We start from the raw sequence: 1153433 nt of genomic DNA, 5'->3' as shown, positions 1-1153433 counted from the left end.
TAATCATAATTTTGCGCGACGGCCATCTTGGATTTCAAAATAGATCCCAAAATCGTTATCTGCACCCTAGAACCTCGCACACGATATCCATATTGCTGAAATCATAATTATGAGCGGCGGCCAACTTGGATTTCAAAAATGATCCCAGAATCGTTCTCTGCACCCTCGAGAACCTCGGACACGATTCCCATATTGCTGAAATCATAATTATGAGCGGCGGCCATCTTGGATTTCAAAAATGATCACAGATTCGTTCTCTGCACCCTCCAGAACCTCGGATACGATACCCATAATGTTGTTATCATAATTTTGAGCGTCGGCCATCTTTGATTTCAAAAATTATCACAAAATCGTTCTCTGCACCCTCCAGAACCTCGGATACAATCCCCATAATGTTGTAATCATAATTTTGCGCGGGGGCGATCTTGGAATTAAAAACGAAACCTGCACGATTCACGGCTAGTAGGGAAGATGTTCTACTTTCTAGCGGCCGCGCGCTAAACCTGCACGATACTAGGCTAGTAGGGAAGCTCGAAAGTAAGAAATACTCTTCCTCAATCGGTGTCAATCGCTCTCTCCCTTGAACAAAAACGTCTCAAGTTTCTGAGACGTTCTTTTCCGTTTCATTTGTAAAAAAAATTACCCTCATGCGCCTAAAGAAGTTTCACTTTAAAATGCATAAAAATATCACAACATTTCGTACTCTTGCGCAACCATTTTTATAAAATATTACATGGTCCTTCCGGGGTGGGGTCGTTGACCCGCTTCGCTCGGCTAGTGTCTCAGCCATGCCCGTGTCGAACGTATATATCTAGAGCTATAGATAAATACGTTCGAGTGTTTTGTGCCTAAAGTGTTGGGAAAACCTCGCCTTAAGGAAGCATCGTACAATTACAAGTTTATACGATGTTTATACAAAAAATATTGAGGCGCTAAGATATGGGAGTCAAAAGATATAAATTATAATAATTTATTAATAAATAAGTCATCTTGCACTAACGGAACGTTTTGCGCAATTGATTATTAACATCTACATTTTTTGACATGACAGTCATTTTTATACAATGATATTTAAAAGTATAGATAGGTTACGTAGACAACATTCGGTGTTTGAAAATGATAAACTAACGCACGCATGAATAATTTAACATTGCAATAGCACACTACATTACGATTAAACGTCAAAGAAAGATAGTAAATCCAATTATCGCAAGCGAAAAAGAGATAAATCTAATTTGCTAATTGCTTCGTATTTGAATAGAAAAAATACAGTTAATTCATCAGATATGATTTTTTACCGTACACCGTGGTTAATGCCTAAATTACGATTCATTCATGAGTTCATGTAGTAAAACCTATAAAGTAGTAAAACTATGTAGCTGTACCTACAACCAATAATATCAATTAATACAAATGTCTCATGTCTAACTTGTTACGTAATACCTTCGTAGCATTATAGATCGTAGAAATATAAATCGTGCATATTAACTGTAATAAGCATATGCCGAAAGATTCGTTCTTAAAAGAACATATGATTTTATATACCGTAATATTAGCTCTTATAAGAACCATTTCATAATGCTGTACATCAAGTCATAGAATCATGCAGATCACCAGTAGTCATCTCATCGAAGTACAAGCATCGTCACGCTCTCTCGAAGACCGCAGATATACTCACGTGATCAGTCATATGCTCCGCGTTACACAACCTCACAGCAAGGCCGAGTGTACTCTACTAAAGCGCTCACACATGATGTCTTCGGTTGTTTTCGGGACTAATTTGCCCCCTGAATCAAGTTTCTTGCGCTGGGCATAAATATGCCCAGGTAATCGGGTGGGGGTGCGGGTGCACCCCTTTGTGGCCATCTTCTTCTTGAGATGGTGGGGGGAGCGGATGCTCCCCTTTGAGGTCGTCTTCTTTTCTGAGTTGGATGGGGAGCGGGTGCTCCCCATACGGTCGTCTTTAGGTTTTTGCTCCCAATGTAAGAACAATTGGGCGCGGCGTCAAGTCCGGTGGTGTGGCGATCGTCGTCCTGGGTGGCCCAGCGATCAAGCCCCTACGAGGCGATCAGCTGAGCGGTGGGACGAGCACGTCGTCACTCCGCCTCTTCTTCGACCCGCGACAGAAGGTCTCGCGGCGGCGGCCGTCGAGTGGCCTCGCGTGCCAGGGCGACAGGTCCCGCAAATGTGCGAAGTCTGACGCGTCGGCTCGCTAGACCATTGCGACGGCGAGGCGCCTTATGAAGGCGTCCAGGCTCCAAGTCCCTCTGGATCGTGGTGTTCCTCACGTACCATGGGGCGCCCGCGACACGGCGGAGAATCTTATTCTGTGTTATTTGTAGTTTCTTTTTTGAGCCGCCTGCCACGAGCGCGTACCATGCTGGTGCTTCGTACGTGAGGCGGGATCGGATGTAGGTCTTGTAGACTCCCACCTTGTTCTTCAGAGGGAGGCTGGAGGAATGCACCGTACGGAGGAGCGCTGCGGCGACGGTGGCCTTCGTCACAGTCTCTTCGACGTGCTGCGTCATCGTGACTCCGAGGTATTTAACCATTAAAGACCACGGGATCTCCTCTCCGCAGAACTTCAGCTTCTGTAGGCTAATGGACTGCCTGTATGATAGCATGAGTTTTCCTGGCATTTGCCGAGAGTAGTTACAGCTTTTCAGCCAGGCTGGTAGTTCGTACAGCTGGCGCTGCATCTTCAACGTGGCGTGTTTCGATGTGAGGGAAGTGGTGATGTACGCCGCGTCGTCTGCAAACAGCGCCAGAGTGGTGGAAGCTCCGAGTGGGATGTCGTTTGTATACAGGGCGTACAACAGGGGATAAAGGCAACTGCCCTGTGGTACGCCCGCGCAGATCTTGTGCGGTTGTGATATATGATAGTCGATCCGCACTCGGAACTGGCGACTTCAAGAAAGCTGGCGACTATCTTCACCAGTCGCCTTGGAGCTGAAGTCTGGGAGAGCTTGTAGGTCAATCCTTGGTGCCAAACACGGTCGAACGCTTTTTCCATATCCAGAAATACTGCAACAGCACTCTCCCTTTTATTTCGGGCTGCTGTGAGGAAATGCAGTACTCTGGATAGCTGAAGCGTTGTGCTGTGTTCAGCACGGAACCCGTATTGCTCTTCACGCAGTTGGAGGTGGGGCGTGATCAGAGACAGCAGGAGCTTTTCGAACACCTTGGAGGCGGTGGGGAGCAGCGTAATGGGCTGGTAGCTTCCGGCCTGCAGCGTGTCCTTCCCGGGCTTTGGAACCACTATCACGAGGCCCTCTTTCCAGATGAACTGAAAGTGCCCGAAGCGTAGGATGCCATTATAGAGCCGCGTTATTACCGCGGCAGATGCCGCAATGCTGAATTCGTAATGCCATCCACGCCCGGGGTCTTTTTAGGCCTCGTGCGCCTGATGGCTTTGGCGACTTGGTTCGGCGAGAAGAACATCGCATCTTCTTCGGTAGCCATCGCTGTTCTGATGTAGTCCAGAGGTCACTCCAGGTGTTGCTCGACTGCTGCCAGGTGAGCGGTGTCGTCCGTCGGGTTCGACTGGAACTGGCGTTCGAGGAGTTTGGCGAAGATGTCGGCGCGGTCCTCCGCAGCGTACTGCATCGAGCCATCTTCGTGCCGCAGAGGTGATGTGTCTTGTGGTGGCGATGTGTTCGTGAATTGACGGCACAGCCTGTGCAATGATGCCCAGTCATCCATTGGGCCGTCAATCCGCTCCTCCGAGCTCTCTGCGGCTGCCTCATCCAACTCCCTCTTTATCTGAGCTGCCAGCCTGTTGAGTTCGGTCTTGAGCGGAGGATACCTTTTCGACGACTTTTCTTTAGTCGCGGTGGCTAGCGCCCGCTGGGTACTCTCCGTGAGATCCACGGCGAGGGTCTCCACGAAGGTACTGGACTCCGCCCTCCTCGTTGGGGTGGTCGACACCATAATGTCGGCGAAGCACCGCCAGTCTATCACCTTACGTGTTGATGGTGGTGGAGTGCGTGTAGATTCGTTTTGGAGTGTGATCAAGACTGGCAGGTGGTCCGATTGGAGCTCATCAATGAGCACCTCCTGAGACATCTGGCAGTCGAGGCCCTTAAGCACGGCGAAGTCTATGACGTCCGGCTGGTGGTCATAGTAGTCGGGGTAGTGTGTTGGAGTCTCCGGGCTGTGGACCTCATACACTTGAAGTTCGGCATCTCTCATTAGCCTGATTAATTCCACGCTGATCGTAGAAATAGTAATCGTGCATAATAACTGTAATAAGCGTATGCCGAAAGATTCGTTCTGAAAAGAACATTTTATTTTATATAACGTAATATTAGCTCTGATAAGAACATTTTATTTTATATAATGTAATATTAGCTGTGATAAGAACCATTTCATAGTGCTGTACATCAACTCATAGAATCATACAGATCACCAGTAATAATCTCATCAATGTACGAGCATCGTCACGTTCTCTCGACGATCGCAGATATACTCACGTGATCAGTCATATGCTCCGCGTTACACAACCGCACATTAAGGCCGAGCGGACTCGACTGACGAGTTAAGCATCGGGACTCGGGGGTCGATCGCTATTCATTCAATTTTAATCAATGAGCAACAGCGTAGGTGCTGAATGCTCATTGACATCGTATGATCGAGGTTCGACGCGAGTTTACACAAACTGCGATAGCATTAGTTATAGAGCGAGATAGAACACATAATATTATTCTCAATTCTTATTGAATGAAACGTTTTACTATTGGTTGAAATGTAAGCTTTAGTATTGGTGTGTATTTTCTGAACTTGTAAATATTTTTTAAGTAACAATTGTGATTGGGTAAATAGTTTTAAGGATTTTGTATATATATCATGTAACTTTTTAATAAATCATATCTTCCACATATTCCTCACAGTCAAGCAGTTGTTTTATTTTATCGTCAAACGCTCAGTCTCTAAAGTGGTGATCCCGAACAAGAACACCGACGGAAGGAACCCGAACAAGAACACCGACGGAAGGAACCCGAACAAGAACCCCGACGGAAGGAAACCGAACAAGAACACCGACGGAAGGAACCCGAACAAGAACGCCGACGGAAGGAAGCCAGGAAGCCCGAACAAGAACACCGACGGAAGGAAGCCAGAACAGAAGAACATCGAACCTGTGCCCGGCTACACATCGAAGAACAGCTTCACCAGCTCGCCGAAACGACGAATTCCTGTTCGACGAATCTCTGCTCGAAGAATATCAACCCGACGAAGAAATGGAAGACACAAACCAGGCTCAGCCACTCCCAGCGCCAACCGCGAAAGAAATCTCCAGCATTTCACTGTCGATGCGCATACCACCATTCTGGCGGGAAAATCCGCGATTGTGGTATCACAGCTTTGAAGCCGCCACCGATGATCTTAAGAGGAGTCAAGCCCAGCTGACATAGATGGTGCTCGTCCAATTAGAAAAGGCTGACATCGAACAAATCTCCGACATCCTATTTAACATACCGAGAGACAAACAATATTCAGCAATCAAGGAACGTCTCATATCGGTGTATGAAGAATCCGACAGCTGCAAGTTCCAGAAGCTACTCGCCGAGGTGGAGCTCGGAGACCAGAAGCCTTCACTGCTACTGCGACGCATGCATAACCTTGCAAGGGACAAGGTTGTCGACTCCACCCTCCGCATGATGTGGAGTAAGCTGCTGCCAGCCCACGTCCGCTCCGTGCTCGCCGTCAGCGAGTCATTCAGCGCGAAGTCCACGCTGGAGGAAATAGCGTTGCTTGCTGACACGATGATGGAGCAAATCCAGGAGGTAGCAGCCGTCTTGAGCCAGCCACCAGCCGTCTCCAGCCAGCCACCAGCATCAGGTCCAGAATCATCGACGTCAAATCAGGTAGATCACACACAATTCCTTATTAACGAGATACGAAAACTATCACTAGAAGTCGCCGAACTCAAGTCAAGGCCATCTCAACACTATCATCGCCACCGATTTCGCTCGTCATCTCGAAATAGAACTTCGTCACAACACCGTTCCCGCACACTCAATAGCTCACCATCACTTTACTGTTATTACCATCGCCGATTTGGTAGCGAAGCACGACGTTGTGCTACGCACTGCAGCTTCAAGAAAGAGCCATCGGGAAACTAGAACGGACGTTAGCTGCTGTGGAACCCGGTGTCCTTCACACTTAATACCGCCTTTTTGTCACAGACAAGAAAACAAAGATGTCATTCTTAGTAGATACCGGTGCTAGTATATCCGTCCTACCAAGAAAACTAGGCCTGAAAGCAACGCCTCTACCATTTAAATTGTACGCTGCAAACAACACAACAATTTCAACTTATGGTGAGAAAACATTAGAACTCGATCTCAACCTCCGTCGACCTTACAAGTGGAAGTTTATTGTAGCTGACGTCACGAAACCAATATTAGGTGCCGATTTTCTCAACCACCATCAACTTATCGTAGACTTAAAAAATCGAAGATTAATTGATGCCGTCACAAGTCTTAAAATCAACGCGCCAATAATGTCAACGACCTCACCCACAATACGAAGTATCGATATACACGCGATACTCGCCGAATTCCCCGGTACCACGAGATTAACATCGATGCAATTATCGCCAAAAATTAACGTGGAACATTATATTGAAACACAAGGACCTCCATTACATTGCCGTGCTAGTCCCATTCCACCTCATCGTTATGAAATAGTGAAGAAAGAATTCGAAAACATGATGCAACAAGGACTCTGCAGACCGAGTAAAAGTCCATGGTCTTCACCACTCCATATAGTACCTAAGAAGAATGGCGATATACGGGTATGCGGTGATTATAGACGATTGAACAGCATAACCAAACCCGATCGTTATCCAGTGCCAAGAGTCAAGGACTTCACCCATCATCTGTCTGGTAAAACAATATTCTCCACAATCGACTTCAACCGCGCTTACCAACAATTGAAGACCAGGGAACAGGACATAGAGAAGACAGTTATCATCACACCAATGGGTTTATTCGAATTTCCTCGCATGTGTCCTGGTCTGAAGAATGCGGGACAAACATTTCAGCGATTTATTCACGAAGTGCTCCGTGGATTAGACTACGTTTTCCCATTCATCGACGATTAGCCTCAGCAAACGAGACTGAGCATCGCGATCACCTAAGAACAGTTCTTAGAAGATTGGAAGAAAACGGTATCACTATCAACCCCGCGAAGTGTAACTTAGGCCAAACGGAAGTAAAATTTCTTGGATACATCGTATCAAAAAACGGTATACAGCCACCAGAAGAGAAGATTAAAGCCATTACCGAATATTCAAAACCGAAAACTATACTTCTATAGTTTTCGGTTTTGAATAAGACGATTTCTAGGCATGTTAAATTTCTATCGTGACCACATACCGAATGCTGCATCAATACAAGCTCCGCTAAACGCTTACCTACACCATGTCAAGAAACGTGATAAAACAATAATTGAATGGACCGACGAAGCATCACAATCATTCGAAGAGTGCAAGAATAGTATATCCAAAGCTACCTTACTCGCTCACCCATCACATGATGCCCCTATCGCAATATTCTGCGATGCGTCTGACAATGCAGTAGGTGCCGTCCTACAACAATACATCGAAAATAATTGGCAACCACTCGGTTACTTCTCAAAGAAATTCTCAGAGGCGGAGAAGAAATACTCAGCGTATGACAGAGAACTCTCAGCCGTCTATAAGTCAGTTAAACATTTCCGTAAGATGTTTGAAGGACGTGAATTAATTATATTCACAGACCACAAACCCCTCACATTCGCTATGAATAAAACACGTACTGCAAACGAAACGCCACGCCAAACGCGCCAATTATTATTCATCAGTGAATTCACAACCGATATTCGAAACATCAGTGGATAAAACAATATTATTGCCGACGCAGCATTAAGTCGAATAGAAACAATAACAGTGTCATCTACGATCGATAACAGCGAGATTGCAAACGCACAAGAGCGAGACAGCAGCATAACACAACTCATTCAACAACCAAACTTAACTTTCAAGAAAATAAATGTACCTAACACGAACCTAGAATTATATTGCGAAACATTAACAAGTCATGTACGTCCTTAGATACCTACAGAATTCCGCAAACAAATTTTTAATAGTGTACTTAATATTACTCACCCAGGAATACGAACATCACGTAAATTAATATCTCAAAAATTATTTTGGCCATCAATGAATATCGACATCGGGAAGTGGAGTAAAACTTGTATAAATTGTCAGAAAAGTAAAATACAACGCCACACAGTCAGCAAAATTCAATGTTTTGACGGAAGCGATCGTTTTCAGCATATACACATAGATATTGTTGGACCTCTACCTACCTCTGCTCAAGCACATCGTTATCTGATAACAATGATCGACAGACATACTGGTTGGCCTGAGGCAATCCCTAGCGACAATATTACAGCCGAGACAATTGCAGATATCATATACAATCACTGGATCTCAAGATTTGGATGCCCAGCGACACTAACAAGCGATCAAGGTCGACAATTCGAAAGCTCTCTGTTTACCAACCTCATGAAAACTATGGGAGTTAAACGGATACGTACTAGCTATAACCCAAAGAGTAACGGAAGGGTAGAACGCTTTCATCGTTGCTTGAAGACACCCCTTCGTTCAAGGTTAACAAACACCTGTGCATGGGTCAATGAACTACCAACCGTATTATTAGGCCTGCGCGCAGTTCTACGATCGGACACAGGCGTTAGCGCCGCCGAACTAAGATACGGCTATAACCTTCGTCTACCAAGTGATTTCTTCGACATAAACACACAAACATCATCTACCTCATACCTACGTTGATATGTTATGTACCCATATCGCAGCTAATAAACCACACTCACCTACTTCACATCGTAATAACAAACACATATTTGTTCATCAAGACTTACATACATGTGTTTATTAGAATAGATTCAGTAAAACCACCATTACAAACACCATATGAAGGACCGTACCGTGTTATCAAACGAAGCGGTAAAGTTTATACCATTCAGTTACCAGGTCGACAAACAAACATATCGATCGACCGTTTAAAACCTGCATATTTATTAAATGAAACTGAAGAAAATAATACATTATATTCATAACCTTTACCTGTACAAGTTACCAAAAACCTTACCGATACCATACCTAACAAACATACCACCAATACCCAAAATACCACGTTACAGGACCCTACGAACAACTTGACGTCCCAGCCTATCAAAATGTCACTTGAAGGGGACTCCTGTAGCTGTACCTACAACCAATAATAGCAATTAGCACAGATGTCTAATATCTAACTTGTAACGTCGCATTATAGATCGTAGAAATAGTAATCGTGCATAATAACTGTAATTAGCGTATGCCGAAAGATTCGTTCTGAAAAGAACATTTTATTTTAAATAACGTAATATTATCTCTGATAAGAACATTTTATTTTGTATAACGTAATATTAGCTCTGATAAGAACCATTTCATAATGCTATACATCAACTCATAGAATCATACAGATCACCAGTAATAATCTCATCAATGTACGAGCATCGTCACGTTCTCTCGACGATCGCAGATATACTCACGTGATCAGTCATATGCTCCGCGTTACACAACCGCACAGCAAGACCGAGCGGACTTGACTGACGAGTGGATCGTCGGGACTCGGGGGTCGATCGCTATTCATGTAATTTTAATCAATGAGCAACAGCGTAGGTGCTGAATGCTCATTGGCATCGTATGATCGAGGTTCGACGTGAGTTTACACAAACTGCGATAGCATTAGTTTTAGAGCGAGATAGAACACATAATATTATTCTCAATTCTTATTGAATGAAACGTTTTACTATTGGTTGAAATGTAAGCTTTAGTATTGGTGTGTATTTTCTGAACTTGTAAATATTTTTTAAGTAACAATTGTGATTGGGTAAATAGTTTTATGGATTTTGTATATATATCATGTAACTTTTTAATAATTCATATCTTCCACATATTCCTCACAGTCAAGCAGTTGTTTTATTTAATCGTCAAACGCTCAGTGTCTAAACAGTCACCCGCCGCGAGAGTTACTTTTGGAGTAAAGCAACTCTCGTATTTCTTCTATGGTTAGTCGATGTATCGGCGGGTGATATATTGCGTAGATTCTGGTGTTCTTATTGTTTATTCTTGTTTCAAAACCCAGCGCGTAAAAGCTGGAGAGATCCAAGTGTGGTAGTAGTAGATGAAGCAATCCCCTCACGAGCACGGCGAGGCCCCGATATAGGCCGTACTCGCCTACTTTGTCCTTCCTATGGCGACTAAGCCGGGGACCCGAAAGGCATCCGCGCTCGCCAGCAGTGTTTCGCTGATGAGCGCGATGTCTATCTTCTGGTCGCGTTTTTTTTTAAGTAACAATTGATTATGTGTGTCTTTTTTTCTGTAACTGACTAGTGGAATGTGGAGCGTCAGTAGTAGGGATTCGCCGGTTCTGGCTCACAGTAGTAGGGATTCGCCGGTTCTGGCTCCTCGATTCTGGCTCACTTGTTCGTGATGCCTACTAAAAAAAAAAAGAAGTTTGGTGTCAAACTGGAGGTTTTGATGTATTTCCGAGCGTTTGCGCTGATCCGTTTTTCGATATCTCTTATAGTTTCAAAGTTAGCCTTTTAAATTAAACAGATCCATAATCATTAATAATCACTGGTCATTTAGCTAATGATTGGTGAGCGACTCAATGTCTAAATTTCCATGAACGTGATACAGGTAATTTACTAATTACCTCTATTACATTCGTTACTACGATTAAAAAGACAGTTTCTGTATTTATTATTTATTTTTAAAACATGATTTAAATAAAGTATATAATAAAACATCATTGCAGATTGTATCATTTTCAAAATATTTAATGAAATCATTCAAACTCTTCTTATTAAACTTAAAGTATAGATACATTATGCAGTACTCGCCACACACTGCGGTATATTCATTCTGTACTCTTGCAGTATTGTAGTTATACATTCTGCAATTCCTTTGTAAAAACATCAGCTAGAATCCCTGAGGTGGACGACCATATGAATCGAAGTATTGTCCAATACCCAGCAGGGTATTGGACAATACTTGCAATACACATTGATGAGCACATCAATGTGTATTGCAACCCAGTGAGTGCCTGGCTTATTATCACTATCTAAATTGCTGACAATATAACAGGGCGTTACAACATATATCGGCAATCGGTTTGCCGCGTAAACATTATTTTTAATACTGGAATCGATTTTGTTCAAATAATTCTGTATCTCGATTGTATTCATATTAGTTGAGAACAAGGTCTTATCAGTTGCGAGGATTGAATAGTTATGTGGATCATAATAACATAAGCCCTCAATAAATAAGGCTTTAATGTATCTTATTCATGTATTTAAAACTTATATGGTTACAATAAAACAAAATATCATTACAAGCGATTCAAATATAAATCTATGAACATTTGATGAAATTATATCAATATAATCATCAATTTTATTATAATATAAAAGCTGATTGAAAACGAACTTTGTACCTACATACTTACGTAGTCATTAGTACAATCTGGAAATGTTGACTCCATTAAACTATCAATAATTGAACTTATCATTTAAGTGCAATTATGTTTCACCATAATAAAACAAAATATCATTTTATATACATATTTTTATTATATAAATTTATAAGGTAATCTAGTATTTAATCAACATAAAAAATACACAAGGATACAAACGATTCAAACATTAATTATTATATTCTAACTGCTGTAATCTACAGAAATATTACGATTTTGATCAATTTCAATAACATTATCGAATTCCGCATAAACAATACAGTTAATTGTTTGTGTAAGAGCTGATTCAAAACGAACTTCTAATCTCACACTACCATGTTTTATAAGATTCCAATGACTTGAAGAATTTGCTGATAAATCGGGTGTTAAATCGAAGGCTAGCAAGCAAAACCCTTTGGCATATTGCTCTCTTGATACTCCATTGCCTTCATTTAGGAAATGTATACCTGTTCCTGAGAATAACGTATGATAGATCGTAGTAAAAATATTATCGTCAAACGATGGCTGTAAGGCTTTTGAAGGTATCTGTTGTCCATCTATGTATAAACAAAATGTATCAATATCATAATTTTCGAAATTGAATTAGTTTTTTGTGAGACTACCATTAAAGGATGCATTATTCACAAAACCGACTATACACCTTTTGGGTATTTGACCAAGGAATATGTTATCAAGGGTTTTCCCCTGAATGCCTGATGGTATAGTTAAAACTTTGACTTTTGCTCGCGTGATTGGATATTTTGCTGTGGTAGATGATAAAATTTTTTGATGTGCAAGTAGCACAGTTGGGTTGATTCGTGCTCTTCGAATAATAAGAGTTGCATCTGTAATAGACACTTTAAATTTATGGTCAGTCGATGAAGCCATGAGATTGAAATTTTCTCTAGAACGAACTAACTTTACGCACATGTCAACGCCATTAATCAAAAATTTTTCTTGGTTGAATAAATCTCCATGTAAATGTCCTATCATTTCTATTTCTTTGCTTTCACTAGCCAATTCTTGTCTTTTAATAAATCCTTTATTTTGTTCATCAGTTGCATCCATTTTTCCAGCTGTATCTTCATACCACAGACCACAAGTGAGATGAGATTCTTTTGCAGCAGGTGCATAATTCAATAGAGTTTCAATATAAGCTCGATATGCATATGTATTATTCGATGCCGATACAAGTTTTTGATTTAAATATACATCAAGTTGACTGAAAAGTGTATGTAACCAATTATTAACTGGGGCCACAACTGTCGGTACTGTCAGTTTTGTATAATCTTGATTCAAAACTTTAGCTTTTATATGGAGTAAAGTATGGGATAAATCCACATAGTCATCACCTGCCCCAGGTACTTGAAATTCTATTGGTCCATCATCAGCAAGTGATAAAATGGGCTTATAATGAATCCATAGTCCACTTTCAATGCTAGTTTGAGTTGATGGTAATCCAAATAAATCCAATTCGGACTTAATGCATTCACAAGACTGCCTATGTAAAAATGACATATTTAATCAGAAAATATATCTTTGATTTGTTTTTGATTCAATTTTATTTTCTTAATAGCTTTCGCTTTCGCAGTCAATGATGGAATGATCGCAGAACGACGTTTTCGTTTTGTTATATACCCAGATCCAAACATGTTGATATTATCTATTTTAGCATCAGCTTTTCGTTTCAAATTTGAGCTGACTTCTTTTAGACGAGTTTTTATTGAATCTTCCATGGGGCGTACATTAACCATATCTGATAATAAACCTACACCGGTACTTAATGCTTCTTTACCAATAGTTCGAACACCACTAGACAGTAGTGGTAAAATAGATCTAAACAGCCCCCCAAGAAAACTCCCGATTCCATGTCCTCTTTGATACGGTGCTCCTTTATAAATAACTCCGATACCCGATCCGGCCTGGTGAGTATAATAGTGTTCATATGGACATGAAATATTATCACGTTTGCCGTACATTATAATTTTTGAAAGTGGAGTTTAATGCACACTGTTCCAAATTGGAATGGTATCTTTTGACCGGTGCTTGTTCTTATATCTATTTCAATTCTATCAAATTCTCTACGCATCACAGGTAGGTAAAGGGGAGGAGAGAAGACGTGCATTTTGTACGCTCCATATATGTATTTTTTGGGATCCAATGGTATTATTCGTAAAAGGGGTGTCATAACATCTCCAACGATTTGAGGCTCCACTATGTCACAATAAACAAATAATTGAGACGGTAAACCCAAATGCAAATTAGCTGGACACTTTCCAAAATTTTTTTCACCGAGGTTCCTGTTTGGTTCGAACCCTAGTTGAAGACATAATTTAGGTGATAAAGTTACAGATTTTATGGATTCATCCGTTATCGTAGCAACTACAATCCTTGAAACCTCATCGCACTTAAATTTAATTTTTTGTCGAGTGTTATTCAGTGCCATCAAAATATGATTTATGTTATCGTAATTTGTGGCTGGAATATGTGTCTTGTAATAAACATATGACGGTTTACTTTCATTGGGTACTTGCATCAACTTTGTTATATAAATAATGTTTTCATGTTCTTGAACGGTGAACATAGTGCATGGGTACTGAAATTCTACTACTCCAACCCTCCATTCACCTTCTAGTATTATTGGTTTTGGTAGTTTCGTAGAAAATAATGTTGTTATAATATTAATTTACGTTTAGTTATAATAATAATACTATCAGGAAAATAATCCATAGAACTACTGCTTAGTAAAGTTAAATAAAAACTATCTTTATTCATATTTTTTTCAAAGTAGAAGCTAATATCCAGCTATTAAATTTATTTGGATAACCTCTCCACTTCACCAACAATTCTTTTCTGTTACGGGTATATCGAGAGCGTATTATTTTATCTATTTTGTATTTAGTAGTGGGGTCGAATATGATTTTTTGTAACTCTTTTTCATAAAAAGTACCAACTATCTCTTCGCCTTCTAAATCCTTTAAAGTAAATACTACAAACGGAGATCGGTGTATTATGGTAGATACGATGAATATTTCGTCACTCCAATTTGATTCATATCCTTTTTGGAAAATATGTTTATGTTTTGTTATTCTAACATAATCTCCAACGTGAATTCTTGGATTCACCATACTAATTGATGTTTTTATCTTACTTTCTCTATCATATAAATTTTGCCATACACTCATTATATTTGTATTATTAACATCACATGGACACATTTTTATACTAGAATGAAAACTATGATTATATGAATGCACTAGATCTTGTAAAACATCAATGTATTTATGAGTATTTTTGTGTGTAAAATAGCGCCACATTTTCATTTTAAGAGTTCTCTGAAATCTTTCGACAATACTTGCTTTAATATCTGGATTATTGGTTGTATAATAATTTAAGTTTTTTAATTTAAAATATTTTTGTACATATTTGGAAACAAATTCAGTTCCTTTGTCAGACTGTATATGTGTAGGTGTAGTATTAGCTTCAGCAAAAATACTTTCAAAGCATTCCTTAATTGTTTCAGAGTTTTTCTTTTTCATTGCTCGAACATACGCATATTTACTAAAGCCATCAATAACACAAAGTATGTATTTGAAACCATCATTATATTCAGAATAAGATCTCATATCACTTAAATCGGCCTGCCATAACTCATTAATATTAGACAAAATATATCTGTTACGAGGAAATTTTCTTTGAACAGGTTTATGTAATGTATGTTTCTTGTGATTGTAACCACTTTAAGACACTATTTCTGTCCATTTTACCCTTCATTGCTTTTGACAATTTATCAATAGTGCTGTAGCCAGCAGGATGTGATGCATCATAATAAATTTTATTTATTTCTAATATTGGGTCCATTTTTCCCAGTCCGATCTTTTTTTTAGTTTCCCTGTGTACTTATTACTTGATGGTGTAGAAAATTCTTCGTCAGGTACTGATTTAGCTTCAACCTCTTTTAATTGCAAATGGTTTATAAAATCCACTCGCTTTGGGTTCCCGATATAAGTGAGTGGTACTTTTATTTCCTTTAAAGTTGTTGCGAATTTTTCCCAACCTATAGGTTCACTTTTCTGAAGAGCTCTCAAGGAATCACTCACCAAGTCCACAATATTACTCCCAGGTATATTTTCATTATCTATAATCACGTTACCAGATTCATCCCAGCTTATTTTATTTTTACTCAAGGAAATTAAATTTAGTAAAAGTTCACCTTTTTTAGCATATGTTTTCGGTATTAGTTTCAGTATTTCAGAGCTCGTATATATTTCTCCAATATTTTTGTTAACCTCCACTGATGTTTGAGAAGGAACTACATTTATTTTATTCACATCATGATTTATATAATCAGTATCGATTTCATTATGACTTTGATTAAAGCCAATATATGAATCATTATCATTTATAAGTGGTATGTGGTATGGTTGTCGATCCTCTTTGACGAAGTTTAGATATCTTTGAAGGGTTTGCAAATATAAAATACATTTCTTTCGATCTTCTATGTCACTGCTTAAGATATTTTGTATATCAGTATCTAATCGAGATCTTGGCGTATCATTTTCTGTGGGTTGTTTTAACTTCTCCAATAATGATGATTCAATAAGTAACATTTTTTTAGCATTATCCATTTTCTTAAATAAATGAATTAATCAACCCACTTAGAATAGAAACCAATATTATCGGTAGAAATGAACCTCCTTTTTGTACAATTATATTTTTTCTAATTTTATTCGTACCTTTTCTTACCAATTTTCGAAGAATATTTTTATATTTCTTTAATTTAGATTTTTCTTTCTCGGCCAATTCAACGTTACCCCGCAGTACGTTATGAATACATTCACAAATGTAATTTATTTCTGTTTTGTTACATGATTTTAATAAAGCTTTTTGATATTTTGGCTTCAGTTTATGTAGAGCAATTAACAAATCTTTATGCGTCTTTAAACGTCTATGCATCATTTATAAATGATCGAAATTTCTTGATTCTTACCATATTTAAACCCTTTTGTGGGTACATAAACAGTGCAATATCCATCGGATGGAAATATCTTTGTCTTAACGCGACACAATTCATTTGTTTCTTGTTTCAAATCAATCATTAAATAACCATGAGCTTCATTGGTAGCATCTCTGTAAGAATCTTCCAAATATTTCGGATTTTCAGGGAATACTTGACGAGATAAGTATCGAATTTGGGTTTTATCTCGAGGATTTTTGAAACATATTATATAACTTGAGTTGAGTGATATATCTCTTTGTCCTTTACCTTGATGAAACAAATTTTGAGATAAATAAAACACACTTAAGTTTCTATGATGACTTCCTTTCGTGAATATATCAACAATACGAACATCTGATTCCCTCATCAGGTCATCAATTATTACAAGTTGAGGATTTTTTCCGTCAAACATAGATAAATCAGGTAAACCTTGAAGATAATTAATGTGGTTGAGATTATATAAAGGCTGCATTTCATCAAAGCACCAGGTGATTTGGGTAAAATTTGTATCACAGATATCATTCAAAAATTTTATAAAATTATTTACGAAAACTGATTTTCCACATCCACTTGGAGCAGCAACTATTGCAGTGAATGGATGATTGAAATGATGCATCATCTACAACGTCTATGTGTGTTAAGGTTTAGTATAGTAATGAAACAATTTGTTATTAAACAACCATTTATTTAAACAGAAAAATCTATAATTGAAACAATATACAGTACATCATGTTTTACTCCGAAACTTATACATATAAATACAATAATCTCTCATTTGGTTTTTTAAAACTATAATAATTTATTCTTACAATTTAATATAATATTTATTCTATTTTATGATGACCCCAAGCTAAGGTATCAATATTATTTGCTAAAATGTACCGTTTGGTATCATTAAATGACAGACTAGATTTATTTATTCTTTGAGTAAAAATATTATGCTTTATTGACTTAAATCTAAGCATTGAACAATATTCGTTCTTATTTTCAAATAAGCAAGTCTTATAATTTTCCATTTTCATATTCTTAGTAACACTTTTATTAATCCCCTTAGCTTTAGCTGTCAATTTTCCCTCAACATCTAATGCATACATTTTAGATCAAAGTCCTACGAATTCATTAAATATGTTACCATTGTTTTCATCTTTAAAATAGCCTAACTTCTTTTTATTGAGTTTTGGATAACCAAATATATTTTTTTCTGTATAGTCAGAGGTATCGAAACGCAAATGTAAATCAGGTTTTATATCTCTGTAAAAATCATCTGCAAAAATTTGATATATTAAACTATCAGTATCTGTGTACAATAATTTTAATTTGTTTTGAAACTTTTTAAACATATAGTTATAGTGAAAGTCGTACATTAGAGTTTTAGAAATATCCAATATACAAAATCCCAAATAAATAGGTTTATTATGGAACAATTTCGTCTTTCGCAATTGAACTGCAACCAAATTTTCATGCCAACTATGGAATTCTGGCTTAGCAATTAAATCTTGAGCACCTAGAATTTTACCCTGATTTTCCCAATGACTCAATAATTTTACATTTACTGTTTTTTCAATATTTTCCATTGTTTTTACAAACACTGAGTTATTCATTAATTTATAAAAATCTTTTTCGAAATGAGATGTGGCTAGTTTACGCATGTTTGTATTTAAATCTATATAATATTGTAACCATGCGCTTTGTTTGAATTTTAAAATTCTATGAATTTTTTGTAATATTAAACCCATTGTCAGACATTGCTTTAAATTTCTGTAGTGAATCACATATTTAATTTTATTACGAAGGTTTGGAACTAATTTTATGTCTTTTGTGTTACCAATACATATATTCTCGGGGCATAAGGGTAGGTCAGAATGTAAATCATGCAGTTCAATAGGATATTCTAGATCTACTTCCAAAAGAAAACCATATTCAAAATCATCAGGGACATCAAAATTAGTTGTGACATCTACCCACTCAAAACCTCCTGTAGGAAGGAATTGAGACATAGCCCATCCGTAAAGGTTATTAGCATCAAAATAAGTTAAAAATGAGTTTGGTGTGTCTTTATCATATACTCGCATATATTTGTTATTAGCTTTGGCATAACGATTGCTACATTGAGATACACCTCCTCGAATGCCCGATCTAATAAAAGCTATTTGTTCAGTCTTGAAGTAATTCTAATTTAATTTTTGTGCATTTTAACATAGCATCCCAACTTAACCCAGGTGCTGTATAATAATGAGCTGGATCTAGACCATATGTTTGCAAACATAAAGCTCGGAAATTTTCAAACACATCTGTTAAAATTAAAACATCGGTTTTAAGATATAAATCAGAATAATCTGACATATTTTGACAATGAAAGTGTTGCCAAACATCCCTGGCATGTTCATAATCTTCATCGGAAATATGTGTGTCGGTTAATGTATTGTAAAATTTATCACGGCTAGGGAGTGCCGAAAGTTTTAAGGAATCATGTGATGTCATAAATTCATATGGATAAATTCCTTTTTTTCTAAGACGTAAAAAATCATTATTATTTGGAAAATTATATTTTAATGTTTGAAATTGTTCTTCCTTCAAATTTTTGACAAGTTTGTCTAAACTACAAGGTAAAAATTTAAACGAATCAACGAATCTCAATTGAATTTTATGATTATTTAATTTTATCGTTTTTGTGAAAGAAATGTACTTTTCTTTCGTTTGTGGAATAATATCAATTTCCCCTTCAATAGAATTTAATGCATGAACAATAAAATGAGAGTCATATTGACTAAGATTGTGTAAAAAAACTGGAATGTGATAGGGGATTCTAAACTTTGTCTTACATACTTCGTGTGCAACGCCTTTAAAATTTCCTGTATGCGAGTCAAAGTATAATGCACATTCACCATTTAAATTAGATTGACATATAAAGCAGTCTTTACATTGCGAAATAATTTCATTATCATTGGAAGTCAAAGGTTTTGGACTTATGACAAAATAATTTTTTGTGCAAATCACTTCTAAATCTTTATACAACTGATTCATAAAGACATGAGTACAATGAGGACCACTATATGTTTCATATTTTGATAAACTATCATCATATGAACATTTAATATAGTACCCAAAACTATAAACTTCGTGTTTGTGAACATTACTTGTATAAGGTTTTGATGGATCGTTAAAGCATGTCTGAATTGGATTAAGGAAAGCTTCAAAATCCGCGTATATAACAAAGGGTATTTGTAACATCTTATTAAATTTATCAAATTTTAAGACATTGTTTGAAATTGGTTGTCCAAACCAATCTTTTAAAGTTTTTTCTGTATTAGGCAATTCCACTTTAATATGACAACAATCATTCAATTGATGAGCTGATAACTTATCATTTGTTGAGAAGTGTAAAAGACAACCGTCACAGATGTAGATTGCATGTTCATGGTTTGAAATTTGACCACTTACTAAACGCGATAGGTTTTTAATGTAGCAAAAATGATTAATTGTTCCGTGCGAAATAAATAATAAATTGATATGAACAATTTTCCGTGATTTTGTTAAATACAATGGACCAACTAATTCATGTACTTTCTTTTCACAATTGTATTCAAGACCAAAAACATTTATACTTAAATTATTTAGTCTTTCTACTTTTTGTATATCTGTCATTTTAACAGGAAACGTAACTCCGTTAAAATTTAATTTATTTGAATATTTACTGTAAGATGAAACTCTCTGAGAGTTTTTAGTAACTGGATACAATGCAGAAAGCAAAGCCCATTTAAAGCATAAATCATTCGAGTTTTGTACATTTATAACACTTTTTTAACAATTTGATTTCTTTAGGTAATTCAATGTATGATTTTCCACGTAATGGATTGAATTTGTTTATATTCATGTCTAATGCATTTATTTTCTTAAGACTCCAACCACTATCTTTTTTCTCAAATGTGCTAATTTTAGTCATCAACATATCACATAAGGACGAAAAGAAAAAATTTAAATCCTCACCCTGCATTATAGTATAACTACATGTTTGAAATTCAAATTCATTAGAAATATTTTTTGTTTCTTGAACAAAATTAGCGTGCAGAATAAAATTAACCTTAAAAATTGTAAGCAATCGAACAGATTCCTCAAATAGTGAAATAATTTAATTTTTAATAGAATTCAAAAACATTTCTGGTGTTTCGAATGTTTGTAATTGGTTGGATTTACTCTTTATTTTATATGAGATTATTCTATTACCAAAAGCCGATTCATGTACTGTGACATTTTTTTAAGTACTATGTAATTGCATTACGTTATTCTTATGGAGGTTACTTCTAAGATGATTTGCATAATATCTTTTCCGTATTAAAATTTGACATAAAGTTCACCATTTCATCGTTCACACTGGTGAGCCCCGATGATGTGGATGGTTCCCCTTGTCTTCCTCTCTTTGTAATTGTATCATTGTCTTCACTGTCTTGTAATACTGCACTTCTTCTCTTAAAACCTCCTCCACTTTGTAGAACAGGTTGACTACAACATAAGTGAATCATATTAGCCACATTTCATCAATAATATAATACTAAATAATTTACAAAGAAAATAACTCACTTGATCATTTTTTCAACCTCATTACATACAAAGCAGAGTTCCATATCGTTATGTTTAATTTTCCAAATGATGAGAATATAATAATATTATTTGTATAAGAGAATAAATAAACTAATAACTAAACTGAACTAATATTTATGTATTTCTTCATAGCTACCTACTTATTGTTAAAATTATATTTCTTATAATTTTCTGTTTCTAAAATTTTCTTCGTAACATTGTATAAAATCTTTTTTATGTCCTTAAAACTTTCATTATTGTCGATTGTATAATATTTTAATCTATAATCAGCGTATTTCTATTGTTCTTGTGCAGGCGTGTTTTTTATTTTATTAAGATCATAGATTTCTATTTTAACCAAATGTGATGCATTTCTTCCGTCATCTGCATTAGTTGTAATGTAAATACTTCCATTCTCATGTGCTCTGGATATTGATGATGATAAGTTCTTTTGTTTTGTTTTTTTCACTTCGAATAATGCATCTATATTTTCATTTGAGCTGGCCCTCTTCAAGGATTTAAGTTGAGGAACTTTTAATGAATCCTGACTATCTTCAGACAATGGATAGTAAAATGTTTTATATGTATTTTCTTCCATTGTTGGGTTGAATGCATTCTACAACAACAATAAGATTGCTTTAGAATAGTATTATACATACATATCTTAATATAACAAATGATATTACTTTTAAATTTCAAAGTGAATAATAGATAAAACTTACCTCCATTACAGCAAATCACTCAACAATTACACAACACACAAAATATATAATAATTTGACTGAATACGCCACTTCAATGATTATTTTTCTGAACAGTTCTAGCATTTTTTACTAAAATATCGTAAAAGTAAATTTGTTTATGATTAGTACTGGTTTTTAAATATTGTGGTGAAACATAATGGCACTTAAATGATCAATTATTGATAGTTTAATGGAGTCAACATTTCCAGATTGTACTAATGACTACGTAAGTATGTAGGTACAAAGTTCGTTTTCAATCAGCTTTTATATTATAATAAAATTGATGATTATATTGATATAATTTCATCAAATGTTCATAGATTTATATTTGAATCGCTTGTAATGATATTTTGTTTTATTGTAACCATATAAGTTTTAAATACATGAATAAGATACATTAAAGCCTTATTTATTGAGTGCTTATGTTATTATGATCCACATAACTATTCAATCCTCGCAACTGATAAGACCTTGTTCTCAACTAATATGAATACAATCGAGATACAGAATTATTTGAACAAAATCGATCCCAGTATTAAAAATAATGTTTACGCGGCAAACCGATTGCCGATATATGTTGTAACGCCCTGTTATATTGTCAGCAATTTAGATAGTGATAATAAGCCAGGCACTCACTGGGTTGCAATACACATTGATGAGCAGGGTATTGGACAATACTTCGATTCATATGGTCGTCCACCTCAGGGATTCCAGCTGATGTTTTTACAAAGGAATTGCAGAATGTATAACTACAATACTGCAAGAGTACAGAATGAATATACCGCAGTGTGTGGCGAGTACTGCATAATGTATCTATACTTTAAGTTTAATAAGAAGAGTTTGAATGATTTCATTAAATATTTTGAAAATGATACAATCTGCAATGATGTTTTATTATATACTTTATTTAAATCATGTTTTAAAAATAAATAATAAATACAGAAACTGTCTTTTTAATCGTAGTAACGAATGTAATAGAGGTAATTAGTAAATTACCTGTATCACGTTCATGGAAATTTAGACATTGAGTCGCTCACCAATCATTAGCTAAATGACCAGTGATTATTAATGATTATGGATCTGTTTAATTTAAAAAGCTAACTTTGAAACTATAAGAGATATCGAAAAACGGATCAGCGCAATCGCTCGGAAATACCCCCAGTTTGACACCAAACTTCTTTTTTTTCATGAACAAGTGAGCCAGAATCGAGGAGCCAGAACCGGCGAATCCCTACTATTGTGAGCCAGAACCGGCGAATCCCTACTACTAGCGTCTGCTTTCGATTGTTTGACATTTTTGTAGAAGAACTCTTTAATTGGTTCGAATTTTTATTGAATCCAACAGTATTCGTGCATGTGTGGTTGAAAAATTGTAATATAGTCCAAAGTTGAAACGGACCATATACAAATGTAAGTATGATGACTGAATGATGATTCAATTCAATTCAACTCATTAACAAATAGCATTTCGGAGAGTAAAATCTTCGATTTGAATTATTATCAATAGCTCTAACATAAGAAGGACTTAAATAATATAGAAATACAACAAAGCTTTACCTATTGGGCCACGTTGTTTACCATAAATACCGAATAGCAATTCATGAAATAATTATAAATACTTATAATTTTATAAAGTTTGGCACCAACATCATAGTATTTCCCAGAATATTTATTTTTCTGGTGAACACTATCTCAATTTTGGTTTCGTTGCGGTGAAGCGTGGACACCGCTTTACTACTTACGAAAGATCCTGGGCTCCACCCTGTCTGAACATGGGGAATGGAGAGTCCGCAAGAATGCCTAGATACATGACGTCACTCGTTGGCTGAACCCAACATTATTGGAGAAGTTAAGGCTCATCGTCTCCACTGGCTCAGCCACGTAGAACGCATGGGAGAGGATCGGGAAGTGAGAAAGGCATGCTCGGGACTAGTAGAGTTCTAACACCCTCAGTACAGATGGACGAGTAAACGGTGAACCTTACTTACCGTAAGTGAACACATGGCGCGCTGATTTCTCCATTTTTAGGTTGTTGAATGAGCCGTGAGCCGGAACGCTCGGCTTTATAAAACTTGTTCTTCTTTTTGATTTGGTAATATTCGATATATCTATGATACTGCAAATGTACGCTCCGTGCGATTTTCGTTTAATCGCTTTCGTGATAGAGACATTGATTTGAAGAATGAACCACGTCGAAGACCACACAGGTGAATAACAATGAATTGAAAGAGATGGTGGAAGCCGATCCGACCCAAACTACTCAGGAATTAGCAGCATAGTTTAACATTACTTTACCAACAATATTTAGGTTCTCATTTGCATCAATAAAATAAAAAAAATAAGAAAAATTGGTTGCTCATGATTTGACTGATCTGCAGAAAGAAACGCATGTTGAAACCTTGTTGAATCGATAAAGAAATAAAGGAATATTGTATCGAATTGCGACATCCGATGAAAAGTGGAGTATTTACGATAACCGTAAGCGAAAAATGCATTGGCTGACCCCAGGTCAAACGCTTCAACAGTGTCCCAAAACAAAGCTTACCAATAAAAAGGTAATGGTAACTGTTTGGTGGTCTCAGCATGGTGTTATTCACTATAGCTTTCTCCGATCTGGGTCAAGCAGTAACGGCAGATGTCCGATGAGCCAAACTCCGAACAATGATAGCAAAACTAGCAGTGGAACAGCCCTGACTCATGAATCGATCTTCACCATCATTGCTCCATGGTAACGAGAGACCTCATACAGCACGAGAAACCGTTTTAACTCTACAGGAACTGTAATTAGAAACCAATCGTCGCCCTCCGTATTCGCCAGACCTTGCACCAATGGACTACCATTTTTTTCGTGATTTGGACGGTGTTTTGTTAAACGGAGAGGTGATAAAACCGGTGGAATCTGCTAAATTTCTTGGCAATACTCTGGATTGCTAATTACAATGGGGCCCCATATTGAAGGATTGGCGAACAGACTTAGTTCTGCAGCATACGCGGTTAAAAAGATTAGACAATTAACTGACATAGATACGGCGTGACTAGTATACGTTAGTTATTTCCATAGTATTATGTCCTATGGTATATTGGGGCAGCGTTGCCGATATTAATACAATATTTGTGCTGCAGAAGAGGGCTATTCGCGCTATTTATAACCTAGGCCCTAAGGCCATCATTGAGAGCAAAATTCAAAGAAATTAACATCTTCTCTGCTGCTTCTCAATATATTCTTGATAATGTAATGTATGTTCATAGGCACATAAGTGAATTTGCTAGAAACTGTCATAACCATCATGTTAACACCAGGAACAGACAAAAGCTTATAATGCCTACTACTCGGGTAAGTCGAGTTAGCAAGTCTTTTGTGGGGCGATGTATATGCTTTTACAACAGGATCCCAGAAAATATTCAAAACAAAAGTATAACGTTATTCAAAAGAATTGTTAAAAAACGTTTGTGTGGTAAAGGTTACTATAACATAAATGACTTTCTTAATGATACCACAGATTGGGAATGGAGCCACCGCCCTCAGGCTATTAACTCATAAGTTTAATTGTACAATGTTACTTTCTAAATGTTACTTTAATTGTACAGAAAATTTTTTGATGAAAAAAAGCCCGTTGAGTTTGTTGCGCCCGGTCTTCACAGGCCTGAGGCATTCATTTTGGAATGGGCGGTAGTTTTTTGACTTTAAATAAGTGATGTCACATCCTATTTTGAATAAATATATTTGAATTTGAATTTCTACGTGATAAATATTTTCTTCTCAGGAGGCAGTTCAAAAATATTAAGGGTAGATGGCCAATGTCATGGAAAAATCAGAAGCTACTAAATTCGAAGAATAACTTCGTTTTTCGTTCCTAATAATCAACGTATTTATCTTTCCTACTAAGTAGAATAATTAGTGTTGATATTGCTGAGTTTAAAATATTGTTTTATTTTGTGTTGCATTATAATTTTATATCAGTTTGATATTTACCTATTATACCAATAATTGTGCTTTTGATAACCAATATAAACAATAGTATGTTGATTGAATTTTATTAATTTTTCTTAATCTAACTTAAGTTTAAGCATTACCAGCTACTTAAAGTATACATGATTATTAAGTGCTAATGCACGAAAACGGTCTTTTGTGTTTTATATTACGATGTTGTTTCCGTTACACGAAGTCAAAAAGCCCAGAAAGAGGATATATCTGCTAATAAAAATAGCAAGCCCTCGCACATAGCTCAATATATCGGTCACCTCTAATATCGACGAATTGGGGTGAACACTACGTTATTAGCGTAAAGTGTTGAAAAACAAAGGAGCTTTAGCTAAAAGTTATACAATATTGTTTTATGAAGTGTTCAACTGTTGTTCAAAAGTCAAATATTATAATTTATTCATAAGTGTACAGCGTTTTCTAAATGACTGTTAAAAATATTTCGTAACGTTCGTCTAAATATTTTCGTAAATCAGAATTGTGTTTGTTATTGTTATTTTACACTTTTTGTAATTTAAGTACATGATTTGTTTGGATAATGTCTGGAGCTATCAGGTTTGTCTATTGCACGACTGCCGCAGCGACTGGCGGAAGCACAGCGGCACTCTTCTGCAGGTCCACACAGCAGCAGTTGGTGATGAGGTGGTACTCCTTGCACGAGTTTGCGTAGAGGAACTTGCAGTCTGCCTTTCTGCATGAGTACGGTAAGTCTGTAATGTAACATCAGATAGTAAGACACTTTATTGCGTACCAAACTGGCTTTAAAATAAGACAGAATTTAAACTTAAAATTATAGGGCATAGTAATTATACAAATTATCCCAATTGTTTTATGTTTCGAGTGGGGGCACTAATCACATTCAAATATATTTTCAAAATAGGATTTAAAATCAGTTATTGTACGTCAAAAACTACTGACCATTCGAAATAATGTACCTCAAACTTGAGTAAGCGGGCGCAAGAAACTCGGCGGGTTTTTTTTCGTAGAAATATAATTACAATGTAATATCCTATAATGAACATTTATAATTAAATAGCCTGAGGGCCGTTGCTGGATTCCGAATCTGTGGTATGACTAAGAAAGTCATTTAAATAATAATAACCTTTAATGTAACACATTTGTTTTGTACATTGTCTGGGATCATATTGTGAAAGCCCAACATACCCATGTTTAACATAGTAACAAAAACATTTAAAATAATCTTTTCTGTACGTTCGTATATGTAGCAGTGAAATTGGTCGAAAAAAGTTTTTGTACCGAAATATTTATTTTATAAAGCTGCGGTCTCTCACTTAATATGGGCGTTCAATTCACAGACGTTTCATTATGATTTTAAAAATGTAAGATACGACTGGACATCGATTACATATGTTATTGATTGATTGATAATTGTTTCATCACCTTAGAATATTGCGGAAAATGAGATTATGAGGCTTGGACTGTTGGATATTACAAACTTTTTCTAACCGTCGTAGGTCACATATTTTTTGACAATATGGGCATCAAATAGGGTTAGCCTCGTAAAATACAGTCCACCGTGAAAAATTCCAATACTAAGATGGCCGTTGATACAAAATGGAGGATTTCAATTGTGCACTTCACTGGTGGCACTAAAGGAACTATAAACAGGATGTGAAATTTTAAAACTAAAAACATGAAAATAAAACCAGTAAAAATTTATTTGAATATGTGAATTTAATATATGAATTTATAGTAATAATGTAGACTTACACAGAAGCGATAATTTCATTAAGACGAGATTAAAAATACGAAATACTTTCTTTTGTTCTGTATAGCTCGTGTCAAATTTACCGGAGCACGCGTGATGGCCCAGTCTCATTCAAAACTCAAGAATATAAAAGCCTTTTTTTTTATGGCATAGGAGGACAAACGAGCGGACGGGTCACCTGGTGTTAAGTGATCACCGCCGCCCACATTCTCTTGCAACACCAGAGGAATCACAAGAGCGTTGCCGGCCTTTAAGGAAGGTGTACGCGCTTTTTTTGAAGGTACCCATGTCGTATCGTCCCGGAAACACCGCACAAGGAAGCTCATTCCACAGCGTTGTAGTACGCGGAAGAAAGCTCCTTGAAAACCGCACTGTGGAGGACCGTCACACATCCAGATGGTGGGGATGATATCTTAACTTGTGGTGAGTCGTGCGAAGGTGGAATTCGGCGGCAGGAATCAGGTTAAACAGCTCTTCGGAACACTCCTTGTGATAAATGCGGTAGAAGACACACAACGAAGCGACGTCTATACGCAACGCCAAGTGATCCAGCCGTTCGCAGAGCACTAGGTCCCCGACAATTCGAGCTGCTCTGCGTTGCACGCGGTCAAATGGATCGAGCTGATACTGGGGTGCGCCAGACCAGAGATGACAGCAATACTCCATGTGTGGCCGGACCTGCGCTTTGTAGAGCGCTAGAATGTGGGCCGGCTTGAAGTATTGCCGTGCTCTATTGATGACGCCCAGCTTCTTCGAAGCCAATTTGGCTTTGCCCTCCAGATGGCCTCCCTCCAGCCTCAACTCACCTTAAGATGATTTCACATCAAAATTTTCTTTACGTGTTTCGTTTTGGTAATGTTAGTTTTTGTGACACAATTTAAATAATTACATCATTGGAAATAACGGGCTTAACTTGCATTCATTTAATGAAAACTGAATCTTATGTCAATCATAAGAATTATTAACGTATTAACTTATCAACTTACATGCGTGATTTTCACAGCAACAAGAGTCGTGGCTTTGCTTGTATGAACAGAAGCCGTAGACGGAAGAATCACACAGTGGACATCCAGGGTGTGCGCCAGGAGGGCCTTCCACTCCAGTGCTCCCAGGGTACTGTCCACCAGGGTATTGGTTGCCCGGATAATGTCCACCAGGGTATTGGTTGCCCGGATAATGTCCACCAGGGTATTGGTTGCCTGGGTACTGTCCACCAGGGTATTGGTTGCCTGGGTATTGTCCACCTGGATACTGTCCACCAGGGTACTGGTTGCCTGGGTATGGTCCAGGGTAATCAGGATACTGCCCATATCCCGCTCCTGTTAAATAGTCCCATATGTCTCTTATTCCGAAACCTGGATGAGTTGGGTGATGATGAATGTTAATGATGATGATAAATGGTCAGGTGAAGGTGTGAAAGAGATGATTTAAATGATGAAATGTTTTTATTGGCTTAATGTATTTGTCATATAAATGTTTAAGTATCTTAAGCGAATTTGTATATGATTAAGAAAGCTGAAATTTTCATTTTCACACATGTACGAAACTAATTTATAGTAACACAACATTAGTTCGTATATGCAGTATCAACGGACGACAGTCTGGTTTTCTAGTAATACTAGAAATACACTATTGTGTAATGTAAAAATTTACAAAACAAGCCCAGAACATGGAGTCCGCCACAGGTAGTAGTAGTTTCGTTGATGTAAAACAATTTTACAAAATTAAATTACAAACATCTATACATCTGACGACCCATAAAGCCGAATGGTTAGTGACCCTGGACTACTAAGCATGAGGTCCCGGGTTCGAATCCCGGTAGGTGCATTCATTTATATGATGAATATGGATGTTTGTTTCCGAGTCATGGATGTTTATATGTATTTATGTATATTTAAGTAAGTATATTGTAATAAATATATCGTTGTCTTGCACCCATAGTACAGGCTATGCCTAGTTTGGGGCAAGATAATTTGTGTAAAAGTGTGTCAATATTATAAAAAAAAAAAACACTCTTATTACCCGAGAATGAAAGAACCCCTTCTCATATTTCTGAAACAGCCGAACCCCTTGATCACATCAGCGTTGAAGAGCTTCTAATAGCCTTGATGAAATAGATAATCACAAAGCAGTAAGACTGGATAATATCCATGCTACAGATTTACTACTACTAGAATCTTATTGAAAAAGCATCGATTAAATAAAGAAGATCTTTATCAAGTATTTACAGACCTTGAAACAGCTTTGGATACGTTACTACGATAGCTAGGATGTCTATCGATGACTTCACAATAAAATCTAATCTAATTAATTATAATTTAATTTAGTAAGTATGAAGGATTCAAGACGCAAGTCATAATGTGACGGGACTCAGCTAATCGTCGAGGTGAAAGTAAGAGTATCTACATCAAAGATCACACTCAGCTCATTATTGTTCAACCTGTTTATGGACTATATCTCAAAGAACATCTAGTTCCCCTCTCATGGTATTTGTGTGGAAGACTTTGTGCTTATCGATGATGAAAAACCAACGAACAAAAGATGAGCACAAACGAGATGAAAATACTACGGTAGACAACGGGACCGATGACCAGGTCCGATAAAATACGGAACGAGTACATCAGAGGCTTAACCCCATTACTTCGGCTGAGATCTATAGAGCGTACTTAGATTTTGCTCAGACTTTACTTACGTAAAACTTCGCTCAGTGTAAGCTTAGCATAATCATTGATTTTGTTTTTATAGTCCTTTGACAAATGAAAATTTCCAGAGCTAAAGCTATGACAGCTCAATGCAAAAGTTAAGTTTGCGTTTTATCATACTCAGTTAAGTTTTACTTAAGTAAAGTCTGATCAAAGTCTAAGTATGCACTATAGATCTCAGTCTTAGTGAAGAAAATATGGTCGAGAGCCGAATATAATGATTCGGGTATTGATGAGGCGACAGACATAACTACGCCTCTTTCCCGTATTCGCGCTTTCCCAAAAGTACTCAAGTGTGAGTTTACACACACACCCCCTTATTCATAATGGTCCGGTAACTTTAAACAGCCGCTAAGGAGTGTTTTTTCTCATTCTGACTTAGGTTAATAGAAGAAGACAGAGTGAGAATTAGCAATGCTTTAAGTTAGCAGACTATTATGAATAAGGAGGACAGTGTGTAGTGTGAGACAGCATACAATAACTCTAAAATACATGAGAAAGATAAAAACTACGGAAACGATACAAAATATAACATCATGCTGTTAGGTATGTTTGTAATTTTAACTGAATAAAATATTTTGTTGATAACATATTTACGTCTTACTTAATATTTTTAATGATTTATTTAAATTACAATGATACGATTTTATAGTAATTGCGACTTAATAAAAAATATTGTAAATAAAGAAAATAGATATAAATACCGCATATTTATTCCCCATGCTTGATTATTGGATTAAGATTCCTTATGTACTGAGGTATAATTTTAATTCGCTTGGGCTTAATCTTATTGCAATGAAAGTATGTTCAGTCTGAATTTAATAACATAAGAAGTTAAAACTGACACGTTTTTCTTTAAAAAAAATAGTTTTGCGATATTATGCTATTTCTACATCATGGTTAGGTAGATATTTAACTAAAAAAATATCTACCTGTTGTTACTCAGTGATAATTTGATAATATTAATAATATTTACAATTTTAAAGAATTTTTACAATAAACTAGTTTTAGGGTATAATCATAAAAAATACATACATACAAACAAACAATTATACTTAGTCTGTAGTTTTGTACACTGTACAAGAAGAGGTAAACCGCCGTGGTATTAAATGGGACTTATATTATGATTTAATTATGGCTCATTCCAACAAATAATTATCAAGACGGAATCTGATAATATCACAGTCGCACTGTGTTTTCAAGTGTTTTCAACATATAATAAATACGGTAATGAAAAAAGCTATGCTCTTAAATCTTTAGATGGTTCTTTCCGCACAGACTATAGTATAGATGATCTCTGATTATTATAGTATAAGTGGGAGGCTTCTCTTCACAGGAAGCCGGTTAAAGGCGCCTTTTTCTGTTGCACAGCAGTAGTAATGTGCACGACTATTTTTATTTAGATTAGCGAAATTATTGGGCTAATGATACTGAGCATCTTATGTCCTAAAGTGACGAGGGCAATTATGATGCTGCTCCGAATTTTTGGTCTTTCAAGAATCCTAAGCGGCACTGCACAGTATTGGGAAAGACCTCTCACTGACATTAGGTGTACGTCTAGCACAGTACGTCACTATTTTTTATAAAAAAAGCCATCCTAAGCTGTTTTACGCACTTTTTTTTAAGTAACCTAGCTCAAAAAAAACTAAAATATCAAAAAAGAAAAACGGAAAGAGAGATACTTGTAACATTGAATTTATTTTAACAATTAGGTATATTGATTTAGGCTTAAATACCCAGGAGAAGACAGCCACGACCTTTATGAAAAATGATTGTAAATATTGCCTCTTAAAAAGCCAACGTGTAATAATTCATTAATACTTAGTGAATTTAATCCCTCTCACTACGTACTATTATTAGTCTGTGGCAAATTATAACTATAGTGAAACTAAAACACAATTATTATATACTAACACCCTAACACCGAAGTCTTAATATAAATAAATGAACTATAGTTTATTAACTTGGTTAAGAATAATGCGGTAGGTGGTAATAGAGCAGTGGTGTGTGAAACCAAGGTTGCATTTAATAAACTTATTGTTCACACTAATTACCAAAAACACAACAAACTTATGTACTTCTATGACATTGAACTTGTCTCTGACGCAGATTGATGATGAAGAGTTTCTGACATTCTTCATTTAACATTTCATAATAACATATACTATTAGATAATAATCACCTTGATCGAATTCATAATGGCTAGGCTTATTAAATTATAAATAAAATGTTTGAATTATTATTATAGGTACTAACACATTGATAACAATAAAAATTAATTCTGAAAAATTATGATTCACTGTACCTACGATAGGGTTAGATACCATATGAAAAATGTTATATTATGTATACGAGTATTATATTATTATGACAGAGTTAGTAATATGTTGTTAAATACATACACATATAAACATCATGTTATACATAACATATATTATTACCATTTTTGGTTCCTATTTTACTTCTGCTTATTTCATAGTTGCACTGTGAACCTGATAAAATAATATCGGTCATTCACATTTGACATTAAGAGTTATGTTAGTGTTTTTTTTTTTTTTTATGAAAAAAGGGACGAGACGAGCATGACGTTCAGCTGATGGAAATTGATACGCCCTGCCCATTACAATGTAGTTCCGCTCAGGTTTCTTGAAAAACTCAAAAATTCTGAGCGACACAACAATTGCGCTCGTCACCTTGAGACATAAGATGTTAAGTCTCATTTGCCCAGTAATTTCACTAGCTACGGCGCCCTTCAGACCGAAACACAGTAATGTTTACACATTACTGCTTCACGGCAGAAATAGGCGCCGTTGTGGTACCCATAACCTAGCCGGCATCCTGTGAAAAGGAGCCTCCCACTGGTAAAAAAAATGTACCTACACTAAGTACTTCTACAGAAGAAGACTATAGAATACCTAGTCTAAAGTCTTCTTCTAGAACAATATAATAATGATCTTGATGAACTACAAAGCTAGTTTTGTGTCTTGCTCCTTCTTTTCATTAGCTCAACCTTTTACGAAGCAGTAGTATATTCAATAAGAAAAAAAATATAATAAAGCAAATTAATTGGATTTCATTTGATTTAGTGGTAAAAATGTCTTTAAGGAAACATAGTTATAATAATATTATGTAGCACTATCTATTTTAGCTCTATGACAGACATTAATGTTTAGACTCAAGTAAGAGAGTGGTACCGGCTCTAGCTGTTCCAGGGTGCGAAGACACATTGTGAATGTCCACGAAGAAAAAAGAAGAATGAAGTGTCCACGGCTCCACGCTAAACTGAACCCTATTAGATTGTGCAGAAACAGCTAAGGCGATTTGAATGCGGTTTGCGTTGATGTGTTGTGGCCAGCTCTGCGTAGCTGTTAATTTAAAGCCTTAGATAATTTATACGTCTAGATAGAGCCTCCTGCTGCTAGACAACCGATGAAAACAGGCCAGGTTTTTTACTTTAGTCCATTAGTGTATTACCTACAAGCTACGTCTTAAACTCGCGATTTGTATGTCATTCTGCGTTAGTGGGCGTGCATTGCTCAAAATAGAGGTAAACTGCTAACCTCAAAATTTTCGACGTTTTCACAGCTGTCACAGTCTATTTAGACGTATAAGTGATCAAAGTTGAAAGTGTTGCTATTCTAATTTAAGGTTAATTGTAATAAATAGCAAAGCGGCAGGCGCCGGCTCGGCTCGTAAATAATATATTTCTTAAATTATATTTTATGATGTTAATATACTCATATATTTTCTTTGTGTAAATATATTATATCAAATAAAACAATCAATATAACATCACCTAAGCACATTATTTTCTTTGATTAGTGAGAGTTACTCATTTATTTAAATAAAATACTTTTTAAATTATTAAAACGCGTGAAGGACTACTCCTGTCAAACCCAAATGAAAATGGATTCTTAAGGAAACGTAGGGTTAAATAAATAATACTAAAAATTTAATTTTCACAGAAAAACCTAATGTTACAATAACAGCTACATACATTTTACTCCTTTAAAAAGTATTTAATTTAAATAAATTTCCTACGTCACTTTATTTACCAATTATTAAAATATTATATAACTGTTCTGCTTATTGTGCAAACACCCATTTAACTAAAGACCTAATATATTTAAAAGGTCCTTTTTAAATTGTAACAACATCAATTACTTACATACATATAATAAGTTGGAACCTATTTGTATATTTTATATATAATAATATTTAATAAAAAATATTATATTTTATATATAATATTAACTATAAAGCACTTACCATTGCAAAGAACTAGAAGTGTTGTGAAAAAAATGAATGTTAGTTTAGATGCCATCTTGATATCGAACCTTGATTAAAATAATTATAACTAGTTATAGAATATGGTCAATATGTGGTGACTGTCCTACGGATGGGAATTGAATGTAAATAAAGAAAAATTCTTCATGAGCGTTAGATCTTGCTTTACCAGTACACTCGTGTGCAAAAGTCTTATAACACTTTTGCAGACATATATGAGTAAATACACACACGTCAGTAATTATAAATCTATTATGGAAATTTTTGTGGAACTGAATGAGTTGGAACTTAAGAATTGTTTTGTAAATACAATAAAAAATCAGTCACTTACATTTACACGTACATTTTATATTATTTTATATCAACCAGTATACTTTTCATCATTTCACATGGCGTTGGAGTTCGATACAGAAGAAGTTAACACCGATTAACAGTACCGTATGACACAAATAATATGACATCTTATACTCATAGTACAATTTATCAGTATGCTAAAATTCTTATTTCACTTTAAAGTCTCATATCAGATTCTAGGCACAAGGATAAGGTATCTTTGTAAATATCCCTTATATTTGAGACAACTGTTTTGCTGTATTTTCTGGAAGTCACGAGATATCTGTGAAAATGATACATAAGTACTATTGTACAAAATAATTTTTTGTAAATCGTATTAAAATTGTTACTTAAATACTGTTTCTGATTTGATAGTGTTCACCAACATAGTGATACGCGCTGCCCATGCAGTGCGGTTCAGGATTCAATTGGGCACGTCACTTTGAGATATAAAATATTAAGTTTCATTGGCCCAGTAATTTCACTAGTATGGGGTTTTGCAAACCGAAACATTTTATTGATACAAAAAAAAGTGAAAGCCGCTGCTGTGGCAACCGTGTACTGCATCCTGTGCGTAGATATCTCTCCTTGGTTTAGCTTTTTTGTTTTGATTTAGTGATTGCAGTTAAGCTAAATAGAAACCATAAGTTAATGTATTTAGGTTATGTGTTATGTATGAATATATAAAATACTAATGAATAATATTCAACAATGTTAAATTAACAACATTTATATTATGTATGCGAGTGTACTCGAAGTGCAATAATTTTAGTCCAAGGGTTACTGCAGTTGTCGTCAGCGCTCCTAATAGGTTCAGTTCTGTGTGGATATTATTATTACGTATAACAGAAGTAGATTATAAAACATTCTTGAATATTTTATACAAATCCTTGACTTAAAGTTAAGAGATTGTATTTGGCCCGTCAGTTCCCGGCCTAGTACATACGAAGTGAATTAATTGTGATATTACTAGCAATTTACGTCGTATTAAACAACCGATTAAATAACCGGTGTAGTTGATCGTCGGGATATGAGGGTACCGACTTGGAAATAGGCAATTGCGTTAGTGGTAACGCGAGCTCAAAATATATTTTGACTGAAAAATGGATTTTGCAAAGAGGTATTGAAAGTTCCAAATTTTAACAAAGAAGATCCGTACATATGAAAATATATGATGACGGATGACACACCGATGATGAAAACAGGTTTTTGAGACTATCTTAAACGAATAGGTGTTGGTAATAACATAATAATTGTTCAGAATAACTACCGGAGTAGATGGAGAAAAATACTGACTGGAACTGAAATAAAACAAAATATTTGATTTAGCGGTAATTATATCCTCGTCTCGCGCGAAGTGCCAACGCAAATTGTATCGATCCTTCAATCAAACTGGTCGGTATTTGCTTCTCCTTGTTTTCTTTGTAGCCTGTTTCTATCATGATGGTGTAGACTTGACTTAGCTGGCGCCAAGTATTCCAAACTTGGTCATATCTATCAGTTGGGCGCCTCTCCTCTCAAGTTGCCACAGAACCATTTTATCATCATATGGCAGGTATATAATATTTTAAACAGTTAACCAAACATTGACGTTGATTGTTCTCTCAATTCTTATTATGCTACGATTAATTGCGAGTATTTTAATGTCGATACAAATTGGTTACCTTCAAGAATAGCTCTTGCCTAAATGGCTGGCAACGGCAACAATTCCTTTTATTCCTTTAGTGGTGCAAGAGAGCTTGGGTGAGTACGGTGAGTACCTACAATCAAACTTACCTTTGGATGTGTGGCGGTCCTCCACAGTGCGGTTTTCAAGGAGCTTTCTTCCTCGTACTACTTAGCTGTGGAATGAGCTTCCTTGTGCGGTGTTTCCGGGACGATACGACAAGGGTACCTTTAAAAAAAGCGCGTACACCTTCGTAAAGACCGGCAACGCTGTTGTAATTACTCTGGTGTTGCAAGAGAATGTGGGCGGCGGTGATCACTTAACACCACGTGACCCGTACCTCGTTTGTCCTCCTAATCCATAAAAAAAAAACCCAAAAAAGGTTATGAACTCATGTTATTTAATGGTGCGTAATAGATCCAACCCCGCAACTTTATTCTATGTATGAAGAGCCCATGCTACAAAACTGGAAAAGTAGTGATCGAGCTCGTAAAAGAAAGATGCCTAATCAAAATATTTAATTTACGTATCATAGTTATTATCATAGCCTCTGATAGTACCTACCTACACCATGTTTAACAACTGTATTGAATTGTTTAGGTACATGAATAGTACAGTACGGTGGTATAATGTATGGCTTCCACAAAATGATATAGATCTTATATGGATGAAAGAAAAGGCAGGTAAACAGTACCTACATGAAAAAAGGGGCTGTAATGAAGGTTGTTTGATACGAATGGAAGGAGCCAGGTGTATTGGGACTGAGGCCAACGGATGTCAATAATCTCAGCTGCTAGTTTACATATTATATAATAGTAATCGTTAGTATTTGTTTGTATGTGATTGTTCTAGGTTGTTAGAACGATTTCTATTTTTGATCCTTGATTGTATAATCAGCCACGATAGATGTCGTAACACAAAAAATATATATTTTAATTAGTCGCAGTGGTGGGTGTAATTAAATAATCCCTTTACAGTCGAGATGCTGGTATGTTTAAGCGAGTAATGTCACGGCCGCGGGGTACATGACCGCGGTACCGTAATATCAAACCCGTTGGCCACGACTCGACTTTTATGATCAATTAAGGCCGTGTCTATACTCAATTTTTATTCAAGTGAAAATTACGGTTGCTGGTTAAACTAATTCGCATGGATGCCACACGTCCTAGTCATCTTTTACTTTTTAAGAGCGGTTGTATACAGATAATTAATGCAGCCATTACAACTACCACAGACTTAAAAAGTCTACTTTATTATGTAGAACAAAAATAAAAGTAAAATACTTATAAATATTATATAAATGGTCGCTTAAGGTGCGAAAAATTTAAACTATTGTCGCACCTTTTTGTAACTTTTAGCGCTTTTAAAAATAATAGGGAAGTCCCAGGCCCATGGTTGTGGTAACAGGCGATTTGTGGGAGGGTCCTTTGCACAGGATACCGGCTAGATTATTGGTATCGCAACTCCGCTTTTTTCTGCCGTGAAGCAGTAATGTGTAAGCATTTAGTGTTTGGTCTGAAGGGTGCCGTAGCTAGTGAAATTACTAGGCAAATGAGACTTAACATCTTGTGTTTCAAGGTGACGAGCGCAATTGTAGTGCCGCTGAGAATTTTGGGATTTTTTAATAATCCTGAGAGGCACTGCATTGTAATGGGCAGGGCGTATCAATTACCTTCAGCTGAACGTCCTGCTCATCTCTTCCCATATAGTTATAAAAAATGTACGTTTAATAACGCAAATATAATTTATTAAACTTACGTAATAGAATTATGTTTTAATATTGACAACTTAATATTTGTATGACGATTTATTGACGAACTATGCTGTGCATTGCCATTTGCCCTGTACTTTCTCCGGGGCGTAAAAAGAATAGGGGAGTCCCAGGCCCATGGGTGTCGTAAGAGGCGACTAAGGGCTTTTTAGAAGTGGGAGAGTCACGCTGCCGTCTTATGACGTCAGCACAATCGGGCCAGACTCGTCCGGGTTAATTACCACACTCGCACAGAATACCGGCGTGAAGTAGCGGCCTAGTGCCGCTATGTTTCGCATAGGTTAGTGTCGAGGACCGGAGGCCATCCCTTCCCCCCCCCCCACACAAATTATGAGAGCGGTCCGTAAAAAAATATTACCCCAGGAGGGTACCAGCTCTACCAGAGCCGGAGAATCCCTCCCCGAGCACTCTCGCTCGGGCCGCCCTTCGTATTCTGGGGTGGGCACAGAACCGCGCATGACCGAGGACAAACGAGGCAGTAACACCACGGCACCCCGCTCCACGCTCAACGTGGACTTTTGCAATATCAGGGGAATACACTCCAATTTAATCGCCGTCCACCACCACCTTGAGACGGCGCAGCCGGCTTTGTGTTTCCTTACGGAGACGCAGATATCTCGACCTAGCGATACGTCATATTTAACGTACCCCGGGTACAAAATTGAGCACAACTTTTTGCCTCATGCCGGGGTATGTGTGTACGTTAGGGAGGATATCTGCTGTCGCCGTCTCGGCAATTTTGAGGGTAGGGACCTGTCTACTCTCTGGCTCCGCGTAGATTTAGACGACCGCGTCCGTATCTATGCGTGTGTCTACAGGTCCCATAGTGGTAACGCAGAAACCGATCATCTCATGGGCTGCGTTCAAGCTGCAATTGACGTCGTGCTTGCACAGATCCCCTCCGCTGAAATCGTGGTCTTGGGTGATTTCAACGGGCACAATGCCGAATGGCTTGGATCACGTACCACAGACTACGCAGGGCGATCTGTGCATAATTTTGCATTGGCGTATGGTCTGTCCCAATTGGTTGAGTCGCCAACGCGGCTCCCGGATGTGGATAGCCACATGCCGTCCTTATTAGATCTTCTGCTGACTACACATCCCGATGGTTACCAGGTCGTTGTCGACGCCCCTCTTGGAACGTCCGACCATTGCCTGGTCAGGAGTGTAGTGCCTATCCGACGCCAACGTCGCAGACCACCAGCGACCCGCCGCGTTTGGCACTACAAGTCAGCAGATTGGGATAGGATGCGTTCCTTTTTTGCATCCTACCCTTGGGGCAAGGTTTGTTTCTCTTCGGATGATCCTAGTGCCTGCGCCATTGCAGTAGGCGATGTGATACTGCAGGGCATGGATATTTTTATACCAAGCTCTGTAGTACCGATCGGTGGCAGATCACAGCCCTGGTTCGATGCGTCAGTTAAAGCAGCATCTGACTGCAAAAAACAGGCGTATCGAACTTGGGTTGCGGCGCTGGGCACAAAGGATCCGAACTGCAAAGTTCTTAAGAGGAAATATAACCGTGCCTCCAGATTTTTTAAGCGGCAAATCGCCCGTGCGAAGTCTAAGTACGTCGTCAAAATCGGCGAGCAGCTTTCCAGTTACCCGACCGGAACACGCAAGTTCTGGTCGTTGTCGAAAGCTGCTCTTGGTAACTTCAACCAGCCGTCCATGCCGCCGTTGCACATGAGGAATGACACCCTGGCCCATACGGCAAAAGAGAAAGCCGAGCTCCTGTGCGCTCTTTTCGCCTCCAACTCGGCTCTTGACGACAACGGAAAAACACCGCCGACCATCCCGCGGTGTCAGAGCTCTATGCCTGAAGTACAGTTCAGACAGAAAACTGTTAGGCGAGCTCTGTTTTCGTTGGACGTCAGCAAGTCGAGCGGGCCGGATGGCATTTCTCCAATCGTGCTTAGAACGTGTGCCCCTGAGTTGACGCCGGTGCTAACGCGTTTATTCCGGCACTCTTATTCCAAAGGCGTAGTCCCTGACTCATGGAAGTCAGCCCTTGTCCATCCGATCCAAAAAAAGGAGACAGTTCGGATCCGGCGAACTACAGGCCTATTGCTATCACCTCCCTGCTCTCCAAAATCATGGAGAGCATAATTAGCCACCAGCTTTTAGTATACCTAGAGGGTCACCAGTTGATCAACGACCGACAGTACGGGTTTCGCCATGGACGGTCGGCAGGTGATCTTCTGGTATACCTAACACATAGATGGGCGGCGGCTATTGAAAGCAAGGGGGAAGGCCTGGCAGTTAGCCTGGATATAGCGAAGGCCTTTGATCGTGTATGGCACAAGGCGCTCCTCTCAAAACTTCCATCATTTGGGCTTCCCGAGAGCTTGTGCAAGTGGACCTCCAGCTTCCTCACTGGGCGTAGCATACAGGTCGTTGTCGACGGATATTGCTCGAACCCGAAGCCCGTGAATGCTGGAGTGCCCCAAGGCTGTGTGCTATCTCCTACGCTGTTTCTTCTGCATATCAATGATATGTTGGACACCTCCAACATGCATTGCTATGCAGATGACAGCACTGGTGATGCCGTATACACGGGCCATGCAGGTCTCTCTCGGGAAATCGTCGACCAGTGCCGGGAGAAACTTGTGTCTTCTATCGAGTCCTCTCTCGAGAAGGTCGCGGAATGGGGTAAATTGAATCTTGTCCAATTTAACCCCCAGAAGACTCAAGTTTGCGCGTTTACCACTAAAAAAACCCCATTTGTCGTATCACCGCTCTTCGAGAACACTTCTCTTAAAGCCGCGCCTAGTATCGGAATACTGGGTTTCGAAATCTCGAGCGATTGCCAATTCCGTGGCCATCTGGAGGGCAAAGCCAAATTGGCTTCGAAGAAGCTGGGCGTCATCAATAGAGCACGGCAATACTTCAAGCCGGCCCACATTCTAGCGCTCTACAAGGCGCAGGTCCGGCCACACATGGAGTATTGCTGTCATCTCTGGTCTGGTGCACCCCAGTATCTGCTCGATCCATTTGACCGCGTGCAACGTAGAGCAGCTCGAATTGTCGGGGACTCAGTGCTCTGTGAACGGCTGGATCACTTGGCGTTGCGTAGAGACGTCGCTTCATTGTGTGTCTTCTACCGCATTTATCACGGGGAGTGTTCCGATGAGCTGTTTAACCTGATTCCTGCCGCCGAATTTCACCATCGCACGACACGCCACAAGTTAGGATATCATCCCCACCATCTGGATGTGTGGCGGTCCTCCACAGTGCGGTTTTCAAGAAGCTTTCTCCCTCGTACTACAAAGCTATGGAATGAGCTTCCTTGTGCGGTGTTTCGGGGACGATACGACATGGGTACCTTCAAAAAAAGCGCGTACACCTTCCTTAAAGGCCGGCAACGCTCTTGTGATTCCTCTGGTGTTGCAAGAGAATGTGGGCGGCGGTGATCACTTAACACCAGGTGACCCGTACGCTCGTTTGTCCTCCTATTCCATAAAAAAAAAAAAAAAAACTACGATTAACATATATATTTAACACATACTACTTAGTAGAGCTAACACATACTATTACTAGGTTACATATACTATGTAACCACGATTCATTCAACTAAATAAATTTTATTTCATTCACCTATTGCTGGAAAAGTCCAATTATGTGTCATCAAATGGCAAAGTAGAGCAAGTCTGTATTTCCTTTCTTGCTTCTTATAGTAATGCATGTAAGAGCCTTCTTAAGGAAAAAAACATCAATGTATGTGTTAACAAATCTTATTATAGATTCTTAAATGTGTAGTTTGATTGAGATGAATAGCGATATACATTCATAACCATAAATGGAATTACAAGATCACACCGATATTCGTTATATTATGCTACATTCTTTTTATCTGTCTTTATATGAATACTAGCTGACCCGGCAAACGTTGTTTTGCCATATAAATTGTATTGATCTTTTCCTTGCTAGTTGATAAGAGATGGCGCTAGTTGTATTCATTAGTAATAATCACACTTCTTTTATATTTTGTATAATTCACACTATAGTTTTATAAATTATAGCCTATTTGTTATTCTGGTGTGTAAGATATATTATTGTAAAGTTTCATCAAAATCTATTCAGTAGATTTTGCGTTAAAGAAGTTCAAACATACATCCAGACATACAAACTTTCACATTTATAATAATAGTAGGATATATATGTATAACGTGATATAGTTATTAAGCAGCTTCTTTATACGTTCAAGCATAAAGAAGGTTAAATGGATCATTCTCAGATCATATAAGTTTCGTGGTACAACAAAATAAATAAGTGTGTAGTGTGAACTCTGCTTTACTTTCGCTAAAAATAACAGTCAACCTATATCATATATTATGATCTTCACAGACCAATTGATAGTTGATACATTAGATAAAAAGCGGCAAACGGTGCTTTAGTTAAGTAGCTTGTAAATAATTCGCCTTTTAACTGATCTTTTAAAAAATGTAGCACTCCTTTCTGTAGATACTTCTATAAATATAATAATTTTCTAGGCTTTTAAGGGTTCCGTACCCTAGAAATCTAAATAAGAAGGAACGGGGAGCTCCGTCCATTGTCGGAGATCCAGAGTTTTGTAAGCTGCAGATCACTTGGCGTTCACTCTCTTATTTTACCCTCGTGTTCACCATTATCTGGACCGCCCAGTTCCACAAGACCAGTTCTCCAGTGTATTAATACTGGTTCTATATTATTTTTTGTAGGTCGTGGGTGATGTTGGTGAGCATAGTTTTATCAAATGCCCCTTCTGTGTCTATGTCGTGACTTAGATGAGAAGAAAAAAAATCAAATCAAATAAAGACACATTTGAATGTCAAAAGTTTACTTTTCAGTTTAGACTTTCCGCCACTTCGTAATTTTTTTTTATGGAATAGGAGGACAAACGCACGTACGGGTCACCTGGTGTAAGTGATCACCGCCGCCCACACTCTCTTGCAACACCAGAGGAATCACAAGAGCGTTGCCGGCCTTTAAGGAAGGTGTACGCGCTTTTTTTGAAGGTACCCATGTCGTATCATCCCGGAAACACCGCACAAGGAAGCTTATTCCACAGCTTTGTAGTACGTAGAAGAAAGCTCCTTGAAAACCGCACTGTGGAGGACCGCCACACATCCAGATGGTGGGGATGATATCCTAACTTATGGCGTGTTGTGCGAAGGTGCAATAGGTTTATCTTTAATGATAAGAAGTGGCAAGAAACTCATTGCCACTCTTTTAAATCAACGTTTACACCGTCAGCCATTTACAAATCATTTCAATTACAATTATATGTAAAGTGATGCAATAAAAATACTCAAACGTCAAATTCCTTACGCGAGTAGGTAACTCAAAAAAGTGAAACAAGAGTTATTGAGTACAGTAGATGCATCATCCAGACACAACGTAAATAAATAAAGGTATTTTGTGAGCATTTTACTAGCTTCTGCCCGCTATCGGCAACAGGATTATTTTCAGGTTTTTTTGTTAATGTTTTTTTGGGGATTTTTATTAAATTTGAAGTACACTTACTAACAATTTGTCCAAATATGTGTAGATATACTAAATTTTTCAATGCAGCAATGAACTTAAGCGATTTACAATTTGATTACAGACAGAAATTCTGCCACAGATCGCACCCTTACTGTAAGTCGTTAAGGAGTCCCATTGTTCATCATGTTCGACTACGACCATAACATGACCATAACTATGTTATGGTAGATGACTTTAATATCCGGATAGCATAAAAAATATTCGACAAATTACAATGAAACCACACGGGAAGCACCAGCTTTGAAATAAAAAAAGAATTATTGTACGGTCAACAGCATGTCGACTGTACATCACGTTTCGCGTATCAGCGTTTACGTCGCCTCGCGTTATTTCCTAAGTAATATTGTAACCAGTTCGCGACAAGCCGCCGATCGATTCGCGTGCTCATTACCATACCAACATTTTACCATTTTACCATATAGCATAAGTTAAGGTTTCAATATACCATTTGAGCCTAACTTGTGTTTTACTCTGTACGGAACCAAACCTCCGTACATTGTGGTCCTTCGGCCTTTTGTTAACCAGTGACAAATTTTTTTTTTTTTAACCATTCCAAGGACATTGTGGTCCTTCGGCCTTTTGTTAACCAGTGACAAATTTTTTTTTTTTTTAACCATTCCAAGGACATTGTGGTCCTTCGGCCTTTTGTTAACCAGTGACAAATTTTTTTTTTTTTTTTTAACCATTCCAAGGACATTGTGGTCCTTCGGCCTTTTGTTAACCAGTGACAAATTTTTTTTTTAACCATTCCAAGGACATTGTGGTCCTTCGGCCTTTTGTTAACCAGTGACCAGAATTTTTTTAACCATTTCGAGGACACAAAAACATTGTGATCCATCGTTCTATTAACCAGTACCATTAGTTAACCATTTTAACCAAAATTCGTCGCGTGTGTAGTGAACCAAATTAGTGTTGACCAAAGTGCTTGTGTGTGGAGTGTAACCAGTTCACCAGATCGGCGATACTACCAGCGACTACCAACGGGGAGACTGCTGAGGACACACCAGGTCACCACGTACCAGTCTTCAAGTAAGATCTTTCCTTTTTATCACTCACCACTCTTTACCACTCTCTTTTGACCCGTAACCATGGAGGCTCTATTAACCACCCAAAACCAGATTATGTCCGCGATTAACACGCAGTGTGTTAATTTCAAGAAGGACGGGCCAGAACGAAAGACACCCGCCTATATTGAAAAACGTCTCAACGCTTTAGACTCGTACTGGAGTGAATTCCAGACCAACCATACTAGGCTTTGTGCTGAGTTTGAAGACCCTAACCATCGCTACTTCGCGGAAAACCATTACCAGCGGACGAAAGATTTTTACCAGGAAGTTAGGAATATGATTTCTAATTACGTAACCAGCGATCCCAGCAAACCATTACTGAGACCTGCTACACCATTATCGCAGGGCTCAGATAGGCGCGATATTTTCTCTCCCGCTCAGGAGGGTCCCTCTTTTAGCTTCCCTGCACCAAAGCTATCGAACCAGGGCAACTCCAGTAGGGTCGAAGAAATGCTGCGAAAGCAGAAGAGCAACTTCAAGGCGCTATCCCGTACCATAGAGGCTGTCGACCTTGAAAGCTGCTCCGACCGCTGGGAGTTCGAAGATATTTTACGAACTATCCAATCAAGATGGTCGGTCATCGATTCTCTTCACTGGGACATCGACAGCGAAGGGCTGCTCGACAACGAAGAGTATGAGACAGCATTCGCTGAGATGGAGAAGAAATACAACACCATGAAGAAGGCAGTGAACAGACAGATGTGGTCGTCATCTTACAGGGAACGTTCAACCCCACAAATGGACATTCCCACCTTCAGCGGAAACTACCAAGATTGGATATGTTTTAAAGATTTATTCTCCGAAACAATTCACCATAATAAATCTTTACCAAATGCGCAGAAAATGCAATTCTTGAAAAGTAAGCTCCGTGGCGAGGCTGAAAAATTAGTTCACCATTTACGCATCAATTCTGAAAACTACGAAGTATGCTGGGACATATTAAACCAACGTTACCATAATACTAGGTTAATATTTAATTCTCACATACAATTGTTACTAACCATGCCTACGATTCAACATCAATCTGCAGCGGTCATCAAAAGGTTACATGACACCACCAACGAGTGTCTTAACTCTATAAAAGCAATGGGCATCGACATTTCCAACTGGGACCCATTGATCGTCTATATTTTGTGCCAAAAGTTAGATACTGAAACCCATAATGATTACATTGTGTCGCTTAAGAATCCAAAAGAATTGCCTACTTTGTTAGATTTTTTGAAATTTTTAGAAATTAAATTTACTTCGTTAGAAAGCTCTCGTCGTAAGCAGGACTTCAACAAATCAAATTCATCCCAGGTACACCAAAACCAATACCAAAAACCATGGGCTGAAAAGCATACCAATAACCATTTACATAATTTTATGAACAGAAATTTTAAACCAAGACCAGCTGTAATAAACCACGTCAATACGAAACCAGTACATATTGCGCCACAACGGAAATGCATACTCTGTAAAACGTGTTGCCATGAATTGTTTAAATGCAAACAATTTCTAGAATCCGCACCGCTGAATCGACTTAAGGTCATTGAATCCAACAAATTATGTAAAAACTGTTTAATTAACCATTATGACAAGGAATGTTCTTCGGAAAAAACTTGCCGTTTTTGTAACCAGCAGCATAATACTCTTCTGCATAATGCTCTTGTCACTTTTGCACCATCTACTTCTAGAAATACCGAGATCGAAAATTCTCCTAGAAGATCCAATATATGCGTTACCAATGCCCCACAAGAAACCATGCCCAAATTATTAGCAACAGCTAAAGTTAATATTATGTCTATGGATGGCTGTCACCATACCATGCGAGCCCTCATAGACCCGTGCGCGGAGTCATCTCTCATTACAGAGAATGCCGCTCAACTTTTAGGCCTACCCAGGATTAAGCGCCACTGTGTGGTGGTCGGAGTAGGCGCAAAAGCCAACAATAGTAAGGGAGTCGCACAGCTTTCAGTGTCATCTCTTCATAATAATTTCACATTTAAAACGGAAGCCTATGTGATGAAGCATGTCGTCGGGAATTTACCACACGAAACATTAGAAAAACCAGCTTGGCCGTATTTACAAAAGTTACCACTCGCAGATCCAGAGTTTTATAAAAGTAGACCAATAGATTTAATTTTAAGCGTTGAAGTTTACGAATTAATTATTTTACCAGGTTTAATTCGTAATGGCACATCACTACCAATCGCGCAAAATACCAAGCTCGGTTGGATTCTTAGTGGTACCATAAAACCAAACCAAACATATTGCAACGTCGTCATGGTCGACTTGCAGGATATACAGCGGTTCTGGGAGATTGAAGATATCTCAGACAACTCTGTAAATATTACGGATGAAGATAACCATTGCCTTCATCATTATCAACAGCATACTACGCGCAAACCAGACGGACGTTATGTTGTACGGTTACCATTAAAACCAGAGATTACCGAAAAATTGGGTGAGTCTAAAACCAAAGCCGTAGCCCAATTTCGGCAATTAGAACGCAGATTTTGTAAAAATAAAATTATCGAACAGAACTACAAACAATTTATCCATGAATATATTAATTTAAACCATATGAAGAAATGTAATAGTAATCCGATACTTCAGTGCTATTTACCTCACCATTGTGTAATCAGAACGGATTCCACGACGACTGCCACGCGAGTTGTTTTTAATGCCTCAGCGAAAACTTCGACTGGACTTTCGTTGAATGACCTTATGTACTCTGGACCAAATTTACAAGAGGATTTGTTTACTCTCATATTAAAGTGGAGGCAGTACCAAATAGCCTTCACAGCCGATATAGAGAAGATGTTCAGATTTATAGATGTCCATGATGATGACCAGCCGCTCCAGAAGATCGTGTGGAGGGACTCTGAAAAGCAACCATTAGAAGAATACCAACTTACCACTGTCACATACGGCACCAAGGCCGCACCATTCCTAGCCATGATGACATTGAAACGTCTGGCTAAGGATGAAGGTCACCGTTACCCAGAAGCAGCAGAAGTTCTGGCTACCAGGCTCTACATGGATGACCTCCTCCATGGACATCATGACCTCCAGTCTGCAAGGAGGCTGATTTCCGACCTCATAAATCTCCTTAAGTTAGGTGGATTCAATCTAAGGAAGTGGTCGTCAAATCAACCAGATGTACTACCAGATAACCAGTTACCATGCGAAGACCAAGCATATGTTTTTAAATACCAGGAATCAACCAAGGCATTAGGACTTAAGTGGCATCCCGACGAAGATTATTTCACTTTTCAATTGAATTCCGAACCAGTCAGTAAACTCACCAAAAGAAGTTTACTCTCGAATATATCGAAGATATTTGATCCGCTTGGATGGCTTTCACCAGTTACCACCAAGTTGAAACTACTCTTCCAGGAAGTATGGCTCTTAAATCTTCTGTGGGACGACGAATTACCAGCTGACATCAACACAAAATGGAAAACCATAGAGGCTGACATCACGAAAATTAGCCATATTACCATACCAAGGTGGTTGCAGTCTTCTAAGAACGACACCATTGAATTACATGGGTTTTGTGATTCATCACAAAATGCCTACGCTTGTGTTGTATACTGCAGAGTCAACAATATTACCAGCAACCAGTCTTCTGTAGTATTAGTAGCTTCGAAGTCTCGTCTCGTACCTGTAAAGAAAAATGTATCGTTACCTAGATTAGAGTTATGTGCAGCGGTTCTACTTACCAAGGTCATGAAGATCACCTGTAAATGCCTATCAGATTACAACATCAAAATCTACGGTTGGTCTGATTCGACAGCTGTGTTAGGCTGGCTCAACGGCGACCCATGTAAATGGAAACCATTCGTCGCGAATAGGGTGAAGCAGGTCATTGACATTATACCATCGAGTAGCTGGCATTATGTGTCAACAAAGGACAACCCAGCTGACTGCGCAAGTAGAGGCATTACCACAGAACAGCTGATTAACCATTCCATGTGGTGGATAGGTCCCCACTGGCTAAGATCGTTTGAAGAGTCCAAATTAACCAATAAATTATATACAACCTGCGAAGAGCTTAAAAAACCATTATTAAATATAAATGTAAACACAATTAAATATCAAAACAAGGTTATAGATAGTATAATTAGCAGATACAGCGATTTTACGCGAGCTTCAAGAGTGCTTGCGTGGGTGTTACGTTTTACACCTAAGTCATTTAATACTAATAAAACAAACTACTTAACTATATTAGAAATAAGAAAAGCTAAAAACTTAATTATAAGGCATATACAACAAGTAGAATTTTTAGAAGATATACAATATATTAAAAACCATAACCAACCTAACCCTAAGAGTAAATTATTAAAATTGAAACCATTTATTGATAACCAGGGGCTCTTGAGGGTTGGGGGGCGATTGACCAACGCCAAAATAGAAGATAGTATGAAACATCCGTGTATTTTACCACATAACCATTTGCTTACTGACATGATTATTGACCACGCGCATAAGATGACCTTTCATGGGGGTCCCCGGTTAACCCTTGCTTGGCTGCGTCAAGAATATTGGATCCTGGGAGGAAACAATGCTGTAAAGAAGAGGCTACGGAGATGTGTGCTATGTAGAAGGCACGACCCCCTGAAACACGACCAGTTGATGGGAGACTTACCACCTGCAAGAATCAACAGGACCCGCCCCTTTTACCATTTGGGGGTTGATTTTACTGGTTTTGTTGACGTCAAGTCTGCGAAGGGTAGATCAGTGAGATGTACCAAAGGATATGTCGCCGTCTTCGTGTGTATGGCGACCAAGGCTGTACATTTGGAGTTGGTCTCTGATCTCACCGCCTCAGCATTTTTGGCAGCCCTCAGAAGACTTGCGGCCAGGAGAGGATCGCCCGGTCACATTTACAGTGACAACGGGACGAACTTTATAAAAGCAAATAGAGTTTTGCAAGAGGAGATTGTTAACTTGAAAACCATATTGAATGCCCAGTTTTATGCAGAAATAGCTGAAATGTCGATAGAATGGCACTTCAACGCACCATCTTGGCCAAGCGCAGGCGGTCTCTGGGAGGCTGCAGTGAAGAGCTTGAAATACCACCTGAAGCGAGTAATAGGAGAACAAAAACTCACCTACGAGGAGTTCTCTACTCTTCTAGCTCAGCTAGAAGGATGCCTTAACTCCAGACCTCTGTGCCCGCTGAGTGAAGACGTCGAAGACTTAGATTGTTTGACCCCTTCTCATTTTCTGTCCAGTGGACCAACATTGACCATTGTTGAGTCAGAACACGACTTACGAACCAGATGGCAGTTAGTGCAGAAGATTTACCAAGATGTGTGGAAGAGATGGAGAGCGGAGTACCTCACACAGTTGAACGCTAGGTCCAAGTGGCGACGTTCACAACCAAATTTAAATGTTGGCGGCATTGTAATTATACACGATGCTAACCTGCCACCGGGTAAATGGGCTCTCGGTCGAATCGTGCAGCTACATCCGGGGCAAGATGGGCTAGTTCGAGTAGTCTCTGTTAAAACCAAAAATGGCATTATGAAGCGACCAGTAGTCAAACTATCTCTTTTACCTATTAACCACTCCAACGACGAAGACAGTAACCAAATTCATGAAACCACTGACCATAACCAGCCGAAACACCAGTCGAACGACGATTTACCAAAACCAAAGCGACGAGCTAGAAGAGGAATTGTTAATTTATTTACCATGGCACTTATGTTGTTTACCTTTTTATTTTCACCAGCCACGTGTGCATACAACGCTATAAACTTCAACGACAGTCAAAGTTTATATTTAGATAAAATATCAACCATGCGACTAGTTCAGGACGAATGGAAACTAGTTGTATACTACGATTTAAAACCATATTGGCAAGGCAGTAAATTGTTATCCAAATATATTGATCATATGGAATATATTTGCAAGGAATCGTCAGTCAGAAACCATTGTGAATCTATTTTAATACAATTACAGCACAGTTATACAGAGTTATCGCATTACAATAACATTCTGTCGACGCAGCAGTTCCCACGCGGGCACGCGCGGCGCAGGCGCGGCCTTATCAACGCTGTGGGTAATGTTGCACACGCGCTGTTCGGTGTACTCGATGACCAATTCGCTAAGCAGTATATTCAGGACATCGATTTAATTAGGGAAAACCAAAACCATCTTGCTGCTCTATGGAAAAACCAGACTTCCGTAATAGAAGCAGAATATAATGTATTGAAGAGGATGCAAGGCTCAATTGACAAACAATATAAAATATTTACTCATTACCTTAACCAGTTAAAGAACGCTACCAATGATGTCAAGAGTCAATTGAAAGACGTGGAAAACAATAATGAATTTTTATTATGCGCTATGGCAGCTAACAGCTTGGAGTCGAATTTGAAGAATGTGCAGGATGTTCTTTTAGATACTGTTTCGGAGGTGTACTTTGGGAAGTTCAACATACATCTTTTGAAACCCGACCAGCTTCTAGAAGAATTAAATATTATTTCCGGAAGATTGTCCAACGATTTAAGTTTACCAATAGAGAACACGCATACAGAATTAACCAAAATGTACCATTTACTCAAGGTCAGAGCGAAAATGCTAAATGACTATTTTATTTTTGAAATTAGAATACCATTAGTGAGTAGAGACCATTACCAAGTATATAAAATTTATCCTGTACCAAGACGGAACGGCAAAACCATGGTCACCCTAGTTCCAGTTTCGGATTACATTGCGATCAACTTACGAAGAGACTCATTTATGACCATATCACACTTAGAATTAAATAATTGTCTTCATTTAGATACTGAGACACAACTTTGTCCTTTGGAAAAACCAATTTCTCATATGAGTCATGATGACGTCATGTGCTCCAAAGACCAGGAGACGAAGCAGTGCAGAACCAAAACTGCCAAATGTCTAGATTGGTGGTCTCAGCTAAGCGAGGTCAATACATACTTTTTCTTTTGCTGCGACTCGTATCCAGTACGTATCATCTGTGGAGAGCAAATGTTTTCCAATCATCTTAATAATAGCGGCATTATTAGGTTGGGTCCAGATTGTGTTCTGAAAGGACAAGACATTACCATTTATGCTCGGAGGCTTCAGAACAATACATTAACCATACAGACGGATATACCAGCTATAGACATTCACCCCATCAACCACATCTTTAACCAGAATAAGACGTTCGTGTCGCTGATTTCGGAGCCAGCATCAGTGATGGGTGGTTACGATCAGGAGCTAGATGATATAGGCGCAAAAATAAAACAAATGAATTCAGAGAGTGGTCTAAAGGGTGGTATATCTTATCACGACGTTCACCACTACGTCGCGATATACGTGGTGGCGGGTGTGCTGGTGGCCGGGGCCGCCGCGTACGCCGTGCGGCGGTGGTGCCCGCGCCGCAGCCGCCGCCAGGACTCCAGCGCGCCGCCCGCGCCGGCAGCCGCTGGCGCAGGGCCAGCCGCGTCGCACCCGCCGCGCCCTGAGCCGCGGGGTCTGACGAACGCAGCGTTTGTGTATAGTGTTAGTGACCAGTGTGTAAGTGTAGTTAACCACGGGCAATCTAGTGCTAGTAAAAATAGTGATAAGTGTAGTGATGAAGTGAAAGACCAATCCACTTCTCCTGTAGTGCATAGGCATAATTTTAGTGATTACTGTGGCTAGAGACATTAAGGTTACCATTAGATAATGCAAATTTGTTTATCACCTTGTCTCACGTCACTCGCTAACCATAACCATTTCTTTTTTGTACCATCTTCACCACCACTCTTTCTTCTCTCGCGGTGGCAGCATGTACGGTCAACAGCATGTCGACTGTACATCACGTTTCGCGTATCAGCGTTTACGTCGCCTCGCGTTATTTCCTAAGTAATATTGTAACCAGTTCGCGACAAGCCGCCGATCGATTCGCGTGCTCATTACCATACCAACATTTTACCATTTTACCATATAGCATAAGTTAAGGTTTCAATATACCATTTGAGCCTAACTTGTGTTTTACTCTGTACGGAACCAAACCACCGTACAATTATCATAATCGGTTCACCCAGTCGAAAGTTTTGAGGTAACAAACATAAAAAAAACATACCGACAAATTGAGAACCTCCTCCTTTTTTTAAAGTCGGTTAAAAATTACAAATAAACAAATGGTATTCATTTATTATTATCCCGGGAATAGATACTTAAACGTGAATAATTCTTCTAGTGAAGTGGCAATTAAGAAAAGTACACAAATAAAATTTGAAAACAATATTTTACGAATGATGCGGGACTCGAACCCTCGAATGACCTCTCGCATTCCGTGCGAGTGCTCTGCCAACTGAGCTAACCGTTCGAGTGACCTATCGTAATAAAATCTTGTATGGTTTTTTCAACTCTCAGGTTTCGCTTCATCTACAGGATAACCTGCTCAACCCCAATACTTTCATATTAGGAACTTGACTTGAGATGTCGATCTTGTAAATCTAAACAATTTGTTATGTTTTTAAAGTGATAACCCACACTTCTAGGATTAATACACAAATTTTGGACTAGGTGTACAATTTAATGAATAAAAAATAAAAATTAGCCATCAAAACAAGTTAAACCTTAGTCACGCAGACATAGTTACAACTAGGTTTCTTATTTTATATGATGTAGTTATGAATGTCACTCTTTATAGTATTTAACATATTTATTTTTATTGGTTCTATCCTAACAAAACTCACGCGCTTCCTCTACATTAATAATTGTTTTCATATAATATTTTCGAGGGTTCCAGGTGCTTCAGACCTTTCCTTTTTTCAAAACGTCCCAATTTGATGTACAACTGTCTCACGAGATCTCCCGCCACCGACTTGCCTACACGCACTTGCCTTATTTATTTGATAACTCATTCTTTCTTCACTCATTCGCTCCTCGTGTCAAATATACTTTACATTAATTATATATTATTATTAAATAATTACTTTTACTAGATACGAATAATGGGAGTTTACCCAAAAGCATAGAATTTATAATTAATTTATAATTAGCATAAATTTTACCCAAAAAAATAGACATTCTCCAAGAGCAGGAGGGACCGGCTGAAGTTTTTAAAAGCAGCTTTCGATAAGCGCAGATCTTGCTTGTACCAACTTACAAGCTGCTCATCGCCTTGCCGCTTATAGTATGGGAAGAACGGTTATATTTCCTCTTCATAACTTTGCAGTTTGGATTCATTGTTTTCAGGGCCGCAACCTAAGTTCGATAAAAATTTACTATATCGAAAAATATGTTCATTTTCCAATTAATGCCTCGGTTTACAACTCCCTCGTTAAAGGATGCACAAATTGACTTCGACTTTAAAAATTTATTTCGACTTAATAAATTAAGACACTCGCCGCGTCTTGAAATAAAACGCTTGAACGCACGTAAAAAAGACTCCGTACTAAGATCGACTGCTAGCTCTAAATGAACTGCTCTAGTAACAAAACATGTAAAAAGACAAATGTATGCCTTTTCTTTACGAGCACCTCTGTACCTACTTATCAAAATAGTCAACCCCAGTATTTAAAAATGGCTTCGCTTCGTTCACGCGGGGTGCCGGTAACACTGACATGTACGGATTCTGTGCACATGGATTAGCTCTGAAGCACTTGTTACAAGCTCGAAAGCATTTTCGTACAATATCACGCCCAGCCATAATCCAAAACTTTTGTCGTAATAATGATAAAAGTAGGAGAGGTCCGGCATACATATATTTGCGGTGATAAAAATCTATGATCATTACCGTAATATGATGATTTTTAGGCAACAAAATGGAATGCTTAGCGTCAAACGATAAGGAAGATTTATTTAGTCGCCCTCCAACGCGGAGTAAGCCATCCTTATCAATGAACAGCGAATAAGGTAATAAATATTTTGGGACCTTGCACTGCTTTTGGATCGCTGAAATCACATTTTCAAAAAACAAAAATTGCAAGGCGCGTAGTACAGCGATCTCCGCATGCTTCAAATGATCAACCATAATAAATTCAGCGCGTGGAAGTTTATGAACAAAACGAAAAAAATACACGATAATGCGTAATTATTTTCCCCACGACGAGATGTGCGATGAAAGTTGAAGAAGAAAGTTTTCGTTTGATGAAGCTGTTTTAACTACCAGAGCTTTGATTGGTCTATACTCTAAAAGTTTAGAATCATCTTCTTCATTGAATTTAAAATTATCCAACGGCCATGACGATGGATCGTTTCGTGCCCACGGTGGGCCATGCATCCAAAGTGGATGAACTAATAATTGAGCAGGAGTTAAACCCCTAGAAATACAATCGCTCGGGTTTTGCTTACCCTCTACGTGATAAAAATATTTAGGCGCGAGATACTCTTGTATCTTTGAAATGCGGTTAGCGATAAAAGTATCAAACCGATGCGGGGACGAATGCGTCCAATATAATGCGACCGACGAATCTGTAAAAGCGAACACGTCATGTATTTTACAACGCGACTTTATGGAATCACGGATAAAATTAAGAAGTTGTGCCATAAGTAGCACAGAGCAAAGCTCTAGTCTAGCTAACGAGACCGTACGAGTAGGCGCAACGCGACTCTTAGCCATCGTCAACGTAATGCGGTTAGGTTCATCTGGAATAACAACACAAAAATATACAACGGCACCGTAGCCTCATTCGCTAGCGTCCGAAAAACCTAAAAGTATAACGCGATGGTGGCGCTATCGATACCAAAGAAACGCGGAATTTCTAAATTATGTAAATATGGCAACTCCTTCCTAAAGGTTGCCCACGCTGTAAGAATATTTTCTGGTGGTGGATCATCCCACCCGACGTTCGAAATCCACAATGCCTGAATTAATAACTTTGCATATAAAATAACAGGGAAGTTCGATTCAGGCAGGCAACGCGAGCACACGTGCCGCGTTATCTGTCCTCCTTCGAATATTTTTATTACCTGCGTTATCGCACTATCTGCTCAGGCCACCTGGGCTAGCTATTGTTATCGCGCGCCATTGTTCGGGACTCTTTGAGTCTCGCACCTGTTACGTTCCTTCGCGGAACGTAGCTTAGTTATTATAAGTGTTAATTACCCGGTTTTACGATCGTGTTAGTTAGCACCTGTGTTGTGTTTCGCGATTCTGCACGCTAATCGTGTGTGTTGTGAGTGTTGCAGATCGTGCCGTGTGTGTCTTCTCCGTGGGGGCCTGCACAGCGTACATCGGGGTTCCGGCCCAGCCAGTCTACATCCAGCAAAGCTAAGTCTTAGGCTTAATTATTATTATTAATTTCTTTTAATTTTGCATACTTTATTATTATTAATAGTATTTTATTAAAGTGCAAGTGCACAACTAAACTATAGTTGTCCACTTTATCATTATATTCCCCCTCTGCCTGACTCGGGCAGCGGGGGTTGTCACCCGCTTAACTTATTAATAACAACCATGGCTTCACCAATGGTTGCCGACGAGGGCCTTCTAAGCGCCCTGCTAGATAAGCTATTTACGGAGAAGATCGCTCCGTTAATTAAGGAAACGATAGATATGCAGACAGCGAAATCCAAATCCAAAAAATACAAATCATCATCCGACGTTTCGAGTTCCGACGGGGAATCCGAAATGGATATAGGTAACGCGTCCGACGCAAGTTCCGTGGCCTCGGTCAAACCGAGGAAAGTGATCACCCGATCAGCCCGTCCGCCTGTCCTTCAGGCGTACTTTGACGCGCAGGCGACCCCTAAGGTCCCCGTGGTTAGTCCTGACCGCACGGAAGCCCCTCAGGCTTCCAGTGCTTCACCGGCCCAGCAGGAAACCGCTCTACCGTCGAGAGCGGAGAGTGTCGCGTCGGATACTGACGGCTTCATCACCGTCAGTCGCAAAAAGAAGCGCGGTCGTGAATCGCCTTCTCTTGATGGCACACCCGCGAAGAAAGCCGCGGCCACGACTGGCTCCGCTCCCGCGTCCGCGCCCGCGCCCGCTAAAGCCCGCGTACCGCCTCCGACCAAGCGCCCGCCTCCTATTTTTATAGGGGACCGAGGCCGATGGTTAGCCATCAAAAATAGGATCCCAAAGACGCTCTCCTTCCAGGCGAGGGCGTACCAATCTCTAATCAAACTAGAGACCAGAGAGGTAGCGGACCACCGCGCCCTGACATCTCTTCTTAGAGAGCTGAGTGTGGGTTTCCACACGTACGCCCTGCGTGAGGAGAAGCGTCTGAGGGTCGTTATTAGGAACGTCCCCAAAGAGTTAGACGAGGCCGACATTCTGTCGGACCTCAAAGAGCAGGGTTACCCTGCACACGAGGTGCACCGTATGCGCGGAACCAACAACAAACAACCATTTAACATGGTTCTCGTAGTCCTCGACCTCACGCAAGAGGGAAAGGAAATTTTCAACATAAAATCGGTTTGTTCCCTTCAGGGCATCCGTACCGAAGCTCCTCGCAACCGCGGGGGGCCCGGTCAGTGTCACAGATGCCAATTATACGGGCACTCGGCACGCAATTGCGAACACACCCCGAGGTGTGTGAAGTGCCTCGGGAAACACGGCACGCCAGAGTGCCCTCGACCAGCGCAATGCGCGGAGCCCCCGGCCTGCGTCTTGTGCGGGGAGAAGGGGCACCCCGCGAGCTATCGCGGGTGTCCCAAGGCACCCAAACACAAGCGTCACCCAGGGCGCCGCCAGCCGCAAGGCAGAGAAGGTGGAGTTCACTCCAACCTTCAAACCTGCGCCGCCTCCGAAGGTAAACGCCTGGGCGAGATCTTCTCCGGCTGCCAACGCTGCCACAGAGGCCACTCTCGCGGCCCCCGCGCCCCTCCGGCCTCCGCTAGCGTCCCGCCCGGCGGCGTCGGTCCCGCGACCGAGGCCACCGGCGCCCGCGTCCGCGGCAACAGGTAACAAAGGTGGCAGCACCTTTGCGTTCATGTTCGAACTGTCAGAGATGTTCGACATTGATGAAATAACAGCCCTGGCCAGCAGGCTCGATGCTGTCCGGGAAGAAACGCCGTCGCTCCTGCAAGTCATGGCAGACAACGGCAAAATATTCCGTGCCCTCACCGATATAGGGCTAAAGTATAAAAACAACATTCGCGATGCCTAATTACGTAAGCGGACGGTTTAAACCACATACGCTCCGTATAGCGTATTTTAACGCCCAAGGCCTTAAGCCTCAACTAGACTTGGTGAAGGAGTTCGCTCACGAACATCAATTAGACCTATTCTTAGTGCAAGAGACATTTCTAAAACCACGTATACGCGATCCGCGTATCGCTAATTATAACTTAGTTAGGAATGATCGCACCACCCGTATGGGCGGCACCCTCATTTATTTTAAAAGGTCTCTACACTGTATACCTATAGATCCTCCGGTCCTCACTAACATCGAGGCCTCTGCCATCCGGGTCAGTATGGCGAATCACCAGCCGATCACTGTTATTTCAGCTTATCTTCCGCCGAACAAACAAATATTAGACACAGATATAGAAGCATTACTCGGCCACGGGGCCGCAGTCATAGTGGGCGGCGATCTTAACGCCAAACACTCCAGCTGGAACAGTAGAGCCACAAATAGAAACGGAATTTTATTAGACTCTCTCACAGACACGCGGAACTTTTCAGTAATAGCACCCGACGAACCAACACGTTATCCGGATAGCGTCGCGCACCGACCCGACATTCTAGACGTTGCGTTACTTAAAAACGTAACGCTCAATGTAAATTCAATCGAGGTTTTTCACGAATTAGAGTCAGACCACCGGCCCGTCGTCCTAAATCTAGGCCCACCGGTTAACTTTCAACCACCGACGAAAACAGTGATCGACTGGCAACGGCTGGAAAAGGATCTCGAGTCTATCAAGTCCGACGACCTTGACCGTATACCGGACGTCATCGACTCGGTCGACACGGCTCACAGTGCTATCTCTCATGTGACGTCACATATACAGAGTAGGATCAAGGCCTGCTCCAGGCAGGTTCCGACGATGCAACCGCATCGCCTAAACCTGCCTCCAGAGGTCAGGAACTTACTCACACAGAAGCACAGAGCCACTAGACTTTACGACAGGTATCCGTCGGTCGAGAATAGGCGCCACCTCCGCTACCTACAGCGGGTGGTACGGGAACGTATCGCGGAACTCCGCGGCGAACGTTGGGACCGCTTGCTCGGCAACCTTAAGCCATCACATGTGGCTTTCTGGAAGCTGCCTCGCGCGTTCAAACAGGAGCCGCCCACTGTCATGCCTCCTTTGGACAGACCGGGACTGCAGCCGGCGCTCGATGACGATGAGAAGGCTGAATGCCTCGCCGATAGTCACGAGAGTCAGTGCTCTCCAAATGCAGCAGCCGACCCGACACACGTTGACGAAGTTGATCGTGAAGTTGAACGTCGCTCCGCTCTGAGCCCTTCAGGCGATGTAATAAAACCCACCTCTTACGAAGAGGTGAAGCTAATCATTAAGGAGCTTCACTCCAAGAAGGCCTCGGGGCCCGACACTATAAACAATAGGGTTCTTAAAATCCTACCCTCGACTCTTATTACTTTATTGGTTACCATTTTTAATATTCTATTGTCTAATAGCGCGTTCCCCGAACAATGGAAGGATTCCATTGTTATCGGTATCCCAAAACCCAATAAACCTAAAGCTAATCCGAGTAGCTATAGGCCTATTAGCTTAATTAACTCGATCGGGAAACTTTACGAAAGATTAATTCTCGCGCGTCTTAATCATTACATCGCGGAGCTTAACCTGATACCCGACATACAGTTCGGATTCAGAACCGCTCACTCGTGTCCCCAGCAGGCTCACCGACTCACGGAGTACATTCTCATACGGCGTCAATTTCACGCTACCACGGCAGCCGTGTTTTTCGATGTCGCGAAGGCCTTCGACAAGGTATGGCACAACGGCTTAGTATTCAAGCTGTATCAACTGGGAGTGCCAGACAGGCTCGTGCGCATCATTCGAGCCTACCTTACCGATCGCTCATTCCGATATCGAGTAGAGGGCACCCTATCCTCACCCAGACCCATCAGGTCTGGCGTGCCACAGGGTTCAGTCCTCTCTCCCACTCTTTTCTCGCTCTTCACGAGCGACATTCCCAAGTTTCCGAGTGTCCAGCTCGCTCAGTACGCTGACGACACGGCACTCTACTTCGGCTCCAACCGCTCAACCTTGAGCAAGAACATTAAAGTGCTTCAAGCCGCCGTCGATGAACTAAGCAACTGGTTCAGAAAATGGCGGATTGAAGTGAACCCCACCAAGAGTGCAGCGGTACTCTTCGGTAACGCGAATAGCATCCGCGCTAAAAAACAACCGACCGACGTTATTAAACTGTATGAAACACCCATACCGTGGGTGAAGGATTACAAATACTTAGGAGTCACGTTCAACAGCAATATGAACTTCAAGAAACATATTGATACGGTATGCAATAGAGCCAGATTTGTCCTCAGTCGCCTTTATCCACTTGTGTGTGTGCGAAGCAAACTTCCGCTCAAACACAAAGTGACGCTGTACAAAACCATCGTACGGCCCATACTGTCATACGCAAGCGTCGTTTTCGCGCACACCCGACCGAGCTACTTACGTCGTTTGCAAGTAGTTCAAAATAAATTCACGCGCATGGCAACCGGAGCCCCGTGGTTCATCCGAAACGTTGACCTTCACCGCGACCTAGAGCTTCCGACAATAGCTCAACACTTTAAAGAGATCTCGCGACGCTTCTTTGACAAGGCGCCTAACCATCCCAACATCTTGGTTAGGAAGGCATGCGGGTACACCCCCCTTCACCATAGTCTCAACCCAATAAGACGTCCCAGACACGTAACGGTAGACCCGGATGACGACATCACCATCGCGAACGCGACACCCACACAAACATCGACACAGACACGCACACACCGCCTTCGCAGGCGTAGGCTCGGTCAACCACCGCAAACCACTGGCACTCGTCACTCTGACGATGGCCAGCGGCCCGCACCCTAGATACACCACACATTCTTTTGATACCCGACGAGACGTTAGTCCTCGTCCTGTAATCGCTTCACTACACTCACTCACACAAGGACTGACTGACGGACTGACATACACCACTTACACAATCACAAACACACTCCACAAACAGACACAAACACAAACATACATGCACACAAACATTTACACTACGTACATACATACAGACACACATACATGCAATCATAAACACATACATACACACTTACATAAATTACACAAAACATCACCACACTCGCCGGCGAGTGTGTTCTTATCACCTTTTCATCTTTCATCTTCATTTCATCTTCATTTTCATTCTCTCTCCTTCCCACAAGCACACAGCCGGTCTGAGGTTCGAGTCTCCTTAGGAGACGCCCCGCGACTGTTGTTGCGTAGTCTTTGCGGCCTCCACGGCCCACGTCCTACTTCGCTGTGAAAGCCAGGGCTGCTAACAGCACAGAGGAGGTTTTAGTCGGTATGGGGTGGACACTCGAGTCCGACAAAAAAAAAAAAAAAAAAAAACAGGTGCACAAAAGCCATTAATATCCCACAGCTTAGCTACTGTCGATAACATAAGACGCTTAGTACATTCAGGCCGCGGAGTAAAATTAATAGCAATGCGAAAAACATCTTCGCGTGGACACCAACTTAGCCCCAAAATTTTTAATGAATCATCATTGTCAAAATTCACGCTGCTTGGCAACCGATTATCTTGCGGTATGGCATTTAGAACCTCTGCTGAATTACTGACAAATTGTAGATACGCACAAATCGTCCATATATGTATATGTTATTATGGTACTGACTCTGTTCGTCAGTTGCGAGCTGCCTCACGGCGCGCATGGCAAGAAAAGGGCTGCAACGCAGGCCGAAGCAAACGCGAGTAAAATTATACATTTTTGTATCAAGTTCGTTTTCAAAACGATGTAAGATATTTAAAAAACGCCTATCCGAATTTCTTAAAATAAGATTTAAAAACATTTGTTTGATATCTGCCGTGAATGCTATTTTATAAAGACGAAAATTTAAAATAATTGTTGTAAGATCGGGTTGCAAATTAGGACCTGAATGCAAGCAGTCATTTAATGAAATGCCTGTCGTAGTCTTGTGACTCGCGTCCAACACTACACGGAGCTTGGTGGTAAGTTTGTCTGAGCGACAAACACCATGATGCGGAATGACATAAAATAAATCCCCCTCTTTCACTGGAGGCGCGGGTTCAATAATACCACTAGCTAAATATTCGCGAAGAACACTGTCGTACGCTTTACGTAAAAGAGGACTCAAATTTAACTTTCGATTTAAATGCTCGTAACGACGTTGTGCAGAAATTAAAGAATCCCCTAAACACGAGGGGTCGCGGTTGAAAGGCAGTGCCTAAGTAATAAATCGGCCGGTGCTGTCACGTGTCGTATTATTTTTAAAAAAGTTTTCACATTGAAGTTCAGTAGGTGACAAATACTTAGCAGAAGGCACCTCTTGTAAACCCCAAAAACGATTAACTAAATGTTGGAGAGAATCCTCAGTCGATGTGAAAAAACTACAAATAGAATTTTGTTTTTGTATAGAATTATTAATTTGAATATTTTCTACGGAACCAATTATTATAATAAAACCAAACGCCGTCTCTAATGCGTCCGGATACCCGGGCGGACCAACTACCTTACCCGGTCGCAAGGTTTCCGTAAAAACTTCGGATCCAAGTAATAAATCGATATAACCGGGTACATTATACTCCGGGTCTGCAAGCGTAACATTTTGTAAATAACTAAGGCATGATGTATTTATTTTTGCCAAAGGCAAATTGTTTGATATTTTATTCAATACAAATGGATTAATATGTAGCGAGTAGCCCGACTCATAACTTGAAATTAAAGTTAAATTAGTATAACTCCCGTAACGTAACGTTCTTCGGCCGCGCGTAAACAGGTTCGCCCGAGCTGAAGTACTCGCGGGTGGGGAAGATACAGCCTCACCGCCCGGAGCCGCCTGCTCATGTGTAGCAGTGACTGTCGCTCGATTTACTGGGTTTTTATTATCGATCCAGTATAACATAGTATGATGCCTATATCGACAATGCTTACATACGTTTGTCGATTTACACACCGAAACAGTGTGTCGTAAACTTAAACAATTAATGCACGATTTATTATTTTTAATAATACTAAACCGTTCGCGTGGCGTCATACCCTGAAACCTCGCACAATCGTAATAATGATTGTGGGTTTTCGAAAAACAAACAATACAGGAATAACTGTTATTATTATTATTAGTTAAAAATGATTTCATAATAGTTTTAGATGAAGTTGACGGGTTTGATTGTGATCTGGACTTCGTATTTAATGAACTGTGACGTTGTATATTACACAGAATCTCTTCAAATGCGATAAGTTTTTTATACCCGGGCATGCAGGGTCAATTTCCATTTAGATGCGATTTAAATCGTCTAAAACCTTTTCGAAGTTTAATCGAATCGAATCAACCCCCGACGCTTGGGTCAAAAATTTTTCGATAAGGGTGTCATCGGTTAAATTTCGTGATAAATCATAAATGCCTTGGATCCTTTCAAAATAAGCCGCAAGTTTGGCTTCCAATATAGCTACTTGCATCAATTGTGACTTCGACATTCTTATACAATGTATTAAAATAAATGTAAACAAACAAAATTTACAAGTACCCACTATAAATTTGTGGAACGAATATGAACGTACGGTTAATAAGACTATGAAGGTAGATTCAAATTATCGTAATAGGGCGCGGTTCGTATGATAATAAGACTGATGAATAGTAAAGGTAGGTATATTAGGTATGTCTATTCTAAATAAAAACGGTTGCGGAATGAATATTAAATAAAAATGCGGTGACCAAGTAAAGAGCATAAGTTATTTAGTTAATTTAAATAAATGCGACGTGGTAAAACATAACATTTGATTATGTTCTATGCAATACCACCAATAAATGTTACGAGTAAACGTACATAAAATGATGCGATTTAATGAAATAAATAGGTAAAATGCGATGCGGTATGTACTATGTACAATTAAGAAATGCGTATATTAATATTAACTAGTTAGTTACGAATGCTTGGTCAATATAAAACATAAATTAAATGAAAATGGTATCTAGTAATGCAATATTTTATGCGAATGGCACGTGGCGTTAAGGATATTAAAAGGATTTAGGATACGGTTCTGAAGGGCCAAAAATGGTCACGCGGGTAATCTAAAAGATTATTTTGAGTGGACTGTATGGAAAAAAAGGTAGCGGGGTTCGTCTCCTAGTAATACCAATTAGCTCAAAGCAGTAAAATTCCTGGGACTAACCTTGATATCTTCTGCAGGCCTCGCCAGGACGTCCTTCACTTTATTACACCACAGACACAGCTTATTTTCAAATTAATGTAAATTATGAAAAGCTCAAAATATTAAATAAAAAGTTTATAATATGAGGTAGCGGCGCGGGCGCGTATCGAACGCACGTTTTGAGATGCGGGGGTCGACGTATACTCTTCACGGTCGCTTCGCGAATAATGCCGCGATCCAAGTTAGCCCTTTCATTCTACGCAATGAAGCTAATTGGCGCAACCACTTGGTTTTAATTTATTTTTAATTTAAATCTGTTTCGACTTCAAAGAGAAATAATTAGGTAATGTGGCTTCTCTTTTATTTCTAGAATCGAGTGACGAGAATTCTAGAATACGAACAATTCAGATTAATTCTTCCCTAAGTTTTTATGTGTTTAATACAATCCTTGCAAATGTAATTATTTTGACAAGGCATAATATCCGAATAATATATAAACCTAAAGTAATATATAAGGGTAGATTAAAATGGCTCCACATTGTTGTCTCCCTTGAGGTGTCTTTTGGTAAATGGTATACTAACTATATATGGCGTGTAATTTGAGAACATATAAAACACTTCTGAGATAACATTTTATTTTATTTCAAATTAAATTTAAATAATATTTCTCACTAAGTATACGAAATACTCACAGTAACATATCCCATTGAAAAAAAAATTGTCTTAATATTAGGTTTCCATAAATCGGGCATATCTGATATCAGACAAAACTAATTTATCCCGAAATCAAGATTAATTTCAATTATCCTTTGAACAAAATTAGGCAAAACTTTAATATCAAACATAGCAATACAAGTAACAATCTAAATCTCTAACAGAAAAGGAAATCCTCGTACAACCACCGCCTATCAGGAACCTTACAAATAAAATCTGAGTTATATAGGATAGGGGGCTCTAAATAGTTTTATCCGTGTTTTAATGAGAAACAGCTACAATATCATTAGAATACAAAGGTAAATTTCGCCACTGTGTACAATACTATAATAAGCTCAGATGGGACATTGGGTAATCCGGAAAGGAGAAGACCCCGGTTCGAATCCAGATGCCTTATTAGTTTTTTTTTGTTCAAGTTTTGTACATTCAAATCCGAGCAAGGCTCGGTCGTCCGGATATTTGTATATTATATAACTAAAATAATATATTACGTATACATCATATGTATTACATTATAATAAAATTGAGACAGCGATGCTGTACATTTTACACATTGAAGAGAATGAATACAGGGGGTTTATATAACTTTTGTCTGTCTCTATGTTTGTACTTGCAACACGCTAAATACTGCATACAATTGAAGGTACTTCATTCAACGGTGTATACCACAGGTGTAACTTATAATTAATGCACCACTTAATATCATATTCCCTATTTTGAATTAAAATCTCGGCTCTCCATACAAAAAATATCATCCCCACCATCTGGATGTGTGGCGGTTCTCCACAGTGCGGTTTTCAAGGAGCTTTCTCCCTCGTACTACAAAGCTGTGGAATGAGCTTCCTTGTGCGGTGTTTCCGGGACGATACGAAATGGGTACCTTCAAAAAAAGCGCGTACACCTTCCTTAAAGGCCGGCAACGCTCTTGTGATTCCTCTGGTGTTGCAAGAGAATGTGGGCGGCGGTGATCACTTAACACCAGGTGACACGTACGCTCGTTTGTCCTCTTATTCGTATAATATAATAAAAAGTGGGATTGTAATGATCGATCAATTTTGATTTAGTAAAATTATTATAATAGCCTCATAAACACGTGTTATCTTACTGACAACAATTACTGTTTTCAGAATTGTCTGTTTGTCGATTTATTTTATTTTTATGGAATAGGAGGACAAACGAGCGTACGGGTCACCTGGTGTAAAGTGATCACCGCCGCCCACACTCTCCTGCAACACCAGAGGAATCACAAGAGCGTTGCCGGCCTTTAAGGAAGGTGTACGAAACACCGCACAAGGAAGCTCATTCCACAGCTTCGTGGTACGAGGAAGAAAGCTCCTTGAAAACCGCACTGTGGAGGACCGCCACACATCCAGATGGTGGGGATGATATCGTAACTTGTGGCGTGTCGTGCGAAGGTGAAATTCGGCGGCAGGAATCAGGTTGAACAGCTCTTCGGAACACTCCCCGTGATAAATGCGGTAGAAGACACACAATGAAGCGACGTCTCTACGCAACGCCAAGTGATCCAGCCGTTCACAGAGTACTGGGTCCCCGACAATTCGAGCTGCTCTGCGTTGCACGCGGTCAAATGGATCGAGCTGACACTGGGGTGCGCCAGACCAGAGATGACAGCAATACTCCATGTGAGGCCGGACCTGCGCTTTGTAGAGCGCTAGAATGTGGGCCGGCTTGAAGTATTGCCGTGCTCTATTTATGACGCCCAGTTTCTTTGAAGCCAGTTTGGCTTTGCCCTCCAGATGGCCACGGAATTGGCAATTGCTCGAGATTTCGAGACCCAGTATTCCGATACTAGGCGAGGCTTTAAGGGAAGTGTTCTCGAAGAGCGGTGATACGGCAAATGGGGTTTTTTTAGTGGTAAACGCGCAAACTTGAGTCTTCTGGGGGTTAAATTGGACAAGGTTCAACTTACCCCATTCCGCGACCTTCTCGAGAGAGGACTCGATAGAAGACACAAGTTTCACCCGGCACTGGTCGACGTTTTCCCGAGAGAGACCTGCATGGCCCGTGTATACGGCATCACCAGTGCTGTCGTCTGCATAGCAATGCATGTTGGCGGTGTCCAACATATTATTGATATGCAGAAGAAACAGCGTGGGAGATAGCACACAGCCTTGGGGCACTCCAGCGTTCACGGGCTTGGGATTCGAGCAATAACCGTCGATAACGACCTGTATGCTGCGCCCAGTGAGGAAGTTGGAGGTCCACTTGCATAAGCTCTCGGGAAGCCCAAATGATGGAAGTTTTGCGAGGAGCGCCTTGTGCCATACACGATCAAAGGCCTTCGCTATATCCAGACCAACTGCCAGGCCTTCCCCCTTGCTTTCAATAGCCGCCGCCCATCTGTGTGTTAGGTATACCAGAAGATCGCCAGTCGACCGACCATGGCGAAAGCTGTACTGCCGGTCGTTGATCAACTGGTGACCCTCAAGGTATACCAAGAGCGGGCGGTTAATTATGCTCTCCATAATTTTGGAGAGTAGGGAGGAGGAGGAGATTTGTACTGTGCATTTGTATAAGTTTAACTATTGTGTAAAAACTGCACCGATTTGAATGCAGTCTTCACCGTGGCAATTTCCTTGTTACATTAAATTTTGATTTCGTTACAATCGGTTCATAAACAAAAAAGTTTGATTAAGTGCAGTTAAGTGTTATGTTATTTTATACGGTGTCCATAAAATTGTGCACCAAATCTTATTCAACAGGGTATATGCATGATTTTTCAAATACTTAAATTTGATTTTTTATATCCTAAACACCACATCAATTTATTGATAAAAACATATTGAACAAACTTATTGAATTAAAATATAAATAATCTTTTCGGGCAATACATTTCGGCTATTCAAACGAGCCATTTTGCGCGGGTTTTTTGTGACCTTAGAGTCTATCATCAATCTATATTTTACTAATAAATGTATGGCCGGTTTTTTCTTCGGTTATACTGTAAAAACTACTGAACCAATCAGTACCCTACTGCCAGAATGTAAACGATATCTATACGAGAGAGAGAGTCAGGACTCTTGGTACTTAACACTATAAATTTATGTTCGACCTATATCTAAATAAATTATTGAAGTGAGAATGTTTGCTCTTATTGTGAATACAAAGTCTGGGTTTCATCGTATTAGCTGTTATAGTTAAGGTTTAAGTCAAATTTAACAGTAACGCTGCACTTAACATAGACCGCGGAATGAGTTGCCTCATCGTATTCCTTGGCATAGTTTAAGTTAAAAACTGAAATATCGAATACTTATTTGAAACTTTTGACAAGGCGCTAATTAGCTATTTAACATTAAAAATAGCTTTAACCGGCGAAGATAAGACGGTTACGGTTAACAGTTAAAGTTATGACGTCATCTAAAAAAATGTCAAATGTTGCAACTCATTTTTGCTTAACCGGTTCTTTAACATGTTTGTTATTGCTAAAGTTAGTTGGTACAATCCAGCCCAATTTCGGTACAGTTTCAGCAGTCAACCCACGTCCATGGCACTTGCAACAGTTAATCATCACGACGGATACCCCGTAAGTGACTATTTAAATGTAACTTAAGCCAGCTTGATATAAGGTTCAAGTTTCATCGCTCGCATGATGTCCCCAGTGACTGAACAGCGCCCGGCCTGCATGATGACCCGGGGCTCCGCTTTGCCCAGCACCAGCTGCTTGAAGTAATGCTCGCTCAGAGTGAACGTGGTGTCCGGGTCGTCTTCAGGTTCCCCCTCGTACACCGTCACAGCATTCAAATCCAGGGCTGCAAAGATAATATTTATATTAAGGGCTGTTTGGTGTACTCCTCAACTAAGCCCTCTTGATATTAAAACTTCAGGATAGTACTCGAACTGAATTTATTATTAACTACTACTAATAATGTGTAAGGAATATAATATATACTATTTCTCTTAATTATAAAATCTCGGGTCGTGTCGCCGCTACGATTGTACAGTGCAATCTGGTCGGTACCGGAGCGGGGATCGCGACGTAGGCTTGACGCGAGAACTGGTCATGCAGGTGTTCTACTTGCGCCAACAGGAGCATATATTCAAAACTGATTGAATGACTAAGCCGCACCTAATTGGGCAGGGTTTCCACTTAGGCTTCGCAATAAGTAATGAATACTCGAACTTAGCACTCTAGCTTCTATAGAGCGCGACAGCCAACCGTCCTACTGAAACCAACGGTTAGTTGGCACTGCTGTAGTGCCAACTAACTGCTGTAGTGCCAACTAACTGCTGTAGTGCCCACTAACTGCTGTAGTGCCAACTAACTGCTGTAATGCCAACTAACTGACACCAATCAAATTAAAGTTAATTTATCTAAAGATGTGAATGTTATATACTATTATAATTATTTATAATAATCTTTAAACTGAAATGATAATTATATAAATTAACATTACTAGCACAATAATAAATAATAATACTTAAAAAATATATAGATCTAATAATATGTATATCTAAGAACTTATAATAAATATAGGTATTTTTGTTATAATATTTAACTATTAAAAAACATATTTTTCTTGTATAGTTTTAGAAAATACCATATTAGTCTATGATACATAATTTTAACTTCAAATAATGCGTCATTTAGTACAAACATCAAAAAAAAAGAGTGTGTACACGCGTTAGAAGTTATACTTCTTTGGCGTATGGAAAAATAAATCAAATTTTAAAAAATAGTTAAGATCGAAGATAATATAAACACTCAGCATTTAAGGTAATATAAACAAGTATAGAAAATTAGTTATTTTTTAATATATATATAAAATTTGTTAATATACCAGAAATAAAACAAAACGAAAAAAATTTAGATAATAATGTAATAATTTTTAATTAACGATGTAAATAAATTATACATACCGACAATTAACCTCAAATCTATAAATGCACTCAAAACAGTTTATTCAAATCCGTTTTATCACTAATATTCAATATATATATAGATATACTAATAAATTATTAGTAAATACTATCACCGTCGAATATGAAATTGATTTAATAAAAACACCAAAATAATATTTATTTATTCACACTGTTTAATTGTACTGTTACGAAACACGTGTTCTTAATGAACTTTAATGAACTTGAACATAGTTATCGATTTTCATGCCACCTAGAACTAACTTCACGATGTAGAATTCAGGTGTCGGTGTGCGCGCGCATCGTAAAAATTCACTCTCATAATTTTTCTCCATCGCGCCAAAAGAAGTATAACTTCAATAACGCCGCGTAACGGTGCTTCACTATTCCTGTTACGAATCTAACGTATCGATGTAATGGAATCTTTTAACGTGATTTTCGACCCCTACCACACGTCGGATTTATTTGGATTTTTGGACAGTTATCAAGGACCGATGGAATGCAATTATTTAAATAGCGTTTATCTACACCTATGCTTTAATTTCTCTATTAAAGATTCTGAAACAGTTAGCTTATTGCCAACATTAAAACACCCAATGTTCTTATAACCATTACATCATCCAAAAGAGTGTTGTAATGTTGTACTGAATTTCATAACAACACTCCTATTTTTTTTTCATTCCCTTCATGCTCAAAGAGTTTTAACAGACAGCCACATTTTTATTGCTTGATGCGTGGCATCTGTATGAATTTCAAAAAAAGAACATATTTGTTTACGCGCGTTCCACACCACCAGCGCGTCGCACGCCTTAAAAAAAGTAGGTTATTCGAATCCCCGCCATTTTTCTTCGATATTGTTATTGTTTTGTTTACAAAAAATGAGCGATTAATTTCCAAAAGAACATAATATTCAAGTGAATTTTAATTATTTCACTATACAAAATGTAAATTACTACTAAAATAAATAATTATTTCATTAATACTTTTGTTGTTTTTTGTTTATTTGTATGTAATCAGTAATAGATGATATTAGGTTACTACTAGGACTGGCTGTTTTAATGTTAGCAGTAAACTTACTGTTAATTCAGAATCTTTTAGAGGATTCATATTTTGGGTGTAGATAAAGTCTTGTATGCAACTGTTGATAACTAGATTTTAAAACACTCATGTGATACTATTATCACACTCGGCTTCGCCTCGTGAGATAAATCCACATTCGTGTTTTAATAACCCTTATTACACAACAGTTGCATAAATAACTATTTTTATCCGATACCCTTGTGCCGTGCATAGTCTGTGTGCCAAAGACCACCGCGCGTGCAAGACATGCGTGGATACCAAGAGTGGATTATTCGTTACTTTGAAATTATCATCGTTCTTAGACTTACAATGTAATAGAAATAATTATTAAAAAGAAACTAAAAAACACGGTGTAATAGAAGACTAGACTAAAACGTAGAAAACAATTTTCAATCAGTTTAATATAGAAAGGTTGGGGTGCTTCTTATGATATCTCCAAAATGCTTGTACTTGTAAAAGAATATCAGTCCATAAAATATTAATAACAATAATTGACATCGATATTAACTTTTAGTTTGGTTTTCTATTAAAGCCTGTTCTTTAGTTATTTTTTTTAACTTTAAATTTGAATGGGTTGAGTGTTTGTCAGTTTATATATATCAGAATATGTATGTATTTTATTAGTAGTCATATTTAAGTCCTCCAGAGACTTTTAGTCCTCCAGGGACTTTTATTATGTAGACATTTTAATCATTACTTTTATTTATTTTTATGAAAATAAGGGACGCGACGAGCAGGTCGTTCAGCTTATGGTAATTGATACGCCCTGCTCATTACAATACAGTGCCGCTCAGAATTCTTGAAAAATACATAAATTCTGAACGGCACTACGATTGCGCTCGTCACGTTGAGACGTAAGATGTTAAGTCTTATTTGCCCAGTTATTACACTAGCTACGGCGCCCTTCAAACCGAAACACAGTAATGCATACACATTACTGCTTCACGGCAGAAATAGGCGTCATTGTGGTACCCATAATCTAGCCGGCATCCTATGCAAAGGAGGCTCCCACTGGTAAATAAAAATATGTAGTGAAAATTGTATTGTGGACGACCTGTATAGCCGAGTGGTTAGCGATCCTACCTAACTAGAGTACTAGAGACTACCTACTAAGCTAGAGGTCCCGGGTTCGAATCCCGGTAGGTGCAAGCATTTATATGATGAATATGGATGTTTGTTTCCGAGTCATGGATGTTTAAATGTATTTATGTATGTTTATATGAATTTATGTATACCATAAGACAGGCTATATATGCTTAACTATGGGCAAGATAATTTGTGTAAAGTGTGTCAATATTGTATTGTCATAGTAATATACTTACTCCACGAATAAACAGTGGTGCCCTTAAACACGTTAAATAAGAACACGCCCCCGACCTCTCTCGCTTTCTCTTTGTCCACGCTTTCAACTTTGGACTTTATCCGCGACACCAGGTCACCTTTGGTACTGACCGGCTCACTCTGTGATGCCCCCTGGAATTACACAACATACTTTAAGAAGGTTACACCTTAAATATACTTTTAAACTTAACTAAGACTTTTAAAATGTCATCAGTAACGAAACGTAACCTTAAGACGTTTCTGAAATATTTCAGACTAGCTGATACACGCGACTTCGTCCGCGTACACACGAGTAGTTATTAAATTATAACTCGTAATGGGGGACGTGAAAAAGGCGTAAATATAATAATAATAATAATATTGATACACATTTTACAAAAAATTATCTTGCCCCAAATTATAGCATATATAGCCTGTGTTAAGGGTTGCAAGGCAACGATATATTTAATACAATATACTTACTTAAACATACTTTAATACATATAAACATCCATGACTCGGAAACAAACATCCATATTCATCATATAAATGCTTGCACCTACCGGGATTCGAACCCGGGACCTCTAGCTTAGTAGGCGGATCGCTAACCAGATCGCTAAATATATCTACTGTATTTATCAGGAAACTCTTCCACAACGTACTTGTAATAAATAGCCACTTATGGAAACTGCCGATAGGAGTAAAACTAAGAACTTTTAGTATTAAAATTTGAAATTTCATTATGTTATAAAACATTCTATGTATCGGAAAACTTGTCAATTTCAATTAAGTAGCTCCTTCTGTTTGTATTTTACAAATCATAATTCAGTGATAATAATTCAATTCAATTGAATTCATAAAAGCATGAAATATATCATCAAAGTGTTCATATAACGTTATCACGTTAAATTATCGTCCGTAAACCGAATATACAGACAAACACTTTTTGCGAAGGGAAGTGAAGCTGAGCGTAGCTCCCACCGGGTGATTCCAAGTGATTTCTGTGTTAAATTGTTTCTCGGCCATTTCCGGACCGATTTTAAAATTTTTGAACTCATAGAAAGCTTTCAAAATTTTCTAGGTTCTCGACAATAATGTCGAGACGAGAATTTTGAATTTCGACTTGATTCAATTATTATATTTAAAAACAACATGATTTACAAATTATTCTAAATTAGCACGCGCTATATATATTTATCTAAGAATTGAGCCGATTGATCAAATTATTCATGATCTATCCATCCCAGCGGAAACTCCATAGGGAGTGCCGCTTGCGCCTCTCTCTCCCCATGAGAAGGTTGCCTTCGATGTAGGCTTAGAGGGCACCTGCCCAAAGCCAACTGCAGGTGGTGTTTAGTGGGTAGGCACCTAGGTTTCACGTGAGTCCCACATAACCAACGCAGACTTAGGCTGCGTTGGTATGCATGAGCATTCACCACCTCCCTCCCGTCGTTATCCCGGAGGGTAGCCCATTCCCTTGCTTGGGCGCAAAAAAAAAAAAAATCATGATCTATAAGCATCTGTTCTGTACGCACACTTAGTTAACCTCGTTTCGCTCAAATATAGTACTGGAAAACAAAAGACGTTTGTATAGTATGTATGTATATGTAGATATTAACTACTTAAGTATTATTAATTATTGTTAAACTCCTTTAAATTATATATCAATTTTGTAAATAATTGTTGCATTCTTTTCGAACGTTGATTAACCGCAATAAATAAAATTTGTAAAAATAATTATTAATTAGCTTTTTCTAAAATCACAATTTACTGTTATTGATTTCCAGTTAGAGACCAAACATCATAATATATTAATACAACAATAATACAGCATTAACATCAGAAGTCTTTTGAAAATAAAGATAATTTAATATTTTTGTAATTATAATTTGTTACAAAATAAAACAAATTCTGTTATGTGATACTATTCCGATATAGTATGTGTCTTGAAATAAAATTTATTTAAATTACAAAGCTTAATTTAAATAATTTTGTTAGTAGTCAGGATCGTAATTACAAATTATTAATAATAAAATTTGCGAGATACAAGATACATACCATGTTGAGGCGCGGCTAGCGACGCAGATGTGAGGTAATTCGGAAGAGTAAACCGTACAATAACTTTCACTTATTACAAAACTATGCGTCGTGTAGGAACTCCATCATTCATGGTTGATATTTAAATCTTAGATCATTTATATGCCTAGATAGACTGTGACAACTGTGAAAATCCTAAAAAAAAGTGTTTTGACAGTTAGCCTTATTTATCAATCTCACAAATAATAAACTTGGCCTGTTTTTATCGGTTGGCATCAAAAGGCTGTATGTACGAGTACGTAATGTACGTAAAATTATCTAAGATTTAAACTTTTAACAACTTTTTAACAGTTTTTGTTACGGAACACCTTACCCCTGAAAACAAACAATTGCACGGAGCTGCGAGGCAAAAAGCTAAGGAACTGGGATACAAGTTTATTTGGGTTCGCAGTGGAAAGATATTTATGAGAAAAGATGAAAATACTAATTATGTTTTTGTTCGTGATATGCAGACTTTATCTCGTTTAGGTTAATGTTAGTTTTGTAATAATACGCTTGGTGTTCTAGTTTGATATTTATCATTTTAAATTCACTAACTTAAAAATATATTATCAGAATGTAAGAGGTCTCAGAACTAAAACTATTGATTTTTTCAAGAATGTATCTTGTTGCGACTATGATGTAAGTATCTTGTCGGAAACATGGCTTATTACCGGTATTTATGACAGTGAATTATTTGATGTCAATCAATACGTAGACTATCGGAGAGATCGCGAATCCACTTTTCGCAGTCTCTACGTCATTGCAATCGCAAAGATTAACGCATTTTGAATCCAAATGCGAAGATGTATAGGTGGAGATCAAATCGTCTGATTGTAAAAAAATAACAATGACACGCTCGCCATCTGTGGTGTTTATCTGCCACCACCGATGCAGTTTCATATAATTGAATAATTTATCGACAAATCAACTCGCAATATAGCATCCACTTGTATTCATAATATTTTAATAGTTGGAGACTTCAATCTCGGTTCTTTGTATTGGTTAAAAGTTCCCAATGAACCACATCTTATTGCTAATCCTTCTAATAGTACACTAAACAATTTGCTCGTCGATTATAGTTCTCTCCATTCCCTTAAACAATTTGATTATTTAACTAATAATAAAAATCGAATCTTAGATCTAGTTTTTTTTAGTAAAACAATATTAGAGTTATCACCATCTCCTCATCCTCTCTCGATTGTGGACCAAGCACATCCCCCCTCAACATTAGTCTTCCTTTTCGCTCTTATTCTATGCTTGACCATAATAATAACATAAAATTAAAATTTCACAAAGCTGATTATGATAACATTATCAAAGAATTGAATAGTACCGATTGGGATAAAATTTTAAAAATTTATGGCAACGTGGACTCTGTGCTATCCCGGTTTTATGATATACTTAATTTATCATGATTAATGATATAGTTATCTCTAAGTATGTTCCAACATATGTATGTCGATCTAAACAACCAATATGGTTTTCTGCGGCTCTTAAGCATGTTAATAGAACAAAATAGAATATAAAAGAAAAGTATAGGTATAGGTAACGCGTACGCAACTTTAATAACCCTAGGGATGTATTGGTTTTATACTTATTAAAAAAACGGTGTCAATTACTTATTAACACATGTTATAAAAATTATATAAGTCATAAAGTCTTTTATAAAAAATAAAAATAATTCCAGCTGCAACTACTATCCTTCCCAATTTCATTTAGACACATAGCGCTTCAAATGGAAATAGCATTTGTGAGCTCTTTGCCACACATATTTCTTCTCTTTATAACAGTAAGGGCAATCTTACAAATCTTTCAGTTAGTAATGCAAACAGCCTTTCCAACAATTCAATTTCTTTAATTGTGATCAGCAAAACGGAAATTCTGACAGGCCAATCCAAATCCAAATGATCCCAAATTAGTTCTCTGCACCTTCGAGAATCTCGGATTCGTTATCCATAATGTTGAAATCATAATTTTGCGCGTAATATAACATTTCTCTCATACGTCGATAAAAAAGATTTACTTCAAAAATGCATAAAAAATATTATCACAGTAATTCCGTACTCTAGCACAACTGTAAGTTTTAAAAAATATTACGCGGTTCATTCTGGGTCGGCGGTCGTTGACCCGCATCGCTCGGTTCGTTCTCAGCCATGCCCGACGCCCGTGTTCATGCGTACCTATCGAATCTAACGTTCGCGCAATTTTTACCTAAAGTGTTTGGAAAACCTCGCCTTAAAAATATTTGATAAGCTTAGGGGTGCAGGCTCTGATGAAATCCCTTCTGTTTTCGCCGTTAAATGCGCAGATGCTCTCGTTCATCCCATTTTTATTGTTTTTAATAAGTTTTTGAAGTGACACTTCTTTAGAATGGTTGTGATTTGAATGTCGATGAAACGAAAAAGCGACAGTAAAAAGAGCAGCCACATCAATTCATAATATTTAACATGGGAGATAATAAGATAGGAAGCATAATACAATGTTTTGGTACCAGGCGATCATAGTTAAAGAAGAGATTGTCTTAAGTATGGCGCGAGTATACCTTAATATATTCTGACTCCAAGCGCACGACGTATTACTACATAGACACCATGAGAACATATTATTATTGATCACCGCCGCCCACATTCTTTTGCAACACCAGAGGAATCACAAGAGCGTTGCCGGCCTTTAAAAAAAGTCCCTTGATACTGGTGTCTTCTTCGCTCTGGAAGAAATCTTTGATTTTGTTTAATGTAAAATATTAGTTCTGCCGTATGTAAAATAAGTTTTGTTCATTTTCATTTTAATTAATTTTCACTTTATAGAAACTAATTTATAATTGTATTGTATCTTATTATATAATTGTATTGTATTGTATTGTATTATATTATATTATATTATATTATATTATATTATATTATATTATATTATATTATATTATATTATATTATATTATATTATATTATATTATATTATATTATATTATATTATATTATATTATATTATATTATATTATATTATATTATATTATATTATATTATATTATATTATATTATATTATATTATATTATATTATATTATATTATATTATATTATATTATATTATATTATATTATATTATATTATATTATATTATTTGATTTTTTCACGACTGTGTCGGTTACTTATCTAATTATCCCGTCCCAAGACCCTCAGGAAAAAGGATATCTAGAGTTATGATCCTGTTCTATCCCCCCATTTAAAATATTGTGTGATCGAACGGTCGATCCTTGGAGTTGAGTGTCAGATGTGGATGAATGGTATGAAGACGTTGACTGTGTGTTTGAGTTTGCTGTGTGTTGTTGATGTGCCTGCGATGATTGTGAAACGAAAACGGTATCTCCAAGCACCTTACTAATTATGGTGGAAGAATGAAGTGCTGCTTGTTTTTGTAGTATGTGTATGTTAATATTTGCATCTAATTTGTCACAATACCGCTTAAGGCTCTTCGTTACTGCACCCGTGGCTCCTACTACAATCGGAATAATTGAGACGGTGGTGTTCCATAGCCTGGAGAGTTCCACTTTTAGCGGGTGATATTTGCTAATTTTTTCTATTTCCTTAGCTCCAATGTTATAGTCCGATGGTACCGAGATATCTATAAGGTAAGTATGGTTGTTTTGTTTATCTATGTGAATAAGATCTGGTCTATTGTGAGTAATTGTAATGTCAGTTTGGACAGGGATTTCCCACATTAGTTTGGCTATACTATTTTCTTTTAACATCGGTTGCTTCAGTTCTTCCTGCCACCATAACTTGTTTACATCGATTTCGTTCTTCTTAGCCAAGCACCAAAATATTATATTATATTATATTATATTATATTATATTATATTATATTATATTATATTATATTATATTATATTATATTATATTATATTATATTATATTATATTATATTATATTATATTATATTATATTATATTATATTATATTATATTATATTATATTATATTATATTATATTATATTATATTATATTATATTATATTATATTATATTATATTATATTATATTATATTATATTATATTATATTATATTATATTATATTATATTATATTATATTGTATCTTAGTATTAGTTCTTATGTTGTTAAAATTCAAAAATTATGTATGTTATGATTGCATGTGGTCGTTTCCCGTAAGTGCAATAACACTTAGACGTAGACTTATTTAGAATAATATTTAATGTAATTAGTTAGTGATTATTGTGTTGGCGATGATAATAAATAAATAAATAAAATCACCTCGAATATTCATCCATCTATTGTATGTCGCATTCGCAAGATATGGAAAAAGGGATAGAGGGAGACAAACATACTATAACATGACAGCCGGCCGCGGAGTAGGTATGAAGTTTAATCATTAATCTCAACTACCGCTTTCAAGGTAAGTTGACCGAAGTTAGTTTAAAGCTCCAGATTCTGGTTCCCGAGATTGATCGTGTCTTCGAACCTGACAAAGGATTTGTATATTTAGCTTTGTGTGCATTAATATAAAACACAAACGTTCGTATTAGACAATAAGGGACGAGACGAGCAGGACGACCAGCTGATGGTAATTGATACGCTCTACCGATTACAATGTAATTCTGAGTGGCACTTATTGCGCTCGTCTCCTTGAGGCATAAAATTTGATGTCTCATTTGCCCAGTAATTTCACTAGCTACTGTGCCCTTCAGAAGTTCAGACCGAAACACAATAATGCTTAAAAATTACTGCTTCACGGCAGAATTAGTTGTGGTACTCATAATCTAGCCGACATCCTGTACAAAGGAGCCTCCCACTGGTAAATGGATTTTGAATTTGTTATCCTCCACTGATTGAACTATTCCAATAACAATGTTTTTTGCATATGACCTGGATCCATGTACTGGATTAACGCAATATAATATAAGAACTACTCATACCAATGAATTTGAAGTTGCCTTCATGGGGCGTCTCATCGGAATTTTCCATTTTTGTTACATCCTATCCCTTGATAAAGACTTGCAATAAAATGTTTGAATTTGAATTTTAATGAAAGGTTAACAGTGCAGATACAAAAATGATAGAATTTTTTATTTATCACTGGCCACTGTTCCCTAGGAGAGACCTAACAAGGGCATTCTTCAATGATCAAAAGTACAATTTTTTTAATGACTCCCAGGAGTTGGGTGTTAAATGAAAGAGTTTGCTGAAAAGATTAAGAAAAAAGTCATAAACTATCACAAGTAGAAAAAGAAGAAACGAAAATGAAAGCTAAACAAATTTCTTAATCTGAGTGAACAAATAAGGAAGAGGAGAAAGAAGAGAAAAGCTTACAAAAGATACCTTCAAATATGTACAGAAGCTTTTCAAATATTCGGAAAGACATGGTTTACAAAATAAATCATCATGGTCACCCTACAGACTGCACATAATAAGTGTTATTTACTCTATTGGTGTGTCTCGTGTCTACTATGACATACAGTATTATTATTGCTTTCTAATATCTATGTTTCACTCAATTTCATTGGAAGAGGACGTCGAGGTCTAGTATAGGCTCTCTTAAGTTGGCGGGGGTTTTTTATTAATTTAATATAAGTAAGGTTTTTTAAAAAGATTCTTTCCTTCAAGGATATTATGTACCTGGAGTTGATTTTGAGTATCATTGTCCATGGTTTTGTACAGACTCAAATTATTATAAAAATTAGGTGTGCATAATTTGTTTTTCAATATATTCGCATATTCCGCGGTCATCCATGCTAGAGGTAAAAATCCGACATGGCATCGTGCTTAAGATGCTTCTCACCTTGGACATTCACAAATCGATCGGGCCCGATGGCATTCCCCCGATGGTGCTGCACACATGTGCTCCGGCACTGGCGCCGGTCCTTACCCGTCTTTTCCGGCTCTCCTACTCATCAGGCGTAGTCCCAAAATTATCCGTAAGAAAGGTGAACGCTCTGATCCGTCCAACTACCGCCCCATTGCCATTACCTCCGTTTTCTCCAAAGTAATGGAGTCGATCATCAACCGCCAGCTCTTGGGATACCTAGCGGAGCACCAGCTGATCAGCGACTGCCAGTACGGCCAGCCGTCTTTCCGTCAGGGTCGCTCAGCTGGTGATCTTCTTGCATACCTCACCCATAAATGGGCGCCAGCGGTTGAGTCGAAGTGAGAGGCGTTGGCGGTGAGTTTGAATATAGCGAAAGCCTTCGATCGGGTGTGGCATAAAGCGCTTATAGCAAAACTGCCATCCTATGGGCTTCCCGAGAAGTTATGCAAATGAGTCACTAGCTTTTTGGTCGATTGTAGCATGAAGTTTGTTATCAACGGTGCATTCTCCTACCTAAAACCCATTAACACTTTTGTCCCGCAAGGCTGCGTGCTATCCCCTGCACTGTTTCTTCTGCATTTCAATGATATGTTGCAAATGAGCAGTATTCATTGCTATGCAAACGAGAGCACAGGGTTTGCTTACCACACCGACCGTGCCATGTTCCGGGATAGCGTCGACGATAACCGAAACAAAGTTGTGTCTGAAATCGAGACTATCCTTTGCAAAGTCTCGGATTGGGGCCGACAAAATTTAGTCCAATTCGACCCCAAGAAGACACAAGTTTGTGCGTTCACCACAAAAAAATCTCCCTTTGTTGTATCCCGTCGACTCGAGGTCACTTCTCTAACTGCCACAGCCTATAGCCATATTTGGCGTCGATATATCGAGCGACGTTCTCTTTCAAGAGAAGTCCAAACTGGCCTCTAAAAAGCTTAGTGTATCCAGTAAGGCGAGACAGTACTTCACTATATAAGGCGTTAATTGTCACATGGAGTACTGTTCTCACCTCTAGGCGGGTGCTCCCCAGTATCATCTTCTTCCATTTGACCGCATACAACGAACAGCGGTTGGAATCATTAACGATCAAGTCAACTCCGATCAGCTTGATTCTTTAGCATTGCGTAGAGATGTGGGTTCTCTTTGCACATTTATCACGAATAGCGTTCAGAGGAGCTGTTCGGGTTGATTCCAGCGGCCGAACTCCATCACCGGACATTACGTGCTACGTACGACCCGCATCACTTTGACGTCTGGTATTCCACAACCGCGCGTTTTGCAAGAAGTTTCTTGCCTCGCACAGCCACTTTGTGGAATGAATTACTGACTTAAGGACCTTCAAGAAAAAAGTATACTTTTTATACATATTCATATGGTATTTCTTGACACCTGTTGTTGCGGATGTCCATGGGCGGTTGCCTCACCTCTCCCCATCCCGTGAGCCTCTTGCCCGTTTGCCCCCTCTCATAAAAAAAGTGTAAATGAAGTCCTTGAAAAATTTTTTTAAACTTATGTTTAATAATAAGTTAATCAAAATAAAACATACACATTGAACTTTTCATTAAATCTATTCAATAGCGCATAAAATATACTCAGCACTAATGTAGCACAATAGGTCAGCTGTATAGCACCAGATATACTGCTATAAGCATTACGGTGACGCAAACTCACGAGATTTCACCCATCCAAAAAGTGTCTAAATAAATATATTTATTTTGTTAATTATTTATTTACTTGTTTATTTATTTTTTACAGTGACGCGAACCCCGAAATCGTGATTTTCCCCAACCAAAAAGAGCGAAAATTATACAAATAAAGGAAAAAATAAATATAACAATAGCAGGTCTGAATTTGAATTAATAATGATAGTTATAGAAATTTTTATTTTTTCTTTAAAAAAAAATACAGTTTTAATACTAGATACTCAATTAAATAATTTTCCATTTCGGCTGTTGCTGCCACTGTTAAGTATATTAATACTTTATTGAACGAACGGCAAGCTGCCAGTATCTTCTGATGGCTTTGGTTAGAAATACATACAATGGGCCTATTTACTTCTTTTAGGCTGCCAGTCCACCAGAGCGGAGCGAGGCAGCGGAGCCGAGAAACGGAGAAATATTAACCAATAGGATTGCACAAAATCTCCGCTCCTCTTAAGTGGACAGGGACTTGCGAGCTAGTTTAAAATTTCATATAAAACCGGTATGCGGAGCGGGGAAACGGAGCGGGGAAACGTGCGGGGATGCGGAGCGGGGAAACGGAGCGGGGAAACGTGCGGGGATGCGGAGCGGGGAAGCGAGTGCGGGCGCGGGCGCACTTTGCGCCGGCAGTGTGCCGCCGTATTCCGACCAGTGCGTATGTGACCGAAGATAATGGATGAAAAACTTATTGAAAGTGTGAAAAAGTTTCCGTGCATTTGGAACACATCTTCAGAATTTTACAAATGCAACGAAACAAAAGATGCTGCGTGGGACCAAATTATCATTGAAACAAACATATCGGATGGTAAATAATATGTATCTTTATTCTATAATACCTTCTAGTAGGTACATATTGATATCTTTTTTTTTATTTAACAAAATAGCCTATATAATGTAATAGCCTAAATAGTTAAGTTAGTCCGCAGCTGGCCAAATTATCTATATCTGTCTCACATCACTGACTATTATAGATTCTTTTCAAAATTCGAGATCTTGCCATGGTACCTTCCCCTGATTATTAAAGTATGAACAATACATTTCACGAACTTGATAACCATCGTTACTAGAATGTTGTGTTTCTATAATATCACCAACTGATAATAATGATTGCTCCATGTTATTTTCAATATTGTTTATATAATTAGGTTGTCTTTGAATTAAATAATTGTGCAAAACACATGTTGCTTTTATTACCTTGTCAACTGTTTCTATTTTGCATTCAAAATCTTTATGATACACGTACCACTTTCTCGTCAATACACCGAAAGTTGCCTCAACAATACGACGTGCTCTTGATAATCGGTAATTAAAAATTTTTTTTTCTGCGTTAAGTCCATCACGTGGGTAAGGCCTCATAAAATTTTCCATTAATGGAAAAGCTTCGTCTCCTATAAATACGAACGGCATTTTTGCTCCACCTTGATAAAATGGTACCGGCTGAGGTAAATTCAATCTCTTTTCTTTTAGACTCTTTCCGAAAATGCTGTTATCAAAAATTCCTGCATCAGAAAATCTTCCCATAGATCCCACATCAGCCATTATGATTTTCCTTTTGGCATCAGCTAAACACATCAATACTACAGAAAATCTCTTTTTGTAGTTGAAAAACGAGGACCCGGTTTTCGAGGGAGCCTTGATATATACGTGCTTGCCATCAAGAGCACCTATACAATTTTTAAATTGCCATAGTTCATCAAAATCTTTTGCGATTTCTTTCCAGTCGTTTTCTGTTGGTTGTGACATGACAAGAGGTTGCAATATATTCCATAAAGCATCACAAACCTCCTCAACAATTCTTGATACACTTTTCAATCCAATTCTAAAATTCTCTCCCATCGTTGTAAATGACTGGCCGGTTGCTAAATACCTAAAAAAAAACGTATTTAATTGTACTTCGCGTAAGTGATGTAATATTTTTGTCATAAATAGACCATGTAATACATTTTTGTGTTTGTTGATTGTTTCAGTTACAACTGCCAAGTCGCGATGGAAACAACTGAGAGATAACCATCGGGATGCCTTAAAAAGACAAAATGCAACAAGGAGTGGACAGGCTAGAAAACAACGAAAAGAATGGAAATATCAAAAAGCCATGTCATTTTTATTGCCTTACATGAGTAACAGAGACCGGTCAACAAATTTTACGCCCCTGGACCACTCAGTAAGCGAAACTTCAAATCCGCCAAATACCATTGAAGAGAGTTCACGGGAATCATGCAATTTTTTGCCATCAAATTCAAATAATCTTCCTTCTGCCGATGATCCTAAGAATCCAACAGCTTCGGAATCTCTTCCATCAACATCCAAAAAAAGAAAGAACGATGAAATTCTAGATTATTTAAAAAAAAATCAAGAACGCCGCGAAGTGTTGGAACGAGAACGGATAGAACTTAAAAACATGATGTCAGCCAGTGATAAATACGATGAAATAGACTTATTTTTTTTAAATTTGGCTGCATCGACAAAAAAGCTGCGGTATTATTTTCAACTTCAAATTAAAAAAACCTGCTTTAATGCGGTAATGTCAGCTGAAGAAAGTAATCTTCAACATAGTTGGTATTCTCCGAATAATTATGGTTATTCTACAGGCTCAACACCTACATCAGATAACATCAACACTAGTATCGATACTCCTAGTGCTTCAGATAATATCAACACTAGTATCAATATTCCTAGTGCTTCAGATAATATCAACACTAGTCTTAATATTCCTAGTGCTTCAGATAATACCAACACTAGTGTCAATATTCCTAGTGCTTCAGATAATATTAACACTAGTATCATTAATCCTAGCGCTTTACAAATTCCAACAACCCAGGATATTGAAACATCTGCAGCAGAGCCAACAGAACCCAATGAAAATGCGGTCAATTTTGAGACAGATTACGATTTTTAAATTAATATAACATGGCTTCTATAACTGTATGCAAAAATAAAAGTTACTTTGATTTAAAATGTGTACTTACTTTAAACACACCGCTAATCTTTCACGGCTACTAATTGAATTTCTGTAATTTGTGTCTTGTTTCCGAATATATGGTTCAATCAGGGAGTGAAGTTCATAAAAAGTACATCTTGAAACTCTATAAGAATTTTCGAAAGTTTCTTCATCAGCTGTTTGGAAAAAAGTAAAATATTCACTGTGTTCTGAACGATGTTTGATATGATTTCTTAACCAAAATCTATGTTTCCTCATAGAATTGTTCAAATGGTATATGGTAAGTATTTCGGCTTCTTCTGACTCCAACGCTTCTTCCTCAAGCAATGTAAGGTAATAATGTATCAACTTTTTCGATGGCATGTCTGCTATCACTGACATTTCGCGTAGAATTAAACCAATCGCCCCACGCCGGGAGCTCGAAATCACTCGTCGCGTACTTGCTGCCTAGCTCCGCATATTGAAAAACACAGCAACTCCGCTCCGCATTACTTCCTCACTCCGCTCCGCAGCCTCGCTCCGCTCCGGTGGACAGTCACAGTACGCAACTCCACTCCGCATTAGTCCGTTTCTCGGCTCCGCTGCCTCGCTCCGCTCTGGTGGACTGGCAGCCTTATACCGTGGTTTTAATATTTGGTATGGTACTAGGTTAACGAAGAATACAACGAAGGTGTTACTTGGGCGTTTATATCAGCGCCATCTATGTTTTATTACTTAAGCGTAATATAAAATAAGCAACTAGTATTTTGTGGTGTTCATTGGTGACGATAAAAACCAATAGATGTCTCTTTAAAAGGAAGTTAAAAAAATCTCAAACAAAAATAGCTGCACTGAAATGGATATTCATTCCAACTCTGTCATACTAGCTACTTACTACCTACAGCATAAAAGTAACTTAAATTTAATATTGTATACTACTTGTTACACTGAGTGTATTTAAATAGGTACAGAGATAGATAATGAGATAATTATTTATCTCCATTTTTAATACAAATCATGATATTATTAATTATATGATTTCATGAAAATATTTTATTGGATTTTGGTTAGTTGGGAAAGTATTCTAAACTTTAAACAAAAATTACTTATAAATACCTTATAATTCTAATTTTATATTTTTTCATTATCGCTAGCCTTAAACTCGGCCGGGCCTATATTTTTGAAATACTAGTTACTTCCAGATACATTCGTATTATGTGCAAGTTCAGTACATAAAACATTTATTATACTCATGAAAATAATTTTCAAAAGTTCTACGAGTAAGTAGAGTAAGAAATAACATTTGTCTTAATATCGTAAATAATACTGGTTTGTATTTGATACGATTTGGATACGATACGATACATTAGATCACACACAGACGTGAGTTTGTCCTGCTAATTCATAACGGAGTACGACAGGATGAGCAGCTGATGGTCCACTTGATACGACCCCGATAATGTAACACTGCGTCCGTCAGCTGTTAACTGCACTCGACCACACCCTACCAACAAAAGTACTTTTTTTGCAATGAAAATACGGGACGGGCCGAGCAGGACGTTCAGCTGATGGTAATTGATACGCCTTGCCCATTATAATGCAGTGCAGCTCAGGATTCCTGAAAAACCCCAAAAAATCTGAGCGGCACTACAATTACGCTGGTCACCTATAAGACTTAACATATTATGTCTCAACATAAGACAGTAATAACATGTTGAGACATAAGATGCTAAGTCTCATTTGCCCAGTAATTTCACTAGCTACGGCACCCATCAGACCGTAACACAGTAATGTTTACACATTAATGCTACACGGCGGAAATAGGCACATTCACGGTTGCTTTTAAGAACATATCAAGTTCTTTCAACTATAACTGATGGTGAAGGCCACAAATGGTCTCTGACACATTTAAATGACAATTATGTCTCGGACGGCGATACAAGTGACTACCTAACTACAAACAATTAATTAGTTAACAATTAAAAATAGGATGTTAGAAATCAGTAGTTTTGTATTTTTTTTTATGTTAAAACTTCTTTAGCCGAACAACGTGTTGAACACTTCTTGGGGAGGTTTTAAAATTTTACACTCGCGTCAGGACAAGTGGCCTGATCGAAAATTCGTAAGACACTCATTGAAATTATGAATGAAAGTTTATTTTTCTGAGAAATATTATTTTATTTTATAATTGATGTAAAATAATTGAAATAGTTCTAAAGTGTTCAATTTTTTATGTAATATAAATTGACATTTTTGTGTACGATAGCGCAGTTAATTAATATTGTTTTTAACCACATTAATGCTAGTAGGTACTATTATACTGACCAATAAAGCAATTCGTGCGAAATTATTCCCTAACCATTCCAAAATATTCAAAAATATCGATAGATGTATCTAAGATGAAGGTTTGTTCAAAGATGGTTGACAAAAGTACCTACCGAATGTTTTATTTCATTTTTAATAAAAAGTCGATGCTCGCGTCACAAATAATATAGCAACTACAAATAGAGAGGTAAATACGAGAGAGTCTGTAGACGGCTGCCAGGATTTCCGTCGAAACTTTTTTCATTAGCGCGTATTCATGTGGTGACTGGTGACGTCACGTGGTACGACATTCTGACAAGTACGTATTCGTGTAGATTGCAGATGTTCACACATAGCTCCGATATTAAATGTTATGTTCAATGGCGTTTTGTACACATATATGGCCATATCATTCGCAGTCTGATAGTGGAACGGCAAAAGTGTGCTTAAAGACAATGTAAGCACACTATTGTCCTTAGTCGTGTGTCAACTGGCACTGTCCGAATCAAAATTGAACTAAATAAATGTTTTACAATGCTGCTTATTGACCAAGCATATCTTAAACAACTGGAGTAAATGCGTCATTGTATAGATAAAGCAGTCGAAGCTTATTATGGCTTAATAATGGAATGTTCCATATTTCGGCTTAGACTTATTTCTATATTTATATATTTTTATAATGGCAAAAAATTAATCGATTAATAGTAAAACAGTTTTCTTCCAAACTAACTAATAATTCCTGCACTATTTTACATTTGAAGAAAGAACAATATTTTAATAAAGAAGTTATTAGGTATAATGTTAGAAGTTATTAGGGTAAAAATACAACCAACACGAAATATTTAATTAGTTTTATACAATTGGAAAGAAATGATTTTTTTTTACTACTTATACATATTAAAATTTATTTAATTCTCATCCATTGGTTGTGGTTCAGTAGATGTCTACATAATATGTATAGTTGATGTCTGTTTATTGGTAATAAGAGGCTTGTGGTAGCTGAAGCACGATTAATACAAATTGTTACGGTCATTAAAACGTCCAGATAGTCTATGACAGTTATGACGTCGTCATTAAAACGTCCAGATAGTCTATGACAGTTATGACGTCGACATTAAAACGTCCAGATAGTCTATGACAGTCTATGACGTCGAAAAAAATAGACTTTAGAACTAACCTCTATTTTGAGCAATTCACGCACACTAACACAAAGTGTAACACGTATCTTGTCACGCACAGTAAACTAATATTCCTGGCCTGTTTCTATCGGTTGTCTAACAGCAAGAGACTATCTAAACGTATAAATTATCTAAGACAAATGGTCTAGTTGACCAACTAACGTAAGGGTGTCGAATTAAAATATCAGTTTAGGTGTGTGTATGGTAAAAATTCAAACTGATAATTTTTTCCCAACGCGACGAGCCTAAAGAAGTACAACTACAAAAAACCTAGAATGATAAAGATTATCAATTCTATAAACACACGGCCATCGATCTATTTCATATAAATATGTTTACAAATGGATGTTTCATATTATTCTTGTTTGTCATGGATACCTTTGAGGTTTTTAATATTCCGGAAGCGTTACCGAATACTCGATGTTACAGCCTCTCTTATGAATACATTAATATAAATCACACATTTTTACACACATTAAATAACCTTGTTTTGCTACGCATTACAGTTAGCTTTCGGAGATTTTATCAGCAATATAATTATTATTTTCTAGTAACGACGACGTGAATAATGTATTATCGGAATAGTTTTTATTCTTAAAACATGCTAGAAGCTAAATAAAGGCATTAAGAGTACGATACTGAAACGATAGCCTGAAATCAAACGAGTTTGTCAATTTTTCAACCTTTTTTTTTAAGAAAAATGTGTCGCAGGGAAGTGATGGTATCCACCAGGAATTCACGGAAGGATGGTATTCACGAAATCCCTAGAGATACCACGAAATCAAAGTGGATATCGAATATTCATGTTTATGACGTCTTTTACTGAAAATGTTTAGTTATATGACATAATGATTAGCATTAGTTAGGTCAGTGATTTTTTGGTTCACTAAACTTTTATATATATATATATATATATATATATATATATATATATATATATATAAATGTAGGTGTCGACAGAGACGTAGATATATTATATAATTTCTACGTAAGTAGGTACTGTGGAAATATGCATGGCCACAGCATGCATTTCTGTTTCTGAAAAAAAAAAAAACTGTGTTTCAAAAATCTACTGTAAATGAGGCCCGGAATCACTCGAAGTGCTTTGGTCTTTGGCTTTTAATGATAGTTACTGAGAATTAACGTCATTAATGTTTAATTAAATTTTGAGAACGGCATGGTTTTATGCTTTTTTATATACATATAATATCATTTTCATCTTATTATTTATATCTAAAATGGTTAATTTTCTTAATTATTTTATTTTATTAATTATATTATTTTATTTTATTAATTTGTCATGTTATAGTTTGTTAGTTTATGTGTTTGAAATTTTACAACTGGGCTTTGAATCTGTTGCCTTTAACTGATTGAATTGATATTTTTAATACATGTTTGGTATTCTACTGTAGTATGGATGACAATGCATAATATTTAAAATATTGTTTTTTTTCTTGGTTGTAACGTCTTATTGGATTGGGTAAGGGCATTGAGAAACTATAAAAAAAGTTGTAGAAGTTTCCTGATGCTTTCTGCACCAGATTGTTCTTGAGATATTTTAGCCCCAAGGTTGCTGAAGCCTCTTATGATCACAACCCATCAGGTTATTTATTAGGGGGACCGTGCTAGCCCTGGAGGTACCGCCGTAGGCAGATTCGCGTATATCTGCCGCGCATGCAAGTGCGGTTGACGATGGGTTAGCTAGGGTTAAGGGTACCTTCATGTGTCTTGGAATTCAATCCATATGTATAAAAATGAATTGCTGTTCGTTAATCTCGCTAAAACTCGAGAATGGCTGGACCGATTTGGCTAATTTTGGTCTTGAATTATTTGTGGAAGTCCAGGGAAGGTTTAAAAGGTGAATAAATATGAAAGTGTTCGGAATTAAATAAAAAAACAATTTTGTTTTTCCTTTGATGTGTCCCCCGTCGTCCGATATTTGTTTTGTATGGACATATTTTCTATGAGAGAATTTATTGACGCACGGTTTGACAGTTCTGCTGTGAAACAAATTTCATTACAACAACAGGGTGCATATTTTACGAAATAATTCATGATGATATGAAATATTATTGACAAATTAATAAAAAACATTATTTTATTTATTATATACAGAACAACGTCTGTCGGGTCAACTAATACACTAGGACATACTGAGCATAAATTTAAGTAATTTGGTAGTTTCCTTGACAGTTGAGAAGGCTATATGCCATATAGTATATAACATCTTTATCTTGACTGGTACTGCGCAGGCCACCTAAATTGTAAATTGTATTATATTAAGTAGATTTTATTAGTTTAAAAGATGGGTTCTGAAGATTATTATTCCAGATGGATTAGCTTCACATTAAAGAACATGGCTCAACAATAATAATACGAAATTTTGTGTACGCATATATACTTTAAGATTTGTTTCATTTGTCACTAATATACTAAAGTTATTATTAAAACGAGGGAATACTGGGGGAAATACGCTAAGAATATACCAAAAAATAATAATAAAAGCATCGTTTTACAAACAAGCTATTATTCTTATATTTAAAAAATTTAAACAGCGCAAACATAAATAGGAGGTAATCCGAGTTGAAGGTAAAGAATATTTTTCTTTACTTGATTTTTTAAGGGTAGGGTTCTTCAACCTTACATCATGGTAATGATGCTCATGATGGTAATTGGTGATCACCGCCGTAACAATAATAATATTGACACACTTTTTTTTACACAAATTATCTTGCCCCAAGTCAAGCATATATAGCCTGTGTTATGGGTTACAAGACAACGATATATTTAATACAATATACTTACTTAAACATACATAAATTCATATAAACATACATAAATACATTTAAACATCCATGACTCGGAAACAAACATCCATATTCATCATATAAATGCTTGCACCTACCGGGATTCGAACCCGGGACCTCTAGCTTAGTAGGTAGGATCGCTAACCACTCGGCTATACAGGTCGTAACATAGTCAAAACAATTATTTATGAACAGTGCTTTGTCCCGTGACATTAAGTGATTTCAGACTTAAATAAATTAATGGCTTGACTCCAAAATTAGTTCAAGAAACACATTCCTGACAACTTGCCCTGTATAGATTATTGAAGTGTGGAGGCCCGCGAACAATTTTCTGTAATGAAGGCACATTTCACTCATACACTCATAGCTACATTCCGACCAGCCACGATCTGATAATATGTCGTCACAAGACGCGGTCACAGGGGAAATTACCCGGACGACCCGCGTTCAGGACAATCATACATCTTTGTCATATCACTAAATACGAGTAAACTCTATCAGAGTTATTCGTATTCTAAGCGGTGACATCCTTACCTATATTATTATTATTGTTAATTTGCTGGAAAAAATTAGTGAGTTCCCCATTGTTTTTATTTCAAACGTCGAAAAAAATTTAGGTTGACTGTTAGCCTGTATTTTCAGCAATGCACGCACACTAACACAAAGTTATATACAAATAACGAGTGGCTGGTCACGCACACTAAAGCAATAAACCTGGCCTGTTTTATCGGTTGCTAGGCACGAAGATGCTCTAGCTACCTTCTTTAATTTAAGATAAGTATGAAAAAAAACAGCTTCAGTTTTGCTTGTATTGTTTATTGAAAAATTACAATTTGATTTATATAGTGTGCATATTGATAAGAGGCACGGATCTGTGAGGTAGTATCGTTACAATACTCTTGTGGGCTACAGTGTCCGAGGTGCATCTCTTGGTCTCTAGCACTTTTCGTTTGGTTGTGATGGACGCCTGGAGTAGAGCGGTATCTATTTCAGGGATGGCGGGTGCTTCAGCTACGGTTAACATCTGGCGAGTTTCCACTGAAATACAAAATTAGGCAAACTGAAATGTGTCCATTTAAAACTGGAATTTGCAATTACTTCAAAGTTTGAATTCAAATGAACGAACCGAGTGTTTTTTTTTATAAATAAATTATATTAGAATTGAAATCTATTGTTTGTAATCAATTAAATGCTGTCTTTAGTGACTATAAATAATATAATAGTTAAGAATATAATATATAATGTAAGTAAAAATTATCATACTGTCCCACTTAAAAAAACACACTGTATAATGTACTCTGTGGGCGTACTGCTGGCATGAGCGAGCATGCAACCAAGGCGTTGCGTTTGGTTTATTACGAAAAAAATTTATATAAAATAATTCACAAAGCGAATTGATAAAACCCACGATGACTATTTATAAATACTAATAAACTATCGAGTAAAATAAGTTTTGTGTTTATAGCCATCATAGTTTTATGATAATACTAGCTGACCCGGCAAACGTTGTTTTGCCATATAAAGTATAATTCACGTGATAGTTTTATAAATAATAAATAGCCTATGTGTTATTCTGGTGTGTAAGCTATATTATTGTAAAGTTTCATCAAAATCCAATCAGTAGTTTTTGCGTTAAAGAAGTTCAAACATACATCCAGACATACAAACTTTCACATTTATAATACACTGGCCTTCAAAAGTAAGTATCACACTTTTAAAATTGGGATAACGTTTTAAGTGCACAAGATATACTTTCGAAATAAAAAGGACTCCAAAGAGAATTTAATTTTGTACATAAAAACTTTATAGTCGGTAACCTTCTTTTAAGAATTGGCTGAAAAAAAACTTCAAAAACAAAACCATTCCTTTTTCAAAGTGGACGTTTCCGAATTACAATTTTACCATTCACATTTTTCTTTCTGTTTTAAATTTTTTTTCAAGATTGATGGGTCTTGTTTTAAAAATTTATGCTAAAAAGAACATAACATTTATTTATCATGCCTCTTTCAGTTGAAGAATGTGCTAGGATCATGGCTTTTCTGGAACTAGGCATCAGTATGCGTCGCACTGCAAGAATGGTGGGTGTGACGGTACGAACGGTCCAGAAGGTAAAGCGAAGGTACGAAGAGACTGGACACCATCTGAGGAGACCTTGTAATGGCAGACCCAGGTGTACCAGTGCCCGAGAAGATCGTTATATTATTTCCACTGTGTTAAGAAATCGCCACCAAAATGCAGTTGAAGTCCAGCAACAGCTACTTCAGACCCGGAGGGACTACATTAGTGACAGTACAGTGAGAAGAAGACTTGCTGAAGCAAATTTGAAACCCCGAAGACCAGCGAGTGGCCCAAAACTCGAGAGACAGCATCGAGTGGAAGGCGAAGTGTTTACAGGCGACCTGGTGAGCGATACCTTCAAGCCTGCATCTCAGAAAGAGTCCAATACTGTGGAGGCAGTGTACATGTATGGGCTGGCATATCTTCAAAAGGTCGCACAGAGCTAGTAGCCATAGAAAATGGCACCCTCACTGGGCAAAGATATGCTCAAGAGATTCTCAATGAGTATGCAGGGCCGTATTTAGCAAATATGGGTGATGGATCGATGCTGATGCATGATAATGCCCGGCCACACACGGCTCATATCGTACAAGAGTATATTCAGGAAGTCGGTATCAGCGTGATGGCTTGGCCATCAAGAAGTCCTGATCTCAACCCGATTGAACACGCCTGGGATGAGCTTGGGAGGCTAGTCAGAAATCGCAGACCACCACCTACTATCCTCAGGGCACTAAAGCAGGCCCTGGTAGAAGAATGGGAGAATATTCCCCAACATCGGCTCCGACACCTAATGTTCAATATGCCAAACCGGCTCGAAGCTGTAATCAGAGCTCGAGGAGGCAATACCAGTTATTAAAAATTAAATAACATGTAATACATTTTAGTTGAATTTTTTTACACTAAACTAAAAATGTCTATTTTCATTGTTTTATCTTTTTTAAGTAAAAATGTTACTAATGTATAATTTTAGTTTCTAAGAATTAAAGTCTATAAAATTTGCAACAAAACGTTTTTAATCTTAAATCTCTACCTTCTATAGTTAAGAAAAAAATTTAATTTGAAAAGTGTGATACTTACTTTTGCAGGCCAGTGTATTATTAATAGGATAAAACAATTCAAATAAAAAAGCCTATTTTTCAAAAAATAAATCTATCGAGATTTTTTTTCGTTATCGTGTTTGTGAAACTGCAAAAATTTAGATAAAGAAATGAAGATAAACATGTCAAAAAATTGGAACCGTAGTATTTGTAGAAGTATTTTAAGTAGATTTTCAAAATGTTACTTTTTAGGACTATAGCGCCTTAATGCGAAAGAGTTATATAGAAAAAAAAACTAACTTACGAATTCTTCGGATGGCTGCTTCAATTCTGCGCTCGAATATAGTCCCCATTAGAAGAAACATCACGACGGCCAAGATTACCGGCGCATAGGTCCACCACTCCATGGGGTCACTATGTGAAAAAAAAATTTCACAGATTATTAATATTACTATTCATGCAAGTACTTTCGTGCATACCAAGAATGCATAAAAACACCGTGGGTTACTAAACTTGAGTAAGACTTTTTGATGAAAATTTTGTTCTATTTTCGTAGACTCTTTGTATATATTTCTTCATTGTGTGTCTTCTACCGCATTTATCACGGGGAGTGTTCCGAAGAGCTATTAAACCTGATTCCTGCCGCCAAATTCCACCTTCGCACGACACGCCACAAGTTAGGATATCATCCCCACCATCTGGATGTGTGGCGGTCCTCCATAGTGCGGTTTTCAAGGAGCTTTCTTCCTCGTACTACAAAGCTGTGGAATGAGCTTCCTTGTGTGGTGTTTCCGGGACGATACGACACGGGTACCTTCAAAAAAGCGCGTACACCTTCCTTAAAGGCCGGCAAAGCTCTTGTGATTCTGCTGGTGTTGCAAGAGAATGTGGGCGGCGGTGATTACTTAACACCAGGTGACCCGTACGCTCGTTTGTCCTCCTATTCCATAAAAAAAGAACATTATTAATAACTCTGTATCTATGTGTGAGTCAAACCTTGGAATTTTGGTTTAGTTATTTAGAGGAATAATTCATTGGTTTCTGTTGATACAGATATTTAAAAAAAACGTATTTTTAACCTGCACTCAAAGTACGAATTTCAGTGTTTGTCAAGGTCAACATAAAACGACGAAAAAAACATGCACATTCAATGGAGATTGTATGAAATATATACTCTGTAATGCGGAATGAAACACGATTTCAAGAAGGTGATGCCAGCTCCTGTTTCGGTCAGGCAGGTAACTTCACCCATTTCGGAAACATCCTTGTTACATTCTCTAGTTACACAATATAGTATTGTGTACGTGTAATAATGAAAGTTGATTTCATTTGTCAGCAAGAAATTATTGCTGCCCCCCAGCAAGCAATGAAGATTTTCTCAGGATACGAATAAAAATATTTTCAAAATACACCATTATTAAATTATTCAGTATTGTTAAAAGCTTGTGGCGCAATACAAAAGGGGAATTTAAACTAAATGAACTTCCGTCGCATTACAAAAGCTTGATAATTTGTGAAATATTGAATAAAAGGTGTTCTTTATAATGTTTAGATTGATTTTGTTTTTTATTTATGGTGGGTCATTACCCCCAACCGACTTATGTCCCGCCAATACAATTATTTGATCTCACTAAAGGATTAGCCTATTAGAAACACTCAAGCGTTTCATTTTTGTTTATTACTTTGAGGAAATTTTTGTTGATTTCTTTAAGGAGATATAAATGTATAATGTAATGTAAAATTAGCGTTGCTTTGTATTTGTTTTCGTACGTTTTTATTTATTTTGTGTTTTCTTTATTGGAAACTATTTTATGTGTTAATAAGTAATTTTTTATTTTGTCCGCTAAAAAGGTTAGAAAAGTCAAATTTACCTATCAAGTATTTCTGAGGAATCAATATGTTGTTCTTCATTTATGTTATCAAATTAGTTTGTGTTTACATTTCTCTGATTCAATATGAAGAATTCCCTCTAGAAGGTTGTGAGTTACTTTGACAAAGTACATCTTTCTCGTTTCGTTATGAGTTAACAAAATCTAATAATTACTAAATGGAGTTCCAGCCCTTACCAATAGCATAAATAAATAAAATATACTCACGATTATTGTACTCATCGTTGTTGTGAATAAAAAAATATTTTATTGATCCTTTTCCATATTGTAATGATAATTTATTTGTGTGATGGATGCATGGCCTGCTGGAGTCTGTTTATTGTTTGTGTAAATACCGTGCGTATAATTTTAGTGAATTAGCTGAGACAAATCTTAATGACACATTTCATTCAACGACTCTTTGTCTGTCAAAATGTTAAGCGCGCTTCACACTAATTTCGCGATTCGCCAGAGTTCGCCGTGACTAAGAATGAAATTATCACAAACGTTTTCATAAAAAGCTACTTAATGAAATCAATTATCGACTGCAGTTTTCCGAACCCATATTATGTAATGCTTGGTGCGAGTACCAGGAAAATAAAACAAGGCCTGGTACAGCACTGAACGTAAATAATTTTATCTGTGTGTGAACTAGGTCAAAAAAACACTGTACACTTTTTATACATTATCACAATAAGTTACCATTTATAAAATAGGTGAATGTCTCTTTCATACATCAAATATGACCAAAGTTTCAGGGTTTGCAACGAGAGAAATGACACGATTCCCGCAAGCGTATAGGCAGAAATATACTCCCAGGGTTTCTTAAACCTAGCTTAGCAGGTACAGTGTTAAGTGCCGGCAATTCGAAACCTCTACACACTTACATTCACACCTATCGCCACGCGATTCGAGACTCGTTAAGTGTACAGGGGCTCTTAATGTATACTTCGCTACAGATAAATAATATGAAAGACTTATTGCGGAGGTTGATAAAAGTACAACAACCTTTTTTATGTCAGTCATATAAGTGAATGGCGTGGCACTCCAACGTTACTATAGGCTGAGAATCTACTAGCTTATAGACGGCATTTAGTTAAAAAAGTAATAAATTAATGCATCTTAAAATATCCGAGAGATGAACACTAACATTTTCAATTTATTTTCGAAATCAGACCGCATTTTTTTACTGTGACATTTGATTAAATATTTCTAAAGTATCTTAATCTATAAATATGATGAGTGCTTTCAATTTAATAAGAGCAGAAGTTCTTTCAAGTAAATGAAATATTAATTTATTAGTCTGCGTTTTAGAGGTTACGGAACCTCTAAATGTACAACTATTTTATATTGCACGAAATCATTCGTGCATTCTCAATTTATATTCTAAAATAGCGACAGATAATTGAATTAAAAACCATTGAAGCGATTGCTGGTCCGTGCGTTGGGCTCGGGCGTTCGCGTTGCTTGTGGTGACTGGTCGGTCCTGTCTTCCGTTATTATTATTTTTGACATTGTTTGTATCCTATTTTAAGTTTTTAATTTAAATATATTACTGGCATAATACCTTCACTCATTTAATGTGTATGCAGTTACTCTTTTGACATTTTTCTTATTATTAATCACATCTTTTTCTTTTTGAAGTAAACCTACCTAGTAACTGGGCGACAATTCAACGGCAAGATGGCGTCACGTTTGTGTACCATCCGGTTTATGGTTGCGCATATTTTGAAAACGTTTTATTCAATTTCTGTTATTGTATTATTAGTTTTTATATATATATAACTATTTCACACATATTTTCGCGTTAAAAAAACTATTGCATTTACTAATAAGACCTATATAACATAGCAAAAATATTACTGCAACATTGTAATTATACCACTGGTGAATGCTTAAAAAAAATAAGAAAAAATGATAAAAACTATATAACCCCCAATAAGCCTTAAGCCAATTGTTATTTATGTTAAAAATCATGTTGACTCAACACAACAGTAAAATACTCCACTCATATGAAGATACTTTACAAAGCAAACATTCTCTTTGCCAAATTAACAACAAACATTTCGCTAGTCGCCAAATCACGACTCGGAAAAACTAGCAAACTATGTATCGACCTTTTCTATTAGCGATTATCTGCAGTCGGAACACGTTCGTCGGCAAAAACAATCGACACGCAACAAATCGGCCGAAATGTTCCTTGAGACCGGTTGTATCCGGTTTTTACCAGTTCACACTGGATTATACCGGGCTCTAATTGTTACGTGTGCAGAATTAGAAGGGCTTGTATATTGATAGGTATTAAGTTAAGTAGGATATTGACAGCTGGTTTGTATTGTGTGCTCAGATCGACGGAGTGTACCTAGGCGTGAAACGAAACATTAAGGCCCTACGAGCCTGAGAAATGTTCTTTGGTAATAGATGTGTTATTTTCATAAATAATTTCGCTTTTGAATGTTTAAAATTCCAGACTTGAAGTCGATTATTATGTAATTGAATTATATTAAACGATACACTTTAAGTTCCGCGGTCACCTGCAAGGGTGACGATACTTACGTCTTAAAGATTGGCGTTCTGAGTAAGGCGATAAAGTACTTCACTTCAAACCACAACCTGATACAATATAAGGCGATAATAGGGCCTAGTATAGACGAATTCACAGCCCGTTAGTAAGAAACCAATTTTGATTTATCATTGTGTGCGTTACCTAGTGGTAACTGAAGTAATGTTTAAAATGCAAAGCATGATTTTTTTTTTGTTTTTTAAGGACAAAGGAGGACAAACCAGCGTACAGGTCACCTGGTGTTAAGTGATCACTGCCGCCCACATTCTCTAACCACACCAGAGGAATCACCGGAGCGTTGCCGGCCTTTAAAGAAGGTGAACGCGCTTTTTTTTTGAAGGTATTCTTGTCGTATCGTCCCAAAAACGCCGCACAAGGAAGCTCATTCCATAGTTTTTAGTACGTGTAAGAAAGCTCCTTGAAAAGCGCACTGTGGAGGACCGCCACACATCGTGGCGTGTCGTGCGAAGGTGGTATTCGGCGGCAGGAATCAGGTTAACCAGCTCTTCGGAACACTTCCCGTGATAAATGCTAGATTAGTTTACGAATTGTCGATCAAAATTGATACAAGTACTTAACAATAGATTCTATCCTGCTGTATCTCCGTTAAAGATGTTCTTTTCTATCGCAGGCTTTGTTGGCTTCGTTATAAATATATATATAGGAAGACGTGCCAACTACCTACAGATCAACTGTCATTGAACTGACAATAAACAGTAAAAGTACATAATGTAACTGAGTGATGAGGGATCTCAGAGATAACAGAATCCTTTACAGTACACAACTAATGAATTAAGCAATTATTGAAATTTTGCGCAATAAATAGAGGCAGTTTAGACCCATCCATTCAACAATGAATGGACATACCTGAGAGAGGTTTTTAATGGCCGTATATTTTGGTGGATTGCGGCCGAAACGAAATTCATTGTGCCCCAAAATGAGTTCCATTGTTCGCACAAAGATAAAACAAGGCAGGAAAATTACGGAGTGCCCTGTCTTTTTGTCAGTCATTGAATACTGAGTGTTATACAATATTGTCGGGTTTTCGGTGCTCCCAATGATGGCTCGTTTCCGCGATGATGAACTTTGCTCTGCTCCACTTAGTTTTAGCACGTTTTTGTGGAAAGAAAGAATCGTAGAGTAGATTTATATAATGTTTAATGTCCAGAGTACTTACAGAATTTCGAGGTGTATCAAACATTTTAGGTACTGAGGAATTCTGTAATTTTCTCTCAGGTCTCAAAGCTTACAAGAGAAAAATCGATTGAATGGTGATGAATAATATAAAATAAGGGCAGACATATTTTTAATAGAACTCAGATACAGTAAGCGACATTTAAAAATAGAAGTAGTAATATTTATTTTAATAATAAAAGGAAAGGATTTAGTAGATGGAGAAATAAAATATTGTATATTAAGGAAACATTGAATTAGTAAATGTAGAGGATAATGGTGAAGTGCATTGATCACATAGAAACTCTGTTGGTACAGGATATCGCAACAAATTAATAAGGAAAGAGTGTATGGAAGTTTCAAAACAAGGGCAAGAGGAACATTGCCTTATCGGATTCGAGATAATTTAGTATTTGCATGGAGATAATCGTAAGAAATCATCGAAAGGTTATAGCTGCAATATCTATAACTACGTAGCTGTTAATCAAACTATTAAATATTCAGCCAAGCCGAAAAAAATTGTTCCATTTAAGAAATAATTCTGGGAAACAATTCCTTTGTGTACAAATTTCTGGCACTAAATCAAAAGCAATTACCTAAACGACTTGCTAAACCGTTCAAACTTCAACACGCCTGAACAGCTACTAAAATTTTTAATAGTCCTAACTCTCCGCTCTACAATAGAGACTACATTTACGAAGCAAATTCGCGCTTTTATTAGGACTTTTGTTATGATTTTTACAATTTTCACACAGGAATATGGCACTTAAGAAGTTGGAATAGGGCACATATGATAAATAGGGGTATTAGCAGTTGTTCATGTGGAAATAGTTGCGAACAGCAATAAACGAGTGTAGTGTTTTGAGAGAGGGATGGTTCGGGAAAGATATGTTTTGTGAGAACTTTATTCTCATAAAATATATTATTTCATATTTTTTGTCTGAGTTCTGAATTCATTAGTGTAGCAGTAATAATTCTAGTTAAATAAACGTCATCATAATTCTTAAATGTGATGCTGTAAATCAATATTCGATCCAAATGTAATATGAGTTCCACGAAATTCTCTGTCTCGTTTAAAATACATTGCTGTGTGTGTGTAATAAATATTAATATTATTCACGAATGATATGAGTTAAAACAAGCCTGGTTTCCAGTGGTTTAAACTCAGATATTATAAATATATTATTAGTTACCATACACCTAATATAAAACCCAAACTACGAAAGGGCTTGTATTCTCACTAACATATATATGACATAACGAATGTTCTAATAGTTTTCTATTAGTGAGTTCCAGGTGGTAAGAAATGAGTCCGGTTCAATTTCCGCACACAATCATGTTAATTAGCCTCTAGTGTGGTGTTGCCACAAGAGCGGAATTAAATAGGGACTATTGTTTTAGTTCATTTGGTCCGATGTTTGTTGAGGCGAGAAAATACCGAAGATATCTAAGGCGAAAAATTTAAAAGGGCTTATTAAGATTTATGCACGAACACACATTTACAATTTACATAACTAGTCTGGATTTATTTTTTTATTACGTAATGTAATCTCAATAAAACTGACATGTGTTTATTAATTGAAATATAAGTAATTAATAAAAATTGTGTGTGTCTCGGGACACCCGACAGAAGTGATAACTAAAATTGAATAGCTTAGGTTATTAATTAAATTTTATGTATGTTTATATGGTATTGAAAGGTTATCTATCTATGTATATATATAAATTAATTGCTGTTGGTTAGTCTCGCTAAAACTCGAGAACGGCTGGACCGATTTGGCTAATTTTGGTCTTGAATTATTTTTGGAAGTTCAGAGAAGGTTTAAAAGGTGAATAAATAGGAAAATGCTGCTAAATTAAATAAAAACAACAAATTTGTTTTTCCTTTGATGTGTCCATACATAATTTCTATGAGAGAATTTATTGACGCACGGTTTCACAATTTCATTACGACAGCAAGGTGCATATTTCACGAAGTAATTTTTGTTGTTATGATATATTATTGACAAATTCATATAAAAACATTATTTTATTTATTATATACAGAACAACGTCTGTCGGGTCAGCTAGTTCATTAATATTTTCTTATTTATAATATAATATAATATAATATTGACACACTTTTTAAACAAATTATCTTGCCCAAGTTAGGCATATATAGCCTGTGTTATGGGTTACAAGACAATGATATATTTAATACAATATACCAATTAAACATACATAAATTCATATAAACATACATATTAAAGATACGTAAATACATTTAAACATCCATGACTCGGAAACACACATCCATATTCATTATATAAATGCTTGCACCTACCAGGATTCGAACCCGGGACCTCTAGCCTAGTAGGTAGGATCGCAAACCACTCGGCTATACAGGTCGTCAAATTGATTAGTAATTATATTTTTATTTTTAGTTACAATTCTTGAATATGTACATTAGAATTTTGTGTATGTACATCATTATTGAAGTATTTAGAATCATTATAGAATCATATAGAAGTAACAATTGGTTAGAATGAGAGAGGAGAGGCCTGCCTACAGCTGCCGTAAGGGACGACACGAGCAGTACGTTCAGATGATGACGTGAAAAACACAGTAATGCTTACAAATTACTGCTTCGCGGCATAAATAGGCGTACTTGTGGTACCCATAACCTAGCCGGCATCCTGTCCAAAGCCTCCCATTGGTAAACTATCTATGGCTTTGATAGAGGATTATATTTTGTCTAGCCACGTGTGTATCGATAAACGCATTGTTACGATGGCAAATTTAATGACTGTTTGTTCTAGAGAGTTGTTCAGCAACTTAATGTTGGCATGTCGTATGCTCAAGTGCAGCATACAATGTCTTCTAAAACTGACCACAATTTGTTGTTCCGGTTCTGGTCTGGGCTGGACGAGGGCGCTTATTAAGTCCGGAACGTCGACTTCCAACCAAGCTGGGGTACTTCTTGCCTGTGACCAGCTGCAAGAGCATGAGCTGTTCCTTGCCTTGGACATTCTAAGATACACTTTTAAGAATCGTATTGCTAAGAGGTTTCACAACACGATCTAAGACAGTCTTTTGATAAATTCAGGCTGTAATCAGCACTAACTTAACATCGTCATTAACTGAAGGAGTCATCAAACTATGAATGAGGCAGTATGACAACCACTTGTGAAACTGTTTTCTGATCTATGAGCGTACACTTATTCAATCCTATAATAGTGACAATTGGTTAGAGTGAGAGAAAAGTAGCTTGCCTAATTCATTATGCTTCTTGTGAGAATATTTCTGTTATTTTCATCCGCGTATTGGGGCAGCAAGAATTTAGATCCAGCCACTCTTTTAACTGGAGCCATTAAGTTAGGGCATCCCCTATCTTCTATGATGATACGCGAAAGCAGTAGCAACTTCCACTTATAATAGACTTTAGCGAATGATTGAGGGTCCAACTGTCTCCAATGAGTCCTATGAGGCCAAGCTGACGGACTTTCTATAAAAGGAGAAGTTATTTTTTATCAGTGATTTCTAATTAAGTTTTAATAATAAATCTGTGGCTTGAATACAAATATAAGTAATATATTTTTATCGAATCATCGAATAATAAATTAAATACGTTGCGTTTGTGCCTTTACAAAGAACGGACTAAAATTCTGTAATAATTATCAGTTCATTACTCAAACTATTCAAGTAAGGCTCGTTAAACACTAACGAATTCACAGTATCATTAAATACATAAATAATATAGTCATCAACTGTCAACACCGACACAAAACATTATAACTCATTAGTGTCCATCATTAATATGAATTACGTTGATCCCCAATCTATTCGTCTCTGATAAGTAAGAAACTCATTAAACTATATTGCTAATGCCTTTATTTTCGTATTGTTCGTTCACGTTTTTCTTTTAGATTATTGTCCGCAGTTCAACGTTCAATCAACATTTTATAGCAAATAAAATTTAAAAAATAAAATTTTATGAACAATGTGGGACTCGAACCCACGAACTCTCGCGTTCCGTGCGAGTGCTCTAACCAACTGAGCTAACCGTTCGAGTGAAGTATCGTCATACAATCTTGTATGCTTTGTTCAAATCTCAGGTTGTGGCACGGAACGCCAGAGGTCAGGGCTCGAGTCCCGCATCGTTCATAAAATCTTGTTTTCAAATTTTATTTGTGTATTAATCACTATTTTATAAGATTCAACTTTTTTTTTAAATTGCGTATTAATTATGACTTTAATAATCATATTTATAACAGTTATGTATTTTCTAACCTTTGGTGAGATTTCTGGTGGTTAGCGTATGCGGTTTTCTTAGAAAATAACCAAAAGAAATAACGTATAACTTATGAACATATTTGCAACCGATTCGGGATAATCAAATGAAATCAAAATCACCAAAGAGGATGTAAATACTACGTAATAAAATCACTTTAATGATTTAGGCCAATATCACACTTCTGAATACATATATATATGTTTTTTTCTTTTTCCATTTACCAACATTTCTAAAAAGGTTGAGCTTTAATAAGAACAAGTAGTTCTAATCTCTTTGTCACTCTTTTAAATGAACTTGTAAATGTCATCATTATTGAACTTATTATAATTATAATATAACAAATAAATATCACACAAATAAATAAATAAAAATCATCCTACTCATGAGATAAATACAAATAATCATATTAGCAAATCATGAATGAAATTCCATCACAATTTAAAAAAATAAATTGTGAAAACATTTTAGACGTGTTTTTTAACGAAATGCTCAAGAAATGTTTTCAATGTGTACCTGTTGTTCTTATACAAATACTGAATGAATTGAAGTGATAACTTTATCTTTTGATGGTAACACTGGTAATATGTACTGTTGGACAGGTTTATTTATTCTCTACAAATAATTTTATTGAGCTTACTTAGGCGTTAACTCAATACATGTTAGTAACTCTGTTATCTCATTTAGTGTTTATATTTCACGGAGTCTCAAAATGTATAATCAATTAATATTAATTGAGACACCTTTGGTTTTAGAAGAAAGATCGAAACACCAGCATTGAATTGAACGACAATTATTGATGGATCTAAGTTGACATGGGTCTCGATAAACCTCTGGGTCTCACTCGACCCTTGTGCAAGCCGTGTCAATTTCTATACCTTATAGATTTATGAGCGCTTTGTCCAACTCAGCCATATATGATATATCGTTTGGTGAGGACTTATATAAATTATGATTTGTTTAAAATTAAATTCAATTTACATTTTTATTAGTTGCTGTCTTATTGGCAGCTCCAGGTGATCTTGGTAAAAGTAAATTACGTTTGTTTATTGTTTTTAAAGTGATACTTCTTTTGATGAGTTGGGGAAAAATTACACGCGCACACCGTCACGCAAATTCGACACCCTGACGTTAGCTGGTCTACGAGAGCATTTGTATCATACTTCAGCTACCAAACCTCTTGTAACTCATATGTCTACTGAACCACAACCAATGGACGAGAATTAAACAATAAGAAAATCAATTTATATACAAGTTTTAAAATAAAAAAATGATTTCTCACTAATTGTGTCAATATAATTTTTGATATTTATTTACACGTTATTTAACTGAATTATGCGGTATAATAATATTTTCATTGGCTGTAAGTTAACACCTTCTTTTCTGCAATATTGTTTTTTCTACAAATGAAAAATAACAGGAGGAATATTTATTAAGGATTTTTGTTTTATTACGCCAAAGTAGAATAACTTCTTGCGTGCGTACACAAGTACATACACACTTTTTTTATTATATTAAAAATGTATATAAAAGTTTAGTACGGAGGGTGACGTCCTCTTGCAGGGATCGCAGCTCGCATTCGTCTGGACATGCTTGCGAGGATACCCCTTATGGTTTTTTCAATCAATCAATCAATCAAATTCTTTATTTGCGTATAAACATGGTATGTTACGATGGTATAATCTTACAGTTTCACATGTTGCGCCAGGCTTAACTAGGCATGTAAATTAATTTAATACAGTGAATAGTATAAGATAAATAACACATAACAAGATTAGATGATATATGTCTACATGTCAGAAACAATTAATATTAATTATCATAATACTAAAAAATAATACAGAATTACAGACTCACATAATAATAAAATAATAACAGACTAACATAATAATAATATATATTGTCTAATTAATTATTAACAAAAATTTTCACATTTTATGTTATCACATTACTCGCGTTCAGAAATTCATTTATCGTATAAAATAGTCGCTCACTTAACCAGTGTTTAAGTTTTTCTTAAAAAGTCTTTTATTTAATAATTTTAAATTAATGGGCAGTTTATTGTATATTCTGACACTCATAGCAAGACAACTTTTGTCATACTGCAAGGTCAGTGGGATTTCGTTTTCGGCGGTTTCTTTGAGGGTTAGTGTAACAAACATGCTTGAATAAACCACTATGGAATTTCACAAATACACACAGTTTAGATATAAAGACAAGCAAGTGGTATAATAGTCCAAGTTTTCTAAACAGAGGTCTGCAAGACTCATCAGGTGGCACGTTGCAAATAGCTCTCACACATTTTTTTTGCGATATAAAAACCCTAAAAATATTTGTACAATTACACAAGAACAGTCCGTAACGCAAAACAGACTTAACGTAAGCGTGATAAGCTAATAATGTTGTTTGTAAACAAGTAACTTTTTTTATTTGCCGAAGAGCATAAACAAATTTGTTGATCTTGCTACCATCGTTAGAAATATGTGATTCCCATCTAATGGTGTCATCCAGGAGCAATCCCAAAAACTTTGTTTGATTTGCTGTGTTATTAGTGGTGGTATTATAATTAACATTTAGAATTGGGGTTTCGCGTTTAGTTGCGTTAAATTGAACATAATTTGTCTTTGCTAGATTTATCTTAAGGTTATTATGTCTAATCCATTGACTAATTGAATTCATCGTCATGTTTATGTCAGCTTCATAATTACTTACGGAGGCATTTTTGTCAGAAGTAGCTTCTAATATGGAACTATGGAAATATCGTCTGCAAAGAGGACACATTTGTATCTTGTTATGTTTATAATGTCATTAATATAAATTAGAAATAGAAACGGGCCAAGAACACTTCCCTGAGGAACCCCGTATTTAGTTAATTTATGGTCAGATGCGTTCATACGCATGAATATAACGAGATGAAGTCATCTTCATCTCGTTATATTCATCAAGTTTCGTGATGATAACATATTGAGGTCTGTTTGAAAGGTATGAAGTTAACCATTCACGGGTGGTTCCTCTTATACCGTGAGCAACAAGTTTTTTAATTAATATACGATGAGATACTCTGTCGAAAGCCTTTGAAAGATCAAAAGATAGCCCAGTAGTCCAGTTTTTCTTGTTGAGATTAGATAAGATATTCTGTAGGAGTGAAAACATTGCTTGAGTCGTAGATTTCTCTTTCTGGAATCCATACTGATCAGTATTAATTACATAAAATTTGAGACAAAATTCCATCAATTTTTTGTGAATGCATTTTTCAAAAACCTTTGAAAAGCTTGAGATTAATGTTATTGGACGATAATTACTAATATCAGACTTATTACCTTTCTTAAATATAGGCTTTATCACTGATAGTTTAAGTAAATCTGGGAATGTACCACCGGCGAAAGATATGTTTCTTTTTATTTTTTATTATTGAGGAATTCAAATATATTAATTCATAATTGGATGTGAAATTACTTATTGAAAATCAAATACTAAATTCAATCGGAAATGAATGCCTCGGACCGGAGAATAAACTTCGGGCTTCTTTGCTGGGCTTCGAGCTGGCTGCACAAGTAACTAATCCCAGTAATTTCACTAGCTACGGCGCCCTTCTGACCGAAACACAATAATGCTTACACATTACTGATTCACGGAAGAAAAAGGCCCCGTTGAGGTGCCTATAATTCAGCCGGCATCCTGTGCAAAGGAGCCTCCCACTGGTGGCTAGTGCATCTCTTCCATAAAAATAGTGTTTCCAGGATAAAGACGTGGTTGTGATCACTTCATGTCGTTATCTTCCATAAAAAATATATACCTCAGATAACATGAATTAAAAGGCACTTTAATAGAGGTCCATTTGTACAGCTGCCGTGGAGTCCTAAAAGCATTAAAGCAGTGTGCAGTAAATGGCCACTGAAAGAGGCTCTCAGAAGCCAATCAAGTGCTGCAAGTCATTCACTCTTGTGAAATGAAACTCGTTTATGTCCATGTCTCTTTGCTTTTGAAAAGATTAGCCCTAAAATGCTGCATTTGTAATTTTCAATTACATAGTGTACATGACAGTTAAATGTATGTATTTTGTATAAGAACTTATGGCCAGAGTAAAGCGACACCATGACTATTTCAACCATAAGTTCGTCAACTCTTATTAAACGCTTGTATATTATATAATTTTGATAATAATATTGACACACTTTTCAAACAAATTATCTTGCCCCAAGTTAAGCATATATAGCCTGTGTTATGGGTTACAAGACAATGATATATTTAATACAATATACTTACTTAAACATACATAAATTCATATAAACAAACATTAATACATTTAAACATCCATGACTCGGAAACATATATACAAAGAGCTTGACCAGGAATATTTTCTATTTTCTTGTTACGTGCGAAATTGTGGGCTGCTATTAAAATAAAAAAAATATGATATGTCTTCCGAATAACTGAAAATTAATGATCGGTCATGACGTCTCGTTTATTAATGACGATTGACAGAAATTGCAAAGACCATTTGTTTTAATCGACAATACGTTAAGAAGACGATTTATGTAAGTGTCTGCTTTTAAAGTGAAACAAAACAGCTTTTTGACAACGAATAATAATATTATCAACATAATGTGGGCAACAGATTTTATTTATTTTGTCTTCCTGCCTTTTTGTTATGGCCATTCTTTTAGCGGCAGATAGCTCATATAAATAAAAGTTATAAGACTACTTTTATTTCATAAAATAAAGTAAGGTTCTGCATTGAAAATTCATAAATTCTAAAATTGATCCCACCTAGATTCATAAAATCAAGGTGGGACCAATTTTGATTGAAGTTTCACTGGCAATTGAGTCATATAACACGAAGTTACTTGTATACTGTTACTTTGGCAAAAAGAAATTAATATTTTGCTTGTAAAACAACCTTATAAAAGTTGCGGGCAGCCGCTCCTATAAAAAGTACAAAAAATATGCAGCATATTAGCGCTGCTCTGTATAATTCACTGGTTATTTCCGAAAATACAAATAATAAATCACATTTTCTTGAGAAATACTAAGTTCTATATTTGTCTTTTCAGAAGTTATAGAACGAGCAATAATGTCTTGTGCATTGCGAAATTCTGTTGCATTGCAGTATTAACTTCTATAGCATCATTCCTCTTTCAATATATATAATTAATTTTCTGTCATTATAAATCCAGTAGTGCAATCAATACTTTATAAAGGTTTTAGAACGAAGACTCTTATGACACGCAAAGGAGAGTTCAATTGTAAAGAGAGTACGTTTAGAATTATTAAGCGTTAGTTGTTATCTCTCTCCTCCTGCATGAGAGAGAGAGAAGAAGAGATCAAAAATAGGTAATACATATCCACTGACCTGTATAAATACCACTGCACGGGCTGTTCCACATGTTTGACAGCAATTTTTTGTGCCTATTTGAAGGAACGTATAATACTCTGAAGATTTTTTACATTTTGAATTAATTTCTTTCATTTTTCGAGTTATGCATACTTTAAGAATCAACATATTAAAGTACACAATGTTTTTTTGTAAATAATTATCCACTATCTATGTTGTCCACTAGGTTATCATCACTAGTAGTACCGTAGACTCTCGCTACATGGCCTACAGCGCCAAAAATGGCGTATATCAAACAGGCACAAAAGCACTTTGACAGCCGCCAGTCCAGTGGTATATAGTAGAGGTCAGTGGCCAGATTATTGTTACAGGTGAAAAAAAGTACAGTTTAGAAAGTGACACTGTCAAAACAACAATAATATGTAGATTCGGTAACCAAGACGTCACAGTAGTCTACCACAGTAGACATGTGTACTACAGGATTATATTGAAACTCGTTTTATACTTTCCTATATTATAAGAAGCTAGTTTGATTTGAAAAGAAGTTAGAGAGAAGCTATTATAACAATCAATTACGTACCTAGTACTTTATATTATCTGTCTCATTATTACTTCAAAGTTGTGCGACAAGATATAATGGTCAAAGTTCCTATTCGTAATATCCTGGTATTAAGCTAATTAAGTCTAGCTACCTACGGCGGACCAGTCTATTATTTCGAAGTTTCATGTCTATCTCAACTTTAGTTTTAAATATGAAATAAGTTATTTAAATAAAACACCTTTTAAAGAATTAAAACACGTGTTATTGAAGCCGTATTTTACATAAGGTTATTGCGTAAAAGTTCCATAACATTAATTATTAATCACTAGCTTTAACCCGCGACTTCGTGCTCGTGCAATACTTTCATTGAGCAGCATTATTATTTTTAATACACTTCAAACTGCTATACAACTTTCATCGCCCCTTTTCACCCCACCTGTGTCTAAATTTTAAAAACGCTAGAATAAATATTTATTTATTTCTTATCAAGTGCCATAATACAAAGTTTCATGATGTTATCTTCAATAATGACAAACTTTCTTACAAATTTCAACCCCGTCAATACTTTTATTCGCGATAAAAGGTAGCCTATTACCTTTCTCAAGCTCTTTCTATCTCTGTACTAAATTTCATGATAATCGGATCATTGGTTTCATTCACATTTATAATAATTGTAATGATTTAGCTCGACGTCTCTTTGCAGGATAACGTTTTCAGGAGGGTATCGTAGTTTTCATATTTTTTTTTGGAATAGGAGGACAAACGAGCGTACGGGTCACCTGGTGTTAAGTGATCACCGCCGCCCACATTCTCTTGCAACACTAGAGGAATCACAAGAGCGTTGCCGGCCTTTAAGGATGGTGTACGCGCTTTTTTTGAAGGTACCCATGTCGTTTCGTCCCGGAAACACCACACAAGGAAGCTGATTCCACAGCTTTGTAGTACGTGGAAGAAAGCTCCTTGTAAACCGCACTGTGGAGGTGCGGTTTACAAGGAGGGGTTTACAACCCCACATCCAGATGGTGGGGTGATATCCTAACTTGTGGCGTGTCGCGCGAAGGTGGAATCATAGTTGTTACTGTGAAGTTTTGCGCCATTTATTACCTCGGAGGTGGTACTTGCTTTAACTACAATTACACGCGTATTCATCTTTTCAAAAGTATTTGATTCAAATTATTATTTTTTGTATTTAACGTTTTTTTTGTATTTAACGACAAATACGACAGCGGAGACATAAAAGGTTTTCGATGGTTACATTTCTGGTACGGTAGCTTTAAAAATTAAATTCAATATTAACAAAGACTAGTATATTATGTGTATTAAATCGTCTTTTTCCAAAGATGCCGATCTTTCCAAAAGCGAACACATAAGGGGAATTACCCGTTGATTTGTGGTCGGTTTTGTGTCGGGACCTCGGGCTAATGTATTCGATATTATTATAAATGGCGTTTTGAACGTAGGATATACTTAACGAATATTTAATACTCGCGCACAATTTATGGCCGCTTCTAAATGCTCGGGTTTTCGCTAAAATGTTTTATGTTTTTGTAATTTGCGTTTTTATCTTCGTGTTTTTTACTTTTTCTGGGTTAATGGCTCAATGTTTTGTACGTAGTTATCTAGTTCAAGTGAGAAGTGAATTAATTCATTCAACCATTGAGAACGATGTTTTATGAGAATGCTGGTTGATAACAACTAAGAAGATATATATAATTTAGTTCTTCTATTTATTAGCCTCATATATTTACTCACAGATAAACAAAAATTCCCTGTGTTAATAAGACTTAGGCTGTCTTTAGAGCTTGACTGACGGTGAGCGCTGACGTCGGTCAAGCGTAGCTTTATCAATGAAAACATGATCACGCTCAGTCCAGCGGTAATGATTTGCTACGCGCGTACAGCTACGTACATACATATTAAAGTGGTTAAAAAAATCGATTTTCTTCGCAATTGTACACGCGTAATCAAGTTTCAATCACCAGTGGGAGGCTCCTTTGCATAGGTTGCGATCAGCTCAGCGTCCTGCTCGTCTTGTCCCTTAATGGCACTTAAAAAAAGTTTTCTCTCAGCTAAGGACTAAATACACCATGGTCAGAGCGTACGGGTACCAGCTTCGCTCGACCGATGTCAGCGCTCACCGACGGTCGAGCACTAAATTCAGTCTAAGACTTAGAATCTATCTGTTGCACAGATCTCATCGCCGAAATCTTTGTCTTGGGTGACTTCATCGAGCATATACCGAACGGCTTAGATTTGGTACCTCACTACGTACTGTTCCAATTATTCCACCCACGAAGCTCCTAGACGTGAATGAGTACCTTACGGATCTTTTGCTGACTACATATTCCGATGGTTACCACATACATATATTTAACACGCCTCTATAGGCGTCTGTCTATTGCCTAGAGGTTCTGCCAATATTAGGAGTGATGTGACTATTCAGCGCCGACGTTGCAGGACCCATTTACACTATAAGTATTATTATTATTATTTATTATTTATTTATACTATTAATCATTTACAGAAAGAATCTTAAAAGCTATCATAGTCCCGCAAAATTGTTTGGACAGTTTGTCTGCAGGATCAAGTCTCTTGTAATACATTAGTGCTTATTAGAACATTGATTTTATACAAGTGTAATTAACAAATATTGATAAAAAATATAATAAAAAATCTAATTTAAATTTTAAGGCAGTGTTGACAGTAAATATTTCTTAAGTTTAGTTTTAAATTTCCATTTACTGGTTTCTAGTCGGATTTCCTCAGGCAAGCTGTTTAATAGATAAGGTAGTCGTTTTTTCAAAGTCCTATCTCCGTAGTAGTTATTGATTCTAGGAACCTCGAACTTACCAGCGGACATCAACCGAGTATCGTGGTTGTGCATAGTTAGGTTATGTTCTTGATTGCCATGATTGTTAATGGCTAATAAGTACGTATGTTTTAAGCTTACTGGCAATACTTTACATATTTTAAATAATTTTCTATAATCATTTTTACAATTATTTATGATTATGACACTATATGTCAGCAGATTAGGATTAGATGCGTTGTTGAGGCACAAAGGATCCAAACTGCAAAACTATAAACAGCTAATCATCCGAATAAAATATTTGCAAATGGCCAAAATCAGCGAGCTGCTCACAAGTCACACATCTCGAACACCCCAGTTCTGGAGATGTTGAAAGCTGCTGTTCATTACTTAAGCCAGTCGTTCCTGCCGGCACTTGCATATAATGACTCTCTGGTCCATACGACAAAGGAAAAGGCTCACCTTATGGTGAACCCATAATCTTATTGACTCAACTTCGGCAAGACCTAAAGACTACTGACCATCCCTCTATGTCAGAGCTGCCTGAAGTACAGTTCAGATAAAAAACTGTTCAGTGAGCTCTGTTCTCCTTGAAGAAGTAGAACGGGTGCCCCTGAGTTGACTCCGTTGCTGATGCGTTTACTTAAAAAGCGTAGTACCAAACTCATGAAAGTCAACCCTTAGCTCATATCGTTTCCATAGATCTACTGCTATAACATGCCTGCTCCCTTTAATCTTCAAAATAATAATGAACTACCAGGTCTTGGTATACCCAGAAGGGTCACCAGTTTATCAACAACCGATAATAATACGGTTTTCGCCATGGTTAATCGGTTGGCAATCTTTTGTATTCTGTATATAACGAATGCCTTCGATTGTTTTTGGCAGAAGGCATTTCTTTCGTAACTTCTATCATCTTTGATTGCCCATAGTATTTGCAAGTCGATCATCAGTTTGCTCACTGGGTGCAGCATACTGGTTGTTATGGACGGATATGGTCAACCCGAAGCCCTTGAACGCAGGAGTTTCCTAGGTCTGTGTGTGCTACACAGCATCTTCTGCACATCAAAAATATGTTGGATGCCTCAAACTTGTTATGCAGATGACAGCACTGCGGACGGCCGCGGCGATTATACGGTACAGGCAGGTCACTCTCAGAAAATCATCGACCAGTTCCGGAAGAAACTTGTTTATTCTATCAAGTGAACCCCACGCGGAAACAGCTATAGATCAAAATTAATTAAATTTAAATTATGAAATTAAACGAATTGTTGAATGCTAAAGGGTTATAAGAAGCTCATTACGCAGTCTATCCATGTAATTATGAGCAAATGGACGAAACGTAAGCCTTTTTCATAAACTCCAATAATAAACAATTGCGGAAAATTTATTCAATCATTAAATAAATTTATGTTCCCGGAGTTTCACGCCAAATTGACTTCTAAATTAGTTAAAAATACGAGATTGTTTTAATTAAGCTATCCCAGTTTATTTACGATTTGCCTGTGGATTGTGTGTGTTTGGTGAATAAATTTCAATTACGCGCTGGATCGGAGCTGTGTTGTTGTTCGAAATTAGATAGTTTGTGCATTTTGTTATTCTTATAATATTACCTATCCTTGCGAGTCCTTATATTATTATTGTTAGCGAACATGTCTATTAAATTGTGACAACATCACCAAGCTTTAAAAATAGTTTAAGAAATTGAGTCCTTTGTTTCTAATGAATAATAATGTCATAAACTTAATCAGAAGTAATTTACGACCCTTACAGGGTTTTCTCTTTAGACACTGCAAACTTAAAGGTCACTTGGCAAAAATAGGCCTCAGTGTATCCGGACTATGTAGATTTGCTAAAATGCCTATGAAGACCTTAAACACATCCTTCTAGAGTGTGGGGCCATCGCCATAGTGAGGGCGGGGTGCCTCAAAGCCCTTAAAATACTGCCAGAAGACCCTTCATATTTTCCTCCCTAACGATACTAAGCCTCTTAAAGGTCATAGGCCTGGAGGATATTATTTAGATACAATTAAAAACTCTGCTTATGTAAGCGAATAGTTTCTCTAAACGTTTGCTCAACTTCCTCAGCACAACGTACATAGTCATTACTAGGGCGAATTATTATTATTAGGGCGAAATACAAACACGTATATACATGCACACAAACATATACACATACTTACGTACATAATAACATCCATACATACACACAAGCATAATTTACATACATCACTGCACACAGCCGGTCCGAGGTTCGAGCCTCCTTAAGAGACGCCCCGCGACTGTTGTTGCGTAGTATTTGCGGCCTCCACAGTCCACGTCCTATGTCGCTGTAAAAGCCTTCTGGGCTAACAGCATAGAGGAGGTTTTTAGTTGGTAGGGGCTGTCCGCTTACGCAAGTAGCCGCTTACTCCGACACATAGGCGTTAGGAGACCGTTTCGGGTCGTTCAATACATAAATGTATTTTCCTCCTCTACAAAAATCCTGACTCAGTCTAGTCACGGAGTTGACTCGCTATATAAATTATAATAGTTGTTTGTAGTGTGGCTGTGTGAGCGCAATGAACCATCACGGAGGATGTCGGCACATTTGACATGAATAAAGAATTAAAAAAAAAATTACCTCAGTCTGTATTCTGTAATTACAATTACCAAAACAAAACTATTACGAATATTTTTTGAAGTAAAACTTCTTTATGCACACTTGAATTGGGGTGTAAGTTGGTGAAGGCGTGACTAGAGCGTTACGAATGAATGCTAGCGTAACGCGAACGGTGATTTATTGATTATTTCGTAACTTCGTTTCTTTTTAATACGAAGAATTTTATTAAATAATATTTTGTTTTACTTCAGTCGTGAGGTCCTAAGCAAAATAGATTTTTTTTTATAAGAGTGGGCAAAAGGGCAAGAGGCTCACGTGAATAGGAGTGGTGTGACATCCAGGTGACAAGAGATGCGTTACCGGCCATTAAAGTGCCTTTGGTGCCGGGAGTATGCTCTTTTCTTGAAGGTCCATAAAAATTATTTGTCAAAAAGTGTCACTTACCAAATTATGTTCAAAAACTATTCTTGACGTGTACATCAGGGTAGCTGAAAGTTTTAATCAAAGCCTTCAAATTCAAATTTAATGCAGAAATACTGCCAGTATTCCTAATTGTAAGTTGTCAAATAATTGTATATTTAGTTTTAAGCATTGATTTCTTTCATTATGCAGTCTAGATGTAGTGCGTATCGATTGGCGTCCGATATGCACAATACAAGTAAGAGAATAGTATTTTAACTCAGTGGTCTCCTTGAAATGTATGCCTACGTTTGGGTGGAGCGCTAGGGTTGGTATCTCAGATGGGTCCCAGGGCATGCCGGAATTATACGCAATGAAAAGGCCGATGAGTTCGCAAGAGCTGGAGCTAAAGCAGTCCAATACGGTCCGGAACCTATTTGTGGACTGCCTAAGAGCGCCATTTACACCCTGAGGAACCAATGTCAACAAGAAGCACTTAAACGCTGGAGCAAATCAACAGGCTTAAACTATTCCAAAGCACTGATAAAGGCATTCAATAACAAAAACCCCAATGAAGCCATAGGGCTTCATTGGGGTTTTTGTTATTAATGATAGCATTAAGCAGGAAAAACCTATGTTTACTCACTAAAATGCTAACTGGGCACTGTCGCCTAAATAAGCACATCAGTGTGGACGGAATGAAAAACGAAAGAACTTGCAAATTTTGCCTTGAGGCTGATGAACCGCCTCTTAATCTCCTCTGCAATTGCGGCCCACTAATGCATAAGCGAACACCATCCTTGGCGACTATACCCTGCTACCAGATGCTGTTTGCAATACTCGCGTCAAGAAGATACTGCGGTTGGTAAATGCGGCAGGGCTTGATAACTAGCTATAAGTATGAGTGGCGAACACAATAGTTCAATTCTGGACTCGGTGTTACTAGGATCCAATCAGGACTAGCGAAATAGCCACCCTCTGCAAATAATAAGAATAAGGTTGGTACAACCGAAGCGCGGCGCCGCTCATTTAACTTGGACAGCGACCAGTCTCGGCCGCCGTGTAAGTCTTATATATGTGTGTGCGTGCGTCGATTCTGACGATACTAGAGAGTGTGACGTTAAAGTATTGTTTAGTAGGTCCTACTAAGACACGGTGCGAATGACTACCATACATACAAATATGAAAATATGTAATAGAAGGGTATTTACGAATAAGTTTCGTACACGATGCATAAGGAATGTTTTATGAGAAAACAACGAGCACATATGAAATTCTTGTTAAATTATACGTACAGTTACGTACACTGCTTGGAATTTAGCCGTTTGGTGTGGTTTGTCTTCACCGTACCTACAAGGAACGTAATATTTATCCGAATATTTGCAATTTTTTATAATGGCTTATTACAAATTATAATTTAAATTTTCAACAATTGATTTGCTTAAACATCTACCATCAGTGTAATTTTTGTATTTCTTGAGCGTTCGGGTGAATCTGTAAAAATATTATGACACAAGTTGTACAGTTCAATGAAATACCTTTCGATCGAATAATACGTCATGTATTAATAGCTGGATTTATTAAATAACATTAAGTATTTCAGAAGACTTAGATTTGATAATTATTCATAAAATTTTCCCAGTATTTCACTATTTTTTGCAGTTTTTTATGGGCGATGTGTCGTCATAATTCTTTAAAATATTCTTTAATTAATTAATTATATCGTCATCGGTATAGGTCTCGATTTTTATATTGTGTGCAAATATTCAATGGGATAAGAGTTCTTGAAGTCTTTATAATGATGAGAGAAATTTGTGTAGCAATAGGTACCAAGATAATAATATTGTCATTATTCTTTTTTTATTCATGGATAGTTGAACCTTATTTTATAATTTTTGCGTTCTTGAAGGGCCATATTACAAGAGCTGCCCTAGCTCTTGTATTCTAAGAGATTATCAGTTGCAAGTTGGTAGCTCTTTTGCACATGATGCCGGCTAGATTATGGGTATCACAACGGCGCCTATTTTTGCCGTGAAATAATAATGTTTAAACGTTATTTTGTTTCGGTCCGAAGGGCGCGCTAGTGAAATTACTGGGCAAATGACACTTAACATCTTATGTCTCAAGGTGACCAGCGCAATTGTAATGCCGCTCAGAGATTTTGGGTTTTTCAAGAATGTTGAGCGGCACTGCATTGTAATGGGCAGGACGTATCAATTACCATCAGCTGAACGTCCTGCTCGTCTTGTCCCTTAGTGTGATAAAAAAAAGTTGCGATTATCATTATATTCAGGTGACTAGAATGTTAGTTTGTCCTGTCCACAAAAAAGTTAGTAAGAGTAATGTTAGAGATCACAGTGTAATTAAAACTAACAAATTTCTATTCAAATTGAAATAACTTTATTTCAAATATAATTTTAAATAACTTATAGAACTCACGAAATAGAGTATATAAAGAATAATATTAAAGATTTATTATATTATATTATGTATTTATTTAAATAATATACGAAAAATGAAAAGAGATTAAGATAAAAAAAGTAATTATAGTGGTCTCTCACTTGTATCAGCAGTAGATGTAAAATCCAGAAAGATAGTCTGCTATTTCACCTGAACATAAAATCTCAAATTGCTTCAGTGTAAGGAAATACCTATCGTTTCCTTATTTAAAGAGGTTAGAAATAATAATAATATAAGACTTAACTATATTGGTCTTAACAAAAATCGAGGGTAAGTTATTCATCCAAATTATGTCATAAGCAAAGCATTTATAAGTGATTAGTAAAAACTAGTTGCACAAATTCTGCGATCCGACAAAAACAGGAAAGAGCAATTAAAAACTTCATAAACCCAAACGAGCGCTCCGAGTCACCGCCTGCGTTACTTACAATATGTATTTTGTATTTGATACCAGAATCAAAAACTATTATTAGTAGAGAGAAAGAAAATTCTGATTAAAGTTACAAATACAGCTACGTGGTCAAAGCGCAAATGAGACTGGTAGTAATAGCGTTTAGTCGGTTTTGTTCCGGTCATTCATGACATCAATTATTTCATTTTCATCTATTTCATATAAATCCTGGCATTATTTTAGATTCGTTTCAGTATCGCAAATTCTTCTGGCTAAGATAGACTGTGTGTTATTTATTGTTTATTTATACCAATAGCCGAATTTTTTTTAGTGATCAGTAAATTTGTTTGTTTGAAAATTTGTAGTTTTATTAAATTCTATTATTGACATGCACGGAATTGGAATACCTGCACATTATTGTTGAAATAGCTTTGTGTGTTCTTTGTTACTTGATATTATTGCAAATTTTAACTGTGGATATAATATTCATAGCCACGTTTGGAAAGTTTTTATACCGTCTCAAAACGAACACCATCAGGTCGTGTTGGTCAGCCATATATACTCCCAGGTTAAAACTCATTTTGGTAATTGGCCCTGAAATACCTATTATTGATAATTTTCTTTCTTCAATATTTTGTGTATGTTTAGGATATTCATACGGACCAAACTGATTTGCTAAATGCTAGACGGTCTTTGCTTTCTTGACCAGATCTTAAAGATGTAAGAGATGTTTACGAACAGTTAGATTTTTTTGTATATAGTTCGAATTTTCTATTCGGGCTGGGTGAGCAGCTGACTTGAATTTTTTTTTAATAGTTGCTTATCTCCTCTATGGTATTTGAGTTTTTTGGAAGTTAATAATTAAATGGTTATTGGGACTTTCTTCTTGGTTTTGATTGGATTATTGAATCTACTATACTCAATAACTCTTATTTAGTTTTATAAATTAATTTATTTTATTTAACTTACTCCTGTCAGTCGTGACGTTTTTGAATATTTGTTGCATCGCTTCGTATAGCTAGCTGGTTAATGAAGTAATTTGTGAAGTGTTTCTATCTTGCTCATATTGGCTTCTTTGGTCTTGCCACTTCTTCTTAATAAATTTTAATCTTTTTCTTATCACCTGAAAATGGTTAAATGTAAAACTATGACTTTCATAAGTCTCATTAAAAAAAAAGATTCTATTTGAATGTTTTATTAAACTTTTTATTCAATAAACAGCACCAAACTTCTTCATGTCACCGTGAATCCACATCGTTGCATGTCCAAAAACAGCGTTGCATTACCACAAAAGCACATGGGCTCCGCTCGTTGCATGAAAAATTCATATTTCGTATCATAGATTACAGAATGTGCACTCCACACATATTGTGGTGACGTGGATCGAGTCTCGGTGAGGCAACCCTACTGGTAATATGAAATATTCATTTGCAAACATTGAGACAATGTATTTGAGATGTGCTCTTTAAACAGACTGCTGTTTGCATTATGTGGATGAAATAGGTCGAGCGAAATCAATGCTTTTACTGCAATATTTTGGGGTTTTGAAGTACTCAATATTAACCTATTGTAATCGACAATTGCAAAAGAAGAAAACGTGTTTAAAATGGCTCTAGAAAAAAGATATCTGCTGTACTTACTTATCCGGGCAGAAGAATATAATATTACTGACATAAATAGCTTTGTTATTATTGGCTTCCTAACCATGTTTTTATGGCTTTGTATGTATAATTTAAATAGTCTGTCCCACTCATATAGCTTGGTATGTAGTTTCTTTGTATGCAACGGAATCTTTATCATAATTTTCAACCTCTTCAAAACGCCGGATTAATTTTGAACGCTGTACACTAATTAAGGACCGACTGCAATGTAATAATTTGAATAATCCGTTTCATTTTCCTTATAAGGATCTTCAGGATTTTTATATTTGATACGATTTAATAGAAAACACACTAAAATACATTTAATAAATACTAACTATTAATGTGTTTTTTTACAAAAAAAAATTATTAATTAGTTTAAACAAGGATAAGGGTGATAAGCATAAAATATATCTTATTGTTAATAAGCTTTTTAAGGTATTTTGGATTGAATTTGCCCTTACCAAATATTTATAACAATTGACAAAGACGTTATCAGGATTTATTTACCAAATTATACTTTGCAAAATGGTGCAACCTAGAATATTATGTTTCAATATAATTTAACGTAAAAGAAGAACACGGAAATTGGTTATCTATATACATCGAATACTCTGAGTAAGACCTTATCTTGAGAAGAAATATACTAACTTAATATGATAAAGAGAAACACAGCAAACTGTGTCATCTTGAAAGGTATGGAAGTGAATGTTAATGGTTTCCTCCCTGGTAGAAAAGTTATGATCTATCGAAAAGTAAATGAGCTTAAGGTGAATGTATATATAACAGAGGTTCGAATGAATATGGTATATATATAGGTTTATGAATGAATAGAGATTCATGAATGAATATATAATTAGGATAGAATGAATATAGGTTCATGAATGAATATATAATTAGGATAGAATGAACATAAATATAGGTATATGAATGAATACATAATATAGGTTCGAATGAATATAACATTAGGATAGAATGAATATAGGTTCATGGGAAAATAAACGTGGGAAGACAAATGATTTTGAAGTTGCTTTAAATATCGAGCACTCGAAACTGAAAATTGGCCTTAAGGTTGTCTCATTTACTGTTCATAACAAAGATGTATCTACTCGTATTATTCTTTGGTATGAGCGACAATAATAACGCGGTAGTTGTTTGTAACGTCACCTGACGAACGCTGAATATGCAATGATTGTGTCAATTTTATTACCATTTATATACATTACCTCTGCTTTTCCATCAATTTTGACGTAATTAGTATCTTTGTTACTTGATATTATTGCAAATTTTAACTGTGGATATAATATTCATAGCCACGTTTGGAAAGTTTTTATACCATCTCAAAACGAACACCATCAGGTCGTGTTGGTCAGCCATATATACTCCCAGGTTAAAACTCATTTTGGTAATTGGCCCTGAAATACCTATTATTGATAATTTTCTTTCTTCAATATTTGGTGTATATTTAGGATATTCATACGGACAAAACTGATTTGCTAAATAATAGATGGTCTTTGCTTTATACAATAATAACGCGGTAGTTGTTTGTAACGTCACCTGACGAACGCTGAATATGCAATGATTGTGTCAATTTTATTACCATTTATATACATTACCTCTGCTTTTCCATCAATTTTGACGTAATTAGTATCTTTGTTACGATCTTCCTGTTTTGTAATAATGGTTAAAGTTGTTATTTGTTGCTGAAATGTTCTTTTTACGAACGAAGAACGAGGCTGCTGGAGCTATACCATCGAGTAATTGTGTCATGACACATTTTGCTGATAATTATTTTAAAGTAATAATAACAGTTAGGTTTATATTTAGACTAGCAGACTCGACAGACGTTGTTCTGTTCATAATAAAAAAAAATGTGGGTGGATTATCGTAAAGGTGGAGTATTCCTACCAAATTTCAAGTCTCTACGCCTTATGGTTCCAGAGATATCGTGATGAGTGACTATATACGTGGAAATCTCTTGTAGGCATATATTATATAGCTCAAAAAAAAAAATTGTATGACGATTGGTAGACTGTCAGTATGTAATAAAATGATAACAATTACTTATGAATTGTATGTTCAAGCGAATTTAGACCTTCTTGTTTATTATGACTTTAGGAAAATGACATTAAGGTGGTTTACGATTTAATTTTGTCAATAGAATATTCAATTAGTTGCTGTCAAAAGGTGCCAAGCAGGTAACATGCCCCGTATGACAGCCTTGAGCCTGGTTGCTAAGATTTTTACTCCTTTGTATGATCGAAGAAAATTTAAAGATTCAATAGAGCTTATTTAAAGTCAATTTAAATATTGAATTCAGTTTGTCTTTGAGTTCTCGTACGAATAAATAATGAACAAACAGATTAATAACTATTATTATGATATGAGTAGGGTACTTGTAAGAGATCAACAAAGGTACTAATGCTGTATAAGCCCCTTACAATATACTCTGAAATGTGACGGGCTTTATTAAGATCCACCATTCAGGGGAGCACCTGCGATGACGTCACAATAATCCGATAAGCTGTTGTACTATCGACAGCATGGTATTAATGCATCTTAGATTGGATATTAAATGATACGTACAAATTTCGATATTATTATACATGGGGCACACTAAAAGTTTTGCACTTCTAGCTAAACGGAAATATTTCAATTTCGAAAGTTGCAAAGAAGGTTTTCTTAGTAATAAAAAAAATAATTGACGGGAAATCATTTGCCAATTATATTTTATCACTCATCAAAGTTCTACGTACGCAACGAAAATAGAATAAAGTCGAAAAGATTTTAGAGCGATGATTTTTTATGATTTTAAAAGTTCTCCGCAAGACTGTGCCGCTCGTCTTCAATATGCTTTTGGGAGAGAAATACCCTGCTTGAACACCGTGAGGCGATGGATTGCTGAATTTGAAAGAGGTCGGGTTTCTTTACATAACGAATTTCGTGAAGGGCTGCCTTCAACTGCCGTCAACAAAAATAATGTGGCTACTGTTAAGCGGCTAATTGAAGAAAACCCGCGGATTATCTATGAGACAATTCGAGGACTATTGGGGATTGGTATCAGCGAAAATTTTACATGAAGAATTGAAAGTTCGGAAACTTTGTTGGATCCCTCAAGAACTTACAGCGGAGCAGAAGCGGCCTCGTGTGGAGTGGTGCTCACAGATGCTAATGAAGTATAACCACGAACATTCTAATGGTCTTTATAACATTGTCACAGGAGACGAAACGTCGATTCATTGTTTTGAACACGAAAAAAAACAGCATTCTTGTGAATGGGTGTTTGAAAATGAGAACAGGCCAACAAATTAAGGCAGGCCGCCAGAAACGTCGTAACAAAATGATCGCATTTTTTTTCTCAGCTACGAGTCCCATCTGCACAATTCCACTTGAAGATCAAAAGAGTATGCCCAGTGGTATTCTACCATTTGTTTACCCAGGCTGTTAAAGAAGTCCGCGAAAGACGACCAAAAAGCCGCGTATAAATAACATCATGACAACGCTTCTTCACACACGGCCAACAAAACTAAGTAAGTTTTAGCTAACGAAAAAGTACAACTCGTCACCCACCCTGCGATTTCTGTATTTTCCGCAAAATCAAAGATTTGATGAAAGGTTTCACTTTTACCAATTCCAAAGAGGCAGTGATAGCGTTCAATCAGCACGTAGAAACATGACTTCATATCTGTAGAGGACTCCTGTTTTAAAAAATGGTTCGATCACATGAATGTTTAAAATGTAAAGGGGAGTATTTTGAAAAGCAATAAACATAATATTTTGGTTATATCTTGTTTTTTAAGTCACGGAAAACTTTTAGTGTGACCTAATTATATCTACTCGTAATATTTATTGCACTGTAGCACGATTCGGTATAAATTAAATCTCAACAAATAAAATATTTATCAATTAATTATTAAGTATTTTTTTTAATTATTTAACCTACAATTATTGTTAAGATTAGTTATTTGTTCTGTACTATTTATTACCTACTATAGATATTGCAACATTCGGTTTCACCTCAGCAATATGCTGATATTGGTGGTAATGGTGGCATTTATATAACGTTAAAAAGTACAATTAAGTATTGCCATACCACTGAGATACGTTTCTGCCACATTACATATTTTTGCACGCATGAGTGTACATTAAAGTATATTATCTGGATTCTATGTATATATATACGTCAAAATGGAATGGATGTTCCACCCAAGAGTCGCGGGTTCGAGTCCCGCATCGTTTAAAAATGGTTACAAATTTTATTTGTATAATTAACCCCAGAAGCGAGGTATCTCACTTTTAAATAACAAATTATCATTGAATTTATCAAATGAATTATCAGGAAGAACATACTTATTACAAGAAAAAACTCACAGGATCCTCTCATAATCAAAATAAATTAATAATAGTTGTAGTATATTACAACAGAAAATCGATACCCCACTTTCAAACATTAACAATTCAGAAAAGGGTTCTATAAGAAAACAACTCGCGTTGTTAGTTTATGAAACAAAAATATTCTAGTCTTATAAACTAATATTGAAAGTAAGTGTTCAACTGCATTCACTTATCAACTTGTTTCTCTTTAATGTTTGGTAATGGTGGGTTATCGATTATGGAACAAATATTCTGAACAACTGAATTTCAGACTTGTTACACTTTGGAATTAAGGTACTTATCGAACTGTAGTATATTAATATATAAGTTTGTTTGTTTCTGTATCCAACATACGAAACGTAATTAACTTTAAAAACTTTTTATAAACTGAATATTTCATTAGACGGAATTAAAATAAATTGCATTAATAAAAGACTTATTTCCTTTTTTGCTAAATATTGTTTCGATATCAGCTGCTTTCTCACATGGTAAAATTAAAATGTGACATAATGCCTATGGATATAAATAAGATTTAACTTTTTTGTGATAGCAAAAGTAGTATTGAGTTTTCTTGAGATTTCCATAGTATTGCGCTGCCGATATTAATACAATATTTGTGCTGCAGAAGAGGGCTATTCGCGCTATTTATAACCTAGGCCCTAAAGAATCATTGAGAGCAAAATTCAAAGAAATTAAAATCTTGACTGTTGCTTCTCAATAGATTCTTGATAATGTAATGTATGTTCATACGCACATAAGTGAATTTGCCAGAAACTGTCATAACCATAATATTAACACCAGGAACAGACATAAGCTTATTTTATTTTATTTATTTAGATTCACCAGTGGTAATTACAATAATACATTTATAATTATTATTATTATGCTAATTTACAAGGGTCTTATTACTAAATGCATTACCTTTTAAGGTGAATACCGCATGCTAAATTATATTGTGTGAAATAGTTACATAAAATAAATATAAGTTATAAAACAACCATTCTATAATGTAATGAAATTAAGAAATTAACAAAATCTACTAAATAAGTCAAGATAAACGTATTAAACAAATCAAGAATACTTATAAATTATTTATTTACAATACATTTTTTTACATTTTTGCGAAACCTTGGCAATGAATCACTGAATGGGTCCAAGCATTTATAATCGTTTATAATTTTGCATAATCGCGACACAGGTGAATTGATCCCCAAAATAGTTCTGCGAGATGGTTTTTCAAATAAGTTCACAGGTTTACGTGGGCATCTAGGCACTCTAAAATTAAACATAGACACCAGAAAGGAGTTGTCATAAATATTGTTAATACTTTTGTATAAGAAAAGTAAATCCAATATGTCCCTACGTTGTTTCAGACTTAGTATATTAAAATATGTAAATCTTTCAGAGTATGTTGCGAGTGATCTAGATTTCCCAATTGAGAAAGCCAAGTGATAAAGAAAACGCTTCTGAATTCTTTCGATTCTGAGACAATGGCAAGCGTAGTGTGGTCTCCAGACGGTACTACCGTATTCCAAAATACTCACAACGAGACTTTTATATAGGATCATCTTCGTGCGCCAGTTCCTAAAAACTTTGCCATTGCGAATTACAAATCCCAGCATTTTAGAGGCTCTGCTTACAATAGAGTCTATGTGCGGTATAAACGTAAGTTTGCTATCAAATATAACACCCAAATCCTTAATAGTATCTACTGTACTGAGAGGCATATTATCTAAATAGTATTTAGTTGTAATATTATTTTTGCATTTTGTAAACGTTATACGAAAGCATTTATTTTTATTCAGTATCATACCATTAAGCTCGGACCATCTAAATAAACTATTTAGGTCTGACTGCAATGCGCTAACGTCATCGGGACCATTGATTATCCTAAGAATTTTTAGGTCATCAGCAAACAGAAATGGTGTGCAGTGTTTAAAGCAGTTTGGAAGGTCGTTGATAAATATGTTAAATAGGAGAGGATCTAAATGCGACCCTTGTGGTACTCCTGATGTTATTTCGTATTTTACAGGTTCAAATCCATTAGCCACTACGTAAAAACATCTGTCAGTAAGGTATGAATTTAACAAATTTTAAATTGATCCAGCAATGCCATATACAGATAACTTCAAGAGTAAGATGGAAATTGGCACTAGATCGAATGCTTTACTTAGATCAGTGTAGATAACATCTACTCTTTTCCTCTTATCAACCGCGTCTATTAATAATTCTGAAAAATTTACCAAGTTTGTGCAAGTCGACCTTCTATTTATAAAGCCATGCTGGTAAACACTAAACGTATTTTTCAAGTAGCCATAAAGTCGTAATTAAATTAAGGCCTCAAATACCTTACCAAGCAAAGAAAGTATGGAAATTGGTCTGTAATTCGTAACACTTTTTTTATCGCCACTTTTGTATACTGGTACCAGCTTGGCAATTTTCCACTTTTTAGGAAATACTCCCGTTTTTAATGAATTATTAAATAATACTTGTAGTGGTAGAGCAAGTGTCTCAGCACAGTTGATTAGGTACACAGGTGATATTTGGTCAGGTCCAGCACCCTTATTACGATCGAGATGTTTAAGTTTCTGAATTATCTCATCTCGATCAAACTGTATAGACGATAGACACTGACAATTGAATTTAATATTGTTTAGGTTATTTAGAATTTCATTTTTTTCATATGGATTGTAATTCCGCTGAACGTATATGGATGAAAAGTGTGATGCAAATAGATTACAAATACCTTGACCATCAAATACACAAGTATTATCTTTTGTCACTTCAGCAGGATATGAATTGGAAGCATTTTGTTTTTTACGTTTTGTGAAGGTCCAAAAAAATTTTGAGTTAGAAGCGATTGCTTCTTCAGTAAATTCAATATAAGCATTATAGCATTGTGTTGATAGTCTTTCACATCTTTTCTCCAATACTGATAATATTATCGCGTCCATCGGATTTTTGTACTTTTTATACCTTTTTCTTACTATTTCTTTTTCTTTTACTCTTTTGATTAAAGTTTTGTTGAACCACGGAGGAAATTTTTTACTATTATGAATTGTGATCTTAGGTATGTAAAGATCCATTGATGTTAGGATGTGGTCATATAAGACATCCACCATCTCATCAGTGCTGTCACAAGCTGAAAGCTTACCGTTCCAATTTAAATTACTAAGGTATTCGTTGATTGCCTTGAAATTAGCTCTTGCATAATTATATTTAACCATAGATTTATTCGTGCCTAACTTTTTTCCTACTTGTTTAGTATAGCTAACGTTTATAAACAGAGGTGGATGAAGTGGATCAATTTTGCTTAGTTCTGTAATTGCACTATCCACTGAAATCTTCGGTGTCTCACTGTTAAACAAAACAAGATCTAATATTTTATTTTGACTATTTTTGATTCGATTATATTGGTGAAAATTGTTGACATGACAAAAGTCTATTAAGGTTTTAGATATACCAGATGTGTGATATTGAGTAGAAACGTCGTCAGCCAAGTTCCAATCTACACAGCTTAAATTAAAGTCTCCTACAATAAGAGAACAAACCGTATTACTTTCGGAGAGATGATTATAATTATCTAGGAAATTGTCTAGAACTATTTTACTTACTGGTGGAGGAATATAAGCAGCACAAATAGCTATTTTTTCACTTTTGTTTAATTCTAATATAACCCACAAGTCTTCACACCTACTTTCCCAGTTTTTCATTCGCCTAGAATTTAATTTATTGGAAACGGCAACTATTACTCCCCCACCTCCTTTTTTTATTGAATTAAACTGATCCCTGTCTCTCCTATAAACATTATAATTATTATTAAATATTTCTGAATTATAAATGCCTGTACATAGCCAAGTTTCGGTAAGAATTATAATATCATAGTTATTACAACAAATGTTACTATATAAGTTGTGAGTTTTGGTACGCAGACCTCTCACATTTTGGTAGTAAATATTTAAAGTATCGAATTTAGAAGAACTTTTGTCATATTTACATGCACTTGTACAATATTAATTAAGTTAATTGGTTAAGGTAATTCATATTTGTGATCACTTTATAGTCAGAGTTATCGGTTTTTCTCATAAATATTTTGCCGCTGCGCACCCAAACATACTTGTAGTTTGAAGTTGATAAATGTTCACAAACATATACAGGACATTTAGCCCCTTGTATACCCAGATGAGAAGCATTTAATTTTTCAGTTGTATGTCCCTTATTGAACTTTATCACAGCAGCTAGGAGATGATCACGCACCAAAGGACTATTGAGTTGGACTATGATAGACCGTGGGCGTGTTGATTTCGGATTCATTTTAGCTATACGAGTACAATGAGAAATATTACTTTCAGTTATATCGTATCCCACTGTCTTTGATAGCTGTTTTGTGATAGAAATTAAATTTTCGTTTTTTGACTCAGGAACATATTGAATTTCAATATTGTTAGAACGGGCTTGCTGTTCCATTAAGTTAATTTTGTTCGTTAGATCTGTAACAGTGCTTTGAAGTGATTCATTTTCACGTCTTTGTTTTTCAAATATATCAGAGTATTTATCAATTTCCTTTTTTATATCATCATATTGCTAATAAATGATACTGAACGTTGGAGCTCTTCAATTTTGCTATCAATACTTTTTAAGCAAGTGCTGACAGTCAAGGTTATAGTTTTGTTTATATTAGCCATTAAGTTTGATATTTCTTTTTCAAAAACTTCATTAACGATGTTTCGTACTTCTTCCAACATGGCGGTGGAAGGTACACTTGGTGAAGTTGGAGAACCGAGAGCTTGTCTTTTGTGTGATCTTTTCGTAACATTAGATTCTTGTGTATTTGAACTGGACCAGCAGGCATTTGAACGTATAGGTGTTTCGTCATGATTGCCCCCTTTAGATTTAAATTTACCGCACTTTGGACAATTCCAGTTGCTATTTTTTATATTTGAGTCAATACCCAAGCAACCATAGTGATACACTTTTGTACATTTTAAACATTTAATAAAATCGTCAGTGTCTTTACCAATCTTACAGCACCCCCAGGATAGTTGTTTTCCAGTCATTTTGGAGAGTGAGAGAGATTAAAATATGAAATATTATAACACAAGTTAGATATGAACTTGGGGTCAACGGGTGTCTTGCAGAGAGTTATATCGATAGACAAATTTTTCTATCAAAAGTGTTAATGATTTTACACTATTTTCTATAATATTAAGAACAAAGTTTATTTAATTTAAAAAAAAACAATAAAAATATTAAAAAAAAAACTGAGGTTTGGATGGGATTCGAAGATTCAGGGACTCAGTTCGATGATCAGCGTTAATGCTTAACACACTACTTACGCACGTTGCCACGAAGCTCGTGATGTTTAAACTGTAAATAGCGTTTGGTAATTGAGCAAAATAATCAACACATATGCTAGGTCGAATTAATGGCAAAGTTTTTTAACTCCTACCCTCTATTTATGCTTTAGATTTTTAAAATTTACTATTTTATTAACACTTTTTTATACTTATCTTTATATTTATTAACTTTCACAGGGATGAGTATTTAATTTTCACTATTTTAAATTTATAAGAACACCAAATAACTGCTGAATTAAACAAAAGTCAATGTTTTTACTGCGAACACACACACTTAGTAATTTTGTTTTCTTAAATATAATGTAAATATTAACAATTTCTTAAAAAACTTATTAAGCACATTTAATCCAGTCGTTAATTTATATACCTATTTCAATTTTAACTCTGATATTTGCGTTTAACTATTTATTAAAATTAAAAATAACACAAAGGTATATTGAACAACTTCACACTCGTGAAGATCGTAAACGCAAAAAAAAAAAATTATGCCTACTACTCGACTAAGTCGAGTTAACAAGTCTTTTGTGGGGCGATGTATATGCTTTTACAACATTGGACATTGGGAATGGAGCGACCGCCCTCAGGCTATTAAATAATAAGTTAAATTGTAATTGTAAATGTTACTTTGTAAATGTTACTTTAATTGTAAAACATATTTTTGATGAAAAAAAGCCCGCTGAGTTTGTTGCGCCCATTCTTCTATTTTGGAATGGGTGGTAGTTTTTTGACTTTCAATAAGTGATTTCACATCCTATTTTGAATAAAAATATTTGAATTTGAATTTGAATATTTGAATTACCTTAATATGGGCTCCCCACTCTTCTCAAGTTCTGCTATTCCAAGAACCGAAATAGAGTCTACAAGTTTTAATGATTCCTCATTTTATGTTGTGTTTCTTGATATTTTGTACATATTGAAACCAAAAATTATTTTTTGATGTAGGTCATATTACTCTTATGAGTGTTAAAGTTAATATTTACCACCACTTCCTAAAAATTAACCTTTAATGAGAAAAAGTTGTAAGAAACCACTCTTACAGTATTACCTGTATATACAGGTTAATTTTGATTTAAAAAATCCTACTATCTTTGCAAAGTGATGTAACAAAAAGTCTCGTACCAAGCAAGTCGCAGCAATTTATTGAATTTTTCGGTAGTTCTGGGATTAAGTATTTAAAAAAAAAATATCGAAATCTATGTACGATGCGGGATTCGAACCCGCACCTCTCGAGATACGATTGAACAAATTATGACCAAAATGGGCGTAATAGTCATAATTCTCACGAATACCTATCAATATAAAAACAGACTTGATCCCTAATTTTTCTATCACTTTATAAATAAAACAAAACCTACCGTAATAAAACATCTCCTCAAAATATTGTAAATATTTCGAAAGCTTACGTGCTCATAAATTTGACGCAATCGCCCTTTTTGTCAAATGGACATGTTTCGGTTTAGGGCGCGTGTGATTTATATTATTTATATGTCACACACCAAACGCTATCCTTTCATATATTTTCTCAAATGAGAATCGTGATTTGGTAAGTCCTATTTTGGGAACGATCAATATCGCAAATTTTCTGATACGTTCATTGATGAACATTTTAAGAAGTTTTTATCAAAAAGGTACATAATAGTAGTTAATGTGACTATACATAACGAATGGAATTAAAGACGAGTATGGGTTTTTATAATAAACAACACACGATTGTTTTAATACCTAATTATGTACAGTTATACATATTTATTTATACTTTAATAAAACGGCGTGAGCCAATTACAATAGTAAAGTAAGTTATAAATTACAAATAAACAAACTAATCATATTACAAAAATAATAGTTAATAAATACAAAGTTTACTGTAATTAACTAACAATTAATAAACATCTAAATACCGTTCATCCATTCCTCTCACAAAAACGCAACCACTCCGTTAAAATCGTGCGAGCCACAGTACGATGTGCCGGACTCGCGAACAACATATACTTCTTTATCTTCACACAAATCATAAACCTTCATGATGCATTCAATAGCCGCTCAATATAACCACCATAAATTTTAACTGGTAATGGAGGTAATGTAAAGTTTTCTGGCAGCTGTCATAGTGGAATAGGAGGACAAACGAGCGTACGGGTCACCCGGTGTTAGGTGATCACCGCCGCCCACAATCTCTTGCAACACCAGAGGAATCACAGGAGCGTTGCCTGCCTTTAAGGAAGGTGTACGCGCTTATTTTGAAGATACCAATGTCGTATAGTCCCGGAAACACCGCACAAGGAAGCTCATTCCACAGCTTTGTAGTACGTGGAAAAAAGCTCCTTGAAAACCGCACTGTGGAGGACCGCCACACATCCAGATGATGAGGATGTTATCCTTACTTGCGGCGTGTCGTGCGAAGGTGGAATTTGGCGTCAGGAATCAGGTTAAACAGCTCTTCGGAACACTCCTCGTGATGAATGCGGTAGAAGACACACAATGAAGCGACATCTCTACGCAACGCCAAGTGATACAGCCGTTCACAGAGCACTGGGTCCCCGACAATTCGAGCTGCTCTACGTTGCACGCGGACAAACGGATCGAGCTGATACTGGGGTGCGCCAGACCAAAGATGACAGCAATACTCCATGTGTGGCCGGACCTGCGCTTTGTAGAGCGCTAGAATGTGGGCCGGCTTGAAGTATTGCCGTGCTCTATTAATGACGCCCAGCTTCTTCGAAGCCAATTTGGCTTTGCCCTCCAGATGACCAAGGATTTGGCAATCGCTAGAGATTTCGAGACCCAGTATTCCGACCCTAGGCGGGGCTATAAGGGAAGTGTTGTCGAAGAGCGGTGATATGACAAATGGGGTTTTTTTAGTGATAAACGTGGAATTTTGAATCTGCTGGGGGAATTCTTCTTCTTATAAATTGGACAAGGTTCCATTTAGCCCATTCCGCGACCTTCTCAATAGAGGACTCTATAGAAGACACAAGTTTCTCCCGGCACTGGTCGACGATTTCCCGAGAGAGACCTGCATGGCCCGTGTATACGGCATCACCAGTGCAGTCGTCTGCATAGCAATGTAGTTCGGATCCTTTGAGCCCAGCGCCGCAACCCAAGTTTGACTGACTGCTTTGACCGCATCAAACCAAGGCTGTGATCTGCCACCGATCGGTACTATCACATCGGCTACTGCAACGGCGCAGGCACTGGGATCATCCGAAGGGAAACAAACCTTGCCCCAAGGGTAGGATGCAAAAGAGGAACGCATCATATCCCAATCTGCTGACTTGTAGTGCCAAACGCGGCGGTTCGCTGGTGGTCTGCGAAGTGGACGTTGGATAGACACTTCACTCCTGACCAGGCAATGATCGGACGTTCCAAGCGGGGCGTCGACAGAGACTTGGTAACTATCAGGATGTGTGGTCAGCAGAAGATTTGATAAGGTCGGCGTGTGGCTGTCCACATCCGGGAGCCGCGTTGGCGAGTCAACCAATTGGGACAGACCATAAGCCAATGCGTAGCGTAGTCTGTGGTACGTGATCCACGCCATTCGGCATTGTGTCCGTTGAAATCACCCAAGACTACGATTTCCCCGAAGGGGATCTGTGCAAGCACGTCGTCAATTGCCGCTTGAACGCAGCCCATGAGATGTTTGTGCGTTATCCATGTTTCTGCGTTACCACTATGGGACCTGTAGACACACGCATAGATATGGACGCGGTGCTCTAAATCTTCGCGGAGCCAGAGTGTAGACAGGTCCCTACCCTCAAAATTTCCGCGACGGCGACAGCCGATATCCTCCCGAACGTTCACACATACCCCCGGCAAGCACAAAATTATGTTCAATTTTGTACCCGGGGTACTTTAAATATGACGTATCGTTAGGTCGAGATATCTGCGTCTCCGTAAGGAAACACAAGGCTGGCTGTGCCGTCTCAAGGTGATGGTGGACGGCGTTTAAATTGGAGTGAATTCCAATGATGTTACAAAAGTCCACATTTCTCGTAAGAGTGGAGTGGGGTGCCATGGTGTTGCTGCCCCGTTTGTCCTTAGACATGCGCGATACTGTGCCCTCCCCAGAATACGACGGGCAGCCCGAACGAGAGTGCTCGGGGAGGGATTCTGACTCTGGTTGAGCTGTACCCTCCTGGGGTAAAATCTCTTTAAGCACCGCTGTCATATTATGGAGGAGGGGAAGGGCGGGATGGCCTCTGGTCCTCGACACTAACCTATGCGAAACGAAGCGGCACTAGGCCGCTACTTCACGCCGGTATTCCGCAGTGCGAGTGTGGTAAGTAACCCGGACGAGTCTGGCCCGATTGTGCTGACGTCATAATACGGCAGCGTGACTCTCCCACTTATAAAAAGCCCGTAGTCGCCTCTTACGACACCCTTAGGCCTGGGACTCCCCTATTCTTTTTACGCCCCGGGGAAGCACAGGGCACAGTTGCTTAAGACGTATTGGATTTCGGCTCTCTCCGTTTTTTGCAACATTATAGCTGTCATCTGTCAATATATCAATGACTTCACGTTTCATACAATCGAGCGAATTGCTTTTTCTTGAAGTTTCGCAAGCATGCAACATTTTTCACATTTGTTTGCAAATTGACAGTTGATTTCAAAATAAACGTCATCTCGACTGATATTAGAATAGAGGTTAAATAAAAATTTCAGAGATGTTCAAAATTTGAATGAAATAATATTATCGAAATCAATGTTATTATGTAACACTAATAAAAATTTACAGATAAGAAATTTATTCTAACAAAACAGTCAATTTATATGGTTAGGACAGTTTTTCACTGAACACTCTGTCATTGCGTGGCGTTGCATTTAAAGCGCGTTCGTAACACAACTTAACGAAATCTCTGCCTAATAGACGCGTAGGCAGAGTTTTGCTTCAGACACTTTTTGAACGTGATTATGAGTCTAGTTGTTTTTCGTTCCTTTTATATATCTAAAATGGTAGACGAGATATTAAATATGAAAAAAAAACTATTTAAATTGTTTGTGCGTATCTTACTGGAGCTAAACATTTAGTTTTAAGAATTTTAGTCTGTTTCTTTGTGCACGCTAATCTTAGAAACGGCTTGAACATGCGATATTCACTGAAATATTTTTCCCGACTCCGCGTAACTCTGTGCCTGTTTTATTATTATCGAAAAAAATAAAAAATTAGTTGAATACCGCAGACAAATTCTCAGGTGCCAACTAGTAAATAATAAATCCAACCAGGTAAATAAAACCGTACAAATTTGCTCAAAGTACTTACACAATTATAATATCTAATAAGTCACAATGTTTTGTTTAGTAATACCAAGGGCCGTAATAACTGGTTACATTTCGCATAACTCGTTTTATTTGTAAAGTTGTGCGCATTTCGTTGGCGCTCATTAGGGAATTAATTCAAGGGTTTTTGTTTCCAAATTGTGTGTTTATGCAAGACTGTTTATGGATAATTTGAGTTTAACTATTGCTACTTTATAATATAATATTTTACGTAGTAATTGTAAAGGTGAAAGGAGAAATAAGGCTATTAATAGCTCAACCTTTTCTAAAGTGGCGGTTAATGTAATAAGAAAAGAAAACTTTACATTCATAACTAGTGTCATTTCCTTGACCTACATGAATAAAGTGTTTTTAATTTGATTTGAATATGATAGTGTTTTTATAGTAAAAATCATAAAATGTGACAGACTTTTTTATAGAAATCGATGCTGCTGATTTGAGCTTATATACCTAGGTCTTCAATGAAGTTTACGCATTGAACTGTGTAATAGAGATTATATTTCTCCTGTATACTCAATTTTTTATTCGTATATAGACAATCTTCATTCTTTTTCATTCCTTTATCCACAAACAATAGAATTATGACTTATATTTTGATTAAAATAATTTCTAATAAAATTTTTTTCCTAAGAAATTTAATATTGAACCAAAAATAACATTCACATGTTTGTGAAGGTTGGAAGTTTTCACTTTTTACGTGCAGCCCGTACTACTAACAGTTTTTAGGTGGTAATTTATACGTCGCAGGAGTGAGTAATATACTTATATATATACTTGTTACTAGGTACAAATAACACTGAAACTCACCACTATGCCACTTCTACTTTTTCGCTTGTTAAATCGTACCGTATGTTCACTTTATCGCCCAGTTACTGAAAGACCCAATTAATCAAATGCTCCTCTAGTTAAGTACTGGGAGTATAAAACAAATTTATTAAATACTTCACTGTTAACAGCAAGATATGTCAATTCAATGATCGACGTGACCTTCGTAACATAACTTTTATTCTCAGCAAAATGTTTATTATATATAAACCACTACTGGACAAAGACCTCCCATGACGATCGCTCCTGCGCTGCCCTTATCCAACGTATTCCGGCGATCTGGTCAAGATCGTTTCTACCAACACTACGTTTTCCGGTACGTGGTCGCCATTCCAAGACTTTACTGCCCCACCGGCCATGTGTCTGTCGGTCTATTATATAAATTTAATCAAGTAAAATTTTTTAAACAGTTTATGACAACAAATCTATAAATATATAATAAATATTGACTGAAGGTTGGAGACGCAATAGACATAAATTCTCACATTCAATTTATTTACACGAGAACAGAATTCAACTCTCAGCCTTAACCAGCAAACAATAACTTTCACTTGTAAGATTTCTTTCCTCGGTTAGCCTCGGATCGACTTCTTAACAAGCCTCTACTCCACCACTCAACGATAAATATAAAATGCTATTTTTCTGATAGGAGGTACCCAGACAAGCTATCATCTGTTCGTAAGAAATACAGTACTGGATCACTACCTTAAGCAGGAGTGCTTATTAGCTAAATTAGTCAGCCAAGATAAAAAATATTTCCTGCATTTGGCTTTTCAATGACCGATCATGGTACGTTTGGTGAAAAGTAACAGACAGACGAGATGTAAAGTGCAAAAGTAATGTGCGCTGCCCATTACAGTGCAATGCTGCTCGGGATTCTTAATTGTGCCCTAAATTCTGTGTGGCATTAAAATTTCGCTCGTCACTTTGAGGCATACGATGTTAAGTCCAGTAATTTCTCGGCCACGGCAAACCGCAAGACAATAATAATACTTTCACATTTCTGCTTCACGGTTGAAAAACGTGCCTCTGTAGAATGCACCTAGCTGGCATTATATGCAATAAAAGCCAGCAGGTTGCTCGATTTGATAAAGGAGAAACACCTCTTTCAGCAGCACCTCCTCTCTTACATTTTCAGGTCACAGATAAAGACGTCAAGTCATGAGGTCTTTCATGAATGGTTCATGGTTAAAGTCATGATATAATATATACTCTGACCAAATTTGGACGATTCTGTACAAAATTAATCATCAAAAATGTCATCTTAAATTGTTCACTGTCGAATATTACTTGGTGTCGGGTATTATTTGTTCCATTTGGGATGAAGTCCTGAAGTTGAATTGGTACTTGGGTTTCATCGGCACAAAACTCATAGCAAAGTTAGCCTTACCGATTTATCAGGTAACCATAAGGTCTAATACACATCTCTGTTAGAGGATAAGTTTGGCCACACAGAGAGGGCCAGCTTCCTAGGCACCGACTACAATCGTAATGATATATACTACATGTAATTAATTAATTTTAATAGTTTTAATAGATTATTTAAGTTTTATTGTCTTTAATCTTATATCTTTAAGCGAGCAATTCTTGTATATACATATATATATATATATATATATATATATATATGGCTCCAACGATTTTCATAAAATTTAGTATACAGGGGATTTCATGGCGATAAATCGATCTAGCTAGAATTAAAATTTAAAAATGTAGATTTATCCGTGTTTTAATGAGAAACAGCTACAATAACATTGGAATACAGAGGTAAATTTCGCCATTATATACGAGACTAGCGGAGATTGGGTGATCCGGAAAGCAGAAGACCCTGGTTTGAATCCAAATTTTCTATTAGTTTTTTTTGTTCAAGTTTTGTTTTCTTAAAAATCCGAGCAAGGCTCGGTCGTCTGGATATTTTTATATGAAGAGTGTTATTTATTAAGTGATGTATAATAAAATTAAGAGATAAATTGAATAATTTGTTGAGGGATCAACAATTTTTTTTTTTCATTTTCCGTATGTAATTTTTAAAAGTATAATCTGAATACAAAACAGCCTGTATACCACCCACATCTTTGGGTTTTCCATTCCAATATGTGTGTGTAATCTATTTCCATTTTAGTTTACTCGGAGCATACGTATCATCTGTTTTTGTCTATTAGTTTAATATTTAATGTTTTTGCAATACCTGTATTTCTCCTAAAGGGGGTAGTCAGAGATATATAATACCCACATTTGGCTGGCTATAATTTTAGGTCCTACATAATTGGGGCGAGCCTTTGGCATAATTTCTGGCTCTGTGCTTTTACTGAGAATTTCCTCACAGAAAGCTCAGTATAGAGCCCGAGATATTATAGCTTTTTAAATTATCTTCAGCAGTATGTTACAAGCCTTATCAACATTCGCTTGGAAATAGATTTTAAAAGGTCTTGCTCGTTTATTTCTCATATTTGGAAATCAACAAAGTTTGAAATATTTGCATACAAGGGTCTTTTACGATATTTTCTGTATTTCCATTTCCGAGTCGTTTATAAATATAAATGTTCTTATAATGAATTTCTTTGGCATGGTATAATAAAACAAATCACTCTTTAATATTGGACTGTAAGTAGAAATAGTTTTTTAGAAATGTTGCTCGTCTTTAACATGCCCGTGCTTCATTAATGTACCGTGCTTCACGGTCATATCAACCAAAAACACAGAGAAAATAATTTCATATCTTTTAGTTTGGAAAGTATTTATCTGTATAATATTGTGTTGGGTGGAACGGCAAACAGATCGACATGGTGAGGAAACGGTGGTCTAATTATTGTCGATGACAAGTCGTTAAGGAGGTTGAGTTACGTAAGTTTATCACTTGGTGGATGAAAAATAATCGTCTGTCAAAACAAGTGACATTTAAATTATATTTTAAATAAAATTTTGCTGCGGCTCGTATTGTCGTAAATCTAGTGCTCTGTGAACGGCTAGATCACTTGGCGTTGCGTATAGACGGTGATATATTGTCTCTTTTGCATTTATGACGAGGAGTGTTCCGAAGATCTGTTTGACCTGATCCTTACCGCCGAACTTAGCATTTACACTAGCCGCCACATTCTTGGATATGGATCCTTATTATCTCGGAACGCAAGCGTCCTTGCGCGGTGTTACTAGGACGTTACGAAATATGCGTTTTCCTAAAAGTGTCTTCAAATTCATAAAAGGTTGGCAACATTCCTGTGATTTGTCTGTTTGCTCGTTTATCTTCCTCTTTCTCTTCCATAAAATATATGCAATGATTCAAATAATAAATATTCATGAAAATAACTTGTTGTTCCAATTCAATATTTTTATTAAAGGCAAAAAATTAGATCGAGAAAATCATCTAACAAGGTTTCGTAGGGCTGTTGTCCCCGAGCGAAATTGGATAGGACTATTTATCGTGTTATTTTTTCATTCTAGCTAGCCACGGGCGATCCCTTTGAGTTTGCCCTTCAGTTCTCTTGGCTAAAATTTACTACTAATTTTATATCAGCAACAGGTGATATACAAGAAAAAATGGAAACGTTTGTTACTAATTAATATGTCAATATTTAATAATAGATCCAAACACGCCAAGTTTGATTTGAATTAATAAGTTTTTTAGAGATAGAAAAACTGATTTAAAACTGAATTTAAGAACCATAAATATATTCTCACTTTTATCTATTCGATATCCATCTTTTTCCAGACATCATTCCATCCTTGTCGGACTATTCTAGAACGTTCGCTCGAGTTTCTAGACTTCTTATCTTCCTCCTCTCTAGCGTATCATTTCATCCTTGTCGCACTATTCTAGAAAATTCGCTCGAGCTTCGTGACTGTTCTTATCTTCCTCCTCTCTAGCGCATCATTCCATCTTTGTCACAGTATTCTAGAACGTTCGCTCGAGTTTCTAAACTATTCTTATCTTCCTCCTCTCTAGCGCATCATTCCATCCTTGTCGCACTATTCTAGAAATTCGCACGAGTTTCTAAAGTGTACTTATCTTCCTCCTCTCTAGCGCAACATTCCATCTTTGTCGCATAATTCTAGAACATTCGCTCGAGTTTCTAGACTGTTCTTATCTTCCTCCTCTCTAGCGCATCATTCCATATTTGTTGCACTATTCTAGAACATTCGCTCGAGCTTCTAGAAAGATCTTAGCTTCCTCCTCTCTAGCGCATCATTACATTCTTGTCAGGCATTCTAGAACGTTCCTTGACCAAAGGGATCAGTCCTGAAAACGGATTTTCTGAAAATTGTACTACATAACTAGACTTGCACTGTAACTGCCAACAAATATTACACCCTCCTGAAATGCGGACAACAATGTGTATTTCCAATTTTCAAATATTTTTAGAGCCCTTGTTGAAACGGCCAGAAATCATGTTTCAGAATGAAACTGAAACATTTTTCAAACTGAACGGTTTGAAATCCTAGAAAAGAAGAGAAAATGTTTCATTTGACACCCCTATTAGTAACTATATATTGTAGATGTTTATGATTAAAGATCAAAAATAATATTTGTATTATTTACCTTGCGTTGATGAAGTTAGCACTTCTGTTTTGTGGTTAGTTTTACTACTTGCAACATATCCCTACTACTACCTGCTTGCGTTCCTAAAATGGGTCTTGGAAGGCAGACAATCACTGACAGACCACCAAATAATAATGATTATAATACATGACACGAAATATGTATGACGGTGGAAGTTCGGTCACATGGTGGAGATCTTCGTGGTTGTCCATTGTTGTGGGCATTTAACGCGGCAGCAAGTAAAAGACAGTCATAATATAATCACATCATCAGCAAGAAACGTTTCATTTCACAGTTATAATAGATTATGTAATAAGAATGTGATGTTTCTGGCATGCGCGTACGACACAACCGCCTCGCTCGATATGCCACTGATGTTTTAATTTCGTAAAATCAGTGTACCCAGGCTAAGAGATGGCACTGCGTTATTGTTACGCCCATAGCGTACCGTCGCTAGATGGCGCTCATTATGTTTATAGTTTTACTATTTATGTAGACCGTAATGATTGCATATTGAAGTTTGTGTTATTTGAGTGGGTGGAAATTATTACTCGTTTTAGTTCAGACTTCAGAAGTAATCTTTAAATAAGAAGAAGTTTACACTTAAGTTGAATTTTTTTCAACACGATAGTCAAGTCTTGTTTTCATAAGTAACTTAAGTAAGTTTTCAGCTATCACTAGCTCCATCTATCCATGTATCATGTATGCAAAATGATCGCCACCGTGAAGTTGCAGCGTACCTAATAGAAAAGATTTTATTTTATTTTTATTTGGAAAACTTAGTGTTACAATAACTTAATTACTATACAATAGTGTGAACATTTTACACCATTTAAAAGATGGCAATAACTTTCAATGCAGGGAAGTTGCACCCCCTCTGACTGCCTCGAAGCACTCGCACCGCACGTCGATTACACCTAAGCCAAGACGAGGACTGAAACATCTTCGTACTCGCTCGTGGCTCGACGTTATTGACTACGACATAATATATACGACTAGATATTATAAAACAAAGTCCTTAGCCACGTCTGTCTGTTCGCGATTGACTCAAAATCTACTGCAACAATTTTCATGCTGTTTTCAATAACGGATAGCGTGCTTCTCGAGAAAAGTTTTATTACATAATTTGGTAAGGTTTTGTATATATTTTTGTATACATTAACGATATTTTTGGAGGTGTCCAAATAATATAAGTATATATTCGCCTGGGAGCTCTCAACGAAAACGTTGTCGTTGTCCCTTTAAGATATAACAAAATAATGTATGGTGGGCATATTATGTCTCTATAATATACTATATCAATTTTAATACGTTAAAAATTAATTTAAAAATACGTTAATGTAAAAGCTGTTTACTGCGATCGTGCCATCACTGTAGTGTCTTGACATCTAGTCTGAATAAAATGTGTTAACATCACTGTTATGACATCGACAGTGACATTAACCGTGTGATATTAAGTGCTATATAAAGGATGCACAGCACAAAGGAAACGCCAGTCAGGGGTGTGCAACTTCCCTACATTGGCACATGAAAAAAATTTGCATTGAAAGTGCTGCCACCTATTCTATTAGGTACGCTGCAATTTCACCACGATGGCGATAATTTAACATGCATGATATATGGATAGATGGAGCTAGTGATAGCAAAAAACTCACTTAACTTACTTATTAAAACAAGACTTGACTATCGTGTTGTTACTTGTAATCATTGATTGCCTCTCCTTATTTGACGGTGGCTGCTGAACTTATTAGACGAATAACAATTTCCATCCACACAAAACAAACACTAATATGCATTCAATGCGGTCTACAACAATAGTAAACACTATAAACATCATTAGCGCCATCTAGCGACGGTACGCTAAGAGCGTAAAAATAACGCAGTGCCATCACTTGGCCTGGGTACACTGATTTTACAAAATAAAAACATTAGTTGCACATCCATCTCTAGTATATTATAGTGTATTATCTATGACGCCAGTTACGATCGGTCACTTTAACCAACAATGATAATATGTAACTAGCTAAGGCATCCTTCAAAGACAAATAGAAAAATAGTGCTTGAATATTATTCGTAGCTGTCAAGCAAATTGCAGCGCTATGGTTGTCTTCTCATTGCCAGCTAGTTGTCAGAAAACTGCCTGATTGACAAAAATAAGGTTTAGGTACCCATCGAATTTCTCACGTTAACCAACGATGCCTCGCTTTACATATAATTACAAAAAGCAAACTCCCGTGTGAAATGACTTCCATACAAATTACCTGTACTGTAATTTTTTTTTGGCAATATAATTGTATGATAGCATTCGTTGCAGTACGCATTTACATAACCTTTTAGCGCGAAAGCAAATGGTATGTGCTGATACAGATGTTATTTATCGGCTATTGTAATTACGTTGACGATGTAACAATTTGTAGACGGAGCCTTCAGAAATCTTAACTAATAATTTACAATAATAAATTAGAGTATAATTTATTAATATACTTAAATAAATAGGTAGCGCATTCGACAGTCTGATAGTCTCAACCACAAATGAATTTGAAAAGAGATGCAAGTGTGATGAGGATCACAAAAAAATCATTTAGCTTCGGTCCGCAGTTCGAGCTCATAAGAATCAACTAAAACCACAAAGCTTTTGTGTAGATACATTTCGTTACAACGAGGTTACTTTGAAGTAAGTCGAGAGTTATAAAGTCAAAATACAATTATTGTTACAAAATATCAGATTCCGAGAGTTCATGTTCATGTTTGTTTACATAGATCGATTCATTGGGTACTTCTTTGTTGATGTGTTGAGAATTGCTTTACAAACAATTAAAGTTTTGACGGATATTAATGCTTTACAATTTACCTTAGCTTATGTTCTAGAAAAATAATATCATAGAGATATATATATAACATATATCCAATGCAGTGCCGCTCAGAATTTTTGAAATACCCAAAAATTCATAGCGGCACTATAATTGTGCTCGTCACCTTGAGACATTAGGTGTTGAGTCTAATTTGCCCAGTAATTTCACTAGCTACAGAGCGAAACACAATAATGCTTACACATTACTGCTTCACGGCAGAAAAGGCGCCTTTGTATTGCCCAATAAAACTTATAAATTTAAGTTATATACTTAATGCCAGAAGGTAGGGAAATCACTTTAAAAAGAACAAGTTGCTTATAAGTTGTTAAAGTTGTAAGGATCAATAGAATTTTATATGCACTACGTACTCAGTCATGAGTGTACGTGGACCAAGTTGCGGGTATTATATTAAATTACGTCGAAAATGCATTTATATTAAGAAAATTTAATTAAAAACAAATTTTGACGAAATTGAATAATCCTATAAAACTACAAGGAATCTGTTTCTAATACAAAAAAAAAATATTAATACTAAATTCATATTTTATTCGTAAGCAAATACATAGTGTAAGTTTACAAAATATTTGTTTGTCTGTGGCAGACTTCGTCATGCTCGCTTAAATATATATATATGCTTGTGGCAGCGTCGTAGAGCGGTACGTTCCCTTCCCTAAAATTTGTTTAAGGGAGGCTATGGCTGGTCTCTGGGCGCTTCTTGTGGTGGCTGGATCTTGTCAACGGAAACTCTGCTTCATATTGTTAAAATTAAAGTTATCGCAAGATATTAATACATGGTGACGAGCTGCGGTGCTCCATGGTGGGAGAAAACGGTGCTACCTCTTTTACCACCCACACTTCTGGTACTACACGTTATTAAACTTAGATGGAATTATTAATTGCATCATACATTCCATCAAAAAGTGGTAACCTCATCTCCACTCAATAGGCCGCCCTACAATAATACAATACAGTCTTAGAATTGACCACCTAATACTCATAAATAATTCCGTGTCAGCTCACAAAAAAGTTGCAGAAAATCATAATGCAGATGTGCGCTCAAAGCTCCGGCAATAACATAACTCCATAAAAAAACGTAACCTGATGTCTTAACATATTAATATTTACACCTAACAGCAAAGTATAATCAATTTAAAAATTATAATCAAACTAACAACATACTTTTAAATAGGTACTTACACTTTTATGAGTGTCTGTAACTTTCCTGAATAAATTTTATTATTATGTTCAATGACGTTCCATATATATGTAAGAACACTTTTCTCCTTAGTCGTGTGTCAACTGTCACTGTCCGATTCAAATCTAAACTGAATAAATGCTTTACAATGCTGCTTATTGACCAAGAATATTTTAAACAACTGGAGTAAATGCGGCAATGTATAAATATAGCAGTCGACACCTATTATGGTGTGTGGTCAGTTATGTTTTTTATACTATGTGATTTGTCTATATGTATAGAACATCATTAGTAATACTTATAAAAGACGGTGCAATAACATCTTCTAGTAACAATTATTATTGAAACACATTATAATTATTTTAATGAAAAATCATAATTTAATAATAATAATAATTAAAATGTTTATTTGGTTCACCAAGTTTACAAAGATAAAAGTAAATATTAAAGAACCAAAATGGTATCTAGTGGGCATTATGCTGAGAATTTTACTTCTCAACAATGATATTTAAAAGTATAGATAGGTTACCGCACACATGAATAATTTAACATTGCAATAGTGTGCTATTGCAATGGTGGGAGCGGGACACTACATTACAATTACACGTCAAAGAATATATAAAGAAGGATAGTAAATGCAATTAGCGCAAGCGAAAAAGAGATAAATCTAATTTGCTAATAGAAAGTATTTGATAGAAAAAATACAGAATAATTCATCAGATATGATTTTTACCGTACACCGTGATTTATCCCTAAAATGCGATTCATTGAGTTTATGTAATTTTTTTTATAGCCGCATTGATGATATCAATTATTTGTGTATATAATAATAAAAAACCTACAGACACAACAAAATAAAACCAAAATGTATTTACAGTAAGGGTCCCATTTTTACAATTTTACTAACGAAGGCTCCCAAAAAGTTTTAAGTTTACAATTATTGCTTTTTGTATCTTATAATATTTATTAATGTTTTTTTGTTGAGGGATAGTGGGAGAAGAAGAAAATGATCCATTGATTCTTCTGCAGTTAGGAAGAGATACACCGAAAGGTTACTGAAAAGTTACAGTGTTACTGAAAATCTCCTACGTAAGCAAATAGCACTCACTGTATACGTCCGCTACCTACACTCAAACTTGATTTTGTAGTTTGATAGTTCATAGATATACATAGATTAACTTGTTTATTATAAATTGTTACATTTCGTGTAACATTCATTGCAACAACGCCTTTTTTACATCAATTCCTAAAATATACTTCCTCGGTCATCCTTGCCACTAGACATGGAGAACCAAACCTGCCTCAACATTGTTTGTGTTTACGCGCCCCACGTCGGCTTCCCCGAAATAGACAATCATGAAAGAATTGTGTACACACATGAATGCTTTACCTGTAACTGAGCAAAGAATTATCAGCGGAGATCTTAACGGACATGTGGGCAGTGACGCAGATGGGTATGATGACCCATCATGAGGGTTTTGGTTATGAAACGCAAAATAAAGAAGGAACCACAATACTAGAATTTGCAGCATCTCGAAATCTAGCGGTAGTAAACACATTTTTCCAAAAGAAAGAGGAACACCTTATTACCTATAAAAGTGAAAATTATTAAACACAAATTGACTATATACAGACGGATAAAAAGAATCTCAAACAAATTAAAGATTGCAAACTTATTCCAGGTGAACCATTAACATCACAACATAGACTACTAGTTAGCTGCTTTAAAACTAAAACAACAAATTAAATAGAAAATACCGAGAGTATAGAGGATTAAATGGTGGGAACTTAGTACAGAAAAGGGAAGCAATTCTAAGAATAAAGTCCATGATTATTTGCATAATGATTCCTCATCATACGACTCTCTCAAAGTAATCTGTTCTAAATTTCATGATGTATGTATAATCCAAGCAAAAACTATACTGGCTAGTTCCAAAGGTCCCCTGCATAACGAGAAAGATGTGAAATGGTGGAACAACAACACCAAAGCTACTGTATCCGAAAAGAAACGCCTGTTCAAGAAATGGCAAGAGAGTGGCTCAGAGCAGGCTATGCTAGAATACAAAGAGGCGAAAAAGATTATACAAGAAGATCAGTTGCGATTGAGAAGGAAAAAGCAGAGTTGGATCTTTATCCAAAACTAGAAATAGCTTCAGACTCAGAGATATATAAAATAGCTAAACACAGGCATAATTACAGGAAGGACTTTAGGACTACAAAATACATCAAGGACAGCAAAGGCAAGCTACTCACATCTGATAAAGATATTTGTAAAAGGTGGTACGAGTATTATTATATACTGCTGAATGAGGAATTTCCCAGACAGGCTGAAATCGAAGAATCAAGAATACAAGAACCCTTAAATCAAATCACCGTCACGGAAGTCAAAAAGGCCATTTTGAAAATGAAAAACCACAAAGCCTGCGGGCCTGATGAAATACCAGCCGAACTGTGGAGGTCCCTGAAGGCAGGTGGGGAAGTCTGGCTAGCTAATTTATTTAATAATATCCTTACAACAACTCAGGAAATGCCAGATACATGGAGAAAAAGCATACTTGTTCCCTTCTACAAAAATAAGGGAGACATTAGAGAGTGTGGCAGCTTTCGTGGTGGAAGTTTCGTGAAACTTACATCACACACCCTGAAAATTTAGGAACGAGTGCTCATTGAACGTCTATCATCTCGTTAACGGGAAACCAGTATGGTTTCACAACTGGAAAAGGAACCATGGACGCAATACATGCTGTAAGACTGGTTGTGGAAAATGCTAAAGGAAATGGTCAAAATTTGTGGATGGTATTTATAGACCTAGAAAAAGCCTTTGACCGAGTCCCATGGATATTGATATGGCAGGTGCTTAGAGCGCACAGTATACCTGAATGCTACATACGTATCATTAAAGATATGTAAACCTCCAACAACGTCCAAGTCAGAAGCTCAGCCGGTCTATCCAACAGCTTCGATATTAAAGTTTGCGTCCATCAGGGTAGTGCACTAAGCCCTCTGCTATTTTATGTTGTCATGAACTATCTGACGAAAAATCCAAAAACCAACTCTTTGTATGCTGACGACGTAGTACTAATATCTGACAGTGTGCGAGAGCTACAAGAAGACTTGGAAAGATGGAGAGAGTCGTTGGAACAAGATGGCTTGCGTATAAGTTGAACAAAAACAGAATATTTGTTTTGTAATTTCAATCCCAACCATTCACTTGACCCGAGCATCACGCTAAGTGGCACGGGCCTCCCTAGATATAAAACTTTATAGTATCTAGGATCCGTTCTCTCCGAGGATGGCTTACTGTAGGGTAGTGAAGTTTGGGCAAGCAAAGACCCATGAACAGAAGCTACATACCACCGAAATACGTATGGCGAGATGGGCGGGAGGTGTAACACTCAAGGACAAAGTACAAACCAAATATATAAGAGGAAGCCTGCACCCATAACCGACAAAGTATCAGAAACTTGGCTCAGATGGTACGGCCCGACGATTATATGGTGAAAAAGTGCCTTTTCATGGTTGCAAGAAAGAGGGGTAGGGGAAGACCCCAAACTACCTGGATGACGAATGTCCAAAGGGACATGAAACACCTTGGCCTCAGTGACGAAGACGCGACAACACCGCATGATAGCAAAAGCCGACTCCGCCGTTAGGTTAAGGCGAGGACTAAGAAGAAGAATAATACCTCGATCATCCCGCAAAAGACATCATCATTATTTCGTCATTTTTGGACGTTAATCTGTGTCCGCACTCGAGACTAGAGTCGCGTTGGCCTGGTGACATATTTATTTTGCTAGAGGAATAATGAAATCAAATAAAATGTTATAATTCATGATTTCTTAACAGTGGTATGCAATTCTATGATTTTTTTACTTTCGAAATTAGTGAATCTTCCCATAACACAAGACGGCATTTTAATGTTATACCTATATCAAATTGTAAGCAATTCTGTCAACAACAAACGCGTGCGGACCGTTTTCGTATCAAGTGAGCGAATACGACGAAAGAGACCAATTGTCTCCATTTAGGCGATTAATTTTCGGCGCGCTAGTGACATATCTACCTCTTTTAATACTATTATATCATTGCTTCTCAACGCTGGTATTTTCTAGACACCGTAGAAGTCAGACTTCGAGAATTAAATATTTATTAATTAAATATATATCCAATCCCCCAAGTCTACTGCTACCATAAACTGTTCGTCTGTTCGTTAGGTACAAATATACTTATATATTTGATGTACAATAATAATTTCGTTATTACTCGGCAACATAACCGCGTCCTGTTGAAACTAAACAAATCACACGTTTCGTAATTGAAGTAGAACAAGGCAACTCCCAACTTCCCAACAAATTACTTATTATTTGTTGCTACAAACTAATATTGAATTTCAATCCGGGCGAGTTCCACTAATAACGTTGATTACAGCGGGAAACAACAGAGGCATAAACCCGATGAAATAACAGCTAATCCGACTCATTATAAAAATTGCAAGCCAACGAAACGAGGCCTAAGCAAGCAAGGTTTATTAAAAATTAAAACGTTCCAGAAAATTGGCTCCGCTAATCGGACGTGCGATCTGCTGATAATAGGCCTGACTCGGCTGTAAATATGCTGACTTATTGAGGACTGACTTATTTGTTCATTCTTGATTATTTTGAATATTTTTAAAAGGCAGGTAGGGGTGAAATTTTAAACATTCGTGTTCTATTCATAATGTTAACTTACTTCCGATTTCAGTGATAGAAAATTATACTCACCAAGCATTTTATGAACTCTTTTGGCAAGTAGGTATTCAAATGTAGTTACATTTAAGTTTTATCATATTATATATTTAAGAGATCGTTGCATAAATAAATTATCTCTTATATCTTCTGTATCTATATTATATATTCATTTACTTTATGTATTATATGTATCTTATATTGAATATTATTACGTAGACTGACCGTTCTCCGTTCATCTCATTAACTGCCTCCTTTGCAATTGTTTCGCATTCGCATCATTGATATCTCATAAATTATATTCTTTTTTTTTTATGGAATAGGAGGACAAACGAGCGTACGGGTCACCTGTTGATAAGTGATCACCGCCGCCCACAATCTCTTGCAACACCAGAGGAATCACAGGAGCGTTGCCGGCCTTTAAGGAAGGTGTACGCGCTTTTTTTGAAGGTACCCATGTCGTATCGTCCCTGAAACACCGCACAAGGAAGCTCATTCCACAGCTTTGTAGTACGTGGAAGAAAGCTCCTAGAAAACCGCACTGTGGAGGACCGCCACACATCCAGATGGTGAGGATGATATCCTAACTTGTGGCGTGTCGTGCGAAGGTGGAATTCGGCGGCAGGAATCAGGTTAAACAGCTCTTCGGAACACTCCCCGTGCTAAATGCGGTAGAAGACACACAATGAAGCGACGTCTCTACGCAACGCCAAGTGATCCAGCCGTTCACAGAGCACTGGGTCCCCAACAATTCGAGCTGCTCTGCGTTGCACGCGGTCAAATGGATCGAGCTGATACTGGGGTGCGCCAGACCAGAGATGACAGCAATACTCCATGTGTGGCCGGACCTGCACTTTGTAGAGCGCTAGTATGTGGGCCGGCTTGAAGTATTGCCGTGCTCTATTAATGACGCCCAGTTTCTTTGAAGCCAATTTGGCTTTGCCTTCCAGATGACCACGAAATTGGCAATCGCTCGAGATTTCGAGACCCAGTATTCCGATACTAGGCGCGGCTTTAAGAGAAGTGTTCTCGAAGAGCGGTGATACGACAAATGGGTTTTTTTTTGTGGTAAACGCGCAAACTTGAGTCTTCTGGGGGTTAAATTGGACAAAGTTCAATTTTCCCCATTCCGCGACCTTCTCAAGAGAGGACTCGATAGAAGACACAAGTTTCTCCCGGCATTGGCTGACGATTTCCCGAGAGAGACCAGCATGGCCAGTGTATACGGCATCACCAGTGCTATCGTCTGCATAGCAATGAATGTTGGAGGTGTCCAACATATCATTGATATGCAGAAGAAACAGCGTGGGAGACAGCACACAGCCTTGGGGCACTCCAGCATTCACGGGCTTCGGGTGCGAGCAATATCCGTCGACAACGACCTGTATGCTGCGCCTAGTGAGGAAGTTGGAGGTCCACTTGCACAAGCTCTCGGTAAGCCCAAATGATGGAAGTTTGGAGTGGAGCGCCTTGTGCCATACACGATCAAAGGCCTTCGCTATATCCAGGCTAACTGCCAGGCCTTCCCCCTTGCTTTCAATAGCCGCTGCCCATCTATGTGTTAGGTATACCAGAAGATCACCTGCCGACCGACCATGGCGAAACCCGTATTGTCGGTCGTTGATCAACTGGTGACCCTCTAGATATACCAAGAGCTGACGGTTAATTATGCTCTCCATGATTTTGGAGAGCAGGGAGGTAATAGCAATAGGCCTGTAGTTTGCCGGATCCGAACTGTCTCCTTTTTTTTGGATCGGATGGACAAGGGCTGACTTCCATGAGTCAGGGACTACGCCTTTGGAATAAGAGTGCCGGAATAAACGCGTTAGCACCGGCGTCAACTCAGGGGCACACGTTCTAAGCACGATTGGAGAAATGCCATCCGGCCCGCTCGACTTCCTGACGTCCAACGAAAACAGAGCTCGCCTAACAGGTTTCTGTCTGAACTGTACTTCAGGCATAGAGCTCTGACACCGCGGGATGGTCGGCGGTGTTTTTCCGTTGTCGTCAAGAGTCGAGTTGGAGGCGAAAAGAGTGCACAAGAGATCGGCTTTCTCTTTTGCCGTATGGGCCAGGGTGTCATTCCTCATGTGCAACGGCGGCATGGACGGCTGGCTGAAGTTACCAAGAGCAGCTTTCGACAACGACCAGAACTTGCGTGTTCCGGTCGGGTAACTGGAAAGCTGCTCGCCGATTTTGACGACGTGTTTTGACTTTGCACGGGTGATTTGCCGCTTAAAAAATCTGGAGGCACGGTTGTATTTCCTCTTAAGAACTGTGCAGTTCGGATTCTTTGTGCTCAGCGCCGCAACCCAAGTTCGATACGCCTGTTTTTTGCAGTCAGATGCTGCTTTAACAGACGCATCGAACCAGGGCTGTGATCTGCCACCGATGGGTACTACAGAGTTTGGTATAAAAATATCCATACCCTGTAGTATCACATCGGCTACTGCAACGGCGCAGGCACTAGGATCATCCGAAGGGAAACAAACCCTGCCCCAAGGGTAGGATTTTTATTTTTTTATTTTATTTTTTTATTTTACATTTTTTGGAAAACTTACAGCTAGGTTAAAAAATATAAGTTACATACATAATTAAAGAAGAACAATTAAAAGTTTTCACAGATAGAAATCGATATATGATGTAAGAGTTAAGTGGACAACAAATACGAAAATTATATAAAATGATAAAGAGACAAAAATAAATTAACAAAATAACTCAAATTTACAATTACACCTGATTGAAAAAGTTCTCGGTAAGGAGCTGTTTTACCTGCCTAATTGGAGTGGTGAACAAATCCAGGTCTAATATCTTAGACAAGTCGTTGAAAGACCGACCAGCCCGCAGTAGATAACTATTTTGTCTATAATTAGTTCTAGCTCCGGGAACATGCACGCAGCATGGTCTCCGGAGTGAAGCAGACGGAACCTGAAGACCAATGCGCGCGAGCAGTTCAGGACAGTCGACCGAACCCCTCGCTATATTCATTAAGTAAATGAGATCGGCTATACGTCTCCTCTCTTCCAATGGCAGAATATGGAATTTTTGACAGCGCTGATTGTAGTTCGGAAGATATGCTTTTATTTTAAATTGAAGATCACGCAGAAACCGTTTTTGTAACGCTTCAATACGTCTATTGTATATATTGTAGACGGGGTTCCACACTTGTGAGGCGTATTCTAAGTGACTTCTAACATATGCACAGTATAATATTTTTATGGCTTTAATGGATTTAAATTCTGAAGACATACGAAAATTGCATGTCTTCATGCATTTGCATGAAGAAATATCGTTTATAAATATATTAAAAAGAAGAAGACCTAGAAGTGATCCTTGAGGAACTCCTGATGGGATCAGGATTGTTGACGATGCGTAGCCTTGTAGTACGACGGTCTGGCATCTGTTTTGTACATATGATGTAAACCATCTGAACAGATTACCACGTATACCAACAGACTGCAACTTACGCAGTAATAGTAAGTGGTCAATTCTATCGAAACATTTACTGTAATCCGTATATATGACATCAACTTGTGAAGGTTCTGAAATATGGACAGCCAGATAGTCGCTACAAGTAATAAGGTTTGAAACAGTGGATCGTCCTTTCAATAAACCATGTTGCTCTGAGCTAAAAGTGTGTTTTAAGCAATCATATAATTGCTTATAAACAACTCTCTCTAAAATTTTGGCAAATAAGCATAATTTAGATATAGGTCTATAATTTGTAACTATATCTTTAGGGCCTTTTTTGTGTATCGGAGTAATGAAAGCCGTTTTCCAAATTTTAGGTACCACTCCCTCTGATAGAGAGCGTTTGAACAACAAGGTGAGGGGAATGACAAGACTCCTGGCACAATTTACAACAAACGCTGCAGGGATGTTATCTGGGCCAGCAGATTTGGCTAGATTGAGTGATTTTAATAATTTATACAATTCCTGGGGCAAAATTTCAACATCATGAATATCTGCTGTAAAATTGTTATTTGCAATTTCATGTGAAGAGTAGTCATTATAATTATTATCTAGGAAATTGGAATAGAAGTAATCATTAAACATATTGCAAATGTCTTCCCCATGATCTGAGGAGCGCTCCCCAAAGCGTAAAACCGCAGGCAATGAGCTATTGTGGTTTTTAGATTTTATGTATGACCAAAAAGCTCTTGGGTTTGTGCAGATATTTTTTTCTATACTGGAAATATAATCTGAGAACATGTTCTTTTCTAAGGCTTTACCACGTTCCCTGAGAGTTATAAAGGAATTGAAGTCTGATCTGTTCTTGTATTTAGTATGGAATTTGTATTTCTCTTTTAGAATTTTAATGAGTGGCTTTTTATACCAGGGAGGATATTTACGTGACGGGGTAATTATTTTTGAGGGTATATACTGATTTTTTAAGTCGTTTAAGATGCCATAGAAAAAGGTCACCGCTTGTTCAAGGGATCTATAGGAATGGGATAGTTCGAGATGCCAATCAATTACACTCAGCTTTGATATAATTGAGTCATAATCACCCGAATTATATAAAAACTTTGTATAGGGTCGAGGTCTTAAAGTATGAAGCTGCACAAAGTCGGCTAAAATGCAGAGGGGTGAGCAGCTGGGTGATGCTGGTCTTCAGGTACTAGGGGGTTAGGACAGGACGAGACAAATACTTCACTATTACAAAAAATTAAATCTAATATTCTGTCATTTACGTTAGGTATGTGGTTATATTGCGATAAGTTACTTAAATTAATATTATCAAAAAATTCTACTTGGTGTGGGCCTTGTACATTAAAAACAGTATAGGACGAATTTTCATTACATTGATTCCACCTTAGGTTCGGCATATTGAAATCTCCTAGTAATATAAACTTATTGTATGGGTTATTTAAAACAAGATCGGTAAGGTGTTCCGAAAAGGATATTAATTGTACAGGTAATGAGTTACCTGAACTTTGGTTACAAAAATAAGCAGTACATAAATGCAATTTATACTTAATTACAGGCTTACGGCATTGCAATGTCAGCGTCACCCATATATCCTCAACATTCGAGCACCAGTCACTGCGACATTCGGAAGCCAGCTCTCTTATTACCGCGATTAATACCCCACCCCCCAAAGTTTGCTTGGTCTTACCATAGTTACGGTCACGTCTATAAACAACGTAGCGATCATCAAAGAGTTCACTGTCATGCACTCCATCAATTAACCAAGTTTCTGTCAAACACACAATATCATAAGTATTTTAGCAAATGTTTCGATAGAAAGCCGATGTTTTAGTACGTAAACCACGTACGTTTTGATAGTAGATTTTGACCATCATTATAACAAATATTGCATAGGTACAGAATAGTTAGAAAATTAAATGACAGAATAAAGCGCAAGAAACAGTCCATAAAACCACAAAAATATAAGTAATAAAATAAAGAAACTAACTTAATTAAATCATTAGTGTCTACTATAGGCACAATGGGAGAAAAGCAGCGATGTAAGGCTGGCCGACCAAAAAATACGATATTATTTGCAATTTGAGGGAAAATCTGCACGTGCGCATGGCACGTAAGTAAGCATAGTAATGTACTGCTGGCAAATCGGCCCTTCTGAAACTTACAATACGATTAAAGGGATTATTAGTAGAAAAAATCACAAGCTGTAACTTTATAAAACTATAGCTTACAACTAATTTGATTATGAAATCTTTTTGAGATCTGATTCTGATGCAATTGATATAATATGAGAAGTAGGGTTTTTTCGAGCAAATATTTTGCACCCCTTGACCCAGATGTAGGAAAAATCCCGCTCCTTACCTAGCCTCTTTGCTTTATTTAAGAGCATCTTATTTGTATACGTGAGGTGATCGTTCACGTAAACCCTGTTTACACCCTGTAGGCCCAGGTCGGTGGGTATCAATGTACGCTTCTTTGTTGCAGCAACGAAGTCATCTTTTAGGTATCTGTTATGCACCGAAACTATAATGTTCTTATTATGCTTGTCATTGCGCATAGGGACTCTTGAAATGTAGTTTATTTGCTCATTGCGGATGATGCATCCAATATGGCTCCCTAGTTTGTCAAAGACCTCAAAGAGATTTTCAGATGGACGCATAGGGACACCCTTTATTTCTATATTGTTCATCCTAGATCGTTGCTCCGTTTCATGCATAGAGATTTCAAGATTTGCAAACCGCTGTTGCAACGCTTGAACGTCTTCCTTAGCCTTTATTAAACCTTTCACTTCTTTGTTGACCTCCGTGAAACTACATGTTAGAGACTCCACTGAATTCTGGGCAAACTCTAAAGAAGTCTTCACTTCGCAAAGCTCTGGTTTAAGTAGCTTTAGCTCGGCAATGTCTGCTTTCATGTTTTTGATATCTGCGATATCAGCCTGTATAGCTTTGATGCTAGCGATTAGCGACGGTAGGGATTCCATCTGAGCAGACAGGCGCTTCAACTCGACGGTAATGCTATCAATTTCGGCTGGTGTAGGTGATTTCGGGAGCAGCGGTTGCTTTTCGGTTGAAGATGGGAGGGGGCTGGCAGCTCCGGCACTCCTACAATTCACGCACTTCCAACTGTTTCTTCTACCTTCACCCAGCTTACGGTAGCCACCCTCGGTGATACCAGCACAAGGAAAGTCAAAACGCCCATGACATAAGGAGCATTGGACTCCATCCCGGAACTCAGCATCACATAGCATACACTTGTACATATAAGGTGACAAAAAAAAAATAGGCAAGTAGATTAGTGTAAGGGTGTAAACGTACTAAACAGGCGAGTAGTAGTAAACGCAGCAGTGTTATTTACGTGCAGCACTGACTGATGATTCACGTCTCATTGCTTGCAGCCGTTCAGAACTGGTTTGACTAGAATGTCACTGCTTGTATTCACGTACTGTTTGAGGTGTTTATAATTAATTATAATGTGCTATTGTTATTTGAGCCGTCGGTCCTCGACACTAACCTATGCGAAACATAGCGGCACTAGGCCGCTACTTCACGCCGGTATTCTGTGCGAGTGTGGTAATTAACCCGGACGAGTCTGGCCCGATTGTGCTGACGTCAAAAGACGGCAGCGTGACTCTCCCACTTCTAAAAAGCCCTTAGTCGCCTCTTACGACACCCATGGGCCTGGGACTCCCCTATTCTTTTTACGCCCCGGGAAAAGTACAGGGCATCTATCTATCTACCATATAACAATGAGATATTAGATACGAATAAGATATTATCGTAAATATATTTGAAGTCATTATTTTGTTTATTGACAATTTGCCCCTATACTATAAAAAATAAATATGCACAATGTTCTATTCTGTAAAGTATTTTGGCCAAGTGGAGAGGATGAATGGATGAAAATCTGTATAAATCAAATTCAAAATTATAAATGTAGACGTGTTCGTTGATATATATATATATATATATATTCTCTACTTCATATATATATATATATCGGTATATTGTTATTAAGTTCGTGAAGTAGAGAACCGTGTAACGCTCAATATAATGAACAATCAAGGACCAGTATCGTTTGAGCCTTACCGCTAATTACATACCACGCGCTTTTAAAAGAATTCCTCTATTGTTTAGAAATGTAAATGTTTGAAGAACACTTGGGGCTTATTTCACCATTCAAGTAGAACACTTTGAACTAAGTTTACGCCTGTAACCGAGTTTATAGATTAATCTCATCAACACAAACTAAACGCGTTCAAATGCTGACCGACGAATATTGGACGTTATAATATTGACACAAAAGAATTTTTATTTTGTTTATACTTATCGATGTCAGTTATGACAACCACTATCAAATATGATATCATATTCTGTTGGCTATGACATGTAAATTCGTTTTCATAAACGCACTCAAAATGTATGAATTCGCTTTGTTAATACGAGATCAAGACTGACATTTGAATTAGTTTATTTAAAAATGAGTTATGGTGAAATCGGGGCTTAAATGAACCGTCAAGACTCACGCATATGATATTTTGTAAACTAAAGTAATGAAACTCACTGGGTGCTAATCATACATAATAATTGGTGATGGCGCACTCGTGAGTTTGATCGCATTGATTTCAGCTTAATAGTACGCCGAGAATGAGTTAACTTTTTGAAGTAAAATATTTATTTTTACCCTCCTCGTCGATCTTAAAGTGTTACATTGTGACTTAACAAAAAATACACTCTGTATAAAAAGCAATAAAAATCAATAAAATCACTAATAAGGACGGCAAACGATAATAAGAGAGAGACATATAATATGTAATATACTTTTATTTTTAATAATATTGAGAGTATTCGTTAATTCTTTTGTTTGTAATGTTGTTCACGTAATGCACCTAAATGCCTATGCATTTCTTTTGTTGATTTTTTTCACATAATGAATATTATATTAAATTTAAATAATATTGTGTATTTCGATGACCTTTTGTACACGGAAAAACACGGAACAATTACGTAGGTACAAGATTTATAAATAAGAAGAAGAAATACAGTAGCAAAAGTATCAAGAAACATATTATTATTTATGAACTGAAATGTGTGGTAAGTTTTTTATCAGATTTGTCCCTGAGTCATGAAAAATATCAAGATCTTTAATGGACGCGGAAAATCAATTATACTTTTTGAGATTAGTGTGCACAAACAGACAGTTGAGCCATAGAATAGATACACACTAATGAAACACAGTGAAAATCTGTTAATGAGGATGAGACAAGTCAGGTAAGAGCATCTTAAAATTCCATCTGTGCAGATATTTTTAACACTATTGGAAAACCTTATCTAGTTCCAAGTCTGGTGATAGTATTGAACTGTTGCCGTCAGATGATAGACTTTTGAATCCCTCTTCTTTCGACGAAAGTGTTCTAGCAAATGCTCTTCTCAGTCTCACAGGATAAGAACAATTTTTATATTATTTGTCTACTAAAAGGAATGAATGCTTCGTTTTTTTTGGAAAAGGAATGTGATCACATGATGTTAAGTTATCACTGCGGCCCACATTCTCGAACTTGTGATAATGCTGAAGGCTTCTTGAGAAATGTAGGTTAATTCGAAGTAAGATTACTGAAAATAACTTAGTTAAAAGTTATAGTAGCTCTAAGTAGTTGTTAAGTATTTTATAAATATGTATGTTACGGTTCAAACTGCGAACCGATCAAATAGAATAGTGGCATGATGAATGTGAAATAAAAAAAGTTTGGATTAAACCTTAATACCGCCTACTTACACATCACAATACTTACTTACACATGTACAATGTACAACTAACTGTTACCTGCGACTTCGTCCACGTAGAATTAAAAAAGCAATGTGTGCTCAGTTCGCAGCATTTACGAAAAATCAATAATTTTGTATTATTTGTAAAGAAAATACTCCATGTTTAGTTGAAGTTTTTCATGTTTTGTAGTCTATATAACTTGTGATTTTTATCTTTATGTTTCAACTTTTCTATTTTTTGGTTTGAATTTAATTTATTTTTTACTCCTTTTCTGTTTTTTGTGTTAATCCCATTGAAAAATCTCTTTTTATGCAATGTTTGGTGTACGATTTTCTTGGGCTAAATCAACAACGTTAAATCAAACCAAATCAAGTCATTTATTTGCATAGATTGAATGGGTACATTGGTGTTACATTATAATCTACCGGGTAGGCATGCAAAAATAATATTTTAACAATTCTTACTCTAAGTTTACAGTGAAAACATAAAAACAACATTATCCGTAAAAGTGTACGGTTTACTATCCATCATAATATTATTAAAAAGTGAAAAATAGAAATTGTTTATTAAAAAAGTCAACTTTAAACATCTAAATTAACTTATTCTAATTTCTTCGTCATTAAAAATTCCTTAATTTTATTTTTAAAAGAGTTAACCTTTAAATTTTGGTCCACTTATGATGGTAGTTTATTATATAGTTGAGGAGCTATATTAAATATACTATTACCAAAAAGTGCCGTTGTATGCTGCTTTATTTTATTTTTTCTGCGTTTACTATCAGAGTATCTAGATAGTTGATCAGTTGTTCTAATGCATACAAGCACTTCATATATATACAAGCACGAGAAAGTATTTTGAATTTATCAAAATATGGTTTACAGGAATCAGTGGTGCTCAAATGACATATAGCTCTTATACATTTTTTCTGACACTTAAAGACTCTATCCTTGTCTGTGGAATTTCCCCATAATATGATACCGTACCGAATATTTGATGTGACATATGCGTTAAAAGCTACTAACACTGCGGACTGGTTTACTACTTTAGAGAGAATGTGTAATGCATGTAAAAAATTTCAATATGGGTTTTCCAATTTAGGCAATCATCAATATGTAAGCTTAAGAATTTTATTAGTGTTATTTCAGATTTTTTTTTAATTAGATAATTATTGTCCAATGCTTTCTTATTGCGTCTAATTACAAAATATGTCATTATGCTAGTTTTGTCAAGATTTATGACTAAATTTTTACATGTCAAGCAGTTTATAATATTGCCTATAGTATTATTAATGTCACTTTCAAAAGAATTTAAATTGTCACCTATAAATATCACTTTGCTGTCGTAAGCAAATAAAATCATCTTATGGTTGGTTACCGTGGGGAAATCGTTTATATATATTATGAACAACAATGAACCTAATATACTTCCTTGCGGTACTCCAGTGGTTACGGTTTTTGACTCCGTTATATATGGTGTTACTGTTTTATCATGACGTACTAACCTCGTTATTTGTGTCATTTATTGAATCCCCGTTAGATATGATTTAAGAAGTGATAAACTGTTTCCTCTAATCCCATACACGCTTAGCTTATCAAATAATATTTAATGTTCGACATAGTCAAATGCCTTAGTGAGGTCCATATAAAGTACGCACACATGCTTTCTTTTATCTACATTAATAATGACTTCCTTCAAGAAATGGTATATTGCTACATTAATTGATTTGTTTTTTCTAAAGCCTTTTTGCTTTTTGGTTAATATTCCATTATTTTCAAAAAAATCGTTTAAGTTATTACAAATATACTTTTCTATTATTTTTGAGAAAATTGGTATCAGTGTAACTGGTCTATAACACTCCATGTCTTCCCTATCTTGTTTCTTAAAGAGTGGCTTCACTAAGTTCTTAATTTATCTGCATATACACCTTTCTCTACACAAAGATTTTTAATATGACACAAAACTGGCGATATTATATCAGATACATATTTAACTGCTTTGGTACAAATTTCATCAAACCCAGTGCAATTTGTATTGTTCAGTGTTTTTATGATACTATTTATTTGAGTAGGTGATGATAGTTTCATACAAATTGAATTTGGCTTGTTCCAGTTAATGTTTGCTTTACGACTAAGAAAATGTTCATTAAAAGCTTGTGCAATCTATCTCGCTAGAGAGGTATACCTACCAAAATCTCCGAACAATCTTCCAAAAAACCTTGAGCTACCACAACCTGCAGTAAGTTCATATCATAGAAAGCTGCCCCAACATATTCTTGCCTAACATACGCAATAAAGACTAGTACTGCAATCATAGGAGGGCCAGGGCTTGCTATGTCATACGAACGACGACCACAGTTTAGTTACCTTTATATAAATGCTGTTATTTATTACTCTATACGTAATATTATTTTATATAAGTATCACTTCAGTTTAATGATATAAAAGCACATAATATTTAGATCTTTAGTTAAATTAACTTTAATTCGATTCGTGAAAGTGGCACTGCTGCTGACACGAATATATTATTTAATTATTAATTGGGATATCTTATGACTTCAGGGCATTGGTAGCGCTTGTTAACACATATTAACTATTTTTTATAGAAAAGCAGGATAAAAGGGCGTACGGGTCATTTGGTGGTAAGTGATCACCATCGGCCTTGTCGGCCTTTAAGGATGGTGTTCGCGCTTTGTTTAAAGGTACCCATGTCGTATCGTCCCGGAAACATCGCTCAAGGAAACTCATTCCACAGTACGTACAAGAAAGTTCCTTGAAAATAGCACTGGAACCAATCAATGTAATAACATTGCTCATATATAATAGTGATAATAGTTTTGAATTTTTGGATAGTTTATAATTATAGTAGTCTTATGTCTTATATAGTCAAAAGTAATATATCCAGTCACAACTAGTAATAACCAGGAGAAAGTTTAGCTGCAGCATGTACAGTATATTTGTTCGCCTAACCGCATTTATCTTGGCGGAACACTCCGACGTCTGTTAAACTTTGAACTTGGAACATTTCACATCATCTATTATTATGTCAACTCTATGATATATTTTATAACTTAAAGCTTTTGGCCCGTAGTATCGAATATATTGCAACTTTGAATTTCTCGAAATGTGTAAAAGCCGTTTTACTATGATCACTGTTTCTACATACACTTTTATAAGTAAATCATTGTTACTACCGACTTCCAAAAAGGAGGGCATTGACAAGGAATGTATTTTTTTTATGTTTTTTATGTAGTTTATGGAGCGATTTGGATTTTTATGGGTTTAGTTGCAAAGTAGTCCTTTTATAATATATGAGAAATTTTTGGCTTTAGACGGTAGCAAAACATGATTCAATAGATTAAATGACTTACATAGCCTTGATCAGAGAAATTTTACTAGTAGGAATGGGAATAGAAAACATTTTTACGATTTCCAGGAGATGTGCGCTTACAAATTAAATTGGGCCTAAGTCGCTGGCAGAATATAGTCATTAAATATAGGCCATTAGCCGGCTACGTGATCTAACTTCCCGACATTTTACATCAAGATCGAGATAGCCGTTTTCGTGTTATAGAAATATATTATTTTTTAATTTAGAAAAGTCAAAGGGTTGGGTATTGTTGTTACATCACTCTGGGAAAATGAGACTTAACATCTTATGTCTCACGGTGACGAGCGCAGTTGTAGTGCCGCTCAGAATGTTTGGGGTTTTTCGAGAATTCTGAGCGGCACTGCATTGTAATGAGCAGGGCGTATCAATTTCCATCAGCTGAACATCCTGCTCGTCTCGTCCCTTATTTTCATTAAAAAAAAACTCTGCATACGTTCATTAACTGATTTAATATTATAGTCCTAATGAATGTCTTGTCACTTACTTTCGTTAAGGCTATACTTTTCAGAAGTGTTCAAAATGGTTCATTAAAAAAATCGTTATTGACAATCAACAACAATTTTTTTTATTGATTGATTGACTAAAATAATAATTTTTATAATAAAAACATAAAATAAAACAATTCTTATCATTTTAACAAAAATAATAATTCATTTATTAATGATTCATAATGTTTATTTATTCCAATCAAATCAAATATAACGCCAAGTGCACACTGTATGTGGTCACATTACCGTCCTCTGTTTTTCCATTATCCGGTCAGATCCAAAGGAAACGGCTCTTTTATTTGCTGAATAGTGAATGCTGAGCACTTACTCCGCCTGCTTAAAGAATAATGTGGACATTTTATCGCAGCATTCACTTACAGTTACACAGAGCTTACAATATCTTAGTTTGTGCTTAAACGCTTTTGACTCTGAGAGGTCAATATATGACACTAAATAAAATGCCTTTGTGTTTTCCCTACTAACAATATTACTAAGTGTTGCTCCAAAATTGTTTTGTTTTAATATGATTTGATAAAATAATTCTAATTTGTTATACTTTTTCAAGTGATTTCCTACACTACTTGAAAAAAATTTGTAGACGATGAAGGTTTCAAACCTACGCTTGTACTTTTAATCGAATCGTTTAACAACATTTTACGCAATGAATTTAAAGTACACTGTGGGCTATAATTTGATAAAACATTCACTAGTCCCTTTACCATAAAACCTAGACAAGTTTTCGACGTTTATACCACTAAATTAGTCAAAAAAATGCATTCCTAGGGAATTAAGAAAGTGAGTAAATATTAACCTGTCGATATGTTAGTTAAAGCAGCAGACGACTGCAGAAACAGTCGGAGTGAAACTAGGTTGTGGCGCTGAGCACAAAGGATCTATGTCGCAAATTCGGTAACTTTCAAGTTATGCATTCGGAAAAAGTAAGGCTTTTCTTTTCGTCTGATTCGACTATTAACGACAGTGGACAGATACCGCTGACCATCCCGGGGTGTCTGACCTCTCGATCTTGTTCATCATTGCTGAAGTACAGTTCAAAATGAAAACTGTACATCTAGCTCGACTTCTCTTATCATGCACAGTCCTAGTCTTTGTCTATCCAATTCCCAAAAAAGTGAGTGTTCTGACATTTCTATAATCTCCCTGCTCTTGAAATTTGTGGTGAGCATCATGAACTGCCAACTGTCTAGAGTAACAATAGTTGATGAATGACTGACGACAGTAGAGCTTTCACTATATTTATTCAACTGGCGATCCTCTGGCATGTCTTACAAATATAGGTGGCCTTTGAAATCAAGGAAGCGTGGTAATAAGTAAGGATACAGCGAAGGCATTCGATTATATAGCACAAGGTTCTTCTCTTGAAATTTACATCATATCATTATCAAGTTTGTGGGTTCATCGCTTTGTTGTATCCCCTCGATTCGATACGATCACTCTTCTAACAGCCACAGTTGGTTCGGCATACTTGGCGACGATATGTCGAGCGAAGTTAAGTTCCATAGCCACTTAAAAATTCAAACCCTTTTCTTTTTATAATGTTTTTTTGATGTGATTACCTCTAATGGGAGGGTAAACTGCTTCGTAACGTAACGCGTTACTGCGTCAGTCTGTATGGCTTCTCAATCTCTCACTCTAACCAATTGTTACTATTATAGTTTTAAATAATGATACTAATAATGTACATACATACACGATAACAAAATATTTTATTAAGAAATAACCTTTCCTTACATTATCATATTAATATACATAAAATTAAAGTGGTAATCTAACCTTTTCTCAAGTTAACCAATTTCAATATTAAATAGTTCAACTTAGATTATTTTAAGTTATCACTTAGATTAGTTTATATTATATCGTCCCGAGACACACACGTTTTTTTTATTAATGCTTCAATGTTTTATCTTAAAATTTCGTATTTTAATATTTAACTCCAATTTAAATGGCAGTTCTGTGTCCAATTATCATTGACAAATTAAAGATAATAACCGTAAGAAACCTTAGAACGTAATTAATTCGAACGCACTCGGCACTTCTTGATCTCTCAACGTTTAGAATTAACTTAAACGTTGAGGCGTCGGTGCTCATTCCTTGTATTGCGTTTATTTCAACTTTAATTGTTCTGAATTACTTACATTCTTATTTAACGCTATCCTGACATATTTTAAATTATATTTACAGTGTACTAGCTGCTGTCCGCGTCGTTGTCCGCGTGGAAGTTTTAAGGGTGCTGTATCTGCCAAGGGCCTTGAGTGTCTGGGCGGAGCGAGATGTTTTCCCCGCACCTACCGGGCCCTTGCTATTATTCGCTGGCCGCGCGGCCGCGCTGCATTCTGCTACTGGGCCATCGTTGTGTCGTGCGTGCGAGCTGCTGTTTTCGAACTATCGATACTTTGGTTATTAGATAAGGTGGAATTCAGCGGCAGGTATCAGGTTAAACAGCTCTTCGGAACACTCCCCGTGATAAATGCGGTAGAAGACACACAAAGAAGCGACGTCTCGCAACGCCAGGTGATCCAGCCGTTCACAGAGCATTGTCCCTGGAAAACTGAATAAAATACTCTATTATTTTTTTATAATTTACATAATTGTATAATTTTAGCATTTATAATGTCAGAGTACTAAATAAATATTTTGAAATTGTCAAAGTCAACAAAACTTCATTCAATAAGACCTAAACGAAGTGAATCATTATTAAATATTAATTGAGTAATTTGAATAACTGATTCTACCATATGTTATGTAAGATGCTGTATCCATTAAATGAAGTGTTTAAAGTAAATATCAGATATTTCATGAAAAGTACTAAGGAATAAACTGTATAATTAATATAAATTATTGTATATTGGATGAAACAACCTTTAAAGTTTGAATTCGTAAGGATGCTTCGTGAATATGATGAATATGATCTTTTTAAATTAGTTAAGTAATGCAATGGATGCTGGCTAGGTGTATCGATAGCAGAATCTTTGTCTACTGTAAGTGACTTTTCTCATGCATATGGTTACGTGTTAAGTAGAAATATATCTTATATAAACGAGAAATTCTTGTATATATATAATCTGAATCTCGGAAACGGCTCCAATGTTTTTAATGAATTTTGTATACAGGTAGTTTTGGGGGCGAGAAATCGATCTAGCTAGGTTTCAATTTAAAAAATGTAGTTTTATCCGTGTTTTAATGAAAAACTGCTACACTATCATTAGAATACAAAGGTTTTCGCCCCTATAATATAAACAAGACATTAATAGCTCAGATGGGACATTGGGTGATCCGGAAAGCAGAAAACCCGGGTTCCAATACAGATGTCCTATTAGTTTTTTTTTGTTCAAGTTTTGTACATTCTTAAAAATCCGAGCAATTCGGTCGTCCGGAGCTTTAATTGTAGCTTTCACATAATATGGTGACCGTGCCGTGACCGTGTGTCGCCCGTGTTTATCCATTTTAAACACGGTTCTGACGTGGCAACCGTGTTTGCAGTAAGGTATAAAATTTTACATTATTTTTAAATTATTATTTTATGATTTGGTTCCTTTTTAGGTGATTTACAGGTTGGTCCTTGTTCAGAAGAATGACATTTACTTTCTAATAGGACGTTTCTGACGGAAGTCAACAATATTCCGGTTGAAATAGCAACTATTTGTGCGGGAGTCATAATATTGGTGCAATTATACAAAACATATTTAGTTTGGTGATTTAAAGGCATAATTTATATGTCTAGATAGAGTCTCTTGCTGTTACGGCCATTCCCAATATTCAGTCTATCGCTTACTTGAGTGTAAAATCGTAACTATCGTGGACTTTTCTGTCCCAATAAACATATCGACGGTAACTCACCTTATCCGTACACACTGTTTTGTCAACGGACGACGTATAGTTTACCAGCCATAGAAGTTTGTATGGAAATTTTAATTCACCCGTCCCAATATAAGGCGATAAGAATGACTTATCGGGTATATTGGGACATCTTCAGATTATTGGTAGCTAATTTCTGACACTCGATTTGTACATAGTATATTGGGAGCGGCCGTTAGACAACCGATAAAAATAGGCTAGGTTTAATACTTTAGTGTGTGTGTGACAAGCTAGTCTTACACTCGCATTTTTATGATAATTTGTGTTAGTGTGCGTGCATTGCGTAAAATAGAGGTTAACTCAAAACTCGACAACTTATTTTTTTCGACATTTACACGTATAAATAATCTAAGGTCAAGTATTACCTCGACTATGTTTCAACTTTGGAATCATTTTTGACTTACGATTTTACAAGAATTACAATGAACAATAATTATATCATAAATCATAAGTAATATAAATCATTCATTTATTAAGTAAAACCAAATAGTCAGACCTCACAACAATTAGCAATGCTTACAAATATAATTACCTATTATTTAATTAATAAAAATAATAATTATATTGACACACTTTTACACAAATTATGTTGCCCCAAACTAGGCATAGCCTGTACTATGGGTACAAGATAACGATATACATTAATACAATATACTTACTTAAACATACATAAATACATATAAACATCCATGACTCGGTAACAAACATCCATATTCATCATATAAATATTTGCACCTACCGGGATTCGAATATAGAATAGGCAGGGTCATTAACCACTGGGCTATATGAGTCGTATTCATAATTGCCTTTTGATTGTCAATATAATTCTTTTTCAAAATACGCAATATCTTAACTAACTATAAATATGCAAAAACGTCTCGTAAGTAATTTCCATACTGCTTGTTTTATACCGACGTCTTCAGTCAATACCTAGATAGTACTGTGACCCCTCGCCGTCGTCGGGCGACCGTGCGTAAACCGCGTGCATGTGAAAGAGCTTGCACGGCACGTTTTGCCTATTTGTCTCTTTTAAAGCGCCCTGTAGTTGTATGAACAAAATGTGTACAACTTACTTTAATAGATTTATTTAAACTCTACATTTCTTGCAAAGTCACTGTGTAAAAGTGGAATCCTGGTGACCAGTAATACAGGTATTATATTACCTTCCACAGGCACTAGCGATCCACGACCACAACTTTGGCATACCCTGTATTTTTAAGATTTCGCTGTATTTTAATTTTGTTTGTTGGTGAGTAAATAAAGTTATTATTTATTTTATTTTAATATAACGACATTTCGAAGCGATGGTGACCACTTTTAGGCTCCACCGCTCTTAAGTCAAAATGCCGTGACTGTTCGGTTATATTAGCTACAATTAAATAACCAATCCAAACGCTACAAAACCGAATAATAAAAATTTTACATAATTATGACTACTTAACTCCTACAGAAACTATTTACAAAGAAACGAAACTATTGAACATTACTCAACTTTACAACTACTACACATGCTTATACATCTTATATATACTTATATATAAGATAACTCATAGACTCATTCACTCAAATACAACATTCACAACAAAACACAATACCAACAAATATGTATTACGTCCCGCCAGACACCTTGTATTACTTAGTATTAGAACCAACTATGGTAAAAATAATATAACATTTGCAGGAGCACAGCTATACAATAAGCTACCGAAAACTGTTAGAGAAGCGACTTCGCTCAACATCTTCAAAAAAAGGCTGCTATATCATTTACAAAGCAATGAATAAAAACATCTTATCATAATAACAATAAACTATATCTTGTAACTTGGACCACCGCCTTAAAAAACCGGAAAGCAGCAATGAGCAAATTCGCCTCTCACTCACTGATTTTATGTTCTCATGTAAGTGACGACAGTCTTAATGAGAAATTAAAGTTCTTTAAACCGACAATTTTGACATTGATAATATTTTTAAGTATCCTCTGTTCGTATTATAAATCGAACAACTTAATAAAATTCACCCACGCCTCTTTGCGAATCAAAGGAATGACGAAAACATGTTAATTTCTATTTTTAATCTTCAACAGATGTGTCGTTCATTATAATATTCTCGTCACGTTATTGTCTCTCAAGTATCAACGTAGGTATTATTAAGATTTATCGTCCGTATTACAACATAATAAGTTGAAATAAGAATGACAAACGAACGTACGGGTGTTAAGTGATCACCGCCGCCCACATTCTCTTAGAACACCAGAAGAATCACAGGAGCGTTGCCGGCCTTTTAAGGAAGGTGTACGCGATTTTTTAAGGTAGCTATGTCGTCTCGTCCTGGAAATACCACGGTGTTGTGCGCAAGGAAGAAAGGTCCTTGAAAACCGGACAGTGGAGGATGTCACAAGAATTATTGTAATTAATGCACGCACACTAATATAAAATGTCATACATACATAGTCACGCATGCTAAAATAATAAACCTGGCCTATTTTCATCTGTTGTCTAGCAGCAAGAGGCTCTACCTAGACTTATAATTTATCTAAGGCGAGGAGCGGTGAGGCAACTAATAGTACGTGCCAATGTCCATTTTACTAATATAATAATAGTTAAACTACAACAGCTTTCTTAGGAAAGTTTTAGTCAAATTCAAGAGCAGAAAAACTTTAAATATTTTAACAATTAGATACAACATCCGTACTACTAACTTGAGTAAGTTAAAATTTAAATAAATCTTAAAAGCTTAATTATTCTCGAGATATTGCTACGGTATACACAAATGAATTAAAAAAAATATAAACGATGCGGGACTGGAACCCTCTCGTGTTCCGTGCGAGTGCTCTTCCAACTGAGCTAACCGTTCGAGTGACGTGTCGTCATAAAATCTTAAATGCATTGTTCAACTCTCATGTTGTACTTCATCTACAGGTTCTGCTTTACAGTTGATAACCTGCTCAACTCCAGTATTTGCATATTAGGAAAAAATTCACTTAAGATGTCGCTCTTGAAAATCTAAACAATTTGTTATGTTTTTTAAAGTGGTAACCCTCACTTCAAGGATTAATATACAAATAAAATTTGAAAACAAAATTTTATGAACGAATGTTTTCAAATTTTATTTGTATATTATTCCTAGAAGTGAGGGTTATCACTTTAAAAACAAAACAAATTGCTGCAGGATTTTTATATAAATTTGTTTGGCATAGCCAATACCGAAAGGCACTTATAGAAAAGGATCAATATATATATATAACAATATATAATATGACGCTTAATTATCTTTTCTACGACACCTTTAATAAGCTTATCTCAAACTCAAAAGCACTTTCACAAAACGATCAATCTCAATGTGACGCTTAAGCATCTTTTCTACTATACTCTTCATAAGCTAATCTAAACCTAAAAGCACTTTCAGGAAAGGATCAATTTTGAAATGACACTAGAACATCTTCACTGTGTGTGTTCACTTCACTTCACTTACTCAACTTAGCTTATATCCAAATGACGTATGTTTCAATGCTAGAATTTATTAGTGAAATAGCTGTTAGAAAAATTGGTTTAATAATTTTATTCGACAATACTGTCCTAGTTGTCGAGTCGTATACATAATTGTGATTCTGAAAGTTGTTTAAGAATTGAACGTGAAGAATCAAGATGATATAGTTTTTGTTTATTACTTTTTAAATATAATGTGAGTTGGTACTTTATTAACATGATAGTATTTATATTATGTACGTGCTTAAACACATAGGTAATGGTTATTTATAATATAATATTTTAAATTAAGCAAGTAAAGTAAAGTACTCCTTACTTTACTTTACTTCTATCAAATATTTTCAGAACTCATTAAAAATTTAATTTGAAGCTCACTCATGAACCTGTTTTGTAACTTAATTGTATTTGTATGTTCACTTGTTTTCCGCGATACAGGCATGCCTAGTGCGGAAAGCGCTGTAAATTTTGTATTTTTATGTATCCAATTTTTGTCAATAAATATATATTTTCATTTTCATTTAATTTTTCATAACGTCTTATAAATTGGTGAACGCCGGCTGCACGATAATGCAAAATAATGATAATACCTTAGATAATTTATAAGTCTAGATATAGAGTTTCTTGTTGTTATACAACTGATAAAAACAGACCAGGAATATTAGTATGACTGTCACACTCTATCTAAACATATCTATGATCTAAGGATAATACAGTGGTAATCATAATTACATTCATAAAAGAATGCAATTTTTAATCAATATTTTCTTACGTTATCACTTAAAATTATTGTAAGCCGACTTTAGAGTTACAATTTTTTAATAGGCTCGAGACAACTTCCTATTCACATTAAAGACACTAATATCTAACAGAAAGGCCACCTGCGTGTGCTATAAATGACGTCATTTACATACTATAATTAAACCTTAATTGAAGTATAAGGCGGCCAACACACTATTTATCTTCCGTAATGGCCTTTTCTCTTACCTTAACACTTGACTTATTATGAACAGCAAGAAGCTCACCACATATTTTTCATTCACGAATACATCGCTCTGTTTCAGGGAAGTAGTGGCACAACTTGTTACGTAATATTATTTTATAGAAGAGGAGGACAAACGAGCGTACGGGTCACCTGATCTTAAGTGATTTTGTAGCAACACCAGAGGAATCACAGGAGCGTTGCTGGCCTTTTTAATACGTTAAAGATATTCATATTCATTCATATTCATATTTATTTATTTGCTATTAAATAGGATGGTACAAATTTGGTCTTAAAATAGATTAAAGTATCTCCCATTTAGCCATCACCAATATCATGCAAACTTGGTCTTGGGCAAGATTTTTATTACAATATAAATTAATTTATTTTATATTCATACAAAATTATAATTTGATACAATACAAAAAAACATATAAAGTCAAGATAAGAATAATCCAATTAGAATGCAATGTCAAAATCCTTTATTCTTTGTGGTCAAAAAACTCTTCTATAGAATGAAATGTGTTTTGAAGAAGCCAACTGTGTAAGGATACTTTAAATCTTGAAAAGGTAACAATTTAAATGAATCAGGGATCTTATTGAAAATTTTCACGCCCATCCAGAAGCAATTTTTCTGAAATAAAGTTCTATGCGGAACGACTCTATTTACTAACCTATCAGCTTTCATAAGTATTCTAGTACTGTGGGTCATATACAAATATTTGCTGTAAGTATAGCACACTGTGATTTTCCTTTACAAATTTTGTCATCTCGTAAATGTATAGACCGGGAAGTGTCAATAATTTCAGTGACTTGAAAAAGGGCTTGCATGAAACGTCAGGCTTAATACCACAGATTGATCTGATGCACTTTTTCTGTGCAATAAATGCTTTGTTTATTATTGAAGAGTTGCCCCACAGTATGAGACCATATCTAAGTATGGACTCAACGTACGCATGGTAGGTAATTAAGGCCGTTTGCCTCGAACTAACTTTCGTCAACTTAAAAGTGCAAAGGAGAAACTGTTTATTTTGCTTTTTTGATAAAGGTCATTTGATGTTGAGAGTCTGTCTATAATAGTAACAATATATCTTAACGAAGCTATATCTACGGTACAACCATGATTACGTGTACGTATCGGTATACCACTGTCATAACATCAAACCGTAAATAATTAACATTCAGAATTTTGCCATAACCTTAACGGGGGTTTCTTCTGTTAATCGAATATATTCAAATTCAAATATTTTGATTCAAAATACGATGAAATATCACTTATTGAAAGTCAAAAACAACCACCCATTCATAAAAGGTATGCCTTAGACTTGAGAAGATCGGGCGCAACAATCTCAGCGGGCTCCTTTTTTTTCATAAAAAATGTATCGTACAAAGTAATATCGTACAATAAACTTATTATTTAATAGCCTGAGGGCACTCGCTACATTCCCAACCTGTGTTTTCATTAAGAAAGTCATTTATGTTATAGTAACCTTTAATACATAAACGTTTTTTTAAAATTCTTTTGAACATCGTAATACATTTGTTTTGAACATTTTCTGGGATCTTGTTGTAAAAGCATATACAATGCTCCAAAAAAGACTTACTAACTCGACTTAGCCGAGTAGTAGGCATTATATATATAGTATCTTCTTCTTATCGTGCCTCTCCGACTAGCGAAGGTTGACATGAGTTCGCGTTTTTGATTGACGCGGCGCAGAACTTCCACATTTGTGACCTTGTGGGTCCAACTTATGGCCAACATACGTCTATATGCCCACATTTCAAAAGCTTCTATACGTTTTCTGAGGTCTTCTTTTATAGTCTACGCCTCACATCCGTATAGAAGTATGGGCCAGATGTAACACTGCAGTAATCGAGTGCGCAAGGAAATCTTAAGACCACGGTTGCACGCAAGGAAATCTTAAGACGCGGTTGCATATATAGTATATATATATAGTTTATGTCTGTTCCTGGGGTTAACATTATGGTTAAGACAGTTTCTAGCAAATTCACTTAATATGTGCCTATGTAGATACATAACATTATCAAGAATATATTGAGATGCAACAGTCAAGATGTTAATTTCTTTAAATTTTGCCCTCAATGATTCTTTAGTACCTATATTGTAACTTGTAACTTGTAACTGGAATTGATGGTTAAAGGTTTAAAAATTTTCTATCAAAATGTTAGAGGAATAAGAACAAAAACTAATGACATATATCTTGCAGTACTGAATTCGGACTTTGATAATTATAGTGTTCACAGAAACATGGCTTAACAGCGGAGTATTGAATAATGAGTTTATTGATGATAGATATAATGTGTTTCGTAGAGATCGTGAATCTAGCGAGTCATGCAAATTGGATGGAGGGGGAGTATTAATTGCTATTTCTAGAAAATATAAATGCTACAGGGTAGATTTGTGGGTTAATATGGTCCTAAACTCAATAACTATATCGATATGTGCAGTATATATACCTTCACCGCTTAAATATGGAACTATTGAAGGTTTCATAAAGAATGTAGAACATACTATTATAAATGACCAATTACAAGTGATAGTGCTTGGTGATTTCAATATTCCATCCATAAAATGGAGTTATGAAGATACTCACGGCACAAGAATGACCCCATCCAATAGTGGTCCTGTAGTTACAATTATCAATGATTTTATGGCACTAACAAGTCTATCACAGTATAACTGCATATGTAACGCATACGGTAAAATATTAGATCTTGTTTTCTGCAACTTTAATAATATAAAAATAGTACAAAGTGACTTTTCTGCTTGCTCTATAGATAAGTATCATCCGCCTCTTGAAATAAACTTTAAAATAGATGATAAAGAAGCTTTGCTGTCTCCTAATGTGATCATAAAATATAATTTTGGAAACGCTGATTATGAAGGCATCAATGACAATCTTGAGGGCCTTAATTGGTCGTCTCTTTTCAGTGAGTGTCAAACTGTAAATCATATGACAATTATATTTTATGCAGAGCTGCGTAAAATAATTGAAAAATGTGTGCCTAAGAAAAAAATTAAAAATAAAAGCTGTTATCCTGTTTGGTATTCAAAAAACTTAATTAAAAGATTAGCTGAGAAGAATAAATATAGAAAACTGTACTTAAAATATATTAAATTAAATCCTAAATTTTTTCATTCTTACTTAAAACAAAAGCGTAATAATAAATGTGACTATCTTATTTTAATGGTTACTCATTCACTGATGGCTTGGATATTTGCAATCAATTCGCAAATCACTTTTCAAATATGTACATAATGTCAGACAAAATATTAAAAAGAGAACCATCTATTAATACAAATTCCATACATAACTCACAATTAGGCAGTATCAACATAACAAAAATGGATGTTATAAAACTATTAAAAGGCCTTGATGTTAATAAAGGGCCCGGACCAGACGATATACCACCCATATTTGCTAAACGTTGTTCTGTTTTCCTAGCAGAACCGTTATTGCTAATATTTAACAAATCTTTGTGTGACGGTGAATTCCCAAGTATTTGGAAAAGAGCCAGGGTAGTTCCCGTATTCAAAAGTGGGGATCGAGAAGACATAGCAAAGTACAGACCAATATGTATTTTATCAATATTTTCTAATGTTTTTGAAAAATTAATTTGTCCGCTACTAGCATGGTACATGAAACCAGCGATGTCAGAAAACCAGCACGGGTTCATTAAAACAAGATCAACTATGTCTAATTTAGCCTTCTTTGTGGATGACGTAACAATGGCTCTGGATAATACAGCTCAAGTAGATTGTGTTTACGCGGACCTATCAAAGGCGTTTGATGTAGTTGATCACTATATTTTGTTAGAGAAACTCCGGAGATACGGTATCTGCAGGATTCTACTTAGCTGGTTTGAGTCGTACTTAACGAATCGCAAAATGAATGTGGTTTTAGGAGGATATCAGTCCCACACATTTGTTGCGACGTCAGGAGTACCACAGGGCTCCAATCTTGGGCCCTTGTTATTTGGAATATTCATAGACGATATTATTGAATGTTTCAAGTACTGTCAGTTCCAAATATATGCTGATGACCTAAAGATATACAGTAAGATTAATGACATATGTGATTCAATTCATATTCAAAGGGATGTGAATAGACTTTCTGATTGGTGCGATCTCAATAATTTAAAATTAAATCACTTGAAATGCAAAAGCATAACCTTCAGCAGAAAAATTAAAAATGTTGAGTTCGATTATAGTATCAAAAACAACATTTTAGAAAAAGTAAATCAAATAAAAGATCTTGGCGTGATCGTAGATTATAAATTAAGCTTTATACCTCATATTGACAATATAGTTAAAAATTCACTAAAATTGTTGGGATTCATAATCAGGAATACAAAGGCATTTAGAAAGTCTTCTACTAAACTAGCACTTTTTAATTCGCTTGTTCGAAGCAGACTTGAATACTGTTCTATTGCATGGAACCCATATTATCAAATACATAAAAATAGGGTAGAGAGAGTCCAGAAGAAGTTCTTACGGCACCTAGCATACAAGGATAAAATACATAAAAAGGGTAACACCTACACTGATCTTTTAAAATTTTATAAAGCGTCGTCACTGTCTGATCGCAGGGACTTAATTGATCTCTCTTTCCTAAAAAATGTTATAGATGGAGGGGTCGATTGCCCAAATCTGTTGAGTAGGGTTCAATTGGCGGTACCAAAGCGTAATGCTATTTCACATGTTCTCAAAAAACTAACGTTCAGGCCTAGATTAACTAGATCGAACCTAGGCAGATCCGCCCCTTTGTATAGAATAGTTGTCACCTACAACAACTTGGTTAAAAGAGCTGGTATAGATATTTTTCAGCACTCTGCCCCATGTTTCAAAAAAGAAATCAAAAATATATTATATATATTATATATTTAAATCAGTCGATAATCCCGATCCTGCTAAAGTTTGGAAATTTCTAAGATCACTTGGTGTTGGAAAACAGCAACAAACAGTTCTTCCTGCTTCACTTAACGTCGATTCTCTTAATAGGCACTTTTCAAGGTCTCCTGTTCTTGATCACAATACAAAGCATACTACACTAAATACTCTCTCTAATTTCATGAAACAAGCTCCTGAACCTTTCTCTTTCGTACCTTTTACTGAAAGTGATGTCAGGAATAACTTACTATCTATTTCCTCAAGAGCCATAGGAAGCGACTGTGTAGGCCGAAACATGATTATTCCAATTATTGACATTCTTCTTTTTCTATAATAACCCACATCCTTAATTTTTCGATTAAATCTAATACTTTCCCAGAAACATGGAAAGAAGCTCACTTAATTCCTTAACCAAAAATTTCAAACCCTCTGACTTTTCGCAACTATCGCCCAATATCTATACTTCCTTTCCTTTCTAAATTACTGGAACGGTTAGTTTATAAACAACTTAGTTATTTCCTTCATAAATACTGTCTTCTAAGCCCCGTGCAGTCAGGTTTTCGTCCTGGACACAGCACCGAGACCGCTTTGGTCAAAGTTACGGACGATATTCGTCTCGCTATGGATAACCAACAGCTTACTATCTTAACCTTACTTGATTTTAGTAACGCATTTGTTTCTGTCGATTTCGACATCTTAGTGAAATCATTATCTTCTTTAAATTTATCAGCAGATGCCGAGAGTTGGTTCCATAGCTATTTGATAGGGCGACGACAGCGTATTAAAGTTGCGGATATACAATCATCCTGGGTTCATGTTTCTGCCGGTGTTCCACAGGGAGGTGTCCTTTCTCCCTTGCTTTTTTCAATATTTATAAACTCCATCACTAGCAATCTAAATTCTTCTTTCCACTTATATGCTGATGATGTTCAAATTTATAGGCACTCCACGTTATCTGATTTACAATCTACAGTTCATAGTCTTAATAAGGATCTCGCTACCATATGCGAGTGGTGTAAAAATTATGGTGTAATGATAAATCCAGGAAAAACGCAGGCAATTATCTTAGGCAGGCAACATCTGATCTCTAAAATTGACTGGGATGTACTGCCTAGACCTCGTGTCAATGATGTTTTAATCCCTTTTAGTAGTAATGTCAAAAATCTAGGCTTACATATAGATTCAAATATTTCTTGGCAGACGCAACTGAATGAATTAAGTAAAAAAGTTTTCTCCGCACATGGATCCCTGCGCCGGTTACGTAATCTTCTCCCAGTACCTAGTAAAATATGTCTTGCGCAGACTTGCCTGCTCTCCATTCTTGATTATGCAGACATTTGCTATCCCGACCTTACCGAGGTTCAGCTGGATAAACTCGAACGCCTACAAAATTTATGTATTCGCTTAATTTTTAACCTACGTAAATACGATCATGTCTCCTCCTACCGAAAAAAACTCAACTGGCTTCCTATACGTCTACGTCGCAATTCCCACATTCTACACCTTCTTTACTCCATAATTTTTCACCAAAACACTCCTCTTTACCTTAAAGACAGATTTGAGCTACTAGGGTCTCAGCATGAGCTTTCGTTGCGCTCTGCTGCGAAACAAATACTAAATGTTCCTTTCCATAAATCTGATAGCTATCACTCTTCTTTCACTATTAATGCCATCACTCTTTGGAATCAACTGCCGCTTACTATCCGTCAAGCACCATCATTAGCATCCTTTAAAAATCAACTAAACAAACATTATCTGTCCTCTATTTGATAGAATCTATCTGTATGTATCCACCAACATAATTCAACAATTCTGAAATGTTAATTATTGTTCCCACTTTTTACATATTTTACTTTCTTATAAATTTATCTATATTTTAGTATAGTATATATTATGTGTGTCTATATTTTTGACACTTCTTACCCTTTTAATGTACTGCCTTTCTCTTTTATTGTATTACAAATAGTTGCCTGGAAGAGATCACTATATAGTGATAAGGCCGCCATTTGCACCATATCATGTAATTATGTATGTTAGTAATTAAGTTATATTTTGTTAATGTGGTGCCAAAAAAGTGTAATAAATAAATAAAATAAAAAATTATGAAAGTACTGCAAGATGGTTAGTCATTGTTCGTAGTTATTGTTTTATTCTTTAGTTTTTTCTTGGTTATTAAGTAAGAACATAGTTATTTTATTGTTTTATCAGCCTTTTGCTTGTGGCTTTAATTTGTAAAATTTTTATCAAAAATTGTTTTCAAAAGTTTTAGTTTAACAAAGGATGTATATAATACTATTAAGCATGTCGAGTTAGCCTGTAAGTGGAGTATACAACATTATAAAAGAATTTTTAAATGTATCTATAGATTAAGATAGTTATATGCACGTTGGCTTCCTAATAAATAAATAAATAAATAAATAAATAAATATTGAAAAAAGGTATAAATATTCTGCTTTTATTGTATTTTGGTTTGAGCTGAGGGTCTTGTTACCAATGCTCTAAATAAAAGTAGCTAACAGTACAATTGTAGCGCCATTTTTGACAGAAGTTACATAAATATCCATAGCGGCTAGTTGGATAGCAAAGCTGATTTGTTCTAAACCAAACAGTAGATAGAGTTCATGCAATATTTTTACTTCACTTGCAAGTGTGTCATGGCTTAGCATCTAATGTGAATAAGAACTAAATGCAAGACGATAACTCCACTGAAAACCTTCTACACTGATAGCGACCAAGTATATATACACACACATATGTATGTACACACACAACGAATGTTAAATAATTACAAGAAGAGGGCTATCTCGTCGGGTTTGTATCAAAGTATGTGACTTGTATTATCTAATTTTTCGTATGCTACATTTTGTTTTTAACAATACATACCGTTTAGTTTTTTTTATGAAAATAAGGGACGAGACGAGCAGGACATTCAGCTGATGGTAATTGATACGCACTACCAATTACAATATAATACGATTCAGAGGGTCGAGGTGAATGACCGGAGATCTCCTGGGACTTCTCTCGGTATGGGGGTACCACAAGGGTCTATTCTTGGACCCTACCTCTTCCTAATTTTTATAAATGATCTACCTAACCTTGTAGAAAAAAAACACAAGGTTGTATTGTTTGCGGATGACACTTCACTTATATTCAAAGTGAAGCGAAGCTAAACCAGTACACGATGCTCTACCTGACATCGTGTACTGGTTTAGCGCCAATAACTTATTGTTAAATAGTCATAAAACCAAATAAATTAAATTCACCGCGCCATATGTCAAAAATGTAGATGCGAATATTTTATTGAATGGAGAGGTGGTAAAACCAGTGGAATCTGCTGTATTTCTTGGCATTACTCTTGATTCCAAATTGCAGTGGGGCCCCCATATTGAAGGATTGGCGAATAGGCTTAGTTCTGCAGCATATGCGGTTAAGACAATTAGACGGTTAACTGATTAGTATACTTTTGTTATTTTCATAGTATTATGTCCTATGGTATTTTGTTATGGGGCAGTGCGGCCGATATTTATACTATATTTGTGCTGCAGAAGAGGGCTATTCGCGCGAATTATAACCTAGGTCCTAGAGCATCATTAAGAGAAAAATTTAAAGAAATAAACATTTTGACTGTGGCTTCTCAATACATTTTTGATAATGTTCTGTAAATTCATAAGCACATTGAGGAATTCTCTAGAAACTGTGACATTCATAATGTTAACACGAGGAACAAACATAAACTTGTTATGCCTACTACTCGGTTGGGTCGAGTTAGTAAGTCTTTTGTTGGGCGATGTATATGCTTCTACAATATGATCCCAGAAAATGTACAAAACAAATGTGTTACGAAATTTAAAAGAATTGTTTTAAAACGTTTGTGTGGGAAAGGTTATTATAGCATAAACGATTTTCTTAATGACACCACGGACTGGGAATAAAGCGAACACCCTCAGGTTCTTTAATTATAAATGTTTATTGTACGATATCACATTGTAATCCATATTTTATATAAAAAAGGTCTGAGGCAGTCTCTTTCGAATGGGTGGTAGTTTTTGACGTTCAATAAGTGATTTTAAATTCTATTTTGAATAAAAATATTTGAATTTGAAAATGCAGTGCCGCTCAGGATTCATGAAAAACCCAAAAATTCTGAGCGGCACTTGCGCTTAACATCTTGATACATAAGATGTTATGTCTCATTTGCCCAGTACTTTCACTAGCTACGGCGCCCTTCAGACCGAAACACAGTAATGTTTACACATTACTGTTTTACGGCACAAATAGTCGCCGTTGTGGTACCAATAATCTAGCCGGCTTCCTGTGCAAAGGAGCCCACTGGTGAACGAGTTAGTGAATAATTGCTAATATTCTTTACAATAATGTTATTTTAATTAATCAAATAACATCTTAATATGTATAAAATCATTGTTGCTAGTAGCCATCAGACCGCTTTTCCCACGCATATTTATCATTCATATTATAAATCACAAAATCAAATGTGAAACAATCAGAATTAAATTACGTAATTCCATTAATTTTATGAATTTTCGCTAGAGTTGTCTCGTCAGTTGAGACTGTAAAGTGAATTATGTTATGGTAAACATGAACAAGGGTTGGTTGGGTTATAATTCAATTTGCACTACCTAACTAAAGGGCGCAACCCAATGTTTCCGGCTACAAAGACATTTTGGTTGAGATAAATAGTTGTTATTAACACTCCGTTAGTGCAGTGATCGAAATATATTACGATATACGGGTTCGCTTGACTCTAATTGTTATAGAAAGGCAAACTATTCATCTGTTGATAGTTATTTGATTGAAGGCTTTCGTTCCGCTTTCCTTAATAAAATTTCCATTTCCTGATGTTTTCAAAACTCAACGCACAGCTTTAATTTCAAATACTCTCTTATGATCTGGCTACAAATTAAAAATGCTTTTATTTTAATAATAATAAATAAATAAAAAAAATACAGGCCAGGCAGATAAAAGGTTAAGACACAGGCATTTTATCAACCTGGCCCCAACCTAGGGACTTCCAGGCCAAGAACATCCTATCATTTAGTAAATCAAAAGATTTGTGAATGCAAAATATTGCAAACATTGTCATTGTAAAAATTTGTATTGGAAAAAACTTTTGATTTCCCAACAATCCGTATATTAATACGGATTGTTAAGTATATAAGTGGTAATCGTACTAACTGAACAAAGTGAAACAGTTTTGTGGAAGGCCGAAGTGGCTTTACACCACATCAAACAAACGCGTTAAATAAATCTCATCTCGACTACAGAGAGATGCTGATATAAATTATCTACATATTTTGTATGAAACTATTAATACTTTTAAACTGGAAAGTTAATAAGTAGATTTTTTTATAATTACTGTTAAGCTCTATCCGTGCCGCCATTGTAGCACAAAGCTTTATGTGATGTCATGTGGGGTTAAAGAAGATATTGTAGAGACGGTTATCTAGAAGATGAACATTGGGGAACCACTCCACGCTTACGCAGAGAGGATGGGTGGCACTATATTGATTGCGGAAACTTATTAACGATCTTCCATTTGTGGTAGATGATAGCCATGAGATTGTATTGTCTCCTGATGATACTTCACTTATTTTTAAAGTGAAGCGACGTGCAGATATTGATGATGAGGTAAACAATGCACTCTCAATGATAGTGCGTTGGTTTGAGACGAATAATCTGCTCTTAAACAGTAAAAGAACAAAGTGTTTACGGTTCGTTACACGAAACACAACGGAAGTACAAACCAACGTACATATAAATGACCAGATATTGGAACTTGTAGACTCTACGGTCTTCTTGGGTATCACGTTAGATGAAAAGCTTCAGTGGGGTCCACATATTGCCAATCTAACAGATAGACTCAGCTCTGCGACATATGCCGTTAGAAAGATTAGAGAGTACACGAATGTTGCAACCGCTAGATTAGTGTACTTCAGTTATTTTCACAGCATCATGACAGTAAAATACCTTATATTTTACTGTGGGGTCATGCTGCTGACATTGATATAGTGTTTGCTCTGCAAAAGAGAGCTGTTCGTGCTATATATCAGCTTAGTTTTAGACAGACTCTCAAAGAAAAATTTAAAGAAATAAATATTACCTATGACTTCATTGATCCGACAGCCTAGACTATGTTTACTTTCTATATGTTTATTTTCTTGCAACAGCAATGATATATATTTCAGTATTGTATATTTTATTAAAAGAAATGCAAAAAAAAATGCTGGGAGAGTATCTTGCGCCGCTTCTTCTCTCTCAGAGCGTCATTTTGTTGCGGATGTGGTGATAGTGTTAGAAGTAACATCAAAGAGAATTCTAATGGGATCAATTTTGAGCAAATCTTTTATGCCTTTTATAAGGAAAATGTGACTGAGTGTTCGATATTTCAAACTAAGAGTACACTCCATGAATAGGGCGATTATATATTAAAAGAGGCAATGTTAAAAGTAACAAGAGTTAGAGAAGTAGAGCAAGCCAGAAAAGTGAACATTACATTATAATATAAGCTCTTTCTTGTAATTTCGTTTAGTTCTTGTGGAAGGTTTTCTCGTGTTCGCTTAAATGACATTTATGTCGGGATGGGTTGTCATGCGAACGGGCGCTGCTTGTGGTGTCTGGATGCTCCTCTAATCGAGAAGCAGCTAAATTTATGCTATTCAAGCTGCTAAGGAAAATATAATGTTAGACATAGAAATATATTTTATAATTTATTTCCATAGAAAGTGACAATAATATAACATATTGTAACAAACTTGGTAATTGTGAAGCTACATCATTTCGTAAAGGGACTATGGGCAAAAGAATTGATACAAAACTCCCAACCCATCTTTTAATTAATCTTAAAACAACGTAGACTTATGTTATAGGTATCTTAGGTTATCTTATAATATATAAATCCAGTGTCTTGATGTTTGTTTCCAGTGAACGCCTAAACTAATGGACGGATTTTAATGAGGATTATTTCATGGAGTGCATTTTTGTCCAATTTGAGAGATAGGATAGTTTTTATTTCGATTTGGGACCCATAATTATTTTTATATCCAATATTTGTTTTGTTTGAGAGAATTTATTGACGCACGGTTTGTCATTTCTACTGTGGAACTATTTCATTATACCGACAGGGAGCATATTGTACGAAATAATTCTTGATATTATGAAATATTATTGACAAATTCATAAAGAACGGTATTTTATTTATTATGTACAGAACAACGTCTGTCAGGTCAGCTAGTGATATTACAATTTTACGTGGTCTGCCCAGAACCAGACAAGAACCATGTATCATCTTCTATTTAATCTGCTATAATATAGTAAGCCTTTTTTGTCAAAGAAGCTTTAATAAATGTTTTGAATGTGTGCTCAGTGAGTCCTAAGAAAATAAATATATATAGATATAAATATGTACTGTCTGGTATAATATCTCTATTGGCTTGATACATCCTCTGTATGTACCCAATAATTCTTGTAGTTTTTTATGATTAACTCACATTTCAAATTTTTCGCTAACCTAAGTACATGATGATTGAATTTAAAAATAATTTGTAAAATAATAAAAGATGAAGCTGTAAATATTGATTTTAAAATGAGTCTCTTCCCACTTATTCTCATTAAAGATCTCTACTTTTCCGCAGTGTTGGCAAATAAAGTAGATAACATAGTCAATTTGAATTTGCAGTATTTTATTTATATTTAGTTTTGTTTACTTTATTTGAAAAACCAACAATATTCATGAACAAATGTAAAAATATCAACAAGGAGACTTAAAACTAAAAGACACATGGCAAAAATATCAATAACTGGCATGTACAAAAGATTTAAAGAAATACAGATTATTTAATGTAGTGTAACAAAAATAATAGTAATTTCTACAAATTAGCTCCCTTACGCAGGGAGTCAATGAGCGAAAGCATAAATAGGATAAACGAAAGCAGAAATAAAATGAAATTTTATTTGCAACGAACATTGTACATACGATGTTAACATAATATTATTTATAATCCAATATGTTTCGTCAATTGACATGCAAAATATGTTATAAAATTGTCTAAATACATTACTGTTATACTGAAACATGTCGGATTTTACAATACTATCATTTATACATATTTATAAAATTAAAATTTGAAGATATTATATTATAAGGCATAAGTAATTTAATAATCAATTTTACCTATACCTATTTATACCTATTTATTTATTTAAATAACCTATGTATAATGTTAACAAATTCAATGTCATAAAGGTAAATAATTTACATATATTATTATCAAACTAATTAATTATACTATTATATGACTAGTAAATTATTGACTAATTCATAATACCTAATAATACATTTTGTATTGAAAAATTCATATACTATAGAATAAAAGAATTTCATTTACTAAAGAATCAATACTATAGAAGCTCTTATTTATTAACCACTGATGCAGACGTCTTTTAAAAACTTTGAAAGGTAAATCTTTCATTTCATTAGGCAATTTATTATATATTTTCAAAGACATGCTGTAACAATTTCTACTAAAAGATGCAGTTCTACAGAAGGGAATTATGAGTCTATTTGGATACCTTGTGTTTAAAACCTTCTGATTTTTTTTTGTATAGAAATCAGACATATGTTTTTGGACAAATAGGCTTATCTAATAAATGTACAGGCGTGGCAGCGATAGAATTTTCAATTTTTTAAAAAGAGGTCGACAAGAAACTAGGGGGCCGGCTCCACAAACCACCCTGATACACTTCTTCTGTCCAATAAATAAATGCCCTATGCTCACCGAGTTGCCCCATATGACCAATCCATATCGAAAAACCACGAATACATGATTTGCCATTAGCGCTGTTTTTTCACCTATTGTTTTTGATACGCATCTGAGGACAAATACATGTTGGTTAATTTTCTTACTAATTTTGTCAACATGTGACTTGAAGGACAACTTGCTGTCTAAAGTAATACCAACGAAATTGACAAGTTGTGTTTCTTTAATACTCTCACTATGATAATTAACAATAATATCTTTTCCTTTCCCATTCTTATTATAAAACTGCATATACAATTTTTCTTTTTATATTTACAGTCTGATTATTTGCAGTAAGCCATTCGATTGTGTCCTTTATTGTTTTAATAATTTCTATATCATATTTCAATTCATTGTTACATTTAATTACACTAGAGATGTCATCAGCAAAAAGTGTACAGGTATAAGTAGTAATGCTAGGTAAGGAGTTTATGTAGATTATGAATAGAAGTGGACCCAGTATACTTCCTTGTGGTAAACCTTTCATTTTTAATCTAAATTCCGGTCGATAAGGTATTTCTTCATGTTTATTAGTTAATTTAGCAATTTCAACATATTGAGTGCGATTTGAAAGATAACTTTTAAGCCAGTCATTTGCTAGACCTCGAATACCATATTGAGCGCATTTATCTAAAAGTTTTTGAAAGCACGGCTTGTGCTAGTGGACCTCCAGCTTCCTCACTGGGCGCAGCATACAGGTCGTTATCGACGGACATTGCTCGAACCCGAAGCCCGTGAATGCTGGAGTGCCCCAAGGCTGTGTGCTATCTCCTACGCTGTTTCTTCTGCATGTCAATGATATGTTGGACACCTCCAACATTCATTGCTATGCAGACGACAGCACTGGTGATGCCATATACACGGGCCATGCAAGTCTCTCTCGGGAAATCGTCGACCAGTGCCGGGAGAAACTTGTGTCTTCTATCGAGTCCTCTCTTGAGAAGGTCGCGGAATGGGGTAAATTGAACCTTGTCCAATTTAACCCCCAGAAGACTCAAGTTTGCGCGTTTACCACTAAAAAACCCCATTTGTCGTATCACCGCTCTTCGACAACACTTTCCTAAAAGCCTCGCCTAGTATCGGAATACTGGGTCTCGAAATCTCGAGCGATTGCCAATTCCGTGGCCATTTGCAGGGAGAGCCAAATTGGCGTCAAAGAAACTGGGCGTCATTAATAGAGCACGGCAATACTTCAAGCCGGCCCACATTGTAGCACTGTACAAAGCGCAGGTCCGGCCACACATGGAGTATTTCTGTCATCTCTGGTCTGGCGCACCCCAGTTCCAGCTCGATCCATTTGACCGCGTGCAACGCAGAGCAGCTCGAATTGTCGGGGACCCAGTGCTCTGTGAATGGCTGGATCATTTGGCGTTGCGTAGAGACGTCGCTTCATAGTGTGTCCTCTACCGCATTTATCACGGGGAGTGTTCTGAAGAGCTGTTTAACCTAATTCCTGCCGCCTAATTCCACCTTCGCACGACACGCCACAAGTTAGGATATCATCCTCACCATCTGGATGTGTGGCGGTCCTCCAAAGTGCGGTTTACAAGGAGCTTTCTTCCACGTAATACAAAGCTGTGGAATGAACTTCCTTGTGCGTTGTTTCCGGGACGATACGACATAGGTACCTTCAAAAAAGCGCGTACACCTTCCTTAAAGGCCGGCAATGCTCCTGTGATCCCTCTGGTGTTGCAAGAGATTGTGGGCGGTGGTGATCACTGAACAACAGGTGACCCGTACGCTCGTTTGTCCTCCTATTCCATAAAAAAAAGAAGTCTCAGGATACGCTCGTAGCCCATGTGTGCCTCGCCTGCCATACTTAATCTGTACTGTACTGAGCTACCATATGCCTCAATAGAGAGCAATTATATTTGATTTTACTACAATGTAAAATTTACAACATTTTATTAAATGAATATACACACTTTTGCAAAAAAACAGGCACTAAGGTAAATAACATGTTTCATTGATATTTTCAGATTATTTCATAATTCTACGTAGCTTGTATCATCATAATACTTTAAATAAATAAGCAAAATGTAGTTTCTATCAATTTCGTCATTATATTTCATTGGAATTAATGAAAAATTATCCAGAGTCTAAACAGCTAGTTGCGTATAATATTTTCATTAAATAAAAAGAGCAGGCTAAAAGCTTAAGTTTCTTTAACATAAAAATAAAAAGTAAAAGTTTGACAGCTTGTATTCGTCCGGGCATGCTATCGATGCTATTCTTAATTGTTTCTTGTGGAATATGCTCCCCCTGCGCAGTAATTACATTCCTTAGCTCCCTGATGTTTTGCGGAGCGGGCTGCACCGATCATACTCTTCGTTTTAGAACAACTCAAATGTGCTCTATGGGATTGAGGTCGGGACTTCGAGCTGGCCAATCCAAGCGACAAATCCCTACCTCTTGAATATACGCTTACACATTGCTAGAACTGTGGGCGCGAGCGTTATCGTCCATAAAAATTATTTTTTCTCCAAGAGCATTTAATTCGGGGTTCTACGTAAGGAATTAAAACTTTTGATATGTACCGGTGTGCACTTAAAGTGCCGTTTTCTATGAAGACTACCTCCGTACGGTCCAACACATTAATCGCTGCCCTAATCATAACTGCGCCTCCACCATAAGGGGTTATTTCTTCAAAGCAAACTTCTGTGAAACGTTCTCCTTGCCTTCGCAGTACTCACCGATGTCGGTGCTCACCATAAAGTGATACTTTGGCTTCATCCGAGAATAATACTCTACCCCAGTCCTGTTGAGTCCACGTCGCAAAATTATCAGCGAAGCTAAGTCTAGCAACTCTTTGCTCGCGGAGTAATTTAGGGCCGCGGGCTGGGCGACGACTGCATATATTGACAGCGAGAAGCCTCCTTCTGACAGTCCATAAGCTGGTTTGCACACCTCTCACTTCCCTTAGAGTCTTTTTGAGGTAGACATAAGAAGATTTGCGAATTCCGTAGGCCTTGAGCCTGGTTCACTAGGAAGCGGTTATGGTGCATGGTATTCTTCCAGACCCAGATTTTTGCTTTGTTAGGCAAAGAAGTATAACTTCTTGCGTGCATATATAAGTACACACACAATTTTTTTTTATTGAAATCTTGGTGAAAATTGTAACAAATTAACGCATGGCACTAAAATGTAAATTTAAAGATTATGAATAGAATACGCCATATTTTTTTTTCTAATAGGTACCAATACTACTTCAACTATAAAGCACTTCACAAAATTATAATTTAATCGGTTTGGTACTTAAACGTTACACAATTTGATGGAGTGATCTATCCAGAGGTAATATGAAGCCTATTAATTTATCGTAATCAAGAGTTAATTAAGAAGTCGACGGGCGAATCTAAGCTTATATTGTTTAAAACGTGAGGCTCGAGGCAACGAAATTAAATTTTAATCAAAACATTGTTTAGCGAGTTAGCGGACAAATTCGCTTTGTTTTCGCATGTAGAGTAAAAGATGGATATCTTTTTACGATGCTATATGATGATTATGATGATGAGGTTAAGCGTATGCTGCGTCGTAGATGACGTAGAACAGTCAATTTCAAAATATCTTTATTAACAAGTAAATTAAGTTATGTACAAAACCAGTATAGGTAGATCCTAGTAGGACAGTATCGTGATTTTAGGTATTGTTTTGTGGGTACTTAGGCCTAATTAAAACATATAGAACAGTTTAACAATTCATTACATGGTAAACAATCGTTGTTAAGTATAATAATTATAATTATGTATTCAGCAAGGATTAGGCTATGTAAGCCTTAGACACAGCATTACTTTTTATATCACTGACAATTTTTTGTAGTTAGAACTTAGTATTAAAAGCAATTGCGTTTTATTAGAGGATAGGAAAGTTACAGCACTTGGTATGATAACGTATGTATGTGTTTCCAGCTAGCAACAAAGCCACTTGCGGCGTTTGCAAGTGGTTCAGAATAGATTCACGCGCACGGCCACCGGAGCGCCGTGGTTCGTTCGTAACGTAGATCTTCATTGCGATCTTGAGCTGCCGTTCAAGGACTTCAAGGAGATATCGCGACGCTACTTTGATAAGGCAGCCGAGCACCCTAATATATTGGGTACACCCCACTAGACCACAGTCTGAACAAACAGAGGCGACCTCGACACGTACTAGTCGACCCGGACGACTATATTACGATCGCGAACGCGACACCAACACCATCACCGACACCGAAACCAAACCTACCACACCGCCCTCGTAGACGTAGGCGCGGCCATGTACAACGAACCGCTGCCGTCACTTTGACGATTTCCAGTGGCCGCAACCTAATATGAAACAATTCAAGCCCGACGAGATAGTCTTCGTCCTGTAATCGTTTAACACCACTCACACTCACATCACAAATCACACACCTACAATAACACTACACACAAATAGTCACACACTTACATACATTCACACATATTTACAAACACACATACATAAGTCTCTTCAAACCTAGAGTCCATTGGACTAACAGATATATTAGATCGTTAGTGATCTTCTCTCCTTCCAGCCTAGTGAGCAGGCAGTCCGAGGTTCGAACCTCCTTCCGAGACGCACCGCGCCTGTGAGCTACATTTTCGGCCTCCAAGGCCCCCGCCCGGCTTCGCTGTCAAAAGCCTTTAGGGCTATCAGCACAGTGGAGGTTTTTAGTCGGTAGGGTATATGGGCCTCGCTTCGGGGTCTTCAATACGTAAATGTATTTTCCCCCTCTCTAAAAAAAAAGGATACAACCCACAGAACACTATTACTCTAACGAGATGCAACCGCTTGCTCCAGCGCGGTAGCCGTGAATGAGTCACGAATGCAGTGCATAGAAACATACGCAGCTTATTCGAATTCAAGGAAATGGTGATGCGGTAACAGATATCGATGATACTTATCGATAAATGTAAGATTTTTACTGCGGGTTTTGCATAGACTTCTAATAAGTGTGTTTTTGCTTTGTTGCTTTTTTTTTTTTTTGAGAGGAGGAAATACGGTTACGTATTTACGCCCCGGAACGGGGCGTAATATGTCGGACTCGAGTGTCCGCGGACACCCCATACCGACTAAAACCTCCTCTGTGCTGTTAGCAGCCCTGGCTTTCACAGCGAAGTAGGACGTGGGCCGTGGAGGCCGCAAAGACTACGCAACAACAGTCGCGGGGCGTCTCCTAAGGAGACTCGAACCTCAGACCGGCTGTGTGCTTTTGGGAAGGAGAGAGAATGAAAATGAAGATGAAATGAAGATGAAAGATGAAAAGGTGATAAGAACACACTCGCCGGCGAGTGTGGTGATGTTTTGTGTAATGTATGTAAGTGTGTATGTATGTGTTTATGATTGTATGTATGTGTGTTTGTATGTATGTACGTAGTGTAAATGTTTGTGTGCATGTATGTTTGTGTTTGTGTCTGTTTGTGGAGTGTGTTTGTGATTGTGTAAGTGGTGTATGTCAGTCCGTCAGTCAGTCCATGTGTGAGCGAGTGTAGTGATGCAATTACAGGACGAGGACTAACGTCTCGTCGGGTATCAAAACAATGTGTGGTGTATCTAGGGTGCGGGCCGGTGGCCACCGTCAGAGCGACGAGTGCCATTGGTTTGCAGTGGTTGACCGCGCCTACGCCGGCGAAGGCGGTGTGTGCGTGTCTGTGTCGGTGTATGTGTGGGTGTCGCGTTCGCGATGGTGATGTCGTCATCCGGGTCTACCGTTACGTGTCTGGGACGTCTTATTGGGTTGAGACTATGGTGAAGGGGGGTGTACCCGCATGCCTTCCTAACCAAGATGTTGGGAGGGTTAGGCGCCTTGTCAAAGAAGCGTCGCGAGATCTTTTTAAAGTGTTGAGCTATCGTCCGAAGCTCTAGGTCGCGGTGAAGGTCAACGTTTCGGATGAACCACGGGGCTCCGGTTGCCATGCGCATGAATTTATTTTGAACTACTTGCAAACGACGTAAGTAGCTCGGTCGGGTGTGCGCGAAAGCGACGCTTGCGTATGACAGTATGGGCCGTCCGATGGTTTTGTACAGCGTCACTTTGTGTTTGAGCGGAAGTTTGCTTTGCCCACACACAAGTGGATAAAGGCGACTGAGGACAAATCGGGCTCTATTGCATACCGTATCAATATGTTTCTTGAAGTTCATATTGCTGTTGAACGTGACTCCTAAGTATTTGTAATCCTTCACCCACGGTATGGGTGTTTCATACAATTTAATGACGTCGGTCGGTCGTTTTTTAGCGCGGATGCTATTCGCGTTACCGAAGAGTACCGCTGCACTCTTGGTGGGATTCACTTCAATCCGCCATTTTCTGAACCAGTTGCCTAGTTCATCGACGGCGGCTTGAAGCATTTTAATGTCCTGCTCAAGGTTGAGCGGTTCAATAGAGCGGAGCCAAAGTAGAGTGCCGTATCGTCAGCGTACTGAGCGAGCTGGACACTCGGAAACTTGGGAATGTCGCTTGTGAAGAGCGAGAAAAGAGTGGGAGAGAGGATTGAACCCTGTGGCACGCCAGACCTGATGGGTCTGGGTGAGGATAGGGTGCCCTCTACTCGATATCGGAAGGAGCGATCAGTAAGGTAGGCTCGTATGATGCGCACGAGCCTGTCTAGCACTCCCAGTTGATACAGCTTGAATACTAAGCCGTTGTGCCATACCTTGTCGAATGCCTTCGCGACATCGAAAAACACGGCTGCCGTGGTAGCGTGAAGTTGACGCCGTACGAGAATGTACTCGGTGAGTCGGTTAGCCTGCTGGGGACACGAGTGAGCGGTTCTGAATCCGAACTATATATCGGGTATCAGGTTGAGCTCCGCGATGTAATGATTAAGACGCGCGAGAATTAATCTTTCGTAAAGTTTCCCGATCGAATTAATTAAGCTAATAGGCCTATAGCTACTCGGATTAGCTTTAGGATTATTGGGTTTTGGGATACCGATAACAATGGAATCCTTCCATTGTTCGGGGAACGCGCTATTAGACAATAGAATATTAAAAATGGTAACCAATAAAGTAATAAGAGTCGAGGGTAGGATTTTAAGAACCCTATTGTTTATAGTGTCGGGCCCCGGGGCCTTCTTGGAGTGAAGCTCCTTAATGATTATCTTCACCTCTTCATAAGAGGTGGGTTTTATTACATCGCCTGAAGGGCTCAGAGCGGAGCGACGTTCAACTTCACGATCAACTTCGTCAACGTGTGTCGGGTCGGCTGCTTCATTTGGAGAGCACTGACTCTCGAGACTATCGGCGAGGCATTCAGCCTTCTCATCGTCATCGAGCGCCGGCTGCAGTCCCGGTCTATCCAATGGAGGCATGACAGTGGGCGGCTCTTGTTTGAACGCGCGAGGCAGCTTCCAGAAAGCCACATGTGATGGCTTAAGGTTGCCGAGCAAGCGGTCCCAACGTTCGCCGCGGAGTTCCGCGATACGTTCCCGTACCACCCGCTGTAGGTAGCGGAGGTGGCGCCTATTCTCGACCGACGGATACCTATCGTAAAGTCTAGTGGCTCTGTGCTTCTGTGTGAGTAAGTTCCTGACCTCTGGAGGCAGGTTTAGGCGATGCGGTTGCATCGTCGGAACCTGCCTGGAGCAGGCCTTGATTCTATTCTGTATATGTGACGTCACATGAGAGATAGCACTGTGAGCCGTGTCGACCGAGTCGATGACGTCCGGTATAAGGTCAAGGTCGTCGGACTTGATAGACTCGAGATCCTTTTCCAGCCGTTGCCAGTCGATCACTATTTTCGTCGGTGGTTGAAAGTTAACCGGTGGGCCTAGATTTAGGACGACGGGCCGGTGGTCTGACTCTAATTCGTGAAAAACCTCGATTGAATTTACATTGAGCGTTACGTTCTTAAGTAACGCAACGTCTAGAATGTGGGGTCGGTGTGCGACGTTATCCGGATAACGTGTTGGTTCGTCGGGTGCTATTACTGAAAAGTTCAGCGTGTCTGTCAGCGAATCTAATAAGATTCCGTTTCTATTTGTGGCTCTACTGTTCCAGCTGGAGTGTTTGGCGTTAAGATCGCCGCCCACTATGACTACGCCCCGTGGCCGAGTAATGCTTCTATATCTGTGTCTAATACTTGTTTGTTAGGCGGAAGATAAGCTGAAATAACAGTGATCGGCTGGTGATTCGCCATACTGACTCGGATGGCAGAGGCCTCGATGTTAGTGAGGACCGGAGGATCTATAGGTATACAGTGTAGAGACCTTTTAAAATAAATGAGGGTACCGCCCATACGGGTGGTGCGATCATTTCTGACTAAGTTGTAATTAGCGATACGCGGATCGCGTATACGTGATTTTAGAAATGTCTCTTGCACTAAGAATAGGTCTAATCGATGTTCGTGAGCGAACTCCTTCACCAAGTCTAGTTGAGGCTTAAGGCCTTGGGCGTTAAAATACGCTATACGGAGCGTATGTGGTTTAACCCGTCCGCTTACGTAATTAGGCATCGCGAATGTTTTTATACTTTCGCCCTATATCGGTGTATTGTCTGCCATAACTTGCAGGAGCGACGGCGGGTCGTCCCGGACAGCCTCGAGCCTGCTGGCCAGGGCTGTGATTTCATCTATGTCGAACAGCTCTGACAGCTCGAACATGAAGGCAAAGGCGCTGCCGCCTTGGTTGCCTGTTGCCGCGGACGCGGGCGCCGGTGGCCTCGGTCGCGGGACCGACGCCGCCGGGCGGGACGCTAGCGGTGGCTGGAGGGGCGCGGGGGCCGCGAGAGTGGCCTCTGTGGCAGCGTTGGCAGCCGGAGGAGACCTTGCCCAGGCGTTTACCTTAGGAGGCGGCGCAGGTTTGAAGGTCGGAGTGAACTCCACCTTCTCTGCTCTGCCTTGCGGCTGGCGGCGCCCTGAATGACGCTTGTGTTTGGGTGCCTTGGGACACCCGCGATAGCTCGCGGGGTGCCCCTTCTCCCCGCACAAGACACAGGTCGGGGGCTCCGCGCATTGCGCTGGTCGAAGGCACTCCGGCGTGCCATGTTTACCGAGGCACTTCACACACCTCGGGGTGTGTTCACAATTGCGTGCCGAGTGTCCGTATAATTGGCATCTGTGACACTGACCGGGCCCCCCGCGGTTGCGAGGAGCTTCGGCCCGGATGCCCTGAAGGGAGCAAACCGATTTTATGTTGAAAATTTCCTTTCCCTCTTGCGTGAGGTCGAGGACGACGAGAACCATGTTAAATTGTTGTTTGTTGGTGGTGCCGCGCATACGGTGCACCTTGTGTGCAGGGTAACCTTGCTCTTTGAGGTCCGACAGAATGTCGGCCTCGTCTATCTCTCTCGGTACGTTCCTAATAACGACCCTCAGACGCTTCTCCTCAGGTAAGGCGTACGTGTGGAAACCCACACTCAGCTCTCTAAGAAGAGATGTCAAGGCGCGGTGGTCCGCTACCTCTTTGGTCTCTAATTTAATGTAGACTGGCTGGGCTGGAACCCCGATGCACGCTGTGCAGGCCCCCGCGGAGAAGACACACACGGCACGAACTGCAACTCACAAACACACACGATTAGCGTGCAGAATCGCGAAACACAGCACAGATGCTAACTAACACGATCGTGAAACCGGGTAATTAACACTGATAATAACTAAGCTACGTTCCGCGAAGAAACGTAACAAGTGCGAGACTCAAAGAGTTCCGAACAATAGCGCGCGATAACAATAGCTAGCCCAGGTGGCCTGAGCAGATAGTGCGATAACGCAGGTAGTAAAAATATTCGAAGAAGGACAGAACACGCGGCACGTGTGCTCGCGTTGCCTGCCTGAATCGAACTCACTTTGTTGCTAATTTATAAATGATGGCATCGATTTTAGGAAGGCCTATGTTGTTATGCAGTTTATGTAAGTTTGTCCGAGTCGGAGTACTGAATACGAATTTTAGTTCTTTGTTTTGTATTATTTATAATTTGTTTAAATTGGTTTGGCATGTACTGCTCCAAACCAGACAAGCATAAATTATGCAGGGTCGGACCAAATATTCGCAGTTTGGTGTGGCTACTGAGACGAGAACGCTTGTTTAAGATTAGACTGAGTGCGTTGAGTGCCTTCACTCCTTTGATGCAGAGCTTGGAAGTATTTTCAGACCAGTTGAGTTTTGTATCGATGATTGTGCCCAGATATCTTACTGTACAACTCCAAGGTATATTGAGATTATCTATTTTCAAGGTTCTTTTAGGTGGATTTCGTTTTCTGGAAAATAGGATAGCCTCTGTTTTGGATGTATTTATTTTAACTTCCATTTATTAAAGTAATCAAGTAATAGATCCATCGATAACTGTAACTGACTAATAATGAGATCGGCGTCAGAGGATGAGGTGAATGATGCCGTGTCATCCGCAAAACAAGCAGTATTAGTACGCGGTTGGATAGGTATATCACTTCAATAACTTAAAAATAGGATTGAGGCAAGGATTGACCCTGACGGCCACCTGCAGGGATTGGTAATCCAATTACCATATTTTACCAATAAAACGATACATTTTTATGGGAGATTTTAGTAAATTTGAAATTTCGTCAGATCCTGGAGACTTTCGAATTTTTTTTTTTCACTTCCTTCGGGTGAACTAGCATGAAGTTGCTATTGGAACTAGTATGATTATTAGTCTGCAGCGATATAGATCGCTCGACTGATTGTTTTTCAACGCTATCCCAATCAGGGGTCAATAGCATGTTGTTCAAGAAAGCATTAGCTAAGACATTACACTGATCTTATTGGTTAGTGGTATGGGACCAAGCATCCGCCTTGAGAGGTGGAGGATTGCTTGTGGTTCAAACTTCTTACAAGACGCCAAAGGTTTCAAGGCATTCTTCACATTCACCTGGGTTGTCAACTTTTTTAAGTTTGTTATTCCATACTTTATCAATGTGTCGACTGATAGCGTCATTGATCCGTACTTTTAAGTGGTTAATTTTGCTGAGAAGATTCTGCGAAGGTAATAATTTCGTTCTTTGGATACAGCTCTACGTAAATAGTTTTATTGATCATCATCCTTTTAATACATCTAGGAAAATGGCAACGGTTCCAAGGCTTAAGAGTTGAAATTGGCACACTAATGTCTCTTGCCTCTAGCATTGAACGTTGCACGTCTATAGTAGAAGAGTCAATATCGTTTATAGATTAGTAGACTTTGGAAGAAAGTGTGATATTGTCGTTAAGAAAACTCCGATATTTCGTCAAATCGGCTTTTGCATTATTAAATTTCTGCGTAGAAGCACAAGAGGGATTACTATCAAATTTAACAAGGACGGGGAAATCGTTAGAGGATGGAGTGGACTTGGTTTCAATGTCGCTAGGTGAAAAGTTTTTGCTTAAAAGTATATCTGGAATGGATGGTCTGTAATCTGCACAATAATGCACTAAAGTTGGAACCTGGGGGACGTGGAGAGTATTCTCTTTACCAAGCATGTGAGTATATAGTTTCCTGCTGTGGTTATTGCTAGGATCAGGTGACCATAAAGGATGTTTGGAATTCAAGTCACCCATAGCAAGTACTTCAGTACCACTTGACATTATATTATCTATATCTTAATGATAAGTGGAAGGTTTGGGGAAAGATAAATTGAAAATTATGTGATCGTCTCGTTGACAATATTTAGAGAGATACCAATGGTTTCTAGAGAGAGTCTGGATCAGGTTGTGAACTAGATCAGAACGAATCATTAACGCTACACCCTGGCCAAAACCATTGCGATATTTGTCTTGTCGGTAAGAAATATACCCAGGAATATTAAGTATTAATCGATTTGTAAGTCTTGTTTCGCAAAGTGCTATGGATATCACCTTTAATTTACTCACCGCAAGGTCTGCGAGTTCTTGTTGCTTTCTGTGAATACCATCGGCGTTCCAGTAGAGTATGCGTAGTTCGTGATGATTAAACATAATGACCGAGCTTAGTTATTATGAGTATCTCTTTCTCCATGAATGTGTTGCACTTGATAAAATCTTTCTTTAGTGATTGAATAGTTGAAAGGATTTCAATCATTTCTTGGTCTTGAGGGATCTTTTCAGTGTTAGCACCTATACAGTACTGAGTCGAACCTCGAAGAAGTTCGTTACTAAAGCTCCGCCCAACTTCGAGAACAAGGAAACGCCTACCCACAACCAGTTCAAGGGACTTCCTGTAGACGCTGTTGAAGTAAGTTCGAACCTATTTTAACATGCTAGTAAGAACATGCTCACTACATGTATATATATACTATGTATATATATACTATAGAACTAGTCGGCGTTTGAACCCTTCAAAAAACAAAACAAGCGATCGAGAAACACTGCAAAGACTACCATATACAGAACAGTGGCCGCAAACTAATAAAAGTACAGTGCTACCCCGCCGCAAACCACCAAATATTTAAAAATGGTCTGACAAAAGGAAAAGTCGAATTTTACACTAACAGCCGCAAAAACGAAAAGTTACCCAAAGTGGTTATCAAAGGACTATCTAATTTTGTTTAAAGTGAATCTACCTGAAGAACTGGAGTCACTAGGATATGCAGGAGCCGTCATTTCTGAATTAAGAACACTTCGTTCCACCGAATGTACGCCTATTTTAGTCCAGCTCCGAGTTACACAGACATGATAAAATTTAAGAAAATTAAATACCTGTCCAACTGCGCTCTACAGATCGAACGTTACAAGCCCCGTAATAAGTCACGCAATCAGTGCTTTAGATGCCAAGGCTTTGGGCATCCTGCTCGCAACTGCAATCGTACACCACGTTGTGTCAAGTGTGCATCACCCCACCTGGGAATGAACCAAGAAAGATAGACAAGAACCTGCCCGCTGCTGCAACTGCCAACAAGACCAACCAGCAAACTATGCACAGTGTAGTGAGGGAGTAAAATAAATAAACCGTATTGAGACCAGACGCGAAACACTACGTAGGGCCATAGCTGCTGAAGCATCCCGAACAAAGGCGACATCAAATTCCTGGGCCCAAATTGCAAGATCTAGTACCAAAAATAAGAAAATGTCAGACTTCCAAGTTGAGGATATTATTCCAGCTAACCATAGCCCAGCTGATAAAATAGGCAATTCACTACAACCACCTGAACATCCTCTCACGAGGCCTCAAGTTTTTCCGACTCAGTACTGTATAGGTGCTAACACTGAAAAGATCCCTCAAGACCAAGAAATGATTGAAATCCTTTCAACTATTCAATCACTAAAGAAAGATTTTATCAAGTGCAACACATTCATGGAGAAAGAGATACTCATAATAACTAAGCTCGGTCATTATGTTTAATCATCACGAACTACGCATACTCTACTGGAACGCCGATGGTATTCACAGAAAGCAACAAGAACTCGCAGACCTTGCGGTGAGTAAATTAAAGGTGATATCCATAGCACTTTGCGAAACAAGACTTACAAATCGATTAATACTTAATATTCCTGGGTATATTTCTTACCGACAAGACAAATATCGCAATGGTTTTGGCCAGGGTGTAGCGTTAATGATTCGTTCTGATCTAGTTCACAACCTGATCCAGACTCTCTCTAGAAACCATTGGTATCTCTCTAAATATTGTCAACGAGACGATCACATAATTTTCAATTTATCTTTCCCCAAACCTTCCACTTATCATTAAGATATAGATAATATAATGTCAAGTGGTACTGAAGTACTTGCTATGGGTGACTTGAATTCCAAACATCCTTTATGGTCACCTGATCCTAGCAATAACCACAGCAGGAAACTATATACTCACATGCTTGGTAAAGAGAATACTCTCCACGTCCCCCAGGTTCCAACTTTAGTGCATTATTGTGCAGATTACAGACCATCCATTCCAGATATACTTTTAAGCAAAAACTTTTCACCTAGCGACATTGAAACCAAGTCCACTCCATCCTCTAACGATTTCCCCGTCCTTGTTAAATTTGATAGTAATCCCTCTTGTGCTTCTACGCAGAAATTTAATAATGCAAAAGCCGATTTGACGAAATATCGGAGTTTTCTTAACGACAATATCACACTTTCTTCCAAAGTCTACTAATCTATAAACGATATTGACTCTTCTACTATAGACGTGCAACGTTCAATGCTAGAGGCAAGAGACATTAGTGTGCCAATTTCAACTCTTAAGCCTTGGAACCGTTGCCATTTTCCTAGATGTATTAAAAGGATGATGATCAATAAAACTATTTACGTAGAGCTGTATCCAAAGAACGAAATTATTACCTTCGCAGAATCTTCTCAGCAAAATTAACCACTTAAAAGTACGGATCAATGACGCTATCAGTCGACACATTGATAAAGTATGGAATAACAAACTTAAAAAAGTTGACAACCCTGGTGAATGTGAAGAATGCCTTGAAACCTTTGGCGTCTTGTAAGAAGTTTGAACCACAAGCAATCCTCCACCTCTCAAGGCGGATGCTTGGTCCCATACCACTAACCAATAAGATCAGTGTAATGTCTTAGCTAATGCTTTCTTGAACAACATGCTATTGACCCCTGATTGGGATAGCGTTGAAAAACAATCAGTCGAGCGATCTATATCGCTGCAGACTAATAATCATACTAGTTCCAATAGCAACTTCATGCTAGTTCACCCGAAGGAAGTGAAAAAAAAAAATTCGAAGGTCTCCAGGATCTGACGAAATTTCAAATTTACTAAAATCTCCCATAAAAATGTATCGTTTTATTGGTAAAATATGGTAATTGGATTACCAATCCCTGCAGGTGGCCGTCAGGGTCAATCCTTGCCTCAATCCTATTTTTAAGTTATTGAAGTGATATACCTATCCAACCGCGTACTAATACTGCTTGTTTTGCGGATGACACGGCATCATTCACCTCATCCTCTGACGCCGATCTCATTATTAGTCAGTTACAGTTATCGATGGATCTATTACTTGATTACTTTAATAAATGGAAGTTAAAATAAATACATCCAAAACAGAGGCTATCCTATTTTCCAGAAAACGAAATCCACCTAAAAGAACCTTGAAAATAGATAATCTCAATATACCTTGGAGTTGTACAGTAAGATATCTGGGCACAATCATCGATACAAAACTCAACTGGTCTGAAAATACTTCCAAGCTCTGCATCAAAGGAGTGAAGGCACTCAACGCACTCAGTCTAATCTTAAACAAGCGTTCTCGTCTCAGTAGCCACACCAAACTGCGAATATTTGGTCCGACCCTGCATAATTTATGCTTGTCTGGTTTGGAGCAGTACATGCCAAACCAATTTAAACAAATTATAAATAATACAAAACAAAGAACTAAAATTCGTATTCAGTACTCCGACTCGGACAAACTTACATAAACTGCATAACAACATAGGCCTTCCTAAAATCGATGCCATCATTTATAAATTAGCAACAAAGTGAGTTCGATTCAGGCAGGCAACGCGAGCACACGTGCCGCGTGTTCTGTCCTTCTTCGAATATTTTTACTACCTGCGTTATCGCACTATCTGCTCAGGCCACCTGGGCTAGCTATTGTTATCGCGCGCTATTGTTCGGAACTCTTTGAGTCTCGCACTTGTTACGTTTCTTCGCGGAACGTAGCTTAGTTATTATCAGTGTTAATTACCCGGTTTCACGATCGTGTTAGTTAGCATCTGTGCTGTGTTTCGCGATTCTGCACGCTAATCGTGTGTGTTTGTGAGTTGCAGTTCGTGCCGTGTGTGTCTTCTCCGCGGGGGCCTGCACAGCGTGCATCGGGGTTCCGGCCCAGCCAGTCTACATTAAATTAGAGACCAAAGAGGTAGCGGACCACCGCGCCTTGACATCTCTTCTTAGAGAGCTGAGTGTGGGTTTCCACACGTACGCCCTACCTGAGGAGAAGCGTCTGAGCGCATCATACGAGCCGACCTTACTGATCGCTCCTTCCGATATCGAGTAGAGGGCACCCTATCCTCACCCAGACCCATCAGGTCTGGCGTGCCACAGGGTTCAGTCCTCTCTCCCACTCTTTTCTCGCTCTTCACAAGCGACATTCCCAAGTTTCCGAGTGTCCAGCTCGCTCAGTACGCTGACGATACGGCACTCTACTTTGGCTCCGCTCTATTGAACCGCTCAACCTTGAGCAGGACATTAAAATGCTTCAAGCCGCCGTCGATGAACTAGGCAACTGGTTCAGAAAATGGCGGATTGAAGTGAATCCCACCAAGAGTGCAGCGGTACTCTTCGGTAACGCGAATAGCATCCGCGCTAAAAAACGACCGACCGACGTCATTAAATTGTATGAAACACCCATACCGTGGGTGAAGGATTACAAATACTTAGGAGTCACGTTCAACAGCAATATGAACTTCAAGAAACATATTGATACGGTATGCAATAGAGCCCGATTTGACCTCAGTCGCCTTTATCCACTTGTGTGTGGGCAAAGCAAACTTCCGCTCAAACACAAAGTGACGCTGTACAAAACCATCGGACGGCCCATACTGTCATACGCAAGCGTCGCTTTCGCGCGCACCCGACCGAGCTACTTACGTCGTTTGCAAGTAGTTCAAAATAAATTCATGCGCATGGCAACCGGAGCCCCGTGGTTCATCCGAAACGTTGACCTTCACCGCGACCTAGAGCTTCCGACGATAGCTCAACACTTTAAATTGATCTCGCAACGCTTCTTTGACAAGGCGCCTAACCATCCCAACATCTTGGTTAGGAAGGCATGCGGGTACACCCCCCTTCACCATAGTCTCAACCCAATAAGACGTCCCAGACACGTAACGGTAGACCCGGATGACGATATCACCATCGCGAACGTTACACCCACACATACACCGACACAGACACGCACACACCGCCTTCGCCGGCGTAGGCGCGGTCAACCACCGCAAACCATTGGCACTCGTCGCTCTGACGATGGCCACCGGCCCGCACCCTAGATACACCACACATTGTTTTGATACCCGACGAGACGTTAGTCCTCGTCCTGTAATTGCATCACTACACTCGCTCACACATGGACTGACTGACGGACTGACATACACCACTTACACAATCACAAACACACTCCACAAACAGACACAAACACAAACATACATGCACACAAACATTTACACTACGTACATACATACAAACACACATACATACAATCATAAACACATACATACACACTTACATACATTACACAAAACATCACCACACTCGCCGGCGAGTGTGTTCTTATCACCTTTTCATCTTTCATCTTCATTTTCATTCTCTCTCCTTCCCAAAAGCACACAGCCGGTCTGAGGTTCGAGTCTCCTTAGGAGACGCCCCGCGACTGTTGTTGCGTAGTCTTTGCGGCCTCCACGGCCCACGTCCTACTTCGCTGTGAAAGCCAGGGCTGCTAACAGCACAGAGGAGGTTTTAGTCGGTATGGGGTGTCCGCTTACGCGGACACTCGAGTCCGACATATTACGCCCCGTTCCGGGGCATAAATACGTAACCGTATTTCCTCCTCTCAAAAAAAAAAAAAGCAACAAAGCAAAAACACACTTATTAGAAGTCTATGCAAAACCCGCAGTAAAAATCTTACATTTATCGATAAGTATCATCGATATCTGTTACCGCATCACCATTTCCTTGAATTCGAATAAGCTGCGTATGTTTCTATGCACTGCATTCGTGACTCATTCACGGCTACCGCGCTGGAGCAAGCGGTTGCATCTCGTTAGAGTAATAGTGTTCTGTGGGTTGTATCCTTTTTTTTAGAGAGGGGGAAAATACATTTACGTATTGAAGACCCCGAAGCGAGGCCCATATACCCTACCGACTAAAAACCTCCACTGTGCTTATAGCCCTAAAGGCTTTTGACAGCGAAGCCGGGCGGGGGCCTTGGAGGCCGAAAATGTAGCTCACAGGCGCGGTGCGTCTCGGAAGGAGGTTCGAACCTCGGACTGCCTGCTCACTAGGCTGGAAGGAGAGAAGATCACTAACGATCTAATATATCTGTTAGTCCAATGGACTCTAGGTTTGAAGAGACTTATGTATGTGTGTTTGTAAATATGTGTGAATGTATGTAAGTGTGTGACTATTTGTGTGTAGTGTTATTGTAGGTGTGTGATTTGTGATGTGAGTGTGAGTGGTGTTAAACGATTACAGGACGAAGACTATCTCGTCGGGCTTGAATTGTTTCATATTAGGTTGCGGCCACTGGAAATCGTCAAAGTGACGGCAGCGGTTCGTTGTACATGGCCGCGCCTACGTCTACGAGGGCGGTGTGGTAGGTTTGGTTTCGGTGTCGGTGATGGTGTTGGTGTCGCGTTCGCGATCGTAATATAGTCGTCCGGGTCGACTAGTACGTGTCGAGGTCGCCTCTGTTTGTTCAGACTGTGGTCTAGTGGGGTGTACCCAATATATTACGGTGCTCGGCTGCCTTATCAAAGTAGCGTCGCGATATCTCCTTGAAGTCCTTGAACGGCAGCTCAAGATCGCGATGAAGATCTACGTTACGAACGAACCACGGCGCTCCGGTGGCCGTGCGCGTGAATCTATTCTGAACAACTTGCAAACGCCGCAAGTGGCTTTGTTGCTAGCTGGAAACACATACATACGTTATCATACCAAGTGCTGTAACTTTCCTATCCTCTAATAAAACGCAATTGCTTTTAATACTAAGTTCTAACTACAAAAAATTGTCAGTGATATAAAATGTAATGCTGTGTCTAAGGCTTACATAGCCTAATCCTTGCTGAATACATAATTATAATTATTATACTTAACAACGATTGTTTACCATGTAATGAATTGTTAAACTGTTCTATATGTTTTAATTAGGCCTAAGTACCCACAAAACAATACCTAAAATCACGATACTGTCCTACTAGGATCTACCTATACTGGTTTTGTACATAACTTAATTTACTTGTTAATAAAGATATTTTGAAATTGACTGTTCTACGTCATCTGCGACGCAGCATACGCTTAACCTCATCATCATAATCATCATATAGTATCGTAAAAAGATATCCATCTTTTCCTCTACATACGAAAACAAAGCGAATTTGTCCGCTAACTCGCTAAACAATGTTTTGATTAAAATTTAATTTCGTTGCCTCGAGCCTCACGTTTTAAACAATATAAGCTTAGATTCGCCCGTCGACTTCTTAATTAACTCTTGATTACGATAAATTAATAGGCTTCATATTACCTCTGGATAGATCACTCCATCAAATTGTGTAACGTTTAAGTACCAAACCGATTAAATTATAATTTTGTGAAGTGCTTTATAGTTGAAGTAGTATTGGTACCTATTAGAAAAAAAAATATGGCGTATTCTATTCATAATCTTTAAATTTACATTTTAGTGCCATGCGTTAATTTGTTACAATTTTCACCAAGATTTCAATAAAAAAAAAGTGTGTGTGTACTTATATATGCACGCAAGAAGTTATACTTCTTTGCCTAACAAAGCAAAAATCTGGGTCTGGAAGAATACCATGCACCATAACCGCTTCCTAGTGAACCAGGCTCAAGGCCTACGGAATTCGCAAATCTTCTTATGTCTACCTCAAAAAGACTCTAAGGGAAGTGAGAGGTGTGCAAACCAGCTTATGGACTGTCAGAAGGAGGCTTCTCGCTGCCAATATATGCAGTCGTCGCCCAGCCCGCGGCCCTAAATTACTCCGCGAGCAAAGAGTTGCTAGACTTAGCTTCGCTGATAATTTTGCGACGTGGACTCAACAGGACTGGGGTAGAGTATTATTCTCGGATGAAGCCAAAGTATCACTTTATGGTGAGCACCGACATCGGTGAGTACTGCGAAGGCAAGGAGAACGTTTCACAGAAGTTTGCTTTGAAGAAATAACCCCTTATGGTGGAGGCGCAGTTATGATTAGGGCAGCGATTAATGTGTTGGACCGTACGGAGGTAGTCTTCATAGAAAACGGCACTTTAAGTGCACACCGGTACATATCAAAAGTTTTAATTCCTTACGTAGAACCCCGAATTAAATGCTCTTGGAGAAAAAATAATTTTTATGGACGATAACGCTCGCGCCCACAGTTCTAGCAATGTGTAAGCGTATATTCAAGAGGTAGGGATTTGTCGCTTGGATTGGCCAGCTCGAAGTCCCGACCTCAATCCCATAGAGCACATTTGAGTTGTTCTAAAACGAAGAGTATGATCGGTGCAGCCCGCTCCGCAAAACATCAGGGAGCTAAGGAATGTAATTACTGCGCAGGGGGAGCATATTCCACAAGAAACAATTAAGAATAGCATCGATAGCATGCCCGGACGAATACAAGCTGTCAAACTTTTACTTTTTATTTTTATGTTAAAAAAACTTAAGCTTTTACCCTGCTCTTTTTATTTAATGAAAATATTATACGCAACTAGCTGTTTAGACTCTGGATAATTTTTCATTAATTCCAATGAAATATAATGACGAAATTGATAGAAACTACATTTTGCTTATTTATTTAAAGTATTATGATGATACAAGCTACGTAGAATTATGAAATAATCTGAAAATATCAATGAAACATGTTATTTACCTTAGTGCCTGTTTTTTTGCAAAAGTGTGTATATTCATTTAATAAAATGTTGTAAATTTTACATTGTAGTAAAATCAAATATAATTGCTCTCTATTGAGGCATATGATATTAACTTTTAAACCTATCACACAGAGTTCTAAATCGCATGGCTGCTACTATTTTCCTCGCTGCCCTGCATTTGACAGGTCTATTTTGATAAAACGTGACATTTTAGAAGGCTGTATTGATGGTTGGACATTTTCATTCGTTAAGCCAGTAAAATAGTTTGAAACGGGGTAAAAAATATCAAATTTAAGTCATTTTCCCGTTTGAAACAATAAGAATTAATTAACGAACATAATATGTATGATATGTATGTATGTATAGATCAAGCTGCAGTATATAAAATTCAACACAAAAGTATTAAAGTGAGAAGACTATTATGTTTTAAGTTTCTTTCTTTACAGCAAATGATAAAATTCCTCAAATGACTACATAAATATAAGGGCCTTAAAGATTACATTGCCATTTTGGCGAACTTGATTTAAATTAAATTAATTGAGATTTTAAAGTGAAATGTTTTTGCAACTTGACAGTTAAGAACATTCTAGATCCAGAAAATGACAGTTCAATGAAACATTCTAAATTGATAAAGTGAGCCTTTTGCTGTTAACCAACGCATAACAATAGGCCAGGTTAAAAGTTACCAGCTAAAAGTAAAGTTAACTTGAGTGTTCACATGCTATGTAAGACATACTCGCGATACACGAGTCACTTGGTGTAGTGTGCGTGCGTTGTTGAAAATAGAGGCTATCACATCTTTCACAGTCTATCTAGAAGTATAAATTATCTAAGCTATTTGGATCAGTTGAGTTTGAATTGTTTTTTCATAGATAATTAAAGTAATTTTAAATACGAATTATGTAATGCTCAGGTTTAATTGCTTCCGGAGAGAAAACTTTGAATTCGAAGATTGAACCCGATGGAAACCAGTCACATACGAAACAATTTATTCCCGAGAAGCCAATCAATATTCCCTTCACCGAGTTAATTGAGTCCAGGTCCCCAGAATTCTATTGCCCAGGCATAAATAAATTTCCTTGGGTTGGTAGAATATTTATAGATTAACGAGAGTAAATACTTTGATTAAATTATACTTATGTATTTTACTTTAATAACTTAAAAATACTTTGAACTTTTAAAAACACCGCAATTTCCTCCCAACTAACATTAGGCTGATAATATTTACTATTTAATTTATTATAGATTATAGAATATTGTTTTACATTATTATTTTTTATTATTTTATATAAATTATACTATAATCATATTCTAATATTTTTATTCAAATAGGATAGTATTATATTAACTTATTGAAAGTCAAAAACTACCATTCATTAAAAAAATATGCCTCAGACCTGAGAAGAACGGGCGCAATAAGCTTAGGGACTTTTTTTTAAATAAAATATGGTTACAGTCTAATATCGTCTAATACAATTTAAAAATTAATTGCTCTAATACGGTCGCTCTATTCCCAATGGGTTGTATCATTAAAAAAGTAATTTATGTTATAGTAACCTTTACCACACAAACGTTTTTTAACAATTTTTATTGGTTTACTATTAACACATACTTTATTTGATTCACTAAATTAGTCTAAAATGACAAGAGTTACATTGCTACATAGTGCTGGTATCATATTTATAATTCTTTGTAAGACTGCTATGTAGCACTCTATCCTCAATAAGTATATAACGGGTCCTAACATTTAAATAAAACACTTTCTAACCGACTTCAAAAAAGGAGGAGGTTCTCAATTCGTCGGAATATTTTTTTTTATGTTTGTTACCTCAAAACTTTCGACTGGGTGAACCGATTTTGATATGTTTTTTTACTTTTAAGGATTAAAACGCGTGTAATTTTCACTGTGTTTTTACATTAGGTTATTGCGTTAAAGTTACATTTTTATTACAATTACACGCGCTTTAATCCTTTAAAAGTGTTTTATTTAAATGTGTAACACTCGCGTTAATCAAAGAAAATACTACAGGTTCTAATATCTTACTGCAATGCACCTATAAAATTTTCAAAGTTCCAGGTCAGCCTGTTATCGTTACTAAATTATTGTACATATGTTTGATATAGTTACTCATTATGACAGTAATCACGACCATCATGTACACGAAGCATACTAACACAAACAATGAATTCAAGCTATAAAGGTTGTTTCATCTAATTTACAAGAAGTTATATCTATAAAGTTTATTTTAAAAATTACTTTCTACGAAATATTGGATATTTAAAACCATTTTAAATTTAAACACGATTAACATATTTGACTTATCTTATTCGTTTTGTTTTTTTTATATGAGACGGGGCAAACGGGCAAGAGGCTCACGGGATGGGGAGAGGTGAGGCAACCGTGATAAATGCGGTAGAAGATGCAGAGAGACATCTCTACGCAATGCTAGAGAGTCAACCCGATCGGAGATGACTTGATCGTCGATGATTCGAGCCGCTCTTCGTTGTATGCGGTGAAATGGAAGTATCTGGTACTGGGGAGCACTCGCCCAGAGATGAGAACAGTACTCCATGTGAGGCCGAATTTGCGCCTTATAAAGTTGCAGGTGGTGGCTTTTAGTGAAGTACTGTCTCGCCTTACTGAGTACACCAAGCTTTTTTGAGGCCAGTTTGGCCTTCTCTTCCAAGTGACCACGGAACTGAACGTCGCTCGTTATATCGACGCCAAGTATGCCAATACATGCTGTGGCAGTTAGAGGAGTGATCTCGAATCGAGGGGATACGACAGAGGAAGACTTTTTAGTGGTCTTCTTGGGGTTGAATTGGACTAAATTTTGTCAGCCCCATTCCGAGACTTTGCAAAGCATTGTCTCGATTTCAGACACACGTTTGTTCCGGTTCTCGTCGACGCTATCCCGGGACATGTTGGCACGGCCGGTGTAGGAAGCATACCCTGTGCTGTCGTCTGCATAGCAATGAATATTGCTGATTTGCAGCATATCATTGATATGCAGAAGAAACAGCGTAGGGGATAGCACGCAGCCTTGCGGGACACCAGCGTTTATGGGTCTTAAGTCGGAGCATGCACCGTTGATAACAACCTTGATGCTCCGATCAGCCAAAAAGCTAGTGACCCATTTGCACAAATGATTAAAAGATCTTTAAGTAAAATACTCATTGAGTAAAATGAGTGGTCGTTAAGATTCTTGTAAGTTCTTCTCATGAGCTCTACTTTTTCCGATTATAATATGGTAGATTCAGTAATTTAAATGAAACATTTATACTAACGAATTAAAAGCGCTTAGAATTAGTCTATATGCATAAAGTTTATTTGACTTTGACTTTGAATTATGAAGTGAGTTCAAATGCATATTACTATATTATTGAAGATAATTTTTTTCATGTGCGGCCAGGCTCATATATATTATGTTAGTATTTGAATTGTGACCCACCTTAATTTCATTTTCCTACAGTCTATAATAAACAAATCGATTTAAATTACTTGAACATACATTTAATAAGTAACTGTTATCATTTTACGTGGGTAACATTGAAAATATTTAGAACTGGTCAGTTAGAAACATTACTATTGAAAACCTTTTTGAATTTCAACTTTAGAACTCTTTGGTAACCTTATGTACAAAAAAAAAATACAAAATCATTTATTTCGCACTTTTCATATACAAATTAACATTTTATACTCCCCTACCCCCACACTAGGCGTTGCCTGTCTCGTGGGGGAAATAGTAGAATTAACAGAAAATAAAGATATACAAGCGGCTAGTGACAACAAGCTGATTACTAAAATTTTACCAATCATATAAAGAAATAAAGTAACAGTAATAACTATACAAGTATTAATTGTGTGTATATGTGTTGTGTGTATTGTGTATATGTATTGTGTGTATTTTTTAGGATTGTACCTTAAGAAGATTTTCAGTTTTCATATAGGATAGTTGTATTAAATATTTTGATAGAAGCTCTTTAGCCTTGAAGATGGAGTGTTCTTTAAATTTACATAGCTGGACCAGTTTATTATAAATCCGGGGGTACAAAAATTTTGGAAAGCGACATGCAAATGCAGTTTTGACATTAGTAACAGGCAATTTGTAAACTCGGTTTTTAAGCAATGTGTTGTATTCTTTTGAGTTCAGAGCTGTTTTGTGGACATGCATCGCCACTCTTATCAGGTACAGCTTTCGAACACTGAGTACCTGAGCGTCGCTGTACAAATCATTCGTTGGGTATCTAATCGGTTTCCTCAAAGCGACTTTTAACACAGCTCTTTGCGCTCTTTCCAATTTTATGAGGTTGGTGGAATTTGTACCTCCCCAGACTAGAATGCAGTAATTTATGATTGATTGTCCGAGGGCTAAATAGATGCTTTTTAATAATGAAAGCTCAGCGGACTCTCGAAGCAATTTAATGGTGTATACCAATTTTCGTAAACGAGTTGAGACAGCAGCAACGTGATCTCTGAAACTTAATGTTTCGTCTACGACTATTCCAAGATATCTCATTGCGTTAACTCTTTTAATGTGGTCACAAGTGCACTTTTGAGCTGGACGTCTTGTACAGTTTGTACTGTGAATTTTAAGATTATGCTGTTGGCTTGGTGATGAAGCAGAAGTCTTATAAAAGCATTGAAATCTAGTTTTAGAAGAATTTAAAGTTAGAATATTTTGTTTCAGCCAGTATGATACCAGTGACATACCTTGCTCGACATATTCTTAAACGGTATCCCAAGAGAGTCCGTGAAAAACAATAGCTGTGTCATCAGCGTAACACAGGATCTCAGCATTTTGTAATGGGATAAACATTATGTCATTAATATATAATAAAAACAGAGTAGGACCTAAAATGCTGCCCTGTGGTACCCCGAAGGATATTGGTCTCAGGTCACTAAGTTTATCACCAACTTTAACACATTGGCTTCTATCCGTCAAATAGCTGGTAAACCAATCCAGTATAATTCCTCGGAACCCGTATGCTTCGAGTTTTCGCAGTAGGATGGGAATTGAAACTGTATCAAAGGCTTTCGATAAATCTAGGAAAACTCCTACACAGGCCCTTCCTTCGTCTAAATGGGCGGCAACAACTTTTGTGAGAAGAGTCACTGCATCTTCTGTTGACTTGCCCCTTCTAAATCCAAACTGCCGATTCGCTATAAGGGAGTTAGATTCAAGGTAAGCGACTACTCTTTTGTTCACAATGCGCTCCAATAGTTTTGAGACAGACCCTAATAGTGATATCGGCCTGTAATTACTGGGTTCCATCTTTGATTGACCTTTATGGATCGGTACAACTGCCGCAACTTTCCATGCCTTAGGGAATGTACCACTTTCGATGCTTTGATTAAAAATCGCCGCTAGCGGTTCAGCAATTGCAGGGCCCATTGACTTTCGGACTTTATTATTCAGGTAATCAAGACCTGGGGAGCTATAAGGGTCTAATTTCTGAATGAGACCGAGAACTTCATGTTTATCTGTAGGCGCTATAAATATTGAGCTTAGTGCTGATGAGTTAATTTTGACCTTGGCTGCAAGCGATTCTTCGGTTTCATTTTCTTGACCAAGTATTGTATTTGCAAGGTTTTGACCAGCTGAAGTAAAATACTCATTACAAATGTTTAAGGCCTCTGTCTCATTGTTTCTTATGTATTTTAAATCTTGCGCCGGAGGAGCTGTGCAATTGCGTTGTGTTATTTTATTGATTGTTTGCCAGAGCTTTCTTGGATCTTTTTTGTGAGCAACTAGTTCCTTTTTTTCGTGTTCAGCTTTAATATTTCTTAAGAATTTAATGTAGAAGTTACGATATCTTGAATAGATTAGTTTTTTAGTTTCAACATGAGAAAATTTTTTTGATATTTGGTGGAGTTTATCTCTTTGTTTGGAGCACCTAATGAGGGGTGGATGCAAAATTTTGAACGACTTACCTTAATAATTTTGGTGTTTTTAGCTATCGCAGCTGATACAGCAGTCGTGAAAATAGACACCGCATCGTCAACAGAGTTTGCTTGAATAACTGAAGACCAGTCAAGCAGTTCTAGCTCTTTATTAAGATCATCGTAGTTTACTTTCAGTTTTGATCTCACCTGAGTTGTGATTTTCTGCTGTTCTGTTTTGATACCAACCATGATTAGAGCATGATCAGTAAGATCGGTGGTACACACAATCGATTCGGCTTGAAGGTTACATGGGACGAATATGTGATCGATGCAGGTTTTACTGTGTGTAGGTTTGTTGATAGACGACACTAGCCCATGTGAAGCAAGTACTTCCAAGTAACTTGATGTTTGCTCAGTAGTTATTTCTTCTATAATGTTAATATTCACGTCACCTGACAGTATGAGACAAGAGTGTCGGTTAACTGACTTGAGCAGCTGGTCCAAGGACTGAATAAAGTTGTCAGTGTTAGGGAACGACGGAGAACGGTAAATACCTAGAACTGTGAAAACTTTGCATACACTTATCTTCAAACAGTTTGCTTCGGCTATATCAGGTTCGGAAACTTCCGCAGCCCATTTGTTATTTACGTAAGCGATGACCCAACCTGATTTGTTGATGTACTTTTTGTGCTGTGTGCTATATAACCATTTATTTGCTTAATTGTGGTGTAATCATTAATCCAACATTCGCTGAGAATAATAACGTCAAACGGTATATCGATTCTAGCTAAAGTCAATAAGAAATTATCAAAGTTCCGCTGCATGCTTCTGATATTTACTTGAAGAATTTTAAGTGTATATTTTGTTATAATGGGATAACATACTTCCGGGCTAGAAATAATGTGGCATTTAATGTCAAAAGAATTATCAATTTCAGTCATAAGATCTAAAGCAGCCATAGAAAATGGATAATTATAAAATAAATTTGTTTTCTAAGTAATAAATACCACAATGTAAAAGCGCCCATACAAGGAAGAGGACGTGCACGTACATTGGGGTTTGTTTTAAAGGTAAGTGTTTGTTTAAGATTTTTTCTTTCAAATATTGTAGTATGTGTGACTGTTTGGGTGTGTGTTGAGTTAAGTTGAGTGAGAGTGTTAAAATTCAAAAGAAATATTTTAAACGAAGTTAAATACAAAATTTCTAAAGATAAAAAAACAAAATACATATATGTTTTACTAAAGTTATTCGTTACGTTTGTCTGAGAAGTTCTGGAGATCCTCAAGAGAATGAATCTGATGGGCCGGGCTTCCGTCTCGTACATTGCATTCATTTTTAATTTGTTTTTGTGAATTGGTGGCAAATCTAAAACTCTTGTTACACGTGAAAATGAACCTAACGCTAGAAAATTATCGGTCAATGATTTATTATGACTTTCGGTTTTTTTTTTTGATAGGAGGAACTACGGTTACGTATTTACGCCCTGGAACGGGGCGTAATATTTCGGACTCGAGTGTCCGCGTAAGCGGACACCCCATACCGACTAAAACCTCCTCTGTGCTATTAGCAGCCCTGGCTTTCACAGCGAAGTAGGACGTGGGCCGTGGAGGCCGCAAAGACTACGCAACAACAGACGCGGGGCGTCTCCTTAGGAGACTCGAACCTCAGACCGGCTGTGTGCTTGTGGGAAGGAGAGAGAATGAAAATGAAGATGAAAGATGAAAAGGTGATAAGAACACACTCGCCGGCGAGTGTGGTAATGTTTTGTGTAATGTATGTAAGTGTGTATGTATGTGTTTATGATTGTATGTATGTGTGTTTGTATGCATGTACGTAGTGTAAATGTTTGTGTGCATGTATGTTTGTGGAGTGTGTTTGTGATTGTGTAAGTGGTGTATGTCAGTCCGTCAGTCAGTCCGTGTGTGAGCGAGTGTAGTGATGCAATTACAGGACGAGGACTAACGTCTCGTCGGGTATCAAAACAATGTGTGGTGTATCTAGGGTGCGGGCCGGTGGCCATCGTCAGAGCGACGAGTGCCAGTGGTTTGCGGTGGTTGACCGCGCCTACGCCTGCGAAGGCGGTGTTTGCGTGTCTGTGTCGGTGTTTGTGTGGGTGTCGCGTTCGCGATGGTGATGTCGTCATCCGGGTCTACCGTTACGTGTCTGGGACGTCTTATTGGGCTGAGACTATGGTGAAGGGGGGTGTACCCGCATGCCTTCCTAACCAAGATGTTGGGATGGTTAGGCGCCTTGTCAAAGAAGCGTTGCGAGATCAATTTAAAGTGTTGAGCTATCGTCGGAAGCTCTAGGTCGCGGTGAAGGTCAACGTTTCGGATGAACCACGGGGCTCCGGTTGCCATGCACGTGAATTTATTTTGAACTACTTGCAAACGACGTAAGTAGCTCGGTCGGGTGTGCGCGAAAACGACGCTTGCGTATGACAGTATGGGCCGTACGATGGTTTTGTACAGCGTCACTTTGTGTTTGAGCGGAAGTTTCCTTCGCCCACACACAAGTGGATAAAGGCGACTGAGGACAAATCGGGCTCTATTGCATACCGTATCAATATATTTCTTGAAGTTCATATTGCTGTTGAACGTGACTCCTAAGTATTTGTAATCCTTCACCCACGGTATGGGTGTTTCATACAATTTAATGACGTCGGTCGGTCGTTTTTTAGCGCGGATGTTATTCGCGTTACCGAAGAGTACCGCTGCACTCTTGGTGGGGTTCACTTCAATCCGCCATTTTCTGAACCAGTTGCCTAGTTCATCGACGGCGGCTTGAAGCACTTTAATGTTCCTGCTCAAGGTTGAGCGGTTCAATAGAGCGGAGCCAAAGTAGAGTGCCGTATCGTCAGCGTACTGAGCGAGCTGAACACTCGGAAACTTGGGAATGTCGCTCGTGAAGAGCGAGAAAAGAGTGGGAGAGAGGACTGAACCCTGTGGCACGCCAGACCTGATGGGTCTGGGTGAGGATAGGGTGCCCTCTACTCGATATCGGAAGGAGCGATCAGTAAGGTAGGCTCGTATGATGCGCACGAGCCTGTCTGGCACTCCCAGTTGATACAGATTGAATACTAAGCCGTTGTGCCATACCTTGTCGAATGCCTTCGCGACATCGAAAAACACGGCTGCCGTGGTAGCGTGAAGTTGACGCCGTACGAGAATGTACTCGGTGAGTCGGTGAGCCTGCTGGGGACACGAGTGAGCGGTTCTGAATCCGAACTGTATGTCGGGTATCAGGTTGAGCTCCGCGATGTAATGATTAAGACGCGCGAGAATTAATCTTTCGTAAAGTTTCCCGATCGAATTAATTAAGCTAATAGGCCTATAGCTACCCGGATTAGCTTTAGGTTTATTGGGTTTTGGGATACCGATAACAATGGAATCCTTCCATTGTTCGGGGAACGCGCTATTAGACAATAGAATATTAAAAATTGTAACCAATAAAGTAATAAGAGTCGAGGGTAGGATTTTAAGAACCCTATTGTTTATAGTGTCGGGCCCCGGGGCCTTCTTGGAGTGAAGCTCCTTAATGATTATCTTCACCTCTTCGTAAGAGGTGGGTTTTATTACATCGCCTGAAGGGCTCAGAGCGGAGCGACGTTCAACTTCACGATCAACTTCGTCAACGTGTGTCGGGTCGGCTGCTTCATTTGGAGAGCACTGACTCTCGAGACTATCGGCGAGGCATTCAGCCTTCTCATCGTCATCGAGCGCCGGCTGCAGTCCCGGTCTATCCAAAGGAGGCATGACAGTGGGCGGCTCTTGTTTGAACGCGCGAGGCAGCTTCCAGAAAGCCACATGTGATGGCTTAAGGTTGCCGAGCAAGCGGTCCCAACGTTCGCCGCGGAGTTCCGCGATACGTTCCCGTACCACCCGCTGTAGCTAGCGGAGGTGGCGTCTATTCTCGACCGACGGATACCTATCGTAAAGTCTAGTGGCTCTGTGCTTCTGTGTGAGTAAGTTATTGACCTCTGGAGGCAGGTTTAGGCGATGCGGTTGCATCGTCGGAACCTGCCTGGAGCAGGCCTTGATCCTATTCTGTATATGTGACGTCACACGAGAGATAGCACTGTGAGCCGTGTCGACCGAATCGATGACGTCCGGTATAAGGTCAAGGTCGTCGGACTTGATAGACTCGAGATCCTTTTCCAGGCGTTGCCAGTCGATCACTGTTTTCGTCGGTGGTTGAAAGTTAACCGGTAGGCCTAGATTTAGGACGACAGGCCGGTGGTCTGACTCTAATTCGTGAAAAACCTCGATTGAATTTACATTGAGCGTTACGTTTTTAAGTAACGCAACGTCTAGAATGTCGGGTCGGTGCGTGACGTTATCCGGATAACGTGTTGGTTCGTCGGGTGCTATTACTGAAAAGTTCAGCGTGTCTGTCAGCGAATCTAATAAGATTCCGTTTCTATTTGTGGCTCTACTGTTCCAGCTGGAGTGTTTGGCGTTAAGATCGCCGCCCACTATGACTGCGGCCCCGTGGCCGAGTAATGCTTCTATATCTCTGTCTAATACTTGTTTGTTAGGCGGAAGATAAGCTGAAATAACAGTGATCGGCTGGTGATTCGCCATACTGACTCGGATGGCAGAGGCCTCGATGTTAAGAAGACCGGAGGATCTATAGGTATACAGTGTAAAGACCTTTTAAAATAAATGAGGGTACCGCCCATACGGTGCGATCATTTCTGACTAAGTTATAATTAGCGATACGCGGATCGCGTATACGTGGTTTTAGAAATGTCTCTTGCACTAAGAATAGGTCTAATTGATGTTCGTGAGCGAACTCCTTCACCAAGTCTAGTTGAGGCTTAAGGCTTTGGGCGTTAAAATACGCTATACGGAGCGTATGTGGTTTAACCCGTCCGCTTACGTAATTAGGCATCGCGAATGTTTTTATACTTTCGCCCTATATCGGTGAGGGCACGGAATATTTTGGCGTTGTCTGCCATAACTTGCAGGAGCGACGGCGGGTCGTCCCGGACAGCCTCGAGCCTGCTGGCCAGGGCTGTGATTTCATCTATGTCGAACAGCTCTGACAGCTCGAACATGAAGGCAAAGGCGCTGCCGGTTCGCTTCGGTTTGGGTGCCTTGGGACACCCGCATGACTTTCGTTGTGGGCTTACTCAACAACAAAGCTATGATAGGCTGCGATTAGCATTTCTTAATGAAGCCCCATCTAGCCCTATTTACAATTGGTTTAACAAGTTTAAGCGTGGACGTAGCAATCTCAATGATGATCTTCGTGAGGAACGTCCTTTAACAGAGACTACTGAAGATAACATCAGTACTGTGCGACGCATGATAGAGGAAGATAAGAGAGTGACCTATCAGCACATACGGGCAAGCTAGGCATTGGTATGAGTCATGTTCAAAAAATATTACAGGAACATTTAGGCGTCACGAAGCGTTGTACCAGATGGATTTCCCATACTTTAACCGACGACCAGAAACACCTTCACATAGACTGGTGTCGCTAAATGTTAGATAAGTTCAACGGCAGTGACTCAAATGCTGTATTTGCCATCCTAATAGGTGATGAAAGCTGGATATATTGCTACGAACCCGAAACCAAAATACAATCAGCTCAGTGGGTGCTTCTTTTCAAGGATCGGCCAACTAAGGTAAAGAAAGGAAGAAGTCAAGGAAAAAAGATGATTGCCTCATTCTTTGGTCGGAGATATCATTTCGCGACAGTTGCGCTAGAAGAAGGAAGGAAAGTTAATGCACACTGGTATGTCAGTCGCTGTTTGCCTGTTGTCTTGGAAAAAATTCGACAGCAGCGCCCTCGAAGCAGGATCCTCCTTCACCACGACGATATTTCAGCGCACTCCGCAAAACGGACTGTTGAATATTTGACTATGGCAGGTGTCGAGATAATGAGTCATCCGCCATACAGTCCTGACCTGTCGAAACAATAAAAGTATTGGCAGCTTTGTACCTTAAGCATTTGTTCATTTTCTAAACATTTTCAGTATTACCTAGGTATAAGGCACTGATAGTCAACCAATTGTCAATATTTTCGTCAAAATAAGCGATACTAATTATAAACAATTAGAGCTTATTTATTTTCTCATTTATCATTCATGTAGATAGATATCATGCAGATAAATCCAGGAAAACATGTTGTATTAAATAATATCTGAGCGGTTAAATCGAGGAAGACATTATTAGACAAGTCCATCAAAATATTTTACCCATAAAGCCGTCAATAGTAATAGCAAAAAAATGAATTTATAAATTGCAAAAACCAATCTCGTACAGTTTTGATAGGTTTAAGCCAGGCGTAGCCGGCGCGATCTGCACTGAACCGGTTTGATCCAGCTATCGCTCAGCGGACCGGCGCATTCGTCACATGATTGTTAAAGAGTTTCAAACTGTGCCATTGTTAAAATTTATTGGGTTGACACTAAAATTTTCAAGCTAAATCAAATTATTTAGATAAAGTAATCCAATGCTAGGATTTAATTTGTAAGTAATCTTTTTACCAATAAATTCAATAAATTTATGCTATGTAATAAATGTTTTTACATTGTAATTTTGTCTAAAAAAATAACATTCTGAGTGCCATGCGTCCATTCATATCAGCTCTAACGCAAAAGTTTTAAAGTGATCTGATTTGAAAACAAGCCAGAGGTGAAATATTTAAAATTAAATGAAAATATTTGATTTTTAATATGCTTTTACTTATGAGAGGCTTCTTTTCCTCAGCATGCTGGCTAGGCGGGAACCACAACGAATTGTTTTTCTGACGTGATGCAGTAGCACATAAGTAAATAAAACGGTACCTACCTACCTAGTTAAAATATGATACGTTTTTATTTTTTCTCGTATTATTCATGCATGCAGTACAGTTAGCAATCATAATATTAAAAATATAATGTCTCTTTTTATATTAAAATATTACAACTTGCAAATAATAAAACAATATGAGTGTCGCACTAATCCCTGAGATTGTCAACTGTCTGTGCGATTGTCAACCCGTTATAACCAGACACTCATGCCCCGGATCATTATAGTAGAGCAACCATTTCGCGAGGTTATATGAAGCTTAGTCTCTGTACCGTTTTATTTACACATGTGGCAATAATATGCAAACTTTATTATGTTTCGGTTTGAATGTCAAATTTTGAAATTGCTATGCCGCTCAGAATATTTGGTTGAATCAAGAATCCTAAGTGGCAGTGCAACATAATGGGCAGGGCGTATCATTTACAATCAGTTGGACGTCTTTCTTGACAGATTTTTTCACAAAAAAATCTTTATACGTATAGATTAACTTTGAGAGCTAAAATGGCGAAAATAAATTGTTTTTTGATATTTAACCTCTATTTTTAGCAATGCACGCACACTACCACAAGGTTACATATTAATCGCGAGTGTTATACGTAGCTTGTCATTCACACTTCAGTAATAAACCTGGCCTGTTTTTATCGGCTCTATCTAGATGTATAAATTATATAAGGTTTCAACTATGTGTTCAAAAAATTTTTCAATGGACAGATTGTGCGCGCTTCCTGGGATAAAACACTGTTGAAGTTTGATTTCGAATTATTAATAATTATTTTATTCGTCTCGTCTCATTTTAAATAAGTACATATTATTATTCTTCCCTATATATTAATTGAATTTTAATTTTATTTGTTACTTCAACGTTTTTATTTAAAGAAAAAATTGATAAGAGTGAAAAGTAAAATTTGCAAATTATAGACAGCGAAACCTGCACAGATAGGTCAAAACGATAATTCCTCTAGCCAATATAAGTTCCTGACTTCGTCATCATCGTGGTGCAAATGAAATTTCGTATTGGTTAACCAAAATAATACCTTTAAACACTTCCCGTGAAAAATGGGGTAAAATACGTAGATACTATAAAACTCTACGCAATGCCAAGGGGTCAAACCGACCGAAGAGGGCTTTATCGTCAAAGGCTCCGCTACATTTGAGTTGCCGATTATGATCACTGCTGTAATAAATATCTGTCTCTGTCTGTGGGTTTATGTCTTCAGTGTTACATGGCTGGGTGATAAACCAGTATTTATTTAGGCAAATTTGCAAAAAGCGATTATTATAATTTTGAATTCAAGTGGACTGTATACCTAGTCTTGCCATAAGTACTGAAACACCTGTTTTAGGGACTCCAAATTATCATGGCGTTTAGAGCAAGCCGTACTCTCTAAAGCTGACCATAAATCATAATCCAGCGGATTAAGATCGGGACTAGACGACGGCCAGTCTTCAGCTCTGATGAAGTCCGAAACGTTGGTTTCCAACCAAGACTGCGTAGACCGAGCTTTATGACCCGGCGCCGTGTCTTGCTGGAAGGACCATTCTTGGTTAATGGACATGGTGTTGGTAAGGGGATTCACTACCTTCTCAAGAATGGTATCTTGATACACTTGTGCCAATGTTTTGATACCTTTTTTAAAAAAGTATGGCTCAGTCACTCCTTCATAGCTAATTCCCCACCAAACCATTACTTTTGTAGCAGTTTTAGAGGTTGGCTATGATGATGCTGGTAATGAAGATGGTGAAAGAGTCGCTGAAATTATGGATGAATGTTGATTTTGAGCTATTTTTGCTGTTTTATAGCGTCCACACGAATACATACATACGGCCACAGGTAGTTATACTATAAAACAATTTTATAGGATTTAAAATTCAAAAGGTACCAAATAACTTGTACCGTCCTATTCAGACTTGTTGTTCTCAAAGTTTTTCTTTCGTATTTCAATACAGTTCACGACACAATTAGTGATCGTCGGACTCCTTCGCCAATTAGTGAAGTTTGTGCTGACTAACAGGAAATATTTTAATTAAATTGAACTCCAAAAAAATAATGAAAATCTTTTGAGTTTAGCTTCGATAAATATTTCTATGGTGTCTATAAATATGCAAAGAAAAATACCTTCATTCTTAAGAATATTCCATTAGATAGGTAGTTCAGTCAAAGAAAATTTGTCCAGAGTAATTTATACATATTTATCTATATATATATTTAGTCTGGCCATAAGTACTGTGAAAATGTAAAAATAAACAAAATATTACATTTGAATTTGGAATCTGTAATTTTTATATCTATATATATAAAAGAGAATGTATGTTTGTATGTTCCCTAATAACTCCTAAACTATTCGACCGATCTCAATGAAATCTTTTGTAATAGATTCGTTGAAGCTCAAGGAAGGTTTACATATATAGTTTGCTGTGTCACGATCTCACCCACGCACTCACCCACGCATTTACCATATCTCTCGAACCGTTTATTGACAGAACAACGTCTGTCAGGTCAGCTAGTCTTAATATATAAATTACGTGACACGTTGTTTGTCCGCGATGGACTCCTAAACTAATGAATGGTTTTCAATGGGGATTACTTCATGGAGTGCAGTTTGGTCCAACTTGAGAGATAGGATAGATTTTATTTCGATTTGGGACCCATAATTATTTTTATTTTCAATATTTTTTTTTGTATGGACATATTTTCTATGAGAGAATTTAGTGACGCACGGTTTGACAGTTCCGCTGAGAAACAGTTTCATTATAACAACAGGGAGCCAACCAATAATAATTACCAATTTTTTACGAAATAATTCTTGATGTTTTGAAATATTAATGGGAAATTCCTATTAAACAGTATTTTTTTTTATTATCTACAGAACAACGTCTGTCGGGTCAGCTAGTATTATATATAATGAAAATGGTCTTTTTTTGAGGCTCCTTCACGAGTAAACCACTAATCGTATCGACACGTTCCATCATTAATTTATTTCCTTATAAAATTTGACCAGCGAAGTGGGCTAGTTTTTATATGATTGTTCATTGAGTATTCTCATTTCGGCGCCAATACATTGTACTATTACACAAAGTAAGTATGGAGCCAAATGTAATTTATAAAACGCTTGGTATTAGTAAAATGTTTGTGTACCGGGCTATTAATAGGTACAATTAGACCTCCTCTGTTTGTGACAGAATAAAATCTCGCCGTCTACGAAAAAGTCTGACTGTATTTCAGCCAATGGAGACCACTTCGAATTAGCAGTTTATATTTTAAATGTTTTTAAAATATTAAAAAAAAAAATTTAAAAATTGATCGACAGCGTGACGTTCACCTTGGAATACCAGAGTCAGGACCGTTGGAGATGCTACGCCGCCGCCGCTACCTGAGTGACGTGTTAGTGCTCAAAGTCTTAGTGGAATGCATTTTATATCTTTCCTCATGATACTTGGTGTATTGCAAGTGCCTACATAAATACATACATTCATTAATCGAGCCAGTCAGATATAGTCCCAAAGAAATGTATTTCTGAATAATCCATATATTATCTGTTACCTTAAAATAGGATGTGTAGTGTCTTAATCATCTTTTCACTTATATAATGTTCATTTTCTATATCGGCATCTCTCAGAAACTATTATAACGAAAACTATAGTTTTATAGCCTCTTCCATACCTTTAAAATAATAATAAGCTTTACATACACTGATCATTTTCTACTCAAACTCAAGCCGGACAAAGGACGCGGTTGCTTACAATCGTCAACACATCAAATTTCAAACACAAATTCCGCCAACGAAGCTATAACAGCGTCTCCGTCGGCTGTGTAGTGAGAATTATTTTGTCTTCAGATGTAGCATTTATTCAATCCAAGGAGAAGGGGAATTACTGACGGAATTGACGATTGTTATACGAAATTAGCGATAAACTATCGGAATACTGGGTCTCGAAATCTAGTGCGATTGCTAATTCCGTGGCCACCTGGAGGGCAAAGCCAAATTGGCTTCGAAGAAGCTGGGCGTCATTAATAGAGCACAGCAATACTGCGAGCCGGCCCACATGGAGTATTGCTGCCATCTTTGGTCCGGCGCACCCCAATATCAACTCGACCCATTTGACCACGTGCAACGTAGAGCAGCTCGAATTGTCGGGGACCCAGTGCTCTTTGAATGGCTGGATCACTTGGCGTTGCGTAAAGATGTCGCTTCATTGTGTGTCTTCTACCGTATTTATCACGGGGTGTGTTCCGAAGAGCTGTTTAACCTGATTCCTGCCGCCGAATTCCACCTTCGCACGATACGCCACAAGTTAGGATACCATCCCGACTATCTGGATGTGTGGCGGCCCTCCACAGTGCGGTTTTCAAGGAGCTTTCTTCCACGTACTACAAAGCTGTGGAATGAGCTTCCTTGTGCGGTGTTTCCGGGACGATACGACATGGGTACCTTCAAAAAAAGGCCGGCAACCCTCTTGTGATTTCTCTGGTGTTGCAAGAGATTGTGGGTGGCGATGATTACTTAACACCAGGTGACCCGTACGCTCGTTTGTCCTCCTATTCCATAAAAAAAAAGTTATATATATTTAGAGGGTTAATTAGTTTTAGAGTCTTTAGAGGCAAAAAATATAAGTTTGTGCTTCGGACCCATCGCAATTTACGTTAACTAATCTTATGGAGGACTGTGAACGGGAGAAGTGATTGTGTTGACTTATCTAGTTGTTTTTTTTTGCTGTCGTAGAGAGCCAGAAACCATTTTACTGCAGTACATCCCGGTAAACAACATTCCGAGACTTATTATTTTCAGCGTAAACAAAAAGATCTCTTTCTCTCGACACACGCGAGCAACTCATTTTCGTCAGATTTGTCATTTTTATTAACTTTTCTCTATTTGAGTTGTTAAATTTATTATTTATTTAGTTCATTTTTATATTTTTAGTTTCATTGTTATTTAGCTTTAATGGTTTTTACCCTTATGTGAATGTGAAAAATCTTTGCTCAAAATCATAAACTGCTTACTAGATCTTGTTAAAACCAATTTTTTGTGGAATTTTCATGGTAATATACATCATATATTTTTTTAGTTATTTCATTCTCTTATTATAGAAGTAACAGGGGGGGGGGGGGGGGGTACACATGCTTTACCACTTTGGAAGTGTCTCTCGCAAACTATTCAGTTTAGAAAAAAATTACACTAGAAACCTCAATATCAGTTTTAAAGATCCATTCATAGACACGTATGGGATTGAAAGAAATTTTTGTGTGAAAATGTTAATACAATTCACAGAATACATCTACTTACCAAGTTTAAACAGTATTGTTCTTATAGTTTTGGAAAAAACTGGCTGTGACATACACGGACAGACAGACATGACGAATCTGTAAGGGTTCCGTTTTTTGCCTACGAAACCCTAAAAACAAACCCATTAATACTATTTATAAATGTAGCCCGCCATAAGCACAGCGTTCCTAAAATACTTCCACTTTTTTCCGCCCAAAAGTTATGGATGGATGAGATTAGTTAAAAATTCAAAGGACACTCACTTCTCAAGTTGTTTTGTTTGTCTTGTTTACACGAAGTTAGCTTTATGTACTTTTACGTCGTGGAGGAGTTGATGTGGAAATCTTTATTCAAGTAGGCCAAGAGCACTTCTCAATTGTGAAATACATTTAAGTTTGTTCAGTGGCCTGCGAATGCAATGAACAGGTAAATTGTAGTATTTTCTTTGATTAACGCGAGTGTTACATATTTCAATAAAATACTTTTTAAAGAATTAAAACGCGTGTTATTGTGTTTTCACATTAGATTTCGCGTAAAAGTTCTTTTTTATTATTATTTTAGTCAACCCGACGTTTCAAGACCTTTCCAGATCACGTTTTCAGGGGTACTGTGCTTAATCCTTTAAAAAGAGCAAATTAAATAAAACATTTTTTAAATATAATATATATAATAGGTAAATTGTGTCAGAATATTGTTATTTTGGTTTTATTAAAATGTTCAATTATAAAATCAATATCTCCTTGATACTTTGTAGTTTCGTATGAGATTTTTTTTTATGTAAATAAGGGACGAGATGAGCAGGATGTTCAGCTGATGGTAATTTATACGCCCTACCCATAAAAATGCAGTGCCGCTCAGGATTCTTGAAAAAACGAAAAATTCTGAGCGGCACTACAATTGGGCTCGTCACCTTGAGACATAAGATACTAAGTCTCATTTGCCCAGTAATTTCACTAGCTACGGCGCCCTTCAGACCGAAATACAGTAATTACTGCACACACACATTACTGCTTCACGGCAGAAATAGGCGTCGTTGTGGTACCCATAATTTAGACAACTTCCTGTGTACAGTATATATATATATATATATATATATATATATACTGTGCACAGGACGAACACAGCTTTTTTGCTATTGGCTTAAGAAATACAGTATTATAATATTGTAATCTTGTATTTCGATTTTGCAATCTTGGCTTCTATTATATTATGTTGTTGGTTATGAGGGATCATTTGTGGCGTGGCGAAGGTGGAATTTGGCGGCACGAATTAGGTGAACTCATCGTGATATATGCGGTAGAAGAAATTATCTAGCGATTCACAGAAGACTGGAAAATCCTTGAAACTCGAGCAGCTTTGCTTGCACGGAGTCAAATGGTTCAAGTTGCTACTGTGGTGCACACGACCAGAGATGACGTCAATACTCCATATGGAGCCAGACCTGCGCTTTGTAGAGCGCTAGAATGTGGGCCGGCTTAAACTATTTCCGTGCTCTATTTATGACGCCCAGCTTCTTCGAAGCCAATTTGTCTTTGCCTTCCAGAGAAGAAGAAGTTCAGAAGGAACTCCGAATATGTTGGCTTAAATTTGGAACCTTAATTAAGTCATAAATCAACAATTAAATTCATTACTATCCATTTTTAATAGATTTAAGACATACCTAATATTGAAATATTTTGTTCATAAAATTGCACCAATGGGAGAAACCGTTTACTCGGACAAAGAAATATTCCAATAAGTAACTTAAGGCAGAAACAATACTTATTACTATAGTAGAAATGTGGTAGGAAACAAATGGATTGTTCGAGATGGAAGTAGATTATATCTGGAGTGAAGATTAATGAGCTCATTATTCCCTCAAGAGTCAGCGTTATGGACACGTCTGTACACAATTATTGCTCAGCGAAAGTTAGAGCGTAATTAAGAACAGAAAAAAGTGAAATGTTTTCGCTCGTGGGATAAAGCTTGCCTAACACTGTGGTTATATAAAACGTCTGAGTGTGGTACAAGTTGTAAACTTTAGCGGGGAAATTACACATATTAATTTATAAGAAATGAAAAATAATTCGAAAAGTATGTGTGTTTTTATGAGATAAAGTGCGAAACGATTATAACGTTCACCCAATAGTAAATATAACGCCCTGCCTATTATAATGTAGGGCCGCAGAGAGTTCATGATTGAAACTAAAATTCTGAGCGGCATCGTAATTGAACCCGTCGATATGATACATAAGATGTTCCAGGAATTTCCCTTGCCAGTTACCCAAACACAAATATGCTTGTGTAGTACTACTTCAGAAAATAAATTCGTTGTGCTTCCCACCTAGCCACCATCCTGTGCAAAAACATACTTAGAGTTAGTAACAGAATCTTACGGCAAAAAACGGTCAAAAGACCTGAGTACGACGCTGCAGCCTATGATATTTGAAAGTTCTCAAATCTGATAATTTAGAATCGATGAACTTAAAACGCCAGCTTAAGTTTGTATTTTGTATTTTCTTTGATTAACGCGAGTGTTACACATTTTAATAAAACAATTTTAAAGGATTAAAACACGTGTAATTGTAACTGTTTTTACTTTAGATTTTTGCGTAAGAGTTATATTTTTATTTCAGTTAGCCCGACATTTTAAGACCTTTCCAGATCTCGTTTTCAGGGGGACTGCAGATGAAATGAGTCAAAATTGTATTTGTCATAGTTGTCATTATGATGTTTAGCGCCATTTATTACCTCGCAGGTGGTATTACAGCACAGACAGATGGTTTTTGGAAAAATTTACTGACAGTTTCCTCTTCTTTCTTGGTGTGTATAGTTGTGGGTTTTAATTTAGAGATTATCTATACTAATATTATAAAGCTGCAGTGTTTGTTTGTTTGTTTGAATGCGCTAATCTCTGGTACTACTGGTCCGATTTGAATGATTCTTTCAGTGTTGGGTAGTCCATTTATCGAGGAAGGCTATAGGCTATGTTTTTTTTTTTCCAAAATTAGGGATCCGTAATAAAATTGCTATTTTGTAACACAAGGTGTAAAATCGAAAACCTATTTTTGCGTGCGCTGCAAAAACTATTGACAATAAAACAAAATGATGTACAGGCTATAATATAGGCAATATTTTATAACTTATAAAACTATCGCGTGAATTATACTTTATATGGCAAAACAACGTTTGCCGGGTCAGCTAGTAATTATATAAAATGATTTAGATATAACAAAAATGTAACTTTTACGCAAAAATCTAATGTAGAAACAGTTACAATTACACGCGATTTAATCCTTAAAAAGTGTTTTATTTAAATAGCTTAAGATTATCAATAAAACAGACTACTAATTTTATTTATCTAAATGGTTTATTTGCAATCGAATTAGATTTAATCAAGTAGCCAAATGCGTAGAATCACGGTATCAATTCTCTCAGGTCATGTATGACATAGAACAAAATATATGGATCACTTTTTGAAATCAAGTCAATTTACTACTTATACCTAAAATATGTAATGAAACTCTTTGCTTGTATTTGGATTTTATTTTAATTTTAAAAATAAAAGATTGGGAGAAAGAGAGAAAGAGAGCTGCAATGAGGAGACATAGTGCTGTAGGAAGGAGTAGGAGTAGGAGGAAATATATGTATATATTTCCTTAATTATTTTATATATCCATCCATATGAAATTACACTCGGAGTTGAGAAAAGATTACCAGACTTACAGATTTTGATTTTATTAGAACTTAACGATTTTCAATCAATAATGAAAATCAGAATAATAAATGCCTAAGTCTGGGAATAAAGGGTGCAAGTACTTGTATCTTTATACCAGTTTATTTTAACTAGATATTATTATTCGTTTTATTTTAACTATACATTATAACGTGACGCTTCCTTTTTTTATACACTCTGATCGCTTATGACTTCTACCAATAATAATTTCGCTGAAATTGTAAGAAGTTTTCGGTTGAAATAGACGACTTTACTTGCTAGAACTCAAACATAACTTTACTATATACGTACTGTAGGTATATGTAATAACATATCTATGCCCCGCAGATTTACTCGTATTTTTCCTGATAAAAGGCCTATTATGTTTTTAAGTATATGAAATGGGCATAATATCAGAAATCAAATCAAAATCAATTTATTCATGTAGGTCAAGGAAAGAACACTTTTGAAGTTCAAAAAAAAATGTTTCTTTTTGAATCTACCGCTACTTAGTAAAGGGTTGAGCTAAAGAGAAGAAGTAGCAAGAAACTCATTGCCACTCTTTTATATCAAGATTAACATTTCCATCGATTTTCAAATCATTTTAATTACAATATTATATGTAATATGATGCAGCAAACATACTCAAACGTAAAATAGTCAATGCCTGTAAGGCAAAAAAGTAAATATAAATTAATACAAAAGTTATTGAGTACAGTAAATAATTAAAGGTATTCTGTGAGCATTTTATAAGCGATTATAAATAAATAAACATATAGATATATATAACAACTTTTAAGAATCTGAAACCGAGTCTGCGGCAACAGAATCATCCGGCCACCACAAGCAGCGCCCGTTCACGAGCATGACGCATGAGCCAGCCATCGCCTCCCTCAACCATATATTAGGGAAGGGGACGCCGGACGACCCGTCCCATGTCGCCGCCACAAGCAGTGACATTGAAGCGAGCATGACGAAACCTGTTACGAGAACTCAAGCAAACAACAATAAAAGAATCCTAATCTAAGAGCTTCCGAAGAACTGTTTAACCTGATTCCTGCCGCCGAATTCCACCTTTGCATGACACGCCACAAGTTAGGATATCATCCCCACCATCTGGATGTGTGGCGGTCCTCCACAGTGCGGTTTACAATGAGCTTCCTTCCACGTACTAACGCTCCTGTGATTCCTCTGGTGTTGCAAGAGATTGTGGGCGGCGGTGATCACTTAATAACAGGTGACCCGTACTCTCGTTTGTCCTACTATTCCATAAAAAAAAATCTACATATCATGCAATACTCACCAAATAAATACCTCTACTTACAATTTGACAATTCTTTCTGCTTAAATTTGTAATTAATATTATATTTTTGATACAGTAATCAGAAGCTCAATCCTTTAGGGTATTAAAATCAAAATCACTTTATTCATGCAGGTCAAGAAAATGACTTTTCTTTTTATATCCACCGCTTTTGAGGGTTGAGCTTTAATAAAAAGAAGTGGCAAGAGACTCATTGTGTCAATCACTCAATCACAAATCATTTCAGTTACAATATATATAAAGTGATGCAACAATAACACTCAAACTAAAAAATGTAAATTAATACGTATTAACATGAGTCATTGAGTACAGTAACGGTCAACTACTACTGTATCAACAATAATAGTAGGCCATGTTACAGTAGATGCATCAATCAACACACACCGTAAATAAATTAAGGTATTTAGCGACCAATTTAATATTAGCAATTATAAAAAATATAATTTTTAATTTTAAAACCATGAAGCAGAGTTTCCGGCTACAGGATCATCCTGCCACCGCAAGTAGCACCCGTTCGTCGTATCGTCGTGTAGCGCCTTATCGTCTCATATCACTGACTTTTTTTATTAAACATAACGTTTAGTATGGAGAATATTGTACCTACGGTATGCAAGATGGCCCCTTCCTTAAATTAAATAAGTCTTAGAAAATAGTGATTGATGTTTTAATATTGGGATGTAAAACATGCAATTTAATGCTGTTCACAAGCTTATGAACTCTTTAAATAATACCTTTATTTATTTACAGGGTATATAAATAGATACATCTACTCTTCGGATTTCGGAGTGTTTCTTAATGAAGGGTCTATATTAAAATAATTTCTCGAGAGACACAGATTAGGTAATCAACAAATTGATGACGATATAAGCCAAATAAAGAAAACGAAAAAATATGTAATAAAAAACTATATCTTTCTACCATTACTCATTCGAAGAGCTACATAATAAATGGCAAAATAAAACTAAATATTAATAATATTATTAGTAAAACAAACAAAATATTTATGCTTTTTGGTGGTAATACAGAGTTATTAGTCTACCTAAATCCTACATCTCTAGTGATATTACTCACCTTTCATGTAATATTATCCTCATTTTCATAGCCCAATTGGTCGCAGCTAACTTATTAACTTGTGAAAAATTCCCTTTGAATCGAACTTCGAAACATTTGAAAGATTTCCACAGAAATATCTTTATCCGATAATTTTCAATGAAATACGTCAGGTAATATCAATTCTCTTTGGAGCAAACCATTTGATTTTATTATTATGGATTCATTTTTAAGAGTTCGAACTATTCTGAGATGTCAGTTCGAGTAGAGGTTTGAAGTTTCCGGGCTTGTGTAGTTTGAAGTTTGTTCCGAGGGTTGAAAGGTTACTGTTTGTCGTGCAATAAACTGATTGAGTTTTTTTTTATTTTAACTTAATAAATATGTAGAATAAGTGTATCTACAATGCCTTTTCAGAAATTACCATTGTTTTGACTGAAAGTGTGTTTGAATACGTAGGTCACACTAAAATTGTAAAAGTGTGTGAAGAAGCGTTGCCATGATGTAGAAGAACGCGGCTTTTTGGTCGTCTTTCGCGAACTTTTTTTAACATATATATATGCCCTGGGTAAACAAATGGTAAAATACTAGTCGGCATTAACACTCTTTTGATCTTCAAGTGAAATTGTACAGATGGGACCCGTAGCTGAGAAAAAAATGCGGTAAATATATTACCAAAGTTTCTCGCCTGCTTCACTTTTGTTGGCCTGTTCTCATTTACAAACATCCATTCACAAGATTGCTGCTTTTTTCGGGTTCAAAACAATAAAACCACGTTTCGTCACATGTGACAATGTCATAAACAGCATTCGAATGTCCGTGTTCGTATTTCATTTGCATCTGTGAGCACCATTCCACGTGAGCTCGCTTCTGCCTTGCTGTCAGTTCACGACAACAAAGTTTCCGAACTGTCAATTCTTCGTATAAAATTTTCTGAATTTGGCTCATACCATTCCCAATAGTCCTCGAATTGTCTCACAGGTAATCCGCAGGTTTTCTTTAATTATCCGCTTAGCAGTAGCCACATTATTTTCGTTGACCGCAGTTGAAGGCCGCCCTTAACGAAATTCGTCATGTAATGAAACACGACCTCTCTCAAATTCAGCAAACCATCGCCTCACGGTGCTCAAGCAAAGTGCCAAGGTCCCAAAGCATTATGAAGACGAGCGGCACAGTCTTTCGAAGAGTGAAAATTTTTAAAATCATAAAAAACTTAAAATTATAACAATTTGTTTTTATTTTCCCTTGTAAATATTTATCAGTTGGGAATAAGATCAACTCTCCTAGTCGGCTGTATTGGCTGTACTGTCTGTTGGGTAAGGTCTGTGTGACGTAAGCAACCAGCCGACAGAATAAAATAATAATAAGTTGTTAAAGTGATATCTCTCACATCTGGAATTATTTTTTTAAACTGTAAAGCAGATCCTGAAGATGAAGCTGCAACGTGAGAGTTGAACAAGACATGTATGCGTGACTCGAACGGTAGGCTCAGTTGGTAAGAGCGCTCAGACGGAACCCGAGAGGTCGCAGGTCTAGTCCCGCGTTTTCATAAATTTTGGTTATTTAATTTGTATCAACAATAATAATAATAATTATTATTATTATTTATTTCGGACACTATACATCCGTAAGTATTAAGTTAGTAACAATTTTTCTTAGACTAAGTTAGTAATGTTAGTGGTAGTGTTAGTAATTGTATGTTACAATACTAACACTACCACTATAGTAGTATATACTATATATACATATATGCAATACCAGAAGTATAGTTCTAAATTTGTAACGACTCTTTCATGACGATGAAACTAGCATTAAGTTCCAATGAGATAGTAAAATTGGCAGAACTCTGTTTACCTTCTTGTAAAGGTAACAGAAGAAGCGGTGTGAAAAACTAGCATTAAACAATATATTTTCACAAATTCTATCTTTTCTTCATTGTTTTATTTTTTCCGGATCGTAACTGATAAGGCTATTTTTTTAACACGGTATGCAGGATATGAGGCTGACGCACCGTTAAAACCTTTGCTATTTATAGAGTTCTGTAGATTGTTAGTGAGTTAGTTATTTTCAATATATCGCTTTAGGCCTTTTCTATTATAAGCGAGATTTTGTATTGCCGCCCCTTATGTGATGTAATACATTAATATATCGTTTAGCACAGCGCCTGATATATTATGTTTCTCATAAGTGTCTTATTAGATACGTTTCTTAAATTTTTTAAATAACAATTATTTTTAATACTCGTTTAACTAGTTGTTCTTTATGGCATTGACAATCTAATTTGTATAAACGGCAAGTAAAAAAATAGTTGATGATTTCCGATTTCTGTAGTTTGTATGTATTTCTGTAGGACATTGATGATATAAGTCCACATGTATTATAACATTTTATAATAATATAGAATGCGAATAGTATTTCTGATTTGCGATTTTTTAAATATCAGCGGTGATTTGTGGACGTGACGTCACAATGATTGCGGCCTCTCCTAACTGAACGCGTTTTTTAGGGATCCGTAGCCAAATGGCAAAAAAACGGAACCGTTATGGATTCGACATGTCTGTCTGTCTGTCCGTCTGTATGTCACAGTCATTTCGACGGTTCCCCCATTCTTAGAGTTCTAAAAGAATTTTTGTGTTTCAACTGAAACTGTTTCAACTCTCGGGTTCCGTTCAGACAAACCAAGATTTACGAACCATGCGTTACTCGAACTGTTGGCTGAGTTGCTAAGAGCGGTGGACAGAAATAACAAATTTAGATTTGAAAGAGCGACATCTCAAGTATATCTCGTAATATGTAATTATTGGGGTTGAGCAGGTTTTCAAGTTTCAAAGTAGATACTGTAGATTCTGTAGATGGAGCCACAACCTGAGAGTTGAAGAGTCCCGCATCGTTCATAAATTTTGGTAACAAAATTAATTTATATAATTAATTCCAGAAGTGAGAGATATCACTTTAACAACTTATTATTATTTTATTCTATCGGGTGGTTGCTTACGTCACACAGACAATACAGCCGAGAGTAGATCTTATTAACAACTGATAAACATTTACAAGGGAAAATAAAAAATAAATTGTTATAATGTCATCAGAGATATTGCAAATATAAATTTTCTAAATTTAACGTAGCGTTCTATTTCAAGTATTTTACATCCTGTTTAACATCGAAAACGGATAAGTATTGTCAACATAAAAATCCAAATGACGAACAGGTTAGAAATGGACTTTTATACAACTTTTATGATCGAAAATTCGTATAGATTATATGGGGCACACTAACAGTTTTTGCACTTTTAGCTAATCGGAACTATTTGAATTTCAAATGTTATATTTTTTGAAACGTTGCAACTTTCTTAGTAATAAAAAAATAATTGGCGGGTAATCATTTGCCAATTATTTTTTATCACACATCAAAGTTCTACGTAGGCAACGAAAATGGTCAAGAAGATTTTAGAGCGATGATTTTTTGTCATTATACCCATACCTACATGTGGTGTAGTTACTCCACATGTAGGTTTTTGGTCAGTAGTGGTAACTAACAGTTGTTGGCATCATCACGGTAGACGGTCGTGGCCTATATAAGTCAGAGCGCTCACTTTGATCATTACTTATTGTCAATTCTAAGAGGTAACACTGCCCAAGTTGTAATAATTATTAGTGGACACTGTAAAATCCAGGTATTTCAATTTTAAGTTGGTTTGAATTACCAACCCCTTCTACATATGTTTAACTTTAAAATACTGATAAAATGTTATTAACTTTCTAAAGCAAATGGCACAGAAGACCCCAGCTTAGCTTTTACAACAAATAGGGCTTAGAACTAATCTAGCGTCTTTAATAAACCCTAATCTATTAAATGTGCCTTACGCGGCTACTAATTACTGGCAGAAGAACTCTTTTATAGTTCTTTCATGTATAAATTTCAGTAATTTGCTATCTGAAATAACAGTTGATGAGGTAGTTATGACTATATTTTTTATGACTATTTTGTTTATATTGTTTTCACTTATTTTCTATTTCGTATTTTATTTTAAACTCTAGAGTCTAGATAAACATAGAAACTTGTAATTTTTGTTCAGATTCTAGATAAAAATTTGCAGTTTTAGTTAGCTTTAAGATTACCTAATATATTCAAATTCAAATATTTTTATTCAAAATAGGATGTGACATCACTTATTGAAAGTCAAAAAAAACTACCACCCATTCCAAAATGAATGCCTCAGACCTGAGAAGAATGGGCGCAACAAACTCAGCGGGCGCTTTTTTTTCATCGAATAAATATGTTTACAAAGTAATATTGTACAATTAAAGTTATTATTTAATAGCCTGAGAGCGGTCACTCCATTCCAATCTGTGGAATCATTAAGAAAGTCATTTATGTTATAGTAACCTTTACCACACAAACTTTTTTTAACAATTCTTTTGAATAACGTATATATATATATATAATTGTAAAAATTAAATAAGTGATAGGAGCCCTAGTTATCATCACATATTCATATTTAATTTTAAACCATATATAACTATGTATTATAACTCATTGACTTATTGCCAAAAGCAAACTAAGGCTGGGTTGCATGAACTAACTTTAGCAATAACAAACATGTTAAAGTACCGGTTAAGCAAAAAATGTGTTACACCGTTAGACAATTTTTGGATGACGTCATAATTTTGACTGTTGACCGTAACCGCCGTTTAAAGCTACTGTTAATGTTAAATAGCTAATTAGTGACTTGTAAAAAAACTACTTTAACTAAGCCAAGGAATACGATGGTGCAACACATTCCGTAGTCTATATTAAAGTCAGCGATACTGTTAATTATAAACTTAACTTAAACCTTAACTATAACAGGTATGTTAAAACTGAGCCTAGGACTAGTCCTTCTGTAATAATTTTCTAACGTCACTGGTCAGATGTGGGTGCGGTCAAATGACCTCTGCGCTCTGCCGATAAAACTCTTTCATTACCAACATTAACCGTTTGGCGTACCGACACACTGCGCTCGCCAAGTGCTCATACTAATTCTATTCAAGCGCTTCCTATATTTATAACCGCCATCTCTCATCCACCAAGAATCCTAGAATACAATGAATTTTACAATTTATCGCTGTGAAGCTATGAAGCTGCAACTCTATATTTCTTGCCGTTCCGTATAAATTTGAATAATATTCAACAGAAGTAAGCTGTGTATGATTGGATGCACTTCTTATACAACCTTTGTATATTTTCTACCTTCTGTATATCGTTTGTAAAGTTTTTGTTCAAGTTGTAGTGTTTTTGTTGGCACCCATTTTAAAAAAAAACTATTTTTTTACAACATAACTATACTTTTAACTCGATATCTCAGTCCAAAGTTTTGTTTTCATTTGGTACCCTTTTCTGAATTGTTACTCTTTTAAACTAAACTTCTGCGTACCGGATAAGTCGATTGTTCTACTTTATAACACGCACGAAATGCCACTGAATAGATCTTATTAATGACAAAATCCACGCGGCCTCAAATAATTTGTACTTATTTTAATAGTTAATTTCAATAGCTTTCAGATAAATTATATTATTTAAAATAGTAATACATACGGAAATGCATGCAAACGAACACAAACTGTTATTTTAGGCTTAAAGTAGGCTGATTATAAGAATAATCATTGTATTGGCAGATATTATGTCAACGATATACTAATGGGCTGTTTCACAATGTTCAAGTAAAGTTACGAATAGGCTACTCGCTATTTATCTATCGAATAAAGAGATTGTTTGCGTTGACAATGTACAAATAGTGTTGTCTACCAGGTAAGCGCATTTAAAATATAGGATGGATGCAGTAACAGTTATCATGGTTATCTGAAGAGCGCCGACAGAATGACAAGCATTTGACAAAATTATGTCAATTTATATAATGATAGGGAGCTAAATATAGATTTAGTTGAGGGTAATGGGGGTGGCCATACGAAGGGGTAGAAAATAGGAAAATAATCTTATATAGCACGTCATGGAGATATTAAGTAAACCCTATTCAATAGACTGACAATTTGGAGGTGACCAAAAATTATGAACGATTTTTGAATATCGCGACCATGAAACCATAATCTGATAATAACGTGGAGGGAGGGGAATTTCTCTTGTTTTGAAGATGAATTTTTGTTTTAAAGGTTTGTGACTTTCCGATTTTTTTTTTTTTTTTTTTTATGGAATAGGAGGACAAACGAGCGTACGGGTCACCTGGTGTTAAGTGATCACCGCCGCCCACATTCTCTTGCAACACCAGAGGAATCACAAGAGCGTTGCCGGCCTTTAAGGAAGGTGTACGCGCTTTTTTTGAAGGTACCCATGTCGTATCGTCCCCGAAACACCGCACAAGGAAGCTCATTCCACAGCTTTGTAGTACGAGGGAGAAAGCTTCTTGAAAACCGCACTGTGGAGGACCGCCACACATCCAGATGGTGGGGATGATATCCTAACTTGTGGCGTGTCGTGCGATGGTGAAATTCGGCGGCAGGAATCAGGTTAAACAGCTCTTCGGAACACTTCCCGTGATAAATGCGGTAGAAGACACACAATGAAGCGACGTCTCTACGCAACGCCAAGTGATCCAGCCGTTCACAGAGCACTGAGTCCCCGACAATTCGAGCTGCTCTACGTTGCACGCGGTCAAATGGATCGAGCAGATACTGGGGTGCACCAGACCAGAGATGACAGAAATACTCCATGTGTGGCCGGACCTGCGCTTTGTAGAGCGCTAGAATGTGGGCCGGCTTGAAGTATTGCCGTGCTCTATTGATGACGCCCAGCTTCTTCGAAGCCAATTTGGCTTTGCCCTCCAGATGGCCACGGAATTGGCAATCGCTCGAGATTTCGAGACCCAGTATTCCGATACTAGGCGCGGCTTTAAGAGAAGTGTTCTCGAAGAGCGGTGATACGACAAATGGGGTTTTTTTAGTGGTAAACGCGCAAACTTGAGTCTTCTGGGGGTTAAATTGGACAAGGTTCAATTTACCCCTACCTTACCTTCTCGAGAGAGGACTCGATAGAAGACACAAGTTTCTCCCGGCACTGGTCGACGATTTCCCGAGAGAGACCTGCATGGCCCGTGTATACGGCATCACCAGTGCTGTCATCTGCATAGCAATGCATGTTGGAGGTGTCCAACATATCATTGATATGCAGAAGAAACAACGTAGGAGATAGCACACAGCCTTGGGGCACTCCAGCATTCACGGGCTTCGGGTTCGAGCAATATCCGTCGACAACGACCTGTATGCTACGCCCAGTGAGGAAGCTGGAGGTCCACTTGCACAAGCTCTCGGGAAGCCCAAATGATGGAAGTTTTGAGAGGAGCGCCTTGTGCCATACACGATCAAAGGCCTTCGCTATATCCAGGCTAACTGCCAGGCCTTCCCCCTTGCTTTCAATAGCCGCCGCCCATCTATGTGTTAGGTATACCAGAAGATCACCTGCCGACCGTCCATGGCGAAACCCGTACTGTCGGTCGTTGATCAACTGGTGACCCTCTAGGTATAGTAAAAGCTGGTGGCTAATTATGCTCTCCATGATTTTGGAGAGCAGGGAGGTGATAGCAATAGGCCTGTAGTTCGCCGGATCCGAACTGTCTCCTTTTTTTTTGGATCGGATGGACAAGGGCTGACTTCCATGAGTCAGGGACTACGCCTTTGGAATAACAGTGCCGGAATAAACGCGTTAGCACCGGCGTCAACTCAGGGGCACACGTTCTAAGCACGATTGGAGATATGCCATCCGGCCCGCTCGACTTCCTGACGTCCAACGAAAACATAGCTCGCCTAACAGTTTTCTGTCTGAACTGTACTTCAGGCATAGAGCTCTGACACCGCGGGATGGTCGGCGGTGTTTTTCCGTTGTCGTCAAGAGTCGAGTTGGAGGCGAAAAGAGCGCACAGGAGCTCGGCTTTCTCTTTTGCCGTATGGGCCAGGGTGTCATTCCTCATGTGCAACGGCGGCATGGACGGCTGGTTGAAGTTACCAAGAGCAGCTTTCGACAACGACCAGAACTTGCGTGTTCCGGTCGGGTAACTGGAAAGCTGCTCGCCGATTTTGACGACGTGCTTAGACTTCGCACGGGCGATTTGCCGCTTAAAAAATCTGGAGGCACGGTTATATTTCCTCTTAAGAACTTTGCAGTTCGGATCCTTTGTGCCCAGCGCCGCAACCCAAGTTCGATACGCCTGTTTTTTGCAGTCAGATGCTGCTTTAACTGACGCATCGAACCAGGGCTGTGATCTGCCACCGATCGGTACTACAGAGCTTGGTATAAAAATATCCATGCCCTGCAGTATCACATCGCCTACTGCAATGGCGCAGGCACTAGGATCATCCGAAGAGAAACAAACCTTGCCCCAAGGGTAGGATGCAAAAAAGGAACGCATCCTATCCCAATCTGCTGACTTGTAGTGCCAAACGCGGCGGGTCGCTGGTGGTCTGCGACGTTGGCGTCGGATAGGCACTACACTCCTGACCAGGCAATGGTCGGACGTTCCAAGAGGGGCGTCGACAAAGACCTGGTAACCATCGGGATGTGTAGTCAGCAGAAGATCTAATAAGGACGGCATGTGGCTATCCACATCCGGGAGCCGCGTTGGCGACTCAACCAATTGGGACAGACCATACGCCAATGCAAAATTATGCACAGATCGCCCTGCGTAGTCTGTGGTACGTGATCCAAGCCATTCGGCATTGTGCCCGTTGAAATCACCCAAGACCACGATTTCAGCGGAGGGGATCTGTGCAAGCACGACGTCAATTGCAGCTTGAACGCAGCCCATGAGATGATCGGTTTCTGCGTTACCACTATGGGACCTGTAGACACACGCATAGATACGGACGCGGTCGTCTAAATCTACGCGGAGCCAGAGAGTAGACAGGTCCCTACCCTCAAAATTGCCGAGACGGCGACAGCAGATATCCTCCCTAACGTACACACATACCCCGGCATGAGGCAAAAAATTGTGCTCAATTTTGTACCCGGGGTACGTTAAATATGACGTATCGCTAGGTCGAGATATCTGCGTCTCCGTAAGGAAACACAAGGCCGGCTGCGCCGTCTCAAGGTGGTGGTGGACGGCGATTAAATTGGAGTGAATTCCCCTGATATTGCAAAAGTCCACGTTGAGCGTGGAGCGGGGTGCCGTGGTGTTACTGCCTCGTTTGACCTCGGTCATGCGCGGTTCTGTGCCCACCCCAGAATACGAAGGGCGGCCCGAGCGAGAGTGCTCGGGGAGGGATTCTCCGGCTCTGGTAGAGCTGGTACCCTCCTGGGGTAATATCTTTTTACGGACCGCTCTCATAATTTGTGTGGGGGGGGGGAAGGGATGGCCTCCGGTCCTCGACACTAACCTATGCGAAACATAGCGGCACTAGGCCGCTACTTCACGCCGGTATTCTGTGCGAGTGTGGTAATTAACCCGGACGAGTCTGGCCCGATTGTGCTGACGTCATAAGACGGCAGCGTGACTCTCCCACTTCTAAAAAGCCCTTAGTCGCCTCTTACGACACCCATGGGCCTGGGACTCCCCTATTCTTTTTACGCCCCGGAGAAAGTACAGGGCATTCCATATGAAACGCTCAAATTGGTAGAAATTTGAAATGCACACTTTACTACATAATATAATTAACTTACCTAACCTCAATCTGACGTGCTCGGGTTGTTCTATTGATCGTTTTTTTTATTTTCTGATCGGCTGCTCGAGTCGTTCTACCCTATATGCAGGGCTCAGGCATGTTGGGGAGTACTCCACAAGGTGCAAGTTATTTTATTGACTGACGCACTCGAAAAAATCCCAAAATCCCTGCTTGGGCTCCTCTACTATGATGGTTCGTTTATGTTATGAGTTATGAACAATTATAAAAGGCTCATGACAATTATAGTAAACATTCTCAAATTTCGGTACACGAAAGCGGAATACATCATTGTAATAATCATCATCATTGCATACTCGTAGAAAACTATAAAATACTAGGTGACCCGGCAAACGTTGTTTTGCCATATAAAATTGTGTCGATCTTTTCCTTGCTAGTTGATAAGAGATGGCGCTAGTTGTATTCATTAGTAACAATCACACTTCTTTTATACTTTGTATAATTCACACTATTGTTTGATAAATTATAGCTTATTTGATATTCTGGTGTGTAAGCTATATTATTGTATGGTTTCATCAAAATCTATTCAGTAGATTTTGCGTTAAAGAAGTTCAAACATACATCCAGACATATAAACTTTCACATTTATAATATTAGTAGGATAAACAAAACTTATAAGAAACAGTTTCTTCAATATTTTCATTTTGTTAAAGGGAATTTTTGACTGCCAATAAGTCATCTACTTATTAAATATAGTGATTGTGAAACGCCATTTTGTTATATCTAGAACTTTTATGTAGCCATTAATTAATCTAGCCTATGATAATCTGCTACTTTACTTGGAGATTGTGAAACAGCCTCTTAGTTTATTAGCAGACAATTTGTTTATGATTAGTTTATTCGGATGTTAAGCGTTTCCCGCGTTAATTTGCAAAGCTGCCTGACATTTGAAAAACTTCAGAATTATCATTGTCTCATCAGTGTTGTCAGCAATATATATACTTGATATGAAATACCATTATAGGTTCCTAACATGTTGCATATTTTTGTTTTTTTACTTTATACCAAGTTAATCTGTTAGGACAAAGACGTTTAGACGCTTTTAAATACGCATGGCGTGCTTAGTAGAACAGTTGTATTACATCTAATATCATGATGTTTCCTGCAGTTAACTCAAGTTTCCTGCGAAAATATGCCCTATTCTTATTGCGTTACAATAGATAGATACATAACTTTAAACTATTGTCCTGAACTCGTTTTGAAGTCACATATTCAGTGCAATTTTAACATCAAGTCTTCCAAGACCATTGCAACGTTAATTATTGAGTCATCCATTTAGGTCGTCCCATAATTCTCCGCCAAAGGGTAAAACAGCCACATAGCTGCACTAATTAGATCTATCTCAAGATGGCGCCGGATGTTGAAGTGATGTCAAGTTGATCTAATGGTATCTCAATATCCGGGTTAGATCTGTTCTTGTTATTATACCGGATGTTAACGTTACAAACATAATATACATAGGCAGTTATTAAATTACAAGGGATACGTAGTTTAGAACTCCGTAGTTATCAAGTATTTCGTAGCTTTTTAATGTTAGCCCATGTCTCTATATATATATACGTTTGTTATGTACGGAATAAGAGAAACACAAGGATGTGGGTCACATAATAAATTATTTTTTATTAAAAGAGGCTAACAAACTAGATGTACATTTAATACTATAGCCACTTATAATTTTAAATTAATACTTATTTATATATCTAAGGTATGCACAGCGTTGCCTTTACTAACTATTGTAAGATCAGCAGTTTAGATAAATTCAAATGAAAAGGGTTTTATAAACATACTTCTTAAAATCGCAAACGTATTAAAATTCATATCGATACAACTATTTGGTTCTCTACAAATATTATACAGCTTGTTTGTCATATTCGAGCTCTTATTATTTCTTGAAAATTGAATACATGTTCACACAAATCAAAGTATATAATGGCAGATATACGACAGCTAATACGACAATCATAAGCTAGTACATAAAATCCTATCTTGGATAATATATCTTGGATTATGGAATTTGCTAGAAACTGTGACAATCATAACGGTAACACGAGGAACAAACATAAACTTGTTATGCCTACTACTCTATAATTACGATGCTTATCCCAGAAAACGTACAACACAAATGTGTTACGAAATTTAAGAGAATTGCTAAACAATGTGTGTGTGGTTATGATTACTTAAATGATACCTAATAATATAATCTTAGTGATACTACAGACCTGGAATGTAGCGGATACCCTCAGGCTCTTTAATTATAATTATTTATTTTATTGTACGACATCTGAACTACACAAGAAACTATAATTGTACCTATTCCTGTTCAGACAGACGAAATATACACCTTTAAGAAGATATCAATCTTTCTTTTGTTTAGAAGAAACACTTTATAATGTTATATTTTGCAATCAGGTCTCTGTATCGAAAAGTTTTACTTACACACCGGCAATTTTTGAAAGCCTATTTCAAGTGCCCCACACCACGGCGTAGATAAAAATGTGTAAATGGGGGAATGATCGAAAATAAATATGAATTAATATCTTGCTACACATCGTGGGACATAGTAAAAAAACAAAGACGAGTATTAAAGAAAGGAAATATAATCAACATTATTTTTTTTGTCAAATCATAAATGTTGCAATAAATTATTATTGTTTTTTTTTTTTTTTTATGGAATAGGAGGACAAACGAGCGTACGGGTCACCTGGTGTTAAGTGATCACCGCCGCCCACATTCTCTTGCAACACCAGAGGAATCACAAGAGCGTTGCCGGCCTTTAAGGAAGGTGTACGCGCTTTTTTTGAAGGTACCCATGTCGTATTGTCCCGGAAACACCGCACAAGGAAGCTCATTCCATAGCTTTGTAGTACGAGGGAGAAAGCTCCTTGAAAACCGCACTGTTGAGGACCGCCACACATCCAGATGGTGGGGATGAAATCCTAACTTGTGGCGTGTCGTGCGAAGGTGGAATTCGGCGGCAGGAATCAGGTTAAACAGCTCTTCGGAACACTCCCCGTGATAAATGCGGTAGAAGACACACAATGATGCGACGTCGCTACGCAACGCCAAGAGATCCAGCCGTACACAGAGCACTGAGTCCCCGACAATTCGAGCTGCTCTACGTTGCACGCGGTCAAATGGATCGAGCAGATACTGGGGTGCGCCAGACCAGAGTTGACAGCAATACTCCATGTGTGGCCGGACCTGCGCTTTGTAGAGCGCTAGAATGTGGGCCGGCTTGAAGTATTGCCGTGCTCTATTGATGAAGCCCAGCTTCTTTGAAGCCAATTTGGCTTTGCCCTCCAGATGGCCATGGAATTGGCAACGACCTTCTCGAGAGAGGACTCGATAGAAGACACAAGTTTCTCCCGGCACTGGTCGACGGTCTCCCGAGAGAGACCTGCATGGCCCGTGTATACGGCATCACCAGTGCATGGAACATAGCGGCACTAGGCCGCTACTTCACGCCGGTATTCTGTGCGAGTGTGGTAATTAACCCGGACGAGTCTGGCCCGATTGTGCTGACGTCATAAGACGGCAGCGTGACTCTCCCACTTCTTAAAAGCCCTAAGTCACCTCTTACGACACCCATGGGCCTGTGACTCCCCTATTCTTTTTACGCCCCGGGGAAAGTACAGGGCAAGTTAAGTATCATTCGCCTTCGCGTCCTGTTTCAGTGAAAATTTAATTTATTCGTAAATAATGTCTTTTTCATAAAATAATAGTATATTGTATCTGCCACTATAATCAACCAAACCCGTTGAAAGAATATCCATTTTGCCATTTAAATAAAAAACAATAGCTTCAATGTTAATTGCTATAAATATGGCAAAGCCTTCTTTAAAAAATAGATTTCTTTTACGAGTAATAAACCTATATTTTCTATTTGACATACACGATACAATAATTAGTACTACGAACGTACTATTAACCCAGCTATAATAATATACCATCTCTTATAAAAGAACATCAAGAAGTTATTTTTATATGAGCAGTGCGTTATACGCGGCAGGGGTGGGGCCTACGGGACGGCAGTCGTAGCTCGTAGCTCGTGGCGACCGCTACGCCGACGTACGCCAGTGTATAAGTGACGTGTTGTGTAGTGAAACGAAATACAATTGTGTGTGTGTTTTGTGAATTTGTGTGTGAAAGGTAATTTTAATTTATTGTATTCTTATATTAAGTATAATATTAAATCGATTTAAAATATTTTTTCATGGTTATAGAAAGGAATCTTTGTTGGTATGAGATAGGGGAAGATTGAATCATTTACAAAAAAGGAATGTATGTCGACTGCCGCTAAAATTCAAGGACAACATTGTTTCATAATAATCACCATTTATATAAGTATATAAATATATTGTAACATTATATTGTTCTACGCCAAGGCTCACACAAAGTATTCTTCCAATTAAATCTGGAGGCATTCATGATTTACCACAAAGATTATGATAAAGCGACTGGTTTTTTGCCAAATAACTGAACTTATTAAGTTCCTAAAACCAAACAATTTTCAATTAAAAGTAAAAGTTGATAAGACCACGTAATACTTACTGTTTCACTCAAATAATTGTGTATAGTTTAGTCCACATGAGAATCATTTGCAGTCTTTTCTATTGAGATATTTTTTTTATAAATATAACTTAAAGAATGGGTGATAGTTTTTGACTTTTAATAAATCATATCATATTCTTATTTGAAAAAACTTTTGAATTTGAATTATTTTGTTTGGTCTCATACTTTTCTTGTCAATAATTTTTACAATTGATAAGATATTTGGATCGTTGTATGTAACGTTGTAAGCTTGTATGAACCAAATTTCAGTTAAGTTAAATTTTCCAAGTGAAATTTTTTTCATGCACTTTGGCAGATTTGGGATGGGGAAAAACACTGATCTCGCGTAATGGTCACATCAAAGAGAATAAACTATATGATGTGACGTAGAATGGACTTGACGAATAATCTTTTGAATTATTAATTTACCAATTGCCACTCTATGCTAATTACTTATATTTCTTTGTCTTCACGGATTTAACATTTGAAAGGAATTTAAAAATAAAATTGAAATTATTTGTTTCTTATTTAGTGACTATAATAATATTTATTTTTGAACTTGATCATAATAATGTGAGAATTGTTGTTATAAATTAATGAAAAATGGTTGAAGACACGTTTAAAATCTAATTGTTTAATTTTAAGATGATAATTATAATTGACTGTATCTAAGACAGCGCTATTAGAAAAGAATAATTTAAATTCTATATAAATAATCATATAAAATATAAACATTTTACATAAATTTGTTATTAAATTAATCCGTTGATCACTTAACGTCTAGATAGACTGTGACAGCTGTGGAAAAAATTAAGTTTGACTGTTAACCTCTATTTTGAGCAATATACGCACACTAACACAAAGTGACACACAAATTACTAGTGTAAGATATAGCTTGCCACGCACAGTAAAGTAATAAACCTGGCCTGTATTCATCGGTTGTCTAGCAGCAAGAGGCTCTATCCGACGCATAAATTATCTGAGTAAAACAGACTGTCTAAAATATTACTTAAAAATTGTTAAACAATGTATATAAAGTGATTTATAAAGAGGTTTTCACTTCTTACATGTAGTCCTACGACTATGTTTTTTCTATAAGTGGTCTGACTTCTTATTGGAAGAAAATGTGTTAGCGTAATATAAAACTTTACTACAGCAAGAAACAGGTCGTTCATTTTGGGCTATTTACAATATTTACGTGTTACAAGTATTGAGATATGAATGAAACCTAATGAAACTAATTTGTTTATGACAGTCACTTACATGCTTATTACAATTCAACCACGTAAATTTTGTTTATGTAAATTTTATTGGAGTTTTCTGGGGTATTTCCGCCGCCCACATTCTCTTGCAATACCAGAGGAACCACAGAAGCGTTGCCGGCCTTGGATTTGAAAGTAAACAATAATACCAACTGGTATTCAAAATTCAAAATAACACAACTGTGTTATTTTGAATGAATTCAGCCATTTTGTACATTAGCTAGGGCGACAAAAATTATATAAATCGTTTTTTAATACATATATATGAGGGGAAAATGCATTTATTATGTAAGAAAATCACAGATCAAACTCTTCATCCAGCTGATGAGAATAATTTGTTCATAACGAAGCCAATATGATGTGTATTAACGGAATTAAAAATTATCTAAGGCCTTAAAGTACTAATAATATGAAGGAATGATAAGCAACGGTATATGCATTTTGTAATAATCTGTTAAGTTGTATGAGGGTATCATTGGATACAGGGTAAGTAAGTGCGGATAATTTAAAAAAATACAGCGCTGCGCTACTTTGGCGATATTAAATAAACACACGAATATAAAAAATATTCAAAAATAAAAGACATCATTCACCAAAATAAATTAATATAATTTTGGAACATCCTGTAGTAGCCGCGCGCTAGCGTAGACACTGACACATACTTCGTGCCGTCTTATACAACTACGTAAGGGTGATTAAAATTTGTTTCCTTAATAATATAACCCACTCCTATAGTAGGCCAGTGGTTAGTAACCCTGCCTACTAAGCTAGAGGTCCCGGGTTCCCGGTACGTGCAATCATTTATATGATGAATACGAATGTTTGTTTCCGAGTCATGGATGTTTATTTGTATTTATGTATGTTAAAGTAAGTATATTGTATTAAATATATAATTGCCTTGTACCCATAGTACAGGCTATGCCTAGTATGGAGTAAGATAATTTGTGTTAGAGTGTGTCAATAGTAATAATAATAATATTAATATTAATCTTTATACATATAAGAGATTTCCACCGGTAATTGACTCATCACGAAATCTCAGAAGCTACAAAACCTACAAACTTGGAATTTGGAAGGTAGGTTCTTTATAGGACGTAGGTGTCAGCTAAGAAACGGAATTGAGCAACTTCTCCCCGGGGGGTGAAAGGGGCGGTCGAAGGTTGTATGAAAGTCCTATGTTTTTGAAGTTAGAGACGTAAAAATCGTAATTTAGGTTACTCGCTATAAATAAAGAAAAATCTGTTCCTATACGTTATTTTGTAAAATCTTCGCTAGATAGGATATGAAATTTTGTATGGGAAAGTTTTTATTATTGTTAAAATAAAGTTTGGTTGGTCTTTTTACGGAGTAGGTATCCTATAGAGTTTCTTCACACTCTTGAGCCACCAGGAATACCACCTCACATCCTTTGCCTCAAAGTTGGCGCTCCTAGGATTCTCTTGATACCATTGGATTACCAATTTGAATTGAAACGCCTGCAAATTCCGGTTAAACTATGCTCTGCGATAGCGATTAATAAAGCACACGGCCAAATTTTGTAACTAGCTGGTATAGATCTTAGAAATGATTGTTTCTTGCATGGCCAGTTGTATATGGCGTGCCAGTTGTTGCGTGGTCAGAGTCAGTTCACCAGATTTTTCTTCAGCCAGAAAGAAAAACAAGAAATGTTGTTTGCAGTGAAGTTTTAAAAAAATAGGGCTGTAAACTTTTTTCCATACCATCGGATTACCAATTGCAATTTCAACATCAATTTCTGGTTAAGAAATTATTCTACTCGATAATCTTATTATAATAATAAAGCTAGAATCAAACTTTGAAAACAGCCGATGTATATCTCATAAATTGTTCACGACCAGTTGTACCTAGGTAGAGGCATAGAGCAATATGTAAATTGAAATTTTGTTTACGGGGTTGTTTAGATAAATAGAACTGTCAGCTCTTTATTCCAAAATATAAATGTAAATTGCGACCTCTTCAGGTATGAACTATGAAGTGCGGTTTTTATTAGCGATAGGACTTTTGTCCATAAGTTTAATGCCCCTTCCAGCAGGAAAAAAATCTCATAGAAAATCAGAAATTATGCGCGGACGAAGTCGCGGGCAACTGCTAGTAAATATATAATTTGTTTGTTTGAAAATTTAATGTCGTTATCATAGCACCACGCTGTATACATCATGCGAGTCGCCATCTTACTCTGTCCCTAGCTTCAGTCAGCGGTTTGTGTCTATCGATAGGCATTACGCTGGTTGAGTGTGGCGTGACACAAATAAAAAATATAAGTTTGAAATATCCCGACTTCCCTGATGAACTTTATATTTTATAGAGGATAAACAAGCGTACGTTTTACTAAAAAAATGCCTTTGTCGTAAATCCTACTATTCCACAGATAAATATCTAAGCGATCAGACAGCCTGGGACTAGATTATGATTATTTTATAACAACAATATATTTAAAAGAGCACAAAAACATGCCGGGAGAGTTTCTTACGCCCTTTCTTCTCTCTCAGAGCGCCATTTGTTTCCGAAGCCGTGTTTGAAATGACATCAAAACAATTCCAAGGGAATCAATTTTGAGAAAATAAGTGCCCTTCCTTTTTAATGTCATGTCATCACCGCTGCTTAGAATCTTCTGCAACAATAGAGATATCACAGGGCGTTGACAGTTTTAAAGGAAGGTTAAGTTTTATTACGTTAAGTTTGTTACTTAGCAACTTTACTTTTATTTGTATATGTCAGCATGAAGGGTAATAGAAAAGCAATGTATTTTCAATCAACTTATATTCTCAGCTTGCTTCAAGCTTGTCGGTTTGTCGAGATATCTTCGTATAAACTTCATGTAACTGCACAAATCCCACAGGGGCTTGAAGGAGTTTTTATTTTTGTCCACATTTGCGTATTTTATATTCAAGTGCTAGATTTATTCAGATATATTCAGTATAAAATTCAATATATATTTAGTTTCTTTATATAAAACATTAACATAATTTGGACTAATGCCTTTCGGCTAGGAATTAATGTCTGTTACAGGACGCCGTTTTTCCTCCATTAAAATTCTTAAGATAGTTCAACGACCCATATAGCCCAGTGGTTAGTGACCTTACCTACTGAGCTAGAAGCCCCGGGGTCAAATCCCGGTAGGTGCAAAAGTTTATATGATGAACGGATGTTTGTTTCCGGGTCATGGATGCTAAATGATATTTTTGTAAATTTAATTATGAAATATATCGTTGTTTTGCACCCATAGTATAGGTTAATAGGTAAGTTTTCGTCCTTACTCCGTGGTACAGGCTATGTCTAGTTTGGGGCAAGATAATTTGTGTAAAAGTGTGTCTATAATTTTATTATTTTTAGTGTAGATACAGGAAGTGTTGTTACAGTGCAAATTCGAAAAATTACATACTTACTTACTCTTTGGTGCGTTGTTGATGCAATAGGTCGAACGGTTACCTTCATCACGTTGTCCCCGGGTCTTTCCCCGTTCACCATATAACAATGTGTCACCGTGATGTTAATGCGAAACACATTAATGCTTACACATTACTGCTTCACGGCAGAAAAAGGCGCCGTTGTGGTACTCATAATGTAGCCGGATTCCTGTGCAAAGGAGCCTCCCACTGGTATGATGATGAATTAGGTCGACATTTTTCCTTTATAATCTCTTCTTTTCAATTGAAATATTTAGGCAGGCTAAATATTTCAATTGATATTGATAAAATTTATAAAACAATATGTCTGAAAGATAAAGGATGAACATAAGCTTCATCTTATAACGAAATATTCAAGAGATTGTCAGAGAGCGGGATTAACCAAATACCACGCGACGTTTTCACGAGAGAATATTCTTGTATGTAGGTATTGTGATGTTAACTATATCCTTTTGACTACTCATATTAATATTGATAAACAATAACAAAGTAATATTTAGTGCTAATATAATTTATACCGATATCATAAAATTATTAGGTTATATTCTTACATAGTTTATACATCGAGATAGACTGTGACAGCTTTAGGCATATAAAAAATGGGCAAACTGTTAGCCTCTATTTTTAACAAACGCACGCACACTAAAACAAAGCTCTTGACGAATCGCGAGTATAAGACGTAGCGGTCATTCACACTAAAATAATAAACCTGCCCTGTTGTCATGCGTTGCCTAACAGCAAGAGGTTGTATCTAGACGTATAAATTATCTAAGATTATATGATTATAAGTTTCAGGTCAGGTATGTATAAGAATATTCTATGCTACTATTAAAATCATCAGATGTTTGCAATACTGCAACAATAACATGCACGTTAAAAATATTTTATTCAATAAAATTATCTGAATACAGAATATATTATGTAATATGTTATAAAAATTTATTGAATTAGGCGTTACTTTGCGGAAATCCATAACTAACAATGAACAAACAAATTTAGTCCCATCACCTTTGTTACGTGTCTCTTCCGGGGGTAATACGTCACAACAGCCGACCAATCACAGTACGTCATTTCATGGGACGAGGGTATAAATAGCGGCTTCCGGTTCATTTGATTCAGTCTCGGGCCAGATTTTGGCGAGACAACATATAAGCTCTAAACATAACTAATTATTTGTAATAGTGATCTATTATTAACACTTAGATTTTAGAGAATCAACTAATCAAAAACCAACATTAAAAATAGTTCTAAAGGAATAAATTTTGAGAAAGTAAATGAATTTTATGCCCTTTTTATATAATGTATAGTAAAACAAAATTAACTTTAAGCAAAGTTACGGAAAGTTCCGTAGCTCTTACCAACTAAGACAACCGTCCGCATACAACATGATCCGTAAATATTGGTATGTTTGTTGAATTTGTTATGTTATTAAAATGATAATACTTCTGGGATTCATTACACAAATAAAACTGAAAACAGAATTTAATAACGATGTGGGACTCGAACTCGTCGCGAGTTCGTTCTGTGCGAGCACTCTTACCAACTAAGCCAACCGTTCGAGTGACGTATCGTTGATAAAATCTTGTATACTTTGTTCAACTCTCAGGTTTTTCTAAACACTTCATCTACAGGATCTACTTTGCAGTTGATAACCTGCTCAACCAACAATATTTGCATATAAGGAAATTGACTTGAGATGTCGCTCTTGTAAATCTAAACAATTTTTTATGTTTTTAAAGTAATAACCCTCACTTCTGGGATTTATAAAATAAATAAAACTGAAAATAAAATTTTATGAATGTTTGTTAAACTCTAAGGTTGTGGCTCTATCTACAGGATATTTTTACATTTGATAACCTGCTTAACCCCAATAATTGCATATTAGGAAATTCAGATGTCGTAATTTCAAATCTAAATAAAACATTAAAATAAAATACTTTTATAGAACTAAAACACGTGTAATTTTAACTGTTTTTAAATTATATTTTTGCGTAAAAGTTACATTTTTATTTTAGTTAACCCGAAGACCTTTCCAGATCTCGTTTTCAGGGGGACTGCGAGATCACGAGAAAATGTACGTAGAACTTTTACGCAAAAATCTAATGTAAAAAAAAAATACAATTACACGCGTTTTAATCTTTTAAAAGGGTTTTATTTAAATGTGTAACACTCGCGTTAATCAAAGAAAGTACTTTCAAATCTAAATTTGTTATTTATAAGTGTTTTGTTATTTTTATTTTAGTTCAAAATAACAAACTGTTTATAATAAACACATTTCATTCATAGAGCATTTATTGCGTATTTTCCTCGCGTCTTCATCATCATTTATACGTATAGTTTTGGAACGAAACATTTCTGTTCACGTTTTCATTGCGTTCCGTTTCATATCTTCCATTGTATTACGTAAGTAGGTATTACAATATATATACCGGCAAATCTTCCAGGCTAATGTATCACTGTCAGTACCGCCCTACCCTGAACAACCTTCATCATAATAGTTCCTTAATCCGACAAAAAAGAAATTATTTGCTATACGGAATACGCGGTATGATAAAATAAATCTGTTATTGTGTAGCTATGTTTTATTTTTAGCCAATATATCAGGTTTGGAGAAATATCTCACTAGACAATATTCTGTTACAGATAGGCATATAAAGAAAGAAAGAAAGAATAAATGTTTATTGAAGTCATTATACATAGTAATGGGCAGGGCGTATCAATTACCCTCAGCTGCTCCTGCTTTTCTCGTCCTTTATTTTTATTAAGAAATTCAGTTTGGTGAAGATTATAGGTATTATACGAATCATATAAAAACAAGTTGTAACTAACATGCGTGGCAATCCTATATCAAGTGTAAATGTATAGAATTAAACATTCGTAAAATAATTACATATTTATTCATACATTTTTTGGCAACAAGTCTTAGGCGTCTCAAGAACATCCTTTCAAAGTTTCATCAACGCATCAATGGAGTGCCAACGCATACGAAATAAACATACAAATACTGATACGGAAAAAAGATTTAAATTAATAAAGAACACATTTTACACTCCTGAACCTGACTCCTAAATTAATTTTGTGTAAATATGTAGTTCCCCCTTCAAAAAGGTTAACTTCATGTTTTAATATTTAAGTTCGAAATAGAATTTAATGCGGTACAAGAAGTGGGCTTATTTTTTTTATAGAAGATGAGTTGATGAGGTGACGGGTCACTTGATGTTAAGTGATCACCGCCGCCTAAATTCTCTTGCAACACGAGAGGAATCACAGGAGCGTTGCCGGAATTTTAAAAATCATTATAATTAAATTTATTAATTCAAATGGTACCAAATTTAGCTGTCGGAGTTTATGTTGTATTGTATATAAAATTTAAACGAGAGATTTACCTACGCTACTCTTAAAAATTTTTATCAAAAATGGTCACATTATATCCGTGATGTCTATTAAGTTTCAATTAAACGTACATCTAATAATATATAGAAGGAATCTTGAGATGTTTAGTAGATTTATGCTTTTCTTAAACTCGATATTTAGAAATATAATAAAAACAAAGTTTGTACTCTATTCATTATTACTCTAGTAGCCTAGCAATGAACAAAACAAAATACATTTTGCGAGATAAAAGAGTCTTTCAAATAAGCTTCTAAGAATCAGTTCGTGTTGGTAAAACCAAGCTGGGCGTATCTTAGTCAGCTACTCGGGGCTTTTATAAATACTTTAGAAAATATTTCTTAGTATTTAGGTGATCGACAATTTCTATTTAAGTATTAAAGTAATTTTCTCAGTAACACTAATATATTAGGTAATTTAATTGCTTCTAGATATAACCCATAATGAAGTTACATTCGAGAAATAAATAGTACAGTGTACCTTTATCGAATACTGGTTCAACCACCATGAAGATTAAAAGTTTGTAATCGAAAGCAAGTGAGAAGGCCTGGTAGTTAGTCTGGACTTAGCGTAGGCGTTCTATCGTATATAGCACAAGATACAACTCTCCAGACTTCCATAATAATTTTATACCTAGAATTGGTTTTGTTTTTGGTTAGATTGACCCTAGATAGACTATGACGCCAAATACCAAGGTGTCTGAAGACGATAGTTTTCATTCAGTGTGTGTTGCCAGTGATGACTTACGGTACGCAGACGTGGTCGCTAACTATGGGCCTTATGAGAAAGCTCATGGTCGCTGGAGAGGGCTATGCTCGGGGTTTCCCTGCGAGATCGAATCAGAAATGAGGAGAACATATAATTCAACTGACAGATGGCCGTTGGGACAGTAAAGTCCTCGAATGGCTACCACGTACCGATGACGAAGATGGACAAACGATCTGGTCAAGATCGCTGGAATAGGTTGGATGAGGGCAGCGCAGGACCCATCGTCATTCCGATCTTCGGGGGAGGTCTTTGTCCAGCAGTGGACGTCTTCCGGCCGATGATGAGACAATGAGAGCTATGAGGACGACGAAAAAATGGCGGCAGACCATTAACTGCTTTTTTCAGCAAACGCACGCATACTAAAGTAATAAACGTGACCTGGTGTCATGCGTTGCCTAACAGCATTAGGTTCTATACAGACGTATAAATTATCTAAGACGATTATAAACACCGGGAACAAATTAAAGAAATATAATATTAAAGCTTCGTTGCCAAGAAGGCTTACTACTTAAATCATTACAGACTGTGACAGTTGTGAAAACGTCAAAAACAATTGAGTTCTCTAACCTCTATTTTGGGCAATGCACGCACACTAAAACAAAGTGTCATAAAAGTTGCGAGTGTTATACGTAGTTTTTTACAGTATTAAAACCTGGCCTTTTTTATCGGTTGTCTAACAGCAAGAGACTCTATCTAGATGTATAAATTATCTAAGGTTAATACACAAATATAATTTGAAAAACAAAATTTTATGAACGATGCGGTACTCGACCTCTGGCATTATCTAAGGCTTATTATAGTAATAGTTGATTACCTATATATAGGATAATGATGCATGGTTCTTGTTTGGTTCTGCGAAGGCACATTAAAGTTTTATATTATTATGTTAAGTAGGCTAAGTTGTTATATGATAAGATAGGCTGAGAGTTTTTTATCAGTTCTTCTCACCATGTCAAAGTCACTTTACGACCTGATGTCATCATCATGTCATGACGTTCACCAAATGCTGTTGCAATAATATATTATGTTATTTTCACTCCCTGTGGTAAATAAATTTATTTCTCTTTCTCTATTTATTCTACTACTCCGAAAAAACACTGCGCATACAGTTCTACTGTCATTTAAAACTATTGTTTTTTAAAACGCGCTTTGGTTGAAAAGATAATAGTTGAACTTTTAAAATGAATATCGATTCCTTATTGACGATAGATGTAAAATTAAATAAATAACAAAAATCGTATTTTGAAAATTGAAAAATGGAATAATTTTATCAAATTCATGTATTGTCATCGGTCCTTGATAAATCTACGAAGTTTGAACGAAATCTGGCAGTTAAAAGTGGGTCAAAATGGCGCCCAAATGAGTCGGTTAGAAACAAACATACATACAAGTGAAGCAAATAAAAAGCGTATAAAAATATAATAAGAACATTTGCAAAAACCAACGAACACAGTCCAAAAGTAAGTTGAAAAATATCTGTATTAAAACAAACAGCTGTTCCATTAGGAAAAATCAAAGTTTTCTGCGGGAAATGAAAAAGCACTCCACTTTATACGGGAACTATCCTAACTATAGTTAAAATTGGATTATTATTTGAGTGGCCACTTTAATTTTTTTCAAGTACTGCTCTAATTCACGTTTCGGTATAAAATCCGATATGATTATTATTTATTTGCAAATCTCAATTTATCGAGAATAATTTTGACTAGTGTGGCGAATGCAGAGTATGCTATCTCGTTAAATTATTATTAGTATATTCGTCATACGGGAAAACTAACAAATGGGAGCCCTAAAAGCTGTCCATCTGTCCGTCTGTTAGCGAGCTGTATTTCATAAGCCAAAAGAGTAAGACGGGCTGATATTTGGTAGAGTATGTATTTTCATTGCCTTTATTTTAAAAATAATAACAAAACAGGATAGCAAATACCATAATATTGACCCTGCTAAATTGCTAAACGAAACAAAAATAATTAAACAACTAGTACAAACATATTCATCATTTTATTCTCATAAAATCCTGAATGGAGAAGTGTACGTTAATAAACATACGAGAGGTTTTATTTATTGAAGGATCAACATGGACATAACTAGAAAAGTAAGGCACATACCAGGGGAAGCTTTTGTACGAGCATGAACTGATACTAATAATAACGATGTCAAAGAGCAAAATAAATATAGGAAGAAATATAAGTATTATTAAGATAAATAAATATAATGATAGTAAATAAAAGCGTTCTGGTGTTGCGCAGGATGCCGGCTAGATTACGGGTACCACAACGGTGCCTTTTTCTGTCGTGAAGCAGTAGTGTGTGAGCATTACTGTGTTTCGGTCTGATGGGTGCCGTAGCTAGTGAAATTATTGGGCAAATGAGACTTAACATCTTATGTCTAAAGGTGATGAGCGCAGTAGTAGTGCCGCTCAGAATTTTTGCGTTTTTCAAGAATTTTTAGGGTCACTGCATTGTAATGAGCACGGCGTATCAATTACCATCAGCTGAAGACCTGCTCGTGTCTTCCCTTATTTTCTTAAAAAAGAAAAACAGGGCTATAGCTTGGTTAGATTTATTTAAAAAAAATCTTGCTGGTGGAATTTAGTAAAATCCGTTAGCTGATCCTATGCTCGGCGAAAGGAATAATCCTACCAAATTTCAAGTCTCTACGCCATGTGGTTCCAGAGATATCATAATGAGCCAATACATAGGTGGAAATCTCTTATATATATGACGGTGCACGGCCGGTCACATGGTCAGGATCCTGGTTATTGTCAATTAATTTGTGGGCTTTTACACGACAGCAGGTAAAACACAGTTTCAGTCATAAAAGGAGGTACTCTTCACAAATAACGACTTACACAGCGATTACAATTACGTAATAAGAATGTGGCGTTCTCGGTATGCGCCTGAAACACAACCGCCCCGCTCAACAGCCCTTCGCTGACAGACCACTCGGCGATCACCCGGCGGCGCCCCATCCCGACCAAACTCGCACCGCATGCCGATTACACCCGAACCAATACGAATATCGAAATATACATATTCGTATTCACTCGTGGCTCTACGTTCTTGACTACGACATATATACAAAAACGCACATGGTTTGTATCAATCTAATAAAATCTGAGATGAAAAGACTCACAAGACTAAATAAAATATTCCACACTGGAATAACACAGGATATCCCGTTAGTTTAGCATTACAAAAGATACCGCATATCATAGCTATTTTGTCATCAATTATCCTATCAGATACTATGCAAAAACTGCACTGACCAAATCCTCATTATAAGTACTACATATTTAAATTAAATTACCAAGTTAGAATTTTAATATATCCAAAAGGCCAAGCATTCCACAACCCGTCAAAATGTATTGCATTAAGTATAATTTAAGGGTCAACAAACACGCGACTTATAAGCATAATTAAGTAAAAAATATCACGATTTAAATGTCGTTAATCTAAACGTGTATAGCGGTTTTACTTAGATCGCGTGACTTTTGGGATTACCAGGGTCGGATTTAAATTGGGGCCCCAAGATAAAAAAGTATTTTAATCCTAATAATAATAATATGAATTAAAGTGACAAAGTTGTTTTGATAAAAGTTTTCAAATCATCAAAGTAATTGAAATGATTTGTATAACGATGAACTTGCAAATGTTGATTTAAAAGAGTGGCAATGAGTTTCATGCCACTTTTTCTCATTAGCTTTACGAAGTGGCGGTAAATTTAAAAAGAAATGACAGTTGTAATTTTTTGACATTCATAAGTGTCATTTCCGTGACCTACATGATTAAAGGGATTCATTTGATTTTATTGAATAAAGAGATATTGTGTTGTAAGCAAAGGTACGGTAAGATAATATTACCTACGTAACAAAATTTACCCTATCTTCGTATCCACAGGTTTTGTACAAAGGTAAAGGTATTTAATATGTCTGCATGGACAGAGTTTTTTTTATTTATACAGGGTGGCGCAATAGAACGTGCATATTGCATCATCTTTTTTCGCGGGGTAGAAAGTGCGCGGGCGGGGGGAGTCTGCATCGTTGGGTAGGCGGGCTCATGGAGTTTTAGTCACTATGAGTCACTTCGACGGGAAGCTTCGCGCATTTTGCGTGCACACATTTTATGAGAACTCTCGTCCATACATCGTTACTAGGCGTTTATATTGTTCTGAATATGGACTACGGCAAATTAGTGAAGCTCCCAGTGCTAATTTAATTAAAATATGGGTACAGCATTTTGAAGAGACTGGTTCAACGTTTAAACCACAAGCAAAAGGTCGTCCAAGAACATCTAGGACCGACGACAATATTGAGAGAGTTATGCAGTCTGTACGAGGAGATCCACAAATGTCTACTCGCAAGAGATCGTCTGTCTTACACTTATCGAGACGAAGTTTGCAACGAATTTTAAACTTGGATCTTAAACTGCATCCTTACAAGTTGCAGTTAACACAAGAATTGAAAGAGTCTGACTTCGGAGCAAGGCTCGCATTTGCTAATGAAATGCTTAATCGATTTTCCAATTTTGACAATATCCTTTTCTCAGATGAGGCCCACTTCCATATCAATGGGTTCGTAAACCGTCAAAATTGTCGTTACTGGAACAGTGAGAATCCCAAACTCAAGCACCAGAAACCACTGCATAGTCCTAAAGTGACAGTATGGGCAGCAATCTCTGGTAGAGGAATAATTGGACCGTTTTTCTTTGAAAATGCGCGGGGGCAAAACGTCACTGTTAATACCGAACGCTATGTTGCAATGTTGGAAGGTTTTTTGGCTCCAGACCTTGAAAATTCAAGAATAGTGAATTCTAGGACTTGGTTTCAACAAGACGGAGCTACCTGTCACACATCAAATGACTCCATGGCGGTTGTGAAACAGATGTTCCCTGGCAGACTGATTTCGAAAAGAGGTGATATCCCATGGCCCCCACGTAGTCCAGACGTGACGCCTCCTGACTTTTTTTTGTGGGGATACCTCAAGAACAAAGTCTACAGCAATAATCCGAAAAACATCGATCAGCTCAAGGAGAATATCCGTGGTGAAATGGCAGCAATTACACCAGCATTACTGAAGAAAGTTTTCAATAACTTCCGTTTGCGATTAGAGGAGTGTCGACGTAGAGAGGGTCATCATTTAGACGATGTTATTTTTAAAAAATAAACTTCAGTTATTTCTTAATAATACCTCAGTTTTATTTTAACTATACCTTTTGTATTTATTTTTTAATCAATATTTTAAATAAGCACGTTCTATTGCGCCACCCTGTATCTCAATTAAACAATTTGAATGTTGCCAAATACTGAACTTAAACTATCACGATAAGGAAAAGCAGGTGATCAAAAAACAAATGTACGTAAGAGCATTTTCTCCAAAGATAAGGAAACTTCATGATTTTTTTTTTATTACACATAAATTTTCGACAATTTTTAATGAATCAACTAATATTGATAAAGTAGCTACTAGTTTAAATTTGGATTCCTTTTTCTGTGCTGTTTCTTAATGTCATTATATTATAATATCATCAAATAAAGGCGTAGAATATTTAATTTTTTTAACTTACTAACTCGTACAGTCTACTTAATTTTGAATTTAAGTAGCAGTTTTCTGTTAAAAATTTGGATATCCCAGTAAGATCTTATGTTCTTACACACACTAATAAAATTACCATTATTTTAAGATTACAATAATACTTGTCATTAAAGATTTTTGGACTGTGGGGCCCAGAGGCGTGGAGAATTCAAAATACTCTCTCGCGCCTCAATAAGGCTACTAAAAACACAAGCGTTGGCAGCTATTTCGGTCAACGGATCAGCCTAGCTATCCAACGCGGAAATGCTGCCAGTATTCTTGGTACACTTTCGCGTGATGATAGTTTTAACTTTATGTAGTGATAGTATTGTAAATATAGTTAAAATATTTGTTTTCTTTGAATAATTTGTTTTTTATTCAATTAAATTTTACATTATATTTAACAGAAATAAATATTATTTTATCTCCCTCCATAAATTAACAATTCTATAATTATAATGGATAAAAATTTATGCGTTTAGATTTTTGATCATAAGATTTAATTTTGTCCGAGCGACTTCCGAGCGGTCGGTAAACAAATGTAAATAAAATTAAAAGATCCGCGTCGCAAGCAGGGCCCCAGTTTGCTAAAGTACTTCCATCACTAACTGATGTTTCGTGACTCTCCCCCGTTACGTGAAACATTTGACCAAAGCGGCGTTTTCTTTACAAGTGTTAAGTGGGGGCAATTATTGTTGAAGGCACCTTATGAATCTCTATGTTTTTGTTTTATTTAAACGAGCATTTCATTTTATTGTATCATAAAATTGCAGCTTTCGTTTCATTAACTTTTACAAATGTAGAATATTTTTACCTTAAGTAAATATTTTTAGAACCACATGCTTTTTTGAACGTGGTTGATAACACTTAAGTAATTGCAAACAATTTCAACTGAATACATCATGACTTGTAGCTCGCGGTTTTTTTGTACAAATCTTTTGACACTAAAACTTAAAACATGTTTTAAGGTATAAAGAACCTGTTCCTGTTATATTCAAACATATTATAACAGGAACCATAAAGATAATTTATTTAAACTATCTATTATTGTAAAGAGGAAAAATTTTGTGTTTTTATATGTTTGTAATGTTATCACACATAATTACTGGACCAATTTTGTAAAATTCTTTCACCATTATAAAGGTGCATCTTCACTGACTGACATAGGCTATATAATATTTAAAACGAAAAAGGGATCCCTAGTATATTATATCATTATTTAACTAAATTATTAAATAATAGAAGGCATAAATTGTTCTGGATATATCGGTCTATAAGGGAACATAATATAGGGACATAATGTCCTCTTCTTTTATAAAAGTCGGTGTTTTATACAGTATATACCAACCCTAATAATGTAATGCATTTTTACTGAGGGTTGTTCAAAGGAGTTCTACGCGTCGTATGGATTCTGTTTATCATACAATGTAAATAACTTTAATATAAATGATGGTAGCTGAATTATGACACAAATAGCTTAATTGACCACTTATCGTCAAGATGTCGATTATGCGTGACGGTGTGCGCGCGTCGTAATAATTTACTCTGATATTAATTTGTCTCTAACGCGCCAAAAGAAGTATAACTTGAATAGTGTTACAACTTTGTGACATCATAATACAACGCCAAGAGAAAACCACGTTCCCACTCTTCTAGGTCTGTATAAACATCTTAAAGATGTGACATTTGTGTACAAATGTACAATAGTGAATGGAGACGTGTTTCATCTAAGATTACGTCGAGTAGTCCCTCCCGTATGTAATACAAGATAGCTTGTGTTTATTGTTCTGCAGGTACGGCTCGCTTCACTGTGATGTTGCTACGTCATTATTTTATACGTCACATTTATAATTAATTATATGCTGTTAGTTGTTATATTAACATACAAGTGTTGATAGGATTATAATTATATCTGTTGTAATCAACTTTTTTTACCGATTTCAAAGCAGGTGAATAAACCCAATTGGTTTATATTTTTTTATGTATATTACCTAACATCTTTTATTATGTTATAACGGATAGAAAATCTGTTTGTATCTACCATTTAGTTATACTTTATGGGTATATTCGCACAAGCAGCAGGCAAGCGATAAAATCAATCAAATATCTTCATTCTATAATCTAAAATCAATCAAATATCTTCATTCTATAATCTTAAATCAATAAATATCTTCATTCTATAATCTTAAATCAATTAAATATATTCATTCTATAATCTAAAATCAATCAAATATCTTCATTCTATAATATAAAATCAATCAAATATCTTCATTCTATAATCTAAAATAAATCTAATATCTTCATTCTATAATCTTAAATCAATTAAATATCTTCATTCTATAATCTGAAATCAATCAAATATCTTCATTCTATAATATAAAATCAATCAAATATCTTCATTCTATAATCTAAAATAAATCTAATATCTTCATTCTATAATCTTAAATCAATTAAATATCTTCATTCTATAATCTGAAATCAATCAAATATCTTCATTCTATAATATAAAATCAATCAAATATCTTCATTCTATAATCTAAAATAAATCTAATATCTTCATTCTATAATCTTAAATCAATTAAATATCTTCATTCTATAATCTGAAATCAATCAAATATCTTCATTCTATAATATAAAATCAATCAAATATCTTCATTCTATAATCTAAAATAAATCTAATATCTTCATTCTATAATCTTAAATCAATTAAATATCTTCATTCTATAATCTTAAATCAATTAAATATCTTCATTCTATAATCTGAAATCAATCAAATATCTTCATTCTATAATATAAAATCAATCAAATATCTTCATTCTATAATCTAAAATAAATCTAATATCTTCATTCTATAATCTTAAATCAATTAAATATCTTCATTCTATAATCTGAAATCAATCAAATATCTTCATTCTATAATCTAAAATAAATCTAATATCTTCATTCTATAATCAAAATAAATCTAATATCTTCATTCTGTAATCTAATATCAATCAAATATCTTCATTATGTATTCAACAAGCTTCTTTAGGTTTGTTATTAAATCTTCAAATCTAAGTGTCAATTGGACAGGTTGTTTTTTTTTTTGGTTTTGGACATGTTAAAATATCTTTGAACTTTCATTGTATTATAAGATCTGATGATTATCCAAATATTATGAGTTTTTTTTCGAGATGTTCACGTCTCGTTTAAGAATTCGGCGAGTCAATATCTCCTGAAGATGCCTTATGTAAATGCGGAATTAACAATCAAGATAAATTCATAATAGTTGGATCATTATGGATTTTTTCAAATAACCTTTACTTTAATAAATTAAAAAAGAGATCTGATAATCATTTTTTTTGGATATATTAATCATTATTTATACTACCTTATAAAACATCTTATAATAATTGTTCTAAATAGTTTTTTTTACATAATAAAGTATTTCAGCCACAAGTCATTCAACTGTACGTTCTCTGGACTTGTAGTGTTACCCTTCTTAGTTTATAATCACCACTAGGAGACTTTTAGTACCAATTCTATTTCTTATAAAAATATCATGGAAACCATTTCATTTATTTTATATGTTTATATCACGGATTAGTAAAAAAATAAGGACTCCGTGTCACCTTACATAACAGTGTAGCACCAAAACAAGCCAATTAACGTGTAACATAGCCCGACGCACACACTTACACTACTACAGGCCAATAGGCGGCCGTTATGAGACTTGTCATCGTCTGTAACAGATCAGTTTGCGTCTCAATAAAATATTTTAAAAATGCCGTCGTGCGTTGTGAAAAAGTGTAAAAAGTATTTGTGGCCATATATGATTATTTAAGGGAGAAAAAATTGTGTAACTAGTATTCTCCGTAACCGCACACACACTAGCATAACGGTGCTTCACTTGCTTATATCACGGCGCGAAGTCCTTCTTTTTTTACTTGTCTGTGGGTTATATATCCTAATTTGTTGTCAAGGTGTAAAGTATAATAAAATAATGAAGCAATATAATACGTTTTATAAAATCAAAGAAAAATGGGCCCAGAAAATCCCCAAAGCTTTTGAATATCTGACACTAAAACACATGTGAAATGATGTTGATCCACGTTTAACTTAGAACAGCATATAAATTACAAATGTTATTTAGCAGCGAGTGTATTTCTACGTCAAATAGATTTACAGTAACTGCTCAACGATAAACTGTCATTCGTAGGGTTTTGCAACGAAGCAGTTTAAATTGAATTATCAAATTTAAATCAACGTACTTTTAAATGTTTAATTGTTGCTTTCTAAAACTATGAAAATAATAAGCAGTTAAGTGCTTGTCTATGTCATCACTGTTGAAATATAAAACAATGGCCTTAAATTAAACCATTTATTAAGGAATAACGATCAGATATATTTTATTATTTAACATTGTAGATGATAAATACCTGCTCCAGGACGCTTTAGGCACAATTTCAGCAGATTAATGGTAAAAATGCATCACGTAAAAAACAGAATCCAAATTAGATAGACTACGTGTCAGTGTAGAAAAATCTATTGATCCTTTTAATATAAACTAGACTTACCCGTGACTTTGTCCGCGTGGAATAGTTCCTTTGGGCAGTATTTTTTTTACTTTTAAAAATACTTTTCAAATGATACACATACAAACTGCTATGGTTAAGTATAAACTGCTTATTTCAATAACTTGTATAAACTAGGTTTTTTAGTTTAACGTGTTTCTAAAATTAAAATAGCTTAGCTACCTACGCAACCTTTATTAATACATTTGCAAATATATTTGATAGCTCAACTGCCTCATGCCTCGACACTTATCTGGAAGAGCAAAATAGGAGAATAAATAGACCATGGTTGGGTACCCATTGACTATAGTAACGTGACTACTATTTCGGACTTTAACAGATGAACTTCCATACCCTATTAAAACCTTCAAGCCTTTTTTCTGGATAAAAGGTAGCCTTAGTCCTTTCCTAAGCTCTAGTTTATCTCTATACTAAATTTCATCTAAATCGGTTTCATGGTTTAGGCGTAACAACGTCGTCGGACAGCAGTAACTCCAATACAGAAAAATCGGATTCTCATTTTTGAATTTTCATTCTTTTATTTTTTGCCAAATTAATAATTGTATTTGGATTCCTTTTCAACTGTATTTATACTATAATATAAATAAATAATTTATAAAATGACGCTGTGTATTTATACTACCTCCATCCAGTGCAACCCTGCAGTTTTCTTGGCGTCATCGTTACTGTGGTCTGCCTCTGAGTTCTTTACGCCGAAAACCCTCCATTTCAGAAATATTTTGTTATCTAAGCCAGGATTGTCTTGCGATCTCTCATCGTTACGCACATATTTATTTTTTAACTATCCCTTTGTAATATTTTAACAGGACCTTTGATTTGAAGCCAACACCATTAACTCCTATTTACTTCCGCCTGATGCTGACGCCATATAATTGAGATAAACACTCGCGTAACACGCACTGAAAGCAGTTTAATTTGATGAAACAATGGCCTATTCAACCTACTATAGTTATCTTACGTGAAGACAAATGTACAGGGCGTTAATTAAAGTTTCTGATGTTACTAAAGACGATTTAGGACTTAATAGCCGTGAAACTTTGTAACATTGTTACGTGCAATTAAGGGTGTTGCTGTTAATATGTAATTAACTCATTAATTGTAAATGCTATTTCACTTGTCTTTGTAGCGTGTGAAAATCGTAATTGCAAGAATTATAAAAATTGTATTTAGGTGATAGATGAAGCATACTGTCATGATGGTAACGATAAAAGATTCCCATGATGGTGATGTTCTACTTTTTTCGGCGAGTTAGGGAAAAGTTAGCAGAGTCAATACTTACGGTGCGCGCGTACACTGACACCCAACCTGATTTCATTTGTCAACTAGAACATTTATATCATACATACTTCAGCTACCATAAGTCATTTACAAGTGACTGACTACCAGTACTGGTTCAGTGAGTTAACTACTGAACCATAACATGAGCTTATTTTCGTCGAGTTGTCTTCTCACCCCCTAGTGGAGAATGAAGGAGGGTGTTAGGGCTGAGCCCTATACCCTGGCTCTTTTTCTTCCAAAACGTTTGAAAAGTCTGTCGCAATGGCTTCTTCACTATCGCTTAGGACACAGTGTTGCTTTTACTAAACATGAATCGCTTTGTTTTATGGAAAAGGAGGACAAATTATTGAATCTTAGTTCATAATAGCTCTGGAGTGTTAACTAACAGCAAGCTATAACAAACAAATAAGACATAAGAGTATGTGTAACAGGATAAAGTAGTGTCAAAAGTTTCAAATGCTATATTTTCACCATAAAACTAGTTTAAAAACACCTTATTTGCGTGTTTTCTGCTTATTATTTGCCTTAAATTTGAAAGCTTATTGCATAATTTAAAAGTCTTAACATAGGACAGCATAAAAGACGACAATATAGAACAGTGGATTATAAAAGTATTAGAATCACGACAATTTATAAATGACTCTCTTTAACATTTTACCTCTGGGTTAGATCTTAGTATGATCTCTCATTAGTTGAGACAACTATTGTTATCACGGCCTGAACAGCTACAGAAATTATTTACAGCCACCAGTTACTATTTATTTTATAGTGAATAAAAATGAGAAGTGCTTTTTAATAAAACCGCTCCCCTCAAAGTATTGTTACCTCGAGACAATAACGGTTCACTTGCTAAGTTGAACGATATTAAAATATGAGATTTATTGCTTAATTTCTGGGCGTTTCAAACGAACAGTTCAACATTTAGTTAATCGTAAATTATAGTCGCTAAACTGTTAACTTTAATAGAGCAATTACACATGATATACATAAAACTGATTGCTAATGATTTTAATTTGTTATTAAAGTAATATTGATATAAAACATTCACAGGATAAGTCATACCTATTGAATTCTATAAATAAATACTTTGAATAATTTATATTACGGAAAGTGTGGTGGAATAGGTTTTTTTTTTTTTTTTTATGATAATAAGGGACGAGACGAGCAAGACGTTCAGCTGATGGTAATTGATACGCCATACCCATTACAATGCAGTGCCGCTCAGGATTATCAAAAACCCAAAAATTCTGAGCGGCACTACAATTGCGCTCGTCACCTTGAGACATAAGATGTTAAGCCTCATTTGCCCAGTAATTTCACTAGCTACGGCGCCCTTCAGACCGAAACACAGTAATGCTTACACATTACTGCTTCACGGCAGAAATAGGCGTCGTTGTGTTACCCATAATCTAGCCGGCTTCCTGTGCAAAGGAGCCTCCCAGTGGTAGAACCGTTGACGGTTGTTGGGGTAGTTAGTTACTCATGCATTTTCAGTTTTAGAATTCTAATGTACGTTTATTCAGTCGTTTAATTTATAATGTCAGCAGCACTCTTGTGATTCCTCTCGTGTTACAAAAGAGGCTGCAGTGATCTCCTACCATCAGGTGGTCGTTTGTCTCGTCTTCCATAATGCAATAACTCCGTATAGCCTAGGCATCTATAATGTTAAAAGCGGTGAAAATTTATTATATATTTTTACAACCTCCAATAAAATGCTCGAAAGGTAATACTCTCATTTATTAACAGAGTATGTGGATTTATTAATTTACAAGGTAAATTTCAGAGACCGCTAAATAATGGTATCAAGACCTAAAAATGTCAAGAAAATAGGAGAATACGACAATTATTATCAAAAAATGATTTAGAGTACGAACTACGAAGTTCGATTCGAACGATTCCCGCCACGATACGCAATTAACTGCATTTTTTGTTAAAGTCCGATTATGTCTTAAATTTGAATTTGGAATTAACACTTCATAAATGTGTGAGTCATATGCTCAAATGATTAAAACCATGTAATTTAAAAATTTTGTATTGTATTTTCTGAAGGGACGAAAACAATTTAAACCGCCTTTTTTAAATGAGTTTAATATTATAATATTGAAACACTTATTAGACATCTTTTCTTGCCTCAAACTAGGCAAAGCCTGTGCTGACATTTACATCTTTAAATAAACTAGATAGGCTGGGACTAGATTGTGATTATTTTATAGCGATAGAAATGACTGTACAATATTGTATATTTTATTGAAAAGAGCACAAAAAAAGAATGCTGGGAGAGTTTCTTGCGCCGCTTCTTCTCTCTCAGAGCGTCATTTGTTTCCGAAGCGGTGGTAGTATCTAGTAGTTATTAGAAATGACATCAAAAAGTATTCTCAAGGAATCAATTTTGAGAAAATAAATGCCTTTTATGCCTTTTAAACATAAATACAAATATACAACCATGACTCGGAAACAAACAATCACATTCATCATTTTAAAAAATGTTTACGTCTACCGGGATTTGAACCCGGGACCTCTAGCTCAGTACGCAGGGTCAGTAATCACTGGGCTATATGGGATGGTCGACGGTAATGAAAAACCAATTTTCATTTGTCAACGTGTGCGTTAGCAATGGCATTTTCCTTTTTTTTTATGTTTAATTTTACATGCATTTACTATTTAAGTATTAAAAATTAATTGATTATTATCTAATTTAATAACATTTTAATATAATGTTCAATAAATAATTGATCATAAATTATTCAAATGAATATAAACATTAGTTTATTTATTAATATGTATAACTAGCTGACCCTAAAGACGTTGTTCTGTATATAATATATAATAAATAAAATAATGTTTTTATATGAATTTGTCAATAATATATCATAACATCAAAAATTACTTCGTAAAATATGCACCCTGCTGTCGTAATGAAATTGTTTCACAGCAGAACTGTCAAACCGTGCGTCAATAAATTCTCTCATAGAAATTATGTATGGACACATCAAAGGAAATACAAATTTGTTGTTTTTATTTAATTTAGCAGCATTTTCCTATTTATTCACCTTTTAAACCTTCACTGGACTTCCACAAATAATTCAAGACCAAAATTAGCCAAATCGGTCCAGCGGTTCTCGAGTTTTAGCGAGACTAACGAACAGCAATTCATTTTTATATATATAGATAGATTTATAATATAAAATAACTAACCATTTGTAAAATTCGGCGCTTTTCTCTATTTTGCGCCTACTACTCAAACTAAATCATTTCCTATGAGTTACAACTATTTGGAATAAAACATATGAATTTAACATTAATAGGCTATTTACTATGAATGATAACATGTTATATTACTCTTACGATATGTCACAACATATTTTGAGATAGGTGAAGTTATTTTCGGTGAATAGATTCGTTTGTATTTGGAAATCAGTCTTGTACTTATAAATAAATGTCAGGACAGTCAATGAGGGTTACACTCCCTGGATATCCCACAGAACTTGATAAACGATAAACCTTTGTCATATCAAGTAATATTTTTTTTTATGAAAATAAGGGACGACAGAAAATAAGGCAAGACGAACAGGACGTTCAGGTGATGGTAATTGATAAGCCCTACCCACCACAACGCAGTGCCGCTTAGGAATCCTGAAAAACCCAAAAATTCAGAGCAGCATTATCGCTCGTTACCTTGAGACAGGATGTTATGTTTCATTTGCCCAGTAATTTCTCTAGCTACGGCGGCCCTGTGACTTATTAAACATACATTATTAGTAATGATAAATTCAAATAGTTTTACTCTATAGAATATTACATCATTAATTACCGTCAATTGCAATCAAATTTATAATATAACCAGAGTTGCTCTATTTCCAATCTGTGGTGTAATTACAAAAGTCATTTATGTTATAGTAACCTTTACCACACAAACGTCTTTAAACAAGTATTTTAAATTTCGTAATACATTTGTTTTGAATTAATTTTATTCGAAAGGAGGACGAGCGTACGGGTCGCCTGGTTTTAAGTGATCACCGCCGCCCACAATCTCTTGGATCACAGGAGCGTTGCCGGCCTTTAAGGAAGGTGTACGCGTTTCTTTGAAGCTACCCATGTCGTATCGTACCGGTAACACCGAACAAGGAAGCTCATTCCACAGCTTTGTAGTGCGTGGAAGAAAGCTACTTGAGAACCTCACGGATCCAGCTGGTGGGGATGATATCCTAACTTGTGGCGTGTCGTGTGAAGGTGGAATTTGGCAAAATCAGGTGGAACAGCTTTTCGGAACCCTCTCAGTGATATATGCGGCAGAAGATACTCAATGAAGGGACGTCTCTACGCAACGCCAACTGATCCAGCCATTTTTTGAGATCAATGTTTTAAAAGCATATACATCGTCCCACAAAAAACTTACTAACTCTACCGAACCAAGTAGTAGGAATAACAAATTTCGTAGACAATAAACTTCTCAATCTAGATTCTGTAGATTATAACAATACAACAAATACTTAATATATTACTCGTTTAAAATTTTTGCAGTATTTGTAAGGCAATCTAAATATACATACATATTACTATTAATTTTAAATACATTTTTCAAATTTACCCTGGGAAACATACCCGGAAGCAACCGTAATAATATAAATTTAACATTAATAATTAAGGTCACGAACACTGCTGAAACTGTTGCAAATAAAATAGAAATTCTTCGCAATATTATTGTCAATGTATCTATAGTAATAGAATAGGAAACTGCAGATTCGATTTGAAAAAAAAAAATTACGTGACTATTTCAGGTGTGCTTTTGTTAACCTTTTATGTTGTAACCGTTGTAAAGTTGAAAATCCAAAGGTGAATACGAACCAGGAACAACGAATTTCAAGCGTTTGAATTCAATGATCGATAAGTAATATGACAAATTACATGATTATTTTCGCATACAACCACTGAAAGCCCATCAGGTGATGGGATATTTCACTAACAACCATGATATGACATGTTAACAACCTACCGATAAAATTTATTGAAGTAAGCGTTATCATACGGAAATCCATAATTATCTCAATTTAATGAGTTAACTTTAGTATTAATTCCGCTAAAATTAGTTAGCCTAGAAACAAGAGAATAATAATAAAAACAACCATTTAATTTGAGTCATACAATATCTTTTTTTTTTGGAATAGGAGGATAAACGAGCGTATGGGTCACCTGGTGTAAAGTGATCACCGCCGCCCACATTCTCTTGGAGCACCAGAGGAATCACAAGAGCGTTGCTGGCCTTTGAGGAAGGTGTACGCGCTTTTTTTGAAGGTACCCATATCGTATCGTCACGGAAACACCGAACAAAGAAGCTCATTTTTACAGCTTTGTAGTACGTGGAAGAAAGCTCCTTGAAAACCGCACTGTGGAGGACCGCCACACATCCAGACGGTGGGGATGATATCCTAACTTGTGGCGTGTCGTACGAAGGTCAGCGGACCCAGACGCGTGGAGAATCTTCGCGCCTCAATAAGGCTACGTGGTAGGTATTTGGAAACCCAAGCGCTGGCAGCTATTTCGGTCAACGGTTCAGCCTAGCCATTCAACGTGGAAATGCTCCCAGTATTCTTGGTACACTTCCCTGTAATGACAGTTTTAATTTTATGAAATCACAGTATTGTAAATAAAGTTATAAGATTTGTCTTGATGTTATTAATATTAACGTACATTTTAAGACTATTATTCACTATAATTATAATCTTAGCTGCTGCTGGGTATAAGTCATAAGATACATAATAGCTTTAAGGGTAAATGTATACACTTCTACAATAAAGTCCCAGCCACTGTTCAGGCATTGTCTATAAATAAATTTAAATGTTTTATAAAAAAATGGCTCTGTCGTAAATCCTATTACTCCACTGCTGAATATCTAAATGATCGGACAGCCTGGGACTAGATTGTGATTATTTTATAGCAACTGTACAATATTGTATATTTTTATTGAAAAGAGCGCAAAAAAAAAGAATGCTGGGAGAGTTTCTTGCGCCGCTTCTTCTCTCTCAGAGCGCCATTTGTTTCCGAAGCGGTAGTAGTATCTAGTAGTATAAGAAATGACATCAAAAAGAATTCTAAAGGAATCAATTTTGAGAAAATAAATGCCTTTTATGCCTTTTTATCATATCGACGATCTTTTCTGCCGTGAACTAGTGATATTGCAAGAATTATTGTGTTAGGGCTCAAAGGGCGCCCGGTTAAATTACTGCGTACATTCGTTTTCTAGCAAGGTAGGCACTGTAGAAACTAACCAGTCTTAGTTGGTCTTTAGTCTCTTTAGTCCGACAGTACGACATAAGTTGTATGAAACGCTGCTTGCTTCTATATGCAATCTGTAGACTGCCTACCTTAGGTAGAAAATTAACTTTAACACTAGTGCTATTTTTATTTAGGTTCATAGCGATTTAGATGATATGAACTGTTTCCTGCGCTTATAATACTCAACATCTTATGTCTATCACTAACAGTGATCAGTTAAACATCTTAATATATATAAATTACGTGACACGTTGTCACGACTTCTAAACTAATGAACGGATTTTAATGGAGATTACTTCATGGAGTGCAGTTTGGTCCGAATTGAGAGATAGGATAGTTTTCATTTCGATTTGGGACCCATAATTATTTTTATTTTCAATATTTGTTTTGTATGCACTTATTTTCTATGAGAAATTTTAGTGACGCACGGTTTGACAGTTCCGCTGTAAAACAATTTCATTATAACAACAGGGAGCAGTTTTTACGAAATAATTCTTGATGTTTAGAAAAATTATTGGTAAATTCCTATAAAACAGTATTTGTTTATTATCTACAGAACAACGTCTGTCGAGTCAGCTAGTATTATATAAATTTCATTTCATTTGTATACTAACATAACTAGAGCAATTTTAACTTTATTTCCAACGAATGCAAAACCAACACAATGTATGCATCAACGTGCTAAACCTTTAAAGATAAACATTTTAAATTTTATTTTCGTTATATAAATGTCAAATTTACCTATCATTTTAGACACGAGTAAAATAATATTATCAATCGCGAGCCAAATTAAATTGAATTTCGGTAACCTCGCACTGGTTGATGCAATTATGTGTTGTACGGTGTGGGATCCATTAGCGCACTGGACGTTGGTTCAGTGCCGCCCGATGCAATATCCCATTAAATGTACGAGAATATTCTGGAAAATGTTGCCTTAAGTTTATTATTGATACACATTTTGTTAGGCATTTTATATATTGGCTTAAGGTTTGAGTTGCTTATAAATTATCTAAGTTATTATGCTAATTAATATTATAACTGCAAAAGTGAGTTTGTTTGATTATAAAAATAAATAAAAAGCGTAACGCGTAAAGCGTAACGTGGCAAAGCTCCTGGGATTCCTCTGGCGTTTCAAGAGAATTTGGGTGACGGTGATCACTTAACATCAGGTAACCCGTACGCTCGTTTGTCCTCCTCTTCGAATAATTGCAGCGAGCACTTAGCCTCTATTTTCATCAACGCACGCACACTAAAATAAAGTGACTGACGTTTCGCGAGTGTAAGACGTAGCTGTAATGCACGCTAAACTAATAAAACTAGCCTGTTTTCATGCGTTGCCTAACAGCAAGAGGCTCTATCTAGACGTATAAAATTATCTAATCGTGGTAATATAGCACAGCAAAATTCGCCAATAAATCAGTATACAAATATTTAACTGTCAGTATGTATTCATAAGTTTATTAAATTTTATAGTCTTACGACCATTCCCCATATACTAGAGATAAATTACTACCTTCTACTATCAGTAATTAGCTGTCAATAATCTGAAGCTGTCCCAATATACCCGATTAGTCATTGTTATCGCCTTATATTGGGACGCATGAATTGCAATTTCCATACAAACTTCTATCGCTGGTAAGCTATACGTCATCCCATTGACAGACAGTGTGTACGGATAAGGTGAGTTACCGTCGATAAGTTTATTGAAACAGAAAAGTCAACGATAGTTACGATTTTTATCTAAAGTAAGAGATAGACTGAATATTGGGAACGGCCGTTAGTGTTATTACAGAAAGATCATAATGTAACATACGGTTGCAGTGTATTTATCTGTTTTATTCCAGAGAGAGATACTCTCAAATAAATACTTTTAAATATTAAAATTGCATGTAATGGTTTTATACCAAATTATAGATACCATTTATATACCAGCAATTATTTTATTTTTAAGCATTAAAATTATAGAATCCTTAGATAATATAAGCGTCTACATAGTCTCTTGCTGGCAAACAACCGATAAAAACAGGCCAGGTCAAAATAGACGTTTTAAATTTAATTTTTTTCCAAGGCAGTCCTGCCTTTTATTACGTAGTATTAACATCCTCTTTGAATTTCACATGGATTGGGCATTAGTTAAATTATTTGCTTAAGTTTTTCTTTCTCTTTTTGTATAATATAAGATGTATAACGTCCTTCTTTTATGTTGACATGATGAAATAATTATTTGTTTTCTATATTGTAACTTATTATAATAATAATATTGACACACTTTTACACAAATTATCTTGCCCCAAACTATTTTTATTATTTATTTATTTATTACAGCTTTGATATTACAATGACTAAATAAAATAATGGTCCCACAAAACCATCTTGATGGTTTGTCCGTGGTATCTGAGCTATCTTAATTATAACATTTATTAACTTAAATAGATGTATATTTATGGAGATTTATTTATAAACGTGGAGGTGAACATTTTTATACAATATTATTTAACATTACTAAGGACTCTTATTATTTAAATGTTGATATATAATTTGTCCAGATTGTCAATACAATATTTTTTTAACATATTTTTAAACTTTATTTTATTAGATTCGTGTCTTATATCTGCTGGTAAACTATTCAATATCTATGGGATTCTCTTTTTTAATGTTCTATCTCCGTAATAATTACTAACTCTAGGTACTTCATATTTACCATCAGATGTAGACCTTGTCTGGTGAGCATGACATACCAGGGTTGGACTACGCTCTTGATTGCCACGGTGGTGTAGTGCAAGTAAATATTTAATTTTTAAGGTAATTAGTAGTATATATAGGTACAAGACAACGACATATTTAATACAATAAACATACTTAAACTTACATAAATACAAATAAACATCCATGATTCGGAAACAAATATTCATATTCATCATATAAAAGATTGCACCTACCGGGATTCCAACCCGGGACCTCGAGCTTACTAGTCAGGGTCACTAACCATTCTGAATTGTAAATCGTTATGAATTGTAATGTTATGTTATGAATTCTAATTTACCACCACACTATTTCTCCGTAAAGCCTTCAAAGACCGAACGTGATTCATCAAAGACAAATGCTTTTAAAAATGTTATATTTTTTATTTATTCAATTAAGCTGATGGGAAGCCTCCTATCGTGATGTAAAAACATTTGATCAAAACCTAGTTCACGAATATAAAGCCTGTATTTTTAATTGAATTGTTTACAATGGTATCGTTTAGAAACACAGTCTGTTTTATTTATTGAATCTGTTCTGAAAAGCTTGTAAATACTTTAGCAATATATTTTTTATCGTTTACATTTAACGTTTTAAGAATAATTTTTTTGTTGTATACAAATAACATGATTCGATGATTCAATTCATGACAAACACTTTAGTAAAACAATAATTCTTTTGATATGTTCATTTTGAGCACTTTTACCATTACAATTGGGTGTCGCACAGGACTAGATCAAACTGCTCTACGCTGAATATTTACAATAATATCAAATTAATCGATCGCCAAAACTTGATGCTCAATTACTAATACATGTACTTTATTTTCGTGTTCCCAAAAGAAAATTACGCACAGAGCATCTACTCTCTTTCCCCGAAACGATACATCGTAAGACAACGAAATTTAAAAGAAGTTTCGGTAGTAGGACCTCTATTTGTTGTAGTTGTTTTCGGACACACCGGCGAAGTTCGGAACCGTAGAAAACTGTTTTCGTGAACGATTGAAATGAAGGACATCGTTATCGAACTACTAAGAAGAGTACTATTTCATGCCAACGATGCCAAGTAACAAATGACAACCGAAAATATCTGTATTACACACATAACTTAATAGGTACTAAAGATTTTTTTTTTGAATTCTTTAAAAAGTTTTCATTTTGTTTCTCATGTATGGTGTTATAAAATTATCTTTTAAAGTGCTTTTTAACACCTCGCAATTTTGATTTACATTCCATCAGAAAGTTTTAAGTAAATATCATTAAATAACTTATTTGTTTTTTTCACTAAAAATTTCGCCTCTACTATTAAGTACATCCTTTTATAGGAATATCTTTTCAAATGGCTGATGAATGAAACTATAACTTACTTTTAAAGATGTCTGAATACTCTTTGTTAGCTGTAATGGTTCCTAGTATATTAAAATAAATAAAAAAATTGTTGCTTTGTGTCTGAAATAAAAATTATATGATGAAACTTAATATAAATGTCACTCGAGATAGGAAAGGGAGATAAGATACAATTCTACCTTCCTTAAAGTTGTATTAAAAGAAAAATTGTAAATAACCTATCATTTCTTAACGCATCTAGATATTACATTTGTCTTTCTTGAACACTCCCTTGAAAGCATCCGAAGGAATACTCTAGAAATTGTCCTTAAATTAATAATTGTTAATAATTTCCAATTTATATAAAACTGCGGCGACTTCGTCGGCGTGGAACACATAATTTGGGCAGCATTTTTTTAATTTTTAGGATACTTTTCAAATAATACACGTACAAACTATTCTCTTTTCGCTGCTGGCGGCGCTCTTCTATGTCACTGTGGACAGTCTCAAGTATTTCCCTGCGAATTTACATCTCCTATTTTATCCCCATGTAAGTCAAAGTTTCGGAAATTGAACAAATGCCTATAAATTACTTCTTATCAAGTGCCTAAATAGAAAGTTTCATGGTTTTATCTCCGAAAATGCAGAATTCCCATACAGAATTATTTCATGCCTTTTTTATGAATAAATGGTAGCCTATGACCTTCTTCAAGTTCTAGTCTATCTCTGTACAAAATTTCATCAGAATCGGTTCAATGGTTTAGGCGTGAAAGCGTAACAAACACACTTACTTTCACATTTATAATATTATTATAGTGGGGATGTCTGCTGGGTTAATCTGTCTTTTTAAATAAAACTAGTAGTGTAACATAATCAACCATGTGAGGCTTGGTTTATCATCCACCAACAGATGGTGAATGAAATGAGAAATGTAGACCTCAGTCCGAATATTTTGTTTTGTATCGAGTCGCATCCTTCATAGGCCTTGATGTATCTATTGCTAGTGTACGTATACACAGACCTGGTTATTATTCACCTAGCCCTAGTAGCGACCTAATAGAGAGAACGTACTCACGGACCTCTATGAAGCTCGTAGCTTGACAATTTGTAAGCACGCCTACGCTTATTTTTGATTAAATCTTTTCCTGATAAGACGCTAGTGTTTCGTTGGCCTTCCCCCCCACCTGATACGACATTCTCCTCGGTTACCTCGCTCGCTCTAAAAACCCCGCTACGCTTCAGTAGTGATTTAATTTAAGCGTTTTATTCTTACCTCAATAATAATTAACGAACTTACCTCGAAATCTTAAAACCCATCAATGCCGCTCTTGCCCTTCTACCTGCATGTAGAGCTTGAGGTGAAGAAGGAGCCGATTGATAGGGAACCTGCCTGCTTTTTCAGCTTGTAGTTCTTCCTCTGTCAACTTGGGTATATCAATACCAACCCTTATAGGTACATAACTTATGTAAGACACAGCAGGCTATAATTTATTTTAGTCTGTAATTTCTTACAAATTCTAAGTAGGGAATTTCACTAATATTAAATTGATTACGCAGGCGGCGTCGGTTCCTTCTACGTTCTAAAAATTATTCACGAAGAGCAAGCAGCCTCGATTAAAAGCATTCTTGAATCCATTTCAAGCATATTTGCAACAGAATTTCCACACATCAAATATCAAAAAGTATCATCTTTGGTTTCGTCAAATTGAGGTTAATATTCCGAACACAATTTTCGTTCCGGACTTACCTTCTCAACGAATGCAATTAATATGGTATATTATATTTCAACCTAACCGCGGATACTCTTCTACAATGTGCAACTGGACCAATTAAATTTAGCATTGGCATTTAAAGCAGGACGTTCAGCTGATGGTTATTGATACACCCTGCCCATTTCAATGCAGTGTCGCTCAGGATTCTTGAAAAACCCAAAAACTCTTAGCGGCACTACAATTGCGCTCGTCACCCTGAGACATAAGACGTTAAGTCTCATTTGCCCAGTAATTTCACTAGCTACGGTGCCCTTCAAACTGAAACGCAATAATGTTTACAGTATAAAGTATTAAGTCACACCTAAAGAAGTTTTAATTCTAATGTTTTTTTAACAAAAGTATTTATAAAAAGTGCTGTTAGGTGATACGGAACCCTTTGTACGCAAAACCGGCTCACAACTATTTTAGTATTAAGAATCCCACATAACAAAAACATTACTAGAATTTATTCATGCAATATTTGTAAAAATAATATTGCATAGTGTTAGTAAAGATATTAAATATGATCATTGGTGCAGTGAGCCAGCGGCCGCGGAACCACACAGCATCCAATTAGTGTGTAGCATGTTGTTCATCTATTACAATATAATTACTTAGTAATTTATTACGCGGTTTAGTTAATTCTATTTCGATCGAGTAATGCGGATTTCGGACGCAGCGTCCCTACGAACCTGCATTGTACATACATACTACATACATTTTATATAAATGTATGTAGTATGTATTAAAAAAGTGCACGTCGCTTCTCGAGACATGCCGCACTTAACGATATCATACGCCGGTCCCTTGCCACCGTCAACGTGCCAAGTCTACTTGAGCCGACTGGTATTGCAAGAGACGATGGCAAGAGACCTGACGGTATGAGTTTGATTCCATGGAAGATGGGCCGGGTATGGGATCTTATGATTTTACCAATTATTTTTCAAATCCCTTTATCTACGCGGACGAAGTCGCGGGCATCAGCTAGTACTATCATAAATGTCATTATTATGTTATTAATAAATAATATTAGTTTTTATACAGATCTGAATGTAGTGGTTAATTTCTCCTTGTTCATCTTTTATAATGGGAGACATATGCGATTCACAATTTTTAAAGTCATTTTAAACTTTGCAATGGTTGTATTTCAAACAAACTATGTATTAGGTACTTATGGCTTAAATTTATTTCATTAACTATGCGCTTTAACTCCAACTTTTCTATTAAAACTCGCAAGAAAATAAAGAGTGAGACGAATAAATTGCAGTTCTCTCTTAAAACTCATTCAGTCCGTGTGAAAACAAACAAATAAGCTCGTACAAGTCTTAGCTTTTTGGCAAGAGAACTGGCAATGTTTACTTGAAAACATTTCACTTAATAAATCTCCGCGCAATTCAAGATATGATTGTTCAGAGGATTAAATTACAAGCATTTTGTATATGAAGTGTAAGAATCACAATAACGTGTATTTAAAATAATATTTTAATGCAGAAAACTATTTGTCTTCAAAGGCAGGCTACATGATCGGTTAGCAAAATACATATAGGTAAGTAAAATAATATGGAAATAACGAATAATATATTCATATAAAAATATGACTGAGTATATTTCTTTTTTTCTAATAATCTAAGAACAAAAAAAATCGTGTGCGTCTCGGGACGCCTGACAGAAGTGATAACTTAAAGTAATCTTAGTTGAACTATTTAATATTTAAATTAACTTGAGAAAAGCTAAGGTTATTACTAAAATTTTTAGTATAGTAATATGATAATGTAAGGAAAGTTATCTTATTAATAAAATATTTTATTGGTTATAAAATATATTTTATTCTTAGTCACAAATCTTGGATTGATTTGATTTGATTTAATCAAATAAAAGTAACAATTGGTAAGAGTGAAAGAGGTGGAGCCTGCCTACCGCCGCTGTATGGGTGAGAGAAAGGGAAGCTAGATAGACTGACATTACGAAGCGGTTTAGCCTCCTTTATGAAGTTATACTTCAAAAATCGGAAATGTAATTTGTGACGGCTTTTAGTCATGAAATGGCCGTAGCATTAGATGTTTCATATTAAAAATTTTGTTTTTTACCAAATGCATATAAGGAATCTATCCATTCTGTGTTATCTTTGAAATCACTATATTGGCACAAGTATTAGGTTAGGTATTCCTAAGGTTAGTACACTTGAATTGTAAAAAAATAATAGTAACTACATTACACAAAAATATATTCAGGGGTGACTGTGGCTAAAATGAACCAAGAAAGTAATTGCAATAGTTCATAATAGGTTGTAATTGAAGATTAACTAACACTATTAATTAATTTTCCAAAATTCTTATAATTTCTTATAGTGCCCTCTCTTGTCTGTTTTACAAAAGTATTTTATAAGTACATAATGTGACAAGTTTTTTCTTTTCCGAAATGAAATGAAATGAAATGAAATTTATTTGCAGGAAACATTGTACTTAAGGTGTTAACAATATAATGGATAATCCAATATGTTTCGTCAATTGACATGCAAAATATGTTACAAAATTGTCTAAACACTAATCGTACTGTTATATTGAAACATGTCGGATTTCACAATGATATCAATAATATTTATAAAATGAAATTTTAATACTTATATAATATTATAATATGAGACGTAAATAACTTAATAATTCATTTAGTACCTATGTATAATATTAACAAATTCAATGTCATAAAAGTATATTAATTTACATATATTATTATCAAATAGACTAATTCATTTTGTATTGAAAAATTCATTTAAACTATAGAAGCACTTATTTGTTAACCACTGATGCAGTCTTCTTTTAAAAACTTTGAACGGTAAATCTTTCAATTCATTGGGCAATTTATTATATATTTTCACAGACATGCTGAAACAATTTCTACTAAAAGATGCAGTTCTACAGAAGGGCATTATGAGTTTATTTGGATACCTTGTATTTAAAACCTTCTGGCTTTTTTTTGTATAGAAATCAAACATATGTTTTTGAACAAAAGGCATAAAGGCATAAAAGGCATTTATTTTCTCAAAATTGATTCCTTTAGAATTCTTTTTGATGTCATTTCTTATACTACTAGATACTACTACCGCTTCGGAAACAAATGGCGCTCTGAGAGAGAAGAAGCGGCGCAAGAAACTCTCCCAGCATTCTTTTTTCTGCGCTCTTTTCAATAAAAATATACAATATTGTACAGTCGCTATAAAATAATCACAATCTAGTCCCAGGCTGTCCGATCATTTAGATATTCAGCAGTGGAGTAATAGGATTTACGACAGAGCCATTTCTTTATAAAACATTTAAATTTATTTATAGATAATGCCTGAACAGTGGCTGGGACTTTATTGTAGAAGTGTATACATTTACCCTTAAAGCTATTATGTATCTTATGAAGCCTACTAGAATTAGTTACAAGCAATCCCTTATTTCTAGTGTTATAATAATGAAAACTATTAAGAGCAAAAAGGTGACGATTTTTGTGAACATATATTAAATTTTCATAAATGTACTGACAATAAACAGTCATAATATTTATTTCTTTAAATTTTTCTTTGAGAGACTGTCTATAACCAAGCTGATATATAGCACGAACAGCTCTCTTTTGCAGTGCAAACACTATATCAATGTCAGCAGCATGACCCCATAGTAATATACCGTACGTCATGATGCTGTGAAAATAACTAAAGTACACTAATCTAGCGGTCGCAACATTCGTGTACTCTCTAATCTTTCTAACTGCATATGCCGCAGAGCTGAGTCTATCTGCTAGATGGGTAATATGTGGACCCCACTGAAGCTTTTTATCTAACGTGATACCCAAGAAGACCGTAGTGTCCACAAGTTCCAATCTCTGGTCATTTATAAGTACGTTGGTTTGTACCTCCGCTGTGTTTGGTGTAATGAACCGTAAACACTTTGTTTTTTTAAGTGCAGATTATTCGTCTCAAACCAACGCACTATCTTTGAGAGTGCTTTGTTTACCTCGTCATCAATATCCGCACGTCGCTTCACTTTAAAAATAAGTGAAGTATCATCAGCAAACAATACAATATCATGGCTATCATCTACCACAAACGGTTGATCGTTAATATATATAAGAAACAAGAAAGGACCGAGAATAGAACCCTGTGGAACATCTATTCCCACAGGTTTACCCGAAGACCGTTTGCCATTTACATCGACTATCTGAACTCTTTCGCTTAAATATGATTTTAACAGATTTAGGGTTACATTTTTCACTCCATAATGTTTTAGTTTCAGGAGTAAAGCTTCATGGTGGACGCAGTCAAATGCTTTGGACAAATCACAAAAAATGCCCAATGCATCCTGTGACTCTTCCCAGGCTTCAAAAAGGTGTGCTCAATGAGTCTAGTACCCGCATTAATTGTTGATAAGCCCCTAGTGAAACCAAACTGATTTTTGTTCATTAATTTACAAAAATGCATTTGTAGCTGTTGAAGCAAGTTTTTCAAAAATTTTACTAAAAACAGGCAGCGCTGAAATAGGTTTGAAATTAGCAGGGTCAGAAGAACTGCCCGATTTAAACAAAGTATAACTTTGCTGTATTTCATGAGGTCAGGGAACACACCCTCATCTATGCATTCATTAAATATTATTGCTAATTCAGGTGCTATAATGTCAAGTATGTATTTTACAATATTAGTCGAATGGCCCCATAGGTCTTTTGTATTTTTTAGGTTAATTAATTTGAAGATTTTTATTATATCGCTACCTGTAACATACTTAAATTTCAAATCAGTGGAAGATACTGGTACGTGTAATTTAAGCATATCATATGCTGCTTTTGGCGAAGAGTTAAGATATTTGGTCGTGACAATCGGGATTTCGGAGAAGTATTTATCAAATTCATTTGCAATTTCTATTTCCGAATTTATAACGCGTTTATTAATATTTAAACAGATAGAGGTGTTACGGCAATTCGATCTACCAGTTTCATTGTTAATTACACTCCAAGTCGCTTTTACTTTATTATTACTGTTTTTAATTTTATCTGCAATGAAACGTGTTTTCGCTTCATGACAAACTATTTTAAAGAGCTTGGAGTATTTTTTTACATATATTTTAAATTCTTCACTATTATTGTAATGTTTCTCATAATAAAGGTCATATAAGCGTTTACGACTTTTGTGGATACCCATTGTTGCCCAATCATTAAAACTATGTTTGTTGTTTACTGTCACCGTTATTGGAGTAAAAATCCTGTCAAATTCCTCACAGAAGGAATTGAAGACTAAGTTGTAGTGAAAATTAGCAGTTTCGCCACAGTGTAAAAATGGTATTGTATTTACCAAATTATTTCTAAACCTCTCAAGACGGCTACCCGTAACTGGTATAATCGTCACCTTTTTTGGTCTGACATTGTCCAATCTTGTATTTACTTTTATAAGTTGCCCACTATGGTCGGACTGAAGATTATTAATTATGAGTTTACTAGTAATAGTAACATCTGTAAAAATATTATCTAAACAGATTGCTGTTGTAGAAGTGATTCTAGTAGGTTCCCAAAATACATTGAACAAATTAAAACTTTGAAATAAATTTTTAAGGCTAGTACAATTGGCCGAAGGTTCAAGCAAGTTTATATTAAAATCTCCACACACTATAATTGACTTGCTAGTTTTGCTAAATTTTGATAGTACCTCCTCCATTCTATGTTGGAATTGTTCATATGATGCAGTGGGGGGGCGGTATACACTTACAATAATAAATTGCTCTAGTTCTATACAAGCTATCTCAATTAGTTGTTCTATAGAGAGATTAACAATATCTCTTCTATTTTTACATTTTAATCTATTATTAATAATAATTAGGGAACCTCCATGTATTGCCCTACTTCTACAAAACGAACTGACTACTTTATGTTCTCTAAAACTAAACTGGAGCTGATGACTCTTACGCCAATGTTCTGTAATACATAATATATCTATATTACAGCAGCTCAAAAACAGTTCAATTTCTAATTCCTTACTTGAGATACCTTGTATATTCTGGTGAACAATATTTATGAGCTTTATATTATGATTATCTATAGCAGTAACATTTATATTTGGTGAATGTTGCCTATTTTGTATGATATTGCAAGAGTTGTCCTCTCTTGTCAAATAACCTAATTTAAATTAATTGAAGAAAAATCTTCATTGTTATATTTTTGTACATTAGTACTAATACATTCCCCAATAGGGGCTTGTATGTCGATTATTTTACAATTTTGCTCAATAGAGGCATGTTTATTAAATAATACTACAGAGGAAGTAGTTTGTTGACTAAGACTATAAGCTACTAAAGTAGCCAGCTGTCGCTTAACTCTAAATGGTAGGTATAGGTTACCATTGGTTATTTTCATTTTATAATTAATGAATTTATTTGTGTCAAATAAAATTAAATTTTCATTGTTGTGGAATGTCGCATTATACAAAGTTGTATTTAATTTAAATATTTTTCTATTTTGCTCCTGTGTCAAATCCGAGGAGTATGGGAATGTAAACATCATCACTTTAGATTTTGTGTTATTGGAAATATTAATTAATTTTTCTATATTTTTAATTAGGTCCTTATTTCTAATATTATGAGAGTTATTACCAAACATTATACCTATGATCGTTTTTTCTTTTAGATTTATTTTTGGTATGGAATTTATGAGGTTATTGAAAGTTATATTGGGTTTACATATATTTATCAACTCACAATTCTTTGCAACTGCATTATTTAATAAAGGTCCAAACCCTTGGCCAATTTTGTCTGAAAATAATATAAACCTACTTGATGCACTTGTATCCATTCTTTGACTAGTTTTTAATGGGGATACACTTAGGTCTTGATAATTTTCTAATGAATGTTTATTAGTTGTGCTGGAGCAGTGGCACATATTATTATTATTGTTTATAAAGGATTCAAAGCGTTCCATGTTTTCATTGCCTAATTTAATTAAGCAATCAGCCTGCTTTATATGTTCTGATATTTGCTCCTGCGCTGAATCATATTTTTGAGTAATGTTTTGCAACATTGTTTCTAGAGAAGATATTTTATTATTTAATATATCTGTATCAATTTTATGTATTGCATGGGACTCTGTTAATTCTTTATTATATTTTTGTAATTTTTTCAGCAACTCTTGGTTTTTTGATCTAATTTTGCAAAATTTTTGGCCTAGGAATTGGTTATTAAGGAGTTTGCTACTTTTTGCTATAAACCTTTTGATTTTTAAATATTTCTTTATCTTTTTATGAGAATTTGTTGTAATATAATTCTTATTATTAGTGGAGCTTTCATTTGTTAAATCTACAGTTACCATGCTTTGTTTTTGAAGCAATTCAGACTCAAGTATGTTTATTCGACTTAAAGTCCATTCATATTCAGAACTACATTTGTCAAATGAGTTAATGATTTTATGTAAGCTGTCCCTTTCTAAGGTTAAATCTAAACATTTTTGGTGCATGTCTGCCAGCTCGGACTTAAGAGAAGAGTTTGTTTTAAATACTTTTTGGATCTCCAATTCACACTCTTCCCGTTCATTTAAAAGTGTTTGACAAAGATCCTTTGACTTCCTTAGCTCCTTAGCAGCACAGCTCAGCTTGTTTTCCATTTCTTTCATGGTAGCCTTCCGGGTTTGCATAGTGAGGCTTGAAGTCTTGGGAACTTGTAGGCAGTAGTTAAGTAACTGTCAAAATATAAAGCTATGTATAATCTTGTTATAATAGTGTGTGAGAAGAGGATACAGGTTTACAGAATCTAGAAATTAACTCGAAAAGTGCAGAACTCAATGGTTTACTATGGTTAATTGCCAATTAGATTAGTTACTATATTTTTCCTTGCTATTATTAGTATGTATAGTGTAAGAAGGATGATGGTGAATATTGTATGCGGCAGTTGATGTTGTGGTCTTCAGCTCAGCTTCCACGTTTTTGTCAAGTTGAGAGAGACAAACAGGGCCAATGTAGTGAGTATGAACGTAACTCACAACTGTGAGTAGTGTAAAAGTGTTATAAATTGTATATAGCTACGAAACGAACAACGCACTACAACGCTAACAACTATTAGTTGTAAGTAAATAGAACAAAATACTTCCCTCGTTTTTGTTTTTTGAATTTTGTAATATGACAGTTGGGCCGGTACAACTAAGTTAGTATTCCATTATCTTCTTGAGATTATTGCGATATTCCACACTTATTTTATATAATTTATAACTTTAATGTACACAATAGCAAATCAAGATTTATTGATTTTCAATATTTCTAATTATTTAAAATAAAATTAAAATCAGCTGTTAATTTTACGTCTCAGTGCCAGGGTTGCCAACCTAGACAGTAGTAGTAGTAGTAGTAGAACAAATAGGCTTATTTCATAAATGTATAGGCATGGCAGCGATAGAATTTTCAATTTTTTAAATAGCGGTCGACAAGAATCTAGGGGGCCGGCTCCACAAACCGCCCTGATACACTTCTTCTGTCCAATAAATAAATGCCCTATGCTCACCGAGTTGCCCCATATGACCAATCCATATCTTAAAGCTGAAACCACGAATGCATGATATGCCATTAGCGCTGTTTTTTCACCTATTGTTTTTGATACGCGTTTGAGGACAAATACATGTTGGTTAATTTTTTTGCTAATTTTGTCAACATGTGACTTGAAGGACAAGTTGCTGTCTAAAGAAATACCAAGAAAATTGACAAGTTGTGCTTCTTTAATATTCTCATTATGATAATTAACATTAATATCTTTTCCTTTCCCATTCTTATTATAATACTGCATATACATTGTTTTTTTTATATTTACAGTCAGGTTATTTTCAGTAAGCCATTCAATTGTGTCCTTTATTGTTTTATTAATTTCTATATCATATGTCAATTCATTGTTACATTGAATTACAATAGAGATGTCATCAGCAAAAAGAGTACAGTTATTAGTAGTAATGCTAGGTAAGTCGTTTATGTAGATTATGAATAGAAGTGGACCCAATATACTTCCTTGTGGTACACCTTTTGTTTTAAGTCTAAGTTCTGATCGATAAGGTATTACTTCTTGTTTATTATTTAATTTAGCAATTTCAACGTATTGAGTACGGTTTGAAAGATAACTTTTAAGCCAGTCATTTGCTAGACCTCGAATACCATATTGAGCGCATTTATCTAATAGTTTTTCCGTGGTGTGACATCTTGTAAATTGGTACTGTAATAAGTGAAACACATCTTAAATGACTATGTTTCTGTTTTTTTATCATTTAGGGTGAAGTTAGCTAGTGAAACCCAAACAGTTCATCATTTTTAAAGTGAGTCTCGTATCGTCCATGATTTTTGGTTCAAATTAAATTTGTAGTAAGTAAAACCCACATTTGTCGCTTATTTATTCGATCGGTTACCAAAATGAACTTTTATATCCGAAAAATTAAACCCTTTTTTGTGGATATAGAATAAGTAGATTGTCATCAGGCAGTAGATACCTTATGATAAATGGTGTGAATACGCCTGTGGGAGATTATGAGCAGCTATAAATATTATCATAGATCCCTCTTAATCCGAACAGGAGTTCTGTTTCAAACCTGTATATTTAAATATATTTATTTCAAGTTTCTAAAAAGTAGGTTATAAATGTAAGTATTTCTAAGTTACTAACTTACTCACTGTGAGTAATATTTTACGTGATGAAAAAGTATGATCGTGATATTATAAACAATTTGTTATGTTTTTACATTTTTAATTTGTTTGTTATGTTGAACGTACCATTGAAATAGCCTGAGCAGAGCTTGAGTGTGCCATTGTTGTAAGTATATACAGACCCCCCGATGCATTATATGAGTTATTTGAGAGTGTATTGGAGGAGGTTCTATCAAAATTATCAGAATCTATGAAATATATTATGATTTGTGGTGACTTTAATATTAACTTAGTAGAAAAATCCACCACAAGTATTAGATTCAAATCTTTGTTTAAATCATATAATTTATCAAATATTTTCTTAGAACCTACTAGAGTAACCAGCACCTCTAAAAGCTGTATTGATAATATTTTTACTAATTATAAACCTATTTCTCAATCAATAATTAGTAAACTGAGCTCAGACCACTTTGGTCAATTAGACTCTTTTAATGTTAAAGGGAACAAATGTACTTCAACTAAAAAGTTTATGTTTATTCCGGTAAACAATAGGCGAATGGAGAAATATAGAGGCAATGTTTCAGAAAAACTTTCAAACTTGTATTTGAATTATAACAGTACTCCAAATGAGATGTATGGTAAGTTATTTAAAATAATTAAAACAGAGTTTGCTTCTATATTTACTTCAAAGACAGTCAACTCGGGTGGTCTCTTGTCATTTAACAACTGGGCAACAGCTGGTATTCATAGGAGCAGACAACGGTTATATGAACTATATAGTGAGAGCTCATCATCTAATCATGATGCATCTTTCCTTGTATATGTGAAAAATTATTCAAAATTATTTAAGAAAGTATGTACTATTGCTAAGTCAATGCATATTAGAGAAATAATTAAAAATGCTTCAAATAAAATAAAAATGACTTGGAAAGTTATTAACTGGGAATCTGGAAGAGCGAAAGACTGCAAGTTTGAATATAATCTAATAATAAACAATACAAAAATCCACTCTGAGCAGGAAGTAGCTTCTGCTTTTGAGAATTTTTTTTCTGACATTCCAGTTTCCATCTCAAGCACCCTTGTCTCCTCCACCAGTGTTGCCGAGTCATTTCTTTTGGAAAATGTTAAGGAATGTAAACAAAATTTCAAATTCAGTGTTGTTAGCCCAGCAGAAATAATTAAAACTTTCAGATCCTTAGAAATGAAAAAAACTGCTGATATATATAGGGGCATATCTGTAAAAATAATATGTTCTGTTATTGACGTCATAGAACCATATCTAGCACTAGTTTTTAATAGCTGTATTGAACATGGCGTGTTTCCTTACCTTCTGAAGTATAGTAAAGTTACACCAATATTGAAATCGGGACTCACTTCTGACCCGAATTACTATCGCCCTGTTTCAGTGTTGCCGACCCTAATTAAAATTTTTGAAAAAAATATTTTAAGCCAAATGCTTACTCACTTTAACACTTATAAGTTACTTCATATAAAACAATTTGGCTTTACTAGGGGACGCTCGACTACGGATGCAGGTGTTGAACTCATCAGGAATATTTTTGAGGCTTGGGAGGAATCACAGAATGCACTTGGTATCTTCTGTGATTTATCTAAGGCTTTTGATTGTGTTCAACATTCAACGCTGGTCAGGAAGCTATGCCACTATGGTATAAGAGGATCTGCACTCGATCTTCTGATCTCATATTTAAATAATAGGATTCAGAGGGTCGAAGTGAATGGCAGGAGATCTCCTGGGACTCCTCTCGGTATGGGGGTACCACAAGGGTCTATTCTTGGACCCTTCCTCTTCCTAATTTATATAAATGATCTACCTAACCTTGTAGAAAAAAAACACAAGGTGGTATTGTTTGCAGATGACACTTCACTTATATTCAAAGTGAAACGAAGCCAAGTTTTATATGACGAAGTAAACAATGCTCTATCTGACATCGTGTACTGGCTTAGCGCCAATAACTTATTGTTAATAAATGTAGATGCGAATATTTTATTAAATGGAGAGGTGGTAAAACCAGTGGAATCTGCTATATTTTGATTCCAAATTGCAGTGGGGCACCCATATTGAAGGATTGGGGAATAGGCTTAGTTCTGCAGCATATGCGGTTAAGAAAATCAGACGGTTAACTGACATAGATACAGCGAGATTAGTATACTTTAGTTATTTTCATAGTATTATGTCCTATGGTATATTGTTATGGGGCAGTGCGGCCGTTATTAATACTATCTTTGTGCAGCAGAAGAGGGCTATTCGCGCGATTTATAACCTGGGTCCTAAAGAATCATTAAGAGAAAAATTTAAAGAAATAAACATTTTGACTGTTGCTTCTCAATACATTTTTGATAATGTTTTGTATGTTCATAAGCACATTTTCTAGAAACTGTGACATTCATAATGTTAACATGAGGAACAAACATAAACTTGTTATGCCTACTACTCGGTTGGGTCGAGTTAGTAATTCTTTTGTTGGGCGATGTATATGCTTCTACAATATGATCCCAGAAAATGTACAAAACAAATGTGTTACGAAATTTAAAAGAATTGTTAAAAAACATTTGTGTGGGAAAGGTTATTATAGCATAAACGATTTTCTTAATGACACCACGGACTGCGATTAAAGCGAACACCCTCAGGCTCTTTAATTATTAATGTTTATTGTACGATATTACATTGTAATCCATATTTTATATAAAAAAAGCCCACTGAGTTTCTTGCGCCCATTCTTCTCAGGTCTGAGGCAGTCTCTTTTGAATGGGTGGTAGATTTTGACGTTCAATAAGTGATTATAAATCCTATTTTGAATAAAAATATTTGAATTTGAATTTGAATTTAAAGTGATAACCCTCACTTCTAGGATTAATACACAAATAAAATTTGAAGCCACAACCATGAGTTAAACAAAGCGTACAAGATTTTATGAAGATACGTCACTCGAACGGTTAGCTCAGTTGGGAGAGCACTCGCACGGAACGCCAGAGGTCGTGGGTTCGAGTCCCACATCATTCATAAAATTTTGTTTTCAAATTTTATTCATGATTATACCTTTTTTTATAATCCAGACAGTTAAAAGTTTACTTTATAATTTTTTTACTGTACTTCTCTACTTTTATGTGTCATTTTTACAGCCATGAAAAGTAATATAAATGCTTTATTGAGTCTATACTTTATGGCCTAAAAAAGTATTGTTTACCGTACTGTAATGTCGCCAAAAAAGCACAGCTATTTCCCACCCATTTAAGTAGCAACTCGAAAATTTGTGATATTTGTTTGTTTGATTTTTGTTTTATTTAAAATTACCAAGTCGTAGAAAAAAAATTGTATGCGACACGTTGTATAACTAGGTCAAAAAAACGCTCGTGGCGTCATTACTCGCCTGTGGCTCCTTCGCCACTCGTATTTTTTGACTCTCATTATACAACTGTTGCATAAAATACTATTCTACTCTTTTACTTTTATCTGTCTTTTATTTGTCAACCACGATCACTAATATGAGTGCATACCTAATTGTGTCTGAAAATCCTATACTCTTTGGCCCAATAAGTATTGTTTATCGTACTTTAATGTCGCCAAAAAAGCACAGCTTTTCAACTCAACTAAATGAAAATGAAAGTTCAGTTTTTTATTATTGATAAACTGATACGAAACGAAGAAAACATTGACGTCATAAGTGTTACACCCTTTCCATTACAATGCAGTGCTGTGCCTTGATTAAACCCACAAATTCTGTGTGGTTTCACTATTGCTCTCATCACTATGAGACAAGATATTATGTGTTAGTCCAGTAATTAGCCCAGTTGATTACAAATTCAAAATAAATTCATGACGGGACGAGGCCTGCTCGTCGCTCGCCCTCACCCGTGCTCTCACCGCATGCCGATTAATGCCGAGCTAAGACGAATACCGAATCATCTTCGTACTCGCTTTTTGTACTCAATGTTCTTGACTACGACATACATAAATTCTGATTTGAATGTTTATAGAATACTAGCTGACCCAGCAAACGTCGTATTGCCGATATTCAAATCGCGATATAAAAGTAACTGTTGATCGTAGATGGGTGAAAATTTGAAGTTGTGTGTATTTTTAATGCTGACTCATAATCAAACAAATTTTAAAAAAATGTCAAAAATTAAAAAAAATATTTCGTGTGGACCCTTAACATTTAGGGGGATAAAAATAGATGTTGTCCGATTCTCAGACCATGTTAGACCAGCAGAGTTCAATCTTTAACACCATGACACGAGAATTTTATATATTAGAAGATGACGTGTTAGTAGGTTGACGCTTTATGGATTGGACCATCACTGGTTTGAGGCAATCTCCAAATTTTTTTTATTAAGACCAAAAACGATATTTAAAGTTAGAGAATAAAAAAAAATACAGTATACGCAAGCCCAACTGACTCCTTCAAAACGCTTCCATTAAAATATTCCGTAGGAATAACGAACCATTGTTTGTAAATGTAAAAGCTGTGAAATACGGATTGTGGATTTGGGCTTCGGCTTGTGAATTGGTTAGCAGTGCATCAGATTATGCTGTGGATTATCCGATTGTGGGAGTGGTTGCCGGTTGCCATAGCAACGACTTTTGTAGGCCAAAATAATGAAAATATAATTTATTACTTTTTTCAACTTATATATAGGCGGCCTTACTTTTTTCAAGATATTTATGCAGCAAGCGATAATGTCAACAGAGTTACCACAGAAGTTTTATTCAAAATAGTTTTAACTTTTTCTGCTGCGGCCAAAATTTAGCGATAAGGCGAAGATTTGCGTAATTGCGATACTTGTATGCACTATGCTTTTTTTAAATGTTAATTTGGGGTTTAAAATACACTTAAATCCTAGGATCTATTGTCCCTCCTGCTTGCTAGGAACTAAGCTACTAGCTAGGAAACTGTGCCCCAGTTTAAATTATAACCTCAAGACCTATTACTTTTAAGAGGCGGAGGTTCCTCAGAGGGTTTAAGCAGGACACGTCCTCTGCTTTCAGTAAGGGTACTTTAAGACACTCCTACCTGAGTCTGGCAATGGCCTCGAATTTAATTTGGATGTGTTTGGGGTCTTCAGTGGCTTCACAGCAGAATCTATAGACTATGATTGGTTTCCAAGAATCTAAGAAGAAATAAGTTGATCCGACAGTGAGCTAAGGATTGAAGGATTGGCGAACAGACTTAGTGCTGCAGCATACGCGGTTAAAAGGATTAGACAACTAACTGACATAGATACGGCGCGACTAGTATACTTTAGTTATTTCCATAGTATTATGTCCTATGGTATATTGCTATGGGGCAACGCTGCCAATATTAATACAATATTTGTGCTGCAGAAGAGGGCTATTCGCGCTATTTATAACCTACGTCCTAGAGAATCATTGAGAGTCACATCTTGACTGTTGCTTCTCAATATATTCTCGATAATGTAATGCATCTTCATAGGCACATAAGTGAATTTGCCAGAAACTATCATAACCATAATGTTAACACCAGGAACAGACATAAACTGATGATGCCTACTACTCGGCTAAGTCTAGTTAGTAGGTCTTTTGTGGGGCGATGTATATACTTTTAGAACAAGATCCCAGAAAATGTTCAAAACAAAAGTATTACGTTATTCAAAAGAATTGTTAAAAAACGTTTGTGTGGTAAAGGTTACTATAACATAAATGACTTTCTTAATGATACCACAGATTGGGAATGGAGTGACCGTCCTCAGGCTATTAAATAATATGTTAAATTGTACAATATTACTTTGTAAACATATTTATTCGATGAAAAAAGAAGTCCGCTGAGTTTGTTGCGCCCATTCTTCTCAGGACTGAGGCATTCATTTTGGAATGGGTGGTAGTTTTTTCACTTTCAATAAGTGATGTCACATCCTATTTTGAATAAAAATATTTGAATTTGTAGTTGCAGTGGGCTGGCCCCATAAGCCGCAGAACAGATAACCCTCCGGGTTGACGCTGTCTTGAGTGGAGTGCGCGACGATGTTCAACAAGAAGCTGGCATGCTATATTATCAAATATTTCGTTCATGTGAAATAGGATTGTCAGAAAACGTACAGTAGCACAACGTAATGAGCACTAAAATACCGATCAGATGTAAGTCTAACCGCCACACTCATAGGCATTCCTTATCTTAGTGCTAAGAAGTACTTTGCTAAGTATCCATTAATCGACTAGGAGATTTCTATCCCAGACAGTGTCACTTTTGGTTTCCTTAGCTAAGGAAACATTTAAGTAAGCGTATAGCTGAACTTGCACTACTCGTATCGACAGGATATCAATAAACTATTTATGACTTAAAATAGGGAATAAAATGAAAAGTGACTGGTTATTTTTACTGTGACAATATCCGAAGTCTATTCAGTCGGTGTCATGTCAATGTCTTCGACTGTGTTTGTTGTGATTTTGTTATTTGGGAATCACGGACTAGTAAAAAAAGGACTCCGTGTCACCTTACATAACAGTGTAGCACCAAAACAAGCCGATTAACGTGTAAATACATAGCCCCACGCACACACTTACACTACCACAGGCCGATAGGCGGCCATTATGAGAATTGTCATCCATTGCCATATTATGTTTTTTAATGAAATTCATTACAAAAGATAAGCTACTGTAACATTTTAGTTTTTTTTCTATACAGTGTTTGTAATGGGAAATAATTACTTAAATAATTACAGAACATTATAGTTTTGGACCGACTACCAAAAACAAAAACACCACGTACTAGAGTGGCGAACTTAACCGGCAACGAAAAGCTTAATTAATTAAAAAAAAATCTTTAATAAAGAGCAAAGTTACAGATGGAAAGTCAATGGAAAAAAAGAAAGCTGTATGGGCTATGATAGCTCAGGAGTTAAACGAAATGTAAATAAATAATATATAGGTACAACAGATAATAATCCCCCCCCCTTCTCCAACAAAGATTGCGTTCCTTTTTTGCATCCTACCCTTGGGGCAGGGTTTATTTCCCTTCGGATGATCCTAGTGCCTGCGCCGTTGCAGTAGCCGATGTGATAATACAGGCCATGGATATTTTTATACCAAGCTCTGTGGTACCGATCGGTGGCAGATCACAGCCCTGGTTCGATGCGTCAGTTAAAGCAGTATCTGACTGCAAAAAACAGGCGTATCGAACTTGGGTTGCGGGGCTAGGCACAAAGGATCCGAACTGCAAAGTTCTTAAGAGGAAATACAACAGTGCCTCCGGATTTTTTAAGCGGCAAATCGCCCGTGCAAAGTCAAAACACGTCGTCAAAATCGGCGAGCAGCTTTCCAGTTACCCGACCGGAACACTTAGTAACTTTAGCCAACCGTCCATGCCGCCGTTGCACATGAGGAATGACAAACTGGCCCATACGGCAAAAGAGAAAGGTTTTTGCTCTTTTCGCCTCCAACTCAACTCTTGACGACAACGGAAAACCACCGCCGACCATCCCGCGGTGTCAGAGCTCTATGCCTGAAGTACAGTTCAGACAGAAAACTGTTAGGCGAGCTCTGTTTTCGTTGGACGTCAGGAAGTCGAGCGGGCCAGATGGCATTTCTCTAATCGTGCTTAGAACGTGTGCACCTGAGTTGACGCTGGTGCTAACGCGTTTATTCCGGCACTCTTATTCCAAAGGCGTAATCCCTGACTCATGGAAGTCAGCCCTTGTCCATCCGATCCAAAAAAAGGAGACAGTTCGGATCCGGCAAACATTTGCCGGATCCGAACTGTCCCTATTGCTATTACCTCCCTGCTCTCCAAAATCATGGAGAGCATAACTAGCCGTCAGCCCTTGGTGTACCTAGAGGCTCACCAGTTGATCAACGACCGACAATTAGGGTTTCGCCATGGTGGGTGATCTTCTGGTATACCTAACACATAGATGGGCTGCGGCTATTGAAAGCAAGGGGGAAGGCTTGGCTGTTAGCCTAGATATAGCGAAGGCCTTTGATCGTGTATGGCACAAGGCACTCCTCTCAAAACTTCCATCATTTAGGCTTCCTGAGAGCTTGTGCAAGTGAACCTCCAGCTACCTCACTGGGCGCAGCATACAGGTCATTGTCGACGGACATTGCTCGAACCCGAAGCCCGTTAATGCTGGAGTGCCCCAAGGCTGTGTGCTATCTCCTACGCTGTTTCTTCTGCATATCAATGATATGTTGGACACCTCAAACAATCATTGCTATGCAGACGACAGCACTCGTGATGCCGTATGCACAGCAGGTCTCACTCGGGAAATCGTCGACCAGTGCCGGGAGAAACTTGTGTCTTCTATCGAGTCCTCTCTTGAGAAGGTCACGGAATGGGGTAAATTGAACCTTGTCCAATTCAACCCCCAGAAGACTAAAAAAACCATTTGTCGTATCACCGCTCTTCGACAACACTGCCCTTAAAGCCTCGCCTAGTATCGGAATACTGGGTCTCGAAATCTCGAGCGATTGCCAATTTCGTGGCCATCTGGAGGGCAAATAAAAAATGGCTTAAAAGAAACCGGGCGTTATTAATAGAGCACGGCAATACTTCAAGCCGGCCCACATTCTAGCGCTGTATAAAGCGCAGGTCTTGCCACACTAACTAGAGGTAAGACAAAGCTATCCTTTTACGCATACTTATATTTCAATAACCTGTCGATATAAGCATTGGACTATAACTATACTGAACATAACTATGAACAAATAAGATCTTCTGCCTTATTTATAATAAAACGCTTTTCGAAGGTATAAAGCTATATTAGTTAAACGTGTTTTAAGCCTATCGAACGTTCGATAAAATTCCTGATTCATATTCGTTAGATAAATCTCCCATAACTAATACGCAAAGTTGCCATTTCATACAAAACAACATGATTTTAACTAATTTAATGAGGAACTGTCAATGGAAACAGACATATTTTCAATGTCAATGGTTTGTCACTTGTCAAAAGTCGATGTCAAAATAATTTCAAACTTCAAAAATCAAAGTTTTAAAGTCTGTCGGTTGTCAATCTATGACGGATTTCCAACAACTTTGAGCGGGAAGCTATTTATCACATTATTTAACGAACAGCTTATCGATGTCGGCCATGTTTTTTTGCGTGCGAGTGCTTAAAATTGGTTTATAGAAGGGTCCTAACTACTATAAGTCACGTCAGCTTTATCGAAGAGATAATGAGCGTTTTAGTTCTAATATGCGATTATGAATACCATGTTTGAACAAGCGTAATATATATGTGATGTTTTATATCTCCGCTAAGTCATTATGAATAACACAGCTTGTCATTAAACGGTGACAGCAATGTATCCGTAACTAGAGATACATTATTGAAAACGGCCGTAAGTTAATAACGATTGAGATATCGTCACGGTAGAATACTTTGTTCAATTTATCAACATGATTCAGTCAATGCTTAGGTTAATGATTAGCCCATAAGCTATCAATATCTCAATGCGTATGACAAAGTGTGAAATGGATTGAAACTCACTCAACGCGTAGTTCTGTTCACTCTCATAAATCTATTAGATAGATCGCTCGCTCGCCGCAAATTTATTCGGCCAGACGTGTAAGCTTCTATTATGCACGATGCGTTATTATCATAAATTTGTGTGTTCGCCTCTAATGTACTACAGAATCAACGTGAATTTTCCTAGTATTTTTTTGGAAGGGAAACAATGAGCATGCATCGGGCCACTTGATGATAGGTGATGTTCACGGCCAGTAATCTCTAACTTGTTATTTGTATCACAAAGGTCTTACCAAATCGGGACATTTTTTTAATGAAAATAAGGGACAAGACGAGCGGGACGTTCAGCTGATGGTAATGGATACACGCTACCCATTACAATGCAGTTCCGCTCAGGATTCTTGAAAAATGCCAAACATTCTGAGTGTCATTACAATTGCGCCCATCTCCATGACACATAACATGTTGTCTGTTCTACCCAGTAATTTCACATGCTACGGCGCCCATCAGACTGAAACACAATAATGTACATACATTTCTGCTTCACGGCAAAGACAGGAGCTGTTGTGGTACTCATAGTACTGGATCCTTTGCTAAGGAGCCTCCCACTGGTAAAACACATCACATGAAAGTTACACTTAAACACCAAAAGACAGTTACTGCAGACTGGTATCTAAATATGTCGTCATTTATCACGAAAACGTATCTTTAAAACTCGCTAAAGGTAATAAATGAATGTGGTAATGATGGATGGCTGAATTTACGACGGAATTACAATCCGGATCTCGGCCTTGTGATTTATTTATTTTTGAAAATTAATTCTTAGAGGTATACGATCTATGAGCGTTGCGAGAAGTGAATACATAATAATAATTTTCACCAAATCGGGCATTTTTTTTAGGGTAATAAGGGACGAGACGAGCAGGACGTTTAGCTGATGGTAATTGATACATCCTGCCCATAACAATGCAGTGCCACTCAGTATTCTTGAAATACCCCAAAAATTCTGAGCGGCACAACAACTGCGCTCGTCACTTTGAGACATAAGATGTTAAGTCTCATTTGCCCAGTAAATTGACTAGCTACGTCGCCCTTCAGATTTACTGGCATCCTGTGAAAAGGAGCTGGTACTCCCAAGTCATTAGATATTCAAAGAAAGTGATGCCATGCAATTTCCTATAAAGTACATAAAGACTATAAAAAACTTAATCGGTGATGGACCCAGGGTTACCATTTAGTAACTTGGAAGTCAAGACAAAAGGCATAAAATTCTCAAAATTCATTCCTTTAGAATTCTTTTGATGTTATTTCTAATATACTAGATACTACTATCGCATCAGAAACAAATGACGCTCCGAGAGAGAAGAAGCGGCGCAAGAAAGTCTCCCAGCATTAATTTTTTGCGCTCTTTTAATGAAATATACAATATTGTACTGGCATTGCTATTGCTATAAAACAATCATACAAGTAATCTAGTCCCAGGCTGTCCGATCACTTAGATATTCTGCTGTGAAGTAAGTAATAGGATTTACGACAGAGCCTTTTTTTATAAAACATTTAAATTTATTTATAGATAATTTCTGAACAGTGGCTGGAACTTTTTATAAAAGTGTCTACATTCACCCTTAAAGCATAATGTATCTTATGAAGCCTACTAAAATTAGTAACAAGCAAGCCCTTATATTTTCTAGTGTTATATTATTATGAAAAACACTTTATTTTTAATTTAACTCGTTTAGATTAAGTTTCTCGTAAAGATAAAAGGCTAATATGATATTAGTACTTACGCAGTTTTATTACTTTATTCCTTCTAATCTATCTTTATATATATACTAGTGGACCCAACAGACGTTGTCCTGTACATACGTCTTAAATTTGAAAAATCGGTCCAGCTGTTAGGAGGAGTTCACTAACATACACATGAGCAGGAGAATTATATTATATGGACGGAATTGAGAATCTAAACCAATCTCAAATTCACTGAAACAAACGAATAACTCATCAAAATCAGTCCAGCCGTTTCATAGGTAGTTTAATTGTGAATCTAAACCATTCTCGAATCCACCTGAAGACACACACCAATCTCAAATTCACTGGAACACACAAAAATATCATCAAAATCGGTCCAGCCGTTAAGGAGGTAGTTCAATTGTGAATCTAAACCATCCTCGAATCCCCTTGAACTCACACAAAAAATTTCATCAAACTCGGTCCAGCCGTCTAGGAGGAGTTCAGTGACATACACACGCACACAAGAATTATATATATAAAGATTTCTTAGGATAATCTACCTCCTAAACGTCTGGACCAATTTTGATGATTTTTTTGTTTGTTTCAGTGAATTTGAGATTGGTTTAGATTTTCAATTCCGTCCATATAATATAATTCTCCTGCTCATGTGTATGTAAGTGAACTCCTCCTAATGGCTGGACTGATTTTTCAAATTTAAGACGTGTGTACAGGACAACGTCTGTTGGGTCCACTAGTATATATATATAAATGAATTGCTATTCGTTAGTCTCGCTAAAACTCGAGAACGGCTGGACCGATTTGCCTAATTTTGGTCTTAAATAAATTGTAGCAGTCCAGGGAAGGTTTAAAAGGAGAATAAATATAAAAATGCTCGGAATTAAATAAAAACATCGATTTTGATATTCCCTTGATCCCCGTCGTTCAAAAATCAAATTAAAATAATAGTTTAAACTGAATAATTACCTAATTAGAATTTTTATATCGTTATCAAACTATGTATATATACCGTATCACAAAACAAAACAAAAAATGTAGTTTATCAAAAAGCTTTAAATTGATTAACCGACTGTATCATAACTGTGTGTGTCTGTCAATATCAAATTGAAACATTATAAATAGCCCAATAATAATAGTATTTAAGGAAAACTCGGTTTTATAAGTAAGCAACATCATGATTCATGTGTAATTAATTAATAGAAAATAATAATAAATTTTCATTCATACAAAGCATTTTTTTTATTTGTTTTAATTATAAAAAGGATTCCTTTCGTTTGTTTTATTTTTATTTATTTTATACAAAAGTTTAGGTCTTTTAATTATCGATTGAAGCAGTACGAAGTCTGCCGGGTCAGCTGTTAATAATAAAATTCGGACAAATTAGAGAGATGGACAAAATCCGGACTAGACACTGAAAATCCGGACATGTCTGGATTAATCCGGACGCATGGTAACTAGACGCATCCCTGCTTCTCCCTCTACCAGGCGCAATAATTCACAGACCTTACTCAACGTAACAAATTATTTGATTCTTTGGCTATCGAGTGGTATAATTAAACTTTTAACGGGGATCGTAGATAAAGCTAACTTATATCTAAACATAAAGTATAGATAGCTATACATAGTTCGACGGACAGTTGCCCGTTAGGGCAGTAATGTCCTCGAATGGCGACCACGTATCGGAACACGCAGTGTTGGTAGGCCCCCAAGATGGACCGACGATCTGGTCAAGATCACCGGAATAGATTGGATGAGGGCAGCGCAGGACCGACCTTGTGGAGATCTTTGGGGGAGGCCTTTGTTCAGCAGTGAACGTCTTCCGGCTGACGATGATGATACATAAAGTACTAAACTGTAAAGATAATTTCAACACGCCATCATGTGAAAAGTTCTTTTTGTGACTGGACTAAAATAGTTGAACATATTTTGATATTTGCGATTTCTTGCTTAAATTCAAATACTCTATGTCGAACATCAATATATTTTATCTTAAAAATTAGCGCACTGGACACAAATAAAGAATAATATTGCGTAAGTTAATATATTTTTTTAATATTATGTTGTCTATATCACTCGAGGATAAAATAGCTACCAATTAGTGAAATATTGAATAGAACATGTCCAGTAGTGTCGGAGCCTATTTTTTAGAAATTAAATTATTAACACTTTCGTTTATTAAATTATTAAGAATGGCTTTATACCACGTGCTTACTTACTAGTCGGTATCAGCACCGTGAATACCTAAAGCCGGTTTAAATGAATAAAATACAAACAAAAGTTATTATATTTTAATATTATTGATACTTTTTATGAGGGTAGGAGTATAAAATGAAGCAACACTTCAGGATGAGTTTATTTACGATTATTTCGCCGCACCTTATTTCGTCAGGAAATCCCACAACCCAACCAACTAGCCCCTGTAATCTATACTAATAAATGGAGAGCCGGTTTTTACCTTCGCTTATTCTGCAAGAACTACTGAACCGATCGGAATAATACTTATACCATAAGATAGAGCGTGTTTCGGGCAAGGCCTTAGGATATGATATGTTAGTGATTACTTATCTGGAACCTATAGTTGTTTAACGTATAAATACTCAGGAAATAGCTATTTATTCGTTATACAAATAATTTACTCAATGACATTACAATATCTACGTTAATTTACACAATGAGCTGGCGCGAGATACTTATTTTATTTTATTTAGGACAATAAACAATCATACAAATAGTGTTACTTATAACTAATTGTTCAAATAGTTAAGTATTTGTACAATCAACCCCGTTATCTGAGACTTAATAATGATAGTGGGGTCATGAACAATCTTCTAAATAGGTATTATTTATAAACTAAGCTATTTATAAAATAAGTACTTTAACTACTACTTATAAATAAACTGAATTTATATGGCAAAACAACGTTTGCCGGGTCAGCATAAGTATATTATAAATAATTTATTTCGTTACGAAATACGTCCTTAACTAGTACATTGCTCCTAAAGGTAATGTAAATATCAAACATCATATTTACGTTTCGCTTATTTCAAATATTATTGCACCATAAACTGCTTAACCTTACACTCAAGAATCAAATACCATTAAGTGGAATAAAAGACGAATTTCAACAATTTTAACATTCCAACTTTATTTTTCAGCGGAATGGGAAAAATCCCGTCATGCCTGAGCTTATTACGTTTCCCTTTCCGTTCCGTAGGTTAATTCGTTTTTATTACGCACCAAGTTTTATGAAAGTGAATTCTCAGTCTTAATTAGTGAAATAATTAAATAGAGGGTTGATTAAGGGCCTGTTAAACATATTTCAGTTCGTGAATGTGCTTTGAGAGTTCAACGATGTGATTATTTTGTTCGTCAATATGTTATAATTTCGTTTCTTTAATGTGTATAAATATTTTTGCAGTGAAAATTTCTTTAGCTGCGTTGAGCACTTTATGGTAGGGACAAATCTTATGGGTTCGCGTCACCGACATTCTCATGACAGGCGCACGCGATAAATAAATAGATTTATAAAATAATTAAAAATATTTGACTATATAAATAGTTAGACATTTTTGGATGAGTGAAATCTGGTGAGTACACGTCACAGAATTTTTAAACGCTTAAATCCTTTAGTGGTGATGTATAAATCAGCCTCCGCTGTTTGTAAATTCTTCTCTTCTCTCTCTTGCTACAAACTGGCGCCAATTCTCTTTCATTATCCTTTATACGGAAAAGATAAAAAGATTAGATTTTACAGATTTGCGGCACGACGCAGTTAAGTCTGTGATACCATGTAAATAGCACTAGTTTGTAATTGTTCACGTTCTTGTAAGCCGTTCATATTCAATGGCACTGACTTTCCGTACACAAAATACAATATTGCTAATCATTGTTCACTGGGTCTTTAAAATAAGAGCGTCTCTATAGTTTTTATTTCTGACTGTGTGCTGGTCGTGTCTTTTCATCTGTCTCATTCTGACAAGTGGGAGAGAAAGGGATCTGAATACTTGTCAATAATAGTACCACATTTAATAAAAAAATATTAGTTTTACTATATTAGTTACTGTGAGAAGTCAGACCATCGTTTTTTGCGTTTATTTTAAGTTAACGCATTACTTAAGCACACTTAGGCTTGTTGATTGACACACAGTTGACACGTGTGTCAACTTAGTCGTGACTAAGGAGAAATTTGTGCTTACATTGTCTTTAAGCACACTTTTGCCATGTCCATATGTAGGTATATAGAACCTCATTGGGAAAAAAATTCAATACTGTGAATTGTTGAAATCGTAGTTTTGTTTGATTCATATATTATAATTGAAAAAGTTTTAAAAATAAGTTTAAATTGACAATTTAATTGTTTTTAAATATTATGAAATTTAAAATTTTAATACTAATAGTTCTAAGTTTTTGATTCTATCGACATTCTCTATAACTGTCATTTTTTTATTAAATGAAATAAAAGACTCTTTAAGCTACAAATCGCCCGTGCGAAATCAATGCATGTTGTCAAAATCGGCGAGCAGCTTTCCGGTTACCCGACAGGAACACGCAACTTCTAATCGTTGTCGAAAGCTGCTCTTGGTAACTTCAACCAGCCGTCCTTGCTGCCGTTGCACATGAGTAATGACACCCTGGCCTATACGGCAAAAGAGAAAGCCGATCTTCTGTGCGCTCTTTTTAGCCTCCAACTCGACTCTTGACGACGGCGGAAAAACACGGCCGACCATCCCACGGTGTCTGAGCGCTGAAGTCCAGTTCAGACAGAAAACTGTTCGGCGAGCTCTGTTTTCGTTGGACGTCAGGAAGTTGAGCAGGCCCGATGGCATATTTCCAATCGTGCTTAGAAAGTGTGCCCCTGGTGGATATAATGAAGGCCTTGGATCGCGTATGGTACAAGGCGCTCGTCTCAAAACTTCAATCATTTGGGCTTCCAGAGAGCTTCAGCAAGTGGACTTTCAAATTCCTCACTGGGTGTAGCATACAGGTCATTGCCGACGGTTATTGCTCGAACCCAAAGCCCGTGAACGCTGGAGTGCGCCAAGGCTGTGTGCTATTTCCCACACTGTTTCTTCTACATATCAATAATGTGTTGGACAGCTCCAACATACATTGATATGCAGACGCCAGCACTGGTGATGCAGTATACACGCGCCATGCAGGTCGTCGACTACTGCCGGGAGAAACTTGTGTCTTCTACCGAGTCTTGAGATGGTCGCGGAATGAGGTAAATTGAACCTTGTCCATTTTAACCCCCAGAAGACTCAGGTTTGCGCGTTTGCCACTATAAAAAAAACCATTTGTCGTATTACTGCTCTTCGACAACACTTCCCTTAAAGCCTCGCCTAGTATCGGAATACTGGATCTTGAAATCTCGAGCGATTGCAAATTCCATGGCCATCTGGAGGGCAAAGCCAGATTGGCTTCGAAGAAGCTGGGCGTCAATAATAAAGCACGGCAATACTTCAAGCCGGCCCACATTCTAGCGTCATCCATTTGACCGCGTGTAACGCAATGCAGCTCGAATTGTCGGGGACCGTGCTCTGTGAACGGCTGGATCACTTATTTGTTCCGTAGAGACATCGCTTTATTGTGTGTCTTTCACCGAATTATCACGGGGAGTGTTCCAAAGAGCTGTTCGCCTGTTATCATCCACACCATCTGGATGTGTCCTCCACATTGCGGTTTTCAAGGAGCTTTCTTCCACGTACTACAAAGCTGTGGAATGTGCTTCCTTGTGCAGTGTTTCAGGGACGATACAACATGGGTACCTTAAAAAAAGCGCGAACACCTTTCTTAAGGGCCAGTAACGCTCCTGTGATTCCTCTGGTGTTGCAAGAGAAAGTGAGTGGCAGTGATCCTAGCTTAACACCAGGTGTCCCGAACGCTCGTTTGTCCTCCTTTACTAACATCAACAATAATTTATATTAAATGAATAAAAATTCCAAATTCACGTCGTTAAATTGATTTCCTCATAAATATAATCAACAGTTCCGTGTAAAAAAAGATGAGAATATCTGCCGGGAAATGTTAAAATAAAATCAAAACGTTGATCGGTAGCGGAGTTATTACAAAAATTCCCCAAAAAAAAGAGGTAAAATGGAAACATCCGACGGCGTTCAATTTATGCGGGTAGATGAGATTTTATTTATTTTATTACAGACAAAACGGTAATGAGATATTGATGAGTTGAGTCAGATACAGATTTTTGTAAGATTTGAATGTCGAATATCTCATCGTACTTTTTCATTAAAATATAATCGAAGGGCAAACCTTGTAAGATCACCATCTCGCTTTTTACGTTCTTAAAAATTTATGTACTTGAGCAATCTATTTATACGTTATATATACTGAAACAGTGTGAAAACGTCAAAAAAAATTGAATTCTTCCAACACTACATCTTCCGGTTCGTGGTCACCATTCGAGGACTGTACTGACCCAACTATGCGGTACATATATGTACCCTGTTCACTACCACTCCAGAATCGCAACCATATGGCCTATAACGGTGACTTTGGCTCTCCTACGGATCTCCTCATTTCTGATTTGATCTCACAGGGAAACTCTGATGATAGCCCTCACCATTGCCCTATGAGCGACCTTGAGATTTCTCATCAGGCCCATAGTTAGCGACCACGTCTGCGTATCGTAACTCATCTCTGGCAACACACACTGGCTTCAGAAACAAGCCTTTCAACCTTCGTCTTCAGACACTGTTGTATCGGGGATGAGAAGATTTTACGGAGCTTCCCGAACGCTGGCCATCCGAGTTGGATGCGATGAGTGACCTCTTTCGCAAATTTGGACATGCCTAACTGGATTGTTTGTCTAAATTGTCTCGTTTGGTAGATGTAATGGTCAACAATTTCGACAGCAGAGTTTCCAACTGTTACGGAAGCAGGTGCGACATGGACATTAAACATGATCTCTGCCTTGTCCATGTTTATTTTGATACCTTCTCCTTGGGAAGCTGTATTGAGGTCATCGAGCTTATGGCTTAAGTCTTCCATGGTCTCAGCCATGATTACGATATCTTCTGCGAATCGAAGGTGAATTATGTATTCGCTATTGATATTGATGCCCAGCCCGGTCCAATCCAGAAACTTAGAGGCATTCCAACGCAGCGGTGAACAGCTTTGACAATATGACATTGCCTTGTCTAACTTAACACTGCACTCCGATAGGCTTCGAGAACTGATCTTGGAGACGGACTGGCATAGTGGCGTTTCCATAGAAACACTACAACACTTCGATATACCGATGATCAATGTACCTCTGTAGTGACTGAAGCACCGCCAAGGTTTTCTTCATCAATCAAGGCTTTCTCATAGCCCATGTATGCTAGGCATAGTAGCTGGTTATACTTTTCTTTCTTTTGTATAATCTGCCGCAGCGTTCGTATGTTGTCTATGATGCTTAACCCTTTTTGGAATCCGGTTTGTTCGACAGGCTGGAAGTCGTTGAAATTTCGCATGAGAGGATTCGTGATAACCCAAGAAAACAGTTTATATACATGGCCAGCCTTAAGGAAGGTGTATGCGCTTTTTTGAAGGTACCCATGTCGTATCGTCCCGGAAACACCGCACAAGGAAGATCATTCCACAGCTTTGTAGTACATGGAAGAAAGCTCCTTGAAAACCGCACAGTGGACGACCGCAACACATCCAGATGGTGGGGATGATATACTTACTTATGGCGTGTCGTGCGAAGGTGGAATTCGGCAGCAAGAATCAGGTGAAACAGCTCATCGGAAAATCCCCCATGATAAATGCGGTAGAGGACACACAATGAAGCGATGTCACTACGCAACGCCAAGTGATCCAGCCGTTCACAGATCACTGGGTCCCCGACAATTCGTGCTGCTCTGCGTTGCACGTGGTCAAATGGATCGAGCTGATACTGGGGTGCGCCAGACCAGAGATGACAGCAATACTCCATATGTGGCCGGACCTGAGCTTTGTACAGCGTTAGAATGTGGGCCGGCTTGAAGTATTGCCGTGCTCTATTAATCACGCCCAGCTTGTTCGAAGCCAATTTGGCTTTGCCCTCAAGATGACCATGGAATTGGCAATCGCTCGAGATTTCGAGACCCCGTATTAGCAGTTTAAAGTTGTTACTGGTCTTCAGCTTCGTCAGTTGACTCTGCCCAATAGCCAAGTCTCGTTCGAATACCTTAAAGCCCTTGTTATGCTTTGTGTCCGCCTTTCCACATTCTGTGTTATGTTATCAGATCACCGTCCTGCACGGTTTACGCCGTACTTCACACGAACCTTTAGTACCATTCACACATAACACAAGCGCTCAAACGAATTTAATTGCTTCCTAATTCAATCCGTTACTGATCCCCACAATAATATATTCAGCGACTGACGGTCCGCCAAAGTTTCCGTCCATGATAAAAACACAAATGAAGCCCAAATAAACAAAAATATAATTTATCTTGCCAAACGTCGAACCCTTTCAAATAACGACATAACCAAATTAATGGCTGTTATATCATCGTAATCAATAATCGTATCGTAACGCCAAATAAAAGTGATTTATATCAGTTTTGATAGATTGCGGAATTAACTTGTATCCATAAATATATTTAGGTTGTAGCACCAAAGTGTCGACCGTAATAAATACTTTAGAAAATTTAAGCGGTTGAAGAGCTATGCATTAAAATTAAAAGTACCAAAAAGTTATTTACAAAAAAATATTTGTCTTTTTAGGTTAAACATAATAATAATATTTATTATTTCTTATCAACAAATGAAAATATCATACATTTATAGTGCTTATAATCTTGACATAGCATTAAACAAACACTACGAATTTTTATGCGGTTTTAATCATTAGTTAGATAATTTTTTTTATACCTAATTCATTTTAATCTCATAAGAGATAATAATAATTGCAACTTAGTAGCCAAAAGACAAACTTATATGCCTTACGAAGGCAAAACCTTTTGAGATAATTTAGATATTATTAATTTAATTAAGAAGACGTAATAGACAATAATTGTTTATTTTCTGTAATGAGTGACTCACCATGAGTTATTTCTTTCATACAAAATTTATGAAAAGTTGCATTACTAGCAACGCTATTTATTTACACTCTTTTTCAGATTTACACTTAATCCAACTAATGTGATAGAACTCTTGAGTCTCTCTACTCTCATTAAATGTAAATGATAATTGTCTATTCCAATACACCATAACTATTATTCTAATGAATAATTTTGAAAATATCAAATGATAAAACTAAACAGACATTCAATGCACGGAACGTTCTCGCGTAATCTCACACGTCTCTATTCCAAGTCCCGCTGAGACACAACAATTATTATGAAAATTCAGTAATCAGTCGCACTCTAAAAATCTAAAGGAAGGTATAAATTTAAAGTAATTCACAAACCCACATACAGTCACACACACGTACACGCACACACAATACACACACACGCACTCTCAACAAACCACACACGTCTTATTAAAAATATTGTAAGTCCATTATTAGAAGTAAGTTCTACAATAGTATTATTATATTCTAATTTATGTTCTGTGAATTTGGTAAGGTCTTGTCTTTTGATTTCATTTTAACATTGAGAGGAAAGAATATTCCTTAAGTTAGTGCAGTTGAGTTGTTGAAACTGAGTAACCATGAAAGTTAAATACTTCTAAGTTAGTTTATTAGAATCTACAACAAACTTTGATTGAAATACTCCATGCCGAAAATTCAAATGCGCTTGCATGATTCGAGAATATTTGAGATGTAAGTTTTCATCGCGTCGAGTTTCCATTTTTCGATCGTGTAAGCACGTGATATTGGGACGCGGTGTAGATTATCGCATATTGAGAAATTCTAGGCTGAATTTACGTGATGTGACTCGATTTTAGCTTTATTTTATGTAAAATATGTTATATGCTTTCTAGATTCGATTGCGACACGACCAAGCTCAAGACACAACCATTCTTTACCCTATAAAATATAAATTATATTAATAATATAATATAATATTGACACACTTTAACACAAATGATCTTGCCCCAAACTAGGCATAGCCTGTAATATAAGTACAAGACAACGATATATTTAATACAATATACTTACTTAAACATACATAAATACATATAAACATCCATAACTGGGAAACAATCATCCATATTCATCATATAAATGTTTGCACCTCCAGGGATTCGAACGCGGGACTTATGGTAGGTTAGGCTTAGTAGCTAGGGTCGCTAACCACTCGGCTATAGTCAATAGTAAGATATATAAATGGCATTTACATCGACGGTTAAGTACCTAATCTTATATTCTTTTACATGCTTGATTGGAGTTGCTCATACATAATAAAATCTATTAATTATCCTTAAGTTCATGTCTGTACCTTCATTTACATTTTATTTGCAGTCACGAGATTATAATTGTAGATATTCGAATCGGCTGAATAAGAAATTTAAATAGATTTTAGTTTCTTCATGATTTGTAACTTTACAAATTTTAAATACATTTTTTCAAACAAAACTGTTGGTGTTGATTTTATTATATATTACAGTAATAGCTCAAGTGATTACATGAAATCCCAATTAGCAATTAACATTAGTTACCCTAAGGGTACTTCTAGTAATAAATGAAACTGTTCTATTATCGTTTAACAATAACGATAACAGATCTATTGTTTTAATCCGAGGTTTCTTAACACAGGATTTCAGGCATGCAGGTGGTACCTTTTCCCATTAAACAGTAATGTGCATGTATTATAATGTTTTGCTTAGAACTTAGAACGGTGCCGTAGCTTGTGAAAATACTGGCCTAATAAAACTGAACAGCTTTATGTATCAAAGTGACAAACGCATTTGCGATGACATTCAGAATTTTGGGTTCAATAAATCTGTTCAACTATCAATATGTCAGTTAAACAAAGTATGCCTACTAGTTAGGAAAATACTCTTAAATTCCGTACATACACAAATCAATTTCAAGACAAAATCACATAAATATCGTACCCGAAACAAACATAAACTACAATTAACTAAAGCTAGGACAAATTATGGTACGAAAACTATATAGTTTGAGGGAACCCTACTATATAATGACTTACCGAAAGATATATTTAAGGAAAAATCTTATCCAAAATTTAAAACTGAATTAAAAAAGCACTGTCACACTTTTTTTTATTTTATTTAATGGATCACCAACATAAGAAATAGTAGTTACAGTTTTAATAATTACATTGCATTAACTTATAAAATTTAACTTTTCCTACAATTAAAGGTAATCACAGCATGCTTTGTGTTACAAAAATTATTAGTAAGAAGAAATCAAAAAAAAATATATTAATTAAAATTAGTAAATTACGAGCTATTTATATTAATTACAAACTGTGAATGCAATATTCCAACCAATTTATTATATAAGACTATATAAGACCTAAGTATTACATTCTGAGGCTGTAGATAGGTCACACTTAATAAGCTTTAATTTAAAGTTGTTAAGACTATTAAAATTAATGTCGATATTTGGACTTTTCTTTGTATAGTCATTATAGCGACGAGAAATGCGTACCACAGGTGAATCACGTCCTAGATTAGTTTTACAGAAACTTGGCTCAAACAAATCACATAGATGTCGTGGTATTCTGGCAGGAAATTTAAATTTAAGTAACAGAGCTGGACAATCAATGCCGCGTTTATTAACCTATGGAGAAATAACATGTCGAGATGAGATCGTCGCGAGGATAGCTGCTGTAATTGAAAGTGATTCAATTTGTCTGCATATGTCCTGACTGTATTTGGAGTCTTAAATCGGTACGATAGACTACCAATTAACTTTTTCTGTACCCTTTCCAGTCTATCTATATGCACCTTATAAGTCGGATTCCAAGCTGTACTACAATACTCAAGCTTGCTCCTCACGTAACAGTTATATTGGTTACTGTAGCTGGTTTTTTGAAGCCCTTTGTGCTTCTTAAAATAAAGCCCAGAGATCTATTTGCTTCAGCCGAGATTTTATCAATATGATCCGAAAAACGTAGCTTGCTGTCTACTTGGATACCGACGTCTCGAATACTTGGTACTTCATGTAGTTTCTGTCCGTCAATGAAGTATTCGGATTACAAAGTGCATCGCTTTCTAACATACTTTATATGTTGATTTTTTAAGGTGTTTAGAAACATTTTGTTTTTTGTGCACCAATCATGAATTTTGTCAATGTCATTCTGAAGGCATTTCACGTCAGAGCTGTTTCTCACTGTCTTGACCAACTTGAGGTCGTCTGCAAAAAGATAAACGTCGCTGTGTTTTACAGATCGTATTATGTCATTGATGAAGACATTGAAAAATAGAGGCCCCAGAATGGAGCCCTGAGGTATACCAGAAGACGCAACAAATGGTTGAGATTCTTTTCCATCCATTACTACTCTCGCCCATCGATCAGAAAGGTAGGAAGCACACCATTTAAGAAGGTTATTTGAGAATTTTATGGTTAACCTTGTCAAACGCTTTTGAAAAGTCAGTATAGACCGCGTCTACCTGTATGTTTTGATCTACAGTTTCTTTCAATTCGGACATAAAAAGTGTAAGATTTGTATTGGTCGATCTCTTAGCCATAAATCCATGTTGTTTAGTGGTAATATATTTTTGTACATGTGAATAAATAACGTTATGCACCAGTGATTCAAATACTTTAGATATTGAAGATAGGATAGAGATTGGGCGGTAATTAGTTATATGGTCTTTCTTTCCGTTTTTGTATATAGGAACTACTCTTGCTTCCTTCCAGACATCTGGGAATGTTCCTGAGAGCAGGGATTCATTGAACAATTATGCGAGGGGAAAGCCTAGCATATTAGCACAATTAACTAAGAATAGTGGATGTATATTATCTGGACCTCTGCCTTTAGTGGTATCAATCATTTTAAGCTTCTTTGCGACTTCTTCAGGTGTGAATTCAAAATGTCCTATGACGTCTAGTGGTTCAGTCCATGAGTCTGGGTTTTTTATGTCGTTGTTGTTATCGCTAATATCATTTTCATATACTGAAGAGAAATGTATTCCAAACATGTCTGGTATATCGTTTGGATTTGATGATACATTGTAGTTTAGGGTCATAGTGTCTGGATACAACGAACTATTCTTTCTCATGTTTTTAATGTATCCAAAATTTTTTCGGATTCTTTATAAGTTCATATTCGAGTGCATTGATGTATTTGACGTAACAGTCCTTTATCAGTCTTTTGCAATCATCTCTCAGGTATTCAAATTCTATTTTGTCCAAAGGATTATTGTATTTCTTAATTTTGTTAAAAAAAGTATTTTTTTGCTTTAGCAGATATATTAAGTACTGAGAAAACAAAGTACTTTCGAGTGTTCCGTGTGTTTTATTGCGATACTTCTAAATTTTAAGCGTTAAATATATAATAATATAATTAGCAACACTGAAACGACAATGGCAACACACATCAGTTCACAGATAAGTTGGTGACACTGTACTTTCATTACTAAGGCTGTGTGCACTATCTAACTTTAGCAATACCAAACATGTTAAAGTACCGGTAAAGTAAAAAATGAGTTTCACAATTTTTAGATGACGTCATTACTTTAACTGCTAACTGTAACCGTCCAATCTTCGCCGGTTAAAGCTATTGTTAATGTTAAATAGCTAAATAATAACCTGTCAAAAGATTAAAAAAAATCAATATTGACTTGACATTTCACTTTAACTATTCCAAAGAATATGATGATGCAACACATTCCGCAGTCTATGTTTACTTCAGCGTTACTGTTAACATTAAACTTGACTTAAACCTTAACTATAACAGCTAATATGATGCAAAACACAGGCTTAAGAATATTAAATAATGTTCTTATTACAGCAATTATTAATTACGACATGGGTCAATAAAGGAAACCAAAAAGGAGATGGGGTATATATATACAGGTCTATATCCATTAGACAACAATATAATAATGCAATAAAATTATGGAAATGTAAATAAGCAAGCATGAAGTTATTAATCAAACTGTCAGAAAGCCCGAAACATTTAGAAAACGGAACTAAAGTTAATTAAACTAAATTATGAGTAGCTTGGAATAGCAAATGCATGTTTATTTAAATTTGACAAAATTTTAACATTAATGTTAATATTATTTTGAGATATTTAATATATTTTAATTAGACTAATAATCGTAATAGCCTGTACTCTGGGTAGCAGACTACGATATTTTTAATATAATAAGCATATATTAATACATCTAAGCATCCATGACTCAGAAGAAAACATATACATTCATCATATAAACGTTTGCACCTATCGGGAATTGAACCCGGGACCTCTAGCTCAGTAGTAAGGTTCGGGTCAATATTATGAGTCGTTAAGATAATATAAAAGTACAAATTTATTAAAAAAATAATTATTTACTGTCGAAAGAATGTGAAATTAAATATCCAAACAATGTAAATAATTTATACAATATAGGTGTAAAACTTGTGTTAATATTCTTTAGATACAAGTTAGGCGGCACTTTGGGTAGAGAGCGCAGAACCGCTAAGATGCACACACACGGAGTGACTTACAACATTAGTTAGCTAACGAAATAATCACATAATGGGAAATTGTTCAAAATTGTATTACATTACAAAATCAGAACACAGAACGAGTACCGAGTAAACTAAACTATGGTTAGTATCTCACAAATCATACTGAATACATAAATCCCAACTTAAATGCACAAACCCCTAACGTAATAATGCGAATCTTACCTATATCTAATATATAAAATTCTAGTGTCATGGTGTTAAACATTGAACTCCTCCGAAACGGCTTGACCGATCCTCATGAAATTTTGAGTGCATATTGGGTAGGTCTGAGAATCGGACAACATCTATTTTTCATCCCCCAAAACGTTTAGGGTGGTCCACAAGAAATTTTTTATAATTTTTTTCACATTTTTTTTTAAATTTGTTTGATTATAGGTCAGCATTAAAATATACATACAACTTCAAAATTACACCCATCTACGATCCACAGTTACTTTTGTATCGCGATTTTAATATCGGCAATACAGCGTTTGCTGGGTCAGCTAGTAAGTATATAAATACGTACAGCGAAGACTTTGTACCGAATCTAAAAAAAATTGCAAATGGATGAAGCAGAAATTTAAACACATTTATGTTTATACGGGGAAGAAGTGCATAAATCTAGTAAATAATCATATTATATAAAATGCATATAAAAACATTAAATTAATTAAAATAAATATTACACACACTGCTTGAATGACACTCACAACAAAGACATATACGTTTTTTTACTACAGTTAGGGACGAGACGAGCAAGGCGAACAGCTGATGGTAATTTATACGCCCTACCCATTACAATGCAGTGCCGCTCAGCAAAACCCAAAAATTTTGAGCGGTACTACAATTGCACTTGTCACCTTGAAACATAAGATGTTAAGTTTCATTTGCCCAGTAATTTCTCTAGCTACGGCGCCCTTCAGTCCGAAACACAATAATGATTACACTTTACTGCTTCGCAGCAGAAGAAGGTGCCGTTGTGGTACCCATAATCTAGCCGGCATCATGTGCAAAGGAATCCCCACTGGTAAAAATTATAGAGGTCTTTGACAAACCCTTATAAACTCATTTTTTAATCATTAAACTAATTACGGTCGAATTTAGTGCTCTGGGCGGCACTAGTCTATGAAAATGAGCAAATCAATTAAATATTTTGTGAACTAATTTTAAACTTCAAATGCACCACAATCCACAAATACCCTTAACCATGTCCTAATATACCTTAATATAATACCTTAACAAAATCATGTTGTAGTTTTATAATTTAGTGAAGTACGCGGTACCTGTGCGCCATTCATAAGTAGATAATTAACTTCAGAGACATAACTTCCATATTTGCCGTTAATTAAGCTGTCTTTGTGCAATTCAAAACCTTGTATTGTTATATTCAGCATACATTATACGCTAAGTTATGTAGTAGTTGTTACTTTAGGTGTTTAAAGTTAAGTTGCAGGAACTACCCATTACTTAAGCTTGCCGTGAGTTTATCTCGAATAGATTTTCCTTTCACCTCTCCAATTGGTTGATACAAGATAACAAGATTTATTTGCGTCTTTAGTTGCATATCTTTTTGTTCTTATACTCCTAGTCAATTATGCAGCCGAGCTTCAATTAAATATTGTTACACAAAATAAAACTGAAAACAAAATTTTATGAACGTTGCGGTACTCGAACCTGCGACCTCTCGCGTTCCGTGCGAGCTCTCATTCCAACTGAGCCAACCATTATCAACTGTAAAGAAGATCCTGTAGATAAAGCTACAACATGAGAATTGAACAAGACATACAATATTTTATAAACGATACGTCAGTCGAACGGTTGGCTCAGTTGGAAAGAGCACTCGCATGGAACGCGAGAGGTCGCGGGTTCGAGTCCCGCATCGTTCATTAAAATTTGTTTCCAGTTTTATTTGTGTAATTAATCCAAGTGAGGGCAATTACTTTAAAAAAACGTAACAAATTGTTCAATATTGTTGCCAAGTTTATCTTGAATTACTCACAGATTGTCCAAGTTTAAGGGTTAATAGCCGTAGAACATACTCTTGTTGGTGGTAGTGATTTTATTTTATAAGTAACGTGCATACATACATACAGTCAACCTGCCTGACTTCCACAAGTGCAAGCACAGATAACAGACTTTGACATGTCATGGAGTTGACATCCTGGCCAGGTTTCTCCCAATAGCATCAAGTCTGTTGTACATGGTCTCTCATTTGCAACACACTTGACTTGTAAACGATTAAACAGTAAACTTAAATAAAAATATTCTCTATGTATGTTCTATTGAAACACAAAATGTTACATAACTCAAATTAAGAAGTATAATAATAGTTCTGTATCTCTTAGAATCAGTTGAAAGTCTTGCTCGACGTGCTATCGTGGAAATCTTTGGGAGAGCCAAAGATCTCCACCACGATGCTGCCCTCATCCAACGTATTCCGGTAATCTTGACCAAATCGTTGGTCCATCTTGTGGTAGGCCTACCAACACTACGTCTTCCGGTACGTGGTTGCCATTCGAGTACTTTACTGCCCCACCGGCCATCTGTCCGTCGACCTATGTGCCCTCCTCACTACCACTTCAGTTAAGCAACCATTTAGGCTGTGTGGGTGACTTTATTTATACATATGATTACCGTAGCATAATATACTCTCTTGTAACACGAGATTTTTTTACAAGGATGTTTCCAACGTTATAAATTGAATTAAATAAATGTTTATAGTATTATTATGAATTAGAAAATCGAAAACAAATTAGTATACGAGGTGGGAGAGGATTGTAACACCCCCGTTTGTCGAGTCGAGTTTCTGTCGAATGCCAATAACGCTTTTTTAGATAAATTTCTCTTTACGAAGTTCGAAGTTTCATGTTTCATTTAATTAGCCTGTCCTTAATTTTTAACCGACTTCAAAAGGAGGAGGTTCTCAATGCGATCGGTGTTTTTCTTATATGTACACCGATTATTCTGATATTTATGACCCGATTTACGAAATTCTTCTATAGTTCGATGTGGAATAGATGTCATTTGGTCCCATAAAAATTTTACATAGTTTGGCCCAGTAGGTTTCATTTTATGTACATTTATATGAAAATTTTCGTCTACCTGGATGACATAATTGTTTTTTTATATATTATTATTAACTGGGACTAAAACCTAAAAAATAAACTACGTTTAAAAGAACCGACTTCAAAAACTGAAGTATGAAATAAACAAATAACTAAAAATTTATTTAATACACCTCTTATGCAAACCTTTACCTTAAATACTGATAAAATACTTATTTATTCTAAAAATATTATTTGTAGCTTTGAAGTCGGTGCCAATAATGCTTAAACAATAAGAAAGCTTAAGAATTATTTCAAACCTATATTATTTTGACTTAGATATACCTACATATTCGCACACAAATTATAATATAATCAATGATGACCATGAACGTTTACCTCAGTTGGTTAGAGCACCGGCACGGAACGCCGGAGGTCATGGGTTCGAGTCCCACATTGTTCATAAAATTTTGTTTTTCAAATTTTATTTGTGTATCTAATCCTAGACTATCACTTTAAAAACATAACAAATTGTTAATCAATGATGTTTCATTACATAATATGACAATTCATACAATGAGAAGGCGCAAGTTACTATATTATTTGGCAAAATAACATTTGAAAAATACATTTCTCTTCAAGCATTGCAAAATTTCAAATTGATCCAAAAATAAATTAACGACGGTGAAACGAGATAACGTTTCTTGATTTCTTAAGTCCGGTAAAACAATACTTTACCTTTGGATTATACACAATGAACTGAAACTCAATATTGAGTTGTATAAATAACAAACAATAACACTAAATGAATTGCATTATTAAATCGAAACATCTTTCTCTCATGCGAACGTAATTACAATAATTAATATTCGTTCCACAGCCCGTATGATATTATCATTGTCCATTATAAATGGAACCTTAATGAACTTTCAACTATGGTAACCTTTACTTTGGACTAGTAGCTATATATTGTGATACGTTATTTTATAGACTGAATATACTACGGTATATACAAACTGACAGCCTAATTACGCGTAACCAATTTTGATTTGACAATATTTGCGATAGAATTGTTTTGTATTTAAAATTCTAAACAATTTGTTATGTTTTAAAGTGATAACCTTCACTTCTAAGATTAATACACAAATAAAATAATAAAACCTGAGAGTTGAACAAAGCATACAAGATTTTATCAATTAAACGTCACTCGAACGGATGGCTCAGTTGGTAAGAGCGGTCATACGGAACGCGAGAGGTCGCGTGTTCGAGTCCCGTATCGTTCATAAATTTTGTTTTCAAATTTTATTTAAAAACATACCAAAACGTTAAACTAACCAAAAATATGCTTGCATGGGTTAATGATGATGGGAGGAATAAACCATATAGTATTTTCGCAAATGAAGTTCTTAATGTTCTGTGCCTGTGACGCTCGTGTTAAGAATGCTTTTAGTACCGTGGAACGAATATTATTTATTTATAAAAAAGGTAAAAGGTAACAATATGAACATTAAAGAACCAAAATTGTGTCTAGTCGGCATTATGTTGGTATTCTCAACGACAAGCCAATTTCGCACAAAAATTTGATATTTCAGGAACTAGGTATCAAACTACATTTTGGCTACGTTTATCTGCTATACTGGAGTCCCGGATATTTTCTTTCTATGGATATTATTTGGGTGGGGCAACTAGTCTTTAGAAAGCCCAGTCAATCAGGGTAAAATGGAGGACCAAATAAAATCTGCTATGGGTGGTCCCGTGATATTCAACAGGGCAAGATGGCGATAAATGGTAAGGCATTTGCACTTGAACAAAACTTTACGACACAATCAATGCTCTGTTAAGAGCATGTCGACTAAGAAGACGAATTCTTTCCCTTCTCCTCTCCTCCCTCTCCTCCTATGTCTTGCATTTCCCATGTCTAATTAAATTATTATTATTCAAATATCATCAAATTGAAAGTAATTAATTTGCTCTTTTCCCTTTAATCTTAAATGCGGGATCTTATTGCATGTTACGAGGAGGAGGAATATTTATGGGATAACATCAACAGCTGAGTTTTAGTACAAGATATTACAAACAAAACATATCTTATAACTATATTTACAATACTATGATTACATAAAATTTAAACTATCATTACGGGGAAGGGTATACAGAATACTGGCAGCATTTCCACGTTGGATAGCAAGGCTGATCCGTTGACCGAAATAGCTGCCAGTGCTTGGGTTGCCAGTAGACATATTGATACAAGAAGATAGTACTTTGTGCTTTCTCCACGCCTCTAGACACCAAGTGTCTCGACACCAAACGGCACAAAGGTGTAAGATTCATTGAGATAGACACATTTGCGACGCTTGCTATCTTCGGCAGTTGAAGCAGCAACCCCAGCACTAACTGACGTAACTTGGATATGAGAAGGAGCCAGAGTGTCGACGCAAGTCGTATCCCGCACTAGCGCCCTTCCCCGTGCCCGAATTAGAAGGCCGAAAAGACATTAGTGCGTGGAGGGCGAAGTGGTGATAGTCAACGATTCTCGCAGCAGGTAGATATATGGTATCCACAATAATTTCTTGCCTCGTGCAGTTATTCTATGAAATTAGTTACAGTATTTTTAAAGTGTTTTAACTTGACTTTCAAGCTAAGATTATACTCACAAAAACTGTAGTATTGCAAATAACTAAAAGCATAATTATTAACTTAAAGAGAGATGATTTCTTCACTATTCCTTTTGCTAGCTCTTTTAAGATCTAAATTTAATCCCCAATTAAAACAAAAATCTCATAAAACCGCTATTTTTAAACTCAGTGACGTCATAAATTAATATTCGCACAGATGAAAGCATAAAATTTAATATTAAACCACTGAAATACGATCACACGCCCGTTCATTGTTTTGTTTTTACACAAAATGAAATTTCATTTGTTACGGATATTATTTGGACGAGTGAATATTTAGGACAGACAAAATAAATACGAAATGATAAACGGTGAAACAGATTTCGTATTATTTGACCTGAAACTCATTTATTACATTTTGCAGTTACAATTTAGGATAATTCGCATTCGGAGGATAAGAAAGATACCATTGCAGAGTGATTGGGCTTTGTTGAGACAGATTAAAAACAGCGACACAATGGATTAAAAGAAGAAGAGTAAGTAAGTAAAAAAAAAGAAAATATTGGTGGGTCAAATGTGTTAACTGTAAAACTTAGCTGTGTTATTACTTTATTTATTCAAAAACAAACGGTTATACAAAACTTTTAAGAATTTATACTTAACAATACTTTAAAACCTATAGTTTCCTCTATTTTTAATCATAATGAACTAGATTTGCGCTACATAGAGGTAATATTAAAAAATATTCGATATTTGACATAAAAAATGAAATATACTTAAATTTAAAGAGATAGAGGTTATTATAAAGATACAAATAGATTATAGCATTAAATTAACAAATCAAGAAAGAGTTTATTTGAAACATTTTTTTAAGGTCGACAATTTATCAAAGAAAATATCTGTGTCAACTAGATTTTCATTATCATTAAAGTGTTTACAAGCACGATTAATAAAAGATATTTGCACCATAAAGTGTTCTGCTACGTGGTATATAAAACAAATTTTTAATACGACTACGACGCTCACGCCTGCGAGGTACTCTAAGATGTATCCGATTTAGTAGTGAGGGGACGTCAATATAGCTATTAACAATTTTGTATAAAAGGACGGATTCAACACAATTACGGCGGGATTCCATTATCCATTACAAAATATAAAACAATTCAACCAATCAGCCGGCGCGAGCTACTTATTTTATACGGCAAAACAACCTTTGCCTGGTTAGGTTATAAGTTAAAAATAATTTAAAAAGGCCAGGTACTAAATGTCTAAATCAATATAGTTATAAGACTTCTTTTAGCAAGGAATCATGTTTTTTTATCTTGTTTCAATTAATATTGTAAATGTAAGGCTGTGTTAGTTTTTAGTTTATAATAAAGTTAATTTTATACTATTTGATTTCAAAAGAAATCTTTGAATGAAGAAGTTTTTTTTCAATTGAAATTGTAAACATTAATCATCAAATATAGTAAGAAAAGGAAAGTGGACCTAACAAGCATAATAATGAAATTTAAGTTTTACATAAAATTAATAGTGGAATCTTATCTAGCTTATTTTATAATGAGTTACTAAGAGTGACTAAGGAAAACATTAATATCAGCACACACTTCATTAAATTCTCTACTAATTCACATACTGGGGTTGTTACGCGATACATTATTATTTGGAGAATCGATAGAAAATAGGAATGGAATACGCATAGATTGTGTCGGCACTTTTAAGTTAATGAAACTCAAAAGATGGCTATCGATATAATCTATCTATGGAAATAAATGAAGCTAAGAAAGAACAAAACTTTAGACATGATTCAAATATTAGATGCAGCACCTTACAAACTAATTTGTTATTTATTACACTACTAGCTGACCCGGCAAACGTTGTTTTGCCATATAAATTGTATTGATCTTTTGCTTGCTAGTTGATAAGAGATGGCGCTAGTTGTATTCATTAGTAATAATCACACTTCTTTTATATTTTGTATAATTCACACTATAGTTTTATAAATTATAGCCTATTTGTTATTCTGGTGTGTAAGCTATATTGTTGTAAAGTTTCATCAAAATCTATTCAGTAGATTTTGCTTTAAAGAAGTTCAAACATACATCCAGACATACAAACTTTCACATTTATAATATTAGTAGGATAATTGCCTGCCATTATAAAAGACATTATTTGATTTAAGTATATAAAAGTATTAGTATTTGATTTAAAAGAGTGACCATAGAATTTATTGTACGTTTTTCTCGCGAGTTCTACTTTTAAAATATGTAATAGGTATATTCTTTCAAATGAAATGTTTAAAATGAAGATTTGCAAGTAGTTTAAGCACATTTGAATTAAGTGAATATGAAAAAAGGAGCTATTGTAGTCACCAGGTGAAATCCTATGCAAAGAAGCCTCCCATTTGGTAAAAAACATTGATTTTCACAATTTCAAAATCGTAAAAGAATCACATCTTTATCTGTTGCTTTAGAAGATAATATTACTGAAGTAATGTATTTGTTATCAGGGGTCGTTAGTACATAGCCTTCGACTGATCAAATTATAACAAACTTCCAACATATTGAACATTGAGAAACTAATTAACAAATTTATTACACATAATAATTTAGCATTGCGTCGCGCGAGGAATTCTAATTAACACATATAGTATAGGTTCAGTGCTACATCGATTATTAATTATCTCAGAACCCAATTTATCTATGTTAAATTCGCTGAGAGTTTCATTTCATTAGGAAATGCAAATGAAGCTGTAATTCATGACTGAATAATGTTATTCATATTTTGAGGTGAATGATTTGTTTGACGTTATATAATGACATATTAATTATAGTTTGCATACGGATAAATAATATGTTTAATTACGTTTTGATTCCTCGCAATTTGTTGAATTCAGTTTTGCTGTAATATGCGAGTCTCTTGTTTGATTTTGGCAAATAGTTTAATAGCGATTAATGTACCTAATTAAAAAAATTAAATAATTTCTTCTAATTTACGTTTCCTATTATTTTTATGTTTTTTGGACAAAAAAAAAAGCAGAAATTTACTATAATCACGGTTTTGTCACTTAGTAAAAACGTTTTTTACATAAGTACACCAGTTACCGCGCGAAGAAAATGAATTGCGTTGACAGCAATGACAGCTAAGGAAAAAGAAACATTAAACATATACGTAGATTAAGGATAGGTCTTCGCTGCGCTCCAAATAGATACCACACTACCTAAGAACAAAAGCTTTTTTATTACTGCAACTATTAGATACTTGTGTGTGTGGCATCTTGACACTCAATGCCATCTTTCAAATTTTGTAGCAAACGCTTCGTGTTATTTTACATTGAAATTAATAACATAGAAAAAATATGACTGATGATATGTGATCCCAGTGTCTTTCTAATATCTTGAAGTATTATTTTTACAAAGTTTTACTACGCAACCCGGCATATTAGTTTCAATTATTAACAGAACACGCGGCACGTCAACGTCACACATTGTTCGAGACTGGCTTCAGTATGCCTACTTGGGCGTAGTATTAGTTGCCGTACTTCGCGACTACTCCTGCGGTATCTAGTTGGAGCGCAGCGGAGACCAATCCTGCTTCTAGGAAAGTGAAAATACAACGCGACAAGCTACTGAATGGACGACAATAACTGTACAGTAATGAACGATTTTTACAATAGTGAAACGAATTATGATGAGATATCAAAAATATTATTACATTAAAAATGGCGACGAGATGACGTCATCGCGGTGAATTTTTTTTTGAATGACTTTCCTAGTAGTTATACGTAGTACATAATACCTCAATGTATTTGAAAACCAGTGAGGCATAAGACAACCTCAATTATCTTTTGTATTTCAAGTATGAAGTATAGCACAGTTTTCACCGAATGAGTGCCAATTAAAAAAAGTCTGCGATTGCTTTTCAAGTGGAAAAACTTCGTTATTGTGAAGTTTTCAACGACTCCTATTGGAATCTAATTTGGGGAAGATTTTCATTATGTTTATTTTCTTTAAATTTACTAGCTACTTCCAAGGCAAAGAAAATATTTTCGTACTTTCAGTAATACAATTTTTGTATCTTTCTTTTTTCTTCTGTAATTATAAATTGAAAATTCTCTCAGATTACTAAAAGAGTGTACACCTTCCTTAAAGGCCGGCAACGCTCCTGTATTCCTCTGGTGTTGTAAGAGAATGTGGCCGGCGTTGATCATTTAACATTAGGACCCGTACGCTAGTTTGTCCTCCTGATCCATAAAAAAAGAAGTTTTGTATTTTGTCTTTCTTAATAAGCTTAAGCAAAATTGGAAATTTTGAGAAGATTCTTCAAATATTAAATTCTGGTTTTATGTCTTTAATAGTGATTTAGTATTTTGCTATCCTTACTACTAGAAAAAATTCTTAGGTTAGTAGTAGTATCTCTTATCAGTAGTTAAAAAAGCGAATAATATTTGGTTCCGTACTGAAAAAATAACAAGAAAATATTAAACTAATTAAACAATTACCAATATTACTTAATACAATTTATATACACTTTTCTGTATATTTGTTTTAGACACGAACACGAACACGAACGACAACGAGTGTGTTTTATAATTCCACATCAAAAATCATGTTATATTGTAACAACACTAAATCACTATGCGAATTTTTTATTTCGTCGTCAAAATCCTTTTTGCAAAGTAAAAAATCATAATTATAGGTCAAAATAAAGTACTTAACAGGTTATTATTGACGACGTTATAAAATTCAATACATTTTGATGGATTTTTTTAGCGTTGATTGCCAATTCAAATTCAAATATTTTTATCCAAAATAGGTACTGACATCACTTGTAGAAAGTCTAAAATTAAAAAAAACACCCATGCCTCAGACATGAGATAAACAAACTCAGCGGGCTTTTTTTTCATCAAAAAATATGTTTACAAAGTAATATTGTAAAATTAAATTAAAATGAAATTATTTAATAGCCTGAGGGCGGCCGCTCCATTCCCAATCTGTGGCATCGTTAAGATAGTCATTTATGTTATAGTAACCTTTACCACACAAACGTTTCTTAACAATTCTTTCGAATATCGTAATACTTTTGTTTTGAACATTTTCTGGGATCTTGTTGTACAAGTATATACATCGCCCCACAAAAGACTTACTAACTCAACTTAGCCGAGTAGTAGGAATTATAAGCTTATGTCTGTTCCTGGTGTTAACATTATGGTTATGACAGTTTCTAGCAAATTCATTTATGTGCCTATGTACATACATTATATTACCAAAAATATATTGAGAAGCAACAGTCAAGATGTTGATTTCTTCTTTAAATTTTGCTCTCAAAGATTATTTAGGACCTAGGTTAATAATAGCTAATAATGATAATTAGACTCTAATAATTGTAGTATATCCTTGAATATTATCGCCTCTCAGACACAGCCATTGTTGTATAATAAACAATTAGACTCATAACCACGCTCGAAAATTGACAGAATCAAAACGCTACCTACGCGCCTATCAGGCAGAGTTTTCGTTCAGTTGTGTTTCGACCACGCTTTGAATACAACGCCACGCAATAATAAAGTGTTCAGTGAAAAGCTGTCTAAATAACAGCATCCAAACATAGAAAAGTATGGAGTGTGGCATTCTAGGTAAGTGCCCATTTGTGTTAACAAAATAATTGAGTATCAATTTAACGTTTTTACATTTAAATTGGTTTAACAAAATGTTCTTGCCTGATGTTCACGTCTGTCTCTGTCTGTCTCGCGCTTGACGTAGTGTTACTATTTCTTATGATCGAATACTTTGAACATAACTGCCACGAAATAACGTGTTAATTTGTATGAATGTTTAAATGTTATCTGTATAAGTTATTGTTTATGTATATACAACGCCACTCGGAGATTTTTTATGACTTTATAACAGGCGACAGTCCAATTGTTTACAGTACGTTAATGTTCACTGCGGATTGAATGACCCCACCTCTCATACTACGACCTTTTTGCCAGGAAAGGAAAAACAGCATATAATCTACATCTGACCAACGTACCTTCATAAAACGTGTACACCTTCCTTAAACGCCAGCAATGCTCTTGTGATGTGGTGGTCCACTTAACACTTAACATCAGGTTACCTGTACGCAGGAGCGTGCATTGGTTTAGCAAGGTAGGCACTGTAGATCTAACTAGTCATAATTGCACTTTAGTTTGACAGTACGACATAAGTTGTATGAAACGCTGCTTGCTTCGTATATGCAATCTGTAGACTGCCTACCGTAGGTACTAAATTAACTTTAGCACTAGTGATATATTTATTTAGGTTCATATGCACGCCTCTGTCTGTACGCCTGTTTTTCCTCCTCTTCCATGAAAAATTTACCACACATGGACAAAAATTTTTTGTAAGATCTATTATTATAGAAAACTCAACTCATGACGTCATGTTTGAGACGGGACATCATCGCGAATTATCTTACCCTGATAAAAGACCTCGGAATGGTCTGATACTAGTCAGTACCAACTTCAACAAACCCTAAGTTATGCCGTTTTAGACAAATAAAGTTTATAATGACGTCCCACAAAAGTTTTAATAATTTATTACTTATATTAATGTGAATCAAGTTGTGAAACTTACATCAGCACCCACTAACAATGTGGTCAATTGAACGATAATGCTAACTATGCTCTTTAAGTTTATACTCGGATAAAGTTATCTTAACTTGATCTCCAGAAATAGCTTACAACTGTAGCAGATGTTCACCCAACTGACTTTGACTTGTCGAGTTTAATAGAATATGTTATATGAGAGGCACAATCCTGGATTGGATAAGTTTTAAAGAGTGATTCACAATTGATATGGTTAATTCATTTCTTGAATAGTATATATTTCTAGAGGTAGAGTCCCGCGTTCGAATCCCGGTAAGCATTTATGTGATGAATATAGTTGCTTGTTGAAGAATGTCAAGAATGTCTTTTATGTTAAGTATATTGTATCCGCCTGAAGCTGATGGGTGTATGCAAGAATGATGACTGCCTCACAGAAAACCTCTGGAACTGGAGTAAGGAAGGATTTCCCACTCTGTGAGGCACCCTGTGATAGAATACCCAAAACACACATCTTTCAAAAGAATTACCGTATTCAAATGTTCGAAGTGGGAGCAGACCAGTCAGGTGTAAATGAACTCAGAATTTACACAGACGGTTCCAAAATGGCAGCCGGAACTGGAGCTGGCATCTTCTCACAGGAACTGAATATACACACCTCTATACCCTTAGGCATACACACTCCATATTCCAATGCGAATGCATACCCATCAAGGAAGCTGCAGACGCGATAATAAGAAGGAAAATACACGGATATTATATCCGATAGTATGGCAGTACTGGGGCTGGGGAGAACACCTATAACTCAGCGCTGATATACGAGTGTCACCGATCCTTAGAACGAGCTGCCACTAACAACTGGGTAACTCTGCAATGGATCAAAGGACACAGCGGTTCGTTGGGGAACGATGCAGCGGATGAACTTGCAAGGCGGGGGTCGGAAACGCAAGTGGCTGGCCCAGGGCCAGTCCTGCCGCTACCCTTCAGCCAAATGCGGTCATGGATACGCTCTCTCACCAACAACCTACATGGAACCCGATGGACAAATGTCTCAGGCTGCAGACAGTCAAAAGAGGCGATTCCTGCACTATCGCCCAAACTGACACGTCGACTTATTAGCCTAAACAGACATGACATCCGAATTATGGTCGGCACCCTAACGGGTCACACATCACTGAACAAACACCTATTTACAATCGGCGTTACGGACAGTCCTAAGTGCAGGGGCTGTCTAACCGAAGATGAAACGGTCACTCACTTAATCCTGGAATGTGCTGGGGTGGCGAACCAACGGGCACAAACCTTAGTAAATACAAGGTCGCTCCAGGAAGTCTGCGAACACCCGGAGTGTTCTGAACTTCTGGAAGGAGCTGGGCTGGTTGGAATGACTGGCCAACACTGCACGCAAAATGGACCCAATTAAGCGGTCTAATTGCGAAAACAGGAGCCCTTTACCAATTACCAATTACCAAAAAAGTATATTGTATTAAATATATCTTCGCCCAAAACTAGGCATACTCTGTACTATGCGTGCAAGACAATTTGTGTGTGTTAATATAGTATTTTCTTTTATTAAAGCGAGTTTCACATTTAAATAAAACACTTTTAAAGGATTAACACAAGTGTGATTGTAATTGTGTTTTTGCATTAGATTTTTGACTGAAATGACGAAATTTCATCTGCAGTCCCCTGAAAACGAGATCTGGAAAGTTTGAAACGTCGGAATAACTAGAATAAAAATGAAAATGTAACTTTTAAGCAAAACTGTAATGTAAAAACACAATTACAATTACACTCGTTTTAATCATTTAAAAGTGTTTTATTTAAATGTGTCAATATTATTATTATTAAGGTATTAAATTTTAATTTAATTTTGTACATATTATCCATTCAAATTAAGACAGAATTAACTATAGTAGCAACTTACAAACTCTTGAAACCCTATTTCATTTAAAATGTAATAGCCGATACGACCTACAAATATAACTAATACTGGTTGAACTTTTGAACAAAATTTTTCATTAACAATCTTGTTCAATAGTAACAAAAGCACTGGGAGCTGTAAAACCTAAACACAGGACCTTTATGTGTTAATGTGTTCCCCGGAAGTGTTGGTTTACGATCTCTCAAAGTGAAATAGCACAGAGACATGTCTGTTACAGATGCTTACAGTCTTTGTCACGTCAAATAATATGTGAATGTATCACTCAGGGTCGACTGTTTACGTACGTTGCTTTCCGTTACAATTTATATCTGGCTATGCTTGGAATCGAATCAGAAATTTCGAAACTGAAGTGGTATTGAGCAGCATAGCCCGAAGGACAGATGGCCGTTGGGGCAGTAAAGTCAACGAATGACGACCACGTACCGGAAGACCAACAATCTAATCAAGATCGCCGGAATACGTTGGATGAGGGCAGCGCAAGACCAATCGTCGTGGAGATCTTTGGGAGAGACCTTTGTCCAGCAGTGGAATGAAATGATGATGAATGAAATGATTAATAATAGAGACGCAATCATCGCACGGATAGAATACGTTACCCTTTATCCACTATAAAGTGCTCGTACTGATGTGAAAACTAGTCCGAAATTTTGTCAATTATTTTTAGTGTAACATTGCGCAGGCAAAAAAGTTGTATGAAAGTTCATTTCTAACATGTACTCAATTGTTTTGGTATTTGAATATTTTCAAGGGTCCCAATACGACAATGTATTTATTTAACCTATTCTATTTTTAAAACGGCTATCGAAAACACTTTAAATATCTTCTGCGTTCAATTGTAAATGTAATAATTTATTTATTTATATAATTAATGTTACAAATATTACATTTTATTATTATTTTTTAGTATGCATAGAACAATAAAATTTATTCAAACAAAACAAATCTTACAACTATATTTACAATACTATGACTACATAAAATTAAAACAATCATTACGTGGAAGCGTACCAAGAATACTGGCAGCATTACCGCGTTGGATAGCAAGGCTGATGAGTTAACCGAAATAGCTGCCAGCGCTTGGGTTTCCAGTAGCCTTATTGAGGCGCAAAAATAGTATTTTGAACATTCTCCGCGCCTCTGGGCCCCATGGGCCAAGTGTCTCGAATTAATTAATTAATTTATATTATAATTGGTAGGGACGTAGCACGAATTAGTTGAAGGTCGTGTTAGGTTCTCTCGATATCTGCCATATAAGTACTATCCTGCGAGTTGCCTGAATAGTCCCGGCCGAAGATCCGGATACGGTGATCGTCCAGCTAGCTGCGCCAGGAAGGTGGGGAGCGCTCGAAATGAAGCGACGTCCTCAGGAACTGTACAGCATCAAGGCAGGTTCAGCATCAGTATTTAACTTAAAACCCTAGATCGCAATATCATCCAACACGAAATATAATCCTTTTCTTTTCTTAATAATTATTTTTTAAGCAAGGCGATAAAATCAATCAAAATCTAATTCAGTCGATCGGCCACGGAAACACTACAATAACCACAAAATAAATTCCTCAGTTCGCCTGAAGAAGTTTTTAATTTTTAAATAAAAAAAAATATATATTCTTTCATGGATCTTTATTTGTTTTTATGTATGTTTAAGTAAGTATGTATATAGTATCAAATATATCTTTGTCTTGCATCCCATAGTACAGGCTATACTTAGCTTGGCGCAAGATAATTTATGTAAAAAGTTTGTTCATATTATATTATGTACATTATTATATAATTATGTGCTAGTAACAAACAAAATGTTCTTTTATTACATCCATGCCACTCAACACCTTATCAATTAACTATAAATTTTATTGATTGAAGAGAAATTGCTTTGTAAATAAAATCGAGGTTGAGCCCGACTGCGAGCGTTAAATAATTAAATTTTAATTAACGCTAGTTAAATGACAGAACATAATGATGGCCTATTAACTACAAACAGTATTCGTTGGTATGTGAGAATTTCATTGGATTTTAACATTAAATGAACAATCTACAATCAACTAAGGGTGTGTTAGCTATCGAATTGAAAACAACAAAATTGATCAAGTGTTTTTGCTTTGAGTGTTGTTAAAAATAACAATTTTGACTCAGGAATATCTTTTAAATTTCAGCAGTGGGAGGCTCCTTTGCACCGGATGCCGGCTAGATTATGGTTACCATAACGGCACCTATTTCAGCCGTGAAGCAATAATGTGTAAGCATTACTGTGTTTTGAATTGAAATAACTGGGCAAATGAGACTTTTCACCTTATGTCTCAAGGTGACGAGTGCCGTAGTGCCGCACAGAATATTTGTGGGTTTTTCAATCATCTTGAGCGGCACTGCATTGTAATGAGCAGGGCGTTTCAATTACCATCAGCTGTGTACCCTCAATTTGTGCTAGTTTCGACGTGGTCGATAATTATGCGCCTGATGACAAATCTCACGGTCACTCACAGGACAATGGAGAGGACTATGCTCAGAGTTTCCCTGCGAGATCGAAGGCTTGTTGTGTGGTAGGCCCTCCACTAAGCGGACGAACGATCTGGTCAAGATCACCGGAATGAACATGATAATTAAGGCAGCGCAGGACCGATCATCGTGGAGATCAATGGGGGAGGCCTTTGTCAAGCAGTGGACGTCTTCCGGCTGATGATAATGGTGAGAGATACGTTAAGAGATCTTGCATTGAAGAGGACAGATATGAGTTGAAGATGATAGCGATGTTTTTCAAGAACTCGACAAATGGAGTTGTTTAATCTCTGTCTATACGAAATTATAAAAGTATTGTTACAAAAACGCTGATTTACGTATAATTGTTTTATTGAGAAGTAAGAAGCAAACAATCAATTCCTTATTTTACTTAGAAAAAAGCCTTCTGAGTAAGTTCTTTTATGAAAGATGAGAACATGATGATGTCAATTAATTACCACCGCCTACATTCTTCTACAATAACATAGGAATCACAGGAGCGTTGACATTGGAGAAAAGTGTACGTATTTCCTTTGAAGGTAGCTATGTCGTATCATCATGGAGCCACCAGGTAAAGTCATTCCAAATTTTGGAAGTAGAAGAAAGTTCCTTGAAAACCGCACTGTTGATTCAGCCACAGTTGATTAGGCTCTGCCCTCATAAATCAGACAAGATATAATATAGCCGATGACCCATATAGTCCAGTGGTTAGTGACCCTGTCTACTAAGCTGGAGGGCTCGGGTTGGAGTCCCGCTAGGTGCAAATATTTAATTGATGAATATTGGTGTTTCTTTCCGAATTATGGATGTATATAAGTATTTATGTATGTTTAAGTAAGCATATCGTATTAAATATATCGTTGTCTTGTAATCCATAGCACAGGCTATGCTTAATTTGGGGCAAAATATTTTTTGTAAAAGTGTGTCAATATTTTTGTTAGTATTATACACTAGCTGACCCGGCAAACGTTGTTTTGCCATATAAAATAATTGTATTGATCTTTTGCTTGCTAGTTGATAAGAGATGGTGCTAGTTGTATTCATTAGTAACAATCACACTTCTTTTATATTTTGTATAATTCACACTATACTTTAATAAATTATAGCCTATTTATTATTCTGGTGTGTAAGCTATATTATTGTAAAGTTTCATCAAATCTATTCAGTAGATTTTGCGTTAAAGAAGTTCCAACATACATCCAGACATACAAACTTTCACATTTATAATATTAGTAGGATGTATAGATCATATGTTAATTTAAGTTAACCTTAAAACGTATAATTGTGAGATATATTTTAAGATAGTTCACAGATCCAAGCTGTTTTTTCACACCCCAGTGAAAGAGCTGTTCTAATCGAAAAGATATCCGAATATTTACTTAAATTTGCACAAACACGTTTCGCAGCCATTGCATTATGCTGAAAATTTAAATGTTACATTTAAAAACAGATCTTATCGTCATTGGCATAGAGTTTCCTTTATCCCGAGAGGCTTCAGAGGTTACGATGTTCAAGTACTACGCAGAAATAAGCTGGGGTTATTTACTTCGCTTTGATGCGAGGTCAGTCACCTCAATGTCAATGTTTTTTAAACTGTTTAGTTTAGTTAAACAAAATATCAATTGATGTGTGTCATAAAAAATATTAATAAACTTATAAATTAATCGAAACATTTGAGATATAGAAAACATCGTTTGTATTATAACCAAAATTTATTCGCAATATATAGTATACTATTTTTATAATTTTCGTAAAATAATCTTAGTAAGAATTTCAATATTATATTGTTTCTAATCATCTCTCTAAGGTGTTTTAAGCCACGCCGTAAATTTTCATAATTCTCAAATTTAATGATTTAAAGAAGAAAATTTTAGTGTGGACATATCTAATTATTAAAAGTAAGTATAGACTTACAGTATGAGAGAGAAGAATATCTGTAACGGAGACACATCAGTATAGAATAGGAAAGTGTATTAGTTACACCGTTTCGTCCTCGGCTGGACAGTCTGTGCACTTGGGACTGTCGGTTACGCCGATTGTAAAAAGGTGCTTGTTGAGTGATGTGTGACCCGTTGGGTTGCCCACCATTATACGGATGTCATGTCTGTTGAGGCTGATAGGTATTCGTGTCAGTTTAAGCGACAGTGCAGGTCATCCATCGGGTGTTGTGTAGGTTGTTGGTGAGAGAGCGTATCCATGAGCGCATTTGGCTGAAGGGCAGTGGCAGAAGTGGCAATGGACCAGTCACTTGGGTTGCCGATGCCCACCTTGTTGGAAGATAGTATTGAAAATGTCAATAACACGGCTCGTAGCATTGTGGCTACGTGGACTTTTACGTAGAGCGTACGGTAGCGTAGAGCGTAAAGTAGCGTAGAGCGTATAGTAGCGTAGAGCGTACAGTAGCGTAGAGCGTACAGTAGCGTAGAGCGTACGGTAGCGTATAGAGTATGGTACCGTACGCTGGAGTATAACTGTTAGCTGAATAAACAAGAGAGTTAAGATAAAATCTAGCTTCTTGCTTTACTATTAATCTTCAATTCAGTAATTATAATATTATTCAAAGTTCATGTAATAATTAAACTAAAAGCCTACGGTTTTTTAATTATATTAATATAAAAAGTTGCGGGTTGATTACAGAATATTTTAGTTTGCATAAATATGAGTAAGAGTCGAGGATCAAAGAAAATCAACGTTCTTCAAACTTACATCTCAAAGTTAGGAAAATAATAAATTTTATTACAACTCAGTATGACTTCAAAGCCAAAGTAATGAATATCAAATATTACAAGCTTTGATTTATTCTACAATCGTATTAATATTTTTATGTTTATAATCAACATCACAGATTAAGCGCATACAAATTTTGAAAGTATTATGGACTGGTCATGTCACTAGAAAATAGATTCATAGAGTAAAGGCAACCTTTGGAGGGAGAAGCTCCCAAGAGCAAGAGACTTGATAGAACGGCTGGATCACCTGGCGTTGCGTAAAGACGTCGCTTCATTGTGTGTCCTCTACCGCATTTATCACGGGGAGTGTTCCGAAGAGCTGTTTTATCTGATTCCTGCCGCCGAATCCTACCTTCACACGACACACCACAAATCAGGATATCATCCCCACCATCTGCATGTGTGGGGTTTCTTCACAGTTCAGTTTTCAAGGAACTTTCTCCCAAGTACGACCAAACTGTAGAATGAGCTTCCTTGTGCGGTGGTTCCGGTACAATGCGACATGGGTACCTTCCTAGACCTTCATGGATGGTGCCAGCCTAAAAAGCCGTAAATTGTTATCGTACTAAAGGCTAAAAATTGTGGAAAAGGGAGTTTATTTATTATTTTAGAAATTTCAGTTGCTTTAGGATATAAGCCTTAAGTAACTTTCCAAGTACAAATGTATTTATACCGATTCAATACTGTATTAGCGTGCTTAGAATACGTTGATTTATTTTACACAAACAAAGCATAATTTAGAGCAGCGCACAACTTAACAAGAAACTCTTAGTTGGCGAAGTATTATAGTGTATATCATTATAACTTTATTATTAATGCGTCACCTAGAAATAATATGCTAATAATATTAATATTATTTACGTTGATAACTTGGAAGGTGTCTTTAAAATGTTTTCACATTTCGCTCATATGCGAAATTAGGTATTGTAGATGTGTTGGTAGTTTCACCTTATATATTTATAATTATTTTGTTTTTCTTTATATTAATGTTATATACTTTTTATTTTAACTTACTCAAGTAAGTCGAAAAAAATGTGCGTGTACTAAAATGCCTAGGATGTAATTAAGTTGCTATCTGCCCAGTCCAACTCAACTTGACATTCATTAGCTTGATCTACGTGAATATGTTTTATAAATATATTACATATTATATATATATATAATCTTATATAATATTATAATCTAAAACACATATTATCCAGTATTCTTTACAATGCCTATGCATAGAATACATAAATAATTTAAGTAATGTATTAAATATTCTTCACAACCTTAGAAGTGTTTGTAATACCAAGACTAATTAAAGTGCACTTTATATGAAATTCAAATTGGAATTATTTTATTCAAAACAGGATTCAGAATCACTTATTCAACGTCGAAAAACTACAACCCATTCGAAGATGCCTCAGACATGAGAAAAACAGGCGAAAGAAACTCAGCAGACTTCTTTTTTTTCATAAAAATATCGTTACAATACATTACTTAATTATCGTACTATACATTTATTATTTAATAGCCTGAGTCGCTTCACTCATAATCAGTGGTATCATTGATATGATACTGCAAAAACCAATAAGCGGAAAAAATTTATATGGTCATCTTTTCCAATGTCTGTTTCTCTTTCACTTAGACAAAATAAATCCACTAATTCGATTTTTAATCTGTTTTAAGCTAAACTAAAAATATGTGTAAGAAATTATGTTTGATGGTTACGTAATTATTATTCCATTCTATTCTCCCTACTGTGGCTACTGTGGAAGTTACTTATTGTTGTTTACAATTCGATAAAAAATTTTTAAAAGATAGTTAAATGCGGATTTTGCCTTGATAGAAATATCTGGCGAAAGAATTATGAGTTCTTAAGAAATACGAATAACTATAATTTACTGACTATCTCAAACTTCTTGATAATCTTATTATAATTAAAATAACTAATAATTAAGAAATCGTACATATTATTATTTTTAAACACCAAATATTAATGAACTAGAAATATTTGATAAACTTTTATATACCTTTTTACTAATTAATACCGACTTCAAATAATTAAAAAGGTTTTTTTTATGATAATAAGGGACGAGACGAGCAGGACGTTTAGCTGATGGTAATTGATAAGCCATGCCCATTACCATGCAGTGCCGCTCAGGATTCTCATAAAACCCAAAAATTCTGAGCGGCACTACAATTGCGCTCGTCACCTTGAGACATAAGATGTTAAGCCTCATTTGCCCAGTAATTTCACTAGCTACGACGCCCTTCAGACCGAAACACAGTAATGCTTACACATTACTGCTTCACGGCAGAAATAGGCGCCGTTGTGGTAGCCATAATCTAGCCGGCTTCCTGTGCAAAGGAGCCTCCCACTGGTACTTCATAACAAGGTTACTAAAAATAAAAATATATCGGACATTGCTAGTTTAACAGCAAGTATTCCTTACAATCTTAAGGAATTATATTAAATAACTAGGTAAAGTATGTATTGGATAGTAAAGATTTTTAACTTTATTAAATATATAAATAAAATATAATGACAGAGGTTTTATGGTAGAAATAGAGTAGAGGGAATAGAAATTACAAGTAAAGCGAATATGAAAATGTAAAAACTTTTATATTCAAGTGAACCACCATGATTTTAGAAATATATTTGTATACGTCATGACGCTACATCAGTTCGTAAAGGGGCTTTGACATGGGGAGAAGAACTGATAAGAAACTCCCAGTCCATCTTTTAAATCATATTACAACATATACAGTATATTCTATATTTTATTTTATGGAATAGGAGGACAAACGAGCGTACGGGTCACCTGGTGTTAAGTGATCACCGCCGCCCACATTCTCTTGCAACACCAGAGGAATCACAAGAGCGTTGCCAGCCTTTAAGGAAGGTGTACGCGCTTTTTTTGAAGGTACCCAAGTCGTATCGTCCCGGAAACACCGCACAAGGAAGCTCATTCCACAGCTTTGTAGTACGAGGGAGAAAGCTTCTTGAAAACCGCACTGTGGAGGACCGCCACACATCCAGATGGTGAGGATGATATCCTAACTTGTGGCGTGTCGTGCGATGGTGAAATTCGGCGGCAGGAATGAGGTTAAACAGCTCTTCGGAACACTCCCCGTGATAAATCCGGTAGAAGACACACAATGAAGCGACGTCTCGACGCAACGCCAAGTGATCCAGCCTTTCACAGAGCACTTAGTCCCCGACAATTCGAGTTGCTCTACGTTGCACGCGGTCAAATGGATCGAGCAGATACTGGGGTGCTCCAGACCAGAGATGACAGCAATACTCCATGTGTTGCCGGACCTGCGCTTTGTAGAGCGCTAGAATGTGGGCCGGCTTGAAGTATTGCCGTGCTCTATTGATGACGCCCAGCTTCTTCGAAGCCAATTTGGCTTTACCCTCCAGATGGCCATGGAATTGGCAATCGCTCGAGATTTCGAGACCCAGTATTCTGATACTAGGCGCGGCTTTAAGAGAAGTGTTCTCGAAGAGCGGTGATACGACAAATGGGGTTTTTTTAGTGGTAAACGCGCAAACTTGAGTCTTCTGGGGGTTAAATTGGACAAGGTTCAATTTACCCCTACCTTACCTTCTCGAGAGAGGACTCGATAGAAGACACAAGTTTCTCCCGGCACTGGTTGACGATTTCCCGAGAGAGACCTGCATGGCCCGTGTATACGGCATCACCAGTGCTGTCATCTGCATAGCAATGCATGTTGGAGGTGTCCAACATATCATTGATATGCAGAAGAAACAGCGTAGGAGATAGCACACAGCCTTGGGGCACTCCAGCATTCAAGGGCTTCGGGTTCGAGCAATATCCGTCGACAATGATCTGTATGCTACGCCCAGTGAGGAAGCTGGAGGTCCACTTGCACAAGCTCTCGGGAAGCCCAAATGATGGAAGTTTTGAGAGGAGCGCCTTGTAACGTACACGATCAAAGGCCTTCGCTATGTCCAGGCTAACTGCCAGGCCTTCCCCCTTGCTCTCAATAGCCGCCGCCCATCTATGTGTTAGGTATACCAGAAGATCACCTGCCGACCGTCCATGGCGAAAGCCGTACTGTCGGTCGTTGATCAACTGGTGACCCTCTAGGTATACTAAAAGCTGGCGGCTAATTATGCTCTCCATGATTTTGGAGAGCAGGGTAGTGATAGCAATAGGCCTGTAGTTCGCCGGATCCGAACTGTCTCCTTTTTTTTTTGGATCGGATGGACAAGGGCTGACTTCCATGAGTCAGGGACTACGCCTTTGGAATAAGAGTGCCGGAATAAACGCGTTAGCACCGGCGTCAACTCAGGGGCACACGTTCTAAGCACGATTGGAGAAATGCCATCCGGCCCACTTCCTGACGTCCAACGAAAACAGAGCTCGCCTAACAGTTTTCTGTCTGAACTGTACTTCAGGCATAAGGCTCAGACACCGCGGGATGGTCGGCGGTGTTTTTCCGTAGTCGTCAAGAGTCGAGTTGGAGGCGAAAAGAGCGCACAGGAGCTCGGCTTTCTCTTTTGCCGTATGGGCCAGGGTGTCATTCCTTATGTGCAACGGCGGCATGGACGGCTGGTTGAAGTTACCAAGAGCAGCTTTCGACAACGACCAGAACTTGCGTGTTCCGGTCGGGTAACTGGAAAGCTGCTCGCCGATTTTGAGGACGTGCTTAGACTTCGCACGGGCGATTTGCCGCTTAAAAAATCTTGAGGCACGGTTATATTTCCTCTTAAGAACTTTGCAGTTCGGATCCTTTGTGCCCAGCGCCGCAACCCAAGTTCGATACGCCTGTTTTTTGCAGTCAGATGCTGCTTTAACTGACGCATCGATCCAGGGCTGTGATCTGCCACCGATCGGTACTACAGAGCTTGGTATAAAAATATCCATGCCCTGCAGTATCACATCGGCTACTGCAATGGCGCAGGCACTAGGATCATCCGAAGGGAAACAAACCTTGCCCCAAGGGTAGGATGCAAAAAAGGAACGCATCCTATCCAAATCTGCTGACTTGTAGTGCCAAACGTGGCGGGTCGCTGGTAGTCTGCGACGTTGGCGTCGGATAGGCACTACACTCCTGACCAGACAATGGTCGGACGTTCCGAGAGAGGCGTCGACAAAGACCTGGTAACTATCGGGATGTGTAGTCAGCAGAAGATCTAATAAGGACGGCATGTGGCTATCCACATCCGGGAGCCGCGTTGGCGACTCAACCAATTGGGACAGACCATACGCCAATGCAAAATTATGCACAGATCACCCTGCGTAGTCTGTGGTACGTGATCCAAGCCATTCGGCATTGTGCCCGTTGAAATCACCAAAGACTACGATTTCAGCGGAGGGGATCTGTGCAAGCACGTCGTCAATTGCCGCTTGAACGCAGCCCATGAGATGATCGGTTTCTGCGTTACCACTATGGGACCTGTAGACACACGCATAGATACGGACGCGGTCCTCTAAATCTACGCGGAGCCAGAGAGTAGACAGGTCCCTACCCTCAAAATTGCCGAGACGGCGACAGCAGATATCCTCCCTAACGTACACACATACCCCGGCATGAGACAAAAAGTTGTGCTCAATTTTGCACCCGGGGTACGTTAAATATGACGTATCGCTAGAACGAGATATCTGAGTCTCCGTAAGGAGACACAAGGCCGGCTGCGCCGCCTCAAGGTGGTGGTGGTCGGCGTTTAAATTGGAGTGAATTCCCCTGATATTGCAAAAGTCCACGTTGAGCGTGGAGCGGGGTGCCGTGGTGTTACTGCCTCGTTTGTCCTCGGTCATGCGCGGTTCTGTGCCCACCCCAGAATACGAAGGGCAGCCCGAGCGAGAGTGCTCGAGGAGGGATTCTCCGGCTCTGGTAGAGCCGGTACCCTCCTGGGGTAATATATTTTTACGGACCGCTCTCATATTTTGTTGGGGGGGGAAGGGATGGCCTCCGGTTCTCGACACTAACCTATGCGAAACATAGCGGCACTAGGCCGCTACTTCACGTACCGGCGTACGATTGTGCGAGTTCTGTGCGATTGTGGTAATTAACCCGGACGAGTCTGGCCCGATTGTGAGACGTCATAAGACGGCAGCGTGACTCTCCCACTTCTAAAAAGCCCTTAGTCGCCTCTTACGACACCCATGGGCCTGGGACTCCCCTATTCTTTTTACGCCCCGGGGAAAGTACAGAGCAAATGTATACAAAATACATCCGGCAAGTTGAGGAATCTTTAATAAATTGTATTTTTGTTGAAATACTAAAATATCACTTACTAGCCTTATTTAATATTCATAAGGCACCCCTTAGGCGTGAGGGAGAGCCCTCACCAGGCTATTAGATCATTAAAAGATATTTGAAGGGATAATAAGTGACTAAGTGACCACTGCGCTGCACCAACGAAACCTTAGTAGTCTTAGGTTGGCAATCCTAGCTCGAACAGCCAATCAGGAACAAGCTCCTATTTGCTGTATCGGCATTAAAATACATTAATAATCTACTTTTTAGTTTTAAGATGTCAAAATATAACTCTTTTAACTTTGAATTATTAAAGTGAAACTTTTATTACATCGCCTTAAACTTTTTCGTCTGTGTGTTGCATGTTGCGTGACGGTCGGGCGGCGCCAATAGTTTGCAGCAGCTGACCGTGTAGTGTATAGACATTTGTGCCAGTGCTCCACGCTATTTTGTTTGTTTTTGTCAGTGTTTAATGTAAATATTATTCCAAAAATTTTTAGTTAAATGTCTATAATGTGAAAAAAAGTTTTACTTTTACCGTGGTTTCATAAAACCACACAATCCTTTTTTTTAAATTGGGTTTTATTCAGTGTTATTTACTTCTTTAAGATTATTAAATAATGACATGAAAGCTTGAATGATTAATAATCTAAGACGTGCATCTCAGAAAAACTAATGGATAGGTTTCATTTAAGTCTTCTAAGATTTTTGCTTAGAGACTTGGCCTTTATCTTAAAAATTTGAAAGTAAATATTGCGATATTATGTTCATTTAATATAAAGTTTCTAAAGTACTTAGGGTACTAAGGTTATAGGTAACTAGGGTTATCTACTTAGGGTAACCTCTTCTGGGACGTTAAGTGAGGGAAGTTTTTTAGGGTTCCGTAGCCAAATGGCAAAAAACGGAACGTTTATAGATTCCAGATATCTGTCTGTCCGTCCGTCCGTATGACACAGCCACTTTTTTACGAAACTATAAGTACAATACTGTTGAAGCTTGGTAAGTAGATATATTCTGTAAACCGCATTTAGATTTTCAAACAAAAATAGAAAAAAAAACGATAATTTTTGGGTTTTCCCCATACTTACAACTGAAACTCAAAAAATAGGTCTTCAAAAATGATATTGAGTTTTTAATATGATGTTTTTCACGGGTGAGTCCGATTCTCACTTGGCCGCTTTTTTTATCTACTACTTCTAGTATTCGTAGAAAAACGAAATAATATCATCAAAGAGTTCCCGTGGCACATTTTGTCACGCTCGCTTAATGGAATTGCTCGTGGCAGCGTCGTAGGGCGGGTCGATACCTTCTTAAAATAAGGCTGAGAAAGGCTTTGATTTATGTTTACTTATAAAATAATGTATCATTACTTGAATTACAGTACACATAACATGAAATACATTTTTAAAAAAATATAAAAACACTTGTAATAATGACGGATTATGAATTTTAACTTTGCGCAAATTTAACATTATTTCCGCCTTTTCTCGAGTCCACGGGTGGCTGGATTCAGTCAGAAATAACTCAGTAGCCATGATTACCCGTCATTTAAGCTTTTATAAAGAATTTAATTAAATGGATTCTTAGTATTGTATTATTAAAATTACTAATGATACACAATGTTATTAAAGATCCCATTGATGGACTGGCCTTACAAATTAAACTTTCGAAGAATTCGGCTAGGTAGATACCACAGCTGTGCCATTTTATGAAGTTGTTATGTGCAAGCATCACTTAGAGCCGTGGTTAGTGAAATCACTGGATGGTAAGACACTTAGTCTTACCATCTTGTCTCTAAGACTGAGATCTATAGAACGTACTTAGACTTTTCTCAAACTTTACTTCCGTAAAACAATACGCGAACTTGACTTCACGACAACATTTCGGGTTCAATCAACACTCCTGAATGGCACTTCATTGTAATGTTCAGTACATATAAGTTACCATAAAAAATATTAATAAAAAAATTTCGTGAAACAATAAATACGAAATTATTTATTCACACAAAACAAATCTGATGATTATAATAAATTAAAACTATCGTTACGGGGAGGTGTACCCAGAATACTGGCAGCGTTGCAACGTTGAATAGATAGGCTGAGGGCCTACCATCAACTTTTAATAAGCGATGTGATTCCGATGCAGGGCAGTTTAGGTACCTAAACTGAATCACAAAAATTCGTACCATGAAGTGCCTTTTACTGAATGGCGATTAGATCGCTTATGAAGAATGAACGAAATAAATTTGTCTGTGGTCCGCGGTGTGAGAAAGAGTTGACGCTCTACAGTCGTTGCAAAATTTTGTCTCTCTTACTCGAACGCAACGCATATGCGTTTCGAAACCGAAAGTGATATGATTTTAGCGGTTTTTTTGCGTAGAAAATACTAAATACATTTTAAATTTGCGCATATAGCGTCAAATTATAACCCATTAAGCCCTTTTTTGTACTTATTAAATAATAGTAATATAATTAAATATAGTTCTTTAAATTACAAATTAAATGTGTGCTTAGGTGTTTTCGTAAAAATAACGAGTTATGGACCTCCATTGTTTGATTTGACAGGACCGCAGAGTACATTTTTTTTAATTCGTTTTTGCAAACATGCTATAGCCCGGGCCCTTACTGCCTCGTCTTTAGTATTTTCATTTTTTGTATTTATTTTCAGTATTTCGTTTTACGAAAAGTCCAATAAAGTATTCTCATATCATCTTTCATCAATAAAATTTTCCTTTTCTGTATGTTTTAACTATTTTTTTAAAGTTATTAACAACACAATTCACTTTTCTCTAAGTAACTAGCAACTTTTTACGAATCGCTCACTTTGACACATAAGCTATCCAGTTTAGGTTGAATTAGTACCTCATGGTACGAATGAATGAACGAACTAAATCAGTTTGCGATTCAGTTGATATCATTTTTGACATTCAATTGACATCTTTGCGATTTAATCAGTTGATATGACGTCAACTGCTAGATAGATAGCTCTAATCACGTCGTGGTACGAAATAGCAAAGCAGTTAATTTTAGGTTGTCAATTGGATCGCAATAAGAGTTCATGGTAGACCCGCTGATCTGTTGACCGGAACATCTGCCAGCCCTTGGCTTTCCAGTAGTCCTATTGAGGCGCGTAAATAGTACTTCGTACATTCTTAGCGGCTCTGGGCCCCACAGCCCATGAGGCCAACATATTTGCGACGTTTCCTGTCTTCGGCAGTCGAAGCAGTAGCCCCATAAATCGTATTTCGGATATTTGATTGAGTGTTACAACTGTTAAGCGTTCATACTAAAATGAACCTTAGAAATGGTTATTGTAACCTTAACTAAAATCGTAATTATTACAGATTTTAATCAGCCTAAATTACAATGTAGTCGCTACGTTGACAACGTTTAATTAAACTGCTGAATTTGACATAACAGTTCTAATTTCGTCAATCACGTTTCCTGTTTGGGATCAAATTTACGCCAACCAAATAATACTTTCAAAACCACGTTATAATGTTTGCTGTTTACAGAATTGATTTCTAAATTCTTAGTTCATAAGAAAATATAGACAATCTTATATTCAATAATTACTATTTATTCTGAAAGTTTGAAAACGAGGCATCGTCTATTCTGAAATGAGACTGAATTTAAGTCTCATTATAGAGTTCGGCGAGTCAACATCTCCTGAAGATGCCTCGAGTAAAGACGAAACACTTTAAAAAAAAACACAAATTTCCACTCAAGAAAATCTCATAACATTTGGAAAATTATTTGTTCTAATTAAACGTTGCTTATATTCTTAAATCCACTATGGTAATAAAGATTTTGACGACATTCAAAATACCTGCGTAGAGAAATTTACTGAACTTAATTATTGTTGTTGATTTCATTAAAATTGTGTATGACGTAAGAACACATGTGGGAGAGAAGAAACTCTGTGTATTCAGATTTTTTGTTCATTTACAAAAATGCTATTGCGAAAGTTTTGAGGTAACAAACCGACGAATAGAGAACCTCCTCCTTTTTGAAGTCAGTTAAAAACTGCAGTGAAACTGCTCCGCCTCATGAATCGATCTTCACCATCATCGCTCCATGATAACTCGAGACCTCACAACACGAGAAACTGTTTTTACTCTACAGGAACTGCAATTAGAATCCATTCGTCACCCTCCGTATTCGCCAGACCTTGCTCTAACGGACTACCATTTTTTTCGTGATATGGACAATTTCCTACGTGATAAAAAGTTTTCTTCTGCTGATCACGATCCTCAGACATGAGGGACCGATCCAGAGAGAGGTACAAACTATCACTACAAAATAAACAATGGCAATAGCCGCAATGGCAAGCGTCCTGATGGAATGACGCTGGTGGCTGGGGCACGGGGAAGGGCGTTGGTGTGGGACTCTACTTGTGTCGACACTCTGGTTCCTTCTTATGTCCAAGTTACGTCAGTTGGCGCTGGGGCTGCTGCTTCGACTGCCGAAGACAGCAAGCGTCGCAAATATGTTGGCCTCAGTGAGTCATACATCTTTGTGCCGTTTGGTGTCGAGATACTTGGCCCGTGGGGCCTAGAGGCGCGATAATGTTCAAAATACTATCTTCGCGCCTCAATAAGGCTACTGGAAACCCAAGCGCTGGCGGCTATTTCGGTCAACGGATCAGCCTTGCTATCCAACGCGGTAATGCTGCCAGTATTCTTGGTACGCTTCCACGTAATGATAGTTTTAATTTTATATTGTCGTAGTATTGTAAATATAGTTATAAGATTTGTTTTGTTTGAATAATAAACAAACTAAATAAACAATATACTACAATGACAATTAAACTTATAACTACGCACTATGCACACAATCATAGTAACCTTGCCTCGCTGATCACAGATGTTGGTCCCTACACTTACATGTCGTAGTGAATTTTGGGTGTGGAAGAAGAAGATTAAAAGAAAAATCAACTCGCTTTCAACAATTAATAACTTTGCAGTTGGAGTTATATTCAGAGAGAACACAAATTCATATTGCTACAAATTAAAGTATCAAATTATAAAAAGTAATATTAAACCAATGAAATATCACACGCGCGTTCAATGTTTTGTTTTTACACAAAATGAAATTGCATTTGATGCAGATATTATTGGGACGAGTGGATATTTAGGACAGACAAAATAAATACGAAATGATAAACGGCGAAACAGATTTCGTATTATTTGACCTGAAACTCATTTATTACATTTGCAGTTACATTTTGGGCTACTTCGCCTTCGGAGGATTAGACAGATTTCTCTGTGGTATCATTGGTCTGTGATCAAATTATTTGTAAGAAAGTTTAAGAAACAGCTTGTAGAGTCAAAGAACGGGTAGGGTAGGTAGGCAGTATTGGGCTGGTTAAGTCTTGTAGAGGATGGAAGTAGATTATCTGCACAATTTTTAGTAAAATAACTGATAGTCGCGACTTCGTCTGCGTACACCAATGTCTGAGCAGATAGTACTTATAAAAGTCATTGTTTGTTATCACTTTATAAATATTATATTAAATGAAGGTATCGCAATATTATTTTTAGAAAAGGGCGAAGAGTGTAAAGTCTAAAATACATACATACATATACACTCACGCCTTGTTCCCGTCGGGGTAGGCAGAGACAATAGAATGCCATTTGCTTCTATCCTTACAAACCTAACGCGCTTCCTCTACATTCATTATTCTTTTCATACATGCTCGCCGGTTGCGGGTGCTTCGGACCTCTCCTTTTCTCAAAACGTCCCCAATTTGGTAGTTGAATGTTCTACGAGGTCTCCCGCAACCGACTTGCCCACACACACTTGCCTTATATATTGAGATGCGTCATTCTTTCTTCACTCATTCGCTCCACGTGTCCAAACCATTTCAGCATTCCTTAAAGTATAAAACTTAGAAGAATTAACTGAATCCTATACAGGAGCTAGGTAAAGTGGTAGTAGGTAAAGTTTTAATATATTACATAAAGATTTATTTAAATGTTTTTCCCTACTAGGATCATATTTGTTTCCAAAAAAAGGCATTTATGTTCTTAAAATTGATTCCTTTACAATTCTTTTTGATGTCCTTTCTAATATACTAAATACTACTACCGCTTCGGAAACAAATGGCGCTCTGAGAGAGAAGAAGCGGCGCAAGAAACTCTCCCAGCATTCTTTTTTTGCGCTCTTTTCAATAAAAATATACAATATTGTACAGTCATTTCTATCGATATAAAATAATCATAATCCTGTCCCAGGCTGTCCTATTACTTAGATATTCAGCTGTGGAGTAATAGGATTTACGACACAGCTATTTTTTTATAAAACAATTAAACTTATTTACAGATAATGCCTAAACAGTGGCTGTGACTTTATTATAAAAGTGTATACATTTACCCTAGCAGTAAGAAACCAATATCTTTTAACTTTTTCTTGATTATTGTAATATCATGCTCACGATGATTTGCCTCATGCTCGGATACATATTGTAATCTGTCACACATACTATGATTTATTGTGTGAAGTCATTAGGGCTGACACGTTCAAAGACAATTTAGCAGAAGCCAAGCCAGAATCTAAAATTCATTCATAAATAATGACATAACATGTGTAAGCTTTTCCGTTACCTTTACTTATCTAGGGTGTGCGCGAATTGATACAATCATGTGAAACACTCGTTGCTCTGTTGAGTTTGTTTTTATGATTAATGACTTCTTTTTAAGTTACGCGGGTAAATCAAAAAGTTTGAGTAATTTTGGTGCATTAATTTTCGAACACTGTATAAAATGTAATGTAAAATGCAAAAACTGTAAATATAATTACCAGTGGGAGGCTTCTTTACCAATGGGAGGTTCCTTTGCAGAGGAGGCCGGCTAGATTATGGGTAAAACAACGGCGTCTATTTGTGCCGTCAAGCAGTAATAAAGCAGAAATTACTGGGCAAATGAGACTTAACATCTTATGTCTCAAGGTGACAAGCGCAATTGTAGTGCCGCTAAGAATTTTTGGGTTTTTCAAGAATCCTGAATTGTAATGCTCAGGGCGTATCAATTACCATCAGGTAAACATCATGCCATCTCGTCTCTTATTTTCATTTAAAAAACTAGAATAAAAAGAGTGGCAATGTATTTCTTGCCACTTCTTTTCAGTAAATCTTAACTTTTCTTAAGTGATTGATGATTACTTTTATCGTTATAGTAGTAATCTTTGTAGTATTTATAAACATGATGAATCAGTTATTTTGAAATGGTATTATAGTTGATAAATATATTATATACTAGGTGACCCAGCAAACGTTGTATTGGTATATAAAGTTATAAGAAAAAATTTATAGTTATAATTTTTGGGGCATAAAAATAAGTTACGACCGAAACTTATGATTTACGATCTACATAAAAATAATCTGATAGATAGTTAACACTGTGGTTAATCTACCAACTATAGTTAGCTAAAATTAAGTTTCTTTTTTACCTCCTGAGAGTTAGAAAGATATATAGATTCTAATTAGTAAAACTATAATCTATTAACTATTACTATTATTCTAACTTTAAACTATTATTTAAATTTGATTTCTGAACGACGGGGGACACACCAAAAGAAAAGCAAAATTTTTGTTTATATTCATTTTTTCCGAGAATTTTCATATTTATTCATCTTTAAACCTTCTCTGGACTTTCACAAATAATTCAAGACCAAAATTAGCCAAATCGGTCCAGCCGTTCTCGAGTTCATTTCATTTCATTTTTATATATATATATAGATTATTGCTTATTTTAATTGTAACAATAATAGGAACAAAAAAAAATACAGTCTAAATTGCTGTTGTTATACATATATTAACAAATATATGTATAACAACTTTTCGATTAACAATTCTATCCATTCCCATACCTACGCTTAATTAAATATGCGAAAATATGTAACCTGGAACACATATTTCTACTGTAGCCGAAGTCTAAACCGAACATGACAAGACGCGGTGCTAAAATATACCTAGCACAATGTGGATGTCGAATTCGAAATTCGAAAATTCAAATTTCAATTCCGTAACGGGATAAGCGTACGTGCAGCTCGCATCAAATGATATGCGGTCTGTTAGATTTTAAATTTGAAATACGAACATGGAATGTTATTTGTACTCTTTGGTATTAATCTGATTACACAGATTAGCTTAACGTTTCGGCTGCTATTAATTACGTTTTAGCATATTTTAATTGCTGCAATATGTTTCAAGCATTGTGCCATAAAGCAGGTCATTCTGGATTTATTAGTCAATTCAAACAGCTGGTCGGATTATACGCAAATGCATGCATTTGTAATCATTCGAATTCCAAATTCAATTTATATATTTATGTATTGTTTTTCTGTGTATGCTTATATTTTTAAATATGAAGTGCGAATATTTTGAAATTAATCTGTATATTTTATTTAATTAGAATGGTGTCCAAACCTACAAGTTTATCGAATATTTACTACTAGATTTAAACAACTTTCTTAGCTTTAATGTCGTGAGTAAAAGTTACGCGATTCAATTCAAGACTTAGTTCAAAATTAGAAGAAAAAATTTAATTGTTCATCCTGGCCACACGTCTATGGGCCATAGTCACAGTACAGTAGAAATAAATATAATAGTACTTTACCTTAATACTAGCGTCCGCATTGGCGCATGCACACATACACAAGATTAACACAATGGCTAAGCAATCTTTGGAAGATTGGTTAGCTGCTTGAGAAGGACTATTGAGTGGCACGCCGTACGCCGTCGAGACTGGTCGCTGTCTGATTTATTAGATGCGCTGCGTCCGCGTCGTCATTCTTTTTAGGGTTCCGTATCCAAATGGCAAAAAAGGGAACCCATATGGATTCGTCATGTCTGTCCGTCTGTCCATCTGTCCATCTGTCCAGCCATTTTTTCCGAAACTATAAGAATTAGACTGTTGAAACTTGGTAAGTACATTTTTGTACAAAAATAGAAAAAAAAAATTTGAGGGTTCCCATAGAATACTTAGAATTGCAACTCAAATTTTTTTTTCATGTAACCCATACGTGTGGGGTTAGATGTTACTGTATAATCATAGTATTCATTAACTTATATCCTTACCCATACCTATCTATGGATAGGTCTTTAAAAATTATATTGAGGTTTCTAATATATTTTATTTCTAAACTGAATAGTTTGCGCGAGAGACACTTCCAAAGTCGTAAAATGTCCCCCCCCCTCCTGTAACTTCTAAAATAAGAGTAAGATAAAACTAAAAAAATATATGATTTACGTTACCATGCAAACTTCTACCAAAAATTGGTTTGAACGAGATCTAGGAAGCAGTATTTTAATACGACGTATAAATGATAAGAGCTCATTTGCGCTGTATGATTTTGAGCAGTGATTTTATGCCTTTTACATCTAAATAATTTAATATCATTTTCTTTTCTATATTACTTTTCTATTATGTTGCTTACGCTACAGAACCCTTCATGGGTGATTGCGACTCGCACTTGGCCGCTTTTTTTATATGTACCAACCCTAGCTAGTAGGTAGAAATTTCAAAGAGACTACTGAGTTACGCTTGTATTGTGTCCAGCGGGCCTACCATGAACTCTTATTGCGATTCAATTGACAACCTAAAATGAACTGTTTTGCTATTTCGTAGCACGACGTAGTATTTTCTACGCAAAAATCCACTAAAATCATATCATTTTAGGTTTCGAAACGCAACGCATATGGTTCGAGTAAGAGAGACAAACTTATGCAACGACTGTAGCGCGTCATCTCTTTCTCATACCGCGGACCACAGACAAATTTATTTCGTTCATTCTTCATAAACAATCCAAACGCCATTCAGTAAAAGGCACTTCATGGTACGAATTTTAGTGATTCAGTTTAGTTCTAAACTGAACTGCATCGGAATCACATCGCTTATTAAAAGTTGATGGTAGGTAAGTAAGTTATAAATAGGCCCTCAGCCTATTTATTCAACGTTGCAACGCTGCCAGTACACTTGGTACACCTCCACGTAATGAAAGCTTTAATTTATTATTTATTGATGGTAGGCTGTCAGGTCACAAGTTTATGCGCCATAGTGTACTTACTATGATGGATGTGTGACCTGCATAAAAAAAATAATCTACAATGGTCCATCAATACCAAAAAGAATGACAAACTTTTAGCAATAAAATTATAATAACATGGCATCGTTAAAGCAGACATATCAATGCTTACGTCACTTAAGACCGTTTTTGTAACAATTTCTCTCTTACGTTGCCGAAAATTTTCATAACAAGCATCCTAATCTCACTTTGTAAGAAAAAATTCCACTTTTCCTCAATTACTTTACATTTTAGAAGTAATTGTGTTATCTACGTTCCATTTACTGTCTTTAATAAATTCTACGTAATATCGTTTAATAAAAGATTTTTCGCTTTTAATATTCGGATACGTTTGTTGTTTGATCTTTGTTTTTGGAGATATTTCAATAATGTATTTAAATTAGAAGATTCTGAATATTTTGTGGAATAGCTTTGTTTACGTTTCGATATTTCTAAAATGTTTACTTTCTTATTGCTATCTTTTAACGATTGGTTGAATAACAAATTTTTGCACAAAATTTAGGAGCTATTGAAAATCCTAAAAGAACCTGACTGAGCTTAAATTTTTTGTTCATCTTACAAATGAAGTTACAGCACAAAAAAAGAATTTGACAAAAGCAAAATGGCCACTTCACATAAAGAAAGAAATAAAGAATATAAGATTTCAACTCTGTTGTCAGATCTTATCTAGAATAAAACTCAGCCGTTTGGTGCCCATATCACAAAAATATCACGAATAGAATCTGTACAAAAAAAGTTTCTTTCAAAGTTAAGTTTGTTTGCAAATAAATATAGCCGTAATGATAGCTATGAGAATATATTAAATACATTTCAAATGAGATCTGTGCGAATACGTAGAAATGTTTCACAATTGCTGTGTTTACATAAACTTTTAATCTATGATAAGGACTGTCCTTCGCTTTTATCACAAATTGGTTTGCATTTGCCTGCCTTCAATTGTCGGCTTAGTACTTTTTCCCCAATGCACATTAAATTCCACCACAGTAATTATGGCCTAAACTCTCCTGTACAGCTAATGTTACAATTATATAACTGTATTTTTAATATAGATGAAAACATTGATATCTTCTTTACAAATTTTCTTAATTTTAAAAAACAAATTTATATTACTCTCAAAAATTTATAGATTTTAGATTTTAAAATATCACATGTATTTCGTATAGAAATGTTGTGCCTATCTATAATTTAAGTACATTTAAACAATTTTTTTATATTTGTATAATCTTAGTGCATAAGTTAATAAATTGTATTTAGTTGGTAAGCCTTTATAAATAAATAAATAAATTACTTAACCGACGATGTATATGCCATTTATATATCTTACTATTGACCATTGGCGACATATTTATAGCCATGTAACTAGAATCAGATTAATTAATGAGATTGTATAAAAATACGTAATAATTTTTATACTTTTTAGTGCATATTATATCTATTGTTTTGGAATAGTGTTTTTGAAGTCGATTGGCTTTATGTTAATTTTTTTTTATTTTTTTGATTTTTAGTGAATTTGAGGTACACTAACTAACAATTTGTCAAAATATGTGTAGATATACAAAATTTTTCAATGCAGCAATGAACGTCAGCGCTTTGCAATTTGATTACAGACAGTAAGAAATTCTGCCACAGACCGCACCGTTACTATAAGTCGTAATGAAGTCCCATTGAGCATCATATTCGACTAAGACAATTACTTGACCATAACTATGCTATGGCAGATGACTTAAATATCCGGATAGCATAAAAAAGATTTGTTAGTATGCTCCTAAGAATTGAAGAGATCCGTTACTTTATCATGAATTCTGTAATCAGAACCTAATCAAACTCTCACCAAACTATCTTTGAAGTATATCCTTTCCATAAACAATAAAGAATCATCGAAATCGGTTGGCGCGATATTCGTAAATTTATTTTTGTTATACTTATGTATAGTAAATTTAAGAATTTTAAGGTTTTCTCATGGATGCCATTCTCAGATCTGATTCAATTGGACCACACGGGAAGCTCCAGCATTTAAATAAAAAAAGAATTATCAAAATCGGTTCACCCAGTCGAAAGTTTTGAGGTATCAAATATAAAAAAAATACCGACGAACGAGAACCTCCTCAATTTTTGAAGTCAGTTAAACAATTTCATTTCATTTAATTAGGAGCCAATTCCACCATCAGAAATAGCATCAAAATGCGGAATTCCACAAGGATCACGTCTGGCATTCTACAACCGCTTTTAACGAGACATTTCGCATCGCACAACTACTTTGTGGAACCAATTACCGGCTGAATTTTTTAAAATGGTAACGACTTATGGACCTTAAAGCTTAGAGTATACGCTCAACTTCCTCCAAGTTCCTCTCAGCAAGGGATCTCTGGACCCCTGATGTTGCGGATGTCCATGGGCGGTTACCTCACCACTCCCCACCCCTCGAGCCTCTTGCCCGCTTGCCCCTCAAGAAAGCTCAATGACAGAAAGATGCTTCAATGTTATAAATGAATAATATCAAGAGGCCACTAGCTCTCTAGCCTAACATAGATTTTAACTTTGCTTAGTACTCTACAAAGCTGTTAGTCTGAAATAAAACCTAATTTTATGAACGATGCGGGACTCGAACCCACGACCTCCGGCGTTCCGTGCCGGTGCTCTAACCATATTTGTGTGTTAATCCTAGAAGTGAGGGTTATCACTTTAAAAACATAACAAGTTGCTTAGATTTACAAGAGCGACATCTCAAGTCAATTTCCTAATATGCAAATATTGGGGTTGAGCAGGTTATCAACAGTAAAGTAGATCTTGTAGATGAAGCCACAACCTGAACCTTGTTCAACACAAAGCATCCAAGATTTTATAACGATGCGACACTCGAACGGTTAGCTCAGTTGGTTAGAGCACCGGCACGGAACGCCGGAGGTCGTGGGTTCGAGTCCCGCATCGTTCATAATATTTTGTTGTTTTACAAATTTTATTTGTGCATTAATCCTAGAAGTGAGGGTTATCACTTTAAACACATAACAAATTGTTTAAAACCAAATCATTAAATTGTATACGTATATTTTATTGTATTTCGTTGTAATTTTATATTGTACATTTAAGTAAAAAGAGCGCAAAATTAATGCTGTGAGAGTTTATTGCGCCACTTCTTCTCTCTCAGAGCTCCATTTGTTTCCGAAGCAGTGGCAGTGTTTGAAGAGACATCAAAATGGAATCATATTTGAGAATAAAATAAATGCTTTTTAAAGAAATACTAAAAATAAAACTATTCTCATAAATCACAATGTGGTAACAATACAAGAAGTCTTGTTAAAAATGAATAAAGCAGCAGCAAATCGTCACCATTTGGCGTCAGATAGAGACATCAAAATTGTACGAACATGGTTCGTTAAGCGCATATTGCTTTATTGTTGATTCGTTTCTCTTCGCTGACTGTCGGATGTGGCCGGATGTCACTTGTCATTGACAGTTCAGACTCCTTTTAAAATTGCACAGCTCAATTCAGAAAAGAAAGCTATTTCTTTTTAAGAATTATATTGACAGATAAAGGCATGATTCATGTAGATGATTTATCACAAACATTTTACTTACATAGTAAGACTTTAATTGGATTATACTAAGTAACCTGTATTGTGTATTTATTTAAGAATTCTAGTATTATTAACAAGCTTTTTCTTATTTATAGTGACGTAATTAAAATTTTGATTAGGAGAGATATTCTTCATCAACAGATATTTTTAAAAACGTATACCTATCACGAAACGTATGTTTACTCAAATCCACGAAATAACTTCATGTAAAGTATACAGTAGGTAAATTATATTAAGTTGCACCCTCTCATTAATTTATTGTATAAAAACGAATTTTATAAAAGGTTAATGAGCACAGAACAGGGTCAAGCGCTGTTCCAGAATATTTTAAACAAAATTGTGACATCATTACCCTTTTACAAACTAGTGTTACTCTTCATATAATTTCAATACACTGTTATAAAGAAATAATGCCGGGCGATACCAAGTCTTAAACTGTGCCATTAAAGTTTAAATTAGCGAGAGGTGGACGTGTCAAGTGAAACTATTCAGCGGAGGGATCCATTCAACCGAATATAGTCACGAAAGATAAAGGTTCTTCACACGTATATGTCGTATCGATGTGCGTTATTTTGCGGGATAAAATATGGTCTCATGTTAAACTAGTGTAATCACTGGTGTACGTTTATTTGAATAGTTTATCCACCAAGGGTTAATAATTATATTATTCATAATATATAACCATCTTTCGCACACATTTCTAAAAGGCCGGCAACGTACCTGTGATAGTATAATGTTCACTTCAGTAAAAAAAGATAAAAACATGTAAAAATGAGATGATAAAAAGCAAGCACTTAAAACTGACCCTCTTACTGGCGTATATTTCTATTAATGAAGTAATTTAATATTATTTCAAATCTCCATTTAATCCAAAATATTTTAATTAAATCGACGGCAACATTGCGGCGTTATATAATAGGGTAAGGAACTGTGAATGTTTTTTTACGTATCATTTAACTGATTTATGTTTCTGATCAAAATCAATCATTTTCAGATATTTTGCAGTTTTTATGAGATATTAACTAATGGCTAAAAAGCAGGACAAATAACATTTTAATAAATTTTTAAGTAATTTTAAAAATCGCATCTATTGTGGCGCACTGCCATGTGACGATGTCTTTACAATTTCCCATGACATATATTGCAAATTGGATGCCGATTTGTTGAGAAGACTTGAAACATTGTGCCGAAATCTCTGAGTTGGAAATATGAAGAAATATAAAAAATATGAAATATTAAAATATGAAATCGTGATATTATAATATGATGGTTGGGAATATGGAGTTAAAAATTTACACATTTTATTTGCTATTTAAAAATCATTATTATATTTCTTGGTGATAATATTTATTTATTTATTGCTATAAATTGTTACTATTGCTAATTTCGACCACATTTTAATTATATGTATTAAACATTTAAGTTAGATTCAGAGTTATGTTGGGATATAACTTTTTTAACTAGATTTTTTTACTATTTTTTGGATTCCGATTTTTATGCTTTACCTCATAACTATCTGTCAAAGAAAATTTTGACAGTCACCATTCGCGTCGAAGATTAGCAGAATAAAAACGGTTGTTTTTCCTTTTATGATAAAAACAGATTTATCGTTTTAATTACAATCTAGTCTTAAGCGAATAATAAATTTAATTTTTATTTTATTTACGAGGTAGAGTAAAACTAAATAGTGTAGCACTATTCTTATTGTCTCTATTAAGGGGAGTTCATTCTGAAACCGTCGTATAATTTTTATATTTGTATGCTTGGTACACCCCCAAAGTTGAATACAATAAGACCACACTGGCATAAGGATCTGTTTATATAACAGGACTTTGTTGTTCATTGATAATAAGGAGTGTTTTCCAAGTAACCAGTATTGAAGGATTGGCGAACAGACTGTTCTGCAGCATACGCGGTTAAAAAGATTAGACAATTAACTGACATAGATACGGCGCGACTTGTATACTTTAGTTATTTCCATAGTATTATGTCCTATGGTATATTGCTGTGGGGCAACACTGCCGATATTAAAACAAAATTTGTGCTGCAGAAGAGGGTTATTAACGCTATTTATAACTTAGGTCCTAAGGAAACATTGAGAGCAAAATTCGAAGAAATTAACATCTTGATTGTTACTTCTCAATAATATTGAGAAGAATGAGAATATAATAAATATAAACATTAATAAATATAAACAAGAATATAATATATTCTTGATAATGTAATGTTTGTTCATAGGCACATAAGTGAATTTGCGAGAAACTGTCATAACCATAATGTTAACACCAGGAACAGACATAAGCTTATAATGCCTACTACTCAGCTAAGTCCACTTAGCATGTCTTTCGTGGGGCGATGTATATGCATTTACAACAAGATCCCAGAAAAAGTTCAAAACAAAAGTATTACGTTATTCAAAAGAATTGTTAAAAACGTTTGTGTGGTAAAGGCTAATATAACATACTTAAATGACTTTCTTAATGATACCACAGATTGGGAATGGAGCGACCGCCCTCAGGCTATTAAATAATAAGATTAATTGTACAATGTTACTTTAATTGTAAAACATATTTTTCGATGAAAAAAAAGCCCGCTGACTTTGTTGCGCCCATTCTTCTCAGGTCTGAGGCACTCATTTTGGAATGAGTGGTAGTTTTTTGACTTTCAATAAGTGATGTCACATCCTATTTTGAATAAAAATATTTGAATTTGAATTTTATAGCATAATTCCAACTCATCTCGTACCATTTTAACATGTACTTTCAAGCGGAAAAAAACAGATTGACAAAAAAAGATTAGAAATTGATATTTTTTGTTAGAATGATTGACTATACGAGCATGACGTCCATCTGATAGTAATTGATACGCCCTACTCATTACAACACACTGCGACTGAGGATTCTTGATTGAATCTCAAAATTCTGTGTGGCATCAAAATTGCACTCGCAGTAATTTCAAGCGACATATCAAGTCAATTTCCTAATATTCGAATATTGGTGTTGAGTAGGATATCAACTCTAAAGTAGATTCTGAAGGTAAAGCCACAACCTGAAAATTTAACAACGAGATCTAAATCATGAAAATTTACAAGATTTATCAACGGTACGTTACTCGAACGGTTAGCCCAGTCGAAGATTGCTCAACACGGAACGCGAGAGCTCGCGGGTTCCAGTCCCGCATCATATGTAATCAAATTTAATTTGTGCAAATTAAAACATAATAATGCTTGCATATTACTTGCTTCTTAGTTATACTAAGACTAAACTGATACGGGAACATTTTTTCCCTATCTTCCTGTATGGAGTAGAAACGTGGACAATGCTTGGCCAAAAAAGGCAAAGGATTGATGCATTCGAGATGTGGTGTTGGAGGCGAATTTAGCAATACCTTGGACAGCCAAACGCATCAATGCATAGATCCTGAACGAGCGCCGAATAAAAATTCGTTGGTCCAACTTATGCAGATAACGTATTTTTTCGTATTTAGGCCACACATGCGCAGGGGCGATAGGAAGTTTGGAAAAACTAACCGTGGTTGGAAATACGTTCTCCACCAAGATGGGTCGCCCAAATTAAAGACTCGACATCCAAATTCTTCACGGTTGTAAGAGACTGGATAGAATCTGGAGGCAGATCATCCGCTCCAAATGTAACCATAATGCTGACAAAGATCCTCAGAGACGAGGAACCGACCCCAGAGAAATTGCTAGATTCTCAGCTGAAAAAGGCGGCGCTGTTTAATTGTTAAAGAGTCGTTTCACTGCAAAAATTTGTGTAAAATATTTATATGCTTTAAGTAAATAGCTGTCATTGATATTGTAAGCTGTCATTTCAATAATTTATTCATTACTAGCTTTTACTCGTGACTTCGTCCGCGTGGAATAGTTGCATTGGGCAGCATTTTCATTTTTAGGATACTTTGCCAATACTACACATAAAAAATGCTCTTTCCACAGCTGTTGGCGCTCTTTTATGATACAGCGGATATCCCTTGTCATTCTCAATACATTTTTGATAATGTTCTGTTTGTTCATAAGCATATTGAAGAATTTTCTAGAAACTGTGACATTCATAATGTTAACACGAGGAACAATCATAAACTTGTTATACCTACTACTCGGTTGGGTCGAGTTAGTAAGTCTTTTGTTGGGCGATGTATGGCATATACAATCTACAATATGATCCCAGACAATGTACAAAACAAATGTATTACGAAATTTAAAAGAATTCTTAAAAAAAGTTTGTGCGGGAAAGGTTATTATAGCATAAACAATTTTCTTAATGACACCACGGACTGGGAATAAAGCGAACACCCTCAGGCTCTTTAATTATAAATGTTTATTGTACGATATCACATTGTAATCCATATTTTATATTAAAAATAAAAGCCCGCTGAGTTTCTTGCGCCCATTCTTCTCAGGTCTGAGGCAGTCTCTTTTGAATGGGTGGTAGTTTTTGACGTTCAATAAGTGATTTTAAATCCTATTTTGAATAAAAATATTTGAATTTGAATTGTGGATAGTCTCTTGGGAGTCTGTATTATTGTTATTATTATTTCCCTATGAACTTTAATATCCTATTTCATCCCCATGTAGGTTAAAGTTTCAAAAATGCTCAAACAAATGTTTATGAACTACTACTTATCAAGTGCCTAATAACAAAGTTTATGTTTTTATCTACAAAATTGACGTATTTCAATATAAACTTCCATCCCCTATTTCAACCCCTCCTATGTCATTTTCTAAGTTCTAGACTCTCTGTATAAAATTTCATCAAACTTGGTTCGGTGGTTTAGGCGTGAAAGCGTAACAAACAAACTTACATTCACATTTATAATATTAGTAGGGATGAACAGAGCACAAATTAAGTACCCCACCCCTACTCATTGTAAGAATCGTCAACAACCACAACAAAATTATCTGTATTGCTAATATGTAGGTATTTCTAAGACAAAAAATATAGATTCCGGATATGTAATCATCAACATACCATATACTAAAACCTTCTCCGAAACACGATGCATCTTATGGCATAAATATTATTCCGATCGGTTCAGTAGTTTGAGTAGTATAACCGATTAAAAAAAATGTCCATTTATTAAAGTGAAAATTTTATTACGTCCGCATCGTCTCAAACTTTTTCGTCTGTGTGTTGCATGTCGCGTGGCGGTCGGGCGACGCCTATAGTTCACAGCAGCTCACCGTGTAGTGTACAGACTATTACTCATATGTGCCAGTGCTCCACGCTATTTTTATACGCTTTTTATTAGCTTCACCTGTATGTTTGTGACCGACTTCTTTGGGCGCGATTTTGACCCACTTTAAACGGCTAGATTTCGTTCAAACTTTGTAGATTTATCGAGGACCGATCACATTACACTAATTTGATAAAAAAGTAATAGTTTAATAAAACTATAAAACACGCTTTTTATAGAAAACCGAACTAAAAAATAGAAAATAAATAATAGTTTAAAAAAACTAAAAAACACGCCTTTTATAGAAAACCGAACTAAAAAATAGAAAATAAATTTAAATTAGGAATAGTGTTTAAAATTTCAATAAATATAAATTAATAATAGTGTGAATAAAAAAAATATTTAATAAAAAAATATTTAAAAAATAATTTTTAAAAAAGCGTGGGCTGCTTTTTAAGATATTATCAAAATGATAATCACTCTACTCATATCTGTCAATAAAATATTTATAACTAGAGACACCATGCACCCCATGCTTTTTTTAAAATAAAATATTTTTTTAATTCACACTATTATTAATTTATATTTATTGAAATTTTAAACACCATTCTTAATTTAAATTTATTAAAATTTATTTTCTATTTTTTAGTTCGGTTTTCTATAAAAAGCGTGTTTTTTAGTTTTTTTAAACTATTATTTATTAGTTAAATGTCTATCATGTGAAAAAAAAAATCACTTTTACCGTGGTTTCATAAAACTACACAATCCTTTTTAGTATAAAATTCGTTGTTGTTGATGATAATTTAATTTACTTAATTAATGTTGTGTGCATTACAACTTAAAACTCTCAATGACTTAGAAAAAATCTATTGAAAGAGAAATAAATTAACACAGGCAATTGAGCTGATATAGAAAGTTCTAAGGAATACGATTTGTTTCGATTCGATGTAATTAATTGAATTCTCTGAAAGCGATACCTGAGTAAGTGATTAAATTCCAGACAAACAAGAGAATTCTCCGGGGAGTGATTGCGCAGGTTAAGTCGGTTTTCACTGTGCTCTTAAATCACCTGGTCAGATTTACGATTATACGTAGGATATTCTTAGCAAAAAATAATTTAACAAGCTCTTTCAAATTCAAATTCAAATATTTTTATTCAAAATAGGATTTAAAATCACTTATTGAACGTCAAAATCTACCACCCATTCAAAAGAGACTGCCTCAGACCTGAGAAGAATGGGCGCAAGAAACTCAGCGGGCTTTTTTTTTTAATAATAAATATGGATTACAATGTAATATCATACAATAAACATTTATAATTAAAGAGCCTGAGGGTGTTCGCTTCATTCCCAGTCCGTGGTGTCATTAAGAAAATCGTTTATGCTATAATAACCTTTCCCACACAAATGTTTTTTAACAATTCTTTTAAATTTCGTAACTCATTTGTTTTGTACATTTTTTGGGATCATATTATATCATAGAAGCATATACATCGCCCAGCAAAAGACTTACTAACTCGACCCAACCGAGTAGTACCATTGGTCGAGTAGCATACGTGTTTGAATAAAGAATAACGGTTAATAATAATAATAGCATGTACTTTCTCAATAACGCTTGTTTTTTTTATCATTTAAAATATTGTTTTATTTAAAAATTTAACAATTTTTTTTGAAGTGAAAAATTTTATAGCCTTGTGCGTCACCGACATGCTCATGACTGGCGCTTGCAATAAATGAATACTTAAAAAAATAAATATATTTAGCTAGACACTTTTTGGGTGGGTGAAATCTCGTGAGTTCGGTCACCGAAATGCTAATTGCAGTATACAAATGATTTGAGTTTTCATTAGTGTTAATTCCGCCAATATTTGTCTTAAAAAAATTCTACACGTGTTTAGTCTCTACACGAGGCATCCTCAGGACGTGTTGTCTCGCCATAATCTGGCACGAGACTCGGCTTTGAGTCTTTGAGAAAACTAAAATCATTTGTATTATTATGGATTTCCGTAAAGTAAATCCTACTTCAATAAATTTTAGTATATCTGTAGCTATACAGCTGACGTATTGTGCAACATTAGTGTTACAATATCTTACAAATGAAATTGATTGTAGTGAAAAGTTCAATGTACATACTGTGCATTGTTAAAATAGTGTTTTTGTTTTTATTGATATATTATTGAAAATAAGTTTTAAAAAATAAATTGAAATTAATAATTTAATTGTATTGAAACATTTCAATAATAAAAGTTTTAAGTTTTTACTTCAGTAGTCTCTACAACTCCCAATTTTTTTAACTTCCTATTGTAATTCATTGAGTATTTGACGCTTGAGTTTTTTTGTTCAATCGCTTTACATAAATTCTAATAAAAATAATATTAGGTTGAACAATAGAGTATATCTATATGAGTATATATATATATATATATGATTTGAAAGAATGGCCATGAGTCTGAATCGACACTGATCGAACACGAGGATCAAACATAAACTTGTTATGCCTACTACTCGGTTGGGTCGAGTTAGTAAGTCTTTTGTTGGGCGATGTATATGCTTCTACAATATGATCCCAGAAAATGTACAAAACAAATGTGTTACGAAATTTAAAATAATTGTTAAAAAACGTTTGTGTGGGAAAGGTTATTATAGCATAAACGATTTTCTTAATGACACCACGGACTAAAACGGGAATAAAGCGAACACCCTCAGGCTCTTTAATTATAAATGTTTATTGTACGATATTACATTGTAATCCATATTTTTTATTTAAAAAAAACCCGCTGAGTTTCTTGCGCCCATTCTTCTCAGGTCTGAGGCAGTATCTTTTGAATGGGTGGTAGTTTTTGACGTTCAATAAGTAATTTTAAATCCTATTTTGAACAAAAATATTTGAATTTGAATTTGAATCTTTTCCGAAGTAATGATTAAAGTATACAGATTTTAAAACTAGTGCGGGTAGTTTTAAATCTTTTTGTAGGGCTAATTATATAATAATAATACGTCTTTTGTAACGGGCTAACGTTTATTATATAAGTACCATTTGTTTTTATTTAATGAATATTAGCAGGTACAAAAGTTCAAAAGTTCTAGTACCTATTTCTCGTAATATTTTATTATATTGTGATTTCTTAGTGTATGTAAATATAAATATGTGGGTATTGCATTGTTTAGTAGTAAGGGCGTTAATAAAGTTACGCTAGTAGGAACAAAATATAATATTGTTTCGTGGCAGTAATGTTTAAAGTCTTAGTATACGTTTATTAGAAGTCGGACGCGAACACGAGTCAAGAACATTTTGTTTAAGAAATTGAAATGTAATAATTTAGCAAAATTATTAAAAACGTCAAGTTCGCAAAATGAAAATAAAAATTCATAAGTATCATTTCTTTGGCCAAAATAAATACATATAGTGTCTTTTATATTTTGGTATTTTCCAAACCTGCAATAGCTAATGGCGATTTAGAACAAATTGATTTGTTTACATTTTAAATCAGCTTTTTTTTAAGTTTTAACTACTATATATCTGGCATTCATCATCATCAGACTACTAACTAATTGTATTGTTATTCGAATACAGCAATTAAATAGGAAATTTAATAGGAAACCTATAACTAAGACTCCACTGTCTGTTTGTGCAATGTGTCTATGGGCTGTATTTCATACATTGTAAAATAGCGTAATTCTGTTCCAGACGTGCGCACGAGTTTCGCCTCAGTCTATTGAGAACTCGTGAAAACTCATGAATGTTAACACTTTAAGCACACTGTATGTCTGTTTGTGTAATTTCGAACAACTGACAAATCACAGAACGCTCTGCGCGTGACTTGTAGTACTTGTAGCGCACGCAAGGGAAGAAATAATTTCATTGCATTGTAAATTTACAGCAGTCTGTACGTGGCATAAAAGATTAGCTAGTTGAGTCCTTCTACTCATAAAGACGATTTTCCTTTAACTCAACTTCGAAATAAAACAAATCAAAACATTCGGTGAGATCAAAAACATCACAGGAAACTTACCATTATTAACCTAGAAAAACAAAAATTGGTAAGCGCTGAAGTGACTAGTTGAAACTTAAATATTAATATATAAATAATAAAAATATGGATTTAATTTATTGATAAATAAATAATCTGTACAGACAAATAAAGTAAGCAATCTGTATATGTTAATCCTCTGTAGCGTAGCTCGAGGCAATTAATTAGCTGATGAGACGTGTTTAAAATAAATTATAAGTAAAGAAATATTTAATATAAAACTAACAAAAGAATAAAGTAAAATGTTAACATAACCATTGTACATTTAAAATGTATTATTTAAAAACGAGCTGCAGTTTTAAATAGCACATATATCAAAGATAAGAAAGCACAACGCTTGCAATAAAAATACATAGAAAAGGAATTCTTATTCTCGAAGAAATTCGCAGAAAAAAAAAACACAGCAGAGCTTGTGAGTTTTGGCTGGAAAATTAAAAGAGTGCGCTGGCAATTTTAGTAAATGCAATTATCTTGAAACTGATTCTGTTGTATTTTATGTGAGAGTTTTCTTTTAAGGCTGTTCTGTTAAGTTCGGTGTTGAATTAACGTCGTTATAATTTAATAAGACGATAATACTGGCTGCTCCGTTCCAGTTAGAGGTGAATAATATATTTCATCGTATTTTGTTAACAAAATGTCAACGACATCTCTGATTTACTCTAATTGGTTTTATGTTACCTTTTGCTACTTAGTTCATATGTCATTTATTGTTTGGTGTAATTAGAAAACTGCTGCATTTTGCAGCGTTTGCTGTATTTCTATACAATTTCGTTTAATATGTGTTATTTAGCGTAATACCAGATAAGAATTAAACACGGAAGTTTAAAAATTTAAAAATGGGTTTTGAAAATGTATGAATTACTTGTAGTTGCTTAAATTTTTTAAGTATTTGTAAAAAAAATATTTTAAAATGTCAAATACGTAAAAAAGGGTGACTATCAATCGACATCCTAATTGACCCTTATTAAACAATTTATTGTTGTTTCAGTCTTGCTGTACGACGAAACTTCGTGAAATAGAGTAAATGTTAACTGAACAGAGAAGCCTTTGAGTTTCTTGTATGTTATTCTCAAGAGCTCTTCTTTTTCCGAACATAATATGGTGGATTTAGTAATTTAAATGAAATATTTATAGTAACGATTTAAAAGCGCTTAGCTTCGGCGTGATTATTAAAGTATGTTGGACTTTTACTTTGAAGTAAGAAGAATATATATTTTAGAATAAATTTTATATATGAGAATAATTCACATGAATTGGTATTTTTATATAAGGTTTTGAAGACATGTTAATATTCATTTCTTGTACTTTATACTGCTACTGAAGTGTTAAAAGTTTTTATATTTACCACGAGAATCAAGAAGTTTCAGGGCTGCAGTAACAATATGCAATTACACACAATATCGTCATCATGGCAGAGACCATGGAAGACTTAAGCCATATGGTCGATGGCCTCAATACAGCTCAATACAACTCCTTGAGTAGGTCTCAAAATGAACGAACATCATGTCAAATGTCCATGTCGCACCTACTTCCATAACAATTGGGAACTATACTCTCGAAATTGTCGACGAGTACGTCTACCTCGGACAAACAATCCAGTTAGGGAGATCCAATTTCGAGAAAAATTCTCGGGAGCTCCGTAAAATCTTCTCATCCCAAATACCGCAGTGTCTGAAGACGAAGGTTTTCAACCAGTGCGTGTTGCCAGTGATGACAGTGACGTGGTCGCTAACTATGGGCCTAACAAGAAAGCTCATGGTCGCTCAGAGGGCAATGGAGAGGGCTATACTCGAAGTTTCCCTGCGAGATGAAATCAGAAATGAGGAGATCCGTAGGAGAACCAAAGTAACCGACATAGTCCAAACCATTGCGAAACTGAAGTGGCAGTGGGCAGGGCACATAGGGCCGTTGAGGCAGTAAACTCCTCGAATGGCGACCACGTACCGGAAGACGCAGTGTAGGTAGGACCCCACAAGATGGACCGACGATCTGGTCAAGATCGCCGGAATACGTTGGATGAGGGCAGCACAGGACCGATTGTCATGGAAGTATTTGGGGGAGGCCCTTGTCCAGCAGTAGACCTGCTAGACCTGCTAGACTTCCTGCTGATGATAAAGTATCAATATTCCCAGGATGTGAAAATTACAGTTCGGCCCATGGCATTTCACTTCACTCCGCTATATCTGCTGCATTTTTGAGTCTGCCGGTTACCAGGTTAACTTAACATTGCCACTTTCATGTTTTCGGAGGGCTCAGTACAGAATCAGAATCCAGATTGTGCTGTCAATCTTATTCCATTTCGACGTTTCAATTGTTATATCAGTGGAGTATCATTACTGTCCCACACATCCCGCAATCAAATTTAGTACTACATACATCGAGTCCTTACGTAATGTCTATAAAAATATATAATAATCTGCCAAACAAAATTCGAAGCATAGATAACGAAAATGAATTTATTAAAATACTAAAGAACTTTTTATTAGAAAAGAGCTACTATGCCATAAATGATTTCCTAAGCGACTCCAACGAATATAAATAAAAATATGGTTCTCCCTACTACGGACACCCAAATTGGGTATCCATAATACCTACTGCTTTGTACGATTATAGTATTTACTCCAAATGTTATATTTAAGGATTGTATTTATGGAATTACATTAAATTGAAATTCATCTATAGTTAAAAGTTTGTCAGGCGAATTTATACCAGGAATATGTATCTTATGGGCATGTAAGGCTTCCTTCCTTAAAGGCCGGCAACGCTCCTGTGATTCCTCTGGTGTTGCAAGAGATTGTGGGCGGCGGTGATCACTTAACAACAGGTGACCCGTACGCTCGTTTGTCCTCCTATTCCATAAAAAAAAATAGAATGACGTTAACATAGATAATTGATACGTCTCGATAGAGACACTCACTGCTAGAAAAAACACATCTACATCATAAGCTACATCTTACACTCGCGATATGTATCTTTGTCACTTTGTGTTATTATGCGTGCATTGCTCAAAATAGAGGTTACTCGTCAACCTCAATTTTTGTCACTGTCTATCTAGACGTATAAATGATCTAAGACCGTTAATAAATAACAAGAAACTTGACGTATATTCAGTAAGAAGGAAGTCCAGCTAGTGTAGCCGCCACTTAAATTCTTGTGTATTCTTTAAAAAGAAAAATCTTATAAAGAATTGTTAAAGTCCTGGAAACTGTGACTGGAATTATTTCCTCCAAGTAGTGGCACGAGGTTTTATCTAAAACGAAAGCATAACTTGAAAGCACTTGGACCTGTTAGTGAAGTATAAAATTCTTTGCCTCGACCTATTTTTTCCAAGCATCTCGTAAATACTAGAGAATATTTAAGTTAATATTTCGCACACTAAGGTTAAAGTGTGCGAAATACTCCTAGAAGGCTAAAAACTTTGAAGGCTTTTTATTAAGTATAATGACAGGCACATTATTGAATGAATTTAATTTAAACAATCTTTAACATATTATATTATTATATAAGACAATTGCGAGCATAATTGATTTTTAAATTAAAACAGATAAGTTTTTTATTTTTTTTTATATTTATTTATTAATAAAAAAACAAATTTTACATTCAGGTTTCAAAGCAATAAATACCACTGAGGTTTGTACAATTGCTAAATTTAGTCTACACCAACAGAGTTAAATTAATAAAAGAAAAAATAGTTTTCAATCGTTAGAAACTTAGCTATACATTATAATTTTACAAATAAAAGTAAAAGTACTTGATACAATTAATAGTTAAGCACGATAAGTTGATCGGTGTTCAGTCAAGTCTTAAAAAAGTATTTTTTTAAATTCTGTTTTAAATTAGTCTCAGTCAACGAGTCGGTCAAGTCACGTGGCAGTTTATCAATCAATCTAGGTACTATGTAAGCTGTTGTTCTTTCACCGAATACATTGGATGCCCGAGGCATGTGCAGCCGGCTTAGACTAACAGTCGTGTATACACGTATATAATATAATTCAATCAATAACTTTTATTTTTTGTAGTAGGTAGCGAATTATTAAATATTATAGATAATCATTTATTTCTTTCTTAACTATGTTTAAAATATTTTTTTAACGAATTTTAACTTTATTTTTTCGTATCTTACTTGCTGCTTACTTAGATTACTAAAAAAGACGCTTTATTTTCTCTTTAAATAATAAACCAGTAATTGTTGTAATTACCAACACTTTTTTAAAAGCAGGTCCTTGTTGTGGCCTAGATTCTATAAAAAGCAAGTTCTCATATTTTGTATGATTGAAGACGTTGAGACACTGAAGTTTTGTTTCTGTTTTTGGGAAAGAAAAACAATAGGAGGACATTTTTCACTCTTCCAGCTGGCAATTTGAAAGCTCTGGGACTTCGTGGGTTGGTGTCTGCTATAAGCGGAAGTGATTTTCGAATAACTTCAAATTAAGGGTATTATTATTTTCATTTTTATTGAATTTTATGAAATAGAATACAATTTCGGTTGATTTAGTCAATACAATATTATTAAGCCTCAAAATGGTTATTAAAAATTAATATTTGTTCCTGATATTATTATTAAAAAGCATTTTTAAATCAAATTGACGTTCTTATGAAAGTTGTTTGGAATATTTATTTTTATTAACTAATTATTATCATGAAATCACGAAATGAATGTGACCATTCTGTTAATTTTTGACAGACGTCCTTTTAGACCTTAACCTAAAACTTTCTCTAGCATAATTAATATTATAATACAAATTGTCTATCTAAATAAATAAGGATTTATTTGAAAACTATATACAAAATATTTAAATTATCGACGAATATCTATATATTAGATAAGTAATAAATATAAAATAAGTATTTTAATTGTTATTGGGAAAAAAGCAAATTGCATTTTACTTGAAAAATTCGTAGAATATTTCTTGAAATTGCTATCATCTGGCGTCATAGAAACAACAGTGATACTATTTGCCTATTTTTTGGCTAAAAATCAAATTTTTGCCCAAAGTTACCAACATAGACCAAATGATTGTGAACCTGAAGTGGCAGTGGGCAGAGCACATAATTCGAAAGACAGATGGCCGTTGGGACAGGAAAGTCCTCGAATGGCGACCACGTACTGGGAGACGCAGTGTCCGTAGGTCGCGCACAAGATGGACCGACGCTCTGGTCAAGATCGCCGGAATACGTTGGATGAAGACAGAGCAGGACCGATCGTCGTGGAAATCTGTGGGGGAGGCCTCTGTCCATCAGTGGACGTCTTCCAGCTTACGATGATGATGATTATGAATATCAACCCCGCAATTATAATGTAGAATCAAGAAGAAATTGATGAAAAAATATTTATTTTTCAATGCCCGTTCTTACTCATAACTTGCGCCACCTAGAGGCTACAAATAACACGGCTGCGTGTCGCTGCGACGTTTCCAATTTAGCTCCCTTTGTGAATGTGTGTTACTGCATGTGCAGCTGACTTGCCGCTGAATTATATGTTATAACTGATTTCACTGCTATCTCAATGCATATCAACGAGTCAGTTTTAAATTACGAACTTGTAGGAGAAACAACGAGAGCATCCTTCACTTGATTTAGTAGCATTTACAATGAAGAGTACATTATATTTGTAGCATAATATAACGATTGTGTAGTAATTCTTCGACTCTGTTATTGCAATTTCTTATGTATACTTCTTTCAACTTTTTCTTTTACAATTGTCAAAACTGTTTCCTTCCAACTGATGTGTACATCCAAACAATTTGTTATGTTCTTAAAATGATAACCCTTACTTCTAGGATTAATACACAAATAAAATTTGAAAAACAAAATTTTATGAACGATGCGGGGCTCTAACCCACGACCTCTTGCGTTCCGTGCCAGTGCTCTCCCAACTGAGCTAACCGTTCGAGTGACGTATCGTCATAAAATCTTGTATACTTTGTTCAACTCTCGGGTTGTGGCTTCATCTACAGGATCTACATTACAGTTGACCTGCTCAACTCTCATATTTGCATATCAGGAAATTGACTTGAGACTCGCCCTTGTAAATCGAAACAATATGTTATGTTTTTAAAGTGATAAACCTCACTTCTAGGATTAATACACAAATAAAATATGAAAACAAAATGTTATGAGGGATGCGGGACTCGAACCAGAGTTGAACAAAGCATACAAGATTTTATGACGATACGTTACTCGAACGGTAAGCTCAGTTGGCGGAACACTGACACGGGACACCAGAGGTCGTGGGTTCCCGCATCGATCATAAAATTTTGTTTTCTAATTTTATTTCTGTTATTGCATTAATAATGACAATATGCATGAATATCTAAGAATATAATATTATCTTAACTGTTACGTGAAGGAGGAATGGTAAATATATAATTTCCCGTATAAAGTAATTTCTGTGTATAATCAACTCACGTTATTTAAAGAAAATGCTATGGATCAGATATTTTTAAACAATCAATATGAACAATAATTACATAGCACTGTTTTTTATACTAATAAACACAGTATTGTCTTAGCTATTCCATATGTCTCCAAACCATATTTCTTTATCAAACAGTAAATAAAACGTTCCATAACTTCCACAAAACCAGCAGCGTATTAATTTTTTTTTCGCTTCTACAAAAGGCGTAATAATGCAAAGTGCTCGAACGAAGCAACATTTATACAAACGGTCGGCACGTACGGGACCAATTGAAATAAAGTGTGGTACATTTTTTATCCTCCAGAGATATTGCGGAGTATTCACGTGGATTTGATCCGAGATACCGCTGATAAGAGGATAGATGTACGTTGAACTCAGCCTTAGATTATTTACTTTTCGAATATTGATGAGGTTGTGAGCGATATTCTTATATATTTGAATTTATGAGGATTGAAAGATTTGCTTTTTTCTTTGAGCTAAATTTATATAATTTTGCACCTATAATAAACCTATAACCTGTTTGTACTTTGGGTTGATGTAAGTATGTGTATTTGTTCCTTTGCTGCGCTCCAAATATCAAAAGCTTGGGTCGATTCTTTTGTTAAATCAACGTTGACGTGCAAGAAACTCACAATCACGCTCAAAAATTGTTTGATGGAAATTGCATACGCGTCTATTAGGCAGAGTTTTCGTTTAGTATCGACCGCGCTTTGAATAAAACGCCACGCAATGTCAAAGTGTTCAGTGAAAACTTTCCAAATAACAGCATGTACATACTTAAAATTAAATCAACAAAATTGCGTAACTAGATTGAAGTTATAATCATTTTGCCAAATAATTTCATTTCAATTGCTAAAACAAAATGTTCTTGACTCGTCTTCGCTTCCGTCTAGTGCGTGACGTAGTGTTACTACGTCTAATGACGTATATAATAGAATTTTCACATTACTGCCACGAGATAAGGTGTTTATTTGAATGAATGTTTAAATGTTATGAATGTTTACGTTAATATATACGTATATACAATGCCACTCGGACATTTTTTGACAGCCTTTTAATGGGCGATTGGGAGTCTGGTTGTTTATAATACGTCAATGTAATTCAATTAATAGGTCCTGGGTTCGAATCCCCGTAGGTGCAATCATTTATATGATGAATAAGGATGATTGTTTCCGAGTCATGAATGTTTATATGCATTGTATGTTTAAGTATATTGTATTAAATATATCGTTGTCTTGTACCCATAATACAGATTATGCCTAGTTTGGGGCAAGATAATTTGTGGAAAAGTTTGTCAATAAATAAAATATAAAAATTAAAATTTTTTTTTAAATTTAAATATTATTATTAATTGTTTTATAGACAGTTGGGTCCTATTTATTCAAAATATTTCGTCAAACATACGCTCATTAGCTTGTGAATAACATAATGTGCTAACAGTGTGATAGCTAACTTATATAATGATTTTATTAAAGAGTTGATATAAGTTGAATGGTTGATTGAGAAACCTTTGATGAGGATAGATTAAAAAAGGTGATAATCGGAATGATAAGCATAAATTTCCAACACATAATTAATATGCTCAGATATAATGAAGAAAATAAATAATTAGAATATAAATTCATTCTTATGTCAGACACGTAAAACTGTAAATTTGTAATTTTATATATTGTGAGAGTCTTCGGTCACGGCCCCGTTGTCCCTTTTATCTCAATCTCGACAAAGCTCAAGTAAGGCTTTATCGCGGGGAGATAGGGAGGGAAAATGCAGATCATGTTTTATGTGAACCGCATTGAACCCCGCGTCAATCAACTTGATTACTGAGCCTCTGGGTACACCTGAATAATAAACTTTCCTGCAAGCTGTACGCTCTCTGATTTTCTTTTGAAAATTCCCGTGAATGAAAATGGGAAATGATCAAGTATATAAGGCTATATACATGGCTTTGCCACACGGAGGAAAAGTATTTTAAATATTGTAGATGTAATATTTTACAAAAAGAAGACAATTAAATTAATCAACAAATTAAACTCCATTCATAGTATATTTTTTTAATAATTGCCCAATTGAACGGGTAATCGAACCCGCTATCCGAGAAAAAGATATCCCGTAGCTTTATCATACGGATTAGGCTTCATGATAAGGCTTATTTATTGCTACATAATCATAAATAAAAAGAATATCTGAATTTGATGTAAAAATTGCCATCAAAGTAGATAAAAATAGTAGGAGTATGATTTAAGAACCTTATGTAACCTTCCAGAGGAGCGTTACTTTTACATCGAATACTCTGTTGAAAGATGTGTTAGCTCTTGGTTTTATCATACAATTCAGTGGAAGGCTCCATTGCACAGGATGCCTGCTTGATTATGAGTACAACAACGGCGCCTTTTTCTGCCGTGAAGCAGTAATGTGTAAACTTTACTGTGTTTCAGTCTGGAGGGCACCGTAGCTACTGAAATTACTGGGCAAATGATACTTAACATCTTATGTCTCAAGGTGACGAGCGCAATTGTAGTGCCGCTCAGAATTTCTGGGTATTTCAAGAACTCTGAGCGTGCAGTAAGCATTGCCGTGTCTTCCCTTAATTTCAAAAAAATAAATATATTAGACTCCGATCACATTACAATTATTAGCATTCATGTTTTACTTGTGATTTTTCTTAGTAATCCAGTTAGACAATTAGATTAATTATATTATCAGGATTGACATATCATGATTTAATTACATGCTGAAGGGCAGTTCTCTGTACAAAGTATTAAGTAATTGTAACAAAACACTATTCACAACTTATACATGTACCATTCTATATATAATAAAATGGAAGTTTTTATTGATTTAAGTACAATTTACACAATTATGAAAGTCAATTTTGATGCCATTGGTTCAACAGACTACCAAGAAACTCACCAAGTTTTATCCTCCCTTTACAGTTTTCAAAGTATCAATACATTGTTATCGTTTATATATTCCTAAACTTTACAATACACTTTCTTCATTAAAATTTTCTTAAAATGTTAAGCTTAAATTTATAAAACGGAAGTTCAGTTCCCTTCCACTCGGATACTCGAGGCAAACGGACGTGTGTTTTGTTAACTTCGATACAATTATTTAGAAAAGATTAACGTAAGCATTAGTGAACCGTCAAATATAATCTTACGTCTACCGTCGCAAGTAATTACTGTGTGCATCGGTCATTCGTCCCTGGTGTGTGTGGAGGACGACCACATAAACTATTGATTGAATCCAATTTAATTTTTTAACATGTCTAAACCACTGTGGTGAAATCGAATTCTGTGCCCAACCTATCATCAATGTCAAAAAATGAACCAAATTTTGAGACTCACATAACTGCCAGGAGGGCAAAAAAAGAAACTAGAAACTGCTCGTACAGATGAATTTTCAGAATTTAAAGAAGAGATGAGGGAGTTGGTGCGCTCCATGGTAAATCAAAGTGAACATCAAATGAGTAAGCTGTTCCCGATCCTAATACAGACAGCAAATTCGAAAATAGAGGCATCCGTATTCTCTCTAAGTGAAAAAAATTACGAATTCATGAAGAAAATTCAGCATCTAGAACTTGAAATAAAGAAAAAAGACGAGCGAATTGCTATTCTAGAAGAGAAACTTAAAGAAAGAACAAGAGTAGTGAAAAAGAAAAGTATAGAAATCAAAAATGTATCCAATATTGGGCCCAGGGAAACCAAAGAAGGATTGGTGTTAATGTTGTCTCAATTGGCTACTAATATCAACATTACAATTAATAGATCAGACATAAGTGACATTTATAAAGTTAATGGAAAATCAGACAAGAAAACAATCATTGTAGAATTTGTATATGAACTAACTAAGGAAGAAGTCTTAAAAAATTGTAAGTTGTTTAACAATAAAAACAGAAATGACAAACTTAGTAACAAACACCTTGGCTCAAAAAAGCAACCCGACGAGCCTATATTTATAACAGAACACTTAACTGCAAAGGCTTCACGATTGTATTTCTTCGCAAGGGACCTCAAAAAATCTAAGGGATATAAGTATTGTTGGACATCGTTTGGTCGTGTCTACTTGAAAAGAGAAGACAACTCAAAAACTATTTGGATTAAGGCTGAAGCTCAATTACAGCCACTGTGGAATGAATGACTATTTCTGGATTTTCGTAACTATACTTATAATCTTTTAATGTATTTTTTACTGTTATATTTATTATATTTTAATTATATTTATTCATCTTGTACTTTACAGAATACAAAAGTGTTATACTTTATATAAGAGTACCAAACATTCTAAACTTAATAAAATACTATACTTAATTAAGCCAGTAACTAAAATAAACCAAAGTATATATCACTATAGAAATAATTGTATCATGCATTATATACAATTTAAGATTTACACCTATTGTAACAAAAACACTTTTAATGGATAATAATACAATAACTCTGTTGGAAGATTTAGATAGCCTGACAAATAACATCACAGCTCAACAATGTTATATTGGGTATTTTAATAAAAACACTCCTAGGGAAGATTTATTCCTCTCCGTCGTAACCCAAAATATAAGAAGCGTTTATAACACATCGAACTTAGATGACTTAGATATCAATATAAGTATGCTAAAAAGAAATACTGACGTTATAGTTTTAACTGAATGCAGAATATATCCCGAAAAACCAGTTCCACAGAAACCCTACTATTTTACTTATTACACTGATAGAAAAGTAAATCAAAATGATGGTGTTGTGGTATTTGTAAAAAAAACATTAGAACATAGTGTCAAAGAAGTTGCTTTGGATGGCGCTTCCTGCCTTGAGATCGTATTGCGAAGCCCTGTGTCTAAAATTACACTAATTTGTATATACCGGCCGCCAGTAGAAAAGAAACCTGAAAATTTTATAACTTCATTAAACGCCTATCTAGATTCATCCCATCTAAAATCTAATGTCATAATTACAGGAGATATAAACATAAATATTATTGAAGGGCACAGTGACAAATACGCTAATTCATATTTAGACACATTGGCTTCACATAGGTTACTACCTGGTCATAAATTTGATACCAGAAAAAATAGTTGTTTAGACCATATAATAATTAACCTTGATCCTTCCCAATTTAATACTTTTATAGGAGTTCTAAACACTACAATTACGGACCATAAAATGACTGTTATTTATCTTTATCGGAAAAAAATAAAAGATTCACACCTAAAACGAAATCTCTTATCAATTATGAAGAAGCACTTAAGACCCTGCAAGATAAATATAATCCAGATATATTAAAAATAAAAGACCCAAATACATTAACACAAAAATAACACAAATACATACAATATGCTCTTAACAAAAATACTAAATTGGTAAGAATTTCAAGTAACAAAAAAATAATAAAACCTGGATAACACTTTATGATGCATTTTAAAATGCATCAGAACCAGAAATAAATTACAGCAACAGCTAAGAAGTGATGAATCTAATGAAATACTCAGAATAACTTACCGACGATATCGAAACTTTTGCAATAATTTAGTGAAGCAACTAAGACGTAAATACGAAAGCGAAATACTTAATAAATCTAAATCTAACAATAAGTCACTTTGGAATAGTATCAAAACTATAACTAATTTAAATAAACAAAAACAACAAAATATAGAACTTACACAGTTAAAACCTACACCCACTGAATCAGCTTGCTTTCTAAACAATTATTTCGTTAACGTTGGAAAATCTTTAGCTATTGGAATCTCAACACCTCCTCATATTGTACAACAATATTTTAATCGACTTCCTTCACAAGCAAATACAATTGGAATACTAGAACCCGAGCCATCAGAAGTAGCAACAATTATATCTAACTTAAAATCAGAGACTGCCTCGGGCTATGACAATATCCCAACCAAGTTTATTAAAGTGGCGAAAAAAGAACTTACTCCTATAATCACACGACTTTGTTCACTCTCACTCGCTCAAGTAATTTTTCCACAAGAACTCAAATGCTCCATTATACATCCTGTACATAAGAGTGGTTCTAAAGAGGATGTTAATAACTATCGGCCTATTTCCGTCTTAACAGTTATCTCTAAAATATTAGAAAAGATTATAAATACTAGAATAATCAAGTACCTAAATACGTATGGTTTGTTATCTAAATCTCAATATGGCTTTCGTGAGGGAGTCAGCACTGGGGATGCTATTCAAGATCTGACTCAAGAGGTAACAAAATATGTGGATGGAAATAAAAAAACTCTATGTATTTTTCTTGACCTAAAAAAGGCATTTGACACCGTTTCTATTCCCATACTTTTGCGTAAAATTGAAAAAATTTGTATAAGAGGTAATTTTTTTGACTGATTACCTTCATAATCGGGCACAACGTGTTTAAATTAATAAAGAAATTTTTAGTTCTGTTAAATATTCTACATCATACGGAATTCCTCAGGGTAGTGTTCTCGGACCTACGCTATTTTTAATGTATATTAACGACCTTACAGATTTAAAAATACAAAATGGACAAGTTTTCTCTTATGCCGACGACACTGCCTTGCTATTTCATGGAGACAGTTGGGCGGAGGTCTTTTCTTTGTCAGAGAAACGACTACTCTTAGTACAAAACTGGCTTAAAATTAACATGCTTACTTTAAATTTAACGAAAACATATTACATTTTCAATTAAAGATTCTACTCAACCTTATAAAAATTTTACCTTATCTGCTCATACATGTGACATGGCTGATATAGAAAACTGTCTGTGCACTAAACTTGAAAGAGTAAACACCACCAAATACCTCGGAGTAATTATAGACAAAAATTTATCATGGTATCCTCAGTTAAATGTAGTTGCCAACAGATCTAGAAAATTGATCTGGATATTCAAACGCCAACGTAAAGTCTGTGATATCAAACTTGTTAAGTATATGTATACATCTCTGATACAATGTATCCTTCTATATTGTATAAGAATCTGGGGGGGTACTTTTAAAACTCAATTCTTAAGCATAGGACGAGCACAGAGAGCAATAATTAAATATATGCTAAGCAAAAATCGTCTGTATGATACCACAAAATTATATGAAGATGCGGACCTTTTATCCGTAAGAAAATTATATATATTGCAATGCATACTAAAAATACACAAAAGTAAATCTATAGATCCTTTGATTTTAAATAAACGTAAAAATAATACAGTAATTAAATGTAAATTTACTAAAACTAAATTTGCGTCTAAACAATTTGATGCACAGGCTACTAAATTATACAATACCGCTAATAAAATCTTAAATATATACACAAAGTCATATAGGGAATGTAAAACTAGCGTTACAAAATGGCTGAAAACTCTTAATTATTTAGAAACTGAAAACTTGCTAAATTAATTATAATATGAGTAAAATAGTGTAAATATGTGTTCTAAAATGTATTTATATATATATTATATTAATTTTTGTAGTAATTATAGTATAGTATATCATATGAATAGATAATTAAATTTCGCTTGCTGTAATTTGATTGTTATCTAAATATCGTACTTTGAACATTTTACTATTTTATAAGTATTCGTAAAACTACAAATTACCTTAGTTCATAGTTACAGTGGTCGCACATTCTTGAGACGATGACAAGTGTTTTTATGTAGGTATATTATTTACAAGTTTAGTGTGAGCCACGCAAATATTAATCTACCTTCAATATTGAAACAATTTTTAGTTTGTTTATTTTATGCCTAAGATTGGTTTATTTAACTATAATTAATGTTTTTGTTAAATGTGTAAGCATTCTTATCCGTTGGAAAGAGCGGTCTTCCCTAACACAGGTTCTGCGAACTTAAAAGGGAAATCCTACAAATACTATTTACTAAAATGCTAAATAAATAAATTTTTGTTTTTTGATTTGATTTAAGTTCCATGATGTGGGAGTTTATTATATATTTGTATATTTATTACTGTACTAACTTCCGAATTAATTAATGAATAGTTTTATGAAGTCTGAAAGTTGGAACAGCAAGTACATTTCTACCTGTTTATATTGTGATAGAGGGATAATAGAGACTCTATTGTTCACAATATGGCACTTGAATATGTTATTCTTCTTTTTTTTTCTTCTTTACAAATTTGCGTGTATTTTGATTTTATAGTTTTTGTTTTATTTTATATTATTGTTTTCTTGGTGTCATGGAAGCAAAGACTGTGCATGTTGTGACACCTTAATTTGTTGTAAATTTAACTCATTATTTGATATATTTAATAATTAAAATGTAACAACTACTGGTTGTACTATTAATAAATTAAAAATCGTATTAATTTTTGAATACAATAATAACGTACGAATTAACAGTACTTTTACTGTTAATTTCACTAATTAAGCTAGAAGTGTAAATGCTGAGATTGGAACAGAGTAAGGCTAAAGATAAAGCACTAACTGTGTTTTTTTAAACTTCTAATTCGTAATTGAAACTTGGACTTAAAAAAAATTGAAGAATGAAAAGTACAAGGTAAGGCTTGCACAAAAATTTACCCTTTGTGAAAATAAATGTAGGTTGCCTCGTGACTTGACTCACATTAATGCTAATTCACACACAAAAAATTATACAAATTCACACAAAAAACCGGAAATGGAATGATTGATCACACACGTAGCAAAAATATATCCAGTTATTCGCAATATCGGCCAATCAGAAAGCAGTTAACGCAAGTGTTTGGAACGGCTCTGAACGGTAAGCTGGCTGTAGGCTCGATATTGAAAACATTCTTACAACTCGCTGGAAATAAGGCTTAGCACCAGATTTTTCGTTAGCGAGAATAAGGTCAATATTTTCTTGTGGCGGATATTTAGAAACTTCACGAGACGATGTGATTTTGGCACATTCTTCATTTCTTTTTGTATTTTTCATTTCATTCGTTTTATATATAAGTGCGGGAAAATGGGCTTAAGTCTCACATAATGGGAGACAACCGCCTATGTACGAGCACTTTGTCAATGTTAGTCGACAGTTTAAAGGAGGCACGGTGTAGTTATTAAATTGTCTATTACTAAAAGAGAATATAAATGAAAAAATAATATTATGTTTAAGAATATTATTCTTACAGCTTTTGTTTTTTCGCTAATGAGGTGAAAAGTTGTGTTATTCGAGAGCAAAGTTTTTTGTCTCTAGTGCCTAACTTTGCCTTGAATCCCTATCTAGGCTCGGGATTCTAACTTAGAATCATAAGATACGCTTCAATTATAGAATCCTTCACAAGCTCGGGATTCAAACTCAGTACCTACTCTCAACAACAATGAACTTTGCTCTCTTGTTGAACAAGTATGTTATGGTTATAGTTTGTAAAGTGGCTTTGATCCAGTTTAGTATAGCCCTGTTTCACTGCAACCAATGTGATTTACTGTGATAGCCACTGTTAACAATAATCCTCCCACGCTGTAGAAGATGCGAGAAATCGACCTAGCGATGAGATCATCATCATCAGCCGGAAGACGTCCACTGCTGGACAAAGACCTCACCCAAAGATCGCCATGACGATCGGTCTCATGCCTATTCCCATTCCATTCATGCCTATTGCCATTCACATGTATGTAAAATATTAAAATTATTATTGTTTCCGAGTGAGTGACCTGTATCAATTAAATGTTTCGCGAAGTGTGAATCCCGAAAAAATCACGTGATGTGAAAAAGGATTTCGCTTAAATGTGTTAGAGCAATTAGAAATATTTTTTATTTTATATTATAAACACAAAAATAACATGTTTACATTGTTAAATGAACAAACAAATTTAGTCCCATCACCTTTGTTACGGTCTCTTCCGGGGGTAATACGTCACAACAGCCGACCAATCACAGTACGTCATTTCATGGGACGAGGGTATAAAACAGCGGCTTCCGGCTCAATTTATTCAGTCTCGTGCCAGATTTTGGCGAGACAACACGTCCTGAGGATCTTCGTGTAGAGGCGAAACACGTGTCGAATTGTTTTAAAAACAAATATTGACGGAATTAACACTAAAGAAAACTTAAATCATTTGTATAATTATGGATGTCCGCAAAGTAACGCCGCATTTGTTTAGGTGACGCAAACCGCACCGGTCACCAGAAAAGAATTGAGCCGGAAACCTCATTTATTAGTTCGTTTAAGATCTTTACTCTTTATTATTGTATCATAGTACATTACTGTAGCTCTAAGCTACCCATTTCAACTAATTTACCTTTCTAAAGAATAATGACTTGAAGTGAATTTGAGTAATTTCTCAAACACGTGGACTTTCAGACATATAGATAAGCACTATTAAACGAAAAACTCTTCTGTGTCCATAAGTATTGATTATAGTTCGAAACCATTAAAATTCTATCGAAATTCAATGTTCGGTGCTATCCCTCATACGAAATGAGCTAAAGTTCCGTTTTACCGAGAACTGGCAACTCTCATTAGGTATTCTACAAAGCGCAATAATCTGCTACTGAAGAACGTAGGCGAAAATTCGGCGGTTAGAGTATTTCACAGACCATTAAACAATCGAATGATGCTCGACCGGACTCCCTAATTTATGGGTCCGGTTAAATATAGATTCTTTTGTAGTCTTCCTGTTGTTGGAAATTGATTTAAAGGAAAATTCTTAAGGGATTTTGTTATTAAGTATTTGCATAATCGTATTACTAAGATCAAGGATGGATTGTGAAGATTTTATGTGAAATATCAGCAGCTTGTGAGTATATTTATATAAGGGGGGTATGACTAAAACGATTAGGGAGGTATTTTTATTTATTAGAACAGAAATAATATATATTATGTTAGCAAAAATGTCTATTGAGTAAGTTATAACTATAGTTAGCAAACATTTCTAAATCAGCAAGTAAATAATTTCATACTGCCCTTGATGTACTATAAACACATTATGGGTGGATTAAAAATTAATGTTTTTATATTAATGTATTTATTCATGATGTGAAAGGATGCACACATTTTCAAATTTTATTTGTGTATTAATCCTAGAAGTGAGGATTATCACCTTAAAAACATGACAAATTGTTTCGATTTATACGAACGACATCTCAAGTCAATTTCCTAATATGCAAATATGAGGGTTGAGCAGGTTATCAACTGCAAAGAAGATCCTGTAGGTGAAGCCACAACCTGAAAGTTGAACAAAGTATACAAGATTTTATGACGATACAGTTCTCAGTACTCAGTTGGGAGAGCACTGGGACGGAACGCCAGAGGTCGTGGGTTCGAGCCCCGCATCATTAATAAAATTTTGTTTTTCAAATTCCATTTGTGTAATAATAGAATAATAGATGTGAGGGTTATCACTTTAAAGACATAACAAATTATTTAGATGTACACATCAGTTAGAAGGAAACATTTTTGACAATTTTTCAATACAAACATTTTCAACAGCTTTTTCTTTGGTTCCCAATCCAAGATCAATATTGTTTTAAAGTAAGATAAATATATTCATTTATCATTTTCTGTATCTTTGCCGGAGTCAAACTGTCTCCTTTTTTTGGATCGGATGGACAAGGGCTGATTTCCATAAGTCAGGGGCTACGCCTTTTGAATAAGAGTGCCGGAATAAACGCGTTAGCACCGGCTTTGACTCAAAGGCACACGTTCTAAGCACGATTGGAGAAACGCCATCCGGCCCGCTCGACTTCCTGACGTCCAACGAAAACAAATCTCGCCGAACAGTTTTCTGTCTCAACTGTACTTCAGGCTGTCTGAGCTCTGACACCGCGGGATGGTCGGCGGTGTTTTTCCGTTGTCGTCAAGAGTCGAGTTGGAGGCAAAAATAGCGCACATGAGATCGGCTTTCTCTGTTGCCGTATGGGCCAGGGTGTCATTCCTCATTTAAAACGGTGACAAGGACGGCTGGTTTCAACCAGCTTACCAAGAGCAGCTTTCGACAACGACCAGAACTTTCGTGTTCCAGTTCACTTTTGTCTTGTCATAGAGTATTCCAAACAGCTGGACGAAGGCCTCTCCCAAAGAACTCCACGAGGATCGGTCTTGCAATTAAAAATAAATTAAAAACAGTGCTTAATCATATAGACCACAAGCGGAAGCTTAGTATACAACAACAATAACCGGAAAATACAAACCAGTCCGATACAGAATATTTCCTTCACATTCAGTTTCGAATTCGTTACAATTTTTAACTATATTTTTATAACTATATAATTATATTTTGGAGAAGGAAATATTCGAGATCGAATCTCATTTTGAGTTTTTTACTCATGATTTTTAGTCTAACATGCAGTTATCGTGGTGGTAAAGATTTTTCTATTTATGTTTCGTCCCCTTTAGCACAAGGTTTGATAAGGAATTCTTAAATCTGAGAAAAGGCAAAGTTACCTTTTTACTGCACGCTCGTCAACACTATACATAGAGCGAACTTCGATCACTTGGTACTAAATTATCTTCTCTATTAATTCATTTTGATTCTATAAAATAATGGCTTAGCCCTGAGGGATTCTGTTGGACGACTACACTTAGACGTAAAAAACACAGGGTCTTATATATAAATTCCTCTTCCCCCCGGACCACTGCGCGGTGCAGACGTGTAACAAGATCATTTATTACATTTCTGTTTAAATTATATTTCGTACAAAATCATTAAATCAATTACGTCAGTTGCACGGTGCAGACGTGTTAAAATTTATTATATTTGTGTTTAAAATAAACGAATATATCGTTCAAAATTCTTAAATCAATTACGCGAGTTACCAGGAGCGCATAAGACAAGAAGAAGTCGTCGTCGCGAGACGCGTACTTACAAGCAACACTATGGATTCGGATATGACTAAATCCGCGTCAGATCCTGATATTCAGCTGACGGGAATTGTAACTAATACTCCGCAAAGATATGTGTTCCCACGCTTAAAGCGATCTAGAGATGAATTTAATGACGCAATCACTAAGCAATTGGACGAACTCAGAGATGATATGCGTCAAATGATCTCACGCAGCTCGCATACAAATGAACAGGAGCTTAAGCGGGTTACAGCGGCTCTGAAGGATATACAAGAGTCCAACCTTAGGATCGGAAAATCGATGGAATACCTCACACTGCAAAACGAAGAGTTTAAAAAGAAGATAGCACAGTTGGAGAACCAATCCAGAGAAGGCAAAAAGTATATAGCTGTTTTAGAGGATAAAATTGAAGACCTACAGATGGGAAGCCGCAAAGCTAACTTTGAGATAAAAAACGTGCCTAAAAAGCAAAACGAAACGAAAGAGGATCTTATTGAAATGGCCCTATGTCTCTCACAAACTATAGATTGTAAAATAAGTAAAACCGACATCAAAGATATATTCAGAGTACGAGGAAAAAACAATGATAAACCGAGCCCAATTATTGTGGAAACCGGCTCCACATTGATAAAAACCAATTTTCTAAGGCTGGGTAAGTCTTTTAATGTGAGGCAGATAAATAAGTTATGTTGTAAGCATCTTGGCCTAAAATTTCAAGAAGACACACCGGTTTTCTTAGGAGAACATTTAACGATGAAGGGCTCACGGCTACATTTTCGTGCTCGCGATCTGGTAAAATCAATGGCGTACAAGTTCTGCTGGACGGCATATGGCAAGGTCTTTGTGAGGAAGGACGAGAACTCCACAATAAATCGGATCAGAAATGAAGAGCAAGTTCACCAACTCCTTTTAAGAAAATGACTATCTGTTCTTGTAGTCATAAGATATCTGGTTACTCATAGTAGTTTAGTTACATACAACCCATTTTATTTTATTTATAAAATATATTATTTTCTTCTTATTACAAATGGCTGATACAATTGAAGCTTTACAGGAAATAGACAAAATTAAAATCGCGCGTACTTTTGAATGTGATAGTTCAAATTTAAATAAAATTTTAAACGTTAATAAAAATGATTTGACTATTATATCACAGAATATCCGTAGTATATATTGCAACTTTGACGACTTTCTACTAACTTGTGCAGATTTTAAATTTCAAACTGACGTTATCATTTTGACAGAATGCAGGCTTAAAAGTAATAAACCAATACCGCAAATATCTAATTACTGTGCATATCATACCACATGGCAGAATAACCATAACGATGGAGTAGCGATATATGTTAAAGAAGAACTCAGACATAAAGTCAAGAAAGTTATGCTATCTCAAGCGTCATGTATGCAAGTAGACATATTGAATAATACAATCTTATGTATATATCGCTCCCCATCGTACACTAACACTGATACCTTTATAGAATCACTAAGTACCCATCTTGGTACATTAACAACTCATAAAAACATTGTACTAGCTGGCGATATAAATGTTAATATTATTTATAAAGACACAGAATCTTCCCAACAGCATAGGAATAGATTAAACTACCTTAATATGCTGGCAACGCATGGGCTTCTCCCAGGACACACAATACCCACCCGAGATAAAACATGCTTAGATCATTTTATGTTAAAAATTAATAAAAAGAATGTTTCGGCAGATATAGCGATTCTCCATACTTCTATTACTGACCACTTTACGACCTTCTTACGTTTATCTAAACTTAAATTAAAATATAATGCTCATAAAATCAAAACAATCATAGATTATGATAAGGCCCTTAAATATCTAATAGATCATTCTATCTAATTACCTCAATTACTATTCTGTCATGATCCAAACCTACTGACTTATAAACTGATTAATATGTTAACAGAATCATAAAATTGATTCTGAAACTAACACCACCAATACAAGAATCCCAAACAATAAACTAGATACCGAAATTATTGTAATAATTTAATAAAAAAACTTAAAAGGAAATACGAAAGGGATCTTTTAGCTAACTCCATAAGCAATAATAACCTATTGTGGAAAAATATTAAATTAATTACATATTCTAATAAAACTAATAATTCAAACTCAGAATTAATCAACATAAAAAATACTGCATCAGAGTCGGTGAATTTCATAAACGATTATTTTGTTAACATTGGTACACAACTGGCTCAACAAATTCCACCTTCTGTGCAATCCTTAAAGAATGACAATAATCAATCAATACCACATTCTATGATCTTACTGGAGGCAGACGTAGAGGAGATAAACAGAATTATAATTGGTCTTAAGTCGTCTAGTGCAGCGGGTTGGGATAACATACCTACGAGCTATTTGAAACACATACGTCATGAAGTTGTACATGTTATCACTCATCTAGCTAACTTATGTTTTGAAAAAGGTGTTTTTCCTGACCTCCTCAAGCGATCTATAATTACACCGATTCATAAAGGGGGGGATAAGGATGATATTAATAACTATAGACCTATATCTGTTTTACCGTGTATCTCAAAGATAATAGAAAAGCTACTGAATAATAGGTGGGTACAATTTTTAAATAAATTTAATATATTATCTCCATTCCAGTTTGGGTTTAGACGAGGTAAATCGACAGAGGATGCAGTAGCTTCTTTATCAACTTTAGTGACAGAGCAATTAGACAAAGGTAACAAATGTATTTCTGTATTCTTAGACCTTAAAAAAGCCTTTGATACCGTCTCAATACCAAACCTTATAGACAAGCTAGAGAAGATCGGAATAAGAGGAACACAGCTTAAATTATTTAGAAGTTATCTCACTCACAGAACACAAAGAGTAAGGGTTGGTGAGAATGTAAGCGATGATTCGATACTATCTTTTGGGGTTCCTCAGGGCAGTGTTCTAGGTCCTACCCTTTTTTTAATTTATATAAATGACCTCTGCAACATGAATATAGAAGGTGCTCGTATACTATCTTACGCTGATGATACTGCTATTGTCTTTAGCGGAAGTTCTTGGAATGAGGTTCGGGAAAAAGCTGAATCAGGAATAATACATGTATCTAATTGGTTACAAATGAATTTATTAACACTGAATACAGTTAAGACTAATTATATCTGTTTCAGCATATCTAATCCCTCTCAGCCAAAGAACTTTGATATTAGAGTTCATAAGTGTGATAACATAATATATGGTAAAACTTGTGAATGCCCCACTATAAGGAAAGTTGCCAGCACCACATATTTAGGAATCGTGATTGATCAGCGATTATCTTGGTACCCACATCTTGAGCAACTTACTAAGAGAATTCGAAAACTTACCTGGATTTTCAGAAGTTTAAGACACGTTGTTCCTGAAAATTCTTCAAATTCTACAAACACGCCTAAGCATCTTCTGAATAAAATATATGTAGCGTTAGTTCAATCTATACTCATATATTGTATACCTATCTGGGGAGGCGCAGCAAAATCCAAATTTTAAGAACTTGAAAGGGCGCAACGTGCTTTAATTAAAATTATGTATTTTAAAAAACGGCGTCATCCCACGCATAGCATCTATTCTGACAGTAACTTATTAACAGTTAGAAAGTTGTATATAGTACATACGGTACTAAAAATACATAAAGCTATTCCTTATAATAGTACATTACTAAATAAGAAAATTAAACACACTGTTGCTCATGTACCTCACACCAAAACATCGTTTGCAAGTATACAGTATGAAAAACGTGCAGCCTTACTGTATAATAAAATAAATAAACTAAACAATATATATGAAAAATCATACTATGAATGCAAGAAAATAATAATTGAGTGGATAAGGTCATTTAATTATGAAGACACAGAAAACCTACTTATAGTTACGTACTAAATCTTTAAGTTTTCTTTCAAAGTAACACACACACCCACACACACACACACTCACCAATACATACAATCACATACATACATACACACACCCACACACACACAGCACATTAAGTTTAGATTACAAATAAATGAATTTTTAGTATGTTATTATTGTTAGTAGATTTTTTTCCCTTAGTTAATTAATTATGTATATGTTAAGGTCAACTTATCTATTATTACACCTCATTATTATGTTTTTGCTATGGAAGAGCGGGGCCTCCTACTACAGGAAGCTCTTTGCTTAAAAGGAGACCCCAACACTGATTGTATTTTGTATTTTGTTGTAATAAATAAATATTTGTTTGTTTGTTTTGTTTGTTTGTTTATAATTGATGAATCAAGCTAGCCTTACTCTGGCATGCGGGGCTCTGCTGGGGTGGACAAACCTTTCCCTTGCTATTCGTGGGAACGCAATGGAGACTAATAAAAATAGGTTATTTCACCAAAATGGTGGCGATGTGGTTCGCCACCCATCATGTCTCGTTTCTCGCGGGGGCGAAAAGCGGCCCATGGAGAGCCGCTTTGCTACGTTGAATGTAAGAGGAGGAGTGGATGATAAGGTAGATGAAGTATGTCAGATGATGGAAGAAGAGGAGAAGAATGTGTGCTAAAGAGATGGAAGGAGTATTTTGAAAGTTTGTTTGAAAGAGAGGAAGTGCATGAACAACATCCGGCAGCTTCTATTGAAACTAATATAAATGTTGATAAAAGTGAGATAAGCATGGATGAAATAGTGAAAGCATTGAAAAGTATGAGATTAGGTAAAGCTGCAGGGTATGACAGGATTACCGTTGAGATGCTGAGGGCTGGTCAGAGCATAGTGGCTAGCCAGCTGTACCGCCTCTTCAATTTGTGCTGGCGAAATGGGCAAGTACCAGGAGACTGGTGCAAAGCTGTAATCATGCCATTGTATAAGGGAAATGGGTCACGACAAGACTGCAGAAATTACCGCAGTATAAGCCTTCTCAGCGTCGTCTGTAAATTGTATGCAGAAGTGTTGATTGAAAGAGTTGTGAATGAAACAGACGAAAAAGTATGGGATGCACAAGCGGGACTTAGAAAGGGAATGGGATGTACGGATCAGGTCTTTTCCTTGCGGTGCATAGCCGAAAAGTTTTTGGCTAAAAACAAAAAGGTCTATTGCGCGTTGGTGGATCTAGAAAAGGCCTATGATAGAGTGACGAGGAATGAATTGTGGACAGCATTGTCCACGAGCGGTGTAAGCAGTGTCCTCATACGAGCATTGCAATCTCTTTATAGAGATTCTAGTGCTTGTGTAAGGATAAACGGGGCATACACTGAATGGTTTAATATCGAAAAAGGTGTTAGGCAGGGATGTGTAGCTTCACCGTGGCTGTTTAATCTGTTCGTGAACAATTGCTTGACAGGTTTAAAAGAGAATGACAGTGGTTTGAGAATGAATGAGTTACTCGTCAAATGTTTTCTCTATGCTGATGACCAAGTATTACTTGCATCTTCAGCTGAGGAGTTGCAAGAGATGGTAACTGCTATGAATGGAGCTTTTGGTAGAAAGGGAATGAAGATGAATGTAAAGAAGACGAAAGTGATGGTGCTTGAAAGAGATGAGGTAGTGACAGACTGCAATATCGTGATTGGAGATGAAAAAATTGAACAGGTAAATGAGTTTGTGTATCTAGGTTCTAAATTTACAAGAGATGGAAAGTATGAGAGTGATATTGAAAGAAGAGTGAATGCAGGAAACATGGTGAATGGAGCTTTGCACTCCTTTATGAACAGTCAGAAGGTGTCTAATAAGGCTCGCTTGGCTGTGCATGAGGGGGTGTTTGTTCCAACACTCATGTACGGAAGTGAAAGTTGGGTATGGAAACATAATATAATATAAATATAACATAAGAAGAAACATGAAAGCAGAATAAATGCAGTTGAGATGAGAGCGTTGAGAAGTATGATAGGAGTTACACTGAGTGGCAGAATAAGAAATAGTGAGATAAGAAAACGTTGTAGTCTCAAAGAAGATGCTGTGACAAAAATTGAGAAAGGTATGCTGAGATGGTTTGGACATGTCGAGAGAATGAATGAAGAACGATTGACGAAGAAAGTGTATAAGGCCAGTGTGAATGAAAGTGTTGGAAGGGGTAGACCTAGGCGGACGTTTCAAGATCAAATCAGGGACGTCTTGAAAAAAGGCCAGGTCAAGAGTACCCTAAACCGGAGAGCATGTATGAAAGGAATAATGAAAGTGGACGAAGCGAAAGAAGTATGTAAGGATCGTAGCAAGTGGAAAGAAGTGGTCTCTGCCTACCCCTACGGGAAAGAGGCGTGATTTTAGGTGTGTATGTACTTATATATAAAATTAAATCTTAGTTATTAAAATATAGTAAGATTATTTAATATTTCAAATAGTTTACAGTTGTATAATCGGCCCCCTTTATGTATTTACTTTAAAAGTAACTAATTACCTGATCGTTTAATTCTGGCCAGTGGGTGTTTGTCTGTCTTTTTGGAAATTCCTAGACTTTTGCTATTAATTTTTTTTTATGTTAGTGTGCGTGCATTGCTCCAAATAGAGCATGATCTAAGTTATCAACAATATTTGAGTGTTACATTGTTTTCAAGTATAATATTTTAAATAATAATAAACATTGAGATAAAATTTCAACTGTCGCTCATCCTATTTCAAATCCTCCAGTGAGCTCGCTCAAGTTGTTACGCTTGGACCTTTTGTATTAACAACGTAATCCACACAAATACCTTTATCAAAGACAATATAATCGTTCTTAAATTATTAAAACTTTCGTGAGTCATTATTAAATTATTTATTAATACGGCTTTACTCACATTTTTGTCGGTGTCGGTACCGACTAGTTTCGGACCATTCGGAAACCCTTCATCAGGATGAGTGTTGTGGGTTCGCGATAACGTCCCACCTCTTACTGCGGACTTGGGCTCGTAGTGCGCGGCTGGACAGGGCGGGGGGTGCGCTGGTGATGACGAGCACGGTATCAATGACACTGTGTCACTATTGGTGTCCACGGGTGCACAGAATGTACTCACAATGTCCACTACGTGATCATCGGCACTATGGGTCTTATTGCGAGACGCGTTTTGTAACACTGGTTTCGAAGTTGGTAGATGACCACCAATCTGCGTCAAGGGGCGAAAAATTGTCCTAATGCTATATCTACGGCGTAATAGGTGTCCAATTTGATCCGTTACCCCTCTCATGTATGGTAGATATGCCGGGACCCGCTCCACATGTTGAGGCTGCTGTTTGATGGTCGTGTTTGCCATTCGATAACACTATCGCGAGTTGTAACCATTGCTCTCCAACACTTGCCGCACGTGTCTAAATTCTGACTTAATGAATTGCGAATCGCACAAACGAAGGGTGCGATTAATGAGAGTACGTGGTACAGACGACAAGTGCGACGGATGGTCATGGGAATCTGCTTTCTATAATCGTTCTTCTTTGAATAAATATAATATATTATATTAAGTAGATCAATCATAGTAATGGAAACCTTAATGAAGAAGCTCTATTGTTTCACAATGACGAGCTATAAAACACCTTTTTAATAAAAACTTTTTCTTTGTTATCGCTTTTATGAGCTTTTAAAGTAATTGTATATACAATATATTTTTATATACTGTTTTAAGTGATGGATGATGCTTCAAAATAGGATACGAAATCACTTACTGAAAGTCAAAAACTACTGTCAAACAACAGTCTAAAAACTGCCTCATATCTGAGAAGAACGGGCGCAAGAAACTGAGCGGGCTTCATCTTTTTTTTTAAATAAAATTTTGACACGATGAAATTTATAATTTAAATAGCCTGATTGCGGTCGCTACATTAACAACCTTTACCATATAAACATTTTTCAACACATTTGAACAAATTCTGAGATCTTGTTGTAAAGCTTAAAAGTCACAAAAGTCTTACTTACTGGACTTAGCCGAGTTCTATGCATAATTAGTTTATTTGTTCCTGGTACAATTACAGTTTAAATATTTTATCTAATGCAATTTAGTTCTTTAATGAACAGCTCACAACGCATGGTCGTGTGGAAGTTCTATTACCAGTAAGCCACCCTGCCCCATGGGTCAATCTATGAAAAATATCATATCAACGATGTCATACCCCATATTAAAACCAAATTGATCTACATATGGATTTTTCATAATTATAAATATCATCCGAAAAATAAAACAAACTTAGATAGACTAATCACCAACATAACATTGTATTTGTATTTAAACAGAATCATCATTTTTTTACTACTTATGCAAACGTCAATATCACCTAAATATGCAAATTACACCTTATCATCAAGTGCTACAGTTCTAATTCATTAAATATTATTTTGTTGCAGATGTTCCACGATATGACGTCGAGTTTTAACAATAAGTGTCGGTTTAAATTAAAATACATCGTAGTGATGTGAAGTGTTATAATAGTGATGTGCCTGTGACATGTTCGTGTAATCGATAACCATGATGCCGTGGCCGGCTCTATGCCAGCTGGTCGCCAGTGCGATATTGGCTGCGACCATCACCATGGCGGCTAAAAATGGTAAGTTAATATTGGTTTGATTTTTCAATTTAAATTCATTCATTAAAAATCCTTAAGTAAAGAACAATTAGATTCTGTAGAAGGAGCCACACCTTTCAGATTGTGGCTCCATCTACAGGATCTACATTACAGTTAATATTAGGGAATTGACTTGAGATGTCGCTATTTCAGATCTCAACAATTTGTTATTTTTGAAGTGATATCACTCACTTCTGGCTTTAATTACACAAATTAAATTTGTAACCAAAACCGGTGGTAGATTCCTTTGCACAGGATGCCGGCTAGATTATGGGTACCACAACAGAGCCTTTTTCTGGTGTGAAGCAGTAATGTGTAAACATTACTGTATTTTGGTCTGAAGGGCGTCGTAGCTAGTTAAATTACTGGGCAAATGAGAACAACTGAGCCAACCGTTCGAGTGATGCCTGAATCATACATTTTGGTATGGCTTGTTCTACGAGTACTCTCTTTTTTTATGACAATAAGGAACTTGACGAGCAGGACGCTTAGCTGTACAGTGCCGCTAAGGATACTTGAATTGCTTCATAATCTAGCTGGCATCCTGTGCAAAGGAGCCTCCCTGTGGTGAAAAAAATGTGTAATTACACTCCTCGACTAGAAATATATTTTTTACACAAACTCGTTATTGCTACAAACACATAGCATAGACTAAGTGAGGAGACTACAGCTGACTCAATCTCATGTGACAAATTAATAATCAAAAGACCTCTTCTCTAGTACGTAGTTAGCAGGTATAAAATATTACTTCAATGTTCAAGGGCACTTTCTCTTCAAACGTACTTTACAAAAATCAATATTTTATACTAGAAGAGAGGTTATGATGTGCGCGCTGGTATAAGTAGTAGCTATCATTTGTAATGAATACTTAAAATCCGACTTTTACTATCGACAGAATTTAATCGTGACCCTCACCTTAATGTCATTTTCCTCCAGTCATAATAAACAAGTAGGTCGAAATTCACTTGAACATACATTTCCTAAGTGTAAAGTCATGCATCTTTTTCGTGTAAATTTATATATAAACTACCTGACCCAGTAAACGTCGTATTGCCATATAAAATAGTAAAAAAAAAACAATAATTAAAATTTTTGGGGTATAAAAATAGATGACGACTGATTCTCAGACCTACCAAATATATTGTACATAGAATTTGTCGTACTACAATAATCATTTTATTCGATTGCCATCTTGCAACTCTATTACATATCTGTGGATGGAATTGAGTAATATTAAAATCACGATACAAAAATAGGTGTTGATCGTAATCGTCGACGGGTTAAAATTTGTTGTTGTACGTATTTTTTAATGCTGAATCATAATAAATAAAAAAAAAAAATTGTCAAAAAAAAATATTTTGGGGTGGGTATCAAATATCAGGTGGTATCAAATATCAGGTGGTATCAAATAGATGTTGGCCTATTCTCAGACCTACCCGATATACATACAAATTTTCAAATAAATTGGATTTGCCGTTTCGTAGGAGTTCGGTAACAAACACCTGGACACGAGGATTTTATATGTAAGATATAACTGTTTTTATAAGAAAATTTATTGAAGTAGGTGTTACTTTGTGGAAATCCATAATTGTACGAATGATTTGAGTTTTATTTATTGTTAATTCCGCCAATATTTGTCTGTAAACAATTTGACACGTGTTTCGCCTCTACACGAGGCATCCTCAGGACGTGTTGCCTCGCCAAAATCGCCAAAATGCATGTTTTTATAAGTTTAAAAAATATAAGTATCTGCAAAGTATCAACGTGGGTCATCAATCAATTTTGTCAATGGTACGTCCGGATATTAAAATAAGCAACTGAAAAAAAAACAGCTTTACTATTAAATGTAGGTCGAAATAATTCCAAGCAAAGTAAGTTCTTAACATTGACAACAATTTAAGAACACACAAGTTCAACGGTTCGAGAGAGTCCTTGGGGAGCATTCTCTTAAAATTGTACGATAGATAGGATTCCCCGAAGGCAAAATTTATAAAATAACTTATAAACCTAGAATCTACAAGATATGGAGAAATAAGTATTGTTTCTGTACTTGAATTTTATGATATCTGTTTACATTTTAGTGTACAGACTGGACTAGATGCATAGTTTAAGTTTGAATATTGATAGATATATTTCAACGATAGATTTCATTCATAATGTTTCATTTAAATAATTTTAAGTATTATTCTTCATAGACACTCCTTAATATTAATAATCCGTGAACCAGTGGGAGGCTCCTTTGCACAAGATGCCGGCTAGATTATGGGTACCAAAACGGCGCCTATTTCTACCGTGAAGCAGTAATGTGTAAGCATTACTGTGTTTCGGTCTGAAGGGCGCCGTAGCTAGTGAAATTAATGGGCAAACGAGACTTAACCTCTTATGTCTCAAGGTGAAGAGCACAATTGTAGTGCCGCTCATTATTGGGTTTTTCAAGAATCCCTAACGGCACTGCATTGTAATGGGCAGGGCGGATCAATTACCATCAGCTGAACATCCTGCTCTTCTTGTCCCTTATTGTCATAAAAAAAGTAGAGTGATCATTAGGTCTATAGTTCACCTTTTCTTACTTTTTAGATTTATAAAACATATTTTTAGTGTATAAAATAAAGTTCCTAGGCTGGTCTATTTTAACGTGATGAAATCAATCACCAATACTTAGATTATTTAGTACCATGAGTTGGAATATTTCATAAGAGAAATGTTTCAAAAGATAATTAGGTGATTGTTGATATAATGTATGATAGATTTATTTCTCTTTAGAAAGATCGAATTGTCTGCTCAGTTTTCATTTGAAGAAGTTTGGAGTTTGCAAATTTTCAAATTCATTCAATTATTAATTATCAGTTCATGATAAGATGGGTCTGTTACATGCCCTGCCAGCCTGTGAAGCCGCTTTATAAATAATTCTTTAATCATGGTATAAGTTATAAAAGCCCGCTAAAGACAAATCCATGACATTAATAAAGGAATTACAAGGGATGTCCTCAAAACCATATTAGTACCGTCGCCGTCGTAAGCACGTTACTGCAGCGTATGTAAAAACTTAATGCGCGTTAGTGTACATCGGCTTAACTAGGGCGGTGTAGTCTAGGAGAGGACGATGTGGATATTGTGATTTCGAAGTTATTCTCTCGCTATCGATATATTTCTACCATTTGATGAAAGATGCTGATTGTGGAAGAATTCTGGGGACTTAAAACTAATAAACTCTGTGAACAATTTGTTATGTTTTTAAAGTGACCCTCACTTCTAGGATAAATACACTAATAAAATTTGAAAACAAATTTTATGAACGATGCGAGTCTTGAACCCAGGACCTCTAGCGTTCCGTGCGAGTGTTCTCCCAACTGAGCTAACCGTTTGAGTGACGTATCATCATAAAATCTTGTATGCTTTGTTCTTGTTTTTCAAATTTCCTATAAGTCCTAAGAGTCCTAAATCCTAGAAGTTTGGGTTATCACTTTAAAAACATAACAAATTGTTTAGATTTGCAAGAGCGAAATCTCAAGTCAATTCTTAATATGCAGATATTGGGGTTGAGCAGGTTATCAACTGTAAGGTAGATGTAGATGAAGTCACAACCTGAGAGTTGAACAAAGCATACAAGATTTTATGCCGAAACGTCACTCGAACGGTTAGCTTTGAATTTTTATTTTCAAACTCTGTGAAGGCAATTTTATTTTGCCATGTACAAATTGTCATGACATGTATACATCACCGAAAAAATGATCGTAGTTTTGCGTGCTTTCTCAGTAAGTCCTTTAAATCATGGAGCCAAGAACCTTTTTAATTTTACTTTAAATTTGATGCGAATAGCCAATTGTGGGTATTTTATTTTATTTTATTTTATTTTATTTTATTTATTCGGGTCAACAAACAGTAGCACGCAGTGCTTATAAAAAAATCAGTAATAATATAATACAGTAATACTATACATGCTACCAACTACGCCAACCACATCATTATTAATTAATACTTAATTACAAAAGTTACATGTATGAATATAAGTGTAGATATAAAAAATATATTCGTTTAGTTTTATTGTTATTATTCTAAGAGAGGGTATACTAAGATGAGTTCTTCATCTTATTCCGTGGTAGTCATTCCTCAAGTCTTTCATCAACGGTGCGATTAAATTAAAAACCTTTGGTGCGATCATTAGCCGTTCCCATTTTAAACACAACATTGGATGCATCTTTACTATTAAATCCGAATGGAAAATAGTTGAAAGTCAATCAATTAAATGTTATAATTTTTTATATAAAGAACATTCTAACTATTCTTTTTCAAAATGTTTGCTGACTTGGTTGTGGTGTTCTTATAGTAACGCAGCTCTTAGACTTAGAATAATATTATATTGTTCTAGAAAGCACCGGGCAGACTTAGTTATGGCATAGCAACGCTCCGTAATTAGAAAGAACTTTCGTTAAAATGCATAAAATAAAATATATTCCTCAGGCTATTTTAATTAAGATTATTTTAATACAAACATTTATAAGATTTCTAAGTTTAAGTTTTATTCTATATTGTGTATTTATACGCCTTATTTCTCAGTTTCTCTTACCCGATACAGTCAACAGTTTCATTTCGACTGAGGTCTAAAATTCAAATCAATTCTTTATTCTGTATTCAGTTTTTGTATTCTGTAATTGGAAGTATGAAGAGTAGAAGGAAAAATATTTAATTCATATTAATTAAAAATTACACACAATTTTATATTGAGACACATTCATTCCAAGTTTGATTATCAGATATATAATATTGTCATAATATAACACTATTTATATTGACGACCTGTATAGCCGAGTGGTTAGCAATCCTAGCTACTAAGCTAGAGGTCCCGGGTTCGAATCCCGGTAGGTGCAAGCATTTATATGATGAATATGGATGTTTGTTTCCGAGTCATGGATGTTAAAATGTATTTATGTATGTTTAAGTAAGTAGTAGGTAGTTTAATACAATATTAAATATTTCGTTGTCTTGCAACCCATGACACAGGCTATATATGCTTAATTTGGGGCAAGATAATTTGTGTAAAAAGTGATGGTTTTTGACTAATTTTGCGGAAGCCTCTTAAAATTGTATAGTTTTACATTAAGTAAGATTTAAAAGATGTGCTGGGATTTTTATTATTAGTTGTTCTCCCCATGTCAAAGCCGCTTTGCGAACTGATACAGATTCATGACGTTTACCAAGTGTTGTTTCAATATGTTACGTTGCTGCAGTTTTCCTGAAACCAGAGGGAGGCTCCTTTGCACAGGATGCCGGTTAGATTATGGGTACCACAACGGCGCCTATTTCCGCCGTGAAGCAGTAATATAAGCATTACTGTGTTTCGGTCTGAAGGGCGCCGTAGCTAGTGAAATTACTGGGCAAATGAGACTTAACATCTTATATCTCAAGGTGACGAGCGCATTTGTAGTGCCGCTCAGAATTTTTGGGGTTTTTCAAGAATCCTGAGCGACACTGCATTCTAATGGGCAGGGCGCATCAATTCCCATCAACTGAATGCCCTGCTCGTCTCGTCCCTTATTTTCATAAAAAAAAGAAACGATATGACTTAGGGACCATCAAGACATGAACATACTCTCAACAACGGATCTCTTTAGCCCTATTGTCCTCGCTATGTCCATGAACGGTTACCTTATTACCTCTTTCCATCACAAGTACTTCTTACCCGTACAAGTACCCGTACGTGCAAAATATTTATTTACCATTTGAGTTACTAATTAATGCTGTATTTATAAGTTTTAACATATTGATTGTTAAAATCATTTCGGAACAATATTATTTTATATTTTTAAATTATAAAATATGATAATGTATTAAAAGTAGTCGGTACCACGACCTTTGTCGAACTTCAATTTAAAGTTAATACAATTATTCACAAAGAGAATCTAACAAAGTTTTCTTTTAAAGAAAATCAGATTTTCTCGCTCGCAGCTTATTTATCAAATTTTATTAAAACTGTATGCTTTGTTAAGCTAGATATTTACTAGTGCATTTTCTAGAAAAGTTATTTTAAATTTTCATTTGATTTTTAGTTAAGTTTTCACATAAGCTCCACGACGACGGAATTAATGCGGGCTACATTGTGACAGCGACCAGCGGAGAGAAAGCTTACAGAAGATTTTTTTGTAGAACTTTAAGAACGTAAAGTTTTCTAACATTCTGTAATTTGAGGATTATCTTTAGTCTTATACGAGTATTGATACATCCAATGTACTCAACAGTTATGGAGATTATTTTTAAGAGTAACTTTTATTTTCTTAACTTATTAAAGTTAGTTAATATGTTTGAATATAATTTATTGATGCATCTTTGCTTAGATTATATGAACATTTGTAAAATGATGTAGCTTTAAATATCGTTAAGAGTGGCATTGAGTGTCTTGCCACTTCTTCTCACTAAAGCTCAAAATTTTCAGAAGTGGTGATAAATGTAAAACTTCGATATTCATAAGTGTCAACTGGAGTTAAGTGAATTTCTTGAAAGTGAAAATCTTTTGATTTTGATTACAAAAAACGATGATTTTTATTGAGTTGTAAATTAAACTAAATTTATATTAAACGCTGGGGGTAGGGATAAGGTTGAATGTAATTGTGGTATTTCTTTCTTTGGGTTTTTAATACTATGATTCTTAAGGCGCGGTCATACCTCAATATCTACAAAAATTGGTTTCTTAGAGAGTCGATTACAACATAATCCAATGAAAATATTCCTACGCAAACATACATTACAAAAAGAAGGACTGAAAGAAAAATTTGAACCGAATAGAATGTTTACATATAATTTGAAATGTCCAATAAAAAATTTGGAAGTTGCTTCCCAAAAATAAACTTTGGAGTTTAAAATCTCTGAATTTTCAACGAAAACAACATTCTATTTTTAAAGAATTTAATAGAATTAGTATATTTCTAAAACTTAAACCGAACAATTATATTATTATTTTCAATTTATTATTATTATATTCAATTTGATATGTATATTTTATTAAAAGAAAACCAGTAAAATAAATGCCCATTTGCTACTTGGCCTCATGATCACACAAATATTGTATTACTGTTGGTTGTAGCGTTTACAATCCAAGTCAGTCCGCGCCTGTGATACTTAAGCCCTCATTTGCACGAGAATTTTAAAAACGCTCATTATGAAGTGCTATAAGTATGGTATAAATTATTTCCAAAACAACACCTACCATCTGTTGCTAAATATTGAGTGCAGATTATAAAAAGGTCTCTTTTTAAAAGTGTTAACGATCAACGCTGTAAGCAAACAGTCAAGTGAAAATATGTATTACAGGGTTTCACAGATACGTTGAAACAGCTTTATTAGAATGAGACCTAATGATTTTGATAACAGTTTTATTAATATTATTTCTGACAATTACAGAATATTGCAAACTATGTATTCCATGATCAAACAGGTTTTCGTATTTTTAACGCATAGCCGTATCTAGAATTAAAAAATATAAAACTAGTCAAGTGCGCTCCAGACTGGTACATAAAGGGTTCCGTACTATTACAACGTATAAGTTAAGTTCATAATATAACACTGTGTATAAATGTTATGTTATGTGATATATTTTTCTAAGTTTATTGATATCTTTTCTTTAAGTTTCGTTGAAAGTGTCTGACTCTTGTTCCCGAGTTCGGTAACTCAACAGTTACTGAAGATGCCTCTTATAGGAGTGACACATTTTAAAATAAAATACTAACATACGTCAGCTAAGTCAAGCTATTAACTATAAACTTAGTAACCTAAATTAATATTCACATTAACTTTAATTTGTACTTAGTTATAAAACACTAGCTTTAAGTTATTATTGGTCAATGCTGTATATTACTCTTATAGGTAGATGCACATAATATTAGAATTGTAAATAATGTTTACTTGATATTTGTAAATGTATTTATCTGTTGATGTTCCTAATACATACATTCTGGGCCTTATGGATCATCTAGATCGCACTAGAACTTAGATTAAGGATTGGTCTCCACGGTGCTCCAACTAGATACCGCAGGCGTAATCGCAGAGTGCGGCAACTAATACTACGACCAAGTGGGCGTACTTGAGCCAGTCTCGAACAATGTGTTCTGTTAAACTTTGGTAATAATTGAAAATAAAATGCCAGGTTGCGTAGTGAAAAATAGATAGATACTGTGATCACTTAACATAAGTAAGTTTTTTGTATTTTATTAATGTCAATGTAAAAGAACACCCAACGTATGTTACAATATTTGAAAGATGCCATTGAGTGTCATAATGCCACGCACACAAGCATCTTTAGAAATAGCCAATACACACTACGTACAATATAAAGTTTCCGTAATAAAAAAGTTATTGTTCTCAGGTAGTTCGGTATCTAGTTAATCTAAGCATTAAAATTTGTTTAAAGACATGACGCGGAAAATTTACAAAAAAGCACACGTTATTTGTACTGAGCAACACGGACCATCACGTACATCTCTATGTACATTATTCTCTCCATTAGCATAGTATACCACTAAATCTATGTCGTAAATTAAAAGGTATTACAATAGTCGTCTTGTAAGCTCAATAAGCGAAAGAACCACAAAAGAAACTTCATAAAATGTAACAAAACCCGTGCACTTGTCCGTAATTTGAATATTAAGCCTTATCGGAAGTGGAACTTAAGTAATATAGGAGCAATTCCGACCGCACTGCGACAATTTTACACAAACCGGGAATTCTGTGGAAAGAACGAAGTAAATTCTTTTCACTTTACATTTAAGCTATGCTCGGTTAGTTTGATAAATTTATTTTATTGGAATAATAACGACATAGTTCATTAATTGTAGGCTTTATTCGAGCATAATTAAAAACATCAAACGAATTAAGTTTTTATTCTAGCAGAGATAAATAAAGTCTCATTGCTGTTTGTTGACATTTAATTGTTTGACATACTTTTACAATTTAGCTATGATGAAAGAGATACTATCAAAATTTTAAAATAAATATAACTTAATACAATTGCATAATATAAAAGTTACTTATTATAATATATATAGGATATATTTATACAAGCTATATATCTGGTTGTGCCAAGAGAAGCGCGAATGACGATTCATAATGGAGTGCTTGTCGCCACGTTGATGTACGGAAGTGAGAGTTGAGAATGGCAGAAGAAGCATAAAAGCAGAATTAACGTAGTTGAGATGCTATCACTGCGTAGTATGTGTGGGGTGAGGCTGATTGATAGAATTCCAAATGCGGTTATAAGAGCGCGCTGTGGTTTGAAAGAAGATCTTGGGACAAGAACTGAGAAAGCAATGCTGAAATGGTTTGGACAGGTGGAGTGAATGAGTGAAGAAATAATGACTTATCAAATATATAAGCCAAGTGTGTGTGGGCAAGTCGGTCGCGGGAGACCTCGTAGAACATTCGTCGACCAAATTGGTGATCTTTTGAAAAAAGGAAAGGTTCGAAGCACCTCGAATGTATGCAAAGAGTAATGAATGTAGAAGAAGTGCGTGAGGTTTGTAAGGATAGATTCTGTTAACTCAGCCTACCTGATGGGAAACAGGCGTGAGTGAGTAAGTGTGTGTGTGATAATTATATTTTATAGCTTCATTTTATTCAAATAGTATTCTAATAGTAAAGGTTTCCTCAATATTCTGAACACATAACTTAAAATGCCAAAGGCGTTCTTCACAACACATCTTGCTATGGACAGCCTTTAATTTGTTTTCTTTTTTGTACAAGCCAAATAATTAATATAAAGGCAGTGGTGGGTATAGCTTTCCGATCGTACAGTCTCTTGGAAAACTTACTCTAAGCCGCGTTAGAACCGCGCATTTTCTGTTCAAAATTTTACATTGCTGAGAGCTTGATCCTGGCTCGTCTTTGCCACGCGCGCCAGCCTCAAGCAAACAATCTATAGACCGAGTCGGCCTCCCGCAGCAAACGTCCGAGGCTTCCTCGAGAGGCTGCTCAATCAGTCAGTACCTGGCTTTTGACTTATTATAAGCAACTAGAATCTCAATCACCTATTAAAAGGTCGTCCAAAAAATGTCCGAGTGGCTTTTAATAAACGTAGACATTAATTTATACAGATAACATTAAAACATTCAGTCAAATTAATATCTTCTTTCGTGGTAGTAATGTGTGTATTGTGTACGCTCATTGGAAGCTCGGACGCGAACACTTAAGAATATTTTGGTTTACAAATTGAAATGTAATTATTTTATATATGTATTAGGAACATCAAGTTACAAACATAATTTTGCTAATTTACAGGGTCACTTACCTGAAATATGCCACTCCATCCTTGCTGTTATTTGAACAGTTTTCCACTGAACACTTAGTCATTGTGTGGCATTGTATTCAAAGCGCGGTCGAAACACAACTGAAAGAAAACTCTGCGTAATAGACTCGTAGGCAGAGTTTTCCTTCAGACAATTTTAGAGCGTGATTGTTTGTCTAGTTGTTTATTGTATGTCAATTCTTCAATCAAAATCCTGGGTGGTACTGCATAGTTGGAAGGGCGTATCTTTTTACCATACCGTACCGGGCGTACATTTTTAAAATTCCCATGTTTTTTTTTTTCATTTCTTCTTTTCTGAACTACTCGATGTTTTTTTATGTGACAAAGTAGGACTAATGAGCGTACGGGTCACCTGATGTTAAGTGATCACCACCGCCCACATTCGCTTGCAACACCAGAGGAATCACAGGAGCGGTGCCGACCTTATAAAGATTCGGATTAACGTACTGTTGACAGTGACAGGTGGACAGGGTGAAGATGTCTATAAAATGCATTGTCTCCCTGAAGCACGCGACTGTTGTTACGTAGTCTTTGCGGCCTCCACGGCCCAAGTCCTATGTCGCTGTAAAAGCCTTCAGACAGCACGGAGGAAATTTTGGTCGGTAGGGGTCCCGTAGAGTCCCACATTTGGGTCCCGTTTCGGGGTCTTCAATACGTAAATGTATTTTTCGCCTCTCAAAAAAGAAAGCGTCGACCGACACACATCCACTGGAACCGTTGACGAGTTAGGTCTACTTTACTTTGCCCAAGCGCTGTTATTTAATTTTACAGTAAATTATTTAGAATGGTAGTATAAAAATTTGTAATAAAAAATCCCTTTTGATCTTATTGCCTAGAGTACATGTATATTCGAAAACCAATAACACCATGGTGCGTGGCATGGATAGATTCAAAGTGGGGTCAACAGGAACAACAACATTTTTTATTTTATTTTGTACATTTCTCAAAGGACCTGATGGATCATGTAACTGAAGACCCTCTTACCTTGTTAGTTCATTAATAAAAAAAATATATAAAATAATTTACTCGATATAATAAAACAACCGCATCAATATCACATATTATATACACACAACATTCATGTAAGTAGCATCCTTTTCTGGTGTTACACATATTACTAAGTTCTTATTATTTGTAGATTTGCACAAAATCTTCTGCAAAGAAGCAGACTTTTTATACTAATACACTTTTAGACAAATTATCTTGCCACAAACTAGACATAATCTGTACTATGGGTGCAAGACAACGATATATTTAATACAATATACTTACTTAAACATACATAAATATATAATTTTAAAATTCATGTCTCAGAAACAAACATCTATACCACTCATCATGTAAATGTTTGCATCTACCGGGATTCGAAACCGGGTCGTCTAGGTAAAGGCAGGGTCACTAACCACTGTGATATATGGGTCGTCGTATATGCAAGCATTATTGTGTTTCTCAAATAAAATTGAAAACAAAATTTTTTGAACGATGCGGGACTCGAACCGGGACCTCTCGCGTTCCGTGCGAGCGCTCTTTCCAACTGAGCCAACCGTTCGAGAGATGAATCGTTCATATACTCTTGTATGCTTTGTTCAACTCTCAGGTTGTGGCTTCATCTACAGGATCTACTTTACAGTTGATAACCTGCTCAACCCCAATAATTGCATACTAAGGAAATTGACTTGAGATGTCGCTCTTGCTAATCTTAACAATTTGATATACAAAATATCACGTTAAAAACATAACAAATTATTGTGTTTCTGTTTAAGGGACGCTACACCAATTGAAATAACTGGGCTTATGAATGAGACTTAATATTGTGATGCCGCTCAGAATGTTGGGTGTTTCGACGATCCTAAACGGTACTGCATTGTGATGGACAGGGTGTTACAACCAGGAACGTGTTGCACGTCTCCCCACTTTTTCAACAAAAAGAAACGTTTTTAAATTTAAAATTTAATTGATTAAAAACTTCCTACAAAGCGGTGCGCAAAACTCATTTGAGACACATTTACCCGAACAATTACAGCAGTTACATATTATTATACAAAACCTAGGGAACATTACTGCAAACAAATGCTCGCTTATCTAAAGTACTAATGACCTCAATCTTGTACGGAAAGATCGATGATGTCTCTCTCGGGAATTCGAGAAACCTCGAGGTGGTATTATTTGTTTTGTTTTTGTTTATTTATTTGGATTCACTTTGTTTTTCTCATTTATAGTAAAGGACAAAGAGTCTATTATATGAAAAATTTATTATTTATTTCTTAATTAGTATTTTCTTTGTTTAACACAAGTGTTACACATTCATCAGTGGGAGGGTCGGCGCCTATTTCTGCTGTGAAGCAGTAATGTGTAAGCATTACTGTGTTTATGTCTGAAGGGCGCCGTAGCTAGTGAAATTACTGGGCAAATGAGACTTGACATCTTATGTCGCTAGGTGACGAGCGGCACTGCAAAGTGCCGCTCAGAATTTTGGGGTTTTCCAATAGTCTTGAGTGGCACTGCATTGTAATGGGCAGGGCGTATGAGCTACCTTCAGCTGAACGTCCAAATGCTGTTGTTGCAATATATTATGTTATTGTCACTCCCTTATTAAATATATTTCTATTAATTTATTATGGAAGGCCAACTATCGTATGGGCCTGATGTTAAGTGATCATATTCTACCACAGTAAAAGAGGAATCACAAAGCCTACCAGCTGGTTTGGAAGGCATATGCTTGTTTTAACACCAGGAACAGACATAAACGTATAATGCCTACTACGCGGCTAACGCTCGCGTCACGCTTAAAATTAGGCATTTTAAGTAAATGGCGCGAACAATATTTCTTGAATTTGTGCTCAGTGAGTCCTAGTATGCATTTATTGTAAAATTGAATAATATGAAGACATATGAAGGAACCCTTAACCCTAGCTAAAATATTAAAGCTACATGCCAATCGTAATAATTAGTAGCTCAGAAAATGTGAGTTTGAGAGGCAATAAATATATTTTGATATATTATTATTTCAGCAGAGATATTCTTTCCCTATATTATTGTCTATTACGGCAACGTTGAATTATGTATGAGGATATCACGAAATGCGTTGCTTATGAATACAATTCATCATTCATCATACCTTTGTCAGTTGGATGATGATGATATTGTGGTTTGAGTGTAGTTATGATCTGATCAGGAGGTAGGAAACGTCGAGTGTTAAAGTCAAAGTCAAATAAACTTCATTCAATTAGGCTTAAGCTAATCGCTTTTCTTTTTCTTTGCGAATAGTCGCAATAAATATTTCTTTAATTTACTAAATTAACCATATTATGTTCGGAGAAAATTGGGCTCGTGAGAAGATCATACAAGAAACTCAACGGCCATTTCTTTTAATCAAATAGAGTATACGAGTACTTTCTATATTATCTGTAGTATCTTGGCATTCAGTAGTGTGGATAAGGTTATTGGCGTGATTAAACGTTCATTTAAAAATCATAAATTAAGTCTCAATTATCTTTGATATGCTTAAAAAAGTCAAAATCACTTATATAACAGCGTAACCGTAACCGGCGTATTCTGCAATTAAGTTCTGTAGGTTTGTCAATCTATCGGTGCCTCCCTTAAAAATTTCATTTCGAATATTTTAAGGTTTTGTTACTACATTCACTAGTTTAATCTACAAATTTATCAAAAATCTGATGCACATAATAAAAACTAATGCATTTATTATTTGTCTCCATTACACCTTCCAATATTAGATTAAAATTTAAAATAATACTTAAACGAATAAAAACAGACAGGGATAACAATACTTTAATAATTTCAATTTTGTTGTTTCTCCGTGCTCCCCCAAACCGATCTCGTTCAATTCTTGTTTTCATTTCATCCTATCCCTCGGTTCATAATTTCTGAGATGAAAAGGCTTTTTCTATATCTCACTGGTCTTGTTTTTATTGTAATATTTTTCTTATGAGAAGACCGTTTGAATTGAAATAGCCTGTTTTCTTAAGCGAATATACCGATAAGAAGCTTTGTTGCCGCGTAATGGGATACCTTTGTTGGGTCCAGATTTCTGCAAGGAAATGTTCGGTGGTGTTCACAATTGATACAGCTTATTTAAACATATTAATGCAGGTTGGGTACATTTACTTCAGTTTGGGCAAAATACGGGACGATGAACACTTTGGTTATGATAAGGATCCAGGCAGATGTTAATAGAACATTTCTATACATTGTATGTCTGGAATGAATGTCATTTCTTCTCGAGTCCCGGTTTTCTGACCTTTTAAACGGCCCTAGAAAAGAATAATTTCCCGCACGCTAAACATGAATGTCTTGTCTTGTCTAAACATGAAAACTTTGTGAGTGGATGTATTATTAAAAATGTAGTTTTAGTATTATTGATAATTTCAAAGTTTTTGGACTCTTTTAGAAAAATAATCGTAGAACTTATGCTTCATGTACAAATGATGGGGCTACATGATTTCAGTAAGTTAACGGGCAAACTCATGAGGATGATGAATTGCAATGTACGTTGAGCTCAAGTAGATTATTTTCGACCATAATAATAGAGTCTACTTTAGGCTGGATGTACATATTTATGTAACATTGACTCAAATTGTGCCAGGAAACAGATAGAACTAGAGACGAGGTGCTTAGTTTTGATGACAAAGGGTATGTTTTGGAGACTATTCTTGTATATTATTAGCTGTCGTTTTGGAAATTTTATGATAAGTATAATTATTAAGGGTTGCGTAACTTTGAAATTGTGACATTTGCATTTACATGGAAATGCAAGATGTCCGAGTAAAGTTATGATAACAATTGTAATGTAAATATAATTCCAATAGTATGGATATTATATTTACATTATTACATTGCTTACAGTGGCGAATACTTCTTAAGTTTAATTTAGTTTCATGCTTCTGCTCTGAAAGTGTGATTGTAAAGATTTAAGAACGTGTACTACGCTTGTAATTTTTAAAGGAGCGTACGGGTCACCTAGCGTTAAGTGATCACCGCTGCTCACATTCTCTTACAATACTAGAGGAATCAACGGAGCGTTGCCGGCCTTTAAGAAAGGTGTACGCGTTTTTTAAGGTACTCATGTGGTATCGTCCCGGAAACACCGCACAAGGAAGCTCATTCCACAGCTTTGTAGTACGTGGAAGAAAGTTCCTTGAAAACCACATGGTGGAGGACCGCCACACATCTAGATGGTGGAGATGGTATAACTTGTGGCGTGTCGTGCAATTATGGAATTCGGCGGCAGCAATCAGGTGAAACAGTTCTTCGATAGACTGCCCATGGTAAATTTTATTATTTTATTTATTTGGGTACTTTGAGTTATGTTAGGACTGGTTGGTAATCAAATGAGGTCTTGCAAAAGAAAATAAGAATAACTCGGATTTGTCGTGATTAGTGGATTAATAGCACTAGGAGCCTCGTATTTTGAGTAGACTGATAAATTTGAAAGTAATTAAAGTCCAGTCAGTGATTTTCGTGTATATAATTAAGAGTTTCGTTTTGATAATCATTTTTGTACTATCCAGGGTGTAATTGTTAAGTGTGATGAGGCAATCATTCCGTAACTGTTTCATATATATAAAAAACTTTCAATTGATATCGTACTTAACCGGTAAAATGACAAAAATATCTTTTAAAAATCAAACAAGAAGGATCCAATATTATAATATTAAACACTTCCATACACTTAGTGCCTGCATTCTATCGACTCTCACATACGGCTGTCAAACGTAATAAAATACGAAAATAAAAACAAAACTAGCGACCTGCCAGAAATCAATGGAAGGGAGTATGTTGAAAATCAGAAAAATTCAAAAGATTAGAAGCGACAGCATTAGGAAAAGGACAAAACTGATAGATGCTCTTGAGTATGCTGTAACACAAAAGTGGCCTACCCAGCGTAGGTTATGTAGCGAGATTCATGGACAAAAGATGGACAGTGAAAACGACAATTTTGGAAGACATCTGGTAAAAGAAAATGAGGCCTAGGATATAATAAAAATGGCAGGAAAAGAATGGAGAGGAAAAGCACAGAAGAGGGATACATGGAGTAGGCTGGAGGAGGCCTATACCCAGACTTTGGTTCCAATAAAATAACTTTTATATTATTCGCGTAAGATTATATTATGTATTTGAAGGTTCTTGAAAATAATATTAAAAGGCTAATTATTATTATTATACATTTAGTATGAGATTTGTAGAATGGTCAACAAGAATGTCACTTCGAACAACTGCTTTGAATAAAAAATCTTGTACGTACTAAGAAATATATATTATTTATTTAAAATATAGTTTTATCACTTTGTTAGGTTATTAATGAGTTTCTTTTAATATCAACACTAAGCTAAAATAACCTTTTTAAATAATGAAAATAAAACCGTTCTAGTAAACTACCAAATACTTTTTTTTTTATGAAAATAAGGGGCAAGACGAGCAGTACGTTCAGCTGGTGGTAATTGTTACTCCCTACTCATTACAATGCAGTTCCGCTCAGGATTATTGAAAAAACCAAAAATTATGAGCGGCACTACAACTGCGCTCGTCACCTTGAGACATAGGATGGTAAGTCTCATTTGCCCAGTAATTTCACTAGTTACGGCGCCCTTCAGAGCGAAACACTGTAATGCTTATACTTTACTGCTTCACGGCAGAAATAGGCGCCCTTGTGGTGCCCATAATCTAGCCGGCATCCTGTGCAAAGGTGCCTCCCATTGGTAAATACTATGGGAATGGTTAATATTAATATAGATATTAGTTCTAAAGTCAATATTTTTTGACGTTATACACAGCTGTCATAGTGTGTCTAGACGTTTAAATGATCTAAGGTTCAATCATTCATCATTGCAAATTATGAGTAAAACAAATTTAAAGGACCTTATGAACCTCTCATACTGCTGTTTTCTAAATATCCTCTAACTCACCAAATCTATTTTCAAAGAGCAAATATAAAAATACTTTTATATATCATGTATCATGGTTTTCTAACATCTCCATTTTCAAACGAAGGAATTGTTCTCATTTTGAATTCAGCGTAGTGGCCCGGCGTGGACATCGTGACACTTTTATTTATTTCAAGAGAAAATTGTACAAACGGTCATAGTAACGGTTGAAGGATAACGCTGTCGTATATTTCTACCTTTTGTAGAACAGGGAAATATGTTGAGTCGATGCCATTCACTATTTTAATACATGCTTAAACATATTTTATGCTCATTATTGAAATAATTTGCTGATATAATATCAACATTTGAAAAGAATATCAAAAAAAAAATATTGTTAAAATTTAGAATAATTAATTAATAATTAGTGTAAGAATAATTGTGTATCTAATGTTACTTACCTACTTGAATAAATAATAATTTATAAATTAATTTATAATATACTTATACAGATTTAGCAATTTGCCGCCAATGCTCCTGTGATTCCTCTGGAAACACAAGTGAATGTGGGCGGCAGTAATCACTTCACTTAACACCAGGCACACCGTACACTCCTTTTCCATAAAAAAAAAGAAAAAATAATTGCAGCTGTTACTACAATAGCGACATTAAATAAATACCATGAGGACAAAAGAAAAACATAATTCAAAAAGTAAATAAATTTTCTATAATATCATTTCGGAACAGCCTGTAAGTAATCTAGTAGGTAGCACTGACACCTAGGTAGGTACTTGGTATAACCGCCAATCGGTCGCCGTTCCCAACTCGTAGGTGTGTAACGCCCACGTAAGGTGATTTAAATTTTGTTTATTAAATATTATATAATTTTTTGTTTGATAATTTATTTATATTTTAAGCTTAATTTTTTATTGTTTACTTCTACCCGTGTGCCCTTACAGCGCCACTATATACTTATAATTGTCTGACTTTCTAATTAACTTAAACGAGTGTTTTGTAATATTAGCCGAGATTAGGGATACTTCATTCTAATTAAATACTCACAAAAAAAAAAAAAAATTGCGCATCTACAGATTTTTTCTCTAAAAAACCTAATAAACGTGTGCTTTAAATATAATTTTTGCTGTTATGTTCCGGAATGAAGGTTGTATGTTTCATTGTATTCTTTAGCCACAGAGTTATGGGCACTCTGCGCCATTATGCAATGCGTTGCGGCTCAGATCATAACAAAAAAATTATGAATACAAAATAAATTATAACATTGTCTACAATACTATAATTACTTTAATTTCATTTTATCGTTATGGGGAAGTGTACTAAGAATACGTGTGAAGTGTTCCTCCGTTGGATAGCTAGGCTGATGCATTGACCGAAATAGCTGCCATCCCTTGGGTTTCCAGTAGCCCTTTATTACTTTATTTAGTTTGATTATAGTTATTTTATATTAATTGTAAGTACTGAATGAATGATTTATTTATTCAACAAAATGCAGGTACATTTTTTTTTATGGAATAGGAGGACAAACGAGCGTACGGGTCACCTGGTGTTAAGTGATCACCGCCGCCCACATTCTCTTGCAACACCAGAGGAATCACAAGAGCGTTGCCGGCTTTTAAGGAAGGTGTACGCGCTGTTTTTGAAGGTACCCATGTCGTATCGTCCCGGAAACACCGCACAAGGAAGCTCATTCCACAGCTTAGTAGGACGAGGAAGAAAGCTCCTTGAAAACCGCACTGTGGAGGACCGCCACACATCCAGATGGTGGGGATGATATCCTAATTTGTGGCGTGTCGTGCGAAGGTGGAACAATAGGTCGAAAATAATTTCTGATGAGCATTATACATTTTACAAGTGTAACTGGTGTTTGAATATTACATTAAATTTAATTAAATAAGAAACAAGATAGGATTACAAATTAAGTTACACATAAACTGTATACAAAAAAAGCATAAAAATTAAATAAAAGTAATTATTAAAACGTCAACATAATAAAAGTCCAAAACCAATTACTGTAAATAAATTTAAAATATCCTGAACCTTTAGGTAGTCCTTAATAATTTAAGATAAGATTATCACTATAGAATTCTGAAATATTATAATAGCATTTGTTTATGACCAACTCATGAGTTATCCATTTAAATCTATTATTAGTACTGTACTGTGTTTGTTGCAAATACATACATAAAGTTGCGTACCCTACTTTAAAAAACACAGTATTTTAACGGTACCTGCGCTATATATTCTAGAAGTAGCTGTCTTCGTAAAAGAGAACCCCCACCTTTACAAAACGAGATCTGAAGGCCAAACGAGAAATTTACGTTTTGAAAATCGCTTATGTCTGGAGAAATCAAACACCACTTTAAAACACTCAAGTATAATCTGCATGGCACAACAAATTTATAATAAATTACCAGAGCATGTGAGAAACTGGCCTAAAAGGGAATTTAAACATAAACTTAAAATATATTTAGCGCATAAATGTTATTATAAGATCAGTGAATTTTTAATAGAAAATGACTTTGAAGCCTTGTAGTAACATTGACAAATAAGTATTTAGTAACTGCGTATTTTGAACATAATTTTTAATTTAACCATGACATTTATAATATTTTTTCTTAATAATGATATGGTCGCTCTTATTTTTAACTTCATGATGCAATTAATTTAATTTATTTTTATTTCATGATGTAATCAATTTTGTTTTATGATAATTATTATGATTTGATTATAATATCTATATGTCAAATATTTTTATGCTCAATAACGGGCACGACTTGGAGAGCTAAACTGTATTTAAATAATGTATCTATAATGTATGACCCTAGTCAAGAAATAAAGATCTTACTTACTTACTTACTTACTTACATTTCTGTATTTCTTTCATTCTCTCTTTCTTCAAATAATATATAATTATAAGGACAACTGGAGAACAAGACTGTTTTGCAATAAGAGAGCGTTTTGCCTAACAAAACTATCTGGATTTGTAAACAACCTTACCCCAAACGAAAAACTCGAAATCTATAATATATAAACAAAGTGGAATGTAGACAAAGTATTACTAACTACCTGGTTGGATTCAATGAATTATGTTCGAACAGCCGCGAAGCAGTAATGTGTACTCCGTCAAAAAAAAGCGCGTACATCTTCCTTAAAGGCCGGCAACGCTCATGTGATTCTTCTGGTGTTGCAAGAGAATGTGGGCGGCGGTGATCACTTAACACCAGGTGACCCGTACACTCATTTGTCCTCCTATTCCATAAAAAAATGTGTAAGTATAATTGTGTTTTAGTCTAAAGGGCACAGTAGTTAGTGAAATTACTGGGCAAATGAGACTTAACATCTTATATCTCAAGGTGAGGACGCAATTGTAGTGCCCCATAGAATTTTTGGGTTTTTCAAGAATCCAAAGTGGCACAGCATTGTAATGGGCAGGGCGTAATCTTCATTAAAGAAATATAAAATAATTATAAAATATTATATCTGGATGAACTGGCGTACATAGTGATAGATTTGAACAAAATTCACCACAACATAATAATTCACATATTTTATATTCACATCCCACCTGTGCCAACAAAGTAAAGATCCACGAAAAGCATTACATAAGAGCTTAAAGTATTTTCAATTATAAAGTAATAATAAAATGATAGATTTTCACACAACGACCGAACACTCAACTCAAATAATATCTTTCCTCTCGAATATTCGTGAATTCGAATAAATCATTCCGGACTCGCTAATGGATGATTTATAAGCCATTTTTGTCATTTCGCTTTATATAGTGCACCCAGTGTTATAAATTATGGTTTAAATAACCATTTTGTATATTAAAATATTACATGTTGAAATCAAGACTCTATTTTAAAGTTTCGTACGAAATTTACTAGCAACGATGTGTTTTCGATAAGTTATACAGGATGTAATGTAAATATGATCAGGCAATAATTTAGTAACTATTACAGGTATCTAAAAACTTTAAACTGATATCAAAAGTTCGTTACCGAATCAGTAAAATGACATTAATAACTTTTTAAAAATCAAACGAGAAGTATCTAAAATTTGGATATTATACACTTCCATACATTTTTATTTTCATTATTAGAAACACGGACTAGTACAAAAAGGAGGACTCCGCGCCGTAATATTAGCAAGTGAAGCACCTTTATGCTAGTGTGTGTACGGATACGTGGTATACCAGTTACACAATTTTTTCTCCCTTAAATAATCATGTATCCACAAATACTTTTATATTATTGTTTTTACACTTTTTCACAACGCACAATGGCATTTTTAAAATATTTTATTGAGACGCAAACTGATCTGTCACAGACGATGACAATTCTCATAGTGGCGGCCGATCGGCTTGTATTAGTGTAAGTGTATGTGTGGGGCTATGTATTTCCATGTTTACCGGCTTGTTTTGGTGCCTTACTGTTATGTAAGGTGACACGGAGTCCTTATTTTTTTACTATTCTGTGATTAGAAAAACAGATTGGCACAAATCTGAAGTCTGCTGTCAAAGTATTATAACTTTATATTTAACTTTTTCTACTCATCTACTTTTATCGTATCGTTTATGGTATGGTAGATTCACTATTATTTTTATGGTAGGTTATTTTCATGATTCAATCATTTGACTAAACATTTTAATGTCAATTTCGTTAACAACGTGAATAAAACTTGTTAATTTACATTTTGCCAAGCTGCTGCTAGATTATTGTAATTCGCCTGCGGCTCACATCGCAACCCACGTCACATAAAATACTATTAAGATTAACAGATGTACAGGTGACCTTAAAAAAATTATTATTTATTATTTCATGGCGGTAATATTCAAAGTCTATTGTGTATGCTCATAAATAGCTCATCGATGGTGGTGTGAAACCCGTCTCTGTGAATGACGTCCATCTCTTTCGCACATTTCATTGGCGATGTATATTATATATTTTGTATATATTATGTATTATTTATTTTATTTTTACTATTCATTGTTTGTTTTAGCAATTGAAACGTAATTATTGAGCAAAATGATAAAAAAAAATCAAGTTACTTAAATCATTTTGCTCATTTAAATTGGCACTTATCTGAAATATGACACACAATCACGGTCAAAACACAACTGAACGAAAACTTTGCCTAATAGATGCGTATGTAGAGTTTTGCTTGAGACAACGTGAGCGTGATTGTGAATCTACCTATTAAATGTACGCCAATGTTTAACTTATAATTTATATTTGTGTGTGTATTTGTGTTTTGCGTAAATTTACAAGCAATTCTCGCAACACAAATCCCTTAGCACACTCAAATAGCCCCTATAATATTTACAAGTCAAACAGGAAAGTTTACAGAGAGAATGAAGGTTTTATTTTGAATTCATTCCCTCAAGGGGTTGAGTTTCCAACTACTCCGTATGCATGCTCTGGATGCAGAAGTTTTGTCGTTAAGACGATAGCCAATTTGTCTTTATTGTATGAGTTTGATTGTTCAAACGTTTTAATAGTTTTTGAATTGCTTAATGGAATGAAGTTGGTTTGTTTTGTGGTATTATTAAGATTTTGTTTATTATTATCATATTGTTTAAAAACAATTCGAAACTATTACGGTGGAGTTGAATTTATGAAAACTTAAGGCGGTGTGTAAAATTCACCATTACACTAGGCTAGACTTAGGCTTAATCGTCTTAGAATACCGAAATATCACTCAATTTATAACCGTTTTTCTCTTAGTTAATGTAACTAGAAATTCTAAAAAATATATTATAGTATACAATACATATAAGTTTAATAACTGTATGTGTAGCGGTCATCCACAGTGCGGTTTTCAAGGCACTGCCTTCCACGTACTATAAAGCTGTGGAATGAGCTTCCTTGTGCGGTCTTTTCGGGTCGATACAACGTGGATACCTTCAAAAAAAGCGCGTACTTTCCTTAAAGGCCGGCAACGCTCCTGTTATGCATCTGGTTGTGCAAGAGAATATGAAAGAAACACCAGATGACATTCGTTTGTCCTCCTTTTCCATAAAAAAAATAATAATCAAACGAAGGCCTTTCGGGGTCACTTTTCATTATTTATGGAAGAGGGAGAAAAGCGAAACTACATACGTACCACCTCTTGGTATATGAGAACTGCGAACTGCTGAACCTATACTCTCTTTCAACCCCAGAAAGGGGGAGAGGGCCATTTAAGGACGCAAAAAATCAGAAGCGGACCCCAAATCTGGTATATCTCCAGTTGTTTCGGTCGGTACCTACGTCTTGCTGACCAAAAGGTCGGTAAGGCCATGGGAAGGAGGTATCACCAAAGGAACCATAAGAGCATTTCAAGCGTTCATTTAAAAACTGATAACACCAGGAGCTCCGTCGTGACAGCCAACGATCCTATTTTTTGCCCATTGATGGCATCACTTTCCGAATCAGCCTCATATTCAAAATGATTAATCAAATTATCTTCGTTTTGAGATGGAAACTTGTCGATAAATCTGAAGCAAGTGTATCAATATCAACTATAAGATAGTTGAATCGAAAGAAATAGGTGAGAATAGATGGCAATAACTGCAAAAAGACTATTACTACTACTATTAGACTATTTACCTTTTCGTCGAGGGGAATGTAATGTTACTTCGCGTTCGTAAAAACAAATGTACAGGGGTTTGCATTATCTGAAACAAAGATGTAAAGATACTTGATTTGCATCTATACATTTTTTGTGTTTTTATTTGATAGGTTTTTGTGAGTGTATATTTGTGTGTTTGAATAAGCTAATCTTTCGATCGGCCAGACGAATTTGAACTATCTATCAGCATGAAGCTGTGTCTCTCGGGTGGATATTAATACCATCTTTGTGCTGGAGAAGAGGGTTTTTGCGCTATTTACAACCTAGGTCAAGAACCATTGAGAGAAAAATTTAGAAAAATAAACATTTTTACTGTTGCTTTTCAATATATTCTTGATAATGTTCTAGATGTTCATAAGCATTTGCTAGAAACTGTGACAATCATAATGTTCGCACGAGGAACAAACACAAACTTGTTATGCCTAGTACTCGGCTAAGTCGAGTCAGTAAGCCTTTTGTGGGGTGATGTATATGCTTTTACAACAAGATCCCAAAAAATGTTCAAAACCATAGTATTCACTAAAATATCACGTTATTAAAAAGAATTATTAATAAACGTTTGTGTGGTTAAGGTTACTATAACATAAATGACTTTCTTATTGATTCCACAGATTGGGAATGGAGTGAACTCTCTCAGGCTATTATTAAATAATAAATTTAATTGTACAATATTACTTTGTTAATCTATACTAATATTATAAAGCTGCAGTGTTTGTTTGTTTGTTTGAACGCGCTAATCTCTGGTACTGCTGGTCCGATTTGAATGATTCTTTCAGTGTTGGGTAGTCCATTTATCGAGGAAGGCTATGCTTTTTTTTTCAAAATTAGGGATCCGTAAAAAAATTGCTATTTTGTAACACAATGTGTAAAATCGAAAACCTATTTTTGCGTGCGCTGCAAAAACTATTGACAATAGAACGAAATGATGTACAGGCTATAATATAGGCAATATTTTATTACTTATAAAACTATCGCGTGAATTATACTTTATATGGCAAAACAACGTTTGCCGGGTCAGCTAGTACAACATATTTTTTTATGGCAAAAAAAGCCCGCTGAGTTTGTTGCGCCCATTCTTCTCAGGTCTGAGGCCTTCTTTTTGGAACGGATGGTAGTTTTTGACTTTTAATAAGTGACATCACATACATTTTGAATAAAAATATTTGAATTTGAATTTGATATCGGATGCAATATTAATTTTTATGAAGTTGGATGAAAAAGTGCTTTGAAGTGTCATATCCGGGTGAGGTGGCGTATTGCTTAGCAATATATTAAGGCCACACCGAGACAGTGAGGATATATTTGTGAAATAAATGCATTCGTTCCTTACTTTTCTGTTGAGTAATTATTAAAGATATACTTATGTATTTTATATATTAAAAAGTTAGCAACGGTTTGGAAACATGATTGTTTGAAGTTTCCTCGAATGAAAAAAATCTTAAGTTATATTGTCAAAAAAAAATAAGCTCATATATATAGGCATATATTCTTCGGTCATCAGCATTTGCTCTTGCATTTTGCTCCAACCATCTCATTGACTAATAATTCGTAAAATGTGGAAAGCAACAACATATCGCAGATTCGCATCACAACCAAATAATAAAATCTGAAAATCGCAATTATTTCTTCTTCTTTATGTGTCTTGTCGTCAGCGGAGGTTTTTCAACTCGTAGCAACTGCAACCCATATTCAAACCGTCATACCTTCATAGCGCGTTCGTAACAGTAAAGGATAATATGTCAACCATCCAAACAATATTATCTTATGTGAATGAGGTTTTTGTACCCAATCTTAAGAAAAAATTTACTACATGGGGATTTTCGGAGCTGACAAATCGAACTAGCTAAGTCTTTCCTCGACAAAAACATGTTTTTTCGAGTGTTTACGCCGAGCATAGCTCTCGTGCTACATACTTATATACGTCGTAGCAGAAATCACCGTCTTCTGGCGATACCCGCATGTCGCACGGTAGCACGCACTGTGGAGCCCGTGCCGCGAGTCTTGAAATTGTTTAATCGCCTCGTAGAAGCCCGCCCTGATTGTGATTTATTTACTAACAGCCTTGAGGTGTTGGTGCAGTTGCTGCTCCAACTGTGTGAGTCCTCGCATAATAGTGTCTAGCAATAGCAATGTACTTGATTAGTGTAATCGGTATTGTAACCGTTTTAGTCAAAATAAATAAATATTACTAAAACACTGAAGCGGGCGTGTAGAAGATTTCAGTAAAAACAAAGTAAAAAATCAAACAAGCAATTATTGGGCCATATTTAATCATAATTAATTACGCAATTGTTGAATCATACTAATAAATTCAGTATTACTGCAGAATTTACCAGATATGGTTTGTACGCTCTGAGAGCTCAGATTGCACACAGTTATAACGTGGTTACTTGATATCCCCTTTGAGGCAATCACACTCACACAGGAATACGTCAACATCTATAAGATTTCAACTGCACATGTTCCATTCAGCTGGAACTATTTATTATTGTAATCCATTTGTGATCTGGTTCTGCTTCTCTGTTACATAACCGCCTTACGGCACAAACGTTGTGTTTCCTGTGTAAATGCCATTGTTATTGTTAACTATTAGGATAAAATGTTAAGGTCCGTTTGCTATGTCAAATAATAGCTTTAATATTTACTTCGTACTGCTGTCTTTATGTTTCAAATAATTTGCAAAAGACTAAATCTTATTTTGAGGAGACAGACATTTTGAGGTTTACTGCTTGACAGCTCATTGTGTTGGCCACTCTTATGTCATTTTCTGAAAATGAATGAATTTTCTGCATAATAAAAAATTGATTCTCTGATTCTCATACTCTGAATTGCAAAACAGGCGGTCTGTTCTATTCCAGCGCTGGATAGGTTGGTAAAATTACAACGCGTGTTACTGTAAATGTTAAATTAGGTGTACTTTATACTTTTATAACAGGATTTTGTTGAAATGAAAACTTATCAACCGTGCTGAGTACTTTATTTTGTGGGTATTTAATGAAACTGAGCTGCGATGGTTGATTTACTAACGTTCGTTTGCGAGAAGTCGGCTTGATTTGGCTAATAAAGTGCGATCTGACAGAGAAAATATTTCCAGAGTAGTTTATACACTATAATTATAGTTTATATTTTAAATGATATTACTTTATGAACTTAAAACAAAAAAAATGTTGTATTTTGTATTAAAAAGAGTACATCTAGATGGCTACAGATTTCGGGTTGGGGCTTGGGATCCTTATCGCTACAGTCATGCCAAGTCCAGTCACTCAAAAGAGTTATTGCTGAGGTGAAATCTAAGCATATAAGTGGAATGCCTCATGACACGAAAGAAAAAGCTGATATCCTCGTCTCTCTTGTCGCGTCAAACTCGTGATAAAGTAAGTTAGTTTAGTCAATAATGAAAATTTAAAGAAAACACTTCTAAAGGATTAATACGCGTGTTATTGTAATTAATAATTGACGCGTTTCAGGGGGACTAACGGGGATAACGAGATCTGGAAAGGTCTTGAAACGTCGGGTTAACTTAAATAAAAATGTAACTTTTACGCAAAAATCGAATGTAAAAAACACTTACAATTACACGCGTCTTTATTTATTTATTTATTTTGATTAAAACGGTTACAACACCAATTACAATAATCAAGTACATTAAACTATTGTTAGACGCTATTATGCGAGGTCTCACAAAGTTGGAGCAGGAACTGCAGCATCACAATCAGGGCGGGCTTCTACGAGGTGATTAAACAATTTCGAGACTCGCGGCACGGGCGCCGCGGTGCGTGCTACCGTGCGACACACGGGTACCGCCAGCAGACGGTGATTTCTACAACGAATATAATTGTCAGGTGTATACAATCGAATCAGCTCATTATGAATATCAGGACATCTATTAAGCCCCGGCTAACTTTCAGCAAGGTCCTGAGTCTCCAGCAAGAGCCTGGTCGAGAGCCCGTCTGGTTTCCAGAGTGTTGTATCCGAGGCAACCGATGAGATACGCCGTCGGGTACAAGTACGGGTAGTAACCTAGTTTCCGCTTATACAGGAAACGCAAAAATGCTTTTTGTACTTTCTCCAGCATATGGTAGTAGTTTACTTCGTAGGGATTCCATACGCACGAGCTCGCTTCAAGCTTACTACACACAAGGGTTACTTGTAAAGCAGTTGTATAATATTGACGCTGTGGAAATCGCGCGTATTCCTTAATACGAAACCCAGTCTCATAAAGGACTCTTGAGTGACTTTTATTATGTGGTCGTGAAAACGTCGTCTTAATCCTTTAAAATTGTTTTATTTAAATGTGTAACACTCGCGTTAATCAAAGAAATTACAATATTGAACAGTAAAAGTTTACTTACTTATATATTTCTTTAAAACAAACACAAGCAGCAGATATTTATATTAAGTGATTTAGATGAACAATTGTGATTATGTTCCTTCCATGTATTTATATCCATGTTTATATCATTCTTCTTCGTAGTTTACTGCTCATCTTGTTTGTGCCGCAAAGCTGTGGGGAATAATAATAAAATATTTTAAGCGCCCATTTCATTACCACAGGCATTTTATATAATGACACAAATAGAAAGGTTTTTGCTTCAGAAATTCTTGAACGTTTGCGTTCACAATCATTTTTTAACGATCCTGTTACTGAAATTACTTCTCGTGAATATTTTGACTAATTTAATGTTTATTATACACAAACATTTCTTTTGAATATATCTTTGTACCATTAAGTAAACACAAATAAAATTTGAAAACAATATTTTATGAACAACGCGGAATTCAAACCCGCGATCTCTCGCGTTCCGTGCTCTTACCAACAGCGCTCGAGTGAAGAAGTGAGGGTTATCACTTTGAAACATAACAAATTGCTTAGATTTGCTAGAGCGACATCTCTAGTCAATTTTCTAATAATATGCAAATATTGGGGTTGAGCAGGTTATCAACCTGATAGCTGAACAAAGCATACAAGATTTAACCAACGATTCGTCATTCGAACGGGTGGCTCAGTGTAAGAGCGCTCGCACAGAACACGGGAGGATGCGGGTTCGAGTCCCGCATCGTTAAAAAAATTTGTTTTAAAATTTTATTTGTGTTAAGTTAATGTTAAAAGATAAATTCCTTTTTTTAACATGAAAACTTTAGGCTTGCGAAGAGATACCTCACAACTTTAATCCTATATAAATTACTAGCTGACCCGACATATTATGTTGTTCTGTTCTAAAAAAAACTGCAAGAAATTCCATTACCTTTACTCCACGAAAAGAATATTTTTAACAATTTTCGAGTCTCTGGGTTTTATGGTTCCGGAGATGTCGTGATGAGTCGATACATAGATGGAAATTTCTTAAATATATAAAGACTAACAATCAATCAGATTGTCTATTATTTTTACCCGAAATTGAATTAAGAGTAACAGATTATTTTGTCGTATATTTTATCTGCTAGTACATATTCGACTTTCCAAATTCACCCATCGAATTTATTTCAAAATTATATAATAACTAATTCTATACATATAAGTAAAGTTAGATATATTTAATTTATAGTTGGACTTATCTAAACTTATAAACCTAAAATAATAAATACACGCAACGCTGTGCACACTTACAAGTTAGATACATTCGTATTCAATATAAAAAATATATATAATAAGAGACAGTTATAGTAATAATAATAATAATAATAGTAATTTGGTAAGCCTTTATAATAAATAAATCTTTCACGCTTCGCCCGAAAATGCTGTATCACTCAATCCATACGATGTTCTGGAAAGTTCCAGTACACTTAGATTAAACAAAGTTTAACGATTGGTGCCATCGGGAACGAGAATCAACTTGCTCCGTACACTTCGACACTCCAACATTCTTGGCGTAACTCGACTTTGATCTGAGTACAGCTTGTTTGACACCGGCTTCAATATTACTATCTTGCAAAATTGAAATGCGATGAAAAACTATAAATAATAATGTGTTTTGTTCTTTTCTTATCTTGCCCTGTACTTTTCCCCGAGGCGTGAAAAGAATAGGGGAGTCCCAGGCTCATGGGTGTCGTAAGAGGCAATCAAGGGCTTCTTAGAAGTGGGAGAGTCACAATCAGGCCAGACTCGTCCGGGTTAATTACCACACTCGCACAGAATACCGGCGTGAAGTAGCAGCTACCTTCAAAAAAAGCGCGTACACCTTCCTTAAAGGCCGGCAACGCTCTTGTGATTCCTCTGGTGTTGCAAGAGAATGTGGGCGGCGGTGATCACTTAACACCAGGTGACCCGTACGCTCGTTTGTCCTCCTATTCCATAAAAAAAATCACATCATTATGTTTTAGGACACAATTTTTTATTTGTTTATTTTATATAGATTGAGATTAGGTATATGATACGGAAAACATTGTTTTGTCAAATAAATTACGTACTGTATACCTTAGGTACCTGCTTATTGAATTATTTGTCACAATATGTCATGTTTAATTTGACCAACGTAAAGCCATACCTAAAAGACCCTACAATACACAAATAAAATAATTAATGAAATTCTGAGAGATAATGTAGTTAGAATAATCACAATATTATTGGTTCAAATAGTACTGCAATTAAGTAGGTATTTCAAACTCAAAAAATATAGGTAGGTTATGCTTAATTAACATAACTTACATCTTAGATCATTCAAACGTCAAGATAAACTAATACAGTTGAAAACGTTGAAAAAAATTGAGCTTAGAACTTACTTTTATTTTGAGCAATTCACGCACACTAACACAAAGTGTCATACAAATCGCGAGCGTAAGTAGTATCTTGTCACGCACACTAAACTAATAGGCCTGTTTTTATCGGTTGTCTGACAGCAAGAGACTCAATTTAGACAAATAAATTAAAGACTTATGCACAAAAAGCGTCTCCGACTCCTTTATTTGAAGTCGATACCTTAGCACCTAGTATCTTACCGGTGCGGTGGGGCGCGGATTGAATCGTGGCACCGTGTAGACAATATATTTACTGCGACACCGACAATTATAAAAAGTAATCTGTCAATTATTATTATTTATTTTCTTTGAGTTTCAACACACAATTAAGTGATGTTATATCGTACAATAAAACTTATTATTTAATAGCCTAAGGGCGGTCGCTCCATTCTCACAAACGTTTTTAACAAATGTTTTGAATTTCGTAATGTATTTGCTTTGAAATAATTCTAAGATTGTTGTAAAAGTATATACATCGCCCCACAAAAGACGTTACTAACTTGAGTTAGCCGAGTAGTAGGAATTATTGGTCTTATGGGATGGACCTGACATCATGTGACCCTCTTGTTTGTGGGTGGTTGAGATCTGATGTAAAATATATTTCTGATGAGGCTGTGCTTACAAACCAAATATATATAATTATAATAAAATATAAGCCAGTTAACTGCAGCTAACAAACTCTATACACAATCTCGTTGTAACACGGAAAATGTTCTATCTTGCGTCCATTACAAAGTTATATCTCAGACTGCACTACACACCAAATTAACATCACACAAATACGAATTTTCTCAACCAGAAAGCTCGTTCTTAGCATCGAGGTATGAAGTGTGACGGGCGGTAGGAAACTGCAAGCTACTAAGAGTGGCATGTTTATGAGTTAAGTTTTACCCGACGAAGACTTATCTGCTAAAAGCTTGACACTCGAAAGTAAATGATATTCATAATATTATATTCAGTCTGGAAAATATTTATAATGGACATGGCTACTTAGTGCTATAAGAGACTCAAAGGATACCGAGTTGGAAGTAATTATACGTGGGTAACACTGAAAATGTTAAGAACTGGCCAGTTAGAAACATTGCTAATGAAAACTTTATTTGAATTTCAATTTTAGAACTCTTTGGTAACCTAATGTAGTATATTGCATTCATTTGTCATTTGTTTTTGTGAATTGGTGGCAAATCTAAAACTCTTGTTACACGTGAAAATATACCTAACGCAAGAAAACTTAAGACTACTGAAGATAGCATCAGTGCTGTGAGACGCATGATAGAGGAAGATGAGAGAGTGACCTATCAGCAGATACGGGCAAGCCTAGGCATTGGTATGAGTCAAGATCAAAAAATATTACACGAACACTTAGGTGTCAGGAAGCTTTGTACCAGATGGATTCCCCATACTTTAACCGACGACAAGAAACACCTCGCATGGACTGGTGTCGCCAAATGTTAGATATGTTCAACGGCGGTGACTCAAATCCTGTATTTGAAACAGGTGATGAAAGCTGGATATATTGCTACGAACCCGAATCCAAAAGATAATCCGCTCAGTGGGTGTTTCCTTTCGAGGATCGGCTAACTAGGGTAAAGAAAGGAAGAAGTCAAGGAAAAAAGATGATTGCCTCATTCTTTGGTCGGAAAGGTTATTTCGCGACAGTTTTGCTAGAAGATGAAAGGACAGTTACTGCAGACTGGTATGACAATCGCTGTTTGCCTGTTGTCTTGGATGAAATTCGACAGCCGCACCCTCGAAGCGATCCTTCTTCAACACGACAATGCTTCAGCGCACTCCGCAAAACAGACTGTTAAATATGGAAGGTTTCAAGCTAATGAGTCATCCGCTATACAGTCCTGACCTGGCCTTTTATTTATTCCCAAGAACTAAAGATAAGATTCGAGGAATTCGCTTTACGAGCCCTGAAGATGCGGTTAAAGCGTACGAAAATGCCTTAGAAGAGTCCCCTTATGACGTATGGGCCCACTGCTTTTCTCAGTAGTTACATCGAATGCGACGACGTGTATAGAGGAACGGAGATTACATCGAAAAAAAAATAAAAGTATTTTCCACCTTTCTACATTAAGCCGTTTTTTATTTTCTAAAGATTTTCAGTGTTTCCTAGGTATTCAAACCGTAACTGGAGTCATGGGACCGTTTATACCAAGAGAAAAGAAATCCGTTTAATTTTCAAACGCACGCAGCCGGACTCTTTCTCATTACGTCGCATCGTCGACATCGGATGGCTTTTGAAGTTTAATGGGAGAAATGGTATGTGCTTTCTCTGGGTCTTACATTATTTCTTACTTTATTTCGATCACTTTTATATTTTGTATTATTTTAGGCATTTTTATTATTTCCAATATTACTAGAGTCGAAATACAATAAATATATATTTTTCTCGATAGAAAGAACCAATGAAGAAGACCTTTTTGTGCCGTTTTTTAGCATTTCATCACTAAAAATCTTACTCAATACAAAAACCTCTTTAAGAAAAATATGTATTTTTAAACTATCCATCAATTTTTAATCAAGTGTACTGTTTCTATGACTACTTATCTTAAAAATTTCTTTTTTCCATAGCAAAACAATAACAACAGAATTCTCTAAATCAATCACCTGATCTAAGTCAGGTGCTTATCTTGAAGTTTCTCATCGTAATCCCTATGATTTTCTTTTCTGGTTTCCTGTGGGCAACTTGTATTTGCAAACGAAGAAATTATAAGGTAATAAACTTGAAATAATAATACGCGTCAATTTATTCCTTTCTTTTGTTCTGTCAGCTTTGTACGCTAGTCCTATCTCAATAACTTTGGTATATCTTATTGGTATATTTAATGTTGTATATCAATGATAAGAATTCCAGTTAGAAAGTCTTCAATCGTCATCGATTTGTAAGAGATTGCACTTGTAAAGTTCCGGATAGAGCGAGTCCTTTTAGAAGCTCAATCCCAAGTGATATATAGACGTCAAAGATTTATTACTCCTTTGATGGAAATGTTCAGGTTTGCAGGCGAATGAAATTTAATCAGTCCAGAACTGCTTTTGACAATATTTTTGTATATTGCAAGTCAATAGTGCGATTTTATCAATCATTTATATATTTTACTGTTTTCGGCAAATAAAACAAATTTATTTTATAAAATATTAGTTAAATTAAAACAGTAAAAAAAAGGTATTTTAAAAGACGCATGAATAAAGTGACTTCTCCTTAATAGAGACGTTAGTAAAAGTGTTTTTTTTTAATGAAAATAAGGGACGAGACGAGTAGGACATTCAGCTGATAGTAATTACCTACGTATACGATAGTATTACCTTAGTATTCTTGAAAAACCCAAAATTTCTGAGCGGCCCAACAATAGCGCTCGTCACCTTGAGACATCAGATATTAAGTCTCATTTGCCCAGTACTTTCACTAGCTACGGCGCCCTTCAGACCGAAAAACAGCAATGTTTACACATTACTGCATCTCAGCAGAAAAGGGCGCCGTTTTGGAACCCATAATCTAGCCGGCTTCCTGTGCAAATGAGCCTCCCACTGGTGTTAATGGACACATTCTTAGCTTAATCTATCTGACAGTAGGTATAATAAGTTAAAGTAGAATTAATTACTTATTATCTTCAGTTAAGGCTAGATTGTAATACAAGTGGGGAGACATTATAACAATTATATTATTATTATGTTTCCTAGAGGAGAAAAAATTAATAAAATTATTAGTACAAATTGTATTCATTTAAGTTTTTAAAACTTTTATCTAAATTTCACAATTGCGGTGACCTACATTGGTATTCTTTTATTCAGGTGCCAATAACAGACAGAACTCGTACATTTCGCAATTTATTTCACGATAATTTTTAGTAAGCGTTTTTCTGTTATTCAGACAATGCCTCTTTGTCTTGTATTCATGGAAGTAAAACATTTTTCCACGGTCATGGCGTAACGTTCATTAAAGTAACCTGGATGTGAATGAAATTCTTTCAAAAATAAATAAGCTTTAATAGATATAGGAACCTTCTTCCTCGTACTACGAAGCTGTGGAATGAGTTCCCTTGTTGGGTGTTTAGGGGAGGATACGATATGCGACATACGACAAAAATATTTCTGGTCACAATATGATCTGAACTAAATACTTGAATGTCATTCAATTTATTATATTGAAAGTATAAGCTCACCTGATCTCATAACTGTAATTTCTTTTAAATAATATTCTTAACAAGCTGATCCGGCAGATTTCGTACTACCTCAATCGATAAATAAAAGACCTAAACTTTTGTATGTATGTCAAATAATATTGTTTGTGTTCAGACATTTAATTTGTGACAAAACTTAAGATATGTTAATATACATAAACATAATCTGAAAGATTGTACGTATGTAAGAACAACTGTATTTAATCTACCTACTATAGTTTCCTAAAATTAAGTTTATTTTTTCCTCCTAAAAATGTTAGAAAGAAAATTCTAATAATATTTTAATTTGATTTCTGAACGACGGGGGACACATCAAAAGTAAATCAAAATTGTTGTTTTTATTTAATCCCGAGTATTTTCATATTTATTCATCTTTTAAGCCTTCTCTGGATTTCCACAAATAATTCAAGATCTAATCGGTCCAGCCGTTAGCCAAATTTTAGCGAGACTAACGAACAGATTAATTTCAGAAGTTTTGTTGTATTGTATTGTCTAATGAATGTAATTTATAGTATCAGTGTTTGTGTAAGTCTTTATATATATTATGTACTCCTTACTCCTCAGTACTCCTTCTTAAAATTTAGATTATAATTAGTGAAAAAGTGTTGGTGTTTTTGTAAGGTACTGTACCCAAATTATTTCAGTAACATTATATTCACGCCACATACGCTAAAGGTACCTTCAAAAAAAGATTTTGCTAAATAGCAGTCAGGATGACTATAATTATTAAGGCCACTTTTTCACTGAAATGTATATTATTAGGTATATTATTTTTGTATTCATGAAAAGCGAAAGAAAGAAAACAAGTAGCCAGAATTGTATGAGTCATCTAAACCTAATTTTGATCAATGACTTATTAACTTAATCTAATATTCAGGATGTAATCGTTAAATGTAACCAAACTATTATTCTATAACTATCACAAATATCAAAAAACTTTAAACTGCTATCGAAACCTAATCAGTAAAAAATGACATCAATAACATTTTAAAATTTATGTTAAAAACAAGTATCCAAAATTTTGATATTAAACCCTCCCATATTTACATGATTTACTTCCACCTCCTCCGACCACCCACACCTTAGTATGACATTTTATACTTACTTAGAAATAAATATAAAGATAAAAGTGTCCTTGAAAATCATTCATAAGCTCATATAGCCTTTTAAAAATATGAAACTGAAGCCTTTCCATTAATCTCCTAATCTCATACTAAATGTATGGGAGTGTTTTGTCGCTCGCGCAGCGTTCTGCCAATTCGTATTATTTTACGTGTAGCAATAAATTGCTGATAATTAGGATGATTTGAGTAAATGTATCGGAAAGCTATTGAAACAAGCTATAAGACTATATTTTTTTTATGGAATAGGAGGACAAACGGGCGTACGGGTCGTTAAGTGATCACCGCCGCCCACATTCTCTTGCAACACCAGAGGAATCACAAGAGCGTTGCCGGCCTTTAAGGAAGGTGTACGCGCTTTTTTTGAAGGTACCCACGTCGTATCGTCCCGGAAACACCGCACAAGGAAGCTCATTCCACAGCTTTGTAGTACGAGGGAGAAAGCTCCTTGAAAACCGCACTGTGGAGGACCGCCACACATCCAGATGGTGGGGATGATATCCTAACTTGTGGCGTGTCGTGCGAAGGTGGAATATGCATAATAAACTTAAAAATCTTATAAACAAAACAAGGGTCACAACTCGGTGAGGGCGTAGGGTACGGCACACTCGGTTTTGATGTATCTGAAACATCTAGTGCCTTGCCGATTTGGGAAGGTTTGGTAGCGTACTTTCTATATCAGTATAAAGTTTTTTGATATCTTTAATAGTTACTTAATAATCGTCTGGTCACACTTAACGATAAGATAAGATAAACTTTATTTGCATTGAATAGGTTTCATTACAAGATGGTATAGTACAAATGTTTACAGTTTGCTATTCAGCTCTATACAAAGCATGCAAATGTCAGTGATTTACAATTATTTATATAAATAGGAAATTTAAATATCCATGTGACAATTCAAGAATTCACTTACATTATAATATACTGATGTCAATAGAAATTTTTTAAGAGATAATCTTAATTTATATTCGGGTAAATTTTGTACACATTCGGGTATTTTATTAAATAATTTAACACACATTCCGTATGCGTTACGTTGAAGCAGTTAAATGCGTTGTGGTCTATCCAAAACCAGTGTATGACCATTTCTGGTACAGCGTGTATGAACCTGTCTAACATGTTTTTTAACGAACATGCATGCTTCCAATATATACATGCCAATTAGTGTTAATATATTCAGCTTACGAAATAGTGGCCTACAAGATTCGTACGGGGGGATACCTAATATAGCCCGAACACATTGTTTTTGTGCTACGAATGCTCTTTGAAAATGAGTTGATGAGCCCCATAATAATAAACCATATTTAAGATTCGAGGCTACGTAACCATGATATGCTAAAAGAGCTACCTCCACAGATGCAGTTTGGTGTAATCTTGAAAGAACGTGACGGAATTTTATGAGTTTATTGCAAATCTTGTCTATATGGTGAGTCCAAGTTAAGTAGGTATCAATGGTTATACCTAAGAATGTGCTGCTTTGTACTTCTTTAATTGATTGTCCTCTGAAATTAATTCTTAAATCTACATCAGATTTGTTTTTTGTTTTAAATCTAATAAAGTTAGTTTTTGCTAAATTAATGTTTAGGTTGTTACATGACATCCAATTTATTACTAAATCAATTGTTTTATTTACGTCATATTCAAAATTAACAATGTCAGAACTATTTTTAGAATTAACAATAATAGACATGTCATCAGCAAACATTATGCAACGATGTAATGTCACATTTGGGAGGTCATTAATATATAAGAGAAATAGCAAAGGTCCAAGCACACTTCCTTGTGGTACGCCACTATTTGTATTCTCGTAGGGTGATCTATATTTAACAATTTCATTTTTCTTATTTACTTTAGTAATTTCAACACACTGCAATCGATTTCTAAGATAGGACGACATCCATTGTAGTGCTAGTCCTCTTATTCCAGATTTCTCAAGTTTGTCTAATAAAATATTATGAGAAACAAAGTCAAAGGCTTTTGACATATCAAAAAATAGTACAATTATGTCATTATTAAATTCAATATTTGTTATAATTTCGTCAATTAGATTAAATCCAGCCAATGTCGTGGATTTATTTTTCTGAAATCCATTTTGATCATTTTTAATTACATTATTCATGGACCAGTATTTATTTATTCTTGTGTACATACATTTCTCAACTATTTTTGAAAATATTGGTATCAGCGTGATTGGTCTGTAATTATCTATATTAGTTTTGTTGCCTTTTTTAAATGGTGGTTTGACTACCGCCTTTTTTAATAACTCGGGAAAAGTACCTTGTTCAAAAGATAAGTTGACTAAGTGTAAAATCATTGGACTAATGTCATCAAAGCATTCTTTTAAAACTTTTGTAGAAATTTCATCATATCCAACAGCATTAGAATTGTTCAATAATTTAATTGTAGACTTAATTTCATTTTCTGTGCACGGCGTAAGAAATAATGAACGTTGGACAGCACAATCGAGACTGTAAGTAAAATTATTTCGGCTTACCTCTTGGTTATTTTTACCTTTCGTAAGGTTAGTAAAGTGATAATTGAAAGTAGCGGCTATATCATCAGTTCCTTATAATTTTATCATCAAATTTAATAGCATCAATCTGACCTGTCGTTATAGTGCCTGATTCACTTTTTATTATGTTCCATGATGCTTTTGCCACATTTTTGTGATTAGAAATATATTTTGTATTACAATTTATTTTTGCACACTGAATACATTTTTTAGGACTCTTGTGTAGTTTTTGTATTTTATTTTGTACTTTATACATTTTTTTTGTAGTAATTTATTCTTAACTTACTTTTAATATTACAGCTATTTTTGATACCCTTAGAGATCCATTTAGGAGTTTGATAACAATTTGTTAATTTAATTTTTAGTATCGGAAAACACAGCTTGTACAGAAGACATAATAAATCGTGAAATATTTTAAATGCTTCATTAACATTATCTTCTTTGTACATATCAGAGAGTGAAAGGCATTTGAGATGTTTTTTAAACAAAGTTATCTCTATTAAAGATGAATAAAGTTTTGGGGGGGATTCTACTGATGTGTGTTAAGAATTGAATCATTTGTCCCGTTTCTTGATCCGAAAGACCAAGAGGTAATACATAGGTAGAGCTTGCCCTTATATTACTTATGATGTGATCAATACGATTTGACGACCTGTATAGCCGAGTGGTTAGCGATCCTACCTACTAAGCTAGAGGTCCCGGGTTCGAATCCCGGTAGGTGCAAGAATTTATATGATGAATATGGATGTTTGTTTCCGAGTCATGGATGTTTAAATGTATTTATGTATGTTTATATGAATTTATGTATGTTTAAGTAAGTATATTGGATTAAATATATCGTTATCTTGTAACCCATAACACAGGCTATATGCTTAACTTGGGGCAAGATAATTTGTGTAAAAAGTGTGTCAATATTATATTATATATTATTATTATATTATTATACACGAATTTTGTCGCGTCGGTGTGTTTATGTGCATAGTGAGGTTATAGCTATTCAATAAATCTAGATAATGTGTTGTTTGCCTATTTGATTTTAATGTGTTTATATTGGTATCACCCATAATTAAAACTTTTTTCCGATATTTTTTTGTAAGCTTATGTAAAAGAATATCAAGTTTGTTTAAGAATGATATCGGGTTAGAGCTAGGTGTTCTATAGATACATACAAGTAATAGGTTACATTCTAGTACTTCTACTCCTACCACAACATTCAAAATTTAAGGGTTCAGTTAATTGAGTAATACATTTTATATTATTATAATTAAATCCGTTTCTAAGTAATATGCATACTCCACCTCGCTTTGTAGTTCTAGAAAAATAGGATACCATATTATAGTTATTTAGTTTTATACTGTTTTCAAGCCCCTCTTTTATAAAAGTTTCTGTCAGACAAATAGTATCCGGTTGTTTTCCTTCGTCATTTAATTGTGAAATAGTAATATCGAAAAGGTCACGTTTAGATGATAAGCTAGCAATATTTTGGTGTAAAACTTTGAAATGCTTTTGCTTAATTTTATGATCGAAAAAACTGTTCGTCCAATTGTCTTGTGGGTGTACTGGTGTTGTTTATCATTGAGTTTTTTTTGTTTTCTAAAATAAAATGGGATAGTACCTTTTTTCTCCGATGTGATGTTTTTTATCTCAAGTGATTTAAGTTTTCTTGTTTGCATTTTATGGAAACAGTATTACAGATACACCCTGTATACAAATTTATTGTTTATAGGATTGTGATGAAATTAACCAACGTATTGCTAGCAATTGGGCGACACTTAAAATGTAGAATATAATTTTTATACTATAACAACTCAAGTTGTACGCATCTGCTCCATACAACCCACGATACTAAAACTTTATTCTTTCCAAAGTTAAGTGACACTTTCGAAGGCGAGGGACGAATTTATGAGTAAACTTCGCTTTACTATCCGTCACTAAAGTTTGATGGTTTTAATGATACAGATTATTCGGTATCCATTATAATGGTTGATGAGTTGTGTTTGTATGATGTTACTTACGAGAAATCTGTTATGGTATTTTCTTATGATATTAATGCTTGTAAGGTTAGAAGGTTATAAACTATATTCGTAACTTATTTAGTGGAGGAAATTGATTTATTATTAAATTTAAGCGATTATTTTTAAAATCAATTTCTCTAAAACATGATTCAAAGTCAAAGTCAAAATATTTTATTGAAATAAAATCAAGAGACTGCTCGTCAACGTCAATCACAAAAAATACAATTCAAATACATACATTTTAATTACATAAAAGTTTAAACATATTTTAAAAACAATGCAAACCAGTGAAACAACACAAGGCTGAACCAATCCATAAAATCAACTATAATACTATTTAATTCCATATTGTAATATCGTTTACGTAATCTTCAATACTGTAATAAGCCTTCGACATAAGTCTGCGTTTAATAAAAGATTTAAATTTATTTATTGACAATTCAGATACACTTTTCGGTAATTTATTGTAAAATTTAATACTATCGCATGCAAAAGAATTGTTTATTTTACAGAGCCTAGTATTGAAAATATAATTACAGGTTGTATATTGATTAGTTAATAGATTATATTATAATGCAATTTTATTCTCTTAGTTAATAAATAGCATGGTTGCAAAAATAATTTAACTTATAATTAATATTGAACAACATTTATTATGTTATTTGGTCACAGAAATATTCAGACAAAGTAATTATTTTACCTAATTCACTCAAAAACAAATAATATTACAAGGTAAGTTAATATATAAGTATTAAAAATAATAATATTTTATTCAATGAATTTAAAACATATTTAACTCAATGAAGGAATTCCAACTAAAGAAGCAAAATTGTATTCTCCAAATGCTACATCGAATAAACGACTTAATTTTATTATTGGCAACGTGCAAAACCTAAACAATGACGTAACAAGAACCGTATTCCAATTTTGAATTCACCTACCGCCCGGCCAATTTCTAAGGGCTGACTTGATTAAATTTATCCTTTATGCGTGTGGAATTACGCTGGTTACCTTTGCCCAGTTTCATAATTAGATCTGCTTCCTTTTTTATTTACATGATAATTCCTATTTTCCGCAAATTTTATTGGCATATAATTGGAATCTAAGCAGGCGCTTAACTTGATTGGTTTAGACGAGGATATTGTAATAATTGATTTATAAGACTTGTGTAATTGGAATTGGCATAGTTCCATAAATAGGCTTACTAATTTAAATCTATTTTTAGTTTGTTTTACTAATATTTAAATTTTTCAATATTATTATTTGCTTGCTCGGAAAGAAAATTAGGAGGTTCATAATATCAATGTTAGGAATATACGTCCTAACGATTGCTGAGAACTTTCCTTTTTGCGAATCGCGCTGCTGCCTCGTTTGATATCATTTTTAGTTGTTAATATAATCCTTCTATGTTTGTATGGAATAAATACCTCTTTTTTTATTGTTTTTTTAACATTTGTATTTTTATTTTTTCTTTTATTCAGTTAATTGTTCATATCTATTTTATTTGTAAAAATATTGGTATATTAATATTGTTAAGTTTTCGCAACTTTTATTATTATTAATTATTGCTCTCGCCAATTTAAGATGTTTATAAGACTAGCTGGTGTCCAGTGCGTTTCGTTTCACCTAAAAATGCAGATACACAAAATTTCACATGAATTCGAGCTTTTGTTCCAAAGTACAGTCACCAATGCCACCCATCCAGCACTAAAATAACTATGTTTTTATATACATATAATTGTACATATAGACATTTAATATGTGAGACAATAAATTCTTAACCAAAAATTCTATATTTCAGAAAGCCGAAACAGACTTTTGAAAATCTACTCATTTCTAATCGGTTTGTACTATAGTGGTGGAGGTTATTATAACATAAATGATTTTCTTAATGATACCATAGAGCGGGAATGGAGTGAATACCCTTAGGCTCTTTAATTATAAATGTTTACTGTACGATATGAGATAGTAATTCATATTGTTATAAAAAAAGCCTGCTGAAGTCTTGGGCCTGTTCTTCTCAGGTCTGAGGAAAACTATTTCGAATTGGTGGTAGTTACTGACGTTCGATAAGTGATTGTAAATCCTATTTTGATTAAAAGTATTTGAATTTGAATTTATAAAATCCTAAAAATATTCTTTAGATATAAAAAGCAAACGCTATAGCATATTAAAACACGGCTGATTTACTTCGAGACGCATCAGAGTCTAAAACATTGCCACTGACAAGCATATTGATCGTAACATCTCACATAGTATATTGGAATTCCATTAGCTCTTATCACCATGTGTTAAAGTCGAGTTTTCAAGGTGTTTTAGCCGAAAGAACATTAGGGTGCTTAAGTTTATAGGCTGTATAGGTACTTGAGGGAATGATTTGTTAACTTTTTGCTTGTTTCCGATAGCTAAAGTGTAATGTGTTGTAAGAGATACTCATTTTGAATAGGTGTGATTTTTGTGTATATTTAAGGGATTTTTCCTGAAAGCTTACTATAGACTCAGGCAATTAAAAAGTATTGCTAGGGTAGAATCCGTTATATCGTTCAATATTTAAAGGGTAACCAACTTAACCCTAATACTCAGACTTGCTAAAGAAAGAGAGAGATAAAAGGAAAGGATGAAAAAACATACCTATGAATATCATGGGCGGCTGCTATTGAAAGCAAGGGGGGAGGCCTGGCAGTTAGCCTGGATATAGCGAAGGCCTTTGATCGTGTATGGCACAAGGCGCTCCTCTCAAAACTTCCATCATTTGGGCTTCCCGAGATCTTGTGCAAGCGGCCCTCCAGCTTCCTCACTGGGCGCAGCATACAGGTCGTTGTCGACGGATATTGCTCGAACCTGAAGCCCGTGAATGCTGGAGTGCCTCAAGGCTGTGTGCCTCTCCCACGCTGTTTCTTATGCATATCAATGATGTGTTGGACACCTCTAACATACATTGATATGCAGACGACAGCACTGGTGATGCCATATACTCGGGTAATCGTCGACCAGTGCCGGGAGAAACTTGAGTCTTCTATCGAGTCCTCTCTTGAGAAGGTCGCGTCGGTGAACCTTGTCCAATTTAACCCCCAGAAGATCCATTTGATCGCGTGCAACGTAGAGCAGCTCGAATTGTCGGGGACCCAGTGGTCTGTGAACGGCTGGATCACTTGGCGATGCGTCAGAAACGACTCAATTTTACTATTGGGCTGTAGCAACAGTATTCTTGAAATTTATAACTCAGTCTGGGCGGTAGCGTTCCGCAGGTTCTGTAGGTTGGCAACGCAGACGGTTGGTAACGCTATCATACTAAAAGACAACGCAGACGGCGCGGCGGAGCCAATTTAACTCCACAATGACCAGTCTCGGCGGCGTACGACGTGGCACTCAATAGATTTACATTCCCAAGATTACTTAGTGGCCGTGTAAATCTTGTGTATGTGTGCGTGCATCGAATCGTATTAACTGTATTGTGATGTAGCCTTGCTTATGTGGCCAGCTGAGACTGAGACGGGATGCGCCGGACGCAGGGAACGGGGAGGCCTCCTTGGGTACTGAAACCGCAAAGTAGGATTTGTTCCACGCACTAGTATTGAGTGTGATGGGCAGAAGACCTGTACCTTCTGTGTCATCAACGAGCAATTCATCTCCTATTGCTTTGATGTGAGTGCTTTCTCCATCTTCTACAAGTACCGCATATATCAAAAGGAGTGCTCAATTATGTCAAAATAACAAATCACAGCGGCATCATGTTTACGTGTTGCCTCGCACAGTAACATTGTGCGATCGTTTACCAGTTGCAGTTTTCCAGAGCTGATATGACTTAAAAACCTTCAAGTTTAGAGCATTCTCCCAATATAAAGGCCGGTCTCATGACACCCAAAGTTGCGGATGTCCATGGGCGCTTGATTCACAATTCCCATCACGTTATCCTCTTGCCCATTTGTCCCCTCTTATATAAAAAACATTACCTCTGACAGATACCATGATTTTGATAAATAAATACACGCAAAACATGGAACATGAACCCCATCCCTTATTTCGATTTTCACCACACATACACACACAAACGCGCACAACACACACACACACACTCACACACACTCACACACGCACGCACACGCGCGCATAAGATATTAACCCATTTTTAGTATGTTTTTTAATAATCATGTCATAAGGCTTCGGAAGGACCTAGCCTCTGCAACTCTAAGGGTAGGGTAGGGCACAAAACTTTTTGTCACCATATATTTTTTAGACTTGATTAAATGAATGTTATTATTAGTGATTTCGGTTGAAAATTCAACTGGGCTTCCATCGTAGCGGTTAAGTCTAATATCAGGCAATAAAATTAAAAGACGCTGACGTAACATCTCCATATAAATTATGTGGTCGTTTGACCGAGCCGCCGTATGACTTACTACACCCGGGCTTGGCAATATTGAGAAATGGAGCTTGAGAACTGCAGTCAACTAGCACCCAAAAGCTATAGGAGATTGAGGCTAATATACCTTGCACAGACCGACTCTATAGTTGGATATGGATTGTGCTGTATAATAAAATTGAAATGAAAAAAAAAAGGTTGTCTATAAAGTCGGTTTACGGAGGAAAATTTTACATGATAATTTAATTATTATCACTGCATTATCATTATTTTGTATGATACAATGAAGGAGTTAATTGTAAATGACAATTTATTAACTTTTGTTTGCACTCGTATCTACAAATATTTTATTCCTAAAATTAAACCACACCTAAGTCCTAAGACCGATCGTGCCTCTCTGTCACTTGTTCCTCTCTCTCGCTCGCACGCTCAGTTCAGGTAGAACGTGACAGTTTTTCGTGCGAGCCGCCGGCGTTCATCGATTAATAAGAACACGTTTTCACGTCAAAATTACATCAAGAGTAAATGAAACCATTGTACGTAAACATAAATAACACTTAAATGACCTACTAATAAATATGTCCCTAATTTAATATCCGACTGCATTGAAAATTACACTCGCTATTTTAGTTGAGAAATCGATAAATTTTAATACATTTTATCGAAATTATTATTTTTAATCACTTATTTGATATCGAAGTAATTACAAAAAAACTAAAAACAATCTTTTAAAGAAAAGTAGAAAATTTAAAAAAATAGCATGGGTCTTATGGTTTCGGAGATTTTTTACTTATATTTTTGACAAAGTTTCAAATTTATTCGAGGTTTTGAAGGGTTCGAAAATTACGGTTAAAAATTCCGATAAATAGATACTGACATATGTGTGACGCTGTTAAAAGCATGTTAAAAACTATCACCTATTAGAAAATATATGCCTCAGAACTAAGAAACAACACAAACAAACATCGACTATAAAGAACAGGCAAGAGAAAATTAGCGTATCTTTTGTTTTTTAATAAGATTTCGTTCCAATAAAATTTATTGTTGGTATCACTAAGAATAAAATTTTAAAACAAAATTTCATGAACGATGCAAGACTCGAACGACCTCTGGCGTTCCGTGCCAGTGCTCTAACAACTGAGCTAACTGTTCGAGTCACGTATCGTCTTAAAATCTTGTATGCTTTATTCAACTCTCAGGTTGTGATCTACAGGATCTACTTTACAGTTGATAACCTGCTCAACCCCAATATTTGCATATTAGGAAACTGACATGAGATGTCGCTCTTGTAAATCGAAACAATTTGTTACGATTTTAAAACCCTCATTTCTAGGATTTATACACAAATAAAAATTTAAAACAACATTATATGAACGATGCGGGACTCGAACCCACGACCTCTTGCGAGTTGGCACTACAGTAGTGCCAACTAACAGTTGGTAGCATAATCACTGTGACGGTCGTGCCCTATATAAGCCAGAGCGCTCAGTTCGAGAGAACATTACACATTGTTAATTGTAAGGGGTAACGCTGCCCAAATTGTATTTAGTTATAAGTGGAAAGTGTTAAATACAGATATTTCAATTTTAAGTGGGCTTAAATTACCAACCCCTTCTACAAATATGTAATGATATAATAAAATTAATTTATAGAATGTGAACTAACTGCACGTGGATAAACTTTTCCGGTTTTGCGAGGTTGATGAAATATATAATAAATGTGTGAAATATAAAATTAAGCTGTGAAAATAATTTTGTTGATTTATATAATCTTATATTAATAATTTAAAGCTAAGCGCTGTTTTATTCATACTAGTTATTTTTTTAAACAAAATGGCGTCATTGAAAAATAAGTAAAATAAACTAATAGATGTTAGACTCTAGCAGATATTTCTAATATTTATGGTTTTTTAAAACACAATCCACTTTTACTCGGGGATAAATTTGTTTATAGCACTCAGTTGATCGATTATCTTAGAAATCTATTTTCGGGTCCAAATTTTCCCTTTTCTGATTTCGCAGGTACATAATCCATCAACATATTCGTTTTCTATCCTACACTTCGTAGGGACAAATCACCGGTTGTAGGTGATATTGATTGCTTAAGGAGACAAATGTTCCTTGAACGCTGGACTCAGAAACCAGAATACGAAGAAACAATAACGAAACTATCAAACTTAACTATGAGCTTTACTTTAGGGATTAGTCCGAGCGGCAAGATATAGATTAAAATTTTCTGGTATCATTGTATACTTACCTATATTTACTTTCACCATTAATTTATCATGAACGTCTTATTCGAGTATTGAGAAGGCTGGTATGCGTTATGGCCAAACTAATGAAAAATCATAGAAATTGAATAAAAACAGTGAAAACTGCACTGTCGTAGATGAAAAAAGCAATTTTGATTTAATTTGATTAAGATTAATTTTTAAACGATTTCCGCTTTAATAATAATAATAATAATAATAATAATAATAAATCTTTATTTCGAGTATCATGACTCATATTAATTGTTAGTAATACAGCAAACTCATTTTCTATGTTAGTACTTATCCTAAACCTATTACTTATTAAGTTACAGATGTGTGTCACCGCTGCACCATTCCGTTAGAAATACTGCAGCAATGACCCACATATCTGCAATCCAACCTGCTCGCAATCAACTTTAGAATGCTGTTGGTACTGCCCCGCACTCTGCTCACCAGGGATCCACATCTTTTGCGTACAGTCGCATAAAAACAGTCGACCCGTGCTTCCGCGAACATCCCTGATGCGCTACAAAATCGGGGCAGCCCCATCAGCACCCTGAAAGCATTGTTATATTGAACACGAAGCGCGTTGTAGGATTTTTGAGTGTACATGGCCCACAGGTTGCACGTGTAGAAAGTTGTACAAAAGGCTCTGAACAGCGTAATCTTGACGCTGTTTGAGCAACGCACGAATCTGCGAGCCAGCATATTCGCTCTCACCGACAACGCCCTCCGTTCTCTCTCGATTTCCGTGTCGTCCCTGAGGTCGGATGTCAACATATGACTAAGATATTTAATCGTAGATACTCTCTCCAACGCTGTACCATTGAGCATTACAGGTGGTACTTTATTTGGTGTTTTACCACCGGCCTCAAAGACCATCACTTTACTTTTTCTAGCGTTATAGGCAAGACCATGTCCTCCCACATAAGCCTCACATATGGCCATCAGTTGTCTGAGACCACAAATAGACGCACTGAGCAGCACCATGTCGTCTGCGTAGCTTATATTAGGTTGAAGAGCGTTGGTGAGCTCAATCCTCCCTACCTCACCCCGCACTCCAACCCACATGGACGTGACAAGACTCCCGCCCATCTGACATGGCTGACCTGGTTTTCATACCAAAATTTGAAAATATTGATAATCTCAGAAGGTATTCCAACCTTTCCCATTTTTTGCCATAAGATATCGTATGAAACCAGATCAAACGCCTTCGACAAGTCAAGAAAACAGGCATAAACTGGAGTCTTGCGCTTAGTATAGTATGTGACAGCACTTTTAACACACAGTATAGCACTCTCTGTAGACAATCCAGGTCGAAATCCAAACTGGTTGTCATGAGGCTTTATAAACTTATTTAACTGCATATTAAGCATGCTGTCAAACACCTTTGAGATGACCGTAGCTAATGAAATTGGTCTATAGTTGTTTTTATCAGCCAGGTCGCTGGTTTTGTTTTTTACAATAGGCACAACTATTGTACGTATCATCTCGTCCGGCATAAAACTATGACTCACACAAAAGCTGTACAGCATTGACAAAACCCTGGGAAGATGTGGCCCAGCGTATTGAAGATGCTCAATGCTCAGTCCGTCATGGCCTGGAGATTTACCTCTGGTCCTATGTTTGATGATATGTGCTATTTCTTTACACTTGAAATTGATACCAATTTCTATGTTGGACTGAACATTGAGCACCGATTCAGAAGTCCCCCGTAGCGGCTTAACCTCATTTAGAGAGGTATTTTTACAAACTTTCTTTGGTAATAACACGTTTTGAAACGGAATACAGATACGGAAACATAACACGCTTTGAAATGGAAAAATTATTAATATTTTTGTATTTAATCGTATCACCTGTATTTAACATAGCTATAATTGTATATGGTACTTTTCCGTCTGAATTCAATTGTTTGTAAATTTGACTAAAGTATTCAGGAAATAATACAATTAATCAGATAACAATAAAATTAATGGAACCATAGTGAGAATACATTCGGTGATCTATATTATAACGCTTATCTTTATCTAAATCGTTATTATCATGTAACAAGGCTGTCAAAACTTTGTCAATACAATAACTGTACTGTATCTACTGTGAATACTTTCAATAATATATAAAACAGCGGAAGGTCGGATCACTTATGATCATACTTATTGTTAATCAGTTTCATTTTTGCACTCTTGTAATGATTTATATATAAATAATTATACATGTCTATTGTCTTAGAAATCTTAATAATAATATGAATATAAATAAAACGATTTATCTTTTGTTGCAGGTATGGAACCAAAAATAAGTTAGACCCGTCTCAACATGACGTGAAACCGTATAATTTATTTTTATTTATGTCTGTTATTATGTTCTCATACATCAATTAACAGATAACCAAAAACTTCATCTATTTTTATAATCTTTCCTATATATTGTTTTGTTAGAGTTGGATCCAAAATATTGTTGCAAAAGATGGCTTGCACGTGACAAGGCTTTTCAATGATCAGGTAACACATAAAAGTAGTCGAGCTTAGTGACTAAAGTTTTGAATCTTCGAAAGCTAAGTTTCGTAAGTTATAAGACAGCGTTAGAGACCTTCTGACAGAGACGAGACACCTGTACGAAAACTTTACATAAGTTCGGCGGTATGTGATGTGAGTAGAAGACCGACATTTTGAAATACTTGCGGAAGCAAATTGTTTTGGACAGTTTATTTACGCCTTCGTTGGTCTAAGTTTGGGAATGACCTTTCTTCTTTGGACGTGGGTAAAAGATGTATGTTTTTAAAACGTTTAATGTATCTTTTATATAACGAAGCTGATTACTTGTGTACAGACACTACATATAGAAGCTAATATTTTGTGCTAGGAAATTACAATTTTCGAAAAATATTTTAAAATAGTTAATATGATTAACGTCATCTATTCTGTTTATATTTGAAACTTGCTGACCCGGCAAACGTTGTTTTGCCATATAAATTGTATTTAGAGTTAGACCGTTTCTTGGATATTGCAACATTACTTTATTTTTCTTAAATAAAAGATTTTTTCAAAAATAAACGTAGCCTCCATTACTCCTTATCACATCAGCTACCTGCCAATAAAAGTCCCGTCAAAATCGGTACAGCCATTTCAGAGAAGATCCGGACAAACAGACAAAAATGAGGATTAAACAAAACCAATCAATGTCCAATACGCTTTATAATGAATCTCGAAATTTTTAAAAATGTACGTGACCTGATATTTATTTTTGGTGTCAGTTTAAAAAGACGCCTTGATAAAAACCAAATGAGAATATTGCTAATTACTCACCCCCTTATTCATTATAGTCTGCTAACTTAGAGCATTGCTAATTCGCACTCTGTTTTCTTCTATTGACCTAAGTCAGAATGAGAAAAAACACACCTTAGCGGCTGTTTAAAGTTAGCGGACCATTATGAATAAGGGGGTCAGTGTATACGAACTCTGTTTGAAAAAAAATCAAAAGCATTATAATTATTATTGAATTACTAGCTGATAATAAAAATTCAATAATTAAAATTATTGACAGCCGGTTCTCAGACCTACCAAATATATCGTACTACAATATTCGATATATATATTCGATTGCCATCATGCAACCCTATTACGGATCTGTGGATGGAACAGAATAATACAAAAATAGGTGTTGATATTAGACGGATGAAAATTTCAAGTTGTATGTATTTTTTAATGATGAATCATAAAAAAATTATATATTAGTTTTTGGGATATACCTGTAGAGAGATATATATATACCCTTTGTATATACATAATGTACACTAACGCATGGAGGATCTATTTCCATATTTAAACATTATACATATAGCTCATGGGAAGTGTTCGGTGACGATGACGTGAGTTCGCGCCGAAAGAAGTTTTCACTTTAAAAAATCAATTGGTTTTCTTTTTGTTTTATATCGCGCTAAAAAGATATATTGCTTAATGAGCTACCTGCTAACACCTACTAACAATACGTATTAATTTTCAACCAAATGTCTTCGTTGAGATTAATTAAAAGTACGAAGTGATCAAATATAACAAAAGCTAGGGATAACTGTTATGACTTGGGCTAAACAAAGATTGATGTAACTTTATATTGTCGTTTGAAGTTGACACCTCGACTTTGTTTCGCTTTGGGCGTATTTTAATGATAAATGCGACGGATTCCCGAAGTGATTTGGATTATTGTGCTTTACTGAGTATTTCATATTCATTTTGTTTACGGCCTTCTACTCGAGTTCTACGAATAGATAATCAATATTATTTTGTTTGGATGTGTTGTTATACTGTATAAATTAAAGATATTTTATTTTTATTTAAATTTTTTGCAATTTAATTGTAATAATATGAAAAAAAAAATGTTGTAGATATAAAAATAAATAAACTGTAATTATGTAATAAGTGGGCGCGAGTTTATTACTATGAACCATCGATTCTAAAACTCACATGACCTTTATTGATGTGTCATCACAACCTCCGCCTCTAGACTCAGACGAATATCTCCTAATTGAAATTGTATTATCAAATATGAAAGCAATTTTAGGCGGTTTCTATAGCCCTTCAATCGCTACAAATTATTTCAATTCTTTTGAAAGTATTCTTGAAACTCACTGCCCCTTATGAACATTTTATTTTAATGGGCGACGAAAATTTAAACTCTATTGTATCATCATACAATCTACCCACACTGCCCCTAATTGCACTCCATCTTTACTTGCCCTGATACTTGTTTCATCTTTACACCATGAAGCAAAGCATGGGCAATGCCCTGCTGAGGCCTTCTCTCTTCATGATCTCTTTTACATCTCTTACACGATACGTCTTCCTAAATATCGCGGTAAGGTCACAGAAATTTCGGTGGAATGGTATTTGATAAGCTCTATGATGGCGCTCTCAATTGGGACTGGTTGCTTGTGGGTGAAGCAGTAGCTGAACAAAAATTAAAACTATTCAGCAATTATAATTCAGTTAAATGATAAACACGCTACTGTTAGGCCTATTTAAATTAACCATTCCAATTAAAGTTGCAAATATAGGCGATTTTATTTCAGATTGTTTCGAAGAGAACTTCAATTTATTAAGTAGACGATATTTACCAGTACAAGGCTCCAAGTAGGCTTCTTTCTACAGGATGTCGGCTAGATTATGGGGAACCACAACTGCGCCTTTTTCTGCCGTGATGCAGTAATGTGTAAGCGTTATTGTGTTTCGGCCCGAAGGGTGCCGTAGCAAGTGAAATTACTGGGTAAATGAGATTTAACATCGCATGTCCAAGGTGACGAGCGCAATAATTGTAGTGCCACTTAGAATTTTTGGGTTTCATCCAATATTGTTATTAAAAAAAATAGACGACATGTCTTACTGACTGTTATTGTTTTGGATTATTTTCAATTAAAATATAAATTTATTGCAATTACATAAATACATTCTTTAAATATATAATCATTTGGAGTAAATACTATAATTGTACAAGATAGTATTATGGATACCCAGTTTGGGTGTTGCAAATTGGTCTGGATAGCAGGCAAATAAAAATAGGTAGACCTACCACACAATATTTTTATTTGAGTCGTTAAGAAAATCATAAGTGGCATAGTAGCACTTTTGTAATATTTTTATTAAATATTTTGGTAATTTCATTTTCGTTCTCTACGTTTCGTATTTTGTCTAACAAGTAATTATATATTTTTATACACATTACATAAGGACTCGAGGTATGCAGTACTAATACCTATTGATTGCGGGAGGTTTATTTTCTTTTTTTTTGTGTTATTATGTAAACTTCTTCTCACAAATTTGTATATTTCCAAGATATAATATATTATGGAGAGTAGAGTTGGGTTTTTACTTCATTAACTCGCGTTTTACTTACTAACATGAAATGATTCAATTAATATTTCGAAGATCTCATTTGTGTCAATGACTCTGAGAATACCTTCTCCACAACAATATTGTATTAAACGCAGCAGAGAAACAGCCGGTATACAAAAGCAGCAGCATAGTGGAGAGTAAAGAAACTCATAGTAGATAGTATCTACAATCGCCTCATAACTCACAATTAATGGTTTTTAGCTTTTGTCACTGTCTATTGCGCTTATTTATTTTAAGACGTCTTATTTAAACTAATACCTATGTGTATAACTAAATTATAAAATGTACTTTTCAATCAAATCGACCAAATCAAATCAAAATCACAATATGTAGGTCAAGGAAATGACACTAATTCAAATTCAAATATTTTTATTCAAAATAGGATTTAAAATCACTTATTGAACGTCAAAAACTACCACCCATTCAAAAAAGACTCCCTCAGACCTGAGAAGAATGGGCGCATGAAACTTAGCGGAATTTTTTAAATATAAAATATGTATTACAATGTGATAGTACAATATACATTTATAATTAAAGAGCCTGAGGGTGTTCGCTTTAATCCCAGTCCGTGGTGTCATTAAGAAAATCGTTTATGCTATAATAACCTTTCCCACACAAACGTTTCTTAACAATTCTTTTAAATTTCGTAACATATTTGTTTTGTACATTTTCTGGGATCATATTTACAAAGACTTACTAACTCGACCCAACCGGGTAGTATCTAGGCATAACAAGTTTATGTTTGTTCCTCGTGTTAACATTATGAATGTGACAGTTTCTAGAAAAATATCAGAAGTGGAACATAACTCATTGTCTCTCTTTAAAATCAACAAGATGTTAGGATTTTTTCTGATGCTGCAGTTTTTTGTGGGTTCGACAAAGTAAGAACGCAACCTTAAAAATTGAATTTAATAATCGTTATAAAAATGTTTCTCAACAAACTTTACAAAGTAAAAAAGATAAAACAATATTTTCGATTATTTGTTTAACAAGTCCTTTGAAAGTATGCTCAAGTGTTCCAATTTTTATGGATAAAGTTGCAACAAAGTGCAATTTTCCTTAAGAACTCCGCCGGTATAAGACTGCTAACTTTAATTAAAATCTTATTACTTATTTTTCTCGCAGTTTTCAAGAAACAGATAAAAAATTTAAGTGGGAAAAATATTTTGAGATTCTTAGCCATCTACAAAATCATTTGTGATTCTATTAAAGTTCTTTATTATTATTAGTCGAGTCAGTATATTGTATAGTATAGTATAGTTAGTATTTTATTGGACAATGTATATGCTTTTACAACATGATCCCAGAAAATGCACAAATTTAAAAAAGAATTCATAAAAACGTTTGTGTGGCGAGGTTAAAATAGCATTAATGATTTTCTTGAAGATACCACAGAATGGGAATGGAGAGAACACCTCAGGCTATTTAATTTATGTTGTGTTTTGTACGATATTACATTGTTACCATATTTTTTATGAAAAAATATGATAAACGATTTCTGAGTTTCTTGCGCCCGTTCTTCTCAGTTCTAAGGCACAGCAATAAAAATATGTTATAACAAATTCAAATTTAAATATTTTTTATAGCATTTAAAGCGAATTCTTTTCCTTTGAGGCTTGAAGAAGTTCAATCACTCTGATATAAAATATTTGTGACAGTATTCAATTTATCAATAAAAATGCTAGTCAACAAGTTAAAAGACGCGTTTATGATGATGCTTATTATAAAAATATGAGCGATGGCTCATTAAATTAAAAATAACGTCTATAAAAATGTATCGAAAGTATGAATTAGGACATAAAAAATTGCACATGACACGTCAAATTCGTTTTCTAAGTCTACATGCAGCATGAACAAGTCGTTTAAATATATTCTTAGGAAATTATGGACTGTATTGATTTATTTATAACATTAAATAATATTTTTGGATATAATAATTATATAGACAATAAGATTAAATGAAGTAAGAGCTATCACCAAGAACACTAGAATATTTTCGCGTTGGTTAGCAAATAAAACTGACAGCACTTGGCTTTCCAGCAACTCTATTGAGACGCTTAGATAGAATATATAGCCTAGTAAATACTTCATAATATGTCCATATGGAGTAATTGCTGTCATCTTTGGTTTGGTGCAACGCAGTATCAGCTCGTACCATTTCATCGCGTGCAGAGCTGCTCAAATTGTCAGTTAGCCAGTGCTCTGTGAATGGATAGATCATTTGGCGTTGCGTAGAGATGTCCCTTCAGTGTGTGTCTTCCACCGCATTTATCACGGGGAGTGTTTGAAACCCTTTTTTTTACGAAACTTATAATATGTATGAATATCGTTCTTTCCACATCAAAAATTCGGTACAAGCATTTCTGTCAATCTGGCATGAGTAATTGAATCTGAAAAAAATCGATACTGTTTCAAATAAGTATCATATTTCATTATATTTTAAAGTTATTTCATTTTTTTACAAATTCGAACAAACGTTTCTATGTTGCCCAGTCATTCGAAACTCACAATTATTTGTTAATAATGATAGAAATTCTCAAGGTCTCTCACGAATATAAAGTATGTGTAAGTAACGATAACTCAATAGATATTAATTTATATGAGGCTTTTTTTTATAAAAATAAGGGATGAGATGAGCAGGAAGTTCAGCTGATGGTTATTGATACGCCCTACCCTCAGGATTCTTGAGAGACCCAAAAAATTTTAGTGGCTCTACAATTGCGCTCGTCACCTTGAGAAATAAGATGTTGAGTCTCATTTACCCAGTAATTTCACTAGCTACGGCGCCCTTCAGACCAAAACACAATAATGCTTACACATTACTGCATACTATTATTTCAGAATTTTGTTTCAATGTGGTAAATATACATGAATACAAATATTTAATGTTAAATAACAACTTATACTAGTAATAATAATGCAGGACTTTTGATGAATACAACTAAAACAAAAATTTTGACCAATGGTTCGCAAACCTATAACATCACAGTAAATACGAAAAAAATTGAATATGTAAAGGAGAATATTTATCTAGGTCAGCTTATAGCCCCAACTGACACCATGCCTGAAGAAATTGACAGAAGGATAGCCAACACCTAGAAAAGATTTTGGTCCCTTAGCGAGATTATGAAAAATGCAGATATGCCAATTAAAGAAAAAAGAAAAGTATATAATACCTACATTTTGCCATGTCTAACGTATGGTTGCCAAACATGGGCATTTACAGAAAAGTTGTTGAAAAAAATAGAAATCTGCCAAAACGGAATCGAAAGAAGTGTTATTGGAATTAAAAGAAGAGATAAAATAAAACTAACAAAAATTAAGAGGACAACTAAAAGAAAGATGTGAAAACTGTGTGCAAAACATTAAAGTGGAAATGGGCGGGACATACTCTACGAGACAAAAGCGAAAAATGGACAAAAACCATAACAGAGTGGTATCCACGAGAATGCAAAAGAAGCAAAGGGTGACAAATAAAACGATAGAAGGATGACCTTAAGAGAGTGGCTGGCCCAGAATGGATGAGAATGGCGAGAGAGAGAGAGAAAGATGGAAGTCTTTGGAGGAGGCCTATGTCGAAGGACAAGCTGTTACAAAATCGTAAGCAATTAGTTAAGGATATAATTATATTTAAAATAAAATGTTATTATTAGTAACAGTAATAAAGGCTTATTTTATTTATTTATTTTTATTAACATATAATAAAAAATAGCTCTACATTATAAATACGCTAATAATTTGTATATTAACGTTGTGCATTTTTGAATATTTTGGAATGGTTAGGGAATAATTTCGCACGAATTGCTTAATTGATCAATATAAAAGTACTAGCATTTATGTGGTTAAATACAATATTAATTTATCGCGCCATCGTACACAAAATCGTATACTGTAAAAATATTTCACGTCCGAGATTAGATTCTTCGACCTTGTGGTGTTTCGGCTTTGGTCCTATGCCCGTATGATCACTAAGTTGAAATAGCCGAATTATAATTAGCTAGATGTATAAAGCTTTCATACATAATTTCAACGTCTGTCTTACGAATTTTCGACCAGGCCACGTGTCCTGACGCGAGTTTAACATTTAAATCCCATCCCAAGATAAGTGCTCAACGCCGCTAAACAAGGTTTCACTTCAAAAAAATACCAAAGAAGTTCTAGTCGGGCTCCCCCAAAGAGGGTTCCGTACATATTAATAGGTCCCTACCTATATGTCTTATAAAAAAGGGAAAAGTTTTTTTAGTTTTCGTCGTAAATTGAACAGTATACATCTCATAATAATTAAATTTGTTAAAGCTTGTGCCAATCAAGCCCTTTCATACGATGGCCCACATGACATAGTTCACTAAATTCAAAATTTTGTTCGCCGTTCCTTGCATCAATAACCAGTTTTTTATGATTTAATTTCAAATGCCATAGGTTTCAAACTTTTCTCTATACTTTAGTTTAAGTCGGTATTATTAACACAATTTCTCTCGCTCTAGGTATAGTCCAATAATAATTAAGCCAAATGATATAAATTGAGTCCCTCGAGAGTGTCAAAATATACCTACATAGTATAGTTTTTCGGCATAAACAGCTGTATCTTTTTTTAACGTGAATTTAGGAATTTATTCACAGCTTCAAGAACCTATAGGCTTGAATATGTCGTTTTAATTTCAACTCAATACCTTCACGCGTTCCCGAGATTAAGGGTCTTGAGAGACAGACGGATAGATGGACAAAAAAATGATAAATTACTATAAATAAATAATCCCTAAAAATAGTTGACCCGCATGATCACTTTGTAAGGTAAAGGTTATGAATAAATATATCCATTTAGTATCCAAATGATTTGAGTTTTCTTTAGTGTTAATTCCGCCGAGACTCAAGTCTCGTGCCATATTTTGACGAGTCAACACGTCCTAAGGATGCCTCGTGTAGAGGCGAAACACGTATCGAATTGTTTAAAGACAAATATTGGCGGATTAAACACTAAAGAAAACTCAAATCATTTGGATAATTATTGATTTCCGCAAAGAAACGCCTACTTCAATAAAAATATCCATTTAGATTTGTTAGCCTACATTCAGAATGTCAATCATACCACCCCACCCAGAGCTATGGGTTATACGTTGTCGAAGAGAGTGAACTCTCATTCCAGAGTAGAGTTTCTTGCGCCCATTCTTCTCAGGTCTGAGGCATAAATAAATGGTCTTTGACTTTCAATGAATTTTTTATGACAATAAGGGATGAGACGAGCATGACGTTCAGCTTATAGTAATTGATACGTCCTGCCCATTACAATGCAGTACCACTCAGGATTCTTGAAAAACCCAAAAATTTCGGAGTGGCACTACAATTGCGCTCGTCACCTTGAGACATAAGATCGCCCTTCAGACTGAAACACAATAATGCTCACACATTACTGCTTCACGGTAGAAAAAGACACCATTATGGTACCCATAATCTATCCGGCAAGAGTCTGTGAAAGTGGTAAAGTGATTTCATATCCTATTTTGAACAAAAATATTCGAGTTTGAATTAACTTAATGCATTGAAACAGCTGTACTGCAAATAAAGTGACTTAGTTCAGTGAGAAGAGACTACACAATCATTCTATATAACTCTGAGAATACTGTCGCGGAGTTCACGAACAAATATACTACCTTCATTATTCCTCGTCGAACAAAAAGTAATTCCAAGTTCGACAACATTCCGTTAAGTAGAAGTTTCGCCTCATTTTCCGATACGACCTCGGCAGATCGAATTCGGATTGATTAAATCCGAACTCGCTGCAAAATAATTTGGAACTAACACAAGAGTAGGTCGGCAAATACTGATGAATTGATTTGAAGCAACATTACTCGCCATTTTTAAATATATTCTCCTTAGAGATTTCTTCTACATATTTTATAATTATTGATAAAAAAATGAAAACTTTTTCAAATCGTTTTATATATTTGTAAAAATTATGGCTATTACTTTTTCTTGAGGAAAAGTGTCGAGACGATCAATACACTTATGTCAAAGTCAAAGTCAAAAAAATCGTTATTCACTGTAAAACTTTAACAAAATTTAGAGCATTAATTCCAACTATCTTTATCATTTAAATAATCTTTCACATTATAATAGGCCTTAGATGTTAATTTATTTTTTACGACACATATAAATTTTTTAATAGGTAATATTTTAATTTCATTTGGGAGTTTATTATAAAATATAACACAATCCACTTAAAAAGATTTAGCAATTTTACGGACCCAAGTAGATGGAATTGCGAGTTTATGTTTGTTTCGAGTATTGACACTGTGTACATCACTATTCTTTTTAAATTGGCTAATATTTTATGAGCGTATAGGAGGTTCTCGTATATGTACTGGCAGTGTACTGTCATAATATTTATTTCACTAAACTTTTCTCTCAATGAATCCCTTGAACGCATTTTATAGACTGCTCGAATTGCTCTTTTCTGCAGCACAAATATGTTTTCAATATCTGCAACTCTATCCCACAATATAATTTCGTAAGACATGACACTATGAAAGTAGCTGAAATATACAAGTCTAGCCGTTTCAACATCTGTCAGCTGCCTAATTTTTTTTATCGCAAATACTGCAGAGCTAAGTCGATTACATAAGTTTTTTATATGAGCACCCCATTGTAGCTTAAAGTCTAATGTAATGCCTAGAAATGTTGTCGTTTCTACGACATCAAGTTTGTCATTATTAATTTTTATAGGTGTTGGTTGGTGCTTTATATTTGGAAGTGTAAACCTTTCACATTTTGTTTTCCTTTTGCTTAAAAGTAAGTTATTAACATTAAACCAATTTACTACATCAGTTTTATTTTAAATAACGAAGATGTATCGTCAGCAGTATAATATCATGTTTATTTTGAATAAGGTATGGTAAATCATTGACGTAAACCAGGAACAAAAAAGGACCCAAGATTGAGCCCTGCGGTACACCCATCGATATGATAGAGCCAGTTGATCTTTTTCCATTAATGTCTACTCTTTGAATCCTATTACGTAAGTACAATTTTATTACATCTAGTGAAACATCTCTAACCCCATAGTGGTGAAATTTTTGAAGTAAGGTTTCATGATGGACGCAGTCGAATGCCTTGGATAAATCACAAAACACTCCTAACGCATCACATGAGTCCTCCCAAGCATCCAAAATATTTCTTAATAACTCGATACTAGCATCTGTGGCTGAAAGACCTTGAGTAAAAGCATATTATTATAATTATGCATGAGGTTATTATTGTAAAAATGGTTAATTAATTGCGTTAACATAATTTTTTCGAAAATCTTGAAGGTGGGGTCAGCTTTATCTCCCGACTTAAATAGAGGAGTGATCTTGCTCTGTTTCATTAGGTTTGGAAATATACCGTAATCTATACACTTATTGAAAATAAAAGCTAAGTCTGTGGCTACAATATCTATTACAGATTTCACTACGTTAACAGAGATTCCCCAGAGATCTTTAGTTTTCTTAACGCTAATTAGTCTAAACGTTTTAATAATCTCTATGCGATCAACATGCTTAAATTTAAAGTTTGTATTACATAAAGATACGTTTTTCTATAGCAATTTCATTGCAGATATAAGTGAGTAATTTATATATTTTGTCGTAGAGACCGGTAAATTAGTAAAAAATTTTTCAAATGTATCTGCAATTTCAGAATTTGTTTTTATGTTTCTGTTACCAATCTTTAATTTGAATTCAATATTTCTCTTATTAGTTTTACCGATCTCCTCATTTATAATTTTCCGGTATATTTATGGTAAGTAATACATTGTAATCCATATTTTTTTACAAAAAAAAAGCCCGTTGAGTTTCGAGCGCCCGTTCTTCTCAGGTCTGAGGCAGTTTATTTTGAATGGGTGGTAGTTTCTGACGTTCAAAGTGATTTTGAATAAAAATAGTTGAATTTGAATTTAAAATACGCCCTGCATTACAAGTGTGCAGTGCCGCTCAGGATTCTTAAAAAACTAAATAATTTTAGCGGCATCGCAATACAATTATGTACAATTCCCGTCATTTTGAGATATAGAATGTTAATAATAATAAGAAGGTCAGTTAAAATAGCCATATATAAATCATTCATTCATTAATTATACCGGAGTGTGTTCCTCAGCGTACAAGTTTCTTGGTGCTCCTTACAGCCTTTATTATTTTCGCGTTTGATGTGGGATGAGATAACATGCGTTGTAGTCGCGCCCAACAACAAGTTCCAGCCGTAGACTAGCGTACCCTTAACCCCACAATTATTATATTATAACATAATTGGCAGATTGAATTGTCTTCTTATAAATTTGCAATCAATATATTGGGTATAGAAGACAAATTTTCTATTATAGAGTGCAGATAAATCAGTCTTACCTTAACCAAGTTATCATACGATATTTTTTTTATCTCAAGGGAAAATATTTTTATTTCTTGTTAAGGCAAAATATGATAAATATTTTGATACAATATTTAAATTTGCGCGTTTACCACTAAAAAACTCCATTTGTCGTATCACCGCCCATCGACAACACTTTCCTTACAGCTGAGTCTCGAGCGATTGCCAATTCCGCGGCTAACTGGAGAGCAAATTAGCTTCGAAGAAACTGGGCATCATAAATAGAGCACGGCAATACTTCAAGCCGTCCCACATTCTGTCTGTCTGTCTTCTGCCAGTCTGGCCAGATATGGAGTATTGCTGTCATCTCTGGTCTGGCGCACGCCAGTATCAGCTCGATCCATTTGACCACGTGCAACGCAGAGCAGCTGAAATTGTTGGGGTGCTCTGTGAACGGCTGGATCACTTGGCGTTGCGTAGAGACATCGCTTCATTATGTGTCCTCTACCGCATTTATCATGGGGAGTGTTCCGAAGAGCTGTTTCCCCTGATTCCTGCCGCCGAATTCCACCTTCGCACGACACGCCACAAGTTAGGATATCATCCCCACCATCTGGATGTGTGGCGGTCCTTCACAGTGCGGTTTTCAAGGAGCTTTCATCCACGTTCTACTAAGCTGAGTAATGAACTTCCTTGTGCGGTGTTTCCGGGACGGTACGACATGGGTACCATCAAAAAAAGCGCGTACACCTTCCTTAAAGGCCAGCAACGCTCCTGTGATTCCTCTGGTGTTGCAAGAGAATGTGGACGGCGGTGATCACTTAACACCAGATGACCGGTACGCTCGTTTGTCTTCCTTTTCCTTACTACTTAATACTTACCTCTTAGAGTGCGTACAGATTGGTGAAACGTAATATGAAATGTATCATACAATGAAAGAATTCACCGTACACATTACAACATGAAAGGTAATTTTGTAACAGTTTCTCGTTTGGATGTCTCGTGAGCACTAAACTAGCATTTCACGGGCACGCTACGAGCGACCCGTGATTTGTCAGTTTTTCAAACGAACTCAAAGAGGTGCATCCGATGCTGAATGGCACACTGATGCGCACAGTGCATCCACGGTTGCAGCGAACATGCAATGAAAGTTAGAATGATACATTTCATGTTACGTTTAAGCAGTCTGTACGCACCTTTAGAAAAGCGTATTTATTGTTGAGGTGACAACCGGGCCGTAACTAAGTTTCTTGTTCAACAGTTACGTGCAAATAGTTTATAGAGAGAAAATTTATTGAATTGAATTGTATCAACTGAACAAACGGTTCGTAACGTAAAACCCTGCTCAAACCAATTTGACTCGTGTTTTGTCTCTACACGAAGCATCCTCAGGAGCTCTGCATCTCTCAGAACTCTGGAACGAGAGTTCACTCTCCTCAACATCGTGTAACAAATCTTTGCTGAATGAACATTAAAGATAGATTTAGTTTGCATAGTGATCATGTGGGTGAACTATTTACGTACCTATTTATAATATAGAGCTATTATTAATAAATATTAAATACAAACATATTTATTTATGTATACCATTTTGAAACTAATGTATATTACACATACTTACCAATTTTTGAGAGAACTTGAGAATTTCTATAAATAATTGCGAGTTTCGCATGACTGGGGCGGGGCATCATGGAGAGGTTTGCAAAAATTTGTAGGAACTGAAACAGCTTTATAAAATGATGTAATATAGTATTTTAGATACATACTTCAAACAATATTTTTGATTACTTAAGCCAGTTTGACAGAAATATTTGTTGCGAATTGCCGCTGTGGAAAAAACTCCAGCATTTATATTATAATATAGAAAAAAACAAAGGTTTGTTGCGAGAAAACGTGTTTACGTAAATATAAATTATCCCATATTATGTTACACTGTTCCAGTAAAAGTATCTGGCTTCCCCTGAGAAAATCCTAAGTACAGCCTAAGGATTGTTGTCCAAGGTTTGCGATACTATAGCAACCTTTAAATAATATTATATTCAATAGAAGAGTCTTACTGTAAAAAAAGAGTGTTGGTAAAACATATTGTTAAACTATTTTATTGAAATTTTACTTTAGAAAAAATTGAGTAATAAATCTATAAGTAGATGTTCTACTTCTTCGGAGAGAGGCCGCTTGCTAAACGTGATAGTGACCGGCGACCGCCGGGAGAACTTTAGAGTTATTAAATCAAAATAATCTTTATATATATAATTCTTCTGTACGTGTGTTGACAGTGAACTGCTCCTAAACGGCTGGACTGATTTAAATGAAATTTTTTGTGTGTGTTCAAGTGGATTCAAGGATAGTATAGATTCACAATTGAACTACCTCCAAAACGGCTGGACCAATTTTGATGGTTTTTTGTGTGCTTCAGTGAATTTGAGATTGGTTTAGATTCTCAATTCAGTCCATATATAATTCTCCTACCCTTGTGTGTGTTAGTGAACACCTACTAACGGCTGGACTAATTTTTAAAATTTAAGATGTGTGTACAGGACTACGTCTGTCGGGTCCGCTAGTTTAATATAAAATGATTTCGTTTCTTATTGAAATGCTGTTCTCTATTAATAATTTTCAAATAGGTAAGGCAAATGTCAAATTTATTGTTAAATGTTATTTTTTCTGTTGAGTAGGTCATGTTAAATTTAATAGGTAATAATAAAATGTACTAAAAAGTCAAATATGTTTACGTGTGCTGTGCTTTTATGTTAGCGAAACTACGAATAAAAAGATCGATCGAAGATTAATTATTCGAAGATGTGATGCTGACATCCCTACACTGGCCTCACGCTAAGCTAGCGAGAGTCAACGGTATCTATTAAGAGAGATGCTCTACCTACTACAGTCCATTTTTTTCAATTGTAAAAGGCTTATAAATTCAAAAAGATAAGATAAAATTTATGAAAATTTAATATTAATAATATTAATTAGGTAACTAAACGGGTGCTGCTTGTGGATTAATAAATCATTGTATTTGTTGGATGCAATTACTAATTATGACAGTAATCACGACCATCATGTTCACAATGCATCCTTACATAAAAGATGAATTCAAGCTCTAAAAGTTGATGCGATCCAATATACTTTGATTTATATTTAAACAGTTTATTATTTATTACTTTTTACGAAATATTTGATAGTATTTATACACGACTCATATATTACTCAGTCTAACTTATTTGTTATGTATATTACAGCTATTGTAAATTAATACTCTATTTGATTGAAAAGAGTGGCCGTTAAGTTTCTTATTATGTTCTTCTCACGAGCTCAATTATTTACAAACACTTTATGGTAGATTCAGTAATTTTAAAAGAAATATTTATAGTAGCGATTCAAAAGGGCTTAGTTTAAGCCTAATTGAATAAAGTTTTTTTAACTTTTACTTCGAATCAAGTTGAATATATTTTAAAACATAATAATATTTTAAATATAACTCTCTTAGTTATTTATCTCTAATATATTATATATATATATATTTACGTCAAAATAGAATATGACAGCTGTGCTATTTTGAGCAATGCATGTCACTAACACAAAGTGACATACAAATCACAACGTTATAAATTTAAAAAAAAAACTTTAAAAAAACCTACTTTAAAAACTGAAAAGTATCAAATAACTAAAAATTAATTTAATACACCTTTACCTTTAATATTAATAAAATACTATTATTTATAATGTGTGCTACCTATTGATAGGTTTTAAGTCGGTTTTTTTAAATGATTATAAAAAAAAATTTTACTTTTTAGTGTCAGTTAATAATAATAACATATAATCAACCTGAATGAAAACTCCTGAAAAAGCCGTACACAAAAAACAATTATATCATCACATTAAAACTACTGGACCAAACTACGTAAATCAGATCATAAATCTCAGAGTAATCGGTGTAGATACATAAAAAAAATACCGATCGAATTGATAACCTCCTAATAAACCTGTTTTCATCGGTTGTCTAGCATCAATAGGCTCGATCTAGACGTATAAATAATCTAAGTTAATTATACAAGTAAGTTTATTTAATGTTTATTTAACTACTCTATACTAAAGTTTCACTCACAGTGGTACACAGCCCTTGCAAGACCCACGCGCAAGCTATAAATTTAACTTTCAGCTTCTAGATTTAATGATGGGTTGGATCTTCTATAGTCAGTAACCTTGAAAGTCTTGGTTTTATAGCATTATCTTATAGCTATGGTTCTAACGTATTGCTATGTGGATAAATAAATTACAATCATTTTCGGTCTATTGAATTTTCCAATTAAGATATTAAGCAATGATATTTATTAATAAATAATAATAAATAATAAATTGTTTATTTCTTTAACAAAAAGTACTTAAAAACTAGGGGCAGGTGTTTCCCGTTAAGCTTATCGCCTGTGTTGGGAGTCACCGCTCTTTAACCTTTATTTATAACAAACAAAATTACATTATACTTAAGAGTTATTCATACATGTAAAAGTTAACTAATAAAAATATAATTTTGACCTTTTTTTTTTTACAATGCAAATTACACAAATGAAATAATATGTACTTTAAAACTATTTATGAAAGTTCTACCATTATACGTTACGTTACTACTATATATAAAATAGACATGATCAGAGAAAGGGGAAAGAAGGGAAATGAGTGTTTAGTGTGCAAGTGTGTGTGTGTGTGTGTGTGTGTGTGTGTGCGCGTGTGTGCGCGTGTGTGTGTGTGTATTTATATAAATATAATTGTAGCATACACAACTAGCTACTCAGCAACTGTTCTACCCAGTCATAGGATTTGGGTTCTAACCAGTTAGATGTAAGTTTTTTACATTCATATACGTTTTTTGAATATATCTGTAATTCTTTATTTATTAAATTATATAATTTGGCAGAGCGCTTATTGAACTGTCTATCAGCAAAAGTTGAGTTTGACTTAGGAACTACTGCCACAATGTCTTTTCTTCTTTTTTGCAGGATTTTAGGGTCATAAGCGAGGGATTTATGCTTTCTTGTAATAGTGTTTGTAATATATAGTTTTCCAATTGTTAGTATTTTAGTTTCTTTATATAAGCTATCCGTGGGAAATCTGCGTTTTTTAAAGTACATTGTTTTAATAAGATTACATTGTGTTCGTTCAAGTTCAAGGAATTTTGTTTTAGTGGCCCCACCCCAGATCGTTATACAATACGTTAGTACAGTTTGTACCAACGATGTATAGATCTCTTTCAGGAGATCTTTGTCTTCCAATTTGGGGCCAGCCGGCAGCCTCGGTACTACGTATCTTAATGATTTAAAAATCCAGGTTAGTTTTCTCAACCTCTGCATTATGTAGTCTATTTGTGGATGCCAAAAAAGTCTCTGATCCAATATGATACCGAGATATTTAGTTTGAAAAACTTTCTGAATGTTTGGGCAGTTACAATGTACGATATTAACGCAGTCGTGAATTTGTATTTTGAATTCTCTAGCAGCTTGGGCATCGTTATATAAACTGTAGCACATGTAGTTGGTCTTATCTGCATTTAGAGTAAGTAGGTTCATATTTAACCAAGTGTAAATTTCACGCAAACCCACTTCAGTATATTTCCTTACACTGTCCCACGAGTCACCAGTGAATATTATCGCAGTGTCATCGGCATACGAGAAGATGTTTGCATTCTTGAGCTTCATATCACATAAGTCATTTATATATATTAAAAATAGGGTTGGGCCAAGAACGCTGCCCTGTGGTACGCCGTAACTATACTGACTCGTATTCGCTGGTGCAGTCACCTAGTTTTACTTTTTGCTTACGTTCAGAAAGATACTGACTGAATAGGCGTAGCTGTGTTCCTCTAATACCAATAGCTTCTAGTTTATGTATAAGAATGGGGAGAGAGACGGTGTCAAAAGCTTTCTTGAGATCTAGAAAAACTGAAATACATTTTTTATGTTTGTCAACTTTCTCAACTACTAGTGAGGAAAGTGCGCATACTGCATCTTCAGTTGACCTACCTCGTCGAAAACCATATTGATGTTCTGACAGTATATTGAATTTATCTAGATAGTTTAGAAGTCTTTTATATATGAGCTTTTCTAAAATTTTGGATAAGACAGGCAATAATGAGATAGGTCTGTAGTTACTAACAGCACCTCTATCCCCACCCTTATACACAGGGAGAGTAACTGATTGCTTTAGTGCGTTAGGGAACACCCTTTTTCAAAGCATAAGCTAATTACATGTGTAATGATGGGTACGATGTCAGTTTTAGCTGTTTTCAAAAATGAGGTTGGGATATTATCCCATCCAGGAGCACTATTCGATTTTAGATTCATCAGTGTGCTGGCAACCTCATCTGTATCTGTCGGGAGAAGAACAATTGAGTTAGGAGAGTGTGTTAGAGTTTCAGAAGAGGGGGTAACATGTTTAGTCTTAGATTTGATTTGCAATGCAAGTTCTTATTATTATTAGTATTATAAAATAGAAATGCAATTTAGTATTTTCTTTGATTAACTCGAGTGTTACACATTGAAAAAAACACTTTTAAAGGATTAAAACGCGTGTAATTTTAACTGTTTTCCATTAGATTTAGTTTTTTATTTCAGTTAACCCGACGTCTGCAGATGAAATGATTAGATGAAACATTTACGCAAAAATCTAATGTAAAAACAGTTACAATTACACGCGTTTTAATCCTTTAAAAGTGTTTTATTTTAATTCTTTATAATTCGCAGAACAGCCGAAATCATGCAAAGATTTTTGATTTCAGAATATTTATCATCTCAAAAAGAATACAAATTCACTTACTGAGATACTTAAACTAACATGATACACATATTGAGCGGCAAATTGTAGTGTATATACTATACATAATTTAAGTCGTTATATTTAAAGTTACAATAATTACACAGTGTTACAATAAATACCAGTTAGATTTATACATTAATAACGAAATAGGTGGGTAATGTATAAAATAAATGTTTACAGTAGGTAATGAATGAAATACCTACACTATTTTATTATTTGTTATAATGACAGCTATGAGGGTATTTGTTTATTAAGGTCTCGTTCATATGACTTATTTGAGCTTGCAATAAAAATTCCAATCTATTGTTTGCTTATTTTTGTTATTTTTTTTGTGATTCAAGTGAACTATAACTGCGTTCTGTATTTTTGTTCCATATGGCACACATTAATTATTAATTTGGAAAATACTTAATACTGTCATCTTAACATAACAAACTAAAATAATGTCATGTCTTCGAACCTATTGTTGCTACATAATTTTAGCTTCATTGAGCTTCTTTATCTCATTTTGAAATTGATAAGGATTCTGTCTTACACTGATAATCGTAATTGGAAATAAATATATTTATTTTATAATCTATATTGATTTCACATAATATGAGCAAGAAAAATGTTATATATAATGCTTAGACAAATTATTCGAACAAGTGAACACTAATCCAAACACTAATTGAGACGAATCAATAATTGATCACAGTCGTTCCGACAAGTTTCTTAGTGTAGATTTGCCGCTCACACCAGTGAGACCTAAGAATTAAGTTTCCCTCTAATCTACACATTTCTTGCTCACATTTGAACTAAGCGAATAGTTCGAGGATTAACTAAGTTTCCTTATAAATTTTGATAGTGTCCTGAAGACACAGATTCATTACAAGCTTAACTAAATGTACCTAGTAGTCTAGCCATAAATACAATAAAAAAAAACAATAATATATCGTTTGAATTTAGAACGTGGCATTCTTATAGGTTATTTTTAGTTTTTTTTTGGCGGGAACGAGTGAACGAAGGAAGGCGCGCTTATACAAAAAAAAATTGTTTAAATTATTGTTCATTGTGCATATATTTTTCATACTTGTAAATTGTTTATCCTGGTTTATAAATATTCGATTTTTGTATATATAAATTGTTAAGTGCGCTTCCCCATCGCCATGGGGAAGCGTACAGGTAAAAGGCCGAAGAACGGCCAGAGCGACGCAGAACCAGCAGACGAACTTCCCCTATCCGAATCCTCGGTATCTGACGCGGAGGTGACTGAACGTCTCATTGTAAGAAGAAAGGATAAAGAGAAGTATACCCCTTATAGAGCGACAAATTATTATAGGTTGTACGACGAAAATTCAAATAAGAAGGAATTTATTGTATTTCTCAATCGCAAGCAGGGTGAAGTCAAAATATCAGACAAGGACAGGTTGGGTCTGTCAAATGGAATCAGGAGGCATTGCGTATCGGGTGTGTTGCACCTGAGGTCCGTTAATGCTTTTAAAGTTGGTGTTACCTTTGACCTGCCTAACAATGCGAATGTATTTTTAAAAAATGAAAAGTTACTTAGCGAGTTGGAGATGGTTGCCTCAATTCCGGCTTCTGAAACGGAGGTCACTGGAGTTCTTACTTCTGTTCCCACTGATTACTCCAACAAAAAAATTCATCAATTAATTGCATCGAGTAAAAAAGTTATTGCTGTGAGAAGGTTCATGCGGCGAGTAAAGGACCCACAGGGTGTTGTCTCCTTTGTTCCAACGCAAACTGTTGCAGTCACATTTGCATCAACGTTGTTACCTGAGTATGTAACACTTGATCACTGGAGGCATGAGGTTAATGTATATGTACCCCCTATTAAACAGTGTCTACGCTGTATGAAATTTGGCCATATTGCTAAATTTTGTAGAAACAATGAAGTTTGTTCCATATGTTCTGACAATCACAATTTTAAAATGTGTCCAAAAACTTTAACAATTTGTGCCAACTGTGGTGGAGATCACATAGCTATCTCATCTACCTGTCCTCTGAAAAAACAAAAAATTGAAGAAAACAAAGTGAAGTCCCGTAGTGTTAGATACTCAGATCTCTTCAATGAATCTGCTTTCCCTCAATTAAACTCAAAGTATATTGACACACACCTGAGCAATCTTATAAAATCTGACAAATTTATGAACCTCTTGGTTGAAGCAGTTTTACAAATTTGTACGAATAAAGATAAGTTAACTATAAATTCAAATAGTATTAAGGAAATTCTGAATAACACTTTTAGAAAAAAGACATCTAGTTAATTGTTATTATGGATACATTGAATATAGTGCAGTGGAACGCTCAAAGTATTATTAGTAATAGGCTTATTTTTACAAGGTTTTTATATGAAAATCATATTCATATTGCTATAATTTCGGAAACTTGGTTAAAACCACATCAGTATTTTTTAATAAAAGGCTATAACACAATAAGGAATGATTGTGGTAATAAACACAATGGTGTAGCAATTTTTATTCATAATAATATCACATTTTCTAACATAAATACATATTTTGATAGTGCTCTACAAAATGTTTGCATTAAAATTAAAATTAATAACAAAGAACTGAGTATTGTAAGTTTTTACAGTCCTTCCAATTCAAATCCTCCATTTAATAAAAACAATTTAAACAGTTTAATTAAGTCCATTCCAGAGCCAATGATATTTGCAGGTGATTTCAATGCTCATCACATGTTGTGGGGATGTGTTGATACATTGCCTCGAGGTAAAGATGTTTTAGAGGTTATAGATGAGAATGGTCTTGTTATTCTGAATAATGGTCAAGCTACCACAATAGGATCTCCATCTTGGCGTCCTAATGCTCTTGACTTGACTTTGGTAACTCCATCATTGGCTCTTTTATGTGACTGGTCAGTTATTGACAGTCCTCTGGGCAGTAGTTATCATCTCCCTGTAATAATAAAAATGGCAGTAACTAGTGATAGTAGTAGTTTGCAAAACACATTATGTAATAATCTACATTTGCCCACTCACCCTAATTATAAGCAGGTGAATTGGAATATGTATAGTAACTTAGTTGTTTCTTATTTGGATGATGTTAAATTTGACACTTTATCTTCAATAGATGCTTTTAATTCCTTTTGTAATATTTTACTTTCTGCTGCCAAGCAGTCAATCCCTAGCTGTCTGTTTTCCAAAAGTTCTAATAGTAATAATGTTACTAGTTCTTGTTCACAAAAATCTTTTAAATATCCTTGGTTGCCTTGGTGGAATCAGAGGTGTACAGAAGCAGTTTTAAATGCTAAAAATGGTTACATTAATTTTAAAAACAACTCCACTGATGAAAATTATGTGGAGTTTAAGAGATTGCGGGCTTTAAAAAAACTTATCTTAAAAAGTGAAAGAAGAAATAGCTGGATAGGCTTGTGCAATTCATTTAATCGTTGTACTCCTTTGTCTTCAATTTGGAAATACATGCGCAAATTTAACAAAACTTACATTCCTGACAGTGTGTTGAATGATAGTTGGATTCCAGATTTTCTACAAAAGTATACTTCTGACTTTGTATCAAATGAGTTAACTAACTATGTAAATGTTGTTAATGATAGTAATAAATATTTGATAGAGCCTTTTTCTTTACAAGAACTAAAATCCGCTTTATTTACTAGAAGAGATACATCTTTCGGTCTTGATACCATTCCATATATTTTACTCAAAAAACTTAATTGCCACAGTCTCAACATCTTTTTAAATAATCTTAATCGCCTATGGAAGGAGAATACTATTCCTGCAGAATGGAAAACAGACTGTTTAATCCCAGTTTTAAAGCCAGACAAAAATAAAATGTTACCTGACTCTTATAGACCTATAGCTCTCACGTCTTGTGTTGGGAAGATATTTGAGCAGCTTCTAAAACAACGTCTCGAGTTCTTTATAGAACAAAATTGTCTTTTGCCTAATAATCAGTTTGGTTTTCGCAAAGGTCGGTCTTCTAGGGAGAGTATAGCGCAGTTACAGCTTGATGCGCATCAATGTTTAGCAAGTAATCAGTATCTTTTGTCTGTATTTTTTGACATCTCAGGTGCCTTCAATAGTGTAAATATTGCCGTGCTTTGTGACGAGTTATCAATGTTAGGGATACCAGGTAAAATAATAAATTGGATGCAATCCTTTTTGACTGACAGAAAAGTATATGTAAAATTTAATAAACATTTGTATGGACCACGACTTTCTTCTCTAGGTGTTTGTCAGGGGGGAATATTGTCTCCTTTAATTTTTATTATGTACATAAGACGATTGAACCTTATTTTGGGGCCAAATATAGTAAACCTACAGTATGCAGATGACTTAGTCGTCTATGTATCGGGAGTTGATCTGATTAATTTAGCCGCTACTATTAATAAAGCACTTGTAAATTTATATCAATACTTTTCTTATCTTAATTTAAATGTAAATCCAACCAAATCAAAAGTCTTTGTGATTGGTCGTAAACGCATCATATTGCCTCCCATTTTATACAATGGCATTCCACTGCCTATTTCATGTGACATAAAATTTCTAGGTGTAACATTTACTCCAAAACTGTCTTGGAAAAAATATACAGATAGTGTTATAATTAAAGCGAATAAAGCTTATAATGTATTAAAATCTTTGTGTGCAACGTCGTGGGGAGCGGACCCTAAAATATTGTTAATTTTGTATAAATCGCTTATTCGTAGTCATTTTGAATATGGCTTTCATTGTTTCGCCGCAGACAGCAAAATTGTTAATAGTCTGGATAAAATACAAAATAAATGTATGCGTACAATATTGGGTGCACTTAAAACTAGCCCAATAGCTGCTATGCAAATCGAGGCCAACCTTCCTCCTTTGTGTATTAGATTTAGTTATCTTAAAGAAAGATTTATTTTAAAGCTCTATAGCTTGCCGACGAACAATCTTCTTAAGAATCTTATTGCTTATCAATCGTCTTCATTTCAGAGACAGTTGTTTATCTTGCAAGATTTTTCTTCATTTTTTAAATTTCTACAAGATTTAAATATTCACCGGAATAATGATATACTTCCCTGCCATGCAGGTTCTTTTCGATGTAAATATTCTGCAATTAATGTTGTAATAGATCCAAATTTAACTTCAAAAGAGGAGGTTCATGTATTATTGTCAGAATGGTCTAATTGTAAATTTGTTTATACGGATGGCGCAAAAAACAATAATAATGTTTCTTTTGCAATCTACTTTCCTGAAATTAGGAAGGGTATTGGCTTTAAGATTAATAGATATGCCAGTATTTTTACTGCTGAAGCCGTCGCTATTCTTTTTGCTTTAAAGCATATTAAGAAACAAAATCAACTTAATAAGAAGTGGGTAATAGTTAGTGATAGTATGAGTGTGTTAAAAAGTTTGTCAAATAACAAAATGAGTGCTAACATCAATTACATCATTTTTGCTATAAAGGAATTGTGGTTCGAACTATGTTTAATCGATATTAAAGTGGATTTCGTTTGGGTCCCGTCCCATATAGGAGTAGCAGGAAACGAAAGCGCTGATTTTCTAGCTAGAACTATCATTAATATATCCGATCTATCCCTATATCCTGATTGCAAAGATCTAGACATTAACATACCATATACAGATATAATAAGTAATCTAAAACAGCGTATGACTCTTCTTTGGGGAAGATATTGGTACAATTGTACAGAAGTTGAAAATAAGGCTCATTCGTATACTTTGTTAGATAATCCCGTTAATAGCACACCCTGGTTTTGTAAGTTTAAAAATAACGCTCACAGAAAGTTCTATACTACAATAACACGAATGCGTATTGGTCACTATCGATTGAATTTTCATCTTCATCGCAAAAAAATTGTCTCCTCTCCTTTTTGTGACCATTGTAATAAGCAATAAGATCAGTCTCTGGATCACATCTTTTTTGATTGTTCGTCCTTTGGCATACAGCGCCTTGTGCTGATGGATGAGCTACTGGAAATATATGGTGCACCCAATATAATCCCGCTCTCAGTAATAGATCTATTAAAGGACACATCAACTTATATGTCCTTGTATAAATTTGTATGTAGTACTGTAAATACATTGTAATTTGTAGATACATACGTTGTAAATTTGTTAATAATTATGTAAATACGTTATAACTTGTACATATACAACTAGTAATAGCATAGCGCAATTCGCGAACTGAACAGATAATGTAAATAGGTAGGTATTATTCTAAAAAGTTATGCAAATTACACTGGATTTGACTTTAAGAAAAGGAAAATATGGAAAATATTCTTTAGAGAATTATACATTAACGGAAATGGTAAAATAACTGATGACTTTAAGACTGGATTGGATTTGATGAAAGAAACTACTATAAATATTCGCTATCGAATATACATAATTGGAAAAGGAAAATGGAAATAATGTAAGATGAAATGAGAACACTGGATTGGACTTTTTGTAAAACAAAATAGTGAAAATAATAAATACCAAAGAAATGAAAATACTAACGACAAGGCAGTAAGGCCCCTGGCTATAGCCTGTTCGAAAGAACGAATTAATATAAAAAAAAAAAAAAATTATAGGTTATTTTGTTTTCTCAGTTTGCCACCCATTAAATAAAATATTCATTAGCTAAGCGTTCTTGTGATAGATATTAAGACGGAGTAAGGTGATAAGGAGAATTGCATTGCTTTAAAAGCATCCAAAGAAGGAGATTTGGTGTTAGAAGAGTCAGATTAAATTGTATGTTTGGCTTATACATATAGACATGGATATATCATCATTTCATATCACACAATTAATTACAAAATATTTCATTACAGTTGCAAAATAAAAGAAAAACAGAAGATAAAAACAAATAAAATTTTACACAGCAAAAATACTTATAAAAACTAAACTTATTAAACTATACTTAGATAGAACTGTTGGCTCTTACCACGGTGCCACTCGTACTTTAATGTTTCTGAATTCATATTATGTAGATTTATTCAACTTTTAATAAGGTTGGCAACGCTCCTTCCATTCCTGTGGAGTTAGAAAAGAGTATGGACTGCAATGATCACGTGGTACGATCCGTATCTATGCTCGTTTTTTTCTCTACCATAAAAAAGGCTTCTAGGCATAGACCCTTAGCATTGTTAACTTTCCAATATATATACACTAAGAGCAAATGTTCGGCAAAATCGAAAGCAAACATAAAAGCAACATAAAGCAACTACACCCATTTACCTCCAGTATTGGACGTTAACCAGCTTCAATGTTCCTTGTACATTAAATCCCTCGCCATTCATTGATACCTCCTAACTCTGAACCGTTACGCATTAGTACCAATCTGGCTTGTGCAGATTGAATATTGATTTTCGCAAACACACCAAGCGTAACATTTTGTTCTCAAATATTTGCGAGATGTGACTGAAATATTTCGAAACGGTCAGTATTTGTTTCACAATCCTGTTTTATTTTAGTTATTCGTTCAGTTCGACTATCGCTAATACTTCTAAATATTGATAGTATACAGTAAGATTATAATACTTTTATGGATAAATGGATATTATTAAGGCTATGTAAATATCATGAACTAGGTTAGTAATAACTATAGTATCGTAATATTAATGATACAGCGTAAGGGAAAGGACGACATGGTATAGATGAAGTCATACTTCATAGGGTAACTGAAGTTATCGACATAGCTCAAATGATTGCGAAACTGAAGTGGCAGAGGGCAGGGCACATAGTTAGACGGACAGATGGCCGTTGGGGCAGTAAAGTACTCGAATGGTGAGCACGGAAGAGGCACTGTTGGTAGGTTGGCTCCCCACAAAATGGATTACTAGAGAATACGTTGGATGAAGGCAGCGCAAGACCGAACGTCGTGGAAATCTTTGGGAGAAGCCTTTGCCCAGCAGTGAACGTTATCCGGCTTATGATGATGATGATGTAATGTACTGAGCTTATATAAATAAATATTATAAAAATTTTACATTAAATTTTTATGCGGTAAAAATATTTGATGTACCAACTACATAATTACTTCTTTTTTAAATTATTAAAACTAACATACATATTATTTTAGATACTACATACTCTATGTCCTTTTCTATATTACTAATAACGTTTGACAAAAACAATTGAATAGTTACACTTGTTTCCCTAATAAGCAAAACAAAACTCAATTTTACATTTAAATTATTTACGATGATAAAAGTGCAGTTACTTTGACCGTTATGGATAACTCTTCACAAACCTTATTAACTGCAAAGTTTGCTTTGTTGAACCAGCCATAACTATTCGGTATACATTTCTACAAATAGAAAAAGCATAGGACCTTAAATAATTGCTTAAGGAGAAGGCACTTATTACTGAAACTTTGAACTCAGACTGCATATTCTGTTACACTACAAACCTAAACTTATAATTGAGAAAATAATTTTCAATTTATAAGGTAAGATGACTCCAACTGCTAATAATTTGTAAGTACAAACAAAATAAATACACTATATTTTATACGCACAACACGCCACAAGTTACGATATCATCCCCACCATCTGGATGTGTGGCGGTCCTCCACAGTGCGGTTTTCAAGGAGCTTTCTTCTTCGTACTACGAAGCTGTGGAATGAGCTTCCTTGTGCGGTATATCCGGGATGATACGACATGGGTACCTTCAAAAAAAGCGCGTACATCTTCCTTAAAGGCCGGCAACGCTCTTGTGATTCCTCTGGTGTTGCAAGAGAATGTGGGCGGCGGTGATCACTTAACACCAGGTGACCCGTACGCTCGTTTGTCCTCCTATTCCATAAAAAATAAATCAATTTACTAGAGAGATAAAGCATGCGGTAGCATAAAGTGGTATTTTTATAGCTTTTATGGACAGCAGGTCTAACTGCATTATGTTTGTATTTGTTAGATGCCATTATTAATTCTGGCAGTAATCACGACCATCGTGTTCGCGAAGCATCGAAAGGTTGATGCATCTATAGTATGATAATTTATATTTATTCAATTAATTCTTTAGTAAACACGATTCATATATTGGATACCGCACATTACAAACTAATTTTACGTTGTTTATTACAGCCTTTGCCAAATATGTTTTTGATTGAAAAAAATTGGCTGTTGATTTTCTTGTATGATCTCACGAGTTCTACTTTTTCCGAACATATTATGGTAGTTCAGTAATTTAAAAGAAATATTTATAGTGACTATTCAAAAGCACTTAGCCTAATTGAATAAATTTTATTTGACTTTGCACGCCATGATAAGTAACGTACCTATTAATGAGGAAAAGGGATGTTTTAGAGATACATTAAGATCTCATAATAATAACAAATTTACAACGACGAGTAGGCAAACCGAAAAGAAGGTGGCAAATAATGGGTAAAGATAGAGACGCGTGGAAAAGTTGGAGGAGCCCTTCAACCGAGGAGGGGTTCATATCCAAAAATAGCACATACAGATAAGTAACACGTACTAACATATTAAGTAAGATATTAACAAACACTAAATAACAACATCTGAAATGACCTCCATAATATATCAATGATTTGAAATAAAAAGGCTTTATTTTTATTATTATAATAACTCAAAATTTAAACATTTTGACATCTGTAAAGACGATAATAGTCATAGAAATGTTCATTCGAATCTTGTAACTACATTACATTTTCTTTTACACTACCACGTAAGAGGTTAAGCGCCTGAATTACTAATGTAACATTCGTATCAGGTCGACAGTTATACCACACGTAAAATCGTGCCTCGGCGTCCCATTAAGCACAGACTCCGTAGAAAGATACACCGTTTCCACTCTATTATACAACGCTTAAGTGTCTCCGAGATTTGTTCGCTACTCGTGAGTCTAATAGTAACTCAATGATTTCAGCCTTTGATGCAGTAAAGATTTTAATAACAGTGAGTGGATTTGTTTTATTTTAAAACAAATTTTCAGTATGTGCAAATTGTTACTTGTATTTTGTTTAGTTGTGTTCAATTTAAGACACCTTTGCATGAGATTCTGGCTGGATGGGTAACATAGTAGCATAAATAGGATCACAGAATAATGACTCTTCCGCTTCATACTTGAATGCAAGGATTGTATGCATTATCGAACAAAAAACGTCTGTTTATGACAATAAGGGACGAGACGAGCAAGACATTCAGCTGATGGTAATTGATCCGCTCTGCCCAGTCATATGCAATCCCTCAGGATTATTGAAAAACTCAAAAATCAGACTGAAACACAATAATAATTACTACTTCACGGCAGAAAAAGGCGACGTTATCCATAATCTAGCCGGCATTCTGTGAAGGTTTGGTGAAAATTGAAAAAAAAAATCCCTCCATTGGTGAAAATGTGGATCTCTGATAATTCTAGGAAATTAGGCTTCACCACATAATGTCTTTTGCATTGAGATGTGCAGACCATCAAGATTATAGCATACTCTTACCTACTTTAAAGGTCTGTAACGCACTTGATCTCTGGTATATCAAATTTCTATGGTGGGCTGGTTTTTATTTTCGATCAGGTCAGTAACGTGCCCAGTTTGATAATTTAAAAATCTCTGGTGTGTTACACTTGCACCCAAGCATCGAACTGTAAGGGGTGCACCACAGAGGTGTTCAAACTATAAATGATAAAGACATTGGATCCTAAACACAGGGAAACTTAGGAGTTAGAGCTCAGCCATATACTAGTAGATTATTGTGATAATGTAGACTAAATACCTACTCTCCGGCTAAATAGCTTTTTTGTGGAATAAAGCAACAGCTTTAATGTCTGTTTCACATAAACCTACTGTCTGTATGTGCCTAATTTCTTACCTATTTCATACCTACTTGTTCAGATGCATTTACCAAACTTAAGTATGTAGACTTCTATTGTCTAGTAGGTATTACAAGTATGTAGTAAACTGTACATGGTTTTTGTATAATGCGTTTTCTTTTGAGACAAAATAAAATATTTGTACTTGTGTTTGATTGATCGGCAAATTTATTGATTTTGTTTTTTTTTATGGAATAGGAGGACAAACGAGCGTACCTGTTGTTAAGTGATCACCGCCGCCCACAATCTCTTGCAACACCAGAGGAATCACAGGAGCGTTGCCGGCCTTTTGATTTAGGTTAATTACTTAAATTAGGACAGGTTATTTAGTAATACAAGCTTTTATTGATTATAAAATATATTTTATTATTTGTGTATGTACAATAAAAGTATCATTATTTAATCCTATAAAAGAATTGGTTAGAGTGAGAGAGGAGAAGCCGCTGCCGTATGCGTGAGAGAAAGGGAAGCCAGACAGACTGGCGCCGTAACGCGTTACATTACGAAACGGTAAACAAAAAACCCTCTCATAAGAAATTAACACTTCAAAAACTTAGCGGAATTAAAACTGACGCTATTTATTCATAACATTAAAATACTGTGATTGGATCCATCGTTTGACGTTGCGTACAAACGTCGCTTCATTGTGTGTCTTTTACATCATTTATCACGGGGGCGTTCCGAAGAGCTTGTTTAACCTGATTTTTGCCACCTAATTTCACCACCGCACCAGCAACGAACTGAAATAACGTACTAACGAGCTGGGTGGATTGTCCTGAACAATGGATTAAGGACTTTTACTACGGCCAATAAAATTGTTGAATAGAAGTTAATGCACGGTAACTGATAAGATTATATACGATAATGCGTGCGAGATATTAGAAGATTTTATTATACATATTTTATTTTATTGGGAACAACAAACAATTATTATACATGACATCTTACTTAATAATTATAATTCTTATAATAGATATATGTATAATCAACTACGTAATCGAAAGATTACTTATCTGTGTTGGATAAACAAATTCACTAAAATCATCTATAAATCTCTAAGTATATATATTTATACAAATATACATACTTAGAATCATACTCATAATTATTGATATAAATACTTGTCCATATTATATAACAATATTAAACAAAGATTTATGCAACTTGTTAAATATCAATTTCTTGAAAGTACCCACTCTTGTTTCTAGTATGTCAATATCAAGGAAGTTTTGTTTATAAAATGAGACCATCCAATGAATTGGAGAGAGCATGGCAGCATTTGTACGACACTTTTTTAAGGCAAAAGTTGATGCGTGTAGCCCTATAGAGATAACGCACAGGTACTCAGTAACACAGCTAAAAAAATCTAATAATAATCTCTTGAATAGTAAACAAGCCAACCTCCAGCTAACGCACAAATCTAACAAAATCAAAATTGTTCACGCAGGTAGCACTGAAAATGTATGGAAAATGAAAAACGGCTTAATGTAAAAAGTTGCCAATACTTTTATTGTTTTTCGAAGTAATCTCCGTTCCTCTCTCATCGTCGCATTCGATGGAACCACTGAGAAAAGCAGTGGGCCCATTCTTCCTTAGGGGTCTCTTCTATGGCATTTTCGTTCGCTTTCACCACATCTTCAGGGCGCGTAAAGAGAATACCTCGAATTTAATCTTTAGTTCTGGGGGATAAATAAAATTCGCAGGGCGCCAGGTCAGGACTGTATGGCGGATGACTCATTATCATGCAGTTCTAAACATTTTCAGTGTTACCCACGTATATTCTTAATCTAATTTAATCCCAAACAATTAAATTATTAAAACTTTCGTGAGTCATTATTCAATTATCTATTAATACGGCTTTACTCACGTTTTTGTTGGTGTCGGTACCGACTAGTTTCGGACTATTCGGAGGTTCTTCATCAGGGTGAGTGTGGTGGGTTCGCGATAACGTTCCACCTCTTACTGCGGACTTGAACTCGGAGTGCGACGTTTGCGATAGTCGGTATCGACACCGACAAAAACGTGAGTAAAGCCGTAATAAAAGATAATTAATCCCAAACAGTTGCAAAAAATATTGTTGCGAATTATAGTAGAAACAAAATCAAATTAAAAATTGCTAAAGTGTATTTTAAGATATAAAATCTAATACCACAATAATTATCAATAATAATATCATTAGTTACTTGAAGCCTGACACTTACGCCACTTTTATTGTATCAAGTCGTAAACACATGAGCGAACGTAAAACCTTTTATCGACACATTGTAAAAGCCTTAATGTTTGACTTTTTCATTACCTTATTCATTCATGTAAGTATAATAATATATATTGGGAATAAAACTGGATAAGGTGTTTAAATGAATTCAACGATTGTTGTTTTTACCCAACTGTGCCAGAAAGAGAGTAATTTAAAAGTCAGCCGTCTAGTCATTAGATTGAAGTAATCTGCAATGTAATATATGTATGTGCTCTCAATACACTAAGCCTCCAGTTTTGGAATACTTTATAAGTTAACTAGTTATAAATTTTTTCTTGTATAGCTAGTGACCTTATTAAGTTAATAAAAATACAATGAGCTCCTGTTCTTTAATTTTTAACTTTTAATTTAACTTCTTAAAGCTCCTAAAGACTATTATTGATGGTCTAATTGACATTTTTGTATGGATTTGACGCTTAACTTGACTCAATATATATAATCAAAACTGTACCGAGATATAAAGAAGGATTAACATTTTTATATGAGTAAATATGGCCTCAAACGGAGCATCCAGGTAAAATCATGAGAAATTAATAGTAGCCGTTTTTCGTTAAACAAATATATTGGGGCGCGTTTCTAAAATTATTTTTGGAGTTTACTCCTTAAGATTCGATTGTCATATAAGTCGCCCGGTATGAGAATAATAGGAGAGTAAAACCTACTCATCAAATGGCATAGTAACGTTTTTGGTGCGCATCATTTCTCGCGCACCTTTCACTCTCTTCTTTTGAAGTTTTATTATATTATTGAAATTGATTTATTATTATATTTTCATAAAGTTAAGTGAAAATTCTATAAATTATGGAAGAAAGTGGTGTAAATAAATAGTGCCGGAAAATCTGACAAGCACGTGGGCACTAAGGACGTTACAATTCATACATTAATACGACATGTATATACAATAAATAGGTATATGAACATGTATGCTTTGTATTTATTAAATATTGAATTATCAATATATTACATACAAATTTATATGAGCTTTACATATAATTAAACGATTAATTTAATATGGAGAGTATATATAGCGAGAGTATATTATTTTATTTTTTTAATATCTATGATTTTATTAAACTTATTATTTTTTATTTCTATTAACTATTTTTGTAGTTTCAGTTATGATAATTATGGATTCGATAGTATAATTATAATGATGTAATCATGTAAGATCTACTTAAATTTAAAATATTTTATATATAATATTTTGCCGAATAAAATAAAAATATATATATTCTTTAAGAATTTTCATTACATATTCCATATGTTGTCGATCATCTTTAATTAATACGCTTTTATTAGCTTCTGCTGTATGTCTGTTTGTAGCCGACTCCATTGGACTTGGTTTTGTTTAGTACCTGTTGAAAGACAATCGTTCTTTTTTTATATCCTATGTTTTGTTTCTTGCGCTACAATTCGCTTAAGCTTTAAATTGTTATAAGATCCCAGGTATATATAGTAATAATTATAAGAAAATATTTTAATTATATGTACAAGTAGTCGTGCATATATAGTAATTCGATGTAAATTCAATTAAGATGTTTTACTAATTAGTGATTAATTAATCTATGTTAAAGTTTGCTGATCAATTTCTCTACAATAACAAATAGTAATAATCTTTATATATATATTTCTTGTGTGCGTGTGTATGTCACTGAACTCCTCCTAGACGGCTGGACCGCTTTTGATGAGATTTTTTGTGTGAGTTCAAGGGAATTCGAGGATTGTTTAGATTCACAATTGAACTACCTCCTTAACGGCTGGACCGATTTTGATGATATTTTTGTGTGTTCCAGTGAATTTGAGATTGGTGTGTGTCTTCAGGTAGATTCGAGAATGGTTTGGATTCACAATTAAACTACCTCCTAAATGGCTGGACCGATTTTGATGATTTTTTTGCTTGTTTCAGTGAATTTGAGATTTGTTTATATTCTCAATTCCATCCATATAATATAATTCTCCTGCTCATGTGTATGTTAGTGAACTCCTAACGGCTGGACCGATTTTAGACGTGTGTACAGGACAACGTCTGTTGGGTCCACTAGTATAATATAATTAGCTCTTCTGGATTTTTTAAAATTAATGTACTTTTTTATTTTTAAACTAAATCTAGTAAGTTGAAATGATTGAGGAATCTTACTGCATTCTATATTACAATATATTGTATTTAAAGTATTCTGTATCTTAATAAATGATTAAGCTTTAAATATTGATTTTTCGTAGTAACAGCAAATGGTTAACGTACAACGTTGACATTCATAGGTGCAATTTTGTGCGAAAATGATGAAAGCAATTTTGATTTGATTTAATATGATAACGAAAACAAAGTAGTTCGCGGACTACGAGCAGTTTGATATATCACTAGCAGTCGAAAGGAGACAAGAAATCCATTTACGTACATAAATCAAGAATAAAAACGCGGAACTTGAATTGTCGTTGGCTTTTTGTTAGAAATGCGACACTCATATTAATATTAGTATATCGTCCGAATGATTCAGTTTGATACAGAAGGGGACATAATCTACTCTATTATACTCGTGTATAAAAGGTTATAGGTAAAAATTATTTATAAAATATAAAACTAAATGAGGCCAAAAAACAATTTGATGAATTTAAGTCATAAGTTATTGTGCATGCTAGTTTAAGATAGCTTATCCGATTTGAATATGGCTTACAAACAAAAATGTTACCTTTGTTGAAATATTGCAATAAAATCTACAAAGTCGCTGGTGGCAACTAGTATATAATGATTCAGTAAGCTACTGAATCGATTCCAAAAATAATTTCAATTATCAAAAGTTCTACAATCCCGTTAGCTTCTATTACATTATTTAATTTTACGCCAATGTAATTCTTTTCTAGATCAATTATTTCTATCTATTTAATAAATTCCGCGCAAGTTTCTGAAGAAACATGTGGTAGGTTTTATCGTCCCTATTTAACACATCCCTATCTCCTTGTTTACTCTATTGAAGAGTTATCTATTACTAAATTACTACACCGTTTATTCCCAAACTCAAAAAGTATAAGTATTATAGTGAATTTAATAATTATTATAATTACATTATCTATTAATCTAATAACTACAATACGCGAGAAAAGCCTTATGACTTATGAGAAAATATTAGATTTTACAACGAGTGCACAAAACGAACCATTTTTATCCGAGGATAAAATGAAAAATGAAAAGTTATAAACTCTGCTTTTTATTTCGATTGCGAGGAAATAAAACAGTAGTATAACATAACATTTCTTTAATTAATATTCAAAGTAATATGTGTTGCACAACTCTCTGTGCATTAATTTCCATAAGCGTATTAGGAGAGAGTGCTAAATCCTCTTCTTCACTGGACATTTTTATAAATTTTAGCAAATTTGTAGAAATTAATAAACGCACGACAAAATACTGCACCTGTTTCCCGCCGCTTTTTTTTAAATCTGACGACATTTTTATTAGGCTTAGGCTCCAGACCGATATAGCCTACTATTAAATTAATTATGTAATATATTATATATTTTTTTAATTAATTAAACGTTTTAATATATTTTATGTCTTAAAAAACACATGAGGCAAATAAATTAAAGTAAATATTATAAAAATAGTTCGTTTTGTGCACTCGTTGTAAAATCTACTATTTATGGCCAGGTAATGCTGGCTACTCAGATAAGTCTAGTATGTATATATGCAGTTGTCATAATATTTTATGTTTATAATATCATTTGTTGAAAATATCGATTAAATATACAAGCCCGAAGCGATATAATCAAATAAAAAAGAACTATTTGATGCACACGTCGAAGTCATTAGACTTAAGTGACATTTAGCTGGTCACATATAAAGGTTAGGTTATAAGTCAAAAATACTAACTTCTAAACCTTCATTTAAATTTAAATAAATAGTTAATTTAGGACAATAAGAGAATAAAAAGGCTACATATTTTTATAAATAAATATTATTAAAACGTCGAAGAAATAATAATAATAAAAAAATTTAATTCTACAACAGATTTATATCAAACTATATAACTATCAAGTTAAAACCATAATGGTTGAAAAGCAATTTATACTACACGAAAATATCCGCATTTGAAAAGGAAAAGAAATAGCAAATATTAAAACATGTTCTGTCGGGAACGTACCTATTGCACAATGTTCAGGGAAATCGTAAACGCGGAGAAACACGAAACAACGAAGTAAAAGGAACAAAATTAGTGAGAAGGTGGTCCGCAAATGATAGCTTTGCTGCAGACGAGACGCAGTTGATTACGGAGCCTTAGTATTATCCTTTCAGTGCAGGCTTTAAACTTATTTCCAGAGTATTTTAAAATGGAAAAACGTTTCATCCGAGGTATCGACAGATGAGCATACTAGCAAGATAGAACGTGATTTAAATCTTTTATTTGAACATTTTTATGAATGGCAATTGGTACGAGTGCTATAATTATTATAGAACCGTTGAGTCTCAAGACAGTGCCAGTGGTTTGATCCCCACTCGCTCCATACAAATGTGTTTGCGATTTTTGAAATTATTTTTACGTAGGTATATCACAAAATTTATAAGGCTTGCAATGCTCTTGTGATTCTTCTACAGCTACAAGAGAGTATTGGCAGCAGTCAGTCGCGGCCTTAGATGTGTTGTGATTGCAGTAGGTGTGGAGCCAAATCCAATTTTTAAAACTCTGTATACGCTTGGTATTAGTTAAATGTTTGTGTAATGGGCTATTAATAGGTACAATGAGACCTCCTCTGTTTGTCACAGAAAAAGATCTGTCCGTCCAGGTAGTGTTCGTACGAAAAAGGTGGTCAAAGCAGAAGAAATCCTATCCGAAAGCAAAAGATTTTATCTCGGGCGATGAATATAGCACCTCGAAACATATCGCGTATTTTAAAAGATGACTTAGGAGTTGCAGCCTATAAGAGACGTGCTGGTCATTTCTTAAGTGATAATTTAAAAAAGAAAAGGGTCGTAAAATCAAAACATCTACGTGCGAAGTGGTACGCAAAGGGAGCTCACAGAAAAACAATATTTACGGATGTGAAATAATTTACAATTGAACAACATTTAAACAAATAAAATGACCGTATTTATGTTCGAAGCTCTAAGGAAGGTTCCCAATTAGTCGACAGAGAGCAACGTGGGCACTATCCGACTTCAGTGATGGTTTGGGGTATTAGCTATGTAGGCACTTCTACTAGTAGTAGTACTACTGAGCCATACTTCTGTGAAAAAGGTATCAAAACATCGGCACAAGTGTATCAAGATACCATTCTTGACAAGGTAATGAAGCCCCTTAACAACACCATGTTCAATAACCAAGAATGGTCCTTCCAGCAAGGCTCGGCGTCGGGTCATAAAGCTCGGTCGCAGTCTTGGTTGGAAACGAACGTTTCGGACTTCATCAGAGCTGAAGACTGGCCGTCATCTAGTCCCGATCTTAATCCGCTGGATTATGATTTATGATCAGTTTTAGAGAATACGGCTAGCTCTAAATGCCACGATAATTTGGAGCACCTAAAACAATTTGTACGATTGGCAGTGAAGAATGATATGTGCTTCTATTGATAACTGGCCTCAACGTTTTAGCGACTGAACCAATGGAGCAGAAAATACAACAGATATTCAGTACGTCAGTGAATGCGATTCTATAGAAAAGGAAATAACTAACTTCACTTGTCATATGGTATGACATTCTCACAAAGCAAAATGTTATAAGTAAAATGTGCCAAAGTGAAAACATGCACTTTGATGTACAACACCTAGACGCATTCACAAATTTGCTCGATAATTATCGAGAAAATTGTTTTCAGTCATCCCTTGTATCCAGCGAGATAAATAGCCGAGAAAAATGGTATAGACAGACAGTTCAAAGAAGTCAGAAGACAACGTAAAACAAGCATTTTGAATATTAAGGGGAAGATGAAGCTTATGAATTGAATGTGGAAGAAATTTTCAAAATAATCTATTTTTATGTTATTGTCAACAATATTCTCGCAAGCTGCCATCCTAGATTTGAGGCTTTTGTATATCTTTAGCATTTCTCCTCAAACATGACACATTTCCGAAGGACAAAGGGCCTCGCAAAAACCTGCCGCCCAGAGCCTCGCAATGGGTAAGGCCGCCTCTGGCATTAGGTAACCCATAGGTTGGTTCGTTTATATTCGTTTGTCCTTCTCTTCCATAAATAAAATTTGCTGACGTATCTATTGTCTATGAGGTGGGTAGCTGTTTTCTTGCAAAGGATATGTTAGAGAAGCGTTTATCAAGAAAATATGACAGTAGCCCACGACGAGATTATGCCTTACCAAGGCGGATACTGACTCTAACATGTTCCGAGCATCCCTACCAGAGAATTCTTGCTCAGGCTGCCCGTGTTCGTCCAAAGCAAACCTGGCGGTGGACTGTCATTGACGAAGCGAAAGACATTGGAAAGACCTGGAGTGTAATTAAAATAGATGCTCAGGACCGATCGTCATGGATATGCGCTGTGGATGCCCTCTTCCCCACCTAGGGGATACAGGAACTTAAGTCAAGTCAAGAAAGCCGTGTTCTGGGAGGGCAGAGTACTCCTTACGCATACCTTCAAGTAACCTGTTCACTCTCTTGTCCCCCATCTTAATAAAACAATTCTTTTTCTCTGCTTATAAGTAACAAGAAAACCTGCACAAAAGATAAAATAAACCTCGCTGCAGATACAACTTGTTTTATCTACTTTACTTAGTCCACCACAGAATGTATTTGCAATATTAAGTATTCGCGTATGTACGATGTCGTAAAATGTGTCCAAAGCTGGCCTAGTTCGGTTTACTGTTCGGTGAGGTTTGGTTGAATTTTTCAAATGGTTGCGTAGTTTTTGTTGTGTTTACGATCAAACATTCGGAGTGTCTGCCTACGTGCTCCATTAATAGAACACAGGAGAGTAACTGTTTTATTTGTTTTCTAGGAATTCCAACAATGTGGAATCGCTGAATAGAAACGGTAATGTTTTATGTTACATAAATATTATGAATGAATTTGCATACTGTTATAGTTATCAATTTATTTAACAAAAACATGAGTCTATGTTTGATAAACGGTAATTATAAAGTACATTTATACTTGCGTTGACCTTAATATATATAAATTACGTGACACGTTGTTTGTCCGCGATGGACTCCTAAACTTATGAACGGATTTTAATGGGGATAACTTCATGGAATTCAGTTTAGTCCAAATTGAAGAAGTCGATTTGGGACCCATAATTATTTTTATTTGGTTTTGTCCATACAAATATGTCCATACATATTTTCTATGAGAAAATTTATTGACGCACGGTTTCACAGTTCTGCCGTGAAACAATTTCATTATAACAACAGGGAGCATATTTTACGAAATAATTCTTGATGTTATGAAATGTAATTGACAATACATTAAAATAACAGTATTTTATTTATTATATACATAACAACGTCTGTCGGGAAAGCTAGTATACGATATAATATATATATATTGTTACGTGTCAGGATTGATTTTATATCATTTCAGTCAGTGGATACACTCCTTATTAGATATCTGTAATATTAGTAACACACAAGCTTTCCTTGTATAGTTATCGCCTAGGCTGTTCACTTTATCGCAAATGAATCAACCAACCAACCACATAAGTCTGAGATATTCTCAAGCGGTCTAGTTACTATCAATAAGAAAACATGTTTTTGTAAACAATTCTGTTTACTTAAACAACTGGGGATGTGAAGATCATGGTTCCTTTATGCCAGTAATTATCTTTAGAATGCTTTAACGAAGAGAACTTTCGGCATTAAGGTACCAATATAATAATAGGGTAAGTATGAATTTGCCTTTTGGTCTAAATTCTTTTTAGGATTTAAATAAAATCTCGTTTCAAGTTTTAAGTTCAAAAGTATTAAAGTGAAACTTTTTCCACATGACAGCTATACACAATAGCTTGACAGACCAACAGTATGGATTTTTTTTTGCATTATCTTAATTATTTCTCAAAAAGTATAAAATATTTCCACAGAATTTGTTGAGTTCAGAGACCCAGAGTTCTACTGCAAAAATATGTAAGCCTCTCCCGTGAGATGACAGAAATATATAGAGGGGAAAATATTAAATATATTTTACCTCACAATCTGTACAAAATGTCATATTTCAACCCGGAAGTCTGATCGCATTCGTTTTAAAAAAAAATTGTAGATTAGTAATTCCCGAGGACTACAGAAGGGTTGACGTCTTACGATGGGGGTGGTCTCCCTTTACCTAGCCAGGCTATCTTAACTATGTAACCCGTCTTCCACACAGAAAACTCTTGTTTTGCTCAGATTTTACAAAATAATCTTCCTGATCCAGTATCGCGTTGTCCGTATTTATGGACATTGGTATAGATCCACCTGGTTACCCGGCACCATTGCTTTTAATACCTGTCTAATAACATAACATATGTTTGTTTACATAATGTATGTTTTAATAAGCATTCGATAAACTAAAGTATGTCAAATAAATGGAAAGCGAGACTATAAAACGAGTCAAAAATAAATCAGCTGTAACAAATTTATCCGGGGCCCATACGTCTCAGTTGTACAAAGAAAACTGCTCACGTGAACTCCGAACTTTGAACTGGAGCTTTCTGTCAAACTTGGAACTAAGTTCGCAATTCGACTCGGCCAATGGAAAGACCAATTGAAACTCTGTCTGTCTGAAATTTATTGCGACATATTTTGGCACAGAGATGTTATAAAAAGTTTCAATATGCACAGCAATTCAATTCTTGGACGGTATTTTTATTGATTCTTATGTTAAACCGTCAGCACCTATCGAATTGAAGTAACTTGTAGTTGTTTCTTTTGACATCAACGCTATTTTGATAAGTTTTTCTTGCATTTAAAAATTATTTACGATCAGAAACCCTTATGTATGTTCTCTAGTGTCACATTAAATAGAAATATATAAATATGGAAAATAATAAAGATAACGTAATAATAACGAAACGACCTTATTGTACTCGGTAAAACTCAAACGAGTTTATGTATGTACAATTATTGTGTTACCTATAATATGTTATTTGTTAATAAGAAATAAATAAATAAATAAAATAAAACCATAAGACCATAGCAACAGCCAGATGTGCCTTGCGGAAAATATTCTACGTGCGTATAAACGTAAGTCCCCGTTTAATTGGCTATCTAATTTCACTCTACTTTTAATGTCAGCTTCACATTTTCCATCTCTTGTAAACAAACTATCCAAATATATAAACTCTTTCACTTGTTCCATGTTTACCTATCAATGCATGAGCAACTGTAATTATCTTCTGTAGTTCTTCCATCAATGATGGTAAAATAACTTCATCATCAGCATACAGAAGATACTTAACGATAACATAAATCATTATCTAGTTTTCAAATTCAATGAATTTAAGATCTATGAAAATATTGAGTAACCATATCTATGCCTGGCAATGGTTCCGCAAATCTCCTCAAGAACTGAACCAATTTCTTCAACCCATTCTTTATCAGAAACCCGCTTGCACTCCCATACACAATAAATAGAGTTAGCAATGATAGAATCGACTAGTCATATTTCAGCACTTAAATCACACACTGTTATATGGGAAGTTCGACTGGCTCATAAAGGCCAGTTTTATTGGAGTAGTAAAATATTTAAAAAGATTATTGCATAAAATATACAATTTCTTGCTCTAATATCATTTGGATAGCTGCTCCGCGAACCAATTAGTTAAAACTACGAGAACTAACTTAAAGGAGTTAAACGTCTAGGCCAAGAAAAAGTTGTGTCCGTTTTGATGGAGCGCTTCATTATAAGTACACGAATTTTGACTGCAACAGTGTTAACGGCTTATTCCTGTGCAATTTACAATTCTTATACAAACTATTTACAAATTATTTGAAGTCTTCAAGAACATTGATATCTGTATAGTTTGACCAACATGATCAACTGTTAAACTTTTTTTAGTATCTCTAAAAGTAAAGCCTTATAAATATATTTTCAACAATACCTTAAAGTTGACAAGCAGACTTGAAACGTAGTTTGTTGTTTAGAGTGCAAACATAAATCCTTATTGTAAATAATCGGATATTTCCGTACGAGTCGAAATAGAACACACAAAACGGTGCATAGTACCTACACTTATCTTCAATTGGTGAGTTAATAAATATTTCTCACCGAAATTAATCGGTAATTAAGACTGGAAGAAACCTTTTTAATTAAATTAAATAACCAAACACAGTAAAAAAGGTAATGTGAATTGACTAAATGTCAATCACACAAAATAGTTGTACAGTAGACGTTGAATTGTGGAAAACAGCCCGTGACATAACTTTTAATCTTTAATAATCATTTATAGAAAGAGTGAATGTAATGATAATTCCAAAAGTACCAAACAGGATCCTTTGTTTTATTAAGGACTTCCGTTACCTACGTTGTAGCTTTATCATCAATTCGACTACCATCTTTAAGAAAACTGTTGATTTCGTTAAGTAATCCGTTGGGTTAGCCTCTGAGTATTTTGTAGTTCTGGATCAGTTGCAGTTGCAATCAGAAAATTGTGTCAATTTCATGTAACACAATGATTTTGATGAAATGTACTTCTCGGTGATTTTTGGAAGCGAAAAATCAGTCTATGTCCAAACTATGGAAAAAGGCATCTTACTAAGTTTTCATACCTGTTTTCTTGCAGGTGAGATAGCTGTCTGTTTCTGCATACAAAGCTTCATATGTTTTGTATACTTAACAGCACAGCATTTTTATATACCTAACAGCATACCCTTTTATTTACCTAGCACAAGATTTATATCTGCACCAGTTTTAAGAATTATAATATATATAATAAGATGAAACATTGTAAAATATCATTTTACACAGCACTTTTCAACCTAATTCGATTCACTGAAAATTCGTTGCAACTTGGATACTTTAAGACTATAAAGTCAGCAATTTAGAGCGGACTCAAGATGCTAAATTGTTTACTGAACTAAGTTCTACATTCACAACTCAGCTCATGTGTTTATTACGTCACAATTGGCATCCCTTTGAAAGTGGAGACAAGAATGCTGCGAGTGATGTAAGTTAACTATTATGAACAAGATTAGTCCAAGTTTAGTTTGAGCGTTTGCCTTCTCCGCCATGGTTAGCTCGGTGTTTTGAGTGCTTGAAACAATAATAATATAATTACTCAGTTTAAGACTACTAAATTTTCTATATACGTTTAAGTTTTCGAAAGAAGAAGATTCTTTTATTTGTCATATTTTATGCAACCACGATCACTAATATAAGTAATAATAACAATAATCGTTATTAGAATTAGATTATGTAGATCTACTAAATTTTGCAATGCAGCAATGAACGTAAGCGCATTGCAATTTTATTACAGACATTTAGAATTTCTGCCATAGATCGCACCCACACCACTGTAAGTCGTTAAGGAATTCCATTGACCATCATATTCCTCTACGACAATTACTTGACCATAACAACGTTACGGTGGGTGACTCAAATATCCGGATAGCATAAAAAAATTCGCCCGAGTATCGTTAATTTGCTCCTATGAATTGAACAGTTCCGATACTTTGTCATGGATCCCATAATCAGAAACTAACCAAAATTTCACCAATCTTCCTTTGAAGTATATTCTTTCCAATAAAAAAAGAATTATCAAAATCGGTTGGCGCGATATTGAGTTATTCGTAAATTTTTCGCGCACATACTTATAGCAAATTTAAGACTTTTATGGTTTTCTCATGGTTACAATGAAACTACACGGGAAGCACCATCTTTCAAATAAAAAAAAAGAATTATCATAGTCGGTTCACCCAGCCGAATGTTCTGAGGTAACAAACATAAAAAAACATACAGACGAATTGAGGACCTCCTCTTTTTTTGAAGTCAGTTAAAAATTATAAAATGTATTTCATAAAGATCAGGTTTACAAATATTTAAAGAGGTATACGCTCCATTACATAGGACGCCACGTAGACTGATACTTACAGATCTGACTGGCACAAAAAGTCAGTCAGCCAATTACTGAGCTGAGCAAGTGTTGGTACTGAATGCTCATTGGTCAAATAACGATTACAACATATCGTAATTGGTCAGGTTATAGTTATAGTAAAGCGTAAACAATCGCTACTGGCTCTTGTAGATGTTTGTTATAACTGTCCTTTTAGTGAAAAAATATCTACACTTATATGTTATGTTTTTAAAGTGTTAACCCTCACTTCTAGGATTAATACACAAATAAAAATTTATGAACGATGCGGGACTCGAACCCACGACGGCCGGCGCTCTAACCATCAGTTGGTTGGTTGGTGGCCATTAATACTGACCCAGTCATTTTTGATGTTAGCCAGAGTAGCATAATATAGTGTAAAATCAAGTCATTATAAATACAAAAGAAAATAAAAAATTATATTGATTTGATTTTAAAACAGATATCAAGATTATGTAAATGTAGGTGTACATTGGATATGTTGGACCGAATGGCTAAAGATAAAAAAAATGATAATAGAATTGTGTTCACAATGAAGTCTGCGTTATAATATTTCTATCACGATGAGCGTGCGGCCATGCATGAGGTCTTGGCAGTCAGCCAAACTCATCTTAGCTTCGAAGCTTACTTACAATATCATAAACGAGCAATTAAACATAAAATAATATTCTTTAATATTGTAGAAATTGGAGCGCACAAAATACAGGTGGCCTAGACCGTAGTAGAGAGGAAACTGCTGTTACACTCCATGGTCCAAAAACAAAAACAAGGCTGAAAGAATAATGCAAAGTCACAAATGGCGCAAACGGCAATGCATGGCAATGGGCTGGAACAGAAGGTTACTGGTGCCATAAAGTACCTTGTGGTGAGAAGTGCACAAGAGTAAGACCGAAGATGCGTTGGAAAAGTCATCTTAAAACGGAATATAGGGATTGGACTGGATGCATGTAGTGCAATTTAGAAAAGAACTTGCAGTATTTGCAGAACCAATTAGAGTAATATCAAAGAAAAAAGGCTAGAAAGAATTGTATTCATTGATGTTTTGAATTTTACTCATTATTTACATTTTTCACCCCATGTGTTTATCGCTTGGGATCAAATGTATGGGGGTTTTCTTTTATGCTTTTAATTGAAAATTTATCAATATATAATATATAAACAAAATGTCCATAACAAACTACATTCAGAGTTAAAGGAAAGACTATGACGAGAGTCCCCGGACCGCGTATCGTTTTTAGGGTTCCGTAACTTAAAAGTTAAAAACGTAACATATAACTTATAGCATCACTTTGTTGTCCATCCGTCCATGACTGTCTGTCTGTCAAGACCCTTTATCACGGGAACCCGTGGAGGCATTGAGTTGAAATCAATACTTTATTGTCGGGTTTACAGTTTCTTAAAGTTATGAAGAAATAAAACATCTAAGTTAATATTAAAAAAAGATACGGCCGTCTATGCCGCAAAAAATGTACCAAAATTTCGACACTCTCAAGGGAATAAATATTTATAGGGTATTCTCCGTTGGCATAGAACTGTGATATTTGGTAAGAAATACCGTCTTATACTACAAGTATATGAAAACTATACATATATAATCCACATCACAAAAAGATTGTACCCTGTACGAGTCCGACTCGCACTTGTCAGTTTTTCTATATCTTCACTTGTTTTTTATACGCTTTATATAAACTTCACTTGTATGTTTGTATGTATGTTTGTAACTGACTCCCTTAGACGCGATTTTGACCCACTATAAACGGCCAGATTTCATTACTTTTTGGATTTATCGAGGACCGATGACAATTAAAATTAGTGTTAATTTGATAAGATTATTTCATTATTCAATTTGCAAACTAAGATTTTTGTAAATTTTTATCGATAGTGGATAAGGCAGAAATTGATGTTTACGTACTTAATAGTTTTAAAACCCGCTTTATATAAAATTCAACTAAATATATAAAATAAATTTTAATAAATTAAAATTGAAAATAGTGTATAAAAAAATATATTTTTTTGTAAAAAAAAAGTGTGAGGTGCTTTTTAAGATATTAAAATAATAATTATTTTATACCCCACGCTTTTATTATGATGAAATATATTTTTTTACACTATTTTCAATTTTAATTTATTAAAATTTATTTTATATTTTTAGTTGAATCTATACTAATATATAAAGCTGCAGTGTTTGTTTGTTTGTTTGAACGCGGTAATCTCTGGTACTACTTGTCCGATTTGAATGATTCTTTCAGTGTTGTGTTGTGTCAGTGTCCATTTATCGAGGAAGGCTATGTTTTAGGGAATCGTAATAAAATTGCTATTTTGTAACACAAGGTGTAAAATCGAAAACCTATTTTTGCGTGCGCTGCAAAAACTATTGACAATAGAACAAAATGATGTACAGGCTTATAGACAAACAGACAAAAGTTCTTTAAAGTATTTTTTGATTTCGAATTGTTTGCACACAACAAGTATTCTTTTAAAAATATTATCATAAATAATAATTAATACACAGTTTTTACTGTATAACGATTTTATTTTATATAAATAGATGGGTTAAATATGATTATATAGAAAATATTATTAAATAGCATTCAACCATTAAATGAAATTCAAATATTCAAAAAAAAAAAACTGAATACAAAAATATGTTAATATGTATCAATTACCATAAGTATTAAATACATAAACATTGCGTTACGCAAAGGGGGATGTGTACAAATAAAGATGAACCTTCTGTTGAATGGGAGAGGAATTAAATTACCGTAAAACCGGCCTTTTTATGTACAGAGTGGCCACTCTAAGATTCACGTTCATTAGTCTGTGCTCATTTAGAGAGCAACCCATGACCCATTTGTAGGAGTGTGGCTCAAAGCAAAATGTATTTTTTTTTGTAAAACAATCATACAGTTACGAGTTACGAGATAAGTAACCCCAGATTATTTGAAATCCACCATTTCGTTGAAGTTGGCTACTCCAACTGTTGTACTTCAGTCACTGTCAATCAATTGTACCTTGGTATATATGAATATAATTTTGATTTTGTTCAGAATTTATGTGATATTTTTTGTTAAATATATTATAACTTAACGAGTAAAACAGTTTTAGTTAAGAATAGTTATATTTTCCATAAATTACCTCCAATTTCTTTATGTGTCATAGGTACACCATAGTACTGGCCTAGGTCCATAGGGTATGTTGTACCTTAGCTATAAATCCCTTTTTTCGTTTTAAGTCTTAAAACACATGTAAGTTTGAAATATACATTTTTGACATTTTGGCGGTCAATACTCAAATAATTGACCTTTCAAAATATGCAAAATGGTTTGAGTAATGTTCGTCAAATAAAAATAAAAACCGGGTGGTGTCGTGGGACACCGGATAGGAACGAAGTGCCATATTATAATAATATTAATTTACTGATTTACTAAAAAAATGGGCAGTTTCCACAGAATTCCATTCATCATCGTCCACTGCTGGACAGAGGCCTCGCCCACAGATTTCCACGACGATCGGTCCTGCGCTGCCCTCAACCAACATATTCCGGTGATCTTGACCAGATCGTCGGTCCATCTATTTAGGGGCCTACCAGCACTGCGTATTCTGGTAATTGTAATTGTGAATTCCAATGTCTAAAATAAAAAAAAGTGTGTGTATACTTATGTATGCACGCAAGAAGCTATACTTCATTGGCGTAACAAAACAAATCCTTAAAATTATTTATTCGTCGTGTTATTCTACGTTTGTAGAAAGAACTATATTGTACAAATCGTGAAATATATGATTGAATATTAATGAATACGGCTGTATTGGCTTGAACCCTTTGCCTGTCTTAATAATGGCCGAAGAAACCAAAAAAAAATGTCGCAAACGTCAGAAAAATTCTAAAAACTCTTATTTTTAGATGTCGTTGCGCGCAACGTATAGTAGTCAAAGAAGTTTATCTTCAATAACATCAAAAAGGTACTGTAAACGTCATTATGTCTTGCTTTTATGTCAATGTAATTTTGCAGTTATAAACCTATTTATATATGATTTTATATATTCGTTTATTGTATTTTGGTTTGATTTGGCCTTGTTACCAATGCTCTTAATAAATAAAATAAACAATCAATGTAATTTGTCAGAAATGTGTCAAATTTCAATAATTGTTACTTGTCAATTATTTATATATAAATAATAATTAGCAAGATACGAGTATTGTCCCGTAGCAACGCATGTACGTCGAAGCGTACATGAACAGAAGACATTACGTTCCGGACGTTTTTTTCTGGTTAGTTTACCCCTCCGCATCGTCCTATAAGGAACTTCGTACCAAAAAATAGATATCTAAAAAACTCTCCATGGTACAACAGGTTCCCCTAATCATTTGAGGAAGTAATATAATAATATTACTTCCTCAAATGATTACTCTACTAATAAGTAGAGTTGTGGGCTGAACTATTTCTAATATTCTGACATTTTATTTACTTTCACAAGCAAGATTATATTAAATATTTAACTAGAAATGATTTAATGTCATATTGATATAATAATATAAAAAATAAACACATTTTTTACAGGTCAAGTGATTATCAAAGTAAAAGTCACATAAACTATATTCAGTTAGGCTTCAATAAACGCTTTTAAATCGTCATTATAAATACTTTTTTTAAATGTCTGAATCTACCATATGTTCGGGAAAAGGAGAGGAGAGGAGTTTATATAAGAAACTCAACGGCCAGTCAATTTAATAAATAGAGTATTTTACAATGGATGTAATATACATAAACAAATTAGTTTGTAAGATGCTATCCAACAAATACAATGATTTATTAACTTTATTTTTATTTATTTAATAAGTACAACCACATTACACATATAATCCTTACAAACTAGTCCTATATATTACAAGGTATCGTGTCTGATATGTATAACAATTACGGTGTACATAACTTTGCTAAATAACTTTGAGATGATAATAATGCTAAATGATTTTAAATATTTTAATAATAAATAATAGAACCAATAATATAACTAAATTTTGAAATGCTCCCAAATTTTTTATAACTATATAAAGAGTCATGAAACACGTCCAACTTGATGCGACCACTTATTAAATTATACTCCTCAAGAATGCGCTTAACCGGAGACTGTAAGCCTAGATTTGATCTACAGAGCGGGGTATAGAAAATTTTGAATAATTTAGCTCTCGAGTACTTGTAAGGCACCTTAAGTGCAACGCGACTGAGCAGTTACTCTCAATTTTCATTACGATTAATAGTGTTGTAAACTATAACCTGGCACCACAAGCAGCACCATACATAGATTCCCTTTGCACTTATTTTTTTTTTTTCAAATTCATATTTTAACATTATCTGGGATCTTGTAAAAGCATATTCAACGCTCCACAAAAGACTTACTAACTCGCCTTAGCCGAATTGTAGGCATTATAATTTTATGTTTGTTCCTGGTGTTAACATTATGGTTATGACAGTTATTAGAGGGAAGGAGACGACCCGGTATGCGCCATTTTAGTGGACATGACGAACCGTGTCATAGCATACACATGATAAATACAAAATTACCAAAATTATGCTCACAAAGCAAGCCCACTAAGCGATTCTTTTTATTGCAATGCATATCATATATCAAGTTCTGATAAAGGCATTTATTTTCTCAAAATTGATTCCTTTAGAATTATTTTTGATGTCATTTCTAATAACTACTAGATACTACTACCGCTTCGGAAACAAATGGCGCTCTGAGAGAGAAGAAGCGGCGCAAGAAACCCTGATTTTCTCTTTAATTCTTATTGATTAAAATTAAAATGTTATTTCATTTTATATTTTATATTCATAAAAAAAATTACTTATTTAATGAAATAATTGAAAAAATGAAATTGAATGTTAGATTATTAATTAGCACATAGTGTTGTTATTGAATATTGAAGAATGTCGGAAACTTAGAAATTTTCTGAAAACTTTATGAATAATTTATTTATTACACAAATTGTAATAAATAAATAGATTTGGAGATTGTAAAAAATATTAACCTGCAATTTGAAACACATTTTTAAATCATTTAATTTTAAAGGTTACAAAATTTTTTCAATTGATTTTTTCTGGTTGGAAAAAATCCGAGTTACTAAAGAAGTTACGCCTAAGTTTTTTTTCAATAATGAATATAGTCAAAGCATAATATAAAGAAGAATGGCAGTTTTCAATAACCTATTAACACTTACGGATAAATTGCTGTCACCGTTTAATGTCAAGATCTTAGTTCCATAGTTATAGTCCAATGCTCTCTGTCAATAGGTTATTGAAATATAAGTAAGCGTAAAAGGATAGATTTGTCTACGTCTAGAAAGTTAAAGTAAGGATAGATAGGTAATTGAAAACTGCCGTAAAACAGTATTACTGTATCGCTATATTTCGACACATAGATTTTAACATTGACATAGTACAGTCCAATATACTTGAAAACTCATGTTTTAATGCAGAACAAAAAATTACACATACGGATGTCAAATTGTTACCACTTACTACCACGAGAGAAGAAGTGGCAAGATTCTCTGTTATTCGCCTTGCTGGAATCTACTTTTGGACCCGCTTTTTAATTAGGAGAGTTGACACTTGGCTGACATAATAAAACGCTTATGTCATGTCACTTAGACCACGCCTTGTATTGTACCACTCTCGTTACATAAAACTTGTGCAGACCCCGTTGATAGCGGTTGTAAAACTTTTCACCTTATGTTTTATAAACAAATTTCACTTTAAATTAGATTTTCTTCGTTTGATATAAAGGTAACTGATTTGTTTATTACTGTGTTTACTATTTGGCCATAAATATAACTACAACTTATAAACCTTTGTTTTTCAAATTTGGAATACGTTTATTACGTAATCCATAATTTTTTTTATGAAAATAAGGGACGAGACGAGCAAGACGTTTAGCTGATGGTAATTGATACACCTTGCCCATTACAATGCAGTGCAGCTCAGGATTATTGAAAAGCGCAAAAATTCTGAGAGGTTCTACAATTGCGCTTGTCTCCTTGAGACATAAGATGTTAAGTCTCATTTTCTCAGTAATTTCACTAGCTACGGCGCTTTTCAGACCGAAACATAGTAATGTTTACACATTACATTAATTAATCTACTAACAACAGACCTTCTTTATGCTGCTAGCAAAAGGGCCTTTTCATAGCACGTAGCCCAACGATTTACAGCTCACAGGTGAGGAGTCTTCTAATGTCAAAGGAAAGTGAATTAAGTATATAAAATCTGATTTAATAATCCGCTAGACTTTGGCTTCTAGGAATAACAAACTCGCCGGCAATTGTGGTAAAGTAATTACAATGTATATTTACGTTTGTATGGATATGTGTGTATGCATATTGTGTGTATATGTGCAAGGGTGTGTGTGTGTTAGGGGCGTGTAAATAATTATACGTAAAGGATTTCTTCCGAATGTAAGGAGTGCTTCATAATATTGCTGAGCGGCAGAAAAAGGCGCCGTTGTGACGCATCTAGGTAGCATTCTGAGCACCAAAGCTACAGTAAAATTAGAAATATTTAAATTATAAAAGTTTATATTATTAACTGAGAATAATACAGTAACGTACAATCAAATCAAATCAAAATCACTTTATTCATGTAGGTCACGGAAATAACACTTATGGGTGTCAAAAAAAAATCTAATTGAATCTACTGCTACTTCGTAAAGGGTTGAGCTAATGAGAAGAAGTAGCAAAAAACTCTTTGCCACTCTTTTATATCAATACGTATATCGTTTTAAAAATCATTTTAATTACAATATAATATGTAAAGTGATGCAACAAACGTTATATATGTTTTGTACCGCGTTCTTCTTGCCTCGTAACTGGAGTTCGAGAACAAATGATGTTGAGGATTACAGCCGCTCTTACATCCTTGAGTCTGAAGAGAAAAATAAATATTGAAGGTTCTGTACGCAGAAAAACTGATTTGATAATATTTACCATAATATATTAAAGTGTAATATTGTTAAAGTTATAAGAAGAAGAAGAGTTATTAATATTTTTAACCTAGGTCCTAAAGAGAGCAATATTTAAAGAAATAAACATCTTGACTGTTGCTTCTCAATATATTCTTGATAATGTAATGTATGTTCATAGAAACTGTCATAACCATAATGTTAACATCCGGAACAGGCATAAACTTATAATGCCCACTACTCGGCTAAGTCGAGTTAGTAAGTCTTTTGTGGGGCGATGTATATGCTTTTACATCAGAATCCCAGAAAATGTTCAAAACAAGAGTATAACGATATTCAAAACGATTGTTAAGAAACGTTTGTGTGGTAAAGGTTACTATAACATAAATGACTTTCTTAATGATGCCACAGATTGGGAAGGGAGCGACCGCCCTCAGGCTATTAAATAATAAGTTTAATTGTACAATATGTTAAAATATTTATTTTTGAAAAAAAAAAAAGGCCAGCTGAGTTTGTTGTGCCCATTCTTCTCAGGTCTGAGGCGTTCTTTTTGGAATAGGTGGTAGTTTTTTGACTTTCAATAAGTGATGTCACATCCTATTTTGAATAAAAATATTTGTATTTGAATTGAATATTGTATTATACAAGCATTTGTATAAATGTATTTAACACTGGTGGATTGAATAAATTATCCTGCCCGTAGGTTAAACCGTAGTTTCCTTTGAACTGACGAGAATTTCGATTTAGAAGAAGAATAAAAGTCATTAAATAGATCAAACCAGATTTACATTTGTAAAGGAAATAGACTTCAAATTTCATTGAATGGATACTTGATATTTTTGCACAAAGAACACCAATTTTCATTGAGTCGTTAAAGTCAGAATTGTTGAAATCAGTCGTATATGCAGTACAATTCATTATGGGAGACTAACATATCAATGATATTTTCACATTTAAATTGATGACTAGCAAAATGCAGTTAAAGTTTCAATGCTGACTTTTATGTCTTATTTAGAAGCGTATGATTTACTTTATACGCACAGTGTGATTAACGGCCGTTTCCAAAATACTATCTACAGATAGACACACAAACACACATTGTAAATTGTAAAATTTGGTTTTTAATCATTTCTGTTTATTTCTATATTGTTTACTAAATAAAATGTATCTGGGAATTGCGAGATATTCCCAATACAAGTTTCCTAAGACAACTTACTGGGAAGTCTCAACCACTAAAAAATGTATATGTAATCTTTGAAATAAACGAAATTTATAATTTATAGAGATAAATTACTACCTTCTACTGCCAGTAATTAGCTGTCAATAATCTGAAGCTGTCCCAATATACCAGATAAGTCATTCTTATCGCCTTATATTGGAACGCGTGAATTAAAATTTCCATGAAAACTTGTATACTTGGCAAGCTCTACGACGTCCCATTAATAGAGACCGAGTACGGATACTATAAGTTACCATCGATAAATTTGTTGGGAAAAAAAAATCAACGATAGTTACGATTTTTTATCTCAAGTAGGCTACAACCGGAGATAGACTGAATATTGGGAACGCCTTTATATCAGTTTGTAATGTTCTTTTACACATTGTATTATGTCAAAGTTAAATATTTTTATTCCGTAGCTTTATAAAACATTTTTAAATTCGCCAATTATTTTTTTGCTGTACCACCGATTCGTAAAACTGCTTAAGTCGAAAAGGATCAACAAATAGAAATATTAGCTGTACTATCATCGAAAAATTAATTACAATAACATTAACATAAAATTCAAAATTAAATAATAATAAATATTAAGTTAATACGTAATTATATTTACCCAGTAAAATTGGCTTAACCAAACCGTTTTAATACGTGCGTAAAATTTTAACTTTTACATCTATATCATCGCAACTCATCAATGTTCTTTGGAAAGTCATTTTACACCCTCATATACTAACCTATGTACGATACTTGACACTAGTGAGTTCGTTCATTCTATCAGACGATTTTTAATAACTATTTTTGTCTATACAAAAGAACGTGAAATGTGTTATGTAATTACCAGTGGGAGGCTCCTTTGCACAGGACGTGGCTAGATTATGGGTACCACAACGGCGCCTATTTCTGCCGTGAAGCAGTAATGTGTAAACATTACTGTGTTTCGGTCTGAAGGGCGCCGTAGCTAGTGAAGTTACTGGGCAAATGAGACTTAACATCTTATGTCTCAAGGTGACGAGCGCAATTGTAGTGCCGCTCAGAATTTTTGGGTTTTTCGTGAATCCTGAGCGGCACTGAAATTGGTAGGTCGTATCAATTACCGTCAGCTGAACGTCCAGCTCGTCTCGTCCCTTATTTTCATTAAAAAGAAAAGTGTATTGTAACGCAAGATATAAAATGTCTATTTCTTTAAAGTGTTGTCTTAACGATTCTCTGGCCGACATGCCTATTAATGTACGTGTCTCTTTATTTATATTACAAAGATCTCTTCAATAACAGCTGCCCTCCGCCAAAGCACAAAAGCCTACGATATTGTTCTGTAGAAATAACTTAAAGGAGACTCACTGTATTTATGTCTGTAAGAATACGGATTTTCCTGACTGCAAAGGCAGCTGAACTCAGTCTGTTAAGTCAAACAATAAATACTCCATTGAAGTTTTTGATCCAATGAAATACTAAAAATTTTATGGAGCATACAGATGTTTATTCTCAGTGTTTAATATAACACTATTAAAATAGGGAGCTATCACACTTTTAAGGAAAAATCTAATGCATTTGGTCATACGTGTATTAAGCATAAGATAATTGCTGGAAAAACAATGTTCTTACATAAAAGAGAGAACATTATTAAAAATGATAAAATCTTTTTTTTTCAGTACTGAAAAGTAGGTAGACAGAGATGACGAATCTATACGGGTTCCGTTTTTTTCCATTTGGCTACGGAACCCTAAAAAAGTAAATGTAAATTCATACAAAACAAAACAAACGTTTTTGAGTACAGTAGCTGCATCATCCACACACACCGTAAATAATCAAACATTGCGAGCATTTTGTATGTGATTTTAAAAATATAAAAACATTCATTTTAAAACCATGAAGGAGAGTTACAGAATCATCCTGCCAACTGAACTGTAAACAAAAAAAGTGTTAAATTACTGTATTCAAATCTCCTACAACTTTGTATATGTTTGAATTGCAAAGGAAAGCAATCCATCCAAACGCCAGAGTAAAGATTAAATTTAAAACTTTATGACCGTTTTATTTCCGTGCACTAAACTGGAAGCGGTTACATTTTATGACGTCATTCGGACTGACCATAGAGCAGGCTTCAGTTACTGACGCCGTTGATGGACGGATATCAAGCGCCCGAGATGGGATCTCTGGGAAATTTGCATCATCCGGCACAGCTTATTGCCAGTGCTGTTTTACGAAAATAAATTATATTTTTCGATAAGATCCTCGTCACTGGCTCTTTCCATCTCCATCACTTTGTGTGTTATTATGTATGTACAACTAGCTTACCCCGGGATAATATTGTCTGCAATTGACCAATCGAGTGAATCCTTACTCATATAACCCAGTGATTAGTGACCCTACTGGGTTTGGGGTCCTGGTTTCGAATCTCTGTAGATGTAGACGTTCCTATAAAAAATAATAAGATTTGTTTACTAGTCATGTATGTATATTATATATATATGTATTTATGTTTCTTTAAGTGTGTTTATTGTATTTTATATATCGTTGTCTCGCACTTATAGTACAGGCTATACTTAATTTGTGTATGTGTGTGTATCAATTATTATTATTATTAGTAATGAATCATGTTTTTTATTAAATGAGCTGTGGAAGTATTGTCAAAATTATGCATAGCCAAAAAGTTTTTGTAAGACGAGAATATAAATATATCGGGTTTTGAATCCCATTTGAATAAATTTTTCCAAATTTATAATGTGGCCCCAAATTAAAAAATACTAGTTTAGAGTAGCTGCAACACCTTCAAGAGTACGCCGTAATGTATTTCATTTTATTAGTAGTATATGGGATATATTTTGTATCATTAAACATAATGTATGCCCGAAGATCGTTTATTTGCTTGAGCCAATTTCATGCATTAAATTCATAAAGATAATTTTCCTTTTATGCCTCCCAAACCATCTATAAAACGTTTGTTCATCTCTCAAAGGTCTACTTACACAACGTACAAGATATAGAGTATTATGTTTTATTTACACTGTAAAAAACTGACACTAAAACTCATTTCGTGCGTTCCGATGGGATTAGGTTGGAGACAATAAATTTTATATGTATGCTATATATATTTTATATATATAGACAATATATGCTGAGATGGTTTGGACATGTCGAGAGAATGAATGAAGAACGATTGACGGATTGTAGGAAGTGTATAAGGCCAGTGTGAATGAAAGTGTTGGTACACCTAGGCGGACGTTTCGAGATCAAATCAGGGACGTCTTGAAAAAAGGCCAGGTCAAGAGTACCCAGTACTCAGGAATGATGAAAGTGGACGAAGCGAAACAAGTATGTAAGGATCGTAGCAGGTGGAAAGAAGTGGTCTCTGCCTACCCCTACGGGAAAGAGGTGTGATTATATGTATGTATGTACAAGATATTTTATTGATCGGGAATCTAACAGTTTCGGAGACGTTCAAGTTGGTGTCACAATAGTTTTTTATTTATTTAAGAGGTGGCTAAAGGGCAAGAGGCTCACGCCATGAAAAGTGGTCAGGCAACCGCCCATTTACATCCGCAATACCAGGGGTCTAGAGACGCGTTGCGTTGACTTTGAGTTGGATTGTATGCGCCAAGCTTGAAGGCCCGTTAGACGCATCGGTTGCGTTAAGTGGTTCCAAAGTATCGATTTAATTTAATAAAATTTTTTACCGTCGTCATTTGTATTTTTTTAGTAATTTCAGTAAAGACGTTTATTATTGTTTCTCTTTTCTTCTTTTCATCGTCTATCGCCTTTTTATTGATTCTATTATTTTCGAGTCGATATTTGTTTAAAAAGTTTTTTTTTAATACTTTTTGATAAAGTAGATACCTGGTTTAATTATGGAGTTTGAATTCCATAACTTTATTCTTATCAAAATCCATTGAATTGGGTTGCTTTTAGTCGTTTTACTAACCTGTGAAATACTTATTAGTGCAAAAGTTTTGCGGACTTCGTCGGCTTATTATTACTTGGCCAAAGATGACATCATTAAATCTGATTAGTCTAAAAGTATACCTTTACAAATTAATAAAACACAATATTTATAAATTCGTCCATGGACGACACAATTCAGAGCTACACAGGCACATTTTCTGTAGACCTCGCTGGAACGTGAAGCCCCCTCCTGTTCCCCTTTCACCCCCTCACGCTCGTCCTGTTATGTCAGTACGGTTTACAGTTTCATTACCGTTAATCACTGCTTAATTTTTGAAGTTTTCATTGTTTTGATTTGACTTTTAGTTAGTTAGATACTTTGTTCTGTGTCGCTATACTGCCAAAACAATCAATACTTTATTTACTTGAACCCAGATTCTTTCATTGATTTTTCATCATTATAATATTATTAATCAGAATCAGAACACATTCTTAACATCAATCTATAATACGGAAAAAATCAATCATAGTTTATTTATTAATAATAATATCCTAGTGATGTTATATGATATTTCCAGAGATAATGTAATCGGATAGGAGCAAACATAAAAAATTATACATAGATCTTGATAACTTTTAAATGGCCGTTCCCAATATACAATCTACAGATAGAGATAAATTACTACCTTCTACTGTCAGTAATTAGCTGTCAATAATCTGAAGCTGTCCCGATATATTGTTATGGTTTATTCGATTATTGTTATCTTTATGCTGCAGAAGAGGGCTATTCGCGTGATTTATAACCTAGGTCATAAAGAATCATTAAGAGAAAAATTTAAAGAAATAAACATTTTGACTGTTGCTTCTCAATACATTTTTGATAATGTTTTGTATGTTCATAAGCACATTGAGGAATTTTCTAGAAACTGTGACATTCATAATGTTAGCACGAGGAACAAACATAAACTTGTTATGCCTACTACTCGGTTGGGTCGAGTTAGTAAGTCTTTTGTTGGGCGATGTATATGCTTCTACAATATGATCCCAGAAAATGTACAAAACAAATGTGTTACGAAATTAAAAAGAATTGTTAAAAAACGTTTGTGTGGGAAAGGTTATTATAAACGATTTTCTTAATGACACCACGGACTGGGATTAAAGCGAACACCCTCAGGCTCTTTAATTATAAATGTTTATTGTACGATATTACATTGTAATCCATATTTTATTTAAAAAAAAGCCCGCTGAGTTTCTTGCGCCCATTCTTCTCAGGTCTGAGGCAGTCTCTTTTGAATGGGTGGTAGATTTTGACGTTCAATAAGTGATTATAAATCATATTTTGAATAAAAATATTTGAATTTGAATTTGAATTTGAATTTGAATTTGAATTTGAATTTGAATTTGAATTTGAATTTGAATTTGAATTTGAATTTGAATTTGAATTTGAATTTGAATTTGAATTTGAATTTGAATTTGAATTTGAATTTGAATTTGAATTTGAATTTGAATTTGAATTTGAATTTGAATTTGAATTTGAATTTGAATTTGAATTTGAATTTGAATTTGAATTTGAATTTGAATTTGAATTTGAATTTGAATTTGAATTTGAATTTGAATTTGAATTTGAATTTGAATTTGAATTTGAATTTGAATTTGAATTTGAATTTGAATTTGAATTTGAATTTGAATTTGAATTTGAATTTGAATTTGAATTTGAATTTGAATTTGAATTTGAATTTGAATTTGAATTTGAATTTGAATTTGAATTTGAATTTGAATTTGAATTTGAATTTGAATTTGAATTTGAATTTGAATTTGAATTTGAATTTGAATTTGAATTTGAATTTGAATTTAAATTTAAATTTAAATTTGAATATGAATATACCCGATAAGTCATTCTTATCACCTTGTATTGGCACTCGTGAATTGCAATTTCTATACAAACTTCTATCGCTGGTAAGCTATACGTCGTCCCATTGACAAACAGCGTGTACACATAAGGTGAGTGACCGTCTATTAGTTTATTGAGACAGAAAAGTCAACGATAGTTACGATTTTTATCTCAAGTAAGAGATAGACTGATATTGGGAACGGCCGTAAGTCGATTTAAAACGTCAGCATAATTCGTGGAGGTATTTTTCATGATGCTATAATATTTGTAGTAAGGATAATATTTCAATGTCAATTGAAGCTCATACAATACATTCTGATTTATCTTCAATTTCAAGTGACACTTGAACCAATCAGAACTCACAGTCCGACACAGAGCATTTGAAGCGACTCATTAGAGACAGCCACGTGACTGGAAACGCTAAACTGGTCTATGTTTAAATTACTCTGTGCTAGAACTAAATAGCTTCAATTAAGTGAGCTTTATGTACAAAGAGTCAAATTAATATTAATGACGTTTTATTTAAATATATTGTCGTCGCTTAGAACGTAGTGGCTTTGTTCTACTTCTATTTGTTAATATCGTAGAGTACAGTGTATTGTTTGTTTTGCTTTCTGGAGCAATATAAATAATTGACTTTTCTTTGCAATTTAATCGAAATTTTAATTTTATTTATCATTTGCATCAATGTATTCTGTCCGAAACCACTGTAACTGTTATAGACTTACATTGCCTCTCAAATATATTAGGACAGATAATCTTATTATCATAAAAAGAACGTTAAAATGTTATTCATATTCGCAATTGCATCTACTAGGCTCCGTGAAATTGGTAAATCTTTTAAAATGGATTGTGTTATATTTTATAATAAACTCCCAAATAATATTAAAATATTACCTATAAAAAATTTAAATGTATTGTAAAAGATAAATAACATCTAAGGCCTATTATAATGTGAAAGATTATTTGAATGATAAAGATAGATGGAATGAATGTTCTTAATTTTGTTAATGAATATTGTTATACTCATTTGAATGCTATTGTAACTTTTGTACTTCATTCTTACTTGCACTAAATAACTTATAAAGTTTTACAGTGAATAAAGATTTTTTTGACTTTGGCTTTTGACATTGACTATTATATTACCCCACGTGATACGGTTTTCTCAATAAAAACCTTGTTACGCTGTTTCTTGAAAAAAATGTTAAATGTTTTGTATGATTTAATAATAACAAACGTATAGTTTTCAGATCATTCTTGTAGTATAAGATTTTTTTTATTCACTGCATTTTATCACCGGTTAAAATAAAAATATTTAAATCTGTACATATACTAAATAAATTTACTTTTAATAAAATAAAGGAACATAAACAGGATCATCCAGCCGCCACAAGTAGCGCCCGTTCACGAGCATGACGCATGGAGCAGCCATCGCCTCCCTCGACTATATTTTAGGGATAGGAACAAGCCGCTCCACGACACCACCACAATTAATGATTAAAGGAGCATGACGAAACCAACCAATATTCTTACAAGAAATCAACCAAAATTACAAAAAGTACAATTAAGTACAATATTTACGCCACAATAAGGTGACTGAAGCACCACAAGTACCCACATATTAGACAAGTAATTGCTTCCGCCGCCACGAGTAGTACCATTTATACCAACATAAACGACCTTAGAATTAAAACTCGACCAATAAGAAAAAAAAATTGTAACAAAGCAATGATCACCATCCATAGTAATACACTGGCCTGCAAAAGTAAGTATCACACTTTTCAAATTATTTTTTTTTCTTAACTATAGAAGGTAGAGATTTAAGATTAAAAACGTTTTGTTGCAAATTTTATAGGCTTTAGTTCTTAGAAACTAAAATTATACATTAGTAACATTTTTAACTTAAAAAAGATAAAACAATGAAAATACACATTTTTAGTTTAGTGTAAAAAATATCAACTAAAATGTATTACATGTTATTTAATTTTTAATAACTGGTATTGCCTCCTCGAGCTCTGATTACAGCTTCGAGCCGGTTTGGCATACTGAACACTAGATTTCGGAGCCGATGTTGGGGGTTATTCTCTCATTCTTCTACCAGGGCCTGCTTTAGTGCCCTGAGGGTAGTAGGTGGTGGTCTGCGATTTCTGACTAGCCTCCCAAACTCATCCCAGGCGTGTTCAATCGGGTTGAGATCAGGACTTCTTGATGGCTAAGCCATCACGCTGATACCGACCTCCTGAATATACTCTTGTACGATATGAGCCGTGAGTGGCCGGGCATTATCATGCATCAGCATCGATCCATCACCCATATTTGCTAAATACGGCCCTGCATACTCATTGAGAATCTCTTGAGCATATCTTTGCCCAGTGAGGGTGCCATTTTCTATGGCTACTAGCTCTGTGCGACCTTTTGAAGATATGCCAGCCCATACATGTGCACTGCCTCCACCGTATTGGACTCTTTCTGAGATGCAGGCTTGAAGGTATCGCTCACCAGGTCGCCTGTTAACACTTCGCCTTCCATCAGAAGTGTAAAGGGAGAATCGAGACTCATCTGCAAACAAAATTCTTGACCATTCTTCTTCATCCCACTGCATGTGTTCACGGGCGTATCGCAGTCTCGCTACTCGATGCTGTCTCTCGAGTTTTGGGCCACTCGCTGGTCTTCGGGGTTTCAAATTTGCTTCAGCAAGTCTTCTTCTCACGCTACTCGATGCTGTCTCTCGAGTTTTGGGCCACTCGCTGGTCTTCGGGGTTTCAAATTTGCTTCAGCAAGTCTTCTTCTCACTGTACTGTCACTAATATAGTCCCTCCGGGTCTGAAGTAGCTGTTGCTGGACTTCAACTGCATTTTGGTGGCGATTTCTTAACACAGTGGAAATAATATAACGATCTTCTCGGGCATTGGTACACCTGGGTCTGCCATTACAAGGTCTCCTCAGATGGTGTCCAGTCTCTTCGTACCTTCGCTTTACCTTCTGGACCGTTCGTACCGTCACACCCACCATTCTTGGAGTGCGACGCATACTGATGCCTAGTTCCAGAAAAGCCATGATCCTAGCACATTCTTCAACTGAAAGAGGCATCATAAATAAATGTAATGTGCTTTTTAGCATAAATTTTTAAAACAAGACCCATCGATCTTGAAAAAAATTCAAAACAGAAAGAAAAATGTGAATGGTAAAATTGTAATTCGGCAACGTCCACTTTGAAAAAGGAATGGTTTTGTTTTTGAAGTTTTTTTCAGCCAATTCTTAAAAGAAGGTTACCGACTATAAAGTTTTTATGTACAAAATTAAATTCTCTTTGGAGTCCTTTTTATTTCGAAAGTATATCTTGTGAACTTAAAACGTTATCCCAATTTTAAAAGTGTGATACTTACTTTTGAAGGCCAGTGTAGTAGTATAGATATAAATTTTCATACATTTGGCAATTTTAAAAAGTACGCTTTTGAACCCTTATAATTTGCATGTATAAAATTATAAAGGCAGTAGTAGTTAGCTTACAGTAAAAAAAATTGCGTGCGTACAAAGTACCTACATATTTCATAAGTGAAACCTGTATTAAGAGATCCATGAACCTCTAAACAGCATATGAAGTCCTCGTACATGTTGCTAGGATGACACATGATTTCAAACGCTATGAAAGACATTACCATCACCGCTACCATATTTATGTTCTCCTGGTTTCTATGTCGACATCGTGCGCATGACGTCAGAATTTAATAATTATTAAGGTATACATATACATACATATGACAATCTCTTTTTCAACTATGATCACCTGGTACCAAAACACTTTTTAATGCTTCCTATCTCATTTTCTCCCACGTTAGATCTTAGGAATTTATGTGTCTGTCGCATTCGTCTCGCTTTTTTGTTTCATCTACTTTCAAATCACAACGATGCTAAAAAAGTATTCACTTCAATAAATAAAGGCAACGCTGTGCATACCTATAAGATAGATAGTTAATATGTATTTAATATAAGAAAATTTTAATTATGAGTAGTCATAGTATTAATTGCATGTCTAGTTTTTATAAATAAATCACAAAATACATTTACTTAAAATGTTTTTTTTTTATTTAATATTTTATCTAACAGAAATTCTAACTAACTTAGTAAAAGACTTCGGATCGTAAATCCTGAAGCTGTATCGACGTTTAGCATCAGATATCGGGAGTGAGTTATAAGCTGAAAATCACCCTGCGAGACCGGTTTGCTGTCTACAAAATGCAGCCAATTTCCCGTCCAAACCGCTAACCCTACGTGTCGATCTAAATAATCTACGGCCGTATCCTTTACTAAACTTGTGCTCAATTCTCGTGTATCTTTATCAGCTATATCTTATAAGGAAAAGATATTAGTTAGTTCAGATATTTAAAAAAAATTAACAAATAAATAACCGACCAAATCTATTGTTTTTGAATAGTGTTGAAGTCGGTTGTTTTTTTGTTCTTTTTTTTTATATTTTGATTTTTAGTGAATTTGAAGTAGACTAACTAACTATTTGTGTAAATATGTGTAGATATATTAATTAATACAATTTCAATGCTGCAATGAACGTAAGTGCTTTGCAATTTGATTACAGACAGATTTTAGAAATTCTGCTACAGATCGCACCCTTACTGTAAGTCGTTAAGGAGTCCCATTGATCATCATATTTGACTACGACAATTACTTGACCATAACTATGTTATGGTAGATGACTTAAATATCCGGATAGCTTATGAAAGATTCGGTCGCGTATTGTTAATTTGCTCTAAAGAATTGAAGAGTTCCGTTACAATGTCATGGATTCCGTAATCAGAACCTAACCAAGCTCTCACCAAACTATCTTTGAAGTATATCTTTTACAATAAAAAAAGAATCATCGAAATCGGTTGGTGCGATATTGTTAGTTAATCGTAAATATATCATCCGTCACAATTCAGTATCGTACAATAAAATTTATTGTTTTTTTTTTATGACAATAAGGGACGAGGAAAACAGGACGTTCAGCTTATTGATACGCCCTGCCCATTAAAATTAAGGGCCGCTCAGGATTCTTGAAAAACAAGTTGTTAGGTCTCATTTGCTCAGCAATTCCATTATCTACGGCGCTCTTCAGAGCTAAACACAGCAATGCTTACCCATTACTGCTTCACGGCAGAAATAGGCACCGTTGTGGTACCCGTAATCTAGCCGGCATCCTATGCAATGAGACTCCTACTGGTAAATATAATAGCTGGAGAGCGGTTGCTCGATTTCCAATGTGTGTTATCATTAGGAAAGTCTTTTATGTTATACAGTTACCTCACAAACGCTTCCATAGAATTATTTTCGTAACACATTTGTTTTGTACATTTTCTGGAATCATGTTGTAAGAGTTATTTAAGCAACTGTTGTATAATACTGGGTATTAAAACACGAATGTGGGTTTATCACACACTCATGTGATACTATTATTAAACCCACATTCGTGTTTTGATACCTAATTATCAACAGTTGCATACAACACTTTATCTACATCATAATATAAATCGTCTATAAAAGATTCTGAAACAGATAGCTAACTGCTAACATCAAAAAAACCAGTCCTAATAACAATTACATAATCAAAAAAGTGTTGTAATGAACAAGGATGATGATGATTTGAATTTGAATTTGAATTTGATGCTGTAATGTTGTACTGAATTTCATTACAACACTCGTTTGGATGATATAATGGTTATTAGGACATTGGGTGTTTTAATGTTAGCAATAAGCTAACTGTTTCAGAATCTTTAATAGAGGATTAAAAACATGGGTGTAGATAAAAGCATATACATCGCCTAAAAAACTTCGTCTTAGTGTTAACATTATGATAATTTCTCCTTCTGACCGAAATAAATGCCAGACACCTTGACAATAAGCAAAAAGTGCTTGGTATATTTTTAGACCTTGCTAAGGCTTTTGATACTGTCTCTGTTCCAATTCTATTATCAAAATTAGAAGGAGTTGGTGTTTATGGAAAGTGCTAGAGATGTTTCGAAGTTACCTTTCTGACCGTACACAATGTGTAAAGATTGGTAACTTATCTAGTCAAGAGACAAACATTTACCATGGAGTTCCGCAAGGAAGTCTACTGAGGGCCAACACTCTTCCTAGTATATATAAATGGATTTTGCAGTAAAAAAATTACCTCTTGTAATATCATTACATATGTTGATGACTCAGTATTGCTTTTACATGGAGAAAACTGGAGAGAGAACTCACTTTTGTATTTTTGACAGTATTTTTATTTTAAATTATTTGATTTTGATAATTTAAATTGACTATGTAGGTAATCAGGTCTGGTACGGAGAAGTCACTGACAGCTGAAACACAGTTCATACTAGTTTAGCTGTCTTTGCTGCCTGTATTTTCTGTAAATAATTAATAATTTAATTTAGAAACATTTGTAACTTGTAATACTATTATTAATTATTGTAATGTTTGGGAAATAAAGTTATTATTATCACAGTTTCTAGCAAATTCGTTAAAGTTGTTTAAAAATGTTTATTTCTTAAAATGTTTCTCCTAATGATTCTTCACGACCTAGGTCATAGCTGTGTTCTCCTACCATTGGTATTGTAAGAAAGAACTTTCGGTAATTATTTACCAACAGGTAACCTTACAACAGCATATTTGATCTCGTTATAGCATATAAGTAGCTTTTTATCGCATAACGTCCTAGTAGGTTCGGTACACAAATTAACACGGCTTAAAATGCTAGCGTACAATTAATAATTGTATCAAAACCACTTTAGGGCAATTAGTGTAACTAAACACACACTAATTAGTTTGTCAGTGAAATTTAAATCTACATAAAACTGTTACTGCCACTTTAAAGTGTTAAATTATTTAATAGGATGTTAGTTATAATTAAATAAATTATTTAATGTGGATTTTAATCGACTATGCGTGTTTTTGTCACTTGTGGGGGGGGGGGCTTACTTTAAATATGTTTTTGTTTCATAAAACTGACCAGACTTGGTACATAATGTTTCTTATTTTCTTAAAACAAGTACATCTTGTGGGTACCAAAGACGTGCACAATGCTCAAGAAATTCAAGTTAAAATTCTTATATTTTTATTAAAAGTAGGATCACGTATAGCTCGTCAGAACCCACAATGATTAACTAGCCTTGGTAAATAAGACAAAAAAATTCCAATATTTCTATTAGCAATGTAACTGTTTTTCTTTTCATTGTATAAAAGAATGCGAATTTTAGAGCCAAATATAACCTGCCGCGATGGTAAGCGTCCTGATGGAATAACCCTGGTGGCTTGAGAACGGGGAAGAGCGCTGGTGTGGGACGCGACTTGCGTCGACACTCTTGCTCCTTCGCATGTCCAAGTTACGTCAGTTGGTGCTGCTGCTTCAACTGGCGAAGACAGCAAACCTCACAATTATTTCGATCTCAGTGGGTCTTACATCTTTGTGCCGTGTGGTGTCGAGACATTTGAGACCCAGAGGCGCGGAGAATGTACAAAGCAATTTACGCGTCTCAATAGGGCTACTGGAAACCCAAGTGCTAGCAGCTGTTTCGGTTATTTTGTTTGTATATATTATAATGCGAATTTGAATTGTTTTGGTTTAACAGTTTTTCGAGTATTGAATGAGAGTGAACAGTCACGCTCGGCTATGTTACGCTCATTTGGGTCAAGTCAGCTTGAGTCGACTTAGAGAGCGCAATCAATCTTATCAATTATAATTATATACATAGTAAATGTTATAACATTACTAGCTGACTTGGCAAGCGTTGTTTTGCAATATAAATAATATATATGTAAACCTTCCTTGAGCTTCAACGAATCAATCAATCACAAAAGATTTCATTGAGATCGTTCGAATAGTTTAGGGGTTATTAGGGAACATACAAACATACATTCTCTTTTATATATATATATATATATAGATTAATTATATAGACCAAAAAAAATCTTAAATTTCGTATAATTGACTTTTCACTTAGAATTGAATTTCACTAAACCGAATGATTCTTACAGACATCTTATTTATTCTCAGTGTTAGTACGCAATATTACCATTATAATATTATTTTCTATCATATATTTTGACATAAGTTTATAAATAATGTAGTGGTCAATGATCCATAGACAATAAAACAACTTTATTCACTAAAACAAGCAAAGAACAATAACATAGAAACATCTTCCCAAAATCAACAAATAAAATTTCAAATCACGTAGCTTTAATAAACCCGTTATAACAAGCCAGGCGTTTAAATTTCGAATACATGACTTTCATATTTTACAAATTCGGAAACACTGAGTAGACTCGAAGCGATTGCCAAGAAATTTTTACCGACCAATCGGATTCGCTTCCAAATTCAAAATCCGGTCCGTCGGTAGCACGTCGGAAACACCCGAGCGGATGCCAGATTCCACTGTAACTGATTTAGAATACAATGTCAATATAGCTTATTGGCAAGGTTAAAGTATACTGACAAATATTGTTATTTAATGGCCTTTTTTTAAAAAAAATATTCATATTTTTTCTATTTTTCTCAAAAAGTCGTTCTTTCTTAGAGTGGCACCGTATGGCGCGTCGCTTCACGTCGCTCAACGGTACTTATCGCATTACAACTGTAGTTGGTGGCAGCTCACGTCATTTCTATACCAGTTAAGGGCAAACAACGCTATATAAGATGAGCGATACTGACGAGGATTTGGTTATTGTTTATTTGTTGTGTGCAGAAAAAGAACAAATTATAGAGATACAGAAAAAAATAAGAAGAAATGGATTTATTTGTTATGTTTTTAATGTGATAACCCTCTTCGCTTCAGGAATTAATAACACAAATAAAATTGAAAAAGAAATCTTATGAACCATGCGGGACTCAAACCCGTGACCTCTCGCTTTACGTGCGATTGCGGTAAGAATTGGATTGCTGCCATACCAAGGTCATGCCATCAAGAAGGCGAATATCACTATTTGTTTCCTCGCCTTCTTAATAACTCTGAATGATTTCACAGTTATTTCTGAATGTCGAAGACAAAATTCTATAAACATATGGCATACTAACGCGATGCGCCATTTGCTGTGTCGTAGGTACTGAGCGTCGCTGCACTAAGTCAAAATATTCTCTCGTAGGCAACTCTGCCGTGACCCACATCAACGTACAGTATAGCACCGCTCTAGTGCGACATGTTCTGTACAAAATGATTGAAATTACATTTAGACTATTTGAGTCGCGCTGTGCAATGCAGACTGGCCTTTAATGTTATCTGCATGCAGACAGATTTCATGATATATTTTTCATTTCTTTCGCTTAAAGATGTAGTTTTCAAGCAAGTTACCAAACTCTTCAAAATAAGTATAATCTATATATAGTACTAGTTGACCCGACAGACGTTGTTCTGTATATAATAAATAAAATAATGTTTTTATATGAATTTGTCAATAATACAATAATTACTTCGTAAAATATGCACCCTGCTGTCGTAATGAAATTGTTTCACAGCAGAACTGTCAAACCGTGCGTCAATAAATTCTCTCATAGAAATTATGTATGGACTCATCAAAGGAAAAACAAAATTGTTGTTTTTATTTCATTTAGCACCATTTTCCTATTTATTCACCTTTTAAACCTTCTCTGGACTTCCACAAATAATTCAAGACCAAAATTAGCCAAATCGGTCCAGCCGTTCTCGAGTTTTAGCGAGACTAAAATTCATTTTTATATTTATATAGATTAACGCCCAAATTCTCCTGCAACACCACAGGAGCCTTGCCAGCCTTAATAATTAGGAATTTAATCAAGACATTGAAAAACTAAGGCTTCAGTTACGATTAACAATCATATTATAGAAAGCAAAAAAAAAATATTTTAAAAACCTAATTCTTTAAACAAGCTCATGATATCCAAAACATTAATAAATCTCTCGAACAAAGAAGCTATAAGAAAATTAAAAGTAACGAAACAAATAAATGGATTTACTTCGGAAGTGAAAACATCAATTTTAATTAAAACAAACAGAAATGCCTTAATGTATCCAAACTTGATAACTGTAATGGAAATAACTTCACAACTTTTGTAACAAAGTGTTTTGGTAAAGTTTATTATTGTATTGTGTAATATTTTTATGTATTAGTTAATACTTAATACGACAGTTCTGGACTTTCAACTTAAAGTATTATCAATCATACACATTTGTACAAAACCATACACAAGCTATGTAAACTTAAAGAACATTCCATCTTCAAGGCTAAAGAGGTTCTATCAAAATATTTAACTGTCCAACAACAATATGGAAATTGAAAATCTTCTTAAGGTACAATCCTAAAAAATACACATTTAATACTTGTATAGTTTTTACTTTAAGTTTATTTCTTTATTAGATTAGTTAAATTTTAGTATTCAGCTTGTTGTCACTAGCCGCTTGTATATATTTATTTTCTGTTAATTCTACTTTTTCCCCCACGAGACAGACAACGCTTAGTGTTAATTTGTACATGTAAAGTGCTAAAAAAATAAATAAATAAAATAAATCTAAGAGTCACAGAATCATTTAACGAAATTATTTTGTTGTCAGATGACGGTGCTTGATCGTTTCTTTTCACGGCCATCATGTTCACGAAGCATCCTTACACAAATAATGAATTCAAGCTCCAAAAGGTTAATGCATCCAATATAAGATAATTTATATTTATACAGTTTATTCTTTATTACTTTTATGAAATATTTATTATTATTTAAACATGATTTATATATATTTGGATGCAGCACCTTTCAAACTAAAATGTTATGTATATTACAGTCATTGTAAAATACTCTGATTGAAAAGAGTGACCGTTGAGTTTCTTATATGTTCTTCTCACGAACTGTACTTTTTTCCGAACATATTATGGTAGATTCAGTAATTTAAAATAAATATTTATAGTAACGATTCAAAAGCGCTTAGGATAAGGCTAATTGAATAAAGTTTATTTGACTTTGACTTTGACATGGCTGATAAAGAATTTTATAAAAAATATTTTATATTAAAATATGTTTATATCTGCTTCGCATGTATCAGTATAATATCCATGTTTTTGTCAAAAGCATTGAATGTGAATTTTACTCAAACATACACATATACAAATTCAATATGTATCAAAATTTATGAACGATGCGTTACTCAAACCCGCGCCTTTCGGGTTACGTCCGAGCGCACTTACTAACTGAGCCAACCATCCAAGTGACGCATTATCGAATTTATTATCGTCCATAAAGTTTGGTACATATTAAATTATCATATTTAATCCCAGAAGTAAGGGATATCACATAAAACAACAAACAATACATCATACATACAATCTTATCATATTGCCAGGCCACTACCATTTGTCATAGCCCTGATATACTTGCCTGGATTCTTAAAGAATCTTAAGATTTTTAAAGATTCTTAAAGAAATGCAGGGGCAAACGGGCAAGAGGCTCACGGGATGGGGAGAGGTGAGGGAACCGCCCATGGACATCCGCAACATCAGGTGTGTCAAGAAATGCGTTGCCGGCCTTTAAGGTGTATGCTTTTTCCTTGAAGGTCGTATCTGTTCGGGAAAACCGCCTCGCATTGATTCCACAAAGTGGCTGTACGAGGCAAGAAATTTCTAACGAAACGCACGGTTGTGGAATGCCAGACGTCTACGTGGTGCGGGTCGTACTTCGCATGTAATGTCCGGTGGTGGAATCCGGTCGCTAGAATCAACCCAAAAGGCTCCTCTGAGCACTCCCCGTGATAAATGCGGTAGAAGATGCAGAGAGAACCCACATCTCTACGCAATGCCAAAGAATCAAGCCGATCGGAGATGACTTGATCGTCGATGATTCGAACCGCTCTTCGTTGTATGCGGTCAAATGGAAGAAGCTGGTACTGGGGAGCACCCGCCCAGAGGTGAGAACAGTACTCCATGTGAGGCCGAATTGGCGCCTTATAAAGTAACTTACTGTCTCGCCTTACTGAGTACACCAAGCTTTTTAGAGGCCAGTTGGCCTTCTCTTCCAAGTGACCACGGAACTGAAATGCGCTCGATATATCGACGCCAAGTATGCCAATACAGGCTGTGGCAGTTAGAGAAGTGATCTCGAATCGAGGGGATAAGACAAAGGGACTTTTAAGTGGTGAACGCACAAACCTGTGTCTTCTTGAGGTTGAATTGGACAAAATTTTGTCGGCCCTATTCCGAGACTTTCCAAAGCATAGTCTCGATTTCAGACACAAGTTTGTTCCGGTTCTCGTCGACTATGCCGGGACATGTTGGCACGGCCAGTGTAGGAAGCATACCCTGTGCTGTCGTCTGCATAGCAATGATATGCTGCAACTCAGCAGTATTCAACAAGAAACAGTGTAGGGGATAGCAGGCAGCCTTGCAGTACACCAGCGTTTATGGGATTTAAGTCGGAGGATGCACCGTTGATAACAACCCTGATGCTCCGAATGGCCGAAATGCTAGCGACCCATATGCACAACTTCTTGGGAAGCCCATAGTATGGCAGTTTCGCTATAAGCGCTTTATGCCACACCCAATTCAAGGCCTTCGCTATGTCCAAACTCACTGCCACCGCCTCTCCCTTCGACTCAACCACTTGCGCCCATTTATGGGTGAGGTATGCAAGAAGATCACCAGCTGAGCGACCCTGACGGAAACCGTACGGGTAGTCGCTGATCAGCTGGTGCTTCTCTAGGTATCCCAAGAGCTGGCGGTTGATGATCGCTTCTATTACTTTGAAGAAAATGGAGGTTATGGCAATGGGGTGGTAGTTGGACGTATCCAAGCGTACATCTTTCTTAGGGATCGGGTGCACTAAAGCCGCCTTCCATATTTTTGGGACTACGCCTGATGAGGGAGAGAGCCGGAAAAGATCGGTAAGGACCGGTGCCAGTTCCGGAGCACATGTCCGCAACACTATCGGGGGAATGTCATCGGGCCCGCTCGATTGTGAATGTCCAAGGTGAGAAGCGCCTTTAGCACGGCGCCATGCCGAATTTTTACCTCCGGCATATTTGACTCGCACCGCGGAATATGCAGTGGTGGTGCACCTTGGTCATCCAGAGTCGAGTTGGACGCAAAGAGGGAGCCCAGGAGATCTCTGCAGTGGAGATGACGAGATGCTCCAACACGGAATCTGAATTTGGATGTGTTCGAGGAGTCGGTCAGTCTCTGCGTTACCGCTATGGGACCTATACAGGCATGCGTAGATTCGGGGATGGTCATCGCACTCTACACGCAGCCAGGTGATGAGAGTCGAGAACAGACATCCTCCGTGACGTAAACGCACACGCCAGCCCGTGGTATGAAGGAGTGTTCCAAATTATACCCCGGGTATGAAAGGTCAATAAGCCAGGGAGGATGTCTGTGTCTCGGTTAAAAAGCAGGGCTGGCTTCGCCGTCTCCAGGTGAAAGTGGACGGCATTTAAATTTGAGCGAAGCCTCCTGATGTTGCAAAAGTCCACAGCTAGTGTGGAGGAGGGTGGTTTGAGCCTCCTGCTCTGTTTGCCCCGAGTCAGCACAGATTTGCCCCTTCCAAAATACGTGGTGCAGCCTGGGCAACCACTATTAGGCCCTAATTGTGGACGCCCAGGGACGCATGCTCCAGGACTGCATAGCCTGGTACCGTCCTGGAGTAGTCTAGTTTTTTTAGTATTTAGGAGGGGTGGGGGTAGGCTTCCGGAAACTCCACTCACCGGACGAAACACAGCGGCATAGCCGCTATTTCACGCGGGTTTGAGTAAAATAACTATATAAACCATATATATAAATGTGAGATAAGTTCAACGACGGTGACTCAAATACTGAATTTGACATCGTCACAGGTGATGAAAGCTGGATATATTGCTAGGAACCCGAAACCAAAAGACAGTCAGCTCAGTGGGTGTTTCCTTTCGATGATCGGTAACTAACGTAAAGAAAGGAAGAAGTCAAGAAAAAAAGATTTCAGAAAAAAAAAGAAGCCTCAATCTTGGCCGAAAGGTCCTTTCGCGACAGTTGTGCTAGAACATTGAAGGACAGTTACTGCAGACTGGTAAGTCAATCGCTGTTTGCCTGTTGTCTTGGAAAAAATACGACAGTGGCGCCCTCGAAGCAGAATAATCCTTCACCACGACAATGCTTCAGCGCACTCCACAAAACAGACTGTTGAATATTTGAGTATGGTGGGTGTCGAGATAATGAGTCATCCGCCATACAGTCCTAACCTGGCGCCCTGCTACTTTTTTTTATTCCCAAGAACTAAAGATAAAATTCGAGATTTTAAAAAGAGGCTTTACGAGCCCTGGTGAAAGCGTACGAAAATACCATAGAAGAGACGCCTAAAGAAGTATGGACCCACTGCTTTTCTCAGTGGTTCCATGGAATGCGACGATGTGTAGAGAGGAACGGAGATTACTTCGAAAAACAATAAAAGTATTGGCAAGTTTTTACATTAAGCCGTTTTTCATTTTATAGACATTTTCAGTGTTACCTAGGTACATACATTACAATATGAATTTATTGAGAGGCAACAGTCAAAATGTTTTTGCTCTGCAGCGTTGCTATAGAACAATATACCATAGGACATAATACTAAAAAAATATCTAAAGTAAACTAGTCACGCTTATTGTTAGACTTGTTATACAAAATAATCAATATCAGAACATATTTTACAGCTTCAGTTTTCTAATATTAATAAATTCTAAAGGATTTTTTCGAAATAATTGCAAATCCGACACGACTAGCAATTTCTAGAATATCACAGCACACACTCACCAACATGCCCGCATCGGCAAACGAAATTCCAAAAGATAGATTACGGTATTGAAAATCACACTCCATAGAATCGAATACGATATCCCTGCGGAGCAGTCGAAAATATAACTGAAAAAAATAAAGAGAAAAAGTTTCCCCATCCATCACGGTTTCAAAGCTTTTGTAGGCACAACGAACGATTTTAATAGGGCTCGCGCGATTGACAGAGATTCATCGGGCCTGCGGGTAACTGTGATCATAATAAATTTAGACGCCAATAAATCCAATCCTTTTGTATTTTCGCAATCAATATGCAGTAAAAGTTTATATATGTATACAATATGACTAATAATAATAAACTTTATTGAAGTAGGCGTTACTTTGCGGAAATCCATAATTATCCAAATTATTTGAGTTGTCTTTAGTGTTAATTCCGCCAATATTTGTCTTTAAGCAACATATTGCCGCATTTAGGAATAATCATCCCGAAAATTCACACTTCGCGAAACATTTAATTGACACCGGTCACTCACTCGATAATAATAATAATTTTAAAATTTTACATACTTGTGAAAAAGGATTTCAAAAGGTCAACACGTCCTGAGGATGCCTCGTGTAGAGGCTAAACAAGTGTCGAAAACATTACAAGTTTGTGCTGCAGATTTTATCGCCTATTTAACAAGTACGTCACCTGATGATTGAGCTTTTTTTCGAACATGTAAAGGGTACAATGAGTATGCTGCTATATGGTTTGGGGTGGAATCAGCTTCATAGGCAAAACAGATCTGGTAATACTGGGTGAGGGTACTGTAAATGCTGCCAAATACGTCAAGCATGTAATGCAGATGCCAGTATTACGGTTCTGCCATAGCCTGCAATGAGCCCTGATCTCAATCCTATTGAACATTTATGGGATCAGTTAAAAAGAAGCCTCTAAGAAAACCCCTTTTGAACATTTATGGGATCAGTTGAAAAGAAGACTGAAAGAAAACCCCTATTTAACATTTATTGGATCAGTTGAAAAGAAGCCTGAAAGAAAACCCCTATTTAACATTTATTGGATCAGTTGAAAAGAAGTCTGAAATAAAACCCCTATTTAACATTTATTGGATCAGTTGAAAAGAAGCCTGAAAGAAAACCCCTATTTAACATTTATTGGATCAGTTGAAAAGAAGCCTGAAAGAAAACCCCTATTTAACATTTATTGGATCAGTTGAAAAGAAGCCTAAAAGAAGACCATAGCCAGTTAAATAGTCGACAGGAGCTCATTTAATGCTCTGAAAATGTGTTGGCAACGCATACCAACACAAAAGTGACACAGCTAATCGAAAGCGTGCCACATAGGCTCATGGAGTGTTTACGGAGTAGAAGTGGCCCTACTCGCAACTAACTACCGCATTGATTTAGCAACAGCAATATATCAATTTCGTTAGGTTTAATTTTTTTCATTTGTAATTTTCCAGTAAATTTCATGAAAATGCGTTTAGTGTTTTTTTTTCTATTAAAATAATATATACCATATTATATGTTTTCTATTAATATAATTTTTGATTATTGATTGAGTTAAAATAATTTCATAATACCTTACCCAAACAGACCTTTACAATAAAAACAGATAAACTTTAATACTTTTTGCTGACAACATAAAAACAAGGTGGGCTCTATTTTATTTTGACGAGTTTAGAATAGGTTGAGCCAAAACAAAAATAACAAATTACGATATCATCCCCACCATCTGGATGTATGGCTTTTTCACCGAAGCCCAGCTGAGCGTACGGGTCACCTGGTATTTAGTGATCACCGCTGCCCACATTCTCTTCCAACACCAGAGGAATCACAGGAGCATTGATGGCCTTTAACAACCTACGACATGGGTGCCTACAAGGTACCCATGTCGTATCGTCCTGGAAACACCGCGCAAGGAAGTTCATTCCACAGCTTTGTAGTAGAACCGCCACACATCCAGATGGAGGAGATGATATGCTAACTTGTGGCATGTTGTGCGAAGGTAGGATTCAGCGGCAGGAATCTGGTGAAACAGCTCTTCGGAACACTCCCCGTAATAAATGCGGTAGAAGACACACAATAAAGTAGCGTCTCTACACAACTAGCGTTGAGCGTGATCAAGCCGTTCACAGAGCACTGGGTCCCCGACAATTCAAGCTGTTTTGGTTTTCAAGGAAATTTCTTCCATGTACACTGTTTCCGGGACGATACGTCATGGGTATCTTCAAAGAAAGTGGGTAAACGTTTATACTATCTTAGTTTACTAAAAGGCCAGCAATACTCCTGTGATTTCATGGTGGTTGCAAGATTATGTGGGCGGCGGTAATCACTTAACGTCAGATGAAGAAATAAGGCTTCATCTGATGAAAGAGATATGCCTGGAAGACCACAAAAGGTTCTCAGTTTCATGGCTTGATAAGTAACTCGCCTTAAAATTAATTTAATTAATCAAATAATTACTTATCTTGTTTGATTTGATATCACCAGTTTCAACAGTGTACCACAACGGCGCCTTCTGTCGTAAAGCAGTAATGTGTAAGCATTATTGTGATTCAGTGTGAAGGGCGCCGTAACTAGTTAAATTACTGGGCAAATGAGACTTAACATCTTATGTCTCAAGGTGACGAGCGTAGTTGAAGCGCCACTCAGAATTTTTGGGTCTTCCAACAATCCTGATCTGCACTGCATTGTAATGGACAGGGCGTATCAATTACCATCAGCTGAACGTCCTGCTCGTCTCGTCCCTTATTTACATAAAAAAACCCACATGATCACTATGTAAGCTAAATCTGTCTTTAGCTTTAATTTTCGCAAAGACCTAAATGTAACTGTAAAGTCAGAATGTAACAGTTACCACCTCAAATATTTGTTGATCAACTCTTCTTATTTGATAATACTTTTAGGTGTTTTATGTAAAAGCACGCACTATCTTGTGGGTGGCATGTTTGTATGTGCCTGTAATATTGCAACACCAAAGCATATGCAACAACCTCGCCGGCATTTGATTATTCAGCAGCTGAATGCTTGACATCAATTAAACAACGCAACTTGCAATCAAATTTTATTGTTCAAAAAATGGAGGATATACGTGTCTTACTAAATAACAACACAATATTTATAGAAATAGTTTTACCCGCGACTTCGTACGCTTGCAATAGTTTGGGCAAGATTTTCTATTTTTTAATGTACTCAATTTGCAAATAATACACTACAAACTGCTGTGTTTAATACATGCTTATAATCTACCAAGTATAGAACTTGCATCCCACTTTTCCATCCCCAAACCAGTCTTATTTTAAAATTTGGCGTTAGAAAAAAAATATAATGATTTATATCTTATAAAGTGGTTAAATACAAATTTTCATGGTGCTATCTATCTTCCACCCCCTATTTCAGCCAGGTAGCCAAAAGCTCCTGTCTATCTCTGTAATAAATTTTAGCGGTTTAGGCGTGAAAGCGTAACAAACTTACATTCGCATTTATAATATTAGTAGTAATACATAATAATATTATTACTATTCCCTTAATATTATATTGTGTACAAGTCTCGCAGTTTGACAAAGTTGTGACTTCAATACTCTACGAGTCTTACATACGTTATACGTCTACGGAAAACGCGTCATTTTGGGAGTAATGTTATTTATTTAGTATAATTAAATAGCTCCTTCTTACGACTATACCAACATGAAATTCGAAACACACGTTCCTTTGGGAACTATTAATAAATTCATATAAGATATATAATTATGTTACTGTTGACTCTCAACACGGTCAACAATTTAGTCGCCATTCACGTATCACGTTTTCGATTTTCGTATTCATATTTTGTACGATAATTCGATGTTTTGTTAGGTGGGTAAGCTCTTGTGATGGCCGCAGTACTCTAAGCACTTCCATACCTACTAATATTATAAATGAGAATGTAAGTTTGTTTGTTACGCTTTCATGCCTTAACCACTGTAACGATTTGGATGAAATTTTGTACAGAGATAGTCAAGAGCTTGGAAAGGACACAGACTAAATTTTATCGCGAATAAAAGGCTTGGCGGGGTTAAAATAGGAGGGTGAAAGTTGTATGAAAGTTCGTCACTATCTCAGCTAACACCATGAAATTTTCTGTTTCGGCGCTTGATGCCTTGCCCTTGCCGCTCAGGATTCTTGAAAAACCCAAAAATTCTGAGCGGCACTACATCGGCACTCAACCTTGAGACATAAGATGTTAAGTCTCATTTGTCCAGTAATTTCACTAGCTGCGGCGTCCGGCCTTCAGACCGAAACACAGTAATGCTTACAGATTACTGCTTTGAGTTAGAAATAGACGCCGTTATGGTACCTATAATCTATCCGGCATCATGTGCAAAGGTGCCTCCCACATATATCTGTATCCGCTACTTCGCTGTAACAGATTGTTAGTAGAACATAAAACACAACTTGTGTTTGCTTCTCATAACATGAGCTTGTATTATATATAATATGGCATATATTTACAAATGGGTGCCCTTTATATTAAAATTACCATTTGGACTGATCACTCGGTGGTGAAGGTTTAAAAAATCGGCACCTTTGTCTGATATAATATCAGTTTATTGTTCAGTTAGAGTCCCAAATTTAGTTACCCTCCAATTGATTTGTTATATTGTCATAGTGGGATTGTCTTTTATTAATTCGCTAATAGATAATTTTCGAGGCGATACGTTTTCATTTTGTGTTTTTTTATTCGATATTTATTAAAACATTTTTGACAATAAACCAATCTCGCTACCGCAAATCAATTTATTATTTATGCTTCTATTCGTCAATCTACTTGACTGCACCTTTATAGCTTTCTCAAATACATCCTTGCAAAATGTTCTATTCCTCAAATACAGAATTGATTGAAATGCTACTTCGCACAGTCGAGTTGAGGATGTGGTGACGTTAAAAGCATTCTAAATTCGAAATGTACTGAATTGAAGATGTCCTTGTTTGTTTTCAACTTCAGTTCTCTCAATGTTTCGTTTTCTGAATTTAATTATAAAAATGGTATCCAGTTTTGTTAATAAATGTACATATTTACGAATATCTTTTATATAAGAAGGTATTATACTAATACTACGTACTAAGAATGGATTCAACACATTGAACAACTACCGACAACCCATATAGCTCAGTGGTCAGTAGCCGTTCTTACTCAGTAGCGGTTCCGGGTTTGAATCCCGACAGGATCAGACATTTTTATCATGCATACGCGTAATTTTAATTAAAAATTCAAATTGATATTCTAAGTCAAACTAACCACATATTCCTCTTCAGAATGCATTTATTTTAATATTATACATACAAATATATCTTGGTTAGTTAAGCAAGAACTAACCAAGCCCCATTTTTAAGCTTGCAAAGTATAAGAAACGGTGTTATGAATCACACACATGGCTAATATTTTACTCCTTATATATTATGTTTTTGTAATATTTTTTTCAATTTAGTAAACGTATTTAAAAACGGTCATAAATGCGATAAACCACCGTTCAGTATTTGTTTGTCGTAATCCTTAATTTGAATTATAGAGACACAATTTAAACTTATAAGATTCTCTTTGCTTATGCGAGAATTTAATCTCAGTCTTAGAATTCGATTTAGCAATCTAATGCTGATTACTAATTTCAATTACTATTTCGTTTTAAGTTAGCAAATACATTGTAGAAAATGTAAGCTTTCATCTAACTTCAATTTAACCCTTGTAAATACTTAAATACAATATTAGTATTCAGTTTAAAATTATTAATTGCAGTTATAATTTATTCAAAAAGTCTCTGATTTTCTGCTTTAGTATTTTTGTCAACAATCATTATTATGCCGTTTGGTGCGCTGATGACAATATTAACAACAATAATCTGTATTTAGAGTAAGTAAAAAATAACTAAACTTTGTAACGAGTTAGTTCTGTCTGGTTATATAATAGTCGGCGCCTATTTCTGCCGTGAAGCAGTAACGTGTAAACATTACTGTGTTTCGGTCTGAAGGGCGCCGTAGCTAGTGAAATTACTGGGCAAATGAGACTTATGTCTCAAGGTGACGCATCCATATTTAACCGGAACACCACGGTGGCGTGACCATTAGCCGCTACCAACAAAATGTATACAGTTCTGTAGAGAGTTAGTGTCCGTTTGGTTTCGCAACCAATTTGGTGGCGTGACCATCTCGGACGCGTCATCACTCTAGTGTCTGTATGGTGTCCTGGATAAATATAGCCCTAAGGCCCAGAACACACGGTGAAACGAAAATGCAACGAAACTGCAACTACTAGTTACTTTTGAGTTGCATTTAAGTTTCTGCCATAGATTCTGTTGAGAGACAACACATGACGCGACCAGTTTGAAACCGGTTTGACGGCGTTGCAAATCAGTTGCATTGAAACCGTCGTGCAGGAAACTCGCGCGTTGCGTTGCATTCACCGGGTGGCTTCTTTTGTACAAAATGGCTGACGACGAACAAAAAAATATCGCATTTGTGTTAGAAGTGGAAAAGTATCCTTGTTTGTATAATACCACACTATCATGATATGAGATATCTGAAATCTTTGCCAAGTGGTTCTGGAAGAAAACGGAAAAAACCGTACTATTTACTTGATCATATGCATTTTTTAACGCCATATGTAAAACCGACGTATCCACCTGAAGCAGGGAACTTGCCATCCACTTCATTAGATAATACATCTGAAATGTCAAACGATCTGCCAGACGACGTGCCTGCCGAGCTCGAGCAACCTACTGAGCGCTGTGATATAGCACCTGCACCTTCCAGTACACAAGATAATATTCAAGATAATCCAACCCAACATTCTTCTAACCCGAAACGGAAGAACTATTTATTGCACGAGACTGATAAATATTTTATTAATTATTTAAAAAAGAAATCTGCTAAATTGACTGTATCTCAGACTTCCATGGACTCTGTTATGTCGTTTTTGAATAGTCTCGCACCAGAGTTAAGAGAAATGAATCTCCAACAATTCAAAATGTTCAAGAGACGTGTGCTAAGCCTTATTGATGACATACTGAATCCATTTTCTACTACGCCTGAAAGTGCAGCAACGAGCCCATTTATTACGTTAAGTAATGAAACGTCCCATCAAACAGTATATTCTCCAATATCGCAGTATACAGAATATGGTAGTCCATATGTGCAACCAGTACAAACACCTAATCCTCTGGACTTCAGCGGAACATCTACGGGAACTCCATCCAACTCTATGCAACCAGAACAAACACCTAAGGATTTCAGCGGAACATCCTATACAGAATACACTCCTGTGAACCAAGATGTGAATTTCAGAAACTTTGTATGAATGCTTTGCTTACAAACCTAAAATGTTTAAGCTTTTTTATTTTTTAATAGTAAAATTTAATTTTTAATAAATATGGTAAAAATAAATCTTTGAAAATACTTACATAAGTGTTATTATAGCCTTTCTTGAGGACTCACACATTCTCTCATATTAGTATTCTGTTTCTGCAACTGAGGTGTCATTATTTCAACAAGCTCAAGATATGTAGTTTTGCTCATACGATAACAATCCAAAAATTTTCTATCAGTTTCTTGTAATTCTTTAGCAGCCACAAACATACGACAGTTGATATTCTTCTCGATGTAGGGATGTATCCACATAGTTCTTCTTTTGCGCCTTCTTCTTTGTCGAAGATACAAATACATCACCACAATTTCTTCGTCACTCGAAGAACTCATTTTGCAGACGTCTGTTCTCAAAGAAAACCGAAATGATTGCTCCGTGTGATGAAAACGGTTGAAACTGGTTTCAAACCAATAATTTCAAGAGGGTTTCGTTGCAGTTGCGTTTCACCGTGTGTTCTGGGCCTAAGTCTTCGTGGCTGTACGATTGGCCTTTGGTGTTTCTATAACTACAACAATAAAACTTAAAATTACTACTATTTAGTACAAATTTAGATATAGAGACTTAATAACAAGTGCCTTATACTTTTACGTCATATATACACTGGCCTGCAAAAGTAAGTATCACACTTTTCAAATTAAATTTTTTTCTTAACTATAGAAGGTAGAGATTTAAGATTAAAAACGTTTTGTTGCAAATTTTATAGGCTTTAATTCTTAGAAACTAAAATAATACATTAGTAACATTTTTTACTTAAAAAAGGTATAACAATGAAAATAGACATTTTTAGTTTAGTGTAAAAAAATTCAACTAAAATGTATTACATGTTATTTAATTTTTAATAACTGGTATTGCCTCCTCGAGCTCTGATTACAGCTTCGAGCCGGTTTGGCATGCTGAACACTAGGTTTCGGAGCCGATGTTGGGGAATATTCTCCCATTCTTCTACCAGGGCCTGCTTTAGTGCCCTGAGGGTAGTAGGTGGTGGTCTGCGATTTCTGATTAGCCTCTCAAGCTCATCCCAGGCGTGTTCAATCGGGTTGAGGTCAGGACTTCTTGGTGGCCAAGCCATCACGCTGATATCGACCTCCTGAATATACTCTTGTACGATATGAGCCGTGTGTGGCCGGGAATTATCATGCATCAGCATCGATCCATCACCCATTTTTGCTAAATACGGCCCTGCATACTCATTGAGAATCTCTTGAGCATATCTTTGCCCAGTGAGGGTGCCATTTTCTATGGCTACTAGCTCTGTGCGACCTTCTGAAGATATGCCAGCCCATACATGTACACTACCTCCACCGTATTGGACTCTTTCTGAGATGCAGGCTTGAAGGTCTCGCTCACCAGGTCTACTGTAAACACTTCGCCGTCCGTCAGAAGTGTAAAGGGAGAATCGAGACTCATCTGCAAACAAAATTCTTGACCATTCTTCTTCATCCCACTTCATGCGTTCACGGGCGTATCGCAGTCTCGCTACTCGATGCTGTCTCTCGAGTTTTGAGGCACTCGCTGGTCTTCGGGGTTTCAAATTTGCTTCAGCAAGTGTTCTTCTCACTGTACTGTCACTAATGTAGTCCCTCCGGGTCTGAAGTAGCTGTTGCTGGACTTCAACTGCATTCTGGTGGCGATTTCTTAACACAGTGGAAATAATATAACGATCTTCTCGGGCACTGGTACACCTGGGTCTGCCATTACAAGGTCTCCTCAGATGGTGTCCAGTCTCTTCGTACCTTCGCTTTACCTTCTGGACCGTTCGTACCGTCACACCCACCATTCTTGCAGTGCGACGCGTACTGATGCCTAGTTCCAGAAAAGCCATGATCCTAGCACATTCTTCAACTGAAAGAGGCATGATACATAAATGTTATGTGCTTTTTAGCATAATTTTTTAAAACAAGACCCATCGATCTTGAAAAAAATTTAAAACAAAAAAAAAACTGTGAATGGTAAAATTGTAATTCGGAAACGTCCATTTTGAAAAAGAAATGGTTTTGTTTTTGAAGTTTTTTTTCAGCCAATTCTTAAAAGAAGGTGACCGACTATAAAGTTTTTAAGTACAAAATTAAATTCTCTTTGGAGTCCTTTTTATTTCGAAAGTATATCTTGTGAACTTAAAACGTTATCCTAATTTTAAAAGTGTGGTACTTACTTTTGAAGGCCAGTGTATTTACGTAAAAGTAGAAAATGTTTGTATTCTACGCTTTTTCAACATTTTTGTTATTATTCTGAAGATGAAGATATTCAAGAACGTAGGAGAAAGAAGAAAGAATAAAGAAGAAAACGAGCGAACAAGTAACCTGTGGATAGGTGATCACCACCGCATATTTCTCTTGAAAAATCGGAGTAATAGTGGGAGCATTCGTATTTAGAATCAAACAGTTAGTTGCATTTTACATAAATAAGAAATTTCATAAATCATCGTGATCAATCCAATAATAATTAAAAAAAGAATGTTTCCCTTTTGAATAATTAAAAGCTTCACAAACCGTTGGCTTCGCGGAAGTGCTAAAACAATGTTGACAAATGAAAATATTTCTGTACGAATTTTCGTGCCGAAGTTGCCCCCGATCCAATCACAGTGAAGAATCGAAAACATTCGTACAACAGATGCTTTGATTTGTTTTGAGTGCAATTTGTAAAGGAATGACTTCGCAATTCGGTTTCTGTTTTATGTTTTTAGTGTAAGGCTTTTGTGGCTTTGCAAATACAGCATAACATTTTGAATTCATGGGATTTGAAGGACTTACCCGGCTTAAAGTTCTTACGTTATATTTCGTAAAGACATTCCTTATAAGATTTCTCTTTGAAATAGAAACAGATATAACTACCCTGATAGGAAAATGCAATATATAATATATGCAATACCTCTGATGGTAATTGCTCTCGCTCGCACGCTCAGGATTCTTGAAAATTTTCAATAATTCTGGGCAGCACTACAATTGCGCTCGTCACCTTGAGACGTTAGATGTTAACTCTCATTTTCCCAGTAATTTCACTAGCTTCGGCGCACTTTAGACCGTTATACAGTAATGTTTACACATTACTGCTTCACGGCAGAAATATCCAGGCATCCTGTGCAAAAGAGCATTCCACTGGTAAGATGATATGATAATAAAGATTAGTAAATGTATATATAAAATTTAGTATGATGGGGCAATGCAGCCGATATTAACTATTAGCCGGTATTATTTTCTGAGGCAGTCTCTTTTGAATGGGTGGTAGTTTTTGACGTTCAATAAGTGATTTTAAATCCTATTTTGAATAAAAATATTTGAATTTGAATATAACACAATCAAATAATTTAGACTACACAGAAGAGGGCTGTTCGCACTATATATACCTAACCTATAAAGTTGGAACTTAAAAAAAAATATTTTCTGAAATAAACGTTTTAACACTGAATATATTCTTGATAATGAAATGTATATAAATAGCCGCATTTGCAAATTTGCTAGAAACTGTCATAATCAAAATGTTAACACCAGAAATAAATGAATTAGTCCAAGTCACGAAATGGCCACAATTCTTAAATGAATAACAACTAAGAATATCATATGGACAATCAAATGTATCAATACATAGGAACATAAAGAAACTTAATTAATTTTCAGCTATATACTCGCATCATCTTTGCCACTCCAATGGTAACACAGGAAGTGATGTAATTAATTTCTGAGGCTGTGAAATTGTCGAGCTGATTAATAATTCAGTGTTTGGAAACATATTGGTTGAATCGCGGCGTGAATAATTTAGATTAGACGCGAATTTCATTTGGGACTTAGATACGTATTAATAACAACTAAATCAAAGTTCTTTGCGATGAGAGTATTAGAATGTAGTATTAGTTTCGATTATAATCAATTTACATCAAAATAAACATAAAACTGTTTATTAAGGACACCAATGCAATCTTGTTTACTCGTAAGAATCTTTAAAAGTTAAATATCTTGTTATTACTATAGTTCTACCTAACTTACTTCTAACGAATGTATGATGAAAGAATTGAACAACATTTACCCTTATTCTGACATAAATGTGTTAATTTATTGTTTTTGTATCATTCTGTAAATATTTCTCTTGTTGCTAGTATGACAATAACGTTATGAAACTAAGCTAACACATTATCAGAAAACGCGAATGTTCGCACGATACTGTGCCAACAATGTCATTAGTAAATTTACCTGCGCAGGTTAAAAATGATGCCAAAATGGTTTCGTAATGTTAAGATCATACCGTACTGCTAGACATTTTTATAAACTAAACTAAAAACTAAAAAAACCCCATTTGTCGCATCACCGCTCTTCGACAACACTTCCCTAAAAGCCTCGCCTAGTATCGGAATACTGGGTCTCGAAATCTCGAGCAATTGCCAATTCCGTGGCCATCTGGAGGGCAAAGCCAAATTGGCTTCAAAGAAACTGGGCGTCATTAATAGAGCACGGCAATACTTCAAGCCGGCCCACATTCTAGCGCTGTACAAAGCGCAGGTCCGGCCACACATGGAGTATTGCTGTCATCTCTGGTCTGGCGCACCCCAGTATCAGCTCGATCCATTTGACCGCGTGCAACGCAGAGCAGCTCGAATTGTCGGAGACCCAGTACTCTGTGAACGGCTGGATCACTTGGCGTTGCGTAGAGACGTCGCTTCATTGTGTGTCTTCTACCGCATTTATCACGGGGAGTGTTCCGAAGAGCTGTTTTACCTAATTCCTGCCGCCGAATTCCACCTTCGCACGACACGCCACAAGTTAGGATATCATCCTCACCATCTGGATGTGTGACGGTCCTCCACAGTGCGGTTTACAAGGAGCTTTCTTCCACGTACTACAAAGCTGTGGAATGAACTTCCTTGTGCGGTGTTTCCGGGACGATACGACATGGGTACCTTCAAAAAAAGCGCGTACACCTTCCTTAAAGGCCGGCAACGCTCCTGTGATTCCTCTGGTGTTGCAAGAGAGTATGGGCGGCGGTGATCACTTAACAAGAGGCGACCCGTACGCTCGTTTGTCCTCCTATTCCATAAAAAAAAAAACTAAATAATGTATTGTCATAATTAATACCTTAAAATAATGGTTGAGAATGTTACAGATTCTGCTAAAATCGAAAAAAAAGCCCAGTAATTTCACAAGCTACGGCGCCCATCAGACCGAAACACAATAATACCAACACACTACTGCTTCACGGCAGAAAAAGGCGCCGTTGTGGTGGCCCATAATCTCGCCGGCATCCTGTGCAAAGGAGAATATAAAATTACTGGGCAAATGAGACTTAACATCTTATTTCTCAAGGTGTCGAGCGCAATTGTAGTGCCGCTCAGAATTTTTGAGTTTTTCAAGAATCCTGAGCGGCACTAAATTGTAATGGGTAGGGCGTATCAATTACCATCAGCTGAACGTCCTGCTCGTCTCGGCCCTTATTTTAATAAAAAAATGTAACTGAAAGCAGAAAAAAATGAATTTTGATTTTAGTAAGCAAAGTTTACTAGTTGAAACTGGACACGTTTTATTGTAGCTCGTCTTTGTATAAAATAACGTATATGACTCCATTTGATTGTTATACAACGATGTACAAAAATATCAAAATGATTAGTACAATTCCTTAGGATATTTGGAACAAACTCAAGAAGTCGCAACGATATGAATTCCATTATGTATAAAAATTTCAAAACGAACGGTAAAGAACTTCAGATTCACGATTTTGAACAAAGAGTGTTATATTTTTATATGTAGATGAGCCAACAAATTTAAAATATAAATATCTCACGAAAATGATCTACTAATGTTGTAATTTAATGTAACAAATAATATAATATATAAATAGATTGACGTTACCAAAAATCTTTAGATCCCTTCAATTTGTCGGAACGGTCTTGAGTATTTTTATTGTTCATAATTAAGAGATGCGAAATTACCCGGAAAATTTAATGGCCCGAAAACAATAGTTTTCCGGTACGATTTGAACCTTTGTGATTTTTATTACGACCAGACCCCTTTTAATGTAAGTTTAGTATTATATATTTTTTTCTTTTATTCGTTGACAGACAGGAATATATGAAATAATGGTTAAGTATGGATATTATGACATGGGTACCTTCAACAGAAGGCATATACTTTTCTAAAAGACTGGCACCGCTTCTGTGATTTTTGGTATTGGTAATGTGTGGACCGGTGATCACTTAACATCAGGCGACCTGTAAGGCTTTTTTGTCTTCTTCTTTCATAAAAAAGTGTTTTTTGAATAATAAATTAAAATTTGATAATCTTAAACTAAAATTTCTTAAAATTGTCAATAATTGTTAATTTGAATTTAAAAATTATGTTTTGTACAAGAATTTAATATTTCATGACTTTAATTATTAAATCTTTCGTGAGACATTATTAACTTTGTTTAGCCACGCACTACTTACCTTCTTCACCAACACGAAGAAATTACTTTAACTTGAACCAGCAAAATTATTTACACGAAACTCTCCCTGTCAAATAAAAAACAGTGAAATAAATTGAATTGGGCGAGTCATAAAGTGACAGATAGCTTTTTATGCCGAGGATGCATGGAGCCTTTTAAAACACTTCAGAACGTGCTTACATAATGCAGCAGTATGGCCACACAATCGCCGAATCTGCATATATCTGAAAAAGCTTCTAGCTTTCTCAGACAGCCTAGGCTAGTTGTAGTAAAATACTTAACTGACACGCACAATGGCCCAATCAAGGGACTAAATAAATGCGTAAATAGCCCAGTCAAATTAGACTAGGTCTTAATTATAGATATTATTTTTATTTAATGGAACAATGAGAATATTTTCTTTTTAATACAGTTGATCCCTGATACATTTGTCAGAACATCTGAAATCCACAATATAAATTTGAGAAGCAAGAATAGATTACGTTTACATGGCAGCAACACAGCTTCGATGTACAATAGTGTTCTTGAAATGGCGCCGAGAATATTTAACAAGATACCTACACATATCACAGAACTTAAGTTGACGTGTTTTAAAAAGAAACTATTTAATGTGCTAGTGACAAAATCGTACTATTCCATAAAAGACCTATTTTCAGATACAACACTCAATTAACATTTAAATAGATATGTATATCAACTAACTGTCATTGTGAATATATATATTTGTTTGACTTGTTATTAATAACTATTTGTACGCCACAGCATGCGGGCAAGGAATGGAGACCTTTTATTGTGATTTGAAACATCTATGTATACCCATGACTACAAATAAATGATATTTAAAAAAAAAATAACATTGAATCATTTCACTCCATTCAACGATAGGCGTAGAAACGTTAAGTTTTCCCAATTTTACAACCAAACTTTTGGAACATTTGCAACTTTGACAAAGCAATATAATTTAGCGCTTCAGTGATCGTAAGTGGGAATTTTTCGCTAGTTATTCACTAAGTTTGATAGAGTGTGGAGTTGTGGAGTGGCCAAGATTAATGATCAGAACCTTTAGTTGTGTAAAGCATGAGAGAAAGTTGTGCAAATAAGAATTTACAAGGTGAGGTGGCAGTTTTGCTGGAGTGAAGTGTAATCAGATTCTGTGGAGGTTTTACATAAAAGTAGTTTTGCAACGAAAGTTGGAGATATTCGCTGTTATAAATGTAGCTTTTCTTGAAGCTGTTATAAATGTCTAGTTTTTTGTGTTGCGTATTTACTTCTTCCCTTAGGGTGTCATTGCAAGCAGATCTTTAAATATTGCTTCCACGGATGGATAGTGATAAGCACACATTGTACTAATAAAATCAAGTGAAAATAGGATTGTATTAGATAAAAGTTAAATTTAAACTTCTTAAACAATTTGTTATGTTTTTAAAGTGATAACCCTCACTTCTAGGATTAATACACAAATCAAATTTTGATTTCTATTTTTATTTGTTCGTACTTTTTATCATTTAGTTCGTATAAAGTTTTGTTTTCATGAGAATAAGTGGAAATCAACTCATTGCTACTATTTTAAATCGATAAATACAGTTTGATGAATCTTTACAAATGATGGACAAATTTTATATCTAACTTTATCTATTTGAAGATACTCCAACATCAAGACTTACGTGACTATATTATGAAAAAAAGTTAAAGTAAAGTAGATGCACCCGTACAAATATAGGGTACATAAAATATGAGTACATATATATAGAGCATTATGACAGAATTATATCGACACTCACTGTGCAAGTATAAATTCTAATCAATATGAATATTACTTTTAAAATGAACTGGCGATTAAATAAAACAACTGCTTGACTGTGAGGAATATGTGGAAGATATATGGAAGATATGATTTATATACAAAATATATATACAAAATCCTTAAAACTAGTTACCCAATTACAATCGTTACTTAAAAAATATTTACAAGTTCAGGAAATACACACCAATACTAGAGATTACATTTTAACCAATAGTAAAACGTTTCATTCAATAAGATTTGAGAATAATATTATGTGTTCTATCACGCTCTAAAACTAATGCTATCGCAGTTTGTGTAAACTCGCGTCGAACCTCGATCATACGATGTCAATGAGCATTCCGCACCTACGCCTATTGCTCATTGATTAAAATTGCATGAATAGCGATCGACGCCCGAGTCCCGACGCGTCATTCGAGGACGCTCGGCCTTGCTGTGCAGTTGTGTAACGCGGAGCATATGACTGATCACGTGAGTATGTCTGCGATCGTCGAGAGAAAGTACGATGCTTGAAACTTCACTGAGATGACTACTGGTTATCTGTATGATTCTATGAGTTGTTGTACAGCATTATGAAATGGTTCTTATCAGAGCTAATATTACGTTATATAAAAATATCCGGACGACCGAGCCTTGCTGGGATTTTTAAGAATGTACAAAACTTGAACAAAAAAAAACTAATAGGACTTCTGGATTCGAACCGGGGTCTTCTGCTTTCCGGATCACCCAATGTCCCATCTGAGCTATAATAGTCTTGTATATAGTGGCGAAATTTACCTTTGTATTCTAATGTTATTGTAGCTGTTTCTCATTCAAACATGGATAAAACCATTTTTTTTAAATTGAAACCTAGCTAGATCGATTTATCACCCCCGAAATCCCCTGCATACTTAATTTTATGAAAATCAATACATATATACAAGAATTGCTCGTTTAAAGATATAAGATAAAATGTTCTTGTCAGAACGAATCTTTCGGCATACGCTTATTACGGTTATTATGCACGATTACTATTTCTACGATCTATAATGCTACGTTACAAGTTAGGTATTAGACATTTGTTAATTGATATTATTGGTTGTAGGTACAGCTACATATCTAATTTGAGTTTGAGAATTTTAAAAATCAAATATTTTTGTAGGATGGTAGTTTTTGACGTTCAATAAATGATTTTGAATCCTATTTTGAATAAAACTATTTGAATTTGAATTTATTCAAAATAGGATAAGAAATCACTTATTGAAAGTTAAAAACTTACCCATTCGAAAAAGTATGCGGGCTTCTTTTTTCATAAAAATATCGTAACAATGTCTTACAACATAATTTATTATTTAATAGTCTGAGGGCGGTTGCTTCATTCCCCATTGGGAATATCTCAAAAGCCAGCAACGCATCTCTTGAATTCGTGTATTGCTGATATCTATGGGCGCCTGGTTTTATTTTTCACTAGGTAAGCCACTTGCCCGTTAGCTCTCTCTCATAAAAAAAATATGCTAGTAGATAGTATTACAGAAAAATCAAATACAAATACACGATATTATGAAAAAATTAAAGAAATTAAAAATATTTATTTCAGTAACAAAGATTGACTTTCTATTAAGTGAGTACACCTGTGCCGGAACGCAGACTGAGGCCACGCTCTTCCATATCAATTAGCATTAACAGTACAATAAATTAAATACGAACCGAAGAAAACCGGCTCGTTGAAGAGAACCGTTAACCCCATGGTAAGATCTGTTCTTTTCGTGGATGGTCGTGGTGCTTGCTTATTTGCACTGGGAAAACTAACCTTTAGTACCCTTTATTCCTAATGGAAAAATTCCGGATTTCTTATTTTTGTGCACAGTCACTTTCGAGGCTAAAATAAATTTGATCTTATTTTTATCATCATCATCATCAATGATTTAGTCTGATGACACAAAATATAAAATGCTTAAGACACTCATATTCTCAGCTCTGTATTTTAAAAGCTTGTAGTTGCGTATAGACTTAGCTTTACGGTGTGTTTTCTACTGCCCTTATCAAGGTCCTTCTCCGGAATTCTATCATAGGTTTTTATTATATTATTTGTCTAAATATATTCAATTGATTGTTGTTGATATGAAAATAAAAATCTTATTATAGGTACTCGTGATCTTTTAAGTACCTATGTTACATTATTACGCCTCAGTCAAGCTCCCTTAGTATATCCAGGAATATTCGCACTTTCTTCATCTATGTTTTCAATCTCCTTTCATGTATGAAAAACAACATCATATTTGCAATAAATATCTTATATACTTAAACATTTCGTAGCCTACCTTCTGAAAAAAATATTGAGTATTCTCAATATGTCTTTAATAATATTCTTATCAAAAATGGGGTCAGAAATTTTATTATAAGAATACGGCTAACCGGGCAATATTACGTTATCATTACCTCACAGACGTCTGGTCGTCGAATAAGCTTATTTCTGCTCTTATCGATGTTGTGGTTTAGAATTTCAATTTGAGTCTAGGAATATTTTGGACTATCGTAGCACTTTACAAAGTGATATTAATACTCAAGTGTGTATGTAATAAGAGATTAACTAACATTAATTTAAAATGAAAGGTTTGGCAAGAGTAAAACAAAACCATTTTAAAAGTACTGAAACGTTGAATTAAAGATTGTTTTAAGGTTTTTACACGAGCTGAAAATTATAAGCTCTTGGCCTTTTTAAGTATGAGTGCTGAATGATTGTCATAACGTTCTTAGCATAATAATGGGAGAAATACCATCGAAGTCCTCTGAACTTCTTAATGTTGGACTTTATATGTAATGACGTTGGGCTCTCATACCGCGGCTTAAGGGTCGAGTTTAAAGCAAAGCCAATGACGGAAGATCTACCTTCTCCTTTGCCGTATAAGCCAGGGTACTATTCTCCAGCGGCTAACCAGACGTCCATAACTTGAGCCGAAGTTCCCCAGGGCACTATTTGTCAACTTCCAGACTTTGCGTGTTCCAAATCGGTTGCAGGTGTAATCAAATTTATTTATTTATTTATGGAAAACAAACAGCTTAAGTTATATACACATTGTAACACATAATTTATATTACACAAGCCAATAAAGTTTCCACTTAAATATAAACAAAGTAGGAGTGAATATAATACAAAATATAACGATTTTATATACAATTAAACATAAGGCGAAAAAAGTACACAAAAATACAAATGAAACAAAATTTATCAAATTTATCGGTTGGACATATTTTAAGAATGTTTAAGATATTCTTTAATTTTTTTAGTAAAAGTTGGATAGCTGCTATGAAAAATGTCTAAGTGACTATAATTATTATTATAAGTGTTGCATGCTCTTATAATAAAACAATTGCTAGTATAATTAGTTCTACGAACAGGGATAAAGAATGTATCTATAGAACGTGTATAATGTTTTGGACAGTTAAGTTTAATGTTACTTAAAATACGATTGGAATCAATTAAGTCATGTAATATTTTGAAAAGGAAAACTTGATCTCTGTATTCTCTAAGCTGTTGTAAAGATAGGTAATTAAATTTAGGAGTATTACAATTTTGAAACTTATAATTTAATCTTTTAATAAATTTATTTTGTACACTTTCAATAGCATCTATATATTTTGTATAACGTGGGTTCCAAGCAGTCGAGGCATATTCTAAATATGGTCTGACATAAGCATTATATAAAAGATTAAAAGTATGAATATTTTTGAAGTCATTTCCCTGTCTGAATATAAAACCAAGCATTTTATAAGCTTTTGCTGTCATATTGTCTATATGATTTTCAAATAAGAGAGCCGAATCTAGCGTTACCCCAAGGTCTTTTATTTCTGACACCCTTATAAGGGGTTTATTGTTTATTTTATATTTGAAGAAAATTGGCTTTTTTTTTCTCGAAAATGTTATCATACAGCATTTGTCAACATTGAGGTATAAGTCATTAGCGGAACAATAGTTTCCTAACTCAATTAAATCGCTTTGTAGGTCAACACAGTCCTGTTTTTCTTTTATTATTTTAAATATTTTGGTGTCATCCGCATAAAGTAAAATATTAGAATTTTGAAAAGATTGCAAAACATCATTAATAAATATGTTAAATAACAATGGGCCAAGGTGAGAGCCATGAGGAACGCCCGATGTAACAGGGACAAAACTAGAAATAAATCCTTTAACAGCTACCGCTTGTGTTCTGTTACGGAGATACGACTCCAGCCATCTTAGAAGATCTCCTTGAATACCGATACGCTCAAGTTTAAATAATAGTCGAGCATGCGAAATTTTATCGAACGCCTTTGAATAGTCGGTATAAATTGTGTCTACCTGGAATCCATTGTTTAAGGCATCCATTACTTCATCTAGAAATTCGCAAAGGTTAGTTTCCGTCGAGCATTTATTTACAAATCCATGTTGCTGTGGAATAATTAGTGGTCGTAATAAAGGAAATAAAGTGTCATAGATAATTTTTTCAAATAATTTTGGGATGACCGGTATCTTTGAAATCCCACGATAGTTTTTAATATTATGTCTGTCACCACTTTTAAAAATGGGAACAATTAAAGACATTTTCCATATTGATGGTAAACTACCTGAATGTAATGATTTCCTAAAGAGTATATCTAACTATAAATTTGTCTACTACATGCCTTCAGTAAAATTGGGTGTAAATGATCGGGACCACTTCCTTTGGTTGGGTCAAGTTTTAACAAGTACTTTTCTACCTTTTCACGTGTAATGTCTATTGTTCTCGCAAAAGTTTGAGTATAGCTTAATGGTAAGTTATCATGGCTAAATCTAGTATTAGAATCGGCTGTAAAAACGGAGCTAAAGAATGTGTTAAACATATTAGCTATCATTTGACCGTCTGATCCAGTATCATCATCATAGTACATACAGTCTGGAATGCAATTACTACTTCGCTTAGATTTTACAAATGCCCAGAATTTTTTAGAATTGTTATAAATATTATTTTCGGCCTTATTAATAAATAAATCATAGTAATCTGCTTCTAAACGTTTTGTTTCACGGCGTAATTCCGAGAACCTATCATAATCACTAGATCTTCCGTATATTTTCCATTTTTTATGAGCTTTCAGTTTTTTCTTAATTAACTTTATTAAAGATCTAGAGTACCACGACGGAAACTTATCATTTTCATGCACTAGTTTTGTAGGGACAATTCGATCTATAATATAGTTAAGTATAAAATAAATATTTCCTACGGCACATGTTATATCTTCTAATGAGAGCTCTTCAACCCAGTCAATTTTTGATAATTCATCATTAACTGCATTGTAGTCGGCGTTGTGATAACAATGAACAACACGAGTCGGTGCTCGTAAGTACATGTTATTTTTTTCACTCTCAACCTTCACCACTAAGGATGGATGATGACCGTCTTCTGGCAATGCTAATGGTTTTGTTCTATTGACCACACAAACAGTATTAGATAAAACAAGATCTCTAATAGTCTATTATTATTGTTGTAAATATTATTATACTGCTTAAATCCTGTAAATGTCACAAATGCAAATAGCTGATTAACTAAATTATTATAAGAAGTGTTTACAATGGTAATATGTCCTCCGGGAACATGCAGCTATGTTGCATCCTTAACATTGAAGTCTCCTAATACTATGAATTTATCATTTGGGAATTTAATTACTAGATCAGATAAATATTCAAAAAATGTAGCTTGAGAGTTACTTTGTTGTGTATTTTGTGGAAAATAACAGCAGAAAACCCTTAACTTTTTTCGGGTTGTATACTTTTCCAAAAGTAGGTCCAGAGAAGTAATGCCCGCATCAGGCAAACATGGAGGCACGTAAGAGTGACGCATGTCTACAGTAACACAACTACGACGTACAGCAATCAGTGTACCCCCACCCATAGTCACTCCTAGACGCTTGTAATCACGATCATTTCGGTATACACTATATCGCGAGTCAAAAAATTCTTCATTGAAAAATCCTTCTGACAACCATGTTTCGCTCAAACAAACTATATCATAATTCATATTCCAAAGATCAAATAAAATTAACTGTTCGTCGATTTTTATAACCATCATAGACGGGCGTTTTCCCGCTCATCATTATTTATATATATAATATAATATATCAATAGTGATATATATATGATGATGCCTACTACTCGGCTAAGTCGAGTTAGTAAGTCTTTTGTGAGGCGATGTATATGCTTTTACAACAAGATCCCAGAAAATGTTCAAAACAAAAGTATTACGTTATTCAAAAGAATTGTTAAAAAACGTTTGTGTGGTTCACCACACAAACGTACAAACCTTTAGGTTACTATAACATAAATGACTTTCTTACTGATACCACAGATTGGGAATGAAGTGACCGCCCTCAAGCTATTAAATATTAAGTTTAATTGTGCACTATTACTTTGTAAACACATTTATTCGATGAAAAAAAAGCCCGCTGAGTTTGTTGCGCCCATTCTTCTCAGGTCTGTGGCATTCATTTTGGATTGGGTGGTAGTTTTTGACTTTCAATGAGTAATGTCACATCCTATTTTGAATAAAAATATTTGAATTTGAATTATATTATTGCTTTTCATTCTAAGATAGGCTATTTTGATGCGTTAGATGCGTTATTTTAGATATTTTTTCGCTTAAGACCAATCGGGATTTCTAAATATTCCATACAAGGAAATAATACAATAAGATAATTTATATGTAACGTTTGCAAAAACCCATGTATCATTATTATTCTTAACAATATCCGCATTGATAATATTTTTAGCAGAAAAGAAAAAAACGTTTAAGATAAAATGTATTAAATTGGACAAATTATTATGAAATACGGTGAGAAATCGATGTTGGTGTCACCTGGTGTAGTCGAAGAGATGTAGATTAAAATTACTACATAGATTGTATTGTGTTAAATGCTATAAATACTAATGTTTTCTACTCCTCTACTTTTATCTGTTATTATTTGACAAAGTCTATACTCTATGCTATGGCCTAAAAAAGCATTGTGTATCGTACTATAATGTCGCCTTAAAGCACAGTAACTGTTTTGGTGCCACAGTCAACTAAATCTAGGTTAGGCATGGTAGGTTCATAGAAATATTAGTTAATACATAGTACATACTATATTATTTCCCGTTTAAATCAATTGAATAACATTTAAACGTCAACTTAAGAAAAAACTTGTAAATATAATTTGTCAAGCTCCTGCTAGATATATTTTGTAATAATTTTACAATTTTCCCGCGTTGGCTGTAGGGGTGGTGTGTGGTACCTTTGACATTCCTTGAAAGAAATATTAAATTTTCAGCTGACTTAAATAAGTCGAAATTGTTAATCTTGTATGATTGTTTATGTGTACAGAAACTGACTTGGCTGATCTAAATGATGTTTTTATGACGGACGTATTTTAAATTTTGGAGGAAAATTTTTTACCTCTTGAAAATATATTATTTACTTTTTACATTCGAGAGAGTAAATGGGCAAGTAACAGAACGTCACGTGATAGAAAGTTTAAAACAGTTGACAATGGACAGTCACAAGGACTAGAGAATACAGAAGCGGGAATATTATTCAACATAGTAGCTGTGCGTATAGTTGTATCAAATGCCTGAAAAAACTGTCATCGATAATACTAGACGTCATATAATACGATAACGCGAGTGATCTTCAACGCGATCAAAAATGTTGAACGCCCAAAATTTGGCAGTCAGCATTTAAACGCGTTAATGCTATAAATGCTCTTAGTTTGTGTTTATGAAATCAGAATTGAATCTGTTAACTCATGTACAGGCATAAGCTTAGTTTAAAGTATTTTAATCGCGTTTTACTTCAATGGTGCAATCGGAGCTTAGTTGTAGCAGCGCTGAGACGTAATCTGAAATGCGTAGGTTCAAATTCCGCATCATCTATAAATTTTGGTACAAATTCTTCGCACTTGGCACTTTTACAGTCTTCTTAAAAAAAATGATGCGACGCAGCCCGTCTGTTTAGTTGTAAAAACTTAAAGATCATAATATCAAATTAAAACATATAAAATTAAAACAAAAATAATAATTTTTGAACTAAAATTATCATCGTCTCTTAAGCTAAACTTGTTTCAGAGCAGACTTGTGCTTCAGTCGGAACAATTAGTCCGTTTTCAGTCGCGTCGTTTGTCAGTAACGGCGTTGATTTAATTTGAAGACGAGTCGTTACGCATTGGTGCCTTCAATCTTTGTTCCTAGTACTTTTAAATGAACATCCCCTTTGACGACTACAAGTGAATTGGTAGATTTTTAATAAATTCTGTCTCGTCCGTAAAGGTATACGAGTAAAGGGCTATAAACTATTGGCGAATTACTACTATTAACAGCGTTATATTTAAGTTTTGTGAAGCTGAAACATTTACAGTTACAAACAATCCCTTATTTCTAGTGTTATAATAATGAAAATCACTCTTAAGAGCAAAAAGGTGACGATTTTTTTGAACGTATATTACATTTTCATAAATATATAAAGAAGTTCAGATACTTTATAAACACGTTTGATTTAAGGCCAGAATGCATTACAGTGGCGCTGCACAGCACTGAATAGCACGACTCAAAGAGCCTAAATATAATTTCAATCATTTCGTATGGTGCATGTCGCACTAGAGGGGTGCTGCACTGTACGTTGATGTGGGTCACGGCACAGTTGCCTCTGAGAGAATATTTTGACCTAGTGCAGCGACGTTCAGTAGGTACCTACGACATAGCAAACGGTGCGTCGCTTTAGTATGCGATAAGTGTATTGTTAAGTTTATAGAATTTTATCTTCGACATTCTGAAGAAAGTGTGAAATGGTGCAGAGTCATTAAGAAGGTGACGTAGCGTGATCTTAGTATGCGAGCAATCCATTTATTTATTTTTTCTCTTCTATCATTTCGTTATTTTTCTGCACACAACAAAGAAATTATGACCTTAATCTTCGTCACTATCGCTCGTCACAAGATTAGTGTCCGCACGCGAACTGGTATAGAAATGACGCAAGTTGCCACTAACAACAGTTATATTGCGATAGGTACCGTTGAGCGCCCCGCTAATGCGGTCCGACCTTTGATGCAACACGTAATTCTTCTATGCACTTTACGTCCCATTAGCTTCCAGATTTAATTAAAAATCCCTTCTAGATTTAATTCGTATAAAACAAACACCTACTTAAGCGAGTAGTCCTGCTCTATCTTACAACTTCTTTTTAGAAAAAGGTTTGGTGCAGCACCAAACGCTCTCTGATGTACTATCACTATTCCGCAGCTTGAAGACTATTGCAAATTTCCGGAAAGTGGTTATAAAAATATATCATATATAATCAAGAATTAGTAAGTATCAGTATTTATCATAAGCGAAAATATAATAAAATTTAAATACACTTAAAATTTTTTCCCATTGAATAAAGTACATGAGTGGTAAATAAATATATACATTTAGATATGCGTAAAAGACCATAAACATATTTTTGGCTGTGGGTAAAGTCTTCCATTTGTCAACACTCGGAGTCAACTTACCCTAATGAAGGTGTTTGAGGGCGAGACACGTACGTTTTTAGTGTCGGATGTTTTCTTGTGAGAGAGATGTGTTTTATGCATCTCATTTGCATTTTCTGACAAAGTAGATGTCACCTTTGATGTTTTTGTGTTGCAACAATAACATAATATGTATTCATTTAAAATAGATGTTGAAAGATTTTGAATTCCAAATAAATATTATTATAAAATCAGTAAACGAATATGCTGGAAATAAAATTTTTTCAGCAATAAAATAAACTATAATGCGAATTATTGTTTTTCATATATTGTGCGTGAAAACGTGACACGTCATGTTATTACGACGTCACACGTTCAATCAATTATTTAAATCATAGGAATTGATTGAATTATGAAAGTTGTGCTTTATTACGAAATAACAAGAAACTAATTGGCACTCATTTTTGTATTTTCAGCTTGATCATCTTAAAAATAACAGTCATAAGTCATCTTAAGTCAATGAAAAAATAATAATGTAAGTAAATCATACAAACAAACTCTAACATATAATAAAAATGTTTTTATGCTCAGACAAACTGTATCCTTTAATGCTGCACTTACTGCACACCACGGTTATATTGCTTTAGTTTCACGGTACGGGTTAATACTATGGGGAAACTCCACTAATATTTAAATTTTCTTCTTGCACAAAAAATTATATAAGAGCTTTATGCAATGTCAGTCCTCTAGAATCATATAGACCATTATTCAAAAAGTACCGTCTGTTAACGCTTACTGGTCTATATATATTAGAAATTAATCATTTAAAAACATGGTGAACTTTTTAAACCAGTGAAGGACATTTCTATATCAGAATTATGGGATCCAACTCGCCTTTTGATGCCATACTGTAGAACAGCGCTTCATCAAAAAAACGCAAATGTTATGTGTATTAGGGTCTTTGACCACCTTCCAAAAAATATTAGAGAGATGCCTAAAACAATAACGCATAAAAAATTTAAATTATGACTAATAGATAAATGCTTCTATAGTTTAAAAGAATTCTTTAGCCAAAAATACAAGTATTTAAATATTATTATTTGAGAGGTACCTACAAACTAATGTTTTGTTTTATATTATACTAGCTGACACGACAAACGTTGTTCTGTAGATAATTAAAAAAACTGTTTTTTAATGTATTTGTCAATAATTTTTCATAACATCAAGAATTATTTCGTAACATATGCTCCTTGTTGCTATACTGAAATGTTCCACAGCAGAACTGTCAAACCGTGCGTCAATAAATTCTCTCACAGAAAAGATATGGTAGGGGAGCCCACGATGCTAAATGGGGATTATCTCGAGCGTCGTAGAGACCTATTGGGTTGCAAAGCTTAGATGATAAGAAGAAAAAAATGTTATCTTTATATATATATTTCTTGTGTGCGTGTGTATGTCACTGAACTCCTCCTAGACGGCTGGACCGATTCTGATGAAACTTTCTGTGTGTCTTCAGCTGGATTCGAGAATGGTTTAGATTCGCAATTGAATTACCTCCTAAACGGCTGGACCGATTTTGATGATTTTTTGTGTGTTCCAGTGAATTTGAGATTGATTTAGATTCTATTGAGAATCCGTCCATATAATATAATTCTCCTGCACATGTGTATGTTAGTGAACTCCTCCTAACGGCTGGACTGATTTTTCAAATTAAAGACGTGTGTACAGGACAACGTCTGTCGGGTCCACTAGTATGATATATACCTTTTCATCGATGGGGGAAGCGGCTATAGATTTTTAAATATGTTAAAAAAAACTGTTGCATTGACATCCTCGAGCCCGTCAGATATTGATAGCATCAATGCCCTACGTATTTTTAATAATGTACGTATGTTAATCTGATCATTTGCATGATGCGGGTGGTTGTATGTAAGGGTTGAAAATGAAAAAAAAAAATTAATCGAGCGCGTCAGATTTTCTAAGGGAGTGGTAAGTGCACCAAAAAAAAAACTGGCATTCACTAATCTGACGATTTCGATGGGACGCAACTTCCCGCTAATTCCATTACTGGGCGCTTAAAATTGTACTTATGACATTTTTGAGCTCAAAATATAATTTATGTGATATTTTGAGCTCGCTGAGTTAAAATAAATAATATTTTTATGCATTTGAGCTCTCCCAGCTCGAAAGTCTGATAGAAGTTTCATAGAACACTATTTTTGGTATTTTCAAACCGCAATAACTTTTAAATGAATCAAGCAATTTTCACGCGGTTAGAGGCATTCGACGCAGTTTTATCATCCTCATAAGTAATTTTCTAGTTTTAATTGATCGTACCAAACATTTCGGAGTAATCCCGAAAAAAACACTTTTTCGGGTTTCTTTCGTTCACGATATCTCTCGAACGAATTAACCTATTTTGACCAGCTTAGTGGCGATCGACGTGATTTTTCAAGCTCAAAGGTGGATTCGTTTTTGAAGTTGATCGATAAAGCCGTTTGAAAATTATTCCAAAAAAACACTTTAAAAAAAATATTTATTGCACTGTGCGTGATATAAATCATTTAATGACAATTCCATCGACTTTTATCATAATATGTTCCTCGAGACTTTCGGATAACCGGCTTGCTCCGACGATATTCCAAAATATTGACACATTTTTTAATGTTTCTACTGTAAGTTTAATTGTTTTTTGTAAGGTACTTTCACCACGAAATACACATTTCAAATTAATATCACTCATATTAAATATTTATACACTTTAATTCTCATAAATAATATTTTAAATTATTTCCTTCAAAAAAAAAATAGCTATGCTCGAGAATGTCGAGATGACGTTTTTTTTTTACAACTTTGCTGCCCTCCCCTTTCTTTACATCACTCTCAAATTGTCATATTAGTGGAATAATAATAGTAAATCCCAAAATCGCCTTGGGCTCCCCTACTAATACAAAACAAATATTGGAAATAAAAATAATTATAGGTCCCAAATTGAAATAAAAACCATCCTATCCCTCAAGTTGGACAGAACTGTACTCCATGGAGATTACCCCATTAAAATCCGTTCATTAGCTTAGGAGTCCATCGCGGACAAACAACGTGTCACGTTATTTATATATATTAAGATTAAGATAAGATTATTGAATTATAGCTATGTAATGTGTATTGTAATCAAATATTTGTATGCCGAAATATTAGCGAATTGTGCTGTACATCTACCAATTGTTAAGAACGACGTTACCACGACTCATACAAATAAATTTATTTCATTTCATTAAAAACAAAGCAGGATGACAGGATCAGACACCAGACGTAGGAACCAGTTCTCGAGTATGACGTATAGACCATGGAGAATATATTTTTTTTTTTTTTGCGCCCAGACAAGGGAAAGGGCTACCCTCCGGGATTACGAAGGGAGGGAGGTGGTGAATGCTCATGCATTCACCACCTCACACATGTCGCACATAACGCATGTCATGCAGTCACACATAACCAACGCAGCCTTAGGCTGCGTTGGTTATGTGGGACTCACGTAAGAACCTAAGTGCCTACCCACTAAACACCACCTGAGGTTGGCTTTGGGCAGTGTGCCCTCTAAGCCTTCATCGTAGGCGACCATCTCTCGGGGAAGAGGGGCGCAAGCGGCACTCCCTAGGGAGTGTTCGCTGGGAATGCACAGAAGGTGCTGTCTAATAGAGACTTGGCGACATCAGAAGGATGATCACAAACGGGAGGTGAGGCTACATGTATCTGGTACCTGTTAATCCAGGTCAGACGAAAGATTGAAAGAGGAGAAAAAAAAATTAAAAGTATTGATTTGGTTAGATCGAGTGATACGCCCCTAGGCTTCACTCGTACCGCTATGTGGTAAGCGTTAAGCGCTTTAGGTATTACAAGGAGGCCACCAAATGGTGGTGCTCCGCCAGCGCAAAGAGGCGCTCCTTGGAGGACTTAGCCGTCCTGAGTTTCCGTGCCAGGACGGATATTTCGTGGATGTCGACTTCGCCTAGTGAGGCGTAGATCTCTTCCAGGTCTTTCAGGGTGCTTTGCACCTGTGATTGAGCCTGGGGAGGTACTGCCCGCCTGGGGCCACTGAAGGTGGCCGGGGCGGGGCGGGAGTAGACATTGAATGCCTGAGAGGGAGGGGCTGATTGTCTCCATGAGGTGGAGAGTTGGAGCCCGACAGTTTTATTCCTCATATGAGGAAAATGGGATTGGGTGTTAGAGGCCAGAGGTGGCCTTTGTTTTGGCGGCCTGGAAGTCTGCTTATTAGCAGCCTTCGGGGCGGAACGGGGGGCACAAGGGCATCCGCGATAATTCGCGGTATGGCCCTCCTGCCCGCAGAGCACGCATGCGGGAGGTGTTACCTCGTCGCGAGTGCGTTTGCACTCTTTGGTGCTGTGGGGTTCGAGGCACTTTACGCACCTGGGAGGAGCAGAGCAGTTTGCCGCTGCGTGACCATACATCTGGCAGCGGTGACATTGACCGGGGAACCCCCGCTTGTGTGGGGCTTCCACACGTATGTTGGAGAGCCCACATACGGTGAACTCTCCTTTGAAAAGTTCCCTGGCTTCAGGGACGTTAGTTAGAATGACTAACGCTAACGGGTATTTCTTCCCGGTACGGCTGTACATTTTATGTACAGCCTCGACCGGAAAGCCTTTCTTGACAAGGTCCTCCTGTATGAGCTCATTAGAGAGCTAGTACGGGAGGCCTCGGAGGACAGCCTTGACCTTGCGCTCTTCCGGGAGCGCATAGGTGTGGTAAGGCACGTTGTTACGCGAGAGGAGGAGGGTGAGGTTGCGAAAGTCGTCCGTGGTCGGCACGACTATGCGTATTGCCTCACCTGTGTTTGAGGCACGGGTGTATCGCACCTTGTGATCGATGCAAAGTTGGGCTACGTATGTCCACTTTACCTTATCACGGAGAAAGATTGGCGGTGGAGGCTTGTTGCTAGGGTGGACGGGCGAGCGTGTCGCCGGTTGGCAAGAGGAGGGGACAGAGTCCGGGGGTAAACTAATGTCGAGGGACATTAATGGTACTGGGTAGGAAGAGGAGGTTGAAACCTTATCAGACGCGATGCGTTTGGCCTGACGCTTCTTTCTGGACTGAACCAGTTTGAATGAATCGTCTGAGGGACGATAGGGACGGAGAGAGGTGTCGAGTACGGAACCAGTAAGTGTTCCGTTATCTGATTCCTCCGAGGAGGAATGGACTGGCCGCTTGCGACCGCAGGAGGCGGAGTCTGAGAACTCCATGTCAGCAGGGACTAGGGCATGAGCGTCAGGCTCGTCGGGGGACGCGGGGGAGTCAGCGAGGGGCTGACTCTGGGTGGCGGCCATGGAACGGAGTATTTTGAAGATTTCTTTGGTATCCTCGGGTGAGACATTTTTAAGTAATGCCTTAATCTGGGGCACCAAGGTCGCGAGGGCCTCCGCTGATGGAGGAGCCATGCTGTGGGAGCCTCCCTGCTGAGGGCAGGGAGCAACGGGGGTCGGAAGTGATGCGGCTATCCCTAATGGTTATAGCCGCGAACCGTCACCCTTGGGAAAGCCCAAGTGCAATGGGATCGGGTCGTCCGGTTTCTCTCAGGTCTGGAGGCCTGAGAAACGCACCGGGTCAACGTTAGCCGAGTTAGTTGTCACCGTTAGGTATCCTTCAGCTCAACCGCGATGATACGCAACTCACTTACTACAATAAAAATTGCTGTAAACAAGCTGCGGGCCGGCACGAATTCGACGTAACCAGTCGAACTTGGCGTAGTATACCTCGTACCACACGTAGCGGAGCTGCGTAGCGTAGCACTGGGCGTAGCGTGGCGGCGTAGCGGGGCGTGAGCACAGGCGCGTGTAGTAGTCTGCTCCGCGCGGGGGCCGAGACAAGAATGGAGAATAAACAAATAAAACACTTCAAATACGAAAAAGATTCGACATTTCACTCGGTAGAAAAACTAAACCGCTGAACTCGTTAGAACGAATCAAAGACGAAGCGAGTGCTAACAGTTAACTCCAGCCATCCTTCAACAATGGAGATGAATCCTCACTCCTCTTGTAAGCATAATGCGGAACATCACTCACTGTCGCATCTTAATTGACTCCGTAATGTATCGCGCACATCGCTTAGTGCTTTTAACATAATTTAGGCGCTCTGTTTTACTGCATTATGTTTACATCCGAAATGAATTTTTTAACACCTAATATAAGCGAAGGGTCGAATCTGAGTTGGGATCTGGGAGTCTCTTGTGTAGTTATAGTTTATAGTAAATATTTTACAGCTAGGTGTTCCGTGCGAATACTCCGCACACAATAAACGGTTCGGGGGCGGCACTGAAAATATCGAGAATCAAGGAAGTGACACAACATTACTATATAAATAAATAAATCGTATTCGATTTTTAAAACCAAGGAGTTTTCAATTAAAAAGACTTTAACAGTGGAAATATTCCATTCCCGATACTTTTAGTGGAGCCTATGTATGATTAAAAGAATCTAACAAAACGATAATAGATCACCCATCAAATTCGTTTTTTTAGAAAATCTTTCATTCATCATGAAAAACTATGGAGACTGGTATTCTAATAAAAATTATCTTCGAGTTATAAATCATTCGAAGACTTATATAGCCCAGCGGATAGTGACAATTACTACTGAGCTAGGAACCCCGGGTTCAAATCCCCGTAGGTGCAAACAGTTGTATGATAAAGATAAATGTTTGTGTCCGAGTCATCGATGTTTATAATATTATATATTAATGACAAATCAAGCATTTTTTGCACGATGCACGCCGTTCCCAAAACAGCTACCTTCTGTGTACCTCCTACCTTCTGACCTAATTTTTAAGTGAGAGCCTCTTGAGGTAATAGTAAAAGCTCTTTTGGAAACGACTATCGGAACCGACGGTGAGAGCTGACGTCGGTCAAGCGTAGCTATAACAATGAAAACATAATATTATGATCACGTACAGTCCAGCGCTGACGAGAATTATTAGTCGAGTTCGTGGGGCCGGCAAACGTTGGTTTAATAAATAAATGCATTCAGTGCGACGCCGACCGAGCAACTGACCGTACGCGCGTGAATAAGTCTTCTTCAATTAGACGTTCCATAATAATTGGTACAAATGATATGTTCTCTTTCTTGCAGTCCGTAATCGTTTGCGTAAGTACTACGCACATATTAAAGAGTTTACAAATGGATTTATTTTTCTTCGCTATTGTATACGTGCAATCAAGTTTGCTGCCAGCTGAGCACCAAAGAGGATGTCAATACTACGTAATAAGAGGCGGGACTGCCTAAGTATAAATTGAAATTTAGCTTAGTATGAATTGTGTAGTGATTTAAAATAAGTTTGAAAAAGCAGTAATTACAGTATGGGGATTGGTGACGACGCATAATCCAGCTAAGTTTGAAAGCGAACAGTTGCTTACGAGTAAAACGTGAGCGCTCACCGTCGGCCGAGCACTAAATCCAGTCTAAGGACAAATACATTGTCATTGCGAGATTATATAATAAATGATGATAAAATATAATATACATCTGGCCAAACTACTACTCATCTCACTATGTGATATCTACTCATGTGTTACTATTATCACACTCGGCTTCGCCTCGTGATAAATCCATTGTTTTAATGCCCCATATGTTTTAATACCCCTTATTACACAACAGTTGCATAAATAACTATTATCTACCCCCTTGCTTTAAATCCTCTTTTAAAGATTCTGAAACAGTTAGCTTTTTGCTAACATTAAAACACCCAATTTCGTAATAACCATTACATAATCCAAACGAGTGTTATAATGTTGTACTGAATTTCATAACAACACTCCTTTGTTTTTTTTTCGATCTCAATGCGCAAAGAGTTTCAACAGACAGCCACATTCTTATTTCTCGATGCGTGGTCTGTATGAATTTCAAAAAAAGAACAATTTCGTTTATGCTCGTTCCACATTACCAGAACGTCGCGCGCTGTAAAAAAAGTAGGTGATTCGAATACCCGCCATATTTCTTCGATATTTTTATTGTTTTGTGTACAAAAAATGAGCGATTCAAGTATTGACAGCACACCGCCAGATATTTTCAAGGCTGCAAAAAAACATAATATTCAAGTGAATTTTTACAATTGCTCTATACAAAATGTAAATTACTACTAAAATAAATAATTCTTTCATTAATACTTAGTTTATTTATATATAATCAGTAAGGGTTGATATTAGGTAACTACTGGGACTGGCTGTTTTAATGTTAGCAGTAAGGTAACTGTTTCAGAATCTTTAAGAGGATTCATATTATGGGTGGAGATAAAGTCTTGTATGCAACTGTTGATAATTAGGTATTAAAACTCTCATGTGATACTATTATCACGTCGTGTTGTGTAATAATGGGTATTAAACCCTTATTACACAACAGTTGCATAAATAACTAATATCTCAAACTGTATTTCTGTATGAATAATTCTAAATAAAATAATTATTTACAAGATGACTTTTTACCAATTTCGTAATTTACAAAACATATGTAATAAATTTCCTACAGCCATGAAGATAATAGGTTTATTTTATCATTGTTGAGGGAAAGAGAAGGAAAAGGTAGAGATGATCTTATAGGCCGCGAATACAAAAAGATAAAGGGAACTTAAACCGTTATTTAGAGCCGTTGTAAATTTTATTTTTATTTCAACTACTAATTACTCTGTCATTACAATTGATTCAGAAGAATCACCATGAATTTCTTGTTGAAAATAATATTGGAAGAAGTATGATAATCAACAAATCGAAACAGCAAAGTATTTGAAGCAAGCGACCACTAGTAAGCAGGACACATATAGTTGTTTTTTTTTAAATGAAAATAAGGGACGAGCAGGACGTTCAGCTGATGGTAATTGATACACCCTACCTATTACAATGCAGTGCCGCTCAGGATTCTTGAAAAACCCAAAGATTCTGAGCGGCACTACAATTGCGCTCGTCACCTTGAAACATAAGATGTTAAGTCTCATTTGCCCAGTAATTTCACTAGCTACGGTGCCCTTCAGACCGAAACACAATAATGTTTACACATTACTGCTTCATGGCAGAAATAGGCGCCGCTGTTGGTACCCATTCAGCACTTGGGTATTTACATACACATGTACTGGTCAACAATTGTAAATTAATTTAAATCTAAATTAAATTATTTATTATGTCAATGTGACGCATGCATCTCTCGCTGCGCTTGCTCTAATAAGCCTTTTAATTAAAGTATTCTTGATTGCCGATTTAAATCTATTAGTGGGCACTTCTTGAAGTCAAATTGATATTTTATTATAAATGCGAACTCCCTTACTCACAAAAGAAGAGTCTTCTTTTTGCAGACTGTATAAGCGCGTGTGCGTACGTAGAAAACATATGATATTAAAAATGAAAATAAGTTATGGCGAAACAATAGGCAGATATACCTGAGGTTTGAGGAAGAGGTGGTCTGCAGCTGGGGCCGCCACTAATCCTCTAGGAACTCCTGATGCTGTGTCCGAACTGCGATACACCGAGTACTTTGATGCGATGTGATCAGGCCTTTGGCCACTGATCAATGAATATGCGTGCGAACTGTGCCGTTCGGTGACAATTGGTTATTAACCGGTGCGACAGTCAATTGGCATTAGATTAGCCAATCAGATACCAATGAGTCTGATGTCTATAGGTATCTCTATTTATACAGGAACTATCTGCGTAACAAAAATTCAATGACTTTTTAGACTTATAACGGAACGGCAAAAGTGTGCTTAAAAACAATGTAAGCACACTTTTCTCCTTAGTCTTGCGTGAACTGTTTGTCAATCAACAAGCCTAAGTGTGCTATAATATATATACTCAAAAAAAAGATGGTGTGACTTATCATCGGTAAAGTTATTTTATTAAGTTATTTATTAAACTAATATTTTTTCACCTTTTTGTTACCTCAGAATATTCGACTTTGTGAACCGACTTTGATTATTCTTTTTTAACCGACTTCAAAGAGGAGGAGGTTCTCAATTCTTCGGTATGTTTTTTTATGTTTGTTACCTTTGAACTTACGACTTGGTGAAACGACTTTAATCATTCTTGGCATGGCAACCAAAAGAAAACCATTAAAGTATAAATTTGTTACAAGTATATGAACATCAAATTTACGAATAACTCACTATCGCGCCAGGCGATTTCGATAATAATTTTTTTTTATTGGAAAGGGTATACTTCAAAGGTACTTTGCTGATAGTTTGATTGAAATTCAAATTATTTTTTATGCTATCTGGATATTTGAGTCACCTACCGTAACGTCGTTATGGTAATTTTCGTAGTCGAATATGATGATCAATGGAACTTACAGTAAGGGTGCGATCTGTGGCAGAATTTCTGTCTGCAATAAAATTGCAATGCTCTTACGTTCATTTACAAAATTTAGTAGATCTACACAAATTTTGACAAATTATTAGTTAGTGTAGTTCAGATTCACTAAAAATCTAAAAATAAAAAAAAATAACAATAAAACAACCGACTCCAAAACACTATACCAAAACAATAGATATGCACTAAAAAGTATAAAAATAATAACGTATTTTTATACAATCTAATTAATAAATTTAATTCTAGTAACGATTATTGTTATTTTTGGAGACAGTGGTTTTTTGGTTATAATTTATGTAAAGGCCTAGTGAGCAATATTGTATTTTGTGTAATGTAAACGGCTTACAAGAACGTGAACAATTGCATACTAGTAATATTTACACGTTATCACGGAAGTATCGTTATCTAGTGATAATTGATACTTATTTACATCACAAATATGAAAAAGCTAATATTTTTCAGCTTTCTCGTACACGACATAATGAAAGAAAATTGGCACCAATTGGTAGCAAGAGAGAGATGTGAAGAAATTTACAAACCAAATAAACATATTTATATTTCACCACTATAGGATTTGGATTTAACCACATTTAAAATTGGACAAAAGCTGTCATACAAATATACATATAATATGTTGATGTCCTCTTACGCTACATATACCAAAAGATACCCTGGAAAAGATATCTATGTCTAAAATACATTTTTTTTTAATTCAAGGAACTTAACATTTAAATAACCAGTTTAACTAATTATTTTGTGTAAATAAAAATATCATATTTGAGTATTAGTTTCTCTCATTAAAGGTTACTTTAATTATTAAATCTAAATCAAGAAACAAATATAAAACACAAGTCAATAAATAAACATATAAACTTTCCCCTTTTTAATATGAGTGTGATTTTTAATTAAAAACGTAAAAAACCTCCGACTGAACAGATCGGAAAATAGGGACAGACTGACAAATGTAAAACTTATAGCAACGCTCTTTTTTGTCAGAGTTTAAAAAAAATACCAAACTGCTACTCCACTGATGTCACTGTCCAAATTGGGTTCTAAGTTCAAAATACGCAACTTAAACTGAAAAAGGGTTTACATTGCTGCTTGTTGACCAATAATATTTTAAGCAACTGGAGTAAACGCAGAAATGTATAGACATAGTAGTCGGATGTAATTTTGATGTCATTTGTGGCATGTGCCATATTTCGGCTTTGATTTTGTATGAGGTGCATTGTCTATTTGTATAGAACGCCATTGCAAAAATCACAAAAAGAGATCAGACGATTGCGGTGCAACCACAGACGATAGATAATAATCAGTACACAATTTATCTAAGTGTCTTGTGTTGAAGCTGTCAATGTCACTTCTCTTTTCAAACAAATTTAAATTAAGACACACATGCATTACATTCACGTAAATATATTGAGATACAATGCCAGACAGCTGATGTAATATTGTAAAAGATACTACAAAGCGTAAAAACACAAACAATAGACCGTCTTGTTAATTAATTTCTCTCGTATGATAATGAAATATATGTCGGAAAACAATATAATTCTCACAAAAGCTACTCATGAAATATCGCATGAATTATTTACGAGACGCAATAAGTTAAAAGCAAAATTAAAACAGTTTTTATTAAATTTGCGTTCGAGTGTACCGTCTGTTGTAACAAATGAATGAAAATGTGCAAATGCGTTTTAAATAAGCATTGCTTTTTATAAATATATTAAAATATTGTGTTTTGTTCAGAAATATGCAGTACGAATGTTTTTGTTTATTTTAAAATAGAAAAATATAATTCAGCCAAATATAATTCACTGTAAGATATTGTGCCCGTAATAAACCATTTTTAAAAGCTAACTATTACACCAAATATCTATGTAGTTTGTACTTTGCAGACTAAAGGCTCACTGGGATAGGTTCTGACTGACATAAGCGACATACAAATTTGATTTTCTTTGTCTTCAAACGTAAACTTTGTCACAATTTATACCTACTAATTTGTAAGTACGTGTGGCGGCCTCTACAGAGTAGGCCAGCCAGTAGGGACTCACGAGCGAGCAGTGACGTACGCGCGAGGTTTATTGTCACCTAAGTCACAAATCCGACCGATATATTAAAAATGGAGAAACATACAAAAGCAAAGCATATTAAAGATAATTGTGATCCAAATTTAAATTAATTAAGCTTCCTAAAGACGCTGATTTAAAAGATTAAATTTAAAGTGATTATTATTATAATGAAATTAACATTTATGAGGCGGAGCGATAGGGTTGGTACATACAAAAAGATTGACGACGCGGATGGTGCGGTGCAGCTATTTAACTCCTCAGCGACCAGTCTCGGCAGCGTACGGCGTGGCACTCAAAAGTTTTGTCTTCCCAAGATTGCTTACCAGCTATTGGCGCCATATTTCATTTGCTCATTTCGGAAAGCGCTTGCAACTGTCAGCGTCAAAGTCAGGTGTCATTCCTTCCGCACCCCGTACCTTCTGTGTCTCACGCTTGTGCAGAGCTTCGCGACCCGCGTATTCAATGTAATGGCGGACGCGAAGGCCAAGTTGATTCCCCCAGGGCTGCAGAGGAGTACCAACATTTACCAGGTCAGTTGCCTCCGTCTCTGAATATCTTTCACACCCACCGGCCGGGTCAGTCAGTTTGAAGTTATGCTAGTATTATAATACTGAATTGTTCCTTAGTGCAGTACTTGAAAATATTACTGAGTAATTTTGGCATGATATTTTGCTTTTTTTATGCAAATAAAGGACGAGACGAGCATCACGTTCAGCTGATTATAATTGATGCGCCCTGCCCATTACAATGCAGTGCCGCTCAGGATTGTTGAACTACAACTGTGCTCGTCACCTTGAGACATAAGATGTCAAGTCTCATTTGCCCAGTAGGCGCCGTTGTGTTACCCATAATTTAGCCGGCAACCTGTGCAAAGGAACCTCTAACTGGTGAAGAAGATGCTGTTGCTAAAAAATTATACTATATTAGAGTTTATTAACATTGTTTTTAAATAAAAAATTGAATTACAATGTGTTTAATGAGAGAGTTTTATAAGCAATTTACGAGCCGAAACTTCCGAAGCCCGAAGTTTTATGTACCTTATGAAAGTATAATGAACTCATGGGTGCTGAAGACTTGTATTACGTAAAATAAATCATTTAAATATACTCTATATTTTGTGAAACAGTGAACAAAAGAGAGAGCCACGTGAAAGGAAGGCATGACTTCTGTCTGTAAATAGCAGAACTGTTGTATGTATGTTAATACTTAAATACCTTTGGATTGCACTTAGTACCTGTATATGCACATTTATAAGAAATATTAAGCGTTGATGTAGAGATTTGCCGTTTTAAAAAATTAGAATTTTATTCAAACATTTCATTGAAGGTTAGAATATGTTTATTTAATACTATTATTTTACCCCCGCTATCAAACGGTACATACATATCTGTCATCTCACATGAAGTTCATGTGAAGGTATTTTATGCCTTTGCGGTAAGGGGACCTGGATTCAAAGAATTCTTTCAAGTCTTGAAACTTGTTTAGAAGAAAATTTTTATCACGCAAAAAATGTTCTTCACAGAAAATTTGTACTTGCTTCGGGCCAGATCTGTTGAGTTCGGATGTCAGAAGGTTTCTAAATGTCTGATTTTCTGCAATTTTTATGTATTTTAGTATTTTCTACTAAAAAATAAATAAATTCTCATATAGTTTGGTTCATGTTTCACAATATATATGTCGCAGGGAAATGATAATAACAGAGATTTGGTCAATTCCCTGAGTGATTTGATCAAATCACGGAATATATCTAAAGAACAACACGATTTTATCATTCTTCTAAACAAATCTAGTGATTTGATCAAATGCCAGGGTTGATTCCGTGAAATCACAATGAGTGATGCGACTAGAAGAACTTAAGATATAAAAGCGAGAGAAGCGAGCATCAGACTTGGGTCAAACCCCGACCCGGACAGGTTAGGTGGCCCACGAATGGGTTTTTTTTAAATCATATGGGCCCCGTAGAGCGGGGCTTCTACTTAGCCTTTAGATAAACTTTTATCTGATTTGAGGTTAGGTTATATTAATTAGGTTTTGATGAAATATCTTCTCTTAGAAATACGTTTGCAGGTGACGTTAATGAAAAGGACTGAAATAATAATTGTTGCACAAATAGCGGACACTCCATAACCAGGTAACAGAGACAGGTCATTGCATATTCATCAAGCTATTATTACTGGTGAATGGTTACAACTGCTCGATGAAATATTCAAGAAGCGATATGACTGCTTACTGAAGCTACCTGTCTATTTTACAGACAACAATTATTTTATTATTATGTTTGTATACCTAAATGATACAATAAAATTATAGTGGTTAATTTTATGACAGGTAAATACATCAATAGTTTGTTGCAATAGTGTTCTATACATATAGACAATGCACCTGATACAAAATCAAAGCCGAAATATGGCACATGCCACAAATGACACCATAACAACCTTCGACTGCTATGTCTATACATTTTTGCATTTACTCCAGTTGATTAAAATATTACCTATTGGTCAACAGGCAGCAATGTAAACACTATTTCAGTTTCAGCTGCATATTTTGAATTTAGAACCCCATTTGGACAGTGACATCAGTGGAGTAGCAGTTAGGTATTTTTTAAATCCAGACAAAAGCGTGGGATAAATTTTACGTTCGTCAGTCTGTCCCATTTACCGATCAAGATCTGTTCAGTCGGAGGTTTTTTTCGTTTTTAATTAAAAATATCACTCATATAATAAAGGGGAAAGTTTGTATGTTTATTTATAGGCTTGAGTTTACATTTGTTACTTCTTTACGTTCTAAAGGGATTTGGATTTAATAAATTAAGGTAAGGTTTAATGAGAGATTCTAATACTCAAATATAATATTTTTATTTACATTAAATAATTAGTTAAACTGGTTATTTCAATATTCAGTTCCTTGAATTAAATTAAATTTGTCTTTTAGACTTAGATATATTTTCCAGGGTATCTTTTTGGTATATGTAGCGCAAGCGGACATCAACATGTTTGTATGACAGCTGTTGTCAAATTTAAAATGTAATTAAATCCAAAAAACTTAAATCCTGTAGTGGTGATATATAAATATGCCAAACTGGCACCAATTTTCATTCATTATCTCGTGTACGGGAAAGCTGAAAAATATTAGCTTTTACGTATTTGCGATGTAAATAAGTATCAATTATCACTATGTAACGATACTTCTGTGATAACGTGTAAATAGCACTAGTATGTAAGCGTTCACGTTCTTGTAAGCCGTCCACATACACAAAATACAATTTTGCTAATAATTGTTCACTACACCCTTAAATTTTTTTTTTACAAATAAACAACCGACTTCAAAAAGACTATTCCAAACCAATAGATGTAATATACACCAAAAAGTATAAAAATAATTGAAAGAAGAAAGAAATATATTTATTTTAGTGTTCACACTTCAGCATAATGCTGATTACTGCCGCAACCAGCGCTGATCTTCCAGTGGTACCACTAAATGACGCCACACACGAATGCCATAAGTAGCGCACGCCTTTCTAATTACACTTTTTACATGTTTTATCTTAGGTAGCAGGTTCTTCGTTAACCTTACCTCATGTAACTATAGTTCAAGATACTATTTTACATACAAAAATTTTAACAAGCAAACTACATTGCACTTTTATACAGTCTTTACACAATTGCGTATTTTTATACAATCTAATTAATAGATCTAGTAACATAAAACATGGAAGCACCAGCTTTCAAATAAAAAAAATATTATCAAAATCGGTTCACCCAGTCGAAAGTAACAAACATAAAAAAAACATACCGACGAATTGAAAACCTCCACCTTTTTTTAAGTCGGTTAATAAGAGCGACCCTATTGTTTTCATTTCTGACTGTGTTCTTTCATCTGTCTCATTCTGACAAGCGGGTCTTGTCTGGGGACTTGTCAATAATTAATACCATATTAAATGAAAAAATATTCTATTTATTATTATTTAAGCCCTTTTATTTATTTAAGCACACTTAGGCTTGTTGATTGACACACAGTTAACACACGACTAAATAGAAAAGTGTGCTCACATAGACAATGTGGTGTTAAGCACACTTTTGCCTACAAATATATTATGAAGAAATGAGTTAAAAATTTAATATTACTACTAATGGTATCATTAGACACTAAGCTGTATATAAGTGAATATGAAAATATTGAGTGATCTACTTTGACTTATGTCACACTTTTTGGATTGTCATTAATAATGCGACTTTTTTAGTAGCCTATCGGATCTCACTGCTGGGTAATGGCCACGCTTTACACCACTAATCTCAGTCCTGTGCCAGCTCAGACCAGGTCTCATAGCAGGCATCCAGATCGTCACGCCATCGTTTTCGGGGTCTGCCTCGACGTCTTTGCCTGTCCCGAGGCATCCAATGCGTGACGACCTGTATCCATCGGTGTGTGTGCATCCGACATACATGCCCAGTCCAGTTCCACTTTAGTCTGGCAGGTTTTGTTAAAATCTAGAGCGCAGTTCCGTATATCTTACTTATTATACTTACGACATATTTCATTGCTTACACTTTTTTGCATTCTTTGCAACCATTTTAAAGTTAACAGTTTCCCATTCTTATAGGGGCGCCGTGAATGACCTATTGGAACGCATTCACTTTTATCTTATCTTTAATTTTTGGAAAAATCACATTAGATGCGTGTTCAGTTTTAAATAAGAGGTGTTTAGAAGTTCATTCGTTACTTTAGCGGAATATGAGGTGGTCGTAATAAAGTATCATTATACGCAAACTTTTCAAAAACTCTATGCAAGTACGTATTAACATACCACTGTAGTAACTGTACTTTAGTTTGCAAAAGTAATACAGAAGCAACTTTTCTTTACTTTACAAAAATTAAAAAAAAACCTCCTTCAAAAAAACTATTTTAAAACAATATATATAATGTGCCCTAAAAAGTATACAAATAATTGCGTATTTTTATACAATTTAATTAATTAATCTAATTTTATTTACGATTATTGTTATTTTTGGAATCGGTGTCCTTCCGCCGCAACCCGCTCTCGCCTCTCGTAAAAATAACAATAATCGGAACTAGAATAAGATTAATTAATTAAATTGTATAAAAATACGCATTTGTTTTTATACTTTTTAGGGCACATTATATCTATGGTTTTGGAATAGTATATGTGACGGTGGTTGTTTTTTGGTTAAAATTTATTTTATTTTATGATTTTTAGTGAATTTGAAGTACACTAACTAACAATTTGTCTAAATATGTTTAAATATACAAAATTTTTCAATGCAGCAATGAACGTAAGTACTTTGCAATTTGATTACAGACAGTGTTCCGTTACTTTGTCATGGATTCCGTAATTTCTGATTACGGAATCCTTACCAAACTCTCACCAAACTATCTTTGAAGTATCTTTGAAGCTTTCCAATAAAAAAGAATAATCTAAAAAATCGCGATCCGGTGTCACTGATCTAACCAACTGAGCTAACCGTTCGAGTAGCGCCTCGTTATAAAATTCTGTTTGCTTTGTTCAACTCTGCGTAGATCGTGGATTCGAATCCCGCATCGTTCATAAAATTTTATTTTTCAAATTTTATTAGAGGATACTCCTAACTTATAAGCGGGTAACGCATCTTTTGACTCCTGGTGGTGATTTCCATGGGAGGCCTCACCACTCACCATAACATGACGTCAGCCTCTTACTGGCTCTCTCCATATAAAAAACGAGTGCGCTTTATACAAGAACGAAATCGAATTACGAAATAATTAAGATATCACCGTTCGCGTTACGCTAGCGTTCGTTCGTAACGTTCTTCACAGATACACCAGCTTACCCCGCTCAATCGAGCGGAAAGAAGCCTTACCTACTTCAAAAATACGTTGTATTTTGTTAATATGATTTTAATTATTATAATACGCAGTCAAAGCTATCTGATCCGCTCCTTGTGGATGAAGCGAGTCGTGAACTCTGGTAAGACCCAATCAAATCATTGTTCCCTCTAGCGAGATATAATTACGCCAATTACAATAAGTACCGGCAGTTGGAAGCGCTTTGTAGTTTGGCCTTTGGGTCTCGTAACTCGATATTGGTGTCAATTGTTATATAAGTTAGTCTATTGAATCATAAGTGTCTTTGATTAATAATTGAATGGTGTTGGAGTCGAATATTAGGAAGTTACAAATTATACTAGGCTTTGACTTTGATTACCGGATAGACTGGTTTATGGCCACTCTCCCAGAACAACATTATACCTAAATAGTAGCTACGCAATGTGTATAAAATTATTCAAGCATCTACTTCCAGAAATAAAAACTTACCACATAAACGATTTACTGAACTTCTGTTTATTTATTTATTTATTTATTTATTTATTGAAAAGACCAACAGCATAAATATTACAAATTAGTCTTAAAAATTAGTGTACATATAATAGCCAATTACAGGTCTCTCTATATAAACAAAAATCAACTAATGAGTTTTCAACTTAAATAACTTTAACTTATAAACAAAAAAATCGACTTAAATGAATTTCAACTTAATTTACTTTAACATAATAATATGTATAGTTTAAACATTAAAGGAATAATATTATGCGTATGAATGCGAATTTAATATTTATATCTATTATTATATTATGTTATAATCGATTATAGTGTTTATTTTATGTTTGGATGTGTTTGTGTGCGTGTAGTTTGTGTTTGTGTATACACACATATATAGGTACATTAACACACGCACATATATGTGCGTGTGTTCATATGTTCATATGTGTGCACATATTTGTTCGTTTTATATTGCTCCAGTAACATTTTTTGTATCTAGTGTATTCATTAATATTTTAATAATTTCTGTTTTGAAGCTATTTTTACTGCGATTATGAATGTCGACATTCGAAAAAACTTCGTTGTAATGCTTACAAATTCTGTTAATGGGAGAATTTTTACCATAGTTCGTAGTGTAAAATGATAATGAAAAAAGAGGCGTATTTCTCGTTCGTTTTAGTGGTACATTGAAGTTAATACTAGCAAGTAATGTTGGGGAGTCCAGAAGATTAGTTATTATATTAAATAAGAACATTGTATCTAATAACGTTCGTCTGTCTACTAGTGAAATTATATTATGATGCATGCAGCCATCTTTGTAGTTGGAAAAAATTTTATGACGAAAGTTAAGGTGCCTTATAAATTTAGCTTGAATCTTTTCAAGTTTTTCAATATATGTTATATAATGGGGCGACCAGATACAACTTGCGTACTCTAAGACACTACGCACGTATGCATAGTAAACAGATTTAATACATGCAAGGTCATTAAAAGGTTTGCAGGTACGTATCACAAAACCTAAACTCTTGAACGCTTTATTCGCAACGTAATCAATATGCTCCGACATAGTTAGCTTGCTGTCAAAAATAACACCTAAATCCCTAACGATACCTACTTTATTAATAGGAATTCCATTTAGCGAGTATGTAAATTGTATCTTATTAACCTTACGACTAAACGATATCTGTTGACATTTAGGTGCATTAACTGAAATAAAATTGTTTTTATAATACTCAGATAGATTATTAAGAGTAATTTGTAATTCAATGCAGTCATTATGATTGTGTACTTTGTAAAATATTTTTTTATCATCTGCGTATAAAAGATGGTTGCATTGTTTAAAATATCTGTATATATCATAAATATATGCGTTGTAAAGCAATGGTCCCAGGTGAGATCCCTGTGGAATACCCGATGGAATTTTCACAAAATCCGATCTGTACCCACCTACTATCACTGCCTGAGATCGATTAGACAGGTATGATTTAATCCATCTTAACAGATCCCCATGTATACCTAGACTTTCTAATTTGGCTAGCAAGATGATGTGGTCTACGCGATCGAAGGCTTTTTCGAAATCAGTGTAAACCACATCAACTTGACCACCATTTTCCATATTTTTAAGGACAAACTGTATAAATTCAGCTAAGTTCGTCAGGGTTGACTTATGTTTAAGAAAACCGTGCTGTGAATGACTTACTCCATTCATAACTGTGGGATAAATTTGATCGTAGACAAGTTTTTCAAATATTTTACTAAATGTATTAAGCATTGAGATAGGTCTATAATTATCAATTTTGGATTTCGAATTTTTTTATGAATAGGTATGACATTAGCCTCTTTCCATTTAGATGGAAATATGCCCTCTGATAAAGATCTGTCATAAATATATTTGAGAGGTTTAACTAACGCTCTGGCACAATTATGAATAAAGATAGGAGGTATATTATCGGGTCCGCTGGATTTATTAATATTAATCGTTTTGAGTAATCGTAATAATTTATTTTTACAGACGCCAGCCTTACCAATTGCATATGCGTCATTACATTTGGGTAATTGAAGACTGTCAAGGTTATAGTTTGAGGCGGGTTCGACAAAAACACTTTTAAAAAAAGCATTAAAACCATTACATATATCCGGGCCGTTGTTAAAGACTTGGGTGTTCAATGATAATGTCTTCGGGTAATTAGATTTTCGTCTCATGAGTTTCACGTAAACGTTTAAATGGTAAATCGACAAAAAATATAGTGTTAAGGATTTTTTTTTAAGTAGGTACACTTCACTCTCTTCTTCACTAAATTTAAATTAGCTGAATAGAAGACAATACAATAAATTTAAGATATTCTATGGTGTATACTGTATATATAAATTTCATTTCATTTGCACTGACTTGAGCGATCAAGCTATGATTGAAAAAAACTTGATGCAATATTATACGTACTTTGTAACTAGTAAGTTTAGTAAGATTTATACGCATTTTATACAAGGTTAAAAGGCATAAAAAGGCATAAAAGGCATAAAAGGCATTTATTTTTGTTTATTTTCTCAAAACTGATTCCTTTAGAATTATTTTTGTGATGTCATTGAGATGTCATTACTAATATACTAGATACTACTACCGCTTCGGAAACAAATGGCGCTCTGATAGAGAAGAAGAGGCGCAAGGAACTCTCCCAGTATTCTTTTTTTGCGTTCTTTTCAATAACAATATATAATATTGTACAGTCATTTCTATAAAATAATCGTAATTTAGTCCCAGGCTGTCCGATCACTTAGATATTCAGCTGTGGAGTAAATGGATTTACGACGGAGCCATTATTTTATAAAACATTCAAATTTATTTACAGATAATGCCTGAACAGTGGCTGGGACCTTATAAAGATTTCACTTCGTGATGACCAAGACCGCTCTTTCAAGAGTGTAACGACAAACAAGATTTTATTTTTAAAATAATATTTTTAGGGTCCTATGATGTAACAATAACAGCTGCTGTCTTTATAAGTTCTTTTAATAAAATAAATTAACAATATTAGAACACGGACTAGTAATAAAAGAAGGACTCCGCGCTGGGATATTAGCAAGTGAAGCACCTTTAAGCTAGTGTGTGCGCGGTTACGGGGTATACCAGTTACACAATTTTTTCTCCCTAAAATAATCATATGTCCACAAATACTTTTATATTATTGCTTTTACACTTTTTCACAACGCACGACGGCATTTTTAAAATATTTTATTGCGCCGCAAACTGATCTGTCACAGACGCTGGTAAATCTCATAATGGCGGCCGATCGGCTTGTATTAGTGTAAGTGTATGCTTGGGGCTATGGACATGTTTACCGGCTTGTTTTTGTGCCTCACTGTTATGTAAGGTGACACGGATTCCTTATTTTTTTACACGTCCGTGTATTAGAATATACTGCAGAAACTAAGGTACATAAGCAACTAAACATTTTTTAACAGAATGAGATTTCTAAAGAAAATGCTTTTATTGTGAAAGAATAGGATAATTTAATACAAAGTATAGCCTCCTCTGCTATTCAGAACTTGTCGGCAACGATTATTCATTGAATTAATGAGACTGTTTATGTCATCTTGCGGTATTTGCTCTCAATGGAATTGTAGCAAATACTTCAGCTGTTGGGTTGTTGTAACTCCGTCCAAGTCCTTCAAAACACGTCTCTGGAGCATGTCCTATGCGTGCTCGATAGGGTTGAGGTCTGGCGATTGTGCAGGCCAGGGCAATACCCGGACTTTCTTCGTTGCCAAGTATTGACTGGTTCTCCGAGCTGTATGTGAACGCGCATTGTCATGCATTCACGTAAAATCAGAGCCAAAGGTTTGTGCAAATGGATGGACATAAGGTCTGAGAATATCCTCAACGTAATTTTCAGCCTTCATGTTTCCATTTACTAAAACAAGTTCAGTTCGCCTGTTCTTCATAATACCTGCCCATACCATAACTAATGAGCCGCTGTATAGATGAACTTCCTGAATGCACCTGAGCCTTTCAGTATTTCCGGACTGACGGTACACTCGCATCCTTCTTGTATCAGGCCTAAACCCGAATCGTGACTCATCGGAAAATATAATTTTATTCCATTGTTCCTGGGTCCATGTTCTGAGTTCTACACACCATTCATTTCGACAAGCGCGGTTCCCGTGACGTATCGGTGGGCACCTAATTGGGCGTCCAGTTCGTAGGCTGTACTCATGCAGTCGATTTCGCACAGTTTGGGGACTTACATCAACACTACTTGAATTTTGTAGCCTCTAACTTATCTCTCGAGCGGTTAACATCGGCTGGCGTCTTGCAGTCAGTTGTATGTACCGGTCTTGCCGAGTGGTTGTACTCCTTTTAACGGCCTGAATGCTGTTGAGCGGGTTCCCTTGTACTATTGTAGCGCTGCCAAAGACGACAAATAACACTTATATAAATGCCAAAATGCCGAGATACCTGATATTGATTACTTCCTGCTTGCAACATACCTACAGCTCTTTGCATTTCATTTGCCGTCAAATGACATCGCACCATGACGTAAAGAATATCTAGCAGTTCAATATTGTCGCTAACTTTATTTAAATGGTTGGTAAAATTATGAAAACATGGCTAAGCGTAGCAATAAAAACGCACTAAAATTCAAACAAATTCCCTTTCATTTAATTTTATGAAAAAAACAAAACATAATCGAAATTTTTTTTACAGCCAGCCAGTATGTCATCACAAAAAAGTTTACATACCTATACACTTTGAGTGAATAAAGACTTAGAAATTTATTAGTATATTTATTTGTAATATCATGCATGTTGCTTAGACTTTTTTGATGTGTGTATTTATAAAATTAAAATTTAATGATATTATAATATAATGTGTAAGTAATATAATAATCCATTTAGTACCTACCTATTTATAATGTTAACAAATTCAATGTCATAAATAATTTACATCACATAGACTAAATCATAATAAGTACCTAATTATTCATTTTGTATTGATAAATTCATTTAAACTATAGAAGCACTTATTTACTAACCACTAATGCAGTCTTCTTTTAAAAACATTGAAAGGCAAATATTTAAATTATTTTGGCAATTTATTATAATATTATATTTTTATAGATATGCTGTATTACAATTTCTACTAAAAGTTGCAGTTCTACAGACGGGAATTATGGGTCTATTTGGATACCTTGTGTTTAAAACCTTCTGGCTTTTTTTGTGAATTATGTAACAAAAAACCTTATAATATATACAAGACTGGGTTGTAAATTTTGTCAGTCATTCAAATGAATAGCAACATAGTGGTAGTAGTCCTTTATTTATTATTTGTATTACTGACTAAAACTACTGTCTTTTATATACCTATATACCTACTATGAGACTGATTTTTGACTAGATATTGTATTTAAATACTTTAAATTTTTCTCTTAATTTTTTGTACGTAAAAGCGGGAAACGGGGAGGCGGCAAAAAGCAAAAACCGCTCATAGAAGTTGCAATACTTGAAGTAAATGCCGGCTTTTAATGTGAAGGTATGCTCTAAACCTGAAGGTCCCTAAATAGTAAAAAATGCTCGATTAACCTCGATCGCTCCAGTAATTCCTCTGGTGTTGCAAGGCGGTGATCACTTAACACCAGGTGATCCGTATGATCCTTTGTCCTCCTTTTCCATAAAAGAAAGATCAGTCAACAAGAATTCGGGTTTGCAGAAAACCAATATCGCCAAAATAAGTTATTAAAAGATAAGGGAGTTGAAATTATCTGTGAAATGTTGAGTTTTATTTGATAATTTCTCAAAATTCCATACAAATTCTCAGGAATAACTGAGATCATAAGGCGCTTTGATCCGATCAAATATTTGAGGTAAAGCTTGATTAAAGTGTGTGTGTATTCTACGTAATATCAAAGATTGTGTTAATACAGAAACAATGTTTGTCTATACGAAATACTTCAAAGTAATTCAAATTCAAATTCAAATTCCAACAGTTTTATTCAAAATAGGTTCTGACATCACTTATTGAAAGTCAAAAACAACTACCCATTGCAAAACGAATGCCTCAGACCTGAGAAGAATGGGCGTAACAAACTCAGTGGGCTTTTTTTCATCAAAAAATTGTTAACACAATAAAATTGTACAATTAAACTTATTCTTTAATAGACTGAGAGCGGTCGCTCCTTTCTCAATCGGTGGTATCATTAAGAAAGAAATTTATCTTATAGTAAACCTTGACCACACAAACTTTTTTTTTAACATCATCCTATATCGCCCTACAAAAGACTTACGGACTCGACTTAGCCAAGTAGTAGGCATTTTAAGTTTATGTCTGTTCCTGGTGTTAACATTATAGTTATCATAGTTTCTTTAAATTCACTTATAAGCCATGATTGATTGATTGTGAGCATTGATTACGTCACTCGGAAGTTTTACTTCGGAAGAGGTCTGAGATCTGAGTGATTTCTATCTTATATTTGTTTCAATAAACATGGTATGTATTTTGTTTTATGTAGAAACTCTTTCATATTTGAAATTAAATCGACTCATAAAGACTCTTACGTCATATCCTATACAATCATTACTCAGCTTTGAACTATGCATAGTTTCTGTTTATAGTCTAGTTTTGACAGTGTGGATTAGAGGATAAAAGTCATTCTATGTATTTCTATTTCCTCTTTATTTGTGAGTGAATTTCACTAAGCCCCGTACATAGTTGCATAAGTTTCTTTTAAATATTAACGGATGAGTCTTCCCTTTAAAAAACTTTCACCATAATATATACGGTTAAAATTTACTTCCAACTTCAAAACATGGCAGTTACCACAAACAGTGTCAACTTTGCAATTAATAAGTTTCAAAATCCACTCACGTTGCCCTAGTAATCAAATAAAGAAAAACTTAAAGGGGTAAGTTTGGAATCTTATCTAACTTTTAATGTGTAAACTTTAAATACTTTTTAAGAAGAAAATTAAACTTATAACACAGGGAGTTCGTGTAGACATTCATTACAAGCAGCCGCTAAGGAGACTTTGGTTTCTTAACTCAAACGCGAGTAATACGGGCTAGTTAATAACTTAATTTTCTGTTAATAAAACAAGTAATAGCGATGCAGAATATTGAGTTTCGTTCAAAAATCAATAATTCGAAGCAAGTTCAGTTACTCTACTTTGCCTTCTGTCCGAATCAGTTATTTGAAACCTTAAAAGTTTTCTAATGTTATGGGGAAATATCAGCAGAAATTTTTCCATACAAACTTACTCGAGTATTTTCTCGTTGGTTTATCAATAATTTCAATTTAAACAAAATATCATCATTTAATTTTTTTTTTTCAAAATTGAATTGTAATCATTTATTGAATGTCAAAAACTATCATCCATTCGAAATAGTATGCATCATACCTGAGAAGAACGGGCGCAAGAAACTCAGCGGGCTTTTTTTCTTAATTTAGTTACAATATAATAAGTAGTATCGTAATAAAATTTATAATTTAAAAGCCCGAGGGTGTTTGCTTCATTCCCAATCTGTGGTATCATTAATGTTATAGTAAACATTACCAATTGCTAGTGTCAAAAACATGTTCCCAGCATTTTGCTAATATTTTTGAATTCTGATTTACAATCAGCTTAATTTATCTATATCCGAATATAAATGGAAATATAAATGGAACGACGATATAACAATCGCTTTATGAAACTTATCAATTCAATCTATACAATCAAGTGGACGATCAGACAATCGAAATGAAAGCATTGCGTGTTACATGAACGCCATTCATAATGATACTTCCGAATTTCTGATGTATCATTGTGATTTTATTTGAAGGGCTTTTTATTAGTTGTAATATAAAAAGTTTTAGGGTTGGATGAAGAATTAATGAAAATGGTGATAGATTGATTATTAACGAACAAGCGTATTAACCTAAACAACACACACTGAAAAAATCACGTACCTGCAAAATCCAGCAGTAGGAAATTGTACTATATGGGTTACTGATGTTAAGTAATCATCTTTTCCCACATTCTCCTGCAACACCAGAAGTTGCACAGTAGGATTGCTGGTCTTTTAGATTGCGTGTGTAATTTAGAATGTGTGTACAAGAATTATGTTATAAAATTGAAACCGGTAAGGAGTTATCAAAAAAAATTGGAACCGTGTCAAAATTATTTATTCCAACTTTAATTGGTAATATATATGAAGTTTTTTTTTAATATGCCGCCTTTTGCTAGGTTCAGCTTTCGTTAGTAAGACTATAATATCTTACGAGAGCTTCGATAACGTTTATTCAGATACCAAAGACCCGTACCGATATATCCCAGATGGTTGGGAAACTGAAGTGGCAGTGGGCAGAGCACATGGTTCGAAGGACAAATGAGCATTGGGGCAGTAAAGTCTTCAAATAGCGACCATGGAGTAGTTCTGGTGGACTCAAGATGGACTGACGATCTGGTCAAAATGAACGGAATAGGTTGGATGAGGGCAGCGCAGGACAGATTGGAGTATATTTGGAGAATTAGTCCAGCAGTGGACGCTTTCCGGCGAAAATGATATTTAAGTTTAAATTTGCTCACTTATTTAAACATGTTTACTGTCGGAGAAAAATATTCCGACTAATATTTTATCTCTCTAGGCGGCTAAATAATATATTTTATACATCCCCTATAACGTTCCATCAAAAAATAAATGTTTTCTGAAGAAAATACGAACTCAACTAACATGATAACAATGCTGGTTTAATCATATAATTCATCAGAGTGTATAAAAGCCTTACGTCTTAAGGTTATTAAGGGGCCGTTTAATTTCCGGCGTCTTGTAAGGTTGGAGTCTAATCCCCTGCTACACCTTAGAAATTATATTGCTTTGTTTATTTTGCGGAGATTATTTTTCTGAGAGTTTTACTGAGATGCTTCTTTATAATTAAGTAGGGTAACCTTTTTGGTAAATCTTTTTTGAATTGAAAGCTCTGTTTTCTGACGCAATAGACGCCGTCTATTTTCTTTTCTATCTAAGGCTATGCTCGCTTTCCCTCCGCGATCACTTCAGAAATGAGGAGATCCGTAGGAGAACCAGCCAACGACATAGCCCGGATGATTGCGAAAATGAAATGGCAGTGGGCAAGGCACGTAATGCGAAAGACAAATGGCTGTTGGGGCAGTGTGTTGACCTGATCAAAAACAATAATTCAATCCTTATTATCTATTGTTTCTTGAAAAATATTTTGAATATTTGGAGAATTTCAACGACAATTTAGCGGACCTCAAACGAGAATTACTTGCAATTGTTTAATATTGTCATAAGATTTTCTTGTAAATATACATAAATTGTTAATTTCGATCATATTTTGTAAAGAGTTTAATTTAATTTACTTGTATTTTGTTTTAATTTTTAAGTCTTGTTTTTGCCTATTGAAAATATGTATTATGAAATGCTGTGAATGCCTTTAATTAGTAGATATACTAGACTATAAAGAATCTTAATAATGTCATGCAAATGTCATGTTTCTATTGTTGGTGTTCCAATAAATAAACAAATACGTTGACAGCACGTTTTCATTTGTATTCGCTTGATTAAATGCATGAATGAAGAAAACGTGCGTGAGGTATGATATTCGTGAGTACACTCCCCGAAACGTATAATGTAAAAAAAGTTACGCGTTCATTATTAAAGCCAATAAAATTTAGGTAATTATTTCACTTAAGTTACAAAAAAAACCCTTGATGTCAAAGATTGATATTATACCCAAAGATATTAATTAGCCTGACCTTAAAAGGGTAGAAATGCCAGTTTGACACTCTTTTCGATTAATATTTACAACTAAACATCAAATAAACTAAGATTTAAAAAAAAAAAAACAAACTATGGACATACATAAATGTTATTGAAACAATTTATTATTATATGATTTTTAAGAAATATACACTTTTTAAACTTACGACCAAAAACAGAGTACTATAAATATGAGAAAGATCAACTAAATATGTAACTATATTTCGTTGGCAATACCAACGACGGCAAAGGAACTTCTTTTTTGTCGCATTTCGACGTAAGGTGGAAGTTCGTGCGAGCCTCGATCCCAAGTTTCCAAGCGAAACAGCGATATGAATTAAACTACTAATGTAAAGATATCGACTTGAAACTTGTGATTCTAAAATACTTTTTTGCGGTTTGTAGCTTTTGTTTCATCAGTGATTTAATTCGTGTAGAATCTGGGAAAGTAAGTATCCTATCCTAAATCCATGACTTCAAAGCCTGCCGGTTAGTAACATCTTTCTGTGTTCTTTGTTAGTAACCTTAACCTTAGAGCTAAAGATCTCGAATTCAGTTCCTGGTTAGTGCAAATATTTGTAACATAAATTTGAATGTTTGTTAAAACAATTTTTGGGTGTTTATATTTACTAGGTTTAGGTGAGTAAACTGTATTACATATTATATTATCGGCCGCCACCCATTAAGTATTGGACATGCCTAGTTTGGGGCTAACTAATTTCTATAAAAATGCTTCAATAATTAATTTATATATTTGTTTCACCAAATCAAATAATTTATTAATAACACCATTGTTACAAGTCAAAGAAAAAATAAATTAAATTAAATTTATATTTGAATTTATAAATTATCTAATTATCATTTTAGATAGGTAGGGAAGTACTCGTATCTAACTCACAAAAATACAATATTATGTAATTGTTGTTATGCTTAAGAAAATAAATATTTTTTTGCGTATTGTAAAATAACTATACCTACTTATTAAGTGTTACTTAGTCATATAACTGGCATCATGTAAAACTCCTCCACTCAGTAAAACGTATGTTTGAGATGCCACTTTCAATACCGTTGTGGAAGTTGTATCTTTCTTGATCGAGTTCGGCAACCTGTTATAGACAGATGGACTCATTATATAAACTGATCTCTCCGTTTTTCGCATCTTATGGTCTGGCGTGACCAGTAAGTGTGCAAGATTGTTCTGTATCTGCAAATATTTATTTTTTAGCTCAGAATATTTGGGTTTCTCAAGAATTATCAGAGGTACTACAACTGCGCTCGTCACCTTGAGACATAAGATGTGAAGTCTCATTTGCTCAGTAATTTCACTTGCTACGGCGCCCTTCTGACCTAAACACAATAATGTTAACAAAATACTGCTTCACTACAGAAATAGGCGCCGTTGTGGTACCCTTTATCAAGGCAATGTATCCTTTGCATTTTTTTTTAATTTCACCTAATTGATGATTTTTTGATTCATGGATGACGATTTTTACGAAAATAATTTGACTTACTACAGAATCACCAAACCTTTTGTAAAGTAGCTTGAACGAATATATCGGTTTTTTTGTCACTTTGAAGAATTCTTTCTGATCCCGGTTAAATCACTATTGAAGTTTAGGAAATGGCCCTTTGAGAGAGAAAAACTTCAATTTTAGTGTTCTTTTTGCGCGCCTTCGATAATATTACTACTATTATTACATTAGTATCGACTTAGCAACTACATCCGTTTGTAAGTAAATTCAAAGCAAATCGTTATATAAATTTGCTAAAAGTCTTATTATAACTGAATGTTTCGGATTAATTTACATAGGGCTAGGCAGAACTTATGGACTTCCATTCGCCTCAGTCCTGACATACATTGTCTTGCTACTACCATTAACATCAAACCTTTCATATACACTTTGAAATTTTGATACACTTCTGCTTATTATGTCAAAAACTGAATGGTTCGATTGCAATAACCTAACGAATAGTTCCAAATTATGGCAATTCTGATGTTTTTTTTTAAACCAAAGCAATCCGTGTTAATAAACTTAATGTAGTTGTCAAGGTCTTTGTACAATATCTATTGATGTTAAAATTATAAAATACCAAAACGAATAAATACATAAACAATTATAACCATTTCAAAAACCTCGAACAATAAGAAAGAACAAACATATTAGACTCCGCTGTAGCACTTAATAAAACTCGGCATATAAACAAAGGGCAAGAGGACAAATGAACGCCCTGAAGGGGCGCTATTAAGTTTTTATACTTTTTATGTACACAGACCGTTTTATTGAAAAGCCTTTGAGTTATTTTGCTAGTATTTTAGTTTCGTTCTGTTTCGAGGGACTGAAAAGGCAATTGTGGGGTCTGGGGAATACTTTGAAGGGAAATTTAACATGCTTTATTATACAGTTTTAGAGATTCTGAGTTTGTATTGTATCTATGAATTTAGGAGATGGCTTTATTAAAGATTTATCAGTCCTGTATGTGATCACCATTGTTAAATGAACAGAAAAAGAAACAAATGATTTAAGTTTTCCTTAGTGTTAATTCCGCCAATATTTGTTTTTAAAACAATTCGACACGTGTTTCCCCTCTACACGAGGCATCCTCAGGACTTGTTGTCTCGCCAAATCTGGCACGAGACTGAATCAAATGAACCGGAAGCCGCTCTTTTACACCCTCGTCCCATGAAATAACGCGCTGTGATTGGTCGGCTGTTGTGACGTATTATCCCCGGAAGAGACACGTAACAAAGGTGATGGGACTAAATTTGTTTGTTCATTCAACAATGTAAACATGTTAGTTTTGTGTTTTATTATTTCTAATTGCTCTAACACATTTAAGCGAAATCCTTTTTCATATGTATGTAAAATATTAAAATTATTATAGTTTCCGAGTGAGTGTATCAATTAAATGTTTCGCGAAGTGTGATTTTTCGGGATGATTATTCCTAAATGCGGCAATATGTTCCTTTAATCTAATTTCGACCTGTTTGACCTAAAAAGAAACAAAATGAAATGCATAGCAAAATGATAAAGTACCCATCTTTTGGTGAGTGGTTCATCGTATAACATTCCGAATTTTAGGCAGGTTCAGAAGTGCATTTAGAGCTGCTCCCGGCGTCATGCTGTCATGGCTCCTGTTGTTGTCGCGCATGCAGTTCTTTGAAGGTTTTCTAATTTGGCAATAACGGTCTTTTGGGCAATTGTTTTGCATCAGACCACAGAGCCATATTATATAAGTGGTCTTACAATAGCTGTGTATAACCAAAGGGCCAAGTGTAAGCGTAACAAACAAACTTACATTCACATTTATAATATTGGTAAGGAAAATTAATAAAATAAAAAAACGGTGTGAGCTTAAGACAAGAGTAAAAACTGTTGTTTACCGGTGGAGGTTCTTTGCACAGGAAGCCGGTTAGATTATGGGTACCCCAACTGCGCCTATTTCTGCCGTGAAGCAGTAATGTGTAAACATTACTGTGTTTCGGTCTGAAGGGCGCCGAAGCTAGTGAAATTACTGGGCAAATGAGACTTAACATCTTATGTCTTCAATACGTCAACGTGACGTTTGCAATTGTAGTGCCACTCATAATTTTTAGGTTTTTCAAGAATCCTGAGCGGCACTTCATTGTAATGGGTTGGGCGTTACAATTACTTTCAGCTGAACGTCCTGATCGTCTCGTTCCTTATTTTCATAACAAAAACTATCTGCGAGCTCTATGATACGAAATATACCTAACGTGAACCACCAATCACGCCTCTCTAAGCACAGTCTTGCCACTCATATAGAGATGTAGCGGTCGATTCACACAGTATCCTGCAGTTACTCTCCTTTCAATATCTCCTTCACATGATCCGTCTCCTTATAAACATGCTGCCCTAGTATATGTGCATTAACGTAAAAGGCTATTTTTACATTACTACGCAAAATATTTAAATTTTAGTATTATTTTATGCATCTTATCCTCTTTCAGTATTATTTGTAACTATTTATTATATCCTTCAATAAATTTATAGAATAAGACAGTAATTTATAAGTTCCTTTATGAATATGAAGCGAAGCGTACTCGCCTTTGAGCGCTTAATAAGATTAGCAATAACTAAATACATTATTGAGTTTGTCCAACACAATAGTTTGGCTAATCTATAAACTCAAATATTTCCCTTCCATAAATTTACATCTCAGAAGCTTGGTTAAATTAAATAACGTCTTAACTTTCATTGTAAAGTTATATTCCTCGCTCTTTTGTTTGCTTCGAATCAGCAAAATGCATAAATAACTTGGTTCCATGCAGTTCTATGCCACCACTCCAAAACTTAAATGTTGATGTTTACAGAAACGCTTAAGTGTCTCGGGTATGAAAATTCGCAGCCTGATTACTAGTCAAAATGTAAATAGCTGATTTCTTATAATTGGATAAATATGTATCCAATCTAGTCTTTTTTCTTACGATTAGTTTTGGAAGTAGGTCTGTGTACTCAAAGGCTTACAAGTAGGACATTGCTCTTGGAGTGTGTGTCCATCATCGGACAGATGTTTATTCTGAATGCTAAACGAAACACATTGCCATGCAAATTTTAAATAGTACAGTCTTATACCTTGTACGATGGAAGAGAATCCTCTTGTGGGATTTCAACTTGCCTCGTGCTATATTTTACGATTTTCCCATTCACATTTTTTTTAAGAAGACTCTAATTACAAATACATATTATTCAAATAAGTCGTATTGTTTTTTTAAATAAACAATAAATAAATGTTTATCATAATTTAGATGTGTTTGCATGCGCCTTTTATGATTACTAAGATGAGTGAGTGAAACTATGTAGTTGATATCATAATTCTCTTTTTAGATGCACATCGTGTAATAAAACTTAAGAACATTAAAGTTTTACTTAGTACCACAATTTTTAGAACAAAATAAACTATTAAAATGTTAAATAGCGTAGTTTACGATGCATTAAAACTGTATCTCGTGGCGTCTATTAACACAAAATATATATGATGAAAATACGAGTGGTTATATTTTAGTTTCCATATAGGCTTTTATTTACAACTTCAGCTTATATAAACTATATTATTACTGTGAATACTTAGAATTATCTTTTATTCGGAATTATATTTCTTACTAGCTTTTGCTGATTGCTCATATTATATTTATTATTTACTAGCTGACCCGACAGACGCTGTTCTGTCAGTGTCTGTCTTTCAAGAATCCTGAGCGGCACTGCATTGTAATGAATTGGGCGTATCAATTACCATCAGCTGAACATCCTGCTCGTCTCGTCCCTTATTATCATAAAAAAACACCAAGATCCTTACCTTTTTAATTTTTTTAGTACATAGCCACAAATTTTCATTCTTTGAATCAGGAAAATATTTTTTTTTTTTGGAAGAAAATGACAAATGCGAAATGAGGTCACCTATCATGTGGCCACTTCTCAAAATCTAAGAAAAACAGAGTTTTGCGAACTTGTTTTAGTCTGAACGTAGTGTTCAACAAAGAGCTCTGATGTTGTAAGACGGTGGGCGGGCCCACAATATCAAATGTATCCTTTGCACTTTGGGCCAGGGAGCCATTTAACATGCGATGTGGCGACACGAAAGCCATTCCTGAATTTACCTGTTCCTGCCAGGTCTTTACGCACGCATGGAAATTTCAACCTACCGACTACTAGAACCAATATTGGATTTCGCGTGCCTCTTCACAGAACGTGTTCTTCATTGGATTCTCACATTAATGTCGACCTGTTTTGGCATTCGTCTACTGCCATATTTAAGAATAAGTTAAAACAACAATTACTGTCCTTACCTTAAGCCTTATTTCTTTATTCATTAATATATCCACCAGTATGTCTGTCTGTGTCTTGATTTATATAATATTGTGTATTCGCCTAAATATTTTATTGTTTACTTATCTTAACGTTCTGTTGTCATGTCTTTATAATTGTATTCTAGGATAATATTATATCATGTTATAACCAAAATATTATTATATTATTTTGATCAGCACCACAATTGCGCTCGTCTTCTTGAGACATATGATGTTAAGTCTCATTTGTCCAGTAATTTCACTAGCTACGGCGCCCTAAATACCGAAACACAATAATGCTTACACATTACTGCTTCACGGCAGAAATAGGCGCCCATAATCTAGCCGGCATGCTGTGCCAAGGAGCCTCCCACTTGTACTAATAACTAAACTAAACCAAACCTTATACGACCCTTTTATGACGGTTCCCGCATAAATTTCCAACATAAATCTTGAAGGAAATCTTACACAGTATTAGCAAATAATCGCTGAGTATCTCATTGATTTATTTCTACCTAAAAGGCCAGCAACGTTGTTCAAGTGATCACTTGCCAATTGATGAACATAAAAGTTACCTTACTTTACCTTACGTACTTCATTCAAAAAACAACGTCTGTTAACGCTTACTGGTCTATATATATTAGATATTTGTATGTTCGTTCCAACTCGACTTCTGATGCCATACCATAGAACAGCCCTTCATCAAAATAACGCAAATTTTATCTGTACATATATTAGGGTCTTTAACCACGTTTCAAAGAATATTAGAGAGATGCCTAAAACAATAATGCATAAAGAATTAAAATTATGACTAATAGATAATTATAGTTTAAAACAATTCTTTAGCCAAAAAGAATAGTATATAAATGTAATTTTTTGAGAGGTATCTACAAACTAATGTTTATTTTATATTATATTATTGAATTAAAGCTATGTAATGTGTATTAATGACGTATAAATATATAAAGTCCAATATTGAAAATCAAATATTTGTATGCCGATATATTGGCGAATTGTGCTGTACACATATTAATTGTTAACAACTATGTTACCACGCTGCATACAAATAAATAATTTCATTACTTAAAATGAATATATTCCGGTAAGATTGAATCTTAAATTTATCGCCCAGGTCAGTTCAGACCAATGACGTTCTATGTAACGTCATTGATTCTGACAAACCGACATTTTACTCTACTCAAAATTACTTTGTAACTATAAAGCTTTTAGAATTGGAGCAAATATATTAAGTTAATAAAGTGAAAAGCTTTTGACTCTGTCACTCTGAAAGTGGATTCGGTAAAACTTTATGAAAAGACATGCCTCCAGCAATTTGTCTAGTCTTTGACATAAAGTTGGAGATATAATAATGATCTTTGATTTAAATAATCTATAAGAATATATTATTAAACTTTTGCGGCCTTACAAATAAACTTGGTATAAAGTTATATCGGATGATAAACAACGAAAATGCATAATGTTTACAATATTGTTGACAACACTGTCGTTTTCCGAATGACAAGCAGCCTTGCAAAAATAAATGCGGCAAACGTTATACATCCGAATAAACCATTCGTAACCAAAATGTCTATTTGTAAACATAATATATATTCTTGGTTTATGCTTAGTTATAACTTTATGCCAATTTTATTTGTAAGGCCGTAAAACTATAAAAATATATAATATTACGTTGTGAGCTATGAGTCCGAGTTAAGCTGGTAGATACAAAATAAATATTTTTATAGCGTGATGAAGTTCAAAGTAGAATGAAGTTTTATTTAAACATCCTATTTTTACAGTCAGAATCTACATTTGACATCTCCCTTTCGCAAGAGAAAAATGCCTCAGCAAAAAACGGCAGCAAAAAGTAATAATAGACCCACGTAATAGTTTAAAAAAAAAAAACTTCATCTTACAACGTCACGATCATACTCGAGTTCTACTTTGTTGTATCGTTTCATTTCATTATCATGTTGGTTTAAAATTCGCCAGTAAAACTACATTTAGCTGGACTTCCGAATTGTTAAGCTCATAATAATTGTAATAATATGTAGCCAGTAACATTCACATACTTCAAAGCTGATCGAGTGTTATGTCATTTTTACCTGACTGCACGACGCAAGGAAGGTTATGTGTTTTTTAGTACATATATGTTTGATCATTTGTGGCTCTCAAGAATACAAAAGCGGAGTTTTAATTACGAGATATTTAAAGGAAGTGAGAGTATAGCAGTAGAAGCATAAAAGCAGAATTAATGCAGTTCAGATGCGATCACTGCGTAGTATGTGTGGGGTAAGACTGATTCATAGAATTCCGAATGCGTTAATACGAGCACGCTGTTTTCTGAAAGAAGATGTTGTGATTAGGGCTGAGAAAGGAATATTGAAATTGTTTGGACACGTGGAGCGAATGAGTGAAGAAAGAATGACTTATCAAATATATAAGGCAAGTGTGTGTGGGCAAGTCGATCGCGGGAGACCTCATAGAGCATTCGTAAATATTCCGGTGAAATATATCCCTAACTATCGTGTTACTGTAAATAAATGAAAATTCTAACCAATATTTTCATTTTTGTTTCAGGTAAACAACTTTTCTTCAATCCAAACTCGGATTGTTGGCCTCGAAATTCGCAGTATATTCAGTAAATCATTGTCTATTTTGGTTACACAATATAAATATTTATAGCATTCAAATTTTTATACACAAATTATTTTAAAAGAGCCGTTATTTATTAAATATACATTTATTCTTATTAATATTATTTATTAGTATTACTGTAAACGGCTTATGCGTGAGGTTCAGTTAAGTAATTTGAATTAAATTTAAAATCCATTGATTGTTTTTTGAGTCTTATTGATAATATAAATGAAGATGCCACAGTGTTAAAATAAAGCCTCTATTATTCTGTAGTTTTGTATAATATGCTCCGAAAAACTGGACGAGTTTTCAGTAAAAGAAAGTTGTAATTTCCAGTAACAAAAATCTTGCAAGAGATTTTACTTTTTCACGTTTTCTTAAAGCATAATATAATTAGCTTTTATTTGAGATTGCATTGCACTTTGAGCTTTTGTAAAGGCTACCTTTACTCGCATGCTAGAGCAGCCTCTTGGCTCATCTAATGAGTTCTTCCTAATTAAAGAAGACTGTTGTATGCAAAGCTAATGATTTTTGTTCCATTACTTCAAGTAAAGGTATTAAAAACATGTGAACAGAAAGGTTAAGTTATCTGAGTATGTATTGAACGGTTTAAAAAAATACAAGAACTAAGCAAGGAATGTAAAATGCTTCAAAAATGAAATACAGACTCGTATATTATATTAATTGATTCAAAATTAAATCACAAATGGTAATTGATAGAATTCGTACAAGATTTATATTAAACATCCCAAAACAACGAAATAGGAAGCCATTTCGTTGTTGTAAGTTAGTATCATAATAATTTAAATACAGCTCTGGGTTCGGAGCTTAAACTAAAACGGTAATAGGGTAAGGGATCAATTTTCGAACAAACGTCTAGATATAATCCAATAAAACGCACACGTTACTATCGCAAATATCGATATACTCGATACAAATTAATCGCGCGCCGTACTTAGCTCTGCGAATAACGATTACAATAATAGTTAATCGATAATAGATCGTCAGCTGCTCAATATTGCTCTGTGCCTCGTCATCAATATTGTGCCCAATAGTACGATTTAAATCGTTATATATATTTTTAAGAATATCTTTATAGTTGAGAAAGGCGGACAAGATTTCAAGAGTACAGATATAACTCGTAAATAAAGTAATTGTTATTAAGGGGTACTAAAACACGAATGTGGGTTTATCACACGAGGCAAAGCCGAGTGTGATAATAGTATCACAGTGTTTTAATACCTAATTATCAACAGTTACATGCAATACTTTATCTACACCCATAATATGAATCTGAATGAGCTACATTTCATTACAACATTCGTTTGGGTCATGTAATGGCTATTAGGACATTGGGTGTTTTAATGTTGGCAAAAAGCTAACTGTCTTAGAATCTTTAATGGAGGATTTAAAGCATGGGTGTAGATAAAATAATTTAACCGTACTAGTGACATAGGTTTGAAAATGTTGCAGTGAAGGTACTTGTAAAATATAATAGTACTAGTTTTATCAGTATATAATTTATATACTAAAATAAGTAAGTGATAACCAAAATTAAATCAATTTCAAACTGTAAATTATAACAGGAAATCTCTATTTCTTGATAATTCGGCGTTCCCTCTTTTGTATATCTGTGAATACTGCTTTTCTTAGAAACGCGTGTTAAACAAGTAAAATATGAAATGTTGATTACTACAAATCTATTGAATCGGAAATAAACAAACATTTTTTTAATCGCAAATAAAGTTGATTGCACATTTTTGGCACCGCATTTCACATTGGCTTCAAGGAAACTGGGTACCGTCAACATTGCAATATAATAATTAACCACAGCTCAATGACTTATATTTATATTTATGGGCTCAATCGCAAATTTATTCTAGGAATTAAATAAAATACATTTTCATGGATTCAAATTCAAATATTTTTATTCAAAATAGGATGTGACATGACTTATTGAAAGTCAAAAACTACCACCCATTCCAAAACAAATGCCTCAGACCTCAGAAGAATGGGCGAAACAACACAGCGGGCTTTTTTTTCATCGAAAAAATATGTTTACAAAGAAATATTGTACAATTGAACTTATTATTTAATAGCCTGAGGGCGGTCGCTCCATTCCCAATCTGTGGTATCATTAAAAAAGTCATTTATGTTATAGTAATCTTAACCACCCAAATGTTTTTTAATAATTCCTTTGAATAACGTAATAATACTTTTGTTATGAACATTTTCTGGGATCTTGTTGTAAAAGCATATACATCGCCCCACAAAAGACTAACTAACTCGACTTAGCCAAGTAGTAGGCATTATAAGTTTATTTCTGTTCCTGATGTTAACATTATGGTTATGACAGGTTTTTTTGCAAATTCACTTATTTGCCTAAGAACATACATTACATTATCAAGAATACATTGAGAAGCAACAGTCAAGATGTTAATTTCTTTTAATTTGGTCTCAATGATTATTTAGGACCTAGGTTCTAAATAGCGCGAATAATATAATATAATAATAATATTGATACACTTTTCACACAAATTATCTTGCCCCAAGTTAAGCATATATAGCCTGTGTTATGAATTGCCCTCTTCTGCAGCACAAATATTGTATTAATATCGGCAGCGTTGCCCCACAGCAATTTACCATAGGACATAATACTATGTAAATAACTAAAGTATACTTATCGCGCCGTATCTATGTCAGTTAAATGTCTAATCTTTGTAACCGCGTATGCTGCAGAACTAGTCTGTTCGACAATCCTTCAAAATGTGGGCCCCATTGTAATTTGGAATCTAGAGTTATGCCAAGAAATATAGAAGATTCCACCGGTTTTATCACCTCTCCATTTAAAAAACACTTGCGTCTACATTTTTGACATTTGGTACGGTAAAATTTGATATATTTAGTTTTCTTGCTATTTAACAATAGGTTATTAGCGCTAAACCAGTACTCGATGTCAGATAGAATATCGTTCACTTCGTCATTCATAGCTTGGTATCTTTTCACTTTGAAAATCAGATTATGACGCGTGTAACTTGACGTTTGTCCCCATGAAAACGTGCTCTGAAAAGTACAGTTAACACAACAAGAAAAACACACCTACAATTAATCAATGAATATACTTTTTAATAGCAGCAATTTAAATCGAATTATGTCAGATTTATTTGGTTATTTTATATAATTTTAAGTTCATTAATTTTGTTTACTACTTGTTTGCTATTAGGTGTAATTTAAGTGTAAATTTAAATATTAAGTGTTTTAAGTGAAAATGTTTTAGGGGACATCCTTAAGTCCTTATTTTTATCTCACTATGTCTATTTTGTATTTAAGGATATATCTGTATTTGTTTCCAAATAAATAAATATTCCATTCGATACGACATGGGTTCTCACCTTCTAAAAAAGCGCATACACCTTCCTTAAAGGCCGGCAACGCTCCTGTGATTCCTCCGGTGTTGCAAGAGATTGTGGGCGGCGGTGATCACTTAACAACAGGTGACCCGTACGCTCGTTTGTCCTCCTATACCATAAAAAAAAAGGAATACTACAGCTACCTTACCCTAAAAAGTATTTTTGAAGGATGAAAGAAAATAAAAAAAAAAGAGGCGTTTTTTACACTAACTTTACACGCCGGCAATACTCTTCGGTTCTTGTGTTGCAATGATTGCCCAAGTGTTGCACTACGTATAGACACACCTTCAATTGTCTTATTTCTAGAAACAAATTTTGTTTTAATAGTAAGAGTAAATGCTGATTCAAATAAAATTTAACAAAATTTTCTTATTTCTTTACTTACCACCAATCCCTTGAGAGTCTTGTCACAATAAGGTATTCTTTTGTTTGTGAGGGAGATCTGTTTAAATTTTATACAATATTTATTGTGACAAGTATTTACATATTATATTGGTTTTATCCCTTTTTACAAACATAGGTATGGTAGTAGAATAACATTGTTTGTGTTGGTCTCATCTTTATTCTGAATACTCTAGTAGATAGTTCAAATGGTTTTTATGGGAATTTCTCCCCCGTGAAAACAAATCATTCAAATTGAAATAATATTATTTCACGTAGGATTTTTGTATTAATTGAAATTCAAAATCACTATTCGATATAGATTAATATGCCATATACTTGAGGGAATCGGGTGTGAAAAACTCAGCAGACTTTTTTTTAAATAAAAAATAAGGATTGCAATGTACAACAAACAGAACTATGATAGCGACAGAAACCGACTACAGTACTATTAACATCAAAAGTCAAAAAGTATCAATGAAAACTTCAAAAACAAAGCAGTAATATCACGAAAATATCACGATCACGTATCTAACGGTAACTAAACTGCAAACCATACTGACGCAACAGGACGAGCGCGAGGGGGTTAAAGGGGAACGTAGCCGTAGTATATTTTACATTCCGACATTTATTTACATTTTACATTCATTATATTAAATTCGTCTACTCGTTTGTACAAACCAACTTAAAAAACCTAGTATAAATAACTAAGTATAATCTTCGTGTTCTTTATGTTGAAGTCCGTGCAGATGATCAAAATGACGTCACAGAAGAAATTTTGAAACTGTTGCAACTCTTCAATGACAGACATTGTTACACAACTTGAAAAACAATAAAACTCTTATCGCTCGAAAGCTCGTAACTTCCACGTCTTGCATTGCACGAGGTTTTAAATAAAATCATTTTTTATTGCGAATATTTTGGCATCTTTTAGACTTTATCATAGCCATGCCTCTTATGTGATTGGAAGAAACCCCCCCACGGCCGCAAAAGTACCATTCGTAATGGACTAGCCTTGTAGATGTGATATTGGTTTTTAAAAATTAATAATCATATCTGCACCTTAATCCGCTCTACAGTAAGGTTAAATCCTGAGGTAACAATGAAATTAAGAAGTTTTTCGACCTAGGCTTGTCTATGTACGTAATCTGGTCACATGGTCTTAATATGCATTCCAAATTGTACTTGTTAAGAGGTCTGAATAGATCTTAAGAGTAGGTTTCTGATGTTGCGGGCCCAGCACTGAATGATCGGCAAATAGTGGCATGTGAGGATTTATAATTAACTGCTGATATATCTATCAGGACAGATGGACGGACACGAGAGCCGTATCAACAATATTTTCGTTGGTTACCCATCGGGAACAAAATCAAAAAAAAGTGTGTACCTATGTACGCGCGCAATACTTTATTCTTCTTCGCTGTAATAAATCATAAATCCTTAAACAATATTCCTCGTGCTATTTTACGTTTGTAGAAAAAACAATATTGTAATAAAGAAGGTATTAAATACAACTGATGAAAAGCGTCAAAAATATTATGTTGGTCTCAGTGAGTCATACAGCTTTGTGCCGTTTGCTGTTGAGACCCTTGGCCCGTGGAGCCCAGAGGCGCGGAGAATGTTCAAATTACTATCTTCGCGCCTCAATAAGGCTACTGGAAACCCAAGCGCTGGTAGATATCTCGGTCAACGGATCAGCCTTGCTATCCAACACGGAAATGCTGCCAGTATTCTTGGTACGCTTCCACGTAATGATAGTTTTAATTTTATGTTGTCATAGTATTGTAATAATAGTTAGAAAATTTGTTTTGTTTGAATAAAAATTAACAAATGAATGTATTGTTATACCGCATAATTTAGTTAAATAGCGTGTAATTAAATAAATGAGACAATTTTTCTAAAACTTGTATATAAATTGAAACTATATTATTATATTGAAATTTAATTTATTCTCGCCCATTAGTTGTGGTTCAGTAGACATATGAGTTACAATAGGTTTGGTAGCTGAAGTATGATACAAATGGTCTAGTTGTCCAGCTAACGTCAGGGTGTAGAATGAGGTGCGTAACGGTATTCGCGCGCGTCGTAAAAAATCACTCTGTTAACTTTTCCATAATGCACCAAATGAAGTATAACTTCAAAAATGTTCTTTTTTATGACAATTAGGGACGAGACGAGCAGGACGTTCAGCTAATTGTAATTGATACGCCCTACCCATTACAATGCAGTGCCGCTCAGGATTCTAGAAAAACCCAAAAATTCTGAGCGGCACTACAATTGCGCTCGTCACCTTGAGACATAAGACGTTAAGTCTCATTTGCTCAGTAATTTCACTAGCTACGGCGCCCTTCAGACGGATACACAATAATGCTTACACATAACTGCTTCACGGCAGAAATAGGCGTCGTTGTGTTACCCATAATCTAGCCGGCTTCCTGTGCAAATGAGCTTCCCACTGGTGATGGTGGTACCAGAGATATGAGCTACAACAATGATAATAAAATTCGTAGCGTCACTGAAGCTATTGTAATAAAATATTAACCAGATAATACAACGATCTCATTGTCTATCTGAAGCCTTAATCAAGACAAGCAAACACAAGCACCTTAATTAAGCAGCTATATAGCCGATAAATATTCATGGGATTTCCATACTGATACTGATTGCATAGTAATTAGCGCTGTAACATCCCGGGTCGCCTTTGTGCTGCGAATTATAATTCATATTTTTACATCTTTTATGAGTGTTATTACTTTCTGAGTGCTGTGCTTCGAAACGAATAAAAGTATGCTGTTTAAATATCAGTTTTTTTGTGTTTGTTTCGTTAATTCCAATTCCATACAATACGCTAACTGATAGACGACCCGACAGCACGATCACGCATGGCATATTTCGATTTCTCAACGTGTCCGTTAGCTAGTGGTATACCAGTGGGAGGCTATTCGCACAGGATGCCGGCTAGATTATGGGTACCACAACGGCGCCTTTTTCTGCCGTGAAGCAGTAATGTGTAAACATTACTGTGTTTCGGTCCGAAGGGCGCCGTAGTTACTGAAATTACTGAAAATGAGACTTAATATCTTACGTCTCAAGGTGACGAGCGCAATTGTAGTGCCGTTCAGAATTTTTGGATTTTTCAAGAATATTGAACGGCACTGCATTGTACTTTGTAAAAATTAGTGACAATAGATTTACTTTACTTTTGCAATGTCACCGTTTGAAATGTTCTTCTCTCTTGCAAGCTTGTTGTCGAAGACCGATTATACGACAATTGGAGTTTTTTGGGGATACTAATCATAGCTCTTTGCATTTTGGCAAGAAACTTTTATAGTTGCAGAAAAACTTTTGAAAGTTTATTGTAATCTTTTTTAGCCAGCATTACACATATTATACAATATAGTATAGCCTACGTAATAAGGATCAATAGCACTTGTACAATATTTCTAATACTGTCAGCTGGTGCAAATCAAATAAAATCAAAATAACTTTATTCATATAGGCCACGGAAATGACACTTATGAATGTCAAAAAATATTTTTCTTATTGAATCTACCGCTACTTCGTTAAGGGTTGAGCTAATGAGAAGAAGTAGCAAGAAACTCATAGTTCGGCGAAATACATTTCTGCTTTTAGTTACTTTATAATATTAGGGAAATAGTCCCGAATAACGATAATTATATAGTATTGTTTAAAAATGCACTGCATTAAATTTCAAAAAAAAATAAACTAAGTCACACCACATTTTTTTTATTTTGGAATTTTTCAGTGTCATTCATAATAAAGATCTAATAGCAACCTCTCACTTTTATGATGTTGTCTTACACCTTGTATATTCCATTATGTTCGATGTCCCTTTTTCTTCGCTGTGAATTGAAGAGACCGAAACAGGTGGAAATTGGACCGTGCTAGGACAGGGCTATATGATGTTTGCTTTATCCTCCACCTCCAAACTCAACTCTCTTAATTTTAGCCATGTGTGTGGTTTGTGTGCGTTATCGTGAGGTAAGATCACTGCCCTATTATTACTATTGATCGATTCCGCCCAAATTATAGTAACTTCGTATTTTAATCTCATCAATCTCACTTCCCTTCCGAGCATCATCTGATTGCGAGTTAACCCGGCTTTTACCACAGAATGTGACCGGCCTTTGACCACGACCTTTTTGGGCGTTGTAGAATAAATAAATAAATAAAATAAAATAAATAAAATAGCCTTTATTCAGACAAAATACTTAATCTAATTTAACATGCAGTTGGATACTTATGGGTTTTGTCTATTATAGACATAGGCCTCCTCCAACTGCCTCCACTGACTCCTGTTTTCAGCTGTTCTAGTCCATGTACTACCGGCAACTGCTTTAATCTCGTTTACGCATCTCCTAAATGGTCTACCTCGGTTTCTTTTCTGTCTATCGGATACCAGTTCATTATAGTTTTACACCATTTCTCTCGTCCACTTCCACTTAAGTTTCCTTATTATAACAGAAACATCCTTTGTTTGCGTTTGCTTTTTGATTGCTGATGTTCTTATTTTATCTGATAATCTTTTCCCCATCATCTCTATAGCGTTATGGGAGACTTCTAATTTTCGAGCGTGAGCCTTTTTAAGGGCCCATGTTTGACATCCGTATGTAAGGACAGAGAGGATTCAGGTGTTGAAAAGTTTCCTTTCTATGGTCATGCTTATTTCACTGTTTTCATCACTTCTTTAAGACTCCAGTACTTTCTCCAAGTATTGCCTATTCGTCTTTCTATTTCCTTTGAAGTGAGGTCTGAGGACGAGATTATTTGGCCTAGATAAACGTATTCATTAACTTATACAATGGTGTTGTTGTTAATAGTAATTGGGTGTTTTATCTGAATCTTAAGAGCTTGCCACTCATTTGATGTTCAAGCGAATCAAAAGCCTTGGAATAATCCACGAAACAGCAGTAAAAGTTCGCATTAAATTCTTTGCCTTTCTCGAAAGGTTGTTCTAGAATAATAATAATTTATTAAAATCGATCTTTTAACAAATGCATTTGTCATTAAATTAAGTTTCAATATTGTACAAGCTTATAAATATATGGCTACATTGTGATTATCATTGAATCGCCACACTAGTCGGAGACTGTATCGTGGGATCAAATAGTGCTATGATTAACAGTAAACCATTATCTTGGTAGTCATCATTGGCATTAATTTGACAAATTTTGAAGATACTATATACTGTGAAATAACAATTTAATTAAACAACTACAAACTTATTGATACTGAATTTAAAAGAAAGCAAAAAAAATAAAGTAACAAAATAAAAATACAAGTAACAACATGTGTGTGTGTGTGTGTGTTTTTGTCGTATGTGATCCATTTTTCATCGTCAGATATCAATTTCTGTAAAAACGGTCTGGTTTCATTACGTCTAAATAAAGCATCGCAAATTACTACATGGATTGTTTTAGTTGCAGCTCGTGAGGCATCAATATATCCCGATAATCCAATATTGTATATTAAAATGTACCAATTTTACACAAAGGGATCAAAAAATTGCAGGTCTTTTGTGGGAAAATTTATTCGATAAAAAAATATGAAAACTAGCTGGAAACTAAGATATCAGATAGATATAGTACATTCAAAGTTCTAGTACAATCTTATACATACTTACTGCCGCTCCACTGGCTTTGCGGCTATCATGCGCAAGCGGTGCGCTTCTACCATGCGCCGCATGCACGACAGTCCCGAAACCATACTGCGTGCGCTGTCGGACCGGTGGGACTCCCCGATGCTGGATCGTTGGATACGGCTGCACGCAGTCGTATAAAGTCGTCAGATTAAACGTTTTCCTCGTTTAATCTATTTATTAAAATAACATTACCCTTGCCGACCCAGACTTCGGTAATAGGGTCCCAACTGGAACCCTTTTGATTAAGCTATTAACATAACTCTCTTTTTTAAAATACTTACTCCTACCATGAATATAGTTGTAAAAGGAAAATAATTTCTTTCCTATTATGTAAAACATTATGACTGAAGAGTGCGCAAGGTATATGGACACATAAAATTTTTCTTCCGTCGAATTTGCTCTTTTTGCAGCATAAAATTTTAACAGTATTAATTATGGTCAGACTAACTATAAAATACTGCTCGGGTATAACAATATGGCCCAACCAATGAAATAAAAAAGACCATATTTTATACTCTACTTTAAGCATCTTTGCTTACTATCAAATAATTTATATCTACATAATAGTATATACCTATTATCAATAATAATAATTAATAGAATGCTTTCCATAGCTTGGATTGATTTAACTTTCTGTATGAATTACGATTTTAAATTAGTAATCATAATTATTATTGCATTAATGTTTCCAATATCTCATAATATCCCACCTTTGACCCAGAGAGAAGACAGAGATATACTACTCTGGCTCTCAAAAAATAGCTATCCATATAATATATAAATGAAAAAACTCCAAAGTTCAGAAAATAAAAACTGAACATAATTTATACAATGATTCACAAATGCAGAAACAAGACACTTGTACAAATTTGGGACATTTCCATGAAATATCAAATGGAACAAAAACATTTTCTTTAGTTTATCAACGCGTCGTCACATCTTTTAGCCCTCGAGTAATTCGATTTGTAAACGCGTCCTGAATAAAAATAGTTTGGAAAAGGAAACTCGATAGCGGGAACAAAAGTTGACTTTATATCTTATTGGTAAAATATATTCGATGTATTGTAAGTCAAGTAAGAGTCACAACTTATTCAAAAATTTTATATTTATTTATGACGGAATATATTTGATACAAACTATAGTGGATCTGTTTTTGTTATAGATATATGTACTATGCGAATTTGAGGTTTTAAGCCGTGTTCATATTCTTTGTATTACTTTATAAGGTGATCTAATGGTAAAAAAGTGATAATGCCAATTCAAAGTCAAATAAATCTTATTCAATTTGGCGTAATCTAAGCGGAATGGTCATTAAAATATTTGACCAATTTCAATTACTGAATCTACTATAATATGTTCGGAAATAGTAGAGGTCGTGAGACGAACATACAAGAAACTTATGGCCTTTTTTTCAATCAAATAGGGTATTTTACAATGGCTTTAATATACATAACAAATTAGATTATAAGGTACTGCATCCAATATATGAATTGAGTTTTAATAATATCAAATATTTCATATAAAGTAATAAAGAATAAACTCTAATATAAATATAAATTATCATTTAATGGATGCATTAATGCGTTTGTGTAAGTATGCTTTATGAACATAATGGTTGTGATTGAAAACTATAACAGGTCGACCGAGCACCACAAGCAGCACTCGTTCATGGATTGACGCTTGGACCGCACATGACGCCGCTGCAAGCGATGCCAATTATGAAAAATGAGAATGAAGAACCGTGTTATAGCATAAGCATGTTAAATAAATTACAATTACAAATTACTAAATTACAATGCAATACCGATTAGGATTGAACCCAAAATTAAGGGCGCCATCGCAATAGCGCTCGACACCTTAAGAATTAAGATATCATAAAATTTTAAGTTTATATAATTCGCTAGCTACGATTCAAACCGATACAATAATACGTGCACATGATGAAGTCATTACTGTAAAGCCTTCGTTGACTAGTTCACCAACTTTTTTCCAAGTGAACTGAGCAGTACAACAAAATAAAGATATAATTGCAAGAAATTGCAGAGGTCATCAATATAAGAACCGTGTGGGATCCAGTACACTACCTTGAACCACACTGAAAGTTATACCTTCTACATTACTTAAGATAGATTAGTTAAGTAATGAATAAATAGAGTTACAGTTGTATTCTTCGAATACCTATTTTCTAAAAATGCTACGGCTTTTTAGGCGATAAATCGATCAAGATTGTTCTCATTTCTCGTATAAAAGGCGTCTTACCGAATTTTCACGCCTGTCATCTTCCAGGTATCTGACAACCAATTGCGTAGTTCTTCAAAATCGTTATATTTTCATTCTTAGATTTTATGGAGATATAACACATTATTTGAATACAACATACACCCCAGAATGCCTGCGTGACTTTCCCTGTTCTCCTGCGCTGTCACCAAATTATTATTATTACCGAAGTCCCATTATCACAGTGGTCAATAACCCCACTCCGCAGCGCGTGGCTAAACACGTTAATGTTTTGGAAAGTATGCGTCGTATACAAAATAGCTTTTATCCAATTTGTTTTGATATTATAAAATTTGATAATAATATTCTTCATTGTGCGTAAGCTCAACGACACTCCAAGTTGAGTAATAATTGGTTGTCTGTAACGTCGGTGTACGAACGATAATTTCACGTGATAACATCATAAGAAAATATATTTTTTATATAAGTGATAATAATTTTTAGTCGAAATTGCAACATAACCTAATATTACTGAACTCGCCGACCGATGCTACTTTTTTTTAATAATCAAAGAACTAGATGCGTCACAAGCCGAGCGCTTAGTCCGATTGTACCGCTACTTCCGCCCTCTCGCTTGGACGCTCGGCTTAGGTTGAACATTAACGATTATGTGATATGCTGTACGCAGAAGTCACCTGCTGAGCTGTTTAGGCGCCAATGCGCCACTTGTTTTTATAATACTCGAGGTATCATTACGCGGTTTATGTTACGGGTTGCTAGATAAACAAGCTTTGTTATTTTAAACAAAAAACGTGATTTATGATAGATTCGTGCTGTGAATGACGCCGCTCTTTTTTCCGTGAAGCATTGATTTATAAGACCTTATCACCTTAAAAAGATCAAATTTTATATTTCAAATTCAAAATATATATTTTATTTTATCTTACAATAATAGTTTAATAATATCGATGACATGATTTGAATTGTGAGAGAGCAGTGCTTGAAATAGGTAATTTAGGTAGGAAAACCTCTGCTACAAGTCACCGAGTCCCCAAAGCATATGGTTATAATGATGGAAAGGATATTATAGATCACTTCTATGATAAAATACGAATCGAGTATATGTTTGAATTATCTCTTAAGATGCGATCTTAAACTTCAGATACTATTGATCGATCAATCCCTCTTTCCTGATTGAAACAATCGCCGATTAAGGAACTGAGGTAACTCGAATGTTCAATCACAAAACATTTTTCATTATAGGAATAAGGTGTTGCTATGGCAACGGTGAAGGGGTTGCAAATCCGAATTTTGCTCATAAATTTAGACCTACCACGATTCTCTATTATGATTTAATAAGGGGTCCCGAGTTCAAATCTCGGTGGGTGCAAACATTTATGTGATAAATATGTTTGTTTCCAAGTCATGGATAATAATATTATGTATTTTTCTATGTATCTACATTACCTTAATAATGTATATAAATATCGTTGTCTTGCTCTCATAGTACAAGGCTATGCCAAGTTTGGGACAATATAATTTGTGAGAAAAGGGCGTGTTTGTTATTATACTTATCTAACATTCAGAAATACAGAAAGTCACCCCAATGCTTTTTAATTGACATGTGAAATAACGGCTCAAATGGAGATTGGATTTGGGTATTAACCTCCCTACGGATTTTCTCTTCAACCTTTTATAAAACAAACTTGACAGCGTTGCACGGTGCTTGTTTATCGGATTCAAATGTCATTTATTGGTAAAAATGTTGAACATTTTAAATATATCTTTACATGTTTGATATTTATTTACTTACTTTATAACATTACGTTAAAAAGTCCGCTGAGAATCCGTAAAGTTTCTTATGTATTTCTGATTCACCAATATCTTACTTATCTCTCCTACTGTATTGGCCAGGGTGACCGATAGAGATTGGTGTGAAAACGTCGAGAAAAATTGCGGCCCGCGCGCCTCGCATGGTACAAACGACCGCGACCGCGACTCCGACCGCAACGACGACGGTAACCGCGACCGCGACCGCGACAAAGCCTGCCGCCCGGAACAAGCTCCCTCCGCTCATTTGTGAAGACCTGCCCAACTGGACGCACCACTTCCGGGTCCTGAGGGAGAAGCTAGGCCTCCCGCCCAGCGCCCGACCCTTTGGCAAAGGGATCAGGTTCTCCCCCAGCGATGAAGGTGAGTACCGCCTCATTCAGAGGTACCTTACGGACCTGGAAAAGGTGGAGAAGATCTCCTGGTTCAGCTATTCATTGCCGGCAGACCGCACTCTTAAAGTAGCGGTCAGAGGACTGCCGGTGATGTCGGAACCAGCAGAAATCGAGGAGGCTCTGCGCTCGCTGGGGTACTGCCCGGAGTACTGCCGGCGAGTACAAGCTCGCAAAGGCCGTCCGGGGTGTATTTTCTTCGTTATTTTGAGGAAAACCCCCGGCCTCACCCCTGGCATCTACGAAGTAGACCAACTACTTAATATGACAGGGTTAAAGATCGAGCTGTGGCGCTCCAAAAAAGGTCCCGCCCAGTGTCACAGGTGCCAAGAATTTAGGCACTCCTCGCATGGGTGCCATCGTAGACTGGCATGTGTGCGCTGCGGCGAGGAACACACTGCCAAGGAGTGCCCGCGCCCTCTCTCAGAGCCTCCAACATGCGCAAACTGCGGAGGCCCCCATCTGGCCAACAACTCTTCGTGTCCCGTCTTCAAACAGGAGGCACGAAACAAGAAGGCCGGCACAGTGGCGCGCACAACAAGCGCAAGGATAGCCGCCACGCATATAAATACAAACCAAACAGCAGTTGAACAGCCGCCGGAAGCCCCGACCCTTATGGCCCCTGCAAATATGCCCAAACCCCGACAGCCAGGGCCAAAGGGTCAAGCAAAGAAGAGGAGGCCAAAAACCAAGAAAAGCGCCCCGCTCGCGGCACCAGAGAAGGCACCGACTGCGCCTAGAAAGGAAGGAGCCGATTCTGTACCCACCAACACAATGCCCGGGACAGCATTAACGATGGAGGCAATGCGCGCCTTTCTAGAGACTTTTGCACGAACGTTCCTCGGCGGAACGATACAATACAACGCTAATGGCTAGCCCGCTGAGGATCGTTCACTGGAACGCACGTGGCCTAAAGAAGAAGGCCACATTATTGAAGCATCTCCTCCGCGACCAAAAGATAGACATCGCACTCATCAGTGAAACACTGCTGGCGAGCGCGGACGCCTTTCGGGTCCCCGGCTTCGTCGTCAATAGGAAGGACGAAGTCGGCGAGTACGGCGTTTATCGGGGCCTCGCCGTGCTCGTGAGGAGGGGATTGCTTCACCTACCACTGCCACACTTGCATCTCTCCAGCTTTTACGCGCTGGGTGTTGAAACCAGAATCAACGGAAAAGACACCAGGATCTACGCAATATATCACCCGCCAAAGCATCGACTAGACATAGAAGAAGTACGAGAGTTGCTTAACTCTCCGAAAGCAACTCTCGCGGCGGGTGATTGGAATTGCAAACACCCAGCGTGGAATTCAAGCCGGACAACAGCGGACGGACTTAGGCTATGGAGAGATGCCGTACTTCAAGGGTATGAGGTCCACGGCCCGGAGACTCCAACACACTATCCAGATTACTATGGCTACCAGCCGGATGTAATAGACTTCGCTGTGCTTAAGGGCCTCGACTGCCAGATGTCTCAGGAGGTGCTCATTGATGAGCTCCAATCGGACCACCTGCCAGTCTTGATCACACTAGAAAACGAATCCTCACGTACTCCACCACCACCACCACGCAAGGTGATAGACTGGCGGTGCTTCGCCGACATTATGGCGTAGACCACCCCGACGAGGAGGGCGGAGTCCAGTACCGACGTGGAGTCCCTCGCCGTGGATCTCACGGAGAGTACCCAGCGGGCGCTAGCCACCGGGACAAAAGAAAAGTCGTCTCACCGACTCCCAGAGCTGCCGGCCAAAATCCGGCGCCTCATTACCCACAAGAGAGAGCTGAGGCGCCGGTGGCAAGACACCAGGTATCCTCCGCTCAAGACCGAACTGAACAGGCTGGCAGCTCAGATAAAGAGGGAGTTGGATGAGGCAGCCGCAGAGAGCTGGGAGGAGCGGATTGACGGCGCAATGGATGACTGGGCATCATTGCACAGGCTGTGCCGTCAATTCACTAACACATCGCCCCCAGTAAGACCTCTGCGGCACGAAGATGGCTCGATGCGGTACGCTGCGGAGGACCGCGCCGACATCTTTGCCAAACACCTCGAACGCCAGTTCCAGCCGAACCCGACGGACGACACCGCTCATCTGACAGCAGTCGAGCAACACCTGGAGGAGTACTTCAGAACACCGATAGCTAGCGAAGAAGATCCGATGTTCTTCTCGCCCAACCAAGTCGCCAAAGCCATCAGGCGCACGAGGCCTAAAAAGGCCCCGGGCGTGGATGGCATTACAAACTCAGCACTGCGGCATCTGCCGCGGCAAACCATCGCGGCAATGACGCGGCTCTATAATGGCATCCTACGCACAGGGCACTTTCCGTCCATCTGGAAAGAGGGCCTCGTGATAGTGCTTCCAAAGCCCGGGAAGGACACGCTGCAGGCCGGAAGCTATCGGCCCATCACGCTGCTCCCCACCGCCTCCAAGGTGTTCGAAAAGCTCCTGCTGTCTCACATCACGCCACACATCCAACTGCGTGAAGAGCAATACGGGTTCCGCGCTGAACACAGCACAACGCTTCAGCTATCCAGAGTACTGCATCTCCTCACAGCAGCCCGGAATAAAAGGGAGAGTGCTGTTGCAGTATTTCTGGATATGGAGAAGGCGTTCGACCGTGTTTGGCACCAAGGACTGACTTACAAGCTCTCCCAGACTTCAGCTCCAAGACGACTGGTAAAGATAGTCGCCAGCTTTCTTGAAGATCGCCGATTCCGAGTGCGGATCGATCACCACATAACGCAACCGCACAAGATCTGCGCGGGCATACCACAGGGCAGTTGCCTTTCTCCCTTGTTGTACGCCCTGTATACGAACGACATCCCACTCGGAGCTTCCACCACACTGGCGCTGTTTGCAGACGACGCGGCGTACATCACCACTTCCCTCACGTCGAAACACGCCGCGTTGAAGATGCAGCGCCAGCTGGATGAACTACCAGCCTGGCTGAAAAGCTGGCGACTCTCGGCAAATGCCAGGAAAACCCAGGCCATCTGCCTATACAGGCAGTCCATAAGCCTGCAAAAGCTGAAGTTCTGCGGAGAGGACATCCCGTGGTCTTCGATGGTCAAGTACCTCGGAGTCACGATAGATCGTCGCCTCAACATGACGCAGCACGTCGAAGACACTGTGACGAAGGCCAACGTCGCCGCAGCGCTCCTCCGTCCGGTGCTCTCCTCCAGCCTCCCTCTAAAGAACAAGGTGGGGGTCTACAAGACCTACATCCGATCTCGCCTCACGTACGCAGCACCAGCATGGTACGCGCTCGTGACAGGCGGCTCAAAAAAGCGTTTACAAATTACACAAAATAAGATTCTCCGCCGTGTCGCGGGCGCCCCATGGTACGTGAGGAACACCACGATCCAGAGGGACTTGGGAGTTGAGACCCTGGACGCCTTCATTAGGCGCCTCGCCGTCGCAATGTTCTCGCGAGCAGACGCGTCGGACTTCGCACATTTGCGGGACCTGGCGCCCTTGCACGCGAGGCCACCCGACGGCCGCCGCTTCCCGCGAGATCTTTTGTCGCGGGTTGAAGAAGAGGAGGAGTGACGACGTGCTCGTCCCACTGCTCGGCTGATCGCTTCATAGGGGCTTGATCGCTGGGCCACCTGGGGCGACGATCGCCACACTACCGGATATGACGCCGCGACCAATTATCCTTATATTGGGCGCAAAAACCAAAAGATGACCGCATGGGGAGCATCCGCTCCCCTACCAATTCAGGAAGAAGATGACCGCAAAGGGGAGCATCCGCTCCCCCAACATCTCAAGAAGAGGATGGCCTCAAAGGGGTGCACCCGCACCCCCACCCGACGACCTGGGCATATTCATGCCCAGCGCCTGAATCCTGATTCAGGGGGCAAATTAGCCCCGAAAATCATGCCCCACGCGCCCTTCGGGCGCGCGTGAGATGACATCACGTGTGTGAGAAAAATTGAGGTCGAAAGATTACTTCTATTTTGAGCGATGCACTCATATCAACACAAAGTGATATACAAATCGCGAGTGTAAGACGTAGCTTGTCACTCACACTAAAGTAATAAATCTGGCATGTTTTCATCGGTTCTCTGGCAGCAAGAGGCTCTATCTAGACGTATAAATTATCTAAGGCACCTTATTCAAACGGTTTTACGAGATTAGGAAAAACATGATATATTGAACAGTATTAATGTTAAATGATTATTAGGAATCACCCCAACACTCATTTACAATGCCAGTGAAAACTGGTGTCTATGGTAACTGTAGTATACTTTGATTGTCAGGCGTCATATTGATCAAAGGCTGAATTTAAATATATTTTTTAGTTTCTCTATTTTTGTCGAATGATTGATATGAGTTCGAGACGCAACTGACCAGGATTATTTTTTATGTATTGCAATTATAATAAAAAGGATTGTATGGTTTTATGAAACCACGGTAAAAGTGAAACTTTACCAAAAGAAAGTAATACATAAAAGTTTCACTTTAATAAATAACAACATTTACATTAAACACTGACAAAAACAAACAAAATAGCGTGGAGCACTGCCACAAATGAGTAATAGTCTATACACTACACGGACAGCTGCTGCGAACTATAGGCGCCGCCCGACCGTCACACGATATGCAACACACAGACGAAAAAGTTTGATACGATGTAATAAAAGTTTCACTTTAATAATGATAAAAAAATATTTGGAACAATTTAACAAAGCTAATTCAAAACAAGTTATAACAATGAAAGCTGCAAAAGTATAAACTGTAGCGCAGCTAACAACGACCTTCTCCGAATACACTAAGAAAATATATCTATGCAACATGAATTACAATTAAATCCCTCTGTTTCTATATCATATACTCACCTCACAATCGCTGAAGAAATAATCACTTCAGCTGATGAACAATATTATAAAAAACTGTGATTAATCCAGCTGTACCTTTCTAAATACCCTGATTGCCAAATCAAGACTCGTCATTCCATCCATTGAGACCTTCACCTTGTTTGAAACATAAATAGTTTAACGAATAGCCGGAGATTCGGCGCTGGTTCAGTTTGAATGTTACAAATGGGTTATATGTTTCGGGCAATTTAACTTCCACGGTTCATAACGCTCTTGAACGAGCGAAGTGAAATCAAATACTATTGTGTCTTTTTGTTTGGCAAAAAGAGTCAAACTGAAAATCTGTTGTCTTTTGTACTTTATTTTACTATATATTTGTTTATTTTACTAGTTTTAGGCATAGGCGTAGGTAAAACGGACTATTTTCCACAACTCGACGTCTACCTGTTTTGCGTTTTGAGATCTTCTCTTTCCAAGGTAGACCACTAAACCGCGATCTCATCCATAACGTTGGGGAATATCCTTGCTGACCGAAGGTGATTGGATAGGTATGATGCACTTCAAACGATGTGTGTATTTCTTCTGCCTTCATCTGTCATGCGTAGAGCCTTTCTGTGACACCCATATATACATATACAACAGATCTTTGTTAAATAATATTAAGACTTTTTTTGCATAACGTTGGGTGTTTGTGTTTCACAAACTTGCAAGAAAGCTTGTTGTCTACGCATGGTTGAATTGCTTTCGTGTTTTTGTATCCACTCATCTTACTCCAATATCCATCTTGTATCTCTTTGCTATGTTACCGCATGCCTAACGCAGGCCTTTCAGAGGGGAGGTGGATTGTTGGTTTAGGTCAAATTGTTGTCATCTCGGATCCCCTGTTGTCCCGTCGTGACGTCTTGAGCTACTGCGACATTTTGTTCTAATTAGTGCGGTACTGACAATCCAGTTATCCTAATTAATTAACTATGACTAACTAACTAATAATGACAAAAACAACGACAAGTTTCATAAACAAAACTACACAAAAAAAGACAATCAATTTTTATTCAACAGCCAATTTTAATACAGCCGACTCATTGAAGACACACGTTGATGTTGTTAACAATATAAGTTGCCGTTGATGAGTTACCTAAATTAAAAACCTGCACAAATTAACATTCAATATTATTCTTTAACAGAAATAATATTATATAATACGCTAGTGCATAAAGAAGTTACTGTATTCAAACTTCGTCTGTTTTATCCACAATCCGAAACAAGATGGCGGAAATTTGACAGCTGTCATTGGCGCTGCCGTTTATCCGAGCGGTATCTTATCCACGCGTCACGTTACGTCAATCAAAATTAAGCTTCGCTTACATAACGCTATTGTTGCTCAGTAATTTGACCAGATTTACGATAAGTATTTTCTTGGTGAGAACTATGCTTTTTGTGACATCAGAGCATTTGTTATTCACATATACAATGTTATATGACTTGAACTTCTTCACTCAAGTTTTTCTTCGTTGACTTTGAAACTAAGTCTATGGTTTCTTAAAATATTTTATGCGTTAATGCAAGGTCTAATGATACATTTTAGCTATTATTAAGTTCACCGTGCCACCTATACTTGTGGCTTAAAGCCTGATGTCTATTAAGGGGTTACGGTGTTAACATGATTCATCCCACCGAATTTCAACATTGCACCACACTCTACAAAATATGTTATCATCGTCACCATATGTGTGGTATTGCTCTCCAATACAACCAAAGAACTTTCGTCAAAGTATCTACAACCAAACTTTGCAATGAAGTTCTTTATATATGTTTATTTATATATATATAGTAGAATATTATAATAAAAAAATAAATATATTTGCTGAGTAAGAAAACTATTACGTAGCGTATAGAAAAAAACACGCATAATTTACCTACTTAGTAATAATATACCATTCTACTAACGAATGTTTTGAACATTTTTTATTCCGAACCAAAGTACTCAGGTACAAAAATACAACTCTTCCAATTTTATAACATTAGTATACCAATACAAAACAACAGTTATTAATTATTGTTTAATTATATCGTTTCATTAAAAGTTTTTGGTCAGGTTATTTGAATAGTAATTAAGTTAATCAAAATTAAAATTAGATAAGATTTGCATCATGTAACACTAGCATAATGTTGTAAGTTGAATTGAGAAGTGAACCGCAGGTGTTGGTTACGGATTATAATTATAATATTGTTATCCTCTTGTGTAAGTCATCCTCTACAGGTATTGAAATGTATAACGTATGTATTGCTGTATATTTGTCACAAATTGTTGGTAGGTGGCATGCATTATTGTGATCTGGTTTGATATGGTTTTGAGTGTGCAGGCCACTACCTCTATAGACGTCTACTATATACCACTGGACTGGCGGCTGTCAAAGTGCTTTTGTGCCTTTTTGATATTCGTTATTTTGGCGCTGTTGGCCATGTAGCGAGAGTCTGCGGTACTAAAACTATTAAAGACAACCTCGGCAAACATCGATAGATGGTGGGAAACTATTTATAAAAAAAATGTGTACTTTATTACGTTGATTTTTGAAGTATAAATAACACGGAAAACGAACGATATTAAATCAAAATGCAAAAATACTATAGAGTATTGTACGTTCCTTCACAGCCATTTCTATTAAACGTCAAAATTAGTTTTCTGCACGCTCGTGAGTGGCGCTTTAAATGTGCACAAAAAAATTTCTGTTAATCATATGGAACAGCCTGTCCAGTAGTATTTATACAGGTCAGTGGTGCAGGCACTATTTGTATTTTAGTTTGAAGGGTACCATAGCTTATGAAATAACACTTTACCATTTACCTGACCGATATATAATATTCCTGGAACAAAATTGTATACAAAACTTGCAATTCAAAATGGCCGCATGAACATTATACTACATTAATGCAAATTATAATAATTAATAAAATACAACATTAAACTAATATTATGTTAGGCCTCCAAGAATAAACACAACGACTAATTTTTATTCGAACAAAAATTTATCATATTTAAGAAATCACATGTTTCAAAACTCCAGTTTTTCTCACTATGTTTTGCTCACGTCAAGAATATTCAAATTAGTCAAAATTTATTGAATTAGGCGTTATTTTGCGGAAATCGTTAATTAATTCAAATGTTGTGAGCCTTCTTGAGTGTAGATTCCGCTAAGATTCGTTTTCAATCAATTCGACACGTGTTTCGCCTCTACACGAGGCATCCTCAGGAGATGTTGACTCACCGAATTCAGTCAACATATAATTCATTATCACTTGAATATCGAAGCAATCCAGCTCCTTGACAACACTGATATATGTAGTTAGGAACAAAACCATCTGATCAAATGTGGTGCAAGTGAATTAGTGTAAAACAATATAGAAATAGTAATGACTTCCCCTTAATAGATACATTAAGAAATGGGACATATTCTTAGTATTATCTGCGTAGCAGTTTAAGTTAAAGAAGAATTACTTATTAGTCCTGAGTTATGGCTGAATACATTGTAATAATAATAATATGATTATGTTCTTTAGCGAAAAATAAAATTAAATGTACCTTAACAATAAGAACTAAGCAGTATTTAACGACTAAATTTATTTATTTACTTCTAATAAATATTACAGCTAATTAAAATATAATATTTAACAATAAATTTTGGGAATAAATCGAAATTTTAAGTATTTCAGTCTAAGAAGTACTTAAAAAAATGCCATTGAATGAACCAAATTTGTACTACTCGTATTATATAATCTTTGGCAAAGGTAACATGTTTTATAATATAGTAGGAGGCATCTTTTGCACAGGATGCCGGCTAGATAATGGGTACCACAACGGCGCGGCGCGTACTTCTGCCGTGAAGCAGAAATTTGTACGCATTACTGTGTTTCGGTCTGAAGGGCGCCGTAGCTAGTGAAAATTACTGGGCAAATGAGACTTAACATCTTATGTCTCAAAAATTGGGAATCAGATTAGCTCAATCCCCAAACCCAATCAGAATTATTGGGTTTTTCAAGAAACCTGAGCCGCACTGCATTGTAATGGGCAAGGCGTATCAATTACCATCATCTGAACGTTTGCTTGTCTCGGCCCTTACGCTCTTAAAAAAAAGTCAAGAGGACGGTAAATAGAGATTTTGAGATGGATATAGGTATGGGAATCGAAACCACTGGATACTCCCCAATGCTTTGACTCAGGATAACATTACCCAATCGTACGAATAACGTTTGTTCAGCTCTCCTAAGGCTGAATTGCATCATATTAGCTGTTATAGTTAAAGTTTAAGTAATATTTAACGTTAACAGTAATCCTGACTTTAACATAGACTGCGAAATGTGTTGCACCATCGTATTCCTTGGCATAGTTAAAGTTAAAAAGTTTAATATTAAGTCAATATCGAATATTTACTTGAAACTTTTGACAGGTCGCTATTTAGCTATTTAACATTAACCGGCGAATATTGTACGGTTACGGTTAACAGTTAAAGTTATGACGTCATCTAAATGTCAAATGTAATTTTTTTCTCTCTCTAAATCTCATTTTCATTTAGTCATATAAAAATCTAATTTTTTTTCTTAACCGGTACTTTAACATGTTAGCTATTGGTCCAACCGAGCCCAAATAAGGCACCATCTACAGGATGTACAGCTGATATTCCGTTCAGACCCAAACTGACTTAAGAGCACGTTTCTCTCAAATCTAAACAACACTCGTAGTTTAGAAGGCTGCTTAGCATACTGGCTAATGGCCTCTAAGTTGGCGGTACTCGGTTCCAATCCCATAAGTGCAAAACATTATAATAATATGATGAAAATAGGCTTATTATTTGTGAGTCATGGATGTCTATGTGTATGTTGAACAATTGTATCGAATATTTTATCTTTGTCTGATACAGTACAGGCTGTACATAGTTTGGGTCATTTTTAGAATATGCAATCGTATAGGTCACTTGACAGTCCGATAATGATTGATCAATTTTTAATGTGTTAGCTTATAGTTTAATATTGAAAACACTACGGAGTTCATGTCAAGCTAAGATAATTTATACATCTAGAGAGAGCCACTTGCTGCTAGACAACCGATGAAAACAGGCCAGGTTTATAACTTTAATGTGCGTCTTACACTCGCGACTTTTTATTTATTTATTTATTTATTTATTTACAAGTAGGTACAATAACAGATAACAAGATAAAACTATCATCTAATAACAAGTACAGCATATTTTTATGATCCTGAGATCCAATTAAAATTGTACACATCATTCACCAAATACAGTAAAAAAAAAAAAAAAAATTAATAAGTGGACACAATAGTAATTACAGTATAACGAAATTTAGTTAAACATTAAATTATTTTAGATAAACTAGAAAGTTTTATAAAGAGTATTTTTAAAAATGTCTAAATTTGTAAAGAATATATCAAAATCAGCACACACTTCGTTAAATTCTCTACAAATTCTCATAATCGGGTTGTTATGCGATACATTATTATTTGAGGAATTGATCGAAAATAAACATGGAATACGCACAGATCGTGTTGGAACTTTAAAGTTTATCAAACTTAATAGATGACTATCCATAAAACCATTCGCAATGTTATGTAAGACGCACATATCAGATACCCATCTCCGTTTATCAAGACTATGCAAGTTAAATTTACGTAAGCGTTCAGAGTATTCCGGAATTTTACGTCTAACACCCAACCTGCTACAAAGAACTCTTACAAACCGCCGCTGAATTGACTCTATTCTATCACGGTGAACATTATAAATTGGAGACCAAATCACTGAGCAATACTCCAGGATACTTCTCACTAAACCTTTGTATAATAATATCCAGGAGTTTTCCTGTTTAAATGGTCTGGCGATTCTAATAACAAAGCTTAACATCCTATTTGCCTTTGAACAAATATCATCGTAATGGCTTTTGAAGGATAAATCCGAGTCAAAGATGACGCCCAAGTCCCTTATCACATTCACACGATCTAGAACATTACCATCGATAAAATAATCATGAACAAATGGATTTTTCTTGCGAGTAAATGTAATGAGTTGACACTTTTTTATATTCAGCATCATGCGGTTACTTTTACACCACTGCCAAATAGTCTCGATGTCCCTTTGCAGCAATGAGCAGTCTTCTGGACCGTTTATTTTACGAAAAATTTTTATATCATCGGCGTACGCCAGACACTCACATCGAATTTTGGATAATAAGTCATTTATAAATGCCAAAAAAAGCAAAGGACCTAGATTTGAGCCTTGAGGCACACCAGAGCTAGCAAGAAATGGGACTGACTCGAAGCCACTCAACGCAACTAGTTGCGTACGATTTGATAAATAAGATGTGAGCCATCTGTGAAGATTACCATGAATTCCCAGGTGATGTAGCTTACATAAAAGCACTGAATGGTGAACGTAGTCAAAAGCTTTCGCAAAATCTGTATATATCGAATCAACCTGACTCTTATCGTTAATTGTGTCACATAAGAATGAAGTATATACCAGTAAGTTAGAAACAGTTGAACGACCCGCAAAGAAACCGTGCTGACGTGAGCTTAAGATGGGCTTCAGATGGTTAAAGACATGTGCATACACAAGCCTTTCAAAGATTTTGGCGAACCAACTTAGAATGGTTATCGGGCGGTAGTTTGTGACATCTGTTTTGTCCCCAGTCTTATATATTGGTGTTACTTTAGCAATCTTCCATAAAGCAGGAAAGATTCCATTTTGTAGTGATTTGTTGTAAATAAGAACGAGGGGTTTGGCGAGACTCGCAGCGCACATACGAATTAAATTAAAAAACTTGTATGTCACTTTGTGTTAATATTTGTGCATAGTCAAAAATAGAGATAAACTGTCCACCTCAATTTTTTTTCACAGCTGTCACAGTCTATCTAGACGTATAAACGATCTAAGATGTCAAGCGTAGCTGACTGTTGACGACTTGTCAATCAAAATTGGTTACAATAACAATAGATTCTCTTTCGCACGTTCTATATGTCTATATGCCTGTATATAACAAGTCTAAAAGGTCATTTGTATCAAAGTGTGTTATTATTATCACCATAACCATCACCATCATCATCATCAGCCGGTAGATGTCCACTGCTGGACAAAGGTCTCCCCAAAGATATCCACGACGATCGGTCCTGCGCTGCTCTCATCCAACGTATTCCGGCGATTTTGACCAGATCGTCGGTTCAACTTGTGGGGTCCGGTACGTCGTTGCCATTCGACCTTACTACCCCAGCGGCCATCTGTCCGTCGAGTTATGTGCCCTGACCACTGCCACTTCAGTTTCGCAATCATTTGGGCTATGTCAGTAACTTTGGTTCTCCTACGGATCTCCTCATTTCTGATTCGATCTCGTAGGGAAACTCCGATCATAGCCCACTCTATTTCCCTCCGAGCAACCCTCTTTTTGAGCATCTTTCCCATTTCTTTCTTTTTCATTTTCTTCATTTTACTTTCTCTAAATCTTTATCAACATAGTCAGATAATAAATTCTTCATAATAGTTTCATTTATGTTATTCAGAATTTCATTTTTACAACTAATATGCGAACGAAAACTGTCACACAATTTGTAAGTATGATTTGTAACCCAGTCTCATACAAATGGAACAAACACAACCGATGAGTACCTTCCAGGCTATTATATACTATATACAGCTATAACTCGTGAACAAACACACGTCCCTTCACGTAATTCCATTACACGTGTGTGGGTAGGACCGAGTATTACTCAGAGCGGAGTCTGTTTACAAAACCGTCTTGAGATAAATACGTTGCGTCTTCTCGGTAATTATTATAACTAGCTTATCTACAGCTTTGTTTGTGTTTAAAAATACACAAAGGTTCCTTGTTGGGAAAATGGTTTGAGTACAATAGTGAAGAATTGAATATATATTCAAGGAAATAAGATCAAAAGGGGTCTTTTTATTACAAATTATAATACCAACTACTAAAAATTCACAAAAAAGCTAATACCTAACTGATCAGTGTCGATAATTTTTGAAACCAAAAAAATTATAGTAGGATGAAAAACAAAAATGAAAGGAACAATAAATTACGGGCGATCTGAGGTCGGGAAGTGGAAAAGTGGGGTGTTTTAAGGTAACAAACGGGTAATCTCAAGTTCTTGCAAATCTGTAAGTCCTATGTAAATAAATCAAATGGCAAAGTTGTAGTCAGTAAAAAGATCTACAATTTTTTCTTACAATTTTTTCACATAACCTCAAAATTTATGTGAAAAATTCAAAAAACCAAGTTTTTGGTTTTTTATTTCTATCTTTTCCAAAATCAATTTTTTTTCACGAAATTTTGTGAAAATTTTCGTTTTTATGTCCCAAATACACCGTAATTTATTAGAATTTAAATATTTATTTGTTCCCCTTATTTTGACTCAAATATCGAAAAGACAATCGAAAATTCACCCGTCAAGAAATAAGCTTTTTTTTAAAATTTGGTCTGTTTACTGTTCGTCAAAATCCCTACTCCCCGATTGTGTAAAAAAAATATAAATTACAATGGTAAATGTTTGGAAAATTTAAGCCCATCAAAATGCGTTTCATAGAGAATTCATACATGCTATTTGGTAGCAGCAATAAATTATTAATTATATATTACAATTAATCAAATCTATTTATAACTGTAAAAAGGATAATTATTTAGTGTTATGCTATCCATTATTTTTTCATTGTTATTGATTAATAAAAAAAATAATTATAAATTTTTTCACATAACCTATGTGAAAAAATTGAAAAAAAAAAAAAGTTGTAGATCTTTTTATTACATACAACTTTGCCATTTGACTTATTTCTATAGTTATTTTATAGTTTTCAGTTTTGCCGGAAATCGAGATAAACCGTTTTTTACCTTAAAACACCCCACTTTTCCACTTCCCGACCTCAGATCGCCCGTAATTTATTTTTCCTTTCATTTTTGTTATATTCTCTTCCGTTTGCAATAGGTTTCATCCTACTATTACTTTTTCAGTTTTTATGGTCTATAAATAGTTTACTATGAAATTAAATGCTGGACTTCAAAGAATAAAGATTATGACAAATTATTATTCAAACAAAAATTGAACCGAGTAACGCCTTAACTCGTCAACGGTTGAAATGGAAGTGTGTCGCAAAGAGGAAGTAAATACTACGTAAGAAGAGGCGGGACTGCCTAAGTCAAAATTGAAATTTAGTTTAGTATGAAACGTGCAGTCATTTGACATAAGTTTGAAATAGTAGTAGTTACAGTATGGCAATGAAGTATAATCCGGCTAAATTTGAAAGCGAACAGTTTCTGAAACGTGGTGGATTTCGGCTATCTCCGTTTTTTACAAGATTATAGCCGCCATCTGTCAATTTATCAATGACTGCACGTTTCATACAATCGATTGAATCGCTTTTTTTCTTAGAGTTTCGCTAGGTATGTCCACCTCAGGGAGATATCGCCTTTTATAGGCATAGGAGAGGGTGAAGCTCTCCTCCTGTCACTTTCTATAATATATTTTATATGAGAACGTCACCTGACGACCAAGACGTTTACCTGATTATAAGTGTTACGCCCTGCCCATTACAATGCAGTACCCCTCAGGATTTTCGATAAAACCCAAAACTTTGAGCAGTATTGCAGTTGTACTCGTCACTTCAAGGCATAATATATTATCTCATAAGCCCTGCCAGAAGACGAGGCAACCTATTGTACCCATCGATTATTGGTTCTGACAGCGATCTATATTTATATATATAGATTTGGAGTTACAATGACGACATAAAATGACCTACTTAACTGTGATAGTGAAAAAAAAATGTATAATTGTCCTTATTTAATAAATTTTCCATAATATCACTTTGTAGCAACCTGTTAATAATCTGAACCGTAAGGCTAGTTAAGGTTTTGACACCTACTTTGTGCACTCTACATTGCCCCACGCCATGCCAAAAAAAAAAGTACAAAAGTTTTACTGTTCAAAACTCGTGGGTTACTCAACCACTCCCAATGTATGGATACTTAAAAATTTTGTTCTTAAATGTACAATTTCAATTATTTACTTTTAAATTATTAAGACTTTCGTGAGACATTGTAAACTTTATTTTTCTGAAACGGTTTTACTCACGGATTGTCGGACCGATTACCAACTAGTTAGTAGTTTCAGACCATTCAGAGTGTTCGCGGTGATGTCCCGTCTCAAACTGCGGATTTGCGCTCGGAGCGCGCGGCTCGACAGGGCGGGGGGAGCGGGGTGATGACAAACACGGAAGGACTGAAATTACTAATCTGTCACTTTTGGTGTTTACACAAAGCCGTTTGAGACAAAAAAAAATATTTTTTACTTTTGTTTGATTTAATTTAATTTAATAAATTGCGGTTATGCTCATCCACTATATTAAATGTGTATTTATGTGTGAAAAAAAAATTATTGAATTAGGCGTTACATTGCGGAAATCCATAATTATACAAATGATTTAAGTTTCTTTAGTGGTTTATATTGGCGGAATTAACACTAAAGAAAATTTAAATCATTTTTATATATACGTGTGATTTTCATTTTTGTATATAAATGAAAATCAGATGTCTTGATGGCATAAAAGGCATAAGAGCATTTATTTTCTCAAAATTAATTCTTTTGGAATTATTTTTGATGTCATTTCTAATATACTAGATACTACTACCGCTTCGGAAACAAATGGCGCTCTGAGAGAGAAGAAGCGGCGCAAGAAACTCTCCCAGCATTCTTTTTTTGCGCTCTTTTCAATAAAAATATACAATATTGTACAGTCATTTCTATCGCTATAAAATAATCATAATCTAGTCCCAGGCTGTCCGTTCACTTAGATATTCAGCTGTGGAGTAATAGGATTTACGACTGATCCATTTCTTTTATAAAACATTTATATTGAAGTGAAGCTAGTAAATAGAAACCTAATAATATAGTACTTTGTACACATTAACATCATGACACACGTCGACAACTGGTTCTTAATTAAAACAAAAAGCTCATTTCAATTGATTTCTGCAAGATTAATATATTCTTATCTAAATTGAAGATTCAATTAACATCAATTAAGCAAACTAATTGAAGCATAGCATAGTTGAACAAGACGCCTCTACACCAATATTGCAACGTAGCAAATCTATCGGCATTGTAATTTCCCGCAGTCAGCCAGTAATTCGAGAGTACTATAGTTAGTTAGCAGACTGATTAGTTGCTGTAATGTGGATTTAGATATAAGGACGTGTTTACACTTAGTTTTGTTTTGATAGTAAGTTAGTCAAAGTCAAAAAAATCTTTATTCACTGAAAAACTTTATAAGTTATTTAGTGCAAGTCAGGATGAAGTACAAAAGCTACAATAGCATTCAAATGAGTATAACAATATTCAATAACAAAATTTAGAACATTAATTCCAACTATCTTTATCATTCAAATAATCTTTCACATTACTTTAGGCTTTAGATGTTAATTTATTTTTACGACACATTTAAATTTTTTAATAGGTAATATTTTAATTTCATTTGGGAGTTTGTTATAAAATATAACACAATCCACTTTAAAAGATTTAGCAATTTTACGGAGCCTAGTAGATGGAATTGCAAGCTTATTTAAATTGGCTAATATAATAATTATAATTAAGATAAAAAATTTGGGTTCTAGGATTAATTTACAGTAAACGCCTGCCATTTCAGCGCGCTTGGTTAGCGCAATGACGTCATAGTTTCAAATTCAAATATTTTTATTCAAAATAGGATATGACATAACTTATTGAAAGTCGATAACCATTCGAAAAAGTATGCCTCAGACCCAAAAAGAACAGGAGTAAGAAACTCAGCGGGATTCCTTTTTTCAAAAAATATGGTTAAAATATCGTACAATAGAATTGAAATTGTAATTTATCGCTATTATTGTGCGTATGCCATCGCAAATTAAAAAAATATTTGAATTTCTCAATGTCTGTCATGCTCATACCCTTACAGTTGCAAGACTATTGCATACAGTAGAATCTGTTTTCGTCGTACTTACACAACATAAAAAAATATATTTTGTTCTCTATCCCCTAAAGCACCAAAATCCCAATGAGTAATTTAAGATCTGAACCCTCTATAAGTCGAAGTATCCTCCACAACTTGAACACTAATTTTCTTTCAAAAAATGGCTCTCTACAAATCGAATATTTACTTAAAAAACTCTTTGTTGAATCTCTTCGTAAGTCAAAAACTGTAAGATGATTTTCTTGTATTACTGGTCTCATTACAATTTGTACTATATTACTAAATAGATATCGCATTAAAAATAAATCATTTAGATACTTAACAAAAAGAAAGACCAAAATTAACTACCGATGTCACTTTCTGGCCTACTTATATAAAAAAACACTTTGAACTTGACATTACGAAGTCAATCCGGTACTAAAAAATGCAATTCCTCCGTTAAACAAAATTATTTGTTACCAAGATATCCGAGATAAAGTTTAGCCAACGGCAAGAAAAAGGATCAACTTAATCGAGTTAAGAATTGTAACTTTGGGCTCTTCTATAGATAGGACATAACGGGGTTCGGGTATTTCAAGGGATGAACTTTGGAAAGGGTTGTAAACTGTGATATTTAACAAATAAACTTTGTGGAAAGATAAAATGCTTTAAATATGTGAATGAAATATATGATAACTGAAAATAAAATATAGATAAATGAAAACAATACAACTCTTCAAATATAACTGCTAATTTTACAATTTAGTTGCATTTTGGTCATAGCTATTTAAGTGTGCATGTGATTAACATTGATTAACGATATACTCGTATCTATATATAAATAGAAAATAGATGTGTTGACGGATGACGCAGTGTTGGTAGGCCCCCCACAACATGGACCGATAATCTGGTCTTATATCTATTGAACTTAAATATATTTCTGTACATTTTTTTAGGGAAAAGGACAAACATGCATACCTGGTGTTAAGTGAGCGTTCTCGGCCTTTACGGAAAGTGTACGCGCTTTTTTTATACGATATTTATGTCGTATCGTTCCGGAAATAATCATTTTTGGACTTCCTTGGTAACTTAGTTATTACATGGTTATTTATTTTCATTAATGCCATTTGTGTCTGTTTGTGTGTTTCAATGTTATTGGGACATTCAACGATCCAGATTATCTAAGTTTTCCATTTGTATATATATATACCAATTAAAGCCAAAAAAATTGAGTATTTTTTCTCATTACATCATTTCCTCAAATAACAATATTTATTTAAGAAAGAAGACCGAAGAAACGACAAGAAACGGACGACCCCGATTAACATGGCAAAAAGTTATAGACAAAGATCTACAAAAAGCCCAAATATATCTTGAGACGGCGCAGCCGGCCTTGTGTTTCCTTACGGAGACGCAGATATCTCGACCTAGCGATACGTCATATTTAACGTACCCCGGGTTCAAAATTGAGCACAATTTTTTGCCTCATGCCGGGGTATGTGTGTACGTTAGGGAGGATATCTGCTGTCGCCATTTCGGCAATTTTGAGGGTAGGGACCTGTCTACTCTCTGGCTCCGCGTAGATTTAGAGGACCGCGTCCGTATCTATGCGTGTGTCTACAGGTCCCATAGTGGTAACGCAGAAACCGAACATCTCATGGGCTGCGTTCAAGCGGCAATTGACAACGTGCTTGCACAGATCCCCTCCGCTGAAATCGTAGTCTTTTGTGATTTCAACGGGCACAATGCCGAATGGCTTGGATCACGTACCACAGACTACGCAGGGCGATCTGTGCATAATTTTGCATTGGCATATTATGCACAGATCTGTCCCAATTGGTTGAGTCGTCAACGCGGCTCCCGGATGTGGATAGCCACATGCCGTCCTTATTAGATCTTCTGCTGACTACACATCCCGATGGTTACCAGGTCTTTGTCGACGCCCCTCTCGGAACGTCCGACCGTTGCCTGGTCAGGATTGTAGTGCCTATCCGACGCCAACGTCGCAGACCACCAGCGACCCGCCGCGTTTGGCACTACAAGTCAGCAGATTGGGATAGTAGCCGATGTGATACTGCAGGGCATGGATATTTTTATACCAAGCTCTCTAGTACCGATCGGTGGCAGATCACAGCCCTGGTTCGATGCGTCAGTTAAAGCAGCATCTGACTGCAAAAAAAAGGCGTATCGAACTTGGGTTGCGGCGCTGGACACAAAGGATCCGAACTGCAAAGTTTTTAAGAGGAAATATAACACGTCGTCAAAATCGGCGAGCAGCTTTCCAGTTACCCGACCGGAACACGCAAGTTCTGGTCGTTGTCGAAAGCTGTTCTTGGTAACTTCAACCAGTCGTCCATGCCGCCGTTGCACATGAGTAATGACACCCTGGCCCATACGGCAAAAGAGAAAGCCGAGCTCCTGTGCGCTCTTTTCGCCTCCAACTCGACACTTGACGACAACGGAAAAACACCGCCGACCATCCCGCGGTGTCAGAGCTCTATGCCTGAAGTACAGTTCAGACAGAAAACTGTTAGGCGAGCTCTGTTTTCGTTGGATGTCAGGAAGTCGAGCGGGCCGGATGCCATTGCTCCAATCGTGCTTAGAACGTGTGCCCCTGAGTTGACGCCGGTGCTAACGCGTTTATTCCGGCACTCTTATTCCAAAGGCGTATTCCCTGACTCATGGAAGTCAGCCCTTGTCCATCCGATCCATAAAAAAGGAGACAGTTCAGATCCGGTGAACTACAGGCCTATTGCTATCACCTCCCTGCTCTCTATAATCATGGAGAGCATAATTAGCCGCCAGCTTTTAGTATACCTAGAGGGTCACCAGTTGATCAACGACCGACAGTACGGCTTTCGCCATGGACGGTCGGCAGGTGATCTTCTGGTATACCTAACACATAGATGTGTGGCGGCTATTGAAAGCAAGGGGGAAGGCCTGGCAGTTAGCCAGGATATAGCGAAGGCCTTTGATCGTGTATGGCACAAGGCGCTCCTCTCAAATCTTCCATCATTTGGGCTTCCCGAGAGCTTGTGCAAGTGGACCTCCAGCTTCCTCATTGGGCGTAGCATACAGGTCGTTGTCGACGGATATTGCTCGAACCCGAAGCCCGTGAATGCTGGAGTGCCCCAAGGCTGTGTGCTATCTCCTACGCTGTTTCTTCTGCATATCAATGATATGTTGGACACCTCATGTGATGCCGTATACACGGGCCATGCAGGTCTCTCTCGGGAAATCGCGACCAGTGCCGGGAGAAACTAGTGTCGTCTATCGAGTCCTCTCTCGAGAAGGTCGCGGAATGGGGTAAATTGAACCTTGTCCAATTTAACCCCCAGAAGACTCAAGTTTGCGCGTTAACCACTTAAAAAAACCCCATTTGTCGTATCACCGCTCTTCGAGAACACTTCTCTTAAAGCCGCGCCTAGTATCGGAATACTGGGTCTCGAAATCTCGAGCGATTGCCAATTCCGTGGCCATCTGGAGGGCAAAGCTAAATTGGCTTCGAAGAAGCTGGGCGTCATCAATAAAGCACGGCAATACTTCAAGCTGGCCCACATTCTAGCGCTCTACAAAGCGCAGGTCCAGCCACACATGGAGTATTGCTGTCATCTCTGGTCTGGCGCACCCCAGTATCTGCTCGATCCATTTGACCGCGTGCAACGTAGAGCAGCTCGAATTGTCGGGGACTCAGTGCTCTGTGAATGGCTGGATCTCTTGGCGTTGCGTAGAGACGTCGCATCATTGTGTGTCTTCTACCGCATTTATCATGGGGAGTGTTCCGAAGAGCTGTTTAACCTGATTCCTGCCGCCGAATTCCACCTTCGCACGACACGCCACAAGTTAGGATTTCATCCCCACCATCTGGATGTGTGGCGGTCCTCCACATTGCGGTTTTCAAGGAGTTTTCTCCCTCGTACTAACAAGCTATGGAATGAGCTTCCTTGTGCGGTGTTTCCGGGACAATACGACATGGGTACCTTCAAAAAAAGCGCGTACACCTTCCTTAAAGGCCGGCAACGCTCTTGTGATTCCTCTGGTGTTGCAAGAGAATGTGGGCGGCGGTGATCACTTAACACCAGGTGACCTGTACGCTTGTTTGTCCTCCTAGTCCATAACAAAAAAAAAAACATTAATCTAATTCCTAATTTATTTCCCACTTAGTACAGGGTGGACCAAAAGTCCGCTTATAGTTGGAATGATGATTTAAAAAAAAACTAATTACAGTAGATCAAAATCGTTTATTGTTATAATAAACAAAAGGGGAATTTATTTCTAAAAAATCACATCATCCATATACAATCCTTCATTATTCTGGCATTGCTGCAATCTAGAGCGGAAATTTTCGATAACAGCTTTACATGTTTCTGTTGAGATGTTTTGGATTTCCGTGCGAATACGATCCTTTAATTCGTTAAGAGTTACTGGGTTGGTTGGCTGGAATGCCGGGGTTTTTGATCACCATGACATAGTGTCACTCCAATAACGACAATTTTGTCTATTAACATGCCCGTTTAGGTGGAAGTGTGCCTTGTTGAGAAAAAAATGTTTGTAAAACTGGTGAATCGCTCTACCATTTCGTTCGCAAACTGCAACCTAGTGGCATGGTCCTGAGGCCTTAATTCCTGCACCATTTGGATTTTATAGGAATGTAGACTTAAATCTTTCTTGAGAATGCGGTTTAATACATCATTATCTTGGCACGTTAAGGACAGCAGACCGCTTTCGAGTTCATAAACCAGGTTGGTCACGAACAGACGATTTTACTCGCTCCACATTTTCGGGGTCCCTCGACGTTCTAGGCCAGCCAGATCGAGGTAAATCCATTGTTGAACCCGTCTTCTCAAACTTGAGCACCCATTTTTTAATTAGCACACCTGATGGAGCTTGATTTTTGTGTCGTATCTGTAATGATTGCAAAACTTTCGTTCAGCTAAGGTCGCAGAATCGTTGTTTCGATAGTACTCGCGTACACAAAATGCACGTTGATTACCGCTAAACGACGCCATGGTACTAAATTCCCATTGGCCGCTCTTGCAATGCGTATCCCCTCCACCCCCCTCCGCCGCCGTTGCTAGACGCGGCAACCGATTTAAATGTAAACGGACTTTTGCTCCACCCCGTATTAAGCGTGTAAACTTTTCCATGTAAGTACGCAGTAACCATAATAAGCCTCGAGGAAAAACTCTCCATTGCAGGCGTGGATTTAAGTGTGATTTGCTTTTCTACAAATTCCTTGAAGTTCCATTTATATTTTTGGTATACAAATAAGTTGCTTGGGGTTAATAGAGATCAATTAGCGTTGATTGCAGCTTGACCCAGGCAGGTCATAATAGGATCAAGTCTACAACATTCCCTATCAACAAAACAGTATTGTAAATTTCGATGATGGATTGGATGCGATTACTAATTATGACAGTAATTACGACCATCATGTTCACGAAGCATCCTTATACAAACACTGAATTCAAGTTCTAAAGGTCAACATGCAATATACGATATTTTTTTATTCATACAGTTTATTCTTAATAACTTTTTATGAAATATTTGATATTATTTAAATACGATTCATATATTGGATGCAACATCTTACAAACTAATTTGTTATGTAGATTACAGCCATTTTAAAATACTCTAATTGATTGAAAAGAGTGGCCATTTCTTATATGTTCTTCTCACGAGCTCTACTTTTTCCGAGCATATGGGAGATTCAGTAATTTAAATGAAATATTTAAAGCGACGATTTAAACACGTTTAGTTTAAGCCCAATAGAATAAAGTTTATTTGACTTTGATTGTAGTAATCAACATTTTGTTTACACTGCAAGAAAAGCTAGATGAAAAAACAAGTGAACACAGCAATCATCTAGTTTTAAATCAACTTGCAATAAATATTAAAACAGTACATTTGTTATCAGAACGACCTCCCTATTTCAAACAAAGAAGTTACCTTTTTATTTTATGACTTCCACCTTTGACAAACTGATGCCATTACTGTGAGTACCAATACAGGTAGTGTTGTTCCACGAAAATGATGCCAGTATGTGTTTGTTACAATAGCGTTTTCAACTTGAATATCCTTGTAAGCTTGAGTTTTTTACTGAAGGAAAATGACCATTTGCCGCATAGGTTTTTCTCATGCGTCAAAATGAAATTCACATAGTAATTATTTACCTAATTTTTGCAATAATAGCTATTGGAATCAATGATTGAAACAGGGGATTCAACTTAAAATAAAACATTATATAGATTCGATATGTAAATCGACCCGAATGATTAAAAAAAAAATACAGCCTGTATTATTGAACTTGATGCTGATAGGGATCAATCTTTACAAATTTTGTATTTCCTTTCATTTTTAGCAATACATTTCATTGCAAAGATTGATCCTTTTGAGCATTAGAGTCCATTGGTCAAATAATACAAGTTGTATTTTTTTTTTGAAAAATCATTAGGGGCGATTTCCGTTAAATTTCAAGAAATTAAAAAGAAAATATGCAGTAATTGGTTTCTTATAAATCGAGGGCATGACTTCTTTCATGACTTTTCTCTAAGTCTTGTAGTTTCCGACTTGGTCATCACCGTCCTTCTCAAAAAAACCAACATGTGTATAAAATAAGTATAAGTATAAATACTCTAAATTGAGAAATAAATATTTGCACAAATTATTGTGTTAAATAATCATTAATAATTGCATATTATACACAGTAACCTCCCGGACTTCGAATTTTTTTATTGACCCAAACTTAACAGGATCAAATGCTATTGAAAATATCTCCAAAATCAGTCAATCCATTTTGGTGACTATAGGGAATTAACACACATACAATAGATATATGCATTAATATTATCTAAAAGATTTTTGAAAATTTCTTTTAGATAATATTATTGACTCTCAGAAGAATAAAATCTGAGTTTGCATCGCCCACATAAATGTATATCTGTAGCAGCTATATGTATATATATAAGTAAGAAAACTTGAACATTAACGTCTTGTATTTTTGAATATTTTGTAATGGTTTTATAAATTTTATTTTACTTATTATTATTTAATTGCTTTAAATAAATAGTTAAATGCAATATTCATTTATTGACCTTCCGTACACAAAAATGACAGTTTATATAACATAAAATTTAACACTTCAGAACTTTTACAATATACTTACTTAATAATTATAGTTTTTCACTGAACACTTTGTCATTGCGTGGCTTCGTATTAAAAGCGCGGTCGAAACAAATCTGATCGGAACTTCTTATTTCGTTTTATTTATCTATAGTAATATTATAAAAAGGAAAGATTTGATTGTTTGATTTTTTTCATGAAAATAAGGGACGAGACGAGCAGGACGACAGGAGCATATTCTATAACTGTTTCTTTTTTTTTTAAAACCAGCTGACTCGGCAAACGTTGTTTTGCTACACAAATTGTATTTAGAGTTAGACCGTTTCTTGGACATTGCAACATTACTTTCTTTTTCTAAAACAATAGTTTTTTTCTAAAATAAACGTAGACTAAGTTACTTCTTATTACATCAGCTATCTGCCAATAAAAGTCCCGTCAAAATCGGTCCAGCCATTTCAGAGATTAGCCGGAACAAACAGACAGACAGACAGACAAAAATTTAAAAAAATGTTATTTTGGTGTTTGTACCGTATATATATTATACATGAAGTAAAAAACGGTTATTTCAATATTACAAACAGACACTTCAATTTTATTTATATGTATAGATTTAAATGAAATGTCGCTACCACGTGCTCAGACTTGTAAGTACACAGTCGAATTTGCGGGGTATCAGCTAGTTTTAAATAACAGTACTATGAGTTTGAGTTAAAATATGTTATAAAATCAATTGAAGAATAATAAAACGAATTTTAGTCACCATTTAGCTGTATATACAAAGTCTTGGCACTCATTCGACTACAAGATGGTATGGCGGTTTTCCAATTTCACAATTCTTAAACGTTATTTCATTGAAATAATTTTATGATCAAAAATTACATTTCACTTTATTATCTTTTTTTAATATACTATTCGTTTGAAAAGATTTTAATAAGAGTTCAATTTAAATCCTCTGTTCTATTAGCTTTGTCCGTCTATCATTATAATAATAATATAATAATAATAAAGCCATTTTATTCCGAACTAAAGAACATTTATCATTTTAATAACCTCAATATGAATAATGTCTCTTAGTTTGGCGTGCCGATTGGCAAAGGCCTCCTCCAACGATTTCCACTCTTTTCTGTTTTGAGCATCTCTTCTCCAGTAAGGTCCTGCTGTAAATTTTATTTCATCTTCTCACCTTGTGTGCTGTCTTTCTCGTTTTCTTTTACCATCTCTTGGGTATCATTCTGTAAGTCTTTCTTTCGTCTATCATTGGGCTATATCAAATTAGGCGCACTAGTACGTCGGTAAAAATTTTGTCTGTATGTACTATTTACCTTAAAGCTTAGATCTACTCCCAACTTAAAGGCTGGCAGAATCCAACTCACGCTTGGCTGATTTATTTTTTATTTTTATAGTAGATCAATTGACGAGCTAAACGTTCTGATGTTAAGTGACACGCTCTACCCATTACGGTGTAGCTCCACTCAGGATTGTTGAAAAACTCAATACTATGAGCGGCTACATCATTGCACTCGATGCCTACCGATATAATATTGACAGGGGAGTGGGTCAGGGATTAGAAAATAAATACAAAGCTTAAACGAACGAGTCTTTATTGCGTTCACTTTTCCGAACTTGCACTTCACCGGTCTGCCTCTATTCCTCTTGTCGATGGTGGTGCCTTCAGCAGATCACAGCGCACCGAACACTAGTATTTTGGTATTGGTATAGGTAAAGGGCTCCTGTTTCCGCAATAAGACCGCTTAATTGGGTCCATTTTGCGTGCAGTGTTGGCCAGTCATTCCAACCAGCCCAGCTCCTTCCAGAAGTTCAGAACACTACTAAGGTTTGTGCCCGTTGGTTGGCCACCCCAGCACATTCCAGGATTACATGAGTGACAGTTTCATCTTCGGTTAGACAGCCCCTGCACCACCGAACACTAGTTCTCTCCATCTTCTTCTTCTCCTGGATAACTTTTCATTACTTTTTCTTTACATCCTTCTTTTCTTTTTCACTTTCAAGTCTGAAATAGAACTGCCGTAGGCCACGCTTAGCACGGCTTATATACCCCCGCATCTGTTCTTTTTTCGAAATGATTCTATACCATTCCACCTTTAAATTTAAATTGTACTAGAAATTTCTTTTAACTATTGCTATCCTGCTTACACATTTTTCCCATCCCTTTTTCTCTGTTCGATTTGATCCTGAACTTACTAGAAATTTCCTTTAACTTTACAAAACCCAAAAAAATCCATACAATGGTATCAAACCTGGTTCTACAGCGTCTGAAGTTAACACTTTTCCGCTCAGTTACGAGTATGGTATACGGAGCTGTCGAAATTATCTATGCATTGAAGTTTGACAATTCTCGTCATGTACGTCGAAGCGTTGCTAGGCGACAATATGTTTAGTATTTCGCTTTGTTACTGACATAACCGAAATCGTACACTAGAAAGCCTCCCAACAGTATTATTTTTGGAATCAATATCCTTTAGCTGTACTTGAATTTTTCTTAAAATTAACATATAATTACGACTCGCGACCTCGTCCTCATAAATTTCGTTTTGTTAAGTTACTCTTGTAATCTTAGTACCTTCATTGTTTATGAACCGATTGTAATCTTGCCACAATACATTAAAACATTCAAATTGACCAGTGAAGGCTGGGTACTACAACGGCGCCTATTTTTGCCTCTTAGCATTACTGTGTTTCGGTCTGAAGGGCGCCGTAGCTAGTGAAATTACTGGGCAAATGAGACTTGACATCGTATGTCTCAAGGTGACGAGCGCAGTTGTAGAACGGCACTACATTATAACTTTAAGGGCGTATCAATTACCATCAGCTGAACGCCCCGCTCAACTCGTCCCTTATTTTCATAAGAAAAAAATAGCTACAGCCGTTTCTGAGATAAGGATGCACAAAGAAAGACAAAACAAAAAACAATTCCTAAGGCCTCGGTTACATACGTACAACTTGCATAAGTTAAAAAAAATAATACAATGACATAGAATATAGAGACTCATACATGAGCAAAATTCGTTAGAGTCCGAGAGACAGAAAAGCATACCTCTACTAAAAGCATAAGTTCTAAACTACGAGCAATCCGTTATCTCTGAAAATGCAGCATTGCTCCCCTTATATTAAGGACTTTATCACCAATATTGTTAGAGCCCATATCAGGATTATCCCGGTTCAGCGCAAGAACAATAGCTGAGAATGACTATACCGCAAAGATAGAGACTAAGAGCTTGTGAATAATTGAAAATGTTATCTTAGTTGGATTTTTTGTCATATCTGGATTTTGTTATAATGTTGTCACTCATGCTTAGTTTTTTCTTAGATAGCGAATTTCAAGTTCAATTACGACTTTTTTTATGGAATAGGGTGACAAACGAGCGTACGGGTCACCTGGTGTTAATTGATCACCGCCGCCCACATTCTCTTGCAACACCAGAGGTATCACAAGAGCGTTGCCGGCCTTTAAGGAAGGTGTACGCGCTATTTTTGAAGGTACCCATGTTGTATGATCCCGAAAACACCGCACAAGGACTGCTTGCGATTTGCCTTTATCGTGAGAAACGGTTGCATAATATTAAATGATACACGACACATTAATTTATATATTAATTAAGATTTAATACAACAGTAAATAAATAAATCGGTACGCAAATGATTTGTAATTTGTTCGGAAAAAGACATTCGGTGAAGATAACAAACATAAAACTCACTGTCTACTATTTCTAACAAATCTGTTGTAAATAGTTTTTGTATTAATACAATACTATTTTAAAAATTGTTTGCCCCATAGAGGCAATAAGGACTGTATAGATAAAAATTATCAACACAGAAAATTTCTTCTTTATGGAACGTAGGGAAAGTTTTATATTAATTTAACTACTCCAACGTCTTATCAATCCACGTTAAAATCAATTCTTTTATCATATTTAACTAAAAAAAAAAACAAACAAACATCTATTCAAGGTCTAAAGCTGTCAAGCTCACTATACTTCCAAGTGGATTTTCAGAACTGGCATACATTTTCTGTATAACAAGGTCATCTAATGTGAGGCTTTTTCAAACTAAAAGCAATTGAGCTTCGGTGCAGCTAAAAGAATCGCTCAACTACTTCAGCAGCTCTTACACTAATAGTCCCCACTGTATTTGTGTGTATGTTTCAACACGCCCCCTTCGCGCCTATTGACCCAGAAATGTAAGCCGTACTTAGAAAATGAGGCCGGGCTCTTTTGTAGCTGAAATTTTAAGGTTTCCTGTTCTCTAATTAGACGTCATATTTCCATATAATCTGTTGTAAGTTTATCATTATCTAGCATGTACAAACGATGTGTTGGGTTTTTTAAATTTTTGAATTCATATTGAGGAACTTCATGTGTTTCCCAACTGACTTGAGCTGCTTTTTTATTTAATTGATTTTTTTTTTTTTTTTTTTTTTTGATTTAATACAATTATTATTATCTCTTAAAGCACTGTTTGTTTATATCTGTTTTTGGAAGTGATTATATTAAAAATGTAAAGCAATGATTTCTGTGAAAATAAATTACTTTTATTACTTGGTTACAATAAACAACATCGTATTCCCCAACTTCCCAGTCATAATTGAGTTGTGAAGTTCTATTTAATAACAATATAAAAAACATTAATTTTTAGTCGTTTTTTTGGTCACTCGGAAAGAGTTTTAAACATACTCGTATTAAAGAATTTCACTATTTTTCATTTAGGGCCGTATTCCAGAAGTCCAACGTTATTAATCATCAAGAGTTTTTGAGAATTTTGTCTTTTATAGGAACAGTTATGAAGACAGTGACTAAACACTTTTAATAAAGCATTACGTATTGAGAAGACTTCATTTAGTGCTTGAAGAATTTTTATAATATAATGACCAGCGTTTTAGACCATTGACAAATTCAAATTCAAATATTTTTATTCAAAATACGATTTGACATCACTTATTGAAAGTCAAAAACTACCACCCATTCCAAAGAGAATACCTAAGACCTGAAAAGAATGGGCGCAATAAGCTCAGCCCTTTTTTTTTCATAATATTAACAAATCACGTCGTATAAAAACAAAGCCAAAATATGGATCATGCCACAAATCAAACCATAATAAGAATTGACTGCTATATTCCTCAATGTGCTTATGAACATTATCAAAAATAAATTGAGAAGCAACATTAAAAATGTTTATTTCTTTAATTTTTCTCTTAATGATTCTCTAGGACCTAGGTTATAAATAGCGCAAATTTTCACCTCTCCGCTTTATAAAACACTTACATTTACATTTTTGACATTTGGTACGGTAAATTTTATATATTTCATTTTCTTGCTATTTAACAATTGGTTATTAGCATTAAACCAGTACACGATCTCAGGTAGAATATCGTTCACTTTTTCATATATAACTTGCTTTCTTTTCACTTTGAAAATCAGTGATGTGACCGTCCACAAAAAATACTATCTTATGTTTTTTTTCTATAAGTTTAGGAAGATCATTTATTTAGATAAGGAAGAAGTACCTCAAAAATATCAGAACATAATAAAACACATCTACTCTAATAGTACCAGAAATGTTAAATTGGAAACTAGAGGAGAGTCAATAAAAATCGAACGCGGAGTAAAACAAGGAGACAATCTGTCCCCAAAAATTTTCATTCTGGTACTGGATTATGTATTTCGACAAATTGACTGGGTAAACAAAGGCATAATAGTTAATGGCTGTTTCTTGAGTCATCTAAGGTTCGCTGATGACATCGTAGTACTAGCAGAAACTCCAAAAGACCTAGAAAATATGATCAATTCACTAGACAAAGAAAGTTTAAAAATTGGATTAAAAATGAATTTCAATAAAACCAAAGTGCTGACCAACAGTTTTCAAATACCCATCACCACTAGCGGTAATGAAATAGAATACGTTGAAAAATATATATATATCTAGGCAAACAAATATCATTTGATAAAAATTCCAACGAAGAAGAAGTCGAAATAAGAAGGAATCTAACCTGGAAAAAATTTTGGTCTTTGAAAGAAATTCTTAAGGGAGATTTCAATCTAAAGCTGAAGAAAACTGTAGTTGGGACATGCTTATTACCTTATCTTCTATATGGATGCCAAACATGGATTTTCACGAAAAAAGTAAAACAAAAAATTAGAACGACACAGAGAGCAATAGAAAGAAGTACATAGGTACTTCTTTCTATTGAAAATAAGAAAAACTCAAAAGATAAGAAATGTTCTAATTAGACGAAGAACAAAAATAAAAGATGCACTGACTCACGCATTGAAACTAAAATGGCAATGGGCCGGTCATATATCAAGACTCACAGACAACAGATGGACGATAAAGACAACGAAATGGAAAGGGCCGGTGGGCATTAGAAAAGTTGGAAGACCGTGTAAGAGGTGGGCTGATGATGTGATTACGCTGGAAAAGACTGGCTAATATTGGGCAAAGACCGAATAGTGTGGAAAAAAATGGAGGAGGCCTTCACCCAAAGAGGCGCCCATACTACTAATTAAACATTTATTATTAAGAAATAGAAAAAAAAAAATACTAACATAAAACTATTTTCTTTTTAACTTCTTATAATATTAGGCTTAAGTTAAGTTAAGTTTACTAACAATAATTATAAGTTTGTTTTAATTTTTAAATTTAGATTAAGTTAATTATGTAATTTATTATGGGAATAAAAGGCTTTTTTATTTTTATTTTATTTATTTATTTATAAGGAAGGAGAACGGTCCAAGAATAAACCCGTATGGTACCCCCATACCGAGAGGAGTCCCAGGAGATCTCCTGCCGTAGCCTAGTAAAGCCAAATTGTTTTATATGAAGTAACTTATAACTATTAAAGTGAGTAAGCATTTGGCTTAAAATATTTTTTTCAATAATTTTACTAAGGGTCGGGAATACCGCAACAGGATGATACTTATTCGGGGTAGAAAGCATTTTTAAATTGAATAAACTTTTTAACCGACGATTTATATAAGTAATGCATATTTATCACTACTCTTACTTAATACTAAATATTTGTAGATCTAAAAATTAAACAATTTGTTATTTTTAGAATTGAAAGAGTGACACCTTTAGTCTCAAGTCAGTCAAGTCAAGGGAGCCTCCTTTGCACCGGCTGCCGTCTAGATTATGGGTACCACAACGGCGCCTATTTCTGCCGTGAAGCAATAATGTGTGAGCATTATTGTGTTTCGGTCTGAAGGGCGCCGTAGCTAGTGAAATAACTGGGCAAATGAGACGTAACATCTTATGTCTCAAGGTGACGAGCGCAATTGTATTGACGCTCAGCATTTTTGTCAGAATGTTTGTCAAGAATCCTGAGCGGCACCTCATTGTAATGGACAGGGCGTATCAATTACGATCAACTGAATGTCCTGCTCGTCTCTTCCCTTATTTTCATAAAGTCGATTACCTAATATAAAATTACTGGGGCTGAGCGGGTTATCAATACCATTAATTAAATTTTGTAGATGGCGTCGTAACCTGAGAATTAAACAAGATTTACGGACCATGCGTCATTCGGATGGTTGACTCAGTTTGGTAAGAGCGCTGTGGCGCATCCCGAGAGGCGTGGTTTGGAGTCCATTAATTTAGGTAATAATTAAGTTTGTTTATAAGTGAGGGAGATTATTTAAAAATAAAAAATTGTTTAAAAGGCATAAAGGCATTAATTTTCTCAAAACATATTCGTTTAGAATTCTTTTTGATGTCATTTCTAATATACTAGAAACTACTACCGCTTTGGAAACAAATGGCGCTCTGAGAGAGAAGAAGCGGTGCTAGAAACTCTCCCAGCATTCTTTTTTTGCGCTCTTTTCAATAGGAACATACAATATTGTACAGTCATTTCTATAGCTATAAAATAATCATAATCTACGCCCAGGCTGTCGGATCACTTAGATATTCAGCTGTGGAGTAATAGGATTTACGACAGAGTCATTTTTTTTATAAAACATTTAAATTTATTTATAGATAATGCCTGAACAGTGGCTGGGACTCTATTATAAAAGTGTATTCATTTTTTATAGGTTTAAGAAGTTCTAAACGCGATACAGTTTTAGTGTTGCTAAGTGCTTAAATTGTTATACGAGTTAATATTAATTTGAGTCACTTCCTTTTTTATTTTAAATAAATATCTGAATCTTTTTGTTTTCCTAACTTCATTTAGATAGGTACAACGATATACATACTAAGTTGTATGAACTATTAGTGTAGTTCTTTGATTAACTGAATGTGGTAATATATAGCCTTTGATTATTAAAGAAAGAAAATATAAGAGTGGCAATGAGTTTCTTGCTACTTCTTCTCATTACCTCAACCCTTTACGAAGTAGCGGTAGATTCAATGAGAAAAAATATATTTTTTGACATTCTTAAGTCTCCTTTCCGTGAGCTACATGAATCAAGAGATTTTGATTTGATCTGATTAAATCTGAGTGCTTATCGACACAAATATAAAAGCTAAAATATGTAAATATTATTCAATACATGGTGTTAACTTAAATCGCTCATCAAAACAACAAAAGGAAAATATTTCTTAAATCTGAAAGCGGATGCTATAAAATAGGCACGAAATCTACATAACATCGATCACGGCTCGCTTCCCGAATTGGGTAGGGACCATAAATATAACGGTCATGGTGTACCGATGCTAGATGGATGGATTTCGCCTGCACCGATCGTATATATTTCATTTTGATTGTGTGCGAATTATTTGAAATCGGTGAGCGATTTCCGGCTTTATGACGCGGGGGCTGTGTAAACTTGCATGCATCGTGGATGCATTGTTTAACATTTTGGTCGAGGGATTGGTGTCCGATAACGCTTATCAAACAGGCATATCTATTCGTCTATCCAGCAAACGTTGGTAAATAGTTAGCGCGGGTGAATGTTACAAAACATAATGTTTTAGTAAACTTTAATCTCGTTGTTTGTTGGAGTAACCAGGTACAAATATAAACTGGTTATGCTATTCCGCTTGCTTTCATAATATGATCCCAGAAAATGTTCAAATGCATTACCAACTTCAAAAGTATTGTCTAAAGACGTTTATATATGTAGGTGGGCTTACTATAACATAAGTGAATTTTTTAATGATACCACAGATTGGTAATGGAGAGACCGCCGTCAGGATAATTAAATTTATGATTTGATTATAATGAAATTTTATAAAAAACAGAGAAAGCCCGCTGAGTTTTGACGTTCAAAAAGCAATTTCGTATCCTAATTTAAAATAAAAATAATTGCAACTTAATTTAGAATATAATTAGTAAAGTTGTAAAGCTAATTTTATACGTCCCATATTTCAAGTATTATTCGGCATAGATTAATAACGAAATATGAGCTGGTTAAAACAAAGGTAATTTAATTCAAAGTGAATGTTCTGGTTATATACTTCTCTTCTCTTCATTACTGCGAGTGAAATAAATTTGAAACTGTCTCGTATTTTAGAAGCTCGTGTGTATGATAGTCGAAGAGACGCTAATTTTAAATAACATATCTTTTAAGTATTCTATTTATTCATAATTCGCTTTCCACTAGCAGAATATCCACCTAACGAATAATGCATTGCCTTGCGTCATGGCCGTTAGATTTGATTCTGAGCGTAGAAACTCGCACACTCTGGAGTTAAGTTATGTAGAGTCCTGAGTGAATAAGGATTTATCCAAGCTGCCCAAGATTAACACAATTTTCATATTTTTTGCAGTGCAATATAAAGAAAGGTGTTCGATTTTAGAAGTGGATTGTATATTGAGAGTTTGCGCCTACCAAGGGGGTGTAAAACAGCTATTAAAAAGAACAATGATCATACCACCTACCTTTAAATTGAATTTGAAATCTAATACAACAAAAAATAATAACTTGAATATAAAGCATAGCACACCCATATTAGATAAATTTAATAATAAAAATTTTATTAACCTGGTGCGCCAAAATATTCAGGGCTTGTCTGGGAAACACTTGGAAATTGAGTTGTTTTTAAATAATAATGATATTGATATACTTTGTTTAACAGAACATTGGTTAAAAAGTCATCAGCTTATGTTTAATTTTGGTAAGCACCAGGTTGCTAGTTCGTTCAACAGACAAAATGCAATACACGGAGGCTCTCTAATACTGATTCATAACAGTTTAAAATATAAAGAACGTTCTGATATTGTGAGCCTGTCAGTTGAACAAACTTTTGAGATAGCCTGTATAGAGCTTGAGCAGCTTGTTGTAATGAGTGTATACAGACCACCAGCTGCATCATATGACATTTTTGAAAAAATTATGGATGAAGTTTAATTTAAAATTTGTAATAAAAATAATAAAAATATTCTTGTTTGTGGAGATTTTAATGTCAATTTATTAGTTGAATCCGGCCTGAGCACTAAGCTAATATCCCTATTTCGATGCTATAATCTAGTAAATTTATTTTTAGAGCCAACAAGAATCACAGTGACTACATCAACCTGTCTTGATAATATATTTACCAATATTGTTCCACAGTCAAAGTCAATTATAAATAAATTAGAATCAGACCACTGTGGCCTACTAACCACTTTTAATTTTAATTATAGTAAACCTAAGTACAGTGTTAAATATGTACCTGTGAACACTAGTCGCCTAAATAATTTTAGATCAAATACTTTAATGAAGTTACCTAATTTAAATTATAATGAGGACCCAAATGAACTATATGATTCTGTTATTGATGTTATCAAAGGTGAATATAATGTTATATTTATGCCAAAGTATATAATACAGAAAAATAATTCATTGTCTTTCAGTGATTGGGCAACGGTGGGAATTCATATTAGCAGGAGGAAATTATACTCACTTTATGAGGAAAAGTTGTATAATCACTCAGAAAGATTTGCTAACTATGTAAAAAATTATTCAAAGATATTTAAACGCTCACGTACCTTAGCAAAATCAATGTATATAAGTAATAAAATTAAAAATAGTTCAGATAAAATAAAATCAACATGGCTAGTAATAAACAGTGAGACTGGAAGAAACAAACCTCGCAACTTAAATTTTAGTTTAAAAATAAATGATAAAATCTTGGATACAGACCAAGATGTTGCGGATGCTTTTGAAAGATTTTTTGCTGATATTCCAGTTTTCACAACCAAGGCCCTAAAGTCATCTGCCACTCTTGCTGAATCTATAATTATGTCCAATGTAAATGAATGTAAAATAGAGTTCAAATTCACTCATGTTACTTACAATGATGTAATGAAAGCCTTTAAATCAGTAGAATTGAAAAAGGTTGCTGATCTTGATGGCTTATCCGTTAAAATAATTCACTCCATAGCTGATTATATTGCTCCATACTTGGTTATCATATTTAACTTATGTGTTGACAATGGTGTGTTTCCTGATTTGATGAAACAGAGTAAAGTCATTCCATTATTCAAAGCCGGTAGTTCTTCTGACCCCACAAATTTTAGGCCAATATCTATTCTACCGACGCTTAGTAAAACATTTGAAAAGCTTATTTTACAACAATTGCTTAATCATTTTTATCGTATTAATTTAATGAGCACTAAACAATTTGGTTTGTCAAGGGGTCGCTCAACAGCAGATGCTGGTGTTGAGCTTATTCAGCAAATTTTTGAAGCCTGCGATAATTGTCAGGATGCCGTTGGCATTTTCTGTGATTTATCCAAGGCATTTGACTGTGTTCATCATGAAATCTTAATCAGGAAACTACATCATTATGGTATCAAGGGAGAAGCACTTGGCCTTCTGAAGTTTTATTTGGGCAACAGGTTTCAGATGGTTGTAGTGAACAGTAAGGGGTCAGCTGGATCTGCCATTACCATGGGCGTTCCACAGGGTTCGATTCTTGGGCCATTCCTATTCCTTGTATACATAAATGATTTACCATACTTTGTACAAAATAAACATGAGATAGTATTGTTTGCAGATGATACTTCTTTACTTTTTAAACTACATAGACAGCATACTCGTTTTGATGACGTGAACAATGCTATCTCCAAAGTAGTGGAATGGTTCACTACAAATAATCTCCTTCTTAATGAAAAAAAAAATGTATTAAATTTTCCCTGCCTAATGTTAGACAGGTTGACACAAATATTGTAGTAAAAGACGATGAGTTGAAACCTGTAGATACATGTAGGGATTACCTTAGATACCAAATTTCAGTGGGGTCCTCATATTATGAATTTGGCGAAAAAGCTTAGTTCTGCAGCATACGCAGTTAAAAAAATTCGGCAACTTACGGATGAAAATACCGCGAGGTTGGTTTACTTCAGCTATTTTCATAGTCTGATGACATACGGTATTTTATTCGTGCCATCTATAAATTAGGACCAAGAGTGTCACTAAGGGAAAAATTTAAGGAAATAAAAGTTTTGACTTTGACATCGCAATACATATATGAAAACCTTGATTATGTAAAAAAAAATATAAACTCGTTTAAAAAAATTAGTGACACTCATAATGTCAATACTAGAAACAGGGATAGGCTTGCTGTTCATGTAAGTCGACTCCAAAAAGTCACAACTTCATTCAGAGGTCTGTGTATACGTTTTTATAATAAGGACTTTAATTATATTGACATTCAGAACTTACCTTTAAATGAATATAAATCAGTGCTAAAGAAAAAGTTGTATACAAAAGGGTACTATAAAATATCTGAATATCTGGATCTAAAGAACCCTTGGGACTGAGCTGCTGGGCTGTTACATGTCTGTCTTAGTTTGATAAATGTCATTATAGTTGTATAATTTAAATATTAATATTGTTTCTGTTGTTTAATCAATTTTAATAATCATTATCATGAGTTATGTAATTTGAAACAAAATTGTAAGTAGAGGCATTTAGTAAGTATTGCATAATATGTAGATGAACTTGAATTGTTTTGTTATTCGGTAGATTTCTCGTGGCAGGTATCGTCATGCTCGCTTAAATGCCTCTGCTTGTGGTGGCGACGTGGGGCGGGTCGTTCCCTTCCCTAAAATATGGTCGAGGGAGGCGATGGCTGGTCCATGCGTCATGCTCGTGAACGGGTGCTACTCGTGGGGGCAGGATGATCTTGTTACCGGGAGGTCTGCTTGATGTGTTTTTTTATTTTATGAAATGCTCACATAATGCCTCTATTTATTTACGATATGTGTGGATTGATGCATCTACTATACTCAATAACTCTTGTGTTTATGAGTATTACTTTATTATTTACTTTTTTTTTCTTTTTTTGACTTACTCATGTAAGCCTTTCAGTTTCTGACTTTTGAGTATTTTTGTTGCGTCACTTTGCATATATTGTAATTGAAATGATTTATAAAGCAACTTAAATGTAAATCTTGACTTAAAAGAGTGGCAATGAGTTTCTTGCTACTTCTTCTCATTAGCTCAACCCTTTACGAAGTAGCGGTAAATTCAATAAGAAACAATATTTATATATTTTTTTTGACATTCATAAGTGTCATTTTTGTGACCTACATGAATAAAGTGTTTTTTAATTTGAATTTGAATTTTACTGGTCCCTCTCGAAGGGCATACACCAGTGCACTGTAATACAAGAACATGGATCATTAATCGAAGAGCGGCTGAGAAAGTCTTGGATAGCACCATCTCGTACGGTGGTTGCAAGCGCAATGGTGTGTATCCATTTGGATACGCATATATGGAAATATATGGAAAAAAAATATATGGAAACATATATGGGCGCTGGATAAATATCCAGCGCCCATATATGCGTTACGTGAATGGTTATACCTAGCATCTCCGATTTGCTACCGGCTTCAACTAAAATTTGTTGAAACCATACACAATGCAAAGACCGAACAAAAGAGTTTCAAAAATTTTAATGTGTACTTAAGTATTAATACTTGAGTTCATTTGAGGTTTGATTATCTTCCTTCTCTTGAAAAGATCGTGGAATGAGGTCAAATTAACCCAGCCCAATTTAACCCCCGGAAGACTCTTGTTTGCGCGTCTGCCACTAAAAAAAACTCTAATTTTTTCACTGCTCTTTGACAACACTTCTTTTAACGCTTTGCCCAGTACTGGAATACTGCTTTTAGAGTTTTAAAAATATTACCAATTTCAACGTTCCAAATTTAATTCATTTTTATCCCTTGGGTTTTAGCAGAATATTAAAGTTTTCCATACTCTCAATATATGTTACGATTTTTCAAGATCTTTTCTTAAATTCTCCTAAGAGATACTGCAACTTGCCAAATTTCTTGATTCTAGTTAACGGAGAAGTACCCTTGAAGCACTGCACAAATAAACTCATTCAAATTCAAATATTTTTATTCAAAATAGGATTTATAATCACTTATTGAACGTCAAAATCTACCATCCATTCAAAAGAGACTGCCTCAGACCTGAGAAGAATGGGCGCAAGAAACTCAGCGGGCTTTTTTTTTTATATAAAATATGGATTACAATGTAATATCGTACAATAAACATTAATAATTAAAGAGCCTGAGGGTGTTCGCTTTAATCCCAGTCTGTGGTGTCATTAAGAAAATCGTTTATGCTATAATAACCTTTACCACACAAACGTTTTTTAACAATTCTTTTAAATTTCGTAACACATTTGTTTTGTACATTTTCTGGGATCATATTGTAGAAGCATATACATCGCCCAACAAAAGACTTACTATCTCGACCCAACCGAGTAGTAGGCAAGTTTATGTTTGTTCCTCGTGTTAACATTATGAATGTCACAGTTTCTAGAAAATTCCTCAATGTGCTTATGAACATACAAAACATTTTCAAAAATGTATTGAGAAGCAACAGTCAAAATGTTTATTTCTTTAAATTTTTCTCTTAATGATTCTTTAGGACCTAGGTTATAAATCGCGCGAATAGCCCTCCTCTGCAGCACAAAGATAGTATTAATATCGGCCGCACTGCCCCATAACAATATACCATAGGACATAATACTATGAAAATAACTAAAGTATACTAATCTCGCCGTATCTATGTCAGTTAACCGTCTGATTTTCTTAACCGCATATGCTGCAGAACTAAGCCTATTCGCCAATCCTTCAATATGGGGGCCCCACTGCAATTTGGAATCAAGAGTAATGCCAAGAAATATAGCAGATTCCACTGGTTTTACCACCTCTCCATTTAATAAAATATTCGCATCTACATTTTTGACATTTGGCGCGGTGAATTTAATATATTTGGTTTTATGATTATTTAACAATAAGTTATTGGCGCTAAACCAGTACACGATGTCAGATAGAGCATAGTTTACTTCGTCATATAAAACTTGGCTTCGTTTCACTTTGAATATAAGTGAATTGTCATCCGCAAACAATACCACCTTGTGTTTTTTATCCACAGTTTGATTGTACGTGACAGAAAGTTCTTTGACAACCGCTTCGTAGAGCAACGCCACACATGGAATTGGTGGGGATGATATCCGAGATTGTGACGTGTCGAACGAAGGTTAAATTTGGCGGCAGGAATTACGTTTCACAGCTCTTCCGAACACTCCCCGTGATAAATGCAAACAATTCAGCAACATCTCTTTGCAACGCCAAGTGATCTAGCCGTTGACAGACCACTGTAGAGCGCTAGTATAGGTTCTAGAAAATGGAACGTGACGGATAGAAAATGATGTATGCTTCAAAGCTTGTGTTTCGGTTCCTTAGAGGTTGAGTTTGGAAGTAATAATAATAAATTATTTACTACATAAAAATGTTAATACGCAATGCAACCTCAATAAAATGAAACGGATGACTGTTAATGTTTTACTGTTACAACCTTACAAACAAACTTGGCATAAAGTTATACCTAAGAATAATCCAAGAATCAGTTTTGACTGACAAAACTGTCAATACAATGATTCTATTCTATTCTATTCTTCCTACTATGGCTGCTGAGGAAGGTATACCACAAGTTTGCCAATGTCACGTTAAGGTAGACCACCAAGCTTAGAGTATTCATTTACTAATTTTAATGGTAGTGATCGGTGCTAAAGATTGAAACAAGTTTTATTTTCTTATACCTGAAACAAAATATATACATGCTGTTAGGACTATATAAATACTTAGTGCTATTTACAACTTAATCTTATTTAATTTAATATATTTACACAAAATATATACAAAAGGAGTGAAGACATTTAAAGCAAGTTGAGCGGGGTACTTCAGCAGGTTTAAAATTGTACAAAGAAGGTTGTGTTAAGGGACAATTGAAGAATAGATGATCCACGTTACCTTCGTCTAGGCCAAATTCACAAAGGGAATTGTCTGTAATCCTACGTTTGCCTAAGAAAACTGGGCTACACACGTGGTTAAGGCGTAAACGACAAATAGTTGATATAACAGTTTTCAGAGTTCTCCATAAAATTTACCCTTAGAAGTTTTGGACCCTTGCCATATGTTGGACCAAGTCTCATGAATCTTGGGTGTCAGGATGGTACGCAAGTCATGCGAGAAAATTTCTGAATATTGGAGAGAACCCGTTTGAGCAGCTGACTTAGAACAGGAATCCGCATTTTCATTACCAAGGATACCTGAATGACCTGGTATCCATGTTAAAACTATGACAATATTGAGGTCGTAGCACTCTTTCAAACATTCTCTTATTCTAAGTATAATTGGAAATTGACTTTTTGACTTAAATGGATTTGATAGTATTGATTGTAGGCAACTTTTAGAGTCTGAAAGTATAATAGAATTGTTCAAGCTATGAGGCTTAACAAATAAAATAGCTTCGAGTATGACTGACAACACTGTCAATACAATGATAATTCTGAAGTTTCCCTAATGTCAAGCAGCCTTGCAAATAAATGCGAGAAACGTTATACGTCCGTGCCAAGCCAAGTGTAATCGCAGGTACCTACACTTGCCACACGTGACTTTGAGCGAGATAGCATTGTCTAGAACCAGATAACCCAAGCGGGTAAGTACCGACTTAAGCCCTATCAATAAATAGCACATACAAATAACAGGAATTTATTCATATTAAAGGTATAAGATTCGCAAAAGAGGTGTATTATATTAAATCTCTAGTTATTTCATACTTTTGACTTATTGAAGTCGGTTTTTTTATACAATATATAATAAATAATATAATAATAATTATAACAATGAATTTGAATTGAATTTTATATTGAAAAATGAGAAATTAAATGTTAAATTTTGAAAAAATATCATAGTCTCAATATAAGTATGTTTCAACCGATAGACCGCAAAAGGCTCTCACTTCGTAGGTATATTCATGTCTGCTATATCAGAACTTCGAATTAAAAAAATCCGAAACTTTGCAAAATACCGAATATTTTGAAATAACTTTTTTTAGTATTGAAAAACTCCAACATCTCTTAAACTATTTTGATGTTGAAGAGGCCTCTTTATAGAAGTCTACTTATAATATGTACAGTAACAGGAACGTTATAAGCTTTATGATTTATTGTACGCCATATGAAACTCCACCGACTCCGATTCTCAACTGGCTCACTGAAATTACTTCCTTTTTCATTTGTATATTCGAGTTGATTGCAGTGAAACAAGTAGAAAATATTCAGAGTAATGACGACAAAGAGCGTTATTGAAACAGAACAGTTTTGCATTCTCGCTCGCTGATGTTTTAACGAGTTCTTGAAAATATGTAATAGGGAACTTGGCCATTGGTTTGAAAACTCATTTTGGGGGAAAATATTAATAAACTCTGTTGCATTCAGGAAATAAGGTAATGTGATTTTATTTTAAAATAATTATAAAATACGTGATTTATACATATTTGTTCCCTTTGGAGTGGAGACTATACGTCCATGGGGTTCATCGGCAAAAAAAAAACATAACAGAGTCCTAACCATAAGAGCATGCGACCCAAGGTCTGGTACGTACCTCTGTCAGAGATTAAGTTAGAGAGACAAAGAGGTAACATTGGCAGTTTAATAATATTTGAAATTAATTAATTTTAATAAATAATTTATTGTAAGTTTCATTTTAATACATTTTACATAAAGAGTGTTATTAATTACTAAGTCATGCCTACATTCTGCAAAAAAAATCATAAAATTGCATAATATTTTGTTGAATTGTCTACTATTGTTTTTTAGTCTAAAATGTTCATATAATTATTTTATGAATTCTACACACACCAATCCTTAAAATCCTAGAAAATGCGTCTATTTTCTTCGATATGACGCTTTTCTGTAAGTACGTTTTGACGTAATTTCCGGTGGAATAATCGGCTTCACTATCTGGTGTTTTTTCATAGTTACAGTATGTCATCTTGCTACCACCTACAACCAAATCTTGTAGTTGGGTCCTTTCCTTTTCCACTTCCATGTCGATACTATATGGGTACCCTCGAAAAAAGTAAAAGAAAGTGAGGATGATATCTGAATTTAATAGTATAGTATATTATATAGAGGATAATGATGTTCTTGTCTGGTTCTACGCAGACCACCTAAAATTGTATAGGTTAAATTTGAAAACAAAATTTTATGAATGATGCGGGACGCGAACCCACGACTGCTCGCATTTCGTGCGAGTGCTCTCCCAACTGAGCTAACCGTTCGAGTCACTTATCGTCATAAAATCTTGTATGCTTTGTTCAACTCTCAGGTTGTGGCTTAATCTACAGGATCTACTTTACAGTTGATAACCTGCTCAAGCCCAATATTTGCATATTAGGAAATTGACTTGAGATGTCGCTCTTGTAAATCTAAATAATTTGTTATGTTAGAAGAAGTAGAAGTGAGGGCAATCACTTTGAAAAAACATAACAAATCGTCACTTACTCAAAGTGCCTTGCCCCAAACTAGGTAAAGATTGTACTACTATCCTGGACTCGAAAATGTAATTCAATTTAATTTTACGGTATATTTATGTTTCAATGATGAGACTAATATTTGTAACTAAGTAAAGTAGTATTTGGTCTAATTGTTTAGATTTAGAAGAGCAAAATCTAAAGACAATTTACTAATATGAAATGATTGGGGTTGAGCAAGTTATCAACTGTAAAGTAGTCCAGTAGATGAAGCCACAACCTAAGAGTTGAACAAGATATACTTACCAAGATTTGCAAACGATACGTCATTCGAACGCTTAGTGGAAGAGCGCTCGGACGGAACCCAAGAGGTCGCGGGTTCGAGTCCCGCATCGTTCACAAATATTAGTAACAAAAGAATTTACAAAATTCCCACAAGTGAGGATCCCTATTTGTTCTACCATAAACAAGCGTATGTTTCAGTTGATAGTAAACAACAGTTATTGTGGTACCCAATATCACTTAAAGCATGCATGCACACACCGATATACATTGAATATGTATGAATAGAACGTGGCTTTAGTCCACGTAGCCAGTGTGCAATGGACTTTGCAAAATAAACACAATTTGCCTTCGAGAGACTAACAAATGGAAGTGATGTACAAATAAAGTAAAAAAAATATATATTATATATATTGAGCAGTTGAACGTGAGAGTTGAACAATGCATACAAGATTTTATGACGATACGTCACTCGAACGGTTAGCTCAGTTGGTCAGAGCACTGGCACGGAACGCTAGAGGTCGTGGGCTCCGCATCGTTCATAACATTTTGTTTTTCAAATTTTATTTGTAAGTGACGAAACTGACTTCAAATCTCTTAGAAATTGAAACATAACACCAGTTAACTATGCATCTAATATACATAAGTATCTATATAATTTTATACTCACTATACACACTTATACCTACTCACAGAAAAGATAAAATACCTATAATTTATTTGTTAGAGCCGAAACACACAACCGCTCCACCAATCGTTGCGGTGCCGCAAAACAAGGCGTTCTACTGCCGTACTTTTAATAGGCAACAATTAAGTTTGAATTCTATTGTTTAGATAATATGAAATCATTGCCTCCCGACCAGCGTTGAATGTTGAACACAATCAAAAGTCTAAGATAAACAACAGAAGATGACAAGTGCATTTTGCGAATTCCTCCCAGAATCAAAAATATTCTCGAATAATATAATATATATATTTTTTATGTATATATATATACATATATAAAAATAAACTCAAAGGAAGCAAACCTGTTACTGCTTCGAAAATGCTGGGCTTGACTGTAAAGTAAAATAAATATTTTTATTGATACATTTTATTTAATTGGTGTTTATGGCACTTGGAATCATATATATATTTTTTCGTATTATACTAAATAACTGACTGAAAGGCAATACTTTAATTGTTCAAAAAGACATTCAAAAAGTCATTATTTCAAGAAAAATCAAATTCTTCGTCTTGAGAAGCATAGGAAGTAGCGGATGTTTCGTCCAGTGTTCAGCAAGTTCACCACTAGTGAAATTGTTGGACATTACTGGTTTTGTTGTGTGTTACCAAGAGTGACGTCGTAACGCTGGAATGTGCGGCGTGGTGCACATCGCAAAGCGGCGAGGGGCACTGCCAATTTTCCGCGATGCGGTGCCGCAACGCCACTGTGCTTCGGCCCTTATTGGGTTTAATTGAATTCTGGTATTAACATAACATGGTCGAGGGAGGCGATGTCTGGTCCAAACTTTCATTAGAAATTGATAGTTATTTTTACATGAAATCAATATTAATATTTCGCGTTCGCATTATATTATTTATTTGTATGATATAAATAATATTATAACTGAAGTTGGTATTTTTTTAATTTAAGCTAGTTTGCGTTATAAGTTTAAAGCATCTAGTTCCACAGTCCGAATTGAAATAATACCTTTACCGGCTATTTAAATCAAAACAATTTGAACAGCAATTTTGTTCGAATACCCCTAACAATTTATTTGGGACTGGCATTCGAGAATTGAGAATAAATTGGCCCGAGGATCGTGATCCACTCTGCGTGTACGAGAACTATCCCGGGAACCCGAGAACTACAAACACTTTTGAGCCCTTTTGTTGTACGGAAACTTTGTGATCAAAAGTTTTTGGGATTTCTTTAATTTGGATAGAGAGCTTTCGTAATTCATTTTGATCAAATATACAATCCTAATATTGATACTCAATAAAATGTACCTTATTTAATACCTCTCAAAGAACATGAAGACTGTATGTTAAAGTAGCGGTTAAGCAAAAAATGAGATTCACCATTAGAGAATTTTTAGATGACGTCATAACTTTAACTGTTAACCATACAATCTTCGCCAGTTAAAGCTATCGTTAATGTTTAATAGCTAAACAGTAACCTGTCAAAAGATTCAGATAAGTATTCGATAGTCTAACATACACTTAAGTCAGCGTCACTGTTAGCGTTAAATTTGAATTAAACCTTAACTATAACATCTAAAATGCAACCAAGCCTAAGTTACTATATAGAATTTTTATTTTAGTGTAATTTTTCTGCAATTTTTCAAAGGAGTCAAGAATCTTTCCATTGTCATTTACAAATTGTGAGCGGCTTGTATCTTTAAGAATAATATTTAAAAAAATCCTCATCTCGAGAACAGCTAAACCAAAAAAAGCAAAATCTCCATAATAAGTGTCTATTTTATTCCGATTGGTTGACTGACAAATAACTTAGTTGTAATAATGCACAGAAATAATTCACTATAAGCTACCGATTTTGCAGCAGCATCTTATATTTATTGAATATACAAAACGAAATGAATCTTTAACAGAAAAAGTAAACAGTTTGTTATTTTTAAGAGATATCTCTCACATCTGGGATTAAATATTCAAATTTAATTTGTACCATTTTTTTATTTGTATATTTAATCCGAGAAGTGAGAGAGATCACTTTAAGCGATATCCTAATATCCACCAATCAGATAAAATTTCCTAATATGCAAATATTGGGGTTGAGCAGGTTAGCTGAGAGTTAAATAAGACATACTGAGATTTCGGTCAATACATCACTCGGACGGTTAGCTCAGTTGGTAAGAGCCCTCGGAAGAACCCGAAAGACCCGGTTTCGAGTCCGAATAAAAAATGCGTCTTTGAACATAAAATAGAATTGTTAATCCCTCCACGGCGCCCTTGGTCTGATCCTCGCCCATCACGTACCGTATCTGGTTTCGATATTCGAATACATTAAACTTTTTATTAGATCGTCAACACTCTTGTCATGTCTCTTGCCTCTGGTGATACTGAGTCCGATATCCACTTGTTTATCGTCCTCTAAAACTAAAGATAAAATAGGAGCACGAAAATTAATCAACCAGTTCCTACAATATAAATTGTAAATGCGTCGCCTTTATTCCATCTCAATAGTTGCCAGTTAGATCTGCTACTGAGCTTCGTTTTCCAGATCATTGGTTCTTACAATTTCCCTCAAACTATACACGTTCTTACGGTTTTAAATCTTTCTTTAAATCTTATTAAATTGTACTTTGTCATCTGAAGTTGCTTGAATGAAAACCTTTGGTACAAATAGTTACATTCACATCCATTAATTGTGTTTACGGATTTCGGCAAGGCAATAACTTAACCTTCACCATATTTCTTTGATAAAACTAGCCAGACTTAATGTTCTGATAGTCCCTTTATTATTTTTTTTGGAAAAAGGAGGACAATCGTGCGTATGGGTCACCTAGTGTTAAGTGATAACTACCACCCACATTTTCTTGCACCACCAGAGGAAAACAGGAGCGTTGCCGGTCTATAAGGAAGGTGTACGCGCTTGTTTTGCAGGTACCCATGTCTTATCCCGGAAACACCGCACATGGAATCTCAATCCACAGCTTTATTGCTCGTGGAAGAAAATTCCTTGAAAACCGCACTGTGGACGAACACCACACATCCAGATGGCGGGGATCATATCCTAATTTGTACCGTGTCGTGTGCACGTGTAATTCGGCGGCAGGAATCAGGTGAAATAGCTCTTCGGAACATTCCCCGTGATAAATTCAGTAGAAAACACACAATGAAGCGACGTCTCAACGTAACACCAGGTGATCCAGGCGTTCACAAAGCACTGGGTCCCCGTGAACTCGAGCTGCTCTGCGTTGCACGTTTCATAGTCTAAATGTTTTTAAAGTGATGTAATGTAAATTGTAACTTTGACTTTGGTGGACAGCAAAACATCGTTCGTACACTTATGTAAAAACCCCTGGGTTTAAATATTTATTAATCAAGCATTTTAAGCAATACAAAAAAAACTTAAATGCAATTATATTGTTTTATGAAACCATGATGCTAGTGAATCTATTTTTCACAAAATTACATATTAATATCAGCATAGAAAAAAAACACATATTAATATATTGTGCTTTACATATTAAAAAAATAAATATATGATGTATTAAGAAAACCTTTTTAAGTTATGGGGTTCGAACCTACTCTCCCTCTCGAGAACCAGAGCTTAAATCTGGCGCCTTAGTTGAAATTAATGATAATACTTCTGATTGTAATGAGACATATGATAGATGGGCGAAAAAATTTGAGGTGATGTAATAAAAGTTTCACCTTCAAATACATCAATTTAAAAACAAAAATATTTATAACCCTCATTGAAAACGTAATATTTAGACAAATTCATTCAATTTCAAACGCGAATAGTCCGGTCCGCTCGACTAAAATTCTATAGCTCAGATAAAATAAATATTAAATACAAAACAAAGCAACGTTTTATGAAACAAGACAACAGTAAAATGAAATTCAATAAAAATCAATAGCGGTTTCATTCGGACATTCGGACTGAGTACAACGGGGAGGCAACGCTATTGACCAAGGAATGTGGAGTAATTGAAAATATTCGGATGAGTGAATATCAAAAATTACTTGTTCAGTATGAGAGGAATCCAGCAATTATTTAATGATCGACAATCCCTTCCAATACTTGTGGTGATTTTTGCTTAAATCACAATAATTGAGGATTCCATTGTTTATTTTGTTATGGTATAAGCAAATGAATCAAACTTTGCGTACTCAAATACTGTGTTTTACAAACGTGGGAATTTTGATTGAACACACACACATTAACATTTTCTTAACACGTCATCTTGTCATGTTTGTAAAATGTTTGCTACGTGGGTGTTTGCAATAGTAAGGCATACAAGCCGAGAGGTTTCTAGAAACGTAATTTTGATCCATTGAGTAAATCTGTTTTGAGGTCGACAATTTTTTTAATTACCTTTTTCTTTTCTTTTTGACATTTGTTATGCTTGACAACACCAGGTACTCAACGCCTATCAAGGCGTCGTAATCGTAAAATAAATTGGAGGCAAAACTTTGTGTGAGTGCAAGGGGTGGCTAATATTCTTGGCGAGTTCTTCTAGCTTTGTAAAATAATTGGGAATAAAGTGGTCAATGACTAGTATCACCATCTAGTATACTTTTGTTGTAAAGTACGTTTGGATGATAATAAGGGACGAGACGAGCAGGACGTTCAGCTGATAGTAATTGATACGCCCTGCCCATCACAATGCAGTGCCGCTCAGGATTCAGACCGAAGCACAGTAATGCTTACACATTACTGCTTCACGGCAGAAATAGGCACCGTTGTGGTACCCAAATCTAGCCGCCATCCTGTGCAAAGGAGCCTCCCACTCGTGCTTTAATCGCATTTCGAACAAGAAATTGTATTTGTCGTGTTTTTATTGTTTTTATTTCGATTGCTTACAATTACCGGGATCCGAAGCTGGCTGTTTTATAGTTAAATCTTGAGAGTGTATTTTTTAGCGGAATTCTAGCAAATACTGTCAAACGATATATTAATATGGAAGTAGTTTCAAACCAAATTCACACTCAAGCAAGATGGGTTATGCAAAGGTTATTTTGTGAAATAACAACCGCTTAAGCTTCAAAAGGGTTTGAAAGCACGTCTCAAGTGCCGCATGTTGTGTGATGTAGATACTTGAGAATTATGAGCCACTATTCGAGTGAGCTTCGGTAACATGTCTGAGGAAACAGTTACCATTTTTTTTAATGAGGCGTTATTATGCGGAAATCCTTAAATATCTTAATTTTCTTAAGTGCAAATTCCGCTAAGATATGTCTTCAATCAATTCAAATCGAGGCAAAATACGTGTTGAATTGAAGACAAAACTTAGCGTAATTTATACTCAATTTTGTCAAATTGTAAATTTGAACTGCTTAAACTTGTAATTAATATCATATATTAACATAATTTATAATAATTAATATCACATTTTTACCAACAGTTATCAAAAGCTCAATCCTTTAGGGTAATCAAATCAAAATTACTTTATTCATGACTATTTAAATGACTTTTTATATCCACCGCCTTTGAGGCTTGAGCTTTAATAAGAAGAAGTGGCAATCACTCACTCACAAATTATTTTAGAATATATATAAAGTGATGCAACAATAATATTCAAACTACAAATACTCCAAAAAAAATGTAAATTAATACGTAAAAACAAGAGCTATTGAGTACAGTCATTGCCGACTATTACTGTATCAACAATACTAGTAGGCCATGGTGTAGTAGATGCATCAATCCACACACACCGTAAATAAATAAAGGTATTTAGCGACATTTTGCTTATAGTAAAATAATTCATTATTATAAATATTTTTATATTTAATTAAGGGTACTTAAAGCTCATATCTTTTAGAGCAATTCATACCTAAGCTTTCATTTCATCTAAATAATCCTTTAGATTGTAATACAATTTTTCTATAAGTTTATGTTTATAGGTTTTAGGTTATAGGCTTTGAACTTGTTGAAGGTCATTTCCATTATGTTCTCAGGAATCTTATTATAAAATGTAACGCAATTACCTTTAAATGACCTGTTGAGTTTACTTAGCGTAGAAGTGGACATTAACAGTTTATTTTTGTTTCTAGTATTAATGTTATATTTTTATTTTGAAATTTATTGCCATTTTTATGAACATATTGCAAATTTTCATATATATATTGGTTAAAAACAGTCATAATTTTAAAATATTTAAATTAAACTCCTTAGAGGACTCCCTTGACTCCCGTCCTATACCATAAATTGTCCGAACAGCTCTTTTCTGCAGCACAAAAATAGAATCAATACCAGCAGCATTACCCCATTATAATATACCACATGACATAATGCTGTGAAAATAACTAAAATAAACCAATCTTACAGTTCCAATGTCTCTTAAGGAACGAATTTTTACTGCGTTTGCAGCAGAACTAAGTCTACTCGATAAGTTGTCTATATGAGGCCTCCATTGGAGTTTGGCATCTAGCGTTATTCTAAGAAAAACAGCGGCATCAACTATATCTAATTTCTCGTTTTTTTGCTGTATCTCGATTGGCACTTGATTAACATTAGGTTAAGTTAATTTAATGCACTTCGCTTAATTACCATTAAGTAATAAGTTATTGGCTTCAAACCAATGTACAACTTTAGTTAAAGCATTGTTAACAACATAAAAATTTGGTAAGCTGCGGTGTATTTTAAACATGAGTGATGTATCATCAGCAAACAATACAATTTGATATTTATCCTTTGCAATATAAGGGAGATCATTTATTTAAATAAGGAATAGAAAAGGTCCTAAAATCGAGCCTTGTGGAACCCCCATTTTACCTATTGATTCAGAGGACCGCTTTACATTGACATCTACCCGTTGTAGTCTACAATTTAAATATGATGTCATTAAGCCCAATGCTTTATTTCTAATACCGTAATGGTGAAGTTTTCTGACTAATGTTTCGTGTTCATATTGTGTATCTAAGTTATAATTGCTAACTTTGATTTATATTTTATCAATTGTTTCGCTGTAAGATTACCAAATAAATAAATAAAAAATATTCCATTACAATTTTCCGATAAAGAATAAATAGTTTGTAATTTTAGTACGTTTCATCAATCTTTGGGTGGTAGTCTCCTCCGTTTCCATCCATCTTTTCCTATGTAAGGTCAACAGTCCACCGTTTCTTTGTTCTACCAAAATTATTTCCCTTCTGGTGGTGCAAAAAAGCTTTGGTGAAAAAACTCCCTTGGAGCTCCAAGGGAGTTTTTTCTAAAAAATAGCTTCAAATTAATTTATTGCTATTTTGACTCATGTATTAAGTAATATGTTGAAAGAGACATTTCTAGTTTATATCAGTTGGTTCTCAAACTGAGAAAAAGTTTAAAAAACGATGGTGACGGGAAGATCTCCTGAATTAAAAAAAATATTGTAGTTTAAGACTTTACCCATTATACAAATAAAATTCTCATCTAAAACATCTCAAGTCAATTTCCTAATATACAAATATTGCGGTTGAGCAGGTTATCAAGTGTAAAAGTAAATCCTGTAGATAAAGCCACAACCTGAGAGTTGAGCAAAGCGTACAAAATTTTATGAACGATACGCCCTCGAAACCCACCCGCCCACTCGAACGGTTGGCTCACTTGGAAGTGTACTCGCACGGAACGTGAGAGATCCTGAGTCCGAGTCATCGTTCATAGTTTTTTTTTTTCAAATTTTATTTGTGTAAGTAATCCCAGAAGTGAGGATTATCTATAAGAGACACAATAAAAGAAACAAAATTTACTATAAGAAACATAACAAATTGTTATTTTACCCATTCTTCAGAAATAAATGTAATATGTTATGTCGAATATTATATAATTTATGCTATCTACAGGTATATCTACAAATTTTGATTAAAGTACAAAAAATATTCAAATTCGAAATCTAATAATTTGACAGGATTAATAATAAGATTATTTATATATAATTATACAGATAACATCTTTATCTATTAGAATTATTTTTTAATTGTCAATTTTATCTGTCTCCCTATTTCAATTTATGAACGTCGGATATCGAAGACTTATTTATAGGGTTCCCGTTGCTTGCGCTTAGAGTACGGATCCTTATATAGGAACACTTAGTTAGCCAGATATCGTTTTGCTAAGAACAAACTCATATCGCATATGTAACTATGTAGTAGAAATTAATAACAAATCCCCACTGTATCTAAGCTCCCTTAAAACCGTAGTAATAAATGATATAACTGTTTCTGTTGTTTATAACAAGAAGCAAAATCAAAAACAATATGGTATCATCAAATGTTGCGAATACTTACATATCATTATCATCATCATCAGCCGGAAGACGTCCACTGCTAGACAAAGGCCTGATATATACATACATATACTGATGTCAAAATTAAGAAACAAATTGTAATTTAACAATATAACTAATCTGTTGGAGATGCCATCACGTGCAGGAGTTGGTTACCTTGCCTTGAGTTGGGCTGTTAACTAATTGCCCGTTTTCCCACACCACCAGAACAAACCGCTTCGGTTTCGTATGAACCTACAAAGTGTCTCAATCTATGACGTCAGTGTATTTGCTCCCAACGGAGTATTTTCCTGCTCTGAAAAACATCCTCGGTGTTCTGAAAAAGAGCCATGGTCTCCAAAGCCGCAATGGCTCTGTTCCAGCCTCAATGAAGACGAGGACGACTCTCCATATATTATGTCTCGTTATCTTTCAGCCTTTGCAACCATTCCTACGGCTTCGTTGACCTCTTCAATTGTTGTAGAGGCAGTCAGATCGTCAAAAACCACCGCAGTCGAAGTTGGAACATAGCGCGATATTTCACAGATCTCTTGAATCAAAAATGAATTCACCCTTTCTGAAAGTTGATCCTGGTTAAGGTAACTCCGTCATTTGTTTTACCACCCAGCCTTTCTTTTTCTTCTTTTTCTTCATCACTAAGCTTGAAGATCTTTAACTCGTATCAGATCTAGAATACTGCAAAGCGCTGTGCAAACTGCGGAACAAAATATTCTAGCGAAAGGCGCGGTTCTAATGCCAGACATCATTCATCAGTATAGAAAGTCAACTTAAAAAAAGACACAGTGAATGTTTCTCAAACACTTAAAAAGTACGTTTCTGAATATTTTGAAGTTTACTATATTCACTGGTGTATTTCGGATGTTCTATTTCTCATGTAATAACAAAATGAATGTTTTTTTTAATAAATTACAAATTTGTTAGTAAAACAACGCCGATGTCAACGAAACGGCAATGTCAAAACGTAAAAATTTTGAATATGTTTCGCTTAATTCAGCATATTGCAATATTTATAGTAAAATTTATTATATTTAGCAGCAGCATCAAAATTTGCATGAGCCTGGGATTCTCTTACGAAATGTTTGACAAATTACAAGAACCGAAAAAATCTATGCTATTATTATCTTTTTTGTATCACTTATCTTATTTTTCGGTATTCGTGTCAGACATTACTCAATATTATGTTTCGTGTTTTATTGGAATTGAAACTTTAGGTTAGTAAAGTAAAATATTAAGATTTTTAAACATGCAATTTTATTACATAATGTTATTCATTTAATTGAAAAAAGGTTTATAGATTGCCACGGATCCATGAGTTGAAAGATGTCACCCTGGCGAATCCGGCAGGCAGACCAACTTGGCAACCACGAGGTGAGCCGAAAGAGCAGATACCAATCTGTAACAGACAGAAAAGTTAAATTTTCAATTCACCATCGTTAGTTAGACAAAACTTATTTTCGTCGTTGAACTTAAATTGCTTACTTTTGGAAATGAAGAAGATTATTGCTTATCAAAGTACTCTCCTTTACATTTTAAACATTTTTTCATGAGATCGAACCATTTTTAAACAGGAAGACCACAGATCTGAAGGAATGTTTACTACGTGCTGAGACTAAGAATATATTGAAAGGCAACAGTCAAGATGTTTATTTCTTTAATATATTTTTTATATTCTCTTCTTTAAAAAAGTTAGCTAAAGAAAACAATTTTATTAAATGCTTACCAAAGTCCTAGAGTTTCCGCTTCCAATAGCGAGGGGACCACCAGAGTCTCCGCCACATGTGCCGACACCACCTTGACCACTTGTGCAAAGAGTTGACGCAACGACGATCGATGAGCCGAATGTGTTCCGACACTCGACGTTGGTGATCACTCGCAGGTTCACTTGATGCCTCACTTGATTAGCTGGGATTCCACTTTGGCCTGAAACAGTCATAGATCAAAAACAAACCACAGATTGGGTATGTCTACAAGAGCTTAAATTATCAGTATGTTTTTGACTTTTAAAAAATATATGATATATTATCGTCATAAAAGACTTACTTTTAATAATTGTACTCTGTATTGTTTGGTTTCCATTAAAATTGTAAAGTTACTATTTTCAATACATTTTGATATATCCTTCATTTGTATTTAGAAATGTAATTACAAGTTATTATAAAATTTACTAAAGTAGTAATTAAAAACTGTGTTCTTACTGTCACTAGTTCTTCCATAACCGGCAGCTGTTGCCCAGGTTCCGACGTAGTCTTGGTTTCCCGAAGCTAAGGCAATAGCCTGAATTACATCTAAAAATGAAAACATGAAAATTATGTTTTGTACTATAATAATATTAAATTATATATTTTATAAAATAGCTTTAGCGTCAATAATTTACATTCACATAATATTGAGCTTATCGAATAGTGCGCAATAAAACTATTTATCATAATAATGAGTCAAATATTTTCATTTATAGTCATTTTGAGCTATCACTAGTTCGACTTCGTAACAGTAAACGTAAATTCAAGCTAGTCCAAAAGCAAAAGAATGAGGAAGTGCGAGTCAATAGTTTGCATTCTTTATTATTCAAATAAATTGCAAAAGAAATACAAAATGCAAACAAAACGCATGTATGTTGCTTTGAGACGTAATTTTATAGCGGGTCGTGTACCTTTTTCGTAACGGAAGCATTGCGAAGAGCTATTTGACTAGCTTCCGTCTACTGAATTCCACCATTGCATATGCAATACACGCCAAAAATTTTAATATAACCCTTTCAATCAAGATCGTTCATAACCGCGGTATGGCGTAGCTGTGCATCTTGCTTCCACGTATAATTAATTCACGTAATTAACATCCTTGCATTAGGTCTCTAGAATGATAGATACCTTCCTTAAAGACCGCTCAGCGGTGACTCTTCTGGTCTCCCGTACCCTCGCTTGTCTTTTACAATTCTTTTTTCATTACAAAAATTATAACACCTCAAGAGTTACTTACATAGCACACTCATGTATTATTAGTGTTATGTTACTATTTATATCTTAAGGACTATTAAGGGCTTCTTTGCACGCGATGCTAGATGGTACCACATTGACGTCTTTTTTGGCACGAAGGAATAATGTGCAAGCATTATTATTTTTTTTTGGTGTGAAGGGATTTCATGTGAAATAAAAGCTTAAAGTTATAATGTTCAAGCAAGAAACCTGTGCGGATACTACAGTAGTATTGTAATGGGCAGGGCAATCACTTATTATCAGCTAACCGCCATGCTCGTCTTTTCAAAGCTTTGTCTCATGCAATATCTACCTGATATGTAATGATTTCAGGGATTTCCCATAATTGAGATAATACTTTGATACGAGCAGATTTTTATTCAGCTATTCTTAACTCTGTAATGATTATACTTACTTGTGTATCCCACCCAGTTAATAACAGCGACAGCCACATCGTTATTGGCATTAGAAGGGTTCCAAGACTGATGCATTCTGACATTGTTTGTGGTGATTCGAACTCCTCCGGTAAAGAGGGTGGCCACACCCAGGACCACGACAAACTGGCGAGCCTGGTTGCGACCGTCCCACCAGCAGTGAGCTGCCGTCACTATTCTGTTGTTGGTCAACAGTGATGCAGTGCAGACTGATTGCCAACCACTAGTCAGAGTGATAACCAGACCTGCCTAGTAAAAAAATATTTATATTTAAATCATCTGGATATCGTGTTTTTATATTACATAGTATTTTTTTTTTCAAAAATGAAACTTATAAAGGAAGGCCAATAAAATAGTTTGGATAAATCTTTATCTGTAGGTCGATTTGTCTATTTGTTTCGGGAGGCTAATCAAAAGCGAAGTGATTCCAAAGGCGCTTCTTGAATTGTGACAAACTATAAGTTCTATAACTATTAAGTGTATTGTTGATACCATTAAGGGTTCACAAAAACGTAAAGTTAGTTGAAATAATATGACAAAAATCTAAGTGGAAAAATTCGTGGATGCTTGTGACGTCGGTAATACCATCTTAGTTGTACAACGGATATGGTGTCAACATCGAATCGTATGCAATTGTATCACTTTTAAATAATAGGTCGCGGCAAAAATCTTTTTGTATTAACAATGTGTAAGCTTGTAATACAATTTATTTTGTATTACTTATGCGGGAAAAGTAGTATCTTGGCGCTTGCTATTGCGGTTGTAAAAGAGCCGTTTGCCCATTTTAAAATTACGCGTGAGTTATTTTCGTAAATGAAACTGTTGTTTGAGTGCGAAAAGTTTACTTGTCGCATGAAAATTATTATACTTGGCACACGCAAATTTAGATAAATTGCTAAAATAAATAAAATAATAAGAAAATAAACACAATTAAACATCAAAACTGAATTGAGGTTGACGCGTTTAACTGACTGGGGCTTTGCCCCTGGACCCACATAAATCATCGCATTTGTTATACAAAATAGTATGTGCAACTCGTGCAACGTTGTGGAGTACCCACTCAAGCGAAAGACCGTGAGTTGCACAATATACTATGGCCATACTATTTGTATAGTAGAACTAAACAGTTCTGATGACGCTACAAAGGTAACATTTGATCTCTACTATTAACAACGGATGGCTTTAAAATAGAAGTTGAGAGAAAGACACACATTTTGGCCACTCAGCAAAGTTTGGCTGGAAGGTGTTATTGCATCCGCCACATATCCCTGACCTACCTTCCGATTTCCATCTGTTTTGGTCTCTTCAGTAGCTTAACATCAAAACAAACCATTTCCACGATTTTTAAACTGTCCCGAAATTTCTACAGCAACAAAAACAAATACTTACAGAACGCCAAAATGGCAAAACATCATCAAACAAAATACTTTGAAAAAAATGTCTTGAGTCCTTAAACAAATTGCAAAGAAATTTATATTTATATTTGTAATTAAGAACTCACAACGTGGGGATGGTTTCCAACAGCTGATGGCGAACCACCAACAATTCTTGAGCCGTCGAAGTCCATTGCTGCTTCGGCTTGCTTGATCCTTGCAGCTTCATGGATACCGATCTGTTCATGGTAGTTGAATGCTGTAGTGGTGATTTCATTGGCTGAGGCCGCAGCCACCAAGCAAAGAACAGCAAATATGCACTTCATTTTGAAAAATTGTTGTGTCAAATTTGCGAGTGTGTATCTGTTTTATATAGAAACGTTTATCGTTTAAGAATTTATTATCTTTGATTGGAAAAAAAAATGTTATCGATAATCCATGTTGCTGATTATTAAAATGTTACAATGAAAAGATCCCTAATAATAATCGTTTCGTTACTAAGTAGTAGTAATAGTATCGTTTTGTATAAACATTACTCTATTATTATTATTTATGGCTAGACTAGGTACATATAATGTGTAATATAAATTACATATTAAAATTATTGGTGAACACGGACTAGTAAAAAAAGGACTCCGCGCCGTGATATTAGCAAGTGAAGCACCTTTATTCTAGTGTGTGTGTTAGTTTACGGTGTATACCAGTTACACAATTTTTTCTATCTTAGATAATCATATATCCACAAATACTTTTATATTGTTATTTTTACACTTTTTCACAACGCACAACGGCATTTTCAAAATATTTTATTACGACGCAAACTGATCTGTCACAGACCATGGCAAATCTCATAATGGCGGCCGATCGGCTAGTATTAGTGTAAGTATATGCGTGGGGTTATGTATTTACATGTTTACCGGCTTGTTATGGTGCCTCACTGTTATGTTAGTTGACACGGAGTGTTTATTTTTTTACTCGTCTGTGTTGGTGAAAAGTATTTACGATTTCATATCGATCCTTGCACCCAATAATTTAATTAGTAAAGTGCTCCCTGTTTGTCTATCAAAACTATCATTTATTTATTTATTAGGTTTATTTACAATCACTTATAATAATACCACACAAATATAAAAAGTAGAACTAAAAACTAGAAACTAAATGTTGTGATTACTTACAAATAAACACAGCATGCACAATATGTAATAAATAGTAGTAGGCACTATCATCAACTCTAAAGGTGTAAAATTTTTGAGTGTTTTTTCAATTAACAATTTTTGGTAGTAGAATAATATTAACTACTTGATTGAGTTTGCTTGAAGCATGTGTGTGAACTTATCACTCGAAATGGTTCACACGCATAATTGGAGGAGTAACAACACTTTATTTAAATATTACATTGAATAAAAAGATAGCTTAAGTAGGTAATTGGGGGATATAATACAACCACTCCCGCGCAATACCTTAGGGACGAGGTGATGGCTGAAAAACAGCGCTGCATGGAAACATATTAAATCCATGATCTCACGTCAGGTAAGGGTGAACCCTATTATTTTGCCTATTTCTTTTAAGCGATCAGCTTAATTATATTTGCTTTGTTGCATTTAATATTTGTCATTTATTCTAATATAATCATCGGTACTCATTGTTGTAAAAGATAATGTCTTCCCCTTGCACTCTCTCGAATCCTTAAATCCTCAATCGAGGAAACAGCTGTCAAATTCAAAGTACATTATTATTAACCTTACGGATGTCTCGAGGAACATTCGAGATTTAAAACCGTCTTTATTGCTTTTAATGTCTATATTATAATGAAACTTCTTGATTAATTCAGTAGAACATATATTTAATACTTCTAATCACAACTGTGCACTTAGCACAGTAATACATTATTGATATATTTCACTAGGGCATTCGGGTGACCAGCACGTCCATCACCTTCGACTGCTTCCAGAGAACTCCTCTCTAAACAGCTAGCGATTTGTGACCATCAGTACCAACTTAATGACACAAATTCATAAAAAGGTGGCGATACACTTTAACACGTGATTACATAGTAAGAGAATTACTAAAAATATACTAAATATAGTAACAAATATTTTACAATATAAAACGGCTGCTTATTATTCTATTTATATTGTCGTACGTGAAAGTTGGTATAAATTACAATTTCAAGTAACCATAACAATATTCTAGAGTCAATTTATGTACTTTCACCATTTAACAAATTATTGATATACGGTAAACATAATCGAAAATAATATTTGCCTCTTAAATACTTTTATACTTTTCGTGCATAGTGCAGATTGCAGCAAATTATTGATTAAAATGTAAAGAAGTAACAATATGTTCATAGGCACATAAGTGAACTTGCTAGAAACTGTCATAACCATAATGTTAACACCAGGAACAGACATAAGTTTATAATGCCCTGTACTTTCCCCGGGGCGTTAAAAAAATAGGGGAGTCCCAGGCCCAAGGGTGTCGTAAGAGACGACTAAGAGCTTTTTAGAAGTGGGAGAGTCACGCTGCCGACTTATGAAGTAAGCACAATCGGGCCAGTATCGTCCGGGTGAATTAGCACACTCGCACAGAATATCGGTGTGAAGTAGCAGCCTAGTGCTGCCAAGCTTCGCATAGGTTAGTGTCGAAGACCGGAGGCCATATCCCCCCCCCCATTCCTTAATATGACAGTGGGTGCTCAAAGAGATTTTACCCCAGGCGGGTACCGGCTCTACCAAAGTCGGAGAATTCCTCCCCGAGCATTCTCACTCAGGCTGCCCGTCCTATTTTGGGGAGGGCACAGAACCGCACATGACCGAGGACAAACGAGGCAGTAACACCACGACACCCCGCTCCACGCTCAACGTGGACTTTTGCAATATCAGGGGAATTCACTCCAATTTAAATTCCGTCCACCGCCACCTTGAGACGGAGCAGCCGGCCTTGTCTTTCCTTACGGAGACGCAGATGTCTCGACCTAGCCATACGTCATATTTAACGTACCCCGAGTACAAAATTGAGCATAATTTTTTGCCTCATGCCGAGGTTTGTGTGTACGTCAGGGAGGATATCTGCTGTCGCCGTCTCGGCAATTTTGTGGGACCTGTCTACTCTCTGGCTCCGCGTAGATTTAGAGGACCACGTCCGTATCTATGCGTGTGTCTACAGGTCCAATAGTGGTAACGCAGAAACCGATCATCTCATGGACTGCGTTCAAGCGGCAATTGACGAAGAGCTTGCACAGATCCCCTCCGCTAAAATTGTAGTCTTGGATGATTTCAACGGGCACAATGCCGAATGGCTTGGATCACGTACCACAGACTACGCAGGGCGATCTATGCATAGTTTCGCATTGGCGTATGGTCTGTCGGAATTGGTTGAGTCGCCAACGCGGCTCCCGGATGTGGTTTATAGTTACCAGGTCTCTGTCAACGCCCCTTTCGGAACATCCGACCATTGCCTGGTCAAGAATGTAGTGCCTATCCGACGCCAACGTCGCAGACCACCAGCGACCCGCCACGTTTGGCACTATAAGTCAGCAGATTGGGATAGGATGCGTTCCTTTTTTGCATCCTACCCTTGGGGCAAGGTTTTTTTCCCTTCAGATGATCCAAGTGTCCGATGTGATACTGCAGGTCATGGATATTTTTATACCAAGCTCTCTAGTACCGATCGGTGGCAGATCACAGCCCTGGTTCGATGCGTCAGTTACAGCAGCATCTGTCTGCAAAAACAGGCATATCGAACCTGGGTTGCGGCACTGGGCTCAAAGGATCCGTACTGCAAAGTTCTAAAGAGGAAATATAACCGTGCCTCTAGATTTTTTAAGCAGCAAATCGTCCGTGCGAAGCACGTCGTCCAAATCGACGAGCAGCTTTCCAATTACCCGACTGGAACACGCAACTTCTGGCCGTTGTCGAAAGCTGCTCTTGGTTACTTCAGCTAGCCGTCCATGCCGCCGTTGCACATGAGGAATGACACCCTAGCCCATACGGCTAAAGAGAAAGCCGAGGTCCTGTGCGCTCTTTTCGCCTCCAACTCGACTCATGACGACAACGGAAAAACACCACCGACCATCCCGCTGTGTCAGAGCTCTATGCCTGAAGAACAGTTCAGACAGAAAACTGTTAGGTGAGCTCTGTTTTCGTTGGACGTCAGGAAATCGAGCGGGCCCAATGGCATCTATCCAATCGTGCTTAGAACGTATGCCCCTGAGTTGACGCCGGTGCTAACGTGTTTATTCCAGAACTCTTATTCCAAAGGCGTAGCCCCTGACTCATGGAAGTCAGCCCTTGTCCATCCGATCCAAAAAAAAAGGAGACTTTTTGGATCCGGCAAACTACAGGCCTATTGCTATTACCTCCCCGCTCTCCAAAATCATGGAGATCATAATTAGCCGCCAGCTCTTCGTATATCTAGAGGGTTACCAGTTGATCAAGGATCGACAGTACGGCTTTCGCCATGGTCGGTCGGTAGGTGATCTTCTGGTATACATAGATGGACGGTGGCTATTGAAAGCAAGGGGGAAGGCCTGGCAGTTAGCCTGGATATAGCGAAGGCCTTTGATCGTGTATGGCACAAGGCGCTCCTCTCAAAACTTCTATCGTTTGGGCTTCCCGAGAGCTTATGCAAGTGGGAAATCGTTGACCAGTGCCGGGAGAAACTTGTGTCTTCTATCGAGTCCTCTCTTGAGATGGTCGCGGAATGGGGTAAATTGTACCTTGTCCAATTTAATCCCCAGAAGACTCAAGTTTGCGCGTTTACCACAAAAAAAAACCCCATTTGCCGTATCACCGCTTTTCGACAACACTTCACTTAAAGCCTCGCCTAGTATCGGAATACTGGGTCTCGAAATCTCGAGCGATTGCCAATTCCGTGGCCATCTGGAGGGCAAAGCTAAATTGGCTTCGAAGAAGCTGGGCGTCATCAATACGGAGCACGGCAATACTTCAAGCCGGCCCACATTCTAGCGCTCTACAAAGCGCAGGTCCGGTCACACATGGAGTATTTCTGTCATCTTTGGTCTGGCGCACCCCAGTATCAGCTCGACCCATTTGACCGCATGTAGCGTAGAGCAGCTCGAATTGTCGGGGACTCAGTGCTCCGTGAACGGCTGGATCACTTTGCGTTGCGTTGAGATGTCGCTTCATTGTCTTCTACCGCATTTGTCACGGGGGGAATACTCCCCGTGACAAAGTGAAGAGCAGTTTAAACTTATTGCTGCCGCCGAATTCCACCTTCGCACGACACGCCACAATTTAGGATATTATCCCCACCATCTGGGTGTGTGGCGGTCCTCCACAGTGCGGTTTTCAAGGAGCTTTCTTCCACGTACGAAACAGCTATGGAATGAGCTTCCTTGTGCAGTGTTTCCGGGACGATATGACATGGGTACCTTCAAAAAAAGCGCATACTCCTTCCTTTAAGGCCGGCATTGCTCCTATGATTCCTCTGGTGTTGCAAGAGATTGTGGGCGGCGGTGATGGCTTAACACCAAGTGACCCGTACGCTCATTTGTCCTCCTATTCCATAAAACAAATGCCTACTACTCAACTAAGTCGAGTTAGCAAGTCTTTTGTGGGGCGATGTATATGCTTTTACAACAGGATCCCGGAAAATGTTCAAAACAAAATTATTACGTTATTCAAAAGAATTGTTAAAAAACGTTTATGTGATAAAGGTTACTATAATATTAATGACTTTCTTAAAGATACCACAAGTTGGGAACGGAGCGACCGCCCTCAGGCTATTAATTAATAAGTTTAATTGTACAATGTTAACATATTTTTTGTTGAAAAAAAAGCCCGCTGAGTTTGTTGCGCCCGTTCTTCTCAGGCCTGAGGCATTCATTTTGGAATGGGCGGTAATTTTTTGACTTTCAATAAGTGATGTCACATCCTATTTTGAATAAAAATATTTTAATTTGAATTTGAATAACAACTGGAAAACAGCGAAATCGAAATGACAGGGGAATAAGAAATACAAAAAATATAGAGATGTCTTCTAACAGTTATCCAAAGAACGTTTTAAAAATGAAAGAAATAATTGATAATTATAATTTATTAGATAGTTTAAATAACTTTTATATCCCATCAAAATTCGCTGTTATAAAATTATTAATATAAGTTATCTTACGAGAGAAAAAATTATCTTTACATGAAGCAAATCAAAATATTATATACTTGAATCATATATATGTATAATGGCTTAAATTTTCTATTTTGTTTTAAAAAAACTATTATTAAGTATTTTATTTTATTCTTATCATTTTTATTCAAATCAACGATTAACGAATTGATCTTTAACTAAACCTGTAAGTCGCTGATTAATTTATTATTATCAGTTTAGTACGTATAATCCGATATCATTAGTAATAATTAATCGATAAATTCAATGTTTTCTTCACTTACTTGGTTTTTTCGCTTTAGTATTACTGTTATTATTTTTCTATTAGGTATCGTTTTCTGCGCTTTTTAAAAAAAATACTTATAATAATTTTTATTGAAACGTCAATGTTGTGAATGTAAGTGTGATTGTTATGCTTTAACGCCTAAAACAGCGAACCGATTCTGATGAATTTTAGTACAGAACTAGGAAAAGGACATAGCCTTTTTCTTGAATAATAGTTTGGGCAGGGTTGAAATATTGGGTTGAAGGTTGTATAGAAATTCGTCATTATCAAAGATGCCACCATGAAACTTTGTATTTAGGTACTTGATAAGAAATAAATAAATATATGTTCTAGCGTTCTTGAATTTTAGAACTGTGTAGGGTTAAAAAATAAGGGATGAAAGTAAAATAATAAAAAAATAAAATAGAACGCTTAAAAGTATCTAACAGGAGTGCTTTCAGAAAAAATTAAATACTATTTAAAAATACTAAAAAACATCTTTTTTATAGAAACCATACAAAAAATAGAAACTTTTTAGTTTGGTTTATTTATAAAAGCGTTTTTTTAGTTTTTAGACCATTAGTGTATTGTTAAATTAATATATTTTTTGGTCTGTCGCATTGTTATTGTTATTTTAGTGACTCAACTATTGTTCATCTTCTATCTACGCTGTCACCGCTACCATATTTAGCTTCTCCTGATGTCTATTTACTAATATTTTGTGCGAATGACGTCAGAATATATTAAGGTATACTCGCGTCATACATAAGACAATCTCTTCTTCAACTATGATTGCCTGGTACCAAAACACTGTAAAAAATTGTCTTACGAATTTTCGATCAGGATACGTGTCATGACGCGAATTCAACATATTATACTCATCCCAAGATAAGTGCTCAACGCCGCAAAAGAAATTTCTTCTGTATATACGTGATCAAATCAGCAGTATTCATTGCTATGCAGACGACAGCACAGGGCATGCTTCCTACACCGGCCGTGCCAACATGTCCCGAGATAGCGTCGACGAGAACCGGAACAAACTTGTGTCTGAAATCGAGACTATGCTTTGCAAAGTCTCGGATAGGGGCCGACAAAATTTAGTCCAATTCAACCCCAAGAAGACACAAGTTTGTGCGTTCACCACAAAGAAGTCTCCCTTTGTCGTATCCCCTCGATTTGAGATCACTCCTCTAACTGCCACAGTCTGTATTAGCATACTTGGCGTCGATATATCTAGTGAGGTTCACATCCGTGGTCACTTGGAAGAGAAGGCCAAACTGGCCTCTAAAAAGCTTGGTGTACTCAGTAAGGCGAGACTGTACTTCACTAAAAGCCACCGCCTGCAACTTTATAAGGCGTAAATTCAGCTTCACATGGAGTACTGTTCTCACCATTGGATGGGTTTTCCCCAGTACCAGCTTCTGCCATTTGACCGCATAGAACGAAGAGCGGCTCGCATCATCGACGACCAAGTCATCTCCGATCGGCTTGATTCTTTGGCATTGCGTAGAGATGTGGGTTCTCTCTGCATTTTCTATCGCATTTATTACGGGGAGTGCTCAGAGGAGCTGTTCGGGTTGATTCCAGTGGCCGAATTCCACCACCAGACATTACGTGCAAAGTATCACCCGCATCACGTTGACGTCTGGCATTCCACTACCGCGTGTTTTGCTAGAAATTTCTTGCCTCGCACAGCCAATCATTACCGGTTGCGGTTTTCTCGAACAGATACGACTTAGGGACCTTCAAGAAAAAAGCAAACTCCCACCTTAAAGGCCGGTAACGCATTTCTTGACACACCTCCATGGGCGGTTGCCTCACCTCTCCTTATCCCGTGATCCTCTTGCCCGTTTGCGCCCTCTCATATAAAAAAAAATATTATTCACATGGGAAACTTTTTGTTGCGTGCTCACCAATATCAAACCTGCAAATCGTTGATGGTTAAACAAAATAAAGCAGTTTATAAAAATGTATTAAAATAAGCAATTTATAGTTAGCGGCAGCAGTTTGTATGTGTATTATTTGCAAAGAATTCAAAAAATAAAAATTGTTGGTTAATTGAATTGGAATTGTTACAATTCCATGCGGACGAAGTCGTGGGTAATATAAAAGTAAAAATATAAGAGCTAGTTGTCTATAAAAATCAAGATCTAGTTCCAGGCTGTCCAATCGTTGACATTATTTGGCAGAACATAAAAGATCAAAAGGGAGTTAAGATCAAAACAACGTCTTTCTCGTAGGGTCTACGTGCTCCTGTTTTCCGTTAGTTGGGTCTATTTTGCGTGCGATACTCGAAGGTACATCGTAACTCAAAGAGTAATAAATTGATTTAGAAAAAAACACCGAACACAAACGTATTTAAAAGAGTTTGTGGCGCAAATGGTTGTTTCGTTGACATTCGTATACATATGTCACCAGTGTGAATTGATACGGCTGGCAATACTCCTTTGGTGTTACAAGACCCGTATTTCTTTCCAGGTGCTCGTTTGTCCTTATTAGGTACTTAAAATAGTAACTGATAATAAAAAAATATAACGTCTACAGCCTTTTTATGTTGGAGGTAGTAAATAAACACATGAAAGTCAAACTTTTAGACTCGATTTTTTTGAGCTTTGATATATAAATTGGCAACAAATTAAAAATGTTGTAGATTTGTAGTTTGCTTTTTGAATTTCATTTACCTTGTTTTGAAGTATCTTTATATGAGTACAAATACTAAATTAATTAAAAATCAGTATAATTGTTTTTTTTTTTTAATTAAGCATCTTCACATTCACTATGTTCTATTAAGAAGTGTAAAAGTAAAAGAAGTGAAAAATATACCATCACAATGAGCCTCTTTCTTCTAATATAATTGCCAAATCTAACCGATTAATGAGTTAGCAATAGTTGGCCACATTGTAATAATTATAAAAACAGAGCAGGTCCGGCCACACATGGAGTATTGCTGTCATCTCTAGTCTGTCGCACCCCAGTATCAGCTCGATCCATTTGACCGCGTGCAACGCAGAGCAGCTCGAATTGTCGGGGACCCAGTGCTCTTTGAACGGCTGGATCACTTGGCGTTGCGTAGAGACGTCGCTTCATTTTGTGTCTTCTACCGAATTTATCACGGGGAGTGTTCCGAAGAGCTGTTTAACCTGATTCCTGCCGCCGAATTCCACCTTCGCACGACACGCCACAAGTTAGGATATCATCCCCACCATCTGGATGTGTGGCATATTTTCAAAATCTATCAATCTAATCAACATTATTATTTTTTAATGAAAAAAAAGACCCGCTCAGTTTGTTTATTTATTTATTTACTTATTCAAGGTCCACCAACACAGAATATAAATATTATCAATTCATAAGATTTGTAACATAAATTCCAAAAATCGTGTTCCTGCAATTACAGGTGAACACATCATGCGCATAAACATACAAACAATTTAGTTCATAAGTATATAAATTGAAGTCCTATAACGCTAACATGTCAAAACAATATAAAAAGATAAATTAATTCCACAAATCATTACAAGCTACAATACAGTCACTTCAATATAATCACTAGAATATAATAAACAATATATTTTGTCAATGCTTTTTTTATTACAAATTAGGTCATTACATTTTACTAATCAGATTGTCAAGTTTCTCTTAAATTGTGCTACTGTATCTCCAAAAACATCTATAGGTCGCTTGTTTTAAATTATACTGTTGTATTGAAGCAACAGCTTCCTTGGTATTCCGCAGAATAAACCCGAGTATCTTAAAAGCCTTGGAAGTAAATATATTAATGTGTTGGTCAAATATTTGGTTGCTATCCAAAATCACTCCAAGATCCCGAATCTGCTCAACTTGCTTAAGAGGTGTATCACCTATTTTGTACACTACAACTTTATAGCTGTTTAGCCTTTTTCTGGAAAATCTCAGATGAAAACATTTCTCAGTATTTAATATCATAAGGTTACATTTACACCAGTGAACTAAACTATTTAAATCCTCCTGAAGCTTTTCAGAGGCACTAAGAGTATTCACACATCAGGCAATTTTTAAATCGTCCGCAAGTAAATAGCATTCTGAATGATGGATATTTGTACATAGGTCATTAATAAACAAATTAAATAAAATAGGACCGAGATGGGAGCCTTGTGGTACACAAGTTGTCATTGAGTATGCGGATGAATTGACTCCATTTACTGCCACTATACCATATCTATTTGCAAGGTATGAACTGAACCATCTAAGAAGGCTATTTCCAATTCCCGATACAGCAAGTTTTTCGGTTAAGGTTGAATGGTTAACCCGATCGAATTCCTTGCTGAAATTGGTGTATATAACGTCCACAGAAGATCTAGAGTCTACGGTTTTAGAAACGCTTTCAACAAAAGATACCAAATCAGGAGCGGTAGACTTATTGGATAAGAAACCGAGCTGATGTGTAGTTATAATATATCTTAAATGCCATGTGAGTACTTTGCAAACAAATTTTTCAAATACCCTACCTAATACCGGTACTATTGAGATAGGTATACTTCTCTTTTGATAGCCGTATTAAGTCTTTAAAAATCCAAGGCGGATACTTTTTATGACATGATATTGACATTGGGATATATTGACGTATCAGATTGTCTACTATACCATACAAAATATCTAGCATTTCATCCACTGATAAATTATAACCAAATTTGTTATTGCAATCTATCATATTAAGTTCATTAACAATTTTAATATAATCTGCTTTTAAAAATTTGGTTTAGTATGATAATGTACATGTGCTGACACTCTTTTTCTTGAAACTTTAATGGAAAACTCTAATGACGGATGGAACGGATCAATATAGCTTAAAACATTAGGGTTATCAGACATGTCGCTAGTAGACACGTTGCTCAATACGACATCTAAGATTCTTGACTTACTGTTGACAATTTTTTTACATTGCTTAAGGTCATGCAAGTGCGCAAAGTGGAGTAACATGTTGCACAGAATTGAGCTTAAATAAGGGGTCGATGAATTATTGTCATTCCATTTTATTCCACTTAAGTTAAAGTCCCCCAATATTAGCTTATGCTTAGCATCATCAAGCGGCTTATTCGCATTTGTAATAAAATGGTCACGAATTTGACTATGAACTGGCGGTGGCAAGTAAACTGCACAAATTAAAAGTTATTCTTTTTTCTATTAGCAACATTTCTAGGCCTACCCATAAGTCTTCACAATCACTTTCGTAATTTTTAAATTGCCTTGGGTTGATACTTTTGTTAATGGCTATGAGAACACCACCTCCGCCCTTGTGTTTATGAAAACCATGTGTAAAACAATCCCGCCTGTAGGCAACGTACCTATCGTCAAAGAGTTCTGTGCTAACAACTCCATCATGGAGCCATGTCTCAGTGAGTACAATAACATCATAATCGTTCATGCTTACATTATTATAAAATTCAGTTACTTTTGTATTAAGACCCCTGACGTTCTGATAATATACGCTAACGGAAGATACAATGCTTGAACAATAATTGAGAATTATCATAACTACAATTAACTAAATAATAAGAAAAAATTAAACTAGATTCAAAAGATATTAAATTAACTGAACTTAAAAAAACACAAGCAAATACAGTAACGATCAAATTATTTTCCAAGATATCTAATTTTTCTATGCTTTTGATCTGTATGCGTTCTGAGATGTTAGATTTTCGCATGAAAATTTGGCCGCTGCGAACCCACACGTATTTATAATTAAGTTTTAGAATTCTTTCTGGAGGCTGCGTGGATACTTTTGTTTGTAGGTGAAAGATGTTCTGCAACAAATACCGGGAATGCTTTCGCAAGAGATCCCAAGATGACCCGAGTGTAATTTTTGTTTTGAGTTTACTTTGCTGAATTTGATACATGCAGCTAATAGCGTATCTCTCATTCGTTGGGAACTAAACTAAACAACAATTGACCCAAGACGTGTTGATTTTGAGTCTCGTTTTGCTACACGGGTGCAGTTAATAATTTATTTTTCATGTACGTCAAGTTTAACTATTGAGCACAGCTGCATTACAAAACTTAACCAAGTTTTCAGTTTTTTTTCAGGAATGCACTGAATTTGCAAGCTACTTAAATGGGTCTGCTATTGTATTTCATTTATTTTTTGGCTTAAATTAGCTATGTTTCTGCGCAATCCTAAACTTTCTTCCTCTAATCGTTTAATTGTTACGTCCTTGTTTTTGATTTCCTCTCGAAGTTGATGTAGTTGTATGTTGTGTGTTGCAGCTCTTGAATTCATCAATTTCAGAGCTTATTTGTCTCAAGTGTGTACTTATTGGGAAAATAAGGATTTCGATTGTTTTTTTTAGAGCTGAGTTGTTTCTTCCCTTATAATACTCCTGATGTCGTTTGAGTCAACACGATTCTCGTCTTCACATACGTTCTTATTTTCACGCCGTTCTCCTGTTCGTTTGGTAACGTTATCACGGGGTGATATTGCTTTCGAATCAATAATAAACGTTTGGCGCACAAGGGTATTCGTGTTATCGGAACGAGGCACTTTATTGCGGCAAGAGAGGCAGGCCCATGAGCTTTTTTGTTGTTTTGAGAGAAGGTTGAAAGTAGCCTCCGACCACGATATGACGGCAGTTTACACGTGCAGTATTTTATGTGGTCTCAGGTCTGAGGCATTCTTGAAATAGTGATCAGATACAACGACAATATTGACTAAATTTTTTTTCTAAAAGTTTTAATAATAATAAATGCCATTTATTCCATATCTCTTAAAATATAAAAGTATAATTATATTTAAGTTAATTAAAATTAAATATGTAAAATAAGCAAAAATTGTAACTAAATTCTTTAGAAACTCTAGTATTGAATGCAAAAAGCGTATTTATTTCAAACCTAGAACTTTCTTACATTTCCACCTGACAGCAAAAATATCCTATGCGTTTATCTTTAAAAAACTTTTAGTATTCAATAACGTTATTTATATTACAGAAGTTTGTTCTGTGGAACTAGTTTGTAAAAATGTGCAGTCTTCTTTAATATTCACAATAATATAAAAAAACGCATTGAAAGTTGACCTGTGACTATATCATTGAAAAAAATAACAAAATATTATAAAGGTTTCAGGTGAGATCCCTGAGTAACTCCAGTAGTGATTTTAACTGCTTTCACTAGAAAACTTCTGGGCTCAACTAGTTGAGTACTATTTTCAAGATAAATAAATATCCATCCTAACACTATACCTACCATTAATCCCGTGAGCCTTTAAGTGCGTAACAAGACTCCATGTCCAACTTTATCGAAAGCATTAGAAAAATCCGTGTATATAGATGGAATCAAGTTGTCTTTGACGAAGCTGATATTATTATATGACACAAATAGTTTTATTCTATAGCGAAAATCAAAATAATAAATTAATCACAGCAAGATTACCCCACATTAAAAATTTCTATGTAATAATACTATGAAAAACAACAACACAAGTCATCTGACTGTTGCAAAATTAGGTCTTCTCCTGACTATACTGAGTTGATAGTTTAATTTCTTCTTTATTCCCATTTAATTTAATTCACTATTCTAAAGAAACATATTCGTAATATGTTAAACCTGGGCTGGTTTTAATTTTGGCATTTCCTAAATAACCTTCTAAGCCAAATATTTGTGGAACTCCTGTTTTTTGGTATTCGTGCTTGAAGTTAGGAATCTCAAACATATTTTGTGTCTTATTGGTATCGAAATAATAGGTTAGTAAATAAAATATTAGGTTCTTAAAACAATAAACTTTATTATATCTTTTTCATTTGATTGGTCCAATTAAGTAGAAAAAGGTTTATAGAAGGCTACGGATCCATGCGCTGAAAGCTGTCACCCTGGCGAAACCGGCAGGAAAACCAGCTTGACAGCCCCGAGGAGAGACGAAAGAGGAGATACCAATCTGTGATAGATACAAAAATATAATCACCATCTATTCAACATTGTTAGCAATGCAAAATTCTAGCGTCATCGTTCTTAAGTTGCTTGAATACAATAATTGAAATTGAATTTACGCATTTCAAAGCAAACGAAAAACTAACTAGATAAGAGAAACTACACTATTCTGATAATGATAATAAGAATACAGTTTTGTATATAATTCGAAACTGCATAAAAGCTTTTTGTTATACTTTCCGAACCGAAAATTACTTACCAAAGTCCTAGCGTTTCCGCTTCCAATAGCGAGGGGACCACCAGAATCTCCGTTACATATGCCAACACCACCTTGACCACTTGTGCAAAGAGTTGACCAAACGATGATCGATGGACCGAATGTGTTCCGACATTCAGCGTTGGTGATTACACGGAGGTGCACTTCATGTCTCACTTGATTGGTTGGGACCCCACTTTGGCCTGAAATAATCATAGATCAGAAACTGACTACAGATAGGGAGTAACTACAAACTGTTATGAGTATGTTTGAAGCTATAAAAATAAATGTCAGCATTAATTAAAAACTGTGATCTTACTGTCGCTAGTTCTTCCATAACCGGCAGCTATTGCCCATGTTCCGACGTATTCTTGGTTTCCCGAAGCTAAGGCAATAGGCTGAATAACATCTAAAATTCAAACATGTTAATTATATTATGTACTGTAAAATTATATTTATCATTATATTATCGAATACGGCAATATAGTGGCGTTTTTCGAAGATTGCATATTTATCGTTGTTTCCGACTTTTGAGATCAATTATTCATATTACATTACCCCGGTCCTTATTTTTTTAAGCTGTTTAAATAGTGTTCAACTTAATCTTTCTATTTATCATCTCTTTAATCCAAATACTATTTTTGCAAGTCTAGCACTATTTAGAGTTTGATACAATCAACATACTTCCATCCGTCTGCAAAAATCCAAAAAATCGTTTTGTTATGCAAGAATTTTGAATGTTCATCATTCTCGATACAAAAAAAAAGCTTATATTAGTAGTCGTCTTTGAGACGTCGTATAATTGTATGTCATCTCCTACATCTTTAGCTGGGAGCTTGCAGAGATCTGTTTGAATAACTAACTAAATCCACCATTTAACCACAAGCCACAAATATTTGAAACTTTCTTCCACGGTTAACGAAACTATTGAACAAACATCATTGCAGAATGTTTCTATGATACTATGATATGACCAGATCAAAGGAAACACGGATTCCTTCCTACATATAAAACCCCCAAATTAAATGGACGTGTAGATCTTTATGGGGAGACCTTTACCCATCAGTGGACGTCTTCCGGCTGAAAATGGCTTACCCTTCAGGTGAACGAGTACCTTGTATTCTCACTTTTTCTTATTTAAAAAAGTATTGTGTCATTCAATTTCAACTAAATGCGTGATAACTATTTAAATGTTTATTTTTATGACAGTAAAGATCGAGACGAGCAGAACGTTCTGCTGACAGTAATTGATACCTCTCCCCATTACAATGAAAAACCAAAAAAAAATCTGAGCGGCATTACTCTTGCGCTTCACCTTGAGTCATAAGATGCTAAGTCTCATTTACCCAATAATTTCACTTGCTCCGGCTTCATTCAAACTAAAACACAATAATGCTTACACATTACTACTTCACGTCAGAAATAGGTGCCATTGTGGTACCCATAATCTAGCCGGCATCCTGTGCAAAGATGACTCCCAATGTTCTGTAGTGATTGTGATAACGCTTTGAGACGAACAGATGTCCATAGAGTTATTTTAACTCTGTGATGATTATGTTTTTATTATTATACTTACTTGTGTATGCCACCCAGGGAACAGTGATGACAGCTACGTCCGCATTGGCGTTAAAAATGTTCCAATTTGGGTGCATTCTGACATTGTTTGTAGCGATACGAAGTCCTCCCGTGAAGAGGGTGGTCACACCCAGCACCACGACATACTGGCGAGCCTGGCTCTGACCGTCCCACCAGCAGTGAGCTGCCGTCACTAATCTGTTGTTGCTCACGAGTGATGCACTGCAGACTGATTGCCGACCAGTAGTTAGAGTGATGACCAAACCTGCCTAGTACAAAAATAATTATTATTGAAATCATCAACGTCAAAAGTGCTTACAGTTCTGTTTTGTTATAAATTAATATTAAATGCCACAGCCGATATACGTTACATATATCTTATGGTGTTAGACTTTAATTTAATAAACTCAAAATAATTCACCATAACTCAAGCCATCAGTAAGGATATGCAGTGTTTTAATTTAATTTAATGATAGAAAATATGTACTCAAAATCATAATTGAATTCGTGATAGTGTTAAACAATTTTTGAAGAAGAACCTTCCCAAGAAGTACCTTCTAAACTGGTTTTTATAAAAAAAAACACTGATAGAATTGGAACTTTCAATTTGACATTCTTTTTTGACATGCTATTGATTTGTATAATATATTGTAGCTTTGATGGCTTACGGTGGCTATTTTCTTATTTATTTTATAATAAGTGCGCTTACATAGTTATAATTTGTATCTACAATAGTAATAAAAAAATTGCAATTAATTTTTTATATACATTTGCACCTATGTATGACCTTATTTGTTACAAAAAGAAAAAATAGTGATTACAGGCGATTTTAATGTAAATACGTTGTAGTAAATAAGTTGTAAGTGGAAACGCCAGAATCAATATACCTCCAATGTATTTTGGATGCCTATAATTTAACTTCACACATAAATTCAAAAATGTAATATGAATAATAAAAATCTCAAGTTAAAATGTAGCTAGAACATCATTTATTTTTTATTTATTTAATAGGAAGCCCACGTTGCATACAATGTATTACCTTATAGTATATTTACACATTAATTACTTATATTATTTAACATCGTATACCCCATTTACGGGCTAACTCGACATGCAATTAATTACTTAATTAAATTACAAGTACTTAAAAACATTATTAACATAATATGACAATTTCTTCGTTTACTTACTACTTATCTAATTTACTCAATAAATTGGTTACCTAAACAAAAATATAAAAAACTTATCACTCTAAACAAAAATTAAATTTTATATAAACTAAATTTAAAATACAGCAACTATTATTAAATACGAAAAAAAAAAAAAAAACGAATGATATTATTTAATTAAATGATTTTTAATTTTGCGCTTGAAAATCGATGCAGAGTTCCAAAAATGTCCAACTCTGCTATTTTAAATATATTGTTATAGGACATTACAATTCTGTTAATAGGAGCGGCCCTACCTAGGTTACTCTTTGTAATTATTGGCATAAAAGTAATTTTATTTTTAATATGTGACCGTGCATTTTGTCTTGGAACTGCTAACCTTATTCTGTTTAATAAGTTCGGGCTATCAATAGCTCCATTTACAATTTTATGCAAAAAACAGAGATCTATTGAGTTTCTACGATTGCATAGTGATATAGTTTTATAAAGTTTTAAGAGATCGTTGGTATTATTAATTTCTTTTAATATATTGTCCTTGTAGGCTAAGTGTCGTAAGAATTTTTTTTGTACTCTTTCTATTCTGTTTTTATGCACTTGATAGTTAGCATTCCATACAATAGAGCAATATTCAAGTTTACTTCTAATCATTGAATTAAACAGCGTTAATTTTGTGGATGATCTTTTAAATTCTTTTGTACTTCTTGTTAAGAAACCTAAAAGTTTAAGAGCATTACTCACCAGATTATCAATATGTGGTATGAAACTCAACTTACAATCTAGAATGATCCCGAGATCATTTATTTGATTGACCGTTTCTAATATGTTGCCATTTATACTGTAATCAAAATTAATATTTCTTATTTTTCTGCTGAAGGTGATACTGTAACATTTCAAATGATTTAATTTTAGATTATTTTCATTGCACCAAACCGAAAGTCTATCTAAATCCTGTTGCATATTAATCGAGTCTTCAATATTATTTATTTCACTATACATCTTGAGGTCATCTGCATAATGATGGAATTGACAAAACTTAAAACATTTGACTATGTCATTAATGAAAATACCAAACAACGTGGGGCCCAGATTGGAACCCTGCGGAACACCAGATGTCGCAATAAAATTATTTGACTGGTACCTTCCAATAACAACACTCATCTCACGGTTTTTTAAAAATGAGCCCATCCATTGAATAAGATTCCCACAAATACCGTATGCCCCAAGTTTTGCCAACAAAATGCGGTGATCAACGACATCAAATGCTTTTGCTAAATCTGTGTAAACACAGTCAATTTGATTTGAACTATCTATGGCAACTGATAAATCATCGACAAACAATGCTAAATTAGATATAGTAGACCTCTTTTTAAGAAAGCCATGCTGGTTCTGTATCATTATTGATCTTAAGTGCCATGATAATATCGGACAGATTAATGATTCAAATACCTTTGAAAATACTGATAATATACAAATGGGCCTATACTTAGTTATATCTTTTCTGTCACCACTCTTAAACACAGGGACTACTCTAGCCTTTTTCCATATTTTAGGAAATTCGCCTTCTGCTAATGATTTATTAAATATCAACGTTAATGGCCTTGCTAACAGATCATGGTCTATTATACTAAACATTAGAAGAAAGCACTGATGCACCTCCTGTAATTGATGTTTCTGTCTTGAAAACTTCAATTGCTTAGACTTCTGATCCGTCTATCATGGCAACTGAGTTAAATAAATATTTTTGTAATTTAACAATCAAGCCTAAATCCTATAGTTCACCAGCTGATGCTTCTAGGCCTGTAGACTCAGTGTCTAACTCTTTCTTTGTTATGCCATTTAGAGAGTTAGAAATAGTAAAGTCGGTAAATAATACAAAGATCTTAAAGAAGTCCAGAATTGCAATCCTAAGTGTTTTGATTTATCCGGTCAATTTGTCATTCGTAACAAGTACTTACCTGGATGTAGTGAAAGAGTCACAATACCACATTTAAAAAAAAGGCGATAAATCGGGTATATCTAATTACCGCCCAAAAACTCTTATCTCTATCTTTGGTGAAGTAGAGAAAGAAAGAAGAAGAAGAAAAATGTATAATATACTTAAGAGTAATGAATTACTGTTAAAACTTAATATTATATCACCAAATCAATATTGATTTCAAAATGGTAAATCCTCTTCCCTTACCATTAATTTATTGAAGTCAGTAATTGAGAATCTTGATTGTGACAAAAAAACCAACAATTCCTTGTCGTGACATGGAATTGATGATATATCGATTCCTCTTATACTGATAATTTAAATGGATATAAATCAGACATTAACTGTACTTCGAAAAATATTATTAACTGGCTTGATAATAATGAATTAGTTGTGAATTTATTGAAAACGAAGTATATGTAATTTTGTGTAAAAGGACGTAGACAAACTCATCTAAACATCGACACAATAAATAAATTTCATTTGATTTCATTATGACTTTGTCGGTTTGTCTGTTTATTTATGAACTAATTTAATTATTTGGGGGTACAAATATCAATCATCCTATACTCCGTACGTAGTACAGCCCAGGTTTAGCTGCAACCAATTTTTATTCTCATTTCAAAATTAAAATTTTAACGCAGAAGAGGGCTAAAAAAAATTTCGACGTTTTCATAAGCTTTCACATTCAATATTTTTAAGGTTTCACTTAAATTTTTTAAATACAGGGTGGCGCAATAGAACGTGCATATTTAAAATATTGATTAAAAAATAAATACAAAAGGTATAGTTAAAATAAAACTGAAGTATTATTAAGAAATAACTGAAGTTTATTTTTTAAAAATAACATCGTCTAAATGATGACCCTCTCTACGACGACACTCCTCTAATCGCAAAAGGAAGTTATTGAAAACTTTCTTCAGTAATGCTGGTGTAATTGCTGCCATTTCACCACGGATATTCTCCTTGAGTTGATCGATGTTTTTCGGATTATTGCTGTAGACTTTGTTCTTGATGTATCCCCACTAAAAAAAGTCAGGAGGCGTCACGTCTGGACTACGTGGGGGCCATGGTATATCACCTCTTTTCGAAATCAGCCTGCCAGGGAACATCTGTTTCATAACCGCCATGGAGTCATTTGATGTGTGACAGGTAGCTCCGTCTTGTTGAAACCAAGTCCTAGAATTCACTATTCTTGAATTTTCAAGCTCTGGAGCCAAAAAACCTTCCAACATCGCAACATAGCGTTCGGTATTAACAGTGACGTTTTGCCCCCGCGCATTTTCAAAGAAAAACGGTCCAATTATTCCTCTACCAGAGATTGCTGCCCATACTGTCACTTTAGTACTATGCAGTGGTTTCTGGTGCTTGAGTTTGAGATTCTCACTGTTCCAGTAACGACAATTTTGACGGTTTACGAACCCATTGATATGGAAGTGGGCCTGAGAAAAGGATATTGTCAAAATTGGAAAATCGATTAAGCATTTCATTAGCAAATGCGAGCCTTGCTCCGAAGTCAGACTCTTTCAATTCTTGTGTTAACTGCAGCTTGTAAGGATGCAGTTTAAGATCCAAGTTTAAAATTCGTTGCAAACTTCGTCTCTATAAGTGTAAAATAGACGATCTCTTGCGAGTAGACATTTGTGGATCTCCTCGTACAGACTGCATAACTCTCTCAATATTGTCGTCAGTCCTAGATGTTCTTGGATGACCTTTTGCTTGTGGTTTAAACGTTGAACCAGTCTCTTCAAAACGCTGTACCCATATTTTAATTAAATTAGCACTCGAAGCTTCACTAATTTGCCGTAGTCCATATTCAGAACAATATAAACGCCTAGTAACGATGTATGAACGAGAGTTCTCGTTAAATGCGCGCACGCAAAATGCGCGACGCTTCCCGTCGAAGTGACTCATAGTGACTAAAACTCCATGAGCCCGCCTACCCAACGATGCAGACTCCCCCCGCCCGCGCACTTTCTACCCCGCGAAAAAAGATGATGCAATATGCACGTTCTATTGCGCCACCCTGTACCTCTCGTAATTCTTTACGTTCCTGTAACTCACCAAAAGATTTGGTTATAGCACATCAAATTTTAAATCGTTTACAAATCAACATGAATTCTGTTACACTTTGCTTATGAAGTATTTACCTAATAGATTACATAATTTGGAAATTATATTTTAAAATTTTGTGATATATGGCAAATATATGTCTGCGTGTCCGTTTATTATTTATTAACATATTATTAAATGTTCGATTCAGACTGGAGTGGTCATATTGAGCCGGTAGTATTGGTGATAAAATACGTCCCCTGGTATTATCAGTTAGAACCTGGTGTGTGTTTTACGCGGTAGGTCTAAACAAATTTGCGAGCATTAAAACTTATTCGTTAATATTACTAGTTTAAATCCAGATATTTTGGTGTGGATTTTTCCGTTGGAATAATTTATGTCAGATATTTTGTATTAGCTATTATTTTAATGACGGCTTGTTGCCAAATTTGTATTTCTAAAAAAATATGAACAAAAAATTAATTGTCGTAAAGGTATCAAATGCCTTGGAAACCACAGTATACTAGTTGGTTCCATAATTAATTTTTATTAATCTGAAATGACGGAGTCCCATGGATAACTGAAATACTTATGGTTAAAAGGTGTCGTTTGGCTTCGAGTATGCTAGATATAGTAAGATCCCTAAGTTGCAAGATGTGTGTAAGTGGCAGATAATTACACAAAGTAGAGTTTCGAGGCAAAAACTTTTATCTGAATTGACAATGCATAAATAACTGCGTAAGATCTAAGAATACTCGTAAGATCAAATCTATTCTACACTAATGTACATCGGACATAAAATTGATGATTCCGTCTCTGTTATACAAAGAATATTATATGGTCATAGTATTGTATGAAATTGCGTATGTTTAATGTAATATTGCTATCATCTAGTAAGAACTTACAAGGTGGGGTTGGCTTCCAACAGCTGATTGCCAACCACCAACAATTCTGGAGCCGTCAAAGTCCAATGCTGTCTCAGCTTGCTTGATCCTTGAAGCTTCTTTGATACCGATCTGTTCGTGGTAGTTGTAAGCTGTAGTGGTGGTTTCAAAGGCCGAAGCCATGCCCACCAAGCAAAGAACAGCAAGAACACACTTCATTTTGAACGATAGTTTTGTTAATTTTGGGAGTGTGTCTCTATTTTATATATAAAGGTTTATCTATAAAGAATTTCTTATCTTAACATGGATGATTGATATATTACAATATATCAATCATTCACGTGGCTGATTATTAATTTGCAGACTTTATCTAACATCATAAAACATTAAAGCCCGTAGTAGTATCCTTTAGTAGTAGACATTAATAAAAGATCAGGGAAAAGCCTTTTCACATGTATCACATCACATAGTATTTAAAAACTTCTAATAATATCTCTTTGGCTGTATTATTTGTATCTATCTCGCTTGTTTTGGTGTAATTAAAAATACTCAACATCATTATTACCTCCAATTTTTTCAAAGCAATGGTGTTGATTATCAACCGCCAGCTTTTGGGAAACCTAGAGGAGTATTGAGCTGATCAGCGACTGCCATCTTCCCGAAATGTGCAAATGGGACACTAAATTTTTGGGCCATCGGAGCATTAAGGTTATTAGCAATGGTGTATCTTCCAACATAAAATCCATAATAGCTGGTGCCCCACAAGTCTGCGTGTTATCCCCTACCCGTTTCTTCTAATGACAGCAAAGGGTATGATTCCTACACCGGTCGTCCCATCATCTGCCGGGTAGCGTCGACGAGACCAGAACAATTTTATACCTGAAATTGAGACAATCCTTTGCAAAGTCTCAGAATGGGGCCGATAATATTTTAGTCTAATACAACGCAGTTTGTGCTTTTACCGCTAAAAAGTCTCCCTTTGTCGTATCCCCTCGATTCGAGATCACTCTAACTGCCACAGCCTGTGTCAGCATTCTTAGCATCAATATATCGAGCAACGTTCAGTTCAGTGGTCACTTGGAAGAGAACACCAAACTAGCCTATTGTAAGGCGAGACAGTACTTCACTATAAGCTACCGCCTGCAACTATATAAGGTACAAATTTGGCTTTGTATAGAGTAAACTGCTCTCACCTCTGGGCGGGCGCTCCCCAGTACCAGCTTCTTCCATTTTACCACTTAAAACAAAGAACGGCAACATCGATGATCAAGTTATCTTCGATTAGCTTGATCCTTTGGCGTTGCGTAGAGGTGTCTGGTATTTATTGTTATTTTTGAAATTGGTGTCCTCCCGCCGCGATCCGCTCTCGCCTCTCGCCTCCTTACGTCGCGCGTGCAACTCAAGCATATCTCACCTTTAACTGTGTATGTAGTTACAAATCTACCTTGGATGACACTGACTCCAAAAATAACAATAATCGTGATTAGATTTAGATTAATTCATTAGATTGTATAAAAATACGCGATTATTTTTATAACTATTTTGTGCATATTATCTAATATTTTGATGTCTGTTGGTTATTTCGTTATTTTTTTATTTTTAATGAATCTGATGTACAGTAACTAATAATTTGTCTTAATATGTGTAGATTTTCTAAAGGAGAATGCCGGAAAATATTGCTCACTATTATGCGTCTGAATCCTGTGATTCCTCTGGTGTTGCAAGAGAGTGTGGGCGGCGGAGATCACTTAACACCAGGTGACCCGTACGCTCGTTTGTCCTCCTATTCCATAAAAAAAAGTATGCATACAAAATTTTCTTTTAAATTATAATTTTGCATATATTTATTTCAGTGAGATGCAAACAGGGATTTAAAAGCTATATGAATAGAAAGTAATTTATCGTTTGGAAACAAGCGGAACTGCCATATTAAGCCGGAAACGTCACTGTTACTAAAAACTCACCGAATGATATCAGTATATTATGAACCCCCTTTTTAAAGGGAAAAGCAAGGATAACTACATATTATAGGATATAAATCGAATTAAAATCGAAATAAACCTAACTTTTTCCACACATAATTAAAGTAGAATTTCACATCTGGAAAAAATCGGAAAATCCAGTGATTTCCTGGATTAACTTATTTTTCTGGTCGGAGATTAGTGTTTTCTTGCTTAGTTTAATGTCGAGTCCAGCAATCCTACCCTAAAACTGACAATAAGCTTGTTGTAAATTGAAATTGAAAAAAATCAAATAACTACAAATTCCCTGTTTATATCTCATTGATTTTTATTTCACATAATCTTGAGAATATTTCTAATGTTTTACCAATGATTTGGTTAAGACGCAAGAATAGCCCAATTTTCATTGACCTTTGCAATGCAGCAATAAACGTAAGCGCATTGCAATTTGATTACAGACTGTTAGAAATTATACCATAGATTGCACCGTTACTGTAAGTCGTTAAGGAGTTTAATTCATCATCATATTCGACTACGACAATTACTTGACCATAACGACGTTACAGTAGGTGACTCGAATTTCTTCATAGCATAAAAATGACGTGTATCGTTTATTTGCTCTTAAATTTGAATATTTCCGTTACTTTGTCATGGATTCCATAACCAGAACCTAACCAAACTCTCACCAAACTAAACTACCTTTGAAGTAAATTTTCCAATAAAAAAAGGAATCATCGAAATCGGTTGGCACGATATTGAGTTATTCGTAAATTTATCACGCATGTAGTAACAGCAAATTTAAGACTTTTATGATTTTCTCTTGGATGCCATTGTTAGATTTGGAACAACGGTACCACACGGGAAGCACCAGTCTTCATATAAAAAAATAATGATCAAAATCGGTTCACCAAGTCAAAAGTTCTGAGGTAAGCAACAAAAAAAAACATACCGACGAATTGAGATCCCCCCATTTTTTGAAGTCGGTTAAAAAAGTTACGACATAACTTGTCATAAAGTCTAGTTCTGTCAAATCTGAATTATACAGATGTTGTCTTTGGCCCACGTTTAGTTTCTGTAACTAAATAACTGATTCAGAGAGTCCAGAATGCATGTGCCCGTGTTTGTTTCAATATAAAACATAGAGACCATTTCACCCCTTTCTTGAATGAGCATTCAATGTTAAAAATGAAAAATCGGCGAAAACTTCATTTAGCTTGTCTCCTTTTTGGTGTAATGAAGTTCGAGAAGCCAAAATACCTATACGACAAAATATCAAGAACGGCTAGGTCCTGTGGGTCACGGCAGTGTTCTGTTCAGATGGTTATTGAGAAGCATCGATCGGCGTCATTTAGAGGGAGCTTTCGTTACTCGGCATCCAAATGTTGGAATAACATCCCACCGCCTATTAGAAATTTATAAAGTCTACCCTCATTTAAAACGAAATCAAGACAATTTCTTTTACAGGAGCAAAGAGCACAAGAAAACTTGGCTCAAGATATGAATGTAATATAGGTTAGATTCAGATTGGTCTTGTCTCTTTAGTACTATACTTTCTTCCCTCTTAAATAAATAAGTGAATCGATTGGCAACCGAACTAATTGTCTATTTTCGGCTATCTCTAATCATAGTTCATTTTAATAATAGTAATAATCTAGTTGGTACTTATTCTCTGTATGGTGCTAGTATTTTTATTATCATTTTGGTTTTGATTGTGATGATTGTAAAATAATGTCGTAGGTATTTAATTAATTTATTTATTTATTTCAAGGAATATCAACAGCTATTTACACAAAATAAAAATACAATAGAAACTTAGAGGTAATTACAGTTTATCACTAACAGACAATAGAACTAGTAAGAAGCAAAATTATAAAGAGTAAACATGTAAAATTATAATCTAATAATAAGCACACTTGATATTTACAGGTTAAGATTCAAAAAATGTTTTCATGATACATTGTTTCATTGCTTTGACAGTTGTATTAAAAATATCCACATTAAATATTTCACCGCTTAGTTTATTACAGGTGGTGCTAGCTCGCAAGATATAACTATTGCTCCGGTAGTTAGTAGATGATTGTGGTATATACAATAAACGGCTATACCGTAGTGCAGTTGACGAAGTTCTCAATGAAATTGTCGAAAGAAGATCTGGACAATCAACCTTATTTTGAGCTATTTTCAAGAAGAAAGCAATGTCAGAGATCATACGTCGTTTCTCAAGCGGTAGTAAATGTTGCTTTTTACAATGCTGTTCGTAGGACTTTGAATTGTATATGTCGTTAGTACGGTAGCATAGAAAGTGTAAGAACTTTTTTTGAATATTTTCTATTCGAGAAATATATGTAGAATATAAGGGATTCCAGATTTGAGATGCATATTCTAAGTGACCACGAACGAAGGTGCAGTACAATATCTTCAGTGTCTTGACTTGATGGAAATCACGTAAGCATCTTATAATAAATCCAAGGGTTTTCATAGCTTTAGATATAGTTAAATTTATATGTTGGTCAAATAATAATTTCGAATCAAGTAAAACACCAAGGTCTCGTATTGTACTACTCCTCTGCACATTTTCATATTTCAACTGGTTATTGAAGATTATAAGATGCCGCTTCCGCGTGAATGTCATTACGCTACATTTAGATGGGTTTAGGTCTAGGCTATGATCGTCACAATAATTTTGCAATCGGTGTAGGTCTTCTTGTAGAGCTATTGCATCATCTAGTGACGATACCTTGTTGTAAATTTTGATATCGTCAGCAAAGCACAATATTTTGGCCGTATGTAAGCAAGTATCAACATCATATAAAAATATTGCGAACAATAGAGGGCCAAGCAAGGAACCCTGAGGGACGCCACTCGATATGGGTACCCACCCTGATATATAATTACTGACAACAACAGCTTGAGTGCGATTATGAATATAGGAGGAAAACCATCTTAACAAATCACCACTGATACCAATATTATAGAGCTTATTAAGAAGGATGTCATGCCGTATTCGATCGAATGCCTTACTGAAGTCGGTGTAAATTACATCAGCTTGGACACCTTGCTGCATTGTTTCAGTTAGATAATTATTAAGAAGTGCAAGATTAGAGACAGACGAGCGACCTCTAAGATAACCATGCTGACTGGGGCTAAAGGCTTGCCTTAGTGCAGGATAAACCTGACTATAAATGATTTTCTCAAAAACCTTAGATATAATACAAAGCTTAGAAATTGGACGGTAATTTGATATATCAGTCTTAGCCCCCTTTTTATGCACTGGAGTAATATAAGCCATTTTACATAAATCTGGCATTACACCCGCATAGAGAGATTTGTTGAATAAAATAGTAATGGGTACACATATGGAATCAGAGCATTTCACTAAGAATATTCCAGGTAAATGATCCGGACCATCGGATTTTGATGGGTCAATACCATGGAGTTGTTTCTTTACTTCAGTAACGTCTACGTGTATTTGCGAGATATCACACACTGGTTGTGATGATAAAGATATGACATTTTTATTGACCGGAGGATCGGTAAAGTTATTACGAAAAAAATCAGAAAAGGCATTACAAATAGTGGTGCCAGTATTGAAGGTTTTCTCAGCAAGGTACATGCAACTAGGCATAGAGTTCAGATTTTGTTTAGACTTCATATTACGACCAAAAGTATTTTGGATTCAGTTTTATAGAATTTTCAATAGAACACATATAATTATTGTAACAGGATTTTATAGTTCAAAATTGTAAGCCTAATGCACAATATAAAATGAAAAACTTAAATATTAGTTGACAATAATTGTTATTAAGAGCAACATAAATATTAGTTGACGATTGTTTGTTGATGTAATGTGGCTCTAGAAGTCCTGTAATTATTTTGACAGTTTACAGGTGACAGTTGGTTGACGCTTGAGTACCACAGAGCAAGCAACCATCGGTTCGAAACTGGTTACACCGAGAAACTCGCAAATCAAAACGTATAATTTAAAAATTAAACAAATCATAGCGTATATACGTATTGGGACAGCTACAAGGTCACAGAATGGCTCAAGCGGAAGATCGGCGCTGGACATACATGATATGTGTGTCAGCATAATATGCCGAGCTTGTGCCTATTTGCAGCTGATCTTTGAGCTACTTTTATTTTTTTTATGTTTGATTCATTTTAATTTTAAGCTGTAATATATTTATATAATTATTATATTTTAATAAGTTTACTTTTGTTAATTATACATTTTTTTAGCTGCAAATAAAATGTTTTATTATTATTATTATTATTATTATTATTATTATTATTATTATTATTATTATTATTATTATTATTATTATTATTATTATTATTATTATTATTATTATTATTATTATTATTATTATTATTATTATTATTATTATTATTATTATTATTATTATTATTATTATTATTATTATTATTATTATTATTATTATTATTATTATTATTATTATTATTATTATTATTATTATTATTATTATTATTATTATTATTATTATTATTATTATTATTATTATTATTATTATTATTATTATTATTATTATTATTATTATTATTATTATTATTATTATTATTATTATTATTATTATTATTATTATTATTATTATTATTATTATTATTATTATTATTATTATTATTATTATTATTATTATTATTATTATTATTATTATTATTATTATTATTATTATTATTATTATTATTATTATTATTATTATTATTATTATTATTATTATTATTATTATTATTATTATTATTATTATTATTATTATTATTATTATTATTATTATTATTATTATTATTATTATTATTATTATTATTATTATTATTATTATTATTATTATTATTATTATTATTATTATTATTATTATTATTATTATTATTATTATTATTATTATTATTATTATTATTATTATTATTATTATTATTATTATTATTATTATTATTATTATTATTATTATTATTATTATTATTATTATTATTATTATTATTATTATTATTATTATTATTATTATTATTATTATTATTATTATTATTATTATTATTATTATTATTATTATTATTATTATTATTATTATTATTATTATTATTATTATTATTATTATTATTATTATTATTATTATTATTATTATTATTATTATTATTATTATTATTATTATTATTATTATTATTATTATTATTATTATTATTATTATTATTATTATTATTATTATTATTATTATTATTATTATTATTATTATTATTATTATTATTATTATTACATAGCTGAAGAGCTTTATTATTATTATTATTATTACATAGCTGAAGAGCTGAGAATTAACAACAGAACAGTATTGATCCATTTGAAAAAGCCAGTTCTACAAAATATTTCAATTATTTTGTGCAAAATGAGCTCACCGAAATAAACTAAATGTACCGTGGACATTTTTTTTATAATTTTAAAAGCAGTATTTTATTTTATTTTACATTTTTTTGGAAAACTTACACCTTCATAAAAATATAAGTTACATAGATAATTACAGATGGAAAATTAAAAGTTTTCACAGACAGGAATGGATATATGATGTAAGAGATCGTTATTATTTATCTTTTTGCTCACTCAAAGACGTAAACAAAATAGTAAAATGTCACGGTGGAATGTTAGATGTTGTTTTGATGCGGGAGGTCTCCTGTGATTGTGAACAGAACGGATGAAATAGTTCCACCCGACGCGTACCACCCTTCGCTAGACCTACAGGTAAGTGTCGAATCAGATCATTGTTCAGAGGTCATTAAGGCTAGTTGGCGTTAATATGAACCCTTCAAAAGACTGGAACTTGAGTAAATGTGATTTTCAATTGCTTTATTCAATGCTATCAAATATAGACTGGAAACCGGTTTTACAATCTCTTATTGTTAATCACGCAGTAGATATGTTTTATGACATGATTTACAAAGTCTTTGATAGCTGTATGCCTAGAAAATCTCGCCAGAAATCTACTAGTAAATGATATCCTGTTTGGATCACGGTTAATATTGTAAAAGACACTAAACTTAAACTTAAATTGCATAGGAATTGGAGGAAAACGCAGCGGTCAGATGACTTCCGGGCCTTATCGGATATGAGAAGTTCATTAAAAAGTCGAGCTGCTGAGGCATATAAAGTATATCTAATACGCGTAGCAAATAATATTAAATCTAATCCGCTTGACTTTTGGAAGCACATAGCAAGTCTTCGTTCCAAAGGAGGTTTTGAGCCAACGGTAAAGTTCAACGGTAAGTTTGAGGCATTTGCCAGGTTCTTTGCAAGTGTGTATTCTACCGATATTCCCCAACTAAATCCAGCACAAGCCAATAATAATAACACTTCTCATAATAGCAACTATGTAAATATACTTAAAGTCACATATCAGAATATTCTATATGGTATTAATAAATTAAAATCTTCCAGTTCAGTAGGACCTGAAAGAAAACCATCTTTTCTCTTCAAGGATTTAAAGACATGCATTGCCTCCTTTTTGTCATATATTTAATTTATCATCGCAAACAAGTTGCTATCCCCTCCAATGGAAAACACCGCGTGTAACGCCCATACCCTAAAGTTCTGATAAATCCGATGTTGAAAGTTATCGTCCCATAGCAATTCTATCTTCACCAGCTAAAATATTTTGTCCGCAGACTAATTTATTTACAGGTAGCTAAACTTCTTAATAATTCTCAGCATGGTTTTTGAAGTGGAAGGTCAGTAAATTCAAATTTGTTAACATTTACAGAATTTATATCAACACACTTAGATATGCGATAACAAGTAGATGTGCTTTACTTTGATTTCCATAAGGCCTTCGACAGGGTTAATAATGACATCCTGCCTGCTAAACTTTGTGCTATAGGCTTTTGTCCAAAGCTTCTTAATCTCTTGTCTAACTATCTCCGTAATCGACAGCAGTTTATAAGACATGGAATGTACGAATCTCAATTTACCACCTTACTTATTTAAGGACTTAAGGACCTTTTAATTTTTTAATTTAAGGACCTTTATTATTTTTATTAATGGTAAATGACTTACCCGAGATTCCTAAATATGCGTAGTGTCTCTTTTACGCGAATGACCTGAAATTATATACGAGCTGACATAGATGCTGCTTATAATTGGGGTGCTTGGTAATATCTTCATTTCTTTAGGCAGTGACAAATTAACACCAAAAAAGGACTGCCAAAACTGACTTTTTGTCGCAAATTTTGAACGGTACTCCTACATTTCCAAGAAGATACTGCAACAAGACCATCAATTACCCTTAATAATCAATGTTTCTTTGCGAACTGATGTAGCTTCATCACGTTTACCAAATGCTGTTGCAATATGTTGTTACTCCCTGTGGTAAATAAGTATATTTCCTTTTAAGTATATTCCATTTTATTATGTTTTTTCAAAATTATCTCGATTTGCCTGGAAACAATCATATAAACCTCGAGGCCAGGTATGAATTTGAAACACGTCGCTACGATAAGGGAGAATTATTCGTTGCCAATCTTATGGGTTGTTTTAGGGATTTCAAATTATATCATGGAATTCAGATGTAATTCAACTGATGGTTTATAACAATCTAAGTAACAAAACTAAAGTAAAATAAACTTCCAATAGAACTATCTGTTGGATATTTAACGGAGGCGCTGTTGCATTATAACTTGCTATGTTATCTTAAAAATATCTCCATAGAATATTACAAGTATTTGATATTTTTGAGAAATCACGCCACTAATGATTATTGATGCATGACTTAATAATTATTTTAAACATATTCATTTTAACTTTAAAGAAACTAACTTCACTTTACCAGTGGTAGACTTATTTACACAGAATGTCGGCTATTTGGATAACACAGTAGCGCCATTTCTGCTGTGAAGCAATAATATGCAAACATTAATATTTTGTGTCGATTTCAATGGTGCTGTATCTGATGTAATAACTGGGCTAAATACTTAATATGTAATGTTTCGATGTGACGAGCGCATATCTATCACTTAGATTAAGCAGGGCGCATGAGGTATAGTGGTGATGGAAAACTTGCCGAGAATACTTTCCTATAATGCACTGATTTGCAACTTTAATTGTTACACGCGAATACTTTTGTGTTTTACATCCACCTATATGTCATATGTCTCCTCCAACGTTGAATAATGGCACTAAACGTCAGCCAAAAAAATCGGTATTTTCATTATAAAAGATTTCATTCACATGCGCGTCCTCGATTCTACGTATCCTCAGTTCAGAAAGAACTGTTAAACTCAGGGTCTGCTTTGACCAACCGAAACAAAAAAATATTTCAGAAACCATTTTTATTGTTCTTTATTTCTATATTTTAAAAGCAACTTCTGAATATTTAACAAATTTTTATAAATTATTGATTTGGTGTACAACAACCATCCGTCCATCGTTTCATGAAGACGAATTTCATTTCCTCAATAAATGATTTCTTTTTTAAATAATTATTATAATTTGACTCCTATCATTTTTTTTTATTTCTAATAAAAACGAGTTGATCTGTTACTTTTAATTCGTTGATTAATTAATCGCTATCAATAGAGTAAGTATAATCCGATATCATTTAATACCTACAATCATAATTGTGATAATTCCTATCAATAATTCCTCCATGGTATGAAGAAAATAAAATGTGTTCCTCGCTTTCTTGATTTTCCCGTATTATCTGGTGCAACCTAACGTATTTTGTTCGTAATTGCCTTATGTGAATCCTAGTTAAAGCTTACCAACTAACTCCTAGTATTATTTTATGCGCTCTTTTTAGAAATTTTTATTTTCAATACTGAACTGTGACGTTGATAATACTATAAAATATTCATATTCATTATCTAGTTCTAGGTTGTACAACCTGCAGCTTATAAAGAAATGGGTCATTATTTAATCGAATATTTAAAAATGAAAAGAGTAGTAAAATCGCTAAAAAATACAATATCTTTGCTAAGCGAGGTTACATAGCATTTGAATTAAAGTCACGTTGGCGCGGACTTCAGTAACTCAGATTCAGTAACTCTACAGGTTTTCTGTCGCAGTTTTCCTTATTTAAAAACAGGAAATAACTCTACCTTTACAATCAAAGAATATTGAAGAATATCAAAAAATATTGGGAATAAATGTATATACACATAAGTACTTCATTTTTAACAATCTTCAATTATTGACAAGTACTGTCTATTGAACCATAAATTTTTCTTCAAAGACTTTGAAAAGGAAGAGGTTCTCAATTTAAAGTATTTTTTTAATATATTTGATGTGGAATACTTGGCATTTGGTCCCATAGAAGTTTGACATATTTTGGCCCAGAAGATTTAATTTTATGAATATTTTTGTTTACGTGAATGATGTTATTATAGTTTGTGTACTGCTTTTTAGGAGTTTTCATTTAGATTGATTATATATTATTATTATTAAGTGGGTCTTCGGCTACCAGTCATTAATAGCTAACAAAATACGTTTTTCTTGATATTTCAGTGTCTCACAAGAACGTGAAATATATATCTATATTGTTTAAGGCACGCGGAACCATTTGAAGGTCTAACCATAGATACATAAAAAAAAATACTATTTAATATATGAAAATAAAAAACAACACAATCTAGTTATAGTTTACCTGATTAATGACAAAAAAAAGTAAAAAAATATACCTTTGAAGAACCGACTTCAAAAACTGAAAAGTATAAAATAACATAATAGAGATTAAATTTATTACACCTCTTATGCAAATCTTATACCTTTCATATTAATAAAATACTATTATTAGCAAATCGCCCGTGCGAAGCACGTCGTTAAATCGGCGAGCAGCTTTCCAATTACCCGACTGGAACACGCAAGTTCTGGTCGTTGTCGAAAGCTGCTCTTGGTAACTATAACCAGCCGTCCATGCCGCCGTTGCACATGAGGAATGACACCCTGGCCCATATGGCAAAAGAGAAAACCGAGCTCCTGTGCGTTCCTTTCGCCTCCAAAACGACTCTTGACGACAACGGAAAAACACCGCGGTGTCAGAGCTCTATGTCTGAAGTACAGTTCAGATAGAAAACTGTTAGGGGAGCTCTGTTTTCGTTGGACGTCAGGAAGTCGAGCGGGCTGGATGGCATTTCTCCAATCGTGCTTAGAACGTGTGCCCCAGACACCGGTGCTAACGCGTTTATTCCGGCACTCTTATTCCAAAGGCATAGTCCCTGATTCATGGAAGTCAGCCCTTGTCCATCCGATCCAAAAAAAGGAGACAGTTTGGATCCAGCGAACTACAGGCCTATTGCTATTACCTCCCTGCTCTCCAAAATCATGGAGAGCATAATTAGCCGCCAGCTCTTGGTATACCTAGAGGGTCACCAGTTTATCAACGACCGACAGAACGGCTTTCACCATGGTCGGTCGGCAGGTGATCTTTTGGTATACCTAACACATAGATAGACGGCGGCTATTGAAAGCAAGGGGGAAGGCCTGGCAGTTAGCCTGGATATAGCGAAGGCCTTTGATCGTGTATGGCACAAGGCGCTCCTCTCAAAACTTCCATCATTTGGGCTTCCCGAGAGCTTATGCAAGTGGACCTCCAGCTTCCTCACTGGGCGAAGCATACAGGTCGTTGTAGACGGATATCGCTCAAACCCGAAGCCCGTGAACGCTGGAGTGCCCCAAGGCTGTGTGCTATCTCCCACGCTGTTTCTTCTGCATATCAATAATATGTTGGACACCTCCAACATTCCGATGGTGATGCCGTATACAGGGGCCATGCAGGTCTCTCTCGGGAAATCGTCGACCAGTGCCGGGAGAAACTTGTGTCTTCTATCGAGTCCTCTCTTGAGAAGGTCGCGGAATGGGGTAAATTGAACCTTGTCCAATTTAACCCCCAGGAGACTCAAGTTTGCGCGTTTACCACTAAAAAAACCCCATTTGCCGTATCACCGCTCTTCGACAACACTTCCTTTAAACCCTCGCCTAGTATCGGAATACTGGGTTTCGAAATCTCGAGCGATTGCCAATTCCGTGGCCATCTGGAGGGCAAAGCCAAATTGGCTTCGAAGAAGCTGGGCTTCATCAATAGAGCACGGCAATACTTCAAGCCGGCCCACATTCTAGCTCTCTACAAAGCGCAGGTCTGGCCACGCTGTGGAATGAGCTTCCTTATGCGGTGTTTCGATATGAGTACCTTCAAAAAAAGCGCGTACTCCTTCCTTAAAGGCTGGCAACGCTCCTGTGATTCCCCTGGTGTTGCAAGAGATTGTAGGCGGCGGTGACTACTTAACACCAGATGACCCGTACGCTCGTTTGTCCTCCTATTCCATAAAAAAAGAACATAATTCACAATTTACACTAAGATACTATTGTTTAATGGTTTTCTAGGATGTTTTTTTATGCTCATTTTTCATTTTTTGGACAAAAATACTTTCCTACATGTGTTTTGTCATGGTTTTTACGAGTGTTGAAACCAATACCAGCTAGTACTGTCAAAATGAAAATTCAAGATGGCGGATGCAAAACATTATCAAGTTTTTCGTCACGCGTGTTGTTTTCATGGTTTTCGAGGGTGCTGAAATAGATAGTGGAGTCATAATATAAATCCAAGATGGTGGCTGCATGAAATTGACAAATTTTGCATTATGGGTGTCATTTTCATGGTTTTTGAGGGTGCTCAAACTGATGGTGCTGAAATATATAGTGCTGTCAAAATATAAATCCAAGTTAGCGGCCACATAAAACTGACAATTTTTTCGTCATGGGTGTCGTGTCGTTTTCATAGGTTTTGAGGATTTTGAAACTAATAGTGCTGTCAAAATGTAAATCCAAGTTGGAGCTACATGAAATTATCAACTTTTTTATCATGAGTGCTGTTTTCATGATCCTCGAGGGTGTTGAAGCCGATAATGCTGGACTTTTGAAATAAAATAGACACTCCCGAAAAACTCAAAATTGATACCCATATTGATTTTATTGAAATTGTCACATCCGCCATCTTGGATCTTGAAATGGGTGTCATATTTGTAATTGACACTCCCAAAATTCTCGAAAATTATACCCAATTTGATGTTATAGTAAAAGTCACATCCGCCATCTCGGATCTCAAAATAGATGTCATATTTGTTATTGACACTCACGAAAACAGTTACATGCTCGTGGGATGACTGCGGGGAAGAGTTTCTTAAGACTGTAGTAGAAGTGAAACTTCAACGGACAAAGTTTAAAAACACATAATATTTCAAAGTTTCCCGTCAACTTTTCAAATAAAATATTTCAACGAAAATTCAAAAAAAATATTTCCAAGAAAAACATTCAATAAAATGTTGCTTAAAAATATTACATAACAGTCATCATGTAAACTATAATATTGTATTATACACTATATAGCTATCATACATCATATATTTTACTTTTTACGCTCCGCAACGCCCCATATGGACCTTCGTTCCAAACTCCTTTATTAAAGTCGGTTAGTAAAATAACCTGACAACCCTATTCCTTCAATGAATTGTACGCACACGTAGGTAAGTATTTTATCAACAAGGCTCAGTTTCCATACTGATATATATGTCTACTGTGTTATTATTCCACAGCTGAATATCTAAGTGATAATAAGGACAGCCGGGAATTGATTATGATTATTTTAAAAATAATAAATAATAAAAAGTAAATCATTTATTTTCAGGCATTTCACTCATAGATTTACAAACAATATTAACTTAAATTACATTACATTGTTGAGTTTGATTTCATTTTAATTAAATTACAGATAAAATTACAGATAAAGATTTAAGATAATCACAATTAAAAAGAAAATAATTAATAATAATAATAATTTAATTCAGAGGAACAAAAATCCATAATAATTGTTAGTACAATATCCTATATTATGTTAGTATAATTATAACTAAACAGGCACATGAAGCCGCATAAATGCCTTTATAATTGGCGCATCATAATGACTAGCAGTGGTTTGCAGAATGATGTTAGGGCTACCCCGCAACCGCTTCAGCAATGACGCGGTTCTTTTGCGTTGGACGGCATGGAAGCCGTCCGCTCTCGCATCCGCGAACATTGCCGAAGCACTGCAAAAGCGGGGCAGCCACAACATCAATCTGAAACCATTTTTGTACTGAACGCGAAAGGCATTAAGCGTTCTTTGAGTATATCTGACCCACAGGCTGCTTGTATAAAACGTTTGACAATATGCTTCGAAAAGAGTTATCTTTACCTCACTGCTACATCGAGCAAACCTGCGAGCCAGCAAACCTGCGAGCCAGCATATTACTCCTCACCGCCAGTGCTCTGCTTTCCCTCTCAATATCCATTTGGTCTTCGAGGTCTTCGGTGACGTAGTGTCCAAGGTACTTTCATTTAAAATGGTGAACTTTCTTAAGCTCAACACCATTCAGCTTTATTGGCGGAGTATTACATAGATTTTTACCAGAGACTCTGAAGACCAAATAGTTGCCTTTTTGGCAATTATATTGGAGCCCATATTGCATTGCATAGCTTTCACAGATAGCTAACAGCCTTCTTTATAGAGCCCACACTTGGACCCAGCAGCACCATGTCATCCGCGTAGCTGATGTTGTTTATACAAACACTATCAACCGAGCAGCCGACACGCACGCTGCTGAGCCCAACTATGACCTCGTTCACATACAGATTGAAGAGCATGGGTGAGCTCAACCCCCCCTGCCTCACCCCGCACTCTAGCCTGTACGCATCGGAGAGGCTGCCGGCCCACCTTACATTGTTGGTCTGGTTAGCATACCAGTACTAAATGAGACGTTGCACCTGTGTATGCACGCCAGTCTTCATAAGTTTTTCCCATAAAAGATCATACGTAACAAGGTCAAATGCTTTTGATAAATCAAGGAAGCATGCATACACAGGCGTCCGCCTATCAGTATAGTATTGGACAGTGTGCTTTAGACTCAGAATGGCAGCTTCAGTAGAAAGTCCGGGTACAAAACCGAACTACGCCGCATGAATATGCAATTATAGCAATAGCAGTAACAGTACATTATTGTATTATTCATTAAAAAGAGCACAAAAAAAGAATGCTGGGAGAGTTTCTTGCGCCGCTTCATCTCTCTCAGAGAGCCATTTGTTTTCGAAGCGGTAGTAGTATCTAGTATAGTAAAATTGACATAAAAATAATTCCAAGGGAATCAATTTTGAGAAAATACATGCCTTTTATGCCTTTTTGTCAACTATTCCCGCAACGATACACAATTAACTGCAACTTTGGTGGTTTATTTGGAATAATCTTTTTTATGCACACTTCAGCACTTCATAGATATGCCAGTAATATTCGAAAATTATTAAAACCTCTTTTGTATTTCCTTAAGGGACGCAAAAAATTAAAACCGCCTGTTTTTTTGTAAATGATATTATTTTAGACGAGGCGGTGCGTGGCATCACAAGTGGTCAGAAAAGTGTAATGTGATCATCATCCTGCAGCGATCATTGTTAAGTGGGGGGTGTCTTAGCTAGGAATCACACAGCTTAATTTTTGTGCAAAAGGAGTGGAATCTTCAGCCAAACTGTATCAAGAAACTGTCTTAGGTTGAAACGATGCTGTGAAACCTCCTAGCAATACGCTTTTAAAAAATGATCCTTGAACTTGAAAGAGAGTCTGTCAAACTTAGTCACAAGGCAATATACCCCAACCTTGGCTGGAACTCAACGTTCCGTACTAAAAAAGAAGTGATGACTAGTCCTCGCCTAGCCACCTGGGATAAGGGCTAACATATATAAATACATCCTGAGATAGATTCCACACTGATGAAGTGGTGGACTCAGTGAGCTTATAAATGAAACTAGATAGTAGTTTAAATAATATTTTTAATGATTTTGCGCTTAAAACAGTTTTACATGTTGGAGTTGATCCAGTCGGCGAAGGATGCAATTCTTGCGAAACCAGCTGGGCTACCAGATTGACATCCTGCACTTGAGACGAACGATGAGAGACCAGTCTATAGAGAAAAAACCATCAAATTATTAAAATGATAGAAAAAGTTATCAATGGGTTATTGGATAAATATTTATTGAAAAATATTTCCTCTAATGTAGCAAAAAGTATACTCATTTGGGCTCTAATTTCTATAAAAGATTTATAACTACCTACGTGAATTATTGGCTAATTATTTATTCATGCAAAGTAAATCTCTTATCTTCGCTCAACAATAGCAATTAAATTAAATTCCAAGTTGCCTAGCTAGGCTGATAGCTGCCAGCGCTTGGGTTGCCAGTAGCCCTATTGAGGCCCGGACTTCGTATATTCTCCGCACCTTTGCGCTCCACAGGCCAAGTGTCTCGACACCAAACGGCACAAAGATGTAAGACTCACTGAGACCGACATATTTGTGACACTTGCTGTCTTCGGCAGTCGAATCAGCAACCCCAGCAGTAACTGAAGTAACTTGGATGAGCCAGAATCCTACGCCAGTCCCCTTCCCAAGCCACCCGGGACATTCCAACAGGACGCTTGCCATTGCGGCGGGTAATAAATATCATTTGGCTCTAAAACAGCTCGTATATTCGGCGGCGTAGAAGAGCAGCAAATTTCCTGCGGATGACTTCATTAATGCTGGCGCGGCAACTGGTATGGCCTGCCAATTTAAGGCGAGATAGCCCGTGACGCCCTACATGAAAGCTCGTCGTATACCACAACTATGCTTAAAAGTAATTCCAACTTACCAATATTCTGTTAGCTGATGAGCCAATGACGAGAGGGCCTCCAGAATCACCACCACAGATGCTGGCAGTTCCACGGGCTGTGTCGGTACACAGAGTGGAGTGAATAACTATGCCTGGGAAGTAAAATCTTGCACAAACACTGTTGTCCATGATCACCATGTTAACATGTCTCTTAACTGTGTTGTTGGGAATTCCTTGTTGAGCTGTAAACAAAATGCGGTATTAATAATAAATAAATAAATCATAAGCAGTGCTGCTTAAACAACACATTTTCACATACAATCTTACTAGATAATTTCGAACGAACATAATAATATGATGAAATAAAACTCACAGTCAGAAGTTGCACCATAGCCAGCTGCGGTTGCCCATGTCCCAACGTGCTGATTACTGCCAGAATCAATTCGGATAGGTTGGATATTGGCTATAAAAAAACAATTTCGACGTAACTTCAAAATTTTACTAAAGTAAGAGTAAATTCTATTTTAATCATAATTGTAACACACAAATAAAAATTACAAGATTGAGTCTGAGTCAATTAGTGAGAAATATCAAATAAATATTCAAATGTAAGAAAAAAAGCGTTGACTTGAAAAATACAATTTGGAAACTATCGAATAAATGTAAGCGAGTAAGGCTTAATTAAGAGTCAGGATTTACGAGTATCATATCATATCATACAATAATATTAAACTTACTGGTCAAACCGACGGAGTTTATAATAATCATAGCTATATCATTGTTCAGGTTGTTCATGTTGTAACTAGCATGCATTCGCACATTAGTCGTTACGATCCTGACACCACCGGAGAAGAGAGTTTGAGAGCCCCAGACAGTAGTTAACTGACTAGCTTGAGAGGTTCTGGTGGCCCAGCAGTGAGCGGCTGTTACAGCTCTAGTTTGACTCAAGAGGGAAGCACCGCATACCGATTGCCATCCAGTGGTCAGTTGGATCACAAGACCACCCTAAAATTATAACAATACAATCATAATTAAATCATTTAAAAAAATTTATGGAATGATTGAAAGTCAAGATAAACATTTTGTATTGGGACTACTTGATACATTTACTAAAAGGTTTGACTACAAACGTCCATAAATAACTTTTGCTGTTACGGTAATCATTGAAATTGGAGTTGAAACTATTATAATTTATAATTGTTGGGCTACATTACTATACACACTGACAGTATATGTGGTATCGCTGTGTTTAAAATATACTATCAACGTGAATTGAACTTAAATAAAAATATTTACGTAATGAAGATAACAATGCAACTTACAAGATAGGGATGAGCACCGAGACCAGCAACACTGCCACCGATGATTCTGGAACCATCGAAATCCATAGCACTCTCAGACTGCTTGATTTTCTGTGCTAGGGGAATACCGATCACATTGTGGTAGTCGGTGATGATGTCATGCCTCTCTGTGGCGTGGGTGGCCACAACGAGACCAACGATGATGATCAGGAGTTTCATGATTAGTGTGCTTGATGCTCAAGTACCGAAGTCTGCAAAATGCTTTATATATATACTTTATTTTTATCTTATTAAATATTTTATCAACTTATTATATCTTAATATTAATATTAATATAAAAACATTCAAAATAGTCTCATGCGATAACCTTATTATTGCTTCTTTAACTTAAATCCATGCGCTTATGATTATGATTCATCAAGAATTTTTACTCTGAGTACCAATTCATCCACGTTAAATTCGTTAAGAGGATACATTAGTGGCTATTTTTCGTTGCAAATATTATAATTTTTTTTCTCTCTCTTATTTTTTAAACCCTAGCTAAAACAGAGGCCAAAAGGAGAGAGATTGTATTAAAATCCGTCAACAAAAAGCGGAAAAAAAAACAACAAACAGAATATTTCCTAACCTTTCAGCTTCCAACATATTATTTGTTTCTATTGGTTATATTTTGGAGGGAGAAATTGCTGAGAAAGAAACCCTGATATTTTTTTTAAACTTACGATTATTAATCGGAGCTGCAGTTGTCCTTAGCGCACTCGCGATTATCTCTGCCCTCGTTAGCGCGACCGTATGTTGTTTTAGAATTATTAATTCTGCAATAGGCCTCAGCTAATGTTTCTTCTTAACCTACCACGGTTACTGTTAAAATTTAGAGACAATAACATAATATCCATCCTTTCTTTACCAGGTCAATATGAATGCGAAATTTTATGGTGATTAATTTACTAATTAAGGCCAATGAAACAACAAATTACCGCAAAACATCAATAAACGAATTAATAAATAATGCTAGTTGTTCAGCTTCGTCCGCGATGGATGCATATTGCGCCTCAAAAACATAAAAAAATATATCACGTTATTTGTGAAAGATCTAAAACATATCAATGATAATTAATAAGCAATCTAATCTTTTTTCAAATCTGATCTCAGTTTCGTTTTCTGGCTTTTATATTAGCTTGTACTATTATGTATTATTTTATATTAGTAGTACGTACGTACGTTAGTTACATAAATACGTAACTACTTTTTCTTGATTGGGTTCAAGGATGAGATATCTGATTTTGGAATTTGGTACTTCGTTGTTACCTTTCCTAAAATATGTTTAAGGGATGTGATGTCTGGTCCATGTATCGTGTTGAAACTTATATTATCTTGCATATTTATAGCTATTAAATACTTCATAAATGTAAACATAATGCTCACATAACTTTTATTTATGTACAGTGTGCTGATTAATGGATATTAAATGGTAAAATGAGTATCTTTTGACATGCGTAACATTCATTTCTTGTACCTAAAATAATAAAGTTGTTTTTTGTTTTGATTTTAAAATAACATACCAGCCTAGCTCGATTATGGTAATGTTATTTGTATTTTGAGTGCTCCTCCAAAAATGTAGTAGTATAGTATAGTATTTAATAAATAGAGTACCTACAATGGAAGACTTTCTAAGCATTCAGCCGTTATTAATTTTTATTTGATAAGAAGCTTCTAATAAGAAGCATGATAAGCAGTTAGGTATATGAAGAGTGGTGATACGACAATGTTTTTTTTTGTGATAAACGCGAAAACTTGGGTCATTTGGGGGTTAAATTCGACAAGGTTAATTTTTCCCCAATTAGTGACTTTCTCAAAAGGGAACTCGATAGACGACACAAGATTCTGCTGGCACAGGTCGGCGATTATCCAAATGAGACCTGAATGGCCTCATTGTATACGGCATCACCTGTTCTATCGTCTGCATAGCAATGCATGTTAGCTGCATCCAACATATCATTGATATGCAGACGAAGCAGTTTAAGAGATTATATTCTTGGGGATCTCCTGTGTTCACGGTACTGTATACAGCGCCTAGTGAGGAATCTGATGGTCTACTTGCATAAACTCATAGGAAGCCCAAATGAGGGATGTTTTGGAGATCAGGGAGGAATAGCAAAAGGCCTGGTGTTAGGCGGATCCGAACTGTCTCAATTGTTTTTGGATCGGATCGACAAGGGTTCACTTCGATGGGTCCTGGACTACGCCTTTACAACACATTAGCACCGGTATAAACTCAGGGGCACACGTTCTATGCACGATGGGGAAAATGAAACCCAGCCTACTCGAATTCTTTACGTCCAAATGAAAAAAGAGCTCGCCGAACAGTTTTCTGTCTGAACAGTACTTCAGTTATCGAGTTCTGATATCGCGGGAGGATAGGTAGGTGTTGCTATATGCTTAATACTTACGATAAGAAGAGTGCTCAGCTATCTTTTTCGATGTTGATTCTACGCTAGTTGTTATGAGCTCACAAACGATAACAGTGCAAAATAAATTAATATTTTTAAATACCAGCTGACCCGACAGGCGTTATTCTGTTCATATTAATAACACAAAGGATTTAAAATTATTTTTACGATAGCTTATGCTTAAACTATAGGTATAAGTAAACGTACCTAAGCGAGCCTTTATTTGCGGTCACTTCCACGAACTTGCACTTCACCAGTCTGCCGCTGTTCCGGTGCCTTCTGCAGATCACAACGCGCCGAACACTCGTTCTCTTCTGTCTTCTACTCACTGAATAATTTTCCACTTTTCACAACTACTTCAACTCTTCCTGCTTTTCCTTTTCACTTTCGAGCCTGAACTAAAACTGCCGTAGTAATGCTTATATACCCCCGGGTCTGTTTATTTTCAAAAATGATTCCCTTCCATCTATAAATTTAAATTGTACTAGAAATTGTCCGCTGTGCAACGAGTGTTGTTTGACAGGGCTTTCAAAATTATCAATGGCTTGAAGTTTGACAATTCTCGTCATGTATGTCGAAACATTGCTATGCGACACTGCTCCCCTCCCAAGACATGATCGTCGCGATCATCGTTGCTTCCGTAAAACTTAGCCACCCGATAGACAGGTACGATGTTTGAGGGACTTCTAGGGGTACGCTGGATCCCGAGAGTCACATCATTTATGTTATTACTTTGTATGGTCCTTCCCAATTATGTTGACGATAAGGAGACTCCCCCTTTTGCCTTACGGTTTGTGTAACCAAACCAGGGTTTCCTCTTCAAAACTAGGAACATTAGCTCTTCGATCGTATCGGGTCTCCATCCGTTCACTTGCCCTAAACCCATCCTATACTTTCCTCGTAGATGTCATTCCGTAACTCATTCCCATACTCTCTTATACTAATCGAAGTATAGGGTGGAGAGCCTGAGAGTAAATCGAGTAAATAAGTCGTCTCGTGTATCGCGGGCTCTAAACGACATGAGAAATGGTAGAATGTAATCATCCCACTTATCCTGATGACTGCCCACTACCTTTGACACGTGCCGCTCCATCGTTTGTTTAAGCCTCTCCACCAATCCGTCCGACTGTGTATGCTATGGCATAGTTCTGGTCCAAGAACACTTGAAATTCTTGGGACTCGAAGTTCAGCCCTTGATCAATTTGCATTTCTAAATGCACACCGAATCTACAGAAGACTTCATTTACCAGCTTCGTCGCAACTGCGACTTCGTGAAATAATCCATCACCACCATTATGTAACGGTTTCCAGCTTTGGTGACGGGTAACGGTCCGGCTGTATCCAGAGCTACTCTCTCCCACGGAGCCCTGAAATTATACAGCTTCATAGCTTCTTTGGTCCGGGTCTTCAGTCCCTTGACAGTAAAATCGTTCTTAAATTCTTTTGAGAGTTCTTCTTAATCAAATGTCCACCCGAAGAACCTTCGTGAAGGCTCGTAGGATCTAGTTCAACTTCTCCCCGGGAACGACTAGTTGCAAATAGCAATACTTCCCTTGCGGGGTTTCCCAATGCCATCAGCATCCGCTATGAATCTTCTCTCCATGTCAGGATATCAAAGGAAAGATGATTTACATAGTCGTTTCTGCAACTTTAAATAAGGTTGTTCGCAATCTTCATCCCAGGAAAAGGCTCTTTTCTCATCCATCTTCCATTGAAAGTTTTCTTCAACATCCTCCATCTTCTTTTACACACTGTCGATCGGGGCGATGTCCTTTCCCACAGCGTCATGGGATAACATATCCTTCATATAAGCCCCACAGCTGCCCCTCCTGTCTTTGCGCTTCTTCTTGCATCATGGCGGCCATCTGTTGTATGTGGCCCTGATGTCTACCGGCCGGATGTAAACCGGAAGTTGTGACGCTGACACGGTCATACTGCCTCCAGAGCCGGATGCCTCCTGTAACTCGTCCTCTGCTGCCCCACTTGCTCCTACTCGTACCTTGGCACCAATGGCATCATTCCAATCCCACTTCTGACATCAATTGTCACGAAACCCACTCTCAGGAAATGGAAAGTGATACACAGCTTAAAGGAACGAGCCCTTATTTGCCCTCACTTCCACGAACTTGCACTTCAGCGGTCTGCCGCTGTTCCTCTTCAGATGGACTTTCAGCAGATCACACCTCACCGAACACTCGTTCTATTCTATCTTCTCTACACTGAATCATATTCCACTTTTCATAATTTTCACTACTTCCTGTTCTCTTCCTTCGTTTCTTTTTTTAAAGTTGACGAAAGTGACTAAGAGATTTTCAGAAGTGGGATAATTACGCTGCAGTCTTATGACGACAGCACAATCAGGCCAGACTCGACCGGATTCATAACCACGCTCGCACAATATACCGGCTTGAAGTAGTGGCCTAGTGCCGCTATGTTTCGAAAGGTTAGTGTCGAGGTCCGAAGACCAACCTCCCACCCAACTAGAATATTACTGTGGTCCTTAAAGAGATTTTACCCCGGGAGGGTAGCGGTTTGATAAGTTTTATTTGTAACAGAGCGGATATGCTGAAGGCATTGCAGCGTTCACATAATGCCGACGCACATACACACCTACATAAAAGAAAAAATCACTCACTAAATGTCACACCATGTTACACTGCAATCTTTCCAGCAAGCCGAGTTGTTCATGATAAATAGCGTAGTAAGATATCATGGATAAAATGTAAAAGGTTTATGGAAAGTAACTTCGATTCAAAACTTAAACTAGTACGCGAACACAACTTATGCATCGCAGTATTGTTTACATCTGGGACATGCAGTAATTAACTGTAGATTTGGGCTTTGCTCGCATTGCAATAAAAACATAATTCATTATTATCCGGCTTGGTCTACGACTTTCGCCATGGTCGGTCGACAGTCGATCTTATGGTATAACTAACACATAGATGCGCGGCGACTATTGAGAGCAAGGGGGAAGGCCTGGCAGTTAGCCTGGATACAGCGAAGGCTTTTTGATCGTATATGGCACAAGGTACTTCTCTCAAAACTTCTGTTCAGTGGCGGATTTCGACATTGTCCTTCATTCTTTCAGGCATGATTCTGATATATTCTAATCTAATTAATATACATTCTCAATCTTACCGTATTGTGCACAAAAAGTTGAGGTAATTTTATCCATTATGTACGCAGTATTATTGAGTCATATTAAAATTTTGAAATCACCAAAACTTAGTTGGTATCTTGTTTTACAAAAAATTCGTTTTAACTCGTTGTGTTTAGTATTTTATTTTCAATAAGTACTTGTTTAATGTTTAGAATCAAACCACTCAATTTGGCTTAGAGCGGCAATCCGATGTGTTTGTATTGAACAAAAATTAATACCATTATCGTTTGATTGTGTGTGTCATACTTAATTTTGTCAGACTCAGGACAAAATAAATAAACTATAACCTGATATTTGAAGAAGAGTTTGCATAAAATCACAGAAATATGAATTACAACTTAATTAGTTAAATATGTCAAGCATTATACATATTTATAGACGGGCGTTGATCCATGCGGCGAAGGAAGTGACCCTGGCGAAGGCAGCTGGAAAACCTGACTGGCATCCACGAGCAGAGCCGAAAGATGTAATACCAATCTGGAAAAAAATAATATTATGTTTACATAATATATAACTACGTCACTAAATCCATCATGTTTAATATATATATATACTTGAACGTGAATCTATACTTCTATCAAAGAATTAACTATTTAGAAATATGAGGATAGTGTTTCATAGAAAGCTTACCAATTGATTGCCAGCAGAGAGAGGACCACCAGAATCGCCACCACACGTGCTAGCAGTTCCACGGGCAGTGTCAGTACAGATGGTTGAAGCGATAACAATATTAGAGCCGTAGGAATTTGCGCAGACATTGTTGGCTATTACCACCATGTTGACTTGTCTAAGGGATGTGTTATTAGGAATGCCTTGCTGAGCTAAAACATATTTTTTCATTAATATAACATAAAACATTATGAACTTGTTTATTCCAATAATTCCTGCTTGTTCCTTAAATATCTTTATAATGTTCAAAAAAGAATATAGAGCGTCATGGTGATATAATCGTATCATGAGTAATGATTATTCAAACAATTATGAGTGCTGTACCAATTGCTTTTATTTTAATTTAAAAATATTATTTTTATAAATTACTTTTGTTTTGAATAATTTGAATTGCATTTTTAATTAGCGAATCTTAGTCAGTAATGTGGACTACTTGAGAGCATATGGAAATGTCTGCAAATGGATTTTTTAAATATATGGTATGCTTCTACAGCTGTCATTTTACTTTTGAATAAATTTTTTGATAATGTCGACCATAGCTTACAATCTGAAGTTGCACCAAAGCCTGCTGCGGTCGCCCAGGTTCCAACAAATTGATTGCTTCCTGTAGCCATATTTATTCTTCCGATTATGTCTGAAAAATAAATTTTGAGTTACGTCTCAACCAACTTAGAAATTATAAAAGTAGTCCGAAGACAATATCTTGATATGATAAATAATAAATGAATACTTACTACTGAAGTTTACGTGGTTAATTCTGATAATAGCTACATCGTTATTCAGATTGTTCATATTGTAACTGGCATGCATTTCCACTTGGTTGGTTACGATTCTGGTGCCGCCGGAGAAAAGAAAAGTTGAGCCGAGTACAACAGTGAATTGATTAGCTTGAGCACCACTGGTTCTCCAACAGTGAGCTGCTGTTACCAATCTTGTGTTAGACAGGAGAGAAGATCCGCATACTGAAGTTGCTCCAGTTGTCAGCCGGATCACGAGGCCACCCTTAAAATATTAACTTGGGGTTAAATTTATTTTCTTAGTTTAATTTAAGATAAAGTAAATTCCTTTAAACACGTATGTTCCTTCAGGCATTAATATTTTATATTAAAGGCGAATAGTTTAATAATAATATTGGAACATATCTATTCGGTCAGTAAATTGTTGAGAGTATAGAGGTTGCATAACAACTATAATTTACAATACCAATTTCTTGAGTAAGAGAAACAAATACATTGTCGCTCAAATTAAGATGTGCGTGTCGTTTAGAGCAGTCCGTATCTTGATCATGATTTGTCGTTGAAGAGGTTTAGATCTGGGCTAGACGATGGACAAGCTATTGAGCCTTTAGCCTTGGTACCAAAGTAGCTTACATTTTAAGAGTATATTGCTTAGAGATCCAAACAACCAAAATCTAAGACAGTCTCTTGATACACTTTTGCTTAAGTCTTCTCTTCTTTTTCCAATAATTAAACTTTGTGACTCCTTGATACGACACACTCCCACCAAACCAAGACTGACGGTAAGATGATGACCACGTTGCTCTTTTTCTATCACTCGTCAAAGTTTTTTGGAGCTATGAGCTCATTTGTTTGTTGTAGCTCTCTTCGGTTGTGGCAATAGAACAATTATCAGTGAATAGAATATTTCTATTTCTTAGTCTTATACTTCACTTAAGAGCTGATGTAGCTTCATGACATGTACCAAGTATTGTTGCAATATGTTATGTTATTGTCTCTCACTATGGCAAAAAAAATATATTTCTATTCTATTCTAATTCTGTGCTCTTCACCCGCTTATCGGGACAGCAAGCATTAATTTAGATCGAGCCACTGTCCTTAAATGTATGTTTAAGGCATGTCCTGTACATGGATGATTAAAAAGACCTGAAGCTTTAGCATCAAGTACCAAGTCTTCTTTGATGATACCCGAAAAAGTCCAAGGTTTTCGGTGAATTTTGGCTTTAACAGCATTAACAGCGTTTGTAGTTCTAACAGCACGGCCACTCTGGTTTGTTATTGACAGTGGATGTGTTAGTATAGCTATCGAAAGTACTAAATACGAACATACAACTGAAATGTCTTTCACAAGATCGACGGCTCCTTACCCACTTTGTGCACTACAATCTGTTTGCTATGTGTGAAATGGCGGAGAATGGTCGAAGTTTGTTACTCAATAAACATGTTCCAAAATTGAATTTAAAAAAATGAAATTTTTAAGGTAGTTATATTCTTAAAAATATATCTTAATAATTTATAATAATAAAAAAACTAGAACTTAATAAGGTAAATATTATCCTGTCTATTCTGCTTCGCTTGTGTATGGGACAGTTCACCAAGATTGTTAGTCTCTTTCACCAAGTTTTTTTGACTCCGAAAAGGGTTTGGGAATCTTAAAATTTCAGAACTCTGAAAGATTAATTGACTAATCTTCCAGGACGAAATCTTGATAACTTAGTATGTTTTATTTTTGCTTTTTCCTTTGAATCCATTAGCGTTCTACTTAGGTATTCAAAGTAGTAAAAATTTAAGATTATTAAGTTAGGATAGTAAGGATATATTCTTGATCAAATTACTAGTTTTAAGGCATAAATTTAGTTTTGACATCATAATTGGAATTTGTTAATTTTAAAAGTATCAAAGAAGTGTACAAGTTCCTTCTCAGATCACTAGACCAACGTGTAATTCAAAATAGACTTTAAATATCTTGGCGTCTTATATTATGATGATGTGGTATGTATGGCTACGATTGTCTCTCAATATATTATGCTTGATAATGTTACAGAGGTTATGTTACATATTATATATACCAAAAAAGGCCTAAAACATTACGGTGTGACCCCTCTGGCAGATAGAAGGATTGTGTTAGATCTTTTGGTTTTACACAATATTTTTAGCGGTTAAATAGATCCTCCATACTTGTTATCAAAATTCAAAATAAACGTTCTACCAAATTTAATAATAAAAAATGCATATTCGTTGTTTGTAGTACCACTATCTGGGACTAATCTTGGTCAAAACACAACGTCACATAACTCACTCGCTAAATCGCAGAACATTGATTTATTCTTGCCGCTTGCTGAATATACAAATAAAATACTAAATTTACGCAAGTGATTTAGATTTTTTTTTTTTTTTTCAATTTTATATTTCAATATTTATAGATTTTAGTTTTTAAATTGTTAAAAATACCGTCTTATAAACGTAGTAAAAATTTTGAACGCTGTGATAGCTTGTAAGTGAATTAACTCTTATCCATATTATTACTGTATTTTCGGGGTAGTATACAGGTAGATTCGGGGGCGAGCAATCGAATTAGCTAGGTTTCAATTTAAAAAAAGTAGTTTTATCCATGTTTTAATGAGAAACTGCTACAATAACAATAGAATACAAAGTTAATTTCGCAATTATATACAAGACTATAATAGCTCAGATGGGACATTGGGTGATTCGGAAAGTAGAAGACCCCGGTTCGAATCCAGATGTCCTATTGGTATTTTCTTGTTAAAGTTTTGTATCTACAGATATCTAATATATAAAATTCTCATGTCGCGGTGTTTGTAGTTAAACTCCTTCGAAACAGCTTGACTGATTCTCATGAAATTTTGAGTGGATATTGGGTAGGTCTGAGAATCGGACAACATCTATTTTTCATCTCCCTAAATGTTAAGGGTGGTCCACGGCATTTTTTTTTCATTTTTTTGACATTTTCTCTTAAATTTTTGTTTTATTTTAAATATTTTAAAGTTTGATTATGAGTCAGCATTAAAAAATACATACAACTACAAATTTTCACCAATCTAATATCCACAGTTACAATTGTATCGCGATTTTAATAACGGCAATACAACGTTTGCTGGGTCAGCTAGTATTACATAAATAGAAAATCAACACTTTTCGTTAGCCTCGCTTCTTTTCATTTAATTTTACTACGTACATAATTAATATTAAAATACAGTTTGTATGACACACATTTCTTTCAAGTTTTCTATTAAAATATCTTACTGCAATACTTACAAGATGGGGATGGGCACCAAGACCCGCTGCGCTTCCTCCAATAATTCTGGAACCATCGAAATCCATAGCGCTCTCTGATTGCTTGATTTTCTCGGCGAGCGGGATACCAATGACATTGTGGTAGTCTGTGACAATGTCATGTTTGATCTCCCTAGCGTTGGTGGCCGCCAACAAACCGACAACTACAAGTAGGATCTTCATGATGGTTGGTGGTTGGTTCTCGTTAATGATTCTATTGTTCTAACAATGCACTATTTATACTAATGTGTTATCTTTCTATTAGCCTAATATCATGACTAGAAGATTAAATTATCGGAATAAATTTCGAAGTATTCAAATAGTTATAGTAAGTGAGCCCATGATGATAACTTGGGAGTTGTTTGAGGCTCAAGGTGAAGTGTTTTATATTTGAGAGATTAGATGTTAGTATGTAAAAAAAATCACATAAATCAACCCATTTTCTGGTGGTACTTACAGGCTTCAAATAATATAAAATTATTGCTGTGGAAAAATAATTCACACCTTGTTGAGATGATTTGTGTTCATAATATTATAGAGATAGCTTATCATACAATCAAACCACTTAATACCAAAAGGAAAACCAACCATCAGAAAAGGAAAACTCCTTTCTATGTGTCAATAAGATCATGACATGAATCATTTATGGAAATGCTTGTGTGTGGAAATGTGTGTGTGCCTGTTTGTCCCTAATTATTTACCACTCTAGGTAACTTAACCGTTAATAATAAATAATAAAATAATTCGTACTCAAAAGTTAACATCATTAGTTGCTACTCGTATGGTCAGTTTATTTTTAAATAGACACTATGGATGGCAGTTCTAAATAGCCTTTTCAGAATACATGCATATTTAGGCCACCTGCCAAAAGATACTGACCTCGGCCTTGTTACGCTAATGTTACGCTAAAGGAAAGTAAAAATATATAAATTTAAATCTAACCCACGGCTATATGACGAGTGCTGATGGTCAAAAATATAGCACTTTGCAATCAAGGGCGGTGTAGTGACCTAACACTAGAGCTTGCGTTTTGTATTTGTTGGTGTTGGTGTAGGTGTTAGTGTTGGTGATCATCATCACGATCGTGATGGTGATGTCGTCTTCTGCGACTTTGAATATTGGATGAATGAATTTGGAAAATTGAATGGTGCTGCAACTGTACGGTACGGCAGGCAATATAAATGAGTTTAGCTTTGTTTTGAGTAATATAGTGTATATTATTACTGCTTATGAACTGTTAAAGGAACAAGATTGTGGTTCTTTCTGTCATTAAAACCACAATTTACCTACAATTATAAGGTGAATAAAATAAATTATATCATATATTAATATTTATTATGTACTATTCCTTTTATTTAATTATTACTATGATAAAAATAATTTGTAATTTAATTATTTTATTAATTAGTTGTATTTTTTTTATTTAAAAAATTTATATTATTAGTGAAAAACAAATAGTTGATAAAAAGTTCCGTCAAAGCCATATTCTTATATCGATAAATATTCTTATTTTGAATACTGAGACCAATTTTCTTCAAATAATTCTGTATCTCGATTGTATTCATATTACCTTAGAATAATGTATTTAAAAGTTATTGGATTACAACTTACAATAAAACAAAACATCATTTTAAGTACATATTTAATTTCAAAGTTATAAGGCAATATAGTAGTAAGTTTAACTAAAACTAATACACACCCTTACAAACGATCAAACATAAACATAACTGCGGTAATCTACTGAAATATTAAGATTTTTATCAATTTTATTGTATAAGAGCTTATTCAAAACGAACTTTGATTTATGAAATATGTAACTTGAGTTAAGTGATAAAGCTCTTTGTCATTTTCTTAATGTAACAAATTTTGAGATAAAGAAATTACACTTAAGTTTCTGTGATTACTTCCTTTCGCGAATATATCAACAATTCGACCGTCAGATTTCCTCATCGGGTCATTAATTATTTTTAGTATTAGTTTTATATTTTTCTTCCGCCAAACATATTATAGAGATCAGGTAGTTATATCTTGCAACTAATTGACATGCTTGAGATTGTATAAAGGTTGCATTTCATCAAAGCATCAGGTGATGGTATGGTATAAAATTATTTACGAAAACTGATTTTCCACACCCACACACAATGCAGGGTGCATATCTCAATAAAAGATGTATCTACTCTAATTCTTTTCAAAAAAAAAAAAAATTCAAACTAAAACTTACATAACATTTATTTTATTTTATGGTGACTCCAAGCTAAGGTATCAATATAATTTGCTCAAATATACCGTTTGGTATGACAAACTAGATTTATTTATTCGTTGAGTGAAAATATTATGCATTATTGACGTAAGTTTATGCATTGAACAATATACAGTCTTATTTTTAAATAGGGATTATTCATTTTCATTTACTTACTTAGTAACACTTATAAAATTTGAAATTGCATTTTCCCGCAACATCTTACGCATATATTTAGATCTAAGTCTAGGAATTCATTAAATATGTTAACTTTGTTCCATCTTTAAAATAGCCTATTTTCTTATTATTGAGTTTTAGAAAACAAAATATTTTTTCTGCATTGTCACATGTTTCGAAGCGCAAACGTAAATCAGGTTTTAAATCTCCTTAAAAATTTATATATTAAAGTATAAGTATCAGTGTACAATAATTTTAATATATTTCGAAACTTATTTATCTAGTGAAAGTCATCGTATTAGAGTTTTAGAAATTTTCAATGTATAAAATCCCAACTAAATAGATTTATTGAAGAACAATTTAGTTTTTCGTAATTGAACTGCAACCAAATTTTCATTTTAAAATAGGTTAACTATGGAATTCTATATTGGCAATTAAATCTTGTACAATTTTACATTTACTCTTTTTTCAATATTGTCCATTGTTCTTTATACATTGAGTTATTCATTAATTTATTAAAATATTTTCGAAATCAGATGTAGTTAGCTTGTTTACGCGTGTTTGTATTTAAATCTATGTAATATTTTAACCGTGAGCCAATATCTTTTCCGTTGTTCATGCATTAAATTCTATTTAAAAAGTAATTGATATTATTCCATATTAACCATAAAATCCAATAAAAAAAAAACAACTATAATACATTCAATTACATATTGTAATATCGTTTACGTAATCATCAATACTGTTAAAAGCCTTCGACATAAGTCTGCGTTTAATAGTAGATTTATTGATAATTCAGATACACTTTTTGGTAATTTATCGTAAAATTTAATACCATCGCATGAAAAAGAATTGTTTATTTTACAGAGCCTGGTAGGGGGCACTATAAGCTTGTAGTTAATTCTAGTGTTCAAATTATGTTTGTCGCTTATTTTACTGTATCAATTATAATATTTATGTACGTGCAGGAGCACATTGCTATAAATATATTGGCCGTATATGGTCATAATATTAATATCTTTGAATTTTTCCCTTAGGTATATGGCACGAACAGCTCTTTTTTGAAGTATGAAGATGTTATTTACATCCATTGCACTACCCCATAGTATAATTCCATACGACATAACGCTACGGAAATAGCTAAAATAGACAATTCTTGCTATATCTATGTCTGTAAGATATCGTATCCTTTTTACAACAAAAGCGCTGAACTGAATTTACTAGTTAAATTGTGTAAATATGGGCCCACTGAAGTTTGGAATTTAATGTTATACCAAAAAATACTGCATTATCATCAATTTTCAATTCTGTGTCATTAATATTTACTTTTGTATGTACTTGTAATGCCTTACATTTGGCAACGTAAATTTCAAACTATTTGTTTTAATTTTATTCAATAATAAATTATTCATATTGAACAATTTTGATACTCCTAACAAAGCATTGTTTATTACATCACAATGATCTTGCTGACGTTATACTTTAGTTATTTATTCTAAATAACAAAGATATATCATCGGCAAACAAGATTATATGATAATTATTATTAATACAAAATGGCAGATCTTTAATATATACCAGAAACAGAAAAGGTCCCAGTATTGAGCCTTGAGGTACGCCCATTGAGACCATGGAACCAGAGCATTGCTTTCCATTTACATTAGCGAATTGTATTCTTCCTTGTAAATATGATTCTAATAGTTTCAGCGAATCTCCTCGTACTCTGTAATGATATAATTTATTAATAAGAGTCTCATGGTGAACGCAATCAAACGCTTTTCTTAAGTCACAAAAACACCCAAAGCATCAAAAGAATCTTCCCAAGCATCAAAAGTATTCTTTATTAATTCGAAACTAGCATCAATTGTTGATGAACCTCGAGTAAAACCAAATTGATTTCTTTGCCTTAAGTTCTTTACATAAAAATGTTTTGTCAAGTGCAGAAAAATTTTGCTAATAGTATGTAAGACTGATATAGATCTATAATTTTTAGGATCAGTTACACTGCCAGATTAAAAACTGGACTTATTTTGCTATATTTAAATAATCAGGAAAAACACCCTCATCAATACAGCTGTTATAAATGAACGCCAATTCAGTTCCAATTATTACATAAGGCTAATTACAGTTCAGGTAGATTGCATACTTCAATGAATACTGAAGCTCGGAGCGATACTGTAAGCGATGCGCCCGAGTCTCGCCGCGACCGCTCTCACCGTTCAATAAATTAAATGAGCAAGTCGAGCGGGCCGTGTGTTTTTCCCGGCACTCCCCCCCCCCCCCCCCCCAACAAAATATGAGAGCGGTATCTAAAGAGAAATTACCCCAGGAGGGTACCAGCTCTAGTACAGTACCGCGTATGTCACAGGGTAAACAGGGCAGCAACACCATGGCACCCCGCTCCACGCTCAATGTGGACTTTTGTAACATCAGGGGAATTCACTCCAACTTAAACGCCGTCCACTACCATCTTGAGACGGCGCGGCCGGCCTTGTGTTTCCTTACGGAGACGCAGATATCTCGACCTAGCAATACGTCATATTTAACGTACCCCGTACATTATTGAGCACAATTTTTTGCCTCATGCCCGGGTATGTGTGTACGTTAAGGAGGACATCTGCTGTCGCCGCCTCGGCAATTTTGAGGGTAGGGACCTGTCTACTCTCTGGCTCCGCGTAGATTTAGAGGACCGCGTCCGCATCTATGCGTGTGTTTACAGGTCCCATAGTGGTAGCACAGAAACCGATCATCTCATGGGCTGCGTTCAAGCGGCAATTGTCGACGTGCTTGCACAGATCCCCTCCGCTGAAATCGTAGTCTTGGGTGATTTCAACGGGCACAATGCCGAATTGCTTGGATCACGTACCACAGACTACGCAGGGCGATCTGTGCATAATTTTGCATTGGCGTATGGTCTGTCCCAATTGGTTGAGTCACCAACGCGGCTCCCGGATGTGGATAGCCATATGCCGTCATTTATATTGGATCTTCTGGTCATCACACATCCCGATAGTTACCAGGTCTCTGTCGACGCCCCTCCCCGTCCGACCATTGCCTGGTCAGGAGTGTAGTGCCCATCCGAGGCCAACGTCGCAGACCACCAGCGTCCCACCTCGTTTGGCACTACAAATCAGCAGATTGGGATAGGATGCGTTCCTTTTTTGCAGCCTACCCTTGGGGCAAGGTTTTTTTTCCTTTCGGATGATCTAAGTGCCTGCGCCGTTGCAGTAGCCGATGTGATACTATAGGGCATGGATATTTTTATACCAAGCTCTGTAGTACCGATCGGTGGCAGATCACAGCCCTGGTTCGATGCGTCAGTTAAAGCAGCATCTGACTACAAAAAACAGGCGTATCGAACTTGGGTTGCGGCGCTGGCCTCAAAGAATCCGAACTGCAAAGTTCTGAAGAGGAAATATAACCGTGCCTCCAGATTTTTTAAGCGGCAAATCGCCCGTGCGAAATCGAAGCACGTCGTCAAAATTGGCGAGCAGCTTTCCAGTTACCCGACCGGAACACGCAAGTTCTGGTCGTTGTCGAAAGCTGCTCTTGGTAACTTCAACCAGCCGTCCATGCCGCCGTTGCACATGAGGAATGACACCCTGGCTCATACGGAAAAAGAGAAAGCCGATCTCATGTGCACTCTTTTTGCCTCCAACTCGACTCTTGACGACAACCGAAAAACACCGCCGACCATCCCGCGGCGTCAGAGCAGAAAACTGTTAGGCGAGCTCTGTTTTCGTTGGTCGTCAGGAAATCGAGCGGGCCGGATGGCATTTCTCCAATCGTGCTTAGAACGTGTGGCCCTGAGTTGACGCCGGTGCTAACGCGTTTATTCCGGCACTCTTATTCCAAAGGCTTAGTCCATGACCCATGGAAGTCAGCCCTTGTCCATCCGATCCAAAAAAAGGAGATAGTTGGGATCCGGCGAACTACAGGCCTATTGCTATTACCTCCCTGCTCTCCAAAATCATGGAGAGCAGCCAGCTTTTAGTATACCTAGAGGGTCACCAGTTAATCAACGACTTTCGCCATGGACGGTCAACAGGCGATCTTTTGGTCTATATAACACATAGATGGGCGGCGGCTATTAAAAGCAAGGGAGAAGGCCTGGCAGTTAGCCTGGATACAGCGAAGGTCTTTGATCGTGTATGGAAGAAGGTACTTCTCTCAAAAATTCTGTTCTGTGGCGGATTTCGACATTGTTCTTTATTCTTTCAAGCACGATTCGTATGAATACTACCATAATATAATTAATATACATTCTCAATCTTGCTGTATTGTGCACAAAATGTTGAGTTAATTTTAACCATTATGTACGCAGTATTATTGAGTCATATTACAATTTTGAAATGACCAATCAGTACCCATACTTAGTTGGTATCTTGTTTCAAAAAATATTCGTTTTAACTCGTTATGTTTAGTATTTTATTTTCAATAAGTACTTGTTTAATGTTTAGAATCAAACCACTCAATTTGGCTTAGAGTGGCAATTCGATGTGTTTGCTTTGAACTAAAATTAATACCATTACCGTTCGATTGTGTGTGTCATACTAATTTTGTCAGAATCAGGACAAAATAAATAATCTATAACCTGATATTTGAAGAAGAGTTTGCATAAAATCACAGAAATATGAATAACAACTTTATTTGTTCAAAATGTCAAGCATTATACATATTTATAGACGGGCGTTCATCCATGCGGCGAAGGAAGTGACCCTGGCGAAGCCAGCTGGAGCACCTGACTGGCATCCACGAGCAGAGCCGAAAGATGTAATACCAATCTGGAAAAAAATAATATTATGTTTACATAATATATACCTACGTCACTAAATCCATCATGTTTTATTTATCTAAATGCCATTGAGTCTATATATATAGGTCGGAGAATTAGAATATAAAAGTAATATGGCCTGTATGATTATATTCTACTCTGTGTATTGGGCTGAACTGATGGCGAATGTCATCTTTCAAAGTGTGTTTGAAGTTGTCACTGTGTACGTCACTGTCGGTGACGAGATTGAAGTTAGTTATTATTCTTCTTCAGTAGAGCGCTCATTGAGAAGTCGTATTCGTCTTCAAGCTAGCGCCCGCGCCGGTTGTGCGCACTGATCGACTTAAAACAACATGGAGGATATATATATATATATATATATGATATGAATAGATATGAATCTATTCTTCTATCAAAGAATAAACAATTTAGAAATATGAGGATAGTGTATCAAAGAAAGCTTACCAATTGATTGCTAGCAGAGAGAGGACCACCAGAATCGCCACCACAAGTGCTAGCAGTCCCACGGGCAGTGTCAGTACAGAGGGTAGAAGCGATAACTATATTAGAGGCGTAGGAACTTGCGCAGACATTGTTGGCTATTACCATCATGTTGACTTGTCTCTTGGATGTGTTACTAGGAATGCCTTGCTGAGCTAAAAACATATTTTTTCATTAATGTAACATAAAATATTATGAACTTTTTAATTCCAATAATTCCTGCTTGTTCCTTATAATATCTTTATAATATTCAAAAAACAAACTTTATAAACAACTAATGAAGTAAAATATCTAACAAAATATAAAGCGTCATGGTAATATAATCGTATCATGGTAATGATTATTCAAACAATTATGAGTGCTGTACCAATTGTATCCACTAAATTACTTTTCTACAGCTGTCATTTTATTTTGAATTATTTTTTTGATACTGTCGGCCATAGCTTACAATCTGATGTTGCACCAAAGCCTGCTGCGGTCGCCCAGGTTCCAACAAATTGATTGCTTCCTGTAGCCATATTTATTCTTCCGATTATGTCTGAAAAATAAATTTTGAGTTACGTCTCAACCAACTTAGAAATTATAAAAGTAGTCCGAAGACAATATCTTGATATGATAAATAATAAATGAATACTTACTACTGAAGTTTACGTGGTTAATTCTGATAATAGCTACATCGTTATTCAGATTGTTCATATTGTAACTGGCATGCATTTCCACTTGGTTGGTTACGATTCTGGTGCCGCCGGAGAAAAGAAAAGTTGAGCCGAGTACAACAGTGAATTGATTAGCTTGAGCACCACTGGTTCTCCAACAGTGAGCTGCTGTTACCAATCTTGTGTTAGACAGGAGAGAAGATCCGCATACTGAAGTTGCTCCAGTTGTCAGCCGGATCACGAGGCCACCCTTAAAATATTAACTTGGGGTTAAATTTATTTTCTTAGTTTAATTTAAGATAAAGTAAATTCCTTTAAACACGTATGTTCCTTCAGGCATTAATATTTTATATTAAAGGCGAATAGTTTAATAATAATATTGGAACATATCTATTCGGTCAGTAAATTGTTGAGAGTATAGAGGTTGCATAACAACTATAATTTACAATACCAATTTCTTGAGTAAGAGAAACAAATACATTGTCGCTCAAATTAAGATGTGCGTGTCGTTTAGAGCAGTCCGTATCTTGATCATGATTTGTCGTTGAAGAGGTTTAGATCTGGGCTAGACGATGGACAAGCTATTGAGCCTTTAGCCTTGGTACCAAAGTAGCTTACATTTTAAGAGTATATTGCTTAGAGATCCAAACAACCAAAATCTAAGACAGTCTCTTGATACACTTTTGCTTAAGTCTTCTCTTCTTTCTCAAAAAATTAAACTTTGTGACTCCTTGATACGACACACTCCCACCAAACCAAGACTGACGGTAAGATGATGACCACGTTGCTCTTTTTCTATCACTCGTCAAAGTTTTTTGGAGCTATGAGCTCATTTGTTTGTTGTAGCTCTCTTCGGTTGTGGCAATAGAACAATTATCAGTGAATAGAATATTTCTATTTCTTAGTCTTATAGTTCATTTAAGAGCTGATGTAGCTTCATGACATGTACCAAGTATTGTTGCAATATGTTATGTTATTGTCTCTCACTATGGCAAAAAAAATATATTTCTATTCTATTCTAATTCTGTGCTCTTCACCCGCTTATCGGGACAGCAAGCATTAATTTAGATCGAGCCACTGTCCTTAAATGTAGGTTTAAGGCATGGCCTGTACATGGATGATTAAAAAGACCTGAAGCTTGGCAAGCATCAAGTACCAAGTCTTCTTTGATGATACTCGAAAAAGTCCAAGGTTTTCGGTGAATTTTGGCTCTAACAGCATTAACAGCGTTTGTAGTTCTAACAGCACGGCCACTCTGGTTTGTTATTGACAGTGGATGTGTTAGTATAGCTATCGAAAGTACTAAATACGAACATTCAACTGAAATGTCTTTCACAAGATCGACGGCTCCATACCCACTTTGTGCACTACAATCTGTTTGCTATGTGTGAAATGGCGGAGAATGGTCGAAGTTTGTTACTCAATAAACATGTTCCAAAATTGAATTTAAAAAAATAAAATTTTTAAGGTAGTTATTTTCTTAAAAATATATCTTAATAATTTATAATAATAAAAAAAACTAGAACTTAATAAGGTAAATATTATCCTGTCTATTCTGCTTCGCTTGTGTATGGAACAGTTCACCAAGATTGTTAGTCTCTTTCACCAAGTTTTTTTGACTCCGAAAAGGGTTTGGGAATCTTAAAATTTCAGAACTCTGAAAGATTAATTGAGGAATCTTCCAGGACGAAATCTTGATAACTTAGTATGTTTTATTTTTGCTTTTTCCTTTGAATCCATTAGCGATCTACTTAGGTATTCAAAGTAGTAAAAGTTTAAGATTATTAAGTTATATTCACCGATCTAATACTAGGATATATTCTTGATCAAATTACTAGTTTTAAGGCATAAATTTAGTTTTGACATCATAATTGGAATTTGTTAATTTTAAAAGTATCAAAGAAGTGTACAAGTTCCTTCTCAGATCACTAGACCAACGTGAAATTCAAAATAGACTTTAAATATCTTGGCGTCTTATATTATGGTGATGTGGTATGTATGGCTACGATTGTCTCTCAATATATTATGCTTGATAATGTTACATAGGTTATGTTACATATTATATATACCAAAAAAGGCCTAAAACATTACGGTGTGACCCCTCTGGCAGATAGAATGATTGTGTTAGATCTTTTGGTTTTACACAATATTTTTAGCGGTTAAATAGATTCTCCATACTTGCTATCAAAGTTCAAAATAAACGTTCCTCCAAATTTAATAATAAAAAATGCATATTCGTTGTTTGTAGTACCACTATCTAGGACTAATCTTGGTCAAAACGCAACGTCACATTACTCACTCGCTAAATCGCAGAACATTGATTTATTCTTGCCGCTTGCTGAATATACAAATAAAATACTAAATTTACGCAAGTGATTTAGATTTTTTTTTTTTTTTTTTCAATTTTATATTTCAATATTTATAGATTTTAGTTTTTAAATTGTAAAAAATACCGTCTTATAAACATAGTAAAAATTTTGAACGCTGTGATAGCTTGGAAGTGAATTAACTCTTATCCATATTATTACTGTATTTTCGGGGTAGTATATAGGTAGTTTCGGGGGCGAGAAATCGAATTAGCTAGGTTTCAATTTAAAAAAGTAGTTTTATCCATGTTTTAATGAGAAACTGCTACAATAACAATAGAATACAAAGTTAATTTCGCAATTATATACAAGACTATAATAGCTCAGATGGGACATTGGGTGATTCGGAAAGAAGAAGACCCCGGTTCGAATCCAGATGTCCTATTGGTATTTTCTTGTTAAAGTTTTGTATCTACAGATATCTAATATATAAAATTTTTCATCTCCCTAAATGTTAAGGGTGGTCCACGGCAAATTTTTTTTTTTTCATTTTTTTGACATTTTCTCTTAAATTTTTGTTTTATTTTAAATATTTTTAAGTTTGATTATGAGTCAGCATTAAAAAATACATACAACTACAAATTTTCACCAATCTAATATCCACAGTTACATTTGTATCGCGATTTTAATAACGGCAATACAACGTTTGCTGGGTCAGCTAGTATTACATAAATAGAAAATCAACACTTTTCGTTAGCCTCGCTTCTTTTCATTTAATTTTACTACGTACATAATTAATATTAAAATACAGTTTATATGACACACATTTCTTTCAAGTTTTCTATTAAAATATCTTACTGCAATACTTACAAGATGGGGATGGGCACCAAGACCCGCTGCGCTTCCTCCAATAATTCTGGAACCGTCGAAATCCATAGCGCTCTCTGATTGCTTGATTTTCTCGGCGAGCGGGATACCAATGACATTGTGGTAGTCTGTGACAATGTCATGTTTGATCTCCCTGGCGTTGGTGGCCGCCAACAAACCGACAACTACAAGTAGGATCTTCATGATGGTTGGTGGTTGGTTCTCGTTAATGATTCTATTGTTCTAACAATGCACTATTTATACTAATGTGTTATCTTTCTATTAGCCTAATATCATGACTAGAAGATTAAATTATCGGAATAAATTTCGAAGTATTCAAATAGTTATAGTAAGTGAGCCCATGATGATAACTTGGGAGTTGTTTGAGGCTCAAGGTGAAGTGTTTTATATTTGAGAGATTAGATGTTAGTATGTAAAAAAAATCACATAAATCAACCCATTTTCTGGTGGTACTTACAGGCTTCAAATAATATAAAATTATTGCTGTGGAAAAATAATTCACACCTTGTTGAGATGATTTGTGTTCATAATATTATAGAGATAGCTTATCATACAATCAAACCACTTAATACCAAAAGGAAAACCAACCATCAGAAAAGGAAAACTCCTTTCTATGTGTCAATAAGATCATGACATGAATCATTTATGGAAATGCTTGTGTGTGGAAATGTGTGTGTGCCTGTTTGTCCCTAATTATTTACCACTCTAGGTAACTTAACCGTTAATAATAAATAATAAAATAATTCGTACTCAAAAGTTAACATCATTAGTTGCTACTCGTATGGTCAGTTTATTTTTAAATAGACACTATGGATGGCAGTTCTAAATAGCCTTTTCAGAATACATGCATATCTAGGCCACCTGCCAAAAGATACTGACCTCGGCCTTGTTACGCTAATGTTACGCTAAAGGAAAGTAAAAATATATAAATTTAAATCTAACCCACGGCTATATGACGAGTGCTGATGGTCAAAAATATAGCACTTTGCAATCAAGGGCGGTGTAGTGACCTAACACTAGAGCTTGCGTTTTGTATTTGTTGGTGTTGGTGTAGGTGTTAGTGTTGGTGATCATCATCACGATCGTGATGGTGATGTCGTCTTCTGCGACTTTGAATATTGGATGAATGAATTTGGAAAATTGAATGGTGCTGCAACTGTACGGTACGGCAGGCAATATAAATGAGTTTAGCTTTGTTTTGAGTAATATAGTGTATATTATTACTGCTTATGAACTGTTAAAGGAACAAGATTGTGGTTCTTTCTGTCATTAAAACCACAATTTACCTACAATTATAAGGTGAATAAAATAAATTATATCATATATTAATATTTATTATGTACTATTCCTTTTTTTTTAATTATTACTATGATAAAAATAATTTGTAATTTAATTATTTTATTAATTAGTTGTATTTTTTTTATTTAAAAAATTTATATTATTAGTGAAAAACAAATAGTTGATAAAAAGTTCCGTCAAAGCCATATTCTTATATCGATAAATATTCATGTGATAAGCGCGGAATGCTTCGTATGACCTTCTGAACATCTTCTGGAATTCACTCCTGTTCCTCAATCAGCGCTCCAGTGAGCTGCTTCAGTGTTTGAGGTGTATTGGTATTGGTAAAGGGCTCCTGTTTCCGCAATTAGACCGCTTAATTGGGTCCATTTTGCGTGCAGTGTTGGCCAGTCATTCCAACCAGCCCAGCTCCTTCCAGAAGTTCAGAACACTCCTGGGGTGTTCGCAGACTTCCTGGAGCGACCTAGTGTTCGACATTCTCTCACCGTGCAGTCCACAATATCAGATGACGCGCATGTGTCAGAAATTCATCATTTAGAGTGTTTGAGGTGTAACAGGACGCTTCAGCGTGACGTGCCTCTCTAGCAAGTCCCAAATGTGTCCGTAAAATGTGTAATATCAATGATAAATTTCATGTTTATTTTATTTGAAAAACTTACAGTGTTTCTATAACCTAATTACTAGTAATTTCATAGTGACACCATTTAAAAGTTTTTACATATTTACATAAACATATACAAAGTTTGACGGACAAATGGCGGTGGGACAGTTAAGTCCTCGAATGGCCACCACGTACCGGAAGACGCAGTGTTGGTGATCCTCCCCACAAGATTATCGATAGAGACCGATGATCTGGTCAAGATCGCTGGAATACATTGGATCACTGATCGTCGTTGAGATCTTTGGGGAGGCCTCTTTCCAGCAGTGGATGTCTTCCGGCTGATGAGGAAGCATATACATTTGTAACCCGATCAGAATCAAAACTATATATTACATAATATGTTAAAGATTACGTTTCTACACAACAAGTATAGATTATTGAAAAGATTATATCCAATAATCAGAAATCAGATTACTATCATACTATCAGCAATAATATAAAGTACTTTATTTTTTTAATCGATCTATAACTATATTTCAATTCCTCATCACTGATTTTTTACCATATAGACTTACTCTTCAACTCTAAAGAAAATATGGGAACAAAATTGTAAAATCTATAATTAATAATAATCCTTTATTGATTCCAACTATCTTTAAACACATATTATCTTAAGACGCGTATATAAAAGTTTTGTTACTGGAATCCCACTATAAGTATAGGGCACCTCCAGCTTACCACCTCCCTCTTCTGTGCTTTACCTCTCCATTCTTTTCCTGCCTTTTTTATTATTTCGTCAACCTATCTCTTGGGTGGCTTCTTTTTCTTTTGTCAGATGGTCGTTTCCAAATTATCTTTTCAAGTGTCCACCTTTTGTCCATGAATCTCGCCACATAACCTGCCCAACGCCACTTTTGTGTTAGAGCGTACTTAAGAGCATCCGTTGTCCTTTTCCTAATGTTTTCAATACTAATATTTTGAATTTTTCTTATTTTCAACAGACTCTTATCCATCGCTTTCTACGCTACTTTTGTTTTTTTATTTTTTGCTGTATTTCCACGTTTGACGTATATCAGAGTTGGTAGAATGCAGGTGTCCATAACAATCTTTTTAAATACTTTTAAAATTTCTTTTTAGCGCCAGAAATTTTTGGAGTACAACAACCCTAAAACTTTGCGTTTTACTTTTTCCTCCTCAGTGCTATCTTCAAATGATAATAATTTTCTTAGATAACTATAGCTAGTATTGCAGTGGTTTTCCAAGCAAACTGATTTTAATATTTTTGCTGTTTGTCATAATAATTATTAGGTAGTCACCTAAATTTTCACGATTCATTTTGAGACCGACCTTCTCACTCTCTACATTTAAGGAATTATCATTTTTAATCGAGATTTTCACTTGTTTCAGCAAACAATACGATATCATCGGTGATCTGTGTATTTTACATTGGCGTATGTCTGTGCCAACAATATGAGTCGCTCTCTCGACTCCCAGATAGCCATACCTTCCGTATTGGATCTTCTGCTGAGAAAACATTCTGACTCCGCTCAGTATGGGGGTACCATGGACCGTCTCTTCCTTATCCATATAGATGATCTTCCTAATCGTATAGAGAAAAAACATAATGTAGTGTTGTTTGCGGACGACACTTCACTGATTTTCAAAGTGAAATATGACGAAGTGAACAATATTCTATCTGACATCGTGTACTGGTTAAGCGCAAATAACCTATTATTAAATAGCAAGAAAACAAAAAGTATAAAATTTACCGTACCAAATGTCAAAAATGTAGTCTGCTATATTTCTTGGATTCTTACTCTGGATATCAAATTACAATGGGGTCCCCATAATGAAGGATTGACGATCAGACTTAGTTCTGCAGCATACGCGAGTAGTAGGGATTCGCCGGTTCTGGCTCACAGTAGTGGGGATTCGCCGGTTCTGCCTCCCCGGTTCTGGCTTACTTGTTCGTGATGCCTATTAAAATATTACATAGATTTAAATACAAACACGCATAAACAAGCTACCTACATCTGATTTCGAAAAGATTTTAATAAATTAATGAATAACTCAATGTATAAAGAACAATGGACAATATTGAAAACAGAGTAAATGTAAAATTGTACAAGATTTAATTGCCAAGATAGAATTCCATAGTTAATCTATTTTTAAATGAAAATTTAGTTGCAGTTCAATAACGAAAAACTAAATTGTTCTTCAATAAACCTATTTAGTTGGGATTTTATATATTGAAAATTTCTAAAACTCTAATGCGATGACTTTCACTAGATAAATAAGTTTCGAAATATATTAAAATTATTGTACACTGATACTTATACTTTAATATATACATTTTTAAAGAGATATAAAACCTGATTTACTTTTGCGCTTCAAAACATCTGACAATGCAGAAAAAATATTTTGGTTTCTAAAACTCAATAATAAGAAGTTAGGCTATTTTAAAGATGGAACAAAGTTAACATATTTAATGAATTCCTAGACTTAGATCTAAATATATGCGCAAGATGTTGCGGGAAAATGCAATTTCAAATTTTATAAGTGTTACTAAGTAAGTAAATGAAAATGAATAAAGCCTATTTAAAAATAAGACTGTATATTGTTCAATGCATAAACTTACGTCAATAATGCATAATATTTTCACTCAACGAATAAATAAATTTAGTTTGTCATACCAAACGGTATATTTGAGCAAATTATATTGATACCTTAGCTTGGAGTCACCATAAAATAAAATAAATGTTATGTAAGTTTTAGTTTGAATTTTTTTTTTTTGAAAAGAATTAGAGTAGATACATCTTTTATTGAGATATGCACCCTGCATTGTGTGTGGGTGTGGAAAATCAGTTTTCGTAAATAATTTTATACCATACCATCACCTGATGCTTTGATGAAATGCAACCTTTATACAATCTCAACCGTGTCAATTAGTTTCAAGATATAACTACCTGATCTCTATAATATGTTTGGCGGAAGAAAAATCTTAAACTAATACTAAAAATAATTAATGACCCGATGAGGAAATCTGACGGTCGAATTGTTGATATATTCGCGAAAGGAAGTAATCACAGAAACTTAAGTGTAATTTCTTTATCTCAAAATTTGTTACATTAAAAAAATGACAAAGAGCTTTATCACTTAACTCAAGTTACATATTTCATAAGTCAAAGTTCGTTTTGAATAAGCTCTTATACAATAAAATTGATAAAAATCTTAATATTTCAGTAGATTACCGCAGTTATGTTTATGTTTGATCGTTTGTAAGGGTGTGTATTAGTTTTAGTTAAACTTACTACTATATTGCCTTATATCTTTGAAATTAAATATGTACTTAAAATGATGTTTTGTTTTATTGTAAGTTGTAATCCAATAACTTTTAAATACATTATTCTAAGGTAATATGAATACAATCGAGATACAGAATTATTTGAAGAAAATTGATCTCAGTATTCAAAATAATGTTTACGCAGCAAACCGATTGTCGATATACGTTGTAACGCCCTGTTATATTGTCAGCAATGTAGATAGTGAAAATAAGCCAGGCTCTCACTGGGTTGCAATACACGTTGGTGAGCAGGGTATTGGACAATACTTCAATTCATATGATCGTCCAGGTTTTACAAAGCAATTGCAGAATGTATATCTTCAATACTACAAGAGTAAAGAATTTATTTACCGCAGCATGTGTTGCGAGTACTGTTTAATGTATCTATACTTTAAGTTTAATAAGAAGAGTTGAGTGATTTCATCAAATATTTTTAAAATGATACAATCTGCAACGATGTGTTAGTATATACTTTATTTATATCATCTGTTAACTTAATAATAAACACAGCACAAAACTGTCGTTTTAATCGTAGTAACGAATGTGAGAGGTAATCTACTAATTACATCTATCACTTTCAAAGAATCGACATTGAGTCGCTCACCAATCATTAGGTTAATTACCACTGATTAGTAATGAGTATGGATCTGTTTAACTTAAAAAGCGGATCAGCGCAATCGCTCGGAAATACATCAAAACCCCCAGTTTGACACCAAACTTTTTTTTTAGTAGGCATCACGAACAAGTGAGCCAGAACCGGGGAGGCAGAACCGGCGTATCCCCACTACTGTGAGCCAGAACCGGCGAATCCCTACTACTTACGCGGTTAAAAAATTAACTGACATAGATACGGCGCGACTAGTATACTTTAGTTATTTCCATAGTATTATGTCCTATGGTATATTGCTATGGGGCAACGATGCCGATATTAATACCATTTTTGTGCTGCAGAAGAGGGATATTCGCGCTTTTTATAACCTGGGTCCTAAAGAATCATTGAGAGCAAAATTCAAAGAAATTAACATCCTTACTGTTGCTTCTCAATATATTCTTGATAATATAATGTATGTTCAAAGTCACATAATTGAATTTGCTAGAAACTGTCTTAAACCATAATGTTAACACCAGGGTCAGACATAAACTTATAATGCCTACTACTCGGCTATGTCGAGTTAGTAAGTCTTTTGTGGGGCGATGTATATGCTTTTACAACAAGATCTCAGAAAATGTTCAAAACAAAAGTATTACGTTATTCAAAAGAATTGTTAAAAAACGTTTGTGTGGTAAAGGTTACTATAACATAAATGATTTTCTTAATGATACCACAGATTGGAATTGGAGCGACCGCCCTCAGGCTATTAAATAATAAGTTTAATTGTACACTATTACTTCCATACCATTCTTCTCAGGCCTAAGGCATTCATTTTGGAATGGGTTGTTTTTTGAGTTTCAATAAGTGATGTCATATCCTATTTTGAATAAAAATATTTGAATTTGAATTTGATCGGTGGTGTTGCTATATGCTTAATACTTACGAAAAGAAGAGTGCACAGCTATCTTTTTCGATGTTGATTATAGGCTAGTTGTTATGAGCTCACAAAAGATAACTTTGCAAAACAAAATTAATATTTTTAATACTAGCTGACCCGACAGACGTTATTCTGTTCATATTTTTATATAACGCAATGGATTAGCGATATAAATTATTTTTATATAGCTTATGCTTAAACTATAGGTATAAGTAAACGTACCTAAGTAGGTACTTAAATATTGACTAACAATCCAATCATTCAATAGTATTGTCACGAGGGTGGGTCAGGGATCGGAAAGTAGTACACAGTTTAAAGGAACGAGCCTTTATTTGCGTTCACTTCCACGAACTTGCACTTCGCCGGTATGCCGCTGTTCCGGTGCCTTCAGCAGATCACCCCATACCGAACACTCGTTCTCTTCTGTGATCTCCTCACTGAATAACTTTCCACTTCTCACACGTCTTTTCACTACTACTTCTTCTCTTCCTGATTTTCCATTTCACTTTCGAGCCTGAACTAGAACTGCCGTAGGCCACGCTTTATAATGCTTATATTTTCAAAAATGGGTCTGTTCTATTTTCAAAAATGATTCCCTTCCATCTTTAAATTTAAATTGTACGAGAAATTTTCCGCTGTGCTACGAGTGTTGTTTGACAGAGCTGTCAAAATTATCAATGGCTAGAAATGACAACTCTCGTCATGTATGTCGAAGCGTTGCTATGAGACACTGCCCCCCTCCCAAGACCTGATCGTCGCGATCATCGTTCCTTCCGTAGTACTTTGCAAACCGATCAACATGTACGATTTTTGAGGGACTTCGAGGGGTACGCTGGATCCTGAGAGTCACGTAATTTATCCTTGTGATAACTTTGTATGGTCCTTCCCAACTTGGTTGAAGCTAAGGAGATTTCCCCTTTCACCTTACGGGTTGTATAATCAAACCAGAGTTCCCTTCTTCAAAACTAGGAACATTAGCTCTTCGATCGTAACGGGTTTCCATCCGTTCACTTGCACTAAGCCCATCCTATAATTTCCTCGTAGATATCATTCCGTAACTCATTCGCATACTCTGTCATACTCTTCGGAGTAAACGGTTGACAGCCTGAGAGTAAATCAAGTAAATTAGTCGTCTCGTGTATCGCGGGCTCTATACGACATGAGAAATGGTATAATGTACTCATCCCAGTTATCCTGATGACTGCCCACCTTTGACAGGTGCCGCTCCAACGTTTGTTTAAACCTCTCCACCAATCCGTCCGACAGTGGATGATATGGATATGTTCACCGCCACGTCACGGACCACTTGAAATACTTGTGACTCGAAGTTCAGCCAATTCGTGAAATAATCCACCACCACCATTATGTAACGGTTTCCAGCTTTGATGACTGGGAACGGTCCGGCTATATCCAGTGCTACTCTCTCCCACGGAGCCCTGAAATTATACAAATTCATGACTTCTCTGCTCCCAGTCTTCAGTACCTTGACAGCTTCACAACTGTTGCATTTTCGGCACCAGTCTTCCACATCATCACGGAAGTGCAACCAGTAAAATCGTTCTTATATTCTTGTGAGAGTTCTTCTTAATCCCAAATACCCGAAGAACCTTCGTGATAGGCTCTCAGGATCTCGTTCACTGGGAACGACCAGTTGCAGATGGCAATCTTCCCCTTCCGGGGTTTCCCATTCCCATCATCCACTATGAATCTTCCCTCCGTGTCAGGATATCCGAGGATAGGTGATTTACATAGTCGTTTCTTCAACTCTAAAAAAAGTGGTTCGCAATCTTCATCCCAGGAAAAGGCTCTTTTCTCATCCATCTTCCGTTGAAAGTTTTCTTCAACTTCCTCCATTTTCTTTTCACAGTGTCAATCCGGGCGATCTACTTTCCCATAGCGTCAATAAGGGCAGAGCTCTTTTGATCCACGGATAAAATATCATTCTTGAGGCCTTCATACAAGCCCCACAGCTGGTCACCTCCTTCTCACCGTACCTTGGCACCAATGGCATCTTTCCAATCCCACTTCTGACACCAATTGTCACGAGACCCACTCTCAGAAATTGGAAAGTGATACATAGCTTAAATGAACGAGCCTTTATTTGCCCTTACTTCCACGAACTTGGACTTCGCCAGTCTGCCGCTGTTCCTCTTCAGATGAGGGTACCTTCAGCAGATCACACCGAACACTCGTTCTCTTCTATCCTAACTTCACTGAATTACTTTCCACTTTTCATACTTTTCACTACTTCTTCTTCTCTTCCTTCGTTTCTTTTTCTAAAGGTGAGGAAGGTGACTAAGAGCTTTTTAGAAGTGGGAGAATCACGCTGCCGTCTTATGACGTCAGCACAATCAGGCCAGACTCGACCGGTTTAATTACCATGCTCGCAAAAAATACCGGCTTGAAGTAGCGGCCTAGTGCCGCTTTGTTTCGAAAGGTTAGTGTCGAGGTCCGAAAACCAACCCCCCACTTAACCAGGATATTACAGTGGTCCTTAAAGAGATTATACCCCAAGAGGGTAGCGGCTTAATTAATTTTCTTTGTAACAGAGCGGATATATGTTTACGTGGAAAAGGTTTATTGAATATAACTTCGATTCAAAACTTAAACTAGTACGCGAACACGACTTATGTGAGAATTGTTTACATCCGGGACATGCAGTAATTAACTGTAGATTTGGGCCTTCCTGGCATTGCAATAAAAAACATAACTCATTAAAGTCAAAAGTCAAATTCATAAATATTTTATTGACATTAAATCAAAAGATTGCTCGTCAATATCAATCACAAAAAATACAATTCAGTTACATACATAATGATTACACAAAAGTTTAAACATATACATATTTTTAAAATAATGCAATCCAGTAAAACAATACAAGGCTGAACCATAAAATCCAATAAAAAAAAAACAACTATAATACATTCAATTACATATTGTAATATCGTTTACATACTTACGTAATCATCAATACTGTTATAAGTTTGGCACTACAAATCAGCAGATTGGGATAGGATGCGTTCCTTTATTGCAGCCTACCCTTGGGGCAAGGTTTTTTTCCTTTCGGATGATCTAAGTGCCTGCACCGTTGCAGTAGATGTGATACTGCAGGGCATGGATATTTTTATACCAAGCTCCGTAGTACCGATCGGTGGCAGATCACAGCCCTGGTTCGATGCGTCAGTTAAAGCTGCATCTGACTGCAGAAAACAGGCGTATCGAACTTGGGCTGCGACGCTGGGCACAAAGAATCCGAACTGCAAAGTTCTAAAGAGGAAGTACAACTTCCAGATTTTTAAGCGGCAAATCGCCCGTGCGAAGTCTAAGCACGTCGTCAAAATCGGCGAGCAGCTTTCCAGTTACCCGACCGGAACACGCAAGTTCTGGTCGTTGTCTAAGGCTGCTCTTGGTAACTTCAACCAGCCGTCCATGCCGCCGTTGCACATGAGGAATGACACCCTGGCCCATACGACAAAAGAGAAAGCCGAGCTCCTGTGCGGTCTTTTCGCCTCCAACTCGACTCTTGACGACAACGGAAAACCACCGCCGACCATCCTGCGGTGTCAGAGCTCTATGCCTGAAGTACAGTTCAGACAGAAAACTGTTAGGCGAGCTCTGTTTTCGTTGGACGTCAGGAAGTTGAGCGGGCCGGATGGCATTTCTCCAATCGTGCTCAGAACGTGTGCCCCTGAGTTGACGCCGGTGCTAACGCGTTTATTCCGGCACTCTTATTCCAAAGGCGTAGTCCCTGACTCATGGAAGTCAGCCCTTGTCCATCCGATTCAAAAAAGGAGATAGTTGGGATCCGGCGAACTACAGGCCTATTGCTATTACCTCCCTGCTCTCCAAAATCATGGAGAGCAGCCAGCTTTTAGTATACCTAGAGGGTCACCAGTTGATCAACTACCGACAGTACGGCTTTCGCCATGGACGGTCAACAGGCGATCTTTTGGTCTATATAACACATAGATGGGCGGCGGCTATTAAAAGCAAGGGAGAAGGCCTGGCAGTTAGCCGGGATACAGCGAAGGTCTTTGATCGTGTATGTCACAAGGTACTTCTCTCAAAAATTCTGTTCAGTGGCGGATTTCGACATTGTCCTTTATTCTTTCAAGCACGATTCGTATAAATACTACCATAATATAATTAATATACATGCTCAATCTTACTGTATTGTGCACAAAAAGTTGAGGTAATTTTAACCATTATGTACGCAGTATTATTGAGTCATATTACAATTTTGAAATGACCAATCAGTACCCATACTTAGTTTAAAAAAATATTCGTTTTAACTCGTTGTGTTAAGTATTTTATTTTCAATAAGTACCTGTTTAATGTTTAAAATCAAACCACTCAATTTGGCTTAGAGCGGCAATTCGATGTGTTTGCTTTGAACTAAAATTAATACCATTACCGTTTGATTGTGTGTGTCATACTAATTTTGTCAGACTCAGGACAAAATAAATAATCTATAACCTGATATTTGAAGAAGAGTTTGCATAAAATCACAGAAATATGAATAACAACTTTATTTGTTCAAAATGTCAAGCATTATACATATTTATAGACGGGCGTTCATCCATGCGGCGAAGGAAGTGACCCTGGCGAAGCCAGCTGGAGCACCTGACTGGCATCCACGAGCAGAGCCGAAAGATGTAATACCAATCTGGAAAAAAATAATATTATGTTTACATAATATATACCTACGTCACTAAATCCATCATGTTTTATTTATCTAAATGCCATTGAGTCTATATATATAGGTCGGAGTATCAGAATATAAAAGTAATATGGCCTGTATGATTATATTCTACTCTGTGTATTGGGCTGAACTGATGGCGAATGTCATCTTTCATAGTGTGTTTGAAGTTGTCACTGTGTACGTCACTGTCGGTGACGTGATTGAAGTTAGTTACTATTGTTCATCAGTAGAGCGCTCATTGAGAAGTCGCATTCGTCTTCAAGCTAGCGCCCGCGCCGTTTGTGCGCACTGATCGACTTAAAACAACATGGAGGATATCAACACCGTGACGCCCGATTTTTGATCCAAATTAGTCTCCGAGATATATATGTATATATATATATATATATATATATATATGATATGAATAGATATGAATCTATTCTTCTATCAAAGAATAAACAATTTAGAAATATGAGGAAAGTGTATCATAGAAAGCTTACCAATCGATTGCTAGCAGATAGAGGACCACCAGAATCGCCACCACAAGTGCTAGTAGTCCCACGGGCAGTGTCAGTACAGATGGTAGAAGCGATAACTATATTAGAGGCGTAGTATCTTTCGCAGGCATTGTTGGCTATTACCATCATGGTGCCTTGTCTCTTGGATGTGTTACTAGGAATGCCTTGCTGAGCTAAAAACATATTTTTTCATTAATGTAACATAAAATATTATGAACTTTTTTTTTCCAATAATTCCTGGTAATTCCTTAAAATATCTTTATAATATTCAAAAAAGAAACTTTATAAACAACTAATGAAGTAAAATATCTAACAAAATATAGAGCGTCATGGTAATACAATCGTATCATGGTAATGATTATTCAAACAACTATGAGTGCTGTACCAATTGTATCCACTAAATTACTTTTCTACAGCTGTCATTTTATTTTGAATTATTTTTTTGATAATGTCGGCCATAGCTTACAATCTGATGTTGCACCAAACCCTGCTGCGGTCGCCCAGGTTCCAACAAATTGATTGCTTCCTGTAGCCATATTTATTCTTGCGATTATGTCTGAAAAATGAATTTTGAGTTACGTCTCAACCAACTTAGAAATTATAAAAGTGGTCCGAAGACAATATCTCGATATGATAAATAATAAATGAATACTTACTACTGTAGGTTACGGGGTTAATTCTGATAATGGCTATATCGTTATTCAGATTGTTCATATTGTAGCTGGCATGCATTTCCACTTGGTTGGTTACGATTCTGGTGCCGCCGGAGAAAAGAAAAGTTGAGCCGAGTACAACAGTGAATTGATTAGCTTGAGCACGACTGGTTCTCCAACAGTGAGCTGCTGTTACCAATCTTGTGTTAGACAGGAGAGAAGATCCGCATACTGAAGTTGCTCCAGTTGTCAGCCGGATCACGAGGCCACCCTTAAAATATTAACTTGGGGTTAAATATAGTTCAATGTAAGATAAAGTAAATTCCTTTAAAAACGTATGTTCCTTCAAGCATTAAGATTTAATATTAAAGGCGAATAGTTTAATAATAATATTGGAACATAGACCGAATTTACTGACCGAATAGATATTCGGTCAGTAAATTGTTGAAAGTATGGAGGTTGCATAACAACTGTAATTTACAATACCGATTTCTTTAGTAAGATTTCTTGAGCAGTCCGTATCTTGATCATAATTTGTCGTTGAAGAGGTTTAGATCTGGGCTAGGCGATGGACAAGCTATTGAGCCTTTAGCCTTGGTACCAAAGTAGCTCACATTTTTAAAAGCATATTGCTTAGAGATTTCAAACCATAATATAAGACAGTCTCTTGATACACTTTTGCTATAGTCTTCTCTTCTTTTTCAAAAAATTAAACTTTGTGACTCCTTGATACGACACACTTCCACCAAACCATGACTGACGGTAGATGATGACCACGTTGCTCTTTTTCTATCACTCGTCGAAGTTTTTTGGAGCTATGCGCTCATTTGTTTGTTGTAGCTCCCTTCAGTTGTGGCGTTGTTCTTATCAGTGAATAGAATAATTCTGTTTCTTAGTCTTATAGTTCATTTAAGAACTGATGTAGCTTCATGACATGTACCAAGTATTGTTGCAATATGTTATGTTATTGTGTCTCACTATGGCAAAATTCTATTCTAATTCTGTGCCTTTCACCCGCTTATCGGGACAGCAAGCATTAATTAAGGTCGAACCACTGTCCTTAAATGTAGGGTTAAGGCATGTCCTGTACATGGATGATTAAAAAGACCTGAAGCTTGGCAAGCATCAAGTACCAAGTCTTCTTTGATGATACTCGAAAAAGTCCAAGGTTTTCGGTGAGTTTTGGCTCTAACAGCATTAACAGCGTTTGTAGTTCTAACAGCACGGCCACCCTGTTTTGTTGTTGACAATGGATGTGTTAGTATAGCTATCGAAAGTACTAAATACGAACATACAACTGAAATATCTTTGACAAGATCGACGGCTCCATACCCACTTTGTGCACTACAATCTCTTTGCTAAGTGTGAAATGGCGGAGAATGGTCGAAGTTTGTTACATAAACATTTTCCAAAATTGTATTTAAAAAAATCAAATTTTTATGGTTGCTATTTTCTTAAAAATATATATCAATAATTTATAATAATAAAAAACTAAAACTTAATATGGTAAATATTATCCTGTCTATTCTGCTTCGCTTTTGTTTGTATTCACCAAGATTGTTAGTCTCTTTCACCAAGTTTCTTTGACTCCAAAAAGGGTTTGGGAATCTTAAAATTTCAGAACTCTTAAAGATTAATTGGGATTAATCTTCCTGGATGAGAGCTTGATAACTTTGTATGTTTTATTTTTGCTTTTTCCTTTGAAACCATTAGCGTTCTACTTAGGTATTCAAAGTAGTAAACATTTAAGATTATTAAGTTATATTCACCGATCTAATACTAGGATATATTTTTGATCAAATTCATCATGATGAAATTTGTTATATATTAATGTATAACTATACATTCAGAGAGATAGAGTTTTATATTGGGAAATTTTACAAGTATCAGAAAAGTCTACAAGTTCCTTCTCTGATCACTAGACCAACGTGAAATTTAAAATAACCTTTATAAATATCTTGGCGTCTTATATTATGATGATGTGGTATGTATGGCTACGATTGTCTCTCAATATATTATGCTTGATAATGTTACATAGGTTATGTTACATATTATATATACCAAAAAAGGCCTTAAACATAACGATGTGATCCCACTGGCAGATAGAAGGATTGTGTTAGATCTTTTGGTTTTACACAATATTTTTAGCGGTTACATAGATTCTCCATACTTGCTATCAAAATTTAAAATAAACGTTCCTCCAAATTTAATAAGAAAAAATGCCTATTCGTTGTTTGTAGTGCCAATATCTGGGATTAATCTGGGTCAAAACGCAACTATTTCTAGGCTCTGTAGGTCACATAACTCACTCGCCAAATCGCATTGATTTATTCTTGCCGCTTGCTGAATATACCTACAATGAAAATAATAAATTTACACAAGTGATATAGATTTTTTTTTCAATTTTATATTTCAATATTTATAGATTTTAGTTTTTAAATTGTTAAAAATACCGTCTTATAAACGTAGTAATAATTTTGAATGCTGTGGTAGCTTGTAAGTGACATAACTCTTATCCATATTATTACTGTATTTTCGGGGTAGTATACAGGTAGTTTCGGGGGCGAGAAATAGATCTAGCTAGGTTTCAATTTAAAAAAAAATAGTTTTATCCATGGTATAATGAGAAACTGCAACAATAAGAATAGAATACATAGTTTAATTTGGCAACTATATACAAGACTATAATAGCTCAGATTGGATTGGACATTGGGTGATCCGGAAAGCAGAAGACCCCGGTTCGAATCCAGATGTCCTATTGGTATTTTCTTGTTAATGTTTTGTACCTTCTTAAAAATCCGAGCAGGGCTCGGTCGTACTGATATATTATATAAATAGAAAATCAACACGTTTCGTTACCCTCGCTTCTTTTCATTTAATTTTACTATGTATATAATTAATATTAAAATACAGTTTATATGACACACATTTCTTTTTAAGTATTCTATTAAAATATCTTACTGCAATACTTACAAGATGGGGATGGGCACCAAGACCCGCTGCGCTTCCTCCAATAATTCTGGAACCGTCGAAATCCATAGCGCTCTCTGATTGCTTGATTTTCTCGGCGAGCGGGATACCAATGACATTGTGGTAGTCTGTGACAATGTCATGTTTGATCTCCCTGGCGTTGGTGGCCGCCAACAAACCGACAACTACAAGTAGGATCTTCATGATGGTTGGTGGTTGGTTCTCGTTAATGATTTTATTGTTCTAACAATGCGCTATTTATATTAATGTGTTATCTTTATTTTAGCAAAATATAATGACTTTAGAACATAATTGATAATTGATACCTGAATGCATTTCGAAGTATTCAAATAATTATAGTAATGATAACGCCCATGATGATAGCTTGGGAGTTATTTGAAGCATGGTGAAGCTAGTTTGACGTACGTTTGACAGAAGTTTATCAGAGTTGGTAGAAAACAGGTGTCCATAACAATCTTTTTAAATACAGAGGGAATGACTCCTTTTACAATTTCTTCTTAGCTCCAGAATTTTCTGGAGTACAACAAACCTAAAACCCTACGTTTTACTTCTTCCTCCTCACTCCTATCTTCAAATGATAATAATTTTCTGAGGGAACTATAGCTAGTATTCCAATGGTTTTCCGAGCAAACTGATTTCAATATTGTTGCTGTTTGTCTGTTCAATATTAGGTAGTCACCTAAGTTTTATCAGGCCTCATTTTGAGACCAACCTTCTTACTCTCTACGCATAAGGAATTTATCATTTTAATTCGTGATTTTCACTTATTTCAGCAAACAATACGATATCATCGGTGATCTGTGCATTTTACATTGGCGTATGTCTGTGCCAACAATATGAGTCACTCTCTCGATTCCCGGTTAGCCATACCTTCCATATTGTATCTTCTGCTGAGTAAACATCCTAACTCCGCTCAGTATGGGGGTACCACAAGGGTCTATTATTGGACCGTTCCTCTTACTTATCTATATAGATGATCTTCCTAATCTTATAGAGAAAAAAGATAAGGAAGTATTGTTTGTGGACGACACTTCACTGATTTTCAATGTGAAAAGAAACCAAGCTATGTTTGACGAAAGGAAACGATTTTTTATGTTACATCGTGTACTGGTTTAGCGCAAATAACCTATTATTAAATAGCAAGAAAACGAAAAGTATAAAATTTACCGAACCAAATATCAAAAATGTAGATGCAAGTATTTTTTTAACGGAGATGTGATAAAACCGGTGGATTCTGCTATATTTCTTGGCATTACTCTGGATACCAAATTAGAATGGGGCCCCCATATTGAAGGATTGGCGAACAGACTTAGTTCTGCAGCATACGCGGTTAAAAAGATTAAACAATTAACTATCATATATACGGCGCGACTAGTATGCTTAAGTTATTTCTATATCATGTCCTATGGTATTATGGGGCAACGCTGCCGATATTAATACCATTTTTGTGCTGCAGAAGAGGCCTATTTGCGCTATTTATAACCTAGGTCCTAAAGAATCATTGAGAGCAAAATTCAAAGAAATTAAAAGCTTGACTGTTGCTTCTAAATATATTCTTGATAATATAATGTATGTTCATAGGCACATAAGTGAATTTGCTAGAAACTGTCATAACCATAATGTTAACCCCAGGGTCAGACATAAACTTATAATGGCTACTACTCGGCTATGTCGAGTTAGTAAGTCCTTTGTGGAGCGATGTATATGCTTTTACAACAAGATTCCAGAAAATGTTCAAAACAAAAGTATTACGTTATTCAAAATAATTGTTAAAAACGTTGGTGTTGTAAAGGCTACTAACATAAATGACTTTATTAATGATACCACAGATTGGGAATGGAGCGACCGTCATACAATATTACTTTTTAAACATATTTTTTTGATAAAAAATAAGCCCGCTGAGTTTGCTGGGCCCATTCTTCTCAGGTCTGAGGCATTCGTTTTAGAATGGGCGGTAGTTTTTGATTTTCAAAAAAGTGATGCCACATACTTGAATGCAAAATATTTGAATTTGATAGTTTCCTGGTCTCCATACGGGGCGTGTATGTCTTGGGACATAAAACCACTATCGGGTGAGGGCTGTAGCGCCTCTCAGACGCCTACGTCGTAGAACACAACATTTGGCCATGCAACCCATCAGGTTAAGATAGGATGCCTATGCCTAGGACCTAACCTAGCCTTTATTCGTTTTTTAGTGTTTTCTTAACAAAACAACTAGGTATTTTGTGTAAGCCTACAGCTGTCTGTATATGACTAGTTTATAAAAGAAGTCCTAACAATAACAACTTCGTACCTACTTCTATAGAACTTAGACAACATCTTTTTATTATTTGTATCTAGTGGCTGGGATTTTCAAAAAATAATGCCTAATTCAAGAAATTTCCAGTTATTTAAAAGAAACATTCATAGTGACGATTCAATGAGTCTTATTTTATTCCCAAGTGAATAAACTTTATTTTAAGTTAACATCTAATGCCTCAAGATGACGGCAGAGCTTATTACTTATCATCAGTTTAACGTTTTGCTCATGTTGTCATAGATAAAACCGGCCAGAGTAAAATAAGCCTTAATTACATGATTTTTTACGGATGTCTTTTTTTCAGTTCCGATGTCATCCATCGTGGCCGTAGCTGGAGAGCCGGTGTACCTCCCATGTGACATCGCAACACAAGATGAAGATGATGCCGTGCTTCTTGTGTTATGGTATAGAGAGGACTTGGGCACACCTATTTACAGGTAATTCGTATTTTTGTTTATAAAAATGTTTTGAAACCTCTCACAATCTAATTTTGAAGTCACAAGCAGCTATTATTTTCAGTATATTTGTAGTATATTAGTATATACATAATTGTTTCAGTTTCTTCATTCAAATCCACTTTCATGGGTATCTCCAAAATAACGTGTACTTATTTTTTATTGTAAAGGAGGACAAACGAACGTACGGGTCACCTGGTGTTAGGTTATCACCGCCACCCACTTTCTCTTGCAACACCAGAGGAATCACAGGAGCGTTGCTGGCCTTTAAGGAAGGTGTATGCGCTTTTTTTGAAGCTTTATTATGTTTGGCAAATCTTTAAAAATTATCGTAATATTTTCTAATTAACAATAATATACATATATATCTAATTCATTCATTGATAGATGATCTGAATACTGGCCTCCGTCAATCCTTAACATTTTTTCAAGGGTTTTTAACGTCATGTCGCTGTCTGAAGATATTTTAATATGTCTTGTTTCAACCAGTGTGGATGCAAGAGAAAAAGACTTCGGGGTAGCTGAGAGATGGTCAGACGAGAGTGTGTTTGCATCGAGAGCGTATTTTCTCCCGGAGAGAAGACCGGCAGAGCTCGGAGTGGATCGCGTACGAGCCACCGATCAGGGCATATATCGCTGCAGGGTCGACTTCAAGCAAGCTCAGACTAGGAATTCAAGGATAAATCTTACTGTAATAGGTACGTTTGCATTGAGTAGCACAAAATTATCATTAAATGTAAATAAATACTAACTTTGTTTCTGTAAAATGTGTATATTTAACAAAAAAAATATTTTCATTCCTTGGTGACCGTAATGCAGTTATTGAGGAATGTAACGATTAACAAAATGGTGCTTTTTTCGGCCATGAATGATATGCAAGCATTATTTTGTTGTTTGGAGGGCGCCATAGCTAGTGAAATTACGGGGCAAATGAGACGTAAGTTCTTATGTTTCAAAGTAACGAAAATTGCGATGCTGGTTAGAACTTTGAGTTCAATCAGTAATCCTAAGATAATCAAACAAAATGGCCCATTTACACTTAAATTAAATGTAAATAATCTTAAAAAAGTACTTGATATGCAAACGCATATAAATCCTTTTCCCCAACATAATGGTAGCGAATAAGAATCTCTCTCGCTCTCGGGATAAGGGAGACGGCTTAGGCCTTGATAGGGATTAAGCTGAACCTTGCTTACTGGAGTTTTGTCTTAGATAAATCCGCAAGACCTTTTGCCTATACGAGTTTTAGTGGAGTAAAACTCTTTATAGTATAGGGTTTTCATTGGCCTCATGTTAGAAGTTATATAATATGCTATATTCAAAACATAAAAAAAAGGAAATGTGAATAAAAAAAAACTCATTTTTACATTTATAATATTATTTATTATCTAATGTCAATCAAAAAACATTTGTAATAGAAATATAAATAAATCACTAAAAATCTTAAATACTAAATGGAAATTGAGAAAAAAACCCAAAACAGCAATATTTTATTGAAATTAAATAAACTGAAAAAGCACTACTTGACGCATCATTATAATTCATTATTCATGATTTATTACTAACGGCCGATTTCAATAACGTATCTCGAGTTACGGATACATTGCTGTCACCGTTCTTATCTATCGATAGTTATGTCCAATATAGTTATAGTCCAATGTTTTATGTTGATAGGTAATTAAAAAGTAAGTAAGCATAAGGGATAGATTTGTCTTACGTCTAGTAAGTTAAACTAAGGATAGATAGGTTATTGACAACGGCTGTAAAATGAGTTGACTTATAAGTAAGTATCCATCCCTACTCTGTGTACGGGTAGGTTACATTATTTCTGGACCTAACGTCGATGACGCCACATCGTCGCTTTATCCCGTCCCACCGGGGCCTGCAGGCGACCGTACGCTTGCGGGTAGATGGGTTATTAATTTTAAACGCCTGCAGTTCCTATTAAATTGCATTTTTAATGACTATCAACAAATTGCAGGGTCGAACCCTAAAAGAAGCATTTACATTTGGTAATACTTCGTGACTTGTTTACACGTTTTTGAATCGCAAAATCTGCTTGTTTATGCTGACTAAAATAAATCTTTAAGATAATTTAGGAGGACAAAGGAATATATTGCAGTAACTACCTATAACTTTTGCGTTACTATCAATCATCATATTCATACATGCGACCTATTTATGCTTATAAAACTATAGCGTTTATAATACCTATTGGTGAAATCATCATAAAAATTCTTAGGACAAAGTAACATACATTATACAATATAGTTGTTCGAACACTTATATCTGGAGAACGGCTGGACTGATTTTCATGACTTTGAATTTGTTGGATTTGCCTCCGTCACGAATCGCAGAATAATATAAAATCATTGAAAAATTAACTAAAAAAGAAATTTTTTTTTTCATTTAAAATCATTATCGCAATTAGCAACAGGGTAATCTTTTTTTATGGAAAAGGAGGACTAAAGAGCGTACGGGCCACCTGGTGTTAAGTGATCACCGCCGCCCACATTCTCTTACCACACCAGAGGAATCACAGGAGCATTGCTGGCCTTTATCTACTAAGCCGATCTTGAAAATTCTGTCACCAATAGAAATTCAAATTTTTGTGAGTGTTATATATACAGGGTGTCCCAAAGTTATGGGACATGAAAGGAAAGTACCTTAAATATCGAAGATAGGCTATTTTACTTAAAGAAGACTTTATGTTATTTTTAAAAGTTAGTACTTCTGCATTCAAAGATTTTCTAAAAATTTCTTGCCTCGTCTGGGAATCGAACCGACTGAAATGTAAAAAAAAAACCCCTACTTTTATAATGCCAATCGAAAGAATGGCCAAAAACTAATAACTCTTCTAAAGTAACATAGTATTTTAAAAGAAAGAGACAACGTAAAATCAATGTTTTCCTACTTGGATTGGTACGAATGGACCGATTAGATGGCCGGCCAGATCTCCGGACCTTACACCATTAAATTTCTTCTTTTGGGGATATGTGAAAGATATGCTATACAAAAAACGATACGAGAACGTGGGCGAGTTACAAATAGAATTGTGCCATATCATATCGAGTATTCACCAAAAAATGATAAGAAAATCAACAGGCAGCGGACTCATTAAAAGATTGGCGATTTGCGTAAGACAAGAGGGATCACATTTTGAGCATTTAATTAATTAAAATACAAAAAAATACCCACTTAATTGACTACTTTCTTTTAAAATACTATGTTACTCAAGAAGAGTTATTAGTTATTTGCCATTCTTTCGATTGGCATCATAAGAGTAGGACTGTTTTTTTTTTACATTTAAGTCGGTTCAATTCCCAGACGAGGCAAGTAATTTTTAGAAAATCTTTGAATGCAGAATTACTAACTTTTAAAAATAACATAAAGTCTTCTTTAAGTAAAATAGCCTATCTTCGATATTTAAGGTACTTTCCCTTCATGTCCCATAACTTTGGTACACCCTGTATACTATACATTAACCCTCTAAAATACTTTTTCATAGTAGTTGTATTTGTAAAATACGTCGAAGAAAAAACAATCGAACACTAAAAATAAATTATATGGCAAAACAACGGCCGGGTCAGCTAGTCTATTATAATATTATTTATCTAATTCATTCCGGGCTTTATCAATAATTGTAATATTTATATGATTATTTTTGTAAGTAGAATGCAATTTAGATAATATACCTATCCATCAAAATGTCAATGTAGTCTTAGGATGATACGAGTAAATTGCTGATTATTTCCTAGTAATTAGCACAGCGTTAATTTTATAATTCTGTTCTATATATATTTTTTTAATTTTTACTTTCTTTTTGTCGCATTACATTCCTTTATTTCTCACAAAGCGGTGTCCCCTTATCAACCATTCTGTTCTTGTTAGTCCTTCAATCGTCTATCTATTCCTACTGAATCATTTCTACTGCTGCATCAGCTTGGAAATAGTATTGATTATTGCAGATTTTAGTATCAGTATCATTCACTTCATTGTTCATTCTGATACGAAATGGGTTTTCGGCACAGTTCCCAAATTCAAATATTTTTATTCAAAATAGGAAAAGATATCACTGATTGAAAGTCAAAAACTACCACTCATTTGAAAAGATATGAGTGCATAATTTTTTTTATTTTATAATCTGACGGCGGTCACTCCATTTCAAATCTGGTGGTATCATTAAAAAATTCAAAATGTCAAAAGTTATTACCTTTACCACACAAACGTTTTTTAACAATTCTTTTAAATTTTGTAATACACCTGCTTTGTACACTTTCTGGTATCTTGTTGTAAAAGCATATCAACACCCCATAAAAGACTTACTAACTCGACTTAGCCAAGTAGTAGGCATTATAAGTAATGAGTAACGAGCAGTAGGAGTTATGACATGTCTAGTAATTTCGTTTATTTATGACGTATGTTACTTAACAGATCTAAATCACTCATCATCATTATTTTTCTCTGTTCTGTAAAAATTACAACAAGATGATCTGTGTGAAACTACTTTATCAATAAAACACTTTTCAAGAAAGGTTTTTTCTTTCAAATAACAGTGTCAATATGATTTATGTAGCTGCACAAAAGCACCGTCAAATGGACTATGACATAAGGTTTCCCCAAACCACCCCGAATACATATTCAATATCGTGTGATACGCTATCATAAAAAGTCTTCTGTATTTAGCTGCACCGACCCCTGCTCCCCTCAAAACGTAAGACAGAAGTACAATCATTGTACCGCGGTAAAAATCTGATAGTAGAACAAATCTGGATTTATAGGTCGTTCTTTTTCTGCTTTATTAGTACACATGTTACGGCTAATAGCCACAAGTTCTACTTTTCTAATCCTACTTTCAGCCAGGTAGAACTAGGTGCAGCTACACTTCGCTGGTTAAGCTTAAGTGTATTATCCAGCTCGAACTAGGTTTTCAGTGCAGTCAAAAATTTTGATTGACTTTGAGATTCTTATATTTTGTTTCCCAATTGATTCGATTTCGTATTAGTCCCGTAGTCTAGAAATCTTAGAACGGACAAGCCATTGCCAAGAGATTGGAAAGTCTTTTTATAAGTGGGAGGCTTCTTTTTACAGAATGTCGGCTAGATTATGGGTACCAACCGCGCCGTGAAGCAGTAATGTGTAAACATTATTGTGTTTCGGTATGAAGGGCACCGTAGCTAGTGAACTTACTGAGTAAATGAGACTTAACATATTATGTCTCAAGATGACGAGCACAATTTTAGTCCTGCTCAGAATTTTTGTTTATCTCAAGAATCCTGAGCTGCACTGCATTTTAATGGACCATTATCAATTACCATAAGCTGAACGTCTTGCTCGTCTCGTCCCTTATTTTCACAAAAAAGACTTGTCTTGCATTTCCCTACGGATTCGAATAAATTGAAAAAATAAAAGACAGGGATGTTTCATAATTATATGATATTAGTAGATAATTAATTAATAATAATCAGTACATAAATAATTACAGTATTATTAGTAAAACTCAAAATATCATAAATTTTCTCTTCAGAAGTAAAACAACGCAATGATAAAAAATTTAACCATCGGTATGCGGCTCCACCTAGTTCTACCGCTATCAGATGAAGGCTAAACCTAGTTCTAACCGAATATTTACTAAGTCTGGCCATAAATACTGTTACAATTAAAAATAAACAAAATATTACGTTTGAATTTCGAATCTGTCATTTTTATATTATGATTGTTCATTGTGTTTTTAATTTTGGCGCCAATACATTGTACAATATTTTGCGATATTAAAAAATCACCTCCGCCCACATTCTCTTGCAACACCAGAAGAATTACAGAAGCATTTATTTATTTAATTAAATTGCGTTACTTGCGACTTAGTTACTAAACAAAATTGTAGTACTAAATAATTATCACATGCACCTCGTAATAAGGCATAGCAATGAACGACAGAGGGGCAGGCATTCAAATATATTTTTCGTCTAGGTATTCATTAATAGAATAGTAAAATTTTTCCAAAAGTAACTTTTTCTAAGAGCTTATGAATTTTTTAACATTGGTTTCGGCTTTTAAGTATTCTGGTAACTTATTATAAATTTTAACTGACATTGGCTAGGGACCGGAACTGTGTAATGTTAATTTAGAGTTAGTTGGCATAAGATTATGTTTATAGCGAGGTGTGTTGTGCCGGGGCACGTCTATGATTTTAGTGTATAGGTTTGGGTGTTTTCTAACAAACTTACATATTTCGTATATATATGTGCACGGTAATGTACGAATATTTCGTTTTTGAAAATGAGGTTTGCAGCTTTCTCTTTGTTTAATATTTGCAAGCACACGAATACATTTTTTCTGTAAAATAAAGAGTTCGTGTGCATCTACACTGTTGCCCCACAGTATCACGCCGTAGGCGTGGTAGGCTGTCACTGCCGTTTTTAAATTTGTAGATTTCTTTAGTTCTCTTAAAGCGTATATAAATTGTGATAATTTTAATTTGTTTTTTTGAATATGTGATTTAAAATTCACGTCATTAGCATCATTTAATATGTTCAACACTTCATTTATATATTTATACGTTGCCAGAGTTGTCGAGCGGTTTTTTCTAAAGCCATGTTGGGCGTCATCAAAAATATTGTATGTTTGGCAAAAGGAATATAATCGTTTGAACATGGCTTTTTCAAATATTTTTGAAATTACTGGTAATAGAGCAATCGGTCGATAGTTATTGGGGTCAGTTTTTTTGTCTTTCTTGTGTATTGGTTTTATGATAGCAATTTTTAGAAATTCAGGATATATTCCTTCAGAAAAAGACTGATTTATGATTAAAGATTTCCGGGTATTTAGAATGGTGTACGCGCTTTTTTTGAAGGTACCCATGTCGTGACGACGATTGGGATTGAACTGGTTATCAACTGTAAAGTGGATCGTGCAGATGAAGCCACAACCTGAGAGTTGAACAAAGTATTCAAGACTAGCTGACCCGGCAAACGTTGTTTTGCCATATAAATTATTTTTAGAGTTAGTCAGTTTCTTGGACATTGCTTTATTTTCCTAAAATAAACGTAGCCTAAGTTACTCCTTATTACATCAGCTACCTGCCAATAAAAGTCGCCGGATTAGCCGGAACAAACAGACAGGCAGACAAAAATTGTAAAAAATGTTATTTTGGTGTATATGTATTCATAATATACATTTAGTAAAAAACTGTTATTTCAATATTACAAACAGACACTCCAATTTTATTTAAATGTATAGATAATTCACACAATATTTTTATAATTATAGCCTATATGTTATTCTGGTGTTCAAGCTATATTATTGCAAAGTTTCATCAAAATCCATTCAGTAGTGTTTGCGTTAAAGAAGTTCAAACATACATCCGGACATACAAACTTTCACATTTATAATATTAGTAGGATTTTATGTTGGAAAGTTGGAAGAGCACGGAACGCGCGAGGTCGTGGGTTCGAGTTCAGCAATGTTCATAAAATTTTGTTTTCAAATTTTATTTGTGTATTAATCCTATAAAAAATAAACTACGTTTAAAAAAACCGACTTCAAAAACTGAAAAGTATCAAATAACTAAAAATTTTATTTAATACACCTCTTATGAAAACCTTTACCTTTAATATTAAAAAAATACTATTATTTATATGTGTTACCTATTGATAGGTTTTAAGTCAGTGCCAAGCCCTAAACAAAATAAAACTTAATGTTATAAACAGCTTACTTACTGTAATTATTTAGGTTGTCTGGCAACGCGTGTCTGTCTGTTTAGGTTGTTTTATTCTAGACGAAGCTATCCCGCTCAAAGTCACGCGTGGCGAGTGTAGGTACCTTTATTACATTTGGCTTGACACCGACTTCAAAGCTTTCAATATGAAGCACATACAAATAATAGTATTTCTTTAAGATTAAAGGTAAAGGTTTTCATAAGAGGTGTATTAAAATAAAATTTTTAGTTATTTGATACTTTTCAGTTTTTGAAGTCGGTTTTTTTAAACGTAGTTTATTTTTTACGTTTTAGTGTCAGTTAATAATTATATATAATCAACCTGAATGAAAACTCAAAAAAAAAGCCGTACACAGAAAACAATAATTATTATGTCATCCAGGTGGACGAAAATTTTCATATAAATGTTGATAAAATGAAAACTACTGGGCCAAATTATGTAAAATTTTTATGGAACCAAATGGCATTTATTTCGCATCAAACAAAAGAAGGATTACGTAAATCTCAGAGTAATCGGTGCACATACATAAAAAATACCGATCGAATTGATAACCTCCTCCTTTTTGAAGTCGGTTAAAAACAATACCAAATATAATAATAATAATATTCATAATATTGACACACTTTTACACAAATTATCTTGCCCCAAACTAGGCATAGCCTATGTTATGGGTTGCAAGGCAAAGATATTTAATACTATATACATACTTAAACATACATAAATACATATAAACATCTGTGACTCAAAAACAAACATTCATATTCACCATATAAATATTTGCCATAACATATATTATCTTATATAATATTATTCCTTAAAGCTATTTTATATTTTTACAATCTAATTCCGACTGGCCTATATACCATTATTATTTTAGTATAATAACTAATTTTCATACATTAATGTCATTTATAATAATTATTATGAAACTGAAGTGACAGTAGGCAGGGCACATAACTCGATGGACAGATGGCCGTTGCGGCAGTAAAGTCCGGGAATGGTGACCACGTACCGGAACACGTAGTTGGTAGATTGCCAGAATAGGTTGGATGAGGGCAGCGCAGGACTGATCGTCTTGGACATCTTTGGGGAGGCCTTTGTCCAGCAGTGGACGTCTTCCATCTGATATGATGATAAATATCACACATACGTCAACTAATGACAGCTTCTGTGAACCAAGTGTTTTAAGATTGAAATGGTCATTTTGTGAGTAATTTTGTCACCTTACATGATCTCACGTGAGTAACACCAGAAATCGTTGTATCTTCGTGGAGCTTAACATTATGCTATATATTTTGATATAAATTCAATAGCTATCAGTGACAGCGCTGATAAAAACAATATGTTAATCCATAATTTGGGTTTTTCCAAGTTTTATTATGTTAAGCAGTGAATCACATTTGCTTATTGAAATATTCTTATATGGAAGGATTAATTAATAATAAAACTATTTCATATCGATCGGGTTTCTCACAATAAATGCTAAATTAGTAATAAGAAGTATACATTTGCATAGCACCTTAAATTTAGCGATAAGTTTTGAATTAAGTACTCAAATATATTTTACTTGACTTTATCTAAACGTCTAGATAAACTGTGGTTTTCATTGTTTTATGTCCTATGGTATATTATTATGGGGCAGTGCAGCCAATAGTAATACCGTCTTTGTTCTGCAGAAAAGGGCTATTTGAGTTATTTATAATCTAACTGAATGGGCACATGATAACGGAATCATGTTAAACTTTACAAAAACTAAATGTATGCATATACATTCGCCGTACAACCATAAAGCTAAGTCTGTTAGTATTGAAGATATTGCAATAAGAGGACACACGTATCACTGTTTACACAATATGAATAAAACTAATTGTAATTGTAAAAAACTGAAATACGCAAAAAAAAATTAATATTTGGGCCTAAAATAAACCAAAATTTTAACTGGAAAAATCACGTTAATGATATAGCAAGTAAGTTAAGATCAATTTTAGGAAAGTTATATCATTTAAATAAAATATTAAATAAGAAAATCTTGGAGAGTGTTTACTATGCACTTGCAGAATCAATTATAAATTACGGTGTCATTGTGTTTGGTCGAACATTTAAAACGTACCTACAAAACTTTAAACATTTACTAATAAGGTTTCTAAGTTAAGTTAAGTTTTTAAGTAAACAGAAGAGGCAAAGAAAGTGGCAATAGAGATTATAATCAGTTGTTTAAAATGTGCAATATATTACCATAGATAAGAAATTTAGGTATTTAATAGGAATAGAATATTATTTTAGAGACGAATATAAATCTAGTGTAAAAAAAGTTTATAAAACAAAAAGTGTAGGAGACAGAAAATTATATCAGCAAAGTTTAATAATTATTATGGAGAACGTCTTACAAAGTGAATATTACCAAAGGTATTCAATAATGTACAATAGTGTGTTGTGTAAAAAACAACCTAAGTAAAGTCTTACTCTTTGATAAGGGTAATGTTAATAATATAATGTGAGTTCTTAATATAATGTGTAAGTGTATATATATTTATGTTTGACTTCAAGTGTTCATTGTACGAAGAATTGTTTTTTTTTTAAATAAGAGCGCTATCTCGCCATCAAATGTTAAAGTTTGGCGAAACTTATTTATGTTTAGTTTTAACTTTGTATACTGTTTTATAAATAAATAATAAAAAAAAGATACACTGCATTTTAATATTTTTTAAAGATAAATTGTTTTTTCATGCGAGGACCAAATAAATCATTAATTTGGACAGTGCAGCGGATATTAGTACCATGTTTGTGCTGCAGAAGAGGGCTATTCGCGCTATTTATAACCTATAACGTTATTTATTACTCTATGTAAAGAATTATTGTCCTAAAGAATTATTAATAGAAAAACTTAAAGAAATAAACATTTTGACTGTTGCTTCTCTATATATTCTTGAAATGTTTTACATGTTCATAAGCACATTGAGGAATTTACTAGATGCTGTGTCAATCATAATGTTAACACGAGGAACAAACATAAACTTAATCAACTTGGTATGCCTACTACTCGACTAAGTCGAGTTATTGAGTCTTTTGTAGGGAGCGACTGCCCTCAGGCTATTAAATAATAAGTTTAATTGTACAATATTAGTTTGTATACATATTTTTTATGAAAAAAAAGCCCGCTATGTCTGAGGCATTCTTTTTGGAATGAGTGGTAGTTTTTAACGTTCAATAAGTGATGTCATATCCTATTTTGAATAAAAATATTTTAATTTGAATTTACTTAATTAAAAAATCAATTTAATTAAAAAAAATATAATATTATTGATATGATTTTCTATAGATGTTGCTAGGTTAGCTAATTACGTAACTTAAGACAGAAGGACCCTTATGTAAGGACTGAATAAATTGACCGACTTGGTATTTACATGAATCTCACAACTTTTTACGGTAGAAAAACTGAGTTTGACCTTCGGTTTTTTTTACAAGTTATGTTTTTGATGGCATTTAATTAAACGGTGAATTTATTTATGTTTATAAATTTAATTCCAAATGCTTTAATATAGTTAATATTATGTAAACATTGTATTTTAAAAGGATAAATATTATCTTTGAAGATTAGTGTCACGCGTTGAATAAACTTATATCGATTGAGATAAAGAAAATGTAATTAGTATTCTCATTATGTTATATAAGTTTATGTGCAGAGTACATTCTAAATTTTTAAACATATTATGTCCAATTTATCAATAAAATAATGTTTGAGTTTTTTATTATTGATATCGACTTAGAGAAGGAATTAAATTTCGACTTGCTTTACAAAAATATGTGTACAATATTTAATAATTAATAATTGCTCTGTTTATAATTCCAGCTCCAGATAGTGATTGTTGATATTGTATCCCACACAAACAGGTTTCCGAAGCTTTCTGTCGTAACAATAATATTATGCTATAAATTAAAATATATTACCTTAACGTGATATTATTTTACGAGTATGTGCTTATTTTAGTTTTGCATTATAAAATTCTTCTGGATATATTTGTGAAAGTAATGAAATTTTGTAGAACTATTTGTAAATATATATATTCTCCACTTAATTAAATAACATAGCGTATCAACAAATGTCGTATATGACCCAGCTACTTTATTTCTGATGTACACGCATATACTTGTCATCAGAAAACTCGAAACAGTACTACAAGAAGTCAGACAGCATTTTAAATAGAAAAGAGGATTGATATCATCAATATGAACCTGAAGAGTGCAAGTTTTTACCAGTGGGAGGCTCCTTTGCACAGGATGCCGGCTACATTATAGGTACCGCGACGGCGCCTATTTCTGACGTGAAGAAGTAATGTGTAAACATTATTGAGTTTCGGTCTGAAGGGCAACGTAGCTAGTGAAATTACTGGGCAAATGAGAATTACCATCTTATGTCTCAAGGTGACGAGTGCATTGTAGTGCAACTCAGAGTTTTTGGATTTTTCAAGAATCCTGAGCGGCACTGCACTGTAATAGGCAGGGCGTTTGAATTACCATCAGCTGAATGTCCTGCTCGTCTCATCCCTTATTATCATAAAAATATGTAATGGCCAATACAACATAAAATTAAAAAACGATAAATGATGTATTTATCATATATACACAAATATTTAATATTGGTGAATATCAAATCAATATAAAACTCATAAAAGCAAATCCAATTCATTAAAGTGATAAATATCACCATTTGACACGACTAATTAGATAAGACTGTACTGATAGCACACGGTAGGAAACACAAAAAGATTTATTTTATTTTCAATATAAACAGAATGCCTTTATTCTGATTCCTTCATTTAAAATTAAATACTCTGTTTGGTAAAAAAAAAAAAAAAATTATAATTTTTTTAATTTTAATTTGAAAAGATGTTAAAACACCTTTTCAATGAACCGGGGTTTTTATATATATTATTTACGGACGAGTAAAAAAAGAAGGACTCCTCGCCGTGATATTAGCAAGTGAAGCACCGTTATGCTAGTGTGTGTGCGGTTACGGGGGATACTAGTTACACAATTTTTCCTCCGTTAAATAATCATATATGGCCACAAATACTTATATCGTATCGTTTTTCACAACCCACGACAGCATTTTTAAATATTTTATTGAGACGCAAACTGATCTGTCACAGACTATGACAATTCTCATAATGGCCGCCTATCGGCCTGTAGTAGTGTAAGTGTGGTGTGTGGTACTACACTGTTATGTAAGGTGACACGGAGTCCTTATTTCTTTATTAGTCCGAGATATTATTATACTGTTTGAATTAGTTTTTCTGCTTAATTTCAAACCGTGATAGCCTTGAAGTTTTGAATTGTTAAAAAGTCTTGTACAATGTTATTTTTTGGCTTTGCCGGCCGATGGCTGAATAGGTCGATGTATCTCATTTTAGTGAAAATAACTCATAACATTGTTAATAATAAAACATCTAATAAAGAAGATGGCAAAACAATTATTGGCCTGTGTCTCAGAATGTACATATTATTATATGAAATACTAGCTGACCCAGCAAACGTTGTATTGCCGATATTAAAATCGCGATACAAAAGTAACTGTTGATCGTAGATGGGTGAAAATTTGAAGTTGTATGTATTTTTGAATGTTGACTCATAATCAAACAAATTTAAAAAAAAATTTTCGTGTGGACAGCCCTTAACATTTAGGGGTATGAAAAATAGATGTTGTCCGATTCTCAGACCTACCCAATATGCACTCAAAATTTCATGAGAATCGGTCAAGCCGTTTCGGAGGAGTTCAATGCTTAACCATGACACGATAATTTTATATATATGAAATATATGTCATTTAAAAGTTGACAATAAAAGTAAAAAAGCTACATATTACTCAGCTGCGATGGAGTTATGGAGGTTTTAAGAAGTTGAGAATTTTTGTTATAGTACCAAATATAAACTATATATATATATAGATTACTGGATATAGAAATATTTTGTTTAATATATTTATTGGTCCCCGACATTTTGCATATAAAGACACTATAAAATATAAACGTATACCTAATATTTTTAAGCAAATTCAAAAAGGGGGAGGTTCTCAATTCGATTGGTATTTTTTATGTATGTACACCGATTAGTTTGAGTCAGAATAGTTTCCATTTGGTGTCATACAAATTTCATATAGTTTGACCCAGTAGTTTTCATATAATGAACATTTTTTTATGAATAATCATGTTTACGTGGATGATGTTATTGTTTACGTGAACCATTTAATTTTATTTTGTGAACAGCTTTTTTTGGAGTTTTCATTTAGGTAGATTATTTATTATTATTAGCCCGTCTCCTAATAAGTGGGCCCTAGGCGTGCCTGACAGCTATGAATGACAGGTCACCTACCTGTCATTCATAGCTAAGGAACGTTCTCCATATTTCATTATCTCACAAGAACGTGAAATAGTAGTGAGTCGATTCATTTTTCCGTTCCCGTTTATTGGGATCTTTATTGTTTAAGAAGCGCGGCACTTTTCGTAGGCCTGCCCATAGCTGTTTAAAAAAATACTATTTAATAAAGTATAAGAAAATGAAGCAACGAAATAATAGGGGTTAAAGTATGAAATATCCATTTTATTGTAATAAGTAGTTCGAATTGTCATAGAACCTTCAGGGTTTGAAATTTTTAAGTGTAACTTTTTTCACATGTTACCTACGTAGTTTTTCTTTTTAAAATGTGCAACATTCAATTATTATCGACTTTCTATTCAGTTCATAATTTGACAGATCTGCAGAAATATTGAAAACACAAAGAAACGCGTGTTAAAGCAACTTTCATATCGTTTCATTCGAGTTTCATACAAAGATAAAAAATATTTGATCAAATTGTGAAATGCGATAAAAAGTGGATTCTTTACGATAAGCGTAAGATTAAATGCAATGGCTGACCCCAGATCAAACTCCGTAACAATGTCCTAAGGCAAAGCTTACCAATAAAAAGGTAATGGTAACTGTTTGGTGGTCTCAGGATGGTGTTATTCACTATAGCTTTCTCCGATCTGGTTAAGCAATAACGGAAGATGACTACTATGCCGAACTCAAAAGCAGTACAAAATGCTTTCACACAGTTTACATTTTTTTATGGAAAAGGAGGACACACGAGCGTAAGGGTCACCTGGTGTTCAGTGATCACCGCCGCCCAAATTCTCTTGCCACACCAGAGGAATCACAGGAGGGTTGCTGGCCTTTAAGATCACTACAATTCTATCGCAAAGGCATAAATGACCTTTCTATCAGATGGCAGCAATGTATAGATAATAATGGTAATTATTTTGATTAAATAAATATGTTAAATTAATAGAAAAAGCGAAATTCAATTTTCATTTACAAATCGGCAAGTTCATACTTTAATACCCCTACTATAAAGCCCCCCATTAACGGGCACGCCATCGCTCCAAACGGCTCGTGAACTCTCAAAAATCCCAGCAATCCAAATGGAGTGTTAGAAAATATGGAATTCCAAACGATTGAAACTCCGGTCCGGTCTGGGTAGCTTGCTCGTGAGTCTGAAAACCAGGCGGTACAGCGCGCCATGCCATCGCGCCTTAGCCATTTGTCCCGCTCGTGAGTGTGAAAACCAGGCGGTACAGCGCGCCATGCCATTGCGCCGAGCCATTTGTCCCGCTCGTGAGTGTGAAAACCAGGCGGTACAGCGCGCCATGCCATCGCGCCGAGCCATTTGTCCCGCTCGTGAGTGTGAAAACCAGGCGGTACAGCGCGCCATGCCATCGCGCCGAGCCATTTGTCCCGCTCGTGAGTGTGAAAACCAGGCGGTACAGCGCGCCATGCCATCTATTTGTCCCGCTCGTGAATGCGAAATCCGCGCGCCATTTGTCTCATACCGCTTCGAGTTGTTGGATAATACGCACGGTTGCACACTGCATCGTCAGAGAGTATTATTCTTTGCTGCATAATGATGAGTATTCGGAAATTCATAATTGAGTTTATTTCGAAATTTAGGGCATTAGGTACATTGTTTGTGGCAAAATTTGCTCATTGCTTTTTTTTGCTTTATATACAAACAAACTGCTATGGAAGTTGTATAAAACTCATCATCAGAATCAAAACTCATTTTTCAAAAGGGAAATTATTCATACGAAAGCACCGACCGCTAGTGTCGGCTGTGTACACGAATTGGCATGGCGCGTTGGCGCGCCCGTCAAAGTGCTCCAAATGGCGTCGCTCTAAACGGAGCGGCGCTAAATGGCGTGCCCGTGAATACAGAGCCTATCACAGACACTAAAAAGTACAAAAAAAAACTACGTTTAAAAAACAGTAATCGTTTATTTTTTTATTTTATTTTATTTTATTAAGAAAACCAACAGCATATTACAGATTAGATAAATAACTAATAATATTTTACAATAGTAATGCCAATAACAGGTTTCCCTTATATTATATTATATTAAATTACGGTTTCCGCAAAATTTCAACATGGTGCGATACCTTCTAAACAAAAATGAGATTTATTTTGAGATAATATAGGTAGTTTCATTACATTTAAAAAAAAACTGTTAGTAAATATATACATAATAGGTAATACATAATTATGTATACTATATGTGGTAAAATATATAAACATAATATATGTTAGTGCATCACTTACTAAGATGTATCATTGAAAGTAAATATGAGTTCTGATTTGAATTTAGATTTATTTATGGTGAAAAGATCTACGTGACTGAAGGTTGTGTTGTAAGTATGTATTGCCCGTGATATGAAAGTGTTTTTGGAATAGTTTGTATAGTGTAGTGGTTCATATAGTAGATTCGTGTGCCTCGAGCGGGTTGACGGTGTAAAGTATGATATTTTAGAGATCAATTTATCACAGTCGACAAAGCTGTTTACAATATCAAATAGTAGGCTCATATCAAGTAAAGAGCGTCTCTGCTCCAACGTATAGTTTGTGCGCCTTACAACTGTCATAATAAGAGCCGGTGTGTAATTTTTTACGGTAGTTTAGGTGGTTTAAGAATTTTTTCTGTATACGTTCCAAGCGTTCAATGTAAATTATATATTGTGGAGACCATGATATTGGACAAGCATATTCCAGAATACTCCTGACGTACGCATAGTAGATAACTTTAATAGGTTCTATATCAGAAAATGGTTTGCTTATGCTTTTTTTTGCTATGTTGTCAATGTGGTCACAGAGTAACATTTTGTGATCAAAATATACTCCGAGGTCGCGAACAAGTTTGGATTTCTGTAAAAGTGTGCCATTTAAGGTGTAGTTATAGTCTAAGGGCTTTGATTTACGCGTATAACTGATTTGCACGCATTTGAGTATGTTGACTGTAATGTTGTTTCTTTTATAATATTCAAAAAGACAATCGAGGTCCTTTTGCATCAACTGACAATCATTTATAGATTTTATACTACGATATATCTTCTTATCGTCAGCATACATAAGATATTCAGAGTTAGCTAAGCAGGAACCGATATCATAGAGATATGCATTATAAAACAATGGCCCTAAATGCGAACCCTGTGGTACGCCGCAGGGAGTATCAACGAGATCAGACCTGTAACCACCAATCACAACCGCTTGAGATCTATTTGAAAGATACGACTGTACCCAACGAAGTAAATCTCCATGAATTCCAAGGAGCTGCAGTTTGTGGAGAAGGGTGACATGATCCACACGATCGAAAGCTTTTTCAAAATCAGTGTAGATCACGTCAACCTGACCACCACGTTGGATGTTAGAAAGTACATAATCGGTTAAGCACGCGAGGTTTGTAGAAGTCGATCGCCTCCTGAGAAAACCGTGCTGTTCATGAGAAATGGATTAAGCAATTATATGATGAATTGTATACGATAAGTTCGAGTAAGATCGAGTAAGTCGATAAGTCCTGCTACCTTTTTTGTGAACAGGCACGATATATGCTGTTTTCCATCTGTGTGGAAAGATACCTTCACTTAGAGAGCGATTGAATATGATTGTTAAGGGCAGGGCAAGACTTTTTGCACACAAGTGCCAGAATACGGAAGGAATACCGTCGCAACCAACGCCTTTCCTAGTGTTAAGGTTTTGGAGCATCTTATGAATAACGGTGGGATTTGTTCGTACGCAAGAGTATGCGTCTAGCCCATGAGAGACGTTTTCTGGAAACTGATCCATCTTATGGTGATCAACGAAAGCGTTTTTAAAAAATGAGTTAAAACCGTCGCAAATCTCTTTCCCATCAACAAATTTGTCGTTGCCCAGACTTAAAGACTTAGGGTAACTGGAACCCTCTCGAAGAGCTTTAACAAAAGTTCAAAATAATCTAGGATTCGATTTGATATTGACCTGGCAGTTTGAAGTAAAGTTATTGAAACATTGTTTTTGTACACGTCGCTCCCTACAGCGAAGCAATGTGAATTCGTCATAGTCTGTTGGGCTACCGTATTTCTTCCATCGTTAGTGAGCTTTGTACTTCTCCCTGACAATTTTTATAAGAGAAAAACAATACCACTTAGGGTACGATCTACTCGGTTTTGATTTGCGTAAAGGGACGTACTTATCTACACAAGTATACATATATATAGTCATGCAGCCATGTCTCTGTAACTATGATAATGTCGAAATCGTTATATAAAATACTTTGCCGCAGTTCTAAGCACTTCGTCCTAAGTCCGCGTACGTTTTGGTAGTACACGGTTAGGCCCTTATTGTTCATTATGACGACGTAAAACGACTAAATTGTATTACTATTACAATATTTGAAAACGTTAAAGGATAGACGTGTCTGTAAAAAGCATATATACCGATTTCTAAAATATATCTGTGAATCATGTTTCCGTTTTGGTTAATGTTAAAAAACAATTTCATATATTTTTTTAACATACGCTTAAGTGAGAGATTTTTCATAATTTGAGCTGCAACAGATACAAAAAACAAAGTCAGATAGATTTGTAATATTAGGCAGTTTTTCAAGATAAACATAATTAATATAGTAATAATTATATGTAATATTTGGTCTTGTATTATACCAAATTCTATAATTATTTATCTTAATGCATTCATAGTAACTCCAACTAGTCTCGGAAACAACAGGAGTGTGTAATTTACTACATACAATAAAGTCAAGTTCATTAAACTTTTTAAACAGTACATACACAAATAATTCTCCACAATGTACGCAAGTGGTATGCGATAAAAATTCGAAATACCTACAAAGATACCTAAACGATTATAGTATTTACGTGTGTTACTATAATTATCAAAATAGTATACAGATGATCGCAATGTTTTAGCAGAATCAGGTAGGTAGAACAACAAAATAGTCAGAAATACATGCAGTGAATAAATTAATAGTATTATACTCCGCTCACTAAATAATGGTGCGAGACTGTTATGTGTTGTAGGTAGTAATTTGTGTTTAAAAATATTTAATGTATTTTGTAAGTAGTTATAAATAGGTGATTTCATAAATATAGACTTTGATAAACAGCTCAATTATAAATTTTGTTGCATATTAAGATGGCGAAAATAAAAAATATAAACTATATTCCAAATAATTATTCTATATACCAATATAACCATGTGAGAAATATGCCATGTCACAAGAAATCTGGTACTGCAATAATTATTGTGTGAAATCAAAGATCGCACCAATACAAAGCGCTTGAACCATAACTTGTTTATGCACTTAATACTATACCTTCCGGTCAGTGGCGTCAAAGAGAAGTAATTATAAACAGAGAGGCGACAGAATTTTGAGTGGTTAGAATTATCATCGAAACAGATAATTTGTATAAAGGTGTATGGGTAATAGAAAAATAAGTTTAATAACATATAAATGTATAAAATAAAAGTATATGTTTGAATTATAAAAACGACCTATACAAAGTGAAAAAATAGCCTGGGTGATCCTGTTATTATGCATTAGGAATTTACAATTTTCTTCAGGTCCTCTTCGTCCACTATTTGTATAGCATGAGTGGTGTCGTTTTTTCTGGAATAAATCCTTTCGTTTTTTGTCCAAACAAATTGATACAGCCTCTGTTTCGCTAAATCTCTGCATTTCTTGTATAGTTGCTTATTATACGGGGTTAGGTGTTCGTTAAAGAAAATCGGTTTTGGGTCTATAGGCAGGTCTATGTCCTTGGTTGTCAGTCGAAGTTTCCTGAGTTTCGATAATAATACATCTTAGTAAGCGGGAACTGACCTTTGCTACGATGTTGTTGTGTCGTCCTTGTATTTTAACTTTGGGTGTAACTCGGTTTATATGAACGATATTTTTCTCGTCGAGAGCGACTCCAGTGACCGCAGCTATTTTCAGAAAGATGGTCATCAAATTTTCGTTCTTGAATTCGGGTAATCAGACTATTTCTAAATTACAGTTCCTGTCTTGTTGTTCTTTATTATTAATGTCGTTTCTCAGGTGTCGGTTTTGCTCTTTGATATCCGATATTTCTTTTTCCAAGTTGATGATTTTATTAGATTCTTTACTTAAGTTTTGTATTTTAATTTCAAAATCATCAACTTTATTGTACGTAAACTGCACTGAATTTTGAATTTCATCTATCTTGGACTGCATTGATCGATGCTGACCTTCTAATTCACGTAGAGAGACTGATATACCTTTACATTCTTTTTTAATTTCTGTGATGTTAGAGCTTAAATTCTGTAAGTCAGTTTTGATGACAGAGTTAAGATTGTTTTTTTAGTCGGTTTTTTATGTTACACAAAACGAACCGGCGAGGACGTCGTGAATTTGTTATACGAGTAACGAATGTACCTATTTGAATATTTAGTCGTTGTCATATGACAGTCGATCGGCTCCGCGGGTTGAGGTTGAGTGCTGCCAACAAAAAAATGAAATAATCCGAAACTACGTTTAGATTATTTTATTTAAATTCAACTTGTTGATAAGATTTGTAGATAAAAGTTGTATTAAATAATTAGTGTATTACGATAAGCTATTAATATTTTACATTTTAGGTTCCGTATCAGTTTAGTTTGTTTCCATTATTTAGTTCTTTATTAATATTATTATGACAGCGTTGGCACTCCATCTGGAAATCAGAAAAATACTTTTTTTTAATCATTAATTTTTTTTTTCAACATCTGCTTTAAGTAGTGTATTAACAAATTCTTATCTTTTTTTAAACTGTTATTTGTAATACAATTCTTGTGTACTCTTTGGGGCACATTCTGTCCATCTCCTTCCCATCACGTGAAAATCTTAGTCATCCATTTATTAATTTCTAAAAATACAACCGTGAGGTGCTGTTTGACAACAGATAGGAACGAAGTTCCTTATTATAAAAATATGATTCACATGTGCCATTCGAAATATAAAGAAAATAATTATTCGGGTATACATTTTTTTATCGATAAAAATAAAAAAGAACTACTTTACAAAATTATGTTAATACCTTTATTTTATTTACAACGATTTATAAAAATATCCATCTTGGACTCGAAATGGATGTCACATTTGTAATTGGCACTCCCAAAAACCTCGAAAATAATACCCTGATTTTCTTGAAAAAGTCACATCCGCCATCTTGGATCTCAAAATAGATGTCATATACGTAATTGACAGTCCCGAAAATCTCGAAAATGATACCAATGTTGCTTTTATTGAAAAAGTCACATCCACCATCTTGGATCTCGAAATAGATGTCATATTCTTGACACTCACGAGAACCTCATCTAACACCTCATCTCTAACTCATAACATTTAGACCTTAAGAATTTTTCATCTCCCAAAAGCATTTTGAAGACGAGCGGCACAGTCTTGCGGAGAGAGAGAACGTTTAAAAATCATCGCTCTTAAATCTTTTCGACTGAATTCCATTTTCGTTGCGTACGTAGAACTTTGATGTGTGATAAAAAACAATTGACAAATGATTTTATGCCAATTCGTTTTTTTAATACTAAGAAGGTTGTAACGTTTCAAAAAATATAACATTCGAAATTCTAATAGTTCCGATTAGCTAGAAGTGCGCAATTTTTAGTGTGCCCCATGTATTTGTGTACCAGAATTGCTCGTTTAAAGATATAAGATTTGACACTAAAATCATACTGAGCTAAGCTAAGATAGCCCAAAGCAAAAGTCAAGTTCACGTTTAATCACACTTAGATAAGTTATACTTATGTAAAGTCTGAGCAAAGTATGCTCTACAGATCTCAGCCATAGTATTTAGAGCTATTTAGAAGCACGACCTCGTTGCTCGCTGCATTCATTCATTCACTTGTGAATGAGAATCTATTAATTAATGAGGAAATTTTATATTATTTCTTGTCTTTCCGCCGTTATCTGTCTATGGCATGGTTTTACATGTGGTATCACAAATATACAATTAGTATCATTATTAACACGTTTTTGAAGGTATAAACTAGACTAAAAACCTGTCCTGTACACATTATATACCTAAGGCAGATTTTTTTAACGTTCCCCGTCCCAAGTCACCATCGATCATCATCACAATCATTAGCCCATTGTCGTTTCAAATAGATATCAATGATTTGCAAATACGGAAATACATATAATGCAAAAATTAAGATTTAAAAAATCTAACGAAAAATAACCAAGGTCATTTATATAAAATAATAGAAAAATATAATATGTGTAAATCTTGATCCTTATATGTATAAATCCAGTGTCCTGATGTTTGTTTCCAGTGACCTCCTAGACTAAAGAACGGATTCTAATAGGGCAGTTTAGTCTTGACTTGAGAGGTAGGATGGATAATTTTATTTCGATTTGTGATTATAGCTAATTGTATGATTCGTAATCAAGAAATGGCACAGATTCTCCTATATATACATAACAATTTAAAATCATCAATATTGATAAGGATGTTAAATAAATATCATAAGATTAAATTAAATTTGATAACACGCGCCTATAATCAGACAGGATAATTAAATTCGATAAACTTCCGATCACTTAATGCATTGTATTTATTTTAATACCGTGGTTTTTCCATTTTTTTTTTAAGAAAAACAGGCTTTAAGTCTGTCAGTTATGATTATATTGATAAAGCTACAGTTCTGATAAGATTCGCCTTGAAACGGTCACATCCGGGTCAAATAAATTTTGAATTATGCGTCAGTATTTGGACTTTGTCGTCCCTGGGACAGATAACATAGTGTACCAAGTCTGGCATGATTTCTTATTAATTTTTTTTATGATTTATGATTGATCATGATGATGATATAAAGGACAAGACGAGCAGGACATTCAGCTAATGGTGGTGATATGCCTTTCTGTGTGATTCTTGAAAAACCCAAAAATTCTAAGCGGCACTGCAATTACACAAGATGTTAAGTCTCATTAGCCCAGTAATTTCAGTAGCTACGGCGTCATTCAGATCGAAACAACCTAATGCTTACACATTACTGTTTCGGCAGAAAAAGGCGCCGTTGTGTACCCACAATCTAGCCGGTATCCTGTGCAAAGCCTCCCACTGCACGCAGTCGTATAGTAATTTACCGTCATCATCGGGAAGTCCTCTCGGACCAGCCTGTTATTTAATTTTTCTCAATATGCGAATCAATAAGATATCACTTACTGTACACTATTTTGTAAGTTTGCACATTGTATTAACAAAAATGGATGTAATCTCATGTATGGCTGAATCAGAAACAAAATATTTTTATTATTATTATACTCTTTATTATAATTTCATCTTATTGTTAATGTAAATTATGAAATGTAGACATTTAAATATTATATATCATATTTATAAAATAAAAAACAATATTTTGAATATAATATAAAAAAAATAGAGTCCCGCCGGCAAGAATTCCGCGGGTGGTTAGATCTTAATCCAATTATTAAGCGAGAAATGAAATGAAATGAAATTTTATTTGCAAGAAACATGTAGTTAAGATGTTAACATAAATATCCGGACTACCGAGCCTTGCTCGGATTTTTAAGAATGTACCAAACTTGTGTTTTTAAGAATGTGCCGGACATCTGGATTGGGGAAGAGACTGGACCTCACGACACAGGGTATCCTAGTGTGAGGCCAGAATACTTGTAAAATTAAAGTTACTTACTTTAAACCAACGTATACTTTGTAACAGATATTTTGTAAATCTATGTAACTAATATGGTACTGCAATAAAATTATTCTATTCTATTCTGGGTTCGAACCGGGGTCTTCTGCTTTCTGGATCACCCAATGTCCCATCTGAGCTATTACAGTCTTGCATATAGTGGCGAAATCTTCTATCTCTACATCTATCTTCTACAGCTGTCTATCTTTTACAGCTTAGAGGGCTTTATTTATAACTATTAAACGTCCACATATTTATCTCTGAACGTCGCTGAAACGCGAAGGTCGTTCCCGTTTCTCCCCCTCGCGCCCGTCCTGTTGCGTCAGTACAGTTCGCAGTTACATTACCGTTAGTTACATGTCGTGATATTTTCGTACTATCACTGCTTTGTTTTTGAAGTTTTATTGTTACGTTTTGACTTTTTGTCTTAATAGTTCTGTAGGTTCTGTTGTTTTGTTTCGCTATAATAGTTGTGTCGGAAAAATAAACAAATTTTGTTGTTAACCCAGATTTATTCATTGACTTTTCATCACCATAATAATAATCAGCAACACAGCACCATTACATTAATCCATAATACTGAAAAATAAATCGTTGTTTATTTATTAATAATGATAATCAAGTGATGCTTGATTAGCACACCGTCGAATTTGTAACCTTAAGAGTAAGAATAGAAGGTTTTCAACTAGTGTGTGTTGCCAGTGATCACTTACGGTACGCAGACGTGGTCGCTAACCATGGGCTTGATGAGGAAGCTCATGGTCAGGGTAATGGAGAGGAATATGCTCGGAGTTTCCCTGCGAGATTAAAATCAGAATTGAGGTGATCCATAGGACAAACCAAAGTTGCCTTCATAGCCCAAATGATTGCGAAACGGAAGTGGCTGTGGGCAAGGCACACAGTTGGACGGACAGATCGCTGGTGGAGCAGTATCCTCGATTGGCAACCACGTACGCAAGAAGCACTTTTGGTAGGCTGGCTCCATACAAGATGGACCGACGATCTGGTCAAGATCGCCGGAATATGTTGGATGAGTGCAGCGCAAGGCCTATGGTCGTGGAGGTCTTTGGGGGAGGACTTTGTCCAGCAGTGGAGGTCTTCTGGTTTATAGTTATTAAATTTAATTTACCATAACACACCGTGATCCCTTATACCCAATTTATTTTATAGTTTTAATCCAAACCAAACCTATTTTCTTATACTCCCGTTTCTTCTAGAGAGAAAAACGGGAGTATAGGTGCTGAGAGCAGAGTGTTAAATTATATCCAAGGAGGGTGTTGTGATATAGGTGTCTATTAAACTGTCGTTAAAAAGAACTCTCAGAAAGGATCTGTTACTAAAAATTACTTTGTTTTTTGTTTTTGCAGTGCCTCCTAGCAAGGTGATAATTACTGATGACAAGGAAGATGTAAAGCAAGCCATCGTCGGTCCTTATCTAGAGGGAGACACCTTCACGCTCAAATGTGACGTTCTTGGAGGTAAATATTAAAGCATTCCTTGAGAATCTTCATCTTAACAGCATAGATTTATAACTATTTTAACAGTTTAGTAACTAACCTAGAATCTCCGATCTTCAATTAGTAACGAAAAGAAAAGTATTATAATAAAGTCTTTATGATCAAGTTACGTAAAAATTTTTGACTCATTTTTTTTTTAATTATTCCTGCAAGGGATATATTATTAATCAAATTGAACGCAGAACTATATAAAAACAAACATGACAAACTTGAAAAAAATATTTTTAAGGGCTGTTACATTTGATCATGAATAATATTTATTATAAACATTTATGGTTTTGCTAACATTATTTTGGTAAGAATTTCATAATGCAAAATTGAGAACTTTTAATAGTATAATAATTATATTTTTTAATTGTTTATTATTTGAATACATTTCTACATTTACTATCTTTGTAGTTGCAAGGAAATTTACAGTTTATTATGAATTATAGTAAAAAACATTTGTAAATTGTATGAAGAAATAAAAATATTGTAAATTGAAAATAATTAATTAGGAACAGTATAATTAAAATACCAAAAAAAATATAAATAGTGTATACAAGTACTTATAATGTAAGTAATCAGTAAAGCTATTTTTATTTTACTATGCATTGTCATTCCTTATGGACCTAGAGATGGCGTACACACAAGCCATACAGGTCTCTCTCGGGAAATCACCGATCAGAGCCGGTAGAAACTCGTACCTTCTGTAGAGATCACTCTTGTACGGATTACGTAAATATGTAAATTTATGTTATATGTAATTTATCACAGTGTTTTGAAGAACTTTGTACCCTGGTTCCTGCCTCTGAATTCCATTGCATGGAATACCACAAACTTAAGCAATATCATTCTCACCATCTGAATGTCACCACACATCCATAATATATATTGACAACAGATCATATTCCAAGAAGCTTTATGCCACGTACAATCAAACTATAGAATGAACAATGATCACTGCATGATATTTCGAGGTCAATACGACGTGGGTAATACCAGAAGGCAGCATCACTCCTGTGATTCCTTCCTTAAAACAATTTAAACAAATTTTCTTCCCGAATAACTGTTTTTTGTGTCAAATGTATGTCGAATCATGACGAACATTAAAAGTAATAAGATTCAAACACTAATGTATAAAAGTACATGATATTGTTCTCCATAATAATATAGAGTACATTATGCAAGAACTAACTTATATCCTTATGTGGCATCTTTAGACCGGCAAGGAAAGCTTCATAAAACTTTCATCTTTGTATTTTATAAATTGTGCCTTTGCTGCATAAAGTCAATGACCAAAAGTCTCTCACTCAGTGAGAAAAAATTATGCATCTTCTAAATAAATAAATATACTTTTGCTCTAATTATACGTCTTCTTAAAAAATTTTTGCTCTTTTGTTAAACAAAATTCTTTTTTTTTGGTGGAGGTGGTGTATGCTCATGCATACCAACGCAGCCTATGTCTGCGTTGGTTATGTGGAACTCACGTAAAACCTAAGTGCCTATACCCACTAAACACCACCTGAGGAAGTTGGCTTTGGGGAAGTGCCCTCTAACGGCCGTTTTCAATAACCTATCCATCCTTAGTTTAACTTACTAGACGTAGACAAATCTATCCTTTTACGCTTACTAACATTTCAATAACCTATTGACAAATAATATCAAAAACCCCATTTGCCGTATTACCGCTCTTCGACAACACTTCCCTTACCGTACGTATCGGAATACTGGGTCTCGAAATCTCGAGCAATTCCGTGGCTATCTGGAAGGCAAAGCCAAATTGCCTTCGAAGAAGCTGGGCGTCATTAATAGAGCACGGCAATACTTCAAGCCGGCCCACATTCTAGCGATCTACAAAGCGCAGGTCCGGCCACACATGGAGTATTGCTGTCATCTCTGGTCTGGCGCACCCCAGTATGAGCTCGACCCATTTGACCGCGAGCAAAGTAGAGCGGTCCGAATTGTCGGGGACCCAGTGCTCTGTGAACGGCTGGATCACTTGGCGTTGCGTAGAGATGTCACTTCATTGTGTGGTTCTACCGCATTTATCACGGGGAGTGTTCCGAAGAGCTATTTAACCTGATTCCTGCCGCCGAATTCCACCTTCGTACGACACGCCACAAGTTAGGATATCATCCCCACCATCTGGATCTGTGGCGGTCCCCCACAAGGCGGTTTTCAAGGAGTTTTCTTCTGTACTACAAAGCTGTGGAATGAGCTTCCTTGTGCGGTGTTTCCGATACGAACGGACGATATGACATGGGTATATGGATACCTTCAAAAAAAGCGCGTACTCCTTCCTTAAAGGACGGCAACGCTCCTGTGATTCCTCTGGTGTTGCAAGAGATTGTGGGCGGCGGTGATCACTTAACACCAGATGACTCTTTTGTCCTCCTATTCCATAAAAAAAAAAGATAGCATTGGACTATAACTATATTGGACATAACTATGGATAGATAAGATCTTGTCATTAAACGGTGACAGCATTGTATCCGTTAGTTAATCTAAGGATACATAGGTTTTTGAAATCGGCTGTAAGCCTTCATGGAAGGCGACCTTCTCTTGGGGAGAGATAGCCGGCACTCCCTTGGGAATATCCGCTGAGATAAAAATTCTATTTTATTATTATCTGTTAATGTTATAAGCCTTTCAAAAAATATTGATAGCGCGTTACAAAGTTTTCTTTTTGTCACCTAGTAATATAAAATATGTGATATGTTATTTAATTGTTATATATATTATATCCTGGAAGATTAATATGTTCCTAATAATAGTGTAGAAAATTTACCAAATTTAATATAAATAATTACTTCACAGCTCGTCCCCGGCCATGGGTGAAGTGGTACAGAGATGAGGTGGAAGTAGATACTCCAGCGACGCCATTAGCTGGTAACGCGGTGCGTGGGGTTCTAAGAGTGGGGCCGCTTACAAGGGCTGATGTTAGAGCTACGTTCACTTGTCGAGCTTCCAACCACCCGCGGGCACATCCCATTGAAACTACCCTCACTCTTGACATGAACTGTAAGTAGTTCATTATTATTATAGACCTCATCTCCCATGGAATACTATATTATATTATTTAGTTATTTTACCCTCTCAAACTTATGAAACTACTACTCAAATTGTGCATTTTGATGACAGACATACACATTCTTGAACTATGCAATAACTGACCGATACACGGGGAGTATTAATATCCTAATCACAGGGAAATTTACTTAGGAGTTAGAGCTCAGCCATGTATGTAGATTGTTGTCGTAACGTAGATTACATACCTACTTTCCAGCAATACAGCTATTTGTAATAAAGCACCAGTTTTTATGTCTGTTTCACATAAACCTACTGTCTGTATGTACCTAGTTCATTAAGAAGTCCTATTATAAGCATTATCAACTTCGTACCTACCTCTCTAGATACGTTGATCGAATATAAATATGTAGACTTCTTCTTAATACGTGGGTAACCCTGAAAATGTTCAGGGGACCTACCCCTAAAATCGATATTCGATATATCGTGGCATTAGTCGTGTCGAATCCTACTCTTACTTACATCGTATTCAATTTCGAAACCATGATTGAACGAACGAAACATTTTTCGATATTATCGGTCTAACCCTACTCTTAATTGAAAATGTCAGAGTCGTTCGAATTCGACAAACAATCAAACGTCACTTTTACGATAATCTCAACGACACCTTCTAAGCTGTCGTTGCTATTATCGATTTAAGTTGTATAGATATATTTGCTATACAATATACATACTTAATCAATAAAATTAAAATAATTATATGTGATTTACTATTTAATAGGATTTATTTACTACCAAGTAATTTAAGTCATTTTGTTGATCGTTTATGCGTAGAAAGTAATGCAAATGGCCGCGTGAGGAATAGGAAGTCGACGAGAAGAGTTGAGTTACTTTTTTTTCATTTTGTTATCCGCAAGTTTTGTAATATTTTTTCATTTTTAAGTGTTCATATTCTATTGATTACATAATTTTGGAAGATTTACATTTTGTGTAAATGATGCAAATTGGTGGTGCAGAGTCTGGCATGGTCCTAATCGCGTAGGTGCGATATATTCGTGTTATTATCGTATCGTTCCGAATATATCGTTGTCGATTTTGCGAGTAGACCTACAGATCTGGCCAGTAAGAAACATTGCTAATGAAAACTTTTTTGAATTTCAATTCTAGAACTCTTTGGTAACGTAATGTAGTATATTGCATTCATTTGTCATTTGTTTTTGTGAATTGGCGGCAAATCTAAAACTCTTGTTACACGTGAAAATGAACCTAACGCGAGAAAATTATCGGTCTATGATTTATTATGACTTTCGTTGTGGGCTTACTCAACAACAAAGCTATGATAGGCTGCGATTAGCATTTCTTAATGAAGACCCATCTCGTGCCACTATTTACAATTGGTTAAACGAGTTTAAGCATGGACGTAGCAATCTCAATTATGATCCGCATGAGGGACGTCCTTCAACAGCGACTACTGAAGGTAACATCAGTGCTGTGCGACGCATGATAGAGGAAGATAAGAGAGTGACCTATCAGCAGATACGGGCAAGCCTAGCTATGAGTCAAGTTCAAAAAATATTACACGAACATTTAGGCGTAAGGAATCTTTGTACCAGATGTATTCCCTATACTTTAACCGACGACCAGATACACTTTCGCATGGACTGGTGTCGCAAATGTTAGATAAGTTCAACGGCGGTGACTCAAATTCTGTATTTGACATCGTCACAGGTGATGAAAGCTACTAGATAGATATATTGCTACGAACCCGAAACCAAAAGACAATCAGCTCAGTGGGTGTTTCCTTTCGAGGATCGGCCAACTAAGGTAAAGATAGGAAGCAGTCAAGGAAAAAAGATGATTGCCTCATTCAATGGTCGCCAAGGTCATTTCGCGACAGTTGTGCTAGAAGATGAAAGGACAGTTACTGTAGACTGGTATGTCAATCACCTGTTGTCTTGGAAAAAATTCGATAGCAGCTCCCTCGAAGCAGGATCCTCCTTCACTACGACAATGCTTCAGCGCACTCCGCAAAACGGACTGTTGAATATTTTACTATGGCAGGTGTCGAGATAATGAGTCATTCGCCATACAGTCCTGACCTGGCGTCCTGCGACTTTTATTTATTCCCAAAAACTAAAGATAAAATGCAAGCTATTCGCTTTACGAGCCCTGAAGATGCGGTGAAAGCGTACGAAAATGCCATAGAAGAGACCCCTAAGGAAGAATGGGCCCACTGCTTTTTTCAGTGGTTCCATCTAATGCGACGATGTGAAAGAGAAGCGGAGATTACTTCGAAAAACAATAAAAGTATTGGTAACTTTCCACATTAAGCCGTTTTTGATTTTCTAAACATTTTCAGTGTTACCTAGGTATTTGTACCTAATGGTTGTGATGTATAATGTTGTGTAGTAGGTATTTTTGGTATGTAGTAACTTGTACATGTTTTTTTGTATTATATGTTTTTTTAGACAAAATAAAATATTTGTATTATTATTATTATAGACACAAAACATTATATCTCAAGTTTATTGTTACGGAAGAACAGTGACACAATCAGAATCCAATCGAGTCTTAGGTAATTTTTCTTTAGTTTTAGTTTATTTTAAGATCAAGTAAACCATCTGCCCATTCAGTTGTTCTGCTTCAACATTTAAATTAATATTGATAGGTCCATGATAGATCACTTTAAGCACCATTTGTTGCCTCGAAGGTGGCATTTGCTGTAGACAGCTGATGGTTTTTGACAAAATTTAGTGACAATATCCTCTTCTTTTTTGGTATGTGTAGTTATGGATTTTAAATATAAAATAATCTCAAAGTTAAGTGTTTTCAAGTCGGTACTTGATGAAAGCTTAAGATTATTATTCGATCGATTATAAATTCGTTTAAAACGTTAGATACAATTCATTGAACATTACATGACCTATATATATAATATAGTATAATATATATATATGCTGGCTCTCTATTTCACGATTACAGGCTGTTGATTTGGTTATAAGAAAAACGATAAACAAATTGCAAATAATTCTTATGAACATAAGTAGCACAGTAAATATTTAAAGCTATAAGATTACAGAATCAATTATATGAAATGAATTATTTGCCATTGCATGAAATCTATCCTTGACCAGAAAACCAATTTAAATAAATTATTTTTACGTATTGTAAAATGAATATGAAACCTCCTTAAAGTGTTAATAGGCAGTCATTACATGTCTAGTCATAAATATTATTACAACCTTAGATTAAGGATTGGCCTCCGCTGCGCTCCAACTAGATACCATATAGAACTTTACCCCTGGTTTTAATAATGTACATCGGCGGCTGCGTCACTCCCTATCCTGTTAGCCTCTTGTCCGTTTGCCCCCTCTTGTATAAAAAATCTTTTCTTCTAACCAATAGTTCCATATAAAAATAAGAGCTAAAAACTAGCCTTCGCTTGGCCCAGATCTGAATCCCTTGGACTATAAATAATGGTCTCTGGCTTCAGAAGACATGGACAGCTCCTAGCAAAATACCAGCATAGAGTCACATATGAGACCTCAAGAGACCTCTTGAGCAAGCAAAAAAAAAGCAGTTACTAAATTTCCCATACAGCATCCCTAACAGTACATAAATCCATACATTCGTAGCCAAATACATAGATTTAGTCTTATTATTTGCTGCCGACATACACATATTATTGTATATCCTTCAAAACATAAATGCATTTTAGATTCCGAAAACATTATTCGATAACTGACATAGATACGGCGCGACTAGTATACTTTAGTTATTTCCATAGTATTATGTCCTATGGTATATTGCTATGGGGCAACGCTGCCGATATTAATACAATATTTGTGCTGCAGAGAAGGGCTATTCGCGCTATTTATAACCTAGGTCCTAGAGAATCATTGAGAGCAAAATTCAAAGAAATTAACATCTTGACTGTTGCTTCTCAATATATTCTTGATAATGTAATGTATGTTCATAGGCACATAAGTGAATTTGCCAGAAACTGTCATAACCATAATGCTAACACCAGGAACAGACATAAGCTGATGATGCCTACTACTCGGCTAAGTCGAGTTAGTAAGTCTTTTGTGGGGCGATGTATATGCTTTTACAACAAGATCCCAGAAAATGTTCAAAACAAAAGTATTACGTTATTCAAAAGAATTGTTAAAAAACGTTTGCGTGGTAAAGGTTACTATAACATAAATGACTTTCTTAATGATATCACAGATTGGGAATGGAGTGATCGCCCTCAGGCTATTAAATAATAAGTTTAATTGTACAATATTACTTTGTAAACATATTTATTCGATGAAAAAAAAAAGAGCCCGCTGAGTTTGTTGCGCCAATTCTTCTCAGGTCTGAGGCATTCATTTTGGAATGGGTGGTAGTTTTTTGACTTTCAATAAGTGATGTCACACCCTATTTTGAATAAAAATATTTGAATTTGAATTCGAATTACGTCATAAAAATAAATTTATTTTCTAACCAACTCCAAAAAGGAGGAGGTTATCAGTTCGATCGGTATTTTTTTATGTATGTATACCGATTACTCTGAGATTTATGATCCGACTTAGGTAACTTTAGTTCGATGGAGAATAGATGCCATTTGGTCCCATAAAAATATTACATAGTTTGGCCCGGCAGTTTTCATTTTATGAATATTTATTTCGAAAAATTTTGTTTACCTAGATGATATAATTGATTTTTATGTACGACTTTTTTAGGAGTTTTCATTCAGGTTGATTATATATTATAATTATTAACTGACATTAAAATAAAAAAAAAAAAAAACTAAATAACGGACTTTAAAGCTATCAATATGTAGCACATATAAATAATAGCATTTTATTAATATTAAAGGTAAAGGTGTGTTAAATTAAATTTTTAGTTATTTGATACTTTACAGTTTTTGAAGTCGGTTTTTTTAAACGTAGTTTTTTATATTTGTAACAGAACTTATGCCCAGACTAGGTATATTAAATATCAGTCTTTGTTTAATTAAATTTGTTTACAATACGAACTGATTCATTATTCGTAAGGTTGTGTCATACATAATCTTAATAATCTTAATATATATAAATTACGTGACACGTTGTTTGTCCGCGATGGACTCCTAAACTAATGAACAGATTTTAATGGGGCTTACTCCATGGAGTGCAGTTTAGTCCAACTTGAGAGAAAGGATAGTTTTATTTCGATTTGGGATCCACAATTATTTTTATTTCCAATATTTGTTTTGTATGGACATATTTTCTGTGAGAGAATTTATTGACGCAAGCTTTGACAGTTCTGCTGTGAAAGAATTTCATTATAACAACAAGGAGCATATGTTACTAAATAATTCTTGATGTTATGAAAAATTATTGACAAATTCATAAAAAACAGTATTCTATTTATTATGTACAGAACAACGTCTGTCGGTTCAGCTAGTTTTATATAAATTATTTTCCTTTCGTAAGCTATCGTAATATTAAATTCACTTCAGAAAAACATTATAAATTGTACGCGTAAATCTTTTTTTGAGACTTTTTGTTCAGACGAAGGGGTGCGGCGGGGCGACCATGCTTTACTGTCTATACATTTATACATATAAATAAAATTTGAGTGACTGTATGTAATATTAAAATAACGGTTTTTTACTACATGTATATGAATATATATACGATACTTAACACCAAAATATTTTCTTTTTTAGAATTTTTGTCTGTCTGTCTCTCTGTCTGTTTGTTCCGGCTAATCTCTGAAATGGCTGGACCGATTTTGATGGAAATTTTATTGGCAGGTAGCTGATGTAATAAGGAGTAACTTAGGCTCCGTTTATTTTTGAAAAAAATCTTTTATTTTAGAAATATAAAGTAATGTAACAATGTCTAAGAAACGGTCATACTCTAATAATATATTAAGTATTAGGCAAAATAACGTTTGCCGGGTCAGCTAGTATTAACTATAACATTTTGTCAGCACAAATGTTACTGAATAATTCCGATGAAATATTTTCATTTATTTGATTATTAATAGTCATTAGCAGTAGTTTTGCTGCAATTGGTTTTCCACAAATTTTCTCTATCAATTAACTAAAACACATTTTTGTTATAATTTTTATCTCGTCCCAAAATAATACGTTTGCTTTTCGCTTATCACTTGGATTTAAGAGAATGGTGCGAATATATCGTCATGCTCGCTTATGCCACTGCTTGTGGCGGCGACGTGGGGCAGGTCGTTCCCTTCCACTAAGTATGGTTGATCCATGCGTCATGCTCGTGTACGGGTGCTGCTTGTGGTGGCTGGATGATCCTCACACCGGGAAATCTGATTTATATTTTATTATTTCTTTTATTTTATCCATATTTTTTTTTAAATTAAAGTCACTATATATTTTTTTATATAATAGCTAATAAAATGCTCGCATAATGCCTTTATTTTATTTATGGTATGTGTGGAATGATGCATCTACTGTTTTGTACTTTAAGTATGTACTCAATAACTATAACTATGTTTTTACTTATTAATCTACATTTTTTTGACTTACTCGTGTAAAGAATTTAGTAATTGACGTTTGTGTATTTTGTTGCATCACTTTGCATATATTGTAATTGAATGATTTGAAAATTAAGAATCTGTAATATCATTCGGTTTTGAAAAGAGCAACCTTAGAGTTTCTTGCTCGTTCTTCTCTAAGGAAATCTGCCTTACGAACGAGTTGTAAGAAAAAAAATGACATATTACTAGTGTAATGCAGTTTACCTACGAAATAAAAATATTTTTGTTTGTTTGTGTATCTAAATTTATATATAAACAGTAGAGACTTGAAATTTTGGAGGAATATTTCTTTCATCGAGTAGAGGTCAGTAAGAACGGATTTTTCAAAGTTCCACTCACAAGAGTTCTTTTTATTATGAACAGAACAATGCATATGGGGTCCGCTAGTAAATATACATAATATATCGGTTACTTTAGCATTGAATCAAGTCTACAGTCACACTTTGTCAATAATTAAATAGATATCAAGTTGGTACAGGCGGTAATTTTAAATGATACACCGAAACTTACTTACAATGCTGGATAATTACAACGAAGACTATTGAACATTTAAAGGCATCATTAAATTAGCCAGAATTTTGAGCCAACTTCAGTATCGGTCCATGTTTTTGGAAATCTGATTTATGTTTTAGTTAATACTATATAATGCTGGCATGCGCTCTCCAATTCATAGGATGGCCTCATCTTTCATCAAAACTTCCTTGACATTGACATACTAGAAACAAGAGTGGGTACCTTCAAGAAACTGATATTTAACAAGTTGCATAAAATAATTACGTAATCTTTGACCAATATTGTTATATATGTGGATAAGTTTTAATATGTATATTTGTATGATTCTATGTATGTGTATATGTATGTATTTAAAAACCTTTGTGATAAGGTGATTTTAGTGAATTTGTTTTTCCAACAAATAAGTAATCTGTGGATAACGTAGTTCATTATACATATATGCTGTGCTGCCCCGGGGCGTAAAAAGAATAGGGTAGTCCCAGGTCTAAGGGTGTTGTAAGAGGCGACTACGGGCTTTTTGAAAGTGGGAGAGTCACGCTGCCGTCTTATGACGTCAGCACAATCGGGCCAGACTCGTCCGGGTTACTTACCACACTCGCACAGAATACCGGCGTGAAGTAGCGGCCTAGTGCCGCTTTGTTTCGCATAGGTTAGTGTCGAGGACCGGAGACCATCCCTTCCCCCCTGACCCTCCCCATCACACCCCAACAAAAATATGAGAGCGGTCCTTAAAAAGATATTACCCCAGGAGGGTACCATCTCTGCCAGAGTCGGAGAATCCCTCCCCGAGCATTCTCGCTCGGGCTGCCCCTCGTATTCTGGGGAGGGCACAGTACCGCGCATATCTATGGACAAACAGGGCAGCAACACCACGGCACCCCGCTCCACGCTTAATGTGGACTTCTCTAATATCAGGGGAATTCACTCCAATTTAAACGCCGTCCACCATCACCTTGAGACGGCGCAGCCGGCCTTGTGTTTCCTTACGGAGACGCAGATATCTCGACCTAGCGATACGTCATATTTAACGTACCCCGGGTACAAAATTGAGCATAATTTCATGCCTCATGCCGGGGTATGTGTGTACGGTATGGAGGATATCTGCTGTCGCCGTCTCGGCAATTTTGAGGGTAGGGACCTGTCTACTCTCTGGCTCCGCGTAGATTTAAAGGACCGCGTCCGCATCTATGCGTGTGTCTACAGGTCCCATAGTGGTAACGCAGAAACGGATCACCTCATGGGCTGCGCTCAAGCGGCATTTGATGACGTGCTTGCAAAGATAAAAGATTTCAACGGGCACAATGCCGAATGGCTTGGATCACGCACTACAGACTACGCAGGGCGATCTGTGCATAATTTTGCATTGGCGTATGGTCTGTCCCAATTGGTTGACTCGCCAACGCGGCTCCCGGATGTGGATAGCCACATGCCGTCCTTATCAGATCTTCTGCTGACTACACATCCCGATGGTTACCAGGTCTCTGTCGACGCCCCTTTCGGAACGTCCGACCATTGCCTGGTCAGGTGTGTAGTGCCTATCCGACGCCAACGTCGCAGACCACCAGCGACCCGCCGTGTTTGGCACTACAAGTCAGCAGATTGGGATAGGATGCGTTACTTTTTTGCATTCTACCCTTGCGGCAGGGTTTGTTTCCCTTCGGATGATCCTAGTGCCTGCGCCGTTGCAGTAGCCGATGTGATACTGCAGGGCATGGATATTTTTATACCAAGCTCTGTAGTACCGATCGGTGGCAGATCACAGCCCTGGTTCGATGCGTCAGTTAAAGCAGCATCTGACTACAAAAAACAGGCGTATCGAACTTGGGTTGCGGCGCTGGCCTCAAAGAATCCGAACTGCAAAGTTCTGAAGAGGAAATATAACCGTGCCTCCAGATTTTTTAAGCGGCAAATCGCCCGTGCGAAATCGAAGCACGTCGTCAAAATTGGCGAGCAGCTTTCCAGTTACCCGACCGGAACACGCAAGTTCTGGTCGTTGTCGAAAGCTGCTCTTGGTATCTTCAACCAGCCGTCCATGCCGCCGTTGCACATGAGGAATGACACCCTGGCTCATACGGAAAAAGAGAAAGCCGATCTCATGTGCACTCTTTTTGCCTCCAACTCGACTCTTGACGACAACCGAAAAACACCGCCGACCATCCCGCGGCGTCAGAGCAGAAAACTGTTAGGCGAGCTCTGTTTTCGTTGGTCGTCAGGAAGTCGAGCGGGCCGGATGGCATTTCTCCAATCGTGCTTAGAACGTGTGCCCCTGAGTTGACGCCGGTGCTAACGCGTTTATTCCGGCACTCTTATTCAAAAGGCGTAGTCCCTGATTCATGGAAGTCAGCCCTTGTCCATCCGATCCCAAAAAAAAGGGACAGTTCGGATCCGGCAAACTACAGGCCTATTGCTATTACCTCCCTACTCTCCAAAATCATGGAGAGCATAATTAACCGCCAGCTCTTGGTATACCTTGAGGGTCACCAACGACCAACGATCAACGACCGGCAGTACGGCTTTCCCCATGGTCGGTCGACTGGTCGATCTTCTGGTATACCTAACACATAGATGGGCGGTGGCTATTGAAAGCAAGGGGGAAGGCCTGGCAGTAAGCCTGGATATAGCGAAGGCCTTTGATCGTGTATGGCACAAGGCGCTCCTCGCAAAACTTCCATCATTTGGGCTTCCCGAGAGCTTATGCAAGTGGACCTCCAGCTTCCTCACTGGGCAAAGCATACAGGTTGTTGTCGACGGTTATTGCTCGAATCCCAAGCCCGTGAACGCTGGAGTGCCCCAAAGCTGTGTGCTATATCCCACGCTGTTTCTTCTGCATATCAATGATATGTTGGACACCGCCAACATACATTGCTATGCAGACGACAGCACTGGTGATGCCGTATACACGGGCCATGCAGGTCTCTCTCGGGAAAACGTCGATCAGTGCCGGGAGAAACTTGTGTCTTCTATCGAGTCCTCTCTCGAGAAGTTCGCGGAATGGGGTAAGTTGAACCTTGTCCAATTTAACCACCAGAAGACTCAAGTTTGCGCGTTTACCACTAAAAAAACCCCATTTGCCGTTTCACCGCTCTTCGAGAACACTTCCCTTAAAGCCTCGCCGAGTATCGGAATACTGGGTCTCGAAATCTCGAGCGATTGCCAATTCCGTGGCCATCTTGAGGGCAAAGACAAATTGCCTTCGAAGAAACTGGGCGTCATAAATAGAGCACGGCAATACTTCAAGCCGGCCCACATTCTAGCGCTCTACAAAGCGCAGGTCCGGCCTCATATGGAGTATTGCTGTCATCTCTGGTCTGGCGCACCCCAGTATCAGCTCGATCCATTTGACCGCGTGCAACGCATAGCAGCTCGAATTGTCGGGGACCTAGCGCTCTGTGAACGGCTGGATCACTTGGCGTTGCGTAGAGACGTCGCTTCATTGTGTGTCTTCTACCGCATTTATCACGGGGAGTGTTCCGAAGAGCTGTTCAACCTGATTCCTTTCGCACGATACGCCACAAGTTACGATATCATCCCCACCATCTGGATGTGTGGCGGTCCTCCACAGTGCGGTTTTCAAGGAGCTTTCTTCCTCGTACTACGAAGCTGTGGAATGAGCTTCCTTGTGCGGTGTTTCCGGGACGATACGACATGGGTACCTTCAAGAAAAGCTCGTACATCTTCCTTAGAGGCCGGCAACGCTCTTGTGATTCCTCTGGTGTTGCAGGAGAGTGTAGGCGGCGGTGATCACTTAACACCAGGTGACCCGTACGCTCGTTTGTTCTCCTATTCCATAAAAAAAATCTTAATTATAATAATTATAATTATTAAGTAAGATGTCATGTATAAATGTTTGTTGTTCCCAATAAGATAAAATAAAAAAATAATATAAGCGATGATTCATTCAGATATTCGTGTATATCACAACTTTATAGAAGCTCTTAAAAATAAGGGTAATATTTACCTTCCTTGAAATTATGTCTTTAAATTAATTAGATAAAAATTTATTTGGATAGTTTTTATTTTGGTGTCATTAATTAATAGGGCTTCTTATTTTTTCTGTCCTCCAGGAATGATACAAAATACGATCCTCTTTAAAGTTTTTTATTTCATCTTGCTTATTATGATTAGCATGCATAAAGAGGTCTAGAATTTGCCTCATTATAAAAACTTACTAGAAAGCCGTGCGTACAAGATTCCAATACTAACAATAAATACAACATTTGCAAGAAGATTTGGCCCATTGAAACATACATACATATGTATAGGACAAGGTTAATTTAAAATGTTCAATTAAAATTTGCTCGGTCCAACGGGTCAAATTTAAAATACAGAGATGGTTACACACACTCACTTAGGCTAGGGTTACTATGGATGCGAGTTCTGACGAAAATTTGTTCTGACGAGTTCTGACGGATTCGTCAGAAGAAACAAACGCCTGGTATGCAATGACAGTGTTTACACTGGCAACGACGAATGCGTCACAACATACACGACGTCGTCAGAACCACTCGAGCGTTCAAACGAGTTTGATTTTTTCGCACGACCTGCGTTTGCGAATTTCGAGTGATTTGGTTTCCACCATGGATAACGTCCGTAACGATCTCGTGTACGAGAACAGTTGTTTATGGGTTATGAGAGACAAAAATTACCACAACAGAGATATTTCTCGGCAAAAGTGGGAGAAAGTTGCTACAGAACAAACACTCTACATTTGGAATTCTCCTTTGTCGTCTCTTCTAGACAATAACCCGTTGACATGCTCTGTCTTTCCACCATTTAACAATAATAATTTAAATAATGGACTTTCAAGAAAATCAAATTCATCAAATTCGTCCAACTTCGCTGGACGGCAGAAACGAACTGACTATATAAGAGTAACAGAATATAGAATAACAGAAAACGCGCACAGTGTAAACGCCTTGTTCTGACGAGGATTCGGACGTACTCGTCAGAACAAATTTTCGTCAGAACTCGCATCCATAGTAACCCTAGCCTTATGCAGACATGGAACCTATTCTTAAAGTGATAGCATTCATACATGTTAATACTTTGTAACATGATTAATCAGATACTCACACTCACTCACACCCACACACACACACACACACACAATCACCCACGCACACACATACAGAATGCACTTTTTGACCATAGAATCTAAATTGGTTGCCGACAGGACAGGCTACGCCTAGTGTAGGGACCAAATATGATGAATATTATGTGATAAAGTGTCTGTATATAATAAATAAATTTTAAGTCACCTGGAACAGATTTTTTTCTTGGATGAAATGTCCTATCCTATGTCCTTTTTTGAACTACAGATAAGGTAAATACAAAAGAAAACGTCGGTAGAATAGTCAAGAGGTAAAAGCGTTAAACCATAAACTGTTGCATTTTTAAATTCATATTTTTTCGACATAATTTTACTTCTGAATCTAATTTTATATTATTTTATCAACTCGGACTGAAGAGAGCTCACACTCTCCTATACTATAGTCCCTTTGAATATTATTTAAATGTATACAAAGTTCTTAAGGCTATAATTGCAACTGATTAATACGATAATTGTATAGTAATTGTATTGATTCAAATTCAAATATTTTTATTCAAAATAAGATTTAAAATCACTTATTGAACGTCAAAATCTACCACCCATTCAAAAGAGACTGCCTCAGACCTGGGAAGAATGGGCGCAAGAAACTCAGCGGGCTTTTTTTTTTTAATATAAAATATGGATTACAATGTAATATCGTACAATAAACATTTATAATTAAAGAGCCTGAGGGTGTTCGCTTCATTCCCAGTCCGTGGTGTCATTAAGAAAATCGTTTATGCTATTATAACCTTTCCCACACAAACGTTTTTTAACAATTCTTTTAAATTTCGAAACACATTTGTTTTGTACATTTTCTGGGATCATATAGTAGAAGCATATACATCGCCCAACAAAAGACTTACTAACTCGACCCAACCGAGTAGTAGGCACAACAAGTTTATGTTTGTTCCTCGTGTCAACATTATGAATGTCACAGTTTCTAGAAAATTCCTCAATGTGCTTATGAACATACAAAACATTATCAAAAATGTATTGAGAAGCAACAGTCAAAATGTTTATTTCTTTAAATTTTTCTCTTAATGATTCTTTAGGACCTAGGTTATAAATCGCGCGAATAGCCCTCTTCTGCAGCACAAATATAGTGTTAATATCGGCCGCACTGCCCCATAACAATATACCATAGGACATAATACTATGAAAATAACTAAAGTATACTAATCTCGCCGTATCTATGTCAGTTAACCGTCTAATTTTCTTAACCGCATATGCTGCAGAACTAAGCTTATTCGCCAATCCTTCAATATGGGGGCCCCACTGCAATTTGAAATCAAGAGTAATGCCAAGAAATATAGCAAATTCCACTGGTTTTACCACCTCTCTATTTAATAAAATATTCGCATCTACATTTTTGACATTTGGCGCGGTGAATTTAATATATTTGGTTTTATGATTATTTAACAATAAGTTATTGGCGCTAAGCCAGTACACGATGTCAGATAGAGCATTGTTTACTTCGTCATACAAAACTTGGCTTCGTTTCACTTTGAATATAAGTGAAGTGTCATCCGCAATAAATACCACCTTGTGTTTTTTTTCTACAAGGTTAGGTAGATTATTTATATAAATTAGGAAGAGGAAGGGTCCAAGAATAGACCCTTGTGGTACCCCCATACCGAGAGGAGTCCCAAGAGAACTCCTGCCATTCATCTCGACCCTCTGAATCCTATTATTTAAATATGAGATCAGAAGATCGAGTGCAGATCCTCTTATACCATAGTGGCATAGCTTCCTGACCAGCGTTGAATGTTGAACACAATCAAAAGCCTTAGATAATTCACAGAAGATACCAAGTGCATTCTGTGATTCCTCCCAGGCCTCAAAAATATTCCTGACGGGTTCAACACCTGCATCCGTAGTCGAGCGTCCCCTAGTAAAGCCAAATTGTTTTATATGAAGTAACTAACTATAAGTGTTAAAGTGAGTAAGCATTTGGCTTAAAATATTTTTTTCAAAAATTTTACTAGTGGTCGGCAACACCGAAACAGGGCGATAATTATTCGGGTCAGAAGTGAGTCCCGATTTAAATATTGGTGTAATTTTACTATACTTCAGAAGGTCAGGAAACACGCCATGTTCAATACAGCTATTAAAAACTAGTGCTAGATATGGTGCTATGACGTCAATAACAGAACTTATTATTTTTACAGATGTGCCCCATATATCAGCAGTTTTTTTCATTTCTAAGGATCTGAAAGTTTTAATTATTTCTGCTGGGCTAACAACACTGAATTTGAAGAACAATAAATAAACTGATAATTGCTCAATTAATATTTATTTATTGAAAAGGCCAACAGCATAAATATTACAAATGAGTCTTAAAAGTTAGTGTACATATAATAGCCAATTACAGGTCTTTCTATATAAATAAAAAATCAACTAATGAATTATCAACTTAAATTCCTTGAACTTATAAATAAAAAAATAACTTATGAATTTCAACTTAATTTACTTCAACATAATAATATGTATAGTTTAAACATTATAAGAACATTAATATGAATGCGAATTTAATATTTATATATCTATCTATTTAATATAAGTATCTTTTATTTATATTTGTTCTTTTTAATAAATTTAGGTAATTTTACATATTTCTCAAATAAATTGAGTAGAAAGCTGTAGAGTCCACACCAATCAAATTCCCACTTGATTTATTATTGAAGACTTTGATTGATGAAAATCAGTATTATAAAAGCAGCCAAGTGCGAGTCGGACTCATCCATGAACATAATATAAAAGTTATATAAAAAGGAAAATGATATTAAATTATTTAAATGCAAAAGCCATAAAATCTCTGCTCAAAATCATACAGTGCAAATGAGCTCTCATCATTTATTCTTACTAGATCTCGTTCTAATATCTTATTTTACTTAATACTAATTTTTGATGGAAGTTTGCATGTACATCATATATTTTTGTTAGTATTATCATTCTCTCAGTTTTCAAAATACGGGGGGGAGCACATTTTACCACTTTGGAAGTGTCTCTCGCGCAAACAATTCAGTTTAGAAAAAAAATATATTAGAAACCTCAATATCATTTTTGAAGACCTATCCACACGTTTGGGTTTGATGAAATAAAATTTTTGAGTTTCAGTTGTAAGTATGGGTCAAAGTCCCCAAAATTTATTGTTTTTTTTTCTATTTTTGTGTGAAAATCTTAATGCGGTCCAAAGAATACGTCTACTTAACAAGTTTCAACAGTATAGTTCTTAAAGTTTTGTAAAAAAAGTGGCTGTGAAATACGGACGGACAGACAGACAGAGATGTCGAATCTATAAGGGCTTCGTTTTCTGCCACTTGGCTACGGAACCCTAAAATATAGCCCATTAGTTGCTATGTTCGTTTGCTTATTTCCGATTAATATATAAATCCAGCAAATTGAGTCACAGCTACTTAGATATCATCCGAGAAGGCTTATTGGTACGAATTCTTTCCAGTTCCACCTCTGAGCGTCCACATACTTGGCTCGAACCAGCCGCTATCAGCGCGGAGGAGATACGACCTGCTCTGTCAGAGTTCTGGCTCGCGACCCCCGGCATCCATCACCTGGTGGAAGAATGGACATAGAATAAATAACGCAAAGGAAACGGTGAGTCGCTTGTCACTTTAAAATGAACAGTCATATATTTCTCTTGAACTATTATTATTATTTATCTCTAACCGCATTTTTCACGGGGAGTGTTCCGAAGAGCCGTTTAACCTGATTCCTGCCGCCGAATTCCACCTTCGCACGACACGCCACAAGTTAGGATATCATCCCCACCATTTGGATGTGTGGCGGTCCTCCACAGTAAGGTTTTCAAGGAGCTTTCTTCCACGTGTTTCCGAGATGATATAACATGGGTACCTTCAAAAAAAGTGAGTACACTTTCCTTAAAGGCCGGCAACGCTCCTGGTATTCCTCTGATGGTGCAAGAGAATGTGGGCGGCGATTCCTTAACACCAAGTGACCAGTACGCTCGTTGAAATTAATAAAATATAAATGATGAAAATACTGTTCCCATGCAGTCTGTTAAAGGACGTTTAAAAATATACGTGGATCCTGAGAACCTGATTTGATATTTACCAAGACAAAGGGGTTAATATATTTTAAATTAGTTATTCTAGAACAAATCTGAAACAGAACGTTGTGATAGATTAATTAATAAAACTTCTATTAATCAATATGTTATGTTTTTAAAGTGATAACCCTCACTTCTAGGATTAATGCACAAATAAAATTTGAAAAACAAAATTTTATGAACGATGCGGGATGCGGGTTCCGTGCCGGTGCTCTAACCAACTGAGAACGGTTAGCTCAATTGGTTAGACCACCGGTACGGAACGCCGGAGGTCGTGGGTTCGAATCCCGCATTGTTCATAAAATTTTGTTTTTAAAATTTTATTTGTGTATATCTATTAATATTAATTTAGTTATATTTTATCGATTTGCCTATCCAAGCTGTTCATTTACTTATTGTTATGAAATTAATTGCAAATTCTGGATAATAATTGATATGAATACACTCCAACTAACTCACATTCACAAAAAAATAAACCTTTTCATTGCATGTTTTGGGAGCCATAAATATTCTCAATCAACCTATGTTATTAGTTATACCATTGAAATTGTTTTTGCAAGGTTCCATGGAATCGTAACACTCAAATCCGCATTTATTGCTCTTACAAAACTACTTAAGAAATGCAAATCATATAGAAATGAGCATCTTATTAAAAAAATTTACCTGATTTTCAAGAAAATTAATATATTCATCAAGATTTTTCAGTCCTGCTTTATCTTGGACAAAGCTTCAATTCTATTATCCCCGCATCTATAAAATTTACGTTAATTTAAATGCATAGCAATGTTTATGATTTTAAAACGTCTGGAGGTACGCTGAGTACTTTATTTTGTGCTGAGCTGTCACCCTCGGCTTTCGGGTTAAGTCTACGAGCGTGTCGTGAGTCAGAGCACAACAACTTTTTTACCCAAACCTCCACGGAAAGTAAATTTTTTACCCGATTTTTCTGGAGGAAGGTAGCAGTTTTCCGCCTCTTAATTTCTAAATTATTGCTATTGCATGCGTGCGTCAACAAAAGGGGTAAAAGGCCATCTCAAACCACGTGCTTGCCAACTGTGAGTTTTGTACGCGGTTTGAAATGGCCTGTAACTTTCCTCGCCAGTTGCGGATTATACTATGATATGCTACAGTTATATAATACACAATTAAAATTATATTAGTATATTAACAATGACGTTCTATATCCATATAAAGTCATATCATTCGCAGTCGGATAGAGGAAAGGCAAAAAGACAATTTAAGCACACATTCCCCCTAAGTCGTGTGCCAACTGACACTGTCCGCATCAAATCGAAACTGAAAAATTGTTTTACATTGCTGCTTATTGACCAAGTATATTTAATACAACTGGAGTAAATGCAGCAATGTATAGATAATAGATCAGTCGAAGCTTATTACGGTGTGATTTGTGGCATTTTCGATTTTTCGGCTTTGTTTTTAAACGATGTGATTTGTATATATGTATAGAACGTAATTTTTTATATATAACTTTATGATTATGACGAAAACTTAACGATTCTTTCATGGGAAACTCTGTGCCTTTCTATAACAAACTCCCATCAAAAGTGACGGAGCTATCAATTCGCCATTTCAAATCTTATATTAAAAAACAATTAATTAAGAAAGCCTAGAATATAATTAGAAGCATAGAATAGATGATTTTATAAATTCCAAGATAGCTTGGCCAGATGTCGCTCCATCTCGCAATGACAGCTTGACAATACCTTAGGTTCTTGTAAACCGGTGTAGAGCTTTGTCTAGTTTTTGTATAATAATATAGTGCAATAGTTTAATTATGGATACAACTTTGTATTTTGTATATTAGAATAATTTATTTTGTGACGGTTCAATGTGATCATCGAGATTTTATTGAATAAAGATATTCTATTCTGATTATGGATAAAAACATAGTATTTCGTATTATGAACCTCGCTTTAAAGAAGATTTCACTTCCATCGCGTCTAATCATATATTGTTTTTATATCAATTACTAGATTACTGGTTGCTCTTTTACTCATTAAATCATTGAGAATATTAGCAAGTTAAAGGTCGGAACGCATTAGAGCGGCGCTGCGCTGCGCGTCGCTTCACGTCGCTTCACGGTACCTATCGAACTACAACTGCAGTAAGCGGCAGCTCGCATCATTTCTATAGCAGTTTGCGTGCGAGCAACATTACAAGATGAGCGATAGTGACGAGGATTTGGTCATTATTTCTTTATTGCATGCAGAAGAAGAAATTATTAAAGGAAGACAAAAAACAAATTTCAAAGTCAAATACACTTTATTAAATTAGGCTTCAACTAAGCGCTTTTGAATCGTCACTATAAATTATTGTTCTTTTAAATTACTGAATCTACCATAATGTTCGGAAAAAGTAGAGCTCTTGAAAAGAAGAAACAAGTAATACAATGGCCAATTTATGCGTATTTTACAATGACTGTATTAAACAAAATCAATTTGTTTGTAAGGGTATTCATCGAATATATATGAATAAAATAATAATTAAATTAAACTAATAAAATAAATAATTAAATTATTTTTATTTAGTTATTAAAATTAATTAAATTATAAGACAAAATTCTATAGACTTAACAATTAACTGTACGCGTACTGAAGCGACGCGCCGCTTGCTTTGTCGCACTGCGCGTCGCTGCGCGTCAAAATATTCTCTCGCAGGCAACTCTGCCGCGACGCGCAGCGACGCGCAGTGCAGCGACACTCTGGTGCGACATGCTCCATACAAAATGGTTGAAATAATATTATGACGCTTAGTGCCGCGCAGTGCAGCGCTGCGCAGCGCCGCGCTAATGCGTTCCGGCCTTAAGACTACAACGTGTGATACGCACATCAAGGCCTTATTTAATGTTCACGAAGCGTCCTTACACAAACATTGAATTCAAGCTCTAAAGGTTGATGCATCCAATACGAGTATACGATAATCCATATTTATACAGTAAATTATTTATTACTTTTTACGAAATATTTGATATAATTTAAACACGATTCATATATTGGATGCAGCAGCAAACAAACTAATTTGTTTGTATATTACAGCCATTGTAAAGTACTCAATTTGATTGAAAAGAGTGGCTGATTAGTTTCTTGTATGTTTTTCTCAAGAGCTCTACTTTTTCCGAACATGTTATGATACATTCAGTAATTTAAAATGAATATTTTATAATAATAATAATATTGACACACTTTTAAACAAATTCATAGTGACGATTCAAAAACGCTTAGTTTAACTAATTGAATTAAGTTTATTTGATTTTGACTTAAGCTGCGGTGGTCCGATAAATAGAAAGTTGCTGTTAAATCAATCTGATACGCAGCTAATATACGTCCAAAAAATTTATGGATCAGTAATCTTTATTACCTCGAGGAACAACGTCGCGAACGAACAAAATAGGAGCACGTAAATGTAATAAATGTAGATTGAATGGAGTATTTTGTGCTTGGGACACTCTCAGATCGGTCGTAAGGGACCGCCCTGCCTTGCGCTGTATTGAGATTTATCAGATGCCAGTATTATAATGAGATGTTGTAGCTATCTGTGTTGATAATTGGATATTGAGATGGACGTTGAAATGAATTATTGCAATTAGTTCGTCATATTTTTTAAATATAATTACCATTGGGACGCTACTTTGCACAGGATGCGGCTAGATTATGGGTACCTCAACGGCGCCTATTTCTGCCATGAAGCAGTAATGTATAAGCATTACTGTGTTTCAATCCGTAAGGCGCCGTAGCTAGTGAAATTACTGCACAAATGAGACTTAACATCTTATGTCTCAAGGTGACGAGCGCAGTTGTATTGCCGCTCAGAATTTTTGAGGTTTTTCAAGAATCCTGAGCATCACTGCATTGCAAATGGGCAGGGCGTATCAATTACCATCAGCTGAACGTCTTGCTCGTCTCGCCCCTTATTTTCATTAAAAAAAACCATTTAAATTAAGATGGCCAACGTATACTTACCCTTATAAAAAGCAAACCTTATTGTATGACTCTGTAATTATGTTCCGTGCATTATTCTCTGTGTTCTAGTTATGTGGTTTTAATTAACTTTTACTACCTCAGGACTAACTATCTTACTATTACCACGTGAAACAATAACCTTACAAGAAATGAAGCAGAAGATGTGAAGCAGTAATATGTAAACATTACTGTGTTTCGGTCTGAAGGGTGCTGTAGCCCTAGCAAATTTACTGGGCAAACGAGACTTAACAACTCGTGTCTCAAGATGACGAGCGCAATTGTAGCGCTCAGAAATTTTGGGGTTTTCAAAAATCCTGACTGGCACTGCATTGCAATGGGCAAGGCGTATCAATTACCATCAGCTGAACGTCCTGCTCGCACTTTCATAAAAAAAAACGACTATCAGAACAAGCCTAATTTTTAAGAAATTGCTAGATATAGTCAAATATAACGCACTATATATTACTAAAAATAATATGTGATCATCATAATTGAATCCCAATAGTATTATAAAATTGCCACCTTGCTTTCTACTTAAGCCAAATATCTAATCAGTGTAGAAAGTCAAATATCAAAATTCAAATTTGCACTGAAATTGAGGTTAACCGAAAATTATTTGAAGTTCTTATAAAAATACACTGCTAACCTACCTTTCATCCAAATTATATTGTAATTGCATGAATCGTGGTCACGAAAGGACTGCGGAGGCGACGAGAAATACTTGACACATTGACAGTAATAGAACATCAATCTGTCCACTTGGCGCCTAGTTCGTTTTGGTCTTTTATTCCTTAATTCACGACACACTCTACTGACGACGTCCATACATTCGGATCTTTTTGTTGCATTTGTACTGCAGCTTGTATTCCATGTTCACGCTAGCCTAAAACCATCCTTCGGCTCGGGCTGATAGTAATGTCGAGGATAAAATGGTTTTGTGGACGTGTTATAAACTCTGCTTTTCATTTCGATTGCGAGGAAATAAAACAAATTAAGGCAAATAAAATGAGCCATACAGCCAAACATAATAAAAAGTTCAGTGATAGAATTTGTTATTTTATAATATTTACTTTCATTTATTTGCCTCATGTGTTCTTTAATACATAAAAGATATTTAAATTAAAATTAAAATACGGTAGGTTATTTAATTAATGAAAAAAATATATATAATATTACAAAATTAATTTAATAGTAGGCTGTATAGGTCTATCTTGTTTTTTCGTGCGTTTATTAATTTCTTTTTTTTTTGTTAAAAATGTCCATGTCATGCTACTGTTTTATTGCGAGGCAATCGAAATGAAAATCAGAGTTTATAACTCGTCCACAAAACCATTTTATCAAATAGTTCGTTTTGTGCACTCGTTGTATAATCTACTATTTCTTTTTACATTTACGACCACCTTGGATAAGGTTGAGCTTTAGTTAGAAGAAGTAACATGAAAGTCGTTCCCTAGCATCATTGCATGTAGCGTGATAGCTGTTGTCCCAACCTCTTTTTAATATTCATGCAAAATTAAATCAAAACAGTAGTTTTTGAGATATGGTAATGTTAGTAAAACATAAAGCAATTATAATTTTCAAACAATTCATAATAATATCTTATGTTATTATATTTATAATTCAATGTGTAGTCTTGATCTAGCTAAACCAATTTTTTAGAATGAATTTATGAATTAGTCTATTTGATAATAATATATGTAAATTTAATACTTTTATGACATTGAATTTGTTAACATTATACAAAGGTACTAAATGAATTATTAAATTATTTACGTCTTATATAATAATATCCTTAAATTTTAATTTCAAAAATATTAATGATAAAATTGTTAAATCCGTCACGTTTCAGTATAACAGTAGTGTGTTGGTATTTAGACAATTTCATAACATATTTTGCATGTCAATTGACGAAACATATTGAATTATCAATAATATAATGTTAACATCTTAAGTACAATGTTTCTTGCAAATAAAATATCATTTCATTTCATTTTGCTACAAACATTCTTAGCTCGAAAACAAATGTTTTTACCTAGGTTTGAATTCGAACTTCTAACAAGATGCTAGCATAGTAAGGAAAAAAAGCAGGAATTTATGAAATGATAAAAATAACATGGAAATGAATTAAAATCAGTTTTAAACTAGCAGATCTGACAGACATTGTTTTGTTCATAATAAAAACTTTCCTAAAATCTGTTCTTAGCAGATGTCTCTACGCCTTATACTTCAAAGGTATCGTGATGATTCAAATCATAGATGGAAATCTTTTATATTATACATATAGATTATTCATCAGTTTTACAAGACCGTCAAATTCAAATAAATTTTTTTTTAATTCAAAATAGGATATGACTCGCTTATTGAAAGTCAAAAACTACCACCCATCCCAAAAATAATGCCTCAGACCTGAGAAGAATGGGCGCAACAAACTCAGCTATTGAACTTATTATTAAATAGCCTGAGGGCGGTCGCTCCATTCCCAATCTATAGTATCTTTAAAAAGGTCATTTATATTATAGTAACCTTTACCACTCAAACGTTTTTTAACAATTCTTTTGAATAACGTAATACTTTTGTTTTGAACATTTTCTGGGATCTTGTTGTAAAAGCATATTATACATCGCCCCACAAAATACTTACTAACTCGACGTAGCCATAGTAGTAGGCATTATAAGTGTATGTCTGTTCCTGGTGTTAACATTATGGTTATGACAGTTTCTAGCAAGTTCACTAACGTGCCTATGAACATACATAACATTATTAAGAATATATTAAGAAGCAATAGTCAAGATGTAAATTTCTTTGAATTTTGCTCTCAATGATTCTTTAGGACCTAGGTTATAAATAGCGCAAACAGCCCTCTTCTTCAGCACAAATATTGTATTACGATATTGATATTGCGTTGCCCCATAGCAATATACCATAGGACATAATACTATGGAAAAAACTAAAGTATACTAGTTGCGCCGTATCTATGTCAGTAATTAATCTTTTAACCGCGTATGCTGCAAAACTAAGTCTGTTGGCTAATCCTTCAATATGGTTCTAATTGTAATTGGAATCCAGTGTAATGCCAAGAAATATCACGGTTTTATTACTCAAACGGTTGTTGTGTGACATTCTCATTATTTTTTATATTATGCGCACCCAAATTATTCGAGTGATTTGAAAACATGAGGACAAAACACATTATTGAATGGTATTTACATGATAATACTTACAATATCGCTGTTACGTTCAAAGATATCAGAACGCCTGCCGATAATTAATTATAATTACTGTCAAAAGACGAATATTATTAGTGACGTAATTGATAAAAGGACAACATGTGTGTAATACAATATTGAACTAAATGAAATTCTCAAAGATGATTATATTAAATGGCTTCTCTCTGACATGCTCCAAATTAATATTACGACAGCAATTAAAATTTAATTTCGATGTAATGGCTCGTCCTCTTTTAGTCTTATATTTGTTTGGGTTAATATTAGGGGCTTAAAGACTCAAAGATATTATTTATTTCACCCGTAGGACACAAAGCGCCACTTGGATGTGTCAATAACAAAAAAAGTGAAAAATACATCTAATGAGTTTACCTATCGCCGTTCATGGCAAAACTTAATGTGTACTAAGGATTTTTTTATGAAAATAAGGGACAAGACGAGCAGCTGATGGTAATTGAAACGCCCTGCCCATTACAGAATTGCCGTTCAGGATTCTAGAAAAATCCAATAATTCTGAGCGGTACTACAATTGCGCAATTTTATTCAAAATAGGATTTAGAATCACTCATTGAACGTCAAAAACTACCACCCATTCAAAAGAGACTGCCTCAGACCTGAGAAGAATGGGCGCAAGAAACTTAGCGAGCTTTTTTTATATAAAAATATGGATTACAATGTGATATCTTACAATAAACATTTATAATTAAAGAGCCTGAGGGTGTTCGCTTTATCCCCAGTCCGTGGTGTCATTAAGAAAATCGTTTATGCTGTAGTAACCTTTCCCACACAAACGTATTTTAACAATTCTTTAGACTTTCTGACTCGACCCAACCGAATAGTAGGCATAACAAGTTTATGTTTGTTCCTCGTCTTAACATTATGAATGTCACAGTTTCTAGAGAATTCCTCAATATGCTTATATACATACAGAATATGTTAAGTTTGCCCAGTTGTTTCACTAGCTACGGCGCCCTTCAGACCGAAATACAGTAATGTTTACACATTACTGCTTCACCGCAAACATATACGCCGTTGTGGTACCCATAATCTAGCCGGCATCCTGTGCAAAGGAACCTCCCACTTGTAGGCTAAACATCAACAACTACTACCCATTCGAAAATTTATGCTAGATCTGAGAAGAACGGGCTCAAGAAATTCAGCGGGCTTTTTTTTTAAATTAAATTTCACCAAAATAAAATCTGTCTGTCTAAATTTATCCAGCTGGACTCCTGTGCAGAGGAGCCTCCCACTGGTTAGTTGGCATAGAACTGCAAAGATAAACCCAGCAACACATTGATACAATGTTATTTTACAGACCAGAATTACATGCATTACAATTTTTGATGGTCGCCTATATTGGGTTGACGTATAAACTTGCGGTTACTAATATACTATGTACTAATTTTTCATACTATGTAATAAAAAATTTGAAGATTTTTCGTTTCATGTCATATGTGCCATTTCGGTAGAACTCTAGGAACTTGGACTAAATAACCCTTTGATGGCATTTTATAAGCTTCTTCCTTACATCTACTTTTACTTCCTTCCATCTTTTAACAATTAAAAAAAAATCCAAATTGCTGATAAAATATTGTTAGTAAATATTACTGTCATGTTTTCGGGAATAATTATATTTGCTTTGTTACAGTTATCAACGGACGGCAATACAACGACGTCGACAGTATCGTTGCAGTTGACAAAATCTGATGCTGGGGCGAAGCTAGCATGCCGGGCATCAAACCCACAAATGCAATCATTACCACCACTGGAAGATGACTGGATATTAGACATTCAATGTAAGCCACGGACAAATTTTAAAAGACAGTTAAATAATTTATATTTATTGAATAGTTTGCCTTATTTATATGTTGAACTGCTTCGTGCGTCCAATACCAATGATCGCCGAAATATTAAATTTTCAACTAAAATCCCTGCAAGTTTGGCGTTCCTCGTTAGAAGTGTCCACAATCCAACTGTGTAATGGACTTCCTTACGCTACTCATTGCTTCAGAAAAGGCGTGTAATCTTTATGCTTCAAAGGCTGGTAATGAATGGGCAGCGGTGATCACATTGAGGAGACCTGTATTCTTTAGGTCAAACCTTATAAAATTAGCATTGTGGCAGAATAGCACCTAGCCAGATATCAGACTTCCATTTGTATCAGTCCTTAGACACTTCTCTGGCTCTCATGAGTCATCCTTCCATATAAGCACTTGTATTATAGATACTTACAACATAGATCATTTATGCATTTAGATAGACTATGACAGCTGTGAAAACGTCGAAAAAAAATTTAACCTCAATTTTGAGCAATTCACGCACACTAACACAAAGTGTAATACAAAGCTAATACTAAAGCTAGTGTAAGACGCACCTTGTTATGCACATTAAACTAATATTCCTGGCCTGTTTTTACTGGTTGTCTAACAGCGAGAGACTATATCTAGACGTATAAATCATAATCTAACGGCCGTTAACAATAACCTATTTACCCTTAGTTTAGTTTAACTTACGGATACATTGCTGTCACCGTTTAATGACAGGATGTTATCTATTTATAGTTATGTCCAATATAGTTATAGTCCAATGCTATCTGTCAATAGGTAATTGAAATGTAAGTAAGCGTAAAAGGATAGATTTGTCTACGTCTAGAAAGTTAAACTCAGGATAGACAGGTTATTGAAAACGGCCGTAAGACTATCAGCTTGATACCTTTCATACAAGCTATCTTAGTATTGGTTCTCATCGTCTGGCCTTTTTTATAAGAGCTCTCTAATTTTCTGCAGTCCGGTTAGGAAGCTCTATTATTATTAAAACTCATAACCTGACATCTTTCGTACAAGCCGTCTTATTTTTGGTGGTCTAACCCTGAGACCTTTCATACAAGCTCTATAAATATTAGGTACTAGCTGACCCGGCAAACATTGTTTTGCCATATAAATTGTATTGATCTTGTGCTTGCTAGTTGATAAGAGATGGCGCTAGTTGTATTCATTAGTAACAATCACACTTCTTTTATATTTTGTATAATTCACACTATAGTTTTATAAATTATAGCCTATTTGTTATTCTGGTGTGTAAGCTATATTATTGTAAAGTTTCATCAAAATCTATTCAGTAGATTTTGCGTTAAAGAAGTTCAAACATACATCCAGACATACAAACTTTCACATTTATAATATTAGTAGGATAAAAAATCTTAAGTAGCTCCTTTCTACATGAAAAGCTCTCTTAATTATGATTCTGGTACTCTTAGCCTGGTACCTTCAACTCCATATTATGTCTGTCTAATTTCACGTTCTAAACATTTTTTCTGTTTTTAAAGCGATAACCCACACTTCTGGGATTAATGACACAAATAAAAACAGAAAACAAAATTTTCTAGTCAATTTCCTAATATGCAAATATTGGGGTTGAGCTGAAAAGAAACGAACTGTAAAGTCGATCCTGTAGATCATAGTTTCTCAACCTTATTTCTCTCACTTTGAGAATATGTTTTTTTCTAGAGTATTTTTGTGTATTTTTTTGCCTTTTTAGACTATATTTTTTAATCTACCCACGCCCCAGATGGGTATGCGCCATCTCAATGCAACCTAATTTTCTCTGGGTCTTCTGCTGCCCCCCGAAAGTCTCAAACGCCCACAAGGGGGCGTTATCGCCCACGTCGAGAACCTATGCTGTAGATGAAGCCGCAACCTGAGAGTTGAACAAAGCATACAAGATTTTATCAACGATACGTCACTCGAACAGTTGGCTCAGTTGAAAAAAGCGTGTACTGTGCGAGCACAGTACGCGAGAGATCGCGGGTTTGATTCCCGCATCGTTCACATTTCTAAGATTCTGATGATAAACATGGCTAACTTTAAAAGTAATCTGTTACATAAATACGTTATAATTTTAGTAAAGTTCTAATGACGGTGAACGTACAAGAATATGATTGCACGAGTTTTAAATCGACCGCTTCAGTATTCCCGACCTTTAAGGCACACTTTAACTTCAAAGGCCGGGACATGTCTGGACCTCTTGAAATCCAGATGTCATGGGCGGCAGGTTTCCACTTCGCCTCAAGTGATCTAATTGCTCATTTGCTCCTTCTTCTATAAAAAGAAAAACGTATTATTTTACATTTGATATTTTAATACGTTTTTACGATTTACGATTTATGAACTTTATTTCTTAGAAGAATATTACAATATTCACTCATAGAGAATATTATATTATATTCTAATCTCTATGTCTATATATATAATGAAAATGGTCTTTGTTTGAGGCTCTTTCATGCCTAAACCACTGATCGTATCGACATGAAACTACCACCATTCGATGCGAAATTTACTCTAGATGGTTTATGGCTACTATTTTTATTTTTTTTTAACTAGCTGACCCGACAGACGTTGTTCTGAATATAATAAATAAAATAATGTTTTTTAAGAATTGAAACGTCACTATCATAATGGCTAACCGAAGTAAATAAAGTTCTCGCGCGTAGCGGTAATCGTCACTCACAAAGATAGAAGGATGCACTCTTTCTCTAAAGTATCGATCGAAAAAGAAGATGGATTCTAATGGTCCATAAATTTAATTTGTGACCAAACTTAACATATTTTATCAATGTACATAAAAATAATCTGATAGATAGTTAACAACCGTAGTTAATCTACCAACTATTAGCTAAAATTAAGTTTATTTTTTACCTCCTGAGAGATAGAAAGATATATTAGAGATTCTAATGAGTTATTTATTTTAAACTATTCTTTCAATTTGATTTCTGAACGCCCGTCGTTCAGACACATCAAACTTAAGGAAGAAAAAAATTTTTGTTTATATTAATTTTTTTTCGAGAATTTTCATATTTATTCACCTTTTGAACCTTCCCTGGACTTCTACAAATAATTCAAAAATAAAAATTAGCCAAATCGGTCCAGCCTTTCTCGAGTTTTAGCGAGACTAACGAACAGCAATTCATTTTTATGTATATAGATTTATTTCCTTTTAAAATTCGCTAGTTATTATATAGGTATAGTATTATGTGAGCCGTGAGAATATAACATTATCTATATATCAATCGTTTTTCTTGTTTAAACATAAGTATTAACAAACTAAGCAAAGTGAAAGATAAAATCCAGTAAACCGACAGGAGATGAAACCCTTAATTACAACAATTTCAACTGTCGAAGTTTCAGGAACAAAATGGATCGTCCAACCAATTTTATTGCGTCTTATATGTAACTGTTACTCAAAGGCAATTAATTATTTGTATGACAGATGTCCCTGAAACTGTGGTGCGGTTGGGCACCAATTTGGACCCAAAGAACATTCGAGAAGGCACAGATGTGTATTTTGATTGTATCATAAAGGCTCATCCATACGTCTACAAGGTTGAATGGAGGCATAATGTAAGTATTTATACCTAGACAGAACATGAACGATTTATGAACTTTGCACCACTTTCTATTTAATACCTAAATTGTAAATATTTGAAGATTTAAATGTGTGGTTATGAGGGTTTTTATTATGACAATAAGGGACGAAACGAGCAGGACGTTCAGCTGATGGTAATTGATACGCTTTGCCCATTACAATGCAGTGCCGTTCAGGATTCTTGAAAAGCTCAATAATTCTGAGCGGCACTACAACTGCGCTCGTCACCTTGAGACATAAGATGTTAAGTCTCATTTGCTTTTATTACTATTTGTTGTTGCAATTTATTCTCATTCGGGCATACTATTCTCTAAATGAGTATAGTTTTCATAGTCATGCGATTTAAATTAATAGTTTTGGAGGGTGTCAACTGAAATAAAAGTGAATAATTAACTGTTACAGTGGACAGTGACTATTAAAATAATACAAAAGTATTAAAATTTAATGTGAGATTGAGACGATGAAAATGATGAAAAGTGAAACTTTTATTACATCGTCTCAAAGTTTTTCGTCTGTTTGTTGCATGTCGCGTGACGGTCGGGCGGCGCCTATAGTTCGCAACGGCTGACCGTGTAGTGACCGTGTATCAGAGACTATTACTCATTTGTGCCAGTGCTCCACGCTATTTTGTTTGTTTTCGTCAGTGTTTAATGTTAATATTGTTCCGAAAATTTTATATATACATTTTATATTTATGTGAAAAAAAAATTCACTTTTACCGTGGTTTCATAAAACCACATTTTTTTTTAACTGAAACGTTATAATAATGATGAGAACAAAATAAGGAAAAGAGATACTCTTTTTTTATATACACAAATCCCAAGAAAAACATGTTTTGCAACGGAATAACGTAAACTAGGTACTCGTATCAATCAAAGTCAAATATTACTCAGTTCGTTTGCTCTGTATTCTTGTAGCACAGATTATTTCCTTCCTTCAGTCCACTCTACTGCAGTTATATATGTATTAAGATTTTATCTTTTATATAAAGCAATACTTTATACGTTATTACAAATATATCATTTTCAAAACTATTTCAAATTCGAATATATTAATTCAAAATAGGATTTAAAGTTTAACGTTTTTTATGACGATGAAGGACGAGACGAGAAGGACGTTCAGCTGATGATAATTGATACGCCCTGCCAAGAGGCAGTGTATTGACAATGCAGTGCCGCTCAGGAATCTTGAAAAACCCAAAAATTCTGAGCGGCACTACAATTATTGCGCTCGTCACCTTGAGACATAAGATTTCAAGTCTCATTTGAACAGTAATTACATTATCTACGGCGCCCTTCAAACCTAAATACACTGCTTTACGGCAGAAATAGCCGCCGTTGTGATACCCATAATCTAGCTGGCATTCTGTGCTAAGGAGCCTCTAACTTATATGCTAAGAGTCAACAATTACCACCCATTCGAAAATTAATGCCAGATCTGAGAAGAACGGGCTCTAGAAATTCAGGGGGCCCCATATTTTTTTTAATAAAATTTCGTCACAAGTAAATTTGTTTAAAAAAAATATATTATGAAATAATATTTATTGAAGTAGGCGGACTTTGTGGAAATCCATAATTATGCAAATGATTTGAGTTTTCTTTCGTGTTAATTCCGCCAATATTTGTCTCTAAACAATTCGACACGTGTTTCGCCTCTACACGAGGCATCCTCAGGACGTGTTGTCTCGCCAAAATCTGGCACGAGACTGGTCAAATCATTTGTATATTATGAAATAGCCCGAGGTCAGTTAATTCATTCCCAACATTTGGAATCATTATGAAAGCCATGTATGTTGTAGTAACCTTTACTACAAAAAACAACTTTTTTCTTAAATTTCGTACAAATGTGTTTTTTACATTTTATTGGGATTATTTTGTAACGAAATATACATCACCTAACAATAGATCTAAAATTGCAATTACATTTTCTTATCATAAACGAACATTAATCAAAATCGGTCAAGCCATTGTTTACTTACAGAACAACATATGGATGAATTCAATAATATGAATTGAATTTGTAACAGTTTATTGTCAAAACTAAATAATTAAAAATGTTTTTGTAGTGTGAATAATAAAAATATATTAAAGAGGAAATTGAGGAAAGAAAAGAACTCCTGTATATGCTTCATAAGATACATAATAGCTTTAAGGGTATACACTTCTATAATAAAGTCCCAGCCACTGTTCAGGCATTATCTATAAATAAATTTAAATGTTTTATAAAAAAAATGGCTCTGTCGTAAATCCTATTACTCCACTTCTGAATATCTAAATGATCGGACAGCCTGGGACTAGATTGTGATTATTTTATAGCGAAAGAAATGACTGTACAATATTGTATATTTTTATTGAAAAGAGCGCAAAAAAAGAATGCTGGGAGAGTTTCTTGCGCCGCTTCTGAGAAGAAGCTGAGAGAGATCTCAGAGCGCCATTTGTTTCCGAAGCGGTAGTAGTATCTAGTAGTTATTAGAAATGACATCAAAAAGAATTCTAAAGGAATCAATTTTGAGAAAATAAATGCCCTTTTTTTATGAAATTGCAGTGTTATCATGTGTTATCAAAATTTATGAGACTATTTCGTGTTGGTTAATATTGAAGTAGAATATATTTAAATCTTAGTCATAAGCATAACTGTGAATATTGCTGTAATATGTGATAGAAGAAGATAATTTTTTCTATTTTTATCCAAATTATTTGAGTTTTGAAGCTAAGCTAGAGTCTCGTGCCAGATTTTGGCGACTCAACATGTCCTGAGGATGCCTCGTGTAGAGGCGAAACACGTGTCGGATTGTTTAAAGACAAGTATTGGCGGAATTAACACTAAAGAAAACTCAAATCATTTGGGTAATTATGGATTTCCGCAAAGTAACGCCTACTTCAATAAATTTTCTATTTTTATAAATTTGATATTTTAATCAACCCTATTTTTATTTCTAATGTTGTCATCGTCGATATTGATATTGTTACACACTTTGATAGATTACCTATGTTTTTTAATGGACATCTAAATTATCTTTGTTTTGACGAAGGTTTGATTTCTTACGAAATTGAAGGCTGCAATTCGCTATACAGCCTGTTGTTCTTTTATAGCAAAGTTTTAATACTGAACCTTTATTTTCATGGAACTATAACATAATATTTTGCTATAATTTACTTCCTTGGAGTAAGTTATATGAAGTAAGTAAATATAAGTATTGTATATGCTTGGAGAGTTTCTTACGCGGTTTTTTCTCTCTCATTGTGCCATTTGTTTCCGAAGCGGTAGTAGTATCTAGTATACTAGAAACGACACTAAAAAGAATTCTAATGAAATTTTGAGAAAATAAATGCCTTTTAAATAACACAATTATAGTGTTTGCTTCGCTTATTACTTAATAAGGTACACACACCAGTGGGAGGCTCCTTTGCACAGGAAGCCGGCTAGATTATGGGTACCACAACGGTGCCTATTTCTGCCGTGAAGCAGTGGTGTGTAAACATTACTGTGTTTCGATCTGGAGGGCACCGTAGCTAGTGAAATTACTGGGCAAATGAGACTTAACATCTTATGTCTCAAGGTGACGAGCGCAATTGTAGTGCCACTCAGATTTTTTTCAAGCAACCTGAGCGGCACTGCATTGTAATGGGTAGGGCGTATCATTACCACCAGCTGAACGTCCTGCTCGTCTCGTACCTTATTTTCATAAAGAAAGAAACCTATTATTCGCACACTCACTCAAAAGCATTCTTAATACGATACCAGACAACAAAACAAATATAATTTTTCTCGAAGAAGACGAACAAGGTAACAAAATCTAATTTTGTCTCATAGTTACGACTTATCGTTATTCCTGAAGTCAAGAAACTGAGTCAATTTTATCTTGAAGATAATATAGTCTCGTATAATCTGTTTTGTTTTCATTGCTAGTACTATATTTATGTAAGTTATGGAATAATTTTAATTACTGCGATGAGCTAAATCACCTTGAATAAAATGAAATATTACTTTGCATAATATTAAATAATTAACACAGATAATGATAATAGAATCTCTTCTTCACAGTCGCCCATTACCACTAACCAATGCATACGAATGCATGACAACAATCTACTAGTCACGGACGAGTAAAAAAAGAAGGACTCTGCCCCGTGATATTAGCAAGTGAAGCACCGTTATGCTAGTGTGTGTGCGGTTACGGGGGATACTAGTCACACAATTTTTTCTCCCTCAAATAATCATACATGGCCGCAAATACTTATAAAGTATCGTTTTTACACTTTTTCACAACGCACGACAAAATTAAAAAAAAAATATTGAGACGCAAACTGATCTGTCACAGACGATGACAATTCTCATAATGGCCGTCTATCGGCCTGTAGTAGTGTAAGTGTGTGCGTGGGGCTATGTATTTACACGTTAATCGGCTTGACTTGGTGCTACACTGATATGTAAGGTGACACGGACTCCTTTTTTTTACTAGTCCGTGCCATGTAGTATGTTATTTTGTCTAAAAAAAAAGTATTCCGCAACATAACCACATTGTATCTACAAGTTACTACATATAATACCTTGTACCACACCGGTACAAATATTAAAAACAAATCTATACTATTTTAAGTTTGGTAAGTGCATCTATAGAAGATGGTACGACGTTGATATTGCTAGAACCAACTTATTAGGTAAGCTTGGACACATACAGACAGTCGGATTAAGTTAACAGACAGAGAATGAAGTGTCATGTAGGTTATCAGCTAAATTAAAATAAAAAATCTCTCCACCTTGACGTTGGCCGAATCGTCGATATTCAGTCGACGGAGCCAGTTAATATAAAAAAAATACAGGAAGACAGGATATAATAATAGGGAATATTAAGTATTGTCATCGTATGACGCAAAGTATGTATTTTTAAACTTGTTATTATTATTCTATAAATTCGTAATTTTAAAATAATACATTTCACAAGTCCCAAGTCCCACTATAGAATCCCGTGCAGATGAAGTCGCGGGCGCAAGCTAGTAGAAATATTAAATCTTTTTACTTACCTCAATGGTGGCGTCGAAAAGCTAAAATCACTCGTTATAAACTATTAACAATACAAGCAAAACTGTTTTTCTTTTTTTTGCAGAGTAAACCACTTGTCCATAATGTTGGGCAAGGTATAATTATCAGCAACCAGTCCTTGGTTCTCCAAGGGGTTGGTAGAAAAACAGCAGGCAACTACAGCTGCGTAGGTTTCAACGCCGAAGGAGATGGTGAAAGCCAACCTTTCAATCTAGATGTCTTGTGTAAGTATAAAGATTTTAACATAATAATTCAAAAGACTTTGTTCCTACGTAATGGGAACCATGACATGATTATTCGAAGAAATTCTTCTTTGTAATAAAAATATCAAGATTTGATTTTGGCTATTACATTATTACAAGGTTGTCACAAAATCATAACATTATGACCATGTTATCTTGTCTGATTCAGTATTTTAGTCGTCATTACATTCCAAGCAAAGCATTACTGTTTACATCGACATCTTCGTGTAAACATGATGTGATTCTCGAATCTGAACTGTTACGACCCCAAATATTTGTAATGAACGACTATCATAATATCTTAACAATATCTATGTCGTTAACCTGCTCTGCTCTAAAGAAACCTTTCTTCGCTGGGGTGCTCTGGTGATTTCCTGAAGATATGATAAATGTTACTTCAATGCAGATCGGTTTTTTGGAGTTTATTGGAGTTTACTCCTTAAGAATCGATATTCATATAAGGCGCCCGGTATGAGATAAGTATGGAGAGTAAAACCTACTCATCAAATGGGATAGTAACGTTTTTGGTGAGCATCATTTCTCGCGCACCTTTCACTTTTCAGTTGTACGTGTGTGTATATATACTTGTGTGTAGCCAGCATACACAGTATAGTGCGTGATAGCTTACGCATGTAGTATAATATACCTATTAGAGTGTAGTACCTGTTCAAAGACAATCGTTCTTGAGGAGTAAACTCCAGTCGTGCGTCGGAGCTGACACATAGTTACACTTTTTTTGTTTCATATTTTATATTGAGCATATAGCTCGCGTTGTAATATCTAATACATTCTTACGCCTCTGATATTAATATATTTTTATTTGCTGCCTTTCCACGTTAGCCCAATTCTACACACTACTGTCGCTCTGTTTGAAAAGGTTGGTCCCGACCAACCTGCTATTTTAAATTACTTCACTATTTTAATACTTAACATTGTATTAATGTATTAATTTACAAACACCACTAAAAGAAAACATTTCCAACAATTTTCAGAGAGTTTTGTTAGAATTTGTAACAAAAAAAAATAATAATAATGTAATTTGTCTTAGATGGTGCGCTCTTTGAGAAAAGATAACAGAAAGTCCCCAAATGTTGATTCTATAGCAAAATGGATGAAACACCTTGCCACATCCTGAACAGTTCTGATGCTTTCAGAAAAAGGCGTGAATTCTAACTGGGAATTAAAAAACCTAAGGACATTACTAATTTCATGTCAAGAGTTACTCTGATGGTAGTTGTGTAGTATGGACGTCTGTCATTGTTGTATTACATAATGATATCATTTGGTTTTGTATATAATTATTTTTGTGATGCATGAGTCTTTAGTGCATCATATTGCATTGCTCTATATAAAATCGAAAACTTAATCCTCTTTTCACCGATAATCATGTTGTTTCAATGAAACAGATGCTCCGACATGCCGAAGTTCCCAGCAGCGTGTTCACGGGATTGCGAAACAGGAACGCGCCCACATCACATGTCACGTAGACGCAAACCCTCCTGAAGTTAGCGTAAGTAACTTCACAACTTACTAATGACTTGTAGAGGAATTGTTTAGTGTCCCTGGACGAGGCACGCAGATAATGTTACAACTGGATGTACCATCTTTAGATGGAATGCTGTAATGTAATTATTTTTATTATAACTATTAACTACTTTTGTTCCATTGTCTGTTTTATTTGTCGAGTGGTAAGTAAATATACATTGGAGCCCAAATTTTTTGGTCATCTCAGAATCTTATAATATTTGCCTTTATTTGTACCTAAACGTAACTTAAATTGCTGTTTTTATAATCACCACAAATTAAATCATCAAAACAATGAAAATGTGATGGAGCTAAAATAACTCTGGTTTCTCTTAACCGAAACGTCTAGTCAAAAAGTTAGAGTAATTTTGGTGCATAATTTTACATAAAATGTATAAAAAACAATATAAAATGCTAAAACTGTAAATACGGATTAAATTGACTTAATCGCTACTTCTTCTTATTAAAGCCCAACTTTTCCGAAGTGGTGGTAAAATCTTTGACATTCATATGTAGCATTTTGACCTAATTGAATAAATTATCCATCTTTCTTTTTTCATTCTTTCATAAAAATTGATAAGTTTTAACAGAGTTTATACTTAAATATTATTGCGCGATAGTACTTATTTCAACTGAGTGAAAATGTACCGACAACTAAACTAGATTTATTCGATCTGTAGTTCTTTCTAGATATACTACATCTACGTTCCAAACTTACTAATGAGTTATGAAAGAACTGCTTAGTGTCGTGCTCCTCGTACAAATATTTGCTGATACGATTACAACTTGGAGGAGCAACTTGTGGAAGAAAAACATCTAATAGAAACATAGTCATAACTTGTTCGATTTGTTGGTTTATGTCGTGATTCGCACAATGTTTCTATTTCTACAGTATGTATATTTATGATTCAGTTTGGTTTCGAGACTATTTTCAACCGACTTTAAAAAAGAAATGGTTGTCATTTTATTGTTATTTTTTTATATTTTTGAACTGAAGCTTTTTTATACGGAGGCTCGGGCTGCTCTGTGACTCGAACGTCAGATTTAGGACCGTTACACGATAATCAAAAATAGTTCTAAAGGAATCAGTTTTGAAAATATATACCCTTTTATGCCTTTTATATAGACCGTATAAGCGCTTCCAAAACATAAACAGTTTTCGATATAGAATGAAGGTTTCGAAAACATTTTTTTTTAAACTATGTCATACATCTTTTTTCATGTAGATGTGAAACTAAAAATTATGTAATGTAATTAATTATGTAAAAATTGCTGCTCATGAAAATTATATTTTCTTGCCACCGCAAAATTTATTAAAACTTTTCTACCGAGATATTATATCATATGCAAACCGTAGTTCATTGGCGCGACGGAATTTATTAGTTAAGCTTACACCCAAAATAATATAGGAAATAATAAGGAATCTTGTTTATGAGTACGAGAAGATGATCCAAGAAATAATAACATTCTATTTATTACTATTACTATTATATTATACTATTATTTATTAAAAGTGCACAAATGGCAGTCCAAGACGATTTCGAAAATATTATAATGGGCGTATGACAACAGCATCATATTGAATTTAGAAAAAAACTAAGTATTTGCATTTTTTTTTCCACCTACAACAGAAAGGCAAAAAATGTAAACTACAATAATATAGCTATAAAAGGACGTACTTTTTTTTTATTTATTTATCATATTACATATACCGATATAAAACTAAGTCAAATTAGCATCTAAAAAAAAACACAAAGGTTAACAACTAATGCTAATAACACTTAATAATACGTCACAACTCAACAACAACTTATGCTAAAAATTAAATGAACACAGTGAAAATATTTTAAAAGACTTAAAAACGAATAAATATAACTTATAAATATGACTTAGCGGGTTCAAATTCTCTTAGCTGCTATAATTTATGTAATAGGTAATCCTTTATTCTATAATTAATGTTTTTAGTATTTAAATTGTGCCGCTCACTGAAGGGCAGCTCATTTAGCAAGCGAGGTATTAGGTAATCGGCAGTTAGTTCGCCGTACACGTTGCAGGCCCGGAGAATCGACAACCGGTTCTGAGTTATGGCTCTTGTTTGTATAGGGTGTTCTAACTTTTGCAATCTTATTTTTTCATTAAAAAAGTATTGGCTCAATAGCATTTGCTTAACTTTATGATAAATGGGCAAGATATTGCAATGTTTAAATATTTCATTTTCGTTTTGTTTTAATTTTCGAAACATATTTGCAGATAATGTATTTTTTAAAATTTTTAATTGAAGATTGTATATTTGCTTCAGATATGAGGAATATGTACGGCCATAGCTTGTTAGGCCATATTGAATATAGGATTCCGCTAATGAATTATAAAGCATAATTTTTACTTTAAAGGGAATTCTATTTTTTAATATTTTTATATTACCTAGGAACTGGCGTAACTTATTGCTAATGTGTTCGATGTGGTAGCTCCAGTTGAATTTTGAATCAATTATTAGGCCAAGGTATTTATGTGTATCCACTATATCGATTGCAGGACACCTACAGGTTCCTAGCCCATGCAGACAGTTATGATTGTGTGAAATTATAGATTTTGGTGTAGGGTGCTTGATGTAGGGTGATTTGATAATCATGAGCTTAGTTTTACTAATGTTTAGTACTAAACCAGCATCATGACACCATTTAGTTATCGTGTCCAAGTCAGACTGAAGATCTTCACATGCTCTATGGATATCTTTACTTGACACAATAAGGCAAGTGTCATCTGCAAATTGGTAACACGTGCTGTATTTTAGGCAGTTTCCCAAATCGTTCACATACGATAAAAAGTGTAGGGGACCCAGGACTGATCCTTGAGCCGTTCCCTCAGTCACCATTTTGGGGTCACTGTATGTATTTTGTACTTTAACAGTAAATGTACGATTTGTGAGATAATTTTTGCACCACTGACCCCTGATGCACTGCAACGGACCCCTGATTCCACAATCATCTAGATTTTGGATTAGTTGTTCATGCTGCAATGTTTCAAATGCCCGCGAAAAGTCAATAAATAGGGCCAGTACAAATTTTTTGTTGTTTAAGTGAGCATTTACCTCGTCAGTGAAAGAACATAGGAGGTCTGTTGCACTTTTACCCGCTTGAAACCCAAATTGATTGCTACTAATTACCTCTTTCTTTTGATAGAATTGATGAACCTGATCACTCACGATTCTTACGAATGTTTACACCGAAATAAAACAAATTGTAACTGTTCAGCAATAGAATATGTAGAAAAATACAAATATTTTGGATTAGTAGTTGATAAGAACTATAATTTAAAATTACATATTGACGCGTTATGCATAAAATTGGGAGCTATTTTAAGCAAATTTTATCAGCTAAGGTACGTAACTAATAAACAAACACTTCGCACTGTGTACTATGCGTTTGTTGATTCGCTTATCAACTACGCTGTCGGTGTGTATGGTCGTACCTACAATACATATACTAAAGAGGTATCTATATATCTTGCAAACCAGATTTATTAAATATTTGGTAAGCAAAAAAGATAAAAATAATTGTAAAGGTGATTATTGAAAACTATATTCACAAACTAAAATACTACCTGTTGATTTAAAAACCAAATTCCAAATAGCAATAGATTTTTATTTTAAAGATAGCTTGAAAGTTCCTATAAAAAATAAAAATAACTCCAGAAGCGTGAGGGAGGAAAAGTTAAAGGTTCCAAAGATTAAAAATTACTACGGCAAAAGATTGAATGAATATGTGGTGCCAGTCATATACAACGAGATAGCGTGGCTGAGGAGTGTTCCCAAACTAAATAAAAATGCAGTTAAATTTAAGATGAAAAATGCGCTGTTGAATAGCATTGAATAACTCTCACTGAATTTTATTCAACAATGCTATATACTAATAATTCTAATAATGTTTAGTTGTAAGTCTTAATAGTTTATATTAAAGTAAGTAGTTGTTAAGTATGTACATATAATTAAATGTTTTTTAAGCGCATTAACTTGCCAACAAACTGTTAAAGTTGGGAAAGATATATCAATAAGTTAAAAGTGTACTTATTTAATTTAAAATAAAATTAAAAAAAAACTCATCTCTGAATATTTTCCTTAATAATTAAAATAATTAATCAATAATTCCGCAATAAAAAGAGTTAAAAATAGTCTCTGCTATTTTTGGATGTGATTGCCAAAACGCTTTAAAATCATTTTAAATTGTAAGCGTTAACCGCGCTGCCTATTTCGGTCAATGCATAAAGCCTTCTGTTCAATACATTAATGCTGTTGTTTCGGGTATTCTATGATACAGAATTGATGTGCACTTAAAATTAATTTAATTATGTTGTTGTTTTCAATTCAACCTTTCCTGACGCGTATTAAATATCACACATCAATTTGTGAATAAACGGATTGCTAATAATTATAACTTTTGCATTGGTACAAATATGAAAAATATGATAATGTACCGATACGCATATTTAGTATTTTGATAATATATTATGTTCCTAGCCTAATCACCTACATTCATAGAGGATGTAAATACTACGTAATAAGAGGCGGGATTGCCTATGTAAAAATTGAAATTTAGTTTAGTATGAAACGTGCAGTCATTTTTTTTATGGAATAGGAGGACAAACGAGCGTACGGGTCACCTGGTGTTAAGTGATCACCGCCGCCCACATTCTCTTGCAAAGGTGTTTTTTGAAGGTACCCATGTCGTATCGTCCCGGAAACACCGCACAAGGACGTTCATTCCACAGCTTTGTAGTACGAGGAAGGAAGCTCCTTGAAAACCGCATCCATATGGTGGGGATGATATCCTAACTTGTGGCGTGTCGTGCGAAGGTGGAATTCGGCCGCAGGAATCAGGTTAAACAGCTCTTCGGAACACTCCCCGTGATAAATGCGGTAGAAGACACACAATAAAGCGACGTCTCTACGCAATGCCAAGTGATCTAGCCGTTCACAGACCACCGGGTCCCCGACAATTCGAGCTGCTCTATGTTGCGCGCGGTCAAATGGATCGAGCTGATACTGGGTGCGCCAGACCAGAGATGACAGCAATACTCCATGTGTGACAGTAGTAATTACAGTATGGCGATTGGCGACGAAGATTAATCCGGCTTATATTGAAAGCGAACAATTGCTTAAAACAATCTCCGTTTTTTACAAGATTATAGCAATCATCTGTTAATCTAGCAAAGACTGCACGTTTCATACAACCCAATGAATCGCTTTTTCCTTTGAAAGTTTCGGTAAAAGGCATAAAAGGCATTTATTTTTCTCAAAATTGATTCCTTTAGAATTCTTTTTGATGTCATTTCTAATATACTAGATACTACTACCGCTTCGGAAACAAATGGCGCTCTGAGAGAGAAGAAGCGGCGCAAGAAACTCTCCCAGCATTCATTTTTTGTGCTCATTTTAATCAAAATATACAATATTGTACTTTCATTGCTATTGCTATAAAATAATCATAATCTTGTCCCAGGCTGTCCGATCACTTAGATATTCAGCTGTTGAGTAATAGGATTTACGACAGAGGCAGAGGTAGGCTGCCTAAATTCAACACTACGAAAGTTAAGCGTCGTATGTATTGAAAATGGCAAAATTTTCATTCCAAATTTAAATTTGACTGTGTTCAAAATTTCAGAATTGTAACTCGAATTCTTTCCACAGTTCCGTTGGACGTTCAACAATACAGCAAATAGCAACGAAGTAAGCGATAGTTACATATCCCGCGCGGGAACCAGCTCTACAGTCACGTATACGCCACATACGGAAATGGATTACGGAACTCTATTGTGCTGGGCTCATAATAGAATCGGCAAACAGAGGGTTCCGTGCGTGTATCACATAATTGCGGCAGGTTAGTTTCTTTGTCGAGTTTGTAATTGTTTTAATTATTCCATACTGTTACTTGTTACATTAGCTGTGAGCGTAGTTTTCTTTCTTTATTATATTATGTTTGTTCAATTAGTTGTTGTGATAACTAACCATTGTTCACAGATGTTAGTAAATTCTTAAATGGTAAAGTTACCAATGCATCGTGTTAAGCAAATACGGCCTCACAAATAAACTTGGCATAAAGTTACATCTGAGAATAAACCAAGAATATGCGAAATGTTTACAAATAGACATTTTACTTAAAAGGCATAAAAGGCATTTGTTTTTCTCAAAATTGATTCCTTTAGAATTCTTTTTGATGTCATTTCTAATATACTAAATACTACTGCCGCTTCGGAAACTAATGGCGCTCTGAGAGAGAAGAAGCTTATGATAATAGCTAAATAAGCTTATAATATGAGGAGCAACTTATGATTGGTATATTCGGACGTATAAATTATCCCGCGTTTATTTGCAAGGCTGCTTGACATTCGGAAAATGTAAGAATTCTCATTGTATTGACAGTGTTGTCAACGATATAGTAAACATTCTGCATATTCGTGGAGTATTATTAGCTATAACTAAATATATAAATATATATTGAAGGTACTGAAAATCAGTGTTGGGTGATACCCAACTAATATGCTGAGTAGCAAACCTTTTTGGGACAAAACACTGCAAACACCACCTTATTATGTTGATATAGAATAAGCCTTACTTTAGTTTTTAATGTATGTTAGTTTTAATTAGATTAGGCATATTATAGTAATTTTTTAGATAAGTTTTTTCATATTATTTGTTATTATATTTTGTTAATGTTCACGTATATTTGTAGTGTTGGTTCCAAATAAAGATATACTTACTTACTAACTTTATACCAAGTTTATTTGTAAGGCTTTTACTATATAGGATTGTATACCGTTGATTCACTACGGTGCTGCTGCCTTCCACACGTAACAATGTGTTTTTGGTTATATTCCAAATTTTAATCAATAAAAGAAGCCCGCTGTCATATTTTTTGCCTGTTTTTCTTATGTCTGAGTCATTATTTTCGAATAGGTGGTGGATGATAGATGGATTTGAAAAAAATATGTATACGTAACGCCAAATAAAAAGCTTGCTAGATTTCTTGTTCGAAAAGATTGAAAGACTATATAAAGTTTGTGAATTAAAATAGGTCTTAATGATGTAGGAAAAAAGTTAATTTAACGTTAATTTATTAGAAGCTAGCTCGTTACTCCATCTCCTATAGAATAAAGGAGAATAAAAAACATTGAGAAGAAACAAAACCTCTTTCATGTTTTGAATTCATCGCAATCGAACAACTTACAAATTACGATGTCGATTGCCTCGTCCACAAACTGATTTTCGATGTTAACAAGTTAGGTAATTTGTTTTAAAGTTTACAACAGTGCTTCACATCGAAACCAAATTTAGTTAACATAAATAATTTGATAATACAATGAACATAGAATATCAGAATTGCCTTGATAATCAGTTCGACAGGATTAATCTATCATAGGATGTAAATAATAAGTATAAAAAAATTCTGAAGCAATTAAAATTTGAATGCTTTATACTTTTTTTATACGTAGGTCACACTAAAAGTAACTTAAAACAACATTTGTTATAAACCAAAATATTATGTTTATTGCTTTTCAAAATACTCTCCTTTACATTTCAATCATTTTTTCATGCGATCGAACCATTTTTTAAAACAGGAGGACCTCAGATTTGAAGGGATCAGATTGAACGCTATCACTGCCTCTTCGGAATTGGTAAAAGTGAAACCTCTCATCAAATCTTTGATTTTTGGGAAAATACAAAAATCACAGGTCGGGGCTATGTGCAGGATGGATGGGTGACGTTTTGTTGGCCGTTGTGAAGAAGCGTTCTCATGATGTAGGAAAACGCGGCTTTTTGGCCGTCTTTCGCGAAATATTTTTAACACCCTGGGTAAACAAATGGTAGAATACCACTCGGCATTAACACTCTTTTGATCTTCAAGTGGAATTGTGCAGATGGGACCCGTAGCTGAGAAAAAAATGATCTTTTTTTACCAACGTTTCTCGTCTGCCTCACTTTTGTTGGCCTGTTGTCATTTCCAAACACCCATTCACAAAATTGCTGTTTTTTTTTTGGGTTCAAAACAATAAATTCACGTTTCGTCTCCTGTGACACTTTCATAAACAGCATTAGAACGTCCGTGGTTGTACTTCATTAGCATCTGTGAGCACCATTCCACGCGAGCCCGCTTCTGCTCCGCTGTCAGTTCTTGAGGGATCCAATGACAATAAAGTTTCCGAACTTTTAATTATTCCGCCTGTAAATTTTTCTAAATTTGGCTCATACCAATCCCCAATAGTTCTCGAATTGTCTCATAGGTAACCTGCGGGTTTTCTGCAATTTGCCGCTTAACAGTAGCCACATTATTTTTGTTGGCGGCAGTTGAACGCCGCCCTTCACGAAATTCGTCATGTAAAGAAACCCGATCTCAGATTCAGAAAACCATCGCCTCACGGTGCTCAAGCAAGGTGCTTCTCTCCCAAAAGCATTTTGAAAACGAGCGGCACAGAAGACTGTGGACTGTGTGCGGAGAGAGTAAACTTTTAAAATTATAAAAAATCATCGTCTAAAATCTTTTCGACTTAATTTCATTTTCTTTGCGTACGTAAAACTTTGATGTGTGATTAAAAACAATTGACAAATGATTTCCCGCCAATTATTTTATTTTATTACTAAGAAGGTTGAAACGTTTCACAAATAACATTCTAAATTCAAATAGTTCCGATTACCTAGAAGTGAAAAACTTTTAGTGTGGCCCCTGTTAGTGTCAGTCATATTGTTTTTCTAGGGGGTTTTACCATAATTTGTTGCGGGGGGTGCTAAGAATTCCCGGGTTGAGCAAGGCTACCGAGGCAAACGAATTCGCAGTGTTGATAGGTAGGAAGGACAGATGATCTTGTCGTGGAGATATCGGGGGGAGGTCTTAGGCCAGCAGTCGACGTCTCTCGGATGAGATCATGATGATGGTTTTTGTTTTTAGGCCGCCCAGACCAGGTTCACAACTGCACAGTTGTGAATGCATCACTTACGACATTCGGGGTTCGATGCTCCGAAGGTTTCAACGGAGGCATGCCACAATCTTTTCTTCTCGAAGTTCGGGAGATTGTAACACAGGTTAGTTTTAAGTTATGTTTAGTTGTTATTCGATACGATGGTAAATTAATGGTTAGTGATTATGAGGACAATGAAAATATTGACACTTTTACACAAATTATCTTTTTTTATTTATTTATTAGGCACTTATTTGGCAACAGAATACATATTAATACATTCACAAATATAAACTTACAACATTATATATAATTCCAAAGTGTTCACCTTTAAGAGAAATTGCACAGCATTAATTTATAATAATCTAAAGGTATTGTTTTACAAGTAAGTACAAATGAAAGTAAAAACTTGACTTAAAAGTTAGGATTTTATTTTTAAGTGAGCTTTACATGCACACAACTAGGCATCACCTATACTATGAGTGCAAGACAGTGATATACTTAATAATAATGATACTGGCACACTCTTACACAAATTATCTTGCCCCAATCTAGGCATAGCCTGTACTATGGGTACAAGACTACGATATATTTAATACAATATACTTTCTTAAACCTACATGAATACATTTAAACATCCATGACTCGGAAACAAACATTCATATTCATCATGTAAATGTTTGCACCTCTAGCTCAATAGGCAGGGTCACTAACCACTGGGATATAGGGGTCGTCATATTATAAATGAATACAATATACTTACGTAAACTTACATGAATACATCTAAACATCCATATGATTACGAAATAAATGAATTTTTTCACTTATAATGAAATATCATCAAAATAATACATTTTAGCTATCAATATTAAGTAAATAAGTAATTATATGCTAATATTGAAAATATAAGTAGATAATTTCAGAATTTTAATGCTTTATGAAAAATAACACATTTTTTAAGGGATTAAAACGCGTTTAATTGTAAATGTGTTCTTAAATTAGAATTACGTTTTCAGGGGGTTACTGATCGTGATCTAGAAAGGTCACAAAACGTAAGGCTTACTAAAAAAAATATAAAAAATTACGCAAAATCTAATGTACAGTTACAAAAACACGCGTTTAAATCCTTTAAAAGTGTTTTAAAGGATAACTCGCGTTAATCAAAGAAAATACTATGCTTTAAGGAGTTATTTTATTGAACTTAATAGAAAATACGTCAAGATTTCCTCAACCATGAATTTTCCAAGACAAATGCTTTGTTACTTAGGAAATAGTTGCGAATGTGTCAAGCGCAGTGCCCCGGTTTACCGCAGTCGGCTTGGTCCCGGGCAGAACGTATGCGGCCGCAGTGCTGGCTTATAACGCGAAAGGCCGAGGTGATCCATATCCATTACGAGCCAGCACACTCAGGCCTCCGGAGAAACATCATGTGCATGATAAAAGTTTGGGTGAGTTATTATTTCCGTATTTATGCTGTAAAGCAAGAACGAAAATGACACCACACACCACACTTACGATTGTTACGATTGTGGTGTCATTTTCGTTCTTCCAGCTCAAAGGTGCGTACTTTTTTTATGAAAATAAGGGATGAGACGAGCTGGACGTTCACCTGATGGTAATTGATACGACCTGCCCATTACAATGCAGTGCCGCTCAGGATTTCTTAAAAACCCCAAAAATTCTGAGTGGCACTATCAAATCTGAACCAAGAATATTGTAAGCAACTGGAGCAACTTGAGTCTCGTGCCAGAGTTTGGCGAGACTACACGCCCTGAGCATGCCTCGTGTAGAGGCGAAACACGTGTCGAATTGCTTATAGACAAATACTGGCGGAATTAACACTAAAGAAAACTCAAATCATTTGTATAATTATGGATTTCCGCAAAGTAACGCCTACTTCAATAAATAAAAAATAAAATTAACTGGATTAAATGCGACAATATCTATATATTATATATTTATTATTGATTCTTTTTGTACAGTCAGCTAGTTCATCCTAGAAATATGTCAGTCTTAATAGTAACAAGAATTTTATGTATAATAAGAACTTATATTCACTTGAAAAATGCAGCATATCCTTATATCAAAAGAATCACGAGCAGCTTTGACATACTATATTGATAAAACATAGTCCAAACATAGACCCAACATAGTCCTTAAAATATATGCAGGAACTAAAAAAGGGTAAGAGTTTTTGCGTTCAGCCCCTTTCACTCTCCAATTATTTGAATAAAGGAAACGTGACTAAGGTGTAATAGGGAAATATTATTTATTATCACATTATTTTTGTATGTTGTTGAGAGAATGATTCAATTAGAAACAGATTAAATCAATGCTTTTTAATATATTCGACTACAACCAGTGGGAGGCACCTTTGCACAAGATGCCGGCTAGATTATAGGTACCACAACGGCGCCTATTTCTGCCGTAAAGTAGTACATATTACTGCTTGCTACACACATCATTGTGTTTCGGTCTGAAAGGCGCCGTATCTAGTGAAATTACTAGGCTAATGAGACGATCGTAATTGTAGTGCCACTCAATTTTTTTTTGGGTTTATCAAGAATTCTGTGCGGGACTGCATTGTAATAGGCAAGGCGTATCAATTACCATCAGCTGAACGTCTTGCTCGTCTCGTCCTTTATTGTCATAAAAAAAACACCAATAGTAGGAATTAAGGTATAAATTGCCGATCACCAAATTTGGATCAGCCGTAAGTTAATTTAATTTTTAAACTTTAGATCTGCCAAGAACTGCATTCCAAATGTCTGGAGCAATGTCAGCTGCGGTTGGTGGAGGTAGTGTCCTCATGGTAGTTCTGGTGATCTTCATGATCGGAGTCAGGCAGAGGTGCACGAAGAGGAAGCCCAGGTCGGCTCCACCGACGTCATCGCAGCCAGGCTCACCTGACAAGTTGCAAGAGAAAGATGACAGTGAAAGTGATGACAGGAATCCTGACATCATACCATCAGATACTGATCATATGCAGGTAAGAAGTTAATTTTGAAATGAGATATAAATTAGATGCATATTCTTAGTAATTTTAATAAGTGCCTTCTAAATAGTTATATGGAAAAAAAATGGAACGAAAATAACGTGTCCTATGATCTTAAGAAGAAACATTAGCTAAGGCCTTTTTCAGATTTAATAATTCTAAAACAACATGCCGTCATGCTTATGAGGAAGACTCAATATTCAATATGATAAGGATAACTGGAGCTGAGACTAAAAATTGTGAGGGAAAAATATCTCGAAAATCAGGCTCTCGTTCTCGACAATTTCCTGAATCGTATGAGAAGGAAATTTTGATGTTTTCGCTTGTTGTTGTCGGTTTTGTATACTAAAGCTTCTGTTTTCCAAATCGTTAAGCCAATCAATGCTATATTAGCAAGTTTTTAAGTACTCTAGCAATTACAAAAACCAAAATATCAAAAAAGAAAAACAGAGAGACGCAGATAACGATGATATAAATCTAAAGATATTGATTTAAATTAATTTTGATCTAGGGTTAAAAAACCAAAGAGAAAAGAGTAGAGAAGGTTGGTGTGGAAAAATACGTACTAAATTTTCCCCTTAAACCGAGCACCGAGCTTCTACCGTAAGCAGTAGACGAAATCAAGAATGGGGAAACGTATTGGCTCTGTTTAGGACACATTAACGTATAAAATACGTTATACGTTGTCGAATACACATAGTTTAATTAAATAATTAAAATTAAAGTTGATTTTATTTTTAGATTCAAAATTAGAATTTTTTCTCCTGAGAAAATTGCTACTTAACTAAAAAATGTTTCCAAAGTTTATATTTATACAGTAAATTATTAAATATCTTGATTATAAATAACATACAGCTATTATAATAATTATACAAGAAGGAATCAACCAAAGCATTTATTTCCTTTAACGCTGCCACGGCGTGGCCTTAACCCAACGCGTGTTAGCGCTACAGAGGGTTAAATCCCGGATCGTTCATTAATTTTGTTGCACAAGTATTTTGTTTGATATTTTCCCAGTACTTAGGCAAATCACTCGAAAATAAAAACAAAATTGTATCATTCATTTTATAGAACGTGAAGATAAAAAATAAATTGTAATAATAATAGCACAGAAGTTTATCTTAGCAACACCTTATGATGAAATAGCTAACTTAACTGCCTGCTAATACGATTTATTTTTGTGGTATTGAATTCGCAATTCGGTGGTCTCACAATAAATTGATAATTTAGTTAAAACACTCGTACTTATGTGTTGGTAAGTAAGTACTACTTAGGGCTAAGGTCTGTCAATTAGATAGCAGGTGCCATTTTCACGCTGAAAATCAATACCTATTTTTTTTTTATGGAATAGGAGGACAAACGAGCGTACGGGTCACCTGTTGTTAAGTGATCACCGCCGCCCACAATCTCTTGCAACCCCAGAGGAATCACAGGAGCGTTGCCAGCCTTTAAGGAAGGTTTACGCGCTTTTTTAGGTGTACCTATTCGTTATTTTGGAAAATCTCCGTTTAAGGGTGGTTAAATATGAATTAAATTTTATATGATATAGTTTTAATTGTTAAATTGAAGTTTGGTAGGCCTTTTTAGGGTAGGTAGTAGGTATCAGCTAAGAAATTTTTCACGAAAACCCTCTTTTGGTGAAATTGGGCTTAAAATGTTGGATGAAAGTCTTATGAAGTTCGGCCGTAGTGGTATTTTTTGTATAGGTACCGTTATGATTAAAATACCTTTGATACCCTACACCTTGCGATGATAAAATTGTTATACTTAGTCATTTAGAAGAGGGATTTGTTGATGGAGGCAAGACGGCTTATTCTGCTTTCAAATTACTTTTGAGCCTGAACACGGCAAAATTGCTTCGAGAAGCCAAAATTATTGTATGGGATGAGTGTACTATGGCCCATAAGGAAGGTATTTAAACTCTAAATAGGATTCTCCAAGATATAAGGAATTGTAACCGACTTATGGGCGGAGTCACGGTACTATTGGCTGGTGACTTCAGATAGACGTTGCATGTTGTTTCACGAGGGACATGTGCAGATGAAGTGAAGGCTTGCCTTAAGTCGTCAGTTCTATGGACTATCTATCAAGTTAATATTTGTCCTCAAAAGTAAATATGGGTGTTCTCCAATTTGTTTCCAGACATTGGTGATGGGAACATTTTGGAAGAGGGATGCAAAATATACATTTCCAGTAATCTTTGTCATGTTGTGAGAGATCTGACTAGCTTAACGGACAGAATCTACCCCAATATTGTTCAATCTGGAGTTAATTGCGCTGCATGGTTGACATAAAGAGCTATTCTTTCTCCAAAAAACGACTTAGCCAACAGTATTCATAATTTTTTAGTTACTTTAAATAAAATTTTAACCTTTAGACACTGTATTCGAGGTCGATGATGATGTGCATTTTCCTGTAGAGTTTCTTCACACTCTGGAGCCACCAGGAATACCACCTCATATCCTATACCTCAAAGTTGGCGCTCCAACTATTTTAATCTGCAATCTATTATTCTACTAGATAATCTTATTATTTAATATATTATTATAAAGCCAGAATCAAACTTTGAAATTAGCCAATGTACATCTCAGAAATTGTTTCATTCCCGACCAGTTGTACCTACGTGGAAGCTTATAACAATATGTAAATCGAAATTTTGTTTACGGGGAAGTATGGAAAAAATAAAACTGTCAGCTCTTTATTTCAAAAAAAATGTAAATTGCGACCTCTTCAGGTATGAACTATGAAGTGCGGTTTTTACTAGCGGTAGGACTTTTGTCGATAAGTTTGATTGCCCTTCCAGCAGGAAAATAATCTCATAGGAAATCAGAAATTATACGCGGGTGAAGTCACGGGCAACTGCTACTTATAATCCATATAATAGTACTTACACCAGTTAATTTTTTGTCCTCAGTCTTTTTCAAAATTTGATGAGAAAAATTCCATTGATTAAGTGTCTTATAATTTAAATAATATCTTATAAAAATATAACAATCAATATCCGTTGCTATTGTTTTTGTTATATTTTGTTATTGTGTTCTAGAATATCTAGAATATCTAAAAGATAATTATCACATCAGCAGTTGGACTATTATCGCCAGCAGCAAGTCTCGACTATATCACCGCCGCCGGGAAACAGAATACCCCGGGGGAGTGTGGCGGGCGTCCGAGGAAGCATACCGGGTTATTGTCCTCTTCGAACAGCGCCGCAGCATCACACTATGATGGATAATTCGGTAAGATAATAGAAGAGAGTTTGGAGATTTTGAAGTAGATGACGGCAAACAACCAAAGCGAAACTAGATAAGTTATTCGATGAAGTTTGGTGTACCGTAAGCAAAAATATAAAAGAGAAAGATCAACTAGTTCAGAAATGAGCATTGTATCTGAATATTTCTGTGGTGATTTCCGAATTCATATAAAACCTACAAGGCGTCACGAAATTTGTGAAGAAATAGAACACTTTACCTGAGCAAAATTGATGGTTAGGACAATTACAAAGCCTCACGGGATTTCTTTATGTTAATTATGAACTATATGGCCACCTACGTAAAACTGGTCTCAGTGAATCAAGTCAATGAAACTGCAATGGTTAGATGGAAGATGATTCCATGAAGACACTGAGGACCTTCTTGAAATTAGGCTATTGCTCACATGGAAACAGCTTTTGGCAGTTAAAAAAGAGGTCCCTTACATATACTCCATCAAAGTTTTAAAATTCTTATAGAAGATAGTAAACTCAAAGCCTCTGAAAAACATACGAACTTATTCTGTTTTTATTTTCTTTCGCTTGATTTTTAATTCACTTTATCGAATAATTATTCAACTTTGCTCTTCAATTATCTTATACAAACAGTATTCGTTAGATGTTAATTTAAATAAAATTTCAGACGCAGCAGGGTATTCCTCCACCTGTGGGTTTCGCTAGTGGATCATGTACATTGCCTCGAGGTTCCAGCGCGGGGATTGCCGGGGGTCCAATGGGCGAGCGATGTATACCAATGCAACATCTACGTACATTACCACGACCGATGCCAACTCCAACAGCAATGCCGAGACATCCACCTCGAGACACGCCCCTTTGACAGACGACCCAGCTCTAGGATATGTAAATAGTGTTTTGAAATGGACATTACGGTTTCGGTGCAACAGCAGTGAACGTAGCTTACATTTTCTACTTTGCCAAGATATTCCCATTCGTCTATAAGGAATTCCCATATTATTTTAGTTAGCCTTTTTATTTGATAGATCATAATATGTTGAAATCACAATTTTGTTTGATTCCTATTTTGTACAAACACGACTCTGCAAATAGCTCCGTTTACGGTAAGCAAAACATGTTTTCATACTAAATAGTGGTAACATATTTGTTATCTAACGGCCGTTCCCAATATACTATCTACAGATAGAGATAAATTACAACCTTCTACTGTCAGTAATTAGCTTTCTACAATCTGAAGCTGTCACAATATTCCCGATAACTCATTCATATCGCCTTATATTGGGACGCGTGAATTGCAATTTCAATACAAACTTCTATCGCTGGTAAGCTATACGTCATCCCATTAACAGACAGCGTGTACCGATGAGGAGTTACCGTCGATAAGTTTATTGGGACTGAAAAGTCAACGATAGTTACGATTTTTATCTCAAGTAAGAGATAGACTGAATATTGGGAACGGCCGTAAAACATTGAAGAATATATTATAATACACTTTGTGGTATTTCAAAGTAAATCACTAATGTAATTGTAAATTGATTTGTTCATTAATAAATGGCTCTTCAATCAAATCATCCGGGAATTTTCTCCCATTTTAAAATGCGATTTTTGATTGCAACTACAGTTGATGAATTCTGTAAATATATAACACATAAGGCCCTCTAATGGGCACATATACGTTGTTATAGTTTTGATGTTGTAACAATTTCGGAGTTGATAACTTCGTCTATAAGCTGTAAAGTTCCCGATTAAATTTACAACTAAGCCGAAACCGTTACCAATTATTAATAAGTTCTAGTTAGGTTAAACGAATAATAAATTTTGTTACCAACTGTTTGTAAAATTGTAAATAATTTAATATTCCTTTATGTAATGTTACATTTAACCGTTATTACATTTATTTCTTTTGTGATATGGTTGTGAGTTTTGTAAATTTTATTGTTAGTGTAATAAAAGAATAATTAACTTAATAATTTTTAAATATTTAATGAAGTTAAATTAATTTTTTAATTCTTATTGTAAATTTTACAGAAAATAAATAGCTTATTGATATCCATTTAAATATTAATTGTGATATTTTTAATTCATAACAGACATGACAAAATTGTACCGACTATGGGATTAGAATACATATTTTTTTTAAATATTCAATACTTACGTCATGTTGAGTTACCTATAAAGGTCTTATAGCACTTCGTAAGTAATGACTTTTAGGTTAAAACCTTAGCTCCACTAAGAACTGAGTAGAAACTTTAATTCTTTTCATGTAATACCATGAAAGAAACAAGAAAAAATAATTTCTGTAGATATTGTTTTTATAATGTTTTTGCTTAGGTAATTTATACGTCTAGATAGGGCCTTTTGCTGCTAGACAACCGATGAAAACAGTCCAAGTTTATTTCTTTAGTGTGCGTGACAAGCTACGTTTTACACTCGCGATGTAGATGTCACTTTGTGTTATTGGTTGAAATAGAGGTTAGCTGTTAACCTCAATTTTTCGACGTTTTCACAGCACTCACAGTCTATCTAGGGGTATAAATAATCTAAGGTTTTTGGTATTGAAAATTGTACTCAATGACGGTCTATCTATCTATTATACTATTAGAGTACGCAAAAATACTCTTTCTACATACACTGACTTGTTTGGCACATAATATACTCTTTAAATAAAAAGACTTTCTATTTACTTAATGTTTTACTGGTCTTTAGATTAAAGATTGGTTCGTCGCTGCGCCCCGACTAGATATAGCAGGCGTGTCGCAAAGTACGGCAACTAATACTACGCCCAAGTGGGCGTACTCGAGCCATTTTCAAACAATGTGGACGTTGACGAGCCACATGTTCTGTTAAACTTTGCTTATAATTAAAACTAAAATGGTGGGTTGCTTAGTAAAACTTTGTAAAAATAATATTACAAGAAATAAAAAAGACACTGGGATCACATATCATCAGTAAGTATTTTGTATTTTATTATTTCAATATAAAATAACACCAAGCGTATGTTACAAAATTTGAAAGATGCCATTGAGTGTCAAGATGCCACGCACACAAGCATCTTTACAAATAGCCAATACACACTACGATATAAAGTTGCAATAATAAAAAGCTATTGTTCTTAGGTAGTGCGATATCTAGTCGAAGCGCAGCAAGAGACCTATCCTTAATCTAAGTATTAGTCGGTGTTACCTAATACCATAATAACTAGGTACCTATTCAGGCAATTCTGTATGCAGACAAAATAGTCAAGACAAATATAATGTCAATATGACAAGATATTGGAAGAAAACATTTAGATACATGAAAGTATATTTAGTCTTTACTCTTCATTTACATACATACATAAAATCACGCCTCTTTCCCGTAGGGGTAGGCAGAGACCACGTCTTTCCACTTGCTACGATCCTTACATACTTGTTTCGCTTCGTTCACTTTCATTATTCCTTTCATACATGCTCTTCGGTTTAGGGTACCTACTCTTGACCTGGCCTTTTTTCAAGACGTCCCTGATTTGATCTTGAAACGTCCGCCTAGGTCTACCCCTTCCAACACTTTCATTCACACTGGCCTTATACACTTTCTTCGTCAATCGTTCTTCATTCATTCTCTCGACATGTCCAAACCATCTCAGCATACCTTTCTCAATTTTTGTCACAACATCTTCTTTCAGAAGTCTCTTCAGTTAGCCTATCTGAAATTAGACATACTCTATTTCTTGCAGAAAAGTTGCTAACCCTACTCATCGATCGCAAGTTCGTAAGAGTATGATTTATATATACTGTGAAAGCAAAATATTACAAGAGTTTTTGTGAAAAATATTCCATGTATACATATTCGATGACATTCATCGTCGATTTAAATTAAATATTCCGGTTTCTTGAAAAGCTAATTACTAACTGGACGTAATTTCAGATTAGTGTTCCAAACCACAATCATGTCGAAATTGAGTTAAGAACACAAAACTGGTCACGTGATTCATATTAACGGACTGACAAAAAATGGCAGCCCTACTGTCACTCTTTAAATGACATCATGACTTAGAAGCCCAACCCAGACTAGACCCAGACAGTATAGAATCACTAATATTTATTAAACTTTAAACACTAATTCCTTAAAATGTGTTGTTTGTGGCTTGGGACGTTTTTCAGGAACTACGTAGAATTTAATCTTTCACTGTCATGAAAATAACGATTTCTTAGTTTCAGTCAAAATATTTTCTTTTATCTCGTGCGGATTTTAGAGATATAAAATTTTTGCTTTAATTTAACTATTAAACATCGAATAATGCACTTGCATGGAAAAAACTAGAGAGTTGCTGAAAAGTAGAGAATTTATTAAACCGGGCTGTTTATAAAATTTATCTACTAAAGAATATTGAATTTAATAGTTAATAATCATTAAAAAAAATTGAATAAATGCGCACAAAGCTGTTTAATATTTCATTTATGAATAGAAGCCATTTCGATGTGACGAAAACCAGGATTATGTCACAACGTTAATTTGAGAAACAAAACTTAGAAAATTTATCATTTCATAATTAACCGAGGCTTTTATAATTATTTGAGAATAACATTTCCTTAATTAATCAAAGCATAGGCTCTTTCCTCAAATGCCCATAATAATAATTCTCACCTAGAACATCTTTAAACTCTTTATAAGTTTATAGTGAGAATAGCGCACGCGTGTACAATCAAAATTTAAAAAAGTGTGTATGTACTTATGTGTGCACGCAAGGAGTTATACTTCTTTGGCCTAATAAATCAAAAATCCTTATAATTATTTATTCCTCGTGCTATTCTACGTTTATAGAAATAACAACGCCCTGCCCATTAAAATACAGTGCCGCTCAAAACAATATTTGCAAGATTTTTACAAAACTGTTCATCCTAAAAACGTAGAATAGCACGAGGAATAAATAATTTTATATAATCATTTTAATGGTTATTGCTTTATTACGGCAAAGAATTATAACTTTTTGCGTGCATACATAAGTACACACACACTTTTTTTAATTCCATTTAGTATATTGATTAATAATTGTAAAACTTCCTCGAATGTAACGGCTCTTGCAAAGTTACATACCGGATAATTTCAATGATTTAATTTTTGTTTAGTACGACGTTATGTTATTGTGTAAATATTTGAAATAACTTATTAAATACGACATTGTAAATAGAGAAATATACAGAAAAGTATTATTATTATGCTAAGGACGGTGGTATAATTTTGAATTGTGCTATATCCAACTATGTAATTGCTAATAGTAAAATTGAAAGATTGTGATTATTTTTTTCAAGTTACAGAATTAAATAACTAATTTCAGAATTGTTGCAATTATGGTTGAAATTGATAAACGTAATGTATTTATACAATTGTTTTATTTAATAGATAATAATTATTCATTTTATTGCAAAACAGCGCAATAAATATATGAATATTCGTATATTGATGCTATGATAATAATATGAATGAATATACTTAAAGAACTTCTTAAATATGTCTCAAGAAAATTTATTAATTGGGCGTTACTTTGCGGAAATCCATAATTATACAAATGATTTAAGTTTTCTTTAGTGTTAATTCCGCCAATATTTGTTTTTAAAAATAATTCGACACGTGTTTCGCCTCTACACGAGGCATCCTCAGGACGTGTTGTCTCGCCAAAATCTGGCTAAAGAAAACTTAAATCGTTTGTATAATGTCCCAGGAAAACAAAAATAATGTCAACACATTTGTGAAATTAAGAAATTTACACTTGAGATATTACACTGAGAGCTTTATTTTCTAATTTAATTATATTTTCTAATTAAGTAATATAAATTATTTTCAAACATATTTGCAACGAGGATCTAAATACTACGTTATAAGAGGCGGCATTGCCACAGACAAAAATTAAACTTACTTTATGAAACGCGTAGTGAGATTTGACATAAGTTTGAAATAGTAATTACAATATGGCGACGAAGTATAATCCGGCTAAGTTTCAAAACAAACAGTTGCTTAAAACGTAGTGGATTTCGGCTATCTCCGTTTTTTCCAAGATTGTAGCTGCCATTTTATATATTACAAGCTGACCCAGCAAACGTTGTATTGCCGATAGTAAAATCGCGATACAAAAGTAACTGTTGATCGTAGATGGGTGAAAATTTGAAATTAAGTATTTCTTAATGCTGACTAATAATCAAACATATTTAAAAATGTCATAAAATTTAAAAAAAAAAATTTCGTGTGGACCACCCTTAACTATTAGGTGGATGAAAAATAGACGTTGTCCGATTCACAGACCAACTCAATATGCACTCAAAATTTCATGAGAATCGGTCAAGCCGTTTCGGAGAAGTTTAACACCATGACACGAGAATTTTATATATTACATTATATATTTATCAATCACTGCGCGTTTCATACAATTGTAGGGAGTTTTGCTAAGCTGTTTAATTGATTTCTACCCGGAAGTTAAAAGAAGGTTTTACATTTTTCAATAAAATTAATCACAAACTTTCAATTACTTATCAATTGTTTTATAGATATGAAATATCTAATTTTAAAAATCGCTTAAAATATGTAAATAAATTAATTATTATAAACGAATCTAATAAAATTACTCATATAATTGTTGCGCATTGTTCTACTATAACAACTTTAAGCCTTTTAGTTTAATTTTAATTTAATTTAAGGATGAGTTTTGGTCAATTTTCTGATATTAAGTTAGCAAATTATTTATTTTTTATTGTTTCATCAAATAGTTTTCATATTAGCTATACAACAGAATTGTAAGAATATTAATATCTTTTTGAAGCTATGATATATATCAAAATACATAATTTAAGGGTCTCTAACTTTAAAATAAAAATCCTTTAGAATAACTTACAGAAATCAATTTCTCTGTACATCTGTTTGTTACGGTTTTTCTGACATATGAGAATTGCTTACATTTATTTTTTATTTTGAATTTGAAATGTGCGTGAAAATCAATTTTATTCCAATTAATTTGTAAGATGGCCGTGTTAAATAGACGGCATTCTGAATCTGTTTTGATAGTGAATATGAGTCTAAATCATGGACTATTAAAAAAATGTTTATTAATATCAGTAGCCAAATTAATAAAATAAATTATATTATCAGGCGTAAGTATTTTGCAATAAGAGCTTATCAATTATAATAATTTAGGTAAAATGAATTTTTATTTCGTTAAATAATCAGTTTTAATCCCTGTTTCTGATGCTAGATTTAAACTTACTATTTCCCAATTTGTTGTAAAGGAACTTGTAAATATTAGTTATAATAAGTTAATAATAAATGTTTTCATGAAACGAGATGAAAAGCAAATAAACGAAAACTATTGTTAACAGTTGTTTTATTATATTGAACATTGCCAGTATTATTTTTCGTGTTTTTCATGAAGATGATATAAAAAAAAAACAATGTAACGGTTTTCTTTATTCTGTTTTCATAATATTTTCAATTAATCGTTTTAGATTGCAAAAATAATGTTTTTTCTACAAGTACATAATTATTTTTTAGGCAAAGGTGGACAAAAATGTGTGCTTTCATGTGTTAATTAAAAAAAAACACAGTGTACTCATGAAGGCGAGGCAATAACTTTTATCTCAACGTTGGTTTGTATCTTTGCTTGCGTTATCTCAAAAACAGCCAAACATGGGGAGAATAAGTGACGAGAATGCACATCTTTTAAACCATAATATGTTTAATAACTTTGCTTCTTTATATAGCATTATACAATTGTAGGACCAGTAAAGAATCATGCATCATTATCCTGTATATAATGTACTATACTATAGTAAGCAAGACGCCACCAGTGGGAGGCTCCTTTGCAGGAAGCCGGCTCCATTATGGGTACCACAACGGCGCCTATTTCTGCTGTGAAGCAGTAATATGTAAACATTACTGTGTTTCGGTCTGGAGGGCGCCGTAGCTAGTGAAATTACTGGGCAAATGAGACGTAACATCTTATGTCTCAAGGTGACGAGCGCAATTGTAGTGCCGCTCAGAATTTTTGGGTTTTTCAAGAATCCTGAGCGGCACTGCATTGTACTGGGTGGGGCGTATCAATGACCAACAGCTGAGCGTCCTGCTCATCTCGTCCCTAATTTTCATTAAAAAAAATGGTAAGTTTTGTCAAAGAAGCTTTAATATATTTCTAGAATTCGTACTCAGTGAGTCCTAGTATACCATCTGGTACTTTGTTGTAAAATTAAATATCCAGACCTTTTAAGGAGCCTTTAACTACTCTCTTAACACTCTAACTCTTTAAACGGCGCGTACAGAACTAAACAATATCCAGTTTAGTTGATTTTAGGCAAATGCTGCTATGAAAATATCCGCCGGAGTCGACGCACTCACATAGACTGCAATACAACACTAATGAAATGACGACGTGCATAGTCGAGGGCCGAAGGGCACACGACGAATACGACTGAGGCACATGATAACAAGTTTCCAGAGTGACCCTTATTGTTTTAAGGGCGACTACACACGGTAGATCATCGCAGCTATTATTTCACGTGAGCCTTGTAATTCTGTGCAAATCATATATGATCGACATATTGAGCCCGAAATGCGATCAATGATCAGGTTACCTTTGATGATGCAAAGTGAAACGTAATTAACGATGTCACTGCGTTTTAAAACAATTAAACAACTTCTGGTTTATGTAAAGGTTACTTGCGACTAGGATACAATTAATTGAAATAATACTTGTGAGCATTGTTTTTTATAATTACTTCTTCATTGTTTTCTATCGATCTCTACAAGACAACGGCAAATCCAAATTCAAATATTGTTAAACATAAAATCACTTACTAAAAGTCGAAAACTACCACACATTCCAAAAGGAATGCCTCAGACCTGAGAAGAATGGGCGCAACAAACTCAGCGGGCTTCTTTTTTTTATCAAAATAAGGTTTCAATGTGAAATCCTATAATAAAATGTATTATTTAATAGCCTGTGGGCGGTCGCTCTATTCCCAAACAGTGGTATCAATAAAAAGTCATTAAATGTTATAGTAAATAACCTTTACCGCACAAACGTTTTTAACAATTCTTTTGAATTTCATAATACATTTGTTTTTAACAATATCTGGGATATTGTTGAAAAATCTAGCGACTTAGCCGACTAGTAGGCATTCAAAGTTTATGTCTGTTCCTAGTGTAAACATTATTGTTATGACAGAATCAAGTATATATTGAGAGGCAACAGTCAAGATGTTTAGTTCTTTAAATTTTGCTCTTGATGTTTCTTTAAAACCTAGGTTAAAAACAGCGCAAAGAGTCCTCTTCTGCAGTACAAAGATGGTATGGATATCGGCAGCATTGCCTCATTGCAGAACAGGTAATCAATATTTTTTTGTCAGGTATATGTACATACATATACATGGAAGCAACGTTAACATATTCAAATCAAATCCAATCAAATCAAAACATTTTTTTTCTTTTTTTTACATTTACCTTTTTTACATTTACTTTTGAAAATGTTTAGCTTTAATGAGACGAAGTGGTAAGAAACTCATTGCCACTCTTTAAAATCAAAATTGTATTATTAGTTTATATTTATCTTTATTGGCAAACATATTATAGCTATTTAAAATGTGTGTTAGTGTATTATTATTGAAGGTTTGGTGGCGCAATACGCAGCGGTGGATTTCCACTAGGGGCAGTTGGGGCAAGTGCCCAAGGCGCCAATTTTTTTGGGCGGCAAAATTTTGAAAGTGAATAATTTTTTTTTAGTCTTATCAAGATTGCTGAATATTGTTTATCTATTCTATGCATCCAATCCCACGTACTTCAACGTTTAGATTGCGAAGATTTAATCGACCAATTCGCAATTCAAAAAGTCAGACGTGTTTGCCTGTGAAAAAATTTATGTTATGTTATTATGAGTCACCCTTAGTGCCAAATTTATAATTGTTAAAAAAAACAAATATTTTACTTTGTAATTACTTATAAGTTTAAAGTAAACTATTAGTCCCAGTATTGGGGCGGATTTTTTCCCGGTACCCATGGGCGGCATTAAGTTTAAATCCGGCCCTGGCAATAGGCAGAACTGTGGACTTTGTCTACAGTTTACTCGGTTCGATACACACCCGCCAATATCTTTAAGGTTTTCAAATTTATATATACAGTTATTAGAAGCTCTGTAAGGTGGGAAGGCTCAGGTGAGAGTATGGGCCGTGGTGAACACAAACCATCATATTGGTTTTTCTTGTTTTTTTTTTAATTAAATAAGGGACGAGATGAGCAGGACGTTCAGCTGATGGTAATTGATACGCCCTGCCCATCAAAATGTAGTGCCACTCAAGATAAGGATTGACGTCACGGTTGTGTCACGGTTCACGTCGGCTCCGCAATTAAAAACATTCTAAAATTGTATTAAAGTTGGTTCAGATAAATTAACTAGTTTTATAAGTTAGACGAAGTGTGTGACTCATAATAAGTATACTATTTTCAAAGTAAAACGTAAGTGATTACAATTTAAAAAGTTGTTAAGACCTAGAAAAGGCTAAGCGGTTGACAATTGCTTCGAAATATTTAATTTAATTTAGCTTCTTTGAATTGTGTAAATGTTTGTAATATGCAGTGTTTAGTGATTCAAAAAGTAATCTAGAAAGTGTGGAAAAAGTACTAGGGGCGTATAGCAATCAAACAACAAAGTGAAAGTGTTAAAGCAGTAAACAGTAAGTTCCATACGTCTTAGGCATAATTACTTAACATTTAATTTGCACTAATTGTTGAACTCACGGATCATTTAACTATACAAACACTGATATAAAAAACTGATACCGAAATAAAATACATAATTAGTGTGATAAGTGGAATACATCAAGTGTACAAATAAGTCTTTAAAATTGCAATACACCGTCAAAAAATAGAAACTTGTTCAATCTTGTGACATTATTTATATTATCTAATTTACAATTACCTTCAGATCCATTTCCGCTTTCTGCGAATCAGTACTGTTATTTCAACTTAATAGAAATTGTACTGTTGGATAAGTGGTTACGCTGTGCAACACACAGTACCGTAATATACCGCGAGGTCGTGCGATCGAATCTCAAACGCCAAAGATTTTTTTTTCTCTAGCCATAATAAGAAGTATATTTTTTCAACACAAAAATGTCATCGAAAATTGGTTTAAGCAGTTTAACAAGCAGTGGCCGTAAGAAGGCAGCTCTTGTAGTATGCTATAAATGTAAAAAACATGTAGTCATAAAAAGCACTGCATTATGTTCGATCTGTAACAACAGATATGAACCAGATTGTATTGGATATCCTGAAAAAACATATCGCATGATGGATCTGGAATCCAAACAGAAATGGAAATGCATGACCTGTATTAAAAACAAAAAACAAGTAAAAAGTCATACTTCGAACTTAACACTGAGAAATAAAAAAAGATTACAGCTAAAGCCTCACCGCCTATAGAAGAATCACAAACCCTAGATTCGCATATACTAACAGACTACAACACATACTCTGAATCATACAATACATCAGCGAAACTATCAAATAGTTTGGATGGCACATTGTCAGTTCCAATCTCAGACTTAGTATCTTGGTCGGAGATGAAAGATACCATTTCTCAATTAACCGTTAAGCTTGAGTTCAGGTAAAATGAACTTGATAACAGAATATTGGAAAATATCGATCTTCGAAGTCTAGTACACAGGTTGACTGATGAAAACAATATATTAAAATCATCACAACAAACTTTTTCGTTAGTGGAAAATATGTCTAGTAGCAGTATTAAAAATGCACAATGCACAACATCCACCCCTTCTTCGCCCAAAAATTATTCAAACCTCAACCCTATTTACGAAGATAGAACACTGTCCCTGAAAAAACAAATTACAGATCTACAGCAGCAGTTGGATAGCGCTAAAATTGAAATTTCAACTCTAATAAAACAAATAGAGACACTAACACAATACTTGCACAATAAAAGTGGGGACCTCAAATTGACAACGTCTCCTCCACCCGATACATGCACCCTTTCGATCACAACAAGAAAATTCGAGCACGAACCTAAACGAAGAATATTTATATTCGAAACCCAACAATGTGTCGGCTTGGCCTCAGCCTTATTGCAGTCGAGAAGCAATACTAAGTATGAAAAATACAGAGTTTTTGCGGAAACGAAGCCTTACGCGAAATGTTATGACATAGTGAAGAACTGCATAAGAACAGCCTTAAATCCGGACGATAAACTAGTGATATGTATAGGAGAAAATGATAACAGTTTAAAGCAAGTCTTATCACAATTAGAATTAATACTACAGTCCTTTTATAACAATAGAATAATTGTATTAAATGCTTATAAAAGTCACTCCTTTAAAACTTCAAAATTGAATTAGAGTATAGAAAATTTATGTAAAAAGTTTAAAAAAAGCTACTTTATTAACAGTCGATATTTTAAGTTTTCAGAGATCTGTAACTCTATAAATTATGTAATAGACTGTAACGACTATGATGAGACCTACTTGTACCCTAAGAATACTAGGGAATTTGTTATGCGTAATGCAACTAGCGGCAACACGACTACGTATAGAAAGGAGCCTAAAAAAGGCACAATTCCTTTCTATTTCGATGTACAAAACTGTGATAAAAATAAACAAAATGTTAAGCCCACGGCATCTATCGAAAATGTAAGCAAAGGTACGATACCTTACTACTTCCCTGTACAAAAAAATAAAAACAATCTTTTTCGAGCCTAACACCCGTACATTTCATATTATGCACCAAAATATTGCTAGTATTTTATCAAAACGGGAACTATTAGAAATAAAAGTCCAGCAGTTAAAAGCGTCACAGAAAGATCCAGATGTAATATGCCTGTCAGAAACTTTTATAAAAAAAGGATATGAGCATTTTATCAAAATATATAATTATCAAATTGCTGCCAACTTCAGCAGAGAACAGCAAAGAGGAGGTACTTGTATCTTAGTAAAAAACGACATTCCTTTCAAAGATTTACGATACATAAAAAAATATGCTACCCAAAACACATTTGAAGCCTGTGGCATAGAGATTGAATGTTATAAACTGCTAGTTATTTGCCTATACAGAACACCTAACTCAGATCCCACCCAATTCTTATGTAAATTAAACGACATTTTAAGCTACTCAACTAATAAATATAAATTTAAAATGCGTATAATTATAGCAGGGGACCTTAATATAAACACGTTAAAAAAAGGCAATATTACTAATCATTTACGAGACATAACCTACAATTTTGACATGAAAATTCACATAGACGTACCAACTCGCAAGTCATCTTGCATAGATCATATTCTTAGCAATATTCCAAATGCTAACGCAACAGTCATGCCGCTTTATCTCTCTGACCATGACACAGGCCAAATGTAAAGCTTTTCTGTTAATGAAAAGCCGCAAAGAAGTACTACGTATTTTATTTATAAAAGAGATTATAATTTGGACATTATTCGCAAGTTCAGGGAATGCTTAAACAATTTATCCTGGGCGCATATATATATATGCAAAATGACGCAAATGCATTCAGTGAGTTTCATGAACTATTATGTCTATTTTACAATCTTCGCTTCCCAAAAGTAAAAGTAAAAATATATAACAAAAATAAAAATAAACAAAACTGGATAAGTCAAGGCTTAAAAAAAAGTTGTTTGAATAAACGTAAACTAAGATGTAAATACTATAAAAATAAAAATACTAGTAATAAAAATAGATATAAGACATATTCTAATATTCTAAAATAATGTATTGTGAATTAAAATAAAATGAAAACATTAAGTATATAAACAAACATGATAATAAATGTAGAGCCACATGGGCAGTAATTAAAAATGAAATACGAGACACAAACTGCAAAGGAAACATAGAGAAAATTATAGTTAACAACACGACAATAACAAAACCCGTTGATATTGCTACTGCCTTCAACAATCACTACATTAATTTAACACATAAAACAACACAAAAAAGTATTAAAAAATCATATAATATTAGTGCCCATGTAAACTCAATGTTCCTAAAACCCATGACAGAAAATGAGGTTAGACGAGAAACAATGTCTTTAACTAACTCCAATTCTGTAGGTTATGATGAAATCAACACCAAAATTATTAAAGAGTGTGCTAATCAATTAACTGCCATTTTAACACATTTAATAAATACATCGTTTGAGACGGGCACTTTTCCTGACACCCTGAAATATTCATTGGTCAAGCCATTATTTAAAAAAAGATAAAATGTAATATTAATAACTATCGTCCAATAACTTTGATACCCATATTGTCTAAGATATATGAAAAGTGCATGTACAGAAGATTAAGCGACTATTGCGAAAAATTTCATATAATTAGCAACGAACAGTTTGGCTTTCAAAAAAATAAGTCCACTTCATTAGCGGTATTCACTCTTGTAAAGTCTATAGTTACAAGTATCAACAATAGCAATCTAACTACTGCACTATTTTTTGATATCTCGAAAGCCTTCGACTTAGTCTCCCACAATCTGCTACTAGATAAGCTTGAATTAATCGGTATCAGGGGTCCTACACTTCAGTGGATAGCATCATATCTTAGCAACAGGCAACAATGTGTCATTATTGATAAGATAGATGACAATGGAGATATGGTCCCTTTCTTGTCCGAATACAAGCACAATAAATGTGGCGTTCCACAAGGAAGTGTGCTGGGCCCTATCCTTTTCTTATTATATATAAATGATATTATTAACATAACCAAACATCAATGTGTGTTATTTGCTGATGATATCACAATCGTTGTAGCGTCTGAAAAAAATAATAACTGTATCAAAAATCATGAGATTGAAATTAATAACACTATAAATAAATTAATACAATGGCTTGATATAAATAATTTGAAAATAAATCTAAATAACTCCGTATATAACAATTTCAATAAATGTTATAATCCTAAATACAATATACAACTAAAAATAACAACAATTAAAGAAGAAGCACATACAAAGTTTCTAGGAGTAATAATAGATTCTTGAGAGAGACTTCAATTGGAAAGAGCAAGTAGATAATATATGTAAGAGAATAAATAAGTTCGTATATGCGCTTAAGCAAGTCAAAAGAGTAACAAGATTAAAAACTGCTATAATGACTTATCACGCACATGTAGAATCGGTACTGCGCTACGGGCTTATATTATGGGGACACAGCACAGATATCAACAGAGCATTTATTGCTCAAAAAAGTGTATTAGGGCAATGTACGGGATGCATCCTGAGCAATCGTGTCAACCCATATTTAAAAAACTAGGATTGTTACCTTTGCCGTCGCTTTACATCTTCGAGATATGTATGTTTGTAAAAAAAAATAAAGAATTGTTTAAATCAGCTAATGATCTAAATCCGCGGAACCGACGTGATCCACAAAGACTCGTTCTTCATAATATTCCAAAAATTACCAAATATAATAAAAGATGTGTATGTAATTGTGTTCGTATTTATAATAAGTTACCGAGTAGCATAAAAAATTTAAATTCTAGATTATTCAAGAATAAGCTATATAGTTGGCTAAATGATTATAATTTTTATAGTATTAAGGAATTTATGGAAATGAAATTCTGATTATATTCATTGTGTTTAAATATTTGCATGCTAGGAATAGTGCTGGCAAAACATGTAAGCTCTTATTATTTATTTAAATTTAAACACCATTGTATACTATGTTTTTTGCAAATAAATATATTATTATTATTATTATTAAAAATCCACAAATTTTGAGCGGCACTACAACTGCCGCACATAAAATGTCAAGTCTCATTTGCCCAGTAATTTAAATATAAAGTAAATTAATTTAAATTAATAAACTAGCCACGGTACCCTTCAGACCAAAACAAAGTTATGCTTACACATTACTGCTTTACGGCAGAAATAGGCGCCGTTGCGGTACCCATAGTCTAGCCTGCATCCTGTGTAACGGGGCCACTGGTCTTCTCTTCTCTTTATTTTTAAGCTATTGCATAGCTTTTATCGCGGGCCTTGAGCGTGGAGACCGAATCCAGAAATTCCGTAACGAAAATAACCTAACACTTACTTACTAGATGTATATATAGATATTTCACAACAGTCATTGCAGTTGCCGTGGAACAGCGGTTAACACGTATGCTATTTGTGCAGAAGGTCCCAGGTTCGAGCCTGGGGTACGTCTTGATTTTTTTTAATTTCTTTATTTTTTATCACGTTTTTTTAATTTTTATTACTATGACAAGCATTTTTATTTAGTTTCACCTGTCCCGTTGTCTGTCTGTAATCAAATCTTGCAAGTTAAATGTTACTCACTACCCTTTTTTTTTTTAAATTAATTTTATCAAAAAAAAATCTGCACAAATAAAATGAAGTTTTTACTTCAAAAATAACGACACATAAAATAGGCTTCATTCGATTTTCATAAACGAAACGGACCCAGTATAGGTTAAATAAACGTAAATTCATACATTTAATTGATGACCAAATCACCTTAATCTATACAAAGCCACACGAATTCCCGAAGCACTGGAAGCTAAAATTCCTTTAATCCTCTGTCTAGCTCTCTGGGAAATACTGGTATTTACCGATATACGGCAACCGCAAACTCACTCTTAATCCTGGATAATCGTTTTTTGTCCCATATTCCTTCAACTAAACCAGAATAATCCGTTCGCAAACTTAGAATTTTTAAATCCGTATATAGAGATTTAAATATTCTAAGTATTGGTCCAATGAGACAATGGTACAATAGAAATATTTAGGCACTGTTTATTTTATTAATTTACTATTTATTATTATTTATTAATTTATCAACATAACAAAATTATATTGTGTTAATCTTAATGGTTTTGACACGTAAGTAGAGGTATTTTGTGAGTTTTGCATGATGTGTAGATGAACATTATTTTTTGTTACTTGCATGTGTTTTCTTGACAGGTCGCAGTCGCCACCCGCTCAGCTGTTTTGGCGCCAAACCCGGCGCAGCCACTTGAGACGCGCTAGCCACATGTGTTTACTGCTTTAGCCACATGTGTGTAGCCGAGGTATCATTATGCGGTTTATGTTACGGGTTGCTAGATAAACAAATCAAATCAAAATCAAATCAAATCAAGATCAGTTTATTCACGTAGGTCACGGAAGTGACACTTATGAATGTCAAAAATAAAATTCTTATTGAATCTACCGCTACTTCGTAAAGGGTTGAGCTAATGAGAAGAAGTAGCAAGAAACTCATTGCCACTCTTTTATACCAAGATTTACATTTAAGTACATCGACTTATAAATCATTTCAAATTACAATATAATATGTAAAATGTAAAATGATGCAACAGACACACTCAAACGTCAAATAGTCAATGTCTTACACGAGTAAGTCAAAAAAGTAAATGTAAATTAATACAAAAGTTATTGAGTACAGTAGCTGCATCATCCATATACACCATAAATAAATAAAGGTATTCTGTGAGCATTTTATAAGCGATTATAAAAAAATAAATATGTATATATATGTAGTTCATGTTTCAAGATAATATATTTAAAAAACACCCATAATATGAATCCTCTATAAAACATTCTGAAATAGCTTACTGCTAACATTAAAAAAGCCAAAGGAGTGTTATTATGAAAACGAGTGATGTAATGATGTACTGAATTTCATTACAACACTCGTTTGGATGATGTAATGGCTATTAGGACATTGGGTGTTTTAATGTTGGCAACAAGCTAAATCTTTAATAGAGGATTTAATGCATAGGTGTAGATAAAGTATTTTACGTTTCGTTCTATTGTCTTTTATATATGTGAAGTACTCAGCCGATGTGTTTCCTATCCTTAGAATATGTTCATATCGAATACCTTTTTAGTTTGACGTCACTGTTCTTTTGTTTATGTAATAACCACGAGTACTGGACTTCGGTTAACGCTTCATTAAGCTCGATAGTTTATGCTGCATTGGATATTAGTGTTTTCCGATACAGAGCGATTCAATCTATTGCTCGCGTATTGAATTTCGGAATATAATAATAGTTTTATGCTTTGAAGCGTTTAGTTATTTAAAAAACTAAGGAGGCCCCAATGGAATAGCCTCTTTATTTGTATGTTCACCTATTAGGCACTGGTAAGAACAGGCTATTTTCAGATACTCAACGACGTTGAGGACGATAACCCAATTCCACAAGAAAGCTCCGTAGGAGCTTTCTGGTGGAATTGGGTTATCGTCCCGTGGGTTACCCTTGACGTTGCCGATGACCTCTGGTAGTGACCTCGGCCTTACTAAGTGTTGTTCCCTGTATTCAGTCATCTCCATATATGATTAATTAGACTTGGTTGGCTTATTCTCCTTTCCCAAAACAGGCTCTACACTTAGGTCTAACTATAACACCAAAAGTTAACTAGTATTTGTTTAGTAAAGCATGACTAGTAAAGGCTCCCTGGCATTAATAACTGGAGCTGCTGCCTGCCAAGGTACAGGTATTGACAATTCCTCCATTTAGCCTTCAAGGTTATTTCTTTTTAAAAGAAATAACCATTATACTAATTCATCCCACGCAAGAGTAGCGCTGTTAATCAAATAAAATACAAGCACTACGCGATACTATTTTCCAGTGGGAGGCATCCTTTGCATAGGATGCCGGCTAGATTATGGGTACCACAATGGCGCCTATTTCTGCCGTGAAGCAGTAATGTGTACGCATTACTATGTTTCGGTCTGAAGGGCGCCGTAGCTAGTGAAATTACTGGGCAAATGAGACTTACATCTTATGTCTCAAGGTGACGAGCACAATTGTAATGCCGCTCAGAATTATTGGGTTATCCCGAGCCGCACTGCATTGTTATGGGCAGGGCGTATCAATTACCATCAGCTGAACGTCGTGCTCGTCTCGTCCGTTACTGTCATAAAAAAAATATCCTACAAATCCTATATTCAGAAGTAAATTCAATTTACTTATGAAATTAGCTACGGAACCGAATCTGCACTTCACGCTGTAGTGAACGTTATAGAGGGTGCAATTTCGGAAAAAACCTTTTGTCTAGGAACCTTCGTGGACATTGAAGGAGCCTTCGATAAGATAAAATTAACAAAAATAAAAGAAGCACTACACCGCCATGGAGTATGTACAACTCTGACATCATGGATTGAAAACATGCTCAAACACAGAGTGATATTACTAAATGAAAGTGAGACACAGAAGGCAATTGTCGCTAAAGGCTGCTCCCAAGGTGGAGTAATCTCACCCCTTTTATGGAACTTGGTAGTAAATGATCTAATTACCGCTCTTAACGAAAATCACTACTTTACGGTAGACTACGCAGATGACCTAACTATATTGATATGCAGAAAGTTTGCCAGTACTATATGTGAAGTAACAAATGCAGCATTGAAAATTGTGGAAAGATGGTGCATAGATAACGACCTATCAGTCAACCCATTAAAAACGGAACTGGTAATGTTCATAAGCAAAAGAGTTTTGGGTAACTATAAACTGCCAAAACTGCCAAAACTGTTTAACACAGAACTCCAATTAAAAAGCGAAGTGAAGTATTTAGGAGTAATACTTGACAGCAAGTTAAACTAGGCCGCCCATTTGGAGTCAAAAATAAATACAGCCACTTTAACCTTCTGGCAATGCCGTAGAATGATAGGAAAGACATGGACTTGCCCCGAATATCGTACTATGGCTCTACACAGCTGTGATACGACCTATGATATGTTACGGTGCAGTTGTTTGGTGGCCACGTACCAAGCTGAATAGTACTTGTAATAAACTGCAACTATTCCAAAGACTAGCGTGTATGGCTATCACAGGATGTATGCGAACCACACCTACCGCGGCTGTAGAAGCTATGCTGAACCTTCCGGCTCTACACCTCTTTATAAAAAAAGAGGCGGCCTGCGCCGCAGTAAGGTTGAAGACATTAAATCTTTGGAAAACCACTCAATCCCCACACCCAGAGGTTCTAAATGAGGTGATTGAAAAGGAGCCTCTGCTGTTGGCAGAAGTGATAGATCTCCAAAGGAATACATATTCGATAAGAGATACAAAATACAGCTGTACAAAGAACTGAAAGAGGACTTCAGTACAAAAGACATCAGGATTTTCACAGATGGCTCAAAGACAAGGTCGGGCACGGGATACGGAGTGTTCTCGGAAGACCTAAATATAAGAATAGCTGCATCACTAGGAGCTCATAACACTTCTTCCAAGCAGAATGCATGGGTATAATAGAAGCAGTCACAGCTACTTTGACTCGAAAGGTAAAAGACTATTCCATCCGCATCCTTTCAGATAGCAAATCAGTACTACAAGCCCTACAAAGCCACACTATCACCTCTAAGCTAATATACAACTGTCACCAGTGTCTGAGGGAGTTATGCGAAAATAACAACCAAGTAACTCTTCAATGGATAATGGGTCACAGTAACTTACGAGGGAACGATGCCGCTGATGAATTGGCCAGGAGGGGCTAAGCGATAACAGCAAAAGGACCAGTACCAACTATCCCTCTCCCGCCTAGCTGGCCTGCAATGGTAATACGTCAACATACCACGGAATTACATATTAAGTACTGGATGGAAGTGAGTGGGTGTAGACAAGCAAAAGAAGCTCTACCTCAAATAGACCCCAAGCTCTCTCGCAAGCTAGTAAAACTTCATAACCGGCGTGTGCCTCGTTCAGGTCGATCGTGCGCGCCGTTCTGTTTTAATATTATTTCAATTTAATTACAAGTTAGCTCAAGGGATTATCAACTTAACACAAAGATTATAGTGACCAGTGTTGCGTGATAACAAAGTGTCTATCGCAGTCGCACTCGATAGTAACGCGTTCGTGGGTGAGTGAATAAGATATACGTAGTGCTTACTTCAACTCATCATCAGTGATAAGGTGTGCACGCTATTGTGTGTGTACCGTGTATCTATTACCTACACTGAGTTGGGTTTTTAACGTATTGCGTTCTCAAACGGTCGGAGTAGTTTTCTTATTTGGTTACAATGGAACGTACACCGCCATCCAGATACGGGTCGGACCCTGACATTGCTCGCCACAACATGGACATAAGTAACGTTAACCTACGTAAAAGAAAACAGCATGATATCGGATGTCACTGTGAAACTACCATGTTAAAATACCAAAAAGATCTAATGGACTCCATCTCTGATATCATAAAGTCGTTAGTCGAATCCGTTATATCAAAAAAAATGGAACAATTCTCACCTGACTTCGTGTTACTTAAAACGGAAGTGACAGATTCACTTAAAGATATTAAGACTAGATTAAATGAGATCGAGTCCGGAGCTTGCTTTGCCGCTGATCGTCAGGACAAACTGGACTCTCGAGTATCCGTCCTGGAAAAACAGTCTGAGCTTATTAGCCAACAAGAAAAGTATATAACTATTTTGAAAACTGAGTGCGCTCGTCTCAGCGCGCAAATACAGAATAAAGAGCAGTGGAACAGACTATTAAATCTAGAAATAATCGGAGTTCCAGAACACAATAACGAACAGCTCAATAGCTTAATTATCCAGTTAGCCAAGTCTATCGACGTCACCCTAACCACACAGGATATAGAATTTGTAAATCGCATACAACCGAAGCAATCGAGGCCCGGTGTACCGCGCACTATTATCGTCAAGTTCAAAAACCGTGCTATTAAGGACAACATTTTAGCGGGCGTACGGCGCTGTCGTGGTATTACTCGTAAACACATGGGACTACAGGGCGACCAGCGCGTATTTGTCAATGAATGAAAATAAAAGTCTGTTTTATAAGTGTCGAGAGCTTACAAAATCAAAATCATACAAGTATATATGGATTCGAAATTGCCAAATTTTTGTGCGAAGGGACGACAAATCTCCGAAAATACCTATAAACAAAGAGGTAGATCTCTCAAAAATAAAGTGATTTGTTGTCCATCACTTTCAGTACCGATCTGCATATTTACTTTTGCGATAATTACAGTTAACTATTGAATACATGCATTACACACCAATGCAATCACCCAGTCATATTATCATGTATATATATATTCACACTATTTTTACTCGTATATTAACAATACATATTATAATAATCACCAAGTAACAAGGAACTCAAACACAACAAAATTTATTTATCACTATACTGCTACCACAATTATTATACTTTATACAAAATATTACATTATACAATATTTAACATTATTATGTCTGATAGATAATGTAATAATCATGCTAAAGCTATATAGCACTCTGTTCATACGATATAATAACGCATTACGTACAAAGACTTTAGAATTTTACAGGGAATTAAATAAACATAATTTTGACTTAGTGTTAATCACAGAGACTTGGTTACACGACGGGATTTTAGATAGTGAATTCTGCGATCCTAGATATGACGTGTTTCGAATAGACAGAGATTTAGCTCTTACGAATACATCCAGAGGGGGTGGAGTTATGATACTTGTCCGCAGTGAGCTAGGGGCATTTCTTTTGACTAACAACAATGTAGTGCAACCAACCGAAATGATATGGGTTACTATTCCGGCTAGTTCATTCAATACTTCAGTTGGTGCGAACTTACATATCGCAGTAATATATGCGCCACCTAATAATAACTTACCTCATACTTTAGAAAATGTTACTTCCAGTATCACATATGTCATGAATTCACATAAAAATGTTAATTTTCATTAAAAATAATTTTTTGATTGTAGGTGATTTCAACTTGCCGTATATTAATTGGGATAACTGTCTAGGGCCAATTTTTACTAAGAAGGGTTCTGTAGAAATTCAAAATGCAGGGCAATTATTACTAGATGAATTTAATTTATTAGGTTTAGAACAAGGAAACTTTATTAAAAATTCATATAATAATAATTTAGATCTTGTATTTAGTAACTTTTCTGCCTCCACCACTCGTTCGTTGATCTCATTAGTCAGTGAGGATTCAGCGCATCCATGTCTAATAATTGATGCTTCAAATATATCACTTAATTTCATGGAAGAAAATTCAATAGAGAAGTATAATTTTAAAAAATGTAGTTATGATAAAATTATAGATTACCTAAACAATCTTAATTGGCATAATATTTTTGAATCATGTGACACGGTAGATTGCGCATTAAAATGTTTTTATGATGAAATTTATACATGCATCAGCCTGATGGTACCTAAATATAAAATAAATAAGAACAATCACTATCCCATTTGGTACAATAATACACTCAATAAAATTATCAGAGAAAAATCTAAAATGCATGCTAAATGGAAAAGATTTAACAATCCACTAGACTATATTGAGTTTTCTTTACTTCGAGCTAGATCGAAAAATTTAGAATGTGAACTTTATAACAAATTTATAACTAAAATTCAAAAAGATATTAAAACTTGTCCTAAAAACATGTGGCGTTACGTGAAACTCATGAGACGAAAATCTAATTACCCGAAGACATTATCATTGAACACCCAAGTCTTTAACAACGGCCCGGATATATGTAATGGTTTTAATACTTTTTTTAAAAGTGTTTTTGTCGAACCCGCCTCAAACTATAACCTTGACAGTCTTCAATTACCCAAATGTAATGACGCATATGCAATTGGTAAGGCTGGCGTCTGTAAAAATAAATTATTACGATTACTCAAAACGATTAATATTAATAAATCCAGCGGACCCGATAATATTCCTCCTATCTTTATTCATAATTGTGCCAGAGTGTTAGTTAAACCTCTCAAATATATTTATGACAGATCTTTATCAGAGGGCATATTTCCATCTAAATGGAAAGAGGCTAATGTCATACCTATTCATAAAAAAAATTCGAAATCTAAAATTGATAATTATAGACCTATCTCAATGCTTAATACATTTAGTAAAATATTTGAAAAACTTGTCTACGATCAAATTTATCCCACAGTTATGAATGGAGTAAGTCATTCACAACACGGTTTTCTTAAACATAAGTCAACCCTGACGAACTCAGCTGAATTTATACAGTTTGTCCTTAAAAATATGGAAAATGGTGGTCAAGTTGATGTGATTTACACTGATTTCGAAAAAGCCTTCGATCGCGTAGACCACATCATCTTGCTAGCCAAATTAGAAATCTAGGTATACATGGGGATCTGTTAAGATGGATTAAATCATAGCTGTCTAATCGATCTCAGGCAGTGATAGTAGGTGGGTACAGATCGGATTTTGTGAAAATTCCATCAGGTATTCCACAGGGATCTCACCTGGGACCATTGCTTTACAACGCATATATTTATGATATATACAGATATTTTAATCCATGCAACCATCTTTTATACGCAGATGATAAAAAAATATTTTACAAAGTACACAATCATAATGACTGCATTGAATTACAAATTACTTTTAATAATCTATCTGAGTATTATAAAAACAATTTTATTTCAGTTAATGCACCTAAATGTCAACAGATATCGTTTAGTCGTAAGGTAAATAAGATACAATTTACATACTCGCTAAATGGAATTCCTATTAATAAAGTAGGTGTTGTTAGGGATTTAGGTGTTATTTTTGACAGCAAACTAACTATGTCTGAGCATATTGATTACGTTGCGAATAAAGCGTTCAAGAGCTTAGGTTTTGTGATACGTACCTGCAAACCTTTTAATGACCTTGCATGTATTAAATCTGTTTACTATGCATACGTGCGTAGTGTCTTAGAGTACGCAAGTTGTATCTGGTCGCCCCATTATATAACATATATTGAAAAACTTGAAAAGTTTCAAGCTAAATTTATAAGGCACCTTAACTTTCATCATAAATTTTTTTCCAACTACAAAGATGGCTGCATGCATCATAATATAATTTCACTAGTAGACAGACGAACGTTATTAGATACAATGTTCTTATTTAATATAATAACTAATCTTCTGGACTCCCCAACATTACTTGCTAGTATTAACTTCAATGTACCACTAAAACGAACGAGAAATACGCCTCTTTTTTCATTATCATTTTACACTACGAACTATGGTAAAAATTCTCCCATGAACAGAATTTGTAAGCATTACAACGAAGTTTTTTCGAATGTCGACATTCATAATCGCAGTAAAAATAGCTTCAAAACAGAAATTATTAAAATATTAATGAATACACTAGATACAAAAAATGTTACTGGAGCAATATAAAACGAACAAATAGGTACATTAACACACGCACATATACACAAACCACACTACACGCACACATACACATCCAAACATAAAATAAACACTATAACCGATAATAACATAATATAATAATAGATATATATATATATATATATATATATATATTAAATTCGCATTCATACGCATAATATTATTCTTTTAATGTTTAAACTATACATATTATTATGTTAAAGTAAATTAAGTTGAAATTCATTTAAGTCGATTTTTTTGTTTATAAGTTAAAGTAATTTAAGTTGAAAACTCATTAGTTGATGTTTGTTTATACAGAGAGACCTGTAATTGGCTATTATATGTACACTAATTTTTAAGACTAATTTGTAATATTTATGCTGTTGGTCTTTTCAATAAATAAATAAATAAAATAAATAAAACTTCCACGACCTAGGTTACGGAAAATAACTCATGTACTAACGGGTCACGGCCCTTTTAACAAGCATCTGTTTAATATAGGTGTCACCGACAGTCCACTGTGCAGAGCCTGCATGGAGGCAGATGAAACAGCCGCACACTTCATTCTGGAGTGTAGGAGTGTGGCCACATACCGGGCCAAACACCTGGGGTCACCGAGGACTCTCCCCGAGGTCATGGGTGACATCAGAGGTTTGATACAATACCTTGAGGAGCTGGGGTGGCAGGATTAGCCGCCCACATCACCACGCAAAATAGGCGCGCTGTAGTCGTCGAGTTGCGGATAATAGCCCGTGATAACCTATAACCTATATAGCTACGGAAATTATAATCACATAGAGACACAAGGAAAACCCATACATCATTCTTTAAATCGCTAGGCAATTAATATATTGGTACTATGCCAAGCAATCTGACTTGGGATCAAGAAATACTACTCCTTAAAGGCGTGGTTTCGGTAAAGCAATCCAACTAAATATTTTTAAGATGATTTTGATGATTTGAAATTTCTTTATTATCATAATTATTACAGTAGTATGTTTCCAGTGTACATTAAAATCTATAAATACAAGTAATAAATGTAGTAAAACGTTATTAAACAGATATCGCTTGTATTACAAAAACTTTTAACAGGAATTTAAAATTACAAATACATAATTTATGTATACTTCATTATTATAAATAACAGACAGGTAACTTATATATTGATATGTATGCTTCAGTAGGTAATGTTATGCTTCCTATCTAAGAAGCATTACATTTTCTACAATAAATGTAGATAATCCAAATTATAAGATACATAATAGCTTTAAGGGTAAATGTATACTTATTTATTTATTTATTTATTTATTTATTTATTTATTTATTTATTTATTTATTTATTTATTTATTTATTTATTTATAGGACAACCAGTAGTTGTTACATTCTAATATGCTTAAAATATATCAAATATTAACAAATAATGAGTTGAATGTACAACAAATTAAGGTGTCACAACATGCACAGTCTTTGCTTCCGTGACACAAGAAAACAATTATATAAAATAAAGCAAAAATTATAAAATCAAGATATGAATTTGAAAAGAAGGAAAAAAAGAAGAAGAAGAAGAATATTAATCATATTTTGGCGCCTAACAATCTCGTAATATTTTTTTTAAAAGCAGGTAAAGAATCTTTAAAAATTTCTACTTCACCACAGATGGAGTTATAAGTTCTTGATAGACGTGGTATGGGAGAAAATTGCTTAAGGTTAGTTTTGGCAAATGGCTGATGGAACAGGCCAGCTCCGACCTGCGCACGCCTTGGTACTCGGCGGGGAACTCGTAAGCTGATGGAGTGCACGAGTGATGGTTTGTCGAACTGATTTCTAATTATTTTGTATAAAAATATTAGATCTAGCATTTGTCGTCGAACAGAAAGACTTTTCAAGTTAAAGTGTCTCAACTTATCGCAGTACGATGGCAATTGCTTATGTACCCCACAAGAAAAAGCAAGGTGCCATAAGAACCGTTTTTGAATGCGTTCAACTCTTAATTGGTGAATGTTGTATTGAGGAGACCAAACGATGCTACAGTATTCTAGATTACTGCGCACATAAGCATTATACAGGGTTATTTTAGTTGTTGGATTGCGGAATTTTTTACAGTTACGGATGATGAAGCCTAGCATTTTGGAAGATTTATTAATAACATTATCAATATGAGGCAGAAACGTTAATTTGTTATCAAAAAAAACCCCTAAGTCTCTAATATCAGTTTTATCCTCTAGAATTAAACCATTAATGCTATATTGAGTTCTGAGTATATCGCGGTTGCGAGTGAATGTGATAGAGTAACATTTACTTGTGTTCAATATCATTTTATTATTAGTACACCATTTGTATATTGCATTAAGATCTTCTTGTAATAAATCGCAATCTAAAGGGCTTGTTATAGTTCTGCATAACTTCAGGTCATCTGCAAAGAGATAAGTGCTACTGTGTTGGATGTGAGATACAATATCATTAATAAATAAATTGAACAGCCATGGCCCCAAATGAGAACCCTGAGGTACTCCTGAGATCACTGCGTAATTGTCGGATTTGAAGCCCTTCACCGCTACGTATTGAGTTCTGTTCGATAAGTAGGAATTAAACCATTCCAAAAGCGTCCCGCCTATTCCATATAACTTTATTTTTTGCAATAAAATAATATGGCTAACTCTATCGAAGGCTTTTGCAAAGTCCATGTAAATAGCGCTTACTTGTACACCAGCATCAACTGCATTTACTATTTCATTATGGTATACAACCAAGTTAGTGCTCGTTGAACGGGATTGAGTGAATCCATGTTGCTCATGTACGAGAAGTTGTTTTGTATGGCTCTTTAAATACGGATAGAGAAATACTTCGAATAACTTCGCAAATACGGACAGAATTGAGATGGGCCTATAATTCGAAATAATGTCTTTATCTCCGTTTTTATGGATAGGAGCTACTTTGGCAGTTTTCCATATATCAGGGAATATACCAGTAGAAAGAGACCTATTTATTATAAGAAAAAGTGGAAAACTTAAAGCTAGGCTGCACCTAGACACAAAATACGGTGGAATGCCATCTGGTCCAGCCCCTTTGTGAACATCAAGTTCATTTAACTGTTTTAGGATGCTTTTTCGACCAATATTAATTTTGCCAATAAAGTTAGTATTATGAACAGTTGTACTAATTTGTGTGGTTGGATGAGCTGAAGTATTATCAAACGTTGAAGAAAAGTAGTTGGCAAACAAGTTACATATGCTCTGCCCATCGGATGCAGTTGTATCATTGAGAGTCATATTTTGAGGTATCTGTACTAAATTACTGCGTTTATTTTTTAGATACGAATAAAAATATTTGGGATTAATTCTAATACTATCTTCAGCCCTTTGTATATAATTATTATAGCATGATGTAGCTAGTTGCTTACATCTCTTATTTAAGATTTGAAGCGAAATTTTATCTAACGGGTTTTGATATACCCTGTATTTATGTAAAAGTTTATTTTTCTCTTTTGTTAACTTAGTTAATTGCTTATTGAACCACGGTGGATACTTGTCTTTAGCGACTCTAGTTTTAGGTACAAATTTTTCTATTAGACTGTGTAATGAAGTGTAAAAATGCAATGACATTTCATTTACACTTTCACACTGAGAAAATTTCTTAGTCCATTCTATTTTATTTAGTTCTATATTAATATTATCATAGTCAGCTCTGTAAAAGTTGTAGCGCAAAATATTATTGGTTTTTAGACAAGTACCATTGAAATAATGTATTGTTATTTCTAAAGGAGGGTGGTGTGTGTCAATGTTGATTAGGGCGTCATCACAAGCTCTGACAACTGTGCCAGATGTATTGCTCAGAACCAAATCTAATACCTTCTGTGTGTTGTTAGTAACATTGTTAAACTGTACGAGATTATTAAGCGCCAAGAAATCCACAAACATTTGACCTAATAAGGAACCGTTATTAATTATTGGAGATGAATTGTTGTTAATGGAAGAAAATGGCCATGAAATAAAGTTCATGTTGAAGTCACCTACTATGTGGATGTTATCTATTTTCTCAGAAACTCGATTAAAATTATCTATAAAGTGCTTAAGCATATTTTTACTTAAGGGAGGTGGGAGGTATACAGCACATAAATAAATAGTTTTACTTTTACTGATATCTATGCTAACAAATATATCCTCACATTGGCTATCCCCTTCCTTATAGTGATTTGAATTAAATTTATTTGATACTGCGATCAGTACTCCACCACCATCCTTGCCTGCATTAAAACCGGAGCTTTGCCTATCTCTCCTGTATATCGTGTAACGACTGTCAAACAATTCTGCATTATGTATTCGATCATTAAGCCAAGTTTCTGTTAAAATTATAATGTCATAGGTTGCACATGTAACTGAGCATAAAAAATCATGTGTTTTAGTGCGTAGGCCTCTTACATTTTGGTAATATACACTTAAACTATTGAATTTTAAAATTATCCGTATTAAGATAGCACAGCAATAACATAAGGAAATTATAGTTTTTTAAGTGTATCTAATGCCTCATACTTTCGTATGTAGATGGAATCCTCGTTTTCATTCTTCCTCATAAAAACTCGTCCTTGCTTGATCCAGACAAATTTGAATCCCTTATCCTTCGCGATTTGTCTGGCAGCAGCGTGTAGCATTTTGTTCATTGGTGAGAGATGCTCGACAATGTAGATGGGGGTTTTATTACCTCCAATACCTATGTGTCTTGAATTAATTTTATCGCTGGGGTTGGCCTTGTTGAAATTAATAGCTTTTGCTAAAAACTCGTCTCTAAGTTTTGGAGTGGCCAATCTAACAATAATGGAACATGGTCTCTTGTTATCCTTAGAGTTCTTTGCAACACGAGTGCAGTGATGTATGGCATCTTGTTTCAAATCCATTGCTACCACCTTTGCCAGTTGCGATACAGTAGATATTAAATTTTCCTGTCTATGTTCTGGAACACACTGTATCTCAAGATTGTTGGAGCGGTTGTGCTGCTCCATGACCTGTAGTCTGATTTGCAAATCTTGAACATTATTATTTAGGACCGCATTTTCCTTTTCGAGTTTTCTAACAGTTTCTTCAGATGTGTTAATAATCGTTTTCGTGGTTTCGTAGCTCTCGTTTAGGAACCTCACGCTACTTTCTAAGGAAGAAACTTCACTCTTGATAGAGTGAAGTTCATTTTTGACCATTTGTTTTAACATTTCCTTCAACTCCTGAGCAAGCGATGTTCGCATAAGGTTAAGTTCCTCTCTAATTATTCCGCGAATATCATCCTTGGTGGGAGGCAACAGTGGTTTTAAATTTAAGTCTTCACTATATCCTTGTGTACCTAGCATCTTTTTCCGTTGCGTGATATTATTATCATCTGTAGGCGAAAAATACTGTGATTCTTTTATTTGGTTCGGCGAATCGGTATCAGTTAGGTAGCGGTCACTAGGACGTAATGGAGTGTCACTGTTGTCTGACTTCGGCTGTTTAGCGCGGCATCCTTGACACTTCCATTTATTTTTTTGTTCGGTGTTCATTATACCGAATCGTTTTCCGGAAATATTAGCGCAAGGGAGATCATATTTTAGTTTGCAAAAAGCACAAGTAAGGTGATCTTTGATATTAATTTTACTGCGGCATCCACCACAAATTGAATTAGACATGATTCATGCAGTTCAAAGCGGAAAAAAAAAATGAACGATATACAGCGGAGAGCGGTACGTGCAGTGAGGCCTTGTAGGTATAGTAATCTGTGACTGTCTAATGTAGCCGTGTTAGTAGCGTGCCTGGAATGCGCCGCGCGCGTCGGTGGCCGGCTGCGAGTTGCGCAGGTCAGTGATATTACGTCGCGTCGTTGCAATATTTTAAAAATGTATTTAATGATTACTCACTCGTCTTATGGAGTTCAGATTTCACACTTGCACTAATTGAAAGAGCACTTTATAAGCTTTATGACAATGTATAATATAAGTAGTTTTGTAAGTTATTTAACGGAATTGTATTAAAAATTAACGGAACAAACAAATACGGTGTCACTCTTAGCGTGGCGTATACACTTTTATAATAAAGTCCCGGCCACTGTTCAGGCATTATTTATAAATAAATTCAAAAGTTTCATAAAATAATGGTTCTGTCTTAAATCCTATTACTCCACAGTTGAATATCTTACTGATCGGACAGCCTGGGACTAGAAGAATAACTAGAAAAAGAGCGCAAAAAAGAATGCTTGGGGAGTTTCTTGCGCCGCTTCATCTCTCTCAGAGCGCCATTTGTTTCCGAAGCGGTAGTAGTATCTAGTATATTAAAAATGTCATCAAAAAGAATTCTAAAGGAATCAATTTTAAGAAAATAAATGCCTTTATACATTTGTCCATAAATAACAGCAAGAAACAACGGCGAGAAGCCGTCGCGGTCGTTTTGAGTGAGAACTGTGAATCAGGTATATAAACAACAGTGCTACGCAAGAGTGGACGATCCGTCGTTGTCGCTCACATGCCACCAGCTTAACTCCTTACGGCCGTTCCCAATATACTATCTACAGATAGAGATAAATTACTACCTTCTACTGCCAGTAATTAGCTGTCAATAATCTGAAGGTGTCCCAATATATCCGATAAGTCATTCTTATCGCCTTATATTAGGACGCGTGAATTGAAATTTCCATACAAACTTCTATCGCTGGTAAGCAATGTCCTCCCATTGCCAGACAGCGTGTACGGATAAGGTGAGTTACTGTCGATAAGTTTATTGGGACAGAAAAGTCAACGATAGTTACGATTTTTATCTCAAGTCCCAGAATTCAGTCTATCTCAGACTGAATATTGGGAACGGCCGTTAGAGACGTGGTTTCGGTTAAGCAATCCAACTAAATATTTTTAAGTAACGTCAACTGAAATAACACACAGGCCCAGTTATATCAAAAGGGAACCCACTCCGTCATCAAGAAAGGACTACCAGCATCGTTCCTACCCTGTATAACCAGCTTCTAGTTTTTTTCCTATACTGATCTTACAAGGAATGTTTACACTAATGAATTGAATTTTCACAGCAAATAAAAGAACCCATGACTACTCAAATCATTATCTCCAGATATACAAAAAAAAACCTAAGCATAACCAATTTGAATACATCTCAACTAATTTTAAACATATTTTACAAAAATATATTTTTCTAATTATTAGAAAAAAAGACCTAGAAAATTGTTTGGAGAATAAAAAAAAAATTCTAGAAAAAATCCAAACCGTTACTTCACGAATAATTTTGCTGTTAAAATATCAGTTACTTTCCAATCACTGCGTAACGTGGATGGAAGTTGGCCGACAAGACAAAATATACTGAAGATCACCTATCACGCATACTTATTTCAAATCCTGACTTAGGATGGATTAAATAGACGAAATGAGGGAGAACCCATCTCTTATCTATCAGCTTTTTCCTCCAAAGAAATAATTCCTATAAAAATTATTTGATTGACACAATGTGGAAATAAGACTTTAATATCATAGTCTAAGCTGCAAAACAATGATAGATTTACTGGACATCGGGACAATCTTCTTAATACCAATATATAAAGCTACTCATACTATTAATGGAAATAGAAATAAAATGACTATTTAGAATTTTTACATAGTTATTTTAATGAAGAGCAGGAAATTATCTTCTAACATAAATAATTAAATAACTATGAAAAAGAAAGATTGAGAGTAGATGATAAAGATCACCCAGAAGATAGATAGATTTGAAGATAGGGTCACATCCGCGAGTCAGAAGATAAAAAATTTACTTGAATTGATAATTCTGATATAACATCAGCTTCAGAGGACGTTCCACTCTTACAAATATCAAATAGAAGGCTCAGTCTAGTCTATAGATTGATGAATGGAATAATTTAACATAAAGATGTTCGAACAGCAACGCGAATCCTAAAACGTAAGGATAAGGAGATGCAGCATGAAATTTATGGTAATGAGAACCTCAAGAGTCTCAAGTCAATTGGATTCCAAAGACAAGATGAGTTAGTCGATATGCACTCTGGCCAGGAGTCTGATGACGTTAGATGTAAGACTTGAGACGGAATACCCGTTACCAAGCAGATGTGTATCATCATCATATATCATCAATAATTAAGTTTAGTTTAATGTAAAAAATATTCATTGATCTTCGAACAGCAGTTATTGTTACTTTTTCTTACTTACTTTCTAAATTGTCGTTAATTTAAGCTGGTTCAGGAAAATATGCTTGTATTGCACACTGGAATAAAGATAAATAATTTTAAAGAAATTAAACAGAAGTAAAGAGCACAAGATAAATTGTTAACGATAAAGCTACTCTATTACGAATGATATATTATTACAATTGGTTCAAATAAGGGGTTCGCTCGACGGCAACACATTTCAGTGGCTCTTATTAAATATCGGATGTAGTTTGTCACGGGTACAATTTTATTTAGTGAACTTTGCAGGTAGGAAGGCGTATGTGAAAGAATTTCACTTTTAAATAAAAAAAAAACAATTTGGAGTTTTGTCTATTTGACTATTTGCCATACTCCTCCGAAACGGCTTGATCGATTTTTTAAAAATTTTGTGGATATTCGGTAGGTCTGAGAATCGGTCGTAAAGTATGTTTTGTGTCATATTTTTTTTGTCAATTTATATGGCAATACAACGTTTGCCGGGTCAGCTAGTTTATCATATTTAAATACAAAACCAATTAATATTAAATGGAAAACTCAAATCAAAAACGTTTATTTCTCCCAATGTGTAGTTACAATAGCGTAGCAATAATTATTCTTATTATGTTAAACTACAGTTGGGAGACATGAGCTGAAACTAGGTAGAACCAGGTAAACCTCTACCTTAAATATCTGCCAAAGTAAACTTATTCCTCGAGTGGGTAGAGCTATTAACACAAAAAGGCCACTCAACAGCAGACCTACTCAGGAATTACTCGGTACATACGGAGCTCTCAAACCACAGAGTAAATTAAATCTAACAGTATATTTACGGCACGAAACACTCTGGTGCATGAACCACTTTTGAGTTCATAGCGATATGTAATAAACATGTAAAAAGTAAACTGTTTTAATTGACCTAAATTAAATTCAATGTTTACGGTTCTGCTTAAATATGCGACGAAACTTAAAAGTAGGCGAGGCAAACGCTCTCTAACTAACAACCTACACAACACTGATTAATAAATATCTCAGGCTGTAGACAGTCGATAGAAGCGATTCCTGTACTATCGCCCATACTACTAGGCCCAATAGGGCGTACTCATACACATGTTCTGTTAAACGTTGCTATTAATTAAAACTAAAATACCGGATTGCGCAGACACTGGGATCACATATCATAAGTTAATATTTTGTATTTTATTAATATCAATGTAAAATAACACGAAGCGAAAGTTACAAACTTTGAAAAATGCCACGCACGCAAGCATCTAATAGTTGCCGTAATAAAAACGCTATTGTTCTTGAGACCAGTCCTTAATCTAAGCTTATCATCATAAGAAAAATGTTTAACTTTATATCAGACTATAATGTCTACGTAAACAGTTTATATTAAAATGATAAAGTCCTCAACTTCCTGTGGTGTTTGTGCCGTCTATGGAAATATTATAAATATAATTGTGAAGTAAAATGAGGTTAGAATCTGAATATAATACGCGTATGCCAAGCAGACGTCTGGAGCTGTATAAATCAAGTAAAGATACAAGGCATAAAGGCATTTATTTTCTCAAAACTGATTTCTTTAGAATTCTAAAGAATTCTTTTTGATGTCATTTCTAATATACTAGATACTACTACCGCTTCGGAAACAAATGGCGCTCTGAAAGAGAAGAAGCAGCGCAAGAAACTCTCCCAGCATTCACTTTTCAATAAAAATATACAATATTTTACAGTCATTTCTATGGCTATAAAATAATCATAATCTCGTCCCAGGCTGTTCGATCACTTAGATATTCAGCTGTGGAGTAATAGGATTTACGATAGAGCCATTTTTTTATAAAACATTTAAATTTATTTATAGATAATCCCGGAAAAATGGCTGGGACTTTATTATAAAAACTACTACTAATACTTGTAAGGATTCTTAAGTATTCTTATTTTTCGTACGGAGATGCAATAAGTAAATCTGTATATTATTGCTTAGATGAAAGTAAATGCGGTTTACTTAACGGATGATGCTGAATAATGTTAATTTAATTAATACTAACATGGTTCATATTATGAAATATTGGCGGCTGAAAATTACAAGCTTGTAACAAAAAATTATATCATCATAATTTTAGATAGCTTTTACCAGTGGGAGGTTCCTTTGCACAGGATGCCGGCTAGATTATGGGTACAACAACGGCGCCTATTTCTGCCGTGGAGCAGTAATGTGTCAGCATTACTTGTTTCCGTCTGAAGGGCGCCGTAGCTAGTGAAATTACAAGGCAAATGAGACTAGACAACTTATGTCTCAAGGTGACGACCGCAGTTGAAGTGCCTCTCAGAATTTTTGGGTTTTTCAATCATCCTGAGCGGCACTGCATTGTAATGGGCAGGGCGTATCAATTATCATTAGCTGAACGTCCTGCTCTCATCCCTTATTTTCATAAAAAAAAAAGTTATAGTGTTGCATTTTACATTTAACACTCAGTTTATCATAATTTCAGCCGGAAGACGTCCTCTGCTGGACAAAGGCCTCCCCCAAGGATCTCCATGATGATCGGTCCTGCGCTGCCCTCATCCTACCTACTCCGGCGATCTTGACCAGATCGTCGGTCCATTTTGTTGGTGAGCCTACCAACACTACGTCTTCTGGTACGTAAAAAATAATGTACATAAATAACACTAAGTTATTTACCCTAAAATGAGAGGAGTTGCCTAGCACAGCATAATAACTTTTAGACGGTACATGCAATGAATATAAGCAGGTGGAATATGGCAACGAAGTCGGAAAACATGCAAGTTCCATGTAGAAGGGTGTAACTTAACGTGGAATTGAGTAGCGCACTCAATTTGCATATATTACCTCTTGTTACCCCTACGAGCTTTATTCGTTTGAAGCATCCTGTGTTCATAATCCTCGTTTAAAATTGGATTTTAGAAATTTTTTTATTTCACTACAAAGACTCGACATTATTTTTATAGACATTGATAAATATATCACAGCTACCAAGCAATACTTAATTTTTGAAGTGAATTACTTATTATGGGAGGATAAACTGCTACGTAACGTTACGCGTTACGGCACCAGTTTGTCTGGCTTCCATTTCTCTCCCGCAAACGGCAGCGGTAGGCAGGCTCCTTCTCTCCTACTCTAACTAATTGTCACTTTTATAGGATTTAGTAATGATGCTAATAATGTACAAACACATAATTTCAATGTACATATTCAAGAATTGTAACTAAGAATAAAATATATTTTAAAGTAAATTAAAGAATTTATTAATAATTAACTTTCCTTACATTATCATAGTATACATAAAATTTACATTATAACCTATGCTTTTCTGAAGTTAAACAATTTCAGTATGAAATAGTTCAAATTAGTTTAGCTTAAGTTATAAAGAGATATTATAATGAAGAGACTACAAAACTAGACATATTGGCTATGTACAGAAAAGAATGTAACTTTTCAAAATTCTGGAAGGAAACCAAAAAGTTTTACCAGAAACAAAGACTGTCTATAAAGGTAAATGGGTTACACAAATATGCACAGATAGCCAATATGTTTGTGTAAATTTAAAGTACTTCCTCTACCGATAGATGCTGACTTCAGTTGCACCCGATAAACCTGTAGTGATGATACGTGGTAAGTCACTAGGTCATGATGAGCTTAGTTTATAACATGTACTCTATGGAGGTGAACAATTGCACGTTATATTATGTAGGCTATACAATTTGTGTGTTAGATACTGTTACTGGTTGTACCGATTGTCAAAAATAAAACGGGTGACTCAGCAAATAACTACCGCGAGCGGTTGTTGCAACCCGATCTGCTGAAGAATATTGTGATTGATAACGCTCAATTTGGTTTCCGTCCTGGCCTCTCGACGGATTCAGCAATTCTTAGCTTAAAGTATTCCGTAGAATATTATACAAGTCGAGAAACATCAGTGTACGCATGTTTTTTGGACTTGACTCAAGCTTTCGGCGTGGTGAATGACATTCTCTGAGCGAAATTGTACCGTTCACATACTTTCAAAAGATTTGGTGGGTCGCTTGAGATACTGGTACGGAAACCAAATAAACAGTGTTAAATGGGGTGACACGACGTCTGATTCCTATAAATTAGACTGCGTCAAGGAGGTATTACCTCTCCGGATCTATTTGACATGTATGTAAATGATTTGATAGAGGAGTTGAGAACCACAAATATCGGATGTCACATCGATAACACGTGTTTTTACAGTCTCAGTTAGGCCGATGACAAGGTGGTTCTCAGCCCGTCTATCAAGGCACTTAGGATGTTGCTTTTAGTCTGTGAGCATTATAATATATATAATTATAACGGTAATAAGCCAGGATTGTTGGTATTTTGTGCGGGCAAAGGTCCGGAGAGGGCACTTGACGTTTTGTTGGATGGGATAGCGGTTCGAGTTCTAACAAAGTTTCAATATTTGGGAGATGTTCTTAAAGAACACCTGAAGGATGACTATGATATTAAGAGAGAGAGGAGGGCACTCTCGATTCGTTGCAACATGTAAGGCTGAAGATTTGGCAAATGCAGCAATCTCGTCAAGATTGTACGGTTTTATGCGTATTACCAGTGCTTGTCCTTACCTGTCAACTTGGACAAAATTTCTCAAAAAGTCATACCCGACAATGCGCGTGCAGTACAATGATGCTTTTCGCATATTGATGGGATTGTCTAGATACTGCAGTGCCTCAGGTATGTTTGCTGTTTCGAGGGTACCTGATTTCTATTTCTTCTCGGATTAACTCCGCAAATCACAGAACCGCATTCTCCAAACGGTGTGACGGGATGGTAATAATAAAATAAAACATATTGGCTATTTGTGCATCAAAACAAACAATTATATCTATACAACAATCATATCTGCAATGATATCTACATAAATATTATTAACAAAAAATAAGGAATCCTTACTAACCATAATAAGATCAATATAAACACTATAAAAGTCGATTGCTATGTGAATCGTATTAAACTGTACGCACGATCGTTCGTGTGTGTAGTATATAATATTCCATCATTAAGCTAGCGACTTATTTTTTATGAAAATTAAGGATGACACGAACAGGACGTTCAGCTGATGGTAATTGATACGTCCTGCCCATTACAATGCAGTGCCGCTCAGGATTCTTGAAAAACCCAAAAATTCTGAGCGGCACCGCAATTGCGCTCGTCTCCTTGAGACATAAGATGTTAAGTCTCATTTGCCCAGTAATTTCGCCCTTCAGACCGAAACACAATAATGCTTAAGCATTACAGCTTCCCGGAAAAAATAGGCGCCGTTGTGGAACCCATAATCTAGCCGTCATCCTGTGCAAAGGAGCCTTCCACTGGTTTTATTTAATATTTCAAACATCCTGGTGTTAATGGTGGTAGCAAATAATGGTATACGTGCACCATTGCAGAGAATGTTTACATGTCATATCTTAAGATTTAAGTGGTATTGTTTTGTCAAAACTGTCCTCTGAAATTTACAAACTCAAAATAAAACAAACCTTACACAAACACAACAACCACCATTAATAGGTATAATAGGTTTAGTCGTAAATTTATTCTAACGAAGTAAATTGAGATGTGTCAAATTTATATAAAATAAATACTTTTAAGTTCTTAATATTGTTTACCGGATGTTTGTTATTAGGTGGAGGTGAAATCCTTATATCCAGATTCTTATCTCTCTATGTCTAGAGTATATTTTGGGCTTAAAGATGTATCTGTATTTGTATAATGTCTACTACTCGGCTAAGTCGAACTAGTAAGTCTTTTATGGGGCGACGTTTATGCTTTTACAACAAGATCCCAGAAAATGTTAAAAACAAGTATTACTAGCTGTAGTTATTCAAAAGTATTGTTAAGAATCGTTTGTGTGGTAAAGGTTATTATAACATAAATGACTTTCTTTATGATGCCACAGATTGGGAACGGAGCGACCGGCCTCAGGCAATTTAAGAACAAGTTTTATTGTACAATATTACTTTGTAAACATATTTTTTGATGAAAAATAAAGCCCACTGAGTTTGTTGCGCCCATTCTTCTCAGTTCTGAAGCGTTCTTTTTGGAATGGGTGTTAGTTTTTGACTTTCAATAAGTGATGGCACATCCTATTTTGAATAAATTATTTGAATTTAAATTTAAAAATAAATAAATAAATAAAAACTTCAAGTATTCGGTGTCATAAATATTTTTAGTATTTCCTGAAAGCGATTTTGGCTATTTGTTCATTTCATTTCGAATCGAAAAAGGTGCGCAATACAACCTATATATGGCTCGAAGAATTTTCACTACGAAATATACACAGTAGGAATATTCCATTCCCTCGGAAATTTCGTATATCCGGCCATTACGCTTTTCCTGCTGTACGTGAATTTAGGCAAAAAATACATACTGACGTCATCATATTATTATGATTTGTTCTAACATTTATCGAATTTGTTGAGGTTCGTCTTATTATAATATTATATTATCGTAGGTTTTTCTTTAATTAACGCGAGCGTTACATATTTATTTAAATAAAATACTTTTTAAAAGATTAAAACACTTGTAATTTTTACTGTAGTCCCTTTAAAAAAGAGATATATATACCTGCAAAGGTTTACGGACATGTTTTCAAATTTAATTTGTGTTATTAGTCCCAGAAGTGAAGGTTATCCCTTTAAAAAATAACAAATTATTTAGTTTTGAAAGAGCGACATCTCAGGTCAATTTCCTAATATGCAAATATTGGGGTTGAGCAGGTTATTAACTATAAAGCAGATCCTGTAGATGGAACCGCAACCTGAGAGTTTAAAAAGACATACAAGGTTTATCAACGATACGTCACTCGAACGGTTGGTTCAGTGGACTTCACCACCTTTCATCCTTGGTGTTCCACCGAGCCAACCGATACGTCTCGCGTTCCGTGTGAGATGCGTATCGGTTTGAGTCCTGCATCGTTCAAAAATTCTGTTTTCAAATTTAATTTGTATAGTTTTTCGTTCTTTTTTTAAGTTTTTTAGCTATACTTAAACGTAAAAATCAGCTCACTGATAAAATTGATTTTGCAAAATGCAAGATGTTATGGCATAAACAAAAAGAAATAAAATTATTATAATAATATAATATAATATAATATAATATAATATAATATAATATAATATAATATAATATAATATAATATAATATAATATAATATAATATAATATAATATAATATAATATAATATAATATAATATAATATAATATAATATAATATAATATAATATAATAGCAATATTGGAGGATGCACATGAGGCTCAAAAGAACTTAAGCATGGGATGGATAGACTATCAGAAGGCGTTTGATAGTGTATCGCATGAGTGGTTGCTCCGCGTCTTGGACATTTATAGATGCCCGCCGGTAATTAAAAGTTTCCTTGAAAGGGCAATGCCCAAATGGAAGGTTATAATGATGGCAAAGGGCTCTACAGACTCTTACACTACTGAGCCGATTTATGTTAGGCGGGGTATCTTTCAGGGAGATTCGTTATCTCCATTGTTATTCTGCTTAGCAATTAATCCAATTTCTACTATTCTAGAGAAATATCAAAACAAAGGATATCATCTTAAGGACAGCGTATGGATTAATCACTTAATATATATGGACGACCTTAAAGTTTATGCAAACAATAAAAATAAAACTAACCTAAAAATTTTACTAGATAGTGTCGAAATTTTCACTACAGATGTAGGCATGTCGTTCGGCCTGGATAAATGTAATATACTTCATATAACCGCTGGCTATAGAAACCATACTGATGGCAATGAACATATACTACTGAACGGAAATACCTTTAAGCAATTAAAATTTGACCAAACATACAAATATTTAGGAATTAACGAATCTGGGAAAATTAATCATAGCGACATAAGGGACCAACTAACGAAAGAATATTTTAGGAGAGTTAAAAAGATAACAAATTCTTATTTAAATGCGCGAAATCTAATAAAAGGGATTAATACATACGCCGTACCTGTTCTGATGTACTCATTTGGAGTCATAAATTATAAAAATAGCGACTTAAAACGGATCGATATGAAGACGCGTAAGTTGTTAGCGATCAAGAAGGCTCACCAGCAAAAGGCAGATGTGGATAGAATTTATTTACCCATAGCAATGGGTGGCAGAGGATTGATTAATTTAGAAAACTTATACAAAGCTCATATTTTGAAATATAAACAATATTTAGAACAGAAAAATGATAAACTCATAGAAGCAATAACACAACACGATAAGAACAGAGAAACATATTCAATTTATAAAGATTCGTATGAAATAGAAAAAGAACTGAAGCTAACAACGGGCAAAGATCACACCAAAATTGAAATTAAAAATAGCATAATAAAGAAACAGAATGAAGCCTGGAGAAACAAGAGCCTGCATGGGCAATTCCCTAAAAAGGTCCTCGACCTTGCCAATGTGGACAAAGAGCTTACATTTAAATGGCTGAAGAAACAACCTATTTCGCCTACATTGGAGTCGTCTCTATTTGCTATACAAGATCAGGCAGTGCTAACGCGACAGCACGAACGCGATATATTGAAAAGAAATACAGATGGCAAATGCCGCTTGTGTGCAAATAAAGACGAAACCGTACAACATCTTTTAGCAGGATGCGAAAAACTCGCTGGAACATATTTTGTAAAAAGACACAATAATTTAGTTCAATATGTATTTTGGTGCTTGGCTAAGAAGAACGAAATCGATGTAAACAAGTTATGGTGGCAGGAAGAACTGAAGCAACCGAAGGTAAAAGAAAATAGTATAGCCAAACTAATGTGGGAAATCCCTGTCCAAACTGACATTACAATTACTCACAATAGACCAGATCTTATTCACATAGATAAACAAAACAACCATACTTACCTTATAGATATCTCGGTACCATCGGACTATAACATTGGAGCTAAGGAAATAGAAAAAATTAGCAAATATCATCCGCTAAAAGTGGAACTCTCCAGGTTATGGAACACCACCGTCTCAATTATTCCGATTGTAGTAGGAGCCACGGGTGCAGTGACGAAGAGCCTTAAGCGGTATTGTGACAAATTAGATGCAAACATTAACATACACATACTACAAAAACAAGCAGCACTTCATTCTTCCACCATAATTAGTAAGGTGCTTGGAGATACCGTTTTCGTTTCACAACCATCGCAGACACATCAACAACACACAGCACACTCAAACACACAGTCAACGTCTTAATATCATTCATCCACATCTGACACTCAACTCCAAGGATCGACCGTTCGATCACACAATATTTTAAATGGGGGGAAAGAACAGGATCATAACTCTAGATATCCTTTTTCTTGAGGGTCTTGGGACGGGATATTTAGATAAGTAACCGACACAGTCGTGAAAAAATCTAATAATATAATATAATATAATATAATATAATATAATATAATATAATCGTAGCAAAGTAAAAACTGTACTTTATTTATTTAACGATTTGAAGCCGATGCTTTACCTACTCGCGATTCATCAGTGTTGGTACCGACTAGATTTGAATTATTTGGAGGTTCTTCATCAGGGTAAGTAACGTCCTGTCTCACACTATGAATTTACGCTCGCACTGCGAGGCTTGATAGAGCGGGGGGCGCCAGTAATGAGGCGCAGTGTAGGACTGATCCTTTTGGACTGTCAAACATTGTCGTTCACGGGTCTATATTCACGGAATGTCCATTTGAATGTGCAATTATCTAATTCCCGGTTTCATTATCACTGGAATTGGCGTCAATGACGTCACATTTTCACTTTGTTACGGTGTGCAAAACAAACATCATTAGGATATTATTATCAATTAACTACAATGAATTTGTTCAAGATGTAAGGCTGTTGTGTTGTGATGCTGGTTATTATTATAATAATGATGGAATATCGATGAAAGAATCTGGGCTAAAAAATAAGTATTTATTTTTCTGGTGGTATTATTATAGTGATAAAGAAATTACAGAAATATAAACAACAAAAGTCAAAACGTAACAATGGCAACTTCTAAAACAAAGCATTTACGCCACAAGTTAGGATATCATCCCCACCATCTGGATGAGTGGCGGTCCTCCACAGTGCGGTTTTCAGGGAGCTTTCTTCCACGTACTACAAAGCTGTGGAATGAGCTTCCTTGTGCGGTGTTTCCGGGACTATACGATATGGTTACCTTCAAAAAAAGCGCGTACACCACCCTTAAAGGCCGGCAACGCTCCTGTGATTCAAATGGTGTTGCAAGAGAATGTGGGCGGCGGTGATCGCTTGACACCAGGTACGCTCGTTTGTCCTCCTTTTCCATAAAAAAAAAGCTGTGATAGCACGAAAATTTCACGACATTTACTTAACAGTAATGAAACAGCAATCCGCACTGACGCAACAAGACGAGTGCGAGGGGGTGAAAGGGGAAAGGAAGCAGGATTCACGTTCCAGCGAGGTTCAGAGATAAAGCGGCCGTGAAGTAACTAATAAGAAACAAATTTAACAAAGTTTTAATTTAAAGAAACAATGTTACATTTATTAGCTAATTAGCTGACAAAACAATAGGAACCACAAATTAAATCAACTGTACCCTTTCATGTAATGGCCATATCAGAATGGCTTTGGGCACTCAAATTAATCTTGTTTACAACTCAAATAATAATTGTTCGTCGCACGCCATTCGCATTCGTATCTGAGACAAAGATTTCTATAGATATTGTTGGATTGGTCTCGCGTTTAGGTGGCTTGGACTTTCAACCCCTACTCATGGTACAAAGTTTTTAGCGTAATATTGATGCAAAACCATAAACAACACATTAGTAATCAGCAAAAACGTGTTTTACTGCAAATATATACTTCTTTATCGGCCGACATTTCCATCTTTACTGCAGTCCAATTGTAGATACATGTATTTTAAAATATTGTAAACAATATAATTTAGTCAAAAAAAGTAAATGTACGCACGCGAGATGTTATTCTTCTTTGGCTTAATAAAACAAATATCCATAAAAAATATTCGTCGTACTATTTTATGTTTGTAGAAAAAACAATATTGTAATAAAGAAGGTATATACTTTCTTATATATAATACATCCAATGAAAATATTATTAGACAATAATTTAGGTAAATAATGTGTAATTAAATATCAGTAAATAAGAGAGACATTACATATTTTTTTATCCTCGTCCATTGGTAATGTTTCAATAGTCATATGAGTTACAAGAGGCTTGGTAGCTGAAGTATGATACAAATGGTCTAGTTGACAAGCTAACGTCAGGGTGTCGAACTTGTGTGAAGGTGTGCGCGCGCATCGTAAAAAATATTACTGACAATTTTTCTTTAACGCGTCAAAAGAAGTTTAACTTCAAAAAATAATTGTAATTGTAAGTGATACAATATCGCAATTGTGTTCGTCACACAGAAACATAAGATTTTCTCATTAGCTTAGTAATTTTACTAGAAACGGAGCCCTTAACCTTCCTATAGAAATCAGCAGCCCAGGGCGCTAGATTTTTCAGATACACCAAACCGAGAGTGCCGTACTGCTTCACCAAGATTTGACCCTTATTTTGTTTATAAGATGGTTTATTTTGCATGGTCTTATAACTTGTTTCAATAGCTTTCAGATACATTCACTAAAAATATCCTAATTATAAGCGATCTCTTGATACACGAAAAATAATACGCATTGACAGAACGCTGCGCGAGCGCCGAAATCCGATCAGAGTTTGCCGGAACGGAAAGGTTAAATCGAAAAAAAATTTATGCTTGCATATTACTGCTGCACGGCGGAAAAATTAATCGCTATAATACCAATGTACCCGCATTTTGTGCAAAGAAGCCTACCACTCCTCCCAATAACGTAACTTCTTAAATTGGAATAGTTCACGTATATCGAACAGTACACAAAGACATTACAGCAATTAATTAACATAAAACTCAAATTCAAACTTAACATCTAAATGTTATGAGTTTTTCTAGAGTGTTAATTCCGCTAAGATTAATTGTTTTTCACTAATTTGACGCGTGTTCCGCTTCCGCCTCTACACGAGGCATCTTTTCGTTTCAGAATTTAACATATCTCCTGTTCTGTAAGTCACGTAAAATGTGTCTTTTATTAATTACAATTTTATACTGTTTAACTCTAATTCACTAGCTCTGTACTTAATCAAATAATTTTGTTCTTTTAGTCTTCTTACTATATCAGTGTTGTCAAAGAGCTGCATTGCCTCGACATTCTACTTTATTGAAACCATTTTATTTTATGCTTTGTTTGTATAAAGTTTATGTATAACTTAACTTTTTCATCCGTGTGTTTCTGTTTCTTTATTTAATTAAATTTAATGTTATATTTAAACACCGGTTACACTAGTAAAATGTATAAGGCTCATCAGAAATTATTTTCGGTCTATTGTACCTGCATTTTGTTGAATAAATAAATCATTCATTCATTCATTCACGTTATGACTTATGATGAAGTCTACATTAATAAGCTTTAGCGTATTTTTGTGTAACTTTGCCAATGAATTCGATATTATTAAGATCCCGTATGTGACAATTTGCGTTGCGGCTACATATTATATAGGCTATAAACATAGTTTATTTTTATTATTTAAAATAAGCTACTAAAAAGTCAATACTCAATTATATGAGATAGTAATTAGCCTCCGTTTCACTTGCTGAGGAATTAAATTTAAGACAAATATCAACCCAGTATCTTTAGTAGTCAGTCATTTATTTAATACTAATACGAATCGAGTTTGAAGTGAGTATCCATAGTACTGCTTCAGGGTAGCTAGATAGGATGATTTATTCGACCATTAATTTAAAACGGTTGGTTGTAAAGCGAAAGGTTATACTCGGGTTTTGAAAGGATGTTTGTATCGACTGTATCTCAGAGTAGGTTTCAAATACGAGCTTTCTCTGCACAAAAATATGAGCCTTAAACCGTTTCTATAAAGGCCAGTTTGAATTGTATGCAATTTTTTGCTACAAATACATTTAGTACAGTAATAAATTGAATGTTTCACAAAAAAATTCCAACGCTTTTCAAAGCTAATCTCGGGTACCCTTTACTTATTCAAGTCAAATTTGTATACAAATCGTGCACAAGAAAATATGGTAAACAGGATAAATTAAATTAAATTCTTAGTAATTGGTTTAATTTTCGAATACAGAATTTGATTTTGCTTTTATTTCATTCTTTTATAATTGAATTTTACATCTGTATCTAAGATATGACTTTAAATAATGTTTTATCAATATAATGGAACTGAAATAAAGTAAAAATAGCGAATAAATCTATCTAGATGTGTTGGTCTTGGGTAAGGTGATGACCTCAGAGATGATTATTAATTTAATAAAATTTATTGAAGTAGGCGTTACTTTGCGGAAATCCATAATTTTATAAATGATTTGAGTTTTCTTTAGTGTTAATTCCGCCAATATTCGTCTTTAAACAATTCGATACGTGTTTCGCCTCTACACGAGGCATCCTCAGGACGTGTTGTCTCGCCAAAATCTGGTACGAGACTCTACAGTCTCGCCTCTACACGAGGCATCCTCATAGGAGTCTTATGCCAGATTTTGGCGAGACAACACGTCCTGAGGATGTCTCGTGTAGAGGCGAAACACGTGTTGAATTGTTTAAAGACAAATATTGGCGGAATTAACACTAAAGAAAACTCAAATAATTTATATATATTAATTTAATAGCTAGATGACTTCTACACACATTGATTTCAATACACTTAAAACATATTATCAAGCCCCAATAAGGCATATAAGCATAGCCCCTATTCTATGGGTGCTAGACAACGAAATACTTAACACATACATACTTATACTTACACATAATCATACTTTTTTTTAAGGAAAAGGAGGACAAACGTGCGTATGGGTCACCTGGTGTTAAGTGATCACCGTCGCCCACATTCTCTTGCAACACCAGAGGAATCACATTGCGGCAATCGCGTTGCCGGCCTTTAAGGAAGGTGTACCGGCTTTTTTTGAAGGTACCCTTATCGTATCGTCCCGAAAACACAGCACAAGGAAGTTCATTCCAAAACTTTGTAGTACGTGGAAGAAAACTCCTTGAAAACTGCATTGTGGAGGACCGCCACACATCCAGATGGTGGGGATGATATCCTAACATGTGGCGTGTCGTACGAAGGTGGAATTCGGCGGCAGGAATCAGGTGAACCAACTCCGTGATAAATGCGGTAGAGGACACCCAATGTCACCCAACGCCAAGTGATGCAGCCGTTCACAGAGCACTGGGTCCTCGACAATTCGAGCTGCTCTGCGTTACACGCGGTCAAATGGGTCGAGCTGGGATACCGATACTGGGGTGCGCCAGACCAAAGATGACAGCAATACTCTATAATATGTGGCCGGACCTGCGCTTTGTACAGCGCTAGAATGTGAATTAAACATAAAAAAAAATAATAAATATATATCTGGAAAAAAGAATCTGAATTCAAGAAAAATTGTTCTTTAAATTCTTTCAATTCGAGAAGAAATAATAAAGTGTAATAAATTTTTATTACAAAATGAGCCTCAAAGGCACCGCCCGGCTTCGCTGTAAGAGTCTTTAGGGCTATCAGCACAGAGGAGGTTTTTTGTGGGTAGGGTGTTTACACCCGAGCCCGACATATGGGCCCCGTTTCGGGGTCTTCAGTAGGTAATTGTATTTTCCTCCTCTCAATAAAAAAAACAAAATGAGCACAAATTTCAGAAATAATATGTTAAAGCTATTTTGACAAAGTAACAGCTTACTACTATAGTATAGTAAGTTATATAGAGGATAATGATGCCTGATTCTTGACCGGGATTCGAACCCAGGACCCCTAGCTCAGTAGTCAGCATCATTAACAACATGACTCGTCAAAATATTAATATGTCAAACTATTTATTTATATTTTGTTCGCTATTTGACGTCCGATCAGCGGGCCTACCATGAACTCTTATTGCGATTCAATTGACAACCTAAAATGAACTGCATCGCTATTTCGTACCACGACGTGATTAGAGCTATCTAATTTAGGTTGTCGTCAAATCAACTGATTAAATCGCAATGATGTCAATTGAATGTCAAAAATGATATCAACTGAATCGCAAAATGATTTAGTTCGTTTATTTATTCGTACCATGAGGTGTTTTTTCAACCTAAACTGTATAGCTTATTTGTCAAAGTGACCGATTCGAAAAAAGTTGCTACTTCCTTAGAGCAAAGTGAATAGTGTTGTTAATAACTTTTAAAAAATAGTGAAAACATAGAAAAGAAAAATTATATTGATTTAAAAATGAGATGAGAATACTTTATTGGACTTTTTTGTAAAACAAAATACTGAAAATAAATATCAAAAATTAAAACACTAAAGACGAGGCAGTAAGAGCCCGGGCTATAGCCTGTTCGCAAGAACGAATTAAAAAAAATGTACTCTGTGGTCCTGTCAATTTGTTTGGCGGGAACGAGTGAACGAAGGAAGGCGCGCTTATACAAAAAAAAATTGTTTAAATTATTGTTCATAGTGCATATATTTTTCATACTTGTAAATTGTTTATCCTGGTTTATAAATATTCGATTTTTGTATATATAAATTGTTAAGTGCGCTTCCCCATCGCCATGGGGAAGCGTACAGGTAAAAGGCCGAAGAACGGCCAGAGCGACGCAGAACCAGCAGACGAACTTCCCCTATCCGAATCCTCGGTATCTGACGCGGAGGTGACTGAACGTCTCATTGTAAGAAGAAAGGATAAAGAGAAGTATACCCCTTATAGAGCGACAAATTATTATAGGTTATACGACGAAAATTCAAATAAGAAGGAATTTATTGTATTTCTCAATCGCAAGCAGGGTGAAGTCAAAATATCAGACAAGGACAGGTTGGGTCTGTCAAATGGAATCAGGAGGCATTGCGTATCGGGTGTGTTGCACCTGAGGTCCGTTAATGCTTTTAAAGTTGGTGTTACCTTTGACCTGCCTAACAATGCGAATGTATTTTTAAAAAATGAAAAGTTACTTAGCGAGTTGGAGATGGTTGCCTCAATTCCGGCTTCTGAAACGGAGGTCACTGGAGTTCTTACTTCTGTTCCCACTGATTACTCCAACAAAAAAATTCATCAATTAATTGCATCGAGTAAAAAAGTTATTGCTGTGAGAAGGTTCATGCGGCGAGTAAAGGACCCACAGGGTGTTGTCTCCTTTGTTCCAACGCAAACTGTTGCAGTCACATTTGCATCAACGTTGTTACCTGAGTATGTAACACTTGATCACTGGAGGCATGAGGTTAATGTATATGTACCCCCTATTAAACAGTGTCTACGCTGTATGAAATTTGGCCATATTGCTAAATTTTGTAGAAACAATGAAGTTTGTTCCATATGTTCTGACAATCACAATTTTAAAATGTGTCCAAAAACTTTAACAAAATGTGCCAACTGTGGTGGAGATCACATAGCTATCTCATCTACCTGTCCTCTGAAAAAACAAAAAATTGAAGAAAACAAAGTGAAGTCCCGTAGTGTTAGATACTCAGATCTCTTCAATGAATCTGCTTTCCCTCAATTAAACTCAAAGTATATTGACACACACCTGAGCAATCTTATAAAATCTGACAAATTTATGAACCTCTTGGTTGAAGCAGTTTTACAAATTTGTACAAATAAAGATAAGTTAACTATAAATTCAAATAGTATTAAGGAAATTCTGAATAACACTTTTAGAAAAAAGACACCTAGTTAATTGTTATTATGGATACATTGAATATAGTGCAGTGGAACGCTCAAAGTATTATTAGTAATAGGCTTATTTTTACAAGGTTTTTATATGAAAATCATATCCATATTGCTATAATTTCGGAAACTTGGTTAAAACCACATCAGTATTTTTTAATAAAAGGCTATAACACAATAAGGAATGATTGTGGTAATAAACACAATGGTGTAGCAATTTTTATTCATAATAATATCACATTTTCTAACATAAATACATATTATGATAGTGCTCTACAAAATGTTTGCATTAAAATTAAAATTAATAACAAAGAACTGAGTATTGTGAGTTTTTACAGTCCTTCCAATTCAAATCCTCCATTTAATAAAAACAATTTAAACAGTTTAATTAAGTCCATTCCAGAGCCAATGATATTTGCAGGTGATTTCAATGCTCATCACATGTTGTGGGGATGTGTTGATACATTGCCTCGAGGTAAAGATGTTTTAGAGGTTATAGATGAGAATGGTCTTGTTATTCTGAATAATGGTCAAGCTACCACAATAGGATCTCCATCTTGGCGTCCTAATGCTCTTGACTTGACTTTGGTAACTCCATCTTTGGCTCTTTTATGTGACTGGTCAGTTATTGACAGTCCTCTGGGCAGTAGTTATCATATCCCTGTAATAATAAAAATGGCAGTAAGTAGTGATAGTATTAGTTTGCAAAACACATTATGTAATAATCTACATTTGCCCACTCACCCTAATTATAAGCAGGTGAATTGGAATATGTATAGTAACTTAGTTGTTTCTTATTTGGATGATGTTAAATTTGACACTTTATCTTCAATAGATGCTTTTAATTCCTTTTGTAATATTTTACTTTCTGCTGCCAAGCAGTCAATCCCTAGCTGTCTGTTTTCCAAAAGTTCTAATAGTAATAATGCTACTAGTTCTTGTTCACAAAAATCTTTTAAATATCCTTGGTCGCCTTGGTGGAATCAGAGGTGTACAGAAGCAGTTTTAAATGCTAAAAATGGTTACATTAATTTTAAAAACAACTCCACTGATGAAAATTATGTGGAGTTTAAGAGATTGCGGGCTTTAAAAAAACTTATCTTAAAAAGTGAAAGAAGAAATAGCTGGATAGGCTTGTGCAATTCATTTAATCGTTGTACTCCTTTGTCTTCAATTTGGAAATACATGCGCAAATTTAACAAAACTTACATTCCTGACAGTGTGTTGAATGATAGTTGGATTCCAGATTTTCTACAAAAGTATACTTCTGACTTTGTATCAAATGAGTTAACTAACTATGTAAATGTTGTTAATGATAGTAATAAATATTTGATAGAGCCTTTTTCTTTACAAGAACTAAAATCCGCTTTATTTACTAGAAGAGATACATCTTTCGGTCTTGATACCATTCCATATATTTTACTCAAAAAACTTAATTGCCACAGTCTCAACATCTTTTTAAATAATCTTAATCGCCTATGGAAGGAGAATACTATTCCTGCAGAATGGAAAACAGACTGTTTAATCCCAGTTTTAAAGCCAGACAAAAATAAAATGTTACCTGACTCTTATAGACCTATAGCTCTCACGTCTTGTGTTGGGAAGATATTTGAGCAGCTTCTAAAACAACGTCTCGAGTTCTTTATAGAACAAAATTGTCTTTTGCCTAATAATCAGTTTGGTTTTCGGAAAGGTCGGTCTTCTAGGGAGAGTATAGCGCAGTTACAGCTTGATGCGCATCAATGTTTAGCAAGTAATCAATATCTTTTGTCTGTATTTTTTGACATCTCAGGTGCCTTCAATAGTGTAAATATTGCCGTGCTTTGTGACGAGTTATCAATGTTAGGGATACCAGGTAAAATAATAAATTGGATGCAATCCTTTTTGACTGACAGAAAAGTATATGTAAAATTTAATAAACATTTGTATGGACCACGACTTTCTTCTCTAGGTGTTTGTCAGGGGGGAATATTGTCTCCTTTAATTTTTATTATGTACATAAGACGATTGAACCTTATTTTGGGGCCAAATATAGTTAACCTACAGTATGCAGATGACTTAGTCGTCTATGTATCGGGAGTTGATCTGATTAATTTAGCCGCTACTATTAATAAAGCACTTGTAAATTTATATCAATACTTTTCTTATCTTAATTTAAATGTAAATCCAACCAAATCAAAAGTCTTTGTGATTGGTCGTAAACGCATCATATTGCCTCCCATTTTATACAATGGCATTCCACTGCCTATTTCATGTGACATAAAATTTCTAGGTGTAACATTTACTCCAAAACTTTCTTGGAAAAAATATACAGATAGTGTTATAATTAAAGCGAATAAAGCTTATAATGTATTAAAATCTTTGTGTGCAACGTCGTGGGGAGCGGACCCTAAAATATTGTTAATTTTGTATAAATCGCTTATTCGTAGTCATTTTGAATATGGCTTTCATTGTTTCGCCGCAGACAGCAAAATTGTTAATAGTCTGGATAAAATACAAAATAAATGTATGCGTACAATATTGGGTGCACTTAAAACTAGCCCAATAGCTGCTATGCAAATCGAGGCCAACCTTCCTCCTTTGTGTATTAGATTTAGTTATCTTAAAGAAAGATTTATTTTAAAGCTCTATAGCTTGCCGACGAACAATCTTCTTAAGAATCTTATTGCTTATCAATCGTCTTCATTTCCGAGACAGTTGTTTATCTTGCAAGATTTTTCTTCATTTTTTAAATTTCTACAAGATTTAAATATTCATCGGAATAATGATATACTTCCCTGCCATGCAGGTTCTTTTCGATGTAAATATTCTGCAATTAATGTTGTAATAGATCCAAATTTAACTTCAAAAGAGGAGGTTCATGTATTATTGTCAGAATGGTCTAATTGTAAATTTGTTTATACGGATGGCGCAAAAAACAATAATAATGTTTCTTTTGCAATCTACCTTCCTGAAATTAGGAAGGGTATTGGCTTTAAGATTAATAGATATGCCAGTATTTTTACTGCTGAAGCCGTCGCTATTCTTTTTGCTTTAAAGCATATTAAGAAACAAAATCAACTTAATAAGAAGTGGGTAATAGTTAGTGATAGTATGAGTGTGTTAAAAAGTTTGTCAAATAACAAAATGAGTGCTAACATCAATTACATCATTTTTGCTATAAAGGAATTGTGGTTCGAACTATGTTTAATCGATATTAAAGTGGATTTCGTTTGGGTCCCGTCCCATATAGGAGTAGCAGGAAACGAAAGCGCTGATTTTCTAGCTAGAACTATCATTAATATATCCGATCTATCCCTATATCCTGATTGCAAAGATCTAGACATTAACATACCATATACAGATATAATAAGTAATCTAAAACAGCGTATGACTCTTCTTTGGGGAAGATATTGGTACAATTGTACAGAAGTTGAAAATAAGGCTCATTCGTATACTTTGTTAGATAATCCCGTTAATAGCACACCCTGGTTTTGTAAGTTTAAAAATAACGCTCACAGAAAGTTCTATACTACAATAACACGAATGCGTATTGGTCACTATCGATTGAATTTTCATCTTCATCGCAAAAAAATTGTCTCCTCTCCTTTTTGTGACCATTGTAATAAGCAACAAGATCAGTCTCTGGATCACATCTTTTTTGATTGTTCGTCCTTTGGCATACAGCGCCTTGTGCTGATGGATGAGCTACTGGAAATATATGGTGCACCCAATATAATCCCGCTCTCAGTAATAGATCTATTAAAGGACACATCAACTTATATGTCCTTGTATAAATTTGTATGTAGTACTGTAAATACATTGTAATTTGTAGATACATACGTTGTAAATTTGTTTATAATTATGTAAATACGTTATAACTTGTACATATACAACTAGTAATAGCATAGCGCAATTCGCGAACTGAACAGATAATGTAAATAGGTAGGTATTATTCTAAAAAGTTATGCAAATTACACTGGATTTGACTTTAAGAAAAGGGGAAAATTATTAGAGACTATATTACTGGATTTGGACTTACTAAAAGGAAAATATGGAAAATATTCTTTAGAGAATTATACATTAACGGAAATGGTAAAATAACTGATGACTTTAAGACTGGATTGGATTTGATGAAAGAAACTACTATAAATATTCGCTATCGAATATACATAATTGGAAAAGGAAAATGGAAATAATGTAAGATGAAATGAGAAAACTGGATTGGACTTTTTGTAAAACAAAATAGTGAAAATAATAAATACCAAAGAAATGAAAATACTAACGACAAGGCAGTAAGGCCCCTGGCTATAGCCTATTCGAAAGAACGAATTAATATAAAAAAAAAAACTGTCAATTTGTCAAATCAAACATCAATGGAGGTGCGTTCATAACTCGTTATTTTTACCAAAACACAAGCCAACATTTAATTTGTAATTCAAATAACTATATTTATTTAAATTACTATTATTTAATAAGTATAAAAAAGGGCTTAATGGTTTATAATTTGACACAATTGCGATTTTTAAAATGTAATTTTAGTATTTTCTACGCAAAAAAACCGCTAAAATCATATCATTTTAGGTTTCGAAACGCAATTTTATTTCGTTCATTCTTCATAAGCGATCCAAACGCCATACAGTAAAAAGCGCTTCATGGTACGAATTTTAGTGATTCAGTTTAGATACCTAAACTGAACTGCATCGGATTCGCATCGCTTATTAAAAGTTGATGGTAGGCCCTCAGTTCCCGTGACAATACAGATCTAGAAATCTCGGACCGAATTCAATTCGAACCGATTTGGCAGAGTTGAATTTTGTTACAAAGAACCTTGTACAGTCCAAGCTCTGTCCTCCCAAGCATCGCAGTGCGGCTTTCAGGGGAAGTTTCAAGAACAATGCCACCAAGTGATGAAATAATTTACTACCCAATTATACACACATAAGTTTTTTATTATTTTTATTATTGTCATAGTTTATTTTTAGTAAAATTTTTGTGTATATCTATTTTTGCATAATATTTTTTTGTTCTACAATTAATAATAATATTTTGCTTTTAAAATATGTCAGTTACAAACGTCACACAATGGGGTCACTGAAAATCAGTATTGTGCTCAATATGTATGTATGGACACAACTGTAACTGAGTGGACTCCAGTTTTGGAAGACCACTGCCACATTTAGTATTGCTTTTTTTTCTTTTGTATTGAGTTAGTTAATTACCAATTAAGATTAAGCATATATTTTGTGTTAACTAACTTTTTTGTGTGAATGTGTCAGTTTTTCTTCCAAAATAAATTCATTTTCATTCCATTTCAATTCGGTATTACTTAGGCACTAGTCCGTTCTCTGATCAACTGACCAAATCCAAGCAATGATACTCAACCAAATCAAGCTAAGCTTTTGATTTTCTTTTCATTGTTAATCATAAGTCCTTTTAAATCGGCGTCAACTTCTGGCAATGCTATCTGTTAGTGCACCCTCTCTTGGTGGACGGATGTTTAAAAGGAGCTTCTTACAATCACCGCCCCGCTGTCGCTTTGCACGTATGCAGCTCGGAATCTCGGATTCGGTTCGGACGCAGTGCGCGAGCGTTCATACAAATAATACTATGGCTACTTCGGTCCGTCAATAATCTTGTCCGAAATGAAGATTAACAGTTGACAGAAACAAAATCGGATGACGGAAGCCGGATCTAGTGCGTAAACTACCATAGAAATAGTTCTACGACTACTCCTGACCGTGTTTTCACGGGTTCGGATCGGACGTAGTGTGGAAGCGCACTAATTATTTTATTGAGTGATATACTAAGCTGTGGTAAAGATGACTATATCATAAATTATTTTCTTAATGATACCATCTAACGAAATTAAAAAAGCCCGCTGAGTTTCTTGCGCTTGTTCTTCTCAGGCCTGAGGCAGACTATTTCGAATCGGTGGTTGCCATGTCACTTCTGTACCTTTTTTTTTTATGGAATAGGAGGACAAACGAGCGTACGGGTCACCTGTTGTTAAGTGATCACCGCCGCCCACAATCTCTTGCAACACCAGAGGAATCACAGGAGCGTTGCCGGCCTTTAAGGAAGGTGTACGCGCTTTTTTTGAAGGTACCCATGTCGTAGCGTCCCTGAAACACCGCACAAGGAAGCTCATTCCACAGCTTTGTAGTACGTGGAAGAAAGCTCCTTGAAAACCGCACTGCGGAGGACCGCCACACATCCAGATGGTGAGGATGATATCCTAACTTGTGGCGTGTCGTGCGAAGGTGGAATTCGGCAGCAGGAATCAGGTTAAACAGCTCTTTGGAACACTCCCCGTGATAAATGCGGTAGAAGACACACAATGAAGCGACGTCTCTACGCAACGCCAAGCCGTTCCAGAGCACTGGGTCCCCGACAATTCGAGCTGCTCTGCGTTGCACGCGGTCAAATGGATCGAGCTGATACTGGGGTGCGCCAGACCAGAGATGACAGCAATACTCCATGTTTGGCCGGACCTGCGCTTTGTAGAGCGCTAGTATGTGGGCCGACTTGAAGTATTGCCGTGCTCTATTAATGACGCCCAGTTTCTTTGAAGCCAATTTGGCTTTGCCTTGATGCCAGATGACCACGAAATTGGCAATCGCTCGAGATTTCGAGACCCAGTATTCCGATACTAGGCGAGGCTTTGAGGGAAGTGTTGTCGAAGAGCGGTGATACGACAAATGGGGTTTTTTTAGTGGTAAACGCGCAAACCTGAGTCTTCTGGGGGTTGAATTGGACAAGGTTCAATTTTCCCCATTCCGCGACCTTCTCAAGAGAGGGCTCAAACCTCAGGAATCTTCTCAAATGCTAGAAGCATTGTAAAGCACCAGGAACAGACATAAACTTAAAATGCCTACTACTCGGCTAAGTCGAGTTTAGTAAGTCTTTTGTGGGGCGATGTATATGCTTTTACAACAAGATCCCAGAAAATGTTCAAAACAAAAGTATTACAATATTCAAAATAATTGTTAAGAAACGTTTGTGTGGTAAAGGTTACTATAACATAAATGACTTTCTTAATGATACCACAGATTAGACCGCCTTCAGGCTATTAAATAATAAATTTAATTGTACAATATTACTTTGTAAACATATTATTTTTTCGATAAAAAAAAATTGAATTTGAATTTGCTTAAAAAGCGTTATGCAGAATTCGTGTTGAGATAGTTATGGAATGCTTATGTATACAACAGCATGCGTAATTTCTGATAATTAGTCATTACTGCCGTGTATGCTTCCAACAGAAATAATGAGAAGATCTCCGTTTCAAAAAAATGCACTCTTTTAAAACTAACCCAAATTGGCAAAGTTTTATTCAAAAGTCTGAAGGATCTTGAACGTTTTAAATAATAATAATATTGAGTAAATTTTGAACTTCAAATTTCAGTCATAATTTATTATATTTCTAATAAATACAATCGCTTTTTCGTGTATACTTTCAAATAATCACTTATTTTTATTTTTATTATTGAACCATCAGCACACAAAAATTAAACAAATTACAAAAATATTATGGAATGGCTGACTGCCAATTACAGGTTCACACTAGTTATGGTACAACATTTAATGCTCAAATAAATTTATGTTTAAATCAAAATAAAAAAATTAACTTATAAATATTAAGATTTTGTGTATATGAGTGTATGTATGTATGGGTGTATGTGAGAATGTGTGTATGAGAGTGTGTGCGTATGTCTTAAGTCGTTATCAACTCCTCGATTGCAGTATACTTAAAATGAATTCCTTTTTGAAAGAGTTTTTAGTATTGACGAATATATCTGTTGGTAAGAAATGTTTATTATAGCGGAACGGCAGACCACCGAATTCTGGGCATAAATAGAGTGAGATTGGGACATTAAAAAGGGTGGTATGCCTTGTACGATCAAATCACATAATCTTCATGTCTCTTGTCATTACATTAAAGATCACTGCTTGAGGCGGCGACATGTGACGGGTCGTTCCCTTCCCTATAATGTGGTCGAGGTCTTCCCTATAAAATGCTCGCAAAATACCTTTGTTTATTTTTGGTGTGTGTCGATGATGCAGCTACATTTCTCACGGAGAAGAAAAAACTGTTCTGTGACTGTACTGAATAACTTTTGTATTAAATATTAAATTATTACTAAATATTTAACGTTTGAGTATTTTTGTTTCATCACTTTACATATAATCTTGTAATTGTAATAATTTGTAAAAAGATGAAGGTGTAAATATAACTGTAAAAGAGTGGCAATGAGTTTCTTGCCACTTCTTCTCATTATAGCTCAACCTATTACGAAGTGGCGGTAAATTTAATAAGAAATGTAAACTTTTGATATTCAGAAGTTTCATTTCCATGACCTACATGAATCCTTTCAATCTCTTCATACATTTCAGGCAATAAGCAATCTTACCATCATAAATAATGACCAAACTTTGACTAGAAAATCATTATCACGTACAAAGACTTCTCGCAGCGCTTTTCATGTAAGTCTATTCAAAGGTGCCTGTGTAAGGCAACATATTTCAGCATTTTTGTTAATCTTAAGAATGGTACGTAAGGATAAAATTTGTACCTTAATTTGAACAAACTCACACATAGCGGAGTGTGTTTAATTACAAACGTTATGAATGTGTTACTAATAAATATAAAATATGAATTGATAACAATATTTGTATGTAATATGTTTATATATGTGGAATAGAAACCTTTTATAAAAATATCAACTTCAGAAAATAATATTTAAATACTTTTAAGTAAGATATTACATTATAAAGTATTTTTTTCTACTTTTGCTTATTAATTTATATGACGAACATATTTCGCATTATTTTTAATATAAATATTGTATGTAATTTAAATTTTAAAACTAGGTACCATTTTCATAATGTTGTAAGATTTTGTTTAAAAAAAGTTACTTACTTTTATTAATTACTTTTATTTACCTATATACACAGGTAGTAGCTATATGCCCCCCACAAGATGGACCGACAATCTGGTCAAGATCGCCGGAGTAGATTGGATGAGGACAGCGCAGAGCCTATCGTCGTGGAAATCTTTGGGGAAGCCTTTGCCCAGCAGTAGACGTCTTCCGACTGGCAATGATGATACAGAGGTAACATTAACAGTGCCGCGATTTCAATGGTTTTTTCTGATCTCAAAAAATGCCAAATAGGCCTAAAGGAGTTTTCACTGCAAAAAATAGAAATAATTATAATATGGCATTCTTGTAAGAACACAGTCCAACAAATAACTGAGAAGTCTATTTAAAGGACACAGAATAATATATTAAAAGAGAAATATCAATGTTGAATGCTACATAAAGACAGAATGTTGCAAATCTTGTCTACACCGCTGGGTGAATCTGCCTGAATCCAATAGTTACACAGAACTTATTAGCCAATTCAAACGGAAACATGTATATTTCGCTGCATCACAAATAAATCTAAAGGCGAATGAACACGTCTATACAATGATCGGATATAATACATCTCCTGTTTGGAACGGGGAGACCAAACATAAATTGCTAGCCAGCCAGCAATCGATGCCGGACAATTTATTACTTGGAAACGATGTTTGGACTTGCTGTTTCATGTAACGAGTCATAAGGAAGTCTTTGACGGCGGGTGCAAGTATTCACGTCGACTTTTAGAAATTTATTTTGTATTTACGCGCTAAAACGCTTCAAGTCTGCGTAAAGTTAAGTAAAGCTGCGTAATTGCTAATTATTTCTTTCTTTATTAATTCTTCTTTTTGTTGCTAGATAAATGAATAACTATAATATTTTTTACTTTTCTCATTTGTTTAATTTCACATTTTTAAAGACATGTTATTTCTCATTTAATACTATTATAATAATATTGTTAATTTAAATTAAAATTATTATCTAACTATAAAAATGAAACTGCGAAATTATTTATTCATTAAAAAATCCGGATTAAAGTCGCAATCTACAGGTAAGGTACCCAAGAAGCTTGCATCTTTACATATTATATTGTTTTTATATATTACACAATTTCCTGAGACTAGTTTAAATGCTAGTGGCAAAGACAATGAAATAAAACTAAATTAGTTTAATTTAATATTTGTAGGCATTAATTGTGTAGAAGTTTAATATACTTTCGTTTTTTTTTTGATAAAAATAAAAATAATATGTATTATTATTTTATTTTAATTTACAATGTGCACTTTGTTTTTCATATTATCAAGGAATTTAATATATTTATTGTAACACTTTTATATTTGCAGATAATCTATACATATAAATAAAATTGGGATGTCTGTTTTAAAATTGAAATAACCGATTTTTACTACATGAATATGTACCGTATATATATATACGGTACATACACCAAAATAACAATTTTTGTCTGTCTGTTTGTTCCGGCTAATCTCTGAAATGGCTGAAACGATTTTATCGAGCCTTTTTTGGCAGGTAGCTGATGTAATAAGGAGTAAGGCTGCGTTATTTTAGAAAAATAAAGTAATGTTGCAATGTCCAAGAAACGGTCTTACTCCAAAAATAAATATTTGGCAAAACATCGTTCGCAGGTTCAGTTAGTACAATATAATAAATCTTAGTCATTAGAATTGGATTGTAATAGATGCGACGCTATATGACATATATATGATACATATATATACGATAAGCTATTTAGTATAATGATCTTTTTCTATTTGTACAAAGGTATACTTAAATATAGTATAATCTTATGAAATAATGGTGTTATTATAGCTAACTAATTGAAAAATTAACTATTTTGCTAAAAAGTGTAGCTAGATAGCCTTTTAATCGTGAATTTATTATCACTCAAGAAGAATTGTTAAAATTCAATAGTTCAATACGGAGATTTGTTTGTTAAACGAAACTTCGAGATACTACTATAGATGTAATGAAAAGGCCCTACTATTTTAATAAGCCACAGAGTTTTATTCCTTTATCACAAGAAATGGAAGCTCACTGACAGCGAAAATGAAAAGAGCATAATCCGCGCCCAAATTAAAATAGATGATGGCTGTTAGATCGATCTAAAATTTGAAAGTTAAATGAGCGAGCTGAATTCCCGATGCCGTAGTGGACCTTCCTAAACAGTTCCATAGTAATTAGGTTGAACATTTGCATAGTGGTGGCTGATTCGGGTCCCCATTACGACTTTATATATTCACAGCATATTAAATGCCCAGATGAAACCAAATTGAGAATTATATACTAAATATTTATCTATCCTTAAGCGTTTGGCGTATAGTTATAGGTCATTAAGCGGTATTTCAAATTAAATTTACGCTGAATTGTTTTAAATAAGTTCCGATAAGAACTACACCCGGTTTATTATCTCTAGGCCTGACATCGATGACATCACAACGTTACCAATGGGAGACTCCTTTGGACAGGATGCCGGCTAGATTATGGGTACCACAACGGCGCCTATTTCTGCCGTAAAGCAGTAATGTGTAAGCATTATTGTGTTTCGGTCAGAAGGGCGCCATAGCTAGTGAATTTGGCAAATGAGACTTAACATCTTATGTCTCAAGGTGACGAGCGCAGTTGTAGTGCCGCACAGAATTTTTGGGTCTTTCAAGAATTTTTAACAGGCAGGACGTATCAATTACCAGCAGCTGAACGAGAAAGGACTCAAAGTATAACAACACTCAAGTGCGGCGATTCAGAGCAATTTATTCAGAGCCATTCTAAAAGCAACTTTCTTCGAGATCAAAGGAGTGCAAATTCTGTTCTTAAGTACCTTAATTTAAGGTTAGCCGCGAAAATTATTTTCCAAAATTAAAAATTATTTTTGATAATAAAATAAATTAATTATTTAATAATTTATCGACTTAATATAATATTATGTAAGGCCATTGTTCACTCATTGAGAAATTTACCAATAATATAATCAAGTGTATTTGATATCATGGTATTAATTTATTACTTACAAACTTAGAGGATTTAGTAGCGAGTAAAGCAACATTTTTCTTGTAACAGGTGCTCCAGATTAGTTCGATACCTCTCGACTATGTAGGGTTACCACGATATTGAAACAATTGAGGATATTTAAGATGTATATATTTATATACAAATTCTGTTTTATTTATTAACGTTCATTTTATTTCCTTTAGAAAAAACAATACCAAAATAGTTCGTATTAACTCATTTTTAGATAATTATTGTCGGATTGTCCTATTTCCTTGAATCCAGTCTTGGTACTAATATTTAGCGGTCTCTAAAATAGTTAATAAAAAGATAAATGTTTAAATATGTAGAAGGCTCTCGAAGAAATCCATGCACAGAAGCTCGAGAGGACCGCTACCTGGTGAACAACGCGAGAGAGAGCAAGATAGAGAAATCGCAAATCTTCTTACGTCAACTTATAAAAGCTCTAGAGGACTTCTTGAGAGGACTTGAGAGGTGTGCAAATCAGCTTATGTACTCTAAGGAGCCTCCTCCTTGGAGTACATAAGCTGGTTTGCTTCTCACTGCCAATATATGCAGTTGACGTCCAGCCCGTGGCCCTAAATTACTCCGCGAGTACAGAGTTGCTAGACTTAGCTTCGCTCGAAATTGTGCGACGTGGACTCAACAGGACTGGGGTAGAGTATTATTCTTGGATGGAGCCAGAATATCACTATATCGTAAGGACCCACGTCGGTGAGTTCTGCGAAGGCAAGGAGAACGTTTCGCAGAAGCTTGCTTTGAACAAATAACCCCTTATGGTGGAGTTATGTTTTGGGCTGCGATTAATGTATTGAACCGTACGGATTTAGTCCTCATAGAAAACGTCACTTTAAATGCACACCGGTACATATCAGAAGTCCTAATTCCTTACGTACAACTCCTAAACAAATGAAACTTTCTCCAACGTCCTTGGAGAAAATTTCATTTGTTATAGACGATAACCGTTCACTCACGCTCACCGTTCCACCGCAATGTGAAATATTCGAGTATATTCAAGAGGTAGGGATTCGTCGTTTGGATTGGCCAGCTCGAAGTCCCGACCTCAATCCCAGCACATTTGGGATGTTCTAAAACGAAGAGTATGGTCGGTGCAGCCTGCTCCGCAAAACATCAGAGAGCTAAGGAATGTAATTTCTGCGATGCTTATTGTACAAGTAACAAATAATAAATTAAATAACATCAATAGCAGTACAAGCTGTAATTTTAGCAAGAGGGGGCCAAACTTGATATTTAACTCGATATGTTAAAAAAAGTTAAGTTTTGCCTGCTTTTATTTAATGATTTAAAAAAAGTTAAGTGTGACAACAAGTTAACTGTACTTAACAAATTATTTTTATCCTCGATTTGCATTTAGACACATCACTCATTGCTAAACTTGATGAATCTTGATAAGCATACAGAACATTGTACAAAAATATGTGACAAATGTAGTAGACATTCGAAGAAGAATTTTATATTACAATCTTTAAAGTTTTATGAAACACTTAAAACATGGTGACTCTAATATTGTTTCAATAAGTCCCGATTTCTAGTTTTGTAGGTACTTACTTAATTTATTTTTTAAGAATTGAAGCAAATAGTTTTACGACGTGAGTCATCGACTGTGTTTCTTTCTGTTCATTCGGTCAATAAACTTACATCATAAACATAATAAAATATTACACAATATACCTACTTGATTAAGATATTAACTTGCAAAAGTTTGCTATTAATAATAACACTTTTCTTAGCTCTCCAATGATGCATAACAACTATGAACTTATTTCAAACAAAGTTAAAAAAAAGAACCTAACGTTCTTTAAAATTTTCATAAAATTAATTAAAAACAATATCCAATGTAAGTGAAGCAAAAAATAAATATTTTTGATGTTGAATTTTAACTTCTTTTGAAAAAGCTAAAAAACTCTGATAACTCTAATACTGATGCTGATAACTCAAAAATGGTTCACTTTTGAATTTTGTATGTTACCCCATGTAAAGAGTATCGCAAATAGTCACCTATCACCTCTAAATTGGAATAGCTCGAATTATCAATAACCCTGTGTTATAAAGTGCATGTTTCTGATCACAACTACCGATATATATTCTAGTAAAATCTCCTACAGACAAAGGACTCCAGACAATATTCATCTAGATATTATATTTTCTTAAAAAAACCTACATTATTGCAATTTCGAGCTATAACTTAAAAATTGCACTTTGACTTATGATAAATAATTCAAGAACGCTTGTAAATTTTAACCTCGAAGTACGAAACTCTTTTGTATTGGATGCGCTATCTATCATTTTAATTTACGGATTTTAAAAAGAAAAACCCATTAAATGATAATATTATATTTTACTAGCAAACGTTGTTTTGCCATATAAATTATTTCTGGTTAATATTTTGGTACCGAAACAAAATATAATTAACGTATTGTAAATTTGAAAAAAGGGTAGCTATTTAATGTAAGTAACTTAACTTACAGCAAAACAATACGTTTTAGGGGTATTAGTAATTAGGGAACACGAGAATTATATATAACTATCAGATTTATTTAATAGTTAACTGTTAACACTGAATTGTACTGCACAAAGACACCTATTTCTGCCGTGAAGCAGTAATGTGTAAGCATTACTGTGTTTCGGTCTAAAGCACGCCGTAGCTAGTGAAATTACAAGGCAAATGAGACTTGACATCTTATGTCTCAAGCGTCGCGAGCGTAGTTGTAGTGCCGCTCAGATTTTTTGGGTTTTTCAATAATCTTGAGCGGCACTGCATTATAATGGGGAGGGCGTATCAATAACAATCAGCTGAACGTCCTGCTCGTCTCGTCACTTATTTTCATTTAAAAAAAAGCGTTGAAAACAAATGTTACGAAATATAAAAGAATTGTTTAAAAACGTTTGTGTGGGAAAGGTTACCATAGCATTAAAGATTTTCTTAATGACACCACGGACTGGGAATAAATAGAACACCCTCAGGCTCTTTAATTATAAATGTTTATTGTACAATATTACTTTGTAATCCATATTTTTATATATAAAAAAAAGCCCGCTGAGTTTCTTACGCCCGTTCTTCTCAGGTCTGAGGCAGTATTGACGTTCAATAAGTGATTTTGAATCCTATTTTGAATAAACATATTTAAATTGAGTGGTGTGACATATTTAAGTTGCGTGGAGGCCGCAAAGACTACGCAACAACAGTCGCGGGGCGTCTCCTAAGGAGACTCGAACCTCAGACCGGCTGTGTGCTTGTGGGAAGGGGTAGGAGATCGAACTCATTCATGTTTTTTAATATTACTATAGACAAAATAAAGTATTTGTATTTGAAGACTAACAGGAAACTGTAGTAAAATAAAAGATATATTAATTCAGCAGAAAAAATGTATCAGAATTATAGAAAATATCCAGCAGATGGATTCATGTAGATCATATTTTATTAAACACAAAAGTTTAACTCTTACTTCAAATTACATCCTAGAAGCATGTAAATTTGTTAAAAAACATTCGGACTTATACTCAACACTACCAAATAACAAGCGAAATAATAGAAAATTAAACAAATTAAAAATTCCCCAAACAAGTATGTCTTTAGTGTCATCGAGCCCTCACCACATGGCAATAAAAATTTATAATCACATCCCAAACGAAATTAAAAATAAAGAGAAGCCTTCTCTATTTAAAAGACATCTTAAAATTTTTTTGTTTCAAAATGCTTCTACGATTTATCCGAATTTTTTAATTACACTAAGTGTGAGAATTAGTTACAATATAGTATAAGAATGTAAAAAATGTATAAGACTTATTTATTTTATGTATAACGTTGCTGTGCCCTTGCAGGGCGTCACATATTGTCTACCCATTAATGTACCAACCATCCTACTGTAAAATGTGACTTGCAATAAAATATTTTGATTTTGACTATATGCCGCATAGTACTTTAGCAGTTCCGCTACACCATGTTTTAGCTACCGGCAGTGAATTAATAGCCAGAAAACATTAACCTAATTTAAACTGGCACTAACTCCTGGCTTCGGACATATTTATCGGCTATTCATACAACATACTCGATTGAGGAAAATTTCTTAGTTACTTTGGTATATTTGGGTTCTCGTTGAAAATACGATTTATGCAGTTTCTTAACGTATACTAATTATATGTTTGACTAGAATATTACCGTATATTGGTTAAGCATAGCTGAAAACCTTCTAAACTGATAGATAGTATCTGAGACTATAATATACTCACATACACACAAACACACAGAAAAAAGTTTAAAGTAATCTTTTGTTATCTTTCACAATGATTCAGGATTTACAACAAGAAAGCAAAAAAGCAGGACTGTTGACGAACATGAATAAGACCAATGGGAAGTACTGAAGAACCTTCATGTATTACTATAAATAATTGCAAACTAGAAGTTGTAGACAGTTATCTAGGTAGACACATATCTAGGTCAAACAATATCTGTCAATAATTGGCAATATCTGTCAATATTCGAGTCTAAAGTTCATTTTTAAATACAGAGATATACCTGTAAGCTTATAAACGAAAATTTTCAATAGCTGTATAATCCCATCACTTACGTATGGTTGTCAGACGTGGGCATTGAATAGGAGTCAGCTTAGGAAAGTCAAAACAGCACAGCGAAACATGGTAAGAAATTTCTTAAACATAAGGTTAATAGATAAGATACCAAATAAAAACATAAGACAAAAAAGTAAACTACAAGATGTTGCAAGAGTAACGAAAAGAATGAAATGGAACTGGGCAGGAAATATAACAAGAAGATCTAGCAATAGCTGGAGTAGTCTGGTCACATCATGGTATCCGAGAGAAGCAAAACGTAAAAGAGGCAGACCTACCACCAGGTGGATCGACGAATTAATTGCCTTTGAAGGAGTACTCTGGAACCGATCAACAGTGGAAGAAAAAGGGGGAGGCCTTCGCCCAGCAGTGGGATGAAGTATAAACTATAATTTATATTAGAATAACAGTTTTTTTGTAGTAAGAAGTAGTTTTAAGGCTTGAATAAATAAATAAATTGTTATCTTTAATGTTTCTCTAGCTGTCAGGTGTCATATCTTGGAGTGAGGTCCTGATGAGAGGTCTGTAATGCAGCGTCAACCTACTTCAAACACCAGCTCTTGCGAAATACAAACTGTTGAAAATGTACATACTGTTTTAGCTTTAAATTTTTTTGTGAGGGGAAAATAAATAGGTATATTAGTATAGATATTATTACTATTGTATTATTTATATTCTAGTCATTATTAATATACGTGACGACATTATACAGCAGAAAAACTAATTATTTGCATCATCGCAAATCACCCCATTGAAGTCAATTTCGATCGTGTTACTAGGCGTGGGAACACAATTGTAACATAAGGTGTTATAAGTTTAATCAAAGGCTTACATCTTAATATATATAGATTACGTGACACGTTGTTTGTCCTCGATGGACTCCTAAAGTAATGAACGGATTTTAATGGGGATTACTTCATCGAGTGCAGTTTGGTCCAACTTGAGAGATAGGATAGTTTTTTTTCGATTTGGGACCCAAAATTATTTTTATTTTCAATATTTGTTTTGTTTGGACATATTTGTATGGATAGACTTTAATGACGCACGGTTTGACAGTTCCGCAGTGAAACAATTTCATTATAACAACAGGGAGAATATTTTACGAAATAATTCTTGATGTTTTGAGATTATTGTTAAATATATATTGTAGTATATAATATTATATTATTGGCAAATTCCTATAAAACAGTATTTTTTTATTATCTACAGAACAACGTCTGTCGAGTCAGCTAGTGATACTATAAACTTTTGTGGGTACAATTTTACAAATATGCAGCTGGAAAATTTCTATGAAAATCCGGTTCATACAATTTTTTTGTTCTTTTTTGGTTTTGAATATTTGTGGGAGAATACTGGTTTGTTAAAATTTACATACATAAGTCAAGTCTTAATTGTTTTTCATAAGAAAAATATTTTTGAGATATTTTTGCCAACTAGTAAAAGCTGGTACTTAATTCGCGTTATGTGCTTATCGAATTCCTTCGGGAACGATAATAGAGAAAGAAGAGATGAAGATAAGAGATAAGAGAAGAAATATGTCATAAGCATCTGCATGAATAATCAAATTTCTAATAAGTATTAACCAAAGCTAACAAAATATTATAAGCATATAAAATCTTCAAAAGTTCACTGGTATGATTGTATCAAAACAATTTGTTATTTTTAGACATAAAGGCATTTATTTTCTCAAAATTGATTCCTTTAGAATTCTTTTTGATGTCATTGATATCCCTCACATCTGGAATTAATTAAAATTTGTTACTAAAACTTATGAACGATGCGGGACTCGAACCCTCAAACGGAACCCGAGAGGTTGCGGGGTCGAGACCCGCATTATTCATAAGTTTTGGTCATTAGATTGTCTCAAATTAGGTGCATCACTAGAGGCAGGTACATGAGTGATCCTATATAGTTTTTGGATTTTTTCAATCAGACATACAGTGCCTACAATTTCTATAATATAATTTCATATGAGATTCAAGTTTCGCAAAATTGTTAATGTAATAAATTTGAATTCAACCTTAGCAAACCCAAGAAACTTCAAAACGATATCAATTTAAAATATATCAAATTCGTTTCTTCTTCTTCCTCTGGCGTTGCAGGGGAATGTGGGTGGCGGTGATCACTTAACATCAGGTGACATAGGCTCCTTTGTTCTCCTCTCCCATAAAAAATGTTACTTTCAAGTGAACTTCTTGCTCGTCTAGTGACTTTTCTTATAAAAAAAAAATTAACAAAGAAACAACCGACTTCAAAAACACTATTCCAAAATAATAGATATAACATATGATATGCACTAAAAAGTATAAATTATAATTGCGTATTTTAATACAATCTAATTAATTAATCTAATTCTAGTTACGATTATTGTTATTTTTGGAATCGGTGTCCTTCCGCCGCGTCCCGCTCTCGTCTCTCGCCTCCTCACGACTCAAGCACATCTCACCTATAACTATGTATGTAGTTACAAACCTATCTTGCTGACACCGAGGACTTTTAAGAGGCACTTAACCCCAATAAGTTGCAACAACTAACTTTTTCTGGAATATGAACCAGCTTCCTGATGTTACTGAAGCATGTTCAAGCAACAAGTGACAAAGTCTACTTTAAATTTTAAATTATACCAACCATGATCTCACTGACATAATTATGACACAGCAAGATCAAATTAAAAACAAACCGTAAAACAAGTCGTTTTATAAAAGAGAAATTATTTTAATGAGGAGACTTCGGAGTTCCAGGCTCAGTTCCACAAACCTTACTTATTATTTTTAATTGGCAGGAGTTGGTAGGTTTATTTGTTTGAAATAAACCATTTCAAGCTTATGTTGAATCGGCATGCCGAGTGCCGACTGGATTTGGAGCAATCGGAGGTAATCACTCAAAAAGATCTTTTAAACGCGAGATGTAAATAATACGCACTTTTTATTTATATATATATATATATATATATATATATATATATATATATATATATATATATATATTTTTTTTTTTTTTTTTTTTGAGAGGAGGAAATACTGTTACGTATTTATATACTGTTAAGTATGTCGGACTCGAGTGTCCGCGTAAGCGGACACCCCATACCGACTAAAACCTCCTCTGTGCTGTTAGCAGCCCTGGCTTTCACAGCGAAGTAAGACGTGGGCCGTGGAGGCCGCAAAGACTACGCAACAACAGTCGCGGGGCGTCTCCTAAGGAGACTCGAACCTCAGACCGGCTGTGTGCTTGTGGGAAGGAGAGAGAATGAAAATGAAGGTGAAATAAAGATGAAAAGGTGAGAAGAACACACTCGCCGGCGAGTGTGGTGATGTTTAGTGTAATGTATGTAAGTGTGTATGTATGTGTTTATGATTGTATGTATGTATGTTTGTATGTATGTAAGTAGTGTAAATGTTTGTGTGCATGTATGTTTGTGTTTGTGATTGTGTAAGTGGTGTATGTCAGTCCGTGTGTGAGTGAGTGTAGTGAAGCGATTACAGGACGAGGACTAACATCTCGTCGGGTATCAAAACAATGTGTGGTGTATCTAGGGTGCGGGCCGCTGGCCATCGTCAGAGCGACGTGTGCCAGTGGTTTGCGGTGGTTGACCGCGCCTGCGCCTGCGAAGGCGGTGTGTGCGTGTCTGTGTCGGTGTTTGTGTGGGTGTCGCGTTCGCGATGGTGATGTCGTCATCCGGGTCTACCGTGACGTGTCTGGGACGTCTTACTGGGTTGAGACTATGGTGAAGGGGGGTGTACCCGCATGCCTTCCTAACCAAGATGTTAGATGTTAGGTTAGGCGCCTTGTCAAAGAAGCGTCGCGAGATCTCTTTAAAGTGTTGAGCTATCGTCGGAAGCTCTAGGTCGCGGTAAAGGTCTACGTTTCGGATGAACCACGGGGCTCCGGTTGCCATGCGCGTGAATTTATTTTGAACTACTTGCAAACGACGTAAGTAGCTCGGTCGGATGTGCGCGAAAACGACGCTTGCGTATGACAGTATGGGCCGTACGATGGTTTTGTACAGCGTCACTTTGTGTTTGAGCGGAAGTTTGCTTCGCCCACACACAAGTGGATAAAGGCGACTGAGGACAAATCTCTTCTCTTTCTGAAGAAGTCTTAACCTTACGAATTAAAGATCAGTTAATGTTTTTGTTTGCCCTCTAAAATATATTATCACTGTTAAAAGAGTGGCAATGAGTTTCTTGCTACTTCTTCTCCTTAGCTCAACTCTTAACGAAGTAGCGGTAGATTCAATAAGAAAAATATGTTTTTTTGACATCCATATGTGTCATTTCTGTGACCTACATGAATTAAGTGATTTTGATTTTGAATTTGTTATGATATGATAATTTTTAGGTTAGGTTTAGTTTTTAAGCTAGTATTAGGTGTATATATTTTTTCCTATCTGCTCATTTTATCACATAAATACTCTAAATATAAAAAAATCGTTTTCGCTCAGAATGATAACAATAAGATTTCGTAAATTTTAAATTATATAATTTCAGAAAATTTTTCGACATTTCAGTGATACAATTTCACAATCTCCGCAGAGAGGAATGTAAGATGTATTTCTAAATTAAATTTTATTCGTATTCCTTTCTGTTTGCTGTTGCTAAAATATTTACATATTTTATATTCCATCATCGTTGAATTGCTGAAACGGAATACTGTGTTGTTATAAGAAAATTATTGTTGAAGCCTCGAAGGTTAATTATTACATTATACAATATATTCGTTTGTAATTTCAGTTTTACCAGTGGGAGGCTTTTTATATGAAAATAAGGGAGGAGACGAGCAGGACGTAACTGATACGCCCTGCCCATTACAATGCAGTGCCGCTCAGGATTCTTGAAAAACCCCAAAAATTCTGAGCGGCACTACAACTGCGCTCGTCACTTTGAGACATAAGATTTTAAGTCTCATTTGCCCAGTAGTTTCACTAGCTACGGCGCCCTTCAGACCGAAACACAGTAATACTTACACATTACTGATTCACGGCATGAAGAGTAATTAAATGCCCAGGATCATGGTATATTTCGATATTTAAAAAAAGCGATTATTATTATAAAATGTTGAGCTTATTCCACAATCTCCCTCACAAGCAAGCAGCACTGGTAATCAAAGAGAAATACTTTAATAACACAAAGATGCATTCAGTTCTCTTCGACAAAGCAAACATTTTACTTACGGGTATTAGATTCGTTATTGAGAGCATAAATAAAAAATTTGCATATAATATTACAAAACTAGGATTGTGCACCGTTGCTTTTGGTAATATAGCTGAGACATGAGTAATGTTATTGATCAATTCATTACAGATATTGGTTTCATGCACTCATAAATTTTTATGGTTATTTTTTTACAAAGACTAGATTCAAGTTATGTTTTTTGTTGCTTTATGGACATGTCAAAGGCTTTTTGGAAAGAATCACGGCTTTTTTAACATACTCTGATGGTGATTAATATATTATATCTTATTGAGATATATTATTAACGTTAGAGTATCCTGTATTACGTTATTCAAAATAGTTGTTAAAAAACGGTTGTGTGGTAAAGGTTACTATAACATAAATGACTTTCTTAATGATACCACAGATTGGGAATGGAGTGACCGCCCTCAGGCTATTAAATAATAAGTTAAATTGTACAATATTATTTTGTAAACATATTTATTCGATGAAAAAAAATAGCCCGTTGAGTTTATTCCTCCCATTCTTCTCAAGTCTGAGGCATTCATTTTGGAATGGGTGGTAGTTTTTGACTTTCAATGAGTGATGTCACATCCTATTTTGAATAAAAATATTTGAATTTGAAGGATTGCCTATATGAAACGGCATATTTGCCATATGTATATATATGTTAATAGAATTACGAACATAAACGGAATTCCCTCACATCTAAGACTGTACACTCAATGTGAAAATGACGTTCTAAAATATGAATACAAAATTATTATATTAATTCAGAAGTGGGATAAATTATTTCTATTTATTGAATAAGCGACATCTTTTATCAATTTAACTAAATTAAACTTAACAGTGGGAGGCACCTTTGCACAGGATGCCGGCCAGATTATGGGTACCACAACGGCAGCTATTTCTGCCGTGAACCCGTAATGAATCAGCATTATTGCGTTTCGGTCTGAAGGGCGCCGCAGCTAATGAAATTACTGGGCAAATGAGACTAAACTTAATCTTACGTCTCAAGGTGACGAGTGCAATTGTAGAGTGGCTCAGAATTTTTGAGTTTTTCAAGAATCCTGAGCGGCACTGCATTATAATGGGCAGGGCGTATCAAATAACATCAACTGAACATCCTGCTCGTCTCGTCCCTTATTGTTATAAAAAAAATACTCATAGACAGTTATTGGGGTTGGACATGTTATGAACTAAATAAAATATTATTCATTACTTAGTCAGTCTTCATGTTACAGCACAGTAATTATAGTTGATCCAACGATGTTTTGGTTAACGTATTGGATAGTACAACCTACGACACCTGATAAAAAAACCTAAACCTTGATGACATCAAAAACTTGTGAAAGCAAACTTTTGCAAGATATTCATGAAGACCTAGATTTCCTTTCATAATGCTAACTCGTAACAAAACGGTCGTACGCCAATACGTCTTTTGTTTTTCGAAACATATTTCCAAAATATAGAACACAAATGCAAATTTCTAAAAATTAACTCTGTGCTAACTTTATCGACTCGATGAAGACTTTAATGACAATACAACAGAAACCTTCTACATTAAAAAAGCAATTCCAAAATAAGACAAAAGAATTAATTAATATAAAAAAATAAAAAGCATACGAACACAAAAATAATATTTCAATTTACCAAATGGAGATTTTATCTTTGTTTTACAATGAGTAGATGAATATTTTATTCATGAATTTGTAATTGGTTCTCGATTATACACGACAAGGCATGATAAGCTAAATTGTTTTCTGTTCACTCAGGAGACTCATTATTTTATTTTATGCATCATGATTTTCAAACAGTACTTATTTTGTTTGAATTAAAATAAGAGTACCTCATTTGACTTGCATGACTAAAGAACGTAAGGAAAGATTTGATATTCGGCAATCTCCGGCCATTTTCATTTGAGTCGACGTTAGACGTGGCAGTACAGTTTTTAAACAGATCTTATAGGGCGCCCGAACTGAAAGGTTCTGTTGAAAATAGAAAACGAGTATTTAAATAGAAACTAGTGTACAAACTTATAATGTATTTTTTGAAGTCACAAGTGGTTGATAGAGTGGAATAAATACTGTAAGTATTTTATTTCTCGATGTCCTGTTGATTAAGAAACTTTGTTTATTTTAAACATAGCATAACATAATTATATCAATTTATACCAAATTAAATACAGAAACTCATTCCTCAGAAAGGGACATATTTCACTGCGATGACAGGTGTTAACATTATGTATGGCGATTACAAAATAGAAATTCATCCGTTCGAATATAATGTTCTTTGAGAACTCTTCGAGATCGCTATATCCTCTCAACTAAGATGTTTATGTACTCAAACTTAAAAGAAATTCATCCATTTAAGTAAAAAAGGCACTTATGAACAGTATCAGCTCGCTCCATTTTACCGCGTGAAACATAGAGCAGCTAGAATTGTCGGGGACCCAGTGCTCTGTGAACGGCTGGATCACTTGGCGAATTGAATTCTGAATTCCACCCTCGACACGCCATAAATTAGGATATCATCCCCACCATCTGGATGTGTGGCGGTCCTCCACAGTGCGGTTTTCAAGGAACTTACTTCCACATACCACAAAGCTGTGGAATGATCCACAGCACAGAAGTAACAAAAGTAAGAACTACTAAGCTCATGCTTACTTATGCAGTGCTTCCGGGACGATACGACCCCCAAAGGTACCCAACCTTCAAAATAACTTACACCTTTCTTAAAGGCCGGCAACGCTGCTGTGATTTCTCTAGTGTTGTGGAAGAGGTAGCGGTGATCACTTAGCACTTGGTGATCTATGCGCTCGTTTATCCTCCTTTTACAAAAAAAATAAAGATTTCAATAAGTTGAGCTTGCAAACAAAACCCCACTTAAATCTCAGTACCGTAATAAGCTTTTATCGCAAGTAATTAAAGATATAACGCATGCACTTCGCCTTAACAGTTCGACGGCTAACACTAAAGCAATCGAACGTACACGTCGGATTCCAAATGGCCAGTCATTAGCTCCGGTGAAAGATTGCTCTAATACTGCGCGAATTTTTCACACAACGATTGAACTGCTCTAAGAGTTCTATCAACGAGTATTACTCCAGATATTGAGCTGTAGAATGAAAGATGCTTGGAATTGATAATGTCTAGACGGCGAACTTACGATACTTAATTATCAAGTTTTAAAATACCTTTAGAGATATTAGGGTGTTTTCTAACTAAAAACTTAAGTAGTCTATAAAACTTTATAATAACTGGTTTAATATCTGTAAAGCTATAATAAGACAGTAATTTTTTACAATTTAAAAACAATTTCGGGAATCGCTAGGCTTATTTGAAGATCGCCTGAAATTTTATAAGTATAAAGTCCATGTACAATTACTGACTTATATTTATATACAGGGTGTCCCACGGCTAAGCCACAAGGAGGGGAAGTATCTTTTTTATAAAAATAAGGGACGAGACGCACAGGGCAATTAGCTGATGGTCATTGATACGCCCTGCCCATTACAATGCTGTGCCGCTCTTCCTTCTCCGTCACCAAATTTTCATCGTCTATCTCAGCACTATCCATCTATTACATCGTCGCAACATATCACAGAACAATCAATGCGTAGCGTACCGCGATAGAACTCCGATAATATCGCACGTAATCTTTAAGTTAAGGATGAAATGTGAGATATGTCATCTACCTAGATTTACATGTGCCTTTTCTAAGCTTAAATCGATTTTATCCACATTTCATCCGGCAGACGTCCACTGCTGGACAAACGATCAGTTCTATGCTGGCATCCCACCTATTCATCTTGTGGAGACTCTACTGCCCCAACTGAACCTCTATTTATGTGTCCTGCTCACTGCCTCTACAGTTTCGTAACCATATGATGTTGGTGACTTTGGTTCTGCTACGGATCTCCTTATGTCTGATGCAATGTCTCAGGGAGACTCCGAGCATAGTCCCCTCCATTGCTCTCCGAGCTACCATTAGCTTCCTCATAGTTAGCGACCACGTCTCCATAAGCCATCATTCAAATTCAAATTCAAAAATTTTTATTCAAAATAGGATGTGAAATCACTTATTAAAAGTCAAAAAATCTACCACCCTTTCCAAAATAAATGCCTCAGGCCTGAGAAGAATGGGCGCAACAAACTCAGCGGGCTTTTTTTTTTTCCATCAAAAATATGTTTTACAAATAAAGTAACATTTACAAAGTAACATTGTACAATTAAAACTTATTATTTAATAGCCTGAGGGCGGTCGCTCCATTCCTAATCTGTGGTATCATTAAGAAAGTCATTTATGTTATAGTAACCTTTACCACACAAACGTTTTTTAACAATTCTTTTGAATAACGTAATACTTTTGTTTTGATCATTTTCTGGGATCTTGTTGTAAAAGCGTATACATCGCCCCACAAAAGACTTACTTACTCGACTTAGCCGAGTAGTAGGCATCATCAGTTTATGTCTGTTCCTGGTGTTAACATTATGGTTATGACAGTTTCTGGCAAATTCACTTATGTGCCTATGAACATACATTACATTATCAAGAATATATTGAGGAGCAACAGTCAATTGTCAGTGTTAATTTCTTTGAATTTTGCTCTCAATGATTCTCTAGGACCTAGGTTATAAATAGCGCGAATAGCCCTCTTCTGCAGCACAAATATTGTATTAATATCAGCAGCGTTGCCCCATAGCAATTTACCATAGGACATAATACTATGGAAATAACTAAAGTATACTAGTCGCGCCGTATCTATGTCAGTTAATTGTCTAATTTTTTAACCGCGTATGCTGCAGAACTAAGTCTGTTCGCCAATCCTTCAATATGGTAATCCCATTGTAATTCGGAATCTAGAGTTATGCCAAGAAATATAGCAGATTCCACCGGTTCTATCACCTCTCCGTTTAACAAAACATTTGCATTTACATTCTTAACATTTGGTACGGTAAATTTAATGTATTTAGTTTTCTTGCTATTTAACAAAAGGTTATTAGCGCTAAACCAGTACACGATGTCAGATAAAATATCGTTCACTTCGTCATACATAGCTTGGTTTCTTTTCACTTTGAAAATCAGTGAAGTGTCATCCGCAAACAATACTACCTTATGTTTTTTCTCTATAAGATTAGGAAGATCATTTATATAGATAAGGAAGAGGAACGGTCCAAGAATAGACCCTTGTGGTACCCCCATACTGAGAGGAGTCCCAGGAGATCTCCTGCCATTCACGTCGACCCACTGAATTCTAATGTTTAAATATGAAGTCAGAAGATCGAGCGCAGTTCCTTTTATGCCATAGTGGTATAGCTTCCTGACCAGCGTTGAATGTTGAACACAATCAAAAGCCTTAGATAAATCACAGAAGATGCCAAGTGCATTCTGCGATTCTTCCCAGGCATCAAAAATATTCTTGATCAGCTCAACACCTGCATCCGTTGTTGAACGTCCCCTAGTAAAGCCAAATTGTTTCAAATGAAGTAACTTATGAGAGTTAATTTGCTATCTGTCTTTTATAGTAATTAGATAGGTGTAACCTATCAAATGTCAATATGTTACATTTTTTATGATTAATTATATTATTTATGTCTATTATCTGTATTTTACTAGATAATTTATCATTACATGTCAAATAATTAGAATTAGACAATAGGGTTAACATATTGTTCAAATTATATCTTATTTTGTTTTCCTGTGGCAAATCAGGCATGTATGGAAATGTGAATATTATAAGATTTTCTATTTTTAAGGTATTTAAGTCACTGTTTTTGTTTTTGTTAATTTTTTTTATTTAAATTACCTCTTCTCCCAATCATAACAATAATAGAAGTATTATTGCAGTGAGTATCATTAATAATTATTTTAATAATTTGATAATAAGTTGCCCCTGGCATGCATATATTTGTTACTGACTGCCCGTTACTTATTTTATGAAAAATCAACCCCATATTTTTTCCCAGATCATCGCTGTAGATTTTTATATGTTTCTGATGGTAAGAAAGTATTTGTGGATGTTGATTTTCAATACCTGGAGAAGTGTGAGCCCCGACAGACTGAGAAATTGATTTTATGTCACTTTTTTTGCCCGAAGGGCCCGGAGAAAACTGACAGTTGCAATTATTATACATTTTAGTGATTGAATTAAATCACTCTGTGTTATATGTGCTTAACTCAATCAATTCATACATAGCCATTATGTGTTCTGCTATGTCTTTTGAGAAATTTCATATTGTTGAGACACATGATCTAGATTTTTTTGTAATGTTAATAGCTCAGACTGAAGAGAGCTCACACTTTCCTTATAATCTCTTCTAATATTTTCCAAATCTATACAGAGTTCTCCAGTTTGTTGATTTCTTTCCCGGTATATTTTAGAAAATTTTGTTTTTGTTTACAATGTTGTTGTTTTTTCTAATGAATTTTTGTAATCTAACATACTTATTAAATTTATTTTTTCTTAAATGAGCTGGGTGGATAGCCACAGCGCCCACACTAACATTAGTTGATTTACTATTGGGTATTTGGTCTGGTGAGACTAAATCTGGGGCTGTTCCGACCAACTCATTAAATAGGCACTGGGTTTGAGATTGGCAACAGACACGGGTTTAAAACGTTCGTCTTCATACCCTGGTATTCGGAGCGAGAAAATTTTAGGGAGCTTCCCGAACGCTGCCCATACGAGTTGGATTTGACGAGTGACCTCTTTCCCGAAAGTGGACCTGCCCAACTGGATTATTTGTTCAAGGTTACGGGAATAGGGGACATGGATATCAGCCATGATCTTTATCTTGTCCTTGGGAAGACTTTCTCCTTTCGAAGCTGTATTGATGCTATCGAGCGTATGGCTTCCACGGTATCGTAGTCATCTACGATATCATCTTTTATCGTAAATAGTTCCATAACATTGAAAAAATGGCTAAGGTATGAGTGATCAAGCTCTTTATTGTACATTATGCTTTATTTGGTGGGTACTGAATGAGACTGGGTCAGTGGAGCAATAGGTTGAACCGTTGACTGCCCAAACCAATGTGTTTTCGGATTTCGAATTCATATGCACGTTTATTCGACGTTTTTTAAGATCGGCAGCGCTCATGTGATTCCGCTGAGATTAGAGAGTAAGGGCTGCGGTGATCATATACCATCAGGTGCCCCGTATCATAAAAAAGACTTAAAGATGGACGATACGTACAGAATATACACACAAACTATTTACAGCGTCGTTGAAAATATACCTAAAAAAATTGGTAATTTTAGATACGATAGCGATAGAAGTGAAAACTTTTAGTATTCAAATTTGAAATTTCGTAATGCTTGAAAACAATTAAATAAAAATAAAATAATAATATTAATTTCAATTTATTTTAAAATTTATTTTCAACAATGTACTGTATATACACATTGAAATTTTCACTTAGTCCATTTAATCTCACTTAAAAGATATACACAGCAATATTGTTGCACAATACGTCAGCTGTATAACTACAGATATACTGCTCTAAGCATTTCGGTGACGTGAACTCACAAGATTTCACCCATCCAAAAAGTGTCGAACTACATATATTATATATTTATTGTCTTAAATATTCATTTATCGCGTACTAATACAAAAATCCTGAGCGGCACTGCATTGTTATGGGCGTGTCGTATCAATTACCATCAGCTAAACGTCCTGCTCGTCTCGTCCCTTATTTCATTCTAAAAAATACTGTATTATATATTTATTAATCACGTGCGTCAGTCATAAGCATGTCGGTGACGCGAACCAATAAGATTTTCCGCTACGAAAAAGTGCCCAACAATGCTAAAGAAGGTTTCACTTCAAAAATTAAACGCGTAAGTATTTTATATAAAAGCTATAAGAAGGTATTCAAAATTACTTCAACACAGTACATTATTGTCGTGTAGTAATGGATGGTGTGAAAGTAACGCCTACACACGTGAGAAATGGCCGCCTCCATTGTCCTGCCTCTCTATAGGGATTTTATTTTTCTGTTTTACGACTGGCTTTTAGAGGCTTTCGCGAGATGCAGTAAAATGTGTTGGCGAATCGATACGCATTTCATCTTTTGTTACGAGATATTTTGACATTGTGTGAAATAGGGTCTTGACTTGTATAAAAGTGAAATATCCGAGGGCTTTCTGTGTAATACAATGTTGGATTTTCTCATAGAATTTGAGGGCTGAAAATATTTGTTTCTACTCAGTTTGAACGGATAAAACGATTTTTTATTAAATGCGATTATTGAAATAACATTATTAAAATTGTGAGATATCTTTACATAAAATTATATCATAATCAGGTATAAAACAACTACTTATTTATTTTTGTGATATTAAACATAACTATATATTTATATATTTCTAGCTGGTGACTGGAGCACTTTGCTTCACCTAAACACAGTCACAATCACAGAACAGGATAAACTAGTTTTCCTGTTCTGTGGGCGTCATACTCTCATAGCAGAAATATTAATAATAATGTCTTCAGTTTATCGCGTCGTAAATTGATGCAAAGCGATAAAACCCCGATCACACTGAGCACAGCCCTCAGTGTTAAAATCATCATCAATCATGTAACATAGCTCGCTGGAATATAAAGCCCCCTGCTATTCCCCTTTCACTCCCTCACGCTCGTCCTGTTGCGTCGGTACGGTTTACAGTTTAATTACCGTTGTCGTGATATTTTTGTACTATCATTGCTTTGTTCTCCCGTTTGTTAAGTTTAGATTTTGTTGTTAATAGTTCTGTAACTCCTTTTATGTGTCGCCATAATAGTACTGCCAGAAAAATAAATAAATCAAATCAAAATCACTTTATTCATGTAGGTCACGAAAATGACACTTATGAATGTCAAAAAAATATTTTTCTTATTGAATCTACCGCTACTTCGAAAAGGTCAATCCTTAACGAAGTAGCGGTAGATTCATGATGCTAAGGAGAAGAAGTAGCAAGAAACTCATTGCCACTCTACATTAATACGTTATTTACTTAACCCAGATTTTTTCATTGAATATTCATTATTATTATTTTTTCACAACATAACACCGTAAAATCAAACTATAATACTGAAAAAATAAATCGTTGTTTATTTATTAACAATAATATCATTGTGATTCTTGTTTTGCACACCGTACAAAAGCGACGATGTGACGTCATCGACAAGTCCAGAGATTATATAACCGGGTAGTACATTGTATCCAAAATGCAAACAATGTATACAATAATTAATAATAAGATCATATTAAATACACTTTGTTAATAAGTCACATCACATCAAAGCTGATAACGTTATAATGAACAATTAGCCTCGTCCGAGTATACCCGGTCTCAACATCCGGCTCCAAGATGGCCAGCCGGATATCCGGTCGCTCTTAGATCTTGTTCCAGAATTCACTGCATCGTGTACAAAAGGAGGCTTGTTTGTTGTGTTTAGAAACAGATATTTTTGAAATTAATAATATTAGTTTATCTTTATCTATACAGGATGTTATGTTAAGTGTAACATTCCTTAACTATCACATTTATCAGCCTAATCAGTAAACATCGGTAACTTTCTAAAAAGCGGCCAAGTGCGAATGGGGATGAAACCCATCAAGGGTTCCCTAACAGCAAGTGATATAATATAATAATAATAGTGACACACTTTTACACAATTAATTATCTTGCCCCAAACTAGACATAGCCTGTACTATGGGTACAAGACGACGATATATTTAATACAATATACTTACTTAAGCATACATTAATACATACAATATAAAAGTTCTTGTAGGATTAAGTCTTATATTTGGACTACGTAAGTATGACCACGTGTCTGAATTTCGCAAAAAGCTCAAATGGCTCCCTATCCGCTTGCGTAGAAATTTCCATATACTTATACATCTCTATCGTGTCCTATTTGATCCTAAAACTCCTATATATCTCAAGGAAAAATTTTCAGCATTAAGTTCTCACCAACTATATCTTCGGTCTGTCCATAATCTCTTGCTTTGTACACCTGTTCATAAAACTTCCTTTTTCAACAATTCATTTGCTGTGCAAGCTGTTAACCTATGGAATTCTCTTCGCTCTGAAATCAGAAAGGCTCAACCTCTCCAATCTTTCAAAACAATGCTCCATAATTATTATTTATTACTGTGACTATTTCAATACTAGTTCTTTTCTTGGAATTATTTACTGTATGTTTAAATTATATGCATATCGATAACACCACCTTCTGTTATCTTTTCAACTATAACTGATTCATTATAGGTTGCCTGGTAGAAATCGCTCTTAAGCGATAAGGCCGCCTTTTGCTTTTTGTAGTCTCGATTTTTGTTATGTTTCATTATTTTGTGGTATGCAATAAAGATATATTTCATTTCATTTTCATTTCATTAAGATTTATGACGTATTAAAAAAACTACTTACTAGATCTCGTTCAAACCAGTTTTCGGTGGATGTTTTCATGGTAATGTAACATCATATATTTCTTTAGTTTTATCATTCTCTTATTTTAGAAGTTACAGGGGGGCATATTTTACCATATTGTGGTACGGTGTGGTGTTACACAAGTGTCTCTCGCGCAAACTATTCAGTTTAGAAAAAACTGATATTAGAAACTTCAATATAATTTTTGAAGACGTTACCCATAGATACCCCCCCCCCCCACACGTATGGATATGATTGAACTGAAGTATGGGGAACCCCTAAAATTTATGGTTTTATTTCTATTTTGGTGTGATATATCTCAATGCGGTTCACATAATACATCTATTTACCAAGTTTCAACAGTATAGTTCTTATATTTTTGGAAAAAAAGTGGCTGTGACATACCGACGCGTAGATAGGCATGACGAATTTATAAGGGTTCAGTTTTTTGCTATTTGGCTACGGAACCCTAAAAATCAAATCCAAAATATTGCTATTAAGCACTCCAATACATTTAGTATGAGATTAGTAGTAAAGTTTTTCTTATTTAAAAGGTTATTTTAGCTACTACTATAAAGGGAGTGCTTATTATCAATATTTTGGATATTTCTCGTTTGATTCGTAAAAAGTTATTAATGTCGTTTTAGGTAACGTACTTTCAATATTATGAGTTTAAAGTTTTTTGATATCTGTAATAGTTTCGGAATTATCACATGGTCACACTTAACGATACATCCTGTATAAATAAATTAATAGAGGTTTTTTATTTGTACGCGCATCGCGGAGAAACTACTGGTTTTTATCCGTAGTTTATATTAAGTATTAATCCGTAGACTCTTGGCCTATATCTAAAAAAATATTGTGATATCTCTCCAATTAATATAAAGTTACTAAAGTTGAAACATCGATTTTGATAAGCGCTTCGTTCTCTGTCATGTGTGTACGTGGACAAATTCGAGGTTATTAGCTAGTATTATATAAAAATCGATGTTTATGTATGTTTCCTATGGACTGAAACATAGCTGAGCTGATTTTGATACTATACTAAAATCAACTGTCGATTTTTGTTTAAATCAATTTGACATTATAGTTAAATTTAAACTAACAGCAGCAGATACCGAACACATGTCTCTTCCTGCCCTAAAATAGGTCATTTGGAATTTTCCGGTCAAAAGGGTGTCGGTTCCGGGGTAATTACACGTACTTGAGACATTTATGTCGAGTTTATACGTGGGGGGGGGGTACTAAGTGTGAGGTACGCTACGCCCTAGGTCGTGTTATAATGCGTTAAAATTAGACTTTATGTGGTCATCCAAGACCACCATGCAATATTATCTTTACAGTTTCTTATATTAAACTGATATCCCTCATTTCTGGGATTAAGTGTACAAAAATTAATTAAAAAACAAAATTTTGAACCAATCGGGACTCGAACCCACGACCACTCGCGTTCCGTCCTATAAGTATTCAAATTTAAATTGTATACTAACACTTAAATCCTAAACTTATGTAAATCGTACTAGGAATTTTTTTTGATTTCAAATTGTCTAACTTTCAACGCTTTCCGACTACAATATGTAGCTTTCTAAGCCTTTGTTGATTTTTACTACAATAAATTGTCGAGGTACTGTCATTTAATGGCTTTGTAAATTATCTTTGTTCAACATAACAACGATACAGTATATTTTCTTTTCTCATTACATTTCCACATTATTGTGTTCGAGAGGAGAGTGCGCATCTACAGAATACCCGCGCATAAATTTAATATGAATTAATTTAACTTAAAGCTATAATAAATCAAGACTTTAAGCTTTTTTTTATTTAACCTATGTAATAGACTGTTATTCTTTTTTGTTTTACGTGAATACGAGAGTATTTATTTATTATAAACGCAATGTAATTTTATCTTTTTATAAATAATTATAGATTAGGTTTTTGCGAAATGTAACATTTTTATTATTATTTATTTAACCCAACGTTTCGTCACCTCTGCATTTATACATACTTAAAATTAAATATAGTTTTGTTGTTTCTTTTAAAGATCCATAAACAATACAAATCTATATTTTTAAAAGTTTCCTGTTCAATTTTTCTAAATCACTAATCCCTAGGCTCTTTCACAAACGTTTTGAAATTTTAACATCACTTTTTATACAATATTGTAATGCCACGCATATATCCTTTTTACTACACACGCCGAGAGGAAGTAACACGTACCTTAGCACCAAGAGTTCCTAGAGAACTAGCCCCCAGCTGCAGACCATCACGCCTCGGAATCTAAGGTAATTGACCAACCAATTGTTTAGCCATAACTGAATGAAATTTTAATGTAATTTTAATAATATAATATGTTATCCCACGCACGCGTGCATACAAGTATGTATTTAGTAATCTATATAGTATAGACGCTACATTGAAGCGTAGCTCATCTAAAATAAAAGTTTTAGTTATTAAACTTTCAAAGAATCATAAATACTATCGCACAATAGAATATAGATTTTTCTGTAGACTTTTTAAGGAGAAAAAATCCCGGTGTGCATTGGTTTTAAATCTCCCAGCAGGCGCGATGTACCTTCCTTAAAGGCCGGCAACGCTCTTGTGATTCCTCTGGTGTTGCAGGAGAGTGTGGGCGGCGGTGATCACTTAACACCAGGTGACCCGTACGCTCGTTTGTCCTCCAATTCCATAAAAAAAAAAAAAAAGATGTTTTCCCACTTTTTTTTAACACTTTCAGCATTCAGCATCATTTTTCTTTTATTGACAAACGACCATACGGGTCGTCTGATGGTATGTGATCACCGCATTCCAAATCTCTTGTAACACCAGAGGAATCACAGGAGCGTTGCCGACCTTATGAAGCATCAAGTAATAAATGTTACCACCCATTCTTAATTGTTGCCTAAGACCTGAAAAGAACGGGCGCAAGAAACTCAGAGGGCATTGTTTTTTTTAAATTAGTTACAATATATGTAGTATAATACACTTTAATTAATAACTAAATAGTCTAATAGTTCATTAACAATTCTTTTAATATGGTATGACAGTTGTATTGTATATTTTATACTATCATGTTGTAAAAGCAAATACATAGCCCAATAAAATACTTACTGACGCGACTTAGCCGAGTATAAGAAGTTAATGTTTGTTGCTCGTGTTAATATAAGACTAGTTAAATTAAAATCCGGACTTATATTTGAATACGGTGGAATATTACAGGTTATTATAAATTAATTTTATTTACATTTAAATAAAAACCAAAAAAAAATTCGTAGATGCTGACGGTACCTTACAGAGCCATACTCAAAAAACAATTGATTTGGATGTCATGCGCGTTTGAAATGTTTTCCAATTCAAAAGAGTTTTTGTCCCTTTTCTTGCTCTTTATAAATCTGTACGTTATATTTTTATCTGTTCTTGTATAACCGTCCATAAGCCTTTGTTTTTCTTCTAAAAGCTATTTATGTTGGAATCTAGCTTATCTAGATAATAAAATACACTGTTTCCTGGTTGGAATGAAATAATAAATTATTAGAATATGGACCTGAATCTAAGTTAATAAATGGAGATCCGTTTTTAACCTTTGGCTACACAGCGAAAACTACTGAACCGATCGGAATAATACTTATACCATAAGATGCAACGTGTTTCGGCGTAAGATTTATATTTTATTTTTTTATTTTTATGGAAAAAGAGGACAAACGAGGTCACCTGGTGCTAAGTGATCACCGCCGCCCACATCCGCAACACAGCGTTGCCGGCGTTTAAGGAAGGTGTACGCGCACCTTTAAAGGTACCCATGTCGTATCGTCCCGAAAATACCGCACAAGGTAATTCATTTCACAGCTTTGTAGTAGTGTTTGTTGGTGGTTACTTATCCAGAACATTGAATGAATAAAATAACATAGAATCAGCCAATCATTTCATTAAATAATATGACAATTCATACAATAAGCGGGCGCGGGGTACTACTACCTTATATCGCAAAACAACGTTTGCCGAGTTGTTATACTTGTAATATATATAATAGAATGAAATAATATTCGAAAGGTTAAAGGTTCGTTTCATATGAACATTTTCTAGAAATAAGAATTAGTTTAATATAATATTTTGTCAATGTGATCCCTAATCTACGATGTTATTTCAAAAGAGTAAATATCATGACTACAATGGCGAAAATACAAGCTTTACTCTTTTGGAATGACACTATTTTGTCGTTATAAATTATTACAAAGGGAACGGAAATATTTTTCCAATGGAGATAATGTAATAAACACGTTCTCACCGTCATTGTTTTTATCATAAATTTTCATATTATCCCTTAATTTTTTTATAACTATTTGATTTCAGCACGCCTTTATTAGCATTACATACATACCATATGTAAGGCCTATGCTGCACCATTGTTAAACCGCAGTGGGTTTTAACCATGTGAGTTTATGAAATAAGAAAAGGAACCGCCACATTTGCGAAGTTTTCTGTCGACTTTTTTCAAACCGAGAAATGTTACAATATTATCCCGGAAAAAAAACCGCTCCAAAATTTGTAATTTATAGAACTTAGGTATATACGCACTACATTGTGTGTCGCTTCATTGTGTGTCTTCTACCGCATTTATCACGGTGAGTGTTCCAAACAGCTGTTTAACCTGATTCCTGCCGCCGAATTCCACCTTCGCACGACACGCCACAAGTTAGGATATCATCCCCACTATCTGGATGTGTGGCGGTCCGCCACAGTGCGGTTTTCAAGGAGCTTTCTTCCACATACTACAAAGCTGTGGAACGAGCTTCCTTGTGCGGTGTTTCCGGGACGATACGACATGGGTACCTTCAAAAAAAGCGCGTACACCTTTCTTAAATGCCGGCAACGTTCCTGTGATTCCTCTGGTGTTGCAAGAGATTGTGGGTGGCGGTGATCACTTAACACCAGGTGACCCGTTCGCTCGTTTGTCCTCCTATTCCATAAAAAAAATGATTTGCCTGAAACTACTGAAATCCGATAGTTTATCTGAATGTTCTCTTAAATTTTATATTTCTTATGAAATAAGCCTCTAATCTACCTACGGCTACTTAGCTAGCTAGTCAATGTATAGACGCAATATTTACAAAATATTTGTTGACATCTCTTTTTATGATTTTTAGTATCACAGCAACAATACATTGCTCTTTTTAAATCCATCTTCAAACTGTAAAAAAGTGGGTTGTTTTGTGGTTTAGAATCGTGGCGTGTCTCAAGCGGTTTCGCAGTTACAGCGGTTAACCACTCTCGGGAAAAAACCGTAGTGCGTCCTAAGCATAACGGAATCGTAGAGCTTGATTTTCACTCACTTTAAAAAACTTATTGAAGAGAAGGATTGAAGAGAAACTTAGCACTAGCTAGAAATAATTTAAATAGTCGCATTACTGTGTTTCGGCCTGAAGGGTGCCGTAGCTAGTGAAATTGCTGGGCAAATGAGACTTAACATCTTATGTCTCAAGGTGACGAGCGCAGTTGTAGTGCCGCACATAATTTTTGGGGTTTTTCAAGAATCCTGAGCGGTCCTGCATTGTAATGGGCAGGGCGCATCAATAACTATCAACTGAACGTCCTGCTCGTCTCGTCCCTTAGTTTCATAAAAAAAAAAATCGACCCTAGATCTATGATATTATGTCATATAGTGCATCCAATGTTTCTTACTCGTGTTTTTATATCCGATATCCGGTAATATCTTTGTGTGAAAGACACAAGACCCTCGATTATTTGTTTTAATTTCGAATGATCGTTTTAAGACTAAAAAGACAAAATAAATAATATTTCAAAAAACCAAAAGACACGCTCTAATAGAGAACTAAACTAGAAAGAAGAAAATAATTTTCAATAAATTAAAAATAAAACTTTCTGAGCTAACGTAACCAGTAAAATTGCCAAAATATAATTGCCTTACAATATCACTATAGTGTACCCGTGAAATTACGAGTATAATGTCACTTAAACCAGGCCGTCAAATTGTAAGTAATGAAGTCGATTGACAATCTACCGTTTAATTATAATATCACTAGGAAAATTATAGTATCACGGCTTTGACAATATACCTGTGACATATTAAACACCGGCCTAACAAATAAACTTGATATAAAGTTATAACTGATGATAAACGCAGAAACCGATCATCTCATGGGCTGCGTTCAAGCGGCAATTGACGACGTGCTTGCACAGATCCCTCCACTGAAATCGTAGTCTTGGGTGATTTCAACGGGCACAATGCCGAGTGGCTTGGATCACGTACCACAGACTACGCAGGGCGATCTGTGCATAATTTTGCATTGGCGTATGGTCTGTCCCAATTGGTCGAGCCAACTGGGAACGCGGCTCCCGGATGTGGATAGCCACATGCCGTCCTTATTGGATCTTCTGCTGACTACACATCCCGATGGTTACCAGGTCTTTGTCGACGCCCCTCTCAGAACGTCCGACCATTGCCTGGTCAGGAGTGTAGTGCCTATCCGACGCCAACGTCGCAGACCACCACTGACCCGCCGCGTTTGGCACTACAAGTCAGCAGATTGGGATAGGATGCGTTCCTTTTTTGCATCCTACCCTTGGGGCAGGGTTTGTTTCCCTTCGGATGATCCTAGTGCCTGCGCCGTTGCAGTAGCTGATGTGATACTACAGGTTATGGATATTTTAATACCAAACTCTGTAGTACCCATCGGTGGCAGATCACAGCCCTGGTTTGATGCGTCAGTTAAAGCAGCATCTGACTGCAAAAAACAGGCGTATCGAGCTTGGGTTGCGGCGCTGGGTGCAAAGGATCCGAACTGCACAGTTCTTAAGAGGAAATACAGCCGTGCCTCCAGATTTTTTAAGCGGCAAATCGCCCGTGCAAAGTCAAAACACGTCTTCGAAATCGGCGAGCAGCTTTCCAGTTACCCGACCGGAACACGCAAGTTCTGGTCGTTGTCGAAAGCTGCTCTTGGTAACTTCATCCAGCCGTCCATGCCATCGTTGCACATGAGGAATGACACCCTGGCCCATACGGTTAAAGAGAAAACCGATCTCTTGGGCACTCTTTTCGCCTCCAACTCGACTCTTGACGACAACGGAAAAACACCGCCGACCATCCCGCGGTGTCAGAGCTCTATGCCTGAAGTACAGTTCAGACAGAAAACTGTTAGGCGAGCTCTGTTTTCGTTGGACGTCAGGAAGTCGAGCGGGCCGGATGGCATTTCTCCAATCGTGCTTAGAACGTGTGCGCCTGAGTTGACGCCGGCGCTAACGCGTTTATTCCGGCACTCTTATTCTAAAGGCGTAGTCCCTGACTCATGGAAGTCAGCCCTTGTCCATCCGATCCAAAAAAAAGGAGACAGTTCGGATCCGGCAAACTACAGGCCTATTGCTATGACCTCCCTAATCTCCAAAATCATGGAGAGCATAATTAGCCATCAGCTCTTAGTATATCTAGAGGGTCACCAGTTGATCAACGATCGACAATACGGGTTTCGCCATGGTCGGTCGGCAGGTGATCTTCTGGTATACCTAACACATAGATGGGCAGCGGCTATTGAAAGCAAGGGGGAAGGCCTGGCAGTTAGCCTGGATATAGCGAAGGCCTTTGATCGTGTATGGCACTAGGCGCTCCTATCCAAACTTCCATCATTTGGGCTTCCCGAGAGCTTGTGCAAGTGGACCTCCAGCTTCCTCACTGGGCGCAGCATACAGGTCGTTGTCGACGGATATTGCTCAAACCTGAAGCCCGTGAATGCTGGAGTGCCCCAAGACTGTGTGCTGTCTCCCACGCTGTTTCTTCTGCATATCAATGATATGTTGGACACCTCCAACATTCATTGCTATGCAGACGACAGCACTGGTGATGCCATATACACTGGCCATGCAGGTCTCTCTCGGGAAATCGTCGACCAGTGCCTGGAGAAACTTGTGTCTTCTATCGAGTCCTCTCTTGAGAAGGTCGCGGAATGGGGAAAATTGAACCTTGTCCAATTTAAGCCCCAGAAGACTCAAGTTTGCGCGTTTACCACTAAAAAAACCCCATTCGTATCACCGCTCTTCGACAACACTTCCCTCAAAGCCTCGCCTAGTATCGGAATACTGGTTCTCAAAATCTCGAGCGATTGCCAATTTCGTGGTCATCTGGAAGGCAAAGCCAAATTGGCTTCAAAGAAACTGGGCGTCATTAATAGAGCACGGCAATACTTCAAGCCGGCCCACATACTAGCGCTCTACAAAGCGCAGGTCCGGACACACATGGAGTATTGCTGTCATCTCTGGTCTGGCGTACCCCAGTATCAGCTCGATCCATTTGACCGCGAGCAACGCAGAGCAGCTCGAATTGTCGGGGACACAGTGCTCTGTGAACGGCTGGATCACTTGGCGTTGCGTAGAGACGTCGCTTCATTGTGTGTTTTCTACCGCATTTATCACGGGGAGTGTTCCGAAGAGCTGTTTAACCTGATTCCTGCCGCCGAATTCGACCTTCGCACGACACGCCACAAGTTAGGATATCATCCTCACCATCTGGATGTGTGGCGGTCCTCCACAGTGCGGTTTTCAAGGAGCTTTCTTCCACGTACTACAAAGCTGTGGAACGAGCTTCCTTGTGCGGTGTTTCCGGGACGATACGACATGGGTACCTTCAAAAAAAGCGCGTACACCTTTCTTAAATGCCGGCAACGTTCCTGTGATTCCTCTGGTGTTGCAAGAGATTGTGGGCGGCGGTGATCACTTAACAACAGGTGACCCGTACGCTCGTTTGTCCTCCTATTCCATAAAAAAAAAAATTATGCGAATGACGAGCTGCCTTGCAAATAAACGCGGCAAACGTTATACGTCCGAATAAACCATTTGTAAGCAAAATGTTTGTAAACATTTTACATATTCTTGGTTTATGCTTAGTTGTAACTTTATGCCAATATTATTTGTAAGGCCGTATCGGTATTACAAATATTTGTCTATATTATATTTATAACAATTCATATCAAGTAGTGTCAAATTTTATTTAAAACTAGCTGACCTGACAGATGTTGTTATATAATAAATAAATAAAATAATTTTTTTATATGAATTTGTCAATAATATATCATAACATCAAAAATTGCTTCGTAAAATATGCACCCTGCTTTCGTAATGAAATTGTTTCACAGCAGTACTGTCAAACCGTGCGTCAATAAATTCTCTCATAGAAATTATGTATGGACACATCAAAGGAAAAACAAATTTGTTTTTTTTATTTAATTTAGCAGCATTTTCCTATTTATTCACCTTTTAAACCTTCCCTGGACTTCCACAAATAATTCAAGACCAAAATTAGCCAAATCGGTCCAGCCGTTCTCGAGTTTTAGCGAGACTAACGAACAGCAATTCATTTTTATATAGATAAAATATTGGTTATAACTTATAACATCACTATTGTAAATAAGTACATTTAAGAAAGAATGGGCTAAGTCGAAGGTCTAATGAGGCGACAAACCACTTCTCATTAATATAAAGGCAAGGAAGTGTGACCTGTTGGGATTCATTGATTATTATTAAGGCTGTCTCACATCAGGAGCAGCGGAGCATAAAGTGTAGATAAATGGATACGTGTGAACAATGTGAGTGAGGGACGGCCTTTGTCCTTGAAACGGTCCAGTGAGTACACGAGACTGACTAGAATATAGATATGATACGATATATATTGGGAGAAGTTCCGACAAGGGATAAGATCAGTTCTTTCAAACTTTTATTTAACCGGGAGCTCCTTTTAGGGTATGATACCCGAATTAGATAACGGGTTAATCTATTAATACTACCAAGGATACTGAGTCCGGTATCCAATAGCTTTTGTTAGAGACTCGAATTTTCGACAGATTGTAGATTACTATAATATAACGTAATATTGTTACTTTGTACCGGGGATAAAGACGAACTAAAACTCATCACCGAAGAAGCACCAAAAGAAGAAAAATATTATAATTGACGTATTGTAAAAACCAAGGTGATGAATTCTATAAAATGATATAATTAAAAAAATATTTTTCAACAATATTTAAATGGTACAAAGTATTCCCAGAGTCCGATTCGCACGTCAATGGATTTTTCCTTCTAGCAAAAAGCCCTTGAAGCTTCGTTTGGTTTCGTACCCGCCCTTGCTACAAATCAACAGTCAGTTGATTTTTCCTTATACTTCCTGCTTATTATTTAGATAAAAATAATCTACGAAGCAATTAATCTCAGAGAGAGTGATCAATTTCTAAGACTGACCATGATTTCCTTACTTACGTTCATCCTCCAAGAGAAGACACTCTACTGATGTCTAAACTTAATATAAACATTAAACAGAAAAATGCATAAGCGCTGGTATCCCGCAAGGCAGCGTTCTATGTCCTACGTTGGTTTTTCTACATATAAATGATATGCTGCAAATCGTGGGAAGAAATCGGATAAGAAATCTCCCTTTGCCATAGAGGGTATCCAACTATTCCGGCGATCTTGACCAGATCATCGATCCATCTTGTGGGGAGCCTACCGACACTACGGCTTCCGGTACGTGGTCACCACTTATCTTACCCAACGGCCATCTGCCTGTCGAGCCCTGTGTATTGCCACTTCAGTTTTGCAATCTATGTTGGTGACTTTGGTTATCGTACGGATCTCCTCATTTCTTATTCGATGTCGGAGGGAAACTCGGAGCATAGCCCTCTCCATTGCTCTCTGAGCGACCATGAGCCTTCTTATCAGCCCCATAGTTAGCGACCACGTTTGCGTACCGTAAGTCATCACACACTGGTTAAGAACACTGTGTTATTTGGGATGAGAAGATTTTACGGAGCTTCACGAATCCGAGTTGGATTCGACGTGTTACATCTTTCCCGAAATTGAACCTGCCTAACTGGCTTATTTATCAACGAGACGTACACAACAACGTTTCCGCATAATATAATATCTGAAACGAATTAGTCCTCTGAGCGAGCGAGCTCTTGAATGAGCTACATTTGCGGTGTTTCCAGGACCACACGATATGGGCACCTTTAAAAATAGCATGTACACCTAAAAGGCTGGCAACTGTGCTGACACCTGTAATGTTGCAAGAGAACGTGGGTGGCGGTGATCACTTAACATCAGGGACACGTAGCCTTTTGTTTGTCCTCCTCTTCCATTAAAAACCGTGGTCACATAACTAACCCATCCTATTCCATCAAACATTCCACATGCAATAAACTGAAACATTATCCTCACCATATGAATAAAAAATAAGTAATGAGTGCTTCTTTGGTAGATTTTTCTTTGAGGTGGGTGCTTTAAGAGGAATTCAGATGTAGAAGTTATGAGATTACGGTAAAGCCTTGTTCTCCAGATCTTGGAATATATACTTATATAGAATATATCTATACTTGGAATTATAATCATCTCGTTCACCGACTTAAAATAAATTTCAGCTTTACTTTACAAATGAAACATCAGTTCCATTATGATGTTAGATATTTAAAGCTGTGTTAGATAAAAAAAGTGTGAGTGTACTTATGTATGCACACAACAAGTTACACTTCTTTGGACTAACGAAGCAAAATCATTATAATGATTTATTATTAGAAAGAACAGTTTTGTGAAAATCTTGCAAAAATGGCGTTAACAATTAATTGTTAAATAATGAATAAACGTCAGAAAATTTTAGGAACCAACTTCAACCTGTTACTTCTATGTTACAGTGATGCGCGCGCATCCTAAAATTTCACTCTCATAATTTTTTCATAAAGCGCCTAAAGAAGTATAACTTCAAAAACTTATTTCTATAAACATACATCATTACTACGCCCTCATATATAACTTGATTCTATCTAAGCAAATTAGATATATTACAATCATCAATTTCAGAGGTTGTAAGCGTACGTAAACATCAATATAACCCATACCGGATAGCAATAAATAAATTAGCCAGAACCTTTTGGGTCGCACCGGTCGTAAATAAAGTGTGGATGTGAGAGAGATGCTCTAAATATTGTCTGGGAAAAACTATGGAGGGATTGTTGATATTGAAAAAGTTTGTTATATTTGTAGTAGGTGATAAAAACGTATTGATGAATTCTTTTCCTAATAAGTCATTTTACGAATAAATATTGATAAATAAAAATGCACATAAATACTGATGATACTATATATCATCATCATTTCAGCCGCAAGACGTCCACTGCTGGACAAAGAATCGGAAGTGCCGTATGGCACACTACGCTCTGACCAAGTTCTGACGCTCATTTGGTTTATAAGTAGGTTTATTATGCATTTAACAGGGTATTTGATAAAATGGCTGTAATTCAAATAAAAAGTTTCTTTAACAAAAGTATACAAGGAATATATTAAAGTCGGAAATGTGATTCGACATCAAAAATGTAAGCAATGGTGTTGCCAACTTAAAATTATTACCGTTTCAATCAAATGTCAGGCTTACTAGCACAGATAGTGCTGTAATTATTGTAGAACTCTCTATGATTAAGTAATTGATGCAGGAATCTAGTAGACGTGTGCATTATAAATAAGGTGTAGTACTTATTATATTATAATCATAATTAGAATATAGATATATTTAGAATACAATGTAATTGCGCTCCATAAAACTTTTAAATTGATTCGAGTTTCATAAATTTGTCGGATCTTATCTCGCGATATTAGCATGTTAATTTTTGTGGATGGGTTGCCCTAATATCTGATCGAGAGAGGCGATGGCTGGTCCGATGCCTCATGCTCTTGAACGGGCGCTACTTGTGGTGGCAGGATGATCCTGTGACCGAGAATGCTCCTTTATGGTTTTAAGCATAAAGTTTCCTTATATATTAACAGTTATAAATATCTTAATGATTGTAAATATCATTTAGAAGTCTATTATATGATACATCTATTGTTGTCATTAACTCTTATGTTTTTTTAATTATTTTTCATTAATTATTTTTAAGTACTAGCCAGTCATGACGTATGAGTATTTTCATTGTATCACTTAAAATGTATTATTTTAAAGATCATTCGTAAAACTATGAAGCTGTGCATATTGATTTAAAAGAGTGTCAATGAGTTTCTTGCCACTTCTTCTCATTAAACCTCAACCATTTCCGAAGTGGTGGTAAAAAGTTAAAAGAAAAAAAATATTTTGACGCTCATAAGTACTATTTCCTTGTAAATGAATAAAGCAATTTTGTTCGATTTGATTTCATCTATTAATTTGATATGGGTGTTAATAAAATAATGACTATGACTATAATTATAATTATATGACTTTAGTTACAAATGTTTGATTGAAAATACTATATTCATTAATTTATATATTTTATTTAACATCCATTGTAAACATTTAACATCCCAATACAAGTGTCCTAAGACAACTTACTGGGAAGGCTGAACCACTAAAAATGTTAAAGTAATCTTTTAAATAAACGAAATTTATTATTATTTTAATAATAACTATGCTTGAGTACCAGAGTCAGTTTAAGTTAATGAAATGAAAATACGACATTACTGGACAATCTCGATCACATTATTTCCAGAAGGACTTTGAAATCACTTATTGTAAGAAGAATTGTTAATAAACGTTTGAGTGGTAAGAGTTACTGTTAGAAAAACGACATTCAAAAGATAATTTTAATAAAATTTTATGCGACAGGTACGTAGGTGGGTAGATTTTGACATTCAATAAAATATGATGGATCATTTTCAAAACAAAACGAATCAATTTTAAGTTCCGTTTTTGAATTGAAATATATTAATTTTAAAGTTCCGAAACATTATTTGAGCTATAATTTGTTATTGTTCTTATATTTTATACTTTTTTACAATACATTACACCTACACATATAATCTGCTGAGAATTTCTTGCTACAAATTCTCAATTATCTCAACCACGACCACACCACCACAGAATAAATATTATGAATTTCTTTCACTCATATTTCACTGCTTATTCATTTAAAATATCATATTATAAAGGAAACACTTAAATCTTTATCAAGCTTCCCAAGGTACGATACGTCGCAACAGTCTATTGTAGATAAAATTCGTAGTAGACTACAAATATACGCTACGCTCCAAATATTCGTAGCACTTTTCACATACCAAGAACAGCGAGTAAAATATGCCTTTAAATACAATGTGCCTCGCTAGAATAACAATTTGTGCTTTCATTTCACGTGCAAAAAAACATATTATGAGAAATGAATTTCAAGAACTATTTATTCTAGATAATATAGATATAATAATGTTATATTTAGTTGTTTAAGCAAATAGCTTTGAGAGCATTGTACGATGCACTTGTTAGAAGCCATTTGGAACGTAATTCTGCGATCTGGTCTCCCCATAAGGCTAAATATACATTTATGTTTGAACGTATACAGAATAAGTTCATTATATGCATGTATCTCAAGCAGTTTGGGGTAAAACGGGCTACCCATTATTGAATTTTCTAGAAACTGTGACATTCATAATGATATCACAAGGACCAAACATAAACTTGTTATGCCTACTACTCGGTTGGGTCGAGTTAGTAAGTCTTTTGTTGGGCGATGTATATGCTTCTACAATATGATCCCAGAAAATGTACAAAACAAAATATGTGTTACGTTATTTAATAGAATTGTTAATAAACGTTTGTGTGGGAAAGGTTACTATAGCATAAACGATTTTCTTAATGACACCACGGAGTGGGAATAAAGCGAACACCGTCAGGCTCTCTAATTATAAATGTTTATTGTACGATATCACATTGTAATCCATATTTTTATATAAAAAAGCCCGCCGAGTTTCTTGCGCCCATTCTTCTCAGGTCTGAGGGAGTCTTTTGAATGAGTGGTAGTTTTTGACGTTTGAATCCTATTTTGAATAAAAATAGTTGAATTTGAATTTGATTTGATTATTGTATCCTACTTTGTTTCTGTTAGGCATGGTGAATTATTACACAATTGAGGTTACAAGAGAAGTCGCTTTAGTTATGTATTTATTTAAAGTAATTAGAGGTAAGATACACAGTCCTAGACTCCTGGAGTCAGTACAGCTGTGTGTCGCAACCACTGCTGGTGGTGCCTCGTGCACGCACCAACCTGCTCAACTGTACTCAACGCGATGTCCGAACACTTAGACCTGTTCTCGTGTTCGATGAGTGAACTCACTAGAGCTGCGTATTGTATAGTTTGTATTCAATTAGAACAACCGTATCTAGTTAATTAAGTTTTTCTTTTACGAAATATGTTTTTATATGATAATCTCAATATGTATTTCTATTGTGCCTCTGTTGTAACTGAACTCCCCCTAAACGGCTGAACCGATTTTGATGATTTTTTTGTGTGTTCCAGTGAATTTGAGATTGGTTTAGATTCTCAATTCCGTCCATATATCTAATATATAAAATTCTCATGTCGCGGTGTTTGTAGTTAAACTCTTTCGAAACGGCTTGACCGATTCTCATGAAATTTTGAGTGCATATTGGGTAGGTCTGAGAATCGGACAACATTTATATTTCTTATTATTATTTCCACGCTTATTTTTTTTTGTCAATTTTTTTTTAAATTTGTTTGATTATGTGTCAGCATTAAAAAATACATACAACTTCAAATTTTCACTCATCTACAATCAAAAGTTACTTTTGTATCGTATTTTAATATCGGAAATACAACGTTTGCTGGGTCAGCTAGTCTTTATATATATTTCTATTGTGCGTCTGTTGTAACTGAACTCCTCCTAAACGGATGGACCGATTTTAATGAAACTTTCTGTGTGTCTTTGGTGGTGGTGGATTTGAGAATAGTTTAGATTCACAATTGAACTACCTCCTAAACGGCTTTAATGCTTTAACCATCCTCAATTCCGTCCATATAATATAATTCTCCTGCTCATGTGTATGTTAGTGAACTCCTCTTAACGGCTAAGCCGATTTTTCAAATTTAAGACGTGTGAAAAGGACAACATCTGTCGGGTCTACTAGTATTGTGTCATTTTGTTAAACCTGTAATGATAGATGTAGTGAGGTTATAGTTATTTATGCAACTGTTGTGTAATAAGGGGTATTAAAATACGAACGTGGGTATATCACACGAGGCGAAGCCGAGTGTGATAATAGTATCACATGAGTGTTTTAATACTAAATTATCGACAGTTGCATACAAGACTTTACCTACACCCAGAATATGAATCCTCTTAAAGATTCTGAAACAGTTAGCTTACTGCTAACATTAAAACAGCCAGTCCTAGTAGTAACCTAATATCATCTATTACTGATTTTATACAAATAAACTTAGTATTAATGAAATAATTATTTATTTTAGTAGTAATTAACATTTTGTATAATGCAATTAATAAAATTCACTTGAATATTATGTTCTTTTGCAGCGTTTAAAATATCCGGCGGTGTGCTGTCAAAACTTGAATCGCTGATTTTTTCAAGAAAAATGGCGGGGATTCGAATTACCTATATACTTTTTTTACAGCGCGCGACGTTCTGGTAGTATGGAACGCGCGTAAACGAAAACGTTCTTTTTTTGAAATTCATACAGATATCATGCATCGAGCAATAAGAATGTGGCTGTTTGTTGAAACTCTTTGCGCATGAAGGGATCGAAAAAAACAAAGGCGTGTTGTTATGAAATTCAGTACAACATTACAACACCCATTTGGATGATATAATGGTTATTACGACATTGGGTGTTTTAATGTTGGTAATAAGCTAACTGTTTCAGAATCTTTAATAGAGGATTTAAAGCATGAGTGTAGATAAAATAAATAAAAACAATATATTTTATTATTGAGATTTTGATTTTGATTTAGGTTTGTTTTCTTAGTATCAATAGTGTGGGCATCAATAAGGCGAGGTTAACAATATCAAACACGATTATTTTTTCTTCTATTATAGAATTCATTAAGTAATAAGCACTTACAATATACATAATATTAATTATGTAAATTACTCTGGTATATTTTGCTCTAAATGATTGCACTCTTCAAAGTCAAAGTCAAATAAACTTTATTCAATAGGCTTACCGTAAGCGCTGTTGAGTAGTCATTATAAATATTTCATTCCATTCACTGTATATGTTTGGATATAAAATTAAAATTAAAGTTGGAAGAGGTAGAGCCCAAGAAACTCAATTACTACCTACTTTTTAATTTTAAAATATAAAAATTTTTAATTCAAAAATTATGTGACAGCAAAGTACAATCCATTGTAAACCCGAGGATTTCTAGTGAAACATTTAAATCACCGTGCTATAATTACTTTTCAATCATACAAAAAAATAAAAGCATTGTTTGCATAGCAAATGTAATGAATCATTTTAAATGTAAATGTAATGAATAATTTTGAAAATATAAAGAATAGGCTGTTAAAATTAAAGTGTTCAAATAAATGTATTTAATGTGTTACTAACCCTAGAATAACATTTTACTAACATTATATGGGCTATGGCCTGAAATAAATGATATTATTATTATTATTGTTGTAAAAACTCTATTACAATTACTAAGATGAATTAAAAACATACATTATTGCCACGACATCCGTAAGAAGCATATATTTTAGTTTTATATCTGTCTGCTTTAAATTAAATAATAATAATAATATTGATAAATTTTTACATAAATTGTCTTGCCCCAAACTAGGCATAGCATCGGAAACAAATATCCTTTCATCATTGAAATGTTTGCACCTACCGGGAATCGAACCCGGATGATCTAGCTCAGTAGGCAGACTCACTAAGCACAAGCATACGTTGTAAAAGCTACTGTAAATTTATAAAAATTGACTCACTATAGTCAGAAATAACTGGGAGAGATTTGCGCGTCGTAATTCCTCTCTCCATTATCTCCAGAAGCGTTGCCAAACTGGCAACTCATAAACCGCGATGTAAACATACAAGACGTTATTACACGTCTGTTTGGATAAATGAAGCAACACTGCAGCGGCTTAGCAATCAACGTAATGTTGCCAGGTGCGTTCGTCTCCAGTTCGCGAATTCATTAAACATAGTCGTTGACGTGTGTGGAAAACATTTGCTTTAAAGATAAATTATTTGTCACAGGAGGTGTAAGACGTAAGGCTTTCAAATTTTATATCCAATGACTTGTTTCAAAGCGAACTTGTTGAAGCGAATTGAAGCGTTATATAATTCACGAAGCATCCTTACACAAACAATTAATTCAAGCTCTAAAGATTTAAGGTACGGACAGACGTGCTCAAAAAAAGCGTGCTTTTAAGTATGCTTAAAGTTAGCAACTGTTCACATTTGCCAGCAATAAGCATGCTTGCTTAAGCATACTCATTAATAAGCATTTCGTGCAATATTATTTTCATATAAAGGAGAATGTGTGTTCCACAGATATTCGTAACTTCGATAATGTGAAACAAACAGCAAAGTTTTTTCTTCTCCTCAACGCGAATATTGAGGGTTCTATTTTTGTTTTTATTTTAATTTGACGCAAAAATAGTCGCCCGCCGCGGATCGAGATCAAATCAATAATAGCATGCTAATAAGCAAATCTGTTCAGACGCACTCGGAGCACGCCCCCCTCTACCCATGCTTTCGTGCTAGTAATGAGCACGTCTGTCCGTACCTTTATGCATTCAATATACGATAATTTATATTTATACAATTTATCAATATATTTAAGGTATTACTAATATTTTATGTAGAAGAAAGGTTTGATCCCACTTATCATACTATAATGGGTTAAGTAACGTGTCAGTCAAAAGGTATTATTTAATTTTAATGCCTACTACTCGGCTAAGTCGAGTTAGTAAGTCTTTTGAGGGGCGTTGTATATGCTTTTAAAACAAGATAAACATGTTTAAAATAAAATATGTATTACAAAATTCAAAAGAATTATTACAAGATATTTGTGTAAGGTAAGGTATATAGGTTACTATTACCAAAATTGACCTTCTTACCACATATTAGGAATGGAGCGACTGCCTTTAGGCTATTAAATAAAAAATTTATCGTAACAATATTTTTACAAAAAAAAAGCCCACTGAGTTCTTTGCGCCCGTTCTTCTCAGGTCCAAAGCATACTTTTTCGTAGGGGTGGTAATTATTGACCTTAAAATATATCCTATTTTTAATAAAAATATATGAATTTGAATTACATTTAGAAAGTATGAGACATTACCGAGTTTTTTTTAACAACCAACATCATCGCACTTTGAGCACTAAAAATCAATAATTATTGTCTCATAATGCCCTTATCTGGGTGTCTAATGGACATAGTCCACATCATGTTTATATCCGTGCCTGATATTGTCATAGCACGGTCATGGTAATGTACTGTGCTGTAGCCAGATTCTTATGCAATAGATTGTCTTTAATATGATAATCTTGTTTACATCTTAATATCATTTTAACAACTGGTCTAGAGCCAATACGTTATTTCCACATAAATTTCACTCTTTATTGTATTCCCTCGATTCGGGATCTGTTCTCTAACTCCCATGGATGACTATACTAACCTCAGGGTGGGCGCTCCCCAGTACCAGCTTCTTCCATTTAATATTGACACACTTTTCACACAAATTATCTTGCCCCAAGGTAAGCATATAACCTGTGTTATGGGTTACAAGATAATGATATATTTAATACAATATACTTACTTAAACATACATAAATTCATATAAACATACATAAATACCTTTAAACATCCATGACTCGGAAACAAACATCCATATTCATCATATAAATGCTTGCACCTACCGGGATTCGAACCCGGGACCTCTAGCTTAGTAGGTAGGATCGCTAACCACTCAGCTATACAGGTCGTCGACGACCGATTTCACGACGAAGAGCGGCTATAATGATCGACGTATTAAGTCATTAACGTATTAGCTCCTAATTAATATACAGTCCACCAAAAATATTACAATACAAAATAGCTCATTAAAGATCCAACCCTCAGACAAAAACATTTCTGAGGATTGCCACTTTCATTATTATTTTTATGCCCTCCCAAATATACCAACCAACAAGGCAAATTATAACCAATGAGAGTATACATCATAAGCTCTGATATTGTTAATATCCATAATAACTATTATTTTACTATTTTTAATATTTTACTATTCATCAGATAAGCCACTTTCCTGACAGAAGTGGAAAAGGCATTGACGCTCTTTGGCCTGAGAGTTTACTGTTGAATTGCAGGTCCATAAGTAATATCTAATTGGGAATACTGTAGATAATTTCCTAACGCTTCACCTGTTAACCGCATCTTGCCGTTCATAGTCAGGAAACCTTTCCAAAAGTGGTATTAATATGCTCGAGTCTCACCCACACGTGCTATCATAGAAATTACACCATTATTCCCCTACATCAACAAATAAACTTCAATATCTTCATCCTTAGATTGTTTAGGTGTGAAAATTTCAAAAGAAATTGCGGTTGACTGTTACCATCTATTTTAAGCAATGCAATGCATACTGACACAGAGTGACATCCATACAAATCACGAGTGTAAGACGTAGTCTGTCACGCACACAAAAGTAATAAACCTGGTTTCATCGGTTATCTCGCAGCAACAGGCACTGTCTATAATAAAATAAAAAAGCATTTTATTCCCATACTAAATTACATAATTAAGTTAAGCTAAATTTAAAAATTAAAACAAACTTATAATTATTGTTAGTAAACTTAACTTAACTTAAGCCTTATATTATAAGAACTTAAAAAGAGAATAGTTTTATGTTAGTATTTTTTTCTATTTCTTAATAATAAATGTTTAATAAGTAGTATGGGCCCCTCTATGGGTGAAGGCCTCCTCCATTTTTTTCCACACTATTCGGTCTTTGCTCAATATTAGCCAGTCTTTTTCAGCGTATTCAATCACATCATCAGCCCACCTCTTACACGGTCTTCCAACTTTTCTAATTCCCACCGGCCCTGACTAGACGTATAAATTATCTAAGTCCTCATCAGTAAAATATTTTATGAAACAGAATTAGAACAAATCGCTTAGAAACAATTCATTTTGATTCGATTTAGTAATACTGCGAGCGTCTTGTAATGCTGACAGATGCGAATATAGGCCTATCGTAATACAATCTCTGATTAAGACAGGTGTGCGAGTATCCTTGCTGTAATTAATATCGTGAAATCCTCTATAGCTCAGTAATTGATGCAGTGAATCTATGAGACGTATGCAATATACATATATAACCTGTCTCTTGTGATTATTATATAATTATGTTTACAATACAACGGATTTGCATTTGGAAATTGCCTTATGTTATTAGTTTTATTGTTGCTAAGATTTTTTAAACATCTTTTGTTAATTGTTTATTTACTAAGTCCTACTTATTTTTTTATATTGTAACCGAATATTTTACTGTAAAAGAATTATTGAAGCTGTTCTATTTGGTAAGTTCTTAACATTATGAAGTTAAGCGGGGATTGTTGCGGTCGAACAAACGAAGCTAACGTCTCCGATTCAAACGGAAGAAATATAAATCAATCACCTTTGTTAAATAATCATAAAACCAAATATATTAAATTCACCGCGCCAAATGTCAAAAATGTAGATGCGAATATTTTATTAAATGGAGAGGTGGTAAAACCAGTGTAATCTGCTATATTTCTTGGCATTACTCTTGATTCCAAATTGCAGTGGGGCGCAAATATGGGGGGCAAATATTGAAGGATTGGCGAATAGGCTTAGTTCTGCAGCATATGCGGTTAAGAAAATCAGACGGTTAACTGACATAGATACAGCCAGATTAGTATACTTTAGTTATTTTCATAGTATTATGTCCTATGGTATATTGTTATAGGGCAGTGCGGCCGATATTAATACTATCTTTGTGCTGCAGAAGAGGGCTATTCGCGCGATTTATAACCTAGGTCCTAAAGAATCATTAAGAGAAAAATTTAAAGAAATAAACATTTTGACTGTTGCTTCTCAATACAATTTTGATAATGTTTTGTATGTTCATAAGCACATTGAGGAATTTTCTAGAAACTGTGACATTCATAATGTTAACACGAGGAACAAACATAAACTTGTTATGCCTACTACTCGGTTGGGTCGAGTTAGTAAGTCTTTTGTTGGGCGATGTATATGCTTCTACAATATGATCCCAGAAAATGTACAAAACAAATGTGTTACGAAATTTAAAAGAATTGTTAAAAAACGTTTGTGTGGGAAAGGTTATCATAGCATAAACGATTTTCTTAGTGAGACCACGGACTGGGATTAAAGCGAACACCCTCAGGCTCTTTAATTATAAATGTTTATTGTACGATATTACATTGTAATCCATATTTTATATTAAAAAAAAAGCCCGCTGAGTTTCTTGCGCCCATTCTTCTCAGGTCTGAGGCAGTCTCTTTTGAATGGGTGGTAGATTTTGACGTTCAATAAGTGATTATAAATCCTATTTTGAATAAAAAAAATATTTGAATTTGAATTTGAATTTGAACCAAGAGATCTATAAAATAAAACTTCCTTAAATAGTTTACTTTTTTAATTATAATAGTAATAAAATTTATTGAATAAGGCGTTACTTTGCGGAAATCCATAACTATACAAATTATTTAAGTTTTCTTTAGTGTTAATTCCGCCAATATTTGTCTTTAAAACAATTCGACACGTGTTTCGCCTCTACACGAGGCATCCTCAGGACGTGTTGTCTCGCCAAAATCTGGCACGAGACTGAATCAAATGAGCCGGAAGCCGCTCTTTTATACCCTCGTCCCATGAAATGACGCGTTGTGATTGGTCGGCTGTTGTGACGTATTACCCCCGGAAGAGACACGTAACAACAGCCGACCAATCACAACGCGTCATTTCATGGGACGAGGGTATAAAAGAGCGGCTTCCGGCTCATTTGATTCAGTCTCGTGCCAGATTTTGGCGAGACAACACGTCCTGAGGATGCCTCGTGTAGAGGCGAAACACGTGTCGAATTGTTTTAAAGACAAATATTGGCGGAATTAACACTAAAGAAAACTTAAATAATTTGTATATAATAGTAATAACATTTACTCAACAAATTTTCAGATACTCATAAAATGATAGTAATAGTTATTTGGGTTAGTTTCATTATAATTTTAAATAAGTTATAAATTTATGTTACAATATTATGACTATATGCGTACCATACACCAGCTAAGATTGGGTTAAAATATTAATATAAGTGCAATCTAGTCTCCCTGCTATTATTTCCAGGACATCACCAGCGCTCCCGGCTCACCTAACCTCGTTCCTCGGTACCTCGTTCTTATTGCGTAATAATAAATTTCGATTCTGTGAACAGCACTGCAATGACGAACTAGTTAACCCAAGTCATATAAATGTATTACTGTATTGCACTCTAAGGGCATTAGGTATGTATAGTTGGCCCAAAGACTGCAAGTGTAAAATCATCAACAAAAAGCTTTTGTTTGGTAGTCTTTAATGTTAAGATCATTAATTATGTGTCTAAATGGACTGGGACAGCTGTCAAAACGTCGAAAAATTGAGCTTGACTTTTAAACCTCTATTTAGAGCAATCCACGCTCGCCTGCATGCACACTAAAGGCCGTTCCTAATATACTATCTACAGATAGAGATAAATTACCTCCTTCTACTGTCAATAATCTGAAGCTGTCCTAATATACCCGATAAGTCATTCTTATCGCCTTATATTGGGACGCGTGAATTGCAATTTCCATACAAACTTCTATCGCTGGTAAGCTATACGTCCTCCCATTTGCAGACAGCGTGTACGGATAAGGTGAGTTACCGTCGATATGTTTATTGGGACAGAAAAGTCAACGATATTTACATTTTTATCTCAAGTGGGCCACAACTGGAGATAACGTAAAGTAATTAACCTGGCCTGTTTTCATTGGTTGTCTAGCACCTAGGCTCTATCTAGACAAATAAATAATCTAAGTTTAAAACAGTGTAATTTTCACGGCTTTTGAACACCGTGCAAATTCTTGCCTACATGTTAGCGCTCACTGATCTCTGTATATTGGGTATTTATTATTTGAATGAATTAATAAAAAAAATGTACATAACGGCTATGGAAGCAAAATTAGGTGGACGTCGCTCTTTTTTTATGGAAAATGAGGTCAAACTAGCGTACGGGTCATCTGGTGTTAAGCGATCACTAAATATTCAGAGCACCAGGACTAGGTGTTTGGTCGTAACCGATTATTTGAAAAGAAGACCGGGTTCAGGAAGAAAACAATGTACTGAGCCCAGGGACGATCGATCTATTATGAGCCAAGCTTCACAAAATCGGAAGTCTACCTACAATAACATCGAAAACAATCTTGAAGATGTTGAAATGAATGGAAATGTGAGCGTATGAACTGTCAGAACGAGACTTTTAGACATCGATATACACAGTCGAAGGCCTCGTAAATTTCTTCATGGTCACCGCATTGCTAAGTTAATATTTTCCGAAAATTATGCGACGTGAACAGAATATGTAGACTGGAGCAAGGTTTAATTTCTGATGAAGCCAAAATCTCTCATTAATCGTAAATTGCTAAGAGGATCAGGCAAAAGTTTTGCAGCGGTACATTTTGAAGAAATAACTCAGTACGGTGAGGGCTCTGTCATGTTTTGGGCTGCATAACTTCTGAAGATCGTACAGAGTTACTTTTCGTAGAAAATGCCCAACGCTACATCACAGAACTCCTAATTGCTTATGCACAACCAGCGTTAGCTGTGTTAGCTTTATACACGATAAAGCTCGAGCACACTGAGTTGGCTACACAGACGCTTACTTACGGCGAAGAGTAAGCAGAAAATACGCAAACAAGGTGTTTTTAGACATGTTTTGCGATGAAAATATAGCATTTGGAGGGGAGATGGATGAACACTATTTTATCCTGTTACACATACCCTTAAGTCTTACTTGTAGGTTGCTAATGCTTGCTGTTAGTTAAACTTAACAGTCCAAAGCTATTATGAACTACCAGATTTGTTTGCAGTTAAACAAGTTTTTTCTCGGCATGATGCATTTGTTTAGTATACTGCTCTCATAAAAGTTGTTCTTGTAGCTTTTACTTTTTTATGTTGGTACATTTATTAAGATAAGTATTCAATAATGAAGATTGTAAGCAATTAAACTGTTTGCGCCTCTTAATTAAAAAAATTAATTAAAAATTAAAACTTAATGTTAAATTTTCGACGCAAGAATTTTGTAAGTATTGGCTTTGTTACATAGGAAACGTGAACTCATATCGCTCAAGGTCGCCGGCATTTAGTGTCGCCCTAAGTGAAGTCGGAATCGGTTTACATTGGCCAGCACGAAGTACCGACCTCAATCCCTTTAAGTATTTATGGGAATTTCTAAAACGACGTGTTAGAACTGTACACCGAGCCCCACAGAACATCCGAGAGTTTAAAATTATTATGGCGATCGAATGGAAGCGTTTTCCAAGAACTCATAAAAACCTCGTCCAAAGCATGCCACAAAGAATCGCAGCAGTTTTTTACTTTATTGTTTTTAACCTTAAATAAAGGAATAACTCAATTGAAGTTACTTTATAATTTTGTCACGATGAGTAATTTCCTAAAAGTTAAAATAAAAGGCATAAAGGCATAAAAGGCATTTATTTTCTCAAAATTGATTCCTTTAGAATTCTTTTTGATGTCATTTCTTATAACTACTAGATACTAGTACCGCTTCGGAAACAAATGGCGCTCTGAGAGAGAAGAAGCGGCGGAAGAAACTCTCCCAGCATTCTTTTCAATAAAAATATACAATATTGTATAGTCATTTCTATCGCTATAAAATCCAGTCCCAATCAACAATCAATCACAATCTAGTCCTAGGCTGTCCGATCATTTAGATATTCACCAGTGGAGTAATAGGATTTACGACAGAGCCATTTTTTTATAAAACATTTAAATTTATTTATAGATAATGCCTGAATAGCGGCTGGGACTTTATTATAGAAGTGTATACATTTACCCTTAAAGCTATTATGTATCAAATATATTAGCTATTACATACAAAAAAGTAAGTACATAAATCTTTATTTGAAACAAACACTACAAATACAGATAAATATTACACTATAAATACAAAATATAATAACAAATAATATGAAAAACTTATCTAAATAATTATGATGATAATAGACATGCCTAATCTAATTAAAACTAATATATATCAAGAACCAAAGAAAAAACTAAAACAAGGCTTATTCTAGATCAACATAATAAGGTGGTGTTTGCAATATTGTGTCCCAAAAAGGTTTGCTACTCAGCGTATTAGTTTAAAAGAATTACACGAATAAAGATCGTTTTAAGTGCCACACCAAAGTATTTTGAAATCAGTAAATAATATTACTTATTTTGTTTTGTTGCATCAAATCCCTTTTACAATTATTGTCAATACTAAAAGTACTCGAATAAATCACAAGTGCCCGTTTTTTTTGCATAGGATTTTAGTATCTCTGTTGAACTACATTTATGTTTATAATTTTTAACAAAAAATGTTATACAATTTTGTGCTTTGTAGAGTGGAAAACTGATAAACATAGATAGCACTTGAAATACTCAACCATGCCTGCCGATAATCTGAGTACTTTTAAGCTGTAAAGTTTTTATACGTAATCAAATGTATTTCATTTTTATTAAGGGAAAGTTTGTATAATTGCATCTTTGTTACTGCGCGTGTTTAATTAATTACAACCTAGATAGTCATCATCATTATTTCAGCCGGAAGACATCTACAGCTGGACAAAGGCCTCATGCATGCCTCGGTATGGCGATCAGTTCTGCGCTGCCATCATCCAACCTACTCCGGCGAAACTACGCCTTCCGGTACATGGTCGCCATTCGAGGGCCTAACTGCCCTAGCGGCCATCTGAACGCCGAGGTATGTGCCCTGCCCACTGCCACTTCAGTTTCGCAATCATTTGGGCTATGTCAGTGACTTTGGTTCTCCTATGGATCTCCTCATTTCTGATTCGATCTCGCAGGGAAACTCCGAGCTTCCTCATAAGGCCCATAGTTAGCCACCACATGTGTGTTCCGTATGTCACCTAGATAGTGAAAGATCCTAATACGTTGGGAAAGAGTATCTTCGCATTTTATATGAAAATTTTTTTTTGCCAAGTTTGTTTTCATTACATCACAGTAATATGTACCATTTTGTTCGATGACTGTTTGCAATCTCATTGTGAAATGATCCCGTTGCCGCAAACATTTTAGGATTTTTGGACAAAACCCTTTTTCCTGAACTATTATTTCGGGAGTCCACGTAGGCAATGTCTAGCGCAGATGCTAGAATATTTTGTAAATTAGATAACCAAGTGTTAATGATAAACTAATGCAATAAATAAACGACGAGTTCAACATCCAAACAAACCTTTTAGTAAATTAAAAAGCAAAATCCCGTGTTGACTCAAAGCCTCTTTCAAAATGTTCGCGATAATGAAGCGAGAATTTTTAATATTTCACAAGTGAAAGTTTCTACTTGTCCCACGTAAAATTAAATAAGTTGACTCACTTTGACCCGGCGCCCTGTCCAATTTACTGGGATGTAATTTAATTAAATTTCGTAATACTTAATTAGTGTTTTTGCTGGGACTTTGTAAATTTGAAATTATTTTATTTTTGTGGTCGTTTGTGCGATTTTAATAAAACTATCGATGAGTTAAGTTTCTATTTTTGGAATATCTTCTCCTCTATATAAAATGAAATGTCTTATCTTCTATATTAACGAATTACCTGTAGTAAATATATGGAATTTTAGACATACATTAAATTACGCTTGTCTCCCAGAGTGTAGGCAGAGATGTTAACTTCAACTTGCAACGGTCCTAACATACTTGTCTTGCTTCTACCACAAATATCAAACCTTTCATACATGCAGGGAGCATGTATGAAATGTAATTATGACACTAGCTTGACAAAGTCACCGACATAACCGAGATGATTATAAAAATGAGGCAGAAGTGGACCGAAGCTCATAGCTCGAAGAACGGTGAAGATCGTTAGAGTAGATTGGATGAGGGCTGCGCAGGACCGACCATCATAGAGATCTTTAGAGGAGCATCTTTTGTCCTGCATCTCTCTGTCCGAAATAACGATGATGATGATGATCTTTTTAATTCTTCCTCGGTCTGATCCTGGAATATGCACCTAGATTTTACACCAAAAATCACCCCATCATTTTCTTACCAGTAACAATCACTACCTCTTCTTATATCTCAAATCGTTCTCTTATCTCTTTATTTCTTGATCTGTCTTTCAAAAAAGCACCACATATATAACACACAGCTTTCATTTCTACCGCAATCATTCAACTTCTGCCGTAGTCCTACTCCAAATTTGTCCGTAGGGCTTTTTCTACGGATGATAGAATAATATGGACTTACGTAGGGAATGTTGAACCAATTAATTCACGTGAAAATTTATGAGGTAAGAGTAAAATGTTTTGGTTAGAAATATTTATATTTCATAAAATATACAATAAATACAAAAATTAATTTCAAATTTTAGTGGAAATTTTTCAAAATTGAAGTATAACTTCTTTAGACGCGACTACTAGGTAACTGGACGATAATGCAACGGAGCCGGAAGTCCGTTACGCCAAGATGGCGTCACGTTTCTGTACCATCCGGTTTTTGCTTTCGTCGTCCATTATTAGGACAGGCAAAGGGTTCGAGCTCATACAGCCATATTCGTTTATTTTCAATAATAACGTCATTTTGTTATGTTAATGATCTAAAATTCAATTTCTTATTTTCAATTATTTTATTTTATTAGTAATTATTAAGTATTATCATGTAGTTATATTGTGTAGAAGATTTAAGCACATTCACATCTGATCTGTGCAAATAATCTTTGTTGACAAAATATTAGGATTTAAAATATGGACTTTTTGTTTTGTTGATGAAAAATTTTTTATAAGGTTATACTTAGTTACATGTTATCTTATCAGAGCAGGACCGATCGTAGTGGAGATCTTTAGGGGAGGCCTTTTTCAAACAGTGGACGTCTTCCGGCTGATATGATGATGATACCGTCGTTATCTATACAGTTCTGACAGTCATAAGAACGTCATTTACTACCTTTTTAGTGTTCATTGAGAAATTGTTCTAGTCGTTAATAGCATAGAGGACATTGTAATTCAGTTCTATACTAAAATACAAAGTGTTACGTACGAATTACCACTTGTCATACAAAGAGCTAATTAAGGGATATATAAACACATAATTAAGGTTATCCCTTAATTATACCCCCCTACAACGAATATTCAACCTTACGTGCCAGACTAAAGCAATAAATACAAAAAAATTGTTGTGCATCATATATCGACAACATACAATATCTAGTTCAAAATTAATAATCCAAATACTTTAAACCTATTCGAAAATCAGCACAATTGTTTTAAAATTAGGTAATAATACTTAGAATATTTAATACGACGTCTGTAAGGGTGGGTGTAAGCTACTTTTTGTAAGTATTTTCCAAAACCTAATTGTACTACACAAATTTATATAACAAGGAACTGACCGATAACATAATCACCCTAGTCACGACTGAATCAGCCATACTTAAACTATTAAAATCATTAGATATCAGTAAAAGACCTGGCGACGGTATTTCACCAGTTTATATTTAAAGCTGTGCTAAGCCACAACTCAGGAAGAGTTTCAAATATGACACAGCTGTTATTATATTTAATTAAAATAAAACTCTTTTTAAAGGATTAAAACGGGTGTAATTTTGGTTAAAACTTAGTATCCCTTAGCACGAATTAAGATGTAAAAAATATTGTAGTTGATAAAGCTTTAGTCCACGATTACAATGATACCACTCTTATTAATCTAATTAATTGGTAATGCACCGTTTTCGAGAAAATAACGAAAAAAATTCTAATCTAAAACAGATAAATCACGTAAATAAACACTACTGACATCGTGGCGGGAGGCTAGAAACTGTCATAAAATGATTTTGGTTTCATCCTAAAATATTTGGACAGGCAAAGGGCTTAAGCCCATACAGCCATAAATTGTATGGAAAACAGTGAAATTAAATGTAAAAAACAGTCTATGACAGATTAGACGGCTTCATCAATAATTATTTTTAGATAAAAGGAAAACATTTATAAAAGGGTTTATTGTTCATGTTCATCAATCCCCAAACATCTATCGCCGCTGCCGCGGCACGCTACGCTCGCCTCGTGCGTTGTTTTAACTGTTCTAACATAACTTAACCTAACCAATTTTAATCAATTGTAGTTGATAGAGCTTTGGTCCACGATTATAGTGCTACCACTCTTGTTACAACGTAATACACAGTTTTTATGAAAACCCAAAATAAAAGTCGACCCTCCCCCTTCCTAATTTGTTAATGGGGGGAAACGCCTACAATTTGGTTCTGGCACTCGCCGGCCGCTGCCGCGGCACGCTACGCTCGGCTCGTGCGTTGTTTTAACTGTTCTAACATAACCTAACCTAACCTAATTTTAATGAATTGCAGTTGATAGAGTTTTGGGGATTTATTACTTTTACTAATTTATGGCTGTATGAGCTTGAACCTTTGCCTGTACTTATATTTTACTAAGAAACCAAAATCATTTTATGACAGTTTGTAGCCTCCCGCCGCGATGGCAGCGCTCATCTAGTGTTTATTTATCTGTTTTAGGTTAGAATTTTTTTCGTTATTGTTTTGGAAACGGTGCATTACCTTGTAATAAGAGTTATATCATTATAATCGTGGACTAAAGCTCTATCAACTACAATATTTTTTACAACCAAATTTGTGCTATGGGATATTTATTTACGTGATTTACCTGTTTTAGGTAAGATTTTTTTTGTGATTTTCTTGAAAACGGTGCATTACCTTGTAATAAGAGTGGTATCATTGTAATCGTGGACTAAAGCTCTATCAACTACAATATTTTTTACATTCAAATTCGTGCTAAAGGATACTAAGTCCAACCCGTAATTTTTATTGTGACATTCGTCTTTGCGTAAAAGATACATTTTTATTAATAGTTTTGGTAACCCGACGTTTCGTCACCTTTTCAGGACACGTTTTCAGGGGGACTGAGATTGACAGAAGTCGAGATAGTATTTGTCTATTATCTCTGTATGTGTATCTGACAGTGTCCTCTTCTCGTTTGGTATGTGTAGTCAAGTCAAGTATTAAAAAATGTGACTTTTACGCAAAAACTGATGTAAAACACAGTTACAATTACACCCGTTTTCAATCAATGGATATTCTGTATTTAATTCGCTGTACGATTACCAAATGAATAAATAAATAAATGCCTTTGCGGTTGAAATTTACCAGAATCGACAAACTCTGTAAAGGTATTTTGCACTGCTTCTTGAGAATATTTTAAATCATGTGAAATTGTCAAAATTCAACGGAACCTCTATGCAAGCGGTGAAACTAAAAATTCACGGTACATTCCCTAACTCTATCCTCTTCAAACACAGCATTGATATTGTGTGCTGTTTCTGCAGCGTTAGTTTAACTCCGGAACTCGTATCTCTATACTTTTAAACCAACAAAATGAAAAACTATTAAAAGTCAAACAATCCAATGTTTACAATATTTTTTTAATCTAGAATGTTTTAGTTGTCATGTGAAAAAAGTTTTGCTCTGAAATCTCTCACCATGGAGATTATATTTTAATCCCATGTAATCAGTACACCAAAACAAAAAAATATATACTTAGACTCCTATTTCCTCACTGATACTGTAACAATAGTCACCAAAGCCTTAAAATCTTACTTTTTAAGCCTATTGAAAAACTATGAAAAGTCAAAACTTTTAATTTGCAACATTGCCGCTCAGAATTTTTTACCAGTGGGAGGCTACTTTGCACAGGAAGCCAGCTAGATTATGGGTACCACAACGGCAACAATTTCTGCCGTGAAGCAGTAATGTGTAAATATTACTGTGTTTCAGTCCGAATTTTTTTTTCGCTCAGATTTTTTGACAGACAGATGGACAGAGCATATCAATTACCATCAGCTGAACGTCCTGCTCGTTGCGTCCCTTATTTTCATTAAAAAAATTGTGTTTTTCAATAATCTTGAGCGGCGCTGCATTGAAATTGGCAGGGCGTATCAATTACCATCAGCTGAACGTGCTGCTCGTCTCATGCTTTATTTTCAAAAAAAATCTTAAATATAAAATGTTTCGCTCTAAATCTCGCACAACACAGCTTAATATAATTTACACAATGTAGATAGTACACCGAAACAGGAATTTCATACTTAACCTTTATTTTGTGAGTGGTACCTTTGACAAAGCGGTGAAATCTGTGTTCTTTGAGTACATTTACAACTTATTGACCATAAACGAATAGTATTACGCTATTTATTTAAGAAGGAAGAAGAGACATAGTTAAACATGGTGCCTGACAGGTAACACCTGCCTGACTACCTTGAAGAAAGTAGTGATTTAGTATAATTCGGAATGGCGGACATGAAACAACTCGTACTACACGACCATATCATATCTGTGAACCTCACTGGAACGTGAACCTCCCTCCCGTCCCCTTTCACCCCCTCGCGCTCGTTCTGTTGCGACAGTACAGATTGCAGTTTCGTTATCATTAGGTACATGTCGTGATATTATTGTGTTATCATTGCTTTGTTCTATAAGTTTTCATAGTAACGTACTTAATTTTGTTGTTAATAGTTCAGTAGTTTCTGTTAATAATAAATATAAATCTTCTTTTAACTTATAGAACCAATATGACAAATTCCAAAAAACCTACTTAAACGTAGATATTGTTATAACTTGTACTATGATACACAAATAAAGTTTGAAAACAAAATTTTATGAACGATTCGCGTGTCGAACCCACGTCCTTTCGAGTTTTTGGTAGCACTAGCTTAGCAATGCAATGTAATGCAATTGCAATGGTAAGAAATATTAGTTGAAAACTCGCTACGTAACAAGAACAGACAATTACTAACACAACACGTTGACCTCGTCGTCCATTACACACTAAAAGTTTAGCGTAACTTAAAAAACAGCGTGTTATAAACCAAAATATTATAGTTATTGATTATCAAAATACATTTTACATTTATTCATTTTCTGACATTTGATCTTTTATTATTTGCAATATCATTCCCTTATTTAGAGGAGTTATAGATGATTGGTCATTTTACTTTTTCATTTTAAACATTTTTTCATGCGATCGAACCATTTTTTATAACAGGAGGACCACAGATCTGAACGCATGTTTCTACGTGCTGATTGAACTCTATGACTGCCTCTTCGGAATTGGTAAAAGTGAAACCTCTCATCAAATCTTTGATTTACGGGAAAATACAAAAATTACAGGGTGCTAGGTCGAGGTTATGTGCAGGATGGGTGACGAGATGTACTTTTTCAGAAGCTAAAAATAACTTAGTTTTGTTGACCGTGTGTGAAGAAGCGTTGTCATGAAGTAGGAGAACGCGGCTTATTGGTCGTCTTTCGCGAACTTTTTTTTAACACCCTGGGTAAACTAATGGTAGTAGTAAAATACCACTTGGCATTAACACTCTTTTGGTCTTCAAGTGGAGTTGTGTAGATGGGACCCGAAGCTGAGTAACAAAATGCGATCATTTTATCACCAACATTTCTCGCCTGCCTCACCGTTGTTGGCCTGATCTCATTTTCAAACACCCATTCACAAGATTGCGGTAAAAAAACAATAAATCGACGTTTCGTCTTCTGTTAAAATGTCATAAACAGCATTAGAATTTCCGTGGTCATACTTGATTAGTATCTGTGAGCACGAGTTGGGGCTCCGCTGTCAGTTCATGAGGGATCCAACGACAACAAAGTTCCAAACTTTCAATACTTCGTGCAAAATTTTCTGAATTATTTATACCAATCCCCAATAGTCCTCGAATTGTCTCAGGAAATTGCGCGTTTTCTTCAACTAGCCGCTTAACAGTAGCCACATTATTTTCGTTGACGGCAGTTGTAGGCCGCCCTTCACGAAATTCGTCATGTAAAGAAACCCGACCTCTCTCAATTTTTTTTTTTTGATTAGGAGGACAATGAACATACGGCTCACCGGGTGTTAAGTGATTACCGCCAGTCACATTCACTTGTAACACCACAGGAATCACAGGAGCGTTGTCAGCCCTTAAGGAAGGTGTACGCGCTTTTTTTGAAGGCACCTATGTCGTATCGTCCCGGAAACACCGCACAAGGAAACTTTGTAATACCTGGCAGAAAGCTCCTTGAAAACCGCACTGTGGAGGACCGCCACACATCTAGATGGTGAGGATGATATCCTAACTTGTGGCGTGTCGTGCGAAGGTGGAATTCGGCGGCAGGAATCATAAAAAATCATCGCTCTAAAATCTTTTCGACTTAATTCCATTTTCGTTGCGTACCTAGAACTTTGATGTGTGATAAAAACATTGACAAAAGTTTTCCCGCCAATTGTTATTTTTATTACTAAGAAGGTTGCAACGTTTCAAAAAATATAACATTCGAAATTCAAATTCAATGCTTGATGCGATGCTACTTCATAAAATAGTTAATAATCAAACGGATACTTCATCATTACCAAAAATAAATTTCAATTGTAAAATCGCTAAACGTACAGTTTGTACCAACAACATATTTAAAGATAATCGTAGCCGTACTAACCTAGCATATCACTCCTGCATCAATCGTATTTGTCGCCAATTTAATACACTTTCTCAAAATAATCAGCAACTCAATTTATTTAATTCCACATCAACCTGCTTTCGTCATATTGTCATTGACTCCCTGCGTAAGGGAGCTAATTTGTAGAAATTACTATTATTTTTGTTACACTACTTTAAATAATCTGTATGTCTCTAAATCTTTTGTACATGCCCGTTACTGATATTTTTGCTATGTGTCTTTTCGTTTTAAGTGTCCTTGTTGATATTTTTACATGTGCATAAATATTGTTGGCTTGTCGAATAAAGTAAAAAAAAAAAAAATAGTTTCGATTAACTATAAGTGCAAAACTTTTAGTGTGCCTCATGTATAACAAACTATATTATATACTTTTTCAATTATTTATACTGTGATATTACAAAAAAGTTAAACATGTATTGAACAATTGTTATAAAAAAAGTTCTATTTCAAATCTGTATCATTCTGTTGTTTAGCGTTCAAAAAATCTTCAGACTTTGCTTACCACTGTTAAAAATCATAAATAAATATTGTGTTCGTGCTTAAACACATAGATAATGGTTACTTATAATATTATACTCATTTAAAAAAGGAGTACTTTACTTCCATAAATATTTTCAAAACTCATTTAAAATTTAATTTGAAGCTCACTCATGAACCTATTTTGTAACTTAATTGTATTTGTATGTTCACATGTCTTTATGTATCCATTTTTGTCAATAAACATATTTTCTTTTCATATCACTTATATATTTTAAACACGAGTCGAAGCTTGTCTAAAGTGTGCCTGACGGACAAATCATTTTTTTCATGGAAGACTCAGATTATAATATGATAAGAGATAGATGACAGCTGTCAAAATTACGATCTGTTCCTTAATATGTTCCTTCAACTTTAGTTTATGTTATGTTTAACGACGTTTTAGTTAAACACAAGATAAATACTGTTTCTTAATAGAAAAAGATAAATTATTTTTTACACGTCGTTATTGTTAGGTTACTGACGTTATTAAAGTTAGGTCACTGTCTAACAAAACACGTGTCTAAGCCATTTTTTTTTAATAACACTAGAAGTCCTTTATTATATTTAAACTTGTAATTGATTTTCTATTACATCCGACTCCTAACAGGAAAGTATAAAAATTCATAAGATGTTTTTTCAATAATTTCATATATTGTCGTTATTCGAATGGCTCGGGTTCAATTTCCGTTTCACGCAGTGATCGGCAATGACTCTCGTACGTCATGTGCGTGATTAAAATAAAGATTCAATCGTTTTAATTATCTTTAACTGCGAATATGATTATGATACTGATATCTTACTTCTTACCTTATTTTTTTTTTATGACAATAACGGACAAGAAGAGCAGGACGTTCAGCTGATGGTAATTTATACGCTCTGCGGATTACAATACAGTTTACATGATTCTTGAAAAACCCCGAAAATTCTGAGTGGAACTACAATTGCGTTCATCATCTTGACATATTATAATAAGTAATTTAACTAAGTTAAGTAACTTAAGTAGTAATTTCACTAGCTACGGCACCCTTCAGACCGAAAGATAATAATGTTGTCACATTACTGCTTCACGGAAGAAAAAAGCGCCGTTGTGGTATCCATAATCTAGCAGGCATACTGTGCAAAGAAGCCACTGGTAAATGGCCTTACTACACCCTTGGACCTGGGACTTTCCTATTCTTATTATGCGCCGAGGAAGCACAAGACAAAAGCAGATTTGAATGCAAATAAATTCATCCAATCTAATTCTTTAGCATCTGGCCCCGACATTGTTCGCGTGGAATAAGGATTGGTCTTCATTTTCGCACTTCGTTGATCTCTTGAAAATTTCGGGATAATATATATCATTTTCTGAAATCAAATCAATACCACTTTATTCTGGTCAAACACTGATGAAGGTCATTACTTATACTTTTAACCATTTAAAACCACTTCAAAAGAAGGATGCTCAACCTTTTTTTAATAAGAAGAAGTAGCAAGAAACTCATTGCTAGTCGTTTAAAACACATTTAAATTTCAAATTCAAATATTTTCATTCAATTTAGCATAATATTATATCACTTATTGTAAGTCAAAAACTACCAGCCGTTCGTGTAACAAAACAAACCTCAGTGTTTGTTTTGTTACACGAAATTACTTTACAAACGTCATTTCATCATTTACATAACATAATTTACTTAATTTTAAACTTTATAACGGGAACGCTACTGGAATTAATAATAATAATAATAATAATAATAAAATCTTTATTACAGTTAACAAAATATAAAAAATTACTTACTAACTAATACACATACTATAAAACATTTCAATTAATTAACTTATCTTACATAACTATATTATTAACTTAACAGTAACTTTTGAACAGTCTGTGTCCTCTTTCTGTTAACTGTTTGTCCTTCGACAAAGACCACCTCCAAGGTCTTCCATTCTTTCCGGTTCCTTGTTATTCCAGTCCATAGCGGTCTTCCTATCTGTTTCAGTTCATTCATTACATTCAGGAATTAATAAATTATTTTAATTTTATTCGAGAGATTTAAATGAGAATCGATCTATTTTGGACCAAAATTATTGAAATAAATTATTGATAGAATATAATAATAGGAGGAAATAAATGGTTATTCATAAATTTTGCGATAGGCTTTATTTAATAAATAAATATCAATTAGCGTATTTTAATCACAAAACAATACAAAATACTATCAATGAAATTGAAATAAATGCCGTTGTTTTTAGGGCAGAAATAGATTCCGAAACTGCGAGATATCCTTTCGAGTGGGTGTAATTTAAAGGATAAAGTACAAAGCGCCGGTAGATTAATAGGCAAAGTAATTAGGGGTAAATTAAAATACACTTAAGCCCTCGAATAGAGCGTCGCGTCGTGCCGGGTAATTCTAAGAACTATAAAAGTCTTAAAGATTATGGTACACTGGGTCAAATGTAAAAGATTAAGTAATATACATGCTTTAATATAATTGTTGCATAATCCAATAAAATTTGATTGTTAATAAGAGTAAGATAGCATTAAGAATATATTATGTAGTTTTTGACATTCAGTAAGTGATTTAAAATCATAAAAATATTTGAAATTTTTGGCGCCTGTTTACACTTTAAGCAATTTTTCTATCTGATTTATTGGTAGGTCAACTGGTACAAAAGCTATCATTATAGAATTTATCAAAAAAATAATATACAATTTTCAAATAAATTTATTGAAATACTTTCAAATTCAAGATTAAGCTATAGATTATTTACGGGCGATATTTTGTTTCCCTTTCGAACAGTAATAAGGATTAGTAGAAATTTACGTTTTTTTAATTAAATGTCCCTATAAGTTAAATAAATCACACATACGGGCTCATACGTGACCATTACGATGTTTAATACATACATAAAATTTTGAAACCAAATGCTTTATTACATTTTTTCTCTTTTTTTTTTATTCTTTCATCGCAAATTTTCATGACCAAATGGTCATGTTATAATTGTTCATCTATTTTTCTCTTTTAAAAAATTACCAATTCTTATGATATATGATAGACATCGTATAATTATAGGAAATAATTAATCCAACAAAAGATTTAACTTGCTCTTTATTACTGAACTGAAAACAGGTGAACTACTTAAAACCGATATTGTTATCATACTGATATGAAAAACGGTCATTAATATCGTGTGAAATACGGATATGATACGCTGTTGATATACTTAATGATCATAATTACATAGACTGTTACAGCTCTGAAAACTTTGAAAAAAAATTGAGTCCAACTGCTAGCCTCTAATTTCAGCAATGCACGCACACTAAAACAACGAAAGTATCGCAACATATAGCTGTTACAAACACTAAAGTAATAAACCTGGCTCATTGTATAGCAAGAGGCTCTATCTAGACGTATAAATTATATAAGATCATAGTAATCCGTGACGTATTTCCTTTCGTGCCGCGTATCATCAAAAAGAATTCTGAAGGAATCTATTTTTGAGAAAACAAATGCCTTTTTTGCCTTATATATTAAAAGAATTAGAGAACAGTGTACACACTAGGTCGGGACTGCTCGCGTATTGTTCTAATTGTACTAAGTACAACTATTACTATCGCGTATATTTTAACGTACGATATCATGTTGTACAGAAAATGTACTACACTAGTTATCTATTGACTAATCGAGACTATTAAACCTAGAGTACTAATCATCGATTAGCAGCATCATTAAGCAGTAAAAAAGTTACCTACATTAGTACTGTAGTATTGAAAATTTGCGTTCATAAACTGGATTTTTTGTTAAAATCTCGAAAAGTGGCAAAGACTAACTCGTTGCAATCTATTTGTGTGTCAGCTTTCATTCTTCAACAAGAAAAAGCATGCCTGTTCGAGATGGGGTTCTTAGTCTTGTTACTTGCTTCCATTCTAAATTTATTGAATGTCAGAACATATTGGTTCTAGCTTAATTTATTCTCTTAACTAGTTAAATCATTCTCAGAAAGTACACTGGACTCAGGGGTGTACATATCATGCCTATATCGCTATGAACCTAAATATATTTACAAATTAAATTCGTAACCAAAATTTATGAATGATGAGGAATTCGAACCGGTTTCGTCCGAGTGCTCTTTCCAACTGAGCCAAATTACGGTCGTAAATTTTGGTATATCTTGTACATTAGGTACTTGTACCTTGAATGACACAAACAGTGTTAGGTTGACCAAATGATTCTGTATAAAATTCTACACAAAACATAAACAACTTCAATATTTGGCTCTCAAAATCTAACGCTGTTGGACAACAGCGCAACTACGATTAGTTAAATCTACATTGACTACCTTACTAGAAAACTTATGCACCCGTGATGCAGCCATTACGCAGAAATCGTATATTTTCAAACTTTTATTTTTTATACAATTTGAAACTAATATTATATCCACTTAGGTAAGCGTTCGTTTTTTTTATATGATACCAGCACGCCCGTGGTGTAATACGTGGTAGCAGACTGACTCCATAATATAGTGAGATTTAAATGGAGACACCTCCAACAAGTATCGTGAATTTATATAAAAACTTAACAAATCATATACCAGTACTCGACACGATCGCACTTGTGGCGCACGCGTCTAGCGACAACTAGTATTTCTTAAACCTCTCGCGGTGTTTTTTGGTCTGCTTTAAATAATTTACACAATTATGGTTAACTGTGGAAGTTGTGGTCAGGAAGCAAGAGACTGTGTTCAATGCAGTTCATGTTCTAGGCATTTTGACTACCAATGCTCAGGTATTACCGAGGCCGGGTACCGTAAACTTGGCATAGAAAGGCAGGCAGCCTGGAGATGTCCTTCCTGCAAATCTGGTGGATCAGCTGTTTCACCTCGTATAATTTCAGGAGAAAGCGGCTTATTACCCAAGCCAGTGACATTGGATCAAGTCATGCAAGAGCTCAGAAATATCAAACGCACAGTGGATTCGGTGTCAAACATTGTTGCGGGTATCGAAAGCATTAAAAGTGACGTCAGCGAGTTGAAAACCTCAATGGGTCAATTCACATTAAAATTTCAAGGTCTAGAAGAAAGGTTCCATGTTATAGAACAAGCCCAAGCTGAGGTTCTGAAGCTAAGTGACCGTATTCTTACTATGGAAAGTGACCTGAATGACAAAAATCAGTGGATGCGGCTGAATAATGTGGAGATCAAAGGTGTTCCCATGAAGGACCGTGAAAACCTGTTTGAAATTATAAACAAAATTGGAAATAAAATTCAATATCCCATCACAAAACAAAATATAAATTTTTTGGCGAGAGTGCCTTCGAGAGATGGCCAAGCCGATTATAGTTTCATTTTTAAGTAGGTATGTGAAAGAGGATTTTGTTGCCTCTGCACGTTCATTCAAGAAGTTGATTGCTGCGGACATTGACTTGCCAGGTACCTCGCCAATATTTATTAATGACCATTTAACTGTGGAAAATAAGATCCTTCTTAAGAAAACTAAAAAATTGAAGGAAGAAAAGAACTTTGATTTCGTCTGGGTAAAAAACTGCAAAATATTCGCAAGAAAAAACCCGGGATCCAAAATAATAACTATCAAGAGCGAGAAAGACTTGTTAAAAATGCAGTGAGGTCTATTTTTTATAATAACTCAGTTTGTTATATTATATTTGTAAGTGTTGTTTATAACTTAATTCATAGCATTAATAACTTTATCACTAAGTATTTCCCGCTTCGAGGTATGTCATTAGCTGCTAATGAGCGACGTATTGTGTGTTTTGTGTTATTCTATTTTACTGAGGTGTACCTACATATTTTAAGGTGGTACAGTCAAGCTTGTTTGAACCTTATATACTCATATCATATGCTTTATTATTTAACAAAATTAGCTGGTTATTCACTTATCTGTGCTGGAATTCGATGCAAAACAATGATTTCAATTGTTTATTTTCATTTTTATAATCAATTAAGAAGTGTTATACCGGTTTCAAATGGCTAACCTATCAATTTATTATCAAAACTGTCGTGGGCTTCGGACTAAAACATTATCTTTTTACCGTAATGTCGGAATAAATAATTATGACATTATTTTGTTAACTGAGACTTGGTTGCTTGATAGTATTTTTGATAACGAGTTATTCGATGACAGGTACTTAGTTTACAGGCGTGACAGAAATTATGTTCTTACAGGTCAGAAAAAGGGTGGCGGTCTGGCTATAGCAGTTCACCGTCGATATACATCTTTGTGTAATGTGGATTGGTTATCGAGCGCAGAGGATTTGTGGGTTTCTGTCAAACTGCGTAACTCTCGGAGGACGGTAATTACATTGAATATATGTGTCTTATATTTATGCGATCAAAAAGGAGGTTTGAATTTCTTTCAACAATTAGATAGCTTTTGTCGGAATCTTAGTAACATAGTTGATTGTAATTTGTCACAGAAATTTCTTGTTGTTGGAGACTTCAACATGAGTGACATTTTATGGCTTCAGTCTGACGTTGGTTATGTATCTTCTATTCCTACGAATCCCCGAAAGCAAGAATTTATTAATCACATGAACCATTGCAGCCTTAGGCAATATAATTTTCATAAAAATAATATAGGTGGCATTTTGGATTTAGTTTTCTGTAATTACTTCGTTTCGGTTGCGCCTTGCTCCGACCCCCTTACGCCTGAGGATGCCCTGCACCCGAGCCTAATTATTCAACCTTTATTTATCGAACTATGTGCACTTGACACACCAAAACGCACTGCTTATTCTTACATACGAGGTGACTACGACAAAATATGTTTACATTTATCGCAAATTGACTGGGACAATAGCCTTGCTTTAGGTAGTGTTGACGATGCGGTTAATTACTTTTATTCAATCCTTTATAAACTTAGAAAACAATTTATTCGGATGCGTACTACAAAGATAGGCCAGTATCCGCCATGGTATAATAAAAATGATAAAAGAAAAATTTAAGTACCTCAAGAAATTCAAAATTTATGGTAATAAATCAAACGAACACAACTTTAGACTACTTAGAAATAGAGTTAAAGCAGCTGAAGATAATTGTTATAAAGAGTACATAACCAAAATAGAAAATAACATTGCTGCCAACCCTACGAAGTTTTGGTCTTATATGAAGAGTAAAAGGGTTAGTAGTATATATCCTGCAACAATGACTTATTCTGGTACTAGCAGTGACATTGGTCCAGGAATCTGCGATCTATTCTCTTCATACTTTCGATCGACTTTTTTGGCTCCTGACACTCAACCTGACAATGTTTCGTCTTTTCCAAATTTACAAAATACGTCTTGCAGTATTTCCTCTATTGAAGTGTCTGCAGAGGAGGTTCGACGATTCTTGAATCATCTAGATCTTAGTAAGTCAGCTGGTCCCGACACCATACCAGCACTACTTCTAGTTAATTGCGCCAACGAACTGTTTAAGCCAGTGACAATACTCTTTCGTCGTTCCGTTACTGAGGGAATTATGCCAGCTGTATGGAAATCAGCATTAATATCACCGATTCACAAGAAAGGTTCTAAAAATCAAATAGAAAACTACAGACCTATTAGTAAGTTATGTTTGTTAGCAAAAATCTTAGAGCGTATTGTGTACAACCAGCTACACAATAACATTAAATCAACGTTTATCCCTCAACAGCACGGTTTCTTGAGAGGAAGGTCAACTGTGACAAATCTAATTACTTTTAATGATTACTCAACATTTCATATGGATAAAGGTTCTCAGGTTGACACTGTCTATACTGACTACAGCAAGGCTTTTGACCGTGTTGACCATAGTATACTACTGTCAAAATTATATTCTCTAGGCATCCATGGTGACTTGTATAGATGGTTTTCTTCCTACGTTCTAAATAGGTCTCAAGCGGTTGTTCTGAATGGTTATATCTCGACGTGGGTTAATATTCCGTCAGGCGTTCCTCAGGGATCATTGTTGGGACCCCTGCTATTTGTTATATTTATTAACGATATCAGCTCATGCTTTTCGAATTCAGAGTTTTTATTATTTGCTGACGACATGAAAATCTTCAAGACTGTTAACAATCTTCATGATGCTTTACTTCTCCAAGATGACTTGAACAGGCTGGATAACTATTGTACACTCAACAAGTTAGATTTCAATGTCTCTAAATGCTTTTTTATAAATTTTTCTCGAAAACGAATTTGAATATAACTATAAGATTAAAAATCAAAATTTAGCTGTTATAAAAAACATTAAAGATCTAGGTGTAATTCATGACAATAAATTAATGTTCGATGACCTTGTTAATGCTGTAGTAAATAGAGCCTATCAGGCTCTTGGATTTATAATCCGTGCTTCACAGAATTTTAAAAGAATGAAAACTATAAAAATTATCTATTGCGCCTACGTACATAGTCATCTAGAGTACGGGTCTCAAATTTGGAATCCCTGTTATAAAATATACTCAGACAACATCGAGAGAATCCAAAGGAAATTCACGAGTTATCTGTCATATAAATTTAATATACCAATGTCTGAATATCCACAGCGAAGCCTGATGTTCCATCTAGTTCCATTACATCAGAGGCGAAACATATCTGACATCGCGTTCTTACTGAAATTAGCCCAAAATAACATTGATAGTCCGGAGCTTCTTAGCAAAATTAATCTTAATGTTCCTACTCGTAGTCTTAGGAAACCAGCTTTGTTTGGCATCGATTCCAGCCACACTAACTACCGGAAAAATAGCTTTTTTCCTCGTTGCATGCGGCAGTTCAACAAGCTTAACCATGATGACCGTTTTGACCTCTTTACTTGTAGTCCTCGTGTAGCTAAGAATGTGCTTACCAAAGACAGTGTCGATGTAAGTCTAACATAAAAAAAAAGAAAGCACTTAATCTCATATGTTAGAACCTATTTTGTGTTACAGTATTGTTTGTGTTATATATTAATCTGAGCTTAAGCAATTTAAAAACATATGTGGAAGCTTGTAATTAGCATTTATTAATCTATTTGTTGTGTAAAATTTGTAAAAATGGCTGTAAGTTTCCCAAATAAAATAAAATAAAATAAAAATATACTAAAACCTTCCTCAAGAACCATGCTATCCATTGACGAAAACAGCATGAAAATCGGTGCAGTAGTTTTTGAATTTATCACGAACAGACAGACAGACGCGGCGGAGGACGATTGTGTTGGAGTTGGAAAATCACAACACATCAAAAACACTACATTTCAGTTCGTCTTCTCGATACGTACTCCTGCACAAAACTGTTAGCACCTTACGAAATGGCCACCGATACCTTTGTGATCCATTTGGTGTTACGAGAGAGCATAACTTCTTTTAATCAGTTTACCAACTCTCACTAAACCCTACATTTTCATACAAAAGCCCTGTGCCTCAAATTCTTATATCAATAGATTTATACCATGGAGTCTTGGCTGTGTAAAAAAGCCCCGAGTAAACCCTTTCAGTGTAAAGTGGAACCCTAACAATGCCATTATTAAAACAATAAAAAATCGTCTAAAACAAGCGTCATTCCAATTTAGAACAACTTTTGAAAATTGCGACACAGAAGCCGTTATTGCATTCCAGTTTGAAATGTTGCCATAACTCGGTTTTTAATTGAGGTTTTTAATTAAGCGCGCTCCTGTAGAGCATCATTAATCCAATGTTTCCCGGCGAAATGAAAAGGGGAAGGGACAAAAGTACGAATTAATAAGAATCACCTAAACGACCTCGACTCGCTTTGTTTTTTCATGGTGTGGATTTGTTCCTCATTTGTCTTTAAATTTCTTTGATCGTTCCGAATTTTACTGCGTCTTTACGTTTGGCCGCTATTCTTTGTTTTTAGGGTCGTTGTCTTTCACAATGAGGACAATAAAAACTTTTTTTTTATTTAAATATACACTGGCCTTCAAAAGTAAGTATCACACTTTTAAAATTGGGATAACGTTTTAAGTTCACAAGATATACTTTGAAATAAAAAGGACTCCAAAGAGAATTTAATTTTGTACAAAAAAACTTTATAGTCGGTAATCTTCTTTTAAGAATTGGCTGAAAAAAAACTTCAAAAACAAAACCATTCCTTTTTCAAAGTGGACGTTTCCGAATTACAATTATACCATTCACATTTTTTCAAGATCGATGGGTCTTGTTTTAAAAATTTATGCTAAAAAGCACATAACTTTTATTTATCATGCCTCTTCAAGTTGAAGAATGTGCTAGGATCATGGCTTTTCTGGAACTAGGCATCAGTATCCGTCGCACTGCAAGAATGGTGGGTGTGACGGTACGAACGGTCCAGAAGGTAAAGCGAAGGTACGAAGAGACTGGACACCATCTGAGGAGACCTTGTAATGGCAGACCCAGGTGTACCAGTGCCCGAGAAGATCGTTATATTATTTCCACTGTGTTAAGAAATCGCCACCAAAATGCAGTTGAAGTCCAGCAACAGCTACTTCAGACCCGGAGGGACTACATTAGTGACAGTACAGTGAGAAGAAGACTTGCTGAAGCAAATTTGAAACCCCGAAGACCAGCGAGTGGCCCAAAACTCGAGAGACAGCATCGAGTAGCGAGACTGCGATACGCCCGTGAACACATGCAGTGGGATGAAGAAGAATGGTCAAGAATTTTGTTTGCAGATGAGTTTCGATTCTCCCTTTACACTTCTGATGGAAGGCGAAGTGTTTACAGGCGACCTGGTGAGTGATACCTTCAAGCCTGCATCTCAGAAAGAGTCCAATACGGTGGAGGCAGTGTACATGTATGGGCTGGCATATCTTCAGAAGATCGCACAGAGCTAGTAGCCATAGAAAATGGCACCCTCACTGGGCAAAGATATGCTCAAGAGATTCTCAATGAGTATGCAGGGCCGTATTTAGCAAATATGGGTGATGGATCGATGCTGATGCATGATAATGCCCGGCCACACACGGCTCATATCGTACAAGAGTATATTCAGGAGGTCGGTATCAGCGTCATGGCTTGGCCATCAAGAAGTCCTTATCTCAACCCGATTGAACACGCGTGGGATGAGCTTGGGAGGCTAGTCAGAAATCGCAGACCACCACCTACTACCCTCAGGGCACTAAAGCAGGCCCTGGTAGAAGAATGGGAGAATATTCCCCAACATCGGCTCCGAAACCTAGTGTTCAGTATGCCAAACTGGCTCGAAGCTGTAATCAGAGCACGAGGAGGCAATACCAGTTATTTAAAATTAAATAACATTTTAGTTGAATTTTTTACACTAAACTAAAAATGTCTATTTTCATTGTTTTATCTTTTTTAAGTTTAAATGTTACTAATGTATAATTTTAGTTTCTAAGAATTAAAGCCTATAAAATTTGCAACAAAACGTTTTTAATCTTAAATCTCTACCTTCTATAGTTAAGAAAAAAATTTAATTTGAAAAGTGTGATACTTACTTTTGCAGGCCAGTGTATAATATACGTATATATGACCGCAGCGCAGGACCGATCGTCGCGGAGAGCTTTGTTCAGCAGTGGACGAAAAAAGGGACGAGACGAGCATGACGTTCAGCTGATGGAAATTGATACGCCCTGCCCTTTACAATGTAGTGCCGCTCAGGATTCTTGAAAAGCTTGAGCGGCACAACAATTGCGCTCGTCACCTTGAGACATAAGATGTTAAGTCTCATTTGCCCAGTAATTTCACTAGCTACGGCGCCCTTGAGACCGAAACACAGTAATGTTTACACATTACTGTTTCACGGCAAAAATAGGCGCCGTTGTGGTATCCATAACCTAGCCGGCATCCTGTGCAAAGGAGCCTCCCACTGGTAAATGTTGATGATAATACGTATAACCATTTATGAATAGAACGTATCTTGCAAAGTTATTTAATATTTATATTTATAATTGTGAATTATAGTAAACTTGTATGTGGTGTCGCACCAGAATAGCACCACCACATCTCCTCACGTGGGTGACTAAGGGATACAAACAGTACACCATTTACTGCTATCGCTAACCCGCCTGCCAAGCGTGGCGATTATGGCAAAACCCACTTAAAATTAAAAAAACCTTGATCATGGTGGAGATCTTTGGGGGAGGCTTTTTTTGTAAAGCAGTGGACGTCTTCCGGCTGATGATGATAATAGTAAACATTGTCTATAAAATAGATATTAAGATCGATATTATACAACGTTTGCCTTATATTATCAAAACTTTTGTTTTTTTTCATTCACATAATGTTATAATAGTCCACCTTTGTTTGCCGTCAGTTGAAAACAAAAAGTGGCTTCAGTTCGGCTGTGCAGAAAGTTATTTTTAAGGTGTTAAAAGCTTACTGTCGCGTCTGTTTATTATTTCATCAATGTTTTGTTAAATATAAAGTATTAGTTCAGTACGAAAAAATCGCTTTTATTATTCCTTAAAATAATCAAGTTGAACGAAATTTTAAAGTCATCAATTATAATTAATTAATAATTATTTTACCCTTTAAAATACGGCACGTACGGCTCGCCCATTGAGCAAGGTCACTGGCGCGTATAAGCGCCTTAATAGCGACTACAACCGTTGGATTAGGTAGTTAGGATAAACGTTTATTTTATTATAGTAATTCTTTTACATATAAATTTTGTAATGTATCTAAACTGAACACTAAACCAAAATTACGAAACCATGATTTAAAGATGATTGTTTCAAACTCAAATATTTTTATTCAAAAAAGGATATAAAATCAGTTATTGAAAGTCAAAAACTACCACCCATTATAAAAGGTATGCCTCAGACCTAAGAAGAACGGGCATAACAACCTTAGCTGGCTTCTACTATATATATAAAAATGAATTGCTGTTCGTTAGTATCGCTATAACTCGAGAACGACTGGACCGATTTGGCTAATTTTGGTTTTGAATTATTTGTGGAAGTCCAGAGAAGGTTTAAAATAAAGTTTTGAATAAATATGAAAATGCTCGGAATTAAATAAAAACAACGATTTTGATTTTCCTTTGATGTGTCCCCCGTCGTTCAGAAATCAAAGTAACGATTAAGTAATTAGAATTATTATATCTTTCAAAATTTCTTAGGAGGTAAAAAATTTACTTAATTTTAGTTACTATAGTTGGTAGATTAACTACAGCTGATAAATCTGATAAGTTTTGTCAAAAAATTAAATTTCTGAACCTAACCGCACCACAAACAAAACAAAAAAAAAAATTATCAGAAATGTTTAAAATTGATTACCAGACTATCATAACTGTGTGTGTCTGTCAATATCAAATTGAAACCTTATTTAAATAGCCAGTATTTCCGTAATTCTCTGTTTTATAAGTAAGCAACATCATGTGTAATTAATCAAAAATAATAATAAAATTTCATTCATACCGAGCATTTATTTTTATTTGTTTTACAAAAGTTTATATCTTTTATTTATCGATTGTGGCAGTACGAAGTCTGCCGGGTCAGCTAGTATTTTATAAAAATATGATAACAATGTAAAATCGTACAATAAAATTAATTATTAAATAGCCTGTGGGCGGTTGCTCTATTCCCATAACACTGATTGGATACCACTAAGAAAGTCATTTATGTTAAAGTAACCTTCAACACGCACACGTTCATGCAGATGATTTTAGAAATCACATAAACTGTCATTAAATAAACCAAAACATTTATGCTCAATAAAAACACGCTAACATTTGAATTATATTTCAAAACGTTAGCTGCTTTTAAAATATTCACATTTAAAAACAAGCCGCCATGTTTGTTATTATGTTTTATGCCAGCGACGTAAAAAAACGATAAAAGCGCGTTATACACATGCATAAGTATAGGTTATAAAATGGCGGCGAAGTTTTTTTATATGTAATGAGTTCTGTGAGCAATTTTCACATCGTAATTGACGTTACTAGGTCTCGCCATTTACGAACCCGCCCGCATTACGCCCTCATCAAGCTATAGGACTAATTAAAGGGTAAATTTAAAAAGGTAATTTTTCTAGGGCACTTATTTGAAAATTGTTACTTAAATAGTTGCTTTGAGTTTCGTGGGAATATTTTATAACATTTAGTGACTTCTATATATAAATACCTAGGTAACACTGAAAATGTATAGAAAATGAAAAACGGCTTAATTTAGAAAGTTGCCAATACTTTTATTGTTTCTCTAAGTAATCTCCGTTCCTCTCTACACATCGTCGCATTCGATGGAACCACTGAGAAAATAGTGGGCCCATTCTTCCTTAGATCTCTTCTATGGCGTTTTCGTACGCTTTCACTGCATCTTCAGGGCTCGTAAAGCGAATACCTCGATAAAAGCGCGTTTTACTAAATTTATCTATAGTTCTTGGGAAGTCATAAAAGGGAAGAATAAATAAAAGTCGCAGGGCGCCAGGTCAGGACTGTAAGGCGGATGACTTATTATCTCGACACCTGTAATAGTCATATATTCAACAGTCCGATTTGCGGAGTGTGCTGAAGCATTGTCGTAGTGAAAGAGGATCCTGCTTCGAGGGCACTGCTGTTGAACTTTTTCCAAGACCACAGGCAAACAGAGATTGACATACCAGTCTGCAGTAACTTTGCTTCCATCTTCTAGCACAACAGTCGGTCAGAACGGTCTGAAAGGTCATTTCGACCTTTCCGACCAAAGAATGAAGCAATCATCTTTTTCCTTGACTTCTTCCTTTCTCTACCTTAGTTGGCCGATCCTCGAAAGGAAACACCCACTGAGCTGATTGTCTTTTGGTTTCGGGTTCCTAGCAATATATCCAGCTTTCATCACCTGTGACGATATCAAATACAGCATTAGAGTCACCGTCGTTGAACTTATCTCACATTTGGCGAGACCAGTCCATGCGAATGTGTTTCTGATTGTCGGTTAAAGTATGGGTAATCCATCTGGTACAAAGCTTCCTGATGCCTAAATGTTCGTGTAATATTTTTTGCACTTGACTCATACCAATGCCTAGGCTTGCCCGTATCTGCTGATAGGTCACTCTCTTATCTTACTTTATCATGCGTCGCTCAGCACTGATGTTATCTTAAGTAGTCGCTGTTAACGTCTTTCACGCGGGTCATCATTGTGATTGCTACGTTCACGCTAAAACTCGTTAAACTAGTTGTAAACAGTGGCACGAGATGGGGCTTCATTAAGAAAGGCTAATCGTAGGCTAACATAGCTTTGTTGTTGAGTAAGCCCACAACGAAAGTCTCAATAAATCATTTTCATATGTAACAAGAGTTTTATTTGCCCCCAATTCCCAAAAACAAATGATAAATGAATGCAATATAGTACATTAGGTTACCAAATGTTTCTAACTGGCCAGTTCAAAACATTTTCAGTGCTACCTACGTATTATATTCTTAGATCCAAATAAAGTAACTATTAAGTGAAAAATCTGTTTCTATAAAAAAAAAATTATAAACCTAGTTACGCAGACCCAACACGGCTAAACCTGCATACGTTGCCACCCCGTACCTCGACGTAGTGCTGATCGAGCACCCATTGTCTTTTACATTTCTTTAGCTTAATTATAATATTGTTTATTCAGTCTTGTTCCAATTTTTCTGTGAGTAACATTAAATATTGTTAAATAAAGTGCTTTTTAAAAACTTAATTCCCGACGCCCGATACATAACTGGCGCAGTCGAGTAGTCTCGCGGTAGCTTCTTTTCGTCGGTATAAAATCTTCCGAGTGTAAAGTAGCTGTGGTTTTCGAGCCGCTAAACCGCAAGAATCAAAGAACCTCGTCGGTCGTTGGGACATCATCATCAACGCGCACGAAAACCCGGAACATTGGGAATTCACGCGCTGGGCAAGACTCGACAGCAGATGCAGATGCTGATTTGGTGAGTACTCTCGCTATTCAAGTATCCTGCTATATCTACTGTCCTAGTATTATATATATTTTATTATAAAAGTTAAAGAACGTTGCGTAAAGCTAATATCGCTAAATAACGGGTTACACTTACTTAGTGACAAGAAAGGTGTATCTAGGTGATAATTACCGAGTATTAGAACAATAGTGTAATCCGAAACGCAATGTCTTTCAATGAATGTGATAAGGATTTTAAATTCCTTGCCGATTTACTACCACGGTATGATGGGAACCCAAAGTTATTAAACTTTTATATTAGAGAAGTAGAAAATATTATACAACTTTTAAGTGAACCCTCCCGGGTTCACCCAGCATTTATATGTTTATTGAAAAGTAAGTTAGGAGGTGTCGCTATTGATGCGATAGCCTACGAAGAGTCGTTCATAACGTGGGACTCCATTAAAAACGCTCTAATTAGACGTTTAGGAGAACCGCGCAACGAAATCCAGGTGATGCAGGAGCTCACGCGGACCCGTAGGAATAAATACGAAGATGCGGAGACATTTGGCAAACGACTCCGTGAGTTGTTAGATACTCTTTACTCGGTCGGTAAACACGGAGACCGTTCGTACTATGAGGAAATGGTTATAGAGCAATATACTAATCAATTAGATATCAATGTTTCGTTAGGAGTTAGAATAAGTAAACCGTTAACATTAGAGTCAGCAATTATGGCAGCAAGGCAGGAAGAGGCTAGGCTCGTACACAGTAAACCTTTTTATAACGGGTCACCTACTTCCCATTTTAAGCAAAAGGATGCCCCTAGAGTTTCGCAACAACGGAATATTCCATCAAGGAATTTTATAGGGACGCAACCTCAGCACCACCAGCCTTCAAATATCGTAAATCGTCAAAATATGTCTATACCCACTACACATAATTTTAAGAGAAACTCAGGTAATTTTAGAAATAGTAACAGCGCGAATTTAAGGGAATTTAATGTACCTCAAAAACAGGTAACACCTAAAATAAGTTCCGATGTTACTATGCGGTCCGTAAGAAAACCGGATACGCCCCAGTATGCTGCTCAGAACGTTTTCTATACTCAAGGTCAACCAGTATTATATGGCAATGAATGCCATAGCAACTACAATGAAGGTGAGTACGCATATCATGTAGTACAGGAACCTGAAGAGGAGTACCAGCATCTTCCTCAAACCCAGAAGATGCCAGACCAGACCTAGTGAAAATAAACTTATTGGTCAGGGATGACCTCCCTTACGTAGAAATAGATTTTAGCTTACAAATTATTTTAGATAGACTAGAAATTTTAGAAGACGCAATGACGTTTGCGCAATTAGGAGTAATGCACCCCAGTATTATAAGTCCATACAACCTTTTAAATGAAATTTCATTAATTCATAAAAAACATAAGTTTTTGCCAGTAGCAGATATAAGTTTAAATAAGATTCATGAGTTCGAAAAATCTATAAAAGTAAAATCATATAGTACGGAACATTCTTTGACTTTTATCTTAGAAATCCCTTCCATTGATTCTAATATATATGACCTCATCCACATGTACTCCATTCCTAACTCGTTAAACCTAACTATTATTCCAAAATCCAAATACCTAGCACTTGGTAGCGATGAGTACGAATACCTGGAAGGCAAATGCAGAACAATCAACGGAAACACGCAGCTCTGCGAGATGTCCAACACAGCATCCACGAGGGCATCAGAAGATTGTATTATATCGCGAATTCAACACCGCATGTCAAACTGTTCATACGCGAAAATGCAAATTAATAAAAGTATAGTGCAGAGGATCAAGGACAATACTTGGATAATTGTCCTGAGAGAAGAAACAGTCATCCACATCAAGTGTTTAGCAAAATCTACATACAAAAAGGCTTCAGGTACATTCCTACTTACCCTTACAGAGGAATGCCAAGTTGAGATACTGAATAAAACATTAAACTCAAACCGCAAAGAGATTACATTTAATGAAGTTGTTCCACTACCTAGAAATATTGAAAAGAGTGTACCAGTACAGTATCATATAAAATTGGAAAATATAGAACTGGACAACCTGCAGCACCTTCTGGAGACAGCCCAAGACATATCTGTCACGGAGGAACCACACTGGACCACCATGATGGCAACACCAAGTTGGACTACCCTTATCCTATATGGCTTGCGGATTGCTGTTGGAGTCACAAGGATCATTAGCTGGAGGAAGTCGCATGCAGTCAAGGACACCGCTGTACAACACAGTGAGGACACTGTGGGAAGCTGCCGGGTCAGCTTCCAGCTTAAGGAGGGAGGAGTTACGCAGGCCCAACACGGCTAAACCTGCATACGTTGCCACCCCGTACCTCGACGTAGTGCTGATCGAGCACCCATTGTCTTTTACATTTCTTTAGCTTAATTATAATATTGTTTATTCAGTCTTGTTCCAATTTTTCTGTGAGTAACATTAAATATTGTTAAATAAAGTGCTTTTTAAAAACTTAATTCCCGACGCCCGATACATAACTACCTTCTTCCAAGATAATTATTTGCAAACAGGGCTCAGACTACTTCAGTCAATTAGCATGTTTTAATATTGAGATAAAATAAAAATCGCAATATCGCAACTATTGCAGTTGAAGTGACTAGTACGAGTGAACGAATGAAATGAAATTATTTATTTTGCTTTGGGATAGGATACGTCTAGATCTTAAATATTACAATGTGTCCTCTACCCAGCTTTAAAGCTAAAAAAAGCATGCAAAAACTTAACACTAATTTAAATATTCATTAATATTATAAAAAATATTTTCAAGCAGCCGTTTATAGAGTCTTGGTATAAACATTTTATTTGACAATATTTTCAAGTCCTCAGGCAATTTTTTATATAATTTTAAACACATGTTATGGCTATTTTTAAGAAAAGTGTTGTTTTAGGACAATGTTTCAAAACAAGTCTATGCGGCTGTCTTGTTACTCTAGCATTCACCTCAACAGCTGACGTGAAAAGATATCTGTAGTTACCCAGAATTTTGCAACACATGTACTACAAGAAAATGTACATACATGGTAGATTTTGCAGATTATGTTTTTTAAAGTGAGGTAATTTGTAGTACAAATAGCACGTATAAAAGTTATTGCTAACAAATTATAGGCCGCAATTAGATAAAAAAAGCGAATGGTGAGAAAGCTAACGGTAACTCGGAGGGCAATGGAAAGCTATGCGCGGAGTTTCCCTGCGAGATCGAATCATAACTGAGGAGATCCGTGGGCGAACTAACTTCACTGACATATTTCAAATGATTGCGAAACAGAAGTGACGGGCGGTGGAGCAGCATAGTCCTCGAATGGCCACCACGTACCGGAAGAAGACAAAGGCAATTTTAATCTAATATTTTCGTCAATACCGTACTCTTGAAATCAATGTCGTTTTGGAATTGGAAAAATTGGTCAAGATCACCGGAATACGTAGGCTGAAGGCAGCGCAGGACCGATAAGCGTAGAAATCTTTGGTGGAGGCCTATGTCCAGCAGTGGTCATCTTCTGGCCAAACACTTGGCCATACATGCTTACTCAATCGTTACTCCTTACTAATATTATAAATGCTTTGTTTGTTACTCTTTAACTAATCAACGCATCATCGTTAAATTTCGCAGACACGTTGTTAGAGGTACTGAAAACAGAACTGGGGTACTTTTTAAGGGAACACGATACGTATTTTAGGTCAGAACCACATAAAACAAATGACGGAAGGAAAGAGAAGAAGAAGATTTCTTATGAAAACAAGAAACCAAACAAACCTGCCAACACCAAAATAATACATACTATAACTTAACTATGAAAAAATAGCAAAAGTATAAATCGGTGGTACCTGCATGCGCTATAACGACTAACAGGACATAAGGTGCAAAATTAGATGAAATTCTTTATAAGTTCTTACCGAACTAGTGTACTTTAGTCTTCTATTGACGTCTACTCCTTTAGGTACGTGACGAGCGTGACGACTCATTCACTAATTGAAATCAAAATAGCTATTTACTGTAGACTCATATATCCTTGATATATGAGACTCACTTTCCACGCCATAATACATTTCTCCTTATATATTCATCATTCTCTCACCTAAGCCTTATCCGTCTCTACACGACCTCCACGTGCCCTAATGGAAGGCTAGCCACAGAGAAATCCGCCGCCCGAGCAAGAACACGTCTAGTTCGACCATGGCAACATGCGAGTGAACCGCTAGTCTGTCTGCGTTGTCAGACGTAGAAGACACCGCTAATACGCCGCGGTAATTAGACAATACAGTTTGTGGTCTGTGCTCAAAATACAAGAGGAGAATAGAGAAATATCCGGTAGGTCGTTCCTGTACTTTAATTCCCTTCTTAACACAAAGCCGCTCCGCCATCACGTGGTAATTGCCACAGCCCCAAGCACGCGCATACATTTTGATGTACACGATAAATACCATACAATACCTAATGCTTGCATACACAGGCCAAGCTCATTAACTTATTGTCCAGAAACTATGGTAAACATAGTATTATTTAATACCGGGTAACTTTTTATACCTACTACTCGGCTAAGTCGAGCTAGTAAGCTTAATATGTACCAATTACATACCTACATTGAGAAATTCGAAATAATTGTTAAAAAACGTTAAGGCGGTTTCTATAACATTTAGTAGCTTACGACATTTAAAAAAATTACACTTTATTATATATTAATTGTCCTATCAATATTCAGAACGAGATAATTCTTTATACATCTTACTTCAATAAACTTTACTTTTTGTATTTATCAATAATCTAAAAGGAATTAAATCAATTATTCAAATTCAAAAAGCCAAGGCGAGCAATTAGCAAAGTTCAGATATTTGCAATTCAAAGTGTTTCTAACACAGTCCTCTGTATAATTACGTTAAATAATTCATTATAATATATACTAATATTTAAATCACCTCTTTGTAATAACATTATTTTTTGTAATGAATAAACATTTTATACGCGAGTGTCACTAAATCCACATTTTTTTTAAATTTATCTCTCTGTTGGTTGTTTTTTAACTCAAGAACTGGTTGCACGATGATGACAGTCAATCATGTGATTGGCTGATAGATATGTGATAACGATTTTTCTGCCTGCGACTTTTCCGTTCCATAATCGCGCATCTTTGGGAAATCTTGAAAATATTGGGAAAACATTGACATTAAACACTAAAAACACTATGATACTCTATACGGCAGTACTACTTAGCTGCAGTACCATTCATGATAGCTACCTATTTATGTTCTATGTAATAATAATAAATAAAATATCTATTTATTTTCTCCTCACAAAGATCTTAAAGCTAAAACAGTACTGTAGTGTTACATTTTTTAACAGTTGACCCTGTATTACAGATCAACAGGAATATATTATATATTATTATTATAACGAACTATATACTAAGCAGGTTTGACAACGGAAAAATATTGATTTAAAATTACGGTTTGTACATACCTTTGTATATAATAGAAAAAACTGAGCTATTTTTATAAGATGACCTTATACTATGTAGGTACAGTTTTAGGAAGTCAACGCTAATGTCGTTGGAAGAGGAAGTGACGCGATAGAAAGAGAGGCAACTTCTAGGTGAATAAAAATGAAGGTTAGTAGGGCTGTGCGATATGAATTACACCTTATTGTATGACCGCAAGAATGTCAATGTCCCTTTTTCTTTAATTGATTTTGCGGAGTGAGTCTTCGTACGTGTACTATTATATATTCTTTGGTATAAGTTATATTTAGGGGATATAAACAAATTACAAAAAGGATTTGTTAAAACTATAGTTCCAAATTATTTTTAAGCAATTGCATAGCTTCTATCGCAGGCCTTGAGCGTGGACACCGAATCCAGAAAATCCGTAACGATATAACCTAACACTTACTTACTAGATATATATAGATATTTCGCCACGGTCATTACAGTTGCCGTGGAACAGCGGTTATCACGTATGCTTTTTGTGCATAAGGTCCCAGGTTCGAGCCTGGGGTTACGTCTTGATTTTTTGTAATTTAATTATTTTTATTATCACGTTTTTTTAATTTTTATTATTATGACAAGCATTTTTATTTAGTTTCACCTGTCCCGTTGTCTGTCTGTAGTCAAATCTTTCAAGTAAAATTTTACTCACTTCCCGTTTGCTTTTTTTTAAATTAATTTTATCAAACAAAAAATACTGCATAAATAAAATAAATAAATAATTATAATTGCATAAGTTGATAAAAAATGCTATGCAATAGCTTTACCGCGGCAGTCCCCGAGTGCCACACGTCTTTTTTTAAATACAAAGAGACGGACCTTGGATTGTTTAAACATTGCAAGGTTATAAATGTCTTTGATAAAGTTAAATCCCGTATATTGTCAGAAATAAATGAATCAAAATTTCTTCAAGCAATCCAGAGACAGACTGCCTGAGACAATTTACTGGAACAAACATTTAATTTAATTTACCTAAATCTACAAATATATATGATACTAGAGCAAGTAACTACGTCATTCTTCTATACTTAAACGAGAGTCCCGTAGAAATTCAAAAATTATATATTATCATCATCATCAATTTCGCAATCATTATATATAAAATCAAATTATATAGAAATAAAAATGAATATAAGTCAGCATTAAAAAAGTACATTGTACAAAATCCTTCATTAATATAATTCCTTCATTAATATTAATTTAGACAACTAATTTGTAATTGTTAGCGCTTAAGACTTGCATCGACATTTTGGCTCCTTCTAATGTCCAAGTTGCGTCAGTTGGTGCTGGTGCTGCTGCTTCGAGTGCCGAAGACGGCAAGCGTCGCAAATATGTTGGTCTCTCAGTAAGTCATACATATTTGTGCCGTTTGGTGTCGAGACACTTGGCCCATGGGGCCCACAGGCGCAGAGAATGTTCAAAATACTTTCTTCGCGCCTCAATAAGGCTACTGGAAACCCAAGCGCTGGCAGCTATCTCGGTCAACGGATCAGCCCTGCTATCCAACGCGGAAATGCTGCCAGTATTCTTGGTATGCTTCCACGTAATGCTTGTTTTAATTTTATGTAGTCATGGTATTGTAAATATAGTTATAAGATTTGTTTTGTTTGAAGATTTTTTTATTTAACAGTACAAGTTCACTGAAACTTTGGGGCAGGAATACACAGATTTTTTTATATAAGAGGGCCAAACGGGCAAGAGGCTCACGTGATGTGGTGTGGTGAGGCAACCGCCCATGAAATTCGGCCGCTGGTATTAACCCGAATAACTCATCTGAGCACTCCCCGTGATAAATGTGGTAGAAGACACAGAGAGAACCCACATCTCTACGCAATGCTAAAGAAACAAGCCGATCGGAGATGACTTGATCGTCGATGATTCGAGCCGCTCTTCGTTGTATGCGGTCAAATGGAAAATACTATAGTACTGGGTATCGCCCGCCCAAAGGTAAGAGCAGTACTAATGCGAGCCTAAATTTGCGCCTTTTATAGTTGCATGCGGTGACTTGTAGTGAGATACTGTGTGGCCTTACAGAGTACACCAAGGTTTTGTGTGGTAATACAGCTACAGACAAACATGGAACATTCAGTTATTTACTAAATCGTCACCTTTTTGCTCTTAATAGTGATTTTCATTATTATAACACTAGAAATAAGGGATTGCTTGTAACTAGTAGGCTTCATAAGATACATAATAGCTTTAAGGGTAAATGTATACACTTCTATAATAAAGTCCAAGCCACTGTTCAGGCATTATCTATAAATAAATTTAAATGTTTTATAAAAAAAGGCTCTGCCGTAAGTCCTATTACTTCACTGCTGAATATCTAAATGATCAGACAGCCTGGGACTAGATTGTGATTATTTTATAGCGATAGAAATGACTGTACAATATTGTACATTTTTATTGAAAAGAGCGCAAAAAATGAATGCTGGGAGTTTCTTGAGCCGCTTCTTCTCTCTCAGAGCGCTGCCTGTACTCTCCCTGGGTCGTAAAAAGAATAGGGGAGTCCCAAGCCCATGGGTGTCGTAAGAGGCGACTAAGGGCTTTTTAGAAGTGGAATAGTCACGCTGCCGTCTTTTGACGTCAGCACAATCGGGCCAGACTCGTCCGGGTTAATTACCACACTCGCACAATACCGGCGTGAAGTAGCGGCCTAGTGTCGCTATGTTTCGCATAGGTTAGTGTCGAGGACCGGTGGCTATTCCCCCCCCCCCCTCTCCATCCGATTTTACCCCAGGAGGGTACCGGCTCTACCAGAGTCGGAGAATCCCTCCCCGAGCACTCTAGCTCGGGCCGCCCTTCGTATTCTGGGGAGGGCACAGAACCGCGCATGACCAAGGATAAACGAGGCAGTAACACCACGGCGCCCCACTCCACACTCAACGTGGACTTTTGCAATATCAGGGGAATTCACTCCAATTTAAACGCCATCCACCACCACCTTGAGACGGCGCAGCCGGCCTTGTGTTTCCTTACGGAAACGCAGATATCTCGACCTAGCGATACGTCATATTTAACGTACCCCGGGTACAAAATTGAGCACAATTTTTTGCCTCATTCCGGGGTATGTGTGTACGTTAGGGAGGATATCTGCTGTCGCCGTCTCGGCAATATTGAGGGTAGGGAACTGTCCAATCTCTGGCTCCGCGTAGATTTAGAGGACCGCATCCGCATCTATGCGTGAGTCTACAGGTCCCATAGTGGTAACGCAAAAACCGATCATCTCATGGGCTGCGTTCAAGCGGCAATTGACGACGTGCTTGCACAGATCCCCTCCGCTGAAATCGTAGTCTTGGGTGATTTCAACGGGCACAATGCCGAATGGCTTGGATCACGCACCACATACTACGCAGGGTGATTTGTCCATAATTTTGCATTGACGTATGGTCTGTCCCAATTGGTTGAGTCGCCAACGCGGCTCCAGGATGTGGATAGTCACATGCCGTCCTTATTGGATCTTTTGCTGACTACACATCCCGATGGTTACCAGGTCTTTGTTGACGCCCCTCTCGGAACGTCCGACCATTGCCTGGTCAGGAGTGTAGTGCCTATCCGACGCCAACGTCGCAGACTACCAGCGACGCGTTTGGCACTACAAGTCAGCATTGGGATAGGATGCGTTCGTTTTTTGCATCCTACCCTTGGGGCAGGGTTTGTTTCCCTTCGGATGATCCTAGTGCCTGCGCCGTTGCAGTAGCCGATGTGATACTGCAGGGCATGCATATTTTTATACCAAGCTCTGAAGTACCGATCGGAGGCAGATCACAGCCCTGGTTCGATGCGTCAGTCAAAGCAGCATCTGACTGCAAAAAACAGGCGTATCGAACTTGGGTTGCGGCGCTGGGCACAAAGGATCCGAACTGCATAGTTCTTAAGAGGAAATACAACCGTGCCTTCAGATTTTTTAAGCGGCAAATCGCCCGTGCAAAGTCAAAACCCGTCGTTAAAATCGGCGAGCAGCTTTCCAGTTACCCGGCTGGAACACGCAAGTTCTGGTCGTTGACAAAAGCTGCTCTTGGTAACTTCAGCCAGCCGTCCATGCCGCCGTTGCACATGAGGAATGAAACCCTGGCCCATACGGCAAAAGAGAAAGCCGATCTCTTGTGCGCTCTTTTCGCCTCTAACTCGAGTCTTGACGACATCGGAAAAACACCGCCGACCATCCCGCGGTGTCAGAGCTCTATGCCTGAAGTACAGTTGAGACAGAATACTGTTAGGCGAGCTCTGATTTTGTTGGACGTCAGGAAGTCGAGCGGGCCGGATGGCATTTCTCCAATCGTGCTTAGAACGTGTGCCCTTGAGTTGACGCCCGGCTAACGCGTTTATTCCGGCACTCTTATTCAAAAGGCATAGTCTCTGATTCATGGAAGTCAGCCCTTGTCCATCCGATCCAAAAAAAGGAGACAGTTCGGATCCGACAAACTACAGGCCTATTGCTATTACCTCCCTGCTCTCCAAACTCATGGAGAGCATAATTAGCCGTCAGCTCTTGGTATACCTAGAGGGCCACCAGTTTATCAACGACCGACAATACGGGTTGTGATCGTGTATTGCACAAGGCGCTCCTCTCAAAACGTCCATCATTTGGGCTTCCCGAGAGCTTGTGCAAGTGGACCTCCAGCTTCCTCTCTGGGCGCAGCATACAGGTCGTTGTCGACGGATATTGCTCGAATCCGAAGCCCGTGAATGCTGGAGTGCCCTAAGGCTGTGTGCTACCTCCCACGCTGTTTCTTCTGCATATCAATGATATGTTGGACACCTCCAACATTCATTGCTATGAAGACGACAGCACTGGTGATGCCGTATACACGGGCCATGCAGGTCTCTCTCGGGAAAACGTCGATCAGTGCCGGGAGAAATTTGTGTCTTCTATCGAGTCCTCTCTCGAGAAGGTCGCGGAATGGGGTAAATTGAACCTTGTCCAATTTAACCCCCAGAAGACTCAAGTTTGCGCGTTTACCACTTAAAAAACCCCATTTGTCGTATAACCGCTCTTCGATAACACTTCCCTTAAAGCCTCGCCTAGTATCGGAATACTGGGTCTCGAAATCTCGAGCGATAGCCAATTTCGTGGTCATCTGGAGGGCAAAGCCAAATTGGCTTCAAAGAAACTGGGCGTCATTAATAGAGCACGGCAATACTTCAAGCCGGCCCACATACTAGCGCTCTACAAAGCGCAGGTCTGGCCACACATAGAGTATTGCTGTCATCTCTCGTCTGGCGCACCCCAGTATCAGCTCGATCCATTTGACCGCGTGCAACGCAGAGCAGCTCGAATTGTCGGGGACCCAGTGCTCTGTGAACGGCTGGATCACTTGGCGTTGCGTAGAGACGTCGCTTCATTGTGTGTCTTCTACCGCATTTATCACGGGGAGTGTTCCGAAGAGCTGTTTAACCTGATTCCTGCAGCCGAATTCCACCTTCGTACGACACGCCACAAGTTAGGATATCATCCCCACCATCTGGGTGTGTGGCGGTCCTCCACAGTGCGGTATTCAAGGAGCTTTCTTCTACGTACTACAAAGCTGTGGAATGAACTTCCTTGTGCGGTGTTTCCGGGACGATACGACATGGGTACCTTCAAAAAAAGCGCTTACACCTTCCTTAAAGGCCGGCAACGCTCCTGTGATTCCTCTGGTGTTGCAAGAGATTGTGGGCGGCGGTGATCACTTAACAACAGGTGACCCGTACGCTCGTTTGTCCTCCTATTCCATAGTAAAAAAATAAAAAAAAAGAGCGCCATTTGTTTCCGAAGCGGTAGTAGTATCTAGTAGTTATTAGAAATGACATCAAAAAGAATTCTAAAGGAATCAATTTTGAGAAAATAAATGCCTTTTATGCCTTTATGCGTTTTTATAGAATCATTTGGAGCAAAATTTTAAGAATTTAACATCATGTTGCTTCTCAATATATTTTTGATAATATAATGTATGTGCATAGGCACAAAAATGAATTTTCTAGAAACTGTCATAATTATAATCTTAACACTAGGAACAGACAAAAACTTATAATGCCTACTACTCGGCTAAGTCGAGTTAGTAAGTCTTTTGTGGGGCGATGTATATGGTTTTACAACAAGATCCCAGAAAATGTTCAAAACAAAAGTGTATCGGTATTCAAAAGAATTGTTAAGAAGCGTGGTAAAGGTTACTATAATATAAGTGACTTTCTTAATGATGCCACAGATTGGAAATGAAGCGAACGCCCTTAGGCTATTAAATAATAAGTTTAATTCTACTTGTAATTGTTATTGATCTTGATGAAAAGAAAAAGCCCGTTGAGTTTGTTGCGCCCATTCTTCTCAGATCTGAGGCATTCCTTTTGGAATGGGTGGTATTTTTGTCTTTCAATAAGTGATATCAAATTCTATCTTGGAAAATAATATTTGAATTTGAATATGTACAATGTGTCCCAGGATGTAGTAATAAAACTTTGGGAGTAGTAACTATAATCTATTTCAGCGACTAAAATACCCCATATAGGGGGTCAATTCCAAAACCCTACCAGTCTGCAGCCACTTTTTTTATCTTAGCAAAATGCACCTTAATTTGTAAAACAACAGCGGATTAAGTTCTACAAGGGAAGCTCATCTTGCTTTTCATATTTCATCAGTCGAATGTCAGGTCTGAACGTTTGAGTATCCTTGAAAGATGTGGAGATTTTTTTTTTACTTTTTTGACTTACTCGTGGAAGGCATTGACTATTCGACATTTGAGAATGTGACCATGTCTTATTTCATACGAAATGTCATGTCTTATTTCTGTTCATACGAAATTTTTCCGTTTTCTCATGACAAGTTACCGTCATACGAGTAAGGATATTTCTTGAATTTACACTTAAAAATACTCATTGAACTAGGGTCTCCCTGAGGCGATCTCATGAAATATTGTCTGAACATAAAAGTATGGATCGTATGGCGAATATAAAATTGTTTCCATCAACATACCGCTTAATATCAAGTATTTATTACAAGTACGTGAGTGATGGCGGTCAACCCATTTGCGTCCCTCTTTCGGATGCGAAACACATTTTCCGCACTTCAAATAAACGTTTAGAATTTCCATGTTCATGACAGGGCCGTATTTAGCAATATTTTTTATAAATGTGGATAATATTAAGTGTAGCATATAATCATAATTTTCAAGTATCAGGTTTTAATTTTGTTCAGTATCGCACACTGAACTTTAAAAATGTTGTACTAGTAATTATTGTTAGACGTGCTACTGTTTGAATAAATAATGAAATAACAAATATTAAATATTAACCCTTAACTGGTATTGGGATCCAAACGGACTTCAACGGCTCCTGTTTATAACAATTTTTTTAAGTCTTACTTACTTACACTCGGGCACATAATATGTTATCTTATTACGTCGTCGGGTTAAGCGGGTGACGACAAACAAAGGTATATAAACTTGTAGGTCAAAAATGATACAGGATAATACACTCTGTATTTTATGATAAAGGTTATTTCATATATTTTATCGCCAGTTGCCAGTGGGAGGCTGCTTTGCACAGGATGCCGGCTAGATTATGGGTACCACAACGGCGCCTATTTCTGCAAGGAAGCAGTAATGTGTAAGCAATAATGTGTTTCGGTCTGAAGGGCGCCGTAGCTAATGAAATTATTGGGCAAATGAGACTTAACGTGACGAGCGCAATTGTAGTGCCGCTCAGAATTTTTGGGTTTATCAAGATTACTGAGCGGCACTGCATTGTAATGGGTAGGGTGTATCAATTACCATCAGCTGAGCGTACTGCTCGTCTCGTCCTTTATTTTCATAAAAAAAAAGGTTTTTCAGTGAATAATGATCTTTTTGTCAAGAAAGTGAAATTTCGAATATATTAGTTCTGTCTTTTCATCGCACGTATTTTAAATGATTTCTGAATCTATTTATATATTATATCGTCTCATCTTTTATAATTATAATAATTTTGATCATAAAATATTTCAATAAATAAATGCAAAGAGCGTCCACGTTTGTCAGTCCGTCCCTGTGTATTGTTCCAGTGACATATAGCTCAGCGAAGTGCTCCACGTTTTGTTACGAGAGATCATTGACTTTGCTTTGTGACAAATATCTTGTATATTTCATAAAGAGATCAAAGCTGCTCTTTTCTTGTTTCCATACATTCGAATACTTGGATTCGATTTAGTTTTAAGTGGTTCTTTTACGTTTACGATGCCTGTTATTGTTCCTAAGAATTCTTTTACCGGTTTTATAGGATTTCCAGAACAAAAAGGGGATTTTATAAACACATTGGCGAGATTAAATTTCAAGTTGTTACTAGTACACCTTACCGTCGCTAGATTGCAGATGTGGTATTTTTACATAGTAAACACCGCATACTTGTCCGAATTTAAGTTAGTCAAACATTTCTGCTACAAGAAATTTTATAATCAAGCTGAACTTCCTCTATAGCAGATAATATGTGAAAGTATATAAAATATTAGCATAAATACCCTATTCTAGTGGATTAGTTGGCTACCTGTCTAAGCCTATGAGGTTACGTTCAAGTCTGGGACGTCGCTAATCCTAACGCCTTGAGCATAGTGGCAGACAGATTTATTTAAAAGTCATTACTAAGTAAAACATGTTGGGCACTTAAAAATACGACTTATAGCTATTCTCGCTATAAGAATCTCGAAGAAATCCACCGACCATAGCAAAAGCCGTACTGTCGATCGTTGATAAACTGGTGACCTTCTAGGTATACCGAGAGGTGGCGGTTAATTATGCTCTCCATGATTTTGGAGAGCAGGCAGGCAATAGCAACAGGCCTATAACTACAGGCAAACTTGTCGGAACCGAACTGTCTCGTTTTTTTGGATCGGATGGATAAGGGCCGAACAGTTTATTGCCTGAACTTCAGGCATAGAGCTCTGACACCGCGGGATGGTTGGCGGTGTTTTTCCGTTGTCGTCAAGAGTTCAGTTGGAGGCAAAAAGAGCGCACAGGGGATCGGCTTTCTATTTTGATGTTTGGGCCAGGGTGTCATTCCTCATGTACAACGGTGGCAGGGGCAGCAGCTTTCGACAACGACCAGAACTTGCCAGTTCCACTCGGGTAACTGGAAAGCTTCTCGCCGATTTTGACGATGTGCTTCGATTACATACGGGCGATTTGCCGCTTAAAGAATCTGGAGGCACGGTCATATTTCCTAATTAGAACTTTGCAGTTCGGATCCTATAAGCCCAGCGCCGCAACCCAAGTTCAATATGCCTGTTTTATGCAGTCAGATGCTGCTTTAACTGGCGCTTCGAAGCAGGGCGGTGATCTGCCACCGATTGGTACTACAGAGCTTGGTATAAAAATATCCATGCCCTGTAGTATCACATTGGCGACTGCAACGGTGCAGGCACTGGAATCATCCAAAGAGAAACAAACCTTGCCCCAAGGGTAGGATGCAAAAAAGGAACGCATCCTATCCCAATCTGCTGACTTGGTATTACCAATCGCGACGGGTCGCTGGTGGTTTGCGAAGTGGGCGTTGGTTGGGCACTACACTCCTAACTTGGCAATGGTCAGACGTTCCGAGAGGACCATCGACAGAGACCTGGTAACTATCGGCATGTGTAGTTAGCAGAAAATCTAATAAGGATCGCTATCCACATCCGGGAGTCGCGTAAGTGTCTCAACCAATTGGGACAGACCATACACCAATGCAAAATTATGCCAAGATTTGTATGACACTTTGTGTCAGTGTACGTGAATTTCTCAAAATAAAGGCTTTTTCTAAGTAAAATTTTTATCGACGCTTTCACAGCTATCATTTTCTGTATAGACGTAAAAATCATCTAAGTAATCTAGCATTGCATTGTGTGGTTTTATGAAACCACGTTGCAAATGAAACATTGTTTCTGATAATTACATATTAATATCAGCATAATGACCAATAAAAAAAAAACAAATGCTTTATATTCCTATTAAAAATGTAATTATAATGTGATAAAAACCCACTAATTATTCCTTTTAAATTTACGTGTAATAAAAAATTAAACGTCAAATTCCAATAATGTTAAGCTATGCTTAAGTTGTTTGCCCTAAATCAAGCTTGAGCATTAAATATTAAAATATAATCCGTCGCCGTAAACGCGCTAATAATTTATCGCCGACCGATATAGGATGGAGGTATGAAATACAGAGGACCTCACGGGCGCGCCAAGCGGTAGGGAAACGCCGTTAATCTCGCTATGAGCGTAGGTCAGATGAGTTGACACAACAATTTTAGCTAGCCTGATTTATTTTTGGCTCTCATTTTTGTCCCGATAAGTTCTCCCTTGGGAGAACAGTTGGCTGTTAAATATGATTGTTCTAAATGTGAATGAGATGACAATTTTGTCTTTTGTTTTTCATAGCTAATATTGTACCGTTTGATTTCAGAAAAAGAAATTCATTGAGATGTAATTTTGTAAAAAAAATCATTAAATATTAAAAAAATATTACTTACAAAAACAAACATACTCAAACTGAAAATTATTGAATGTTACTGACTCGAAACAATATAAAACGCCAATTACTAACAAAAGTGTAGAGTGCAATTTCATGGTTGTTACTTGTAGCAAAAGCAATTTCATTAGTCTTAACTACCTACATATTATGCTTTAGAGTTCCTGTCTACATAAAATTCTAAAATTTTTGTGAAATACCTAATGCTTTCCCAATTTCTATACGAATTTGTAAAATATCGCGATGGATGCTATAGTTTTTATATAGTAGCTGAACCTTGATCACTATAAATCTCTTACTATATAAATATGTTGATTCTGTTTTTCTTTTCTTTGTGCTTGTAATAATCTATATCGACGGTGGAAAAGCAAAATTTACTAAGCGACATGGAGGTAACTTTACAGGAGAGCAAAGAAATTCGTGATATCAGAAAATAATTAATAAAAAATATCAGTTTATTGGATTAACTTGATTTCAACGAAATATGATTGCTTATAATACCTTTTATTATCTTCATTGAACAGATGTACGTAATGTTGTGTTTTAAACGAGTTAGTGTCGCTTAGTAAATTTTGAACAAAAATGAGAAACCGGAAAAAATTACCAACCGTCAAGAAACAAATTACTAAATGCAGGAAATAAATAGTTTATACTTCTTTTTGTATTTTTTTAGTCCGGTAAAAAATCCTAAGCCTGAATCCAATGTTTTCATGATCTGGGCAAAATTGGTCAAACACCTTCCAATAAGTTGTTAACAACAGGATAAATTTAACCAAGTAACAATATGTTTGTAGGTGTTGACTGAAATATTTTAATTTGGGGCTCGAAAAAAATTAGTAAATAAAGCTTAAATTAAGACAAAATAAAGAAAACATTTAAAAATCGACTCACTTTTATTTTGTAACATAAATAATGTCTTTCGTAATAGTTTTAACAAAACAATAATGATAAAAAATCCCTTTCTTTAATTGTTGGAAACAAATGGAAAGACAAAATCAATCTGTCAATATTATTAAAAAAAGACAAAACCTTAACTACTAAAATCCAAAATCAAAACTTAGTTTCGTTTTTACAACCAGCCATATATAGGCTTTTTCTACCTATCTAGATTTTACCGAAGATTTATAAATCAATTAGACTAAAATGCTAAAAAAGAAATCTATGTACGTAGTAGATTTAGTAATTAGGCTATCCAATTCCTTTACCTCTTCCATTAATGCAAGATCTTCGCTTCATAGCTGTAAATATAAAAAAAATACAAAAGACTTTTAAAATCCAATAGAAAATAATTTTAATAACCTAGCTCATGTAAGTAAGTGTAAAATTTACTATTACATTATTCATTATCTATAAACTTAGTTACATCGAAAGGTGAAAAAAATATTTTAATGAAATTTACTTACTTTAGAAAGCAGTCTGACCGGCGTGCAGACACACGGGATAACCAAGTGACGGTGCGTCGCGTCCTGAATGTGTTTTTGTTCCTAACAGCCCGATAAAGCTCATACCGCGAAGATACTAAACGACAACGTATCCCTTACAAATCTGACAACCGCCGTATTCATATAAAAATCAAATCACGTGACATATACATAAGCGACAAAAATGTTTATAAAGTAGGCAGGTCATGTTTTACCAAGCGACATACTACCAAATTGAATTTATTCAAGAAAAAATTACTAAACGACATATTTTAAATAGTGAGAAAGTGCAATTATTGACTAACCGCCAAATTACAATAACTTACGGTATGGTAAAAAAATCTAAGTCACAAAAATAAAAATTAAGCAAGAGGGCAAAAATGTCTTAGTGTGTTTAATTAATTTTTTGGGTTCGAGTAAAAAAATCTAAAAGCCAAAGTACTAAAAATAAAAATCAGGGAAAATTTACTATGTACAATATCTTATATTGGAAAATTGTCTATGTGGCATTTTTTATAAAAAGGTTAGAAAGTTGTCGTTTAGTCGCGTAATTTTTTTCTTAACTATAGAAGGTAGAGATTTAAGATTAAAAACGTTTTGTTGCAAATTTTATAGGCTTTAATTCTTAGAAACTAAAATTATACATTAGTAACATTTTTAACTTAAAAAAGATAAAACAATGAAAATAGACATTTTTAGTTTAGTGTAAAAAAATTCAACTAAAATGTATTACATGTTATTTAATTTTTAATATTGCCTCCTCGAGCTCTGATTACAGCTTCGAGCTTCAGCCCATACATGTACAGTGCTTCCACCGTATTGGACTCTTTCTGAGATGCAGGCTTGAAGGTATCGCTCACCAGGTCGCCTGTAAACACTTCGCCTTCCATCAGAAGTGTAAAGGGAGAATCGAGACTAATCTGCAAACAAAGTTCTTGACCATTCTTCTTCATCCCACTGCATGTGTTCACGGGCGTATCGCAGTCTCGCTACTCAATGCTGTCTCTCGAGTTTTGGGCCACTCGCTGGTCTTCGGGGTTTCAAATTTGCTTGAGCAAGTCTTCTTCTCACTGTACTGTCACTAATGTAGTCCCTCCGGGTCTGAAATAGCTGTTGCTGGACTTCAACTGCATTTTGGTGGCGATTTCTTAACACAGTGGAAATAGTATAACGATCTTCTCGGGCACTGGTACACCTGGGTTTGCCATTACAAGGTCTCCTCATATGGTGTCCAGTCTCTTCGTACCTTCGCTTTACCTTCTGGCCCATTCGTACCGTCACACCCACCATTCTTGCAGTGCGACGCATACTGATGCCTAGTTCCAGAAAAGCCATGATCCTAGCACATTCTTCAACTGAAAGAGGCATGATAAATAAATGTTATGTGCTTTTTAGCATAAATTTTTAAAACAAGACCCATCGATCTTGAAAAAAATTTAAAACAGAAAGAAAAATGTGAATGGTAAAATTGTAATTCGGAAACGTCCACTTTGAAAAAGGAATGGTTTTGTTTTGGAAGTTTTTTTTCAGCCAATTCTTAAAAGAAGGTTACCGACTATAAAGTTTTTATGTACAAAATTAAATTCTCTTTGGAGTCCTTTTTATTTCGAAAGTATACCTTGTGAACTTAAAACGTTATCCCAATTTTAAAAGTGTGATACTTACTTTTGAAGGCCAGTGTATTATATAAAAATGAATTGCTGTTCTTTAGTCTCGCTAAAACTCAATAACGGCTGGACCGATTTGGCTAATTTTGGTCTTGAATTATTTGTGGAAGTCCAGTGAAGGTTTAAAAGGTGAATAAATAGGAAAATGCTGCTAAATTAAATAAAAACAATAAATTTGTTTTTCCTTTGATGTGTCCATACATAATTTCTATGAGAGAATTTATTGACGCACGGTTTGACAGTTCTGCTCTGAAACAATGTCATTACGACAGCAGGGTGCATATTTTACGAAGTAATTTTTGATGTTATGATATATTATTGACAAATTCATATAAAAAATTATTTTATTTATTAAAATATACAGAACAACGTCTGTCAGGTCAGCTTGTTTGTGATAAATATAAGAAGGTTCAAATAATTATTATTTAATTGATGAATGTAAAAAATTTTGAAAAAGAAATTTTTATTAATAAAATTATATTAAATGAACTTTTAGGCCGGTTTCAGTGCTATACCGAGCAAGATACGTTCTGACGATACGTACTAGCCGACCGTCAGTTTGTATCATTCAGTGCTCTCCTGACAAACAAACTGACCTGGCTGGTACAGTCGTACACGAAATGGACGCAAATTTCGAATAGTTTAATTACTGTTTATTATCTTCGTAGACGTTTTAGGAACAGAAGTCGTTCTTATTATATCAAGTTCACCCAATCGTCGCTAAAAGAGCATAACAACAATTACATTTACTATTTTATATTCACTATTTCGCTAAGGAAAAGATTTTTTTTTAATTACTTACTTCAGAATGCCGATCAAAAGTATTGATGAATTATAGGCAAAATTACAAGGCAACTTGAAACATCAAAACTTATTTCGAGCTCATGGTTATCCTGAAGTGCTTTGCTAAGTCGAATTTTGGTGATTAAACGGTGTCGATATATTTGTTCATGTTCAGTACTAAATCACTTTTACGACGTACGGTCGGTCCACCGAACGGTACAGCACTGAACGCGTTCATGAAATTCATATATTTCCTAGCGCGTCGGTCGACTGACGGCACGCATGCGGACGCGCTTGACCGACGGTCGTCGTACGCAGTGCGTAGCAATATACGCATGCGTACGGTCGGTCCAGTACTGTACGATTAATGAATTTTCATATAAATGACAAGCGCGACTGACGTACGCACCGACGGTCGGTGGAGCACTGAAACCGGGCTTAGATTTAGATAATTGCGATTCGGGTCGGTAGTGTATTGGCTCCATACCAGAACCCTGTCCAAAATCATGTGAAGACGTCTGTGGACTACTTATTCCAAAGCCCCATCTAGCAGCTGTAGAATATCCATGTGACGATTGCGTATTTGAGGATGCTGCACCACTTAGATATCCTTGATGGCCTTAATCCCATTGGTTTGTTGATGTAGGTATATACTGAGAACACTGTCTTTGTTGAATCATTTTAATTATTGAAATTACTTGAAATTGAAACTCTATCATATTTTCATCATTGAACTTGTCAACTGTTTCAGTAATTCTTCGAAAAAAGTTCATACTACGGCTTTTCTCTGTCTCATCTCGTTCTGTAGAATCCATAAATTTCATGAACCTAATGTCAACTTCACTTGGTTCATTTTTATTCTTTTTTAATTTTTTAGCCCTCTGTGTCTCACTCCTTTCACTATTTCCCAATCTTGATTCATTCGGATCTGCACTATCATTATTGAGGCTAGAATCATAAACTTGTTCAGACATGTTAGAATCGTTCTTGCGATGCTCAAAAATTTTTTTTAGGAACATCATTTCATCATAAAATATGTATTTTCTTATTTTTTTTGCTCCAGAGCCAGACTTACATTCATTAATTTTTTTGTCATATTTTATCCAACTATCTTTCATATTCGTCCACTTCTTCATCACCATTTGCCCTGAAAATAAATAATATAGTAATACTCAAGTACGGTGATGCCAAGAGTTAATTATTACTTAGACCGGTATGTGTGTACTGTGTATGTATGTATGGATGTGTCTGTGTGTATATGTAATAAAAGTGCATATAATTAATATTTAACCCTCATTAAAAAAAAATACAAATAATTATATGGGTATCATGTATTAAATACATTACAATATATATTTAATTATTTACACAATAAATATTCTATAGTTTTTCAGATGAGAGTAATTTATATCTGTACTAATGAGGTTTTGTTTTATATTTCAGGTATCTAGCAACAGGGGATACCTTTACTGACCTACACTACAGCTATAGAATTGGAATAAAAACCATAAGTTGCATCGTACGTGAAGTATGCCACTACATATGGTTAGAACTCTATAAAGAATATATGAAAATGCCATCTAAAGAAGACTGGCTACAAATTGCTAGCAAATTTCACGAATCTTCCAACTTTCCGCTGTGCTTAGGGGCGGTCGATGGAAAGCACATCAAACTTATTGAGCCAATCGACAGTGGCTCAATGTTTTTAAACTACACACATTTTTTTCTATAGTTTTGATGGCTGTAGCAGATAGCGATTACAACTTTATATTTGTTGACGTTGGCGCCTACGGAAAGGAGTGTGATTCCAGTGTTTTTAAAGAAACACCATTTTGGAAAATTTAACAAACAACAGATTAAACCTACCCAATGCAACACGTTTGCCTGGAACTGATTATGATTTGCCATTTGTGTTCGTTGGAGACGAAGCCTTTGCTTTGCATCACCACATACTTCGTCCATTTGGAGGTCATCATCTCGATCAATTAAAACGAACTTTTAACTATAGACTCACAAGAGCACAAAGATTTGTTGAATGTGCGTTTGGAATTTTATCCAATAAATGGCGCATTTTTCACCGGCCATTGAATGTGTCTATCGATTTGGCAGTTGATATTGTGAAAACCTGTTGTGTTTTGCAAAATTTTATACATAAGCAGGAAAACTTTCAGTTTTATAATGCGAGTGAAAATGAGTCCACCCTTGAATTTTCATTTCAGAATCGGAACTAACACAGTTACCTATGACGAATGCAGTTCGCGGAAGTTTGGCGGCTAATGAAGTTCGCAACAGATTTGCACAATATTTTATGTCTAACGAAGGTCGCCTCTCTTATCAAAACAACTATGCATAAGTAAAAAGTTAATTCAATAATTATCTGTAACTTACCAAACTTGTTTTTTTCATCACCACTTAAATCTTCAAATGTGGGCTGTAAATGAATAAATACATCTTTCCAGGAATCATATTTAAGCCTCTTATTTTTATAATCATCGACGATCTTATCCCATATAATAGGCCTTTCTTGAATCAATGTATTCTTGATTTATGCTCATTTTATTACAAAATCGGGAATCAGCGTATGTAAACCGTCACGAATCCGTGCAAACGTCCGGCGCCGTCGACACGCTCCCATAGACTGCCATACAACACTGATGAAAATCGCGCCGTGCGTAGACGCGGCGCGCCGAGGGGCAGGCACGGCGCACACGGCCGCGGCGCCGTGCCGTGGCGCCACCGTGCGCGTATACAAGTTTTCATAGTAACCCATACAACACTGACGACCGTGCTTACACGCGGCGAATTAGCCGTACATTTTCACGGCGGTAAACCGTGCGTGTACAAGAGGCCTTAAGCTAAATATTCCGAGGATAAATATAAATTTCTCGTGTCCCAGTTTTTGTTACCAAACTTCCCCGAAACAGCAAAACCAATGTGTTTAATTTGTGTGTATATTGGGTAGGTCTAAGAATCGGACAACATCTATTTTTCATACCTCTAATAAGGGTACACTCCTAAATATTTTTTTTATATTTTTTTTTTATTATGATTCAGCATTAAAAAACACACACAATTTCAAATTTTCACCCGTCTACGGTCAACACCTATTTTTGTATAGCGATTTTAATATTCCAATAATAATATTCCATCCACAGATACGCAATAGGGTTGAAAGATGGCCATAAAATATAATAATTATTGTAGTACGATAAATATATCGTATATTTGGTAGGTCTGAGAATCGGTCCATCTCTTCTTAAGACATACCCAACAATTTTAATTATTGAATTTTATTTATTACTTTATATGGCAATATAACGTTTGCTGGGTTAGCTAGTACATCTAATATATAAAATTCTCGTGTCACGGTGTGCGGGACCGAACTCCTCCGAAACGGCTTAACCGATTCACATCAAATTTTGCGTGCATATTGGGTAGGTCTGAGAATCGGACAACATCTATTTTTCATCCCCCTAAATGTTAAGGTGTCGTCCACACGATTTTTTTTTTTGACATTTTTTTTAAATTTGTTTGATTATGAGTCAGCATTAAAAAATACATACAACATCAAATTTTCACCCATCTACGATCAACAGTTACTTTTGTATCGCGATTTTAACATCGGAAATATAACGTTTGCTGGGTCAGCTAGTATAACTATATATAAAGTTTACTCTAAACAAAGAGAACACTGAAGCCTGTATAACCTCAAAATCAACTTTAGCTTGGAACATCTCCTGTCTTTATTGAATGTGGAGTAGCTTTACGTGGCTTATCCGAGAGCTTAGCCGACGTGTCTCCTCTCGTACAATACCTATTTAGTGCGGCGTCGGTCCACTCTTGTTTATACTATATCTACGACTACTGGACTTTGGTTAACGCTTCATTTACTTCGATAGTTTATGTAGCTTTGAATATTAGTGTTTTCCGATATAGGGTGAGTCAATTTAATATTCAAGATTGTATAGTTTTGCTATTTCATTTCCACGAAATGTTGACGAGCTTGGGTTATATGGAAAAAGGTATACCATCTAGATTTAGACAAATGTAACAAGATTTATGGGGTTGGACTTAGTATACCGTAGCACGAATTTGGAGGTAAAAAATATTGTAGTTGATAGAGGTAAAGCACTAAAGTCCACGATTATAATGATACCACTCTTATTACAAGGTTTTCAAGAAAATAACGAAAAAAATTCTAACCAGAACATAGTGTTTAAATTCTCTTTATTCTAACCTAACAGGTAAATAAACACTACATGAGCGCTGACATCGCGCTGGGAGGCTGAAAAACAGTGAAATGAAATGTAAAAAATAGTCTGTGACAGATTAGACGGCTTCATTAATAATTATTTTTAGATAAAAGGAAAACATTTATAAAAGGGTTCATTGTTCATGTTCATAAGTCCCCAATGCTCTATCAACTACAATTTATTTAAATTTAACCTAGGTTAGGTTATGTTAGAAAAGTTAAAACAACGCACGAGCCGAGCGTAGCTTTGTGCTACGGGATACTAAGTTTTAACCGGTTTATGGATTTGGCGTCATCTGAATGGTTGGCTTAGTTGTTAAAAGCGTCAGGGTGTATCTCGAGAGGCATAGGTTTGAATTCCGCATCGTATGGTATGGTATGGATAAGTGACTTCTGTTTCCCCAATTAGACCACTTAGTTGAGTCCATTTTGCATGCAGTGTTGACCAGTCATTCCAACCAGCACAACTCTTACCAGAAGTTTAGGGTGTTCGCAGTCTTCTCGGAGCGGCTTCGTATTCACTAAGGTTCCGAATCCACATCGTCCATAGATATTCCAGAACAAATTCTTAAAAATAGTAAAATGCTTAGAAAAAGATGGATAAAATTATAAAACTATACAATTTATTAAGAATAATATTAGATCTATTTAAATAGATAGTTTTTTCGTCTATCCAGAGATACAGTTACAAGCTTTTAATATGACTCAAAATAAGTTAACAGTTTATTGTCACGCAAGTCAGAGTCTGTATAGTAAAAGCGTTGAAATATTTGTTTACTTTTTCAATGTAACAAGACAGTAATTTAGCATTGTTTTGGCTAACTTTCAACAAACAATGCGGATCATGTAAACAAAGCACAAGTTAAACATAATTAAGAAAACATTGACGAGCCTAAAATATAAGTAAACAAAAAAAAAATTAGTATCTTTAATTATAAAATCATATTTGCAAGTGTTTGTTTTTTTATGGAATAGGAGGACAATTTGGGAGGTATTTTGAAATTGCAACAATATGGGTATCATTTTCAACTGTCTTCAGGGTGCAGAGAATGAACTTGGTGCTATTTTGAATTCCTTGGCGGCTGCAATGCAAAATTTCAATTTCGTCAGTATCGAATTAAAACATTTCATACTGACAGTTTTGAAACTAAACCTTAAGCTTATTTAAGCTTATTATCTTTATAAACTAGCTTAAACCAGTGACTTCCCGAATAAGTATCACACACTTACTACTCTTATCTCTTATGACTCTTATAAATAGTACCTGGACGACCGAGCCTTGCTCGGAATTTAAGTACAAAACTTGAACAAAAAAAAACTAATAGGACATCTGGATTCGAGCTATTATAGTCTTGTAAATAGGGGCAAATTATACCTTTGTATTCTAATGTTATTGTAGCTGTTTCTCATTAAAACACGGATAAAACATTTTTTTTAAATTGAAACCTAGCTAGATCTATTGTCGCCCGCAAAGCCACCTGTATACTAAATTTCATTAAAATCGTTAGAGCCGGTTCCGAGATTCAGATTTTATATATATTTATATACAAGAATTGCTCGTTTAAAGATATAAAATATCAGGTTTTGTGTGAAACATGTGAATTATCTGATTGAATATTTAAAGAAGATGGACATAATGTGCCACGGAGTGTATTCAAGTAAATGTGTTACAAAAAATAATTTAAAAATATGTTAAGAATTTTAGAAATCTATTAATTCACTGTAGCAGCTGCAGATTATTTTTTTAATAAAATTTATTGAATTATATTTTAAATTTTACTTTATTAATTTTTACTAAATTAGTTTGAAAATAATAAAATAAAAATACTTGTATTTTGTATGCATGTCGATAACAATAAAATAGCTTCAATTTAATACGAAACAAAAATCTAAAGCCTTATGTACCCAATTTCTAAGAAGTTATAAAAATAGCAAAATGATATTTCATTAAGAAGTTTATCATTATTGTCTTATACTGAAAACGATTAATGACATAAACAAAATCACACACAAACTATAATAATAATATAATATTGACACACTTTTTACACAAATTATCTTTTGCCCCAAACTAGGCGTAGCCTGTACTATGAGGGCAAGACAACGATATATTTAATACAATATACTTACTTAAACATACATAAATACATATGAACATTGCTAAGAAACAAACATCCATATTCATCATATAGATGATTGCACCTACCGGGATTCGAAACCGGGACCTCTAGCTTAGTAGTCAGTGTCACTAACCATTCGGCTATATGGGTCGTCTAAACTAATTCACTATAATTTAAATAAGACGTCAATATTTTCAATGCTTCGTCACAAAATATGTTTCAAACTGGCTTTAATCTAAGTTAATTAAAATTGTATACCTTGTGCATGTTTATACCAAGCACAAAAGTAGCTCATGCGCTCTCTCTACCGTAAATGTACCGTGAGATTAAATTTACACTAAGGTCTGAGAGCTCCGTATGTACCGAGTAATTCCTGAGTAGGTCTGCTGTTGAGTGGCCTTTTTGTGTTAATAGCTCTACCCACTCGAGGAATAAGTTTACTTTGGCAGATATTTAAGGTAGAGGTTTTGAATTCACCTAAAAGTTCAATTATATTTTATTTCTCTCTAATTGAATATTTATTTGTGTCGATATTATCATCAGTACGTCAGTAACTCGGGCTATATTTTTACCGGGACACCACGGTGTCGCAACCAGTCGCCGATACCAACAAAATATACTCACCTGGTGTCGGTTTGGTGGTGCGATTGGTTGCACCACCGTGGTCTCCCTGTGAAGTAAGAATAAAATAAATAAATAAAATTTATATTAATATAAATAAATAAGCCTTAAGAATTTGTTATGTTTTTAAAGTGATATTCACATCTATGCTAAATACACAAATAAAATTTAAAAACAAAATTTTATGAATGATGTACGACTCGAACCCACGACCTCTCGCGTTCCTTGCGAGTGCTATAACTGAGCTAACCGTTCGAGTGACCAATCGCCATAAAATCATGTATCCTTTGTTCAACTCTCAGGTTGTGGCTTCGTCTACAGGATCTACATGACAGTTGATAACATGCTCAACCCCAGTATTTGCTTATTAGGAAATTGACTTGAGATGTCGCTCTTGCAAATCTAAACAATTTTTTATGTTTTAAAGTGATTAGCCTCACTTCTAGGATTAATACACAAATAAATTTTTCAAATTCTAAATTTATTTTTGTCTAGCCTTAAGTCTTATCTACTACTGAGCTTGATATTAAAATAAAACCTATATGAAACAGGTTGTATAAACTAATATTATTTCAATAAGTGATTTAAAAATCATTTATCCTATCCCATAAATAAAATTTTTAAGATGTGATTTATAAGACGAATGAAGTAATTTAAATAATCTTTCAAATTAACCTTATTATTCTAACTTCCATACCAAATAAACTTTTTATTATATCTAAAGCTAAGCTTTATTCAATAATAGAGGTTAAAAGTTATAATAAAACTGCTTCAATAGAATTCACAAGTGGGAGGCTCCTTTGCACAGGATGCCAGCTAGATTATGGATATCACAACGGCGCGTATTTCTGCCGTGAAACAGTTATGTGTAAACATTATTGTGTTTCGGTCTGAAGAGCACCGTATCTTTTGAAACTACTGGGCAAATGAGACGTAACATCTTATGTCTCAAGAATACCAGCGCATATGTAGTTCCACTCAGAATTTTGATTTTTCAAGAAGCAGAGCGGAACTGCATTGTAATGGGCCTTTGCCCGTTTCAATTAACATCAGCTGAACGTCCTGTTCCTCTTGTCATTGTTATAAAAAAAATAAGTTTGGGTTACGTTATCTAACGAATCTATATTTTTTACTAAAGGAACGATATGTTCCGACATCTATTATTGTGAATTAATAAATTTCTAATATTCTTAACATTCTATAAAATGTTTTTTGAAATAAATTTATTTTTCTAAACTTTGGGGCACATTTTGTTCATCGTCTTTACATTAAATTGTTGACATATTTCAAACAATAGATTTAAATATCAAAGAAAATATTCACTACAATAGAGATGGATATAATTTTATATTTTTCGTTAAAAAGAAAATAAGCCTTTGTTCCTAATAGCACGCTCCGTTGGGTTTATCCAGTGATAATGCTATTGTTACGCTTTAGACAGTGTTTTGAAATTTTTATCATAAAATTGTTTGTGAATAGAGTTTTAACAGATTGATGAAATAAATTGCCGGTTCAACTTCTGTTAGGATTATAGACTTTGTATACTAGCGTAATAGAGAAACACTCTCCTCATTACGGAGAGACTAAATTTAAAATGTTAAAGTGTGCTAGTTTTACAGATGTGTTAGTGATGTGTGTAGTATTTTGCTTTTGGTTAATCCTTATGACGCAGGCATAGATTGTTCGCGAGTCCGACACATCGTACTGTGGCTCGCACCAAGTCACCTATACCGAAGTCTCTCTCTGTTCTCAACGCTCTTCTCGAAGCCAACCCTGCTTGCGATTTATCTGCGGATGGATGGCAGACGATTTTAACAGGGTGCTTGCATTTTTGTGAGAGGAATGGATGAATGGGATTTGTATGTTAATTAATTGTTAGTTATTTACAGTTAACTGTATATTTATTAACTATTATTTGGGTTATATGTTTAGTTTGTAATTAATTCTTACTTTAATATTGTAATTGGCTTGCGCCGTTTTATTAAAGTATAAATAAATAAATAAAATAAATGACAAATATTGATAAACGGCATCATATTCACGTATACAATATTTTATTATCTAACACATATTTTCATAGATGATTATAATTTTAAGAAAAAAGAGTGTTTACAGCGTATATAAAATTATTATTATTTATTATTTACTTTATTGGAGACAAAAACAGAAACAAAAGATTAAACACATATACAAATTATAACTAACTAAAATAATTACAATTATTCCCTTGGAACGTCTCACTGAGAACATAGATGTTAAAGATAAAAGCGACATCTGCTTAAGGGCAAGCGTGCACGTACAATTTACAATACAAGTTAATCGTAGCAAAGATAAGTAAAACTTGGTAAAAGTAAGCTATATAATTGTAAAACTAGAATGTAGAAAACAGAAATAATAAGATTTAAGTTTGATTAGAACTGAATATTTTTTTAAGATTAGTTTTATAGGTAAAAAGGGAGCACGAAAACATATCAATGTTATTCAACGTGAGATTATGTAGTGTACATATTCTGTGAAGTGGCGCACGTTTACCAATATTAGTCCTAGTTTTAGAGAGGTGAAATAAGTTTTGTGATCTAGTGGCTATAGATGGTACACGGAAATTAATCTCAGATAACAATTGGGATGACTTTATCTCACCATTACAAATTTTATACAGGGTCACTGCGTCAATTAACCGTCTACGGTTACTCAAGGATTGGGTATTATGTTTAACTAACAGTTCATTGTACGAGCAGCGGGATATACGCATACGGTAATTAAGGGTTCTTAAAAATTTTTTTTGAATAATTTCTAATTTTTGAATGTAGATTGCATAAAACGGATTCCAGATTGGTGACACATATTCTAGATGAGATCTAACTAGACTATTAAAGAGGCAGGTAAATGTGTCTTTCCGCTTAAAGTGTTTAGTATTTCTTGTTATGAAACCTAGCATTCGGTAAACTTTATTAAGTACATTTTCTACATGCACATCAAGAGTAAGTTTTGTATCTAGATACACACCAAGGTCTCTAACGGTTTTTTCTGAGTTAAGAATGTAGCCACCTAGTTGAAAACTCGTAGTTAATATATTTAAATTTCTTGTGAATGTCATATGAATACATTTGCTAAAGGCCAAAAACAGTTTATTAATTTTACAATATTCTTCAAATCTCATTAAATCAGACTGTATTAATTTTAAATCATTATGATCACGAACACAGGAGTATATCTTTAAGTCATTCGCATATAAAAGGAAATTGCAATGTTTGAAACAAGATGAGATATCATTTATGAAGAGTAGAAATAGTAATGGTCCTAGGATAGATCCTTGAGGGACGCCCGAAGAGGCTATGACAGGGGCAGAGACATGCCCATTAATAACAACAGACTGAACACGATTTTGTAAATACGAACTGAACCAACGCAATAGATTGCCTTTGATTCCGTTGTAGGAAAGTTTTTTCAAGAGTATCAGATGGTCCACCTTGTCGAACGCCTTCTTGAAGTCTGTGTAGATAGTTTCAATCTGTCTTTTTTGATCCAAGGCATTGAAAGTATAGTTTGTAAAAGTGAGTAAATTCGACAAAGTAGATCTTCCTTTTACAAAACCATGCTGTTCGTCAATGATGAAATGCTTACAGGTTGAATAAACATGATTGTGCACCAGTTTTTCAAAGACCCTTGGAATTACTGAGAGAATGGATATGGGTCGATAGTTCTCAACATTACTCTTAGAACCCGATTTAAATATAGGTGTTATGTAAGCATGCTTCCATTGCATCGGGAATACACCAGCTTCCAGACATTTGTTAAAGATGATTTCCAATGGGACTGAAATAGTTAAAAATGTTTGCTTTAAGAATAGTGGACTTATTTGATCTAGACCGGGGCCTTTATTGGGATCCAGATTTTTTAAAGTTTTACATATCTCAGATTTGGTAAGGTAAATACTGTTTAGATACACTGGGCTATCAGATGTAACATCGTTTACAAGTTGATTAATGTTATAAGCCTCGGGTGATACTGGTTCAAAAACCGATTGAAAGTATTTTGAAAACATCTCTGATATAGTGGTAGGATTATCCGAAGAGTCATTTTCTAGTATCATTGTGTGGGGATATCCGGAATTCGTTTCTTTAAGGTTAGATGTATATTTCCAAAAGAATTTAATGTTATTTTTTAAGGATGATTCGACATTTTCAATATACTTATTATAGCAATCGGAGAGTAGCAATTTAACGCGTTTGCGCAAAAGGGCGTACTCTTGGTAATCGCGTAGTGATTGGTAAACTTTCCATCTCAACCAAAGCTTTGATTTACGTCTCAATGTGCTTATCAAACTTCTTGAGAACCAAACTGGAAACCTAGGCGATACATGTCTTTTAAGAGGCACGTGACATTCAATTATGCTATTGATATTTTTATAGAAATTATCAACTGCATCTTCAGGAGCTAAAGGATTAAGTTCAGAGAGCCAGTCAACATTAGATATTGCTTCGTTAATGATATCATAGTTAGCTTTAAAGAAATTTCTTTTTAATTTAGGTTTGACGGGCATAGCAGCTGTGTTCTTTATAGAAAAAAATATATGTAGTGGTGGATGGTGAGGTACAGTATTAAGTAACGGATCGTCTGAAATATTCACCGTGCAATTTAAAATATTACATAATACTAAATCTAGTATTCTATCGTTTTGGTGTACAATAGTATTTATTTGTTTAAAGTTCAGAAAATATATGGTATCAGTTAATAATTTTGAGGGTTCCGTATCAGATTGAGAAGGGTGAAGAAAAGGAGCATCATTTGACCATTTTAAGTAGGGAAGATTAAAGTCGCCCAGTAGTAAGTAGTTATTAAAATTCATGTTAGTATGAACATTATGGAGCTTGGAGAAAAACCTATCATATACTATGGTTTTGGATGCAGGTGGTATATAGCATGCACATAGAAGTAGTCCGTCATGTGCAGGGAAATGTAAATAAATTTCTTCTAAGTCAATGGCCTCCAAATCCGACCTCCTAATTGTATTAATGTTTTTTTTGACAAATACTAATACACCCCCACCTCCCTTCTTATTAGTCAAAGCCAAGTTCCGATCCCGACGATAAGTCACATATTCATTTGATTGTAATTCTGAATTTAGTATGGCTTGGGAAAGCCAGGTTTACCAACTATCACGTCATAATTGCAAACAAGCAAATTAAGTTTTAGGTCTGTAAGTTTTGACTTTAAGCCACCACAGTTTTGGTAAAAAATCGTAATATTATCAGAAATCATTATGGAAAGAAAAGTAAAATGAAAAATACAATATAAATATTAATATTAATTTAACGATTGTTTTCGTGCTTCCGAGTACAAACATATTATTTAAATAAAGGTATGAATATGAAGTTCTATTATGTCTTAAAATTATACAATCTAATGTAAAGAAGTAACTTAGTCATATTTTGCTCAAGTCATTTTCACATCGGATCTGAATTACTCGTGAATCGTCATTCTTACGCAGAAGAATACAGCCGTTTTTAATCCATGCGAACTTGTAATTTTTAATTTTGGCTTGTTGTCTTGCCTTAATAAATAATATTTTATTTTTTAGTGTTAAATGTTCGTTTATATAGAAGCGCGTGTTTTGAGTCGCGGCGGCCGCGGTGGTTGGGGCTCCGCCAAGCAGCTGGCCAGTCGTCAAGGAGCGACGGGCGCGCGCGCATGCTATCACTTCGTCTCTTTGACGCCGGGTGCATAGTTGTAGCACAATGTTTTTAGGGCGATCACTGCGAACTCCTGGGCCGGGGGTCACACGATGCACCGATCTAATGTCGCATTCTTTGATGTCCACATCAATTAATTTGCCAATCTGCATACATACATGGATCAGATTTTCAGATTTATTTTCAGGTACGTTCTGTATTTCAACATTACAGCTGCGCGAAGACTGGTCGAGATCGTCAAACTTAGACTGCAAATTATTTAGAACGGCGCGTAATGTGGTGCTTTCCTCAGTACATTCTGGGCGTGATGTGAAGGAAGCCAAGGCATTTTCCAGCTCCTTAATACGTCCCTCCGAGGCATCCAGGCGTTTTTCGAGCTTATCTATATCCTGCTTTACACTCATAGATACCTCTTGAATCGCGATGTGCAAATCTTCCCGCCATTGTTGAAGCAGACTATCAAACTTTGCATCAAAATATTCAGTGAATGCTTGTGTATCGACGTTCAACATAGATGAAGGAGAGCCCTGCATTCTGGTTGAGATAATCCCCGATATGCCGGTCTTTTTAGATTTATATAAAGAGCATTTCCATTTCATTTTGTTCATTGGTAATATCTTTTTAAATTCGGTTTCAGTCATATCTGCGTAGAAGTAGTGTTGATATAAATTACAAGCTACGCATTTTATAACATCCTTCTCGCTTACAACTTTTTTACACTTCTCGCAATCCATGCTTGTTAACTTATTTTATTGTATAATTTATAATCAGGTAAAAGTCAATCAGCTGTTATCGGTATCAGTAATTATATATTATGTAATTATGAGATGTTTTGTTTACTAATAATGCGTCGCTCGTTTCGATACAGGTATGGGTGCGTGTGCAAGTATAATATTACTTAACTTGTATACTTTCTCAACTCGACACAACACACAAACTGCCTTTTAATGCCTCAACCAAAGTATATTTATAGATTTTACTCAAAAATTTATAACAATGACTCAATTGTTAATATAATATTTGCATCACTTACGGATAATATTATATACGATAGTTGCCAGCGACAAGCCGCAATCGCCTCAATCATCTAAATATAGGGCTATAACTGCACGCAATTGTTCGAACTTTTTTACGTATCACCGTCAATTTTAAATACTCTTTTGCTCACTGTTGCTTAAAATTCACTTAATATAATTATTTAACTTTTTACATTTAATGAAAACACATTGACTATCAAAAATATATGCTTATAAAAACTTGCAATAATTTAATTTAACTAAATTCAATGATAAACCGCGTTTTAATAATTATATTCGAGAGAACTTGTGTGTACGTGTCACGATCGCCTTACGGTTCGAATTTGTAATATTTAGTATTTTAGTGCATATGTTCTACGAAAATTAGCATCACGAAAGTAGTGTTGGAGAATCAGTAATTACCTGTGAAATGTTTCTTTAGTTGAATTGTTGCTATATTATATAACAACAGAATGTAATACAGAACACGACAACATTATATTTTTTAATTAATATCCCTCAAAACACTAAAAGCAAAACACGGTCTAATTTGACAGGAGACTATATAGTATATATAATAAACTAGCTGACCCAGCAAACGTTGTATTGCCGATATTGACATCGCGATACAAAAGTAACTGTTGATCGTAGATGGGTGAAAATTTGAAGTTGTATGTATTTTTTAATGCTGAATCATAATCAAACAAATTTAAAAAAAAAATTCGTGTGGACCACCCTTAACATTTAGGGGGATGAAAAATAGATGTTGGCCGATTCTCAGACCTACTCAATATGCTCACAAAATTTCATGAGGATCGGTCAAGCCGTTTCGGAGGAGTACGGGAACGAACATTGTGACACGAGAATTTTATATATAAGATAATAACAATGAAGTTTTATTTGTTTCCTTGCAAAAATAACAATTATTTAATATTACTTCTAAGTTACTATCCCTGGTTTTGTATGGACCCCTTTTGGGTAAACACCTCCTCCAAAGAATTCCATGTAGTTTTGGTTTTTGCAGTCTCTAACTTAACTTTGCCTCGCCACCGCCACAGATGCAATAGTGGTGGACAGGAGACTAATCGAAACTAAATTGTTTCGAAACGGATTCATGGTCTTCAGCTATTCCGTCTCTTTCTCACACCTTGGTTATTATGTAAGGATAGTTCTCTCACTTTAACACAGGGTTTGTCTATTTCGGTTGTATACTAACTTTATGGTTAGGATATAATATAATTGATGTTCTTTGTATATGTCCAGCCCATTTAAATTTTTAACGTAGAACAGATATGTCTACATCCTTTGCTTAGTCTTAGTATGAGCGCCATTTATCTTCTCTCAATTCCTCTCTGACAAACTTTAATTTTTTCAAAGTTTCTATCGGTCAGAGTCAATATCTGGTAGGCGTAAGAGAAGCATAGATTCTCAAGGTCTCCACTTTTGTTTACAGATTCGTTGGCAAATTTAATTTAAAAATTTCCTTCATCGACCAGTATTTATCCCTTTACTTTATAGTTTTACGTTCTATTTTTTTCTCATTGTAAGATTTAAATGATATTTCATGCATTAAAGACACCATTATTTAAAATACTTGATCATATAAACATAATATTATGTTTTAATCATCAGACCTACCCAAGATTCGAGTCCAACCAAAACGCAATACTCTGTTGTTTACGTGATTTATGAACTTCTCCTTCACACCACACTAATTTGAATATTATTATCCTTACCACATGAATGTGTGGCGTTCCTATATGGTATAGTTTTCAACAAACTTTCTGCCACGTAATACCTAACTATTGAATATGCTTCCTTAGTTAGCAGTCTTTCTATAACGATCTGACATGGGTACCTTAAAAAAGTACAACTTCCTAAAAGTCCACCAACGCTCTTGTGATTCCTCTGTTGTTGCGATAGAATATAAGCGACTGTGATTACTAAACATCAGTTTAACATAAATAAAATCTGAACTGTAAATGGCAAGTTTGAAGCCGAAACCAAAAACAAATGAAATAAAAAGGAAAATAATTGAAAACAAAAATCGGAAATATCAAACCAATACAAAATCATTAAAAAACACTTTAAAAAGTGAACAATTTACATCTTCTTACATATTTAAGACAGCTGTAGCCCAAGGGAGAGTAAATTATAGTTACCCGCTTTGTAATTTAAATGTAAAGTCGTGTAGGGTACCCATGAATGTTAGAAATAAAGGGACTTGCCCTAAAGTTACGCTCTGTTTAGTGTACAACTTTAAAGTACCCAAGTTTCACAGTCTTTATAAAATTTACGATTTAGCTAAGTTAGATGTATTGTTGGAGTCTTATAAATACGATGGAGCTTCAAAGTTTTATAACATTTGGAGCATTTTAGTTCGACAAATGCGCACTATGTCTTCTGGTATTGTCAAAGTAAGCAAGCAATAAGTAAGATAAAGGCTTGTGGAAACTATTACTATTTCATTTCATTATTAATAAATGATAATACAACAGAAATGTACAGCAATTTAAGTTTGAGCATTAAACATGAGAATGGCTACTACATAACTTTGAGGAAAGAATAAGCCTATTAAAGTTTTAACAAACATAACAACATAAATATCGTTAAGACAATGTATAGCTGCTACAATGACTAAAATAAATTGCGACAGTAACTAACTTATTTCATATGACTAGAAAATATTACTAACTCCACTATCAACAGCTTAAATAGTTAATAGAAAATAGATATAAACATCTCAGTAAAACGATACTACAAATGCCATAGCTGCGTTTAAACATGTCGCCTCACATTTGATAGTTAATATACCGCTTATTGATTTAGTTTGTACTAAAGCAAAATATTACATTTCTCTGTTTAGCCTGACTACTGGTTTTTTAAATAAAATACACGACATTCTTATTTTATTCATATTGCCGTTATTTTGCACACCATTGCTGCAAAAGTAGTTCGATATCTAGACCGTTGTAACTAGACATAGTAATGTATGTATTGTTATACAAATTCGACAGTCATCCCGCAAGAAATTAACACTTACAACATTTCTATTAACTTCTTATTTAGATTCCAATGGTTCTTACCTTTTCAATTTAACACAATAAGAATAAAAACATTCTTATTATGTTTTTTTTTATCATTCACAGCATTATTTCCCAAATTGGTCCACGGGAGACTCGACGGAGGTTTACTTTGGCATAACAAAAATTAGTGCTTTGACAATTCGTAAATTCATCTGCGTAGTAAAGAACTGAAATGTCTAACTAACTCCTGGCTCTACTGGAACAAGCTAAATCTTAAAAAGGGTCTATCAAAAGAGAGAGAGAGAGAGCACGGCAATACTTTAAGCCGGCCTACATTTTAAGGCTCTACAATGCACATATGGAGTGTTACTGTTATCTCTGGTCAAGCGTCAACACAGAATTGCTGAAATTTTCAGGGACCCAGTGTGTGTCTTCTATCACATTTATCACAAGGATTGTTCCGGAGAAATGTTTTAGCTGATTCCTGCCATCGAATTCCAACTTCTCACGACACGCCATAAATTTAAAACAGTCTAGTCGCGCGCGCACTGTTAAGCGGTCGCCGATTGTGCACTAGAGTGAATATGTCTGTGTCTACTCCAAAAGCGATTAAGTGTACGAGCTGTAACATAGTTATTTCGGAAGTTCTTTCTTACATACGAAATAGACACGACGTGGTAGACAATGAAAGCTTGATAAAAATCTGTGCACCGGCTTTTGCTGAAGAAGAGATCGATAAAGCTAAGAAATTGTTATTTATATCTACGAAGACTCACCAGAAACAAGTGTCAAGACGTAAAAATAAAAAACAGAAAGACTTGGAGGATATGATTACTGTGTTCAAGACCATAGATCCTGAGCAAATACCAATTTTTGTGGCATATAACCTTCACAAATTGCCACCAGTTTGTTTTGATCATGTAGATGTGACGAAATTATTGAAAGATTTGTTGGTTCTACAGTCTGATGTTAACGCTATCAAAAGCGATTATGTTACTAAAGAACAGTTGAAAGGCATGAAATTAGATGAAAGAAAATCCAAATCAATAAAGTCGAATAATTATATTAACAGCAAAAGAGGAGGGTATATCGAAGAAGACTGTTCAATAGTGGTGTCAGATTCAGAGTGAACCGAGTGCCAGCTCTAAAACAATGAATCACGAACGGGTGAGCTCTGAGCTGATGTATACCTCACTCACTCTCGCCCAATCGTCACGTTCTACGAAGATACCTATCAGTGAAGACCGTGTCACAACGTTCGGCCTGTTTCGCATCGACATTTAGATAACAGACTATGGCCGAGATTGTGAGAAATGTTAAGCTGAAAGAAAACAAGAAAGATGATGAATGAACCCTGGTGCAGAGGTCGAATCGTAGTAACCGTTTCACTGGTATGACAGGGAAAGCGGCTTCAAATGTGACAGGAAAATTTAGGGCCGCTGATATAAAAATACCATTGTTTATATCATATGTCAATAAAGAAACGACAGAGACAAAGAAACTGATATAAGTGAATACATACAAAGACATGCAAATGAAGTCGTAACATTTGAAAGAATTGGTATGAAAACGGAAAGGCCGTATAACTCATACAAGTTATTTGTACCCGAAAACAAATTAAATACGTTTCTAGATGATAACTTGTGGCCAGAGGGTATTGCTTTCAGACGTCTCATACATTTTAAGAAACAAATAGATAATACGATATTGAATGAAAATGCAGCTAATAACAATGGATACAAGAATTATAAACATTACTGTTGCAACTTTCAATTGTAAAAATGTTATCCGATCGAGTGATTGCGTGAGATGATTATATCGTGTTGCTGACATCATCGCACTTCAGGAAACCTGGCTTTTACCTCATGATGTAGCATATCTGGGCAATTTACACGAATATTTCACGTACACAGGAATTACGCTGTTGATACTTCAGCTGGAAGGAGGAGGAGTTTCGTTATTGTGGAGAAAGTCGGCTTTCTCAAAGGTTTCAGTGTTGTCGGTAACAGTGATCGTATAACAGCCATTAAAACTAAGCATGCGGATGGTTCTTTATTCGTTTTTTCAGTTTACATGCCTACAGACTCGGGTAATAATTTAATAGAATTTACTGCATGTTTAAGTGAGATAATTGCTATAAGTGAGAACAGTGGTACGGAATCGGTGTACGTAGTAGGAGACATCAACGCTCATCCGGGTGAACGTTTCGCAAACGGACTTTCAACAGTTTGTGTGGAGCAGACGTGGTCATGTATTGACTTGGAATTGTTACCGGCGGATACTTATATGTTTAAGAGTACTGCTAATGGTGCGCTTCGCTAGTTAGACCATTGTGTAATGTGTAGTGCAGTGAGACCCTTAGTAATGAAGGCAACTGTTTCGATGATGTTTACTCGTCAGACCACATCCCTTTGATAATTGAATGCAATATTAGTTTGATAATACCTTAACTAGTACATACTTCCCATTCTACTACTAATAAAATAATATAGGGAGAAAGAGGTAGTGATCAAATTGAAAATTATTTAAATTTTTGTAATTCTAAGTTAAGTTTAATAGATTTTCCTTCGGAGCTTAGTGAATATTCGCATAGAATGTGTTCCGATGATAGCCACCGCCAATTTTTAGTAAATATGTATAGCGCATCTCTAACGTACATAGGTACTGAAAATAATTGTAAGAAAAGAAAATATGTACCAGGTTGGAATGGAACAGGGAAGCTCGAATGCATTATCAAACATGGCTGCTACATGGTAAACCCACATCTGGGCATGTTCACAAAAAAATGTGTCAATAAAGAAAGTTTTTCAATGATAAATTAAAATATTTCCAAGATAATGAACAATAGATACGGATGGACATTATAGCCAAAAAGCACTCCGACATGCAGTTTGGAGCTTTTTGGAAGTCAACAAATAAATTAAATCCTCGGTCGAGCTTTCCAGTGAGCGTGGCGAGCGTGTGCGAGCCGACTGCCATTGCTAACTTATTTAGACAACAGTTCAAGGTCAAGTCGCCTCTCACAAGAACTATGCAGGTTGTCGATGCTGTAGCTACCTCTAGTGATATTACCATGCGATTTACTGCAAGCGAAGTGGCATCTGTAGTTACTTCAATGAAAAGAGGTAAGTCACCAGGGCACGATGGCCTCAGCATCGAGCATCTTAAGTATGCCAGGGTTCAATTGCCACGTGTACTCGCAATATTTTTTAACTTGTGTGTCAGTCATAGTTACCTCGCTCACGATCTTATGCACACAATTGTAGTGCCTATTGTTAAAAAAAAACCACGGATGCTTCCGATATGTCCAATTACACACCTATATCCTTGGCCACTACTATAGCGAAGGTGCTGGACAGTCTGCTTGACAAACAATTAGCCAAACACCTTGAACTGCATGATGCTCAGTTTGGCTCCAGACCCAGCTATTGCTGTTTTGTGACTCAAGCAGACTGTACAGTATTATATAGAAAGGAAAACACCTGTATTTTTTTTTTTTTATGGAATAGGAGGACAAACGAGCGTACGGGTCACCTGGTGTTAAGTGATCACCGCCGCCCACACTCTCCTGCAACACCAGAGGAATCACAAGAGCGTTGCCGGCCTTTAAGGAAGGTGTACGCGCTTTTCTTGAAGGTACCCATGTTGTATCGTCCCGGAAACACCGCACACGGAAGCTCATTCCACAGCTTCGTGGTACGAGGAAGAAAGCTTCTTGAAAACCGCACTGTGGAGGACCGCCACACATCCAGATGGTGGGGATGAAATCCTAACTTGTGGCGTGTCGTGCGAAGGTGGAATTCGGCGGCAGGAATCAGGTTGAACAGCTCTTCGGAACACTCCCCGTGATAGATGCGGTAGAAAACACACAATGAAGCGACGTCTCTGCGCAACGCCAAATGATCCAGCCGTTCACAGAGTACTGGGTTCCCGACAATTCGAGCTGCTCTGCGTTGCACGCGGTCAAATGGATCGAGCTGATACTGGGGTGCGCCAGACCAGAGATGACAGCAATACTCCATGTGAGGCCGGACCTGCGCTTTGTAGAGCGCTAGAATGTGGGCCGGCTTGAAGTATTGCCGTGCTCTATTTATGACGCCCAGTTTCTTTGAAGCCAGTTTGGCTTTGCCCTCCAGATGGCCACGGAATTGGCAATTGCTCGAGATTTCGAGACCCAGTATTCCGATACTAGGCGAGGCTTTAAGGGAAGTGTTCTCGAAGAGCGGTGATACGGCAAATGGGGTTTTTTTAGTGGTAAACGCGCAAACTTGAGTCTTCTGGGGGTTAAATTGGACAAGGTTCAACTTACCCCATTCCGCGACCTTCTCGAGAGAGGACTCGATAGAAGACACAAGTTTCTCCCGGCACTGGTCGACGTTTTCCCGAGAGAGACCTGCATGGCCCGTGTATACGGCATCACCAGTGCTGTCGTCTGCATAGCAATGCATGTTGGCGGTGTCCAACATATCATTGATATGCAGAAGAAACAGCGTGGGAGATAGCACACAGCCTTGGGGAACTCCAGCGTTCACGGGCTTGGGATTCGAGCAATAACCGTCGATAACGACCTGTATGCTGCGCCCAGTGAGGAAGCTGGAGGTCCACTTGCATAAGCTCTCGGGAAGCCCAAATGATGGAAGTTTTGCGAGGAGCGCCTTGTGCCATACACGATCAAAGGCCTTCGCTATATGCAGACCAACTGCCAGGCCTTCCCCCTTGCTTTAAATAGCCGCCGCCCATCTATGTGTTAGGTATACCAGAAGATCGCCAGTCGACCAACCATTGCGAAAGCCGTACTGCCGGTCGTTGATCAACTGGTGACCCTCAAGGTATACCAAGAGCTGGCGGTTAATTATGCTCTCCATGATTTTGGAGAGTAGGGAGGTAATCGCAATAGGCCTGTAGTTTGCCGGATCCGAACTGTCTCCTTTTTTTGGGATCGGATGGACAAGGGCTGACTTCCATGAATCAGGGACTACGCCTTTTGAATAAGAGTACCGGAATAAACGCGTTAGCACCGGCGTCAACTCAGGGGCACACGTTCTAAGCACGATTGGAGAAATGCCATCCGGCCCACTCGACTTCCTGACGTCCAACGAAAACAGAGCTCGCCTAACAGTTTTCTGTCGGAACTGTACTTCAGGCATGGAGCTCTGACACCGCGGGATGGTCGGCGGTGTTTTTCCGTTGTCGTCAACAGTCGAGTTGGAGGCAAAAAGAGTGCACAGGAGATCGGCTTTCTCTTTTGCCGTATGGGCCAGGGTGTCATTCCTCATGTGCAACGGCGGCATGGACGGCTGGTTGAAGTTACCAAGAGCAGCTTTCGACAACGACCAGAACTTGCGTGTTCCGGTCGGGTAACTGGAAAGCTGCTCGCCAATTTTGACGACGTGCTTTGATTTCGCACGGGCGATTTGCCGCTTAAAAAATCTGGAGGCACGGTTATATTTCCTCTTCAGAACTTTGCAGTTCGGATCCTTTGAGCCCAGCGCCGCAACCCAAGTTCGATACGCCTGTTTTTTGCAGTCAGATGCTGCTTTAACTGACGCATCGAACCAGGGCTGTGATCTGCCACCGATCGGTACTACAGAGCTTGGTATAAAAATATCCATGCCCTGCAGTATCACATCGGCTACTGCAACGGCGCAGGCACTAGGATCATCCGAAGGGAATCAAACCCTGCCCCAAGGGTAGGATGCAAAAAAGGAACGCATCCTATCCCAATCTGCTGACTTGTAGTGCCAAACGCGGCGAGTCGCTGGTGGTCTGCGACATTGGCGTCGGATAGGCACTACACTCCTGACCAGGCAATGGTCGGACGTTCCGAGAGGGGCGTCGACAGAGACCTGGTAACCATCGGGATGTGTAGTCAGCAGAAGATCTAATAAGGACGGCATGTGGCTATCCACATCCATTTGCCTGTTTTTTGGACTTGTCGAAGGCATTCGATCTTGTTAGTTATGATGTATTGTGGGATAAGTTATAATATGTTGAAATATCTCTGCCACACGAGGTTTTTTCAATATTTAAGTATTGGTATGGCAATCAGAGAAACTGTGTACGCTGGAATGGATCATTATCAAATGTATATCGTTTGGAATGTGGAGTGAGGCAGGTAGGATTATGCTCACCTCGCCTCTTTAATCTGTATATAAATTAACTCATCGTTGAGCTCAGCATGACTAAGGTTGGATGTCATATTGACGGAGTGTGTACAAATAATATTAATTAAGCAGACGACATGGTATTGCGGAGTCCATCGATTAGTGCTATGAGAAGACTAGTGTCAATGTGTGAATAATACGCGGTGACCCATGGGCATAGGTATAACGTTCGAAAAAGTGAACTGATGCTCTTCAAGGCAACTAGATTTTCCTATCCAACCATTCCTGATGTTTCAATCTATGAAACTCCCCTGTATAGAGTGACAAAATTTAAATACTTGGGCCACTGGGTCATTGAAAATGGCATATTGCCAATCTTTCTACACCTGCAGCCTGTGGTTTGACTACACGCAGAGGGTATACAGTGATCTACGTGTGCAATACAATAATGCACTCAGTGCATCAGGGATGTTTGTGGAGGCGTCCATTGATGGTTTCGCAGCCATAATACGAAAAAGATGCGCATCTCTGCTCGCTCGAGTCCGTGGCAGCACCAACACTATCCTGAGTGTTTTTGCAGATTGGTGGGAGTCCCCTGTTTTACAAAGGTGGATTTGGCTTCACACCAATATTAAATAATTTTGATTTAGGTACCTACTAACATTAGTTTTTAAGTAAAACTTTACTAACAGAGATATGGATCTGATCCGAAATAAATGTTTTATTATTATTATTACGATATCCCCACCATCTGGATGTGTGGCGTTCCTCCACAGTGTGGTTTACGAGGCGTTTATAGAAATTTAAATTCAACGAATGTCAATTTAAATGATTTGCATTATGTTGCTTGTTTCTTCTTATCTTTAAAGCTTGCTAACAAAGTGTGTGAGAGAGATGAACAGAGAAAGAAACTAGAAAAAGAAAACGATTATATTGCGACTGTAACCGATTTTGATTGACAAGTTTTTTTTTATGAAAATACGGGACGAGACGAGCAGGACGTTCAGCTGATGGTAATTGATACGCCCTGCCTATTACAATGCAGTGCCGCTCATGATTCTTGAAAAGCCCAAAAATTCTGAGCGGCACTACAATCATTGGGCTCGTCACCTTGAGACATAAGATGTTAAGTCTCATTTGCCCAGTAATTTCACTAGCTACGGCGCCCTTCAGACCGAAACACAATAATGCTTACACATTACTGCTTAACGGCAGAAATAGGCGCCGTTGTGCTACCCTTAATCTAGCTGGCATCCTGTACAGAGGAGCCTCCCACTGGTTATAAACTCCCACGAGTTGTAAGCAGTCAGTCACGCTTGACATTGACATTTAGCTAGGTATATGAACTTTTAATTTTAATAATCATGTGTTATAATAGTGATTGTCATGTAACCGAATGGGTCAAAAAAATGTAAATGATAGCCACCCCAGTCATAGAGGTCGACACGACGCGTCGGGTTGTGTCTCAACGAGAGAGCTGAGACTCATTGCCGTTTTAATTAAAATCTCTTTGTTACCTCGCTATCGTTCTCTGATGCGGGTACTGATTTAACTACATTGCAACTTCTGACATGCCGCAACCCTCGATACGATCGAACTTGTGGAATTAAGTCGGGACTATTTGTACTTTTTAATTCGTTCGTTGTTTTTACTAAGCGGTATAATTGTAGTCGCACTTGGGTAATACGTTAGTTCCTATAACGTGTGTTAATGTTTTATGTGGCAGTGGGCAGGGCACATAGCTCGACGGACAGATGGCCGTTGAGGTAGTAAAGTCTTCAAATGGCGACCACGTATCGAAAGACGTAGTGTTTGTAGGCCTCCCACGAGATGACCGATAATCTAGTCAAGATCGCCGGAATAGGTTGGATGCGACCGATCGTCATGGCGGTCTTTGGGGGAGTATTATGTCCAGCAGTGGACGTCTTGCGGTTTAAATAATGAATGTTTATATGTGGCATGTGATTTATTATAGCTGAAATTCAAAGTACTCAGAAAGGAGTCTGTGAAAATATCAATCAAAAATCTTATCAAAAGTGACACTTATAAAATGTCAAAGTTCTTAATTTGGCAGATAGATTGAGTTGTTATGATAAGAAGAAGCAAGAAACTCATTATTACTCTTTTAAATTACAATTTTAGCAAATTTCACCACGACTTCGGAAACTTTGACTTTTAGACAAGATGTTTTGGACTTGACCCCCTGCCCCTATATGGGGTATTTTTGTCGATGAAATAGTTTATAGTCCCTACTCCTAGTTATTACTCCATCCATTACACATTGTACATATTCAAATAAATCAAATTCAAATATTTTTATTCAAGATAGAATGTGGTATCACTTATTGAAAGTCAAAAACTACCATCCATTCCAAAACATTCGCCTTAGACATGAGAAGAATGGGCGCAAAAAACTCAACAGGCTTTTTCTTTTCATCAAAATCAATTACAACTAAAAGTAGAATTAAACTTATCATTTAATAGCCTGACGGAGGTCGCTTCATTCCCAATCTGTGGCATCATTAAGAAAGTCACATATGTTATAGTAATATTTACCACACAAACGCTTTTTAACAATTCTTTTGAATATCGAAACACTTTTGTTTTGAACATTTTCTAAGATCTTGTTGTAAAAGCAAACACATCGCCCCACAAAAGACTTACTAACCCGACTTAGCCGAGTAGTAGGCATTATATACGTTTATGCCTGTTCCTAGTGTTAACATTATGGTTATGAAAGTTTCTAGAAAATTCATTATTGTGCCTATGCACCTACATTACACTATCAAGAATATATTGAGAAGCAACAGTCAATATGTTAATTTCTTTAAATTTTGCTCCAAATGATTCTATGGACCTAGGTTATAAATAGCGCGAATAGCCGTCTTCTGCAGCACAAATATTGTATTAATATCGGCAGCATTGCCCCATAGCATATCTATGAAAACCCCGAACATATCTATCACTCTATCTATGTATCTATATTACACTACATCAATACTGTATAATATATAAAGTAACCTAAGAACACACACTTTCTTAATAATATTAAGAAACATTGCGAGTGTATTAGTACTGTTAAATCAGATACTTATTAGAACCATAAATTTAACTAAACCCAACATGACATTTCGAATTATAGCAACCACAAAGTCTTAGCAGTAACTGAATTTGGAGAGAGTCCGCCATGTGTCTTAGTAAGCTATGTTAATCAATTGGAGAAAGGTCTGCGTTACCACAAATTGGCCACTGCTGTCCCTTACCGAGAGAGATGCTGGTAATTGGCACGCCTAGTTTATATTGATAATTTGTTTCTGAAAAGGGCTAATTGCTTTGTTTTTGAAACTCAACATTTTTGTCGAAATAGGGATATAATTTGGGATGAGGATTTATAGAGATTTACTACACTACTAGCACACTTTACTCAATAGTTCCTCTGTAAATTATAAATACTTAATAATAATAATAATATTGACACACTTTAACGCAAATTATCTAGCCTCTAAATAGGAACAGCCTGTACTATGGGTAGAAGACAACGATATATTTAATACAATATACTTAATCAAACATACATAAATACATATAAACATCCATGATTCGGAAACAAACATCTGTATTCATCATATAAATGTTTGCACCTACCGGGATTCAAACCCGGGACCTCTAGCTTAGTAGTCAGGGTCACTAACCATTCGGCTATATGGGTCGTCAAACTTGCGGTAGTAGTAAAACTAGAGGCAATATTATAAAAATAAAGGAACAACTTGTGCTATGATTAATGATGACATTGCTGTTGATCTCCAATATGATGCTACAAAAGCCCATACCAACATACGCATTTTAGCCAAAACGTCCACTGCTGGACAAAAGCTCTTCACAATGATTGGTTTTGCGCTGCGCTCATCCAGCTTATTCCAGCGATCTTGACGAGATTATTGGTTTACTTTCTGGGCCTACCAAAACTGCTTCTTTCGGTACGTGGTCACCATTCGAAGACTCTACTGCCCCAACGGCTAGCTCTCCTTCGGGTTGTGTTCTCTGCCCACTGCCACTTCAGTTTCGCGATTATATATCAGCCGTTAGATAGGCCAAAGTGAGTGTGTTTAATATTTTGGTGATAAGGACTAAGCTGATACTAACCTGCAGTAGATGATATTAGCATGAAGAAGGACAAGAATAGTCTGGAATCAGCTAAATACTTAATTACTAACACGGCTCACAACCAATGGATGGTTCAGAATCTGGCATATACCATTTAGCTTTTAACATCGTATGTCGTATACTAATATTTTGATTTAAAAATTTTGTTCTGAATAAAAATTTGAATTTTAATAGGTATAGTTTTTGATGATCTGGTAGTCAAAAGAAAATTTTCCGAGAAACAACAATAAAATGTATTGCCTTGAAGTAAATTTAAATATACAAAAACAACTTATTATAAACATACACTAAAACAAAGGGGAGTGGGCTCAGCTTATGCTACTTAAAATTATTATTTCATGCAGCACTGGTTTTCAGCCATGCCCATCTCCCTAAGGTGTTAGGTGGGATACATTGTAGAGAGAGGGCAAACTAATAACTATTAAAACGCAGATAAATAAACTGAACGCAATAGCAAACATCTATCCCCTAAATTATATTAATTGTAAGAAGGCTCTTCATGAAGCACTTCAAAATATTTCCTATGAAGATACAGAAAAAAATTACGAATAGTGTTAAAATAAACATTACCTATATTTTATTTGTATAGTTAATAGTCATTACTTTGAAGACATTGTTTACTTATATACTTATTTTTACTTTATTAAGTTTCTCTTTTTTGTGATTATTTAGTTTTAATATAAGCTCTTTATGCCTGAAACACAGGTTTACCTAGTTCAGTCACAGTGTTAACTAGCTTTTAAGTAAAAGTTGTATCATTATTCTTATTTTGTATTTTAATAATCTCTTAATAAATAAATTGAAAAATTTGAAAATTGAGATAAAGAAATCGAAACTTTCATAATAATTAAATGAAATATATCCTTATTTTACACCACCTATAACATAACAAAAATCGAGACTAATAAAAACAATAGGCCGCCTTATCGCTTAAGAGCGATTTCTACCTGGCAACCTGTAATGAAGTAGTTTTAGTTGAAAAGATAACAGAAGGTGGTGTTATCGATATGCATATAATCTAAACATACACAATATACAGTAAATAATTCACAGAAAAGAACTAGTATATACTAATAGTAACACTAAACAATCAACTTTCAGTAACTAACAAGGTAACTTTTAGTAAATCTAATTTTATTTTTTTAGAATAGTCGTCTTTAGCATAATAGGCTTGGAACATCTTTTTTCTAAACTTAAAATCTTTGAAGCTCTGTCCTTTCAAATAATCCTTCCAACTACGACATCGATAGATATGGAGGAGGCACTGGAGGCTATGTCGAGTGAATATGGAGGTTGCTGGCTAGAGAAAAAAATACTAATTTCAAAGCCGGCATCTCTAATTCCAGCTTATAGCAAGGGCGAATCTGTGAGCCGGGGCATTATCTTGATGGAACAAAACAATTTTTGCTGGCTTGCCGTGCGGAATTTTATTTCACAGAATTTTTACTGATTCTGCAGATAAATAGGCAATACCTGCAATGTTATTTATGATTATCATTGTTGTTTGCTTCCGGGTTAAAATGGTTACGCCACGTTTCATCCATGGTAACAAATTAAGCTAAAATGTTGAACACATTTTAAGTTGTAACAGTTCCAAAGGAGCTCGAGACACGTTGAGTCCCATTTGTTTATGTGCATCGGTAGGCATTCTGGGAACCTAGCGCAGTGTTAAATGTCGTGTACACTGCAACTTCTTTTTATCTCTCCTATGTAGAATGTGTATAATATATTGCATATATTATATTGTTTATATAGCTATGGCCTATATTAACGTAACCTCGAACAAATTAAAAGTCTTGATCGTCGAACACTACGTCGCTTTGTTACGATGTGCAAAACAGAATAATGTTGGGACTACCTCGGTACTGTAACGCGTTCTTTATGTTTGTGGAGAGCCGTGTCGATGGTTTCTCCGCAATCACACGGAAAAGAATCGCCTCAGTCAAAAATTGTGGTGTCTGTGGTAAAGTGTAATAACGTAAGGCTGTGTGCAATTAAGTGCCAGGTACGTGAAATTAAAATGTTGATCTTCTCAGTTTACATGCCCACTGACTGTTTTGACAATCTCTCGGAGTTTACCGGTTGCCTTAGCGAAATGAATGCTATTATAGAGGAGTGTGGTATTGCTAGTGTTTTCATGGTAGGCGACTTTAATGCGCACCCGGGGGAATTGTTTTGTAAAGAAATGTTACAGTTTTGCAATGAACAAAAATGGTACTGTGCAGACATGGACTTACTGTCTAATAGTAGGGATGTATATACATACATAAGTGACTGTCACGGCTGCTCCCACTGGTTAGATCATTGTATTGTTACGAGTATGGGAATGAATTATATTGAAAGTATTAATATATTATACGATGTTGTATGGTCCGATCACTACCCTTTAATAATAAATTGTAACCTCAATCTGCTACCAACGCAATCAAATTTTGAACCACGCTCTCATGTGAATAAAATAGTATGGGGAAATGCCCTTCAGATTAGCCTCTATATGGATATTTGTAACAATGGGTTGAGTAACATTGATTTTCCGGGAGACTTAGCGGTATGCTGTGATAGACGATGTGACAAGCCTGAACATAAATGTATAATAAACAAAATGTACTCGGCTGTTATTAATATATTGCAGGATGCCGCTAGCCTGCGTTACAAATCGGCTCCGCTGAATAGGAAAAGGTACATAATGGGTTGGAATAGGCATGTAAGACCCTTACATATTAGAGCTCGCCATTGTTTTCAGTCCTGGGTCTCAGCGGGGAGGCCTTCTAGTGGAGTTGTGTATGATGACATGTCCGAGTCTTAAGTGGTGTCAGGACAATGAAGACCAGATTAAAATGGATATCCTAGCCACGTCATGCGAGGCTAAACAATTTGGCAGTTTCTGGCGCCAAACAAACAGGCTGAATGCAAAGGCGAGCCATCCCATGCAGGTAAATGGAATTAGCGGTTCTAAAAACATAGCTAATAGTTTCAAAGAACAGTTTAGGTTAGAGCCCCCCAGAACACAGAGTAAAAACTCGTGTTATGCTCAGGGCATTGGAGATACTGACCCAGACCCGATACGCTTCACACTGAAAGAGGTGAACACTGCTCTCAGAAATATGAAGCGTGGTAAATCGACGGGTCACGACGGACTGAGCGTTGAGCATCTGCGATATGCTGGTGTGCACGTTTCCAGAGTTCTCAGATTGCTCTTTAACCTGTGTACAAGCCACAATTACCTGCCAGATGCTATGATGATGACAGTGGTTGTGCCAATAATCAAAAATAGCACTGGTGATGCGGCAGACAAGTCCAATTATAGGCCCATATCCCTTGCTACAATAATCGCGAAGGTACTGGACAGTTTGCTTGACACTCATTTAAACAAATCCTTTAAAGTACAGGAAGCGCAGTTCGGTTTCAGATCGGAATTATCTACTGAGAGCGCTATTATGTGTCTGAAGCAAACTGTTAGTTACTACACCGATAGGAATACGCAGGTATACGCGTGCTTCTTGGACTTGTCTAAAGCTTTTGACCTAGTCTCATATGACGTCCTATGGCACAAGCTTAAACATGAGACAAACTTAAGTCCTGAACTGCAGTCGTTGTTGGAGTACTGGTACGGTAAACAATCTAATGTGGTCAGGTGAGGTGACGAATATAGTGACCCATACAGACTAGGATGTGGAGTGAGACAGGGAGGACTGACGTCACCGAGGTTGTTCATTTTATATGTAAACCAGCTGATCGAGAGGCTCAGTAGAGCAGGTGTCGGATGCTCGATAGATGGTGTCAGCATGAACAATATAAGCTATGCAGATGACATGGTTCTATTGAGTCCATCGATCGGTGGTCTTGGTAAGTTGCTGCGCATATGCGAAGAATATGCTGAGGAACATGGACTCATTTACAACACAAAAAAGAGTGAGTTTCTAATTTTCAGGGGGAGGAACAAAAGAGTCACATCTTCTCCAACTGTATATCTGTGCGGAGCCCCCCTGAAACAAGTATCTGAGTTCAGGTACCTTGGACACGTAGTGACCGAACGCCTCGATGACGACAGTGACATGGAACGGGAGCGTAGGGCGCTGTCGGTCCGAGGCAACATGTTGGCTCGTAGATTTGCACGGTGTACTGCGCAGGTCAAATTAACTCTGTTTAGAGCATACTGCCAGTCTTTTTATTCGAGCAGTCTGTGGACTAACTACACGCAGAGAAGTTACAGCGCCCTACGTGTTCAGTACAACAACGTGCTGAGAGCAGTGTTGGGGAGGCCGTGGCGCTGCAGCGCGTCAGCAATGTTTGCGGATGCCCGCGTGGACGATTTCTTTGCGGTTATGCGAAAACGCGCTGCGTCCATGATGAGCAGACTTGCCAGTAGCACTAATGTCCTCCTCAGCACACTGGCATCTAGACTAGACAGTTCTCTCTGAAAAACTTGGAACGAGGCTCATATTAGTACTAGGTGCAAATAGTTTTATAAGGTAAATTTAAGAATTAGCGATAGGCACTAACATAGATTTAAGTGAATATTGTAACTAACAAATTATTATAAGATTTTGTCAAAAATTGTATTAACGTGTTTTTAATTTATATGGATCGTATGCCTGAAATAAATGTTATTATTATTATAGAGGAGTCCAAATATAATTTTGAAGTTGATAGCCGGCAGACAGGTCAGCGCACTCAAAGCGCACTGGATGTCTGCTTTAGTTTGTAAGTTTATTAATTATATCAACTAATATCATTAAAATACTATACTCTTCATATGTTCGAAGCACCTTTGAATATTGTTCTCAGGTTTGGAACCCTCAATATGAAGTTCACGTTAATAGACTTGAAAAAATTCAAACAAATTTTTTAAGATATTTACAATATAAGTGTAATACATATGATGCAGATTATAAAATAAGATGTAAAAGGGATCACATACTTCCATTACAAATAAGACGTCAAATAGCTGATACTGTTTTTTACTCTAAGTTACTTCACTCTAAGATAGACTCTTCTAAATTAACATCACAAATTGGTATCAAAGCGCCCAATAACTACACCAGGACAAAATGTACTACATACGTTCCTCATTGCAGTACTGATTACAGGCAATATTCATATTTTATAAGGTGTCCACAAGGAATAAATCAGATATCAGTAGACTTGCCAGATTTCGATATATTCAATACGTCACCAAACGCGTTAAGAGTGTGTGTTCTCTTGATTGCTAAATACCTGAATACTATAATATCCATTCAATTTGTCTTCGTGTATTTATATCTATGTTTAACTTTTATTGTATTACTTTTTGATCTTTTTTTTGTATTTTTGTTAATTATTTGTAACACGCTTATAGTCTCTTATATGCGAAAACTGTAAATGGTTAATAGATGTATATTTTTTGTAACCTATTTATGTCATGTAATACTGTTTGTTTTCCTAATAAAATAAAATAAATAAATAAATAAATATAGAAAAAGTTTGTAACTAACGTTTATAAGTAATTGATTATTGTATTCCCTAACATAGGTTAAGAATGTTTCTACTTGACTAACATTTAATTATTAATAAATAAACTACGATTATTTTTTTATTGATGTAAAGGTGTTGTATTATGTTGCTGATTATATTTATAATGATGAAACGTCTATTATCAACAAAAATCAAAACGAAACAGTAAAAAATAAAAAAATGCAGTGATAGCACGAAAATATCACGACATCTAATAAAACTGCAAACCGTACTGACGCAACAGGATGGGCGCGAGGGGATAAAAGGGGAACGGGAGGGGGTCACATTAAATTTAAAATGGTCTCATATATATGATGAATATAGAGAACATTTAGATAATAATAATAATATAATGTATAATAAACATCAACCTCATACATTGAAAGGCATAAAAGGCATTTATTTTCTCAAAATTGATTCCTGTAGAATTATTTGTGTTGTCATCTATAATACCTAGGTAACACTGAAAATGTTTAGAACTGGCCAGTTAGAAACATTGCTAATGAAAACTTTTTTGAATTTCAATTTTAGAACTCTTTGGTAACGCAATGTAGTATATTGCATTCATTTGTCATTTGTTTTGTGTATTGGCGGCAAATCTAACTAAAATGAACCTAACGCGTGAAAATTTTCGGTTAATGATTTATTATGCCTTTCGTTGTGGTCTTATTCAACAACAAAGCTATGATAAGCTGCGATTAGCATTTCTTAATGAAGCCCCATCTCGTGCCACTATTTACAGTTGGTTTAAGCGTGGACGTTGCAATCTCAATGATGATCCGCGTGAGGGAAGTCCTTTAACAGCGACTACTGAAGATAACATCAGTGCTGTAACGACGCATGATAGATAAGAGAGTGACCTATAGATACAATTTGGAGTGTATGTTTGTAATATTGAAATAACCGTTTTTTACTACATGTATATCCATATATATACGTTTTCATACGGTACGTCGGTACGTATACATGAAAATAACATCTTTTACTGTTTTTGTCTGTATGTATGTCTGTTCCGGCTAATCTCTGAAATGGCTGGACCGATTTTAACGGGACTTTTATAAGCAGGTAGCAGATGTAATAAGGAGTAACTTAGGTTACGTTTATATTAGAAAAATAAGGTAATGTTGCAATTTCCAAGAATCGGTCTAATTCTAAAAATAATTTATATGGCAAAACAAAGTTTGCCGGGTCAGCTAGTTTCTAATATACTAGACACTACTACCGCTTCGGAAACAAACGGTGCTCTGAGAGAGAAGAAGCGGCGCAAGAAACTCTCCCAGCATTCTTTTGTTTTAATTCAGTCACAACCCTTTTGCCAAACAATATTGTCAAACCATAAAATACCAGCAAAATTTCAGACATTAAAATATGATTAAATATACTAAGCAAATTCCGCTTGAACTAATAACAATCTAAACACTCTTCTATGGCATAGTTAAGATATCTCTATTACACATAAATTTGTATCAACAGAGCCATATTTCAGGAAGCTTTTAACACAATATAGTGTGAGATTAAATTTCCAGTGCGGCGTCACTTTGTAAGCAGGTGCATCGCAGCATATGATCGTCTTTTTCTAACAAGATTTATGGGACGTATATTATGAGCTCTGAAGCGGTGTCTGACGACATAACAGTGACTAATGGTCTATGAAACTTATTTTTCCACTTTTAATGGATTGTAGAATTGTTTCCGAGATTAACTATTCAAATTGATTTTGTATAAAGAACATCGGGCTGACGTGAAATAACTAATCCTATTTAAATAAAACACTTTTAAAGGATTAAAACGCGTGTGATTGTAACGGTTATTAACCGACTTAAAAAAGGGAGGAGGTTATCAATTCCATCGGTATTTTTTTTTATGTATGTACACCGATTACTCTGAGATTTATGATCCGATTTATGTAATTCTTCTTTTGTTTGATGTGAAATAGATTTTACATAGTTTGGCCCAGTAGTTTTCATTTTATGAACATTTATATGAAATTTATGTCTACCTGGATGACATAATTGTTTTCTGTGTACGGCTTTTTTTTTTTGGAGTTTTCATTCAGGTTGATTATATATTATTATTAACTGACACTAAAACGTAAAAAATAAAAATAAACTACGCTTAAAAAAGCCGACTTCAACAACTGAAAAGTATCAATAACTAAAAATTTAATTTAATACACCTCTTATGCAAACCTTTACCTTTAATATTAATAAAGTAGTTATTTTTATACATTAGATGTTTGCGTAAAAGCTGTACACAGATGATACACAGAAATACCACCTCCGAGGAAATAAATGGCGCTAAACTTCATAATGACAACTATGACAAATACTATCTTTCACTCACTTCATCTGCAGTCATCTGAAAACGAGATCTGGAATGGTCTTGAAACGTCGGGTTAACTAAAATAAAAATTTAACTTTTATGCAAACATCTAATGTAAAACAGTTACAATTACACGAGTCTTAATCCTTTAAAAATGTGTTTATTTAAATGTGTAACACTCGCGTTAATCAAAGAAAATACTAAACTAATTCTATTAGTATACAGGTACGCAGGCACTTTTAAACACTTTTTTTTTAATTTCTCTGATCGTGTGTTGTATTGGGCTGTTGTCAACCCCAATAAAATAAAATTAATGAAGATTCATGACGTTGGTCGGGGAGGTGTTGTGGTGCATGTCGTTAGCTTCCCTAATGATATGTGCGAGGAAAGCGATGGCTTGTCCTAACCGCTTTTATTGATTCATGTATAACTGTAGTGTACACACGAATCTATCAATTGCAGTTATACCAAACTATTCTTAATATCCAAATTTAACATTCTAATTGTATAAAAACAATTTGATGTTATTTTAACCAGTTACCAGTGGGAGCCTCCTTTGTACAGGATGCCGGCTAAAATGCCTGATGAATTACTGCCATGAAGCAGTAATATGTAAACATTATTTGTGTGTAGTGTTTCGCTATGAAGGGCGCCGTAGCTAGTGAAATTAATAAGCATATGAGACTTAACATCTTATGCTCAAGGTGACGAGCGCAATTGTAGTGCCGCTAGAACTTTTGGGTTTTTCAAGTATCATGAGTGGCACTGCATTGTAATGGGCAGGGCGTATCAATTACCATCAGCTGAATTACCTGCTCGTCTCGTCCCTTATGTTCATATTTTTTTAATAAACGTTATTTAATTTTTTTTAATTGGTTATACTTAATATCTTCTTTAATACAATATTGTTCTTTTCTACAAACGTTGTTTCGCCACACTTTTTTTTATTTATTTACTTATAAGTTTATACTTATTTCATAAATCACTCAATTGAATGAAATTAACTCAAGATAATTTGTGAAATGATATAGGTGTAAATATTGACGTAAAAGAATGGCATTTAGTATCTTGCTACTTATTTACATACATTATATTTTCGGAAGAATTAGTATTAGTACCTATAAGGTAAGTATAATTCTTTGATCTACTCGAATAAATGGGTTTTGATTTTGATAAACATATGACTGTATTATCAAATTCATAGTCATTCAAATTAAGGATTAAAAAAATATTTAAAATCTACTTTTTTTTAAATATTAGATGTATGATAGTGTTACCGCCTGTGATTCATATTTTATAGTTCACTCTACGAAATGATACGATCCATGAGTCGCGGAACCAGTTCTTCGGCTCTCGAAGTCCGAGCATTCGTTCATTCCGTATCAAACCTTCAACCACGCCATACTAGTTATTGCACATAATATTGTATTTAATAATGTGTCAGAGTTTTTAATATATACATTTAAGTTCAAACATCTTTTATTTATGTTCAAGTACTGAACATAAAAGTGGCGACCGTGACAGGACTTTTTTACTGGTTCCGTGACTCATGGATCGTATTATTTCGTAGAGTGAACTATAAAATATAAATCACAGGCGGTAACAGATAGTACTTAAGGGGTGAAAAATGATAAATTTTCATCTATTCTCCTATGAGAATTCATATTAAAAACACTATATTAGACCCCCGCGATATCTTTTTTAACTGTTTGTTACCCTTCCCAGTGTTCAGATTATTTTGAGATTAAAGGCATCAAAACTGCTTTACAAAAGCGTGGTATGAACTGCTATAGGTAATAACTCTTCAGTATTCTGCAACTAGCGTTAAAGTTTACAAAACCATAATTAGCATATCAGAATCAGAATGCAGAGCATATACCACACAACGACCCGAGTAATTGCTTCAAGGAACTGCGCAAGACAGCCTCCCCCGGTTATTAATGACAAGCCTACCCTCCTATTTACAAGTCATTAACTGAATCCTACAGAATGTTGGTAAGCAAATATTGTACGCCACTGCGAATATGATTTATCTATTGCAAACTAGGGCGTCGCGACGTTACAATTAGATTTGCTTTGCGGCTTTGCTGATTTTCAAATGATGTTTCGTCTTTGTATAACAGATGTAATTTGAGACTTTATAATGTTAAATTGATTTATTTAAGAGCCGTCTGTTTGTGTGAATATATTTGAATCTAAGGCTGAGTTGCAACAACTAAATTAAGCAATAACAAACATATTATATTACCGGTTAAGCAAAAAATGTTTTGCACCATTTGACAATTTTTATCTAGTCATAACTTTAACTGTTAATCGTAAGCATACAATTTTCGGTTCCAGTTAAAGCTATTGTTAATAAATAAGTTTCAAATAAATATTCGATGTTTACAGATCGTGCATGGTCTCAAGCTTCTTTACCGATACGGTTTGGCAGTATTTCTATAATCAGTTCATAGTGCGCAGCCTTTGGTTACTTGTATTGTAAATTATGTACCAGGTAACTCAGAGATTACGTATTTCAACGAAGCTAACAATGCTTGGCTAAATATTGAAAAAATTCCAGACGATTTAAAGTGTCAAAAAGCATGGGACGCACTTCTTTGTAAGTCCACCTTTGATGATCTTTTGATCTCATCTACTGACAGAACAGAGCATGCTCGTCTTTTGGCCGTGACACAAAATGAGTCGGGCTTTTGGTTACAAGCCTCGCCATCTGCACCGATTGGACGCTACTTGACTATATGACATTATCAATATGCATATCACTCCGGCTATGTATAAAACTGAATGAACAACATCAATGTAGATTTGGAGTTCAGGTAGATGCTCTTGGGCATCACGGGTTATTTGCCTAAAATCGGCAGGCCGTATCAGTCGTCATGCCAGCATTAATGAAGTCATCCGCAGGGCATTTGCCGCTATTAATATACCAGCTGTTTTAGAGCCAAATGGCTCTAGCTTTAAAAAAAAATTACCCGCCGCAATGGCAAGCATTCTGATGGAATGACGCTGGTGGCTTGGGCACGGAGAAGGGCGCTGGTGTGGGACGCGACTTGTGTCGACATTCTAGCTCCTTCTCATGTCCAAGTTACGTCAGTTGGTGTAGGGGCTACTGCTTCGACTGACTTCGAAGACAGCAAGCATCGCAAATATGTTGGTCTCAGTGAGTCATAATCTTTGTGCCGTTTGGTGTCGAGACACTTAGCCCGTGGTGCCCAGAGGCGCGGAAAATATTCAAAATACTATCTTCGCAACTCAATAAGGCTACTGGAAACCCAAGCACTGGCAGCTATTTCGGTTAACGGATCAGCCTAGCTATGCAACACGGAAATGCTGCCAGTGTTCTTGGTACGCTTCCACGTAATGATAGTTTAAATTTTATGTAGTCATAGTATTGTAAATATAGTTATAAGTTTTGAGTAAATATAAAGAATATTTAAACCATCGAATAAATAACAAGAGCAAGCAGATTTACGAGTGCCGAAATGAAATTCGTTGGCAATTATGCGTAAACACGAATTTTAAAAGTTGTTCTGCGGTTAATGCGTATACAAGGCTCCCTTGTTTCCCGCGAGGCGTAATTAGGAGACATAATAATAAATCTCGCTAAATAGGCCAGATAACGGGATTTGTTGGTCATTATCGTCAATTTGAAATGAGGTAAACACTACCTGGGAATCATAAATACGACAGTTACTTCTGTATAAACAAGAGTTTAATCGAATTTCGAACACTGATGGATTTAAAAAAGTCGTATTATTTTTTCTATAAAAGGGGGCAAACGGGCAAGAAGCTCATGGGGTGGGGAGTGGTGAGGCAACCGCCCATGGACATCCACAACAACGGGTGTCAAGAGATACGTTGCCGGCCTTTAAGGTGAAAGAATGCTCTTGAAGGTACCTAAGTCATTTCGGTTCGAGAAAACAAGAAATTTCTTGCAAAACGCACCGTTTGGGAATGTCAGATGTCAACGTATCATAGCACTCCCCGTGATAAATGTAAAGATGCAGAGATAACCTACGTCTCTACAAAACGTCAAAGTATCAAGCCGATATGAAATGACTTGATGAAGATAAGAATAATTTAAACGTTATGATCATAGGATATTGTGACTGGTTTTCATCAACTAACTTTATCAATAGCAAACATGTTAAAGTAGCGGTTAAGCAAAATATGAGTTGCACCATTAGACAATTTTTAGATGACGTCATAACTTTAACTGTTTACCGTAACAGTGCAAGCTTCGCCGTTTAAAGCTATTGTTAATGTTAAATAGCTTAGTAGCGACCTGTCAAGTAAAGTTTCAAATAAATATTCAATATCGAGTTGACACTTCAGTTTTTTACTTTAACTGTGCCAAGAAATACGACGTTGGACCTCATTTCCCATTGTGCACTTCGACTGCTATAACTATACATTGCCGCATTTACTCTAGTTGCTTGCAATATTCCTGGTGAAAAAGCAGCAATGTAAACCATTTATTTAGTTCAGTTTTTTTTATTTGAAAAAAAAACACAGAACAATTATCTAATAAATAGGTACATATAAGTGGCTTATAATATGTTATGCTTAAACATTAGTTCCTTAGAAATTTCTCACTAAGTTCAAAGTTACTTATGTGACAAGAACAGTTTAATAAATTAACGATTACTGAAACAGAATAGAGCTGTGTCGATCACGATTGACCGAATCAAAATGATTGAATCGTGTTCCAAACACGAGTGACTCGATCATCAATCTCCAAAAGATTCGATCATTTCGCGACCCGCGACTCATCGAGCGTTGAACGAAACGCAACGTAAATAACACAGACAGAAACTTTGTTTACGAACTTCACCACGCACACACACAGCGCCGCGCGCACAATGACAACTAAATTAGTCCCAGAATTTTAGTTTTAAGTATTGTTTATGTTTTCATTTTAATTTTATGTAGAAAAAAAATAGCTTGGTTTTTATTATTTATTTTTAATTTAATGTTGGTGTTATTTTGCATTTATTTTGTTATTATTTTAATTTGTACTTTTTGTTTTTTATGGGTGTAAATAAAAGTTTTGAATTTGAATGAGTTTAACTATTACAACTATGTTTGTCTATTTCGATCGCATGCAGACAAATAGGAACTTCGATCGCTCGCTTTCACGGATTGAGTTCGCGCGCTACACCTGTAAAAACCTATTTGATTGGGTAGATTGCGCGGCTCGCGATCGATCGAATGATTGACACTTGACAGTGGATATACCTATACCAATCCAGTTGCGCTGTGACCCACGACCCGCGTATGCGACCTGTCTAGGTACGATCATAGTTTTCGGTGTTTTGTGTATTATTTGATGTGTAATGTATAGTTAAAGATTATTTCTGGTGTTATTTTACATGCTCGCTTTTGTTTTGTTTGAACTTGGTAGTGGTTAACAGTGTACCTTCTTAAAACAATAACAACGTTTTGATTGTTTTCATAAAACTGTTACTATAGACTATTAACACAGTGGTTGTGGTTAACGATTTATATTACCCATATCTATTTCATTTTTATCATACCTATCAATAATAATGTCAGAACTTGCAAGAAAAAAAAGCCAAATATGGAAACACTTTTCTATTATTAATAAGGACAAGGCTAAATGCGAGTACTGCTCGAAGATTATTAGCTACAGTGGAGGCGGTACTGGTAATTTGAACAGGCATATAAAAAAACTGCACGTTAAAGTGTCAATAGAAACAACCCTAGAAACGCGGACTGAGTCAAACAGTACAGAAGCAGGTCCCAGTATTGTTCCTTCAACTTCAACATCAGAACAGCATGTTCTCACTTCTGCCGTTACCACGATTCAGCGCCAAACAACACATCCACCTGTACAATTAAGTATAGATCATTTTGCAAAGTCAACCAGGCCGTTACCAGTAAGTAAAACAAAACAGCTAGACGAACAATTAGTAAAATTTATAGTTAAAGGATTCCATTCGTTTGCTATAGTAGAAGACTCAGAATTTAGAAACATGTACAGAATGATACTGCCAACATACGCGATACCGAGTCGTAAGACTATATCTTCAAGTTTCATACCGAAACTTTACCAATCGACCAAGGAGAAAGTATTACAACTGACCGCCGAAGCTGACGCTATATGCCTTACCCCTTATTGATCAGTTGGATAAAATAAAAGCGGTAGTGCAGTATTTTAAACACAGTTCTTCAGCTGCTAGTAGACTGCAAGCTATGCAAATTCAGATGGAACTGCCTCCTCTTAAACTAAAACAGAGCGTCATTACAAGGTGGAATTCAACATATGACATGCTAGATTGGTTACTCAAAATAAAAGATGCAGTAGTTAGTACACTGGCTATAGAACAACCACGGCTTAACACCCAAACACCTGACGACTGGAGGCTCTTAGAGAAGTGTGTCGAAGTTCTGAAAATATTTTATAACGTCACAGTTGAAATGAGCGCCGAGAAATCTGTGTCTATTTCGAAAGTAATGGTACTTATTAAAATAATGAAAACACAAGTTGAGAAATGTTTAATTGAAAGTGGTCCTGATCAGTACATTCAATTATTAATTACCCTTCGTGATCAGTTAAACGATCGGTTTTACGACATAGAGAGCAACCCGTTGGTTGCAGAAGAATCTTTATTAGATCCACGCTTCAAAAAACATGCATTTATCAGCAAATACATATATGATCTATGTTTAAAGTCCATTAAAGGAAAACTTCGCGCTTTGTGTGCGCGCGAAGTAATAACGTCGTCGCCAGAACCACCGCCACAAATGTCACAACAATCAACTTCCAGCATTTGGGATGCGTTTGACAAAGAAGTCGAAAAGGCAATAATTCGAAACCCCACAGCTGCTAGCATAGTTGAGATTGACAAATATTTAAATGAGCCACTAATAAAACGATCAGATGATCCCCTTAACTGGTGGCACGACCGTCGTCTTCTATACCCTAATTTATATACTTTATTGAAGAGGCGACTATGTGTGCCTGCCACATCGGTTCCGTGCGAGAGAGTATTTTCTAAGTCTGGCTTGACTATCACACAGAAAAGAAGTACATTGAAACCCGAAAAGGCCTCACAAGTTTTATTTTTAAATTATAATTTGTAATGAGCAATACATAACATTATTTTTTATTAATAATTTTTGGATTTATTCTTCTTTTTACCCTAGTTCTGATCTAAATCCGTAAGAGACTCGGGGAACGAGCTGATCACACGACTGAACCGCGATCCGCGATAGAAGTATCGAAGTGATCGAATCATTTTGACTCGATCACTTTGACAATGGGTCGCGATTGACCCGGGTTACATAAAATGATTGATCGACACAGCTCTAAAACAGAACATTTAGGAAAAAACAATTAATTTTACAGAATATTTAACTTCATTATAGATCATGTATTGTAGTGTTTAAATCAAAGACAGATCTACACTTTACATATTTATTACTCACTCATACGTACAGCAACCACTTGAGAGAGAACAAGACGCGATGTATATAGTGGTGACCGTAAGCTAACTTTCGGCAGGAACATTGTTAGCATGTTTTCATGTTTATCTCTGTGCTGTTATTCTCTTGTTTTTATATTTTTACATTGTGTTAATTTTATTATATTTAAATCTAAATGAATATCAACATAGTTTTTATTGAATGAATTGATGTCTTATACTAGTCTCCTGTAAGATAATGCTAGAGAACTTAATCTACTTTTATTTAGTCGAAAATACCAATACGCCGATGCAGTTAACTTATGACAAAAAGAAGGAGTTAAAAAATGGTACAAATATTTTACTCCTAGAAACAGCGCAGACACAGGAATCAAATCAGGAGTTAACAGTCTCAGATAGTTTAAACAAATAATTTTTGACTGAGAAAAAGTATCATGTTACTGAAGTAAAGCAGGACAAGAGAGCAATTACAAATAAGCCTAAGGGAGTAGTTGAGGGCAAAATCCAGAAAGAGGACCTACTGAAGCGGAGAAAAAAGCCAAGAAAACGGATCGTGATTATTGCGGATAAGCAAGGGAGAGGTACTCAAAGAATATTGCAAATATAGACTGGGCCCATGTATGAGGTCACTTGTTTTCTGAAATCAGCTAATAAAAAGCTTAACAAAAAATGATGTTGTCATTATAATAGGAAGCACATTTTAAACTAATCTTGGATAGATTTTTCTATAATAACACACATACAAATATTTTGGTAAGTGAAATACCTTATAATAGAGCCTTAAATGAAAATAAGCTAAATTACTATTTAAGATTTATATGTGGAAAATTCCATAATTTATCATATGTTGACATGTACGTTTTGCCCTGTACTTTCCCCGGGGCTTATGACGTCAGCACAATCGGGCCAGACTCGTCCGGGTTAATTACCTTACTGGCACAGAATACCGGCGTGAAGTAGCGGCCTAGTGCCGCTATGTTTCGCATAGGTTAGTGTCGAGGACCGGAGGTCATCCCTTCCCCCCCCCCCCAACAAAATATGAGAGCGGTCCGTAAAAAGATATTTCCCCAGGAGGGTACCGGCTCTAGCAGAGCCGGAAAATCCCTCCCCGAGCACTCTCGCTCGGGCTGCCCTTCGTATTTTGGGGTGGGCACAGAACCGCGCATGACCGAGGACAAACGAGGCAGTAACACCACGGCACCCCGCTCCACGCTCAACTTTTGCAATATCAGGGGAATTAACTCCAATTTAAACGCCGTCCACCACCAGCTTGAGACGGCGCAGCCGGCCTTGTGTTTCCTTACGGAGACGCAGATATCTCGACCTAGCGATACGTCATATTTAACGTACCCCGGGTACAAAATTGAGCACAACTTTTAGCCTCATGCCGGGGTATGTGTGTACGTTAGGGAGGATATCTGCTGTCGCCGTCTCGGCAATTTTGAGGGTAGGGACCTGTCTACTCTCTGGCTCCGCGTAGATTTAGACGACCGCGTCTGTATCTATGCGTGTGTCTACAGGTCCCATAGTGGTAACGCAGAAACCGATCATCTCATGGGCTGCGTTCAGGCGGCAATTGACGACGTGCTTGCACAGATCCCCTCCGCTGAAATCGTAGTCTTGGGTGATTTCAACGGGCACAATGCCGAATGGCTTGGATCACGTACCACAGACTACGCAGGACGATCTGTGCATAATTTTGCATTGGCGTATGGTCTGTCCCGCGATATTGCTCGAACCCGAAGCCCGTGAATGCTGGAGTGCCCCAAGGCTGTGTGCTATCTCCTACGCTGTTTCTTCTGCATATCAATGATATGTTGGACACCTCCAACATGCATTGCTATGCAGATGACAGCACTGGTGATGCCGTATACACGGGCCATGCAGGTCTCTCTCGGGAAATCGTCGACCAGTGCCGGGAGAAACTTGTGTCTTCTATCGAGTCCTCTCTCGAGAAGGTCGCGGAACGGGGTTAATTGAACCTTGTCCAATTTAACCCCCAGAAGACTCAAGTTTGCGCGTTTACCACTAAAAAAACCCCATTTGTCGTATCACCGCTCTTCGAGAACACTTCTCTTAAAGCCGCGCCTAGTATCGGAATACTGGGTCTCGAAATCTCGAGCGATTGCCGATTCCGTGGCCATCTGGAGGGCAAAGCCAAATTGGCTTCAAAGAAGCTGGGCATCATCAATAGAGCACGGCAATACTTCAAGCCGGCCCACATTCTAGCGCTCTACAAAGCGCAGTTCCAGCCACATATGGAGTATTGCTGTCATCTCTGGTCTGGTGCACCCCAGTATCTGCTCGATCCATTTGACCGACCGCAACGTAGAGCAGCTCGAATTGTCGGGGACTCAGTGCTCTGTGAACGGCTGGATCACTTGGCGTTGCGTAGAGACGTCGCTTCATTGTGTGTCTTCTACCGCATTTATCACGGGGAGTGTTCCGAAGAGCTGTTTAACCTGATTTCTGCCGCTGAATTTCACCTTCGCACGACAAGTTAGGATAACATCCCCACCATCTGGATGTGTGGCGGTCCTCCACAGTGCGGTTTTCAAGAAGCTTTCTCCCTCGTACTACAAAGCTGTGGAATGAGCTTCCTTGTGCGGTGTTTCCGGGACGATACGACATGGGTATCTTCAAAAAAAGCGCGTACACCTTCCTTAAAGGCCGGCAACGCTCTTGTGATTCCTCTGGTGTTGCAAGAGAATGTGGGCGGCGGTGATCACTTAACACCAGGTGACCCGTACGCTCGTTTGTCCTCCTATTCCATAAAAAAAAAACGTGTACTATAGTACAAACAGTATGAAATAAAGTGCAAATACGGCATATTTGCCAGGCACTCATAAAGGATATTTTACGCTTTGAATATCGAAGCAAAATAGACAGTTATAAAAAACAAATAGAGAATACGCAGAGGAATGTTAAACATACAGAAAATAAAGCTACCCAAACTGAACATAGACAAAGTGAAGGTGAAAACGGTAATGAAAGACAATAGGAAAAGGACGATGCCATAAAATACATTCCTGAAATAGAGAAAAGTGGAGCTAATGGAAACAGTGCAGAACCTTATAATTTTTTTCGAATCTGGTAAGTTATACATATTACACCAAAATATTAATGGACTTATAAATAAATCTGAACAGCTGGTAGTACAACTCGACGAATTAGAAATTAGCAAAAATATTTTTATAGATGTACTTTGTTTTACGGAACATAATTTAATTAAACACGATTGTGAGCTTCTTCAGATATCAAATTTTCGCATTGATTCTGCATATTGTTGCGTAGCAACCCTTCGAAGTATATGACGAGAGTTGTCAAACTTCAAGACATTGTTAATTTCAACAGCTCCTTCAGCAATACTCGTAGCTCAGCGGAAAAGTGTTTACTTTAGACGCTGTAGACCCGGGTTCGATACACCTACCAGTGTATGTTTTTTTTTGGGTTTTGTAAAGTTAAAGGAAATTTCTAGTAAGTTCAGGATCAAATCGAACAGAAAAAAAGGGATGGAAAATGTGTAAGCAGGATAAAAATAGTTAAAAGAATTTTCTAGTACAATTTAAATTTAAAGATGGAATGGGAGAATTATTTTGAAAATAGAACGGATCCGGGGGTATATAAGCCGTACTAAGCGTGGCCTACAGCAGTTCTAGTTCTGACTCGAAAGTGTAAAGAAGAAGAAGAAGAAAAGAAGAAGCAGTGAAAAGTGGAAGTGTTCCAAGAAGAAGAAGATAGAAGAGGCTTAGTGTTCGGTGCGGTGTGTCGCGTTGAAGGTACCGCCGCCCACAAGAGGAAGAGCGGCAGACCGGCGAAGCGCAAGTTCAGAAAAAGTGAACGCAAATAAAGACTCGTTCCTATAAGCGGAGTATTATTTCCAATCCCTGACCCACTCCCGTGTCAATTGGTGTCAGAAGTGGGATTGGAAAGATGCCATTAGTGCCCAGGAACGAGAAGGGAGTGACCACGCGAGCGGGAGCAGCTGCAGCGGCAGAGGACGAAACATCCGGCTCTGGACTCAGTGCGACCGTGTCAGCACCGCAGGCTCCTGCCGTAGACATCAGCGCGCTCATGCAGCAGATGGCCGCCATGATGGAAAAGGCAGCGCGCCGACAAGAGGAGCAGCTGCGAGCCTTGCAAGAGGAACAAGCACGCCGACAGGAGGAGCAAGCGCGCCGACAGGAAGAGCAAGCGCGCCGACAGGAGGAGCAGCTGCGGGGCTTGCAAGAGGAACAAGCGCGCCGACAGGAGGAGCAAGCGTGCCGACAAGAGGAGCAGTTGCGAGGCTTGAAAGACGAGCAAGCGCGCCAACAGGAGGAACAAGCATGCCGACAGGAGGAGCAGCTGCGAGGCCTGCATGAAGGCCTCTCCAAAGACATTTTATCCGTTGTGCAGAAAAACTCCACCCGTATTGACGCTGTGGAAAAAGAGATCGCCCGGATTGACAGTGTGGAAAAGAAGATGGACAAAGTTGAAGAGAACTTTCAACGGAAGATGGGATAGATGGAAGTTACTATTAATCAGCTCAGTGGGAGGGTCGTGTGTCCTTCAGCCAACACAGGAGTTTCCTGCGGAACCACATCGAGCAGAAATTTAAAAGTACCTCCCTACGATGGCAAGTCTTCCTGGGCTGCCTTTAAGCTACAATTGGAGACGATCAGAAGAGCCTGCGGTTGGAGTGACCAAGAAGCGCTCTCTGCCCTCACACTAGCGCTCCGTGACGAAGCACTCTCCGTATTGGAAGCACTCGGCGCTGGGAAGGAGGAAGTGACCTACACAGACCTTATTGACGCGTTGGAGGCACGCTATGGTGATAAACACCTCGAACATGTGTACCGGGCGCAACTTAAGGACCGCAGTCAAAGGGCCAGCGAAACTCTTCAGCAGTGGTCCGTGGAAGCCGAGAAACTAGTGCGTAAAGCATATCAGTCGTCGCCAGCTACAATAGAAGAAATGTTGCTCCAAGTTTTCAACGATGGAATACGGGACGCCGAAGTTAGAGCAGCCGTACGATTGAGTCATCATACCAGCTTGAAGAAAGCAGTGGCACATGCGTTGGAAGTGGAAGCGGTTCGCCACGATTCTCGGGCGTTGAGACTCCGCAAAATTGTACCAGCAGATTCCAGCCGAAGGCAAGCATATAACCCAGCATGCTATGGTTGTGGGGAGCGAGGACACATTAGAAGCACTTGCCCCAGGCGTGAGAGCATAACGCAAGGTAGGAAGGATGCGACGGTCTCAACATCACCGCTGGAGCAGCAGGAAAGGGCCAGGGCAGTGGGGTGGGCGCTGGCCGGTAGAAGCAAAGCCCCAAGGATCTTCGTTAAGCAGACATGTGACGGAAACACTTAAGTTATAGAAGGAATGATAAATGGAAAATCTTCTGGATGGAAAGCCTCACGTACAGTCGTTAGCCAAAGAAGACTAGAGAGCATCGGAAGACGACACATGCGAGAAAATGTAAACTTAACACTCACAACATTTACCGGCCAGCGCATACCAGTCCAGGAAGAGAAGATCGTGGCCATGAAAATCGGGGATACGTTGTACTGGCAAAAAGTGGTAATCGCGGATATCACAGATGACTGCATCATTGGGTTGGATTTTCTTCGAAATCATCAGTGTACCATTGACATGAAACATGGTGTATTGAAGCATGGAGGTGAAGAAATTCTAATAAAAAGCGGAACTGTTGGGAAAGTGCTGTGTTTAAGAGACACTACTTTAAATCCGAGATCGCATATCCTAGTCCCGGTAGTCCTGCCAAAGGATGACAGAGGAAGACCTTGTAAATGCGCTATAATAGAAAGGGAGACATCGGACACGACATGGATCCCAGCCAGGACTGTTGTAGGTAACTCCCAGATTGCGATGGTTCCCGTGTTTAATCCTCATGAGGACAAACAAATCATTAGGAAGGGAACAGTGAGGAGTGAGGACATTGTGAGGAGATAGCTTGGTTAAGAAAGTGTGAAGACCGTAGCTGCAAACCAGGATGTGAACATACAGAAACTTCTGGATAGCTGTAAGGACAATCTTACCAAGCTACAGTTAATAAAAGCGAGAAATTTCCTGCTACGCTACTCCGGGATTTTCTCAAAGAACGACGGGGACATCGGAAGAACTGGTTTGGTGAAACACAAGATCGACACAGGAGACACTGTTCCGATACGGCAAAGACCAAGACGTATTCCGTTTGCACGCGAACAAGAAGTGGAAGACATGATTCGGGATATGAAAGAAAATGGTGTGATAGAACCGTCGTCGAGTCCATGGTGTTCTCCAGTGGTTCTGGTGAAGAAGAAGGATGGATCAACTAGATTTTGTGTGGACTATCGGCGTCTGAATGATGTTACTAAGAAGGACAGTTATCCATTGCCAAGAATCGATGACACCTTAGATTCACTTTGTGGCATGACGTGGTTCTCTACTCTGGATTTGAAAAGTGGCTAATGGCAAGTTGATCTGGACCCTAAAGACAAGGAGAAGACGGCTTTCTCAACCGGAAAAGGATTATGGCAGTTCAAAATAATGCCCTTCGGATTATGCAACGCCCCAGCTACTTTCGAAAGGTTGATGGAGTATGTGCTGGCAGGTATGTTGGGAGAAACCTGCCTTGTCTACTTGGATGACATAATCATTATGGGACGAAGTTTTGAAGATCATCTCAAGAAGCTCGAAAAAGTCTTCGCAAAACTGCAGGGTGCCAACTTGAAGTTGAGTCCAAAGAAATGTTCCTTCTTTCAACGTCAGGTGAATTACTTGGGGCACGTTATCTCGGAGCAAGGCGTTGCGACGGATCCTGCCAAGATAAGTGCTGTCAAGGACTGGCCGACGCCGACAGAAAAGACACATGTGAGAGCATTCCTTGGACTATGCTCTTATTATCGACGCTTTGTGAAAGGGTTTTCCGATGTTGCTAAGCCCTTACATCGACTGACGGAGGAGAAAAGAGCCTTTTTCTGGGATGAAGACTGCGAACAAGCTTTCTTAGAGTTGAAGAAACGACTATGTGAATCACCTATCCTCGGATATCCTGACATGGAGGGAAGATTCATAGTAGATACTGATGCTAGCAATTCTGGAATTGGTGGAGTGTTATCTCAGAAGAGGGGAGATCAAGAAGTTGTAATTGCATACTTTAGCAAATCTTTATCGAAGCCGGAGAGAAACTACTGTGTAACTCGTAGGGAGTTACTTGCCGTGGTGAAGACATTACAACATTTTAAAAAGTACTTGTTGGGTCGCGAATTCCTCGTAAGGACTGATCATGCCGCCTTGAAGTGGTTACTAGAATTCAAGAATCCGGAAGGACAAGTGGCCAGATGGATTGAGCAACTTCAAGAGTATGACTTTGAAATCGAACATTGAGGAGGAAAAACTCATGGAAACGCAGATGCTTTATCTAGAAGACCTTGTCCGACGGAATGCAAACATTGCATTCGTCAGGAGGAGAAAGAAAATCCAATAATCCGACTGATCAGAACAGATTCGATCGATGGGAACTGGATGCAATGAGGAGAGCTCAGGAAAATGATAAGGATTTTCAACCACTTTTACATTGGCTAGCAAGTGGATCACTTAAACCAAAATGGTCTGAAGTGGCTAGACACAGTACGGCTACCAAGAGTCTCTGGGCACAATGGAACAGTTTGGTTATGCATGACGGGTTGCTCCGCCGTAAATGGGAAACCCCGCAAGGAAAGAATTGCCATCTGCAACTGGTCGTTCCCAGGGAGAAGGTGAACGAGATCTTGAGAGCTTATCACGATGGTTCTTCAGGTGGACATATGGGAATAAGAAGAACTCTCACAAAAATTAAAGAACGATTTTACTGGTTGCATTGCCGTGATGATGTGGAAGACTGGTTCCGAGAATGCAATAGTTGTGCTGCTGTCAAAGGACCTCAGACCCGGAGCAGAGGAGTTATGAAGTTGTACAATGTTGGGGCTCCGTGGGAAAGAGTAGCTCTGTATATGGCCGGACCGTTCCCAGTCACCAAATCTGGAAAGCGTTACATAATGGTGGTGATGGATTATTTCACGAAGTGGCCGGAAGCATTTGCCCTACCCAATCAAGAAGGAGTTACCGTTGCGACGAAGCTGGTGAATGAAGTTTTCTGCAGATTCGGTGTGCCTTTGGAGTTGCACAGTGACCAAGGGCGGAACTTCGAGTCACAAGTATTTCAAGATGTTTGCAAGATTTTGGGAATCCATAAGACCAGAACTACGCCATATCATCCACAGTCGGGCGGGATGGGGGAGAGGTTTAACCAAACATTGTAGCGACATCTGGCAAAAGTAGTGGACAGTCATCAGGATAACTGGGATGAGTACATTCCACTGTTTCTTATGTCGTATAGAAGCGCAATACACGAGACGACAACGGTGACTCCTGCGTACGCCAATTTTGGAAGGGAATTGAAATTGCCAGCTGATTTACTCTCAGGCTGTCCACCGGATACTCCGAAAAGTATAACAGAATATGTGGATGAGTTACGGAAAAAGATGGTTGACATCTACGAGGAAATTAGAACAACTGGGCTTAAGGCAAGTGAACGGATGAAGACCCGCTACGATCGAAGAGCTAATATTCCTAGTTTTGAAGAGGGAACCCTGATTTGGTTACACAATCCTGTAAGGCGAAAAGGGAAGTCTCCGAAGCTCCAACCAAGTTGGGAGGGACCATACAAAGTAATCACAAGGATAAATGATGTGACTCTCAGGATCCAGCGTACCCCTCGAAGTCCCCCGAAAATCGTACATGTCGATCGGGTGGCTAAGTACTACGGAAGCAACGATGATCGGGACGATCATGTCTTGGGAGGGTGCAGTGTTGCGTAGCAACCCTTCGAAGTATATGACGAGAGTTGTCAAACTTCAAGACATTGTTAATTTCAACAGCTCCTTCAGCAATACTCGTAGCTCAGCGGAAAAGTGTTTACTTTAGACGCTGTAGACCCGGGTTCGATACACCTACCAGTGTATGGATTTTTTTGGGTTTTGTAAAGTTAAAGGAAATTTCTAGTAAGTTCAGGATCAAATCGAACAGAAAAAAAGGGATGGAAAATGTGTAAGCAGGATAAAAATAGTTAAAAGAATTTTCTAGTACAATTTAAATTTAAAGATGGAATGGGAGAATTATTTTGAAAATAGAACGGATCCGGGGGTATATAAGCCGTACTAAGCGTGGCCTACAGCAGTTCTAGTTCTGACTCGAAAGTGTAAAGAAGAAGAAGAAAAGAAGAAGCAGTGAAAAGTGGAAGTGTTCCAAGAAGAAGAAGATAGAAGAGACTTAGTGTTCGGTGCGGTGTGACGCGTTGAAGGTACCGCCGCCCACAAGAGGACGAGCGGCAGACCGGCGAAGCGCAAGTTCAAAAAAAGTGAACACAAATAAAGACTCGTTCCTGTAAGCGGAGTATTATTTCCAATCCCTGACCCACTCCCGTGTCAATATTTTCGTAATAATAGAATAAGTGGGTCAGCCAGCCATACTTGTACGAAATTCGGTTAAATTTAAAGAGTTAAAGGATATCACACGCTTAAGCGTACCAGGTGTTATAGAATGTAGTGAAGTCGACTTAATAGATCAAAGCACAATAGTAATCTGTATTTATAGACCACCAAAACTCGATAAATTTAACGGAGACACATTTTTTGACAGTTTATACAATATACTTAATAAAAATTGCTTCAAAAAAGGAAAATCATTATATGTGGTGATATAAATATAGACGTGTTAATAAATAATAACATAACGCAAACCTTTAAAGAATTACTACATGGTTTTAATCTTAAATTAGCACTTAAACAGCCAACGCGTTTAGGAGCTATATCTGTTCTGTTGAAGAACTGGCTCTATCAGATCATACAGCACAAATTTTCAGCTTTACTGTTAAAAAAATTCGTTAGATAGTATACTGGTTTATTGTAAGAAGAGACAGCAAAGAAAATTTGAGTAAATTTAAGGAATACCTTAATGACGACGAAATATTATTCAGTTAAAGATTATTTAACAGACATGAATCTATAGTCATTAGAATAAGTTAATTTTTATTTTTCACATTTTAATAATATTATGATGGATAGACTTTTATGAATAATGTGGTTTTTATGTTGAATGTTGTCACTGTAAACTTAGAGTAAGAATTGTAAAATATTATTTTTGCATGCCTACCCGGCAGAATGTTAGCACCTTTGATTATAAAGTAACACCAATGTACCCACTCAATCTATGCAAATTTATGACTTGATTTATTATATAAAATGTATAATGCCGCCTCAATAAAAATGTTCGTATTTTTTTATGAGAAAGTGAAGACACGTCTTGTAGTCGTTCACCTGAAGTGACACACCTTGCATAACAAACAATGCAGTGCCGCTCAGGATTCTTAATTGAACAAAAAAAAAATAACAAACTTCTGAACGTCATCTTAATGGGCCCACCACACTATATTTCTTTGCGCTGCTCGTTGCTGTGTTGCCATGTTCCTCACGCTACCGCGATGGCGTTGTTTCTGCCCACACACTGCTCTACTCTCGTAATTAATCGTGACGCTTCGCACTTGTTTCTTTGACTCGCGCTCAAAAGACCGACAAAATAGGGAGCGGTGGGCACGACAAGAAGTATGATGTCCGTTATGAGGAGTATTGTTGACACACTACGTCACTGCCTCCATTCTTCGCTACTTCGCATGCCACTCGTCGAGTGTGTGGAAGGCCCTTCTAAGTCTCATAGGCCCTCCAAACCGAAACACAATAATCCTTGTAGATATGCTGTAGATGTACTTCTTGGCGATTGTGGTACGTCCTAAAGCCTGCGAAAAGAAGCCTTCCATTAATGTATAAGTATGTTAAATTAACTCAGCAAATATATAACGTTACACTTCAGAACACTTCCATTACGTTTTGCAAACAGTACTGCGCAGAAATTCGTCGGAACTTGAGAAGACCATGAAGAAAATAGATTTTGTAATTTTATTTATTCTATCTTCAATAATAATTCATTTTTGCGGTTTGGAGTTACCAAGTAACTATTGGCTGTGGCTATTTACCGAAAATCTTATGTAAGTCGAGCATCAAAGGGGCAAGAAAAGACCTGTAAATATATGGTATTCGACTTATGATTAATTGTGACATAATAATATGCAGCTTTGTGTTGTAATTATAATGTATTATTATAAGAAAGGTATGCTTTAAAGCATACCTTTAGTCAGTCTGATAAATATTGTTTTAGTTGTGAGTTTAGCTCTATTTCATTCATTATTAACATTAAATAAAATTACATAGCAGATGGTAATCACTGGTTGGCTCTTCACAGGATTTCCTAGTGCGCCATCCAGAGGATTTTAATACATTAAAGGTGCCTCTATGTTTCTGTTTTTGAGACTGATACTGTAAATTTATATTAGGCATGAAGAACAATGTATGTAATTATAATTAATAATAAATAAATGAAAATGAAATGAATCGACATGTAGGAGTGATTGATTTTACCTAATTTTGAGATATATTCTTACTAAAATTACTGGATTGATTCGATTTAAGGATCGTTTAGATTTTGAGTAATATAGATTTTGGGGTTTAGGAGAGGGAATGAAACATTTTTATTGGTTGTGATAGTTTTCGACTTATTGAAATTTTACATTAAAAGTTTCTAAGATAAAGTGTTGTGAAATTTAAATTTCATTGCCTTGTAGTGCTTCTATAATTTTGGAAAATACCTTCATTTGGTTTCATGCTATAATGTGCTTCTGTTAACGTCGAATTTAACCATTCATTTTTGTACCCACATTTGAATTCTACCCATTACTTCCCATAGCCATGATTAGATGGCGCTAGAATTTTGTTTTTGAACTATTATACTGGAATGTATAATAGTTCTAAAACACGCTATGTTATTTTTATTGTAAATGTGTTAGTACCTAATTAAATATTGAATAAATCGACGTTCCACCTAAACCGGCGGCTCCAGCGGACCACCTGGAGACGCAGTTTACACCCAACCTGACCGCGGATGTGCAGCGCGTAGATACCATCGAACGACATGTGTAGGACTACTTCGAGTCGCCGATGCCGAACACTCCACCACTTTCCAAGTGACGAGGGTACTGCACCACCTCGCTACCGCCTACAACAAGCGAGAGCAGTCTGTCGCGGTATTCCTCGATATGGAGAAGGCGTTTGATAGTGTCTGGTACGCCGGCCTCGTGTACAGGCTGTCCACGTCTACTTCTCCCCATAAGACTGTGGCCACCTTTTTGGAACAGACGTTTACAAGTGGCGTTTGAAGACGCTCTGTCCACGGAGCGCCTCATCGAGCTGGTGTGCCCCAGGGAAGCTGCCTGTCGCCCGTCTGCTACGGCAGATACACGGACGATATTCCAGTCGCCATTTTAGCGCTGTATGCCGACGACGCGGCGTTCATTACCACCTCGCTGAATGCCCCGCATGCAGCGCTGAAGATGCATCGAGCACTGGACGCACTTCCCACCTGGCTGAAGGACTGGAGACTCAAGGTCGACGTGGCGAAGACTCAGGAGATTTCCATCGGGCGGGCGCGACTATTGCCGCCCCCGGTGTCACACATGGGTGAAACCGTCGAATGGTCCCCGAAGGCCAAATGCCTCGGTGTGACCATCGACAGGACCCTCTCCGCCCCGTGCTGGCGTCCCTCCTGCCTCTCCGTACGAAGTAGTGCTTATACAAGGCCTACGTTCGCACGCGGCTCACCTACGCTGCCCCCGCCTGGTTTGCGCTGACAAGCGAGACGGGTCGCAAGTCGCTGACGCTCCGCACCATCTCCGGAGCACCATGCTTCGTACGAAATCAGGTCATCTGCAGAGACCTGCGCATGGAGAGCCTGGACCACTTCGCCCGGACCTACGCGGAAGACCCAGTTGTTGTACCACCAAAAGCGAACCTGTGGTGGTTTATTATTAGTCAAGTACTGACATTCCACACCATTCCCGCTCACCCCTTGGGCTTTCTTGGGCATCAAAGCGACACCACTAGTTAAAAGAAGGTAAATAGAGGATAACTAAATAAATTTTATCATTATTATTATTCCTATTTATTACATTTTCATTTATTCAATTATAATAAACCAGCTTTTTAGGAAAAGCCTCTTTATATGTTGATCGAGGCTCCCCGATATTAAACTATTATGGAAACGAGATAGTATTTATTGAGTTAACATCTCATATGCAAAAATCCTTGTGAGCTATGTGCAATCTACTTTTTCATTTAACCCGTCTCGTCTGTAGTTTAGGAGGCAATTATCTAACCGCTAACGAAAACGTGATACCTACAATAAATACCCAACGCTCAAACCAATCTACCATCATAATTGTAGGCTTATTTTAAAGCAAAAGTAATGACTATACAATATTGTATATTTTATTAACGAAGCGTTAGTAGTATCTAGTATATTAGAAATTACATTAAAAAAATTCTAAATGAGTCAATTTTGAGAAAATAAATGCCTTTTATGCATTTTAAAGATGTAATAAAGGCGCAAGGTGCCTACCATGTCAAAAACTGAATTATTTGTATTGTGAACATAATATAGGTATTTCTAAGTCAAAAAATTTAGGTTTGGGAAAAGCACACACCATCTAATTTAAAACCTTCTCCAAAACACGCTGCATCATATGGTACAAATATTATTCTGATGGGTGATACAGTTTTTCGAAGTTTAACCGAAGGAAAAACCGTCTCTCCATTTATTAATACAGATTTATCATAGTGAAACCTTTAAGCTGCTAACTCAAAAATGTGCCAAGAGATATGATGTAGTTATAAATCAGATTTTCTAAAATGATGCCTTCCTTCCCGTAGAAGGTGAGGTTTAAAGTTGACGTAACTTGTACCTAAGTGCCATTTATCCGCCTCATAGCTTGAGATTTAGTACCTACTAAATAGCTATAAGTAGCTTAATGTGAAAATATAAATAGGCTATAGGGTGTAGACGATTACTCCATAGATAACTATTACAGATACCAAAGAAGTTTATACTAATAGCGAAAGAACGTTACCTAATCAGTAAATCGACATCAATAACTTTTAAAAAATCAAACCGTCAAAAATTTAATATATAATCCCCATACATTTAGTATGAGATTCAAAGTAAAAGTCAAAGTCAAATAAACTTTATTCAATTAGGCTTAAACTAAGCGCCTTTGAATCGTTACTTCAAATATTTGTTTTAAATTACTGAGCTTACCATATTAGGTTCGTAAAAAGTTGAGCTCGTGAGAAGAACGTATGAGAAACTCAACGGCCACTCTTTTCAACCAAATAGAGTAATTTACAATGGCTGTAATATATATAACAAATTAGTTTGTAAGATGCTGCATACAATATATGAGTCCTCTTTAAATGATATACCTGAACTCTTTCATAAAAAGTTATAAAGAAATAACTGTATAAATATAAATTATCGTATATTCGATGGAGCAACCTTTAGAGCTTGAATTCATTGTTTGTGTAAGGATGCTTCGTGAACATGATGGTCATGATTACTGTAATAATTAGTAATTGCATCCAACAAAAACAATGATTAATTATCTATAACAGGTCGACCTGGCACCACATGATCAGTAGAAAAGTTTTAGTTTCCTTATTTTAAAAGGTTATTTTAGCTTAGTGCTGTTATTAAAGACAGCTGTTTATGAAACTAACAAAGGAATTATACTATATTTTAATTGAATAATATTTATTTCTTACTAAGTACAAAATTATGTATTGTAGCAGTTGTTCGAAGGGACGTCCTAGTTATGCGATGCAATGACCTTTGTATGAGATGAAATTAATAGCAGACCTTTTTTCCAGTAGTTTTCAAACAAATTTTTTGTTTGAAAATCTCCATTGTAATTTAGAATTAATACCTTTAATATAATAGAAAGGTCATCTAATATATAAAATTCTCGTGTCCCGGTGTTTGTTACCAAACTCCTCCGAAACAGCTAAACCGATTTATATAAAATTTTCCGTGCATATTGAGTAGGACTGAGGATCGGCCAATATCAATTTTTTAAACCCCTAAATGATAAAGGTGACTCAACCCCTAAATATATATATTTCTTTTTTATTTTATTATGATTCAGCACTAAAAAATACATACAAAATCAAATTTTTGTCCTTCTACCATCTACAATATTTTTTTATCGCGATTTTTATATTATTCTTTTCCATCCACAAATCCGCTATAGGGTTGCAAGATGGCAATCGAATACAATAATTGTAGCACGATGCTATGATAATTTAAATATTATTAAAAGATTTCTTGAGGAAGTTTGAATAGCCTACAAGTTATAAATAAACATTTTATAATTTCTTAAAAAAACAATTTGAATACATGAATTTTAAAGACAATTAAGTTAAAAAATGAAACATTTATGACGTATATGCAAAAATATGAATAAAAAATTGCGTACGTACAAAGTACACATGTCAGAAATGAAACCTGCATTGTGCATGGACCTCTAAACAACATATGAAGTCCTGGTCCATGTTGCTAGGATGGCACAAGATTTCAACCGATATGAAAGACATTACTATCACCGACCATATGTTTCCCTGGTGTTTATGTAGTAATAGGTCGTGCGCATGACGTCACGTTATTATGGTATACTCGCGTCATATAAATCACCCGTTACCAAAACACTGTATTCGTGTTTTCCCACGTTAAATCGTCAAATCAAATCAAATCAAATCAAGTCAAGTCATTTAATTGCATAGATTGAGTGGGTACATTGGTGTTACATTATAATCATATGTGCTAACAATCTGCCGGGTAGGCATGCAAAAATAATATTTTACAATTCTTACTCTAAGTTTACCGTGAAAAACATACAACATAAAAACCAAATTATTCATAAAAGTCTATCCACCACAATATTATAAAAATGTGAAAAATAAAAATTTGCTTACTAAAAATGTTAATTTGAAATATCTGAATTAACTTATTCTAATGACTAAACATTCATGTCTGTTATATATTCTTTAACTGAATAATATTTCTTCGTCATTAAAAATTCCTTAATTTTATTTTTAAAAGAGTTAATATTTAAGTTTTGGTCCGCTAATGATGCTGGTAGTTTATTATATAGCTGAGGAGCCATATTAAATATACTATTACCAAAAAGTGCCGTTGTATGCTGCGTGAAACATATTTTATTTTTTCTACGTTTACTATCAGAGTAACTAAATAGTTGATCATTTGTTCTAATGAATACTAGCACTTCATATATATATAGGCACGGGAAAGTAAGTATTTTAAATTTATCAAAATATGGTTTACAGGAATCAGTAGGGCTTAAATGAAATATAGATCTTATACATTTTTTCTGACATTTAAAGACTCTATCCTTATCTGTGGAATTTCCCCAAAATATGATCCCGTACCGAATATTTGATTTGACATATGCGTTAAAAGCTACTAGCACTGCGGACTGGTTTACTACTTTAGACAGCATGTGCAATGCAAATGAAAATCTATTTAGCTTCATGCGCAAATTTTCAATATGGGTTTTCCAATTTAGGCAATCATCAATATGTAGGCCTAAAAATTTTGTTTGTGTTATTTCAGATATTTTTTTACTTAGATAATTAATGTTCAATGCTATCTTATTGTGTCTATTTACAAATGTCATTATTCTAGTTTTGTCAAGATTTATGACTAAATTGTTACATGTCAACCAGTTTATAATATTGCCTATAGTAATATTAATGTCACTTTCAAAAGAATTTAAATTTTCACCTATAAATATCACTGTGCTGTCGTCAGCAAATAAAATCATCTCATGGTTGGTTACCGTAGGGAAATCGTTTATATATGTTATGAACAACAATGGACCTAATATACTCACAATCGTGTTCAATTAAATTATGTTCCGTAAAACAAAGTACATCTATAAAAATATTTTTGCTAAGTTCTAATTCGTCGAGTTGTACTACCAGCTGTTCAGATTTATTAATAAGTCCATTAATATTTTGATGTAATATGTATAACTTATGAGACTCGAAAAAAATTATTAGGTTTTGCACTGTTTCCGTTAGCTCCACTTTTCTCTATTTCAAGAATATATTTTTGGCATCATCCTTTTCCTCTTGTATTTCATTACCGTTTTCACCTTCACTTTGTCCATGTTCAGTTTGGGTAGCTTTATTTTCTGTATTTTTTATATTCCTCTGCGTATTCTTTATTTGTTTTTTATAACTGTCTATTTTGCTTCGATATTCAAGGCGTAAAATATCCTTTATGAGTGCCTGGCATATATGTCGTATTTGCATACTTCGTTTCATTCTTCTTCTACTATAATCCATGTCAACAAATGATACATTTTGGAATTTTCCGCATATAAATCTTAAATCGTAAACTAACTTATTTTCATTTAAGGCTCTATTATAGGGTATTTCACTTACTAAAATATTTGTATGTGTGTTATTATAGAAAAATCTATTCAAACTTAGTTGAAAATCGTAGGAATTAGTTTCATGAGTGCCTCCTATTATAATGACAACATCATTTTTTGTTAAGCTTTGCATCAACCTTGTCTCGGAAAGAAGTATATCAGTTAATTTTGCACCTGGTTTCAGAAAACAAGTGGCCTCATACATGGGCTCAGTCAAATTTTGCAATATTCTTTGAGTACCTCTCCCTTGCTCATCCGCAATAATCACGATCCTTTTTCTAGATTTAAGCTTCAGTAGGTCCTCTTTCTGGATTTTGCACTCAACTACTCTCTTAGGATTATTTGGAATTGCTCTCTTGTCCTGCTTTACTTCAGTACCATGATATTTTTTCTCAGTCAAAAATGATTTATTTAAACTATCTGAGACTGTTGTCTCCTGATCGTATTTTATGTGTCTCGCTTTTTCGTTTCACCGACTTTCAAATCCCAACCATGCTAAAGAAGTTTTTACTTCAAAAAGTATCCTACAATATAAAACGCGTATTAACATTTGTTTATTTAATTTTAGTTTTGCCTTATACGCCTTTGTATTCCGATGAATAAGACCAAATTGTGTGTGCCTATAATTCGATCTATATTTCAATAGTGATAATTTATATTATTTTATTGCTTGATTTTTGTATTTATGATGTATATCTGATGGTGGACCATTACATAAAAAGATAAATTTAATATTTTTGCTGTCGTTAACTATGCACTCTACAGCACAGGTAGCGTTAAACGTTTAACGCAACCTTGTTTGAAGTCGCATTAGAAGTTTCACCTAACGTAACCTAATAATAACGCACATAACTGGCTGACTACAATCATAATGCGGTGTTTATTTATATTTAAATTTAAATAACTATTGTTAATATTTTATGTTCATTAAAATATTAACAATAGTTATTTTGGAATTGGAATCTGAACAAGACACCGAAAATTATTGACATTTTTAAAGATCATTCATATTTTTTAAGACACTGGCTATATGCCAATGGATGTCCAAAACATATAAAACTAAAATCTACATGATATGCAGTTAGTTTTGTAGTTATTTTTTTTATAATAGAGGAAGACCAATTGGCATATGGGTATCCTAGTGGTATTTGATCGTCGCAGCCCATCCTCTCATATAACACCAGTGGAATCACAGGAGCGTTGCCGACCTTATAAAGCGTTTAATAAATATACATATGAATTCAGAAACCAGAATTGGCGCATTGGTACTTGACGGACGAGAATCGAACCGAGGGCTCTGTGGTGAGAGTCAACGGTTCAATCTCTTACGTCTCCGATGCTTTCGATATGAATGACATATATTTAAATATTGTATTATGAATATAAATCTCTGCGGTGATATTTTATTTGCAATTTGATAATGTTTATCTTGTTATTAATCATTTAATAATAAATATATTCAAGTCTACCACACAATAAGTCCAAATCAACAAATACCAACAAAGCCTGCTACCAAAACGTTCAATAAAATGATTTGAACAAATAAAATTATGGGTTCACTTTGATTATTATAAAACTTGAGAATATATAAATGTATATGTTACGGGCATTATTAATAATGGCCGGTCTGTATTCATAATGCCCGACTCAATTGGACAATGTGATTAAAACAGCATGATTATTCACTTTTCCCGGCCATTATGAATAATGCCCACCCTATCTTTGTATAATAAATGAAATTAAACTCACAAAATTATCATGAAAAGTTAACAAACAATAAACTATTGAACATAGTAGTTAAAAAATAAACATTTAAAAATGTAATAACATCATACCTACAGACACCTACTTTTATTTTGACAAAAATATTACTTAAGAACAATAGTTTAAAAATTAGTAAACTGAGAAAAATCAACAAAAATATCTAATAATAAAGAACTGTGCAAGAAAGTTATTAAGTTTAAAATTATTTATTCTTGCAAGATGAGCTTTTGTGACATTTGGAATTGCAAAGAATGTTTGATTTTGAATTACAGTCACCACTACAGTTACAATGCTGGAAGCCTCAAAATGAGCTCCATCTCTTCGAGCACATTCTCGAAGAGTAATATCAACTTTTGGGACATCCTCGATCGAAATGAACTTTTCTTTGCACTCTGTAAACTGTTTTCTGGAGTACAATTGGTTTAAAATATCGTGTTTAGTTCCAAGTTTGTAAAGTTTTTCTTTTTCGACAGATATAATTATAGCAAGTATATTACGACTATCCATCTTGGTCCGATCTAACCGCTAACGAAAACGTGATACCTTCAATAAATATCCAACGCTCAAACCAATCTACCATCATAATTGTAGGCTTATTATTAAGCAAAAGTAATGATTATACAATATTGTATATTTTATTAAAAAGAGCGCAAAAAAATAATGCTGGGAGAGTTTCTTGCGCCGCTTCTTCTCTCTCAGAGCGCCATTTGTTTCCGAAGCGGTAGTAGTATCTAGTATATTAGAAATGACATAGAATAATTCTTGAAGGGAATTGTAAAGGAATCAATTTTGAGAAATAAATGCCTTATTATTAACATATAACGCGAACGCACAATCAATCAAAGCCTCCATTGTGCTAAGACGTAGCAACAACCTACGAATCTATTATATAGCCCCTTTGTGAGCCGATCGTCAAGTTTTTGTTGATTACAATACATCACACATACGTAACGGTTTCATAAATACCGCAAGTAATAACTAAGGAAACACCCTCAAGTATAAAATACTTTTAATTATTAATATTTACATAAGTGTGATTGTAGAGCGTTCTGAAGGCCGTCATTTTCATGGATTATGTATGAAATTGTAACATACTAGCTTTTATCCACGACTTCGTCAGCGTGGAAAAGTTACTTGATATTTTGACATTGCCCAATATACATATATTTGAAGCGTGAAAATTTGTAAAACAAAATAATCATTTATTTGAAAGCGCCATTGAATTGAATCCTCGTTCCACCAGGTTCCACCTAATTTAAATTAGCCGAAGAGAAGACACTACAATAAATTTAAGATCTATATTGTATCCTGTATTCGACGCAATAAAAAAATTTAATTTCATTTATAGCATAGAATAGCTTTAGGGCAGCATGTTTTAAGAATACTTTGCAAACTTTATACATAAACAAACTGCTGCGCTTTATTATAAATTTGCTTATTTTTATACATTCTTATTTTAAAAGTATTTTTAAAGTATTTTATTTGATTAATCCATCCTCTGCTAAATCATAAGGAAATGATCAAATATGAATTCACAGCAAGGCGTGAAAGCCTGACTTTGTATGGACTTCCTACTCCTATTTCAACCCCTCCAAGTCTCTATTTCGCAATTTAAAGTAGCCTATGTTCTTTTCCAAAGCTCTAGTCAGCCTCTGTATTAAATTTCATCAAAATCGGATCAGTGGTTTAGGCGTGAAAGCGTAACAAACAAACTTAAATTCATATTTATAATATTAAGTAGGGATAGCTTCAATTGGTTAGAATTAGAAGGCCTATGTTTGTAATGATATATTTTAATGTTTGTTGTGACCTATTTAAAAAATAAGGTTTTGTAGTCATTGTTTTATTAAAAAAAGTTGTTTTCTCGTATAAAATTATTAAAAAAATATCCTTAAAAGTAAACTCAGTAAGATACATAGAATGTTATTGTTGTTAACTAGCTTTTTATTAGTAAGCTTTTAACAATTTTAATAATTATTCTATCGGGAAATAATTTATTAGCCCTGAAGAGGATGTGAATGCATTACAAGAAGCCAATCAAGACTTCCTTCAAGAAGGCTAGAACAACTGCCTTATAAAATGGATCAAAAGTAAATAACGTACGAACATTCTTCAAATGTCCAAGTTAAAAACGCATTATTTCAGTGTGTAATAAAAAGATTTGTACTCAAAAGTTAAGAATGGGTAACTTTATTATTCAATTTTGATGACACGTAACAAATTACAATATCATCTTCACCATCTGGATGTATGGCGTTTCTCCACGGTGCGGTTGTAAAGGAACTTTCATCCACATACAACCAAGCTGTGGAATGAGCTTCCTTGTTCGATGTTTCCGGGACGATACGACATGGGTACCTTCAAAAAAAGCGCATACATCCTCCCAAAAGGCTGGCAACGCTCCTGTAATTCCTCTAATATTGCAAGGTTTGATCACTTAAAATCAGCTGACCTAAAAAAATTATATGATTAAGCACCGGACATAATTTCCAGTGAGGAAGCCGGCTAGATTATGGGTACCACAATGGCGCCTTTTTCTGCCGTGAAGCAGTAATGTGCAAACATTACTTTTCGGTCGCCGCCGTAGCTAGTGAAATTAATGAGACTTAACATCTTATGTCTCAAGGTGACGAGCGCAATTATAGTGCCGGATATAGGGTAGGGCGTATCAATTACCTTCAGCTGACCATCCTACTCGTCTCGTCCTATTTCAAGTAGTAAAAATTATGATTTATTAAAATTAGATGGTTTTACCATAATTTATAATGTCATATGGAAAACGCAACCTCAATAAAGCAAAAAAGCATATACACAAATAAAATTTGAAAAACAAAATTTTATGAACGATGCGGGATTCGAAGCCACGGCCTACGGCGTTCCGTGCCTATGCTCTGGTGCTGAGAGTTGAACAAAGCAAACAGAATTTTATAACGAGGCGGTACTCGAACGGTTAGCTCAGTTGGTTAAAGCACTGGCACGGATCGCCGGAGATCGTGGGTTAGATTCCCGGATCGTTCATAAAATTTTCTTATAAAATTTTAAAATTTTATTTGTGTATTAATCCTAGAAGTGAGTGCTTAGACTTTAAAAACATAACATATTGTTTATAAAAGCATATTACAAAACATCTGCACCCGTTAATTGAATGAAGATTGTAAGTGCTCAAGAAATTACATTATCTTAACAAACCCCACAAATGCTAAATCAGGGGAAAAGTCGCTGAATACAAACGGCCCATGGGGCGCGTATTAAAATGTTACAATATCGTTACAGCCACGGGGGCGTGCCTAAACAAATATTGAGGCAATCGGGAGCGTCGCGACTCGCGGCTCGTTAGCTCAAATGTCACATTATATTTATTTTAATTATAGGATAGGGGTTAATAGATACTGGCAGTTTACAAGATTTAGTTCCTTTTTGAAGTATTTTTGTATTTTTATCTTAGAAGAGCACTCGTTTACATCAACTAAATGACTTTTAAGATAAGTGGCGTTTGGTACAGCTAGAATGCCATGGGAAAGAATATCATGAGTCTATGAAAAACTAGACAAGTGTTAGCTAGACTACCTATATATTACAAACATCATAAAAATTAAAATAATATGTTTGAGCTTGCCCCAATTAAACCCTTTTGAAACCTAACAAGTTACGGTATTTTATTAGCTTGACCTGTATGTATGTTTGTTTGTAACTGACTCGTTTGGGCGCGATTTAGACCCACTTTCAACGGCCAGATTTCGTTCAAACTTCGAAGATTTATCGTGGACGGATGATAATACATTAACTTGAAAAAAATAATTCCATTTTTCAATTAAAAAAGAAGTTTTTTGATTGAATATAATTAATACTTTATCACTTCAACTACTAGTGTATCGCTTCACCAACTTTGTGCATACGCGTGTTTTCTAGTAGTATATAATATATTGTTTTACGAAAATAAGTTATGGAGTCCTGTCAGTCAGCTGATGGTAATTGATACGCCCTGTCCATTACAATGCAGTGCCACTCAGGATTCTTGAAAAAACATCAAAAATTCTGAACTGCACTGCAACTGCGCTCGTCACCTTGAGACATAAGATGTTAAGTCTCATTTGCCAACTAATTTCGCTAGCTACGGCACACTTCAGACCGAAACACAGTTATGTTTAAGCAAAACTTTTTCACGGCAGAAATAGGCGCCATTGTGGTACCCATAATCTAGTCGGCATCCTCAGCAAACGAGCCTCCCACTGGTATATTAATAAAGTAATCACTTTTGTAATATAATATAAGCAGCATTGGTAACAAAACAAGTTGCATTACTTATCAATAGTACTCAATAATTTAGTTAGTAAGTCTTTGAATCTAATGATTCAAATCACTTTTTTGGACGCTTGCCAATAATTGAGACACCGAGTCGAGTACCTGAGAAAATTGGACAATAGTTCTCTCGTTATTGTAATGGTGTGTGCTATTTTTAAATATTATAATTTCGATGGTTTTACCTGTACAGTGTAGAAAATTGTACAGGAAATAGTTTTTCCGGATTTTATCGTATAAGGGCCGATTTTTCAATCCTCAGTTAAACAACTAGATAAGAGAAATTCGATGGATAGCGCAATTTCGAATTTTTCAACAGGCAGATAGAAGTTATCGAACGAATTAAGACTATATCGGGTGATTATATTTATCGACCCCTTTGGGAGCCGGTTAAGAGCTATCGGTGGGATAATTAGGACGTGTTTATAAGTTTTTTAAGCTATATTTGTTGATAAGTCATTCTCTAGTTATAAGTGTATTATCTATGATCATGTCAAAAGATCTAATAACTATCATCTTTTGACAACTACACACGTAATTTGTGTAATAAATATCTAATATAGTAGAAATTATAATATAATGGATATTTTTGAGACAATTGACGACTTCGCGATTGAAGAAGAAATCCATTTCCTCAACAACAACGAAAACAATTTTAAATTGAAATAAACTGAACAAATAAATGAGTGAATTAGAGGTTTGTTGCTATTAATTGTTGTGATAAATGTCTAATGTCAAAGAAGCATCCGATATTAATACCATCTTTGTGCTGCAGAAGAGGGCTATTTGCGCGATTTATAACCTAGTTCCTAAGGAATCATTAAGAGAAAAATTTAAAGATATCAACAATTTGACTGTTGCTTCTCAATACATTTTTGATAATATTCTGTATGTTCATAAGCACATTGAAGAATTTTCTAGAAACTGTGACATTCATAATGTTAACACGAGGAACAAACATAAACATGCCTACTACTCGGTTGGGTCGAGTAAGTAAGTCTTTTGTTGGGCGATGTATATGCTTCTACAATATGATCCCAGAAAATGTACAAAACAAATGTGTTACGAAATTTAAAAGAATTGTTAAAAAAAGTTTGTGTGGGAAAGGTTATTATAGCATTCACGATTTTCTTAATGACACCACGAACTGGGAATAAAGCGAACACCCTCAGGCTCTTTAATTATAAATGTTTATTGTACGATATCACATTGTAATCCATATTTTATATTGATAAAAAAGCCCGCTGAGTTTCTTGCGCCCATTCTTCTCAGGTCTGAGGCAGTCTCTTTTGAATCGGTGGTAGTTTTTGACGTTCAATAAGTGATTTTAAATCCTATTTTGAATAAAATATTTTAATTTGAATTTGATTAGTCCCCGCGAGTTGAGATAGGGTCAGGCGGCCATCTTGATGACGTCAGCTCTAGCCGTACACTTCACAAATCACCAAACAAATCAGTTTACTCATTGATGACTGCCTGCTAACGTCACGCAAGCATTACTATGTCTAACCGTTGCTGATTTTAGATAATGATTGCAATCACGATTTTCTTCCCTTGTCGTAGAGAGTCATTTTGATGCGTAGTCTCTGGATTGCCTTAAGCTCCGTAGGTTTTCCAAAGTGCGATAATTAAAGCTTAATTTGTGATAGTTACTACAGGAACACTATTGGACTTGAATACTTTTCCTACTTCGTTCGCCACAGTTATCTAGATTCGGATAACACAGTAAAGTTATATGACGCGTGTCAAGAGATTGGGAACCGAAGGGGCGTACGGTATTTCTGAGATCGAGATTCTGCGGGCAAATTATGACCTCAACCACTTAAATTTTAATTGCAATATTATCTTATATATAAAATTCTCGTGTCCCGATATTTGTTACCAAATTCCTCCGAAATGGCCAAACCGATTTTTCTCTTTCTTTTTTTTCTTTTAAATGGGAAACATACAGTCTTAAACAAATATGACGGAAAAAAATGAAAAGTAATAGACCTAGAGGTCCACATTTTGACAGAAATTAAAAATTGTGTACTACTCGAAAAAGCTAACAACTAAAATACTTATATTAGACCGATTATCATAAACCGAAAACTGAAAATAACATAATTTGCCGGTACAATGGATTAACTAGTGAAGGGGTCCACATATTATTACACGAATGTATATAATTTGTTTTATGTAAAGTCACCAAAAGATTTTATATTTATGTAAAATTTACAATGCGGCAGCATAAAACAAAGAATAATAAACGATTTGTATGACATTTTGTGTGTATATCGGGTAGGTCTGAGAATCGGCCAACATCTATTTTTCATATTATAAATATTTTTTTTTTCTGACAACTTTTTTTTATTTTTATTTAATTATGATTCAGTATTCAAATATACATACAATTTCAAATTTTCACCCGTCTATGATCAACACCTATTTTTGCATCGCAATTTTTATAATATTCTATTTCATCCACAGATCCGCAATAGGGTTGCAAGATGGAAATCGAATAATATAATTATTGCAATATGATAAATTTTATGTAAGATATATTTGGTAGGTGAGAATCGGTCTTCATAAATTTTTATACCCCAAAAATTTTCATTATATATTTTTTTATTACTTTTATTGGCAATACAACGTTTGTTGGGACAGTGAGTAAATAATATAAATAAACATTTAAATTTTCCACGTTGTTATTATTTCTGTCAACAGGTCAAGTAGCAACGTAACAAATTGGCTAGATGAAAATCCCTGCTCCAGCAGTGATTATTAATACACAAATAACATTTGAAAACAAAATTTTATAAACGATGCGGGACTCGAACCCACGACTTCTCCTGTTCCGTGCGAGTGCTCGAGTAAGTATAAGTAAGTAACTAAGCTAACCGTTCGAGTAAAGTATCGCCATAAAATCTTGTATGCTTTGTTCAATTCTCAGGTTTTTGCTTCACCTACAGGATCTACTTTTAAAGTGATGAAAGAGAGGGTTCACTTCTAGGTTTAATACACAAATAAAATTTGGAAACAAAATTTTATGAACGATGCGGGGCTCGAAAGAGGTCGTGCCTCTCGCGTTCCGTGCAAGTGCTCTTCCAATTGAGCTTACTGTTCGAGTGACGTATCGTCATAATCTTGTATGCTTTTTTCAACGCTCAAATTTTTATTTGTGTATTAGTATCCCAGAAGTGAGGGTTATCACTTTAAAAAACATAACAAATTGTATTATTAATGTCGTGCACAGGTTATAATGGATATAATGCAATATTATGGAAACATTATTATTTCAGCTTTCACGAAACAAATTTCATTCGGTTTAAATGATTTAAGAAATAATTATTGAAAAAAGATTAGAATTGATTTTTCAAAATCATTTTTTTTTTTTTTTTGGAAAGATGTCCAGATATTTTTTTAGCTTGAAAATTCGAAAATTTACTGACTGCAGTAAATTTTCGAATTTTGTGTCAGTACACAGAAAAATACTTCAGTGACGTCATCACAGTTTACCTATATAAAAGCCACTTAGATAATATAATACCTCTGGTGTTTGTTATACTTTATCTGTATCAGCTTCTTAATAACTAAAATAGGTATATTTCCATACATACTATTCCGAGGATTACTATAATATAAGTGTTAACCAAAAGCCATTTAACAGATTTTATTATATTCTGTGACAATTACTCTAATTGCTTCGCTCATTAATCTCAAAGGCTTCGTTATCTACCGCACCCCTAAAGAAAACAATATCACATACAAAGGTAGCAGTTGCTAAATATTGTATTGTAATATTTAATCAGACAGATACTTGTTCAAAAACATGTGGCGTTAGTACTAAATAAGTTTAATTAAATAATTAATTAGTAATTGTATAGTTTATAAATAGGCATTTGTTTTAGTAAAAAATATGAAATTAAATTTTCTATAGGAAGGTAGTCTGTGTCGTTATAAAAAGGAGAAAAGTCCTCAGCGAACAAGGTGAATGGAGCTTCAGAAAGTGAATCTTTTTGTGGTCGCCTTTTCCTTTCAGTAATATGAAAAAATCTATACGTCCTTGGGGAAAACGGAAAACATGTATTGAGTAGTTTATTTTAGATTTGATATAAACATCTTTTGTATAACATTCACATCCATTTATTTATATGTGAAGTGAAAAACCTTAAATTGCTTTTGAAGCACTTTTATGAGTGAGATTTGGCCTAATGAAAGTTTACATAGAGAAGAAAGCAGAAAGCTAAAATGAAAAACATAAAAATACTTATTTAATTCAATCCTTTTGTACATTCATCGTAAATATGTCATATCTAAAGTAAGCAAATCACATAAATATAGCATTTGATAAAATTCGTACGGAATTCAATTGTAGTAATAGATATTAATATAATTAGATTAAATAATAATTAAAGAGATATTTTTATTGCTGTTGATAGATAAAAAATCTCTAATATATATTATTTATGAATCATGTTTGAAGTTCTTCAAAGTCTTAAAATTTTAATAATGTTTTTTACTTGATTTTAAGAGTAGCTTTTGAATATTACTATCACTTGGTATGCTTATTGAGCCTATTTATTATTGGGAAAAGTTAAGGTACTTGGACTGCATATGCAAATGGATCATCAGGTTAGTGCGGCATACAGGTCGTTGTCGATGGTTTTGCTCAGAACAATAAACCCATTGCACTGGTGTACCCCAAGGCTATGTGCTATGTCCTTCACTATTTTTTTACATATCAATAATTTTGGATGCGTAAAACAAACTTTTTATACCGATATGAATGGAGATTCCGCATACACTTCCAAATAATCAGAAATCTACGACCAATGCTGGAAAAAAAATATATGCCTTATTGTAAGGGACTTATTTCTAATGAACCTTATACAATTTAACCTTCAAAATATAAACTATAAAGAAATTAATACCGCTCTTCAAAGATACTCTGTTCAGCTTCGAATAGTATTAGAGTACTAGATCACGAAAGAAAAAGCTGAATAAAACAAGAATACTTCAAATCGGCTCGAACCGGATAGTGCTCTATAAATAGTAGGTCTGGTCACATAATTATGATGTATAGCACTAATTCCTGGTCTGTTGACAGTACTCCAGTATTAGGTCGAATCATTAAGCAGTGTGCAACGCATATCTGCTCGAATTCACAGGGATCTAGAACTCTGTAAGCAGCATATTTTCTTCGTTGAGTGTTACTTCATTATGTGTGAAGATATACGGGAAATGAACTTTGATAACAGCCTAGCGAAATTCTCTAAGAAAAAAGCGATTCACTCGATTGTATGGAACGTGCAGTAATTGACAGAATGACAGATGACGGCTACCATCTTGTTGAAAACGGAGAAAGCCGTAATCCACTATGTTTTAAGTAACTGTTCGCTTTCAAACTTAGCCGGATTATACTTCGTGGCCATTCGCTATACTGTAATTACTACTATTTCAAACTTTAGTCAAATACTGCACGTTTCATACTAAACTAAATTTTAATGTTTACTTAGGCAGTCCCGCCTCATATTACGTAGTATTTACATCCTCTTTGATTGATAATTATTGTAACAGCCTCTTCTCAAACAAACACAATATCAACACTTATTTCAACCCTCACTTATTAAAAGAGGTTTCAGAACTCGAAATAACATTAAAGTTCTTCATTTTTATAGTCTTCCAAGACTTCAAATTTAGTAACATAAGATTCACGATAACGTTCATAAATTAAAACAAAGTACAGCAACCAAACTCAAGTTATTGTTTTTAAAACATTTTCTGTAAATACGTTTCACTTAAATTGAACTTTCCGATTTTATCTTTCATGTTTACTGTGTCAGATGCCATTTTTATTTACGCTAGTTTTTGGCTAGAAGTAATTACTGGGTTAAAATATGGCTGTATAATATATATGTTTGGTTGATATTTTATTTTAATCCGTATTTATTTATTAAACATACTAATATTTTGTAAAGTAAGTCCAAGGAAGTTTTTGAATGTTGGAAGGCATAACATTTTTTTAATAGATTCACCCAATGACGTTCTATACACATTTAAAGACATGACATAAAAAAAGTGTGCTTGAAGACAATTTAAGCATACTTTTCTCCTGTCACCGTCTAAATCAAACTTGAACTGAATAATTGTTTTACATTGCTGCTTATTGACCAAGCATATTTTAATGAACTGGAGTAAATACGGCAATGTGCAGATATTTTTTTTATTTTTTTATTTAATTAATTCAGAGAGATCTCCATATATATTAGTAAATGTATTAGTAACAATATTTCTTATGTACTACGTTAGTATTATTAGTGGAATATATTTATAAACCTAGAGCTAACTGTATCCAGTATTTCTGGAAGGAACAGTCAGCTCTGGCAGCAATCATCTTTAGGATGCTGTTACTGCTAACACGAAGACGCTGCAACATGGAAACCGCTTTTTTGCGCATTATGGCATGAAAACCATCCACAGATGCCTCAGCAAACATTCCAGAAGCGCTACAACGCCATGGTAGCCCCGTAGAACGCTATAAGCCCCGCGCGAATATGACACCCACAAGCCGCTCGAGTAAAAAGACTGGCAGAATGCTTTGAATAATAACGCTTTAACATTATTTGTGCTTCGAGCAAACCTGCGGGCGAGCATATTACTTCTCACTGACAGCGCTCTACGCTCCCGCTCTATGTCATAGTCATCTCTTAAGTGATTCGAAATGATGTGACCTAAGTATTTGAACTTATCAACTATCTTTAGCTTTTTATTTGCGAGAAATAAGCAAGGATAACTTCGTGACTTGTGTTTTGGAGTTCGAAATATCGTAAGTTCACTCTTCGATGAGTTATATTTGAAGCCGTGAGCCGCTGCATATGTCTCGCAAATGGAAATAAGCTTCCTAAGTCCTCCGATTGAGGGACTAAGCAATACCATATCATCTGCGAAACTAAGATTATTACAACAGGTGTTATCTATGTGACATCCAACGTGTGTGCTGCTCAGTTCCTCAATCAAGTGATTTACATAAAGATTGAAGAGTAACGGAGACGTTAAGCCTCCCTGTCTAACACCACATTCTAATTGATATTCTTCTGACAGAGCATCCATCCACCTAAGCTGATTTTTTTGATTGGTATACCAATATTGATTAGGGCAGTGAACTGTTCTGGCACTCCTGCACTTCTCATCTTGTCCCACAGTACTGGATATGACACCAGGTCAAACGCCCTAGACAAGTCAAGAAAGCATGCAAACACTGAGGTTTTCCTATTGGTATAGTACCCAACAGTATGCTTTAACGTTAATATAGCACTTTCCGTTGACGTACCTGTTCTAAAACCAAATTGTGCATCATGGATTTGAATATAATTACCAAGTTGCTTATTGAGCAAGCTGTCAAGTATCTTAGCCGCGGTTGTAGCAAGGGATATGGGACGGTAGTTGCTCATGTTAGAAGTGTCACCTGTTTGATTCTTCACAACAGGGATGATAATAGTTCGCATTAATGTTTCCGGTAAATATGAATGACCTATACACAAAGTGTAAAACAGAGACAGAACACGCGGAAGATGAACACCAGCATAATTAAAGTGCTGAGACTGTCATACCCAGGAGATTTTCCACGTTGCATTTTTGAAAAAATATCCGAAATGCACTTGGCCAGTATTTTTATGTTTTCATGCGTATTCAAGACCTCAGCATCGTTCACCTTGTACAGATAGGAATGCAGGGGTGACCGTATACAAAAGTGGTTTTTAAAATTATTAGCAATTTCATTATGCTCGTTTGCATCACCAATATATACAGGGAAGGTCGGTTTAACATCCAGGCTCTTTGTATTATTCCAAAATTTTTTAAAATCTTTGGTAGTCTGATTAGAAGCAAGTTGGTCCATTTTAAACTGATCCTGCCTATCCTGACACCATTTTAATTTATACTTAAAGATTTTTTAGCTTCTGTCATCTCATCATATATTTTACCCTTTGGGGGACGTCCTTCAAGAATCCACATTTGATATTTTAATCGCGCCTCTTTGTGAGGCCCCTTAACATACTTATGCCACCCAATAATAGCAGGCGAAACTTATTATGGTGTAATTTGTGAAATGTTCTTATATATTTCGGCTTTGGTTGGTCCCAGTAGAACGTCATTGTATTCACCAGCTAAATTCTTGTTTTGTAAGTAGGTTGAGATTGGGGCAGTGGACCCTTTAAATATATTTTGTACTAAAATTGATCATGCTAAATATCAAACAATAAGCGTGTGATAGAGTTGTTCATCAAACCAGTTATAACGAATAATTTGCTATCGTCTTATCTTTGTCTAAATTGTCTAAATTTATATCTACCTTTTTTTAATGAAAATAAGGAACGAGCAGAACGTTCAGCTGATGGTACTTGATAAGCGCTAAACATTACAATGCAGTGCTACACAGGATTCTTGAAAAACCCAAAGTTCTGAGCGGCTCTACAATTGCGCTCGTCACCGTGAGACATAAGATGTTAAGTCCCATTTGCCCAGTAATTTCACTAGCTACGGCGCCCTTCAGACCGAAACACAGTAATTTTTACATATTACTGCTTCACTTTTTACAAAATAAGTAAATCATGATTAACATATACATCAATTAAACGGAAACACTAATGGTGGCGTGATAATTAACTAAAATAAATGTAAAATTATATAATACAATAGGTTAGTATATGTTACTATCACGACTTAGGCAAAAACAAGTAAAGTAATAAAAAAACACACATAAGAAGTAAAATTATATCCTAAATATTAAAACATACGATAGGCTAAAACTGATACACATATCAAAACGCATAAATATGAAGCACGTAAAACTACAAAGAATATAAAAAGATACTTACATCTATTCAGTTATTGATATTTGCTATATCAATGTCATCAAATCAAAAATATGCATTCAAAAATAAACAAAATCTGTTAAATATAAACGACTTTGTAAATTCTTGCAAACGTACTCGTTGTACGATCATTTTGTATTCTTATATCAAGCTCATAAACATTATCAATTCTGGCAGAAAATTGGATTGTTGCTGTTTAAGAATTAAAAACTAATAACACGAGAAACAGTAGCTGCAGAGCGCACATAAAATTAAAATATACGGAAAGAATCAAATCGTTATCTGTAATAGAAATCTTGTAGATTTATCGGGCTTGGAGGGCTGTGGTTGAGGAATGAAATATAGGCTGAACTCCGGTCGACCGTTGCCTGTTTTATTTTTGCAATGGTATTTTTCGCGCGCATTCAATTTCGTTTTTATTTCTCATGTTACTCGCTGTACATTATATCTCAACTTTTAGCAAATGTTTTTACAAAAATCGGGTGCTTCTCGGGACGCCTGACAGAATTGATAATTTAGGTTATTACTTAAATTTTATGTTTATTAATATGATTATGTCTTCTTCTTAGTCGGACACTCTTGTCAGAGTGGTCGTGGTTGCGCTGACGAGGTACATGGTGGGGTGTTCAGTGGTCAATATCCTTTCTGAGGGTCTCCTGGCGCTGTGCTTCCATTTCTGACGGTTAGAGGCGTTGCGAGTACACTGGACTATGGTGGACTCAGTAGCCTTTGTGATGGCGTCTATCCAGCGGGTTGGCGATCGACCGCGTGCTCTCTTGCCTTCCACGTGGCCCTGAACTACCAGTCTCTCCATCGAGTTCTCATTTTTAGAGACGTGACCATGTCGTTGACCGTGATGATGATTATGTAAGAAATAAAATATTTTATTAATTATAAAATATATTTTATTCTTAGTTATAATTCTTGAATATATTTAGTAGAAATTTGTGTATGTACCTAATTAGCATCAAAATTTTATCCTATAAGAGTAATAAATGAACTTCGCCACTACGCTTCCAACATTGCCCATCAAATTAATGGAGTATTGCTGTCATTTCTGTTCTGACGCACCCCAGTATAAGCTAGATCCATTTGACCACGTGCAACGTAAAGCTGCTTAAATTATCGGAGATCCAGTACTCTGTTAACGGTTAGATCACTTGTTGTTGTATAGTGACGATGCTTTATTCAGTAAAAATATTTCATATGAAATATTTTCTTGAATACATTGGTTGACGCCAGTAATGGCTCGTTTATAATGTGTTTTTTTCAACACTAAGTGCCCTAGGCTGTCTTAAGGGTGTAAGAGTACAGAATTAATTAAGTGTTTAATTTCCTCTCGGTGTTTGTGAATCTGAATAATTTTAAATTATTTTATATTTCCACTAACGACGTACTTAGTTATAGAAGTAAAGTTATTATTATGTTTGCAAATGCAATTTGTTTCGAGATGAATTTTTAATTCGTTGTTACTGATTAGAATATTGTCCATATTTTATTTATAGGTATTTCTTGAGCATTGCAATAAATAAAGACATCTGTTTTTGTTTTTTAGTTAAATCCCGTGCAGAGTTTTATTTCTCATGTTCTCTTAAATGTAATCTCTCGCGACAGCGTCGTGGGGCAGGTCACTTTTTATAATAAATATACCTTCTTATGTAATTATTATTTAACACAGTTCACCAGTGGGTGTCATTCTGTGCAAGGGAGCACAGGATGCCGGCTAGATTATGGGCACCACTACGGCACCTATTTCTGCTATGAAGCAATAATCTGTAAAAATAATTGTTTTTAGGACTGAAGGACGCAGTAGTGAAATTTACTGGGCAAATAAGACTTAACATTTTATGTCTCAATGTGACGTGCGCAATTGTGATGCCGCTCAGAATTTTTTGGTTTTTGAAGAATCCTGAGCCTACATTGTAATGGGTAGGGCGTATCAATTACCATCAGCTGAACGTCCTGCTCATCTCGACCCTTATTTTCGAAAAAAAAAGAAAATAACAACAATCGCTAACATGAAAAAAATTGGGGAATTTCATAATATGAGCTAACCGTTCGAGTACCGTCTCGTTATAAAATTCTGTTTGCTTTGTTCAACTCTCAGGTTGTGGCTTCATCTATTATTATCATTATCAGTTGGTTAGAGCACCGGCACGGAACGCCGGAGGTCGTGGGTTCGAATCCCGCATCGTTCATAGTATTTGTTTTTCAAATTTTATTTGTATATTAATCCTAGAAGTGAGGGTTATCACTTTAAAAATATAACAAATTGTTTATGTATTAACTATACAATATATAACAACTCTTTACAACTAAAAATTTCTATTAATTAATGTGTCATCTAATAAATATATAATCTATAATCTGCACGACAAAGAAACGAGCGAGCGCTTGATATAAATTGTGATTATTTGTGTAAATTTTCACGCAAATTTTTAAGTCCAAATATATATTATATATATACTTTGATTCCCAGATATACTGAGATTATAACCCGAGACCTCTAGCTTATTAAGTAATTCCTCAAAACGCTGTGATAAAAGTTCTACGAAATTAGATATTTAAAAATTTGTGTCTGTGAAACTATTTTTGTAAAATGAAGTTATATTATAATAGATTGAATGTAAAATGTACGATACTGATAAACATGGTTAATCATAAAACAATAAGCAATAAATAATATGATATAAGGTGACTATAAACAGTGTTGATTTGAAACTGTTGTGCAACAAAGGGATTCAAGTCAAATGTATAAAATGATGTTTTGGGTAAAAAAGTATAGTCAACTTGTTTCTTTAATGGTGACAGAAATCTTTTTGAAACAATATTTTATGAAAAAAACGTTAATAAAGTTTGGTCTTAAGAAAAAAAATATGTAGGGGAAAGATGAAATGCCGAAGGGGTAAGATTGAAATAGTGACTAAAATCGTTTTGAAGGTCATTATGTATATGTGGTGATCAATAAACCTTTTGCTCTGATAACCCAAATAGCTTGAAAATCAGTTAAATTCAAAAATTGCATTCAATAATTTATCAAAAAAAATATATCGATCTTACCCCGTTGAAACGGTTTGCAGTCAGGGGTTCTCAACATGTTATGAAAAAATATTAAAAAAAAATAATAATCATGCTCATGACTGTCAAAGCCTTAGTCGGGTCGATAAATAAAACACACGTTTTTATTTAGGACCACGTAGCGCACTCGTATTTTATTTTATAAAATAAACCACGAAACATAACACAACTAAACATTATTAGAAATATTATCGTCACATATCCATACATACATAGAGATATCATCTCCCTGTTGAGGAGGGTGAAATACGTTTTCCATTTTATGCTTTTCTATCCAGCGCTTATAAGCTCTTGGATCATACTTATCGACTGAAATTATATCTGAATTAAAAGGACATATTCCATTTTTTATAAAGCCGTTGATTATACTTTCAGATTTTGTATTATTCCATACTTCTGCAAATAAGTTAGAGAATACTTTTTTAGGTAGCTTCACACCAACGTTATGTCGCTGCCATTCAACTAATTTGGCATCCCAGCTTGATTTAAAAGATTTAAATACAGCCCCGTCCAGTGGCTGTAAAAGATGAGACGTATGCGGGGGTAATTTTAATATTGTGACATTATGTTTTCGTCCCAACTCAACCACTTTTATATCAACACGAGTGCTATGACCGTCGTAGACTACCAGAACTGGCATATCTTCGCCGAGTTCTGGAATAAATACTTTTTCCATGTAATTATGGAATATTTCCTTCTCCATCCATCCCCATTATCATCGTTTGTCAACTGTCAACAGTGGAACTTGTGCTTAGAGATTTTAATTATATTTTTAGTGTCTAACTTTACTAAATTGCAGACTTTTGTAATGTATTTGTAGTATAAAGTGTTGTGAACCTTGGTAAATGTTATATTGTGAAAGTGTACAGTATTTACAGTGATAAACGATTATTAAATTTGCAAACAATCACATAGTGAACAAAAAATTTTCATGTACCCTCAATTTTCGTAATAATTGGTATTATTTCGTCGTCAATGCCGTATCCATACAATTGCTAAATAATCATGGTTGGAGAGTGTTTGGCATGTAATATTGGTGTTCTAGTAACACAAAAAAGAATTAGATGCACTAAATGTAATGGTTTATACCACACTGAATGCATATCCTCAAATTCAGTACAAATAGCCCGTATCAATTGGGTGTGTCCTGCATGTACTGCTGTTACTCGGAAGGGTGGTGATAACACTAATACACCTATAAGAGTGCCACTACCTATAGAGACATCGCCGTCGACATCGAGTATAATAAATAATCAAACTGATTGCTCTACCATACTGTCGGAACTTAAATCATTTCGTAGTGAAATGCATTCAAGACTAACCAGTCAGGAGGAGAAGTTTGATGCTTTCAGTAATGGCCTTAATTCCTTGCAGACTGAGTTGGCTGATATGAGGAAAAGTTTTCAGTCACTTCGAACTGATCTCGATTCGGTTATTGAATGTTCAAATAACATAAAAGAAAGCAACAATCGTAATACAGAAGTTCTTAATGACACAGTAAATTCAATTGGAGTCATTCAAAGTCAAATTAAAGAACACAATGACTCATTAGATTTTTTTTCCAAAAAAATTGAGGCACTACAAGTTGAATCTTCATCCCATTCTTATATAATCTCAGATTTAAAGAATGACTCCTCTACTTTCGATCACAATTTCAAATCCCTTCTGAGTAAGGTTATGCAACTGGAACGAATATCAAGAAGCCACAACATAGAAATACAAGCTGTGCCAGAAAGGAAGAATGAAAATTTAAAGACAATTATAAAAAAATTATTTGATAAAATATCTGTGTCACTTCCAGATGATGTTGTTATCTCATGCAATCGAGTAGCTAAACGTACTGTATCTGATCGTCCCCGCACCATTGTAGTTACTCTTATGACACCGAAACATCGTGATTTAATTTTTTCAGCGGTTCATAGATATAATAAAGCTAACCCAAAAGAAATGCTTTGTTCTTTGGACCTTGGTATTATAGGAGAAAGAAAGCCAATATATGTCGCTGAAAATCTTTCACCTGAAGCTAAACATCTGCATATGGAAGCAAGAAAAGCCTCAAAAGTTTTGAATTTTAAGTATGTATGGGTCAAATTCGGTAAGGTATACATGAGAAAGGACGAACACTCTCCAGCTATAAATATTAACAGCTTAGATAAGCTCAAAAGCATTTCTTAGATAATAAGCAATTATCACTTTATTTTATTTTTATATATATTTCATATCCTTTCCTGTTGTTTTTAACATTATGTTAATTTATTATCAGAATGTAAACAGATTTAAAACGAAGCTATATGATTTTTATATAAATGTATTAAATAACAACTATGATGTAATATGTTTAACCGAGACTAATCTGAACTCTTCTATTAGGGATAATGAGTTCTTAGACGATCGTTACAATATTTTCAGAAGAGACCGTGATGTTAACACTAGTCATAAAATTACTGGTGGAGGGGTATTGGTTGCTATAAAAAAATGTTTTGTAGCCAATAGGGTTACTGTTTGGGAATGTAACGTTGAATGCATTTGGCTTAATCTTGTTACTAAAAGTGACGATAAGCACAAAACCATAAGTACTAAATTGGGTCTTGTATATCTGCCGCCGGACCTATCTATAGAAAAGTTAAAAATGTTTTATCATAAAACTAGTGATATTCTATCAAACACAGATGAGTCTTTAATTTTACTAGGTGATTTCAATACGCCCAATCTAAACTGGCATATAGATAATGTATCAAAAACTGTAGAGTCTAATTTTGCAATTATGGACACACGAGTTAGATTTTTATTGGACTTAATGTCAATTGGCAACCTTAAACAACATAATTATATTAAAAATAGAAATAATCATACGCTTGATCTATTTTTCTCCCGCCAAATTTCCGTATCACTTGAGCCATCTCAAGCCTTGTCTCGAGAAGATGTACACCATCCTGCCTTTGAGGTCAGTGTGAATCATGGTATATCTAAACCAGTACTTAAATATTGTCAACGTAGTCAGACATTTAATTTTAGGAAGTGTAACTTTGAAAAATGTAAAGAAGAATTTAACAATATCAATTGGCATTCACTTCTCTCATCTACTGACATAGATAATGATCTGGCTAACTTCTATAAAGTTCTAAATAATGTAATTCAAAATAATACACCTTACAAACAGCAACGTAGATCATCTATACCAGTTTGGTTTAACAACTCTTTAATTAAATGTTTAAAGGAAAAGGATAAATATCACCAAAAGTTCAAAAAATTTAAAAACCCCCGGGATTATGATACCTTTTCTTTTCTGCGTAAAAGATCAAAGAAAATGATGCAAGATTGTTACATCACTTATATAAGTAATATCGAGTCTAGTCTTAAAAAAGGTAGCAGTAAGTTATTTTGGAATTATGTAAAAAATAAAAATAAATGCTCACTTATTCCACCTACTGTTCAATTAGATAACAGAATTGCTACAGATGGTAACCAGATATGTCAAATTTTTGCAGACTATTTTCACACTGTGTATGAGGCTAATATGTCATGTGATTTTGTTACTAACGCCCATAATAGTAATTTAGACTGTCTCAGCAGTATTGTTGTTCAAATGGATGATGTAAGTAGAGTTATGAAAAACCTAAATCCGAATAAAGGACCCGGTCCGGATGGAATACCGTCACATTTCGTTAAATTATGTCATGTTGAACTTTCTGCACCCCTTTCTATTATTTTTAATAAATCCCTATCATCTGGAGCTTTTCCTAAAAAGTGGAAAATTGCTCATGTAATTCCTGTTCACAAATCTGGTGAAAAGACAGATGCTCGTAACTACAGACCTATTTGTATACTTAATTGCTTTGCGAAAATATTTGAACGCGTTATATATAGACATATTTACAACTTTATTAAACCTATGCTGATTCCTGAACAACACGGATTTGTATCATGTAAATCAACAACATCTAACATAACTGAATATATTGACTATCTATTTGAGACAATCGATGACAAGGGACAAGTAGATGTCATATATACAGACTTTCAAAAAGCGTTTGATAAGGTCAACCACGAGCTCTTACTTATAAAGCTAATGGAATGTGGTATACATGGTGATTTAATGCGTTGGATCACGTCATATATTAAAAATCGCACACAAATTGTAGCTATCAACGGATTTTTTTCTGACGCCATTTTGGTTCCATCTGGAGTACCTCAAGGGTCTCATCTCGGTCCTTTATTGTTTGCTTTGTTCATTAATGATGTCTCATCATGTTTTACTTGCAATAGTAGATATCTGTTTTATGCAGATGATCTTAAACTATACAGAAAAATTGAAAACATTGATGACTGTTTCAATCTACAGCGTGACCTTTCTGCTCTCAGTACTTGGTGCCATAATAATTTAATGAAACTAAATGTTGACAAATGTCATGTTGCCACATTCACTAATAAGATAAATAGCGTAAATTTTTCCTATCACATTTCGAATTCACTTTTAAGTCATAAAGAATTTACTAGAGATTTAGGTGTCATTGTTGATAAAAAACTATCATTCATTGAACACATTGATACTACTGCTGAAAGAGCAAATCGGATGCTAGGTTTTATCTTACGCATTTCAAAACCTTTCAAATGCCAACATAGTGTTGTAATATTATATAAATCTCTGGTTCGTAGTATTTTAGAATATGGTTCAGTAGCATGGTCACCTTTTTATAAAAACCACATTGATACCGTGGAAAATGTTCAGAAACGTTTTTTGAGAATTTTGTGTAACCGTTTCAAACTTAGAAAATCACTGCATAGTTATGAAGCTAGATTAAAATATTTTAATCTAGACTCACTTGAAATGCGCCGTAAATTAATTGATCTAATATACATGTATAAAGTTGTAAATCATCATATTCATACTAAACTGTTGTCCAGGTTTTCTCTATACTGTAATCCTTGTAGGACTAGAAATGTAAGGACTTTCTTTGTTCCAACTTCTCGCTTGTGGACATCACATAATGCACCAGTTAATAGATTATCTCGTTCATATAATGACTTAGCAAATATCAATAACTGTATTGATATTTTTTCTAATAGTCTGTGCAGTTTTCGACGCCTAGTTTTAGACACTCTGCGCCTGTTAGAGCCTTAGCTTATCTTTATGTGCTTCATATTTATGTTTTTTGAAATATGTATCAGTTTCGCTTTATTGTATGTTATACTTATAGTATGTAGGATATAATTTTAGTTTGTGTGTTTTAAATTTATGTTTATTTTATCTCAGTTAACAAGTTACATGCATTTTCCTAAGTCATGATAGTAACATAAAATTATTTATTGTTTTATATAACTCTTCATTTATTTAAGTTAAATATCACGTGTTACTATCATAAGTGTTTCCATTTAATTGACGTATATGTTAATAATGATTTACTTATACTAGCGTTATTTTGTAATTATTAATACATGTATGTTGTATGGGAACCAATAAATAAATAAATAAATAAATCCCCTTTTACTAGCTGCGTAAGATAACTCAAAATTACGTGTGTCAGACATCCAGGTGTCCCATACATATGTACCTTTAAATATGATTAAAGGAGTCAGTTTCTGTCCGCCAGCACTTACTGCTGTTAGAACTGTTATATCTTCTTTGCCTGTATCGTGAGTTGTTCGAGAGCATGGCGCCCCCTTTCGCCCAACTACTTTGGTTTTAGAGGGATCCAAACTAACGGAAGTCTCATCAAGGTTCCAGATGAGTTCCAGCCTTTGTTCAAGACCTAATGTCTTTAGAGTAGCCTGTAATAGGCTAAAATATTCACCCACGATGAACGGATCTGTATTCTTTCGTCTGACATGCTCAATAGGTTGAGCCTTTTTCAATAATAATCCCTGTCGTTTTCTAAAGTTTGTAAGCCAATCTGGACCTGGAATTCCACTATTAAATGGTGTTCATCATCATCGTTATCATCATCATAATTTCAGCCGGAAGACGTCCACTGCTGGACAAAGGCCTCCCCCAAATATCGCCATGACGATCGGTCCTGCGCTGCCCTCATCTATCCTACTCCGGCGATCTTGACCAGATCGTCGGTCCATCTTGTGGGGGGCCTACCAACACTACGCCTTCCGGTACGTGGTCGCCATTGGACCTTACTAACCAACCAGCAAGCGTCTTGCCTATGTAAGGAGATACAGCAAGCGGGGTAAGATTAAAAAACTCAATTTTTTGCGGGACATGTGTCCGTACGGAAAAATGATAAAAAACACACGTGCGCTCTCACTTAGCGACTGACGCAGGCTGCAGGGCGGGGCAGGACCAAATGGTGTCCACAACGATATTGCCAGCATTAAAAGAATTCCTTGATATTCGGCGTTATTGTATTTTTTTTATCTTTCCCCTTTTTTATCTTACCCCCGGTCACCTTAGTGCAAGGCTAACGTCGACACGTATATGGTCGAATCAGGGAAATACGTACCTATACGTCGATGATAATCATGGAGTTTTTCATATGCAGCTGTGTAAGAATTGACACATTAATGCGGTCGTGTTCATCATTACGTCTCAAATGCGTCGAAAGTCTTCTTGCATGATTAGATTATATTGCACAAATGAGTCATTGAGTTTTTAGTACTTTGAGTTAGTTAGTACTTTTCATTATCTGACTTCTTTTCACTTGATAATAATTAAAAAATAATCAACACCAAACATCATACACTGCTAGACTTTATTATTTTTGTATTTTAAGAGCTCTAAATTACTACACAAGTTTTTCTACCAGATATCATTTAATACACAATACACGCCTTTTGATGGCTAAAGTATACTTACCCTTATGAAAAGCAAACCTATTTGCATGACTCTGTAATTATGTTCCGTGCATTATTCTCTGTGTTCTAGTTATGTGGTTTTAATTAACTTTTATTATCTCAGGACTAACTTATTTAGTATTATCACGTGGAACAATAACCTTACAAGAAACGCGTATACTAACACACATAAATGTTATAAAATGTTTTGTATTTCGACAACATTATAATACAATATTTATTCCCTTTTCAATTGGATCTAACAAAAATCCAACTATCATGAGTTGTCAAACAAACGAAAAAAAATATTTGCTCTCCATCATATTTCACAATGGTTATATTTTTTTTACTCTAGTGATTTGTGCCCCTGGCTTTTGAGCTGGGGGTCCCGGGTTCGAGTCGAAACAGACCTAGGTTTTGTATGTGTTTCTGAGTCCTGGAAATTCATAGGTATGTAATACGATAATAATATAATACGTACATTGTATTAAATATTGATATCGTTATCTGGCACATGGTTGCACAGGTAATGACAACTTTAGAGGCTAAATAAGACAATATAAAATAGCTCATGAAAATGTTATCATTTAACATTAAAACTTAAGTTTTCTGAAGTAATAAGCCAAAAATAAAACAGTGCTATCCAAAAATTTTTGCAACTAAATTCTCTAGTGTTCTTCTTTCACGTCTTTTTGCAGTGTATAATATTTTCATCGAAAGTTTTTTAGAACTTACACTAACTCTTATAAAAAAATAGAATGTTTTATTCAAAGTAGGATGTAAAATCACTTATTGAAATTCAAATACAACCCATCTGGAAATTACAATCACACTTAGTTAAATTAGATTTAAAACTAATTATATAATATAAAAACTAATCAACATTCGCGTTCATAATAAAACCGGGCATGCTTCCTTGGATATGTTCATTCTTCTCACAGAAAAATGATGCCAGTAGTATTCAAGGTAAATTACCTGTTGCTAGGAATACAACGATGATATGTGGTTAAAGACCTCACTTTTTGAAATTCATATATTTTTATTCAAGATAGGATTTAAAATCACTAATTGAACGTCAAAAAACTACCAGCCATTCGAACAGGTATGCCGCACAAACTCAGCGGGCTTTTCTTTTTTTTCGTTTGTAGTATCATACACTAAAATGTATAATTGAATAGCCTGAGAGATTTGCTCCATTCCCTGTCCGTGGTATAATTAAGAAAATCATTTATGTATTAATAACCTTTACCACATAAACGTTTTGAAATTCCTTTGAATTTGATAACTAATATATTTTCTACTTTTTCTGGGATCATGTTGTAAAAACATATACATCGCACAATAAAAATAGAAAAATATTTAAATTAAATACAACTTTGTATAATGCGAAATTCCACAACAATGAAAATTTAATTTTATTTGACACAAATAAATTCATTAATTATAAACTGAAAATAACCAATGGTAACCTATACCTACCATTTAGAGTTAAGCGACTGCTGGTTACTTTAGTAGTTTATAGTCTTAGTCAACAAACTACTTCCTCTGTAGTATTATTTAATAAACATGCCTCTATTGGGCAAAATTGTAAAATAATCGACATACAAGCCTCTATTGGGGAATGTATTAGTGCTAATGTACAAAAATATAACAATGAAGATTTTTCTTCAATTAATTTAAATTAAGTTATTTGACAAGGGACAACTCTTGCAATATCATACAAAATAGGCAACATTCACCAAATATAAATGTTACTGCTATAGATAATCATAATATAAAGCTCATAAATATAGTTCACCAGAATATACAAGGTATCTCAAGTAAGGAATTAGAAATTGAACTGTTTTTGAGCTACTGTAATATTTATATTTATAGATATATTATATATTACAGAACATTGGCGTAAGAGTCATTGCGTTATAAATTCGGAAATAGAAATTGCAAATGAATTTGATAAATACTTCTCCGAAATCCCGATTGTCACGACCAAATAGCTTAGCTCTTCGCCAAAAGCAGCATATGATATGCTTAAATTACACGTACCAGTATCTTCTACTGACTTGAAATTTAAGTATGTTACAGGTAGCCATATAATAAAAATCTTCAAATTAATTAACCTAAAAAATACAAAAGACCTATGGGGCCATTCGACTAATATTGTTAAATACATACTTGACATTATAGCACCTGAATTAGCAATAATATTTAATGAATGCATAGATGAGGGTGTGTTCCCTGACCTCATGAAATACAGCATAGTTATACCTTTGTTTAAATCGGGCAGTTCTTTTGACCCTGCTAATTTCAGACCTATTTCAGTGTTGCCTGTTTTTAGTAAAATTTTTGAAAAACTTTTGCTTCAACAGCTACAAATGCATTTTGTAAATTAATGAACAAAAATCAGTTTGGTTTCACTAGGTGCTTATCAACAATTAATGCGGGTACTAGACTCATTGAGCACATCTTTGACGCCTGGGAAGAGTCACAGGATGCATTGGGCATTTTTTGTGATTTGTCAAAAGCATTTGACTGCGTCCACCATGAAACTTTACTCCTAAAACTAAAGCATTATGGAGTGAAAAATAGAGCCCTAAATCTGTTAAAATCATATTTAAGCGAAAGAGTTCAGATAGTCGATGTAAATGGCAAACGGTCTTCGGGTAAACCTGTGGGAATAGGTGTTCCACAGGGTTCTATTCTCGGTCCTTTCTTGTTTCTTATATATATTAACGATCTACCGTTTGTGGTAGATGATAGCCATGAGATTGTATTGTTTGCTGATGATACTTCACTTATTTTTAAAGTGAAGCGACGTGCGGATATTGATGACGAGGTAAGCAATGCACTCTCAAAGATAGTGCGTTGGTTTGAGACGAATAATCTGCACTTAAACAGTAAAAAAACAAAGTGTTTACGGTTCATTACACCAAACACAGCGGAGGTACAAACCAATGTACTTATAAATGACCAGAGATTGGAACTTGTGGACACTACGGTCTTCTTGGGTATCACGTTAGATAAAAAGCTTCAGTGGGGTCCACATATTACCCTTTATTAGTCCTCTCAAAGAAAAATTTAAAGAAATAAATATTATGACTGTTTATTGTCAGTACATTTATGAAAATTTAATATATGTTCACAAAAATTGTCACCTTTTTGCTCTTAATAGTGATTTTCATTATTATAACACTAGAAATAAGGGATTGCTTGTAACTAACTCTAGTAGGCTTCATAAGATACATAATAGCTTTAAGGGTAAATGTATACACTTCTACAATAAAGTCCCAGCCACTGTTCAGGCATTAGCTATAAATAAATTTAAATGTTTTATAAAAAAATGGCTCTATCGTAAATCCTATTACTCCACTGCTGAATATCTAAATGATCGGACAGCCTGGGACTAGATTGTGATTATTTTATAGCGACTGTACAATATTGTATATTTTTATTGAAAAGAGCGCAAAAACAAGAATGCTGGGAGAGTTTCTTGCGCCGCTTCTTCTCTCTCAGAGCGCCATTTGTTTCCGAAGCGGTAGTAGTATCTAGTAGTATAAGAAATGACATCAAAAATAATTCTAAAGGAATCAATTTTGAGAAAATAAATGCCTTTTATGCCTTTTATGCCTTTAACTTAACCGAATAGTGGGCAAAAGAAAGTTCCTCGTGTTAACTTTATGATTGTCAGACAACGCCAAGAACTGTTAGACAATACGATCAATACATCGATTATAAAAAACATTAATAACATAAATAATATTCAAACACAATCAGTAATCATTCATAATAATAATGGGCATCGTCCATTGTCCTTGGAAATGCCCATTCAGCTCACAGAAAGGTCATATCAAGGAAAAATAATTCCATTTTTATTGCTGAAGTCCTTCAGCAAGCTTTTTCCATACGAAACCAATTTATGTGATAACGTCGAAGGAAAATTGCTTCTATCATTCCTTAGCTATTGAATTTATTGTTTGATTCAAAGTGAATTACATTTATTAGAACTACTCTCTATTTATGCGAGGCTATTTTAAATAACTTGTAAGTTAGCCATCAACCCCCATGTTTAGAAATCATTTTATACAAAATAAATGATTTTCATATTGTTTGTCTATGCGATACGAGTTACGTAATCAAATTAATAATAATCAGCCAAACATCGAATAAAAAAATTGTGTTTTTTATTGACACGGGAGTAGGTCAGGGATTGGAAATAATAACTCCGCTTAAAGGAACGAGTCTTTATTTGCGGTCACTTTAAAAACTTGCACTTCGCCGATCTGCCGCTGTTCTCTTGTCGATAGCGGTGCCGCAGCAGATCACACCGCACCGAACGCTAGTTCTCTTTTTAACTTCTTCTTCTTTGTTCTTAACCACTTTCCACTTTTCAAGACTTCTTCTTCTCTTCAGTCTTTTCCCTTTTCACTTTTGAGTCTGAACTAGAATTGCCGTAGGTCACGCTTAGTACGGCTAATATACCCCCGGATCTGTTCTATTTTCAAAATGATTCTCTTCCATTCCATCTTTAAATTTAAATAATTGTACTAGAAACTTCTTTTAACTATTTTTATCCAGCTTACACATTTTCTATCCTTTTTATTTGATCCTGAACTTACTAGAAATTTCCATTAACTTAACAAAAACCAAAAATTCCATACACTGGAGGTGCATCGAACCCGGGTCTACAGCGTCTGAAGTAGACACTTTTCCGCTGAGCTACGAGTATTGCTCACAGAGCTGTTGAAATTATCAATGCTTTGAAGTTTGACAACTCTCGTCATGTACGTTGCTGCATGACATTACGTTTGACAACTCTCGCCATATTGTACGTCGAAGCGATGCTACGCGACATTATTTAATTAATATTTTATGGCTCTGTAAGATTAATAATTAATTATTTGTGTGTTCCGTTTCACGCGTCGTCAGTTGCGTCTTGCTAAAATCTTGTATGATTGGTTCAACGCTCAGGCTTCATGTAATTTTGCCAATTTTGTTTTCAAATTTTATTTGTGTATTAATCCTGGAAGTGAGGGTTATAATTTTAAAAACATAACAAATTGTAATTCTCAATGTGAAGTTAACTTTATCTAGTATTGCGTTGTCAATATAAAGAAGCCAGACACAAGCGATTCTCGATTCACAGCACGTCTATAAGATTTGCACATTTATGTCACCGCAAGCTTAAAACGCAACAATTCAATTCGGGCACAAATAATTATTTGCATTTGTATGCTCAATGTGTCTGTGCGTTCACTTATCTCTACATCTAAATAAATATATGAAATCGATGTGTCTCTCTCTGTTATTACAAAATTCATTCGTTTAAGGGTTCCGTATCCAAATGGTAAAAAACGAAACCCTCATAGATTCGTCATGTCTGTATGTCTGTCCGTGTATGTCACAGACTTTTTTCCGAAACTATAAGAACTATACTGTTGAAACTTGGTAAGTAGACGTATTCTGTGAACCACGTTAAGATTTTCACATAAAAATAGAAAAAACAGTAAATTTTGGGGGTGCCCCATACTTACAACTGAAACTAAAAAATACGTGTCTACCTTTGGATATGTCTTCAAAAATTATATTGCGGTTTCTCACATAATTTTTTTCTAAACTGAATAGTTTGCGCTAGAGGCACTTCTAAAGTTATAAAACGTGTGTGTGTGTGTGTGTGTCCATGTAACTTCTAAAATAAGAGAATGATTAAACTAAAAAAAATATATGATGTACTGTGACGTAGCTCAGCCGGCCGCGGGTTCTATCGATTATTTCGTGCCTAATCGTTTTTCTGAATTGTATGTAGCTCTTCAATGATTAAATTTTATTTCTAATATTGAAATTTATTTATTTTTCCTTCTAATTAAAATTCTTTAATTAAAAATACGTGTGTCGAATATGAGAAGTCTTGATCGTAATGCAATGAAGTGTGCTCGTTGACTTTTACAAAGTTAGTTGACAGTTGACGCACGACGCACGGCGACTCCACGACCAACTTCACGTTGGTCATGGACAACAGCTAGAGGGCGCAGACATTCATGCAAACTTCCACCGAAAATTGGTTTGAACGAGATCTAGAAAGAAGTTTTTTTTTAAATAAACTCAAATTCAAATATTTTTATTCAAAATAGGATGTGACGTCACTTTTTGAAAGTCAAAAACTACCACCCATTCCAAAATGAATGCCTCAGACCTGAGAAGAACGGACGTAACAAACTCAGCGGGCTTTTTTTTTCATCGAAAAAAATATGTTTAGAAAGTAATATTGTACAATTAAACTTATTATTTAATAGCCTTAAGGCTGTCACTCCATTCCCAATCTGTGGTATCATTAAGAAAGTCATTTAAGTTATAGTAGCCTTTACCAAACAAACATTTTTTAACAATTCTTTTGTATAACGTAATACTTTTGTTTTGAACATTTTGTAAGATCTTGTTGTAAGAGCATATACATCGCCCCACATGAGACCTACTAACTCGACTTAGCAGAGAAGTAGGCATTATAAGTTTATGTCTGTTCCTGGTGTTCCTGGTGTCCATATTATTAAAAAATCGATTAAAATTACAACGTACTACAAGAACTTTTATATTATGTTACTTGCTGCTACGGAACCCTTCATGTCCAACTCGCACTTTGCCGCTTTTTTTTAACTTCTCAACAGCTGATTTCGAAAAAATTTATGACAAATTTGAATCGGCAATGAAGTGTGGCTAAGAAATGTTTTTTTTAAGTGAAAACTTATTGGGATGGGTATAAAATGTTAAGCTCGCCTCAGGACACGTGGCCTGATCGAAAATTCGTAAGACAGTTGAAATTATGGACGAAAGTTGATTTTTCTGAGAGATAAACTTTTTATATAAAATAATTGTAATGTTTCTGAAGGGTTAATTTTTTTATGAAATATTAATTATAAGTTTTGTGCGCAATATATGAGTATTCTATTTAACTACATATAATATATATAGGTAAATGTGTATAATATAGATAGTATTTATAATATAAATATATATAATATATAATATATATATATTTTAGTGTATTACTATAATATGTATACGTATATATATCTTTGATTATATTTTTTGTATTTAATTTTTTAAATACTTTATATGTGTATATGTCACTATTATTATTATTATTACTTATATATATTATTTTTAATCTTAATTTTTAACTAGTAGTATTAAGCGTAGATAACCCAATATTGTTAAAAATCAGCGGAACACGTGGTTTAGAATACATGTATTATAGTTCTTATAACTCATTGTCTACACATGTATTTGTATTTCTATTTCTGTTTTTTCTAATAAAATAAATAAATAAATAATATGCTAGTACTTTTATTCTGATAAATAAAACAATTCATGCGATATTATTCTTCAAATATTCTAAGATATTCAAAAATGCACAACGTTCATATTCAAGTTTTCATTTCTGCCGGCACTCCCGGAGTGCCAGCCGTTATTTTTTGTCTGATTTACTTATAGATGTTATGCAGTACAGTTTTACTCACACAAATCAAATCTAGTGAAAGGCTTTTAAGTAATTATGTACCATCCCAATCATTATTAGATGAAAATCTATTGAAGTAGGCGTTATTTTGGAAATCCATAATTACTGAATTTTTTTATGACAATAAGGGACGAGACGAGCAGGACGTTCATCTGATGGTAATTGATACACCCGGCCCATTACAATGCTGTGCCACTCAGGATTCTTGGAACACCCAAAAAATCTGATCGGCACCACAATTGAACTCGTCACCTTGAGACATGATGTTTAGTCTCATTTGACCAGTAATTTCACTAGCTACGCTGCCTTTTATACCAAAACACAGTAATGCTTACACATTACTGCTTCACGGCAGTAATAGGTGCCGTTGTGGTACCCTTAATCTAACCAGCACCCTGTGCAAAGGAGCCTCCCACTGGTAAAATGATTGAAAAATGACGAATCTTAGCAGATGTTACACTGAAGAAGGTTCACAGCATTTGAAAAATTATAAGGTGAAGTTAGAAATTCTAATATTAACATCTAATCCTTGAAACAAGGGATGTATTAAAATTAATGAAAATTTTATGTAGATTCGTCTTATAAAAGGTTAAACTCATGGAAATTAATTAGACCCTTGTTGTTGGGAAATAATGAAGAAGGGTTACTAAACATAATGTATGAACAAAAATTATGATGAGCCCATTGAGAAATACCTTCTTTATCTTTCTGTAACCCAAAGTTTGTTGTTCATACGTACTACATTAACTTTGCCTGTTTGTTTGTATGTTAATTAATCCAAATTCAAATATATTTATTTTAAATAGAATTGTAAATCACTTTTTGAACGCCAAAACTACCACCTATTCGATTCGTGTTAGTGTGCGTGCATTGCTCAAAATAAAGGTTAACAGTCAACCTCAACTATTCTCAACATTTTCACACATATCACTGTGTATTTAGACGTATAAATTATCTAAGGATTTACACAAAGCCATACACATTAACATACTAAAAGTATAAGATAAACCAAAATAAAAAAAGAAAAATATTCACAGTTACGATAATATAATTGTAAAATTATTTTTATCGAGAATATTCTCTTGAATAACTTCGTCGGTCTACGTCGACAAAGGCTCGTTCATAATGTGTTTTTCCAACGCTAAGTGCCTCAGACTCTCTTAGCAATGTTGGACTTCACCTGAATTAATTATGCGCTTGATTAAATTTCTTTCGGTGTCTGTGAATTGGTAAAAACATGTCTGCTCACTGTTTCTCTCATATTCAAAGTAACAATGTTTTTCAAATTTTTATTTGTGTATTAATCCTAGAAGTGAGGGTTATCAGTTTAAAAACATAAGAAATTGTTTAGATTTACAAGAGCGACATCTCAACTCAATTTCCTAATATGCAAATATTGGGGTTGAGCAGGTTATCAACTGTAAAGTAATGACGACTGACTGATGGAGCCACAACCTGAGAGTTGAACAAAGCATATAAGATTTTATGCCGATACGTCACTTGAACGGTTAGCTCAGTTGGTTAGAGCACCGGCACGGAACACCGGAGGTCGTGGTTCGAGTCCCGCATAGTTGATAAAATTTTGTTTTTCAAATTTTATTTATGTAGTAACAACGTAGTTAGACAGCAAAAGAAAGGTGTTTTATATTGGCTATTTAGGTAGACGAGCAGGATGTTTAGCTGAAGGTAATTGATACGCACAATGCAGTGCCGCTCAAGATTATTGAAAAACCCGAAAATTCTGAGCGGCACTACAACTGCGTTCGTGACTTTGAAACATAAGACGTCAAGTCTCATTTGCCCAGTAATTTCACTAGCTACGGCGCCCTTCAAACCGAAACACAATAATGTTTACACATTTCTGATTTACTGCCATATTCCTAGTTCCTCCTAAAAATTACTACATAATATTATCAAAAAAAGTCTTTCATCACGTCTGTCTGTCTGTCTGTTCGCGATAAACTCAAAAACTACTGCACCAATTTTCATGCTGTTTTCAACCATGGATAATGCTGGTTTTCGGGGAAGGTTCTAGTATTTAACTTGTTAAGTTTTTTTTTTATATTTTTGTATACATCAATGATATTTTTTGGAAGTGTCGGTAAAAATAAGCCGTCTGGGAGAATTGAACGAAACTGGCATTATCACTATATCTCTTAAGGATAACAAAAAATATCCATTTAAATACTTTTAAGAATTTGGAATTTTATAGCGGTAATATAAAAGCTGTTTACACAAAAACGAAATAATATCCTTATCATTTTATTACTTACTATATATTATAAAATCATTCAGTAATACGTTTTTGTTTCATTTTTAACTCTTTAACATTGGTAACACATTTCTGATGGCCTCAGACTACATCATTTCCGAATACTTACATTTTTTTTTTCAATTGACACAACAGCAGTCGGGTCAGCTTGTTAATTTAAAAGTCATCAGATATTTTATAGTAATAAGTTGCAGCGAAACCCGTCGTTGTTCGGGTTAAATTACATCGCAAGTTTAATGGTATAAGAAATATTAAAGATCCATTTACTAAAGTAGATAAATACCATAGATTTCTATCTTAGATAATAACATCCTAGATCATTGAAACCTTTTCGAACTTTCTAGATCATTTTAGACATTTTTAGAACTTTCTAGAAAGCCTTAGAACTTTCTAGATCATTTTTGAAATTTTTAGAATTTTCTAGATCATTCCAGAAAGCCTTAGAACTTTCTAGATTGTTTACATCAGTTGCACACATTCTGCAACTTTCTAGATCATTCCCGAGATTTTCAGAAATTTACAGAAGTCTACATTAGTTAGAGAAGGACAGATGTATATAACGTTTTTGCCACCCACAACCACCTACTTCCATGCATCCCGACCGAACTCCCTTATGCACACCAGGGGACCGAAGGCTATTTGCCAAATCGAAGGGAATTTGATCGAAGTTGCGAATGATAGAGAAAACCGTGGGGCGTGGACATACGAACGATCATTAGCATTTTATATAATATATTAAGATATTAAGATGTTATATTAGTCACTCTACTGAGAACTGAACCTATAATAAATTCATCTCGAAATAGTCTAAGAGACTACTAAAGACTAGTGGCCGTTCCCAATATACTATCTACAGATAGAGATAAATTACTACCTTCTACTGTCAGTAATTAGCTGTCAAAAATCTGAAGCTGTACCAATATACCCGATAAGTCATTCTTATCGCCTTATATATACTTCCATCGCTGGTAAGCTATACGTCGTCCCATTGACAGACAGCGTGTACGGATAAGGTTAGTTACCCTCGATAATTTTATTGGGACAGAAAAGTCAACGATAGTTACGATTTTTATCTCAAGTAAGAGATAGACTGAATATTGGGAGCGGCCGTTAAACTACTAAAAGGGAAAATCTATCTAATACTGTGTGATGTTATTTAAATATTATATTTTTAACCGACTTCAAATACGGAAGAGGTTCTCAATGTGTCGGTATGTTTTTTTATGTTTGTTACTACAGAAGTTTTGGCTGGGTGAACAGATTTTGATCATTCTTTTTTATTTGAAAGCTGGTGCTTTCTGTGAGGTTCATTGTAAGTTGGTCCAGATCTGTGTATGGCATCCATGAAAAAATCAAATTTGCTGTAAGTATGTGCGCGACAAATTTTCGAATAACTCAACATCGCGCCAACCGATTTCGATGATTCTTTTTTTATTGTAAAGGATATACTTCAAAGAAGTTCTGATTAAGGGATCCATGACAAAGTAACAGTACTATTCAATTCTTAGGAGCACACAAACTATATTTTTTAATGTTGTAGAGTATAAATATGTATATTATAACATTTATGTGTATTGTATTAAAGTGGCACACCTTGAGAAGCAGTATAGAAAAATGGACAAAAAAATATTATGGACTGGTATCCAAGACAAGGAAAAAGGAATCAGGAATACAACCCATTAGATGGATAGATAATTTTAAAAAAGTGACTGGACCAACGTGGAGACGATCTGCTCTGGACAGATCACAATGGAAAATTCTGGAGGAGGTCTATGTTGGAAGACAAGCGAACGATGTAGAAGATTAATAATTTCACTTATATTAGATTATTACTTAGCTTAGAATATTGTTTAGATTAGAAAAATACTTAGATTATATATATTGTTTCGAATCGAATCTTTACATTGTTTGCAATCAAGGCTTATTCATTCATTCATTCATTCATACGGGTATTAGAACACGCTTTTACTGTAAGGTTATTGTTTCACGTGGTAATACTGTTAGTCCTGAGATAATAAAAGTTAATTAAAACTACATAACTGGAACACAGAGAATAATGCACGGAACATAATTACAGAGTCATGCAAATATGTTTGCTTTTCATAAGGGTAAGTATACGTTAGCCATCAAAAGGCGTGTATTTAAATGGTTTTTTTAATGAAAATAAGGGACGAGACGAGCAGGACGTTTAGCTGATGGTAATTGAAACGCCCTGCCCATTTGCAATGCAGTGCCACTCAGGATTCTTGGAACACCCAAAAAATCTGATCGGCACCACAATTGCACTCGTCACCTTGAGACATGATGTTAAGTCTCATTTGACCAGTAATTTCACTAGCTACGCCGCCTTTTATACCGAAACACAGTAATGCTTACACATTACTGCTTCACGGCAGAAAAAGGCGCCGTTGTGGTACCCATTATCTAGCCGGCATCCTGTGCAAAGGAGCCTCCCACTGGTTTTGTTGTAGCAAAATTGACTTTTGTTTTGAAGACTTTCTTAGCCCTGCGTTTTGTGAAATTATTTAATAAGCCCTTGCTTATTTAATAATTAGTCTTCGGTTCAACTCTCAGTATTCTTAGGCACGAATGTTTAATATGTATTAATGTTCTCTGGTTTTCAAAGTTTAGTCTATGCCTAACATGGGCTTAAAAATTTGTGGGAAAACCACCCGTTACTTTGTAGATTATGACAGTTAACAAAAAACAACCGACTTTAACTTCGACTATTCCAAAAAAATAGATATAATATGCACTAAAAAGTTTAAAAATAATTGCAAGTTTTATACAGTCTAATTAATTAATCTAATTCCAGTTACGATTATTGTTATTTTTTTAATCCTCCAAATCGGTAGAAATGTTTTCAGGTAACAAACATAAAATAAAACATACCGGCGAAATGAGAACCTCCTCCTTTTTTGAAGGCGGTTAATAAATAAATAATTATTAGTTGCAAAAGGATTGGAATGAAGCGGATCCTTAAGAAATTTAATAAAAATATGACGGGGCTTTGCGAAGACGTTTCTGAGATTGGTGTGCTCAAATGCACAAACAGACTGACAAGCAAAAAAGAATTCCAAAAACAATTACACACTAACTCGTTAACATTAATTAATTTCGTGTCAAGTTATTTGTGCGCGATGAACTCCTTAACTACAGAACCGATTTTAATCAAATGTTGTGAATAGCGGCAAACTGTTAGCCTCTATTTTAAGCAACGCACGCACACTAATACAAAATGACTCACGTATCGCTAGTGTAAGACGTAGCTGTCATGGACACTAAAGTGATAAATCTGGCCTGTTGTCATCCGTTGACTAACAGCAAGAGGCTATGTCTAGACGTATAAAGTGTCTTAGAAACAAGATATTATATTTAGATATGAAATTTCGTATATTATATTATAATATATGGTGTTATTCTCACGAGAGAAACAACTATTCTTTACTATGTAGCACTAAACCCGGAGACGTCTGCACGCAACCAATAGCCGATTAGAACTGGCCTTCCGCTGTACTGGGCATTCGTTATATAGCACTCAACGTCACACGGTTAATGTCATGTCGTGACAGTGACAATGATAGTTAACATCAAATCTAAAACTAAACATGTTACCCCCTCTTCTGAAACTCTAACACACTATCCTAACTCAATTGTTCTTCTCCCCACAGATACAGATGAGGTTGCCAGCACACTGATGAATCTAAAATCGAATAGTGCTCCTGGATGGGATAATATCCCAACCTCATTTTTGAAAACAGCTAAAACTGACATTGTACCCATCATTACACATGTAATTAACTTATGCTTTGAAAAAGGTGTGTTCCCTAACGCACTAAAGCAATCAGTTACTCTCCCTGTGTATAAGGGTAGGGATAGAGGTGCTGTTGGTAACTACAGACCTATCTCATTACTGCCTGTCTTATCCAAAATTTTGGAAAAGCTCATAAATAAAAGACATCTAAACTATCTGATAACTTCAATATAAGTCAAAGTCAAAAAATCTTTATTCACTGTAAAACTTTATAAGTTATTTAGTGCAAGTCAGGATGAAGTACAAAAGTTACAATAGAATTCAAATGAGTATAACAATATTCATTAACAAAATTTAGAATTCCAACTATCTTTATCATTGAAATAATCTTTCACGCTATAATAGGCCTAAGATGTTAATTTATTTTTTACGATACATTTAAATTTTTTAATAGGTAACATCTTAATTTCATTTGGGAGTTTATTATAAAATACAAGACAATCCACTTTAAAAGATTTAGTAATTTTACGGAGCCTAGTAGATGGAATTGCGAGTTTATGTTTGTTTCGAGTATTGACACTGTGTACATCACTATTCTTTTTAAATTGGCTGATATTTTTATGGGCGTATAGGAGGTTCTCGTATATGTACTGGCAGTGTACTGTCATAATATTTATTTCACTAAACTTTTGTCTCAATGAATCCCTTGAACGCATTTTGTAGACTGCTCGAACAAGCACAAATATGTTTTCAATATCTGCAGCCCTACCCCACAATATAAATCCGTAAGACATAACACTATGAAAGTAGCTGAAATATACAAGTCTAGCCCTTTCAACATCTGTCAGCTGCCTAATTTTTTTATCGCAAATACTGCAGAGCTAAGTCGATTACATAAGTTTTTTATGTGAGCACCCCATTGTAGCTTAAAGTCTAATGTAATGCCTAGGAATGTTGTCGTTTCTACTACATCAAGTTTTTCATTATTAATTTTTATTAATTATAATATATAAGGTTGGTGCTTTATATTTGGAAGTGTAAACCTTACACATTTTGTTTTCCTTTCGTTTTAAAGTAAGTTACTTTTAGAACATCAATATGGTTTTCGACGAGGTAGGTCAACTGAAGATGCAGTATGCGCACTTTCCTCACTAGTAGTTGAGAAAGTTGACAAACATAAAAAATGTATTTCAGTTTTTCTAGATCTCAAGAAAGCTTTTAACACCGTCTCTCTCCCCATTCTTATACATAAACTAGAAGCTATTGGTATTAGAGGAAATCAGCTACACCTATTCAGTCAGTATCTTTCTGAACTTAAGCAAAAAGTAAAACTAGGTGACTGCACCAGCGAATACGAGTCGGTATCATACGGCGTACCACAGGGCAGCGTTCTTGGCCCAACCCTATTTTTAATAGATATAAATGACTTATGTGATATGAAGCTCAATAATGCAAACACCTTCTCGTATGCCGATGACACTGCGATAATATTCACTGGTGACTCGTGGGACGGTTTAAGGAAATATACTGAAGTGGGTTTGCGTGAAATTTACACTTGGTTAAATATGAATCTACTTACTCTTAATGCAGATAAGACCAACTACATGTGCTACAGTTTATATAACGATGCCCAAGCTGCTAGAGAATTCAAAATACAAATTCACGACTGCGTTAATATCGTACATTGTAACTGCCCATACATTCAGAAAGTTGTTCAAACTAAATATCTCGGTATCATATTGGATCAGAGACTTTCTTGGCATCCACAAATAGACTACATAATGCAGAGGTTGAGAAAACTAACCTGGATTTTTAAATCATTAAGATACGTAGTACCGAGGGTGCCGGCTGGCCCCAAATTGGAAGACAAAGATCTCCTGAAAGAGATCTATACATCGTTGATACAAACTGTACTAACGTATTGTATAACGATCTGGGGTGGGTGGGTCACTAAAACAAAATTCCTTGAACTTGAACGAACACAACGTAATCTTATTAAAACAATGTACTTTAAAAAACGCAGATTTCCCACAGATAGCTTATATAAAGAAACTAAAATACCTACAATTAGAAAACTATATATTACAAACACTATTACAAGAAAGCATAAATCCCTCGCTTATGACGCTAAAATCCTGCAAAAAAGAAGAAAAGACGTTGTAGCAGTAGTTCTTAAGTCAAACTCAACTTTTGCTGATAGACAGTTCATTGAGCGCTCTGCCAAATTATATAATTTAATAAATAAAGAATTACAGATATATTCAAAAAACATATATGAATGTAAAAAACTTACATCTAACTGGTTAGAACCCAAATCCTATGACTGGGTAGAACAGTTGCTGAGTAGCTAGTTGTGTATGCTACAAGTATATATATATAAATACACACACACAGGCGCACACACGCACACACACACACACACACACACACAAACACACACACACACACACACACTTGCACACTAAACACTCATTTCCCTTCTTTCCCCCTTCTCTGATCATGTCTATTTTATATATAGTAGTAGCGTAACGTATAATGGTAGAACTTTCATAAATAGTTTTAAAGTACATATTATTTCATTTGTGTAATTTGCATAGTAAAAAAATGGTCAAAATTATATTTTTATTAGTTAACTTTTACATGTATGAATAACTCTTAAGTAAAATGTAATTTTGTTTGTTATAAATAAAGGTTAAAGAGCGGTGACTCCCAACACAGGCGATAAGCTTAACGGGAGACACCTGCCCCTGGTATTTAAATACTTTTTGTTAAAGAAATAAACATTTTATTATTATTATTATAACATATACTCTGTTAAGACTAGATGTCAGTACACTACATATGCATTTTTGCATTTAGTTGCATCGAAGCGCATCGGTTACCAACTACTTAGTGTATATAAAATATAACTTGAAAACTAATAATATACAGAATTTGACACTATTCCGTTTTTATAATATGTATAACATAATATGGTTCACAAGCCTAAACTAAGATTAATTGTTTGTTACGTTTTCACGCCTAGACCGTTTTCGATAAAATTCAATACAAAGATAGAGTAGAGCTTCTAACTGCCGTTTCCGATATACTATCTACAGATAGAGATAAAGTACTACCTTCTACTGTCAGTAATTAGCTGTCAATAATCTGAAGCTGTCCCAATATACCCGATAAGTCATTCTTATCGCCTTATATTGGGACGCATGAATTTCAATTTCCATACAAATTTCTATCGCTGGTAAGCTATACGTCGTCCTATTGACAAACAGCGTGTACGGATAAGGTGAGTTACCGTTTATAAGTTTATTGGAACAGAAAAGTCAACGATAGTTACGATTTTTATCTCAAGTAAGAGATAGACTGATTATTCGGAACGGCCGTAAAAGGACATAATTACCAAATTTAATAAAAAAAAAAGGCATGAACGGGTTGAAAAATAAGGTATGAAAGTTTGCTCGGGAATTCGTCATTTTCGGAGATTAATTCATGAAACTATGTATTTAGGCACTTGATAAGAAGTAATTTATAAACATTTGTTCGAGCATTTTCGAAATTTAGACCTACATGGGAATGAAACAGGAGATTAAAGTAGCAGGGAAATACTATTAAAGAGACTGCCGACAATATCATGGGATATCCGCTGTATCGTGTGTGTATTATTTGCAAAGTTGGATACTCTGCAGGATAATACAAAAACACAAATAAAAAATGTTGCCCATAGTAAATATTTCACGTGGTCGAAGTCGCGGGTAAAAGCTAGTAAGTACATATATTAATAAATTCACAGACTAAGACCAAGTCTGTAGGGAAGACGAATTGTATTGGGCCCCGAGGCATAATCAAACTCATGAATTTCTGCAATAGTCAATGTACTAAATCGTCACTCCAACAAATTATTCGTTTCGCTGAAGCCTGTAATTGTTTTCAAGATGTTCAATTGATGTGAAATAAGTTTTACTCGAAATGTTCGCTGAAATGTTCGCCTATTTAATGGTTCTTGTGTCTGTTCGCGAAGCCACCGCAACTGTCAATTGTAGGGTGATGTATGGAGTTTGTTTCACATGTGACGAGTACTTGTTAGATGGTTACATAGTCTGGTGGAATCACAGTAGAAAATTCTTGTAGCTTTTAATTAGTACCATAAGGGGTATATTTCACCGGGTCACCACGGTGGCTGCCAAGGTTGAGCTGTAACGAGAAGAAATGGCAAGAAACTGCCATTTTTACGTCACCATTTATAACTTCTTCGTTTTATAAATTATTTTAAGATTGTAAATCTATTTACAGTGATACAACAAAAATATTCAAACGTTTTGAGAGTTAAATGTATTACTTAAAACTAATAATTTTTATAAAAAATAAACAGTATGTTTTCTTTATACCTAAGGGTAATCAACAATTTCTTCTTGGGTCAGTAAATTCGCATGGGACAAATAGTATCGGTGCCGTAGATTGAATTTCTTGTATTTCCTTATCAAAATCCCTAAACCGAATCGCCTCTAACAAACGAAGACTATAGTAAGAAAAAAAATGGCGTGCGTACAAAGTACACATGTCGGAAGTGAAACTTCTTTGGAAAACTAATTTTTAAATCTCGTTTGTATCAGTTATTCTAATCTGTTCCCTAAACCAATTGTTTTTTATCAATATTAGAAATTATTATTCTACTTACTCGCTACGCGCTAAACCTGCACGATACATCGCTAGTAGGGAAGATGTTCTACTTTTTCGAGGCCGCGTGCTAAACCTGCACGATACAACGCTAGTAGGGAAGATGTTTTACTTACTCGCGGCGGTGCGCTAAACCTGCACGATACAACGGTTGCAGGAAAGATGTTCAACTTTTTCGCATCCGCGCGCTAAACTTGCACGATACAAAGCTAGTGGGGAAGATGTTCTACGTTAAGATGTTCAATCCCCCTCTTCCTCTTCTTGGACAAAAACATCCCAGATTTTCGTGACACTTTATTGGCACATATAGACACTGGATTTAAAAAACGATCCCAAATTCGTTCTGTACACCCTCTAAAACCTCGGATTCAATATCCATATTGATGTAATAATAAATTTGCACGGCGGCCATCTTGGATTTCAAAAATGATCCAAATTCGTTCGTTCCCTGCACCCTCGAGAACCTCGGATACGATATCCATAAGGTTGAAATCATAATTTGGCGGCCATCTCGGATGGATTATTTTTTCGTTTCATCGAGTTTGAAACCACAACGATTCTAAAGATGTTTCACTTCAAAAATACTTCATGGTGAAGTAAGTAAGTGGAGTACACATTATAGATCTCTGAATAAGAAGTTAATAAGTGCTTATTAATTGCGGGATGACTGTCACCTGAAAACATGACATCAACTGGATGATGTCGGTGCCAAGCCAAATGTAATAGTAGGTACCTACACTCGCCACGCGTGACTTTCACGCGGGATAGCTTCGTCTAGAACAGAACAACCCAAGCGGGCAAATGTCGTTAGTAGCAGTAAGTAAGCTGCTCATACTATTTTGTTGTTTTATGTTGTTAAGGGCTTGGCTCCGACTTAAAACCTACCAATTAGTAGCACATTCAATTAATAGTAGTTTCTTAATATTATATTATTGATATTATATTTGTAGAGTAAATTAATTTTTTATTAAATGACTCTTTGACCCGACTTGTTCTGTATATAATAAATAAAATTTCTATTCTATTCTAAAAATTACTGTTTTTTATGAATTTGTCAATAATATTTCATAACATCAAGAATTATTTCGTAAAATATGCTCCCTGTTGTTGTCATGAAATTGTTTCACAGCAGAACTGTCAAACCGTGCGTCAATAAATTCTCTCATAGAAAATATGTCCATACAAAACAAATATCGGACGACGGGGGACACATCAAAGGAAAAACAAAATTGTTGTTTTTATTTAATTCCGAACACTTTCATATTAATTCACCTTTTAAACCTTTCCTGGACTTCCACAAATAATTGAAGATCAAAATTAGCCAAATCGGTCCAGCCGTTCTCGAGTTTTAGCGGGACTAACGAACAGCAATTAATTTTTATATATATAGATTTTATACTTTTTAGTTTTTGCAATCGGTTTTTTTAGAATCTACTTAGAAAAGTATATCTTTTTAGAATCATCTTATTAAGATACTTATGATACACTTACAAGATAATATAATTTGTATATAGCAATATTATTTATATATAATATGTATATTTTCAAATGCTATTAAAATTTACGCTCACGAGTCATAAAATAAAATTATACTGCACTGAAATAATCACAAGATGCTAATCTTGTTTGCACTAAGATGCAAATTTTATTGTAACTAATTTAAGGCTAGCTAGTTACAAATAATTTAAGGCGCTTGTATAATATTCATTATGTCTGCATGATTTCTTAATTTATACAAAAATAACCTTTATTATTTGAACATTTTAACTTAAATATTATTATTATGAGTATCTATTGCTATGGCTAGATTATGGGTACCACAACGGCGCCTATTTCTGCCGTGAAGCCGTAATGTGTAAACATTACTGTGTTTCGGTCTAGAGGACGCCGTAGCTATTGAAATTACTGGGAAATGAGACTTAACATCATATGTCTCAAGGTGACGAGCGGAATTGTAGTGCCACTCAGATTGTTTTCAAGAATCCTGAGCGGCACTGCATTGTAATGGGTAGGGCGTATCAATTACCATCCTGCTTGTCTCGTCCCTTATTTTAATAAAGATAAAAACATCAGCCTCTGTTTTTACTTTGTCTTCCTCTGCACCTTTTCCCACTCAGTCTTCTCTACGAGATTCTGTGACCTTTTTGGTACATATTTTCTGACATACGGCTTTGCATTTCTATTTCAGTATTATTATTTTCACATTAACATCTGCAAAATTAAATAAATTTTTAATTTTGCCGCTATTCTCTTATTTATCTTCAAGTTTGAAATTCGAAATTAATGATTATTTCATTTAGTGTACGCCAAATATAATGATACAATTGATGTTGGATAAAGTTTAAAGTAGAAGTTGATTTTGATGATATTTTTGTTGAATTAGGCGTTACTTTGCGGAAATCTATAATTATACAAATGATTTAAGTTTTCTTTCGTGTTAATTCCGCCAATATTTGTTTTTAAAACAATTCGACACGTGTTCCGCCTCTACACGAGGCATCCTCAGGACGTGTTGTCTCGCCAAAATCTGGTACGAGACTTTCCGTCTTTCAGTCTAGAGGTGAAACACGTGTCGAATTGTTTTAAAAACAAATATTGGCGGAATTAACACTAAAGAAAACTTAAATGATTTGTTTGATGTTATTTGATTTTAATCTGTTTGTTATTTTTAAGTGATAGCCTCACTTGTAGAATTAAGTATACAAAAATTTGTACCCAAATTTAGGATGCGGGATTTGACCTCTCGTCTCCCAGCGCTACTACTCAGCTGTATAGCTAGATACATATACATCAATAAGAATTTTGGTAACGCAATCTCACAGGATTTGCGTGTCAAAATGCCATAAGATTTTTCTTCCCCTTCCAAAAATATCCAAAGCGGCTAAAGAAGTCTTCACGTCACAATACCATTCAATAAAAAAAAATCAGATGCTGACGTTGTAACCTAATGACAGGATCGCAGTAACCATTTACGGCATGATGGCGGATTGTGCTTCGAGATCGCATCCTGGCCTCATAGGACCGTGGAAGTGGACGAGCACATCAATAAGCTGAAGAATACGTGGGCCAGCACCCAGAGACGAATGCTCCAGCATCCAAGACCTGCTCTGAACAGGTAGAATTGCAATTACATGGAGTGCTTTGTAATTTGATGATTTTAAAAGGATTTGTCCAAGTCGAAGAAAAAAAACTTAATTCAATAAGATTGAAGTAGACTCTTTTGATTGCTCACTATAAATATTTCTTTTAAATTACTGAATCTACAATATCTTCGAAAAAAGTAGAGCTTGTGAGAAGAACATACAAGAAACTCAAAGGCCACTCTTTTAAATCCAATCCAATAGAGTATTTTACAATGCCATAAAAAGGCATAAAAGGCATTTATTTCCTAAAATCCTTTAGAATTCTTTTTGATGCAATTTCTAATATACTAATACTACTACCGCTTTGGAAACAAATGGTGCTCTGAGAGAGAAGAAGCGGTGAAAGAAACTCTCCCAGCATTCTTTTTTTTTGCGCTCTTTTCAATAAAAATATACAATATTGTACAATCATTTCTATCGCTATAATATAATCATAATCTAGTCCCAGGCTGTCCAATCACTTTGATATTCAGCTGTGGAGTAATAGGATTTACGACTGATCCATTTTTTTTATAAAACATTTAAATTTATTTATAGATAATGCCTGAGCAGTGGCTGGGACATTATTATAAAAGTGTATACATTTACCCTTAAAGCTATTATATATCTTATGAAGCCTACTAGAATTGGTTACAAGCAATCCCATATTTTTAGTGTTATAATCACTATTAAGAGCAAAAATGTGACGATTTTTGTGAACGTATATTTAATTTTCTTAAATGTACTGACAACAAAACAGTCATTATATTTTTTTTTACTTTTCATTGACAGACTGTCTGTACTCGCTGTAATATACATAACAAATTAGTTTATAAGGTGCTGCATCCATGACAAATTCTATTTACTCCTGTTGTTTATAAAACTATAGATAACCATGAATGTAATTAGAAATAGAATCGATTTTCAAGAGCGTTAGTGGCGCAATAGGCATTAGAACCATAATTGACTCCCACTACTAAGACATTTATAACTTTGCCATCAGAATTCGCAAATACCTAAGTTTCTATTTATTAAGATTGAATTTTTTTAAAGTGTATTAAGAGTTAAATTTGTGTCCCTTTAGAACTAGAAAATGTACCCTCCAATAATAGGTTAAACAAAAGCTTTGCCATAAATTCAAAGTGTTTGCTGCCATTTTTGACAAATCATTAATAACTGTTAATAGTGAAGTGAATCGCTACTTGGCCACAGTGATAGCACCATTCCTGGACACTTACCATCGAAACATACAGACATCTTACCACCAGTCAACCAACAAAATACTGAAGCGAATCAAAGATGAAATCAATGCAGCACTGCGAAAGAAACAGAAGATATACTCGGAGTTAAGTCAATTAGCAGACTCCTTGAACGTACCACGTAATATGCAATTATTTTAAATCATTTATTAGAAATAAGAATATACATTGTACAATATAACTCTAACAAAACAAATCTTATAACTATACTAGTTGACCCAGCAAACTTCGTATTGCCATATAAAATATTTAAAAAAATCAATTATTAAAGTTTTGATGCAACCTACCTAATATATCGTACTACAATTATTGTATTCGATTGCCATCGTGCAGCCCTATATCGGTTTGGTGGGTGGAACAGAATAGAAGTAGAAGGGCGAAAATTTAAATTTGTGTGTATTTTTCAATGCTAAATCATCATAAAATAAAAATAAAAAAAATTGACAAAAAATTAAAAAAAAAAAATTTTGGGGTGGACTACCCTTAACATTTAGGGGGATGAAAAATAGATAGTAGCCGATTCTCAGACCTACTGAATATGCATATGAAATTTGGTAAAAATCAGTAAAGCTTTTTCGGAGGAGTAAGGTAACTAACATTGTGACACGAGAATTTTATATATAAGATTACAATACTATAATTACATTAAATTAAAACTATCGTTACGGGGAAGTATACCTATAATACTGGCAGCATCTGATCCATTGACCGACATAGCTGCCAGCACTTGGGTTTCCAGTAGCCCTATTGAGGCGGGCAGATTTGTATATTTGCCTCGCCTCTGGGCCCCTCGGGTCAAGTTTCTCGACTCCAATCGGCTCAGAGATGTAAGAATCACTGACTAGACCAATATATTATATCCGAGACGACCTGTATAGCCGAGTGGTTAGCGATCCTACCTACTAAGCTAGAGGTCCCGGGTTCGAATCCCGGTAGGTGCAAGCATTTATATGATGAATATGGATGTTTGTTTCCGAGTCATGGATGTTTAAATGTATTTATGTATGTTTATATATATGTTTATATGAATTTATGTATTTTTAAGTAAGTATATTGTATTAAATATATCGTTGTCTTGTAACCCATAACACAGGCTATATATGCTTAACTTGGGGCAAGATAATTTGTGTAAAAAGTGTATCAATAGTGTGTCAATATTATATGCGACGTTTGCTGTCTTTGGCAGTCCAAGCAGCAGCCCCAGCAGCAACTTAAATTCTATTATATTATGTGCTATACAGTAAAATTTGCGATGCGAATTGCTTTATTCGTGATCATTCGTTTAGCTAGCTTTAGAGCTTACAGCATTTATACAGCTTATAGTAACAACGAACAACATTCTTTCTTCATTTTCATTGATTTCAATCGACTTCTTTCTCTGTGGTATTAGTGGGTTATCTTTTATCGTTTGATTTCTCATACTTAACTCAAAGTTACTGAATTTCTTCTTGTTACACTTTGGAATATTTGGATATCCTAACATTGTATAATATAATGATTTAAAAAATTCCATTATTTAATCTTTTAAATTTATCTCAAGAAATGTGTGATGAGGAAAAACGGTCTGCCCGCACGTTAGCATCCAAGCATGTCGCTCTTACTTACCAATGCACTGAAGAGGCCAGAGCATCCATCGGGAAAATGGGAAAATATGCTGAGGAGATGATAACTATCACGAGAAACCACATGCAGTCCGCCATCGCTGATGCCACTCAAACGTTTGAGAAGTAAGCATAAGTTTGAGTCTCATCATCACTATCGTCCACTGGTGGACAAATCCTCTCCCAAAGATCTCTAAAAAGATCGGTCCTGCGCTACCCTCATCCATCTTGTGGGGGGCCTAACAGCACTGCGCTATCCGGTAGGTCACCAATCGAGGACTTAACTGCCCTTACCGCCATTTAGTTTGAGTTTATACAAAAATAATTATAATAAAGCTTTATTTTCAAAAACAAACATACAATTCTGAAATATGTTTTAAGATTAAGAAAACGGCCGTAAGTCTATAGTTCTGACTGATAGCACCCTCTCAGATCAAGTATTACAAGGCCAAGGCTCAGTCGCATTTTAGTGATTTATGCAACTGTTGTGTAATCACAAACCCTAGATTCGCATATACTAACAGACTACAACACATCCTCTGAATCATACAATACATCAGCGAAACTATCAAATAGTTTGGATGGCACATTGTCAGTTCCAATCTCAGACTTAGTATCTTGGTCGGAGATGAAAGATACAATTTCTCAATTAACCGTTAAGCTTGAGCTCAGGCAAAATGAACTTGATAACAGAATATTGGAAAATATCGATCTTCGAAGTCTAGTACAGAGGTTGACTGATGAAAACAATAAATTAAAATCATCACAACAAACTTCTTCGTCAGTGGAAAATATGTCTAGTAGCAGTATTAAAAATGCACAATGCACAACATCAACCCCTTTTTCGCCCAAAAATTATTCAAACGGCAACCCTATTTACGAAGATAGAACACTGTCCCTGAAAAAACAAATTACAGATCTACAGCAGCAGTTGGATAGCGCTAAAATTGAAATTTCAACTCTAATAAAACAAATAGAGACACTAACACAATACTTGCACAATAAAAGTGGGGACCTCAAATTGACAACGTCTCCTCCACCCGATACATGCACCCTTTCGATCACAACAAGAAAATTCGAGCACGAACCTAAACGAAGAATACTTATATTCGGAACCCAACAATGTGTCGGCTTGGCCTCAGCCTTATTGCAGTCGAGAAGCAATACTAAGTATGAAAAATACAGAGTTTTTGCGGAAACGAAGCCTAACGCGAAATGTTATGACATAGTGAAGAACTGCATAAGAACAGCCTTAAATCCGGACGATAAACTAGTGATATGTATAGGGGAAAATGATAACAATTTAAAGCAAGTCCTATCACAATTAGAATTAATACTACAGTCCTTTTATAACAATAGAATAATTGTATTAAATGCTTATAAAAGTCACTCCTTTAACACTTCAAAATTGAATTACAGTATAGAAAATTTATGTAAAAAGTTTAAAAAAAGCTACATTATAAACAGTCGATATTTTAAGTTTTCAGAGATCTGTAACTCTATAAATTATGTAATAGACTGTAACGACTATGATGAGACCTACTTGTACCCTAAGAATATTAGGGAATTTGTTATGCGTAATGCAACTAGCGGCAACACGACTACGTGTAGAAAGGAGCCTAAAAAAGGCACAATTCCTTTCTATTTCGATGTACAAAACTGTGATAAAAATAAACAAAATGTTAAGCCCACGGCATCTATCGAAAATGTAAGCAAAGGTACGATACCTTACTACTTCCCTGTACAAAAAAATAAAAAAAATCTTTTTCGAGCCTAACACCCGTACATTTCATATTATGCACCAAAATATTGCTAGTATTTTATCAAAACGGGAACTATTAGAAATAACAGTCCAGCAGTTAAAAGCGTCACAGAAAGATCCAGATGTAATATGCCTGTCAGAAACTTTTATAAAAAAAGGATATGAGCATTTTATCAAAATATATAATTATCAAATTGCTGCCAACTTCAGCAGAGAACAGCAAAGAGGAGGTACTTGTATCTTAGTAAAAAACGACATTCCTTTCAAAGATTTACCATACATAAAAAAATATGCTACCCAAAACACATTTGAAGCCTGTGGCATAGAGATTGAGTGTTATAAACTGCTAGTTATTTGCCTATACAGAACACCTAACTCAGATCCCACCCAATTCTTATGTAAATTAAACGACCTTTTGAGCTACTCAACTAATAAATATAAATTTAAAATGCGTATAGTTATAGCAGGGGACCTTAATATAAACACGTTAAAAAAAGGCAATATTACTAATCATTTACGAGACATAACCTACAATTTTAACATGAAAATTCACATTGACGTACCTACTCGCAAGTCATCTTGCATAGATCATATTCTTAGCAATATTCCAAATGCTAACGCTACAGTCATGCCGCTTTATCTCTCTGACCATGACACAGGCCAAATGTTAAGCTTTTCTGTTAATGAAAAGCCGCAAAGAAGTACTACATATTTTATTTATAAAAGAGATTATAATTTGGACAATATTCGCAAGTTCAGGGAATGCTTAAACAATTTATCCTGGGCGCATATATATATGCAAAATGACGCAAATGCATTCAGTGAGTTTCATGAACTATTATGTCTATTTTACAATCTTTGCTTCCCAAAAGTGAAAGTAAAAATAAATAACAAAAATAAAAATAAACAAAACTGGATAAGTCAAGGCTTAAAAAAAAGTTGTTTGAATAAACGTAAACTAAGATGTAAATACTATAAAAATAAAAATACTAGTAATAAAAATAGATATAAGACATATTCTAATATTCTAAAAAAATGTATTGTGAATTCAAAAAAAAATGAAAACATTAAGTATATAAACAAACATGATAATAAATGTAGAGCCACATGGGCAGTAATTAAAAATGAAATACGAGACACAAACTGCAAAGGAAACATAGAAAAAATTATAGTTAACAACACGACAATAACAAAACCCGTTGATATTGCTACTGCCTTCAACAATCACTACATTAACTTAACACATAAAACAACACAAAAAAGTATTAAAAAATCATATAATATTAGTGCCCATGTAAACTCAATGTTCCTAAAACCCATGACAGAAAATGAGGTTAGACGAGAAATAATGTCTTTAACTAACTCCAATTCTGTAGGTTATGATGAAATCAACACCAAAATTATTAAAGAGTGTGCTAATCAATTAACTGCCATTTTAACACATTTAATAAATACATCGTTTGAGACGGGCACTTTTCCTGATGCCCTGAAATATTCATTGGTTAAGCCATTATTTAAAAAAGGTGAAAAATGTAATATTAATAACTATCGTCCAATAACTTTGATACCCATATTGTCTAAGATATATGAAAAGTGCATGTACAGAAGATTAAGCGACTATTGCGAAAAATTTCATATAATTAGCAACGAACAGTTTGGCTTTCAAAAAAATAAGTCCACTTCATTAGCGGTATTCACTCTTGTAAAGTCTATAGTTACAAGTATCAACAATAGCAATCTAACTACTGCACTATTTTTTGATATCTCGAAAGCCTTCGACTTAGTCTCCCACAATCTGCTACTAGATAAGCTTGAATTAATCGGTATCAGGGGTCCTACACTTCAGTGGATAGCATCATATCTTAGCAACAGGCAACAATGTGTCGTTATTGATAAGATAGATGACAATGGAGATATGGTCCCTTTCTTGTCCGAATACAAGCACAATAAATGTGGCGTTCCACAAGGAAGTGTGCTGGGCCCTATCCTATTCTTATTATATATAAATGATATTATTAACATAACCAAACATCAATGTGTGTTATTTGCTGATGATATCACAATCGTTGTAGCGTCGGAAAAAAATAATAACTGTATCAATAATCATGAGATTGAAATTAATAACACTATAAATAAATTAATACAATGGCTTGATATAAATAATTTGAAAATAAATCTTAATAAATCCGTATATATCAATTTCAATAAATGTTATAATCCTAAATACAATATACAACTAAAAATAACGACAATTAAAGAAGAAGCACATACAAAGTTTCTAGGAGTAATAATAGATGAGAACTTCAATTGGAAAGAGCAATTAGATAATATATGTAAGAGAATAAATAAGTTCGTATATGCGCTTAAGCAAGTCAAAAGAGTAACAAGCTTAAAAACTGCTATAATGACTTATCACGCACATGTAGAATCGGTACTGCGCTACGGGCTTATATTATGGGGACACAGCACAGATATCAAAAGAGCATTTATTGCTCAAAAAAAGTGTATTAGGGCAATGTACGGGATGCATCCTGAGCAATCGTGTCAACCCATATTTAAAAAACTAGGATTGTTACCTTTGCCGTCGCTTTACATCTTCGAGATATGTATGTTTGTAAAAAAAAATAAAGAATTGTTTAAATCAGCTAATGATCTAAATCCGCGGAAACGACGTGATCCACAAAGACTCGTTCTTCATGATGTTCCAAAAATTACCAAATATAATAAAAGTTGTGTATGTAATTGTGTTCGTATTTATAATAAGTTACCGAGTAGCATAAAAAATTTAAATTCTAGATTATTCAAGAATAAGCTATATAGTTGGCTAAATGATTATAATTTTTATAGTATTAAGGAATTTATGGAAATGAAATTCTGATTATATACATTGTGTTTAAATATTTGCATGCTAGGAATAGTGATGGCAAAACATGTAAGCTCTTATTATTTATTTAAATTTAAACACCATTGTATACTATGTTTTTTGCAAATAAATATATTATTATTATTATTATTATTATTATTATTATTATAAGGGAGTATCACATGAGTGTTTTAATACCTAATTATCAACAGTTGCATACAAGACTTTATCTACACTCAAAATATATATCCTCTAAAAGATTCTGAAACAGTTAGCTTACTGCTAACATTAAAACAGTCAGTCCTAGTAGTAACCTAATATCATCTATTACTGATTATATACAAATAAACTAAGTATTAATGAAACAATTATTTATTTTAGTAGTAATTTACATTTTGTATAGTGCAATAATTAAAATTCACTCGAATATAATGTTCTTTTGCAGCGTTTAAAATGAATCGGTCATTTGTTGTAAACAAAACAATAAAAATATCGAAAAAAAAAAATGGCGGGGATTTGAATAATCTATTATTTTTTACGGCGAGCGACGTTCTGGTAGTGTGGAATGCGTGTAAACGAAAATGTTCTTTTTTTGAAATTCATACAGATACCACGCATCGAGCAATAAGAATGTGGCTGTCTGTTGAAACTCTTTGCGCATGAAGGGATCGAAAAAAAACATAGGAGTGTTGTTATGAAATTCAGTACAACATTACAATACTCGTTTGGATGATGAAATGGTTATTAGAACATTGGGTGTTTTCATTTGTAATTCGAACACTCAGAAGCGTCACGTTTTCAGTGTGAACGTGACAACGTGCCTCGAAGAATTGTCCCGGTCTGCCGTCACGCTGGGCTACGAGCTAGACTTGAGTCTCACAAACGCACGTCGACAAAACGGACAGTCGTGTGAACGCCTTGCCAACTGCTGTGCTAAGGTGCGAAGAAATACTGACGACTCTGTGCTGTCATTGACAGAATACTTTAATCAATGTGTTTATGCTTGAGCTATAAAATACAATACAATAAATTACCAATGTTTATCATTTATTCTATTAATTGCCAACGGGAGGCTCCTTTGCACAGGATGCCGGCTAGATTATGGGTACCACAACGGCGCCTATTTATGCCGTGAAGCTGTAATGTATAAGCGTTATTGTGCGTTTTTAAGCAAGCGGCAATATATTGGCAGGACGTATCAATTACCATCAGCTGAGCGTCTTGCTCGTCTCGCCCCTTATTTTCATAATTAAATAAAAATAAGCATTTGTTCCAGGCTTTTGATTCTTCAGCCATAGTGCACAGCAAATAAGTTACTTTAGTATTTTCTAAGCTTTACCATAGTAAATGGTTAAAGTATGGTATTAATTGTTGTAAAACCATAGCATACACCTAGAATATACAAGCGTTTACATGACCTGACAGCCCGATAATACGTGATTTATGAATGTGTAATAATGAGGCGCTTAATGCCAAGCTTGGCTGACTGTTTATGACTTATATTTCGTGTTACGTCACTCATAATCGTTACACTAACAATAGATTTGTTTTCCCTTTCTATTTTGCTGTATCTCATTACAAACATTATCTTCACCATCTGATAGGTGGCATTCCTAAATGTACGTATCCACGTATAACTAAACTATAGAACAGTTATTCTCTTTGCGCGGTGTTTCCAGGAAAACAGCACGTTCCCAAAAGGTCGGCAACGCTCCTGCAACGTCTGGTGTTACAGGTGAATGTGGACATAGGTGATCACTCACAATGAAGGCACCCGTAGCCAATTTTTTCTCCTCTTCTATAAATTCAAATCAAAAACTACCACCCATTCCAAAAAGAATGTGACCTAAGAAGAATGGGCGCAACAAACTCAGCGGGCTTTTTTTTCATCAAATAATATGTTGTACAATTGTACTGTACTTATTATTCAACAGCCTGAGGGCAGTCGTTCCATTCCCATGTGGACTCATTAAGAAAGTCATTTATGTTATAGTAACCTGTACTACTCGAACGTTTTTTAACAATTCTTTTGAATATCGTAATGCTTTTCATTTGAACATTTTCTGGGATCTTGTTGTAAAAGCATATACATCGCCCCATAAAAGACTTCTAACTCGACTTAACCGAGTAGTAGGCATAACAAGTTTATGTTTGTTCCTGTATAAAAAAGATAATAATATTTACAAGAAACACGTACAGTCAGCAATCGGTAATCCTTCTCAAACGTTGTAAAAGTATGACTTTTGAAAAGTTACAAAGTACAATACATAAAATGTAAAGTTAGCTCATTTACATATTTTATAAACTAATAATTTTGAAAGTTGATACAACTTTTGTAACACAGAATTGATAGTTTTGTGTTTATACGACTGATAAAATTAGAAGGTTTATTTGAATTATTCATTAGGATTGAATGTATTTAGTTATATGAATGTTTTGTTTGAGAATCTCTGCTGGGTTTGCATGGAATACTAATGAATTAATTTACAAAATTAACCACTACCGCTAAACCACATACGAAAGCGTACGAAAGAATTAATTAATGAAGAATTGATAGTATAATTCTCTCTAAAAAACTAAATCCTTAGAATCTTTTGAACCCAAAAGTTTATTATAAAGAAAAACATTTCACACCTTACTTCTCGTTGTCATAATATTTGATGAAATAAACACTTTACTAAAACAAACTGAAACATATTGATTGCCCTAAATTGATCTGTTAAAATATAGCTAGTTTTTAAAACTATTCCCTTGTGGTTGACATGTTATCTTTTATCTAAGATTATTTATTTTTTATTTAAGAGCCACAGTACAACATCCATAATCAGTTTATCCTTATCTGATTACCTGGCTTATTCTTATTATTATGTATGTTACAAAAACATTACTAACAAAGATTTAATCAGTAATGTTTTTTCACAATTAAGTACCAGAAGGTATGCTGTTTAGAAGTTCTTTGACAAGGAAGGCTTATTTTTAACCGACTTCAAAAAAAGGAGAAGGTACTCAATTCGTAGGTATGTTTTTACCTGTTTGTTACCTCAGAACTTTCGAATGGGTGAACCAATTTTGATCATTCTTTTTTTATTTGAAAGATGGTACTTCCCGTGTGATTCCGTTGTAATTTGGTCCAGATCTGACAATGGCATCTATGAGAAAAGCATAAAAGTCTTAAATTTGCTGTAAGTATGTGCGCGACAATGATACGAAGTACACAATATCGCGCAAACCGATGATTCTTTTTTTATTGTAAAGAATATACTTCAAATATAGTTTGGTGAGGTTCTAATTACGGAATCCATGACAAAGTAACGGAACTCTTCAATTCATAGGAGCAAATAAACGAGAATCAGCCGAATCTTTTTTATGCTATCCGGATATTTGAGTCACCGTAACCGCAACGTCGGTGGTCAAGTAATTATCGTAGTTGAAAATGATGACCAATGGAACTCCTTAAGGACTAACAGTAAGGCTGTGATCTGTGGCAGAATTTTAAGTTTCTGTAATCAAATAACAATGCGCTGACGTTCATTGCTGAGTTGCAATATGCGCGTTTGGCACTACAAGTCAGCAGATTGGGATAGGATACGTGCCATTTTTGCATCCTACCCTTCGAGCAGGGTTTGTATCCCTTCGGATGATCCTAGTGCCTGCGCCGTTGCAGTAGCCGATGTGATGCTACAGGGCATGGAAATTTTTAACCAAGCTCTGTAATACCGATCGGTGGCAGATCACAGCCCTGGTTCGATGCGTGAGTTAAAGCACCATCCGACTGCAAAAAACAGGCGTATCGAACTCGAGTTGCGGCGCTGGGCTCAAAGGATCCGAACTGCAGAGTTTTGAAGAGGAAATATAACCGTGCCTCCAGATTTTTTAAGCGGCAAATCGCCCGTGCGAAATCGAAGCACGTCGTCAAAATCGGCGAGCAGCTTTCCAGTTACCCGACCGGAACAAGCAAGTTCTGGTCGTTGTCGAAATCTGCTCTTGGTAACTTCAACCAGCCGTCCATGCCGCCGTTGCACTTAAGGAATGACACCCTGGCCCATACGGCAAAAGAGAAAGCCGATCTCCTGTACACTCTTTTTGCCTCCAACTCGACTCTTGACGACAACGGAAAAATACCGCCGACCATCCCGCGGTGTCAGAGCTCCATGCCTGAAGTAGAGTTCAGAGAGAAAACTGTTAGGCGAGCTCTGATTTCGTTGGACGTCAGGAAGTCGAGTGGGCCAGATGGCATTTCTCCAATTGTGCTTAGAACGTGTGCCCTTGAGTTGACGCCGGGCTAACGCGTTTATTCCGGCACTCTTATTCAAAAGGCGTAGTCCCTGACTCCTGGAAGTCAGTCCTTGTCCATCCAAAAGGAGACAGTTCGGATCCGGCAAACTACAGGCCTATTGCTATTACCTCCCTGCTTTCCAAAATCATGGAGAGCATAATTAACCGCCAGCTCTTGGTATACCTTGAGGGTCACCAGTTGATCAACGACCGGCAGTACGGCTTTCGCCATGGTCGGTCGACTGGCAATCTTCTGGTATACCTGACACATAAATGTGCCCCAAGGCTGTGTGCTATCTCCCACGCTGTTTCTTCTGCATATCAATGATATGTTGGACACCTTCAACATACATTGCTACTAACACTTTCCTTAAAGCCTCGCCTAGTATCGGAACACTGGGTCTCGACTTCTCGAGAAATTGCCAATTCCGTGGCCATCTGGAGGGCAAAGCCAAACTGGCTTCGAAGAAGCTGGGAGGCATTAATAGAGCACGGCAATACTTCAAGCCGCCCCACATTCTAGCGCTCTACAAAGCGTAGGTCCGGCCACACATGAAGTATTGCTGTCATCTCTGGTCTGGCGCACCCCAGTATCAGCTCGATCCACTTGACCGCGTGCAATGTAAACACTCCGAGATTTTTTTTTTTTAAATAAACAATTTTGTACTATCATTGTTATTGCTATAAAATAATCATAATCTAGTCCCAGGTTGTATTTTAGAGATGTTCATCTCTCTTATACACTTTGTTTGTCAGTAATTACAATTGATTTATGTTAGTTTCTAATAATATGTATGAAACGCAACCACTGGAATATTTGCATATCTGTTATGACGAAACATGTGTTTTAAATTTATAACAACTTTAGCTGTTAATGTTTTTATCAAATAAAAATCTTTGACTTTCTCTATGTGCTAGCATAGAGTTAGTCTTTGAAGAATAATTAATAATAATAATATTGACAAACATTTACAGAATCAATTATCTCGCCCCCAACTAGTCATAGCCTGTAACTATGGGTTGCAAAACACCGATATATTTAATACAATATACTCAATTAAACATACATAAATACTTAATAATCATCTATGACTCAGATTAAGTTTATAATACGATGAGTGAGAAGTATAACGTAATAAGTATAATATTTACACACTTTTACACAAAATATCTTGCCCCAAACTAGGTATAGCCTATACTGTTTGAATTTTGCTCTGTGCTCATAGAGAATTAATAGTCTGTAAACCTTCGTGTGATAGGACTGCGCGTTAGTAGCGCCCTCTGGGTTTCCACGGAAGACCAGCGTTGTGGATTCTTTCGAAACCACAACTATGCTGAGTTGGGGGCCCATTGGCGTCATAAGATCATAATTAAAATAGTATAACTTTTAAGAACTATAATCAGAATATATAATGACGTCAATAAGGCCAGCAACGCTCCTGTGATTCCTCTGGTGTTGCAAGAGATTGTGGGCGGCGGTGATCACTTAACAGCAGGTGACCCGTACGCTCGTTTGTCCTCTTATTCTATAAAAAATAAGAAATTAACATTTTTTCTTTCTTTCCACTATGGCTACAAAACAACGATATATTTAATACAATATACTTACTTAAACATACATAAATACATATAAACATTTTGAATCTATAATATTACAATTCGAACAAGGACTGAACTGTCACGAATGCTAAAATAAAACAAATACTCCTCCTTATTCAGACAAAATGGACCCTTGTTAAGTGTCCTTCCTAATTATGACCCAACCTGATTTCCGTTTCGAGTCACTGGAGCGAAATCAAATTATTCAAATATTTGGACAACGAGAAACGGTTAATGAATTTTAATTAGTTTCACAGTTTATAGAGAAATGGGAGATCGATTTGGTAAAGTTATTCAGAAATATCAGTCTGAAAACTTAAATTGCCTTTATGATTTTTTAATAATTATTTTGATGGGTTTTAACTAAGATTTACAGTGTACTAACGTAAAGACAAACAAAGCAAACGAGACAGAAGAACTTGTTTAAGACTTCTTTTTTCCTGAAAATAAGGGACGAGACGAGCAAGGCGTCTGATGGTACTTGATAGCCCTGCCCATTACAATGTAGTATCGCTCAGGATTCTTGAAAAACCCAAAAATTCTGAGTGGTACTACAATTGCTCGTCACCTTAGGACATAAGATCTCATTTGTCCAGTAATTTCACTAGCTACGGCCTACAGACCGAAACACAGTAATGTTTAAACATTACAGCTTTACGGCAGAAATAGGTGCCGTTGTGGTACCCATTATCTAGCCGGCATCCTGTGCCTTGCACCCACTGGTATATATCAAGATACTGCAAGGTGACTTCCTGAAGTAGCTTGTGGCTGGTTTGAGTAGCTTTTATGAACTCACGAATTTGACGTTGAGTTACGGCAACTGTAATGTGTGTGTGTGTAATTATTGTAACTTTAAATATAACGTCTTAAATTATGTATAGTTAGTATATACACTAACCCCCTTATTCATAATGGTCCGCTAACTACAGCCGCTTAGGAGTGTTTTTCTCATTCTGACTTAGGTCAATAGAAGAAGACAGAGTGAGTATTAGCAATGCTTTATGTTAGAAGACTATTATGAATATGGGGGTATCATTTTAGTTTAAGTATCTCAGTAAGTGAATTTGTATACTTTTCGAGATAATAAATATTCTGAAATCAAAAATATACCGTTTAAGTTATTAATTTAAGTAAGTAATTATTCTTATAATACTTTACTTATTACCAGTGTATGCGAATTGATATATCTACTGCACTCGCTACTATTTTGATTTTTTTTATCATTAATCACTTCTTTTTCTTTTTTTAAACTTTCTTGTGTAAGTGAACACGTTTGAGTAATTTTGGTGCGTCACTTTACATAATATATTGTATAAAATATAATGTAAAAGGCTGAAACTCTAAGTTTAGACTAAAAAGAGTGACAATGAGTTTCATTATCTCATTCAAACTCAAATTTTCCGAAGTAGTGGTAAGATCTTTGGCATTCATAACAAGTGTCATTTTGACCAAATCGAATTAATAATTTTTCTCACTTTCTTTCTAACTGTAACATTCGTGTAAATGAATGAATGAATACTTGCCAGATGCATCAATATTTCATGATAATTATTGATATGGTTAAGGCTTTGTATTTGTAACATAACTATGCAATGGCCAATGAATTCAGAACAACATATCTGAAGCCCGGAGCAATAGACGTTCCTACATAACATTGATATCTCCATTACAAATACATATTGGCAATAACATCCGTTAAAGGATCTCACTTGACGGCAAGTAATATTATAATATTAATTAACTAGCTGACCCGGCAAACGTTGTTTTGCCATTAAAATTATTGTTAGAGTTAGACCATTTCTTGAACATTTCAAAATTACTTTATTTTTCTAAAATAAAAGATATTTTCTAAAATAAACGCTAAAGTTACTCCTTAATACATCAGCTACCTGCTAATAAAAGTCCAGTCAAAATTGGTCCAGCTATTTCAGAGATTAGCCGGAACAAACAGATAGACAAAAATTGTAAAAATAAATGTTATTTTAGTAAAAAACGGTTATTTCAGTATTACAAACAGACACTCCAATTTTATTTATATGTATAGATTGAAGTTTACAGGTATTTAATTCTATCTGGTACATTAATGAAGGGAATTTGGCGTGATAATATTATGTATATATATATTATGATATATATAAGTTCTATTAGTTTTGCATCATTGACACTATTAACTATTTTTATTTTAATTTAAATTAATGATAATAAATAACATATCCTTAAAATTCAAATATTTTTAATCAAACTAGGATTAAAAAAACCGCTCATTCAAAACAGACCGCCTCATACCAGAGAAGATCGGGCGCAAGAAACTCAGCCGGCTTTTTTAATTAAAACATAGGTAGAATATCGTACAATAAACATTTATAATTAGGCTGTGGGCGTCCGCTTCATTCCCAGCCTGTGATATCATAAAAAAATCGTTTATGCTATAATAACCTTTCCCACAGAAACGTTTTTAAACAATTCTTTAAAATTTCGTAACACATTTGTTTTGTATATTTTCTGGAATCATATTGTAGAAGCACATACATCGCCCAACAAAAGACTTACTAACTCGACCCAACCGAGTAGTAGGCATAACAAGCTTATGTTTGTTCCTCTTGTTAACATTATGATTGTCACAGTTCCTATCAAATTCCTCAATCTGCTTATGAACATATAGAACATTATCAAGAATATATTGACAAGCAACAGTCATAATGTTTATTTCTTTAAATTTTTCTCTTAAAGATTCTTCAAAGGCCGGTAACGCACCAGTGATCCCTCTGGTGTTGCAAGATGATTGACTCGTACTGTCATTTGTCCTCCTCTTCAATAAAAAAAACATAACAAACCGTTGCATGTGTTTTCTGTCACATTCCAACAACATCAAAAAAGTCTAGCAACATGCATTATATTACAAATTTACCATTTATATTTATTTAGTTCTAAGTCTTTATTCACTCAAAGTGGTTATGTATGTAAACTTTTTTGTTATTTATGACATACCGGCTGGTTGTAAAAAAAAAACAATTATGTTTTTTTTTTTTTTTCATAAAATTAAAGGGAATTTGTTTGAATTTAAGTCCGTTTTTATTGCTACGTCTAGTCTTGATTTTATAATTTTACCAACCATTTAAATAAAGTTAGCGATAAAATTGAATTGTTAGATATTCTTTACGTCATGGAGCGTATGGGCGGGTATTATGAAGAACAGGCGAACTGAGCTCGTTTTTGTAAATGGAAACATGAACGCTGAAAACTACGATGAGGATATTCTCAGACCTTATGTCCATCCATTTACACAAACCTTTGGCTCCGATTTTACGTTAATGAATGACAATGAGCGTTCACATAGGGTTCGCGGACCAGTCAATACTTGGCAACGGAGAACGTCCGGGTACTGCCCTAGCCTGCACAATCGCCAGACCTCAACCCCATCGAGCTCGCATGGGACATGCTCCAGAGACATGTTTTGAAGGACTTGGACGGAGTGACAACAACACAACAGCTGAAGGATTTGCTACAATTCTATTGGGAGCGAATACCGCAAGATAACATAAACAGTCTCATTAATTCAATAAAGTATCCTTGCCGACAAGTTCTGAATAGCAGAGGAGGCCATACTTTGTATTAAATTATTACTTTTTTTCTTCTTTCACAATATATTCATTATCTTTAGAAATTTAATTTTGTTAAAAAAAGTTTAGTTGCTTATGTACCTAATTTCTGTAGTATATTCTAGTATTGTTAATTTCTGTTATTAAAAGAACTTATAAAGACAACAGCTGTTATTTTTACATTATTTGACACTAAAAATATTATTTAAAAAATAAAATACAACGTTATAATGTGCAAAACCATCCTAAAACTTATATTTGTACATGTTGCTTAGACTTTTTTGATGTGTGTATATTGATAGTGCCTATAATTGTCTGTTACTTCTCAGATTTTTGCATCATAAAAAGAAAAAATAGAACCCTTAAAGGATCACTTTGTTTTCCGAGAATCTGTCCGTCTGTCTGTCTGTCATTGTCCATTTGTCTCCGGAACACGTGGAGTTATCGAAATGAATTAAAAACGATATACTCAAGTCTACAGTATCTTGAAGCTGTGACAAAATTAAACTAATAAATTAATTAACTTCTGAGTTTTTTTATGACAATAAGGGCCGAGACGAGCAGGACTTTCAGCTAATGGTAACTGATACGGCCTACCCATTACAATGCAGCGCCGCTCAGGATAAGTTAGGTTGAAGAGCTTTACTGGCACAAGTTTAAATAGATATTTAATTATTATTATAATGTTTTTTATTTATGACGAAGAAAGAATATTAAATCCTTCTAGGTAAGTACTTAATAGTATGTAAAGAACCCTCGGTGGGCCAGTACGTCTGGGTTTTTTTAGGATAGAAATAAATAATTTTTAGTGAGAACAATAATTGTTACATAAAATGTATCTGTGTTACAACGCTGCAATATGATGATGTTGAAACACAAGCGCTTTCAGCGGTTAACATTATTTATATCTGAGGAGGTCAAACGCTGACGAAGCGGTAACAGCGCCCGTTTGTTCTGTTTAATTGTTCGTGCGCTCGAGACAAATGTATGTTGTGTTTTTGGTTTTGCTTGTGTCAGGAAACTGTAATTGATGATGACTTTAGCTGAGAATATACACATATTGGTTTTTGTTTTGGAAAATTCACTTAAAATAGAAAAATCCTGTAAATTTTAACCGACTTCAAAAAGGAGGAGATTCTCTATTCGATCGGTATTTTTTATGTATGTACACCGATTACCCTGACATTTAAGATCCGATTTACGTAATCCAAATGTAATAGTAGGTATAACACTCACACACACATAGGTAGGTAGGTAGGTAGGTACATACACTCGCCACGCGTGACTCAGCGTGATAGCTTCGTCTAGAACAAAACAACCCAAGCGGACAGACACGCGTGGCCAGACTACCTTAATAATTACAGTACTTAAGCTGTTTATAATATTAAGTTTTATTTTTGGTTTTTAGGGCTTGGCACCGACTTAAAACCTATCAATAGGTAGCACATATAAATAGTAATATTTTATTTATATTAAAGGTAAAGGCTGTGGTAAAGGTTTGCATAAGATGTGCATTAAATTAAATTTTTATTAAGTTATTTTATACTTTTCAGTTTTTGTTGTTGGTTTTTTTAAACGTAGTTTTTTTTTGTATTTTATCTTATAACTATTTATAGCATAATATTATTTCAATACGTCTTCGTTCACTTTACCAATAGTTTCAGTGACTATATATCTCAGAATCTAAGGTTCAGATAGAGTTTTAAGCTTAGAGTTTCCCTGCGAGATCGAATCAGATATGAGGAGATCCGTAGGAGAACCAAGGTTACCGACATAGTACAAATGATTGCGAAACTGAAGTGGCAGTGGGCAGGTCACATAGTTTGAAGGACAGTTGGCCGTTGGGGCAGTAAAGTCCTCGAATGGCGACCACGTACCGGAAGACGCAGTGTTGGTAGACCCCCCACATGATGGACCGACGATCTGGTCAAGATCGCTGGAATACATTGGATGAGGGCAGCGCAGGATCGATCGTCGTGGAAATCTTTGGGGGGAGGGCTTTTTCCAGCAGTGGACGTCTTCTGGCTGATGATGATGATGATGAAGGCTTAGATAGACACACAGACTTAAAATATATAGCATATATATAGCATTTATACCAATAAAGGGTCCCAGAGTGTAGAACATCAAACGGAGATAGAACAAAATAGAAATGGTAAGGGAATATTTATTTACTGTAACATATTTTGGTTGACAAGGCCTAAACAATCAGCCGCGCTTGAATTAAATTGCAGTGGGGCCCCCATATTGAAGGATTGGCGAATTGGCTTAGTTCTGCAGTATATGCGGTTAAGAAAATTAGACGGTTAACTGACATAGATACGGCGCGATTAGTATACTTTAGTTATTTTCATGGTATTATGTCCTATGGTATATTGCTATGGGGCAGTGCGGCCGATATTAATACCATCTTTGTGCTGCAGAAGAGGGCTATTCGATTTATAACCTAGGTCCTAAAGAATCATTAAGAGAAAAATTTATAGAAATAAACATTTTGACTGTTGCTTCTCAATACATTTTTGATAATGTACTGTATGTTCATAAGCACATTGAAGAATTCTCTAGAAACTGTGACATTTAAATTGTTAACACGAGGAACAAACAAACTTGTTATGCCTACTACTCGGTTGGGTCGACTTAGTAAGTCTTTTATTGGGCGATGTATCCTTCTACAATATGATCCCAGAAAATGAACAAAACAAATGTGTTACGAAATTTAAAAGAATTGTTAAAAAACGTTTGTGTGGGAAAAGTTACTATAGCATAAACGATTTTCTTAATGACACCACGGACTGGGAATAAAGCGAACACCCTCAGGCTCTTTAATTATAAATGTTTATTGTCCGATATCACATTGTAATCCATATTTTAAAAGCAAAAAAAAGCCCGCTGAGTTTCTTTCGCCCATTCTTCTCAGGGTTGATGCAGTCAATTTTGAATGGGTGGTACTTTTTGACGTTCAATAAGTGATTTTAAATCGTATTTTGGATAAAAATATTTGAATTTGAATTAGCTCCTTAATATTTTGAATACTAAACCATTATGTAACTTTTTTTAATGAAAATAATTGACGAGACGAGCAAGACGTTCAGCTGATTGTAATTGATACGCCTCTGTCCCATTATAATGTTGTGCCCCTCAGGATTCTTGAAAAACTCAAAAATTCTGAGCGGCACTACAATTGCGCTCGCCACCTTGAGACATAAGATGTTAAGTCTCATTTGCCCAATAATTTCACTAGCTACGGCGCCCTTCAGACCGAAACTCAATAATGTTTACACATTACTGCTTCACGGTAGAAATAGGCGCCAATGTGGTTCCTAATCTAAGGTAATATAGCCGGCATCCTGTGCAAAGTAGCCTCCCATTGTAAGGTGTATTATTTATCCATTATGGTAAGGAATAGTTATTTGGTATATTTAACACTGAATAACTATACCTTACCATAATACTTACACGAGCTTACATCTTCATTCATGCAATTTAGAATCCCGAATAAGCGTACAAGGCATACCACCCTTTTTAATGTCCCAATTACTCACTCTATTTATGCACAGAATTCGGTGGTCTGCCGTACCCTTAGCTGCTATAATAAACATTTCTTACCAACAGATATTTTCGTCCATACTAAAAGGAAATCATTTTAAGTATACTGTAATCGAAGAGTTGAAAACGACTTAAGACATACGCACATACACTCATACGCACATACACTCATACACACATACACTCATACACACCTTTATATTTATTAGTTAATTATTTTTTATTTTGATTTAATCATAGTTTAATTAGAGCGTTAAATGTTATACCATAAATAGTGTGAACCTGTAATTGGCAGTCGGCCATCGCATAATATTTTAGTTATTAGTTTAATTTTTATGTGCTGTTGGTTCAATAATAAATAATAAAAAAAAAAAATACTGTTAGCCACCTTTGCATAATAACATCCTTATCATATCGATATGTGGGTAACATTCTTGTCTCGGCCCCCGCGCCGAGCAGTCCACTACTACAAGCGCCTGTGCTCACTCCGCTACGCCGCCAAAATACGCCCAGTGCTACGCTACGCAGCTTCGCTTCGAGGCATTCTACGCCTAGTTCGACTGATTACGTTCCGGCCCGCAGCTTGCCGCGTCCGCGAAAATACGCCCAGTGCTACGCTACGCAGCTTCGCTACGAGGTATTCTACGCCAAGTTCGACTGATTACGTTCCGGCCCGCAGCTTGTTTGCTGCAATTTTATTATAGTGAGTTGCGTGTCATCGCGGTTGAGCTGAAGGAGACCTAACGGTGACAGCTAACTCAGCTAACGTTGACCCGGTGCGTTTCTCAGGCCTCTGACCTGAATTGACAGGTACCAGATACATGTAGCCTCACCTCCCATTTGTGATCATCCTTCTGATGTCGCCAAGTCCAATTAGATAGCACCTTCTGTGCAATCCCAGCGAACACTCCAAAGGGAGTACCACTTTCGCCTCTTTTCCCCAAGAGATGGTCGCCTCCGATGAAGGCTTAGAAGGCACACTGCCCAAAGCCATCCTCAGGTGGTGTTTAGTGGGTATGCATGAGCATTCACCACCTCCCTTCCGTCATTATCCCGGAGGGTAGCCCTTTCCTTGATTGTCTGGGCGCAAAAAAAAAAGTGGTTAAATAAACGTTTTCGTATCAATAAAATTTCGTAGGTTTGAAGATCTAACAACGATTTACCTTTCGCTGCCATAAAGCATTATTTTATTTTATTGTTACATTTTTTACGCATTGTTTATGAAAAAAATATGTTTTAACGTTCGCATACGTTGTTGTTTGAATGCGAGGATATTTTAGACGCTAATATAAGCTTCGTTCGCGGTTTATGGAAAAACTTTTTATATCATATAAACATTTTATTAGATACACGACAGCTAAACATTATGTTTATGTTGTGTGAACCTCATGAAAGCATGTAATAAATATGAAAGTTAGTCATACATGACGTGAAATTATGAAACGGATTAAAACTTGGCTAAAATTTTTGGCAATCTTTTAGTAGGTGATCTGGTGATTTTAATGCTTTAGGTTGTAAATTTTAAAAACTAACCACTTTTATACTTTAAAATACGAGAAGTAAAAAGTAATAAATTAATTTTCTCTATATTATTTTGAAGTTAAAAATAAATATAGGAATTGAACGAAATATATTGGCAGTAGCTTCAAAATGATGTAGAGAAAATTTTTGCTTTTAAATTATCTTGTTTTATATCATTTTAATTTAAAATACAATGAAATTAAAGTTTGAAAGAGGTAAATCTCGAGTCAATTTCCTAATAGACAATTATCTTGGTTAAGTAGGTAATCAACTGTAAAGTAGATCCTGTAGATGAAGCCACAACCTGAGAGTTGAACAAAGCATACAAGATTTTATGCTGATACGTCACTCGAACGGTTAGCTCAGTTGGTTAGAGCACCGGCACGGAACGCCGGAGGTCGTGGGTTCGAGTCCCGCATCGTTCATAAAATTTTATTTTTAAAAATTTATGAGAGTTGAACAAGACATACTAAGATATATAGATCATGCGTCTTTCGAGCGCTTGGTACAATGCTATGCTATGTATGGGGCGTATCCCAAGAAGCGCGGGTTTGAAACCCAGAATGGTAACTAATTTTAATATAAATTAAAACAGTATACGTTTATGCACGTTTGAAGACAGTATTTCATTTTTAATAAAAATCTTTTTACCCTTTTAATTTGCCTAATTACGTCGATCGATTAAGGACAGTTAATCAATAGCCGGAAGACGTCCACTGTGGGACAAATGCCTCCTACCAACAGTGCGTCATCCGGTACGTGGTCGCCATTAGTGTACTTTACTGCCCCAACGGCCATCTGTCCGTAACTATGTCGGTAACTTTGGTTCTCCTACGGATCTCCTCCTTACAATACTTATCACAATGTAAATAAAAAGGCATTTATAAGAGAAAGTCTCGATTTGGTACGGCCAGACAATCGGACGGTCAGATGGACGCCTCGCACCAATCGTGGACGCGGTCTGGTAGTGGACCATATTCGATGGTATGCCGCATGGTCCACCGCACAAATTTATTATTATTACTTTCCGGACCGTAATGAGTACGACGCCGGACAAATCGGTACAAGGCGCCAAACCAGTCTGTCCGATGGTCCCGCCGTACCAAATTGAACCATGTGCTTAGACTATTAGAGGTCTATCACAAGGAAATATTATATATCTGTGGTCTGATGCAAAAATGGCCAATATCAATTTTTGCTCTAGTTACTAATCTAGTAAATAAGGAATGGTTTGGCTTCATTAGACACAAAATACCACTCAATGGTAAATACATACACTTCTATAATAAAGTAGCATTTGCAATTCGGTTGTTATCTATACATAAAATTATTTATTCAAAGTCACTAAGACATCATTAAGAGCAAAAATTTATTTGGGCCTTTAAGCACCAGACCACAGTTATATAATAAGTAAGTACTAGAGAAAACGTCTGTCCTTCATTGTTTATACTTAGAGTTGTGTTCAGCTGTAGTCAACTCCTTTAATCTATCTTAAGCATTAACAAGCATTTGAATGATGGGTTTTGTTTGAAATTTGCGTTCTTATGTATAAGAGATACCGTTATGACCTAACTAATTAACTATCAAAAGACAAAATATAAAAGTCAAGCAGTGATCTTACACCAAGTTCAACAGTTTGATCATTTATACATCTAGATAGACTGTCACAGCTGTGAAAACTTCGAAAAAAATAGAGGGTGACAGTTAATCTCTATTTTGAGCAATGCACGATTACTTAGACAAAGTGGCATACAAACTCCGAGTGTGAGATGTAGCTTGTCACACACACTAAATTAACAAACCTGCCCTGTTTTCATCGGTTGTCTGGCAGCAAGAGACTCTATTAACGGCCGTTCCCAATATTCAGTCTATCTCTTACTTAAGATAAAAATGGAAACAAGTTTTGACTTGACATATCCGTGCACGCTGTCTATCAATGGGACGACGAATAGCGATATAAAGTTTATATGGAAATTGCAATTCATGCGTCCCAATTTAAGGCGATAAGAATGACTTATCGGGTATATTGGGAGAGCTTCAGATTATTGACAGCTAACTACTGACAGTAGAAGGTAGTAATTTATCTCTATCTGTAGATAGTATATTGGGAACGGCCGTTAGACCTAATAATTACCTTAGGTTCAACACAATATATGTAAAACACACAGTACACAGAGAATTCATGGCCGCGGAATTAATTGTCTATGAGTGACATCTCACACTTTATTAATATATAATTTTCAAATGAATGAAGGCATCCGAGTGAATGAACGACTTCTATCAGTCCAACGCTTAATTAATTCATCTCCTGATGTCTCGTGTGGAAGCAAAGCACGTGTCGACGTGATTTATTTATTTATTTGTTGAAAAAGGCTTACCAACTTGATATACATTTAATATTATGACTACATATAATATAAAACTTCTTATATTTAATACTTATATATCTAACTTATAGGTATGCAATGCGTTGCCTTCATTTATAATTGAAAGTTAAGTAATACTACTACAATATATATGTTTACCATTACTAAAACTATAAGTTTATACACAAATAAAATTTGAAAAACAAAATTTTATGAACGATGCGGGATATGAGCCCACGACCTCCGGCGTTCCGTGCCGGTGCTCTAACCAACTGAGCTAACCGTTCGAGTACTGCCTCGTTATAAAATTCTGTTTGCTTTGTTCAACTTTCAGGTTGTGGCATTTAACATTTATACATCCAAATTATAAGGGTTCAAAATTGTATTTTTTTAAATTGCCAAATGTATTAAAATTTATATCTATACTACTATTACTATGGAATGTACTGTTATATTATTTTGAAATAAGTTGGATAGGTGAATTTGAGCCATAATTGTTTCTGAAAAATCGTACTTGTACTGGCAGATATGTACTAATACGACAAGGATAAGGTGATACACATTATCCAATCTCAGATAGAAGTAATGAACAGTCTAATTATTTAATAATTTATATAAGAAAATAATTTGTGATACATTTCGTGGCAATTCTAAGGTTTTCATATTGAAGAATTTTAATTTGTCTTTGTAACTTATAATAGTGTAATTATTAGTAACATAACTCAACTTGGATATCAATTTTTTTTCAACTGACTCAATCTTAGTGATGTACTTTTTGTAATACAGGCACCAGACTACCGAATTGTATACAACCTGAGATCTTACAAGGGAATAGTATTGTATTTTAAGCGTAGGAGTTTATGTATTTTGTGAAACTTAAGGAAATTACAGTTTGTGGTACGTGTGGTGCTTAAGTTTCAGCTTTATGTGTTCACAAGCGCTTGCCACGTCAAGAACTGCCATAAGATATCCCAATTAATAATTACGTTTATTTAAATAACTTATTACTGTGATAGTAATGTTATTTTTTATAATTATCACTGATTAGAAATTACTAATAGCATATACTTAATATTCAGATCTTTAGTTAACTTGATTCGTGTAAGTTAGTTGGCACTGCTGTAGTAACAGTTGGCAGCATCATGACGGTAGACGGTCGTGCCCTATATAAGCCAGAGCGCTCAGCTCGAGTATGCATTACTTATTGTGAATTGTAAGGGGACACTATGCCCTAATTGTCTTTTAATTATTAAAAATAAGTGTCTATTGTAATTTTTCAGTGGAAACTTTTAATGGAGATGTAACAGTTTTATTATGTGCGTTTTAATTACCAAGCCCTTCTAGACAAGAAAGTGGGAGAAAGTAGAGATCACATACCATGTGCAAGTCCCCCGTGTGTTTGCACGTTTTAATTTAAAATTCGAGAAACAAAGGCCGATTCGCTTAGATTACAATTAGTTTATGCACTACTAATTAATGAGTATACAATAAATACAAGAAACAGACCAATCTGAGACGGCCTCATAAAGTAACGACCAGTAAAATTATCAAAATATCATTGCCTTAGGCCGTTTCTACATTGGAAGCGGAATTCCTCCTGACCAGACGGTCTGGGCGGGACTGAACAAAACAAACATTGACGCACCGTGTCCGACACTGGAGCCAGTGCTCGCTCCGGGGAGGGGAAACAAGACTGAACTGGTCTAACAACAACCAAACAGGTTTGTTTTACGTCTAGTCCAGAGTCCAGACAATATCGACACCTTTCCTCGTTGAGAGTTCACACAGTACTGACTCTGCATTCTGACTGGTCCGTCCGCTCCTGTCTAGCTGCAGTGTTGGAGCGCCGAGTCTGGACTGGTCTGGTCTGGCTGGGTCGGGCCTGCTGGCCTGACCGACTCCGCTTCCAATGTAGGACCGGCCTTATAATAATATCATTAAAGTGTACCCGTGACATAACAATGTCACTAAAACCAAGCCGTTTAATTGTAACAAATGAAGTCGATTGACAATTTACCGTTACGTTATAATATCACTAGTGAAATTATAGTATCATGGCTTTGACTATTGTCAACTTACTACTACTACCTAACCTACCTAACTAAGTACCTGACCCGACATATATATATATTTTATAATATATTTGACACAATATGCGTGTCACTGCAATAGTGCAAGAAATAGGATCAAATCTGTACTGGCTGCGTTCATAACAGAGATCGACCCTAATATCCCTGCCTCATACCACTAAAAATATTTATATATAATATTTTACCAGTGGGAGGCTCCTTTGGACAGGAAGCCGGCTAGATTATAGAGTACCACAACCTATTTCTGCCGTGAAGCAGTAATGTGTAAACATAACTGTGTTTCGGTCGGAAGGGCGCCGTAGCTAATAAAATTACTGGGCAAATGAAGCTTAACATCTTATATCTCAAGCTGACGAGCGCAATTGTAGTGCCGCTCAGAATTATTGGGTTTTTCAAGAATCCTGAGCAGCACTGCATTGTAACGGTTAGGATGTCTCAATTACCATCAGCTGAACGTCCTGCTCATCTCGTTTCTTATTTTCATTAAAAAAAACATACAATCAAAGTAAAAACATATTTCTCTGCGTCTCAAGTTCAATAACCCCAAAACGCCCAAACTCGTTTAGCAATCACTCGATTCTTAATTAATATAAATCACACGCCCTCTAAAAGATTAAATTTTGGTAAATCTTATATGAAATTTTAGCCGAATTTCCCAGCGGATCTGTGTGTCCACAATAAATAATAAAATTGAACATTATAGCTGTACCGACCCTTAGTTATTATCACACCTTTCAGATTAGAGCTACTTTCAGGGATGTGTTCTTAAGACACTCTTATATACTTAGCGAACAGATTTCAAGGTTCATCTGCAATGACTCCCATCTACTACCACCAATTTTTTTTCCACATTGTTAGTTTCTATTAGGTTATGTTTCATGTTTTTTTCACTCAATCTCTTTAAATAGAAATAACTTTAAAATTCATAAAAGGCATTTATTCTCTCAAAATTGATTCCATTAGAATTATTTTTGTTATGTTATTTCTAATATACTAGAACTACTTCCGCTTCGTAAAGAAATGGCGCTCTGAGAGAGAAGAAGCGGCGAAAGAAACCCTCAAAGCATTTTTTAGCGATCTTTTAAATCAAATATACAATATTGTATCATTGCTATTGCTAAAATAATCATAATCTAGTCCCAGGCTGTCGGATCACTTAGATATTCAGCTGTGGAGTAGTAGGATTTACGACGGAGCCATTTTTTAATAAAACATTTTTTATAGGTAATGCCTGAACTTTATTATAAAAGTGTTTACATTTTCACTTTAGCTAATATGTATGTTATGAAGCCTACTAGAATTAGTTACAAGCAATCCCTTATCTCTAGTGTTATAATAATAAAATAAAAAGGGGACGAATTTTGTGAACGTATTTTATCAGCAATATAATATAACGCCATACATTATTAATATACACACACAAAATAGTAAATTAAATCAGAAAAAGAACTTCGTCCGCACTCGCACCTCACGCCGATCAACCGCACCCGAGCTACGACGATTAGGTACCGAAACGTCTTCGTTCTCGTTTTTTCTACTCGACTTTTGAATATAACATATTATAGATATAAATTTGGTTTAAAATATATTTATATCTATCTATACTTAAATTATTATATATCTAATAAAAAAAATTGTCGTGTCACGGTGTACGTAATTGAACTTCTCCGAGACGGCTCGACCGATTTTCGTGAATCTTAGCGTGCATATCGGCTAGGGTAGAGAATCGGACAACATCTATTTTTCATCCCCCTAAATGTTAAGGGTAGTTCACCCCAATTTTATTTTTTATTTTTTTTTAATTTATTTAATTATAATTAAGCATTAAAAATACATACAACTTCAAAATTTCACCCATCTACGAATAATATTATACAAAAGTAAGTCACTTTTGTATCGCGATTTTAATATTATTCTAATCCATCCACAGACACGCAATAGAGTTGCAATATGGCAATCGAATATAATAATTATTGTAGTACAATAAATTTTATGTATGATATATTTGGTAGGTCTGAGAATTGGTCGTCATCTATTTTTATACCCTAAAAATTTTAATTATTGAATTTTTTTTATTACTTTTTATGGCAATACAACGTTTGCTGGGTCAGCTAGTATATTATAAATGGGATTGTATATAATATAACTGTAATATAAGTATGTAAGTGTAATAATTGTAAAGTTCGGTTTAAGTTTGTAAATCTGCCCGATGTTACTTGTGCTATTACATTTTCTTTGCCGGTGAGAGAAGTTTCTCGAAATAAATTACGGTTATCATTGTCTCTGTGAGTGTCATGTGATGTTAAACTCACCTAGAGTGTGTGTCATCTTTTTTTATGATGATAAGGGACGAGACGAGCAGGATGTTAAGCTGATGGTTTTTGATACGCCCTGCTCAATACAATACAGTGCCGCTCAGGATTCTTGAAAAACCCAAAAATTCTGAGCGGGACTACAATTGCGCTCGTCACCTTGAGACATATGATGTTAAGTCTCATTTGCCCAGTAATTTCACTAGCTACGGCGCCGTTGTTCAGACCGAAACACAGCAATGTTTACACATAGCTGCTTCACGGCAGGATTTGGCGCCGTTGTGTTACCCATAATCTAGCCGGCATCCTGTGCAAAGGAGCCTCCCATATAGATACTTTGTGTTAAAAAATTATTATACGTTGTTGAAACCACGGGGCAAAATTATGCTCACAATTATTCTCATGAAAATTTGCCGCTGCATAAAACTTGCAGCTTGAACGGAACACCCAAAGGGACCGAACTTTGCATTTAAAGTAAATTTGATAGCTCGTCCTGCAGAGAAAGTTTGCAAAGAAGTTGCTTTCTACTTGACTTTGAAACTTAAAACGATGTCTTTCAGAAATTGTGATGAGATGAAAACTCTTCATTCTGGGCGAATGTACTTGGGAGTGAAAACTTCAAAATGAAAAAAAGGATAATGTAAAACTTAATCATTATCCACTTTATATTTATAAATAGATTTGATTAATTGTGATCCATATTTTTGCTGCTACGAAATATCAGGTATGATGTCCCTATGAAATGCCTTTTGATGGGCTTTATTTTCCGAACATATACCATAGTAATGTATATTTTTTTAAAACCATCAAAAAGTACAGATTTCAACGTACAATCAATCCCACCGACTTTTTTGAAAAAGATGATATTTTGACGGGAGAATTTTTGTTTAAAAATTTGGATTCTTTTTCGATATTAGAGTCAAAATGAGGTGATAAATTAATATTTCAAATCAAAAATATTACAGTATATTTTTGATATTGAAAGGTAACCTTTCACCAAACTACGTGGAAAAAAAATATTTTGTAAAAGAAAAAAATAAAATTCGAAAAACTTAGTTATTTTAATTTTCCACATAAATTTTGAGGTTGTCTGAAAAAAGTGTGAACACAAAAGTTGTAGATGTTTTCATTACCCACAACTTTGCCATTTAACTTTTTTCCATAGGACTTGCAGTTTTGCCGACAATCGAGATAAACAGTTTTTACCCTCAACCCCCCCTCTGTCCACCTCAGATCGCCCGTCATTTATTTTTCCTTTCATTTTTGTTATACTCTAATCTTTTTCCAAAAGGTTTCATTTTTTTCACATTTTATCATTTTTAAAGGCTTCAGCACTGGTCTAATATGGCTGTTTCAAAACTTGCCAAGGAAAAGTGAATCGATCGGAAGGCGCAGGGAAAAAGTTCTAGTTTCTTCATGGTCAGTTTTTGATTCCATTACGAAATCAATGCACCATCAACACCGAATAGTGTGAAATGCCTTGCAGAAGTTTTTACAGCAATGAGCAGCAAGCCTGACGACCTGTATAGCCGAGTGGTTAGCGATCCTACCTACTAAGCTAGAGGTCCCGGGTTCGAATCCCGGTAGGTGCAAGCATTTATATGATGAATATGGATCTTTGTTTCCGAGTCATGGATGTTTAAATGTATTTATGTATGTTTATATGAATTTATTTATGTTAAAGTAAGTATATTGTATTAAATATATCATTGTCTTGTAACCCATAACACAGGCTATATAATATGCTTAACTTGAGACAAGATAATTTGTGTAAAAAGTGTGTCAATATTATTATTATTATTTACGGGGTTAGAGCCTACGCTGTGCGATATATTATGTGAGCATACCATTGTATAAGTAAATAATCCCATTATTTCCACTGAGCATTTAATATAAAAAATCTATGGGCAGTTTTTATTGTGGGATAGCTCTGTAGAGCGTGGCGTGCTACAAGTGTATTCCTATACCTATCCGTATCCCTACACACCTTGCAAGCAACCGAACTGTAGGCTCAGTTGACTACTGCTTCATCGTGACAACTTACCAGCTGATTCAGTGCTCAAATCGAGAAACTTCCGAGTCAACATACCGGTCAAAGTCCTAAGTAACCTGCCTTACATTCCAGATCTGCCCAGGGGTGACTTTTTATCATTCCTAAAATCATCATCATCTATGAACCGAAATGAATAAGATTTCCATTAGTGAAACATGTGCTGGCGGAGTTCGAGAAGGCCGTTGAAGAGGTGTCTGCGGCGTACAAGAAAAAGTGCTTCGAAAATTATTTCATTCGTATGTAACTTATATAGAGGCTGTTGCAGAGTTCATTGAAAAGCTTTAATAAAAATAAAACTTTCTGAGTATCATCACGGACTAGTAAAAAAAGAAGGACTCCGCGCCGTGATATTGGCAAGTGAAGCACCTATGCTAGTGTGTGTGCGGTTACGTTGGATAATAGTTACACAATTTTTTCTTCCTTAAATAATCATATATCCACAAATAATGTTATATATTATGTTCACAACGCACGACGGCATTTTTAAAATATTTTATTGCGACGCAAACTGATCTGTCGCAGGCGATGGCAAATCTCATGACGGCGGCCGATCGGCTTGTATTAGTGTAAGTGTATGCGTGGGGCTATGTATTTACATGTTTACCGGCTTGTTTTGGTGCCTCATTTTTTTACTCGTCCGTGAGTATCACATGTAATATGGTATGCAACAAGCCGTACTGTGACATTAATATAACATTAAGCAACTACAGAAAACAACTTCATAGCAAATACAAAATGTCATGAGTCAATAAGAATGCAATGAGACGAGGTTTAACGTTAATGTCAGGTGTCGTTTGATATCCAGTGCATCCGATGTGCTTGCAATAATCCGGTATTGAGTCGTTCGTTGCAATGCTCACTGTGTATTTGATATTGTTAATTATTACGAGCTCATGTGCTAGTGAGATCGACAGCGCAACTTTAGTCAAGTTCACATACGTATGTTGTATCATCTTCCATACATATCCATGAGACGTGATCTGTACTGAGCAATGGCTTTTAATCGTGTATGGCACAAAGCGCTGCTCTTGAAGTTTTCTTTCTGGGACTCCTGAGGATAATTGCAGATGGATCAGCAGCTTGTACACTGAGACTGATTTTAGGGTTAAGCGCGATTACATTCTTCAGATCCAACTCAAAAGCTTAACTTTTGCCTCTCATATATGAGATAATATATTATACAAGCATTTGACTTCGACTTCGTCCTCGTTAAATTTGTATCGTACTGTCGGTTTTGGTTTTCCGAATCCCTATGTAAATTTATATGAAAGATAACATTGTGAGGAGTTCTACACACACCCAAAATAGTTGTGTGTTAAATTGACCAACTCACAATGGGCTTACAAGGGCTTGAACCCAGGGTGCTCGTAACATAGGCGCACAGTAGACGTTGGAAAATAACCTGCGAACTCCCATGCCTACCTAAAAGCAAAATCAATGAGAATTTAGTTCCTTGAAATAGGATTTCTTTCTTAAACTTTTGGTGTAGTGTCTAATGCAGAGACCTTAACGGAAGGCGACAGTGAGGTATTTCAAGCCGGAAACAAGGTATCCTGACATGAGTCGGACTTGGAATATAGAGAGAGAATTTTTAATATTTAATACCTTTTATATGGACATTGCCCTTACCATAATGCTGTTGCTATATTGCATTTTTGGTAATATATTAATTTGAATTTATTTATTTCTTGAACCTACATATAACAACTGCTATATATTTTTTACTACCTTCAGAGTTATTAATTCAATAAATATTGGCTATTTAATATTACTTCTTAATAGTACAATTCAATAAAATATGATAATAAAAAATATTTTTAACATTTAAAAATACTTAACTATCTAGTGGTTTGTCGTTATTGTCAAATATTATAATTATCATATAAGATTATAATGTCTTCGAACTAGTTGAATTTTACGAAACACTAATTATGTGTTAGATAAAAGAATTTTCCGTCAAAAAATTTGCAAAATTTTAGTCCAGTTTCATAGGTTCATACATACTTGATAATATTTAGACTTGTCTTGACAGACTATTATTTTAGTAGCCTTTGTTTTTTCTGACTTTTTACGAATAACTTTTCATGAATTCTTGACGTAAGTCTTATTCTAGTTCTTAAATTAATCGGGTTGGTTGGTATCGTTGGGCAGGAGTTAAAGTACTGGCGCACCCCAGTATCAGCTCGATCCATTTGACCGCGTGCAACGCATAGCAGCTCGAGTTGTCGAGGACCCTGTGCACTGTGAACGCCTGGATCACTTGGCGTTGCGTAGAGACGTCGCTTCATTATGTGTCTTCTACCGTATTTATCACGGGGAGTGTTCCAAAGAGCTGTTTAACCTGATTCCTGCCGCCGAATTCCACCTTCGCACGACACGCCACAAGTTAGGATATCATCTCCACCATGTAGATGTGTGGTGGTCCTCCACAGTACGGTTTTCAAGGAGCTTTCATCACGTACTACAAAGCTGTGGAATGAGCTTCTATGGGAGGTGTTTCGGGAACGATACATCATGGGTACCTTCAAAAAAGGCGCGTACACCTTCATCACTTAACACCCGTACACTTGTTTGTCCTCCTATTCCATTAAAAATAAGTGTTTTGCGTTACGCTTACAATAATTTGTTATTTTCAATAACTGTATATATAACCTTTCATAGAATAGGGTATGGGAGATACATAGTGGTGTAGCATGGTTACATAAGTACAATGAATACGTATAGATGTAGCCATGACTTAAGTTCCCACGCAAATTAAATTACTTGAAACTGTTTAAAAGGTCCGATTAATGGTGAAATAGTTACGTACATACGTAATTATGTACTAGGTCTGTCTATACCTAGAATATACTAGCAATAGCTAGGTTTTTCTTATGAAAATAAGGGATGAGACGAGCAGGACGTTCAGCTGATGGAAATTGATACGACCTGCCCATTACAATGCAGTGCCACTCAGGATTCTTGAAAAACCCAACAATTCTGAGCGGTACTACAATTGCGCTCGTCACCTTGAGACATAACATGTTAAGTCTCATTTGCCCTATAATTTCACTAGCTACGGCGCCCTTCAGACCAAAACATAATGATGTTTACACATTACTGCTTCACGGTAGAAATAGGTGCCGGTAATTACCCGGTATCCTGTGCAAAGGAGCCCACTGGTTAACCTTAATCATAGACCTGGAATATACTAGCGTATAGACGATCTAACAGGCCGATAATGAGTGTGTTATTTTAATTTGTCAATGTGTACGTTAGCTAGGGGCTTAATATTCAAAATACTAAAGAGCTAATATCAAGCGTGGTGGACTGTTTACGACTTTTTAATCAGAATCGGTTACAGTAACAATTTTCATTTACTTATATTCTTGATAATGTATGTTCATAGGCACATAAGTGAACTTGCTGAACTTGCTAGAAACTGTCATAACCATAATATTAACACCAGGAACAGACATAAACTTATAATGCCTACTACTCAGCTAAGTCGAGTTATTAAGTCTTTTGTGGTGCGATGTATAAATCTGCTTTTACAACAAGATGCCAGAAAATGTTCAAAACAAAAGTATTACGTTATTCAAAAGAATTGTTAAAAAACGTTTTGTGTGGTAAAGGTACTGTAACATAAATGACTTACTCAATGATACCACAGATTGGGAATGGAGCGACCGCCGTCACGCTATTAAACAATAAGTTTATTTGTAATATCTTTGATGAAAAAAAAGCCCGTTATTGAGTTTGTTGCGCCCATTCTTTTTAGATCTGAGGCATTCGTTTTGGAATGGGCGATTGTTTTTGACTTTCAATAAGTCCTGTCACATCCCATTTTGAATAAAAATATTAGAATTTGAATAAATCGCCTTCCTTTTCTATCTTGTTGCTATGTAGCACCCTTTGTCCGCCTTTACGTCTGTATATTGTCTATGACATAAACGAAGTGTATAATGGCGAAGTTTATAAGTAAGTAAGTATATCTTTATTTGGAACAAACACTAGAAATACACGTGAACTTTTACAAAATATAATAACAAAAAATATGAAAAAACTTATCTAAAAAAATTACTATAATATGCCTAATCTAATTAAAACTAACATACATTAAAAACTAAAGTAAGACTTATTCTATATCAACATAATAAGGTGGTATTTGCAGTGTTATGTCCCAAAAAGGTTTGCTACTCAGCATATTAGTTTGGTATCACCCAACATTGATTTTCAGTAGCTATCTTCAATAAGGCGGCCGACGCGATTACAGCCACAAATGCTTCCTTTATTAAATACAATAATATATATGAAAGCTCTAATATTTTATAAATAAAGACTATTTCATCAAGTATGAACATCCTTTATTCAGTGAATATCTTGTGCATGATGAAACTACATCCAGTCATCAAAATAAATATAAACTATCATATTAACATAGTCGACTCCAATCTTGAAAATATACAACAATATTCAATGCTTTTGCAGTAGATTAAGTATTCTATTTGACAGGGTGTCTGTCGGGGGTGGAATAATTTATCCATAAGATTTCCCGAGGGTCTGTGAGGATGCTTATTTGTATACTGTGTTGTTCGTTGCTGTGATTCCCTGCGATAATATGATAACGGTTCACGTTAAAGAATTCATTTGTTAATTATAATTGTGGAACAAGTTAGCAAATTGGTTTCCAATGAGAAGACTGGTTACTTATAAGATGTGGCATGATTTTTATACAGTTAACCCTCAATTGCGATAATTATTTTTATGAAATGAAATGAAATGATTTATTTGTATGAATCGTGGTAACATAGTTGTTAACAATTAATTGTTGTACAGCACAATTCGCCAATACATCGGCATACAAATATTTGATTGTCAATATTGGAATTTTTATATTTATACGTCACTAATAAACATTTCACAGTTTTAATTTAATAATATAGTAGGTACCTCTCAAAAAATTATATTTATATACTATTATTTTTGGCTAAAGTATTTAATCGTAGAAGAAAAATATTCTACTGCAGCAGAAGAATAACAGAAGAACTTCTGTTATTCTAAGTGTTTTATGTATGAAATAAAAAAGCTATTAATAATACAGTGTTCAAGTATTTTCTCTGAAAATGTTTAAATTAAACGTGATTGAGTGAGTACATGACATTTACATGGGGCACACTAAGAGTTTGCACTTCTAGCTTATCGGAACTATTTGAATTTCGAATGTTATATTTTTTGGAACGTTGCAACCTTTTTAGTAATAAAAAAACAATTGACGGGAAATAATTTCAATCGTTCTACGTACGCAATGAAAATGGAATTTAGTCGAAAATATTTTAGAGCGATGATTTTTTATGATTTTAAAAGTTCTCTCTCTCCGCAAGACTGTGCCGCTCGTCTTCAAAATGCTTTTAAGAGAGAAGCACCTTGCTTGAGCACCGTGAGGCGATGGTTTGCTGAATTCGAGAGAGGTCGGGTTTCTTTACATGAAGAATTTCGTGAAGGGCGGTCTTCAACCGCCGTCAACGAAAATAATGTGGCTACTGTTAAGCGGCTAATTGAAGGAAACCCGCGGATTACCTATGAGACGATTCGAGGACTATTGGGATTGGTATGAGACAAATTCAGAAAATTTTACATGAAGAATTTAAAGTTCGGAAACTTTGATGTCGTTGGATCCCTCGTGAACTGACAGCGGAGCAGAGGCGGGCTCGCGTAGAATGGTGCTCACAGATGCTAATGAATTACTACCACGGACATTCTAATGCTACTTATGACATTGTCACAGGAAACGTGGATTTATTGTTTTGAACCCGAAAAAAAACAGTAATCTTGTGAATGGGTGTTTGAAAATGAGAACAGACCAACAAAAGTGAGGCAGGCGAGAAACGTTGGTAAAAAACGATTTTTTTTATCAGCTACTGGTCCCATCTGCTCAATTCCATTTGAAGATCGAAAGAGTGTTAATTTCGAGTGGTATTCTACCATTTGCTTACCCAGGGTGTTAAAAAAAGTTCGCTAAAGACGACCAAAAAGCCGCGTTCTCCTGCATCCTGACAACGGTTCTTCACACACGGCCAATAAATGTAAGTAATTTTTAGCTTCCAAAAAAGTACCCATCCTGCTCATAGCCCCGACCTAGCACCCTGTGATTTCTGTATTTTCCCCAAAATTACAGATTTGTTAAATCTGTAATTTTGGTTTACTTACTACTTTAGAGGTTGTACTTTTACAATGCCGAAGAGGCAGTGATAGCGTTTAATCAGCACGTAGAAAACATACCTTTAGATCTGTGGTCCTCCTGTTTTAAAAAATGGTTCGATCGCATGAAAAAATGTTTAAAATCTAAAGGAGAGTATTTTGAAACGCAATAAATATAATATTTTGATTATAACATGTTTTTTTAAGTAACGCAAAACTTTTAGTGTGACCTACGTATACCGTTAAATTTATAAAAATATATTGAATCCAGAATTTAACAATTCAACAGCTGAAATAAGAATTATCACAAAATCTAATATATAAAATTTTTGTGTCCCGGTGTTTGTTACCAAACTCCTCCGAAACGGCTTAACCGATTTGTGTGAAATTGTGTGTGCATATCGATCCAGCATTGATAAATACATACAACTTCAAATTTTCACCCGTCTACGATTAACACCTATTTTTGTACAGTGATTTTTATATTATTCTGTTCCATACATAGATCCGCAAGATGGCATTCGAATATAATAATTATTGTAGAACAATAAATTAAATTAATATCGTCATCTACTTTTTATACCCCAAAAATTTTAATTATTGATTTTGCTTTATTACTATACCTGGCAATAAAACGTTTACTGGTTCAGCTAGTAACATATAATTCTTTTAGTTTTTGTTGAAACATTTTTTTTTTTTTCATTTTATTTTAGTTCACGTATTCTAAAGAATACCCAATATTGTAAAAATCTTCAACGATGGCTTTGACAATTAAATATCAAATAACGAATACGGCTGTACGGGCTTGAACCCTTTGCCTATCCTAATATTGGACGAAAAAAACAAAAAAATATAACGAATATTGCAAACGTCAGAAAATTTTAGGAACCTGCACCCTGTTACTTTTGTGTTACAGTGATGCGCGCCAATCTATTTTCATAAGGCGCCTAAAGAAGTATATCTTCGAAAAAAAAAGAATTGGTACATATTAGGATATCACTAATGAAGGCATTGATAATATTACTACCGAAGATACCGTGCACTTTCATGCAATAAACATAAATATAGCTAACACGATTCTTTATGACGGCCATTTTATTTTACTTCAGTAGAAGCTGGGTAAAAACTTTTAATATTCCGTTTTGAGGCACATTAATTAAGGCAGCTGTTATCACAATCTCGTGATGGTCGTGTTTTAGTTACATTTTTACGCTTCTCTTATTATTTCGTTTAACAAACAGCGTTGGATATTTTTGAGTCAACTCTAAGTTGTTGAGTTAATTACAGTGCACTTTAAATAAAATACGAGTAGCTATATTTTTCGTGTATTTTAATAAAGAATAGATTTTGTTGCAATAATATTAAGAGCTTAAGAGCTGGACTTACAATTATATTGGTGTTTCTTTTATGAGTGAGCACGAACAAACACCAAGATGGATTGAGTTGTTGATATGTTTTGGATTCACTTTGTGAGTATGCTTCTTATTTGCCTTGAAACTTTCGTTAGAGAAAGAAGTGAAGAGATAACCAAGAGGCTTAGGAACTGGCACTTAACTTATAAAATGTAGTGCCGTGTAGGATTCTAGATATCCTTTAATTCTAAAAAGCACCGCAATTTTGCCTCCCTTTACTGAATCTAATAGCAATTCCTAAAATCATGATAATTTACTACCAGGATTTGATTTGATGATACAGTATAGTGGTCCATAAAGATGTTATGAATTAAATTGAATTTATTCTAACCTTTTGATTTGTTTTTATGGAATAGGAGAAAATAACAGCTTGGAAATTTGGAGGCTCTTCTGGACAGCATGCCGGCTAGATTATAGGTACCACAACGGCGCCTATTTCTGCCGTGAAGCAGTATGTGTAAGCATTACTGTGTTTCGGTCTGAAGGGCGCGGTATGTAGTGAAATTATTGGGCAAATGAGACATCTTATGTCTCAAGGTGACGAGCGCAATTGTAGTGCCGCTCAGAATTTTTGGATTTTTCAAGAATTTTGAGCGTCTCGACCCTTATTTTCATAAACAAAAGCTTGCGTGCGGTACACCTGATGATATGTAATCGCCTCGGCCCATATTCTCTAGTACCTCCAGAGGAAACACAAGAGCATTGCTGCATTTATAAAGTGTCGCATAAACGTACATATGAATTCGTAACTGAAACACTGGTACACATTGGTACGTGACGGGCGAGGATCGAACCGGGGGTTCCGTGGTAAGAGTATTATTAGCTATTGAGCCATCGATTTGTTGATAGTGCGACCTTATAGTACAAGATAAAGTTTAAGAAATATAAACACAATTTAAACAATTTTTCTGAAATATGCTTGGAAACAGCTTTATTTTGACAACCGCCGAGATACATCAAAAATGCTGTATTGGCCAAACACGAGTACAGACGATATAAATCGTTTAATTTAAAAATGGAACGATCTTTTACACCGAAACACGGCAACCACGGAGGTAACTTATCAAAAATTTTATTTAAACTTTGAATTGGCTTGCTAATAGAAAACTGTTTATTGAAACAAAAAACAAATGAACACTTATATTTAATTTTATTATAAACGTAGGAAAATTTATTGCTTTTTGCTGATCGTCATTGATTTTGAAAAGTAATTGTACATGATAAAATCAGTTCAAGTGAAGAGAATGAGTGTGATGAACTTATAAATAGTGAGAGTTGAACTCGGACTGTTGGCTCAGTTGGTTAGAGCGCTCGGACGAAACCCGAGAGGTCGCGGGTTCAACAGCTGCATCTTTCATAAATTTTGGTTACAACTTTAATTTTTATTGTAATCCCAGAAGTGATGGTTATCACTTTAAAAATTACAAATTGTAAAGATTTGTGATAATAATATAATAATAATAATATTGACACACTTTTTACACAAATTGTCTTGCCCCAAGTTAAGCATATATAGCCTGTGTTACAAGACAACGATATATTTAATACAATATACTTACTTAAACATACATAAATACATTTAAACATCCATGACTCGGAAACAAACATCCATATTCATCATATAAATGCTTGCACCTACCGGGATTCGAACCCGGGACCTCTAGCTTAGTAGATAGGAACGCTAACCACTCGGCTATACAGGTCGTCATGAACCGTGAAGTCGTAATGAACCTACTTTAACGCCACCTGCAATTCAAATGGCGGCAGAATCCGTTTAGTTTCAATTTCCGCGCATTATTTGAGAAAAGTAAGTAGGAAAGTAAGCCTTGGCCTCAATTAGGCTTTGATGGACCTACGTGTGTGCCTCAGCTCACGTTTTTCCATATTTGCCTCTTTTGCTAGCCGTTGAATAAATGTACTTATTACCTTTGTACAAGAGAATATCAGAGAAATGGCAGGTTTTTCTAAGCTATTGGTATTTTTAAAGTATTAAGTACTATCTTTATAAAAATATCAATTATGCGCAACATCCAGGCGATCTAAAAAATATTTAAACATAAAAAAAAAAAACAGTATAAAAGTGCTGCATTATGTCTTTTACTCGCATTAAAAATCCAATTTTGTTTGACTATAAAATTGAAAATATACCACTTGAGCGGAAGTTTGTTTTATGCGGGATCTAGGTGTTGCTTTTGACTCGAAACTAACTTTTAAATATCACTATGAAGCAATAGCCAAGAAATGTAATAAGCTATCTGACTTCATATGTAGAACTACTAAATAAATCAAGTCACCAAATAGTTTACTGTATAAGTCGCTAATCCTAAGGCAAGAAGGCTAGTTTTCAAATTGCTATTATTGTTGTATTTTATTAGTTATACATTTATGCTAAACATGCTGTGTACACACTCGTGGAGTTGCAGCCTATCTTGTATTTAGCTGATAGTTTTTATGTTTATTATGTATTTGTTGTAGTTCTGTTGTGTGTACCTATTAAATAAATATATCAATAGAAATCATAAGAAAGTGCGCTATTTACTTCTGGTTTCTACGAAGCCCGATGCAAATAATACTAATAATATATTAAACTGAAATCCTCAAATCTTTTGCACCGGTTTGGCATCAACAACCCGATTTGGCAATTTAGTTATCTTTAAGAATCATTAAAAAAATATTAACTCAGATGATTTACCGGCCTAAATAATTTAAGAATATTAAGTGTCTTATTTTAACAAATATTTATTAAAAAATATATAATTTTACTATGTGTATAGAATACAGTATACAAAACAGGTTCATTCTTGTTTTGGCATGATCCCCGAAATCTTTATATTTGTGCAATTTTCGAGTCTCGATAACCTTCATAAATCATGAGGAGACAGCTAATTAAAAAGATAATTTCCGGTCTTATCCGGTTACCGAGTTAGGAGGTGATATTTTTTTTATAATATGGTCCTAAGTATCAATGTTTGTTTGTGTATATGTCGCAGATATAATGTCAAAGCCGTGATAGTATACAATTTCACTAGTGATATTATAATTAAACGGTAGATTGTCAATCGACTTCATTACTTACAATTTAACGGCCTGGTTTTAGTGACAGAACCAATAGAACAGTTAGAATTTTACAGAAAACTTATAATAGCCCGCAATTTACAGGTAAAATTTTTGATAAATGACCCTTTTTGGCTCTATTTAATAAGTGTTTGGAGGTGGTATGTTTGGAAAGAGGTGCAGGTGCACATTGCAGTAGTTCAAATAAAAGCAAGCAAAAATGATTACTCTTATCCCAAAGCATACAGACCAGCATACGTACATATTCTTGCCAGTCATGGGGAAAATCGTGGAAGAAAAGTGATAATAAGACACGCAAGGCAGATAGTGGCTCAAAACATTGAGCATGGGCTCCTGGATTCACCCCATTGATAAATATAGACGAAACATAAACACACAATAGACATAAGTGAAAAGCTTAAAGCTAAGTAATGCCTTTGACAGCGCACCGTGGCCTGCCATGTAGACTGGAGGATAAAAGGGTGGGCTTAATCTTACGGATAACTTGTGACTTATGGATAACTGTGGAAGTTCCCGGAAGGTAAGAACGTGAATCGAGGTACAAATGTCACCATAAAAGATACGTGAAAGGATATATGAGATTAAAGTGAGAGAATACATCTACTAAATATGGAGATGGTATCACCGCTGTTCGACAACACTTCCCTCAAAGCCTCGCCTAGTATCGGAATACTGGGTCTCGAAATCTCGAGGGATTGCCAATTTCGTGGTCATCTGGAAGACAAAGCCAAATTAACTTCAAAGAAACTGGGCGTCATTAATAGAGCACGGCACTTCCAGCCGGCCCACATAGGGCCGGCTTGAAGTAGCGCTGGCTAGCGCTCTACAAAGCGCAGGTCCGGCCACACATGGAGTATTGCTGTCATCTCTGGTCTGGCGCACCCCAGTATCAGCTCGATCCATTTGACCACGTGCAACGCAGAGCAGCTCGAATTGTCGGAGACCCAGTGCTCTGTGAACGGCTGGATCACTTGGCGTTGCGTAGAGACGTCGCTTCATTGTGTGTCTTCTACCGCATTTATCACGGGGAGTGTTCCGAAGAGCTGTTTAACCTGATTCCTGCCGCCGAATTCTACCTTCACACGACACGCCACAAGTTAGGATATCATCCGCACCATCTGGATGTGTGGCGGTCCTCCACAGTGCGGTTTTCAAGGAGCTTTCTTCCACGTACTACAAAGCTGTGGAATGAGCTTCCTTGTGCGGTGTTTCAGGGACGATACGACATGGGTACCTTCAAAAAAAGCGCGTACACCTTCCTTAAAGGCCGGCAACGCTCCTGTGATTACTCTGGTGTTGCAAGAGATTGTGGGCGGCGGTGATCACTTAACAACAGGTGACCCGTACGCTCGTTTGTCCTCCTATTCCATTAAAAAAAAAAAAAAAGATGGAGCATCAGGCCACTTACTGGCAGGCTTGTTGGATGATGTGGCTCTATTTCTCTTGGGCTATTCGTGGCCTGAGATCCTGCGATCACAGGAGCGTTGCCAGCATAGAGGGAAGGTGTATGCGCTTTTTTTTTAAAGTACCCATCTCGGATCGTCCCGGAAACAGCGCACAATGAAGCTCGTTCCACAGCTTTGTAATAGGTGGAAGAAAGTTCCTTGAAACCCACACTGTGGAACAACGCCACACATCCAGATGGAGTGGTTGATATTCTTATTTGTGGCGTATCGTGCGAAGGTGGAATTTGGCGGCAGGAATCAAGCGCTCTTTGGAACACCCCCGATGCCAATGCAGGCAAATCCGATCCGTAAATAGGTTAGGCGTGCCAACTCCTACAAAAAACCTTAAACAAACTTAAACATGACCCTCACCTTTTTAAATTGCTGGGTTAAGCACTGATCTATCACTGGAGATAAAAATCCTGATACTTACGATAGATGATAAGCTCACGTTAATCGAACATGTTACGATAGTATGTCGAAAGGCCCGATTTAATGAAACACAAGAAGCTAACGAGCGCCTCAATTGGGGCTTACCTCCTAGATAAAAAGGGTCATATAAACGGTAATGAAGACAGTACAGAGCGGAATTAATAATATAATAATAATATGTTACATCAATTCCAATATGTTAAAGTAATTTTAAAAAGAAATTAGTAAACAAACAAAAGTATGATACGAAGGACTACAAACTTCTTCACAAAAAGATAATTCAATGTGAATTTAATATGATCACAATAAGAAAAACTTTTACAAAACTGTCCATGAACTTTTTTCACGGAATGGATTAACTTTTTGATTGGTAAACCCAACGAGAAGGCAATCCTCTTGATGGTGTTCGCTTTTAAAGCGAATGATATCTGCTACAGCAACTGAAACTGGTATACGTTTTATCGTAGCCTCTCTGCGCAGTTGCTCAATTGCAGCTCCTTGCTACCCATACAGAGCGGAACTGATGTGATTTTTTACATAATAAGGAGACAAGAAGAATAACAAAACACATAGAATAACATTCTCCATTAGTTAAAGTCAAAATAAAGTATTCTTATTCAAAACTAAAAAACCTAAATGAAACTCCAAGAGTTTGTTTATATTCCTAGACACATAGAAGAAGTAAGAAAATATAAATATAACGTCTATATGAAAACGTTGTGCTAAAATTTTCATTTCAATTTAGTCACACTTAAGTTTCCAAGCAATAAACCGGGGTGTATAGAACAGAATCTAGTGCACGACTAATTCAAAAGAGCCAGCGTCTAGGAAAGCGAGACATTATGTGGTTTGTAAAGAGCACAGAGTGAACGTGGACGTTGATAAAAGCTACTCGCTCGAGTGTTCCGGAAACCTTATGATGAAAGTGGCATTGCGGCCAATTATTGTTTAATTTCACATGCATTTTATATATCAGGTACGCTTTGAAAAGATTAAAACGGTTATGTTTATTGTAATTATATTGACGAGTATTCATGATATATATTTTATTGATTTTATGCCGATGTTTCAATCCAATGACTCCTTAGTCGAATCGAGCCGTTACAGAGTTCAAGAACGAGGGTTACATAACTGAGTGTGACAGCTTAGTAATATTAATTAATACCCATAAAATAAAGTGCTCAGTGCGTGTATATAAAAATGGCTATTTCAAAATTATTGATATTATATTATCGCCTAACAGTACAATTGAAATGAGCCCTGCGCTAGCAAAGGGCAAAATAAAAAAAAATAAACAAGAAAACAACTGACTTCAGAAACGCTATTCCAAAACAATAGATAAAATATGCAGTAAAAATTATTAAGAATAATTGCGTATTTTTATACAATCTAAATAATTAATCTAATTCTAGTAACGGTTATTATTATTTTTGGAATCGGTGTCCTTCCGCTGCGACCCGCTCTGGCTTCTCGCCTCCTCACGTCGCGTGTCTCTCACTTATAACTATGTATGTAGTTACAAGGCTGACACCGCCTCCAAAAATAACAATAATCGTTACTAGAATAAGTTTAGTTAATTAGATTGTATAAAAATACGGAATTATTTTTAATAATTTTTACTGCATATTTTATCTATTGTTTTGGAATAGCGTTTTTGGAGTCGGTTGTTTTTTTTGTATTTTTTGATTTTTAGTAAATTTGAAGTACACTTACTAACAATTTGTCTAAACATGAGTACGAGATATACTAAAATTTTCAATACAGCAATGAACGTAAGCGCTTTGCAATTTGATTACAGACAGTTTGAAATTCTGCCACAGATCGCTCCCTTACTGTAAGTCGTTAAGAAGTTCCATTGATCATCATATTCGACTACGACAATTACTTGACCATAAATACGATGTGGTAGATGACTTAAATATCCTACTAGCATAAAAAATATTCGTCCGAGTATCGTTAATTTTCTCCTAAGAATTAAAGAATTCCGTTACTTTGTGATGGATCCCATAATCAGAACCCAACCAAACTGTCACCAAAGTACATTTGAATATATCCTTTCCAATAAAAAAAAATCCTTGAAATTAGTTTGCGCGATATTGAGTTATTCGTAAATTTGTCGTCCACATTATATAATTTAAGACTACCATAGATGCCATCGTCAGATCTGGATCAAGGGAAGCACCAGCTTTCAAATAAAAAAAGAATTATCATAATCGTTCACACAGTCGAAAGTTTTGAGGTAACAAACATAAAAAAATAACATACCGAAGAATTGAGAAGCTCCTACTTTTTTGAAGTCGGTTAAAAAGAGGGAGGTCCCACGGCCAATGGTGTCGTAAGAGGCGACTAAGGGCAGTTAGACAGGGAGGATTCATTGCATATGATGCCGGTTAGATCATAGGTACCAAAACGGTGCCTATTTCTGCCGTAAAGCATTATTGTGTTTTGGTCTGAAGCGCGCCGCGCCGTAGTTAGTGACATTACTGGGCAAATGAGACTTAACATCTATATCTCAAGGTGACGAGCGCAATTGTAGTGCCGCTCAAATTTTTTGGGTTTTTCAAGAATTCTGAGCGGGAATCCTGCTTTAAAATGGACAGGGCGTATCAATTACCATCAGCTGAACGTCCTGCTAGTCTCGTCCCTTATTGTCATAAAAAAAGAGTTAAGTGTCAAAAGTCGCTGAATATAAGAACGTGGCGAAAAAAATGCAAGCGCTACAAACAAATGTTGATTCGAGAAAATTAGCACATAATCTAGTGTAGGTTTAAACTGACAGCATGAGTACATACTCTCGGTCGCCCGTGTTCATGCATATCACTCACAAACTGCGACGCGGTGCTAGCGTACTGTTGTCGTGTATATGTGTATAAATTATGAGTGTAAAGTTTCTCTTAGTTTTAATGTTTACAAGAAGCAAAGTTGGTTTTAAGAAAATTTATTGAAGAAAAAGAAACTTTATACAAGTTTTTTGAGTTTTCTTTAGTGTTAATTCCGCTAATATTTGCCGCATCCTCAGGAGATGTTGTCTCGTACAAATTCAGTCTCGTGCCAGAGTTTGTCGAGTCAACATCTTATTTTATTTTTTAAGTTATTACTTACCTACAGATGTACTTACAGCAGTAAATAAAAAAAATACCAAAAAATAGTATAACTAGAGAATATTTTAAAATAATGAAATAATAATATAATAAAATAATATTTTATATAGGTTGTACACCGCACAAGGAAGCTCATTCCACAGCTTTGTAGTACGTGGAAGAAAGCTGAAAACCGCACTATGTAGGACTGCCACACATCCAGATGGTGGGCATAATATCCTAACTTGTGGCGTGTCGTGCGAAGGTGGAATTCGGCGGCAGGGATCAGTTTAAACAGTTCTTCGGAACACTCCCCGTGATAAATGCGGTAGAAGACACACAATGAAGCGACGTCTCTACGCAACGCCAAGTGATCCACCCGGCCACAGAGCACTGGGTCTCCGACAATTCGAGCTGCTCTGCATTGCACGCGGTCAAATGGATCGAGATGATGCTGGGGTGCGCCAGACCAGAGATGACAGCAATACTCCATGTGTGGCCGGACCTGTGCTTTGTAGAGCACTAGAATGTGGGCCGGTTTAAAGTATTGCCGTGCTCTATTAATGACGCTCAGCTTCTTCGAAGCCAATTTCGCTTTGCCGATACTAGGATATGCTTTAAGGGAAGTGTTGTCGAAGAGCGGTGAAACGACAAATGGAGTGTTTTTAGTGGTTAATGCGAAAAACTAGAATCTTCTCCATTCCATGGCCTTCTCAAGAGAGGACTTGATAGAAGACACTAGTTTCTCCCGGCACTGGTCGACGAATTCCCGAGAGAGACCTGCATGGCTCGTGTATACGGCATCACCAGTGCTGTCGTCTGCATAGCAATGTATGTTGAAGGTGAACAGCAGCCAACATATCATTGATATGCAGAAGTAACAGCGTGGGACGCGTTCACGGGCTTCGCGTTCGAGCAATAAACGTCGACAACGACCTGTATGCTTCGCCCAGTGAGGAAGCTGGAGGTCCACTTGCATAAGCTCTCGGGAAGTCCAAATGATGGAAATTTTGAGAGGATATACTACTATTATTACAATATAATTTGACAACCTAACATTACACTGGGTTGATAGAGGACAAGTCGGGGTCTATGTTTGGAAAGAATAGGGTTGCAGTAAGGTGCTACCAGGATCAACAAAACTAAAAACATTGGCATTGAGAATTGCAACTTGCTAGAAAATATCAGCACGTCCTGTTCTTATTTGCAAGGGCATTAACTGTAGTCTTTTGTAAGGTCAATCATATATCAAATTTGAGTCTGAATCTTACGAATATTTTCAGTATAAACCATGTTATGTTTTTAAAGTGATAACCCTCACTTCTAGGATTAATTTAACACAAATAAAATTTGAAAAACATAATTTTATGAACGATGCGGAATTCGAACCCCACTTTACAGTTGATAACCTGGATCCTGTAGATGATTGTTCAACCTGAGAGTTGAACAAAGCAAACAGAATTTTATAACGAGGTGGTACTCGAACGGTTAGCTCAGTTGGTTAGAGCACCAGCACGGAACGCCGGAGGTCGTGGGTTAGATTCCCGCATCGTACATAAAATTTTATTTGTGTATTTTCAGTATGTTCTCCAGCTATGAAGTGTGAGTATGGCAACGGTGGTTCCAAATTCGGAAAGCATATTCATTATTGCTATGTACAAATACACAGCATACAATTTTAATGTTCTAAGTTGTCGCATTGGTTAAGATAACCAAATGATAAATCCAAGGGCCTCGTAAGTTTTGTTGGTAATATCGTCTTTGTGTTCACCGTATAGTTTCTTGGAGTCGATGATAACGCCCAGGTCACGCATCAACCCTGTTTATTACTTAAAGTAATTTAAAACATTTGAATACTTCGTTGAATCACTTTACATAGATTGTATTAAAGTACTTATAAAATGATGAAGCTTTAAATATCTATTTTAAAGAGTGGTAATAGTTTCTTGTCACTGCTTACAGTGTAAAATACCATTTACACACAGTATTTTTTATTTATTTTTAATAATATTGTGGTATTTTTTAAATATTTCTTTTTTTAAGTATTTTAAGATGTTCGTCTATTGATAAAATTATGTGTGGCGTTATTTATATTCTATTATGAACAAATATACACTTAGCATTAACATTATTGAAGCGAATATTGTCTTCAGTCATCAAGTGCTCATAAAAACGTTTCAAAACCTCATTCTTAAGTTCATCGCCAGTATAGGAAATGAAGAGTACACACTCCGGACCATCATTGAGTACAACTCGCAGATTGTTCCGCATCTACGTTCAACTAATGAAGTGTTTTGAAAGCCAGCTATTTTTGCTGTCTGTTGACTTTTCGATGAAACTAAACTACAAACCGTTGATTGGAACATTGTTCCTCGATTTATTGTCTTGCCAGTTCAAAAAATTGTGTTGCTAGTGGATAATACAACGTACAAATATGTCACAACCTTATATTAAGGTTTGATCTCCGCTACACTCCAACAAGATACCGCAGGCGTAGTCGCAAAGTGCGGCAACTAATACTACGCCCAAGTGGGCTTACTCGAGTCTCGAACAATGTGTGACGTCGACGAGGCCACAAGTTCTATTAAACCTTGTTAATAATTCAAACTAAAATGCCGGATTGGTTAGTAAAACTTTGTAAAAATAATACTACAAGAAATAAGAAAGATACTGGGATCACATATCAGCAGTAAGTATTTTGTATTTTATTAATTTCAATGTAAAATAACACGAAGCGTGTGTTACAAATTTTGAAAGATGTCATTGAGAGTCAAGATTCCAAGCACACAAGCATCTAATATTTGGCGTAATAAAAAGCTATTGTTTTTAGGTAAAACGGTATCGAGTTGGAGCATAGTCGAGACCAATCCTAAATCTACAGTCACAACTTTGTTTAAATTAATGGTTTATGGTTTAATTTGATTAGCTTTTTGAGACGGTCTATTGTATCACTTAGCCAATCTGCCACAAGGCTTAGACTGAAACTCAACGTATTAATTTGGGTGTGATTTTCAAAGACTATCTTTTTGAACACTACTTGTATTCATAATATCCCTATATCCTAATATATATAAATCCAGTGTCCTGATATTTGTTCCCAGTGAACTCCTAGGAATTATTTCATGGAATGCAGTTTAGTCCAATTTGAGAGATAGGATAGTTTTTGTTTCAATAGGATAGTTTTTATTTCGATCTTAGACCCATAATTATTTATATTTCCAATATCTAGTATGGACATATTTTCTATTAGAGGATTTTTTTTTAATATTCGTATATTTATATTATATACGTTGCGTTGTTACATGTTTAAATATATGTTCCATTAAATTTACCATGATCTTCAGGATTTTCCTATATCCGATATCCACAAGTGTCTTTGTGCCAAAGATGAAAACGCGTGCGCACATCAAAAATCTATATTATTTTTCATTATTTCACTTCAATCACGTAATGATTCTGCTAAGCGCTGACATAAAACACAATTTATCTTACGTAAACATAATTTCATGGAGAATGAAAATGAATTCTTAGATTAAGGACTGGTCTCCGCTACGCTCCAACTAGATACCGAACTATCTAAGAATAAAAGCTTATTGTGTGCGTGGCATCTTGACACTCGTTGGCATCTTTAAAATTTTGTAACATATGCTTCGTGTTATTTAACATTTAAATTAATAAAATACAAAATAATTACTTATGATATGTGATCCCAGCCTTTCTTGTTTCTTGTATTAGCTTCAATTATTAGCAAAGTTTAAAAGAGCCAGTCAACGTTACACATTGTCCGAGACTGGCTCGAGTACGCCCGTTTGAGCGTAGTAAAAGTTGTCTCACGTAGTGCGCTTCAACAAGCGCACCGGAGACCAATCCCCAATCTAAGGTATAATTGTTATAAAATTTGTGTATACTGTTCAATATATTCTTGTTTTAATTGAACACCCAGTTCACAATTATTTATATCTCTTCGTCCCATTTCTTTTATCACACTCAAATGGTTTCTTTGTATGTAGAAGGTATTATATAGAAGATATTATATTCCTTGTCATCATCGTAACCAAACGCGTTAGTAATGTATGCGAATAATGAAGTTCAGGCCAGGTCGAAGCAGCAGATATAAGGGAACTAGATCGGAGTAATGTACCGCAGAGCTAACAAAATCTCAAATATTCACACGTGTATCGCATGCGAGGCCACGAACCGAGTACATTGCTCTATAATTCTCCTGTTATGATATACAGTTAATGGATACGACTGTAAATTAAAATTAAACATGGTCATTATATTGCTAATGCGAGAGAAAAAATAAACAATTGGAATGAAAATATACGTTAAAGTATCATATTATAAGAACCATATTTGGAAATCAATTATATAAACTTTCTATAATTTGTTTCAAAAGTGCATAATAATATAAAAATCCACAATTTTTAGCAGCCAATCAAATTTAGAACTTTTCATTGTTAGATGTTTGGATAAGAAAATAAATGCCTTTTATGCCTTTACTGTAATTCTATTAGTCAAGCCCTAATAGTAAGACTAAGCGATTTTGATCATACTTTCAGAAATCTGACAAAAATACTACAATTCGAAAATTGCGGTTGTTCTTATGTTTTATATTATAATTATTACTTTTATTAATGCAGGTAAGTTATAAGGCTCTTCATTCGTCCCTTGTTCTTCTCGTACAAAATGTGGTTGTTTATTTGGCTGTATTGTTCCAAACTCGTCGGAATAACTAACATGAATAATGGTGGTGCCATTTTCTAGTCTATTCCAGTAACAGACATCTACGTTGACATGCCACAGGCTGGCACATTGCCAACAAGCTTAAACCCCCCACTATCTCACCCGGTAGCCTGTCCCACGATAACATAGGCACAAATTAACTAAATTACTACAACTTACCGCCCGGCCCTGCCGACTGCGACTCATAAACTGCAGCCGAACTAATTGACAAATAATTAACTTGCAGGAATCTAATATGTTAAGCCCGACTTTTGAGCTTACTTATTAAATTGTTTGAAGCATAATAGTCAACCAAGTTATCCATATGTTAATTGGATGAGCGACAAAGCAAATAAAGATGGCAGCTTGATTACTTTATCGCCCAATACTTACTTGACTCAATTGAAATATAATATATCCTCGGGTTCAATTTTATAATGGGTTCTATTCCCAAATGGGTCATGTCTATACGCACGTTCTAGACAGTTTCAGATTACGGAAAAAATCTACAACACAATATGTTAATTTAAAAAATCACCAGTTCAAAACTAGTACATCGCACTCTACCAAATATGAGAGCAATTCTCACAAACTTCACTGTGAATATTTAAACTCGGTAAAATATTGCAACAGTCAATTCATATGGTGATTATTGGGAATTTTTCACGAATTTCAAGTAGAGTTTATCGCTATCGGTGAATTGCAGGCAAGGAGTTTTTAATAAAATGTATTTTTGTACATACACACACACATTAAATATTACCTACATATGAGAATAAGCTCGAATGTCTGAAAACTTTATTAAAAACGGTTCAACCTTTGTGGTGTATATAATGAAACATTACTTTAATAATATACTACTATTTATATCTCTGGCCTCTTTCTGTAATGACATTTTTTGGGTGAAATTTTGTGATAAATAAACAACTTGTTAGTAGTAACTAATTTATAAGTTTTTGAAATTTTTGTCTATCAGTCTGCATGTTATACCTCACGTTCGGATTACACGATCAAAATCATTTTTGTGTGAACTGTTAACTAGATCATGTGATTGGATAGGTGATATGATGAATTTAATCTTCCCGCAACTTCATCCATATAAAAATCTAAATCTAAGCCCATAGAGTAGGTAGTACTTTCGGGCAATATTAACAATTTCAGAATAAAATGTTCCTTCCTTATCAAGGTGTATGTTAAATTACATGATTGACTGTGAAGTTAACAAACAAACTAGGATTAACAATAAATATCTGTGCCCGTTTCTTATCATAATCGAAATTAATTCCAAGATGGTGGAAAAATAGAATTGATTGCATAGTAAGGACATTTATTTGTCTCTTTATTTTACTATAATCTGTCTTCTTCATTGGGCTTCAAGCTTCACCTTAACAATATGTGTGTCCTACTGGTATTCATTGGTTTGCTTGGAGAATGGCCTATGCCAGACCCATTTTCCATAATGTATCTTCTGGTTTGCTAGATGGGATATCTTGAAGTTTCGTGCGTTTCAGTTATCTTACTGTTCTTTTGTTCATTCAGGCTTTTGCTAGTATGTTAGGGTGATTGTCTGTTCTAGTCTTGTGTGCTTAAGCAAATTTCTCTTCTTTAACGGCTGGTATTCCGAGGTCATGATGTAATAGTAAAGACAAATGGTGACGTAAACGTTAGACATTAATTTATAATTTTGGTTCTAAACCTTTTGTTGAAATGCTCCACTTTGAAAGGTTTCGATGCTTGTAATATTTGTTATTGAGAATCGCATCATCGCTCCTCCACAAAACTCCTCCTAATACCTCGCCTAGTATCAGAACACTGATTCTCCAAATCTTGAGTGGTTGCCAATTCAAAATTGTTAAAGGCAAAGCTAAATTGGCTCCAAAGAGTCTGGGAGTCTTCAATAGAGTGAGACACTTCACTTGAACTAATATTATAATATCATAAATAATAACACAAATAACAATAAACCTAATTATAGTTTCTAGCTTCTAGCTTATTATTATTACTAGATACTAACCTAATTAAATCTCCTGGTTCTTCCGCGTAGGCCCTCGCGGGCCTCGGGGAATTTGTTCGGGGTAATGGCCCCTTTCAGTGATGTCATCGCCGCCTGCAACTACGGGTGGGACCGGTTGGTCCATGGTGTCGTATCCGGTGGTATCCTGCTGCAGTGCGATCGTGCCCACATAGTGTCGTGAGCGATCTGCGGACTGTGGCAGGGTGGTAGGTCCGTGGTTGGCTTGCGCCCGCCACTCAGCGAGGGTAGAGCGCGCCGGTAGTGTACCGGTGAGCGACCATCAGCCAGCGGCCTGGAAGCAGTCGTGTCCTAGGAGACTAGGTCACATGGTAGTCTTCTTATGTCCGGCGGTCGTCGATGGTATGGCGTGATGCCACGCAGATGCTGGGATCGACCTCCATCGGCGCGTGCGAACACACAGGTCGCGTGTGTCGCGTGCGAACTTACGCCTTGTATACGCATAGCTTCGTACGGAGAGGCAGGTGGGACGCCAGCACGGGGCGGAGATGCTTCCGTGCGGCGCGCGTCTGGGCGACCACGTTCTTTATATGGGGCCGCATCGAGAAGGTCCTATCGGTGGGCACGCTGAGGTATTTGGCCTTCGGGGACTATTCGACGGTCTCGCCCATGAGTGACACCGGGGGCGGCAATAGACGCGCCCGCCCGATGGAATTGCCTGAGTCTTCACCACGTTGCCTTGACTCTCCAGCCCTTGCCTAGTTAAAAAAAAACTAAATACCGTAACAATATCGAAACAAATACTTAAGGTACGTTTTAAATTCATACATTCTGGTACTAGCACCATCTATCGGCAAACGATGTAGACATTCATAGTGCCGATATTGATTCTGCGCAATCTATCCCGAACACTGTGTAATGAGCATCCATGACCAGTGTTTTATTTCATGTATAAGAGGCAAAGGGAAGTTGTCAGGCAATCGGCCATGGACATCTGAAACACTAGGGCTCAAACAATGCGCTACCCGCCTTTAAAATTTAAGTTAGGAACATGCTTTAATCTTGAGAGTCCGTTAGTCTTTTTGTTTTGAGATAATAGCAGCCGGTAATTGATTCCACAAAATTTTTTTCACGTTCACGTGATGGAAATTGATACGCCATGCCCATTACAATCCAGTGCTCAGGATTCTTGAAAAACCCATAAAATTCTCAGTGGCACTACAATTGCGCTCGTTACCTTGAGACATAAGATGTTAAGTCTCATTTGCCTAGTAACAGTTTCACTAGCTACGGCGCGTACTACCACGGCGGCTACTGCTTCACGGTAGAAAGAGACGCCGTTGTGGTACCCATAAACTAGGCGGCATCCTGTGCAAAGGAGCCACCCACTGGTAAAAGTGATTGTTCGAGGCAAGAAATTTCTTGCAAAACGCGCCGTTGTAGAATGCCAGACGTTAACATGACGCGAGAGGAATTTCGTATGTTAACGCAATGTCCGGTGGGGGAATTCGGCTGCTGGAATCAATCCCAACAACATAATATTTCCAGGATGATAATGACATGTGTATGTTCATAAAACCCGTTGTCATTTCCCCTATTGCATAAAAAAATATATTGCATGTTTTTAAAATGAAAGTAAACAATCCAAACGCAATTAAAACATTCTGATTTGTCTCATATAAAATAATACTAGTGTCAAAACTAGCGCGAATATAGCGCTTAACTAATGAAGGATACATACTAAAATTGTATGTACCGTGTAATTAAATCGCCTGTTTGTACAGCTAAACAAACGAGAAAATCTCATTCATTACGCGCTCATTTCGCAAGATATAATGAGCTCTATGTGTAGCTCAATAAAATCTTCATTCGCATGAATAACATTACCTGTATTAACATGTAACACATTTCTAAGAGCTTTGAGTTTATTATATTTTTTAATGATTTCCCTCGTGGAGGTTTGTTTAGTTGATATTTTAAACGTTTTCTTTGTACAACGCATATTTTTTGGAATTCATACTCAATTTGTGAAGTTTTTCAAACGGACTCTAATATATTACTTTATATTTTACTAGGTGACGAGGCTTCTCTAGGTAAAAATTACCCATTTAAACATATACCTAGGTTACTCTAAAAACAGTCTTGCGGAGAAAGAGAACTTTTAAAATCATACAAAATCATCGCTCTAAAATCTTTTCGACTTAATTCCATTTTAGTTGCGTAGAACTTTGATGTGTGATAAAAAACAATTGAAAAATTATTTCCTGCCAATTATTTTATTTTATTACTAAGAAGGTTGCAACGTTTCAAAAAGTATAACATTTGAAACTCAAATAGTTCTGATTAGCTAGAAGTGCAAAACTTTTAGACTGCCCCATGTACTGTTGCTTTGATTTAATTATTTCCAGGATTTTTCTGAATGGCTCAGTAGGAGTCCCTGTTACCAACCAGAACTTTCCAAGGCAACGCTGTTTGTATTATTATATATAATTTAAAGTTATTAATCGACTTTTTATGGACGAGCATAACGAAGGAACCGTAACTGATGGTTAGTCACCACTGCCGCTCATAGTCTCAGCAGAGGAATAACACGAGAATTGTTATGGTATAGGGGCATTTCCGCAATAAAACCACTTGGTTGGGTCAATTGTACGTGCAGTGTTTTTTATCATATAATTATCAAAACCGACTTTCAATATAGCGCAGGCGTGCCAAAGTACATGAATAGTTCTTCATAACGCCCACTAAGCCTCCGCTATTATAGGTATTACATGTCAAGTATGAAAATAGACTAGACTATGTGGTTTTTACTTTTCTTAAGAAAGGGACTAAAAGAGAAAATTTTTAGGAAATGCTATCAGCATACACAGACAAAGCTCAAAGTGCACACTGTAGACTTTCAATCAAAACACGATACTTATAATAAATTACAATTAAGTGACTACCCCAAGTGCGATTTTACAAAATCATCAAACTTTCAAAGCGGCTGCGCCGGAAATCATAAAACTTGGCGCTTCTCATAAAACTCGTTGAATAGATACAACACAAACACGTAGGTAACAAGTTTACAAGAATCGCGCAATATGTTAGAAGAAAATAGGAAAGAGTTTTATTTGCGGTCCATGTGATGAGAGTAGAAATTTTCTTGAAACGCCTATCTTAGACATGTTAAAGAAGCAATGGAACAGTTACCTGAATTTCTTCTCACTTTTTATTGTATTTTATTTTCATAGGGTTGCTAACAGCTTTAATACAAATACACATATCTACATGTTTACATATGGGCCATTTAAAAGCCTCCACGAATAGCTATTAAATTGTTTTGTAACGTTTTTACAAATTACTTACAGCTTAAACTAATTAAAGGGATTACTAGGTAACGTGCGCGTTTTTGAAATTTAAATTGACTTACGGCCAAGTCTATCTATCAATAACCTATCTATCCCTAGTTGAACTTACTAGAGGTAGACAAATCTATCCTTTTACGCTTTCTTACATTTCAATAACCTATCGACAGATAGCATTGGACTATAACGGCCGTTCCCAATATACTATCTACAGATAAAGATAAATTACTTGTACTGTCAGTAATTAGCTGTCAATAATCTGAAGCTGTCCCAATATACAAAAAATACAAATACAAAATCATTTATTTCGCACTTTTCATATACAAATTAATTCTGCTTCATCACCAAGCCAACAGCAAAATCTTAAAATTCACAGTACAAACTGTACAAGACGTCCAGCTCAAAAGTGCACTTGTGACCACATTAAAAGAGTTAACGCAATGAGATATCTTGGACTAGTAGACGTCTACGACTAGTAGACGAAACATTAAGTTTCAGAGATCACGTTGCTGCTGTCTCAACTCGTTTACGAAAATTGGTATACACCATTAAATTGCTTCGAGAGTCCGCTGAGCTTTCATTATTAAAAAGCATCTATCTAGCCCTCGGACAATCAATCATAAATTACTGCATTCTAGCCTGGGGAGGTACAAATTCCACCAACCTCATAAAATTGGAAAGAGCGCAAAGAGCTGTGTTAAAAGTCGCTTTGAGGAAACCGATTAGATACCCAACGAATGATTTGTACAGCGACGCTCAGGTACTCAGTGTTCGAAATAACCGATAAGTCATTCCTATCGCCTTATATTGGGACGCGTGAATTGTAAATTCCATACAAACTGTATGGAAATTGAACAAACACTAACGGTGGTAAGCTATTAGCTTGACAGACAGCGTATACGGATAAGGTGAGTTACTTATCAATATTGGAACAGAAAAGTCAACGATAGTTACGATTTTTATCTCAAGTAGGCCACAACCGGAGATAAAAATAAAACAAATAAAGAGACTTAATATTGGGAACGGCCGTTACTATATTGGACGTAACTATGGATAGATAAGATCATGTCATTAAACGGTAATAGCAATGCATCCGTAACTAGAGATACGTTATTAAAAATTGATTTCTGTGACCTGCAAATAATCTTGTATAACATGTTTTTAACACTATGTAAACTGGAACAAAAATGATCTATTTCGGATGATTTTAGTTTGTTAAAATTATTCGAAGTATTGTGGTAAAAAGGATCTATAGTTTGTGCGCATGAGTGGCATATGTAGGAGATTTGTTTTTATAGAATGTTGGTACGGAATATTGAGGTTTAATTTAAATAATAAGGTTGGACTTGTGGCAAGGTTTTATGAACATTCACTGGGTCAGGCCTTTATAGATCTAGGAATTGTAAAACGAATCGCACTGCGGAGCTTTTCTCCGACTTAATCTCAATTGGCGTATCCTGAAATCACCTCCTAGCTGACTGACTTTTGGAGCTTGGAGAGGAATTAAGATATCTGTTGTGATTGTATATAAAGAGCTGTGTCATCGGAGTAAAGTGAGAGGGGTTCTCCTTTTTTAGGGAGGGGGCTATCGTTGGTATATTGGTTGGTATATACAATATGTACAGAAGTGGTTAGGAACCGACGCCAGTGAGTCATTGCTTTTAATACATATTTCCATCCTCTCTTCCTATCACTTTCTACAATATAGTTTTTACTATAATATTAGTAAGGATTTTACGGAGTGATTCACAAAAATCCCAAAATTTTTCTATGCCATTGCAAGAACTTTCGAGATTATTTTCTTTCGTTCCATAGCTTTCTTTCGGATTCATTAAATTAAATATGCTGACCAGAGCAAGAATTCATTTCTTGCTTCCTCGGGAATTCTTAAAAGCCATATATCTCTTTCTGTACCCTTTCATTGCGCATAATTTCATGACGATTAGTTGAGTAGTAAAGCATTAGATTATATTTCTTATTTAATAATATTAAATCGTATTTTCTTACAACTTAAACCAGACGATGATGCATAAAGATTTCGTTGGGTTCGCGAAAGTTTTTGCAAATGGCGGTTAGCTATATCGCTTTCCCATGCAGATAAGGATTTCCTTGAAAGAGCGGAATCTAAAGGCTTTATATCTTTGTAATATCGATAGAACTAGATATACTTTGCCTGAGGCCTCAAAAGTATTGTACTAAGAAACTTTTTAATAATAAATAAAAATTTAATTTAATATTCAAACACTAGTTACACTGGTAACATGTATAAGGCTCATTAGAAATTGGTTTCGATCTATTGTACCTGCATTGTGTGGAATAAATAAATCACACTTTCATTTATTCAAATCATTCATTCATTCATTCATTCAATACGTATGATTGCAGAAACAGAAGATGAATTTAAAATAGTAGTTACATAAAGCTCAGATTACGCTAACATTGCCCAAGTATAGCATTTTTTATTGGAGACGAGACTGAATCAGCGTTTTAGTCACCTGATATTAAGTGAATACCAGTGGGAGGCTCCTTTGCAGAGGAAGCCGGCTAGATTAGGGGTACCACAACGGCGCCTATTTCTGCCGTGAAGCAGTAATATACAGTAAGCATTACTGTGTTTCGGTCTGAAGGGCGCCGTAGCTAGTGATATTACTGGGACAAATGAGACTTAACACCTTATTTCTCAAGGTGAAGAGCGCAATTGTAGAGCGGATCATAATTTTTGGGTTTTTCAAGAATCCTGAGCGGCACTGCATTGTACTGGGTGGGGCGTATCAATTACCATCATCTGAGCGTCCTGCTCGTCTCGTCCCTAATTTTCATTAAAAAAAAGTGAATAGAACATATTCTCTACAGCACCAGAGAAGGAGACGTTGCCAGCCTATTAGGAAAGTCGCGATATTTTGAAGGTAGGTTCTCACATTGAATCGTCCTGAAAATTTCGCAAGTAAGCTTATTTGACGACCTTAAATAGAAAATTTATTGAAGTAGGAGTAAGGCCAATATTTTCGTGAGATTTGAGTCTCGTTTCAGATTTTGGCGAGACAACGTGTCCTGAGGATGCCTCGTGTAGAGGCGAAAGACGTGTCAAATAGTTTAAAAGACAAATATTGGCGGAATTAACACTGGGTCCCGGGTTCGAATCCCGGTAGGTGCAATCATTTATATGATGAATATGGATGTTTTTTTCCGAGTCATGGATGTTTATATGTATTTATGTATGTCTGAGTAAGTAAATTGTATTAAATGTATCTGTTCAATAAGTATTGTTTTCGAACTAGAATCATAGATGGCGCTAGGCTCTACTTGGGTCGCGTTTACACTAATTAATACTTATTATAGGATAAGAGGAAGTTTATTTATTTTTATTGGGGCTGCTGACAAACACAGAGCCGGCACAAGTGGACGAGGAGCTGCGTGAGCTCGGATACGTCCCGGAGCACGTGCGCACGATCCCCGCGCGCCCAGGCAGACCGGGATGTCTGATGTTCGTGCAACTCCAGCGTACGCCAAATCTCATCCCGGGTATATATGAGGTGCACGAGCTCCTCTGTATGCCCGGGATCACCATCGAGGCGTGGCGCGGCAGAAAGGGACCAGCGCAGTGCCATCGCTGCCAGCAGTTTCGGCACTCCTCGCACAACTGCCACCGGCCCATTGCCTGTGTGCGGTGTGGGGACAACCATCCTGCACGAGAGTGCCAGCGCCCCAGGGAGGACCCGCCGACGTGCGCCAACTGCGGTGGCGCGCACACGGCGAACAACGCAAACTGCCCGGTGTTCCGCAAAGAGACGCGCAACCGCCGGGTGGGCACCATCGCACGCACCGCCTCAACAGCGCACGCATATCCTCCCACTGCCCACGCATTAGAGGCCGACGCGCCCGGCTCGCTCATGGCTGCCGCCAACCAGCCACGGCAACCGGTTAAACGCCGACGCAAGCGCGGGAAACGCGCTCAAGCGCGCCAAGGCGCCCTACCTGCCGCACCACCTACTGCGACACGCGCTGCTGCGCCCGCCGCACTGCAGCCTACCGAGCGCAGTACGAAATCGTCCAAGCCCACCGTGGTCGCCGCCCCCGCAGGGGGGACGAAGGCGAAGCGACTGACGCCGCTGGACCCGGGACTCACCAAAGTTATCTGCACATTGAATCATGGGCTAAAAAGGCATAAAAGGCATTTATTTTCTCAAAATTGATTCCTTTAGAATTCTTTTTGATGTCATTTCTTATACTACTAGATACTACTACCGCTTTGGAAACAAATGGCGCTCTGAGAGAGAAGAAGCGGCGCAAGAAACTCTCCCAGCATTCTTTTTTTTTGCGCTCTTTTCAATAAAAATATACAATATTGTACAGTTGCTATAAAATAATCACAATCTAGTCCCAGGCTGTCAGATCATTTAGATATTCAGCAGTGGAGTAATAGGATTTACGACAGAGCCATTTTTTTATAAAACATTTAAATTTATTTATAGACAATGCCTGAACAGTGGCTGGGACTTTATTGTAGAAGTATATACATTTACCCTTAAAGCTATTATGTATCTTATGAAGCCTACTAGAATTAGTTACAAGCAATCCCTTATTTCTAGTGTTATAATAATGAAAATCACTATTAAGAGCAAAAAGGTGACGATTTTTGTGAACATATATTAAATTTTCATAAATGTACTGACAATAAACAGTCATAATATTTATTTCTTTAAATTTTTCTTTGAGAGACTGTCTATAACCAAGCTGATATATAGCACGAACAGCTCTCTTTTGCAGAGCAAACACTATATCAATGTCAGCAGCATGACCCCATAGTAATATACCGTACGTCATGATGCTGTGAAAATAACTAAAGTACACTAATCTAGCGGTCGCAACATTCGTGTACTCTCTAATCTTTCTAACTGCATATGCCGCAGAGCTGAGTCTATCTGCTAGATGGGTAATATGTGGACCCCACTGAAGCTTTTTATCTAACGTGATACCCAGGAAGACCGTAGTGTCCACAAGTTCCAATCTCTGGTCATTTATAAGTACGTTGGTTTGTACCTCCGCTGTGTTTGGTGTAATGAACCGTAAACACTTTGTTTTTTTACTGTTTAAGTGCAGATTATTCGTCTCAAACCAACGCACTATCTTTGAGAGTGCATTGCTTACCTCGTCATCAATATCCGCACGTCGCTTCACTTTAAAAATAAGTGAAGTATCATCAGCAAACAATACAATTTCATGGCTATCATCTACCACAAACGGTAGATCGTTAATATATATAAGAAACAAGAAAGGACCGAGAATAGAACCCTGTGGAACACCTATTCGCACAGGTTTACCCGAAGACCGTTTGCCATTTACATCGACTATCTGAACTCTTTCGCTTAAATATGATTTTAACAGATTTAGGGCTCTATTTTTCACTCCATAATGCTTTAGTTTTAGGAGTAAAGTTTCATGGTGGACGCAGTCAAATGCTTTTGACAAATCACAAAAAATGCCCAATGCATCCTGTGACTCTTCCCAGGCGTCAAAGATGTGCTCAATGAGTCTAGTACCCGCATTAATTGTTGATAAACCCCTAGTGAAACCAAACTGATTTTTGTTCATTAATTTACAAAAATGCATTTGTAGCTGTTGAAGCAAAAGTTTTTCAAAAATTTTACTAAAAACAGGCAGCACTGAAATAGGTCTGAAATTAGCAGGGTCAAAAGAACTGCCCGATTTAAACAAAGGTATAACTTTGCTGTATTTCATGAGGTCAGGGAACACACCCTCATCTATGCATTCATTAAATATTATTGCTAATTCAGGTGCTATAATGTCAAGTATGTATTTATCAATATTAGTCGAATGGCCCCATAGGTCTTTTGTATTTTTTAGGTTAATTAATTTGAAGATTTTTATTATATCGCTACCTGTAACATACTTAAATTTCAAGTCAGTAGAAGATACTGGTACGTGTAATTTAAGCATATCATATGCTGCTTTTGGCGAAGAGTTAAGGTATTTGGTCGTGACAATCGGGATTTCGGAGAAGTATTTATCAAATTCATTTGCAATTTCTATTTCCGAATTTATAACGCGATTATTAATATTTAAACAGATAGAGGTGTTACGGCAATTCGATCTACCAGTTTCATTGTTAATTACACTCCAAGTCGCTTTTACTTTATTATTACTGTTTTTAATTTTATCTGCAATGAAACGTGTTTTCGCTTCATGACAAACTATTTTAAAAAGCTTGGAGTATTTTTTTACATATATTTTAAATTCTTCACTATTATTGTAATGTTTCTCATAATAAAGGTCATATAAGCGTTTACGACTTTTGTGGATACCCATTGTTGCCCAATCATTAAAACTATGTTTGTTGTTTACTGTCACCGTTACTGGAGTAAAAATCCTGTCAAATTCCTCACAGAAGGAATTGAAGACTAAGTTATAGTGAAAATTAGCAGTTTCACCACAGTGTAAAAATGACGAGGACCACGCCTCGCCGATCACGATCGGGACTGCTTACAGGGGATTAGCAGTCTTGGTCCGTCGGAACGTCATTCACCAACTGCTGCCAGTACCTCAACTGCAGACATCGTACGCCCTAGGCGTGGAGATCTGCATCGAGCATCAGCCCACCCGTGTGTTCGCTTTCTACAAGCCGCCGCAGAACCGACTCGCAGTGGCTGATGTCCACACCTTGTTGGACTCGCTGCTGCCCACGATTGTCGCGGGCGACTTCAACGCGAAACACACGGCGTGGAACTCCAATATCGTGAGCCCAGATGGCAGACGCCTCCTGGACGACGCAGATCGCCACGGTTACCAGGTGCCAGGACCAGAGGTCCCAACGCACTACCCGTACTGTGCAGCCCACATGCCAGAGGTCCTTGACATAGCCGTCACGTGCGGCCTAGCTGCCGCACCGTCGTTAGACGTTCTGGATGACCACCTCATCTCCGACCACCAAGCAGTCCTCTTGACGCTGAAGACAACCCCGATGACGACATCGCTGCCTTCTCCGAAGCATCGCCAGGACTGGCGAATCTTCGCCGAACACATGGCCGAACATTCGCTGTCCTTTAGAGTAGAGAGCCCTGCAGACGTTGATCGACTCGCCACGGACCTCAGCGCAACAGTGTCCAATGCGCTTCGAGAGTCCAGACTCGACGCTGCATCTACTCGTAGACAACCCCAGCTCCCTACCTACATACAAGCGATGATCGAGGAGAAGAGGAAGCTGCAAAGGCAATGGCAAAACCTGCGGTGCCCGACCATGAAGACGCGGCTGAACGCTCTGGCTGCCAAGATCTCAGACGCACTGGAGACAGTTGCAGACGAATCCTGGCACTCCGCCATTGAGCGAGCCGGTGACGACTGGTCTGGCATGCAACGTCTCTGCCGCCAACTCTCCGGGAAGCCCTCTCCGATTAGACCCCTCATGGCCAGTGACGGAACCCCACGTTACCGAGCTGAGGATCGAGCGGAGATATTTGCGGACTACATGGAGACGCAGTTTACACCCAACCCGACCGCAGATGTGCAGCACGTAGAGACCATCGAGCGACATGTGAAGAACTACTTCGAGTCGCCGATAGTACCGACAGAAGACCCCGTCGTGTTCTCCCCCGGACAAGTCCAAAGGATGATTCGGCGAACTAGACTGCGCAAAGCACCCGGCCCTGATCGAGTCACCAACGAAGCCCTGCGTCACCTACCTCCGCGAGCAATCGCGACGCTGACGCGGCTCTTCAACGGAATCCTCCGTACCGGGCACTTTCCATCATCGTGGAAGCTCGGCCGAGTCATCCTGATTCCCAAGCAAGGCAAGAACATCGTGCTGCCTGGGAGTTACCGTCCCATCACTCTTCTATCCACCACCTCGAAAGTCTTCGAGAAGCTACTGTTGCTGCACATCACGCCGCATCTTCAGCCACGCGACGAACAGTTCGGTTTCCGTGCCGAACACTCCACCACTTTACAAGTGACGAGGGTACTGCACCATCTCGCTACCGCCTACAACAAGCGAGAGCAGTCTGTTGCAGTATTCCTCGATAAGGAGAAGGCGTTCGATCGCGTCTGGCACGCCGGCCTCGTGTACAAGCAGTAGTTAACACTGTGGCCACCTTTTTGGAAGACAGACGTTTTCAAGTGGCGGTTGAAGACGCTCTGTCCACGGATCGCCCCATGCGAGCTAGTGTGCCCCAGGGAAGCTGCCTGTCGCCCGTCTGCTACAGCAGATACACGGACGACATTCCAGTCGCCGACGGTGCCATTTAAGTGCTGTATGCCGACGACGCGGCGTTCATTACCACCTCGCTGAATGCCCCGTGCATGCAGCGCTGAAGATGCAGCGAGCACTGGACGCGATTCCCACCTGGCTGAAGGACTGGAGACTCAAGGTCAATGTGGCGAAGACTCAGGTGATTTCCATCGGGCGGGCGCGCCTATTGCCGCCCCCGGTGTCACTCATGGGCGAGACCGTCGTATGGTCCCCGAAGGCCAAATACCTCAGCGTGACCATCGACAGGACACTCTCGATGCGGCCCCATGTTAAGAACGTGGTTGCCCAGACGCGCGCCGCACGGAACATTCTCCGACCCGTGCTGGCGTCCCACCTGCCTCTCCGTACGAAGTTGTGCGTATACAAGGCGTACGTTCGCACGCGACTCACCTACGCTGCCCCCGCCTGGTTTGCGCTGACAAGCGAGACGGGTCGCAAGTCGCTGCAAGTGCAGCAGTCGCTGACGCTCCGCACCATCTCCGGAGCACCACGCTTCGTACGAAATCAGGTCATCTCCAGAGACCTGCGCATGGAGAGCTTGGACGACTTCGTTCGTCGCCTGAGCACCTCTATGTTCGCGCGCGCCGATGGGGCGCGATCCCAGCATTTGCGTGGCATCGCGCCATACCATCGACGACCGCCGGACAGAAGAGGACTACCACGTGACCTAGTCTCCTAGGACACGACTGCTTCCTCGCCGCTGGCTGATGGGCGCTCACCGGTACACTACCGGCGTGCTCGACCTCGCTGAGCGGCGGGCGCAAGCTAACCACGGACCTACAAACCGGCTGCAGTCCGCAGATCGCTCGCGACACTACGTGGGCTTGATCGCACTGTAGCAAGATACCACCGGACATGACACCACGGACCAACCGGTCCCACCCAGTGCCCTGTCTGTAGTTGCAGACGGCGTTTATACTACTGAAAGGGGCCATCGCCCCGAACAGTTACCCCGAGGCCCGTAAGGACCTACGCGGAAGACCCACCAGTTTTTATTGAGCTTTTACAATACTTGGAGTTTGGAGATATATATACAGTGTACTTGAGTGTTAATAAAGTGGTTAGTAATTCAGTAATGGTGAGTGTTCTTATTTGTGCTTGATCGCTAACAAACGAATTTGTACAGTATCGTTGTTTTGTACCCATAGTACTGGCTATGCCTAGTTTGGGGCAAAAGATATTTTGTGTCAAAGTGTGTCAATATTATTATTATTTAGGTCAACCTGTAACGACAACAAATAATTTTTATAGAACTAAATCTGCTCACAAATAAACATATTCAAATAAAATAAAAATTCATATCCATTACACAAATATTAATTATTATATAAATCTATATGTATAAAAATGAATTGCTGTTCGTTAGTCTCGCTAAAACTCGAGAACGGCTGGACCTATTTTGCTAATTTTGGTTTAGAATTATTTGTGGAAGTCCAGGTTTAAAAGGTGAATAAATATGAAAATTCTCGGAAAATAATATATACATACAAAAATTTGGTTTTTCCTTTGATGTGTGCCCCATCGATCAACACCTATTTTTGTATCGCGATTTTTATAATATGATTCTGTTCCATCCACAGAAATAGTTTGCAAGATGCCAATCGAATCTTATAATTATTGTAGTACGATACATTTTATATACGATATATTTGGTAGAGAATCGGTCGTCATCTATTTTTTATACCCCCAAAAATTTCAATTATTAATTTTATTTCTTATTACTTTATATGGAAATACAACGTTTGCTGGGTGAGCTAGTAACAAATAATTATGTTGCTTACAAAAGTCACTATCTATATTCAAATTTCACACATAAATAATATAACCACAAACTTCATAATACTATGAAATACATTTGATAATTAATTTCATAAATTGTCAAAGACTAATGATCAGTCATTCGCACTGTAGTTTGATAATCCTCTTTGTTTCTGTGTGTTACATTATACACGGTATCTGTATCATATTTTATTATTAATGAACCATCTATAACATAAAGGCATCGACACATTTGTAAGATAATTTAAACACGATAGTTTTTTTATATGGAATAGGAGGTTAAACGAGCGTAGGGGTCACCAGGTGTTAAGTGATCACCGCCGCCCACAATCTCTTGCAATACCAGAGCAATGACAGGAGCGTTGCCGGCCTTTAAGGAAGGTTTCCGCGCTTTTTTTGAAGAAACCCATGTTGTATCGTCCCGGAAACACCGCACAAGGAAGCTCATTCCACAGCTTTGTAGTACGTGGAAGAAAGCTCCTTGAAAACCGTACCGTGGAGGACCGCCACACATCCAGACGGTGGGGATGATATTCTAACTTGTGGCGTGTCGTGCGAAGGTGGAATTAAGCGGCAGGAATCAGGTTAAACAGCTCTTCGGAACACTCCCCTTGATAAATGCGGTAGAAGACACACAATGAAGCGACATCTCTACGCAACGCCAAAACATAAAACGCCAACGCAAATTTTTTTATTCAAAATAGGATTTGACATCATATATCAGCCTCAGGCCTGAGAAGAATGGACGCAAAAAACATGGCGTGCTTTTATTTTTATCAAAAAATATGTTTACAAAGTAATATTGTACAATTTAATTTATTATTTAATAGCCTGAGTGCGGTCCCTCCATTCCCAATCTGTGGTATCATTAAGAAAGTCATTTATGTTATAGTAACCTTTGCCACACAAACATTTTTTAACAATTCTTTTGAATAACGTAATACTTTTGTTTTGAACATTTTCTGGGATCTTGTTGTAAAAGCATATACATCGCCCCACAAAAGACTCAGACTGACTCAACTTAGCCAAGTAGTAGGCATAATAAGTTTATGTCTGTTCCTGGTGTTAGCATTATGGTTATGACAGTTTCTAGCATTTTTTTTTTATATGAGAGGGGGCAAACGGGCAAGAGGCTCACGGGATGGGGAGAGGTGAGGCAACCGCCCATGGACATCCGCAACAACAGGTGTGTCAAGAAATGCGTTGCCGGCCTTTAAGGTGGGAGTATGCTTTTTTCTTGAAGGTCCCTAAGTCGTATCTGTTCGGGAAGACCGCTGCCGGTAGTTGATTCCACAAAGTGGCTGTGCGAGGGAAGATATTTCGAACAAAACGCGCAGTTTCACTTTCACTTATGTGCCTATTATCGTGTTAGTATTTGTTAATTTTTAATATATTATATACTCAACTTTAGCACAAAGCTTCTTCATTTTTTTAATTTGCAAGTTTATGATGGTTGGATATTTTTATAAACAAAATAGTAATTTATTTAAACAAAACAATTGAAAATCCTTTTACAACATGATTATGGAAAAAAAAATCAAAATCTATATATATAAAAATGAATTGCTGTTCGTTAGTCTCGCTAAAACTCGAGAACGGCTGGACCGATTTGGCTTATTTTGGTCTTGAATTACTTATGGAAGTCCAGAGACGGTTTAAGAGGTGAATAAATATGAAAATTCTCGGAAAATAATATATATAAACAAAAATTTGGTTTTTCCTTTGATGTGTCCCCCGTCGTTCAGAAATCAAATTGAAAGAATAGTTTAAAATGAATAACTAATTAGAATCTATGTATCTGTCTAAATTTCTCAGGAGGTAAAAAACAAACTTAATTTTAGCTACCTATAGTTGGTAGATTAACTTCAGTTGTTAGCTATGATGGCAATACAACGTTTGCTGGGTCAGCTAGTATTGAATAAAATTATTTCAATATGAATTTGAATGCGCAGTTTTTTTTTATGAAAATACGGAATGAGACGAGTAAGACGTTCAAATGATGGTAATTGATACGCCCTGCCCATTACATTGCAGTGCCGCTCAGGATTCTTGGAAAGCCCAAAAATTTTGAGCGGCACTACAATTGCGCTCGTCACCTTGAGACATAAGATATTAAGTCTCGTTTGCCCAGTAATTTCAATAGCCACGGCGCCCTTCAGACCGAAACACAGTAATGTTTACACATTACTGCTTCAAGGCAGAAATAGGCGCCGTTGCGGTACCCATAATCTAGCCGGCATCCTGTGCAAAGGAGCCTCCCACTGGTAAAATTTCTTCAAATATGTCCTAGCTAGTGATATGCTGATTAGACCGGAATGAGAACTTCGTTCTGGTAATATAATAATAAAATATAATATATAAAACAAATTAGAAAATATTGTTTTAAATGTATTAACGAAATACAAAATAATCCTATAATTATTCTTTTCACGCGATTTACATCTTTAAATTTCTTCATAAGTGGTAGGGCAATCCAAGAAAGTGACGAAAACAAAATGTGTGTATATAAAATCAAGAGTTAAATAACACCACTCGAAAGCTAAAGAATCAAATAATTTTTATGTTGAGTGAGCATTGTAAATTATTGCGCCCAATGGAGGGACAAATAACTTAATAATTTGGTAATTTCACTGCGTTACCTAATTTCCGCCTTGAATATTTCTTCTAACTTTCTCCTTGATCGAAGAAACTCCGATGCTTTATATTTCTCCCGTCAGCTCTAGTCGACCTATCGATAGTAAAACATTAAATATCAGTATTATTATTATAGATATAGAGAAAAGAAATGATGTTACAATGCAAAACAGTATAAATGATATTTTGTCTGCCTATTACCCGTCAAATTGGCAAATCAAAGCATAGAAGTTGTAAACAGTTAGATAGAGGTTTTTAATCTAGTGATACCCATAAAACACCATATGACAGTGTGAAGTGGCAGCGGAAACTAATGAAGGCGTCCAAGCCGATAATCGACGGTGTTCTGCGGTTTGATGATGTATTCTGCGCCCTTTTACTGATTATAATATTATGATATAGTATACTACTATATATAATATTATAATCAGTAAAAGGTATATTACTAATTAATACTAATATTTACCACTAAATATGTATAATATATATATATATATATATATATATATATATATATATATATATAATATGTTATGTTTTTAAAGTGATAACCCTCACTTCTAGGATTAATACACAAATAAAATTTGAAAAACAAAACTTTATGAACGATGCGGGATTGTAAAATTCTGTTTGCTTTGTTCAACTCTCAGAATTTTATAACGAAGCGGTACTCGAACGGTTAGCTCAGTTGGTTAGAGCACCGGCACGGAACGCGGTCGTGGGTTCGAATCCCGCATCGTTCATAAGGTTTTGTTTTTCAAATTTTATTTGTGTAGTAATCCTAGAAGTGAGGGTTATCACTTTAAAAACATAACATATTGTTAAGATTTACAAGAGCGACATCTCAAGTCAATTTCCTAATATGCAAATATTGGGGTTGAGCAGGTTATCAAATGTAAAGTAGATTCTGTAGATGAAGCCACATTCTGAGAGTTGAACAAAGCAAACAAACAACACACAGGCCGATTTTATCTCACCTTAAAAAATAAATAAGAGTACAATTCACTAATGAAACTCTGTGTACATTTCACAGTTTAGTTCGTTTAATTACAAGCAATATACCAGGATCAGAGAATAACAAAACAGTCATACCTTTGATCACAATCTCGAGTAAATATATAACTCACCAGTGGCAGCCCTATCGCACGAACACGAATGCATTATGTAAAAGCGCAACCCTACGCCTGATAACATCTTATTGCAGTCAGTTGCCCAGGGCACAAGGTTGCTTGGAGTCACGCCAGGTAGCTTTAATCTTTAATGTCCGTCTTATATTATTCTTGGGGATTTTTCGCTTTATGAGCTTCGAGACGTAGCCAAGAATGGATGTGACATTGGCTAGAAATATCTCAGGGCTCCGTCACAGAAATCATATATTGTTGTTCGAAAAACATAAGTTTGGATGTCATTGCAAGATTGCTATTAATGTTTTATAACAAATTCTCTTATAGTCTTGTGAGTTTACGAATAATAATAATACCATTTATTTTCTCCCGACAGAAGATCTTAAATGTCAAAAAAATTAAAAAAAAATCGTGTGGACCACCCTTAACATTTAGGGGGATGAAAAATAGATGTTGTCCGATTCTCAGACCTACCCAATATGCACTCAAAATTTCATGAGAATCGGTCAAGCCGTTTCGGAGAAGTTCAAAATTTAACACCATGACACGAGAATTTTATATGTTAGATATTTATTTAATCAAAATTATTACCATTATAATCCATACATTGCTGCCATATAATAAAAATGTCCTTTGCGATAGAACTGTGGTAATCTAGACTCGACAAACTGTGTGAAAGGCTTGCGTACTGCCTTGAGTAGAAAACTATTATCACGTAGAAAATTATCCAAGTCACGAAAATATGGTAGTCCGTTGGAGCAAGGTCTGGCGAATATGGAGGGTGACGAATAGTTTCTAATTGCAGTTTCTGTAGAGTTAAAACTGTTTCTCGTGCTGTATGAAGTCTCGCGTTATCATGGTGCAATATAATGGTGAAGATCGATTCATGAGTCGGGGCTGTTTCACTGCTAGTTTTGATATCTTGTTCGGAGTTCGGCACAGTAGACACCTGCCGTTATTGCTTGACCAGATCGGAGAAAGCTATAATGAATAACACCATGCTGTGACCACCAAACAGTTACCATTACATTTTTATTGGTAAGCTTTGCTTAAGGACACTGTTGCGGCGTTTGACCTGGGGTCAATCATTGCATTTTTCACTTACGGTCATCGTAACGAAAATGAGGAGAATATGACAAAAATTAAAGGAACAATAAATTACGGGCGATCTGAGGTCGGCCCCCCTTTTCCACCGAGAAGGGGGGGTGTTTAACGGTAAAAAACGGTCTATTTCAATTACCGGCGATATAAGTCCTATGGAAAAAAGTTATGGGTAATACAAAGAACTTTTGTAATTACACTTTTTTCACATAACCTCAAAAATTATGTGAAAAGTTCAAATAACCAAGTTTAAGGTTTTTTATTTTTCTACAAAATTTTTTCCAGGAAATTTTTGAAAAGTTACATAAACAATTTGTAATGTTTTTTAAAGTGATAACCCTCACTTCTAGGATTAATACACAAATAAAATTTTAAAAACAACTACTTTTTATTGGTGTGAAAAAAATAAACATTACTATGGGAAATTTTCGGAAAATTTAAGATCATCAAAAGGCTTTTCATAGAGATTTCATACCTGTTATTTCGTAGCAGCTAAAATATGGATTGCAATTAATTATTTATAAAAACAAATCTTATAACTATATTTACAATACTACGACTACATAAAATTAAAACTATCATTACGTGGAAGCGTACCAAGAATACTGGCAGCATTACCGCGTTGGATAGCAAGGCTGATCCGTTGACCGAAATAGCTGCCAGCGCTTGGGTTTCCAGTAGCCTTATTGAGGCGCAAGTAGCGTCCCACACCAGCGCCCTTCCCCCTGCCCAAGCCACCAGCGTCATTCCATCAGGACGCTTGCCATCGCGGCGGGTAATACCATTTGGCTCTAAAACAGCTGGTATATTAAGAGCGGCAAATGCCCTGCGGATGACTTCATTAATGCTTCTTCATAATTATTTATAAATGTAAAAAGGATAATGATTCAGTGTTATATAATAAAATAGATATTGCCATACTGTCTGATCATCCAAAGGAGTACAGTAACGGTCATCACTTAGAATCTACTGTTATCAAGTGGCCATCATTACATCAGGTGTAAGCTCATCTTCGGGAAGTTTTCGGCAATGTCAGTAAGTTGTGTAACTTCCTGGAGGAGCTTGGCTAGTTGGACTAGCCTCTACCATGCCTCATGTAAAATAGGCGCATATACGTCGAGTTGAGGTAACCGGCCGTGTGAATAAGAAGAAGAAACACATCTTCGTCGCTTTGCATAAGACTGAAATAGTGACAGACATGCTCTTTAGGCTGCATTTAGTGCTCGACCGACGTTGAGCGCTAACTTCGGACGAGCGTAGCGCGTACCCGTACGCGCTGACTATGTTGCGTTTAGTGTAAACTTGATTGCGCGTACAATTGTGAAGAAAAATAAATACATTTTTAACTTTTTAATATGTGAGTACTACTCACGTAAACGATTACCGATTAAGAGTCGGAGATAATAATATATCATGTTTACCCAATTATTAAAGAGCGTCAAATTGAAGCAGAAATATAATACAATATATTCGAAATTCCCAGATCACTTACAATTTTGTTTACTATTTTTGATTATGATGTTACTTACAAGCGTACGTGCGGTCGCTCGATCAGCGTCGCACTGAACGCACAAATTTATCCCCATAGCGCGTCAGCAGACCGATGATTCTAGCGCGACGTATACGTACGCTGATGTAAGACAAGAAAGAAAGAAAGAAAAAATGTTTATTGACGTCATTATACATTCTCATAATAGTTCTTAAAGTTATACTAATCTAATTATGATCTAATGACGCCAATGGGCGCCCAACTCAGCATAGTTGTGGTTTCGAATGAATCCACAACGCAGGTCTTCCGTGGAAACCCAGATGTACGTACTGGACTGAACGCGATCATTATGTTTTCATTGATATAGCCGACGTCAGCGCTAACCGTAGGTCGAGCACTAAATGCAGCCTAAAGAGCATAAAGGTTTTTCTAAACTAACCTATCGAAACGTGACTACGTTCCGCAGATAAAACGAATGCTACTCCGCAATGTGTCATTAATCTACTAGTATGAAATCTGTCATAGCAAGTCACGTCGCGTCTGTCGTAGTGGCACAGAATCAATAAGCGACGGAGTTTCTATTACATCAATCAAACGTCAACCTTCTATTTCCGAACCGTGTATCGTGAACATCCGTACAGTGAATGACATTTTGGGGTTCAAGTTTCGATAAAAACTTCGTAGTTTCGCTAGCAGTAAAATCACTTTAAGTATAAGTATGTTAAGGAATGATTCCGTTAATTATGGTGAACTGAATGGGTCAATATCTGGCTGGCATGAAAGTCGACAAAATGTCTACAATATTTGATACATATGCAAGAAGTTCATGCATAGTAATATATTTAAATTTGAAGAAGCATTGTATATTCTACAGTCATTTGACATAAGTTTGAAATAGTAGTAATTACATTTTCGCGATTGGCCACGAAGTATAATCCGGCTAAGTTTGAAAGCGAACAGTTACTTGAAACATATCATCAATCAATTCATACAATCGAGTGAATAGCTTATGTCTTAGACAGTTTCGCTAGCCTGCGATGATGACCAATATTACTTATGAAATAAAATATATATGATAAATCATAATAATGAATTTATTCAGCAGATAAATCGAATGCTTTTTCGGAATGTGTCATTAATATACTAGTGTGAAGTCTGTCAAAGCAACTCACGTCGCGTCTGTCGTAGTGGCACAGAATCAATAAGCGACGGAGATTCTATTACATCAATCAAACGTCGACCTCGGAAACGTGTATCCTCTTTGCTGTATGGATAGAACTCATTATTTCTGGGTTCAACTTTGAATGAATTACTTCGTAATATCTCTAGCAAGAACTTAACGACTTCTAACTTTTGATTTTAAATCGAATCTACGCCTTTTCACTTGATGTGACGAGGTTTAATCAATACGAGACAAGTTAATCTTGAATTGCATTTGCAAAATATATGCAGGTTTAAGAAAATTTACTGAAATAGGAGTTACTTTGCGGAAATCCATAATTATTAAAATGATTTGAGTTTTCTTTAGTGTTAATTTCACCAATATCTGTCTTTAAACAATTCGACAAAACGTGTTTCGCCTCTACACGAGGCATCCCCAGGACGCGTTGTCTCGTCAAAATCTGGCACGAGATTCATTCGAGACAACGCGTCCTGGGGATGCCTCGTGTAGAGGCGAAACACGTGTAAAGAAAACTCAAATCATTTTAATATGCAGGTTTGTTTATTCTATCTAATTCAATACAATAGGTATATCAAATACTCATATTTTGAAGAATTGGTTAATACCCTTAGGCTGAGATGTATAGAGCATACGATCATTAGACAGTACTTAGTAAGTTTAACATCTTTGATTAATTTTTTAGCATAATCATTAATTTCGTTTTTTTTTTAGTCATTTGACAGTTGAAATTATACTAAGATTAAGCTAAGACAGTTCAATCCAAAAGTCAAGTTCACGTTTTATCACACTCAGCAAAGTATTGCGTAAGTAAAGTCTTAGCAATGTCTTAGTACGCTCTATTGAAGCTTACACTTATAGCCTTAGTTCTGCAGCAATACGGCTAAAAAGATTAGACAGTTAATTGACATAGATACGGCCCGACTAGTTTACTTTAGTTATTTTTATAGTATTATGTCCTACGGTACCTACTTGGAAATCTTCATAGAATTATTAAGGTTTTATTGGGCGATGTATATACATCGTTACTTATACATCGTTGTTATTTTTCTAAGATTATGTTAAAGCATATGCTTTAACATAATCTCTAAATGAATATAAAATATAAAAACAAATGTGTCATGAAATTCAAAAGAATTGTTTGAAAAAACGTTTATTTTGTATAGGATGGATATACATGGAATCACAGGCATCACGTTGGAAAGGGCCATAAACCCGTGGTCTAACGATTACCCTTCTATTTACTATTGAAGTGGATCCTCCACTTCAATTGAGTAAATAGAAGGATGAAAACGCGACAATATCGGGAATAAGAAAATCTGACAATAAAGTTACACACATGAACAAAAATGCAAGACGTAAAAATAAAAATAAAAAGTCGAAAAGAAGATTGATATTTGATAAGATTGTAGGATATAAACTCAGTATAACTGTAACTTAAAGGTTAAAATAGACATATTATGCGTAAAGTGATAAAATCTTAATGCGATTTTTGCCAAAATTTATAATTAAACTAATTAGTTTTATCTCTAAGATTACCGTCCCGTGATACGTCCGTATAAACCTTGGCAAGTTTGCATGACTCTCAAGACATGGCTTCATCTACAGGGTCTACTTTATACTCACACCAAGTAATGTAATTAAACCCGGCTATCATATAAGTTTAGATTATTAATACGTTTCGATAGACTATGATAGCTGTGAAAAACGTCGATAAATTGTGTTTAGAACTAACCTCTATTTTAAGCATTTACACTAACACACACAAATCGCGAGTATAAGACGTAGCTTGTCACGCACACTAAACTAATATTCCATTGCCTATTTTATCGGTTATCTAACAGCAAGGGACGTCATCTATCTAGACGTATAAATTATCTAAACATTTAAGTTAAAGGATAAAGGTTAAGGATAAAGGTTAAGGATTTAAGTTAAAATCAAAAATTTATTAATCTATTTGGTTTCTAGAGCATCGTTCCCTACAAACTAACATATCTCATTAATATATCACCCTCCTTTGAGCAGATCAGTTGAGAAGCGGAAAGAACATGGACCAAATAAATCCAATGAACAACCAAGATAACGCGTGGAGATATGGAATCGACTTTTGGGGAACAGACCAAAAGTTAGTCAAACAGACCAAGTAGCCAATGTGTGACTCATCAAGATGATGAGAATCAAGGCTTATATATATTATTATTACTCTGATAGACAAAATTCTCCTACATCTTTTATTAATACTTTTGTAGTGAGAAATATATACAAAATAACAGTTATTAGGTACCAACACTCAAAGTAAAACCTTGGATTGATAATTCAATAAAGATATCAAACAAATTAAAAATTTCCTTAAACACACTTTATTTAATTCACTATAAAAGGAACGATTATGTACCTAAATACTTTTGTTTCGTTTAACTTTTTTACACTCCTCACAAACTCCTCTAAATCTTTCAGTAATATCAAACAACTTTAGTTGCAAATATTCCGCAAATTTGCTTTATAGCCAATCGCACTGACTCCACTTAAAGTAGTACGCCGATACGATCGTGGCATACCTATCCAACTTTGTGGGACTGTTACACAAAGAGATGCTGAATATTTTTATTGATATATTTTTTTGTTGTTTTTGAGTTTCTTCCACAAACAGTCAAGTTACATAATGAAATATCTAGAATATGAAGTGGGTACCCAGAGGGCCTACATCACACTTTTAATGAGTTTTAATAAAATAGAAAAAAGTGTTCTCCATTTCCTTAAAATACGTGATATTATGTTCATGACATGCCTAATGTCAAGAAAATCATATACTTTGTATGTTCTAAGTTATAGCCTACTTATTACAAATTAAGACTTAGCACCTGTTTATGTGGCTTTGTCGTCTGGTTTATCGTTTGTATGTGTGTAAAGAACTTTTCTCCGGATCATGTAAATCAACAAAATACACCAATAAGCCAATCGTTACTTGGAACAGTAAAAATAACAAAGTGATGCTTCTTAATCAATCAATAATAATTTTAATATACCCTTATTTACAGCCACTACACCTAATATTTTACCACCGGACGTAAATCAAAACCTTCTAATTAAAAGCCACATTACGAGTAAAAACAAACAAATACACGAATAACTATTTAATAATAAATTTTATTACAGAAATATCTAACACAAAGGAGATGGGTACGCAAGAAAAATACAACTGGATAGAATACACTATAAAAACCCAAATACAACTAAATGCAAATACCAAAGATGAACCAAGAAAATGGATGACAAAAAATACCGTAAGACTGCTAGAAGAGAGGAATCACTTAATCAAAGAGCCAAAGATACACAATATAGAAGAAAATATTAAACGAAAATTAGTAAAGAAATTAAAGATAGCATAAGGAAGGATAAGAAAAAAAGTAGAATGGAAATCATAGAAGCGTATATAAGTAAAACGGGTGGAGTCAAAAAAGCATACAAAGAATTGAAGAATTCAAATGATTGGATCGTTAAAATGAAAGATGATACTGGAAAATGGAATCATCGCCGAACCGACATATTGGGAATTGCAACATCTTATTACAAGAAATTGTACAAAAGCAACCCAACAACATGTGAAAACACTCTGGTGGGTACTTCAAGCGTTTCTAGCATTCTTCAAGCTGAAGTCGAAAAAGCTATAGTCACCCAAAGAGTAGATAAAACACCGGGTCCTGATGGCATATTCAAATTCAAATTCAAATATTTTTATTCAAAATAGGATGTGAAATCACTTATTGAAAGTCAAAAAAAAAACTACCACCCATTCCAAAGTGAATGCCTCAGGCCTGAGAAGAATGGGCGCAACAAACTCAGCGGGCTTTTTTTTTCATCAAAAATATGTTTTACAATTAAAGTAACATTTACAAAGTAACATTGTACAATTAAACTTGTTATTTAATAGCCTGAGGGCGGTCGCTCCATTCCCAATCTGTGGTATCATTAAGAAAGTCATTTATGTTATAGTAACCTTTACCACACAAACGTTTTTTAACAATTCTTTTGAATAACGTAACACCTTTGTTTTGAACATTTTCTGGGATCTTGTTGTAAAAGCATATACATCGCCCCACAAAAGACTTACTAACTCGACTAAGCCGAGTAGTAGGCATCATCAGTTTATGTCTGTTCCTGGTGTTAACATTATGGTTATGACAGTTTCTGGCAAATTCACTTATGTGCCTATGAACATACATTACATTATCAAGAATATATTGAGAAGCAACAGTCAAGATGTTAATTTCTTTGAATTTTGCTCTCAATGTTTCTCTAGGACCTAGGTTATAAATAGCGCGAATAGCCCTCTTCTGCAGCACAAATATTGTATTAATATCAGCAGCGTTGCCCCATAGCAATTTACCATAGGACATAATACTATGGAAATAACTAAAGTATACTAGTCGCGCCGTATCTATGTCAGTTAATTGTCAAATTTTTTAACCGCGTATCTTGCAGAACTAAGTCTGTTCGCCAATCCTTCAATATAGTAATCCCATTGTAATTCGGAATCTAGAGCTATGCCAAGAAATATAGCAGATTCCACCGGTTCTATAACCTCTCCGTTTAACAAAACATTTGCATTTACATTTTTGACATTTGGTACGGTAAATTTAATGGATTTAGTTTTCTTGCTATTTAACAATAGGTTATTAGCGCTAAACCAGTACACGATGTCAGATAAAATATCGTTCACTTCGTCATACATAGCTTGGTTTCTTTTCACTTTGAAAATCAGTGAAGTGTCGTCCGCAAACAATACTACCTTATGTTTTTTCTCTATAATCATAATAACGAATATGTTTTTTCTCTATAATCATAATAACTCATAAGCAACTAATTCCTGAGAAATTACAAGGAAGTTTTAATACCTGTCCTTACAGAGATGTTTAACACTATCTTAAACACTGAAATAATACCTCAGCAAAGGACAGAGTCTAACATTATTCTGCTCTATAAAAAAGGAGATAAACATGATATTGGTAACTATCGCCCTATCAGCCTAATGTCAAATATTTACAAAATCTTCGCTAAGATCATTTTAAAACGTATTGAAAGGACATTGGACGAACATCAACCCATAGAGCAGGCTGGTTTTCGTAAGGACTACTCAGTGATTGACCACATCCATGTAGTTCGTCAAGTTTTAGAGAAGTAGAATGAATACCAGCTTACATACTATATAGCATTCGTCGACTACAGTAAGGCATTTGACTCCCTACTACACAAAATTATATGGGAAGCATTAGCAGAACAAGGGATTGAGCATAAATACATTCGATTAATAAAAAACGTATACAGTCAAAGTACAGCCAGAATACAATAGAAAAGAAGAGTCATCCATTCAAAGTAGGAAAAGGCGTTAGACAGGGAGATCCCTTATCTCCAAAAATATTTTCAGCTGTTTTAGAATCAATTTTCAGACGAATCAATTGGCAAAATTTCGGGATCAATATAGATGGCGAATCATTAACGCATTTGAGATTCACTGATGACATAGTGCTATTCGCTAAAACATCCGAAGATATGAAAACTATGATAGAAGAACTTGCAACAGAAAGTGAAAAAATAGGGTTAAAACTCAATCCAGAAAAAACTATTGTTATGACAAATGGGAAAAAAGACATGATACAATTAGGAAACACTGAAATCAACTATACTGATGAATTCATATATCTGGGACAGCTCATAACTCAAAAAGAACCTATGCGCGAGGAAGTAAAGAGAAGAATTACGAACAGCTGGAGAAGATATTGGAGTTTGAGAGAGGTTATGAAAGACGAAAAACTTAATATTAATATCAAGAGCAAATTGTATAACACCTGTATTTTACCCATTCTGATGATGGCTTCCAATCATGGACTTTAACTCATGAAATGATTACCAAACTCGCAACTTACCAATATGCTATGGAGAGAAGTATTCTGAACGTGAAAAGATCAGACAGACTAAAAAACCGCGTCATCAGAAGTAAAACAAAAGTCATCGATGTCAAATCCAAAATTAGAAGACTCCAATGGAGATGGGCTGGGCACATGGTAAGAGGACATGACAAATGGAGTAAGAAAGTGACAAGATGGTATCCCAGGGAAGGGAAAAGGAAAAGAGGTAGACCCCAGAAAAGATGGGCGGACGATATCAGGAAAGTGGCGGGAGTAACTTGGAACAGAGTGGCTCAAGAAAGACACGAATGAAAACGGTTGGAGGAGGCCTTTGCCGATTGGCAAACAGATCCACAAAAAATACAAATACTAGAATAAGTTATTTTGTTTCTAATGTTTTATGTTTGAGTATTGTTAGTTATCTATGTTAGTAAGGATTACAGAAATAACTATATATTTTAAAGTAACAATAAAAAAATATTATTACAATAATAAAACAAGTATAATATTTATTCAACATCTCTTTGTGCGTTGAATCGGCAATGGAACTGCAAATTACGAAGTCAGCGTCAAAGTGTAGGAGTGCATTTCATTAAATATTCTAGTTTAGAATTAGCTGATCTCAGTTCCGACCAACTTTGCCCACATCGATGAGCTTTGGGGCCTTTCTCGATTACTCATTTATTAAACGCTATTAAGATCAACTTAATGAGCTCAGTTGTAGAGCCTAACTCAAATTCATAGCATAAAGTATTTTCTTTGATTATAGCGAGCGTTAACACTTTTTAAAGGATTAAAACGCGTGTAATTGTAATCAGTCCCCCGAAAGCGTGCTCTGAAAAGGTCACGAAGCGACGGGTAAGCTAAAATATAATACATGTAACTTAACGCAAAAACGAATTCAAATTCAAATATTTTTATTCAAAATAGAATTACCACCCATTCAAAAGAGACCGCCTCAGACCTGAGAAAAACGGGCGCAAGAAACTCAGCGGGCCTTTTTTATAAAAATATGGACCACAATGTAATATCGTACAATAAACATTTATAATTAAAGAGCCTGAGTGTGTCCACTTCATTCCCAGTCTGTGGTACGATTAAGAAAATCGCTTATATTATAATTACCTTTCCCACACAAAAGTTTTTTAACAATTATTTTAAATTTCGTAGCACATTTGCTTTGTACATTTTCTGGGATCTTGTTGTAAAAGCATATACATCGCCCAATAAAAGACTTACTAACTCGACTTACCCGTACTCGGTTAAGTCGAGTAGGCATAACAAGTTTATGTTTGTTCCTCGTGTTAACATTATGATTGTTATGTTACAGTTTCTAGCAAATTCCTCGATGTGCTTGTTCAGAACATTATCAAGAATAGGTAAATATATTGAGAAGCAACAGTCAAAATGTTTATTTCTTAAATTTTTCTCTTAATTCTTCTTTAGGACCTAGGTTATAAATAGCGCGAATAGCCCTCTTTTGCAGCACAAAGATGGTATTAATATCGGCTTCACTGCCCCATAACTATATACCATAGGACATAATGCTATGAAAATAACTAAAGTATCCTAAGGTAATGAATATTTGAATAAAGAACGGAAACCGTTGAATCCATATTCTATTAACGCGTAAATTGAATTCAACTCTTTCGTTTTGTCCCGCTGTACGAACGTATCCTATTAACCCTTTCACGGTGACTTAACTCTTGGGTCTGCTCTATATATAATTAATCACAACCTATTGACAAGCAATCATTTCTACCTCCATAAATCCTTGGCAGTGCTGCCTTTGTAAATTAATGTTTCATCTGAATTAAGAGAACTGGTGCGACGAAACCGTTGAAAATCCGAAAGTTTAAACGAAATGTAAATTTAAATTTTTAACTTTATTTTTTAAAATTTTAACCCATTCATACCTAAAATAATAAGATAATTATGTATTGGCTTATGCCACCTATACCATAGATATTTACAATTTGTACAACTTATAATATGATTTTATATTCATTACAATTATTATATCAACTATACATTTTCAAAATAAGACAAAATCAACATATTATATTGATATTCATTCATTCCCTTTGACAACATAAAATTAAATACGATGGGAAGACTACAGCAATTGTCTACTCCAAATGTCACGAGGGGCTGCAGAAAATCAGTGTTGTGTTGGTGTTTTCTGCACTGACCAACAATATACTGAGTCAGCTCCTTTTAGCAGGGTATCACGCGCCTTTTTAAATTTATATTTTATATTTTTGTAATTTTTGTTACCTATTTCATGTAATTTAGTTTTTTAAGATTGTAATTAATACTGTAAATTGAAGGTGTATGTTTTTTATTACTAAAAAAGTGTTTTCTATTCTATTCTATTGGGATAATATGTTTCTGGACGTTTGTGGAGTTTCATATATTAAAGAATCTTCTCAGGCTAGACTTCGCTTAAGGCGACACTAAATGCCGGCGACCTTGAGCGATATGAGTTCACGGCTCCTACGTAACAAAGCCAATATTTTCAAAATTCTTGCGTCGAAAATGTAACATTTTAACAGGCGTAAACAGCTTAATTTACAATCCTCGTTATTGATTTCTAATCTGAATAAATGTACCTACACAAAAAAGTAAAAGCTATAAGAACAACTTTTATGAGAGTAGTATACTAAACAAATGCATCATTCCGAGAAAAAACTTGTTTAACTGCAAAGAAAACTGGTATTTCTTTATAGCTCTGGAGTATATACTTTAACCAACAGCAAGCATTAGCAACCTACAAGTAAAACTTAAGGGTATGTGTAAGACGATAAAGTAGTGTTCATATGCGTTCAGATGCTATATTTTCACCACCAAACTTGTCTAAAAACACCTTGTTTGCGTGTTTTCTGCTTACCCTTCGCCGTAAGACAATAGGACTTAGTAGGGGAAACATCCTTACCAAAACCGTAACTAAGACACCATCAGACTAAACAAAAACCTCTCAATCGTAGGCCTCAGATATTGCAGAGTGTGTAGATTCTGTAACAGTGCAGATGAAACCCCCTTAAGTTCCTTAGTTTTATTTCTGTTTCGGACTAAATTAAGCTGGCATAACAAAGAATAATATTAATATATTTTACGACACAGTATATAATTCAGTTTCTCATCTCATTCGGTAAATTCCAATTCAGATAGAAACATATTCGATATTCAGTCAAAAAGGGCAATTTAATTTTTACGTGCCCCGCAGGTACTTTCATGGAAACAATTCTTTAGGATAAGGTCGCTTACCCACTGTACGAATCATTCATATTTAGGTTTTAAAAGTAAAATTGAAATCTAGTTTTTTAATTAATTTAATCAAATTTTTTGAAAAAAGTAATACTTTTAACATTTTGAAACTAACAAATTTAATATTCAACCGCAACTTGTCATCTGCGTCCCCCTACCTAACTGAACCCATAGCGGGGAATCCCATATTATGCTTATGCACATGTCATCATCATTATCATATCAGATGAAAGACGTCCACTGCTGTACAATAGCCTCCCCCAAAGATCTCCACGACGATCGGTACTACACTGCCCCTCATCCAACGTATTTTGACGATTTTAACCAGATCATCGGTCCATCTTGTGGGGACCTATCATCACTGCGTCTTCCGGTACGTGGACCCCATTCGAGAACTTTACTGCTCCCAAAGTCATCCGTCTTTTGTTATTTCTGCCTATTTTGCCCTGCCCTATTGCCATCCAAAAATTACTAGAATCTATAATGATATCTGCACATCATTTTTTATCTCTACACACTTCACACTTTCTATCTTTTTATAGTAATTTACAGTTAATTTATTACATACATACCTAATATATCAAATAAAAAATTACACTTATAGATATCAAATTTTTATATTAGCATTTACCATTACTTCGGAAAAGTTGAATTGTTATGACTACAAAATTTGAAAAAAATATGTTCGGTAGTAATACAAGTTATACTAAAATTTTCTCGGGTCCGTCCTCATATGAACTGAGCCAATCGTTCGAGTGACGCATGGATCGTAAATCTTGGTATGTCTTGTTCAACTCTCAGGTTGTGTCTCCATCTACAGGATCTTCTTTACAGTTATAACCTGCTCAACTTCAGATGTCGGTCTTTCAAATATAAACAATTTGTTATTTTTAAGTGATATCTCTCACTTCTGGGATTAGTTATTATACAAATTAGATTTGTAACCAATATTTATAAACGCTTGAATATCACTTTTAAATAACATCTTGTTTATATTCAGTAGTTTTCGCGTATTACCCGGACATACAGACAAAGAATTATATAAAATACTATACAAATGATTTGAGTTTTCTTTAGTGTTAATTCCGCAAATATTTGTCTTTAAACAATTCGACACGTGTTTCGTCTCTACACGAGACATCCTTAGGACGTGTTGTCTCGCCAAAATCTGGCACGAGACTGGAATTAACACTAAAGAAAACTCAAATAATTTGTATATTTACCTTTGGATTTCCGCAAAGTAACGCCTAATAAATATAAAATACTGTTTTGGACTCAGTAATGTTTTCAAAACATACAACAAGTATTCTTTAAACAAAAGTTCTATATACAGTTTTTACTTAGTTACGATTGTATTATTATATTTAAATATAATCAAATATCACAGTCAGTATATAAACTTAGTTATCTACGATTCAGTATTTCATTCCCGAGCCCTTTGTTGGTGATGATAAAGGAGGGCGAGCCTTCCGCGCGGTCTTTAATATGACGCCTGCCTACCTTCTCGAGTATCCTATAGGAAATACCTAATAATTTCTTTCACATCTTGCCACCGATTATCCCAAGAATATGGAAGCTTAGTCGTTGACCAATTTTATATAACTTCAATGTTTCAAAAAAACGAAAATAGAGTAATTTATTATTAAACCGGTTTCAGATGTTTTTTATTTGCATTAAAGACTTACAATCATGCCATAAGTCAGACTTCTTGCCGTTACGTTCTTACGAAAGTGACGCATGTTGTGTGCAGCTTTTTGATGATTAAATCAAATCGTTTTACGTTACGTTTTTTATGCTAAAATACCATTTACCAAACTTAAATTGAGCATTAATGAGAAGAAGTTGCTAGAAACATCGTTTTATAATTATTTTAATTACAATCCATGTCATAAGATGCAATAAACATATTCAAACTTCATGGCTTACAGGAGCTTTTTTAAAAGAGTGTATAAATTAAATAAAAAAGCCACAAGAGTTGCGTATAGTACATGCATCAATCTACATACACTGTAAATTAATAAAAGTATATTACTTAATAAGGCATTCATTATATCAACATTATGAAAATTATGTATATTTACATCTATTAATATATCAACATTAAGATTAACAACATTACCATACCCTAATGATCTGGAAATTCATCCAAATTCAGTTCTACCTATAATTAAGGACTATACATAATTTCATGGCCCATTCTCTAATACTTTGAGAAACACTGTTATGAGAATTGTCAAACAGTGACGATATCTCGAATGGAATTTTCTGGCTAATTAACGCCCAAATTAAAATTTTCTGGGGGTTTAAAAGGATAAGTTTTTCATCTCACTCCCCGATCTTCTCAAGAACGAAGAACTTAACTGAAAAAAAAGTATATCGCGGGGAGTATAACTCACATGAGATGTTCAGGTTAATGCCAGCAGCCGAATTCCACATTTTCGAGGAAATTCTTGACTTACAAAGTCAGTTTGTGGAATCAAATACCAGCTACAGTTTTCCTGAACCAAACGACTTAGAAAACGTTTAAGGGCCCGCCACGATCTCTTGACCTCTGGTGAAAGGATCTTAATAGCCTTCGGAACTCTCTCGAGAGACCTACATTGTCATCTCCAGTACTGACATCGACTTAGCAATTCAATTATGAGTCAGCTAACGTGCCAACAATTAGTGTTGGAGAAAGCATATAGCCCTGGGGAACGCTTACGACTCAACCGTCGATATGGACTTGTATGAACTTGGAACAGCTCTAGGAAAAACTCTTGGAAAGCTCGTACGGTGAAATTATTGATACAAACGCTTATTGCAAATCTCTTAAAACGTTCTATTAAAAAATTATGAATTATTTCTCATTCTATCTTTAGTGTTAATTTCAATAGTTTGTTATTCAATATGAAGCCGATATTAATACAATATTTGTGCTGCAGAAGAGGGCTATTCGCGTTATTTATAACCTAGGTCCTAAAGAATCATTGAGAGCAAAATTCAAAGAAATTAACATCTTGACTGTTGCTTCTCAATATATTCTTGATAGTGTAATGTTTGTTCATAGGCACATAAGTGAATTTGCTAGAAACTGTCATAACTATAATGTTAACACCAGGAACAGACATAAACTTATAGTGCCTACTACTCGGCTGAGTCGAGTTGGTAAGTCTTTTGTGGGGCGGTATATATGCTTTTTCAACAAGATCCCAGAAAATGTTCAAAACAAAAGTATTACGTTACTACTTGTTAAAAACATATAACTTTACTATAGGTTACTATAACATAAATGACTTAATTTTTAATTGTACAATATTACTTTGTAAACATATTTTTTCGATGAAAAAAAAAGCTCGCTGAGTTTGTTGCGCCCATTCTTCTCAGGACTGAGGCATTCGTTTGGGAATGGCTGGTAGTTTTTGACTTTCAATAAGTGATGTCACATCCTATTTTGAAAAAAAACATTCGAATTTGAATTTGAAGAATGCATCACCGGCATGGCCTTAACTTAGGGTTTGAACGCGCCCTTCACCGAAGAATCGGCTCCAAAAATTTTCTTTCAAAATGTCTTCGCTAAATCCAAACCACCTGCTGAGCTTTACATGTGTTGTACTACGAGACCTCTCTTCGTTGACTATGGTGGGAGCTATGCTATAGGTTCGTATTTAACCGTTATGCCCATAGCTGAAATGAAATGCATTAAGAACTCTATGATTTTCTAGTTTAAGAAGTTTGAAGCTACAGGCCTATAGTTTGCTGGAACCCTAATGCTAACTTTATTAAGAAATATAAAAACCAAGGCCTGACTTCCATAAGTTTGTCTTACAAAGAATATGCAGGTGAACAATCTTCTGTTGAGCCAAAAAAAAACTTGCATAGGTTTCTTCTTTGTTTAGAGGACTAACGAACTTACGGGTTAAAAGGTGTTCAAAACAGCTAGTAGACCTGCTGTTTTGTATGAATCAGAGTGCTGGGTGACCAATAAGCACCACCTGAATAAACTGCACACGACAAAAATGCGCATGCTACGCTGGTCAGCGGGTGTCGCACGTTTAGACAAAATCCAAAATGAGTACATCAGAGGATTTTTAAAATTGTCCCAAAAGTCGACAAGATCAATGAGAAACGCTTAAGGTGCTTCGGTCGTATACAATGGTGCCCAGATAGTCATATGGTGAAACTTGCCCTAGACATGCCAATAATGGAAGCCCACCCGCCACTTCGTTGACGCTCCAAAAAGACTTATAAGAAGGTCATTAAACAGATAACATGGTGCAAAACCGTGCCGAATGGAAAAATTTCAAGGAAGGCCGATCCCGGTCAAGGAAGAAGAAGACTTATCGTTTGAAACATGTAAAACTTGATGGGCTCTCACGCCACCTGGTGGTGAGTTGTGACAGTGAAGAAAGAAGTTGAATTTTTATAAAGTTTCGTTACAGTAGATTTCTATTTTTTATACAAAAGCAGGAAAAACGAGCTTTTTTATGAAAATAAGGGATGAGACGAGCAGAGCGGCACTACAGTTGCGCTCGTCACCTGGAGACATAAGATATTAAGTCTCATTTGCCCAGTAATTTCACTAACTATGGCGCCCTTCAGACCGAAACACAGTAATGTTAACACATTACTGCTTCACGGCAGAAATATGTGCCGTTGTGGTACCCATAATCTAGCCGGCTTCCTGTGCAAAGGAGCCTCCCACTGGTAAACGCTAAAGCTCGGATCACCTGGTATTAAGTGATCGCAGTGATATCATTTTTATTGCTCTCCTTAAAAAGAAACATTTAATTACAGCACCGCAAGTTATTTCAAATTATCAATTTGTTCGTGAAATAGAGATAAATAGAGCGGTCAGGGCAGTGATATTGAAAATACGCTACGGCGTAGGTGCTATGTTTGCTACGAAACGTTTTTGGTATTTCCTTGAAGAATTAAATCTAAGATGTTGATTTCAATTTAAGAGATGACTTGTTCTTACATGGCATAGTAGATTTAAAAATATAAACTTCTATACAACATTATGAAGTTGTAGATTATATGTTTTAAGTACGTAGGAAACGAATGGGCAAGTGGCCTATTTGATCGAAAGTAAAAAACCTGCGCCCAAAAACATCTGTTATAACGGAAATCATATTATTATCAACATTATTGATTGATTTATGAATATGAAAAAATATATTAATATTTCTATGAAAATACCAAAATACAACTGAACAATAAAATCTAAAAGCTACAAACTATTTTAAAGACATAATCACCGAAACCCTGCGGGCAAAGTTAGCTCACAATTTACACAAAGTTCAATCAAGAACCGTAACTGTAACTTTAACAAACAGACGTAATGTTAAGACAATATGGTAGTTGTACTAATTATTATTATCATCCGTGACATCAAAGTGGACATTACAACTAAATATATAAATAAAGTAAACGTTTTACGCTTCGTGTAAGTGACAACAAAGACCTATACGGCAAACCAGAGACAGGCTAGCTGAAGGCACATTTTTCTACTAAAGATAAACTTTGTAGTTGTAGATTGACCATAAATTTTGTGCTTTCCGGATTTCTTACTTTGTGTGATTTGTACAAAACAGCATATCTAGCATTATGGGCCAGATGATCCCCTCCCATATATATCTACGAAGGGGCGTTGGCTGGTCGATGCGTTGTGAACGGGTACTTTATACATAAGTAGTCATATTAAAGAAGTTTTGTTACCACATTTAATGAAGTGGCACTCTAAATTCAATACAATTTGTATATTAAAACTTATAAAAATGTGTAAATTAAACAAAGATAATATATAGAAACATAAAAAAATTGCGTGCGTAGAAAGTACACATGTGAGAAGTGAAACCGGCATTGTGCATGAACCTCTGAACTGCATATGAAGTCCTGGTACGAGTTGCTAGGATGACACATGATTTCAACCGCTATGAGAGACATTACTATCACCACTAATATATATAATATGTTCTCATGGTGTCTATGTAGTAATACGTCGTGCGCATGGCGTCAGAATATATTCAGGTATACTCGCGTCATACATAAGACAATCTCTTCTTCAACTATGATCACCTGGTAACTCCGCCTCCATATCCTTCCCTATATCAAAGGGTTGGTATGGTGCCGGTCCCAAGCCCGGATAAAGGAGGAGGGAATCCAAGCCAAGTTGTGAGACGTACCGTGACGAGGGCTGCGTGTCTGGGGGAGAGCTCAGACTTTAACGGTGTACCTCCGATACCTGGGCACCTCGGAGTGTTATTTTATGCCCTTCGGCCAGTAAGCGGGGCTCTGCTGGTTCGTGACCTTTATTTCCCTAGCTTCTCGTGGGAACAAAGTGGAGGAAAATAACGTTTTAAATTCTATTTTGTCGACCATAGGTGCAAACCTATCTATCTCGGAACCCGAGGGTGAGCGGCAAGACGCCCCCAAGGGAACCGAAAACTTACCTCAGGCCGAAAGACTAATCCCAGGCGAGCTGGCAACCGTTAAGGAAACCACAACGCCTACGGAAACAGACTCGAAACTGAGAAATATAAAGACGAAGCCAAAGAAGCTGTCCGGTGCAGCCCGGAAAAGATTCAGAAAGCTTCTCCAAACGGACATGCCTGTAGAGGAAGCCAAGGCGTTAGCCAAAATGCCTTGGAATGACCTACAGAAAGCAGGTCACAACCCTCCACCACCTGAAGCGAAAGCTGAAAAACGTGGCAGGTCAGAGGAGATTTCTCCGAAAACCCAGCCGAAGAAGTTACCCAGGCTAGATGACACTCAGTCAACCTCGGGAAGACCTAGCTTCAAGGAGGTAACCGGGTCCTCACGTGTGGGCATTCGACATACCCATACTATGAGCTAGGACGAAATGCGGAAAGTGCGCCGCGCACTTCTTGCCTTGATCACCGGGGCTGAACAAGGTACCGGGCCGACATTTTTGGGCTTTGCCCACAAGCCTGGCTGGATTCTAGTGACTTGCGAAAATGACTTCAGCCGAGAGTGGCTTGTGGACAAAGTCAAGGATCTGAAGCCGTGGCCGGAGGCAGAGCTCTCATGCATGTCGGAGGAACAACTGCCCAAACCCTCCATAGCCACGACTTTTCTGCCGAATACTGAGGCTGACACAGTCGAAGAGGCACTGAAGCTGATCCGAGCGCAAAATGCGGGACTGAACACGGAACACTGGAAGGTGCTCCACGCGAGGGAGGACAAGGGAGGCCAAGTGGTCACTTTTTCCTTGGACGATCCCTCCGCGGAGACTCTGAAAGAGTCCGAGTGCAGAGCTGCCCTTGGTTTAAGAAAGATCAATTTTAAGGTCAAGGGCGTCTCTGAGGGTTCCGCAGCAGCGAGTGGACAGCAACCCACCCAGACCAGCGGGCCTGTGCGACCGGGAACATCCGGGATCTCAAAGACCCCGCTACGGCCGGCTGCCCCCACAACTACGTTCCGGGGCAAAGGGCCGATGTCGAGGAACGTCTCAGGTCCCCTCAGGGGAGGGAAGGATCAGAGTCGGGCTAATTCTGGCCGCGGGCGGAAACACCCATACCAGAAGACAGACCGACCTAAGCCTTCCACCTCCGGTGGGATCCAATGACGCTCCGCAGAAATAGGGCGAGGATACTCCAGGCAAACCTCCACCACGCCAAAGCTGCTACTGCAGTAATGGAGAAATGCCTTGCGAGTGGTGAAATCCTCTTTGCCCTACTACAAGAGCCGTGGGTCAATACCGGCAAAATACTGGGACTGAACACCGCTGGTAAGTTAATCTACAATACCAGCGGATCAAAACCCAGAGCTTGTATAGTCTTCAACAAGAACACTAATTTCTTACCTGTTACAGAGGTCTGCACCGACGACCTTGTTGCGGCGTATTTCTGTTTCGAAGGTTGGGAAGGCACCAAAGTGATCGTTTGCTCGGCGTACCTTCCATATGAAGAAAGAGACCCGACAACAGAATTGGCGAGAGTGGTCGAGTATGCACGACGCAACAACGCCGAACTGATTGTCGGGGCCGACGTCAATGCGCACCACACAACTTGGGGAAGCAGCGACGTCAACCACAGAGGTGAGCAACTTCTTAATTTCTTAGACACTAACGGCCTACAGGTACTAAACAGAGGTAATAAGCCAACCTTCGTTACCTGAAACAGGCAGGAAGTTCTAGATATCACTTTCGCTACCGACAACATTGCCAGGCGAATATCAAACTGGCGATTCAGTGATGAAATTTCGCTATCGGATCACCGTCACATAGCATACGACATCTTGACTTGCCTCGAAAAACAACTATATACGTTTAGGGATCCAAAGAAAACAAACTGGACTGTCTATAAAGAGAAACTCAGGAGTAATTTGGAGAATATCCCTAAGCGCATCAGAACCCTGGATGAGCTAGAGTTGGCAGTGAAAATAACCACGGATGGCATCACTGACGCCTACGAGGCTAGCTGCCCTCTCTCCTTACAACACTCAAACAGGAAAGTGCCTTGGTGGAATTCAAACTTGAACAAACTAAGGCAGAAATCCAGAAGGCTGTTTAACAGGGCTAAAAAAACCCAAGAATGGGAACCTTACAAAGAAGCCCTAACAGATTACAACAGAGAAGTTAGGAAGGCCAAACGAGCATCTTGGAAGAGGTTCTGCGAGGATATAACAAAAATTCCCCAAGGATCCCGAGTACACAAACTGCTCGCCAAGGACAAACCTAGCCAAATCGGCCTGCTTAAGAGACCAGATGGATCTTTTACAGCCGACGACGTAGAAAACGTAAGAGTACTGATGGCCCACCACTTTCCGGGGGCTACCTATCAACCAACTGTAGCAACGCCTACACAACGGCCTCTTGACGAGGACTGGCGTAGAGCGGCAAAGATAAT

General features: G+C 35.5%; 11 protein-coding genes, 3 long non-coding RNA genes, 1 other non-coding gene and 1 pseudogene across 20 annotated transcripts; 5 read left to right on the top strand and 11 right to left on the bottom strand.

Moving 5' to 3' along the window:
- Positions 1-25904: 25904 nt before the first annotated feature.
- LOC126965921 (calcium-binding protein P-like) lies at positions 25905-34708 on the bottom strand. Its single transcript, XM_050809713.1, has 3 exons — positions 34566-34708; positions 28581-28949; positions 25905-26575 (listed from the first exon to the last, which is right to left on the bottom strand). The coding sequence occupies exons 1-3, from the start codon at positions 34618-34620 to the stop codon at positions 26427-26429; spliced, it is 573 nt and encodes a 190-aa protein (XP_050665670.1). The 5' UTR covers positions 34621-34708; the 3' UTR covers positions 25905-26426.
- Positions 34709-82147: 47439 nt separating this feature from the next.
- LOC126965907 (uncharacterized) lies at positions 82148-84732 on the top strand. Its single transcript, XM_050809689.1, has 2 exons — positions 82148-82582; positions 83745-84732. Exons 1-2 carry the CDS (start codon positions 82450-82452, stop codon positions 84671-84673), a joined length of 1062 nt encoding a protein of 353 aa, XP_050665646.1. The 5' UTR covers positions 82148-82449; the 3' UTR covers positions 84674-84732.
- Positions 84733-91789: 7057 nt separating this feature from the next.
- Positions 91790-96319, bottom strand: LOC126965923 (uncharacterized). The gene is made up of 3 exons (XR_007729629.1): positions 96175-96319; positions 94383-94492; positions 91790-92021 (listed from the first exon to the last, which is right to left on the bottom strand). It is a non-coding gene; the product is annotated as an uncharacterized LOC126965923 (long non-coding RNA).
- Positions 96320-242560: 146241 nt separating this feature from the next.
- On the top strand, positions 242561-804235 carry LOC126965899 (hemicentin-1). The gene is made up of 17 exons (XM_050809669.1): positions 242561-242667; positions 386773-386972; positions 723473-723605; positions 724113-724321; positions 748736-748846; positions 751685-751888; positions 767503-767654; positions 776979-777126; positions 780596-780726; positions 785859-786018; positions 787443-787546; positions 793244-793433; positions 796497-796630; positions 797774-797954; positions 799248-799495; positions 802582-802737; positions 803392-804235. Exons 2-17 carry the CDS (start codon positions 386894-386896, stop codon positions 803584-803586), a joined length of 2535 nt encoding a protein of 844 aa, XP_050665626.1. The 5' UTR covers positions 242561-242667; positions 386773-386893; the 3' UTR covers positions 803587-804235.
- On the top strand, positions 312623-312696 carry Trnas-gga (transfer RNA serine (anticodon GGA)). The gene has a single exon. It is a non-coding gene; the product is annotated as a tRNA-Ser (tRNA).
- LOC126966113 (uncharacterized) lies at positions 378506-379393 on the top strand. Its single transcript, XM_050809987.1, has one exon. It carries the CDS (start codon positions 378506-378508, stop codon positions 379391-379393), a length of 888 nt encoding a protein of 295 aa, XP_050665944.1.
- Positions 457472-459106, bottom strand: LOC126965922 (uncharacterized). The gene is made up of 3 exons (XR_007729628.1): positions 458827-459106; positions 458010-458277; positions 457472-457926 (listed from the first exon to the last, which is right to left on the bottom strand). It is a non-coding gene; the product is annotated as an uncharacterized LOC126965922 (long non-coding RNA).
- On the bottom strand, positions 638735-642643 carry LOC126965912 (collagenase-like). The gene is made up of 5 exons (XM_050809695.1): positions 642414-642643; positions 640894-641161; positions 639702-639791; positions 639227-639426; positions 638735-638899 (listed from the first exon to the last, which is right to left on the bottom strand). The coding sequence occupies exons 1-5, from the start codon at positions 642609-642611 to the stop codon at positions 638795-638797; spliced, it is 861 nt and encodes a 286-aa protein (XP_050665652.1). The 5' UTR covers positions 642612-642643; the 3' UTR covers positions 638735-638794.
- LOC126965913 (collagenase-like) lies at positions 656410-664720 on the bottom strand. Its single transcript, XM_050809696.1, has 5 exons — positions 664505-664720; positions 658405-658672; positions 657148-657237; positions 656832-657031; positions 656410-656579 (listed from the first exon to the last, which is right to left on the bottom strand). Exons 1-5 carry the CDS (start codon positions 664700-664702, stop codon positions 656475-656477), a joined length of 861 nt encoding a protein of 286 aa, XP_050665653.1. The 5' UTR covers positions 664703-664720; the 3' UTR covers positions 656410-656474.
- On the bottom strand, positions 681264-683648 carry LOC126965911 (collagenase-like). Its single transcript, XM_050809694.1, has 5 exons — positions 683419-683648; positions 682834-683101; positions 682470-682559; positions 682136-682338; positions 681264-681411 (listed from the first exon to the last, which is right to left on the bottom strand). The coding sequence occupies exons 1-5, from the start codon at positions 683614-683616 to the stop codon at positions 681307-681309; spliced, it is 864 nt and encodes a 287-aa protein (XP_050665651.1). The 5' UTR covers positions 683617-683648; the 3' UTR covers positions 681264-681306.
- LOC126965914 (collagenase-like) lies at positions 689336-705448 on the bottom strand. Of its 4 annotated transcripts, none has more exons than XM_050809701.1 (5): positions 705234-705448; positions 702040-702307; positions 701850-701939; positions 689641-689831; positions 689336-689487 (listed from the first exon to the last, which is right to left on the bottom strand). In XM_050809701.1, exons 1-5 carry the CDS (start codon positions 705432-705434, stop codon positions 689383-689385), a joined length of 855 nt encoding a protein of 284 aa, XP_050665658.1. In that variant the 5' UTR covers positions 705435-705448; the 3' UTR covers positions 689336-689382. The 4 variants fall into 4 exon arrangements, with proteins under 4 accessions (XP_050665658.1, XP_050665655.1, XP_050665657.1 ...); XM_050809698.1 differs by lacking the exon at positions 701850-701939 and adding an exon at positions 690224-690313; XM_050809700.1 differs by lacking the exons at positions 701850-701939; positions 702040-702307 and adding exons at positions 690224-690313; positions 690414-690681.
- Positions 700759-721066, bottom strand: LOC126965915 (collagenase-like). Of its 3 annotated transcripts, none has more exons than XM_050809704.1 (5): positions 720852-721066; positions 717882-718149; positions 717692-717781; positions 717208-717398; positions 700759-700910 (listed from the first exon to the last, which is right to left on the bottom strand). In XM_050809704.1, the coding sequence occupies exons 1-5, from the start codon at positions 721050-721052 to the stop codon at positions 700806-700808; spliced, it is 855 nt and encodes a 284-aa protein (XP_050665661.1). In that variant the 5' UTR covers positions 721053-721066; the 3' UTR covers positions 700759-700805. The 3 variants fall into 3 exon arrangements, with proteins under 3 accessions (XP_050665661.1, XP_050665660.1, XP_050665659.1); XM_050809703.1 differs by lacking the exon at positions 717208-717398 and adding an exon at positions 701366-701556; XM_050809702.1 differs by lacking the exon at positions 700759-700910 and adding an exon at positions 716538-716689.
- Positions 804236-852956: 48721 nt separating the features above from the next.
- On the bottom strand, positions 852957-854541 carry LOC126965925 (uncharacterized). Its single transcript, XR_007729631.1, has 2 exons — positions 853495-854541; positions 852957-853411 (listed from the first exon to the last, which is right to left on the bottom strand). It is a non-coding gene; the product is annotated as an uncharacterized LOC126965925 (long non-coding RNA).
- A 93938-nt stretch (positions 854542-948479) lies between these two features.
- LOC126966112 (uncharacterized) lies at positions 948480-958096 on the bottom strand (annotated as a pseudogene).
- Positions 958097-1057430: 99334 nt separating this feature from the next.
- LOC126965920 (uncharacterized) lies at positions 1057431-1069835 on the top strand. Its single transcript, XM_050809712.1, has 5 exons — positions 1057431-1057569; positions 1061157-1061317; positions 1062511-1062704; positions 1064124-1064310; positions 1069612-1069835. The coding sequence occupies exons 1-5, from the start codon at positions 1057495-1057497 to the stop codon at positions 1069814-1069816; spliced, it is 822 nt and encodes a 273-aa protein (XP_050665669.1). The 5' UTR covers positions 1057431-1057494; the 3' UTR covers positions 1069817-1069835.
- A 35197-nt stretch (positions 1069836-1105032) lies between these two features.
- On the bottom strand, positions 1105033-1112554 carry LOC126966111 (guanine nucleotide-binding protein subunit gamma-1-like). The gene is made up of 3 exons (XM_050809986.1): positions 1112518-1112554; positions 1110814-1110855; positions 1105033-1105211 (listed from the first exon to the last, which is right to left on the bottom strand). The coding sequence occupies exons 1-3, from the start codon at positions 1112552-1112554 to the stop codon at positions 1105033-1105035; spliced, it is 258 nt and encodes an 85-aa protein (XP_050665943.1).
- Between the last annotated feature and the right edge of the window lie 40879 nt (positions 1112555-1153433).

Source organism: Leptidea sinapis, chromosome 9 (genome assembly GCF_905404315.1).
Source record: "Leptidea sinapis chromosome 9, ilLepSina1.1, whole genome shotgun sequence".
NCBI lineage: Eukaryota > Metazoa > Arthropoda > Insecta > Lepidoptera > Pieridae > Leptidea > Leptidea sinapis.
The sequence above is the reverse complement of the archived record's forward strand: the minus strand, read 5'-3'. Positions and strand labels throughout refer to the sequence as shown.

What these genes read in the sequence shown, in the direction of transcription:
- LOC126965921 (XM_050809713.1), bottom strand. Translation starts at nt 34,620, where the DNA reads ATGGCATCTAAACTAACATTCATTTTTTTCACAACACTTCTAGTTCTT. An exon ending in ACTTCTAGTTCTTTGCAATG is followed by an intron (nt 28,950 to 34,565) that starts GTAAGTGCTTTA and finishes CAACTCATCCAG; the next exon opens with GTTTCGGAATAAGAGACATA. An exon ending in TTGCTGTGAAAATCACGCAT is followed by an intron (nt 26,576 to 28,580) that starts GTAAGTTGATAA and finishes GTTACATTACAG; the next exon opens with ACTTACCGTACTCATGCAGA.
- LOC126965907 (XM_050809689.1), top strand. Translation starts at nt 82,450, where the DNA reads ATGGATGAAAAACTTATTGAAAGTGTGAAAAAGTTTCCGTGCATTTGG. An exon ending in TGAAACAAACATATCGGATG is followed by an intron (nt 82,583 to 83,744) that starts GTAAATAATATG and finishes TGATTGTTTCAG; the next exon opens with TTACAACTGCCAAGTCGCGA.
- LOC126966113 (XM_050809987.1), top strand. Translation starts at nt 378,506, where the DNA reads ATGGATTCGGATATGACTAAATCCGCGTCAGATCCTGATATTCAGCTG.
- LOC126965899 (XM_050809669.1), top strand. Translation starts at nt 386,894, where the DNA reads ATGATGCCGTGGCCGGCTCTATGCCAGCTGGTCGCCAGTGCGATATTG. An exon ending in TAAATAACGCAAAGGAAACG is followed by an intron (nt 767,655 to 776,978) that starts GTGAGTCGCTTG and finishes GCTTTGTTACAG; the next exon opens with TTATCAACGGACGGCAATAC. An exon ending in CTGGATATTAGACATTCAAT is followed by an intron (nt 777,127 to 780,595) that starts GTAAGCCACGGA and finishes TTTGTATGACAG; the next exon opens with ATGTCCCTGAAACTGTGGTG.
- LOC126965912 (XM_050809695.1), bottom strand. Translation starts at nt 642,611, where the DNA reads ATGAAGTGCATATTTGCTGTTCTTTGCTTGGTGGCTGCGGCCTCAGCC. An exon ending in TTGGAAACCATCCCCACGTT is followed by an intron (nt 641,162 to 642,413) that starts GTGAGTTCTTAA and finishes TTTTTTTACTAG; the next exon opens with GCAGGTCTGGTTATCACTCT. An exon ending in TAACTGGGTGGGATACACAA is followed by an intron (nt 639,792 to 640,893) that starts GTAAGTATAATC and finishes TTTCATTTTTAG; the next exon opens with ATGTAATTCAGGCTATTGCC.
- LOC126965913 (XM_050809696.1), bottom strand. Translation starts at nt 664,702, where the DNA reads ATGAAGTGTGTTCTTGCTGTTCTTTGCTTGGTGGGCATGGCTTCGGCC. An exon ending in TTGGAAGCCAACCCCACCTT is followed by an intron (nt 658,673 to 664,504) that starts GTAAGTTCTTAC and finishes TTTTTGTACTAG; the next exon opens with GCAGGTTTGGTCATCACTCT. An exon ending in TCCCTGGGTGGCATACACAA is followed by an intron (nt 657,238 to 658,404) that starts GTAAGTATAATA and finishes TTTGAATTTTAG; the next exon opens with ATGTTATTCAGCCTATTGCC.
- LOC126965911 (XM_050809694.1), bottom strand. Translation starts at nt 683,616, where the DNA reads ATGAAACTCCTGATCATCATCGTTGGTCTCGTTGTGGCCACCCACGCC. An exon ending in AAACTCCGTCGGTTTGACCA is followed by an intron (nt 682,560 to 682,833) that starts GTAAGTTTAATA and finishes GTTTTTTTATAG; the next exon opens with CCAATATCCAACCTATCCGA. An exon ending in CTATGGTGCAACTTCTGACT is followed by an intron (nt 682,339 to 682,469) that starts GTGAGTTTTATT and finishes TTTTGTTTACAG; the next exon opens with CTCAACAAGGAATTCCCAAC.
- LOC126965914 (XM_050809701.1), bottom strand. Translation starts at nt 705,434, where the DNA reads ATGAAGATCCTACTTGTAGTTGTCGGTTTGTTGGCGGCCACCAACGCC. An exon ending in TTGGTGCCCATCCCCATCTT is followed by an intron (nt 702,308 to 705,233) that starts GTAAGTATTGCA and finishes TAATATTTTAAG; the next exon opens with GGTGGCCTCGTGATCCGGCT. An exon ending in CTTTGGTGCAACATCAGATT is followed by an intron (nt 689,832 to 701,849) that starts GTAAGCTATGGC and finishes AATATGTTTTAG; the next exon opens with CTCAGCAAGGCATTCCTAAT.
- LOC126965915 (XM_050809704.1), bottom strand. Translation starts at nt 721,052, where the DNA reads ATGAAGATCCTACTTGTAGTTGTCGGTTTGTTGGCGGCCACCAACGCC. An exon ending in TAACCCCGTAACCTACAGTA is followed by an intron (nt 717,782 to 717,881) that starts GTAAGTATTCAT and finishes TTCATTTTTCAG; the next exon opens with ACATAATCGCAAGAATAAAT. An exon ending in TATCTGCTAGCAATCGATTG is followed by an intron (nt 700,911 to 717,207) that starts GTAAGCTTTCTA and finishes ATTTTTTTCCAG; the next exon opens with ATTGGTATTACATCTTTCGG.
- LOC126965920 (XM_050809712.1), top strand. Translation starts at nt 1,057,495, where the DNA reads ATGTTCGCTGAAATGTTCGCCTATTTAATGGTTCTTGTGTCTGTTCGC. An exon ending in CCGCAACTGTCAATTGTAGG is followed by an intron (nt 1,057,570 to 1,061,156) that starts GTGATGTATGGA and finishes ACCTAATGACAG; the next exon opens with GATCGCAGTAACCATTTACG. An exon ending in AGACTCCTTGAACGTACCAC is followed by an intron (nt 1,062,705 to 1,064,123) that starts GTAATATGCAAT and finishes ATTTATCTCAAG; the next exon opens with AAATGTGTGATGAGGAAAAA.
- LOC126966111 (XM_050809986.1), bottom strand. Translation starts at nt 1,112,554, where the DNA reads ATGGCACCACCATTATTCATGTTAGTTATTCCGACGA. An exon ending in CATGTTAGTTATTCCGACGA is followed by an intron (nt 1,110,856 to 1,112,517) that starts GTTTGGAACAAT and finishes TATATATATTAG; the next exon opens with GATATAGGGATATTATGAAT. An exon ending in AAGTAGTGTTCAAAAAGATA is followed by an intron (nt 1,105,212 to 1,110,813) that starts GTCTTTGAAAAT and finishes ATGGGTAGCAAG; the next exon opens with GAGCTGCAATTGAGCAACTG.